The sequence below is a fragment of the Corythoichthys intestinalis genome, chromosome 6 (assembly GCF_030265065.1).
Source record: "Corythoichthys intestinalis isolate RoL2023-P3 chromosome 6, ASM3026506v1, whole genome shotgun sequence".
In the NCBI taxonomy this organism is placed as follows: domain Eukaryota; kingdom Metazoa; phylum Chordata; class Actinopteri; order Syngnathiformes; family Syngnathidae; genus Corythoichthys; species Corythoichthys intestinalis.
In genome coordinates this window covers 50,097,717-51,148,045 of record NC_080400.1, presented here as the reverse complement: position 1 = coordinate 51,148,045, position 1,050,329 = coordinate 50,097,717, and the positions used below count along the sequence as shown (strand labels likewise).

At 39.3% G+C, this 1,050,329-nt stretch overlaps 13 protein-coding genes and 2 long non-coding RNA genes across 26 annotated transcripts; 8 read left to right on the top strand and 7 right to left on the bottom strand.

Moving 5' to 3' along the window:
- Positions 1-102,938: 102,938 nt before the first annotated feature.
- Positions 102,939-487,581, top strand: LOC130917493 (cGMP-dependent 3',5'-cyclic phosphodiesterase). Of its 2 annotated transcripts, none has more exons than XM_057838955.1 (31): positions 102,939-103,235; positions 244,666-244,756; positions 404,760-404,849; positions 405,746-405,834; positions 423,238-423,347; positions 428,480-428,535; positions 431,437-431,496; positions 431,690-431,846; positions 432,339-432,391; positions 439,092-439,166; positions 439,259-439,300; positions 441,499-441,567; positions 441,661-441,791; positions 452,895-453,006; positions 454,507-454,546; positions 455,009-455,072; positions 455,215-455,296; positions 457,513-457,687; positions 459,635-459,747; positions 460,803-460,880; positions 460,968-461,090; positions 462,318-462,388; positions 466,758-466,880; positions 466,978-467,065; positions 468,648-468,695; positions 469,602-469,676; positions 469,758-469,857; positions 470,408-470,520; positions 472,924-472,962; positions 473,092-473,198; positions 483,480-487,581. In XM_057838955.1, exons 1-31 carry the CDS (start codon positions 103,177-103,179, stop codon positions 483,712-483,714), a joined length of 2,868 nt encoding a protein of 955 aa, XP_057694938.1. In that variant the 5' UTR covers positions 102,939-103,176; the 3' UTR covers positions 483,715-487,581. The 2 variants fall into 2 exon arrangements, with proteins under 2 accessions (XP_057694938.1, XP_057694939.1); XM_057838956.1 differs by lacking the exon at positions 102,939-103,235 and adding an exon at positions 244,312-244,453.
- On the bottom strand, positions 447,157-448,112 carry LOC130917499 (uncharacterized). The gene is made up of 3 exons (XR_009063479.1): positions 447,985-448,112; positions 447,654-447,789; positions 447,157-447,420 (listed from the first exon to the last, which is right to left on the bottom strand). It is a non-coding gene; the product is annotated as an uncharacterized LOC130917499 (long non-coding RNA).
- Positions 487,582-488,623: 1,042 nt separating the features above from the next.
- cul3b (cullin 3b) lies at positions 488,624-531,543 on the top strand. Its single transcript, XM_057838960.1, has 16 exons — positions 488,624-488,701; positions 493,418-493,615; positions 507,710-507,823; positions 507,924-508,084; positions 508,224-508,338; positions 513,154-513,382; positions 513,467-513,612; positions 514,056-514,232; positions 514,307-514,477; positions 522,223-522,330; positions 522,421-522,545; positions 522,630-522,726; positions 523,952-524,086; positions 529,851-530,037; positions 530,102-530,247; positions 530,317-531,543. Exons 1-16 carry the CDS (start codon positions 488,639-488,641, stop codon positions 530,446-530,448), a joined length of 2,304 nt encoding a protein of 767 aa, XP_057694943.1. The 5' UTR covers positions 488,624-488,638; the 3' UTR covers positions 530,449-531,543.
- An 8,411-nt stretch (positions 531,544-539,954) lies between these two features.
- Positions 539,955-553,073, top strand: LOC130917498 (protein FAM124B). Its single transcript, XM_057838968.1, has 7 exons — positions 539,955-540,411; positions 543,068-543,099; positions 547,608-547,817; positions 547,968-548,348; positions 548,421-548,617; positions 551,764-551,908; positions 551,977-553,073. The coding sequence occupies exons 1-7, from the start codon at positions 540,338-540,340 to the stop codon at positions 552,480-552,482; spliced, it is 1,545 nt and encodes a 514-aa protein (XP_057694951.1). The 5' UTR covers positions 539,955-540,337; the 3' UTR covers positions 552,483-553,073.
- A 9,532-nt stretch (positions 553,074-562,605) lies between these two features.
- On the bottom strand, positions 562,606-600,108 carry mmp28 (matrix metallopeptidase 28). Of its 4 annotated transcripts, XM_057838963.1 has the most exons (10): positions 599,895-599,993; positions 595,281-595,328; positions 595,004-595,153; positions 590,689-590,765; positions 589,424-589,623; positions 576,281-576,502; positions 573,670-573,915; positions 569,092-569,244; positions 565,718-565,885; positions 562,606-565,641 (listed from the first exon to the last, which is right to left on the bottom strand). In XM_057838963.1, exons 4-10 carry the CDS (start codon positions 590,703-590,705, stop codon positions 565,247-565,249), a joined length of 1,401 nt encoding a protein of 466 aa, XP_057694946.1. In that variant the 5' UTR covers positions 590,706-590,765; positions 595,004-595,153; positions 595,281-595,328; positions 599,895-599,993; the 3' UTR covers positions 562,606-565,246. The 4 variants fall into 4 exon arrangements, with proteins under 4 accessions (XP_057694946.1, XP_057694945.1, XP_057694944.1 ...); XM_057838962.1 differs by lacking the exon at positions 595,004-595,153 and having other exon boundaries at positions 599,895-600,037; XM_057838961.1 differs by lacking the exons at positions 595,004-595,153; positions 595,281-595,328 and having other exon boundaries at positions 599,895-600,108.
- A 1,220-nt stretch (positions 600,109-601,328) lies between these two features.
- Positions 601,329-616,441, bottom strand: taf15 (TAF15 RNA polymerase II, TATA box binding protein (TBP)-associated factor). 2 transcript variants are annotated; one of them, XM_057838965.1, is made up of 16 exons: positions 616,301-616,441; positions 615,563-615,587; positions 614,988-615,018; positions 614,821-614,908; positions 614,642-614,714; positions 614,385-614,524; positions 613,434-613,632; positions 607,131-607,165; positions 606,577-606,609; positions 604,634-604,743; positions 604,362-604,491; positions 604,165-604,257; positions 604,035-604,104; positions 603,875-603,960; positions 603,658-603,796; positions 601,329-601,716 (listed from the first exon to the last, which is right to left on the bottom strand). In XM_057838965.1, the coding sequence occupies exons 1-16, from the start codon at positions 616,308-616,310 to the stop codon at positions 601,677-601,679; spliced, it is 1,302 nt and encodes a 433-aa protein (XP_057694948.1). In that variant the 5' UTR covers positions 616,311-616,441; the 3' UTR covers positions 601,329-601,676. The 2 variants fall into 2 exon arrangements, with proteins under 2 accessions (XP_057694948.1, XP_057694950.1); XM_057838967.1 differs by lacking the exon at positions 607,131-607,165.
- A 2,718-nt stretch (positions 616,442-619,159) lies between these two features.
- Positions 619,160-672,711, bottom strand: porb (P450 (cytochrome) oxidoreductase b). Of its 2 annotated transcripts, XM_057838958.1 has the most exons (16): positions 672,616-672,711; positions 656,022-656,201; positions 642,545-642,593; positions 639,686-639,814; positions 639,303-639,455; positions 636,154-636,278; positions 635,888-635,977; positions 635,580-635,678; positions 635,199-635,315; positions 634,990-635,108; positions 634,518-634,699; positions 627,806-627,955; positions 627,462-627,729; positions 627,046-627,191; positions 623,746-623,831; positions 619,161-620,514 (listed from the first exon to the last, which is right to left on the bottom strand). In XM_057838958.1, the coding sequence occupies exons 2-16, from the start codon at positions 656,189-656,191 to the stop codon at positions 620,370-620,372; spliced, it is 2,028 nt and encodes a 675-aa protein (XP_057694941.1). In that variant the 5' UTR covers positions 656,192-656,201; positions 672,616-672,711; the 3' UTR covers positions 619,161-620,369. The 2 variants fall into 2 exon arrangements, with proteins under 2 accessions (XP_057694942.1, XP_057694941.1); XM_057838959.1 differs by lacking the exons at positions 656,022-656,201; positions 672,616-672,711 and adding an exon at positions 650,941-651,242 and having other exon boundaries at positions 619,160-620,514.
- A 2,335-nt stretch (positions 672,712-675,046) lies between these two features.
- On the bottom strand, positions 675,047-680,127 carry LOC130917731 (ion channel TACAN-like). The gene is made up of 12 exons (XM_057839393.1): positions 680,023-680,127; positions 679,734-679,852; positions 679,502-679,609; positions 679,271-679,330; positions 678,365-678,460; positions 678,192-678,281; positions 676,220-676,285; positions 676,057-676,118; positions 675,896-675,988; positions 675,735-675,799; positions 675,420-675,488; positions 675,047-675,160 (listed from the first exon to the last, which is right to left on the bottom strand). The coding sequence occupies exons 1-12, from the start codon at positions 680,089-680,091 to the stop codon at positions 675,047-675,049; spliced, it is 1,011 nt and encodes a 336-aa protein (XP_057695376.1). The 5' UTR covers positions 680,092-680,127.
- A 7,997-nt stretch (positions 680,128-688,124) lies between these two features.
- gdpd1 (glycerophosphodiester phosphodiesterase domain containing 1) lies at positions 688,125-698,413 on the top strand. 2 transcript variants are annotated; one of them, XM_057840001.1, is made up of 11 exons: positions 688,125-688,303; positions 688,386-688,562; positions 692,746-692,788; positions 692,863-692,998; positions 694,225-694,270; positions 694,473-694,594; positions 694,703-694,792; positions 694,899-695,032; positions 696,960-697,019; positions 697,095-697,146; positions 697,231-698,413. In XM_057840001.1, exons 2-11 carry the CDS (start codon positions 688,427-688,429, stop codon positions 697,363-697,365), a joined length of 954 nt encoding a protein of 317 aa, XP_057695984.1. In that variant the 5' UTR covers positions 688,125-688,303; positions 688,386-688,426; the 3' UTR covers positions 697,366-698,413. The 2 variants fall into 2 exon arrangements, 1 of the variants encoding a protein (XP_057695984.1); XR_009063558.1 differs by having other exon boundaries at positions 688,125-688,562; positions 695,113-697,019; positions 697,231-697,276.
- A 2,016-nt stretch (positions 698,414-700,429) lies between these two features.
- LOC130917678 (protein yippee-like 2) lies at positions 700,430-737,107 on the top strand. Of its 2 annotated transcripts, XM_057839313.1 has the most exons (5): positions 700,430-700,646; positions 718,717-718,948; positions 722,250-722,293; positions 722,680-722,788; positions 732,469-737,106. In XM_057839313.1, exons 2-5 carry the CDS (start codon positions 718,832-718,834, stop codon positions 732,556-732,558), a joined length of 360 nt encoding a protein of 119 aa, XP_057695296.1. In that variant the 5' UTR covers positions 700,430-700,646; positions 718,717-718,831; the 3' UTR covers positions 732,559-737,106. The 2 variants fall into 2 exon arrangements, with proteins under 2 accessions (XP_057695296.1, XP_057695297.1); XM_057839314.1 differs by lacking the exon at positions 700,430-700,646 and having other exon boundaries at positions 718,721-718,948; positions 732,469-737,107.
- Positions 737,108-774,313: 37,206 nt separating this feature from the next.
- hip1 (huntingtin interacting protein 1) lies at positions 774,314-872,556 on the bottom strand. 4 transcript variants are annotated; one of them, XM_057838114.1, is made up of 32 exons: positions 872,430-872,556; positions 868,298-868,423; positions 828,236-828,299; positions 823,353-823,495; positions 823,148-823,204; positions 822,018-822,098; positions 820,827-820,903; positions 816,963-817,024; positions 813,737-813,877; positions 812,900-812,957; positions 812,716-812,791; positions 811,224-811,358; positions 809,374-809,471; positions 808,486-808,558; positions 808,179-808,362; positions 807,632-807,720; positions 807,442-807,558; positions 804,214-804,315; positions 799,929-800,123; positions 795,545-795,692; positions 795,367-795,453; positions 795,172-795,279; positions 792,801-792,937; positions 792,596-792,706; positions 792,426-792,484; positions 791,341-791,434; positions 787,544-787,644; positions 787,274-787,379; positions 787,072-787,195; positions 786,872-786,933; positions 781,249-781,366; positions 774,314-775,890 (listed from the first exon to the last, which is right to left on the bottom strand). In XM_057838114.1, exons 1-32 carry the CDS (start codon positions 872,481-872,483, stop codon positions 775,880-775,882), a joined length of 3,198 nt encoding a protein of 1,065 aa, XP_057694097.1. In that variant the 5' UTR covers positions 872,484-872,556; the 3' UTR covers positions 774,314-775,879. The 4 variants fall into 4 exon arrangements, with proteins under 4 accessions (XP_057694097.1, XP_057694098.1, XP_057694100.1 ...); XM_057838115.1 differs by lacking the exons at positions 868,298-868,423; positions 872,430-872,556 and adding an exon at positions 843,353-844,103; XM_057838117.1 differs by lacking the exons at positions 822,018-822,098; positions 823,148-823,204; positions 823,353-823,495; ... (1 more) ...; positions 868,298-868,423; positions 872,430-872,556 and adding an exon at positions 819,517-819,567 and having other exon boundaries at positions 820,827-820,889.
- A 501-nt stretch (positions 872,557-873,057) lies between these two features.
- bcl7bb (BAF chromatin remodeling complex subunit BCL7B b) lies at positions 873,058-877,201 on the top strand. Its single transcript, XM_057839135.1, has 6 exons — positions 873,058-873,222; positions 873,648-873,723; positions 873,805-873,892; positions 874,018-874,173; positions 874,261-874,364; positions 875,198-877,201. Exons 1-6 carry the CDS (start codon positions 873,110-873,112, stop codon positions 875,267-875,269), a joined length of 609 nt encoding a protein of 202 aa, XP_057695118.1. The 5' UTR covers positions 873,058-873,109; the 3' UTR covers positions 875,270-877,201.
- Positions 877,202-882,097: 4,896 nt separating this feature from the next.
- baz1b (bromodomain adjacent to zinc finger domain, 1B) lies at positions 882,098-911,858 on the top strand. The gene is made up of 21 exons (XM_057839412.1): positions 882,098-882,876; positions 883,682-883,798; positions 888,802-888,946; positions 889,096-889,288; positions 890,030-890,151; positions 890,278-890,475; positions 890,544-890,729; positions 892,329-893,640; positions 893,712-893,861; positions 893,963-894,101; positions 894,185-894,315; positions 894,429-894,540; positions 894,622-894,720; positions 894,869-895,046; positions 900,149-900,331; positions 900,515-900,662; positions 900,822-900,969; positions 905,035-905,144; positions 906,650-906,777; positions 908,793-908,899; positions 909,553-911,858. Exons 1-21 carry the CDS (start codon positions 882,758-882,760, stop codon positions 910,178-910,180), a joined length of 4,653 nt encoding a protein of 1,550 aa, XP_057695395.1. The 5' UTR covers positions 882,098-882,757; the 3' UTR covers positions 910,181-911,858.
- Positions 911,859-987,075: 75,217 nt separating this feature from the next.
- Positions 987,076-989,452, bottom strand: fzd9b (frizzled class receptor 9b). Its single transcript, XM_057837975.1, has one exon. The coding sequence runs from the start codon at positions 989,157-989,159 to the stop codon at positions 987,393-987,395; it is 1,767 nt and encodes a 588-aa protein (XP_057693958.1). The 5' UTR covers positions 989,160-989,452; the 3' UTR covers positions 987,076-987,392.
- Positions 989,453-995,814: 6,362 nt separating this feature from the next.
- Positions 995,815-1,003,581, top strand: LOC130916972 (uncharacterized). The gene is made up of 4 exons (XR_009063392.1): positions 995,815-996,113; positions 996,257-996,434; positions 1,001,735-1,001,917; positions 1,001,993-1,003,581. It is a non-coding gene; the product is annotated as an uncharacterized LOC130916972 (long non-coding RNA).
- The last annotated feature ends 46,748 nt before the right edge of the window (positions 1,003,582-1,050,329 follow it).

Below are 1,050,329 nucleotides of genomic sequence, written 5' to 3'. Positions count from 1 at the left end.
ATGACAGCAATTTATTACTACTTCTAACTAAAACCCAAACATAATTGCATTGCTGCTTATGCACTTCTTAAAACCCAACCGCAACAGGTCATAGTCTAGGATATGGTGTCCATATGAAAGATTCTATATGTCCACTGCATGACTAACACACACATTTGATTGGGTACTTGCATGATCAGTTATCACTAGGGACACACTGGTATATAACTTTGGTGCCAGGTTTTGTGAAGCGGGGAACCCAGTATTTGGATATCACCTATCACACCCTAATCTGACCTTTCTTCCCTCTTATCCCACTGCTTACTTGGTGTATCCACTCCCTACGTAGTGTCACATCACTAGAAATACTACATACTGATAGACAGGTGTGAAAGTGGCTAGAATTTCATGCCAGAACTCCCTGTCATAAAGATCGCCGCGTAGCCAGAATTTTTTTTTTTAATGCAATGGGAACGACTTTTGGCAGTTATAACACTCAATGAAACACAACAGGTTTTATACATGCAATACGCTATTGCATTACACTTACTGTAAAAAGGCATACATGAGAAACTAATTTTCATTCAACATTGTTTTTCATTGATGTGCAAAATAACAGAATAAAAACGCCATACACCAACCCCAACCTCCATCTACTCAGTTTTATTTTCCTTCACTTCCTCACTTCTAAATGCAAAATCTCAGTTTTAACGACTTAAAAACGTTGGTATAACAGTACATTAAAATTTGAAGATAATGCAAACATTGATTTATTATTACAAAAAAGTAAAATACATTAACAAAATTAAGTACAAATGGAATATAGTTTGAAGATAACGCATATGATGACTTTTTTTTATATATATAATACATATATAAATACAGTGCCTTGCAAAAGTATTCGGCCCCCTTGAATCGCTCAACCCTTCGCCACATTTCAGGCTTCAAACATAAAGATATGAAATTTAATTTTTTTGTCAAGAATCAACAACAAGTGGGACACAATCGTGAAGTGGAACAACATTTATTGGATAATTTAAACTTTTTTAACAAATAAAAAACTGAAAAGTGGGGCGTGCAATATTATTTGGCCCCTTTACTTTCAGTGCAGCAAACTCACTCCAGAAGTTCAGTGAGGATCTCTGAATGATCCAATGTTGTCCTAAATGACCGATGATGATAAATAGAATCTACCTGTGTGTAATCAAGTCTCCGTATAAATGCACCTGCTCTTTGATAGTCTCAGGGTTCCGTTTAAAGTGCAGAGAGCATTATGAAAACCAAGGAACACACCAGGCAGGTCCGAGATACTGTTGTGGAGAAGTTTAAAGCTGGATTTGGATACAAAAAGATTTCCCAAGCTTTAAACATCTCAAGGAGCACTGTGCAAGCCATCATATTGAAATGGAAGGAGCATCAGACCACTGCAAATCTACCAAGACCCGGCCATCCTTCCAAACTTTCTTCTCAAACAAGGAGAAAACTGATCAGAGATGCAGCCAAGAGGCCCATGATCACTCTGGATGAACTGCAGAGATCTACAGCTGAGGTGGGAGAGTCTGTCCATAGGACAACAATCAGTCGTACACTGCACAAATCTGGCCTTTATGGAATAGTGGCAAGAAGAAAGCCATTTCTCAAAGATATCCATAAAAAGTCTCGTTTAAAGTTTGCCACAAGCCACCTGGGAGACACACCAAACATGTGGAAGAAGGTGCTCTGGTCAGATGAAACCAAAATTGAACTTTTTGGCCACAATGCAAAACGATATGTTTGGCGTAAAAGCAACACAGCTCATCACCCTGAACACACCATCCCCACTGTCAAACATGGTGGTGGCAGCATCATGGTTTGGGCCTGCTTTTCTTCAGCAGGGACAGGGAAGATGGTTAAAATTGACGGGAAGATGGATGCAGCCAAATACAGGAACATTCTGGAAGAAAACCTGTTGGTATCTGCACAAGACCTGAGACTGGGACGGAGATTTATCTTCCAACAGGACAATGATCCAAAACATAAAGCCAAATCTACAATGGAATGGTTCAAAAATAAACGTATCCAGGTGTTAGATTGGCCAAGTCAAAGTCCAGACCTGAATCCAATCGAGAATCTGTGGAAAGAGCTGAAGACTGCTGTTCACAAACACTCTCCATCCAATCTCACTGAGCTCGAGCTGTTTTGCAAGGAAGAATGGGCAAGAATGTCAGTCTCTCGATGTGCAAAACTGATAGAAACATACCCCAAGCGACTTGCAGCTGTAATTGGAGCAAAAGGTGGCGCTACAAACTATTAACGCAAGGGGGCCGAATAATATTGCACGCCCCACTTTTCAGTTTTTTATTTGTTAAAAAAGTTTAAATTATCCAATAAATTTTGTTCCACTTCACGATTGTGTCCCACTTGTTGTTGATTCTTGACAAAAAATTAAAATTTTATATCTTTATTTTTGAAGCCTGAAATGTGGCGAAAGGTTGCAAGGTTCAAGGGGGCCGAATACTTTTGCAAGGCACTGTAAGTAGCCTTACATAGGTAAATAACCAAAAATAAGTCCAAAGTGCACATCAACTATATTGCCAAATTTTGAGACACATTTGAGACAAACATTTCTGGATCTCAATGCAGTAAAAATGTTGTTGTGTTCAATCTCACTTTAGTTATACTGTATTTGTTTTACCACGAGAACGGCATGTGATGCTTAACGCATCATTTATGATAAAAATTAGAGAATGTTTAGGGGCCGTATAAAGCTTTCAAATTAAAAAACAAATCTGAATTTTCTGTTCATTATTTCTGGGGCCAGGCATTATAACATGGAAGATGTTCTGAACCTCCCCATCAGATCAAATAAAATGAAATAAAATAAGCCTCTTCACTAATTTTTTCTTTAAAGATCTGTTCAATTTTCCGTTGCTTTGCCCTTTTTTATTTATCAATTCAAAAACTTTTTTTTTTTTCCTAAAAAAAAAAAAAACGTGCATTTCAACTAGGGCTGTCAAAATTATCACATTAACGGGCGATAATTATTTTTTTAATTAATCACGTTAAAATATTTGACACAATTAACGCACATACCCCGCTCAGATTAAAATGACAACAGTGTAATGTCCGCTTGTTACTTGTTTTTTTGTGTTTGGCGCCCTTTGCTGGCGCTTGGGTCCAAATGATTTTATTTTACAATGAGTGAGCATGGTGTAATTATTGACATCAACAATGGCGAGCTACTAGTTTATTTTTTGATTTAAAATATTACAAATTTTAATAAAACATCAAAAGGGGTTTTAGTATAAAATTTCTATAACTTGTACTAACATTTATCTTTTAAGAACTACAAGTCTTTCTATCCATGGATCGCTTTAAGAGAATGTTAATGATGTTAATGCCATCTTGTTGATTTATTGTTATAGTAAACAAATACAGTACTTATGTACTGTATGTTGATTGTATACATCCGTCCTGTGTCTTATCTTTCCATTCCAACAATAATTTACAGAAAAATATGGCAAATTTTATAGAATTGCGATTAATTATAATTGAAAAGCTATAATTAACTCGATTAAAAATTGTAATCGTTTTACAGCCCTAATTTCAACCAATCAGAGCTAACTGTCCATGCTGATCACATGTCGGTATGTCAGCCAATTGAACGGACAACTGTAGTCCAGCGTGGTTTGCTGCGCTCATGGGCATATCGATGTGACTCATCAGACTCAGATACACATGCTGGGAGAACTTTGTGGAACTCCGTAGAATAAATAAATAAATATTGGTGAAAACTGATGATGCTACACAAGCACTATATTAGGCTTGATGTTAACACTGGTGTTTGTCATCTGACGTTTGTAGATTGTTTTCTCCCTCGTGATGCCTGTGTGGCAGCCTGGCAGTTTTTTTTTTTTTTTTTTTACATGGAGGTTTGACAATTGCCGTCATATTTTCGGCATCAAAGCACTCAAATTTATTACCGTAAAGACCCACTTTCACCCCTGCTGTTAAGTAGCAGAGTATTTATTCAATTATGTACTAGTATTTGTCGTAAGATTCTCTTCCATTTCTCCCTGCCCCCCCTAACCCATCTTCTGTTCAACAGCTTTTGGAATAAATAACACAATATACACATCTACAGAGAAAGTATAAGGAGCTCCAATGTGGCACATCAAAGCTTTCTCAGTGTTTAAACAGCCAGATTTACGGAGTACACAAGATTATGTGTGTCCACTGTCCAAGCAGCTGAGCAGCAGAGGTTAAAAAAATATATTTCCAGACAATTTTCCCCTCCCATACACCTCAAACTAAATTAATTTGAACAAAATGTTTCAATGAAATTGACACCATGTGTATGTGTTTAGCAAACGTAGCGTAATACAGTATGTAACCTACTTATACAAACAACTACTGAGCCCTGTGTGATCGTAAAAGATTGCATCTTGCGACAAGTGAATTTAAGGCACTGAAGTTATACTGAGTACAGCAGGACACCCCACATGCTGTTTATTCGTCTATCAGGGATTGCAGCCTGCTGAAAAATATCACTTTAAAGCTTACTTTTTGACAGAGTGCAGCAGTAGGATAATTCGAATGCACATTTGATACATCAGGCAGTGCGTTGATCACCAGCATTCAAGGTCAGTGGGGAAGGGTGTTGGAATGTTTAAAGGGCGAGACAACACCTTTATCATGTGCATCCCAGCAGAAAGAATCTTGATTAAAAGCAACATAAATTGAAAACCAAAAAATACACAATTCCATTTTTATGATGTGTAATAGTGGAGAAAAACATACTAGTATAAAACCTAATATTTTCAGGAAATGTCCGCCCTTAGTGCAGGCAGACTTAAAAAAAAATTTTTTTTTTTTAAATTAATCAATGCCGATACTATATAAGCCAATCAAACCTCGTTGTCTCATTCCGTTGTGTTCGACTCCATCAGTGTTTATGTGCATAAGTATAATTGATACTAGTTAGTAGCTGCACTTCACTGTCATCACTATTTGGGGATTAAACATTATTTTCCCAATTACCAGAGGTCAAGTAATTTGTGATTTTCATAATGGCACTTCACATTACAGTAGACAAAGAGGACCAGGGTCCATTTGGATGGCTAGCTCGCAACAACACCTTCAAATAATTTGTTGAAAAGGTTCAGTATTCAAACTGCACCAACCTATATTTCAGAGGAGCATCAAGAGAACGAAAGGCGCACTCTTTGATTGGACCAATTTGGAAGAATGCCTCCCTCCTGGGAAGAGAGGGAGCATGGAGCGTCACAGCAGCTGCATGTAATGTAGGGTTAGCACACCCTATGTTTGTGCTGTAAATAGTTTTGTTTGTGCTGCTATTGTTTGTAAGATATTTATAATTCTTTTATAGGTCAATCAGAGGTCAACAAGCCCCCCTTTTTTTTTATTAAAATGGCTAAAAATTGTGCTAATTGTTTATGCTTCGTATGTGCTGCTATCATAGGCGGAGCTTGACTTTTGGGGCAGGGGGGCACAACATGTTGATGACCCCAAAACGCAGTGTCAGCAATAAAATTAACTTACGAGAATATTTTAAATAATAACAATGACCGTTTTTTGTTTCCCATCATTCTTGAGGGGAATTCTAAATCAGGCTGCTTAGGCAATGCTTTTCGCCAAGATCTTCATCCATTGAATTTGGTACGCCCACCGGTGTCGTGCCAATGTAGTTACCTCAGTCAAAAATTGTATCCCCTGGGCGGAGCCATATGGAGGTAGATTTGTGTCTTTATTATTCAAGATTTCTTTGATTGAAGCAATACTTTTTGTGTTTGGGCCATATTATGATTAGGACATTTGTGTCTAAATCATATCAATAATTTTTTTTTTCTCTAATACATACATATATACATATATATAATACATATATATAATATATATATATATATATATATATATATATATATATATATGTATATTAGGGCTGTCAAACGATTAAAATTTTTAACCGAGTTAATTACAGCTTAAAAATTAATCGCAATTCAAACAATCTATAAAATATGCCATATTTTTCTGTAAATTATATATATACTCTGTAAAATAAATTATTGGAATGGAAAGATAAGACACAAGATGGATATACAGTGGGGAAAACAAGTATTTGATACACTGCCAATGGGTTTTATTGGCAGTGTATCAAATACTTGTCAATGGGTTTTATTGGCAGTGTATCAAATACTTGTTCTCCCCACTGTATACATTCAACATACGGTACAAAAGGACTGTAGTGGGCATTTCACTCTACTGTCATTTAAATCTGTCTATGCTGTCCTCACTCCGAAGCGTCTACTTTTTCCAAAGCTAGAAAGCTAGTGAACGACGCCTTAATAATTAGACTTCTTCCTTTTTCATCTGATTTATTAATAAAATGGCCTCAAACCATTGTCCTCTTTAGACCGTCGTAAAACTACAAAAAAAAAGTACACAAGCTTTGCATTAGCAACAACGTTAGCTTAGCACGCTATACAGGTTCACTAAACATAAACAAAAAGCGTCTAATACAAAAAATATAACATTTCGCTTACTAACATAATATGTACATTCTTTACAACAACCATACTTACGGACAAATCTTGTCCAAGGATCATATACGCACAACATTATCAGCCCAAGACGTCGTGCAGCCATAATGAACTGGAAAGAAAACAAGATAATTTTGACAGCCCTAATATATAATATATACTGGACTGTCTCAGAAAATTAGAATACACAATATTCTAATTTTCTGAGACAGTCCTGTACATTAATCCACCATTTAAAGCAGGGGTGTCCAAACTTTTTGCAAAGGGGACCAGATTTGGCGTGGTAAAAATGTGGGGGGCCGACCTTGGCTGACGTCCTTTACATAGAAAAATATACAGGACTGTCTCAGAAAATTAGAATATTGTGTATTCTAATTTTCTGAGACAGTCCAGTATATTAGGGTGTTTCATCTCACATGGGGTGAAAATAAAGGTTTTTGAAAATGGTCAGCACGGGTTCCCCCTAGTTCCATTTAACCAAAAAACACTCTGTGCAAAAAACTAGAGCGATTCATTAATATTTACTGGTCGCGCAGATTGACCCCTTTCAATATTAGCAAAAAAAGAGCAAAAAGTGCGCACATCTGTGATATTCACTTGAAAGATTAAGGAAGTCTGATAAAAACCAACACTGAAACTAACCTATTTGAAGAGGCATTCAGACATTGAGACAATATTTATTGCCGCAACATCAACAACGGTGATGAACATGAACATCCCACAACAACAATGAGAACATGAGCATTCAAAGGGCGAAATATTCTGCAAACGCACAGTCACAACAGGATTCACCAGCATCGGTTCTGTGTCTCCAGGGCTACCTGATGGGCCGCCCTACTGGCCTGTCGCCGCAATGTGTTCTATCGCGGTGCTGTTCCCACACAGGGGCATTGATGGGCGATACGGCATCACGTGCTGAACTTAGCGATCACTCCACTTTTCGTTCGTTTCACGGCTCTTCGGTCGTGTTGGACCACCTTCATGAGGAACTGCTTTTGTTCCTCATCTTTGCAGCGGGTCTGGAACTTTTGGATTAGGGCAACGCCCCTCTCTGCAGAGTCATTGACCACCTGGAGAACAAAGACAGTTTGCCGTGTCTCAGGGTCCTCCACGATCTCTTCAGCGTTCTGGAGAGTGGCTTTCTTCCCCGCCAGGAGACCAAGAGTCTCCAGGGTTCTCCCAGTGACGAGTCCGGGAAGTCCTCCGGGGAAGGTGGTGCGCGTCTTTCCCTGGATCCGCTTGAGTCCCTTTGCAGTGGCTGGGCGGCCCAGGTTGTTAATCATTTCAGCTCGGTCAGCGGCTGATATCCTCTCATCAAAGAATGCCAGAGCCACCCCCTGCTCCGCCAGGTACCAGAGGTGCCTCCGGAGAGCCTTCTCCGCTGTTGAGCCCAGCTCTTCATCCGGGAAGAGGGAGAGAGTCTGCAGCAGGTCCAGGTCGTTCTTTGGGGCCCACCGTGCGATGGGTGCCTCGTGCCAGAACTTGACGTACAGAAGACTGACGAACTTGGCCAGGCGATGGACTCCTCGCTCTTCCGCCCTCGTCAAATCAAGCTGCTTGTGGAACAGGGCCAGCTTGAGTATGTAGATGGCTTTGGCCATCCACCTTGCCTGATGGTACGCACCGGGGGCCCTGAACCGATGCATGTCTTCCTTCCCTCCGCCAAGGTAGAGAAGCGCGAGCTGGAGAAGTTCGCGGTAGTCCTCTCTCGGGTGTACTCCATCCCTGATGACCCGCTCCAGATCCGCGACCATCTCGATCCTCTGGGCCTCACTCCATGCATCCAAGGGCTCATCCTCATCGATGGTGCTGAAGGAAGCCTTGTTCAAGGAGTCCCACCTGTCCTGGAACCTCTTGAAAAATGGATACCAGGGCCTGATGGTCGTCCGAAGAGAAGTTCGAAGGTGTCCTTCAGCAGCAGCTCGTAGATGTGGTGTCTGCATGCCAGCCAGAGAAGGGGTCTCCCAAGGGCCCTTTCAATATTGATGCACGCTCCGCTGATCATACCACTATTGGAAGCAGTTGTGTCAAAGGATAGGGCTATGATCATGGCCGCTGTCTTTTCATGCGGTTCCAGCAGCTGTAGGACAGCAGCCACCACCTCTTTCCCAGTCCCATCGACAGACACAGGTACTCCGAGAAGCTCCTCGAAGTTTGCTCCGGTCAAAACAACAGCGATTCTCTCCTCCGAAGTCCGAGAAGAGGCGGCACTTGGGATGAGTTTCCCATCCCAGTGGAGAACAAGGGGAGGGGGACTTCGGAACGCTTCTTCATCCAGGTGCCTTGCTTCGGTTTCTCGATGCTTCCTCCTCATCCGATGTACCGTAGAGGCTGAGGCTGCAATCTCCAAGACATCGTGCCCCAGGGCTAAGGCTGCAGCGACAAAGGATGTCGCTGCCTGCCTGCTGGACAAGTTCTCTCGGTCCCATGTCGTTGTGAGCGCTGGAGTCATTGGATTTTGATTCTTGGAGGGAACACTCCTCCGTGGAGTCTTCTCTGGAGATGGACTGCCTTTGAAGTCGGTGTCGTTCGACATTGAAGTGGATGACGCTGAGGAGGAATACCCCAACTCGACTTTTTCAAACATCTCATCCACTTTCTTCGCTTGCTTCTTCTTTCTCATTTCTGCTTTCTTTTTCCTCTCTGTCTTCCTGACGACAGCGGCCACATGAATCTTATCCACACTGCTCATTGAAGAGGACTGCCGGTCTTCCCGTTGTAGCTCCAGGAAAGCCAAGTCTTCATCCGGAACAGCGTCCATCAGTTCGGCCTTTCCACTTGCAATATCGAAGAGCTCTTGCAGGTCCCCCTTCCAAATTTCCCTCTTCATCACGGTTGTTGGTGTCGTCCGTTTGTGGTCTTTCTTGAGGCTCGTGTACTCGGTATATAGGCTCTTGATGTTGTGACGGATCCTAAACTCTGCCTTCACTGGGATGTTCGCTTTCCCCCATACTTCGTGCAGCTTTAAGGACACGCTTTTGAGGGCCTCAGGAAGGGTTTCTCGGAGCTCCTGATGGTGATGTAAGAGTACGAGAAGGACATCTTCTCGAGAGGGTAGGCGGGATCCCAGGAATTCTGGCTTCGCAGACTTGTCTAAGAGCCACAAGAGGCTCTTACTTTGTGTGCTGGCCATGACCTGAAGGAGAGGGAGAGATAAGTCAGGATAGGATGAGAGCGGAATCTCAACTCTGCCCACACTCACTAAAGGAGCAATGCAGATGGTCAAAGTGCGCGACCCCTAAATATGAGCCGATTTTGCCAAAACTTTGCAGAACGTAGTTTTGCAAGGAAAGGAGCCCGGGCAAACCCGTGCTGACAAAATTGTTGCACTTCGATATTCCTGAAACACCCTAATATATATATACTGTATATATATATGGCGGAAAACACTCAGATGACTTCAAGTTCCGCTCTAAGACCCCTAATTTGGCCAACTTTCAAAACTGTCCGATGAGCATGTGTGATACATCATTGGAAAGCTTAAAATCTTAATTTTCTGGGGGAAGAAAAAATTTGGACAGGAGGGCATTTAAAAAAAAAAAAAAATTTTGTAAACAGCACAACCCTATCGGGAGGTGAGAGCACACAAGAGCAGAATTAGAGACGTCATCACTTTAACGAGATGTTATCGCGCACTTACCATGTTTTGATCCAAAAACTCCATGTCGCATGTATCACTGAGTGTCAACACACAGCTGTGAATGGCCAAAGCTGGATTTTTTGGGGATTTTATGTGTGAGACATGGTAATATAACAAGGGTCACGATGCAGAAATAGCAGCCATCAAGGAGTGGTCAAGATTTTCTTTTTCATATATTTACCCTTTCACGTGCCCCCCCCCACCCCCCCCATTTTTCTGTGTTTGGATCGATTATTTATTATCTAACATATCGGGGAAAATGCCACAGTAACAAAAAAAATACAATTTAGTGATAGTTATGAGGTTGATATACGTGACTTTACAGACTTTACAGACTGATTTTTTTCATTGTGACGTAATGTGTTTAAAAGGTTACAATATGCGAGTGAATAATTTTTTAAAGTCGTTCATGTTTTTTTTTAAACAAAATATTAGACATTAATTAATGATTCCAAGCTAAAAATGACATTTTGAATAATAAATATAATTACTTACCTTGTTTTGATGGCTGGGTTGAAACGAAAACGGTTGCGCGACGTCTGTAAATGGGGGTTTCCAGGGTAAAAGGGGCAAATTAAAAATAGTTCAGGGGCTTAATGCGGCATGAATCTGCTATGGCAGCATATAGACATATTGCTCTATCAAACACGACAGTTGTTTTGGCTTAAAATACAGCAGTTTATTTCAAAGAGGAGTGCAAAAGCAGGAACTGCTTTTCAGTCTTGTCTGTGTTTTATATATACAGTGGGGAGAACAAGTATTTGATACACTGCCGATTTTGCTGGTTTTCCCACTTGCAAGCCATGTAGAGGTCTATAATTTGTATCATAAGTTCTCTTCAACTGTGAGGGATGGAATCTAATACAAAAATCCAGAAAATCACATTGTATAATTTTTAAATAATAAATTTGTATTTAACTGCATGAAATAAGTATTTGATACATTACCAACTAGTAAATATTTCGGCTCTTAATTCTTTTTTAAGAACCCCTCCTGTTCTCCACTCATTACCGGAAGTAACTGCACCTGTTTGAACTTGTTACCTGTATAAAAGACACCTGTTCACATGCTCAAACAAACAAAGAGCTGTGTAAGGACATCAGGGATAAAATAATAGACCTGCACAAGGCTGGGATGGGCTACAGGAAAATGAGCAAGCAGCTTGGTGAGAAGGTAACAACTGTTGGAGCGATTATTAGAAAATGGAAGAAGTTCAAGTTGACGGTCAGTCTGCCTCGTTCTGGGGCTCCATGCAAAATCTCACCTCGTGGGGCATCACTGATCATGAGGAAGGTGAGGGATCAGCCCAGAACTACACGGCAGGACCTGGTCAATGACCTGAAGAGAGCTGGAACCACAGTCTCGAAGAAAACCATCGGAAACATATTACGCCGTCATGGATTAAAATCCTACAGCGCACGCAAGGTCCCGCTGGTGAAGCCAGTGCATGTCCAGACACGTCTGAAGTTTGCCACCGACCATCTGGATGATCCAGAGGAGCAATGGGAGAAGGTCATGTGGTCGGATGAGACCAAAATTGAACTTTTTGGTCTAAACTCGGCTCGCCGTGTTTGGAGGAAAAAGAAGGATCAGTACAACCCCAAGAACACCATCCCAACCGTGAAACATGGAGGAGAAAACATTTTTTGGGGCTGCTTCTCTGCCAAGGGTACAGGACGACTGCACCGTATTGAGGGGAGGATGGATGGGGCTATGTATCGCCAGATCTTGGCTGACAACCTCCTTCCTTCAGTGAGAGCCCTGAAGATGGGTCGTGGCTCGGTCTTCCAGCATGACAACGATCCAAAGCACACAGCCAAGGCAACTAAAGAGTGGCTCCGTAAGAAGCGTCTTAAGGTCCTGGAGTGGCCTAGCCAGTCACCAGATCTGAACCCGATAGAAAATCTATGGAGGGAGCTGAAAGTCCTTGTTGCCCGGCAGCAGCCCCGAAACCTGAATGCTCTGGAGAAGATCTGCATGGAGGAGTGGGCCAAAATCCCTGCTGCAGTGTGTGCAAACCTTGTCAAGGACTACAGGAAACGTTTGGTATCTGTAATAGCAAACAAAGGTTTCTGTACCAAATATTAAGTTCGATTTTTGTGATGTATCAAATACTTATTTCATGCAATTAAATGCAAGTTTATTATTTCAAAATCATACAACGTGATTTTCTGTTTTTTTTTGTATTAGATTCCGTCCGTCACAGTTGAAGAGAACTTATGATACAAATTACAGACTTCTTCATGCTTTGCAAGTGGGAAAACCAGCAAAATCGGCAGTGTATCAAATACTTGTTCTCCCCACTGTATATATGCAAAGCAAATGACTGTCTAAGGTGCTCAAAAATAATTTGGACCCATTATAAATATATGTGTTTTTTTTTTTTTTGTTCATTTCATTTATTTTTGTTGCAGTTTTATTGCTTTACAGCTTTTATACATGTATAGGAAAGTCAATTACATGCAATGACACTTTTCGGCCACGTGGGGGGCCTGGACCCCTCTGGCCCCCCCTTAAAATCCGCTTATGATATTAATTGCAAAGTGCAACCAAAATGATGTCATTTGTTTATGCTACGTTTGAGCTAATTTGTGCTGTAAAATGTTTTGTTTATGCTGTTATCATTTTATAGATATTCAGATATTAATTTCGAGTGATGACGTCACTCGCAGCCTTTCCGTATTCAACTCCCGCGGCTGACAGAGCGTACCAACTCTCTCAATATCAGAGGGGTGTCCTAACATATAGCGCAAACGTAGCACAAATAAATGGCACCCGTTTGGGTCCATTTTGAAATAAATGGGTGGGCTTGAAGTATTAGTTTCGCGTGATGACATAACTCACAGCCCCCCATATACTGCCTAAAGGGGGTGCCATTCGTTTGTGCTACGTTTGCGTCTTTGTCTTTGTCTATATCTTTGATTTCTGTATTATCTCGGTTTTGGTTTTGAAGTCTGCAAATAGGTGTTCTGATATGTTGATGAATGTCTCCTTCGTGTACTCAACATCTGTGAACGGTTTTCCACGCTTTATTATCTCCCGGGTTGCAACAAAACTTGCTGCAGTAGTGGAGTTTGGCGATGTAATCCACTTCTTATATCTATTTTTCCGCTCCTCTATGTTCTTCAGCAGTAATGCGATCGCACTGTCTCACTCCAAACTGGGTACTCGGCTTCAACTGTAGCATGCCTTCTCTGGTGGACTGGTAGACTTAACAAGACATGGAAAAACTTATGCATGCATTCATTTTTAGTAGATTGGACTATTGCAACGGTATATTTACAGGTCTTGATAAAAAAAATAAATTAAAAAAAATCAGTCAGGAAGCTGCAGCTAGTACAGAATGCTGCAGCCAGAGTCCTTACAAATACAAGGAAACTGGACCACATTACACCGGTTATTAAATCATTACACTGGCTTCCAGTGAGTCAAAGGATAGGTAACTATTCCCTTCATAGTCTTTCTCGCACACACCATATAACTGTGCATTACTCTAACACACGTAATATAATCAATTGGGGAATAGTATCATTTCTCATATTTATTGTACAATTGTTTGTATTACTGCAACACACCTAATATAAAATAAATAGCACTTACACCATAGTTTAATGAAAAGAACCAGAATAGAGGGCATAAAAGATACACAATGCCATCTTATCACAGAAGCCCAACGCGTCATGAGCAACATTGACACACATTAACTCTTGTAATCAGTTCTCCTGGGCACTCCAAGACAAAGAGCAGGGCGCTCTGTCCTAAAACAAGTAGCATCGGACCAACCAGGATAACAAGTTGATAGCGCGGGCGCTTTGGACGTCAAGACCTGCGTGGGTTGCCGTGGCAACCACGTCCCAGCCACGAAGGATGACGCACGAACCTGACCTGCCACAGAGGGATGATCCCAAGACAACACCCAGCCACGCCTTCAGCCCGGCCCACTCCACCGCAGCTTTCAAAAAGAACTGAACATTTAGATAACACGGTCGCTGCTCGGGAACATTTCTATGTAGCCTTGTTTTGCCGACCCTGGATCCAGCAGGGTCTCTCCATCGTCTGTTTTTGCCTTGTTTTTGACCATTGTCAACGAATAAATTGTCAACCTGTTTTCGGTGAGCCTTCTTCAAACTTTTGGAACATGGAGTCAGTACAAAGGGTTAACACGGGAGTGAACGCGTGGAATTTTGACCCTTCCAGCCGATTTGCGGTTCCAGCGGAGCAGCATTTTGTTTGGCTGTCGCTGTTTCCGTGGCTTGGCCGGGGGGGGGGGGGGGGGGGGTGAATTCCTTCAACTATAAAAATACTACTGCTCGTCTACAAAACACTTTATGGCCTTGAACCAAAATACATTATTGATTTGTTAGATTCCTATGAAACTCTGGAACCGGTCTCCTGTATGTTTCGAGAACAAGAACCGAGCACGGTGAGGCAGCATTTAGTTATTATGCTCCTCACCTCTGGAAAAAGTTACCTGTAGGGCTGAAGTATGCTCAAACTGTTAGCTCCTTTAAATCAGGGCTTAAAACGCTTTTATTTAGCACAGCATATCAATAACTGTCTAGATAGTTCAAGCTAATTGCTTTCTATTCCTCTTGTGCTTTATCTCCATTGCTGATTTCAACTATTATTATTATTATTAGTAGTAGTAGTAGTCAGTGTTGGGAATAATATAACGGCGTTATTTTTTCAGTAACGGGTAATCTAACTAATTACTTTTTCCGCCGTTACCACGCCGTTAACGTTACTGACGGTTAAAAGCAGTGCGTTACTTTGAATAAATTGAAGAAACTACCAGCCTTAGCGAGTCTACTCTGCTCTGTTTATTTGTCATCCAAGACTTGGGGTGCGTTCAGGTTCATGGCAATGGAATTAGCAAACGCACACAACCTACCTTTGCAAGAACGATGGAGTTGCTGTTTGATACGGTCATAATGTGCAGGTCCTGCACCCATCCGCAGCAAAACTGCTTTGTAGCGATTTGTAATTTCGGAATGGCTGATGAGTTTAGTAACAACCACCAAACAATAAATACAGCAGAATGTCCATTTCGCGTAATTGTGGAAGCCCGTCGACATCTTTACTCCATTTGTCTTCGGCTTGCTCGTAAGGGTCAACATTGTTCACATCCCTAAGTTTGATCACATATGTGTTCTTCACCTTAGTAACGAGGTTGTCTCTTTATCGAACTAGAAACTTAAAGTTTAAAGTCCTGCGAGCCAGACCTGCTTCCAATACGGCTGCGTTGTTGTCAAATCTCACGTGATCCCCCATCCTGTGACGTAAACGGTCAAGCCTAATAGCGCACCTACTTCAGAGCCGGTGTTTTCACACACAATACGGAGCAGCACTTGCGGCAAACACACACACGCAAAACAGATGCAGAGGGATATGATCGCAGAGCATTCAGAGGAAAATTTGTCCTTTACGAGGTGGAGATATAAACACTATTTCAAGTTGGTCGAAATTAAAGGAAAGGACGTGCATGTAAAGTCTAATTTAAGTCCCGGGGAAAAGCTTTTGTCGACATCTGTGGTAAGCAATTCAAATCTGTTTATTTTTGCTGCACTTCAAGTGTAGGATAAATCTGTTGCTGGTGAGGTGCAATAAATATTACAAGGTTCTATAACACAACTACCTGTCTGTTCTTCTCTATTCAACTGACTCGAATACTGCTCAGAAAATTTCAAATTCTTTGACATACAACTTCTTTTTAGAGTAACGGAAATAGTTACCGTACTTTCCCTGGTAACTAGTTACTTTTACTATAGAGTAACTCAGTTACTGATTCAGTTACTTTTTGGAAGAAGTAGTGAGTAACTACAACTAATTACTTTTTTAAAGTAACGTGCCAAACACTGTTAGTAGTAGTGTTCCGATTGTCTTTGTTTTTACGTTCTATTGATTTAATGTGAGTTTTATGATCTTCATGTGATGTAAAGCACTTTGAATTGCCTTGTGTTGAATTGTGCTATATAAATAAATTTGCCTTGCCTTCCCTGGAAATGTCTTTCCACATTACTCTTTTTGTTATTTGACAACTTCCCGCCATAGAGTAAACATTCAGGCAATCCTTCAATCCTGCAAATGATTCGGTCCAAGAAAGGTTGGATCCTCAGTTGTTTTTCTCTTTCCCTTTCGGATGCATGGCCCATCACACAGCAGCCGGTTTGTTTGCAATACCCACCTGCCTGGCATACCGCCCGTCTTATAGAAATGTGTGTCGCTGGTTATGATGAAAGAAATGTTGAAATTTAATATTTATTATACACATTTTTACAGCATTGGAAGACATTTTAGAATATTTGCTTCATTTTTGTCCTCCTACAGAAACCATATTAAAACAAAAAATATTTTACCCTCTCCCATCTTTTTCCATTTTTAAACATTTTTGAAAATGCTCCAGGGAGCCACTAGGGCAGCGCTAAAGAGCCGCGTGTGGCTCTCAAAACACGGGTTGCCGACCCTCGGGCTAAGCAAAGCAAATGACAGTATCTAAGGAGCTTGTCACATGATCTGTTTGAAAAATAATCTTGAGCCATTTTTTGTTCAATTCATTCCTTTTTGGCCATGTTTGTGTGCCTTCTCTGTTATTTTCCTTTCATTCCAGCACATGAATCAACTGAATGGGCGGGGCTGCACAACACACCTGTGGCGCATCAGCACTCATTATTTAAAGACTCCAGCCACAGTAATAGGGTGGTAGGTGGGTCCCACACTTTTTCTATATGGCGTGGCTCCCGGGGTGTGGCCTCCCCTCTGCCTCGGCTGCCGGCCGCGGGAGTGGGTTGGGGGGTCGGGTCTCCGATCTTGCACCGCCCCGTGGCAGTTCCTGGGCGTTCTCCTGCCTCCGCCTTCCCCTCTCTTCTCTGGCTGGGCATCCGCCCTGCGCTCCGTAGCGGGTCGCTGGCTGGGCGCCGGTGTATCAGCGGGGTGTCGCCTGCACCGGCGGGGGACCCTGCCTTGCCTGGGGCTTGGTGGGCCGCTGGGGGTCCCGTGGCGTGCCGTGCCGGTTGGGGGGCTGTGGCTGTGGCTCGTGGCCCGGGTGGGCGGGCGGGGGTGGGTGTAGGCGTGGGGTTGGTGATGCGTCCCCTCCTGCCATCCCTGTAGGCCGGTTGATGGGCGCGCGGGTGGCCCGGGGGACCACCCTGGGTCCCGGGGGGGGGACGGTGGCTCCTTTGCTGGGCGGCGGGAGGAGGGATAGGCTGCGCATGGCCCCCCCAGCCCCCCGCCCGCCCTCCCTCCCCGGGCTGGCTGGGTGGGGGCCGTGGCCCTGGGTTGGCGCCCGCGCGGTTTCTCCGCCCGTCTGCGTGGCTGTCGCGCGCCCGGTGGGGCTTGCGTGCTGCTGGATGTGGTAGGGCATGCTCGGGTTGGGGGTTCCAGTGCTGGGATTGGCGATGCGGCGGCGTAGGGTTGGTCGCCAACGGGCTTACACTCATAAGAGATTCACACGATTACTGGGTTCTAGATCACAGAACTGATTTGTGTACACTCTACCCCTTTCAATCACTTAGCTTATAGTCTTATAGACACCCCCACCCCCATTCTCCTCTTTCACTGGCCAATTGGCCCCCACATGGTGTAAACCGGAAATACATCTCGCTGACGATAGCACCAGCATATTAGTAACTAGTTTAGATGTTCAATGTATTTCTTGTTGTTGTTTGTGTATGTGTTTCTTTTCTTTCTTCTCTTGTATTTCTTTTCTTCTGTCCCCCCATAATCCCTTCCTGTTCGCTGCTTTGTCATAATAAAAAGGTATTTTGAAGGATCACAATGGGAGTATGTCAGACTCTCCATGTGAAACATTAAAACTGTTCAGAATCTGGGCACTTAGACTTCCATTCTCTGTGTCAAACAGCTGAACAGGACAGGTATAAAAAAAATAAATAAATAAATAAATAAATAAATAAATAAATAAATAAAGACTCCTGTCACCATCAGTGTTGGGGGTAACGCTGTTATAAATAACGGCGTTACGTAATGGCGTTATTTTTTCAGTAACTGGGTAAGCTAACTAATTACTTTTTCCGCCATTACAACGCCGTTACCGTTACTGACGGTCAAAAGCGGTGCGTTACTTACTCTGAATAAATTGAAGAAATTAACAGCCGTGTCGAGTCGACTCTCTGCTCTGTTGATTTTTCATCCAAGACTTGGGGTGCGTTCAGGTTCGAGAATAGCGCACGTACTTCTGACTCCAAGCTGTTTGTCGCTGCTCATTCAATTAGACAATGCTTTCCAGAGTTTGGTAACGTTTCTGTGTTTGCTACACCTGATGCTAGCCTCGTTCCCATCTCCCACTGTCAGCCAGCAATAATACTGCTTCCATCTTTGAAGGTGACGTGAATTGTCGGGAAACAAGCCTATCTAAATGCAGCCCCTCGAGAGATGCGATGGAAGTGATTGTGATTGGCTGAGGGTTAGAGGCATGTGTCGTGGTAAGCCAATCAGAGCCGGTGATTTCACAAGCAAACCGGAACAGCGCATGCGGCAAACACACACACGCAAAACAGATGCACAGGGTCGGGATGGCAGAGCATTCAGAAGAAAAATTGTCCTTTAAGAGGTGGAGATATAGACACCATTTCAAGTTTGTTGAAATTAAAGGAAAGAACCTGCATGTAATGTGTAATTTATGTCCCGGGGCAAAGCTTTTGTCGACATCTGTGATAAGCATTTCAAATCTGCTGAAGCACCTAACAAGTTGTCTGTTCTTCTCTATTCCACTGACTCGAATACTGCTCCGAAAATGTCAAATTCTTTGACATACAACAAGTTCTTTTTAAAGTAACGGTAGTAATAGTTACTTTCCCTGGTAACTAGTTACTTTTACTATAGAGTAATTCAGTTACTAACTCAGTTACTTTTTGGAAGAAGTAGTGAGTAACTACAACTAATTACTTTTTTAAAGTAACGTGCCCAACACTGGTCACCATACACGAGGGTCGGACTAATGCATATGCTTGCTACTTGCCTAACTTACTGCTGTGTGCTCATCATTATCCTTGGTGCTTCCCGTCATTCTTCGGTCGTGTTCTGGTTTGATCTTACTTACTTTTGTGCTCTTTTGTATTCTGTAGTTAGAATTTTGTACTCAGTTATATTCGCGCCTTCTTGCGTGCTCTCTTAGTTGTACTTTGTTATACCCACGTTTTCTAGCGTGCTCTCAGTTGTACTTTCTTATACTCGCGTTTTCTAGCGTGCTCTCTCAGTTGTAATTTGTTATACTCGTGTTTCCTAGCGTGCTCCCTTTGTTGAACTTATTAAATACAAACATTCGCTCTACTGATCTCCTGGTCTGTGTTTTGGATCCACGTTAATGGCTTGCCGTTCATAACAATTATTGTTCTTTGTGTTATTGCTTTACAACTTAAAACACTATAGCCCCCCCCCAGTCTCCGCGTATGACAAAGCAGACTATCTGAGAAAAAACTGTGGTCCGTTTTAAAAGGACCAAACAGTGCTAGTGTGAAATACAAAGTACTTTGAGCAACGGTCTTTCACGTGGTCATTTATACTAAGTGTTGTCTGTCACTTTAAGGCTGCTCTTCTATGCATATATGGTTCTATCTACGTACAGTGCCTTGCAAAAGTATTCGGCCCCCTTGAATCTTGCAACCTTTCGCCACATTTCAGGCTTCAAACATAAAGATATGAAATTTAAATTTTTTGTCAAGAATCAACAACAAGTGGGACACAATCGTGAAGTGGAACAACATTTATTGGATAATTTAAACTTTTTTAACAAATAAAAAACTGAAAAGTGGGGCGTGCAATATTATTCGGCCCCTTTACTTTCAGTGCAGCAAACTCACTCCAGAAGTTCAGTGAGGATCTCTGAATGATCCAATGTTGTCTTAAATGACCGATGATGATAAATAGAATCCACCTGTGTGTAATCAAGTCTCCGTATAAATGCACCTGCTCTGTGATAGTCTCAGGGTTCTGTTTAAAGTGCAGAGAGAATTATGAAAACCAAGGAACACACCAGGCAGGTCCGAGATACTGTTGTGGAGAGGTTTAAAGCCGGATTTGGATACAAAAAGATTTCCCAAGCTTTAAACATCTCAAGGAGCACTGTGCAAGCCATCATATTGAAATGGAAGGAGCATCAGACCACTGCAAATCTACCAAGACCCGGCCGTCCTTCCAAACTTTCTTCTCAAACAAGGAGAAAACTGATCAGAGATGCAGCCAAGAGGCCCATGATCACTCTGGATGAACTGCAGAGATCTACAGCTGAGGTGGGAGAGTCTGTCCATAGGACAACAATCAGTCGTACACTGCACAAATCTGGCCTTTATGGAAGAGTGGCAAGAAGAAAGCCATTTCTCAAAGATATCCATAAAAAGTCTCGTTTAAAGTTTGCCACAAGCCACCTGGGAGACACACCAAACACGTGGAAGAAGGTGCTCTGGTCAGATGAAACCAAAATTGAACTTTTTGGCCACAATGCAAAACGATATGTTTGACGTAAAAGCAACACAGCTCATCACCCTGAACACACCATCCCCACTGTCAAACATGGTGGTGGCAGCATCATGGTTTGGGCCTGCTTTTCTTCAGCAGGGACAGGGAAGATGGTTAAAATTGACGGGAAGATGGATGCAGCCAAATACAGGAACATCCTGGAAGAAAACCTGTTGGTATCTGCACAAGACCTGAGACTGGGACGGAGATTTATCTTCCAACAGGACAATGATCCAAAACATAAAGCCAAATCTACAATGGAATGGTTCAAAAATAAACGTATCCAGGTGTTAGAATGGCCAAGTCAAAGTCCAGACCTGAATCCAATCGAGAATCTGTGGAAAGAGCTGAAGACTGCTGTTCACAAACACTCTCCATCCAACCTCACTGAGCTCGAGCTGTTTTGCAAGGAAGAATGGGCAAGAATGTCAGTCTCTCGATGTGCAAAACTGATAGAAACATACCCCAAGCGACTTACAACTGTAATTGGAGCAAAAGGTGGCGCTACAAAGTATTAACGCAAGGGGGCCGAATAATATTGCACGCCCCACTTTTCAGTTTTTTATTTGTTAAAAAAGTTTAAATTATCCAATAAATGTTGTTCCACTTCACGTTTGTGTCCCACTTGTTGTTGATTCTTGACAAAAAATTAAAATTTTATATCTTTATGTTTGAAGCCTGAAATGTGGCGAAAGGTTGCAAGGTTCAAGGGGGCCAAATACTTTTGCAAGGCACTGTATATGGTTAAATTATTGGCTGCCTTTGACGGCGAGAGTGAATAACCTTAGCAGCTCTCCCAGTTCAAATGGATTGGACGTGTAACACTGTCAGTGGCAGTGAATGAGTTAATGTGTGACAAAGAAGGTCATTGGTATGGTATGAAGGAATATATTTTCATATAATCACGTGTAATCATACATACCCATTCATTGCTGTTCTGTTGCCGTCTTCTGGCTTGTTCGCAAAGTGCCTATACTCCCTTCTGTAAAAATTTGAACTCTCCTCCTCAAAAGTATGATAAGGGTAATGTCGGAATTTATTGTTTATGCTTCGTGTTTTTTCCACTGGGTACAGATGGGCAGGAATTTTCCTCTAGTGAGTCTGACAGAGTACCCTCATGGGGTTAAACTGTGGTCTGAAACAAGTTTCCCTATTTGGATATGCATAATAAAAAGTGTTGGATTGAGTGAGGTGAGACTGAATCATCTCTAATGATTCATGGTGCACTTGAGAACCGAGGTTCAATTTTTCATTTACAACTAAAGGTATTTTAGTTTAGGCGTTTATTGTTTTTTTTATGTTCCTGAATTGTGTGTCAGCATCTTCTGTCCATTTAAGAGAAGTTAAAAAAAAAAAAAAAAAAAAAAAACTGTAAAAAGAGAAAGTCGACTCCGGCTATCCTTGCCTTTACTTTTTTCTCTTCAGGTATACTGTAATTATGAGAGTATAATTATACTTATTGATTGCATGAAATACTGTAGGTGTGTTGCTTTGAGCAGTGGGTACAGTGTGGATCATCATACAGTTCATTATCACCATGCTGTCAGTCACTTGCAGCTGACAGGCAGGAAAAACCTCCAGATTTAACAGACACGCGCATACACTTTTTTTATGAGATGCACTTCCTGAGTAGTGCAGCGCTTCCTATGCTGTGTAATAGGCAGCAGGCTTTGCTGCGTCTGATTAGATCCCTCCGGCCCGGCCCTTCAAGTTGATCACCAATTACTGGTCCTTGACAAACAAATAAGGGGAAAGGTCCTTATCATGGTTTCTATGGCAACTAGTCTCTCAATCCATTGGTTGACTCTTGTTGGCTGTCCTGTCCGAGTGGCTGAAGGCTGATTAGAACAAGAGCAAAAATATTGATCGTTCCTGGTGGTTTTGTCTGGTTTCAGATTAAGACACTACATTTCATATAGAATTACAATGCAAGTGTAAAACCAATTGGTAGCACAGTGAACTCCTCTGTCTCACAGTTGTCAATCTTCCTGAGTGGAGGCTGTCTGTTCTCATTGACATTGTGCTTGCGTGGGTTTTGCAGGTGCTTTGCCTTCTTCCCTACATTCATAAAACATGCATAATAGGTTCATTGATTGTTCAATTGTCCACACATTGATATGAATGGTTGTTGGTGTAAATGTGTCATCTGATTGACTAACTACTGGACAAAATTTGTCTTGGACTTAACCCTTTCATGCATTAATTTATTTATTCTTAACCCTTACAGCTTACTAACTGGCTGCCATTGACAGCGCTATATGTCCAATCCATTTAAAATGGGAGGGGCGAATGAATGAAGGTTCATTCGCCCCTCCCAGTCAAAATGGATTGGTTATCTAGCACCGTCAATCGCACTGAAACATGAGCATTCTCAACCGATCCTCCCAGTTTAAATCGATTGCCATAAATGGCAGTTAATGAACTAACTACTAATAAAGACAATCAACTTTAAAGTGCTACTTGGGGCCGTAACCAGTGTATAAAGTGGTACCTCAATTTACGATCCTTTTGACATCTGACGTAAGATTTGACTCATCATTTGTCTTGACATATGACAACATACCGTAATTTTCAGACTATAAACCACTACTTTTTTCCTTAATTTTGTATCCCAAGGCTTATAGTCCAGTGTGGCTTATTTGTTGATTTATTTGGGTTAATAGGTAACACTTTATTGGACAGCAGGGTCATAAGACTTTCATAAGACCGTCATAATTATGAAATGACACTATAATGGGCAATACTGAATGTTTATGACAGATGTCATTAAGTGTCATCTGGCAAATTATGTCACTAAATCCATTTATGTCTAGCTTGGATCTTTTACATCCATTCAAAAGTGAGATAATTTGCCGGACAACACAAAATGACATCTGCTATTAGCATTCATTAATTCTCATTACAGTGTCATGTCATAATTATGATTGTCTACTGACAGTCTTATGGCGCCACTGTCTGATGAAGTGTTACCAAATACCATAACTAGCAATTACCGAAACAACTAGAACAGTAACTGAAGAAATAATGAGCACAGAACATGAATTTTGATTGTTATTTACATCTGTAGTGCTGCAATGCATGCTAGGAAGCATGTTGGACAACAACACCGTTGACAGGAGGTGGCAGCAGTGATGGCCAAATGAAGCTTATCGAAGCTTTGCAGCCAATTGGTTCAGAGCTTCATGATTGTTCATTCAGGTGCTCCCTATAGTGTGAAAATTACGGTACTCGAAATACGACAACTTATGACTTTGTCGCAATTTCATTGTTTTCCCGCAAGACGGATGTACGGCGGATTTTCATGAGAGAACTCAACATGGGTCCCAAGAAAGTGAGTGCTGTCCTCCGTAGCCGACGACAATAACAACATAAAAAGAGAAAATAAAAACTCTCTCACTCTGTCATCAGTCATACGGTGCATTCAGGAAAAGCATGCAAAACATAACTGTCACATTAGAACCAGATTCATTACATTATTATTAGGGCCCGAGCACTAAGCGTGCGAAGGCCCTATTGTTTTGCAAAGGATTATTTTTTTATTTTATTTTTTATTTTTTTTCAGGGCAAATTAAAAACGGCCAATTTGGAGGCCTGAACATGCACGAAAAGTCACCAAAATTTGCACATACGTGCGGAAAATTGTAAATTTCGATAATTTTGCAACGTTGCAAAAAAATGTAACAAAATGGCTCAGTGGCGCCCCGTTCAACATTCAATCATTTTCATATCTGGCGTGTATGTGCGGTATCCCATCCTTAACACGAGTGCATTGAAATATTACCCATTAGGCCTAGCGCCCCCTAGCGAGAACAGGAAATGCCTTTTAATACGAGATAGGTTCCTCCTCCAAGGGAAAAAAATCTGTTGACCTCAAACCTGCATCAGGGGAGCCTTAAGACCTGTGATCAGGTGCCTGATGAAAAATACTGAGGTTTCGTTGAAGCGGAGGGGTCCAAACAGGAAAGTGAAAATGACCGTCAACAATTTGTCTCGCAAAAAAACTTTGAACAATCATAACTCAGTAGATATACAACGTATCTGCGCCAAACTTACAATGCTTGTTGGGAGTCATACCCTGAAGGGTCCTGTAAGGGTCATTTGCATCAACTCTACAGTGCCAACTAGTGGCGACAGAAAGGAACTTTAAAACAGGCCTTTCCTATTGAGTTTTTTCAACGTAGAGCAATGAAATTTGGGGAGTCCATACCTTATGCAAAACTGTTCCAAAAAGTCTCTTGCACCCATTTTCTAAATCCAACAGAAAATCGGGTATTTTGGATCGAATGTGAAATTTTTATCCATTTGTAGTATAGTTTAAATTTGGAGGCCTGAACATGCACAAAAACTCACCAAATTTTGCACATACATGCGGCTTTGCTTTGATAATCTTGTGACGTTACAAAAAAATGTAACAAAATGGCTCAGTGGCGCCCCCTTTAATTTTTCAAAACGGCGTTTCCTCTTAGGTTTTTTTTAACGTAGAGCAATGAAATTTGGGGAGTCGATACCTTGTGCAAAACTGCTCCAAAAAGTCTCTTGAACCCATATTCCAAACCCAACAGGAAATCGGGTATTTTGGATCGAATTTGAAATTTTTATCAATTAACAGGGTGCACATTTGAGACCTTGTCACAGGGGGAGTTAGTTGGATCATTTTCAAAATTCGTGAGACTATTCAGGAGACATAGGAGATCTAAAATTTTCAAAATGATGCGTTTTCATTCATGGGTCTGACCTGGGCGTGGTGCCGAAGTCGGCCATTTTTTCGGCAAAATGACAAATTCAGTAAAAGACTAATAGCTCCTTGACACAACGTTCAATCTTTTTCATATCTGGCATGTATGTGCTGGATCCCACCCTTAACATGAGTGCATTGAAACATTACCCATTAGGCCTAGCGCCCCCTAGTGGGAACAGGAAATGCCTTTTTTTACTAAACAGGCTCCTCCTCCAAGGAAGAAAATATATTCACCTGAAACCTGCATCAGGGGAGCCATAAGACATGTGTTCAGGTGCCTGATGAAAAATACTGAGGTTTGGTTGAAGCAGAAGAGTCCAACAGGAAAAGTGAAAATGACTGAAGCCATTTCGTCTCACCACAAGTTTTGAACGGTCATAACTGCTACAACATATCTGCGCCAAACATCTCGTGCTTGTTGAGTCATACTCTGAAGGGTCCTGTAGGGGTCATTTGCATCAACCCTACAGCGCCAACTAGTGGCAATAGAAAGTGACTCATTTTTCTAATATATGTCCAGGTCTTTTCAGGTTGATCATTGTAGTTTCAAGACCTTTTGAAATACTTATTTTACGGCCCATGTCCACATGTCTCTGTCTGTTGCCGTGACGACCCTTTATTCGCTCCTTTTTTGTAGCACTCTCTTAAATAGGGGTTTTTATCTCTTAGGTGTGTGAATGTAAAGAGGTGACTTTCGAGCATGTTAGGTTCTAATGAGATGATAAGAGAGGACGATCTGCCACCACCCTGACCTGCTCACTGTCCGAGTTGCGCTAGATTGCGAGGGCCCGTTCAGTCCTGCTTGCAGGCCTAGTTAATATATTATTATTATTCTTCCAATTTGTATTTATAATTTATTTGCTTTGCTATGTGTAATTGCTATTTGTAATTGTACCAGCAGTATTTATGAAGGATTTAGCGCACATTTATGGGCTGTGGAACAAATTAATCGAATTTTAATGCGTTCTATTGGGAAAATCCCGCCCGACACACGACCCTTTCGACTCACAAAACATTTCCTGGAATTAATTAAATTCGAATGTAGAGGTACCACTGTATTTCTTTTAAAAATTCATTGTAATTTCATCCATTTAGGTTTGATTAACAATAGAAAATATGTTACCTCCACTAGAGGGCACTAATGCTCTTTAAACCGGTGATGTTTGATTTATGTCAATGTTTCCAGTTGTATTATGAAGATTTTTGTGTATTTTTTGCACCCATTATGTTTTTTTAAATAGGTAATTGTGCAGTATAATAATAAAAGTTCATATAGATGAAGTTGTGCTGGGATAAAAAAATAAATACCATTGCTTGAAAAAAATCTGAAATTGTAAACAGTTACTCATTACTTAAATATTCTTTTCACCGATTTCCTTTTTCATTTGGACTTGAGAAAATGACTACTTTTCCTTGAGTCATATTATTTTGAAGAAATGCTATTTTTACTTGAATAAAACGTTTGGCTACTCTACCCGCCTCTGCATTTATTTTAAATGTAAATTCATAATACACAATCCGGAGGCTGGCAACAATTCTCTTCTATTTAAAATCATCAAAACTCAAAAAATAACATTTTGAAGTGTCTCTCTGTAGCTTTTCACCTCTAGCTCCCTCTCTATCTTTCTCCCTCTTTTATTTTATTTCTTTTTTATAACTTTTATCTTCCAGACTGCTTATTTCTCGCGTGTAGCAGTTACAGTGGAATTGCAGAACATTCTCTGTCTGATACAAGCGTTATCTCCCCCGAAGCAGTCAGTGCAAATGTACTCTGGGGGAAGGACAAGGGCATAAGGGTGGAAGAGTGCAAGTTATTGAAACGGAGGAAACGAGAATGACGAATTAAAGGGCTAACCATCCGGGAGCCAGAAAAAGAACAGCGATCGGTATGATTTGAAATCAAATCATAAAGAAAAAACAGCAATATAAAGCAAATAAAGGGGTAGAAATTGTCAAATAAATATAAGAGGTAAGAACAAGAAAAAAAAGTCCTAAAATTGGACCAATTCAGTGAAGGTGTTGCTGTCAAAAGCAAACCGGTGTTTAGGTCAGATAAAAGGAGTCTCTGTGGAGCTCGCTCAGCATGCTCACATGATGGAACATTGATGAAAGCTTTGAGATATTCTTGCTGCCTCCCAAGTCAGGAGAAGTCCATCTAATTGGTTGCAGCCAAACAAACTGACAACCACAAGTGAAACTTATCAGTGCTGTACATCACAATGTTTGGCAACCATTAAATTGTAACCTGCAATATTTTAGTCCCTATTGCCATGTATGCAAATGTGTTATTGTTCAATGATCATGATTATAAAAAACAACAACCCTCCAACCATCTATCTGTAAAGTTAAACTCTTGCAGATAAACATCAACAACGCAACAAAAAAAGGAGTGAATTGACAACCGAGGGGAACTCACCCGGATGCAAACGATGCACCGGTGTCAGGATTAGCGATGAGATAGAATAGAATAGGATGCCAGCATACTCACACTCACAAGGGAATCATACAAAGAAATGTGAGGAAATTCCAAAAGGTTCAGATACTTTTTTCTGTCGCCCCGGCTCCCTGAAGGCACTGATCAAAAGGCTTGGCGTGCTCGTCAACGCCGACGGCGTGCGCCTGTGCCAACGCTTCGGCTTCCTGAGGCTCTTGTGCCATTGTCCCGGTCCAGCAGTCCTGTGCCCGCTCCGACCCCCCGCAGTCCTGTGCCCGCGCCGACTCCACGCAGTCCTGTGCCCGCGACGACTCCCCGCAGTCAAGTGCCCGCGCCGCCTGCTCTTGGTTCCCACGGCGACTCCATTGCTGTTCCGCCAGCGGACTCCATTGCTGTCCTGCCAGCGGACTCCGTTGCTGTCCCGCGAGCGTACTCCGTTACTGTCCCACCAGCGGACTCTGACGACTCTGACGATGACTCAGGCGACTCGGATGACTCGGCTTCTGATCAGCCGGCAGACGACTCGGCTTCCGGCGCTGTTCAGCCAGCAGACGACCCGAACTCTGACGACTCAGTGCCTGGTCCACCCGACGACGACAGCTCTGTGCCTGGTCTGCCTGACGACGGCTGCATGCCTGGTCCGCCTGACGAGGGCTCCGTGCCTGGTCCGCCTCACGATGACTCCGTGCCTGGTTCGCCTCACGACGACTCCGTGTCTGGTCCGCCTCACGACGGCTCCGTGCCAGACTGGACTCACGACGACAACGTTGTTCTGGCTCCTCGCTTCCTGCCAAGGCTTGGCGGCATGAACGGCCGAGCGAGTCACCCTCGCCCCGGACGCCCGCCCGACAGACTCGTGCGATCGCCCCACGTCTGGCACCCCACACGCCCGCCTGACTAGGCCTGATGGGTTGACGTTGCTCCCTCTTCCGGGCCCCCTCTGCCCACCGTGTTTGGGACCTTATTTTCCTTTGGGACGTCTGGGATCCATCCCTGGAGGGGGGGTACTGTTAGGTTTTGAGTTGGTTACCTCCTAGTGTGTCCCTGCGATTGCCCATTGATTTCACCTGTTGCGCCTGCTCTTAGTGTATCCTCCAATCTGCATCCTCCTGTGCCACCCACCTGTTGCTCGTTGTCTTGTTACCCCTTATCTGTGTGTGTATATTTTCACTCCTTGTCGCAACATTTTCAATGTGCATGTCCACGTTTATGTCAGCGTTTTCCCCCAGTTCCTCGTGCTGCTTTGAAAGTAAGTTGATTTGGTAGCCTGATTTTTGTTTGTTAAGAGTTTTTGGATCCCCTGGTCATTTTGTTGGTACTTTTTTTTTTTGTTGGCATTAATTAAAACATTATTGCAGCGCTTTTTCTGCCTGATTTCTATTTCCCTGCACTTGGGTCCACACACCAGCTGCCTGCCCACATTCCCTGACAGGTTTCACTGTTCATTGTTAATTGTGATATTTGAAACACTGTAATTTAATGAATTTCTTCTTTTTATGAATAAGTTTCATATTTTAAAAAAGTATGAAGTTTAAAGTATTGTGTAACGTAAAAATAAGTTTCTACTTTAAGTGTTAGACATAAAATATTAATGTTGAATTATTTAATCAAATGCAACAGTTTTCTTCTTGTATTGTTTGTTTAAGGTTTTTCACGGAATGGAGAATGATTTCCACAACCCTCAAATAAAAAAGAAAAGGGAAACTATTTCTTCATTTGAGTGGATCCCAGTCTGCTCTCGGCTAACGCCACATCCTTTTTCAATTTGGGAGCTGCATGGGGATTTAATTCGGAAACTTGACACTATACTTATACATATAAATGGAACTTTGTCTCTGTGTGTGTTTGTGTTCGTTCCCTCTGGACTCCGAAACGGCTGGGCGGATTTTGACAAAAATTTTTACAGGTGTACATTGTTTCTGGTGAGTGTTCTTGGATGGGTTTGATCTCTGTAGGCTTCCATTTAGTGCAGAAAATTAATTCAAAACTCCCAAAATTAACATAGGAAATCCCTGAATGTGGAGGCGACAGCGCCGTCTTTTGGGCAAAAGACGAGTCGCTTGCGATTGCAATGTTGCAGTTGGCTTTCAGACTTTATGCTTTCATGTACAAATTTATATGTGATGATACGTCGTGGCTTTGAGTACACCACAACAAGATGCTGGATTTAAAAAAAAAAAAAAAAAAAAGGTACAACATGGACTTCACTATCAGTTGACGGTAAACGAGGCTCCGGGCCGATGCGTTGGGGCCGTATTTTCAAAAACTTAAAAGTCAAATATTTTCAAAATTAAAGCCGCCAGAGACCTCAAACCATAACAGGCATATATGAGTCTCCATGAGCAGCGACATCAAGAAATTCAAAGTCGTTCCCTAATACAATCATGATTAGTTATTTTATTATCACATTTTTATACAAGTATAACAAAACCTAACATTATATAATAATATAATATAATATATATAATTCTCAAATTTTACACTAAATGCATAAAAATCACTAAATGCAGAGATGATCACCTATACTCTCAGGATCAATACCAATATTTAACATATCATAAAGGTTTTTGCCCAAAATATCAACTTAATTATTTTCTATTTAGTGCAAGTTTTCAACAGCTAATAAATGTGTCAATTTTCACATCAGAAGCTTAATACTTGAGGAAAGAATGCGGAATCATAATTTTACTCAACCAAAGCAAAATTTGAATTTTTATATATACAATCACAACTGTATAAGTTTGAATTCTGATGTTACTATTGCCTTCGCACAGAGGCACGTCTTGCCGGCTATCTGGCGCCCACCGTTTTTAGATTTAAATGTTACATAAAATAAAACACGTAAAAGGTGATTTTTTTTGTATGGATGCAGGAATGTCGAAATTACTACTTTTTTTGCCAAAAGCAGGCAGTTGGCCGAAAAGTACCTGATCATTTGAATGTAAAGTTACGCTATTGTGTATAGATACAACATGACGGCCATCACAAAACAAAGAGCTTTTTAGGATGAAAATCCTTGTAAATAAATACTAACATCCTTGAATTTTGATAGATATAAACAAGGAACAGTCTAGATTCTTGGTTAAAAGCAAAAAAAAAAAAAAAACAAAACAAAAAAAAAACACGGGCAGCAGAGGTTGCGCTAGACTTTTTCAATGTCTGTCATTTTGACTGACAGGGTCATAAAAATCCGGTCATAATCTATTTTTACCCGTCACTTAAATTTTTAAAATGATGAAAATGACATTGTGGTGACCCTTTGTTTGGCATAATTCACCTTCCGTACTTGTGTGTCCATTTGGCCGAGCGCGTTACCGGCTACGACAGTCACGTGACAGAGACACTTAAGAGCCGCGCGCGGTCCCCTCACTATCCACTCGCTCTCGCTATATGATTGGCCGAAGAGTCGAAATGCTCTCCCGTGAAATGCCTGTTTAAAAATGTTCCCGTTGTTACTTCTTGCGTTCGCTTATAAGTGCCCATTTAAAAAGGAAAAGCGATGGATGATACTACACACAGAGCGTATTATTAACAAATGTTAAAGTTGTATAATCATATAGCGAGAATAAGGAACGTCACTGACAAGCGCAGGCCCCCGCGAGTGGATAGTGAGGGGAATAGGATAGTGCGCCTACAGCTAACAAGACTCTTAACATTGCATGCCGCTTCAACATATTCAATAGTATTGTAACGTTGATAATAGTCAACCGTTGAATCAGATTGCAATTCTTTATTTGTGGAAACTTATTGAACAGCACGACTGCTGTCTGCCGCAGCCAACGCACATATCTCCCCCGCCAGAACAAACGTAAACACGGAAGGCACGTCCCTCGCTCTCCCGCACTTCCCTCACCCCTCTACGTCATGCGGTGCATTCAGGAACACATCCTAACACCCCCGCCACATTATAACTTGATTCGTTACAGTATTTAGTTTTCATTCATTTTAAATTAATATTCTGTCCGAACAAGCTTAACAGAGAATCCACACCGTGCCATCACACATCAAGCAGATGAATATGTAACTTTTTCTCCGCAGTGACAAAAACAGCTGACTGTGGCCCCAGTAGTTAGGTAGCCTACCATATGTAGCATATGGAACAATGAAATTAACAGTTCACCTGCTGTGGCCTGAACGTAATCTCACACTTTCCTCCTGGTGTGCATGGACTTGAATTGCGTGCCTGATTGTGCAGTCCCTGTTTTTTCACCTCTTTTATCAACACCATCGTCGTTTTGGGGCTTTTTGAAGAAACTTCGGACACTCAGTTGCCTTGACATTTTTCAGAGTAAGGCCAACGACGTCATGCATCAAGAGAGACAATAGCTAATTAATATGCTCATTCGCCACCCTGTCGTCTGGGGTGTGAATTGCAACCGGTCAAAATGACGGATGGACTTCAGTTTTTTCCATCACCGTTTTAAAAAATCTGTCAACGACGGAAAATATTCGGTTAACGCGACCCCTGACGGGCAGTTATATTTACGTAAATATTTTTACCCAAATTTACGCTATTGTGTAAATCCAATGTGGCGGCCATCACAAAACAAAGAGCTTTTTAAGTTGAAAATTCTTGTTAAAAAAATGCATACAACCCGTAATTTCTATAGATATGAACATAAAACACTCTACATTCCTGGTTAAAAGCAAAAAAACAAAAAAAACAAAACAAAAAACAGGCAGTTATCATTCATTTTACGTAAATATTTCGAGCAAAAGTTTTAAAGTGCACGCATGGGGCTATTTTATATAATAATTACCTTGAATCCTTGAACAAATCACTCTTGAGACACTCCTGCCTGCTCGTATGTAGTAAGACTAATGTCCTTATTCCAATGAAATCCGGTGTTTAAACGCAGCTTGTTTAGGTTTATCACAGTGCAAGCCAAACGCTCTGCCTGGGTAAGCCCCCAACGGGAAGGCATGGTGCAAGGTTTGTAGGAGCTGTCTTGCCAACTGATGGTAAAGTCTGAGTACAATTTTCGGGAATTTTACAAAAAGATTCATTTCGGCAGAATAATTATACTATAGCGGCTGTTATTTATTATGTGTTACGCCCGCAGTGGTTCATAGGTAGTAGTGGCAACCATGACTGAGAGTGGTGGTTGCCATTGTTATGTTCAGTGTTTTCTGTTCAATAATGCCGCTGTCTTTGGGGTCATGCGGTTCAAACGTTTAAAAATTTTAATCGAGTTAATTACAGCTTAAAAATTAATTAATCGTAACTAATCGCAATTAATCGCAATTCAAACCATCTATAAAATATGCCATATTTTTCTGTAAATTATTGTTGGAATGGAAAGATGACAGATGACATTCAACATACGGTACATAAGTACTGTATTTGTTTATTATAACGATAAATCAACAAGATGGCATTACCGTTATTAACATTCTGTCAAAGCGATCCATGGATAGAAAGACTTTTAGTTCTTAAAAGATAAATGTAAGTACAAGTTAAAGAAATTTTATATTAAAATCCCTCTTAATGTTTTCGTTTTAATACAATTTGTAAAATTTTTAATCAAAAAATAAACTAGCCCGCCATTGTTGATGCCAATAATTACTTACACAATGCCCGTGGGTGCTGCAGCCTATAATATCAGTTGCACCCAAGCGCAAGCATAAGGCAACAAAACTCAGAAAAACACAACAAGTACACATTTCACTGTGCTGTCATTTTAATGTTTGAGCGGGGCATGTGCGTTAATTACGTCAAATATTTTAACGTGATGAATTTAAAAAAAAAAATTACCGCCCGTTAACGCGATAATTATCACAGCCCTAATAAAAACTCTTATTTTTCTCCACGTTGCTCGCCACCATACTGTAAACAGTGATGATAATAATGGGATGGTGCATTAACCTCTGTATTGTGTCCTTTTACTGTTACTACGAGAACATTACAACTGCATCTCTAAGGAAACTATGTTTTTTCTGTCATTCGATTGTATTGCGTTCACGTTGCACAAACCCGAGCAACGCCGGGCAATACTGCTAGTGTTTACATAAAAGAATCTCAGATAAGTCTGTAATTTGCTCAGCCTCTGTGTAAGATGCTTTTTCTATATATATATATATATATATATATATATATATATATAGTCTTTGTTGATAACTGGCACGCGTTTTGGGGCAAGCCAGGGCTCATGCGCCGAGACGGCATTCATCCGACTTGGGACGGTGCTGCTCTCTTAACTCGAAATTTGGCCGCCAAACTAAGTCTCCCAAAGTGACACTTCAGAGTGGGGGCCCGGGCGCAGTGTTGTAGTGTAAAACACAACTCTGTCAGTAGTGACCACTCGCCTCTTTCCGAGCTGTCACAAATCCAAAATTCAGGACAGAAGATAGAGACTGTGTCCGTGCCTCGTATAGTGAACAGGGGAAAACAGAGTACTATAGGAACGAGACCAAAGAATTTAATACATATAGTCCCTGATAGCAGTGAAAATAAAATAGCTCGTAATAAATATATAAGATGCGGATTATTAAACATCAGGTCAATCTCGCCCAAATCTCTGTTAGTTAATGACTTAATTGGGGATTATAATATTCATATTTTGGCCCTGACTGAAACTTGGCTTCAGCAGGATGACTTTGTTAGACTTAATGAATCCACACCCCCAAGTCACGTGAATTTTCACACAGCTAGAAGCACGGGCCGTGGAGGGGGGGGTGGCAGTAATATCACACTCTTGTTTAGGTATGAGCCCAAAAAGTAAAGCTAATTACATTTATAACTCCTTTGAAAGTCTAGCACTATCAATTATAGACGCTAACTGGAAGAACCAAAAACCAATTCTTTTCATAGTGGTTTACCGTCCCCCTGGTCCCTACTCACAGTTTTTGTTAGATTTCTCTGACTTTTTATCTAGTACTTTGCTAAGCTGGGATAGAATTATAATTGTAGGGGATTTTAATATACATGTTGACGATGAAGGTGACTCCCTTTGTAAGGCCTTTAATGACCTACTAGATGGGACTGGCTTCATTCAAAATGTAAATAAACCAACTCATAGTCACAAGCACACCCTGGACTTGATTTTAACATACGGTACGGAGATTAGTGATCTTAGTGTCCATCCCCACAACCCCGTACTGTCTGATCATTTTCTAATTACCTTTCAGTTTGTGCTTCAAGATAATCCGCCACTAGTGACTAGAACTCAGATGAAAAGGACATTAGGTGATCACTCTGTTTCAGAGTATAAACAGATAATTCAGCCTATATTTGCCTCCATGTCATCTAATTATGAAGGAATGATGCCCGGCCTTGCTGTTAATGACGAGTTTGTTGATCGTGTTCTGTTTACGTTTCGTACCACCCTCGATGTCGTCGCTCCCTCCAAATTAAAGTTTGTCAAGCCGAGACGAGCCTCTCCCTGGTATAATGCTGAAACACGCTCTCTTAAACAATCGACACGTAAATTAGAAAGACTTTGGCGCCGTTCCAACACAGAGCACACCCTCTCTGCCTGGAAACACAGCTTAGTGACATATAAGCAGGCCTTGCGTACGGCTAAAACCAGATATTACTCATCGTTAATAGAGGAAAACAAAAATAATCCTAGGTTTCTGTTCAGCACTGTAGCAAGGCTGACAAACAGTCACACCTCAATAGAACCTTATATCCCAACCACCCTTAGCTGTGATGACTTCCTAAAATTTTTTAACAATAAAACCGCAACTATTAGAAATAAAATAAATGAATCACTTCCAGTTATTAGGTCTGATAAAGTGCAGACAAAGAATTCGGAATCTCCTATAAAACCCTCTAAAATATTAAATAACTTTACCACTGTAGACCAAATTGATGTAATTTCAATTATAATGTCCTCCAAACCATCAACGTGCCTCCTCGGCCCAATCCCAACCAAACTTTTTAAAGAGACCCTGCCTCTAACTATTGACACTATCTTAAATATAATAAATACCTCATTAGTTACTGGCTACGTGCCGCAGTCCTTTAAATATGCAGTTATTAAACCGCTCTTGAAAAAACCTACTCTTGATCCTGATATTTTGGCCAATTATAGACCTATTTCTAACTTACCATTTCTCTCCAAAGTCCTTGAAAGAGTGGTAATTAAACAGCTCTGTCAGCACCTTCAGGACAATAGTTTATTTGAACAGTTCCAGTCTGGCTTTCGAGCTCATCATAGCACTGAAACCGCATTAGTTAAAGTAACTAATGACTTGTTACTTGCCGCTGACGTTGGATTAGTCTCAATCCTGGTTCTGCTGGACCTGAGCGCAGCCTTTGACACAATCGACCATAATATCTTATTGCAGAGATTAGAATGTGACATAGGCATTAGAGGAGCAGCCCTATGCTGGTTTAAATCATATTTATCTAATAGGTACCAGTTTGTCAATGTAAACCAGCAATCATCATCGTACTCTAGAGTTAGTTATGGTGTGCCGCAAGGATCTGTCCTCGGGCCCATCTTGTTTACGCTGTATATGCTTCCTCTAGGTAATATCATCAGAAAACATAGCATTAACTTTCACTGTTACGCTGACGACACACAACTGTATTTATCAATTAAACCTGAGCAGGTCAGGCAAGTAGAAAAACTAAGCGCCTGCGTCCGAGATATAAATACCTGGATGAGCACTAACTATCTTCTACTTAACCCTGAAAAGACAGAAGTCCTTATAATAGGCCCGAAAAGCGCTAGAGACTCTTTATCTGCCCAGATAGTCACTCTGGACAATGTAAGTGTAGCCTCCAGCGCCACAGTTAAAAACCTAGGAGTTTTATTTGACCCTGACTTATCGTTTAAAGCACACATTAAACAAACCTGTAGAACGGCTTTCTTTCACCTGCGCAACATTGCCAAAATTAGAAATATTTTATCTAAAAGCGATGCAGAAAAATTAATTCACGCGTTCGTTACATCGAGATTGGATTACTGTAACTCCCTACTTGCAGCTTGTCCTAAAAACTCTCTAAAAGGTCTTCAGCTAGTCCAAAACGCAGCAGCAAGACTTTTAACAGGAACCAATAGAAGAGAGCACATCACCCCTGTGCTCCAGGCACTTCACTGGCTTCCAGTCGAGTTTAGAATTAAATTTAAAATACTCCTTCTTACATTTAAGACCATTAATGGGTTGGGGCCATCTTATCTCACCGATGCTCTCGTTCCATACCGCCCCAACAGAACACTCCGATCTCAGAATGCAGGTCTACTGGTAGTTCCCAGGGTTTATAAAAGTACTGTCGGAGCTAGAGCCTTTAGCCACCAAGCCCCTGTTTTATGGAATCAGCTTCCAGCTAGTATTAAAGAAGCCGAGACAGTCTGCACATTTAAGATTAGATTAAAAACGTTCCTATTCGACAAAGCTTATGGTTAGGCTAGTTGAAGTCGGAGTAGACTCACAGTTTAGTTTAAGCTGCACTAGAAGCTATAATGCTGGGGGCAGTACAGCCGCTGAGTTCTATCTCCTTTTCTTACTCTACCTACCACTTGTCTTACTTTATTTCTATTTTCCAATGTTAATATCTAGTTGTCTAGTCTCTTCATCACTAGTCACCCGGTGTCCCCTTTCCCCCCTCCCCCTGGGGAGGGGCTATTTTTCAGCTGCAGCCTCCTGACTGTCCGGACCCCTGGCTGGATTGACGTCCTCGCTGCTACCCCCGTCTCATCTGACCAGAGGGACCTCTTCTTGCTCCTTTACTCCACTGTATTTTTACGGACTACAATTTCGCTTGCTAATTCCCATTAGCCGTTCTGGGGTTCCTGTCTATCCGTCCTGGGAGTGGATCTCTCCTGACTGTGGTACTCCCCAAGGTTTCTCATTTTTCTCCCAATTGACTCTGGAGTTTTTGGAGTTTTTCCTTGCCGGCATGGAGGGTCTTAAGGATAGGGGATACCCAGGACTTGAACTGTATCTATTCATCTTTGTTGCTTCATTTCTAATTGTGTATCATATTGCCTCTGTAAAGCCCTTTGAGACCTCTGTTGTGATTGAGGGCTATACAAATTGAATTGAATTGAATTGAATTTCTGGATTGATGTTGTTCTTGCAATAATATTGAATCATTTTTATGCTTATCCACATGTTTTAGATGTAATTTGGGTAACATCAACACTAGTATGATAAAATGAATATAAATTAGTATGTACAAACTAGATTGAAAGAGGAATAATTGAAGATGGTACTAAGACCTCACTAACAAGCTCAACTTGTTTAGATAGGAATTAATAAAAGGATTGATGGAGGTAGATGAAGAATTGGATGGCCAGGGAGACAAGTGCTAATTATGGATTAGTCACTCAAAAATGCCTTGGGCTCGTCACTGTGCGTTCGTGCGTGTGGAGAAAGGGATTTGTGAGTGGGAAAAATGGGAATTTGCCATTAATCAATATACAGTTTCATTATACCCAATCGACATGATTTGCAATTCACACACATAAAGAGTGCAGGTATTGACAGTGGTGTATGTAGCAGGCATGATGTGAACAGGCTGCTACACTTGCCACACATTATGCACGACAGATTATAAATAGTGCTGCACTTCCATGAAACAGTCAGTTGACAGATTAACATAAAGCCTCAAGATTAAAAAATGTCAGATGAAATTTGGTCTAGTTGCACCTCCAGTTTTAATTTTTATTTATTGTTTTTGCAAGACACACACAAACATGCACTCACAGTTTGAATCCATGTATGCAATGAATTGTAATCTGGTTAGTTGAAGGCATAATTTTAAGCATTAAATATTAAGAACCATTTAAATATTTTCGAATGCAATTGTAACTCTGATGTGTAACAGTGCTGTGCAGTATGGACAAAAATGTTAGACCCCCAATAAAAATATTGATCACAACATTTTCACTTAAATTTAAAGGTACTATAAGGAATTTTTAGTGTTAATTTGAAATACTTTTCTATTATATGCATGCTCCCAAAGACTTCATAATATATTGACGGGATTTGGGGTGCAGGGCCGATTAAAAGGGGGCCTATCCCCGTTAAAGCTGACAGAGTGGAAACACAGAGTTTTTTACGTTGAAAATCCTTAAATGCTTAAATCCCTGAATTCTTTATAGATATGGATGTAAAACAGTCTCGATTCTTGGTTAAAAGCAAAAACAATCCAAAAAAACAAAACGGGCATTTAGCATTTACTTTACGTACATATGTCTCATGTGCTTCTAGTCTTTAAGCCACTGTGGCGCCGCTTTATCACCACAAAGAGCTTTTTACATTGAAAATTCTTGTGAATAAATGCTTAAATCCCAGAATTCTTCATTGATATGAATGTAAATCGATTCTTGATTAAAAGCAAAAAAACGGGCAGTTAACATTTATTTTACGTAAATATTGCGAATTATGACACTAATGCCGTAGCGGTTAATTTCTCCCATTGATTTTTTTCACAACGGTTCAAAATGCATGCATGGTACCAAAAATTTAATAATTACCTTAAATCCTCGAACAAATAGCTCCTGAGACAATCCTTCCTGTTTGCATGCGGTACGCTTTTGTACTTTTTCAACCTAAATCCAGCGTTAGATCGCTGCATGTGTTTGAGAATAACTTTGACTGACTTAAGCGGAGTGTGGGACGGACCCCTACTTGAAGGCATGGCGCAGTCCACTAACACAGCCAAACTTAACAAAAATGGAAAGTTCCTTCAAGCTGCTTTAAGACCACATAAAAAAATAAGAATGGCATCTTCTCCATTATTTCCATCTCGAAAGTGCATCAGTGGATTGAGCAATTTTGGCAAAATATCTAACTCAGAATTAATGAAACATTTTACCTTCATTATAATTAATGTATGATTATCTGAAAAAAGTCTGCATAAGCTGAAAATATATATCTAAATAAATAATGCAGAAAAAGTACATTTTGATTAATAAATTAATGCACCAATAGGCATTTGCTTTCAAAGGTTTAAAGTCACAACATGATCTAGCCTTCTCTCCTTCTAAACCGTGCCGTTTTCAATAAAAAAAGCACTGTCAACATTTTCCTGTGAAACACAGCACTGAAACTTCTCTCTATAGTTTCCAGCAGAAGGACATTTCTCTCTAAGCAGCTTTCTACTCGAGTAAGTCAGGTCATCAGCCAATCAAATGTGCGTTTGAAAAAAAAAATGGACCGGCACATTCAGCAAGTGACAGTGGGTAAGTGAAAGTCTGAATATAATGAAAACAACTCACTTAATAATGGTAGGGTCAATTCTATCCTTACAACAAATGGGAAGACTATCTAAATTACCTGTATTTAACTGTATATAACTGAAGTCATTCTATAATGCAAATAAGGTTGCTTAAAAGTTAGTAGGGGCAATTTTAACATCCTGAAAAGTTGGTAGTGTTATGTCCCTACCGTCCCTATGCCCTTGATTTGATGGGCCAAACACTTATTGCTTTATATTCGTGCATAGATTTCCTAATGCGTTGACGGGGTACGGGCACAGGGCCGATTCATTGGGGGTCTATCTCCGTCAAAGCTAACAGAGTGGAAGCACAGACAAAGAGCTTTTTCCGTTTAAATAATCTTGTGAATAAATGCTTAAATCCCTGAATTCTTTATATATATGGAGGTAAAACAGTCTCGGTTCTCAGTTAAAGGCAAAAAAAAAAAATCGTGCCGGTAGCATTTATTTTATGTTAAAAATTGGGAACTATGAGGCTAGTAAAGTCAGTAAAGAAATTAACGGCTGCCGTATGTAAACAAAGAGCTTTTGCCGTTGAAATTTCTTGTGAATGAATGCTTAAATCCCTGAATTCTTTATATATATATGGACGTAAAACAGTCTCGATTCTTGGTTAAAAGCAAAAAAACAAACAAACAAACAAACGTGCAGGTAGCATTAATTTTACGTAAATATTGCCAAGTGTAATGCCAATGCTATAGCGGCTAATTTCTCCCATTGATTTTATTCACAACGTTTCAAAATCCATGCATGGTCGAAAAATATATTAATTACCTTGAATCCTCGAACAATCACTCCGGAGACAATCCTTCCTGTTTGCATGCGGTACAGTTTTCGTAGTTTTTCAACCTAAATCTGCCGTTGGATCGCTGAATGTGTTGATTAAGTGAGACCGACTGCGAATAACTGAAGTGGACTGTAGGGCGGCCCCTACTTGAAGGCGTTGCTCAGTGGCTGACGGATGTGACCAGTCAATACGACTATGAAACCTTTGATTCGGTACTAGCATGAGCACCATGCACATTCTTAACACAGTCTGCAGTTACGCTTTAGACCGGAGGTGGCAGTCACGAATAAACAAGTGACAAACTCCATGTAACACCTGAAATTATATAATTTTCTTTTGGTATTTTCTCTGCATGCTGTATCTATTAATGAAATACATTTACATGAAAAAAATACAATTTAGACATTATTTTAAACACATTACCATACAAATATTCAGTGAAAATTACGATTAAAAATATTTGTTAGTACAAACAGTTCTCAAAGAATGGAATAAAAAAAGGCAAAGAATAAAAAATGCTTTAAGTAAAATTTAAGTATGTCCACTGTCCAACTCTTTTGTATTGTCGGATCCTCCATCTGTCATCAATCCTATTAAGAAGCTACACAACGAGACTTAACCAACAAATAGCTCAGTTTTCTGGTCTCCAAACCCAATTATTTTTCATTATAGCTACGTAATATCCAGTTTCTGAATTTTCTGAGCAGTGCTTTTACAATAAAAAATTAAATATAACCCATGGCTCCCTTGTTCTTTCTCAACTCAACCACTTGTTGTTTGGGTCCTGTCCTGCTGCAAAGTCTGTGGTTGGACATAATTTGAAGAATTTACTGTAGACACATCCCAAATATTGGGTCTTGCCGTTGGCGTTCCTGTGACTGCTGAAATAGTCTCCTCATCAAGAGCCGCAGACAACCTGGCACCCTGTACTAACACAACACTGACCCTGTCAAGCCCCATCATACTTTTCTCTGCATGGGTCAGGACAAACCTTGCCATCCCCATTTGGAGGATAAAAAAAATATATAAAGAGGCTTTGAGTTAAGAAAATGGACTAGCACATGCTGCCTTGTACATTGGGAACCTTTGGGAATGAAATCTGATGAGGTTCAATAACCCAGCCCTAATCCAAATTTAGGAGAGGTGTGAAACAATTGAGTACTACTACTATTAGTAGTGTGTTTGCACCGATTGGTATCAGCATTTCCCGAGGGGAAACAAGGATTCTGATAATGATGAGGTGCCAAACATGTTGATGACTCCAAAACAGCATTAAATTAACCTGCAACATATACAGTATGTGTGTGTAGTATGTATATGGCGGAAAACACTTAGGTACTTGAAGTGCCGCTCTGAGACCCCCAATTTGTCCATATTTCAAAATTGTCTGATTTGCACGCGTGATACAGCATTGGAAAGCTTAAAATGTCAATTTTCTGGGGGAAGAAGCATTTTGTACACGAGGGCATTTAAAAAAAATGTTTTTTAACAGCAAAACCCTAACTGGAGGTGAGAGCACACGAGAGAAAAATTAAGGACGCCATGATTTTAACGAGATATTATTGCGTACTTACCTTGTTTCGATCCAAAAACTCCATATAGCATGTACTGTATCATTGAATGTCAAGACACAGATGTGAATGGCCACAGCTGGATTTTTTTCGGGGTTTTATGGGTGAAACATGGTAATAATATAACAAGGGTCAAGCAGTAATCGAGATTTTCATTTTCATATATTTACCCTTTTAAACGTTTTTTTCCCCCTCAATTTTTCTTTGTTTGGATCAATTATCTATCATCTAAAATATTGAGGTAAATGCGACTGTAGCGAAAAACAGTTAAGTGATAGTTATGAGGTAGGTATCCGTGACTTTTTTCAGACGCCAATTTTTTCAATGTGACGAAATTTGTTTAAAACGTTAAAATATGCGAGTAAATATTTTTTTAAAGTCATTTTTTTTAAACGAAATATTAGACATCAATTAATGATTCTAAGCTACAAATGACAAACATTTTAAATAATAAATATAATTATTTACCTTCGTTTTATGGCTGGGTTGAAACAAAAGTGGTTGCGCGACGTTTGTAAATGGGAGTTTTCAGGGTAAAACGGACAAATCAAAAATAGTTCGGGGACATAATGTTCCATGAATCTGCTATGGCAGCATATACACATACAGTGGGGCAAATAAGTATTTAGTCAACCACTCATTGTGCAAGTTCTCCCACTTGAAAATATTAGACAGGCCTTTAATTGGCGTGGTTAAACCTCAACCATGAGAGACAGAATGTGGGGGAAAAAAAAAACAGAAAATCACTTTGTTTGATTGAACCCTTTTCTATGGGGTTGAGACCTGGAGACTGTCTAGGCCACTCCAGGACCTTGAAATGCTTCTTATGAAGCCACTCCTTTGTTGCCCTGGCTGTGTCTTTGGGATCATTGTCATGCTGAAAGACCAAGCCACGTCTCATCTTCAATGCCCTTGCTGATGGAAGGAGATTTTCACTCAAAATCTGTTGATACATGGCCCCATTCATTCTTTCCTTTACACAGATCAGTCATCCTGGTCCCTTTGCAGGAAAACAGCCCCAAAGCATGATGTTTCCACCCCCATGCTTCACAGTGGGTATGGTGCAATTCAGTGTTCTTTTTCCTCCAAACAAGAGAACCTGTGTTTCTACCAAAAAGTTCTATTTTGGTTTCATCTGACCATAGCACATTCTCCCAGTCCTCTTCTGGATCATCCAAATGCTCTCTAGCAAACCGCAGACGGGCCTGGACGTGTACTTTCTTCAACAGGGGGACACGTCAGGCAGTGCAGGATATGAGTCCCTGGCGGCGCATTGTGTTACTGATAGTAGCCTTTGTTACTGTGGTCCCAGCTCTCTGTAGGTCATTCACTCAGTCCCCCCGTGTGGTTCTGCGATTTTTGCTCCCCGTTCTTGTTATCATTTTGACGCCACGGGGTGAGGAGGGAGTTGAAAGTCCGTGTTGCCCAACGACAGGCCCAAAACATCACTGCTCTAGAGGAGATCTGCATGGAGGAATGGGCCAAAAATACCAGCAACAGTGTGTGAAAACCTGTTGAAGAGTTACAGAAAACGCTTGGCCTCCGTTATTGCCAACAAAGGGTACATAACAAAGTATTGAGATGAACTTTTGGTTTAGACCAAATGCTTATTTTCCACCATGATTTGCAAATAAATTCTTTAAAAATCAAACAATGTGATTTTCTGTTGCCCACCCCCCACACACATTCTGTCTCCCATGGTTGAGGTTTACCCATGTTGACAATTACAGGCCTAATATTTTCAAGTGGGAGAACGTGCACAATTAGTGGTTGACTAAATACTTATTTGCCCCACTGTATTGTTCTATCAGACACAACAGTTATTTTGGCTTAAAATACAGCAGTTTATTTTATAGAGGGGTGTGAGAGCAGAAACTGCTTTGTCAGCCTTGTCTGACACATCTTTTCCGACACATATATAATATTTTGCCACTTTCATGCTCAAGCTCAGTAGTTGAAGCTTTTGAAAGCTTAGGTTTAAAGAAATTCCGAGTAATTTTTTGCCTCCTCAGGTATAGTTTTGGGTAAGCAAAGAAAAGAACCATCTCTAAAGTGCTACTCACATGATCTGTTCAAAAAATAATTTTGACCCATTATGAAATACTTTGTAGGATTCTCGTTCATTTCATTCATTTTTGTTGTCCGTTTCATTGCTTCACAACTTTTATAGACAACATTTTACCGGCTAGGTCTGTATTTTAAATTAATATACAGGTAGTTCCTGGGTTACGACGTACCTAAGTTGCGTGATTCCCGGAGTCTCGTCCACCATTTTCTTTCTTTTTTTTTTTTTTAAACCTGTCCTGTTCAGCTGTTTGACACAGAGAATGGAAGTCTAAGTGCCCGGATTCTGAACAGTTTTAATGTTTCACATTGAGAGTCTGACATACTCCCATTGTGATCATTCAAAATACCTTTTTATTATGACAAAGCAGCAAACAGGAAGGGATTGTAGGGGGACAGAAGAAAAGAAATACAAGAGAAGAAAGAAAAGAAACACATACACAAACAACAACAAGAAATACGTTGAACATCTAAACTAGTTACTAATATGCTGGTGCTATCGTCAGCGAGATGTAGTTCCGGTTTACAACATGTGGGGGCCTATTGGCCAGTGAAAGAGGAGAATGGGGGTGGGGGTGTCTATAAGACTATAAGCTAAGTGATTGAAAGGGGTAGAGTGTACACAAATCAGTTCTGTGATCTAGAACCCAGTAATCGTGTGAAACTCTTATGAGTGTAAGCCCGTTGGCGACCAACCCTACGCCGCCGGATCGCCAATCCCGGCACCGGAACCCCCAACCCGAGCATGCCCTACCACATCCAGCAGCACGCAAGACCCACCGGGCGCGCGACAGCCACGCAGATGGGCGGGGAAACCGCGCGGGCGCCAACCCAGGGCCACGGCCCCCTACCCAGCCAGCCCGGGAAGGGAGGGCGGGTGGGGGGGCCATGCGCAGCCCATCCGTCCTCCCGCCGCCCAGCAAAGGAGCCATCGTCCCCCCCCCGGGACCCAGGGTGGTCCCCCGGGCCACCCGCGCGCCCATCAACCGGCCTTCAGGGATGGCAGGAGGGGACGCATCACCAACCCCACGCCTACACCCACATGGGCCACGAGCCACAGCCCCCCAACCGGCACGGCACGCCACAGGACCCCCAGCGGTCCACCAAGCCCCAGGCAAGGCAGGGTCCCCCGCTGGTGCAGGCGACACCCCGCTGATACACCGGCGCCCAGCCAGCGACCCGCGATGGAGCGCAGGGCGGATGCCCAGCCAGAGAAGAGAGGGGAAGGCGGAGGCAGGAGAACGCCCAGGAACTGCCACGGGGCGATGCAAGATCGGAAACCCGACCCCCCAACCCACTCCCGCGGCCAGCAGCCGAGGCAGAGGGGAGGCCACACCCCGGAAGCCACGCCATATAGAAAAAGTGTGGGACCCACCTACCACCCTATTACTGTGTCGTCCACCATTTTCTTTCTCTTTTTTTTTTTTTTTTAAATTTTAAAATATTTTTTTTCTGCGCGTAGACAGTACCTTATTGTACCTCATATCTTGACTTTTTTTTGTCACGCATTCTTTTATTTTGGTGCAGGAAGGGTAGAGCAGGTAGTACTTCCGCACGCGAGGAAGAGCGCATGTACACACGAAGAATACCGTATTTGCGCACACGACAAAGAGCTCACGCACGCATGCACGCACACGGAGATGGGTCTGACTGCAGCCCAAAGCCAAGCGACAGCAGTTACAAAGCACTCCTCATACAAACCACGCCCCCTCCAAAACACGCCTGCCATTTGGTACGGTGGTGCGAAGAATTTATTATGTGACTTTCAAAGGTTTTTTTTGGGACAATAGGCCCAGTTGTTTACCCTAAACTTAAACAACTGCAAGGGTTTAAACAACAATACAAGGGTATTGCGCGTATTACTATAACTAGATTGTAACCTTTGCTATGTTTGGAAGTTATTTAATGTTGTGAATCAACCTTTAAAGTTGTCAAAATTGCTCCCGTAGTTGCATTATTACTTTTTTCCCCTTCTGTCTACTTTCGACATGTAAAAGTGTTAAAACTGTTTCAATAATGTTGGAGGCTATCTTTCAGGTCCTTTTTTAGTAATTTTAGTTGTTGGTTTAGGCACATTACCTCTACTGCCCCCTGGATCAGAGGAGGACTAACTCCAAAATTGATTGATTGATTTTTTTTTATTACTTAAACGTATTTGCCGTCAAACTGCGTGCACTGAACCGTGATACCTGAACACTCTTAGTGACTACGTGTATTTATTTTCATTAACTCATTTGCTACCAATGATGGAAGCAATGCTAGCCTCTCTCAGTTCAAATGGATTTAACATCCGTCAGGTACAAAAACATGTCCTTCATATCCAGCAAATCATCATGAATACTATGCTTGTATTGCTGCTTTTTCTATTTCGCACCTCCTCCTAGTTCAAATGGATTCGATGTTATGGTGTCACCGTAGATGTCTGTCACCATTAATTGCAACCAATAAGTTTACCGATTTATTTATTCACTATATGTTTGTGTTGTCTCGTGAGTTATCCTGATTTGGTGGTAAAGCTACATCTAATGGCCATTCCACACAGTTGATTTAAGAAATATTAGCACTGTAGTGTTAAGTGCAGTGTATGTTTATATTATGATATAATTCACGATACTGACAATACAAAGAATTTATGACAATGCATCATTTACAATCAGATCGTCATATTTCCAGGCCCTAGTCTCTTGTATTTCGAATGACCGGTGATTGAGCAGCAATTATGGCAAAATGAGTACTGTGTCACTCAGGAACACAATGCATCCACCTTCATCCTGTTGAACACAAAGCACTTGAGTGTCATTTTGGAAACTGGAGGAAAAAATAGACCTATACAGATGATGTAGCCATAGGCCTGTGTGTGTGTGTGCCTGTGCCTGTGTGCACATGTCTGTGTATTCATAAGTTATATAAGATGTTTTGAAAAAGAGCTAAACTCAACAGTTTTATGGGAATGGGGATACTGTCGTATCAAAAGTACAATTTACAATGGCTAAAAATAGCATAGATTGTCTCTGTGGTCTCATATGCATGTACAGTACACACAGGCATATGCAGAATTGTGTCATGATGTTAATCTGTTTCCCTTCCAATTAAAAAATAAAATAACAATAGCTTTTGACATTCCCATATAATCCTCTCTTCTCTCCTCACTTTTCTCATAGCAAAATCACCACTATTATCCCCGTCTTCTTCCAACCTCATGACTTGACCCTTTCGTGCTCACTTATATCACACACTTAAACTTACTACTGTACATGTTCAGTGGTGTAGAGATGTATCAAGTTTCAGTTCATCTGTAGTAACAACCAGGGGGTGAAAGTGGCTCGAATTTCTTGCCGGAACTCCCTCACATATAGGTTGCCACGGAGCCATACCATAGAAATATAACAAAAACTGATTTTGGCAGTTATACCTATACCACACGACATGAAAAACTGATTTTCATTCAAATTTGTATTTTTTTCAATGATGTGCAAAATAAGTTAACACCACAAAGTACTTCAACCTCCATTTCCTAATTTTTATTTTCCCTCAGTGCCTGACATCTAAATACAAAACCTCAATTTTAGCTAAGAACACAGGATGTACAGTACATTAAAATTGAATATAATGTAAATATTGACTTATTAGTATTTTAAAAAGTAACATACATGAACAAAATTAAGTACAAATGACTTTCATTATGCACAGTGAAATGGAATATATTTGGAATATAATGCAAACATTGACTTTTTTTTTTTTTATATTATAAATAAATCAGTAAGTAACCTAATATAGGGACTGAATAAGCCGAAATATGTCCAAAGTGCACTTAACTTAACTTAACTAAAGTGCCAAATTTATCACATTTAAGACAAACATTTATGGACCTCATTCCAGTAAAGAAATAGTTTAAAACCTTATTGTGTTCAATCTCACTTTAGTTATATTTGTTTTACCACAAACACTGCATCTAATGCTTAATGTATCATGTATGATACATATTAGAGAACACATATATAAATTCAAAAATAGTTTAAAAATCTTTATTATATTATGTTCTAGGACTACATAAAGCTTTCCAATTATAAAAAATACATCTGAATTTTCTGTTCATTATTTCTGGGGTGAGGCACTATAACATGGAAGATGTTCTGAACCTCCCCATTAAGGCAAATAGAATAAAATAATTCTCTTCTATTTCCTTTCTCCTAAAGATCTCATCAATTTTGAATTGCGCTGCCATTTTTCATCGCATTAATTTAACAAGCTTGTTCTTTTTTTTCTTTTTTACTTGTCCCAGAAAAAGAGCTAACTCTCTATGCTTATTAAAAGTGTGTGAAATTCTTATTCGAGATTCGGCCGCTGAAGATTCGAGAACGATTCCCAAACATCCATATTCCGATTATTTAAATATGCCAAGTAAAGTGGAACTAAAACACAGTCAGTGCGGTCTTCGGGACGCAATGAGGACGCAATGAGGAACGGACCGAGAGTACACATCCACAACTCATGCCGCTAGATACAAAATGGTAACAAGCATGGCTGACCTAACCAACCAACCAACCAACCAACCTCTTTGTGAGATCAGACCTGCTCCCATAAATTTAAAAGCAGAAGTGTTGAATTATTTTGGATTCCACAAGAAAATACGTAATTTCGAAGAATGTTGAAAGCAAGCCGTGGTATGTCACCCTATCCCGACGCTGTTTCACTGACAAGGCAGTCCTGGGTCTCAACAAGCAGACGGATGTAGAAATCCTGTCATTGCTGTCGAATTTAGACATAGACGCTGTTACATGTGATGCGTAGACATCTGTAGCCCCCAAATTGTTTTTTTTACAGTAACAGCCCATTTCATAACCGATGAGTGGGAGCTGAAAGCACACACGCTTAAAAAAAAGAGCAATAAACAAGGTTGCTAATATGGTTGAGCTGCTAAGCGGTGCTGTAAATGAATGGAACATCGCAAAAAAGGCAGTTTCTGTTACAGACAACGCAGCTATTATGGTTGTTGCTGCCCAGCTGGGTAACTTTAGCCATCCGACATGCTACGCCCACACGCTAAACCGTGATTTTTCATCTGCAAGAGTTACTACACAGTGCAGCACACTTTAATCTGAGCACGTGGATCAACTCCTGTTCTTATACAAGAACATGGAATTTTCTCTGTAGCTAAACACACTTGACCTGTCCTGCATATTGTTGAGGTTCGGATGCGAAAAGACTTGAGGTTGTTGTTTTTTTTTTTTAAATTTATTTTTACCTCAGGGAAGCCTGTTAATGTTTACATGTTTATGTTGACACAACTTAAAGTGCCTATGAAAGGACAAAAAAAAGTCTTAAATAGCTGTATTATGTGAATTAGAATCATATTTTGAGACGATTCGACTATATACAACAATTTAGCAAAGCGCAGATGACGATAAATTAGTCGACGATATCATCGGATTTAGAATTTAGAAAGAGAGCAGCAAAATGTCATTGTTTCAATCTCTCCAATATCTTTGCAGGATATTCTTTTTATCTAAGTATTTTCCCCCAATTGCTAAATAAATTAGCCTGGTACACCAGACTTCCAGCTATAGAGTCTGGCGACCAATGAGCAGATCGAATTTCCAGGGCGGAGCAAGCCACAGCAAACAGACAGCGGAGTGGACCAATCAGCGACGGGCAGACCTGATGTTGGTAAAGCGACAACTCTCGCGCGGCGCGAGCGGAGAACGGAGAAGTTTATTTTGCATGGCTAGCGCGAGACAGCCTGTTTTCAATGACTTGTGTCTATGTGTTTTTTAAAACTGATTTTATCGTGGATTGGAACATATTCTCGGCTCTCCTGCTCGCCATCTGTGTTGTTGTGGAGACGACTTCCGACGCGGAAGAGTGACGTTACTCGTTAAGAACACGTCTCACAAATAAAGAAATCTGATCGGATGATTTCGTACTGGCTCTAGAGGCAGTTAAGGAGGTGGGTCCCAGACTATTCTCACAGTGTTTTAAAAATACAGGGAGAACAGTCTGGCCATTTCAGGCAATAAATAAATGGTATGGTCATGACAAATAACAGTCTTGTGCTAAATGGAATATGAAATATTAAAATGCATTTACATACATACGACATGGCAAGATTACCTCATAATGGTCGAAACTGTCGACTGCTTGCACCTTACAAATGATATTTTAAGCCACCGGCGTTAGTCCAGCTTTTGTCATTTCCCTGCCCCGGCTTCGGGGAGCGTAAAACAACCAGGAGGCGTGACAGCTAGACGACATGCTAACCCAAACCGAGCGACGTTTCAAAGTCTCGCCTTTCGAAGCGTAATATCACACAAAACTTGATCATGCTACACAGCAGCAGGGTTGTCTATTTTCTCCGCTGATCGGCACCCCCCCTTGCGCTAGCAAATTTCAGCTTGTCATTCCCCAGCTGCGGGCATGAGAACTCGTTTTGCCGGGGAAGCAGCTGGAGAATAACCGCCAGACAAACCGGCCGACGTCGGATTATAGTGGTCTATTGCCGGGCACATGAAGAGGGCAATAAGCCGAGTATAGTGCTCTACCGGCGGGCACGCGAAGAGGACCGAGGGGGGTGTACAACAAGCCACCGGTCGGCGGCCGAGTTTCTCGGTGGACAAGGAGCATTGTCAGCCACAAAATGCAAGCCACCTCCGTATTAAAACGTGTGCCATGATCCCAGTATTTGACATAATACAAAACACAATGTTTACTGACTTCCTCATAAGCCCAATGGTCCCACAGTTGTTGGAATTGTTTTGGCCAATCTCGGGGTGACCAGGAACTTTTTGAAACCCAAAAAAGCTTACACGCCTCTCCCTGGTGCAGCAACAAAACCCTGCAGCACATTTGTCTGGTGGGAAGCAAAAAACAAATGAATTAATCCGCAAAATCAGCTGAATTCGCAGTCCATTTGCATGCTATAAAGCAATGCTGTATTGTGAGATGCTGACCCGGGTGATGTCGCATTCGTCCTCAAACCGAGACTGGAGCCGGAAGTCACCCATTTTCATTGTGTAGGATTCAAAAACTGGATAAATAAAACAATTGCTTCTACACACATCCAAGTGGCTTTCATCCGTGGGAATAACAGTAACAAACTTGCCATTTCCAAGTAATATCTCCATTGGAATCTTCGTTCTCTTTAGCTCTTTGCACTTAGGGGAAAAGTTTCACTTCGATTTTATTCATTTTCTTCACTTATATAACATTTTGGACCACGAACAAAAGGCTTGTGATAGTCATTGATAGGAATTGTCAATCAAACATTCTTTAATTGATCAAGTCTTGGGGGGGGGGAAAAATCAAGTCATTCATTTTGAATGTCCTCTCAATAATGCATTGTTTTCATTCATATGCTTTGGATTTAGTCATTAGAACTTGATGGGTGACCCTTAATAACTTCATTTAGAAGCCATGTTAGTGTTGGCCAATGTTTTAACGCGAACAAATAATGTTGAAATACTAACAAGGCTCTTTTTCATTGTGCCAGTGACAGCACACTGAGCCAAAGCGGAAAGAGTTGCTTTCATTTCATCAGTCGCCTGTCAAACGGAGTGTTCTGGGCATGGGTGGGAAACAGACTGGACTGTGAATGGATAGTTGGATCTTGGTTTTGGGAAAGTGCCTGACAGGCCTGACTGGCCCAATCATAGCATGACGATTTTAATCTTCCATCTATCTGCAAACTATTGGACCCAAATTGCAACAGGACCCGCTCAAAACCTCCATCAGACAAGCAGCCGCAGCTCACTTTATCTGGGAGTGAGTCAGTGGCTTTCACGGTGGTGGTCAAAGACCCTAAGGGCAACACTAAGCTCTATTTCTTTAGGGTGCTGTAGGGAAGAACAGATGCGGCCGAGAAGAAAGCAAACACTGCAAACTCCAAATTGGGAAATAACGCACATATTTTGAAACACAAAAATTAAATGTTGAAAGTTTAGGAATATCAATCATTTGACTTGGTGTGGTGAACTAATATAACAAGCCTCAATATCTGAAACAAATTTTTGAGATAAATGGACTGAGTATGTTCAGACCACTGCCTGAAGTGACCCAAATCGGTTCTTTTTGCCTTTCTTCTGAATCGAGTTAGATTCTTTTCTGACTGTCTGAACAGGCCAAGCTGCATTGAACCGGATATTTTCAACTCTGATCAAGGCCACTTTCGCAATTCAGATTTTGCATTGGAAACAAATACATATGAGACATGTCCCACCCCCCCAAAGTATTAAGAAAAAAAAAAAAAAAAAACAGGGATCACACTCCTCAGCCTCTCTGGTAAAATCTATTCAGGGGTGCTGGAGAGGAGGGTCCGTCCAGAGTCGAATCTCTGATTCAGAAGGAGCAGTGCGGTTTTCGTCCCGGCTGCAGAACAGTGGACCAGCTCTACACCCTTGGCAGGGTCCTCGAGGGTGCACGGGAGTTAACCCAACCAGTCTACATGTGTTTTGTAGATTTGGAGAAGGCGTTTGACCGTGGGCCTCGGGGAACCTGTGGGGGGTGCTCCGGGAGTACGGAGTACCGAGCTCCTTGGTAAGGGCTGTTCGGTCCCTGTAAGACCTGTGTGAGAGTTTGGTCCGAATAAGTTGAATTCGTTTCCAGTGAGGGTTAGGTTTTGCCAAGATTGCCCTTTGTGACCAGAATTTCTCGTCGCAGCCAAGGCGTTGAGGGGTCCGGTTTCGTCGCCTCAGCATTGCATCTCTGCTTTTTGCAGATGATGTAGTGCTGTTTGCTTCATCAAGCCGTGACCTCCAACTTTCACTGGAGTGGTTCGCAGGCGAGTGTTTTGCAGTTGAGATGAAGATGAGGACTTCCAAATCCGAGACCGTGGTCCTTAGTCGGAAAAGGGTGGCGTGCCCTCTCCGGGTCGGGGATGAGATCCTGCCCCAAGTGGAGGAGTTCAAGTATCTTGGTCTTGTTTACGAGTGAGGGTAGGAGGGAGTGGGAGATAGACAGGTGGATCGGTGCAGCGTCTGCAGTGATGCGGACTTTGCACCGGTCTGTAGTGGTGAAGAAGGAACTGAGCCGAAAGGCGAAGCTTCCGATTGACCAGTCGATCTACGTTCCTAAACTCACCTATGATCGCGAGCTGTGAGTTGTGACCGACAGGACAAGATCCTGGGCACAAGTGGCTGAAATGAGTGCCCTCCGCAGGGTTTCCCTTAGATAAAGGGTGAGAAGCTCGGTCATCCGGGAGAGACTCTGTGTCGAGCCTCTACTCCTCCGCGTTGAGAGGAGCCAGTTGAGGTGTCTGGTTCAGATGGCTCCTGGACATCTCCCTGGAGAGGTGTGGAGGTGGGGGGCCCTGGGGACAACCCAGGACACACTGGAGAGACTGTCTCTTGGCTGGCCTGGCAACGTCTTGGGATCCCGCCGGAGGAGCTGGTTGAAGTGGTTGGGGAGAGTGAAGTCTGGGCTTCCCTGCTAAAGCTGCTGCCTCCGCGACCCGACCCCAGACTAAGCGGTAGATGGTGGATGGATGGAATTAAAAAAACAAAAGAACTGTTACAAATACATATATTTTAATAAAAGTTTTTAAGCATTTCAAATGTATTAATTATGATCAATTTTAAACAAGGTACTGTCCCACCAAATTTTTTTTAAACAAGACGAAAGTAGAAACAAATTTGTTTTGTTTTGTTTGTTTTTATAAAATGCTTCATTGAGTGAGTCCACTCAAATCTGCTCAAGCAGCTCACTTACACACAATGAGTTGCCAAACAACTGTTTAACAAGTTAATCGATGATTTACGTATGCAGAGTTTTGAAGTTTCAGCTTCCAAGCATCTCTGGCAAGATCAAACCCTAACGTCTTTCAATCATCGTTAACTTTAATAAGCAACTCCAGTGCACTGCCTGACCAACAATAAGCAGCAAAAGGGAGAGTGAGACTAAGTGATCGGCTCGAGACAGTTAATCTGTATTTTATTTTTTTTAATAAAAAAAAAAAAAATCTGCGATGGACTGAGGGTGCCAAGTTTGAATCGCGAAGTAGCGATGGAGCTCTATATTTTTAACGCCGATGTTTCTGAATAAACAGTCCAGTGACTGAAATCAGAATTCATGTGACAATAACACTGCAGATGAAATTGCAAGCGGATGATGAGTTGTGCAGTAGAAGGATAGCAAAGTGTTTCAAACTTTAAGGATTTGGGGTGATGAATCCATTTAAAGGCGACTTAAGGCTCGTTTGTCCAACTGGAGGCTGGCCTGAACAACACCCGTAAAACAAAGAGCCATAAAGCTAGATTTAAGAGGTCTGTAGCAGACAGTAAACATTATAATGAACAGTAAAACATAAGTAGATATTAGAAATAAAAAAATCAATCAAAATCAAAAACAGTTCATGCAATGAGTGATGACATTCCCAGGTCAAAACACTCCTAACGGCAATGACAAAAATTAGAAACCTTGAGAAGGGACCACAGAAGTAAGGGAATCTCCATGCAGGGATTTACCAGGCCGGCATGGATGCAACCATACCACAGTTCTAATCATCGTAATAACCAGTACAACAGTCCATCCAAGAAGCTGCTGTAAGAAAACACAGCAGTCAATCCACAGAAAAAAAGCATGAAGCACCACATGAAAACACCCCCCAGGAATGCAGTTCCTCCTCCACTGCTGTTCCAAGACCTTCAAAGCAGGTTAAAGAATCGTCACTTAACCCTGCTTTTGTTCGAGGAGTGGGCGTTAGAAGAAGAGTGGCAGAAAAGAGACTTATATGTGACTTTAGCTAAAAGCCACCATGAAAAAAAAAAATTTTTAAGGCAAAATTTAAACATTTTACTGGGGTAGCTATTGTAATTTCCAGACGTAAGCCGTTCTATAGCTCTGGATCCTGAATAGAAAATGCTCTGCAACCTGGTGACTTCATTTTTGGCCTCGGAGTTACTTAAGGATGTGCATGTTGATACCGTAAATTTCAGGAAGGAACACGTGGTGCCAATAAGTTGACAAGATAAGAAGGTACTGGAGGTCAATGATAAATCCTTGATATTGCAACCCAAATGGACAAAATGAAATGATGCAAATTTGAGGGGTGGGGGGGGGGGGTGTGAAGCAAATGGACAGGGAGACAATGCAAGTCTAATGATATGGGAGTAATTTGATCTCGATGTTTATATTAACTGATTGAATTGAACTGATTTTTTTTTTCATTTAAAAAAAACAAAAAAAAAACATAGGTCATACTTTTTACATTATTTTTTTTTTACCTATATAAGTGTGTAACGGTATACGAACTTTAACTTTCAAATTTCTAAGAAAAAAAGCCTTTTAGTTTTTCCTGTTGTACTGAACCCGAACCGAACCGTGACCCCCGTACCGAGGTACATACAGAACCGTGACTTGTATCATCACACCCTTAATATACCAGTATATATCTATAGATTTTTTTTAATATGCAGGTGAGACTCTGAATCTCCTGCCTCTCCTATCTTTGCTTTATTTGTTTTGATCAAAAAAAAATCACACAAGGTTCATGGATACGTCATTCAAGAAAAGTTTAGGGCAAGCGACTGTTTTAATGACAAACAAAAGGATGACCTCATCACTGCCCTGGATAGAGAGCAAGAGGTGAGAAAGACACACTACTTAAGAGAATTTAATGAAATTGTCCAATTGATTTTATCACTTTGTAATGCTTCTTAACTATATGGGCACCAACAGAACCAAACACCCAAAAAGAAAACTCTTGTTCAGTGGAGTGAACAATTTAAGGCTGAGAAAAAACAAAAATGGGCATCTCGCTACTACTTTTTGTTATAGAAAAAAAACTACTATTATATTGTAGCGTCTACAAGGACAACACCAATTTGGTGATGATAATGCACACTCAGCTGGAAAATAATACAATTAATTAGAACCCAGATGCCACGAACTGTATGTTAAAAAATTAAAAAATAAAGTTGGCAGAGAGTTTAAGATGACGCTCGCCACGCTAATGCTACTGAGAACGAAAATGCTATACTTACAGAGCGTAGGCATAGCCACCTAGCCAATCATCATCATGTTTGCAACGGCATCACCACCCTCTTGCCTCCTCACCCTCCCGCTCTGCTCTCTCCCAGGAAGCTGTGACAAAATCAACAACTCGTGCTTCATTCAACCAAATTTTAGTAACGCGCCCCATCACATCCTCAGTAACGGCGTTGCAAAGATAGGAAAAGTAATTAATTAGATTACGCACTACTGAAAAAATAGGGTATAACAGCATTTCTAACTTAATGCCGTTATTAACAACACTAATGGCAACAGAATGATTTCTGATGTCTACATAACCATTTTGTCTGGCAACTTGCAGAAAAATGCATCCGAACTTATCGGGAGAAGCTTCATGATACGACAAGACAATGACCCAAAGCACACTGCCAACGCAACAAAAGACTTCATCAGGGGGAAAAAGTGGAAGGTCTTGGACTGGCCAAGTAAATCACTGAACCTCAACGCAATAGAACAAGGGAGAAACCACCAGACACAAACAAGAACTGAAAGAGGCCGCAGTTAAAGGCCTTTGACAGCATTTCTAATGATGCAACGGCCTGGTGAAGTCAATGGGCCACGGGCTCCCTGCAGTTATTGGGCAGGGAGACAGGGTTATGCCACCAATAATTAAATGTTCTTCACTTTAAGTTCATGTCATAGACTTCACTATAAGTTGAAGGGACACGGGGCTCGGGGCCGATCTGTTGGGGGCCTATTTTCAAAAACTTAAAATTCAAATATTTTCAAAATCAAAGCTGCTAGAAACCTAAAACTAAAATAGGCACCTCACTTAGGCATCTATGAGTCTCCATGAGCAGTGATATCAAAAAATTCAAAGTCGTTCCCTAATAAAATCCTGATTATTATTATTTTTTTAAATACAAGTATAACAAAACTTAAAATGACTATAAAATTTTTAAATTTTATGCTAGAAGCACAAAAACCACCAGATCCAGGGATAATCACCTATATTTTCAGGATCAATAGCAATATTTAACATCTCATATAAGCTTTTGCCCAAAATAGCAACTTAGATGTTTTTTTCAAAGTTTTTAAACATTTCTTAATTTTTTTTTTTTCCCCCCCAAGTTTTCAACAGCTAACAAATCACTGTTTTCACATTTGAAACTTAACACTTGAGGAAAGCATGCAGAAAAATCTTAATTTTACCCAACAAAAGCAAAGTTTTCAATTTTTCGATATACAATAACAACTTATTTAGGTTGAATTCCACTATTGTGTAGAGAAACAAAATCCAACATGGCAGCTGTCAAACATCAAAGAGCTTTCCCATCACAGTGGTGGGTAAACGCTTAACCCCCCGCCATCCCTCCCCGGGCTGGCTAGGTGGGGGCCGTGGAACTGGGTTGGCGCCCGCATGACGTCTCCCCTCATCTCCGTGGCTGTCGCACACTTGGTGTGGCTTACGTGCGGTTGGATGTGATGGGGCGCGCTCGGGTGGGGGGTCCCGGTGCCGGATTTGCCGGGGAGGCGGCGAAGGGTCGGTCGCCAACGGGCTTACACTCACGAGGGATTCACACGATTACTGGGTTCTAGATAACAGAGCTGATTTGAGTACACTCTTCCCCTTTCAATCACTAGCTTATAGACTCCCCCACTCCTGTCCCCTTCTTTCCCTGGTCAACAGGCCTCCCAAATGGTGTCAACCGGAAATACATCTAGCTGACGATAGCACCAACATGTTAGTAGTTAGTGTATTTCTTAATAATGTATTTCTTGTGTTTGGTTGTTTGTGTTTCTTTTCTTTCTTCTCTTGTGTTTTTCTTCTTTTCCCCCATAACCCCTTCCTGTTCGATGTTTTGTCATAATAAATGAGGTATGTGAATGATCACAATGGGAGTATGTCATACTCTCAATGTGAAATATTAAAACTGTTCAGACCAACCGGGCACTCAGACTTCCATTCTCCGTCTCAAACAGCTGAACAGGACAGGTTAAAAAAAAAAAAAAAAAAAAAATCAAAGAGCTTTTTAAGTTGAAATTTCTTGTAAATAAATGCTTCAATGGCGGAATTTCTATAGATATGCACGGAAAACAGATTCTGTGTTAAAAGCAAAAAAACAAACAAACAAACAAACAAAAAACGTAAATATTTTAAGCAAAAGTTATGCTATTGTGTAATCCAACATGGCGGCTGTCATAAAACAAAGAGCTTTATAAGTAGAAGATTCTTGTAAATAAATGCTTAAATGGCACAATTTCTATAGATATGAATGTAAAACAGTCTAGATTTTTGGTTAAAAGCAAAAAACGGGCAGTTATCATTCATTTTACATAAAGCCAAAGTTACACTAATTTTATCCATCGATTGATTGATTGATTTTTTTTTTCACGTTTCAAAGTGCATGCATGCTGCTATTTAATATAATAATTACCTTAAACCAAACTCTTGAGACACTCCTGCCTGCTTGTATGCAGCAAAACCTTTGTCCTATTCCCACCTAAATCCGGCGTTAGAACACAGGGTGTGTGTTGAGTTTATCACAGTGAACGACAACTCAACTCAACATTCCGCCTGGGTCAGCCCCCTACTGGAAGGCGTGGCGCAATGCCTGCGGGAGTCAACTGATGCTGGACTCTATGTTCATTTAATAATGTCTGTTCCAGTATTTTTTCTCAAAGAAAATGTCATCTTTCCTTGGTTGTTTAACATATCTTGCTGTAACAACCATTAAATGAAAGCTGAAATTCATTACTTGTGTTCCATAATTATCTTTTTATTTGAAACCAACATATCTGCAGGCTAAAAGAAAAACAAAAAGTTCCGGCCAATATACGCAGTACGTTTAGGCAGCTCGTGACGTATTATGCTTCTGCACGCCTGTGTCACTTTTCACACATTATACACACATACCTATGATCTGCAATTGTTTTCTCTCCAGGAACTCCAGCTTCATGTTTTTTAGGCCCACAGAACCTTCAACACTCTCTATTAGTACAAATTTTCCAAACTCATGGAGGCACGGGGGAGCTGAAGCTTATCCCTGACAATAGAGAGGGTAAACCAATTGAAGCGTAAATTGCATGGAGTTACACATTGAGAGTTGATTTTGAGAAACGTTTAGCCACACTGCATGGGTTGTATATTTGACTGAAATGTAGTAGGTAGGATTTACCCTTCCTCACAAGTCAATTGGGACAAACTCCATCTTCTCTGGGACCAGAACAGGATGTGGTGGTAGAAGTGATGCAATAAATTATGTACAAGCTTGATTTGTTGCCATATACGTAATGTTGATGTGCACTGCACAAAAATACACCCTCTATCTTCAGTTGATCAAGATGGACTCTGGAATCTTTGGGAAAGATTACGAGTGGCAATAACAGTGTATTCCTATCTGCATTAAAGATCCTCATGAAACACAAGCAAAAGGACATTTGAGAAAGACAACTATATTGAAGGTGCATACCAAAATGTTGACTTTAATTTGCCTATAAATTGGTTGAACATTAAAGTAATATTTTCCTAAATAATACGTTCCTGAAAGTCAACACTGGAATCCCCGGGATAATGTAATTGACGTGATAGATATTGACACAAGTGTTTTAAATTATCTCTTCAAAACACATAACTTATTATGAATGTCATCATAAGATGAAAGATTTTGACGATTAAATTGCATTCAATTAAAACAATGGTTTTTGTTGTAGTTTCAACTTCAAGGACAAGTTTCACACGCTGTCAAATGAAAGACACACTGATCAGGTGATGTCAAAGCCTGACAGTGTTCTGCTTGGACAAGTGCTATTTAATTGGCATTGTAGATGCAAAGTAGGCAAATGTAATTAATGTTGTTACATGTTTACAATGTTATGGAACGTTAATTACAACTGTAACAAATTGCCATTGATTAAATGGAGATGAGGTTGTCAGACACCGTTTAAAGAGGAGCACTGAATGAAACATTATTTGATGGACACCATCACTGTTCCTGCAGGCTACGTGTGTACACACGGGTGATTCCAACCTTGCCCAACACCAGTGAAGGATTTAGCTAGATGCCCATTTTTGTTTCTTCTCAGCCTTAAATTGTTTACTCCACGGTTTTGCTCCGTGGGTCCCCATATACAGTAGTTAAGAAGCATTGAAAGCGATAAAATCAATTGGACTATTTCATTAAATTCTCTTAAGTAGTGTGCCTTTCTCACTTCTTGGTCTCTATCCAGGGCAGTGATGAGGTCATCCTTTTGTTTGTCATTAAAACAGTCGGTTTCGTGTGTGCTGTCGTGGATGTTTTATCATTGGACTTCGAAGTGATTATGATTGAACCCTAAATATTTTGCTAAAAAGCAGCACAAAACAAACAGGAAATCTAAATTTTTAAGATTTACAAATTTTAAAATAAAATAAAAAAAATCAACATATTTCAGAACATTGCTGTATTTACATGTAAAATTGGTACTTCAAGGCCTTAGCAAATTTCCCCCTGCTCATCCTGTTGTACAACAAACAAATCACAAGTTCAAAATTAACCACGACAGCCTGGCCCCCTTTTCTGGCGAAGGGCTGAATTTGGCTTCTGTGTCGTGCTGACGGATGAGCGACAGCGTAGACCCTGCGTCTGGGGTGTCAAAAGGGCCACATTAGGTGCTGGATTTCATTCCAACCAAGCGAGATTAATACCTTTTCACCAATTTTGTGTCTTACAAGTGTTATCAGTTGATTGCAGTCAGATGTGACTTGTTTTAGCGGAAACCTCATTGGTTAAACTGTTTGTGCTGGATCTGTTGGAACAAAGACCTGTGGCCTGTACTACGAAGCTGGTTTTCTGGCGTATCAGGGTAACTTCAAGAGTAACTTCATTATGTGCAGCCTAACCGGGACTACGAAAGGTGGATATGTTGAAACGGGAATATTGCCATGGCAAAACACGCCACACGTCAAACCTGGTCGTCTTAGAGTTAGATCTTGCTTAACCCCAGCTTTCCACGCTCGATTTAAACAGCACTCCTTCACGGACGTGCCCTCTTGACAATGACAGCGTACTTGTACGACCCGTATGACATTGGAATTGTGAATTGACATTGTTGATTGGCTCTTTTCGGAGGGCACGGGTATTTAGAGCCCAGGGCGATGTTCTCCATTAGAGATATACACAAAAGTGAGTATTTCTGCAGATATTTAAGTATATCTTTTCATGGGACAACACTGACAAAATGACACTTTGACACAATGAAAAGTAGTCTGTGTGCAGCTTATATAATAGGGTTAATTTATTTTCCCCTTAAAATAACTCAAAATATAGCCATTAATATCTAAACCCCTGGCAACAAAAGTGAGTACACTCCTTAGAAACTACGTACATCCTTAAATGTCCAAATTGAGTATTGCTTGTCATTTTCCTTCCATAATGTCACGTGACTCATTACAGGAGTGCTGTCAGCATTGCTGCTGACTTAATACTTGCAAGTCACTTATGAGATTTTCATTTGTAATGCACAGTAAAGGGAAATGCTCCACAATTTCATTGTACAAAATGAAGGGCGATTCTTTTCTATTCTCTAATAAGTTGTGATTGTTTATACAATTTATTAATAATCTATTAATATATTATTTATAGTTGATTCGATATGTTTTCCTCAAGTATAAAGTTTCTGATGTGAAAATTGAGTTATCTGTTGAAAAGTTGCAGTAAATAAAAGAATAAGTCGCTATTTTGGGCAAAAACGTATATGATATGTTTACTATTGCAGTTGATCCTGAAAATACAGGTGATTATCCCTGCATTTGGTGATTTTTGTGCATCTATCGTAAAATCTGAGAATTTTATAGCCACAACAAAAAAATAATTGATGGGATTTTAAAGGGAACGACTTTGAATTTTTTGATGCCGCTGCTCATGGAGACTGGATATATGGCAAAGGTAGGCGCCTGTTTTGGTTTTAGGTTGATAGCAGCTATGGTTTTGAAAATATTTTTTGAATTTGAAGTTTTTGAAAATAGGCCCCCTACGGATCGGCGCCGGGTCTTGTCAAGTATTATGAAGTCTATGGGACAACACTGACAACACGACACTTTCACACAATGAAAAGTAGTCTGTGTGCAGCTTATATAAGAGAGAGTTAATTTATTTTCCCCTCAAAATAACTCAAAATATAGCCATTAATATTTCTCCCCCTGGCAACAAAAGTGAGTACACCCCTTAGAAACTACATCCCTAAATGTCCAAATTGAATACTGCTTGTCATTTTCCCTCCAAAATGTCATGTGACTCATTAGTGTTACTAGGTCAAGGTGTGCATAGGGAGCAGGTGTGTTCAAATTTGTAGTGCAGCTCTCACACTCTCTCATACTAGCCACTGAAAGTTCCAACATGGCACCACATGGCAAAGAACTCTCTGAGGATCTTAAAAAACGTATTGTTGCGCTACATGAACATAGCCAAGGCTACAAAAAGATTGCCAACACCCTGAAACTGAGCTGCAGCACAGTGGCTAAGATAATCCAGCGTTTTAAAAGAGCAGGGTCCACTCAGAACAGGCCTCGGGTTGGTCGTCCAAAGAAGCTGAGCGCACTTGCTGAGCATCACATCCAAATGCTTTCTTTGAAAGATCGTCGCAGGAGTGCTGTCAGCATTACTGCCGAGATTGAAGAAGTGGAGGGTCAGCCTGTTAGTGCTCAGACCATACACCGCATTCTACATCAAATTGGTGTGCATAGCTTTCACCCCAGGAGAAATCCTCTTCTGAAGAAGGTACACAAGAAAGGCCACCCGTCTCATCAGACCATAGGACATGGAGCGCGGCGTATGGTGTGAGCACTAACAGGCTGACCCCCCCCCCCACCACCACCTCTTTAATCTCTGCAGCAATGCGGACAGCACTCCTGTAAAGAGTCACATGACATTTTGGAGGGAAAATGACAAGCAGTACTCAATTTGGACATTTAGGTAAGTACGTAGTTTCTAATAGGGTGTACTCACTTTTGTTGCCAGTGGTTTAGATATTAATGGCTATATTTTGAGTTAAGTGGAAAATAAATGTATTATATAAGCTTAACACAGACTACTTTTCATTGTGTCATTTTGTCAGTGTTGTCTCATGAAAAGATATACTTAAATATCTGCAGAAATGCGAGGGGTGTACTCACTTTTGTTATACACTGTATGTTAGTGGTTTTGAAATGCCCTCAATGACCTTTTTACAACTGCCATGTCAATGTCATTTGAATCAGTGGATTTTTTGTATTTACTTGTATTTACAGTATCAATTATTTCTTCTTCCATCACTCTGTAAGGAACATTGAGGTTTTTATTCCACTCCTCAGATAAAGTTGCATCTGGAATTTTTTTTGCCAGATTTACAGATGTACTGTTGTATTGGAAAGTTTTGATCATATAATGACGTGAATATATTTTAAAATATTTCATATACACAGTCAGTGTCACTTCCAGTACATACATTTTTCTAATTTTGTTTCAGTAAATCCTTTTTAAATGAGTTCGGAGTTTCTTCTGTCCTCACTCGCCTGTATTTGTATTTTTTTGTTGGGTGCAGTAATACACTGCAAAAACCGGTAGGTGGCCACTATTATCATCAATTAACAGCCCTTTTACTGTATTACTTTAAATGTCATTAGTGACCCTTTTACTGTATTACTTTAAATGTCACTAGTGAATATATTATCTATTAAAGTAGCACAGTCGGTTTTGGTTCAGTCTGGGGATTTATGGATACAAACTCATACTATTCCTGGTATTGATAAATTCATCAACCACTTGGTGCTTGTTCGGATTGAGCAAATCAATATTAAAATCACCACAAATGAACACAACATCTTGAAATCAGCCTTATCTCGGAAGCCACAGGCAACAATAAGTCGTGATTAATCAATTAATGTAATTAATCTGCCCTGAGACAAAAAAAAAAAAAAAAAAAAAATCAGCCAATAAAAGACTGAGGAGTTACGGAGCCCCTAAGGCAGGGGTGTCCAAACTTTTTGCAAAGGGGGCCAGATTTGGTGTGGTAAAAATGTGGGGGGCCGACCTTGGCTGACGCCCTTTACGTAGAACAATATATTTAAGCAAACTTTAGAAAGCCATTTTTTGTGTCACATTTGCTTTATTTTTATTTTTTGTAATTATTTCAAGAATCTCGCAATTAGGCTTTGTGGCGTTCGACTCTCGGGATATTGCTTCTATGAAATTAAACTATCTTCAAATTGCTTTAATTTCTCGCTGCGTATCTTCCCTGTAATCTTGTCGTACATGTCAGCGTGTCTTGTTTGGTAATGTCGCCTCACATTGAACTCTTTAAAAACAGCGACTGTCTCTTTGCAAATGAGGCAGACACAGTTGTTGTGTATTTTAGTCAAGAAATAGTCCAATTTCCACCTATCCTTAAAGCGTCAGCTGTCGCAGTCAACTTTGTTTTTTGTTAATTGTTGCCATTTTAGAAAATTGGAAGTCCAGCGTCACACGGGGTAACGTTGCTTAGAGTGCTGCTGCCTTTTAGTGGGAAAATGAGGAGCAGCATTTAATGTGTAAGCTACTTCATATGTTGGTAGCAGTACTGCTGACCAATTTATTATGTCTATGTGCGGGCCAGACGTTATTGATCTCATGACAGAGGCTGGGGGCCGGATGAAATTTGACCACGGGCCGCATTTGGCCCCCGGGCCGCACTTTGGACATGTCTGCCCTAAGGTGACATGGAAGAAGAAAAAAAAAAACAGAGAGGAAAAAAAAAAGTTGACGTTAAAAAAAAAAAAAAAAAAATAGTGCCCCTAAAGGGACACGAAAGATTTTTTTCCGTCAAAGCAAAAACAACAACAAAAAAAAAAAAACACGAAAGTGAAAAAAAAAAAAAAAAAGGTCTGGGAAAAAAAAAAAAATGCCCCGGGAAAAAAAAGACCCTGAAGTAAAAAAGAAAAGTTGAGGTTGAAGCAAAAAAAAAAAAAAAAAAAATGTCCGGGAAAAAAAACCCCTCGAAAGTAAAAAATAATAATAACTGCCCCGAAAAAAAAAAGACCCGGAAGTAAAAAAAAACAAAAAAAAAAACACATAATTCCACTTTTTTATACGTGCGTTTTGCAGGTAAACAATGGCAACAATGGGGCGTGATCACCCGTGGAGCAGGTTAATTGAGTTTTACTTTGAAATAGGCCTAAAATATGATGACATAAGATCAATTCTTGATATTAAGCACGGTTTCCAAATAAGCAGAAGACATTTGAAGCGAGTTTTAAACTCAACCGGACATTTTCGTCGGAAAACGTTCTGTGATTTGGCGGTCCTTGTTGACTTCATTCGCTTTCCAAAACTCAAACTGACCTGGAGGCACAACTATCTTCCAACATTTTTTTTTTTTTTGCTTTGATGTTAACTTTTTTTTTTCAAAGTTGTGTTTTTTTTTTTTGTTTTTTTGTTTTTTTGTTTTTTTTTTGCTTCAACGTAAAAAAAAAAATTTTTTTTGCTTCAACCTCAACTTTTCTTTTTACTTCCGGGTCTTTTTTTTTTCCGGGGCATTTTTTTTTTTTTTTTTTGCTTGGACCTTTTTTTTTTTTTTTTTTTTTTTAACTTTCGTGTTTTTTTTTTTTTTTTTTTTTGCTTCGACAGAAAAAAAATCTTTCGTGTCCCTTTAGGGGCTGTATTTTTTTTTTTTTTTTTTTAACGTCAACTTTTTTTTTTCCTCTCTGTTTTTTTTTTCTTCTTCCATGTCACCTCAGGTGCTCCGTAAGGAGTAGCAACTTCAATTCAGCAATAAATCAATTTACTTAATCAGCCCTGAGACAAAAAAATAAAAAATTGGGCTCCAAGTTTCGATGGTGCTTAGAATATACTTGTCATATTTAATTCTGATCTAGCCACGTACAACAGTAGCAATTACAGTTAGAATCCTCTCCTAGAACAATGTGTATTTTTCAGGAGCCTGTTGGGGCTTCTTGGAGACTCTCCAACCGGTCGCCAAGGGGAAGTGATGTAGAAATGAAAAGAAAGTACCGACTCTCTGACCGGTCGCCAAGGGGAAGTGATGTAGAAATGAAAAGAAAGTACACGATCGTTCTAGTTGAACAAGTAGAGGCTTTCTTCAGACAGAAATATCTTGTCTCCTAAAACCTAATCAAACAGCTGTATCCTCCATAGTTGTGGTGAGGACCCAAACTTTGTTCATATACCCCCAGCACCTTTCTTTGTTTCTGCTACCTGGCCAATAGAATGGAGAGTGGCCCTCACACCTCAAGGGGTCGGGGTGACTCTGCTGTGCAGTCAAATGCCTTGCCTTGCTTGGATGTCCCCTGTAAATGCTCGTGTTGACAACTAGCACATCTCTCAGCAGACAATTGTCTGGTTATCCAACTTACTGCAAAAGTAACGGTATAGAAAAATAATTGCATAATAACTTTGTTCTTCTTGCACTATCTGAACAAAGTAAGCAAGCAAGCACCGGAGTAGAAAAATGGGATAAGACCAAGAAAATCTTATGCAATGAAGAAACACAACTAAAGTACCTTAATAAAATGAGACAAGCTTAGTTTGTGTTAGAGGTGTAATTTAAGAAGGGAATTAAGGTGTTCTAGCTTCAACATGGATTGAATGTTACAAGGTAGAATTTTCCAAACACAACCTCCCGTAAGTAAAGCTTACTCAGTCTCCCCTAACTGCACATATAGCAAGTGCTTTAATTGGAACTTGAAGTTGGTTAAAGGCCCAACAGATTGTCTCAAACTTTTCCAAGAATAGAATAAAACAGAATAGCCCTTTATTGTCATTATACAGTTGTACAATGAAATTGTGGAGCATGTCCCATTACAGTGTGCAGGAAAAGGGAGATGCAGTTTGTTACATGTGCAGTTAGGGGAGCCTGAGAAAGAAGAAGAGTGAGAGCCAGGGGAGACTGTGATGTGCTGCCACAAGTCTTTGGCAAAGTGGTCGGAGAGAACGGGATTGTGCAGAGTAATCACAGACTGATGGTGCGGATCATAAATAGAGGAGCTCAGCCTTACTCCCTAGTCAGTGCAGACATCTTGTTGCAGGAGCTGGAGATTCCGGAGGAGTACGCCAATATGTTGCCTGAAATTTTGTCAGATGACTAGAATAAGAGCAAGATTGATGCTCTTTGAGACACTCCGTTGAGGTTTCCCCCTCTTAACCGGAAAATTACATTTCTTTGCTTCATGTTTCTGCTATTTCCAATTGAGCGACAAAGCGTGTCAGTGTATCTCTGCACAAAGCCTGAAAAAGGAGAAAAATACGGCTTCCACTTACATTCCCAAAACTTGCATGTCAGGTTAATTGAAGACTACTTGGCTATGGATATAAATGTAAAGCCCTTTTCAGACATATGGTGAACTCCGCTTAAGTCCCATTATTTAAATGTGTACCCCTTATGTCTGACAGCAATTTCCCAGGTCAACTGAAAGGGAGGTGACACGGACATTAACCGGCTAATGTCTGCGATTTAACCGGGTCGTGTAATGTGTGAAAGTAGCCTGTAGTCCTGGGTCACAGCGCGAAGGATGATGATGTGTAGATCATGGCGGGGCAATCGTCATTTCCTCTTTCTTCGCAGTAAGACAAAAAGCGGTAAATAAACATCCCAATTATCAACATAGCAAACTGGAAAGATGGCAAAATTCAACTGGCAACATAACGAAATTAAATTTCTACTGGATCTTAGCGCCAAAGAAGAGACAGTCCATAATCCATCTTTGGAAATGTGTGGTTTCTTTTGTTGCCAATACCGATTAAAAATGACTGATGATTTCCGGGTTATAAAATCCCCACCCTGCACACAAACTGCCTAGTCACCAACACTGCACAAGTCTGAAAGTGTCCAACCTGGGTAATCTCCGGTACATCTCCCCATTTCTGAAGGCCATGACACGGGTAAATTCTGCGTCACATTACATGGGAATTTAGCGTGATATAAGTCTAAAAGGGGCTTATTTGCGAATGGTTGGAGTTATCAGGGGACGCAAACCTGAAGCCCAGGGGCCATTTGTGGCCAGTGGGACCATACCTTAATTGACATTCAAGTAGTGTTTTCGCAGCCTGTGCATCATTGCCCTGGGCTTTTTCTTTAATTTTTTTTTTTTTTTTTTTTAAATAAATCACATACAGCTCAGGTTCATAAGCTTTCAGCCGTCTTTGTCAATAAGTTAGCCAAAGAGAAAAACTCACTTAATTGAAACATAAAAGTGACACCGTATAGAAGGAAAGTATTGACTCATCTTGGTAGGGAATTGTTCATGTCACCCTCAAGTGGTGGCTGCCAAAACTGGGGTGTTTACACACCTCAGTAGCAGCCCAGCGTCTGTCAATGTAAACAGTAATGTCAGCTACTGCTGACTGTGTGCTGCGGACATCACAACTCAGTAATGGTGGATGGGGTACTTCCTGTCATTTTGCTCGGATTAGTCAATATCCTTTCACCCAGTCATGTCTTTCTCAAAACTTGCTGTGAAGAGAGAAGTTGATGACCAACATTGCCATTTTCAGGAAAAGTGAAGGACAGAATGTTTTAGTTGATGTGTCCCAGATAACAGACCGACGTTGAATAAACGAATACGAATAAACTAGGGCTGTCAAACGATTAAAATTTTTAATCGAGTTAATCACAGCTTAAAAATTAATTATTCGTAATTAATCGCAATTCAAACCATCTCCAAAATATGCCATATTTTTCTGTAAATTATTGTTGGAATGGAAAGATAAGACAAGACGGATATATACATTCAACATACTGTACAGAAGTGCTGTATTTGTTTATTATAACAATATATCCACAAGACGTCATTAACATTAACATTCTTTCTGTGAAAGGGATCCGTGCATGCGTTAAATGCGTCAAATATTTTAATGTGATTAATTTAAAAAATTAATTACCGCACGTTAACGCGATAAATTTGACAGCACTAGAATATACGAATACTTGTTGCCACACTAAGCCAACGTCACCTGGATCAGTTGAGTTTTAGATCTCTGGTCAGTATAGTACAGTAGGCACCCTGTTGTAGATGGCCTGTAGCTCAATGGATGAATATTGACGAGATGTGATGTGACATTGTGACACAAGCGTTTAATCAATTGAAGCCCAGTCACAGGCACATCTGTAACAATTTGTTTCTTTATTGTCACAGCTAGATCATGTACTTTTCTCTCTTTTACTTTGTAAAACCACATGCTATTTGATGACAGTCAAGAGAGGAGAATGGCAATGTAGTTCACTTTCAGAATGGCTGCTTTCAGTTGAGTGTGCAGCACACTTTATGATACAGCGGAGGAACGTAGTGTCTGGTATATTGGCCGGGCCTGAGCCAAGCAAATCTCCTCACGACACGTGATACTATCTACAAGGATACTACATATTGGATTTGAGTGTCAAAACCAGGATGAAAAAGCCCAGACTTTGCAGGACAAAGTCTCCTTGCAGATATCTTGGTGTCAGGCAGCATGCATGACTAACTATGGTCAGCTGCTTTGGTGCTGACTTTAAATTTAAACACTGCAGGTTTTGTTGGAAATGCAGGCAAGTTTTCCACAACAGATTCAGGAAAGTTTCCATGTCAAAAGAAGTCATTGTAGACGGCACAGCATTTTACCTTCCCTGAGGTCTCAGAAAATAAACCATTCAGTTTATAAAGTTTAATCCAGACCGAATATGGTGCTTACTAGACTGGGGGTTGACAACCTTTTTGTACTCAAAGGGGTCATTTCGGAACGCCTACCAATGAAAAGAAAGCACTCGGTCCCCAACGTATTTTGACATCCTGTATACAGTATCTGTTTGTAGATAAATACATATGAATAAATAAATAAATAAACATATCTGCTAAAAACATTTAAAAGACAAAATCCATTACCAACTTTGTGTTTTACAAATGCTCATATACATCTGGCAAAATGATATGGGAATTCAGTCCAAACATGCCTCAGCATGCCAAGGTCCACCATTTTGATTGCAGCTGATATTCGGTCTCTCATGTTATTGATATTTACTGGAAGTGGTGGAACATAAACCTTGTCCTAAAGTACCACAATTTTGTTTTTGTTGAAATATTGCCTGCTGATTTTGGGGCTTTTTTTTGGGTTATTTTTTACATAACACCTGTATGTTACAGTGAAGAAAATAAGTATTTGAACACCCTGCTAATTTGCAAGTTCTCCTATTTAGAAATCATAGAGGGCTCTGACATTTTCATTGTAGGTGCATATCTACTGTGAGAGAAATTGGTACGTTTTGTGTTGGTTACCTCCTAGTGTGTCCCTGTGATTGCCCATTGATTTTGCCTGTTGTACCTGCGCCTAGTGTATCCTCCAACCTGCATCCTCCCGTGTCACTCACCTGTTCCTCGTTGTCTCGTTACCCTTTGTCTGTGTGTGTATATAAGCTCCCAGTTTCTTTTCACTTCTTGTTGCGTCATTGTCGATGTCTATCCCAATGTCGATATCTACTTCTGAAGCCCTCGTGTTTCTGCATTCCCTGTTTGAGTGAGTTTTGATGCCTTTTATTTGATCCCCTTGCCTTTTGTTGATACTTTGCGCTTTTGTTAATTATCATTAAACCAATTCTGAGTTCACCGCTAACCGGCTGTGCCTTCTTGCCTTGCCTTGGATTTGTTTCCATGCTTTTAGGTCCACACCGCTCGTCCGCCCTCAGTCCTTGAGAGAAATAATCTAAAAAGAAAAATCCAGAAATCACAATGTATGATTTTTTAACGATTTGTTTGTTGCAGCGGCAAATAAGTATTTGAACACCTGAGAAAATGAATGTTAATATTTGGTACAATAGCCTTTGTTTGGAATTAGAGGTCAAACGCTTCCTGTAGTTTTTCAACAGGTTTGCACAAACTGCGGGAGGGATCTTGTCTCACCCATCACTCAGGTTCCTGAGCTGTCGCTGAGAGACACGGAGTTTGAGCTAACTACCAAAGGTTTTTTATTGGGTTTAGGTCTGGAGACCGGTTAGGCCATACTCAAATCTTGTTATGCTTCTTACGGAGCAACTCCTTGGTTTTCCTGGCTGTGTGTTTCAAGTCATTGTCATGTTGGAAGACACAGGCACGACCTATGCGAGTGGACGTGCACATGCGATGGTTCACGCTAAGTGTTCAACCCAAAGTTTCTCTATTAAAGTTAAGAAAAGGGCTGTTTGGGGCAGTTTCGGTCAAAATATCAGGGCTCTGTATACTCATCGTGGAGCATGGAACGAGTAAAAAAGTATCTTAAATGAAAAATCCTGTATAGTTGAAACAAAACAATCAATACTGCAGATGCCATCTGCTTCCATATACAAACTTAAAGAAATATCCAACTGCATTAAACCAACAATGTAAACCAAAATGCAAGACCTAATGGAATACTGAGGCACAGCGGGACACTGGCAACCAGGCAAAAAAAAACAAAAACAAAAAACTTTTCTATCATAAAAAGTCAGAAATAACTATTTAAACTATATGTAATCAAACCAAAAGGCAGGTTTCTGTAAAAAAGTAATGTAATTTGGTTTATCAGCTATCAGTATTCAAAATCAAAATTGTTGACATCCCTTGTTAATAGTCACTTCACCCCTGATCATGCTAATCAACTTTGATCTCTCCTTCACCTCTTCCACACTCTGCTGTTGTACTTTGTCTGGAAAGAATGGGGATATATCACTGCAAGTGTTTTGCAATTAACCAGCGTTTCGCAACTGCTAGGTTGTGACCTAAAAGTGGTTTATGTTGCCTAGGTGGGTTACCGAGCTTACCTCTTTCATTCCTCCTTGTTGATTTATCCTTGCTACGAGCAAATAACTTTCTAATGGTTGCAAGAGTAATGCTGTTTGAGTCAAATAGAAATAAAAAAAAATAATACATCTTGTTATAGATAACAGGGAAGGCAGTAAAAAAAAAAAGTTACTTGTAAAACGGCTGGAAATTATGATAAGCATACATACAAAATGTTTAGTGGTTATATCCCAAAGATATGCAATTCATTTATACAGACTGAGTCATTTTAGTCATATAAACAAATAGCCATAAATACCATTAGTATTGATCCAGTTTGAATATCACATATAATATTAACACAATATTAGACAAAGCTCTTGAGTGAGAAATCATTTATCTGGCACTAACCTGTAGAGCAGGTGGGAAGACGTAATTTGCACCGTCGACTGTATGATCGCACCATAATGATGATGCTGCATTCACGTGTTGATCGAGTAACAATAAAAAATAAAATAAAAAAAAGATTCTCTATTGCATGCTGTTTGTAAAAAGCGCTTTTTCAGCGATTTCAGCGAAAAGCGATTTTTATCCCACATTACGACTTTACAACTAAACAGAAGAATTTTCCAATTTAGCCGATAAATGCATCATATCTAAACAAGGTCCTTCATGAAAGTATCAACTCATATGCTTATCACAGCCAGTTATGTGCATAAATTACCATATTAAGGAACCATATGCTAATTTTGTTAATGGAGTGAATAGAGTGATATGACCATATTCAATAGGCACATTCTGTAGATTATGTAATGCAGATTTAAAACTCCATAGAATCATTTTATATATATATATACCCTAATTTTCGCACTATAAGGCGCACCTGACTATAAGCCGTAGACCACCAAATTTGGCACGAAAACGGCATTTGTTCATAGATAAGCCACACTGGACTATAAGCCGCAGCTGTCCTCACTGTATCATGGGATATTTACACCAAAATATATTAACCGGTACAACCTTATTTGACAGCGGCATCATACGACCGACTGTCATAAGATCAAATGAACCATCATTAAACTTTGAACTAATTAGTGCAAAGCTTTATTGCTTCAAGAAGCTTCATTTGGCCACTGCTCCCTTGGGGGAGACCGTCAACCTCTGCTGCCACCTGCTAGCATGCATTGCAGCACTAAAGATGTAAATAACAATCAAAAATCATGTTCTGTGCTAAATATTTCTTCAGTTACTGTTCTAATTGTTTCATTAATTGCTAGTTATGGTATTTGCTAACACTTTATTTGACAGTGGTGCCAGAAGACTGCCATTACACAATCATAATTATGACGTCTCTGTCCTGAGCATTCATGAATGCTTATAACAGATGTCATTAAGTGTTATCCGGCAAATGATCTCACTTTTGAATGGATGCAAAAGATCCAAGATGGACAAAAATTGAGTTAGTGAAATAATTTGCCAAATGACACTTAATGACATAAGCATTCAGTAATGTCCATGATAGTGTCATGTCATAATTTTGATGATCTTATGACAGTCTTATGACACAGCTGTCAAATAAAGTGTTATCTAAAAAAATCAACAAATAAGCCGCACTGGATTATAAGCCACAGGTATCAAAATGAAGGAAAAAAGTAGCGGCTTATAGTCCAAAAATTACGGTATATATATATATATATATATATATATATATATATATAATATATGTATATTTTTTACAGGTGAAATTTACACTGGGGCACTGCAGATCAATACTGGGGCACATGTCCCAGTGAAATATGTCTGGTGACGCCCATGCGAATCTGCCTCTGTGTTCCATCGCGTACACTAGATTGTGAAGTCAATTGTTCTCCTGATATTTAAGAGACAACAAAAAATACAAACTTAACAAAATATTATCCACTGGCAATAAACCAACAGTGAAAACCAAAATCCTTCATGTTTACCATTGCAGGTGACTGTAATCTTTGCAGATATTTAACTCCTACTACTTTGTAGAAAATTAATAGTAACGCATTATACAAACATATTAAATCCTCACTTGAATTTTTATTTATATAGATTACATGCTTGAGGTATGAGGTTATGACGACCATACAAAGGTCTGATTATAAAACATTATAACAATTTGTACCTTCACAGGCAATGCTGTTAACATGATGTTCTCCAGTGGCATTAGAGGGGGGAGGGTAATGTCAGTGTAGTTTAAAATCAGCCTGAGAGATGCAGAAAAATGCACACAAAGTACAAAAACATAAACATGTCAGATATTTTGAATTCATGTACGTATGCCAGAAGAGCTGGAGAACTTTAAACAACCAAGAGGCCTTTAATCATATTAATGATTATAATACATGTTATTACAATATGTTTTACATTTTAAAAAATTGTTTAAAAAAAACGATAAAATACGCTTTTGGAGTTATGGGAAACTACTGGTTACGGAGAAACAGCCCCTTAAAGGGAGTAAGATTATGTAAATGCAGGCTCTGCAGCATTGATCTTGAGAAAGGTCACTGTTAAAACCATCTGAGACAAGAAAAGATGTCTAGATTAAATTGATGTTGATTATGTTTGGGTAGCAGCGAGGAGACCTGCATATGGGTAAAGAGAAGAAAGTAACAGGGATAATGGGTTACAGGCGATTAGCACCCAGCAGGGATGCAAGAGAGCCCAAGCAGAGAAAGGAGAGGATTAAGATGAAGAGGGATAGAGAAAAACATCGCAGGAAGTGTTTAAAAGGCACAATGTGCAACAAAAGTGAGGCAAACGTTTGTGGAGGCCAGAATGACATTGTTACCACACCCACCCTCCTTTAGATAGGTTTTTATCAATCACAGGCAAACCTGTCGAAATTTGCTATAAGTAAATTTTTCACATGGTAAACAAAAATTAAGTATGTAATTTTACCGGCTGGGATTTATCGCCGCGTGTATATATTTGTGCATACATGTGTTTGCGTGTGCTGCGTGCACTCAGCACACGTGCGCGTTGGTTGCATATGAGACTCCAGTTCCTTTCACAGATGTTTATTGGTCATCAGTGCATCATCAAATTAAAATACTTTAGACTTACAAAAAAAGGAAACACAGCTATAATAAACATTATAATATGTTGGCATTGCTACATTGAGGCTAATGGACAATGTACAAAGCACTTTAGCCTCTTATAAAACAAAGGCAGTCTGTTCCAAATCGCAAACTTGCGGTTAAGAAGTGACACTTCAAACATGAAAACTCAGTAGTTTACAGCATTTGCGAATGATGCGGGGAAAATAAGGAAAAAATCTATTGCCGACACTACATGCATGATGATAATTGAAGACGAGTGCACTTAAAAAAATATATATATATATAATTTATGTTTTTATGAGTGTAACGCTCACGGTTAGCAGTTTAGTGAATGTACTTCCGCTGAACATTTAAAAATAAAAGCACATCATGTTAAACTTGTAAATAAAGATTTCTGGAGTTAATCTCGTATATGTCACATTCTAGACTCAAAGTAGCTTTGAAATGACACCCATGATGAAAAATCTGATTGGCAATTAAAAATTTGACTTCAAATTTGCTGACGTGCGCACTTTGCAAGACAAGACGACAATCATTTTGGATCAAATAAACACATTTGATGGCAAGGCAAGGCAAGGCAAGGCAAATTTATTTATATAGCACAATTCAACACAAGGCAATTCAAAGTGCTTTACATCACATGAAGACCATAAAAATCACATTTAAATCAACACAACGTAAAAACCAAGACAAATGATCGCATTTAATCACAGAATAAAAATAAATAAATAAAAATAAAACAAAAATAAAAATAAAGCAAAAACTACTACTACTAATAATCATTGAAATCAGCAATGGAGATAAGCACAAGAGGAATAGAAGGCAGGTAGGTTGAAATATATAGACAGTTATGGATATGCAGTGCCAAACAAAAACGTTTTTAGCCCTGATTTAAAGGAGCTAACAGTTTGAGCATACTTCAGACGTTCGGGTAACTTGTTCCAGAGGTGAGGAGCATAATAACTAAATGCTGCCTCACCCTGCTTGGTTCTTGTTCTTGGAACATGCAGAAGACCCGTTCCAGACGACCTTAGGGGTCTAGATGTCTCATAGGAATCTAACAAGTCAAGCATGTATTTTGGTCCAAGGCCATTAAGTGTTTTGTAGACGAGCAGTAGTATTTTATAGTCTATCCTTTGACTCACTGGAAGCCAGTGTAGCGATTTCAAAACCGGTGTAATGTGGTCCAGCTTCCTTATATTTGTGAGGACTCTGGCTGCAGCATTCTGTACTAGCTGCAGCTTCCTGACTGATTTTTTATCAAGACCTGTAAATATACCGTTGCAGTAGTCCAATCTGCTGAAAATGAATGCATGCATAAGTTTTTCCATGTCTTGTTGAGTCAGAAGCCCCTTAATTCTGGTTATATTTTTTAGGTGGTAATAAGCGGATTTAGTGACGGACTTTAGATGGCTATCAAATTTTAGGTCTGAGTCAATAATTACGCCAAGGTTTCTGACTTGATTTGTAGCTGTAAGTGACATTGTGCTAAGTTGGCTGCTTATCTTTGACCTTTCCTTTTTTGGCCCAAAAATGATCACCTCTAATTGGCGGACAATAAACAACAATGGCATTGGGTTTCATACCTATTTCATATTCTGCACTTAGTTAACTTTCAAATGACTTATTATGCATTGTTTGTGTGTGTGATTTTTTTCTAAGTATTATTTTTTAATATATCGGCAATTATTTGAGACAATATATCGCCTACTAAAATTTGTTATCATGACAGGCCTATTCACAGGGCACTTGAGGTAATCAAAACTTTGAATCATTGTTCTTATTAAATGTGTGTTCATTAAATGTGTACCAAATTATTGTGGCAAAAGGATGTTGCTGCTGTATGTACAGTGGGTATATATCTCAATACATTATATACACAGTATTTATGTGCCTTTTTTTTGGGAGCTTTATAAGTGTAACGTCTATGTTCTACACCCCTCCCAGTCAATGACTGCTAGTATACCTTATAAAGGTCTATCATGTTTTAAAAATAACATGGAACTTGTTAAAATTGCTTTAGTTCTTGAGAAATCTAAAATACAGCCAAGTTTACTGCAGTTAATTGAGACCACCATGATGTGCTGGGAACACTTAAGGCCAAATAATACTGGACCTGTCTGCGGTACGGATCCGCCAAGCACTGTGTTGACTGCGTGCTCCGCACTACAGCATGTCAAAAATATGACAAAACATACCTGCTGCGCACAACTGCGGTCCGGCAGCTCCGTCCCATCGTGAGGTCTCGCATGATGACGCACGATAATGTTGCATTAAAAACGTCAAACTCACGGAGTCTGTACTCAACAGAGAAGCAGAGAGAGGTGGACTTGATTTGACTGAATATTTTTTCCCGAATTATTTTCTGCTTTTAACATGGGTGTGTGACACCCGGACCACGTCAACAACCCGCACTCTATTATTTAATTACTGTATTAAATTACATAACTTCCATAACTCACCACCCATCCTCATAGCTTCTGCTATGGCGTTCCATATGGATTCCATTTGAAAGTTGTCCTTATAAAAAGGATCTGTGTCGTAAATCACGTTGTTACTTTCCATCTCCATAATGAATCATTCATTGTCCATCTTTGCTGGTGTTTAAACCGTGAATAAGCACCTGGCCTGTTGACTCCAGGCGTGGCTCCGCCCATTTTGTGGTTGCGTCTCCGGCAAAAATAGAAAATAGCCAAAACCATCTGGCGGGCTCCGACACGTCCGCAGTCAATCCATTGCGCATATGCAGCCGGTATAATTTGAACAATATGATAGAATGGAAACGGATTGGATCCGCCGCTATATATTGGCAAAGCCGTACCGCACACGAGTCTGGTATAATTTGGCCTTTTGGCTGTTTTCACACTAGCACTATTTTGTCCGTTTTAAACGGACATGAGCTTTTTCTCAGATAGTCAACTTTGTTTTGTAAATGTGAATGCACGTCTGAACTCTAGTTCGGACCAAATAAACAAACAAACTTTGGTCCGCTCAAAAATTGTGGGTAGGTCCCCTTGAAGTCCACCCTGCTTCGCTTGTGAATGCAACAGGAGCACGCTATTCAAAATCAACAATGGGAAGATAACAATTAGCCATGGCCAAATGTTGTTGTGCTGCGCTAAGCAGTTGCATTTGATACACAAAATCAGGTTCTACTGTGGCGGTTGTGTTTTGCATGCTGCTGCTGAACGCACCGCGTGAGAGTGACAGTGGCATAGACAGGCGGAGCCTCTCGGGGAGGCCGTTTCGTGTGTCTCGCTCTCCTGGAAGTGGCGACATTTTGACAGTCCAAAAAGTCATACACGTGACAGCGGTGGCGCGCCTGTGTGACTTGGGGTACCACGAGGTTCTCTTTCGTGGTTTAATTTTCCTTTATGCATTTTTACACATTTTATATACTCCAGTTCGCCCGGCATTGAGTAGGGAGGGAGCGACGATGCCGCTGACCGAGTGGCAACTTGCTATGCTACGTTACGTTCAGTGTCACAGCACCATGCTGTGACGCTCCATGCTCCCTCCCCTCCTAGGAGGAAGGTATTTCCACTTCTAATTGTCCAATCAATGAGTGCACCTTTCGTCCTCGTGATGCTGCTTGGAAAGTCTGGTTGGCGCAATGTGAATGCTGAACCTCTTCAACAACTCAATTGCAAGTGTTGTTGCGAGGTAGCACTCCAACCAGACCCTGTTGCTCTTGGTCTAATGTGAAAGTGCCCTTGGAAACTCATTCGGCACCTTGGTGCTTCAGATTTATACTACAAGTATTTACATGATAATCAACACTGACAGTACTGACTTATATGCTACTTTTCGATTTCTTTGGTTTTTGATTTGCTCTGAACCAAGCAGAAAAAACATGAAGTTGATGTATGTGTTTAACTTTTGGCAAATAAATGGACTAAGTGTGGCTGAGCATGAATACAAACAGAAAAACCTCGACATCCCAGCCAGCCTCGCCTCATTTGAGTGTGTGATTGGAAGCACTTTCAACTGAAGGACAGGTAAAAGACAAATTATTCACCAGCTGCATTTCACCAACAACTCTCAAGCCTCCCTAATTGGCCCACTTTTTATTCCAAGATATTTACTACCCACGCTGAAACTCTAGACACACGCTATAGGCAGGCAGTCTGTGCATTGCAGCATGACGAACGATGTCTGTAATGAATAATCTGAAGAGAAAAGCGGGGAAGCTATCAGGCAATGCTGTTCAATAATTGATAGTCAAGTCAGTTTGTAGTTGTTAAACAATTAATGAAGGCTGTCTGTAAATGTCAGTAACCACTAAAGACCCATCACACTTGGATGTAATCAACACAGGAGCTGATTTGAGAGCGACAGCCCAGGGAACCCAATTAGCTGGTGTGTGACAGACTATTCTCTTACTTTTATATTTACAGTAAAATTAGGATGTAAAATTTCAGTCAACAAAATGCATCCATAATTTACCAAACTGATATATTTTCAAAATGAAACTTTCTTCCACGTATGCACAGTGTCACGTCTTGAAGCAATGCGCATATTGAGAGATGATGACACCAATGAGAGTGGGGTCATTCCAAACTTCACATTTTAAATAATGCACATTCAAAATACTAAAACATGCAGTTTCTCTGTGAATGTGCTTACCAAATCTTTAAAAAGTCTGGAGTAACAACTAAAATGCAGTCGCTTGTAAATGTGGGAACATTGGTTAAATGTTGAAAAAAATATTTCACATCGGCACATCGATCAGGACTAATCTTGGCCCATTCTTCTCGAAAAACCTGCTTTAGTTCAGTCAGATTCCTGGGATGTCTGGCATGAATCTCTGTCTTTAGGTCATGCCACTGCATCTCAATGGGGTTCATCTCCGGACTTTGACTTGGCGTCTCCAGAATGTGTATTTTGTTTTTCTGAAACCATTCTGAAGTTGATTTACTTCTGTCTTTTGGATCATTTTCTTGTACTAGCATCCATCCTCTTTTTAGCGTCAACTGTCTGACAGACGGCTTCAGGTTTTACTGCTAAACATCCTAACCCTTTGAATTCATTCTTCCATTAACGATTGCAAGTTGTCCAGGCTCTGAGGCAGCAAAACAGCCCCAAATCATGATGCTCCCTCCACCATGCTTCACGGTGGGGGTGAGGTGTTTATGTTGGTGAGCTGTTCCGTTTTCCCTCCACAAATGACGTTATGTGTTACTCCCAAACAATTCAACTTCAGTTTCATAAGTCCACAAAATATTTTGCCAAAACTTCTGTCAAGTGTCCAAGTGCCTTTTTGTTATCATTAAACGAGCAACAATGTTTTTTTTTTTTTTTTTTTTTTTTTTTAGTCAGCAGTGACTTCCTCCATGGAGTCCTCCCATGAACACCATTCTTGGCCATAGTATTACATATAAGTTGATGTGTGCACAGAGATATTGGACTGTGCCAGTGATTTCTGCAAGTCTTTAGCAGATACCCTAGGGTTCTTTTTTTACCTCTCTGAGCATTCTGCGCTGAACACTTGGCGTCATCTTTGCTGGACAGCCACTTCTTGGGAGAGAAGCAACAGTGCCAAATTCTCTCCATTTGTAGACAACTTGATGAACATCCAGACTTTCTTTCCCAGCTTAATACAAATCAACAATCTTTGATCGCAGGTCTTCAGACAGCTCTTTTGCTCAAGCTATGATGCACATCAGACAATGCTTCTCATCAAGATAGTTCTTACCAGCTGTGTGCTTTGTAGTGGGCAGGGCAGCTTTAAACCACTCACTAGTGATTGGGCACACACCTGACTTAAATTGTTTGGTAAAAATTTGTTTTCAATTGCTTTTTAAGTCTCCTTAGGCAGAGGGTTCACTTACTAATTTTTCCCCGTTCTGTCATTGTTTGCATGCTATCCTCATTAAAATATGAAAACCTACAGTATAAATGTTTGGGTGGTTTTAGTTAAAGCAGACACTGTATTTTCATCTGTGTGATTTAGACAAAATTCCGATCACATTTGATGGGGATTTTATGCATAAATGTGAGAAATTCCAAAAGGTTCAGATACTTTTTCATGCCACTGTATACAGATGACTTAGCTACCCTCAGAACTTGATTGACATAATCATGACATCGACTCATCAACTCAGACTTCCATCCACGGTCTATTCACAGACTGGTTAGACACAGTCAGTTTAAAAGTACAAAAAATGTGCCACATACAAAGATCATTTAAACCGTTTCATGTAACATTAATATAAATATTAACATATAAGGAAACATGAAATCAGAACAAGTAAAGTAACAAGTAATTAAAGCATAAAATGAGACTTATTGTAAAAAAAAAAAAAAAAAATTATACAATTTCCCCAACACATACCCTTTAAAATGTGCCGTCTCAGAATGTGCATTTGGTCATTTTGACCCAGACATTGTTGGCTTCTTGTGTGCTATCAATCTTTTTTGGGACATTAAAAAGAAACATTTCACACATTCTGACCAGGTTGTGGAAGGCTGAAGCGTATCCCAGGTGACTTCTGAATGGATTGGTTGCTACTCAATCACACGTAAGAGACAAAATCTCACCTCATTTTCACACCACCACTGACTGGGAATTGAAGCTAGACCAGTGAACCAACTTAAATTTAGTAGAATATGAAATTTTGTGCTTCCAATTTGTTTGATTCAACTCCGGGAAATCTCGAGCGTCTCTATTTTTAACCAAAGAATTCCAGTTTTCAGGGAAGAGGAAGCCTGTTCATGCTCATGTAGATGTGTTGCTTTAGTTTCAGAGACATTTTAAGAGTTGAAATCAACAGCATTTTACAGGTCATCATATGATTTATGAGGCAAGGACTGTTTGAGGACAAACTAGAACAGCAGGAATGTCCCGCCTCATAAAAACAAGCTTCACTGCACTTTATTGGAGGACATCGTTCAGATGCTGCCATGGCACGACTGATGTCGCCCTTCCCGTCCTGATTTACTGGAAGATCCTTTATACTTTTCTTCAGTTCAGTCCAAATATGCTAAACTGAGGATGGAGCCATTTCGTCCACATTGCATAGCCATCTTTCTATTTTTAAACCTCCCATCCCATTTTCAGCGTTTTAGTAAGTTGCAGCCTGATGGGCAAAAAGAAAAACTATATCAATTATTGGTTAGCAGCAGAGGTTGGTAGTAACTCGTTACATTCACTCTGTAACATTTTCTTCTGTAACCTTTTGAGAAAAATGTACTTATAAGAGTATTTTTACCACACGATACTTTTTACCTTTACTTGAGTAGATTTTTGAAGAAGAAACACAACCTTTACTCCACTACTTTGGGCTACACTAGAGTCGTTACATTTTTCCTCTTCATTCTACATAATGGCTTTATTTCTGCCAGAGATGCTAACAGTGGCTGTCTCACTTTCACCAATGAGACGTTACAACAATAACTGTATGACTCCATTATACCAATTAGAGGTAACAATCTTTTTCTCCACTACAGGGCGCTCATGCTCTTTGAACGGGTGATGTTTCAAGTGTTGTACTGGTCTGAATTCAATTATTTTTATGTAATCTTTTTGGCCAAATATGGTCATGTAATAGGTTATAGTGCAGTGTAAAATTAACAGTTGATATAGATGAAGTTGTGCTGAGAAGAAAGAAATAAAAAATGACAAATCAGCACTTACGATGTTACTTATTACTGGAGTATTCTTTTCAACAAATACTTTTTGTACTTGGGTAAAAATTTGGATGTCTACTTTTACTTTAACTTGAGTAATATTACTTTGAAGTAATGCTACTCTTACTTGAGTAAATGTTTTGGCTATTCTACCCATCTCTGGTTAGCAGTGAAGCACAGTGCACAGAAGAGCTTGAGAGCTGAAACAATGCTTCATGAAGTCAGATTACCACTGTATTTAAATTAGTGCAATTCAAATATACAGTATATATTTTTTAACGTTAACATGATCAAAAACCTTTGATACATAGGTTTAGTCCTGAAGAGAATGTCCCAAGTGAGGTTGGCTTCATCTGAGTCTTGGACAGAGAAAGACAGTGACAGATTGAACATGTACAGAGATCATAAAGATAGGTAAAAAATGTACTGAAGAAACTAGACTAGATTTTTTTTACCTGTTTTGAGTGTATTGGTGTGCGGCCATGGTTTGACTGACTTCACTGTCACACAATGCTGTGCTTGCAAGCGTTGTCATTTTTGTGGGGTTTCAACATTATTTTCTCCATTATAAGAGGTCTGACAAATACATGATTTGCAAACTTCAATACTTTAAAGGGATCCTCGACCTTAAAGACAAGCAATTTTTAAAAGATAAATGTTAGTATGAGTTATAATAATTTGATATTAAAACCCCTCTTAATGTTTTTGTTTTAATAAAATTTATAAAATTATTTTAAGTGATAGGTCGCCATTCTTGTTGATGTCGCAGTGCGGTGACGTCACCGGGCCCGCTACCGGACTTCCAGCGTGTCACTCGTTAGCTACCCCAACATGTCGTCGGTTCTGCCCTTCCAATTTGAACCAGAGCGGAAAAGAGAAGAGCAGGACAGCACTGTCGGTCGTTCACAAGACGAGCAGCAAAGGGAAAATACAGAGCAGGAAATACCTGATGGGCAACAGTTGGGAAAAACTGGTGATGTACTTACGGCAAGTGCGTCTTGATGACAACGGAGCGAGAGAGTATGCTGTTGAGAACTCCGGTTTTTGTTCGCAGATCTTCAAGGTGAGCTATTGCGTGATCAAACTTACTCCAATATGATTATGTAGATTGTTAGCATCCAGAGCTGTGCTGTGCTTTACATACTGTACAGTACAGGCCAAATATTTGAACACGCCTTGTCATTCGTGCATTTTTTATTTTCATGACTATTGATATTATAAACTCTCACTGAAAGTAATAAAACTATGAATGCACACGTGTAGTAGTCAGGATCGGAGTCGTGTCGTGGCTGACTGTCCTCAGTAAATTCGTCATCTGGATCGAGTGTCCTCCATGTCTTGTATATCCAACTCACGTTTAGCTACGTAAGGGTGGTCCATATTAAGTGCTCGGTGCGCATAAGCTGGCCACTGTATCGCTGCATTGGACGTGTCTGGATCAGTTTGAGTGGCAGCATCACTCATATTAGGTGAATATTGAACAGACACACTTACTGCCTGATGAACTGACAGTAGAAGTAATTATTAGCTTCCTCTGTGACTAGCGGTACGCCAGAAGGTTCGCCTACCGCTGTAGCGACGGGAGCGGCTTGGCTGCTTAAGAGAGTGGCCGGCAGTTTCTTGTCTTTGGCGCTTTATTGGCGCATTTCACTGGCTATCCGAGCGCGTTAAGGCTTCTTGTGAGGGACAATAGCTGGAACAGCATTTGATTTTAGTTTCCGCTTATACCCAGCCACTCTGGTGAGCTCTTTCATAAGTTGTCGTCGCCTAAAGCCTCGAACACGGTAGGAGAAAAATGGTGAGAACAAAGCCTTGGTTCTTTGAGAAGTTTTGTCAGTCTACAGGCATTTTCCCCAAACCTTTCTCTCCTTTTTGTCAATAGGAAATCTGTCAAGACTCACATCACTCCCCTTGTTCCCATTTGACGGTAAATTGCATCCAAAAGCAGCATATAGTGGAATTTTACTTATTGAGTTTAGGCAGCAATACACAATTGTTGTACACAATTGGAAACGTCCCAATTACGTCATCACTCCGAGCCCGCAAAACATGGCGCCAACTATCAGTCAAAATATGTACTAAATGTTATAAAATATTGCATTGCTTTAACATTTTATGTGTTTCTAGCAACATATTTTAGTACAAGACAACAATTGTGGTTTATTAGAGCCTAGATGTCTTTAAGATCAAGGATCCCTTTAAGCTACTGTTATCACATGAAGGTCATTTATTTTCAACCAACTTTGGTGATGTTTTGCGCTTAAAGCAGTGGCTGAAGTGAGGTTACCAGTTATAGTCTATTGTTGTATAACTTTAATTTGTAATCTTGCAGCAAGATATAGATCATTTTCAGGGAAATAAAGCTCAGCCTGCACAGGTAAACTATCATCATTATCCCAAATGATGGTCTCAGGGTTGCCATAACAACAGAATAAAGAAGAAAAAGTAAGAATGGAAGCTACAAAAAGCAAATCTAGGACATTTGAAATTAGAGTCCACCAGGGTATTATCAAAATATTACTGTAGTGATAATACATTAGTGCGAGAGGCGTATTAAGCCTCAATGTCATTATCCTTAGCTGACGGTCCGTTTCTGTTCTCTTTCAGTGGTCACGGGTTTAATAAGGGCAGGCTACTCTTTGAATCTTAAATACATGAGGTGGCCAGGTAAGGACAAAGTGCATTTGTAGAGTATAACGGTCTGTGAGAGCTCCAGAATCACTGCAGCAGACCTCATCGGGTCCTGTCATCCATAGTGAAGTTTGTAAACACTGACAGTAAAACGGAGGCAGGAGGAAATCAGCTGTGTAGCTCCAGGAAGACTTTATCTAAGAACAGTGGGCCAGGCACACTAATAGCTAACGTGGTGTGTTGTAGTACTGCTAATTCCCTTTGTGCTTAGCAGAGAAGGCACTTGTATATACTAAATGTATATGAGCACTGTCCTCATGTACTGCTGCATCACATGTTCTTAATTTTGCTGGCTTTTATTTCAGTCAGTGAATCTGGTTACTTTATGAACAGGTCAGCCAGTATGTACTTATGATGCACACACCCACCCAAGTAAACTTTTACTCCAGATCAACTCATAAAAGTTAAAACACATAATTTGTTACATTTAGAATTGACTATTAACATTTATAACATTATATTGAATTTTCATTTTTGAATTTTTATTTTTATGATGCCATCGGTTTGACCCTGGAACCGATTACTAAAGAGTTCGGACATTACCTAGTCTTTTACAAATTTCAGACATTACAAAGTCTTTTACAAATCGTTAAAATGTTAATTGTTCACGTGTTTAATTCATTGTCTGCAGCGCTGTCAGTAACACGTTACTATAGTCTGATTACTTTCTTTCAGTAACGAGTAATCAAACCGATTCATTTTTCCAAACTAGTAATCTTGATTAAAGTTAGTTTCCTTAATGTCTGTGCGTTAATATTTTGTTATTGCCTCATAATGTATGTAGAATGATGAATATTGTAGTCATGTACAAAGAGCCTTTTGAATAGAAAATCCTAGAAAAGGTTCCCATTACGTGTTTGTTTCCATGGTAACCGCTCACAGCTACTTCCTGTTTTGGTCTTGAGTCAACGCGCCAAGTGTTTTGGTACTGAGAAAGGCGTGGGCCAGGCTGCCAGCGCGGGTGCACATTCAAGCTGAGTGTTGAGATGTGCGAGGGAATGTTGATCTGTGTACATCCATGAATGAACGTATTTTTTTCTTCATTCTGGAGGATATCAGTGATAGGTTGGAACTTGTATATGCGCGGCCGTTTTGTAGCTTAGCCGTTGCAACGACGAGCAGTCATCGCTCCAAGTTGGCAAGCATTGTTTACATTATATTCGTGTTGTACATGTAAGATGTGAGGTGACGTGTTTGTTTAGCATCTTTGGGATGTGAGTTGTAAGTCTGATTGAGTGTTGAGTGCTTAGTTGCCACTATGTTTTGTTGCCAAGTTGACCGCGCATGTGTACAGCGTACTTCCCGGTTGTGCACGCACATCCATGCCGGCCCTACATCTGTGTTTATTGCACTGTGCAATTCATTTGTGGGTTTTTGATTATTCCGCAGTCAATTTGTTTTGCTTTACATTGGCACTGAAATGCTGTTAGCCCTAACCCGAATTTTTTACATTAGGCTTAATCTTCGAGATAGCAGGGTTAATTAGTCTGTGGTGCCTATTTCAACAAATTCCATGCGGTTTGTCAGTTATTTGTTAGTTTAGGGCTCTGGAATGGCTAAGCTAGCGCGGGTCAATGGTGGTTGAAATCAACTCCAGCGACTAATTAAACCTCCGCTTTCTCGAAAATTAAAGTTATTATGTAAATTAGAATCATATTTTGAGACGATTCGACTATATACAAAAATTTGGCAAAGTGCAGATGACTAAATATTGTCTTTTAATCTGCCGTTTAGTCCCTGCCCGTCATTATAGCACTCTATCGTCCCCAGCTGAAGGATGACATCGGCGGGGTCACGATTTCATCTGATTTAGAATTCAGCCCACTAAGGGTGAATTATTCAGAATGAGGAAAATGCGACAAAGAGAGCAGCAAAATGTCATTGTTTCAATCTCTCTATACAGGAAAATGCGACGGAGAGAGCAGCAAAATATGATCGTTTCAATCTCGCTAACAAGGAAAATGCGATGAAGAGTATTTTTCCCCACTTGCTAAATAGATGGTACGGTCGTGACAAATAACAGTCTTGAGCTAAATGGAATATGAAATATCAAAAATGCATTTATTCAGTACGACATGCAAAATTACTCCATAATCGTTAAAACTGTCGACGTCATGCACCTCCCGATCGGTATTTTATGCCACGGGAGTTAGTCTGGCTTTGTCATTTTCTTTACCTGGCTTCGGAGAACATAAACACACCAGGAGGTGTGACAGCTAATAGACATGCTAGCCCAAACCGAGAGGCGTTTAAAAATTTTCTTCTCGCCTTTCGAAGAGAAAAATCACGCAAAACTACCCCGGACCATGTCACACAGCAGCGGGGTTGTCAATTGTCTTTGCCGATCTGCAACCCCCCCCCCCCCGGTGGCGAGCAAGCTACAGCTTGTCGTTACTCTGCTGCGAGCAGCAGAGCTCCTTTGCCGGGGAAGAAGCTGGAGAATGACTGCCGGACAAACCGGCCGACAGTGGAGGAGCGCGCAGCTGCCCGAGCCCAACTCGAGAATAGTGGTCTATTGCCAGGCAAACGAAGAGTGCAGAGGGGGCTGGAAGTCTGGATGATATGGAGAACAGCACAAACATAAGCTGAGTATAGCGCTCCCCCGGTGGGCACGTGAAAAGGACCGAGGGGTGTGCGCGACAAGCCGCTGGTCTGAGTGGCATTCTCGGTGGACAAGGAGAATTGTCAGCCACAAAATGCAAGCCACCTCCGAATTAAAATTTGTGCCATGATCCCAGTATTTGACATAATACAAAACAGAATGTTTATTGACTTCCTTGTAAGTCCAATGGTCCCACAGTTGTCGGACATGTTTTGGCCAATCTTCGTGGTGGACAGGAATTTCTGAAACCCCAAAAAGGCTCACATGCCTCTCCCTGGAGCAGTAACAAAACCCTGCAGCACATTTGGCTGCCGTGAAGCAAAAAAAAAAAACGAATGAATCCACAAAATCAGCTGAATCGGCAGTCCATCTGCATGTTATAAAGCAATCCTGTATTGTGAGATGCTGACCAGGGTGACGTCACATTTGCATTCATCCTCAACCCGAGACTGGAGCCGGAAGTCACTCATTTTCTTGGCGTGGGATTAAAAAATGTAATAAATGAAACGATCGCTTCCACACACATCCAAGCGGTTTCATTCAGGAGCATGAACTACTACGTGAAATATGAAATAAACATGCTTTTTGGCACTTTAAGCCTCATGAGAAAAATTCTGATCTTCCCCTTTAAATTCACTTATCGGAAAGTCAATGACATGTGATATTTTTCTGCTGTCATTCATATGATGAGGTGGAAAACGGAGAAAAATTGGTAAACAAGTAATCTGTGATGACACTGATTGTCTAGTATTGGCACTGAAAAATGATCATTCACTGTGGGTCCAACCAATTAAAAACGGATGCCTATCACTGCCAATAGCAGCCAAGGTAGGGTTCAGACCTACTCTGCTCAAGCACACAGCCTCAGAGAGCTGAAAATGTCATTTCTATGAAGCTGCCTTCAAGTTTATGGCGATTGAGTTGCATGTTGAACAACACCATTGAACATATGAATGAGCTTGGAATAAGTAATCAATGATATGACACTGGGGGAAGCAGTGTGGAGCTTTCTTGCTTCGAGGAAACAAAGGTTTATTGTTGAAGCACTAGCAGTGTTTTTGATAGTTAATTTGTGCTGTTTATGCGTGACTATTGTTCAGATTTTTGTTTTATAATTACCGTATTTGCCCGAATATAAGACAGTGTTTTTGCATTGAAATAAGAGTGAAAAAGAGGGGGTCGTCTTATATTCGTAGTCTAGACATTATAACCATTCACGACGCTAGATGGCACCAGATATCATTGAAGCGATGTTCTGTCATGACAGATCTCAGCTTCTCTCAAGTTTAACCAGTTTGCAATTTTTTATTGCAATGTTTTTCCTTATTCAGATTTGTTTCAAGAATACAGTTACAGTTAGACTTCACTTTGATGGTTAATGCAGTTATTGCAATTTTGTTGTTTTATCACAATAGATTGGTTTATTTCCATTTCATAAACCAGATGCCATTCATTCACTAATGTGATTGCACTTTACAGTTTACATATTTAAATGTTCAGATATTAAGATTTGAATCAGGCAAAATAACAAGTTTTTTTCTCTCAAATATATTGTTATAATCATTTGTTTCGGATGTACTGTAATTATTTTATGTATAAAAATTAATTTGGTGTTCAAAAAGTCTTTTTTCAAACTTGAGTCTTGAAAAAGAGGGGGTCGTCTTATAATCATGGCCGTCTTATATTTGGGCCAATACGGTAACATGGTGCAACTAATACCATTATTCACCAACGTGTATAGATAAAAACATTTTAGGAAGAACAAACTCCTTAACCATTTAAGATTTGTTAAAAAAATAAATAAATAAATAAAAAGTTGTGTAGCATGAGTATAATCTTGCAAAATTTTTATTAGTTGTCTCATTGAATGAATAATTCTCACACAGCAGCAGTTCATTCCTTTCTAATGCATTTGATCAGTGAATAAAGACAATCTTTCAAAAGTTCTTTCATGGAGCCCAAAATCATGCCAGCATCCTCACGGCATCTGGATCCAGCTTTGAAGCCTTTCCTGTAATTTTGCCATGCATGTGCTCGCCCCCTCGCTGAGAAGAGATGAAGGGAAGAAGAATTGTATTTGTTTCACACCTCTGTAGACTTGTGCCATTTTTCTACCTTTCCAGGAGACTGCATTCACTTTTTAAGGAAGTATTTGAATTTAATCATATTTTTGGAGCTGTTCTGGTCTGTAACTCCTTGCTTGCTATTGGCAAAAATAGATGTGGAATTCTTTTAAATTCGTAAGACTGGCTGTGTATGCTCAACAACAAAATAATAAGACAGTGTAACAATCAAAGTCAACACTATGGATATCATAGCTCATAATCAGTCATATATCTTTGGCCTGTTGACAGTGCTAGACATTCAATTTCTCCTAGTTAAGATGCACTGGAAGTCTAGCGCAGGTGTTCTGACAAATGGGTATCCTGGGCAAATTGATATCCAAAGCGCTACTGAGCATGCGCATGACAACCACGCCCCTCCAGGGGTGATCACATGTCAAATGTCCTTCGAGCTGCTGCAAGTAATTTATATACAGTGGGGCAAATAAGTATTTAGTCAACCACCAATTGTGTTCTCCTACTTGAAAAGATTAAAGAGGCCTGTAATTGTCAACATGGGTAAACCTCAACCATGAGAGCCAGAATGTGGAAAAAAAACAACAGAAAATCGCATCGTTTGATTTTTAAAGAATTTATTTCCAAATTAGAGTGGACAATAACAAGATTTCTGGCTGTCAAAGAGGTCTAACTTCTTCTAACGAGGTGTAACAAGGCTCCACTCGTTACCTGTATTAATGGCACTGTTTGAACTCATTATCGGTATAAAAGACACTTGTCCACAATCTCAGTCAGTCACACTCCAAACTCCACTATGGCCAAGACCAAAGAGCTGTCCAAGGACACCAGAGACAAAATTGTAGACCTGCACCAGGCTGGGAAGACTGAATCTGCAATAGGTAAAACACTTGGTGTAAAGAAATCAACTGTGGGAGCAATTATTAGAAAATGGAAGACATACAAGACCACTGATAATCTCCCTCGATCTGGGGCTCCATGCAAGATCTCCCCCCGTGTGGTTCTGGAACGCCACGGGGGGACCTAGTGAATGACCTACAGAGAGCTGGGACCGCAGTAACAAAGGCTACTATCAGTAATACAATGCGCCGCCAGAGACTCTAATCCTGCACTGCCATACGTGTCCCCCTGCTGAAGAAAGTACACGTCCAGGCCCGTCTGCAGTTCGCTAGAGAGCATTTGGATGATCCAGAAGAGGACTGGGAGAATGTGTTATGGTCAGATGAAACCAAAATAGAACTTTTGGTAGAAATACAGGTTCTGGTGTTTGGAGGAGAAAGAATACTGAATTGCATCCGAAGAACACCATACCTACTGTGAAGCATGGGGGTGGAAACATCATGCTTTGGGGCTGTTTTTCTTCAAAGGGACCAGGATGACTGATCTGTGTAAAGGAAAGAATGAATGGGGCCATGTATTGAGAGATTTTGAGTGAAAATCTCCTTCCATCAGCAAGGGCATTGAAGATGAGACATGGCTGGGTCTTTCAGCATGCCAAAGATCCCAAACACACAGCCAGGGCAACAAAGGAATGGCTTCGTAAGAAGCATTTCAAGGTCCTGGAGTGGCCTAGCCAGTCTCCAGATCTCAACCCCATAGAAAATCTGTGGAGGGAGTTGAAAGTCCGTTTTGCCCAACGACAACCCCAAAACATCACTGCTCTAGAGGAGATCTGCATGGAGGAATGGGCCAAAATACCAGTAACAGTATGTGAAAAGCTTGTGAGAAGTTACAGAAAATGTTTGGCCTCCGTTATTGCCAACAAAGGGTACATAACAAAGTATTGAGATGAACTTTTGGTATTGACCAAATACTTATTTTCCACCATGATTTGCAAATAAATTCTTTAAAAATGTGATTTTCTGCTTTTTTTTTCACATTCGGTCTCTTATGGTTGAGGTTTACCCATGTTGACAATTACAGGCCTCTCTCATATTTTCAAGTGGGAGAACTTGCACAATTAGTGGTTGACTAAATACTTATTCGCCCCACTGTATATATTTTAAATATATCCATATCATAATGCCTTTTTACCACCAAATTCTGTAAGCAATTACGTATTTGCACGAAAGACTACAATAGAATATTGATGACATCGCGAGATAATAGCGTTAGGACGTTAATGTTGTCTGATAAACAGCAAACATGTGGGTCGCCTGTTTTTTGATTCATATCAAAAGTGTTAGCTTCTGTAGCCGGGGGTCAGACCGCCAAGACCCCTGCCTCTGGCTGCCGCCCAAATCACTACGCACCGACCCCTTTGGCCCCTTCCACAGGTGGTGAGCCCATGGGAAGGCGGACCCACGTTGCCTTTTCCGGCTGTACCTGGCCGGGCCCATGAGTACAGGCCCGGCAACCAGACGCTCGCCTTCAAATCACACATCCAGGCCTGGCTCCACAGGGGGGCCCTGGTAACCCGCGTCCGGACAAGTGAAGCTTGAGTGCATTAATATTTTTCATCATAAGGGGTCATTTTGAGCCATGCTTTGTCTGGCCCCTCACTTAGGACCTGTTTGCCGTAGGTGACCCTGCCAGGTGCTTAAAGCCCCAGACAAAATAGCTCCTGGGATCATTGGGACACGCAACCCCTCATGATGACTGAAGAAGTCTGTTTTTTAACAGTGTTTGTTGTTCAAGATAGAATATTGACATTATAACGGGAGTAAATAATACATCTAAATAGACGTGTCAAAACGTAAACTAGATTTGTTCAACATTAAACTGCAATCAACAACGGGGAGATTACCTTGACGAAGGAGCGCTAATCGACAGAACACCGGCATTGAGCCAATGAGGTGATTTTAACATGTTTTAATGTTGTCAGGGCAACATGCATTTTTTTGGAGACTGTGACGTGAATCTTCTCCAGACTCAACAACGTATAAATAATCACAGTCAGCAGCACCCTACATACAGTGTGTGAAACAAGCTCTTAGACCCTTTTAAGAGAAGCCTCCAAAACTTGGACAGACCTCAGAGAGAATCAGTGGCTCATTTATTTGTGTTTTGAAATATTCCAGTTAAATCTAATATCAAGTGTGTTTAAAACTGTAACCACAAGTCTACTCACATACATTTTTAAACAAAATGTCCTCAGGCATCTTGCAAGATCCAGACAAACGTTTCCTGTTTCCCTTTTTAATACTTTGTACAGATCCAAAACACACCCATGTGTATTAAGGATTTACTTATTTGGCAAAAATAGCCAATAGGTATTAATTTGTCACATCGCTGTAATCGAATCTTTTGTGTTCATCAACGCCAACTCTGCTGTATATATTGTTTATTTCACCCCAAAAACATTAAAGCAAATCACTAAAGCATCCAACGAGATTGCGTTGAAAGTGCTGTACAGAATGCACTTGGGGTTACTTTGGTTTTATGATTTTGGGGAGGATGGTGCTGGCTATGGACTATCATGAGATAGAGAGATAGTGTGGGAAGATATGTCCTTAAGTACAATAGGGTTTCAGTTACAATAAGTGCGAATCATTGATGAAAAGGAGAATTATAAATTCACATTTCCATCAGTCAGTTGATATAAAGACTCACTTCCTAGAGGTTCACCCACATCACGTAATCATCAGGGTTCATCATTTTCAATTGATTTGAAGCGGTTTTTACACATGACTTGATCCTGACCTGTTAATAAAGGATGAGTAGTTTTGTTTATTTTATTTTATTTATTTTATTTTTTTCTATTTTTATATATATATATATACGGTAATTATGTTCAGACATTCTCTTAGGACAGATAGCAGTGGCGTGCAGTCAGCATCCCCATGTCCTTTTTTGCTGGCCTAAACACGAGCAGAAGCAATGGTCTGTCTTTCAAACTAAAATGTATTTATATTAAGTATTATAATTATTATATTCATTTATTTCCAAAAGTCTATTAGTAGTATCTTAATTTGATGGCGTGTGTCTGTTCGTTAACTGGCCAGCTTCTAGCCATACAATGAGTACTATATTTCAATTGTTATTATTATTATTTTTGTCGAATCAGATTGAATCTTCTGTTGCAGTGTCAATGCATAGAAATGTATACTATTAATACTAGGGTTGTTCTGATCATTTTTTTGCTCCCGATCCGATCCCGATCGTTTTAGTTTGAGTATCTACCGATCCCAATATTTCCCGATCCGATTGCTTTTTTTTTGCTACCGATTCAATTCCAATCATTCCCGATAATTTTTCCCGATCATATACGTTGTGTCAATGCATTAAGAAAAAAATGAATAAAACGAATATATACATTCAACATACAGTACATAAGTACTGTATTTGTTTATTATGACAATAAATCCTCAAGATGGCATTTACTTTATTAACATTCTCTCTGTGAGAGAATTCTTAAAGAATAAATGTGACTTTGTATGTTGTGACTAAATATTGCCATCTAGTGTATTTGTTGAGCTTTCAGTAAATGATACTGCAGCCATTTAACTTCTGCCCAAATGCATGATGGGAAGTGCAACCATGACTGTGCGTAGGGGCACCAATTGATATATATTCTCTGCGTTGGGAAAGAACATAGGGTGTTAAGAAAATTATCAACTACTACCTTTCTTCCCCACATTGCCGTTAACGCAATACATTTGATAGCCCTACTGTAAGCCAAAACTATTCTGGATGAGTGTAAGACATTTTGTCTGTAACATTAAATGTTCTGCCCCCTTTATTTGTCTGAATATTCTCATGTGTTACACGGGTGCACTGCCCCTTTAAGAGAGTCAGGAAGTTTGTGCGCGGGAATGTGCGCCACTCTCGGTAGAACAGAAAAGCAAATGGTACTGTGCGGATGTGTGTCATCACTTTAAGTTCTTACATTGGCATTCCCTTTTTACACCTGCCATATAAATCGAGGTCCAAACCCATCCTGGCGTCTGTGACTTTTTGTGTGGAGGTGTTTAACTCGCTGGATAGCAGAAAGGCTCTGTGAGTCCAGTATATTAAATACAATTATAAAACGATTTAAATAAAAAAGAATATATATAAATATAAAAAAAAAAGGCATGTCAGATATTTTTTTGCCGATTCCGATACTTTGAAAATGACGTGATCGGACCAGAAAGATCGGCATCCCGATCGATCGGGACATCTTTAATTAATACTATTGTTAATAGCACTGTTCAATTGTATTGTCTCTACATCTCATACTATTTTCATGGTGTAAAATGTGACACAAATGTTTTTCTATGCTAACGCAATCCACGCTGCTCATAGCCTGTTCTATTTCCTCATACCAAGTACGAGTCAACCTTCCACTGAGCAAACCAGTTTCTCCTCCCATTAGATAGAGGACTATCAGTTGAATTAGGGGCAAACCAGTCCAGAACCTGGTCTAAAATGTCACTTTGCCTGGATTTAGTCAGCGTACAAAAATAGGGCCCTTTGTGCCTTAACCATTGCTGAAACCCTTAGACTTACTCACTAACCACTGCTCTAAATACTTATTTACAACCTTGCTAGCACATTTTCTTTCCGCTTGGGGCTCGTGGAGTTGTAGAAGGACTTTTCCACTCTGTTAGCCAGAAATTTTGATGCTTCATAGAGCATTAGATTCATTACTATCTTTTGCCAATGACAGCAGCAGATGTGCAAAGAGACAGCATGATGTCGCCAACCTTAGTTGATTGGCAAGCCTGAGTAAATTGGACCGAATGGAAGACAAGGTGTCAAAAACTTTGAGCTCTAAAAATCTGGGTGTTAAATTGCTTAAGTTTGCGACATTTTGCCTTGCTGTTTGCCAAGGCAGCATAATAGGCACTACACTGCAATCAGTTTTCATGATTTGTCCCTAAACAGCACCAGGTGCCTTGGAAGCAGCTAACCCAAAACAGTCAGTGACTGTATTAATTACACATGTGAAAATGGGGGTATAAAACGTAACTTTAAACATCACACTTTTGAGTTGACTGACACTGAACAACAACATTAACGGCATGTCTTAGCTTAGGTGCTAGCAATTACAGCTGATTAACTGATTACTTCTACACAGAAGCTGAAGTTAGGTGGAACGCCGTAAAGAGTAAGTGGGGGATCCGAGTCTTCACACTGAGACGATTATAAACAGATGCAACATAACTCACTTGAGAAACAAAGATGTCAATCAACCATCAGCATGTGTTGAGGTCTACTCAGGGGAGTAATTAATGACACCTGTATGGGCAGACTGCTATTTAATGTTGTCAAAATATATAGGGAGTCCATTGTAGGGCTGTTTCTATACCCCTTAGTAACCCATTGCAGATAGTGCATGCCCTTCCCAAACTGTAGCAACTCCTCAGAGTGACAAGATGTGAGATCAACTGATGCGCAAGGTTTCTTTATTTTCCACATACAATCAATATGTCAATGTGAAACTAAAATTTATACAAGACAATTGATTAGGGCTGTCAAACGATTAACATTTTCAGTCGAGTTAATCACAGCTTAAAAATGAATCGTAATTATTCGCAATTCCAACCATATGCAAAATATGCCATATTTTTCTGTAAATTATTGTTGGAATGGAAAGATAAGACACAAGACGGATATATCCATACAGCATACTGTACATAAGTACTTTATTTGTTTATTATAACAATAAATCCACAAGATGGCATTAACATTACTAACATTCTGTTAAAGCGATCCATGGATAGAAAGACTTGTAGTTCTTAAAAGATAAATGTTAGTACAATTTATAGAAATTTTATATTAAAATCCCTCTTAAGGTTTTCGTTTTAATGAAATTTGTAAAATTTTTAATTAAAAAAAATAAACTAGTAGCTCGCCATTGTTGATGTCAATAATTACACCATGCAAATGGGGTGCTGAAACCCATTAAATCAGTCGCACCCAAGCGCCAGCCGAGGGCGACAAAACACCAAAAAACACAAATAACAAGTGGACATAACACTGTGCTGTCATTTTAATCTGTGTGAGCGGGGCATGTGCGTTAAATGCGTCAAATATTTTTACGCGATTAATTTTTTTAAAAAATTACCGCCCGTTAACGCGATAATTTTGACAGCCCTACAATTAATATTTCGCCACAGCGGCAGATTGGTTACCATGTCCGCCTCACAGTTCTGAGATCAAGGGTCCAATCCCGGGTTCTGGCCTTCATGTGTGGAGTTTGCATGTTCTCCCCCTGCCTGTGTGGGTTTTCTCCGGGTACTCCTGTTTCCTCCCACAGCCCAAAAACATGCATGGTAGCTTGATCGATCACTCTACTGTCCCTTGGTATGAGTGTGTGCTCGAATGGCTGTTTGTCTCCTTATGCCCTGTGATTGGCTGGCAACCGATTCAGGGTGTAGCACGCCTACTGCCCATAGTTATCTGGGTTTGGCTCCAGCACCCTCGCGACCCTCGTGAGGATAAGTGGCTCGGAAAATGAATGAACGAATGTTTTCACAGTGTCCGCAATTTTAACAGGACAAACCAAAGAAATATTTAAAAACACAAATGGGATACCTCTCATAACTAACTTGAATCAGGAAGAGCTGTCCCGAGGTAAAATGAGCCAACATCAGCTGGACATACATTCCAATAGTTCGTGTTTGTTGTTTGTTAAAGAAGCAAAGGATTGATACAGTTCAGATTCTACTGGAAAGCGGACTTCCCACCTCATGCACTAAACGAGATGCGGCTGTCTTGATGGCGGTAATCGACAACTGAATGTTACGTGGTCGTTTAAATACGTGCAGGTAAAAAAATAATCCATAAACAATTTGTCAAAAGGTCCTTAGATTATACAGTTAAATTTAAAATATATTACAAAATTATCTAGACAAACATTTCAGTGAAGAATTGATCGAAAAATCAATGACAAATGACTAAAGAAAAACTGTTCTGCATAAACCATTTTATTATTTTTTTTAAATGTTTTGTCTCAACTTGTTTGTCAGCTTGTCTGCTGCTTAACTCATGATCGTAAATATGTGGGTAACTTTATTGACCAGCATCACTAGAGTCCTTTGTAATTGATACACACTTTTTTAAATCAAATATTCCCATCTTCTCTTATTATTTTTGTATGTTTGTATTTTGTCGTTGATATGTTTTGACATATTTTTGAGAGAAAGGCATTCAATGAGGGAAGGTTTTGAATCCAATGTCTAGGGGGGTTTACAGTTGTATTGTTGTAATAGGCCAATGTCTCTATGCTTTTTGCATATTCAAACTCATTTTAGGCATCATGAAAATAACATGGAAATCGCTCAGCACAAAAGAAAAACAGCTTAGTGTAGATGCTATTTCCTTGTTCTCCCAGGCTCTTCAAATAGAGCCAAAGCAATAACTAATGTTATTTATCCTTTTTTTCCCCATAAATTTCTGTTCTCCCCCATTTTCTCAATTATTTGTCGTACAGTGAGTGTACTTTGAACATGTAATTGTAAACCCTGATTCAAAATAGGGTTGTTTTAAAGCTCTGAACGCTTATATCAAACACACGATTCCCAAAAGATACAGTAAGGATAATGGTGGGTGAGCAAATGAATCCGCTGTAGTCAGAAATAACAAAATATTTTCTTTTTTAAAACTGCTAAGAGTATGTGAGAGATCCTGCAAAAGTCAGCATTTTGGACAAGAACAGTATAAAAACAAACAGTACTGGCACTTCCATGTCTAACATCTTATAACTCTGACTCCGATGTTTTGCACCCAAAATCTAGTAAAATGAATTGCATGATTGATGATGTCACTGTGAAAAAGGCCAAATGGCCGATAGCAAACACCAATCACACAGCATTAGATTATTAGTATTTATTCTTATTATTGGTACAGTATACAGTGGGGCAAATAAGTATTTAGTCAACTACTAATTGTGCAAGTTCTCCCACTTGAAAATATCAGAGAGGCCTGTAATTGTCAACATGGGTATAACTCAACCATGTGAGACAGAATGTGGAAAAAAAACAGAAAATCACATTGTTTGATTTTTATAGAATTTTTTTGCAAATCATGGTGGAAAAAAGGTTTTGGTCAATACCAAAAATTTCTCTCAATACTTTGTTATGTACCCTTTGTTGGCAATAACGGCCTAGCGTTTTCTGTAATTCTTCACAAGCTTTTCACACACTGTTGCTGGTATTTTGGCCCGTTCCTCCATGCAGATCTCGTCTAGAGCAGTGATGTTTTGGGGCTGTCGTTGGGCAACACGGACTTTCAACTCCCTCCACAGATTTTCTATGGGGGTGAGATCTGGAGACTGGCTAGGCCACTCCAGGACCTTGAAATGCTTCTTACGCAGCCACTCCTTTGTTCCCCTGGCAGTATGGTGTGTTTGGTATCATTGTCATGCTGAAAGACCCAGCCACGTCTCATCCTCAATGCCCTTGCTGATGGAAGGAGATTTTTACTCAAAATCTCTCGATACATGGCCCCATTCATTCTTTCCTTTACACAGATCAGTCGACCTGGTCCCTTTGCAGAAAAACAGCCCCAAAGCATGAGGTTTCCATCCCCATGCTTCACAGTGGGTATGGTGTTCTTCGGATGCAATTCAGTATTATTTCTCCTCCAAACACGAGAACCTGTGTTTCTCCCAAAAAGTTCTATTTTGGTTTCATCTGACCATAACACATTCTCCCAGTCCTCTTCTGGATCGTCCAAATGCTCCCCAGCGAACCGCAGACGGGCCTGGACGTGTACTTTCTTCAGCAGGGGGATATTGTGGAGTTTAGAGTGTGACTGACTGAAGTTCTGGACAGGTGTCTTTTATACCGATAATGAGTTAAAACAGGTGCCATTAATACAGGTAATGAGTAGAGCCTCGTTAGACCTCGTTAGAAGAAGTTAGACCTCTTTGACAGCCAGAAATCTTGCTTTTTTGTAGGTGACCAAATACTTATTTTCCACTCTAATTTGGAAATAAATTCTTTCAAAATCAAACAGTGTGATTTTCTGTTTTTTTTTTTCCACATTCTGTCTCTCATGGTTGAGGTTTACCCATGCTGACAATTACAGGCCTCTCTAATCTTTTCAAGTAGGAGAACTTGCACAATTGGTGGTTGACTAAATACTTATTTGCCCCACTGTAGTATAGTAAAGGGATGTCCCGATCCGATCACGTTATCGGAAATCGGGCCGATCGGGCCATTTTTCAGAGGATCGGAATCGGGTGAATACTGCTTCATGCTCGTACAGCCTCTCCTTCTCCCTCCTGCTGCTTTTTGTCAGAAGTGCAGCTGGAGTTTGCTAGTTAAATTTAAAGATGAATGACAGATTTGTAGCTTTGATTTGGCAAGTTAAGGCTCTCTAGCTCTAAGAGCAAAGGCACAAATATGTCAATCATCGTTTAGTCAACCTTCGTTGTCTTGAGGCTGTTGTTGGCAGCGTGAGCGTCAAAGCGTGAGTGAATTTGCGTAAACTCACTTATATGAATTATATGAATAGTATGGAAAGTGATTAAAAGTATGGCACTAAAGGCAATGCAATGAGAAATGTGGTTTCGCCTACATTTTGTGCCGGTGCACCAGTGCAACAAAAAGTAATATCATTCAGGCCTAATTAATATGTATATTTTTTGTCTTTTTAAGAGTTAAACAATAACAAAATAATCCAGAAATACAATGGCATTGCCAAAAAATACAAAAATATATGTGTTTTATACTCTGGAACATTCCTAGAAAAAAGCAGTAGAGAAAGTACTGCAGAAAGTACAGTACTGGAACACTTTTGTTCCAGTAAAAACTAACATACAATAAAATCCTTTTTTTTTTCGCTATCTGTTCGGGACTGTATCGGCAGATTCTCAAAATCGGGTGACTCGGACTCGGGTGCAAAAATATGCAATCGGGACATCTCTAGTATAGTATAGAATAAGAATAGTTTAGTAGCGCACACATACTAGATGACAGGTGGTGTTCAGGCAATGGCCCTTGCCCTCTTAACCTAGCAAATGCCATTATCAAGTTTATATAGTCGTGATCATTATTATGTCAGTAATGCGTGTGCATGCCCTCCCAAGCGCCGCAACTAGAATCACTGTGAGCACGCCATTTGTCGTCCAAACGCGCAAACACCCCCCCCCCGTGAGGTACGTACTGCCCAACATTTGTCAATGTGAATGCACAGTGCGGACATGAAAGTGGCATATTAATTGCAGCAGGAGCAGTACGTACAATTTCTATAATAGCTGTGATCGGCGCCCTCTCCCCACCCCCGCCTGCAGCCCCTAAGCAGAGGTAACGCATAAACTAAAGTGTATGAGTGTGCCAAACTAATCCACGGTTGTTTAACTATTTGTCTCATGAAGTAGCCTTGGTATCTGTGCAACTCTGTAAATTAGCCGACTGCCCAGTCCCATGTGGCGACCAGCACACAACTACTGTCGGTAGGAAAACTAAAACTATATATTCTCCAATTAGATCACTTGTTACATTCACACGGGAAAATCCAGACAAGGCAGCCCTCATATTACATCACTAAAGTACATGAGACAATAATTATGATAATAAATACGTTGCTTCAATGAAGTCACACTCCTCCCGTTAAAGTCCGTCTCCTTTGCTTTTTCCGGGCGAATGTAACAAGGGATCTAATTGGAGGGTAAACAGCCAACCAGTATACTTCCGCCAGCTCTCTGATTGGTTGGCTTCGTAACATGTTATTAGCGTGTGCTTAACTGAGCGTACAGAGAAAACAAACCGTCGCGAGCAGGAGTCGAGATGTTGAGCGAGACCAGGAGTGGGAAATTGAGCAGCACAGAGTAGATTTTTTTTTTTTTTCTCAATATTATTTTCTTTGCTCAAAATCTATGATTGCTTGCTCAAAATCTTTAACTGCTCGCTCGCTCAATGTATTCTTTTGTTCTCAAAATCTAGTTTTCAGTGCTCACAATACATTATTGCTCGCTCAGAATAGATGCTGCAATATATAACTCCATAGAGTCAGTGCAAACTGACCCACACATGCAGATTAGGTTTATGCATGCACTGCGTGATGCACGCACAGTGTGTGCATGCATTCTATCAATCCATATAAACTTTGAATATATGACTTAACTGGTATTACTAATGTCTATTAACTGTTTCCTCTTTTTGGAAATCAAAATATGATCACCCTGGAATGACGTTCAGCCAGCGTGTGTAGTCATTTGTTTTGATGCTTCTGCACATGCGGGTCAGTTTGCTCAGCGCGTCGGACTGCGAATGCGTAATACTTGAATGGGCTCAATGGACAAAGGCTGTCTGAACGGCACGCAAAAAAAAAAAAAAAAAAAAAAAAAAATCGCTAATTTTATTTCTGCATTAATACCTGCAGAGATCTGTTCTCTACTACCATAAACTTTCAACAATAGGAAAATAAATATCCCGGGGACCCATGCGTTGGGAATCACTGCTTGAAAGTTTTTCTGTTCCAGAAGAGTACTAGCAAGGGGCTGCCTTTTTAGTGAGTGTATGCGCGCGGTGGAATCATAAAGAGGACCACCGCTGGACCTTTGAACTGCGAAATTGGCACACACTCGTGTGAGTCAAGTGCAACAAGTGGTTTAATGAAAAGCTGCCGGCACGAGCCGATAAGACTGTCGCCAGTAGCGCGAGATGTTCCAATCCTGACCCATATTTGTTTATATAGGATTACAGGAAATTGGAATAATCACACTTTTCAGTTCCACTCATGAATTAGCTCGAGGAGGCTCTTGTCTGCGTGTGCGTGGCGTTTTTTTTTTTTTTTAATTTATTTATTTATTTATTTTTTTTAATATCTAAGCAAAGTGGATGGCTCAGATTTGACATTCGAGTGGGGGTTTGTTGACGCGTCCACGTTGCCGTGAACGTCTCTCCCACTCCCTCTCCTCTCTCGCTCAACCTCTATCTCTCTCTCCTCATGATGTCCTCCTGCTTAAGCGTTCAAGTATCAGTAAACCGGTCTCGACTAACCATCCGTTCCCCGTGCTGGAGGGACGGCAGCCCCTGAGAAAGAGTGGACGGAGAGGCGACAAAGCGAGGACGACACACAAGCTGATCGACCATCCATCCCTTACTTCCCCCTCCGCGACTGCAGCTGTTTTGGGTCAAGCGGGGTGGCGAGGCAGGATGCGCCATGGGACAAGCGTGTGGACACGCGCTGCTCTGCCGTAGCCAACCGCCATCCACCGACATGTAAGTCAGCCACTACGTGTGTGTTTGTGTGTCGCTGCTACTTCCTCAGACTGGCCCGTGGAGAAGGCACATGGCCCCTTGTGGTGGTGGTAGCGGTGGTGTTGAAGTGAGGGTTCACTTTAAACAGCCTGTCATTATTCCCCTTGACAGCAGCTCCATGTGAGCTGTGAGGGCAGCTGTCAGCCCTGTAAGTCCTCATCACTATGATCCCTCAAATATTCCCACAGCGTCTGCTATGTGACTTTATCACTCCCGGGAGTCCAGCAGGTTTTTCACTCTAGTTCAATATTAAGATTAACTTTTACGTATCGGCTAAAGATTCAATATCAGTTGGCCTAATGTTACTCTTTCAGGGACAGTGGTCACTGCCGTGGACAGCTATTCAAAAGTTGACACTTAAGACATTTAAAACTATATGGAGCAAGTAAATATTTTTGTTCATTTAAAAAAATAAATATGAGCAATTATTTTTATATTATTTATTGTATTTTTTTTTTTTATATTACAGTGCAAGTGAGTACACCTCTTGCATTTCTGCAGATATTTAAGTATATCTTTTCATGGGACAGCACTGACAAAATAACACTGACACAATGAAAAGTAGTCTGTGTGCAGCTTATTTTGATTGATTGATTGATTATTATTTCGAGCAACAACAACAAAAAACAACAAGTATGGAAAAATAAATAAATAAATAAAACAGTAATGATGATTGTAACAGAAATAATACCAATACATACACGTGTAGCTCAAAAAGGAGTGGAAAGAAGCCGAACTTTTTTTTGTGTCCCACCCCCAATTCACTCCAAAAATTTTACTTCCCTACAACAACTGTACTGATCATAATGATTACAGTACATCGATAATAATAATAATATTAATAGTTGGAGTAATAATAATAACACATATATATATATATATATATATATATATATATATATATATATATATATATATATATATATATATATATAAGGGCAGTCAAACGATTACAATTTTTAATCGAGTTAATTACAGCTTAAAAATTAATTAATCGTAATTAATCGCAATTCAAACCACCTATAAAATATGCCATATTTTTCTGTAAATTATTGTTGGAATGGAAAGATAAGACACAAGATGGATATATACATTCAACATACGGTACATAAGGACTGTATTTGTTTATTATAACAATAAATCAACAAGATGGCATTATACATTCTGTTAAAACGATCCATGGATAGAAAGACTTGTAGTTCTTAAAAGAAAAATGTTAGTACAAGTTATAGAAATTTTATATTAATACCCCTCCTAATGTTTTCTTTTTATTAAGATTTGTAAAATTTTATAATTATTATAATTATATAAATAAAATCGTCGTCTCGCCCACCCGGGCGGTATGGTCTCTCCTTTTAAGCTCGGGTCCTCTACCAGAGGCCTGGGAGCTTGAGGGTCCTGTGCAGAATCTTAGCTGTCCCTAGGATTGCGCTCTTCTGAATGGAGACGTCGGACGTTGTTTCTGGCAGTGATGTGCGGTGAGGTTCATGGTTGGTGAGGCACTGACTCCTTTAGTGTCAGATTTCCAAATATATAAACCAAAAAGGGTAGCTTATTCAACTGGCTAATGGTTATTTCATATCTCATCAGCATTCTTCACAAAACACGCACACACGGTACATATTATCGATACGTAAAAGTAAGAAAATAACATGCATTTGCTCTAAACCCTCAGTGTGTTGGCCGTCGCAATTCTATAATTCATGCAAAATAAATGAGAGTAAAGAGTGGTGTACAAAACCACATAATTCAATTCTGACCTTTAGTGAAATATTCAGTTGTTTTTAAAACTTTTAATTCTGATACTTTAATCAATTTATTACAGATTGCTAAACAGGAAGTGTGAAAAGAAAAACAAAGAATATTTAGGGCCAAAATTTATTTTTAAATATTCTATTGTATTTTTCTTAGTCTAAGGCCTTTTTTAAATTTTTTAATTTTTTTTATAAGATTGAAATGAAAACTGTTTGTGGTCTAGTGCCTGTCCTTCACCACAAAAACCGCCGTTACTTTGGGAGGGCATAGGTTTGGTCTCAACATTCGTAGGGACGATATAACAGCATAACCTGCATGTAGTACACTTGTTGCTGGGGACGGGACATTAATAAGACCAAACAGATTGGATGAAGGGGGCAAAGGGCCACATTTCTCATGTATATGAACCTAATTAATTAATAGGCAAAACGATCAATGCAAAATAAATCCTTATCTACTGATAATAACTTTTACGTACATTGGTTCAGATGATACACTGTTTGATTCAAACCTTTGTTTTCAAAAAATACTAAAGAAACATTTTGAAAACTTCCTGAATAAATGTCTGGTTTTTATTAGCAAACATAAACATAATGAAAATAACTCACTTAATAATGGTAGGGTCAATTCTATCCTTACAACATATGGAACTATTGAAAGATCTAAATTCTCTATATAACTGAACATTATATCATGCAAAAAAGGTAATGTTGCTTAAAAGTTGGTGGGGACAATTTTAGCATCCTGAAAAGTTGGTAGTGTTATGTCCCTACCGTCCCTATGCAAACCTACGCCCTTTTTGTAAAAGTCCTCCTTATTTTCCTTTACTTTAAAAAATCTCTCTGCCTCAATGGAGAGGATTGCTTCAATTAGATCGTTCTGTGTTCTATTTGACAAGCCAGAAAACACAGTGGATGTGTCCAAATGTCTAGCTAACCTTTCATCTTTCTCAGCAAAACCATGTAATCGTTCTACATATATGCCACGTTTAGAAGAGCTTACACGCTCATCGTTACCACGAAATGTTAACTCCTGTTTAGCTAGGGTGCAGGTTGCATTAATGAGGTCTTTCAAACTCTTTTGGTTTTCCTTTACCTTAGCATTGTGGATGCTAATGGATGCAAATCGATCCTTGAGCTTCCAAAAGTTTTTAAAGCAATCAGGCTTTGAATGTGAGTGGTCGAGCTCTCATGTTTGCTGAGGCTTCGTGGTAGTTTTTTAATGTCACAATATCTCGTGTTAGTCCAGACATTGGCACAAGTTTAGAAGAAAAGGCAGTGAAAATAGCAAAGGCGATTTTTCGAAGGACAGCCACATAACCAGTCTTTTCAGGTGTACCAGTCCGTTTGAAAAGCGCGAGTTATCTTCTGTCCTGTAGTTTGAAGCAAACCTTTTAGCTCGGGTGTTGTGTTAATCGCGTCCACTTTTGACGGAAAGTCCAGTTTCACGTATGCCCCCTTTCAGTGCGGCAGAGTACTATCTGCCGCAACCTGTGCCTTTTCTCTGCGGTTTTATTTCCCATCAGCAAAACTAAATATGTCGCTAACAAACATTAAACTTTAAGGGTTAAAGACATTAGCCAGACTCTGGAAAATCAGGTCAAATAAACGTATCTGGAAACATTATAATAAAGAGCAATGGACAAATATTAATATAAATTTGATGCTATAATTATTTTTTTGTCATGATGACAGGTGAGGCTCTGCCTCCCCTGCCTCCCCTGACCGCACGTCACTGGGTCCTGGTATCTGTTGGAGCAATGCACCCAGCTTGGGGGTTACTGCCCCTAGTGTCCCGATCACTACTGGCACCACTCTTGGCTTCACTCCCCACATTTTCTCCAACTCTTCCTTCAACCCTTGATATTTCTCCAAGTTTTCATGTTCTTTTTTCCTGATCTTGCTATCGCTCGGGATTGCTACATCTATCACCACTGATGTCTTCTGATGTTTATCCACCACCACTATGTCAGGCTGGTTGGCCATCACCAGTTTGTCTGTCTGGATCTGGAAGTCCCACAGGATCTTGGCTCGGTTGTTCTCGACCACCTTCGGAGGTGTCGCCCAACTTGACTCGGGGTCTCCAGTCCGTACTCGGCATAGATGTTCCTGTACACTATGCCTGCTACCTGGTTATGTTGTTCCGTGTATGCCTTGCCTGCTAGCATCTTACACCCTGCTGTGATGTGCTGGACTGTCTCAGGGGCCTCTTTGCATAGCCTGCACCTGGGGTCCTGTCTGGTGTGATAGACCCCAGCCTCTATTGCTCTTGTGTTAAGGGCCTGTTCTTGTGCTGCCATGATCAGTGCCTCCGTGTTGTCTTTCAGTCCGGCCTTTTCCAGCCACTGGTATGTTTTTCCCCATGTCAGCTACCTCCTCAATTTGTCGGTGGTACACACCACGCAGGGGCTTGTCCATCTCTCTCTCTCTCTCTCTCTCTCTCTCTATCTCTCTCTATCTCTATCTCTCTATATACTCTCTATATACTCTCTCTGTGAACTCTGAACTAAGCCGGAACGCGCACGGCTCTTAAGTTTCTGTCACGTGACTGTGATATAGCCGGTAACGCGCTCGGCCAACTATAAATACAAGATCTGTGGGTGAATTATATCATGTAATAAAGGGTCACCACAACACCTTCATTAAAAATGTATATTACGACCGGCCCAAATGTCAGGTCGGTCCACCGGGAAGTGTCCCGGTCCTCCTGATGAGCCACTCTGGGCCTGATGTCGCGTGCTGTCAATGGTCACTGAGTTAAATGAATGACCTTGAATTTGTGAATAAAGGCATAATAGAGGGAGCAAAAATACTCACACTGTGAGCTTTGTTAAAGTGTGTCTTTAAAAAAGACACGAAAAAAAAAGATTGAAGAAAAAGAAGAGTCCAAGAGTACAATGTGGGGGCTTATCTGCACCAAACTAGATCTGCTCTTTCTTGACGAATTACAGTAGGACTATTCATAATGAGAAGCGCGAGAGAAAAAAATCCCATTACATAGCCACATGTTTAATATCTAGCTAGTGATGACTAAACTCCTATGGTATTTGTACAATGTGTGCCATGCTTTGCTGACATCAAGTGACTGTTACGTTAGATTGGTAAAAAATAACTGGAAAAAAATTACAGATGTTTTTAGATAAGTTTAGTATTTTTTATTTTTAACTGTACAGCCTCGTGTTTACAGGCAATTTGGGTTATTACAGGTTACTTTACAATAATAGACCTCTCAGTATACCATTCAACAAAAATAAATTTAATAACTGGGATAATAATGCTGTATTCTTAATTACTCTAAAAAGGACTAACTGATAATTATGGTTATGTTCACTCGGACACAAATCTTCACACCATGATTTTCTTTTGGCTTCATAAGGGGCAACTGGTGGATCCACAGGTTTGCTGCGCATTCTGCCATCTAATGGAAGAGCATTAGTTGTACTGCCTCTTTTTGAAGTACCAGAAAAGTCATCAGAAAAATAAATACATAGCTAGGTACTTCAAAACCTTGAAAAATCTATTTAAATCTTTGTACGTCTTTGCTTTCCAAGATTGCACACGTACGAGCCCCTCAAGCTTCAACCATTCCCATATAGCAGGGGTTTCAAACTCAAATTCACAGAAGGCCAAAATTTTTAATTTAACAAAGTCGCGGGCCAAGGTTGAACAAATGTACCTTTTAATATGGAACCAAACAAGTTTTTATTTAACAATGACTATTGAATAAGCAAAGCTTATATAACTTAAAAGTACAGGCATGCCAAATCGAGTTGCCAATAATACTACTAATAATAACAATAGTAATATAATGACAATTAAAAAAAAATATCAATGGCATATTGAATAATTAAAAAAAAAAAATTGAATGCCTCCTTTGTGTTTGCAACCTTCAGAGATAAATGTCAAAATTAGCTTCTTACACAGGCTAAAACATATGAAAAAAAAACAAAAACATAACTATGAATAAATCAACCATTCAGGCCTTGGGGTCGCAAGAAAAAGTGGATATAAAATGTGTTTACTACTCATTTTGCGACACACTGATCTACTGTGATGTGCCCAAGCGAGACACCTGGCATCTTTTCATGGATGCCAGTTCATCAATGTCGAGGCTCAGGGTTTGAGCTGAGGAAACCTTCATTATCGAACAAAGGTGTTCGTCAGTCAGACGTCTCCTGTGAAATGTTTTGGTCATCTTCACTGAGGAGAAAAGTTGCTCACATAAGTAAGTGCTAGCAAACATGGAGAGCAATTGAGCCATCTCCCTCCTGTCCAAAAAAGTTCTATTTTCTGCCTTTCTTTTCGCCTTTTCTTGGTTGGGTAACAAAGTGACAGCTGTAGTATGAGGTTGCAGTGTGGTCCGGGGGAGAGGAACAGGGATACGGAGTCCACCGGGGGTTTTAGCCGAAGGAATTTGCACGAAGACGGATCACTACCTTCTTAATACATCCATGACCGCTGCCATAGACGCTACTGAAACAGAGGAGGGGGAGTGTCTGCCTCTGTCGCGTTGTTTCAGCAGAGCATCATGGGATTTGTAGTATAAGCGGTGAATGTGGGATTACAACGCTGCCGCTGTGTAATACTGGCAGGCCAGCTTTAATATTAATTGAAATTGCTTCGCGGGCCAAATATAATTACACTGCAGGCCAAATATGGCCCGCGGGCCAGAGTTTCACACCAATGCCATACAGTACATCAACACTTTGTTCATAAAGGGTTTTAAACGACAGTAGTCAATTTGGTTAACCACAGAAGTCAGGGGTAGCAAGGAGGATGAACAGTATGTCCTGATTCTTTATTGAATTTGTTATCTGTACTTACTGTGAGGTTTCAATTCTTGGACTCAAAGGTGTAGCATTACAAGAGCAAAAAAGTGATCTTATATTCAACTGCTATATTTGTTCATGATCAAAACACAGTGCAAGCTTTTGCACTTCAAAATGGTTCAAGTGATACATATATTTTGTGTGGGTAGTGTAAATGCGCCATTAAAAACATACTGTAGGGAGTTGTTTATGTACTGGACCATAAATAAACGGAGTAAATTTTAAATACAAGTTATTCGGAATGCTTGCCGAGCTGCTGTAGAGAAATAAAAAAAAAAAAAAAAAAAGAATGGTTCTCTGTTGAGAATTTATTGTTAGGTTTTGTGTTTGGTTTCTCCTTGTGTGACTTGTCCCTGTGATTACCCATTGCTCTCACATGTGTGTTTTTTCCCAGTGTATCCTGCAATCTGCATCCACCTGTGTTACCCAGCTGTTCCTCGTCTCGTTACCCCTTGTCTGCGTATATAATGACCCAGTTTCTGTCACTCCTTGTTGCGTCATTGTCTATGTCAGTGTCAGCGTCTATGTCTCTCCAAGCCCTCGTGTTCCAAGTAAGTTTTTTGATACCCAGCCTTTTGTTAGTAACCTGAGTTTTCTTTGCTGCTGTGTTTTTGGAATCACCTCAGTTTTGGTTTGTACTTTGTTTTTTCTGTCGGCCTTAATTAAATCATTTTTTGCACCGCCCTATCTGCCTCGCTTTTTGTTTGCCTGCAATTGGGTCCACACATCCTGCCTGCCTGCCCGCGTCCCTGACATTTATAAAGCTGTTTTCATGCATCTTTACTTTATATCCTTATTCAGTCATCATGTAATAACATTTGTTATCTTAATAAATATTTAACCTTTTTCTGAGTTGCCTCCTGTGATCTTTTTCTGCTTTGCTTTCTGTTTAAATTTAGTAGTCCATACCTGTTATTTGGTCTATGAGATTGCGACTTGTCATTTTTTTCCTGTCATATGGTAATGTGTGAAAGTCATGTCTGACGCCCAAAACAAACATAACGTGGTTTGTTACAAACACTGACTCAAACCGCAGATAATTTATGCACTGCCTAATGCCGAGCTTACATGACAAAAATAACCCCAATTTTGACCCGATAGACAAGTCGAAGGCAAGCCTTCACTGCCTCGGCCAAGTGTTTTGTCTTGATTGCGGATAGTGTGACTGTCACACTATGTTACATTTCAGTGTGGCATGTCTTACACTGGTCCTACGATTTGTTCCTACACACAATAGAAAGACAGTGTGTCACACAATACCAACAAGTTTGTTCATTGGACATAGCAAGTGTCATAAATGACAAGAACACCATAGTGCACTCAGAACAACTCAGCATTAAATGAATGAGAGATATAGATAGTATTGCAATGGTGGTCCCAGTGAGTGATGAGGTCTGTAGCTTCAAGGCGCAAGTATGCCAAGCATTACGAGCTCTAACAATACATGCTGTACTGATGACAGTGTTTACAAAATGACTGTGAAACATCGCTTCAGTTCACTAATCATTGGTTGGGTTTCCATCTGAATGCATAGATATGTTTGAGCTAATTTAATGAAACTGCGCTAAAGAAAATATTATAGTATGTGTGCTACGATTGTTATTGTTTTGCAGTTATTGAAAGAAGAGGCGTGGTTGGCTTGTAGGCAGCTACAGAAGTTGGGTCGGCGGTTTTTGGGGGCTTTTGCTGTCCTGAGGAGACATTAAAGAAGACTTATTTTTGGGAGTGCTGTTGGAGGTAGCTGCGAGTTTAATTCGAATTCTGCATCTTTTTATGCAAAGCGTTTAGGCAAGTTCTATCATTACTCTGCCTCACTACACAATAACAGGGTCTGCAAACAATGAACTTGCTTGCAGCCTGACCTGAACCCCATACTCTCAAACATTTTCAGGGTGAACCAAAATATATTACATACAAGGCCTTTTCTAGCAGTGTTATTTTCTGTATACTGTAAATAGGCAATGAAGGATACACACCCAAAAAATTTTTGGAAGTTGTCTTTGAACGAAGAGTGGGTAATGTTAAGTGCAAACTCAAATATTAATTTAGTTTTCAATTTCTATCAATGCAATGGCCAGAATGTCCTAGTGGGTGCAGTATGACATAATCAATCTATGCTGTCATTTGTGGAGCGGTTGGTGTTTATTTTTTATTTATTTTTACATTATTGTTAGCTTGGCCTGTTCTTCCCCAGAGGCACATTCATAATGTCAAGGCAACGTGTTTAACATTATGTGGGCAAATGCAATTCTTGCTGCTTGAAATTCTCCTGTGAAGCACCTGCTCCAAAATGAATGGAGGCATCTGCTGTGATTCAGGTGAGCTGTCGCGATCAAAGTGTGAGGCTGATCAAATGCCTTTCACACTCTGTAAATACTGTATGCTTATGAGGCATCCTCATAATGTGGTTCGATGTCTCTATTCTAGGATTTTTCAATAACCCCTTGTGGTTTTGTTGAGCTGTCCTAGTTTTGCTTGCACATTTTGGGGGTTGCTCACTATTACATTTCAGCACCCAACCTCCCTTAGCTCCCACCTCACTGAGCAGATTTCCTGAACAATCATGAAATGTGCCAAGTCTGACATTACAATTAGTTTCAGTATGTGATCTTACCTGCTCTCCTTGAGCATGAGTTGCTTTGACTTTAAGACATAAAAGGTCACAAAGAATAATGCTGTTGTACTACTTATCAGCCAATGTTACGTACATGCACTGTGTTGGGAATCCCAACAGCCTATACACCGTTTGAATATTTCATGAGATGCATATGGTATGGGGGGAAACAGCTCATTTAAAGCATATTTTGTTACCAAGCTAGGCTATTACTCTCTGTTGTAATAATTGTCTTTTTTTACAACATATTTATAATTCTATCTATTTATTATATACACGAATATTGATGCATCACTGCGATTTTATGAATCATACACATGCTTATCATCAATCCCTGGATCGCTCATTTGTTGGCTACTTCAGTTCAATTAACCCTTTCATGCACGAATAATGACTTCATTATTATTATTATTATTCATTCTTACAGGGGACCCATTTAATTCATTGGCTGTGCTAGATGTCCAATCCATTTTGACTGGGATGGGCGAATAAACGAACAACCATTTGCCTCTTCCAGTCAAAGTATATTGGACATTCATCACCGTCAATGGCATGCAATAGGTTAAATACTGTGGTATGAAAAAGTATTTGAACCTTATGGAATTTCTCACATATCTGCATAAAATCACAAATGTGATCTGACCTTTATCAAAATCACATAGATGAAAAAAACGGTGTCTGCTTTAACTAAAACCACCCAAACATTTATAGGTTTTCGAATATTAATGAGGATAGTATGCAATTATTATTTTGTTACCCTCCTTTGGCAGCAATAACTTCAACCAGACGCTTCCTGTAGCTGCAGATCAGTGTGGCACATCGATCAGGACTAATCTTGGCCCATTCTTCTCTACAAAACTGCGGTAGTTCAGTTAGATTCCTGGGATGTCTGGCATGAATCGGTGTCTTTAGGTCATGCCACAGCATCTCAATGAGGTTCAAGTCTGGACTTTGACTTGCCCACTGCAGAATGTGTATTTTGTTCTTCTGAAACCATTCTGAAGTTGAAGTTGAACTTGACCAGGCCCTGAGGCAGTAAAACAGCCCCAAATCATGATGCTCCCTCCACCATGCTTCACAGTGATGAGGTGTACATGTTGGTGAGCTTTTCCATTTTTCCTCCACACGTGACATTGTGGGTTACTCCCAAACAATTCAACTTTGGTTTCACAAATCCACAAAATAATTTGTCAAAAGTTCTGTGGAGTGTCCAAGTGCCTTTTTTTGCAAACATTAAACGAGCAACAATGTTTTTTTTTAGACAGCAGAGGCTTCCTCTGTGGAGTCCTCCCATGAACACCATTCTTGGACATAGTTTTACATATAGTTGATGTGTGCACAGAGATATTGGACTGTGCCAGTGATTTCTGCAAGTCTTTAGCAGACACCCTAGGTATCTTTTTTACCTCTCTGAGCATTCTGCGCTGAAAACTTGTCGTCATATTTTGTGGACAGACACTCCTTGGGAGAGAAGCAACAGTGCCAAACTCTCTCCATTTGTAGACAACTTCTCTGACTGTCGATTGATGAACATCCAGACTTTTAGAGATGGTTTTATATCCTTTCCCAGCTTTATACAAATCAACAATCCTTGATTGCCGGTCTTCAAACAGCTCTTTTGACTGAGCCATGACGCACATCAGACAATGCTTCTCATCAAGACAGTTCATACCAGGTGTGTGTTTTATAGTGGGCAGGGCAGCTTTAAACCACTCAACAGTGATTGGGCACACACCTGACTTAAACTGTTTGGTAAAAATTGGTTTCACCTGCTCTTTTAGTCTCCTTAGGCAGAGAGTTAACTTACTTATTTTTCCCCCTTCTGTCATTGTTTTTATGCTATCCTCATTAAAACACGAAAACCTATAAATGTTTGGGTGGTTTTAATTAAAGCAGACACTGTTTTTACATCTGTGTGATTTTGACAAATATAAGATCACATTTGATTGTGATTTTATGCAGAAATGTTAGAAATTATCAAAGGTTCAGATACTTTTTCATACTACTGTCCTATAAAAACAAATCGTCAGTGTTGCTTAGTGTATTTCTATTTTTATTCATTTTATTTTCAATATTTTAGCTTTTATTTACATTGTATTAATTTATATGGTAAATGGAGAGTACTTATAAAGCGCATTTATCTACATGGCCATGCCCAAAGCGCTTCACATTTATTTAATTTTAAAAAAATATGAAAAAAATAGAATGATAATAATAATTTATAAAAAGACTTGCTAATACATTTTTTTTAATGACCAACAATTGTCACTAGCCTTATAAATACTTAAAAGTAGCGAGTGTCCAAAAAAAGTATTTTTTTTAACATGACCAAAAATATTTACTTGTTCCATAAAGGGTTAAACGTCTTACATGTCAACTTTTGAATAGCTGTCCAATGTAGTGACCACTGTCACTGAAAGGGTTAAAATGTGTATGTGGTCATCATTTTAGCAGCCAACCAGTGACCAGTATGACCTCATATATAAAAGGCCTAATAAAATATCATTATTCACTGGATTAGTGCCAGGAAGTCCTCTTCCTCCCTCCTTACTCATACACAGACAAACATTTTGAATAAGCAGCAGCAGCAGCAGCAGCAGCAGCAGCAGCAGCAGCAGTTGTAACCTGATGCCAGATGAGTGGGCATATATTTCTGTGTCAATCTGACAGTAGAAGGAAAAGATGCTGACATAGGCGCGTTATCTTCAGTAATGGCCTCATCAATACTAAAATATTCAGAGAGAGAAAAGTGACAGAGCCGGAAGAGGCAGATACTGTAAGTGAAAGAAAAGGCGGAGACAAACGTCAATTTGTTTGCACGCTTTTCCTCAGAATGTCAACATTTCAACAAAACTTAGGCTTTCGTTAGTATTTGACAGAAGTCTATTCTATCATTTTGTAAATTGTAATGTGGACTCAACACAAATACAGCTAGCCCAACATGAAATTATTATCTTGCACATCTTCCGAGTAAATATGTGACCATTACAGTTTGGCTATGGTAAATATTACATAGATTTATTGCTGTGTTTAGCCAAGAGCAAATAAATAAGTAATGATTATACAGTTAAAACGGCAAGAACAAGGTAAGGTAATAAAATAGATTAATAATCTGTTGCATGCGTGTGTGTGAAGGGGTGGGGGTTCTGGAGGTGTCACAAGGAAATTAGCTTGACAGCTTCCAGGGACCCAGGCTTTGGCTCCAGAAGCTCTTGTCAGCTTTCTTATCTGCATGGACAGTTGACACACACCTGTGTATTTACAGTATGTTTAGGTTTCCATTGAACTGTGTGTCTCTGAAATGTGTATGCTTCCGTAGTACATAAGTATAGTTTTTCCCAGTAATTAAATGATCAGCTGCAAGAATGCTTTTAAATGAGAGTTTGTTAGCAAATATACAGTAGCTAGTGTGTCTTGCTAGTTGCATGTGATTTACAGTGATTGGTATGTATAACTCAGATTTTCACATCATACAGTTAATAAAATCAAGCATTTTTTCCATGTATGCCTCATGTAGTGTACAATAGGCTATATGATCAGATCTTTGATGGGCTCACTGTCTTGGAGAAAATTATGGAAATAAACATGATGCAATGTGGCAAGAAGCACAGCAACAAACTGGATTTGACATCTTGCTTTTTAACATGGTATTTGTTTGTGGAATGTTTTTTGTGATATTTAAAGGGTAGTTCAGATTTGTTTGTTTTTTTTACATTAGGCTTAATCTTCTAGGTAGCGGGGGTTTAATTAGTCGGTGGAGTTAATTTCAACAAATTCCGTGCAGTTACACTGCTGGCCCAAAGTATTGGCACCCCTGCAATTCTGTCAGATAATGCAAAATTTTTCCTAGAAAATGACTGAAGTTCTTTCCGTCCACATCTGTAAAAGTTAGCCACAGTGCCATGGGATTTAAACTTATTGATGACACTGCGCATGGTATACACAGGAACATTCAGATCTTTGGAGATGGACTTGAAACCTTGAGAGTGTCCATGCTTCCTCACAATTTTGCTTCTCAAGTCATCAGACAGTTCTTTGGTCTTCTTTCCTTTCTCCATGCTCAATGTGGTACACACAAAGACACAGGACAGAGGTTGAGTCAACTTTCATCCATTTTAACTGGCTGCAAGTGTGATTTGCTTATTGCCACCATCTTTTATGTGCCACATGTAAGTAACAGGTGCTGTTAATTATACAAATTAGAGAAGCATCACGTGATTTTTCAAAGGGTGTCAATACTTTTGTCCGGCCAATTTTTTGATTTTGTGTAAAATGATAATGATTTAAGGTTTTTCCCCATTCTCTTTTGTGTTTTTTCATTGCAAGCAAAACAAATAAAGATACTACAACCAAAGCATTTGTAAGATACTACAACCAAAGCATTTGTAATTGCAATCATTAACTGGGAGAAATTGAGCATTATCTGACTGAATCGCAGGGGCGCCAATACTTTTGGCCAGCAGTCTAGTTAGTTATAAATTAAGGCGTGGCTAAGCTAGCCCGAGTCAGTGAGGCCATCCTAGCATGCCAATAAAAACACAACATATGCACGCATGAAAATCACCGTGCAATCAATAGTGTTGGCAATGTTTTCAGGATGAAGTTAATAAAACTTACCATTGCATGTCAATAACTACAGTATGAACACCAGCGTAGTGATAGTTTTTCTACCGGTGTAATTATGTCGTAGCCAAGTATCAACAGTTTGTATTGTTCCTTGTTCTTCATATGGAATTTGTGGAAACTTATTTGCCCATTTCTTGTCTGTTTCCACAGCCTCTAAATGCACATTTCACTATGTTGCCGTTCTTCAGTCGAGACCCGTAGACTTGCACTGCATTCGAGGAAGGTGGGGAAACAGAGTTTTCCAACCTCTGACCGGGATAAATATAATTGGAACGCAATTTGAACTGGGGGGCCCTAGTCGTGAAGTCAGAAAAAAAGTACCCGACTTCATGAGTTGCTTCAATCAGACATCACTCAACAAAATGCTCTGCTCGTCAAAAAGCAATCGGTCAATAGTAAAACTAAAGAAGACAGTATGCAGTGTGGTCTATTTACCTCAGCTGTCGTTTTTCCTCCACTACTACATGTCTTTTGATGGCCAAAATAAAAAAACGCTTGGAACACTTTGAGGTCGCAACTGGTACCGTCCGAGTGGGACAAGTCCGACTTCCCACCTTCCTCGAATGCCGCATGAGCACGAGTGGCTGAATCACTCCTCTTTATTGTGGTCGCATTACGCATCTAAAAAAAATAGTCCCGCAGAAAAGGTGTGATTATGTTTTGGCCACATAGATACAGTGGGGCAAATAAGTATTTAGTCAACCAGCAATTGTGCAAGTTCTCCTACTTGAAAAGATTAGAGAGGCCTGTAATTGTCAACATGGGTAAACCTCAACCATGAGAGACAGAATGTGGAACCCCCCCCAGAAAATCACATTGTTTTATTTTAAAGAATTTATTTCCAAATTAGAGTGGAAAATAAGTATTTGGTCACCTACAAAGAAGCAAGATTTCTTGCTGTCAAAGAGGTCTAACTTCTTCTAACGAGGTCTAACGAGGCTCCACTCGTTACCTGTATTAATGGCACCTGTTTTAACTAAATATCGGTATAAAAGACACCTGTCCACAACTTCAGTCAGTCACACTCCAAACTCCACTATGGCCAAAACCAAAGAGCTGTCGAAGGACACCAGAGACAAAATTGTAGACCTGCACCAGGCTGGGAAGACTGAATCTGCAATAGGTAAAACACTTGGTGTAAAGAAATCAACTGTGGGAGCAATTATTAGAAAATGTAAGACATACAAAACCACTGATAATCTCCCTCGATTTGGGGCTCCATGCAAGTTCTCACACCGTGGCATCAAAATGATAACAAGAACGGTGAGCAAAAATCCCAGAACCACACTGGGGGACCTAGTGAATGACCTACAGAGAGCTGGGACCACAGTAACAAAGGCTACTATCAGTAACACAATGCGCCGCCAGGGACTCAAATCCTGCACTGCCAGACGCGTCCCCCTGCTGAAGAAAGTACACGTCCAGGCCTGTCCGCGGTTCGCTAGAGAGCATTTGGATGATCCAGAAGATGACTGGGAGAATGTTTTATGGTCAGATGAAACCAAAATAGAACTTTTTGGTAGAAACACAGGTTCTCGTGTTTGGAGGAGAAAGAATAATGAATTGCATCCGAAGAACACCAACACTGTGAAGCATGGGGGTGGAAACATCATGCTTTGGGGCTGTTTTTCTGCAAAGGGACCAGGATGACTGATCTGTGTAAAGGAAAGAATGAATGGGGCCATGTATCGAGAGATTTTGAGTGAAAATCTCCTTCCATCAGCAAGGGCATTGAAGGTGAGACGTGGCTGGGTCTTTCAGCATGACAATGATCCCAAACACAGCCAGGGCAACAAAGTAGTGGCTTCGTAAGAAGCATTTCAAGGTCCTGGAGTGCCCTAGCCAGTCTCCAGATCTCAACACAATAGAAAATCTGTGGAGCGAGTTGAAAGTCTGTGTTGCCCAACGACAGCCCCAAAACATCCCTGCTCTGTAGTAGATCTGCATGGAGGAACGGGCCAAAATACCAGCAACAGTGTGTGAAAAGCTTGTGAAGAGTTACAGAAAACGTTTGGCCTCCATTATTGCCAACAAAGGGTACATAACAAAGTATTGAGATGAACTTTTGGTATTGACCATATACTTATTTTCCACCATTTTTTGCAAATTAATTCTTTAAAAATCAAACAATATGATTTTCTGTTTTTTTTTCTTTCTCCACATTCTGTCCCTCAGGGTTGAGGTTTACCCATGTTGACAATTACAGGCCTCTCTAATATTTTCAAGTGGGAGAACTTGCACAATTAGTGGTTTACTAAATACTTATTTGCCCCACTGTATTTGAACAACGCTCTTCATTTTGAATTTATTTGACTATGTTCGATCTGTTAATATCGTTTTTTGTTATTGGCATGCTAGGACGGAACCATTGACTCGTGCTAGGTTAGTCTTTCTGGAGCCCTGAAATTCATAAATAACTAACAAACTGTCCGGAATTTGTTGAAATCAACTCCGCTGACTAATCTAACCTCCGCTAACTCGGCGATTAAGCCTAATGTAAAAAATTGTGAACTTCCACTCTTAGGCCTCATTGTCATTACTAGAAACCAGTTCAGGGTGTACCCTGCTTCCTGGCCGTTGTTAGGTGAGATAGGCTTCAGCACCCCCACAACCCTTATTAGGATAAGCGGTTCAGAAGATGAAAGAATGAATGTCATTGCTAGACATTTCTGTGTTGTTCTTTGAACAGGTGCAGATGGTAACTTTATTTTTGTCTTGAAATCTGAGCGGGTCAAAGTGCATCTCATGTGTTCTTCGTCGCCTACGCCTCAACATTTGATGAGCTGAAGATCCACATTCAAGTGATCCATCTCCGTTGGCATTGTTGTGTAACCAGAAGAAAACTAGAGGAAGTCGACAAGAGTCCCGTACAAACACAACGCCACACCCCTCTAGTGGCTTGGCGGTGAATTACAGAGCAACGCGTTCCTTGCTGCAGAACTATCGAATGCTCATTGATGCCATAGTCGCTACGCCGTCACCGCAACGCAAAAGCAGAACTCAGGTTTAAGCAGCTGAACTGCGCAGGTTAAAAAAAGTGATGACAATATCTAAGGCAGTATGTAATATTTTGCCAGTGTTATGCAATCCATGCAATCCATCTCCTGAATGATGAAAAGAAATTACTCATGAATTGTGATCGTACGTTACCGTTTGCATAATCAACATATAGAATGTCATCCGCCTCCTTGGATTGTATAATTTCTCATCTGCTGTCATTTCGAATTTGACAAAACCTCACGTCTGTTTATCACTTTCTTTATTGCTCGATGCAACCATCCATCTTGTTTGTCATTTCTCCATTCTAGTACCAATTTCAGCTAATAAAATCCCAGCAGCTAGACATGAAGGTCCAACAGGCTGACAGAAAGAGGTTGCTGTGATAGTTTGAGAAATGAAGGGCAGGTGTTTCATCCAAATAGTACGTTGCAGGGATGGTCTGATACATAAAGGGCAGGTGTTTCATGCAAAGAGAAGGTTGCCTGGCAACTGATAGTGTCACAGGTTCCCGACTGATGGGCATACTAGAACAGCCCTAATTGAAATGTTTTCCCCTTTTGATCTGCTTGTCCATTCATCTCCCAATCCACGCTGTGATAGTTTCAGTAATTGTATGCTCGTTAAAGTGTCTTTCTTCAAAGTGTGTGACAAAAGATTTGGATCCAAGGTATCTTTTTCTTTTTATCTTTTTTTATTCTCATTACTTTGTCTCTCAGACATGGCTGGCTTAGTGAATTGTTGTCACTTGGTCCATAAAGAAACAAATTCAATGTAACACCAGTTTTGAAAAGGTTTGACTTGTTATCATCTAACTATCATCTATTTTAGTTCTATGAAGTAAAAGAAAAACTATTCCTGCAAAATACTTTATGTACATTTCTAATGTATGAAACTTTACATCAGAATATCTGTGAATTTGATAATTTTGGCTTGCAGCTTTGTCCTAGCATACTGTGCAGACAGTCCATACTTTTCAAACATGTCTGACTGCCCATGTTTTAGGTTCTACACAGGGTGGCCAACTCCCTGAAAAAAATATCAGGGACACCTCATGGGTAGAGCCGGGCGGCCTGATTTTTAAATATATATATATATATATATTTTAATAATCATTATATTATACTAATTTATTTTGCTCAAAACTGAATTAATCAGGTACATATTTTTATGTACCATAACATCTGTCCTGCTAAATTTAAAACTGAATAATTTAACTATTAAGGTCCTGAGCAGTTTGTGTGTGTGTGTGTGTGTGTGTGTGTGTTTTGCAGTAGTTTATTATTATTATTATTATTTTTTAAAGACTTTTTTAAAAAGTGCAAACATAAATTCTGAGGTAAACCTTTTTAACAACTTAGGTGCGTTCAAAGTCCCCTCAGCAATAACATTTTTGCAAATTATCAGAGAGACATGTGACAGCACATCACCCTGAGCCTGGCTGCCTACCAACTTCACCTGACTGGCTGGCTAGCTGGTTGACAGACTGACTTGCTGACATACTATTTGTTTTACAGACTGACTGACTACCTTTTCTCATGCTTGATTTGGTGTCAACTGGTATATCCACTTTCTTCTTTCATTATTGCAGTATTGGCCCGAATATAAGACGGCCCTGATTATATGACGACCCCCTCTTTTTCAAGACTCAAGTTTGAAAAAACTTTTTGAACACCAAATTAAGTTTTATACAGAAAATAATTACAGTACATCCAAAACAAATGAATATAACAATATATTTGAGAGAAAAAGCATGTTATTTTGCCACTTTCAAATCTTAATATCTAAACATTTAAATATGCAAACTAAAGTGCAATCACATTAGTAAATAAATGGCTTCTGGTTTTTGAAATGTAGATAAACCAATCTATTGTGATAAAACAACAAAATTGCAATAACTGAATTAACCATCAAAGTGAAGTCTAACTGTAACTGTGGTCTTTAAACAAATCTGAATAAGGAAAAACATTGCAATAAGATAATGCAAACTGGTTAAACTAAAAAGAGTAGCTGAGATCTGTCATGACAGAACATCGCTTCAAGAATATCTGGCGCCATCTAGCGTCGTGAATGCGGAGAGTAGCTGAGATCTGTCGTGACAGAACATCGCTTCAATGATATAATGATATTGTTGTACAAATAAAATGCTCTAAATCCCAAGGGATTGTTCTGTGTTAAATTCACTGTCACATGCAGTTCTGATAAAGAAAAGTTTATATCGAAGACATTCAGAATATTTGTCATTATTTTGACCAGAAATCGTGATCGATATCGGAAAATCGGGTTTGAGAGAAATGAATCATGATTTCCTTTTTAGCCAAGATCGAACAGCTCTAGTATGGGGCTTTGGTAGTGCCAATAGCAAATTACACATCTAAGTAAGGCACCATTGATACATACAGGTTTTTGAGAAGCATATGCTCCCATCCAAGCAACGTGTTTTTTAATGGATGGGCCTGCTTATTTCAGCAAGACAATGCAGAACCAAATTCTGCACGTTAAGACGGTGTGACTTTGTAGTGAAAGACTCATCATCAAAATACTTATCACTTACACACATTTATCTCATCTCCTCATTAAATGTGTCATCCAGTCATCCAGGTCGTCTGCCTTTTGTAATGAAAGGAGCAGGGTTTTTTTGCACTCTCCTAGAGCACTCTTTTGAGGTCGCTTGGCGACATTGTTTGTTGTGAAATCCAAGATGACTGTACGACGTGTAAAGTTGGAGCTTTGGCCGTGATGTTTGTCTTTATTCGTTCCTTGGGCAAATTTTATTCGTAAGTACTGTTTGTCTACAGTACAGTGCACATTTTTGTTGATGTATGAGATGTATTTTTTGTATGAGACATTTGTAGATTATTGTGAGCGTAACTTGTCTGTGCAGTTGGTGTAGCTAATGCTAAGTTGTATGCTTTATCAGTTTTGCGGCCTAATGAGGGCAATGGCCCGTGAGTAAAGACAGCATATCGGGTGAAAATTTCGGTAAAAAAGTGCAACCTATCCGTTAGTGCAGGAGTCTCCACAATATTCCACATAGGGCCGCTGTGGGTGCAGGATTTGATTCCAACAAAACAATACTTACCTTTTCACCAATCTAATGTCTTATAAGTGTAATGAGTTGATTGCAGTCAAGTGCTGCTTGTTTTTGCAAAAACCTCATTGGTTAAACTGTCTGTGCTCGATTGGTAGGAACAAAAACCAGGACCCACAGTGGCCCATGAGGATCAGTTCGGAGACCTCTGTGCTAGTATATGCACGGGTATGTGTTTTCTTACTTTTCTTAGTGACTATTTCTTTCGGGTAACACAGTACTTATATGTGAAGTGTTTAGAATTCATTATTTTTTCATTTATTGTTCGTTTTATTTGCTCACCTAACAAATCCTAAGCATCTTAGTTCGGAGACATCTAGAAGTAATTCTAAGCATACCTGCTGTGGTAAACTGTGACCAGCCCATGTTCAAAGGTTGCAGGCTTGTACATAAACTAACATGCATGTTGACGCAATACCGATATTTTGTGATATCATTTTAAATGCTTTCATTGGCCGATGTTATTGGCAACTCTAGTTTTCGCTTGTCAGCCATTTTGCTTTCAGACCATTGTTGGGACCCCCCCCCCCCGGCCAAGCCGCACGGAAACGGCAACAGCCGAACGGAAATGGTGCTCCGCTGCTTACCGCTTCTGTGTGCCAACCGGGAGGGCCAAAATTCCGCGCGTTCACCTCTTATGTTAACCCTTTGTACTGACTCCATGTTCCAAAAGTCTGAAGAAGACTCACCGAAAGCAGGGTGACAATTTATTCGTCGACAATGGTAAAAAAACAAGACAAAAACAGACGACGGAGAAACAATTCTGGATCCAAAACAAGGCTACATAGAAAATGTTTCCGAGCAGCAAATCTGTCTGTTATCTCAGTGTCCAGTTTTTTTTAAGGCTGCAGTGGAGTGGGCCGGGCCTAAGGGTGTTGTTTGGGGATCATCCATCTGTGGCCGGTTTTGGGTGGTTAGGTTCATGCGTGGATGGGACGTGGTTGCCACAGCGACCGACGCTGGTCTTGATGTCCCAAGTGCCCGCTATCAACTTTGTTATCTGGGCTGGGCGCTACTTGTTTTAGGACAAAGCGCGCTGCTCTTTGTCCTTGTTGGTGGTCGGGAGAACTGATTGCAAGAGTTGGTGCGTCAATCTTGCTCGTGACGCACACTTTTGGCTTCTGTGATAAGATGGCGTTGTGTATCTATTCTGCTTCTTTTCATTAAACTATGGTGTGCTATTTATTTTATATTAGGTGTGTTAAAATAGTACAGTCCTACAGTAAATATGAGAAAGGATACTATTCCCTGATTAATTATATTACCTGTGTTAGAGTAATGCAAACAGTTCGACGGTGCCTACGAGAAATGGTACCATTTTTCCATTTCCCTCTCATGAGCCCTGATAAGGTGATTCACTTTACTGTGTCCAAGGGCATGGAGTGAAGTCAGTCTAAACTATAGTGAGATGAATGTGTTTGACTAATGCAAACAATTATATGGCGTGTGTGAGAACGGCACCTATTCCCTTCACCATTCAATAAATAGAAGATTATAGGTAGTGGAGTGTGTACTTTGAAATAGATATACAGTGCAAAATATCCAACCGGTTATTAAACGGCTTGTTCTTTTTTTTTCCTTATATGAACATCTTATATGCTGTAAATAAAGTGCATACATAACATACATAATTATAACATATTTTTCAAAAACACAACATCTAGGCTAAATCGTAGCCACGTTAATATGTTTTTTTTTATAGCCCACCATAGAAGTCCCCTGATGCAAGACAACCAACATGCAGTTACATACACTGCTGACTCCGCCTTTAGACATCTAGCCTTCTAGTATGTGATATCTATGAGTGGCTTGCTTTGCTAAAAGCTTTACATGACCATGCTGGAGCTCCAAGTGCTTTTTGAAGTTTGAGGTTGTATTGACTGCGGTAGAGAGCATCATACTCCCCGGGCAATGTGTGCACTTCACCGTCTGAGGTTCCCTTTTCGTTCCACATACTTGAAATACTGGTTAAAGCTCCACCCATTCCACACTCTCGGAAAAGCACCCCCCCCCCCCCCCCCCCCATCTGTCGTAGTGGATGCCGGCCGTCAGGTGGCGACCAATCGATGATGGTAATTATTACCTCGTGCCAAATCCCAACCAATCACTGTTCCATTCACAGCCTCTCCCTTTTGTGGTGTGTTGCTTGTGCGGTGAACTGGAGTTGCTGCTAGCATTGTAATGCAAGTAACGAGGTCGGAAAATGTTACAATATTACTAATTTCAGAGGAATAATGCCTTACACTACTCTTTACTGGGAAAAGTAATTCATTACCAGTGTTGGAATTAATGCATTACAAAGTTATGCGTTACACCATTTATGTAGTTAATTTATTGATGAAAAAGTGTCATTGTAATTGGTTGGAATGAAAATTTGCACACACTGCAGACCTTTATGGAATAGTTTGCCCACCCTTGATGTAAAGGGTCTTCTCTTGACAACAATTCAGCATTTACTCTACTTCAAAATAACCCTGCTTGCTCACCTATCGTTAGGAAACATAACTTAGGGTGCATTCGACAATGCACTATGAAAGAGCTGCTACACTCAAACTCAGTTTGTTAGAATGCAGGAACACTTGCGGTAAAAGAGACTGAAAGCACCCAAAGCTGCAACGTCAACATGACACAAGCAAAAAAGAATGAAGCAAACATTTGCCTTTCAAAAAGAAAGCATGATGCGAGTTAATCAGTAAAAATCCACAGATAAACCATATTCATAAGATTCAAAGGGAGAGAAAAATAAATAGTGGCTTCATTGCGAAAAATATATCATTTGTTGTTTAAGCAGGCGTTCGTGGGCTAGGAAATTCCAGTATTCTCATGAAACAATCATTATCCGATTATAAAAGGAATACTAATTAGTTCAGTGTACAATTTTTTATTTCATGTCATTTCAATTACATTGTAAAACCTGAGCTAAGAACAGAGCTTTTGAGCATGGTGAATTTCAATGGATATAGAATCCTCTCTGTAACCTAAAAAATGTCACACAAGGTGGTTGGAGAAAGGGAAGTCTGAGCTTCTCTGCTTGTACTACATTTCCATTTCCAAAGCAATCATGTTAGAGGTCACCGTGGACAACAGTATGGACTTAAAACAACATAGGATGACTGGAATGCCAAATGTGACAGGACAATATTGGTGTGGATGTCAGGCCTGATTTTCAAACTATCAAATATAACCTGGCACTCTAATCATGGCGCAGATGAAAAACGTCTGCCGTTGTATAAATTGGTGAATGCAACAAAACCTGACAGTCATAACATGGTGTAACAAAACTAGAAGAAGAGAAGGTCTCTAGTTTGAGGTGAAGTATACGGGCATAAATTCCCTTGGCATTTCACAGTTATGCTTTTATCTTGTTCGTCCGCGCTTGCTGCATTTTACCACGGTTCATCACGGAAAGCTATGGTGTATTGTAACACCATTCGGTCATGTGTCTCTCAGTTTATGAAGGTTTATATGCCTGGCGTGATATAGTGCATTGTGTTCTGGCCTGATACTGTGTACAATTTCCATATGTAGATGCTAGATAGACTTGACAAAAGAGCTTGAAAACTGTGTCAGAACTCATTACAATGTAAGAAACGTGAGGTACGTAATGGGACGCCTGGGAACATACTGTATTAGTATACTGCGGGCTGAACAGTCGTACGCCTATCATTCGGCGCACCAATAAAGTGGAAGGTTACTATACAAGGAAATGTGCTGAATTAAAAGATGATGAGTATAGTATAATGGATATTAGTAGTCTATACAGCAAATGGCCCTACAGGCAGCATAAGTGCTGTTATAATGATGGAAAAGTGTCCATTACCATATTATTGCAAAAATAGTGCAGTGGAGCAGAACATATTCTGATGAGAGGAAGATCTGTGAGATGTTGAGCTGTAGATAAACCTGCGGAACAAGCACTAAGCTTCCAGCATGCGTGAGTCACACTCATTCTATGAGAATGAAGATGTCTGTTAATTCTCTCTGGTGGATTGAAGACAATGTAAACATTATACCCATCATGTAAAACGCGCCCTTATAAAACACTCTTGAGATCAGACGCTTGTACCACAAACATCTGATGTAATCAAGAAGAATCGTTGTAGGCTTTTATGAGTGGCTTTTAAAATTGCACTGTTTGGAAAAGCAAGTCACATAAAAGTGTTTTACTTCTTTTGTGCAGCTTAAGTCCTTCTTACATTCGGATCACAGCTAAACTTTTACACATTATCACATACTGTGTGTTTTGCACATGATTAAGTCAAAATACCATTTACTCAAACCACATTTTAGTCTCCTACTATTACTGTATGTTGGTGGAGCTTGTCCTGCATTTTTATAGTGTCTTTGAATTAAATTCTTTGGTGCAGACAGTTCTTGCAGTCTTATTTACTCAGTGTGGTTTGCCCTTAATGCATTTCAATGAGACTATCAAACGACCCAGTGAACAACTTTTTCTTTTATTGATGTGCTATTGTAGCTTGTCACCCACCTTGTTTTCGTTTTAAATATTTAATCAAACAAATTAAACGTTTTTAGTTTGTTGACCCTTTCCCAACTCTGAATCGCCCATTTTCCATGGGGAAAACCTTCCGTACATCAGTTTGAGACATCTTAGCACACACTGTGACAAAGAGGCCATAAAGTCCTGCTCCCAAACAACCACACAAAAGTTGCCCTTGACGCTACTTGCTTGTTATCAAAAAGGAACATAGTCAAGCCCCAGGCTGCATAAGAATACTAAGGGAGTTCATTTATGGACATCTTGTCGATTAAGGCACCTCAGTGCCTTCTCTGCACTATAAAACATAACAAATAATAATAATAAAAAAAGACTTTTTACACAAAAATACTGGCAGATGTGGTTGCCACAAGTCACAACAAAAAAAGGTAACTATGTAAAGTTTATTTCCTGTCAAATTTACAGCAAAGTACCATATAAAGAATTAATATTTTAACTCGTGTTTTTACAACAAACGACTAAAAATTATGTATGAGTAATCCGTCTGATGGTTACATCACTGCCCCCCCCCCCCCCCCCCCCCATCCTTCCCACTCTGTCAGTATGAACAACCAGCCAATTGGAATGGTCAAGTAATATACCTTAGTACAATACTTGATCGTAAACTCACCTTTCAACAAACAGTGAAAGCATGTTCTCAAAATGTCAGCAGAGCATCTTATTCTTAAGGAAACTCTAAGCTGACTCTAGGTTCCTCAGTCAGTTCTTATGGACTCTTATAGATTTTTCTTTGAATAAACCCTTCAGTATGACAGCTAGGTTCAGGCCTCTATCAAGTCATTGCAACCCACTGAACAAATTTATCACAATGAGCACCAAAGTAATTGGAAAGGACATGGATAAGGTCTTCGGTGGCAAGGGCTTGGGCGTGGATGAGATCTGCTCGGACTTCCTAAAGGCTCTGGATGTTGTGGGGCTGCTGTGGCTGAGGAGGTGGTGAAGAGGGTCAGCAGTTTTAAGTTCCTGGGGGTGACCATGCCAGAGGATCTATCCTGGAACAATCACATTTCCTCAGTAGTTGGTAAGGCGCAAGAGCGCCTCTTCTACCTGGGGAAGCTGAGGAGCTACAACATCCCCAGACCGCTGGTGGTGAACTTCTACAACTGTGCCATCAGCAGCGTTCTCACTTATGCATTTTTAGCTTGGTACGCAGGCTCCACCAAAGCATACCTGCAGGGACTCCAACGTGTGGTAAAAACAGCAGGGAAAATCACTGGTCCCCCCCTCCCAGAGATAAGCAACACATACAACACACGCTGTCTTAACAGAGTGCAGAACATTCTGCGGGATAAATACCACCCTGCCTATCACCTGTTCTTCCTTCTACCTGAGGGTAGAAGGTACAGATCAATGAGCAGCCGTACTAAATGACTTGCAAATAGTTTGTACCCTCAGGCGATAAGACTGCTGAATTCACAAGTACACTGAAATTGCTGTTATGGTTATGCGGTTGTTAGTATGCACGTGACACAGTGGGGGGTGGGGGGGGGGGGGCGTGAATGGTTATGTACATTTGTCAATATTTATTATTATTTATGGTGGGATTGTGGGGGCAATGGGGACACTTTACCTTTATCTTGCCCTGCACCAAGCACTTTAATGGGGACTAACTCGTAATATTGTTTCAACTCCAATCTGAATTTCGTTTTTATCTTGACAATGACAAATAAACTCTGAATGTGAATCTGGCAGACCGGGTGCATGGGAGTTTGCCTAACCAGTCTACATGTGTTTTGTGGATTTGGAGAAGGTGTTCGACCGTGTCTCTCTGGGAGTCCTGTGCGGGGTATTTTGGGAGTATGTGGTACTGAGCCCCCTAGTAAGGGCTGTTCGGTCCCTGTATGACCGGTGTCAGAGTTCGGTCTGCATTGCCGGCAGCAAGTTGGATTCGTCCCCAGTGAGGTTTGGACTCCGCCAAGATTGCCCTTTGTCACTGATTCTGTTTGTAACTTTTATGGACAGAACTTCTTGGCACAGCCAAGGCTTTGATGGGTCCGCTTTGGTGCCCTGAGTGGAGGAGTTTAAGTATTTTGGGGTCTTGCCCACGAGCGAGGGCAGGAGGGAGCAGGAGATCCACAGGATGATTGGTGCAGCGTCTGCTGTGGTGCGGAGTCTGTACTGGTCAGATGTGGTTAAAAAGGAGCTGAGCCAAAAGGCAAAGCTTTTGATTCATCAGTCAATCTACGTTTATACCCTCACCTATGGTTACGAGCTGTGGAGCGTGACTGAAAGAACCAAATCCCAGATACAAGTGGCTGAAATGAGTTTCCTCCACAGGGTCTCCGGGCTCTCTCTTCGAGATAGGGTGAGGAGCTCAATCATCCGGGAAGGACTCGGGGTCAAGCCATTACTCCTCTGTGTTGAGAGGAGCTAGCTGAGGTGGCTCGGGCATCTGGTTCAGATTCCTCCTGCACACCTCCTTGGAGAGGTCTTCTGGGAATGTCCTGCCGGCGGGAGGCCCCGGGAACGACCCAGGACATGGTGGAGAGACTATGACTCTTAACTGGCCTGGGAACGCCTTGGGATACCGTCGAAGGAGCTGGTTGAAGTGGCTAGGGAGCAGAAGTCTAGGCTTCCCTGCTATAGCTGTTGCCCCCTTGACACGACCCCGGAGTAAGCGGTAGATGATGGACATGGACCCACTCATCATTATCTACAAAACAACAGAAGGGCCAAATTAAAAGAGACATGGACAGCCTCTGACACCTCTCACATACTCGGAGGTATGTCTCTCACCATTTGGACTCAGAGAGCTATGTCCAGCTTTGTGCCTTCTTCCATCAGATAATGAATAGCTTATCAATGGATCTATTTATAGCATGTTTCAATATTATTAAATTTCCTTTAACCAGTCCCTACTCTTTTACTGTTGTGTATTTTTCTTTATATTTCACAGATATGTTCTAAACTCTTTCACCCGACTGGGGGTTGAACTTTGTCATATTGTTGTTTGGGTTGGTACTGTGTTGTACTGTTTAATGTGATGTCATGATTACGCACTAATGCTCTCCACGAAGATCCTAACGCAACATAAAGTTTTTTGAAGTGGAAGTTTTTATCATTCTCACCTCTCTCCAACCGGAGTTCGAACCTGTGCAGTTGTCATGGCAGTCAAATGAGCCTCTGTTGGAGAGGTGGGAAGGACAAGAAAAGGAGCAGAGAAACGTATCGATGTTTTTTTGGTTTTTTTTTTAAACCCTATTAATATTAATTTTATTGAACCATGATTTTCAGTTTTTTTTTTAATTTTTTTAAAGATCTAGTTACATTTACATTAACTGAACCAGCATACTGTTTTTTTTTAAATGTGTATTTTACAGTCTCCCCAGTTTTTCAACCTCAGCACTGTGACCTACATGCGCAACCAAAATGCAGGTTTATTCATTTATTTTCAACAGTATATTATCTTTTTTTACAGTCATTCTCTTGACTGCCAAGCCTCATTTAATAAGTATTTAAGATTTTTTTTAGTCTGAAGGGATTTCAACTTGTTTGATGTTATGTAAATAAATGCGTTTTCATTAGTTTTTCATAAAATATTAAAAACTTTAGCAAACTAACAATGCAACTTCAGCATGTTTCCATTGAAGGATGTTTTCTGCAAAGGCCTCAGTCACGAAGTCTCATGCATTGAAATTTTACTGAATGTGACTGAAAAAAAAACAAGCAGCTGAATTTATGTTAAAGCGTTGGCAAATTTCACCGTTAAAGACACGTGCGAAAACTGTAACCATGAATTTTAGGAAAGGTTTTTGTAGATTTTTCTTTTAACTGAAAATCATGGTAGTAAGATTCAGTATTGTTACATTTTTATACTGTAATTGATATGTAACCAGTCTTGATGGTGGTAACATTATATTGCACCTTTACTCGTTGTCCCCCTCTCCACTCGGGATTTCAACCCACACCATCATCTCGGGAGTCAAACTTGGGTTAAACACAACATACACATACTGTACATATACACTCGCCATAACTCCCCGGAGGCTCTTTATCTCTGTCTCTTCCTTTCCATCTTCTGATCGTTCTTATATTTTCTCCGCTCCTTTTCTTTACTTTTCAGTCAAGCTGGGGACACACACAAATGCCAGCAGGGTTTCTGGCAGCGATGCATGTACTGTTTATATATACATTTATTGAAGCATGACTGCACCAATGTCCTGTGTATTTACACCCATGTCCATAACATAAATCCAACACATTTTTGATGTACTTTATATTGTGTGCTTTCAGTATGTTACAACCGTACATACTACAAGAATCTACTAGGTATCCAGCATGTTTTTTTTTTAAATTTTTTTTTTTACAGTGGAATAAACCTCACAGGTGTTTACCTTTCGGTGATGTTGGGTCTTTCACAACATCAAAGTCAATATGGAGAGAGTTTCTTTGAAAGCTCTCAAGAGAAATAGGCCAGGTTAAGTCTTTGATGGTGCTATTCAGCACCATCATTCTAAAGTCTTCTCTGAGAGGTTTCCTCATGAACAACATACTGATGCCTAAGAGATAGCACACAGGCTTTCATCTAGTCCGCTGTCTGAAAACAAACACTTTTGCTGTAATGCCTGTGTGCCACAATCGTGGCTATTGACTCAATCTTGTACCTTGGAGTGTTTGCTTTTGTTGTCATTTCACGAGAGCGTTGGGGCACCAACTGTTTGTTCCTAAACAGGCAGTTCGGTAAGTAACTCTACCGGCAACACTTTAAAGGTCCCATGCCATTTGTAGCGGATTTTTATTTTATTTTTTTTATGAATAAGAAGTTGCAACTTTCAAAATATCCTCTTCCTAGCCATTATTCCCACCCACATCATCTTTTTATATCAACTCGCTCCTTTCTTGTCATCCTTTTTTCCCTTGGTTTATTAATTGTGATTAAGTACAATACAGTGGTACTTCGATATACGATCGCTTCGACACACAATCTCTTTGACATCCGATCTCTTCGACATCCGACATAAAATTTGACTCGCCGTTTGTTTCTACAGCCGACAACATGCTCGAAATACGACGACATGACAGCGCCGCAGACGAACGCACGTCGGATTTTCTTGTAAGAGAAATCAACAAAGGTTTCAAAAAGGTTGGTGCAGGTGGTGAAACAAGCTCCTCTTTTACCCACTAAAAGGCAACAGCACTCTAAGCAACAGTACCCCGTGTGACCCATTTCTCCCAATTTTCTAAAATGGCGACAATCAACAACAAAAAAGTTGACTGCGACGAACGACGCTTCAAGGATAGGTAGAAATTGGACGATTACTTCACTAAAATACGCAACAACTGTGTCTGCCTCATTTGGAAAGAGACAGTCGTTGTTTTTAAAGAGTTCAATGTGAGGCGACATTACCAAACAAGACACGTTGACTTGTAAGACAAGATTACAGGAAAGGTACTTAGCGAGAAACTGAAGCTAGTTTAATTTTACAGTAGCAGTATTTCACAAGAGCCCGACAGTCGAAAGAGAACGCCACAAAGGCTAGTTGCAAAATTGTTGAAATTATTAATTTAAAAAAATACCGTATTGGGACGAAAATAAGACAGTATTTTTTTTTGCATTGAAATAACACTGAAAAAGAGGGGGTCGTCTTATATTCGCGGTCTAGACATTATACCCATTCACGACGCTAGATGGCGCCAGATATCATTGAAGCTATGTTCTGTCATGACAGATCTCAGCTACTCGCCCCATTCACGACGCTAGATGGCGCCAGATATCATTGAAGCGAAGTTCTGTCATGATAGACCTCAGCTACTCTCAAGTTTAACCAGTTAGCATTATTTTATTGCAATGTTTTTCCTTATTCAGATTTGTTTCAAGACTACAGTTACAGTTAGACTTCACTTTGATGGTTCATGTAGTTATTGCAATTTTGTTGTTTTATCACAATAGATTGGTTTATTTACATTTCAAAAACCAGAAGCCGTTCATTTACGAATATGATTGCACTTTAGTTTACATATTTAAATGTTCAGATATTAAGATTTGAATGAAGCAAAATAAGATGCTTTTTCTCTCAAATATATTCTTATAATCATTTGTTTCGGGTGTACTGTAATTATTTTCTGTATAAAAATTAATTTGGTGTTCAAAAAGTCTTTTTTCAAACTTGAGTCTTGTAAAAGAGGGGGTCGTCTTATAATCAGGGCCGTCTTATATTTGGGCCAATATGCAAATGTGACACACAGAATGGCTAAAATTTGCTTAAATATCTTGTTCTACGTAAAGGGCGTCAGCCAAGGTCGGCCCCTCACATTTTTACCACAACAAATCTGGCCCCCTTTGCAAAAAGTTTGGACACCACTGGCTTAGAGTCTCCTTTTAACACAACTTCCATTCAAACTGTAAATTGTCATACAAGAGCTTTGCTTTGTATATAGATTGTATTTATGAACAACTATTTGATAAAGAAAACTGATTCATTGCAGTATGCCACCTCCCTATTTGAAATGTTTTGTTTAGTCTAAATAAAATAAATGTCACTGACACAATTTATATCAGTGCTTTGTCCACAAAAAAAAAAAAAAAAAAAAAAAGAAACAAAAAAAAAAAAGTCAATCAGCATTGCTTTTTTTTTTTTTTTTTTTTTTCTTTTTTTAATTTTTGTTGAATTTGAATGAACAGGGCTTTTGTCTGATTTGTATACTCAGAAATTCTTTTTAACTTTTATACTCTGAACCTTCTTTAAAAACTTTAACAAGTTTTTTGTACTTAACTATAGTCTACAACTGTTCTGTTTTAAGCCAAGAAGCTGTAATAAAATATTATTTTTGAAGGGAATATTTTGTCTTTATTGTCACTTACAGCATGCCTAAAATAACTCAAACAAGGCAAATTGTGAAAGTAATTGAAAAAGTAACATTTATCAGATGAATCGATTAATCGTCAGATTAATCAATTATAAAAAATAGTCTTTGGTTGCGGCTCTATTGAACATATTTTTTATGTCAGGTAGTTAGACGAAATAGTTTTTTTTCCCTTGACTCACACTCAACATAATAGAAATTTCTAGCTTCTTGTGTTTGATTTTGAGTCATTTCCCATTATACTTTTGATATAATATGAACACATTAAATTAAAAAAAAATATTTGGGGTGAAAAACATCACCCTCTGTTGCAATGAATAATTTAATCGGGGTACCAGTTATGATGACTTTTTATGGTTGGGCTGCACACGCTTTTCAATCTCGAAGTCCCTCAACTCTGAACGTCAGAATGTGAAACTACTTTGTAAAGTAGTAGACCCGAGTAGTATTATTTTGGTAAGCTGTTGCTTCCGAAGTAAAATGAAGATGGCTGAATTGAGCCAGTATGTGGCTGCCATCGAGATAACAAGGAAAGATCCAGTTATAGGCTGCATTATGATCAACCTTGCTAAAATACACCTCCCACCTTTAGTCCATATCTTCTTAAATTTACTTCCCTAAATCTGGTTTGTCCTTGTACTAATTTTCCACCTTTGCCTTCGGGGTATGTATTGATTTTGCTGTAGCATTCATATTGTCTGCAGATGAAAATGTGGTGATTGCAGGTGATATAGCAACATGTTTGTGTTTTTTTCAAGGGTGGTGTTTGAGTGAAATCAAGAATGAACCTGAAAACCGTTTCTCCAATCACAGTGCTACTGTTTTAAATATTACTTACTGTTTATTCCAGGTGTATATGACCTTCATTCAATAGAGAATTAATGTCAACATCTATTGATGTTTCCCAAGTGTAATGTTTTATCCCAGAGAACAGTGATCCCTCGTTTTTCACGGTTAATGGGGACCAGAACCTGCCGCAATAAGTGAAAAACCGCTAAGTAGCGCCCATAAAAAAAAAAACTTATGTTTTTTTTGTGTTCAATGTATTTATTCAGATCTATCATTGGAAAGAGATACAGTACATATAAGACATGTTCTTTTACCTTTTTCCCCAAAGTATAATTAAAAAAAAAACAACCTTTTATGGATTTATATTTTTAATAATGTTTTTTTTAGCACTTTAAATGTATTAATTATTATAAGTTTTCAACATGTTATTGTCCAACAGAATTATTTATAAACAAGATAAAAAGGAGACATCCAATCCATTTTAAATAAAATAAAAATAAACGCCTGTCTTTATTAAATGCTTAATTTGGTGAGTCCACTCAAATCCACTCCAGCTGCTCACTTACTAACAAGTTAAACGATGATTGACGCATGCCGCGCTTTGAAGGTCGAGTCCATGGCAAGCGCAAAGAGTAACTGCCCGTCAATCATCGTTTACTTTAATAAGCAACTCCAGTGCACTCTCTGACGAACAAAGAGCAGGGAGAAGGAGGAAGGAAGGGTGCGAGAGTGAGACTACGCGATCGGCTCCGGACAGCTCATCTGTATTCATTCATTAATTCATTCATTCATTTTCCATGCCGCTTTTCATTTATTTATTTTTTAATCGGAAAAAAAATTCGCGATGGGCGCGAAGTTTGAAGCGCAAAGCAGTGAGGGATCACTGTATACTGTATTACTTGATGATGGCGAATCAACAGCAAAACTTGACTGAGAGACAACCGGTTGATGGATGTAAAATCATTCAACAGTAACACCAACATCATGAGTGAAATAATACCTCTCAGTCTTTCAAATCTTGAGATACACAGTACATTGTACACCTACAGTGTCTCTGAACCTTTTGGAATTTCACACATTTCTGCATAAAATCACCATCAAATGTGATCTGATCTTTGTCAAAATCAGAGGTTGGGGTTAGTGTTTAGGGTTTGATTGGGTTTAGGGTTAGGGTTGTTTTACAGATGTAAAAAAATGTCTGCTTTAACCAAAACCACCCAAACATTTATAGGTTTTCATATTTTAATGAAGATAGCATGCAAACAATGACAGAAGAGGGGAAAATAAGTAAGTGAACCCTCTGCCGAAGGAGACTTAAAGAAACCTATTTTTACCAAACAATTTAAGTCAGGTGTGTGCCCAATCACTGATGAGTGATTTAAAGCTGCCCTGCCCACTATAAAACACACACACCTGGTAAGAATTGTCTTGATGAGAAGCATTGTCTGATGTGCATCATGGCTCAGTCAAAAGAGCTGTCTGAAGACCTGCGATCAAGGATTGTAGATTTGTATAAAGCTGGGAAAGGATTCAAAACCACCTCTAAAAGTCTAAATGTTCATCAATCGACAGACAGAGAAGTTGTCACCAAATGGAGAGAGTTTGGCACTGTTGCTTCTCTCCCCAGGAGTGGCCGTCCACCCAAGATGACGCCAGGAGTTCAGTGCAGGTTACTCAGAGAGGTAAAAAAAGAACCCTAGAGTGTCTGCTAAAGACTTACAGAAATTACTGGCAGAGTCCAATATCTGCACACATCAACTATTTGTATAACTATGGTCAAGAATGGTGTTCATGGGAGGACGCCACAAAGGGAGTCACTGCTGTGTAAAAAAACAAAACAAAACAAAAATTTTGTTGCTTGTTTAATGATCGCAAAAAGGCACTTGGAGACTCCAAAGAAGTTTTGGCAAAATATTTTGTGGACTGATGAAACCAAAGTTGAATTGTTTGGGAGTAACACACAACGTCATGTGTGGAGGAAAAATGGACCAGCTCACCAACATCAACACCTCATCCCCTCCGTGAAGCATGGTGGAGGGAGCATCATGATTTGGGGCTCTTTTGCTGTCTCAGAGCCTGGTAAACTTGCAATCATTAATGGAAGAATGAATTCAAAAGTTTAGGATGTTTTGCAGTAAAACCTGAAGCCGTCTGTCAGACAGTTGAAGCTAAAAAGAGGATGGACGCTGCAACAAGACAATGATCCAAAACACGGAAGTAAATCAACTTCAGAATGGTTTCAAAAGAACAAAATACACGTTCTGGAGTGGCCAAGTCAAAGTCCAGACTTGAACCCCATTGAGATGTTGTGGCCTGACCTAAAGATTCATGCCAGACATCCCAGGAATCTGACTGAACTAAAGCGGTTTAGTAGAGAAAAATTGGCTACGATTAGTCCTGATCTATGTGCCAGGCTGATCTGCAGCTACAGGAAGCGTCTGGTTGTAGTTATTGCTGCCGGGGGGGCACTTACTTATTTTTCCCCCTTCTGTCATTGTTTGCATACTATCCTCATTAAAATATGAAAACCTATACACGTTTGGGCGGTTTTAGTTAAAGCAGTTTTTTTCCTCTGTGTGATTTTGACAAGGTTTTGACAAAGATATTTGATGGTGATTTATGCAGCAATGTGAGAAATTCCAAAACGTTCAGATACTTTTTCATACCACTGTATATGATGTGTTTGATGTGACATAAACCATTTTTATTTATAAAACATTCTCAAGTATATGATTGTCATTTTATCGGGAACACATTTCAATGTGTGTCCTCCACTGTTGAAGAACACTAATAAGAAGATCTGGATTTATCTTTGTAATAGTGTTTGCGATACGTTCCTTGAGATGATTCAAGTTTTGTATCTTCACCTGATACACCATGGTCTTTTAATGTCCCCAAAGGTAAAAATCAAAATGGTAAGGGCCGGAGATCTGGAAGGCCACTGCACAGGACCACGCCGACCAATCCATGCACCTGAAAACCTTTGATCTAACCACTGATGTACAGTGGGGCAAATAGGTATTTAGTCAACCACCAATTGTGCAAGTTCTCCTACTTGAAAAGATTAGAGAGGCCTGTAATTGTCAACATGGGTAAACCTCAACCATGAGAGACAGAATGTGGAAAAAAAACAACAGAAAATCACATTGTTTGATTTTTAAAGAACTTATTTCCTAATTAGAGTGGAAAGTAAGTATTTGGTCATCTACAAACAAGCAAGATTTCTGGCTGTCAAAGAGGACTAACGAGTCTCCACTCGTTACCTGTATTAATGGCACCTGTTTTAACTCATTATCGGCATAAAAGACACCTGTCCACAACCTCAGTCAGTCACACTCCAAACTCCACTATGACAAAGACCAAAGAGCTGTCGAAGGACACCAGAGACAAAATTGTAGACCTGCACCAGGCTGGGAAGACTGAATCTGCAATAGGTAAAACGCTTGGTGTAAAGAAATCAACTGTGGGAGCAATTATTAGAAAATGGAAGACATACAAGACCACTGATAATCTCCCTCGATCTGGGGCTCCATGCAAGATCTTACCCTGTGGCATCAAAATGATAACAAGAACGGTGAGCAAAAATTCCAGAACCACACGGGGGGACCTAGTGAATGACCTACAGAGAGCTGGGACCACAGTAACAAAGGCTACCATCAGTAACACAATGCGCCGCCAGAGACTCAAATCCTGCACTGCCAGACGTGTCCCCCTGCTGAAGAAAGTACATGTCCAGGCCCGTCTGCGGCTCGCTAGAGAGCATTTTGATGATCCAGAAGAGGACTGGAAGAATGTGTTATGGTTAGATGAAACCAAAATAGAACTTTTTGGTAGAAACACAAGTTCTCGTGTTTGGAGGAGAAAGAATACTGAATTGCATCCGAAGAACACCATACCCACTGTGGAGCATGGGGGTGGAAACATCATGCTTTGGGGCTGTTTTTCTGCAAAGGGACCAGGACGACTGACCTGTGTAAAGAAAAGAATGAATGGGGCCATGTATCGAGAGATTTTGAGTGAAAATCTCCTTCCATCAGCAAGGGCATTGAAGATGAGACGTGGCTGGGTCTTTCAGCATGACAATGATCCCAAACACACAGCCAGGGCAACAAAGGAGTGGTTTCGTAAGAAGCATTTCAAGGTCCTGGAGTGACCTAGCCAGTCTCCAGATCTCAACCCCATAGAAAACCTTTGGAGGGAGTTGAAAGTCCGTGTTGCCCAACGACAGCCCCAAAACATTACTGCTCTAGAGGAGATCTGCATGGAGGAATGGGCCAAAATACCAACAACAGTGTGTGAAAAGCTTCTGAAGAGTTACAGAAAATGTTTTGCCTCCGTTATTGCTAACAAAGGGTACATAACAAAGTATTGAGATGAACTTTTGGTATTGACCATATACTTATTTCCCACCATGATTTGCAAATAAATTCTTTAAAAATCAAACAATGTGATTTTCTTTTTTTTTTTTTCCCACATTCTGTCTCTCATGGTTTAGGTTTACCCATGTTGAAAATGACAGGCCTCTCTAATATTTTCTAGTGGGAGAACTTGCACAAATAGTGGGTGACTAAATACTTATTTGCCCCACTGTACCAGAATACCAAAATGTTTAGATACTTATTGACATTAACATTTCCATTAACAAAAATAAATACATGTTGTACATATGTATATATGTATGGAATGTATTATGTTTCCTATGTCTGGAGACTTATGGGACACCTTGATAACTGCAACATTCCTGTACCATTAAATCCTTGTGTCTCAAAGGAGCTTACTTTTGCAGGAAGCATGTGGCATAGTGTTGCTCTTTGACTCCTATTTCACTTAAACTCTTCCAATTAAAACAACAAAAGAGAAGTGCAATATGGAAAATCTGACAGATAACACCCACGCACACATACACATACATACAGTGTCTGTGAATATATGCTCTATGCTGCTGGTGTGCCCATTCTGATACATTATACATTACAAATGAGACGGGCTTTCCCCTTCCTTTTTTTCTTTCCTACTTTCTCCATTCCTCGACCCTCTCGTCTCCCTGAGATAGAAGACAGATAAGACATGAGGCTCTCATTCTCTTTCCCCTTCATTCTGTCTCACTTTCTCTCCAACCCTCCCTCTCGCCATGCTGTTGACTTACTGTATTGTTGGGTCCCTGTAGTAATTTATTTATAGTTGCATGCTGAATGACCTTCCCCAAATTGAACACTGGATAGTGGACAACAGGGAACTGTCTAGAGATGTGAGGATAGGGAACGGGAATAGGAGTGACAGATGCCACACCTCCCACCAATCCAAACCAAAGGAGGCGTTCGATCAAGTCGGTCCTTGGCAATTTCTTGATATTCATCTGCTCTTGCAGACTGCTTTCTTTCCTCAGATGGTGATTGTAGTTGCTATATCTTCTCTTGCAATGATGGCGCCCTCTTGTAACATAGACCACTTAAAAACAACAGCAGAAAGTAGTTATTTAAGGTCAGTCCGCTATACAACCCATGTGACAGTTTTAGTTCAATGAATGAAAAAACAGAAATAGTTCAAGTTTGAAACAAGCAACTTAGTTCAACATTAACATTTATGAACATTTTAATTATTAGTATTAGTGAACTAGACTTCAAACTGTTCCATATTAATTTTTTCAAATTTAACTCGTCATTTCTCCATGCTGATTGTTTATGAAGGGCGATAACGAACGATGAATGTTGTGGTTTGATTATAAAGTTCACCACATGAGCATTCATGTCATTAATATATTTTTCTAGGTTTGCATGCTAGGTTCGCGTGCTAATTATTTCGTATTTGCTGCTCTGTGCTGTTTTTAATGGCCTCTCTGTTCAACTGAAAGCTGATTCTGCAAACCTGCCTGGGCTCATAATGCTCTTTTAAGTGGTTCATTTATTCTTTCTTAATAACATTTTGTAACATGGCTAATTGATTTCAGTATTAAAAAAATGTTTTTGGGGGAAATTAATTAGTAATTAAGATAGGTATAAATAGACTGGATGGATGGATTGGCTATTTTCATCTTCAAGGTCACCGATCAGATGGAGCTAATTCCTAGTTGAACAGTACATTACTCTCTGGACTTGGGTCAGGTATCGTTTTTTTTTTTTTTTTTTCTGATCCTCATCACTACTGTTCCTGTTGCTTAAATACCCCACCAGTAACATGATATCAATGAAAAAATTAATATTACAAGAAACATTTATAATATACAGTATATTATGAGTGTAATGGGACACACAAGTGACAGTTCGGACAGGAAAAACAAAAAGGCTCTCCCAAACCCCCCCCCCCCCCTTTTTTTTTTTTTTTTAAATCGGAGGCCTTTGAATGTTAAAAGTTTTAACTAAAACTAAAAAGCAGCTCTTACTAAAGTGCAAAATGAATACTGTAAAAGAAAATATCAAACTTCTGAATTTGCGTTTTTATTCTTCCAACATTCTTTCAGTTCACAGTTTACATGTGAAAATAGACAACACACCCTTTTATGCAGGGATCGACTGAGGTAACAGTTAATGTAGGGTAGCACTCGCCAGCTGGCAACCATGGTAACTTTTTATTTATTTTTATTTTTTTTCCATAAAAATAAAATACAGTACTACCATTTTCAATGTTGGATAACACAAAATTAACTGTCACCAGTGAACATACACTCCCACATAAGATATGTTTTTATATTGGCAAAAAAATAAATAAAACAAAAGTGCAAATAGTTCCAAATCTGAAAAACAATCTCTTGAAATAATGCAAAAATAAATACTCAGAGCCTAAATGACTTGAACCTAGGGCCTGAGCAAAATAAACATTGCCTGATTTGAAAATATGAAATAAATACACTTCAAAGGTGTTAGTAATACTGCATTTGATAGTTCCCACTCTGTACATTTGCAATAACTTTCTTAGTAGTGATCAATGATAAAGTCTTCTGTCTGTGTTTTGGTTTGTCTTCGTTTTCCCGTAATATCGGTTGTTGGTTTGGGCGCATTACCTCTACTCCCTTCTGAATTTGAGGAGGACTAACTCCATCATGGATTTATTTATTTTTTTTACTCAAACATATTTGCTGTCTGGCTGCATGTGCTGAACTGTGATGTCAGTACTGTGACGTTGCGGGACGAATACAAATACCGTTACGCTCTTTATGTATATATTTATCATTTTTAATCACATTTCTGCGTAGTTAACTCACTTTTTGTTTCTCAAAAAGATCCTTGATTTCGGTCCCATTATCAAATTTTGATACTAGTGCCGTCAAGCAATTAAAAAGTCAATCGCATGCAGTCCATAGTTAACTAACGATTAATTGCATTTTTTTTCACTGGTTTAATTTTTTCATAAATGCAAAAATGATAATATATTTGATTATTTAAATGTACAAGAATTTGCACGGGAGTTGACCGATGTGCATACCTTACATAATTCAAATGTAAGCCTCATTAGAAACAAGATTTGGGCAACTTTACTTTTGTAAAGATTAATTAAACATCCATTCAAAGGACAGGTCATCCGTGGAGTTTCCATTTTATTGCTTTTGGTACAACACTATACACAACTCTATAACGCTTGTATTTTATTTTATATATCTTCATTTAATATACTTTAGATTTCTATTTAGATGTATAAATCTATGAAAACCAATGACAACATTTGTTGTCATTTAATATTGTTTATTGTTGTTTTGTGGATTTCACCCCGTTTTAAGCCCGATCCTCTGTGTCCTCATGCCTGAAAATGGTGAGCTTCAGCGCGAACTGCCTGGAGCTTCCATGCTGGAAATTCTCATGGTGCTAAGTTCTTTCATTCCACACATTTATTCACAGTTTATCTACTTATTGCAGATCAATAAATGAGAATAAATGTCATTATCCGCCTCAGAGTGAAACATTTTCGGCTAAAACAAAGTGACGTTGCGCCTGATAAGCGGAATCTACCCCGATCCTCCGTGTGCGTTTGCCCGCATATAGTGCGTCCCGGGTGGCCCGCGAGCTGAGTACCGTGCCAGGAGGTTCACCTGTATTTTCATCCAAACATAATTGAAAACGACCACAGCGGTTTACAATCTTCACAAAATTAAGTTTCGCCTGAGAACCAGTATTTCACTCTGACGGCTAATTGGGTGCCCGCATTGTCTTAAAGTTCAAATTACTGGGGGTGGGCTGGTCCATAATTAATCACGCATTAAAAAATTGACAGCATCAAAGGGGGTTTGTGTTAATTACGTTATTAACATGTTAACATTAACAAATAATGTGTATGTGTGGACGAAACTGATACCGGGTTTCGGTACCCAACACTACCCTGGTTGCAAACCAGTAGCAGGACAATGAAAGTGGAATACTTTATGAAGTATACTGAGTTGTCTCTTGTGAGTCTTTTATGGTTAATACGTAAAATCTGCACAAAAGACACCTACACTCCAACCAGGAACCTGCTTTCTTAATGTTAGCAATTATAGATGTGATGTAGAAGTGAGTGTGGTTAGATTGCCATTTTGCCATACTTCCCAACAAAGTTATCCCAGTGAACTGCCAAATTGTTTCCTGACAGTGTGTACACATGTGCTAAAGCTGAGGCCAGTGGTAGCTGTGCCTTTCATCAAACTCCCGAACAGGAAGGACACACAGCCCCATTAGACAAGCTAATTGACCAGCAACCAGACACCAATGTTGGCACAAACAGTGGTTTCCATGCTACACACACTGGGGCTGGTATAGTATAATATGCAGCATTGGGGGTATTCGGGCCTCTTTGGAAGGTGTTATACAGTCATTAAATATTTTCCAGTCATAGCTGCTTCTCATCTCTTATGTAGACAGGCCATGGAATAATCTGTATACCCATTAAATGTGTGCACTAAATGTTTTAGCGCCATCTGGAACTATTATGTTACGCAATTACACCAGTTTATGTTACGTATATTTGTGCTGTAAGCAAATGCCATCAAAACATGACATCATAGGGCTAGGTGATGCATCAATATAAGAATTATGTCGATATATTTTTGAATGGGATATGGAATTAGATGATAACTTCTACATTGATATAGTTCAAAATGTGCAGCTTACAAAGCTTCATTTCAAATAAGGTGCTCCCTCTACATGTCTATACAAATGTTTACTAAGCATTTCTTCTTGATCCAGGTAATGAAAAGTATTTATTATTCATTTATTTATTTTATTTTGCCACTGTTTACCAAAATAGTCCATTTCTCTGCAAATACTTGTAGGCCATATTTGGCCTTGACTTGGACATTTTTTCTCACTTTGCAAGGAAAATATTGGGATATATAAGGGATATCAGTATTTAGCCTAAATATATCGGGATATGAATTTTGGTCCATATCACCCAGATTATGATGGCAATGATACAACATGATTAATCAGAGCAACGGAAGTTAAATCTTATTTGTTGTGGGGCACATTTATGGTTTTCATTGGAGGACTGTTATGAACACGAAATGATACACCTAAATCTATGATTGCCTTTAGGGCTGTTACTAACGATTATTTTTATAATCGATTAATCAGATAAATGTCTTTTCACTTTTTTTTCCAATTACCTTCACAATTTGACTTGAAGTTTTTTTAGTTGTTGCTTCCTGACTTAACTTTAGTATACAACTGTTCTGTTTTAAGTACATAAAACTCAAGATTTTAATAAACATTATGAGTATAAAACATAAAAAGAATTTCTCATTTCACATATCAGACAAAAATCCTGTTCATTCAAATTAAAAAAAAAAGTGCTGCTGATTGACATATCTTATCTTGTGGGCACAGCGCTGATATAAATTGTGTCAATGACTCATTTATTTTCTTCAAACAAACAAAATAACAAAATCAAATGAGGAGGAGGTAGACTGTAATAAATCAGTTTTCTTTATCAAACAGTTGTTCATAAATACAATCCAAATCCAAATGACAGTTTTATTGGGAGTCTGTGTTGAAAGGAGACTCCAAACTGTTATATGAATGGTATTATGTGTGTGGTTTCTTTATAAGAAGAAGACAACTTTACAATCTAATAACTCAAGTGTTAAGATTCTTCTCCAAAACACATTACAAACAGACACTTAAGACACTGATTAGCTTAATCGCTAACTATCTTAGTGCTCCATGCTAAGGAGTAACTTCTCATCAACAAAGAATTCAAACAATACAAATTGGCTTAATTTACTCACCTCTGACAAAGGCACACTGGATCTCTAGACACGTAGTATTATTGATTCATCAATCCCCGCTGAGTGTAGCAGTGAACTCTTTCTCTCTTGCCTTAATCACTGGCGCGCGCGCAGCCTCACATTGCGCAAAAACAAGGATCCAAACGGGACAGCTAATATCTGCCGGCAAAAATCAATTATCATACAGGTCCTTCTAAAAAAAATTAGCATATTGTGATAAAGTTCATTATTTTCTGTAATGTACTGATAAACATTAGACTTTCATATATTTTAGATTCATCACACACAACTGTAGTTCAAGTAGGACAAGTAAAAAAAACTAGCATACCATGAAAAGGTACTCTAAAGAAGCTACTAACCTAATCATCTGAATGAATTAATTAACTTAAAACACCTGCGAAAGATTCCTGAGGCTTTTAAAAACTCCCAGCCCGATTCATTTGTCAAAACTGCAATCAAGGGCATGACTGCCGACCTGACTGCTGTCCAGAATGCCATCATTGACACCCTCAAGCAAGAGGCTAAGACACACTAAGAAATTTCTGAGCGAATAGGCTGTTCCTAGAGTGCTGTATCAAGGCACCTCAGTGGGAAGTCTGTGGGAAGGAAAAAGTGTGGCAGGAAACACTGCACGACCAGAAGAGGTGACCGCACCCTGAGAAAGATTGTGGAGAAGGGCCGATTCCAGACCTTGGGGGACATGCAGAAATAGTGGACTGAGTCTGGAGTACAAACATCCAGAGCCACCGCGCACAGGCGTGTGCTGGAAGTGGGCTACAGGTGGCGCATTCCCCAGGTCAAGCCAGTTTTGAACCTGAAACAGCGGCAGAAGCACCTGACCTGGGCTACAGAGAAGCTGCACTGGACTGTTGCTCAGTGGTCCAAAGTACTTCTTTCAGATGAAAGCTAATTTTGCACGTCATTCAGAAATCAAGGTGCCAGAGTTTGGAGGAAGACTGTGGAGAAGGAAATGCCAAAATGCCTGAAGTCCAGTGTCAAGTACCCATAGTTTTGATGGTCTGGCGTGCCATGTTAGCTGCTGGTGTTGGTCTAGTGTGTTTTATCAAGGGCAGGGTCAATGCACCTAGCAATCAGGAGATTTTGGAGCACCTCATGCTTCCATCTGCTGAAAAGCGTTATGGATAGAGATGTCCCGATCGATCGGGTCCGATCATGTCATTTTCAAAGTATCGGAATCAGCAAAAAAATATCGGCCATGCCTTTTTTAAATATATATATATTTTTTAATTAAATTGTTTTCTAATTGTATTTAACGTTACAGACATAATATGTTACACTGATCCAGAGTCTTTAGTTTAGGCTTAAGGTAGGGTTATCAAATTTATCCCGATAACGGCGGTAATAAGTTTTTTAAAAAATTTATCACGTTAAAATATTTAACGCAATTAATGCATGCGTTGCACGACCCACTCACGCATTGTCGCGCCCAATCTGTAATGGCGCCATTTTACCTATATAGGGAGATAAAAGGCAGCGTAATATGAGTAGAGTGAATTTTGTCAGCCTTTGGAGCCTTTTTTTAATTGGCTAAAGCCTTACAATCCCTCTCCCTACGATTAGATATATCATGGGAAGCAATGCGGGGAAGCATGGTAGCAATGGATAATTTTCTTAACACCTTATTTTGTTTCTCAACGCAGAGAAGATATATCAATTGGTAGCACTACGCACAGTCATGGTTCCACTTCCCATCATGCATTGGGGCATGGCTACAGTATCATTTACTGAAAGCTCAACAAATACACTAGATGGCAATATTTAGCCACAATATACAAAGTCACAAGTCTTTCTATCCGTGGATCCCTCTCACAGAAAGAATGTTAATAATGTAAATGCCATCTTGAGGATTTATTGTCATAATAAACAAATACAGTACTTATGTATTGTATGTTGAATGTATATATTTGTCCTAGTTTTATTCATTTTTTTCTTAATGCATTGCCAAAATGTATATGATCGGGAAAAATTATCGGGAATGATTGGAATTGAATAGGGAGCAAAAAAAGCAATCGGATCAGGAAATATCGGGATCGGCAGATACTTAAACTAAAACGATCGGGATCGGATCGGGAGCAGAAAAACATGATCGGAACAACCCTAGTTATGGAGATGAAGATTTCATTTTTCAGCACGACCTGGCACCTGCTCACAGTGCCAAAACCACTGGTAAATGGTTTACTGACCATGGCATTACATTGCTCAATTGGCCTGCCAACTCTCCTGACCTGAACCCCTTAGAGAACCTTGCTGGATCTTGTGAAGAAGAAGTTGAGAGACACCAACACTGTGGATGAGCTTAAGGCCGCTATCGAAGCATCCTGGGCCTCCATAACACCTCAGCAGTGCCACAGGCTGCCACGGCGCATTGAAGCAGTCATTTTTGCAAAAGGATTCCCGACCAAGTATTGAGTGCATAGTTGATATAAGTAATTGAAGGTGGACTTTTTTTGTATTAAAAACACTTTTTTGCATTGGTCGGATGAAATATGCTAATTTTTTTAGACTGGGGATTTTTGTTTTTTCTTGACTTTTTTGTCAAAATCATCTATATTAAAACAATTAAAGGCTTGAACTACTTCAGTTGTGTGTAATAAATCTACAATATATGAAAGTCTAATGTTTATCAGTACATTACAGAAGTTAATGAACTTTATCACAATATGCAAATTTTTTGAGAAGGACCAGTATTAGTTGGCAACTAATTCATTAAATGATTTTAATTGGTTTAATCAATTAGTTGTTGCAGCCTTGATTGCCTTTTATGTTTACATATACACTAAAAAATGTATGAAACCAGTTTTTTTTAAAAACAAAAGCCAGTAAGAACATTGTTTTGTTTATGCTAAAATCGGGATTTGTAACCGAAAAAAAAAAACGATGCTTGTAATATCTTTTTTTTTTTAAATGCAGAAAATCTGCCATTTTGATATTTCAGCAAGAAGAATGAACTTGATGCAGGTCATTTGCTTTTTTTTTTTTTTTAAACCTGTCCTGTTCAGCTGTTTGACACAGAGAATGGAAGTCTAAGTGCCCGGATTCTGAACAGTTTTAATGTTTCACATTGAGAGTCTGACATACTCCCATTGTGATCATTCAAAATACCTTTTTATTATGACAAAGCAGCGAACAGGAAGGGATTATGGGGGGACAGAAGAAAAGAAATACAAGAGAAGAAAGAAAAGAAACACATACACAAACAACAACAAGAAATACATTGAACATCTAAACAAGTTACTAATATGCAGGTGCTATCGTCAGCGAGATGTATTTCCGGTTTACACCATGTGGGGGCCTATTGGCCAGTGAAAGAGGAGAATGGGGGTGGGGGTGTCTATAAGACTATAAGCTAAGTGATTGAAAGGGGTAGAGTGTACACAAATCAGTTCTGTGATCTAGAACCCAGTAATCGTGTGAATCTCTTATGAGTGTAAGCCCGTTGGCGACCAACCCTACGCCGCCGCATCGCCAATCCCGGCACCGGAACCCCCAACCGGAGCATGCCCTACCACATCCAGCAGCACGCAAGCCCCACCGGGCGCGCGACAGCCACGCAGACGGGCAGAGAAACCGCGCGGGCGCCAACCCAGGGCCACGGCCCCCACCCAGCCAGCCCGGGGAGGGAGGGCTGGCGGGGGGGTGGGGGATCCATGCGCAGCCCATCCCTCCTCCCGCCGCCCAGCAAAGGAGCCACCGCCCCCCCCCCCCCCCCCCCGGGACCTAGGGTGGTCCCCCGGGCCACCCGCGTGCCCATCAACCGGCCTTCAGGGATGGCAGAAGGGGACGCATCACCAACCCCACGCCTACACCCACCCCCGCCCGCCCACCCGGGCCACGAGCCACAGCCACAGCCCCCAACCGGCACGGCACGCCACGGGACCCCCAGCGGTCCACCTAGCCCCAGGCAAGGCAGGGTCCCCCGCCGGTGCAGGCGACACCCCGCTGATACACCGGCGCCCAGCCAGCGACCCGCGATGGAGCGCAGGGCGGATGCCCAGCCAGAGAAGAGAGGGGAAGGCGGAGGCAGGAGAACGCCCAGGAACTGCCACGGGGCGATGCAAGCTCAGGTCATTTGCTTTTGCAGGCCACACAAAAGGATGTGGCGGGCCAGCTTTAGCTCTCGGGCCTTGCGTTTGACACCTGTGAACTTGAGAATACAATTTCTGTTGAAATTGTGCGTGACTGCTGGAATATGAATGGATGCAGACTAATGTCAAATGATGTGGAATAATGATTTTTCAGCAATTGCTGATCATAGCCTGTTCATTTTGATCACTTCCTGTTTAGTCTCCATAGAGTTGAACGACTGTGTGGAATCACTTTGTGGGTTGAAGTTGAAAGTATGTAAGTGAAAAGGATTCCCCCTCCCCATGCATCAAGTTTAAAGACAAATAAAGTAAATGGGATTTTTTTTGTGGGTCCCTCAAATAACATTCAATTGGAATGAAAATATATTATATTTTGTAGGTCATCCCAGTCAAAAGAAAATTGGAGTGAAAGTAAATAATATATGAAGAATAAAAATGTAAAATGCATATATAAACAGCTGTGTCTTGTGTTAGTTCGTAGGATCTCCTCCTGTTGCACACTGTAATGCGCGATCTGCATTCAACTGTACTTTAATCACCACCTCGGGTGTTCTTCATGCATCATCACATTTAATGATGAGTTTGCAATTTGTTTGTTTTGCTATAGAGCAGCTACATTTTACGCTCATGTCACAGTAAAGAAAGTGTGTTGCATTTGGTTGACTGCGTTCAGCAATCCTCTTTTCTCCACCTCCAAGTTTTATATACAGTCGTTTTATGATCCGCAAGTGTCTTTTTATGCTTGTATGACAGCTCGGAATAATAAACTATCACTTCAAACATATTGTTAATGGAGGTTTAATGGTAGCTACATTCTAATATGAGTGACTACTGTGACCATTATATTAGTCCCCCGCTCCCCCCCGAAATCGAATAAATCAGAGGAACAGCTTTCAGCATTGGATGGGGTGTGACTGTAGTGTTTAATTGTAATACCTTAAAACAATGCAATTCTTTTTGTGTCTCACATAAAAGGACAGCCAATACCTGGCTTAAATTACTTTCAAGAAAAAAACTTACTCAAAGTATTCAAGTACGCAAATCACAAATTTTCTCAGGCCACCAGCAATTACAGTTATATTATTGCACAATAAATGTATAATCTGAGTTGTGTCTGATAGTAATTAAAAAAAAAAAAAAAAAAAGTAGGACTGTCAAACGATTAAAATTTTTAATCGGGTTAATTACAGCTTAAAAATTAATTAATCGTTATTCATCGCAATTCAATCTATAAAATATGCCATATTTATATGTAAATTATTGTTGGAATGGAAAGATAAGACACAAGATGGATATATACATTCAACATACGGTACATAAGTACTGTACTGTTTATTATAACAATAAATCAACAATGGCATTAATATTACTAACATTCTGTTAAAGCGATCCATGGATAGAAAGACTTGTAGTTCTTAAAAGATAAATGTTAGTACAAGTTATGGAAATTTTATATTAAAAACCCTCTTAATGTTTTCATATTAATAAAATTTGTAAAATTTTCAATCAAAAAAATAAACTTGTAGCCCGCCATTGTTGATGTCAATAATTACACAATGCTCATGGGTGCTGAAGCCCATAAAATCAGTCGCACCCAAGTGCCAGCAGAGAGCGACAAAACTCCCCAAAACACAAGTAACAAGTGGACATTGCATTGTGCTGTCATTTTAATCTGTTTGAGCGGGGATGTGCGTTAATTCCGTCAAATAATTTAACGTGATTAATTAAAAAAAATGAATTACCGCCCGTTATCGCGATAATTTTGACAGCCCTAAATAAAAGTTACACTCCTGTAAAGCTGTCGGAACACGAGGGGCGAATGAAGAGGACACTGGGATACACACAAGCACGTACAGTAGAGGTCCTTATAAGCCAAGTGGATGCCAGGTTAATAGTGTGCACAACTAAAGACACATTTTCTTTATTAAGGTTGTGCTCTCTTGAATGTATTGTCATTCTTTTGTCACTCTCACCGGTAATTAATGTTTGACACAGCATTCTCAGAAATCACCCATTTTGTGTAATAGGTGGGCCAGGTTGTACTGGAGCGATATGGTGGTCCTTGTGTATGTGTTGGGGTCTAGGGTTGTTTATTTAAATAGCCCTTAATAACAATAAATTTCTCACAGAGCTAATGAGTTTAATTTTGACCAGCTATGGTTAAGTAGGTGACAAATAATTACTATCAGTGAATAATCAATTCCATGAGAATAGGACAGTTATGAGAGTGTGAATGCATATTTAACAACAAAATAACCCCAAGGGGTTTAAAAGAGTTTAATGAGCAGAGACACACCCAGTCTAATCCCATTCACTTTAAGTGGCAGCTTTTTATAATGAATGTCTTAATACTGAAATATACGGAAACTTGTCTGAGGAGTGTATGGCTTAACACAGGAACATAGGTGCCAGCATTAATTGTAAATGGATCGAAGTAATTTTTTTGGACAGATCTTAGCATGCTGTCATCACTTATTTCTGACCCTTTCCTTTCGTAATGATCTCCCATTTCTCTGTGCTCCCCATGATCCATAATTCAATGACAGCTATTAATAATGAATGGCTCTGACTGTGTAAAATGCCAGCCCTTTGCTTATCAGCAAGCTGTCCCTTTCAGGAAAGTAATGTTGACAAATGACTCCCAGCATATGACGTTTTAACACACTATTAACCTCTGAAAAGCTTTTTTGTTTGAGTAGGTCAGTTGGGAGGGAGAATTTGTATTGTGAGTATTTTTAGACCTTGTGAAGGCTCGCCTATTAACATTCATTGACCTTCAGTCTTGTCAAACAGGTCAGATTTTCTTCAAATGTTGTCGAATATCACAGCAATAACGTCTGTCGATGCTAATTCAAACAATTGTGCATGCGCGCTGGCGCACTGAAAGACCCACCCGGGCTCACTTAGACTGCATGGCTACATTGTGTCGGCTGGGTTGGTAAGAGAAGCATCCAAAGATGAAGGGTTTAATTGGCTGTGCTTAGTTTAACTGGAGATTTTATTACGCACAGTGCACCCTAGGGCAGAGTTTGTCTTTGGTCAGTGTTAATGAAGAGTTCGTTGTTAAAAAAATGAAGCTAAACTGGGCTCATTAAACTGAGCCGAGTGCTCACACTTTTCTGTACAGGTGAATCACCGTAGCTGCTAAATTCACTAAGCTTCCTAATTACCTTGCCATGGAAAATCATACCAGCTCTGTGAGGCGCAGCAGATTATACGTCATTTTGTGTGTGTATAATCCAAATATGGAGGTGTTCTCGTGGATTTATTTGTGCATTAAGAAAAGATGTTGTGCGCCTATGGGTCTTTGGTGTTAATAGTGCTCTCTGTCATTTTCACAATTCCCCATTTCATTCTACTTTTTGTGTCTCGCTTCATTTACTTCACTGTTTTTCCCTCCATAACTCTCTCTCTGCATGTGTGCTGGCCTTCTAAATCATTATTGGAGTTTTATCCTTGCTTCATCATTTTCACTGTTTATTAAATTTGCTCCTGGCTTCCTCTTTCCTTTTCTTGCCAGTCTCTTTTAGTTAGCTTTTGTTTGGGGTGGTGTTCTATTTTTCTTCATTTCTTGTTCATATTTTCTTCTCTTTTCTTCATGGCCCTCGCTGACCTGTTTTTTCTTTGAAATAGATTACATCATGGCTGCAATTAAATTTAAAGTTATTTTGCTACTAAAACACAAGTCACAAGGGATTATTATGTCATACTTTGTTAAATCACCAAAGTTTCCCATCATCGCCCGTTGGCGCAGCCTTCATAATCAATTCGGTGGTCTTGAATTGAATATATGCAATCTTGGAAGGGTGATTCTTTTTTTGTGTGTTCACAAATTTGGTGCACTCACAAAGTCTCATGAGCTCTATCAAGTACTGTATTTTCGTGACCATAGGGCGCATTGTATTAATAGGTTTAAGCTCATTTTTGGGTGATATTTTTGTATTTACCAAACACACAAGACGCACTGCATTATTGGGCGCATGAAAAACATGCTAGCATGCACGCAAGCATAAACGTTGATTAAAACTAGACGAAAATAGTCTTGGGTTCTGGTCAACAAAAACTAGATTAAGACAAACACATTTTGTATTAAGTATTATCGTGCAAAAGACTAAGAAGAAATTTAAAAGAGCTGCAAAAAACAACACTGGTTCAGCAGTTGGAGTTCCTTCCTCAAGCCTCCCGGATTAATGGCAAACTCAGAGTTAATCAGATGGACTTGGTTTTTCACAGCGGGTGTGAGATGGGCGTGTATGGAGTCACAGATCAACAGGGATAGTGACACATGGATAAAAACATCCGGTCGGTTGACGTACACTTCCCTCAGGCACTCTCTTTTCTCCTTGTCCATCCAGCCCTTTTGGTTGGCCTTAATGATGACTCGGGCGGGAAACTTTTCTATAAGCAGTGTCGTCCTCTTAAAAATCACTATAGGTTAGGGTGACCAAAAGTCCTCTTTTGCCCGGACATGTCCACTTTTTACATGCTGTCCGCGGCGTCCGGCAGGGTTTTTTTTAAAAATTATGAGAATCTCTGGTTTTCATTATTTTTCACGGGTAAAATGTTTGTTTAAGTGTGTTTAAATTGACTCACGCTTTGCACAGAATACTACTGTGCTGTGCTGCCTGTAACATCTTCCCAGAGAGCCTGCACAGCTGTTGGTTCTGCTGTGCTCAGTAACAAAGAAAACAGATGTGCTCCATTTTTTTTTTTAATTAGTATTGTTTTGAGGCTGCGGTCTGATTTACATTATTTCACTGGAAAGACAAAAGACCTCTTTGTCAAAACTGGATTTTATACAAAAGAGTTATTATTTAGAACATTATTTCGTATTATTTATTTGTATAATAAAAAATTGAAAAGGCAGCTTGTCATGTACTTGCCTGGAACTACAGACTCACCACTTTTCAAGCAATAGAGTCTGGCGACCGTTCCGCGGATCAAATTTCCAGGGCGGAGCAAGCCACAGCAAACAGACAGCGGAGTGCACCAATCAGCGATGGGCAGACGTGATGTTGGTAAAGCGACAAGAAACTCTAGCGCGTCGAAATAAACATACGAGGAGAGCGGAGAACGGAGAAGTTTATTCAACATGGCTAGCACGAGACAGACTGTTGGTTTTAGCGACTGGATGTGCTTTTGGTAATTTAAAACTGAATTTACCGCAGACTGTAACATTCTCGGCTCTCCAGTTCGCCATCTGTGTTGTTGCGGAGACGACTTCCGACGCGCAAGAGTGACGTTGCACGTTAAGAACACATCACGCAAATAAACGAATCTGATTGCACAGATGGTTTCGTTCAGGTTCGAGAGCACATTAAGGAGCTGGGTCCCAGGCTCTTTTCACAGTGTTTGAAAAATACAGGGAGAATAATCTGGCAGTGCCAGGCATGTCAGGTACGAGACGGAGGAACCAGTTGCGTATCGCAGGCACAGGATTTTATTGATGTTGACAGGCAAAGAAAACAATCAGGTCAAGCGGTACTGGACAGTTGACATGCAAAAGAATGCTGAATCGCTGACGACCTGACAACGAATGCTATCTGTTCGTGCTATATATATTGTTCTCAGTTGTTCTCTGTGACAGATTAAGGAGCACACTGTCTTTGTGACGCATGTTTTGTAATGCATGAGTGTGATGGAATATGCTGGCACACTGTCTTTGTGAATGCTTTCTGATGCATGAGTATAATGCAATATGCTGGCACATGACAGAACCCCCTCTCAAGGGATGGCCCCAGAAGTCCCAAGAACTGAGCCACTAAGGGTTACTAATCCACCAACCCGTCAATCTCCTCCTCCTTGCCAGTGGAGGATTCTACTTCCGATGGCACCGGATAGGGCTTAGAGTCAGAATCAGACTGCATGGGCTTAGAGCAAGCCGCTCTGGGTCGACCTCGCCGCACGGACAGTTGGCCAGGATGGAGGCGGTGGAAGTCTGATATGAGGGTTGGATCGACAATCCGCCCAGCTGGGACCCACATCCTCTCCTCAGGACTGTATCCCTCCCAGTCCACCAAATATTGGAGGCCCCTGCCCCGCCGGTGTGACTTGAGCAGGCGGCGAACTGTGTAGACAGGACTCCCGTCTACCAGGCGAGGAGGGGGAGGTGGTGCTGCATTCGGGATCAGAAGGCTTTCATGGACTGGCTTTAGTTTGGAGACATGGAAGGTAGGGTGAACCTTCATAGACCTGGGTAATTGGAGTCTGACAGCTGATCGGCTGATGATCTTCTCGATGGGATAAGGACCAATGAACCTGGGTGCCAGTTTACGCGATTCCACCTGGAGTGGCATGTCCAGGGAAGTCAAGTGGGTGATGACGTATCCAACTTTGGCCCCTTCGGTTTCAAAGGCCTGGGGTTTCAGGGAAAATTGGACTTTGCAATTGTCAAAAAGGCTCTCACCTGGGTTTGGTCGCCGTTAAAGCGGTCAGGGTTTCCAATCTTGGGCTAGGGGGCATCAATAGCCAAGGCTGGGGTCACTGGAATCAGGGCTTCTGGACCCCATAGCATATGGTGGTGAGAATGGAGTTGCCAATTTGGTAAGAGTTTGGATCACCTGAGTCAGTTGTTCTTGCCGTTGCTGGAGTTGTGGCTGGTTTTGTGGCCCATCTGGATTAATGATGCGATGTCACCAGATATCCGGGGATCTCTTCTTCCGTTTGGATCAAGTGATCGTTTTGGATCACCTGAGTCAGTTGTTCTTGCCGTTGCTGGAGTTCTTGCTGGTTTTTGTGGCCGATCTGGATTAATGATGCGATGTCACCAGATATCCGGGAGACCTCCTCTTCCGTTTGGTGAAGATGATCCAGGACAGAGGGTTGGTAAAATTTAAGTATCTCATGGCCGGGCCGAGTGTCCTTTTTTTTGGAAATCAAAATATGGTCACCCTAACATAGGTGGCAGTTTCTTTTTGTTTCACGTAGGTGGTAGCCTTGAGTTTCAACTGGGCTTCGTAAGCGTCTCTTTGCAATAGACAGCGCTGTCGTCTCCACAATCAGGGATTTTCTATGCTAATTTGTGAAATCTCGAATTAATTAAATTGAGGCCCACAGAAATCAATCCCAGAAACAAAGTACTACTGTGTAAAAGTTTATCAAAATCGGAGTCCATATTGAACTAACACAGACACACACAGAGACAAAGTTCTATTTATGTATAAGTATAGATATAGATAGCACTCAGACCAAAACTTTCAATTTCTCCCATTTCCTTATTTGTGTATATATGTGCGTAGGTATGCTAGAAATGCATCAAATGCCATTTTATACTGTGAATGACAACAAGAGACTGGGGGTCTATGCTGTAGATTGCCCGAGTGTCTTTTTAAAAAAGGAGGGTTGTTTTCAAATTTTACATTAAAGTGCCTGTGACAACTAAAAGCATATTTATTTCATATTTTACACCATATTTTATGCTCCTGAATGAAATGGACCGCTTGGATGTATATGGAAGCGATCAATTCATATATTAGATTTTTTTTAATCCCGCGCCATGAAAATGACTGACTTCCTGAGGAGGAATGTGTATGTGACGTCACCCGGGTCGGCATCTCACAATACAGCATTGCTTTATAGCATGCAGATGGACAGCGGATTCAGCTGATTTTGCGGATTAATTTGTTTATTTTTCGCATCACGCCAGCCAAATGTGCTGCAGGATTTTGTTGCGGCGCTAGGGAGAGTGTTGTGAGCCTTTTTAGGTTTCAAAAAGTTCCTGCTCATCGTGGATATTGGCCAAAACAAGTCCGACAACTGTGGGACAATTGGACTTACGAGGAAGTGCGTAAACATCGTGTTTCGTATTATGTAGAATACTGGGATGATGGCACGCGTTTTAATAAGGAGGTGGCTTGCATTTTGTGGCTGACAATGCTCCTTGTCTACCGAGAAGGCCACTCGGCCAACAACCGGCGGCTTGTCACCCCTCTTCGGTCCTTTTAGGTTAGGGCGCTCCTCCGACGTCTCCTGGTTTGTCCGGCGGTTATTCTCCAGCTTCTTCCCCGGCAACGAGCACTCCTGCCAGTAGCTGGTGAACGACGAGCTGTAACTTGCTCGCCGCCGGGGGGGGGTTGCAGATCAGTGAAGACAATCGACAACCCTGCCACTGTGTGACATGATCCGGGGTAGTTTTGTGTGATGTTTCGTTTTCGAAAGGCGAGAACAAGACTTGGAAACAACGCTTGGTTCAGATTAGCATGTTGGCTAGCTGTCACACCTCCTGGTTTGTTTACGTTGTCCGAAGCTGTGACAGGGAAATGACAAAAGCCGGACTAACTCCGGTGGCATAAAATATCATTCGAGAGGTGCAAGAGGACAGTTTTGACCATTATGAAGTAATTTTGCCATGTCGTACTGAATAAATGCATTTTTATTATTTCATATTCCATTTAGCACAAGCACATTTATTTAGCAATTGGGAAAAAATACTTCGATAAACAGAATATACTGTAAAATATTGGAGTGGAGAAATTGAAACAATGACATTTTGCTGCTCTCTTCATCGTATTTTCCTCGTTCTGAATAATTCCCCCTCAATGAGCTGAATTCTAAATCAGATGAATTCGTGACCCTGCCGACGTTATCCTCCAGTTGGGGACGCTAGAGTGCTATAATGACAGGCGGGGCCAAACGGCAAATTAAAAGACTCATTTCTCGTCATCTGCGCTTTGCCAAATTGTAGTATATGGTCAAATCTTCTCAAAATATGATTCTAAGTCACTTAATAATGCTATTTAAGATTTTATTTTATTTTTATGGTGTCACAGGCACTTTAAGGGATGGTTGTCACACTTGCATAACATTATATTAACAAATTGTATATTAACAATATCACTATTGAAATGATCATAGTTGTTTTCTATTAGGGCTGCAACCATCATTTGCTTTAAGTCTTTGATCGTGATTGATGTTTTGATCGTACTTTAAATGAGTTGATTAATTGAAGAAGCAGCCATTTATTTCTGCTCCTGTTTACACCTTTATGGGTCTCGTAATGTCAGTGACAATATGTGTGTCATGTCTGTATTCTCAGTCATTCTTTTTTAATTCCAGCATCTGATTTAGCTGGATGTGCGAGGCAGTGCTACGCAACAGTGGCACATTAGGAGCAAGTTGTATTTAAGGACGCCTGTCTCTATCTATCTGTGATATTATAGTTATATTTTGTTATATTCGTGTTTTTTTGGCATTGGTCCTTAGTAGTTCTTAGTGAGGGTGAGATGAAGCCTCATGAGGCATTGAACCACTTGAGCCAATTGGTTCGAGAATGGGATCATTTCTCGGAGCATGTGCATGGTAACACCTACTTCCTAAGTGTATAATCACAGTCAGTTGTACACTAACCACATGAGCGATTTGTTAATTTTTGTGTGTGTGTCTGTTGGGAATGAATAATTTAGCAAAATCTTGTCTGACCAAATCCTCAATGTACATAGATTATTAAATATTCATAAATATTTTTTCATCAACATTTTTTTTATTATTTTCCAGTCACAGAAGTTAAATTTGGCATACATCTTCAGCAATAGGATCAAACTAATAACCTGTGTGACAATAATGTATGTATTGGTTCCTCCAGAAAATTTTCATAGGGGTGGCCAGATAGGGCTACTTAAAATCTTGGCACACCAAAACTAAAAGCCATAATTTCATGTTTTTATTATGTTGTTGCAGTAAAAAGGCCAGAAGAAAACTGAAGAAAGACTTAAGGAAACACCTACTGATATACTTTGGTGTATTGAGATATTTGATGTTACAATGATTTGATGTGCAAAGTCCATAACGGTCCAGTCAACATTTTGAGTTCTACAGCTACTACAATCAGACATTATACTGGCGAGTGGGGTGGCCATCAAATTTATAGCGGCGGGCGTGGCCACCCACTGGTAGCGCCATTGAATGTTTGAGGGTACAGACCCACTGAAACAAAAAGAAAAAACACAAAAAGGACCTACACATACGAAACAAAAACCCCACACAAAAAAACAGTACCTCACCAGTCATATAAATATATGATATGGCAATGTCTCCCATAAGTCAGCAGAGCCAAGTAGCTCCCCTAATATTAACGTACAACGAATTATACATTCAACTTGAGCGTAATCATGGAGAGGACAGTAAACATGTTTGTGTAACTGGAAAAAGGGCACAAATTTTGTGTAATTTGGACATTGATGTAGCTACAGGATGGTGGGGATTTTCATTCAGTTTTATTTAAAAACAAGTTTTTCCACACAGAGGAAGTCCTCTTTCTTGCTGACGCCATCCTATCAACTACTGTACTACTCCTTCTCTCCTCAGTCCTAAACCTTTTACTCTCCAAACTACCTTCAAACGATCCAAACTCTCACCTTCAAACACCCACATTTTGAATGTAGCCCAAATGTAGCGAGCTGTCAAACCACACAGCAAAATCTAAAGCACTCCTTGAAGCAATCACGTGGTAAGCAGTGTGGCTTCGGACGTCATCATTTTCAGAACCTCCCCAAAATGAAGCGAGCCTCGGTCTGCACTTTGCGGAAACGTCCCTTCATTACTCGACACACACTCCAAATGCTCGGTGCACCACGTTACATCACTAGCTGTGCTTTTTTGTATTAAATACAGCATATTAACTATTCAGGGCCTCTGTGTCTGTGATTGCGATCCACATCAATGGCATGCCGTTCATTACATTGTGCCTCAATGCCTGTAGAGATTGCATAGAACCATAGTTTTTTTTTTTTTTTTTTTTGACAGTTATTTGTCATAGGCACTTTATTAAATGTTATTGATGACTTTGAACGTTAGTGGATTTCGTCTTACCGTTTATTTAAAAAGCAACATGAGGTATAAGCTTGTATTCATACAGCATGTTGATAAGTGTGGATGCACGTTGGTTTGCATTCTTATCGGACGTGTCGCACAGGCGCTAAACCAACAAACTAGCAAAAGCCTTATCACTCCAAACACAGCCACACTGTTTACTTGGGCAAATAGATACGACACACATTTATTGTGTTTTTTGGTATATTAATTATTTGTAATGACAGTATCATTCGCCTGGCTTCAGTGCAAGCAAAGTAGGTTCAGCCTCCATACAGTGAAAAAGAGAAGTGTTTCCCTGTAGTAGAATTTGTTAAACTATTGTATGTTCTGATACAAATGAATGAATGAATTTGTGTTATAGCACAAGGAACATTATATTTCTCTAAGGGTATTTACAGCTGCAGAATGAAATAGAAATAATGCATGCATTATTATAGAGTGGCTTCACAAAAGGACAATAACTAGACGGCTGTTTGGAATGATGAATAAGCAGCTGGTTGCACAAAGCTTGAGACCTAAACAGATGTGCCATTAGTAAAGATTGCCACGGTTCCCGTGTGTATCACTGGGAGTCAACCGCTAAAATTTTAAACACTATTATTCTTATAATAATTTTAAAATAAATTACAAAAAAAGTTGTCAGAATAAAAAATTGACCCAACAGCTTTTCCTGTACATATCTATTATCTTTTGTGCAAGGAGTTAAATGCTACTGCCAGATCAATGAATTGAGATTTTTTTTTAGCTAGACCATTTTAAATGATAATTGAGCCTTTCCCACTAAAATTATCTTAAAACGTCAAGATATACGATATAGCACACTCAGCGTGTACGTAGCTGCTAGTAAAGCCTTTTTCACAGCCGTTAAAATGAGAAAAATGGCTTCCCTGTGCAACTATGAAAATTTAATGCATTTATACGTTGATGCGTGGGACAAGAGTGTCTATGAATGGCTGCGTCAGCATGATGGGGGCTCCGTCATCTTGATGTCGTAGTGTCGTTGCGCAACCCTTTCACACTGGGCTTCCGCTAGTTTGAAAAGGCCTTTATAACACCAGCACTACGTTGATTGCTTTTGCAGTGGGCATGCGGCCGCGTGCTGAGCACTCGCATCTAGTTATATCGATCTATCTAGTTTTACGTGTTGTATAAAAGAAATAATGAATGTTTCAGCTTCACCTTATTGAATAGATCACTCGGCGCTGCCATGTTGGATGGTTCATTTCGTCTTCCACTTCCGATTCAAGGCCAATTCTGGAGACGGGTCAGGCAGGGAAACTATATTCGACTCTGCTGGGGCATAAAATGAGCTCCAAAACTGTCTAGCATCCACGTTTCATCAGTAGAAAGCCTTAAAAGAATGTGATGAACGTGAAGGATCCCATCAACATAAGGGGATGGGACGGAATGTACTGGCATCCTTGAAAAACTGTGGGCCAAAATGTAGTGTGCTTTTGAGCCAAAATAAACAGAGCACATGGCTCACTATGTTTTAGGCAAACAGTTTAAACCTTTCCTTCACAACATCAGCAACAACTCCCAGAGGGCACTAGTGAAGGTCATAAACATAATCTTAAGTACAGATGCCACACTTACAGTATAACAGTACTGTAAATTAGGACTGCAGCTAATGATTATTTAAGTGGTCTATTATTCTATCAATTAGTTAGTTCGAGTAATCGAGATTAAGAACATTTAATGCGTTGCAGAATCAATTTTAGGAAAAACTAATAAACAAGTGTTTATGCTCGCAATAATATTTATTTAGGCTTGCTAAGATTACACTTTCAGAAGAACATTAAATGCGAATTCAAAATGAAATTCTTGAGTGTTTCTTCTAACGATACAGAATTGCACTTTCATTACATAAGAACAATAAATTCATTTAAAAATAAATTCAAATACCTGATCTTAGCATCAAACATTATAACAAAAATAACTAAATGCGGCAGAACAAAAGAACAATTGGCTTACTTGCTTAGAAAAAGTCCGCTTTTACGATGCTCTTAACAAATCGTTCAAATCCATATTCCCACAAAAAATTGCTAAATATACTTCTAAACTAAATAATGAATGCATAAACAAACATTATAGCTCAAACAAAAACATACCTTATGTTGGTCCTAACAGGGAGCAGCTGGATTCAGCCATAATAGACGAGTTACTGCATATTAACGTTGCCACTAGAGGGCAGAGTATCCACCCAAATCAGTAAAACTAAAAATAACACTTTAAAAACAAATTATTACGTCACTCTAATTTCACGACTCCTCGAAGCAGAAAAAAATTGATTCGAAGCTTTTTTCTAATCGAATTACTCAAGTTAATCGATTAATCATTGCAGCACTAATGCAAATTCATTTTGAAAGAATCTGACTTTTTAGCCAGATTGTCAGAATCATGCCAGGTGAACCGCGCTAGCGCAATTTTTTTTTCCCCCTTTCTTAAACCTGTCCTGTTCAGCTATTTGACGCGGAGAATGGAAGTCTAAGGCTAGCGCAATTCCAACGACCCGGGCCGGCGAAAATCCGGCAACCCGGCCAAAAGGCCAAACTCCACGCGTTCACCTTAGTCTTGACCCATTGTACTGACTCCATTTTGAAAGCTGGAAAAAAGCTTTGAAACACAAGTTGACAATTTATTCAGCTCAACAGCGATCAAACGGCAAGACAAAACAGCAAAGAGACCCAGGCAAGGAGGCTAACTGGATCCAGAGTCACCATATCACAAGTCAACAATAGACTCCCGAGAAGAATGGCAACGATTAATGAAACATTCAGTCTTTTAAATGCTCTGGCTAGGCGGGCTGTGGTCCGGAAGAAGGATGTGTTTGGGCGTTTTTTAGGATTTATTCTCTGTTGTGGGTTGGGCGGGAGAGTTTTGGGGATTACTGTTGTCAGGACAACAACTGTTGAGGATTTAGTCATCCTCAACACCACGTGAGTGTTGAGTGTTCACTTCTCAGTCGCGGGTTCCTCCGTATCAGATATTCCTAAGTTGTGGCAAGACAAGGTGTCCTGCCATTTGTTATGGACTGTCCGCAGGAGCTGAGTGCAGGATTTGGTGGTGGAGACGTGGGCTTGTAGATGTCTTGATATCACCTGGTTCTCAGCATCAGTTTTGCTCAGTCAGTTGCATGACGCGCGTTTTGGGCATCCGTGGTCAGAAGGCGTCCTCTATCTTTCTGTCTTTATCTGCCCATTGTCTTGGCGCTGCCAGTTCTAATAATTCCAAGTCCAACTGTTCATAATATCAAATTTCATCTACTTGTTTTTCTTAAACTATGATATAAATGGTATTTGTTTTATATTGGGTGTGTTAGAGTAATCCAAACAGACAAACGGTAAATACGAGAAAAGATACTATTCCTTTCAATTTCTAAATAATCCTTACTAGCTAGCATCCTGAAAATCAGAGTCCACATTGTAAAATTAATGCCTACTCCCTGTTAATCAATGTTTGTAGTTTGGAGCATATCCACCAGATATATTATTCATATCCACTATCGTGAATGCCCCGAATATTGCTTCTGAAATCTAAAAGCCAGTCATGCAAAACACAATTACCCTATCATGGCACTGCATTTTTACATATATTATAAATATTACGCATATCAAATTATAAAGTGAACCATCAATGAAGTATTTTTTCCACCTATAATAAACCATATTAATGCATTAACATGCTGCATTTGTCAGTTTAAAAACATCTTTTAACATTGTAATTATTGTTTTATTTTAATAAATGTAGTATTTTTTTTTTTTTTTATTGTTTCATGCATTAGTTAAGAATGAATGTGTGTCTTAAGCAATATACTGGAGTAGTATAATAAAGTCTATTTTAGCAAAATAGGTTTGTGGTCATTAAGCAGAACCATAACTCATAAAGCCAACTGTCAATTTTGGAGAAAAATAAAGGATTACATCCAATTAGATCCAACATTTAAAAGACACACAGGGTACGCCACAGCTCGTGCAACATTATGTCTGCCAATTTAAAAAGATGCAAAGATAAGAAGATCATTCATCATGTAGAAGAAAGTGATCCCAAACACACTACCAATACAACAAATGAGTTCATTATGGGAAAGAAATAGAATGTTTGAGACTGCTCAAGTCAGCTAAATTTATTTAAATTAACTTCAAAGACCTGGCCCTATTTTGTATACATATGCACAGTACGTACAGTTTGCTACTCTAGAATACGCTCATTCGTTTTGCTCTGTTTGGGTGGGTGCTTTGATTTGACAAAAACTAAAAATGTGTAATCGTGTCTTAGCTGCCACTTGACGTTTGCGGAATATATTTTGCATCCTGCAGCTAGTTAATGCTATGTATATGATAAGGAAGTGAATACAGTGATCAGGCAAGGAATGCAAGGAAGGCAGAGTTCAGCATAAAATAGAGTGAGAAAAGACAAGCTACAGGGAGGGAAAGTGAGTTTCTCTTGCTTTGGAAAGAAATGATTATTCTAGACTTGTTATCAGCCTGTTCACACTTTCAAATAAGACCCACACTTATTTATACACAACTGAGGTTCAGAGTGAAATGTAATTTCTTCCCACCTACCTCTCTCTCCTCGCATTCAGTGTGTTGTTGCGGAAGTTAACATTCCAAAACAAAAGCAGAATAAGCAATCATCACTGAGGCTGAGCATTTCCACTTGGAAATTTGTGTGTACAAAAAGTCTTTCTGCCAAACACTTGAGGTGGCACACTCCAGAAAATGGAGGTCAGATGATATCAAATTCTTAAATAATGAAATGACAAAAGTAAAAAAAAAAAAAATCATAATAATTTATATACTGTATTGATGTATTGTTAAAAATGGAATATTTTAGACAGTCAGTAGTTGTTAAAAGTATTTTGGGGTTTGTTTTGGTTGTGAATGATCAGAAAAGCATTCTGGTTCAAGCGGTCAAGTACGTAAGGAATATACTGATTTAGTATGGTGAGAAATCCAAACAATCATAGATGCATGCAGATTCATAGCACAACACAGAGAGACTTTCCTACACCTCAAATGGAAACAAAAAAAAAATTACGTATTCTTGAAAAAGAAGACAGATGGTTCGAATGAGGAGTGACAGAGGCCATCTACGTGAAAGTGCACGGACAGACCATCCATTTCAGAGACTCAATGATTCTGCCTCAAACAAGTAACAAAAACACAGCATCTTTTTCCGCTGGAATATTTAATGGAGGAACTTGCACCCAAAAGCTCTTCCTAGCAGAAACAGGCCTGATTGCAAGGCTTGTCCTAGATAGCCTTGTTGCATGAACTGATAATGAATGGTTAGACTAGAGGTGAAACATCTTCAAATGCCTGATTTGCGTGGGATTAGAACTGTATTACCTTTGGCAGAGGTGGGTAGAGTAGCCAAAAATTGTACTCCAGTAAGAGTAGCTTTAATCCACAATAATATTATTATAGTAATAGTAAAAGTAGTCATCCAAAAAATGTACTCAAGTACAAATTTTAAAAAAATTGTGAAAAAAAATACTCAAGTAATGAGTAACATTGTGAGCTTACAATGTTTGATTTTTTAAAACAATTATATTTTTTTCTCAGCACAAAGTTATCTCTATGAACTGTTATTATTATAACGTACTATACCATATTACACAACCGCATTATGCCAAAGAAATACAAAAAAAAAAAAAAAAAATTCCATTGAGAGAAAAATTTTTTTGCAGAACTAGCATCAGTCGTCCAAAGAGTATGAGAGCCGTCTAGTGGAAAAATAGTTTCTAGTTTGAATAGTTCCTTTGTGGTTCCTATTATGAAATTGAAAGGATCATATCTCCGGTTTTCCATGGTTAGTCTGTGCCAAATTAAAACTGGGAGAGAGGTTAAAATCCATGCTTTCGAGTCATGCTGAGGGCAGCACTCTATGTCAAATACTTAAGTTTTTACGGTGCTTCAAAGATGCCACGTGATTGAACAGGCCGGTGTGAAGCTTGAGTCTGATTGGTATAATGGAGTCATGTGATTATTGGTGCAATGTCTCGTTGGTGAAACTAGTAGAGCTACTTTTGGCATTACTGGAAAAAATAAATAAATAAATAAATCTAATACGTAGAATAAAGAGGAAAAAGGTAACGACTAGTGTAGCCCACAGTAGCGGAGTAAGAGTAGCATTTCTTTTTCCTAAATCTACCCAAGTAAAAGTAAAACGTATGGCTTAATAAAACTACTCTTTGAAGTACATTTTTCTGAAAAACCTACTCAAGTAAACGTAATGGAGTAAATGTAACACATTACTACCCATCTCTGACCTTAAGTAGTTTGCCAAATATTGCCACCATCCACTGATCCATCCATTAATTGAAGCGCATTCGCACGGAATAAGCAAAATCTGTAAACAAATTTTTTCATAGATTGTTTTCACTGACCGTTAACACGTCCACCTCACGGTTCTGAAATTTTTGGTTCAAACTCGGCTCCAGTCTCCCTGCGTGGAGTTTGCATGTTCTCCCAATGCCTGTGTGGGCTCTCTCTGGGTACTCCGGCTTCCTCCCACGTCCCCAAAATATGCATGGTGACTGAACACTCCAAAATGTCAGCAGGGGCAAGAACGAAAAGTGGTATTTGGCATGTGGCAAAATTGATTTTGCCATGTGGCATTTTTTTTGCCGGAGTACGTCATTTGGTATCTTTATGCATATGTGTGGATCCTCTAGACCTTTAAATAACAACATGTTCCCATACCCACTTCACTTGTCTGTCAGAGTAATTATAATCGTTAGATTGGTATCCATGGCATGGACGTGCAAAGCCCTCAATGCCATGGCCATACTTGGATGCCAGTTGAATGTCAATGCGCTGTAATGTAAAGTGTATGGTCAAAGATCACAACCACACATGTTTTTCTGCCATTCAAAATGAATGGAAAATTTGGACATGCATTGCTGTCAATGGCATGGAAAATGCCACACGCAAAAACAAAATGCCACAGGGTAAAATCAATTTTTCCACACGGCAAAAAAATGCCACATGACAAAATTTATTTTGCCACATGGCAAAAAACAATGCCACAAGCCAAAATCCATTTTGCCACAATCAAGCCAAAATCCATTTTGCCACATACCCCAAAAATGCCAAATGGCAAAATCAATTTTGCCACATACCAAATACCATTTTTCGTTCTTGCTGTCCCTCCAAATTGTTCGTAGGTGTGAGTGTTTACATGAACGGTTGTTTGTCTGTATGTGCCCTCCGATTGACTGACAACCAGTTCAGGGTGTACATTGCCTCCTGCCCGTTGTTAGCTGGGATTGGCTCCAGCACACCAGCGGCCCTTGTGAGGATAAGCTGTTTAGAAGATGATTGAATGAATGTTTTCACTTACATTACGGCCACGAAGGGGAGTATTTTTAGATTCCTTCTCCTTTTTGCAGACTTCCTGGATGTCATTGAAGTAATTTGCATCTGTAAAGCTGTCATTAAAATGACCACTGCAGCCCTTGTTTCTCAGAATGGATAAAGAAACACAAGAGCAAACAGTGAGACGCAGATTCTAACGGGACAGGTATTATCACCGGACGTCTATGTTTGACAAATCATAGTAGCTAATTCACAGCAGAATCTTTACAAATTGGTGACATGGCATATATGCACCGGATTAACATCCATTATAATATTACAAATCAATTGCAAATCTCCCAAGGTCCAAAGGTAACACTAGTTTTGTTCAAATTGGGTTTAAAACAAGCACAACAATCCAATTGGGATCAATTCAATGCACATAAAATACTGATGAGGTTTAAAAAGTACATGGTATATTTAGCAGAAGTCTCAAATGCACCTTATTGACCATAATTGACTCAACTGCCACTCATCATGACCATTGACAAAATACACACGCACACACATACAGAGGTTAACCAGTTTTTTTTTGTTTTTGTTTTGTTTTTAAATCATTATTATTTTAAAAACTGTGTGTGGGTATTGCGGAGACACAATGAACTCTGTATGCACTCCTGCAGGATTTAGGGTGTTACTAACACGACATGTTTGGTGACTTAAATTTTGTTACCGTCTCTGTTTCCTCGAGGTAAAAGCAAGTTTTCAAATTATTCATGTTATGAGATGGGTTTTCTTGAAACTATGTTTAAATTTTAATGCAGACTTATTGAAAGCAGAGTACTGATCCAAATGTGACATTCTCTAGTGCATCCCCATTTTTTGAAAAATTGCACTTTGCAGATAAAATCTGCTTTCTCAGAGGGAGAAAAGAAATTCATATCCGTCTGCAGTTTTTAGAACATTCAAGACCAGTGCTTTGATTGATTGATTGATGATAAATCAAACTGTAGTGGGCATTTTAGATTTTCACATTCTCAGAAACTACAACTTCCCAATAGCTTTCTTTGTAGCCAACCTACCTCTGCTGACACATGTATTTGGTGCCACATTTAAAAAAAAATAATGTACAGAGCCCTTAAACAGCTATGGCGGAAATTTGTATTTATTCGTTTTCTTTATGTTTCTTGTCTGGGCCATGTAGAAAGAGAGTTGCGACACTCTCTGATCTTGCTGCATGTGGTCACGTGGTTCATGTAGGTGTGAATAGTTTTAAGCACAAGTAGTGCTGCAATGGTTTTCTATGGAACTGACAGCGGCGATTGTGACATTTATGGGAAAAATGTATAAAATCCTAAATCTAAGTACTTGTTCGATCATGTCATTCCATTATATTTGTAAATGCTAGTTTTACATTTGGAGTGGTAAGGAACTTCTCCATGTTGTGGAGGGAAAGTTTCATGTTTGTGATAGCATTAGCACGGGAAATAGACTAGGTTTTTCTTTTTTCACAACTAGAACACTGTTTTTCTAGATAATTTCTAGATCTTCTTGATTCACTTACCTGTGGTAGTATATTAAAGATCAAGTAGCACAATAAAAACTCGTTACCATTTGATAAAGAAAATCATGTATTTATTGGACAGTTGGTGAAATATGTGTCATGGTTCATTGTTTACACCTAAAATGTTATAGATCCGTGGGCTGTAATGGTTAGTTGTGCGGCATTTTGACCAATCAGTCCGAAAGGACTATTGTATGTATGGTTTCCCCAATGACCAAGAGCAGCAGAAAAAATGAATAGCAATGATCAGCTGTCAAAACATGAAACTGAAAAGCTTTTTTTGCTTTTTGCTGTTCAAAAAGGGGCTCAGTGGCCACAACCAGCAGTCACCATTGCAGCAGGCACCAGCAGCTCTCCCCAGCATAAGCAGCAGCATGATGTGCATCATGAAAATAACATGGCCCCCCAAAAAAACAAACAAACAAACAAAAAAAATATATATATATATATATTAGGGCTGTCAAAATTATCGCGTTAACGGGCATTAATTAATTTTTAAAATTATTCACGTTAAAATATTTGACGCAATTAACGCAGATGCCCCGCTCAGAGAGATTTAAATGACAGTAAACAGTGAAACGCTCACTTGTTGTGTTTTATGGAGTTTTGCTGCCCTCTGCTGGCGCTTGGGTGCGACTGATTTTATAGGCTTCAGCAACCATGAGCATTGTGTAAGTAATTATTGACATCAACAAGTTTATTTTTTGATTGAAAATTTTACAAATTTCATTAAAACAAAAACATTAAGAGGCGTTTTGATACAAAATTTCTATAACTTGTACTAACATTTTTCTTTTAAGAACTACAAGTCTTTCTATCCATGGATCGCTTTAACAGAATGTTAATAATGTTAATGCCATCTTGTTGATTTATTGTTATAATAAACAAATAGTCCTTATGTACCGTATGTTGAATGTATATATCCATCTTATCTTTCCATTCCAACAATAATTTACAGAAAAATATGGCATATTTTATAGATGGTTTGAATTGCGATTAATTACGATTAATTAATTTTTAAGCTGTAATTAACTCGATTAAAAATTTTAATCGTTTGACAGCCCTAATATATATATATATATATATATATATATATATATATATATATATATATATATATATATATATATATATATATATATATATATATATATGTATATATATATATTTAAAAAATCTAAAATAAATAATAAAATAAATAAATAAATAATAAAATAATAATTTCAAACATTTTGATGTAAAGAATATTGGTTGTCATGCATTAACTTGGTAGTCTTCGACGAGGGTGACACCCTCAAAGCTTACAAAATCGAGCGAACAAGTACTGAAATCCGGGATCTACCGTATTGGCCCGAATATAAGAATATAACACTGAAGAAGAGGGGGGTCGTCTTATATTCGCGGTCTAGACATTATACCCATTCACGACGCTAGATGGCGCCAGATATCATTGAAGCGATGTTCTGTCATGACAGATCTCAGCTACTCTCCCCATTCACGAGGCCAAATGGCGCCAGATATCATTGAAGCGATGTTCTGTCATGACAGATCTCAGCTACTCTTTTTAGTTTAACCAGTTTGCATTATTTTATTGCATTGTTTTTTCCTTATTCAGATATATTTCAAGACTACAGTTACAGTTAGACTTCACTTTGATGGTAATGCAGTTATTGCAATTTTGTTGTTTTATCACAATAGATTGGCTTATTTACATTTCAAAAACCAGAAGCCATTCATTTACGAATGTGATTGCACTTTAGTTTACATATTTAAATGTTCAGATATTAAGATTTGAATGAGGCAAAATAACATGCTTTTTCTCTCAAATACATTGTTATAATCATTTGTTTTGGATGTACTGTAATTATTTTCTGTTTAAAAATTAATTTGGTGTTCAAAAAGTCTTCTTTCAAACTTGAGTCTTGAAAAAGAGGGGGTCGTCTTTTAATCAGGGCCATCTTATATTCGGGCCAATACGGTAATACATATACTCACAAATACAGATAAGTATATGCGTCACAAAGAGCCTCTGAAAGAGGACACTTTAAAGAAAGTTAATGACCTAATCAATTTGTCCCTGGCGATAATTTCCTAGTCCGCAGAGTCACTTTAAAAAGTAGGAGAAAATCGCTCGTCAACCAAGATAAAATACAGTGGTACCTCGACATACGATCGCTTTGACACGATTTTTTTTTACATGCTACTTAAATTTGACTCGCTGTTTACGATGTGCTCGAAATACGACGATTTATGACAGCAGTTTCTTTGTTTTCCCGCAAGACGGACACATGGTGGATTTTCTTGAGAGCAATCAACATGGGTTCCAGGAATGTTAGTGCAGGTGGTGAAAAGAGGTGATGCTTACCACTGAAATGAAGATTGAAATGATACAAAAACATGAGCGTGGTGTGCGCGTCCGTGTACAGGGTGACCCAAAAAAAACGTTTACACTTGGTTGACTGCTTGTTTAAAAGCCATTGAAACATATCTAAATAGGTTGTCATGGTTAAGTGATACATTAAGGTCACTCAATGCAGCTGGTAATCTTTCGTCTCTACAATTCCTGTGCTTCTGCTGAAAATGAAGAAAACTTTAGCTGTACCTGAATTGCTACGTGCCAGTCTGACACCTACTGAGATTGCAGCAAATCTGAGAATATCCAGATGTGCAGTCTACAAAGTTAAAAAGAAGCTGAAAGATACTGGAACAGCCTCACGAAAACCTGGGTCTGGAAGTGACGATCTGTGCGGACCAAAAAGTTGATTGACAAGGTGATATGTGGCCACCCCAGAGTCCAGATCTCAATCCGCTGGATTATAGCATATGGGAAACTGTGGAGGACAGTGCCTGTAAGAAGCCACAAACTTCTGTGGCAGCCTTGGAGAGGTCCATTGTTAGATCTTGGGAAAAGATGACAGCATCCTACATAAAGAAGACCTGTCAAGCGTTCCGCAGGCGCCTGGAGGCTGTTGTGACACTTAAGGGAGGACACATTGAAAAATAGAGTGTACTGTACATGTTCTTTACAATAATGTATAATTTGTGATTCAGTTCTAATTCTAAGATGAATAAACATGGCATTTAAGTTGTATTATAGCAGTGTAAACTTTTTTTTTGGGTCACCCTGTACTTGCTTGACAATACGGCCGTAAAATGTCTACGATCTCAACGGTCCTCCTCTTTATAAGTTAAGGTGACAGTTATTATGATTGCAACATGGCCCAAAAATTCACCAGCTTCGTCAGGTTTTTAATCATTTATTTCTTTTTTTTTTTTTTCAACCTGCCCTGTTCAGCTGTTTGACACGGAGAATGGAAGGTTGAGATCCCGGTTGGTCTGAACAGTTTTAATGTTTCACATTGAGAGTATGACATACTTCCATTTTGATCATTCACATACCTCGTTTATTATGACAAAACACCGAACAGGAAGGGGTTATGGGGAATAGAAGAAAAGAAACCTAAGAGAAGAAAGAAACAACAAGAAATACATTGAACGTCTACACTAACTACTAACATGTTGGTGCTATCATCAGCTAGATGTATTTCCGGTTCACACCATGTAAGGGGCCTGTTGACCAGGGAAAGAAGGGGAAGGGGGTGGGGGAGTCTATAAGCTAAGTGACTGAAAGGGGAAGAGTGTACACAAATCAGCTCTGTTATCTAGAACCCAGTAATCGTGCGAATCCCTCGTGAGTGTAAGCCCGTTGGCGACCGACCCTACGCCACCCCCCCGCTAATCCCGGCACCGGGAAAACCCCCACCCGAGCGTGCCCCATCACATCCAACTGCACGCGAGCCCCACCAAGCGCATGACAGCCACGCAGACGAGCGGAGATGCCACGCGGGCGCCAACCCAGGGCCATGGCCCCCACCCAGCCAGCCCGGGGAGAGATGGCAGGCGGGGAGGGAGGCGGTTATTATTCAGGTCGACAGCAATCTAACAGCAAGGCAAAACAGACTCAGACAGGGAGGCAAGGTCACCCTATCATTCGCCAACAAAAGGTCCCTGAGAAAAATGACAAGGACTAGTTAAACATTCAGTCTTTTGAAGGCTCTCACGGGGCGGGCTGTTGGCAGAAAAAGTGTGTGTTTAGGCTAATTTTTCTATCGCAGTTTGGGCTGTTTAGTTAAACAGAGGTGGGAGGTTGGGTCTGCCTTGACGTCTGAGAGGTGTCACGCTATCAAACTTAGTTCTTCTTTTTCTCGGCTGTTGCTTTGGTACGCCAGGGTGTCTTGACCCCACCGAAGAGATGACAATGGCATCTTTTCCTTTGCTTTCCAGGCAAGGGCTGATATGGAATGTACTGATGACTCAGTGCTGGTCTCCTGCTTTGTGAGGAGTGCGTCTGTGTGTTATAACTTATATTATAATTCTTATATCATATCACAAAGTGTGTTAGAATAATTCAAACAGTTAGACGGTGCCTATGAGAAAAGTTACTATCTCCTTCACTACTATCCACCACAGCTGAACATGAAAAGTGAAAGTAGAAAGTCCTACCTCACTCTTTCACGTCAGCCACGCAGTGCGTTTAGGTACACCACGCAAAACACATTCGCCACATTAGAACCAGATTCGTTACATTATTACAGGTATTATTATCATTATTACTATTATTATATTATTATTGTTATTTTTTTCGTCATGTATATGTTTTGCTTTATGGAATTGCTATTTGCAATAGAACCAGCAGTCTATATTAAGGATTTAGTGTAGTTTTTCGGGCTGTGGAATGAATTAATGGAATTATAATGTATTCTAATGGGAAAATCCTGCTCGACATACGACCATTTCGACTTACAAACAAGGTCCTGGAACAAATTAACTTCGTATGTAGAGGTACCACTGTATATATATAATTATGCCATGCACATAACAATAAAGCTCAACATATAAAGCGCCTCTGATAAAATGCAGAGAGTTGAAAATTCAAAACTGGTCATATTTTAGTTAATTTACCTCCTGATATACTTGACAGCCAGCCATTCAAATGAATAGGGTCTGCCCTCATCGAAGCGATGTTTGGAACTATTCGAGACTATTCGAGTGTTGCAGCTCGCTTTCTTTCTACATGGCTCTGGTTTCGATGAGACACTCACTCATTTAGATGAGAAACCTCTTTTATGTAATCAGTCATGAAACAAAATATGGCTATAGAACGACATCTGTTTTAAGGACTGTCCACATAGGTTTCAGAAATGCTTTAATTGAACTGTTAAATTTTAGTCATGTCCAGTTGCATCACAGACCAACTAATGATTAAGCCTTAGTATCTTGACTCCAAGCCATGCCCAGTAAATCAAGTGGTTATGATTGGAACTTATGTGGTGTGTGTTACTGTGTGCTTCGCCAATACCTAAAGACAGCATGTTAGTGTATAATTTCTAATGACCTTAAATGTAAAAGGTGTTGATAAAAAAATGTGAACCTGAATTTGGGGCTTTGTACAAGTAACATATAGTAACCGTACCTTATCCTGTTGGAAATAGTCATGAGCAAATATTGTACACAGTGGTCTGGTAATAATAATGTAATCACAATGGAATTGTCCCCTATCCACTACATTTCCCTATATAGTGAGTTTTTCATTTTGTAGTGCTCTTAAAATGTCTCAAAGGTACAGGTATTCCTGTAGTGCAGTCATTGTACTATATCCCACAATGCATCTTCAAAAGTAATGGAAAACAACGATAGTCACTAGAAAAGCAATGCACTGTACACTGTAAAACGCCTCACCCAGTGAAGCACTTGTTGTTGAAAGATCTTTAAAAATAAGTAGAACAACACAGCATCACAGTACAGATAGACAATAATAATAATAATATAAAACTATGAATTGCACAATTGATGATGTCATTGTGAAATAGGCCAAATGACTGATAGCAAACAACAGATGGTTTATTAGATAGATGATTTATATAGGATTTATTCAGGTGTCATATATTATAGTACTGTATAGTATAGTACAGTATAGTAATGGGATGTCCTGATCCAATCACGCGACTGGAAATCGGATTGGAATCGGGTGGATAGGACCTTTTTTTTTTTTTTTTTTAAATAAAAAAATATATTAATGTTTTTCTGATTCATGCTCACACAGCCTCTCACTCTCCCTCCTGCTTTTTTGGTCAGCAGTGCAGCTGGAGTTTGCTAAAGTCAATGATGATTGACAGATTTGTAGCTTTGATCTGGCAAGTGAAGACTGTAGTTCTACGATCATAGGCACGAATGTGTCAATCATCGTTTAATCAATCTTCGATGTCTAGAGGCTGTTGTCGGCAGCGTGAGCGTCGAAGCGTGGTGAATTTGAGTGGAATCACTCATATGAATTATATGAATTTTATGGAGAGTGATTAACTGTGACAGCATAAAAAAATCTCAAATAGCATTATTATGTGAATTAAAATCATATTTTGATACGATTCGACTATGTACAACAATTTGGCAAAGCGCAGATACTGAGAAATGAGTCTTTTAATCTGCCATTTAGCCCCGCCTGTCATTAGAGCGCTCTAGCGTCCCCAGCTGGATGTTGACGTCGGCAGGGTAACGATTTCAGCTGATTTAGAATTCAGCCCATTGAGGGGGAAGATTCAGAATGAGGAAAATGCAACAGAGAGCAGCAAAATGTCATCAGTTTTTCAATCACTCAACTCCAATATTTTTACAGGATATTCTTTTTATCTAAGTATTTGTCCCCAATTGCTAAATAAATGGTATGGTCATGACAAATAACAGTCTTGTGTTAAATGGGATATGAAATATTAAAAATGCATTTATTCAGTACGACAGGGCAAAATTACTGTATAATGGTCAAAACTGCCAACAACCTCCCGAACGGTATTTTATGCGACCGGAGTTAGTCCGGCTATTGTCATTTCCATGCCCTGGCTTCGAAGACGGAAGAAAGACGATAAACAAAACAGGAGGCGTGACAGCTAGCCGACATGCTAATCCGAACCGAGCGGCTTTTCCAAGTCTTTTTCTCGCCTTTCGAAAACAAAAAAATCCCACAAAACTACCCCGACTCATATCACACACGGCGGCAGGGTTGATTGTCTTCACTGATCAGCCAGCCCCTGGCGGCGAGAAAGTTACGGCTCGTCGTTCTGCTGCTGCCCTGGCGGGCAGGCAGTGCTCCTCGCCGGGGAGAGAAGAGGAAACGCCGAAAATGTGAACAAATCAGGAGGCGTGACGGCAAGCCGACATGCTAACCCGAACCGAGCAGCTTTTCCAAGTCTTTTTCTCGCCTTTCCGAAAACGAAAAATCCCACAAAACTACCCCGACTCGTGTCACACACGACGGCGGGGTTGATTGCCTTCACCTATTGGCCAGCCCCCGGCGGCGAGCAAGTTACAGCTTGTCTTTTTGCGTCAGCCCCGGCTGTCAGGCAGAGAGGGGACTGAACGCCGAAAATAGCACATTCAAGGTGGAGAAACCGGTCGATGTCGGAGCAGGGGGCTGCCCAAGCCCAAGCCAAGGATAGTGGTCTATTAGCGACAAACGTAGAAAACCGAAAGGGTGGAAGTGACCAAAGTGTGTGACAACCCACCGGTCGTCGGCCGAGTGGCCTTCTCGGTGGACCGGGAGCATTGTCACCCACAAAATGCAAGCCACCTCCTTATTAAAACTTGTGCCATGTTTCCAGTATTTGACATCATACAAAACACGTAGTTTACTCACTTCCTCTTCGGTCCAATGGTCCCACAGTTGTCGGACTTGCTTTGGACATTCTCCGAGGTGAACGGGAACTTTTGAATCCTAAAAGGCTCAGACGCCTCTCCCTGGTGCAGCAACAAAAGCCTGCAGCACATTGGGCTGGCGTGATGCGAAAAATAAACGAATTAATCCACAAAATCAGCTGAGTTCGCAATCATTCTGCATGCTATACTGTATAGTAATAGCTGTATTCTGAGATGGTGACCCAGATGACATCACATTCTCATTCATCCTCAACCCAGTAAGTCACTCATTTTCATGGCGCGGGATTCAAAAAATTGAAAAAAGAAATCTATCGCTTCCACACACATCCACGTGGTCCATTTAATTCAAGAGCATAAAATATCGCGCGAAATATAAAATAAACACGCTTTTTGCTGTCATAGGCACTATAAAGGTGATACAAAGAAAAATATCAGTGCGCCTACATTTTGTGCTGGTGCACCTCAAAGAAAAAAGTTTGGCGCACCAGTGCAACCAATGCAAAATATAAGTGTAGAACCATGGCAATATACAAGGGTTGGACAAAATAATGGAAACACCTAACATTTTGGCATCATAATCATTGAACATAATTGTTAAAGAATGTCATTAGGAACATTCTAATGAAGTTGAGCATCCCGTATGGCTGGTACAATCCTCAGACCGCAACACTATTGAGCATTCATGGTCACTTTTACAGATTCAATTAAGACGTCGATGTCCACCACTATCGTCTCTAAAAGAATTAGAGGGTATTCTAACTGGGGAATGGCTCAAATTGCTTTGGAAACAATTCACAAGCTGTACGAATCAATACCTTGCAGAATTGAAGCTGCAATTGCCGCAAAAAGCGGACCTACACCATATTAAATTAGTTTTTGTCGATTTTTAAAAATGTTTCCATTATTTTGTCCAACCCCTGTAAGTAAGTGCGAAAGTGCCAACAGAGGACGCTGATCTGGTGTGTTGTAATTATGCCATTTTATGGTTCATTATATGATGTCTTGAACTGCGCATCAGATTAATTCCTATAAATGTATGTTTCATTTGAGTAATTACTTTGATTGTGCACCATATGAAAAAAATCATTAGTCTGTGAATTAATTCAATAATGAATCAGTAAATGATTCCTAACACAGTGGTCGTCTGCAACAATATTTATGTAGGTTGTCGCATTGAAATGATGTTAAATTGATTCCGAGGGACCCATCAGTACCAGGCTGAAATATACAGCTTTCAAGAGAGGATAGAGCAATGCTTTTAAGTTATTTACAACCAATTCTGACCTGACCTTCCAAATGTCACAGCTGAAATTGGGACTCATCAGACCAGTCAACACTTTTCAAGTCTTCTGTCCAATTTTGCAGAAACTCTAGCTTCCATTTCCTGTACTTTACTCTCAGAAGGCGGAAGAAAAATGGTCTAAGACCGGTGTCACTTTCAATTAATCAATCTCGCTTTTCTCCATTTTGATGCTTGCTTTGAACACAAGCATGGTTCTATTTTCAGGATGTGAGTAGTAGTTACAGAAAACCCCTTTGCTGTATTTTTTATGTACTGCCTCTTTTTACTTTTACGCTATGCTTTAAGGGTGAAAAGATAAACATTCGATGTGGATTTATTTTTTTAAAAATGGCAAAAGAAGACTAAAAAAATCAAAAGAAAAGCAAACCAATGAGGGATTAGAATGGAATGGACTGAGAAATTCCTGGGAGGAGAGAAGGCTTTTTGATGAAAGGAGAAGGAGATTGTTATGATCATGTTGCCATGGCAGCAGCCGTTTCTAGTAGTGGCTTAATCCTTTGTTGATTACAGACAGAATATAAATTAAAAATGAAAATGTGTACATAGTGTTTGCAAAGGCCAAACTTAAGAAGCTCATTGAATCATGGTTGGAAATATTTGCATCAGTGCTTCCTCTTTACGTGTATGTTTTTTACTATAATCATCCTGTCATTTTAAATACGCCTTTTGGGATGACAATGACATTGCCTTGTGCGTGTTCCAATCATTGGCGTGAATACCTCTACAGTTGTCTTGTGAACGGTGTGTGTTGCAGGAAACAGGTGTTGATCCCGAGGCGGGGGAATGTAATATAGGGGGTCACAAGAGTCACTCACAAATCATTTTGCCACTGTCACAACACATACTTGAGAAACATTACCAGTGGATGGAAACAGTGTTTACAATGAAAAATGGAAGACACACAGGTTACAGCTGTAGGGTTGGAAATTAAAGTGATATAGAGGGATGATTTCACCAGCACTTTTGAGCTACATGACTGCTACCACACACACGAACACGCACACTGGGCCTGCATTCTCACACGCCTCCACCCGCTTTGTCACACTTTGTCATTAGTAGACGCTGAGGGCAATGCGAAGAGCCAGGCTGCAGTAATCATGAGATAAAAACTTTCAATCATGGAGCGGACTCGCAGTTTGGCTTTAATCCGTCCGCTCTAAAGGATTTGAGATGTACTCTCACAATACAATCTGTACACTGGTAGGTAATTGACTGCTATTATCCAGTGATCCACTGAAAAACTAAACAAATACACTGTTTGTGTATACTGTATAATACAACAAACCAATCGATAAATCGTCAGATCTTTTGAATTAAATTTTGTTGTTTATTATTTCTGTTTGAATACACACTCTATATGGCTGTACCGGGCCTTCCAGCAAAAGTCAGCTGGGATAGAGTCCAGCACAACTGCAAGCTTAGTGAGGATAACTGCATAGAAGTGGACGGATGCTATTTCTTAATCAAACAAAAAGTTGTTTGCTCAGGAGCCTAACAGACGAAAATTGCCCCAGGCTGTTGTGGGTAAATAACTTTTTCGAAAAATGAATGTAATGCTTTTTGCTCGTTCAGTCTGGCAACGGGATATGCAGACAGTTTGTTCCGTTCTGGCAGCGTACAAAAAGCATATTGGTCATACATTTACCGGTGTATATACATGTATATATATATATATATTGTTTTTAATTCAGACTGCACAAATACTGGAGGAAAAAAACTCATGGTCAAGGATAGACTAGAACTTCAAAGATTTGCATGAGTCAATCTTCATTTTTTTTTAGAGTTTGAATGGATTTTTTCTAGAGATAAAAATCCAGCATAGAAGTTTTGTATGAAAGTATAAAATAACTACAAAATCAGCACACCCTGATGAACAGGTGGGTAATAACGCATTACATTTACTTGAGTAACTTTTTGAGAAAAATTCACTTCGAAGAGTGGTTTTACTAAGCCAATGCTTTTTAATTTTACTTGAGTAGATTCATGAAGAAAAAAGGGTACTCTCACTCGCCTACTTTTGGCCACACTACTGTAATTTCTGGACTATTGGGTGCCCCTGATTACAAGCCTCACCCAATACATTTTTAAAGCAAAAAACATTTTGTACATACATAAGCCTCTCATGTCTATAAGCCGCGTGTGCCCCCATGGTAACATGAGATATTTACAGAAAAATACACAGTTTTCTAAATTTTAATAACATACCTTAACTTTTCTTTCCAAACAACACCAGCAACATGGCAGTTATATCGCAGCGACAAGGCAGTTACATTGCAGCAACACGGCAGTACAGCACGAACTAGGCTGGTTATTAGAAACATAAGTCTTTATTTAGCAATCTTCATCTTCCTCCTGTGCACTGAAACCATGGAAGTCTTCACCCTCAGTGTCAGATATGAATAGGCTCCGTCACTTCGTCACGCACCTACTCAGTCTCTCCTTTGTTGTCGCCTTGAATGTCTCCTATAATGTGGTAAATTCACTCCTGAGCTCGTGCCGTCCTCCTTGACACGCAGCAGACCGGACCCTCAAAACCCGTCGGTGATGGCGGACTTCATTCACACTGCTCCACGCTGCCAGGATATACCGGCAGACCTGCGCAAAAGCTGCTCTTCGAATGCGGCCAGTCTTGGCAAACGATCCCTAGCTGCTGGTCATCCAAGCCTCCCATTCAACTTGGAGTGCCACTTTAATTTCTTCTAGCATTTTCAATGATGCGGGTCTGCAATTCTACTCATGCACAATGATGAGGGTCCGTCACCTCTATTCATGCACAAAGTTAAACCACCGGTAATAGTGCAAATTGGCGTCTTCCTCGACACATATAATCCACGTGTCTCATTCCCGCATTCCATGCTCGAGCGCCCCTGGTGGCCGTCATCGCATACGCCGCAGGACCCAAAATGAGAAGAAAAAAGTAGCAGCTTTTAGTCTGGAATTTACAATAGTCGTTACATATGCGTCTTTAGCAAGAGTGAAAGTGGTTAGAATTTCTTGCCGGAACTCCCCGACGTGAAGGTCGCCACGGAACCAGAATTTTTTTTTTTTTTTTTTTTATGGTTCAAAACTACTGAAATCTAAAGAAAACTGTTTTTGTCAGTTATTTCTATAACACATATAAAAACTGTTTGTTGTTTTTCAATGATTTGCAAAATAAAAGTTAACAAAAACAGCAAAAACCCCAACCTCCATCTCCTAATTTTTATTTTCCCTCATTTCCTCACATACTAAATGCCAAATTTTAACTACTTAAGAACAAAAGATGTATATTAAAATTGAAGTTAATGTAAACATTTACTTTTTGTTGTGTTTTTAATAATAAAGATATAAGTAACATAAATTCAGAAAGATAAGTACAAATGACTTATATTATGCAGTGAAATGGAATATATTTTGAAGATAGCGCAACCATTGACTTTTTTAAATCATAAGGAAATGAATAAGTAGCCTAACAGAAATGGAACAAATATAAGTCCAAAGTGCACATTGACAGCTAAGATGTTCTGAACCTCCCCATCAGAGCAAATAAAACTAAATATGATAAATAAGCCTCCTTAACTCTTGCCTTGCTCTTATTGTCCTTTTTTGTTGCACCAATTAAACAAACTTTTTTTTTTTTTTTTTTTTGCTGTTTCAGAAAACATGCACATTTGAACCAATCAGAGCTAACTATCTCTGGTTATTACATTTCAGTATGTCAGCCAATTGAACGGATAAATGAGTCCAGGCGTTTTGCTTTGCTGCGTGCATTCGCACATTGATGTGTCTCGTCATCGTCAAACTCAGATAACTGCTGCAGCTGGGGAAACCTCCATGCTGTCCGTGGAATAAAATAAATAATAAATAAATAATACTTTTTTTTTTTAAATTAAAAAAATAATACTAAATAATAAACAGATTACGCTACACAAGCCCTTTATTATGCTTATTATTTTTTTCTTCTTGGAGATAAAATGCATGTGTGGCAGCTTTGTTTTTTTTTTTTTTTTTTTTTTTTTTTTTTTTTTTTTTTTTTACATAACGTTTTGACAGTTGCCGTCATATTTCTGGAATCAGAGCACCGTATACACTGAATCTTATACCGGAACTGCGTTGCTGAGTGTTCTGGCCCAATTTCACCCCTGATCTTTAGTCTCCATATTAGATTCTACTTGTTCTTTTTCTTTTTGCCAGAGACGCCAACAGTGGCGCTACCAGTTTCATCAATGAGACTTTGCCACAATAATAAAATGACTCAATTATTCCAATCAGGCTCAAGCTTGCTGTTCTGTGACTACGCCGGTCTGTTCAAAGCGCTTTGAGCGCCTTGAAAGGTGGAAAAGCGCTATATAAGTATAACACCAACACCAACCAACATTGCATCTTTAAAGCACAGTAAAAAATATAGTATTTGACATAGAGTGCTGCCGTCAACATGATCCAAAAGTGTGGATTTTAACCTCTCTCCCAGTTTTTATTTGGCACCGATTGAGCACGGAAAACCGGAGCTATGATCCTTTTAAGTTTCATAATAGGAAATATGGTTTCTCCACTAAAGGGCACTCATGCTCTTTGGATGAATGATGCTTCATTTCTGTATTTTTTCACTCTCGCCGGAATTCAGATTTTTTTTCTATTTCTTTGGCTCAACCCCTTCAGACCCGCATTTTTCTGCTGGGCCAAAAAAAAAAAAAAAAACCTGTGCCGATTTTTACTCTACTCAAACGCCTGAACAAAGTGCAGTTTTTTGGTCGGGGAAATTTAATGCTTTTATTGGTTATTTTTAATATTTGTCTTAATGTGTTTTTGATGAAAAATTAGCACTTTACGTTATCCTTTTTGAAGTTGAATTTGGTCAGCCATTTTCAATGAGCCACAAAAAGCAAAGAGGGCGTGCCAAACCTCATGATTTGATTTCGGTGGGTAAAGTTTTACCCAATAATCTCCCAGAAGTGGAAATAGCAACTAAATTCAGTGTATTTATTTGTTTAGAGACGCGAACGCGTCATGTCCTTCAGTTCAAACATCATAAGTTACTCACATTGTTGACTCATTACTTGAGTATTCGTTTCACCAAATACTTTTTTTTACTTGGATGACTATTTTACTTTTAATTGAGTAATAGTATTTTAAAGCCACGCAACTCTTACTTGAGTAAAATTTTTGGCTACTCTATCCACCTCTGCTGATGAACATGGTGATGAACATGCATTTGGAAATGTGATTAAATTTTCCAGCACGATACAATCTTGTGATTGTACTGAGCAGACAGGACAGTCATTTGCATACAGCAATCTTGTTCCACTATTTCCCATTCCAGTTCAATGACTGTCACCGCAATTAAAAAAAAAAAAAAAAAAAAGCTAAATGAATTCTTATTACATGTTTATTGGTCAAATGAATGCAATTTGTTCTTCCAGTTAAGGCGTTTCAAAGCCAAAGAGAACATTGGCATGCATTTGTGCTCACCAACATCTAGAACTCATACACATGAATATCATTAATTTTTGCCGAAGGGCAAATACCACCAGATTCAAACTAGAAAAAAATACATCATACTTGTGCACTACAAATTCTATAAATCTGTCCTAGTTAGCTGTAGTCTCTCTGTGGATGAGACCACCCGCTTGCGTGTCTTTCCCCTTTTTTCTTTCTTTGTCTTATTTGGCCTGTTTTTTTTTTTCTTGTTTTGTTTTTGGGATGAGGGGAGGGTGTTACAGATGTTTTGTTTCTTGCTTTCCCTTTTTAGGCCAACGCCTCGCTTTGATATGTAAACAATATGCTCATTGGTATTCCTGTAATCAAGTCATATTTTGAGTTACATTGTCATCCATCCATCCATCCATCCATCCATCCATCCATCCATCCATCCATCCATCCATCCATCCATCCATCCATCCATCCATCCATCCATCCATCCATCCATCCATCCATCCATCCATCCATCCATCCATCCATCTAAACTCTGCTTATTTATTTTAGTTTTTATTTTTAGTTATTTTGTGTAAAATAAGGAGTGGGTGGACTTCTGTCTTTGAAGTTTGTGTTTGGGAGGTGGAATCATGTGGTAATTGATGTGCCGCATTTAAATGAGTTGGTGCAGAAGTTGCCCTTGGTTTTTGCTCTCTGCTCGTTGTACTCTTATTCTATCCACAGGGACAATGTCTGTAAAATTCCAAAACAATTTTTTTTTTTTTGGTTCAGGGAGCTCAAGGAGTGGTGCATGTGCACCTGACGTAAATTCAGATGAGGAAGAAGTTGTTTTTTTTTTTTTTTTTGTCAGTTCTGCTGACATGATGAATGGCAAATACTCAGGCGCGCTGCGATATTGTAATATGAAATATCAGGTCCTTTGTCAGTCATACTATTACAGGAACACGATTGATTGTGTGCATGTGTGTGTGAGAGGTATGTGTGCATGCTTAAGTGTGCATGTGTGTAAAAGAGAAATAACCTGCTTTTTCTAGCAGACAAATTTACAAATTTAATCCCCCCCCCCCCCCAATTGTAACAAAATGAAAAGATTAGGGCTGTCAAACGATTAAAATTTTTAATCGAGTTAATCACAGCTTAAAAATTAATTAATCGTAATTAATCGCAATTCAAACCATCTATAAAATATGCCATATTGTTCTGTAAATTATTGTTGGAATGGAAAGATAAGACACAAGACCGATATATACATTCAAGATACTGTACATAAGTACTGTATTTTTTTATTATAACAACAAATCAACAAGATGGGATTAACATTAACATTTTGTTAAAGCGATCCATGGATAGAAAGACTTTTAGTTCTTAAAAGATGAATGTTAGTACAAGTTATATAAATTTTATATTAAAACCCCTCTTAATGTTTTCGTTTTGATAAAATTTGTAAAATTTTCAATCAAAAAAAAAACTAGTAGCTCGCCATTGTTGATGTCAATAATTACACAATGCTCATAGTGCTTAAACCCATAAAATCAGTCACACCCAAGCACCAGCAGAGGGTGACGAAAAACACAAGTAACAAGTGGACACGACACTGTGCTGTCATTTTAATCTGTTTGGGCGGGGCGTGTGCATTAATTGCGTCAAATATTTTTAACGTGATTAATTAAAGAAATTAATTACCGCCCGTTTACGCGATAATTTTGACAGCCCTAGAAAAGATATGAGTTGGGTGTTAATGACTTGAGATTTGACTTGTCCGGAGACAAGTTGTACGTTCATTAAAAGAGGATGTCTAATTGGTTGACAATGGCCTCTTAATTCGTTAAATCTATACTGTGAAACACAGTCTATTACACAGCGTTAAGAAGGGCTCCAGATTAACATTTTTTAGTAGGAGTACAGTAGCCCCTAATGTGAAATTTTAGGGGCGCACACTGTAAATCGACAAGCAAAGTTTTCCTCCAATTTTCATTGTTTAATACTTTCATAATAAACACATAAAAACAAACAACAACAACAAACAAACAAACTTATGAATCTGTAGTTTTTTCTTTATCAGTTTTGACATCAACTAGTATACTGCTTAGAAATTACGTTAACATGGGAATTTTTTTAGGGAGACCCAGCTTGAACATGAGCCCCTTTCACACACACAGAAATACCGCGAAAATCGCGGGATTTTAACGGGTAGCCCTTATTTGTGAAACCAATTTCCCGGGTTGACTGACACGGAGATTACACATTTGACGGGTCGCGTCTTACAATAATGTCCGGGACTTTCCCAGGAAGCAGTGTGCGTGGGAGCAGGCGTTAAATTCCCAAGTCACAGCACGATGGCTGATGACGGATATATCATGGCAGGCCAATCGCCAGTTCCACTTTCTTAGCAGTAGGACAAAACGCAGTAAAAAAAACAACACAATTATCAATATAGCAAGCTGGAAATAACTAATTTAAGATGAAAGCATAACAAAATTAAAATGCTACGGGATCATAGAGCCGAGGAGAGAGTCCATCATCCATCTTTGGAAATGTGTGGTTTATTTTGTTGCCAATGTTAGGGTCCGCTACTGCTGAAACAAGGTTGTACTTCAAAGCAAAAAACAACGGAGGGACGCGTTCAAGGGTTTATTAAATACAAACAAAAATACATGCGATCACGGAAAAGAGGGAATAACACAATGGGTCCATGCCCGTAGGTCGACGGGGATCAATAATACTAACCTAAGCGGTAGGCAGAGCCGATAAGACAGGGGTGTCCAAACTTTTTGCAAAGGGGGCCAGATTTGGTGTGGTAAAAATGTGGGGGGCCGACCTTGGCTGACGCCTTTTACGTAGAACAATACTGGTATATTTTTGCAAATTTTAGCAAGCCATTCTGTGTGTCACATTTGCTTTATTATTATTATTATTTTTTTTTAATTAATAATTTCAAGAATCTCGCAACTAGCCTTTGTGGTGTTTGACTCTCGGGATATTGCTTCTGTGAAATTAAACTAGCTTCAAGTTTAATTTCTCGCTGCGTATCTTCCCTGTAATCTTGTCGTACATGTCAGCGTGTCTTGTTTGGTAATATCGCCTCACATTGAAATCTTTAAAAACAGCGACTATGTCTTTGCAAATGAGGCAGACACAGTTGTTGTGTATTTTAGTGAAGAAATAGTCCAATTTCCACCTATCCTTGAAGCATCGGCCGTCGCAGTCAACTTTTTGTTGTTGTTGATTGTTGCCATTTTAGAAAATTGGAAGTCAAGCGTTACACGGGGTAACGTTGCTTAGAGTGCTGCTGCCTTTTAGTGAGTAAATGAGGAGCAGCATTTAATGTGTAAGCTACTTCATATTTTGGTAGCAGTACTGCTGACCCATTTATTAAGTCTGTGTGCGGGCCAGACGTTATTGATCTTATGACAGAGGCTAGGGGCCGGATAAAATTTGACCGCGGGCCGCATTTGGCCCCCGGGCCGCACTTTGGACATGTCTGCGATAAGACAACAAAAAAAGCCAGTGTGAGTTTTCCGTCCGCTGGCGGCTTTCGGGCTGGATCTCCAGCAGTTTGAAGCCTGCAGGATTCTTCCTTCCCCGGGCAGCTTTTGGGCTGGCTTTCCAGCAGTTACAAGCCACTGTATAAAATACCAGCACAATTTAGGGGATTTTACAACAATGGCAGCAGAGGTATCGAATGGCGGCCATCAAGTTAATATCACGACACCCTTCTCTTGAATCGCCTGGGCTTCAATACAGTCTTAGCGAGCTTAAACTGGCTGCAATCACGACGTCCGGAATGCTCCCTCTGGAACAAAACACGATTTGACCAACATTGTTACAGCTGATGCCGACCAAAAATCATGTAATGTCTGTGTTATATAATCGCACCAGCTGCCCTGCCCGCACAGACAGCTCTAGTGGGCAACACGGGACAAGTCTCGAAAGTGTCCAACCCGCGTCATTCTCGGGACATCTCTACATGTGTGAAAGCAATGATGCGAGTAAATCCTGTGTCACCTTACATGGGAATTTCCCTGAATATGTGTGTGAAAAGGGCTATGGATGCGGAGTGTCCCATTCATGACAAAAAATAGATATACAGTATCTATAAAAAAGAAGTTTAAAAAAGCAGAATCTAAACATAGTCATGGGTGTAAGTCGGAGGTTGGGAACCTTTTTGACTGAGAAAGCCAAAACACCCAACGTATTTTAAAATGTGATTCCACGAGAGCCATACAAGGTGTGTGTGTGAATGTATATTATATCTTCACTTCGGATGTTACAATCTTTGCGCAGTTACACACTCACTACTTGGAAAGTAACAACTAGAAACTTGGTGTGGCGCTGTGTATATCTCCTGGAAGCGGAAACCACAAATGGAGGCAACCAGGGGGACGTGTGCATAACAGTGGCCGAGACAGGGGAAGCCTCTCTGGGTGTCGGTTTTGAGAGTCTCGCTCTCCTGGAAGTGGCGACAAGTTGACAGTCCAAAAAGTCACGAAAGTGAAAGTGCGCATGTGTGACTTGGGGTACCACGTGGTTCCTTTTCGTGGTTTAATTTTCCCCTATGCATTTTGTTTATATACTCCAGTTCGCTCGGCATCGAGTCGGAAGGGACTGACCCCGCCGCTGGCCGAGCGGCAACCGCTTGACACATTGCCCACCTCCACCTTCATTTTCTTCTGTTGTATTTTTCCCTTGACAAACCAGCTCATTACATTACTGCCAACAAGTGGATTTAACCGTGAAGGAGTTTGTCAGCAACAAAAACAAACAAAAACCCCCACCCCGCAATGTTACTGGTCATGCATGCGTGAGTAGATGAAAAAAAATAATTACACTGCCTCTAATTTTAGTCACAAAATGCGACCATTTGGTCGCAGTTTAGGACCTCGTTAAGATGAAAAAAGTGAATGTAAAATATGATCAAAAACAACCAACCAGGCATTGGACTTCATGGTTATCAAATTTCATTGAAAGACTAATAAATATCAGGGGTGTTACGGTCCATCCACCTGTATCGATAGCGTGATTGGTTAGTCAACAGTCCAGTCCAATCAATCGAAATGCAAATCTTTGATCAACATCGTCATCTTTTAGATATGCTATTTTATTAAAGGGTGTTTCACACAAGCGGCACCCCAGTGTGAAAAGCAGCCCGTGGCAAGCGCAAAACGAAGATGAGCCACATAGGCTGAAGTGGACATGTAAAGCGGATGGACTCCAGAAAGCATAGTCCCAAGCACCAATGCATTTATTTTTCATTAATTCACAAGAAAACATCAACTTTTCCTATTTCAAGGAGTAGTGGGCATTAAAATGTCCGTGTAAACATTATTTTTCCAGTTTTGGTGAGAAGGTAAATACTTTTCCACACAAACGCACATTGAGATATCATTTAGCTTAGCTTGGAGAGGTGTGAGAGTCATTTTCTGAGTGTTCCAGAGCTCGCAAAACTCGGTCATTATTTGCATGTATCCGTCCCCCAAAACAGCCTGATAGCACATATCAGTACGCCTGCTCCTCTGCTATTGGATTCATTGTTGACATCAGCGCGGAAACACGGTGAAGATAGAAGTTTCTATTTTGGGCAGATTGAGTGACACTGACACAACTGGGGGGAAAAAAGGAAAACAGTCCATGGTGTTAATGTTGTTTTAGAAAATAAAACAATTCATGAATAAAAATTCCATTTCAAAACTCTCTGCATGCATACAAATCAAATAAATTAACCGGTAATTAAGTTATTTGAGCTTGAGCTCAATTTACCGTGATGTCACGCACCTCTGAAGGTGACCGCGGCCACCATTTTGGTGGTTGACACAAAAGGGAATTACTTTGTGCTATTTGGCTGCAGTACTACAGGTGTGAGGGACAGCGACTCACTGCACCTTTTACTAGCACCAACTTCAAATCAAATAAAGGAGACAGCACATTTGTCATGAAAAAGACAGATTGTGACTTTCACGAATCAGCAGAGCTGATTCCGGCATTCCAGCCAGAAACCCATTTATGCTTCCTTCGTGAGTATTAGTGGTACGGAAAATTTAATGAAGGATTGTACAAATACTGTGTCTTACGTTCGATATTCATCGATTATGTCATATCTGTATGCCTTCTCAGTTGTTTTTTCTTTCCAGCATCTGATTCAGCTGGATGGGCGGGGCTGTGGCCGCACACCTGTGGCGCATTAGGAGCGCTCACTATTTAAGGACTCCTGTCACCGTCTGCGAGTGTCGGACTATTGCATATGCTTGTTCCTGCCTTGCTTACCGCTGTGTGCTCATCGTCATCCTCGGTGCCTTCCGACGTTCTTCGGTCGTGTTCTGGTTTGATCTTATTTACTTTTGTGCTCTTCTGGATTTTGTAGTTAGGATTTTGTACTCTGTTATATTCACGCCATCTTGGGTGCTCTTTAAGTTGTACTTGTTATATCCGCGTTTTCTAGCGTGCGTCCTAAGTTGTACTTGTTATATCCGCGTTTTCTAGCGTGCGTCCTAAGTTGTACTTGTTATATCCGCGTTTTCTAGCGTGCGTCCTAAGTTGTACTTGTTATATCCGCGTTTCTAGCGTGCGTCCTAAGTTGTACTTATTATATCCGCGCTTTCTAGCGTGCGCCCTTTGTTATACTAATTAAACACAAACATTTGCTCTATTGATCTCCTGGTCTGTGTTTTTGGATCCACAATAACGGCTTGCCGTCATAACAGATTATGACTTGCTGTCTTTTTAAATGTGCAGAATGTGGAAATGAAAAGTCCATAAATCCCTGTTCAAGTGCCAGATTTTTGTGATATGAAGAAAGAGACCATGATAAATAATTCAAAAAACATTTTTTTAATCATTTATGTGACCTATAACCTCTACATCTCACCTGAAGTTTAAATACATCTCTTTGAGATTTTTTTTTCCCATTCATCAGTTTTCTGTATGATTTATGGCAGGGGTTGCCATAACGTCAAGGCATATATATATTTGGTGTATGTGCTTGGCTGAGGAGCCAATGGTGCGAGCGGGGGCCGGCTATCGGTGTCCCACCGGAGTGCCGCGGCGCTACGGTATCCTCGCGGCTAGGCGGGATTCTGACTTAGAGGCGTTCAGTCATAATCCCACAGATGGTAGCCTCGCACCATTGGCTCCACAGCCAAGCACATACACCAAATGTCTATATATATATATATATATATATATATATATATATATATATATATATATATATATATATATGCCGTGCCGTGCCGTGGATATATATATATAGCCCCCCATGAGTCATCACCTTATCGTGGTGGAGGGGTTTGCGTGTCTCAATGATCCTAGGAGCTATGTTGTCTGGGGCTTTAAGCCCCTGGTAGGGTCACCCATGGCAAACAGGTCCTAGGTGAGAGGCCAGACAAAGTATGGCTCAAAAAGACCCCTTATGATGAGCAAGATTATTGAACCCCAGTTTCCCTTGCCCGGACGCGGGTTACCGGGGCCCCCCTCTGGAGCCAGGCCTGGAGTTGGGGCTCGAAGGCAAGCGTCTGGTGGCCGGGCCTGTCCCCATGGGGCCCGGCCGGGCTCAGCCCGAAAAGGCAACGTGGGTTCCCCTTCCCATGGGCTCACCACCTGTGGGAGGGGCCAAAGGGGTCGGGTGCGTAGGGAGTTGGGCGGCAGCCAAAGGCGGGGGCCTTGGCGGTCCGACCCCCAGCTGCTGAAGCTAACTCTTGGGACATGGAATGTCACCTCTCTGGCAGGGAAGGAGCCTGAGCTGGTGTGTGAGGCAGAGAAGTTCCGACTAGATATAGTCGGACTCTCCTCCACACACAGCTTGGGTTCTGGTACCAATCCTCTCGAGAGGGGTTGGACTCTCTTCCACTCTGGAGTTGCCCATGGTGAGAGGCGCCGGGCAGGTGTGGGCATACTTATTGCCCCCCGGCTTGGCGCCTGTACGTTGGGGTTTACCCCGGTAGACGAGAGGGTAGCCTCCCTCCGCCTTCGGGTGGGGGGACGGGTTCTAACTGTTGTTTGTGCTTATGCACCGAACAGCAGTTCAGAATACCCACCCTTTTTGGAGTCCTTGGAGGGTGTGCTAGAGAGCGCCCCCTCTGGGGACTCCCTCGTTCTACTGGGGGACTTCAACGCTCACGTGGGCAATGACAGTGAGACCTGGAGGGGCGTGATTGGGAGGAACGGCCCCCCCGATCAGAACCCGAGTGGTGTTCTGTTATTGGACTTCTGTGCTCGTCACGGTTTGTCTATAACGAACACCATGTTCAAACATAGGGGTGTCCATATGTGCACTTGGCACCAGGACACCCTAGGCCGCAGTTCGATGATCGACTTCGTAATCGTGTCATCGGACTTGCGGCCGCATGTTTTGGACACTCGGGTGAAGAGAGGGGCGGAGCTGTCAACTGATCACCACCTGGTGGTGTGTTGGCTCCGATGGCGGGGGAAGATGCTGGCCAGACCTGGCAGGCCCAAACGTATTGTGAGGGTCTGCTGGGAACGTCTGGCAGAATCCCCTGTCAGAAAGAGTTTCAACACCCACCTCCGGCAGAACTTCTCCCTTGTCCCGGGGGAGGTGGGGGACATTGAGTCCGAGTGGGCCATGTTCCGCACCTCCATTGTTGAGGCGGCCGATCAGAGCTGTGGCCGTAAGGTGGTTGGTGCCTGTCGTGGCGGCAATCCCCGAACCCGCTGGTGGACACCAGCGGTAAGGGATGCCGTCAAGCTGAAGAAGGAGGCCTATCGGGCCTTTTTGGCCTGTGGGACTCCGGAGGCAGCTGACAGGTACCGGCTGGCCAAGCGGACTGCGGCCTCGGCGGTTGCCGAGGCAAAAACTCGGACATGGGAGGAGTTCGGTGAGGCCATGGAAAACGACTTCCGGACGGCTTCGAGGAAATTCTGGTCCACCATCCGGCGTCTGAGGAGGGGAAAGCAGTGCACTATTAACACTGTGTATAGTGAAGATGGTGTACTGCTGACCTCGACTCGGGACGTCGTGAGTCGGTGGAGAGAATACTTCGAAGCCCTCCTCAATTCCACCGACATGCCTTCCTTTGAGGAAGCAGAGTCTGGGGACTCTGAGGTGGGCTCTTCGATCTCTGGGGTTGAAGTCACTGAGGCGGTTGGTAAGCTCCTCGGTGGCAAGGCCCCGGGGGTGGATGAGATCCGCCCGGAGTTCCTAAAGGCTCTGGATGTTGTAGGGCTGTCATGGCTGACACGCCTCTACAACATCGCGTGGACATCGGGGACAGTGCCTCTGGATTGGCAGACCGGGGTGGTGGTCCCCCTTTTTAAAAAGGGGGACCGGAGGGTGTGTTCCAATTATAGAGGAATCACACTCCTCAGCCTCCCCGGTAAAGTCTATTCAGGGGTGCTGGAGAGGAGGGTCCGTCGGGAAGTCGAATCTCAGATTCAGGAGGAGCAGTGTGGTTTTCGTCCCGGCCGTGGAACAGTGGACCAGCTCTACACCCTCAGCAGGGTCCTCGAGGGTGCATGGGAGTTCGCCCAACCAGTCTACATGTGTTTTGTGGATTTGGAGAAGGCGTTCGACCGTGTGCCTAGGGGAATCCTGTGGAGGGTGCTCCGGGAGTACGGGGTACCGAGCCCCTTGGTAAAGGCTGTTCGGTCCCTGTACGACCGGTGTCAGAGTCTGGTCCGCATTGCCGGCAGTACGTCGAATTCGTTCCCAGTGAGGGTTGGACTCCGCCAAGGCTGCCCTTTGTCACCGATTTTGTTCATAACTTTTATGGACAGAATTTCTAGGCGCAGCCGAAGCGTTGAGGGGGTCCGGTTTGGTGACCTCAGCATTGAATCTCTGCTTTTTGCAGATGATTTAGTGCTGTTGGCTTCATCAAGCCGTGACCTCCAACTCTCACTGGAGCGGTTCGCAGCTGAGTGTGAAGCGGTTGGGATGAAGATCAGCACCTCCAAATCCGAGACCATGGTCCTCAGTCGGAAAAGGGTGGAGTGCCCTCTCCGGGTCGGGGATGAGATCCTGCCCCAAGTGGAGGAGTTCAAGTATCTTGGGGTCTTGTTCACGAGTGACGGTAGGAGGGAGCGGGAGATCGACAGGCGAATCGGTGTGGCGTCTGCAGTAATGCGGACGCTGCACCGGTCCGTAGTGGTGAAGAAGGAGCTGAGCCGAAAGGCAAAGCTCTCGATTTACCAGTCGATCTACGTTCCTACCCTCACCTATGGTCACGAGCTTTGGGTCGTGACCGAAAGAACAAGATCCCGGATACAAGCGGCCGAAATGAGTTTCCTCCGCAGGGTGTCCGGGCTCTCCCTTAGAGATAGGGTGAGAAGCTCGGTCATCCGGGAGGGACTCGGCGTCGAGCCGCTACTCCTCCGCGTAGAGAGGAGCCAGCTGAGGTGGCTCGGGCATCTGGTTCGGATGCCTCCCGGACGCCTCCCTGGAGAGGTGTTCCGGGCATGTCCCACCGGCGGGAGGCCCCGGGGACGACCCAGGACACGCTGGAGAGACTATGTCTCTCGGCTGGCCTGGGAACGCCTTGGGATCCCGCCGGAGGAGCTGGTTGAAGTGGCTGGGGAGAGGGAAGTCTGGGCTTCCCTGTTAAAGCTGCTGCCCCCGCGACCCGACCCCGGAACAAGCGGAAGATAATGGATGGATGGATGGATATATATATATATATATATATATATATTTTTTTTTTTATTATTAAATTTATTAGGATCATGGAAGCTTCCACTTGGGGAAAATATATACATACAGTATATCCTGTATATACATAATATAATAAAAAAATATATATATTTACATATATATACATACATACACATATAAATATATGTATATATATACATACATATATACATATATGTATATATATATATATATATATATATATATATATATATATATATATATATATATATATATATATATATATATATATATATATATATATATATATATATATATATAAATGTACACACAAGGGTTGGACAAAAATTGGAAACATCTAACATTTTGGCATCATTATCATTGCACAAAATTTTAAAACAATTATATTCAAAACATTCTAATGAACTTGAGGATCTCGTATGGCCAAAACAATCCCCAGATCTTCAGTTTTAGAGATTCAATAAGGCGTCAATTTCCACCGCCATTGTCTATAAAAGAGTTAGAGGGTATTCCAACTGAAGAATGACTTAAAATTCATTTGGAAACAATTATGTACCTATACCTATTAAATTAGTGTTTGTTGTTTTTTTTTAAGGTGTTCCCTTTATTTTGTCCAACCCTTTGTACGTAGTTTATCATGTTGTGTGAGCAGGGCCGGCGCTAGCTATTTTGGTGCCCTAGGCATACATGCTTTGTGGTGCGATACAGCAACGATAGAAATGAACAATATCTGAACATTTGTCAGTATTGCTTTATTTTACGAAATAACTTAGTTGTCAACAGTAATATTTCACATTCACATTCACAAATGTTTCACAAACTGTCAAACCAAACAAAAACAAAATGAAACAAAAAACAAAAATAATATTCATTCATTTTCCATGCCGCTTTTCCTCACGAGGGTCGCGGAGGTGCTGGAGCCTATCCCAGCTAACTCGGGGCAGTAGGCAGGGGACACCCTGAACTGGTTGCCAGCCAATTGCAGGGCACAATGAGACAAACAACCATTCACGCACACACTCATACCTACGGACAATTTAGAGTGTTCAATCAGCCTACCATGCATGTTTTTGGGATGTGGGAGAAAACCGGAGTTCCCGGAGGAAACCCACGCAGGCACGGGGAGAACATGCAAACTCCACACAGGAAGGCCGAAGCCCGGGATTGAACCCTTGATCTTAGAACTGTGAGGCAGACGTGCTAACCACCCAGCCACCGTGCCACAAAAATAATAGATAAATAATAATAATTAAGTCTTTATTTTAAAAAAACTACCAATGGCACCAAATACTCAAATAAATAAAACTAAATAATTTAAAATAAAAAAAATAAATTCCACAACTATATACAAATAAACATCTGTAAATGAACATAAATAATGATTTTTTTTTTTTTTTTTCCCGCCCCTGACTCTTGTTGTCTTTTCGATGACATTTCCTTTCAAGAATAAACTTCTAGGGAATTGGGGGGGGGGGGGGGGGGCACCAAAGGTAGACTGATGAGAGGGCCGCACAGGAGATTCTTTTTTTGTGTAAATAATGAGCCTATGTTACTTATATTTGTATTACTTGCATTTATCAGGCTTTACAAAGTTTTATTTTAAATACTATATATTGTTGTTATTATTACAATTACTATTTTTTAGGATTTTTTACAAACTTCTTTTTTTTTTTGGTGCCCCTTCAGGCAGTTGGTGCCCTACGCGCAGTGCGTGTTATGCGTATGCGGAGCGCCATGTCTGTGTGAGCAACATATGGGGTTATGCAGCAGTAACACCCACCCACACACAACCCCCCCACTGTTAAGGTACTGTGTACAAAATTACACTTTGACACAATGAAACATAGTCTGTGTATAGCTTATATAATAGAGTTAATTTATTTCCCCCTCAAAATAACTCAAAATATAGCCATTAATATCAAACCCATGGCAACAAAAGTGAGTACACCGCATGGGAACTACGTACATCCCTAAATGTCCAAATTGAGGACTGCTTGTCATTTTCCCTCCAAAATGTCATGTGATTCGTTACAGGAGTGCTGTCAGCATTAACTCTGTTATACAGTGGGCAAATAAGTATTTAGTCAACCACTAATTGTGCAAGTTTTCCCACTTGAAAATATTAGAGAGGCCCGTAATTGTCAACATGGGTAAACCTCAACCATGAGAGACAGAATGTGGAAAAAAAAAAACAGAAAATCAAATTGTTTGATTTTTAAATAATTTATTTGCAAATCATGGTGGAAAATAAGTATTTGGTCAATATCAAAAGTTCATCTCAATACTTTGTTATGTACCCTTTTCTGTAACTCTTCACAAGTTTTTCACTCACTGTTGCTGGTATTTTGGCCCATTCCTCCATGCAGATCTCCTCTAGAGCAGTGATGTTTTGGGGTTGTCGTTGGGCAACACGAACTTTCAACTCCTTCCACAGATTTTCTATGGGGTTGAGATCTGGAGACTGGCTAGGCCACTCCAGGACCTTGAAATGCTTCATACGAATCCACTTCTTTGTTGCCCTGGCTGTGTGTTTGGGATCATTGTCATGCTGAAAGACCCAGCCACGTCTCATCTTCAATGCCCTTGCTGATGGAAGGAGATTTTCACTCAAAATCTCTCGATACATGGCCCTATTCATTCTTTCCTTTACACAGTTCAGTCGTCCTGGTCCTTTTGCAGAAAAACAGTATTCTTTCTCCTCCAAACACGAGAACGGTGTTTCTACCAAAAAGTTCTATTTTGGTTTCATCTGACCATGACACATTCTCCCTGTCCTCTTCTGGATCATCCAAATGCTCTCTAGTGAACCGCAGACAGGCCTGGACGTGTACTGGCTTCAGAAAGGGGACACGTCTGGCAGTGCAGGATTTGAGTCCCTGGCGGCGCATTGTGTTATTGATAGTAGCCTTTGTTACTGTCGTCCTAGCTCTCTGTAGGTCATTCACTAGGTTCCCCCGTGTGGTTCTGGAATTTTTGCTCACCGTTCTTGTTGTCATTTTGACGCCACGGGGTGAGATCTTGCATTGAGCCGCAGACCGAGGGAGATTATCAGTGGTCTTGTATGTCTTCCATTTTCTAATAATTGCTCCCACAGTTGATTTCTTTACACCAGGCATTTTACCTATTGCAGATTCAGTCCACAACCTCTGGGTTGGGGGCAACTACTCCACCACTGAGCCATACTATCCCCAATACAGGCCTCTCTAATCTTTTCAAGTAGGAGAACTTGCACAATTGGTGGATGACTAAATACTTATTTGCCCCATAGTATAAGCTGCACGCGGACTACTTTTCATTTTGTCAACGTGTCATTTTGTCAGTGTTGTCCCATGAAAACATATACTGTACTTAAATATCTGCAGAAATGCGAGGGGTGTAATCACTTTTGTGATACACTGTAGATCGCGGGACGTAGTCTCCTTGAAAAGTAGCTCCTGGAGCAAAAAAACTATGAGCACCCCTGGTTTATGGCATATGGCAGCAGGTGCACAACCACATTCACATTTACTCATACAGTCTCTCCTTAGGACTTGATCCTCTCTCTGATTGATCTTGATCTCTCTCTCTTCTTTAAAACTAAAATACATCTAATAAAAAAATTTCAGAAAATAAGGCTTTTAAGAAGTCTTTTTTTTCTCTTTTTTTTTTTTTTTTTGCACTATCATTACCAAAAAATTATGAAGGCATGCCATCCCTGTAGAACTGTAATTTTATTATCGGTGCACTAGGAGGCACTCTGACAGCAGTGCTGTTCTCCTGTCATCCGTTCTACAAACCACGCACACACACAGATAATTAATGTTAGTAGAAATGTTGAAGGGAAATATATGTGGAAATAATTGAAGGGGGGAAAATGCTGTAAGAAAAAGTGTGAAAAGAGGTAAAAACTTCGGGATGGCGAAGGTCAAACATGTTGGACTCAGGTCTGTTCAGTTGCAGTGGACGTGGTGCACTGTGCACGCATGTCAAGACATGGAGCGCGTGGGCGTGCAAGTGTTGTCTCACCCATAATTGCCACTGTGTGTCTTTGTGTCGACCTGTTGACTGTGAGCCTGCATCACAGCTCGGAAAGACTTTTTGTCCATGTGCAGCCTTTTTAACTAATGAGCCGGCCACGTACTTCATGTCAGGGCACACGTTTTTCTGTGGTCGCTTACCTCTATGTCCCCCCTCCCTCGTCTCTCACTGGCATGAGGCCACACATTTCTATGCTGGGGAATCATTGTAGTCTATTTTGTCTCTCATCAACACAAGTACTCATATTATATGCTAATGTAATCAGCTGGCAACATCTCATCATATATTTTGGTTTCTGCAATCTATTCCAATTAACCTGTTGATACGGCAGCAGACCTATCGGATTGTTAGGTCGATATAATTTCAGGACATGATGAAATACAAATCCCCAAACCCCAGGTTCATTACATTTGGTTCTTTTCCTTGCCCAAACTTTCAACGGCTCTTTCTCATTTTACAGTGGTACCTCTACATACGAATTTAATTAGTTCCAGGACCTGGTTTGTAAGTCAAAATGGTTGAATATCAAGCTGGATATCCCATTAAAATACATAATACATTGGTACCTTGACATTCGATGGCTTCAAGATACGATCTTTTTGAAATCCGACATAAAATTTGACTCCCCATTTGTTTGTACATCCGACGAAATGCTTGAAATACGACAATTTATGACAACGTCGCAATTTCATTGTGTTCCTGCAAGACGGACGCACGCCGGATTTTCTTGTGAGAGAAATCAACATGGCTTCCAAGATTGTTAAAGCAGGTGGTGAAAAAGGAAGGTGAGGCTTACCATTGAAATGAACACAGGCGGTTTTTGCTATGGGCAATGTGGGCGACCGCCCAGGGCGCAATCTATTTGGGGGCGCACTAGCGCCCTCGAGAAAAAAAAAATATATATATCCGCTAGTTTTCTAGACTAATACCGCTCATTTCCACGTCAAGTTAGAGTGGGCGCTAGGGCGCCCCTTACTATCATGTCAGCTGCTCGCAACTGCAGACTCTGCCAGGGCCCGGCATGCCACAGTACAGACACAAACCTGTTGTCATCCGTCTCCGTCGCTCCGCCGCAGAAAGACGACCGCCACCGAGCTGCATAGGCTCAACTCCTGTCGAGCCTGGACCGCGCGTCGGCGTGGAGACAAACGACGGCTCGACGAAGCCATTTGCATGGACCGCAGTCGGGCCGCCACCCAGCGAAGGCCAACGACGTCCCCGAGACTCCACGGCACGTTCCCGCTCGCGCTCCTTCAGACGATTGTCCAAAAGCACGGACAGAGAAATCAGGTCCTCCAGATTCGACGAATCATCCCGGGCTGCCAACTCATCTTTGACTGCAGACGACAGCCCCCGCCGAAAAATACCACACAGAGCTGCTTTGCCATAACCGCACTCCGCGGCCAAAATGCGGAACTGAATGGAGTAGTCCGCCACGGACCGAACGCCTTGAAAAAAATCCAACAGGCGGCTGCCTGCCTCTTTGCCTTTAACCGGATGGTCAAAACTCAGTCTTAAAAGTCTCCTATGACTGATGGATCGTGGGTCTAGAGTTGCTTACCGCCATGGCCCATGTAGCCGCTTAACCGGCGAGGAGACTCATGGCATATGCTACACGAGATCTATCACTCTCAAACGTGTATGGCTGTTGGTCAAAAACAAGGGAGCACTGGTGCAAAAATTGTCGGCAAGCACATGGCTCTCCCTCATAATGTTGGGGGTGTGGCAACACCGGCTCCCGAAAAGACGCCGGCGGGCCCATCGGAGAGGGAGGGAGCTGATCGGGCGCCACTGCAGCGTCAACTATGCCACCGGACTGTGCAGTTGACGTCATCTTTTCTACTCGTGTAATCAGTGAGTCGATCGCGTTTACAAGTTCGCGCAGTGACCATTCGTGCTGGCTGATCATGTGGCCGTGACCAGCGATTGCATGGCGAATACTTTCAGATTCAGAGATTTATTTGTCATTGACATCAGCTCATAGAAATGACAACAGATGCAACGAAATTCCGTTCGATGAGTGAGCATCGGGCCGCTGCAGACTTGTTCCGCGCCGCCACTTCTCTCTCTTCTTCAGAAATTGCATAGCAAGTTACAAGTAGGCACAAATATATCATACAACATTGCAGAGGATATGACACGACGCACAGGTCACGTGCAGGGATTTTTTCTATACAACAAGAGGAAGATTACCTGAATCTGCGGGATCCATGGCGGACTATTCTGTTAGGATACGGGGAGTCGTATAATATGGATCCAAACACGGACTTTGAAATTAGAAGTATTTATTACAAAAACGAGAACAAAGGGAGCACGCAAAAACACGCGAGAGAAAAATGCAACGCAAAATGGGCACGAACCGAGTCGGCGAGAGAACTGCAGTGCAGAGTGAGTGAGCAGGACGAGTCTCACTCACTCTCAGAGGAAAAGCAAGGAGGGGGGTGGGGGATAGACTGACCTCTCATGATCCCAGGCCACACAACACAAACTCCTGCTTCCAAATAAATTGTATTTAATTCATGAAATTAACATAGATATTATTAAATGTATCAGGTTATGACATAACCCAATAAATGTCTTTGCAAAATGTTTAAAAAAAAAAAAATGTCGGTGGGGGGGTGAGGGGGGGGCGCTGATGGGGTGGGTCGCCCAGGGCGCGAGAGTAGCCAGGACCGCCACTGGAAATGAAGATGGAATGATGGAAAAATATGAGTTTGGGGTGTGCGTCCGTGAACTGCTTGACAATACTCCTCCGACCGTTCGTCAGTCTTTATAAATAGAGGTGACAATTATTATTGTGGTACCATCGCCGAAGAGATCGCCAGATTTGTCAGGATTTTAATCATTTATTTCAGAACTTGTGCAACACAACACGCCAACTGTCCGCAGCAGTTGACACCAGCAATAACAGGACGTTAAAAGAGAAAGTAATATCTCAACTGCACTCTCTCATACTCTGAAGTCAGCGATGCGGTGCGTTCAGGTACACCACGCAAAATACATCCGCCATCCGTTACATTATAAGTATTATTATTACTGCTATTATTATAATATTATTCCGATTTTTATTAATAATTTATTTGCTTTGCTGTTAGGAATTGTTATTTGCAATAGTAAAGACTGTATTTATTAAGGATTTAGTGTTGGTTTTCAGGCTGTGGAACAAATTATATTGTATTCTTATGGGAAAATCCTGCTCAACATACGACAATTTCAACTGACAAACAAGGTCCTGGAACGAAGAGGTACCACTGTAATTCGGTTGATTAGTTCCACAGCCCACAAACCTACGCTAAATCCTTCATTAATATTGTAGGGACAATTACAAATAGCAATTACACATAGCAAAACAAATAAATACAAATCGTAATAGTAATAATAATGTAACGAATCCGGTTCTACTGTGGCAGTTGTGTTTTACATGCTGTTTCTGATTGCACCGTGTGCCTGACGAAAGGGCGAGAGAAGTGCGTAGGAGTGGAAACTTTTCACCTTCTCTTGTCATGTTCTGTTCTTGTTACGGCGGACAGTAGCCGTGTTGTGTTGCACAAGCTCTGAAATAACTGATTAAAACCTGACAAAGCATGCCGATTTTAAAATAATAATAATTATCATCTTAACTTATAAAGACTAGCCAACGGATGTCGGAGGAGGACCATCAAGATCGTAGACATATTCCGGCCGTATTGTCGAGCCAGTTCACTGACACGCACACCACGCTCATATTTTTCAATCATTTACATCTTAATTTCAATGGTACGCATCACATTTTTCCTTTTTTCACCACCTGCACTAACCTTCTTGGGACCCATGTTGAGTTCTCACAAACGAAAAGCTGCCTTGCTGCCGTCTTGCATGAAAACAATGAAATTGCGAAATCATCGTATTTCAAGCATGTCATATGTCAAGAGTCAAATGAGGTGTCAAATTTTACGTCGGACATCGAAAGAATTGTATGTCGAGTTGTTCGTATGACGAGGTACTACCGTACTGCGATTCTAATAAATGACACACAGTTTAAAATGACATAAAATTATAATTAGGCATTTATTTCTGTAGTTCACTTAACAGAGTAAAATTTATGGATTCACATATAGATGAACAGATTCACTGTTAAGAAATTAACAGAAAAAACTATCAACATTGTAATATAGAAATTTGCAACGAATTGGTTTTCCCATTTGACTTACCCATTTGTTCAATAAATCTTTATTAAATATGATTTCCACTAGTCGAGGGCCGAACAGTGTTGGAAAAAACCGACATTGTAACTTTTTCAGGGTTTGCGATATATTTTGATATTTATTGTGATATTAAAACTAGAACAATTTTCACCAGATGGCTTGAATATGTAGCTCTGTTTGGAAAGACTTTGGTTGACTCACCATGACCACATTGTATTCATATAATACTGTTTAATCCAGGCTTTGGAATTCATCTGTGAATGATGAAGATTGCTGTATATAAAAGATCCAGGAGACCATGTCTCTGCACAAAGTAGATGATTTATTTAACACTGTATTTCACACTTCAACAGCAGCAAAAATATTGATCATATTGCAAACAAAACAAAACAAAAATATAAATAAAAGAGCTGGTGCTCCACACAGCCTAGTACACACTAAGGCACATTTTGACAGTTTTCACATACCATAATCACAGAACTCGGAACCCGAGCTCCCTGTTAAAAAACACACAAAAAAAGCAATCGCATGTCCTGCGATGGGACTATTGCACATGCGCACATCGCTATGGCGATGTTCAAACGATATATTGTGCGGGCTTATTTCCGCAGTTTTTTAAATTGGATTTCTGGAATAAAGGAACTTGTTCAGCACATGTTTCAAACCAATTCCACAAAAGGCCAAGTGGGTGCAGGATTTCATTGCAACCGAAACAACAAAGGCATTTTGACCCCTGAGGTTTCTGCTGAAACAAGCAGCACCTGACTGCAATCAATTGGTTACACTTGTAAGGGAACACTTTGGGGAAAAAGTGGTCAAAGCTTCATTGGTCGGAAGGAAAACCCACAGCCACTTGACCCTTTGTGGAATTGGTCTGACACCTGTGTTGTACAGGATTATAATTTGTATATTTGCTAGATACTGTAAATTGGTTGAATACTCTAAAGTGTCCGTAGGACTGATTGTAAATGAGAATGTAATGGTTTGTATTTGTTCAAAGTGTTTATTGTTTATTTTTGCTATTGCCCTTGTTTAGAGTTTGGTTCTTTCTGTTTCTTGCCTAAGGGGCCGTTTATGTGGTTGACGTGCCGAGAATACGACACACTTCATGTTTGCATCTACATGTGCTCCGTCTCCGTTTGAATTGCAATGCTGTGTGAAGACGATGTACTATTCATGCCAGGTCCTAGAAGGCAGTGTAGTTTTACAAGGCGACAGCCAATGATGCACTTCCTTGACAACAACCTCCTCAGACGAGAAGAGAACATACCCACCCACTAGAAGCAATGGCATCTACACGTATTTATTTTTTGCTTCAAAAGGCACAAAAATGCGAACATAAAATTTATTTGAACTTAAAAATATTATTAAAAACAGTAAATTAAAGAGCATACGACAGGAGAAAAAAAGTCTTAAATGGCATTATTATGTGAATTAGAATCATATTTTGAGACGATTCGACTATATACAACAATTTAGCAAAGCGCAGATGACGAGAAATTAGTCTTTTAATCTGTCGGTTAGCCACACCTACCGTTATAGGGCTTTAGCGTCCCCAACAGGTGGATGACGTCAGCGGTAGACTGGGCTCATCGGTTTTACTATTCAGCCCATTGAGGGGGAATTATTCAGAACTAGGAAAACGCGACGAAGAGAGCCGCAAAATGTCATTGTTTCAGTCTCTCTACCCCAATATTTTTACAGGATATTCTTTTTATCCAAGTATTTTTCCCCAATAACTATATAAATGGCTTGAGAAGGACCAGTCAGCCTGTCGAGGCGGAACTATTCACAACGAGGAAAACGCGACGAAGAGAGCTGCAAAATGTCATTGTTTCTGTCTCTTTACTTCAATATTTTTACTGGATATTCTTTTTATCCAAGTATTTTCCCCAATTGCTAAATAAATGGCATGGTCATGACAAATAACAGTCTTTTGCTAAATGGAATATGAAATAATAAAAATGCATTTATTCAGGACGACATGGCAAAATGACTCCATAATGGTCAAAACTGTCGACTTCGCCTTTCCTGTCGCACCTCCCGAATGATATTTTATGACACCTAAATCGGACATATGTCATTTCCCTTCCCCGGCTTCGGAGAATGTAAACAAACCAAAAGGCGTGACAGCTAGCCAACATGCTAACCCGAACCGAGTGATGTTTCAAAGTCTTCGAAGCGGAAAATCACACATAACTAGCCTGGATATATTGACATGACGACTGGGTTGTCGATTGTCTTCGTGGATCGGCAAACCGCCCGGCAGAGAGCAATTTACAGTTCATTCCCCGGAGGAGGGTGGCTGCAGTTGTTGTGCAGCTAACGTGCTGCTAATGAGCATGAGGAGAGCTTTTTACATGCCTATTAATGATCAAACGTAAGTAGTCCTTTATTTAAAGAAAGTTTGTAGTGTTAACTTTGTAATCGCTGTATTAATATTTGACATAATACAAAACAAGATGTTTACTCACTTCCTCGTAAGTCCAATGGTCCCACAGTAGTAGGGCTTGGCCAATATCCACGGTGAATGGGAACCTTTGAAACTCCACAAAGGCGCATACGCCTCTCCCTCATACGGAATGATTTTTCTGCAGCCGTTTGGCTGGCCTGATGCGAAAAATAAACGTATTAATCCGCAAAATCAGCTGAATCCTTCGTCCTCATACACAAGAGTACGCTGTATAGTGAAGAGGACGTCTTCTACCGTACACGTCACAGCGCCCTCCTCCTCAATGCAAGACCGAAGCCGGAAGTCACTCATTTTCATGGCGCGGGATTAAAAAAAACTAAATAAATATAGCGATCGCTTCCACACACATCCAAGCGGTCCATATCATTCAGGAGCATAAAATACCGCGTATATTATGAAATAAACATGCTTTTTCGTGTCACATGCACTTTAAAGCCGACGTTTCGCCATGTTCGCTGTTTTGAATGTTTAGTAGCATTGACTGCACATGCCCAAAGTGATGCGTGCGAGTGCTGACGTTAGCAGAGCAAGAGTGTACCATTGATATGGTTGCGGAGAAATCCCAGCAATTGAATTGTTCTACTTAGGAGGCCGGAATCAAAGGTTTGCGTTTTCGCCATCACAGTGTAAAGGCGAGGCCGTTCTGCAAAACAATCATTGCAGTTTATTGTCACAGCGTCACCATGTAAACAGCCCCATAGTGTGTCTTGTTCTTGTGATCGCCCAGTGATTTCACCTCTTGTTGCCTGCTCCATGTGAATCTACTAGTGATGGCCAATGAGGCTTTTGAACCACTTGACAGACTCTTAGGGCCAAATAAATAAACAACAACAAAAAACGAACGAGATTAAAGTCATTTATTGCTTAGAGAAACAAAAATCGTATCATTACGTAGGGGTAATGTAGCTGTGAGCCACCACGCACTTTATATACATGTACCTTTGCTGGAAGCTACGACGAAACATTAGTATAAATTCTTCTATTGATTTTAATTTGATGTACATTACAATTAGATGTAGCTGAAGCAAAAATAACAAGGATTTCCTCATTTGTAAAACATATTCTAAAACACAAGATGCTTTCAATATTGTTGATTTAACGGAGGCAGCAAAGCACTACGAAAAGTATGTAGCTGCTTATTCAGCTATATTAGCACCTAATACTCTGTCGTACGACCCACAAAAACCTCAATAAAAATGTCATTGCATGGACTTACGATCTGCCAGCTTGTTGTCTCCTGTTGTCTTCCAATTATACCTGGCTGACAGCGCTTCAGGTGTTCATTCAAGGCTGACGTGCTGCTGTGGTATGCAAGCTTGGCATTACAGAGACTGTACGGTGTACCCTCCTTTGTTTTGTTGAAATAAGTCCATGCTTTGGTCAGTCTGGTGCGCTTTTTTGGCTTTGTGCCGCTTTCCCCGCTTGAAACTTTCCACGCATATACTGTATATGTTTATAACCCTTTATTAACCGTTGACGGGATGGTGTGCTTGTCGACGCATATACGTCATGGATGACTTCGACTACGTCGACTAGTCAGGAGAGCTCTAGTGAGGACACTCACTAAATTTGCTAGTCATCCATTGTTCGTCAAAAGATAAGAATGGAATTTGGCTGTTATATTGTAGGAAAAGCCGATGATATTGTTGTATTACACTCACCTGTACTCAATGCTGGAAGCCTAGGATCAGTTCAATCCAGTGGCTGTGTGATTGTGAGTGCGAATGGATGTCTGTCTGTGTGTGTGCCCTACGACTGACTGGCGACCATTTTAAGGTTTATTCCAACTTTCAGCCTAAATTCCCCCAACCCTAACAAAGATAATCAGTGTTGGAAATTGATTGGTATTCTAGGGATGTATACGCCACATTTTAAAGTTTTGTGACTGGACTGATTATAATATTAATTAATTGCTGACTAATTGTTACCTGTAGATTCCAAGTTAGCCAGTAGAGAGCGTGCATGCATTTGGATGTATGGACCATAAGCAGAGTTTTTTATATATATAAAAGTTGTAAAGCAATAAAACAAACAACAAAAAATGAATCAAATGAACAAAAAACTATATTTTTAAAATGGGTCAAAAGGATTTTTCGAACAGATCATGTGACGAGCACCTTAGACCGTCATTTGCTTGGCATATTATTAAAAAAAAAAAAAAAAAAAAATAGGGGAGGGCAATTTTATTTTTTAAATGAATTTTTTTCTTTGAAAATTTACTTTTTTGATTGAAGCAACTTTTTGGGGATTGAATGATTTAGACACAAATGTCACACAAAAAGGATTGCTAAAATGATTTTTTTAAATTGAAAAATTAAGTGTTCAAATGCAAATATTTAAGTCTCAAATATTTTTTCACAATCAAAAACTTTTTTTCTATGATTGAAATTATTATTTTTTTTTTTGATTGAAGTGATTTTTCTTTTGAGAATATATATTTTTTGTTTGAAGCAACTTATTTTTTGATTGAATAATAAAGACACAAATGTCCTGGCCAAAATGTAGCCCAAATGCAAAACATTACTTCAATCAGAAATGTTGCTTCAACCAAAAAAAAAAATCTACCTCAATATGGCTCCGCCCAGGTGATACAATTTTTGACTGGGGTAACTACACTGGCACGACACCGGAGGGTGTACCATATTTAATGGATGACGATCTTGGCGAAAAGTATAGCTGTCCTAAGCCTGATTTAGAAATCCTCTCAAGAATGATGGGAAACAAAGAACGCTCATTTTCAACTCATTATAATAAATATTCTTGTAAGCTGTCCCCCCAACCCAGAGGTTGTGGGTTCGATTCTTCGCCCTGATGAACTCGCCTAAGTATCCTTGAGCAAGATACTGAACCCCATGTTGCTCCTGGTGCTGCGTCACCAGTAGGTGAATAGTGAGATAGTGTAAAGCGCTTTGAGCGCCTTGAAAGGTGGAAAAGCGCTATATAAGTATAACACCATAACACCATAACACCATAAGCTAATTTTATTGCTGACACTGCATTTTGGGGTCATCAACATGTTGTGCCCTAAAAGTCAAACTCCGCCTATGGTATGGACTTATTGTTGCCTCTAGATTCCAAGTTCGCCAGTAGAGAACATTTGCATTCTTCGAGTGTGATTATCATGTCTCAGGGCTGGTGATACTTTTAGGGAGCTGAATGGTCATATTTCATTTGAACTTGTCTATATGTGTCCTTCAATTGGCTGGCAACCATTTCAGGATTTATCCTGCTCCCTGCTCATAATCAGCTCGGCTAGCAGCCCTGTGACCTTCGTCAGGATACGTGGAACAAATAATGGAGGGGAATTGTAATATATTGAGATTCTTCTGCGTTTATGTCTGAATATTTCATGAGTTATTAAGGTCATGACAGCAAAAAATTGATTAGATGATTGACATTTATTTGTCTGGTTGAAAGCAGAAAAATACAAAATACAAGTTTTTATTTATGTATGTATCCAAATGCTGAAAAGCATCTAGCAACAACAACATTGACTTTGTGACGGCAAAAACTCAAGATAGGCATTTAAAAACAAGTACTAACGTTGGTGTGGACATTGCCTGTGTCAAAAGTCTGATGCTTGAATATGCGCTGACACAGAAGAATGTTAGTTAGTTTTTAAAGTAATATTTTCCATCTTTCTTCCCTGCTATTATTCAATTTGTTTTCAGAGTTCTGATCCACCATTTGTACAGAGTCAAGGTTGTGCTTTGTTTTGAGTGGATAAAGCTATTTATGAGTGTGTCAGTATATTTGTGTGTGCACCCACCAGGGTCAATGCCTTGCATTACTGCCTCATTATGAACAGAAATTGTATGGAATAAATTGTTCCATGATTTGTGAAACTCAGGAAAGATGGTGGTGGTGGTGCCATGGCAACCAATCTTAGTCTTTCTGAGGTTATTTTCACGCATGCACATGAGCACACACGCACTTGCGCTGTCATTAACAAAGTTACAGTCTATTCAAACGTCTCCAGAGTCTCAGTTCAACACTGCCAAATGGAAAAAATGAGAAATTGCTCCCCAGGCTTCTTGGTAAACGACATGCTTCATACAAAGATACAGATTTTGTATGTTACATGTCAAAGATGTTTTGGTTGTTTTGAATTTTGTCTGAAAAATCAAATGAAGTAACCAAAACCTGTGAGCCATGTGAGAAATTAAATGATTTTTTAATGGATTCAATGTACACAGTCATATTCCTTTTCAATAGAGGAATGATAGCAACACTACATTTACATCATAGTTTAGAATTAAAAATAGTCAAAGTAAAAAAAAAATCTGCCTAACCTCTCTGTGTTGAGTTGGTATGTTCCCCCTTTTTCTTGTGTGGGTTTTTTCCATGCACTCTGGCATACTCCCACATTAAAAATACCCCACATATTAGATTAATTGAAGACTAAATTCTCCTCAGGTGTAAATGTGGGTGTGAATGGTTCTTTAGAGCTTCGATTTGCAGGCGACAATGTCGGCTGAGGAGCTAATGAGGATAAGCGTTGTAGAACGTTGATGGATGGATCTTCTTATTGCCCCCTTTGTCAATGATTCTCAGCCAGAAGATACTCATCATAATGATTGTCAGGGCTCCAGATTGCAAACAAATGGTTGCATTTTGCCACTGAAATTCGAGCCAGAGTATTTTTTTCAACTACTTGCACATGTGCGACCAGTAACATTGCGGGGTTTTTTTGTGTTTTTTTTTTTTGGACAAACTCTTTCACTGTTAAATCCACCAGTTGGCGGTAATCTAACAAGCTGGTTTGTGAAGGGAAAATACATCAGGAAAAAAAGAAGGTGGAAGCTGGCGATGTATGGCCTCTGTGGAGCAGGTTATAATTGGGGTATGGCAAAAACTTTAAAGCACTTGCGAACAATGACGAAAAGGACTACTTTCTTTCCAACACAACCACCAGCACTGTTTCAAAGGAGGGCGACGGGGCCATAACTCTTACGTCTCCACTAGAACAGATAATGTTCTTCAGGGTATTTTGCCGACTATTTTTATACCTGTCCACACATGCGTTTAAGATGCGTTTAAGGACCCCCCGCATCTGCAAGGTACGCCTGCATTTGCGCAAACTACGCATGCGTGGGAAGATGCAGCCTCATATGTTATGTCATCGCCTGCGCCGTTTACCTCTGAACCGGAAACTCATTACTGGCGGACGGCAAATTTCGAAATGACTACACCTTCTAGACTGTCATTATTTTGTCATCAGTGTGTTTTTTCGTGAACGCAATTGAACACATCACGCAGGAGCGAGAGTGAAGGGAGCGCTCACTCCGCTTTTATGAGCAGTCGCCGAGTTTTGTTTGAAATAAGCCTGACAACGTTACTTGGGATGTTACAATCGATGCTCAGTTGCGCTCTTACCACTTGGAAAATAACAAATAGATGCATATGGTCTGGAGCTGCGTATATTTCCTGGAAGCCGCAACCAGGAGTGCTTGCGCATAACAGTGGCGATGCTGGAAGTGGCGACAGTTTTGACAGGCAGAAATGTCATGGAAAAAAACTGATCGCGCACCTCTTTGACTGGGGGTCCCACGTAGGTCACTTTTCGGGGTTTAATTTTCCTCTACGCATTTTGATATACTCATGTTCGGTCGGCACTGAGTTGGGAGGGGCCAGCCCCGCAGCTGGCTGATCGTAGACAACGCGGATGACAAGCTCTGTAAAAACGCTTATCTCCGTGTCATCCGCGATGGGAGGACCACAAATGTGCACCGAATTGAAGCATATTATTGCGACGTAAAACTCCGTGGAAAAGAAAAGAGGAGCAGGAATGCCACGTGGTGATCGTCTGCCTCCATTGTTTACGATGCCGTCATGCCGCACTAAAAATGGCGATGGCTTGATATCACTTCCTTCGTATCCAATTGTTGTATGGAGACAGCAGTCCGTATTAAGCGGCGTGTAATATTATTATTATTGTAAAATTTCCATCTTTTTTGAGCGCCAACAACTTCCCGTACTGCTGCTTTTTTGAAATTTTTAATTATTTCCTGGAAATCTTGCCGAGAGGTATCATGAAGTACAGTGTATCACAAAAGTGAGTACACCCCTCACAAAATGACACTTTGACATAATGAAAAGTTGTCTGTGTGCAGCTTATATAATAGAGTTAACATATTTTCCCCTCAAAATAACTCAAAATATAGCCATTAATATCTAAACCCCGGCAACAAAAGTGAGTACATCCCTTAGAAACTACGTACACTCCTAAATATCCAAATTGAGTACTGCTTGTCATTTTCCGTCCAAAATGTCATGTGACTTGTTACAGGAGTGCTGTCAGCATTGCTGCAGAAATTCAAGAGGTGGTGGTGGGTTGGGGTCATTCCCACCACCATGCTTGACTGTAGGCATGACACACTTATCTTTGTACTCCTCACCTGGTCGCCGCCACACATGCTTGAGACTATCGGAATCAAACAAATTAATCTTCGTCTCATCAGACCATAGGACATGGTTCCAGTAATCCATGTACTTTGTTGACATGTCCTCAGCAAACTGTTTGCGGGCTTTCTTGTGTACCGTCTTCAGAAGAGGCTTCCTCCTGGGGTGACAGCCATGCATACCAATTTAATGTAGAGTACGGCGTATGGTCTGAGCACTAACAGGCTGACGCCCACCTCTTCAATCTCTGCAGCAATGCTGACAGCACTTCTGTAACGAGTCACATGACATTTTGGAGGGAAAATGACAAGCAGTACTCAATTTGGACATTTAGGGATGTAGGTATTTTTGTTGCCAGGGGTTTAGATATTAATGGCTATTTTTTGAGTTATTATGAAGGGAAAATAACTATTATTTAAGTTGCACACGGACTACTTTTTATTGTGTCAAATTGTCACTTTTTCAGTGTTGTCCCATGAAAAGATGGACTTAAATATCTGCAGAAACGCGAGGGGTGTACTCACTTTTGTGATACACTGTATGTGCTGGTCGCACACTACTAAAATGATATGCTCCTCCATATTGACAAAGTGTGGTGTGTGGGTGTCAATTTCCTGGTTGGCCAGTGTCTTCGCAGATGATCTGTCGATCAATGAATCCCTTGCTAATTGGTTGAAGTGCAAGGTGATAGCGACAGAAATACAACAAATTCCATGTTAACCGAATTTCTAAGCAGTATACTGGTTAATGTCAAAACGGATAGAGAATAAAATTTGGATTCATAAGTTTTTAGTCTTATGCATTTATTATGAAAATATTTATCTGTTAAACAGTGAAAATTAGAGGAAAACTTTGCTTGTCGATTTACAGTGTGTGTCTCTGAATCTTCTGCTTGCGCCCCTAAAATTTTAAGTTAGCGCCACTGTGCTCTTAGTAAAAAATGGCAGTCTGATTTTGGTGAATTTAAGACTCCGGCAGTGATTTCAATGATTTATTACAATATATTTATTGTACACACGCACTATTGTACACTAACATTGTGCTGACAGACTTATCTTTCTCTCATGCTTAGGATGATAATGTGATATGCCATACATTATATGTTCAATATATGACATTTTTATGTCAGTTAGTGATGTATTAGTACAGCCTAACATTCGAATAGTACAAATCACTTCAAGTCATAGTTTGATCGTAATTCTAGCTTTAACTGTAAGTGCAAATAAACTCTCACTACCCACGCATAGTCATTACATAAATATTCCGCCTGCTTTTGACAAACAGTCAAGTATTGTGACAATCTGTTGCCTACAACTGTAGTAGCAAGATAGTTTTATGCAAAGAAGTCTTACATACAATAAAGATTCTGCGCAACTAGGAGAAAGTTTTGTTTTTGTTTGTTTGCTGCAGCTCCTTTGCACATTTCTGCCCTGCATGACTCTTCTCCAGCTATGATATTTCACTTCATGTCAAAGGCAGCTTTGTTGCCGCAGTGTTTCCTTTTTCTCCGATACTATTTTTGTTCTCTTGCTCTTCCTCTCGCCATGTGTCTCTCAATGCCCTCATCTTGCAATCTCTAGCACGTTTACCTTTTTTCCATGTTGGGGTTTTTCCTCAGAGCGCCTTCGCTTAATGTTTCTGCATGTCTTATACTCTTTTTGGAAGCTCCTATCATCTGCTGAGGCTTCACTAACTGGCAGGGTCGGTCCCCCCACTCACAACCTTCACTATCTCATTATCAGCTTTACCATCTGTCTTTCCTGTCTGTGTCCTCACCAAGAAATCTTTATTTCACTCCCTGTCCTTTTCATTTTTATTGCTAATTCATTTCACCGCCCACCTTTGACATGGGCAGCACTAAAGAAATACATGATGGAAGTGTGTGTTCGTGCCAGTGTGCCTGCATGCGTGTGTGTTGAGAAGCGCATCAGGAAGGAAGCAGCTCTTATGCAGAGGAAGAGTCGAAGGGGATCTTTTATAAACAAGTATAATCTCTATACTTTGAATTGCATTAACATAATCCTATGTTTTGATACCCTTTTGTTAAAAACCAAAAAATACTTTTTAGTGGAAACTGTGGAGAGAAATGTGACTTGCAATTACGGAAATCCTGACATTAAGGGCATCCAAATTTACCATCATTAGGTTTTGATAATTTCCCGATAAACTAGAGAAACACTATTTTGAAAGAAAGGAACTGACCCAAGAAGGGGGAAAATGCATACACAGTACTTTGTTTTGCAGGGCATTCAATGAGAAAATAGTACTTCCAATGGATTCTTGGCTTATTCCTGGAAAACAGCTGTAAAGCCCAAATTTACAATGTACGTATACTTTGTATTCTCTACAAATTACAACTGCTGACCTGATGTGTATGTGGTTGTTTAAACCCTTCACTCATGCATCTCAATCAATTACACAAGTGCTGCTAAAACCTGCGTAAAAGACCTATTGCTAAAATTAACCAAGATCCTGGCAACACATATTTTTCCAACACAGCAAAAATTATACACAGTACAGGATGTCCACAGTTTACGACAGACACATTGACACCTACACAGTCCAAAATGCACTGTAATTTCCATCGGGCAGCTATGATATCAGTAAAGTCATAATAATAATGAATATTTACATTAACAATACTGCTTGGCCATAAATATTAACATTCTAATGAAATACAAAAAAAAAAAAAAAAAAAAAACATCTAACAATTATTTTCCTCTTCTTTTCTGGTTCTCTTCTCTGAAAGGGTGCATATTAGTTCGCTGTGCAATATTTTTTCTCCGAAGCCTTAGCAAGTTAATACGTTGACTAGGTAATTTTTAACACATTCAATTATTTTAATTGAGCATCATCATCAGAGCCAGCAAAGAGGTTAAACCTTTTGACAAGGTTCATCGGGCTCTGATTATGAAAACACTTCAGCTGACATTTACACTGACTATAATATCTACTTACTACTTCATTACCATTTTTGAAACAATTTATGATTCAAATCCTATGGCACTTTCAATCACATGGCAGTACATTTAATATAAAAGTGTGCTATATATACAGTTGCCAACAGTCCCTTGAAATATGGAATCATCAAGAAACAAAGTTACACGTCCTGTATTAAGCTTACAAGAGATGCGTTTTTTCCCGTATTATCACGAAAATCGAAATTAGTGTTTTATTTGTAGAATGAACAAATACTAGTATGGTACTTTTCAAGAATATGTAGGGGAACGCATTCCCCCGCCTCTCCTGCTTTATGCCCAATGAGCTGACAGAACAATTACAATCCCGCTCATCTCATTGGTCGAGGAGATAGTCGCGTGCATTGAAGAAAATGGAAGACAACATAAGAGTGTGGGAGATAAGAGGTTTGGGTGAAGTGCAAGTAAAAAGCATGTTCAAAATGATGATCATTTCTTTTCTTGCTCTTTTCCATATAATTTATTTTTACTGTACTGTATGAATTATATTTTTATGTTCGGTCAATTTCTTTTGCATTTTTACATTACATTTGGAGTGATCATTTGCGAAACTGCTACTGCTGAGGGGACTTTGAACTAGTGATGCACGATAATACATTTTTCAAACAATACCAATAACCGATAATTTCCTCCCCCCTTCTAGCCGATAACCAATAATGTCAAGCCAATAATTCTCTTAAAAGATATATGTAAAATTTTAAAGTATACAGAAGAGCAAATGTTACTGTGCAAAAATATAATTTAGTGCTATTTTTTACACAGTAAATGTGAACAAGTACTAAATTCCAACATCTAACAATGGCAATGACAATGACATTGTGTAATGGTAAGCTTTTGGCAACATTACTATATATTAATATATAATATATTATTATAACATTACAACACAGCAAAAACACACCTCCTTAAACTAGTTAAATTCCCTTGTTTTCAGTGTAAATCTATTGGAAATTATAATTTGAAATTATCATCTGGTGGTTAAAGTCAATTTCATTTAGATTTCTTGAAATAAGAAAAATAGCCAGCTGAAAATAAGCTTAACTGTCTTATTTTAAGCAATAAATTATTATATTTAATCTAAAAAAAAAACGTGTTTGTCAGGAATGTTCTTTATTCAAGAATAGATATGGTTCAAAACATTATTTGACAGCAATTCTTTCTTGATTCGGGTGAAAAATGACCAATTTTTAGGTGTATGGGTTTAAGGACAAATAGTAACATTTACTTCAAGGAAGTGCAATAATCTGACACATTCATCTGTTAACTAGTCTTTAACACTCAAAACAAGGGAGAGAATATTTGACTAGGTTTTAGAAAAATAATCTGATTAAAACGTTATAAATTTGCAGTGTACTGAATGCATTATTTGCCTCTGCGGTGACCTAGGTAGTTCTTGTAAGTGGAGTGTGGTTTGGTGCATGTTGAAATGATCATCTAACCACTGTGCCGTCATGCTAAGCATGCTTACTTGACTGACATCACTTGTCCAAATGTCCGTGGAGAAACTGATGTGATCAGCATGTTTTCACAAAGAATGGTGGTCGTATAAGGCAGGTGAGCACGCATCCAAAAAATAGCGGCTGCTTGGTATCTGATAGCGGAGCTCCAGGTGAAGAAGCATGTCTTCCACGACGATAAACGGCTGGTCACCGAAGGCTATAAAGTGGATTATTTTTTTCATCCAGGGCTTTGGCTCTCGGGTCACTTCTGCTTCTTCTGTCACACAACTGCTTGTCAAAAGCGTCTCCGATCATCACAAGTCCTGTAGCTTTCCCAATTGTTTAAGGCTATTAGCTTTAGCCTTCGCGCCAGCGGAAGCCTCGTATTCGTTCCACAAATCTTTGTGATGCAGCTTATAATGACTGATCAGGTTAGTGGCGTTGAATGAGGATGCTTTCTTTCCACCTCGTGGAACTTCTGGAGTGTATGTTTTGCAGATGGCGAGAGCGTTATTTGTTTCACACACGGAAAGGTAAACCCACACTGGTGACGGGGCCGCCATGATGTCTGCTGCTTCAAGCATGATATGTGAAGCGTCACTCATGCGACAGGGGCTTCGGAGGGACGAGGGGTTGAGGCGCCGGTGCAGAATTGGACAAAAGTGCGTCGATTGCGCACATTTGGAGGCTAAATCAAGTATATAATTATCCGACTGCATTATTGGTTTAATTTTTTAAAAATCTGGATTATCTGTTTGACATCATAATTGCCATTACCAGCCAATAATTATCGGTAAGTGATATTATTGTGCATCGTTACTTTGAACACACCTTCATTGTTAAAAAAAAAAAACACCTTAGGAGTTAAATTATACAGTTTTAAATCCAGCATGACAGATAATTTTATTTTAGTATTTTTCGTATTAAAAATGCATTGCTGATAATTGTTAATTGATACCTGTTTTCCATGTGCTTATATCACTCAATTATGTACCAAATTATTTCAGTTTTGAGTAAAATTATTATGATATTATGATTTAGAAAAACTTCTCACATACAAAAAAAAAAAGAATTAAAGGTGACTGTTATCAGGCCGGCCGCTCTACCAATGAGGTGTCTCTTTTTTTTTTTTCAGGGAGATGGCAACCCTAGCTCTATAATAGTTTTGAATTTACTTTTGTGAATGATAATGCGATGTATTTTGATTACAGTATTTTTCAGACGATAAGGTGCTATTTTTTTCTCTCCCATTAAGCCCAGCATCTTCCATAACAAAGCAGCATACATTATTTGTGGAGTTTTACACAGGCTAACGAACTTAATGCTTTCTTGTTGCAAAGTGCATGTTTTATTTGATCACATTCTGCTAAGCAGCCATGATCATCATGGACACTATGCCACTTCGGGTGCATTCACTGTCTCTAAAACACCTGCGCAACCGTTCCATTATGCAGCAACACTTTGGATAACTCAGTACAGCCTCACATGCTCGTAGTACATTGTCGAATGCACCTTTAGTTTCGTTTCCTAGTGATAACTTTCCCGAGGCTACGTTTGTGAGCTGGCTTGCTCTCAAAAGAATACCTTTTGTGCCACTGGAGAAGAACAATTTAAAGCAAACAATGGGTGATTAGATACATTTTAAAAGAATGTAGTGCTAAAACATGGCTCTCGGTTATATGAACAACAAAAATCACCACATTGTCATACTCCATCAAACACTTTAGGGATTTCATTGACGAAGAGGGCTCTGTCTGATGCCTGGTGCCACTACAGAACAATGATTTAATGTTAATTAACTATGCATGGTGAGACAGGGTTAAAAAGGACAGACCAATGCTATAACGAGGCTGTAATGCTAGCGCGGACACATGGCTAACCTGGTGATCTTCTCATGGTGTACCCCACTTGTATGTTGGTGTTGTGTGTCTAGCTCCTACAAGTAAATTCGCATTTTAATTCTGTATATGTCCTCTGTATTTTTATTTATGTGTATTTTGGGGGTGTTTTATATCCTTTTACTTACTGTAATTTTTGTACTATAAGCCGTTACTGTTTTCCCTCATTTTGAATCCTGTGGAGTCCAGTGCGGTCTATTTGATGATTTATTTGTGTTAATAGGTAACACTTTATTTGACAGAGCCGTCGTAAAACTGCCATAAGACCGTAATAATTATGACATGACACTATCATGGGCATTAATGAATGCTTATAGCAGATGTCATTAAGTGTCATCCGGCAAATTATGTCACTAACTCCATTTATATCCAACTCGGATCTTTTACATCCATTCAAAAGGGAAATAATTTGCCAGATAATACAAAATGACATTTGTCATAAGCATTCATTAATGCTCATGGCAGTTTCATTTCATAATTATGATGGTCTAATGACAGTCTTAAGGCACCACTGTCAAATGTGTTACCAAAATACCATAACTAGCAAATAATAAAACAACTGGAACAGTAACTGAAAAAATAATAAGCGCAGAACATGAATTTTGATTATTATTTACATCTGTAGTGCTGCAAAGCATGCTAAGAGGCATGTTGGACGACAACAGTGTTGACAGCAGCGGTTGACTGTCTTCCCCAAGGGAGCAGTGATGGCCAAATGAAGCTTCTTGAAGCAATGGAGCTTTGCAGCCAATTGGTTCAAAGCTTCATGGTGGTTCATTTGGTTTTATGACAGTCTCATGATGCTGCTGTCAAATAAAATGTTACCGCTTAATGTCTTTTTGTGTAAATACCCCGTAATACAGTGAGGACACCAGCGGCATATAGTCCAATGCGGCTTATCAATGAACAAATGCTTTTTTTCGTGTCAAATTTGGTGGGTGGCGTCTTATAGTTAGCTGCGCCTTATAGTCTGAAAATTACGGTAATTATCTGTTTGTCAAATTTGCACTCGTGCAGTGATAACAAAGTCATTTTTGTCTAGTCTAGATTCTATTGTACTGTACTTTATATACTGTACTGTACTGTACTCTACTGTACTCTACTCAGGGAAGAGTAGCTGTACTTGTTACAACTAATGGAGATCAAAATAAATACAAATACTGTACTTTATATTTATTTAAATGAGGAAAAGTAAAAATAGGACCAGTTTTTACATTGAGGACCAGGAAAGATTTTGCTCACAGATGGCAGTGTTGTCAAAACTATCTATGTATACAAATGAAGCCGAATACAGTTAGTCCATTTCCCAATGACTAGCCTTCATTGTGTTGAGACACAATCAATAAGAACTTTGCTTTGTAATTATGCAATACTGTTTCTAGTTTCTATAATTCAACTCCATTGCCTGTGATTGACATCCCATTGAGTCAAGCCTGACCCAGACTATGTTGACTTTACTATCACTGACATCCCAATGGTGTTATCAAATTACACAACCAGTAGAACATATGTACATTTTGCTCAAGATGTGTGTATAATCCGTTGTCCAGTTATATTTTACAATCTTAGTTAGCCTTCTTTGACTGAGAATTTTTATTGGAACTGTTCAAAAAAGAAACTTCTAAGTGGCAATAGAGAAATAATACAGAAGCAAGTGTCTTCGGCCTTTTCATACAAAAACAATACAGTTCAGTACCTACACGGTGACAAAGTAGGGTTACATGATGTTTTTTTTTCTTCTTAAACAATAAACTTCATTCTGAACAAGATATACTCCATACAGAAGTAGATTATAGATTAGATCAGTACAACGTGGCTCTCATGGCAATCTTTCTGTTGTTTGAGTCACAAGAACCTTGAACTTGACAATGACTATGTCCACCGTGATCCAAACAGCTTTCTTCACTTACTCTAACTTGTATAGCATTTTTAATGACAATATTTTATTCATTATTCTGTGATTTCAAAACAATGTCTAGTTAATCGTGCATCACCCACTTCCTCGCTCTTGTCAGATCATATCCTGATGATTTGTCAGAATGTAGCCAAACAAAAGAGTATTATTATATTTTTTTTCTTTTAAGTTTAACCATTGAAAGGTCTGTAGTCTTCTGAGTTTTAATCCATTCCAGCTTTGTTTGGATACCAACTCAGAGTTGGCAACGTCTCTGTGCTTTTGAAACGATCACGTAACATGCGTACTGTATGTGCCGGGCGTTTCACTGTTGCTTTCCTGTTGTTTTACTCCTTGTCTTGTTAGAGGAAATACAGTATGTGGAACAATAAGGTTAAGTCATTTGCAGCAGGTGTTATGCATGGATGTGATTGCAATTTTCAAAGTCTCTTTAGGTTATAAAACAGTATTCTTATTTTTAGTAGTAGTAGTTAGAGCAGAGGTCACGGAACCGCGGACCTAGGTCCGGTTCCGGACCCCCAAGCCGTCTGGACCGGATCTCAAGCTGTCACAACTAATACACGTTGCAACAACAAAAATCATTTTTGTCTGCAGGTTTGCAGAGCGGAGGTGGGCAACAAACAAAAACCTTAGCGGTGACGCGCGTGAGCCAGCCAATGGGAGTGAAGCATTTGCAAGTTATTTTTAGAACAGCATGTCTCAGGGGCAGTTTACATGGCGACTCTGCGACACAAAGACGCAATGACTGAGTAGCGGACCTGCCTCATGTGCATATGGTGTCGGCGAAGATGGAAGGCGAAAACGAAAAATTCTGAATCCTGCTTCCAAAGTGGAAGAATCCGATTGCCGGGGGGCTTCCTCGGCATGCATATTAAAGGCTCCCGCGGTGCGAGACCGCGACGTTAACGTCAGCACTCGTACACGTCACATTGGGGGTGCGCAGCGGTGCTACTAAACATTAAAATCAGCAAATATGGCGGAATGTCGGCTTTAATTTATATTTTTAAATTAAATATGTTAATTTTTCAATATTTGTGCCTTTTTGAACAAAAGAAAAATGCCATTGCTTTGAGTGGGCGGGCATATTTTTTTCTGGGCTGAGGGAGCTTGGTGGGGTCAAAGTGCATCATTCTCTGTCACCCTGTAAATCTGCACTGCCCCCTAGGGCCTGGCATGAATACTACATCCTTTTCATGCGGAATTGCGACGTTGTTCAAAGGGACACACAAATGCAAATTTGAAATTTTTTATATTCTCGGAGAGTCACCATGTAAACGGCCCCTCACACTCGCTTTCCAGACTCTGCGGAGTGACAGCCAAATACTGAGCCGAATGAAGCTGGCGAAAAAGGTACGGCAAATGGCGTACTCAAAACTACGCAAGATTGATGCAGAAAACAGTGTTTAAGGAAGAGTGGACAAACACTTTTTGTTCATTTTACCTGGCGGCAGCACAAGACCGCTATGGCTCATCTGTTCAGAGACGGTAACGCTTGTAAAGAGCAGCAATTTGAAAAGGCACTATGAGACGAAGCACGTAGCTTTTTCGCAAAGTTTCCCTATGAACTCTGCCATCCGTTCTCAAAAAATAGCGGTATTAAGGGCTCAATATGATCGCACCTCAATGCTCATGGTTCATTCATTCACTGCACAGCAACGCGCACATGAATGCTCCCTCAGAATAGCGTGGATATTAGCTCAAAACAAAAAGTCTTTCAATGACGCGCCGATTGTCAAAGATTGTATGAGTGCAGTTGCTGAAACTTTGCTTCATGGAAAGCAAAAACAAAAGGTCTGTCAAAAAATAAAGCAAGTCCCCCTGTCAGCAACCACAATTAAAAAAAAAAAAAAAAAATTCTTGAACATGCTCCTATGTTGCTATTTAATGATTCAATTAAAGCAATTTTTAGTTTTATGCACCTTTTATATATTATTTACAATTTTGTTGCTATTTAATGTACATTTTGTTGCTATTTAATGATTCAATTAAAGCAATTTTTAGTTTTATGCACCTTTTATATATTATTTACAGTTTTGAATGTTGTAATTATCAGCATGGCCACGTAAAGATGCGTTTGTATTTTTTGGAAAAAAAGAAGCATTAAAAATATTTCCGGACCCGATAGTGTTGTAATTTTTAAATTTCGGACCCAGAGGATTTTTAATACATGACCCCTGAGTTAGAGCAATAGTAATATTGAATATTGAAAGATGGTTGCTCAAAAATCTAAAAATGCAAACCTGGAATTTCATAGAACTATGATAGCAAAGAAAAAGATGTTTGAACCAGTTTAATTTTTGTCTTAGTCTTAGTCATATTTTAGTCATTTCAAAATGTGTTTGTCTAATTTTTGCTGACGAAAACGCAAACTAATTTCGTCTAGTTTTAGTCGACGTTTACTCAATATTTTCGTCTATAAAATTTGAAAGTTTCACTCCAAAAATTAATAAATATAAAAAGGTTCCCAACTATTTCGAATAAACATTGACAGACGTCTTTGTCACAAAAAAACATTCATGAAGTTTGGTTCTTTTATGACTTTATTATGGGTTAACAGAAAAAGTGATCAAATCTGCTGGGTCAAAAATATACATACAGCAACACGAATTAGCAATTTTGACTTCTCTGGGGCCATTTAAATAGGGCTCATTGGATGCAAACGCCCACAAACGCTACAATGGGAAAGTCAAAGGAGCTCAGCATGGATCTGAAAAAGCGAATCATTGACTTGAACAAGTCAGGAAAGTCACTTGGAGCCATTTCAAAGCAGCTGCAGGTCCCAAGAGCAACAGTGCAAACAATTGTTTGTAAGTATAAAGTGCATGGCACTGTTTTGTCACTGCCACGATCAGGAACAAAACGCAAGGTATCACCTGCTGCTGAGAGAAAATTGGTCAGGAGGGTGAAGATTCAACCGAGAATCACCAAAAAGCAGATCTGCCAAGAATTAGAAGCTGCTGGAACGCAGGTGTCAGTGTCCACAGACAAGCGTGTTTTGCATCTCTATGGACTGAGAGGCTGCCGTGCAAGAAGGAAGCCCTTGCTCCAAAAGCGGCACCTTAAGGCTCGACTGAAGTTTGCTGCTGATCACATGGACAAAGATAAGACCTTCTGGAGGAAAGTTCTGTGCTCAGACGGAACAAAACTCGAGCTGTTTGGCCACAATGCCCAGCAATATGTTTGGAGGAGAAAAGGTGAGGCCTTTAACCCCAAGTACACCATGCCTACCGTCAAGCACGGTGGTGGTAGTATTATGCTGTGGGGCTGTTTTGCTGCCAATGGAACTGGTGCTTTACAGAGAGTAAATGGGATAATGAAGAAGGAGGATTACCTTCAAATTCTTCAAGATAACCTAAGGTCATCAGCCCGAAGATTGGGTCTTGGGCGCAGTTGGGTGTTCCAACAGGACAATGACCCCAAACACACATCAAAAGTGGTAATGGAATGGCTAAATCAGGCTAGATTTAAGGTTTTCGAATGGCCTTCCCAAAGTCCTGACTTAAACCCCATTGAGAACTTGTGGACAATGCTGAAGAAACAAGTCCATGTCAGAAAGCCATCAAATTTAACTGAACTGCACCAATTCTGTCAAGAGGAGTGGTCAAAGATTCAACCAGAAACTTGCCAGAAGCTTGTGGATGGCTACCAAAAGCGCCTAATTGAAGTGAAAATGGCCAAGGGACATGTTATCAAATATTAGTGCTGCTGTATGTATATTTTTGACCCAGCAGATTTGATCACTTTTTTCTGTTCACCCATAATAAAGTCATAAAAGAACCAAACTTCATGAATGTTTTATGTGACAAAGAAGTATCTGTTCCAATCACTCTATCAGAGAAAAATCAGAGTTGTAGAAATAACTGGAAACTCAAGAGAGCCATGACATTATGTTCTTCACAAGTGTATGTAAACTTTTGACCACAACTGTACAAGCATCTACAACTCTATCACGTGATAACACACACTCAGCAGGAAAACAGTACATTATTTTCAATTAATTTTACCCACCTGGACACCACGAACTGTTTGTAAAAAAAAAAAAGTTGTCCGAGAGTTTAAAAGGACGCTCGCTGTTAGCAATAGCATAATGCAAATGCAAATGTTATGCTAATACTACGAGTTACATTTGGTGTGTGAGGATCACTCAGCAAGGCAAAAGCAACATTGCATATTCTCTCTTGCCAAGATAAGAAGACCAATCTTACAGTGTGTGTCTCAAAACAAGCAATGGGGAGACTAGAGAGCACCCTAGTGGATGAGTTGGGGGGGGGGGGGGGGGGTGCAGCAGGTCACATGAGAGACACAACCAGAGACTAATACGATGTAGGCTAACTACACATAAAATGTCAGTCATTGTGAACATGTGTCGGGAACTATAGCACATTTTTGACTCATTTTAGTCTCGTCAGACAAAACTGGCACTCATGTCGTTGTGTTTTAGTCTCTCAAGACTGGATTTTAGCTCGTTATGGTCTCGTCATTGTCATGAAATAAATTGCTTATCGACGAAAAATTTTCGTTATCATTGACGAAAACAACACTGGTTTGAACACACAAAGATGACAAATTCCTACAGGCTGACATTTGGGACGCATTTGATTTCAAATACTCCCAAGCTCCTGTGTGGTGCACGTAACATACGGACTGTCAGGCAGCTGTGGGCTTATCAGTTTTGGGCCGCAAGGCAAATTAAAATGTTGAATGAAGTTCCTTAGTTCGAATGATAAGTCCTCTCTCAAATTATGTATTCAATGCCAGAGTGGCTGTGTGCTGCAGCCGAACAGTTTGAGCCAAGCCAAGAGGACCATTGGATGTAGCCTCTTCATTGGGATAGGAAACAGTGTAAGCCACCAAGAAATCAAAGTGGGGACAAATCATTGGTGCACCTGGCTATAAGCCACCACCCACCAAGTTTGACACGAAAACGGCATTCGTTCATAGATAAGCCACACTGGACTATAAGGCGCAGCTGTCCTCACTGTATTATGGGATATTTACACCAAAAGATATTACCGGTAACATTTTATTTGACAGCAGTGTCATAAGACCGCCATAATTATTGCATGACACTTTCATGAGCATTAATGAATGCTTATGACAGATGTCATTTAGTGCCATCAGGTAATCTATCTCACTTTTGAATGGATGTAAAAGATCAGAGCTGGACATAAATGAGTTGGTGAAAAAATTCGCCAGATGATACTTAATGACCTCTGTCCTAAGCATTCATTAATGCCAATGACAGTGTCATGTCATAAATATGATGGTTTTATGACAGTCTTATGAAGACGCTGTTAAGTAAAGTGTTACCTATTGACCCCCCAAAAAATAACAAATAAGCTGCACTGGACCATAAGCCGAACCATTCAAAATGAGGGGAAAAAGTAGTGTCTTGCTGCTCCGAAAATTACGGTACATACTCATATTACACACTGACAAATATTCGGTTGCTTATGCATAACTAGGGTTGCCACCTTTCAGAAATAGAAATAAGGGACGCCCCCCTCACGCCCAAAGCCTTACGGGCGAAAAAGAGGGGCATCCCCAAAACTCCTAAAATGCATAGAAATGTACAGGTATCTATTTTTAGATGAGAAAACTGTATTGTGCACTATGTGGGCATGGCAGTTTCCTTGCAGCAGATTGTTTTGTTTTGTTTTCCTGCAGGTTAAGTGAAAACGAAGTTGTGAATATCGTAATTAACATTTGTGTTGTCGGCACTGAATCCGGTCACGTGATCCATTGACAAGCCAGTTTTCTTAAGGGAATGTTCCAGGAGAGCTACAATTCCAGCAGCTGACTCGTCTGCATTCTCTATGAAGTCCAGTATTTTGTTGGTGAGCCCAGACTCTGGACTGAAGTACTGGACAGCACGGGGAAGCGTCTTCCTGCTCAATTTATTCGAGGCATCGGTCTGTATGGAGAATAGGATGGGTGACATTAAGATCTTGAGAACATCACTCACTGCCTTTGGACCCAGGACATGTTTCAACAGTGCCTCTTGCTTTGTTCTCCCCCAAATCATTTTCTTCACCATTTTGGAATCACATAAAAATCTTCTGATTGAGCCTGTGTCCACACTCAGCACTATTGTAGCTCTGGCTTGCTACGTTTTACTGTGTGGTATACCTGTGTCACCTCAGCTGCAGTAATTTAGAGGGTAGGAGTGGCATGATGTCAAACTCACTATCAATCAATCAATAGATAATATATATCTGCAGTAGGACTATATATTCAGTGTTTATTTGCTGTTAATCTATTAGGAATGATTCCAAATGAGGAGCATTAGTTAGCGTAACAAAATAAGATGTTCTTTATGGGTACATAAATTCATTCCATACTGATTGATAATAAATGCATGTTTCAAAAAAAAAATAAAAAATCAACATTTCTTAAAATAATCAACCCTAGTAGCAACTGAAATAGCCTAGCTATGCTCCTATCAATGCAAGATGTATGAAGGTAAATATCAATATAGCCTATATGTTATCCATATACAAGAGCATAATAACATAGCAAATCAAGCTCAGGGGATGTTTCAGGTACAAAGAATTGTGACGAAGGCTCTTCTGGGATCTTATATTCCATTTGTGGAGGTCCCCTGCAGCATGCTGTTTTACACATCCGTGAGACGCTTCAAAAACTTTCCTGCCTGCCTTGCAGTTCGCTTTATAATCATCATCAGTGGCTCTATCGAGCCACGGGTTCCCCTCTTCCCACTCCACTCTATTTTTTGGAGACGTTTCCCCTTTTGTGGATGAGGTGGGGTGTCCTGAGCTTCTGCTGTTGAAGAAGACATTTTTGTTTTGAAAACGCGCGGGGCGGTGCACTGAACAGAGTGAGCGAGGTAACTAGGCAACGAACCCGGAAGTTGAGCGCAGTGCAGGGTAGACAGCAGCGGGCAGGCAGATAACTATCATACTGTCTTTAATATCTCCTGCCCTTTTTGTTCATTATTGTTGGCTCGGTGGTCACTCATGAGCGCAGAAGGTGTGTGTTTGTGTGTGTGTGACAGACGTGCATGGGCTGGGCGCACCACCCCCTGCCACTCCCCGCCACCGGAGCCGCGGGACGCGCGGGGTCGCCCCATTGGACAATTGTGAAATACGGAATAAACAGCGATCCGTATTGGTTCAATACGAAACACAACTTTTAATTCACAATTACGGAACGATTACGTATTTCAAGGGACGGGTGGCAAGCCTATGCATAACGTAAGCAACGTAGCTGGCACTTTTAGCGCACAGATATCTCTCTGATCGACTAAGATGATAAAATAGATGCACTCTGTTTAAAATTAATATACCGTTTCTGGTGTCCTATTCTTTCTCTTTTTTCCATTTTGGACAGTCTTTGATCAGGCGCAATGGAACAGCATGTAGCGGCAGCGTCTTTTCCCCCCTTCGCTCATTCGCTTTCTTTGCTCCTAATATTGTATTTACCCTCGATCTTCTTTATACAGCCGAAAGTCTAACACTGTAGCATCCCGACTGTGCCTTGTCCTTCTCTTTGTCGCTTTTCCAAGTAAATACATGTATGAAGCTGTAGCTGTAAAGCAGCAGACCGGGAGCAGCAGCTAGCCACAACATTATTATTATTATTATTATTTATTTATTTTTTTAGCAAAATCAGTGTATGTGAGACTAAAGAATTGACTCATTGCCATCGCAATAGCCTAGGAAATTTTGGGTGTATCTGACATCACAAACAATTGCTTACTATCTGAAATACTTGTATACGATTGGCTATAATGCTTCAGGTGTTTAAAAATGTCTGCTCACAGCAATTTTAGCACCTTCCTGGAAATATTGCCCTTTATTCATGTTTTTCTCCACTACTACACAGCAGAGAAAATGAGATTGCTATTTTTCAAAATTTTAAGATTCTTTCTACTGATATACTTAATCAAAAAGACTACAATTCCTTTAAAGTGTCTTATTTTGTGCTCTGTATGCCTAGTGTTCCATATTCATGTGCATGATCCAAAACATTTTTATCTACCGGTAGATGTAATTTAACCACTGCCATGCTGCCCACGTGCTTCTCCTCTCCATCTCATTCCGCTCCTCAAGCAGTAGAGGCACACAGAAGAACACACTTTTGTTGCAGCCACCTGAAGATGGACTCTCCTATTTCAGAGAAGGCTCTCTGAAGATTTGTTTTCCTTTCAAGAGGGGATGAACTGCAGTCACAGAGAATCCAATAAGCCATGGAGGATTGGTTTTCAAGACCACATATGAAGCCTAATTAACTTTAGATTTTATTTGCAGTGTGTCAGTTGACTGTCACCTGAAATATGCCGATGACTAGTTGAGTTTCAACTAAAGCATACATTCACAGTACTGCGTTTGAGGAACGTTTTATTAATATACAGTAAAACGACTGAGGTTGAACACATTTTGTTGCTTGTTGTTGGTTGACCTCTAATTTGGTATTCAGAAACAATCTGCTCATAGCAAATATGCATCTGATCATTTTTATTTTTTTATTTTTGTACTACTTTTGTGAAACAACATTGCAAAAAACGCCAGAAAAGTAAGACTCAGATATTAAAGTGAAATTGCAAGGCAATGAAATACTCTATATTGTAGGGGTGTGTATTGCTATAGGCAGAGTTTGCTTTTGGGGCAGGGAGGACACAACATGTTGATGACCCCGAAACGCAGTGTCAGCAATAAAATTAACTTACAAGAATATTTTACTAATAAGTTGAACATGAGCGTTTTTTTTTTGTTTGTTTTGTTTCCCATCATTCTTAAGGGGATTTCTAAATCAGACTGCTTAGGACAGCTATACTTTCCTCCGTCATCCATTGAATATGGTACACCCGCCGATGTCGTGCCAATGTTGTGCCAATGTTGTTACCCCCGTCAAAAATTGTATAGCCTGGGCGGAGCACTGTAAATCCGTGCACTGCACGGATTTACTTGCTTTCCGTGTTTTGGTGATGTAGTTATCTACGAGGTTTTAAAACATGGCCCATCCATAAAAAAATTTTTTTTTTAAACACTTTTTTTCTGTCGTTTAACGTAACATACGTACTGAACGTAAAAAAAAGCTATTTTTTACTGTTTTGCTCATTGGATGACCTATAACTGTTATAACTGTAATTCAAGACCTGTATGGCGTTTCTCCAGTTTAATAAACGTCGATGTCCCAAATATATAACGGTGGTTCTTTTCTAGCTTCAATTAATTGTTAAAGTCGACATAACTCATAACTTATGTGTGTGCGTGCACTCCAGCGGCCAAGGGATACAATTTTTGACGGGGCAAACTACATTGGCAAGACACAGGTGGTGGCTCTGTTGTACAATTAGTGTCTTTAGTGGGGCAAATTGGAACTCTGCTCAACATTTCGGCGGTGTTCTCTGGCGTTTAATGATCCGCATTTTCAATCCTTGGTTTTTGCTCAGTAGTTGTTGTCGATTTTGAAAGTATAGGTTTAAAAATTACATTCATCCATTCTGCCTCTTCAGTCCTGGGTGGTTTTGGCTAAGCAAATGACCGTCTAAGGTGCTGGTAATATGATATGTTCGAAATATAATTTTAACTCATTATGAAATAATTTTTTTGTTCATTTCATTTATTTTTGTTGTTTTATTTCTTTACAGCTTTTATAGACAATTTTTACCGGAAAACTCTTAATTTTAAAATCATATATACGAAACGCAATTATATGCAATAACACTGTTCGGCCACCAGGGCGGCCTGGCTCTCCCAACCCCCACTTAAACTTTGCATATGTTTATTGCCTCATATCTGGCGATACGATTCATATCACGTTTCACAGGTCACAATTCAATTCTATCCTGATTAATCCCAGCACTACTATTTAAGGTGATTATTATGATATTTGTATGTCACTTTAGAAAAAACAAATCAAAATGGACATAAAAGTACATTTATATCAATTCATTCCTAAATCCTCATCCAGCATTCAAGTAAATGTGTTTTCGTTTTATGTTGGAAAAACGTGACTTTCATTTGAACATTTTCTCTTTGATAGTGCAAACCAGCTTTAGTCCAAACCTGAATTCTAAATATGACAACAACAACAAAAATTTAAGTTGTATTGATTAATCCGAGTAGAGATTTTTGCACATCCCCCTTTAGTGGTTTGCCGCCATTACTGGGGTGTTTGCACATGATAGCAGCCTAGTGTCAGTCAATGTAAACAGTAACGTTAGCTGCTGTTGCTGTATGCTGCGGGTGGAACGTCTCAGCAATGGCGGATGGGGTAATTTCAGTCCTTTTGCTTGGATTGTCAATAAAGAACAGGTATTTCAGAAAAAATGGCAGGTCAAAACATTCGCTTGAGCATCCAGGCCTACCAACCACCACAGGGCTGTCTTGCAATGTACGCATGCAGGTTTGTGTTGTTTCGGCAGTATTTCACTTTTGCATTGCACAGCTTGTATATGGTGTGGCTTTTGTCACACTCCATGCCTCGGTTTTTGCAGTAAAAGCCTAAATGTGCCCAAATTTCAAACTTATAAAGGTGCTTCGGGCCATTGCGTATCTCCATCCCTGCTGTGTCGAAACTTTACTCTGTGGCGCCAAACTCCGTGAGATTATAGAGTAAAGAAGCCACCCTGGATAATTCTCTCGAGAGGATGTTGTTACTTCAGCAGATTGCATGGTAGGGCAATGCTGTGTGCTACCAACTAGTGGACGGGAGTAGAAATGCAGACACTGTATTGTTTGTTTCCGTCAAAAACACACGTGTAAGGATTGATACAGGCGGATTTTGAATTGATACGAGAATTGCGTTACATAATATTGATATATCTCAAAATCGATTTTTTAAAACTCCCTTACTATATTGATAAGGACTTTTATGAAAGAACAGATCGGTCTGGGGAATGAGACACCCAATTGTGTGACTGGAAGTGCATCAGGCTGCTGTTTGTATAGCACTACCATTATGTAGATTAGCCCTTTTCCCCTGAGTGCACTTTCACCATTTGGAGCCTTCAATCACACAAATGCTTTATGGAGTACAACACACACAAATACACACACATTGTACATCTGGCAATTCATTGTTTTTTGTTTGTTACTCATGACAAGCACACATTTCTGATGACATGTTGATTTAGAATAACTAATAGCACGTGCGCTTATGTACGCCCACCCCACCCACTAACTCAAACAGACAAAGGTTATTCACGGTTTTTCAGGTCAATGCTAATTATGCTTTACTGCACTGTGGTTATCTGCACTGCAGTGAGTGAGAGTGAGTGACTGAGTGAGTGATCTACTGGGTTGGACGGTGTTGATTGTATTTGAGCGGCAATACCTAACACCCTGCTTTAATGGAAAACTTGTGATCAATACTCTCTACAGATGAAATGCTCAGCATTTAGGCCCCCAGTGAGAGTGTTCAAAGGTCCATGTCAGATGGGGATAGACACATAGCCAAGCTACCAGTATATAAAGACACTCTTTTGCTCCAGAGGTACATATTCATTTTTCTGTGTACAGTATATATACTGTATGCTTGCTCTCTATCAATGGTAGACAGTGCAGATTTGACAGAATGAACAAAGTGCAACACTCATTAGCGTTCTATTTATCTAATTCTCAGAGCTAATGATTTGCCATTACAGCGCTGTCCTTCAATAACATTTTAGGGGAAAAAAATACACACAGTGAAACGCTATGGCTGAATTTGGATGTATTGCAATGTGTACCCCTATGGAGAGTGAATATCAAAATAAAAATAAAAGAGAGAGAGAGGGTCTCTGGTAAATGTGGCAATACTGACAAATGGGGGAATTTGTAGCGTGGTGGTTTGCATATGAAGGCTCATTTCCTTGCCATGCCTCATATAGTATAATTGCTTTGTACAATTTGCAATCAGTGCAGGCTGAATAGTCTACTTTTCAACATATATAAACCGGAATAGGCTCAAGGTACTCCAGAAAGCCTGAACTGGAAATGATGTATAGAAAATACTGGACTGTCTCAGGAAATTAGAATACACAATATTCTAATTTTTTGAGACAGTCCTGTGTATATATACAGGACTGTCTCAGGAAATTAGAATACACAATATTCTAATTTCCTGACTGTGTATTCTAATTTCCTGAGACAGTCCTGTATATATACACAGGACTGTCTCAAAAAATTAGAATATTGTGTATTCTAATTTCCTGAGACAGTCCAGTACATGGATGGATCCTGAAGTGTTGAAAAATGGTGATTCTATTGCAAACAGAAAAAGATATTGAATGCTTTCTTTGTAATAATTGCCGATGAAAGATGACATATTTTATTTCACTCTTGAAAACATATCGGCGCTTATTATTACATCACCGCATTTGAGTGTGTGTGTCTGCATATAACTGAATACGAGACTAGAAATCTACAACGTGGTTGCTAGCAGTGGTGGAATTTACTTTAGATTTTTTTGTGTATCTGTACTTTGTGTACAAATATGTAGTGGTACTTTTTACTTTTACTTTATAACATTTTACAGCACCTATCTGTACTTTTTACACCATTACTTTTCAAATTGTCACCATGCGTTACTCATTACTTTTGTTTGTTTGTTCTTTTTTTTGTCATTGTAAATTCATAATTTCATTTTCATGCCCCCGGCGCAATCGATAAGCCCCATGCAACTATACCGTAATTGAGCACTAGAGGCAGGAACACAAGTACAGGCAAAATTAGGCAGGTGAACAAGATATTGACAAAAAAATAAATAAATAAATTTAAAACAACAACAACAACAACAGTGAGAGCAGCACACTTTCTGATTGGTGCCGCACACTCTTGTACAGTAGATGGGGAAATGCACCTGATAGTTGCTTGCAATATGCCATTAACGATGTTTTTTAAGTTTTGGAGGTTTTTTTTTTTTTTTTTTTTTTTTTAGCTTTTTATGCTTCTGTTTATAGTGGAGTCAATATTATTGCTTATTTTTTCCATTCTGCACAGTTTTAAAAAGTGAAAAAGAAAAAGGTAATATTGTGGGTGCAAAAGTACTATATACACATTCTCTTATACAGTGGGGCAAATAAGTATTTAGTCAACCACCAATTGTGCAAGTTCTCCTACTTGAAAAGATTAGAGAGGCCTGTAATTGTCAACATGGGTGAACCTCAACCATGAGAGACAGAATGTGGGGGGAAAAAACAGAAAATCAAATTGTTTGACTTTTAAAGAATTTATTTCCAATTAAAGTGGAAAACAAGTATTTGGTCACCACAAACAAGCAAGATTTCTGGCTGTCAAAGATGTCTAACTTCTTCTAACGAGGTCTCACGAGGCTCCACTCGTTACCTGTATTAATGGCACCTGTTTTAACTCATTATCGGTATAAAAGACACCGGTCTACAACCCCAGTCAGTCACACTCCAAACTCCACTATGGCCAAGACCAAAGAGCTGTCAAAAGACACCAGAGAAAAAATTGTAGACCTGCACCAGGCTGGGAAGACTGAATCTGCAATAGGTAAAACGCTTGGTGTAAAGAAATCAACTGTAGGAGCAATTATTAGAAAATGGAAGACATACAAGACCACTGATAATCTCCCTCGATCTGGGGCTCCATGCAAGATCTCACCCGGTGGCGTCAAAATGATAACAAGAACGATGAGCAAAAATCCCACAACCACACGGGGGGACCTAGTGAATGAACAACAGAGAGCTGGGACCACAGTAACAAAGGCTACTATCAGTAACACAAAGCGCCGCCAGGGACTCAAATCCTGCACTGCCAGACGTGTCCCCTTGCTGAAGAAAATACACGTCCAGGCCCGTCTGCGGTTCGCTAGAGAGCATTTGGATGATCCAGAAGAGGACTGGGAGAATGTGTTATGGTCAGATGAAACCAAAATAGAACTTTTTGGTAGAAATGCAGGTTCTCGTGTTTGGAGGAGAAAGAATACTGAATTGCATCCGAAGAACACCATACCCACTGTGAAACTTGGGGGTGGAAACATCATGCTTTGAGGCTGTTTTTCTGCAAAGGGACCAGGACCACTGATCTGTGTAAAGAAAAGAATGAATGGGGCCATGTATCGAGAGATTCTGAGTGAAAATCTCCTTCCATCAGCAAGTGCATTGAAGATGAGACGTGGCTGGGTCTTTCAGCATGACAATGATCCCAAACACACTGCCAGGGCAACAAAGAAGTGGCTTCGTAAGAAGCATTTGAAGGTCCTGGAGTGGCCTAGCCAGTCTCCAGATCTCAACCCCATAGAAAATCTGTGGAGGGAGTTGAAAGTCCGTGTTACCCAATGACAGCCCCAAAACATCACCGCTCTAGAGGAGATCTGCATGGAGGAATGGGCCAAAATACCAGCAACAGTGTGTGAAAAGCTTGTGAAGAGTTACAGAAAACGTTTTGCCTCCGTTATTGCCAACAAAGGGTACACAACAAAGTATTGAGATGAACTTTTGGTATTGACCAAATACTTATTTTCCACCATAATTTGCAAATAATTTTTTAAAAAATCAAACAATGTGATTTTCTTTTTTTTTTTTTTTTTTTCACATTCTGTCTCTCATGGTTGAGGTTTACCCATGTGGACAATTACAGGCCTCTCTAATATTTTCAAGTGGGAGAACTTGCACAATTAATGGTTTACTAAATACTTATTTGCCCCACTGTAACTGACATTGGTTTTTGTGTCAAGAGAAAATAGGTTTACCCGAATTCCCAAATATAACGCGCACTTTTTTCCCCCAAAATCAACAAAATCATGGTGCACATTTTAAACGGGTACATGGATGGAGACAGGAATATATCTTTATTACATATATATATATATAAACCGATTTTTTTTTTTTATTGACACGGCCACGTTGTGTTGAAGAAATGTATGCAGCGACCCGTTGCCGACCATTACGGTACGTCACGTCACGTCACCATTTTGTTTCGGTAATACTTCACTCTAATCGGCCGAAGGATTTCGTCTGTGTTAAATTCTGCTTTTTTCATTCTTCATAAAGCACAGAATTTAGTTTCTTGAACTCATTTGAGTCGACGTTTATTGCAGCTCCGCAACTCGGACCATAACAAACATAAGCACACAGACTTCCTGTGTCCGTCAACTATATCGGTCCCTCGGGAAACTCAAACCCAAATAACGATAGTTCCTATTGTTACTGTCGTGTTGACAGTGATGAGCTCTCACGGATTTCCCACTTATGTTCTCACTTTCATTTTACCATATCAATCCATGGAAGAAACATTTATTCATCATGATGAAACGAGCAAGTTATACAGCAGCCTTTAAAAGAAAAGTCACATCTGTTTTGTTTTCTCCTAGATTCTGGTAAGTTGGAGACGTTGTCAAATCATATTGTTACCGTAAATATTGTCAGTTTATGGTAATGTTTTGAACTACCAATGTGCTATGCTTGTGCTGTGTTTCACCAGTCAGTAAAATGACATTTCTGTATCTGTGCACGAGCTCTGTTTTCTTGTATTCTTCTATTTATTGGTGCTAAAATTAGGGTGCGCGTTATAAACGGGTACAATAATTTTCCCTAGATTTTACATGTAAATTTGGGGTGCGCATTATACACGGGTGCGCCTTATATTCGGGAAATTACGGTAATTTTTACTTTAAATTTTAACGCGAGTACTTTGTACTTTTACTTTAGTAATTTTTTCTTAGATACTTGTACTTTTACTTAAGTAATTGTTTTGCCCCTGTATCTGTATGTTTGCTTAAGTCAAATACTAAAAAAGTGAGTACTTTATCCACCACTGGTTGCTAGTGCTTGTGCCTAGTCCTGTGATGAATACCTTTTGTAATGCTGCTGGAATGGGTGATGTTTTACCCATTCTTGGAAGGCTTATAGTGGTGATAGGCTTACAGTAATAGTCTTTTTTTCCCCTGCAGGCCTATATGCTGATTTTAGCGCCAATAGGCAATTTATTTTTAAACTAGTATGCTACTTTCAAATAACCCACCTCTTATATCCACGTGCTTGCATTTAATAAACCTGAAACAGCCCACATATACTTGTACTCAAATCACGGGTCAACAATTAAATATACCAGCACAGGAACATAGTAAAAACATAGAACTGTTGAAATGTTGAGGTCAAAAAAAATTATTATACTTCAAATAGCTAAGCTGACTCTCGACGGAATTGCAAATGTACTGTGAGCGTTTGCTGTACTTTTGATTTATAATTTCAGTCACAAATCAGATTATTTTGATGACATCAGGCTCATATTGAAAGGGTAATACCCAATCAGTCTGTTTACACTGCAGTCCTATTTGCTGATGTCCGAATACAGTTTAAGATTATGCGTTTATTTATTGCGTAACATCTGATCTCGATTCATTTCATGATTTTTCAAACTTAATTTTTACAAGTGTATTCTTTTTTTTTTTTTACTTGCAGTTTTATAAAGAATCTGCAATAGGAAAATAACTAGAGTGTAATTAAACATTTATACACACATTAAGTACATTTTAACAGGAATTAGCAACACTGAATACTGTGCCTCTTGCACACAACACGTCTTACTGTCGACATTTGCAACATGTGACCCAGAATTATAATCATACAAAGTCAATGATAAAATAAATGCAATAAAATAAATATACAAAAATATAAAGACACTTTAGAGAATTTTTTCATTTTCTAGTTAACATCAACTGATTATTCGAAATGTTCATCTTGGTCAATAAAAGTAATTGACAGTGACATCATAATATCATACAAAATCAATAATAACAAAAAGTAAACGAAATAAAAACTGAGTGCACATTTTGGCCACAGAGAGGCAATGTGGCTCTTTGCCGAGAAGCAGTGTCAGTCGTAAACTAGTAGAAAAATGTAGTAGAATATTAGATCTTTGTTAATAAAAGTGGTTTTTGACAGATGTTAATGTTCTTGAGGCGTTTTTGCATGTGAATATTCATCTTTTTACCACGAAACCATGGTAATTTTCATTAGCGCGCGATTGGCATACAATAGCTTAAGTAATATACAATATATTACTTAAGCTGATGGGTTTTTGAAATAGAAATGTATTTTAATGCACAGTATGTGTATCGTAATTTTAGGACTATAATGAACAGTTGACTATAAGCTGTACCCACCAAATGTTGCAAGAAAACTATTTGTTCATATATACATAGGCTGCATTGCACTAATAAGCCTCAGGTTTCCACGTTGTATTATGGAATATTTACACCAAAAGACATGCAGATCATTAGCTTGTAAAAATCCATACATTAGGCGCAATGGACAATAAACCGCAGGGTTTAAACAGTAGCGGCATTTGTACTGTACGTAGTGTGTCCTGCGCGAACGATTATTTCAAAAGGCAGAACAAGACTGAACAAATCATTTTATGAATTCATCTGTTCTTTAGGAAGTAGGGACTTGTGCTGGTGTGTTTAAAAGTAACCGCTGCAGTGTCTGACATAGGGCACGATCAATCAGATAAACGGGTTATTATAGACAGGAGAGGAAGCAGAAACAGAATCCTAGTGTCTGCCTCTCGCTTCTGATGAGTGGCCAATGAGCAACCAGTGTGCAGGCAGGGGGAGGGACTAAGTCTGTGTCACTTCCCGGTCACTTACGATATATCGGTCTTTTGTTAATCACTTGGTGGTTCGTTGTGCAAAGTCACTTCCCCTTCCTATCACGCCTATGCAGATGACACACAACTGTACATTTCTGTGTCCCCACATGATTATAGTCCCTTAGTCTCCCTGAGTAAATGCATTCATCAAATCAATGAATGGATGTGCCAGAATTTTCTCCAGTTAAATGTGGAGACGACAGAGGTGATCATTTTTGGGCCAAAAAAGGAATGGTCAAAGATAAGCAGGCAACTTAGCACAATGTCACTTACAGCTACAAATCAAGTCAGAAACCTTGGCGTAATTATTGACTCAGACCTAAAATGTGATAGCCATCTAAAGTCCGTCACTAAATCCGCTTATTACCACCTAAAAAATATAACCAGAGTTAAGGGGCTTCTGACTCAACAAGACATGGAAAAACTTATGCATGCATTCATTTTCAGCAGATTGGACTATTGCAACGGTATATTTACGGGTCTTGATACAAAATCAGTCAGGAAGCTGCAGCTTGTACAGAATGCTGCAGCCAGAGTCCTCACAAATACATGGAAGCTGGACCACATTACACCGGTTTTGAAATCGCTACACTGGCTTCCAGTGAGTCAAAGGATAGACTATAAAATACTACTGCTCGTCTTCAAAACACTTAATGGCCTTGGACCAAAATACATGCTTGACTTGTTAGATTCCTATGAGACATCTAGACCCCTAAGGTCGTCTGGAACCGGTCTTCTGCATATTCCAAGAACAAGAGCCAAGCAGGGTGAGGCAGCATTTAGTTATTATGCTCCTCACCTCTGGAACAAGTTACCTGAACGTCTGAAGTATGCTCAAACTGTTGGCTATTTTAAATCAGGGCTAAAAACGCTTTTGTTTAGCACTGCATATCCATAACTGGCTATATATTTCAATCTACCTGCTTTCTGTTCCTCTTGTGCTTATCTCCATTGCTGATTTCAATTATTATTATTAGTAGTAGTTTTTGTTATATTTTTGTTTTATTTTTATTTATTTATTTTTATTCTATTTGTGATTAAATGTGATCTTTTGTCTTGGTTTTTACGTTGTATTGATTTAAATGTGATTTTTATGCTCTTCATGTGATGTAAAGCACTTTGAATTGCCTTGTGTTGAATTGTGCTATATAAATAAATTTGCCTTGCCTTGCCTTGCCTTGCCTTGCCTTCACACATGGAGGGAAGGTGTGAACGATTTGTTCGAATGAATCATTTTACTGAACTGACTGTAATGATTCAATACACTTATATGAACCGTTTTGCCCTACTTTGCTATGTTTGTTTAGTTTTACAATTTACCTCAACACGGGACAAATAAACTGCTTGAAAACCATCAACACTGGACTCTTTTTGAGGGATTGTTAGCTATCTGCCAAACAATAGTCTGTTTGCATATCAACCACATTTGAGCGATTAAATATGTCATGACTGAACATGGAGATTGACATCAGATGTTATAAATCTATGATCTTAAAAGTTGCCAAGCCCAAATACACATATACTGTATAAAATACTGTATACTGTATAAATACTGTATAAAATAAAGAATATTTAATATATATATATATATATATATATTTTTTTTTTAAAAGCTGCTAACTGTTGTTTTTGGGAGTCCTTTTAATTTTTTCTTTGTCATTTGGACGGTAATACTTAGTAAGTCTTAGTCTTAGTAAGTCTTACTCATATTTTAGTTATGTCAAAATGTGTTTGTCTTCGTCTAGTTTTTGTTGATGAAAACTCAAGACTAATTCCGTCTGGTTTTAGTCAACGTATACAAAAAATGTTTAGTCTGTGAAATTAAAAAAAAACTTCAAAAATAAATAAATACATAAATAAAGGACAAATTAACATTGACAGAGAGCACATATTACAGCGTCTAGAAGGCCAACGCCAACTTCCTGATAATACACACTCAGCAGGAAAATTATTTTCAATTAATTATACGCACCTGGAAGGTACAAACTAATGTAAAAAAAGTTATGCCAGAGTTTAAGAGAACGCTCACTGTTTGCATTAGTCTAATGCTAATGCAAATGCTATGCTAACGCTACAAATTACATTTAGTGTGTTATGATCACTCAGCACAGACCTTTAAAGGCTAAAGCAACATTGCAAACAGTATTCAGTGTGTATACAGTGTGTGCGTCCGTGCAAGCTTGGAGACTGGAGAGGATACACTGGTTAATATGGACGGGGAGCTCAGCACGTCACATGAGTAACATGACCCAGACACTGCTACAATACAGGCCAACTACAGATAATATGTCAAAAATTCAGAATGTGACGAAAACTATTGCACATTTTTGTCTCGCTCTCATCTCGTCAGACAAAAATTGGTATTAGTCCTGTTATGTTTTAGTCTCCCAAAACACATTTTTAGCTCGTTATCATCTCATTGTCATGCAAAAAAATTGTTCTTTGACAAAATATTTTCGTTATTGCTATCATTGACGAAAACAACACTGATTTATAATAAATATTAATAGTAGTGTTGTCAGTTACTGTAGTCTGATTCCTTTCTATCAGTCATGAGTAATCTAATGCGTTACCAGTAATCTGATTAAAGTTAGTTTCCTTAGTGTCTGTGCTTTACTATTTTGTTATTGCCTCATAATGCAAGTAGAATGAAGAACATTGTAGTCATTTACAAAGAGCATTTTGAATAGAAAATGTTAGAAAGGTTCCTGCAACGTTTTCGTTTCCATGGTAACCGCTCATAGATCTTCCTGTTTTGGTTTCGAGTCACATGCGCTAAGTGTTTTGGGACTGACATGTGCCAGCGCGGGTACACGTTCGACCTGTGTGCGGCCACTTGCTGTAATGTGAGAGGGAATGTTGATGTGTGCGCATCCACGAATGAACGTGAGTATTTATTTTTCCTTCATTCTGGAGGGTTCCAGCAATAGGTTACAGCCAGTACATGCACGGCAGTTTTGTAGCTTTGCCGTTGCAATGGCGTGTAGTCGTCGCTCACGCTCGTCCTCGCGAAGTCGGGGACCATTTTTTACATCATATTCGTGTTGCACATTTATGCCGTGAGGTGACGTCTTTGTTTAGCATCTTTGGGATGTGTTGTAAGTCCGATTGAGTCTAAAGTGCTTAGTTACTTGCCTGGTACACCAGACTCACTGCTGTTCCAGCTATTGAGTCTGGCCACCATTCAGCGGATACAATTTCCAGGGCAGAGCAAGCCACAGCAAACAGACAGCGGAGTGGACCAATCAGCGACGGGCAGATGTGACGTTAGTAAAACGACGAGGGCAGGACGAGGGACTTGGACGCGGAAGTAAACATACGAGGAGAGCGGAGTTTATTCAACATGGCTAGCGCGAGACAGACTGTTGTCAATGACTCGTGTCGATGTGTTTTTGGTCATTTAAAACTGATTTTACCGTGAACTGGAACATATTCTCGGCTCTCCTGTTCGCCATCTGTGTTGTTGTGGAGACGACTTCCTACGCGCAAGAGTGACGTTGCTCGCTAAGAACACGTTACGCAAATAAACGAATCTGATTTGTCGATTGATTTTGTACCTGCTCGAGAGTCCGTTAATGGGCTGGTTCCCAGACTTGTCTCTCAGTGTTTGAAAAATACAGGGAGAACAGTCTGGCCGTGCCAGGCAACTTAGTTACTGCCACGTTTTGTGGCCAAATTGACCGTGTGTATGGCGTACTTCCGGGTTGTGCGCGCACATCTGCGCCCGCCCCGAACTTTGTGTTTTTTGCACTGTGCAATTCAGTTGGGTGTTGTTGATTATCGTGCAGTCAATTTGCATTTTTTCATATTGGCACTGATGTGCTGTAAACACTAACCCCTAAACCCTAACCCGAAATTTAGAATTTTTGACATGAAGCTTAATCTTCGCGTTAGTGGGGTTTAATTAGTCGGTGGAGTTGATTTCAGTTTCAGGGGCTCTGGAGTGGCTAAGCTAGCACGAGTCAATGATGTTTGAAATCAGCTCCATCGAATAATTAAACCCCCGCTAACTCGAAGATTAAGCCTTATGTGAATAATTCTGATCTTTCTCTTCAAATTCAATTATCGGAAAGACAATTACATGCGATGACATTTTTCTGTTGTCATTCTTATGTTGAGGGGGCCAAGGGAGAAAAATTGGTAAAAAGTAACAGATAAATTACTTTTAAAGTAACTTAGTTACTTTTATAATAAAGTGATCAGTAAAATAACAAGATTACTTTTTTAGGCGAACTCAGTAACCAGTAATTAAATTTCTTTTTCAAATACTGTCATTTTCGGACTATAAGCCGCTAATTTTCCTTCATTTTGAATCCTGCGGCTTACAGTCCAGTGTGGTTTATTTGTTGATTTATTTGGGTTAATAAGTAACACTTAATTTCACACTGTCATATAACACCATCATAATTATGACATGACACTAACATGGCCATTACTGAATGCTTATGCTCACTAACTCCATCTTTCATCCAGCTTTTACATACATTCAAAAGTGAGATAATTTGCCAGATAACACTATATGACATATGTTATAAGCGTTCATAAATGCTCAAGACAGTGTCATTTCATAATTATGATTGTCTAATGACAGTCATATGGCGCCACTGTCCAATAAAGTGTTACCAAATACCATAACTAGCAATTAATGAAACAACTGGAACAGTAACTGAGGAATAATTAGCATAATTAGCATGCTAGGAGGCATTTTGGACAACAACAATGTTGACAGCAGGTGGCAGCAGAGGTTGACTGTCTCCCCCAAAGGAGCAGTGATGGCCAAATGAAGCTTCTTGAAGCAATGATGGTGGTTCATTTGGTCTTATGGCAGTCGTATGATGCCGCTGTCAAATAAAGTGTTGATATCTTTCGGTGTAAATATTCCATAATTCAGTGAGGACAGCTGTGTTTTATAGTCCAGTGCGGCTTATCTCTAAACAAATGCCGTTTTCGTGCCAAATTTGGTGGGTAGCGGCTTATAGTCAGGTGTGCCTTATAGTGCGAAAATTACGGTAATCTGTCTGTGACAACAATGATTATTAGTTTGAAGCATAACATGTAAACTACTACTACTACTACTACTACTATTACATTTTTATTAACAGATGGTTTTAATTTATTTTATTTCTTTCAATGTCCCTTTAGGGGCTCCGTAAATTGTCCCTTATAAATTCCCTTTATTAATGTATTGCTTGTTTAAGTCTGATTAGTATTTGATTAATGATTTTAGTCAGGTTTTTTATTTACACAAAACAGTGGTGTTACCAGGATGCCAGGTGTGGGTGGGCATTAGTCTTACCTGGGGGAGGTGGGAGTTGGGGGTGGGTGGTTTGGGGGGTGCGGGGGAGGAAGCTACAATCCTCAAGCAGCTCGAAATCCAGCGTAGAGCTACTGCACCTTAAAACATGTTTTATTTTCTCCTTGAGATAACTGCTGTTGTGATTTGGTCTAAACTAGGGCTGTCAAAATTATCGCGTTAACGGGCGGTAAATTTTTTTTTTTTTTTGATTAACGACGTTAAAATGAGAGCACAGTGAAATGTGTACTTGTTGTGTTTTTCGGAGTTTTGTCGCCCTCTGCTGGCGCTTGGGTGCGACTGATTTTATAGGCTTCAGCAGAATCAGCACCCATGAGCATTGTGTAAGTAATTGTTGACATCAACAATGGCGGGCTACTAGTTTATTTTTTGATTGGAATTTTTACAAATTTCATTAAAAAGAAAACATTAAGAGGGGTTTTAATATAAAATTTCTATAGCTTGTACTAACATTTATCTTTTAAGAACTACAAGTCTTTCTATCCATGGATCGCTTTAACAGAATGTTAATACTGGTAATGCCATCTTGTTGATTTATTGTTATAATACACAAATGCAGTACTTATGTACCGTATGTTGAATGTATATATCCATCTTGTGTCTTATCTTTCCATTTCAGCAATAATTTACAGAAAAATATGGCATATTTTATAAATGGTTTAAATTGCAATTAATTGCGATTAATTACGATTAATTAATTTTTAAGCTGTAATTAACTCGATTAAAATGTTTAATCGTTTGACACCCCTAGTCTATACAAATAAAAGTTGATTTGATTTTATTTGATTTAGAACACATCTATAACTGAACAGTATGGACATGCAAGCGATGCATGTTTTTTTTTTAAGGGAACTTAATGTGGTTCCTCGGTTTTATTATTATTATTATAGTTAGTCTTTGTTCCGCAGCCCCTTTGAGCTGAATTTGACCCCCTTAGAATGCTCCAAAATGCGCCAAAATCGGCAGGCAGGTCAAGACAGGTGCAATCTTTTGATACTGTGTAAAGACTTGACAAATTCCAAATACACTATGTAGCATCCCCTAGCAGTTTTTCTTTGTCCCGCTGACGCTTTGCGCCCTACTTTGACCCCCTCAGAATGCTTCAAAACTCTCCAAACTCAACAGCTAGGTGAACACTGGTGAAAACTTTGATAAAATGTGGGGAAAAAAAAAAAAAAAATCTAAATACAGTATGCGGTTAATGTGTGTAGCGCCCCCTAGCGCCCCAACATTTCGTTTTATTTATTTATTTATTTATTTATTTATTTATTTATTTATTTATTTATTTATTTATTTTTTAAGGTGAAAGAGGAGGTAACAACGCATAGGTTAAAACTTAGAACACATCAGTACTATATGAATGGGATAATATATACGGTGCCCAGACTGCCGTTAGTACTACATCTAGTTTCCTTTTGGTGGACAGAGAGTGTCCCTGGGTGGGCACTGCCCCCTCGTAAAGCCCCTGACACAAAATATTAACACTATTTTCATGAAGTTGAAATATAAAGGGGAATATTTCTTTTTGATGTGCGCAACCACTGTTTGAAGGCTACTGTTCAGTTCCTACCATGATTTGAAAATTCACAGGCAGACTTTTCCTCGGTACCTTCATGTTCCCAGCATAACACTGTTGCTATCGCATGTTTGTTCATGGGTATCCTGCTGGAAAAACAAAAAGAAAGTGAAACACAGCGAAGGATGATGGAGGCAGTAAGACCCTGAGGATGAGCAAGCGATAGGGGTGGGAGGAGGAGAGACCGTGTTCACTCTGAGCTCTGTGAGCTGCAGCCCGTGGTGTCAGTGTACCAGTGTGTGTCCCGGGCTGCTGCTGCGAGTGTGCGCATCACAGCATTGCCGCGTGCGTCAGTGCGTGTGTGACTCCGGCGCTCTCTCTGCGTACGACAGGTGGAGATGACATGACCGCGTTCCAGAGGAAGAAAGGGAAGGACCTGTAAGGGTTTAACACGCTTGCCTTTCACTTTGCATTCCCCTACACACGTTTAAATTCCAGCATTCCATAGCTCAGAAGTTACTAGATTAGTGTATGTGCCAGTTGTTTTAACAGCAGCTTATCATCAGGACTGTAAACGCTGGTTGTGTGTGCTGAGCAGATAAAAAAAAAAAAAATCTTGTGTCCTGAATTTTCTTCTCTGTAACCTGCAGACGAGGTCAGCAAGTGTTACTGCCTCCCGAGGAGAGTACAGCTCCAAGCCTGACAAGTAGACAATCCACCACGTTTTCTGAACAAGTCCAGGTAAGCGTTGAGTCTTCCTCTCATGTCCTGTGGCCACATGATTCATATGACACAAAACAGGAACTTAAACAGGATGCTAAATGATTGCCACCCTTTTCACTCTTCCCTTTATTGATTGTCATCACCCTTACCCACTTTGTCACAACCACAGGCACTGTAGATTCTGAAACTGTGCTTTATAAAATCTCAATGTCAAACACACACACAGTGTTTATTTGTGGAACACTAAACTTTTGTCTCCGTAGAAGGTAAGTTTGCGCTCCCTTGGCTGGAGCCTTCTTTTTCCCTTATGATTGAATGGGTTTGATTCTTATCGCTTGCTGTTTGTGCCTGTGTGTGTTTGTGTTGAGATTTGGAGGGGGGGGTGGTGTAGGGGTTCAGATAAAAATCATTAAAGACAAAACGCTCATAAAAATGAGAGGGAGGAAATTAAAACCAGGGAGCGTTTGTTTGAGTGCTGGGTAAACGCTTATGTTATTGTCTCTACATGTGTGCGGTGTGATATGGTGTGTGCGTGTCTTTGTGTTCGTTTGACCTGTCCATTAACCAAAGGAAAGAATACAACCACTGCCAGTTCTTTTGTATGACAAAAATGACCTCCCTCCTCAAACACAAACATTTTAGCAAGCACCATAAGCATAATTGTTTTGTATCAGCGTATGCAACAAGTGTGTGTTTGGCACTGTTTGCATCAGTATTTCAAATTAAAAAGAGCTTTAATGAAAATTGATTGCCCGTCCATGTGGACCTGCTCCAAAGTGAAATACCTGTATGGGTACACACTTCATTCACACACACACACACACACGAGATACAACATTATTGTTATGGTATGTTATGGGTGTGTTCTTGTACATCTCAACATTTACTACCTCTCTCACTTGCTGTTCTCCTGCAAAGTTACTTTGGTTCATTTTTTTTTTTTTTATTGATTAACTTTAATCGTTATTTGTTCAGCCAAGTGTACTTGTGTGTGTCCCTGTTGAGGTGTGTGTGAAATGTTGCTATCTGTGGTTACTGTGCTCTCATGACTCAGGCGTCCACATGCGTATCCCAAAAGCCAGGCTATGACGCTTAAAACCTTGTTTAACAGCATTCCGCTTTTGGCTCATTGCTAAGGTGTTGCCATGACGTGAAATTCTTGGACGTGCCTGCTGAATCATGTGCAGCGCCACCTGTTGGTCTTGCCCCGGCAAATTACACATGTTCGGGTCTCAGAGGTCCATTATGTGGGATTAATTTAGTCCGCTTTGGCTTCATGACAACTGTTGGCGTCATGTAGTTTCAAATTCAAGTATGGCAAAGATACGTGACCATTGAGCAGTGGCACATTTGGCCGTGTCAAGGTTTTGGCAGGACATTGTATACTGTATATACTGTATGTGTGTACACGTTTTACATGAGAATTTGAAGCAATGAGGCAGCAAAAGCAGCAGGTTAATCTCTTCTCAGCCCTCAGCAGAACAGATGTGGGGATTAATTTGTCAGGGAATCATGTGGCGCTTACAAGCTTGTGTGTGAGCTGGAGGCTGAAATTCAGTTAGATAAATGTTAGTGTGTAGCTCCGGGCTGAAAATGTGGATACCTTTTTGACAATATGAAGTGGTGCTGATCAGAATGTATTGATAATGTTAAGATCAAAAGAAGTTGAGATTATATGTCCAGGAGGTGCCTGTAATGATTCGCTTCTTCCGGATGGTTTTCATGCACAATTTACACTTACTTGTCTTGTGATATTGGTGAGGCATAAGCAATCAAATGGTGATGATGCAATTGTGCAAACCAACGAGCTAATGAATGTCCGTGACACTCGTTGCACCACAATATCAAGAGAGTGTGGCGAGGCATCATGCTGCCAAACAAACTAATTTCAAATGTGCTTTCATGAGGATGCGTTCAATGCATACAAATCAAAATTATCCAACATTTTATGGGCCCATGTTGCAATGGCTATTGATGTTGGGCCCATTTCATGTATACTGCATACTTTTTTTTTAGCTTTTTGATGAATATTCTTTAAATGAATGAATATTTCTTTATTACTATGTGAGAATTACACGCAATTGGACCTGTTATTTTTATTTCAATTGAGATGGCTTCCTTTTATGGTGAATGAGAAAAAAAAATCATGGCCTGAATAAGAACTATGAAAGGGTTATCTGTGTGTTTGTGAGTCCCACTGCACCAAATAGACTTCCTGTTAGTGTGTGTCTGTGAAATGGTGTAACTATTTAATTTTCACTTATAATTTAAAGGTCTTGTCAAGGCATCCAAAGATATATTTATAGTACATACAGTATACAGGTAATAAATATATTCAAATTTATATCATCTGCTCTCGCAGCCTTGTCTTTATTATGGGGGAAAAATAGATTACAAAAACCGGACGCAACTCAAATATTGATATAGTCTCGGGCAAATGATTCCATATTCACGCCTCCTCAATTACTTTCGTCTCATCCTATAAATAATTGCTTTCATTTTCTAAGATATCTCCTTTTCACAAAATAGCAGTAGTTGGACATCCGTAATTGATGATGATTTCTTATACTGACTGCATTACTGAAGCAACATTTAATTTGCTCTCACGTCAAAATCATATGAGACAGTCCAGTCATGCCCCTATCGGAAGCACCTATGAATGTAATGTGAAGAAGCGAACAGCACTGAATGGAGCCTAATGTTGACCAGCTGGTTGGAACTGATGACCTGCAATTTCAGCTACCTTTGACAAGACCAATTTAGTGGCATTTAGTTTTAAAGTTTACATAACAGTGCAGTTTATGAATGATACAATCGTGTGAATAAAGAAGCTGTGATGTGTAACATTGTTTTGCATGCACCAAAAAAACGTGTTGAATAGGGATCAGTAGGTGCGCAGTATCGGTCTCATCACAAAATCTCGCTTGACATCCGAGTAGAGTTTTGCATTAACATTTGCTAGTTCTTTGTATTCCACTATGTGCAAGCTGTGATTTATTTTATGTTTCTCAAATTGTGTATTTAGAAACAAATGAATACTGTTCTTAAATTACACCAAAGTGACACAAAGGGCATCCTACAGGCGACATGTGCCATTCATTAGTACTGGATGCAGCTGAGGAAAATGTGCAGTTAGTTGACAGCTTTAGATGCAAGCTTCATAAAATGCACAGCACAGCATTATTTATATCATGTGCCTGAACCACTTTCGTTTCCTCTTTTGATTTGAAAAAGCACAAAGGGGCAATTTCCATTCTGACATGTTATAAAAAAAGAAAAAGAAAAACCTAACACAGTACACGAATTTGCAGGTTGGTATTGTTCAAATTTTGTGAATCAGAGAACTGAAGGCATTATGGATATTCTTGCCCATACTTCAATGACAGTAAGGTGTTCACCACTTTGAGTTTTACTGTAAATGGGCCTCATGAGAACCCAGCAGCGATTTTAGTAAATTAACACCCACTTATTGTAATGCACGCATTAAACACCTTGGTGCAGGAAACAAGCTGGTGTGCATTCCAAGTATAGTAGTAAATATGAACTATAAAGACTACAGCAGTGTGCAGACTTCTACAAAGGTTGCAAGCAAATGTGGATTTTAAAAAAACACAAAAATGGATTTGAATTTGTGTTGATGTAACTACACACAAAATCAGCCATCCCTTCACTGCTTAGTGTCAACTAATTTCTGAATAGTATAATACAGTCTGAAGTCAACATAAATTAACCGAGAAAATGTGTTACATGAAGGAAGAAGTAACTGTGTGTACAATTTATTTTTCCCGCTTTGAGGCAGAAACAACAGCTGCAACACCTCCCTTGTGACACACTCACAGCAAAAATTTGGAGGTTTTTATTTTTCAGTCTGTCCTGCTGCATTTGCAAGGCTCTCTATGCCTGATAACTCGGTCCAACACATCCAGCACTGTAACGGTCTGTGCCGCAAGGTTCTAAACAATGAAAAGAAATTTACACAAGTGGACACCAATGAATCTGCTTTTGGCACAGCGCTTTAATCAACATATTCTGATTAATGACCACTGACACAGGGGCACCTTCTTGTCACAGCAACACTCCAAGAATAGAGAACGTATTCATATATTGTGTTAAAACCATCAAGGAAAAAATAAATCCCACACAAAACATGAGAACAACAAAAATCTGTTTAAAAAAAAAAAAAAAAAAAATTAAATGGATTAAATCCATAATTCCTTTTCATAAATTGTGAAAAACACAAAAACTAAAAAAAAAAAAAATTAATTAAATTAAAAGAATGCAAAATAATGTGTTTGTATGTCTTTGTCAAATCTTTTAATAGGAAATGTCAATATAACTCTAAAGTTGATTTCTCTAAAAAATACATAAATAAATAAAAATCATAGTGTATAACACATAGGCTGTAACTGATGGCGCGAGATGTCCAATGCATTTTGACTGGGAGGGCGAATGAATGTCTAGCGCCGTCAGTGGCAACCTATTAGTTTTGGTTTACTGGAAAATTTTGGTAGCAACCTGTTAGTTCCTTTTTTTTAAGCAGTGACATCTTTTTAAAACGATGTATCTGTTTTTGGCGGGAGCATATCCGTGACCCATCGGGATACAAAGTATCGTGATTTATCACCATATCAATATATTGTCAGACCACTGTCAGCATATTTCACTCCCAGGAAGACAGTTTAAAATCCTGGTTGGAGACAGAACAGAATGAGTAAAGGAGCACAGTGATGTCCCCAAAACCATGCTGTTTACAAATAAACAGAGTGTCAAAAAGAAATACCCCCCCCCCCCAAAAAAAAAATCCTAACATTATTTTTAGTTTAAAGGAAAAAAATCCACCATAAAATTTACAGTTACGAAGCAATACATTGTCATTTTTTTTATAGGGTGCCACTTAGGTCCCCAGAATAAATTAAGCTGTATTTTCAATAAAATTGGACAAATACTCATTCAACTTAAATATTTGTGTCGTCTGTTCTATATCCAAGGGTACAGGCTCATAAATTCTATTTTTTAAATTTACTTCTAGTAATAGGTTGTTATGGAATAACATATGTGTATATAAATATGTTATTTGCCATATCCCTAGTATGTTTCATTCAAATGCAGGCTATAAAACGACTAATATAAGTAGAAAAAAAAAATCCAAAATTAAATTATTAAATTATTAAATTATAATTTTAATGTCCTATATAAGCTATCTTTACTTATGTGTTGTTTTTAAATTAAAATATATTTTCTGGTTAATTAATGAAGAAAAAAAAGGTTTTCTGTTTGTCCCCAGTGTGCACTCTGTTAAATTGTGTCAATGACTCTTGAAGAAAATTCTCCATTTATTAGTGACATCACTTTTCTGTGATAACAACACTGCATGGGTGTGAAATTCAATTTTGGGAAGAAATTTTATCTAAAAATTCATTTGCGTTCATTTTTCTAAACCAGTAATCTGATTAAAGTTAGTTTCCTTAGTGTGTGTGTGTTACTGTTTTTGTTATTGCCTCATAATATATGTAAAATGAAAAATACTGTACTCATATACGGACGAAGAACATTTCTAATAGAAATGTTGCTCTTGCGTTTGGGAGTGACATCACAAGTCACGTTTTCTCATCGGAGAAAAAAAAAAAGCGGGTCACGTTTATTACCATGCCGTGTCAGTGGCGCTGAGAGTACGGCCAAAGTAATAGCCTAGCTACCTCGTCAGGACGCGAATAAAGAAAGAGCCAGGAGAGATACCACAAACGTCTGCATTTGCTCATAGGCTGAGTTTGACTTTTGTGGGGTGGGGGCCCCAAACATTTGGCCTGTAGTGTACTGGACTGTCTCAGGAAATTAGAATACACAATATTCTAATTTTCTGAGACAGTCCTGTACATTAATCCACCATTTAAAGCAGGGGTGTCCAAACTTTTTGCAAAGGGGACCAGATTTGGCGTGGTAAAAATGTGGGGGCCGACCTTGGCTGACGTCCGTTACATAGAACAATATACAGGACTGTCTCAGAAAATTAGAATATTGTGTATTCTAATTTTCTGAGACAGTCCAGTATATGTATGTATGTATATATAGTTTCTGCTCTTGCACTCCTCTTTAAAAGAAACTGCTGTATTTTAAGCCAAAACAACTGTTGTCTTTGACAGAACAATATGTCTATATGCTGCCATAGCACATTCATGGCGCATTAGCCTCGAACTATTTTGAATTTGTCCGTCTTTCCCTGAAAACCCCATTTTACAGACATCGCGGAACCGCTTTTGTTTCAACTCAGCCATAAAATGAAGGTAATTAATTATATTTGTTATTCAAAATGTCTGTCATTTTTAACATCAAATCATTAATTGATGTCTAATATTTAGTTTAAAAAAACGACTTAAAAAAATTATTCACTCGCATATTTTAAACATTTAAACAAATGACGTCACAATGAAAAAAATGGCGTCTGTAAAAGTCACGGATATCTACCTCATAACTATCACTTAATTGTATATATTTTTTTTTTTTGTTACTGTCGCATTTTCTCCTTGTTACTGTCGCATTTTCTCCAATATGTTAGATGATAATCGATCCAAACAAAAAAAAAATTGAAAATAAACGTTTAAAAAGCGTAAATACATGAAAAAGAACATCTCAACCACTCCTTGATGTCTGCGATTTCTGCATCGCGACCCTTGTTATATGACCATATTTCACCCATAAAATCCTCGAAAAATCCAGCTGTGGCCATTCACAGCTGTGTCTTGACACAGATACATGCTACATGGGGTTATGGATCGAAACAAGGTAAGTACGCGATAAAAGTTATGGCGTCTGTAATTCTGCTCTCGCTTGCTCTCACCTCCAGATAGGGTTTTGCTGTTTAAAAAACATTTACATTTTTTTTTTTTAAATTCCCTCCTGTTCAAACAGCTGTTTGGTCTTGGCCATAGTGGAGTTTGGAATGTGACTGACTGAAGTTGTGGACAGGTGTCTTTTATACCGATAATTCCTTAAAACAGGTGCCATTAATACAGGTAACGAGTGGAGCCTCGTTAGACCTCGTTAGAAGAAGTTAGACCTCTTTGACATCCAGAAATCTTGCTTGTTTGTAGGTGACCAAATAATTATTTTCCTGTCTAATTTGGAAATAAACTTTGAAATTCAAACAATGTTATTTTCTTTTTTTTTCACATTCTGTCTCTCATGGTTGAGGTTTACCCATGTTGACAATTACAGGCCTCTCTAATCTTTTCAAGTAGGAGAACTTGCACAGTTGGTGGTTGACTAAATACTTATTTGCCCCACTATATCTACCCAGCTACCTACCCATCCAACCCACTTACCCATCCACCCAACACCTACACTATCAAATCCTCTGTTCTGTTACTATTGGATCTCAGCGCCGCATTCGACACGGTTGATCACAACATACTACTCAGCAGGTTGGAACAGTGGGTAGGGCTTACTGACACTATTCTTCAGTTGTTCACATCCTATTTACATGATAGGGATTTCTTTGTCTCAAATGGAAACTATCAGTTAGAACGAACCAAATTCACGTGTGGAATCCCTCAAGGGTCAATTCTTGGACCACTCTTATTTAACATCTATATGCTTCCGTTAGCTCAGATAATGGAACAGTATGACATCTCCTATCACGCCTATGCAGATGACACACAACTGTACATTTCTGTGTCCCCACATGATTATAGTCCCTTAGTCTCCCTGAGTAAATGCATTCACCAAATCAATGAATGGATGTGCCAGAATTTTCTCAAGTTAAATGTGGAGGAGACAGAGGTGATCATTTTTGGGCCAAAAAAAGAAAGGTCAAAGATAAGCAGGCAACTTAGCACAATGTCACTTACAGCTACAAATCAAGTCAGAAACCTTGGCGTAATTATTGACTCAGACCTAAAATTTGATAGCCATCTAAAGTCCGTCACTAAATCCGCTTATTACCACCTAAAAAATATAAGCAGAATTAAGGGGCTTCTGACTCAACAAGACATGGAAAAACTTATGCATGCATTCATTTTCAGCAGATTGGACTATTGCAACGGTATATTTACAGGTCTTGATTAAAAATCAGTCAGGAAGCTGCAGCTAGTACAGAATGCTGCAGCCAGAGTCCTCACAAATACAAGGAAGCTGGACCACATTACACTGGTTTTGAAATCGCTACACTGGCTTCCAGTGAGTCAAAGGATAGACTATAAAATACTACTGCTCGTTTACAAAACACTTAATGGCCTTGGACCAAAATACATGCTTGACTTGTTAGGTTCCTATGAGACATCTAGACCCCTAAGGTCGTCTGGAACCGGTCTTCTGCATATTCCAAGAACAAGAGCCAAGCAGGGTGAGGCAATATTTAGTTATTATGCTCCTCACCTCTGGAACAAGTTACCTGAACGTCTGAAGTATGCTCAAACTTAGGGCTAAAAACGCTTTTGTTTAGCACTGCATATCCATAACTGTCTATATATTTCAATCTACTTGCTTTCTCTTCCTCTTGTGCTTATCTCCATTGCTGATTTCAATTATTATTATTAGTAGTAGTTTTTGTTTTATTTTTATTTTTGTTTTATTTTTATTTATTTATTTTTATTCTATTTGTGATTAAATGCGATCTTTTGTCTTGGTTTTTACGTTGTATTGATTTAATTGTGATTTTTATGATCTTCATGTGATGTAAAGCCTTGTGTTAAATTGTGCTATATAAATAAATTTGCCTTGCCTTGCCTTGCCTTACACTGTCTATAAGTTAGATCTTAATTTTTGGGGTCATTATTTCACTGCTCCATTTAATTGTCCCTCTTCCATTGTAATACAGTAATAGAACATTACTGAATATTGAATAGAGTGTGGAATCAAAGGCAGCAAAAAAAAGTGGCAGCCAAAAGGTTGAAAAGACCCTCAAGAGAGGTTGATGTCAGAGTGTGATTTCCCCAGGGCATTATACTAAAAGAGGGAGGTGGTTCCTTTTTATATCCATATTCACACTGTTCTGACCTATAGTTTAACCCACACGTTGCGCTACCAGAGAATGACATGCATTGTTCGAAATCTTGAACGATAAAACTTAACAGTGGGTTTTGTGTGTTTTAAATTTGCTTTCCCTTTGTTGGGCATTGGTTTTCCATCTTACATGTCCCATCAACAAAGAGGACACATCACTTAAATGTACTCAAATGCACTCAAAATCACACCTTTAATGTTCCATAGGCTGAAAGGGAGGTGTCCCTCTGGTTAATTATATACGTTTTACTCTAAAAGCTTAGCTGTGCCAATAGGGACATAGAGATGTGCATTGAGTGGCTTTTAGAAATCCCAGTGGATAAACTGACAGTAAACTGGGAAAAAGAAATATGAGCCTCCATGCAGCTGGATGCCCAATCAATATACAATAAGCTGTTATCTACACCCTTATAATCAAACACAAATTTTTAAGAATGTGTTGGCATGGTCCGGTAAATCAAGGTTTCAAGATGAACTTCCAAACATTTCCAATTTTGAATCATTTTTTCCCCAGAAGAGTTGTTGGTTTCCAAATTGCACCACCTGATTACTGAAGACCCACTAAGATCATATACTTTTCCTATTGCAGTGTTGTTTTTGGTAGCCCTTTTAATTTTCGTCTTAGTCTTTTAGATGACGATACTTATTAGTCTGTGTTTGTCTTTGTCTAGTTTTTGTTGACGTCTACAAAAAAATGTTTTCGTATGGAAAATTAAAAAAATATTCTCTCAAAAAAATAAATATATAAATTAATAAGGTGGAAAACACATGCAAGACTGAAAAAGCAGTTTCTGCTCTTGCACTCCTCTTTAAAATAAACTGCTGTGTTTTAAGCCAAAACAACTCTTGTGTTTGATAGAAAAATATGTATATATGCTGCCATAGCAGATTCATGGCGCTTTGAGCCCCCGAACTATTTTTACTTTGTCAGTTTTACCCTGAAAACCCCCGTTTACAGACGTCGCACAACCGCTTTTGTTTCAACCCAGCTATAAAACGAACGTAATTAATCATATTTATTATTCAAAATGTCTCTCATTTTTAGCTTAGAATCATTAATTGATGTGTCATATTTCGTTTAAAAAAAAAGAGAAAAAAAACGACTTTAAAAAATTATTCACTCACATATTTTAAACCTTTAAACAAATGACGTCACAATGAAAAAAATGGCGTCTGTAAGAATGTCACATATATGTACTTCATAACTATCACATAATTGCATTTTTTGTTACTTTCGCATTTTTTCCTATATTTTAGACGATAAATAATCGATCCAAACAAAGAAAAATTGAAAAAAAAAAAAAAAAAAAAACATTTCAAAGGGTAAATATACGAAAAAGAAAATCTCGACCACTCCTTGATGTCTGTGATTTCTGCATCGCGACCCTTCTTTTATTAACATGTTTCACCCTTAAAATCCCCCAAAAAATCCAGCTGTGGCCATTCACAGCTGTGTCTTGACACTTAGACACTTGACACACGCTACATGGAGTTTTTGGATCGAAACAAGGTAAGAACGCTATAATATCTCGTTAAAGTCATGGCTTCTGTAATTCTGCTCTCGCGTGCTTTCACCTCCTGATAGGGTTTTGCTGTTTTAAAAAAAAAAAAAAAAAAAAAAAAAGCCCTCCTGTTCAAAATTTTTCTTCCCCGAGAAAATTGAGATTTTAAGCTTTCTAATGATGTATCACACATGCATATTGGACAATTTTGAAAGTTGGCCAAATTGGGGGTCTCAGAGCGAAACTTCAAGTCACCTGAGTGTTTTCTGCCATAAAGGTTTCCAACTATTTTGATTGTCAAAGGAGCACATATTGTAACTTCTACAACGCCAACTTGGTTATAATACACACTCAGCTAGTAAACAGCACGTTATTTGTAATTAATTATATATTTATATATATATATATATAATATATAATATATATAATTATATAGTACCCACCTGGACGCTACGAACTGTCTGTAAAAAAAAGTCAGAGACTTTAAGCAAAAGCTCGCCATTAGCATTAGCCGAATGCTATGCTAACGCTACGAGTTACATTTAGTGTGTGACGATCACTCAGCGCAGACCTTAAAGGCTGAAGCAACATTGCATATTCTCTGTGACTACGATAAAAATGCAAATCTTAACACATGTGCAAGTCTGAATGGGGACTGGAGACAACACACTGGTGAGTTGTGGGGGTGGGGGGTGCAGGTTTACTACACATTAAAATGTCACACATTGTGAACATTTGACGGAAACTGTTGCGCATTTTCGTCTCGTCAGATAAAAACTGGCATTCATCTCGTTATGTTTTAGTCTCCTAAAACACGTTTTTAGCGTGTCCCCTCGTCATCGTCATGAAAAAAAGTGTTCGTTGACAAAATACAGTATTTTCATTATCGTCCTCGTTGACGAACACAACACTGTCCTATATGTACCGCCCCCAAAAAGTAAAACATAAAAAACCTGTTTTCTGTCGCTTGCACATAGGAGTCTATGTTATATCATGTTTATATCGTGACATTAAATGACAACCGTTTGTTGGCTGTATGACAAATTATATTTACTCCTCAAATGACCAAATGTAGAATCTCTTTTGTTCCATTTTCACTCCTACTTTGTAAAACCACATCAGAACCATGCTAGCCATAACTTAGCCAACTCCTAGGACATGTTAACACAGGGAGACACGCTAGGAATAGATTACAGTACTCACTCTCATTCAAACACACTCCTGGTAGTCATTTTCTTTATGGTTAAAATTGGCTGAATCCTTCTCTGCTCCTCATTATGCTGTCATATTGTTTATTTGTTGCCTCGCAGATTGTTGTCTTCTATGCTTGTCCAAGAACTCTCTCCAACACAGTCACTTTAAATTGTACCCTGTGGCATCTAAAAATAATGTACCCCCAATAGTGCAACGAGTTTTTAGTTTTTTTCCCCTCAAATTCACATCACTTCATGCCAGTATGATATTCTGAGAGTATGCTAACCTTAAGCCAAAATCTCACGGTTTCACGGTATTGCAATTAAAGCTCTGAAATGTGTTGCTTTGCGATATCTTGATTTGAAAAAAAAAAACAACAACTTTTTTCCATTGAACAGGATTTTTGTTTTTCAAAACATATTAGCAAATGGGAACATAAGTATAATGTTAAGGTAAAATACATTTTAAAAAATAAAATTAAAATAAATACAGTCCTTCAGTATAGTCTTAACCCACAGCCACAGCTTAACATTTGACCTCACAACAAAAATAATTGAATTATTTTCCACAAAAAACACGTGTATGACTCATATCACGTTTACATTATACACACACTCTCTTTCTCAACACTGACAGTTGCCGGAGGGAAAAAAAACACCACGTTTTACCATCACTAGACACACTAAACACGCTGGAGTTAACTCTCGTCGCTGTTGAGAAACGTGCATGACAGTGTTTACTAACCTTTCATTTTGCATAAATGCGAACTCATAATGGAGGCAGCCACCCTCCGCAAACATGTTTTACATGTCGTTTGGCCCTCCTCCTCTGAGCCGCGGCTGTCTGTAACTTTTCTGAAGCTGAAGTATTCCCATAGCAGCGATTTCGTTTTCTTCGATGGGGGAAAAAGTTCAGGAGTTTCGCCTTCTCCAGCCGTCGTGTAGCAAAGCTGATTCAGTGATACTGAGCAACAACCGGTGGGGGAGGGCTGAGCTTCCTTGCAGCTGCAATCGAGGGATTTTCCCCATGCATTTTTGGGACATAAAATAATTGCTAATACCTTAGGGATGGTATGATGGAAATTTGTTTGCAGTTTTGAAACGACGTTTTCGTACCACAGTATATCTTGGTATTCGGCACATGTCTAACAGTACAATGCATTTGTTGTTGAGTTAATTATGTTTTACTTTCTTTTGAATTTTAGGGTACATGGGTTACTCCCTGTAGATTTTGGGTCATTTCCTTTTGATTTTAGGGCATTCTTGGGTCACTTCCTGTAGATTTTGGGGCGTTTTCAGGTTAATTCCTCTTTATATTAAGTCATTTCTTCCCATTGGATTTGAATGGGGCCATTAGAAATAAATGTGTCAAATTTTGGTAGAACCGTATATTTTTTCACAAAAACTGTACACGTTTCGGCATCTTCCTACGGCAATTGGATTCTAAAATTGTGGGACGAGATACATTTTAAAATTTGAAAATGTATATATTTTTGCCATCGGTAATGAATGGGGCCGTTTTTGTCGAAAAACCCGTTTTTGCAGCAACCGTAAACGTAATCTTACTGCTGTGTGTGTTTTTTTTTTTTTGTGCAATTGTAATCGGTGTTACACAATGAAAATAAAGGAAACCTCTCTCTCTCTCTATGTAGGTGTTAAATCAAGAGAGAGCCTGAGTCACATTAATTTTTAAAACATTTGGAAGTTGGAACGATGTAAGTCGGTGTAAACGTGCGAGCTGTACTGCGTGCCGAAAAGTGGACGATAAAAAACTCTTAATATTATATATGTGGGGCTTCGCTTAGCAAAGCTTCCCCACAAATAGGTTTCTCTTCAGATAAAGTCAAGCTGTAAGAAAGAATTTAAAAGTGTTTGGATACTGATTCATTACATGCAATTGTTGCTGCTGTCATCTGCAGTGTTGAAATATCAACATCGATACTGGATGACATTTGTATTGTTGAGCGGGTAAAATGATAGCACAACCTACTTGTCTTGATTGTTTTCTGTTCTGATGCATTGCCTCTGAATAACTAAGGCATGGTGGCAACAAATATTTGACAAATTTTACAAGACAAATAAAAATGTTTTACTGCTTTTCTGGTAGGATTCACATTAAAAATATCATTTTTCAAGAGTGAGTTAGTGAAATGAGAGACACATTTGAAAACTGTCGTTACTCTTCTTTTGTTTTTTTAAGTACATGTAAACATACTGTGTGGACTCAAAGCTGACATTAATTCAAACTAGACAAAGTTATTAATGTTTTTGCTGTCTGTTCTTCAATGATGCAACGTGACAGCTCATTGACGAATAATTTTAGCTTCTGTCATCTCCATATTTAACTGTCACCATTAATTCTGTCACATGTTTTCCATGGTTTCCTCCTGTCTTCAATGAATAATATACCATGACTTCTTTGGATATGTTATTGTCCATATCAACTAGGCTGCAATGATACGCATATCGAAATTGAAGTGCTCCAGGCAGTGCTTGCATTTTGGCTTTAAAATTTGAGCCAACACCGGTTTTATTTCTATTCACTTGCACGTGTCTAGCCAGTAAATTCAATAACGTGTACAATAAATTACAGATTGCCTGGTGCTCTGCCTAACCTGTCAGTTTCGTTGGTCAAGTGGCAGTATTTTTTTTATGGCACTACTTGCAGTTGCATAATAGGAGCGTCTGTATTTTTTACAATACAGCAGCAAGAGCCACCATGCTCCAGAAAGTTTTCTCTGGAGTGGTGACAGTTTAACAGGTAGTGATGTAACGAGGTTCGCCGAGCCTTCGAAGCGTGTGTCGAATAATGAAGGGACGTTTCTGCGAAGCGCGTACCGAGGCTCGCTTCATTTAGGGGAGGTTCCAAAAACGATGACGTCCGAAGCTTCGCTGCCCAGCTGTACCACATGATTGCTTCAGGGAGTGCTTTAGATTTTCCCGCGTGGTTTGACAGTTTGCTTCAGTATATAAACACCTCAGGCTAAATTTAAAATGTGGGCGTTTGAAGGAAAGTTGCGATAAGGTGAGAGTTTGGATAGAGCGAAAGGTGTAGGAGTGAGGAGAGAAGGAGTAGAAAAGTAGTTGATAAGATGGAGCCAGCAAGAATGAGGACTTAATCTTTGTGGAAAAAATGTGTTTTTGAATAAAACTGAATGAAAATCCCCACCATCCTGTTCCAGTAGCTAACTGGACCCAACAGTTAAAACGTTTATATGTATACTTTGTTGTACTGTACGTTGATTTTTGGGGAGCTGCGTGGCACTGCTGACCAACAGGAAACATCACCATAGGATATATTTTTATGACTGTGGCCTGTCTGGTACGTTTTGTGTGTATGTGTGCGGTTTTTGTTTTGCATATATTGGTCCGTTTTGTTTTTTTTCTTTTTGATTCAGGGGGTACGGTCCCCTCATACATTATGGTCACACATGTTATGAGTTTGATCCCATTGCTGAAGATGTATGCCAAATTTAATTTCTGTGACTGGAAAACAATAAAAAGAATTAAAGAAGAAGAAAAAAATATATATATACATATGTGATGATGTATGTGCATTGAGGATTTGGTCAGACAATATTTTGCAACATAATTCCTTCCCAACAGACACACACACAAAAATCAACGAATCACTCATATGGTTGGTAGACAACTGACTGTTATTATACACTTGGACAGTAGGTGGTACCGTGCACACATTAAGCTCTGAGAAATTAACCCTTTCTCAATCCAATTGGCTCCAGTGGTTCAATGCCTCATGAGGCTTCATCTCACCATCACTATTAGGACAGTCCAGGACAAATGGCGGGACGTCCTGTCCCAACACAAGGAACACCGGAGAACGCCCGATATCCAACTGATAACACAACTGATAAGACTCCAAGCTGTTATTAACAGGGAATGTAATCTATAGCCAAATGTTGGAGCCATACATACTGAAGTTGTTTAAAAAATAAATAAATAAATAAAAAACCAAAGTTATTTACCCTTTCAGGGACAATGGTCATTACAGTGGACAGCTATTCAAAACTCGACACATAAACCTTTAACTTTTTCGTGGAAAAGTGACTATTTTGGGTATAATCAACAGCAAGTCATTGCTGTGGATCCACATCGACGGCTTGACTTCATTAAGAATCGACCGACACGGCACATAGACATAGGAGTTCTCAATACAGTACAATACAATACTAATGCGCCACAGGTGCGTAGCATGACCCTGCCCATCCAGCTTAATCAGATGCTGGAATGAAGAAAACCAGTACTGAGAACACAAAAATGACAGTTGGTCATTTAAAAAAAACTTAAAACTTAAATACAGTGGTACCTCCACATACGATCACTTCGACACACGATCTTTTTGACATCCGACGTAAAATTTGACTCACCATTTGTTTCTACATCTGACGACATGCTCTAAATAAGATGATCTATGACAGTTCCACAGTTTCTTTGTTTTCCGGCAAGATGGACTCACGGCATATTTTCTTGTGAGAGAAATCAACATGGGTTCCAACAATGTTCGTGCAGGTGGTGAAAAAAATGATTAACAAATATGAGCTTGGTGCGCACGTCCATGAACTGGCTCGACAATACGGCTGTAGGATGTCGACGGTCCTCCTCCGTTCGCCAGTCTTTATAAGTTAAGGTGGCAATTGTTATTGTGGTAACATCGCCAAAGAAATCGCCAGCTTCGTCAGGTTTCTAATCATTTTTTCCATCAACTTGTGCAACACGTCCAGTGTCCCCCACAGCAAGTGAACAAAATGAAAGTAAAAAGTCTCACTCCGTCAAGTCAGCCACGCGATGCGTTCAGGTACACCATGCACACACATTCACCACATAGAACCCGGTTTGTTGCATTACTACAGGTATTATTATTATTATTACTATTATTATATTATAATACCAATTTGTATTCATAATTTATTTCTTTTGCTCTTTGTAATTGATATTTGCAAGAGTAACATCAGTATTCATTAGAATTTAGTGTTGGTTTTCGGGCTGTGGAACAAATTAATGGAATTAAAATGTATTCTTATGGGAAAATCCTGCTTGACATACAGCCATTTCGACTTACAAACAAGATCCTGGAACGAATTAACTTCATATGTAGAGGTACCACTGTATTAGCGAGTTGTCTTGTATTGATTTTTTTTGATAATTAAGGCAGATTTTTTTTTAAATATCATTTTTATATTAATTATAGATACGTTGATGAATTCATATAATGTCAATAAAAACGGAATTAATGACACTGACATGAATTAAAACAGAAATTAACAGTACCGTATTGGCCCGAATATAAGACGGCCCTAATTACTGTATAAGACGACCCCCTTTTTTAACACTCAAGTTTGAAAAGACTTTTTGAACACTAAATTAATTTTTATCCAGAAAGTTATTACAGTACATCTGGAACATGATTATAACAATATATTTGAGAGAAAAAGCATGTTATTTTGCCTTATTCGAATCTTAATATCTAAACATTTAAATATGTAAACTAAAGTGCAATCATATTCGTAAATGAATGGCTTCTGGTTTTTGAAATGTAAATAAACCAATCTATTGTGATAAAACAACCAAATTGCAATAGCTGCATTAACCATCAAAGTGAAGTCTAACTGTAACTGTAGTCTTGAAACAAATCTGAATAAGGAAAAACATTGCAATAAAATAATGCAAACTGGTTAAACTAAAAAGAGTAGCTGAGATCTGTCAATGACAGAACATCGCGTCTATGATATCTGGCGCCATCTATCGTCGTGAATGGGTATAACGTCTAGACCGCGAATATAAGACAACCCCCACTTTTTCAATCTTATTTCAATGCAAATTGTTTTTTAATCGAATCATGAGGAAAAAAATGAGAGTTTGACCCCAAATATCAACAGATTCTTTTGAAGTCATCAAAGTAACGGTGATCATTCCTTTTGTTAAGTCTGGCTTTCGTGGCTCAATCAAAGTTTGGAGCTGCCGAGCCACTCGACAGCCGTATAGAACAGAATGTGTGTCGAATGTGCCAATGAGCCCTGCTTGCTTTTCGTGCTCTATCCATCTGTTCATTCTGAGTCCTAGTTGAGCTCAACAGATAATACAAGTTTACACTAGACAAATATGTATTTTACATATTGACTCTAAAATGGAGCGGTAACCTGAAACATGTCTGGCTGGTTTTAAATACACACAGAATGGTCTTTTGCCAACTTTGCAAACTTGGCCGCAATGCAGGTAGACTGTAACAAGAAGACTAACAAGAAAGACAAGAAATAAGGTGATTCATGGAAAATGATCACAAACCCTTGCTGGAAGATAATCACTTTCTTTTTGTTACTCTAATATGTCAATCATTTAAGTCAAGATGAGCATTCACGGTTAGTCTTCCCAGTTTATATTAATTTGACATCTATCACCGTCAATTGCATGTGATGAGTTAAATGTTAGGGGGAAAAAAATTACTTTAGTGTTGCTTATTACAGAATGTGTTTTATCCTTTTTAATTTAATTAGTTTTTCTTTTATTAACATTGAATACATTTATAAATGTATTTATAATTATTGATAAAATACTATAAAAACAGTATAAGGATAATTGACAAAATATATAAACAGTATAGTAATAATAATTGCTAATTTTTAAGTTTTTTGTAAATGACCATAAAATACAGTGTTATTATGTATCGTCCGCATTTCGGTTCCAGTAGTTTTTTTTGTTGTGTTTCATTTTTGTCGCGTAACGGTGACTGATTTCCTGCCATTTTGTCGCCATTTTTTTGGGGTACTTTTATTTTATTAATATGACATATAATATGTTATGTATAATAATGATTTTGTGTAGTTATTATGAGATGTAGGGGGTATTCAGGGCTACTTAATAATAATAATAATAATAATAATACCTCAAACTTATATATCGCTTTTTTGGACACTCAAAGACGCTTTACATAACATAACACAAAGACAGAATTAAGAATTAAGAGATGGGAAAAGCTAGTTTGAACAGGTGGGTTTTTAGGAGTGATTTGAAGTTTTGTAATGAGTCCGAGTTCCTGATGGGTTTTGGGAGTGAGTTCCAGAGTGAGGGAGCAGCAGCAGCGAAGGCTCGGTCCCCCAAGGTTCGGAGCTTAGTGCGAGTGATGGGTGTGAGGAGATTAGAGTACGTAGACGGCGGGAGAGACAGTGCTGTTGTAGAAGGTCAGTGAGGTAGGAAGGGGCCAGGTTATGGAGGGACTTGTAGGTGAGGAGGAGGAGTTTGTACTGAATCCGGTATGAGATTGGAAGCCAGTGGAGCTGTTGGAGGATGGGGGTGATGTGCTCACTGGAGCGGGTGTGGGTGAGGAGGCGGGCGGCAGAGTTCTGGACGTATTGCAGCTTTTGGAGATGAGAAGATGGAAGACCATAGAGGAGGCTATTGCAGTAGTCGAGTCTGGATGTGATGAAGGCGTGAATGAATATTTCAGCTGTGGCTTGGGAGAGGGAGGGACGGATGCGGGCGATGTTGCGGAGATGAAAGAAGGAGATTTTAGTGAGGTGGCTGATGTGTGATTGGTATGACAGTGTTGAGTCCATTATGATGCCAAGATTGCGTACGGAGGTGGAGGGGGTGACAGGGTGACCATCAATGAGGAGAGTGAGGTTCTGTACAGAGGGGAGGAGAGCTTTGGGTCCGGTGATGAGAAGTTCTGTTTTGTTACTCTTGAGTTTGAGAAAGTTATTGTCCATCCAGGTTTTTATGTCGGTCAGGCAGTTTGAGATGTGAGAGAGAATGACAGGGGTGATGGATTTAGATGAAATGTAAAGTTGAGTGTCATCTGCATAGCAGTGGAAATTGAGTCCATGGTGGCGAATGATTTGACAAAGGGGAAGCATATAGATTATGAAGAGGAGGGGGCCGAGGACCGAACCTTGGGGGACACCATGGGTGACTGGAGAGGTGTGGGATTTATGGTTATTGATGGAGACGAAGTGGTGACGATCGGAGAGATAGGAGGTGAACCAGAGGAGTGCAGTGCCAGATATCCCTATTGACTGAAGACGGTGGAGGAGGATGTTGTGGTCAATGGTGTCAAATGCGGCAGAAAGGTCGAGGAGGAGGAGGATGGAGATGGAACCAGAGTCAGCGGCAAGGAGGGTTAAAGGGTTAATCCCAATTTACGCGTAAATTCAGGTTACGTCACCAGCGTAGGAACGGAATTAGTTCGTAATCTGGGGACTACATGTAGTCTGTTGCCCAATAAAGGGTTAAAGTGTCAATTTTTGAAAAGCTGTCCCTGAAAGGGTTCATATGATTCCATCATTTTCCATAATGATCACAAACTGTACAGGCCTTCTTTGTATCTTGGAATTACCATGTCTGTTGTTGTGCAGTTGCATTTAAATTAGGGCTGTCAAACGATTAAAACTTTTAATCGAGTTAATTACAGCTTAAAAATTAATTAATCGTAATTAATCGCAATTAATCGCAATTCAAACCGTCTATAAAATATGCCATATTTTTCTGTAAATGATATATATATATTCTGTAAAATAATTTTTTGGAATGGAAAGATAAGACACAAGATGGATATATACATTCAACATACGGTACATAAGGACTGTAGTGGGCATTTCACTCTAATGTCATTTAAATCTGTCTATGCTGTCCTCACTCCGAAGCGTCTACTTTTTCCAAAGCTAGACAGCTAGTGAACGACGCCTTAATAATTCTTCTTCCTTTTTCATCTGATTTATTAATAAAATGGCCTCAAACCATTGTCCTCTTTAGACCGTCGTAAAACTACAAAATAAAATTACACAAGCATTGCATTAGCAACAACGTTAGCTTAGCACGCTATACAGGTTCACTAAACATAAACAAAAAGCGTCTCATACAAAAAATATAACATTTCGCTTACTAACATAATATGTACATTCTTTACAACAACCATACTTACGGACAAATCTTGTCCAAGGATCATATAAGCACAACATTATCAGCCCGAGACGTCGTGCAGCCATAATGAACTGGTAAGAAAACAATAAACCATGTCGCAAAGCGACCACAAGAGTTCGCTGTTGGACAGCATAAAAAGCCTTGCTGTAAAATTTACCAAAAGGCAGAATACTTTCTGAGCGGGACATGTGCGTTAATTGCGTCAAATATTTTAACGTGATTAATTTAAAAAATTAATGACCGCGCGTTAACGCGATAATTTTGACAGCCCTAATTTAAATACTATTCCATATATAAATATTCAGAAAAAAAATAATAATGAATGAACCGGGTGACTCATAGAATATAATGTAATCTACAAGGCACATCATAAAAGACTATACACACCCTATACTATACACAAAACAAAGCTAAAACATGAATGATGCCATCCTGACGTACTGTAATGCTTGTCATCGCTTGAAACTACTAGATGCCACACGAGGCATGGAGTTTTCATTGTCACCATAGGCGGATCTACTATTCAGGCGAAGTAGGCGATCGCCTTAGGCCCCCAACCAGTAGGGAGCCCCCAACCAGCTGCCCTTGCCCAACGAGCAAGAGCTTGGGCCACCGGAGCCAGCAGCACCCCCAACTATTCGTCATGTATAATTATGTCAGCATACCAAACAAACAAATAACAAAACAAAAAAGAAAGCCATTTGTATGCTGCATTTATATTATCTCTCCCCCCCTCACACACACACTACACTGGATTGTTCCATGGCGTCGGAATGAGTATCAGTCGCTTAGTTTCATTTAGCACCGTTTAGCTTCGCTTAGTTCCGTTTAGCATCGCTTAGCTCCGCTTAGCTGTTCGTTAGCTTCACTTAGCTCTCCTGTGTTTTTCACCCCACGAAGCTCGCTATTTTTACAGCTCACTTGCTACTTTGCACGTCAGCTATCGTTTATTTCGAACACATGATCGAACGTGCTCTCCATGAGAGCCAAAGTGCAGTGAGGGAGAAGTTGAGAACAGGCCGCTAATGCCTCTGTTAACTTTCTTCTTCTTCTTCACACCGAACATAAAATACACGACAGCACACCCTGTGGCAAAACAATACAGTACAGTTCCAATCAGTCATACAATAACACTCAACAGCTGGTTAACAGCATTTGCTAGCGAAAAAAAATTAAATCTATTAGTGACACCACAAGCAATGACGAAGAATGTTTTTTATGGCGTGTAAAGTTTTCAGCTAGCGGTTTAGCGAACGTACGTACGGTGAACATTTCAAAATAAAATCACATCATGTTCGTCATATAAATAACGATTTCTGAGTTACTCCCACATATTTCAGAATTAATATTATAATATGCTGAGTAAATACTACAGAATACAGATTCTACACTAACAATAGCTTTCAAATGACACTCTTTATGACAAATATGATTGGCAATGAATAGTTATTATACTACTATTATATATAGTAGTATAATAATTATATAATAATAATAATAATAATAATGCGAGAATTTTTTAAAGAATTGTTTTGAATAATGTTGGAATAATGTTGGAAAGGCAAAGTCAGTGTTCTGAATCTGTTTATTTTCCATTCTTTTGCACTAGTAAATGCTATCAGCATTTAACCTCATTGTTTATTTCTGATTAATTATTGTTATTTACATGATTATTTGTAGTTTAATAAAGAATTTAAGTGTTCCAAAATTGGTTTGTGAATTAATAAGTGTCAACAAAAATTTCATTGATAAATTAGTAAAAAAAAAAAAGAAAGAAAATTATTAGATTAGTCGACTAATCGTAAAACTAGTCGGCTGACTAATCAGGAGAAAATTTGTCGTTTAGGACAGCTGTAGTGTACCGGAAAATATTTCCTCCACACCCATCTCACATTTTTAACCCCTGACCCATTAAGAGGGCCCCTGGATATGTTTGCCTTAGGCCCCAAAATTGCCAAGTCCGCCACTGATTGTCACATTATATTTCAGTCAGACGTCAGCTGTGAAACCATGACTGTGTGATTGACCTCCAATAGTAGTTAGTGAAGAAGGGGGATTTGTTTTTGGACCACGCTCAAGATTAGTTCCACATTCTTGTCACACATTTAGACAGTGAACGTTTTGTGTTCTCACTAATGACCAACATTAATTAAATGTCAGTTTTGGTTATTTTATAGTTACATATTTCCTCAATGTATTTGTGAAAATAATCAAAAATGTAGTGTTCACCATCCATTTCTTATTCACCCCCCCCCCCACCAAAAAAAAAAGTACTTTAATCAATATTTCAGCATGTATATGCTGACAAGAGTTTAATGCACCTTCTGTTGCGCACGGGTGAAAGAGCAGATAACCTCACTGAAAGACCACATCAACTGGTAAACACAAAAAGTATAGCCTCAGCACGCCTCAAACAATGGACGCTTTGAAACAGAACAAATGTGGATTACACTCCTCCAATTATTTTTCAGTCATGGTTTTCTTTCGCGAGCATTTGATGGTCTGTAGCTTTATGTCATACATATAGTACGCACCCAAACACACCCTTACACACACATACACTAAGTATCTACAATATACAAAGTTGCCAATTGTTTTCAAGTATTTGGCTGTGACATCTTTTGTGAATGATTTAGCTCTTCCATGTTGACCTGCACATTGCAATAACAGTCAGTATATTTCATAACATAAATGTCAATCATCTGAGCTACTCTGCAAAACATTAAAGACTTATAAAAACATTCACTGTTTTTTAGATACACAATTTAGGTATAAGGCAGGAGAACAAGGTTTTGTTATGAGAAGTCTGAATGGACTTTTATGAGGTTATTATGGTAGGTTATTATGGTAGGCTGATTGAACACTCTAAATTGTCCATAGGTGTGAGTGTGTGCGTGAATGGTTGTGTGTCTCCTTGTGCCCTGCGATTGGCTGGCAACCAATTCAGGGTGTCCCCTGCCTACTGCCCGAAGTTAGCTGGGATAGGCTCCAGCACCTCCGCGACCCTCGTGAGGAATAAGCGGCATGGAAAATGAATGAATGAATGAATTATGGTATGTCAAATGTATTCATTTTTATTTGTTAGGCATAATGTTAAAGAAACGCTGAATACCTACACTACTTATTAGTTATTGTTATGCTCTGGATATGTTTTGGTAATTTTTTTGTGTGGTACAATGAATTCTCAAGACTAGTGAGGAATTCTGTGTACGTTCTGCCAAGTGTCAGAAAACTCATAGGTCATGGGAACTCCAACAGGATAATGACCTAAAATACATGGCTAATAAAGGATGAGGATGCCTTTGAATAAAACATTGGACTTTCGAAAGTGTAATTTTATGTATGTATGTATGTATAGTAAGGAACCCTGAGACGGCTGCAATAGGTTTCTCACAAAAACGGGTGCTGAAGTCTCATTAAGCGTCACAGAAATTAAAACACAAAAACAAAAATTAAGAAAATATCATGTTATATTGTTATCATTTTATGTCATTATCATTTATATTGTTTTTCAATTTCATTTTTTTTAATCTGTGCCGTACAGACCAATTGCATAGCTAAATTTTCATTTATTTGTACTAAATATGTATTTATTGCTACTTCTCTATTTTATTTTTATTTTTTTCATAAAAGGGTATCAAGAACGTCAACAAGCCGTTTCTCTTCTCTTCCTCAACTGATTTTAGTCTTATTTCTGTCATGACTCTGTAACAGTACGTTCAATTTTACGATTTTGCGTAAAAGTAGTGTATAAAAAAACAACAATCCAATTTCAGTGGTAGGCTGCTAACTTTTCAGAGCCATTGGATCCATGGTTTCCAACTTTAACTGAGCCATGGCAAAAAAAGTTAATATTAGTAGTACATTGCAAAAAATAAAACTCCCCCCAAAATTAAATAAATTAAAAAAAAAAAAAAGAGTTGTGCCAACTGGAATTATTGCGCTATGTTGAAAAACAACTTACATTTCTGAATAAGCACAACTTCAAATGGTAATTTGTGCTAACTTGAAATTTTATCTTGTGCGAACTTTGCCCTCTAGCTCACGTCACTATGAGTTGTGCTGTCTTAAGTTTTCAAATTCTGCTTCATCCTACCATAACTTCTGCCCACATAAAATTTTAGGTTCTGCTTACTTACCAAGTGTGCTGCCTGCTTAAAATTTAGACTTTTTTTTAACCATAACTCGCATTTTCCCATCAAAACTTGCAAATGCAATTTAAATAGAAATTAAAATTAAACTGGAAATTTTGAATTCTGATTTTTCCATTTTCTACAGTGTAAAAGCCCACGACACAATTCCCCCAAAGCTACAAATGTACAGTATATTTCATCACACTTTTAAAACAATTGCCTTTATCATATTTTACACAGAAGATTGAAATTGTTTCTAAAGAAAAAAAATCAACACATGGTTTAGTGTTTTTTGCGGTTCCTGAAAAATCTGAAAAAATAACTTGGGCGATTTATTTGAAGAAGGCGTCGATATTCTCTCTCTTGATTTACTTAAACTTTTGACTAAAATCTTTATTTATTTGAAAAATGAAAAGTGACAATAACAATTTACAACAAAAACCAATACCACATTGATTAAACTTATTTGAAAAGAAATAGGAAGAAGGAAAACAATTTACACAGTCAATGTGAGATCTGGGACTGTTGTTGAATGCAACAGGTTAATTGCACCATCTGCCATCTACTGGAAGAGAATTTTTAATTTTTCTCTGTGTCACTATGCATCACTGCCGTGGAAGGATGCTACATTCAGGGGTCGCGTTAACCGAATATTTTCCGTCGTTGACCGATTTTTTAAAACGGTGACGGAAAAAACTGAAGTCCATCCGTCATTTTGACCGGTTGCAATTCACACCCCAGACCACAGGGTGGCGAGTGAGCATATTAATTAGCTATTGTTTCTCTTGATGCATGGCATCGTTGGCCTTACTCTGAAAAAATGTCAAGGCAACTGAGTGTCCGAAGTTTCTTCAAAAAGCCCCAAAACGACGATGGTGTTGATAAAAAAGGTGAAAAAACAGGGACTGCACAAGCGGGCACGCAATTCAAGTCCATGTGCACCAGGAGGAAAGTGTGGGACTACGTTCAGGCCACAGCAGGTGAACTGTTAATTTCATTGTTCCATATGCTACATATGATAGGCTACCTACCTATTGGGGCCTCAGTGACGTTTCTTATTCTTGCTATATGATTATACAACTTTAACATTTGTTAATAATACGCTCTGTGTGTAGTATCATCAGTCGCTTTTCCTTTTTAAATGGGCACTTATAAGCGAACGCAAGAAGTACCAACGGGAACATTTTTAAACAGGCATTTCACGGGAGAGCATTTCGACTCTTCGGCCAATCATATAGCGAGAGCGAGTGGAAAGTGAGGGGACCGCGCGCGGCTCTTAAGTGTCTCTGTCACGTGACTGTCGTAGGCGCTTGAACCTACACCGGTAACGCGCTCGGCCAAATGGACACACAAGTACGGAAGGTGAATTATGCCAAACAAAGGGTCACCACAATGTCATTATCATCATTTTAAAACTTAAGTGACGGGTAAAAATAGATTATGACCGGATTTTTATGACCCTGTCAGTCAAAATGACAGACAACGAAAAAGTCTAGCGCAACCTCTGGCTACATTATTTCACATGATCAAAATAACTAAATGAAGAACTAGGTTGCTAACGGCAAGGCTACCTCAAGTGCTTTTCTGAATTAAAACTCTGGGTTGTTCCATATTAAGCAATGTTATTTTCTAAAAATAACCATTGGTCACCTTTGCCTTACCCCCTTATCAAATGTGTCATCCTCCATCTTCAGTACTGTGTCCGTCTACAGTGTCTTTCCAAATGTTTACACTTTGAATCTTAATAAAAAGTCAGGCAAGCACATAATAATGGGAAATGACCTGTAATACAATAATCTGAATTTCATTATCGTATTTTATTAGAGTATTTTGTTATAGCGCCTTATTACTATGCTGACACAATCACATTTCCGGTTGCAATCAACGGCTTTTAAACTTGTCACCACCTGACATTAGCAGGTATACACACTTACACACACTGCTGGCGCAGACTAAGACAGAAGACTGCATACTAAACATTATGCCTTTTCTATTAAATCAGGCAGCAGTGAGATGACATGTTATCCACTCCAACCACAGTCCGTGGCTGAGCTACAATTTTTTTTCTCAAGACACATTAATGCAGCCACTACCAACCTGTGTGAATGTGTGTGACGGTTATAAAACGAGCCCCCTCTTGTCCTGCTCCTCAGGAAATGAAGCTGACATTACTCATCTATCAAGACCACTATCCCTCCTCTCATCACTCCTCTTTTCCCTGGGTTTACTTATTCTTCCATCATCTGGCCATCACCGGGCTGCACCTTGACGCTTGGTGACTCACTCTCTTTTACCTTTAATTCGGCCTCAGTGCTTGGGTTTTCTATGGCTTTCTACTTTTACCTCAGCAGAATTACAAAAAAATAAGGGAAAAATTAACCAGAGAGGACCATGGGACACCAAGTTCAAAGTTTATAGTGATCAAATTATGGCTTGGCTTCAAAAATAGATTTTTGGAGAGAAAATCCGTGTTCGTAGCTCATGAAGCTGGTGACATCACACATTGAGACTAAGTGTAAAACCCTTTCTCACAGTTTTAACTTGTCACACCAGATATGCTATATACTCTTGATCTGTCATTGCCTGCAAAGAGGCAAAATGTGTCATCTTTCACACATTGTAAGACATTGGTTTTGCCCCCTTTACCTTGGACAGCAATTTCCAGCCGCTATGTACAGTGGGGAGAACAAGTATTTGATACACTGCCAATGGCAAAACCCATTGACAGTGTATCAAATACTTGTTCTCCCCACTGTAGGCCTCAATATGTAATACAAATTAAATATATATATTTTTTATCTTCCTAATCATTATCCCCACATTTTTAATCTCAAGCATATCTTTGATGCTTGTACAAACTCCATCATCACGTTTTAGGGCCCCTTTTGATATGTGTGAACTGCGCTTGAGCATAAAAGCCAGCGCATGTACAGTAAGAGTGGGAACCCCTCCGTACTTCACGTTATGATACTATTTGCGATACAAATCTCATTATAACGATGATCTCACAACATTGCGATACAACGATTATCGATACAATGGTCAGGAAATCATTCTAGGATATTCTACAAAACAACTAATAAAGGGATAAACAGGCTCTTTTCATCCTTCGGCTGTAAGTTTATCATTTGTAGACCTCCAACCCATTTGAACTGGGAGGGTGGCAGTGAATGAACCCCTCCCACTTCAAACAGGCCCCTCTCACTTCTATGGCTGTCAGTGGCAGCCAATGCCAGGCAACAAGGTCATTTTGGACCATTTCAGGTCTTTACCTGTTGATTTAATGTCACATCCTGTTAGATTTAGGGCATTTTAGGGTTGCTCCCTGTTGATCTGGGGGCATTTTATGGATCAGTTCCTTTCGATTTTGTGTACGGAACAGGGAGTGATGTAAATGCCCTAAAATGAACACAAAGTTATCTGTAAATGCCCCAAAAATCGGAACGAGTGACTGCAAAGGCTCTGGTTTCAAACAAACAAACAAACATTCATTCGCCCTTTCCAGTCTTAATGGATTGGGGATTGAGCGCCGTCAATGGCAGCCATGGAGTTAATTGAGACACTCTTATGGTGGTTTTTGGTAGCAACTTGTTGGTTCCTTTTTTTTTTCATTATTAAACATTGACACCTTTTTAAAACAACATCTTGATTCTTGGTATGAGCATATCAATTACCTTTTTGGATGCATAAGATCACGATTTATCACCATTTTGATATTTTGTCACACCCCTAATGTACGGTAAATTTTCGAGCAGGTGTAAGCCTCGCTTCACACGTTTGCAATTTCAGCAGACAGCCATGTGCCAAGATGGAAATTCCAGAGCACATCCTTGAAGATATGCCTAGTGGATTGACAACATATTGGCCAACACCAGTGACTCTCTGATGAATGCGGAAGTGTTCGCCGAAACATGTCAGATAATTAAAACAACCAAAAACAATTGTCTGGGATAAAAGAAAACAATCAACTAATCTATAAGTAGACAAAATGAACTCAGTACAACTATATTGGCAGAAAGTTACGGAAATCATTTCCTTTAACACACAACCCAGAATTATTGTTTTTATCATTGTTGTAGTTTTAAACCATTCCACTGGCTAATATATAATGTACATATAGGTGGGGCCCCCATATGACACTAAAATGCAGACACTGCTATCGGCGAGTACTACAAAATAATTGCAGATACGGCAAAATATGTACTCCTTGAGATTTTGTTTCCAACTGCAGGACGCTCTACCCAAGATGGCTGCCAGTTATGAACGCTAATGTAAAAGAAGTAGCGCTTGTCACCCTTGCCGAGAAGGCCACCAATTACGAACTCTGCAGTGGAAGAAGAAGAAGCAGAAGAAGTGTTTTTCAGAGCTGAGGAGAAGAATTCTTATTCTAAAAATAGAATCTGGTAGGTGTTGCTGAAAGGTCCTCATTTAGCTGTCATATTTTAGATGTATGGGGCTATACTCTAAAGGGTGGATAAATGTACATATTAAACTGTAATACCAGCCAGGATTTAATCTTTTATGAACATTGACATAAGCATCTATAAAGATATCTTTGTTAGAAGAAGTGAATACTGGGAAAAGTTTAGCGAACCTGTTTGGTCTGCTAGCATTATAGCACATGAGCTAAGCTATTGTACTAATGTGGTATATTGGCACTGACAATGGAATTAATTTGAGTCCTGAGTAATGGCTCTTGGTTCATTTCAAAACTATTTACATCAGGGGTGGGCAAAAAGGTCCTCAAGGGCCGTAGTGGGTCTTGGTCTTTGTTCCAACTCATCCAGCACAAACAGTTTAACCAATGAGGTTTCCGCTGAAACAAGAAGCATCTGACTGCGATCCACTGATTGCGCTTAAAAGACACCAGATTGGTGAATGGTTCTTCCTGATGGGATGAAATGGAAACCCTCACCCACTGCCGCCCTTGGTGGAGTATTTTGCCCTCCCCTAATTTACGTGAACAAACATTTTTCCAACTCTCTAACTAAACTCATCTATTGGCACCAGTGTTGTTTTTGGCAGCCCTTTAAAATTTGGTCTTAATCTTAGTCTTTTGGACGAATATACTCATATTTTAGTCATTTCAAAATGTGTTCGTTTAGTTTTAGTTAGCAAAAACTCAGACAAATTTTATCCAGTTTTAGTCAACAATTACTGAAAATGTCTTCGTCTTTAAACTTCAAAACTTTTAGTCTTTGAATAAATAAATAAATAAATATAAAACGATTCCTACAATTTCAACTAACAGTGACAGGCGAGCACATAATTGTAAAATACAAGGACATCACAATCTTTGTGATGACAATACACACTCAGCAGCAAAACAATACATTATTTTCAATTAATTAAACTCACCTGGACGCCACGAACTCGATGTAAAAATGTTCCCAAGAGCTTAAGACGATACCACGCTAAATACAATACTAATGCAAACGCTATGCTAATGCTGCAAGTTACATTTAGTGAGCGATGATCACTCAGCACAGACCTTTAAAAGCTAAAGCAACAAGGCATATCAAGCCAAGATAAGAAAACAAAACTTATCAAGCTGCACCTGGCACATGTTTCACGAAAGGCTAGTTTGGAGCCTGGAAAGTAAGAGTACTGTATGTGTGGGGCGAGTGGGGGGCGCAGCATGTCACATGATTGACACGACCAAACACAGCATGACGACACGACATGATGCGTACTAACTACACATATGAGAAGAAAATGTCATACATTGTGAACTATGGCGAATTTTCATTTTGTTCTTGTCTTATCAGACGAAAACTTGCATTCGCCTCATTATTTTACTCTCCCAAGACACGTTTTTTGCTTGTCATGAAAAAAATTGTTCGTTGATTCGCTGATTTGCACCTACTCCTCCAAGAACACGCAAAACAAACTTTGTAGCGACCATGTCTGATTGGCAGATACAATCCAGTTAGTAGATCGGCTTCTATATCGTTGCAAGCAATTTAGTTCGCAATTGTGCATTTGTTTTGTCTTCGCAGAGTTTACAGAAATTAAATAAGGCTCAAAATGTATTTATCTCCCCTTCTACGTGATTTTAAAGAAATATTTACTGCTCCTATTTTCTGAGTTTCTTTTCCAAATGTCTTGTAATTTATGTTCCCCAGATGACCTTCATGTTCGGCACAACTTTTTTATCTTATATTTTTTTTAATATTTCCTGAGCTTACCTTTCTTCTCTCCCTCGGCTTCATTCAATCTTTAAATCTGCTCCTTTCGATCATTCTGCCTTCTTCAATACCTACTGTGTCTTTCAAACAACAATACACGGGCATTCACAATGGGTGCGCTGAAGTGTGTTGAATCCGCTGATAAAATGAATGCATTGCCAGATATTCAAACCATGTTTTTCTAACCGCTTGAATGTGCTTCACATTGTTTGATTTCATTGTGTGTGTGTGTGTGTGCGTGTGTGTGTGTGCGTGTGTGTGTGTGTGTTGTGCTATGTGATGTGATGAATGTCAAGTTTGACGGACCTTAAGTGGACACTTTTGAAAAGTTTATATTTGAGTTGCCTCCTGGTTTTACTTTTGTAACATGCATTTCTGTTAGTCAAAACTAAATATTTACCTACAGATTTTTATTGTATCATTTGTTGAGAAATAGGTTTTAGAGCAGTAACACCAAGCAAATATTCAAATACACTCACATGCACACTTAAAGGCCATGAAACTTTTTTTTTTTTTAAATGGCGACATGCCTTTTTTCACTACAGTGGTACCTCGACATACGATCCTTTAGGCATCCGGCGTAAAATTTGACTCGTCATTTGTCTTGACATTTGACATGTTCGAAATACAACAATTTATGACAGCGTCGCAATTTCATTGTTTTCCAGCAAGACGGACGATTTTCTTCTGAGAGAAATCAGCATCGGTCCCAAGAGTTTAGTGCAGGTGGCGAAAAAAAAAGGTAACGCGCAACAGTGAACTGGTTTGACAATACGGCCGGAATATAGCTACAATCTCGACGGTCCTCCTCCTTGAGATGCTGTTTTTCACAAGAAGGTGCAAAAACATTAGCTGTTTCAAAGGCAGTACTAATTTCCCTCAACAATACAAAAAAAAAAAAAAATTACACTGGCGGAATGAATTCAACATTTTCTGGAAACAAACAAAGTGTCTTTAGAAATAAGAATTCTTTTAACCAATATACTTTGTTTTCACAGATTTCTGTTCTATTTCGCATGTTTGTAGTGTTACCGCTGGACTTAATCCTGGTTTTAAAAGTTCTGCATCTGGAATAACTTTTGTACACCTCCAAACAACGCACAACTTGACATGGAAATACATGTTAGCGAAGTCGCCAATTAGCATAGTGCTCGGCGCTAACTTGTAACATCTCAAAAACAACAACAATAAAAGCTAAACAGTGCAAGAGGGTTCGTGTACTCACCTCTGATAGACGGACGCGGGAATTAGCAAATCACTAGACACTTTTTAAATTAAATTAAATTAAAAATAACTTGCGCACAGAAGAGGACCCAAAGCGCGACTGCCAGGTCCCTGCCTGTCTCATACACAAATTTATTTTCGAGTCTTTTGAAAAGGAGTAAATCTCTCGCTCAGTAACCAGCTGCATCCAGACGGCAGAAGTGTCTTGAATTTTGTTCCGCTACTAGCGGCTGTCATAAAGTTATTAAGGAAAATCATCGCTTTCGAACATTCATAAATCATAATCAAATCGTCACGTGTCGAATCACACTGCATCGAATAATCGATTTTTTGGCACACCCTAATTACATGTTGCGTTCAGGAATTGCATGCAAAACACAACCAGCCTATTAGAACCCGATTCATTCCATTATTATTATGATTTTTATCATGTATATGTTTTGCGATGTGTAATTGCTATTTGTAATTGTAACAGCAGCACTTATTAAGGATTTAGCGTAGATTTTTGGGCAGTGGAACGAATTAATCAAATTATAATATATTATCATGGGAAAATCCTGCACGGCATACGACCATTTCGACTTACAAACCAGGTCCTGGGACGAATTCATTTCGTATGTAGAGGTACCGCTGTATTTACCTAAATCGTTCAATTCCAAGGTGTCTCAATATTTGTCTTACACACCCTATTTCATGCCTCGTTAAAATCAGCATCTTGTTAGCCATTTCTAAAGTATTCTGCCAGGACAATGGCATCTTATGTTAGCATGGAAACTGACCTTTACAGCTACAAGCCGCCTCTATACTGCATCTATAAGAGTGAGCTGTGTCTCGTGTGCTGGCCAGTGCGTGCCTTGTGGCCAGCTTTCTTCTCATTCGCAACTCAACAGGCTGACTCTCATCTGAGCAGCATGCATGCGCTGCGACTGGCTGCCTGCCTTTACATGCGGAGCCAAAGCACAGTGTGTGGGGAGGAAAGTGTGTGCCCATTAAAGACAATAAAAGCATTTAAACTCGTGCAGACAACAGTCCATGCACTACGCAGTGTGTGTGGTGCATGGACACGTAATTGCTACATAACAGTGGGGCGTAAGTGCAAAATGCCTTGCTCACAGGGACATTTTTAGAAATAGGATGACACCAGCCTCCCCCTCAAAGTCATCTGGGATAGGCTCCAACACCCCCGCGACCCTACTGAGAATAATCGGTGTTTCAGATAGATGAATGGATGTCACCTTTAAACAAAAGGAAGACTGACATTTAGTTAATAGACCACATTTTGGAGACTAAAAGTCCATGATTCATCTGTAATTAATCATTACATTTTCAACTCCATTTACATGTGCCCAAGGGTTAGAAATTAACCTCTATTGATGCTAAGTCTGTAAGAATTAGTGCTGCAATTCCAGTGCAATGCTTGACTGACAGCAGCAAAGGAAATCTTCTTTTCAGTTTGGTTATCATTTTTCTATTCGAGGTTTAGATCATGCGATGACTGTAATTTGATTAACAACCTATAAGCAAAGGTGGTGCTCTTTTAATGAGCAGAACCACCATACCGTACCTTATTAGCCTTTAGACTCCCTCAGCCAAGCTGTGGATGTCATTAATTTTGTCATGGACAGATACGCCATTAACTTGCCAGAAAAACACACGCCCGCATACGTCTGGTCAACGAGGGAAGAAATGGAAGAAGTGCATTTGGAGAAAGACAGGTTGAATTAGAAATTAAAACTTGGGGGGGGGGGGTTACAGTGTTATAAAGAGCGTAAAATAGTGAGACTGTTGCAAAGGTGAAGAAATTGAGAAGAGAATGAATGAATTTGTTCTCTTTTTCCCCAGTGGATCGTTGTGCTTTCTCTGTGATGTTTATCGCCGTGGCAACTGTCATGGAGTCGCGTCGTTGTGGGGGCGATGGGAAGTAAAGATGTGTTCTTTCAGAGCAGGAACAATAATTGGAACTGAAACTTCAGACAAGGACAATAAACTGAATAATTGTCTTGGCCACTCTTGTTTTTTCATTTCTTTCTTGCCTTGTCATCAAGGTGTATGGAGATGCCACAGCACATCGAGATATATGGTCTTATTGACAAGTTGAAGGCGACCTCAATTAAATTTATCAAGTGAGATTTTTTCTTCCAAGCTTGTACTTCACATGAAGCAGGCAGGATGCGAAGGAGGCAATTAGAAAATGTGGTACAAACAAGCGGCATGTGAGCGTTTCATAGCAAACTGTTAGATCACACAATTATTCCCCCATGAGGCGTCCATCGTGTTCTCATGACAATTTGATTGGAAATGTTGCAAACATATCAGCATAATAGAGGAAGTTCTACATTTGTTCCCGGATTTGTTCAGATTTAGTATCAATTATAAAATCAATTGTAGAGTCTAAGGCTATGTTCACACCCTAGGCTGAAATGGCCCAATTTTGATTTTATTTATGTATTTATTTATGTGCCTATATCTGACTTGAGTAAGATACTGTCTTAACCAGGGGTCCCCAAACTTTTTCCTGTGAGGGCCACACAACTTTTCCCTTCTCTGATGAGGGGCCGGGGTCAGTTTGTAACAGAAAAAGTGTGACGATTGCAGGAGTGCCTAAATGTAAAAATGTATTGTTTTTCAGAAAGCCACAATCAACCCTTTCTGCATTCTTCACGGAACGAAAGTAAATAAAATAAAAATTATAATATAATATAATATAATATAATATAATATAATATAATATAATATAATAACACTATTAATTAAATAGATAATAACCAAATAACCCTCTCTGGGTTCTTCACAGAAAAAAGCCAGAAAATAATTAATACTATTGGGGGGAAAAAAAAAAAATGCTCTCTGGTATTGATCAGGGAGCCGGACCAAATGTGGAGGCGGGCCGTATCTGGCCTGCGGGCCGTAGTTTGGGGTACGAATGAACAGAGTCACACTGCAGAGGATAAATTCAACTCTGATCTAAAGGTCAACCGATATAACAACTGACCCATATATCAGGCCGAGTAACAAAAAAAAGGTGATACAAAAGGGATTTTGATCAGGCATCTGTGTGGGCAACTGTGACCCCCGGAAGTACCCCGCAGCAGCTTGAAGGCAGGCTGCTACAGGAAGCTTCAGGCCTGTTTTGTAAATATTGTAAGATTTTTTTATCTTGCATTAGAGAATATGCAATGTTGCTTTAGCCTTTTAAGGTGTTTACTGAGTGATCCTTTCACTCTAAATGTAACAGCATTCCTGTTAGCATTAGCTTTAGCATGGTGGGCATCCTCTTAAACTCTAACTTGTTTATATTTTGTCGTGACATCCTGGTTGGTTTAATTATTTGCAAATTATGTACAGTGGTACCTCTACATCAGGGGTCGCGTTAACCGGAAATTTTCCGTCGTTGACCGGTTTTTTAAAACGGTGACGGAAAAAACTGAAGTCCGTCCGTCATTTTGACAGGCTGCAATTCACACCCCAGACCACAGGGTGGCGAGTTAGCATATTAATTAGCTATTGTCTCTCTTAATGCATGACGTCGTTGGCTATTCTGTCAGAATATTGTAGCGTCACCGGGGTCTGGCGGCGGCACCATGATTGACACATCAACGTGAGGTTCTTATTGGTGCACCCGGCGTGCCAGCGCGTCATCCAATTGATGGACAAGATTGCCGCCTGTGTATAGACCCCAATCACATGACGTCACAACTCCGCCCCCCTGACCGGAGCCGCCATATTGTGTGTCAGCTCGTCATGTTTACACATTACCGCTACGTACATGCCTCCTATTACGGCGTGTTTTTCTGCTCGTTAATATTAATAATCAAAATGGTGAAGGCGTGTGTGGTGGTTGGTTGCTGTAACAGAGAAGATAGACGGAGAGACTTGAAGTTCTACCGTATTCTGAGAGACCCGAAGATGAGAGCGAGATGGACTGCTGTAATTCGACAAGAAATCTGGGCACCAAGCGATCACCACAGACTATGTAGTAGTCTTTTTATATCTGGTAAGATGCATTTAATATATATTTAGAAGATTTTGGGCTGACAACCACAATTAAGATCATTGTGTGACGTTGGTGATTGGATCTATATCTATATCGTTGCCTCTTTTTCTTTAGGGGCGGAGTTGTTGGCGGTAAGCAGAGTAAAAAAGGGAGAAAAATACCACGACTTCCGTGTCTAATTTTTCGCCGCCAAGCAAGCGTTACAATATTAATTAAAAATGAATGAAAACTAAATACTACTGAATATGTCATCATTATCATTTTAAAAATTTAAGTGACGGGTAAAAATAGACTATGACCGGATTTTTATGACCCTGTCAGTCAAAATGACAGACAACGAAAATGTCTAGCGCAACCTCTGCTCTACATACAAAAAATTCATTCCAGCACCTTGTTTGTAACTTGAAATGGTTGTATGTAAGTATGTTGTATGTATGAGCAAGATTTTCCCATAGGAAAACATTTTAACTCCATTAATTCATTCCACAGCGGGAAAACCTACACTAAATTCTCAATAAATACTGCTGGTACTATTACAAATGGCAATTACACATAGCAAAACAAATAAATTATAACTAAAAATTGGAATAATAATATAATAGTAATAATAATTTCTGTAATTTGCCGACGCGCAAATGAGCTCATCATTTCTGGATTACAACTGACGCCTAGCCCCGGGGACACAGTGGCGCAACTGGCAATTGCTAAGCTGAAAGAGTATGGAATAAAAATGGAACCGCTGGACATCCGTCGCTGTCTTCTGCTCCCATCTGGGGAGAGAGGACCGGCGACGGTGCTCATGAAGCTGGCAGACCACAAGTCCAAGACTGCCCTGCTTAACCAGCGCCGCCACCTGAAAAGGTCGAAGATTTTTTGAATGACAACTTGACTCGCCGAAATGCCGAAATTGCAAAAGAAGCACGTCAACTCAAGAAAGCTGTCAATGATACCGATGATGATGACAATAAAATTCCATTCCAATAATGAAACGAATCAGATTCTAACGTAGCAGACGTGTTTTGCGTGCACTACCTGAATGCACCGTGTGGCTGACGTGACAGAGCGAAAGGTGAGGTAGAGATTTTACTTTCTCTTTTAATGTTTTCTTGTTGGCGTCAACTGTGGCGGACAGTAGGCGTGTTGTGTTGCACAAGTTCTGAAATAAATGATTAAAAACCTGACAAAGCTGTCGATTTCTTTGGCGATGTTACCACAATAATAATTGTCACCTTAACTTATAAAGACTTGCGAACGGAGGACATTCTACAGCCGTATTGTCGAGCCAGTTCAGGGATGCGCACACCACGCTCATATTTTTCTGTCATTTCCATCTTCATTTCAATGGGTACGCGTCACCTTTTTCCTTTTTTCCCCACCTGAGAAAACAAAGAAACTGCAGCGCTGTCAAAAATCGTGGTATTTCGAGCATGTCGTTGGATATAGAAACAAATGAAGAGTCAAATTTTACGTCGGATGTGTATCCAAGCAATCGTATATCGAGGTACCACTGCACTGTTCTTGCTCTGTGTGTTTAATCATAAAAAGAAGTGCTGTGGTCATTGTTTTCGTAGCCTAGACTGAATTCATCCTTTAAATCTCAGATCTTTATTGTAAATTTGAAACTTTTTAAGCATTTTTTTTTTTTTGCCTTTATAATCTACGTGCTTTAGACAGACATGCAAACTTGCCACCTTTCGGCGAAATTTCGCCGTTTTGAAATCAAAATGGGTGAATCTTCTGAATCACGTAGATCCGAGGAGAAAATAAATGGGGCTGGGGGGGTGGGGGGTGGGGAATCTGTCAACGAGCGAGTGAAACCGTTAACTTCAAAACCGTAGTCCATGCTCAAAACTACACTCTCGTCCAGAGGTCCCCATCTGCCGGGCCGTGGACCGGTTCCGGTGCGCATTTGCTAGCGGGCCGCACAGAAATAATAATTTAATAACGACCGCATTCTGGCCCAATTAACCCTGTGCCCCTGCTTAACACACCAATATCCCTGTCTACTCTAGATATAATACTATGGGATAGATTCGAATGTCGTCATAGAAATCCATTGATTGGACTGCTAGCAGTACATCTTGTTTGTGTATATAATATATCTATGTGCGCTTGTCCTCGATAATAACGTATTACTAGGCCGCGGGCGCAGCACATTTGTTCCCGGAAATAATTAGTTCCCACACGTGCGAAGATGACTGGAAAACAAACGTCTTTGGGGATATTTTTATGGCGAAAAGGACACCTGACGAGCCTACAACCTTGAAGACCCACGAACGGCGAAGAAGTGGATTCGTGACCCGTTTGTGAATAAATGAATGAATGAATTTATTGTCATTGTCATCATCATCATCATAATCATTGACAGTTTCAGAGTGTGGAATTTGCCTGAAAGAAAGACGATGACAGACAAAGGAAAAACCGAGTGATTCGAGCATGTCTGTGCAACAGGAGGATCAACTTGTAGATATCGCAAATGACGGCGACCTTATTAAACGTACATTTGAGACAACAACTCTACCGAGGTTCTGGATTAAAGTCATTCCAGAATATCCTGACATCGCTACGAGAGCATTGAAAACCTTACTGCAATTTCCAACATCGTATCTTTGTGAAGCGGGCTTCTTAATTAATGCTTAACGACAAGGCGAAGTCGTTAATGGTGAGAGCGGTGTGCAGGTTTTGTGTGCAGCAAACATGGCAGGATGTATCTGTGGAGAACTTTTCTACAAGTCCTTCCATGATCAAACGTAAGTTAATATTCCTTTCTTTCAAAAAAGTTTGTGTAGTGTTTACTTTGGAATCGCTGCATTTGCGCATTTTGCGGCTATGTTTAACGTTACGCGCATGCACAGAACCACATCGTTGCAATTTCTGATGGGTTGCAAAATTTGTCAGAACACCAGTTCATGAAAAAAAGACCCAAATAACACCGGTCCGTGGTGCAAAAAAGGTTGGGGACCCCTGCTCTTGTCCGCTGACCTAGACCTATCACCGCCACTCTCTTCTTGAGACAACAAATGACTGACAATAGTGAGAGATGGGAGTACAGCTGTTCTCTGCTTAATTCAAATGGGACATACTGTATATTTTATAATTTAGATTTTGTATAATTTGCTACTTAATGCGTCTTATATGTTCTGATTTCAGGATGAGAGATTTATACTTGTATATGTTAAATTATTATGTACTGTGTTTAATTTGAGATGTCTCTGGTTGCACTATGAAATGCACCTTTCCGCGCATGGCGTGTGTCCATGTTACTTTGTCACCTTTTTCACCCCTAACCAGTTTGCATGCCTGTTTAGAAAAAAGTATATCAATCTCAAATATTGGCTTACAAATTCGGCTTTGGATATCGGCAGTCGGCTGAAAACTTTTTGAGCTTTCTCGGGATTTAATAATGAACATGTTAGACTTTGCAGAACACGTTTGACGCAGGGAATTCGGACCCTGAGCACATGGCTTACAAAACACAACGGCTTATCGCGAGAGAGCTCATGCAGAATGTCGGCAATTGCTGCTATGCTGCCATGTTGGGAAGGAAGGAGCACTAGATATACTCCAGAGGCATGTAGCTTGACTCGCTAAACTCAAATCCCGCCTTGTTCACGCCCGCCCACCGAGTTTGATGAGCCAATGATAGATAAAATTATTTCATGCGGTACAAGGGGAACAAGAGTGCAAGAATGAAATCAATAAAAAGTGGTAAATGAAGTAAATGAATGTTGGAATAAATAAATATATATTGTAATATAAATAAATGTTGAAATAAATAAATAAAAATGGAGTTAAAGATTGTAATAATTAAAAATTGATATAAATAAATAATAATTGAAATAAATAAATAAAAAGTGAAACATATAAATTAAAATTGAAATATATAAATATAAATTGAAATAATTAAAGAAATTGAAATAAACAAATACATAAATTAATATTGAAATTGAACCATTTTAATGACACATTTAAAAATAATTGCGTAATTATTTATTTAATTGTTGTACTCCTGGTCCTCCATAAAATTGGAGCTAATCAAAATGAATGATGTCTTAAATTATTTTATGCTTAGCCTCTGATTCTTGCGGTTAAAAAGTGCATTTTAGGAAACCGAACGGATTGGGTCCATATTCGTGTGTTTTCTGTTTTCTGTAGAAAAAGTTGCAACTTTTGTGCAAGTTTTTTAAATTTAGTACTCAGTGTGTGTGTGTGTGTGTGAACAGAACGAAAGAATGATACATAAATATGCTTCAAAACATGCTGTTATTTTCCTGGCTGACCTCAAAAATGAAATGTTCCAATATGTCACCAAGACCGGACAAGAAGATCATGCTACCCCTGATTGACTCAGATGTTTATTTTCGTCGCTCAATCATCGCTCATCGTTGCTCAATAAATGTGATGACAAAATGTCCAACTAAAACAAGACAAAAGGGTGTATGAAAATATTGCAAATATTATCAATAGTATGCATATAATATTATAAATATCAATATTATGCAATGAAGATCTGCAAGGGACTATTGCTTGAGTTTTTTTTTTTTTTTTTTAATCTTAATTTTAATTTATCTTAATTTTTTTTTTTTTTTTTTTTTTTTTTTTATCAGAGCGTAATTTGAGGAAATGGTCTACTGGAGGAAATTGATGATATTCTGTTGGTTTTTCTAAATGAGCCATGATGATGGATGATTGTTACTAATGGCTTCTGCAGGCATTCTAAATCAACTCTTAGCAATTTAACCAAAATCTTAATCATTGATGCCATGTTGCATCAGTGATGCAGGGCACAGTGTGACGCTGTACTGCTTTCAGGGGGAAAAAAAAGAAAGTTAATAAATACACCATCATTAAAAGGATCGTTAAAAAAAAAGTAGGAAAAATAATTACACAAGTCACATTTTGGTAGAACTGTACTCTTTCACTCCAGCGCAGCTGTCATGGTAACAAAACAAGGGGCAATTTCCACATTGAGTGAATCTTTATATGAGACTGGTTTTCTTGGAAAATGGATAGAAACTGGAATCTTAGAGTCAAAGATCAAACATTTTACGTCCATCGTTATTGTTAAAACTAGTTGTGTGTGCTACGCTATGCACAATGTGCACTTACTAAACTTCTACAGCAAAATTAATAGTACAATCTTTTTCTTATTTTTTCTTTCCTTTTCTTTAGACTCATGTAATAATGAAGGTTCTTCCCTCCTGTTTTACTTGGCCCAATGTAAATGTGCCTTTTTAGAGCTGACTGCTCAAGGATTCAAACCCCTCCAAGGTCGTTTCTCAAGGTGAGCCTACAGCACCAACCAAGCATGGAGCATGTAACTAAACAGGAAGATGAAGTCCCACCTGAATGACAAAATTATTCCACAGCAGAATACATGATAAAGCTCATGTATGCTTATGTTCTGATAAGATCATACGAGACGACAGGCATTTTCAGTCGCTCACTGCACAGGATATGAAGAGTGCACAGCTCTTATCCAAAACATTTCAAAGGTGGCTCTCAGAACAAAAAGGCATTTCACACTATAAAACTTAATTTGGATGCCATGCCACTATCCTATATGCAGGCACTGCTACTTGTGACAGCATACTAAATATGGAGGCATGATAATAAATGTGAGACTGAAACATACCTAGGGAATGATTTTAATGAGGCTCTGTTTTAATTTAACTTGGAAGGGTCAACCTCTGTTCACCATCTTTTGCATGAAGCGCACACAGAAAAGATGGTGCAGTCTTTTGACAACCTGACACTTTCAGCCCGACGGTTGATCCAGCAGGGAAAGCTACAGTAGTTGAAGCCTCCCCCACCTGTCACATTCAGCAGCACTTTAACATCAGCGGGGGTGAGATGAAGCAAGACAGAAGGTGTAAAAAGTAGCAGTGGGAGGAAATATTGATATCACGATATATTGTATCATTAGGTCTCACTGTACTAGATCTAATGTATAAAATGGTGGGTAGTAACGCGTTACATTTACTCAGTTACATTCACTTGAGTCACTTTTTGAGAAAAATGTACTTAGAATAGTTTTACTAAGCCATACTTTTGACTTGAGTAGATTTGTGAAGAAGAAACGCTACTCTTATTCTGCAACAGCAATCGTTGCATTTTTCTTATTTATTCTACATATTAGATTTTTTTTTTTTCAGCGATGCCAACAGTAGCTTCACCAATGAGACAGTGCAAGAATAATCTCATGACTCCATTAAACCAATCAGACTCAAGCTTAACCTTCTATGATCACGCCGGCCTGTTCAATCACGTGGCATCTCTAAAGCACAGTAAAAAATTAAGTATTTGACAAAGAGCCCTCAACATCACTCAAAAGCACGGATTTTAACCTCTCTCCCAGTTTTTACTGGGCACTGATTGACCACGGAAAACCGGAGACATGATCCTTTTAATTTCATAATAGGAACTATGAAGCAAGCACCTATTCGCTACTCAACTATTCAAACTCGGAACAATTTTCTCTCATTCTCTTTGGAAGAATGATGCTTCAGTTCTGCAGATTTTTTTTCTCTCACCGGAAGTCGATGATTTTTTTCCCTTTGGTTTAATGTGGTAATGTAATAGGTTATAGTACAGTATAACAACAACAGTTCATATAGTTAACTTTGTACTCAGAAAAAAAAAAAATGTTTTAACAAAAAAATCGAACATTGTAAGCAGTTTCTCACAATGTTACTCATTACTTGAGTATTCTTTTGACCAAATACTTTTTTACTTGTACTTGAGTACATTTTTTGGATGACGACTTTTACTCTTACTTGAATAAAAGTTTTGGCTACTCTACTCACCTCTGATTGTATATGCCAAATATTGATATTCAAAAATGTGCAGTCGCATACTTGTTGATTAATAATCCCACTGAATCAGATAACATACAAAAACCAGGGACGGGACTGAATTAAAAGTCAAAATCTAATTATTTAGACTGTAATTCATTCATCTTGATTTATCACATTTTAACCTTGTAGCAATATTTGTCACAAAGAGTTTTTGTTTTTAGAAAGGATTTTAGCAGACGATTAAATCAAATAACGTATCCTGGAAAGTGTATAGTAATTGCATTTCGATACAAAATAGTAGAAAACTAATCTCCCTAAAAATCTAAATGATTCAAAGTTATAGTTTATGACTTTTTGGAGAAGAAAGTCCAACATTTAAATATTTAAATAACAAAAAAGTCATTCCTTTACACCTGACGCCAAAATGTTTAAGATACCTTCCCATTCTATTGAATGAGAATGTGTCTCAACAAGTGTGTATTTTACTATTAACACCGTCAACAGGGGATGTAATAGTCCTTAGTTTGTCTTGATGTACACAATTCCATATAGTATATGTGATAATTAACGGCCAAAAAAAAGTCATTTCATCAGAGATGTGAAAAATAATGTCTACTGGACTGTCTCAGAAAATTAGAATACACAATATTCTAATTTTTTGAGACAGTCCTGTGTATATATACAGGACTGTCTCAGGAAATTAGAATACAAAATATTTTAATTTCCTGAGACAGTCAGGAAATTAGAATATTGTGTAATTTCCTGAGACAGTCAGGAAATTAGAATATTGTGTATTCTAATTTCCTGAGACAGTCCTGTATATATACACAGGACTGTCTCAAAAAATTAGAATATTGTGTATTCTAATTTTCTGAGACAGTCCAGTATATATAGGCCAGCCCAGCTTCACTGACAATAAGGAAGATCAAATAGTAAAAGTCTGTAAATGATCGATGGCCATTTAAAAATCACTGTAAGTAATGAAATAAAATATATTGACAAATTTTTATAATATACAACCGAATGGCAGATCTAGCCTACTTTCCTTAGAGATGCAGCTGTAATGAAGTAGTAATAAAAGGACACCATAAAGGGGTTGTTGCACAATTGCTTTTCCAACTGTAGTTCAGTATTGCGGCGAGCGACATGAAGATGAATGAGAGAGATTTTTGAGGGACCCCAAGGCACAGCGCCTTCCTTGAACAGAAAACACCAGAACATAACAACGGCAACCACCACTCTCAGTCATGGGTGCCACAACTACCCATGAACCATTGTGGGCGGAACACATAATAAATAACAGTCACTACACTATCAATATCCAGCCGAAATTAATCCTTTAGAAATAATGCGGAATATTGTATTTAAAAAAAAAAAAATCCACTTCTTATGGAGTACACAAAACCAAGGGCGTAGGTTTGCATAGGGACGGCAGGGACATAACACCTCCAACTTTTAAGGATTAAGTAATTTAGATTGTCTTCCCATAAATTGTAAGGATAGAATTGACCCTACGTTATGTTCAGACTTACATTTACCCATTTTCACTTGCTGAATGTGCTGGTCCATTTTTTCCCCTTCAAACACACGTTTGATTGGGTGATGACTAGAGCCCCCACATTCATACAATCCCAACAGGAATACATGTCGACATGCCGCCTCCTCCGCCCCCTTTAAAGAGGAGGGATATTAGAAAATTTTTTTCGGCCAGCAGCATCCACTTTGAGTAATGTAAAAAGACGTCAATGTTGTGAAGGTGGGGAACACCCCACTAATTTTGCCACTGAAAGTCCGACCTGCATCAGAGTTAGCATAAGATTAAACTGTGAACTTGCTAACCTGTAAAACTTGAGTAAAAAGCTGCTTAGAGACGTGTCTTCCTGTACTTTGTCAACTGTAAACGTTAATTCAACTGTGCATTTATTCCCTAATTAAAATGTATTTTCTACATCATTTAAAGTATATATTTTTATTTGCAGCCGATGCACATTTTAACCCCCCCCCCCAAAAAAAACAAAAAAAACAACCAATGTTAATTTCCTTTATATGAAGCAAGCATTTTGAAAAATTACTTTCTCCCATGAAAATAATTTTACTGTAACTTCTTTCAGTTTTACGTAGGAACCAGCTATTTTTGAGAAATGTACCCAATCTGTTTGGTCTTATTAATGTCCCGTCCCCAGCAAAAAGTGTACGTGCAGGTTATGCTGTTATAGCGTCCCTACCAATGCTGAGACCAAACCTACGCCCTTGCGCAAAACCATAATGTATCATCGAGAGCTGAAACGAATACTCGAGCAACTCGAGTAACTCGAGTTTAAAAACTGATCCGAGTAATTTTATTCACCTCGAGGAATCATTTAATTTTGCCAGCTCTAAGCATCACATTTTGCCCGGACTACTTTTAATGTGGGACAGTGCATTGATGTCACGTGCGTAGAGGAAGAAGCAATTAAAAAAAAAAAAAAAAAAAAAAACTTAATGCAGCCGACAGCCACTACAAACTACGCCGACGTTGCTAAAAACTACGCCCGCATGATGCTAGTGAGGTAGCAGGTAGTGTCCGATGCGTCTCATAGATATCGCATGTATTTAGGACTAGATGCGAAATGACATACTCGGCCGAGTTTGGGCAGCGTTAGTAAACAGCCGCCATCTTTAAGCAGTAGACTTCTCATCGCTAACAAATATAACGTTACTGTCACTCGCTCACGTAACGTTAGCCCTTCGGATGGCTAGGTTTCTATTGATTATGACCACTGTCGATGTGTGGCTAACGTGTATTACATACAGGCTTTATTCAATCTGTAAAAACACAGCGCTGTAGAGTGATATGGGTGTAAAATTTAAATATAATAAAGCTAACTGTCAGTTTTAGCTCAGTAGTCATTGCTGAATAAAACACCAAGTAGCACTAGTCCCTAATGTGCCCCAATACAGCAGGTATCATACATTTATTTTGAACAGTGCAAAAACTAAAAATCCTATCACTACTTACAGTTTAGACTAACTTAAAACTTAACTAGAACTTAAAAATAGCTTGACACAAATGGAAATTAAATAGAAACATGTGGGAAAAACACGTAGCTTTCAAGTGATGTGTGTTATCAAGCGTAATTATATTTTTAGGTTAGAAATATGTTTTTCTTTATAAGATCTAGAAGTTTTTTGAGTGAAAGCAGTGAATTTTTTTTCTAGTCACATCTGAGATGCAATTGTTGGCTGTTTCCAACAATGTACATCGAAAATAAAGACATTGATTGACTGAAGATGGTTCAATATTGGATTAAATGTCTTTTTTTCTCATGTACTGTATATTTATAATTACTCTTTACCTTAAAAAATGTTTTATTCGATTACTCGATTAATCAATAGAATTTTCAGTTGATTACTAAAATATTCAATAGCTGCAGCCCAAGTATCATCACAGCACATTTAAATTTGTACATGATCACGCAAAGGCAAGCCAACTGTGACTTTTGCCCTAAAGACGGCGCTATCGCCTGCACAACCAGGGAGTTTCTATACTAATTTTTGGAGTTTTGAATTAATTTTCCACACTAAATAGAGGCCTACAGAGATCAAACCCATCTAATAACACTACCAGAAACATAAAGTACAACTGTGTAAAATTTAGTCAAAATCCATCCAGTTGTTTCGTGGTCCATTAGGAACAAACACACACCCACACAAGTACACCCCCACACACATAGTCAATGTTCCATTTATACATCAGTATAGATATACAGTAGATACGGGCCTATAAGAGCCCAACAATCACTAATGTAGCATCAGCAGCTGCTCCTTGTATTAACTCATCCGAGTTCACATCTATTGCGTTTGAACAGCTGCACCGGACTTTGTTTAAAATTAATAGTTTCCACCAATTGTGTAGTATGTGACAGTGCTCTTGCGTGTGTCTTACAACTACCAAAAATTTCCTCTTGTGTTGCATTTAGTTTGAGGAGAGTTGTGCTTACAATAGATCCTGTGTTTTCCCTACAAAAATTGTTTGTGACACGGATTTGGATATTTTCATCCAGCTGTCACTTCAGTTGTACAGATTTTATTTTTGTGCAAAAAGTATACACACTATGCTGTGCCTCAGGGCAAAATGCATTTCTTTTATTATTTAACGCCTTTTCAGGGCGGTAATATGAAGGTAGATCAATGTTAGAAAGTACAGCTACATAAAAATGAAAAACTGTTTTATTTTGTGCAGCTTCTTTTGTGCTTGAGGTAATAATTTCTCCATTTCGTGTGTGAGTTCTTTTCTTCGCGCTTGCCTAGTGCATTTTCTATTTATGCGGATTCTACCGTAATGACTTCCTGCCCGCCGTGTCTTTGCGCTAAATATGTGTGGGACTGATCATGAGGGATGATTCAATGTTCTGAGGCTGACTGTAAATCAGGGAGCATAGCATCTTTCTGAGAAATGTGAGCAAATCTATTTTAAAAATTTATCACACTTTAAATGTGAAACAATTGTAGTTGTTATAATAAGAATGATACATTTAAACAGACTCCATAATGCCACTTGTTTATCACTTTACAGGTTAACGAGTTGACTTTCTACAACTTCCTTTGTCATTTATCATGATATACAGTGCTAGCCAAAAGTATTGGCACCCCTGCAATTCTGTCAGAAAATGCTCAATTTCTCCCAGAAATTGATTGCAAATACAAATGCTTTGGTAGTAATATCTTGATTTATTTTGCTTGCAATGAAAAAACACAAAAGTGAATGGACATAAAAAATTAAATCATTATCATTTTACACAAAACTCAAAAAATGGGCCGGACAAAAGTATTGGCACCCTTTGAAAAATCGTGTGATGTTTCTCTCATTTGTGTAATTAACAGCACCTGTTACTTGCCTGTGGCACATAACAGGTTATGGCGATGACTAAATCAACCTTGCAGCCAGTTAAAATGGATTAAAGATGACTCAACCTCTGTCCTGTGTCCTTGTGTGTACCACATTGAGCATGGAGAAAAGAAAGAAGACCAAAGAAATGTATGAGGACTTGAGAAGCAAATTTGTGAGGAAGCATGGTCAATCTCCAAAGACCTGAATGTTCATGTGTCTACCGTGCGTAGTGTCATCAATAGGTTCTAAAGCCCATGGCACTGTGGCCAACCTTCCTAGATATAGACGGAAAAGAAAAATTGACGAGAGCTTTCAACGAAAGATTGTACGGATGGTGGATAAAGAACCTCGACTAACATCCAAAAAAGTTCAAGCTCACAGTCCGAGGGTACAACAGTGTCAACCTGTACTATCAAACATGTTCCCTGAAGTTCCCTGATGTTTTGGGGTTGCTTTGCAGCCTCTGGCACTGGACTGCTTGACTGTGTGCATGGTATTATGAAGTCTGAAGACTACCAACCAATTTTGCAGCATAATCTAGGGCTGAGTGTGAGAAAGCTGGGTCTCCCTTAGAGGTCAATGGTCTTGCAGGAGGACAATGGCCCAAAACACACTTCAAAAAGCACTAGAAAATGGTTTGAAAGAAAGCACTGGAGACTTTGAAAATGACCAGCAATGAGTCCAGACCTGAATTCCATATAACACCCATGGAGTGATCTGAAAATGGCAGCTTGGAGAAAGCACCCTTCAAATCTCAGAGACCTGGAGCAGTTGTCCAAAGAATGAACATTTTAAAATTCCAGCAGAGAATTGTAAGAATCTCATTGATGGATACCGGAAGCGGTTGTTCACAGTTATTTTGCCTAAAGGTTGTACTACCAAGTATTAGGCTGAAGGTGCCAATACTTTTGGCCAGCACTTATCGACTTTCATGAATTGACAGAGAACACCCACATTTCAGGATTGCTTCACCCAGTTTGCGGAGCTGACAGGAATGTGTTTGAATAAAAAAAAAAGAATAATAAAAAATAATAATAAAATAAAAAATAAATAAAAAATAAATAAAATAAAATAATTAAAAATAATAAATAAATAAATATTTTTTTTTAAAAAGGAATGTGTTTAAATGACTGAGTTGACCTCAACTGAAAATTTGCAATCAGAAACATAGTGTTACTTATGCAAATGAGGGAGTATTGCACCACCGTGAAGTTGCCCCCCCATCAGATGAAAATTTATATTAAAAAACTGATGTCAAACATTTGTGCTACACTTGTGCTGTAAAAATGTTTTGCTTGTGCTGCTATCGTTTTTGAGATATTTACAATTCTTTTATAGGTCAATCTGAGGTCAACCAGCCCTCCATTTTGGTTAAAAATGGATGAAAATTTTGTAGACAATATGCTTTTAAAATTTGTAGTGATGACGTCACGCTGCCCCTCATCTACGGCGAAACGGAACCCTGTGGTGCCATTTGTTTGTGCTAGGTTTGTGCTCGTTTTTGCTGTAAAAAAATTTGTTTGTGCCGTTATCGTTTGATAGATATTGAGATACCAATTTTGAATGATGATGTCAATTGCAGCCCAACTGTCACGACTGACAGAGCGTACCAACTCTCTGAATAATGGTTGTGTCCCAATAATTAACACAAACGTAGTACAAACAAATGGCACCCCTTTGGGTCCATTTTCCAGTGAATGGGGGCCTGAGATTCACGTCATCACTCGAAATTAATGTCTCAAACCCCCCATTTACTGCAAAATGGAACTGAAGGGGTGCCATCCATTTGTGCTACGTTTGCACTACTTGTTGGGACACACACAGGGCTGCGAGTGACATCATCGCTCGAAATTAATATCTCAATATCTATAAAACGATAGCAGCACAAACAAAACATTTTACAGCACAAAAAACACAAACCAAACAAGCATAAACTTGCGTCGGATGGGGAACCAACTTCACAGAAGTGAATATTGCCCATTGTTTAGAGATTTAAAAGCATATATGTGTATATATATATATATATATATATATATATATATATATACACAGTGCCTTGCAAAATTATTCGGCCCCCTTGAACCTTGCAACCTTTCGCCACATTTCAGGCTTCAAGCATAAAGATATAAAATTTAAATTTTTTGTCAAGAATCAACAACAACTGGGACACAATCGTGAAGTGGAACAAAATGTATTGGATCATTTAAACTTTTTTAACAAATAAAAAACTGAAAAGTGGGGCGTGCAATATTATTCGGCCCCCTTGCGTTAATACTTTGTAGCGCCACCTTTTGCTCCAATTACAGCTGCAAGTCGCTTGGGGTATGTTTCTATCAGTTTTGCACAGCGAGAGACTGACATTCATGCCCATTCTTCCTTGCAAAACAGCTCAAGCTCAGTGAGGTTGGATGGAGAGTGTTTGTGAACAGCAGTCTTCAGCTCTTTCCACAGATTCTCGATTGGATTCAGATCTGGACTTTGACTTGGCCATTCTAACACCTGGATACGTTTATTTTTGAACCATTCCATTGTAGATTTGGCTTTATGTTTTGGATCATTGTCCTGTTGGAAGATAAATCTCCGTCCCAGTCTCAGGTCTTGTGCAGATACCAACAGGTTTTCTTCCAGAATGTTCCTGTATTTGGCTGGATCCATCTTCCCGTCAATTTTAACCATCTTCCTTGTCCCTGCTGACGAAAAGCAGGCCCAAACCATGATGCTGCCACCACCATGTTTGACAGTGGGGATGGTGTGTTCAGGGTGATGAGCTGTGTTGCTTTTACGCCAAACATATCGTTTTGCATTGTGGCCAAAAAGTTCAATTTTGGTTTCATCTAACCAGAGCACCTTCTTCCACATGTTTGGTGTGTCTCCCAGGTGGCTTGTGGCAAACTTTAAACGAGACTTTTTATGGATATCTTTGAGAAATGGCTTTCTTCTTGCCACTCTTCCATAAAGGCCAGATTTGTGCAGTGTACGACTGATTGTTGTCCTATGGACAGACTCTCCCACCTCAGCTGTAGATCTCTGCAGTTCATCCAGAGTGATAATGGGCCTCTTGGCTGCATCTCTGATCAGTTTTCTCCTTGTTTGAGAAAAAAGTTTGGAAGGACGGCCGGGTCTTGGTAGATTTGCAGTGGTCTGATGCTCCTTCCATTTCAATATGATGGCTTGCACAGTGCTCCTTGAGATGTTTAAAGCTTGGGAAATCTTTTTGTATCCAAATCCGGCTTTAAACTTCTCCACAACAGTATCTCGGACCTGCCTGGTGTGTTCCTTGGTTTTCATAATGCTCTCTGCACTTTCAACAGAACCCTGAGACTATCACAGAGCAGGTGCATTTATACGGGGACTTGATTACACACAGGTGGATTCTATTTATCATCATCGGTCATTTAGGACAACATTGGATCATTCAGAGATCCTCACTGAACTTCTGGAGTGAGTTTGCTGCACTGAAAGTAAAGGGGCCGAATAATATTGCACGCCCCACTTTTCAGTTTTTTATTTGTTAAAACAGTTTTAATTATCCAATAAATGTTTTTCCACTTCACGATTGTGTCCCACTTGTTGTTGATTCTTGACAAAAAAATTAAATTTCATATCTTTATGTTTGAAGCCTGAAATGTGGCGAAAGGTTGCAAGATTCAAGGGGGCCGAATACTTTTGCAAGGCACTGTATATATATATATATATATATATATATATATACATATATATATACATATTAGGGCTGTCAAAATGGAATGGAAAGATAAGACACAAGATGGATATATATATTCAACATGCGGTACATAAGGACTGTATTTGTTTATTATAACAATAAATCAACAAGAAGATTGGAAAATGACTTTAGTGTCTCTTTAAGGTAAGGTCACTGGTGTTGTAGTCGTTTGGTGTCCTGTGTCCATTCCCCAGTGTGATTGGTTGTTTGTCTCCATACGTGCACGGTGATTGACTCGAGACGAATTCAGGATGTGGTCCTCACTATGTGTGTGTGTAAGTGTGTGTCCAAGTACTTGTCCAAGTATGAACCATCCGATAAACCTTTTGCCATCTTGTCTTTTTTGCTTCGTACAATAAATTGTAAAGCCTTGATGTAGGTTTAAATGTTTTACTCAACTGAACACACTTTCTACTCGTGCCGACAAGTCTTTGCTTTGGCTCGCGCTGCCTAGAGCAAATTTGTGAGGGTTGCCACATTGAGCAGCTGCGTGGCTTTCCGTTTGAACAAATCAATGGTTTTCTACCTGGAGTCCAGACCTGTTCGACCAGATGCTCCATACACACAATTAGAGCAGCAAAAATGTATTCATTCATTCATCTGAACTGCTTATCCTCACAAGGGTCGCTGGGGAGCAGCACACAAACGGCCATTATTTCATGACTGTCAAACAATGCACTCTTGTCCTTTTTCTAAAAAATACCCTTCCGTGAATAACTTAAAATTTGCTGTCAAAATCATTTCACAACCCCTGTCAATTACTGGCAAAAATGTGTGACTTTGCCAGCATTGTCAGTAAAGCTATAATTTTATCTTCTGGGATGCCAGTCCAAGGTCCCTTGTTCAACCATAAAGTAGCACTATTTTGCTCAAGAGTAATTATTTTTCATATCATTACAAGATGTTGTTGTTCTCTTTTCCTAAAGTATGTCATTAGAAACACATAAAATATTGCCATTAATTAAAAAATCTAGAATATTTAGTACATCTTTTGACCTACAGAGGGCGCCATGTTTTATGCGCGCAATGGACGCTCGGGGTGATGACGTAGTTGTCACCGTCACTAGATCACAGGTGTCAAACCGATTCCAGAAAGGGCCAAGTGGGTGCTGGATTTTGTTCCAACGGATACAACACAGAGAGTTTAACCAATGAACTTCCTGCTGAAACAAGCAGCACCTGACAAAGTTTAACTGATTATACATGTAAAAGATCTAATTGGTGAAAAGGTGTCCTCTTCATTGGTTGGAAAGCAAACCTGCACCCACTTGGCCCTTTCTGGAATCGGTTTGACACCTGTGCACTAGATGAACACTACCGGTGTTCTGCAATACTTCCTACACGGCAAGACGTCCAACACATGCGCACATCGGTTAAAAGCGGTGAGCACTTACTTATATGTTTTTATTGAGTCCTTCCATTGCCTCAAAATACTTTTTGCGTGTGTTTCCCTCTTATACTTTTAAGTGTTGTGTTTTCTTGTGGTAGCTTTAACGCAGATTGTTGATCTGTTGACCACATTAGTCACGTAGCGTATTCAAACCACCCTTATTTGATATTACTATGTTTAAGTATTTTCCTAAAGCATCTTTAGTATTTTATATGAAATTAAACCAAACAAGCTGAAAGCGCAGGCTTGTACCTTGGGTGTCAAATTCGCTTCTTGTTGGACGTTTCGCCGGTGTAGCAAATTTTGGCAGAATATCAGTTTTGTCCTACGCTCGCCTCGTCTCATCCCGTCTTTCCTGCTCATTTGACTTTTCCTCTTCGTTTTGTGAAATATTGACAGTGCTGTTATGTTCATTAATGTTCCTCTCGGGTTCAAATTGAAAGGGCTGAACAAGTGACATGTTTATGTCGCTAGAGTCACCACCCTGCGACTTCAACAACAAAGACAACCTACGAGTTAAACTAATTTTATACATTGTATAAAAACAAAAAAATCAAGAGGGGTTTTAATAAAAAATAATTTTAACTCACAATAATGTTTATCTTTTAAGAACAACAAGTCTTTATATCTGTAGTTCCCTAACAAGGTTTATACCAAATTGGAGTTATTTCCAATGATATTTGTTTTACATTGTTATATTAATGAGTGTTAAGTGTATAGGTAAAGTAAAATAAAATAAATAAGTAAAATATATCTCTGCTCTAAGTTGCTTCTTTGAGAGCACAAGAACTGCTTTGCTCAGTTTGGAAGGAAAATTGCTCTTTAAATTAAGAGCACTTTTTTCTGCCATGCAGTTATTAGCAACTGCTGAAAGAAAGATTGAGCTATGGGCCAAGATGAATAGAGAATCGATAGTTTTGAATATTAAACAGTACCAAATAGGCGGTGTTGTGACATCAATTCTCAGTAATAATACCCCTGGCAAAAATGATGGCATCACCAGTCAAGGTGGATGTTCACCAGCTGTGCAACGGTTTGCGGTTCAAAGCCGAACCGTACGGTTCGCCCTGTACGGTTCAATACGCCTTTATGAACCGCGCCTTTTCGGTTTTGCAATTAATTTATTCCGAATGCTTGTGGAATGAATTGGTCGAGCTCTGTGTGCCTGTGTGACGTGAAGCACAGCTGTGGAGAAATTCCCACCCCGCAAGTAAATGTCCGATCGCTGTCAAGCACCTGTGTAATAGAAGCCGAGTAACGCCCTCTCTCGCTTATGAGCGAAGTGAAAATGAAACAAGAAAGAAAACAAAAAGCTATGGCGAGCGGGGGAGTGGAGAGACCGAATTTTGAGGAAGCACCGGCTTCTTTCAATCCTACGGTGTGGCAACATTTTGGTTTTCCTGTGGACTACAATGCGGAGGGAGAGAAAATATTGAAAAAAAATAAAATAAAACAATTTGCAAGCATTGCTCAGCGCTTGTTCCCTATGCTGATGGCAACACTTATAACATGACTCCGGCTCCTCAGCCAGCATCACCCACAGATATCACTTTCTCAGAGCAAGACAACCCCGAAGATGACACCAGTGAAAACACATGCCGGGCTTGGTTAATTTATTGGCAACGCTTGACCCGCGTTACATTGTTATCTCGCGGACATATTCCCAACATTTATGAAATGGCACGCAAAGCCATCGAAGAGGATTTCGCTAAAGCACATAGTTTCGCCCTGACCACTGGTAGTTGGACGTCCCGTGCTACAGAGTGCTACTACTTAACTGTGACGGTCCACTATAATTCATACCTGTCAAGTTGTACAGTCTTGGCGTAATTTGTACAAGTGAGCACTGATTTTTAAAATATGTACGCCGTACGTTACGTTCAAAATCTGTACGTTTTTCGTGCATTACGTTTTTTTTTTCCTCCGGATTTTGTCATCGTTTCGGCAACAAGACAATGTGCGTTAGACGTTGGTTGAATGACGCGAGAAAAGTCGGAGACACGGAGAGGGAAGAATGTTTGTTGTGATGCTGTAGCAAACGCGATGCTAGGCTAGGTGGCTCCAATATATCCTTACTGTAGCTGACAGCCTACAATCTACGCCTACATATCTCATGCATATAGAACTACATGTGAAATGACAGACTCGGTAGCGTTAGTAAACAGCCCCCATTTTAGAGCAGTAAACTTCTCAAAAAGGCTGTTGTAGTGAACTTTCCTAGCGAACCTAAGTAACTTCTTATCGAAAATACTCCTAAATCAGCAAAATCTTGATTTGAGTCTATCTTTAAAGGATGAAACAGTATGTCGAAAGTAGACAGAAGGGAACTAATGCAAAAACGGGAGCAATTTTATTAACTTTAACGGTTGATTCAGAACATGAAATGACCTCCAAACATAGCAAAGGTTACTATGTTTTTGTTTTTTGTTTTTTTGGAAAAAAAAAACATGAAAGGTAACGCCAGTTACTTTGCCAAGTAACTTTTTTTACTACTGTGTGTGTATTTCAGTACTCAGTCACTACACTAGCCAAAGAGCTAAGAGGCATTCTAACAGTCGAAAATGGTTACATTTTAAGTGTTTATTTCATTTTCTTAAAAGCAAAATAAAGGCAGTTTTTTAAAGAAAAAAAAATAAATGCAAAACGCAAACCGAAACCGAACCGTGATCCAAAAACCGAGGTTCAAACCGAACCGTGGGCTAACTGAACTGTTGCACCCCTAATGTTCACTTGAATTTTAGACAAAGCAACTAACTAACAAGCATAATTTGCAACACTCATACAGTACATGCTGCACTAGTTTGATAATCTTCTCTGTTTCATATAGCATCTCTCGTTTTGGAGCCATGATTTAGGTCAGTCAGCTTGGTGCAACAGCTCACCAAAGTTTGTTCACTTCTTTATTACTGCAGATATATGAACTGATTTAAACCGGCTAAGCAAGCATTAGTTTTGGGAATTTAATTATATAGGTTATTCAATAACTTTTCCGCAGAATTTAGTGATACTGTTATTTTCCTCCTGTGATTGTTATGAAAAAGTCACTGTTTGTGATTACAACATTCCAATTACTAGTTTCTTGGCTTCCTTTAGTGTTTCCTAAAGCCAGAAAGTTGCTATTTGAAATGACATTAGTTTTGGGTCATGTTATTTATCTCCTTTTTTTCTACATAATTCTATATAATTAGATAACATCCTCCAAGGCCGATGATTCTATAACTTGCCAGGGGTTGTAGGCTACCGTAGAATACAGGCTCTTTGATTTTCAAGTTTCATTCTTTTAGTGTGTTCGTGTTAAAACTAGTTTCGTCTATGTATTGGTACATTTGGGGTGAGAATATAGTGTTATGGATCTGTTTAAATAAGGGTGAGAAGCTCGGTCATCTGGGAGGGACTCAGGGTCGAGCCGCTTCTCCTCCGCGTTGAAAGGAGCTGAGGTGGCTCGGGCATCTGGTTCGTATGGCTCCTGAATGTTTCCCTGGAGAGGTGTTTCATGTCCCACTGGCGCGAGGCCCTGGGGATGACCCAGGACATGCTGGGGAGACTATGTGTCTTTCCTTGGGATCCCGCCAAAGGATCTGGTTGATGTAGCTGAGGAGAGGGAAGTCTGGGCTTCCCTGCAAAAGCTGCTGCCCCTGCAACCCGACCCCGGATCAAGTGATAGCTAACACTATGTAACGCATATTTTGTTCCTATGAGTGGTCTTTCCTAGTTTGTTTAGACACATTGACATATAAAAACACTTTTGTTTCCCAAAAAGTTTGGGAATGTGGTCATGACTTTGAAATTCTATTTTCCACTATCTCAAACACGAAGAAAACATTTAACAAATATTTTCTGCATAACTGGGATGTAAAATCGGAATTTTTTAATATAGCTTCTAATTTAGCAAATCAGACTTTTACCTTTTTAGTGGCACTTTTTCATTTAGTGTAGAAAACAAGCAACACAGATAAAATGATTACAAGCCAGGAACTTTTTATTTCTGTAAGATGTTGCAATGGATGGATGAATGGATGGATGTTGTCCGTCAAAGTAAAAATACTGTAATGCACAGATCTCTAGAAAACAGCCCTGTATCCCAACATTCATGAATGGATGTGAGACACTCATGCACAGTATGTGCATGTCCCTCATTTTAGAAATCTTCTATTTACACAGGATAAATAACCAGTGTTTCCAAAAACAACCACTTTAGAAAGGACATTTAAAAAAAAAAAATTGCCTTCCAAAAGTGCTGCTGTCCTTAAAACGAACGGACAAAACATCACGATTTGTGTTTAATAAAGATGCACCGATACCGATACTAGTATCGGCAGGGGGCGCCGATCCGGCCCAAAATGATGGTATCGGTATCGGCGAGTACCAACAAAGACGGCGCCAATACCATTTACCGGTCCATTACTATAACATTTGACCGCAGCCTATTTTTTTTCTCCTGGCGCTCACTACACTTTGTCTCTGTCTTGTGTGATGACACGTGAACACCAAACAGCTATCGCTATTGGCCTGCTCCAGACCAATGAGAACGGGCCAATAGCCACTTCTGACCAATGACATGGCCGACATGGCGGCATGGCGGCGGTCGGGAAATATTTCAAAATAGAAATCCCGTCAATTAAAATCAATGGCTGCATGCAAGATTTGCGGCCTGAAATTTTCGAGATGTGGAGTTAAATCGGCCAGTTTCAATACCTCGAACCTGATAAAACATTTGAAGACGAAACGCGAACGAACACAACGAGTTTGAGCCTGCAAGAGCAGGACTGCTATCCAGAGGAAGCAGGGCGCTGGACCGGAGCAACTATCTCTGGTCAGTTCACTTCGTCTACTTTACTTTTACTGTCTTTTAAAGAAAGAAATGCCACATTAATTTGGGAAGTGTTTCCAAAGTAGGGTTGCCACCTTTCAGAAATAGAAATAAGGGACCCACCCCCTCCCGAAAAAACGAGGCCAATAGAGAGACGGGATGCTGTGGTAAATTATTATTACTTATAATTGTGAGCGTCCGCAAATGCGGAAACAAGGTTGGACCTCGAAGCGGACAACAAGCGGGGGATAAGTACAAGGGTTTAATGATTGCAAACAAAAAATAACACGCAATCGCGGGATAGTAGAAATAACAAAAGGAGTCCGTGACAGCAGGTCGACGGAGCTCAATACGAAAAACTCGAAGATTAACTAAGACGATAGGCAGCGAGCCAAAAAGCCAAAATAAAAACACTCAAATACCTGCACAGGGTAGAGGTTACAAACGAGTGCAGCACACTGACAGAAAAAACCCAATGCAGGGGCGTAACAAGCAAATGTAGCGAGACTATAGTGCGAGATGTCAAATGGCGATCAGCAAAGCAAATATCTCAGCAGCCTTCTCTGAGCTCACCCGTGCTTAAATGCTGCGTTGATGAGCCCGCATTGGATTCAGGTGCGACGTCAGGAACGCCCCCACTAACAGCCCAGCAACAAAACACAATCTAACCAGCAGCAGAATGTGACAATAATTTCATGAAAGTTGCACTGTTTGGCCGTTGAGAGGTTTAAAAAAAGTTTACTCAGTTCATTCAGAGTTTATTATTATGAACTTATTTTTACTTTCTTACTGTTGGACTAGTATTATACTTTGTACTAGTCTTTTTCCTATTTTGCAAAGGTAAGCAACAGCCTGACAAAGCCTTGATAGCAATGATTTCACATCCAATTATGTAGCTCTTTGGGGAAAAAAAAAATTATATATATATATAATCGGGGTGGTATCGGTATGGTATCGGTATCGGCCGATACTGCACAGCCAGGTATCGGTATCGGGGCCAAAAAATGGTATCGGTGCAACACTAGTGTTTAGCTGTTCCAATGTGATCCCGTGCCAAATACGCTGCTGGCCAAAAGTATTGGCACCCCTGCAATTCTGTCAGATAATGCTTAATTTCTCCCAGAAATGGATTGCAATTACAAATGCTTTGGTAGTAATATCTCTTTATTTTGCTGCAATGAAAAACACAAAAGAAAATGGAAAACAAAAATAAATCATTATCATTTTACACAAAACTCCAAAAATGTGCCGGACAAAGTATTGGGCACCCTTTGAAAAATCATGTGATGCTTCTCTAATTTGTGTAATTAACAGCAACTGTTACTTACCTGTGGCATATAAGAGGTGGTGGCAATAACTAAATCCCACTTGCAGCCATTTAAAATAGATAAAAGTTGACTCAACCTCTGTCCTGTGTCCTTGTGTGTACCGCATTGAGCATGGAGAAAATAACGAAGACCAAAGAACTGTCTGAGGACTTGAGAAGCAAAACTGTGAGGGAGCATGGGTAATCTCAATGCCATCTCAAAAGACTTGAATGTTCCTGTGTCTACCGTGCGCAGTGTCATCAATAAGTGTAAAGCCCATGGCACTTTTGCTAACCTCCCTAGATGTGGACGGAAAAGAAAAATCCGTCGGCATCTGAATGAAAAGGGACTCTACGGTAGGATATCCAGGAAGACCCCACTTCTGACCCAGAGACATAAAATAGCCAGGCTGGAGTTTGCCTAAACCTACCTGAGAAAGCCAAAAACATTTTTGGAAGAATGTTCTCTGGTCAGATGAGACAAAAGTAGAGCTTTTGGGGAAAAGGCATCAACATAAGAGTTTACAGGAAAAAACGAGGACTTCAAAGAAAAGAACACGATTCCCACTGTCAAACATGACGGAGGATCCCTGATGTTATGGGGTTGCTTTGCAGCCTCTGGCACTGGACTGCTTGACCGTGTGCATGGCATTATGAAGTCTGAAGACTACCAACAAATTTTGCAGCATAATGTAGGGCCCAGTGTGAGAAAGCTGGGTCTCCCTCAGAGGTCATGGGTCTTCCAGCAGGACAATGACCCAAAACACAATTCAAAACGCAATAGAAAATGCTTTGGGAGAAAGCACTGGAGACTTCCAAAGTGGCCATCAATGAGTCCAGACCTGAATCCCATAGAACACATATGGAGAGATCTGAAAATGGCAGTTTGGAGAAGGCACCCTTCAAATCTCAGAGACCTGGAGCAGTTGGCCAAAGCATTGTAAGAAACTCACTGATGGATACCGGAAGCGATTGTTCTCAGTTATTTTGTCTAAAGATTGTGCTACCACGTATTAGGCTGAGGGTGCCAATACTTTTGTCCGGCATTTTTAAAATTTTGTGTATTGTGATAGTGATTTGATTTTTTTTTCATTCTCTTTTGTGTTTTTTCATTGCAAGCAAAATAAACGATCATGACAATGATTTCACTCACAAATTCTAAGTCAATAAGTAGTAAATATGATTTCTTAAATTTCAGCAGAAAACTGTAATAAAAAATATTAGTGCTTAGCTTGCTCTACAAGCTGCAGAACAGAAAAATCCCATGTTTATTCACCCGCTGCTTTGTATCTGCTTGCCTTCAATCATGCAACTCCTCATAACAGCTGAAAATATGGATGCATGTCTAATCATGCCGACTTTAGAAGCTGTATAACTGTGGTTTGATTTTGCCATTTGTATGTACGTGCAAGTGCAGCATGTACTGTATGAGTGTGCATTCACGGCCTTTACTACGGGGGTGTCTGTTATTATTAGCACGTGTCGCCATGGAAACTATTTCAGTTACACTAATTGGCTTCATAACGAGAAGAGTGGGTACGCGTTGAACTTGGACAGAAACTGAGAGAAGTCGAAGCAGAAGAGGTGGGAAATGTGAAAGTGGAAATGCAGAGAGAAGACTCGACAAGGTGGCAGTGATTGCTGAAGGTGGTTAGAAAGTAAAAGGTGAAAAAATTTCGGTTGCATTTTTGGTGTGTTTTTTCCCTGTATGCTAGCCTGTGTGTTTGTATCACTCAATTAGTGCTATTGTACGATGTGCATACTCTCTTGTTGAACAGGGTGCAGTTTACACACCATCAGTGTGACTGCGCATAGCTTGCTTTGCTTCCTTCGGAAGCACAAAAAGCTTTCACGCAATCTTTGTTGTTCCTGCTAACAAAAAGCCTTTTGTTATTATCTCTGCCTTGTCGTTTATTTGTTTGTGTTTGCATTCTAATCTGTGCAAACATTCGCCACGTCTTTGACTCCATGAATGATTCTGTCAGCTGTTGACACAATATAACCAACCACCAAACTCAAACATCCTAGAAATCACTCGGCGCTTTCTTGCAATTTGTAAATCTCTGCCAACTATGATGGCAGGCAACGTCTCCCAAACAATCGCTTAATTAAATGTGACTTACGCCGCGAACGGCAAAGAAAGAAGAAGACATGCCGTTTCCCGACTCAAAGCGACACCGGCATTGTCTTAAATACTGTCTGGCTGTGAGCTTGGCCGACATGCCGGTCCATGCATATTTGAGACACACAGATGGCCTCAATCCTGAATATGGATGAGGAATCTGACACCACAACTCAAACAGACAGCACAGATGAGAGAAATAAAAAACAAAAAAAAGAATTGAAGACAAAAGAAAGAAGAGAATCAAGGATCAATGTGTTGAAACCTCAGGTGGAAGCTCAGCTGTCAATAGATACACGGCGTGGTTTTAATAATCTTCCACCGCCTCTTTGATTCCCTCTATTCCCTTGCTCGGATGTATGAATTATGAGGCACAAATGAGGACTGTGTGAGTGTGTTTTTGTGCAGTGCATTGTGGTTTTGTTTGTCTTAAGAGTGGGCTACAGGCCAAGAGCGAGCGCAAGGTGCAGTGCAACACTGGCTGCCACAGCATCTGCCAAGCTAAGACTGTGAAAGGTCTCTCCTACCATACACACAAACAAATATTTCACATACAGGATCAAAATAGACGGAAACGGCTACACATGCGGACAGACAAAACCCACACAGTAAAACAAAAATGTATCCTCAAATGCAAATTCTGGTGAAGAAAACATTTTACTCAGTCATCTTTGCATGTCTACGTATTTATGTAAATGTATTTGTTATGCGTGCATGTTTGCATGTGTTGCCCCGGCTAATGGGCTGTTTAGAAGTAGGCGTCGTTTTCAGGAGACAGCCCAGCTACAGTAAGTTGCCATGCTGACACATTAATGGGTGGGTAGGTTAGCGAGCTGGCAACAGATGTGTGGATGATGTGATGAAAAAAGGAGAAACGAGTAGCGCATTAGGGAAAATATAAAGTCGGCCATCTTTTAAACCATTTTGTCGCTTGATAACAGGCACCAAAGACGCAGAAGAGGGTTTACACGCTGCCGTAGTACAGATGATAACATAAAGGCAAAATGAATGTACTTGAATCCACCATGTGACATTGCTGGGACATTTTCTCCAAAGGACTGCAATCTTTAGAGGAACTATGGGGAAAAAGTTTTCATCCTTTACTAATAACATCTATTTGTGTTACTGCCACCAAATTGCAGATGATTATGGAGGATATTAAAATGTTATAATTTATTGCTTCAGAATAGAGATCGGCATCAAAAGTGTAATTATTGTCCTCTAACTACTACATATAAGATAAATTGGACAACTAAACAATGATATTTGAATACTTCATACAGTAATCCCTAATTTTTTGCGGCTAACGGGTACCCCCCCTATGAAAACAATGATTTGTACATGTACAAGCATTTATCGTAACATTTTTAAATTTAATTCTGTATTTTTTTTTTTTTTTTTTATTGAAAAAAATCTGCAATGGACTGAGAGCGTGTTGTTTGAAGCAAGAAGTAGTCAGGGATCACTGTACTTTTCTTACTTTACACCTTTCATCAAGAAAAAAAAACAAGCAAAATGTTTACCTCTCCTACAGCTTGGGTCGGGAACCTTTTTGACTAAGAGAGCCAAAACACCCAACATACAGTGTATCACAAAAGTGAGTACACCCCTCGCATTTCTGCAGATATTTAAGTATATCTTTTTAATGGGACAACACTGACAAAATGACACTTTGGCACAACTAAAAGTAGTATGTGTGCAGCTTACATAATAGAATTAATTTATTTTCCCCGCAAACAATTTGCTGAAGACATGTCAACAAAGCACATGGATTACTGGAACCATGTCCTATGGTCTGATGAGACGGGCAGGCTTTCTTGTGTACCGTCTTCAGAAGAGGCTTCCTCCTGGGGTGACAGCCATGCACACCAATTTGATGTAGAGTGCGGCGTATGGTCTGAGCACTAACAGGCTGCCCTCCCACCTCTTCAATTTCTGCAGCAACGCTGACAGCACTCCTGTAACGGGTCACATGACATTTTGGAGGGAAAATGATAGGGATGCACAATATCCATTTTTTGAAACCGATATCGATAACTTCCTGCTCCTCAAAGCCGATACCGATATCGATAACCGATTTAAAAAAAAAAAATTATGTATAACCTGAGTTTTTAAACACCTGGAGGTTTAAAAAAAAAAAAAAAAAAAAAACAGTGGTGGATTCAACATAGATTTGCCTTTGATCTCAATAGATTTTTCATGATGACATGAACAAAACAGTGCGTTTCACTTCTGCACTGCCCGACAGCCAGCTAAGAATGAATGCACTTCCATAAACCACAAGGCTTGGTCTTTTCTTGCTTTTATGTGAAGACACTCGTCTTAATATTGTGAAAGTACAACAGAAAAATACATATTCAATACTCAATTTACAACAAACTGCACAATACACTTATATACACAACTATTATATGTATAGCATAGCCCACTAGCTTGAGCTACTAAAGTATTGGCTGGCTTCTATAACACAACAACTTATGAAGTTCTGTACATATGACCCTTCACCACAGAAGTAAACATATATTGCACATCCATATGTTATAGTAAACATAAAATACTTACAGACACATATTTCTGAGGCGGAAACGTAACAGAAACCACTCACGATTGTCAATGCTACCGCTAGACACTGCAATGTGTAAGTGAATGAACCAAACTACCGTAACAAAAAATAGATGCAGTGAATTATTCTGACCAGCAGGTGGCAGCAATGCCCCGCAAATGGTCAACTGATTTCCAAAACTAGTGTGTACTGTAAACTGTAAAGCCAGCACAGTACATATTATCGGTCCTATTAATAATGTTATTGGATTTATCGGAATGACGTCATAATTCCTATTATCGGACCGATAATTATCGGACCAATAATTATCGTGCGCTAGTAGAAAATGACAAGTAGTACTCAATTTGGACATTTACCGATGTACGTAGTTCCAATGCAATGTACTCACTTTTGTTGCCGGGGTTTGGATATTAATGGCTATATTTTGAGTTATTTTGAGGGGAAAATAAATTAACTATATTATATAAGCTGCACACAGACTACTTTTCATTGTGTCAAAGTGTCATTTTGTCAGTGTTGTCCCATGAAAAGATATACTAAATATCTCCCTCATAATAACATAATAACTCACTTTTGTGATACACTGCATTTTAAAATGAGATTCCACAAGTCTGTCATATACTGTGTAATACTGTATACAGTGGTATATTTGCATACGAAGTTAATTCGTTCCAGGACCTTGATTGTAAGTCAAAATGATCGTATGTCGAGCAGGATTTTCCCATAAGAATACATTATAATTGCATTAATTGGTTTCACAGCTCAAAAACCTACACTAAATCCTTAATAAATACTGCGAGTACTATTGCAAATAGAAATTCCACAGAGAAAAACAAATTATAAATAAAAATTGGAATAATAATATAATAATAGTAATAATTTGTGTAATAATGTAACGAATTGGGTTCTAATGTGGCAGATGTGTTTTGCGTACTGTACCTGAACGCACCGTGTGGCTGACATCACAGTGAGATAGCTGCGTGCAGTACAGATTTTTTAGTTTCACTTTTAATGTCTTGCTGTTTTGGGTGTATACTGCAGGGGACAGAAGGCGTGTTGTGCAAGTTTTAAAATAAATGATTAAAAATCTGACTAAGCTGGCGACTTCCTTGCTGATGTTGCCACAATAATAATTGTCACCTTTCCTGATAAATACAGTGGTACCTCGACATACGATCGCTTCGACATACGATCTTTTCGACATCCGACGTAAAATTTGACACACCGTTTGTTTCTACAGCCGATGAAATGCTCTAAATACGACGATTCATGACAGCGTTGCAATTTCATTGTTTTCCCGCAAGACTTGACACTCGGCGGATTTTCTTGTAAGAGAAATCAACATGGGTTCCAATAATGTTAAAGCAGTTGGTGAAAAAAGAAAAATTGGTGAGGCTTACCATTGAAATGAAGATGGAATGATAGAAAAATGTGAGCGTGGGGTGCACGTCCGCGAACTGCTTGACAATACTCCTCAGACTTTTGTTCGCCAGTCTTCATAAGTTAAGGTGACAATTATTATTCTGGTACCATCGCCAAAGTGACAAACAACAAAAGGACATTAAAAGAGTATACTGCACTCTCTCACTCTGCCGTCAGCCCCGCGGTGCGTTCAGGTACACCACGCAAAATACACCCGCCACATTAGAACCCGATTTGTTACATTATTCCAGATATTATCATTATTATTTTTACGAATTATTATATTATTATTCCGATTGTTATTCATAATGTATTTCTTATGCCCTTTGTAATTGCTTATTGCATTAGTAACAACAGTATTTGTTAAGCATTTTATAAAATAGCGCTGGGCTGGTGTGACTGGAGGAATGGGTACCAATGCAGATAGTTCAGTTAGAACAATCAAGGTGCCTGTCCCAAATTAATCAAAACAAAACACATTGCCTTTTTAGTTTATTTCCATGAGAACGTAGGTCTTAGCTCTTTGGTGGCCAAAATATGCCTGATCAGAAAACCAACAAATTGCAACTCGCCACCAGGGGGATCCAAAACACGTAACATGCAAACAACCTGCCATTTTTAACAGATTTAGTGAAGGTTTTTGGGTTTTAGAACGAATTAATGAAATTATAAAGTATTCTTATGGGAAAATCCTGCCCGACATACGACCATTTCTACTTACAAACAAGGTCTTTGAACAAATTGACTTCGTATGTAGAGGTACCACTGTACTGGCGAACGGAGGCCGGAGTAGGACCGTCGAGATATGAGACATTCTACAGCTGTATTGTTGAGCCAGTTCATGGAAACGCACATTTCCATCTTCATTTCAATGGTAATCACCTTTTTTTCATATACAGTGGTACCTCTACATACGATCGCTTCGACACACGAACTTTTCGACATCCGACGTAAAATTTGACTCGCCATTTGTTTCTACATCCGACGACATGCTCGAAATACGACGACAATGGCAGCACCGCAGACGAATGCACGGCGGATTTTCTTGTGTGACAAATCAACACTGGTTTCAGAAAAGGTTGGTACAGGTGGTGAAACAAGGAAAAAGTTGACGCTTACCTTCTAAATGAAGATGCAAATGACAGAAAAATATGAACGTAGGGTGGGCATCCGTGAAATGGCTCAACAATACATCTCCACGGTCCTCCTCCGACCATCGTTCGCCAGTCTTTATAAGTTAAGCTGACAATTCTTATTGTGGTAACATCTCCAGAGAAATTGCCAACTTCGCCACGTTTTTATCATTTATTTCACAACTTATTCAAAACAAAAACACCTTCTGTCTGCCGCAATTGAAGGTGTTAAGAAAACATTCAAAGTGAAAGTGAAACTCAAGCTCACCGGTCTGCCTCTGGCACGTCAGCACCGCGGTGCGTTCAGGGTCAGCAAAAAACGTCCGCCACATTAGAACCCGATTCGTTACATTAATACAGGAATTATTATTATTATTATTATTATTCCGATTTTGATTTATAATTTATTTGTTTTGCTATGTGTAATTGCCATTTGTAATAGTACCAGCAGTATTTTTTAAGGATTTAGTGAAGGTTTTTGGGCTGTGGAACGAATTAATGGAATTATAATGTATTCCTATGGGAAAATCCTGCTCGACATACGACCATTTCGACTTACAAACAAGGTCCTGGAACGGATTAACTTCGTATGTAGAGGTACCACTGTATTTTAGATTCATTACACACAACTGAAGTAGTTCAAGCCTTTTATTGTTTTAGTATTGATGATTTTGGCAAAAAAGTCAAGAAAAACCAAAAATCCCTATCTCAAAAAAATCAGCATTTTTCGTCCGACCAATACAAAAAAGTGTTTTTTAATACAAAAAACAGTCAACCTTCAATTAATTATATCAGCTATGCAATCCTTTTGCAAAAATGACTGCTTCAATGCACGTGGCATGGAGGTAATCAGCCTGTAGCACTGCTGAGGTGTTATGGAGGCCCATGATGCTTCCATAGCGGACTTAAGCTCATCCACAGTGTGAGGTCTGGTGTCTCTTAACTTCTTCTTCACAATATCCAACAGATTCTCTATGGGGTTCAGGTCAGGAGAGTTCTCTATAGCCCAGGTCTGGCGCTTCTGCCGCTGTTTCACACACGCCTGTACACGGTGGCTCTGGATGTTTCTACTCCAGACTCAGTCCACTGTTTCTGCAGGTCCCCCAAGGTCTTGAATCGGCCCTTCTCCACAATCTTTCTCAGGGTGCGGTCACCTCTTCTGGTTGTGCAGCTTTTCCTGCCACTCTTTTTCCTTCCAACAGACTTCCCACTGAGGTGCCTTGATACAGCACTCTGGGAACAGCATATTCGCTCAGAAATTTCTTTCTGTGTCTTAGCCTCTTGCTTGAGGGTGTCAATGATGGCCTTCTGGACAGCAGTCAGGTCGGCAATCTTGCCCACGATTGCGGTTTTGAGTAATGAACCAGGCTGGGAGTTTTTAAAAGCCTCAGGAATCTTTCGCAGGGGTTTTGAGTTAATTCGTTGATTCAGATGATAAGGTGAGTAGCTTCTTTTGAATACCTTTTCATGATATGCTAATTTTTTTAGATAAGGATTTTTGTTTATATTGACTTTTTTGCCAAAATCTTCAATATTAAAACGATAAAAGGCTTGAACTACTTCAGTTGTGTGTAATGAATCTAAAATATATGAAAGTCTAATGTTTATCAGTACATTACAGAAAATAATGAACTTTATCACAATATGCTAATTTTTTGAGAAGGATTAGTATTTCCTGAAAGTGAAAACCACAACTAGGCGGACATGTGCATAACAGTGGCCGGGACAAGTTGAGCCTCTCACGGCAGCCGATCGTGAATCTCGCTCTCCTGGATTCGATTTGACAGGCGAAAAAGTCATAAATGTCAAACTGACTTGATGAAACCTATGTGACTCAGAATGTGAACTTCGTGATTTCATTTTCCCCTACGCATTTTTTATATACTCCTGTTCACTCGGCATTGAGTTGGGAGGGATCAGTCCCACTGCTGGCTGAGCGGAGACTTAACCCGCGAAGCCCATACTGTAACGCTCATCTCCATACAATTCACGACGGGAGGACCACCAATGGGCATTGAATTGGAGCATATTATTGCGACGTATGTTTGAAGTGTCCAAAATCAATGGGTGAATGCACCATTAGCTCATCACAGCTTGTTCATGTCAAGCAAGCCTGCCGATTCCACATTTAAAATGACGGGTTGGCGGAGAGCCAGATGCACTCATCAAAAGAGCCAGATATGGTTCACGAGACATAGGACTCCGACCCCTGTCTTACAGGGACATCTCTGATTGTCTCCTCTTTTTGTATCGTTTCACCTGTTGAGCAGCACTGTTCTCAATCTGCAGGCACCTGTAGATGTAGTGAAAGCACAGATGTTGCTATGACTCACTTCTAAGTCGCTGAGACATAAGAGTAGCGACAAATGTATAAAATACACAACCTTGAAATGCTCTACACCTAGAGTGTCTTCCTTGGTCAAAACAGATGCCTGTGTTTGTGTTTATAAAGAGGCTTTTTCAAAATTTGGGATATATTCTTTGGTTCAGTCAGCAAATAGCGCCTATTAATCCAAGTAGGCCATTGTTGGCGCTTTCAATGGAACAGCATACATTTATAAACACTTTACAAACACTCTAAAAGCTTCTAGTGGGAATGATTGTGTACTCAAAACCAGAAGTTATATTTTGTCAAGTCAAACATTCCCCACGATAACTCATTTCAAGGCCTTTTGGGTTTTTGCCGAGTTGAGAACAGATATTTATTAAAAGAAAAGGCAGAGTGGAGGGCAGGAAATCAATCTAAAGTAGCCTTGGCACTACTGTAGCATATTGGTGATTTGTGGCTAATGGGCTGAACTAAGCAAACGCTGGAGTTATCTGCGGGACTTAAATGCTGGCTCTCGCCTGTGTCTCTTCTCCTTTTCCTGCCTCGTATCAACCAGCTAACCATAAAATGGTCACCCTTAGGGAGCTCCTTGAAATGTCTGCCTGTTCGATTGAAACAGGCACAGTTTCACCTCCAGCTCAGGCCTTGGGGGACTGCTCATATTGGAGCTAGTGAGTCTCCATGACTTTTTCCTGTATCTCTAGTCTCTATCAGCAAGTGGGCGATATTTTTCTGCTTCTGGTACGGATATGATAACCCTTTGCAGTGCACTCTACTCCACCGTGACAAACAAGACTATGCATGGGTGTGTGCACGCATGTCCAGGACTTCCTTCATGCAACAATTCTTATTCTTCATGAGTTTTCCGTTTCAAATTTGTTTTCCTCAAATTTTCTCTCAATTGAATATTCACTTATTTTTCATGAAACAATCGAACGATCCTTCATCTGCCTCAGTTTAAAATAAAACCAGATTTACTTCTTTTAGAGCAGGGTTGGAATGAAGCAATTAGAAAGGCTAACAGTTGTGGCAATGTGAATGTGTAATTTAGAACATAATTGATTTACAAACAGTGTTCTTTGGCACTAGGGTGCACCTCTTGCAATTCATCCAACAGAATATGTAATGGATTTCTGCTTTTATGTCAGCTTTGTGTTAGAAAATAAATACATGAAATATTTCCCATAGACAAAGGCAATTTGCGGGTAAATTGAGACCATTATTTCAGTGTTCATGTATGTGACATTTTTTGTGTGGTGTGAAGTACTTGCAATGTTGAATTCTTGCCCCAATTCTTATTCTTCATGAGTTTTCCGTTTCAAATTTGTTTTCCTCAAATTTTTCTCTCAATTGAATATTCACTTATTTTTCATGAAACAATCGAACGGTCCTTCGTCTGCCTCAGTTTAAAATAAAGCAAGATTTACTTCTTTTAGAGCAGGGTTGGAACGAAGCAATTAGAAAAGCTAACAGTTGTGGCAATGTGAATGTGTATTTTAGTACATAATTGGATTACAAACAGTGTTCTTTGGCACTAGGGTGCACCTCTTGCAATTCATCCAACAGAATATGTAATGGATTTCTGCTTTTATGCCAGCTTTGTGTTAGAAAATAAATACATGAAATATTTCCCATAGACAAAGGCAATTTGCGGGTAAATTGAGACTATTATTTCAGTGTTCATGTTTGTGACATTTTTGTGTGGTGTGAGGTACTTATAATGTGGAATTCTTGCCCGAGCTCAATAAACATCAGACAACACTGCCATACATGACTGGAAATAAAGGAAACTTAAAGGAAACATTATTCAAATAAATGACTAGTAGATAAAACTAATTGGCCACTACAGGCCAAGTGGTTATTGTATGATCCTGTAACTAAAAACATAATCACTATTAAGTGAAAATTAGTGTTCATTTTTCAATGCAATTCAAAACTTTGTCATGGTAACACAGGTATACATATAGATCCGATCGGAAATCAGGCCCCGGTTTTCAGATTTTCCAAATGTATTCATTTATTATGATCTTTAGAGGTGGAGTTAAGCACTTCTGTTTTACTTTCACTCTGCAAAATTGATTTATTGACCTTTTATGATCTTTTGTTGTGACTGCAATTAGTGGAATATCCCATATTTTATTTTTGTTTGTCAGTGTATTTATGTAGAGTAAGACAGATTATTCACATGTAATTTAATTGCAAACTTATTTTGTGCTGCACAACTGATGTGCATAAAAAAAAAAAAAAAAAAGTATATATTTTTTACTTGGTTTAAACCAATGCTGCTATAACTGTTTTATGGCCATGATGTTGGCCGTAGTTATATATATATATCAGAGATGACCCAATCGATCCGGATGCCGATCGATTGGGTCCGATCACGTCATTTTCAAAGTATCGGAATCGGCAAAAAAATATCGGCCATGCCTTTTTTAATTTTTTTTTTTTTTTTATTAAATCGTTTTCTAATTGTATTTGACGTTACAGACATAATATGTTACACTCATCCAGCCAGAGTCTTTAGTTTAGGCTTAAGGTAGGGTTATCAAATTTATTCCAATAACGGCAGTAATTAATTTTTTTTAAATGTGTCACGTTAAAATATTTAACGCAATTAATGCATGTGCTGCATGACCCACTCATGCATTGTCGCGCTCAATCTGTAAAGGCACCGTTTTACCTATATAGAGAGATAAAAGGCAGCGTAAAATGAGTAGAGTGAACTTTGGCAGCCTTTGAAGCCTTTTTGTAATTGGCTAAAGCCTTACAATCCCTCTCCCTATGATTAGAAATATCATGGGAAGCAATGTAGGGAAGCAAGGTAGCAATTGATCTTTTTCTTAACACCTTATGTTATTTCCCAACGCAGAGAAGATATATCAATTGGTAGCACTACGCCCAGTCATGGTTCCACTTCCCATCATGCATTTGGGCATGCCTACAGTATCATTTACTGAAAGCTCAACAAATACACTAGATGGCAATATTTAGTCACAATATACAAAGTCAGAAGTCTTTCTATCCGTGGATCCCTCTCACAGAAAGAATGTTAATAATGTAAATGCCATCTTGAGGATTTATTGTCATAATAAACAAATACAGTACTTATGTACTGTATGTTGAATGTATACATTCGTCCGAGTTTAATTAATTTTTTTCTTAATGCATTGCCAAAATGTATATGATCGGGAAAAATTATCGGTAATGATTGGAATTGAATCGGGAGCAAAAAAAAGCAATCGGATCGGGAAATATCGGGATCGGCAGATACTCAAATTAAAACGATCGGAATCGGATCGGGAGCAAAAAAACATGATCGAAACAACCCTAATATATATGATTGTTAAATAATAATTACAGTTGTCCGATAAGTCGTCCGACTTTTTAACCGATATCCCGATATTGTCTAACTCCAAAAATCAGGTACCGATATCAATGCTTTATTAATGATAAATGTAACAACTTCAAGGTTTTCCAAATAAACATTATGTGAAAATAAGAGAACAACTTTAACTGAAGTTATGGAAAAAGTGCCTATATTGCACCACTATATTTATTGTTGAAATCAAAATAGTGCAAACATAAGTTTGTTTGTTTTTTTGTTTTTTTGTTTTTTGGGGGGGGGGGGCATCTATCAAGTGCAAAGTGCCAAAAAGGCACTTGTTCTGTCCTCAATGTGTGGGTACACAAATGGACAGACAATGAACAAATCAAGCTATAAAGAGAAGTCAGACGCTGGACTAAAGTTGAATTAGCTTTTCTAGGGTCGTCTTTCTCTTGACAAAAGCACTGATACTTTTTTCTAGAAACTAGAAAAACAACAAAACATTGTGTTAATAAAATAAAATCACAAATAAAGCAAAATATACACCACGTGTCAATTTCATTAGCAACAGGTAGTACAGCTTACAAGCACTGAAATGTAACCACATTTCACCACAAATGCAAACAAAACTAAAGATAGACATCTCCAATATACTACACAATGCTCATGAAAATAAAAAAAAAATAAACAAAAAATAATATAACTTGCAAGCGATGCTTGTATAAGGCACGAAAAACGTGGTGAGATGGCAAGAACTGCTATGGTGCATTGGCTGCAGACGTTATCTTGCCCATTTAGCTCCATTCGCAATGAGCTCGCGTCGACATATGATAAGCAGAAATTGCTGGAACTAATTACAACTTGCACCAGCAGAGGGCGTCAAAACACCAGAGACACAGGCAGGCAATACGTGGACATGACAGCACTGCCATATGCATATTGGCCCAAAACATATCATGAAAAACCGATGTCGATATTATCCGATATCATTTTAAAATATTTCTATCAACTGTAATAGTCATAATAGTCATTCAACTCATGGGCTGCCATTGACGGCATTAGACATTCAATTCATTTTGACTAGGTTGCCAGCAATGTTCCCGCTGATTTTTTATGTGTCTGAGCAGACACACAAGCTCCCTGAGCACACTGCGGACCACAGTGAGCAACATCAGATGTGTACACGGTGGCCACACACCAGTATCACACCTGTTCAAAACATTTGATCATAGCAAGTTACATGGCTTATTAAAAGTTTGAAATTACAGCAGAAATTTTCATTAGTTTACCTTTAATATAATTTATTTGGCCCACTTAAAATGAAAAAGACCAAAATCTCGTTGTTCAAGAGATGTGTACTATCTTATATGTGAGAGTCCTGCTTTAACCATAGGAAGAGTCCCACTTTGGCCTGGGTAAGGTCCTGTTGTGGAATGGGTGAGTTAATAAATAAAACCTAATGAACAACCACAATGGGAGTACAATATATCAAAGACCCACGTTAAAATTGTTCAGACAGTAAGGACACTCAAGATTCCTATTCTCCATGTCTGAGTAGCTACAGTATACTGCCAAAACCTCCTTAAAACTAGTTACATTCCCTTGTTTTCAGTTTAAAATTACAAGAAATAAGTGAAATTATCTGCCAGTGCATCAAATAAATTTTACTCTTAGATTTCTTGAAATAAAATAGCTAGCTGAAAATAAGCTTAAAAGACTTATTGTAAGAAATAAATTAGTATATTTCATCTTTAAAAAGCTTTGAAAGGTAAGAAATGTTATTAATTCGAGAATGCATATTGTTCAAAACATTATTTGAAAGCATTTTTTTTTTCTTGATTTGGGTGAAAATGACCAACTTTTAGATGTATGGGCTTAATAAGAACAAATAGTAAAATTTACATAAAGTGGAAAAATCTGACGCATTAATCCGTTTAGTCTTTAACACTCAAAACAAGATGAAGAAAATTATTATTATTATTATTATATTGGTATCATTGGCTAGACACCTGTCGCTCATTAAGTTGAAAATGGTACAAAAAACAATTTTGTTGGTGTAATTAACTAGATCATATCAGTTCTAAAATTAGATAACTAATACTGTAGCGCTTGCAAAGATTGGCAGCGGAATTTTGCTTCAGTAAATCAGTACAGGAGTCAAGCTCACTTTTCTCCACCAATGGGAGCGTCGCGTTGCCGTATTCAACGCACCAATAGGAGTGTTGCGCTGTCACATTAGTGTAGGGGTGTTACAAAATATCGAAATGGTGATATATATGTTGTATTCCAAAAGGTTATCCATATGCTCCTGTCAAGAATCGAGATATTGTTTTTAAAGGTGTCAATCTTTAAAAAAAAGAAAAAGAAAAAAAAATTAAAAAGGAACCATCAAGTAGCTACCAAAATCTTCCACCATAATAGTGTCTCAGTTAACTCTAAGGCTGCCATTGACGGCGCTCGACGCCCAATCCATTTAGACTGGGAAAGTTCGTTCATTCAAAACCAGAGCATTCACAGTCATTCGGTCCAATTTTCCGGCCATTTACAGGTCACTAGCTGTTCATTTTAGGGCATTTACAGGTAATTTCCTGTTGAGTTTGAGTCACTGCCTATTCATTTGGGTGATTCCCAGGTCACGTCCTGTTCTGTAACTCAAAATAAACAGGAAGTGACCCATAAAATACCCCAAATCAACAGGAAGTAACTGAAAATCAACAGGTAAATGATCTTAAATGGCCCAAAATTACCTAATTTCACCAACATGATTGGCTGCCACTGACGGCCATAGACGTTCAATCCGTCTGAAGTGGGAGGGATGGCAGCGAATGACCACTCTCCCAGTTCAAATGGATTGGACGTCTACAAGTGATAAACTCATTCCAATTCACAGCAGAAACTTGTTTTTCTGTTTATTAGTTTGTAGAAAATCCTATTCTGTTGAATTTTATTTTGTGTGCTGTATAGCTTTTCTTGTGCACTGAGTATGTTCGAGCAGTGCGCCGTTGCGCACGCGCTCAGTTTAGATGGAACAAGGGCTGCCAGACCTACCAGAATTTTTTTTTTTTAAAGTACAAGAATGATTAATGATTAAAAAATATGAAATTAAAAGTAATAATATTAAAGACCAGGTTTTTACATTTTTTTTTCTCTTTGATTTAATTTACTCTATAAAGGGACCTGGGTCTTGATCAATCCTCAACCTCAAGTGACTCAGACTAGGGTGCAAAAATATGGGATCGGGACATCCCTAGAATGTACATACAGGCTTCTTGGTCAAAATCCAAATACATAATCAACAAAACTGTGTGTTTTTACTCCACAAAGCTTACGGTGGTCTTTGCATGAAAGGCTAAAAGGAAAATGAATGAAAAGCACAAGATTGTCAAAGCAAGACATGTTGCTTTTTGTGTAGTCAGCACTAGACAAAGACGTGAAAATAGAAGAGATTGTCTTATGTGTTATGTAACAAGGAAACAGTCATAAACTAACCGCAAAGGCTCACATTAGGAAGCTTTTCAAAGAGAGGAAATGCGGGGACAAGAGGCGCTGCTGACGCCTGTGGATGAAATGTTGAACATTACATAGCCGCATCCAGGTCTGTGACGCATGTTATTCAGATGAGGTGGTGACGTGGGATGTGAGCGGAATGACAGACAAAAAGGCTTTCAAATCCACTCTGCCGACTTAAGGATTTTACGGTGGTTTGACTGGCACATTATTAATGCAGTTTTCAATAGGTGGCTCATACCTGGAAACTGAGAAGGTGCACAGAAACAGCAGTCGTTAAAGATTAAAGGGAAGAAAAACTTAAAGAAAAAAACTTATAAGTTTTTAAGTAAGTCCCCCCATCAAGTTCTCTTTTGTACAAGCACTCTCAGCCAGAGGCAATTTAGAAGAGAGAAAAAACAATGGATAAAGAGGAGCGAGAAACAGATTGAAAAAAATCAAAGTAATAATAGAGTGACATGGAATGTTCGCTTCGAAGCATCTGAAGTCATGGAGGCATTAGCTCAGGGCTTGTTTCAACAATCACATGAACACCCTGAGAGAACGCAATTACTCTCACTCCTGTCTTCGCTCCTCGACTTTTCCTCCAGCTCACCCTGTCTCTTTCAGACCTTTAATTATGCATGATTTAATCACAAGGAGCGCTAACAGACACCACAGCTGTAGCCTGACACACACACACACACACACATACACATCCCCACACACACGCACGCGCGGGTAAACTGCACCTTTTTATCAAGTGGCAATACCTTCATAATATGAACTCCAAACAAATGAAGGGGCACAAAGTGGGCCTGTGCTCCAAAGCGTCAAACAAACATTTTGATTTGTTTAACTCATTTGACTACAGCGCAATTCAATTGATCCGATATAAATCTTTTTTGAGACCACCTTCATGGATTTTAGTGCTCCGCATTAAATCCCTCTCCAATCAAAATGAAAATTTTACACTCAGCACCGAGACAATTATCTCAAAAGGGACTCAAATGTCCCAAATCCAACCTCATGAATTTATAGTTATCTGTATTGAGGTTTGTAGCAGTCTCAAGCAATAACTAAAATAGAGTTGTTGATCTGCAGTTTACTCAGTACAAAGCATAAAATTACATCCTTCTGCTTGGAATCTTTTTTGAGTTGTGTATGCTTATTTCCTTTATTTTTTTTTATTTATTTTTTTTTTTTTTACTAGACTTGACTTTGACTATTTTTACTGACTACTGAATAATGACTCCAAAGTCCTCGGGTGTAACGATTAATTGATCTTGATCAATGTACCGACTTGTTTAGAATAATTAAATCAAAGTATTAAAACACAAAACATAAATTAATATCTCCATTGTTTACATATGCCTTAACTATAATTAATCATTATTGATAATAATTAGTCATTAATCTAAATTAATAATTATAATTGATCAAAGGAGATAGAATCAAATTGAACTGAGTCGTGGCAGAGTTTTTTTGCCATTATACTCTATCAATATTGTTAGGGCTCTCGCGATTAGAAATTTTAGTAGGCGATATATTGTCTCATGAATTATTGCCATGTGCGATATTGTTATCATTTTTTTTCAACAACTCATGTAGTGACAATACATCCTGACAAATCACCAATTCAAATGCATTAAATTTTTATTCTTCTATCAAATTACCGTAATTTTTGGATTACAAGCCACTACTTTTTTCCCTCATTTTGAATCCTGCAGCTTATACTCCAGTGCGGCTTATTAGTTGGTTTACTTGGGTTAACAGGTAACACTTTATTTGAAAGCGGCGCCATAAAACTGCCATATGACCGTCATAATTATGACATAATTATGACACTATCATAGGCATTAATGAATGTTTATGACAGATGTCATTAAGCATCATCCGGCAAATGATGTCACCAACACTCCATTTATGTCCAGCTCAGATCTTTTACATCTATTCAAATTGAGATAATATGCCGGATGACACAAAATGACATCTGTCATAAGCATTCGTTCATGCTCATGGCAGTGTCATAATTATGATGGTCTTGTGAAAGTTTTATGGCACCATTTTCAAATAAAGTGTTACCAAATACCAGAGCTAGTAATAATGAAACTGGTAGAGTAACTGAAGAAATAATTAGCACAGAACATTAATTTGGATTGTTATTTACATCTGTGGCGCTGCAATGCATACTGGGAGGCATGTCGGATGACAACAGTCTTGACAGCAGGTGGCAGCAGAGGTTGACTGATGGCCAAATGAAGCTTCTTGAAGCAGTGAATCTTTGCAGCCAATTGGTTCAAAGCTTCATGGTGGTTCATTTAGTCTTATGACAGTCTAATGATGCAGCTGTCAAATAAAGCGTTACCGGTTAATATCTTTAGACACGACATTATGGCTATGGCACACATGTTACCCAATCTGGGCCAGATTTGTATCAAAACCGTTTTCAGTATTAAATTTTGAGTCCATCTTGTTTAATGTATCAATGGTGTTATACTTGGTAAATGGTGTTATACTTATATAGCGCTTTTCCACCTTTCAAGGCGCTCAAAGCGCTTTACACTATCTCGCCATCCACCTACTGGTGACGCAGCACCAGGAGCAACGTGGGGTTCAGTATCTTGCTCAAGGACACTTAGGCAAGTTCATCAGGGCGGAGAATTGAACCCACAACCTCTGGGTTGGGGGACAACTACTCTACCACTGAGCCACGCCACCCCTCATATCATCGTATCATACTTTAATGTGTTTATATTGCAAATTAAATTTGTCTACTAAAAGCAATAATGAGAACACTTCTTGTTCATGCCATTTATTAATGCTAACATAGTGATGCAACATACAACAACATAACATTGTTTTTTTTTCAGAAAATATTTTAATTGGAACAAGCAACTCAACATTAATGATGACCAATTTTTAAACTGTAAACAACATATTGTATCTGTTAATGTGCTGGGGTAACGGGGAACCTAATTCATTGACGATGAGAGGGAGTGGTAGCTAGTATCCAAAGAATCCAGTGGGCAGTTTGGTGAACGGGCAGGCAGGCGTTTTGCCAGACGAGCAGTACAGGATTTGGGGGTGGGGGACACAGAAATGAGCTCAGTATCAGGATTACAAGATTCTTTGTTAGCTGAAAGTCTCATAACTGTAGGTGAGTTGTTGACCTGGCGATGATGTGAGGCCAAGGACCGGTTTAAGTAAGCTGCTGACGATGATCAGTGGCACCTGGTCCCAGGCTCACCCATCTGTGCAATCAAGGCGACAATTGAGGCAAAACTGTCATAGTGCTGAGCCGGGCCGCATCTGGCACACTGACGTTAAGCGGGTGTGATTGCTATGCGGATCTGGCGAGCCGAGGCCGGATCCGGCACGCAGTCTCCTGCTATTTGGGTAACCACTGACTGCCAGAACTCCCAGTTAAAATGGAATTTATGTCTATTGCCATAGACTTAAGTAAATGTAACTCTAACGTCCTAACTCTACTTTAAAGACGAAAATTTAAAAAAATTAATTAATTAATGTACAATGTTAGAAAAGTGAAAAGATACAGTGGGGCTAATAAGTATTTAGTCAACCACCAATTGTGCAAGTTCTCCTACTTGAAAAGATTAGAGAGGCCTGTATTTGTCAACATGGGTAAACAACTATGAGAGACAGAATGTGGACAAAAAAACTGAAAATCACATTATTTGATTTTTAAAGAATTTATTTGCAAATCATGGTGGAAAATAAGTATTTGGTCTGTACCAAAAGTTCATCTCAATACTATGTTATGTACCCTTTGTTGGCAATAATGGAGGCCAAACGTTTTCTGTAACTGTTCACTCAGCGCTTGGTGTAAAGAAATCAACTGTGGGAGCAATTATCAGAAAATGGAAGACATACAAGACCACTGATAATCTCCCTCGATCTGGGGCTCCATGCAAGATCTCAGCCTGTGGCGTCAAAATGATAAAAAGAACAGTGAGCAAAAATCCCAGAACCACACGGGGGGACCTAGTGAATGACCTACAGAGAGCTGGGACCACAGTAACAAAGGCTACTATCAGTAACACAATGAGCCACCAGGGACTCAAATCCTGCACTGCCAGACATGTCCCCCCTGCTGAAGCCAGTAGACGTCCAGGCCGGTCTGCGGTTCACTAGAGAGCATTTGGATGATCCAGAAGAGAACTGGGAGAATGTGTTATGGTCAGATGAAACCAAACTAGAACTTTTTGGTAGAAACACAGGTTCTCGTGTTTGGAGGGAAAAGAATACTGAATTGCATCCGAAGAACACCATACCCACTGTGAAGCATAGGGGTGGAAACATCATGCTGTTTCATCATGGTGTGCATCATGCATGGGGCTGTTTTTCTGCAAAGGGACCAGGACGACTGATCTGTGTAAAGGAAAAAATGAATGGGGCCATGTATCGAGAGATTTTGAGTGAAAATCTCCTTCCATCAGCAAGGGCATTGAGGATGAGACGTGGCTCGGTCTTTCAGCATGACAATGATCCCAAACACTCAGCCAGGGCAACAAAGGAGTGGCTTCGTAAGAAGCATTTCAAGGTCCTGGAGTGGCATAGCCAGTCTCCAGATCTCAACCCCATAGAAAATCTGTGGAGGGGGGTTGAAAGTCCGTGTTGCCCAACGACAGCCCCAAAACATCACTGCTCTAGAGGAGATCTGCATGGAGGAATGGGCCAAAATACCAACAACAGTGTGTGAAAAGCTTGTGAAGAGTTACAGAAAACATTTGGCCTCCATTTTTGCCAACAAAGGGTACATAACAGTATACATAAAAGTATTGAGATGAACTTTTGGCATTGACCAAATACTTATTTTCCACCATGATTTGCAAATAAATTCTTTAAAAATCAAACAATGTGATTTTCTGGGGTGTTTTTTCCACGTTCAGTCTCTCATGGTTGAGGTTTACCCATGTTGACAATTACAGGCCTCTCTAATATTTTCAAGTGGGAGAACTCGCACAATTAGTGGTTGACTAAATACTTATTTGCCCCTCTGTATGTTTGAATTCTAAATCATTTTGATTTGGTATTTTGCAAGAGTCCATAGGTGGAAACGACGAGAGAGTGAGGGAAGAAGACAGGTCAGGCCGTCCCTTCAGGGACGATATTGACTTTTTAATTCAAGTCATCAAACCGGGGAGTGAAGGAAGGTCAGTGTCACGTGTCGACGAAAGGTAGAGAAAAGCATGGATGAAAGCCAAACACAGGCTGAACATATTTTCGTGTTTTCTTATTTTGGAATGTCACTTTCATGTGACATCTTTTTCTCTGTATGCCTGTCTGTTTTGATTAGATTAGGAAAATTGAGTCAGTGCTCTCAATCCATCGTATACACTGTCCACTTGATCTAGTGATTTGCAGACCTAAGAGGAGGCGAGCATTAAAATCAATAGGGACTCAAACAATGAAAATCATTCTTCTGAAAGGATTGCTTCCAATGAGATATTACAAAACTTAAGACGGGTCCACTTTCTGATTATCTGAATCATTGACAGTTTACATGACTTGGCAAACTGGATGAAATGCAGTCTTATAAATGATTCTGCTTGAATTTATATCCATTAAATTTAGTAGCTACGTGTCAAAATTCAATGCACTTTTGCCAAAGGTTTTTAGGTGTAATGTGATTGGTTTTCATCTACTGTTGATGTGGAAGTATGTCTGCTGTCAAATTTAGCAATGTGTTGATACGTGTATTTGTAGGGGGTTAAGGCGTTAGTATACAGGATACGCATGCTTCCACTAGCAGCCCCCCTCTGTGTTTCCATGGAAATAACACAGCCAAATTGTCAGTTTACAAAGATGAGAGGGCTAAGTGTTGGAGTGTTTTTTGTGTGTGTGCATGCATTTGTGTTTGCGTGAGTGCTGTATTATTTTTGTTGTTGTTGTAATTTTGGTGAGTGTAGGTTAACTGAACGGCATCTATATTTTTGTTATTGGATCCACTAAAACATTATAAGTGGAAAATTAAATCCTTGTATTCCTCTGATTATTATTGATGTAATTTATTGCCAACCTGACTCTACCTGTTTGCCGACCTACATTTTCTTGAGCATCTCATCTTTCTTCCCCTCTCTCCCATATTTTTGCCTTTGAGGCACTTCACCCTCTACTCGTTGGGAGATCATGGCGAGATGCAGCTGTTTTAGTAGGAGGCAAATGACACATGATGAGGTTCATTTCACTGCTTAATTGCTTGGAGCAATAAATGAACCTTAAATGCAAAATATATCAAATTACTGTTTCCTGAGCACATCACAACATGTTTGACTGCCTGAATGGAAATGATTCTTTTAAAGAGCACAAAACTTTTAAAGAGCACGCAAGTAGGAATTACATTCAACCAGATATAAGGGGGCAATATTTTGTTAATTTTTTTTGTAATCCCTCCTGTCCAACTGATTTATTGAAAATTTAGTTTATGTATTTGTTTTTATAATTTTAAAATAATCATTTATCTCAATATCTAAGTGGTTATTCTATCTACTTTAGATGTTAAAATGTGTAAATTCATCAGATGGTATTAGTTTTTCAAACAACTGGTCAATTAAAGGTGGATTTTAAATTCTACATTTTAAAACTGAAAAATATTGTATTTTACTTGAACATTTTCTGGAAAAAAAAGTATGGCAGAAAACACTCAGGTGACTTGAAGTACCGCTCTGAGACCCCCAATTTGACCAAATTTCCAAATTGTCATACAGTGCCTTGCAAAAGTATTCGGCCCCCTTGAATCGCTCAACCTTTCGCCACATTTCAGGCTTCAAACATAAAGATATGAAATTTAATTTTTTTGTCAAGAATCAACAACAAGTGGGACACAATTGTGAAGTGGAACAACATTTATTGGATAATTTAAACTTTTTTAACAAATAAAAAACTGAAAAGTGGGGCGTGCAATATTATTTGGCCCCTTTACTTTCAGTGCAGCAAACTCACTCCAGAAGTTCAGTGAGGATCTCTGAATGATCCAATGTTGTCCTAAATGACCGATGATGATAAATAGAATCTACCTGTGTGTAATCAAGTCTCCGTATAAATGCACCTGCTCTTTGATAGTCTCAGGGTTCCGTTTAAAGTGCAGAGAGCATTATGAAAACCAAGGAACACACCAGGCAGGTCCGAGATACTGTTGTGGAGAAGTTTAAAGCCGGATTTGGATACAAAAAGATTTCCCAAGCTTTAAACATCTCAAGGAGCACTGTGCAAGCCATCATATTGAAATGGAAGGAGCATCAGACCACTGCAAATCTACCAAGACCCGGCCGTCCTTCCAAACTTTCTTCTCAAACAAGGAGAAAACTGATCAGAGATGCAGCCAAGAGGCCCATGATCACTCTGGATGAACTGCAGAGATCTACAGCTGAGGTGGGAGAGTCTGTCCATAGGACAACAATCAGTCGTACACTGCACAAATCTGGCCTTTATGGAATAGTGGCAATAAGAAAGCCATTTCTCAAAGATATCCATAAAAAGTCTCGTTTAAAGTTTGCCACAAGCCACCTGGGAGACACACCAAACATGTGGAAGAAGGTGCTCTGGTCAGATGAAACCAAAATTGAACTTTTTGGCCACAATGCAAAACGATATGTTTGGCGTAAAAGCAATACAGCTCATCACCCTGAACACACCATCCCCACTGTCAAACATGGTGGTGGCAGCATCATGGTTTGGGCCTGCTTTTCTTCAGCAGGGACAGGGAAGATGGTTAAAATTGACGGGAAGATGGATGCAGCCAAATACAGGAACATTCTGGAAGAAAACCTGTTGGTATCTGCACAAGACCTGAGACTGGGACGGAGATTTATCTTCCAACAGGACAATGATCCAAAACATAAAGCCAAATCTACAATGGAATGGTTAAAAAATAAACGTATCCAGGTGTTAGATTGGCCAAGTCAAAGTCCAGACCTGAATCCAATCGAGAATCTGTGGAAAGAGCTGAAGACTGCTGTTCACAAACACTCTCCATCCAACCTCACTGAGCTCGAGCTGTTTTGCAAGGAAGAATGGGCAAGAATGTCAGTCTCTCGATGTGCAAAACTGATAGAAACATACCCCAAGCGACTTGCAGCTGTAATTGGAGCAAAAGGTGGCACTACAAAGTATTAACGCAAGGGGGCCGAATAATATTGCACGCCCCACTTTTCAGTTTTTTATTTGTTAAAAAAGTTTAAATTATCCAATAAATTTTGTTCCACTTCACAATTGTCTCCCACTTGTTGTTGATTCTTGACAAAAAATTTAAATTTTATATCTTTATTTTTGAAGCCTGAAATGTGGCGAAAGGTTGCAAGGTTCAAGGGGGCCAAATACTTTTGCAAGGCACTGTATATGCATGTGTGATACATCATTGGAAAGCTTAAAATCTCAATTTTCTGAGGGCAGGAAGGGCAGGAAATTTCTGAACAGGAGGGCATTTTAAAAAAAAAAAAACATTTTTAAACCCCTAAACCCTAACTCAAGGTGAGAGCATGAGAAAGCATATTTAAAGACACCGTGATTTTAACGAGATATTATCATGTACCTACCCTTTTTTGATCCAAAAACTCAGTGTAGCATGTCTCACAGAGTGTCAAGACAAGGCTGTGAATGGCCACAGCCAGACTTTTGGGTATTTTATGGGTGAAACACGGTAATATACTGTAACAAAGGTCGCAATGCAGAAATTGCAGACATCAAGGAGTGGTCGAGATTTTCTTTTTCAAATATTTTAAAATTTGTTTTCAATTTTTCTTTGTTTTGATCAATTATTTATCATATAAAGCAGGGTTCACTAAATCCCGACCTCTGTGCCACTTTCCTTTCGTGTTTTCCACGTCTCTCTCCCCTAACACACCTGAATCAAATGATTATGTCACCAGCAACCTCTCCAGAAGACTGATAATGATCCTGATTATTTTGATTCAGGTGTGTTGGAGGAGGGAGACATGGAAAACACGACAGGAAAAGTGGCACAGAGGTCCGGATTTAGTGAAAGTATTGGGAAAATTGCAACAGTATTGTAGAAAAAAAATTACAATCAAGCGACAGGTATGAGTTAGATATCCGTGACCTATTTACAGACACTATTTTTTTCATTGTGACGTAATTTGTTGAAAAGTTTAAAATATGTGAGTTAATAATTTTAGAAAGTCAACTTTTTTTAAACTAAATATTAGACATCATTTCATGGTTCTAAGCTAAAAATGATAGACATTTCAAATGATAAAAATAATTACTCAGCTTCTTTTTATGGCTGGGTAGAAACAAAGCGGTTGCGCGGCGTCTGTAAACGGGGGTCTCCAGTGTAAAACGGACTAATTAAAATTAGTTCGAGGGCTTAATGCACCATGAAACTGCAATGGCAGCATATAGACATATTGTTCCATCAAACAACAACAGTTCTTTTGGCTAAAAATTTTGAAGAGGCGTGCGAGAGCAGAAACTGTTTTTCATACAGTGGTGCACGTAATTAATTTGCCCAGGTTCTCAGAGGAGGACCTGGAGATGTGACTTGGTCTTCATTGAGCTTGGGAGCCGACCCGCCTGATGCGATAAATTTATGACAAGCTTTACTTAGAGCCAATTAACTTTAATTAATTAAATAATAATTTTTATTATTTTTAATTAATTAATGCTTGATTAACATCAACTGGCATAACAAAATTGCCATTACTTTGAAGTGAAATGTAAAGAAATAAACATAAAAGCATCAATTCAAAATAAAGGGCATTATGCGGCTCCCACAATAACTCCAAGCCTTTTTAAAAGTGGGATGTCGTCCTCATAAGACCTCATTGAACGTGCATGTTTAGCTTTGTAAAATGTGACCAAAAACAGGTTTGTCAGTGCATGTCGCTGTTCATTACCTTTATTCCGCCCTATTCCGCCACTTGTCTGACATCGATAGTTTGCTTAATTGCCACATGCTCTGTTTTTTTTCGTGCTTTTCAAAGTTTGGATGGCTGAAATTCTTTGACCCTACATAAAATGCGCTGCTCTTATCGGCGACATTGTGATTCTCACGGCACATTTTGTAACGCATTTCCGTGCAAGCATCATTTGCTTCTAGCCATGGTACCTCCTGTAGCCACTTTTCAGCAAAAGTCCTTTTTTTCGGTAGCTCCGGTGACGTCTCTGTCGTCTGTCTGTCTTTTGACGGGGGTGGGGGACCACGGAAGTAATTACTCAGTGTGGCCTACCTCTTCGACATTTTGAGAAGTTATTTTCTCGTGTCCGTCGCAAATACAGTGGTGAGCGATCGGTACGCAAAAGCGTATGGAAACCATTGAGGGCCAGCGCGTTTGTCTACGTCCAGTACGCATGCGCGCATGCGGACCACTTATGTGCACCCCTGTATGTATATATATATATATATATATATATATATACAGTGGGGAGAACAAGTATTTGATACCAAAAAAAAAAATCATTGCTTATTTCTCTATTTACAAATATCTCATTTTTCTCTAACATAGTTGTACTTTAGAAAGTCACCATTTGATTTCCTGACCAGCGTACTGAATAATTGTTTATATATTCCAAATCGTGAGATCATCTTTATCATGGGCCTTAAGGTTCTTTCCCATATTCTAAGCACAACCTCCCCCTAGGAGTGCTGTAAATCGATAAAAGTAAATCAAAAATGATGAACTGACGGGACTAAAAGCTTATATGTAGTGAATATACTTGCACCCTATTAACTCCACTCCATTTTGCATCTGATCTCCTATCGAGACCTGCATAACGTTTTCAGTGTCCTCGGCCCTACCTCATCAAATCGCCATCAGTGTTCTTCAGCTTCCTGACCTAGCCTCCACACGCTGCAGCTCTATGACCTTTCCATATTTCCATTCAGCATCTGCAGTCACAAGCATATGGTGCACTTTACGCATCACTCGTAAAGATTTACCAGTCGTGTTGTGGGTGCTGTTTTGTAATGTTGCGCCACAGCTTTTGCATGCAATAAGCTCTTTGCTTCATTGAGACAATGTTTATCTTGTCTCTTCAATTTCCCGTGGCCTTCATTTTGGATTTCATTATGATCATTGTCATTGTACAAAAAAATAAAAATAATCGGAACCATGGACAACAAGGACTAATGAATTAATCTTATGAATGCTTAGTCATTTAGTCAGATTGCCTGGATGTCATCCCTATTCTGAGCATTTGAATAGTATCTGGGCTTGCTGTGATGTAGTGTTATATTGACAGGCATTTCAATTTTGTTATTTACATGTCCCTCCATTTCTAGTTGCATATATAGATTTTTGCTGTTTTGTTGATTAATTAAACTTGAGGTTAGATGTTAGGATAGAAATGTAATTACAGATTGTACTTCTGTTCATTTGACTGACTTTCCTGAAGGCGCCATCGGTTCATTTGCCACTTGGTGAAAATGCCTCAAAACTGTATGGTTTGATCCAGATAGCATTAGAATAAGCACAGAACAGATTCTATGATACAGTCACAAACATTAATTAATGCAAATGTTTGTCTAATATAACTGGCTATTGTCGATGACAACTGCCTAACTTCTGCATTGCCTTACATTGCTCAACTGCTTGTGCAGTTCTTGAGTAGAATGTCAGTGAATGAATAGAGAAGGGAAGTTTAAAGAGAAAGGACACCTGTTGTACGCTGTTAGTCATCTCTCTGTTACCGTAGAAACGACCATGAGGGTTGTAATATTGCCATCACCTAGGGAACGGAATCAGCAGGAATTACATGATTGGAGAACCCTTTAGAAGTGCAGTTGTAATGGGAGAATATATTACTACCACACACATCTCTGTGGGATGCGGGAGGTGCTGGTGGGGGGTGACAGACCTTTCCCCTTACAAGTGTATAATGCTTCTATTCATTAAATTACTGTACTTGAATTTCTATACTCCAATTCCCACATCGAGTGGCAAGCATTTTCTATCTTCAGGAAAACATTGTGCAATGTGAGAAAATAAACGTTCTAAAAAAATATATATTTACAGTAAAATGTTGGCAGCAGTGGTTACTACTACACTAGTAAGTCTAAGGTCTAAGCGGCCCCAAACTTTTGAACCGTAGTGAATAATATGGGATTTTTCATTATGTACACTTTTGAACGGTAGTGTATACTATTAAAAAAAAAATTTAATGAAAAAAAAAAATGGTGGGGGGGTTGCACCATAAAAAGTTAACTGTCAAATTAACAACAAATTGTTGGTTTACAGCAAACTACTGTATGTGTAACCAGCATGAAGGTAATATTATTGTGCTTCCTTTATGATTCTCCCGCCTCTCCAACTAGGTTTTGAATCTACGCTGTCACTAGCCACGTTTACATGCTGACTTTTATTCATACCGATTCAAATCATTCCGAATGGAAATTTCACATCAGCTGTTTACATGTCACTTCATCTATTCCGATCCAGCGTTTACATGTGACTGCCTTTATTCCGAAAGGACGTTTGACAACTGCCGTCTGACATGCGCAGATTAATCAAAACAAAGCGTCACGTTGCAAAACATGGAGATCGATCGTCAAATCAGCTGCTGTTTTAACTTTTCGAGTGGAAACAAAACTTCAGAATGATACGCCGTTCATTTAAAAAGTTGTGTGGGTGCGCTGTGCGTGTGCTTGGAAGCCATGTTGCAAGTGACGTTACTTACGTCACCAAGTGACGTCACCACGTCAGTACGGAGCATGCGCAGAAAAAACGCAACCAGACACCATTCCGCTTCCTTGTTTACATGATATAATTTTACTTCTAATCGGTTTGGGAAAAGGAATATTCCACCCCTGTGAATCGGAATGAAATTCCATTCGGTTTGGGCCTGTTCATTCCGAATGAGGTGTTTATATGGAACACATTTATTCGGTTTGAACAAATATTCCGATTGTAATTGGAATATTTGGCTCCATGTAAACATGGCAACTGTGTTGATCGCGCGTGCAAACTACTGAATCTACTCAATCGCCCAGTCCAACTTCATCTGCCGACATGCTTTTTCAAAGCACGATACAGCACTTTGTTCAAGTAAATCCCAGCCGAAAGAATGCAAACGCAGAATTTGCATTTTTATGATGTGGAATAGTGGGGAAAAACATCAAGAGAAGAGAATATTTCCTGGAAGTAAACACAATTGCTGTTAGTAGACATTTTCAGTTTCAGTTTTTCAAATGCAAGTTCAGATAGTCCACCACTGCTCGTGACGTCAGCTATACCCACAATTTCCTAGCCTATTGCAATGGTAGTGTTGTTTGCATGCAAGTCGTCACATACTTGTAACGTTTCAGTTTTTTTCGACGTCGATGGATAAAAGCGGTAGTGTTTTGCCTTAAAGAAGACTGCGTTTCACATGAGGACCAGCGCTGCGTTTCCCTTGAGGACCAGCGCACACCCGCTGTGTCATAAAATCATCAATCAATCAAAAATCTCCTGGTCTCCTGGTCGCCTGCAGATGGGTTAAACAACATTTCTGTTTCCAGAGGCTGTGTGAACAATAAATAGTAATAAGGTCACAAATCCAGTTCTAGCTAAACAATAGCATATGATGGTTAGCAACCTGTGGCTGATGCCTTCTGTTGGGGCTGGGGATCACGCCAGCAAGTGGAAGCCGGCCCAATGTTTATTCTGTATATCCTGGGAGTTTTTTTTTTCCCCCTCAGACAAAGCTTTTTGTCTCTTGTTGCTTTGCCATCTTTGCAGAATTCACGTTAAAGCGTACGTATCGACTTCCGACTTTATAATGAATGGGAAAAGGGGGAAGTGACGTATGGCGTGAAGCAGTCAGCACATTTGTAGTGTGTTTCTGCCTCCTTCCTCAAATTTAATTAGTGCTAGTGAAAGCAATACAGACCCCCTCAATATATAAAAGAGGTGTCATTCAACTAGTTGTCAGTCCACATGTCATCACAATGTTGTGAAAATATTTATAAAGGTTAAGAAGTTACCTAGTGTCACTTTAAATAGCCATATTACACTCCCCGGCCCCAAAAAAAGTCACCAAAAAAAAGGTCATACACTGTAATATTTTGTTGGACCGCCTTAAGGATTCTTTGCCTCACGCATTCTCTGTGGCATTGCTTTTCGATAAGCCTCTGCAATGTCACAAGATTTATTTCCATCCAGTAGTGCATTTTTTTTTTTTTTTTTTTAACCAAGATCTTGCATTCATGATGGTAGAGTCGGACCACTGCACAAATCCTTCTCCAGCAAATCCCAAAGAATGTCAATGTGGTTAAGCCAGTATTGTTTTTGGCAGCCCTTTTAATTTTATTTTAGTCTTTTGGACGATAATACAGTACTTATTAGTCATAGTCATATTTTAGTCATCTTAAAATGTGTTCGTCTTCTTCTAGTTTTTATGTCCGCTACACTAATGAACCTCTTGTCCGGATGTGTTATTACACGGGCTAGAGATCCAGATAATTTGTTAAACGCCAGACACCCAGTCTAGTGTAGCCGTCTGCTACCTGTGTAAAAATCCGAGCCAACGGAAGTGACGTCATGGACTGTGCCATCGCTATTTTTTGTGTGGCATTGCGGCATCGTAAACAATGGAGGCGAATGGTATAGACGCAGCTTTCCTGCTTTCTTTTTACAACTGAAAGAGCTTGTAAGTTTTACGCCTTGAATGCGTCCAGAGAAGACATCGAGCAACGCCAAAAATTACTGTATTTTTCGGACAATAAGTCGCACCTGAGTATAAGTCGCACCAGCCATAAAATGCCCAACGAAGAGGAAAAAAACATATAGGTCGCACGGGAATATAAGTCGCATTTTTGGGGGAAATTTACTTGATAAACTCCAACACATAGAACAGATAGCTCATCTTGAGAGGCAATTTAATATAAAAATACAATAGAGAACAACATGCTGAATAAGTGTACAGTATGATGTTACATGACGCATGAACAACGAAATGCAAATATACTGTCCTCCCCAGGACGCTACGGCTCGGTCCTGGCTATACAGCGAGCTAAACTCCCAAATGACGATGCTGGACGTCCGTATAATTTGCTGAAACAATTTCGTCCTCGATACCATAACATAGGTTCGCATCAACGTAAATAAATGATAATTAGGTGCTATTACAGAAATGACACAAATGGTTAGCATGCGTTTGCTAGCATTAGCACATAGTTCAAACAACCACACAACTGGCTCTAAATGTCTGATAAGCAGGTGGAAAACACACAACAACAACTGAAAAGATGATACACACAGTCGTTGCCTCTGTAGAGATATTTTACAAGCATAAACAATGAATGTAGGTTCGCAGCAGTGTCTCTCTTTCTCTCGCCCACTCGCTCAGAGACGCGGCGTAGCTGTCCGTCTTCTTCTGCCGTGTGAGCGCTCTTCTTCGCATAAACAAGTGCGAGTGTGCCCCCACGTGGGCGTAAAAGCGCCACAAACTAAAAGCATGCATTTCAATATAAAAAAGTCAATAATACAATTAAACACTCATTGCCAAAGGCAGAACGGGAACGTGGCCATAGCTATTAAGAGTTATTCGGATAACTATAGCATAAAGAACATGCTAACAAGTTTACCAAACCATCAGTGTCACTCCAAAACACCAAAATAACATGTGAAATTATATCATAATGTGTTAATAATTTCACACATAAGTCTCTCTTGAGTATAAGTCGCACCCCTAGCCAAACTATGAAAAAAATTGCTACTTATAGTCCGAAAAATACGGTATAAGCTTCCGGATCAGAGGTGACCTGCGTGGACGCTTACGTCACATACCAGGCTGATCCTTTTTGCGCATGCATAATCTGCGCAAATGCAGGTGTCCCTTGCAGGAGCGTGGCATTTATAAACGCACCTTACAGGAATAAAATATTGTACTAATTATGAGGCAAAACAACTGTCAAAATAATGTAGACATAGCCTCAATCAGACAAGTTTTGTATCTTTGGAGAGAATTTGCGTGCATGGCCAACGAACATCGAAAGCACATTGCCCACCCAAGGCAATGAACAAGAAAGTTCACTGAATGTGGGCGCTGGCTCCTGAGTATCCTCAGTTTTAAAACCTCCCGCTGTGTATGATTTGAATCATAATAAGTGAGCAAGCCACCTGATTCATGCCATCCACCTCCACGCAGGCCAGGGTTGGTGAGGCGTGCGTTCGGCACGCCTGTTGAGTCAGACAAAGGAAAATCAAAGCATATGGAGGAATTCATCTGCACCCGCCTGATGGATGTGGTCTGATAGATGCAGAAATTATGCAAATGACTACTCCCGCGTTTATTTTGCCGATCCTAATTTATCCTTGTGTTTTGGTGCCTCCTTCGCAGAGGGCTCTAATAGCAAGCGTGGGTTATGTGGGTGTGAAAGATTAGTACCAGCTCTACTTTGAGTGGGGCGGATTGCACTGACCTCTGATTCACAGCAATCAGCTCACTTTGTTTAAATGTATTTTTTATATGATTATCAGCATTGAATTATTATTTGGTTTTTTGTTTCACTTGTTTAGTACGTCGTCAAAGACAGATGAAATATGCTGTGTGGAGGGAAAAAAAAACACAGGCAGTCACCATATAAAAGGAAACAACTTACCAATACGAATCGACCAAGCTGACGAGAGTATCAACGAAGAGCAAGTATTACAACTTCTACAATCTCTCGTCATTAGACATTATGAAGATTGCTAAATGGCAAGCAATTCGTAGGAGGAGATTGCTGAAAATACGGGGCTGTATTTAAGCCAGCGATTGAATAAAAAAAATGGAAGAACCACCGAGACAAGTATGTGTGTGTTTGGAATCGATTTGCCACACGAAGCGGTGACCCAGTCGGCCAAAAACTGCCAGCTGTTTATCACTTTATGTCTTGTTTTTAATTAGTGCACTTCATCATTTAATGTGTGCATAAGTTTGCTGTGAGTCTGTGACTTATTTACGTGTCACACTTCAAGTATACGAAGAATAAAGCACAGGTTTGGTGTCAAAAGAGTTGTTTTGATGTTTAATTTTCAACAACAGACAGTTCACACGCGATACATCATCACTGACTGAAAGTGCCTCGGTGCTTTTATGATAACTTTAACATCAAGGCTTCCAACGCAGTTTGGGAAGTTTCATAGCCGCCAGAAATCTGCTATGGCTTCCCACTGGCTGGATGTAGGACACGGCAAACAAATCGGACTGGAGGGCTTTGCAGACCTCGGACAAAACGCTGGACGCTGTGTTCGACGCCAGTTTGAAGCAAGCCGCCACAGCTTGCTGGTTTCCACCCGAGGCTAGAACTTTATGTGCAGCATCAAAAGTCGGACAGACCGCCTCGAAACCGTCTCCTGCGTTACCTGCGCCTCAACATTTGTATGATCAACATTTATTCAATGTTGATGAGCTGAAGATCCACATTCAAGCATTCCATCTTTCATTGTTTATTTATTTTTTCTCCGTTAAACTAGAGGAAGTTGACAAACATGTGCAACACGTACAAACAACGCCACACACCTCTAGTTGCTTGGCGGTGAATTACAGAGGAATACGTTCCCTCACCGCAGAACTATCGAATGTTCATTGACGCCGTAGTCACTTCGCCGTCACCGCAACGCAGGAGCATAACTCAGGCTTTAGAAGTTCTTTATGTGCATAGAAGACTAGCCATGAACTCTTACTGACGGTAGTCAAACCATACTTTATTTGTTCAAATGATACACGAAAAACTTAGTTCTCACCTGAAAGGCTCATTGACCTCCTCGCTAGAAGTTGACCTCAAACGTCATTTGATGTATTCATTTTAAGCACAAATCCAAAAGTGATTCTTTTAAGCTCATTAATACTTGTCATTGATTTTCTTTGCACGCTGCCAAGAACCTTGAAAAATACTGCAGATGAGTGTATTATACTGCTGGATTCAATTTGCTCTGAAGTGTCTTGCTCTTTCAAATGAACCTGAAAGACAGACTGAAAGAAGAGTAGCAAGAACGCATCCCTGGAATATTTCTTGTTCGTAGGGCTTTGCTGGTTAACTTCAACAGATGGGCAGACAAGTGTATGACGCACTCACATGAAAATGTTTCAAAAAGGAATGAATATGTAATTATTTCTCTACCAGAGCAAGGACACTAAGCTTTATTGTAAAAAACTTGCGTGTGTGTGGAGGGGGTGTAGGTTTGTGTAAAGCACATAAAATACTTAGTTGGATATTGGAGTTTTTTTCATTGAAAAAATGTTCTCACTCACCACTAATAATTCATATTACTGAGCTTCTTGTGCATACTTAGATTCAGGCTTTGTTTTTTTAATGAAAATATTTTCAATTAGGCCATGTCTATATCATATTGCATTACCTATAATTAATGTTTTCTTTTTTCCCATTAAACTTGTTACGAAAGGTTAAAAATGTATCTAAGTAGATCTTGAGTTACATGGCAAAGGTCAAAAGAATTAAGTTAAACAATGACACAGCACATAGAATAAATGTTAATTATGTCTTTGGCATTTTGTTCGTTATCTCATAGGAGGACCAAGGCTTCATTCAGTGTGGTTGAGCGCACATCAGACCTTTCAGTACAAAGACAGAGTGACTGGTACATGGCAGCTTGATCGGAAACATGTATTCCTCTGACTGATCTGTCAGGAAACGCATAGAAGCCCACTGTATCCTGTACCTAGTGATGTGAAGTGATGGTCTTTAAATCCAGTTTATCTACTGGACTCACCAGCCGCTTTAAACAGTAAACAGACAATGTTCCGATACTCCTGCAAAGAATATATATATATATATATATATATATATATATATATATATATATATATATATATATATATATATATATATATATATATATATATATACATATATTTTAGGTACATCTGTCCAACTGCTCGTTAACACTTAATTTCTAATCAGCCAATCACATGGCGGCAACTCAGTACATTTAGGCATGTAGACATGGTTTAAGACAATCTCCTGCAGTTCAAACCGAGCATCAGTATGGGGAAGAAAGGTGATTTGAGTGACTTTGAATGTGGCATGGTTGTTGGTGCCAGAAGGGCTGGTCTGAGTATTGTAGAAACTGCTGATCTACTGGGATTTTCACGCACAACCATCTCTAGGGTTTACAGAGAATGGTCCGAAAAAGAAAAAAAATCCAGTGAGCGGCAGTTCTGTGGGCGGAAATGCCTTGTTGATGCCAGAGGTCAGAGGAGAATGGCCAGACTGGTTCGAGCTGATAGAAAGGCAACAGTGACTCAAATAACCACCCGTTACAACCAAGTTAGGCAGAAGACCATCTCTGAACGCACAGTACGTCGAACTTTGAGGCAGATGGGCTACAGCAGTAGAAGGCCACACCGGGTGCCACTCCATTCAGCTAAGAACAGGAAACTGAGGCTACAATTTGCGCAAGCTCATCGAAATTGGACAATAGAGGATTGGAAAAACGTTGCCTGTTCTGATGAGTCTGGATTTCTGTTGCGACATTCAGAAGGTAGGGTCGGAATTTGGCGTCAACAACATGAAAGCATGGATCCATCCTGCCTTGTATCAACGGTTCAGGCTGGTGGTGGTGGTGTAATGGTGAGGGGAATGTTTTCTTGGCACTCTTTGGGCCCCTTGGTACCAATTGAGCATCGTTGCAACGCCACAGCCTACCTGAGTATTGTTGCTGACCATGTCTATGGCTACTTTGAGCAGGATAATGCGCCATGTCATAAAGCTGGAATCCTCCCAGACTCCCAGCTAAACATTCCGTAGACAAACGTCTGAAATTCATATATTTCAGGTGTGTTTTGCATCTTTTTTCATAAAAACGTCTCAAACATGGCTTACTATTATCACAAGTCACTGCCGACAGACGCGAGGAGGTGATACAATTTAAAATTAGCATTTATTGGCTTACAAAGCTGCCCATACAAAGTCGCAGCTGACAGCTGGATAAACAAAGGAATGGCCTGCAGTGGAGTTCGGAAACATCTACAACTACCTCATAAAGTCACCCAGTAAGTTGACCTTTATCAATTACGTGGAATATGTACTGTGTGGAACTGAGAAAATTGGTAGTATATACGAAGTGATTATTTCTGCCGTAACCGGTAATTCGCCTCCAAGAGTTATTTAGCCGTGAACACGTCACGGAAAAATGACCAATTCCCACCAGGCCAATAATATACCGATTGACTAATCAGAGCAGTTCACGGCAAAAGAAAATTAACCTTTTGCGATTTGCCGGTTACGGTAATAATAACCACTGCCTAGTCTATTGAATCCTAGCAGCTAATTGGGGCAAAAATTAAAGTTTACTCACCAGTAATAAAATGTCTGCAAACGTAAATGTGTTTGGATTTAGGTTCCCACAGGTGAGAATAGTCCACGGAACCGTCTTCTTGTACTGTTCCTCCATTAATTGCTTCAGCCATTTGCTTGTCCTTTTCTTCTCACGAGGAAGAATAAAGAACTTCAAATGCGGCTCTGAACTCTTCCATGTGTGACAACCCGCAACACAGCAACTTTTAGTCATTCCGACGGAAAAAAGACTGCAAATAAGACGAAAGTTCAACGCGTTTGTATTACAATGCACGAAAGAGCAACTGCTTGTGACTCGTCTTTTGCCCCGTTTTCAATATAGCGACGCTTTGTTGTGGCTGGTGAGGTCATTAATGCCCGGATGTCCGACTTCTTCTAAAGCCAAATATTTTGCTTGCAATGAAAAAACACAAAAGATTTTACACTTAACTCCAAACATTGGCCGGACAAAAGTATTGGCACCCTCAGCCTAATGCTTGGCAGCACAAACTTTAGACAAAGTACCTGCAAACAACTGCTTCCGGTATCCATCAGTGAGTTGCTTACAATGCTCTGCTGGAATTTTAGACCATTTTTCTTTGGCCAACTGCTCCAGGTCTCTGAGATTTGAAGGGTGCCTTCTCCAAACTGCCATTTTCAGACCTCTCCATAGGTGTTCTATGGGATTCAGGTCTGAACTCATTGCTGGCCACTTTAGAAGTCTCCAGTGGTTTCTCTTAAAGCATTTTCTAGTGTGTTTTGAAGTGTGTTTTGGGTCATTGTCCTGCTGGAAGACCCATGACCTCTGAGGGAGACCCAGCTTTCTCACACTGGGCCCTACATTATGCTGCAAAATGTGTTGGTAGTCTTCAGACTTCATAATGCAACACACACGGTCAAGCAGTCCAGTGCCAGAGGCAGCAAAGCAACCCCAAACATCAGGGAACCTCCGCCATGTTTGAGTTTGGAGACCGTGATCTTTTCTTTGAAGGCCTCGGTTTTTTTCCTCTAAACTCAATATTGATGACTTTTCCCTCAAAGCTCTACTTTTGTCTTATCTGACCAGAGAATATTCTTCCAAAACGTTTTTGGCTTTCTCAGATAAGTTTTGACAAACTCCAGCCTGGCTTTTTTATGTCTCTGGGTCAGAAGTGGGGTGTTCCTGGGTATTCTACCATAGAGTCCCTTGTCATTCAGACACCGACGGATAGTACGGGTTAATACTGTTGTACCCTCAGATTGCAGGACAGCTTGAGACTGTTTATTGATAAATGATGCATATTAACTTGAGTTGATAAGTGATGAAGAGTTTAGCGATGAGACCTAATTGGTGTTTCTGAAGGTCGATAATAGATGATTAGTTGGACTCTCCACTAGGCGTAAGATGCAGATGGTGGTGAATGCAAGCTAATAGATTCTTGATTGTAGCCAAACACTGGGCGTAAGATACAGATGGTGGTGAATGAAAGCTAATAGATTCTTGATTGTAGCCACAGTTAAAGTTGCCTTCATAAATCAGGACTAATACAGAGTTAAGGGTTTTGCTGATGAGATGAGAAGGTTGTAGTTGGCTTTTATAAATGTGGATCGAAGAGATCTGAGAAATTGACAAGTGAGACAAAGGTCACAAGAATGACTCGATAAAACAATACTGCATTGCCATTGCTTTCTTTTTTTCCCTTTTTCTTTTCACAGTTTATTCAAGTTTATGTTAACGAGCATCAAAACATTCAAATATCAATGATAACATATAATCATAAAATGACATTTTATAAAATTTTTTTTTTTTTTTTGTGGAATAAATAATCATTTCCTCCTAAATTTAACAACTGGTTAGACCAACCGTAGAAGAGTCATAATATTACAATAACACATTACATACAACACTGGATATTTCTTTGTATGCGACCATTCATATTTGTTAATATGTTAAAAATATGTGAGGGAAATTTTGGAAAGGATCTTGGTTTGTATGATGTCTGAGAACCACTGAGGAAGTACCTGTTTGTGCGCATGTGTGTGTGTGTGTGTGTGTTAGTGGTAATCCTCCCCATCAAAATGATTCTACAGCCCTCGCTCATCTCCTCCAGTCTTTCCAAACAGAGGAAGAGAACATTAGTCACACCGCCTCCACTTTTGCTCTCCACCTCTCTCTACCCGCTCTTCTACAAGTGTGTGTTCGTGTGTGCTTTTCTGCATGTGTGTGTGCGTGCGTATGCGTATGTGGGCTCAGCAGTTTTACGTAAAGCTCCATAGAAAAAGCAGGAGTCAAGCCTGAGAGTCCTTGGCAGCGGAACGCGATTTCTGTTCAATGGACCATTTTCTCTAGAGCTGACCCTGCTGTACTGCACATTCTATAGAGCAAATACACAGGCAAGATCCCTCACAGTCAAACATGATAGCAATTAGAAGGTGTGTTTTACAAAACACATACAGTATTTGTAAGACAACAAGTAAACACAATGCGTGACAGCCACAACATTAGCAAACAAAGTATATCCTCAAAAAGTATTCCGTGGTCGCCTCAATTGTAAGAAGCCAATTAGTAGCCATTTCAGTCAGCGTCCACAAAAATAACGGGCTGTTGCTTTCAGTTGCTGTAGTTACCTTGGCCATATTCAAGGTTCTAAAAGGTAGAGTTTAGTTTTATATTTTAAACCCTGATATTCCTTCTCAAAAATTGGCATATTGTGATAAAGTTCATTATTTTCTGTAATGTACTAATAAACATTAGACTTTCATATATTTTAGATTAATCACATACAACTGTAGTTCAAGTAGTACAAGTAGTTCAAGCCTTTTATTGTTTGAATATTGATGATCTTGGCAAAAAAGTCAAGTAAAAACAAAAATCCCTATCTCAAAAAATTAGCATATCATGAAAAGGTACTCTAAAGAAGCTACTAACCTAATCATCTGAACCAACGAATTAACTCAAAACCCCTGCGAAAGATTCCTGAGGCTTTTAAAAACTCCCAACCTGGTTCATTACTCAAAACCACAATCATGGGCAACACTGCCGACCTGACTGTTGTCCAGAAGGCCATCATTGACACCCTCAACCAAGAGGCTAAGACACAGAAAGAAATTTCTGAGCGAATAGGCTGTTCCCATAGTGCTGTATCGAGGCACCTCAGTGTGAAGTCTGTGGGAAGGAAAAAGTGTGGCAGGAAACACTTCACAACCAGAAGAGGTGACAGCACCCTGAGAAAGATTGTGGAGAAGGGCTGATTCCAGACCTTGGGGGACCTGCAGAAACAGTGGACTGAGTCTGGAGTAAAAAACATCCAGAGCCATTGTGCACAGGCGTGTGCTGGAAATGGGCTGCAGGTGCCCTCTCCCCAGGTCAAGCCACTTTTGAACCTGAAACAGCAGCAGAAGCACCTAACCTGGGCTACAGAGAAGCAGCACTGCACTGTTGCTCAGTGGTCCAAAGTACTTTTTTCAGATGAAAGCAAATTTTGCATGTCATTCAGAAATCAAGGTGCCAGAGTTTGGAGGAAGACTGGGGAGAAGGAAATGCCAAAATGCCTGAAGTCCAGTGTCAAGTACCCACAGTCAGTGATGGTCTGGGGTGCCATGTCAGCTGCTGGTGTTGGTCTACTGTGTTTTATCAAGGGCAGGGTCAATGCAGCTAGCTATCAGGAGATTTTGGAGCACTTCATGCTTCCAGCTGCTGAAAAGCTTTATGGAGATGAAGATGTCATTTCTCAGCACGACCTGGCACCTGCTCACCATGCCAAAACCACTGGTAAATGGTTTACTGACCATGGCATTACTGTGCTCAATTGGCCTGCCAACTCTCCTGACCTGTACCCCATAGAGAATCTGTGGGATATTGTGAAAAGGAAGTTGAGAGACACCAGACCCAACACTGTGGATGAGTTTAAGGCCGCGCTGGAAGCATCCTGGGCCTCCATAACACCTCAATGGTGCCACAGGCTGATTGCCTCCATGCCACGCCGCATTGAAGCAGTCATTTCTTCAAAAGGATTCCCGACCAAGTATTGAGTGCATAGATGATATAATTAATTGAAGGTTGACTTTTTTTGTATTAAAAAACACTTTCTTGTATTGGTCGGACGAAAAATGCTGATTTTTTTGAGATAGGGATTTTTGTTTTTTGCCAAAATCATCAATATTAAAACAATAAAAGGCTTGAACTACTCCAGTTGTGTGTAATGATTCAAATATATATGAAAGTCTAATGTTTATCAGTACATTACAGAAACTAATGAATTTTATCACAATATGCTAGTTTTTTGAGAAGTACTAGTATAGTGCTTCCGAATGCAAGGCAGCAGGCGTATGAGCTCTGTAAATAGTGTCACACTATATCCGCAGTTTGGTCTATCACCTGCCACAGAATCAAAAAAACATCCGCCTTTAAATCCTTTCTCAGTCATATCCCACAACAAAGCTTTGGCCTGAGGGTCCCAAAAAACAACAACAACCCTTTCTATAGATGTTGAGACAAACAAGGACATGGGAGCTGGGTTGAAAAGAAGCTGCTCTCTAGACGAACAAAATAAACGACAAATAATAGCGTTGTCTTACAAGTGCAAACTTGAGGAGACTTAGGCATTGTCTACACCTAGCAGGGTTTTTTTTTTTTTTTAAACCAAGAATCCTGCCCTTCATACGTTCTGAAAAAATAATTACGTCCACATCAGCACGTTTTTGGAAGAAAAAAAAAAGCTTTCACAGCCAACCGCATTTATTCGTTTTTAAGTACATTCATAACAATGCGCAAAAAATAATTGTCCATTATACTCCCATCCTTTGCATGTGTTCTTTAATATGAAGCATTGCAAGAGTTTGTAAATAAATTGAGTCAAAATGGACCTGTCTAATAATTAGATCTAAACGTAAACAAAGTTTACTGCAGTCAGTGACATTTCTACAGTTAAGTGTTCGGGTATCAATGTCCACATGAAAACCCATTCGCACAGCTTCACTTAAGACAGAATTTTTAAGAACACTCGTTTTCAATGCCCAAAATGTGCGTGTGCGTGTGGATGATAGGCCAAACGGTAAAAAAAATTCTTTTTGCTACTGCTGCGTGTCGTGTAGACATGGCCTTAACCAGCATGAGCAGTGGCATTTGTCTTCTCTGGAAAGCTGTCAAGGAAGATGTTTCAGTGATGAATGACTAAGGAATCAGGAAATATTTAGTTCCACCTGCACTGCATTTTTTATGTTCACCAATAATTAAATGACAAGCAAATAGAAGGTGCTAATGCGAAGCAGTGAGACATTTCGTTAACAACTTAATGACTACCAATTAGCAGAAATTTGCATTCATATTGTAATTCCTGAGTTGATTTGAGTGAAGATCTTATTTGAATAAACACCTGGTTCTCGAAGAAATACCCTACTATTCGAGAACATACATTTTAGTGAGTGTGGATTTTGTGATCTGTCACCCTTCAGAGGTAGACCATAAGGGAAATTAACCACTGGCCGCACTATCAAAACCACTGGCCCTGGTCAACGCATCAGTTATTGATCCCAAAAAAATCACGAAAAAGAAAATTTGCTTGAATAACATGAATACTAATCATTTTTTTGCGCTAGATTTAATGAAAAGCTTTAAATTTGTAGGAAGGATGGATATGCTTCAGAGCTTCTCAATTATTTTTTTATTGTTACGCACACCCCACCCCCGCAGGAAGACAAATGTTTTGCGCCCCTCAACTCTCTGTTGCCACTGTAAATAGTATCATTTATCTATAAAATTATTATTATTATTATTATAAGTGGACCTCTGGATAACATTGTGTCCGTTTTAATATTAAAGAAAAACGTAATATTTTTCAACATACAATAAAGTATAACTTTATTGACATGGTTTTGTTTGTAACAGATAAGACTTAAAGCGCATCAATTTACCTGAATTAAAAAAAAAAAAAAAAAAAAAGTCATATCCAAACTGTAAAAATACACTCAAGGTACTTTTATTTTGACCACTTGATACTGAAAAATAAAATTTAATAAAATCAATTTAAAATAACCTTTTCGCATAGGGAAAGACCCAGATAATAAATAATACATTCAAAGTGATTAGCAACATTAACTCATGAGGACAATGTGCCAACCAATTTGACCGAAAAAAAAAAAAAAAAAAAATTATAGAACAAAAACGACAGCGTCATTGGACAGGGACACTTTTTATTTTTGTTGCAGGCAGTATCAGCTCCTTTGCTATGGTTTGGGGTTATTTTGTACTGAGCAAATTGGAATGCTACCTTATATGATGCTATCAATGCTCGCTGTTTTACTGATGTAACATTGACAAAGTGGGATGATTGTTGTCAATATTTGGCACATTTTCGCAAAAAAAGAAATCAAGCGGCTTATCAACGTGATTAGGCTTTAATGTCTTTAAGTGACGTTTTAATTGATTTGTCTTCCTGCTGTCCGCTGGACTAAAAGTTCAAAGCCGAACTCCAAACGCTAGATACGCTTCGTCATATTTCCTCGTCTTAGCTTTTCATATCTCCAGTGCTCTTTGTTTGTCTGCTCTTATTCAGTTCAAAAATACTGCACACACTCTGAAAAGGAGAGCACCACTGCAACACACTGAGTGAATGTGCGATTACATTTTTCATTCCAGTAGCGCAAAAAAATATGTTCCCCGAGGTCACATGTGCCACCTCCGGCATCGCTCTGCGCCCTCCTGGGGGAGTGCGCCCCACTGTTTGAGAAGTACAGCTATACTGACATAACAAGGGTGTGCCATTTTTTTAATTTATTTACTTTTTGTGCCCTTGAAATTCACCAAGAGATACAAGCAAAATGAGAAGTAATTGAGAGAATTGATACTTTACTCATGTTTAAATCATTTTTAAATGCCAGAAAAATTTTTTTTTAGTAATATATGGTCAAATTAGCAATTAATTCAGTTTTGCAGTCTCTGAATAATACAATGTCTGACTTGACACCAGTCATAAGAGTCAAGCTACATATGACCACCTGTCCTCGTCATTTTCAAGCATTACAGAAAATACAATATGCATTTCATAGTTTTTTTTTTTTTTTTACCTGGCCCGTTTCTTAAGAGCATCATATCTGGGCTCTTCGGACCAAGTTTTTAAGTTCTGAAACCCTCATTTTTAAAAATGCATTTATTGTACTACTACTAGTAATAGTACTAATTGCCCTTTTTGTCTCTTTCTGTCTGTTTTTATCCTTTATGCTCCTCTTCTGCCGACTACCTGCTGATGTTAAGGTAAGAGATTGCAACATGCACTTCCACTTGAGATACAGTAGATTTGCAGGAGAAGTAGACAGATGATAGCACAGAACAAAGAAGATGAGCATAAAAAAGACATGGTAACAAAAAAAAAAAAAGAGCCATGTCTACCAATTTGTTAGCAAGACATTTTGGCTTTCATGGTCTTTCTCTGTTGCCATGGCTGCAGCATCACATACCAGCTGGCAAGGGAGAGAGCAGTGCCAATACATGCACGTTTTTTTGTTGTTTTTTTTTTTACTCCTCAGCCAAATTACTTACTTCATAGCATTAATCATAAATGTTTCCCTATGGTGTCAAAAATGATGTAAATTAAGTAATGACTGCATATTTTTGAAGTATAATCTGGAAATGAAAGTGGTGATTTGATTTGCTCTATTGAGACATCACTGAGTATGTCATCACAATTATGATGCTCTCTAAAGGTAGCATCTGTGGAAAATTAGGTAACACATTGGGATTGGGTCGTTTGAACGTCTATGTCAATGACAGTCAAAGATTTAAATATATACACAATAAAAATAGTGGAAGCTTACATATATGCAATAATGCTTTCAACCATATACTTTTGCTGACATTTTTTTTTTTTTTTTGCCAAATGATTTGCCATGACTGCCTGTGTGCACAATTATTAGGAATGTGCCAAATTTAGACTGTATCATTACTTTATCCATAATTTCTGCTTATTGGATGTGTATTTGTGGCCTAAGGAGCAAAACACCCTATACCAGGGTGCAAGGTCATTAGTTTGGTCTCAACATTGGTAGGGACGATATAACAGCATAACCTGCATGTACACTTTTTGCTGGGGATGGGACATTAATAATATCAAACAGATTGGGGAAATGGGGGTGAGGGCTAAGTTTCTCATAACTATGAACCAAATAAATTGATAGGCTAAATGATCAATGCAAAATAAATCATTATTGACTTGTACTAACTGTCATGTCTATTAGTTCAGGTGATACACTGTTCGATTCCAACCTTTGTTTTCAAAAACTACTAAAACATTTTGAAAACTTCCAGAATAAATGTCTGGATTTTATTAGCAAATTTAAATTGCAATATTTGAACATAAAGTATATTAACATACACCATAAATACAAACTTGTTAATAATCTATTGACTTTCAGGAATGCAAAAAAATGAACATTTGTCTTAAGACCAGTCAACATTGTCTAAATAAAGAAATTAAATATAACTGAAAAAAGTTCTTAGTCAGGGAATAACACAAATAAATAAAATGGTGCCTGCCTTCAGATAAAACACTACTGCTTTTCTCCACAAGCACAGCCAAACTCAACAAAAAATGATAATTGGGGAGAAGGGAGTAGACCTCAATTCACTACATTTCTCACAGTTGAATTAATGTCAGTATGACAGTAAAAAACACATACAAGAGGACACTTCCCTCTAAGCAGCTTCCTACTCGAGTTTTGCAGTTTAGCAAATTCACAGTTTAATCCTATGCTGACTATGATGCAGGTCGGACTTTCGGTCGCAAAATTAGTGGTGTGTCTCCCACATCCACGATATTGACGTCTTTTTACATTACTCACTTTAGCTGCTGGTGCTGCTGGCCCAAAAAAAAACTTCTAAATCCCTTGTCTTCGAAGGGGGCGGAGGAGGGAGCGTGTTGTTGATATGTTGTATATTTGTTGGGGCTGTGAGTGCGTGTGTGTGAGTGAAAAGGGGTAAATGTCAGTCTGAACACATTGAAAATAATTCACTTAATAATAGTAGGCTCAATTCTATTCTTACAACAGATGGGAAAACAATCTAAATTACCGATATAACTGAAGTCATTATATAATGCAAATAAGGTTGCTTAAACATTGTTGAGAACAATTGGAGCATCCTGAAAAGTTGGTAGTGTGATGTCCCTACCGTCCCTTTGCAAACCTACGCCCTTGCCAGTGTGTGCAAAAGTATTCGGCAGGTTGTTCTCCTTCAGGAACCATGGGCATAAATAAAGAGACTATCTTGAAATATGTTATATATTTTGTTGTAAACAGTTAGCCCTTTAACACCTAAGCCTATTTATGCCGAATTTGCATGCATTTGATGTTGCCTTTATATTTCAAAGAAAAAATTGTTTACAATGGCCAAGTTGGGTCCCTGTTGTTTTCTTCACTGACCAATTATAATCCACATTTTGGACCCCAAAAAAAAAAAAAAAAATCCCAAAATCTTTTTTCAAAATTTGTAATGTTGATGTCCCATTGACAACCAAACATGCTCGACCAACCGTTTTGAAACTTGATAATATTTATTCAACTTGTTAAGATAAACATTCAATAGAAAAAAATAAGGTTGAATAGTTTTATGTTTGACAATTCAACACAAACAGCAGGTATGGTCATAGGCGTTTTTGGCCTTTACGCTTACTATGGTCAAAACAGGTTATATACTGTACAGTGCAAAATAGTGAGAAAAAAATTATATATTTCATCCAACACAAAAAAGGTTTGGAAGATATCTCTTTGTGAAGTTCGGTGTTGTACCCATCACCTTATCAAAAGTATATACGTACATGCACTCAAGCTTCTCGAACACACATCTACATAAAAATTGAAAAGATTATAGTGAAGAAAAAAATATATATAACATTGGAAAAAAAGTATTTTAAAAAATTTTGACAAGTAGTTCAGTTCAATTCAAATTTTTCAGGCATTCGACCCAATAAAGTTTTTTTTTTTTTGCGCACTCAGTAAAGCTTCTTCTTGAACAGGTCACGGAGCTGCGTCACACACAACGTCACACAGCCTACACTTTCGCCGTTTGCGCGGTGCTGTCACTACTCGCGGAGATGCCGACTCATCCAAAGAAAACAACGACAAATACGGCTCATCTTCTTCTCATCCCTTGAGTTAATGAAATAATGCATTAGCTTACACTAAATGTAGTTTTAGATTCATTCTGCACGTTTCAAAGTCGCTCGCTCAAACCAACCGGCCGTTGCTTGCTTCGCATGCCTCCCTTTCATTAGTTGGCGCCTCGCTCGGAATTTTTTTTAAAATGATCACATTCGGTTCGTCCTTCTTGACATCACAACGGCTCTTGGGATATGTAGTCTTTTGTGCTGCTTTCGGTTTTGAAAAAGGACAAGAAATGATAGCACTATGGAGATAGATACATGGTCCATGCAGTGTTTTAATGCAAATTTATGAGTGCAATAAAACTATAAAACTCAAATGACATTATCTCCAGTTTTTCTTGGTCGATTGACTTCAAATAAAAACTGGTGTGGACATCAACTTCCACACTTTCAAATGAGACCAACCAGCGGCACGTGGGTGACATAATTACAGCGTGACGAAGCTTGAAAGACGATATGCGTAAACGCGTCGCTGCCGGCACATTCGGTGCTAAAGGGTTAACAAAGCGTGATAAAATAAACATGTTGATAAGGAAAGACAAAAATTAACTGCTAAGATTTTGGAAGACATTAGGCTACCAGAAAGCTAGATGCTGGCATATTCCACAAATGCAATCTACCTAGATGTACGAGGTAACAAAAGGTAGGAAAAGCTAAAACCTGACTGCCTCTGATACATAATACAAGATACATAAATTGAAACATCAAGAATTTGCCATGAAATATGTAAAGACAGATTTTCAAATGTTTTGTGAATTGATGAGATACAAGTTACTCTTGATGGTGATGAATGTGCCCCGGTGTCAGATCAGGAATGGACAAAAAGCTCCAATTAGAGTCATACTGTAGTAAGTTTAATGTGGGGTATTAATATGGGCAGGAATTAGTAAAAATGAGCCTGTTAGACTTTTGGGGGTAGAAAATGGACTCAAAATCAACTTTCAAACCTACTGGCAATTTTTAGAAACAGGAAAATGTCAAGACAAAAGACATACAGAGTTTTTTTTGTTGTTGTTGTTGAAGACAACGTTCTATCACAGGAATCAAAGTACATGGCTGGCCAGTAAAGGCCTTAAAAAAGAAAATAAAGGCCTTGAATATTAAAATCTAATGGCATGGGCAGTTTTTTCAGCTGCCTTAAACCCTATTGAGAACCTTTGGGCCCTCAAGCAGGAAATTTATAGTGAAGGTAAACATCACACTTCTCTTAGCAGTGTCTGGGAGGCTGTAATTGCACCTGCACAAAAAGTTGATTCTGACCTTTTCACCCATTCAAGAAACCGTCTGACTCCAAGTTGCAAAATAAATCTGCATACTAATAGTTGCCTAATAATGGTATACATATGGATTTTTTCATAGGAAAGCCAACACAGTATTTCAGTTTTACAATTTAAATGTTGAGGTTTGACGGTTAACAAGGTTTGACGGATTGACCAAGAGCATTTTTGTTGAACAATAACAAAATTAATCCTTGAAAACACAACTTGCCACATAATTGTGCACACGGTGTATGAAGACAATGATGTGAAACCGAATTCACCCAATTTGCTGTATTCCACTATAATATTTCAACACTATGCATAAGTTTTCCACTATTATCGGGTTGCAGATAATATCTGCAGATAAAAGCATCTTAAAATTATATCAGATATTCTAGACGTTGGTTTTTTTATCATTTGTTTTGGACCAATGTACCTGTTGTCTTCAAAGTGTAGGTTGAAGCCTTGTAACTTAGTACAGTCTATCACAGCGGTTATGCTTATTGACTATTTAATGACACTAATTAAAGATGCTTGGGATTTTATTGTGTGCAGAGCATTTGCATTCATGGTGTAAAAATTAAATGAACAATATGATTAAAAAATAATGAATTAGGAATTCATTACATATAACTACTGCGTGACCATAAAGAAATAGTCCCTAAGAAAACTAGAAAAGTAATAAAATACACACATTTGTGCAAAAAGCCCAGCAAAGTACATCTGGGGAATTGTCATTGCATTGGCATGTCCTATGATTGCCTGCCTGTAATTCTAATGCTTTGGTCGCCCCCCTAGTGGCTATTTTGAGGCAACTACTATACTTAACTTGTATTTAATTAATGGACATTTTGGCTCATTTCAATTTTTATCATTTATGTGGGACATTCATTTTCTAAATCTTCAGTTGAAGTTGTTCTTATTTTTCACAAAATGTTTATTTTATTCGGAAAACCTTGAAGTTACATTTTTCATTATAAAGCATCCAGCGGGGCATCACAATACAATCAGTAGCAACACATTAAGTGCACAACGGCATATATTGGTATCGGATTTTTTAAGTTGGGCGATATCGGGGTATCGGCTATCGGCTAAAAAGTCATTATCAGACAACTCTACTATGCATAATTGCAGAAGACTAAGAAGGGTGTGGGTTATGTAAGATGCTAGATACAATTTAGAAGTTTAGAGTGCCTGAGTAAACTTCATGGACGTTTCCTAAATGTAAATTATGTTTATAGAACATATTTACATTAGTTGTTACACCACTCAGTCAGATGTCTGTTAACTGAGTCCCTTTTAATTACACCTACGCTGCTCTTTCTTCCTAATGCCCTCAATCAGTCATGTTGGGGAATTGATCACAGCAAGGATTAAGGTTGAAGTGTCATGCATGATTTATTGTTTCCAGCTTTTTTGTGTAAAACAAATTTATCTATACAATTTTGAGCATTAAAAAATACATTTAAGCATTTACCCAGTTCTTAGTCAATGATTGCAGCTTTATTTGGTGTTTAAAATTATGTGTTCACATTTGTGTAAAGTAGGATTACAACTATTTATCCTTGTGTGTATTTTGTGCTTTAGAAGCTTAACTGATTCCGCAGTGTGTGCATTACATATGCTGTACAAATCTTTGACACAAAATATATTATTTGCTGTGCAGTCGCACCTTAAACAAACACTGTGTGCTGCCTTCAGTTTGAATATGCACTTCAAACTTTAAGGTGACGTTAAGTACACACATACTCCTGAACATGCACATATTAATACAGGTAAGTGGTTTTGTTGATAACAGGGTTGAAATATTTCACACTCTAGGTGTGCCACACAATAAATGTCTTCATCATTGAATTTAGTTTGCCCACTTGAATTTACATGCAAGCGGCACAACGTACACACACTTTGTACTCTACTCATGGAGAAATTCCGCACCTATGGATTTAAAATTCACCTCACTCATGTATTGAAAGGAACTCTCTCTTTCACCTCATAAATGCATATATATTGTAATTTTCCCATATGTTACGTTTCGACAGTGTGTGGATCCTTCTCCCTACCAGGGTAAATTCTGTATGACAGTACGTCCACCCTATGCAGCACTTCTCCTGTAAATTATGTGCTGATCTCAGCAACATGTCCTTCAATTGTTGACAGAATAATTGCTTATGGCTTTTTTTTTTTTTTTATTAAATCCCAAAGCATTGTTACATTCGCACACTGGATGTAGTTCATTTGAAATTCAAAGCAGGCCTCTGCAATTGGCCGATAACATATATCTGACAAATACTGTATTACATTATTTGTTGGTATTTCATTCTCTCTTTCTGTGTGACTGTGCATTCAAGTGCATGTGCCACTGTGGTTGCATTAATCTACCTGCTTTTTGGACAAAAAGAAAATATGAAGCATAAATCATGGGATTTAAGATGAAGATTTATTTTTCTCAAGGACACAGTGCTCAACTGTAAGTACTCTCCTCATTCACTGGAACCACTTCGCTTTCTTAATGAAGGAGTAGCCATCCATCACTAACTTCCCAATCAATCACTTCTAGTCCAATCAGTGAAGTGGACATCAGCAATGATTTACTGCATGAATATGTGTGTTGGATGTGTACAGATGTCTTAAACCAGTTTGTCTTGTAACCCTTACATCCTCGGTTACATGATGTGATTGGGTGACCGTTGAATTTCAATCAGGTGAGCCCAGTGAAGGTCTTCGCAAACAATGAGATTAAACATTGCGTACATGCAAATTTGTTTTGTAGCCTTCATGTGTGAGAGTGTTAGAGTCCAGTCTACACGGTCCATGACAGGAAAGACTAATGGCCTCTGGCAGCTCCCAAACACTGTCATGCTGCTTATATTGGCTCATGTGTGTTTGTGCGAGCGTGAGTTTATGACCACTGGGGTCAGCATTGATTGATGCCTGGTGCCCTGTTGTCAGCGCACAGTTAGCCCTAGAAGAAGTAGGTCTCGATGTCCCCTGCTTTTCCTCTTCCTCATGTGTTGATTTCTATCTTCGCCTTCGCTCACTATGACCTTTTCCTCCTTCCAATTTCCTTCCCGTTTGTCCTCCTTTCATAAGCGACTTTGAATTGAGCTACGAGGAATTAGAATGATGTTTTGCATAATTAATCATCAAAAGACTCTCATCTTTTCAATTCAAAATTGCATGCTTAATTAAGCACTAGTCACTGATGGGGTAGTGGTACATTTGTCTGACTCAGTGCCAGGTTCTTTTACGACTCAGCGATCGTGCAAGTTTGTGCAAATTTGGGTGCGAACGGTTGCCCTGCGACTGACTGGTGACCAGTTCAGGGTGTAGTATGCCTTTTGCCCAAAGTTTGCTGGAATAGCATCCAGCTACTCTGCGTTGAAATCCCCAATTTCATGACAAAACGATAGGATATCAATTTGTTGGACAATTATATAATATATGCTGATGATACATTCTGCCACAATTAGATTCGATTCAAGGACCTTAGACCGATTTGATACTATCTGTACACCTTTAGTACAATCAGTTAGATTTCCCCAAAAGTTTAAAAAACAAAATGCAAAGCAGTTTTGATGTTTTGGACTATCATGTTGCATAAAGCAGTAACGTGAAGTAATTTCATAACATGCCAAATAGGGTCACAATTAAAGTAATTAAACATTGTCCAACAAATAAAGCATGAAAAAAATAATTTATATGTTGTATATTTGACAAAATAATCGCGTTTCCGAAGTTCGAGCCTGAAAGGGGACGAACCCGGAAGTGATACGTCACACCAGGAACAGCAACGGCAGCTCCATACATACGGCCGCCATACATAGCCCTTCAAACAATGATTCAAACAGCGATATAAGCGATAGATCGAGCGCAAGGGAGGAGATCCAAGTTTTTGAAGAGGAGGTTGGAATTTTATGTTGGACCTCACATGTATTAATTAGCCAGACACTAATCAGGATGCAAACAATGTGCCTAGACTACCTGACCTGGAATGGATACCAGACCCATCGAGATTACAAGATTGGTAAGATATAGGCTGTTATTATTTTCATCAAGCGATCACCGTGAAAGAAACGCCGAACCGTACAAATGCAATGCAATGCTTGAAGCACGAAGGTGGAAATACATAATACAAATACAAATAAATGTGCACAAACTCACCGGCGGTGTGTGTCTCTTACGGCAACGTGACCGTGAATTACCGCGACGCCGACCCGCTTATATGCACATCCACACCCCTTTCCCGATTGACAATGGATTAACCCTTTCGGACAAGATCGTAGATGACGCACAATTTAAACACGCTTAACCTAGCGAACGCAACAACAACTATGATCGGGGATTGCCACGAGTTAACTTTCGGCTAACGTCGCCAGCTTATACTGTTCATTCCACAACAGTTGGCAGCTCTGCTTTGACAAAGTCATCAGTCATATATCCAAAAATCACACTTACTTTTTGGCAAATCCTTGGTCATAAGCAGAGCGGTTAAGGAAGCAGGCATCTTCGAAGTGTTTGCAGCAGAGAACACTACTCGCTGATGGCGTGAAATTCATTCGCTTCGTGCGAACGAAATATGTCCATTTACGTGCCCTGCTATCCTTTGGCCACTCATACAACTTTACGTTTGAGTGAGAACAAAACATCGCCACACACCGCCTTGGCATCTTACCGAGAAGCAATGCAACAAACAATACTGTTCTATGGCGGACTTCCCTCGCACTTCCCGGTGTGACGTAATTTCCGAAAATTGCCGAAGAAAAGCATTTTCGTTTTCAAGGGCGTTGCTATGGGTTAAACAAAGAATCTGGAAGGGTTGCGTTAAAAAAAATAACAAAAATATGCTTATAATTGTTTAGCCATTGATATTATTCAAAAACATGGTTGGCCAACCTTACTTCACATTACTGCTTTAAACGTTTGACATTTGAATGAATATCATTCTTTTTGACAAAATATAATATCTGAAAGATGGTACCCTCGATCCATGTTTCGTGTTTTGAGCAATCTCGTTCCAATTGTGCTGAACCAAACAATATACAGTACAGTAGTACCTTGCCATACAATCACTTCGACACGTGATCTTTTCGACATTTGACATGCTTGAAATATGACGATTTATGACAGTGCATCAGTTCCTTTGTTCTCCCGAGCAAGACGGACGCACGGCGGATTTTGTTGAGGGAGAAATCTACATGGGTTCCAAGACAATTAGTGCAGGTGGTTAAAAAAGGAAAAAAGGTCACGCTTACCATTGAAATGAAGATGGAAATGATAGAAAAATATGAGCGTGGTGTGCGCGTCCGTGAACTGTCTCGACAATACAGCCATAGAATGTCTACGATCTAGAAGGTCCTCCTCAGACCTTAATTCGCCAGTCTTTATAAAGGTGACGATTATTACTGTTGTAAGATCGGCAAGGAAGTCGCCAACTTTGTCAGATTTTTAATCATTTATTTCAGAACTTGTACAGCACAACATACATACGCAGTATACGCCAAAAACAACAGGGCATTAAAAGTGAAAGTAATATCTCTCCCCTACGTACCTATCTCACTTTAATGTCAAGCACGCAGTGTGTTCAGATACAGCATGAAAAACACGTCCGCCACATTAGAACCCGATATGTTACATTATTACAGTAATTATGATTATTATTATTATTAATATTATATTATTCCAATTTGTATTTATATTTTTTTTTGGGGGGGGGGTGTTTGTTTTTTTGTAATTAGGTTTTCTGGTTGTGAAATGAATTAATGAAATTATAATGTATTCTCATGGGAAATTCCTGCTCAACATAGGACCATTTCGACTTGCAAACAAGGTCCTGGAACGAATTAACTTCATATGTAGAGGTACCACTGTATATCAATTCAGATCGATTTATTGTTGCACGAGATGAAATGTAACACTTAGACCTACTTGTTGGAGTAGCACTGAAAAAAAAAGCTCAATATCGATATGACAGCTCTTTGTGATATTTTTATGGAAATCTCTTGAAAAATATAGCCAAATTAAATTATAAACAAAACTGCAAATCTATGCATCTCACAGGGAAGCAGTTATTAGTGATGTTGTCACATGGGAAATGCAGGACCAGCCAAAGTGTCTTGTCAATTGGCATCGTCAACCTGAGGCTGCTTCCATTGAATCATTGTTAAGTGACTGAGCTGAATAACTGACATGATGACAGCAAAGTATTAATGCATAAATCAAGAATGAACAGTTTAGGGTGTAGCTACAGTACATACTCACCTGTCGTAACTTCCAATTCAATTGGTCTGTTTGTGTTTGTAGCTCAGAACAAATTAGAAATAAACACCCACAATAATCGAGGGTCCCTCACATAAATCATATTCTACAGATTACACATCTCTTTACAAACGAGTCGAAGTTAGCAAGCATTTATAAGACTTTACCAGGAGCCATTTCTCAATTGGAATTCCATTTTTATTTTGTTGCAAGAATTTTCCTGTCAGTATGCAAAACAAGTTCACTTCGATTAATAATACCCATTCTGCCAGCATGTGATTACCCTTCTCGGGCACTTTTCACATTATGTTCTAGCTGTCAGGGTTTATAATTAAACATGTGAATTCTACCCGTCGCCAACTCAGATAACCTTGGCGGATGTGCCAGTGATGACGCATAATGATTTTCTTTGGTTTGATACTTTCTGAACTTTAAAATGTAAAATGAAGACAAATAAGTCATTATTATTACTATTAATACGTTGTCTTTAACTGTTAAACATGAGGTTTTAATGGAACGTGTGTGTGTAATTCCCCTTCAAAAGTGATGGAACAGAAAGGCCTACTCCTTTTTTTATGCTGGTTTAAGTCATTTTATAGTCATATTAGTGCGCATGAAAGCAGTTTTTTCCAAAATTTCAGAACTATTCGTCTCTACCGTGTATGTCTGTGACGTTAATAGACGCGATTCTGTTATTCCCGTAAGCTGGTAGAAGTAGAGTGAGCGGACGACAGAAAGAGTGCAAGACTGAACTTGCCTTTATCCGAGGCGAACACTTACGCTGTTTGTTGTACAGCACTTTGAGGACCTTTTTGTAAAGGGCTATATAAATAAATTTGATTGATTTGATTGATTGATTGAACACATTGCGGGTTATATCAAAAAATCTTAAAATTGTGGAAAGACCTGATGGTTGAAAAACAGGGGAAATATGCGAAATAACGCTCATGTTTAAAATAGAAATGGACAGCAAAGTCGATCCAGCTTCTTTTTCTACGACTGCAACGGGTATTTTCTGTATATTTGGTCAATTTATTTATATCAAAATAATTTGTTCCCACTGAACGCGTGATACCTGAGTGTTCACAAAAACCGTGCATCCGATCATAATTTTAGGATTAAAGAAAATTGTGTCCATGTAAATTTAGAATGAGCTTGATAATCAATAGAAATATATTATTTATCCAGATAATTTAAAGAAAGATACAACAAAACTAATTGGGTCTCCCAAGCTAAAGTGCTATTAAAAAAAAGTACCTGAATCCTTTGGAATTTCTCACATTTCTGTGTAAAATCACCATCAAAAGTGATCTGATCCTTGTCAAAATCACACAGATGAAAAAACTGTCTGCGTTAGCTAAAACCACCCAACCAGTTGTAGGTTTTCATATTTTAATGAGGATAGCATGCAAACAATGACAGAAGGGGGAAATAAGTGAACCCTCTGCCTAAGGAGACTTAAAGAGCAATTGAAACCAATTTTTACCAAAAGTCAGGTGTGTGCCTAATCACTGATGATTGGTTTAAAGCTGCCTTACCCACTATATAACACACACCTGGTAAGAATTGTCTTGATGAGAAGCATTGTCTGATGTGCATCATGGCTCTGTCCAAAGAGCTGGCTGAAGACCTGCGATCAAGGATTGTTGATTTGTATAAAGCTGGGAAAGGATACAAAACCATCCCTAAAAGTGTAGATGTTCATCAATCAACAGTCAGAGAAGTTGTCTACAAATGGAGAGAGCTTGGCACTGTTGCTTCTCTCCCAAGGCATGGCCCTCCACCAAAGATGACGCTAAGAGTTCAGCGCAGAATAATCAGAGAGGTAGAAAAGAACCCTAGAGTGCCTGCTAAAGACTTACAGATATCACTGGCACAGTCCAATATTTATGTGCACACATCAATTATATGTAAAACTATGGCCAAGAATTGTGTTTCCGGGAGGACTCCACGGAAGGAGCAACTGCTGTCTAAAAAAAAAAAAAACATTTTTGCTCGTTTAATGTTTGCAAAAAGGCACTTGGACACTCCACAGAGGTTTTGGCGAATTATTTTTATTGTAAAACACAGAAATAAACCAACTTCAGAATGGTTTCAGAAGAACAAAATACACGTTCTGCGATGTCAAAGTCCAGACTTGAACCTCACTGAGATGCTGTGGCATGACCTAAGGACAGCAATTTATGCCAGACATCCCATGAATCTGACTGATTTACACTAGTTTTCTAGAGATGAATGGGCCCTGATCGATGTGCCATACTGACCTGCAGCTACAGGAAGTGTCTGGTTGAAGTTATTGCTGCCAAAGGGGGGGCAAAATATTTAAATGTGATGGTTCACCTAATTGTTTTTCCCCCTTCTGTCATTGTTCACATGCTATCCTCATTAAAATCTGAAAACCTAGAAATGTTTGGGTGGTTTTAGTTAAAAGACACACTGTTTTTTCACCTGTGTGATTTTGACAAAAATCACATCAAATTTGATGGTGATTTTATGCAGAAATGTGAGAAATTCCAAAAGCTCCAGATACTTCGTCAATATAATTCACTACTATTTTAGGTATTTCCTTTTGGCTACATTTAGTAATTTAAACGTTAGTAGAGGTGTACAGTTAAATTAAAGTGAAAATAGTTACCTTTTTGTTGTAATCATAATTTGAAGCCCGACACAAATGTTTTCAGTCTACAGCAATAACGGAATTAGCCTCACTGTTGTAATAGGCCTGGACAGGAGTGATTGTTGATACTATATGACCCACCACAGTTTAGGAAGGGAAAATACGAGGTCATAGGAAAGGTGTGGATGGTTTTCGGGGACAGGAGATGACCCACTGCAGGCACACACTGACTCATGGCATGGGTGAAAAGTCAAGAGGTCTCTTAGATGCTATATTGTGTTTTTGTGCACGTGTGTGTGTGTGCGTACTTGCATGTGTGTGTTCCTGAAGAGAACAGATAAACACGGAAGTGCTCGGTGGGGAGTCTTTCCTGGAATTTTTAACAGGAAATGTTCTTTACCTCTAAACAATAGCACAGTGCAAGCTCAAATACAATACATGTACAGTCAAGCACGTGCACATAGATAGCCTTTAACCCTCAGTTTGGACATCTTGCACCTGTAGGTACTTCTGTTTGTTTGCGTATATGGGGATGAATAAAAAATACCCACTCATCTTCCCATCACAGTAATTAATCCAATTGGCTTTAAGCAGTCATGCCAGTAACGCTAATAAAAATAAAGAAAAAAGGAGAAAACAATATTCCATTAAATCTGCATTTGTCAGTAACGAGTAATCCAATGTGTTGCTATTTTTAAGCCAGTAATTTTCTCAAATACAGCCACTATTTTCACTTTGTGTCAGCCAAAGATAACAATATTTTGGTGTCAGAAACTGTTGTTTTTGGCCGCCCTTTTAATTTTCATCTTAGTCTGTCTTTTGGACGAAATACTCTTCGTCATATTTTAGTCATTTTAAAATGTATTAGTGTAGTTTTCGTCGAAGAATATTAAAAAAAAAAATTTGGGGGGACTACTTTTAAATGACGAACACTCAAAATGTTTCAGTCTGTAAAAATTCAAAGGGTTTAGTCCAGAAATAAATTTTTAAAGCGAGCACATATTGCATTGTCTACAAGAGCAACTTTGTGAGCGTTTTCCAATGACTTTATTTTTTACCACAAGCAAGGAGCACTACTACTTTAAGCCAAAAAAATGAAAACACTACACTAAAGTTAATGCTAATGCTAATATGAATGCTATACTAACCCACAAGTTACATTTGGTGTGTGATGATCACTCAGCACAGACCTTTAAAGGCTAAAGGAACATTTGATATTCTCTTTTGCCAAGATAAGTAATTAAATCTTACCATGTGTTTCAAAACACGCAAGCCTGGACAAAGGTCAAGACATAGGGTACTATGTCTTTTGTAGTGACTCAGTTAACCACCAGTTAGGGGTGAAGGTCAAGTTGGTGGTGCAGGACATGTGACACGACCCAACACTGCTATGGTGCCGGCTGATTAAATACGCATACAGTAAGAAAATGTCACACATTTTGAACATACGACAGAAACTATGGCACATTTTCGTCTCGCTGTCGTCTCGTTAGACAAAATCTGGCATTCATCTCATTGTTTTATTCTCCTAGACACATATTTAGCTCGTTATCGTCTCGTCATCTTCATGAAAACTTTGTTCGTCGACGAAACATTTTCGTGAACGTCTCCGTTGACGAAGACAACAATGGTCTGGAATAACGACAGCAAGCTTCCCCTGTGTTTTTCTCGAGCTTCAATAGTAACACAGCGCAGCTACTATGGGCCAGAGCTGATGCCAAAACAACCGAAAGAGATAACCCGCCAAATTATAACTGTCTGATGGGTACAGGAACAACACAGGAAATACAGGGTTGAAAAAATTCAGAGCATGCATGCGATCCGATTTTTAATAATATAGAGGTTCACTTTGTAACAGTGTTATCCTGCTTCAGAAACAAAACGTCCGGCATGAAGAAACATTTAGAATTGCAGCATGGAACAGTCAAGCTAACAGAGGAAGTGCCGCCAGGTAGTGGAAAGTGCAATAGAGAAATTGTAGTCCTTTATATGTTGAGCCTGCTGAATGTAACTTAAAAAGCAACATGTAATTTAATTTAGTCTTTTTTTGATTAAACTATTAAGTAATTTAACTAAATTACAGTTAAAATTCATCATCTGTAATCAGAAATCACATTACTATTTCAATAGAATCTGAATTCAACTCTAGCAGCAGGTTATAAATTGTCACATTTCTGTATTCAATTCTTGCATGAATAATAATGAATACACTCTATTCTATAAGATTGATGTGTTGAAAGTAGGGCTGTCAAACGATTAAAATTTTTTATCGAGTTAATCACAGCTTAACAATTAATTAATTGTAACTAATTGCAATTCAAACAATCTCAAAATCAAAATACCATATTTTTCTGTAAATTATTGTTGGAATGGAAAGATAAGACGCAAGACGGATATATACATTCAACATACTATACTTAAATACTGTATTTGTTCATTATAACAATAAATCCACAAGATGGCATTGACATTATTAACATTCTTTCTGTTAAAGGGATCCACAGATAGAAAGACTTGTAGTTCTTAAAAGATAAATGTTAGTACAAGTTATTGTAATTTGATATTAAAACCCCTCTTAATGTTTTCATTTTAATCAAATTTCTAACATTTTCAATAAAAAAAAGCAAACTAGTAGCTCGCCATTGTTGGGCTCCCTGCCGTTCTTCCACAGTGTCTTTAATTACGTAAGGTAGTGATTGAAATACACCAGAAGGTGTCAATGGCGAGTTTAAATTACTTAGAAATCAAGTCAATGAGTGTGTTTTGTCCCTCGACTGACGCCGTAGTTCCCTGTTTACTGGTCCATCCACGGTCATTTGAGTGCTGGCTTCACAATGTACGAGACCTCTGATAATTGTATATTGTGACTAAATATTGCCATCCAGTATATTTGTTGAGCGAAACGAAATGTTTGAATAGAGTTTAACCAGTCTTATGTGCATTTTGCATAGCTATTTTGATTGGGAATGCCAGTTCTCTTTGCATTGAACGCTTTTCTTTTTGTGAACATTTTTTTTTTTTTTTTTGAGAGCGATAGGAATATTATTTTTGATGTGCTTTCACTAAATGATACTTATGTTTGTTGTGAAGGAGTTGCCGAAGCTTATGCCAATAAACAGCGCAGTCCAATGAACGCCTGTGCCCACTCACCTTTCTCTACCACTTAGCGCTCAATGTGCAAAAAACGGCGTCATTGTAATCTGTTTGAGGCAATGCATGAGTGGGTCATTCCGCCCATGCGTTAAATGCGTCAAATATTTTCACGTGATTAATTTAAAAAATTAATTACCGCCCGTTAATGCGTTAAATTTGACAACACTATTTGAAAGTGAAGTGTTTCCAATTCATCTAAGACAAAACAAATGGAATGTGTTCTTGACGCGTTCAGTTGTCACAAATGCACCCTCCAGTCTAATGGACATTTTGATGATTTTAATCCTTGACCAGTCTTAGAGAATTTAAGAAACAGGGTTTGTATTTTTACCTTTGTGGTAAGGGATCAGTGCAGCAGCAGTCTGCCGAAGACCCTCTGTATTTTTTTTTTTTTAATTCCTGTGGAGCACAGAGCACTATGCTTACCTTACTGTTGTAGGTAAAGTGGAACTGATCCCACATGTTTTGCACTTTGTAGTTTTTGCATTAGCCAACTCTTCCAAGGTTATTGGCAAGGGTTGTAGTGCAGCATGTCTCATTTAAAAAATGGAGAGGAAATTTTCATTTTCTATTTTCCACTATTACTCCTGCAACAGATAGTTTATAAGTTGTTGAGACTGAATAAGATGATATCTAAATATTAATAACTCGTTGAATGCTATTGATGGTGATTGAAAAACCAGATTGGCTTTAAAAATGAACTGCAGTAAAACATAAACCAGTAAAGTTTGTAATAATTCGTATTTAATCATACTGTGTGCAAGTAAATAAACAATACATGAAACAATAATTTTAATCATTTTTTTGAAACGCCATTTTAAACACAAAAAGGCAGCATTAATATTGGTGGACAATGTAAGATTTGCACTTCAGTTATTTATGTAAAGGCCGTAATATTTCAATAAACATTAAGGAAACATGTTTTTGGAAATAATATGCTTCTAAAACGGATCTCAGCGGTTAAACTGAGATTTTCCCATTTTAGCAGACGCAAAATTGTTCCCGTTTTGCTTCCGTGTTCATCATCAGCCAATCACAAAACAGTCTTCGTCCGGGTTGCCATAGTTCTATACTCCCCGTAAACTAAGGCTGCGACAACTTTGACAAACATTCTGAATTATGTCTAATATTCTAGCCAAAAAAAGGTCGTTATAAATCTCAAAGGATTTAAGAAAACAAGAGAAGCAAAACAAGGATGGATTAATTTATTTGGCGTGGTTGTGCTACTTTATTGTACATGTGGATCCATTGACTGGTGAAAAGATCAAGTCTTTATTATATACAGTTGTGGTCAAAAGTTTACATACACTTGTGAAGAACATAATGTCATGGCTCTCTTGAGTTTCCAGTTATCACTACAACTCTGATTTTTCTCCGATAGAGTGATTGGAACAGATACTTCTTTGTCACAAAAAACATTCATGAAGTTTGGTTCTTTTATGACTTTATTATGGGTGAACAGAAAAAGTGATCAAATCTGCTGGGTCAGAAATATATATACAGCAGCGCTAATATTTGGTAACATGTCCCTTGGCCATTTTCACTTCAATTAGGCGCTTTTGGTAGCCATCCACAAGCTTCTGGCAAGCTTCTGGTTGAATCTTTGACCACTCCTCTTGACAGAATTGGTGCAGTTCAGTTAAATTTGATGGCCTTCTGACATGGACTTGTTTCTTCAGCATTGTCCACAAGTTCTCAATGGGTTTTAAGTCAGGACTTTGGGAAGGCCATTCGAAAACCTTAATTCTAGCCTGATTTAGCCATTCCATTACCACTTTTGATGTGTGTTTGGGGTCATTGTCCTGTTGGAACACCCAACTGTGCCCAAGACCCAATCTTCGGGCTGATGACTATTATAATAATATATTATAATAATAATAATAATAATAATTTGAAGGTAATCCTCCTTCTTCATTATCCCATTTACTCTCTGTAAAGCACCAGTTCCATTGGCAGCAAAACAGCCCCACAGCATAATACTACAACCACCGTGCTTGACGGTAGGCATGGTGTACTTGGGGTTAAAGGCCTCACCTTTTCTCCTCCAAACATATTGCTGGGCATTGTGGCCAAACAGCTCGATTTTTGTTCCGTCTGAGCACAGAACTTTCCTCCAGAAGGTCTTATCTTTGTCCATGTGATCAGCAGCAAACTTCAGTCGAGCCTTAAGGTGCCGCTTTTGGAGCAAGGGCTTCCTTCTTGCACGGCAGACTCTCAGTCCATAGAGATGCAAAACACGCTTGACTGTGGACACTGACACCTGTGTTCTAGCAGCTTCTAATTCTTGGCAGATCTGCTTTTTGGTGATTCTCGGTTGAATCTTCACCCTCCTGACCAATTTTCTCTCAGCAGCAGGTGATAGCTTGCGTTTTCTTCCTGATCGTGGCAGTGACAAAACAGTGCCATGCACTTTATACTTACAAACAGTTATTTGCACTGTTGCTCTTGGGACCTGCAGCTGCTTTGAAATGGCTCCAAGTGACTTTCCTGACTTGTTCAAGTCAGTGATTCGCTTTTTCAGATCCATGCTGAATGTATGTGTTGCTGTATGTATATTTTTGACCCAGCAGATTTGATCACTTTTTCTGTTAACCCATAATAAAGTCATAAAAGAACCTAACTTTATGAATGTTTTTTGTGACGAAGAAGTATCTGTTCCAATCACTCTATCGGAGAAAAATCAGAGTTGTAGTAATAACTGGAAACTCAAGAGAGCCATGACATTATATTCTTCACAAGTGTATGTAAACTTTTGACCATAACTGTATATATATATAATATAATATATTAAAGATTGAACGATTATCAGCACCGATTTTTGGAAATTTGACGTATATCCAAACCGGCCTTTTTTTAATGCTACCGGCCGATATGAAAAGAATCCATTTTAAAATGGGTTATATATTTGTTATTTCTGTGATTAGTTTGTCCATTAGTCTAGACCTATTTTTAAATTTTCTGTCATTAATTTTCTCTGGAAAAATTTCAGAGCTATTTTTTTAACCTTTTATTCAACTTTATAAGAGATGTTGTTAAGTCTGGCGGCACATTGACAGAGTGGTTAGCACGTCTTCCTCACAGTTCTGAGATCAAGGGTTCAATCCCGGGCTCTGGCTTTCCCGTGTGGAGTTTGCATGTTCTCCCTCTCCCTGTCCCTGCGTGGGTTTTCTACGGGTACTTCAGTTTCCCTCCCACATCCCAAAAACATGCATGGTAGGCTGATCAAACACTCTAAATTGTCCCTACTTAAAGCCGAGTTATGCTTCCACGTCAGACCTGCGGCGTCAAGGAAGACCCAATTTACGACCCTCTGACGTGCACCTCCACAATTTTGTGACTTCACGTCACGTCAAAGCATATGACGTGGCGGAAATAGACTGTGATTGGTCCGCTCAGACTGTTGTTTCCGGTTCAGCGCGAAATCATCACCATTGTCAAACATGATTTTGCGACACGCAAAAATGGACCAAGCCGACCAGCCACATATTTTACGCGGTATTTTATGCTCCTGAATGAAATTAACCGCTTGGATGTGTGTGGAAGCTATCGATTTATTTATTCAATTTTTTTAATCTCGCGCCACGAAAATGAGTGACTTCCTGGATTGAGGAAGAATGCGAATGTGACGTTAGCCGGGTCACCATTTCAGAATACAGCCATTGCTATATAGCCAGGGGTGCACATAAGTGGTCCGCATGCGCGGATGCGTACCGGACGTAGACAAACGCGCTGGCCCTCAACGACTTCCATACGCTTTTGCGTACCGATGGCTGACCAGCGTATTTGCGGCGGACACGAGAAAATAACTTCTCAAAATGTCAAAGAGGCAGGCCACACTGAGTAATTACTTCCGTGTTCCCCCACCCCCGTCAAAAGACAGACAGACGACAGAGACGTCACCGGAGCTACCGAAAAAAAGGACTTTTGCTGAAAAGTAGGAGGTACCATGGCTAGAGGCAAATGATGCTCGCACGGAAATGCGGTACAAAATGTGCTGTGAGAATCCCAATGTCGCCGATAAGAGCAGCGCATTTTATGTAGGGTCAAAGAATTTCAGCCATCCAAACTTTGAAAAGCACGAAAAAAACAGAGAGTATGTGGCAATTAAGCAAACTATCGATGTCAAACAGGACCCTGCTCGCCCTATGGACAAGTGGCGGAATAAAGGTAATGAACAGCGACATGCACTGACAAACGTGTTTTTGCTCGCATTTTACAAAGCTAAACATGCACGTTCAATAAGGTCTTATGAGGAGGACATCCCACTTTTAAAAAGGGTTGGAGTTAATGTGGGAGCCGCATAATGCCCTTTATTTTGAATTGGTGCTTTTTATTTCTTTACATTTCACTTCAAAGTAATGGCAATTTTGTTGTGCCAGTTGATGTTAATCAAGCATTAATTGTTAATATAATTAATTAAAGTTAATTGGCTCTAAGTAAAGCTTGTCATAAATTTATCGCATCAGGCGGGTCGGCTCTCAAGCTCAATGAGGACCAAGTCACATCTCCAGGTCCTCCTCTGAGAACCTGGGCGAAAAAAGTATGTACACCCCTGTATATAGCATGCACATGGACTGCGGATTCTGCTGATTTTGCAGATTTATTTGTTTATTTTTGGCATCACACCACCCCAATGTGCTGCAGGCTTTTGTTGCTGCTACACGGAGAAGCGTGTGAGCCTTTTTGAGTTTCAAAAAGTTCCCATTCACCGTGGAGAATAGCCAAAACAAGTCGGACAACAGTGGGACCATTGGAACGACGAGGGTTAGGGTTAGGGTTTGTGAGTAAACTACGTGTTTTGATTTATGTCAAATACTGGGATCATGGCACACGTTTTAATAAGGAGGTGGCTTGCATTTTGTGGTTGACAATGCTCGTTGTTCACCGAGAAGGCCACTCGGCCGAAGACCAGCGGCTTGTCACACACCATGGTCACTTCCACCCCCTCGGTCCTTTTCGTGTGGCCGCCAATAGACCACTATCCTCGGTTTGGCCACGAGCAGCCCCCCGCTCTGATGCAGGCCAGTTTGTCCACCCAGGATAGGCTATTTTATGCGTTCATTCCCGGCAACGAGCACTGCCAGCCCACCATAGCGGCAGCAGAACGACGAGCCAAAATTTGCTCGCCACCTGGGGCTGGCCGATCGGTGAAGGTTATCAACCCCGCCGCCTTGTGTGGAATGATTTTTGTGTTGTTTTTTGTGATTTTTCATTTTCAAGAGGCGAGAATAAGACTTGAAAAAGCTACTCGGTTCAGGTTAGCATGTTGGGTAGCTGTCACGCCTCCTGTTTTGTTTATGCTCTTTCCTCTGTCTTCGAAGCCGGGGCAGGGAAATGACAAAAGCCAGACTAACCCCGGAGACAAAAAATGCCGTCCGGGAGAGCATTATGCAGTAATTTTGCCCTGTCGTACTGAATAAATGCATTTTTAATATTTCGTATTCCATTTAGCACAAGATTGTTATTTGTCATGACCATACCATTTATTTCTCAATTGGGGAAAAATACTTAGATAAAAAGAATCTCCTGTAAAAATATTGGAGTTGAGACATTAAAACAATCATGACATACTGCTACTCTCTGTCGTATTTTCCTCGTTCTGAATCTTTCCCCTCAATGGGCTGAATTCTAAATCAGATGAAATCATGCCCCTGCTGACGTCATCATCCATCTGAGGACACTAGAACGCTATGATGACAGGCGGGGCTAAACGGCAGATTAAAATACTAATTTCTCGTCATCTGCGCTATGCCAAATTGTTGTATATAGTCGAATCGTCTCAAAATATGATTCTAATTCACATGATAATGCTATTTAATTTTTTTTATGGTGTAATAGGCACTTTAATATACTCTAGAAACAAAATTATCTCATTCTCTCTCACTTTAGAAAAGAAGGATTCACCGATTACCATGCTTTGTGCTAAAATGGGAACAAGGGCAATTCAGGGGCCATTTGAATTAGAGGTGGGGCCAGTGCCCTTGTCGTCCCTCCCTTAAATCCCCCACTGACTGTTATTACCGCACACATAGACACGTCAGTATATTGCCTTTTACCACTTACAACACTAAAACTAAGAAAACAAATCAACTACATTCATACTGGTAGTCAGAACTAGTCCAAACGGAATGGACAGCTATCGCTGTCAGTGGCATTGAAACATGTTGATTTGAGCCTAATCACTCTTGCTGTCAATGGCAGTGAATGATTTTCTACATAATAATGTTGTAAAATCTACCTGAAGTGATTTATTGGAAAATTGCAGACTTTCAAACTCCCACCCACAGCATTATCCAGTGACATCTATGACAAAGGCTGGACAAGAGCCTCACACTAAGAGGTGTTTCTAGTGTTTTGTTTTAGCCACATTAGAGTGGCATAGCATTAGAAACAGCCTATGACGCAATGCAATATGCAGCATTTTAAAATACATTGTTCTAACATGAATTCCATTTAAGAGACTAATGCAGGTCAGAACACGGAGAGCGCAAGTGGTGACAGAATCACACTTTATAATAACAAGCATTGCATTCAGTCCTAACTGTGATATCTGTAACCATGGAGATTGACTTGCCTGCATTTGACATCAGTTTCCAGGGTAGCGGTAATTGTGCGTGGAGCCTTGAGAAATCCAGGACATTTTTGATCATTCAAAAAGACGTGCTCATAAATGGACCCTCTTTCTATATGCTGTACTGTATGTACCGTATATAGATATTTCTGTACATGCAGTGTAAAGAAATAACATGCCCAGGGTGAGATGGAACCAGATAATGTTGAGCGTAGGTGTCAGGTCCTGAACAGTAGAGTGTGGTTAAAATAGAACAATAGCCATTTGAGAGTAAGGCAGTCAAACACCTGCAGCCAAAAAAGAAAGAAAACCAGTGAAATGGAAAAGACAAGTGACAATGGGACATAGAGGTGAAGACTTAATGTGAATATCAAGATTAGTTAGTTTGAAGATGAATACAGATGAAGAAAAGGTTGGGAACAAATCACTGTGGAGGTGAAGAGTTGAGCCTATTATTGTGGCCACCCTGTCCAAGTTTGTATCGATGAGTCTTTCCCCCTCCCTCTTCTGCCTGTCAGCTTCTTGTTAGTATGGACTTTTAAAAAATATCCTCACTGCAGCGCTGTCTAAGAGCATCCGAGCATTGTCTGTAACAAAGGTTTCAATCATACACTTTCCACAAGGTTATTTGTGCACGGCCGTGATATTTAGACAGGCCCTATTGTCGACATTTGAGATGAGGCTATAGCCTCATCTCAAATACAGATGCACTAGCAGCTAATGATTCTGTGACAAATGATGGTAATTAGAATAAAACATGGGGCTTTGTTTCCATGGAACAGGGCTCCAGACTACATTTTGTGGCTAAAGTTTGAGCCAGTGCGAGTATTTTTTATTTTAAATCTACTCGCACATGCGAGACCAGTAAGATTGCGGGGGTTTTTTTCCCCCCTGACAAACACCTTCACGCTTAAATCGACTAGTTTGCGATAATGTAACGAGCTGGTTTGCCAAGGGAAAATACAACCGAAGAAAAGGGCCTCCGGGCCACTTCCAGGAGAGAGCGCAAGACTCACGAAACGGCCGCATTGAGAAGCTTGGCCTGCCTGTCTCCGGGTGTGGTTTGCGCTTCCAGGAAATATAGGCAGCGCCACGCCATGTTTCTATTTGATATTTTCCAAGTGTTGAGTGGGCAACTGCACAACGATTGTAACATGCTAAGTAACGATGTTAGACTTTTTCATTTTCTCAAAATTCATTTCAATCGCAACTCTGCGACTGCTTGTAAAAGCAGACAGTGACCAGGTTCTCCCTTCCGTGTTATGCATTCAAATGTGTTCACGAAAGAAACAGTGCTCTTTTTAAAATATGTTGGATGTTTTGGCTCTTTCGGTCATAATGGTTCCAGACCCCTGACTTAAACCCATGACTATCTTTAGATTCTACTTTTTTTCATATATCATTCTTTTTCATATATACAGTGGTATGAAAACGTATCTGAACCTTTTGGAATTTCTCACATATATGCATAAAATCACCATCAAATGTGATCTGATCTTTGTCAAAATCACACAGATGTAAAAACAGTGTCTGCTTTAACCTAAACCACCCAAACATTTATAGGTTTTCATATTTTAATGAGGATAGTCAGCAAACAATGACAAAAGGGGGAAAAATAAGTCGGTGAACCCTTTGCCTAAGTCGACTCAAAGAGCAATTGAGACCAATTTTTACCAAACAATTTAAGTCAGTCGTGTGGCCAATTACTGATGAGTGGTTTAACGCTGCCCTGCCCACTATAAAACACACACCTGGTAAGAACACACCTGTCTTGATGAGAAGTAGAGCTGAAACGAATACTCGAGCAACTCGAGTTTAAAAACTGATCTGAGTAATTTTGTTCACCTCGAGGAATCGTTTAATTTGCCAGCTCTAAGCATCACGTTTTGACCGCACTACTTTTAATGCGGGACAACGCGCTGACGTCACGTGCGTAGAGGAAGAAGCAATTAAAAAAATAAAATAATAAAATAAAAAACCTTACTGCGGCCGACAGCCGCTGCAAACTACGCGGATGTTGCTAAAAACTACGCCCGCAAGATGCTAGTGTGGTAGCAGGTAGTGTCCAATACGTCTCATAGATATCGCATGCATTTAGGACTAGATGAGAAATGACAGACTCGGCCGCATCTGAGCAGCGTTAGTAAACAGCCGCCGTCTTTAAGCAGTAGACTTCTCAGGACTAATAAATATAACGTTACTTTCACCCGTAACGTTAGCCCTTCGGAGGGCTAGGTTTCTATTGATTATGACCACTGTCGATGCGGGGCTAACGTGTCTTACATACAGGCTTTATTTAATCTGTAAAAACACAGCGCTGTAGAGTGATGAGGGTGTAAAATTAAAACATAATAAAGCGAGCTGTCAGTTTTAGCTCAGTAGTCATTGCTGAATAAAACACCACGTAGCACTGGCCCCTAATGTGCTCCAATACAGCAGGTATCATACATTTATTTTGAACACTGCAAAAACTCAAAATCCTATCAGTACTTACAGTCTAGACCAGGGGTCAGCAACCTTTTTGGTGTGGCGTGCCACTTTCAAATTTTCTTGTCAATCAGTGTGCCACACCCAGATTAATGACGCACATCCGAATTTTTATATCCAACAGAGCTGTAATTTTACTCCAAACAAAACAACATGAACATACGTTGAAATCTTACAACTACCATTCTTCTTTATCAAATAACTAAAAAATAAAAGTATATTGTAGAAAATATCAAAACTTGAGCATCATCTTATGTAAACATATCACACACACACAACCCAGCAAGAAAAGGGGAACAAGCGTGATTCTCAGTGCAGGTCTCTCACAGTACAGAGCGGGCTGTTTTAACCTTCGAAGTCAGAACAGGCGACTACTTTGTCTTGTTCACTAACAGTGAATTCTACGCACAATTTTAGATTTTATATAACAAATACAAAAGATGCCTACCTTAATGTGATCCCTGGCCCTGTTTTCCATTAATTTCATGTTTTGTCTCGTAGTGGCGTTTGACACTTGTTGTGCGACACACACACAACGCTCTTGAGGCATAATGCACAGAGCAAGCGGAAGTAACCAGCCAAAAAGTTGTTACCGGCACCCCCAAGGGGCCGCTGTCCCCTACAGTATGACCAGCTTACTAGTTAAGCGTAAGAAAAGGAGAGGCAGGGAGCAAGGTGTTGAGAGAGAGTTGTGCGAAGAGCGCCATGAAAAGTGGCTGTGTCCCATGCTGGTTTTAGTTTTGTTAATAAAAGTCTCCAGCAAAATACCATCCAACGTGTCACTGTGTTTTTATACACATCACCACCTCTCTGAAGTAAGCACCGGGCGAATCGACCACAACAAGCCACGTTAATCGCCTGTCCACTTCACACTATGGTGCAGAGTTGCAATTATCAAAAAGTGCAATTGGTAACACAGTGTACTTCCGCCAGCTCTCTGATTGGTCAGCTTCGTGACATGTTAGTAGCGTGGGCTGAATTAAACGCGCAGAGAAAAAAATCCGACAAGCGCAGGAGTCGAGAAATTGGGGAAGAGCTGGAGGTGTGCTCAAAATCCATTATTGCTCGCATATAACGCCACAGGCAGAGTGGGTGAGAGGGGCGGTCCCGTAAAGCCCCTAAATAACAGGGCGCGCAACTGAAAATGCCTTAATTTCCGGTAAAAAAGGCGCATTGTAAATGGGCTCGCTTCCGCTATCCAAACAGCTAAACATGAAAAGGTTCACACTCCGGATGTTTTCAGTATTCCTTTATGTGTCTCTTTTCTTTTTTTGTGAAACTAAAACAATGAAAAAATACATGCAATCAGCAACAATGCTGCAAATAACAAAAATGCCATCCATATATGCAAACACAATTAGCCTGTATTCAGTAGTTCTTAATTAGAAATATCAAACACATTTTCCCTCAAACATGCAACCTAAAGACAATATAAAGAGTGTAATTCTCAATTTGACAACAAAATACTCACAGACGTTGCTCTAAAGAACACAAATGCCACTCAAGTTGTGAGAGTGGAGCTGCCATGTAACACATTGAATCACATTTGAAGAACTTCCTATTTGCATTTTTCTTCTACTGTTTTAGAACCAATAAATAAAACGGCCACAAGATGGGGCGCTTCAACAACAGATAAAGATACAACCGACAATAAACATAACACGCATTTTTTTTGTTTTTTTTTTTGCCATGCCCTCGCGTGTCACTGGTTAACCCTTCGCGTGCCAGTGCTGACACGCGTGTCATAGGTTGCCGACCCCTGGTCTAGACTAACTTAAAACTTTACTAGAACTTAAAAATAGCTTGACACAAATGGAAATTCAATTGAAACACGTGGGAAAAACACATAGCTTTCAAGTCATGTGTGTTATCAAGCGTAATTACATTTTTACGTAAGAAATATGTTTTTTTTTTTTAATAAGATCTAGAAGTTTTTTTAAGCTAATTTTTTTCTAGTCGCAGATGTAATTGTTGGCTGTTTTCAACAATGTACATCGGAAATAAAGACATTGATTGACTGAAAATGGTTCAATATTTGATTAAATGTCTTTTTTTTCTCATGTATATTTATAATTGCTGTTTACCTAAAAAAAAAAAAAATGTTTTATCCGATTACTCGATTAATCGATAGAATTTTCAGTCAATTACTCGATTACTAAAATATTCGCTAGCTGCAGCCCTAATGAGAAGCATTGTCTGATGTGCATCATGGCTCGGTCAAAAGAGCTGTTTGAAGACCTGCAATCAAGGATTGTTGATTTGTATAAAGCTGGGAAAGGATACAAAACCATCTCTAAAGGTGTGGATGTTCATCAATCGACAGTTAGAGAATTTGTTTACAAAAGGAAAGAGTTTGGCACTGTTGCTTCTCTCTGAAGGCATGGCCGTCCACCAAAGATGACGCCTAGAGTTCAGCGCAAAATACTCATAGAGGTAAAAAAGAACCCTAGAGTGTCGGCTAAAGGCTTACAGAAATCATTGGCGCAGTCCAATATCGATGTGCACACATCAACTATATGTAAAACTTTGCCCAAGAATGGTGTTCATGAGATGACTCCACGAAGGAAGCTGTCACGTCTCGGAAGTCTTGTTAATGTTTTGTGTTTGTTCAAGCCAGATCCTTTTATTTTGGTAGTGGTTTGCCTCCTTGAGCAAACTTTACTTCCTGCTCTTGCCAATCAGTCTGATCATGTCCACCTGTGACCTTCTGTACATATAGCCAGCAGCTAACCATGCCCAGTGTCGGTTTGTCTTGTATCCTGCCATGTTCCATGTCACCAGCTCATGTAAGCCTTTCCTTGACTAAGATTTATGTTGAGTTCAAATGCCCACTTTTGTTACTTTGTTGACTTCGCTCAGAATTTTGGTATCCCGCAAGTGCTGTGACTTTTTGTTGACTTTGCTCAGGTTTTTGGTATCCAGCAAGTGCTGTGAATTTTTGTTCTCTTTTTGAACTCCTATGAACTGAAAATAAATATTTTTGTTTAAACGGAACATTCGTGCATTTGGGTCCTTAGTGAATCCTTGTCACAAGCCACTTCTGTCTAAAAAAAACATTGTTGCTCGTTCAATGTTAGCAAAAAGGCACTTGTCCCTCATGCTAGATGCATGTAAATAGTGTACGAACGAGATGTTTACCGAGCTAAACCTACCAATTCTGTCTGAAAATGATGTCCCTGGTGCCAGCCTGGTAAAGATGTGGAAGAACATACAAATGTTTAGTTAAAGAGATGGCTTGAGTGTCGAGGGCTGAAAAAGACGGGAAAAAGAGTCAACCTGATCGAGAGGTAGCTTTTTTTTTTTTTATCAACACCCTTTTCTTGTGTGCATTGCCTTACGCCACTAACAATGACATTGTCCTGTTTCAACAAGCCATCCTTTTCAACCATATGCCCTGTCTTTCTTATATACTGTATACAGTATATTATCCTCTGGTTGTCTTACGTCTCTGACTGTTCTTGGGGGTAATTTAATATTGCTATTTTTATGTAGTGATAGCAAATGCTACTGAGTGACAGCCAACGAACACTTTTAATTTTTCATTAATAACAAATCTTAATTCTGTCAATTTATTTACACTTCCTCCTTACCAAAGTTGTTTCTTTACAACAGAAAAGGTAACAACAGTGGCCGTCAGATACCATTTTAATATTTTTTCAGGTCATTCATTGTAAAACAGAAGTAGCACGGCAAAACGCCACGCTAAAAAAATAAGTAAAAATATCAAAATGGCTCTCCGGGGCAGACTGTGGCAGGCAATGGATCAGCATTGTCATCTGAAGGACCATGGCCCCCAACAAAATGTTTACTGCATATGAAGGTGATTGGCTTCACCTTGCTGGCGTTAAACTGGTCTTTTGGACGTCCGCACAAGTTGATCCATTGTTCACATTTTTTCTTCTGAGTTTCTGGCCTCGGGAAACATATGAAGAAAACATCCTTCATATGTCGTAATGTCTAGTCGTTTTTACAAGTTCCATAACAGCAGTGTTTACTTGGCATGGTCTTTTTTAAAATATGACCGGTAGGAAACAAGCAGTACTAGCATGGGATCTATGTTGACCCCCTTTCCGGTTTACGATGGTGACGTCACGCAGCCTTGTGATCTAAAAATAGCATTCGTGCTGTACGCTATTGGAGGAAAAAAGTCATTTGATGTGTATTTTTACTCCGAAATATATTTCTGAGAAATTAGATCGAGACTCAAAATCAGGTGATCGGTACAATCCCTAGTGGCAAAAAAGCATGTGGGGATGTGAATATCAAGATGCTGTGGCTTGACTGAGTGGGTGAGAAAACGAGGTGTCTACCACGAGTGGAAGGAATGAGAGAGAGCACCAAGTAATTTTTTGATGTAGATAAAAATACTCATCTTTCCAAAAAAAAAAAAATAGGCAAATGTATGTTGAAAAAAAGATATGTTTTAAATCAAAGTGAAATCAACTGAATCAAAAAAAAAAAAAATACTAGTTGTCTAGTGTTCCATAAGACCATTCCAAGTTTTAAAATTGAGGAATCAAGTCTGACTCGAGTCAAGTTATGTGACTGGAGTCCCCCTCTCATTTGTTTCATAACCTACATAGTGCCTCTTGGGACATTTTTAAACATATTCACTTTGTGTGATTGAGGTCAGGCCCAATTCTTGAATATAGAATGCAAAATCAACTTCACGCTGTCACCAGGCGTAAATAGAGGAGCGACTCATGTTGAGAGTTCATAAAATTCACAGCTGCAATAGTTTGCCCGAGTTTTCCAATTTCTTCTTTTACTTTTACTCCTTATACCCATATTTTCTGGATGCTCTGGGCACAATGCTGCCTTTCTTAGGTCAGCCTTTATTCCGCGGTAGACATTGTTATGCGAGAAGTGTGCTGTGTTGGTCATTTCAAGCAAAAAGCGTTGATGCTTACTGATTTATTTCCTTGACACATGTATATGGTTCTAAAATCTTTAAATGGTAAATACTTATATAGTACATTTATCTACAAGGTTACCATGTCCAAAGTGCTTTACATTAGCACACATTTTACCCGTTCACGCACACATTCACACACCAATGGGGCTGCTGCCATGCAAGACGCTGTCAACCCATTGGAGGCAAATCCGGGTTCCAAGGGCACTTCGACAGTGGGCAGACGTAGCCGGGAATCGAACCACTGACCTTTCGGTCCCAGGACAACTCACTCCTGTATTCTGATAGAAATAAAGAAGAATTAGGAGAAGTTGTCATCATACCACATCTGGTCTGAATAGTTTAAACACAATCACCCCTGAACAAGAATGTTAAGGTATCATGACAAAACCGATGAATGATTGTCCTCACCGATGGCAATAATTCGTTTTGCTGGAACCCACCATGGAATTATTAGACCCACTTCACACGGATAGTGACTAGCTCAAGATTTAATGAGAGTGCAAGAGTACAATGCACTGATGTCGTTCATTTGAAGAAACGAATGAAACATGACACATATCTTTATGCTGTGGCAACGGGACGAATTAATTTGCTCGCATTAATTTCACACTCATCAACAGGTCTAAAGGGACATGACAAAGCTTGCAGCAAAGGGACTGACATATATTGTAAGTGGGATCAGTTGAATTAAATCGGCCCATCCTTACTTGTACATGCCGGAACAACATGGACAGCCTGTGTGTTAAGGGTGTGACAAAATATCGAAATGGTGATATATCGTGATACTTTGTATCCCAAAAGGTTATTGATATGCTCCTGCCAGGAATCGACATATCGTTTTAAAAAGGTGTCAATGTCTTAAAAAAAAAAAGAAGAAAAAAAAAGGAACCAACAAGAGACTACCAAAATCTTGCACCATAATAGTGTCTCGGTTAACTCTAAGGCTGCATTGATTATGCTCGACGCGCAATCCATTTAAACAGGTAACATTCGTTCATTCAAAACCAGAGCATTTAGTCATTCTGTCTGATTTTCAGGGCATTTACAGGTCACTTGCTGTTCATTTTAGAGTATTACAGGTCATTTCCTGTTGAGTTTGAGTCACTGCCTATTCATTTGGGTGATTCCCAGGTCACTTCCTGTTCTGTAACGCAAAATAAAAAGGAAGTGACCCATAAAATAACCCCAAGTCAACAGGAAGCAACTGAAAATCAACAGGTAAATGACCTTAAATGGCCATAAATTACCTCATTGCCTAGCACTGGCTGCCACTGACGGCCACAGACGTTCAATCCATTTAAAGTGGGAGGGATGGCAGCGAATGAACGAATGTTCATTCGCTGCCATCCCTCCCACTTCAAATGGATTGGACGTCTACTTGTGATAAACTCATTCCAATTCACAATAGAAGCTCGGTTTTTCTGTTTAATAGTTGTTTGTAGAATATTCTAGAATGATTTCCTGACCAATATATCGATAATCGTTGTATCGCCATATCATCAGATCATCGTTATCGTGAGCTTTGTATCGCAAATCGTATCGTATCGTGAGGTGATAATTTTGCAAACTTGTCAGTAGTAAGTAAGCAAGTAAGCTTTATTTGTACGCTACACATTTTACTTTGTTTACCTTGGATATGCTGGACATCCTCTTGAACGCTTCTATCCCCTCCCAATTAAAATGGATTGGACACATATTGCCGTCAATGGCAGACGAAAAGTTATGCAATGTGAAATCGCAATAGATTTAAAAAACTAAACAAAATAAATGAATAACATTCATTTGCAGGCTTGATTCATTTTACGTCATTTTCTTTTTTCCCCCAGTTTTGGGAGTTTTTTAAAATTTATTTATTTTATGAAGATTTTATGAAGATTTTTATTACTCATGGCTTTTTTCAATTTGCGGTTATGTTTTCTTCTTCTTTTATTTATTACTACAGCTGTACCTCGACATACGATCGCTTCGACACACGATCTTTTCGACATCCGACGTAAATTTGACTCGCCATTTGTTTCTACATTCGACGACGTGCTCGAAATACGACGATTTACGACAGCGCTGCAATTCCTTTGTTTTCCCGCAAAACGGACGCACGGCGGATTTTGGGGCAGTTAACATGGCGACTCTGCGACACAAAGGCGCAATGACTGTGTTGCGGAGTGGCCTCGCGTGCATACGGTGTCGGCGAAAACGAAATATTCTGAATCCTGCCTCCAAAGTGGAAGAAATCCATTGAGGGGGGCTTGCTTCAAATGCATATCAAAGGCTCCCGCGGCACGAGACCGCGCCGATAACGTCAGCACTCGTACACGTCACATTGGGCGTGCGCAGTGGTGCTACTAAACATTAAAAACAGAAAATATGTCGTCTTTAATTTACTGTTTTAATAATATTTTTAAATTAAATATGTTGAATGTTTCCATTTTTGTGTATTTTTGAGCAAAACAAAAATGCAATTGCTTCGAGTGGGCGGGCATATTTTTTTCCGGGCTGAGGAACTTTGGTGGGGTCAAAGTGCATCGTTCGCTGTCGCCTTGTAAATCTGTACTGCCCCCTAGGGCCTGGCATGAATACTACATTGTTTTCATGCGGAACTGCGACATTGTTCGAATGGAGACGGGCCCATATGAATGCAAATTTGAAATTTTTCGTATTCTCGCAGAGTCACCATGTAAACGGCCCCTTTCTTGTGAGAGAAATAAACATGGGTTCCAAGATAATTAGTGCAGGTGGTGAAAAAAGGAAAAAGGTGATGCTTGCCATTTAAATGAAGATGGAAATGAAGTATAAGCGTGGTGTGCTCATCCGTAAACTGGCTCGACAATACAGCCGTATAATGTCTACAATCTTGAAGGTCCTTCTCCAACCTCAATTTGCCAGTCCTTATAAGTTAAGGTGACAATTATTATTGTTGTAATATCAGCAAGGAAGTCGTCAGCTTTATCAGTGTTACGAAACAGCGAGCCGTTAAAGATGGATCCAAACACAGACGAGGAAGTTTGAAGTATTTATTACAAAACGAGAACTACGGAAGCATGCCAGAACACGCGATAAAAAATACAAAACAAAAAAGGCACGAACCGAGTCGGTGAGAGAACCAAGGGGAAGGCAGCAATTGCCAGAAAAGGCTAAAACAAATAATAGCAAAGTCCAACAAAAAATACCAGCACAACGACGTGATAACAAAGAATACATCCGTAAAAAGCCAGAGATCTCCAGATAACGCACACAGCGGTAAGCAAGCAAGTTAACAAGTAATAGTCCGACACTTGCATATGGTGACAGCAGTCTTCAAATAACTAGCGCTCCTGATGCGCCACAGGTGTGTTGCACAGCCCCACCCATCCAGCTGAATCATGTGCTGAAAAGAAAAAAGAACTGAGAAGGCACACATACATGACAGTCAGGTTTTTAATCATTTATTTCAGAACTTGTGCACCACAACACGCCTACTGTCCCCCACAGTATACGCCAAAAACAACAGGGCATTAAAAGTGAAAGTAATATCTCTAACACACCAACCTATCTCACTGTGATGTCAGCCACGCGGTGCCTTCAGGTACAGCACGCAAAACACATCCACCACATTAGAACCCGATTTGTTACATTATTACATAAATTATTATTATTATTACGATTTTTATTTATAATTTATTTGTTTTGCTTGGTGTAATTGCCATTTGTAATGGTACCAGCAGTATTTATAACGCTCGGCATACAACCATTTTGAATTACAAACAAGCTCCTGGAATGAATTAACTTCATATGTAGAGGTACCACTGTATTTAGATAAATGATCTTTACCCCAAATTAACCCTTTAATTGATTTTATTTTAAATTATTAATAATTTTTTTTTATTGCCCAACAGAAAATACAGGTAGTCCCCGGGTTACAATGTACCCGACTGATTTCAACTTTACGACGCCGGAGTCTCGTCCTCCATTTTGTATCCAGTCTTTTTTTTTTCATTTATTTCTTTATATTTTTTTTCTTTAATCGTGTAAACATTACCTTTATATACCTTACAATATCCTTATTTTATTAATATGATTCTTCTGCCCTTTGGGGAAATGTGTATTTTATTGTAATATTGACTTTTGCTTTGCGATGCATGCTTTTATTTTGGCGCAGGAAGCTTAGAGCAGATAGTACGTGAGAAAGAGTGCATGTTCACTCGAAGAAGAACGTATTTGCGCACCCGAAGAAAAGCGCACGTGCACACAAGAGGACGAGTATATTTGCTTCCACGAAGAAGGATTTAGCTCGGACATCTCGGCGAGGACAATAAAATGACGTTTAATACATGTTTTTGGATAGTTATTTTGAAATTTACGAGGTAATTGGGGGTACTTAAAGGATTCGTTCCAATTTACACGGAAATTCGAGTTACGTCACCAGCGTAGGAAAGGAACTCGTCCGTAACCCGGGGACTACCTGTACATGTGGGAAACAACTAATACTACAATTGGATATCAAATGTGAGCCGCAAAGTGTTGTCCTGTGGGCCACAATTGGCCCCTGGACCACAGGTTTGAGACCACTGTCCAACATGAGTATCAAGTAATTTAAAAAAGAAATTAAGACAAAAAAAGCATACTTCGTGCATGAAAGGGTTAATAGGGAGGCTAAGGCCTTACAATCAAAGATATAGGACATTGTAGTTATTTACTCATTTATTTATGTTTTCTAGGCTGATTAATGGACTGGGCCTTGCAACATTTGTGTATAGGTAATATGCAGGGTTACATGGTGAGATTGTTTGTGTTAAACAAGAATTTATATGTTGAAATGTAAGGAATGGAACTGATATGTCAGGACTTATGGACACGGGGTGGGAGTAAATAAGTTTTACTTCTTCTCACTCCTTTTCGAATACTCATATTTTGTTTTTCTTTTCTTTTCTTTTCTTTTCTTTTCATTATTGTCACCGATTATTGGTACCTATGTGTGTATTAAGAATTCGAAATAATCAACAATCAAAAGCTGCCAGATCTTCTTTTCCTACTTAAAATTGCATTGTATCTCACCCAAATTTTTGCATGCGTTTAGTTTGATTACTTTTGAAATTGAAATCAAAGCAATTTCGTGTTACTACATGAGCATGGCAATTAGCACAAATGTATTTGTCGAAAGTATCTATTCTCGTAAACATCAATGTCATCAGGCATGTCATGTTTACAAGCACCAAATAAGCCGTTTTCTAATACAATTAGTTCTTGCCACCTTTTTTTAAGTCTCGTTAAAGTACACTAAGAGTGCATTTACCAAGCAAGATTTTAAAAATGAAGCTCATCACTACTTGTGAATGCTAGAAATAGATAACTTAACACCTTGGAGGTGGACATAAAAATTGCTGAATCCTCTCACTGTATTTCAACATAATACTTTTGTTTTGCCCATTTTTCTCTTCTTGAAGCTTTTGGATGTCGATCAATAGTGTACTGCAACTGTTGAATTGAGAATGGATGAGATTAATACTTAATGGCTTTCTCTGTTAAAGTATTTCGAAACAACCACTCCCCACAGCACAGAACACTGTTTTAAAGAATTCCCCAAGAAGAGATTATTCGCCTACTTTTCCTCCTTTTCATTCCCGTCAGCATGCAAAGGTAGGCAGCGCTGATATCGACTGATAAAGATAAGATATAAATAATTGAGTTGTTGCACCCATTGACAAAAAGTCCTTACAACTACAGGAACTGAATAGACGGAATGCCAAAACATTGGTAATGGTTAACCACTTTAAACTGTACTGCAGAAAAACAGACAAAACTGTACCGTTCACTAAAAGTTTTTTCATAGCATGATGTTTTTTGCTAGTTTAAATTTGGGGTGCCTTAGAGGTTACGAATGCAGTTTTTTAACAGAGGTTGAAGTTTAAAAGAAAGAAAAAACCAAAAGAAAAAGAAAAAAAAGTTCCTTTACAAGTGTGGCAGGGCCTGTCTTAATGGCTTGGCTGTATTCTACAGTGCATGTGTCTCCAGTATGTTAATGATGCTACTGGAGACCCAGCTCTGTTGGAATAACAACCAGGACCCACCGCATCACTACCAGGTCCCTCTGGCCACCCTGCGCTTGTGTGCGTGCGTGTCCTGCGCTTTGTCTGCATGAGTCTTAACATGTGTGTTCAGTGCTTTTCAATTCACAGCCAGTGCACAGAGTGCAAGTCTCCATTTGTAACGATACCGCTTACTTAGGTCCAAAAGTATTTGGACAATGTCATTTTAAAAAAGACTTCTTTTTTTTTTTATTTCTTTGCATGCAATCACTATGAAATTGACATAATTTGTGATTTCTGTGTGTCTCTCTGTACGGCTTTATTAATAGGCTAAAACTTGAGGTGAGAGGGTTCATGTTGGCCAAAAGAAGGAGTGTTTTTATGTAATCGGTCAAGAAATGGCCTCACATTCTGTTAAGTTATATTAAAACAAGGATTCAAAAGGTTTATTGTTCATTGTTACTAAGAATGTAAAAATACAGTGATCCTTCGTTTTAATGGGGCCCAAAACCCGCCGCAATAAGTGAAAAACCGCAAAGTACCGACACCCCCCCCCCCTCCAAAAAATGTTTTCAATGTTCTTATTCGGATTTAGCATTGGAAAGATATACATATAAGACATTTTGGTAACACTTTACTATAAGGGCCCCTTAATTCACACTAGTTAATGCATTTTTAAACAATAACTCATGTTTAACTAACTTGACAATAATTCATTTAATTCCTTATCTAACATTTATTAATATTTTAATTAACATGAATTAATGCATTAAGTTAATGCATTAGTTAATGCATTTTAAGACAATAACTAATGTTACACTATAGTAATACTAGTAATGGTTAATTATAGTTAAGTAACACTTATGAGGTACGTTCACGTGAAATAATACCATACTTAAGGTTAGGTTAAAATAAATATATATAATACATTACTTAACATCAATTCACATATACATTAGTGCATTATTAAATAGTTAGTAATGTATACTGGTACTAGTAAGTGATTGTTATTTTAAAATGAGAAACATTGCTCTCTGAGTCCTTGGGTGCTGCTAACCTAACCTTAAGTATGGTATTATTTCATGTGAACGTACCTCATAAATATTATTTAACTTTAATTAAACTCTAAACTTAAGTAAGGAATTATAAATGCTTAAGTCCCTCCCCCCAACCTTTGTTAACCATTACTGAATGCTTTTTGGTTACTGTCTGGTTATGCATTAACTAATGCATTAACTAATGTGTTAACTCATGTTAATTAATATATTAATAAATGTTAGATAAGCAATTATATTAATTTTTGTAATGTTACTTAAACATTAGTTATTATCTAAAAATGAATTAACTAATGTTAATTAAAAGTCAAAATAGTGCATGCATGTGCATTTTTTGAGTGTAGCACGGTACCACTCTTATATGGGAGTGTATGTTTACTGGTAATGGTTTACAGTTAACTGTGTGTAATCCATCATTGAAAATGGTAGTTAAAAAAAAAAAAAAAATGCCAAGATTGGCAAATGGCGATTGCTACCTGATGTTAAATGTTACCTCAGTCCAACCCCAACAAAAAAAGGGTGTGTTGTCTATTTATGCGCGTGAACTGTGAAATAAAGAATGCTAGAACAATAAAAATACAAACTCACAAGTTTCATGTTTTCAGAACTGCTGGTTTAGTTTTAACCAATAGAACAAACTTTAACTTTCAAATGCTGTGATGAAAAAAAAAAAAAAAAAAAAAAAAGCTTTTTTCTCTTTCCTGTTGTACTCAACCACTACCGAACCGTGACTCGTGTCTACCATTACACTACTAATTGTTACCATACAGAAATCACAAATATGATTCACTGTATGTCTTTCCAGCTTGACTCTACCACTCGCAAGGTCGTCAAACGGTGGGTGGGTGCGTATTGGCCAGAGATAGAGTATGTTTCATGTGGATTATTCAAAACTTGATGGCTGGGACTTAAAATGTCCTGTAACTCGGCAAGTCGGATGACCGCACACTCCAGCATTATCAATTTAAGAATCAAAATTGTTTTGGATACCACTATAAAATGTAACACTCTTGTCTGACTGCCTGTCAGTAGCTCCAAGACATCCCCACATTGAAATTGTGGCCTAGAGCCGTTAACTGCAACCACTTGGACAGTTTGTTTGTTCACTTTAAGGTCATACAGCCTTCACTTTTGTTATTGGCAAGTAAAAAGAATGCTCTATGGGCACGAAATCAGACAAATGACTTGTTTTAAGAATATTTAATTTCCTTCACTTCAGTTGCTTTTTTTTTTTTTTAATGCTTTCCGGGTTATTATCCATTTGTAACGGCAGTAAGAGCCACAAACAAACAGATAGTGCAGGATGATAGCATTTTATGCCTGATAAAGTCCTTCCAGGTCTGCATCAACTCTGTCAAATCGAAGTCTGATCACTTGGAAGTCACGTTACAGCTGTACTGTACATCAATCAATAATTATTATTACTTTTAATCTATTGTTGTCTTGTACAGAAGCATAATTTGAAAGACAAAATCTAACTACCAAACGTCAGTGACCTAGTTGGATAATATTCATGTTCCAGCATAAATATGCAGAATGAGTAAGCACTAAATATGTCCTTGAAGGCAACTCGGGGCTAATCTGATCATGTAAACAACAATTTACATACAAATCTTTTGTTATAAAAGAGGATGATTTAAATGCAGGTTGGGGTGCCCTTCATCCTCATGATATTTGATCAAGGTCGAAAATCCCAGCTCTTGAAATGCAGATTCGAAAAAAGTCAAATGGCTCTGACAACAGTGCATTAGATAAGAAATGTGTTCGGACCCCTAAGGGCTCCAGCACTAATCCTGGAATTCAAATGTGGCCATGTTATGATATTAGCAATGATGTTATATATAATAATAGCTCACATGGTAATGGTCCTTTAAAAAAATTACTAGATCACACTTCCTCCACCACTTAATACAGCAATGTAAACATGTTTTCATTAATGAGGAAATCAGGGCGCACAAGGATTTCTGGGGGACAGAACAACACGCAATATTCAAACTGTTTAGTCACAGGCCACGATCTTAATCTTAATGAAATTCATGGTCCATATGGATTATGACTTCTTGAAATATAAGATTCCATATGGGTGAGAAAAAATGCATCGAAAGTATAGAAACTGATGCTTCACCCACTTTGTATCTATAAGCAAAAATTGTGGGTGCGCTGGTGTACCTAAGAACATTGTTAGTTTTTATGCAAATGAATCTCGTTAAATGTTAAACACATCATTACACTTTTGCTTTGATCTCAAATCCAAGCATATTTACATTTAACCATTTTACTCGTTTAAAATTACAAATGACACTACAGTGTGTTAGCAGCAAAAGGTTGAGATTGTTCAGGTAGCAAATTGTGGTGTATTGTGGAACTTTTTTCCAGACATTTTCTATAATGCTGTTGTCATCTTGTGAGAGCTGGTGTCAATGACAAATAAAATCTCTGAATCTGAATCTGAATGCATGCCCAGTATATTGTTGACAATAGATGGCCAAGAGCATGGGTGTCAAACTCAAGGCCTGGGGGCCAAATCCGGCCATTATGCCATTTTATGTGGCCTGTGAGACTAAGGGGCAGTTTGTTTGATGATGCGACACATTTCACGTTTGCATTGACGTGGTTCTGTCTCCATTCGAACAATGACGCAATTCCGTGTGAAAACAATGTAGTCTTCATGCCAGGGCCCAAGGAGCAGTGCAGTTTTACAAGGCGACAGCCAATGATGTGCTTCCTTGACAACAACCTCCTCAGCACGGAAGACAACACTCGAAGCACTGGCTTCCATGCGATTTTTTTCTTTCGTTTCAAAAATGCGAACATAAAATATGTTAAAGTTAAAAATACAGTGGTACCTCGACATACGATCGCTTCGACACACGATTGCTTCAACATCCGACGTAAAATTTAACTCGCCTTTTGTTTCTACATCCGACGACATGCTCGAAATACAACGACATGACAGCAACGCAGACGGACGCATGGCAAATTTTCATGTGAGAGAAATCAACACAGGTTTCAACTAGGTTGGTACAGGCGGAAAAGGTGACGCTTACCATTTAAATGAAGATGCAAATTATAGAAAAATATAAGCGTGAACTGGCTCAACAATACATCTCCACGGTCCTCCTCCGACCACCGTTCGCCAGTCTTTATAAGTCTAGATGGCAATTATTATTGTGGTAACATCGCCAAAGAAATCGCCAACTTCATCAGGTTTTTATCATTTATTTCAGAACTTATCCAACACAAAATGCCTCCTGACCGCCAAAGTCGATGGTGTTCTCAAGAAAACATTGAAAGCAAAAGTAAACTGTCAACCGCTCCGCTCCCTCTCTCTGTCACGTCAGCCACGCGGTGGGTTCAGGTACAGAAAAAATGTCCGCCACATTAGAACCCAATTCATTACACTATTACAGGAATTATTATTATTATTATTATTATTATATTATTATTCAGATATTTATAATTATTTTGTAATTTATTTTATGTGTAATCGCCTTTTGTAATATTACCAGCAGTGTTTATTAAGGATTTGGTGAAGGTTTTAGGGTAGTGGAACAAATTAATGGGATTATAATGTATTCTTATGGGGAAATCCTGCTGGACAAACGACCATTTTGATTTACAAACAAGGTCCTGGAACAAATTAACTTTGGAAGTAGAGGTACCACTGTATTATAAAAACGCTCAATTAAAAAACAACTTTCCGCAATTTTTGCTGATTTGAATGTTTAATAGCAGGGACTGGGCATGCCCAAAGTGACGTGTAGGAGTACTGACGTCATCGGAGCGAGAGCCATTCATATGGTTGCGGAGACATCCCCGCAATCGAAACGTTCCACTTTGGAAACCAGAATAAAAAGTTTGCTTCTTCGCCTTCCATTTTCGTCGTCACCGTGTAGGGGCGAGGCCATTCCGCAACACAATCCTTGCTGCTTGGTGTTGCAGCGTGGCCCCTAAATTGTGTGATTTTACTTCATGCTTCTCACTACAGAAATCACTTTACTCCATTTCTCCCTTTTATTTATTATTTTAATAAATAAATAAGCTTATTGAATAATAAGAGAACTACCATTTTAAAATAAATAAGATCAAATACTTTTTCTTAAAAAAAAATGTAAAGCATTAAAAAAAACACACACACATATTTAAAAATGTATCTAAAGACAATATTTACTGTTTTAATAAAGATATAAACAAATGAAAAAGTAAAATGAAAATTAAATAATAAAAATATTTGCTCAAAAAAGAGGATTTAACAATATCTCCCAATCAGAGGTCCCAAACCTTTTTTGCACCACGGACCGGTGTAATGTGGGTCTTTTTTTTTCATGGACCACCAATACAGTATGTGGCATAAAATTACAGTAAAAATAAAATAACATGATGGGGCTGAAATTAAACATTAAGTGCATAGAAAATGTAACTCACCATTCGCCGAATTAACCTTTTTTAACCTCTCCTAAAACTTGATGACAAATACACTTGGTCGCATGCATAATGAGTTCATCTCCAATCATGAAAGGTTCCTTGGCGTAAGCAATAAGGTTTGCCACAAGGTACTTTGTTGCCTCATTTGCTAGCTTTTAGGCATATATTATGCAGAATGGATTTGGTTGTTGGCTCATCTTCTGGCTCAGCAGGTTTCCTTTTCCCCGTAGAGAAGCTGTCCAAAGACGTCTTTGTTTTCAGTCATCTTCGCTAGGGTTGGGTATCGAGCATCAATGAGAACCAGTTGTATCACTCCGATGCTCCCGGAATCGTTCGAATTTTAAAATTTTGATTCCATGTTTCGATGCCCTGACCGCCGAGCGGGGAAAAAAATGCTTAAGTTCAAAGACTGATATTTATTTACAAGTTAAAATTAGCCCTGTGAGAAGTTCATACAATTTTAAAAATCATTGAGAAGTTAAGACTTTAATATGAACCGTGCAATTTTTTTTTACCCTGCCTTTTTTTTACCCTGCCTCTTAAAAGAATCGGAATCGAGAATCATTCGGAACCGGAATCGAAACGTGGAATCGTTATCAGAACCGGAAGCATTCAATTTCAAACGATGCCCAACCCTAATCTTCGCTAACGTGTGGGCTTATTATTTCCGGAAACGAATCTGATGCGCCTACGTTATCATTGAGGACAAGCGTACATAGATATTACAAAAAAGGTGCTAGATGCTAGCTCCCATAGATTTCAATGATGGCTTCCTATCCAGTTTTATTATTGTTTCTATATAGAGTAGACAGTCATATCTATGTGTCAAGAGGCACAGGCCAGATTGCAGACATTAACAAATTATTTATTATATTTCTGCTAGCCTGGTACACCAGACTCACCGCTGTTCCAGCTATAGAGTCTGGCGACCAATGAGCGGATCAAATTTCCAGGGCGGAGCAAGCCACAGCAAACAGACAGCAGAGTGGACCAATTAGCGACGGGCAGACGTGACCTTGGTAAAGCGACAACTCTCGCGCGGCGCGAGCGGAGAACGGAGAAGTTTATTTAACATGGGTAGCGCGAGACAGACTGTTGTCATTGACTTGTGTCGATGTGTTTTTGGTCATTTAAAACTGAATTTACTGCGGATTGGAACATATTCTCGGCTCTCCCATTCGCCATCTGTGTTGTTGTGGAGGCGACTTCAGGCGCGCAAGAGTAACGTTGCTCGTTAAGAACACGTCACGCAAATAAACAAATCTGATCGGACGGATGATTTTGTTCTTGCTCGAGAGGCCGTTAATGGGCTGGGTCCCAGACTATTCTCACAGTGTTTGAAAAATACAGGGAGAACAGTCTGGCAGTTCCAGGCAATATTTCTGCGGCCTGGTAGCAAAAGGACTGCCACGGACCGGTACCCTGTGTTTGGGGATCTCTAAACAATGAATTGACTATACAAATATTTTTCGTTTCATTTGATAATCGATTAACAGCCGATGAGTCCGATTAATCTCGGTAGCCCTAGTTGGCAGACATAATCAGAAGGAACCCATATCTACAATATAGTTTGACACCCCTAGATTATAGCCAGCCAATCAGAGGAGACATTAGCCCCTTTCACACACGCCGAAACACTGTGAAAATCCCTCGATCTAAACGCGCAGCCCTTGTATGTGAACGCAATTTCCTGGGTCGACTGACACGGAGATTACAAGGACATTTCACTGTTCGCGTCTTAGTATAATGCCTGGGAAAGTCGAGGCTTACGTGAAAGCAAGCGTTAAATTCCCGGGTCACAGCACAATTGCTAATGACGTATATATCATGGCAGGCCGATCGTCACCTCCTCTTTCTTCGCAGTAAGACGAAAAGCGGTAAACAAACATTGCAATAATAAGCATAGCAAGCTGGAAATAGCTAAATTAAACTGAAAACATATCGAAATTAAATTGCTACTGGATCGTAGAGCCGAGGAAGAGAGTCCATCCATGTGTGGTTTATTTTGTTGCCGATGCTAGAGTCCGCAACTGCGGAAACAAGCTTATGCATAGAAGCAGAAAACAACGTAGGGTTGCATTCAAGGGTCTATTAGATACAAACAAAAAACAAAAATTGACATAATACAAAACACAATGTTTACTCAATTCCTCGTAAGTCCAATGGTCCTACATTTCTCGCGCACTTGTTTTGGCTGATCTCTTGGAGAACGGGAACTTTCTGAAACCCAAAAAGCCTCACACGCCTCTCCCTGGTGCAGCTACAAAAGCCTGCAGCCGTTTGACTGGCGTGATGCGAAAAATAAACAAATTAATCAGCAAAATCAGTTTAATCCGCAGTCCATCTGCATGCTATAAAGCAATGCTGTATTGTGAGATGCTGACCCGGGTGACGTCACATTCGCATTCGTCCCAAACCCGAGACTGGAGCCGGAAGTCACTCATTTTAATGAATTCAAAAATTTAATATATAAAATAGGGCTGTCAAAATGATCGCGTTAACGGGCGGTAATTTTTTTTTTAAATTAATCAGGTTAAAATATTTGACGCAATTAACGCACATGCCCCGCTCAAACAGATTAAAATGACAGCACAGTGACATGTCCACTTGTTACTTGTGTTTTTTGTCTCCCTCTGCTGGCGCTTTGGTGCGACTGAATTTATGGGTTTAAGCACAATGAGCATTGTGTAATTATTGACATAAACAATGGCGAGCTACTAGTTTATTTTTTGATTGAAAATTTTACAAATTTTATTAAAACGAAAACATTAAGAGGGGTTTTAATTAGGGCTGTCAAAATTAACGCGTTAACGCGCAGTAATTAATTTTTTAAATTAATCACGTTAAAATATTTGACGCAATTAACGCACATGTCCCGCTCAGACAGTATTCTGCCTTTTGTTAAGTTTTACAGCAAGGCTTTTTGTGCTGTAACAGCGAACTCTTGTGGTCGCTTTGCGACATGGTTTATTGGTTTTCTCCTCTCGTTCAATATGGCTGCAAGACGTCTCTGTTGTGCTTATATGATCCTTGGACAAGATTTGTCCGTAAGTATGGTTGTTGTAAAGAATGTACATATTATGTTAATAAGCGAAATGTTATATTTTTTGTATGAGACGCTTTTTGTTTATGTTTAGTTAACCTGTATAGCGTGCTAAGCTAACGTTGTTGCTAATGCAATGCTTGTGTACGTTTTTTTTGGAGTTTTAAAGGGGACAATGGTTTGAGACCAATTTATTAATAAATCAGATGAAAAAGGAAGAAGTCTGATTATTAAGGCGTCGTTCACTAGCTGTCTAGCATTGGAAAAAGTAGACGCTTCGGAGTGAGGACAGCATAGACAGATTTGAATGACAGTAGATTGAAATGCCCACTACAGTCCTTATGTACCATATGTTGAATGTATATATATCCATCTTGTGTCTTATCTTTCCATTCCAACAACTTATTTTACAGAATATATATATAATTCACAGAAAAATATGGTATATTTTATGATGGTTTGAATTGCGATTAATTGCGATTAATTACGATTAATTAATTTTTGAGCTGTAATTAACTCGATTAAAATTTTTAATCGTTTGACAGCCCTAGTTTTAATATAAAATTTCTATAACTTGTACTAACATTTATCCTTTAAGAAGTCTTTCTATCCATGGATCGCTTTAACAGAATGTTAATGTTAATGCCATCTTGTTGATTTATTGTTATAATAAACAAATACAGTACTTATGTACAGTATGTTGAATGTATATATATCCGTCTTGTGTCTTATCTTTCCATTCCAACAATAATTTACAGAAAAATATGGCATATTTTATAGATGGTTTGAATTGCGATTAATTACGATTAGTTAATTTTTAAGCTGTGATTAACTCGATTAAAAATTTTAATCGTTTGACAGCCTTAATATAAAACGATCGCTTCCACACACATCCAAGCAGTCAATTTCATTCTGGAGCATAAAACGCCACGTGAAATATGAAATAAACATGCTTTTTGGGGTCATACGCACTTTAAATACGGTCTTGATGAGCTTGAATTGGCAACACAGTACAAGCCCAAAAGTGGCCAACCTGCGTCATATCTCTACATGCGTGAAAGCAATGACGCGAGTAAATCCCACGTTACCTTACAAAGGAATTTAGCGGGATATTTGTGAAAGGGGCTATTGACAACCACTGGTATTGAACCCCGAAAACAATTAGCAAATCCACACAAGCATGAGTCTAAAATACAAATTTCACACGTTCACTCCAAAGTTAAGTCTTCAGGCAGTGGATGAGTGTGAAAAATGTCAAATACCTCTACAAATATCATCCTATTACTTGTGCTCAGTGGGAAATTATATTGACATTATACTGAGATTATTTGGCTTCAAGGCGCCCACTAGTGCGCTCCCCATGTAGACTTGATTAAACTTTTCAGAGTTGCTGTCCCCACAGATCTGCTCCAGATGTCTACCTCATTTTTCATTAACTTTGAAATGACATGATAGTGGTTCAGGGAAAAGAGCGAAGGCAACATTTTTCTTTACCTTTACATTTTATTATCCCTCAAGTCATACAACATTATCATTTCGTTTCTACACCATTACACTCCTAGGCTGACTGTTATAGTGTCAAATTTTTACACCTACTGCACAGTGGCTCCCCACAGATTCGTATTTTAGGCTCAGTTGCTCTTCAGGTGGGCCCAGAGTGTGCCTCTTAAAGGACAAAAGTACATACTTCAGAAGATGTGTACTTTTTCTAGCTGGAGTTGGAACATACTCAGTGATGCAGCGTTGAAAACGGTTTGTTGAAGTTCACAAATGCAAATATATTGAAATTATTTCCAACCTTTTTTCACCACCTAGTTGTTATTATGCACATATTTTGTTTGCTCCGAAAAACACTCTACCGTGAGTGAAGCAGAAGAGGATTTCAGGTTGGGGAGAACACATACTAAATAGTGGAGTGCATAAAAAAAAAGCATAATCATGCTGAATGTTTATTTGTGGCCAATAGGTGGAGGCTATAAAACCCCAATTAGATAGGTCTGTTTAGTTGTACTCGTCACAGGTGCCATCCAAAATGTCAGAGCTCTCAGAGAGATGAGAAATGCCAGTGTTAGAAGAATAAAAATGCAATAGTGAGCATGAGAGGGCACCTATCGGAGGAAAATATGGGGTAGGGCGACTTCAATCGAGGGAAAAGACAAATTCAATAATTAACATCATGTATTATTTTAGCCTTGATTCAGTTTAACATTTCGATTTTTGTAAGCAAATTGTGTAGAGCAAATGTAGAATCAAACGATAAAATGGTAAATAAATACAATAATGACAATACACCATTATCATAATCATGTTTGCAGTGCATGATGATATTTCCGAGGCATTTTCAATTCAGATAAAAGCTTTGGTCAAATTAACTCAAAATGAAATGGCATTGGTGGGGGAGGGGAATAATCTTGTTAGTCTAATGAAATGATGTCTTTTACCCCATTCGCATTTTGAAGACTGTCTTAACAGTGTGTGTACTTAACGTACATGAACGTGCCCTTTATGTAAAATATCCTCACAGAATAAAGGCGCATAGGTCTTCAGGTGAAAATGAGGTGCCCTTGCCCATTTATGTGACAGAAAAGAATAAGTGTATGTGATGAGGAGTGAGACACAGATGCATTGATATAATAGATGTGTTGAGGTTTATTGTGAGAAACGATTGTTAAAGGTCATAAGACGAGTTTGACATTTCCCATGGCATATCTCCGCTACGTTTGTGCGCGCGCACACACAGAGTGACAGATCATTGTGGGCAGCAGCTGAATTTTCACCGCATTTCCAATCAAACATTACTTCAGGGAATTTACGCAAGCATTTCAAGCTCTTTGGCTAATGATGCAAGCCCATTTCGTTTCTTCCCAGCTGGCGCAGGTCCAACCTCATTACGACAGCACCCTGGCCGATTGATTGAGTGATCAAAGCTAATCACGTTTAATCGTATGTAAAAAGCACCACTGAGTGCCCAGGCATGAGCACGCACACACACACACACACACACACACAGACACACACACTCCACTCACCATTATTTGCCCTACTCGTATCCTTCACAGTTTGACCCACACCGCCAAGCAGACCTCCCCCTCCACACTCACACAAATGACCTTATGCTTCCTGTTTTTTCTAAATTTTGAGAGCGAGTGAGTGGCAGATAAGAAGTTAAGATAGACTGGGGGGGTTGTTTTTAATTGACATCTATGGTGGAAGCCTTAAAGCAGCATAAACAAATTCTTAAATAGCAATATTATGTAAATTAGAATCATATTCCGAAACGATTCGACTATATACAACAATTTGGCAAAGCGCAGATGGCGAGAAATTAGTCTTTTAATCTGCCGTTTAGCCCCGCCTGTCATTATAGCGCTTTAGTGTCCCCAGCTAGAGGATGACGTCGGTAGGGTCACGATTTCATCTGATTTAGAATTCAGCCCATTGAGGGGGAAGATTCAGAACAAAGACAACATGACAGAGTTGACAAAATGTCAAAATTGTTTCAATCTCTCCACTCCAATAGCCGACATGCTAACCCGAACCAAGCGGCATTTCCAAGTCTTATTCTTGCTTTTCTAAAACAAAAAATCACACAAAACTACCCCGGATCATTTCACATGGCGGCGGGGTTGTTGAATGTCTTCACCGATCGGCCAACCCCCCGGCAGCGACCAAGTTACAGCTCTTCGTTCCCCTGCTGCTGCGTTGCCGGGGAAACAGCTGGAGAACGATCGCCGAGCGGCTGTTCCAATCTTTTTCGCCTTTCGAAAACGAAAAATAGCACAAAACTATCGTGTCTCATGTCACACACGGCGGCGAGGGTGACAGGCTTCACGATTAGACAGCCTCCGGCGGCGAGCATGTTTCGGCTCACCGTTCCCCTGCTGCAGGCAGGAGTGCTCGTTGCCGGGGAAGAAGCTGGAGAATGACCGCCGGACAAACTGGCCGACATCGGAGAAGCACATGGCTCCCCGAGCCCAACTCGAGGATAGTGGTCTAATGCCAGGCACAGAAAGAGGGCAGAGGGGGCTGGAAGTCTGAACGATATGGAGAACGGCAGACAAGAGTGGGGGACTGCACGAGCATAAGCCGAGTATAGCACTCTCACGGCGGGCACGCAAAGAGGACTGAGGGGGGTGTGCGACAAACTGCTGGTCGTCGGCCGAGTGGCCTTCTCGGTGGACAAGGAGCATTGTCAGCTACAAAATGCAATCCACCTCCGTATTAAAACGTGTTCCATGATCCCAGTATTTTACATAATACAAAACACGTAGTTTACTCAAACACGTAGTTTACTCACTTCCTCGTAAATCCAATGGTCCCACAGTTGTTGGACTTGTTTTGGCCAATCTCATCGGTAAACGGGAACTTTTTGAAACCCAAAAAGGCTCGCACTCCTCTCCCTGGTGCAGCAACAAAACCCTGCAGCACATTTGGCTAGCGTGATGCGAAAAATAAACGAATTAATCCACAAATTCAGCTGAATCGGCAGTCCATCTGCATGCTATAAAGCAATGCTGTATTGTGAGATGCTGGCCCGGGTGACGTCACATTCGCATTCTTCCGCAATCCAGGAAGTCACTCATTTTCATGGCGCAGGATTGAAAATTTTTTATATGTAAATCGATCGCTTTCACACACATCCAAGCGGTCCATTTCATTCAGAAGCATGAAATACATGTGAAATATGAAATAAACATGCTTTTTACAGTCATAGGCACTTTAAAACAAAATTGTCAAACTTAAGGACCGAGGGCCAGAATCAGCCCATCAAATCATATGTATGTAGCCCGCAAAATTACATGTGCGTCAACATCATGTTCGTTGCTTATTTTTTTGTTGTCCTCAACAAGAGAATATTTCTTTTTTTTTTTCATTTTCAAAAAATTTCAAGTAAATAAGTAAACAATTCTTTACGTTGTTTAAAAGTATAAAATAGTAATAATCATCATAATAATTTGATAAAAAATGAGAATGAGAGTGAGGGTATTTACCACGGGGTGCTGGAGCCTATCCTAGCCAGTAACGGGTAGGAGGCAGGGTACAACCTGAACTGGTTGCCAGCCAACCGCAGGGTACATAGAGACAAACAGCCATTCACGCTCACAGTGGGCGTCGCCAACTATAATTCAATGGGGAACTTGCCCCCAGTGTCGGTCTCCAGTGCCCCAGTAAAAATTTCACAGGTTAGAAAATAAAATACTTTTAAGTTTTAAGTCTACATAGCATAATCTACAGAATGCGCCTATTTAATAAGGTCATATTACTCTATTCATTCAATATATCTGCACATGGCCCCTTAATATGTTGATTTATGCACATAACTTTAGCTGTGATAGGCATATGAGTTGATAATCAACCATCAAACTACGTCACAATAATATGCTTCAATTTAGTGCCCATTTGTGGACCTTCAATCATGGATTACGCAAAGATGAGCGGTTTCTTACAGAGCTCATCTCCCGCGTCAAGTCTCCGATCAGCCAGCTGCGGGGCTGGCCCCTCCCAATTCAATGCCGACCGAAAATGAGTATATAAAAATGCGTAGAGGAAAATTAAACCTCAAAAGGTGAACTGTGTGGTACCCCCAGTCAAAGAGGTGCGCAATCTGTTTTTTAATGACATTTCCACCTGTCAAAACTGTCACCACTTCCAGGATTGTCACTGTTATGTACAAGCACTCCTGGTTGCGGCTTCCAAGAAATGTACGCAGCGCCACACAATGTTTGTTTATTTATTTATTTATTTATATTTATTTATTATTTTTAAAGCTGTCCTGTTCAGCTGTTTGACACGGAGAATGGAAGTCTAAGTGTTTCACTTTGAGAGTGTGGCATACTCCCATTCTGATCATTCAACATACCTCGTTTATGATGACAAAGCAGTGAACAGGAAGGAGTTATGGGAGAACAGAAGAAAAGAAACACAAGAGAAGAAAGAAAAGAAACACAAACAAACAACAACAAGAAAGACATTGAACGTCTACATTAACTACTACGTTGGTGCTATCGTCAGCTAGATGTATTTCTGGTTGACACCATGTGGGGGGCCTGTTGACCAAGGAAAGAGGGGGACGGGGGTGGGGGAGTCTATAAGCTAAGTGGTTAAAAGGGGTAAAGTGTACACAAATCAGCTCTGTGATCTGAAACCCAGTAATCGTGTGAATCCCTTGTGATTGTAAATCCGTTGGTGACCGACCCTACACCGCCCCTCCCGGCACCGGAACCCCCCACCCGAGTGCGCCCTATCAAATCCTGCCGCACGCGAGCCCCACCAAGCTCGCGACAGCCACGCAGACACATACGCACACAATATGTTTCTATTTGTTATTTTCAAGTGGTGAGACAACTACTGAGCATCGATAGTAACATATGATGTCAGGCTTCCGTCATTGTTTTCTAAAGATTTATTTAAATCACAACTCGCCAACTGCTTGTAAAGGCCGAGCGCGCCCTCCCTCACTCCCGCGCCCGCGTGATGCATTCAATTGCAATCATTGAAAAGAACAGTGATCACAAAACAAAGTTCCTGACTTCTGGTCTAGACGGTGTAATAATTTCAAAATTTCCCACTTCAGAGGTAAACATGAGACTGTCATAAGACCGTCATAATTATAACATGTCACTGTCATGGGCATTAATGAATGCTTATGACAGATGTCATTAGGTGTCATCCGGCAAATTATGTCACTAACTCCATTTATGTCCTGCTCGGAACTTTTGCATCCATTCAAAAGTGAGGTGATTTGGCAGATGACACAAAATGACATCTGTCATCAACATTCATTAATGCTCATGGCAGTGTCATTTCATAATCAAGATGGTCTTATGACAGTCCTATGGCGCTACTGTCAAATAAAGGGTTACCAAATACAAAAACTAGCAATTAATAAAACAATTGGAACGGTAAGGGTAACTGAAGAAATATTTAGCATAGAACATGAATTTTGATTGTTATTTTCATCTGTAGTGCTGGAATGCATTCTAGGTGGACGACAGCAGGTGGCAGCAGAGGTTCACTGTCTCCTCCAAGGGAGCAGTGATTGGCAAATGAAGTTTCTATGAATGAAGCAATGAAGCTTTGTAGCCAATTGGTTCTAAGCTTCATGGTGGTTCATTTGGTCTTATGATGCCGCTGACAAATAAAGTGTTACTGGTTAATATTTTTTGGTGTAAATATCCTATCATACAGGTAGGACACCTGCGGATTATAGTCCAGTGCAGTTTATCTGTGAACAAATGCCGTTCTCGTGTCAAATTTGGTGGGTGGCGGCTTATAGTCAGGTACAGTTTATAGTCCAGAAATTGCGGTATATAAATACACAATAATAGTAATAATATTTACTGTTTCTAATTTTATAACTAAAATAAAAGATAAAAGGAAACTGATGGGGGGTTTTTTCGCCTATTTTCCCTTATTGAAAAAAAAATGTCAATACATTTGAGAATTTTTTTTTTTTTTTTTTTCTTTATGGAAAATACTTGCTATTAGGAGGTTCAAAAAAAGATATGACAAATTTTGAGGGCAAGAATGTCTCTGAATGAACCGACTAACAAAATAGTTGTCGATTAATATGCGAATCTATTAGTTGTAGATCTATTGTGGCAGCTCTGATTGGCAAAATAATGGCCCTCCAAATGAAACCATAATTACAACAAAGATGAATTTGACACCACTGCCTTAAAGCAATACTAGATGGAAACAAGATGCTCTGTGTGACTAACGGAGCTTTGACAAGCCGAGTAAGATCTGGCAGTCAAAGGCAATATTTTGAACATGAGGCTCATCTTTCCCATTTTATATTCACCGCACCCCGTTGGAGGCAGCTGTGTCTAAAGCGTCTTAGATTTCTTTCACTATTTCCCAGTGCTTTGATCAGATTTTGATACCCAGCTGAGATGCTCCCACACGAAAATGTTGTAATAATGTAGTGTGATAACTGGAAGGAATAAGTGAAATGACATTAAGTATGGACTATTTCTGTGGTGGGAATGTGTAACATCTGAATTGCTGTTGTGGCTCATCCTTGTACGAAAGTTTGTGGAAGGCGGATGATGCAAAAACTCTCCAGGGTCATTTGAAAGATGTTGTTTTTAAACATAATTTGCCTGGAAGAACTAATAGAACTGAAAGAGACGCCAAAAAAAGCCATCTCTTTCAAAGCTGTTTTTGTGCAACACACTACAATTGTCAGCAAGTAAACCGTTTACATTTCAGGGCTCCAGACTAACATTTTTTACCAGGAGCATTTATTTTTAGGGGCCAAGTAGAAGATTCAAGGGCGCACACTGTCAATCGACATGCAAGTTTTCCTATCATTTTTACAGTTTAACCTATAAATACTTTTATAATATATACCTAAAACTACAAACCTATGAATCAATATTTTATTCTCTATCAGTTTTGACATCGACCAGTAGACTGCTTAGAATGTAGGTTAACAAGGGAGTTTTGTTAAATTTCTGTCGCTGTCACCTGGTAATACAACCAATCAGCAAATGATCTATTGATCGACATCCACACGTTACACTTTGTCAACATGCACAAGCTATCATTTTCGCAGTGTGCGACCAGCACATACTTTATGATAACTCTCGGCATGATTTCCTGGACATAAATGAGAAAGCGGCACTATGGGAAGTTGTTGGCGCTTAGAAAAGACGAAAAATTTTAAAATGCCTTCCAAATTCATAGCTAATCAGAGACGAGCGATGACGCACAGGCAGACGGTGGTACGTGTCGCTGTCGGGGAGGAATTTAACATGTGTCATGTGTCAACATGCCTCCTTTGAAACAGTGCCAGCTGGTTTGTTGGAAAGAAAGTAGTCACTTATTGTCCTTTTCACCATTGTTCGCAAGTGCTGTCAAGTTTTCCCGCTACCCCAATTATAACCCACTCCACACATCGCCCACCTACACCTTCATTTTCTTGTTATATTTTCCCTTGGAAAACCGTCTCATTATATTACCGCCAACTAGTGGATTTAACCGTGAAGGAGTTTGTCGAAAAAAAAAAAAGATGCAATGTTGCTGGTCGCACATGTGCCAGGAGATGAAAAAAATACTAGCACTGGCTCAAATTTTACTTGCAAAATGCAACCATTTGGTTGCAGTCTGGAGCCCTGCATGTATGGATATTCTTGCAGACTGCATATAAACCTAAATTTCAGGGACAGTGGTCATTTCAGTGGACTTTATGTTGAAAACACCTATTGATGTCTAATATACAGTATAGATATATAGATATATATAGTCTATATATCTATCTATCTATATATATATATATCTATATATATATATGTCTATATATATATATATCTATATCTATATATATATATATCTATATCTATATATATATATATATATATATATATATATATATATATTTACATGCAGTGGGGCAAATAAGTATTTAGTCAACCACCAATTTGTGCAAGATCTCCTACTTGCAAATATTAGATAGGCCTGTAGTTGTCAACATGGGTAAACCTCAACCATGAGAGACAAAATGTGGGAAAAAACAGAAAATCAAATTGTTTGATTTTTAAAGAATTTATTTCCAAATTAGAGTGGAAAATAAGTATTTGGTCACCTACAAACAAGCAAAATTTCTGGCTGTCAAAGAGGTCTAACTTCTAACTCTCCACTCGTTACCTGTATTAATGGCACCTGTTTTAACTCATTACTGGTATAAAAGACACCTGTCCACAATCTCAGTCAGTCACACTCCAAACTCCACTATGGCCAAGACCAAAGAGATGTCGAAGGACACCAGAGACAAAATTGTAGACCTGCACCAGGCTGGGAAGACTGAATCTGCAATAGATAAAACGTTTGGTGTAAAGAAATCACCTGTGGGAGCAATTATTAGAAAATGGAAGACATACAAGACCACTGATAATCTCCCTCAATCTGGGGCTCCATGCAAGATCTCACCCCGTGGCGTCAAAATGATAACAAGAACAGTGAGCAAAAATCCCAGAACTACACGGGGGGACCTAGTGAATGACCTACAGAGAGCTGGGACCACATTAACAAATGCTACTATCAGTAACACAATGCGCCGCCAGGGACTCAAATCCTGCACTGCCCCTGCTGAAGAAAGTACACGTCCAGGCCCGTCTGCGGTTTGCTAGAGAGCATTTGGATGATCCAGAAGAGGACTGGGAGAATGTGTTATGGTCAAATGAAACCAAAATCGAACTTTTTGGTAGAAACACAGGTTCTTGTGTTTGGAGGATAAATAATACTGAATTGCATCCGAAGAACACCATACCCACTGTGAAGCATGGGGGTGGAAACATCATGCTTTGGGGCTGTTTTTCTGCAAAGGGACCAGGACGACTGATCTGTGTAAAGGAGAGAATGAATGGGGCCATGTATCGAGAGATTTTGAGTGAAAATCTCCTTCCAAAAGCAAGGGCATTGAAGATGAGATGTGGCTGGGTCTTTCAGCATGACAATGATCCCAAACACACAGCCGGGGCAACAAAGGAGTGGCTTCGTAAAAAGCATTTCAAGGTCCTGGAGTGGCCTAGCCAGTCTCCAGATCTCAACCCCATAGAAAATCTGTGGAGGGAGTTGAAAGTCCATGTTGCCCAACGACAGCCCCAAAACATCACTGCTCTAGAGGAGATCTGCATGGAAAAATGGGCCAAAATACCAGCAACAGTGTGTGAAAAGCTTGTGAAGCGTTACAGAAAACGTTTGGCTTCTGTTATTGCCAACAAAGGGTACACAACAAAGTATTGAGATTAACTTTTGGTATTGACCAAATACTTATTTTCCACCATGATTTGCAAATAAATTCTTTAAAAATCAAACAATGTGATTTTCTGTTGTTTTTTTTTCCACATTCAGTCTCTCATGGTTGAGGTTTACCCATGTTGACAATTACAGGCCTCTCTAATATTTTCAAGTGCGAGCACAATTAGTGGTTGACTAAATACTTAATTGCCCAACTGTATATATAGTGTGTTAGTTAGTTAGTTAGTTAGTTAGTTAGTTAGTTAGTTAGTTAGTTAGTTAGTTAGTTAGTTAGTTTGTTAGTTTGTTAGTTGTTTGTTTTTAGCCATCGCAAAATGCGAGTAACACCAATACTACAGTTGTATGTTAAATGATGATAGTTAGTTAGTTAGTTAGTTAGTTAGTTAGTTAGTTTGTTAGTTGTTTGTTTGTTTGTTTGTTTTTAGCCATCGCAAAATGCGAGTAACACCAATACTACAGTTGTATGTTAAATGATGAAAGATATTGTTCTGTGGGCTGGACGCTATAGGAATGTAATAACATTTAAGGAGAAAAAAAAAAACAATTCGAGCATGAGTGAGTTAATCAATATTCATTGCCTAACCCTAAGAAATGGAGAAAAAGCTAAACAATGAAAGGGTTGATCAATATTCATGCCCTAACCCTAAAAAATGGAGAAAAAGCAAAAGAGGGGATGGACAAAATCCACACTTTGATTAGTATTCACACCAAAATGTGATAGTATTTTCTTTCCCCGACAAGGTGCTGTTGATTCGTTAGTTACTTTGTTTTGACGTCACATTAGTATTTTTCCTGCTGACGAACTAAGTTGTTTCTGGCAAGTGATATGATTTAGTTCATTTTAAAAACTGTTTGTCGCATATCCATTGAAAAAAGTAATATCCAACCGAGCAACCCAATAGAGCATCCATTTGCTGCTCTGATTTTGAAGTGCTTGTGTAGGTGCAAAATGATGTCTGTTGATTTGCTGACGGAAAACTGACCGCCATTTTCCATGTTGCTCCGAATGTTTTGACGGAAAGGAAAACGCTGAATCCAATCATATGTGCACGCTCAGACAACTATTGGTCAGATTGCTTGATGTGATTAAGTATCAATTTTGTTTTTTACTCTTTTGAGACCCTGTTTTTACCACAATCCTTATTGAATTGTAAATCCTATAGTTGTGAAGGATCTTGTTTGTGTCAGCACTGATTACATCCTAGTTGCTCTGATTATCACATTCATCTGGTTCTCAAGAGACCATGAAATACAAAAAAATGACCAAAAAGATTAATTCAGGCTAATACATTTGATGCTGGGTCAACTTCACACATTCATTTTATGTACTAGTATATATGATGAGCTTTTTCTTGCCTAGGAAACGCTACAGGTCAATCGTCACACATTAGATTTTCTAAGTGCATGAATCAAATTCATCACATGTCCAGAAGAGCAAAACTAATCCTCCTTAGCATTTTCATTTAAGTGCCTCCAGTGTGCCACTGTTTAAATGTTGCTTGGAGTATTTTGCAGCTCGTTAAAAGGCTTGCGACATAAAACCACCAAAACAACACCAGACGAGAGAACTTCAGCTCAAGGCGCCAACTTGTAGACTCCAGTTTAAACTTTAAATGAGCAGCGAAACAGAAATAAAGGCATATGTTTTTCTCCTTCCGCAGGATGCTCTGCTGCAGCTGGCAGCCGTTGTCGATGTGCGCTCGCTGCGAGTGGCCCTTCGAGATGGCGTACAGACGCTGTTACCCCATGCGGTATGAAGACACGCACATACTTTTACAATAATCTCTACTAGTTAATGTGCCTTCCTTTATAGGACAGATATTCTGTATCCCATTACATTGAACCACCATTTATGTACAGTGCCCTCCATAATTATTGGCACCCCTGAAAAGATGTGTTTTTTAGCTTCTAATAATTGTTTTTTATTCAAATATGGGACCTTAATGGAAAAAAAGAAAAATCCAACCTTCAATACAAGTGCATTCATTCAGTGGGGGAAAAAATCCCACATAAAGAAATAATTATTTGACATCAAATAATGTGTGTCACAATTATTAGCACCCCTGGTGTTAATACTTTGAACAACCCCCTTTTGCCAACAAAACAGCACCTAATCTTCTATAATTTTTCACAAGCTTGATTTTGTGTCTGGTGAACCATTTCTGTGTAGATTTGGCCATATGTTTAGGGTCATTGTCTTGCTGAAAGACCCAGTGACCCAGCTTTCGGGCAGAGGGCAACAGATTATGATTTAAAATGTCCTGGTATTTCAAAGCATTCATGATGCCATGCACCCTAACACGGTTCTAAGGGCCTATGGAAGCGAAACAGCCCCACAGCATCACTGACCCACCCCCATACTTCACAGTGGGTATGAGGTGCTTTTCAGCATGCGCATCTTTAGTGGCCCGCCAGACCCACTTAGAGTGTTTGTTGCCAAAAAGCTCAATCTTGGTCTCACACAAAAATACACACGGTCCCAAGCTTCAACTGGGACCGTGTGCTTTGGTCAGATATATTGGTCAGAAAATTAGAAGCTAAAAAACACATCTCTTTCAGGGGTGGCAATAATTATGGAGGGCACTGTATATGGGATATACATTACATTCCAAAAAAAAAAAAAAAACTAATAAATGCTTCATTCTAGGAGTGTGTGTGTGTTTACACACTGGAAGGAAACTCGAGGCTGCTGTCTGACGACCCGTCGCATGAGCTGCCACAGGAGGGCAAGATCAGGTGTGTGTTGTTTTTTTCATGCGTGCGCAACACGCCACAGATGTTTGTTTTGAGTGGAGGACTGCTGTGCGCTGATTTGCAGGGGCTTTGTCAAGGGAGATGGTACCCTGAGAGGCAATGCAATAAGGGAAGGAAGAGGGGGTGATTATGAGCTCAATCACGTCACACACGGGCCTCTCTTAATACCTTTCAGTCTGCCATGACAACTGTGTTTCAATCCGCCTCTATTCCTTCTCAGCTAGCAATCACACTCCAAGGAGCCAGGAGACACATTCCTCATTTCACCACAAAAATGTTTCTAATGAACATCTAATTCATTGTAATAAAAAAACAAAACAAAAAAAACAGCAAATAGCAAAATATGTAGGCTTGTTGATATGGTTGACAATGACATTATGACAGCATTTTGGGCTCTTGGTAACATTTAATGAGCACATAGTGGAGTTTCACTTATTAGCATGGTTACTGACTGAATCAAGTTGATTGTGTACACTTTGAATATGAATGTTAATAATTCCGAAAGGTTTTTATAAGGATTGATATTTCACTTTCACAACATTTGCAACAGTTATACAACCACATAAATATGAAAACTACAAAACTTACCTGTAAATAATAATTCTGCAACGATGGTCATTTTTTATTTTTCTTCCTACTCACATTTGACAACACAAGCTAAACCGAATTGTAATGGTCATATCAACTACAAGCCTTCAGAGTTTACCTTGAATTTTAATAATGATAATATCAAGCCCTCTGAAAAAAAAAAATTGAAGGAACATATGCCACCCGACTAATGCGCCCACATAGCTTACATTACAAGGCTTACTACCTCAAAAACCTTAAATATCTTTAAAGGGAACCACGGATAGAAAGACTTGTAGTTCTTAAAAGATAAACGTTATTATTAGTATGTGTTGAAATAAATTGGTATTAAAACCCCCTTATACAATTTGTAAAATTAGTTTAACTAGCAGGTCGCCATTGTTGTCGACGTCGCGGGTGGTGGCGTCACTGGGTTACGCTGTCGGGCTTCCAGAGTATGACTTTAGCGACAAAAACATGTCATCTCTTCAGCCCTTTCCATTTGAACCCGAGAGGAACATTAGTAAGCATGACAGCACTATCGATATTTCACAAAACGAGCAGCAAAAGCAAAATAAACAGGAAAGACGGGATGAGACAAGACGAGAGTAGAAAAAAAAACTGTTCTGCCAAAATGTGCTACACCGGCGAAAATGTCTTGCAAGAAGCGAATTTGACACCCAAAGTACTGCCCTGCGCTTTCAGCATGTTTTGTTTAGATGCATACAGACAGAACATACTAAAGTTGCCTTAAGAAAATATTTAAACGTAGTAATATCAAATAAGGGTGGTTTAAATACGGTACGTGACTAATGCGGTCAATTGATCAACAATCTGCTTTAAAGCTACCACAAGAAAACACAATGCTTAAAAGTATGAGAGGGAAACACATGCAAAAAGGATTTTGAGGCAATGAAAAGGTAATAAAAGACTCCATAAAAACACAAATAGTAAATGTTCACCACTTTTAACCGATGTGCGCATGTGTTGGATGTCTTGCCGCGTAGAAGCAATTGCAGAACACCGGTTCGTCTAGTGATAGTGACAAACTACGTCATCACCCTGAGCGTTCATTGCGCGCATAAAAACATGGTACCCTCCGTAGGTCAAAACATGTACTAAATATTATAGATTTTTTAATCAATGGCAATATTTCATGTGTTTCTAATAACATATTTTAGTAAAAGCGAACAATTGTGGCTTATTAGAGCCTACAAGTCTTTTAAGTCCGAGGATCCCTTTAAGTCAGTTTACTCATATATATTTACTGTAACTGATCATTTACTGTACCGAAAACCACAATAAGTTACTAGATCAATGACCTCTACATACAAATTTAATTCGTCCCAGGACCTGGTTTGTAAGTCGAAGTGGTCATATGTCTAGCGGGATTTTCCCATGAGAATACATTATAAATGCTTAATACAGTGCCTTGCAAAAGTATTCGGCCCCCTTGAACCTTGCAACCTTTCGCCACATTTCAGGCTTCAAACATAAAGATATAAAATATTAATTTTTTGTCAAGAATCAACAACAAGTGGGACACAACTGTGAAGTGGAACAAAATTTATTGGATAATTTAAACTTTTTTAACACATAAAAAAATGAAAAGTGGGGCGTGCAATATTATTCGGCCCCCTTGCGTTAATACTTTGTAGCGCCACCTTTTGCTCCAATTACAGCTGCAAGTCGCTTGGGGTATGTTTCTATCAGTTTTGCACATCGAGAGACTGACATTCTTGCCCATTCTTCCTTGCAAAACAGCTCGAGCTCAGTGAGGTTGGATGGAGAGTGTTTGTGAACAGCAGTCTTCAGCTCTTTCCACAGATTCTCGTTTGGATTCAGGTCTGGACTTTGACTTGGCCATTCTAGCACCTGGATACGTTTATTTTTGAACCATTCCATTGTAGATTTGGCTTTATGTTTTGGATCATTGTCCTGTTGGAAGATAAATCTCCGTCCCAGTCTCAGGTCTTGTGCAGATACCAACAGGTTTTCTTCCAGAATGTTCCTGTATTTGGCTGCATCCATCTTCCCGTCAATTTTAACCATCTTCCCTGTCCCTGCTGAAGAAAAGCAGGCCCAAATCATGATGCTGCCACCACCATGTTTGACAGTGGGGATGGTGTGTTCAGGGTGATGAGCTGTGTTGCTTTTACGCCAAACATATCGTTTTGCATTGTGGCCAAAAAGTTCAATTTTGGTTTCATCTGACCAGAGCACCTTCTTCCACATGTTTGGTGTGTCTCCCAGGTGGCTTGTGGCAAACTTTAAACGAGACTTTTTATGGATATCTTTGAGAAATGGCTTTCTTCTTGCCACTCGTCCATAAAGGCCAGATTTGTGCAGTGTACGACTGATTCTTGTCCTATGGACAGACTCTCCCACCTCAGCTGTAGATCTCTGCAGTTCATCCAGAGTGATCATGGGCCTCTTGGCTGCATCTCTGATCAGTTTTCTCCTGGTTTGAGAAGAAAGTTTGGAAGGACGGCTGGGTCTTGGTAGATTTGCAGTGGTCTGTTGCTCCTTCCATTTCAATATGATGGCTTGCACAGTGCTCCTTGGGATGTTTAAAGCTTGGGAAATCTTTTTGTATCCAAATCCGGCTTTAAACTTCTCCACAACAGTATCTCGGACCTGCCTGGTGTGTTCCTTGGTTTTCATAATGCTCTCTGCACTTTAAACAGAACCCTGAGACCATCACAGAGCAGGTTCATTTATACGGAGACTTGATTACACACAGGTGGATTCTATTTATCATCATCGGTCATTTAGGACAACATTGGATCATTCAGAGATCCTCACTGAACTTCTGGAGTGAGTTTGCTGCACTGAAAGTAAAGGGGCCGAATAATATTGCACGCCCCACTTTTCAGTTTTTTATTTGTTAAAAAAGTTTAAATTATCCAATAAATGTTGTTCCACTTCACGATTGTGTCCCACTTGTTGTTGATTCTTGACAAAAAAATTAAATTTCATATCTTTATGTTTGAAGCCTGAAATGTGGCGAAAGGTTGCAAGATTCAAGGGGGCCGAATACTTTTGCAAGGCACTGTAAATACTGCTGTTACAATTGCAAACAGCAATTACACATAGTAACAAATACATTATAAGTAATGAAATAAGAGTACTTCTTAGTAGTACTTTAAAGTAAATGCACTTTTTTGTTTTGTTTTACATGAGTAAAAATATGATGTAGTGGATCCGATCACATCATTTTCAAAGTATCGAAATCGGCAAAAAAATATCGGCCATGCCTTTTTTTAATATATATATATATATTTTAATTCAATCGTTTTCTAATTGTATTTAACGGTACAGACATAATATGTTACACTTATCCAGAGTCTTTAGTTTAGGCTTAAGGTAGGGTTATCAAATTTATCCCTATAACGGCGGCAATTATTTTTTTATATAATGTGTCACATTAAAATATTTAAGGCAATTAATGCATGCGCTGCACTGACCCTCTCCCTCATTGTCGTGCTCAATCTGTAATGACGCCGTTTTACCTATATAGAGAGATACGAGGCAGCGCAAAATGAGGAGAGTTAATTTTGGCAGCCTTTGGAGCCTTTTTTTAATTGGCTAAAGCCTTACAATCCCTCTCCCTATTAGAAATATCATGGGAAGCAATGTGGGGAAGCAAGGTGGCAATTGATCTTTGTCTTAACACCTTACGTTATTTCCCAACGCAGAGAAGATATATCAATTGGTAGCACGACGCACAGTCATGGTTCCACTTCCCATCGTGTATTTGGGATGGCCACAGTATCATTTACTGAAAGCTCAACAAATACACTAGATGGCAATATTTAGTCACAATATACAAAGTCACAAGTCTTTCTATCCGTGGATCCCTCTCACAGAAAGAATGTTAATAATGTAAATGCCATCTTGAGGATTTATTGTCATAATAAACAAATACAGTACTTATGTACTGTATGTTGAATGTATTTATTCATCCGAGTTTTATTCATTTTTTTCTTAATGCATTTCCAAAATGTATATGATCGGGAAAAATTATCGGGAATGATTGGAATTGAATCGGGAGGGGAAAAAAGCAATCGGATCGGGAAATATCAGGATCGGCAGATACTCAAACTAAAACGATCGGGATCGGATCGGGAGCAAAAAAACATGATCGGAACAACCCTACTTTCTACTTTTACTTCACTACATTTTACAGCACGTATCTGTACTTTTTATTCCACTACTTTTCACATTTTCACCTGCGTTGCACATTATTTTTGTTTGTTTGTATGTTTTTTCTGACTGTGAAATGATTGTCTCGTTTTCATACCTCCAGCGTAATCGATAAGCCCAGTGTAACTATACCTTAATTGAGCACTAGAGGCAGCAACACAACTTCAAGCAAGATTAGGCAGGTGCACAAGATATTGACCAATAAAAACCAACAGTGTGAGCAGCGCGTCTTCAATTGGGTGCTGCACACTCTTGTACAGTAGGTGGTGGTATACACCAGATACTAGTAGATGCTTGCAATCCTACGTTAAGCAAAATTTTGGAATTTTTTAGTTTGTTAAGCTTCTGTTTACAGTGCAGCCAACTGTATTGCTTGTTTTATCCATTCAGCACAGTTTTAAATGAAATTGAGTAGTCAATGAATTTTCTGGTTCTTCGAATATTGGTTCAAATCTCTGTGTGTATATATATCACATTTCATCTCACAGTTTTACTTTTTACTTGCTTAACTTATAAAGACTGGCGTACGGAGGTCGGAGGAGATCATAGGCATATTCCGGCCATATTGTCGAGCGAGTTCACTGACATGCCCACCACGCTCATATTTTTCCATCATTTCCTTCTTAATTTCAATGGTAAGTGTCACCATTTCCATTTTTTTTCACGGACTACATTAACCTTCTTGGGACCCATGTTGATTTCTCTCACAACAAAATCCGCCGTGTGTCCATCTTGCGGAAAATCAATAAAATTGTGATGCTGACATAAATTGTCCTGTTTGTCGTCATATGTCGAGATGAATCATGAGATGGTCATATTTTACGTCGGATGTCGAAAGGATCGTATGTCGAGGTACCACTGTTTAAAGATTTGTGTTTTAGCTTGTTAGCACTGCAAGATCAAAGTGCATCAATTGTCCAAGTTGCCTTTCAAATACAAAAAAAAAAACTGCCAAAACCCATAAGGACAGATGTAACAATATTCTACACGATGACACGAGGAAGCTTCGTATGGTATAGGAATGCCTGCTAAATGCTGCACATGATTAGAAAATGGAATAAATGTGATCAAAATGACTTTCAGTGAGTTTCATCAAATAACTTCTTGTGGATGATAAAACCATATGAACAAAATTATTTGACTGGTTAGAAACAATATAAGTATCTGAGTAATGTGTGGGACATGCAAAAATGTACAGGAAAGAGACTTAAGGTATCTGATTGCTCTGGACTGGTCTGGCAATGGCCAGTGATAGTAAGACCTCTGAGTTTCATTATTCCGCTACATTTACATGACGTCTGAGTGATTGTGATGGGAACACCAAATGCACTTCAAATTGGTATTGACCTTTCTAAGTTTCGATCGTTTCGCTCCGCTTTCCCCTGCTTGATGATGCACTTCCTGTCTTCAGTGGCTGAAATGCTGCAGGGCCAATGCTCGAGTTCCAGCGGAGGGCCATCCATGCTATCAAAAGTGCTCTCTTTAAGCTTTGTGCTACTATCACAGCCACCCATGAGCCTGCGAAATCCAAACAGTGCATTATTGATGAAACTGTCTGCTTGTCAGACAAGAACCGTAATAGAAGTTTGCACACGTACATGTCCGTGCAGGCATGATCCCGCAATGACATACATATCAATAAAATGTACACAGAGGTGGGTAGTAATGGATTACATTTACTGTTACATTTACTTGAGTAACATATTGAAAAATATACATCTAAGAGTGGTTTTACTACACTATACTTTTTACTTTTACTTGGGTAGATTTGTGGAGAAGAAATGCTACTCTTATTCCGCTACATTAGGCTACACTTGAGTTGTTCCATTCTTTTCAACGTACATTGGTACCTCGACATACGATCGCTTCGACTCATGATCTTTTGGACATCCGACGTAAAATTTGTCTCGCCATTTGTGTCTACATCCGACGACATGCACGAAACACAACGATTTATGACAGCACCGCAGCCACCGCAGTGCGGATCCGTGAACTGGATAGACAATACAGCTAGAATATGTCGAAGATCTCGACGGCCTTCCTCCATTCGCCAGTCTGTAGAAGTTAAGGTGACAATTATTATTGTTGTAGCATCGCCAAAGAAATCGCCGGCTTCGTCAGGTTTCTAATCATTTATTCCATTAATTTGTGCAACCCAAGACGCCTACTGTCCGCCACAGTTGACGTCAGCAACAAAACATTAAAAGCGAGAGTAAAATCTCTACCGCACTCTCTATCTCACTGTCACGTCAGCCATGCGGTGCGTTCAGGTACAGCACGCAAAAAACATCCGCCAGATTAGAACCCGATTCGTTACACTATTACAGGAATTATTATTATCATAATATTATTTCGATTTTTATTTATAATTTATTTGTTTTGCTATGTGGAATTGCTATTTGTAATAATTCCTGCAATATTCATTAAGGATTTCGTGTAGGTTTTCGGGATGTGGAATTTAATCTTGCCCAACTTACGACCATTTCGACTTACAAACAAGGTCCTGGATCGAATTAACTTCATATGTAGAGCTACCACCGTATAAGATTTTATTTTATCTTTGCCAGAGGTGCGCACAGTGGCTCTACCAGTTTCACCAGTGGTCGCAACAATAATCATATGACTCCGTTATACCAATCAGACGTAACAATAGCTTGCATTCGGTAGTCCTATTATGCTGGCTTGTTCAATTACATGGCGTCTCTGAAAAATTATTTAAAGACGCCAAACTATTATAACTATTTTACAGGGTGCTGCTGTCAGCATTACTCGAAATCGTGTATGGTTTATTTGGCACTGTTAGACCACGGAAAACAGGAGATAGGATTGTTTTAATTTCATGGTAGGAAATATGGTTTCTCCACAAGAGGGCACTAATGCTCTTTGGACGGGTAATGTTTAATTTCTGTAGATTTTTCAAGTCAGAGTTCGATTATGGTTGTGTTTTTTGGTCTTAAATGGTTATGTAGTAGTTTATAGTACAGTTAAAAACAGTTCATATAGATGATGTTGTGCTGAGAAAAACTATACCTTTGCTTGAAAAAAAAAAAAAAAAAACACATTTTAAGCAGTTACTGATTACTAGAGTATTCTTTGCTCTGAATATTTTTTTTTACTTGTACTTGAGTAAATTTTTGGTTGACAAGTTTTACTTTTACTTGAGTATTATTATTTTGAAGTAACACTAATTTACCCACCTCTAAATATGCATGAAAACACGAAAATGTTTAGCCATTGTCCAACTCACACACACAGACATATACTTTATTTTATGTAACTTGTATTTTATACGTGACCTTTCTTAAATCTATGCGTCTAGATAATTTAAGTTACAAATTCATTTATAATCCAAATATTTATCGCATTTGAATTTAATACATTCAATGTGCCCTGGAAATAAAACTAATGGAGACCAGTTAGCTTCAGAATTGCTTGCATATTTAAAGTATACGTAATTGGATTTCGGCAGCACGGTGAATTAGTGGTGAGCATGTGCTCAAAGTTTGAAGATCAAGGGTTCAATCCTGGGCTCCGGCCTTCCTGTGTTGAGTTTGCATGTTCTCCCTGTGCCTGTGGATACTCTGGTTTCCTCCCACAATTCCCAACAACATATTCATGGGAGGCTGATTGGAAACTCCAAATTCCCCATAGGTGTTTTGTGAGTGTCAAAGGTTGTCTCCTTGTGCCTAAGATTTGCTGTCAGCCAGTTTAGGGTTTACCCTTTCTCCTGCCCATAGCTAGCTGGTATAGGCTCCAACACCCCCACGACCCGCGAGAGGATAAGCTGTGTTGAAAATTAATTGTGGAATTTCTGGGTCACAACAGTACGACAACTTGCATAATGTAATGATAGAGTTGTGTATGAAATTGTGCCTTTAAAAGGTAGCAAAAATCCAGTGGCGGATGCTGGCCTTTAAGGGGAAGCTCAAACTGTGTCCGCCTGTGAGTGCTTTGTGACGGTGGAGGAACTCAGCAGCACCCGCTGCTCAGTAAGGAAAGAAACTAGAGTGCCAGAAGTCTGGTCTCCAAACACAAGCAGCTACAATAGAAAGGCAAGGCAAATTTATTTATATAGCACAATTCAACACAAGGCAATTCAAAGTGCTTTACATCACATGAAGATCATAAAAATCACATTTAAATCAACACAACGTAGAAACGAAGACAGAAGATCGCTTTTAATCACAGAATAAAAATAAATAAATAAAATAAAAATAAAACAAAAACTACTACAAATAATAATAATTGAAACCAGCAATGGAGATAAAAACGAGGAATAGAAAGCAGGTAGATTGAAATATATAGACAGTTATAGATATGCAGTGCTAAACAAAAGCGTTTTTAGCCCTGATTTAAAAGAGCTAACAGTTTGAGCATACTTCAGACGTTCGGGTAACTTGTTCCAGAGGTGAGGAGCATAATAACTAAATGCTGCCTCACCCTGCTTGGTTCTTGTTCTTGGAACATGCAGAAGACCGGTTCCAGACGACCTTAGGGGTCTAGATGTCTCATAGGACTCTAACAAGTCAAGCATGTATTTTGGTCCAAGGCCATTAAGTGTTTTGTAGACGAGCAGTAGTATTTTATAGTCTATCCTTTGACTTACTGGAAGCCAGTGTAGCGATTTCAAAACTGGTGTAATGTGGTCCAGCTTCCTTGTATTTGTGAGGACTCTGGCTGCAGCATTCTGTACCAGCTGCAACTTCCTGACTGATTTTTTATCAAGACCTGTAAATATACCGTTGCAATAGTCCAATCTGCTGAAAATGAATGCATGCATAAGTTTTTCCATGTCAGAAGCCCCTTAATTCTGGTTATATTTTTTAGGTGGTAATAAGCGGATTTAGTGACGGACTTTAAATGGCTATCAAATTTTAGGTCTGAGTCAATAATTACGCCAAGGTTTCTGACTTGATTTGTAGCTGTAAGTGACATTGTGCTAAGTTGGCTGCTTATCTTTGACCTTTCCTTTTTTGGCCCAAAAATGATCACCTCTGTCTTCTGCACATTTAACTGGAGAAAATTCTGGCACATCCATTCATTGATTTGATGTATGCATTTGCTCAGGGTGACTAAGGGACTATAATCATGTGGGGACACAGAAATGTACAGTTGTGTGTCATCTGCATAGGCGTGATAGGAGATGTCATACTGTTCCATTATCTGAGCTAACGGAAGCATATAGATGTTAAATAAGAGTGGTCCAAGAATTGACCCTTGAGGGACTCCACACGTGAATTTGGTTCGTTCTGACTGATGGTTTCCGATTGACACAAAGAAATCCCTATCATGTAGATAGGATGTGAACCACTGAAGAATAGTGTCAGTAAGCCCTACCCAAAACACCAGTCGTTTTTAACTAAGCATGTGTCGCTAAGATGATTATAAAATTCATCGGTTCAACTCAAAACGACGGCATGAAAATTAAAAAATGCGTCCTGCGGGTGTTTATACGACAAGATCACTAATTCGCTCATTTCCCTGTCCGTCAAAAAGGGATTTAGATTTAGACAGATCATCCAATTATCATGAACAGATGCAGTGCGTCCGGGCCAGCCTAGCCCCGCCCACTGCCCAAAACCCCCAGAGACGCAGAACGTCCGATGGGCGGGATAAACCCAGCATTTAGCCAATGACTCGTCTCGTTTCGCTGTAGTGGAACAATGCATTCTCAACTCTAGAGAAGCACAGCTTCCCAACTGTGAAGCTGCAAGAATACATGAAAAGCAAGCCACATCGTAACCAGTGATAAGAAGCTAGTTCTGAACAAAAGTTGCACGTTGCGCTGTAGCGCATATTTAGTCAATGACATGTACATGCAATAGTATAAATGTGATCACTTATTTTTTGACATTTTGGGGGAAGCTCAGCTTCCCTTGCAGTCTTAGAGCAATCGCCTCTGCAAAAATCACTCCAGATTATTTGATAATGCAGTATGTTTATGAGTGTGATTGCCACTTACAGTTGCATACAACTCTACTAAATCACAAAGGATCTACAAACGAGGTTTTTTGAATTATCCAAACAAGTCATAAATGTTAGGAAGAACTCTCAGTATGATACAATTCAGTATAATACCTCTGTAAAAGAATAAATAAATTAATTAATTCTTCTTGATAGGTTGAATTAAAACTATTGTATTGTTTCTTTCCTTTCCTTTTTCCTTTCATAAAGGAAAAGCATCAGACCAACTCTTGCAATGAATATATTTTTTCATGTGATGTTAAATGTGTGTGAATATGTGTATATAATTTTTTATCTCATAGAAATTATCCGTGAAAAAAAAGTTTTTTCCAAGAAAATGTTTTGAATATCTTGAACTGTACTTGAATAATTTTCTGCGGTTAAAGTTGAGATTGTCTAAGTATTTTAAGGAAACGATTAAACTCATGCAAAGCCTTTTTCACAGCTTGCGGTCCTCATTAATCTAGTCACCTCCACAGTCAAACAGCTTGCCAAGGCTGTTTTTATCTGGTCTCTAACAAGAACTATCGCTTGTCAGGCACACTGGACACAGCAGTTGTCATAGCAATCTTTACAATTTTTTTACCAAGCCGGGTATCATTTCTGCAAATTTACTGATGGCTATATAATGTTTCATGTGGTGCTGAATCTCAGCCATTGCGTTATGTCCACACGACCTGAAATCCTTCCACTTTTGACATTTTAGCCTGCTCCTGCCTAATTTCATAAGATATTGACTAACACATCAATCAATTCTAATATCAAATTAGCATCTGAAGGTCACACAATATTAATTTACTTGAATACTTTATACCGGCCATTTTGGGCAGTCAAATAGGAAAGCATATCTGTTCTAGAATTTTGTTAAATGCAGTCTTGTTTTTGGTAGCCCTATTCAGTTTCGTCTTAGTCTTTTGGACAACAATACTTATTACTCTAAGTCACATTTTAGTCATCTCAAAATGTGTTTGTAAAATTAAAAATATATATATACAGTATTCCAAAAATAAATAAATAAATGTTTCCAATGATTTTGAATGAACATTTACAGACAAGCACACATTATAGCATCTACACATCTATCACAAACTTGGTGATTACACACACTCAGCAGGAAAACAGGTTATTATTTTCAGTTAATTATACCCACCTGGATGCCACGAACTGTATGTAAAAAGGTGTCCGAGAGTTTAAGAGGAAGGTCGCCGTTAGCTTTAGCCAAATGCTAACGCGAATGCTGTGCTAACGTGAATGCTATGCTAATTCGACAAGTTACATTTAGTGTATGATTATAGCTCAGCAGAGTCACCACAGACCAAAGGCTAAAGTAACATTGCAAACTCTCTGGCCAAGAAAACAAATCTTATCATGTGTGCAAGGAGACTGGAGACACACTGGTGAGTCGGGAAGGTTGGAGGGCCCGCAACACGTCAGGAATGACACAACCAGACGCTGCACCAATGTAGGCTAACTACACATAAAATGTCACACATTGTGAACATGTTGCAAAAACTATTGCGCATTTTCGTCTCGTTCTCGTCTCGAAAACGAAAACTGGCTTAAAAACTGTTTTAGTCTCCCAAAACACGTTTTTAGCTTGCAATAGACTCATCACAGTCATGAAAAGAAGTGTTCGTTGACAAAATATTTTCATTAACGTCATCAATGACAACACTGGTTCAATGTCTGATATTAGCTGCCTTACAAGCAGAGGTGGGTAGTAACGCGTGACATGTAGTCCATTACATTTACTTGAGTATCTTTTTGTGAAAAACATACTTCTTAGAGCAGTTTTACTAAGCTATACTTTTTACTTTTACTTGAGTAGATTTGTGAAGAATAAACGCTACTCTTACTCCGCTACTTTGGGCTACACAAGAGTCGTTACATTTTTCTTCTTTATTGTACTTATTAGATTTTTTTTTTTTTTTTTGCCAGCAATACCAAGATGTCACAACAATAATCACATGACTCCATTACACCAATCTGACGCAAGCTTGCCGTTCTATGATCACGCCAGCCTGTTCAATCACATGGCGTCTTTAAAGCACCATAAAAAATGAAGTATTTGACGTGGAGTGCTGCCCTCAACATGACTCGAAAGCACGGATTTAAACCCCTCTCCCAGTTTTTAATCTGGCTCCGTTTGACCACGGAAAACCGCATATATGATCCTTTTAATATCATAACAGGAACTATGAAGGAACTATTTACTATTCAAACTACGAACTATTTTCTCCACTAGAGGGCACTCATGCTGTTTGGATGAAGAATGCTTCATTTCTGTCTTTGATTTTTTCTTTCGCTGGAATTCAATGACCCCCCTCCCCCTTGGCTTAATGTGGTTATGTAATGGGTTATTGTACAGTATCATTCTAACCACAGTTCATATAGATATAATTTTCCCGAGGGAAAAAATACAATTGTTTAAAAAAATAATAATAATAAATCAAACAAAAATAAGAAGTTACTCATAATGTTACTCATTACTTGAGTAGTTTTTTCACTGGATACTTTTCTACTTGTGTACATTTTTTGGATGACTTCTTTGACTTTTACTTGAGCAATATTATTTTGAAGTATCGCTACTGTTACTAATTTTTGACTACCCACCTCTGCCTACAAGTGTAAATCTTTGTAGCTAAATTATATAAAACGACTTATAACATCGCATGAAAAAGCATGGGAGAAGAGTTTAAAAAGGCTTTCTCACCGTAAACTCACTTAACATAAATATTTGCATTATCAATTGATTGATAATTTAATCCATTGGAAAAGGTCACACATAAAATACATGTTTTGTATGATAAAGGTTTGTGTACAGTATGTGTTTTGGACTGCATTGGTTTAATAAACCAGTCAATGTAATTGACACATCCAAACACAACCTCTCATTTCAAAACCTTTTCATAAAGACCATTTAAGCATGACTTCCTAAAGGTATTGAGTATATTGACAATGTTTCTGAAGCAGAAAAAGATGTTTCTCTGGACTTTAACATCTGTTTTACTCCAAATAAGAACAATCTGCACATACTGTAACATTCTAAAACTTCAGATTAGTAACAAGTGACTCAGATGTTGATGCACATTAAAGTGCTTTACGTGTTTCACTGATGGTTGTGCACTTATGCCTAATGAAGCTCACAATGTACATTTAGGAGAGATTCAATGTCATTAGTGCAACCCTGATGTGGTTAATTAGGACATGATGAAGTCCTCACTCCCACATATACTCATTAGGTACATTTGTACTCATCTTATGGTGTAATGTGCCTACAATAGCTGTATCACAAATTGTGTCTTTACCAACACTGTACATTTAAATTACACTAATGCTGTGTGCATGTCACAGCCTTCACTGAACTGAAGTGACACTTCAGTGTCTACACTCTGGAGGTAAACAATGTACTTTTCTACTGTGTAATTACATCTATTTTCAGTGGCAAAATAAATTATAGTGGTGATCCTCGTGACCCACTATGGGAGTTACTGTATTTGCTTTTTACCCTCCCGTGTGTGAATTTACTCAGTGGCTATGATGTAAATCCATTTCGAAAATGGGCAACACATAAAGGTCAATTCCCTTTGCCGCCATTGTAAGCTCTGACAATAATGCTTTTTGACTCATACACACTGTTTCTTAGTGAGATGAATGAATGGCCGCTTAAAAGTCATTCACATTTGACTGCAATGCTCCAAGCAGAATTCAGATGCTTCGAGCATGTAAAGGCTTTGTTTTGTTATGAATTTACCAGTATGCATGGGTGAAAAGACACTTTTTATTTGTCATATTCATAATAATGATTAAGGCAGGCTCCTGTTACAGATTTGAGTTTGGCCTGCGACGACTACATTCATATTCACACATTAAAAGTGTGGTCAACATTGAAACAAAAAATAGATACAGCTGGGTTTGACATTCTAAATGGCCTGGTTGCCTGGACGTACTTTGAAAACCGTCAGGGCCACCAGAATGCTCCAACCACCGGCCCGGAGGGGCCAGTAAAAATAATGCGTTGCTTAAAAAAATATATATATATATTTCACATTCATTCCCAGTGTTTCTGAGTTTTAATGACGTTAAGCTACACCGATCAAAGACAACCTTATTATGTCTATGCAGCCAGCTGTTGCTCTCTGAGGGGCGTAAACAGTAAGCAAAACCCGTTCACTCTGAGCTCCTGATTACTGCTGCTGATTGATTGTCAGCATCTCAGTGTCCACCTAACGTTATACTACAAGACGACATGTTTCTGAAACCCCCAGCACCCGGCCGAGCACCGTGAAAAAAGGACCACTCAAGAAAGAGAAAGTTATCATGAGGAGTTGAGGGAAAGCGAAGTCCAATATGAAAATAAAAGAGAGAGAAAGGTTCAGCCCCAGTGGCTAGACCGCTGGAGTTGGCTTGGCTATGATGAGACAAAAAAACTAGGTTTTCTGTGAGGTGTGCAGATCAATGCCTACATATGCAGACAAGTAAGTTAGAGAAAAGTTCATGCATAGACTTCATAATGAATTGACAGGACACGGGGCGCGGGGCCGATTCATAGGGGGCCTATCTCCGTCAAAGCTGACCGAGTGGAAACACAGACACAGAGCTTTTTCTATCAAAAATTCTTGTGAATAAATGCTTAAATCCCCAAATTCTTTATAGATATGAACTTTAAACAGTCTCCATTCTGGGTTAAAAGCAAGAAAAAAACAAAACGTGGAGTTAGCATTTATTTTACGTAAATATCGCGAACTATGAGGCTAGTCAATAAGCAAATTAGCGCCCGCCCTATCACAGACAAAGAGCTTTTTCCGTTGAAAATTATTGTGAATAAATGCTTAAATCCCTGTATTCTTTATAGTAATGGACTTAAAACAGTCTCGATTCTTGGTTAAAAGCAAAAAACGTGCAGTTAGCATTTATTTTACGTAAATATTGCGAACTATGTAGCTAGTCAGTAAGCAAATTAGCGGCCGCCATATCACAGACAAAGAGCTTTTTCCGTTGAAAATTCTGATGAATAAATGCTTAAATCCCTGAATTCTTCATAGATATGGACATAAAACAATATCTATTCTTGGTTAAAAGAAAAAAAAACGGGCAGTTAACATTTATTTTATGTAAATATGTTGAATGTGCTGCTAGTCTTTAAGTTACTGTGGCGGCCCCCTTAGTACAACAAACAGCTTTTTGCATTGAAAATTCTTGTGAATAAATGCTTAAATCCCTGAATTATTTATTGAAATGGACGTAAAACAGTCTCGATTCTTGGTTAAAAGCAAAAAAGCAGACAATTGGCAGTTATTTTACGTAAATATTGCAAAGTATAACGCCAATGCTGTAACAGCCAATTTCTCCCATTCATTCTTTTCAGAACGTTTCAAAATGCATGCATGGTACAATAAATATAATGATTACCTTGAATCCTTGAACAAATCACTCCTGAGACAATCCTTCCTGTTTGTATGCAGTACAGCTTTCATACTTTTCCAACCTAAATCCGGCGTTAGATGACTGCATGTGACCGACTGCTAATAAATGAAGCGGAGTGTGGGACGACCTCTTTCGGGAAGGCGTGACGCAGTGAATGTGCAGGGAATGTGTCACGTCAATATATTATCAAGTCTATGAGTTAACGAGTATTAAACCTATGGTAAAAACATAACGTGATCATTCATCCACGTAACTAGGGAGAAGATAATACTGTCATAACAAAGGTCTAGCTTGAAAATCGTTAGCCATAATTGCCTTCGTCATCGCTGACTTCAAGGATTGTTGCCACGACAACTGAGCTAGAGGAGACTTCCAGAGGGCGGTAAGGGGAGAACAGGAAAGCTTCGCCCAGGCATGGGGCTCTTCCTTGGGCCCACCTCCCCCTGGAACCTAGTAAATGTTGGCTATGCTGGAGTGATTATGGTTTTGGAAGAGGATTATTTGTACTAGATTCATGTTTTTGCACCATTTTGCTGCACTCTTCATTTAATCTACCTTAAAAAAAAAAAAAAAAAAAAGTGTTATTTATGTTATTCAAGAAAATTGTTGTTTTTCGGGATTATTGGTATTAATAACTGACACATTGACCTGGGCCATTGGTTTTGATAGTGGGGCCAGTGAACATCAAATGCTACTGGCCCAGAGTGGCTAATTTCACTAATTGTCAGCCCCTGGGTACAGTATACGGATTGAAAAGAAGACGGGCCATCAATCAAAGCTATTGCTTAAACACTGGCAATATCCAATACAATCATTTGGAATGTCCTAAAAAAGAAAGAAACCACAAGTGTACCACGAAACAGACATCAAACTGGTAAATCGGGGAACAGTTGATCCTTTGTCTCATATTCCTCTTTCGATGTCAACCCCAAATCTTTGGAATGGAAATTGAAGTATTTGGCTTCAGTGTTATAATACTTTTGGAGGGCAGTGCACTTCCAGATAGACAGACATTATTCCATCAAATTGATGTATTTCACAATCCATAATAGGTCTGCTCAGATGTTTTTGTCTTTGACCCGTCCTCTCATGCAGGCACATGTTCTTTCAATTTCCTCCAGTTGTCCTTTGTTGATATTTGGCTTTCTGTTTTTCACGCTATCCTGTGGGTTAACTGCATTTGTCCAACTTAAATCAAACGTGTTGTTTCCTCGTCCCCAGGAGTGTTGTTGACCAGCTGAACCGATGTCAATGTGCCGGCTTCCCCTCATTGGAACTGCCTGAAAAATACAAAATCTGTCTTGCAGCACCACTAAAGGCACACCAAAGAGGTTTGTGGATGCAAAATGTACTGTATGCCAAATTAATAAAGCAAAAATTACATTAATTTCATATTTAAGGATTTATTATTTAAAAAAGAAGCTAAATATAATTGTATCCCCAAGTGTTTGCTATTTACCAGAATTCCTTTACAGTAAATGTGATTGATTTTTGAATAATTTGTTGAGTCTTCATATCCTCATCCCTGTTCAAATTAGCAAATTTTTAGTAACTCGCTGAAATTTAACCCTTTCATGCACAATTTTTTTCTGATTTTTTTTTTCTTTAATTACAATTATGTAAGACATTGGTCTCAAACTTGCGGCTCAAGGTACAAATACGGTCTATGGGACGATATGTTGCGGCCCCCATTTGACATCCAATTGTAGTATTAGTGTTGCCTACATGTATTTTGCAATTAATAATAAATATACATATATATACATGCATACAGTTGGGCAAATAAGTATTTAGTCAACCACTAATTGTGCAAGTTCTCCCACTTGAAAATATTAGAGAGGCCTGTAATTGTCAACATGGGTAAACCTCAACCATGAGAGACAGAATGTGGGAAAAAAAACAGAAAATCACATTGTTTGATTTTTAAAGAATTTATCTGCTAATCATGGTGGAAGTATTTGGTCAATACCAAAAGTTAATCTCAATACTTTGTTATGTACCCTTTGTTGGCAATAACGGAGGCCAAACGTTTTCTGTAACTCTTCACAAGCTTTTCACACACTGTTGCTGGTATTTTGGCCCATTCCTCAATGCAGATCTCCTCTAGAGCAGTGATGTTTTGGGGCTGTCATTGGGCAACACGGACTTTCAACTCCCTCCACAGATTTTCTATGGGGTTGACATCTGGAGACTGGCTAGGCCACTCCAGGACCTTGAAATGCTTCTTACGAAGCCACTTCTTTGTTGCCCTGGCTGTGTGTTTGAGATCATTGTCATGCGGAAAGACCCAGCCACGTCTCATCTTCAATGCCCTTGCTGATGGAAGGAGATTTTCACTCAAAATCTCTCGATACATGCCCCTATTCATTCTTTCCTTTACACAGATCAGTCGTCCTGGTCCCTTTGCAGAAAAACAGCCCCAAAGCATGATGCTCCCACCCCAATGCTTCACAGTGGGTGTGGTGTTCTTCGGATGCAATTCAGTATTCTTTCTCCTCCAAACACGAGAACCTGTGTTTCTACCAAAAAGTTCTATTTTGGATTCATCTGACCTAACACTTTCTCCCAGTCCTCTTCTGGATCATCCAAATGCTCTCTAGCGAACCGCAGACGGGCCTGGACGTGTGCTTTCTTCACCAGGGGGACAGGTCTGGCAGTGCAGGATTTGAGTCCCTGGCGGCGCATTGTGTTACTAATAGTAGCCTTTGTTACTGTGGTCCCAGCTCTCTGTAGGTCATTTACTAGGTCCCCCCGTGTGGTTCTGGGATTTTTGCTCACAGTTCTCGTTATAATTTTGACGCCACGGGGGTGAGATCTTGCAAGGGGCCCCAGATCGAGGGAGATTATCTGTGGTCTTGTATGTCTTCCATTTTCTGATTATTGCTCCAACAGTTTATTTCTTTACACCAAGCGTTTTACCTATTGCAGATTCAGTCTTCCCAGTCTGGTGCAGGTCTACAATTTTGTCTGTGGTGTCCTTCAACAGCTCTTTGGTCTTGGCCATAGTGGAGTTTGGAGTGTGACTGACTGAGATCGTGGACAGGTGTCTTTTATACCGATGAGTTAAAACAGGTGCCATTAATACAGGTAACGAGTGGAGCCTTGTTAGACCTCGTTAGAAGAAGTTAGACCTCTTTGACAGCCAGAAATCTTGCTTTTTTTGTAGGTGACAAAATACTTATTTTCCACTCTAATTTGAAAATAAATTCTTTAAAAATCAAACTATGTGATTTTCTGTTTTTTTTTTCCACATTCTGTCTCTCATGGTTGAGGTTTACCCATGTTGACAATTACAGGCCTTTCTAATCTTTTCAAGTAGGAGAACTTGCACAATTGGTAGTTGACTAAGTACTTATTTGCCCCACTATATATCTATAACGGAAAACACTCAGGTGACTTGTAGTTCCGCTCTGAGACCCCCAATTTGGCCAAATTTCGAAATTGTCCGATATGCATGTGTGATACATCAATGGAAAGCTTAAAATCTCAATTTTCTAGGGGAAGAAAAATTTTGAACAGGAGGGCATTTAAAAAAAATTTTTTTTTTTTTAAACAGCAAAACCCTAACTGGAGGTGAGAGCACGAGAGAGCAGAAATAAAGACGCCATGATTTTAATTATATTATCGCGTACTTACCTTGTTTCGATCCAAAAACTCCATGTACCATGTATCATCGAGTGTTAAGACAGCCACAGCCGTATTTTGGGGGGATTTTATGGGTGAAACATGGTAAAATAACAAGGGTCGCTATGCAGAAATTGCACACATCAGGGAGTGGTCGAGATGTTCTTTTTCATATATTTACCCTTTTAAACCTTTTTTTTCAATTTTTCTTTATTTTGATCGATTATTTATCGTCTAACATATCAGGGAAAATGCGACAGTAACAAAAAAATACAATGAAGTGATAGTTATGAGGTAGATATCCGTGACTTTTTATAGTCGCCATTTTTTACATTGTGACGTTTTTCTTTTAAGTTTAAATATTTTTTTATAATTTTACAGTCGTTTTTTTTTTTAAACGAAATATTAGACATCAATTAATGATCCTAAGCTAAAAATGACAGACATTTTGTTTAATAAATATAATTACTGACCTTCTTTTTAAGGCTAGGTTGAAACAAAAGCGGTTGCGCAACGTCTGTAAACGGAGGTTTCCAGGGTAAAACGGACAAATTAAAGATAGTTCGGGGCATTATGCGCCATGAATCTGCTATGGCAGCATATAGACATATTGTTCTATCAAACACAACAGTTCTTCTGGCTTAAAATACAGCAGTTTATTTCAAAGAAGCAAGAGCAGAAACTGCTTTTTCATTCTTGTCTGTGTTTTCCTTGAAGCATTGATTTTGGGGGCTGGGAAATCATTTATTTAATCAGTAATCCTTTTAAAAGAATTTAGAGAAAGGCACTCTTAAGAAAGCCAAATGATTTATTATAATGAATCTATTATTATAAGTAAAATAGAATGAATAAAATAATTTTTAAAAATTAAAGCTTAAAAATAAATAAATAAAAGTAAAATTTAAAGACAAATTAAAAATAAAACGTCACCTGTCATGAATTGAGAAAAAATTTAGAAGACAAATAAAGACATGATTTTAAATAGGTTTCATGGACCTCAGTAAAGTTGACTCAAGTTTATACAAAAATGATGCCAATTGTTTGTGCTACTTTACCGCTAGTTGTTGGAACACCCCTCTGTTATTGAAAGAGTTGGTACGCTCCATCAGCTGCGGGAGTTAGATACAGAAAAGCTGTAAGGTCATCACTCGAAATTAAAATTTCAATATCTATAAAACGATAGCAGAACAAACTATAATTTTTACAGCACAAAACAGCACAAACGATTGACACAATTTTTAGACATTTTTAATCAAAATGGGGGGCTGGTTAACCTCAGACTGGCCTATATAAAGTCAATCGCTTCCAGCCCCTCCCTGTTAAAATGGATTGGACGTTTATTTCCCTCAACACATACTCAGTGACCTGGGCTGGCAATATATTAGTTAAACTAACGATAACTTTGATTGATTGAGATGTGAGCTATCGTGACCGCTTTCCCTGAAGTGGTTCAAAGACTATTCACTAAAACACATCAAAAATACTCATCAGTGATTGTGCTTTATTAACCAAACACTGTACATAGACAGTGTATGTTTAATTTGTTGAGGATATGTGTCCTCCTGTGCATGCTGGACTCCTTAAAGTACAAAATAGGAGAAAACAAATGTCTGGATTGTGGACAAAAGGCAAAAAGAAAAAAGGCAAGTCGAAGACATGTACCCTCTTATTGTCTTAGGATACAATAAAAAAAAAAAAAACTGCAATCTAAAGCACACTTGAAGTAGAGTGGTGTGAAAAAGTATATAAACCTTTTGGAATTTGACACATTTCTGCATAAAATCACCATCAAATGTGATCTGACGTTTGTCAAAATCACACCAATGAAAATTCAGTGTCAGCTTTAATTAAAACCACCCAAACATTCATAGGTTTTCATATTTTATTGAGGATAGCATGCAAACAATGACAAAAGGGGGGAAAATAAGTAAATGAACCGGACTTAAAGAGCAATTGAAACCTATTTTTAGCAAACATTTTAAGTCAGATGTGTGCCCGACCGCTGATCAGTGGTTTAAAGCTGCCCTGCCCACTGTAAAACAAACCCCTGGTAAGAAATGTCTTGATGAGAAGCATTGTCTGATGTGCATCCTGGCTCAGTCAAAAGAGCTGTCTGAAGACCTGCGATTAAGGATTGTTGATTGGTATAAAGCTGGGAAAGGATAAAAAACCATCTCAAATATTAAATGTGATGGTTCACTTACTTCTTTTTCCCCCCCTTCTGTCATTGTTTGCATACTATCCTCATTAAAATATGAAAACCTGTCAATGTTTGGGTGGTTTTAGTTAAAACAGACAATGTTTTTTCATCAGTGTTATTTTGACAAAGATCAGCTCACATTTGATAGTGATTTTATGCAGAAATGTGAGAAATTCCTAAAGGTTTACTTTTTTCATACCACTGTATATTTCTACATGTATATGCTGAAATATTAAATCAAACAAAATTGATTGAGAAACACTCGTTTACCTGGGAGGATAAGTGGTACCGAAAATGGATGGAGGCAGGCATTCGCATGTCGTGTAAATTGAACTTTCATCAATGTTTTTCTTTTAAAAATGTCCTGATGCATTTTTGCAATGATGAAAATAACAAGTATTTTGCAAGGGCGCGTGTTGTGTCCTTGTTGAATTCATGTTCGATTCATGCATTTCTATTAAGAATAGCAACAAGGAAAACAAATTGGATTTGAAAAAGAAGATTAAGAGTAAAGCAAGGACAAAGAGGGGAAATGAAAGGGTGCTTAAAGAAGTGAATATAAATGAATGCCTTAAGCAATCTTCTGTTTCGCCTGCCTTCTTTCAATGCTTCCTTTTATCGTTTCTTCTTTTCTTTCAGCTGTTGTTATTCCTATCTTGGACCAGGAGCGGACCAAAGCCATTGCTGTCTTACTGGTTAGTCCTTGCTTGACGTCGCAAACCCACATAGTCAATAAAAACTACTACAGTGCTGGCCAAAAGTATTGGCACCCCAGCAATTCTGTCAGATAATGCTCAATTTCTCCCAGAAAATGATTGCAATTACCATGGGCGGAGTTTGACTTTTGGGGCAGTGGGGGCACAACATGTTGATGACCCCGAAACGTAGTGTCAGCAATAAAATTAACTTACAAGAATATTTAATAATAAGTTGACAATGAGCGTTTTTTTTTTCTCCATCATTCTTGAGGGGAATTCTACATCAGGCTGTTTAGGCAATACTTTTCGCCAAGATTGTCATCCATTGAATATGGTATGCCCGTCGGTGTCGTGCCAATGCAGTCACCACAGTCAAAAATTGTATCCCCTGGGCGGAGCCATACGGAGGTAGATTTGTGTCTTTATTTTTCAACCAAAAAAAATGTTGCTTCAATTTTTAAAAAAATGGGTTTGAATGCAAAAATAAATTTGAAACTCAATGTGTTTGAATGCAAAAATAATTTTAAAACTCAAAAAACTATATTAAAATAAAATGCATGTGAAAGCTTTTTTTTTTTTTAATTGATTGAGGTCAAGTTTTTTTGATTGAAGCAACGTTTTTGATTGAAGTAATGTTGATTTGTTTTTGGGCCACATTTTGACTAGGACATTTTTGTTACCGTATTATGATTCAGTCAAAAATAAGTTGCTTCAAAAAAATATAGATTTTTAAAAAGAAAATCACTTCAATCAAAAAAATTAAAATTTCAATCATAAAAAAAGTTTATGAATGCAAAAAAATATTTGAGATTGAAAAATTTGCATTTGAACACTTAATTTTTCATTGAAAAAGTTTTCTTTGATTGAAGCAATCCTTTTTGTGTTTGGGCCATATTATGATTAGGACATTTGTGTCTAAATCATTCAATCCCCCTCAAAAAATTGCTTCAATCAAAAAAATAAAAAAAATAAATAAAAAAACATTTCGGTCAAAGAAAAAAATCATTTTTTAAAATATTTTTTTCAAAAAAAAAAAATTTTTTTTTTAATCATATGCAAAGCAAATGACCATCTAAGGTGCTCGAAAAATATTTTTTACCCATTATAAAAATATATATTTTTGTTCATTTTATTCATTTTTGTTGCAGTTTTATTGCTTTTCAACTTTTATATATGCAGGAGAGTCAATGACATGCAATGACACTTTTCGTACACCAGGGGGGCCTGGCCCCCCATGAAATCCGCTTATAGCAACTACCAATGCTTTGGTAGTAATATCTTTATTTATTCTGCTTGCAATGAAAAAACACAAAAGAGAATGGGAAAAAAATTAAATCATTATCATTTTACACAAAACTCCAAGAATGGGCCGAACAAAAGTATCGGCACCCTCAGCTTAATACTTGGTTGATTTAGACAAAATAACTGCGAGCAACCGCTTCCGGTATCCATCATTGAGTTTCTTACAACGTTCTGCTGGAATTTTAGACCGTTCTTCTTTGGTCAGCTGCTCCAGGTCTCCGAGATATGAAGGGGGCCTTCTTCAAACTGCCATTTCAGATCTCTCCACAGGTGTTCTATGGGATTCAGGTCTGGACTCATTGGTGGCCACCTTAGAGGTCTCTAGTACTTTCTCTTAAACCCTTTTTAGTGCTTTTTGAAGTGTGTTTTGGGTCATTGTTCTGCTTGAAGACCCCTGACCTCTGAGGGAGACCCAGCTTTCTCACACTGGGCCCTACATTATTCTGCAAAATTTGTTGGTAGTCTTCAGACTTTATAATGCCGTGCACATGGTCAAGCAGTCCAGTGCCCGAGGCTGCAAAGCAACCACAAAACATCAGATAACCGCCGCCATGTTTGACTGTGGGGACCGTGTTCTTTTCTTTGAAGGCTTCGTTTTTTTTCTTGTAAACTCTATGTTGATACCTTTTCCGAAAAAGCTCTACTTTTGTCTCATCTGACCAGAGAGGATTCTTCCAAAACGTTTTTGGCTTTTTCAGGGAAGTTTTGGCAAACTCCAGCCTGGCTTTTTTATGTCTCTGGGTCAGAAGTGGGGTCTTCCTGGATATCCTACCATAGAGTCCCCTTTTATTTAGACGCCGACGGATAGTATGGGTTGATACTGCTGTAGCCTCGGACTGCAGGACAGCTTGAACTTGTTTGGATGTTAGTTGAGGTTCTTTAGCCACCATCTGCACAATTTTTCGTTGAAATCTCTCGACAATTTTTCTTTTACGTCCACATCTAGGGAGGTTAGCTACAGTGCCATGGGCTTTACACTTATTGATGACACTGCGCATGGTAGACACAGGAACATTCAGGTTTTTGCAGATGGACTTGTAGCCTTGAGATTGCCCATGCTTCCTCACAATTTTGCTTCTCAAGTCCTCAGACAGTTCTTTGGTCTTCTTTCTTTTCTCCATGCTCAATGTGGTTACACATAAGGACAGAGGTTGAGTCAACTTTAATACATTTTAACTGGCTCCAAGTGTGATTTAGTTATTGCCACCACCTGCTATGTGCCACAGGTAAGTAACAGGTGCCGTTAATTACACAAATTAGAGAAGCATCACATGATTTTTCAAAGGGTGCCAATACTTTTGTTTGGCCCATTTTTGGAGTTTTGTGTAAAATGATAACGATTTAATTTTTTTTCAATTTTCTTCTATGTTTTTTCATTTCAAGCAAAATAAAAGAAGATATTACTACCGGAGCATTTGTAATTGCAATCATTTTCGGAGAGAAATTGAGCCTTATCTGACAGAATTGCAGGGGTGCCAATACTTTTGGCCAGCACTGAATATATATTTACCTTTCTCATATGAAATGGTGGAACTGCTGTGAAAGCAGAAAGGCCTGCAAGTTTTTCTTTCCCTATATGAAGTGTTTCTGTTGCAGGTGGGCTGTAGTCCTCTTTCTGATCAAGATGAAGTGCATCTTAGTATGCTGGAAAAACATGTAGGTTTCCCTTAATAATGTTGCGCATTCTGCATTTAAACAAGCCTTAACCTTGTGTGTACTTAAACCCATGAAGCAGTTTTTCATCTCATCACAAAGTTAATTTGGCTCACATCGATCCTCGACTGACCTTTTGTTATTGCCGTAACTCGTGTTCATCGCTATGTTTTTGTTCTGGTGCGTGACATCACAGGCCTCGGTGGCATGCGTCCGCGTCCAACTCGTTCAAGCATCCTACCAGAGGCCCCCGCTTAGCCCCTCGCCCATTCAGTCCCACAATGCACTGCTGCACCTCAATGTCTCAGACCAGGACTACAGCGAGTTGGACCGCAACATACTCCAACTTTGTGGTAAGTTAGAGACACGAGTGATGTGGCTAATGATAATGGAGCGGGACATGCTGATTGAGAGATGTTGAAATTTATATAGACTCATTGGTGGAGTCTTTATAATCTCATGCATAATTGCACATGATAATGCAGCTCCTGGACGCACGAACATACATCAGCTTTATTTACTCGTCTCTAATTGTTGACAAATGAGAGTAGCCTTGAGGTGTCCTTCCTATCCTTTGCCTGTCCCTGCGTTTTGTCTTGCTGTCTGTCAAACCTTGAGTTGCTCCTTCCTTGCAGTCTCCACTTGTCTTGTCTTCATTATTCCAGTATCTGTTTGCTGGTTCGTGTTCACCGCTCCCTGACCTCTCTGTCACAAAGCATCCCTCTGGGGATTGGTTTCTGTCCAATTGCGTACATGTTCTGCATTCCAGCTGCAGAATTTCTTTTTTTGCCCTCACTCCATTTTGTTCTCCAGTCATCACTCATCCTCTATGCCCTTTCTTTTAGGTGAGCTTTATGACCTTGATGCAGCCTCTCTCCAGCTCAAAGTCATCAATTATGTAAGTGCTTGAGATCTGTCGTACGATTCCACATGCATACATGCTATACAGGCCAAACATGCTAACCTCGCAAGTGACTGCTTCCAGCCACAAGCTGTAATAATAACACTTCCGACCCAAGAGTGACAATCTGTAAAACAAAGGGAAACAGGGAGAAGTGTGATTTATTGATGGGACGAAGGCTGGCAATAATTTAGATAAGCAAGAAACATGGACTTTAAAGGGGAAGTTCTAAACAGGCTCCTTGGGGAAAGTCACTGGGTGCGTTTACATGGATCCAAAAATCCTATTTATATGCGATTAAAAGGCCGATGTGATTAAAAATGTCTTGTTAAAACAGCTTAGCCAATCTGATGTACCCGGATCGTATTGCACTATTGTACTTTGGATCGGATTGTAAAAGGTAGTCTATACCTGGGCTCCAGACTAATTTTTTTTTTACTAGGAGCACAGTGGCCCCAAACTTTTATGGGCGCACACTGTAAATCAACATGCAAGGTTTTCCTCTAATTTTTAAATGTTTAACTAAATAACTAAATAAACTTACTAATACTTTCATGGTAAATGCATAAAACTACAAACTTATGAATCTTAGTTTTTTTCTCCATCAGTTTTGACATCAACCAGTATACTGTTTAGAAATTAGGTTAATATGGGAATTTTTATTTAGGGAGACCTAGCTGCAAGATGGATGTGGAGTGTTCCATTCATGACAAAATATATATATATCAGTATATGAAAAAGAAATTTTCAAAAGCAGAATCTAAAGATAGTCATGAGTTTGTCAGGGGTCGGGAACCTATTTGACTGAGAAAGCCAAAACACCCAACATATTTTACAATGTGATTCTATGTGTGTGTATAAATATATATGTGGGAAAACACTCCGGGGATTTGAAGTTCCGCTCTGAGACCCAAATTTGGCCCAATTTCAAAATTGTCCGATATGCATGTATAGTACATCATTGGAAAGCTTAAAATCTCAATTTTCTGGTGGAAGAAAAAATTGTAGCAGGAGGGCATTTAAAAAAAAAAAAAAAAAAAAAAAACATTTTTAAACCCCTAAAAACTAACTCGAGGTGAGAGAATGAGAGAGCATGATTAAAGACACCATGATTTTAACGAGATGTTATCGCGTACTTACCTTGTTTCGATCCAAAAACTCCGTGTAGCATGTCTCACCGCGTGTCAAGACAAAGCTGTGAATGGCCACAGCCGGACTTTTGGGGGATTTTATGGATGAAACACGGTAATATAATAAGGGTGGTGATGCAGAAATCGCAGACATCAAGGAGTGGTCGAGACTTTCTATTTCAAATATTAACCCTTTTAAACGTTTTTCAATTTTTATTTGTATAGATTGATTATTTATCATCTAAAATATCGGGGAAAAGTGACAGTAACAAAAAAAAAACACAATTAAGTGATAGGTATGAGGTAGATATTCGTGACCCATTTACGGACCCTATTTTTTTCATTGTGACGTAATTGGTTTAAAAGTTCAAAATATACGAGTGAATAATTTTATAGTCGTTTTTTTAATAACTAAATATTATACTTCTATTAATGATTCTAGGCTAAAAATGATAGACATTTCGAATAATAAATATAATTACTTACCTTCTTTTTATGGCTGGGATGAAACAAAAGCGGTGTGTCTGCAAACGGGGGTCTACAAGGTAAACGGACAAATTAAAAATAGTTTGGGTGCTTAATGCGCCATGAATCTGCTATGGCAGCATATAGACATATTGTTCTATCAAACACAACAGTTCTTTTGGCTTAAAATACAGCAGTTTATTTTAAAGAGGGGTGCAAGAGCAGAAACTGCTAGTTTTAAGGAGGTGTGTTTTTTATGCACTGTGCAAAGTCTGTATATGACAGCAGTTCATCTGTCTCATGACAAATTTGTGTGCACATTGAGCAAATGTTTTAAGTGGCAAATGCTAAACCTAGTAGTAGGGATGGGAAGAATTAATCATGTCTAGGGATGGGAATCGAAATCCGATTCCAATTCGGAACCGGTTCCGAGTGTTTCGAGGCCTCGACATCACAATGAAAAAGCCTTAACGATCCCTTTAACGATTCCTAAAGACGCGTATTGCGTCGTGACGTGTCTTGTTGTCCAGACGCATCAAACTAGCATGGCGCCAAGAACCACTCGCTCCAAAGTTGGACTACACTTCACCAGGAAAGAGAGTGAAAATGAAAGGTTACGACGGGTAAGCACGAGTATTGCAGCCATAAACATAACAATGACAGCACGTAGGTTCAAACGCTCGAAAGTGTGTCTTCACGTCATGAGGAAAAATTACAACAAAGCGACTTGCAGTCATTGCAAGGTGGAGATAACTGCATCGGGAGGGAATAGACTGCACTGTCCTCATCGAGACAGCTATACAGCTAGCTAAACTCCGAAATGACGATACAGAAGACGTTGGTATAATTTGCTGACTTTATTCAACCATCACCTGAAGAGTGAAACTAAAAATAGAAATGAAACAAATCAATTTCGTCCCCAATAACAAACAGGTTTGCATCAACGTAAATCAGCGATGATTAGCTGCTAATAACAGTATGGTTAGCATTCGTTCGCTAGCATTAGCACATCGTTCAACCCACTACACAACTGGATTTAAGTGTCCGATCGCGAGTGGAAACACAACAACAACAACACAAAAGATTATACATACAGGCGTTGCCTCTGTAGATATTAACATTAACAAAGAACGTAGGCTCGTAGAAGTGTTTCCCTCTCTCACTTCGCACGCTCACTCGCTTGGATGCGGCATTTCTTCGGATGCCCAAACTGCGGCCCGCGGCCCAAATACGGCCCGCCTCCACATTTGGTCCGGCCATTTTGAATTTTTTTTTCTCAATCGTGTTATTTATTTCCTGGCCTTTTTCCTTGAAGAATTCAGAGAGGGTTATTTGGTTATTATCTATTTAATTAATAGTGTTTTTAATATTAATTATTATTATTATATTATTATTTTTATTTTATTTACTTTCATTCCGTGAAGAATCCAGAAAGGGTTATTTGATTGTGGCTTTCTGAAAAACAATAATTTTTTACATTTATGCACTTCTGCAATCGTCACACTTTTTTTGTTACAAACTGACCCCGGCCCCTCATCAGAGAAGGGAAAAGTTATGTGGCCCTCACAGGAAAAAGTTTGGGGACGCCTGCTTTAACACATATTGCCAAACGCAGAACAATAACCTATCTGCCAATATATACCAATATTTTTTATTTCTATTAGATAAATGTTTCAGTAAAATGTTACACATTCTTGTGTATTTGCCACTTATTGCCACAGTTAACATTGAGGCTTTGGGCCTCTTTTGATCTCGTTGTGAGTTTGTAAGGTTGTGAGTTCTGATTAAACAAACTCGATGCCAATCAAAACGTTTGTTGTTCTTTTTCCCAAATTAGAATCGATAAGAGAATCGATAAAGAATCGAACCGTTAAGCAATATCGATAATGGAATCGGAATCGTAAAAATCCTATCAATTCCCATCCCTAATCATGTCAAATCGATATATTTCTATTGATTATGAGGCTGCTCGGCAACCAACCGCTTAAATTTTTATAAGCTTGTTCTTCCCCTGGCCAACAAGCACTCCAACAGCAAAAGAGAGTTCATCATTTTTTAAAAATATTTTGATGATTATGAATGTTAAGAAACATAGATAATGAAATCCCTAAATTCCTTGCAATTGTATATACTGAAAAAAATGGGGTGGCGGTTAATTTGTTTTGCTAACACAATTGCTTACAAAATGGTGATAAACGCACCATCCATGCTTTTGAACAATTGAGCTCTTCTATACATACTCATGAAACTCACCTAGTTCCAAACACTTGTAGAATGTTTCCAACAGTTACGCTTTTTTTAGCATCGGCAGTCTTTTTTTTTTTTTTTGCCCCAGTTGCATGGGGTTTATTTTTTCGAGTTGCAGGCATCAAATTCAAAATGAGAGAATATTTTCACAGGAATAAAACATCTTGAAAATTGACTAGCTAGTCTTTGTAGTGTAATCAAATTATAATTTATAGGTTAGAAAGAATTTGCAAATCTTTGTATTCTGTTTTTGCACAATTTCCTAACTTCATTGGAATTGGGGTGCACTGCAAAAACACACCTTCTTAAAATGAAATTATCTTGTTTTCAGTGTAAATCTACTAGAAATAAGTGAAATTATCTGCCAGTGCTCATACCGGTCAATTTGTACGGTTTCGGCATAATTTGTACAAGTGAGCACTGATTTTTAAATGCGTACGCCGTACGTTAAAAATCTGTACGTTTTTTGTGCATTACGTTTTTTTTTTTTCTCCGTTCGGATTTTGTCTCCGTTTCGGCACCGAGACAATTTGTGTTACTATGCGTTACTACATTGGTTGAACGACGCGAGAAAAGTCAGAGACACGGAGTAAGAACAGCTGGAAGTGGGAAGAGTGTTGTGACGCTGTTGCAAATGCGATGCTAGGCTAGGTGGCTCCAATATTTCCTGACTGTAGCCGACAGCCTACAATCTACACCCACTTGATGCTACACTAGATATCATATGCACATAGAACTAGATGCAAAATGACAGACTCGGGAGCGTTAGTAAACAACCGCCATCTTAAAGTAGTAGACTTCTCAGAGAGACTCTGTTGTAGTGAATCTTCCTAGCGAACCTAAGTAACTTTTTATCTAAAATTTTCCTAAATAGGCAAAATCTTGACTTGAATCTATCTTTAAATGATGAAACAGTTTTAAAACTTTCACATGTCGAAAGTAGACAGAAGGGAACTAATGCAAAAACGGGAACAATTTTAACAACTTTAACGGTTGATTCACAACATTAAATGACTTCCAAACAAAGCAAAGGTTACTATCTTTAATCTTTTTTTTTTTTTTTTTTTTTTTAATGGGGGGAAAAAAACATGAAAGGTAACACCAGTTACTTTACCAAGTAAACAATTTCTCTTACATTCAGGTACTGAGTTAATAACTAATTACTTTTTGGTAGAGGTAATTTGTAACAGTAATTAATTACTTTTTAAAAATAAGATTAACAACACTGGTCATAAAGATGCAGGCTGCAGAATGAAAAGTAACGAAAGCGGAGATTTTATTCTGCCAATTGTTGCTAAACACAATTTGCCCGCAAATATTGTTGATCACTTCCCAGAATTAGCAAAAGAAATGTTCCCTGACTCAAAGATTGTATCGGTATGTTAATTTTATCAATTGACCTTTTTAATTTATAATTGGACACACTAACGAACTACCTTCGAGTCAAACTGAATTGCGAGCTGAAGTGCAGCCATCAAAAGACATAATAGAAATTGCCAAAAGTGCTACATACAATTATAACAAAAGTCACTCTTAATCATAATTGTTCTTTGATTGCACCAGATTATTTGTGACAATATTACCAAAAAAATCATTTTATTTAAAAAATTGAGTTTTATTTTTGTTTCATATTGCACGCTATAGAAAACGTTGTAAGTTTAGTCATCAATTTGTAAGGGCATATGTCACTATTTGTAAAATTGCCAACGGCCTCGGTTTGACAGGTATGAGTGCTTCAAGTAAATTTTACTCAGATATCTTGAGATAAGAAAAATAGCTTGCTGAAAATAAATTTAACAGACTTACTTGAAGCAATAAATTAACATACATAATCTTTAAAGACACTTCTTTGCCAAAAAAAATCTAAATTCAAAAATATTATTCAAAACATTATTCAAAAGCAAATTTTTCCTGATTTAGTTGAAAAATGACCAATTTTTAGATGTATGGGTTTAATTAGAACAAATAGTAATATTTACTTAAAGTAAATGGAATAATCTGACGCATTAATCTGTTCACTAGTCTTTAACACTCAAAACAAGCTGCAGAAAATTATTTGACTAAATTTAATAAAAATAATCTGATTAAGACATTATAAATTAGCAGTGTGTAAAAATAAGTAAGAAGGCAAGAAGCAGCGGGAGAAGAGTTAGCAGAAAATTGTTGCTTCCAAAGAATCATCTTTTTGGTGGGCTGGGCTCGGTATGGTTCTCATTGGATTAAGTTATTTGGGGCAATGGGGTGAACGGCTTTCCTATATGTGGAAGCAGCAATGTGTTGAGTGCTTGTGTTCATGTTTGCGCACTGTTGTTGTCTGTCGCTGGCATTTAATCGTTTCCTGCAGCCAGCATTACGGATTACAGGAGTGTGAAGAAGCACTGCTATTATAATACTGTCATGTGTGGGTGGATAAATATGCACATATGTGCACTGATGAACATGCGCACCCAAAATAAAGTCCGCAAGCTCATTATGTGCACTTGTGTCATATAATGGAATTTAAGGTCTTTTATTAAATATTAAAACCTCTGCTAAGATTAGTGTGCTTCCATCCCACTGCAACCAGAACAATAAACATACTATTTGACTGTGTCAATCCAAATTGAGTATTATCTATTAGTTTGGTAATATACAGCCCATATTGTTTTTGGATATGATTATATTGTGAATGCATGTAATCTCATATAAATTGATAAATAGGAGCAAAATTTTGTGTCACATTCTACAGCCCATAAAATGATCATTATGTGGTTTATCGAGTTCTATTATACATTTGATGTTTTACAGTCGGTATGTCAAACGAATGCAATTTGAGGCCATATCAATATGTTCTATGTGTGTTTGTGTCCACACAGCTGCAGCAGCAGACTCGGTCACAGTGTTGTTGCCTGCTGTTAGTCTCTGAGGACAACCACCAGCTTTTCTGCCAGGTACGTTCAGATACTGTAAGTAATGTGCAACATTTATTATTTATTATACATATCTTTCAGATCTTGTGACACTGTATTTCTTTGACCTTTAGGTAGTTGGAGACAAAGTTCTGGAGGAGGAGATCAGTTTTCCGGTGAGGCCAGGAATCATGTTTTCCATGAGTAATGTTTGAAATCTTGTGAATACAGAAAATATTCAAGAATTGAAATTCCCTGAAAGTTGCATATGAGTGCCTAAAGAGGAAATATGTCGCATTCTGAAAATCAGGTAATTTAGTTTTTTTCTATTAGTGTATAGCAGTGTTGTTTTTGGAAGCCTTCTGGAAGTCTTTTGGCCAAAAAATACTTAATTAGTCTTAGTCATATTTTAGTCATTTCAAAATGTGTTTGTCTTTGTCTAGTTTTGGTCAACGAACACGCAGACACATTTCATCTAGTTTTAGTGGAGAATTCTCAAAATGTTTTCGTCTATAAACTTCAAAAGGTTTAGTCTATGAATAAATAAAAGATTCCAACAATTTCGAATGAACATGAAAGACGAGCACAAAGCTGTCGAGTCTACAGGTATCACCATTTTCATGATGATAATGCACACTCAGCAGGAAAACAGCACATTATTTGCAACTAGAAACTGCAATTTCTGGGGAAATTACTTTGGGGCTTTGCCGTGGAGAGATACAGATCTTAGCCCCACCCAGGTAGATTTAATCTGGGTACATTTCGGGGACAATATCAGGTCACTTTCTGTTGATTTGGAGACATTTGGGGGACAGATACTGTTGATAAATGAATGTGTAATTTGGACGTCCATGGCCGTCAATGGCATCAACTTCCATATGCGTCAGTGGAATCTGGGACATTTGGGGGACATGTCCGATTGATATTTGGTCATTTCCTGTTAATTTTAGGACATTGATTTTTTTGCCATTGAATATGAATGGGAAATTTGGACGTCCATGGCCGTGAATCGCATCGACTTCCATATGCGTCAATGGAATCCGAGTACATTGGCATCAAAAGAATCGACATACATGGCCGCCAATGGTATTAACGTGCATAGCCCTCAAATACATGGCCGTCAATGACATCGATGGAATGTGAATGACGTTGGAAATGAATGAGAAACTATGACGTCCATGGCCGTCAATGGCATCGACTTAGATATGCGTCCATGGAATCCAAGTAAGTTGGCGTCAGTGGATTCGACGTACATGGCCATCAATGGCATCAATGCAATGTAAATTCCATTGAAAGTTAATGGAAAATTTGGACGTCGCATCCCATTTAAAATGAATGGGAAATTTTGGGGGCAAATTTCCAGGCAACTGGAAATTTTTCCAAATTCTGTATATAACTTGTATGCCCTTCACCGTCCCGGAATTTTTAATGCCCAATTTATGTGATTTGGTCAAAAATTGTAGGACTAGATACATTTTGAATGTTTTACTTGTTTATTTTTTTTTTTTTTCAAAAAAATCAGCTTTTACGGGCGAACGGAAACATTTTCGGGGCCGTTCAAAAAATTCCCTGCGTCGCACAGTCAAACGATTCAAGCTGCGCAGCGCGCTAATAAAAGGAGGAGAATAAATTGCGGAATAAGAAGAATAAAGTTGAAGAATTTTATCATCCAGGCCTTTGCGAGGCAAAGACCCATATAATTAATTAAACTCACCTGGACGCCACGAACTGTATGTAAAATGTTTTCCAAGAGTTTAAGAAGACACCAAGTCACCGCGCTGATTGCTAATGTTAACACGAACGCTATGCTAACGGTACAAGTTAGTTACGTGTGTGATGATCACGCAACACAGACCTTTAGAGGCTAAAGCAACATGGCATATCTAGCCAAGATAAGAAAGCAAAACTTACCAAGCAGCACCTGACAAATGTTTCACAAAAGGAGCCTGGAATGGGCACAGGCTAGTAAGCGTGTGTGTGCGGCACGGGGGTCGGGGGGATGTGCAACACGTCCCATGAGTGACACGTACACATACAATAAGAAAATATCACACATTGTGAATTTATGACGGAAACTTTGGTGAATTTTTATCTCGTTCTCGTGTCGTTAGACGACAACTGGCATCTCGTTATGTTTCAAGACAGGTTTTCGGCGCGTCATCGTGATATCATTGTCATGAAAAAAATTGTTCGTTGACAAAATATTTTCATTATCGTCATTATGACGAAAACAACACTAGGCGTAAAAAAGTTAATTATACAGTTAATACAATACTTTTGTGGGGAATTTTGAAAACCCATCTTCTTCCTTAATGCCAAATCATTGAAGTGAAGAGCTATCTTTTTACACCACCATTTTCCCTTATGTGCACAGTTGATGTTCGGACGTTTCGGTCAGGTTGTCGAGAAGAAAAAGTCGATTACTCTTCAAGACATCAGCGCTGTAAGCAAAATAATCTGTTTCCATCTGTCTGTCCAGCTCACAGAGTATGCGTTCATTCTGTGTGCACACTGATCAAATCTCTCTGCCTTTCAGGAGGAGCGCAGGCAGCTGTCTAGTATGTTAGGCTGCGAGATTTTCTCCATGCTGTGTGTCCCAGTTGCGAGCAGGGCCACGGGCCAAGTGGTGGCACTCGCATGCGCCTTCAACAAGCAGGGTGGACAGAGGTTGGTGGAAATGTTCAATTACGGATAAATACCTTAATGCGTTCTCATCCAATTTTCCAAGGTTAATTTGATAGAGGTTGACATGATGGGTTTTCTTGATCGTTCGCAGAATTTTTCCATGGCAAATTTAAATGGGTAAATTTGGAAAAAGTTGGGAGTTGCAGAAATAGGAAAAGGCAGAACAATTTTTGGAAACACTACCTAAGAGTCAAGAGGTAGTGGGTTGGAATCTCATATTCTATCTCTGCTTTAAGTTAACTGAATACTCTGTCAGTGTGAGCATGCAGTAAATAGTTGTTTATGTGCCCTACATTTGACTGGCAACGAGATCAGAGTGTTCCCTGGCTCTTTTCTTCGACCCAAATAAGGAAAAGTGCTAAAATAATAATGTATAGTTGTTGGTCATATACCGTATGATCACTGATTAGTTATTATCACTGAATGTGAATGTTTCAATTTAAAGGAGCAGAAATGCAACCACACTAATATAACATTTTCAAAATGTGGTCTGACTCGAGATTTGTTAATAGCACAGAAATTGAATCAACTTGTTACTGTGAATCTTGTGCTTTAATTCCTATAAATTCAAGTGTTTCACTGAAATTTTCATTGAATATTACCCACTTTGAACATTTTCAGAATTTTTCAGCCAGACATGGATGGCAAAGATGCCAGTCTTTGTTTCTTTATACTGTTACTTCTATTAAACTCCCTCTAAACCCTTAAAAGCCTGCAAAATGAAGAAATTGTAAAAAAAGAAAACCTAAATCAATATGTTATAAGCACTCTAATGTCTATCACCTGTTTTCTGGAGATGTGTGTTGACTTGCATCCATCATTTTTTTTTTTTTTTTTTAAAGAAATTTCAAAATACTGAATTAGTCTTAGAATCATGACATTCTAAGTGAATCAAATAAGTGTTATTTTTGGCAGCCCTTTTAATTTTCTTCGTCGTCTTAGTCTTAGTCCCAGTCAAAATGTGTTTGTCTTCGTCTAGTTTTTGTTGACAAAAACGCGAAACTAATTTTGCCTAGTTTTAGTTGACGTTTACTAAAAATGTTTTCAGCTGTAAAATTAAGAAATTTTACTAAAAAAATATATAGATGAGTAGAAATTGACAGACGAGCACATATTGTAGCATCTACAAGGCTATGCTAGCACTAAGATTTACATTTAGTGTCTGATGATCACTCAGCACAGACCTTTAAAGGCTAAAGCAACATTGCATATTGTCTCTGGCCCAAAAAAAAAAAAACAAATCTTACTGTGTGTGCAAGCCAGCATGGAGCCTGAAGACGACGCACTGGTTATTCAGGAAGGACACAACCAGACACTGCTAAGATGCAGGCTAACTACACATAAAATGTCACACATTGTGAACATGTGACAGGAACTATTGCGCATTTTCGTTTCGTTCTCATCTCGTCAGACGTGTTCATTGAAGTGTTCGTTGACGAAATGTTGACGAAAACAACACTGTATTAAGGGTTAACCATCAAGCCCAACCTCATGAATGGTTAGTATCAAGTGAGGGGACTCGGTATGTCAGTCCTTTTCTGTGTGTCGTGGGGAAGAAGTGCAATTGGCAGGAAACTCATCCCTCCCTGTATGCTGAATATACTGTACGTATAACGTATGTCATCTATCGGTAACACTTTACAATAAGGGTCCCTTAATTAACATTAGTTAATGCATTTTTAGACAATAACTAATGTTTAAGTAACATGACAATAATTCATTTAATCCCTTATCTAACATTTATTAATATATTAATTAACATGAGTTATGTATTAAGTTAATACATTAGTTAATGCATTTTAAGACAATAACTAATGTTTAAGTAACATTACAATAATTCATATAATTCTTTATTTAACATTTAGTAATATATTAATTAACTTTAGTTAATGCATTAGTTAATTCATAACCAGACAGTAACTAATAGTTTGGTAAAATTAAAAATATATATAGGCCCACGTATATAGGGTCAGGGTTTGTTAACTTAAGCATTTATAATTTCATAGTTAAGGGACACATTTGCTACACTTTACAATAAGGGTCCAAATAGCATTCAGTAACGGTTAATAAAGGTTAAGGGGGGGAACTTAAGCATTTATAATTTCTTAGCTGAGGGACACATGTGCTACACTTTACAATAAGGGTCCAAAAAAATTCAGTAATGGTTAATTCAGGTTAAGTAATACTTATGAGGTAAGTTCACGTGGAATACTACCATACCTAAGGTTAGGTTAGCAGCATCCAAGGACTCACAGTTTCTAATTTTAAAATAACATAATCACTTACTAGTACCAGTATACATTAATAGGTATTTATTAATGCACTAATCATGTATATGTGAATTAAATGTTAAGTAATGTATTTTATTATAAATTATAACTTAACCTTAAGTATGGCTTTATTTCATGTGAACGTACCTCATAAGTATTATTTAACCTTAATTAACAATTACTGAATGTTTTTTGGACCCTTATTGTAAAGTGTAGCACATTTGTCCCTTAACTAAGAAATTATAAACGCTTAAGTTCCCCCCATTAACCTTTATTAACCATTACTGAATGTTTTTTGGCCCCTTATTGTAAAGTGAAGCACATGTGTCCCTTAACTAAGACATTATAAATGCTTAAAATGTGCCCCCCCCCCCCCCCCCCCCCACCTGCTCCCCTTAACCTTTATTCACGATTACTGAATGCTTTTTGGACCCTCATTGTAAAGTGTAGCACATGTGTCCCTTAACTAAGAAATTATAAATGCTTAAGTTAACAAACCCCAAACCTTAAACCATAACCCTATATAGGCCTATATAATATTTTTAATTTTACCAAACCATTAGTTACTGTCTTGTTATGCATTAATGCATTAACTAATGCTTTAACTAATGCTTTAACTCATGTTAATTAATATGTTAATAAATGCTAGATAAGCAATTATATTGTTGTAATGTTACTTAAACATTAGTTATTGTATAACAATGCATTAACTAGTGTTAATTAAGGGACCCTTATTGTAAAGTGTTACCTCAGTATCTTCTGTTGTCCTTTTTCTCCAAACTTTGAATACACTCACAGCTATCCTCATACTTGCTTAGCGCTTGTGTGCACACTAATTCTGCAGTCTGCAACAGATGGACAAAGATCATGTCTCTTAATTTCTTGGCAGCTCATTACGACTGTAACAGCAGCAGGAATGTGGCAATACCTGCAACACACAATATGATGAATCTTTTCTCATACGCTCAATATCCTTTTTTCATATGGAGGACCAAAGCTGCCAAAATTCAAAATAAAAATAAAAATAAATCAATCAATAAAAAGCAAAATAAAAACGAAAATAAATACAAAAATAAGAAATATGATACAAAAATTAAATATAAATACAAAAATAAATTTGGAAATAAGTAGGTAATTAAATAAAAGTAGAAATAAAAATGAATATATATACAAAAATAAGAAATTACATTAAAAATGTAAGAATAAATACAAAAATAAATGTGGAAATAAATACAAAAATAAATATATTGATTGAAATAAATGTCAATCAATAAATAAAAACGCTTTGCCATATATTTACTTATTTCATTGTCAGTGCCAACGTTCAAGTGGAAATGTTATTCAAATGAGGGGGCGGTACTACATGTGTTGAACTATTCACCCATTGGTCGATTGACATGCCAGTTCAGTGATCCTCTCGATCGACGAAGTAATGTCTGCCTTCCTGCTGCTTGCTTGCTTCGTAAAATAATGGAACGAGACGAGAAGGTCGGAATCCAAGCGGCTACGGGATGCTGGCAATCGGTTGGATGAGGACAAGGTACGTATTAAATTGGTAATTTGGTGTGTGTTTTTTAAAAAACTTTTTACTTAAGTCCAGTTGAGGTATGTTGAATCTATATAATCTTCCATAAGCTAATACCTTGCATTGGGTCTCAGGAAGGGGAGGCAAGGCGGGACATGGATAAAGCTGCTAACAACATTAAACTCACAAGGAATAGTTTAGCGTTAGCGCAAATTAGTGAAGCAAAATTCACACATTCAAGTTTGTGTGGTGCTCCGGGAGACTGTTTTCACCGGCTGGTGTCTCGTTTAATGCTTTCGTAGCTAATCTATTATACCATTTTGCCGTTGTCATCTATTTTCTTCTAGATACTTCTGAGGAAGGTTGGGGTGTCGTTCCTCAACAATAAGACATCTCTCGTCCTCACTTATCTACGTGCTTTTTTTTTTTTTTTTTTTACCCTAAAGCTCCCCGAAGACGCAATAAATTTACATTTCAGGGAATGCTGATGGTGAGCAGTTGGCCAGTATTAGGGGAAAAAGTTACTGACCTTAAGTGGCTCATGTTGGTGTCCAGTGGACAATTTTTTTGATGAACGAGTTAGTTGTGCTGGAAGTCCTTTTTTGTACATCAATTGCCTGTTTATCATTTGTATTGTATTACACTGGTCATCAATAAAATATTACTTTGCAGAAAAACAATCATTGCCTTTATTATTTCTTCACATTATTGAGGTACTGTCACATCAACGACAACCAACATTCTATGCTGTCATTTAAAACAAGTCCAAATATTTGACGCAGGATGGATAGTTTCGTTGTAGACATTCAATACATTAGAACATTCTGACATCTGCTGAATTTCTTCAGGAGTCGAGGCCTGTCGCAGCTGCACTTCTGGGACTGACATCGACATGGGGATGATAACCATGTGGACCATCACATAAAACTGCAAATATGTAATTTAAAGTTGAACCAACTAGTCCTAAAATATAACTAAACATGCACACATCGTATATGGCAAATTTAGTTATTGATTAGCCTCATCTGTATGTGCCTAGCCCTAGACCGTGAAAGTGTTCGCATTTATATAATTTTATTTAACTTTTTTGGTCAGGGATATTTCATGCTTTTATTGTTTTTTTTTTAATGTTATGTTTTTGATTAGAAATGTGCACTTTACATTATCCCTTTTGAAGTTTAACTTGTTAAGCCATTTTCGAAGAGCCAACAAGCAAAGAGGGCGTGCCACACCTCATAATTTGATTTTGATGGGTAAAATTTCATCCAATCATCTCCCAGAAGTGGCAACTAAAACTATACCAACATTTCTGCAATAACAGACAATGTGTTGCAGGGCCCAGAATTTTTTTTTTCGTAATTCTGACACATAAAATTTTAGGGTTTCTTATTTTTGCAAGCCATAAACATCAACATTTAACTCATTGGCTGCCATTGACAGCGCTTGACATCCAATCAATTTTTGACTGGGAGAGGCTGGCAGCGAAAGCACTCCAAATCTAAATTGGATTCCTAGCGCGTAATAAATAATAAAAGCATGAAATATTTCAACTTAATTTAAAATGGTCTACATTATACTGTATATGGGTTTATCTTTCCAAAATGGGTGAAAAAAATATGGTCTTAATTTATTTTTGTACTTCCTTCCGAGTCCCCCAATATAGAGCTTTAATTTTTGACTTTATGGTTGCCATAGCTATGCCTTTGACTGTTGGGGGCTGGCACAGAATATCATCTACGGCGAACAGTTTGTAGTTGTAGTGTGCGGACAATTCCCGGTGGATCCAGACGTGGCATGGATTCTTGCACACGAAGTCCTCCATGAAAAAGCAGGAAAACAAGTTGCAATTTAAAAAGTTGCATTGCATAAAAGCTGAAGAAGTAATTTCTAGTGTTTAAACAGGACTTGAAATAACAAAATGGTTTAACCCTGATGGCAAAGTCATGATTCGGCTTGTTATTTTTTTTTAACACAAATATTTCCTCTTGACACTTCATTTGAATGAATGAAACTATAGTCCAAGTCAAATTATTAATGACATTCACTTACTCTGAACCTTTGTACGTCGGAACCTGAGACGTCCTTGCATCATTCTGAACCCAGAATTTGGATGAGATCCTGGGATCCCTGTAATCACCCAGCATCCAACGTTGCGATGTCAGTGGAATTATTCAAGTCAGAGACTCTAAAAACAATGTCATGGTGAGCAGGAATATCGTTTGCTTTCATGAGAACTTAGTTGTAACTTCTGCTAAGCTACACTGGAGCAGTTACAAGTAGCTTTGATACCAGTAGCAGTCAGATATATATAGAGAGTGCAGCATGCCATACGAATAACCAAGTTTTCATTTTAAAATATGCCACTGTCATACAAACTCACCTTATACCATGCTTTGACATTCGACGGTGGATAATGCATTTTCTCTCACTTCTCACCAAGTAGGACTACTAAACTAGGTCGGCTGTTTCCCTGACTTTCAGACCCACGTTCTGTCATCTGTGGCAGGCATGGCTAGTAGATTTCAGAAATCGAATGTCGATCAACCAATAAGCGAATAGTTCAACCCATGGCACCCTTAGGAACTCCCCCTCATTTGAATTACATTTCCACTTGCAAGTTGGTGCTGACAATGAAATAAGTAAATATAAGGCAAAGCGCTTTTATTTATTGATTGACATTTATTTCAATCAATATATTTATTTTTGTATTTATTTCCACATTTATTTTTGTATTTATTCTTACATTTTTAATGTAATTTCTTATTTTTGTATATATATTTGTTTTTATTTCTACTTTTATTTAATTAACTACTTATTTCCAAATTTATTTTTGTATTTATATTTAATTTTTGTATCATATTTCTTATTTTTGTATTTATTTTCATTTTTATTTTGCTTTTTATTGATTGATTTATTTTTATTTTTATTTTGAATTTTGGCAGCTTTGGTCCTCCATATTTTCACTCCTGCTGATTATCATTTTTAAGCTCGTGGGAATGTAACATTTATCCCAGATGGACTTACCCCAGGACTGATCGCTAGTCAGTCACAAAACACATTCAGTATACTTTAGAGACCGAAAACCATTCACACTTGTGATTAAGAGTGTGACAATATCTTGATACAGCGATATATCGCAATATTTTGCAACCTGATCGGTTATTGATATGCTCCCGCCAAGTATCGATACTTTTATTTGACATATTGACCATACAATGGAGTATGGATGCTGTAAACTGCTCAATGTTTGTTGAGCAATTCCTTGACGGTCCACTAGGGACGCTCAAGAGTGGCGGTGAAGGTAAAATGCGCTGTGCACAAGTCACCTAGAGAAGAAGAGAGGAAGCTCCAAGTAGGGATGGGCGATACCAGTGATTTTGGATTCAATCCGATACCAAGTAATACCAAGGCCAAATATTGTGATCCCGATCCGATATCGATTCCCGAAGTTCATATTTTATATATATATACACAACCCTGCAGAGTTCTCAGCCATTCTGATGATATCTAATGTACAACTACAGCAAGCACTCAAAAACTATTAAAAGTCTCTTTGCGTCAAATATGCATTGCAATTAAAAAACTGCTGCTTTTAATAACTAGCAAAGCAGTTTCCCTACAAACTCACAAACCAATCCATCAACAACAAAATCTGTCTAGTCAGTCTTGCTCTTTAACCATGACCCTTAAATTGATATGCACAGAACCTTTTCCTGCTACACATTGTATTCGATCAAATTTTATTCAACCTAAGTTAAATATTTTTGATCTAATTAAAGAACGAATTAGTAGTAGCATGTCACCGCCCTCTAATGGTAGATCATTAAAAACAAATCCAATAAACAATAGTCACTTGCCGCTTTTGAATTTTATTTTACTAACACAATTTTCAAACAGATTTTGAAATAATTGAAACAGACCTTTAGCAAAATAAAAATAAATAGCAACAAAACATAAGAAATCAAGCATATAATTGTTTGTAACATAAAACAATATGGAAAAATATATTTCACAGAAAAATAAAATAAACTATTAAACAAAATAAATATTAAACAAATTAGCAAGAAATAATAATAAATGAATAAGAAGTAATAATAAGGTCAAGTAAGGCATTAGGTCAGTGGTTTCCTTTTCTTGAGAACCTTAAAGTCTGCGGCAGGATAGTTTAAATCTCTAAATATTTAACAAACCATTTACTTAACACTTTTATTAAAGTCACTGCTTACGTGCAAAAGTGTGCACAAAAATATATCCAAAAATTAGACAAAGAAAAAGAATACATTAATTCCAAATATCGATACGTTTGCTTGGGGATCGATACCTAAAACTTAATTGGATTGAAATATTGATATTTTGGTATCAATCCGCCCATCCCTAGCTCCAAGTGGGTTGAAAAAAATAAAAAAAGCTTCGTGAGAACGGTGGAGGAAAAAGTGAGAAAAATATTGCTACAAATCACACATGTGAACACACTTTGGATTTTACACCAACAAGAAAGGAAGTAAGGTGAACAAGGACTTTGCTGCATGCAAGAATTGTCTAATAAAAATAAGGTTCATTGGGAGCTGGTGATGAAGTGGTCACCGGATTTCTTCACTGCTTCGCTTTCATCACTTGAGGTAAGAAAGTTTTGCAATGTACTAGGAATTGATTTTTTAATTTACATGTATTATTTTGATGACATTTGGTGTAGAATGATATAAAATACACCAGGACCCTAAATTGGATGAAAATGAATAACGAACAAGTCTACATGAATTCACTGATTTTTTTGATATTATTTGAGAACCACTTTGCATCTAGTTTACTACACAAACTGTTATTACTGCCATTTTGATACAATAAGCTATAAAAATGGTTTGAATAGCTTCCATGTATTATTTTGATGACATTTGATGTTGAATGATATAAAATAAACCAGGACCCTAAACTGGATGAAAATGAATATCGAGCAAGCCTACATGAATTAACTGACTTGATATTATTTGAGAACCACTTTCCATCTAGTTTACTACACAAACTATTACTACCATTTTGATACAATAAGCTATAAAAATGGTTTGAATAGCTTCCAAGATATATAAGGTGATGTGCATGATAATTAATGTAGCCTACATATTAAAAATAGGTAATTATTTTTAATTTCTATACATTCAATTCGTATTTTTTTTAATTCACTCAATACTTCCAACACAAAAATTTGTGTTTTCAACTCAAAAGCTATTAAGTAGCTAATATATTTTTTTTATTATTTTGTTGTTTTTAAGGTGAGGAAGAAAGTGACTGACTGAGTCCGACATCTCAAATGCTGAAGCAGATGGTGGAAGTGCTCAAACCAATGCTTTTGGCAACAAAGGTCATATACGAAGACCCACCTATTTTATCATTTCCCCACTCCAAGCTCAACTGCTGACCGACACCTACAGCATTGTTAAAATGTTTTCAAAAGATTAAAAACTTTAAAGAAATTAAGGGTGCCATTCATCATGATCTCTCCAAGAAATATCAGTGGTTGTGGTTTGTTTCCTGTCTATGTGCAGGTACAGAATTTGCAGTAGATTTATATTTTATAGCAATGATGCACTGAAAAGGTGTCACTGTTATTAAATGACAGTATTTTTTCTATTTTCATTTTATTTATTTATTTATTTTTTTTCCGTTTCAACAGTTGTATCGTAGAATATCATGTATCAAATTTCTGACCAACAGCCTATATTGATAATCGCTGTATCGTGACATCATGAGATAATCGTCATCGTGAGCCTTGTATCGCGAATCATATCGTGAGGTGCCCTGAGGTTCCCACTCCTACTTGCAATCGCACCGTCATTGAGTGGGAACTGAACCCATGCTGCTTGCACAAATGTCAGCCATTTCCCCCTTATTTTTCCTGCTGAATGTTTAATTTAGGCTTAAGCCCTGAGCAAAAAAAAAAAAGAATGAATACATTTTGGTAGTCCTGTCATATTCTACTCAACTCTGTTTTTAGTGTCAACTGTGAAGAAAGTGTGTGTATAATCCATCAAAGACACCCTTAAATCTTGCTTAGGCACAACTGCAGAGTGCTTCTATTTCATTCCTCCTGACCGCCAGAGGGCGGTGCTTAGCACCTGGATATCTACGTGTGCGCCGTGTGCCTTATACTGGTCTGTGACGTCACCCAGGTCACGCCCACTGGCGTGACTTTGTTGTCATTTTATTCTCGACCTTTGTGCTGCGCACACGTAGATATCCAGGTGCTAAGCACCGCCCTCTGGCGGTCATCCGGAATTCATAGAACCCTAGTTACAGAAGTAACTCTCGTTTTATGTAATCTAAAAACAGGATCCAAGAAGTTTGCCAGGTGTGAAATCGGATGTCATATTTTTACAGGTGTATAACCTTTTAGAATGTAATTGGTGTTGCTGACAGACTTTGAGGAAGAGTTTTGGTATTTTTTTCAATTTACGAAGAGCGATTCACAAGTCTTTGAGAAAACCCGTGAAAAGCGGCAGAATGCACATGAGAAACAGTAAATTCTCTGAATGTCTCTATGTGGAATGCGTTGTGTGCTTCTCTTTGTGTTCCTGCAACTTCTGGTCTTTAGAAGCAGAGTCCTGTTGGCCTTCAAACTTTTCCATTTGCGTCAAGGCTATTTTCTCTAGTGGCAGAGAAAGCAAGATAATACGCCTTTAAAAGTAGGAAAAAAAAGAGAGTCAAGAACTTTGCTTAGTGTTCCTTCGCACGTCAGTCAAAAAGGCCAATGTCTTTTGCGGGAGTTAACTTCATTTCACTTGATCGGAGGCCTGTTTTAGGCCAGATATTATTCCTGCCTCCTTCACAGGTTTCCCACAAGGCCCAGCTAAGGGCAAGAAAGCCCTGGAGCTAGTCTTTAAGTCTTAACATTTGTGCGATAATGTGCCACTGCCCTCTCTAGACAAGAAGTGGTGACTGCAGGTAATGATCTCATAGGTCAGAATATGCTAGCCAATCTTCATTTTCCGGCTTGTCATTATTGGACATGGAAGCACACTGGCTGCTGAGTTGACACTAGTAAGCCGCTTATGTATTTACACTCAAGCTATTCAAATATGCATTTAATTTGCCTATCATGTGCTCACATTAATTCATCAATCTGCTGTAACAAGATACATTTAGTCCCCATTGAGAACCACCAAAAAAATCAATTATTTCCATTTCTAAATTTCATTTTTTCCCTTTTTTTTTAATACAGCTCATCGGTTGTTTCTCTGAATATTTATTGACTGTAGTAAAAGTGCATGTAAGAACAGACACATCTGTTCCTCACAGACACACAGAGGCGGATGAGCACGCCATCCAGCACTGTTTCTGCTACACTTCAACAGTCCTTACTTCAACGTTGGCCTTCCAGAAGGAACAGAAACTCAAAGTGGAGTGCCAGGTAACATGGCCATGCAACACACTTTAGCACTGGTTTCCAAAGTGTGGTACAAGTACAACCAGTAATACGTTGGCTCCCTCCAGGGGTACACAAAACACTGACCGAAATCTTCAAACGACTATTTGTTAATCCGCTATAGTGCATTCATCGTGTACAACAAATTATTATTAACAATGTTTTAGAATTGTTTCTTGGCAAAAGTATTCACGAACAATCTCAACGGAGTATACCATTGAACTCAATTTTAAAAGGGAGATAAAACACCTTGTACAAATGACTGTCATGTGATAGAGGGTTGCAGAAAGTATTTCAGCATAAAATCGTGAATTTCTAAAATGAATAAAATAAAAAACACAATAAAATACAGCATAGTAGCGCAGCTATTTTGTTACTTTAGTTATACCAACACACATAAGTAATGATGGATTGGATCACAGGTGCATGTGATAATGGGCAACAAAACCACTAGAAAGGGCGACCCATCTGGGATACTCACATTTGATTGGCTAAAATAGTACAGACATTCACATAATGTCTGCCTGCACCATAGGGGGTAGTAAAGCGTTACATTTACTTTGAGGAAAATTTACTTCTAACAGTAGTTTTACAAAGCCATACTTTCTACTTTTACTGGAGTAGGTTTGTGAAGAAGAAACGCTACTCTTACTCCTCTTCTTTGGGCTACACATTCGATACATTTTTCCTCTTTATTCTACATATTAGTTTTTACTTTTTTTTTCCTGAGACGCCAATAGTTGCTCTAACAGTTTCACCAATGAGATGTCGCAACAATAATCACATGACTCCATTATACCAATCAGACTCAAGTTTGCCATTCTATGATCACGCCGGCCTGTTCAATCACGTGGCGTCTTTAAAGCTCTGTAAAAAATAAAGTATTTGACATAGAGCGCCGCCATCAACATGACTCGAAAGCACAGATTTTAATCTCTCTCCTAGTTTTTATATGTCACCGATTGACCACAGAAAACTAGCGATGATGATCCTTTACTTTTACAGAAATTCATGAAAAGCAATTCTTATATTAGGTTAATAACTGATGTTAGTGATGGCGTTGATACTGTAATTTAAGGTTAGTGTTGTAGGGTTAAATACATCGCCATTTTTCCCCCCGAATCCAAGCACAATGTTAATATTCAAACCTTGGTTTATAAAAATAGATTACGATACGCTACCATATTTTACCCATTGGCTGCGATTAATGGCAACAGACATCCAATTTATTCGAACTAAACTCATTGAATGATTGCTCCTAGCCCTCCTCGTCCAAAAGGATTGGACATCTAGCTAGGTCATTGGCGGCCAATGAGTCAATGTTGTTTTTGATGGTGGTACCCAGAGAGCCAAGTATTCTTTTAGGTGGTACCTGCTGTAAAATGTTTGCAAACCACTGCACTAACGTACACTGTAATAGCATGATTTATTATAAATGAGTGCTGTATCTAAAAAGGTTTTTATGTGCACTGTTTCTCCACATAGGCGCTCTTGCAAGTGGCCAAGAACCTCTTCACACACTTAGGTAATGTTGTGGCTTCATGACAGTATCTAGAGAACATTCGAAGTTAATGTCCGATATACAAGCGATCACCTAATGAAACATGTGGCGCATGTAATGGAGGAAAATGTTACATACGTCAAAGTTGATTACAGAGATATGTAGCCATAAAATCAGGAGGACATGAAACGGGAAGAGTTCAGACTTTTCAAGTGTTTTAAAGCGTAAGCACCAACAGTACAATTAGTGTTTGCTGAGCTGTCAAGATTGCCGCTCCAACAAAATTGATCCATCTGTCTGTAAAATACATGGCACCTCTTTGCATAGAGCTCTATTAGCAATAGAGCTTATCAGCTCGTACAAATGATTCACCGTTACTCGTGGTTCTATCTGTCTTTATTTATCTACTCCTTTAATTGCCTTAATTTCCTCTCCCGTTTTATTTTTACTCCCTCTTATCCTGTCGTTCTTTTTTTCCCCTTTCAGATGATGTGTCAGTGCTCTTACAGGAAATTATAGTGGAGGCCAGGAACCTCAGTGGTGCAGAGATGTAAGTCAGCATGTGAAGGAACAGCGTGAATGTCTTTATCTTCTTTTGCAAAATGTTATCTTGCTTCATTTAATGAAGGTTCAAAACGACCTGAGATGAAATAGAATAAATGTCATTCTGCCGATTGCCCTTTCCCAAACAGCTGTTCAGTGTTCCTGCTAGATCGCCATAGCCATGAGTTAGTGGCCAAGGTGTTTGACGGAGGTGTGGTTAGTGATGAAGAGGTATGTCAAACACATACTGTATATTAACTATCAGAGGTGGGTAGTAATGCGTGGCATTTACACTTTACATTTACTTGAGTATCTTTTTGAGAAAAATGTACTCAATTTCTAAGAATAGTTTTACTCAGCCATACTTTTTACCTTTACTTGAGTAGATTTGTTAAGAAGAAATGCTATTCTTACTCCGCTACCTTGGGCTACACTAGTCGTTACATTTTTCCTCTTTATTCTACATATTAGGTTGTTGTTTTTTGCCAGAGATTCTAACAGTGGCTCAACCAGGTCCACCAATGAGACGTCGCAACAATAATCACATGACTCCATTATACCAATCAGACTCAAGTTTGCCATTCTATGACCATGTCGGCCTGTTCAATCACGTGATGTCTTAAATGCACCGTGAAAATGTTTTTATTTGGCACCGATTGACTCAGGAAAACCATGGATATGATCCTTTTTGTTTCATTATAGGAAGTATGTATTCTCCACATGAGGGCATTCAGGCTCTTTGGATGAATAATGCTTAATTTCTGTAGATTTTTTTTTTTGTCTCACCGGAATAAAAATTTTTGTTATTGTTATATTTCTTTGCCTTAAAATGCCTGTGACAGCAAAAAAAAAATCTTTAACATTATTATGTGAATTTGAATCATATTTTGAGATGATTCGACTATATACAACAATTTGGCAAAGCGCAGATGATGAGAAATTAGTCTTTTAATCTGCCGTTTAGCCCCTGCCTGTTGTTATAGCGCTCTAGCGTCCCCAGCTGGATGATAAAGTAAGTAGGGTAACGATTATGTGATTTAGAATTCAGCCCATTGAGAGGGAAGATTCAGAACGAGGAAAATGCCAGAGAGAGCAGCAAAATGTCATAATTGTTTCAATCTCTCTACTCCAATATTTTTACAGGATATTCTTTTAATATAAGTATTTTTCCCCAATTGCTAAATAAATGGTATGGTCATGACAAATAACTCTCTTGTACTAAATGGAATATGAAATATTAAAAATGCATTTATTCAGTACGACAGGGCAAAATTACTGCATAGTGGTCAAAACCGCCGACTTCTTCCTCTCCAGAACAGTATTTTATGCCTCTAAAGTTAGTCCGGCTTTTGTCATTTCCCTGCCCCGGCTTCGGAGACAGAGGAAAGAGCGTCAACAAAACAGGGCAGCCGACATGCTAACCCAAACCGAGCAGCATTTCCAAGTCTAATTCTCGCCTTTCAAAACTGTAAAATCACACAAAATTATCCCGACTCATGAAACATACATGAGTTACATCTCATGAAACATACAGGGTTGATTGTCTTCACCGATTGGTCAGCCCCCAGCTACAGCTTGTCGTTCTGCTGCGGGCAGGAAGAGAGGGGAGAGAGGGGAATGAACGCCGAAAATAGCGCATTCAGAGTGGACAAACCAGCTGAAGTCGGAGCAGAGGGCTGCCCGAGCCCAAGCCGAGAGAAATGGTCTATTGGTGACCACACGAATAGGACCGAGGGGGTGGAAGTGAATAGAAACTCTTTGAAACCCGAAAAGGCTCACACGCCTCTCCCTGTGCAGCAACAAAAGCCTGCAGCACATTGGGATGGCGTGATACGAAAAATAAACAAAATACTCCGCAATATCAGCTGAATCCGCAGTCCTTCTGCATACTGTAGTATTGGCTGTATACTGATTATTAGCCCGCTGACGTCACATCGCATTCTTCGTCAATCCAGGAAGTCACTTATTTTCATGCCGTGGGATTCAAAAAAATTGAATGACTATATCGATCGCTTCCACACACATCCAAGCGGTCTATTTCATTCAGGAGCATAAAATAGCGTGTGAAATATGAAATAAACATGCTTTTTGCTGTTAGAGGCACTTTAATGTGGTTATAGAATATGTTATAGTACAGTTTGGTAATAACAGTTGATGTAGATGACATTGTGCTGAAAAAAAATACCATTGTTTAATTCAAATCAAGGATCTTAAGCAGTTACAATGTTACTCAATATTTGAGTATTCTTTTCACAAAGTACTATTTTAGTTGTACTTGAGTACATTTTTTGGATGACTACTTTTACTTGAGTAATATTATTTTTGAAGAATTTTGAGTCAAATTTTTGGACACTCTACCCACCTTTGTTAACTATACGAAGTTTATTTTTTTCCAGACATAGGGAAGAAATGCAGCTAAAGTTTTCATGTTTGTATTTGTGGTGCAGAAGGAATTCCGCATCCCAGCAGATCAGGGGATTGCAGGCCATGTAGCAACCACAGGTCAAATTTTGAACATTAAGGATGCTTACTCCCATCCTCTTTTCTACCGTGGTGTGGATGACAGTACCGGTTTCAGGACTCGCAACATCCTCTGCTTCCCCATCAAAGATGAGACCAACGGTAAAATCAGTGAAGACTGTTTTAACAGATCATCATGACATGATTTTAGATACCGTTGTTGATCTAAGCATGCATTTTGGGGTTTACTTTGAACATTTTAACATTTTGGAGGAATTTTAAGATGTTATTCAACTACTGACTGACTGACTAATTGGTTGAGAAAGGTGTGCAGTTATCCATTTTCCTTGAGATACAAACAGGGATGGGTAGAAAATACACTGAATGAGTTTCCAAATACAATACCAAATATACCCTGTTGGTCATGTGTCGACTACAAAATACACAGGCTTTATCAATATCAAAATGTACATACTTAGTTTTGTATTCCCCAAATACCCCAAAATAAATTCTTCCCACCTGCAGTTTTCTTACTGGCAACATTTACACTCAGTATTGATAAACACATTACAGTATTACAATTTAGTTATATCAAAATAGTCTTCATCAGTGAGAAAATAAGCCTCTTATTTTATAGAATTGTCTTATGCTGTTAATTTAGTTGATACCTTTCGTAACATCGGATTTTTATTAAAGGCTGTGATTTAGTTGACATCTATGGGCATTATTTATAATTTTAGCAAATAATATCTGCTTCACTGGAGCAGATGAAGGAATGACTTTTGAATCTTACAAAGATTTTAGTCGGGGGTCTGAATCCATAGCCATCACATCTTGAAATATGGATGCGTCACTGATGGCTGGACTGTTTTACTTTTGTTTCCAGTTATAGAAAACGTCCAAATCATAATCACACACACACACAACGGATAGAAAAGACTTCTAGTTCTTAAAAGATAAAAGTTAATCTGAGTTAAAAATGATTTGATATTGAAACCCTTCTTGATGTGTTCATTTTTATACAATTTGTAAAATTAGTTTAACTAGTAGGTCGCAATTGTTGTTGACGTCGCAGGGCGGTGACGTCATATAGTTAGTTACTCTGCCGGGCTTTCAGAGTATAACTCTAGTGACATAAACATGTTATCCTTTCTTACCCTTTCAATTTGAACCCGAGAAGAACATTAATGAGCATGACAGCACTAATTTTCAGCACTGATGTGCAAAAGAAGGAAAAAAGTATATTTTCGAAATATTTAATATGTTAAAGTTTTTAAGTAAATATCGAGTAGAATATAATATTTAATCAGACAATGATTTAAAGAAAAAAGAAATATGTCAATATAAAGTAAAATGAACTAAGGGGCCCCTATGATCCTGAGGCCTGGGACAACATACCCTGTTGCCCCCAGACGGGCTTAATTTTAAGTGAATGAAAAGGGAATAAAAGACTCTATCAAAATGCAAATAGTAAGTACTCACCGCTTTTAACCAATGTGGGCATGTGTTGGACGTCTCGCCACGTAAAAGGAATTGCAGTAACCTGGCAGTTTTCGTCTAGTGACAGTGACCGTAGGTCAAAACATGTATTAAATATTCTAGATTTTCAAATCAATGGCAATATTTTATGTGTTTCTAATAACATATTTTAGTAAAAGTGAACATTATGTTGCTTAATAGAGCCTATAAGTCTTTAAGTCCGAGATTCCCTTTAAGGGTTAAATTATATAATTGTAAATTTAGCAGGACAGATGTTAATTTTATTCTAGTATCTTTTTTGTATTAAATATACTTTGCTAATCATTATTGTTTTCCATGTGCGTATAACGCTCAAATATGTAGCTAATTAATTCAGGTCTATTATAATATTATAAATAATTTTTAGAAATATCTTTTCAAGTACAAAAAAAATAATAATTAAAGGGTGAAGGTTATCGGGCTGGTCTGATCTACCAATGAGTTGACCTTTATTTTTTCAGGGAGTTGGCAACCCTTTTTGTGTTCTTCCTTATATTCATCTTCATTAGCAAGAATGCTCACCTACTGTATTCACATCCATGTTCATTATCTGACTTTTATCTTTGCGTCAACCCTTTCCATATTCCCCAGAGGTGATCGGGGTTGCTGAGTTAGTGAATAAAATGAACGGGCCATGGTTCAACCGCTTTGATGAGGATCTGGCCACAGCATTTTCCATCTACTGTGGTATTAGCATTGCCCACGTAAGTCTGTCCTCACACCTCCAAATTTTTGCTGAACTGTTTACAACGATTTGTTGTAGTTCACCTTGTTCATATCATCTTTTGATTGAGTGAGTGTTTATTGGTATAATGTTGCAGTATTTACACCTCCACTTCGATCACGGCTATAATTCACTAGTTAGTGAACCTGAGAACATCAATAGTGGCTGACAAACACCATCGGCCCAAGAGAAGTGAAATGCTGAGTCGGGTCTCGTAGAGAGAGAACGATGGCCTCCAGGGAAATTTGGGGAGATTCTAGTACGTGATAGAACCAAGCGGTTTATTTGCTGGTGTGCAGAGGCCTTGTGGGACTGCTGCCTGTTTAACTCAATCTGATGTAGTTGACCAAGATTATGTTAGTGAAAATGTTTAAAAATGTAGCAGTCGAAGTCAGAAAAATTTTTGAATTTAAGGGCATTTTAGAGAATTGATTTTTTTTTTTAATGTGACATGTTTATTGAACAAACTTGATTTTTTTTTGACCACATGAGGATATAAAGTACAGAGAAGATATACTAGAAGGATCGCTGGTTGGCTGGATGGATGGATTTGCAGTTTGACAAACACAAGCATTGCGCTTACCCAAAAATCCCGATACACGTGCAAATACACCCCGCAGCAAATGCACTGTCCATTGAAAAAGGATTTTTAATTTTAAAAAATATGTGCCCTCCTGGTAGTTCATTTATCATTTAACTAAGTATTCAGCAACTGTTACCGTGGTCAGAACTGCATTGGAATATAAATATAAGTGTCCTGCTGTTTGCAGGTATTTGGGTTCACACAATGGCCATGATTAGATGGCTGGGGGGGGGGGGGGGGGGGGGGTCATGGGGTGACATCTGTTCACAATTTTTGGATTTTTGTAAACATTACTCACTTAGATAGGTCAAATACATGTTCAATCTATAGAGAATATTCTGTGAAATGAAATGAAGCACCAATATAAAGCCTGTAAGTTGTTGTACATTATTGTGATATGATTTATGAATTACAATGTAAAACAATTAAATCCTTAACTATTGTGTCCTTAGTCTTTGCTCTACAAGAAGGTCCATGAAGCTCAGTTCAGATCACACTTGGCCAACGAAATGATGAAGTACCACATGAAGGTAAACTTTTAAACTGTCAGTCGCAAAGACAGTGTTGAATCCTGGTGCTTCTTTTACACACCATTATTCATTATGTGCATGATGCAGCTTTCAGAAGACGAGGTGAGCAAGCTGTTGATAGTTGGGATTGAACCAGTTAAGAAGATCCACCCGTGTTTTGCTGAGTTCACCTACACGCCACGTTCGCTTCCCGATGAGACCACACCTATGGTAAGCAGAGTGGCTATGACCATGGAAAGTAAGACAGCAAAAACTAATCGATTAAATCGAGTACAATCGATTAATAAATTAGTTGCCAACAAATTTGATAGTCGTTTTTTTGCCGGTATCTAAGTGCAGTCCCGTTTAGGTCCTTGTTATTGTGTAATGTGAGGCTGCACGCGTGCCAGTGTTGAGAGCAAGAGAGAGAGAGTTCACTGCTACACTCATGTTGCGTTGCTGAATCAATAATATTACAAAGTGTCAAGAGATATTGTTTTTTTTTTTGTGTGTTGTTAGATCAAGGGTGCCTATGTTCGAAGTAAACAAATGAAGCCAATTATATTATTTGTATTTTCTTTTGATGAGACGTTACTACTTAGCACAGAGCACTAAGCTAGTTAGCGATTATGCTAATCAGTGTCTTAAGTGTCAGTTTGTATTGTGTTTTGGAGAAGTATATTAGCACTTGAGTTATTGTTAGACAGTAAAGTTGTCTCATTTCTATTTCTAAATAAACCACACACATAAACCCATTCATACAACGCCTTAGACTCTAAGGCTTAGAGTCTCCTTTCAACGCAGACTCCCATTCAAACTCTAACTTGTCATACAAGACAGCGTGCTTTAAAATTGGATTTGGATTATATTTATAAACAACTGTTTGATAAAGAAAACTGATTCATTACAGTCTTCCTCCTCCTTATTCGATTTTGTTTTATAGTTTGTTTAAAGAAAAATAAATGAGTCATTAACACAATTTTTATCAGAGCTTTGCCCACAAGAAAAAAAATGTCAATGTTTGCAGTGATATCTGCATTGCAATCAACAGGACTTTTGTCTGCTTTGTGTACTGAGAAGTCCTTTTTATGTTTTATACTCAGAACCTTTACTAGAAACTTTTTATGTTTTATGTACCTAAAAGAGTACAGCTGTAGAGTACTGTTAACCCAGGAAGCTGGAATACAATATTATTTTTGAAGGAAATAGTCATCCATTTTGTCCTCATTGTTACTTACAGCATGCTTAAAACAACTTAAAGTTAAATTGTGAAGGTAATTGAAAAAAGGTGTCATTTATCCGATTAATCGTTTAATCATCCGATTAATCGATTATACAAAATAATCGTTAGTTGCAGTCCTGTTGGAGAGCAATGAGCTGTATGAGGCAAGATGTATTGAAAGGGTGGAAGGGATGCTTGCATTATATATTCATTGACTTTCCTGTTTGTGTTTGCAGTGTGTCCTAAGCATGTTTGAAGACATGGGTTTCATCAACACTTACAAGATTGACCGTCAGACTCTTGCCAGGTCTGACTGACACACTCAGCACGACAAATGAAATAATCATTATTACACATCACTGATACTGCAAATATTATATTTCCCCCATGTGATTTTTTTTACATAAATGTTATGTATTTTTATCTTAAATTTTCTTCCAGGACATAATTATATCTGATACAGATTTAAAACTTCACTGTTGCAGTATTTGACTGCATTTTTTAACTCATAAGCTGAGCTCCATGGGCCCGGCCCTTTCATTTCCACGCCAATGACATGGAGGGCTGGCAGTGGCAGCCAGAATTGGAAGATATTTTATGACCGACAGATGTCAGATTTTAAATAATCAACATTCAGAATACTAAATTCTGTAGTTACTTAGTCAAACATAAGTCACTAACTTATTTTTCCTCCTTCTGTCATTGTTTGCATGCTATCCTCATTAAAATATGAAAACCTGTAAAAATTGGATGGTTTTAGTTAAAGCAGACACTGTTTTTACATCTGTGTGATTTCCAATTTTAGATTTGGTTTCAGCATATACAGTGGGGCAAATAAGTATTTTGTCAACCACTAATTATGCAAGTTCCCCCACTTGAAAATATTAGAGAGGCCTGTAATTGTCAACATGGGTAAACCTCAACCATTAGGGACAGAATGTGGAGGAAAAAAAACTGAAAATCGCATTGTTTGTTTTTTAAAGAATTTATTTGCAAATCATGGTGGAAAATAAGTATTTGGTCAATACCAAAAGTTCATCTGAATACTTTGTTATGTACCCCTTGTTGGCAATAACGGAGGCCAAACGTTTTCTGTAATTCTTCACAAGCTTTTCACACACTGTTGCTGGTATTTTGGCCCATTCCTCCATGCAGATCTCCTCTAGAGTAGTGATGTTTTAGGGGTGTCGTTGGGCAACACGGATTTTCAACTCCCTCCATAGATTTTCTATGGGGTTGAGTTCTGGAGACTGGCTAGGCCACTCCAGCACCTTGAAATGCTTCTTACGAAGCCACTCCTTTGTTGTCCTGGCTGTGTGTTTGGGATCATTGTCATGCTGAAAGACCCAGCCATTTCTCATCTTCAAAGCCCTTGATGATGGAAGGAGATTTTCACTCAAAATCTCAATACATGGCCCCATTCATTCTGTCCTTTACACAGATCAGTTGTCCTGGTCCCTTTGCAGAAAAACAGCCCCAAAGCATGATGTTTCCACCCCCATGCTTCACAGTGGGTATGGTGTTCTTCGGATGCAATTCAGTATTCTTTCTCCTCCAAACACGAGAACCTGTGTTTCTATCAAAAAATTCTATTTTGGTTTCATCTGACCATAACACATTCTCCCAGTCCTCTTCTGGATCATCCAAATGCTCTCTAGCGAACCGCAGACGGGCCTGGACGTGTACTTTCTTCAGCAGGGGGACACGTCTGGCAAGGCAGGATTTGAGTCCCTTGAGGTGCATTGTGTTACTGATGGTAGCCTTTGTTACTGTGGTCCCAGCTCTCTGTAGGTCATTCACTAGGTCCCCCCATGTGGTTCTGGGATTTTTGCTCACCGTTCTTGTTGTCATTTTGACGCCACGGGGTGAGATCTTGCATGGAGCCCCAGATCGAGGGAGATAATCAGTGGTCTTGTATTTCTTCCATGATGTAATGATTGCTCCCACAGTTGATTTCTTTACACCAAGCGTTTTACCTATTGCAGATTCAGTCTTCCCAGCCTGGTGCAGGTCTAATATTTTGTCTCTGGTGTCCTTCGACAGCTCTTTGGTCTTGGCCATATTGGAGTTTGGAGTGTGACTGACTGAGATCGTGGACAGGTGTCTTTTATACCGATAATGAGTTAAAACAGGTGCCATTAATACAGGTAACGAGTGGAGCCTTGTTAGACCTCGTTAGAAGAAGTTAGACCTCTTTGACAGCCAGAAATCTTGCTTGTTTGTAGGTGACCAAATAATTATTTTCCACTATAATTTGGAAATAAATTCTTTAAAAATCAAACAATGTGATTTTCTGTTTTTTTTTTTCACATTCTGTCTCTCATGGTTGAGGTTTACCCATGTTGACAATTACAGGCCTCTCTAATCTTTGCAAGTAGGAGAACTTGCACAACTGGTGGTTGACTAAATACTTACCCCACTGTATATGCTGAGACCAAATCTAAAATTTGAAATCACACAGATGTAAAAACAGTGTCTGCTTTAACTAAAAACGTCCAAACTTTTATAGGTTTTCATATTTTAATGAGGATAGCATATAAACGATGACAAATGGAGGAAAAATAAGTTAGTGAACCCACTGCCTAAAGAGACTTAAAGAGCAATTGAGACCAATTTTTACCAAACAATTTAAGTCAGGTGTGTGCCCAATCACTGATGAGTGGTTTAAAGCTGCCCTGTCCACTATAAAACACACACCTGGTAAGAATTGTCTTGATGAGAAGCATTTGCCACGTTTACATGGAGCCAAATATTCCAATTACAATCGGAATATTTGTTCAAACCGAATAAATGTGTTCCATATAAACACCTCATTCGGAATGAACAGGCCCAAACCGAATGGAATTTCATTCCGATTCACAGGGGTGGAATATTCCTTTTCCCAAACCGATTAGAAGTAAAATTATATCATGTAAACAGGGAAGCGGAATGGTGTCTGGTTGCGTTCTTTCTGCGCATGCTCCGTACTGACGTGGTGACGTCACTTGGTGACGTAAGTAACGTCACTTGCAACAAGGCTTCCAAGCACACGCACAGCGCACCCACACAACTTTTTAAATGAACGGCGTATCATTCTGAAGTTTTGTTTCAACTCGAAAAGTTAAAACAGCAGCTGATCTGACGATCGATCTCCATGTTTTGCAACGTGACGCTTTGTTTTGATTAATCTGCGCATGTCAGACGGCAGTTGTCAAACGTCCTTTCGGAATAAAGGCAGTCACATGTAAACGCTGGATCGGAATAGATGAAGTGACATGTAAACAGCTGATGTGAAATTTCCATTCGGAATGATTTGAATCGGTATGAATAAAAGTCAGCATGTAAACGTGGCTATTGTCTGATGTGCATCATGGCTCGGTCAAAAGAGCTGTCTGAAGACCTGTTATCAAGGATTTTTGATTTGTATAAAGCTGGGAATGGATTCAAAGCCATCTGTAAATGTCTGGATGTTTATCAATCGACAGTCAGAGAAGTTGTCTACAAAAGGAGAGTTTGGCACTGTTGCTTCTCTCCCAAGGAGTGACCGTCCATCAAAGATGATGCCAAGAGTTCAGCGCAGAATACTCAGAGTGGTAAAAATGAACCCTAGAGTGTCCGCTAAATACTTACAGAAATCACTGGCACAGTCCAATATCTATGTGTACACATCAACTATATGTAAAACTATGGCCAAGAATGGTGTTCTTGGGAGGACTCCACGGAGGAAGCCACTGCTGTCTAAAAAAAGCCATTGTTGCTCGTTTAATGTTCACAAAAAGACACTTGGACACTCCACAGACGTTTTGGTAAAATATTTTGTGGACTGATGAAACCAGCGTTGAATTGTTTGCAAGTAACACACAACGTCATGTGTGGAGGAAAAATGGAACAGCTCACCAACATCAACACCTCATTCCCACCGTGAAGCATGGTGGAGAGAGCATCATGATTTGGGGCTGTTTAGCTACCTCAGGGCCTGGACAACTTGCAATCATTAATGGAGGAATGAATTCAATAGTTTATCAGGATGTTTTGCTGGAAAACCTGAGGCTGTCTGTCAGACAGTTGAAGCTAAAAAGAGGATGGATGCTGCAACAAGACAATAATCCAAAACACAGAAATAAATCAACTTCAGAATGGTTTCACAAAAATAAAATACACGTTCTGGAGTCGCCATGTCAAAGTTCAGACTTGAAATCCATTGAGATGTTGCGCCATGACCTAAAGACAGGGATTCATGCCAGACATTCCAGGAATCTGACTGAACTACGACAGTTTTTTAGAGAAGAATGGGCCAAGATTAGTCCTGATTGATGTGCCAGACCAATCTGCAGCTACAGGAAGCGTTTGGTTATTGCTGCCAAAGGGGGGGGCACAAAATATTAAATGTGATGGTTCACTTACTTATTTTCCCCCGTTCTGTCATTGTTTGCATACTATCCTCATAAAAATATGAAAACCTATAAATGTTTGGGTTGTTTTAGGTATAACACTGTTTTTTCAACTGTGTGGTTTTGACAAAGATCAGATCACATTTGATGGTGATTTTATGCAGAAATGTGAGAAATTCCAAAATGTTCAGATACTCTTTCATACCATTGTATTAAAAAGAGATATCAGTCAACTAGTCTATCGTCCATTTTAATAGTGTTTTTAATCTGAAGAGAACAATCTCTCTCTGAATTTTCTTTGACTAGATTTTGTCTAATGGTCAAAAAAGGCTACAGGGACCCACCCTACCACAACTGGATGCATGCATTCTCAGTCTCCCACTTCTGCTACCTGCTTTACAAAAACCTTGGGCTGTCCAACTACCTCGAGTGAGTTTCTAACCCTGACCATGATGAAGCCTTGGCATTGTCGCCACTTGTTGCCTTTTATTTATATCTCCTGCCTTTCTCTTGCTCTCCTGTTTAGAGATATAGAGATTCTAGCTCTCTTTGTCTCATGTCTGTGCCATGACCTGGACCACCGCGGGACCAACAATTCTTTCCAAGTGGCCTCGGTGAGTACATAGTGGCTATATAAGATACAGTGCCCTCCATATTTATTGGCACCCCTGAAAAAGATGTGTTTTTTAGCTTCTAATATTTTTTTTAATTCAAATAATATGGGACCTTAATGGAAAAAAAAGAGAAAAATCCAACCTTCAATACAAGTGCATTCATTCAGTGGGGAAAAAACCTACATAAAGAAAAAATTATTTGACATCAAATAATGTGTGTCACAATTATTAGCACCCCTGGTGTTAATACTTTGTGCAACCCCCTTTTGCCGACAAAACAAGGTCTGGGGACTGAGATGGCCATGGGAGGAGCTTGATTTTGTGTCTGGTGAAGCGTTTCTGTGTAGACTTGGCCATATGTTTAGGGTCATTGTCTTGCTGAAAGACCCAGTGACGACCCATCTTCAGCTTTCGGGCAGAGGGCAACAGATTTTGATTTAAAATGTCCTGGTATTTCAAAGCATTCATGATGCCATGCACCCTAACAAGGTTCCCAGGGCCTTTCGAAGGTCCCAGTTCAAGCCTTGGACCGTGTGCTTTGGTCAGATGAGACCAAGATTGAGCTTTTTGGCAACAAACACTCTAAGTGGGTCTGGCGTGCCACGAAGCATGCGCATGCTGAAAAGCACCTCATACCCACTGTGAAGTATGGGGGTGGGTCAGTGATGCTGTGGGGCTGTTTCGCTTCCAAAGGCCCTGGGAACCTTGTTAGGGTGCATGGCATCATGAATGCTTTGAAATACCAGGACATTTTACATCAAAATCTGTTGCCCTCTGCCTGAAAGCTGAAGATGGGTCGTCACTGGGTCTTTCAGCAAGACAATGACCCTAAACATATGGCCAAATCTACACTGAAATGCTTCACCAGACACAAAACAAGCTCCTTCCATGGCCATCTCAGTCCCCAGACCTTGTTTTGTTGGCAAAAGGGGGTTGTACAAAGTATTAACACCACGGGTGCTAATAATTGTGACGCATATTTGATGTCAAATAATTTTTTTCTTTATGTGGGATTTTTTCCCCCACTGAATGAATGCACTTGTATTGAAGGTTGTTTTTTTTTCTTTTTTTCCATTAAGGTCCCATATTATTTGAATAAAAAAAATTATTAGAAGCTAAAAAACACATCTTTTTCAGGGGTGCCAATAATGATGGAGGGCACTGTAGAACAACAAATGTGATGACGCACATGGAGGGATTAAAAAAAAAAAAAAAAAAAAAAGACAAATAGTAGATCTACGGAGCATGCGTCATAGAGTGAAGTCTCGTAATGCGTCTACACTTCTAGGCGAAGAGTGGGAGTTTTGAACAAAAGGTGTGTGTCAGTGATATCCTGTGGGATTGCTTCTCACCTCCATGAGACACAAAATGTCATTGTGATTGGAAGCATGTTAGTCTGTTTCAGTCTTGTCATGTATAACCCTCCAGCCACTTGCTATTTCAAGAGACAATAAGTAAGGCTCACAGTATTCAATGAAAGACTTGGGTTTTTTTTGGGGGGGGGGGATCTTGTGGCTTTCAAATCAATGCAACATATGCGATGAAAGGGTATTTTTTCATTTGTTGACTTCTCTATTTTCAGCAATCTGTGCTGGCTGCTCTATACAGCTCAGAGGGATCTGTGATGGAGGTAAACGCACAGCCCGAGACATCAAATAGAAGAATGTGTCTAGTGGAAAGATAATTGTATTTTGTGCTTCTACACTTATTTGACAATTAACTTTGATAATAATGTTACCGTATTTTTTTGGACAATAAGGCGCACCTGAGTATAAGTCGCACCAGCCCAAAAATGCGCAATGAAGAGGAAAAAAAAAACATATAAGTTGCACTGGAGTATAGGTAGCATTTTTGGGGGAAATTTAATCGATAAAATCCAACACATAGAACAGATATGTCGTCTTGAAAGGCAATTTAAAATAGAAATACAATAGAGAACAACATGCTGAATAATTGTACAGTATTATAATGTAACATGATGCATGAACAACGAAATGCGAAGATGGCTGGTATGTTAACGTAACATAGCTATTAAGAGTTATTCAGATAACTATAGCATAAAGAACATGCTAACAAGTTGACCAAACCATTAGTGTCACTCCAAAACACCAAAATAACATGTGAAATGATATAATAATGTGTTAATATTTTCACACATAAGTCGCTCCGGAGTATAAGTCGCACCCCCAGCCAAACTATGGGGGGGGGGGGGGGGGGGGGGGGGGGACTGCGGCTTATAGTGCAAAAAATACGGTACTTAAAATACTGTCTGTTCAGTATTTGCTATTGTTCAATATGATGACAATTCAATTTTCAATGTTCTTAATAGGCAAAATGTTTGAAGAACCATTCTAACAAAAACATGAGTTATTGTGTTGTTGGGTATTAAGTGACACCTAGTGGTCAAAACATACACTAATAAATAAGATCATGTTTGATTTTTTTTTTTTTTTTCTTTTTCTTTAATTTCATTTTTAGTCATTGTTTTACAGCCATTCATGAATTATTGAACTGATTTTTTTTTTCACCCTAACAGAGACATCATTTTGCCCAGGCTATTGCCATTCTTAATACTCAAGGCTGCAACATTTTTGAAAAGTTCTCCAGAAAGGTGCCATCTAAAAACAAGGACATTTCCATGTGTTAATTCTTACTGTTATGAACTTGGCATATCATATTCTGCTGACCTCAGGACTACCAGCGCATGCTAGATTTGATGAGGGAAATCATTCTGGCTACAGACCTTGCTCACCATCTTCGCATTTTCAAAGACCTACAGAAGATGGCTGATGGTGGGTATTCGTCGTTGGGAACTATGACATTATCATCATTTATTATTTTACTTTTAATTCACTGTAACACATAACCCATCACACATACAGCCACATGTCTTTGAAGTTGTAGAGGAAATATTTTTGCTATTACTTCCCAATTCTACTTGAGGTGACACTAATTTACTGTTATTTTACATAATATAATTGGCTATTACTTCTTGACCAGTGGTGTGTTACAAGTGAATGCAATCAATCAAAAGTTTTCCTGACTGAATGTCTACCACTCTGGAGTCTATTTTGAACTGCTCAAGCAATTCAAGGACATTAAAAACTGTGAGTGCCTGTCAGTCACGGAATAGCATCAGGCCAGACCCTGGTGCTTTTCCAACATTTTTTGGAATGCATAAACTAAACTAATTTGCTTTATGTAATATTGCACAGCCCTGTCATTCAAAGCATTAGTTTGAGCGCAGGATACACTGAGTTAGCGCTTTCAAAAAATCTTGTCATCTCATTTAACGTTACGTTTGAAATGACGGAGTAATTTTGTGTGTGTCCTTGGCTTCAGATGGCTATGATCCTAAAAGCAGCACTCACCGCTCGATGCTCCTGTGCCTGCTGATGACATCGTGCGACTTGTCAGACCAAACCAAGGGCTGGAAGACAACTCGCAAGATTGCTGTCAGTTCTTCCTGCCATAAACTGGAATGCATGTACTTTATTGGTCGTCAGGGGTGGACTGGTACCAAAAAATGGCCCTGGCATGTCTGTCCTGGGCGGCCCACCTTGAGTGTGTCCGTGTCTGAATACACTTTTTTTTTTTTCCCCTCAACGTTTTCTCATCGAGAGGGCCCTCCTGCTCTTTTAACACTAATGCTTATTAATTTCTGTAGATTTTTTTTTCTCGTCTTGTTGTTTTTTTGTATTTCATTGACTTAATGTGGTTATGTAATAGTTTATACAATACAGTATAATTGATAATTTTTACAGTACAATAATAACAGTTCATAAAGATACATTTGTGCTGACAAAAAAGCATTGTTTAAAATATATAAATAAAATAAAGTAAAATCACCAAAATACTTTTTTACTTGTACTCTGAGAACATTTTTGGATGACTAATTTTACTTTTACTTGAGTAATGGTTGTATGTTAAGGTTATACTTCCAAATTTCATCACCCTTTAGGCTTTTATGCCGCGTCTCTGTACCTCCCTCTCAGTCATTTCTGTCTCAGTTGTCCGGGGGGCGGGGTGAGCGGAGAACTGAGATATTTCATTGGACTAACAATAATTGGACCAACGAATGGGCCACGTGCCACGACCGAGAACCTTTTTTTGATCATTATTATTATTACTAAACAGCGCCACCAGCCCAAAAATGTGTGTCGGCTCACCGGGAAGTGCCCGGTACGCTCGATAGCCAGTCCACCTCTGTTGGTCATATGTATTTTAATAGCATCACATTTGAAAAGTTAACCAATCAGATGAGTCTTAAAAGTCCCCGACACTATAAAGGAATTTACAGCAGGTCTGTCAAAAATCATTCCTTAAGATCCACAAGCTCCAAGTGATTACACAGCAACAATACTAACCCATTTCTTACACAATAGAGATTATGAACCGCCTATTTGTGAACAAGAACGTAGTCCTTTATTTCAAGGGAATTGTATAAACGACACTGCATGTAGGATTATGTTTAATCTTGTGCTGTCCCCTTTTCAACACCAAATCCCTGACCACCTATCCCAAAAGACATCAAATAGTGGCTTTTATTTGCATGACACGGCTTTATTATATTGCTGTGAAGATCCATGATGATATATTATTCATTTCCACCCAGGTGACTGTTCAACTGATTAACAGCCAGACCAGTGTATTCAGAATAGAAATTATTTAAAAAACGTCTATTTGACGGCAATAGACATCCAATCCATTTTGAAAGTGAGCGATTGGCAGTGGTCAGTCCAGATCAGTCAAAATGGATTAGATGCTCTTAATAGCAGGCAAAGAGTTAACCTGGTCTACAGTGTTGTTTTTGGCAACCGTTTTAATTTTTGTCTTAGTCTTAGTCTTTTGGATGATAATATATAATATTAGTCTTAGTCATACTTTAGTCATCTCAAAATGCATTCGTCTTCATCTAGTTTTTGTTGACGAAAACTCGACTAATTTCATCTAGTTTTAGTCGACGTTTACTTTACTTTTTGTCTGTAAAATTGAAACATTTACTCCAAAATTAAATAAATAAATAAAGGTTTTTGAATGAACATTGAAAGACGATATTGTACATAACACCACCTTGGAGATAATACACACATGGCAGGAAAACCGTACATTATATTCAATTAATTATACCCACCTGGACACCACGAAATGTATGCAAAAAAAATAAAATAAAATAAAATAAAAAGGTTGTCCAAGAGTTTAAGAGGACGCTCGCCGTTAGCATTCAATTAATGCTAAACCGAATGCTATGCTAATGCTACAAGTTACATTTAGTTTGTGATTAATCACTCAGCACAGACCAGGCTGAAGCAACATTGCATTTTCTCTCTTGCCAAGATAAGAAAAAAAAATCTTACCGTGTATGTTTTAAAACAAGCAAGCCTCTAGAGGGCACTGGGGAGTTGGGGGGGTTGCGGTGCAGGATGTCACATGAGTGACACAAGCATACATTGCTACAATACAGGCTAACCACACATAAAATGTCGCACATTGTGAATATCTGATGGAAACTATTGCGTTCTCATCTCGTCAGACGAAAACCGGCATTCGTTTTGTCATGTTTTAGTCTGCCGAAATGCGTTTTTAGCCTGTTATTGTCTCGTCGTCGCCATGAAAAAATTGTTCGTTGGCGAAATATTTTCGTTACAGTCATCGTTGACGAAAACAACACTGCTGGTCTACAAACTTGGAATTCAAAGTAGATAAGCTTTAGATATTTCTTTACACCTATTCATGGAAAATGTAAAATAATTAAAAATCCATCTTTGTCACTCAATGGGTTAAAAAGCAATACAAAAATAATCTGCTACCTTAACATGCTGATTGATCAATGACACGTAACTTTTTGTTGTCTACAGGAACTTATCTATAAAGAGTTCTTCTCTCAAGGAGATCTGGTAGGTGTACGCTGTCTGTTTGACAACAAGTGAAACGAAATTAACATAATAATAGTAATATTAACTATTTATCCACGGTTTGGTTTAACACAATACGTATTTGTTGCATATGTGTTCGTTTGTTTGTAGGAAAAAGCCATGGGGAACAGGCCCAGCGAGATGATGGACAGGGAGAAAGCATACATCCCGGAACTGCAGATCAGTTTCATGGAGCATATCGCCATGCCCATTTACAAGTGTGTACACAACTTAGTAGAAGAAGCATTTCTTACACCAACTCGCACACACTTTAAAACAAGCATCAATGAATGACCTTCATGTGAAATACGGTTGCATAAAGTATTTAAGTATGCAAATCACGCATTTCTTAGAAGAGACCTTCGATAATGGAGAAAATAATGTATAAACTGCAAACAAACATGACGCCAGTCATGCCACGCGCAAGCAGCACATAAACGCTGATACTCGAAACCGGTAAAAGGAAATAGGCACACAGTCTTTCCAGTGTCTGTACCTTTTCAATATGTCACTAAGTCTTCTTTCTCCGTCTGAGACTCAGACAAAGGCTGCTTTACTTCCTGGCTTTATTAATGTGTGTGTGTGTGTATATATACACTGCAAAAACACACCTCCTTAAAACTAGTTATGTTCCCTTGTTTTCAGTATGAGGTTTATATTCGCGGTCTAGACATTATACCCATTCATGATGCTAGATGGCGCCAGATATCATTGAAGCGATGTTCTGTCATGAAAGATCTCAGCTACTCTGAAGTTTAACCAGTTTGCATTATTTTATTGCAATGTTTTTCCTTATTCAGATTTGTTTCAAGGCTACAGTTACAGTTTTCACTTTGATGGTTAATGCAGTTATTGCAATTTTGTTGTTATATCACAATAGATGGTTTATTTACATTTCAAAAACCAGAAACCATTCATTTACGAATGTGATTGCACTTTAGTTTACATATTTATATGTTCAGATATTAAGATTTGAATGAGGCAAAATAACATTAGTTATAATCATTAGTTTCAGATTGATTGTAATTATTTTCTGTATAGAAATTAATTTAGTGTTCAAAAGGTTTTTTTTGTTTGTTTTTTTTTCAAATTTGAGTCTTGAAAAAGAGGGGGTCGTCTTACAATCAGGGTGTCTTATATTCGGGCCATTACGGTATGTTGTTCAAAACATTATTTGAAAGCAATTTTTTTCTAGATTAATGTGAAAAATAACCAAATTTTAGATGTATGGCCTAATAAGAACATATAGTAATATTTACTGAAAGCAAGTATAGTAATCTGATGCATTAATCTAACCAGTCTTTAATACTCAAAACAAGATAGGGAAAATTATTTGATTTAAGAAAAATAATCTGTTTAAGACACTATAAATTTGCAGTGTAGGCCTTGAACGGTGCATAACGTTGAACAACCTGAGATGCTGGCATTTAAAAATGTCTGACAACGGCTATTTTGCCGACTTCTGGGAAAAACTTTTCATGTTTTTCTTCACTATTACACATTGCAAAAATTAAATTCTGTTTATCTTTTCACTGTATTAAACAACATAGGATTCACACAAGCAAGGTCTTCTCTATCCCTTCAATAGTTTTGAATTCGATTTTTTCGCTCTCTCACTCTAATTTAGTTTTTATTAGATTCCAGAGTGGATTCACTAGGTTTTATTAGTTTTGTTTTGTTTTTTGTTTTTAATTGGGTAGTCTTATATTAGTTTTTGTTAGCTTTAGTACTAGTTTGTCAGGTGCAAGATTCACCTGTTTGAAATATAATAAAGATAACATTTAAATAAGCCCATATATATTATATACACTATTTTTCACTCACAAATAAGTGATTCAAAGTACTCTAAGGTGTATTGGAACTCCTCATAATTTGCCTTGTTTATGAATTTTTATAGGTTAACTATAAGTGGCGGGCTGTTGAAGTTTGCTGAAATTTTTGTTCAACAAAATCCCTCCTTACTTCATGTACAAATGCTGTCCTGCAACCATGATTTTGAGTTTTTCCTTCATTATTATTCTTCATTTTGGTGAATTTTGGAGCGATTTACACAACGCTCACGTTGCAAATTTTGACACAAACCTCACTGAGGGCTCTGACTTAACCTTATGTGGAGTAGAAGAGAATGCGCATTCAACTCAACTGAAGGACACATTTCAAGTAATAATTTCTCAGCACATTCAACTCAAGTTTTTGCTCAAACTAGTTAATGTAGTATTTTCTTGCAGACCCTGTTATGTTTATCAGACTATGCTTTCCAATTATATCTTATTAATTCAAATCCATTACACTAAAGTGTGTAAATAGTAATTCTAAATAATAGAGTTACTTTCAATTCGTTTTACTTTTGTGAACATATGCTGTTTGTTAGTTATCGTCTTTGCTTGTTTGTTTTTTTAGTTTTTCTATTAGGTTTAATTAATGCATTTAACTTTTTTTTTTTTTTTTTTTCATTTAGTTTTCACTAATGTCAATGACCTTGGTCCTATTCAGTGTCAGTAAGGAATCGCCATCAAAAGTTCATATTGTATTCCATCAACACATAGGGGCAAAACGTATAGCAGGTTTTAAATTCTAGTATATTTTTTCACATTCTTCAGCATACTAGACAACTATTGTCACCAGATAGAACTACAAATTCTGCTTCCATCTGCTTACTTCTTTGACTTCATCAGATAATATGGAAGCTATCAAGTGAGTTGCATTGTGGGCGTGCACAAACAGGCATATCTAGTGAATAAATATAATGGGAGATTAGAGAAACAAATGACATGTGAGTGAACTCGCAAGCAGCATCTCACTCACCAGTATCAAGCAAGAGAGCCAAAGTAAAATGTGAACACAGTAGAGCATTTATTGCCAAATATCGAGATAATTTCATCAAAGCTTGGCAGAAAGGACCGAGAAGGAGAAAAAAATGTTGGACTCGTATTAGTTTAAATGAGAGCTTTTTTGGCTCCGATTCAACTGACTGCATTATCAAGTCGCCATCTGCCAACAACGCTACATCAATTTGAGCAGCAGTTGTGGCGTAGCTTGCTGCCCTCAAGTGGCCAAAAATATACATAGCAGGCAACCCGAGGCCGTTGGCAATTTTACAAATAGTGACGTATGCCCTTACAAATTGGTGACTAATCTTACAACGTTGTAAATAGCATGCAACATGAAACAAAAATAAAACTCAATTTTTAAAATAATATGAATTTATTGGTGATATTGTAACATATAACTTGGTGAAATCAAAGAACAATCATTATCTTCAGCTACATCAAGATTACTAAAATTTAACAGTGACTTTTGTCATAACTGTATGTAGCACTTTTGTCACTTTTTCTATTATGTCTTGATGGCTGCACTTCATGGCACTTTAGCTCGGGAGGTAGTTTGAAGGTAGTTCGTTAGTGTGTCCAATTATAAATGAAAAAGTTCAATTGATAAAATTAACTTACCGATGCAATCTTTGAGTCAGGGAACATTTCTTTTGCTAATTCTGAGAAGTGATCAGCAATAGTTGCAGGCAAATTGTGTTCGGCAACAAATTGGCAGAATAAAATCTCCGCTCTTGTCACTTTTCATTCTGCAGACTTCATCTTTATGACCAGTGTTGTTAATCTTACTTTTAAAAAGTAATTAATTACAGTTACAAATTACTTCTCCCAAAAAGTAATTGAGTGAGTAACTCAGTTACCTGAATATAAGAGTAATTAGTTACTTGGCAAAGTAATTGGTGTTACCTTTCATGTTTTTTTTTTGTTGTTGTTTTTTTTTTTCCAAAAAAGAAAAACAAAAAACATACTAACCTTTGCTATGTTTGGAAGTCATTTAATGTTGTGAATCAACTGTTAAAGTTGTTAAAATTGCTCTCGTTTTTGCATTAGTTACCTTCTGTCTACTTTCGACATGTGAAAGTTTTAAAACTGTTTTATCATTTGAAGATAGATTCTAGTCAAGATTTTTCCGTTTAATGAGTATTTTTGATAAAAAGTTACTTCACTAAAACAGAGCCTTTCTGAGAAGTCTACTAATTTAAAATGGTGGCTGTTTACCAACGCAGCCGAGTCTGTCATTTCGCATGTAGTTCAATATGCATGTGATATCTAGATGTAGAATAGACTGTCGGCTACAGTCAGGAAATATTGGAGCCACCTAGACTAGCATCGCGTTTGCTACAGCGTCACAACAAACACTTCCCTCTCCAAGTCTCTGACTTTTCTCGCGTCATTCAACCAACGTGGTAACGTATAGTAACGCACATTGTCTCGTTGCCGAAAAGGTGACAAAATCCGAACGGAGACAAAAAAACTTAATGCACGAAAAACGTACAAATTTTGAACGTACGGCGTACATATTTAAAAATCAGTGCTCACTTGTACAAATTACGCCGAAACCGTACAACTTGACAGGTATACTGAATACCTTTCATTACAACAGACTTATTGTACTTTATAAAGATGTTTTTAACATCTGCAGATGGCAACAAAACTTAGTTTAGAATGCCATGGTAAAACCTACTTCTATTGTGTACGAGTTATTACTTCTGTAAAAGTGGCAAGGGCGTAGGTTTGGTCTCAACAATGGTTGGGACGATATAACAGCATAACCTGCATGTACACTTTTTGCTTGGGCCGGGAGATTAATAAAAGCAAACAGACAGGGCTACATTTCTCATGAACATGAACCTAATTAATCTGTAGTGTATTGACTTATACTAACTTTCATGTGTATTAGTTCAGGTGATACACCATTCGATTCAAATCTTTGTTTTCATTCATTCATTCATTCAGTTTCCATGCCGCTTATTCCTCACGAGGGTCGCGGATCTTTGTTTTCAAAAACTACTAAAGAAATATTTTGAAAACTTTACGTTATGTTAACATAAACAATAAATACAAACTTGTTAATAATCTCTTAACTATCCAGGAATGCAGAAGATAAAACATTTGTCTTAAGACGACTCAACATTGTCTGTCTAAATAAATAAATTAAATCTAACTGAAAAAAGTCGGGGATTAGCAAAAAAGAAAAAAAATGAAGCCTTCCTTCGGGTAAAACACTACTGCTTTTGTCCACAAGCATCACTTAAGTGCATCAGTGGGTTGAGCAATTACAGTATGGAAGAAATCCAAATTGGCATTAATTAATTTTTGTACCTTGATTATGAATAATGTGTGTCTATCTGAAAAAAATGTCTACATAGGCTGCAGATAAAAATATTTTTAAATGAATAATGTAGAAAATAAATGCATTCTACTTAATAAATTAAATGCACTAATAGGTATTTGGTTTCAAACATGTAAAGTCAGAATATGCTCGAGCCTTCTTTTCTTTTAAATCAGGCCGTTTACAAGAAGAAAAGCATCAGCATGTGTTTTTTTCACCGTCAACTCTTCCCTGTGAAACACAGACTGGGTCCTGGGACTACTATCTCGAAGCAGCTTCTTGCTCACGTTTTTCTGCAGGGTTCATTACATTTCTCACAGTTTAATTTACGTTAACAGCAGAACACACATACAAGAGGACACTTCAGTTCTCTCTAAACAGCTTCCTACTCTAGTTTTTCAGGTTACCCAGTTCACACAGTTTAATGTTATGCTAACACTGATGCAGCTTGGACTTTCAGTAGCAAAATTAGTGGTGTGTTTGCCACCTCCACAACATTGACGTCTTTTTACAATACTTACTGTGGCTGCTGCTGCTGAACGAAACCCTAACTTACAGTATATCCTAAAAACTAATATCCTTCCTCTTCGAATTGGGCGGAGAAGGCGGCATGTTGTCGAAATGAGTCTGTCGGGTCTGTGTGAGTGTGAGTGTGCGTGTGAAGGTGTGTTGGGAAGGGGGTCAAGTCATTAGCCAGGAAAACATGCGTTTGATGGGCAAAACATGGACCGGCACATTCAGCAAGTGAAAAGGGGTAAATTTAAATCTGTACATAATGAAAATAATCCACTTAATAATGGTAGAGTCAATTCTATTCTTACAACATATGGGAAAACAATCTAAATTACCTACACAATTGTATCTCTACTTACGAAATTAATTAGTTCTGGAAGTAGTTTCGTGAACTGAAAAATCTGTCAGTAGAGACCGAGGGCGTAGGTTTGGTCTCAACATTGGTATTGATGATATAACAGCATAACCTGCGTGTACACTTTTTGCTAGGGACGGTACATGAATAAGACCAAACAGATTGGGTGAACAGGGGTCAGCGCTTCTTACAAATATGAACCTAATCAATTGATAGGCTAAATGATCAATGCAAAATAAATCTGTATTGACTTATACTAACTTTCATGTGTATTAGTTCAGGTGATACACCGTTCGATTCAAACCTGTATCTTTTTTTAAAAATTCTAAAGAAACATTTAGAAAACTTTATACAGTATTATATTTCGATATAAACCTTTGTTTTCAAAAACTACAAACAAACATTTTGAAAACTTGCAAATTGAAATTGCAATATTTGAACACAAGATATATTAACATCAAAATAAAAACAAAGTTGTTAATAATCTCCAGTTCTAATATCTATCCACCAAAAAATAAACGTGTCTTAAGACCACTATACATTGTCTGTCTAAATAATTAAGTTACATATAACTGAAAAAAACTTCTTTGAGTATAACAAAAACAAAAAAATGGAACCTTCCTTCAGGTAAACCCCAACTTCTTTTGTCCACAAGCACAGCCAAACTCAGCAAAAAATGAAAACTTTTTACCTCAATTATGATTTATGTAAAATGTCTGCATAGGCTGCAAATAATTCTGACAACATATGGAAAGACGATCTAAATTACCTATATAACTGAATTCATTATATACAGTAATGCAAATAAGATTGTTTAAAAGTTGGTGAGGACAGTTTGGGCATCCTGATAAGGTAGTAGTGTTATCTCCCATCCCTATGCAAACCTACACCCTTGCAAAATTGGCGAAATAGTGGGAAACCACTTAAGTACTGAGTAAGTGATGACTTACATTTTTTATTTTAAACCAGTGTGTGAACATCAAATAAACAACAAAAACTACAAACAAAAAAAAACTTATAATGTCATTTCAAATATTGCCCACAATTTACTAAACAGTAATAGATCTTTATATAAATTCAGGAAATTCTGACCTTAAAAGATGGCCTTCGTCTGCACTTGCTAAACTTGAAAGGCTCACTCGACAAAGACAATTATTTAACTATATGTAATTTTCATCTATCAGATTTAAATGGCTTCATACACATTTATTAGAAATGATGCCATCCAATCCTTTAAAAACCTGACTCCTGCCACATCACATCTTTATCTTCAAAGTCATGGATTAAATGTAGATAGCCTTTCTCCCCCCTCTTTCAAATGTGTAGATGTCTTTCTACCGCGGGGAACAGACAGTGAGAGAACTCCAGCAGGTCAGTGGGTCTTTGGTGGGAGGAAGTGCAAATTACATTCACATGCTGTGGTTGACCTGCTGGTTTTATGATGGATTTTGCAAATGCAGAGACAGCCTCTTTTATATTTGCCAAATTTGAAGTAGGAGTGTCTGTAAGCTCCCGCTGAAATGTCAAGTTTTTGCCAAATACAAAAGAAGACACATGACATAGCTGCTCTGTATCAAATTAATGTGATACAAGTCTCTCTGACCACCCAAAATCGGTTGTGAAAGCACTAACACTGGGGAACAATTTGAAAAAAGAAAATCTGTCAAGATTTTTATGCTGATTAACTAAAATCGGCATGTTGATTGCAAAATTACGGTCGTTTTTGTTTTTTTTTTCTTCACCGCTTCCCCTCAAGATAAGCAAAATTCCGCTGATTAGCTGTATAAGACTTGCCACCTGATTGCAATTGAGCTCATCTGCAGCTACATAGCAGCTTGTTTTTGCAGTCACAATTGAGATTGACACAGATGACATTATTCCACATAATTACAGTATTATATGCATGTGTGAGCATGTGTGAACTGCGTATGTGTGTGAAACATGTACCAATATACTTTTTTAAAAATTATATAAGTGTTGAACCTTGCAATCATGCCTTTTTCTTTATTATTTCACTGTATGACAATATTTGATTTTTTTTTTATCTGTTAATTTGTATTTTTCATATATTTGATGAGAAAAAAAACATCTTAGAGAAAAACTGATATCAGTTTGGATTTCGCAACCACAAATGAGTTAAAACTGTTATGAGACTCAACCAAAATTGTCTTCCCCAGATTAATACATAAAAATGCAAGTAGTGCGGTTTCAATGTAACAAAGTAAAAATTATCTGTCTTCCTAACATTATTCAGGGAAAAGCAAAAGGTAAGGATGTCCTGATCGCATATTTTTCCACTCGAGTCCAAGTCACCTGATTTTGAGAATCTGTCGATACCTAGTCCATATAATTCCTCTTCCGCTTTTTCCGAGAGTGTTGCGTGGTATAAAATGTATATATTTTTGTATCTTTTGGCAATGCCATTCTATTTCTGGATTATTTTGTCACTCTTTTGTCTTTAAATAATTAAAAGATACTAGTATATAAATTAGGCCTGAACAATATTGGAAAAAATTAACATTTCGATATGCGTATATTGCCAAGGCTCTAAACTCACTTTTTTCTTAAGGTGAACCAGCATAAAATGTATCCACCTCCACATTTTTCATTGTCTCACCTTTAATGCCACACTTTGAATCACTCTACATAACATTCATTCATCTTCTGAACCGCTTATCCTCACATGGGTCGCAGGGGTGCTGTAGCCTATCACTCCAGGCAGAAGGCGAGATACACCCTGAACAGGTTGCTAGCCAGTCGCAGGGCACATATAGACACACAAACATTCACACACACACTCACACCTACGGACAATTTGAAGGCCGCAGCCAGGATTGAACCCATGATGGCAGAACTCAGTCTCAGAATTGTGAGGTGGTCGTGCTGTCCCACCATTCCGCCTTCGTAATGTGAATTATTTTTAAACAACTATAATGTAGAAAAATGCTTGTTTTTATTAAATACTTCATTGAGTGAGTCCACTCAAATTTGCTAACGCTTTGATGCTTACGCTGCTGAGAACAGCCTCCCAAGATCGACTAAACGATGATTAACACATTTGTGCCTTTGATCGTAGAGCTACCGAGCCTTCACTCGCCAGATCAAAGCTACAAACCTGTCAATCATCGTTAACTATAAGTACCAAACGCCAGCTGCACTGGTGACCAAGAAAAGCAGCAGTAGGGAGGGTGAGAGGTTGTGTTAGCATGAAGCAGGAAAAAATAAATATGTATTTTTTATTAAAAACCTGATCCTCTGAAAAATGGCGCGATCGGGCAAATTTCGGATCACGTGATCAGATCAGGACATAGTAAAAAGTACTGTTTATTGCATTAGAACTAATCTGACTAGAAATATTTAAAAAGTTGCAAAAGTAAATGTTACAGTGTATGTAGCTAATTACTACCCACTTCTGGCTGACATGATGTAAAAAGGAAAAGAATAATAGAGTATACACTTCATAATGATATGATTGATGGGACACGGGGCGAGGGGCCGATTAATAGGGGCCTATCTCCGTCAAAGCTGACTGAGAGGAAACCCAGACAAGGAGCCTTTTTTTTTTTAAGGTCTTGTGAATAAATGCTTAAATCCCTGAATTCTTTATAGATATGGACGTAAAACAGTCTCAATTCTTTGTTAAAAGAGCAAAGAACCGGGCAGTTAGCCTACATTTACTATTTACTATTTACTACTATTATTTATTTTAGCCTATTTACTTTACGCAAATATGTCGAAAGTGCTGCGGCCGCCTTATGAAAACAAAGAGCTTTTTCCGTTGAAAATTCTTGTGAATAGATGCTTAAATCCCTGAATTCTTAATAGATATGGACGTAAAACAGCCTCGATTCTTGGTTAAAAACAACAAAAACCGTGCAGTTAGCATTTATTTTACGTAAATATTGCAAACTATGACGCCAATGCCATAGCGGCTAATTTCTCCCATTGATTTTTTTCACAACGTTTTAAAATGCATGCATGGTACGAAAAATATAATAATTACCTTGAATCGTCGAACAAATCACTCCTGAGACAATCCTTCCTGTCTGTATGTTGTACAGCTTTCGTAGTTGTTCAACATAAATCCGGCGTTAGATCGCTGCATGTGTGTTTGACAAAAACTCCTCTTGATGTGGGCAGGGGCACTGTATGATGGATATGACCCATCATAATCATTATGAAGTCTATGAATAGTGTTAAAAGAAGCTATGGTTGAGATTTTTTTTTAACCATTTATTTTATCATGATAATGAATATACGGTATCTTAAGAAATTGATCACTGGTAGTGTCCTCGAAGAATTATTTTTTAAAGTTAAAATTTTTCAAAGCGCCATTGTCTTGCATCTCAATAAAATTGGTAGGTGTACTTCCAGTCATATCCCTAGCAGTGACCACTAACCATTGGTAACGAAAGGTGTAAGCCTCAGTCAACTGCGAAACTGACACCTCTATTTCAAATTGTTCTTTCAGGCTGCTGTCCGAACTATTTCCCGGGGCCACGGAGCTCTATGAGAGAGTGTCGGCCAATCGGGAGCAGTGGACCAAAGTGTCCCACAAGTTCACCATCCGTGGGTTGCCTAGCAACAACAGCCTAGACTTCTTGGACCAGGAATATGAGCTACTGCAGTCCCAGGGCGCTTTCGGGAGTGACCACCTCTGCCTTAACGGCTGCCTTGACGATTGTGAAGGGGGACATGGCCAGTGACGCCGGTAGCCTGTCTTTAGGGTCATAAAGTTGTTTTGTGGTCGAATAAAGAGCCTGAGGACACCTTTTTGGAAGGATCTCACTACTACCTGTCAGTCACTTAGATGTTCAGAAGCCACGCAAGACGGACAGGACAACGGTTCAAACAAATCCAAATGGACGAATGATCCGAAGCATCTGAAGTGGTTCTTGTGCTCCATGTTACTCGTGTCCTCAGTTTGGAAGCGCAGGTGGTGATGCGGTGACACTGGACAAGATGTTTTACAAGTTCATACGTGCAGTACTCATTCTGATTAAGATTGTACAAACTCATCAACACACATCAAACATCCTTCGGGGGAGGGATAATGCATTGTCATGTAAACATGATATAAAGTGCTTATCATTTGAGCTACATGTTCATGATGGTGGATATTTATTAGAATATCTGAGCATTGCCATCTACCGTATTTCTTGGACTATAAATCGCACATAAGAATAAGTCATCCCAGCCAAAAAATACACAATGAAGTGGAAAAAGATACCAATGAAATAACAATAACAATAAAATGGAGACTATCAGTATAAATAGCTGTCTGTTAACGTAACATATTAACAGTAATTCATATTACTATTACATAAACAAACCAACATTACTTATTTACAAAACTATCTCACTCCCAATCACTTCTAAATTCATTAAAGTCTATTTTCACTGTGTCACTTCTGAACAACTCTGGAAGTAGAGGGCAGGTTTGGAGTGTGTGTATGTGTCAGAGAGGGTTGCGGGTCTTGAGTATAAATTGAGGCCAGCAAAACGATGAATAAAAAAGTACAATTTATAGTCCAGAAATTACAGTACCTAAGAATGCTTGTGATGTCTTATTCCATGATAAAATGCAATGCAGTCTGTGTTTCCATGACTGTAAGAATATTTTTGTACTAAGTGATTCAAAATATACAGTATTTCATACATTTTCACTGCTGCATTACTACAAAATTCCACAAAGGCAATTTCCGTTGACTTCAGAAACCTGGTGACAAAATAATTTGACAATCGCTCCCTCTACTACAGTCACATTACATTCTAGGGATAAAAAATCTATAAAATTCCAACCCACTTTACAACTTATAATATTCTCTTCACCTACTTTTTTGTTGTTGTGAATACTCTCACAGAACCACTAAATGAAGAAACTGAAGCCCTTTAAACGATCCATCCAACCGGTTGTGTAAATGAGCCATAGTTGAGTGTGCTCCATGGAGTGTGTCATATGGATCTGCCTTATTGTGCATCTTTGCTGCCTTTCTTAGAGCTTTTAATATATACCGACTGAAATAAAAGAGTCTGTTTATTATTGTGTATTTGTTATAGACCTAGCTTGACTATCAGTGTGATGACTGAACAACCACCACACTCAGAAAATGTATATTTGTGAAATAACCTTTGTAAAGACCTATGTTGTTGCCATTTCACCTGTTTGCTTTGTGAATAAAGCCACCATTTGGCAATTAGTACTGGCAAAGTGTTTGTTGCCAGTGTGGCTGAAAAACAAATGGAATCAGAGATGTAGCCATCAAAGAAATTATTCCCAAAGTAAATGTTCAAAAGTTATTTTTCAGCTCTCAGATTGTGCCTCATTTAGAAACGTTGGGGGTTCTGTTAACTGTTGCGCCAAATTTACCTTATTTTGAATAGGAAATGCTGCATCTTTTGTCAAGCCAACCACTGAGGAGTTACACAACATACAGTGTATCACAAAAGTAAGTACACCCCTCGCATTTCTGCAGATATTTAAGTATATCTTTTCATGGGACAACACTGACAAAATTACATGTTGACACAATGAAAGTAGTCTGTGTGCAGCTCATATAATAGAGTTGATTTATTTTCCCCTCAAAATAACTCAAAATATAGCCATTAATATCTAAACCCCTGGCAACAAAAGTGACTACACCCCTTTGAAAAAACGTACATCCCTAAATGTCCAAATTGAGTACTGCTTGTCATTTTCTCTCCAAAATGTCACGTGACTCGTTACAGGAGTGCAGTCAGCATTGCTGCAGAGATTGAAGAGATGGGGGGTCAACCTGTTAGTGCTCAGACCATACGCTGTACTCTACATCAAATTGGTGTGCATGGCTGTCAACCCAGGAGGAAGCCTCTTCTGAAGACGGTACACAAGAAAGCCCACAAGCAGTTTGCTGAAGACTTGTCAACAAAGCACATGGATTACTGGAACCATCTCCCATGGTCGGATGAGATGAAGATTAATTTGTTTGGTTCCGATGGTCTCAAGGATGTGTGGCGGCGACCAGGTGAGGAGTACAAAGACAACTACAGTCAAGCATGGTGGTGGGAATGACCACCACCACCACCTCTTCAATCTCTGCAGCAATGCTGACAGCACTCCTGTAATGAGTCACATGACATTTTGGAGGGAAAATGACAAGCAGTACTCAATTTTGATATTTAGGGATGTACGTAGTTTCTAAGCGGTGTACTCACTTTTGTTGCCAGGGGTGTCGAGGGGAAAATATATGAACTCTATTATATGAGCTGCACACAGACTACTTTTCATTGTGTCAAAGTGTCATTTTGTCAGTGTTGTTCCATGAAAAGACATACTTAAATATCTGCAGAAATGCGAGGGGTGTACTCACTTTTGTGATACACTGTAACTATCTGTAATGGAGAGCACTGTATGTAGGCTGTGTGTTTGCGTGGATGACAGAGAGTTCATGACCAAGTGAGCCAATGAAGTGTGGCTGTGTGGGTAGCAGAGAAAGAGATGATTCCAATTAAACTAGTACAGTTGTATTTTAGGCTTATTTGAAATGACGTTATGTCCCCGATAATGCAAGTGGAGGTGCAGGAAAGCATCAAATAATGCAATCAGGGTGTGTGTACATGTACTGATTGTTTTTCAATGTGTAACATTGGGGGGGGCAACATTAGAAAACAGCATTGGTTGATGAGATTGGTTTGAGTCTTTTCTATACTGAAATCTTTTCAAAGGGCATATAGATGTGTTTTTACAGTTACTCTCCCACGCGAGCTTTCGTTTGACATTGTTCTATACCACGTTAGTTCATTCGTGTACTTGCCTTCTTCATGTGCAATATGAAGTGTTTGCCTGAGTGACAATGTTAGATCCCATGCCTCTTGTTAATTTATTTCCTGAGGTTTGAGCTCCCTGAGGCTTTTGGGATAATGGTCAGTCAAGTGTGACTTTTTTTCTAATCCCAGAAGAATATTGAGGGTCTAATTGTCATTGTCTGCTGCTTTTAGAGAGTCAGGGTTATTTGTGCCAGGTAAAGAATTTGGACTCCTTGGCTGAGCTTGAAAGTTAAAAACAAATGTATGGTCTATTTGTTTACGTTGATTTTTGTTTGTTTGTTTGTCTTCTACTTCATTGCCAGCTTTGAAATGTCGTCTTCGGTGTTTGAAGCCAATCTTTAAATCCCCATCAAAAAGAAGCAGAAGTCTAATTCCATTTCAATGCTCATCTGTGACTCACATGTTAACAGTGGCAAAAAAATTAAAACTGTAAATAGGAAGGTTTGAAGAAGAAATGTTACATTTTCTGTCATTATTACTAATAGGATGTAATTAAAGTGCTTCTTTTGAGGTTTTTTTTGCCCCCCAAAAAATGAAAGTGAGATTTTTTTAAGAGACACTATAAAAGAAAACTGTGTATTCTGGGTTTCTGACACTGCAGCACAAACAAGAATTTAATCTGATCGTGTATAAAAGATACTTTACTGGGGAATAAATGGTCATTTGTTTTTGTTTTTTTATTTGTGTGGGGGGGGGGGGTGAGTGCTTGGTCTATATCTTGACTTTCAATGAACAATGATATTTTTGAGAAAAAGAAAAATGGATGACATTTTTGTTTGGTTCATTTGTGGAATAAATGTGATGAAAGTTGTCAACATGACCGACTCCTGTTTGAAGAACCTTTGTCATTCTTTCAAGGTGATGAAAATGAGCTTTGAATAAGTCACAAAGCTCTGTCACTAATGATCTTCATCATTTTACTTCTTTGTGACTATTTACTCATTCACTAATTGAAAAAAATATTATCCTAAATATTTGTACAATACTGAAAAGACGTCCCAGGATAGCCTGAGCAACGAAATCATGTGTAAGAATACTGAGGGGCGAATATTTTACTGTTCAGATGGAAAAGCTATGTGGAAGGAGAGAATAGAAAATCTAAAGAGTCAAATTAATTTTTCATGCAGGTTCCAATTTTATTATTTCAGATCAAGAGCCAATAAATGACAATATGATTCACTGAGGGATTTTAGGATGGAGAGGTGCAGACATTCCATAAGAAAAGGTCAAACCGTGAGTCATGATATAATGAATATACAAAATTGCCCATCAAATTTACTGGCAATAAACAAGTGTCCAAAAAAATGCAACGTTTCTCATCAGAAAGCACTGGATTAGACACAAAGGGGTGATGCCATGTGTGCAATTACCTGTCGATTAAAAAAATATATATACTATAGGAGTTAAAAGCAGGTAGAGATTAAAGAATGTGACCACAAAAATCGGGAGTAAAGATGAAATACTGCCAGGAAAAAATAGAATCAGTACAGATTAGTTTAGATTATTGTGTAAAAATCGTTTCGTTGGCCAATTTGCAAACGACGTGGCTGTAAATCCTCGAGTGTAAATAAACTGTCAATTTTTGTCCAAATCTCGCGTGATTTGGAGCGCGTGAGCTCTGCGCAACGAGACTTGTAGCTCATCCGCCATTGCTGAGCCAAGTACTACTAGTCAATTTAGCTGTCAACAATAAACTTACTGCGCCGGGACGCGGAGCTACGAGGTCGAGTGAAAGCTAATCGGCTGCTCCAAGAACCAGTAGTCGGCCCGTCCCTCCCTGGACAACTTTTTAATGTGAATACAGAGCTCACGGACGAGGCAACCATGTCCAATCTCAGCAAAGGCGGCACCAAGAAGGACACCAAAATGAGGATACGGGCCTTTCCTGTAAGTGTACGCCGTAGACGATGCCCTGCGCGCCCGCCAGGCGGTGACGCGACCACCGTGGTTTCGGGCTGCTGCCTGGTAGCTCACAGGCTAACCAGCTGAGCAGTAGATGACAACGAACAAACAGGGGTGCCGTCAAATGTCGTTGAACCCCTCCGATATTGTCGTCTGTATTGGTGCCTTTTGTGTTTTATTACACCCACGCCAAGGCGTTCATTTAAATGTTTTCACTTGTATCATTTTCTCAACAGCCTTAAGCCCAAACGTTAGCTCGGCACTCCTGACGCTAACGTTAGCTTGACTCGTGACACTTGTTGTTTTGACTCTTTCAGGCTTTGACCATATAATGATCCAGAACCTAATTAGACGTCATTTACAATTGACGTTCCAGGAGGTGCTATTATGTCAGGGACCACACTGCTGTTATTCATAAACGAACAAGGCGTCACTACATTTAGATGCTAACAATTCTAGCATAGTTCTGGGTTTTCAAATTCTGTAATGGAGCTGACAACCGAACTTAATGGGTCGATATTTGGAATCGCAGTGGCGTTGTAGCAATCCTATCCGTCCACCTGACACTCCCTTTGTCTGCAAGTCATCGGTGGACCTTATTTTCAGCTGACCTCATTTAGCGTCGAATACAAATTCATTGGTGGAATTTGCCGAGCGAGCTTGTGTGTCATCCAAATGGGAGATCTGGCTGCTCCTCGGGTTCTGACGATGGCTTGAACTGCGTGACCGTGACCAGTGTTTCAAATAATCTGGATGAATTTGTTGGTAATAGGCCTTTCCTATCCATAATACATCTCCCTATTGAAGACGATAATTTGTCCTTGAATTGTCTTCCTATGTGTGCTTTATAATTAGATGGCGACCGGTCCCAGGTGTACGCCGAAGTCTGTTAGGATAGGCACCTGCTCAACTGTGATCCTAGTGATGATAAGAGCAACAGAAAATGGATGTTCACAATAATCCGCTATTTCATGCAAAAAAATGTCAATGTCCTCATCTCACTTGTATGGTGTTTGTTAGGGATGTCCCGATCGCATATTATTGCACTCGGTTTGAAAATCTGCCGAGTCCGAGTCCCGATAATAAAAAAAAAAAATGTTTGTTTGTTTGTTTGTTTTTGTATTATTGTTTTTATTTGAACAAAAGTTCCAAACATGTTACAGTACTGTACTTTCTATAGTACTTCCTCTTCCGCTTTTTCCCGGAGTGTTGCGGGGTATAAAACGTATATATTTCTGTATCTTTTGGCAATGCCATTGGATTTCTGGCTCATTTTGTTACTTAGCCCTTAAGAAGTCAAACAAATATAAATTAGGCCTGAACCATAGACTTCATAATGTATTGACAGGGCCGATCCATAGGGGGCCTATCTCCATCAAAGCTGACCGAGTAGAAACCCAAAGAGCTTTTTCTGTGAATTTCTCTGAATTCTTTATAGATATGGACGTGAAACAGTCTTGATTCTTGGTTAAAAGCAAAAAAAAAAAAAAAAAAACGTGCTGGTAGCATTTATTTTTCGTAAATATTGCAAACTATGAGGCTAGTCGGTAAGGAAATTAGTAGCTGCCATATGTAAACAGAGCTTTTTCTGTTGAAAGTTCTTGTGAATAAATGCTTAAATCCTTGAATTCTTTATAGATATGGATGAAAACAGTCTCGGTTGTTGGTTAAATACGAAAAAAAAAAAAAAACGTGCCGGTAGCATTTATTTTACGTAAATATTGCGAACTATGAGGCTAGTCAGTAAGGAAATTAGCGGCCGCCATATGTAAACAAAGCTTTTTCAGTTGAAAATTATTTTTAATAAATGCTTAAATCCCTGAATTCTTTATAGATATGGACGTAAAAGAGTCTCGATTCTTGGTTAAAAGCAAAAGTATGTACTTTTTCAAACTATATCCGGTGTTAGTTCGCTGCATGTGACCGACTGCTTATAAATGAAGCGGAGTGTTGGACGGCCCCCTTCTGGAAGGCGTGACGCAGTGATTGGGGAATGTGTAATGTCAATACATTATGAAGTCCATGCCTGAACGATATTGGTAAAAATTAACATTGCGATAAATATTGCCAAGGCTCCACACTTACTTTTTGCATTGGCACAAAATGTCGGCTCCCCCACATTTTTCATTGCATCATCTTTAACGCCATAATTTAATCACTCTAAATAGCATTTAAATCATTCATATGAGACTCAATTAGATCACGCTTTGTCGCACCTGAGTATAAGTCGCACCGGCCATAAAATGCCCAACGAAGAGGAAAAAAAACATGTATAAGTCGCACCGAAGTGTAAGTCGTATTTTGGGGGGAAATCTACTTGATAAGATCCAACACATAGAACAGATATGTCCTCTTGAAAGGCAATTTAAAATGAAAATACAATAGAGAACAACATGCTGAATAAGTGTACAGTATGATAATGTTACATGATGCATGAACAATGAAATGCGAACGTGGCCGGTATGTTAACGTAACATAGCTATTGAGAGTTCAGATAACTTATAGCAGGGGTCCCCAACCTGTTTTGCACGACGGACCGGTGTGATTTGGGTCTTTTTTTCACGGACCGGTGTCCTGTTAAATTTTGCATCCTTATAAAATTTTGCTCCCAAAGCTTTTGTGGCGGTGAAAAAAGCCCTCTTTTATATTCAGTTGGACTCTCAATGTTATCCAATGGTGCTAAAAAACTATTTACATCATAAACATACATTTGCAACACGGAAATGGCGTAAATTAATGCTTAACGACACGGCAAAGTCGTTTAGGGAGAGGGCTACGTGCAGTTGTTGTGTGCACCTAACATGGCAAACGTAAGTTGATATTTCTTTTAAAGAAAGTTTGTAGTGTGTACTTTGGAATCGCTGCATTCGCGGTCCTTTTTAACGTTACGCACATGCCAACTTTGTCAGAACACCGGCAATGTGCGGCAGAAAAATACAGCAAATATAAAATAGCATTTGTTTTTAGCCCCGTCGTGTTAAGTGCAGGGGAAAAATACAACTCACCCGCTGAATCAGTGGGAGGCCTGAGTTTGTTTCGTTGAGACGAGATTGTCCCGAGATGGGAGAGTGAGAGAAGCTATCATCACAAATACACAATGTTGGAAATTGTATCACAGTTTTCAGCGCGCTCCTAGCGATGTCAGGATATTCCGAAATGACTTTAATCCAGAACTTCGGTAGAGTTGTCTCAAATGTACGTTTAAGTCGCCGTGATTTGCGATCTCTACAAGCTGATATTCCTGTTCCACAGACATGCTAGAATCACTTGGTTTATTCACATACGGGTCACGAATTCACTCCTTCGCAGTTCGTGGGTCTTTAGTGATTGGGAAGTAGCATAAATTTTGTTTTCTTCGAGGTTGTAGGCACATCTTCTGGCTTGTCAGGTTCCCATTTCCCCGTAAAAAGTCTGTCCAAAGACGTCTGTTATTCAGTCATTCTAGTGTGGGGGCTAATTATTTCCGGGAAGAAATGTGATTGGCGACAATCTACGTCATACGTTATTATCGAGTCCAAGCGCGCATAGATATGCAAAACGAGATTTAGTGCTAACAGCCCAATCAATGCATTTCTATGACGACCTCCTATCCTGTAGTTGTATATCTAGAGTAGACAGGGATATTGGTGTGTTAAGCGGCACAGGCCAAAGTCAATTGGCCAGAATGCAGTCGTTAATAAATTATTTATTATTTCTGCGCGGCCCGGTACCAAATGCGCCGCGGACCGCCCGGTCGTTGGGGACCCCTGACTTATAGCATAAAGAACATGCTAACAAGTTTACCAAACCATCAGCGTCACTCCAAAACACCAAAATAAGATGTGAAATGATATCATGATGTGTTAATAATTTCACACATAAGTCGCTCCAGGGTATGTCGCACCCCAGCCAAACTATGAAGAAGAAAAAAAAAAACTGCGACTTATAGTCCGAAAAATACGGTTGAAGTAATATATTGTTCAGTTTAATCAAGGTGTCATAATATGGTAATGTAGCATGAGTAAGATCTGTTAGATAAAACATCTTTTAAGTTGCCACATTCTCTTTTGACAATTGAAGTATTGACTATTTTTTTGTAATTTTGGATATTAATTTTGTACTATTAGGGATTTATACACTTGTAATGTATTTTTAAAGCTGGGTTGGAAGAGCATGTTTGTTGCAATACAGTTCATTATGTAAACATGTACAAAATTTACGAAATACTGGTCGAATTATTTTTGCGTTATTCTTAATTACATTAAAATATACCGTAGGTATCAGTAAAAAATGAAGATTGGATGGGAATTTTTTTTTTTTTTTTTAAATCTGTACCGGAAATCCTTAATTGTTTTGTATACAAAGAAAGGAAATATAAGGAGACTCAAGATTGGAGAACAATGTAGGATTATTCATTATTGATTGTTAAAATATTAAATAAAGTCCCTAACCATGGACATTCCCAATTGCTCTAAGCCGGTGTAGGTGTGATTGTTTTCATTGTTGTTAGTTAATACGTGCAGAGCACTGTGTGCCCCACCTGCTGTCTAAAGTAAACTAGGATAGGCTCCAGCACACCTGTGAATCTAATGAAGACGAGCAATACGAAAATTGGATGGAATCTCAGTGTAAAAAAAAAAAAAATACATATATATATATATATATATTCTTAATTTTGGCATTAAAAAATGATACAATAATTACATAATACTTACATTGCAGATGACAATGGATGAAAAGTATGTGAACAATATATGGGACCTTCTGAAGAACGCCATACAGGAGATACAGAGGAAGAACAATAGCGGCCTGAGCTTTGAGGAACTTTACAGGAATGCCTACACCATGGTGCTCCACAAACATGGAGAGAAGCTGTACACGGGTCTGCGGGAGGTGGTCACTGAACATCTGATTAATAAAGTAAGTTTAACACACACACTTAATTTTTTTTTTTTTGCTGAGTCTAAAACACTTAACGTCAACACTTATTGAGACTGCAATCAATTGTCACCTCATCTCATGTTCACATGAAGCTCTGAGAATATCAGAACAACCCCTCCTATATTTTGGATTTTGTTTTACATCGGAAATCGGAGTGCACTCAGCATGAGAATGCCACATTTGATTTAAAAACAAAACAATCATCAATCTTCGACTTAATGTAATACAAATAATGAGGGCGCTAATGCTGTACTTCAATTTTTTGATAATGGGTCAAAATTTTAATTTACAACACATGATTAATATAGAAGGGGGAAAGAAAGGCTTTTGAAGGGTGATTTCATGGCGGCATTCTATAAAAGACCGCCCGTAGTCTTAGCATGTGTATTAGCTTGAAAAAGTATCATTTTTTTATGCTGAGAGATGACCAAAAAAATAGACATACACTTGACATTACGACATTGTGACATGGTGAATATTGTAATATTATAACTGTGTAATGCTTGGATTCCGAGGTAAAACCTATTCATGGAATTTGTTTCCCAAAAAAGTAATTTTTAAATGTTCTTTTTTTTTTATTTAAAATTTTTCAAATTGCTTCAACAGCTTCAAATTTACGATGATGACCTGGAACTGAAAGGATTAATTTGGTCTAGTGCTACCAAACCAATGAACGCTGCACTTCTTTTTATGATCACACTTGCCAAGAACAGTAAATTATTTTTAAATAGTTAAACCCGCCAGGACGTCACAACGAGATGTAAACAAACGAGAGTTTAAGAGGGTGCTCGCCATGCTAATCCTAACGTGAATACTACGCTAACGCTATGAGTTATAGATAGTGTATTGACCTCTCAGCGAACTCATTAAAAGGCTAAAGCATCATTGCATATTCTTTCATGAAAGATAAAAAAAAAAAAAAAATCTTACAATATTTACACAACAGGCAAGCCTGTCGCAGCCTGCCTTCAAAGCTGCTGCAGTTGCCCACAAAGATGACTGATCAAAATTTTGTAGCAAGTCTTATGTCTATGTGAGTGTGTCGGCATTGTTAAGAGCTGTCAGCATGATTTAGTACATTTACTACCACTGCAACTACAAGAGTAAACATACTGTTAATAAGAATTATTTATATAATAATGAAAGCCAAACAGCTATTGTATTTGTTCTCATTAGAGCTCCAGTTGTCACTGGTGGGTGTAGATTTTGTTGTTCTAAATTAATGGACACGTCCAGTTGAGTAAATTAAGAAAAATGTGTGTGCTCAAATGATGCATCCACTATTTTTCTGGTTATACAGTCACTGATGGTTCATAAAATGTCATGTCACCGTATATCATGTTTGAATTTGCAACTGCAAAAATGTCTCTTAATTAAACCAAAGCGTATTTGTGGTGGTAGATTTGCTAATTTATCAATTTCCTGATTGAGGTTAAGTATTTTTGAGTGGGGGTGCATTTCTAATTTGTTATTTTCTAATAACTGATTTGTGATATCGGCAATTACATACTTTTTCGTGTAGGTGTCTATTACTTATAGAGGAAATATTTGGCATTCCGAAAATACATAATTGTTTTTTTTTTCAATTACTATATAGTGTATGTAGAAATTAGTGCTGCAACAATTAATCAATTAACTCGAGTATTCGATTAGAAAAAAAAGATTCAAATTAACTTTTGCTGCTTCGAGTATTCGTTTAATTAAAATGGCATTGTAATGGTTTATTTTGAAAGTGTTTGCATTTAATTTTATTGATTTGGGGACATACACTGCCCTCTAGTCTGCCTCATTTCACATGGCTGAATCCCGCTGCTCCATGTTAAGACCAACATTAGCCAAGTTTTTGTTTGATGTCATATTTTTTAATCCATTTGAAATTTAGTTTACAAGTATATTTAGCCGTTTTTTGTTGGAATATGTGTCTGAACCATTTGTTAAGAGCATTGTAAAAAAAAAAAAAAGTGCAGCATTTAAGCCAGCAGACTTTTGCTATGTAAGTAAGTCAATTGTTCTTTTGTTGTACACAGATCCTTACTTATTTACTTGTTTATACCGTTTGAGGCTGAGCAGAGGTATTTTAATTTCCTTATCCGATTATTTGAACTAACTAGTTCATCGATTAATCGACTACTAAAATAATTGATAGCTGCAGCCCTAGTAGAAATAACCTGTCACCCTTCATTAAATATTTTCCGTGCTTAAAAAAAAAAACTGACGTTACTTACCCACGCAGCAAGAGTTCCAAAGACACTCGGCCAATTCAACAGCGTGGCAAATCATTGTTGATAGCAGTTGTTACGTCACGGGGAGGAATGTGTATTTACGCAGCAGAACGTACAATCACCATAGACAGCGATTTGTCGGACAACTTGTTTTTCTTCAGCAATTTAGATGTTGAATCAAATGAAAATGTTTTCATGGAAGATAGTTTTGAGGACGATTTATGTGCTGACAACGGTGGAACTCTTCCCAATGTTGCTGCTGTACACATGAATAAGATTACATTGTGAGAATTATCTCACTTATCAATGGACGCAAAAGATCCGAGCGGGACATAAATGGAGTGAGAGACTAAATCTGCTGAAAGACACTTAATGACATCAGTCATAAGCATTCATTAATGCCCATGACTGTGTTATGTGGTTATTATGACAGTCTTATGAAAGTCTTATAATGCCGCTGTCAAATAAAGTGTTACCTGTCAACCCAAATAAACCAACAAAAAGCCGCACTGGACTAGGGCTGGGCGATATGGCCTCAAGTATTCATTAAAGCCAGGCAGTTTACCGAAAATTTGCCGTTACCGAGATGGTTCACGATGACCGACGTAATTTTGACCATGTCGGTAAATTCCTTTTTTTAATGAAAAGAGAAAATTTGTCTTTTTAGCCCGCTTTGACTATGTGTTGTTCGGGTATGCTCATTCCTCTTTCAGAAAGTACAGCCAGTTTGCTTATGTGAAAAGTCACGTGGCTATCAAAAAATTAAACAGAAGCATGTTGTTTTCAATCGGTACACTAACGCTACAAGTGAATATGATGGAAGCGGATAATAGTGAAACGGCTACCGGTAGCCAGGCCACAGGCATTTCGAGTATAGCATTAGTCGACGCTCATAGTTTAGTGTTGGTGCCAAGGAAGAACTCGACATTGACGTAGTTTGGATTCATGAAGGATGACGAACCATGGATCCCTACATCAATTTGATGGTTCATTTCAGAGGCAATAAGTGGGAGCTGCGTTATTTTATATCTGTGTGTGTGACTTCTCTGATAGCTTTTATGATGGTGCAATTGATCAGCTCAGCATTCAGCATAAAGTATTATCCAACAGTGTAGCCTATAAAAGGACCGTTTAATGGCCACAGCTATTTTTCTGTATGTGCTTTCTTTTTTTGTGTCAATATTGCCATCATAAAATCGTAAATGTTTCATTGGCATACGAGTTAGAGCAGTATAGCTTAATGCATGTGTGTGCGTGCATGTATTTCAGAAAATGCTCTGGGAAAAAAAACCTTAAACCTGGAAGTAAACACTTGTGTTGAGTGATCATGTCACAGCAGCCATAAACAATAAGTTGTCTGATACTCAGTCCTCTGTGTTAAGTGCACTGTTCAAGCCCTTCTTTCTGTCAACTTATTTGTGTTAAATTGACATCTTTGCACAGTGGCCGTAGCAATATTTACAATGTTGTACATTGTTCAAATCATAGAAGCAGTTTTAAATGTTTATGCTTGAATGCTTGTTGTTTACAAGATATTTTTATATCCATATATATATATCCCTATATCCTTTACACTGAATGTACAATTTTTAAATATCTTAGATTTAAGCTGATAAATAAATTAACGAGAAACTGTTAATTTGTATTTCATGCATCGATTCAGATTTTCAAATTATATAACTGTCCGCTTTGGCGAATTTATCGTCATTTGTCGTTATCTAGGTAAATCTGTACTAGGGCTGGGCGATTGGGCCTTAAGTACTCATCACGGTAAATTAAGCAGATTCACTATGACCAGACTCCTTCACATTCACTTGTACTGTTAGCGTACCGGTTGATAGCAACGTGCTTCTGTTTGTTTGATTTTCTGATAGCCATGTAACTTCACACGTAAGCACAATAGCTGTACTTTCTTAAGGGGAATGAGCATAGCCAAACAACAAGTAGTCAAAGCGGGCTGAAAGGACTCTTATAAAAAACAAATTTACCAGCATGGTCAAAATTGCGTCAGTCATAGTGAACCATACCGTTCAAGGTTAAGTTTCTGTAAACCGCCCAGCTCTACACTGAACTATAGCAGTATATAACTGAAAATTACGGTATTTGGGTTCTTTATGATGATTTCTTGATGTCTATATTGAAAAAAAAAAAGTTGTAGTATCTGAACCTTTTGGAATTTCTCACATTTCTGCATAAAATCACCATCAAATGTGATCTGATCTTTGTCAAAATCACACATATGAAAATAAAGTGTCTGCTTTAACTAAAACTACCCAGGGGGGGGGGGGGGGGGGGGGAGTGAACCCTCTGCCTATGGAGACTTAAAGAGCAATTGAAACCAATTTCCACCAAACATTTCAAGTTAGGTGTGTGCCCAATCACTGATGAGTGGTTTAAAGCTGCCCTGCCCACTATAAAACACACACCTGCTAAGAAATGTCTTGATGAAAAGCATTGTCTGATTTGTATAATGGCTCTGTCAAAAGAGATGTCTGACGACCTGCAATCAGAGATTGCTGATTTGTATTAAGCTGGGAAAGGATACAAAACTATTTCTGAAAATCTGGATCTTCATCAATCGACAGTCAGAGAAGTTGTCTACAAATAGAGATAGTTTTGGAACTGTTGCTTCTCTCCCAAGGAGTGGCTGTCCACCAAATATGACGCCAAGAGTTCAGCGCAGAATACTCAGAGAGGTAAAAAAAGAACCCTAGTGTGTGCTAAAGACTAACAGAAATTACTGGCACAATCCAATATCTCTGTGCACACATCAACTATATTTAAAACTATGGCCAAGATTGGTATTGATGGGAGGACTCCATGGAGGAAGCCACTGCTGTCTTAAAAAAAAAAAAAAAAAAACATTGTTGCTTGTTTAATGTTCTCAAAAAGGCACTTGGACACTCCACAGAAGTTTTGGCAGAATATTTTGTGGACTGATGAAACCAAAGTTGAATTGTTTGGGAGTAACACACTACGTCATGTGTGGAGGAAAAATGGAACAGCTTATCAACACATCATCCCCACTGTGAAACATGTTTGCTGCCTCATGACCTGGAAAACTTGCAATCATTAATGGAAGATTTAATTCAAAAGTTTATCAGGATGTTTTGCAGGAAAACCTGAGGCCGTCCGTTAGACAGTTGAACCTAAAAAGAGGATGGATGCTGCAACAAGACAATGATCCAAAAAACAGAAGTAAATCAACTTCAGAATGGTTTCTGAAGAACAAAATACTAGTGCTGTCAAATTTAAAGCGTTAACGGGCGGTAATTTTTGGGATTAATCACGTTTAAATTAGGGCTGTCAAACGATTAAAATTTTTAATCGAGTTAATTACAGCTTAAAAATTAATTAATCGCAATTAATCTCAATTCAAACCATCTCTAAAATATGCCATATTTTTCTGTAAATTATTGTTGGAATGGAAAGATACGACAAGATGGATATATACATTCAGTATACTTTACATAAGTACTGTATTTGTTTATTATAACAATAAATCTACAAGACGCCATTAACATTAACATTCTTTCTGTGAAAGGGATCCACGGATAGAAAGACTTGTAATTCTCAAAAGATAAATGTGAGTACAAGTTACAGTAATTAAAAGATAAATGTGAGTACAATGCCAGTTCTCTTTGCATTGAGCGCTTTTCTTTTTGTGAACATTATTTTTTTTGAGAGATAGGAATATTATTTTTGTTATGCTTTCACTAAATGATACTGTAGCGACCTAAATGTTCTTAACTGCCCAAATGCATGATGGGAATTTGGGCAACCATGAGTCACAATGGTGGCTACATATGGTATATCTTCTCTGCGTTGTGTACAATGCATGGTGTTAAGACAAAGATCATCGCTAGGCATTCTTCCCCATTTGGCGCACCACAATCTTAACTAAAAATCTTAACTTAAAATTAACTGTTGTATTTGATATGCTACAGCTCATACCAAAAAGTAGCGCGGCTCTAATGAATGTCTGTATTACCTATTCACCCCTTTTGGTAATTGGCGGTGCTTTCAATTCATCGCCATAGTGAGGAGTGGATGGGTGATCCAAGTTGGCTCGTTATCGTCGGTGGGCTCGGTTCGTCCGACTTCCTCCTTAAGGCGGCGGCGTGCATATAAGTACCGAAAGGCGTTGGATGGCTTTTAGTGGGTACTTTTATTAACAAAACAAAAACATGTGGGGGATGCAGCATTTTAAGCCTGTGCTAACTGCGCACTAGCTCTACTGTCTACTCTCTCGCTCTCTCTCTCTGACTCGCTCGACCACTTTCTTCCTCACTGCTCAATCTGACAATGCCGGTCACATTGAAAATAACAGCGGCCCCTTGGGGGTGCCGGTAACACTTGCATCCACTACACTTGCTTAGCTCTCAATATACTTCAAACGGTGCCATTGTAGTCTGTTCGCGGCAATGCTTGAGTGGTTCGTACCGCGCATGCGTTAATTGCATTAACCCTTTCATGCATGACGGTCACTGCAGTAGACAGCTATTAAAACGTCATTTTCAAGTATTAAAATAGGTTTTGATGGCAGTGTTGCTTATAAGCCTCTAAAGTGGACGCCTGAGAATCCATCCAACACTGCTTTGTGTGGTCAACCTTTGTAACTGCAGAATAAATGTGTCAACATCAAAGTTGGCTGCCAGAAATGAAAACATGCCTAGCACCTCTGGGATTTCTGTTCAATTCTTCTATAGTAGGAGACTCCTGCAGGTAAAAAAAATATTTTTACATCAAGTAACACCTAATAATCACCATAGTTGTGAAAATTTCCAAGTATTGATTTTAGATTGGGAGGAAATTGCAATTTTTCAGATGTCCATCGAAGTGGACTGTATGCAATTACTGAACAGTATGTCACTCTTGACAATGCTTTATCTGAAAGAGTTTTCTTTTGTATAAATCAACATTTTTTGCTATTAGATTGCCAGCTGCATTCTATATATCAATATGTGTGTTTTGTGCATTTTTAATTATGAGCAACAAGCACAATTCACATTTTACAGGCTAGTGCTGGGCGTGCCAGGCCCAGCCAGGCCTACAGAATTGTGGAGGAACTGCCTCCTGATTCTGAAAATTCACAGTACATTGACAGCAGTGATGAAGAGTGGTTGCCAAGTAAAACAACTCTAGATCAATGTGAAAGTGCTTCTGAGGAGGAAGGACCGGATGCAGAGGATGTGGAGGACGAAAGCCCTGATGAGATGGCAGCAGAACCTGATTTGAAAGCAGAGAAACCTGTTGACACACCAGCACCACTTGCCCCAGCAAAGAAAACACAACAAAAACGATACATCTGGAAAGTAAAGCACAATACATGTGAGGGTGTGTTACCTGACTTCTTGGGAAAGTGGAGTCTAAATGTTAACGCAACTGAGCCCCTGGAATTCTTCTTGCACCTCTTCCCAGAAGAACTCATAGATGATATGACATACTACACCAACCTCTATACCTTCCAGAAGGGAAGGGAGAACCTGAATGCGACAGCAAAAGAAATGAAGATGTTCCTCGGGATAAACTTAGTCATGTCCTACATCCGCTACCCACGGAGACGGACGTATTGGTCATCTGAACAGCGACTCCGTTTACATTTGATTGCTGATGCCATGGCAGTGAACCATTCTGATGACATTTTCCGATACCTTCACTTTACAGACACCTCCTCAGTGGATCCAGGACACGATAAACTGTTCCGAATGAAACCAGTGCTAGATACTCTTCAAGCAATTTTCCTCTCTGCTGTAAATCCTGAAGAGTTTCAAGCCATAGATGATATGATCATGCCCTTCAAAGGCAAATTGTCTATCAAGAAATACATCCCCAAAAAACCAAAACCCTGGGGTGTGAAAATTTGGGCAAGATCAGGGGCTTCAGGATACATGTACCGCTTTGAAGTGTACAGGGGTAGAGCCAGCACAAGTGCAGTCAGCGAATTGGGAATGGCTGCAGACGTCATCTTGCGCCTCTGTGATGACATCCAATTCAAGAACCACAAGGTGTTTTTTGATAGCTATTTTTGTGGCATTCCACTGATTACTGTCTTGAAAGGAACAGGGCATCTATGGCACTGGCACATGCCGGGTCAACAGGCTTCAGGGGGCACGAAACTCAGGAGTGCAACAGAACTCAAAGAAGAAGGAAGAGGAGCTATCCCTGTTGTCACCAATGGTGAAGATGCCACTGTCACATGTTGGCTTGACACTTCACGTATTCACATGGCCTCGTCCTGTCTTGGCAAGCACCCGATGGATGTTGCACAGAGATGGTCCAAGAAAGATAAGAAGATCATCACCATTGACAGGCCATTTGCAGTGAAGGATAAACGATTATATGGGAGGGGTTGACCTGATGGACCAAATGGTGGCAATGTATCCCCACAGACACAAGAACAAACGCTGGTACATCAGAATGTTCTTCCACTTCCTCGATGTAACTGTTGTGAATGCCTGGCATCTCCTCAGATTCTCTGGATTGGAGGAGGGTTGTCTTCTGCCTTTCAAAGCATCAGTGGCTCGTTCATTGATAAATTCAGGCACTGTCCGCAAAAGGGGGAGACCAAGTAACACTTCCCCACCACCTCTTCCTGTGAAGCGCAAACATGCATCCAAGGTACCCCGGGAGGTCAGGCTTGGTCCTGGAAACCAGTGGCCCCAGCTGAACAACATAAAAAATGCCCAAAGATGCCAAGACCCTGCATGCACACGAAAAACGAAGTACAGCTGCATGTGTTGCAATGTGGCTGTGTGTCCTGAGTACATGGCAAATTTTCACACGAGATGGTGAACTGATCAAGTACTGGAAGTACATAAGCATGCAGCGTTGTAGCAGGGTTGTAGCATCTCACCTGTGGCCTAGTCTTAACCTTTTGAGGTTGTCAGTTGATGCACTACAATTTGTGTAGTTTGTTAGTTGAAACACTGCAGTTTGTTTAGTTTTGTCAATTGAAGCACTGAAGGTTGCTTAGTTTTGCACTTAAAACACTGTAGTTCATTTTTCTGTGAAAAAGAAAAGCCCAAAATGGTGTATTGAAGGGAGCAAAATATTTTGAAAAGTATTTATAGTTTTTGCATAATTCAATAAACATTGAAAGTTATATCACTTGATCTTCGTTGATTTTTTTTTCATATTTTAGTTAAAATCCACAAACGCATGCTGTCCACCTTTGTGGACATGTTCATAACTCCTTGAAAATTTGGTGAATTAAAACACAACCAAATCAGTTCTTATTTTTATGTCTAAAAACACATAAAAACACTTAGTAACATTTTTTTAACTCAATATATCATGGGTCATGCATGAAAGGGTTAAATATTTTAACGTGATTAATTTTAAAAATTAATTACCGCCTTTTAGCGCGTTAATTTTGACAGCCCTAGTTTAAATATTTGACGCATTTAACGCAAGCGTGGAGTGACCTGCTCATGCATCCCATAATCCCACTGTTACGTCCCACGGACGGCTCTCTAAGGGCGTAACATAAAACGAGCCACGCACACAAGTTGCAAGTGGACACAAATTTATTCACACAAGTCAAACTCGCGATGAACAAAATACACAAAATGCGGAAGAAGCTTGCTTCAGCGTAAGACCAGGCCAAAACAACAAACAAAATGAAACTACACTTAAACCCCACCCGCTAAGTAAAACCTGATCGTAAAAAGGAAATGACAAAAAGACAGCCACTACCCTGGCTTCCTACTAAACAAAACAGGAGAAAACGAGTTGAACGGAAACTGCAGTTTACGCCTACTGCTGCGGTGCTCTTATTTACAGCGGTGAACCAAAATAATCCAATAACGAAAGAAAAAAGACGTTACCGAAAAAGTGGGAGTGTAACAAAGTAGCGATCAAATGCACAGGTGAATGAATGGCGAGCAAACAGCTGGCGAGGAGAGGAGGTACGGGGCACGTATGCTGTCAAATGTGAACTCTCAGAGTGTTGACAGCGGCTAGTTTTTTAAGTTGGCACCCTTCCTCGGGTGGCCCATCAGCAGCGGTGACGTTGTCTTCCCGTTCGGCGTCAATCAGAGTACGTCATGTTGGGAGGGGAGGCAGCCAGCTGGTGGACGTGACGATCAGCTGACTGACAGTCTCAAAAAAGATAACAATTCAAACGGCCAGAGCCGTCGCACCACTCAGAAGTGCAGTGAGCAGCGTGGGTAACGGTTAAATGTAGGGATGTCCCGATCCAGGTTTTTGCACTTCCGATCCTATACCGATACTCGCAGATACCGATACCAACCTATCTGAGCATGTGTTAAAGTTTAAAGTTATTTAGCCTCCTTACTTAGTTGTCAGACTCATGTTGAAAAAGGTTTTAGTACTCTTGATAACAACTAGCCAGCTGAATTAGGTGAGTTTGAATAACACACAACGGTTGGTAACAAGAAACTGACCTGTTTATTCAGTGACAAAGACAAAACATTATAAATAACAAACATAAATGGCATAGTCAGTCAGTAAAACGTGCAAATAATGTAAACAGTCTTAAAAAAGCAAAACACACCAACTACTTCAGTGGAAAATCCCACAAATCCCCCAAGCTATTAGATGCTTTTAATGTTTCGTGCATTACTTACAAAAATTGTATAAAAAGCCTCTCAGGTTTAAATAAATGACAATTTAAGTATCAAGTTAACATTTTAAAACAGTAAATAAAATACAGTGATACCTCAGCTCACGAACATAATTGGTTCCTAGAAAGTGTGCGTGAGGCGAAAAGTTCGTCTTCCGAACATTTATTTCCCATAAGAAACCATTAAAATGAGAATAATCCGTTCCCAGGTCCCCATAAAACATAATTTTCTACTAAATAAGCCTTAAAACTACACAAAAATATACCTTATTTTATGTATAATAAGTGTGCTATTGTATTATAATTAAAGAAATAAACTGTACTGTATAATAAAGTTGTTTTATTTACCTTTGCGATGGTATGGGAGTGGGAGGAGGAGGGAGGGAGTTACTGTTTGGAAGGAGAGTGTTACCGGCAAAGTGCGCAGTTAGCGTAGACTCCACTGCTGTGCCCCCCACATGCTTTTGGTTGTTAATAAAAGTGCCCACAAAAAGCCATCCGACGCCTCTGGGTGTTTGTATGCACGCCGCCTCCTTTCTGGAGAGGAAATCGGGCGAACCGAAGACAACCGACGACAACGAGCCAACGTGACTCGCCGGTCCACTTCTCACGACGGTGGGAAGCTGAAAGCACCGCCAATTACCAGTCGAGGGCGAATTGGTAACACGAGTCACCTTCCATAAGGACTGTATGTAACTCTTTTTCGGTCCCATAATAGCAAAAGTACACTCAATATGGTCCAAAATGTCTATCAAACACAAACCACGTCCGCACTCAACGAAAGGGAGGGGACGAACTGGGACGCCGTGAGCGTGCGTCAGCTTCTCGTGGCGCTGTCCGACCGCGTGGCTTGGTTCGTCCGCCGAAAACTAGTTCGCCAGCAGAGACTATATGCTCGCGAATTTCATGTTCTTGAGGCGAAAAGTTCGTGAGCTTAAGCGTTCGTGAGCCGAGGTATCACTGTACTCAAGTCCCCATTCTGTATCAGCAGCTTTAAACTACATTCAATTCATTTAATTTTGCGAATCAACTGTTAAAGTTGTTAAAATTGCTCCCGTTATTCCATAATTTCCCTTCTGTCTACTTTCGACATGTGAAAGTTTTAAAACTGTTTTGAAGATAGATTCAAGTCAAGATTTTGCCGATTTAGGAGTATTTTAGATAAAAAGTTAATTAGCTTCGCTTCGAAGGTTCACAACAGCCTACTAGGGAAGTCTTCTGCTTTAAGATGGCGGCCGTTTACTAACGCATCTATTTTTCCATATTTCAATGTTGCTTACGCAGTCGAGTCTGTCGTTTTGCATCTAGTTCTAATACATATGATGTCTATTATCTCCAGTAAAACGACGTTGACGTAGTTTGTAGCGGGTGTCAGCAGCAGTCAGGTATTCTTGTGTTTTTTATCCAGCCCCATGAGTTGAGCTAAAGCCGTGAGTTGAGCATTGGCATTACCCGGGTCTATGACAAGCATTATGTTTACTTTCGGGACGCAATGCGGTCCCGAAAGTACCGCATTGCACCGAAAGTACCGAAAGTAAATGAGAAACTGACCGCATCGCGTCCAGAAGACCGCGCTGTGTATTAGTTCCGCTATACTTGACATATTTCAATAATCGGAATTTGGATGTTTGTGAATCGTTCTCGAATCTTCCACGGCCGAATCGTTAAGGATGTAATGACGGCTGGACATGTTGTACCGTGGTTCTAATTGTTGGATGGTGCGTCTTTACTCACGTTAGATAATGGCTTGTCATCCAGAATGAATTCTTCAGCAATGACTCTTGTTATTCCCTGGGCTTTGGGACTGTCGAGTGCCAGATTGTCACGCATAGCAAAGGTTTCTGCCAGTGTTTGTTGCGTAGGACCTTTCTTTTTGTCTTCGGTTTTCTTAACATACTCCTCATATTGTTTGTGGTGGTATGTCGCTAAATGCTTGATTAGGTTGGTTGTATTAAAACTTCTTACAGCTTTACCACTACGCTTGACTCTATTATGGCATATGTTGCACTCTGCCTCTTCTTCGTCGTCCTTTAAGGTGAAATGATCCCACACAGCTGAAATTTTTACCGACGAAGTCTCTCGGTAAATTGGGAGACGGTCGTGTAAATGTAGTGTGTTGAAGGTGTGCCGTAAAATGCGGACCGGATTTTAGGAAACAAAGCAAAAACTGGAATGGATTATGTAAATCGGTGCGCTGGAAAACCCGGATCGGACTTTTTTTAAAAAAACTGGATCGGAAGTCTGGATCGGAATTTTTCCGTGTTCCGATTTGATACCGATGCGCATTTTTTTGCCCATATCGGCGTCCAAGCCGATCCAAATATCGGATCGGGACATCTCTAATTAAATGTAAACATGGAAAAAGCAGGTTGGCCCTCTGGGTGGGGAATTCAAATTAAAAAAGAATATAGATGGAACAACTCTCATGTGTACTCAAATGTAAATAAGTTGGTTTGCCTCAGCGACTGGCTAGAGGATGAGTAGGGAAGAGGACCACATTTATGTGTACACTACACACACATTATAAATAATACTGTTTTTTTTACTGCTACAAAATATTAAACGGGATGGTTCACTTACTTATCCCCCCCTTCTGTCATTGGTTGCATACTATTCTCATTAAAATATCAAAATCTATACATTTTTGGGTGGTTTTAGTTAAAGCAGTTTTTTCATCTGTGTGATTTTGACAAAGATCAGATCACATTTGATGGTGATTTTATGCAGAAATGTGAAAGATTCCAAAAGGTTCAGATACTTTTTCATACCACGATAGGTGGGTGGCGATTGAATTGAATCTTATCTTCACTTTTATGCGATGCTAAAATATATATCATGCAAAAATTTCAAACATTTACAATACACACGTTACTACAGTGCACAAAATATATTCCTCTGCTTAGTCAGATTTGACAGCATAACATCTTATCTATATGTGGATGTGAAAATGGTTCGTGTAGTTTGAGCTCACGAAAGTGAATGAGCACCTGTGATTATTCATCAACTCTCCAGGAGGAGAGGAAAAGGGGAGGTCAGCGTGCCCTTTAAAATCTACTGTGACGTTTGCTTTTTTTCCCCCTCCTTTTCTGCTGAGTCACACTGCAGCGACTACTGGAATACTGCTGAATGTCTTCTTGTGGATTTGTAAGATAAAGTGTCATCTCTATAGAGGAAGACAGGAAAGATATGTGTAAACATTTTTCTGTTTAATTGAGGTCACAACCACTGACTTAAATATACTTACGTGTGTTTTTCTTTCCGAAGGTACGAGAAGATGTGCTCAACTCCCTGAACAATAACTTCCTCCAAACATTAAACCAAGCTTGGAATGACCATCAGACTGCAATGGTGATGATCAGGGACATCCTGATGTACATGGTCAGTTGATGATGCTTTCTCTGAGCCTCACTGAATGCTGTGAGATTGTGTGCTTTGTGAGTTTTAAAACCAAAAACACTTCGTTTCTCATCTTTCACAGGACCGAGTGTATGTGCAACAGAATAATGTGGAGAATGTGTACAACTTGGGTCTCATCATATTCAGAGATCAGGTTGTCCGTTATGGCTGTATCAGAGACCACCTTCGACAAACACTGTTGGACATGATCGCACGTGAAAGAAAAGGAGAGGTGGTGGACAGGTAGAGGATCAAACAACAGCCTAAATTCATTTCATGGATTTCTTGCCTTTGTCTCAATGAGTAGAATTGTTTTAGATCAAGGGACAATGGATTTAATGTTTAGTTTGTTTTTCTTTTTGTTTTTTGTTTTTTTGTCCAGGGGCGCCATCAGAAATGCCTGCCAAATGTTGATGATCCTCGGTCTTGAAGGCAGATCAGTTTATGAGGAGGACTTTGAAGCACCTTTCTTGGAAATGTCAGCAGAGTTTTTCCAGGTCTGTTCAATAGATTCTGCAGTGTACCCATACCTATTTGTACAATTGTTTCCTCTTGTACCTATCCACAGGATTTTGTGCAAAAAACATTTTTAATTCACTTTCTGTCATGCCTTAAGATCTCGCAAGATGATAACAAAGCTCCATGAAGTAGCTTATAAAGGTGAACTGATTGAATTTCATAAATTTGGGGTGATTGATTCATATTGCAAACATCCTGCAAGCTTGAAAATAAACCCTTCATTGGTTCTTGAGTAGTCTTGAACACAAACATATGGACAAACGGACATATACAGAACTGAATAAATGAGCTCCGCTTTTCATAGGTTTCACCTAATGTAAATAAGGACGGAAACAAATAACCAAATGAATAAAAACAAAGAACTAGTTAAGTAACCAAAGGTTCCACTGTATATATTTAAGGTACATGTACATGTTCGAAATACGATTTATGATAGCGTCCCAATTTTCAAGATGAACGCACGGCGGATTTTCATGTGAGAGAAATCAACATCCCAAGAAGGTTAAAATTAAGAACGAAATGATAGAAAAATATGAGTGTGGTGTGCGTGTGAGTGAACTAGCTTGACAACGCGGCTCACCGGTCCCCTTCAAAAGTACCTCTCACTCTCTCATCAGACGCACAGTGCGTTCAGGAACAACATGCAAAACAAAACTGCCACATTAGAACCCGATTCGTTACATTAATTTATAATTACTACTAAGCCTGTCGCGATATGCAATAAGTCAAATTATCGCATGGTAAATAAAAATAAGGGCGGTAATTTTCCCTGCTGCGATTTATAGCCGCGCGCGTGCGTGCATACATTTGTGCGTGCATGTGCTGCGTGCACTCGGCACATGTGCATGTTGATTGCACAGATGTTTATTGGCCATCAACACGCTGTAGAATTAAGTTCAGACATACAAAATAAGGAAACACTTCTATATTCAACATTGTAAAACATTAGCATTGCTACATTGAGGCTAATGGAAAAAAGACGATGTACTAACCATTTTAGCCTGCTATAAAGCATTAGGAGTCTTAAGGTGACACTTCAAACATGAAAACTCGCTGGATTAAAGAATTTGCAAGCGATGTGAACAAAAGAAAAAAAATCTATTACTGATACCACATACATGACGTAAGCAAAGTGCACTTTTCTTTTTACTAAGTGTAAAGCTTACGGTTAGGGGCTCAGCAAGCGTACTTCCGGTGAACATTTCAAAATAAAAGCACGTCATGTTGAGATTTCTGGAGGGAGTCTCATATACTTCAGATTTTACTCAAGAATACATTTAAAATGACACTCATTATGAAAAAATGATAATGATTTGGCTTCAAATTTGTTGCATGCGCAATTTGCAGGACAAGATGACAGTCATTTTGGATCAAATTAACACTTTTAGTGGACTGTAATTGGCAGACAAGAAAAATGACATTGGGTTTCTCACATATTTCATATTCTGCACCCAACTAGCTTTAAAATGACTCATTATGCTTTGGGTGTTTTTTTTTTTTTTTTCTAAATATTTATTAATGTTAATATAGTTTGTGTTTTATTTAAGAATAACAATTTATTGCATTTGAATAGGTGATTTATTAGGATGTATTGTCACTATATTCGTGGTTGAAGAGGTTAAAAAAAATAAACGGGCAATAATATCACATATTGGCAATAATTTATAAGACAATATATCGCCTACTAAAATTTGTTATCGCAACAGGCCTAATAATTACCTGTATTAATATGATTTGCACTGTATTTATAATTATTTTATGTGTAATTGCTATTAGTAATTGTACCTGCAGTATTTGTAAGGGTTTAATGTCAGTTTTTGGGCTGGGGAATTAATTAATGGAATTACTGTATAATGTATCGTTACAAGAAAATCTCACTCGACATACGACCATTTCGACTTACAAGCCAGGTTCTGGAACAAATTAAGTCCATATGTAGAAGTACTACTGTATATGAAAAACTTTTGAAATTAGGTTTTGTAACATACTAAGTTATAATTAACTTGTATCCTACTGTTTTGTGATTAACCCTTTAACACCGAAGTCTATTTTGGCTGAATTTGCATGCCTTTGATGCTGCCTTTATATTTCAAAGAAAAATTGTTCACATTGGCCAAGTTGGGTACCTTTTTTCAGGACACCATAACCTTCATTTCCAAACTGTTGTTTTCTTCACTGACCAATTATAATCAACATTTTGGACCCAAAAAGACAAAAAAAAAATCCCAAAATCTTTTTTCAAAATTTGTAATGTTGATGTCCCATTGAAAACCAAACATGCTCAACCAACCGTTTTGAAGCTTGATAATATTTATTCAACTTGTTAGGATAAACATTCAATTAGAGCTGAAACGAATACTCGAGCGACTCGAGTAACTCGAGTTTAAAAACTGATCCGCGTAATTTTATTCACCTCGAGTAATCGTTTATTTTGACAGCTCTAAGTATCACGTTTTGCTCGGACTACTTTTAATGCGGGACAACGCTCTGGTGTCACGTGCGGAGAGGAAGAAGGGGGGGGGGGGGGGAGAGACTTACTGCAGCCGACAGCCGCTACAAACGACGCCGACGTTGCTAAATACTAGCCCGCACGATGCTACGTTGGTAGCAGGTAGCGTCTGATGCGTCTCATAGAGATCACATGTATGTTGAACTAGATGCGAAATGACAGACTCGGCCGCGTCTGGGCAGCGTTAGTAAACAGCCGCCATCTTAAAGCAGTAGAGCGCTAATAAAGAGCGCTAAACGCTAATAAATAAGATTAACGTTACTGTCACTACTAGCTCACGTAACGTTAGCCCTGCGGAGAGCTAGGTTTCTATTCATTATGGCCAATGTCGATGCGCGGCTAACGTGTCTTACATACAGGCTTTAACATAACATAGCTTTGTGGAGTGATGAGGGGTAAAATAAAAACTTAATAATGCTAACTATCAATTTTAGCTCAGTAGTCACTGCTGGATAAAACACCAAGTAGCACTGGTCTCTAATGTGCTCCAATACAGCCTGTATCATACATTTATTTTGAACACTGCAAAAACTCAAAATCCTATCAGGACTTAAAGCTTAGACTAACTTAAAACTTAACTAGAACTTAAAAATGGCTTGACACAAATAGAAATTCAATTGAAACACGTGGGGGGAAATCCTAACTTTTAAGTGATGTGTGTTATCAAGCGTAACGGCATTTTTGGGTGTGTATATATATATATATATTTTTTTTTTATATATATATATATATATATATATCTAAAAGTTTTTTGAGTGAAAGCAGTGAATTAGTCTTTTTTTTTTTATTCTAGTTACATCTGAGATGCAATTGATGGCTGTTTTCAACAATATACATCGAAAATAAAGACATTGACTGAAAATGGTTCAAGATTAGATGAAATGTCTTGTTTTCTCATGTATATTTATAATTGCTCTTCACCTAAAAAATGTATTTGTTTTATTCGATTACTCGATTAATCGATAGAATTTTCAGTCGATTACTTGATTACTAAAATATTCGATAGCTGCAGCCCTACATTCAATAGAAAGAAGAAAAAAAGACTGAATAGTTTTATGTTTGACATCACAAACAGCAGGTAGGGTCATAGGCGTTTTTGACCTTTACACATACTATGGTCAAAACAGGTTATATACAGTGCAAAATGACAAAAATATATATAATATGATATATATATGATATATATACAGTATATATACTGTACTGTATGTATACATATATATATCATCTAACACAAAAAGGGTGTGGAGGATATCTCTTTGTGAGTTTAGGTATTGTACCCTTCACCTTATCAAAAGTATATACTGTACATGTAATCAAGCTTCTCGAACACACATCTATATACAAATTGAAAAGATTGACATTGAAGAAAAAAAATCAAATATAACAATGAAAAAAAATCTTTTTTAAAATATTGACAATAAACAAGTTCAGTTCCATTTTTTCAAGACTGCAACTCAGTTTCCTCTTGAACAGGACACGGAGCTACGTCACACAGCCTACTCTAGCGCACTGCCGCCAGCCTGTCGCTCTTCTCTCTCGCCGACTAATCCGAGGAAAAAAACAACAAATACAGCTCATCGTCTTCCTTGAGTTGATGAAATAATGCATTGCGCTAAATTTAGTTTTCGATTCATTCTCATTCCACACGTTTCAAAGTCGCTCGCTTCGCATGCCTCCCTATCCTTAGATCGCGCCTCGCTCGGCAATTTCTTAAAAATATTCACATTAGGTTCATTCTTCTTGACCTCACAACGGCTCCTGGGATACGTATTCTTTAGTGCTGCTTTTGGTTTTGAAAAAGGACAAGAAATGATTAAACTATTGGGATAAACACATGGTCCATGCAGAGTTTTAATCCTTATTTATGAGTGCAATAAAACTATAAAACTCAAATGACATTATCTCCCGTTTTACTTGGTCGATTGACTTCTAATAAAAACTGGTGTGGACGTCAACGTCCGCACTTTCAAATGAGAGCATCCAGCGGCACGTGGGTGACGTAATTACAGCTGACGAAGCTTCAAAGATATGCTTGAACGCGTCGCCGTCGACACGTTCGGTGTTAAAAGGTTGAGCTGGATCCGTTTCTGAAATGTTTTACTCTAATGCCACATGAAATGCCCACCAATGACCATCATACAACAGAACCACTGCTTCAGGCTTAATGTAAAGTAATTAAACAAAGAGGTTATTATGACAGTTAAAAAAATAACTCAGACGGGCTCCACCATGGACTAAACATGCAAAGGAAATTGACATTTTATTTATGCATTTGTTTTAGATGGAAAGCCAGAAGTTCCTAGCAGAAAATAGTGCGAGTGTGTACATAAAGAAGGTGGAAGCCCGAATTAATGAGGAGATTGAGCGGGTGATGCACTGCCTGGATAAATCCACAGAGGAGCCCATTGTCAAGGTAGTGGAGCGAGAGCTCATATCCAAGCACATGAAGACCATTGTGGAGATGGAGAACTCTGGTCTGGTTCACATGTTAAAGAATGGCAAGACAGATGGTAAATCCACTTGTTTCCCGTTCTTGTTTGCTTTCTTTTCACTAAGAATGGCATTCTGATTTATGTTCGGGGTTCTATCCTCAGATCTGGCATGTATGTACAAGCTGTTCAGTCGGGTTCCCAACGGACTGAAGACCATGTGCGAGTGTATGAGCTCATACCTTCGGGAGCAAGGCAAGGCTCTCGTGTCAGAGGAGGGAGAAGGGAAGAACCCTGTGGACTACATTCAGGTACAACATCATGTGAAATGGAAAGACGGGGCAAAATTGGAAAACATTTTCATTACCAAAGTTGTACACTAATCAAGTCATACTTTAATATTCTTGTTCAGTGTTGAATTATAGAATTTTATATGAATGCCCTAGAAAGGCTGTTTAATATTTGTGCACGCGTGGTGTAAAATTAATGCATTTTCGACTTGTGAGTGAGCCAGACACACAGAAGAAAGCGTTTTTGTGGTCAGGAATATAAAGAAAGGCAGTCAGCATTTTAAAATGTTTTGTTCTCGCTCACCACTGCATGCAAGTCAAAACCAGGATCATACAGTGAGCCTCGTCCAAGCGGAATCTAACCAAGTCTATTTTTACGTGGCCTTGTTTGAATGAACGTAGTGCTTTTGAGGTTGTGCCGTCCTTTTTAATCACGTCTTGCTCGCTCTTGTCTCTTCCCACAGGGCCTGCTGGACCTGAAGTTGCGTTTTGACCGTTTCCTTCAGGAATCTTTCAATAACGACCGCCTCTTCAAACAAACTATCGCTGGCGACTTTGAGTACTTTCTCAACCTCAACTCGCGCTCGCCCGAGTATCTCTCGCTGTTCATTGATGACAAGCTCAAGAAAGGTGTCAAAGGGGTAAGTTTGTTGATGACGATCACTTCACTTTCATGGGAACCTCCTTGATCACGTTGAGTGTTTCTTTTCTTCAGCTGACAGAACAAGAAGTGGAGTCCATCCTGGACAAAGCCATGGTGCTGTTCCGCTTCATGCAAGAGAAGGATGTGTTCGAGAGGTATTACAAGCAACATCTGGCCCGCAGGCTGCTCACCAACAAGAGTGTCTCAGATGACTCGGAGAAGAACATGATTTCCAAACTTAAGGTATGTGACGTAAGCCAGCAGACGTACAATGATATATGTGTTGTTCCACAACTTTTGGGCTTCAAAATCCGAAAAAGAAGCCTTCAATTTTCAACAAGCCTTTAGCCAGGCTTTACAGATCAAAGATCAAAATTGTATTCCATTTGATATCTACAATACTTGCATAACATGTTTGTGAGTAGCAAGGTTGCAAATCAGTTCTGTTAGCTTTTTTCCCCTTTGGAGTAGAAGCTACAGTGGAGCTAATAAGTATTGCAGGCATGCAAACTTGCCACCTTTCGGCGAAATTTCGCCAGTCACGTAGATCCGAGGAGAAAAATATGTGTGTGTGTGTGGGGGGGGGGTCTGTCAACGAGCGAGTGAAACTGTTAACTTCAAAACTGCAGTCCATGCTCAAAACTACACTCTAGTACAGGGGTCCCCATCTGCCAGGCCGCGGATCGGTTCCGGTGTGCATTTGCTACCGGGCCGCACAGAAATAATTTGATAACGACCGCATTCTGGCTAAAATTTACCCTGTGCCCCTGCCTAACACACAAATATCCCTGTCTACTCTAGATATAATACTACGGGATAGATTAGAATGTCGTCATTGAAATCCATTGATTGGACTGCTAGCAGTACATCTTGTTTGTGTATATAATATATCTATGTGCGCTTGTCCTCGATAATAACGTATTACTAGGCTGCGGGCGTAGCACATTTGTTCCCGGAAATGATTAGCCCCCACACGAGCGAAGATGACTGGAAAACGGACGTCTTTCGAGATATTTTTACGGCGAAAAGGGCACCTGACGAGCCTACAACCTCGTAGACTCACGAACGGCAAAGGAGTGGATTCGTGACCCATTTGTGAATAAACCGAGTGATTCGAGCATGTCTGTGCAACAGGAGGATCAACTTGTAGATATCGCAAATGACGGCGACCTTATTAAACGTACATTTCAGACAACTCTACCGAGGTTCTGGATTTAAGTAATTCCGGAATATCCTGACATCGCTACGAGAGCATTGAAAACCTTGCTGCAATTTCCAACATCGTATCTTTGTGAAGCGGGCTTCTTAATTAATGCTTAACGACAAGGCGAAGTCGTTAATGGTGAGAGCAGTGTGCAGTTTTTGTGTGCAGCTTACATGGCAGGATGTATCTGTGGAGAACTTTTCTACAAGTCCTTCCATGATCAAACGTAAGTTAATATTCCTTTCTTTCAAGAAAGTTTGTGTAGTGTTTACTTTGGAATCGCTGCATTTGCGCATTTTGCGGCTATGTTTAACGTTACGCGCATGCGCAGAAACACATCGTTGCAATTTTTGATGGGTTGCAAAATTTGTCAGAGCACCGGTCCGTGAAAAAAAGACCCAAATAACACCGGTCCGTGGTGCAAAAAAGGTTGGGGACCCCTGCTCTAGTCCGATGACCTAGACCTATCACCGCCACTCTCTTCTCGTGACAACTAATGACTGACAATAGTGAGAGACGGGAGTACAGCTGTTCTCTGCTAAATGCAAATGGGACATACTGTATATCTTATAATTTAGATTTTGTATAATTTGCTACTTAATGTGTGTTATATATTCTGATTTCAGGATGAGAGATTTAGACTTGTATATGTTAAATTATTATGTACTATGTTTAATTCGAGATGTCTCTGGTTGCACTATGAAATGCAATTTTCCGCGCATGCCATGTGTCCGTTACTTTGTCACCTTTTTCAACCCTAACCAAACTGGTATTGGGCAGCGGTCTTTGAATCATTGACTAGTTCTTGCCACTGGTCAATGATTTGAAGACAGCTGGGACCACAGTTACAAAGATGACAACAAGTAACATACTATGAGAGGAAGACTTGTCCGTATACGGTGTTGCCACAGATTACTTGAAAAAGTCATTCAATTACTGATTACGCCTCAAAAAAGTAATCTAGTTACTTTAGTGATTACTTTATTATCAATGTCACTAAGTTACTTTAAAAGTAACTCATTGGTTACTTTTCACCAGTTTTTCATCCGTTTGCTTCCTCAACATAAGAAAGGGGCAGCTCAGCGTTGCTGCTAGTCGGGATCTTTTCTATTGTTGCACGGGAAGAGGCACCAGTATTCAACGGACCCATTTCCTCTTTAATATATCGCCCGACTAACTTTTTCAGCTCACTCCCACTTATTGGTTCTTTTTTAGTAAGAGCCAACTTCATCTGTTTCCGTGGCGGGGGGCCGGAAGTAGCTGTAGAACTGCTGGCTGTCTCATTACCTGTAGGCTTTGCTTCGAGTTGTATCGCGCTGTGGTGTGATTCCAAGTGTTTCCTTAAATTGGATGTGGAGTTTTTCGTGGTCGACAGTGTTTTTGAGCCAGCGCAAAGTTTGCAACGCACTGAGATATTTTTGTCATCTTTACTGGACAAAAATGTGAGGTAATCACTGTATTGCCGGTGAGCAAATGCAGCTGGTTGTAGTTTCTCTCCTGCTTCTTTCATTGTTCGCGTCGTGACAAAGTAGGTAGTAGGCCTGAACGATATTGGAAAAAACTATTGTTGCGATTTTTTTTAGGTTTGCAATATATTGCGATATTATATTGCGATATTAAAAAAAAAAGATCTATCTTTTTTAAAGAAATTTTCACTAAATGACTTGAATAGCTGTTTGGAAATACTTTACATAACACACCGTGACCACAGTGTATTCATATAATACCGTTTAATTTGTGAATGATGAAGATTTCTGTATGAAGGTATCCGGGAAGTCATGTCTGCACAAAATAGATCATTTATTGAATACAATATTTTACACTTCAACAGCAGCAAATACATTAAATGATAAATAAAAGAGCAGGTGCATTAGTCCCCTAAGTTTTTGACAAAATATAACAATAAATAAAAACTTCTGTAAAATAACAACAAAGTTGTCAACATATTTGAACAAAAATATTAAATATGACAAATAAAAGAGTTGTTCACAAACTATAACAATAAATAAAAACCTCAGTAAAACAACAAAGTTGTCAACATATTTGAACAAAAATATTAAATATGACAAAAGAGTTCACAAACTATAACAATACATAAAAACCTCAGTTAAACAACAAAGTTGTCAACATATTTGAACTTAAATATTAAATCTGACTAATAAAAGTGCAAGTGCATTAGTCCCCTGAGTTGTTACCCAAAATATAACAATATAAAACTGCAAAACGGCAACAAAGTTGTAAAAATATTTCAACAAAAATATTAAGTATCAAAACTTTATGTGCAGCTGTACTATATATAGTTATTTGAAAAATACGGTTTACAATAAATTTAAATATAAAAGAAACAAACTCAATTGAACTTGTAAATAATTGAACTGAATAATTGCAAATAACTGTGATGAATAACAGAACCATTTTAACTCCCAAATTTCCTGCCTTCCTGATAGCTGTCACATGAATAAAAAGAAGAAAAGACATTCCTTCAGCTGTGTTATGTATTTGTCTGCATATCGTCCACCTTCCTTGCTCAGCAATTCTCAACTGGGTCTCATAGGTTTTTGGCCAAGACTATTAGTTTATCCACTATAGCAGGCTTGAGACAAGAACGTTGGCACGTAACAATGTTCCCACCTGTGCTAAAAAGCCTCTGATGGGGAGCTCGTAGCAGGAATGCATAGATACCTGCGTTTTAAATGGTCCCACATGTTTGACAGATTACTTCTTGTTGAGGCAACCATGGCGAGGCACTGTCGACAGGGCTGTTTTTTGTCCCTTATAGTCTTGTTCTTGCCAAAATACTTCCAAAACTCCTTTTGGATACAGTCTTCCTTGCTCCTCCAACGTGTTGATTGCTTGCTTTCACTTTGAGAACGGGCCCTCCTCCCTCCGCTCTGCTGTTCGGCCCCTCCTCCCTCCACTCCGCTGTTGCAGGGGGAGGGGGAGGAGCCGATGACTTGCTGGAGAGAAAGAGAAGCTGTGCGCTTTTTTTCCCTCTCCTTCCTCAAAACAAACGTTTGTGGATTTAAAAAAAATGAAATTAAAAAACTATCGCACGTCCTTGCGATGGGACTATTGCACATGCGCACATCGCGATGGCGATGTTTAAACGATATATCGTTCAGGCCTAGTAGGTAGGCAATGTTGTTTTGGCCTCACTCTCAGCGCTCACACTGCATGGTAAAACACGTGACCCGATTTTTTTTTTTTTTACCTCCGCTGAGAAAACGTGTCATATGACATCACTCCCAAACGCAAGAGAAACATTTTCCTTCTGAAAATCTCTTCATAAATGACTACAAAAGTCTTCATTCTACATACATTGTTAGGCAATAACAAAATGGTATTACACAGAATCTACGGAAACTATAATCAGATTACTGGTCTGGAAAAATGAAAACGTTAGATTGCTTGTCACTGAAAGAATGTAATCGTATTTAAATAATGCGTTAATTAGTAGCACTATAGTGACAATACTATCCATATCAATAGCAATATAAATGTGGCCATGTATAGGTAGTGCCCAGGTTACGACATACGCGGCTTGCGTGATTTCAACTTAAATTTTATGATGCATGCTTTCATCTTGGTGCAGGAAGCGTAGAGCAGGTAGTACTAATGGCTCGCGGGTAAGAGCGCGTTTCTACACAATAAAGAATGTATTTGCGCACGGGTACGCGCACACACGAGGAAGAGCGCATTTTGCCCCCACAAAGAAGTCGCGCTGCTGAGTGAGAGAGAGAGAGAGAGAGAGAGAGAGAGAGAGAGAGAGGGGGGAAAGCCTGCAAGCCTGCACGCACATTTGCTTAGCTCACTGTCTAGATAGGACTTAGCTCCAAGGCGAGAACAGTACAATGACCGTATAATACATATTTTTGGATAGTTATTTTGGGGTACTTAAAGGTGTAATTCCGATTTACACGGAAATTCGGGTTGCGTCGCCTGCGTAGGAACGGAACTCGTTCGTAACCCCGAAGACTACCTGTATTGTAGTTGCTTGCTCCCCAGTACTTATTGGCTACCCAAAGTCACAAATAAATAGCTTAAAATTATGCAATGGGATTTCCTGAATCTCTCCGCTTAATGTGTACCTGTGATGAAAATTACAAGTCTCTTTTAAATGGGTGAATTTGCGAATTTTTAAGTGGCCCAATACTTATTGACTGCACTGTAACTGTTTGCCTAGCTGATACAACTGACCAAGGGAACAAACATAGGTACCGTATTTTTCGGACTATAAGTCGCACCTGAGTATAGGTCGCACCAGCCATAAAAGTCCCAACGAAGAGGGAAAAAAACATATATAAGTCGCACCAGAGTATAAGTCGCATTTTGGGGGGAAATTTACTTGTCAAATCCAACACATACAACAAATATGTCATCTTGAAAGGCAATTTAAAGTAAAAATACAATAGAGAACAACATGCTGAATAAGTGTACTGTATGATAATGTTACACAATGCATAAACAACCAAATGTGAACGTGGCCGGTTTGTTAACGTAATATAGCTATTAAGAGTTATTCAGATAACTAAAGCGTAAAGAACATGCTAACAAGTTTACCAAACCATCAGTGTCACTCCAAAACACCAAAATAACATGTGAAATGATATAATAATGTGTTAATAATTTCACACATAAGTCGCTCCTGAGTATAAGTCGCACCCCCAGCCAAACTATGAAAAAAAACTGCGACTTATAGTCCAAAAAATACGGTATATAAATAAATAATAAAAAAGATTTATATCCAGCACCTCCGCGACCCTCGTGAGGAATAAGCGGCATGGAAAATGAATGAATGAATGTATATTATTCTGATCATATACATAACAGGTATACATAAGTTAGAGATAAATTTAAAGAAAAAAAAGAAAAAAAAGGCAATGACATACAATGAATTTAGAAAATTGACGTCAATTCAAGCATATTATGTGATTCACAATTTTCTCATATCATGATTAAAAACGTAACAACGTTGTTGGCATGTTGTGAGACATTTTACAAACAATAACGAATATTTTAAATGTTTTTTAAAACAATTGTTCCTACAAAACAAGAAAAAGTAATGAAACAAATAATAATGGAAAAAAGGTTCAGTTTGGTCATTGTGGGGGTTAGTACAAAAGAAAACTGCATTTTAGGAGGTACTTTATAGACTTATTTGGTGTTTTTAAAAATGTTTTCATTCTTTTAACGGTGGGGATGTAAAATGTCCACCAATACTGGAAGGATCCTTTTTGCGTGAATGTAAGCCTGTCGCAATATGCAATAATTCCATTTATCGCGCGATAAATAAAAATGAAGGCAGGCAGACGTGCTGTTAAAAGTTCGGATTCCTCGTTACCAACTGCGCAAAATGCATCTTCGTTCCAGGTCAGGCAAAAACTAGCACCGGAGCCAATCGTTCCCATTATATCCTATTGTTCAACGTATACCGGCCGCGTCAGTGCTCCGGAGTGACTGTGGACGATCTATGGCACGCCGGTGTTGTTGACGTGTGGGCGCGCCCGTCAGGAGTGATATTTCACACGGGGCGGCTATTTTTCGGCACAACGCCGGATATTTACAACATTGTTACCGACTTGGCTGCTACGAACAACCTCGCTTAGACAACGAACAGCTGCTTCAAACTCGTCCTGTTTATGAAAGTTGATTGTCATATGCTGGTGTTGTGTAGTAATGAGCAGACGTGACTTCAGCGGCGCTTGCTAACTTTTTTAATACGCGCACACACTAGATATCATGAAATGGTAAACTAGATGTGCTACGTCCCATGCCATTGGCTACGTGAGCCCAGAGTGATTATGGGACACGTAGTCCATATACTACATCAATGAATTCTAAACTGTCATGACTGAATGGAAGTTAAGAAGGCCAAATCAATCCATACCAGTGACTATAGATAATGTTGCAGATATTGTTAATTCAGTACGTGACACAGATGGATTCGGACCACAAATAGGATGTCTTGCTCATGTAGTAAACCTCGCTGCTAAGAGAGCTGTAGCAATCAACAGTGTGCCCTGGCTCACTTTACAAACAGTAATGGTAATGGTAATAGTGTTAAAGATTGTTCTCAGCACTTTTATACAAATTTTTTTCAGATCAGTAAGAAGTAAGCACATAAATATTATGCACTAAAATGCATGTTTATATGAGGGCAATTGAATTTTTGCTCGTTAACAACAACAAAAAAAACAACAACAAAAAACGAAACAAAAAATATACTTTTTTTTTTTTTTTTTTTTTACAGAGCATTAAATGTATTGAATCGGATCGAAAATCGTGTCCCCCGGATCAAAATACGTACCGAACCATGACTTAACTGTATCGTTGCATCTCTATGGAACACCATTGCAGAAGCTATGACGGGAAAAGTTTTCATTTGCCTAAATGCTTTAGTTATTAAGTGCAAATTTTTTTTTTTTTTAACACATTTTATTTATTCTGTATTCTGTGTTTCTGTGCGGTATCAATATTGTTGTTTTGTACTTAAGAGGCATGTTCTATTGTGTTTAGTTGTGATTTCTTAAAAAGTATTTTTGAATTTAAGAATAAATATTTATCACGTTTAAATGAGTGTACTTGATCTATTGATATATACTGTATTCTCACTGTGTTATTGTAAATTGGTTTAAAAAAAAATTGGGGGCGCGCAATAATATCGCATATCGCAATAATTTATGAGAATAATTATCGCACATTAAAATTTGTTATCGCGACAGGCCTACGTGAATGTGCTAATTTATAACATCTGAGTGAAATCCTTTCGGTCATCCTATCTCAGACTGAGTGCGGCTGTCAGTTCACGTCGAAACTGGAAGGCATGTTCCGAGATATGAGCATCTCCAACACCACAATGGATGAGTTTCGACAACATCTGCAGACCACTGGAGTGAGCGCATACAAAACACAACCTGGCGCATCCTGTTCTCCGGAACAGCCGGCCGGGAATGATCACATTAATTTTTAATTGTAACTCCAGGTGTCTCTCGGCGGTGTCGATCTGACTGTGAGAGTATTGACGACCGGTTATTGGCCGACACAGTCGGCAACCCCCAAATGCAACATCCCACCTTCGCCGCGACATGCGTTCGAAGTCTTTAGAAGGTCAGTGCGTCGCACGTGACGTGTTCTTGGATTAGGCTTTTTTTTTTTCTATCAACTTTTACACGTTTGACTTTTGGGATGTAGGTTTTATCTTGGGAAGCACAGCGGTAGACAACTAACATTGCAGCACCACATGGGCTCCGCAGATTTGAACGCCACCTTCTACGGGCCCATTAAAAAGGTACGTGCCACTTATGACATGCAAAAAGTTTCTCCTTTTGTTCTCCCAAATTGCTATTTCATTTTTCATTATTTTATTTTTGTTGTATTGTATTTTCTGTGGGGGGCTATTTATTTTACCTTTTATTCAACTTTATAAGAGATGTTTCTGAGTCTAGGTAATTCATGCACTTCTGGAGCTATTGTTTTCTATATGTGTGATTCAATAAGCATTCTTTAGGCATTTCAATGAAGTTCAGTGTTTGCGTTATTCAAATTTTCACACTTTAACGGCAAACGAATATCTGCTCCAACAATCTGTTGTCGGCCCCTCTAACTACCAATAATCCGGTCCTGAAAAACCCATTGACATCCTGTTGATTTATGGTTACAGAAAAGGAAGTGACCCAAGTATATCCGCAAATGAATTGGAAGTGACTCAAAATGAGCAGGAAGTGATCTGTAAATGCCCACAAAAGGCTGGCTGTTAATGCTCTTGTTTCAGTGCCATTGACAGTGCCAGGCGTCCATTCCAGTCAAAATGAATTTGATGCCTAGCGCCGTCAATGGCTAGCCTGGCTCTGCCAGACTATTCTCCCTGTATTTTTCAAACAGAGAGAAATAGTCTGGGACCCATCCCATTGACGGCCTTTTCGAGCAGATACAAAATCAATCGACAAATCAGATTCGTTTATTTGCGTGACGTGTTCTTCACGAGCAACGTCACTCTTGCGCGTCGAAAGTCGTCCCTTCAGCAACACAGACGGTGAACGGCAGAGCCGAGAATATGTTCCAATCCACGGTAAAATCAGTTTTAAATGACCAAAAACACATCGACACGAGTCACTGACAACAATCTGTCTCGCGCTAGCCATGTCGAATAAACTCCGCTCTCTTCATATGTTTACTTCCGCGCGCAAGTCCGTCATCCTGAAGTCGCCATTTTACTAACGTCACGTCTGCCCGTCGCTGATTGGTCCACTCCGCTGTCTGTATGCTGTGGCTTGCTCCGCCCTGGAAATTGTTTCCGTGGGAAGGGTGGCCAGACTCAATAGCTGGAACAGCGTTGAGTCTGGTGTACCAGGCTAGTCAATGGCAGCCTGTGAACTAAAGGAGACAGTATTCTGATTGAAGATTTTGGTAGCAACCTGCTGTTTTTTTCCCCAAAACGAATTATAAATTTGATACAGTATATTGTCACACACCTTGTGATGTTTTTGATGTGACCACGAGTGTTGTGTCAACAGGAGGATGGGTCAGAGGTTGGAGTTGGAGGAGCCCAAGTAACTGGTTCCAACACCAGGAAGCACATTTTACAGGTTTCGACCTTCCAGATGACTATCCTCATGCTCTTCAACAACAGGGAGAAGTCCACATTTGAGGTAAGGAATTGGCTTTCCACAAATCAAAAACATACTGCATGGCTGTCAAACTCATCTTTGTCCGTGGCCATATCATAGTTATGTTTTCATTTGGAGAGCCATTATGTGATCCTCTTGACCCATAGGGGCTCAACACACGGGAGGCAAAATGCAAGTCATCGCTGTTGAGCTGAAAGCCAACATATACAGTGTGCGATGCGACTGGAGCGGCAAGTGACAGCAACACACACCGCTCTCTGCTTTGCTCGTCTCTAATTGGCTATAAATTTGGAGAGCATTTTAAAACTTCCGGTGTTTTCTGTCGCCAAAAACTTCCCAAAATGTATTGAACGCGAGCGACGTTGCATCCAATGTGTCGAGCCCATTATAGGGCCCAAATTTAACTCATTGACAGCTAGACGTCGAATCCATTTTGACTGGGAGAGGCTTGCAGCGAACGATCGAAGTCAAGAATTAGACGTCCAGCGTCGTCAATAGCTGCCAATAAGATCAATACAGTTAAACAAAAAAAAGTAATAGTGTTATTGGCAGTCATTAAGTGTGTATTTGTTTTTATTTACTTATTAACAATATATTCATTTAGTCATCGATAGATTTTCTATCGATGAATAATTTAATAGATTAAAAGTACAATTATAATTAAGAAGAATTTTAACCTGCTGCAATGCCATGAAAGTGATTCATGTGGTAAATTATTCAATCCATATGCCAGACCATTCGAAGAAACTTTATGTCCAAATCTTTTGCATTAAGCATAAAGCCAATTGAGAAAGTGACGTAGCGCAGTCACGTTAGCAGCCAGTCGCAACTGGGTAGTCGTATTTCACATGTGTGTTAAAATTCTTTTGAATAATGGCATATTACAAGCAACTTTCAGGTTCATACCGCCACCTACCATACAAGAATGCAGTACCCATGCCTCCACCCTTATGATCTTTACATAAACTTAATGTCTTTCAAGAATGTAAAAAGTGCCTTCCTTATAGGCAGGGGTGCACATATTTTTTTTGCCCAGGTTCTCAGAGGAGGACCTGGAGATGTGACTTGGTCCTCATTGAGCTTGAGAGCCGACCCGCCTGATGCGATGAAATTATGACAAGCTTTACTTAGAGCCAATTACCTTTAATTAATTATATAAACAATTAATGCTTGATTAACATCAACTGGCACAACAAAATTGCCATTACTTTGAAGTGATATGTAAAGAAATAAACATAAAAGCACTAATTCAAAATAAAGGGCATTCATATGCGGCTCCCACATTAACTCCAAGCCTTTGTAAAAGTGGGATGTCCTCCTCATAAGAGCTCATTGAATGTGCATGTTTAGCTTTGTGAAATGCGAGCAAAAACACGTTTGTCAGTGCATGGCACTGTTCTTCAATAACTTTTTTCCGCCACTTATCCATAGGCCAAGTGGGGTCCTCCTTTCTGACATCGATAGTTTGCTTAATTGCCACATGCTGTTTTTTTCGTGCTTTTCAAAGTTTGGATGGCTAAAATTCTTTGACCCTACATAAAATGAGCTGCTCTTATTAACGACATTGGGATTTTCACGGCAAATGTTGCACCACATTTCCGCGCGAGCATCATTTGCTTCTAGCCATGGTACCTCCTGCAGCCACTTTTCAGCAAAAGTCCTTTTTTCCGGTAGCTCCGCTGACGTCTCTGTCGTCTGTCTTTTGACGGGGGTGGGGGAACACGGAAATAATTACTCATTGGGGCCTGCCTCTTTGACATTTTGAGAAGTGATTTTCTCGTGTCTGCCGCAAATACAGTGGTCAGCCATCGGTACGCAAAAGCGTATGGAAGCCGTTGAGGGCCAGCGCGTTTGTCTACGTCCGCGCATGCGGACCACTTATGTGCACCCCTGCTTATAGGCCTGTCATCCTCACCCCAAGTAAACCCTTCAGAAACTATTCACGCTGTTTATATTCAAACGGAAATCTTTACTTAAACGTTAGACTTTGTTATAACATATGCTTCTCAAATGTTTTACAAACATCTTTAGCTTAACCAGCCTTTTTAGTTACTCTTTGATAAGATCTATGTAAGAAATAGTGTTAATGTAAAAATGTACGAAGGTTTCATAGTCCGATATTAGCATTTGAGGTCGCCCGATATATCGGCTGGCCGATATATTGACTAGGGCTGGGCGATATGGCCTTAAGCACGTATCACGATAAATTGAGCAGATTTACCTCGATAACGATAAATGACGATAAATTTACCCAAGCAGACTGTTATATAATTTGAAAATCTGAATCAATGCATGAAATACAGATTAACCGTTTCTTGTTGATTTATTTACCAGCTTTCAATTTAATATATTTAACAATTGTACATGCAGTCTAAACATTAAGTATACAAAGATTTATTGTAAACAATAAGAATTCAAGTATGAACATTTAAAACAGCTTGTATGGCTTGAACAATGTACATTGTCAAAATCAATATGCCTGTGCAAACATGTCATTGTAACACAAATTACTTACAGCTTGAACAGTACACTTCAAAAACACAACTTATTGTTAATGGCTGCTGTGACATAATTACTCAACACAAGTGTTTACTGCAAGGTTTCAGGTTTTTTTCACCCCAGTGCATTTTTTAATACATACACACACACATTAAAGCTGCATTGATCTAATGACACCGAATTAAGCTCATACAGAAAAATAGCTGGGGCCATTAAACAGTTATAATTTTCACTGTTAGATTGTACTTTATGCTGAATGCTTTACCATCACAAAAGCTATCAGAGAAATCACACACAGACAAGAGATACACCATAACGTGATAAACTGATGTTGCATTCCAGAGAAGTGGGAAGTTGGATTTATCCCACTCGGATGGTACCAGTTCCGACCTCAAAGCGTTCCAAGCAAATGTAAAGAACAAAGATGGCTGATCGCGACGAGGTGTTTTTTATTTTGGCCATCAAAAGACATTTTGACCTCCAGCGAACCTGCCTTCCTATAAGCGATCGAGTACTAGAGGAAAAACGACGGCTGCGTTATAGCCCACGCTGTAAACTGCCTTTTTTTAAGTTACATCCTTTGCTGATCGTCAATATAAAAACATAGCACAACAAAGATAATTCACTGTATGAGAAAAAAAATACATGGCGTCTCAAATAAACTTGATTTACATCATTATTGTGTAATCATTCAATACGTTTTCATGAGCGCCAGTGACGTCAGATTGAAACAACTTGGAAGCCGGGGTAGTTATTTTTTCTCTGACTTCGCGACTTGGACCTCCCAGTTCGAGTGGCGTTCCAATGATATTTTCCTACTCTGAGGTCGGAAAAGTCCAACGTCCCACTTTTCTGGAACGCAGCATAATTGCTAGATGCAGTCCGAGACCAATCCACTCGTTAAATTCAGCTGTTTCGACAAGTTTAGAGCCGCTATCCGACTCCATCACGTTCATTTGTAGCGTTAACCGCTAGTGTCAGCCGCTAGCGTTAGCCTGTGGCTTGGCTACCAGTAGAAACAATCCTCTTTGGAAATCGTGAGAACAAGGGAGGACAGAGGGTGGAAGCCCGTCTGGGTGCCGCCAAGAGTCTATTTAATGTCGGGTGAAAGTTTGGCGAACCTCCCTTAAGCAACACTCCATCACGTTTGCTTGTAGCGTTAGCCACTAGCGTTAGCCTACCGGGCTCGTTTGTTTGGCTTTCTGATAACCACGTGACTCCATATGTAAGCACACTGTCTGCTTTCTTAAAGGGGAATGAACATAGTCGGACAACACAGAGTCAGAGCGGGATGAAAAGACTATATTTTCTTGTTTTATTAAATTACTGAATACGCCGTCATGGTCAAAATGACGTCGTCATCGTAAAGAATTTCGGTACCGGTAAATTTTCGGTTTACCGCCCTGCTCTAATATTGACTTTTTCCAACATCGGCCGATTAACAAAAAAATAAGCAGATAAAAAAAGATTTTGATCAAGCATCTGTGTGGGCAACTGTGGCAGGCCTGAAAGCAGGCTGCTACAGGAAGCACCTCGTCCTGACGTCCTGGTGGGTTTAATTATTTTAAAATAATGTACTGTTCTTGCTCAGTGTGAATAATCATAAAAAGAAATGCTGCGCTCGTTGGTTTGTTAGCACTACAGGTAGACTGAACTAATCCTTTATGTCTCAGGTCATTAAAGCTGAAAGGAATACTCGAGTAACTCGAGTTAAAAAATTGATCAGAGTAATTTTATTCGCCTCGAGGAATCATTTAATTTTGCCAGCTCTTAAGCATCACGTTTTTCCCGGACTACTTTTAATGCGGGACAATGTGCTGACGTCACGTGTTTAGAGGGAGAAGCAATAAAATCTGACTGCCGTTACAAACTATGCCTGTCATTACCCTCACGATCGGGTAATGACAATGCCAACGTAGCTCAAACTACGCCTGCATGATGCTACGGTGATAGCGTCTGATGTGTCTCATAGATATCACATGTATATGGAACTAGATGCAAAATGATAGACTCGTCGGCGTAAGTAAATAGCCGCCATCTTACAGCAGTAAACTTCTCAGCGCTTATAAAGTTTCTATTAATTATGACTACTGTCCATGCGTGGCTAAAGTGTCTTACATACAGGCTTTATTTAATCTATAAAAACACAGCGCTGTAGAGTGATGAGGGTGTCAAATAAAAACATAATAAAGCTAAATGTCAATTTTGGCTTAGTAGTCATTGCTGGATAAAACACCAAGTAGCTCTGGTATCTAATGTGCTCCAATACAGCAGGCATTATACATTTATTTTGAACACTGCAAAAACTCAAAATCCTATCAGGACTTACAATTTAGACTAACTTAAAACTTAACTAGAACTAAAAAAAATAGCTTGACACAAATGGAAATTCATTGAAACACGTGGGAGAAACACCTAACTTTCAAGTGACGCGTGTTAGCAAGCGTAATGACATTTTTAAGTAAGTAAGAAAGAAAGATCTGGAAGTTCTTTGAAAGCCTGAATTTTTTTTTTCTAGTCACATCTGAGATGCAATTGTTGGCTGTTTTTAACAATGTGCATTGGAAATAAAGACATTGATTGTCTGAAAATTGTTCAATATTAGCTGAAATGTCTTAAAAATTTATCTGATTACTCGTTTATCCGATAGAATTTTCAGTCGAATACTCGATTACTAAAATATTGTATAGCTGCAGTAGGTAGGTAGGTCGTCACTGTAAATTTGAAGCTGTTGAAGCAATTTTTTAATAAAAATTTCTTTTCATTATCTACGTGCTTTAAAACGAAGTATATCTGCTTACAGAATTGGCTTTGGATGTGATCATTTGTTTTTTGTTTCGAGCTCATGTCAAGCTCGCTGAAATTTCTTGAAAATTTTTTGGTGGCAAGTCCTAATTTGTTTTGTAGTTGGTGCCTTCTTGTGAAGAAGGCACGCTGCACTGTCTTCGGTGACTGAGTCCGAGCATACTCTAACACGCAAAATGCCTTTTCCTTTGAAGTGAACGGCATTTCTTAACCTGAAAAGATAGAAATGCCAAACGTTACACACAAAAACATGAAACGTTTCTACACAAGCTGTGAAAATTTGAGGTCATTCCAACAATAATTGTCAAAGTTATTGGCCTACGAAATGGGGTCAAACATTTTGGAGCACCCTGTATTCTAGCAGTTGCGCAAAATGATGTGTTGGGCCAGATCTGGCCCCCTAGCTTTGACCTAACGTGTCTCGCCTATATCTATTCGATATTTAGATTTGACTCTTAAGTGTCTTCTCCAAACACTGTAGGAGATCCAGCAGGAGACTGATATTCCAGAGCGGGAGCTAGTGCGGGCGCTACAGTCACTGGCCTGCGGGAAGCCCACTCAAAGAGTCCTTACCAAGGAGCCCAAGTCCAAGGAGATCGAGAACGGTCACGTGTTTACAGTCAATGACCAGTTTACCTCCAAACTGCACCGCGTCAAAATCCAGACAGGTACGCTGAAGAAATACTTTACTAAATGAACTTTGTGTTAACATTTGCCGTGCGCGCCCCCTAGTGGCTGCTAAACAAGGGGAGTCTGACCCAGAGAGGAAAGAGACCCGACAGAAGGTGGACGACGACAGGAAGCACGAAATCGAAGCTGCTATTGTTCGCATCATGAAGTCTAGGAAGAAAATGCAGCACAATGTCCTAGTAGCAGAGGTGAGTCGACCTTGAACGGAGTGGATTTTAGCCAGCTTGTACTCATTGATTTTTACATTTCCTCCTCAGGTCACACAGCAGTTGCGAGCACGATTCCTCCCCAGTCCTGTAGTCATTAAGAAGCGAATTGAAGGACTCATTGAGAGGGAATATTTGGCACGAACGCCAGAGGACCGCAAAGTATACACCTACGTAGCGTAAAAGACGTGAATTCAGTGCACCGTAGAGTCGGGGAGAAACAGCGAGCCTTGTTTTTGTGGACTGCTATGCGTTTGATGAACTTGGAAGTGCTCTCATCGTTGATTCTGGGATACACTGGGAAGTTAAACTTTTCTTCCATAAAAAATGTTAGGAAAATAAATCATGCAAAAAGATGGGGAAGTTTTCTAGCAATATTAGATTTCTTCTGCTAACAAATGACCGGAAGGTCTAGTTTTGTACAAAAATGTTTCTTGTGGCCTTTGGAGATGATTGCGAGAGGCTTTTTGGTTGAAATGTTGAAGGAGATGGTTACGAAGCAGACATGTGGCTACACGGAGACTTAAGAAAACTTTAGAATTCACACCCCTGTTTTAATTGTTGATGTCTGTGTTATGTTTGTGTTTTGTGGCACAACAATGGCTGTACAGACACACTTTCCCCTCTCTGAGGAGGTGAAAGAAGGCGGTCAAATTCACTTGGAGTACTTGAAGAATTTTGACGAGTGCTTAACTTATTTTGCAAACCTGTCTGTTTTTGAGGTTGTTTAATGCCAGAAAATAATCGACTGCACCTCCTATACTGTTCAAATGCCATTGTCACAATATTTTCAGAGGCTTAAACCATCACACATTTATCAAACAGCTCCTTTGTAGGAATACGACAAATAACGGAAGCCCAATAGACATTTTGGTCCATCACGACGTTTGAACTCAGGCCTGTATGAGTGACCACAAAATGGCGGCTGCTCTCAGAATGGCTACATCACTGTGGTGCAGGTTTCAATGAGGATTTTTTTTTTGTTCATTCTTGGTTGCATTTTGAATGGGTGAAACCTAACTAGCACCATGTTCTAATGTGTACAAATTGTAAAATAATTATTGTACTCACTGCGAAGGTGGATTGTACAGGGCCTTGTTTTCATCATAATAAATGTAGAGTTAAAAGGATGTTTTTTTTTTTTTCTTCTATCAAAAAGGCCTGAGCAAATTTCTCTGGCACAATTATATGAAGCTAAGCAAACCCCAGCCTTTGTTATTGCACAAATGTACAACTAAATTGAGGAGCTCCTTACAGTGCAAAATGGTAAAAAAAACATTTTTAAATATTTACAAAAGCGAAGGTATATGGAAATTTTAAAAAAAATATTTAGTTATATTTGGGCCTTAACTGGTGCTTTTAAAAATCTTGGCTTTTGTTTTTTCCCCACCAAATATTTGATTTCTGATGTATTTTATTTTTTGCCTACTTTTTAAAGGACTTAAACAGAACAAAAGACATAAAGCTCAACACAAAATCTTAAAAATATTCTTCTATATGTTTCTCTCCTTTTGTGCCATCAGCCCAATATACAAAGTAGTAACTGCACAAACTCTCATGTAATAATATATTGAATAACAGGTTACCTGATTTCTTTTTTGGCAACAACAAAAACCCCCAAATATTAAAATAAAAAAATCAATATAAAAAAACAACTAACCATATCCTGAGTGTTTGTTTTTATCAATTTAAGTTTGATTAACTCTTATGCAGCATTTTTTTTTTTTCTTAGTTTTTGTTACATTCATACAGGACAGTGGTCTCAAACTAGCAGCCCAGAGGCCAATTCTGGCCTACATGACAAAATTTAATGGCCTCCACATAACATCCAATGAATTATTTCTATAATTTCAAAATTGAAGGATCCAAGTTTTTTTTTTTTTTTTAAGTACTAATAAAAATTGGATGCAATAATAAAGAAATTCAAATAAGTGTGGCTTGCGTGTCGCACGAAGAATTATATATATATATATGTGTGTGTAGCGGAAAACAGACAAGGCTGAACAAGCAGTTTCTTCTCTTGCACTCCTATTTAAAAGAAACTGCTGTATTTTAAGCCAAAACAACTTTTGTTTGATAGAACAATATGTCTATATGCTGCCATAGCAGATTCATGGCGCATTAAGCCCCCAAACTATTTTTAATTTGACTATTTTACCCTGGAAACCCCCGTTTACAGACATTGCGCAACCGCTTTTGTTTCAACCCAATCATAAAACGAAGGTAATTATATTTCATTTCACTTATTATCATTAATTGGTGTCTAAAAAACAAGATTTTTAAAAAATTATTCACTCGCATATTTTAAACTTTTAAACAAATGGCGTCACAATGAAAACAAATGGTGTCTGTAAAAAAAGTCACGGATATCTACCTCATTACTATCGCTTAATTGTATTTTTTTTTTTTTTTTTCTCACACATTTTCTCCGATATGTTAGATGAGAAATAATTGATCCAAACAAAGAAAAATTGGGAGGAAAAAAAAACACTTAAAAGGGTATATGAAAAATAACATCTCGACCACTCCTGGATATCTGCGATTTCTGCATCGCGATCCTTGTTATATTACCATGTTTCACCCATTAAACCCCCCAAAAATCCGGCCGTGGCCATTCACAGCTGTGTCTTGACACATCAGTCATATATGCTACATGTAGTTTTTGGATCGAAACAAGGTAAGTACGCGATAATATCTCATTAAAGTCATGGCGTCTGTAATTCTGCTCTCACGTGCTCTCCAGATAGGGTTTTGCTGTTTAATTTTTTTTTTTTTAAATGCCCTCCTGTTCAAAATTTTCTTCCCCCAGAAAATTGAGATTTTAAGCTTTCCAGAGATGTATCACACATGCATAGAGGACAGTTTTGAAATTTGGCCAAAATAGGGGTCTCAGAGCAGAACTTGAAGTCACCCAAGTGTTTTTGGCCATTTACAGTGGGGCAAATAAGTATTTAGTTGACCACCAATTGTGCAAGTTCTCCTACTTAAAAAGATTAGAGAGGCCTGTAACTGTCAACATGGGTAAACCTCAACCATGAGAGACAGAATGTGGGAAAAAAAACAGAAAATCACATTGATTTTTAAAGAATTTATTTCCAAACTAGAGTGGGAAATAAGTATTTGGTCACCTACAAACAAGATTTCTTGCTGTCAAAGAGGTCTAACTTCTAACGAGGTCTAACGAGGCTCCACTCTTTACCTGTATTAATGGCACCTGTTGTAACTCATTATCGGTATAAAAGACACCTGTCCAGAATCTCAGTCAGTCACACTCCAAACTCCACTATGGCCAAGACCTGCACCTGGCTGGGAAGAATCTTCAATAGGTAAAACGCTTGGTGTAAAGAAATCAACTGTGGGAGCAATTATTAGAAAATGGAAGACATACAAGACCACTGATAATCTCCCTCGATCTGGGGCTCCATGCAAAATCTCACCCCGTGGCATCAAAATGATAACAAAAACGGCGAGCAAAAATCCCAGAACCACACTGAGGGACCCAATGAATGACCTACAGAGAGCTGGGACCACAGTAAAAAAGGCTACTATGAGTAACACAATGCGCCACCAGGGACTCAAATCCTGCACTGCTAGACGTGTCCCACTGCTGAAGCCAGTACACATCCAGGCCCGTCTGCGGTTCGCTAGAGAGCATTTAGATGATCCAGAAAAGGACTGGGAGAATGTGTTGTGGTCAGATGAACCCAAAATAGAACTTTTTGGTAGAAACTCAGGTTCTTGTGTTTGGAGGAGAAAGAATACTGAATTGTATTCGAAGAACACCATACCCACCATAAAGCACGGGGGTGGAAACATCATGCTTTGGGGCTGTTTTTCTGCATAGGGACCAGGACGACTGATCTGTGTAAAGGAAAGAATGAATGGGGCCATGTATCAAGAAATTTTGAGTGAAAATCTTCCATCAGCAAGGGCATTGAAAATGAGACGTGGCTGGGTCTTTCAGCATGACAATGATCCCAAACACACAGCCAGGGCAACAAAGGGGTGGCTTCGTAAGAAGCATTTCAAGGTCCTGGAGTGGCCTAGCCAGTCTCCAGATCTCAACCCCATAGAAAATCTGTGGAGGGAGTTGAACAATCCGTGTTACCCAACGACAGCCCCAAAACATCATTGCTCTAGAGGAGATCTGCATTGAGGAATGGGCCAAAATACCAGCAACAGGGTGTGAAAGGAGGGGGGTGGGCTCCTAAAACTACTGAAATGCAATCCTCCATCTCCTAATTTTTATTTTCCCTCATTTCCTCACATACTATATGGCAAATCTCAATTTTAACTACTGAAGAACATTGGTTGTAAATTAAAATGGAAGTTAATGTAAACATTAACTTTTGCTTTTTTTTTTTTTTTTTTTTTTTTTTTTTCTTTATAAATACCGGTATTAAAGATATAACATACATTCAGAAAAATAAGTACAAATGACTTACCGGTATATTATGCAGAGTGAAATGGAATATATTTTGAAAATCGCAAAAATATTGACTTTTTTAAATCAAAAGGAAATAAGTAGCCTAACATAAATGAACAAATATATGTCCAAAGTGCACATTGACAGCTAAGATGTTCTGAACCTCCCCATCAGAGCAAATAAAACTAAATATGATTGATAAGCCTCCTCAACTCTTTCCTTGCTCTTCAAGATTTGATCCATTTTCTGTTGCATTGCCCTTTTTTGTCGCATCAATTCAACAAACTTTTTTTTTCTTTTGCTGTTCAAGAAAACATGCACATTTGAACCAATCATTGCTATCTCTCTTGATCACATGTCAATATGTCAGCCAATTGAACAGATAAATGAGTCCAGGCGTTTTGCTTTGCTGCGTGCATTCGCACATTGACGTGACTCATCATCATCAGACTCTGTTAACTGCAGCAGCTGGGGAAACCTCCATGCCGTCCGTGGAATAAAATAAATAATATATATCGGTGGAAACTGATTGCGCTACACAAGCACTTTATTATGCTTGTTGTTAACACTTGTGTATGTAAATCTGATGTTGGTAGATTGTTTTCTTCTTGGAGATGAAATGCATGTGTGGCAGCTTGGTTTTTTTTTTTCCACATAACGTTTTGACAGTTGCCATCATATTTTTGGAATCAAAGCACTGTGTACCGGAACAGCATTCCAGCCTTGAATCTTATACAGCAGGGGTGCTCAAGTCCAGTCCTCGAGAGCCCCTATCCAGCTTGTTTTCCATTTCTCCCTCCTCCAACACACCTGACTCAAATAATCAGGATCATTATCAGGCTCCTGCAGAGCTTGCTGATGAGCTGATCATTTGATTCAGGTGTGTTCAAGGAGGGAGACATGGAAAACAAGCTGAATAGGGGCTCTCGAGGACTGGACTTGGGCACCCCTATTATACAGGAACTGCGTTCCGGCCCTGAATCTTTTACCGGAACTGCGTTTCTGACCGTTCTGGCCCACTTTCCCCTTGCAACAAAAAAGGCTTCTCCATCCTACGTCGTTGCTCTACTATTTACAAGTGTCTTTTCAAACTTGACATGAATAAGGAATAGCTGCCATAGCTTATGAAACACTCGAGTGCTGACGTTTCTGGGTGGTGGTATGCCTGGAGAGGAAACTGAGTGCTTGTGATTAACTGCTTAAATAGGCCATGGTTGACCAATCACGTGGTACCAATCAGGAGCTGCTGATCACAACATCTTACCTAATTCATTCAATCGGCACACCCACACACACAGCAGTGGGGGGAAAAAAACCAAGTATAACAGACCCACAGGGTATTAACACTACTCTGTGACAGAGGGGTGGCAGTGAATGAGTCAAGCTAATGATAACTTTTGAATAGATAATGGTATTCATGGTCTCTTAAAAAGTCTTTGAAAAAAATTTGTCTTAAATCCAATCATTTGAATTTAAGGCCTTAAAATGTCTAAAATTCGTTTAAAGGGAACCTCAGATTTCCCTTGTAGGCTCAAATAAGCCACAATTGTTCTCTCTCACTATAATATTCAGTACGTGTTTTGATCTACGGAGGGCGCCATGTTTTATGGATGCTCGGGGTGATGACATTAATTGTCACTCAACGAATACTTCTGGGTTACTGCAGCTCCTTCTACGTGGCGTGACGTCCAACACATGCGCTCATCGGTTAAAAGTGGCGAGTACTTACTATTTGTGTTTTCATTGAGTCTTTTATTACCTTTTCATTTCATGAAAATACTTTTTTGCCAGTTTAGCACATTTTAGCAGAACACAGTTTTTTTCCCCCCTACTCTCGTCACGTCTCATCCTGTCTTTCCTGTTCATTTTGCTTTTGCTGCTCGTTTTGTGAAATATCGACAGTGCTGTCACGCTTATTAATGTTCCTCTCGGGTTCAAATTGAAAGGGTTGAACAGATGACATGTTTATGTCGCTAGAGTCATACTCTGGAAGCCCGGCAGCATAATCATGTGATTTCAACGACAATGGCGACCTACTAGTATAACTAATTTTACAAATTGTATAAAAACGAAAACCTCAAGAGGGATTTTACCCCTTTTTTTTTTTTTTTTTTAACTCATAATCACGTTTATCATTTGAGAATTACCAGTCTTTTTATCCAGGTCTTATAGACAATTTTGAAAGGTCTTAAAAATCTATTGACATTACTTTACTACTACTACTACTAATAGGAGTACTTTGTGCTCATTTGTATCACTGTGTGAAAGAGCTGTGAATAAATTGATATACTTTGCATGTAATTCCGGGCCTCCAATTTTCCTTCAAATCTTTTGTATGTTTTTTGCCGTTATTGATGTGAAATGGGTCTTAAATTTTATTCATTATGGTCTCCAAAAAATTCTGTTAAAGACCTAAATTTGGCATGTTGAACCCTGCAGAGACCCTGTACAGTGGCGTAGGTTTGGTCTCAACATTGGTAGGGATGATAGAACAGCATAACCTGCACGTACACTTTTTGCGTGGGATGATACATTAATAAGACAGATTGGGTGAATAGGGGGTAAGGGCTACATTTCTCACAAAAATGAACCTAATTAATTGATATGCTAAATCGGGTGCTCATTACAATGCTCACGATCGACCAGTTGATCGAATCCCAAAAATATTTATTTTTAAATGTACATAGTTCATTATGATTATTTTGTGCGCATGTTGTGTTGTGTGAACTGCAGATGAGGTTATGCAACACCCGTCTCTCTCTAAGCAGCTTCTTGCTCACGTTTTTCTGGTTCTATAGTTTCCAGCAGAGTTCACTGCATTTCTAGTTTAATTAGTTAACAGTAGAAAACACAAACAGAAGGACACTTCTGTCTAAGCAGCTTCCTACTTGAGTCTTCCAGGTTAGCAAGTACACACTGTTTAATGTTATGCTAACTCTGATGCAGGTCAGACTTTCAGTAGCAAAATTAGTGGTGTTTCCACACCTCCACAACATTGAGGTGTTTTTATATTACCTTCAGTGGCTGCTGCTGGCTGAAAAAAAAAAAAACGGGACTGTGTGAGTGTCAGCGTGCATGTGTCAAGGGTGGGTCAAGTCATGAGCCAATCAAACGTGCGTTTGGGGGGGGGGGGGGGGCTGGCGCATTTAGCAAGTGAAAAGGGGTAAATTAAGTTTCAACATAACGAAAATAACTTCATAATGTTAGGGCCAATTCTATCCTTATGACATATGGGAAGGTAATCTAAATTACCCATATAAGTGAATTCATTATATCATGCATACACTGCTGGCCAAAAGAATTGGGACCCCTGCAATTCTGTCAGACAATGCTCAATTTCTCACAGAAAACGATTACAAATGCTTTGGTAGTAATATCTTCATTTACTTTGCCTGCAATGGAAAAAACAGAAGAGAATGAAAAGAAAAATAAATCATTATCATTTTACACAAAACTCAAACAATGGGCCGGACAAAAGTATTGGCACCCTCAGCCGAATACATGGTAGCACAACTGTTAGACAAAATAACTGCGAACAACTGCTTCCGGTATCCATCAATGAGTTTCTTACAATGATTGGAATTTTAGACTATTCTTTGGCCAGCTGCTCCAGTTCTGAGATTTGAAGGGTGCCTTCTCCAAACTGCCATTTTCAGATCTCTCCACAGGTGTTCTATGGGATTCAGGTCTGGACTCATTGCTGCCAACTTTAGAAGTCCCCAGTGCTTTTTTTCAAACCATTTTATACTTTTTGAATTGTGTTTTGGTTAATTGTTCTGCTGGAAGACCAATGACCTCTGAGGGAGACCCAGCTTTCTCACACCGGGCCGTACATTATGCTGCAAAATTTGTTGGTAGTCTTCAGACTTCATAATGCCATGCATACGGCCAAGCAGTCCAATGCCATAGGCAGCAAAGCAACCCCAAAACATCAGGGAACCTCCGCCATGTTCGACTGTGGGGACCGCGTTCTTTTCTTTGAAAGCCCCGTTTTTTCCCCCTGTATGTATCCTATGTTGATGATCCAAAAAGCTCTACTTTTGTCTCATCTGACCAGAGAACATTCTTCCAAAACGGTTTAGGCTTTCTCAGGTAAATTTTGGCAAACTCCAGCTTGGCTTTTTTATGTCTCTGGGTCAGAAGTGGGGTCTTCCTGGGTATCCATAAAGTCCCTTTTCATTCAGATGCCGACTGATAGTACGGGTGCACACTGTTGTACCCTCGGACTGCAGGACAGCTTGAACTTGTTTAGATGTTAGTCGAGGTTCTTTATCCACCATCCGCACAATCTTTTGTTGAAATCTCTCGTCAATTTTTCTTTCCCGTCCACATCTAGGGAGGTTAGCCACAGTGTCATGGGCTTTACACTTATTGATGACACTGCGCATGGTACACACAGGAAAATGCAGGTCTTTGGAGATTGACTTGTTGCCTTGAGATTGCCTATGCTTCTTCACAATTTTGCTTCTCAAGTCCTCAGACAGTTCTTTGGTCTTCTTTCTTTTCTCCATGCTCAATGTGGTACGCACAAGAACACAGGAGAGAGGTTGAGTCAACTTTACTCAATTTAACTGGCTGAAAGTGTGATTTAGTTATTGCTGCCACCTGTTATGTGCCACGGGTAAGTAACAGGTGCTGTTAATAACACAAATTAAAGAAGTATCACATGATTTTTCAAAGAGTGCCAATACTTTTGTCCGCCCCATTTTTGGAGTTTTGCATAAAATGGTAATGATTAATTTTTTTCCATTCTCTTTTGTGTTTTTTCATTGCGAGCAAAATTAATAAAGATTTTACAACCAAAGCATTTATAAATGCAACCATTTTCTGTGAGAAATTGAGCATTATCTGACAGAATTGCAGGGGTGCCAATACTTTTGGCCAGCACTGTATAAAGTTGCATAAAAGTTGGTAAGGTTGTCCCTACCGTCCCTATGTTATGTAAACCTATGCCCTTGCCTGTAGATGTCTACTGTAGCACTGTCCCTGAAAGGGTTAATTTTTTCTATTAACATGTTTTTAAATTTTGGATTTATTTACTTTAAACATTTTTTTAATCATGTTTAATAGTAAAAACATATATGACTTCAATTGACACCTCGTATCGCGTCTTTATGAGATTTTTTTTTAAAATATTATTACCAAAAATGTCACTAGCCATAAAGGGTGAAGTAATAAATGGGGGGCATCCCTCGGAAAGCGAGCTAAAAGTCGACTATAATGCTCTTAGCGAGGTTTTAACACACAATGGCTTTAAATCGAAGGCACTTTTCAATCTGTCCGGGCCGTCTGGACTCCATTGTCTCGACCCAATGCTCCACGCACGCCATCTGCTCGCCGTATTATCGCCGACGGCTTGAAGCCGCCGTCCTTTCGCCAAACCAACCTGACGTAACTCAATCTCGACGAGTTTTGCCATTTTCGTCTCGTCGAATTGAAAACCTTCCAGTGTGTGGCAATTCAACTTAACAAGGGTGTTTGGTTACGCGTTGACGTCATCGCCCCCCACTTTTTGAGAGCTGCCAGCCGTTCTCAACGAACGGCGGTCGGGGAACAAGAAGTCATCCGGGATGCTCTCCTCTCGCCCGGCCGCGTGCCGCGCGTCCCCGCCGAGACTTGGTCTGCGTGTGAAAAGTGTGCGGGGCCATGTTGACGACGAGAGCGACGCCGCTCCACAGAGCGCAAGATGAGAAGGTGGACTCTGGAGCTGAAAGTACCAAGTGAGTTCAAGCGGGGCGCCTTGTTAGCTTCAGGCTAACTTCTGCTAGCCGAATTCGGCGTTCGGCTGGAACCGCTGTGGAAAGTCACTCTCCTAAGCGGCTTTCAATTAAAAACTTCACTTTAGCCTTTTTTTGTTTGTTTGTTTTTTTAATTTAAATTATATTCAGCACTCGCGTGGGAGCTTTGTTTGCGTTTGAATGCCTACTGAAGTTTACGAGCTTCTGATAGATAACAACGCGTTGTCATGGCGACCTAACTAAAGAGGCAGGTGTCCAAACCCACTAGCACAGTGCTTCTCAATTATTTTCTGATATGCCCCCCCCATGAATACGTAAACGTTCCGCGCCCCCCCCCAACTCTCTGCCGCCACTTTAAATATACTGCAGTATCATTTGTATATAAAATTATTATTATTATAAGTACACCCCTGAACAACATTGTGTTCTTTTTGATATTAAATAAAAAAGTAATGTAGTACAATAAAGTGTTAAAAAAAAACAAAAAAACATCCATACTGTAAAAATACATTCAAGATACATTTTTTGACCGTTTGATACTGAAAAATGAAATAATAATAATAATAATAATAAAATCAATATACAGTGCCCTCCATAATTATTGGCACCCCTGAAAAAGATGTTTTTTAGCTTCTAATATTTTTTTTTATTCGAATAATATGGGACCTTAATGGAAAAAAAGAGAAGAATCCAACCTTCAATACAAGTTTGTTGGCACGGCCAGACTGTTCTCCCTGTATTTTTCAAACACTGAAATAAAAGTCTGGGACCCAGCCCATTAACGGCCTCTCGAGCAGGTACAAAATCATTTGACAAATCAGATTCGTTTATTTGCGTGACGTGTTCTTAACGAGCAACGTCACTCTTGCGCGTCGAAAGTCGTCTCCACAACAACACAGATGGTGAACAGGAGAGCCAAGAATATGTTCCAATCCACGGTAAAATCAGTTTTAAATTACCAAAAACACATCGACGCGAGTCATTGACAACAGTCTGTCTCGCGCTAGCCATGTTGAATAAACTCCGCTCTCCTCGTATGTTTCCTTCCGCGCGCAAGTCCCTCGTCCTGCCCTCGTCGCTTTACTAACGTCACGTCTGCCCGTCGCTGATTGGTCCACTCCGCTGTCTGTTTGCTGTGGCTTGCTCCACCCTGGAAATTGTATCTGCTGAATGGTGGCCAGACTCAATAGCTGGAACAGCGGTGAGTCTGGTGTACCAGGCAACAATACAAGTGCATTCATTGGCCTCATCTGACCAAAGCACACGGTCCCAGTTCAAGCCTGGGACTGTGTACTTTTGTGTGAGACCAAGATTGAGCTTTTTGGCAACAAACACTCTAAGTAGGTCTGGCGTGCCACGAAAGATGCGCATGCTGAAAAGCACCTCATACCCACTGTGAAGTATGGGGGTGGGTCACTTCCAAAGGCCCTGGGAACCTTGTTAGGGTGCATGGCATCATGATTGCTTTGAAATACCAGGACATTTTAAATCAAAATCTGTTGCCCTCTGCCCGAAAGCTGAAGATGGGTCATCACTGGGTCTTTCAGCAAGTCAATGACCCTAAACGTATGGCCAAATCTACACAGAAATGGTTCACCAGACACAAAATCAAGCTCCTCCCATGGCCATCTCAGTCCCCAGACCTTGTTTTGTTGGCAAAAGGGGGTTGTACAAAGTAGTAACACCAGGGGTGCTAATAATTGTGACACACATTATTTGATGTCAAATAATTTTTTCTTTATACGGGATTTTTTCCCTACTGAATGAATGCGCTTGTATTGAAGGTTGGATTTTTCTCATTTTTTCCCCATTAAGGTCCCATATTATTTGAAAAAAAAGATATTAGAAGCTAAAAAATACATCTTTTTCAGGGGTGCCAATAATTATGGAGGGCACTGTATAATAGTAAATTCAAATTGATCAGCAACATTAACTCATGAGGATAATATGCCAAAAAATTAGACCGAAAAACAAAAATGAATAGAACAGAAACGATAGTGTCATTGGACAGAGGGACAGTTTTTATTTTTGCTGCAGGCAGTATCAGCTCCTTTGCTATGGTGTGGGGTTATTTTGCACTGAGCAACTTGGCATGCCAATTTATATGATGCTGACGGTGCTTGCTGGTTTACTGATGTAACACTGACAAAACGGGAGGATTTTGGGCAATATTCTGCACGTTTTTGCTGAAAAAAAAATAATTCCTGCTGTCCGGTGTGAACATTTTTATTTTTTAAACCAAGTAAACAGACTGGTCTTTCCTCGTCTCCCACTGTAGTAAAAGTCAAAGCCAAATACTACATATGTTTCTTCATATTTCCTTGTCTTAGCTTTTCATATCTCCAGTGCTCTTTGCTGTGTGCTCTTGTTTGGTTCAGAGATATTGCGTATATGCTGAAAACAAGAGCGGCACTGCCCCCATCTGAGTGGATGTGCATTTACACTTTATTCTATTACGGCAAAAAAAGTCTGTTCCTCAAGGTCACATGCGCCACCCCCAGCATTGTCTGCGCCGCCATGGGGGGAACCGCCCCAATAATTGAGAAGTACTGCACTAGCACAAGATGGAGGTGCTTGTTTTTTTTTTAAACATAAAATCATCTGTTCATTTGTTTTGTTTTGTTTTGTTTTGTTTTAGCTCGGACTCCAGTAGGATGTCAGCAACTACCAGTAAGTGTGCTTCATTTCTCTAACATGACTTAGTGCTGCAAAATACAGTACCGTTATCCCTCGTTTTTCGCGGTTAATAGGGACCAGAACCCGGCGCGATAAGTGAAAAACCACAAAGTAGCACGCACCCAAAAGTATTTATTAGGATTTAGCATTGGAAAGAGATACATATAAGACATGTTTTTTTCACTTTTCTTCCCTGAAGTATAATTTTAAAAAATGTATATATTTTAATAAATGGTTTTCAAGCACTGCAAATGTAATAATTATGTTAAGTTTTAAACATGTTACTGTCCCACTGAATTATTTTTAAACAAGAATAAAGTTGTAGGAAAATGCCTGGCTTTATTAAATGCTTCATAGTGAGTCTACTCCAGGCAAGTCCAAAGTCCGGCCTGGGGGCCAAATGCGGCCCGTGGTCAAATTTCATCCGGCCCCCAGCCTCTGCCATAAAATCAATAACGTCTGGCCCGCACACAGACTTAATGAATTGGTCAGCAGTACTGCTACCAGCATATGAAGTAGCTTACGCACTAAATGCTGCTCCTCATTTACCCACTAAAAGGCAGCAGCACTCTAAACAACATTACCCCGTGTGACCATTTTTCTAAATTTTCCAAATTTTCTAAAGTGGCGACAATCAACAACAAAAAATAAGTTGACTACGACGGCCGACGCCTTAAGGATAGGTGGAAATTGGACTATTTCTTCACTAAAATACGCAACAACTGTGTCTGCCTCATTTACAAAGAGACAGTCACTGTTTTTAAAGAGTTAAATGTGAGGCTATATGACCAAACAAGACACGCTGACATGTACGACAAGATTACAGGGAAGAAACGCAGTGAGAAATTTAAGCGCCTTGAACAGCAGTGGTATTCTGCAAGAGCCCGAGTCGAAAGAATGCCACAAAGGCTAGTTGCGAGATTGCTGAAATTAATTTTAAAAAATAATAAAGCAAATCTGACACACAGAATGGCTTGCTAAAATTCGCTTAAATATATTGTTCGACGCAAAGGACGTCAGCCAAGGTCGGCCCCACACATTTTTACCACACCAAATCTGGCCCCCTTTGCAAAACGTTTGGACACCCCAGGTCTACTCACATCATCTCAAGCTGCTCACTTACACACAATGAGTTGACACAGCAACTGTTTAGCATGTTAAACGATTGACGCATGTAGCACTTTTGAAGTCTGTGACTCTGGCAAGATCAAACGCAAACATCTGTCAACATTGTTAACTTTAACAAGCAACTTCAGTGCAGTGCCTGACAAACAAAGAGCAGGGAGAGGGAGGGAGAGAGGGAGAAAGAGTGAGCCTAAGTGATCGGCTCGGGACAGTGCATCTGTATTTTTTTTTTTTTTTAATTGAAAAAAAAAATCCGTGATGGAAAGAGGGTGCAAAGATTGAAGCCCAAAGTAGCAAGGGATCACTGTACATGAAAAAATATCAACATCATAATAATGACACGTGCAATCGGCATTCCTCAAAGACCTGCTATGAAATAAAACAATCTGCCCATTACTGATGCTTAGTTGAAAAGTGCATTTTTAACAACAATGTACATTAAGTATACAAAAAAACTTCTGGTGGTTATTTTAGTTTGACCCATGAAAATCTGCCGTGAAAGACTGTTAATGACTCCACCTGTGAATGCACACTTCCTGCACTAATACTACAATTGTATGTAAAATTGGAGCCGCAAAATATTGTCCCGTGGGGCACAATTGGCCCCTGGCCTGCAGGTTTTAAACCGTTAATTCTTTTCATACAGCATGTGCATTTTGTCAGATTAAAAATGTGTCGTGAGACAAAAGTATCATTTCTCTAGGAGCGTTTTAACTCATTCACTGCCATTTTTGGTGTTGGTGTCAAATTCCAGTGTTTATACCGGTCATTATAAAACATTAAAAGTCATTAAAGGTATTTTGTCAAAATTCAGGCCATAAAAAAACATAAAAAAGCATTCACCGAAATGTTCTAGGCATTAAAAATTATATAAGCTTGATTGTTTAAAAAAGAACTTTATTTACATAATTTATTAGGATTGTCCGTTATTATCAGGTAGCCGATAATATCGCCCGATAAAATTATAATATGTTAAAATAATATCGGATGATATCAAAATCCGTTTTTCATGATCGGTTTTGGGACAATATAATTGTTGCCTTCAAAGTGAACGTAGAAGCCTTCTGCCTTTGTGCAGGGGCTGGTCAGAGCTTAGCACGGCAGTTATGCTTATTGACCATTAGATGTCTCCAAACTAAAATGCTTGGGTTACAGAGGGGCAAATAAGTCTTTAGTCAACCACAAATTGTGCAGGTTCTCCCACTTGAAAAAATTAGAGAGGCCTGTAATTGTCAACATGGGTAAACCTCAACCATTAGAGACAGAATGTGGAAAAAATCAACAGAAAATCACATTGTTTGATTTTTAAAGAATTTATTTGCAAATCATGGTGGAAAATAAGTATTTGGTCAATACCAAAAGTTGATCTCAATACTTTGTTATGCACTCTTTGTTGGCAATAACGGAGGCCAAACATTTTCTATAAGTCTTCACAAGCTTTTCGCACTTGATCTATCGCTTATATCGCTGTTTGAATCATTGTTTGAAGGGCTTTGTATGGCGGCCGTATGTATGGAGGTGCCATCGCGTTCCCGGTGTGACGTATCACTTCCGGGTTCGTCCCCTTTCAGGCTCGAACTTCGGAATCGCGATTATTTTGTCAAATATACAACATATAAATTATTTTTTCATGCTTTATTTGTTGGACAATGTTTAATTACTTTACTTGTGACCCTATTTGGCATGTGAAGAAATTACTTCACATTACTGCATAATTGCCAAATGCCAAATCACTACCAAAGCATTTGTAATTGCAACCATTTTCTGGGAGAAATTGAGCATTATCTGACAGAATTACAGTGGTGCCAATACTTTTGGCCCACAGTGTACGTACAGTGGGGCAAATAAGTATTTGGTCAACCACTAATTGTGCAAGTTCTCCCACTTGAAAAAATTAGAGAGGCCTGTAATTGTCAACATGGGTAAACCTCAACCATGAGAGACAGAATGTGGGAAAAAAAAAAAACAGAAAATCACATTGTTTCATTTTTAAAGAATTTATTTGCAAATCATGGTGGAAAATAAGTATTTGGTCAATACCAAAAGTTGATCTCAATACTTTGTTATGCACTCTTTGTTGGCAATAACGGAGGCCAAACATTTTCTGTAAGTCTTCACAAGCTTTTCGCACACTGTTGCTGGTATTTTGGCCCATTCCTCCATGCATATCTCCTCTAGAGCAGTGATGTTTTGGGGCTCTCGTTGGGCAACACGGACTTTCAACTCCCTCCACAGATTTTCTATGGGGTTGAAATCTGGAGACGGGCTAGGCCACTCCAGGACCTTGAAATGCTTCTTACGAAGCCACTCCTTTGTTGCCCTGGCTGTGTGTTTGGGATCATTGTCATGCTGAAAGACCCAGCCACGTCTCATCTTCAATGCCCTTGCTGATGGAAGGAGATTTTCACTCAAAATCTCACCATACATGGCCCCATTCATTCTTTCCTTTACACAGATCAGTTGTCCTGGTTCCTTTGCAGAAAAACAGCTCCAAAGCATGATGATTCCACCCCAATGCTTCACAGTGGGTATGGTGTTCTTCGAAAGCAATTCAGTATTCTTTCTCCTCCAAACACAAGAACCTCTGTTTCTATCAAAAAGTTCTATTTTGGTTTTGGCCAGTATTCGCGGTGAATGGGAACCTTTTGAAACCCAAAAAGGCTCACACACCTCTCCCTGGTGCAGCAACAATTTTCTGCAGCACACACACACATATCCAAGTGGTCCATTTCATTCAAGAGAATAAAACACTGCTTGAAATATGCTTTTTGTTGTCATACACACTTTAATACAAAAAACTGATGTTTGCATCATTTTGATTTTCAACAACATATTCTCTTCTCTCTCAACTTCTCTTATTCTTCACATAATGTTTACTGGAATACCTTAAAGTTGTTGCATTTATCATTACTAAAGTATCCAATGGTGCATTACAGTACAATTAACCATAATATGTTAAGTCCACAACCGTATACATAGGAATTGGTTTGATACAGGTATTGCATTTTTGGAGTAGGATAATATCCAGTTATCGGTTAAAAAGTCATTATCAAGCAACTCTACTTACAGCTTGTGTGTGTGTGTGAAACTATCTGCAGTTGGGCATTAAATTAGGTTAAAGTGGCATTAAATAGCATCAAATGAGATTTGCTGATACCTGTAGAAACCCTGAATTCATTTGAGCAGGAAGGGTTAGTAGTGGTCAAAAGCTGCCAGCCATCATGGCAGGCAATGAATTTTTAAAGATCTTGAAAATATCATTTAACCAGCCCTCCCAGTCGAAATGTCTACAGCTGTCAATGGCTGTGAATGAGCGAATTTAAGGCGTAGTTTAGTATCGGCATGGAACTCTTGTATTTATTTGTATGTCCCTCCAGTAGCCGAGCTGAGGAGCCAGCGCGCCCGCGAGCAGCAGCGACGTCTCTCTGTTGTAAACTTGCACCTCTTGGCTAACCCGGGAGACTCCCTGTTGCTGCAGCACAGCTTGGACCGTCTGCTACGCAGGCTTTGCCCGAGCCTCCACATTTTCCACGTATCGGAGAGGGCATCTCCTCATAAAGGGAGCGCTCGCCTCTGTCCACCAGCTGGTACGTGCCCAAAGTTTTGCACAACCCGTTCCATTTTGGCTTGCTGTGCAATTTGTTGAGGTCTGTAGTGTATATTTTCGCCATATGTTCCGTCCCATAAATCTTTATTACTTTTCTGCTGCACTAAGTCGTGTGACATGTTTTTTCCAGGCTCCCCTTCTCTGGCCATCACTTTCTTTCTCCACGAGGTTTATGGAGAAGAGCGCATCCTGAAAGTTCTGGACTTCTTCCAGCGACCGCCCTGGAAATACCACCACACGGAGAGCTGCAAAACGTCCGGCATCCGCATCTCTTCCGACGAGACCGCCCCGCTGCGGCCGTACCTCCTGCCCAGTCGAGACTTTTTCAGCTTGGGCGCGGGGATGCCCGTGTGGGGCGTGCGACCGGTGCACTTCGGAGGGGAGATCTTGCGCGTGACGTTGTACAGTGGCTACGACAATTACGAGGACGCCGTGCGCTTCTACGAGACAGTGCTGCAGAGGGAGGCGGAGGAGCAGAAGACTGGTTTTTGCTGGTTCACCTTGCACACAGGCAAGCACGTGCCTTCACAATTCCAACTTACTCTACGTCCGCGAGGGTTGTTAACTTTCTGCATCTATACAGAACCTGGGCTTTGCCTGCAGCTCGCTTTAAAGCAAGTGTCGGAGGGGGTCCACGTGGAGCCGTGTAACTCTGCTGTGCTGCAGTTCAGCGTGGAGGAAATTGGCCAATTGGTACCTCTGCTGCCCAACCCTTGCACACCCATCAGCGCCTCACGCTGGCAGACCGAAGACCTGGATGGAAACAAGGTTCTTTTCCAGGTAACTGTCATTAGAAACTCTCCCTCCATGAAGTTTGCCCCCATCAGACACAAATTTATGTGGCGGAAAACACTCAGGTGACTTGAAGTTCCGCTCTGAGACGCCCAATTTAGCGAACTTTCAAAATTGTCCAATATGCATGCGTGATACATCATTGGAAAGCTTAAAATCTCAATTTTCTGGGGGAAGAAAATTTTTGAACAGGAGGGCATTTAAAAAAAATTTTTTTTTTTTAAACAGCAAAACCCTATCTGGAGGTGAGAGCCCGCGAGAGCAGAATTTCAGATGCCATGACTTTAACGAGATATTATCGCGTACTTACCTTGTTTTGATCCAAAAACTCCATGTAGCATGTATCACTGAGTGTCAAGACACAGCTGTGAATGGCCACAGCTTAATTTTGGGGGGATTTTATGGGTAAAAGATGGCAATATAACAAGGGGCGCGATGCAGAAATCGTAGACATCAAGGAGTGGTTGAGAATTTCTTTTTCATGTATTTACCCTTTTAAAAGTTTTTTTTTTTCAATTTTTCTTTGTTTGGATCGATTATTTATCATCTAACATATCAAAGAAAATGCGATAGTAACAAAAAAATCCAATTAAGCGATAGTTATGGGGGTACATATCAGTGACTTTAACAGACACCAATTTTTTCATTGTGATGTAATTTGCTTAAAAGTTTAAAATATGCCAGTGAATAATTTTTTGAAGTCGTTTTTTTTTTTTTTTTTTTTTTTTTAAACGAAATGTTAGACATCAATGGATGATTCTAAGCTAAAAATGACAGACATTTTGAATAATAAAAAAAATTAATTACAGTACCTTCTTTTTATAGCTGGGTGGTAACAAAAGCGGTTGCGCGACGTCTGTAAACGGAGGATTTGAGGGTAAAATGGACAAATTATAAATAGTTCAGGGGCTTAATGTGCCATGAATCCGCTATGGCAGCATATAGACATATTTTTCTTTCAAACACAACAGTTTTTTTTTTACCTAAAATACAGCAGTTTCTTTTAAAGAGGAGTGCAAGAGGAGAAACTGCTTTTTCAGTCCTGTCTGTGTTTTCCACCATATAAAAATGATGTCCATCGTTTGTGCTTGTTTGAGCTGTAAAACGTTTTTTTTTGTGGTGCTATCGTTTTTAAGAAATTTACGTTTCTTTTATAGGTCAATCTGAGGTCAACTAGCCCCCCATTTTGATTAAAAATGGCTAAAAATGGTCTCAATTGGTAATGCTTCATTTGTGCTCTAAACAGTTTGTTTTGCTGCTATCGTTTTTGAGATATGGAGATATAAATTTCGAGTGATGATGTCACGCAGCCCCCCAATCATTGCATAATATACCTGAAATGGTACCGTTCGTTTACGCTAAGTTTGTACTGTAAAAAGTTTCGTTTGGGCTGCTATCATTTTATAGATATTGAGACACTAATTTCGAGTGATGACGTCAATGGCAGACCCTTCTCAATCTCTCAATAACATAGGGATGTCCCAACTATTTGGGCAAACGTGCTAGTGACTGTGGCAAGATCAAACACATTCATCTGTCAATCATCGTTAACTTTACTAAACAACTCCAGTGCACGTGGAATTTTTTTTTATTGAAAAAAAAATCCGCAATGGACTGAGGGCGCAAAGTTTAAAGCGCGAAGTAGCGAGGGATCACTGTACAGTGTTGGGCACGTTACTTTAAAAAAGTAATTAGTTACATTACTCACTACTTCTTCCAAAAAGTAACTGAGTTAGTAACTGAATTGCTCTATAGTAAAAGTAACTAGTTACTAGTTAAGAATTTGAAATTTTCTGAGCAGTATTCGAGTCAGTGGAATAGAGAAGAACAGACAGATAGTTAACTTGTTTGGTGCTTCAGCAGATTTGAATTGCTTACCACAGATGTCGACAAAAGCTTTGCCCCGGGACATAAATTACACATTACATGCAGGTTCTTTCCTTTAATTTCGACAAACTTGAAATAGTGTCTATATCTCCACCTCTTAAAGGACAATTTTTCTTCTGAATGCTCCGCCATCCCGACCCTGTGCATCTGTTTTGCGTGTGTGTGTTTGCCGCGCGCGCTGTTCCGGTTTGCTTGTGAAATCACCGGCTCTGATTGGCTTACCACGACACATGACTCTAACCCTCAGCCAATCACAATCACTTCCATCGCATCTCTCGAGGGGCTGCATTCAGGTAGGCTCGTTTCCCGACAATTCACGTCACCTTCAAAGCGTCTGCTGTCCTCAAGATGGAAGCAGAATTATTGCTGGCTGACAGTGGGAGATGGGAACGAGGCTAGCGTCAGGTGTAGCAAACACAGAAACGTTACCAAACTTTGGAAAGCATTGTCTAATTGAATGAGCAGGGACAAACAGCTTGGAGTCAGAAGTACGTGTGCTATTCTCGAACCTGAACGCACCCCAAGTCTTGGATGACAAATCAACAGAGCAGAGAGTCGATTCGACACGGCTGGTAGCTTCTTCAATTTATTCAGAGTAAGTAACGCACCGCTTTTGACCGTCAGTAACGGTAACGGCGTTGTAACGGCGGAAAAAGTAATTAGTTAGATTACCCCGTTACTGAAAAAATAACGCCGTTTACGTAACGGCGTTATTTATAACGGCGTTACTCCCAATACTGCCTCTAAACTAAATTACGAATGCATAAACAATCATATTAGCTCAGACAAAAACTTACAACCTTATGTTGGTCTTAACAGGGAGCAGCCGGATCCAGCCATGTTAGATGACTTATGTCATATTCACTGTTGCCACTAGAAAGAAGTGTATCCACCCAAATCAATAAAACTAAATGCAAACACTTTCAAAACAAGCCATTGCATTCTCGAAGCAACAAAATTTAATTAGAAGCTTTTCGAATTACTCGAGTTAGTCGATTATTCGTTGCAGCACTAGTAACTTGGACACGGGAAGGTTTGACGCTGTATTAGATGATGAAAGAATAAACCATTAAAAAGAAAAAATAGGCGACCCACACTCTAAGTGTGTGCGTGCATGTCAATCACAGGAGCTTCAAGCTGTCAAAGCCGCCATATGCCGGATGCGTGTTTGCTCATTCTGCAAGTCGTTGACTTATCTCTTTACAAAATCTCTAAATCATAATCCCTCCCCTCCTTCTGCTCTTTAGGTGAAAACCCCGCCGCATCCCAAGCCACCTTTGACCTGCGCTTTCCCCCTGGCCTGCCCCGCTGTGCCCCCCCGGGCCGTGCAGCTAAAAAGCTTGTCGCCTAACAACCTTCATTCTCTGCCAGCTTGGCAAAACTACAGACATGGTAAGAAGCGCCAGACGACTGCGTTGATTTGGTATGAGGTGAATCAAGATGAGTTGTCGTGCGCGCAGGCCCGAGAGCTACTAGTGAGAGCGCTGTGGAGAAGCTTCCAGGGAGCCAAGGGTCAGGCAGCTGTTGCAGCACTCCCCCGGGAAGCTCTTGCTACTCGTCGCAGCGCAGCAGCCCCGCCCCGCCGTCCGCTTCCGACTCGCCCCTGCGTCCCCCCATCACCCGCTCACTCTCGCGTCTACTCCTGGAGGAGGACGAGGGGGAGACCAACGTGGACACGGGGGTCGCCGTGACCGCCGCCGTGACTCGCTCTTCTTCAATGGAGCTTTTGAGCTCATGTCAGCCACGGACGCCCGCGGCCTTCGGGCTTTCGGCCAAAAACTGGAGCCCTTCCAGAAAGTGGCTTTGCTCTGCTTTCTCCAATCATGGTGCAAACATCAGCGCGCCGCTGACAAATGCGCCCGATCCCTGTTATGTCGAAGATGTTTTCACCGCCACGGAACTTTTTGCTAAGCCGTTGTCATCACAGGTGAATGAAGAGGAGTCCGTCGACGAGTTCTTCATCTGAAGATGCCGGAGAACTTTTTAACATGTACTGCAGCTGAAGCTCACTGAAGTCCAATTGTGGGTAGCATGCCACTTTGAAGTATTTCATGAGTATCAACAAAAATCAGTGAAGAGTACAGACAATAGTTCAAACTGTGTAAAGCAGCGATGGCCAAATTACAGCCTACAGGCCAAAGTTTTTAATGGCATATGGCGGAAAACACAGACAAGACTGAAAAGGCAGGTTCTGCTCTTGCAACCCTCTTTAAAAGAAACTGCTGTATTTTAAGCCAAAACAACTGTTGTGTTTGATACAACATTATGTCTATATGCTGTCATACCAGATTCATGGCGCATTAAGCCCCCAAACTATTTTTAATTTGTCCGTTTCACCCTGGAAACCCCCGTTTACAGATGTCGCGCCACCGCTTTCGTTTCAACCCAGGCATAAAACAAAGGTAATAGATGTATTATTCAAAATGTCTGTCATTTTTAGCTTAGAATTATTAATTGATGTCTAATATTTCGTTTAAGAAAAAAAAAAAAAAAACGACTTTAAAAATTTACGACACAATGAAAAAAAATGGCGTCTGTAAAAAAAGTCACGGATATCTACCTCATAACCAAGGGTGTAGGTTTGCATAGGGACGGTCAGGACATAACACTACCAACTTTTCAGGATGCTGAAATTGTCCCCATCAACTTTTAAGCGACCTTATTTGGATTATTTAATGACTTCAGTTCTATAGGTCATTTAGATTGTCCTCCCATATGTTGTAAGGATAGAATTGACCCTACCATTATTAGGTGAATTATTTTCATATGATCAGACCTCACATTTACCCTTTTCACTTGCTGAATGTGCCAGTCCATTTTTTCCCCTCAAACGGATGTTTGATTGGCTGATGACTTGACACCCCCCCCACACACACGCATTCACAGCACGACAACATTCCGCCCCCTTCGAAGACGAGGAATATTAGAAGTTTTAGTCCGCCAACATCAGCCACTGTAATCACTGTAAAAAGACATCAATGTTGTGGAGGTGGGGAACACACCACTGATTTCGCTACTGAAAGTCCGACCTGCATCAGAGTTAGCATAAAATTAATCTCTGTGAATTTCTCAAACTTGAGGCGGAAGCTGCGTTTATAGAATACCCTCCAGTATGTTTTCTACTGTTAACGTTAATTAAACTGTAAGAAATGGGGTCAACTTTGTGAACAATTTGTGTTTAAATATTGCAATGTAAACTTGCCAATAAAATCCAGACATTTATTCTGGAAGTTTTCAAAATGTTTCTTTAGTAGTTTTTGAAAACAAAGGTTTGAATCAAACGGTGTATCACCTGAACCAATATACATGAAAGTTAGTATAAGTCAATACAGATTTATTATACAATGATCAATCATATCAATTTATTGGTGAGAAATGTAGCCCCGAGCCCCAATCACCCAGTTGGTTTGGTCTTATCCCATCCTCAGCAAAAAATGTACATGAGGTTATGCTGTTATATCATCCCTACCAATGTTGAGACCAAACCTAAGCCCTTGCTCATAACTATCGATTAATTGTATTTTTTTGTTAGTCGCATTTTCCCCAATATGTTAGATGTTAAATAACCGATGCAAGCAAAGACAAATTGGGGGTGGGGGGGACGTTTAAAAGGGTAAATATATGAAAAAGAACATCTCAACCACTCCTTGATGTCTGCGATTTCTGCATCGCGACCCTTGTTATATTACCATGTTTCACCCATAAAATCCCCCAAAAATCCGGCTGTGGCCATTCACATCTGTGTCTTGATACTCAATGATACATGCTACATGGAGTTTTCTGATCAAAACAAGGTACACGATAATATCTCGTTAAAATCATGGCGTCTTTAATTCTGCTTTCGCGTGCTCTTGCATCAAGGTAGGGTTTTGCTGTTTATTTTAGGGCTGTCAATATTATCGCGTTAATGGGCGTTAATTAGTTTTTTTAATTAATCACGTTAAAATATTTGACGCAATTAACGCAGATGCCCCGCTCAGACAGATTTAAATGACAGTACAGTGAAACGCTCACTTGTTGTGTTTTATAGAGTTTTGCCGCCCTCTGCTGGCGCTTGGGTGCGACTGATTTTATAGGCTTCAGCAATAATTCAAGTAATTATTGACATCAACAATGGCGGGCTACTAGTTTATTTTTTGATTGTAAATTTTACAAATTTTATTAAAACGAAAACATTAAGAGGGGTTTTAATACAACATTTCTATAACTTGTACTAACATTTTTCTTTTAAGAACTACAAGTCTTTCTATCCATGGATCGTTTTAACAGAATGTTAATAATGTTAATGCCATCTTGTTGATTTATTGTTATAATAAACAAATACAGTCCTTGTGTACCGTATGTTGAATATATATATCCATCTCGTGTCTTATCTTTCCATTCCAACAATAATTTCTATAAAAATATGGCATATTTTATAGATGGTTTGAATTGTGATTAATTGCGATTAATTACGATTAATTATTTTTTAAGCTGTAATTAACTCGATTAAAAATTTTAATCGTTTGACAGCCCTAGTTTATTTATTTATTTATTTTTTTAAATACCCTCCTATTCAAAATGTTTCTTCCCCCATAAAATACAAATTTTAAACTTTCCAATGATGTATCACACATGCATATAGGACAGTTTTGAAATTTGGTCAAATTGGGGGTCTCAGAGCATAACTTCAAGTCACCTGAGTGTTTTCCGCCATATATATATACACAGTATATGATGTAGAGTATGTTCATATGATAATTAAATATCATGGAATATGGCCCTCACAAGAACTTGATTTCAGCCTACATTCTGTTGCACTTCTGAGTTTAAACACTAGATGGAGCCAATGTCAATGGCAGCCAATGAGTTAAGACTTCAAAGTAAACACATTTTAAAAACCCGATTGTTTACACCTGATTCCGATCCTCTGAAAATGACGTAATCCGGCCCGATTTCTGATCGAGGTTAGAGGGTTAAAACGCACATATGCTGAGTGTGTATAACCATAGAAACATACTGTACATTAGTGCTGTTCGATGTGATGTTTAACAAATGAAAGTGGAAGGATTTCAAGTTGGCACTTGCATCCTTTGATTTTTGTGAAAGCGGCCCTCGGTGAGAAACATTTGGACACCCCTGGTGTGAAGTTTTATTCCAACAATATGGTGGTTGTTTGTATGTGCGCTACAATTGGCTGGCCATCAGTCCAGGACTAAATTAGCTAGTTCACTCCCCTAATGAGAAGAATTGCAAGAGAACATGAAAGGATGGATAGTTTTATTTATCCATATGTTAATTATATGTAGACCTAACTCATGTGTTTGAATGTTACACCCACCCATACCCCTGTTTACCAAAAACAGATTTCTGCACAAAAGCTGTAATGGAACTGAGCTTAAAGTAGCATTAACAGCGTCAATAATACCTCCAGCAATAATTACACCTAAAAAATGTGTCATGTTTAGATGTTTACTGTATATTGTGGTGAAATTGCAGTAGAGTACAAATTGTCAGGATGTATTATGTGTACTGTAATCGCAATAGGGATGAGAAAACCACTTTTTATTTATTCGAGACCAAAAGGCAGTTACACAAAATGTTTATTGTTCAAGTATTGGGATGGCTGCTCATTTGCTCTCTTGTAAATGAATCAGTGTTTTTGAAATGCTGCTGCTTGGCCTTCAAGTAACGTCGGACCCGATTGACGTCGTAGCACACCTGACGGTTGTTGATGCTTAGATCTGCTGAGTCATGTCAAATTCTAGAACATCAACAGGCTAATTATCATAAAATTAAAGTATTTCAAGTACTAATGTGTCATTATTGCACCAACTAGACATGGGGGTAAAAACTATTTCATGACAATTCAAAATCAATTATTTGGACAACAATATGATACAAAGTCTGCCACAATTCAATCCAAGGGCCTCAGTTTACTGTCATCTTGTTCACACTTCAAACAAGTTGCATTTCACCGAAAGCAATTTAAAAAAAAAAAAAAAGTGACAATTTTGTCACTGCCCTCTGGTGGCATCGTTGGATCTGGCTGGATTGTCGCCTCGTATGACATAAGCAGACTCTGACGTCTGATATGGACAGAGGTGGGTAGAGGCAGGGGCGGACTGGGACCAAAAAGCAGACCTGGACTTTGACTCAGCCCAGCCCACATGAATCGTTGTACGAAGGGAAACACAGACCCTCTAGGGTTTTTTTTTTTTTTTACATTTTATTGTAAAATGCATCAATTTCGTGCACTTTGAGAGAAAAATGAAGCGGCTATGAAGAACTACACATTGCATTATTATACATATACAATATAATTTATGATTTTCTTCGCAGTATGTTAGCCATTTTCTATCTGTGCCATCTTTGCGTATGAATACTCTTTGTACAGTCAGGTGTTTTGTCTTCTACTGAGGGTGGTAAGTAAAAAATGTGTCTAGACTGTGACTCTCTGACTTGGGGCGCTCAAAGTACTGCAAGGCTGAACTGGAATTGGATTCATCTTCTGCCCTAGCTGTATGATCTACCTGAATAAACAAATTAAAGAATTTATTTTTTAAAGCAAGTTTTATGTATCCAATTGATTATCATAGCACCTATCCCTTGTGTCTATAAAATGACTTCATTGATTATGCCATAATTAATCTTGCCACACAAATTTCAATGAAAATACAATAAACATTTCAAGACAAATCCTTTATACATAACCTTCTTTGGAAAGTATTAACCAGAAAACAAAACGATATAAGATTAAAAATATATATCATATCAATTTAGCTACCTAAACTTTAAAGTAAAATCATTCATTTCATTAATATTTTATATTTCTTCTGAATTTATATTGCTGCTGCGTGTGCATACGTTGTTTTACAGCTAAAATATTTTTTCTTAGGGATAGTTGGACTAGCATACTGTAACTTGACACGATTTCTAACGGGTACATGGACTAGCTGGCACTAACCCTTTAATTGTCATTTATATCATTTAAAATGTAGCTACCTGGTGGATAACAATTGCCAGTATACCGAGCAAGTAACTCTCTTCATCCCTACTTACTTGCTTTTCGCTTGTCTAGAGAACTTCCACCAGCTTATCATTACCCCCTCCCTCTTCTTTTCTCTCTCCCTGCACCGGCTGCACATTAGAGCGGCTGCCACTACCACTCTCACCATCGTCGAGGGCTGGGCAGTTGTTACCCGACGTGGCCGTTGCAGCCAGACTGCTGCTTGAGAAAATATTTGTCAACTTAAGACATTTTAATGCTTCCCTCTCCAGTTTCTTTCTTTCTTTCTTTCTCCCTAACCTTCTCCACGCCACCCATCTCTTTTCTTTTTTTGCCACCACCATCCATATTGTGCATTAACGCTCATCGCTATTTTGCTTCCACAAGGAACCAATGAAGGCTACTCTGTGCTTTCTTCGTTCTTCTCTCAGATTGGCGGTGAACAGCCAGGCGCATTGCTGCCACCTGTCGGATTGGATGCGAACTGTAGATAATCAGAGGATAGGGGGGATAAAAACAGTGAAGTAATATGAATGGCGGCCGCCGGCCGTCCAGGGCACCGGCTGTTCTGTGATCCTCCAGAAGCCACAGATTACCAGTCCGCCCCTGGGTAGAGGAGTCAAAAATTTTACTCAATTAACAGTAGCGTTACTTAAAAATAATATTACAAATGTAAAAGTAGTAATCTCAAGAATGTACTCAAGCACAAGTAAAAAAGTATCCAGTGAAATGAATACTCAAGTAATGAGTAACATTGTGAGTAACCATAAGCGGATTTTAAGGGGGGGTTCGGGGGGCAAGCCCCCCCTGGTGGCCGAATAGATTCCTTGCATGTAATTGACTTTCCTAAATATATAAAAGTTGTAAAGCAATAAAACTGCAACAAAAATGAATGAACAAATTTTTTTTTAATAATGGGTCAAAATTATTTTTCGAACAGATCATGTGACTAGCACCTTAGACGGTCATTTGCTTTGCATATAATTTTATGCATTGTGATAGAAATTTTTCTTTTTTTGATTGATTTTTCTTTTTGAAAATATATATATTTTTTGAAGCAACTTATTTTTTGATTGAATAATAAAGACAAAAATGTCCTAGCCAAAATGTGGCCCAAACACAAATAAACATTACTTCAATCAAAAAAGTTGCTTCAATTAAAAAAAAAAAAAAAACTTGACTTCAGTCAAAAAAAAAAAAAAAAAAAAAATCGATCAAAGAAAAATAGCTCTCACATGCATTTTTGGGGAGTTTTTATTTTAGTTTCAAATTTTTGTTTTTGCATTCAAACACTTTTTTTTTTGATTGAAGCGACATTCTTTTTTGATTGAAAATATATATTTTGATTGACGCAGCTTTTTTTTTTTTTTTTTTTTTTGAATACTAAAGAAAAAAAATCTACCTCAATATGGCTCCGCCCAGGGGATACAATTTTTGACTTGGGTAACTACATTGGGACAACACCGCTGGGCATACTATATTCAATGGATGACGACCTTGGCGAAAATTATTGCCTGAGCAGCCTGATTTAGAATTCCCCTCAAGAATGATGGGAAACAAAATACGCTCATTGTCAACTTATTATTATAAATATTCTTTACATTCTGTAAGTTAATTTTATTGCTGACACTGCGTTTGGAGGTCACCAACATGTTGTGCCCCCCCATGCCCTAAAAGTCCAACTCTGCCTATGTGAGTAACTGCTTTTTTTTTTTTTTTTTTTTTTTTCTTTAAAAATATGTTGTTTTTTCCCTCTCAGCACAAACTTACCTACAGTGGGGCAAATAAGTATATAGTCAAGCACTAATTGTTCAAGTTCTCCCACTTGAAAATATTAGAGAGGCCTGTAGTTGTGTAAATGGATGAACCTCAACCATGAGAGACAGAATGTGGAAAAGAAACCCAGAAAATCACATTGTTTGATTTTCAAAGAATTTATTTGCAAATCATGGTGGAAAATAAGTATTTGGTCAATGCTTTGTTATGTACCCTTTGTTGGCAATAACGGAGGCCAAACGTTTTCTGTAACTCTTCACAAGCTTTTCACACACTGTTGCTGGTATTTTGGCCCATTCCTCCATCCAGATCTCCTCTAGAGCAGTGATGTTTTGGGGCTGTCGTTGGACAACACGGACTTTCAACTCCCTCCACAGATTTTCTATGGGGTTGAGATCTGGAGACTGGCTAGGCCACTCCAGGACCTTGAAATGCTTCTTACGAAGCCACTCCTTTGTTGCCCTGGCTGTGTGTTTGGGATCATTGTCATGCTGAAAGACCCAGCCACGTCTCATCTTTAATGCCCTTGCTGATGGAAGGATATTTTCACTCAAAATCTCTCGATACATGGCCTCATTCATTTTTTCCTTTACACAGATCAGGTGTCCTGTTCCCTTTGCAGAAAAACAGCCCCAAAGCATGATGTTTACACCCCCATGCTTCACAGTGGGTATGATGTTCTTCGGATGCAATTCAGTATTCTTTCTCCTCCAAACACGAGAACCTGTGTTTCTACCAAAAAGTTCTATTTTGGTTTCATCTGACCATAAGACATTCTCCCATTCCTCTTCTGGATCATCCAAATGCTCTCTAGCGAACCGCAGACGTGCCTGGACATGTACTGGCTTCAGCAGGGGGACAGGTCTGGCAGTGTAGGATTTGAGTCCCTGGCGGCGCATTGTGTTACTGATAGTAGCCTTTGTTACTGTGGTCCCAGCTCTCTGTAGGTCATTCACTCGGTCCCCTCGTGTGGTTCTGGGATTTTTGCTCACCGTTCTTGTTATCATTTAGACACCACGGGGTGAGATCTTGCATGGAGCCCCAGATCGAAGTAGATTACCAGTGGTCTTGCATGTCTTCCATTTTCTAATAATTGCCCCCACAGTTGATTTCTTTACACCAAGCGTTTTACCTATTGCAGATTCGGTCTTCCCAGTCTGGTGCAGGACTACAATTTGGTCTTTGGTGTCCTTCGACAGCTCTTTGGTCTTGGCCATAGTGGAGTTTGGAGTGTGACTGACTGAGGTTGTAGACAGGTGTCTTTTATACTGATAATGAGTTAAAACAGGTGCCATTAATACAGGTAACGATTGGAGCCTTGTTAGATCTCGTTAGAAGAAGTTAGACCTCTTTGACAGCCAGAAATCTTGCTTGTTTGTAGGTGACCAAATACTTATTTTCCAATCTAATTTGGAAATAAATTCTTTAAAAATTAAACAATGTGATTTTCTGTTTTTTTCCCCAAATTCTGTCTCTCATGGTTGAGGTTTACTGATGTTGACAATTACAGGCCTCTCTAATCTTTTCAAGTAGGAGAACTTGCACAATTGGTGGTTGACTAAATACTTATTTGCCCCACTTTATATGAACTGTTGTTATAATGATACTTACAATAACCCAATACAGAAATACAAATAAATAAATAAATAAATAATCTTTGAACTCCGGCAAGAGAGGAAAAAATACAAAAATGAAGCATTATTCGTCCAAATAGCATGATCGCCCTTTTTACGGCACATGATTGAACTACAGTGCCTTGCAAAAGTATTCGGCCCCCTTGAATCTTGCAACCTTTCGCCACATTTCAGGCTTCAAACATAAAGATACAAAATTTTAATTTTTTGTCAAGAATCAACAACAAGTGGGACACAATCGTGAAGTGGAACAACATTTATTGGATAATTTAAACTTTTTTAACAAATAAAAAACTGAAAAGTGGGGCGTGCAATATTATTCGGCCCCTTTACTTTCAGTGCAGCAAACTCACTCCAGAAGTTCAGTGAGGATCTCTGAATGATCCAATGTTGTCCTAAATGACCGATGATGATAAATAGAATCCACCGGTGTGTAATCAAGTCTCCGTATAAATGCACCTGCTCTGTGATAGTCTCAGGGTTCTGTTTAAAGTGCAGAGAGCATTATGAAAACCAAGGAACACACCAGGCAGGTCCGAGATACTGTTGTGGAGAAGTTTAAAGCCGGATTTGGATACAAAAAGATTTCCCGAGCTTTAAACATCTCAAGGAGCACTGTGCAAGCCATCATATTGAAATGGAAGGAGCATCAGACCACTGCAAATCTACCAAGACCCGGCCGTCCTTCCAAACTTTCTTCTCAAACAGGGAGAAAACTGATCAGAGATGCAGCCAAGAGGCCCATGATCACTCTGGATGAACTGCAGAGATCTACAGCTGAGGTGGGAGAGTCTGTCCATAGGACAAGAATCAGTCGTACACTGCACAAATCTGGCCTTTATGGAAGAGTGGCAAGAAGAAAGCCATTTCTCAAAGATATCCATAAAAAGTCTCGTTTAAAGTTTGCCACAAGCCACCTGGGAGACACACCAAACATGTGGAAGAAGGTGCTCTGGTCAAATGAAACCAAAATTGAACTTTTTGGCCACAATGCAAAACGATATGTTTGGCGTAAAAGCAACACAGCTCATCACCCTGAACACACCATCCCCACTGTCAAACATGGTGGTGGCAGCATCATGGTTTGGGCCTGCTTTTCTTCAGCAGGGACAGGGAAGATGGTTAAAATTGACGGGAAGATGGATGCAGGAACATTCGGGAAGAAAACCTGTTGGTATCTGCACAAGACCTGAGACTGGGACGGAAATTTATCTTCCAACAGGACAATGATCCAAAACATAAAGCCAAATCGACAATGGAATGGTTAAAAAATAAACGTATCCAGGTGTTAGAATGGCCAAGTCAAAGTCCAGACCTGAATCCAATCGAGAATCTGTGGAAAGAGCTGAAGACTGCTGTTCACAAACACTCTCCATCCAACTTCACTGAGCTCGAGCTGTTTTGCAAGGAAGAATGGGCAAGAATGTCAGTCTCTCGATGTGCAAAACTGATAGAATCATACCCCAAGCGACTTGCAGCTGTAATTGGAGCAAAAGGTGGCGCTACAAAGTATTAATGCAAGGGGGCCGAATAATATTGCACGCCCCACTTTTCAGTTTTTTATTTGTTCAAAAAGTTGAAATTATCCAATAAATTTTGTTCCACTTCACGATTGTGTCCCACTTGTTGTTGATTCTTGACAAAAAATTAAAATTTTATATCTTTATGTTTGAAGCCTGAAATGTGGCGAAAGGTTGCAAGGTTCAAGGGGGCCGAATACTTTTGCAAGGCACTGTACCTGGCGTGATCATAGAACGGCAAGCTTGCGTCAGATTGGTGTAGTGGAGTCATGTGATCATTGTTGCGATGTCTCATTAGTGCAATTGGTCGAGCTACCGTTGGCATTGCTGGCAAAATAATAATAAATCTAATACGTAGAATAAAGAGGGAAAATGTAACAACTCTTGTGTAGCCCAAAGTAGCAGAGTAAGTGTAGCATTTTTTTCTTCACAAATCATATCAAGTCAAAGTAAAAAGTACGGCTTAGTAAAACTACTCTTAGAGGTACATTTAAAAAAAAAAAAAAAAAAGTTACTCAAGTAAATGTAACGCAGTACATGTAACGCGTTACTAGTACCCACCTCTGGACATGGATAAAGGATAGCTGCACTCTGGTTTGGCCCGCATAAGGCTGTAAGTTGTTTCAGCCAATATATGTTTGTGTATGCATTTGTAACTAAGGTTACAGCTATAGTTTGTGGGGTTACGTGTGAGCAATTTGCTATGAGAATTGTAAATACGTTAGCATTTGTAGTATTTAAACTAGAGGACTTTTGTTAGGCAGTTTAGGCTAATTTAATCTAGTCACTTTACATATTGATCAGAGTAGATGGACCTTTGAATACCAATTGTTTTGTTTCAAGTTTTTTTTTAAATTCTTAAAATGCGTTTAGTTTTCAACACAACTGTACAAATGTGTGGTACAGCTTTACAAATTATCAAAAGTGAAGGAAGTAAAAATCTTCAAAAAGCACAATTGCCTTGTTTGCTGTCTGTAAAGCTGAACAACTTCCCATTTAGTGAGGACAGAACACATATTACCAGAGGCGTAGCACGGGTCCCCGGCGGCCCCAGGCAACAAGCAACATGGGGCCCTTCGAGCGCGTCCAAGTAAGGGGGACAGTTGGACTTGGAGCAATAGCATATTTAATAAAAGTCTAATAACGCCTCGCTCTAATAGAGCGCTTTTTAGGACACTGAAAGTGCTCCCCCTCCCCCCCATTTCATTATTTATTCATTCCACACTTAGTGGATGTAAGCTTCTATTGTAACCACAGGTGCCCTGGGGGAGACTGACACCTTCTGAAAAAAATTCCCAGATGAAAATGTTTACGTTGATTCTAAACACTGATTTTATGTTCTAGGTAACATCTTTATGGATGAAGAAACACTAGCATGCTGCAATGCTGTTAGCAAACGCTAACAAGCTAGCTACCACAAGTCAAGGCAGTTAACTGGTTAATTGGTACTACTACTACTACTACTACTACTACTACCACTAGTCTGCAGTGCTTCTACTACATTAGGACATAAAACTACAGTATCATGGTAAACTCACCGCTGTCTTGCTTCCTTTTCTCCTCTTCTGCTTTTTTTCTTTTTCACTTCCAGAAGGATAACTTCTCTTCATTTTGCCAATTACAAAAAGGCCAGATCGCCGCCCACTCTCTGAGTCACTTGACACACATACATACTCGCGCAGTATAATGAACACAATGGTGGGGGGTTGCAAGTGCGCGCTGCGTTTACGTGCGGTCATCTTGGCCGTAAAAGTGTCCGTCCTCTGCTCGAAATGCGCACCTTACGCCTATTCTCGCTCCCAGAATACGCAGTGCTTGTGAGTAGGACAATAACAGGAATGGTTGCTATGGGAACGTACGCATACCCAAGGATCCTTGCTAAAAGGAGTATTAAAATTGCTAATAAAATCATTTAGGATTATTTTAGATGCATATATGTTATATTTTTCTTATAGAGGATTCGACGAGGAATATGATAGACCCATTAATAGACTTTTTGGGAAAAAATCACCATTTCTTTAAGTAGTCACATGAATAATGAGGTGGCCTGTGAAAATCAATGTAATATACCTTGGCAAGAACTTTCCATAGAATACTTGGTGAGTCTCACTTTAAACAATCATATGATATTAGTAGCTGATTGGACTTTCTCAAACATGTATAATCTACGTGACATGGTTAGTGCTGGTTGGGATTGATAACAGAAACGTTAGACAATTTGCCAAATGATTCCTTAGTATTGAAACACTCCCTTCACCTATCGCTGCAACAGTGTAGTAAAGCTGTGTGTGATAAATCTGTTGGACCTCTGGGGGCCCCGGCTGGCTGGGGACCCTAGGCAATTGCCTGGTTTGCCAAATGGGATGCGACTCCTCTCCATATTACTAAAGTAAAGTAAACAATAAGATACTGTGAGGAACAATAAGGTACTGTTTATGTGACCAAAAAAATGACTGGAGACAAAATGGCGGACAGCGTCGTCAAGTCAAAATCGCGTAGGTCGAGTAAGTCGTAACCCGGGGACTACCTGTATTTGCCAGTATAACAAAGTCTGGCACGATTTGATTTGATAAAAAGGGCCCTTGATCTATATGTTGTTACAACCAACCAGCACAATTGCACATACTTAGGTAGTATGTACTCAGTACTATTATTGGTTCTGTAACTAATTTACACAATAACTTTCTATTTAAAAAACAAAACAACAGTTTTGGTCCATAAATATCAAATATTTAAGTGAAAAACCGAAAGCACAGCAATAATTGCGTAAACCAATTAGGTGCCTTCCAAATGGAAAAAAGTAGAGCATTCTCTAAAGGATGTCATTGGTGTGAAGAGCTGGACTACAACCGGTCCAGCTCAGCTCTTTGGCCCACTGGCCTACTCGGGTGACTCGCACCTTGAGCGGGTCAAACCTCCAGAAGTGGCGCTCCTTGAACAGATAAAGGCATCCGTCCGGACGGCTCAGCGCCCCGTTGGTGCCCTGCGGGACGCCCTTCCAGTCTTTAAGCTTGCGTGGGTAGTAGGGCTCTCCGCTCATTGTTTGCAGGTTGAGGACAAAGTAACGAGAGCCCTTGAGCAGCACCATGTGACCTAGTGCGGCGTAGAAGAAGGCGCAGTCCGGGTGGCGTGGTAGGCCCACGTCCATGCTCTCCCGGGGGAAGCCCACATCCAGCACTTGGCCTGTGTAACGCCACATACGCTTCCCTGAAGGAAAGACAACAAGCACCTTAACCAGTGCAACAGCATGATGGATAGAGAACGGGTGGTCGGAGAAGAATACCTTTAAAGAAGTACCATTTGGCGTCCAGAGGTGAGAAGGTGGCTGCCTCGATGGCAGGCGGCAGGTCGGCCCAACGTTGACGGAGCGCCAGGGGGCCAGTCGAGCGCCCCTCTGCTGACACGGTCCAGTACACGCCACCTCGAAACACGAGGACTGTCCTGTTTGCGTCTGGGTTTAACACAATAACAGCTTGATTATAATATTAAAGGGACAGATAACTTCTTCCAATTCATTTGAACAGGGAGGTCCGGCTGTGAATGCCATTGATCAATCCCTCTCGACTGGGAGAGTCTGGCAGCAAACGATCGCTGCCATTCTTCATACTTAATGCCATTCATTAAGTGCAGGCAAAATGTAACTTACCATACGCTGAATTGACCTTTTTTAACAGTGGCCTCTCCTAAAACCTGATGGCAAATATCCTTGGTCACAGGCATAACAAGTTCTTCTCCAATAGTGAAAGCTTTTTTGGCTTTAGCAATTAGGTTCGCCACTAGGTATGATGCTCTTAGTGCATTTGCTGTTTTTGCCTCGTTTGCTAGCTTTTGGCCACATATCATGCAGAATAGACTTGGTTGTAGGCTCCTCTTTTGGCTCAGCAGGTGGCCTTTCCCTGTAAAAAAGTTGTCCAAAGACGGCACCGCAGCAGACAGTCAACAGTAGCTAACGTTACTGTTTACATTGACGGACGCTTGAAGTGTGCAAACACCCCAGTAATGGCGGCAAAGCACTAGATGGCGATGTACACAAATCTCTACTCGGATTAGTCAATAGAGTAGACAGGCATAATTATGTGTCAAGAGGCAAAGGCCAGATCGCGGGCATTAAAAAATGATTCGTTATTTCTCTGCAGCATGGTAGCAAATGCGCCACGGACCGGTACCGGTCCTTGGCCCGGAGGTTTGGGATCACTGCCCTAACCCATAGCTTGGGATTTTGTGTAACATACTGCCACATGAACATAGAATGTACTTACTACTATATTAGTTTCAGTATTGTGTAGGACAGGAATGGTACAGTGTATCACAAAAGTGAGTACACCCCTCGCATTTCTGCAGATATTTAAGTATGTCTTTTCATGGGACAACATGACACTTTCACACAATGAAAAGTACTCTGTGTGCAGCTATTATAATAGAGTTAATTTATTTTCCCCTCAAAATATAACCATTAATATCTGAACCCCTGGCAACAAAAGTGAGTACACCCCTTAAAAACTACGTACAACCCTAAATGTCCAAATTGAGTACTGCTTGTCATTTCTCTGCAAAATGTCATGTGACTTGTTACAGGAGTGCTGTCAGCATTGCTGCAGAGACTGAAGAGGTGGGGGGTCAGCCTGTTAGTGCTCAGACCACACGCCGCACCCTACATCAAATTGGTATGCATGGCTGTCACCTCAGGAGGAAGCCTCTTCTGAAGACAGTACACAAGAAAACCCGCAAACAGTTTGCTGAAGACATGTCAACAAAGCACATGGATTACTGGAACCGTGTCCTATAGTCTGATGAGACAGGCGGGATCAGATTATTGTTTTTAGTCAGTGTACAATAATAGGGTCCTTTGCCAAACCCCTTAAACTTAACCCTGGGGTTTGATCAAACCCAGGTTAAGAATCTCTGTTGTAGTGTATTCAATTGAATATATGTTGAGCAGGATTTGCAAATCATTGTACTGTATTCTGTTTTTGTTCGTTTTCCACAACATCCCTACTTTATTTGAATTGTTGTACTAATTGTTGTGCAACTCATTGGCTGACACTGATGGCGTTAGATGTCCGGTTCGTTTTCACTGACAGGGCTGAAAGATTGCTGCAATTCCCTTCTAGTCAAAATGGATTTAACGCAAGGGCGTAGGTTTGGATAGGGACGGTAGGGACATAACATTACCAACTTATCAGGATGCTCAAATTGTCCCCACCAACTTTTAAGCAGCCGTATTTGCATAATATAATGACTTCAGTTATGTAGGTCATATAGATTGTCTTCCCATATGTTGTAAGGATAGAGTTAACCCTACCATTATTCAGTGAATTACAGTACTTTAATTATGTTCAGACCAACATTGACCTCTTTTCACTTACAGAATGTGCTTGTCCATTTTTCCCCCTCACATGCACATTTGATTGGCTTATGACTTGACCGCCCCCCTCACACACACACAAATGCATTCAGCCCCCCCCCGACAGAAATACAACATGCCGCCTCCTCCGCCCTCTTCAAAGACAAGGGGTATTAGAAGTTTTTTTCCGCCAGCAGCAGCCACTGTAAGTAATGTAAAAACGTAAATGATGTGTAGGTGGGGAACAGACCACTAATTTTGCTACTGAAAGTCTGACCTGCATCAGCGTTAGCATAAGATTAATCTGTGCAAATTTCTCAAACTTGAGGAGGAAGCTGCTTTGAGAGAAATATCCTCCTAGATGTTATTTACTGTTAACGTTAATTAAACTGTAAGAAATGTAGTGAACCGAGGTTTACCCCATTCTCCCCAGTTTTTATTTTTATTTAATTTATGCGGTCTTAAAGCAGCCCAAAGGAGATTTTATTTTTTTGTTGAGTTTGGGTGTGCTTGTGGACAAAAGCAGTAGTGTTTTACCTGAAGGAAGGCTCAATTTTTATTTATTTTTGTTATTCCCTAAGAAGTTTTTTTGTTATATTGAATTTATTTTAACAGACCATTTTGAATGGTATTAAGACAAATTTTTATTTTTATCGCATTCCTGGATACTTAAGAGATGATGAACAAGTTTGTATTTCTTGTGTATGTTAATATAATTAGTGTTCAAATAATGCAATTTAAATTTGCTATTAAAATTCAGACATTTACTCTGGAAGTTTACAAAATGTTTCTTTAGTTTTTGAAAACAAAGGTTTAATTCAAACTGTGTATCACCTGAACAAATACATACCGGTATGCGCTGCAAAAACCCACCTGCTTAAACCTTTAAAAAAATAATAATAATAATAAAATAAAACAAAATGTATTCCCTTGTTTTCAGTGTAAATCTACTAGAAATAATTTAAACAGTGCTTCAAGTAAATTTTACTCAAATTTCTTGATATAAGAAAACTAGCAATGTGACAAGCTTAACAGGCGTTTAAATAAAAAGTTTTTATATTTAATCTTTAAAAAACTTGTTTGTCAAAAATGTCCTCAATTCAAGAATAGACATTGTTGAAAGCATTATTTGTAAGTATTTTGTTCTCGATTTAGGTGAAAAATGAACGACTTTTAGATGTATGGGCTTAATAAGAACAAATAGTAAATATTTACTAAAAGTAAGTGGAAGAATCTGGTGCATTAGTCAGTGAACTAGCCTTTAACACTCAAAACAAGATGGAGAAAGTTATTCGACAATATTTACGACTGACCAACAGTGATGGCGTCAAACATGCCAGACTGGCAGTAGAGCGGCAGGCCGTTGCTCTTGTGTCCCTTGTGAAGGTCCATCAACTCCCACTCCTGCAGTGCGGCGTGCAGGACCTCACCTGGCACACGAACCAGCTGATCGCCAGGGGGCTTACCTGAAACATTAGGGGGAGTCATTTATTTTAAGTATGGTAATGATTATTTCTTAGCTACCACAAGTGTTTGCAACATATCCACAACTGTATTTGTGTCAGCTATGCATCTGGTCCTTGTCACTTTATACTCACAAGGATGCAACTGCAGTGTGACACTAGCTACTTAAAGTGCAACTACGACAACTAGAAACTGAATATCAACTTGATGTGTTTAGTGAATTAGAATTCAGCCCTCAGCTGTATCCGATTCAACCGAATGAATGAAGATGTAAGATGTCTTGGCTTGTTTTAAATGACAGTGCAAAGATAATATCCAGCTCTCCTCACCAGAAGGTTGTTTTACATTGTTAACAACAAACAAGATTGAACGTGTTCAAACATTAAAACAGCTGAACTGCGTGATGACATGACAAACATGTCATAAAATTGTTCATTTAACTATGCACATAATAGCAGTGTTCACTATTGGTGGCAGACACGAGCATACCTGCATTAGAAAGAAGAAAAAAAAAAAACACTTTAATATATACACTCCTCATTTATGGACAATTATGCATTAAATTTTAAAAGACTTCATAGACGCCATCTATGGCTGAGCAAACTCATGTCAACTGTGACCCATTACAATCAGTTATTGTATCATACAGTCCTGCCTTTTATTTATGATGTACTATATTTTTCTTTGTTTTAAAGATCTTTGAAGACCTCCCAGGTTTTTGTAAAGGGCTACTGTATATAAATAAAATGTATTTGATTTTATTAAATTCTTCTTTTATGTAGCACCTTTCACAAGTAATTGTTAAGGCACTTAACGTGTGTGAGCAAGTCTAAAACTATGTTACACAATTAGTGAGTGGTTGCGTGTGCATTTATGTTAAAGTCCCTCCCACCAGAAATTCCATTGATATCAACAGAGGAGCTGGGAGGAGGAGGTTTATATGGTTATAGGAATGAGACAATCCTTCCTCAATGACGTTGTCACGCCAGGGGGAGGGTTCTGTCCTGTCTAGGTAGAGTGTCGCCTCTTCCTGTTTTATTTTGCAGCCTCACCCTCCTGTTTCCATCACTCACCCTTCCTGCTGCCCTGTGGTGGAATGTAAGGAAGTAATAGTACTTCGTTACTGTACTTAAAGGGATCCATGGATAGAGAGATTTGTAGTTCTTAAAAGATAAATGTTGGTACAAGTTATTATAATTTGATATTGAAACCCCTCTTGATGTTTTCGTTTTTATACAGTTTGAAAAATTATTTTAACTAGTAGGTCGCCATTGTTGTTGACATCGCAGGGCGGTGACGTCATAGGGCCACGTTGCCAGAATTCTACCTGTCACTCTTAAAAAAAAAAAAAAAAAAAAGTGTCACTCTTTAATTATGTAAGGTAGTGATTTAAATACGCCACAAGGTGTCAATGGCAAGTTTTACATTAATTAGGGATCAAGCCAATGAGTGCGTTTTTTTCCTTGACTGACACTGTAGTTTAACACACAGTGGGAGAGAGAAAGGAGAGCGGACACAAGCATTCAGATTCGTAGCTCAGACCGTGCCGTTTATTGGCATAAGCTTCAGCAACTCTTTCACAACACACATAAATATCATAGATTGAAAATACTGCAAAACTAATACTCATATCGCTCAAAAATTGTCACCAAGAAGAAAAGTGCTTCAATCTGTATAACTGAGGCCCTATTCTCACACAGTTAACACAACAATGCAAAGAGAACTGGCATTCACAATCAAAATAGATGCGCAAAATGCACATAAAACTTACTCAGACTCAATTTGCTCAACATATACACTGGATGGCAATATTTAGTCACAATACGCAAACTATGATGCTGGGAGCCATTTGCAGGAGTCTAGTGAAGACAACATTCAAATGAACGTGAATCACAATAGACACAGTCTTAAAAAAAAAAAAAAAAAAATACAGGGAGCTATGGCGTCAGTCAAGGGATAAAACGCACTCATTGGCTTGATGTCTTATTAATGTATGTAAAACTCGCCATTGACACCTTGTGGTGTATTTAAAATCACTACCTTACATAATGACTGTGAAGTACGTCAGCGTGGCCCTGTGATGTCACCGCCCTGCGACGTCAAAGCAATGGCGAGCTACTAGTTTATTTTTTTATTTAAAATTTTACAAAATTTATTAAAACGAAAGCATAAAGAGGGGTTTTAATATAAAATTGTTATTACTCGTACTACCATTTATCTTTTAAGAACTACATGTCTTTTTATCCGTGGTTCCCTTTAAGTACATTTTTGTGTATGTTTTGTGTTATGTTTGTGTATGTTTTTGTTATTTGTACTTGAGTACAAATACTAATAAAGTGGTACTTTATACTTTTCACTACATTTTACAGCAGGTGTCTGTACTTTTTACTCCACCACTTTTCAAATTGTCACTTGCGTTACACGGTACTTTTGTTTGTTTTCTTTTTTTCCCATTGTGAATTGATAGTTTCGTTTTCATGCCTCTGGTGCAATCAATATGGCCCGTGCAACTACAGTGAGGAGCAGAAGTATTTGCGCCCCTTGTGATTTTGAAAATTCACCTACTTAGAAAATAGGTAGAGGTCTGAAATTTCAATCATAGATGCATTTCCACTTATAGAGACATAATCTTTAAAAAAATCACTTAACTTATTCAAATAATTTAAGTATTTGTACCCCTGAGAAAATCAGTGCTAATATTTCATGCAGAAGCCTTTGTTTGAAATTACAGAGGTCAGACGCTCTGTAGTTCTTCACCAGGTTTTCACATATGGAAACAGATCTTGTCAGGTTTCGGGCTGTCGTTGAGAAACACAAAGTTTCAGCTCCATTGAAAAATTTTCTGTTGGATTGAGGTCTGGAGACTGGCTAGTCCTGATGTTTTTTTACGCAGCCATTCCTTGGTCAGCTTGGCTGTGTGCTTCGGATCATTGTCATGTTGGAAGATCCAGCCACGACTCATCTTCAAGTCTCTGACTGAGGGAAGGAGGTTGTAGCCATTCTTGCACCCCCCATACTTCACAGTGGGGATGGTGTTCTTGGGATTGTACTCATCCTTCTTTTTCCTCCACACATGACGAGTAAAGTTTGCGTCAAAATGTTCTACTTTGATCACAAGACTTTCTTCCATGACCCCTCCGCATCATTCAGATGGTGCCTGGCAAACTTCAGACCGGCCTTCACATGCACTGGCTACAACAGGGGAACCTTCTGAGTGATGCTTGATTTTAAACCATTGCACCGTAGTGGTCTACTGACCGTAGCCTTTGAAACTGTGTATCCAGCTCTCTTCAGGTCATTGACCAACTCCTGCCATGTAGTTCTAGCCTGAGCCCTCACTTTTCTCATCACGAGTGATGCCCCACAAGGAGAGATATTACATGGAGCCTCAGTCCGAGGTAGATTGTCAGTCATGTTTAGCCTTTTCTGTTTTCTAGCAATTGCTGCAACTTTTGATTTATTCTCACCAAGTTGGTTTCCAATTGTCTGATTGTTAGGGCCTCTGCCCCTCCCTCCTGAGACCTGGCCACCTCCGGCAGGTGTGTGTGTTTTTATTGATTGCAGGTTGGATGACAGATGGGTGGAGCAGCGACAGGTGCTAGCTATGCCAATCAACCATTCTTAAAAGCCACTCGTCCCCCAATCAACTAGTCTGTTTCCCACGTCAGTTGTATCTCGCATTCCCACATGATATCTTTAAACACTGGCTTATGACTACCTTGCACTCGTCCCAGGTCCTGTTTTCTGTGTGCATCTCGTCGGATTCCACGCCTGCCTCCCTTCCGAGCCTCCTCGTCTTACGCCACCTCAGCTACCCCGAGCCAAGCAATATACACCCGCGACATTCTTTTGATCGCCAATAAAAGATTACAAAACTCACCAATTTCAATATTAGACCTAGATCTATTTTCTAAGTGGGTGACAAGGGGTGCAAATACTTCTGCTCCTCACTGTATACTGTACTTCAGCACTAGAGGCAGCAACACGAGTACAAGCAAGATTAGGCAGGTGAACCAGATATTGACCAATAAAAACCACCACACTCTTGTACAGTAGGTGGCTGTATGCAAATGATAGTTGCTTGCAATCTGCCATTAAGCTAAGTTTTTGAGTTTTTGAGCTTGTCTAGCTTCTGTTTCCAGTGCAGTCAATTTTAGACATGGCCTCATTGTGATATACATCACATGTAATGGTGACTGAAACACTTCAATGACATCAGTTGCCATCCAAGCTGCCCATAAAACAACTGTCTCTGCATGTCGGAATTATTATGATAACTCAAAATGTTCAATAATTTCCAATAAAGCAGAGTTGGATTTATCTGTCAAATCTAGGCAATGTTCACATCTAAGCGCTTAATTCTGATAAAGTGAATAATAATGAATGTAAAGACATAGTTGCACCCAACGTGTGAAATATTATCTGACCATACAGCTGCTGCACAGCCACAATGTCATCCCAGCTCATCACCAGACTGCGACCCAGTTTTCTGTAGTACGGCGACATGAGGGCATGACGCACAGGCGAGTGCTGCAAACCCAGAGTGTGTCCGATTTCATGGGCCATCACCATGAACAGATTATGGCCCTTGTGTCCGTTTAGGGTCCACCTCTCGGCCTTGTCAAAGTGGGCCTCCCCTCTGCGCGGTAGGAACGCATGAGCCAGAGTTCCTCCTATAACGTAAAGAAACAACACGAGGTTTAATGATCTTCCTTTCACTTCAGAAGGTGCAATGTGTGAACAAAATTAAGATTTCAGTAGATTTGGATATAACAATGCAAATTGCAATCAAAATTTGCAAAGTGCTCATGAGGACTAGACAAATGAAACTTCTGGGAATTCCTCGAAAAATAATAATATGAGAAGATAGCCCCAAAAAATAGTAGTTCTATGAGGATCAAGTCAGAATTTTGTGAAGAAAAGCAAATTAAGAATATCTGTTGAGAGGAATGGTGGAGGAAATGTTTTGTATTCATAAACGTGTCCTCAGTTGATGTTGGAATAATGTTCCTAATGCTTGTTATTATTGACATATTATCTTTTCGCCACAAGATGGCAGGATGGGACTTAATTGTCTAAAGTGCTACTTTTATTACTTCTTTGTGTTTGACTTTGATTACTTTGATTTGTGTGATTGCCTGTGAAGATAGCAATGAGAGAGGATGTATCCGCATGTCAGTGGAAATGAAACACGCCAAGTTTTCTGCTAAAAGACAACTTATTCTCCGTCAATTCTTCTATGAATGCAATGTTGAGCTGCAACCACCTCAACAGGTTCTGGGCCCAGGAGTCATTCGAAGGTAAAGTCAGTTTCCAACGTGTAGAAGGTCGCGATGGACAGAGCGCTCACGGACTGCTGATTAGCGGAAAAAGCTAACAAGCAACATGGATCCACGAGGAACAAATAGGTTACCTCAACTGGCATTTGACGGAGATGAAGCTAAATATGAACTCTGGGAAACTAAAATGTTGGGACATTTTCATCTGATCGGGCTAAAGAACACAGTGCTGGTAGGACCAAACACTGAAGCCGAGAGAGAAAATGATGAAATGATAAATGCGGATGCTGAAATGATACAACTTCTTGATGATAAAAGCCTCTTGTTAATAATGAGAGATGCGCCAAATGACGGAAGAAAAGCTCTGAAAATATTAAGCGAATATTATGCTGGGAAGGGAAAACTCAGGATTATAAACTTGTACACCATGCTAACATCTCTTCAAAAGGGAAACGAAGAAAGCATAGTGGACTACATAATAAGAGCTGAGACTGCCATCACGGCATTGCGAAATGCAGGTGAAACATTGGGAGATGGTCTACTTATCGCAATGGTCTTGAAGGGGCTGCCAGAAAGTTACAAGCCATTTGCAGTTCATGTGGCGCATACCGATGAGAACATGACATTTGCAGGATTCAAAACCAAACTCCGAAGTTTTGAAGAAACGGAAAAATTGAAAAGAGCTTCAAAGCAAACCACAAAAGCAAACGCTCGTGACCGGATCAAAGACGACACAGAGTTGGTGTGCTTCAAATGTGGGATCAAAGGCCACCGTGCAAAATCATGTCGACAAAAGACATGGTGTAGTCGGTGCAAAACGGACACACACAAGGACACCACCTGCAGACGCAAGGAAAAACCGGACGGAGCGAGAAAAATTGCTGAAGATGGAGATCCTGACTTTGCGTTCAAGGTGAGGGATGAACAGCCCGACACCAGGCGGCAGGATACACACAGCATCCGGGAACGAGGCCTGATGGTGGACACGGGAGCGACATCTCATATTATCACTAACGTGACCAAGTTCAAAAGCTTCCAGGAGACGTTCAAACAAGAGAACCACAGCGTCGAGTTGGCAGATGGTACCCGGTGCAGTGGAGTCGCACTCAAAAGAGGAGATGCGGAGTGCTACCTGATTGACAACGAATGACATGATAGCTGATATGACAAAACCTGTAACAAAGTTAAAATTGAAGAAGTTTGACAGTGTTATTTTTGGAATTTGAAATGTAAAATTTCATTTGGTTGTTAAAAAGGCATCAACATGAGAACAAGTGGGGGTGTTGAGAGAAATGGTGGAGGAAATGTTTTGTATTCATAAATGTGTCCTCCGTTGATGTTGAAATAATGTTCCTATTGCTTGTTATTATTGACATATTATCTTTTCGCCACAAGATGGCAGGATGGGACTTAATTGTCTAAAGTGCTGCCTTTATTACTTCTTTGTGTTTGACTTTGATTACTTTGATTTGTGTGATTGCTTGTGAAGACAGCAATGAGAGAGGATGTATCCGCATGTCAGTGGAAATTAAACACGCCAAGTTTTGGCTAAAAGACAACTTATTCTCCGTCAATTCTTCCTACGAATGCAACGTTGAGCTGCAACCACCGCAACAATATCATATCACCAATTTGTTGCCAACTATAATGGAACTATATTCTGTAAATCTGAGTAAATAGGCTCTACACAAAATACGTAACTAGAATGCACTGTACAAAATTCATTTTGACATGACAGTAAATTGACTTCGTCCCAAACCTGGCCCGTCAAAGGCGTTGCCAGTCCCGTCGTTGTGATCGCCCTCATAAAAGGCCAGCCGGATGTCAGCTGGCCCTTCAGGGGCTTCCTGGAACACGAGGCCTGACACGTTGCTCCACAGCTGGAAAGCTGCATTCACCGCCAGTCGCACTGACCCCAGGGACAGGTGGCGCGGCCAATTAATTATCTGGTAGGCCAGGTGATGCTTGGACCACTTGTCAGCTACACAGAACACATACATACACACACACAAACAATAGCAAAACTAAGTATGCAAACTTGAGGAATCACTTCAAGCTCTTCTAACCCTTCATTGGGCACTTATCTAACTCATTGGCTGCCATAGGTGGTCCTAGACGTCTAATCCATTTTGATTGGGAGAAATTGGCAGCCATCATTTTTCAAAATGGATCAGACATCTAGTGTAGTCAATGGCACTGACCACATGAGAATTCATGGTCAATTCTCCAAGTTTAAATGAACTGGACGTCTGTCATTGTCAATGGCAGGCAATAAATTAAATACCGTATTGGCCCGAATATAAGACGGCCCTGATTATAAGACGACCCCCTCTTTTTCAAAACTCAAGTTTGGAAAAAGACTTTTTGAACACCAAATTCATTTTCATACAGACAATAATTACAGTACATCCGAAACAAATGATTATAACAATATATTTGAGAGCAAAAGCATGTTATTTTGCCTCATTCAAATCTTAATATCTGAACATTTAAATATGTAAACTAAAGTGCAATCACATTCGTAAATGAATGGCTTCTGGTTTTTGAAATGTAAATAAACCAATGTATTGTGATAAAACAACAAAACTGCAATAACTGCATTAAACATCAAAGTGAAGTCTAACTGTAACTGTAGTCTTGAAACAAATCTGAATAAGGAAAAAAATTGCAATAAAATAATGCAAACTGGTTAAACTAAAAAGAGTAGCTGAGATCTGTCATGACAGAACATCGCTTCAATGATATCTGGCTCCATCTAGCGTTGTAAATGGGGAGAGTAGCTGAGATCTGTCATGACAGAACATCGCTTCAATGATATCTGGCGCCATCTAGCGTCGTGAATGGGTATAATGTCTAGACCGCTAATATAAGACGACCCCCTCTTTTTCAGTGTTATTTTAATGCAAAAAACATCGTCTTATATTCGGGCCAATACGGTAGAAAAAAAAAAAAAAAAAAAACTGCGTATTTTATTATTCACTTTAATTGTACTAATTGTGTTTTACTTAACATTTTTTATTTTATAATTGTTTTTATACATATAGAAAACAAATAGTATGAAAAATAAAATGATGATTAATAATAAAATAACATTAATATAGAAACCTGCCCGCATATGACATTTTGTGTCTTGTAAGCATCAATATTTACATGATCCAAAATGCCCAGGTCATTCAGGGTTGCTACAGGTATCAGCAAATCTCGTACAATTCTTTTTAATGCCACTTTAAAGTAATTTAAATATTGCAAAATAGTTTCACACACACAAATTCTAAGTAAAGTTGTCCGTTAATGACTTTTTAAACAATAACTGATACCCTGATATTGTCCAACTCCAAAAATCTGATACCGATATCAAACCGAGACTGATATATGCGGTCGTGGACTTGTGGTGCCCCACTGAATACTTTAATAATTCAATATTCAAAAAGTCAATATTCAAAGAAAGAACCAGAAAAGTCATTGACTGCTGAGTTTTATTTTAAACTGTGCAGAATGGGAAAAACAAGCAATAAAATTGGGTGCACTGTAAACAGGAGCTTAACAAGCTCAAAAACTCCAAAAAATAGCTTAATGGCGGACTGCAATAGCTTAATGGCGGACTGCAAGCAACTATCAGGTGCATATAGCCACCTACTGTACAAGAGTGGGGTGGTTTTTATTAATCAATATCTTGTTCACCTGCCTAATCTTGCTAGTGCTCGTGTTGCTGCCTCCAGTGCTCGGTTACGGTATAATTGCACTGGACTTACAGATTGCGTCGGAGGCATGAAAACAAAACTATCAATTTACAATGAGGGAAAAAAAGAAAACAAACAAAAGTAACGTGTAACACAGGTGACAATTTGAAAAGTAGTAAAGTAAGAAGTACAGATATGTGCTATTACTGTAAAATGAGGTGAAGTAAAAAGTAACACTTCATATTTGTACACAAAAATGTACTTAAGAACAGTAACAAAGTTCGTTATATTCCACCGCTGCTTACTATTTTGTAATATAGCCAGTAGAGGGAGCCGAGTCGTTGTTGTTCTTTTTGAGCTTTTTTCTCAAGAATAAGGTATTGTACAGTATAATTTCAGTACAGGCGCCTTCTCTCCCACTGCTCTATAGTAAAAGGGTCCCTGTGGGCAGCTGAGAGGCCAGGAAGTCAGATACACAAGACATTCCACAACTTCCCTTATGGAAGTAATTTCAATGATGCCCAGTTTAGTGGGGCTGTTGGTATCTTAGGCATTAGGAGGAGTGAGTCAGATGAGCAGATAACAGGAATTATAGCTTGTGTACAAGCTTGACAGCCAAAATGGTGTTGACTACAAGAACTTGCCATTTGACATGTTGAGGTCTGCAGAGAGTTTAAAGCTGTCAAATTTATCTTTGTCGCAGACCACATTTTATTTGGGGCCATTATCACTGCCAACCCAAGTCCCCAAACGAGTATTTACTGCCTTTTTTTTCTTAATTCTAAAACAATATATGTATATATATATATATATATATATAAAATGAATATTTAGTTTTTTTTTTCATTTTTATTTCTCATTTGAAACTTGTTTTGTGAATAAAAAACTATTTTTTAATCTATAAATAGGAAAGGTTTTTCCATTCCATCATTTGATATGGATTTAATTGGGGGGGGGGGGGGGGGGGCTAAAATGAATATATGAAAATATTTACCTTTTTCGTCCTTTAAAAAAAATGTATTTATTAATTCCATCAAATGTGATCTGATCTTTGTAAAAATCACACAGATGGAAAAACAATGTCTGCTTTGACTTAAACCACCCAAACATTTACAGGTTTTCATATTTTAATGAGGATAGCATGCAAACAAAGACAAAAAGGGGAAAATAAGTAAGTGAACCATCATATTTAATATTTTGTGCCCATCCCCCCACCCTCTCTGGCAGCAATAATTTCAACAAGACGCTTCCTGTAGCTGCAGATAAGTATGGCACATCTATCAGTGTTTTGGATCATTGGTCTTGTTGCAGCATTCATCCTTTTATCAGCTTCAACAGTCTGACAGACGGCCTCAGGCTTTCCTGCGAAAATCCAGATAAACTTTTGAATTCATTCTTCCATTAATAATTGCAAGTTGTCCAGGTCATGAGAGCTAAACAGCCCCAAATCCCGATGCTCCTTGCACCATGCATCACGGTATACAGTATATGTTGGTGAGGTGTTCCATTTTTCCCCCCACACATGACGTTGTGTGTTACTCCCAAACAATTCAACTTTGGTTCAGTCCACAAAATATTTTGCCAAAACTTCTGTGGAGTATCCAAGTGCCTTTTTATGAACATTAAACGAGCAAAAATGTTTTTTTAGACACCAGTGGCTTCCTCCGTGGAGTCCTCCCATGAGCACCATTCTTGGCCATAGTTTTATGTATAGTTGATGTGTGCACAGAGATATTGGACTGTGCCAGTGATTTCTGTAAGTCTTTAGCAGACACTCTAGGGCTCTTTTTTACCACTCTGAGTATTCTGCGCTGAACTCTTGGCATCATCTTTGGTGAACGGTCACTCCTTGGGAGAGAAGCAACAGTGCCAAACGCTCTCCTTTTGTAGACAACTTCTCTGACTGTTGATTGATGAACATCCAGACTTTTACAGATGGTTTTGTATCCTTTCCCAACTTTATTCAAATCAACAATCCTTGATCGCAGGTCTTCAGACAGCTATTTTGACCGAGCCATGATGCACATCAGACAATGCTTCTCATCAGGACAATTCTTACCAGGTGTGTGTTTTATAGTGGGCAGGGCAGCTTTAAACCACTCATCAGTGATTGGGCACACACCTGACTTAAATTGTTTGGTAAAAGTTGGCTTCAATTGCTCTTTTAGTCTCCTTAGGCTGAGGGTTCACTGATTTATTTCCCCCCCTTCTCTCATTGTTTGCATGCTACCCTCATTAAAATATGAAAACCTATAAATGTTTGATTGGTTTTAGTTAGAGCAGACAGTGTTTTTACATCTACCTCATTAAAATATGAAAACCTATAAATGTTTGATTGGTTTTAGTTAGAGCAGACAGTGTTTTTACATCTGTGTGATTTTGACAAAGATCAGATCACATTTAACGGGATTTTATGCAGAAATGTGAGAAATTCCAAAAGGTTCAGATACCTTTTCATTCCACTGTATTAAGTCTATATAAGTCTATAAAGTTAATTGGGTTTGAGACCCCCAGTCCTATATGAAAGTAATAATAAAATATTTAAGAATTTATAAAAACTCATAATTCGTGCACGTTAAATGAATGAAAAATAATTTATCAAAAATCAAATGATAATTATGACACCATTGGAGTTCTTTCCTTCATTAAAAGTGCTGTATATCAACATTCACAATGATTTTCTGGGGTTAAAATATAGAGCTGCATTAATTTAAAGGGTGATACAAAGGCTCTTTGTTGTCCTCAATTTGCAGAAAAATCAATTTTGAACTGTAACACTGTTTAATTGACTTGTTGGCAAGTCTTCCAAATATACTTTCTACCAATTCTATCTAAATTCTGGCCAAATGGTGTTAAAATTCCCCTAAGTTGGTGTGCAATAGATAAGTCAGAGGTTATAGGTGCTGAGTTCAATGCACCTGTGAAAACTACAGCCTCACGCACACATCCATCCATCACTCTCACAGCACTTATCTATGGAATGTCAAGCTTTGTAAATATTAGTGGGAATGTCCAGCACTACACACAAGTCGAGGTTTGTTTTCTACTTTCTCGGAAGCAGTGGCGGAGGTTTTCGCATGGGGTGAAACCATTGCAACTGAAAGTGCAACGCCAACTTGTCTTGTGCATTTTCAGTGTTACTGTACATTCAGGTCAGACGATTAAATATTTAAGAAACATTACAGTATTTAAAATGAGAATGTTTTTCTAAAATGTCACGGGGATATTGGAAGAGAAATGGAATTGGAAGAGGATGTTCTTGCCAGATGGAACATGTTACATGAAGAGGCAGCAGCACGCTTCTGCCGTCACTGCATTCCCGGAACATTACCCAACTTTATTTGTGTGTCACAGAGGAATGTGATGGCTTCACACATAATTGCAGCAAGGACGTTCTCCTTTTGGAACTACTGTCTTTCGTGCCGTGAAATCACTCCGCCAGCACATACAAACACCCGCTGTGATTCTTTAAAGATAATATGATGGATAAAAATATTTCTGATTGGTCAGGATGAATGTTTTGCCAAGATTATTGTATTTGTTCCAGTCTCTGCCAGTGAAGGTTCCAAAAAAACAATTTGTAGAATGGGACAAATGGATCTCACGGTTTATTTGGAAGGTGAAAAGACCAAGAATAAGGTTCAAGACCCTGCAGCTGCCAAAAGAGAAAGGCGGATTGGCTTTGCCAAGCCTGCAAGAATACTTCTTTGCAGCAGAAATCAAGCCTATGTTTTATTGGTGCAAGGAAGGTTATTCTGCAAAATGGAAAGATATAGAATTGGGAAAAATAGATATTGAGATGCGAAATTTAATAGCCCATAAGGAATGGATTAAAAAACTGCATAACCAACTGGGGGAGATTACTAAGAATACAATGGATATATGGAAAACTGTGGTGGAAAGGTACGATCTGGAGAGGGAAACAAAAATTCTAAGTTGGTTTGCATTTGATGAAGGTTTTACACCAGGATTAAATGATAAAGGGTTTAGGAGGTGGGCGAAAAGAGGCATTACAGCAATAAGTAAAGGGGTTGGAAGGAGGCAAGCTGCAGAGTTTTGAAAAATTGAGGCAGAAATTTGGACTGGAGGAGGAGGACCATTATAGATATATACAATTAAAAGACTATTATGACAAAGAGGTCAAGGGTGTAATTGACAATGAGATCATTAAGGTGTTCAAAAAGGCTTATGATGGGAAGAAATGTAAAGTTATTTCTGAACTTTATAAAGCACTCATGTCATGGCAGAAGCACACATCTCTGTATATAAAAGGAAAACGGGAGAAAGAACTCAAGGCACAAATAACCGAGGAAGAATGGTCAAAGATGTGTGAGACACAGAGCACATCCACTAGCTCCAAGGTTTGGAGAGAATTTAGTTGGAAAAACATTGTACAAACCTTGTCTTTATAAGTCCTTTGCAAAGGAAAGAAACTATATCTAATCAACAACCATGCTGGAGAGCATGTGGATATAAGGATGTGGACACTTGCATATATTCTGGTCGTACCAAAATATAAAAAAATATTGGGATATGATTTGGAAGGATTTGAGGAACATAATAGGATATGGGATTCCGAAAACATTTGACGTGTTTTACTTGGGGAACCTAATCTGGGAAATGATTAAGAAGGAGGATGAGTACCTTGTCATGGTGATGTTGACGGCAAGTAAAAAAGTAATCATGAGACTGTGGTATAAAGTTGACCAGCCAACTGAGGAATAGTGGATGTGTATCGTGGAAGAGCTATGTGAAATAGAAAGAATTACGTTTAGATTAAGTTTACAAGAAAATCAATTTGAAGACAAATGGAAGAAATGGATAGACTTTAGAAATAAAAAAAGAGGACGCCAATTTCAAATGATAAACAAGAACTTTGACATGTGGGCTCAAACTGGATTATTGAGGAGAGATTGAAGGCCGGGCCTTGATTCTGTAGATTAGTGTTATTTCATATTTTATTTATTTATGCATGTGTGTGTTTTTGTTTTTGTTTTTTTTGGTGTGTCCTACCTTGGTTTGTTGTTTGACATTTCAAGACACTGGGTGTAAGTGTGTGGGGTTTTGTAAAACTGAATAAAAAACAAGTTGGAAAAAAAAAAAAATTCTGATTGCTAACAGAGGAGCTCCGGGTACCCCCGATTTTTTAAAATGGAAAATGAGAAGCTTCCATAGAAGTTGTTTCTACATGTCGGCGAAGTAAGGAAAGTAGTTCTGAGCATTCTCCATTAAAATATATATATATAATTATTAAAATACGTATACAGTATATTGTTATTATATTGAATTATATTTTGCAGTGTATATATTTTTGGAGGGTTCCTCTCATGAAAATGGTCAAAAATGGATTTAACCCAGATGGACTTGTGAAATATGTCCATCAGTGGTGGAAAATAATGAAGTAAAAGTACTTCATTGCTGTACTTAAGTACATTTTTGTGCATCTTAACTTTACTTGAGTACAAATATGAAGTGGTATTTTTTACTTTTGGTTTACTACATTTTACAGCAGGTATCTGTACTTTTTACTCCACTACTTTTCAAATTGTCACGTGTGTTACATATTACTTTTGTTTTTGTTTTTTTCTTTTTGTGAATTGATAGTTTTGTTTTCATGCCTCCGGCTCAATGGATAAGTCCAGTGCAACTATACCGTAACCGAGCACTAGAGGCAGCAGCACGAGTACAAGCAAGATTAGGCAGGTGAACAGGATATTGACCATTTAAAAACCACCACACTCTTGTACTGTAAGTGGCAGTATGCACCTAATAGTTGCTTGCCATCCATTATTTAGCTAAGTTTTTGGGTGTTTTAGCTTATTAAGCTTCTGTTGACAGCACAGTAAATTTTATTACTTAAAAAAATGTATGTAATATATGCGCATATTACAGTTTTTCATCATTAGAAAATATTTTTCATTTTTTTGGTAAATTTTAAAGCAAGTGCTTTTGTGCTTAAGTAACCAAGTACTTTTGTATATTTACTTGGAGAATTGTTTTCTTAGGTACTTGCACTTTTACTTAAGTATTTTTTGCACCTGTATCTATACTTATATTTAAGTTAAAAAAGTAAGTACTTAATCCACCACTGATGTCCATAGTGGATATATAGAACAGTCCATCTAGCGCAGTGGTTCTTAACCTTGCTAACGGTACGGAACTCCAGAAGTTTCACATATGCATTCACGGAACCCTTCGGAATTAGATCATTTAAAAAAAAAACACACAAAAAAAAACCCCAATATAGCTCACCTAATACCTAAGCGTATTCCCGTTCAACTTCTCATTTTGACAGCATGTCAAAACAGGTCAAAATTTGAGTCCACGATGCTCATCACCTTCCACTGAGCAAAATAGTTTCTCCTTCCATCAGATAGAGGACAAGCAGTTGAAAGAAATGGAATAAAGCATGTAAATTGGGGACAAGCCAATTAAAAAAAAACTAATCTAACACACCACTTTGCTTAGATTTAGTCAGTGTACGACAATAGGGCCTTTTGCCGAACCCCTTAGACCAGTGGTGTCCAAACTATTCCACATAGGGCCGCAGTGGTTGCTGGATTTCATTCCTACCGAACAAGACGACATCTTTTCACCAATCTGGTGTCTCACAAGTGTAATCAGTTGATTGCAGTCAGGTGCTGCTTGTTTTAGCACAAACTTCATTGGTTAAACTGTGTGCTCGGTTGGTAGGAACAAAAACCAGGACCCACAGCGACCCTTGAGGACATGTTTGCCTTAGACTTACTCACCGAACCCCTAGGGTTCGATCCAATCCAGGTTAAAACCCACTGGTCTAGCGTGTCAGGTTAGTAATGGGGTGCTAAACACTTAATTATCTTGCTATTTTGTGACTAGGAGGGCAGACACTATCTTTCCTATGGTACAAATTATTCAGGCACGGCCCCGATTTTATTGAAGGAGCAATATGCAAGACTGTTAGCCAAAAATGTTACTGCAGCAATGATCAGAATATTAAAGCGCACAACATCCCATTTCCCTTTGGGCTGCCAGATAAGTGTTCGCAATGGAGACTAAAAACTAGAAAATGTCATTTCTGGAGAAATTGCATGCGTAGCTTTAGTACAAGCACACATACTTGAGGTGCAAGTACAAGCAAGTACACATACTTGTGGTGCAAGTACACGCAAGTGCACGTATTTGTGGTGCAACTCAATGTACTTGTAGAAAAGTAACCATAGTTGAGTAAAATTACGTACGTCTTGTAGTAGAAGTATACGTACTTGTAGTACAACTGCACAGAGGTGGGTAGTAAAGCGTTACATTTACTCCGTTATATTTACTTGAGTAACGTTTTGAGAAAAATGTACTTCTTAGAGTAGTCTTACCACACAATACTTTTTACCTTTACATGAGTAGATTTGTGAAGGAGAAACACTACTCTTACATCGCTACTTTAGACTAAACTAGAGTCGTTATATTTATACCGCTTAACATATTACTCAATTATACCATTCATAGGTGTTTTTTCTCCACTAGAGGACACTTATGCTATATGGACGAGTAATGTATTGTGATGTTCTGGTCTAAATTGGATTATTTTTGTGTCATATTTTTGGCAGAATTCAGCCATGTAATAGGCTCCGCAATTTAGCAGGAATCCTCAACCATCGGGCAGGGCACCGGTACCAGTCCGTGGCTTATTTGCTACTGGGCCGCAGAGAAGTAATAAAAGATTTGTTAACGACCACAATCTGGCCTGTGCCTCTTGAATAATCTGAGTAGAGATCTGAGTACGTCGCCCTCTAGTGGTTGGCCGCCATTACTGGGGTGTTTGCACACCTATGGCAGCCTAGTGTCAGTCAATGTAAAAAATAACGTTAGCTGCTGTTGGCTGTGTGCTGCGGGCGAAGAACAAGTCATTATGCCTGCGAACAAGGATATTTGCTGTCAAGGTTTAGGTGAGGCCGCTATTAAAAAAGGTTGATTCAGCGTATGGTTACATTTTCCCTGCAGTTAACGTTAATTTTTAGCCCCGTCGTGTTATTTTTTTATTTACTGTAATTTTCTGTCACACATTGCAGGTCCGTGAAAAAAAAAGGCCCATATCACACCGGTCCATAGTGCAAAAAAGGTTGGGGATCAGTGGGCTTTATATGTCAGGATAATAATAACATTTCATATAGATGAAGTTGTGCTGTTACTCACAATGTTACTCATTACTTGCGTATTCTTTTCAAAGAGTACTTTTTTACTTGTACTTCAGTAAATTTTTGGGTGACCACTTTTATTTGGGTAATATTATTTAGAAGTAACGCTACTCCTACTTGAGTAAAATTTTTGGCTACTCTACCCACCTCTACAAGTGCATGACGTACAGTATATGCATATCCTTGTCTTATTTCTGCAACCTTAGTTTACGAAGCCTACAGAGCTGTGGCAACCTCGACGAAGAACTTATCTCGTAATTGTCTGATTGGTGGAGAGCGGAACTAAACAAAGAATCAAAACAATGACTAAAACGGGCTCAGTATCGATTTTAAAAATGGGAAAAACTCATCTTAACTATTGAGAACTCAAGTATTTCAAAATAGCATGTTTCTATAACGTTTATTAAAATATTAGGGCAATTTAATGAATAATTGATGTCTTAAATCTTAATCTTAAATATCGCTCCTTTAACTTCTACGCTGACCAGTCCGGCCTGCGGACCCTTTTAAGAAATACAGCATATGCTGGTTTCGGAACCAGCAAGAACAGTGCCAAAAGACAACAAACACAAAAAGAACCTGGATGGATTTGTTGTGTTTTAGTACTGGTTTTGCTGGTACCGAAACGAAAGTATGTTGGATTTTCTAGCAGGGGAGTAAGGAAAGAAGTTCTAATATTGCGAACAAAACATGCATTCTCTTATAAAAGTAGGGGAACACTCTAAAAGAGCAGCAGAGAATTTGATCGTCTGCAAGAAATTTGTCATTTAAGGGCTGTTCTTAAGTGCTGTTAAACACAGCATGTGAAATTGCACTGACCTTTCAGCCATAAATACTTTTACAGTTGTTTGAAGCAGAAAATTAGGATACTCCCCTAAAGGCCAGGGGCGTCACTAGGTTCTGAGGACAGGGGAAGCTCAGCCCCCTCGAGGAGCAAAGGATGGTAATCAATGTAGTAAGCATTGAGCAATGCCCCCCAAAATCTCAAATAACAAAGAAGAAATGGGAAATAACTTTCACACAGATTTAGCTGAGATACTCAACTCTTTTAAGCCACCGGTAGATTTTAATGCAAATACATGCCATTTTTTTATAATATTACCAACAACAACAACAAAAGGCTGACACTATTTAACAATTTTTCTCTGAATCATTAAGCACATATACAGTAGGCCTGTTATGCAAAATACAAAAAACGATACCATGTGTGAATTAAGCCATATTCTTGCCCCATTAGATGAAATTTGTCAGAGATACCGTATTTTGTTATAAAAAAAAAAAAAAAAGAAAAAGGAATACATTTCTATTAATTATTTATGGAGGCTAAAAATATTTTAGAGGGGTGAAGCCCCCTTAAAGATCAAATGTGAAGTAAGGTTGGCCAACCATGTTTTTGAATAATATCAATGGCTAAACAATTAAAAGCATATTTTCGTTATTTTTTTTCACGCAACCCTTCCAGATTCTTTGTTTAACCCATAGCAACGCCCTTGACAACGAAAATGCTTTTCTTCGACAATCTTCGACAATCTTCGGAAATCTTCGGAAATGACGTCACACCGAGAACTGCGAGGGAAGTCCGCCATAGAACAGTATTGTTGCATTGCATCTCGGTAAGATGCCACGGCGGTGTGTGGCGATGTATTGTTTTCAATTTAAAGAAAAGTTGTATGAGTGGCCAAAGGATAGCTGGGCATGTAAATGGACACCTTTCGTTCGCACGAAACGAATGAATTTCACGCCATCATCGAGTAGTGCTCTCTGCTACAATGACTTCGAAGATGCCGGCTACCTTAACTGGTATGCTTATGATCAATGATTTGCAAAAATGTGTGATTTTTGGATAGATGACTGATAACTTTGTCAAAGCAGAGCTGCCAACTGTTGTGGAATGAACAGCAGAAGGTAGCAACGCTAGCCGAAAGGTAACTCGAGGCAAAACCCCGATCGTGTTGTGGAATAAACAGCAGAAGCAAACTCGTGGCAATCCCCGATCATAGTTGTATTGAGTTCATTTTGCGTACACTTATAAATTCGTCAAAACTTTTCTTTTATCCCAGGCAATAGTAGGTGGTTTATCCACCTGACATGCCTCGGCGAACACCCCCGCCCCCGTCAGAGGGTCCGAAGGTGAAAGAGTTCAGGTTCACGTCAGGCAAACAAAAGCTAACGTCGCTGGCCTCCACCGTTCATTCCACAACACGATCGGGGATTTGTCAAAACTTTTCTTTTATCCCAGGCAATCGTAGGTGGTTTATCCACTTGACATGCCTCAGCGAACACCCCCGCCCCCGTCAGAGGGTCCGAAAGCGGAAGTGTTCGCCGGAACACGTCAGGCAAACAAAAGCTAACGTTGCTAGCCTCCACCGTTCATTCCACAACATGATCGGGGATTCGTCAAAACTTTTCTTTTATCCCAGGCAATAGTAGATGGTTTATTTACGGGACATGCTTCAAATCATAAAAATAATAACAGCCTATATCTTACCAATCTTGTAATCTCGATGGGTCTTGTCTCCATTCCCTGTCAGGTAGTCTGGGCACATTGTTTGCATCCTGATTAGCGTCTGGCTAATACATGTACGGTCCAACATAAAATTCCAACCTCGTCCTCTTCCTCCAACTCTTCAAAAACTTGGATCTCCTCACTTGCGCTCGATCTGTCGCTTATATCGCTGTTTGAATCATTGTTTGAAGGGCTTTGTATGGCGGCTGTATGTATGGAGGTGCCATCGCGTTCCCGGTGTGATGTATCACTTCTGGGTTCGTCCCCTTTCAGGCTCGAACTTCGGAAACGCGATTATTTTTTTCAAATATACAACATATAAATTATTTTTTCATGCTTTATTTGTTAGACAATGTTTAATTACTTTAATTGTGACCCTATTTGGCATTTTATGAAATTACTTCACATTTGGACTTTAAATAAGTCTAGTGACACCACTGTTGAAGGCCTTGCAAAAAACATTCAGGAGAAAATTTAAGTGGTTCCTGAAGAGGAAAAGGATGGCCTACCTGTGTCTACAACATGTTTGAAAGTACACACCTTACCTTGGCCTGCAGAGCGTTTCCTACGGGGCCATGCCGATGCTGCAGCGGATTTCTTCGGAGTGAAGATGATGTTTACTCTCTGGGCCCACACCTGCTGGCTGCCCTTGTCTGACACGCCACAGCGTGGCTCAGCCATTTGCTTCAGGGTGGCACTGTCTAATTCACCTGTCATGGGTAGGCGAGACAACCACTGGAACTCCCTGAGGAGGGGACAAATGTTTGCAAAATCTTGAATTACTCACACACATTTTTGATATGTCATTTATGAAAAAAGTAGCCCTTTCGCGCACAAATTATGATTATTTTTTTTCTAAACCTTTACAGGATACACATTTAAAGCAACACTATGTAACTTTTCAGTTTTGGTCGATTTTAGCGACACCTGTGGAAAAAAACGTGTTTTGCCTTAACGAAGACTGCGTTTCCCATGAGGACCAGCACACACCAGTGTCATAAAATCACCAATCAATCAAAAATCAATCTCCCGGTCGCCTGTAGATGGACTAAAAATTTCTGTTTCCAGTGGCTGTGTGAAGGATAAATAGTTATAAGGTAATGAATTCAGTTGTGGCTAAACAATAACATTTTGGCATGCTGGGGGGGTCCCGCAAGCGAATGAAATCTGGGCCAATGTTTATTCTGTATATCCTGGTAGCCTATCTTTTTTTCCTCCTCAGACAAAACTTTTTGTCTCTTGTTGCGCTGCCATCTTTACATAAATTGCGCGTTGGTTGAAAAGTTCCTTCGTGGTACTTTAATTCAATGGCCTCTATTGAAGGCTCTAGACATCCAATTCATTTTGACTAGAAGGGGCGAATGAACATTAATCCACAATCAAATGACTGTATTTGTCAATTCATTTGCCAATAATCCATTAGTTGTCAATTCGTCGTTTCATTGTCATAGCCCTTGATGGCAGAAATAATGGACCTCCGAATGAAACCATATCAATAATGTGGCCCACAATAAGGATGCATTTGGCATCCCTGCCTTAGCATACTAGTAAGCATGTTCAATCTTTTTCCATTACTCTACTGTGTCAAGCGTGCAGGCTAGAAGGCAAGGTTCTTGAAATTCCTGGATGGTTCAGGAAAGGTTCAGAGGAGGCTTGCAATAACTAAAGGTGTGGTTTTACAGACCCTTGGGGGCTTGTACTACAACGAACCTCCCCACTAATTACCAAAGGGTACCATCTAGCTCTCATCACCGAAAATAAATCTGTCAACTAACATCATGATTGTACGGCTATTAGAAAAGGGACTTACCGGATTGCTGACTGCATCTCAGCAGCATTGTGGATGAAGTTGTCGTCATGTAAGTACCCATATTTTTCCAAAAACACCTGCAATTGATATTAATAAAGATTAATGTTGTTATTTACTTTTAACTGCTTCCAATTACATTTCACTTTTACACTAACAAAGCAAGAATGAACAAATTCTCCAGTATGAGTCGTGCATCATTCTTATAGATAATGTAATCAGTTTTATGGTGTTGAGCCAGACCACCCATCAGAACCCCTACACTTCATGATGACTTAATGGATCAAGTATGAAAGCATGCATACATAAACAATCTAAGTAGTAACTTGTTGATAGATGATGGGTTTGACGTGATTTGTTAAAACTTACTCAGACACAAGCACAAGCTTAGTTACAGATGTGGGTAGTAGTCACTTTTTGAGAAAAAAGTACTTCTAAGAGTAGTTTTACAAAGCCATACTTTTTGCTTGAGTATAATCGTGAAGAAGAAACTCCTTCTCCGATAATTTGGGCTACACTAGTAGTTAAATTTTTCCTTTTTATTCTACGTATTAGATTTTACTTTTTGAATTTTTTTTGCCAGTGATGCCAACAGTAGCTCTACCAGCTTCACCAATGAGACGTTGCAACAATAATCACATGACTCCATTATACCAATCAGACTCAAGCTTGCAGGTTTATGCTCATGCCAGCCGGTTCAACCATGTGGTGTCTTTAATGCACTGTGAAAAATGAAGTATTTGACATAGAGTGCTGCCCTCAACATGACTGGAAAGCGTGGAATTTAACCTCCCTTCCAGTTTTTGTTTGCCACCGATTGACCACGGAAAACCTGAGATATGATCCTTTTAATTTCAGATTAGGAACTTTGATGGAACTATTCATTATTTACCTATTCAAACTAATTTTCTCCACTCGAGGACACGCATGCTCTTTGAACGAATGATTTCCTTTCTGTAGATTTTTTTTCTATTGAATTCATTGATTTTTTTGTACTTTTTTGGCTTAATGTTGTTATGTAATAGGTTATTGTACAATATAATAATAACAGTTCATATAGATAACTTTATTCATAATAGGAACTTTGATGGAACTATTCATTATTTAACTATTCAAACTAATTTTCTCCACTCGAGGGCACGCATGCTCTTTGAACGAATGATGTTTGCTTTCTGTAGATTTTTTTCTATCGAATTCAATTATTTTCTTTTGTACTTCTCTGGCTTAATGTTGTTATGTAATCGAGTATTGTACAATATAATAACAACAGTTCATATAGACAACTTTATTCATAATAGGAACTTTGATGGAACTATTCATTATTTAACTAGTCAAACTAATATTCTCCACTCGAGGGCACGCATGCTCTTTGAACGAATGATGTTTCCTTTCTGTAGATTTTTTTTCTATCGAAGTCAATGATTTTTTTTTTTTGTACTTCTTTGGCTTAATGTTGTTATGTAATAGATTATTGTACAAGATAATAATAATAGTTCATATAGATAACTTTATTATTTTGAAGTAACGCTACTTGAGTCAATTTTTGGCTACTCTGCCCACCTCTGTTGAGCTATTACAAATGTGTTGGAAGGTGAAGGGAAAATGCGCCATAAATAGAAATGCTACTGTCAGGGAAAGCGCAGAAAGGACTCAGCAATACTTCCAGAAACCTACATAGCAAAAAAGAAGACATTTCTAATCGGGACCCAGAAGCACAGGTTTTTATTTTTTTCATTCCCAACCCAGAAGCGCAGGTGTTTTCGAGAGGCCAGGTGTCACTTAAAGTGGAGTGTGGCAAGTGGAAAACTGCTCTGCTGTCAGACAAATCACGATATAAAGTTTTATATCGAAAACTAGGTCGCCTTGCCATCTGAATTCAATGGCGCTGCCAGGGGTGGCCACGGCCCCGCCTATAAATTTGTTGGCCACCCCACTCGCCAATATAATGTCAGATTGTAGTAGCTGCAAACTCAAAATGTTGACTAGACTGTTATGGACAATGCACATTAGACCCGCATTTTTTCTGCTCAGCAAAAAAAAAAAAAAAAAAAAAAATCCACTGATTTTACTCTACTCAAATAGCAGAACAAAGTAAAATATTTCGGGGTCGGGGACATTTTATGCTTTTATTGATTATTTTTCATGTTAAAGTTACATTGCTTTTAATGAAAAAAGAACTTGCGTTTGCCTTTTGAAGTTGCGTTTTGTCTCAGCCAAAAACAAGAGCCAAAAACAGCAAAGACCTAGCTAAACCTCATGATTTGATTTCGATGTGTAAAGTTCCGTCCAATCGTCTCCCAGAAGTGGAAATAGCTACTAAATCCAGTTTATTTATTGATTTAGAGACACGAACGCGTCATGTCCTTCAGCACCATGATTAGGTCTGAAGGGGGTTTAATTGGACGTAACATGAAATATAACACAACAAACCCAAGTATATCACTTGGCGTGTCCTGAAGTCTGTGACAGTATTTAACTGGCCTGTTTACAACAATAAGATAATAAAAACCTGAAATGATGGCTTTTAGTTTTGGTGTGCCTCCCCAAGATTTTAAGCGGCCCCATTTGGCCACCCCTATGAAAAATTCTGGAGAAACCACTGTCCATTTAAAGACGACCAGGACAACCCAAGTTATTATCAGCGCTCAGTTTAGATACCTTCATCTGTTATGGTATGGGGTTACACTGCTGGCCAAAAGTATTGGCAACCCTGCAATTCTGTCAGGTAATGCTCAATTTCTCCCAAAAAAATGATTGCAATTACAAATGCTTTGGTAGTAATATCTTCATTTATTTTGCTTGCAATGAAAAAACACAAAAGAGAATTTAAAAAAAAAATTGAATCATTATCATTTTACACAAAAATCCAAAAATGGGCCAGACAAAAGCATTGGCACCCTCAGCCTAATACTTGGTAGCACAACCTTTAGACAAAATAACTGTGAACAACCGCTTCCGGTATCCATCAGTGAGTTTCTTACAATGCTCTGCTAGAATTTTAGACCGTTCTTCTTTTGCCAGCTGCTCCAGGTCTCCGAGATTTGAAGGGTGCCTTCTCCAAACTGCCATTGTCAGATCTCTCCACACGTGTTCTATTGGATTGAGGTCTGGACTCATTGCTGGCCACGTTAGAAGTCTCCAGTGCTTTCTCTCAAACCATTTTCTAGTGCTTTTTGAAGTGTGTTTTGGGTCATTGTCCTGCTGAATGACCCATGACCTCTGATGGAGACCTAGCTTTCTCACACTGTGTCCTACATTATGCTGGTAGTCTTCAGACTTCATAATGCCATGCACACGGTCAAGCAGTCCAGTGCCAGAGGCTGCAAGCAACCCCAAAACATCAGAGAACCTTCGCCATATTTGACTGTGGGAACCGTGTTCTTTTCTTTGAAGGCCTCGTTTTTTTCCTGTAAACCCTATGTTGATGCCTTTTCTCAAAAAGCTCTACTTTTCTCTCATCTGACCAGAGAACATTCTTCCAAAACGTTTTTGGCTTTTGTCAGGTAAGTTTTGGCAAACTCCAGCCTGTTTTTTTATGTCTCTGGGTCAGAAGTGGGCTATTCCTGGGTATCCTACAATAGAGTCCCTTTTCATTCAGACGCCGACAGATAGTATGGGTTGACACTGTTGTACCCTCGGACTGCAGGACAACTTGAACTTGGTTGGATGTTAGTCGAGGTTCTTTATCCACCAGCCACACATCTTTCGTTGAAATCTCTCCTCAATTTTTCTTTTCTTTCCAAATCTAAGGAGGTTAGTCACAGTGCCGTGGGCTTTACACATATTGATGACACTGCGCACGGTAGACACAGGAACATTCAGGTCTTTGGAGATGGACTTGTAACCTTGAGAATGCCTATGCTTACTCACAATTTGGCTTCTCAAGTCCTCAGACAGTTCTTTGGTCTTCTTTCTTTTCTCCATGCTCAATTTGGTACGCACAAGGACACAGGAGAGAGGTTGAGTCAACTTTACTCCATTTAACTGGCTGAAAGTGTGATTTAGTTATTGCTACCACCTGTTATGTGCCACAGGTAAGTAACAGGTGCTGTTAATAACACAAATTAAAGAAGCATCACATGATTTTTTAAAGGGTGCCAATACTTTTGTCCGCCCCATTTTGGAGTTTTGCATAAAATGGTAATGATTTATTAATTTTTTTCCATTCTCTTTTGTGTTTTTTCATTGCAAGCTAAATTAAAGGGGAAATGTGAACTAAGGTTGGCCAACCATGTTTTTGAATAATATCAATGGCTAAACAATTATACAAGAGTGTACGCATGTCATTTAGATGTGTTATTGTTTGTGCCTTACTTACTAGAGTCACTTGGCAAGACGTTGACTAAAGTTGTAAAAGCCAATAAAGGTGCCGTGTGGGTCACTCGGTCAAGATATAACAACGACTCATCTCCTTCTTTCCCCCCAACGTTTTTATATTATTATTTTATATGCACGAGAGCTGCTGGATCTGCCAAAATGAACATGAAGTCTGATTATCATTTTTTTAACAATGTCATCAGATAGACAAAAACATAAAATAATGTGCAAATGCCTGGATCTTCAAATCATGAAAATAATAACAGCCTATATCTTACCAATGTTGTAATCTCGATGGGTCTTGTATCCATTCCATGTCAGGAAGTCTAGGCACATTGTTTGCATCTTGATTAGCGTCTGGCTAATAACATAAAATTCCAATCTCCTCTTCTTCCTCCAACTCTTCAAAAACTTGGATCTCCTCCCTTGCGCTTGATCTATCGCTTATATCGCTGTTTGAATCATTGTTTGAAGGGCTTTGTATGGCGGCCGTATGTATGGAGGTGCCATCGCGTTCCCGGTGTGACCTATCACTTCTGGGTTCGTCCCCTTTCAGGCTCGAACTTCGGAAACGCGATTATTTTGTTAAATATACAACATATAAATTATGTTTTCATGCTTTATTTGTTGGACAATGTTTAATTACTTTACTTGTGACCCTATTTGGCATGTGAAGAAATTACTTCACATTACTGCTTGAATAAAGATTTTACTACCAAAGCATTTGTAATTGCAACCATTTTCTGGGAGAAATTGAGCATTATCTGACAGAATTGCAGCGGCGCCAATACTTTTGGCCAACAGTGTACGTACAGTGGGGCAAATAAGTATTTAGTCAACCACTAATTGTGCAAGTTCTCCCACTTGAAAATATTAGAGAGGCCTGTAATTGTCAACATGGGTAAACCTCAACCATGAGAGACAGAATGTGGGGGGAAAAAAACCCAGAAAATCACATTGTTTGATTTTTAAAGAATTTATTTGCAAAACATGGTGGAAAATAAGTATTTGCTCAATACCAAAAGTTCATCTCAATACTTTGTTATGTACCCTTTGTTGGGAATAACAGAGGCCAAACGTTTTCTGTAACTCTTCACAAGCTTTTCACACACTGTTGCTGGTATTTTGGCTCATTCCTCCATGCAGATCTCCTCTAGAGCAGTGATGTTTTGGGGCTGTCGTTGGGCAACACGGACTTTCAACTCCCTCCTCACCCCGTGGCGTCAAAATGATAACATGAACGGGGAGCAAAAATCCCAGAACCACACGGCGGGACCTAGTGAATGACCTACAGAGAGCTGGGACCACAGTAACAAAGGCTACTATCAGTAACACAATACGTCGCCAGGGACTCAAATCCTGCACTGCCAGACGTGTCCCCCTGCTGAAGAAAGTACACGTCCAGGCCCATTTGCGGTTCGCTAGAGAGAATTTGGATGATCCAGAAGTGGACTGGGAGAATGTGTTATGGTCAGATGAAACCAAAATAGAACTTTTGGGGTTGAAACACAGGTTCTCTTGTTTGGAGGAAAAACACTGAATTGCACCATACCCACTGTGAAGCATGGGGGTGGAAACATCATGCTTTGGGGCTGTTTTTCTGCAAAGGGACCAGGACGACTGATCTGTGTAAAGGAAAGAATGAATGGGGCGATGAATCAAGAGATTTTGAGTGAAAATCTCCTTCCATCAGCAAGGGCATTGAGGATGAGACGTGGCTGGGTCTTTCAGCATGGCAATGATCCCAAACACACAGCCAGGGCAACAAAGGAGTGGCTTCGTAAGAATAAAAAATCAAACAGTGATTTTCTGTTTTTTTTTTTCTCCACATTCTGTCTCTCATGGTTGAGGTTTACTTATGTTGACAATTAAACGGTGTTATACTTATATAGCGCTTTTCCACCTTTCAAGGTGCTCAAAGCGCTTTACACTATCTCACTATTCACCTACTGGTGACGCAGCACCAGGAGCAACATGGGGTTCAGTATCTTGCTCAAGGATACTTAGGCGAGTTCATCAGGGCGAAGAATCGAACCCTCCAAACAAGAGAACCTGTGTTTCAACCCCAAAAGTTCTATTTTGGTTTCATCTGACCATAACACATTCTCCCAGTCCACTTCTGGATCATCCAAATTCTCTCTAGCGAACCGCAAATGGGCCTGGACGTGTACTTTCTTCAGCAGGGGGACACGTCTGGCAGTGCAGGATTTGAGTCCCTGGCGACGTATTGTGTTACTGATAGTAGCCTTTGTTACTGTGGTCCCAGCTCTCTGTAGGTCATTCACTAGGTCCCGCCGTGTGGTTCTGGGATTTTTGCTCCCCGTTCATGTTATCATTTTGACGCCACGGGGTGAGGAGGGAGTTGAAAGTCCGTGTTGCCCAACGACAGCCCCAAAACATCACTGCTCTAGAGGAGATCTGCATGGAGGAATGAGCCAAAATACCAGCAACAGTGTGTGAAAAGCTTGTGAAGAGTTACAGAAAACGTTTGGCCTCTGTTATTCCCAACAAAGGGTACATAACAAAGTATTGAGATGAACTTTTGGTATTGAGCAAATACTTATTTTCCACCATGTTTTGCAAATAAATTCTTTAAAAATCAAACAATGTGATTTTCTGGGTTTTTTTCCCCCCACATTCTGTCTCTCATGGTTGAGGTTTACCCATGTTGACAATTACAGGCCTCTCTAATATTTTCAAGTGGGAGAACTTGCACAATTAGTGGTTGACTAAATACTTATTTACCCCACTGTAAGTGTGTGTGGCATGGGCAGCTTGCACATCTGGGAAGGCATCGCCAATGAAGAAAGGTACATTCAAGTTCTACAACAACATACAGTATGTTCCTGTCCAGACGTAGACCCTTTCAGACAAGACCTTGTATTTGTCAACATGACTACACATAGTATTAATTACAAAATTATAGCTACATAGGAAAAGGATCCAGGTATTAAAATGTCCAGATCTTTCACACACAGAGAACATTTGGCGCCTCAAAAAGCAGAAGGTGCAGCAAATAAGCCAAGAAAGTTGAACAGTTGGAGGACTGTATTAGACATTAATGGGACAGCTTTTCCCATTTCTAAACATGGGAAACATGTCTTCATGACATTTGCACACTGTTGTAGGAAGAAGCTGGGATGCCTCACTGTAGTAAAAATGGCATTGTCCATACCACACGCACTCATGCAACACCATTCAATCATAGATTCAGGCTTATGGTTTTTGGCTGGGACCCTTATTCACAGTAATTGTTCCAAATTCTCAGAATTTTTGGATGATGTTATTCACTGTAGATAATGATAACTTCAAATGGCAGCTTTCTCTAGGACACACCTTTCTGTGCAACACTAGGGGAATTGGTGATCTACCCATGTTGGCTTCTGAAAGACACTCAAACGCGTTGCCAATGGAAAAATTAGTGGTAATTAATTGATCTTTTAGCTGTCCGTTTTATGTGCAATTGACTTTTGCAGCATGTTATTGGTACATTTTCCAAGTTTTTTTTTTTTAGATTTGCTGATACCATGGCATTTAAAATCAAATTATTTTTCTGCTAAAAGGATGTATTCTCTCAGTATAAACTTTACACTTTTTCATCTATGTTGTATTCTGAACAAAATTTTGAATTTTATGTCATTGCATTCAAGTTTTATTAACTTTTTGGGAATCCAGTAAAATAAATGTATTCAAATTTCACTTACATATTTGCTCTCTGTATGATATTTTGTTGCAATGTTTTTTTTACCAAATATAATTTTGGGATTAAACCCAAAACTGTTTCACCAATGTGAGATGATATATACGTACACCTTCCCGCTAATCCAGTTAGCTAGGAGCTAGTAATTGAACAGTAGCCTGCCGGGATATTGAACATGTTTTCTGGAGTAACAAACAAGTTAAAAAAAAAAAAAAAACTCAGCTCATTCCTGTGTTGTTGACGGTTCAGGCAATTAAGACCAAAGACAGCTCCAAATGTGTATTACAATATACAATCACACAAGTAATTTTTTAAATAGCGTGCCATTTGGACGTAACAGAGTGGACACAGACAGAGGGGACATTTTGTGCTAAAGTTGGCCCTCAGCCTAGCTTGGCTCGCATAATATCTAACATGGTTTTTGGATACTTGATGAGAAATCTATAATTTATTCAATTCATTTATTTGATATTCAGCTTTAACAGAGTGGACATGTTATGATCAACCACATTAAACGTACTTCATAAAACTGCAAAATCTGATTTTAAAGGAGGTAAAAAAAATAAATAAATAAAAGGGCTTGCCACAGTTGAATTTCCCACCACTGGTGTGATGTTATCGCAGAAGAGTGATGTCATAAATAAATGGGGAATTTTCTTAAAGGCACACTAACACAATTTAATAGAGTGGACAGTGACACTGGGGACAAGCAGAAAACTTTTATGTATTTATTTATTTATTTTAAATAAATGTTTTAATTTTAAAACAACACATGATTAATGATTAATAGTTTATTCGTGACAATAGAATCATGATTATTTTGGATTTTTTTCTACTTATATTAGTTTATAGACTGAATTTGAATGAAACACACTGGGGACATAGCAAAATTCCATAACAACATTTTACCAGAGGTAAATTAAATTGTTTAAAAATAATCATTAAGGAGCCTGTACCCTTGAATTTATAATAAACGATCATTGATAATACACTAAACAATAAGTTAAATAAGATTTTGTCAAACTTTTTTGAAAATACAGCTTCATTTATACTGAGGACACAAATGCCACCCTATAAATGAAGAAATGGCCCAGAACCATTCCAAAAGGTTTAAAGTAAACTACAGTACAGCCAAAGAATTTTTCAACATTTCTGAATTAAATATATTTTCTAAAATAACCGGTGTACGTACCTCAGGGTTGAGTGGAAGCGAAGAGCCGCTGACAACGTAAACTGTCATCCAACATGCCAGCCCAAAAATCCAGGCGGGCTTCACTCGACCTCCTGCCCGGCAGCGGTTCATCGTGGAGCGGCCACCGTGTTGGCACACGTAGCATTACTGCTCACCAGACCCAATGAGGAGAAATGTTTGATCTCTCGCTTCAGCGTCGCTGAAGGCTGAAGCCCACGCCCTTCCCGTTCAAGCCTGCTGCACGTGCTTCATTATGATACTTTTAATTCCAACATGTCCCACGCAAGTCCTCGTCAGTGATCACACATTGGATTTTTGTGGTTAAAAATAGTCTTGCATGCATTTACTCATTGCCAGCCATTCACAATGAACTCAACTAGGACTAGGTCTCTACAGATAACTATTCAAAAGTTGACACTTGTAAGACCTATTATTTTGTGTCATTTAAAAAAAAAAAAAAAAAAAGCTATCGTTTATTATTTTAAAATGATTAGTCACTGTATATTTTAATATAATGCATTTTTATTAAAATACTCTCATTATAACCCAAGTAACAATTCCCTCCACCCCAATGGGATACAACTCATTACATGCCATTGACAGCGCTCAATACGCAACTCATTTAAACTGGGATGTCAATACCGGTTTTAAGGTATATCTTGGTATGAAAACGTTTCAAAACTGCAAAAAAAAAAAAAAATCCGTCATACAGTCCTTTAAGGTATTAGCAATTTTATGTGCCAAAAATGCATGTAGAAATCCCTCACTTGCAGCTGTAAGGCTCAATCCTCCCCCATCAGTTGTTGCTCAGTGTCAGTGAGTCAGCTGTGCTACACGATGACTGGAGGTGGTGAAACTCCTGAACGGTTGCCACCAGCTATGAGAGTTAACTCCAGCATCTTTGGTGTGTCTAGCAGTGGTAAAACATGTTTTCTCCGGCAACTGTGTTTTAAGTGAGTGTGCATAATGTAAAAATAATACGAGTCAGACACAAATGTTTTTTATGGAAAATAATGTTTTGTTCTGATGGTAATAATGCTGAGCTGTGAATTTAGGCTCACCTAATGAACTACATTAAATTTTAGAGTACTTTGTAAAAAAAAAAAAGTATTTTAACATTATACTTATGTTCTTGTTTGCTAATGTTTTGAAAAATAAAAATCCTGTTCAATGGAAAAAAGTTTTTTTTTTAACCCAGGTATCTCAAGACATTTTAGAGCTGTAGTTGCATTACCGTGATATTTTGGCTTTAGGTTCTAATGCCGAAAGTGATCAATTGTGATGGCAGGCTATCAATTCTCGTTTCACTGCCATTAATGGTGCTAGACATCCAATTTAGTTTGATTGGGAAAGCCAGTCTCCCCCCGTCAAAATGAGCTGTACATCTAGCGCTATCAACGGGAGCCACTTGTTCAAGTGATGAAAGCCCACAAGTCGAAAAGAAAGATCACAGTTTAATATTTGTTGAGGGAAGAGGAAACAAAAGTAAAACATTTTATTCTGTTCATACAAAACAATGGTACGAAGTCTACCACACATCTGCACCTAGAATCGGACAGAAAAATTAAAAGATGTACAAAGAAATAAAACAAATCGTCCGAGCACATGCCGCAACCAACGAGTCCTTGTCATTGTACAAACTGCCTCACACATAGATGGAATAATATTCATGACTCGCTGCAGTCTATGAAAAAGGGGCACACGTCAAAATGTCTCGACTTTGACAAAAGCTCTCTCGATGGCGGACTCCGTGACTGGAGCGCTGTCCTATCTGCCAATACTTTAATATGGCCGGTCTCTCCTGTCATCCCTCCGGTCACCTCTGAAAAACAATAGATTGCAATTCATAAATCGAAGGAAAAAAACTTTTGTTAAATTGTTACGCTAAAGGCATTAAGGCTTTTAAAAATTCTAATGAATTACTCAAAACAATTATTTTATGCTGTTTAGTCTGTCCACAACATTCATATACCACATAACAGCAGATCCTAGTGTTTAATCAAGACAGTGGACATTAGGGGTGTGACAAAATATCGAAATGTTGATATATTGTGACACTTTGTATCCCAAAAGGTTATTGATATCTTCTGCCAAGAATCGATGCATCATTGGGGAGCTTACAGGTCACTTTTTGTTCTTTTAGGGCTTTTACAGGTCACTGTTGAGTTTCAGTCACTGCTTATTCATTTTGGGAGACTCTTGGGTCACTTCCTGTCCTGTAACCCAAAATAAACCGAAGTGACCCATAAATGCCCCAAAATATAAAAGAAGTGACTAAAATTCAACAGCAAATGGCCTCAAATGCACCCAAATTAAACTCATTGGTTGCCATTGACCGCCAGACGTTCAATCCGTTTAAAATGGGGAGGGATGACAACGAATGTTTCTTTGCTCCCAGCTCAAACAATTGGACGTTTACTAGTGTTAAACTCACAGCAGCAGGCTAAAAATAGTTCGTTTTTCCTCTTACTGCTTTGTAGAATTTCCTAGAATGATTTACAGATCAATGTATCGATAATCGTCGCATCGTGAGATCGTTATATCAACAAATCGTGTCGTGAGGTACCAAGAGGTTCCCATCCCTAGTGGACATCTACTCAAAACGTATCAGTTCTTGACTCAAAGCCCAGGTCACATAATATGTCTTGCACTAGTATATTTCAGGAAAAAAAAAAAAAAACTATTGACTGCAACATAACAGTCCATATGATCGCTTCCTGCCCATCCCAGTTAAAATGGATCGGACATCTATTGCCGTCAATGGCAGCCAAAGAGTTAAGCTCGGTTTAGGTCATAAGAGATTTATAAAAAAAAAAAAAAATCTGTAAAACACACGCAAGACAAACTTATTTGAATTGCTGAATCAACTTATCACCATTTGGTTTTATTTTAAGTTTCAATTCTTTTAAAAATTCATTGCAGGCAACATTAATACTACAATTAAATGTCAAATTGTGGCCACAGGTTTGAGACCCCATCCTATAAATGTATGTAATAGAAACATTTAGAAAGACGATAGGTAAATGAAGGACAAAAAAAAAGTTTTATAAAAACACATTTGGTATTTATGATATTCTAAAATTAGGTGGGCGATAAAATTAATTAAAAACCTAAACCATTAGTCATCCCCATTGATTTGACCATCGCCATTACCGTGCGGTAAGTGGACACCAGTTCAGTCCACTGCTTATGCATTTGGACAACCATGCTGTCAGCAATGGCTTTCTACATTAAGAGCCATTACATCTCCTTGATTCCTTTTTTTTTATTACCATGAGAATTCATAGAACAGTGAATCTGAGGATTCATATTTTTTTGCCACCAGACTGATTATCCAACAATGCACTAGACCAAATTAGACCAGTATCTTCAAATAGAAATGTTCTATAATTATTTGTAATATTATGGAAAATCTATATGCATTTGCTGGCTAATTTTAGCTCTGATCCCATATGTTGATATTTCAGAAAATGTTAAGGAAATGAGCAATTTTTATCCTTTTTTTTTTAATTAAAAAAAAAAAAAAAAAAAAAAAAAGATCACCTCTGACATATTGGTGGAGCATCTTTTACAAATTGGGGTTTTTGAGCACTTCACTGTTTATTTCATGACAATGAAACCAAGAGGTGTTTATGGAAAATATAATTTTTAAAAGCCTTCACCTAGAAGCTTTGCATTTCACAATCTGCCTCCAAGCCCAAAGTCATTTTGCAGCGCCAGCTAACAAATGTCTTTATTAGCAGAAGCAAAACAAAATACCAACCTTCCTCCCATTTTGTATCCTCCCCCTCCGTATCCGCCGCGGTCACCACTGTAGCCACCCCGGTCACCACCGCGGAATCCTCCACGTCCGCGATATCCACCTCCTCTGTCGCCACCGTAACCACCTCTGCCTCCACGATCTACAACAGCGTTCGTTTAAATATTTCACATGTGCGCGCAGGAGCGGCTGGTGATTGTGGAAGAAAATAAATTGGTACCTCCAAATCCTCCTGCATCGCCTGGTTTAGGGGCACCACACTTGTTACACTCTTGCCGCCTTGCAAAATTCATGTTGCCGCAGGAGCTGAAGACAGTACAGATGAAGCGAGATGAGATGAGCATCAAATCTGGACATTTTGTGTTCCATCGCAGACAAACCTATTGGGGCAAGGCCAGTCTCCTCCCTTCATGTCAAAGTTTGGACCTCCACCACCACGACCTCTGAAACCTGAGACAAGATTACCATGTAAGGGTGCTGCGGGAAATGTTTCCAACTACATTTACCAACCTCTTCCACCTCCTCGTCCTCCGCCACGCTGGGTAAACTCAGCTCTGCGGGTGGCAAATGACACTTTGATGGGTTTGCCATTAAATTCTTTGCCTGTAATAAAAAACAGGTTCGGTTGGAGGATGCTGAGTAATAGAAATATCAGTCACCCTGTTTTTTTGTTTTTTTTTTTTAAAACTTTGAGTCGGAGGCATTACCATCGAACCAGTCGATAGCAGCTTTGGCAGAGGGCGGGTCGTCAAAGGACACTGTGGCTTCACCCTTTGGCCGACCGGTGGCCTTGTCAGAGTACAGGTTGATCATTGGCTGACCAGTCTTCTTGTTCACCTGAAAATGGAAAAGTTCCATAATTCTGTGTACTCTCATGCGTAGCTTTGCACGTCTTATCAAGTAACTCAGCATATCATTAAGTTAAAATAGCAAGATTGAGTGTCATGGACTGAGGTTATCCAATAAAATTACTGGATACCTTAATAATGCCAATTTGCTTGAAGAAGTCGCCCACTTCCTGAACTGTGGCATCTTCACCCAGGCCTTGGACAAAAATGGTGTTGTTGTCAGAGTTGTCCTGATCTCCAGCTGTGGAAGACAATGCATTTTAGATTTAAAACAGTGAAGAAGCACATATGACAATAAATTTAAACAGGGTTTTCCCTAGTGCTTTACAAGCCTGGCGGACCACTAGGCGTTTCTTGCCAGTCCTATCATGCTAAAACAGCCAGAAAATAAATGTTTACAGATTTTAACTGCATTTTAAGTAAGTCTGGTGATACGGTTGAAAGACCAATGGCGACATCCTATGATGGATATGTGAACAAACCTGTCCTAATTCTTGGTCATTGCACTAACAATTCCTTCTTTAGTGTAGTGTAATTTCGGTATGAACAAGGTATTTTGCTTTCACTTTTCTGCTCATTGTCTAAGTCGGTGCACATAAATTTAGTTGTGTGATTAGGTTTTTTGCACTGATCCATCCTTTATGTGCAGAGCAGAAACAAGCTCAAAATGAACTAAAGCCATCCAACTCCCTCTCCTGGTTATCTCGGAAGCTACAGGCAAAAGAAAGTCAACAATTAATGTAAGTAATCTGCCCTGGGACATAAAAATGTGAAAAGGGTTCCGAGGATTTATGCGCATACATTCCTGGAATAGACATACATTCCAAATTTCATTCCGATTCAACCAGGAATAATGGAGGAGTACCAATTTTAATTATTTCATTTTAATTAGTTTTAATTACCAAACAGTCTGAGGATCAATGTGTATACACCGCACAATAAATCTACCAAATTTCATTGATCTATTCCGTCCATGAATAATACATTTATCTTATTTAATACTACAATTAATGAATCCAATCAGCCACCTCTGAGGGAAAAAAAAAAATCAAAAATCTGACTGAGGATCGATGCGTAGACCTATTAGGAGCAGTTTACGTGGCGACTCTGCGACACAAAGACGCAATGACTGAGTTGCGGACTCGCCTCGCGTGCATATGGTGCCGGCGAAGACAGAAGGCGAAAACGAAAAATTCGGAATCCTGCCTCCAAAGTGAAAGAATCCGATTGCGGGGTGTTGGGGGGCTTCCTCGGCATGCATATCAAAGGCTCCTGCCGCACGAGACCGCGCTGTTAACGTCAGCATTCGTACACGTCACATTGGGCGTGCGCAGCGCTACTAAACATTAAAAACTGCAAATATGGCGGAATGTCAACTTTAATTTACTGTTTTAATAATATTTTTAAGTTAAATATGTTGAACGTTTCAATTTTTGTGCCTTTCTGAACAAAAGAAAAATGACATCGCTTCGAATGGGCGGGCATATTTTTTCCAGGCTGAGGGAGCTTGGTGGGGTCAAAGTGCATCATTCTCTGTCACCCGGTAAATCTGCACTGCCCCCAAGGGCTTGTCATGAATACTACATAGTTTTCATGCTGAATTGCGACATTGTTCAAATGGAGACGCAAATGCAAATGCAAATTTGAAATTGTTTGTATTCTCAGAGTCACCATGTAAACGGCCCCTTAGATTTGATTCTGAATTCTTCCAAGAACAAGAACAAAGTACGTTGATTGAGTTTTTGAGACCTCCTCTGGGCAGTTAAAAAAGCTGAACAGGCCACAAAGCACACCATTTCTCAGCCCTTGATTTACCCCTTGGCCATATTTGCACTTTAAGTTAACCTATTTTACTTTTAAAAGCAATGGACTGTTTTAAACTTCGCTAAGATTTAAGAGAAAATAACATTTTAATTGTATATATTATGTTTATCTGTATTAACATTTAAAAAAAAAAAAAAAACATTCCCTAAAACATTGTGGGCCGCCAGTGGGTATCTCTACCACCAGTCTTAGCAAGTTTTCTAGGGAAAACCCTGAGCAGGGAAAGCATCAAGCGCAGTCTGATATTTACCAGAGTCATCCCTTGAGCCGTAGTCTCGAGAGCCTGAAAAACAGGTAAGAGGAAGAAAATCCCATGAGCAAAGGATCTTCAACATCTGGAATCTCACTACAGCTAAACAAATCACATCCTAGTAGAGTATAACATAGGTATGCAGAGTTATAACGTATAGAAATTTAGGAGTCCAGATTTACATCTCTTAGAGGTTTTCATACCGAGGGCTCACAGTCACCTTTCAGCCAGAACAGATTCGCTCCAGTTTTTTTTATTTAAATATATATACCACCAACTTATCAAGTTCTAGACAGTTTGATTCTTCATCCCGGGATCACCTGCCATGTAAATATATAAACCCTTGTCTTCATGCAACCATTACCATTATTTTACATCTCAGGCCCCATGTCTGTAACCGTATCTGTAGACTAAAGAGAAATCCGAATAAGTGCAATCCCTTGAATTCTGGGCATGAAATTGGTGGCAATCAGAGTTGTTTTATCCCCATTTTTCCTTTTGTGCTAGTTTTTCTGTCCTCCCCCACCGACACAGTTCTGATGCTCGTCACTTACCACCGAAATTTTTGAAGCCACCACGGTCACCACCTCTGCAGAGGAAAAATTGAAGATATGATGGCTTTGTCCCAACTGAGAGCTCATAGCGCCCCCTATATCCCACCAGTATGCACTTGCACTCCTGCCAGGGTGTGTGACTATGGTGGAAATGTCTCGCACGAAGAGTGCTGGTCTTTGACAATTATCAGTGGAAAAATGACCAGGTAGTTCTGACTCGGGCAGACGAGTGAAGTGAGTAAAGTGTGATGGTTATCACATGTCGTTTGGTCACAAGAGTTTAACCAATGTGTTGACGTTTTCCATCCAAAAAAAAAAAAAAAAATTGTTTTAATTAGACTGTTGAAACGTCAACGTCAGGGAAATTTATGTTTTAGTGTGGCCAAATTGGGGGGAGGGGCTTCATACGCAATCTTCCATTGAGTGCGGTTTTGACATCCGTTAAATGAGGTCCTTGTTATAGTTCAATCACTGTCAACACCTGTAGTATAAAATGTAGATCCATGTTAACAGAACAAACATGTTGGCCATTGTCAAACATACAATAGTTGAATGAAACCTGTTGAATGCGAAGCAGCTGACGACGTCCCTCCAGGTCTAACCGCAGTGTTTCAGCTTGAGTCCCTTGTTCAAAAGCTACATGATCCTCAGAACACAAAGTGTTTTCACACACTTCCTCTCTAGATTCAACGGAACCTTGAAAGGCTTCAGTTAATTGGTATGTTAATGATCCCCTTTGGCCGTGCATTTGTATTTACGCAAATCTCACACCTGCGTGTTTTCCACCATTTTCCCCATGTGACACAGTCTTACAAAACACAAAAGATGTTTTTTTTAAATTTTTTTTATCCAAGTGATACTTATCTCACATCCCTATTTGCTGAGTTTTTTTTTAAATCATAGCTTAAACTGATTCATTCTCTCATCAGAGCTCATTTTATAAACTTGAGAAAAGTAGAACCGCTGTCTAGGCATGTGCAGATAACCAGTTTGAAGGTTTACTGAGATTTAGAGTTAGATACCGCAGAAACTTCCCATACCAGTAATCAGACATTTTCGGAGTCCACACACTACCAGCGCACTGTCTGTTAACTGAACTCGCTGGTGCCTTTGAAGTAAACTGGCAGAGTCACGGGGTGGTGTCTTAACAATAGTCAAAGTTAAATTACTCCCCATTTATTTGTAAACGTTTTAATTTTACATCAATTATTTTTCCGACAAAGCAGATAATCAACACACACAAACATAAAACACGCTACACAAAAGTAATCTACTTTTGTTCTAAAAATATTAAACGGTGGTGTGAATTTGTGATTTAAGAATTTTTAATATTTGTTAATTTTCCTTAAACCCTTTATAGGGCAAATTACTATTTTGGGTACCGGTATTTTTAAAAAAAGAAGGGGAAAAAATCCTCAGACTCATCACGTATGACACCATCACTTTTTGAGCCACGTAGGCAACAATATTAACATTTGGTATAGAAGTGTGGCCCACATGACCCATATTGTGATGTCCACATATGTGGAAGGAAATAATTTTTAAAGTATAATTAACTTTCATAAATATTATTTTTTAAATGAATAAAATAATGAATAAACTATAAACAGATTATTATTAATAATTATGATTTAATAAAAATATTTGCAGTTTTGTTTTTAATGTTTTTAAAATAACAGTAAATAAGTGTTTTCCCTGGTTTAGTTTTTTGTTTAATTAAGGAAAAAAAAAAAGTTTAAAAATCAAGAAAATATTTAGTATTTACTCATTGCCTGCCATTGACAACAATAGATGTCCAGTTGATTTAAACTGGGAGGACTGGCTGTATTCGGGGGTCTAGTGCCGTCAATGGCAGCCAGAGTCAAATCCCTAAAATGGGTTAATATGGAGAACATTTTGTTGTATGCCAAGTATACTGTTTTAAAATGAAAAATATCCAATGGGAATTAAGAAAAATGTAACCAAAGTTTTCAAAACAATAGATTCTGGAGCTCGAATTTTGATAACATGATATTTTTGCTTAAGGTTATCATACGATGAGAAACTGATATCGGCCCATGCCTACGGCTGGCATACACAAGAAACCTTGCGAAGAGAGTAAAACTTCTTGGCACGTCAGCGAAATGAGAAGGCTAAAAAAGTCAAGTCTGCCAAGGGGAGCGAGAGATTTAAAAGTGTGCATCATGCACAATATGACAGGGGGAAATGCACATGCCTATTCACCGTCAACTAAAACAATGGTCCCCAACCTTTATGAAGACATTTGGACAAAGTGGAATAGATTTTTTAAACAAATTAGTAAAATATCACTTACCATTTCACTAAATATGGTTGTAATTAGGGCTGTCAAACGATTAAAATTTTTAATCGAGTTAATTACAGCTTAAAAATTAATTAATCGCAATTAATCGCAATTCAAACCATCTATAAAATATGCCATATTTTTCTGTAAATTATATATATATTCTGTAAAATAAATTGTTGGAATGGAAAGATAAGACACAAGATGGATATATACATTCAACATACGGTACATCAGGACTGTAGTGGGCATTTCACTCTACTGTCATTTAAATCTGTCTATGCTGTCCTCACTCCGAAGCGTCTACTTTTTCCAAAGCTAGACAGCTAGTGAACGACGCCTTAATAATTAGACTTCTTCCTTTTTCATCTGATTTATAAATAAAATGGCCTCAAACCATTGTCCTCTTTAGACCGTCGTAAAACTACAAAATAAAAGTACACAAGCATTGCATTAGCAACAACGTTAGCTTAGTACGCTATGCAGGTTCACTAAACATAAACAAAAAGCGTTTCATACAAAAATAGAACATTTCACTTACTAACATAATATGTACATTCTTTACAACAACCATACTTATGGACAAATCTTGTCCAAGGATCATATAAGCACAACATTATCAGCCCGAGACGTCGTGCAGCCATAATGAAGAAAGAAAAGAAGAAAATAATAAACCATGTCGCAAAGCGACCACAAGAGTTCGCTGTTGGACAGCGCAAAAAGCCTTGCTGTAAAACTTAACAAAAGGCAGAATACTTTCTGAGCGGGGCATGCGCGTTAATTGCGTCAAATATTTTAACGTGATTAATTAAAAAAATTAATTACCGCGCGTTAACGCGATAATTTTGACAGCCCTAGTTGTAATAAGTTGGAGCTTTCTAGCTTCTCTTTACGATTCGCCAGTCTTGTATACATAAAGTGTGTGTTAAGTTAGAGCCGGGCGGTGTAACGAAAATTTACAGTTACAGAAATTCTTCGCGATGACTGACGTAATTTTGACCAGGTCGGTAATTTAATAAAACAAGAAAATATAGTGTTTTCATCCCACTTTGACTCTGTGTTGTTGGGCTATGTTCATTCGCCTTTAAGAACGCAGTCAGTGTGCTTACGTATGAAGCCATGTGGCTATCAGGAACTCAAACAGAAGCCCGGTAGGCTAACGCTAGCAGCTATCGCTACAATCAAACGTGATGGGAGTCGGGCTTAAGGGAGCTTCGCCAAACTTTCACCCGACATTTAGTAGACTCTTGGCGGCCTCCAAACTGGTTTTCACCCGCTTTCCTCCCTGGTTGTCACGATTTCAGCGGAGGGTGCTCTCTACTAGTAGCCAGGCCACAGGCTAACGCTAGCGGCTAAGGCTACGAAATGAACGCGATCGAGTCTGAGAGCGCCTCTAACCTTGTCAAAACGGCTGAACTTAATGAGTGGATTGGGCACCGACTGCATCTAGCAATTAGTATGCCACGTAATTTTGTGTCTGTGTGTGTGATTTCTTTGATATCTTTTATGAGGGTAAAGCATTCAGCATAAATTATAATGCACCTGAAACCTTGAAGTAAACACTTGTGTTGAGTAATTATGTCACAACAGCCATTCATAATAAGTTGTCGGTTTTAAGTATTTTGTTCAAACTGTAAGTCATTTGTGTTACAATGATGTCTGCAGTCGTATTGATTTTCTTAATATTGTACATTGTTGAAGTCATACAAGCAGTTATAAATGTTCATACTTAGATTCTTATGGTTTACAATAATTTTTTATTAGAGCTGTCCCGACTAGTCGACATAGTCGACGTCATCGAATACGTAAATCCGTCGACGAGCACAACATCCCGTCGACGGTTAATGAAGGGTTAAAAAAAATATATGCGTGGAAAGTTAGAATGTCGGATGCTCTGTTTGCAAGCGGGGAAAGCGGCACAAAGCCAAAAAAAGCGCAACAGAGTGTCCAAAACATTGCCCTATTTCAAAGAAACAAAGGAGAGTACACTCTTCTGTCCTGTCTCTTCAATGCCAAGCTTGGCTGCACGTCGGCCGTGAATAAACCCCTCAAGCGCCTTCACGCAGTTTGTAAATTTTTTTTTTTTTTTTTGTACACCAGAGGGTGCTGTCGCCTTACTAAATAATAATGTTTCATTGACAATGGGCCTATAAGTGCTATTAGTATTGTTCTTAATGCTAATTGAAAGGTTTATTTCATGTTATGGTTTATTTTATGGTATAGAAAATTATATAAGGTTAAAAGGCCATAAATTTATACAGTATATACAGTGATTGCACTCAAGGGAGAGAATGTCAATGATAAGGTAATAAATTAAGGTAAAGGCAATTCATATAGGCAATTCATTGATATATAAATAAGGTTTAAGAGGAAAAAGGTGAAAAGTTTTTGTTAATTTCTAATTGCGTTGCTTTATTTGTGTGCACCGTAGCTCTTACAGTGTGTTTACATCAAGGATGGAATAAAAGTTGTAAACCATCAGTTTAAGAGACCATCTTTTCAATCGGGATGCTACACTAGTTAATTCTATCAGCATTTGAACTCATTGTTTATTTGTGATTTATTATTGTTATTTACGTGTTTATTTGTACTTTAATAAATAATTTGAGTGTTCCAATATGTTTTTTGTGAATTGATAAGCGTCAACAAAAATTTCATTGCTAAATTAGTGGAAAAAAAAAAATAAAATAATAATAATAATAATTATTAGATTAGTCGACTAATCGTAAAAATAGTCGGCTGACTAATCGGGAGAAAATTAGTCGTTTGGGACAGCCCTATTTTTTATATACTTCATGTTTAGACGGCATGTACAATTGTTTAAGAATGTTAAATTGAAATCTGGTAAATAAACGAGAAAGTTTATCTGTATTTCACGCATTGATTCAGATTTTCAAATTATATAACAGTCCATTTGGGCGAATTTATCGGCATCGAGGTAAATCTGTTCAATTTACCGTGCTACGTACTTTTGGCCATATCGTCCAGCCCTATGTTAAGATGCAATCATTTTTCTTTTTCACACATTTTATATGCCGTTTTTAAGGTCATGTTTGTATCCCCAAAAATTCTATAAAGAATTAAGTTTCCATTACTGTCCACACATATTGACAACCAAGATGGGGCTTCACTTGTTTCTCGTCGTCAGTGCCTCAAGCTAGAGATGCAATGCTAACGTGATGCTGATTCAGAGTGAATAACAAAGAAGAACGTTCTACAGGTGGAGCACCTTTGGATTCTTAAGCCAAATATGCCACTCCACTCGAGAAAAAAAAAAGGTTTTCATCACCCCATTCAGCCGGGTACAGGTTGGGGACCACTAAGCTAAACACAACTTTTCATCTGCAAAACATTTGCTTAAATCTAAATCTGAAAGTGCGCAACAATCCATAGACTGTCTATCGTGTCAGGCATGATGGCTAAATGCCACATTGACAAAACCTCTACATAAAAGTTACGAGCCTGGTAACGTTTTACCATACATCCTCTCATGATGACACCCCCCTCCCTTTCCCAAATTGCGGTTTAAGTACGTCAGCAGTTACTGTTTGAGCGTGAAGTAACCATTTAACCTTTTGTTCAGGTACTGATGAATATTGAGGGTCACAGGTGAACAACGGCATAATGAGTCCAACACATTTACTGCCATACTTACCCAATTTACATTTGATCACTTCTAATTTATGTCCAAGTATTCTTCATATAAATGACAGCGAGGTGACAAAAGGCATAATATGATGCCATAATATGACAAGTTGTGACAAAGGCACACCAGGTTATGGCTGTATTTACATTTTTCATTATTTTGATTGTGTCAGCATTGCAACAAAACTCTTGTCGTTAACGCAAGACCCGCTGTATACAAGACTATATTAAGAAGCGCAGATTTTTAGGGCTTATGTAATGCATGCAGTTGATTTGAAGTTTGATGGATATTCACGTGGCGTTGCATGTTACAAGACATAAAAGTACCTTAGGGGTAGTGGCACTGTGCAACTTACCCCATACCAGGATGTCCGCCTCTTCCGCCACGATCGTAGCCACCACGGTCATAGCCGCCGCTGCGATCGTAACTGCCGCGATCGTAACCGCCTCTGTCATAGCCGCCGCGACCTCGACCTCTGTAACCACCGCCTCCACCTCCTTCTGACCGGTCTCCTTGGTCACGGCCATACCTGCCACCCTGTCCACCACTTTCACCTAAAACATACCCAGAAAGAAAAATAAGGCAAGGCAAATATATTTATATAGCACAATTCAACACAAGGCAATTTAAAGTGCTTTACATCACATGAAGATCATAAAACCACATCAATAGAATGTAAAAATAAAGACAACCAAAACAGGTATATAAAATTATACATAAAAATCGCATTTAATTACGAATAGAATAAAAAAAAAAATTAAATCTTACTTCTACTACTACTAATAATAATTGAAATCAGCAATGGAGATAAGGCACAAGAAGAATAGAAAGCAAACAGATTGAAATATATCGATAGTTATGGATATGCTGTGCTAAATAAGAGTGTTTTTAGCCCCGATTTAAAGGAGCTAACAGTTTGAGCATATTTCAGACCTTCGGGTAACTTGTTCCAGAGGTGAGGAGCATAATAACTAAATGCTGCCTCACCCTGCTTGGTTCTTGTTCTTGGAACACAAAGGGACCGGTCCCAGACGACCTTAGGGGTCTAGATGTTTCATTGGGATCCAACATATCAAGCATGTATTTTGGTCCAGTGTTTTGTAGATAAGCAGTACCATTTTATGGTCTATCCTTTGACTCACTGGAAGCCAGTGTAACGATTTCAAAACTGGTTTAATGTGGTCCAGTTTCTTTGTATTCATGAGGACTCTGGCAGCAGCATTCTGTACAAGCTGCAGCTTCCTGACTTATTTTTCCAAGACCTGTAATTAAAATTCGCCTGTGCCGCAACGAGGCACCCGCTTACCGTCGTTCCATCTCCCGTAACTGCTTCCGCCTCCACTGCCACCGCCTTGTCCCTGGCCACCGTATGATCCTTGTTGGCCAAAGCTATCTCCGCCTTGCCCTTGACCACTGTATGAACCCTGCTGTCCATATGATTTCTCGCTGTACCATGAGACAAACGGGTACATTTTATCATTCCTCATATTGTGTAAGGTGGTCATAAGAGCGTGCAAAAAGAAAAACAGGAATCATTGTCAAACTAATAAGTTGCAAGCTTACCCAGACGATTCATTTCCATAGTTGTCATAGGACTGCTGCTGCCCATAGCCTCCTTGAGACTGGCCATATCCCTCTATCATAAAACAAGCCAGATTTTTAAAAAAAAAAAATCCTATCTTTACCATCGTTCAGCCTTGAACAAAGAAAATCCAGTTTCCACAGCCAACATATTAAAATACCTTGTGCTCCAGATTGCTGACCCCCATAACCACCATAACTCTGTCCCCCATAACTGCTTGCTCCATTTCCTTGGCCTTGACCATAACTCTAAAATAAACATAAGGACGCATGTTAGAAACAATTTGAGATGCATACCAACTAATCAATGGATAAAAGCAAATATTACCTGGCCACCCTGCTGACCTCCGTAACTATAACTGGAAGACAATTGTGAGAGGTAATTTAGTATCTTAAAGACTTTAAATATTTACTTTAACAGTAGAAAACACATACTGGAGGACACTTCTCTCCAAGCAGCTTACTACTCGAGTTTTGCAGATGAGCAAAGTCACACAGTTTAATGTTATGCTAACTCTGATGCAGGTGGGACTTTCAGTAGCAAAATTAGTGGTGTGTTCCCCACGTCCACAACATTGACGTCTTTTTACATTACTTACAGTGGCTGCTGCTGCTAGGGTCAATTCTATCCTTACAACATACGGAAAGACTATCTAAATTACCTAAATAACTGAAGTCTTTATAATGCAAATAAGGTTGCTTAAAAGTTGGCAGAGACAATTTGAGGATCCTGAAAAGTTGCTAGTGTTATGTCCCTACCGTCCCTATGCAAACCTACGCCCTTCCTTTTTTTAAAGGCTCGTAAAATATAAATACGGAATAATGAGGTGATTAGCTCTCCTGCAACGGTTGCCTTGGGAGTGTTAAAGGAATGAATGCCCTTAACGGCATATGCAAACTTACTTCTGTGAGCCACCATAACCAGAATCTGGAAGAAAAGCATATACATGGATCAAATTCTGGTCAATTCAATGTATATGTTGAAGAGTAAACGTCATTTCAGTGTAGCATAATCTCGAATTTCAGGTGCAACAGCGGCACATGCCTGAGCACGCCTTCACGCGATTCCGGTGAAAATGGCGGTCAAACGTGGCTACGGCTAAACTCTGGATCGACGCAAACGTAGAGTATAAAATTAAGTAATTCTATCAAAGTAAACAACGGAATCAATCATAGTTTTCAGAATGTGTGAGTTGATAGGGTGCATTGCATATTCGCGTTGTAATGCATATCAGCATGATCACACGTGTTTACTTGGAACGAGAGCCAACGGTAGTTACAAACAAAGAGACATTCATGCAGACCATCAGGAAGCTCGGCCAAGCTAGTTAGCGAACGTTGCCTGGCTTGATTGTAAACTTTCTGTTGAATTTAAAAATGAACTACGACCTTTTTAAAGCGCAAACCAAATGAAAGATACAAATTTAATAATCAAATTTTAAGCTGGCAAACAAACTTTAATTTTAGCCGATGTTGTTCTATCATTCCAAGCGATAGATCCAAAAAGTAGACGGACCCCAACCCAGGCCTCGCCGTAAGCAGGCGACATTACGTTATTTAGCTCATTTTCAATTGGTATCTGCTAAAAAAACAAAAACTGATCAATCCGAATTTCAGTGTACGATAGGATGAATTTCTTACCGGTGGCCATTGTGCTATCTTAAAACCAGACTGCGTGCTTCTCCTGAGAATTTGTTGAAGCCCCGGTAATTGTGACACAGCTCGGTTGAGTGCTAGCCGACCTGCTGCTACACTTCCCTAAGGAGTTTCTTCTTCTACGCTTTTCTTCAGGCGTCACGGATCCAAACTTCCGGTGTTGCTACCGCCCCTCCAGTGACCTGTTCAAGAGGGTTACATATCGGAAGAACAGTTTTAGCTCTTTAAGGTTGTTTAAATTTTTGGGGTCTAGGAGCATTTTAGATAGGGTTTTATTCTTAATATAAAAATAATTCTTGATTTCAAAACAAAGCAGTAACTTAATGTTTTTTTTTTCTCTTAAACACAAGGTATTTGCAACAAAGCTGCAACAGTTTTACTCATATTGCTCTTCCATATTTTACACACCAAATGTCATACAATACATATTAAAAACAAACTAATAAAATTAACGGAAACGAGAGTTGAAATTCCCTATTCACAGAAAGTTTCAGCGTCCAGTATCAGTGAAGTATCTCATATGTAATCTTTGCTGATTAGTATGATGAATATGGGAAATAAATACATTAGCTATCCATTTTTTATTGAACTTAGCCCTTTCAGTGGTTACTACAGTGGACATTTATTCAAATGTTGCTACTTAAGATAAACCCTTTATGGGGCAAGTCACTATTTTTGGTCATTAAAAATAATTAACCATGATTCCATTGAATAGCACAATTGAACGCAAGGCAATTCAAAGTGCTTTACATCACATGAAGATTCACGGGCAGAGATAAAATGATTCGTAAAAATCACATTAAATCAAGAGAAAGTTAAAGACAATTGAAAGAGGAAATAAAATTATACATTAAAATAATATTCAATCACCAATGGAATTAAAAAACTAACAATAATTGAAATCGAAACTGGGAATAAAGCAGAAATTTGAAATATATAGACGGATATTAATATGCAGTTGTTAACAAAAGCATTTTTAGCCCTGATTTAAAGGAGCTAAAAATTTAAGCACACTTCAAACCTTCAGGTAATTTGTTCCAGAGGTGAGGAGCATAGTAACTAAATGCTGCCTCACCCTGCTTGGTTCTTGTTCTTGGAACGTACAAGAGACCGGTTCCAACGACCTTAGGAGTCTTGATGCTTCATCAGGATCCAACAAATCAAGCATGTACTTTGGTCAAGGCCACTAAGTGTTTTGTAGACAAGCAGTAGCATTTTATGGTATATCCTTTGACTCAGTGGAAGCCAGTGTAACAATTTAAAAACCGGTGTAATATGGTCCGGTTTCCTTGTATTTGTAAGGACTCTGGCAGCAGCTTTCTGTACTAGCTGCAGCTTCCTGACTTGTTTTTTTTTAATTTTTTTATTAACACCTGTAAATATACAGTTGAAATAGTCCAATCAACTGAAAATGAATGCATGCATAAGTTTTTCCATGTCTTGTTTCGTCAGAAGCAGCCGATTTAGTGACGAACTTTGGATGGCTATCAAATTTTAGGTCTGAGTCAATAATTACGCAAAGATTTCTGACTTGATTTGTAGTGTGCCCAGGTGTGTGCTGATCTTTGACCTTTCTTTTTTTGGCCCAAAAATCATCACTTCTGGCCTCCCCATATTTAGCTGGAGAAAATTCTGGCACATCCATTCATTGATTTGATGAATTCATTTACTTAGGGTGACTATTCATTAATAACTGCATATAATTTTTATACAATTACAAATTTATAATTTGGTCTTCCATACATCTCTCTCCACAGAAATATTCCACCATAGCCATCAGAGCTTCTCAAACCACTTATTCCGGCACCATCTTTTCATTCCTCCAATACCTACCGATTGGGCCTTTTGTTCTGCTGCACCGCATCTGTGTAACTATTCTAATAAGTAAGCGCGGGTCATAAGCCCGCGTTGATTAAGTCCCTGCCGTTTGTACACACCGCCCGTCGCTACTACCGATTGGATGGTTTAGTGAGGTCCTCGGATCGGCCCCGCCGGGTTCGTTCCCGGCCCCAGCGGAGCGCCGAGAAGAAACTACCTTCTAGACTGCCTGAGGGTACCCCAGTCTGTTGAAAGTTTTAAAAACAGACTGAAAACCTTCCTGTCTGAGACATTTTAAAATATATTTTAGTTTGGCATGCATTGAGGTGATTTGTTTTAACTGCTTTTGTTTAAGTGTCATTATGTTGTAGCATTCATCTACAATATAAAGTGCTTTACGAATAAAATTATTTTTAAATACTAAGTTAATAAAAGCTAAATCAAAATGAAAACAAATACGCACTGTTTACGGCCCCAACTGGGTGGGGAGAATGAAAGAACAAATTAACAAAATGGACTAGACGTCTAGCGTTCTCCATGGCAGCGATTTATTTACAAGAGTGCCCTGCAAGGGTTAAATTTTTTTTTTTTTTTTTTAAATCAAAGAGTCATAATTCGTGCATGTATCATTTGATATTTATCAGTGATTGAAACAGTCCTCTGTCACAAAAAACCTTCAAGAAGTCCTATCATCAGTCTTCTATTGCTTTGAGGTCGGGTCAGGGGGCAGCCGCAGATGGAAAAACCAAAACTGCGCCCAAAACCCAACCTAAAACATCAAAATAAACTAAAAACATCAAAAATGGTAATGGAATGGCTAAATCAGGCTGGAATCGAGAGCCCTAAAAATAACTGAAAACTCAAGAGCGCTATTACACCATATTGTTCACAAGTGTATGTAAACTTTTGGAACCTCAATAGGATCACAGGTGCCTATCTTGGTATTCAGCGAATCACGGGGCACATCTATGAATAAAATCTGGACCGTCTTAGATCAAACAGTGCAAATAAATGGGCTTTACAGAGATGGTGACAAATTATTCAATTTTTATTCATTTACATATAAAAAAGGCAGGCAATGTGATCAAACAATATCAGCACAACAAGGAATAGACAAAAGTGACAGTCTTGAGCAGAGAGTCTAATGTTAGTGTAAATGAAAGATTCAGGATAAAAAGAAAAAATAGTTAAATGATGTTTACAAATCCAATATGTAAGGCAGTGTTGAAAAGGCACAGGCTGCAGTCTAGCTGGCTGGCAGAATTGCAACATTTACTCTTCAAATCCATGCTTCACATCAAAGTGGTATGGGCAAAACACAGACCAGGATCAGAGAGACATTTTCCCCACGTTGTACACAAGCAACCGGACAATGTATACATCAGTTGCAATAAAACGTACAGCCAGCTGCGCTATTGACGCTGGACGAACCATTATGTTATTCAGTCATTACAAAAATGGCCAGATATTGCTACAGATCAGATTTATCCTCAACATATAAAAATTACAATTATACATGCTCATACCTTTTCAAAATTGCATGCGTTTATGAAATAAAATAGACACAGTAATCCCCTTCGCATCAACTACCTGTATCTCAAGTTAATCACTGATTAAACCTGTCAGTAAAAATCCCTTGTCAAACATGTACCTGAACATTATATTACACCTTTACACTTGTCACTGAACTACAAAATATTTCCCTCAAAACTTTATATTTCATTGTATTCTGATCTAAAGGAAACTTTTGTGTAGTGCTATGCCAGCACTCCAACTAGTGTTGACATTTAAACTGCGAGGGGGGGTAACATTGCAAATTTAATTATTAAAATGCATCATCATCAACATATTTGAAATGACAGTAATTTGATTTGCATCTTATTCCAATTTAAAGTTTGAAAACCCTCAAATCATTCAGGAAATATACTTTAACCCACCAGTCAACCTTAACAGCACAGGGGACCCGTACAGTGCTTGAGAAGACTGAAGGACAAGAGCTGATGATCCAGTTATACAATGTGCTGTAGATGAGTAGGAGCATTAAAAGCTGTGCAATGGGTTTACTCAATAACCTGCAGAGGTAGGCCTTCCACCATTAGCTTCATAAACCAGGATGAAAAATGAAAGACTTAAATATTTTTATATTCAGTCCCAATAAAATAAAAATCTCTTAAAAATATGCCACAAATTAAAAACAAGTATTTAAATCATGAGATTAGGGCTCAGGTTGAAGGTTTTAACTCCATACATCTTGTGAATAGCGTCCCTTGGTCATCAGTTTTTTGATGTAGTCTGTAGCCTGGGTCCGTGTCATGCCTTCAACCTCTTCTGCTATCTCATAGAAGGCAATCTGCACATCCTTTGCCATGTTCCTTGCATCCCTTAAAATAAAAAAAACAACAACTCCCGCTTAGTCTTGTTTCTATGTGTTCTTCAATAAAGGAGAAAACCCGTTCAGACCCGCATGTTTTTTTGGAATCTGTGCCGATTTTTACTCAAACACCAGAACAAAGTGCAATTTTTTGGTTGGGGATATTTCATGCTTTTATTGGTTATTTTTAATGTTAGTGTGGTTTTAATGAGAAATGAGCACTTTACGGTAACCTTTTTGAAGTTGCTTTTAATCAGCCATTTTCAAAAAGCCAAAAATAGCTAGGAGGGCGTGCCAAACCTCATGATTTGATTTCAATGGGTAAAGTTTCATCCAATCTCTCAGAAGAGGCAATAGCAACTAAATTCAGTGTATTTATTGGTCTAGAGACGCGAACGCGTCATGTCCTTCAGCAGCATGCTTAGGTCTGAGGGGGTTAAAAAGGTGCAGCATTAACTACCAGTCTATGAGACTATTCTCACCACTAGAGTGTATACTAGTACATGCTCAAAAGAAAATATTTCTACAAGACAGGTACCTTAACGCAAATACAGGTAGTCCCTGGGTTACGACGTACCCGACTTGCGTGATTTCAACTTTACGACACAGGAGTCTTTTTTTGTTGTTGTTGTTGTTAAATAAATGTTGACTTTTGTTTTATGATGCATGCCTTTATCTTGTCACAGGACGCATAGAGCAGGTAGTACTAATGGCACGCGACTAAGAGAGCAACGAAGGAACGTAGTTGCGCACACGAAGAAGAGCGCACGGCCACCCGAACACACGAGGAACAGCGCATTTGTCTTGTTCCCACGAAATAGTCGCGCAGCCGAATGAGAAAGAGAGGGGAAAGCCTGCGCGCACATTTATTGCTTGTGAAGCAACCACAGAGGCAACACCTGTATATAACACCTTTTGTACGGTTTATTGTGCGTTTTCAATTGTGGTCGAATACTTTGGGTGAATTTATGTGATTGTTTTTGATGATGTGCGGACGCTAACTGATAGATGTGCATTGTTATTGCTGTATCAGCAGCTAGTTATAAACACAAATTTGAATTGCTGTTATTGAAGATGAAACTGATTTAATTTCATTTATATTTTAGTTACATACTGCAAGTGTTGATGTTATGAGCAGCTGAATAAAGTCAGCAAACCACACGGACGTCTGACATCGTCATTTCAGTGCTTAGCTCGCTGTCGAGCTATAGCTAGGTATAGCTCCAAAATCTTGCCGAGGACAGTACTAAGGATGTACCGATCCAGGTTTTTGCACTTCCGATCCGATACCGATATTGTTTTGCACTTCCGATCCGATACCGATACTGGCCGATACCGACCTATCTGAGCATGTGTTAAAGTTTAAAGTTATTTAGCCTCCTTACTTAGTTGTCAGACTCATGTTGAAAAAGGTTTTAGTACCCTTGATAACAACTAGCCAGCTGAATTAGGTGAGTTTGAATAACACACAACAGTTGGTAACAAGAAACTGACCTGTTTATTCAGTGACAAAGACAAAACATTATAAATAACAAACATAAATGGCATAGTCAGTCAGTAAAACGTGCAAATAATATTGTAAACTGTCTTAAAAAAGCAAAACACACCAACAACCTCAGTGGAAAATCCCACGAATCCCCCAAGCTATTAGATGCTTTTAATGTTTCGTGCATTAGTCACAAAAATTGTATAAAAAGCCTCTCAGGTTTAAATAAACGACTATTTCGGTATCAAGTTAACATTTTAAAACAGTAAATAAAATACTCAAGTCCCCATTCTGTATCAGCAGCTTTAAACTACATTCAATTCATTTAATTTTGTGAACCAACTGTTAAAGTTGTTAAAATTGCTCCCGTTATTCCATAACTTCCCTTGTCTACTTTCGACATGTGAAAGTTTTAAAACTGTTTTGAAGATAGATTCAAGTCAAGATTTTGCCGATTTAGGAGTATTTTAGATAAAAAGTTAATTAGGTTCGCTTGGAAGCTTCACAACAGCCTACTAGGGAAGTCTCCTGCTTTAAGATGGTGGCCGTTTGGTTTTCCATACTTCAATGTTGTTAACGCAGTCGAGTCTGTCTTGTAGCATCTGGTTCTATTTACATATGATATCTATTATCTCCAGTAAAACGACGTTGACGTAGTTTGTTGCGGCTGTCAGCAGAAGTCAGGTATTCTTCTGTTTTTTATCCAGCGGCATGAGTTGAGCTAAAGCCGTGAGTTGAGCATTGGCATTACCCGGGTCTAAGACAAGTTAAGTTTACTTTGCGCATTGCGTCCCGAAGACCGCGCTGTGTATTAGTTCCGCTTTACTTGACATATTTCAATAATTGGAATTTGGATGTTTGTGACTCGTTCTCGAATCTTCAGCGGCCGTATCGCGTGTTGGATGGTGCGTCTTTACTCACGTGAGATAATGGCTCGTCATCCAGAATGAATTCTTCGGCAATGACTCTTGTTATTCCCTGGGCTTTGGGACTGTCGAATGCCAGTTTGTCACGCATAGCAAAAGTTTCTGCCAGTGTTAGTTGCGTAGGACCTTTCTTTTTGTCTTCGGTTTTCTTAACATATTCCTCATATTGTTTGTGGTGGTATTTTGCTAAATGTTTGATTAGGTTGGTTGCATTAAAACGTCTTACAGCTTTACCACTGTGCTTGACTTTATTGTGGCATATGTTGCTCTCTGCCTCTTCGTCTTTGTCGTCCTTTAAGGTGAAATGATCCCACACAGCTGGTATTTTTACCGATAAAGTCTCTCGGTAAATTGGGAGACGGTAATGTAAATGTAGTGTGTTGAAGGTGTGCCGTAAAATGCGGACCGGATTTTAGGGAAACCGAAGCAAAAACTGGAATGGATTATGTAAATTGTTGCGCTGGAAAACCCGGACCAGACTTTATTAAAAAAAAAAAAATGGATCGGAAGTCTGGATCGGAATTTTTCCAGTGTTCCGATCCGACACCGATGCGCATTTTTTTGCCCATATCGGCGTCCGATCCGATCCAAATATCGGATCGGGACATCTCTAGACAGTACAATGGCGTTTAATACATGTTTTCGGATAGTTATTTCAAGATTTATAGGGTAGGGACTACAGCTTAGGAACTGAACCCGGGAACTAACTGTATTGTAACTTTTTATACTCCTATTTGTTTATAATTACTAATTCTGGCACAAATAACACAGACACACACACAAATCTGCAAATTATTCAAACCATAAAAGACCAATGAATAAAACATACCCACAAATGTAGATATGTGCATTTTCTGCGTGAACGAGCTTCCAGATGTCCTCCTTATTTTTCTTCAAGAGATGCTGAACGTAAACCTAAAGTGGAAAAATGGTGAGAAAACCTTGTAACGGTTGCAGACATAAAAATTAAGTCGGTAAACTATTTGTATTGCACCTTTGCCAGACAAAGTCACAAAATGCTTTACATTGACGAATCACAAAACAAACTAGAAGTTGCAAATAAAAGTAAAAATGGGAGTAAAAACAATTTTTAAAAATGTACAGTGGGGCAAATAAGTATTTAGTCAACCACTAATTGTGCAAGTTCTCCCACTTGAAAATATTAGAGAGGCCTGTAATTGTCAACATGGGTAAACCTCAACCATGAGAGACACAATGTGGAAGAAAAAAACAGAAAATCACATTGTTTGATTTTTAAATAATTTATTTGCAAATTATGGTGGAAAATAAGTATTTGGTCAATACCAAAAGTTCATCTCAATACTTTGTTATGTAACCTTTGTTGGCAATAATGGAGGCAAAACGTTTTCTGTAACTCTTCACAAGCTTTTCACACACTGTTGCTGGTATTTTGGCCCATTCCTCCATGCAGATCTCCTCCAGAGCAGTGATGTTTTGGGGCTGTTGCTGGGCAACACGGACTTTCAACTCCCTCCACAGATTTTCTATGGGGTTGAGATCTGGAGACTGGCTAAGCCACTCCAGGACCTTGAAATGCTTCTTACGAAGCCACTCCTTTGTTGCCCTGGCTGTGTGTTTGGGATCATTGTCATGCTGAAAGACTCAGCCACGTCTCATCTTCAATGCCCTTGCTGACGGAAGGAGATTTTCACTCAAAATCTCTCGATACATGGCCCCATTCATTCTTTCCTTTACACAGATCAGTGGACCTGGTCCCTTTGCAGAAAAACAGCCCCAAAGCATGATGTCCCCCCCCCCCAATGCTTCACAGTGGTTATGGTGTTCTTCGGATGTGATTCAGTATTTCTTCTCCTCCAAACACGAGATACTGCGTTTCTACCAAAAAGTTCTATTTTGGTTTCATCTGACCATAACACATTCTCCCAGTCTTCTTCTGGATCATCCAAATGCTCTCGAGCGAACCGCAGACGGGCCTTGACGAGTACTTTCTTCAGCAGGGGGACACGTCTGGCAGTGCAGGACCTGAGTCCCTGGCGGCGCATTGTGTTACTGATAGTAGCCTTTGTTACTGTGGTCCCAGCTCTCTGTAGGTCATTCACTAGGTCCCCCCGTGTGGTTGTGGGATTTTTGCTCACCGTTCTTGTTGTCATTTTGACGCCACGGGGTGAGATCTTGCATGGAGTCCTAGATCGAGGGAGATTATCAGTGGTCTTGTACGTCTTCCATTTTCTAATAATTGCCCCCACAGTTGATTTCTTTACACCAAGCGTTTTACCTATTGCAGATTCAGTCTTCCCAGCCTGGTACAGGTCTACAATTTTGTCTCTGGTGTCCTTCGACAGCTCTTTGGTCTTGGCCATAGTGGAGTTTGGAGTGTGACTGACTGAAGTTGTAGACCGGTGTCTTTTATACCGATAATGAGTTAAAACAGGTGCCATTAATAAAGGTAACAAGTGGAGCATCGTTAGAAGAAGTTAGACCTCTTTTACAGCCAGAAATCTTGCTTGTTTGTAGGTGACCAAATACTTATTTACCACTCTAATTGGAGAGAAATTCTTTAAAAATCAAACAATTTGATTTTCTGTTCCCCCCCCCCACATTCTGTCTCTCATGGTTGAGGTTTACCCATGTTGACAATTACAGGCTTCTCTAATCTTTTCAAGTAGGAGAACTTGCACAATTGGTGGTTGACTAAATACTTATTTGCCCCAACGTACATACAGATTTAACAGGCCATACACAATAAAAATTTACAACACATAGCAGCCCTAATAGACCTAATCAAAATTCTTAAGACAACCCGCATTCCAAAGTAGGGAAACACACAAATTCTGAATAAAAACTGAATGCGATGCTGTGGAAGTGTCAAATTTGAATATTTTGTTCAGAATAGAACATAGATGACCAATCAAGATTTTAAATAACAAAATGTAGAATTTTAAGGGAATAGCCACTCTCCGCTATTTTTTATACTCAATCATGTTGCCAATGGAACTTATTATTCAAAATTGGTAGGGATGCCCCGATCCAATAACGTGATCAGAAATCGGGCTGACTTTTACACCCTTTTATCGCTACCTGGTGTTGCATCCCAACTTTTTTGGAATCCAGTTTGTAAATAATAAAGTCTTGAAAAGGGCTGAACAAACTATGGTACACTGTATGTATAACCCATTTACAAAAATGAACCTCACTATCTAATACAGGGGTCTCCAAACTGGTCCTCAAGGGCCGCTGTGGATCCAGTTTTTTCTTTTTTTTCCCGCGAACCGATCGAGCACACACAGTTTAACCAATGAGGTTTCTGCTAAAACAAGCAGCACCTGATTGCAATCAACTGATTACACTTGTAAGAGGCAAGACACACGTGAGGTGATGAGTAACGGCGAAATTCTTAAGTCATTGCTGTTGAGTTGAAACCCGAAACACGGGGTGCGATGCAACTGCAGCGGCAGCGACACGCACAGCCCGCTGCCTGTGCGTCATCGCTCGTCTCTTATTAGCTATAAATTTGGAGGGAATTAAAAAAATTTCCAGTCTTTTCCAATTGCAGCCATGAGATTTACATGAGCGCCAACAACTTCCCGGACTCCTGCTTTTTTATTTATGTCCTTGGAATCAGCAGAGAGATATCATTAAGTATGTGCTGGTCGCACACTGCTTAAATGATACAATCCTCCATGTTGACAAAGTGTGGCTGTGTGGATGTCAATTTCCGGGTTGGCCAGTGTCCTCGCAGGTGACTTTATCAATCAATAAATCCATTGCTGATTGGTTGTGATAGCGACAAATTTTCTTATATCGCGTCGCTGGTCTGTGTGTGCACATGTACGTGCATGAGTACGAAATTTCACGTGCACGAACGTTGCGTGTTGCTTGGCCGCAAGAGCTTTAGCAATTTTTGCCTCATTGCACTCGTGCCATTGAAAATGTATTGAACATGAGCACTAAGACACCAGATTAGTGCAAAGGTTTTGACTTGACTTGTTGGAATGAAATCCTGCACCCACTGCGGCCCTATGTGGAATAGTTTGGAGACCACTGATTTAGTATGTCCTAACATCATCTCATGAAAATCAGGTTTTTTTTGCTGTGGTCCAAGGGAAATCTTATGTACAGTATGTACGCGCAAGTGATGAGATTGTACCTTGTGCTCCTGGTCTCGGGAGAAGGCAACATTCAACCTTGTTAGGACTTCATTCTTCTCAGCCTCCTCGAGCTCTTCTTGGTAGAGATAATCTTCATTCTTATATCTACAGCCATAGAACAACACCGTCTCTCCGACTTCCTTTCCTGTTCACAGACAGCACAGACAAAATATCAACATTGCGTACACTATTTCTTCAAACGTACCACTTCTTGACGCTAATAGATTTTACACAGAGGCCCAACAAATGTCACTTGGGTGTTTAGGTGGATAGACTGCTACTTCATGATCTGTGTGTTCAGGTAGAACAAGCTGTTCCACTTGCATCAACTACACAGGCATCTCCTCATTCTAATTAGAAAGACCTGGTATTCAGTAACTTTCGACAAACAAAGCCACAAAATAACTATAAATACCTTGCTGTTTGAGCCAGCCCCTCTCTTGGATGAAGCCCATGAAAGGCGCAATTCCTGTCCCTGGACCAACCATAATAACCGGGACGCTGGCCTTGAAGGGGAGGCGGAACTGAGACTTGCGGATATACATGGGAACAGTAGATTTGTGGCCATTGTCAGTGACCAACTTGTTCTTCAACCAGTTAGTGGCCACTCCCTTGTTGATACGGTTCGTCTTTGTCTTGTACTCCACCACCACTGCACATATGTGGATGCTGTTTGGATGAACCTGTGGAACAAAGAAGATACAGGTTGCATATACAAATGAAGTGCTCCTCTCATTTTGTTGATGAAGAACGACTTACTTTAGAGGAGGAGGCTATGGAGTAATAGCGAGCCTGGAGACGAGGCAGTAGTTCACACAGGTGGTCAATGGGGGGCCTTAAAGATGGCATGTCCTCTAGAATGGCAAGAATATTTCTACAGGGCTCCAACACCCAACTCTGGTAGAGCGCCTGAAGACAAGGACAAATCCAGAAAGACTGTCAACAATGAGATAAAACCTGAACATACAATATGCAGTCCATGAAAGGGTCATTTAAAAAGTTTTCAATGATAAGGAAAACTTTCATTCAATGCTGAAAAATACACTTGTTTTCTGTGGAAACGTATCCAACAAATGTTCTCCTCGTGGTACGTATTGTCACACCATGGCAAAAATGTTTTGGGTTCAAAAATGGATTAGCCTCAAGCCTTTTCTGTGCAGACTTAAATGTTTCCCACGTAATTGTGTGGCTTATTTAGCGGTTGTACAGTAATTTCAGTGGATAGTGAACACAGGTGTCAAAACTTAAAAGCCCGGGGGCGAGACTCACAACTTCATTTTGCGTAATCGACGAAAGCTAATCATGTGCACTGACTTTTAAGTTTCTTGCTAAATACCAAAATGTCTCTTTATTCCTGTTAAAAACGTTGCGCTATCACATGCGTTTCTGTTATCCATTTTAAAATAAATTGAATAGTTGCTGGCTTTCACTGGCTTCTGATTTAAAAACTAGCAACAGAATGTACAGTATGGGTAAATGTAGTAAAATAAGGGAATCATACATTTATATGGTTTTGCAGTTATAGTGGCCCTTCTGTCGCAAATCAATGTTGCAACCTGTGACAAAAAAAAATAAAGTTTGACACTATGTATGTATAGGTGTGAATGTTAATGGCTTGACCTGTCCAGGGTGTTAAACGCAAGACTGATCGTGTGTTAAGAGATGATTGATAAAATTTTTAAGTAGGATATAAGACACCACATTCTTCTTTCCGATTGAACTGTGTGGCTTTGATGACGAAGTGGGTCATTTATGGATTTTTGGGGGTGCAAACGGGCTTGATGTTTTCTCGTTAAAAAATAATTTAAAAATGTAGACAATTTCATTTAATTTTGCCCCACAGCCCAGTGCGTCACGATGATGTAGCCAATTGGAGTGCATTCATACCACGATTTTAGACGTTCTTGGCTGCTAAAGAACAGTTTCAAACGGATGGATATCAACTGTTTGCTACAACGAGAGGGTCCTATGCTAGCGCCAATTAGTTCTTTTGAACCAACCAGCAACCTATTTTGGCCAAAAAAGGCTCCACGTACATCTTGATGTCATTACAGATGAACAGTTTAAGGCTAGCTGTGGGCCTTTTAGCAGATTTCAAGAGGAAAGACAGTTACAGTGTGCTCCAATAAAACTGCTATGCTAGTGCTGATAGCTATGAGTAAATCAAATAGTTCGGCAACAAGGTAACTAACTGGCTGTGAGGGCTTACTCATTTACCTCTGTAGTTTTTCTTTAAAAAGTTACCTGTTTCTCTGTTTTCATGAAGGCGAACAAAATAGTCTATCGACTTGTTTTGAAGCGACGGGTGTTTCATTTGGTGATGATGTTTAAGCTTGCTTAGCACCATTGCACTGTTCAGTAGCTGCTTGTGTCGCATTTAAGAACTGCTGGGATTTCTAGCCATCAGCTACCTTGCTGTCCTCAACTATGTGTTGTAATATAACACATGGGGAGGATTGACGGTTGTCACATATGTATAAAATGGAAAGGACACTTTCGTGTGTATCGACACTTGACGAGTCTAATCAAATGATGTACAGTAGAGGTCCAACGCTACTCTTACTTGAGTACATTTTTTGGCTACTCTACCCACCTCTGGTAGTGACTTATTTTTTAAGGTGTTTTATGGTTTCCGAATGCCTCAGAGAATACATGTGGAACCTGAAAGGTGTGACTCCCTCTACAGGCCACTGCATACAGAGGAGGCACTCGGTGTGTTGTTGATTGTTAATTTGGTTACTGAATATATTTTGAGCAATCAATTTTTTCTGTAGAACACAAGACATGGAACACATGTCGCTTCCACTCAGGTACGGCGTATACATACAGTACTTTTCCTAAAATTTCGTGAAACATGGGCTGAGCTTGTTCTAGTCAGGTGCACGCTATTAGGGCTGTCCCAAACGACTAATTTTCTCCCGATTAGTCAGCTGACTATTTTTACGATTAGTCGACTAATCTTATAATTTAAAAAATATATATATTTTTTTATTTTTATTTTTTTACTAATTTAGCAATGAAATTTTTGTTGACGCTTATCAATTCACAAAAACATTTTGGAACACTTAAATTCTTTACTAAAGTGCAAATAAACAGATAAATAACAATAATAAATCACAAATAAACAATGAGTTCAAATGCTGATAGAATTAACTTGTGCAAAAGAATGGAATGTAAACAGATTCAGAACACTGAAGGCCCAAGTACACTGCATGCGTGATCGTTGCGGTTCCGGTCCGGTTCAGTGTTGCCTGCGTGCCCCGCAGTCCGTCAAAAACAGGCAAATCATACCGGCTGCTGCACGGCTGCGATCCGCCAACCTCCCACCCCCCGTGAGCTCTCGCGTGATCGCGCGCGATAATGTGTCATTTAAAACAACGAAAAACACACGGAGTCTATACTCATCAGAGAAGCAGAGAGAGAGCACATATTTTCTTTGCATATTGATATTTTAGTTAATCTGGAATTAAGAGACAGACATGACTGCATCATGATGAGATCAGGACAGAAAAACACACATAATAGGACACCTTGCAGCTTCCTTTTTTATATTGTCCTTATAGAAAGGATCTGCTGCATCATAAATGATTTTGTGGGTTTCCACCTCCATGATGAAGCGCTCATCATCCATCTTCGCTCGTGTTTAAACCGTGATTAGGCACCTGGGCTGTTACATCCAGGCCCAGCTCCGTCCATTTTGCCGGATGCGTGTCCGGCAAAAATAGAAAATAGCCTATACCATCTGGCGGGCATGTGGCACGCCGGAGGTGGTTCGCAGTCAAGCCGGAGCACTGACGCGGCCGGTATACGTTGAACAATAGGATATAATGGGAACGGATTGGCTCCGGCGCTATTTTTTACCGGAGTCGGACCGGAAACGCAACAATCATGCATGCGGTGTACTTGGGCCCTGACTTCACCTTTCCAACATGATTCAAAACAATTCTTAAAAAAATACCTAGCATTAATATTAAAGATGTCCGATCACGTCATTTTCAAAGAATCGGAATCGGCAAAAAAATATCGAACATGCCTTTTTTTTAATATATATATATATTTTTTAATTAAATCATTTTCTAATTGTATTTAATGTTACAGACATAATATGTTACACTCATCCAGAGTCTTTAGTTTAGGCTTAAGATAGGGTTATCAAATTTATCCCGATAACGGCGGTAATGAATTTTGTAAAAAAATGTATCACGTTAAAATATTTAATGCAATTAATGCATACGCTGCACGACCCACTCATGCATGGTCACGCACAATCTGTAATGGCGCCGTTTTACCTATATAGAGAGCTTAAAGGCAGCGTAAAATGAGTAGAGTGAATTTTGGCAGCCTTAGGAGCCTTTTTTTAATTGGCTAACGCCTTACAATCCCTCTCCCTATGATTAGAAATATCGTGGGAGGCAATGTGGGAAAGCAAGGTAGCAATTGATCTTTTTCTTAACACCCTATGTTATTTTCCAACGCAGAGAAGATGTATCAATTGGTAGCACTACGCACAGTCCTTGGTTGCTAAAGGCGTGTTACATCCACCCATCATGCATTTGGGCATGGCCACAGTATCATTTACTGAAAGCTCAACAAATACACTAGATGGCAATATTTAGTCACAATATACAAAGTCACAAGTCTTTCTATCCGTGGATCCCTCTCACAGAAAGAATGTTAATAATGTGAATGCCATCTTGAGGATTTATTGTCTTAATAAACAAATACAGTACTTATGTACTGTATGTTGAATGTATATATTCGTCCGAGTTTTATTCATTTTTTTCTTAATGCATTGCCAAAATGTATATGATCGGGAAAAATTATCGGTAATGATTGGAATTGAATCGGGAGCAGAAAAAAGCAATCGGATCGGGAAATATTAGGATCGGCAGATACTCAAACTAAAACGATCGGGATCAGATCGGGAGCAAAAAAACATGATCGGAACAACCCTAATTAATATTATAGTATACTGTAGTACTATACATAATAGTATTATAATAATTATTCATTGCCAATCAGAATTTTCATAAAGGGTGTCATTTTAAAGGTATTCTTAGTGTAGAATCAGAAGTATGTTGGAATAACTCCATCGTTATTTGACGAACATGACATGCTTTTATTTTGAAATGTTCACCGGAAGTACGTTCGCTAAACCGCTAATTTAAGCTTTATACGCCGCAAAAAAAGCACTTTATGTCATTGCATGTGGTGTCAGTAATAGATTTTTTTTCCTTTTGCAAATGCTGTTAACCAGCGACTTTTCATGTTTCAAGTGTCACCTTTTAACTGCAAGTTTTGGAGAAAGCTGTTTTATAGAGAACACCGGCTAAAGTAGGTCGTCTTTTTTCCCCAATCACCTCAAGGTTGCAATGCTAACGTATATAGTAGAGCTGTCCCGACTAGTCGACTATGTCGACGTCATCGATGACGTAAATCCGTCGACGAGCAAAACATCCCGTCGACGGTTAATGAAGGGTTAAAAAAAATATATGCGTGGAAAGTTCAGAATGTCGGACGCTCTGTGTGCAAGCGGGGAAAGCGGCTCAAAGCCAAAAAAGCACACCAGAGTGTCCAAAACATTGACTTTTTTCAAAGACACAAAGGAGGGTTCACTCTTTTGTCCTGTCTCTTCAATGCCAAGCTTGGCTGCACGTCGGCCGTGAATAAACACCTAAAGCGCCGTCACCCAGTTTGTAAGTCCATCTAACTAACTAACGACATGTTTAATTGAAGTTGCTAAGCCTGTCACGATATGCAATGAGTCCATTTATCGCGCGGCAAATAAAAATGAGGTCGGTAATTTTCACGGCTGCCTTTTATCGCTGCGCACGTGCGTGCGTGCTGCATACATTGGTGCGTGCCTGCTGATGGCATATGAGACTCCATTTCCTTTCTCTTATCAACACGCTGTAGAATTAAAGTTCAGACATACAAAATAGGAAAACACATTTATATTAAACACTGTAACGTTAGCACTGCTACACTGAGGTGAATGGGGGGAAAAAGGCAACTTACTTTAGCCTGCAGTCACTGGCAGTCGTCTCGTGAAAGCAAACTTGCGGTTAAAAGGTGACACTTCAAACATGAAAATCGCTGGTTAACAGCATTTGCAAATGAAAAAAATGACCCAAAAAATCTATTACTGACACTACATGCAATTACAAAAAGTGTTGTTTTTTTTTGCGGAGTGTAAAGCTGAAGTTAGCGATTTAGCGAACGTACTTCCGGTGAACATTTCAAAATAAAAGCATGTCATGTTCTTCATATAAATAGTGATTTCTGGAGTTAATCCCACATACTTCAAAATTCAGATGCTACACTAAGAATACCTTTAAAATGACACCCTTGATGAAAAATCTGATTGGCAATGAATAATTATTATAATTATTATAATACTATTATATATAGAACTATACTATAATATTAATGCTAGGTGTTTTTTTAAGAATTGTTTTGAATCATGTTGGAAAGGCGAAGTCAGTGTTCTGAATCTGTTTACTTTCCATTCTTTTGCACTAGTTAATTCTATCAGCATTTGAACTCGTTTATTTTTTTATTTATTATTGTTATTTACGTGTTTATTTGTACTTAAATAAATAATTTACGTGTTCCAATATGTTTTTGTGAATTGATAAGCGTCAACAAAAATGTCATTGCTAAATTAGTAAAAAAAAAAAATTTTTTATGTAATTATTAGATTAGTCGACTAATCGTAAAAAGAGTCGGCTGACTAATCGGGAGAAAATTAGTCGTTTGGGACAGCCCTAGTATATAGTGTTTAATATAGATGTGTTTTCTTATTTTGTATGTCTGAACTTTAATTCTACAGCGTGTTGATGAGAGAAAAGAACTGGAGTCTCATATGCCATCAGCACGTATGCACAAATGTACGCGCGCGCGCAGCGATAACACACAGACATGAAAATGACCGCCCTCAATTTTATTTACCATGCGATAAATGGACTCATTGCACATCGCGACAGGCTTAGCAACTTCAATAAAACATGTCATTAGTTAGTTAGATGGACTTACAATCTCCTGTCTTTATCATTCACGGCCGACGTGCAGCCAAGCTTGGCATTGAAGAGACAGGACACAACAGTGTACCCTCCTTTGTTTCTTTAAAAATAATTCAATGTTTTGGACTCTGGTGCGCTTTTTTTTGGCTTTGTGCCGCTTTCCCCACTTGCATACCAAGCGTCCAACATTCTGAACTTTCCACGTATATATTTTTTTAACCCTTCATTAACCGTCGACGGGATGTTGTGCTCGTCGATTTACGTCATCGATGACGTCGACTATGTCGACTAGTCGGGACAGCTCTACACGCTATAGTGCAGAAATTATGGTATACCTAAGCGAAAAGCCCTGCCGATCAAATAAAACTATTGAGCTAAAAGTGTTAATGCTAATCACTTTAATGTACCACTTTAATTTCCTCCAACTTTTTTTCCTAAACCATACTGACCTTGCCCTGAGGGGAGGAGGAGGCCATCTTGCGCATATTCTCCTGTTCTTTGGGATCGGAGGCATACTGTGCAAGCTCATAGAGGACATTGGTGCGAGGAGGATGTGTGATGTCGAGGTAGTGCGTCAGAGCTGTGCGATATGTTGTAGGGCAGGGGAAAGGGTGCTTTTTATTGGACTCCTCTGTGGAAAAAAACATGAATTGATATGTATAATTAGTCAGACAACAGATGCGTACATAAACTACTTACGTAGTGTATAAAATTAAAAGTGTTTGTGTGCGGATGTCATTAAAAAAATCACTCTGGTATTATTACTATATTGCTCTATCAGTAGTAAATATAGTGGAATAAATTTAATAAATTAACACAATTGCTGAAATGAGAGAGCTGATTGTATAAGTGGAAATATCAGGGAGAGACTTCATGACTGATTAGAGGGAGTCAAAGCACTTTATGCTTTCAATGCCATACCATCAAGGTTGTTCAGAGAGATAACCACATCAAGGTCCACGCCAAGGACTTGCCCCAACTTATTCACCAATGCCGCATCGTTTGTAGGGAAAACAGCCACATGGTCTCCTGACTCGTATCTGCAATCACAGAATATTACAAGTTCAACTTTGGCCGAGATGAAAAGTAATGAATGAAGTTTGTGTACTTAAGTAGCACAAAATTCTCACCTGATCTTAGAGCCTGAAATGTCTAATTCCAGGTGCATCAGATGCCTCTCACCACCTTTATTGAGTTTACGGTTGACAGTGACTGGGGCCAAAAACGGATTCTTGGAATCATATGGTCTGTAATACAGGAGCGCACAACTTTAGTGAGAAAAAAGTGATTTAACACTTACAGATTATTTGAAGACAATTTAATACATTTGAGAAGAAAACAAAGCACGAGCGTGCCACAGCCCACTTACAGGCTGAAGGCTGTGCGCGCATGGCCTCTACTAACTTTTAACCTAAATTCATTAAGAATGTCCACTAGGAGGCAGAAAGCTTTTACTGATGTACAGTAAACTGAGCTATACAGTAGACTCACGTCTCTGCTCCAGTACTTACGGCTTCTGGATCTCAAAGCTCTTCAGACGGCCAATCTCTCCTGTGAACACTTTATTCATGTTGATGTCAGTGTGCTCCTTGAGCTCATATTGGCGTATGCTGTGAGAAAATAAAGTACATTTGAGTGAACCTTTAAATAACATGAAATTACGCACACACAAGAAAAAAAACAACCTGCACAAATGTAAGAGGAGAAATTGCTTCATGGCAACATTATGACATAACATACAGTACCTTTGACCAGTGACAATCAAGTCAAAAGAACACAAACATACAATATAAAATATAATTAAAGATTTGAGCTTCACCTCGAGTCATCGCCCAAGGCTTCCACTCCAAAGTGCTCACAAACCGCAGGCCAAAACTGCTCTCGCCATGAGACGAAGTCCTCTTCCAAACTGAGAGGGAAACAAAAATATCAGGTGAGAGAACAAACAGAAGCATCAAACATTCAGTAAGTGAAATATTTACTTACAAATACTATAAACATTAAATTCACGCTGATGAAACATGCATTTCTAGCATCGAACCATTCTCACCATTCAAAGAAGCATTGTTTTTTCCCTTCACTTACTTGCCATCATCATCTCCTAAACCGAGGTCAAAAATGCGCTTGGCCCCAAGTTCCTCCAACCTTTTGTCAACGTATTTCCCCATGGCGTTGTAATGTTCATATGTTTTGTTGCCTAAAGCAAATACCTGCAGGCATATAATCCAGATCAGACATGGGCAACATGTGGTTTTAATAGAGCAAACTACTCATATCCTGGAAAACAGGTCATCTGCAGTGCATGCTGTGAAATTGATGTCTTCATGACGTTACATACAGTAGACCTCTAATTTTGTCAAGATTTTATAGGTGATAAAAACTAAATTCATGGTGAAATTTTAGTGGTTTTAAGTAAATTTAGGGGGGGGGTTGGAAGACTTAAGCACTTCAATGGGAAATTCATAGAAACGTACTGTATCTACAAAGGAACGTCTTATAAACGTCGAAATTTTCAGGTTACGACACACCTCAACGGGAATATATTGCCTCTTCTTGCGAGAGAAATTTCAGGATACGAGAGGCTAAAATTCAGTACAGTACTGTAAAAGCCTCCTGCTTTTAAATGTCACGCCATAAGATCTTGCTGCCCTATTGGTCATAACCTTTCCCATCATGCTTCAGTAACGTGATTCTGCTCTCTTAAAGGGCCATTTGTCGATGACGTTTCAATTTAGCTGTCGCAGTTTGATGACGTGCACAGGTTGCTGTTATTGTTGTTATAGCGGGCATGACGTCCTCACCAAATGAGCAAGTCTCCTCGCGTCTTTGTCTCTAAGGCACAGGCCTCCTTGCATGTTTGTGTCACGAATTGTAAGATGGGCACCATCTTGAAAGAAGATATTTTATTTTTCCATTTTCCTTTGCATTATGTTCTATTATCTACTTCATGACAGCTATTAATCGTTGCATTACGTTGTGTTACGTTAGGTTAGTGGAATGATTCAAATGTGTTTTGCTGTTGTTTTATTCGAGTTTCACCCCGATTATAAAATTTAATTTGGCGTTTCATTAGTGCTTTAAACAGATTAGAGCATTTACATGGAAAACACCTCGCGACATACTGAATTTTCAGGTTAAGGGACTACTTCCAAAAACAATTTCGTAAGTAGAGGTACCACTTACTAGTAAAGACTCATTTATTCAGGTCATTCTTCAGTACATTGAACAGTTCTGATTGTGCTATAAGGTTTTGCCTGTCATCAGAGTACAATTCATCTGTTGTGCACACAGGACCACACTAGAAATATAATGCTGGTATTCTTAAATTACCAATTTGTATTTTTCTTCTTCCATCTAAAAATTATTCAGTCAGCAATGTAAACACTTTCTATAGATGGACACTTGAAAAAGATGAAGTGTAACATTAGCTATGCTGAGCTATTTAGAAGGATCTTGTTCTGTTGCGGAAAGTTACATTAAGTTTGTAAGTTTTTAATGGATATTAATGAGTGCGACATTTGGAAGTGCCTGTTCACGGTACATAAACATTTATTGCTCGTGGCACGACGTCACTGATTCAAATCGATATTTGTATGTATAGTACTAATAAAGGGCTTTCTGGTCAGAAACATTTAAATATCTGGAATGCATAACTTGGATTGACATACAACTTAAAGGCCAAAAATGAAGGAAATAGCATGTACGTATCAACTGCCTAACCAGGATACAAAAAAAAAATCTAAGATTAACAGTAACCAGAGTAGAGCTGAAACGAATACTCGAGCAACTCGAGTAACTCGAGTTTAAAAACTGATCCGAGTAATTTTATTCACCTCGAGTAATCGTTTATTTTGACAGCTCTAAGCGTCACGTTTTGCTAGGACTACTTTTAATGCGGGACAACGCGCTGTCGCGTGCGGAGAGGAAGAAGGGGGAAGAAAAAAAACTTACCGCAGCCGACAGCCGCCACAAACGACGCCGACGTTGCTAAATACTAGCCCGCACAATGCTACATTGGTAACAGGTAGCATCTGGTGCGTCTCATAGAGATCACATGTATGTTGAACTAGATGCACAGTGAAAGACTAGGCCGCGTCTGGGCAGCGTTAGCAAACAGCCGCCATCTTAAAGCAGTAGAGCGCTAAGCGCTAATAAAGAGCGCTAAGCGCTAATATATAAGATTAACATTACTGTCACTACTAGCTCACCTTACGTTAGCATTGCGGAGGGCTAGGTTTCAATTAAGACCGCTTTCGATGCGTGGCTAACGTGTCTTTCATACAGGCTTTAACATAACATAGCGTTGTGGAGTGATGAGGGTGTCAAATAAAAACTCAATAATGCTAACTATCAATTTTAGCTCAGTAGTCATTGATGGATAAAACACCAAGTAGCACTAGTCCCTAATGTGCTCCAATACAGCCTGTATCATACATTTATTTTGAACAGTGCAAAAACTCAAAATCCTATCAGGACTTACAGTTTAGACTAACTTAAAACTTAACTAGAACTTAAAAATGGCTTGACACAAATAGAAATTTAATTGAAAAACGTGGGAAAAAATCCTAACTTTTAAGTGATGTGTGTTATCAAGCGTAAAGGCATTTTTAGGTGTGTTTATATATATATATATATATATATATATATATATATATATATATATATATATATATATATATATATATATATATACTTTTTAAAAATAAGATTAAAGGTTTTTTGAGTGAAAGCAGTGAATTAGTCATTTTTTAAAATTCTAGTTACATCTGAGATACAATTGTTGGCTGTTTTTAACAATATACATCAAAAATAAAGACATTGATTGACTGAAAATGATAAAATGTCTTGTTTTCTCATGTATATCTATAATTGCTCTTCACCTAAAAATATATTTGTTTTATCCGATTACTCGATTAATCGATAGAATTTTCAGTCGATTACTCGATTACTAAAATATTCGATAGCTGCAGCCCTAAACCAGAGTCTATAAAAATCAACTCGGTGGCAGCGTGACTATAAATCCAGCATATCCCTCCCAATGGGATAAAAATAATTGTTAGTAGGAAATTGTTTGAATTCTTCACAAACAAGAGCAACTCTTCGGACAGAGAAAAACTATTTAGCAGCTTCAGAATCGGGAATACTTTATGGGCCACTAAATGCTGAAACAGCAAATGTTCAGAGCACTTCCAGAAAAAAAGACATGAATGTGCTAGTTCTATCATGAACCTCACCGTGAAGTTGAGTCCAGAAAGGTCCTCATCATCATTTTCCTGCAGCCAATCGTAGAAATCCTGGGCATTATCTGTCGGGTCTCCTTCTCCATAGGTGGCCATACAGAATATGGCTAGCGAGTTTTTGATCTCAGACAATCGAGACAGTTCACCCTGAAGTAAAATGACAGAGGCAGACAGCAGTGCATAACAAATAAGTACAATTTCAAATTGTGTAAATGATGTGTTGAACAGTTCCTGTAAGTTACAGACGTCACTATAGTGTTAATGTGTTTAGTAGTATTGCTTTCAACGCTCTAGCTCAGATAAAAAATATGAATAAATGCAATATTTATAAAAGAATAAAGAAAGGAAGAAATTCTAAGTTTACAGTTTTAAGTTACCATTTCATATTCCTCTGGGTCAGCAGCCATTCCTTTCATGCCATAGCGCTGGGCATCTTTGGAGAGTCTGTTGGCAAACTCTTCTGCCGTGCCAGTTTGGGAGCCGTAGAACACAATAATGTTCTTTCCCTATGGGGAGTGGGGGTCAATAGACAGAACAAAAGTGGAGATGAACCAAAAGAATAAGAGTTATATAGTGGTACTAAAAACTACACAATGTTGCTAAGAGAAGTCACGACACAGACCCACAGACACACACTGAAATATAACTGTGCCATGTTTTTTTCCACTATCGTCATTGTTTTTGAATTATTTGCTGCGCAAACCACGAGATTCAAACCAAAACTATTTTTAAGCATTATACAAGTTCTTTTATGTCACAGTAATACAAATAATGATTCATGTCCATGGTCAATCCTCATAAATGGTGAAGTTTACTTCATGTGTTCTAAGATTTATCACAAATTGCTATTTTGTTAACTATGAGTCAATGTCAGATGCAAAGATTCAAACACTCAAACCTCATTTAACTCCATTGTTTTTCCTACGGAGTGAGTATTATCATACGCCGGTACAATATGTCTCGTCTGTCTATGTTCATTTGAAACTGTTAGAAACCTTTATCCTTTTAACCAAAACTTTTTAATTTGACGAACGAAAACATTTTGACTAACTGCCGACTAAAATTAGACGACGATGAAAACATGACTACGACTAATAAGTATTTTCGTCCAACTAAAACAATTAAATGGGCTACCCAAAACAACAGTCACGAAAAAATATTTATCTCAAAAGCTACACATTTTTTTTTATTCGAAAAGATTTTGGTGTATTATTAAATCAAATCATACACGAGAATTTTGTTAACTTTGGAAACTGTGTCAAATTGCATTTTAATACAAAAAAACAGAAGAGTAATATCTAGAGCAAAAACCTAAGAGACCAAATTTCAAAAGTGCATTTTTAGGACCGTTTTCAGAACACCACAATAATTAATTGGTCAACAAAAGGCAAACAAACAGCACAAAGTGCATGTTTCTTCTTCTGGTAGAACAACTAAGGGGGTGGGCATGGCCATATGGAGAGGTGGGAATCTTTTGGCACATCACGATTCGATTACGATTACGATTCAGAGGCTCCGATTCCATTATAAATCGATTATTGATGTTACCCCCCCCTCCCCCCGCGCTTTTAATGTTTTGTACATTAGTTTCAAAATTGTTCAAAAATCCTCTCAAGCTAAACCAAACTAATATTTCAGTATCATGTTAACAGTTTAAAACAGTAAATAAAATACTCAAGTCCCATTCTGTATCAGCAGCTTTAAACGCCAGTCAATTAATTTAATTATGTGAATCTACCGTTAAAGTTGTTAAAATTCTCCCGTTATTCTATAATTTCCCTTCTGTCTACTTTCGACATGTCAAAGTTTTAAAACAGTTTCATCATTTAAAAATGGATTCAAGTTAAGATTTTGCCGATTTAGGAGTATTTTAGATAAAAAGTTAATTAGGTTTGCTACAACAGAGCCGTCTAGAGAAGTCTACTGCTTTAAGATGGCGGCTGTTAACAACGCGGCAACTACTAAACGGCAAGTCTGTCATTTTGCATCTAGTTCTTTTTACATGTTCTACCGGCGCGTCGTCTGTCATTTTGCATCTAGTTCTACATACATGTGACATCTACTATTGCCGTATGTGGCCGTACAGTATGTTTGTAGCAACTAGCAACTGGTCGTTGTTTGAAGCAGCTGTCGGCCGCAGTCAGGTATTATTGTTTTTTTTATCTAGCGGCATGAGTTGAACATGATATTTACTCTCGGTCCGTTCCTCAGTGTGTCCCGAAGACTGCACTGACTGTGTTTTAGATCTGCTTTTCATAGTATAATTCAATAATCGGAATTTGGATTTTTGTGAATCGTTCTCGAATCTTCCACGGCAGAATCGCGAATAATCTCAGAATCGGAAATTTCGCACGCCTGTAGTCATATGTGAGGACAAAAAAATTATTTTCTACTTTAGGCAGGGGCGTCGCCACCCCTGAAATTTGGTTGGCCACCCTAAATGCCCCCCCCCCCAACTCAGTAAAGCTATGTTCACACCGGCCGCGTCATTTGCTTGTCGCGCCACGGGTTCCCATTGAAAGTAAATGTAAACGTGTGAGTAGGCTCGACACGCGTGACACGTTGGGGCGATGCGATGATGCCAAATCGACTGTCACGCGTCAAAGTTAACGCGCCGCCAAGGAGATGGTTTGGTTTAACTTTCTGTGACAGAGTTCGGCGTCGAGGAGGAAGGAGGAAGCACAGGAAGAACGTCAATTTCATGCATTCACAACAGAAAAAGTTGGACCTCTTTCATATTCATATGGTTCCTGAGAACACTACCACTGCGGTGGTTAAACACTAATCTTAATTGAGGTAAGTGAGAAATTCCAAGGTGTGAAAAAATTGTGAATGTTAGTGTTTAATGTATAGGCATGTCGCAGGTGATTAGGTAACGTTTATGTAGCTGGAGTTATGGAGCTAACGTCAGCAACATTAGCTCGACAGTATGTTATCAGTATTATTATTATTATTATCAGCATTTAGCGGTGCAGTTACTTAGCATACACGCGTATCGGTCGCAAAAAAGATGGTTCAAGCAGGAAAATAGAAAGGTCGCACATGTGAGAGTACCGAATTCAGCCCATTCATTCTTATCATTATGAGTCTCAAAAATTTGTGCAAAGAGGATCAAAGTACAGTAACTTTTTCGTGCATAAAAAAACTTCCCTTTGGCACACATAGCTACAGTAACACAAAATCAATATGTACTTGTACTAATGTTCTATGATTGTATGTATTTGTGTTACACTTACCGTTTTCTTCATTTTCTCGATGAAACTTGTTTCTCTTGTTGTGGGGGCTCTAGGGAAGACGAAAAGTTCATGCTTAAGCAGATGGAAAGAAAAGCTTTAAAAACCATGGGTTTATTGACCAAAAAAGCAATAACACGAGCATTGCTCATTTGACTTTGGTCAACACTTGGGAAAAAATAAACACACAAAAATCTCTACCAGACGTTACGATTATTAACACTGTATGGTGAAAAACTGAGATGGTATCCATGGAGTTAAGTCAAAAATTAAGCAGACATCAAACTACAGAAATGTAGCCTGATTCCGGCCCGACCAAGAGACACATCATGGAAAAAATGTAGACCGTCGTGACAGGCATCTTGAATTAGGAGGTGCCGATAACTTTGTGTAGAGCAGTGGTTCTTAATAGAGATGTCCCGATCCGATATTTGGATCTGATCGGACGGCGATATGGGCAAAAAAATGTGCATTGGTATTGGATCAGCCAATACGGAAAAATTCTGATCCAGACTTCCGATCCATTTTTTTTTTAAGGTCCGGTCTGGGTTTTCCAGCACACTGATTTACATTATCCATTCCAGTTTTTGCTTCGGTTTCCCTAAAATCCGGTCCGCATTTTACGGCACACCTTCAACACACTACATTTACATTACCGTCTCCCAATTTACCGAGAGACTTTATCGGTAAAAATGTCAGCTGTGTGGGATCATTTCACCTTAAAGGACGACAAAGACGAAGGCAGAGTGCAACATATGCCACAATAAAGTCAAGCGTGGTGGTAAAGCTGTAAGAAGTTTTAATACAACCAACCTAATCAAACATTTAGCGAAATACCACCACAAACAATATAAGAAGCATGGTAAGAAAACCGAAGACAAAAAGAAAGGTCCTACACAACTAACACTGGCAGAAACTTTTGCTATGTGTGTCAAACTGGCACTCGACAGTCCCAAAGCCCAGGGAATAACAAGCGTCATTGCCGAAGAAGTCATTCTGGATGACGAGCCATTATCTCTCGTGAGTAAAGACGCACCATTCAACACTTAGAACCACGGTACAACAAGCCCAGCCGTCATTACATCCTTGAGCGATTCGGTCGTGGAAGATTCGAGAACGACTCACGAACATCCAAATTCCGATTATTCAAATATGTCAAGTAAAGCGGAACTAATACACAGTGCGGTCTTCGGTACGCAATGAGAAACGGACCGCATTGCGTCCTAAGAGTAAACATCATAATTGTCATAGACCCAGGTAATGCCAATGCTCAACTCACGGCTTTAGCTCAACTCATGCCGCTGGATAAAGAACACAAGAATACCTGACTGCTGCTGACAGCCGCTACAAACTACGTCAACATTGTTTTACTGTAGATAATAGATATCATATGTATATAGAACTAGATGCAACATTGAACTATTGAAAACTAGTTGCGTTAGTAAACAGCCGCCATCTTAAAGCAGGAGACTTCCCTTGTAGGCTGTTGTGAACCTTCCAAGCGGACCTAATTAACTTTTTATCTAAAATACTCCTAAATTGGCAAAATCCTGACTTGAATCTATCTTCAAAACAGTTTTAAAACTTTCACATGTCGAAAGTAGACAGAAGGGAAATTATGGAATAACGGAGCAATTTTAACAACTTTAAACAGTAGATTCGCAAAATTAAATGAATTGAATGTAGTTTAAAGCTGCTGATACAGAATGGGGACTTGAGTATTTTATTTACTGTTTTAAAATGTTAATTTGATACTGAAATAGTCGTTTATTTAAACCTGAGAGGCTTTTTATACAATTTTTGTAACTAACGCACGAAACATTAAAAGCATCTAATAGCTTGGGGGGTTTGTGGGATTTTCCACTGAGGTTGTTGGTGTGTTTTGCTTTTTTAAGACAGTTTACAATATTATTTGCACGTTTTACTGACTGACTATGCCATTTCTGTTTGCTATTTATAATGTTTTGTGTTTGTCACTGAATAAACAGCTCAGTTTCTTGTTACCAACCGTTGTGTGTTATTCAAACTCACCTAATTCAGCTGGCTAGTTGTACTAAGAGTACTAAAACCTTTTTCAACATGAGTCTGACAACTAAGTAAGGAGGCTAAATAACTTTAAACTTTAACACATGCTCAGATAGGCCAGTATCGGTATCGGCCAGTATCGGTATCAGATCGGAAGTGCAAAACACGATCAGTATCTGATCGGAAGTGCAAAAACCTGGATCGGGACATCCCTAGTTCTTAACCTTGCCAAAGGTACCGAACCCCATGAATTCCACACGTTCATTAAACGAACCCTTTTGAATTAGAACGATCTTTTTTTTCCAAATTCAAAATTGATATATCTCAGCTAGCAAGCTAAAACCCAAAGAATTTCCATTCATATTTCTTCTCATTAAGCTAGCATGTTTGAAACAGGCCAACATGTATGTTTTTATCTTTATGTCTGCAGCATCATCAGACCACTAAACCAATACTAGCCCAATGCGCATATTTAGGGCCCGAGCACTAAGCGTGCGAAGGCCCTATTGTTTTGCAAAGGATTTTTTTTTCCAGGGCAAATGAAAACGGCCAATTTGGAGGCCTGAACATGCACGAAAAGTCACCAAAATTTGCACATACGTGCGGAAAACTGTAAATTTCGATAATTTTGCAACGTTGCAAAAAAATGTAACAAAATGGCTCAGTGGCGCCCCCTTGAAATTTTAAAATTGGCCTATAACATTAGGGTCTGTCAGCGTAGAGCGACGAAATTTGGGGAGTCTATACCTTGTCCAAAACCGCTCCACAAAAGCATTTACACCCATATTCCAAACCCAACAGGAAATCGGTTATTTTGGATCGAATATGAAATTTTTATCGATTTACAGGGTGCACATTTGAGACCTATTCGCCGAGGGAGTTAGTTGGATCATCTTCAAAATTGGTGAGACTGTTCAGGAGACATATGAGATCTTAAGTTTTTAAAATGGTGCGTTTTCATTCACTGGTCTGACCTGGTCGTGGTGCCAAAGTCGGCCATTTTTTCGGCAAAATTACAAATTCAGTAAATGACTAATAGTTCCTTGACACAACGTTCAATCTTTTTCATATGTGGCATGTACTGTATGTGCAGTATCCCACCCTTAACACGAGTGCATTGAAATATTACCCATTAGGCCTAGCGCCTCCTAGTGAGAACAGGAAATGCCTTTTTTTACGAGACAGGTTCCTCCTCCAAGGGAAAAAAATCTGTTGACCTCAAACCTGCATCAGGGGAGCCTTAAGACCTGTGTTCAGGTGCCTGATGAAAAATTTTGAGGTTTCGTTGAAGCGGAGGGGACCAAACAGGAAAGTGAAAATGACCGTCAACAATTTGTCTCGCAAAAAACTTTGAACAGTCATAACTCAGCAGATATACAACATATCTGCGCCAAACTTCCCGTGCTTGTTGAGAGTCATATCCTGAAGGGCCTTGTAAGGGTCATTTGCATCTACTCTACAGAGCCAACTAGTGGCAACAGAAAGGAGTTTTAAAACAGGCCTTTCCTATTGGGTTTTTTTTCAACGTAGAGCAATGAAATTTGGGGAGTCCATACCTTATGCAAAACTGTTCCAAAAAGTCTCTTGCACCCATTTTCCAAATCCAACAGAAAATTAGGTATTTTGGATCGAATGTGAAATTTTTATCCATTTGTAGTACAGTTTACATTTGGAGGCCTGAACATGCACGAAAACTCATCAAATTTTGCACATACATGCGGCTTCACGTGGATTTCGATAATCTTGCGACGTTACAAAAAAATGTAACAAAAAGGCTCAGTGGCGCCCCCTTGAATTTTTCAAAAAAGCGTTTCCTATTAGGTTTTTTTAACGTAGAGCAATGAAATTTGGGGAGTCGATACCTTGTGCAAAACTGCTCCAAAAAGTCTCTTGAACCCATATTCCAAACCCAACAGGAAATCGGGTATTTTGGATCGAATGTGAAATTTTTATCAATTAACAGGGTGCACATTTGAGACCTTGTCACAGAGGGAGTTAGTTGGATCATCTTCAAAATTGGTTAGACTATTCAGGAGACATAGGAGATCTAAAAATTTTCAAAATGGTGCGTTTTCATTAATGGGTCTGACCTGGGCTTTTGTGCCAAATTCGGCCATTTTTTCGGCAAAATGACAAATTCAGTAAAAGACTAATAGCTCCTTGACACAACGTTCAATCTTTTTCATATCTGGCATGTATATGCGGGATCCCAGCCTTAACACGAGTGCATTGAAACATTACCCATTAGGCCTAGCGCCCCCTAGTGGGAACAGGAAATGCCTTTTTTTACTAAACAGCCTCCTCCTCCAAGGAAAAAAATATTTTCACCTGAAACCTGCATCAGGGGAGCCATAAGACATGTGTTCAGGTGCTTGATGAAAAATACTGAGGTTTGGTTGAAGCAGAAGAGTCCAACGGGAGAAGTAAAAATGACTGAAGCCAAGTTTTGAACAGTCATAACATCTACAACATATCTGCGCCAAACATCTCGTGATTGTTGAGTCATACTCCGAAGGGTCCTGTAGGGGTCATTTGCATCAACCCTACAGCGCCAACTAGTGGCAATAGAAAGTCACTCATTTTTCTAATATATGTCCAGTTCTTTTCAGGTTGGTCATTGTAGTTTCAAGACCTTTTGAAATACTTATTTTACGACCCATGTCCACATGTCTCTGTCTGTTGCAGTGACGAACCTTTATTCGCTCCTTTTTTGTAGTAGTCTCTCCAATAGGGGTTTTTATCTCTTAGGTGTGTGAATCTAAAGAGGCGACTTTCGAGCATGTTAGGTTCTAATGAGATGATTAGAGAGGACGATCTGCCACCACCCTGACCTGCACACTGTCCGAGTTGCGAGACGTCCGAGTTGTGCTAGATTGCGAGGGCCCGTTCAGTCCTGCTTGCAGGCCTAGTTTAGATTTGTCATTCAAATTAAGAGGAATATACCTTATATTGTTCAACATTAAACCTGCTTGGTTGCATCAACCTTGACTGTGCAGTTTTTGTCATTTTTACATTAAAATGATATCAACATGATCACCAAATTTGTACACAAAGTCTTTATCTAAAAAAATACACATGAATCTTGTCACAAATCTGTTGTACTTTCTCATACCAAGTAAGAGTTAACCTTCCACTGAGCAAACCAGTTCCTCTAGAACTAGCAGTTGAAAGAATTGGACTAAAGCCTGTAAATTGTGGACTAACCAGTACAAAACCCAGTCTAAAACACCGCTTTTCATAGTCTCAGTCAGTGTCCAAAAATAGGGTCTTAACCTTCACTGAACCCCTGACTAACCGAACCCCTGGGGTTCGATCGAACCCTGGTTAAGAACCACTGGTGTAGAGTTATTCAAAGACTACATTTGTTGTGCAGGACGACCATGAGTAGCCTGTCGGAATGACATAGCCTACATGCTCCTAGGGCAGGGGTGGGCAAACCGGTCCTCAAGGGCCGTAGTGGGTCCTGGTCTTTATTCCAACTGATCCAGCACAGACAGTTTAACCAATGAGGTTTCTGCTGAAACAAAGAGCACCTGACCGCGATCAACTGATTGCGCTTGCAAGACACCAGATTGGTGAAAAGGTTTCCTCTTGATGGGTTGGAACAGAAACCCGCGCCCACAGCGGCCCTTTGCGGAATATTTTGCCCACCCCTGTCCTAGGGATTTAACAATACATTGATTTTGATCGATACATCGTCATTATTTAGATATGCCATTTTGATAAAAAGAAATGTTACAAAAAATGTCAAAAACATCAGTTGCTTTGTATTTGTAATTACTTTAGTGAAGTGTAACTGGTTATGTTTAATACTGTATGCATATGAATTCATATTAAATCGAATGAAAGCTCTTGAATCGAGCCAAATCATGTCAGACTTATCAGCAAATATCCTATCACTTTCCAAAGAATCGATAACTTATCTTGTCGTCATGAATTTGGCAATTTACGTCCCTATGCGCTCCAACGATTCGTTGCTATATAGTGACCAACACTTTTTTCTGTGACAGCAGATGCCATCAGTGCCCCACCACCTTGCTATGTGTAGGTGAGGCCAAGGTGACAAAAATAAACATTGTGAATTCTATTGTGTCTTCTTGTTTGTAGAAAATGTTCTAATATTATTAGGTACGGACAAATTTGTCACCTTAAATGATGTTTGAAAGATAGCCCATACAACCCTGTCCCCACCATTCAGGAGCCAGTTCAAAGTCTCTTTTTTATTTACCCTATCCAAGCCACGGACCGACACAGTTCCTCTGTTACCTAAAACACAAGAGGCACTGAATAAATGTTTTATGATAACCTCAGTTTGGGCTTGAAGAACCAATTATTGCAAATATAATTCTTCTCAATGGCAATAATGTTTTACAAGATAACCAAATTGAAGTTTGGCTAGTGCCTCATAACAGATAATGGTCTTGAGGTGAGGTATCGCTGTAATCATTACACAAGGTGTTCCTATAGGAGGATCTTTCGTTACGACATTGTTAAGCAACATCTAATGTCTGGAAAAGCGCTAGTAAGGATATGAGTATAGTCTGACTGAACACCAGGCGCTCAGAAAAAAGCCTGGATTTGTGAGGCTTAAATTGTACATGGTAAATTCTAGTGACTATTTGTTATTTAGAGATCTTAAAAAAAAAAATCTAATTTGTTAAGAATAAAATCTACTCGCAGATAGTAGAATCGGGCCAAATTCTTAACTTAAATATTCCTTGAAACAAAATAACCGTGGGCCTCCAGAATTTTGAAAGCAGTTAGTTTTCCACAAGTGAAGGATCCACGGCTCTCTACTAAATAAAAATAAATGTCTTCCCATTAGATTTGTGGCAAAAACAGCTGTGAGTTTGACCGATATTTTTCGTTATCCCAGATCTCATATGGGCTTTGAATTTTTTCAATTTTGTCACCAATATATATAGATTTAGAAGATTCTCTAAAGCTCCTGTGATCTTCAGCTGTGAAAATGTATATATGTCAGGAGATTTCGCACACTATTTGTGGCATCCTCACTGCTTCCCATCATGTTTGTGCTCTTGCCACCCAACCGTGCCGAAAATATGTCAACAAAGGTCCTCCTATAGTAACCTATCTAATTTACTCCAAAAGATTTACCCTAAAGCACCAAGGTACATTCAGTCATCGAAAATAAAGTCTACACACCCTGTTAGCTTCGCTCGCAATGGTCACACAGGTCACCTTCTCCACTTTCAGTCATATCATTCATGTGCTTGTCTTTGCTATTATCTCCCTCTTGGGATTGTGGTGCTGCAAAAATATTTGCCTTGCTAGTGCCACTGTTCAACTTCTTCAACTTCAACTTCTTGTCCATTTCCAAACAAGCTTTTTATTTGTTGGTGTGGTATCAATCATAGAATTCACCAGGTTGACTGCTTCACCAATAAATAGCCATAACCACATAGCATGTTAAAACACTCATATTAGTTCAGTCCATTACTTATTTAGTTGTCATCAGAATATGCAACGTTGTCATGCACTGCTCACTTATCTGCAAAACGGAGACTTGGCCAGCCTACTTTAAACGTAAGAAACCAATAAGAATTCAGGCATGAGAATCTGATGCCAAACATGCCATAAAACAGGCTCCTGTGGTTAACACTTGTACTCTGGAGCACAGATATCTCCAGATGGAAATCTAGCAGGAGACATTTGCCCTCAAGCACAAGCATTCCTGTCAGATCTAATAGAGAGTCTAAGAACATAATCAGATGGTCTTGGAAATGTCTCCCTGAAGTACAACAAACCTGAGGACATGAAAAATACAGGACAAGAGAAAGTTAAAAGCTGGGTTTTTGCACTCCAGCCATCTCAAATATTATGCTTTTCAGTCCTTCACTCTTAACATTCTTATGTGTTTCTGTCACAAAATTAAATGGAAATGTCCCTGGGGGAAAAAAAAACACTGCAATGTTTTGTGCCGAGTTAAAGACTCACATTTTAAGACAGACACATAAAATTAAGATGAATGAAAGTTCATTTTTTATTGTATGACAATAAGCTTTTAAAGAACCATGCAGAGCCAGATTTTTTTTTCTAGTAAAACAAGCTAATTGACCTACATGACATGCCTGCGTCAGGCTTGTCAAAGCAACGTTTTATTTTTTTGTGGCTCGTTACTGATGACTGAACACTGTGATTATGTTTAAAAAGAAAAAAAAATCATTATCTCATCCAACTTTATAGATCATTATGTCAGTTTAGCAACGATTGTCAGAATATTTATAGCGATTCACTTCCCAGTCGTCGTCAAAATGCAACTCAAAATCTGCAATGAGTCCGGCAACGATGCATCAGTTTGGCTACAGTTTATAAGCATCTTTCTCAGGGATGAAATCAAGCTGATTACTGACCTCTCAGCAGCATCTCTCCTGTCTTCTGGCAGGGAGAAAACACAGCCCATGGCATGTAGCCCTATAGCTCAGCACAGCCACTACCACCGCTGGCTAGGCAACGCCACGCCGTGAACTGCCACGCTCAGCCTCAATTGCAGGATGTCAAAACTCCAAAGTTACAGGCAGAAAAAACAACCCCGGTCCAGAGAGATACTAAAAAGCTTTGCAAAGAATAGTTTGCCTTCACCTCCGTAGCGCCAGCGTTATCTGAATTCAGCCTCTTCCTGTGCTTCTTCCTGAATCAAGCCTGTTTCTCATACTCTCTCAGACACATGCACACTGCAGCCCTGTCAGTGTCTGGACACAATGGTGGGAAACTGACTTTCCCCATAAAATGTAGCAGAGCTGCAGACCCACACTTTTGACTCACACCAGCACACACTGAACCACTCTGGGGCTGAGAAGCCTTCCCCCTCAGGCCCGCCCCCTTTTCCTCTTCGGCCTGAAAGGTGTTAGGCACGAAAAAGTCTACAAGATCCATTCTAAAGATTTGGCTAGTCAACTAACTAAAGCCACTTCTCGGTGGAACGAGAAAACAGGAGAAAGAAGTGAATAGTCGTTTTTTTGTCCCCCGCCCCCACATCACTGGAGGAGAGAGGGGAATGCCATCGCTATGGCAACCTCATTTATCATAAAAGGATTCCATTTGTGACAAGGCCCAATGGCAAAGGAGCTCATCTAACGCACATAGACAAAAGGAAAAGCAGGAGAGAGGGGAAAGATTGGGGGGAAAAGTAACACTGGGTGAAGAAAGGGTTGCCTGTCTTTTGCCTCAAAATCCACCTTTTGAAGAGTTCTCACAAAAGAAGCTTGGCTCACAACTTTCTCATGATTTCAGGGCCAAAAACAAAAGCACAGGAAATATATAGAGACTACGCCTCCTTCAAAACAGTTAGGTAATCGCCGTGCTCTTAAATGAGAGAGCAGACCATCCTTGCACTCTTGTCATTTTATGCTCCCTTTCTTGATCCCCACCAATCCACAAAAGCACGAAAGTAACAAAATTCTTCCTGATTGCCATTACTCTGGTGACCAGCACCGGCAACCAAAGTTGAGAGCTTAGAAACTCAAAAGTTTTTTTCTGTGACAAAACCTCAACCACTCAAGAGAGCATAGTTTCGGGTGGTTAACTCATTTGTGTTGTGGTTGGGGAGGGTCTACAAATGTAGTCAGTTATATTTGAGTTCAGTGGAAACAAAACAAGCCTCCATCCCTCTACTGCTGTGAAGCAGAGAAAAAAAGAAAAATACAGGGAAAGCTTTGACAAAAAGTGTTGGAAAGGCGACACGAAAGCTCCATGTTAAATTTAAGCTCAAGAGTCAAAGTCTTATCTAAATGTCTTCAACTCTTCCCTCCATTTAACAGTGATAGACGTCCAATTTATTTGAACTAGGACCATTCAGTGCTCGTTCATAGTTTTCATTAAGGTTTGATGACATGGGGATGATTTCAGTTCCAAAACACACATGGCTAAAGCAACTCCATTTGGATTTTTTTTTCCACTGGGTGAAAAAAGAAATAATGACCACTAAATATACTGGAACTATATCAATTTTGACAAGACTTTAAGCTCAATGACCCTCTAACAGGATTAACTCCACAATTATGCTACTATAGAAGTGTACCAAAGGTAGCCCCAAAAACTGTGATGGCCACAGAGATGGAATTTTACGGGATGTAGGTGTAGTGTTGCAGTCAATATGAATCGATACACATCTCAGTCTAGGCTGATCATACAATAAAGGGACAATATGTAGACAGAGGATAAAATTAGAAGGAATGTTAAACTATGAGTATAATGTGAAGGAACACCCAGGCGCACACAGTAATCCTCTTTGCACATTTGTCACTGCAATACACCACTTCTCTCTGGGTTACGAGACTTCAAATTCTTAAGTCTACGCTAATGTCACCAATCATCAATCTCACCTTGGTGTTCAAGTCATTGGTATGTTCTCACTTCAATATTGTAGAATCTTGTCAGTTGGCTTACAAATCTTATCCGGCATCAATAGCCTTCACCACAACAGGCAAAACTAAAACAGATATTGCCAGCTGCAGCACATACAAGATTGTAGCAAACTGGTGATTCGTTGATGTACTTACTCTGTAACAGTAATAGGTTTTGTAAATTTGCCAATAACAGCTAAAGTAGTGGTTTAGTCCAATGTTGACGAATCCTTGAGACTTGGGGGCCGTTTACATGGTGACTCTCCGAGAATAGCCTTTGATATGCATGCCGAGGAAGCCCCCCTCAATCCCCGGCAATCGGATTCTTCCACTTTGGAGGAATTTTTCGTCTTCGCCGACACCATTTGCACGCTAGGCGAGTCCGCTACTCAGTCATTGCGTCTTTGTGTCGCAGAGTCGCCATGTAAACTGCCCCTTGATCCTTAAAATACTGACTCCCAAGTTGCTCCTGAAGCTGCATCATCAGTGGAAGCATGTGAAGGTAACAAAGCGCTTTGAATACACTGAAGGTACAAAAGCGCTGTACAAGTGAAAGCCTAATTATTATAGTATTTCTGGAATAGCCAAAAGTTATAATTCTAAGGGTCTGAAAATCAGTAACTTGATTCATTGAGTGTTTACACTCGTGATCACAAATTTTGTTGTGTTAGACATGGCAGCTGTTGATAACTAATTTCCAGGTGATGTATCTAAAACTGATCTCAGATGTTCACCATCAAATATGACACTACTGTCACTAAGCTCTCTCAATGAACTCTCAATGATCATCCAGTGATCTCCACAGTCTCCTCAAACTTTTAAATCAGTCCTAAACAGTCCCTCAACCATTACTAAGGGAAGCGATCAATCAAACAATGCACAGCGTTCAACGTGTGCTCTGGGAACACTTTAATCTCATAAGTCTCCCACTAGTCTCTCAGCGGTGTTTGAGTGAACACAAAGAAGATTGGGCAAAGATCGCAACAATAAAATAAATTGTACTGAACAGACTGAACAATGACACGTTCTCAATCACAAGTTTTATTTACAAAAAAATCAATTAAAAAATTATAATCATAAGAAAACACTCATAATGCATTTGCTCATCCTACCAAGTCCTATTCAAAAGTTAGCAGTCTCTGACAAACACTTATCAGATCTCGTTTATTTAGTTTTGCATTGAAATGAAGAAATGCATTGACTTCATAAAGTGCAGCGCGCAGTAGATTGGTTATAGATACTTAATCAAACTTTGTGTTTTGAAGTGGAACGTGCAGAGGAACACATCTGATCACATCACAAGCGAAAGAGAATCGTCAAGATTTACACAAAAACTACTTTTTCGACGCTTTACGGAGATCAGTGAGAGATCAGGCCACTTTTTGATCACGCAATGGTCGCCTAACGATCTCAGTCTGTGCGAAGGGAGCCTGAGCATCAAATATTGACATATAATGAAATATGAAAGAAACAAACATTCCTGTAATGTTAATTTAAAACGATTATGTTTTTAAAACACATGGCTAGCTGTGTGCACCTTTATAACAACAGTAAGTAGGTAACTTGTCGAGAGAGAACAGAATCAATGCCAATTTTGTTCCAAACAAACATGCATAACTCCCATTACAAACAAGATAGTTAACAAGGCCGATATCCCTGGGTTACAATTATGATCACATTATCCTCCCATTCAAATCACTGTTTTAGAGACAAAACAGATTTGTTGCCTAATGGTTACGAAAAGTAAAAGTACCGTTACAGTACGTTTTCATATAATATCTAGAAATCAGTGAAAGACTAAAAAGACATGAGCCAGTGCATTCACTTTTATTTTAAAAAAGCCCAAAGTGTCTACAGAGCCTGAATATCAAAAAACAAGTTTTGACCAAAAGTGTGGAAGTAAAGAGCAGAAAGGGTTGCAGCAATAAACCAACTTAACACCAACATTTCCACTAGACACATGGCTGAAATGTCTTTGAGCAGGACCTGCCTGAACTACTTCCCGGGTGCTAAAGTTGTTCCTGCTCCTGTGTGTGTGCCACTGACAATGTGTATTTGGTGTGTACAAAGCCTTCTTCAGCACATCCCAAGGATTCTCAATGGGGTTAAGGTCTGGACTCTGTGGTGGCCAATCCATGTGTGAAAATGATGTGTCATGCTCCCTGAACCATTCCTTCAAAATTTGAGTCTGATGAATCCTGGCATTGTGCCTGTGCCATCATGGAAGAAAAAAAACGTTGATGGAATAACCTGAGCATTCAGTATATTCAGATGACCTCATTCTTTGAGCACAGACCAACTTCAGCAACCCCAGGTTATAACACTGCTCCCACAGGCTTGTACAGTAGTACCTAGTGACTACTAGGTTTGATGGGTGCATCATTTCATCTGCCTCTTTCCTTACCATGACGTGCCCATGCTTCTGGAACAGGGTAAATCTGGACACATCAGGCCCCGTGACCTTCTTCAATTGCTCCAGAGTCCATATTTTAAGTTCTCTGAAGCCTTATGAAGCAATGGAAGTCACAGCAGTCATACTCTGCCATCATTCATGCAAGATCTTTATGAAAGATAAATGCAACACTGGACGGAAATAAATGTTGTTACATTGCAAAAGCTTATTGAAACAATGCCACAGCGAATGCGTACCGTAATCAAAGCTTTTTCTCTCTCGTTTTTTTCTCTCCCTTATTCGTAATCAAAGGTAAAGGCAGTCCAACGAAATATGAGAGCGGATTACCTTTTTCTGGGCGGTGACTTTTTTGGGGGGCCGGGCAGTGTATGTATAGTTGTTAGATTACGCAGTTTATGCATGTGTTTAAGACAAATTTGATTTTTTTATCTATTTTCCCTTGTTAAGCATTTCTGGTAATATTGCTTGATTTCAATCAGCATTATTTGCGCTGATTTAAACCGTTTTATACCTGACATTTTAACAATCAAAGTAGATCATCACGAGAGTTATGAAAAATTAACCATAGTGTGGTAGATGTCCTTTTTTTAAGAAACTACCCCATTGCCTCCTCCCAGGCGACACTACTTGATGCTATTAATGTCAAAATGTTTGGTTTAATTAAAAGGTGACTCACATTGGTACAATCTTCTTAAAGTCAGGGATGGGTTCAGGCTTCTTGCGCGACATGAACCAGTAGATGACAAGGCCAACGATCAAAGAGAAGAGGAAGAGGTCAAGGTTGCTGAAAAGAGGCTCATCTTCATTAGCCATGGGCTCTGTGTTGGTAGTGCTGTCAGGGTCCATGTCTGCAATCCTGTACACAAAGAAAAAAAAGTTCTTCTGAATAAGCCTTCAAATGACAAAATCCTTATTCCAATAGACTAATATCTAAGAGTTAGTCATTTCAATATTGATCTTAGAACGATCTTGAGTTTTGTGTTCTGTTCTAATGTACTAGTGTATACAGTGTATGTTTTTTGGATATGTCACGTATTTAGATGAATCCTTAAAACAAGTATTAACTCTAAATCAAAGTTATTATTGTTGTTTTAACTTCAAGCTTTGACAATTCCTAAATTTATACTGAATAGATTTGGTGAGTTGGGGGATAGGAGCTGCTTTTCATGTAAGAAATGGTAGAATTGAATGAGGTATAGTGGCAGAGAACCAGTTAAACTGCACTTGGAAATATGATGACTAACAGATGTGGCCAATGCATTTACTTTCTCTCTATACAATGGCTGCTTTTGTGCAGGCATCATTGGACAATTGGCTGGAAAGTAAAAGGAATCTCTCGTCCAACTTGAAGACTAGCATCTCTCCCTCTTTTTTTTTTTTTTTTTTTTAAAACACTCAGTGCAAAAGGACTTTGTACTGTGAGCTCATGTTTCAAGTCTGAGTGAACATATGCAAATGAGGTTTCTGAGGATTCTGGAAGTTGTTTTCCAGCTTTATACACGCTTGCACATCACAAGAAAGCCTTGCACACTGGAAGGATCAAAGGTTCACTTCAACAGTGTTTTCAACCTTTCATGTATTCATACTTTAAATCAGGGGTGCCCAAGTCCGGTCCTCGAGAGCCCCTATCCAGCTTGTTTTCCATGTCTCCCTCCTCCAACACACCTGAATCAAATAATGAGGATCGTTGTCAGGCTCCTGCAAAGCTGGCTGATGAGTTGATCCGTTGATTCAGGTGTGTTAAAGGAGGGAGACATGGAAAACACGCTGGATAGGGGCTCTCGAGGACCGGACTTGGGTACCCCTGCTTTAAATGATTATCCTTTTCAGGGTTACATGTGAGCTACGGCCAATCCCTCCAAAGCAGACAATGCAGATAAATGACCATTCACATCTAAAATGGTCTCGGGATAGTAGTTTCATATATTCCACCAGGAATATATGTGTTACTTAAAACACTTGTCTTAAAATTCAACTTTCCCTGTCTAAATGAATTTAAATGCCATTAATACATTCAAGACGTGCATGCCCTGTGGTATTACACAGATATGGATATATAGAGAAGTTCTCCAATAATATTAGTCGCTTTTCAAAGGGAAAAAAAACTATTTGCTTTTGAGTCTTGCTATATTTTCTGTCTAGACATGTTGCTTCACCGATTAAGCAATGCGTTAACATGACACCATTTGTTAGCCAGTAATTTGTTGGCATTTAAGCGCAAGCCAAGACTTTTTGATCATGAGCAACAGATTGGTAAGAACCTTACTTAACAATTTGAAAAACAAGCAACATCTGTATTTCACTTTTTGGGTCCGTAATAGTCGAGGAAAAAACATTTGGAAATGAAGGCCAATATTTCCTTTTTAGTTTTAGCCAATCAAATACAAGTATTTCAGATAGTTTGTCATTGCGCCAGACATCAGATATACCCACAATTACTTCGTGCTATTGCAATGGCAATGATGTTTACTCATGTAAATACATGGATTTTGCTCGAAAAAACGATATAAAGAAAAGGAGACTTGGGTTTTTTTCCTACTCAAGTTGCTGTAAGTTGGTCCATGTCATCGTATTTTGGTCCAGTGTGGCATAGCACGACTGTTCTGTTTAGTTTCAAACACGGATTTTACTCGAAGAAAAAAAAAAAATAACAGGAGTGCCATAAAGAAACTTTAATAATTAAAATTTATAAAATAAATATTTTTAAACCCAGGACTTGCACTGATGCCATTATTCATTCAGTTTTACCGTTTTCACTTTATTGTACATTGTATATTATCGTTTTTGTTTTTAAACTGCTCTTTACCCATTCTGTACTTCCTATTTTATTATGTTGTGTATGGGTATACTTAAAATTCAATTAAGGTTTGGATTTCTATTGGTTTATTTATTAGATTTTTTTCCAATATCATACAGTCCTTACATTGCGACTTTTTGGGGGTTTGCGTTACATATTGCAATATTAAAATTAGACCAATTTTCACCATATGACTTGAATAGCTCCGTTTTGGGAAGACTGGTTAACTCACCATGTTTTTGTTTTTTAGTGCAGGTGTGTCAAAGTCCGGTCCTTGAGAGCCCCTATCCAGCTTATTTTCCATGTCTCCCTCCTTTAACACACGTGAATCAAATGATCAGTAAGCTCTGCAGGAGCCTGATAACGATCGTCGATCATGATTATTTTATTCAGGTGTGGTGGAGGAGGCAGACATGGAAAACTAGCTGGATAGGGGCTTTCAAGGACCGGACTTGGGTACCCCTGTATTCGTGTTTTGCATTCAGTATTTCATTAGTTTTCCTGAGTTTCCCCCTTGTTTTTCTCATTTATCCTTGTATTCTTATTTTTTTCTTCTTTATTTTATATTCTCTAACAATTTATCATGTTCCTCTTTATAAAAATGTTATCTTAGTTTCTGTAATTCTTTGTTACATTATAGATTTAAGATGCTACAATTTACTTTAATTGTATTCATTTATTATTAATTTAATAGCTGATAGTGCAAAAAAATGCAAAATCATTATACAGTGGGGAGAACAAGTATTTGATACACTGCCAATGGGTATCAAATACTTGCTCTCCCCACTGTATATGATACTGTTTAATCTAATAATTGGATCTAAACTAAGCCTGAACGATATATCGTTTAAACATCGCCATCGCGATGTGCGTGTGCGCAATAGTCCCATCGCAAGCTCGTGCGATAGTTTTTCTTTTTTTTTGATCCAGATACGCCTCACTTTCTGGTCCGTGCACAGCCTCCTACCCTCCCTCTCCCAGCCTTTTTGATCCTCTTAGTCACTGCGGCACAACGATGGCTTTGATCTGGCCAAAGAAGCAGACTTCACACGGGCATCTGTCAATCATCGTTTAACTTGTTAAACAGCTGCAAGGAAGCCGCGCTGGAATGAATGTGTGTACTGTGGGGACGTTGGAGACATTTAAATGCCAGAAGTGATCATGAGGAGTTTGAAATTTCTACATGTCACTTCAACGGTCACAGCTAAAGTAGATGAACAGAAGCATTTAATAAAGCCAAGCATTTATCTGCTACAGTAATTTATTCTTGTTCAAAAATGATTTGGTTGGACAGTTATGTTTAAAACTTATCATAATTATGACATTTGAAGTGCTTAAAAACCATTTATTTATATACATTTTTTAAATCACTGGGGGGGAAAGTGAGAAAAAAACATGTCTTATATGTATCTCTTTCCAATGCTAAATCTGAATAAATACATTGGGCACAAAAACACACACAAAAAAAAAATGGGGGAGGTGCGCTACTTCGCGGTTTTTCACTTATCGCGGCGGGTTCTGGTCCCCATTAACCGCGAAAAACAAGGGATGACTGTACACTGTGGTGATGGTGAGTCATCTAAAGTCTTTCCAAACAGCTATTTAAGTCATCTTGTGAAAATTTCTTGAAAAATATATATACACATTTTTTAAAATATCGCAATATAATATCGCAATATATCGTAAACCCCCAAAAAATCGCAGCAATAGTTTTTTCCAATATCGTTCAGGCCTAATCTAAACCCACTGCAAAGGGAGCCATGACTCTGAATGAAAACATTGGTGACTTAGGAACAGTTTGACGCAGACAATGGCGTGTCCACAGTCAAATCTGCAGTTATCAGTGTCCATATGACGGCACTACAAACACAGAATTCGCACATCTTCACTTTGCTAGGAGTTTTTAAAAACTCTGGTTTTCAATGCCCAAATAATGCGTGTGCGTGTGGATGACAGGCCAAACTGTAGGAAAAGTTCTTCTCTTGCGAAATACCCCGCTACGCGTAGACATGGCCTCAATATAAGTTTGACTAACAATTTATCCCCACATGTATTTCTTCGTTTATTTTCCCCGATTGAAACGGTGATTATTCTCCCAATGAAGATGCTAAAATCCAATGATCGCCTCGGTCAGCGCGCTCTGACTTTCCAACAAATAAATTGAGAAACACCCATCGCTCTAACTATATGAGTTAAGAACTTCATCTGCCATTTTATTTTGCTCCGCAGCCCAAGACCTAAAAAGCCCACAGCCTTCTCTGGCATTCGGACACATTCTACAGCACAAAGGAGCATGGGTAAAACGGCACATTCGTCACAAATTGAAACAACGGTGTCACATTAATAAACTCATTTTCTGTATTTAAACATCATTTTCTCTTGTAGTCTAGGAAATTCATGATTTGCATATTTAGATTTTTTTGAGCATCTGTCTTTCACATTAAGGTCATTTATACTAGGTGTTGTCTTGCATTTTAAGCTGAGCATACTTTGTGAAGGCAAAGCTATGTGATTTTCTTGGTTTAAGGTGCCTACGACAAAAAAAAAAAAAAAAGTCTTAAACAGCATTATTTTGTGAACTAGAATCATTTTGAGACGAGTCCACTATATACAACAATTTGGCATAGCGCAGATGACGGGAAATTAGTCTTTTAATCTGCCGTTTAGCCACGCCTAGCATTATAGGGCTCTTGCGTCCCCAACAGGTGGATGACATCGGCAGGGTCATGGTTTCATCCGATTTAGAATTCAGCCCATTGAGGGGGAATTAGAGGTGCACGATAATTATCGGTCCGATAATAGGAATTATGACATCATCCCAATAAATCCGATAACATATTATCGGCCCTATTAATATTATTTTTGGCACGGTGTCGGATTGGGATTTGTGCGTTTGTTTCCACTCCTGTTTGTCCAGTATGCAAAGTTTTGTTACTGTCTTTGTTTTGTTCATTATAATAATGTTCATGTCATCATGAAAATTCTGGTTCGGTCAAAGGCAAATCTAAGCTGAATCAACCACTAGTATTTTTGACCTACAGGTGTTCAAAAACTCAGCTAAATATACATTGAAAAATTATATATACAGTGGGGAGAACAAGTATTTGATACACTGCCAATGGGTTTTCCCATTGACTGTGTATCAAATACTTGTTCTCCCCACTGTATATATTATCGGTTATCATATTGGTATCAGCCTTGAGGAGCAGGAAGTTATCGATATCGGTATCGGTTTCAAAAAATGGATATCGTTCACCCCTAGGGGGAATTATTAAGGACGAGGAAAATGCAACAAAGAGCTGCAAAATGTCATTGTTTCAGTCTCTCTACTCCAATATTTTTACAGGATATTCTTTTTATCGAAGTATTTTTCCCAAATTGCTAAATAAATGGTATGGTCGTGACATATAACAGTCTTATGCTAAATGGAATATGAAATATTGAAAATGCACTTCCACTTCCACACAAAGTCCACTTCTTGCAACTCCCAAACTATATTTTATGCCACCAGAGTTGATCGGCTTTTGTCATTTCCTTGCCCCGGCTTTGGAGAGCGTAAACAAACCAGGAGGCGTGACAGCTAGCCAACATGCTAACCCGAACGGAGTAATGTTTCAAAGTCTTTTTCTCTACTTTCGAAGCCAAAAATCACACAAAACTACCCAGGATCATGTCACACGGCGGCGGGGTTGTCAATTGTCTTCGCCGATCATCAACCTGCCCGGTACTCGTTCCCCTGCTGCGGGCAGGAGAACCAGTTTGCCAGGGGAAGCAACTGGACAAACCGGCCAACGTCGGAGGAGCACGTAACTGCCACATGGTCAACACGAATATGGCGTAAAATAATGCTTTACTACACAGCGAAGACGTAAACAGTGAGAGAGCGGCGTACAGTTGTTGTGCAGCTAACATCACAGGATGTGTCTGAGGAGAACTTTTCTACATGCTCATCCATGCTCAAACATAAGTAAATAGTCCTTTATTTTAGGAAAGTTTGTAGTGTTTACTTTGTAATCGCTGTATTCGCGGCCATTTTTAACACAAACCTGCAATTTCTGATGGGGTTGAAAATTTGACAGAACACCGTGAACACGAAGAGGGGAAGAAGCAGAGTATAGCGCTCTCCGGGCGGGCATGTGAAGGACTGAGGGGGGTGTGCGACAAGCCGCCGGTCGTCGGCAGAGTGGCATTCTCGGGAGACAATCAGCCACAAAATACAAGCCACCTCCGTATTAAAACGTGTGCCATGATCCCAGTATTTGACATAATACAATATACGATGTTTATTCACTTCCTTGTATGTCCAATGGCCCCACAATAGTAGGGCTTGTTTTGGCCAATATCCGCATGAATGGGAACCTTTTGAAACCCAAAAACGCTCACATGCCTCTCCCTGGTGCAGCAACAATTTTCTGCAGCACATTTGGCTGGCGTGATGCGAAAAATAAACGAATTAATGTGCAAAATCAGCTGAATCCGCAGTCCATCTGCATGCTATAAAGCAATGCTGTATTGTGAGATGCTGACCCAGGTGACGTCACATTCGCATTCATCCTAAACCCGAGACTGGAGCCGGAAGTTACTCATTTTCATGGCGCGGGATTCAAAAATTGAATATATAAAACGATTGCTTCCACACACATCCAAGCGGTCCATTTAATTCAGGAGCATAAAACACCGCGTGAAATATGGAATAAACATGCTTTTTTGTGTCATATGCACTTTTGCGTATGATACCAAAAAGAATGTTTATTTCAACTTGAAGCAGCATTAACAGCTTTAATCTTCTTTTTAAAGAATTTTTCATTATTGGCCAAATTGTTGCTTGTTGTGAAAATAGTTGAGTTCATTGCCACCCGATGGTGACTGCTTGGCTTAAAAAAGTTGTTATTCGGGTCACTCATTTTTTGTAAAAGTAATCCAACGTACATGTTTTTGGAATGTAGGGTGAAGCCAGAGTATTTTTGAGTAAATCCTTCCGGATAACACTCAAACTCTCACTGGAAGGCGGGAGCTGAGATTTGAACCGCATACATTTGAGAGTCGCTTTTCCCCTGATCCAAGGTCAGGCAGTATAAACAAAGATAATTGGTAAATACATTGGTGCAAGACAAATAAAAGAATTCACACACCCAAAAGGTGGACCTCAGACGCATGCAGATAACACATTTATATCTTAGGTAAGTATTAAAAAAAAAAAAAAAAAAAAGTCGATGGAACCGTATTTGAGCATGTACTATTCCTGCTGTGCACGCCTTGGGCTCGTTGAGGTAGTGTGGTGCATGCAAGCAGATACACACGAAGAATAAAATATGAGAAAAGCACCAATCCATTTTGTGCTTTCTACATATTCACTCACCATTGCGCGCGCAAGGGCATATTCCGCATTCATGTAATGTCGTAATGATGGTGAATACCACTTGTCAAGTCGAAAACTGCACTTGAACGCCCCCTTTCTACTGAAAATCTGGAATTTTATTATGATACCAGAGTTCCCTAAATGGGACAACCGTTTACTTTTCAAAATGGCGGAATGCGAACAAGAAATTGTGAATGCTAAGAAACTATACATTTTTAAAAGAAGATTTATCGTCAATTTGCACATGTACACATTTGAAAAAAAAACATTTTTTTAACCATTTGGTTGCTAAAACGTTCAAACAAATACTTACCATTTGTATTTTGATGCAATATCTTGTTTTTGTAGTAGATCAATTAATAGGTCTAAAACCGTTTTGCCCACACAACAAACCAAAATGAAATCCGTGTCTGCCATCTTTTTATTGCTACGACAACAAAAGCACATGAACCAGACACACTCGTAATTAAAGTGATCCTCTACCTTAAATACATGTAGGCTCTAATACACCACAATTGTTCTCGTGTACTAAAATATGTTTTTAGAAACACATAAAATGTTGAATCAATGGCAATATTTTATCATATTTAGTACATATTTTGACCGATAGTTGGCGCCATGTTTTGCGGGATCGCAGTGATGACGTAAATGGGATGTTTCCAAATGTGTAGCGTGTACGACAATTGCGTATTGCTGCCTAAACTCGCAAAGTGAAATGCCACAATATGCTGCTTTTGGATGCAATTTCCAGTCAAGCTTCTCCCCTTTTTGACCGATAGTTGGCGCCATGTTTTGCGGGATCGCAGTGATGACGTAAATGGGATGTTTCCAAATGTGTAGCGTGTACGACAATTGCGTATTGCTGCCTAAACTCGCAAAGTGAAATGCCACAATATGCTGCTTTTGGATGCAATTTCCAGTCAAGCTTCTCCCCTTTTTGGTCTCTGTATGCACATATCCTACCTACCACGCGTTACAACTGGTGCCCGAACATTTTTCCTGGATCCTCAGTCAAGTAAGGGATCAGTCTAATTTCTGGATCTGACGGTCCCACCGCGGCTGCAATATTGGTTTCGGATCGGTCTAGTTTCTTTACTTGTCCGTCCCACAGCTCGGTCTAATTCCTGGGTCTTCGAGTGAGTGAAAAAATGCGGATTTGGATTACTATTGCCATCTTTTTTGTTGAGTATTCTTCGTGGCAGTTTTCCCCAAATCATACCAAGTAATTAAAGCACTATGGCACGCTACAGTGACGACAGTGACTCTGACATGGACCTTACTTTTATGTTGGAATTCGTCTGGGAATGCGTGTGTGCGTACCGCTGAGCTCCCGAGTGACAAGTGGTCAAGGTGAAAATATTATTTTTTGTGTGTGAATAAATGTGCATAAGTGGAAGCTTCTCCCCTTTTTGGAACTTTTATACACGTATCCTACCTACCACGCGTTGTACAATGTACAAGACATGACACACTCGATTCCAGGATTTGTTCCCGTCAAACTGTTGGCTTGTACTGTATGTAAAGCATACGACAGCTCTGGACACTAACAATCTACATAATTGTACTAGGATACGTTTGAAAACGCAATATCTTACCTTGAAGATCTGCCAACAAAAACCGGACTTCTCAACAGCATACACTCTCTCGGTCCGTTATCATTGAGACACACTTGCATCATCAGTTTTGCCCAATTCTTCTCTTATAATGTACTGTATTTCCTGTTCTCATTTTGCCTTTGCTGCTCGTCTTGTGAACAACCGACAGTGCTGTCCTGCTCTTCACTTTTCCGATCTAGTTCAAATTGGAAGGGCAGAACCGACGACATGTTGGGGTAGCTAAGAGTGACACGCTGGAAGTTCGGCCCGGTGACGTCACGCACTGCGATGTAAAAAGAATGGCGACCTATCACTTAAAATAATTTTACAAATTTTATTAAAACGAAAACATTAAGAGGGGTTTTAATATCAAATTATTATAACTCATGCTAATATTTATCTTTTAAGAATTACTTGTCTTAAAGATCGAGGATCATTTTAACAACTAGCAAGTGGTAAGGATCATCTTTCCTGGAGCACGTGAGTCCAGCATTAATGCAAATACTTGCCCACTGACACACCTACTTGGAAACAGCCAATCAAAGTGAAAAGTTTAAAATTAAACATTATTCAACTTCAATAATGTTAGCCACGTACTGTAAGAATGAAAATTCAACTGTTTGCAGAGGCAAGCATAAAGGTAGTGATGGGACGAAATGGGCCGAGGTTCCGAAGCTTGTGTCGAGTAATGGGAGGGGTGTTTCCACGAGGCTTGTAGCGAGGCGCGCGTCATTTCGGCAGAACCCGGAAATGATGGCGTGAGAAGCCTCGCCGGCCGGCTGAAGCTGATGTATGCTTCGGAAGTGATCCGACGTTCGGCGCGCATTGCAAACACAGTAGGCTACAGACTACGGTATAAATTGGTTGCAAAACGCAATGGCGATCGCCTGTTATCTCACATTTTGTGCATTTCGGGCTCCTGTACTTGTTACATGATCTGTGCGCAACAGTGCAACCAGTGCAATCTTTTTTCGAGCCTTGTCCTTTGCTTGCGATGGAAATTGCGCAAAAAAAAAAGCGATCCTCCCCTGTATGGGAACATTTTCATTTGATTGCTTTCAATAAGGTAAGGGAGAAGAACTACATTAATATAAATGTGAGTGTGTGTACCTATCTGAACCAAACATCAACAGAATGAACAATCCATTAGTGTACTGGGAGGCACAAAAGAATACCTACCCAAATTTATAAAAACTGACACTCACATTTATCAGCACCCCAGCTTCATCTGTGCCTTGTGAAAGAAGAATATTTTCTAAAGCTGGTGAAATATTGTCCAAAAAAAAGAAACCGTTTAAAGCCAGCCACTGTGGGAAAGCTATTATTTCTCAACAAAAATGAATAACAAATTATCCTTAGTACTTGTTTTGTTATATTTGTTTTGTTATTTTGTTCACATACTAAATTACTAACATAAGCACATTCATATCTTTCTCATAATCAAATAACCATTGAATTCTTAACAATGTTGACCTCTTGGGCTTGTAGACCACTTGATGGCGCCATAGAGTAAATGAAGCACAATGAAGCTTTGCTACATGTGCAAACCAATTGGCTGCAAAGCTTCATTGCTTCATAAGGCTTCATTTGGCCATCACTACATAAAGGACTGACTAAAACAGCTTGAAAAAGGACACGGGGCATTTTTAAAATTACCGTAATTATCTTGCAAAACTGATCAAATAACGTTAAGTGTCACAAAAAATAATTTTAAATTATGTGAATGTAATTTTAATTTATTTAACACCGCAGAATAAGCCTAAAATACCACAGGTTATAATTTACAGTGAAAAATATTCTGGATTTGCCATTGCAGGTGTGTGCATCAGCAAGCTCCATTTATTTTGATACTGCTGTTTTCTCAACAGATGTTGCATGACATAACAAGTAAACCTACATTTATGTGCAGTACAAGGTCTCCCCCAAGTGCTCTTTTCTCTTATCAACTTGTTCAAACAAAGGTTTTGTCAACTTGTGGTGAATGTATTCAAATCATGAAGTCTGTTTTGGCACAAAGTGACCGACCACAAAACCACAGCTATATAATACTATGGCTTAATTTGTTAGTTTAAGAATGATGGTTTGGGTATAAATTCTCATTTCTTGCTGTATTTTTTTGGTAAATGAGTAATCTGATGTGTTTTAGAACCCTTCAGGATTGGAGATTGCAATTGAAGTTTGGCTTCAAAAATCAAGCAATTTTACATTGACCGCAACGTAAAAATGTTCGATTTTAAAATTAAAATAAATCCGCCTGGTTCAAACTTTGAATTTTGTCTGCACGGCGACATAATTACTTTACGACAATGTATGCAAAGTGAATGGTTTTCTCACCACAACCATTTGAGTCACAATTTTGCGTTTTTTAAAAAAAATAATAATAATGAAAGAGCTGGCCTAAGTTTAAATGCTTTTCGTAGTGCTGACCAAATATTTAACATCCGGTGTAGTCATATGCAAAGCTCAGTTCTAAAAACGTTACCTTGGCAAATATGGCTCCCTGTTCAGTGACTGCCCTAACAGAGGGTTCTTGGATTTCTTTAATCCGGTAAGTGAGGCTTGATTTGGTTTATTGTTATGTTGGTCAATGCAGCAAATGCCACTGAAGCGAATAGTTTCGAAACTTTCATCTAAATTCTGCTTGTCGTATTTATAGCAGTGTTAGATTGCAAAACACTATCCTTGTGTGTCTTCAAATCATAAGGCTTTGTATACAACATAACATGCAAGGACTTCATTAAAATAATAAATAAATAAATAAATAACTTGTTCACGCCTGTCCACAATCATTCGTTTTTAGCAAGCAGCTGGTTGTTGATTGCCTCCATACTGAAACTGATCTTTAGAAACAAATTAGTTCAACCTTTTAAATGTAGGTGATACAGATTTGTTATGTTATCAGACCAACACACGAATGTTCAAAAACATTGGGTGGAAGGAGTCGTCATCCATGACATTGGTCCAAGAAACTTTTTTTTTCCCCAACACCGGCCAAAAACATAATAAAGATGAGCATACAGATGTTTGTCGTACCACCCAAATACCTCATATATATCACGAGTACGGACAGAAAACACTGCGCTGCCCTGAACAGTGATAAGTAGGGAGCAAATGAAGGCCAGTTAATGCTATGGTTTAGGGCTGCAGCTAACGATTATTTTAGTAATCAATTCATCGATGAACTAGTTCGTTAGAATAATCGCGTAATCGGATAAGAAACATAAAAAATTAAAATACTCGAGCTGAGCCGCAAATATTATAAATAAATAAATAAATAGGGATCTAAGTAGGGCTGCAGCTATCGATTACTTTAGTAGTCGATTAATCGATGAACTATCCATCCATCCATTATCTTCCGCTTGTTCCGGGGTCGGTGCGCGGGGGCAGCAGCTTTAACAGGGAAGCCCAGACTTCCCTCTCCCCAGCCACTTCAAAAAGCTCCTCCGGCGGGATCCCAAGGCGTGCCCAGGCCAGCCGAGAGACATAGTCTCTCCAGCGTGTCCTGGGTCGTCCCCGGGGCCTCCCGCCGGTGGGACATGCCCGGAACACCGCTCCAGGGAGGCGTCCGGGAGGCATCCGAACCAGATGCCCGAGCCACCTCAGCTGGCTCCTCTCTACGCGGAGGAGTAGCAGCTCGACGCAGAGTCCCTCCCGGATGACCAAGCTTCTCACCCTATCTCTAAGGGAGAGCCCGGACACCCTGCGGAGGTAACTCATTTCGGCCGCTTGTATATTGTTCTTTCGGTCACGACCCAAAGCTCGTGACCATAGGTGAGGGTAGGAATGTAGATCGACTGGTAAATCGAGAGCTTCGCCTTTCGGCTCAGCTCCTTCCTCGCCACTACGGACCGGTGCAGAGTCCGCATCACTGCAGATGCTGCGCCGATTCGCCTGTCGATCTCCCGTTCCCTCCTACCGTCACTCGTGAACAAGACCCCAAGATACTTGAACTCCTCCACTTGGGGCAGGATCTCATCCCCGACCCGGAGAGGGCACTCCACCCTTTTCAGACTGAGGACCATGGTCTCGGATTTGGAGGTGCTGATCTTCATCCCAACCGCTTCACACTCAGCTGCAAACCACTCCAGTGAGAGTTGGAGGTCACGCCTTGATGAAGCCAACAGCACTAAATCATCTGCAAAAAGCAGAGATTCAATGCTGAGGTCACCAAACCGAACCCCCTCAACGCTTCGGCTGCGCCTAGAAATTCTGTCCATAAAAATTATGAACAAAATTGGTGACAAAGGGCAGCCTTGGCGGAGTCCAACCCTCACTGGGAACGAAGTCGACTTACTGCGGGCAATGCGGACCAAACTCTGACACCGGTCGTACAGGGACCGAACAGCCCTTACCAAGGGGCTCGGCACCCCGTACTCCCGGAGCACCCCCCCCCCACAGGACTCCCCGAGGCACACGGTCGAACGCCTTCTCCAGATCCACAAAACACATGTAGACTGATCGGGCGAACTCCCATGCACCCTCGAGGACCCTGCCGAGGGTGTAGAGCTGGTCCACTGTTCCACGGCCGGGACGAAAACCACACTGCTCCTCCTGAATCCGAGATTCGACTTCTCGGCGGACTCTCCTCTCCAGCACCCCTGAATAGACTTTACCAGGTAGGCTGAGGAGTGTGATCCCTCTATAATTGGAAAACACCCTCCGGTCCCCCTTCTTAAAAAGGGGGACCACCACCCCGGTCTGCCAATCCAGAGGCACTGTCCCCGATGTCCACGCGATGTTGTAGAGACGTGTCAGCCACGACACCCCTACAACATCCAGAGCCTTTAGGAACTCCGGGCGGATCTCATCTACCCCCGGAGCCTTGCCACCGAGGAGCTTTCCAACCGCCTCAGTGACTTCAACCCCAGAGATCGAAGAGCCCACCTCGGAGTCCCCAGACTCTGCTTCCTCAAAGGAAGGCGTGTCGGTGGAATTGAGGAGGGCCTCGAAGTATTCTCCCCACCGGCTCACGACGTCCCGAGTCGAGGTCAGCAGCACACCATCTTCACTATACACAGTGTTAATGGTGCACTGCTTTCCTCTCCTCAGGCGCCGGATGGTGGACTAGAATTTCCTCAAAGCCGTCCGGAAGTCGTTTTCCATGGCCTCGCCAAACTCCCATGTCCGGGTTTTTGCCTCGGCGACCGCCGAAGCTGCAGTCCGCTTGGCCAGCCGGTACCTGTCAGCTGCCTCCGGAGTCCCACAGGCCAAAAAGGCCCGATAGGCCTCCTTCTTCAGCTTGACGGCATCCCTTATCGATGAACTAGTTAGTTCGAATAATGGAGTAATCGGATAAGGAACATGAAAAATTAAAATACCTGAGGTGAGCCTCAAACGGTATACAAAAGTAGACAAATAAGGATCGATGTACAACAAAAGAACAATCTTACATAGCAAAAGTCTGCTAGCTTGAATGCTATAAACCTTTTTTTTAAACAATGTTCTTAACAAATGGTTCAGACACGTATTCCCACAAAAAGACTGCTAAATATACCTATAAACTAAATGACGAAAGCATTAAAAGAACATTAGCCCAAACAAAAACTTATGTTGCTTATGAGGCTTATGTTGGTCCGAACATGGATTCAGCCATGTGAAATGAGGCAGACTAGAGGGCTGTGTATGCACCCAAATCAATAAAACTAAATGCAAACACTTTCAAAATAACCCATTACAATCCCACTTTAATTAAACGAATACTTGAAGCAGCAAAATTTCATTCGAATCCTTTTTTCTAATCGAATACTCGAGTTAATCGATTAATCGTTGCAGCACTGCTATGGTTGAAGCCATCAGAGGTTTGTCCAGTTTTTTATTTTTACAGTCTATACGCATGGCATTAAGTCATATTTCATTATGGCTCATAACCTGAATCAACATTTTTTTTGACTGATGCTGAATTGCTCAAACCAAAAACATTTGAATTAGAGTTAAATTCATTCATTTTTTTGATTTCCTTATCTTAAGGCCCGCGGTCTCACAGAAAATGAACCTGCTTCCAAAGTTGGGTCCCAATGTTCCACCCTCACTAACAAACTGATGTTCAAAGTACAGTCCAAACATTTGTGTAAAGTTAAAAAAAAAAAAAAAAGAAAACCTTGCATATGCTATGCAGTATAGCACTCACACTTTATCGGTTAAGATCTGGGATGTATGAATCTCTTTAAAGATAGATTAAAAGATCCATACGACAACCATCAGCCTTGGATTTATATGACAGCTGTCAGCCTTGGATTGGAAGGATACAGAAAGTAATGCTCTCTTTAAATACTACGTTTCAGGTTGATAATCTTTTTTTAGAAGAAAATGTGAATAAGAAGTGAATTAGATTCTACTGGAAAAAATGTTAACGCAAAAAAAAAAAAAAAAAACGCATAGGACTTAAATGGTAAATGGTGTTATACTTCTTAAATGGTTATTGATTGATCAGTACAGCCTTGAATCTGAACAGGGTGTATTTAGACACATTAATCGTAAAAGTGCCATTTAACAAATTTCTCTTTGTAAAAACGGCTAGTAAATGGCATTCAAATTAATCATGTAAAATAACGCTCCATAACTGAGTATTTGTTCTCTGGGCAACAAGGACAAAGAACTACTCTATTAAAAGGTACAAAAGTTTTCTTGCATACAGTGACTTAAAGCACGTCATTTACTTATTAGGTGCCAATAACTGTGCTAGACCTCTTAAACGTTTTGACTGAAAGGGTCTGTCCAAACAGATCGGAAGTCTAGCGCTGGCATGGAAAGATGAACAATTCACAGCCAGTACGCCCAGATTAGATGAATTGGCCGTCTATCGTTATAAATAGCAGTCAATTAGTAAATTGTGACTGATAATGATATGATTTGACTTATGTCCTAAATAAGTCACATTGGCCCAACCTTAAATACTAATCACTACCAGTTAGTTATACATCTATGGTGTTACAGATTAATGCGTAAAACCAGCTCACAAGGTTCGATCCACCAACATGTGATACTTCGGTTTGTTGCTAATTTAAGTCCAATAAAAGACGCTTTAAGAGTCAATTGCCCTCAATGGAACGACGGATTGGACATACGCGGAATTTATTCACACAAATGATCTTTTCTAAAAAAGAGCAATCAGCATTTCACTGTTATTCTCAACTTCTTCGCTTTACTATTGAATAATGACATAAACAATGCAATTACGACAAATCGTCAACAGGACTATTCCTGTTATAACCATTTTGAGCTTTCGCTATACTATGATTCCCGAAAAGACAAATAATCGATTAGACGAATCAAATGACTGTTAGCCAAAACTTAGCCTAAAGTGTATGGAATTGTGCACAAAAGGTACCGAAAAACCTTACTTTAGCCTCACATTGCGTAACTAGACATTACATTTTCAGCTACTTTAGGTCTAAAACGGAATATTCATTCTGTTTTAAGATTTATATCGAGGGCGTCCTCCGTAAATGTATCGCCATTTACCTGCCATTTACTGAAGATAAAGATAATTCGATAAATGTGAGAGTATTGTCACGCTTACCTCTTTGCCTCACAAACTCACGTTCGCAGTGCTCACAATGCGGAAGGAAACTTTACGCCATGTAGGACCATACCATCTCCGTCAAGAAAACGGGGGGGACCACGTTTGGTCGTCAAAATCAATTCCATAAAATGCGGTGTTTCACTTCTCTTTTTTGACCTAAATTATATCCTTAAAGCGTGAAGTTAGTTAAATGAGACTGTGCGGGCATTTAGTATATTTTATCCTATTTCGTACACCTTGAAGCGAACACGTGTGTCGGAGTAGACCTCCCTAGAAAACCATTACAGCATGTCATTATACTATTGTAACCTACCATGATATATAACTGCTGAGGTATTCGCGAGCAGGGGTCATGGTTATGTAATTCAGACAGCAGAACACACTGTGTATGCCTGACAAACTAATAAGACACTGAATGCTAGAACATGTTCTCCCAAATTTTTAAGTGTTTGTATTCCGAACGAACCAAAGGAATAGCCTGGTGTGTCTATGTGTTGGTCCCTACCAAAACTAAGCTAAACTATCAGTTAAGCGCGGTGAAGAAGCCTCACCATAACAAATATGAAAGTGCTGTGTCATGCATTATAAAATCAGGATAAGTACTTACATTGTATACATACGTAGAGGTAATGCTTCAATTATTTTGAAATGTTTAGAGGTGACCTTGCATTACTTTTCAAATCTCATTTCGCAATAACCGTCCATGTTATTCAATCAGGTTTAAATGACAGTTTTTAAATCTATTTGTTGGTGATTTTTGCCACTTTTCTGCCATCAAGTGGAATAGCAGTTAATTGTTCTGCTTGTCATTATACATTGCTAGTGTAGATAGTAGATGTTGTAAATGTAATAGGCCTGCACAATATATTGTTTGGCCATCGCCATCACAGTGTGCTCATCCCAGGACATGCGATTGTTTTTCTTTTTTTTTTTTATTTTTTTTTATGTAAACCTTTCTTTTTCTTCATATAAGCAAGAATTGTGTAGAGACATTGCTTCCTTCCTTTTACATACACCAATCTTCATCATTCACAGATAAACCCCCTTAGCCTGGAATGAACAGTAGCCTATTGTATGAATTCTAGGGATGTCTCGATCACATATTTTTGCACCCGGGTCCAGTCAAGTGATTTTGAGAATCTGCCGATACTGAATCCTGATTCGATACTGGAAAAAAAGGTTATTTTGCTTTGACGCTCATGCTGCCAAGAACAGCCTCTCATTTACACAATGAGTAAGTTGCCACGGCACACTTCAGACTGTGTACCAAGCTTAACGATGATTAACATATGTGTGCCTTTGATCGTAGAGCTACTGAGGCACAACATACATAAACATAAATATATAGACAAGTTTCCTGAGTGAAAATTGGGCGGCGCCATCTTTGACCTTTTCTGCTCCAGGATTCCGGTTTAGACAGAACACCATGAATTGCGGCTGAAGAAGACAAAGTTTTAAACTGCCAAATCGAAACATAGGAACCCATGGAATCTCCAAAAATGGATTCAGCACGACGTAGATGAGACTTGGGGATCTTCTGTGCTGTGCTTGGTTGTTTATGCATTTAGGGTTGAAAGCCCGTGTATGACTTGTAATAGATGAGTGTTTTCCATTTCTTTATCGTTGAAGCTAATGCAAAGCTAATGATGTGTCAGCTGTGACGCAACAGAGAATTGTAGTCAAATTGAATATATTTGTACCTGTTATTACTTTTGGTGGGACTGTCTTGGTTCTACATTTGCCTTCATGAACACAAAATTCCCATATTCATGTATTAGGACCCATTCAACTGGATGCTTTAGATCTTTTCAGGTCCCTGGTTGCGTTTCCATTCACTGCCATTAAATCAATAAAACACTAAACTATTTTGGTTGTGGCAACTCTTAGCCATTTCTTCATATTGTCCTCCCATGTCGCGATGATGGCAGATGGATGCGGCATTTCCAAATTTGTGTTTTTTTAGGGATTTTGATTAGTAATTCCACGCCAGCTCCACTGTTGTTTTAATTAAAGAAAGTGTCAAACGGAAGTCGTGAGCAGAAATACGGAAGTACCTCGGAAACTTGTTTCCATTTTTCCACTAAAATCCCGATATTTTCCACCCAATTCCGATCCTCTGAAAAATGGCGCGATCGGCCTAATTTTCGATCACGTGATCGGATCGGAACGTCTCTACTGAATACAGTGTGGTCATAGTGATTCACCAGTCTTCCCAAACACAGCTATTCCAGTCAAATTCTTCTAATATCGCAATATATATCGCAAACCCCCAAAAAGTCTCAATGTCAGTTTTTTCAAATATTGTTCAGCCCTAATACGTAATCAAAAAACAACAAGACAAAATACGTTTAATTGGATTGAACTCCACGGATGTATCTTTTAATGTATGTTTATTCATTCTTAAGATGAACTACTTGTACTGTTTTTATCACAGAATCTTTGTTTTCTGATTCCTCTTCTTGAGCTTCTGATGGACCACAGCAAGAGTCGTGAAGAAGTTTCCCATGAAGAGAATAAAGAAGGAGAGGCTACACACCAAGACCTGGCATCACCACCACAAACACAAATAAAACAGGTTATTAAGAGTTTATATAGGAATCTGTCAGTTTAAAAATATTCATTTGATTTGTTTTAACATTGTAGTGCAAATCAGACACGCTTTCATCTTGGAAAGTAAACTTAGAAATATATCCGAAATGAAAATAATTACCCAAGTTTATGAATACTGTGAACATATTTCTGTTCAAAGCTGAATGAAAGCAATTAGAAGGAAGAGAAAAGTGGACTGTGTGAGAGCTGACCTGCCATTCTGTGCAGACTGGGAGCCGAGCCATTCTGAAGAGCGACAGGCTATTGAACAGCTGCCAGAACTGCAAGACAAAATAGGGGGTCTTTGGGTTGTGTTTGTTTTTAAGTGCAAGGACATACCCAACAAACAAAAACACGGCAAATGTGTTCCACCAACATGTAAAACCCTATCAGATCTTGTCATGTAAACCTACTGAATGCCACGAGTCACGTGCGTATTATTGTGTGTTCCATACTGTCTAAGTAACCGTGACAAAGCGTAATTGTTAATGCAAACTCATGTGGCACTCATTTGAGGACATACTCACATGACCGAAAAACAGGAAGGGCAAAAGAAACGTCAGTCCTTTCCACATCCAGGACTGAAATCCCTCTGAGAAGGGAAACCAACAATTTTTGCATGTTTATATTCTTTGAACATCGTTGTATTTGTGAGGTGATGCAGAACGAGTGCATTTGTGAATCTTACCCACGGTAAGATCCATGTTGTGTCTTTCTCCTAGTGCTCTGAGTCTGTATAGACATCCACTTTGATAATAACACTGGAGGCATTGAACAAAACCTGCATGTTCATGAGCAAATGTTAGGATATGCACATAAGTAAGGTTCTTAGTTTGTTATTGACCTTACTTTGGTAGAGAGAGTATGCCAAGAACTGATTCCTGAATACCTTGTACAAGTTGCCGTCGGGCCTTTAATAAAGAAGGGAGGCAATTCCATCATTTAGTATTTTAAAATTTGGAATTAAAATGTAATCTGTGTGTTGGCTGTTAAGGGCTTTCTATTTACCCACCATGTGAGCATTACGCCAGACAAAAATGCTGAGATGTAATGATGGAAAACCCACCAGCCCTTGATTCTGCAAAGACAAATGGAAAATTGACTTAAGAATAACTTTTTAAAAATACAACTTGCTGGACTAATACAGCAGAGGTGTCAAACACATTTTCGTTGCGGGCCACATTGTAGTTATGGTTACCCATGGAGGGCCATGATTGCAATTCTTCAAAAGAATATTTACTGTTTTTATCCTTTTTACATAGACTTCACTTATCAGTTGATGGGACACCAGGCTCGGGGCCCATCCCTTGGGGGCATATTTTCAAAAACTTAAAATTCAAATATTTTTAAAACTTAAGCCACTAGCGACCTAAAGTAAAAACAGACACTTCCCTTAGGCATATACGAGTCTCCATGAGCAGGGACATAAAAAAATTCAAAGTCATTCCCTAATAAAATTCCAATTCATTATTTTTTTTTTTAAATGCAAGTATAACAAAACTTAAAATTGCTATAAAATTATCAAATTTTACACTACATGAACAAAAATCACCAGATGCAGAGATAATCACCTATATTTTCAGGATCAATAGCAATATTTAACATATCATGTAAGTTTTTGCTCAAAATAGCAACTTAATTCTTTTTATTTAGTGCAAGTTTTCAACAGCTAATAAATCAATCAATTTTCACATCAGAAACTTAATACTTAGGGCAAGCATGCAGATTCATCTTAATTTTACTCAACAAAAGCAAAATTAGCATTTTTCTACATACAGTCACAACTTATTTAAGTTGAATTCTCCGCTATTGTGAGATACAAAATCCAACATGGCGGCCGTCACAAACAACGAGCGTTTTAAGTAGAAAATTATTGCAAATAAGTGCTTAAATCACAGAATTTCTATAGATATGAGCATTAAACAGTTTATATTCTTGGTTAAAAGCAAAAAACAGACAGTTGTCATTCATTTTACATAAATATTTTAAGCCAAAGTTACGGTATTGTTTAATACAACATGGTGGCCGTAACGGAACAAAGATATTTTAAGGTGAACAGTCTTGCAAATAAATGCTTAAATCACAGAGTGTTTGTAGATATGAAGATAAAACAGTCTAGACTCTTGGTTAAAAGCAAAAAACAAACAAACCAAAAACAGGCAGTTATCATTCATTTTACGTAAATATTTCAAGCTAAAGTTAGGTTAATTTTTTGTGCATGCATGGTGCGAAAAATATAATCATTATCTTGAATCCTCGACCAAATCCCTCTTGAGACGCTCCTGCCTGCTTATATGCAGTAAAACCTTCATCCTATTTCCACCTAAATCCGGCATTAGAACGCAGCGTGTGTTTATCACAGTGAATACTGAAAGCCACCTGAACGCTCTATGGGTCGGCCCCCTACAGGAAGGCATGGCTTGATGGTGGAGTCTATGCCTTGTTATTTTGTTGTTACATTTATGAGTAATAATAACAATAATAAAAAAGGGAATACTAACATTTTTTTCCATTTTTGTTGATTTAATTGGGGGAAAAAAATGAATAGTTGGTGTTCCAGTGTATGTATATTATATTAGTCCTGTGTTATGTGTCTTTCATAGGGATAGAGAGAGAAACACAATTTTGTTTAAAAAATACATACAAAATAAATAGATTATCAGCATTAGTCTTATTGGTTTCTTTAAATAAAAAAAAAAAATAAAGACACTATTAAATGTGAAAAATAACAAAAAATAAACGTTTCAAGTAAAAAAAAAAAAAAAACAAGAAGCCTATTAAGAGGCTCAAAGAAGAGGATATGAACAATATTTAGATTTAAAAACTGTTGATTCATTTGATAATCCATTAATTTTCAAGTAGCTGTGGCAGCCCTAATGGTATAAAACAATTGCTTGTAATTCATCAACATTTTGATAAAAATCCTAGCCAACAATCCTGAAGGCCTCAAGTTTAACACCTGTGATGTTCAGTATAGGTTTTACCTGGAGCCATTGGTGATGAGAATACTTTCCCTAATTGTCAATGTGCAGTAATACCACACCAGCAGGAAGTTGAGGAGAGCATCAAGAAACCTGAATCCATGGACAGAAATTAAACACAATATTCCTTCGACACACATGCAACGACATCATTTTTGCTGAATGGTAATCCTTACCTGTAGCTCACAAAGAAATAGCATATAAAGGAAAAGAGCAGCAGGACAAATGTCAGGTACAGCTTGAATTTCTCATATTCATCTTTGTAGGCAAATCTGAAAATGAGATGTCAAAATGTTAAGAGATATAGAAATTTCAAAACTGCACAGGCCTACTGTATGTTCACGAAATGAAGACCATCACATACCTTGACCTATAAAATGTCTGTCACTTTACAGTAGGGATGTCCCGGTCCGATTACGTGAACGGGAAATCGGGCCCATTGTGCTGTTTTTCAGGAGATCGGAATCGGGTGAAAAGGATCAGGTTTTTAATTAAAAAAAAAAAAAAGTTTTTCTGCTTCATGCTCGTACAGCACCACCGTCTCTCACCCTCCCTTCTGCCAAGCAGTGCAGCCAAACTGTTCCGCTTGCGTTTGGTACTTAAAGTTAACAATGATTGACAGGTTTGTAGCTTTGATCTTGCCAGAGAAGCTTAGTAGCTCTACAATCAAAGACACAAATGTGTCATCGTTAAACTTTTTAAAAGTGTGCTGTTGCAACTCATTGTGTAAGTGAGAGGCTGTTCTGAGCATCAAAGTGTGAGTGGATTTGATTGGACTCACTCAATGAAGCATTTAATAAAGGCAAGCATTGTTCTACGTTATTCTTGTTTAAAAATAATTCACATTATGAAGGTGGCACGGTGAGACACTAACATATTTGGAACTTTTGTTAAAAAAAAAAAACAAAAAAAAAACAAAAAAAAAACAAAAAAAAAAACATATTTCGGTATCGGAACGGGACTCAGTATCAGCAAACTCTCAAAATCAGGGGACTCGGACCCGGATGCAAAAATATGCGATTGGGACATCCCCACTTCACAGACATTTGTAAAAAAATAAATAAATAAATAACTGCGCTTACTTTAACTGTTTGCTGAGTAGAGTGACATTCACATTTCCAAGTACCAGACTGAGGTACAGCCTGAAACACAAAATTAGATTGACCCCCGTCCTTAGTTCATTCTTTATATAACCAAGAATATAAATAAACAAAGGATAACATTTGAATTATGAAAAACATATTTTTGTATTCACTGGAATGCTGTATAAACTCTCATCAAAACAGCAATATTGGCAAAATGGAATTTGTCACCCATTTTTCCTGGGGAGGAATGCTTCCATTTCCAATAAAGCATTAGTTTGCATCTTTATTTTGTCCTTCATTTCAAGGGAATTTTCCTTTGACAGCACTTTGCTGCACCTGGTGGATGATACAAAACACATGACCAGGGTTACGTCACCACCATATCTGTGTTGGTGTATGCATACTTGTCTTAAAACTTCCTTATGTGACTATATATTTGAGTGAGTGTGCTCACGATTGCTTTTTCACATTAGAGGACATCTCCTGAAGTTTTGTACGTTGAAGGCAAATGGCAGAAAAGCAACTCTTTTGGAGCTTGGAAATTTCATCCAGTTTTTGTAGGTACATCCTGTGTGTCTCCTGAGTAACAGCAAACAGAACAACAATAATTAAAAGGCAGTTATGTAGTACACAGTTCATCTTGTAGCGCTTTCCTCTGGGAGATTGTAAACTATCATCTGTGCAAACATTTCAATTGAAATTTAAAAATGTTGACAAATAATGAATACAGAAGTTGAATCGTTACTTACCTGAATGTTATGATACTCTTCTTCCAGACGTTCCCACTGCAGCAAAACATCAGCTAAACTCTGTGACATTTTATGAGTTATTTGCTGTTCCCTTGATTTATACTTAAATATTTGTTAAAGTGTAAATGGAAATTACGTGTCCAAATTAAATGACCAGCGCATGATATGCGGCGGTATTATTCCTCAGGGTGTGTATGTCATTATCATGGATAGTTTATTGCACTGAGTGAACTTTGACTGGTGCACATGTTGAGAATTCTAACATGGACATTGTTCCGAGGAAGTTGTCTTTTTAGCGCTGTGTGTTATGATGACTAAATCATATAGATTAAACCATTTACAGGTTCAATTGATTGACCTCGAAATTCAAATTTTACAATAATATGAATCTATAATAATAATGATATACAGTGACACCCCTCAGATTTAACAGCATCGGAAAGAGATACATATAAAAAATGTTTTTTTCTTGTTTGTTAATTTGAAAAAAATCCACGATGAGTGAGGGTGCGAAGTTTGAACCGCGAAGTAGCGAGGGATCACTGTAATTATTCCATGCAGATACACCCTGTACTGCAAGTTTGAAAATGAAGAAAATTTTAATTTATGGCGTCACGTACCGTTGAAAATGTGTCCCCAAGCACCCAGACACAAAAAAGACCACTTCTCAACCAAAGGAAATAGCAGATGCATTTGCTGCCTATTATGAAAAACTGTATGAAGGCCGAGAAGCACTTAAGGAGAAAATAAAATCATTTCTGGATATGATTCCACTGAACAAATTATCTCAGGAGGAGGCTGAGATTATGTGCTCGGCCATAACTGAGCAAGAGCTAGTGGCTACCATTAACAAACTGAAGAATAATACAAGCCCAAGTGTTGACGGATATTCGGGGGAATTTTACAAAACTTTTATGAATGACTAGGCCCCAATACTGTGTAGAGTGTATAGCTACGCGTTGAATGACAGGGACCCGCCAAAAACATGGTCGGAGGCAATTATTACTGTAATACACAAAGAAGGAAAAGACCCCGCGCAATGTTCAAGTTATCAACTTACAAGTCTGCTATGTCAGGATCTTAAGGTCTTGACTTCTATCCTGGCAAATAGAATACAAAAATATACCAGACGACTAGTGAATAATGACCAAACAGGATTCATCATTGGGCAGCATGGTACTAATAATGTTAGACGTGCTCTAAATCTCCATTCTGTTGCCTCTAGAAGACAATCACCATCAATGTTTCTCAGCCTGGATGCGGAGAAAGCCTTTGATAAACTAGATAGGGTATTCTTAGAGCAAACACTGAGGCAAATGGGCTTTAATGAAATGTTTGTTAGATGGATTGGAGTCTTTTACATGAAACCGCGGTGAAGAGTCAGAGTTAATGGTCAATGCTCTGATTTTTTCAGTGTTGGTAGGCGAGCGAGGCAAGGGGATGCCTTGTGTCCTGTTTTATTTGCACTTAGTATAGAGCCCTTGGTGGAATTGATAAGAAATAATGGTTTAATACAAGGAATAAGGGACGAGGGTGGTCACCAGCATAAGATTGCATTGTATGCAGATGATATATTTCTATTTATCGAAAATCCTGTTCAATCGATTCCGCCACTTCTACAAAATCTTGAGGAGTATGGTCTAGTGTCTGGATATAAAGTAAATCCCAAGTAATGATGGTATCAGGGACATGGCCCAGTCAGCTTGAAGAGATTGCATCATTTCGACAAGCAAAACGGGGCTTTAAATATCTAGGTATCACACTCCTCAAATTACACGATTGTATAAAGCAAATTACGAAATTTTATTTGACAAGTTTAGAAATGAACTGTTGAGATGCGATGTGCTCCCACTTTCCCTTTTTGGTAGAATAGAGGCTATTAGAATGAATTTTCTACCTCGAATATTATTTTTGTTTCAGTCTCTCCCGGTAGGAATTCCAATTTCAGCCTTCAATATGTTGGATAAACTGATATCCAGGTTTACTGTATATGGCAGAACAAAAGACCGAGAGTGAGACTTAAACCACTCACTCTTGGGAAGGATAAGGGTGGACTTGGACTTCCAAACTTGAAATACTACTTTTGGGCGGCTCAATTGACAGCAATTGTTGCTAGGATCACCGATAACAAAGAATCAGGTTGGATGAACATAGAACTGAGTTCACTGCCAAATATGCCTTTACCTGTTTTGGTGTTTTTAAATAAACAAACCCAAAATAGAGCGCAGATAAAAAATGTGTGGGTAAAACACACATTAAAAATATGGTCAAATGTCCAAAAGAGAGTTAAAGGGGTTGCTGCCCTTTCATGGGCGGTACAGATTGATGGGAATGTGGACTTTCCCCCCTCAGTATCTGATATCTCTTTTAGGAGATGGGCGAACAATAACCTAAAAATTATTGATCACTTATTCCATGACAACATTCTGCAGCCATTCGCGTACCTCCATGAAAAATCTCTCTTGCACAAGGTGATATGTTCAGATATCTTCAAATTCGACATTATATTACTACTCATAAGGACTGGGAAATTATCAAGAACGAGCCATCGAATTTGGAAACATATTTCATCAATATAATCAAAAACAAATTGCCCACCGAGAAACATGTCTCTCATATACAGTATTATATAGAAATCTATTGATGGATACAGTAGATAATACGTTTTATATCAAAAACAGATGGAAGCTTGAGATGAATGTTATAATTGAGGAATCGGAATGGGGGGAAATGTGTACTGGTTGCCATAAAGGGATTAATAGCAACACATGGAAAGAGTTTGATTGGGAGACAAAAACAAGGTTCTTTAGGACTCCCCTGGCCGTCTCTAAATTTGTAAATGACCCAAATGTAACCAAGTGCTGGAGGGACTGTGGGTTGATTGGTGACCATACTCATATATTTTGGGACTGTCCAAAGTTGCAGGCTTTTTGGAGGGGTGTGAAGGAAGTAACTGACAGAATCTTGGACGTTGTCTTGGAATTTACCCCAAAACAGATTATCCTGGATTTAACACCTGAAGAGGTCTACACTATTGAACAAAAGTATCTCCTACACATACTGTTAATGGTGGCCAGGAAAACGGTGACTATTAAATGGAGGAGTCCACAGCCCCCAACAGCGATGCAGCGGAGACATAAACTGAGGGAGGTGTATGAAATGGAAGCTATAACTGCCAGGCTACAAATGAGGTATTTAAGTTTCCAGAAAAGATGGAGGCCTATTGAAGAGTACTTATCTCCTTGAAGAGAAACCCAAAACATGCTGTATTTATGTTAATAATGAGTCGTGTGCAAATGTGTCTGCTTTTCATTTACCAGGTCTGATTTGTTTGTTTGTCCCGATGTATAAATACATTCTGTATAATACTGATGACGTTGTCAAGGCCTGGTTAGTGTTCTAATGTTTTGTGTGTTGAATAAAAACAAAGTTCCAAAAAAAAAAAAAAGAAAATGTGTACCCAATGCAAACAAACGTACTTTCGTGTGTATTGTATTTAGTGCTGCAACGATTAATCGTTTAACTTGAGTAATTCGATGAGAAAAAAGGTTCAAATTAAATTTTGCTCCTTCAAGCATTCGTTTAATTAAAGTGGCGTTGTAATGGTTTGTTTTGAAAGTGTTCGCATTTAGTTTTTTTTTGGGTGGATACACTGCCCTCTAGTGGCAGTAGTGAATATGTCTGAGCTAATGTTTTTTTTAATGCATTCATAATTTAGTTTATAAGCAGGGGTGCACATAATTTTTTTGCCCAGGTTCTCAGAGGAGGACCTGGAGATGTGACTTGGTCCTCATTGAGCTTGAGAGCCGACCCGCCTGATGCGATAAAATTATGACAAGCTTTACTTAGAACCAATTACCTTTAATTAATTATATTAACAATTAATGCTCGATTAACATCAACTGGCACAACAAAATCGCCATTACTTTGAAGTGAAAAGTAAAGAAATAAACATAAAAGCACTAATTCAAAATAAAGGGCATTATGCGGCTCCCACATTAACTCCAAGCCTTTGTAAAACTGGGATGCCCTCCTCCTCATAAGAGCTCATTGAACGTGCATGTTTAGCTTTGTGAAATGCGAGCAAAAACACGTTTGTCAGTGCATGGCGCTGTGCAGGGCGAGTGGAGTGCTGTCTGACATCGATAGTTTGCTTAAGTGCCACATGCTCTGTTTTTTTTGTGCTTTTCAAAGTTTGGATGGCTGAAATTCTTTGACCCTACTACATAAAACGCGCTGCTCTTATTAGCGACATTGGAATTCTCACAGCAAATTTTGTACCACATTTCCGTGCGAGCATCATTTGCTTCTAGCCATGGTACCTCCTGCAGCCACTTTTCAGAAAAAGTCCTTTTTTTCAGTAGCTCCGGTGACGTCTCTGTCGTCTGCCTGTCTTTTGACGGGGGTGGGGGAACACGGAAGTAATTACCGGTACTCAGTGGGGCCTGCCTCTTTGACAATTTGAGAAGCGATTTTCTCGTGTCCGCCGCAAATACAGTGGTCAGCCATCGGTACGCAAAAGCGTATGGAAGACGTTGAGGGCCAGCGCGTTTGTCTACGTCCAGTACGCATGCGCGCATGCAGACCACTTATGTGCACCCCTGTTTATAAGTATATTTAGCCGTTTTTGTGGGAATATGTGTTTGAACCATTTGGTAAGAGCATTGCGAACAAAAATGTCAGCATTTTATAGCATTTAAGCTAGCGAACTTTTGCTATGTAAGTTAGCCAATTGTTCTTTTGTTGTACTTAGATCCTCATTTATTTATATTTTTATACCGTTTAAGCGTCAGCTCAGGTATTTAAAATTTTTATGTTCCTTATCCGATTACTCGATTATTCGAACTAACTAGTTTATTGATTAATCAACGACGAAAATAATCGATAGCTGCAGCCCTAATTGAGTTCATCAACAAATTAAGATACAAGTACATTTGCATTATTGAGTGGGTTAAGCTGCAAAACATGAGCAGGCACATTCATTTATGGTTTAAACTATAACCATAACCATATATGTAGATGACATGAAAACATAAACATAAAAATAAACCTCTAAGTTTATACATTTTGCCATCCACAGTACAGTATATTGTAAATATATTGTAACTGGTGGTCATGATTGTACTATAGTTAAAAAAAAAGAGGTGCTTGCTGATGAGCTGATCATTTGATTCAGATGTGTTAAAGGAGGGAGACATGAAAAACAAGCTAGATAAGGGCTCTTGAGGACCAGAGGGTACCCCTGGTCTAAAGTGTGGAATAGTAGTGCAATGATACTGATCAACAACAGAATTGTTCAAATGATGCAGTGACAGCTAAAAAGAGAAATACAAAAATATCCTTTTTAAGATGCCCCAGTATAGAAAAGCATAAGCATAAGTATAGAAATTTATGAGTCATCTGTTTATTGAAGGTTGCATGGTGGACGACTAGTCAGAACATCCGCCTCACAGTTCAGAGGTCATAGTTTGAACTGGCGCTCTTGCTTTCCTATGAGAAGTTTGGGCCGCTACAGTGCCTCATTCGATTTTTATTCAGGTTTCCTGCCATAGTCCAAAAACATGCTTTGATGGTTAATTGAATATACCAAATTGTAAGTGGAATGTGAAGGTGTATTGATGCTCATACAAGGTGCTGCAAATGGCCCCAGCACACCTGTGACCTCTTTATTAGCAATTTAGTGAATGGAGGATGGAACTGTTTATGGAATTAATAGCAAATAATATGTTGGAATGTCTGTTGTAGTATGACCTTCATGTCAATTAACAAACATAACATACTGAAACTCGCTAGCTTAATAGCATTACTGCCTAAGTTGTAATTATTTTTTTCGGAAAAATGAGGAAAGAAATGTTGTTTTTTCCCGCAGACACATTGCTATTTTTTAGGACTATGGCAGAGAGTGTTTTTGAAAGGTTTTAATTTATTTAGGACAGGGGCGGTAAAAAAGGGAAGATGATGTAGCAGTGCTAGGAGTTCATAGCAGGATTATGCAGAAATCTCAATTTGGCACAAAAAAGAAAAAACAAAAAAAAGGCAATTAATGGAGAAACCCCTGCTCTAAAGTGAAGAATATGGAATACTGTGGAAAATCAGTGGAATACTGTGGAAAATCAGTAGTTTTAAAAATTTTATTGGCACACAAGTTATATATACAGTACAATAAAAAACAGGCTCTTGACAGTTTTGCAGAAAGAAACCATATACAGTATATCACACTCTAATTGTTCACCATATGTTTGCATTCACACGCACATACACTCCCCCATACACACACTCAACCACGATCACGGGGCTTCACAAAGTAATACTCTCTCAAAAAATGACACCAAATTGAAGGCTTTTTTCTTCCTGGGCCTTTTTGTCCGAATTTGCATTCCTTTGATGTTGCCTTAATATTTCAAAGAAAAAAAAATGTTATGGCCTGGTTGGGTCCATTTTTTCAGGACACCATAACCACACACATCTATATACAAATTTCAAAAATTGTTAGTGGAAAAAAATATTAAATACAACATTGAAAAACATATTTTGAAAATATGAACAATAAGTCTAGTTCAGTTCAATTTTTTCAGGCATGCCACTCGGTTTCCCCTTGAACACGACTAGGGCTAAGTCACAAAGCCCACTCTTCCGCCGTTTGCGCACTGCTGTCACTTCTACACTACCTAGCTCCGAAGAAAAAAACGATCCTATCCTCTTCATCGGGTTGATGAAATAATGCATTAGCTTATGCTAATTGTGTTTTCGATTCATTCAGCGCGTTTCAAAGTTGCTCGCACAATCCTAACGGCTGTCGCTCGCTACCTCGCCTCCCTCTCCTTAGGTTGCTCCTCACTCAGCAATTTATTAAAAATGTTCACATTACGTCCGTCCTTCGTGACCTCACAATGGCTACTAGGATCATACACGGAGTTTAAGGGGGGGCTGAGGAGGCCAGCCCCCCCCCCCCCCCCCCGGTGGCTGAAAAGTGTCATTGCATGTAATGGACTTTCCTATATATGATTTTAAAATTAAGAGTTTTCCGGTAAAATGTCAATAAAAGTTGTAAAGCAATAAAACTAACAACAAAAATGAATGAAATGAACAAAAATAGATATTTTTACAATGGGCCAAAATTATTTTTCGAACAGATCATGTGACTAGCACCAAAGATAGTCATTTGCTTTGCTTAGCCAAAAGCACCTGAGGACTGTAGAGGCAAGATGGATATACAGTACGTAATTTTTTCAAACCTAAGCTTTCAAAAGCAACAACAACGACTGAGCAAGAACCAAGCACCACTAAAGACGCTAATTGTACAACAGAGCCACCAGCGGTGTCTTGCCAATTTAGTTACCCCCTGTCATAAATTGTAACCGCCGGCCGCGGGAGCGCACACACACATTGTTTGAGTTATGTCAACTTAAACAATTGATTGAAGCCAGAAAAGAGCCACAGAGCTTGTTTGTTTCTCATGCTTCCATATTTTTCCTCAGAATGGAGTGATTCCCTATATATTGCACTTGCTCTATAAAATTAACATTTACTGACTACCACAATGTTTTTTATTCATTTCTTGTAGTCTTTCTAAATGCTAAAGAGTTGCACTTTTGATCTAATTTATTATTTTTTCAAGCTTTTTATCTGAGTTTGTTCTACATGATAAGTGCTCGTCCGAGACTGGTGATTCCATACTTTTTGCTAGGGGTTGTAATGGAACATTTTAAATTAAATTTAGTGCAAAACTCATCATATTGCAGTATATTCCTATTTTTGTCAGGAATATGAGCAACTGCCCAAATTCCTTTTGATTTCCACTCTTTTAAGTAAATTTGATTTTCTATTCCATTGAAGAAAATCAGTAGTTGGTAATCTCTGTCTGTGTTGACATGTTATCCAAGGGCCTTCAGAAAAAGTACTAATGTACACATTGTAGAGGGTTTTTTGTGTACTGTTATTGATGTGTTTTATTATTACTGTAACAGTAGTGGATAAAGTTATTCAAAGACAACAAAGGAACAGATCAGCACACCTCATCCATCCAGTAGATGGCGGTAGTACGTCCTTATGGTGGCTTGCATCGCACCGGCAACGACTTGCTTGTGACGCAGTACACGAAGAAGATAATTCACATTACACATACACACAACAGAAGCCGATGGCTTGTCATACACAGCTGATCGGATAACGGACTCAACAAAACAACATATACACAATACATGCACGTGGACATTTAGCATCAAGAACGGACAGTAAAACAGTTAGTGTAAAGCTAAGAGGGGATACTGCGAAGAAAGGGGTAAGCGTCAGCCTCGACCAAGCCAAATCCAGCTACGCAAGAGATATGTTTATCAGATATGCTATTGAAAAAATGGCGCTAGGTTATTCGTAACAGGTCGTGTCCTGCATACTGTGGGGAAAAATGTATGGTGCCGTTTACGTCCTATCAACGTTGACGGGCTACGTCCTCACCTCCGCGCTGCTGCTCAAATGTCCAACTCTCCTGCACCGGAAGAAGAGGGAAAGGTTCCACAGCAAGCACATTTCCCATCGTGGAGGTAGGTTAGCTGTGATCAACTCTCTCCGCACGCTAGTAATATTCAAATTCTCTTTAATACCAAAGAGGTAAAAATATATATGGCAAAAGTATTCATTTACCATTTTTACCCTACCAGAGACAGGGCACTACAGTGGACAGCTATTCAAAAGTTATCATTAGTTTAACTCATTCACTCCAAGTCCAGGTCACATGTTATGTATTGTGATAGTTGGTAAAACAAAACAAAACAAAAAAAAACGGCAAAATGATATTGAAAACACCTACTGACGGCAGTCGACTTCCAATCCATTTTAACGGGGATCAAATGATCGCTTCTAATCAACTCTTTGGATGCCGTCAACGGCAGCGGAAGAGTTAAAATATCACATATTTTATCCAATATTTACAAAACAAAAGAAATTTAAAAAAAAAATTAAAATCCCGGAGGAAAATACACATGGGCCACACTTATTTGAATTGGTCTTTTTTGTTTTTCAAGTTATTAATATTAATAATTAATTTTAAAAAATTAAAATATATTTTTTAATTAATTATTTTTTTTAATTTAATGTTTTAAATCTATTTTTTACCAATCTTGGCTTTTTGTTTTTTCAATAAACTTTTTTGTTATTTTTTTATTTTTATTTTGCTTATTACCATTTAAATAATATATTTTTTCAATCAATCCTGGAAAAATTCTGCTCCGAACGTGCGGCTCAGACAAAACATCATGAGTTGCGGGTGAAGTTAGCAGTGTGTTGACGAAGTCAAAATCAAATCAAAGGAACCCACTGATTCTCCAAAAATGTATTTAGCACAACGTAAAACGAGGTTCCGGGACTTTCTGTGCTTTCCGTGCGTCGCAGTGCGTACTCCTGGAAGCGCTTAAATATATGGTTTGAAGGGGAATGTTTTTATCACCAACCAGCTACAAAGCGCTACTGTGGATTTACCCCATCATACGCCTTACATCTGAAACCAGCAGACAATATTTCAAGAATGTGGATCGCTTCTCTAAACTTAAAGGCTCCACCTAAAATTATATGTTTGTTCTTATCACTTCCTTGATGAGAAACCCACCGAAGAACATCCTTTCCCGGAACTTTGGTTGTGTTGTTGTAGTAGCAGCTACAAAATGCATGCGGGCAACACTAATATCATAATAGATCTCATATGGGGGCCGCAAAATATTGTCATGTAATGCAAAACATAATGCTGCTCTATGTGAATGAATAAAAAAAAGCATTTTAGAAAAATAAAATCGTAATTAATGGTTGTTGTTAGACAAGTGGCTTTGGCTTGTCCCATCTAGGCCTGACTGACACAATCTACCCTTTAAATACAAATGTGTGCCTCGGCAGTCCACTATACAATGTACAGAGGTCGACTTTTTTTTTTTTTTTTTTTTTTTTTTTTACAGACAATTATATACAATAACTATTTTGATAACAAATAACTTTTTTCCCTCTATTATTAGTTTCATAGTTTGTTATTGGGATGTCCCGATAGCATATTTTTGCACACGAGATCAAATCACCTGATTTTGAGAGTCCTGATCAGCCCCCTAAAGTCTTCATTTTTTCATTTCCATACATGTTACAGTACTGTACTATTTGCAGTATTTCCTCTTCCACTTTTTCCGGAGTGTTGCGGAGTATAAAAACCTATATATTTTTGTTTCTTTTGGCAATGTCATTGTATTTCTGGATTATTTTGTTACTTTTAAGCCCTTGAAAAAAAAACAAAAAAAACATTGAAAACCCGATCCTTTTCACTCGATTCTGATCCTCTGCAAAATTTGTGATCACGTGGTCAGATCGGGGACATCCCTAGTTTGTTCTGTTTTTCTTATGGAACTGTTTTCAACATGAGATGTTTGTGGTTGTTAGGTTGGCACATGAAACAATGCACAGGCCACATATCATTCCAGAAGCTGAAAACATCAAACACATTTAAATGAATAGCAAATATCTTCATTATTGCAGCACTCAGTGTTTTTTTTTCTGCCTGATAAATACAAAAAAATCCCAGTCAATCCAAATCTGTTTCTTGCTCAATATTTTTTGTTTTTAAGTTTGTGTTGTCATCCTTTGAACCTGAAAAACAAGCATATTTTGACAAAGTGGAAAGTACAAAGATATCGAATGGCAAATGTAGTTGTCAGCAGAAAATGTACAGATAGCTGAAAAATGTGCTTAATACTGTAACTAAATACGCTTACTTTTTTTTTTTTTTTCCATTGTTCGGTTAATGGTGTTTATCCAGACATGCTTTTAATTCTAGAGCAGGTGTCAGCAATCTGTGGCTCTTTGAACCCTATGATTCGGCTCAGTTATATATTGAATAATACTTTGATATTGCTATTTTCCATTTAGTAGGTAGATCAAGTCAGGCTCAATGTCTTTTGTGTTTGTTAACAACACCCACGCAGGTCATGCCATTTACAATCGAAAAGACTTGTAGGTATGGATTCCGAATGGCAACCCTGACTTTACCTAATTGGTGAATTTATGACATGCGAGAGTGGTCTGTAAATAAAAGTGTGTTAAGAGTGAGCACTTATTATGCTTACTAAAAGGAGACAATTGTTAAGTGACCATAGAATATATATATATTTACATATATATATACTGTAAATATATACAGTATATTTGTATATATTTATATATAAATACATGCATTCAAGTTGCCGCATCAGCCATGTCATATTTAATCGACGCAAAATAACTACCGGTAATCTAGTTTATTATTATGGTATATATTATGTTATTCAGGTGGTTTACACTCTGGGTGAGGTAAACTGTAAATCTAAACATACATAACAAAGAATATTACATATATTGTGCACTAAAATACCGAATTAGATTTCATTTCTATAATGCCAGCAAGCTTAATGCTAATACACAATGGTATACACCATTGTTTAAAAAAAATACGTTATAAAAAAACAACAATATAAAAACCAAGTTGAAAAAAAAAAAATTAAATATTTTTTTTGTTTGTTTTTGGACCGGATTGCCCTTACTTAGTGCAGTGTTTTTCAACCTTTTCGGAGTCACGGCACTCTTTTACATTGGAAAAAATCTTGCGACACACCACAAACCAAAAATGTTCCAAAATGACTTTCTCAACAGAATATTTAATTATAAAAACTCAATATTTATACTTATTCAGCGTGAAACTTGAGCCTGTTTACATGAACACAAAGCCGATACCCCGGCAGGAATTGAAGAAACACACACACAAAGCTCTTCTTCAACAGCTCTCAGTCTCTCTGTCTTTATTAGCAAGCAGTTAGGCTTGAAAAGCTCAGTATTATCAGACAGGGGGACTTTAGCGATGACTTTAACTGCATCAGGGCCGAGCATCTCGCTGGCAATGTTTTTGCAGGCAGGTAGTATTAATGTTTCTGCGATAGTGTGGGACTTTTTGCATTTAGCAACAAGTTCAGCAATAACGTAACTGGCTTGAGGGCTTTCTCATTTACCTTTGTAGTTCTTCTAAAAAAAATTAGCCTGTTAATCTGTGTTGTCACGAAGGCGAACAAAATAGTCCATCGACTTGTTTTGAAGTGACGGGTGTTTCGTTTGGGAATGACGTTTAAGCTTGTTCGGCACCATGGCGATGTTGAATAGCTTCTCGTTTCGCGTTCATGAACCGCTTGGATTTCTAGCCATCAGCCACCTTGATGTCCTCGACAATTTGTTGGAATAAAACAAGAGGGTTTACGTTCGTCCCTTATGGATAAAATGGAAAGGACACTTGTGTATATCGACACTTGACGAGTCTAATCAAATAATGTACAGTAGACTTGCTGGGGTCCACACTGTCTCGGACAGCAAGGTGGCTGATGACTAGAAATCCGAGCAGTTCTTGAACGTGAAACGAGCAATACCTTGCTCATCTGCACATGACCAAAACCTTCTACCTACTCCTTCCTTCCTACTGCAACTCCACCTGACGATTAAAAAAAATAAAAATAAATTTAAAAAAAAGCAATATTGGATAATTTCTCGCAGCACACCTGATGATCTCTCACGGCACACTAGTGTGCCGCGGCACACCAGTTGAAAAACACTGCCTTAGTGTGCCGTACATCTCCATAATTCTGAGAGGTGTTCCTAATATTTTGGACATCCTATGCTGCTCTATGGGACAAAATAACATAAACAACTATACTGTGGGTCTTGTCTGCATTGCAGGAGCAGCAGAGAACCTGGAGAATACAATGGCAGCTTTCAAACAGTAAGTTGAACTTTGAACCAGATCGCCAGGTGAAAGCTTGCCAGCTCAACATTTGCCCGTGTTGTTCCACGCAGCGCTGTGGCTCTTGGTACGGACATGTTAGAGCTCGACTGCCACTTGACGAAGGATGAGCAGGTTGTGGTGTCACATGACCCTCATCTGCAGCGAGCAACTGGCATTAACGCCTACATCTCTGATATGGCATATGCAGTAAGTAATTGCTTGGAACATGCTGATTTGTTCAACAGAATTAAAATACTATACTATTTAGAAGGGCTGCAGGTATCGATTATTTTAGTAGTCGATTAATCGATGAACTAGTTAGTTCGAATAATCGAGTAATTGGATAAGGTACATAAAAAATTAAAATACCTGAGCTGAGCCTCAAAACGGTGTAAAAAAAAAATGAGGGTGTATGTACAACAAAAGAACAATTGCCTAACTTACATAGCAAAAGTCCGCTAGCCTACATGCTATAAAACGCTAAAGTTGTTTCTTTTTTTTTTCCAACAATGCTCTTAACAAATGGTTCAGACACATTCCCACAAAAAAACGTCTAAATACACCTAAAAACTACTTCACGAATGCATTAAAAAAAACATTAGCCCAAACAAAACCTTATGTTGGTCTTAACAGGGAGGAGCTGGATTCAGCCACGTGAAATGGGGCAGACTAGAGGGCAGTTTATCCACCCAAATAAATAAAATTAAATGCAAACACTTTCAAAACAAGCCATTACATCGCTGCTTTAATTCAACGAATACTCGAAGCAGCAAAATTTAATTCAAATCTTTTTTTCTAATCGAATACTGGAGTTAATCGATTAATCGTTGCAACACTACTATATAATAATTTCAGCTAGCTTGTTTATTGAATAATAGGAGCAATCAGGAGGCTACGGACATGCTGTGGTGTACAGACCTAATACATGCACTTGGGGCTTCAATATCTCAAGTTTACATAAACACTGCTCAGGGTAGCAAGTTGTTGGATGTCCAGTTCTGTATTTTGGTGGTTTGGTTTACATTTGCGCAGACTGAACATGTCATTCAACCATCTGATTATATCACATGGTGACCTTCAATCGGATTTAGCAATCTATTAATAGGACATTCATTATTATTTTCATCTTGGTGTCTGATTTAAAAAGTAGCTTCCACATAGAAAATAAAGAATTTGTTCAAGGTTCAAACTCCATACATCATTAAATATTTATCAAGTGTGTAGGCAGTAGTTTAAGTAACCCTTTAAATGCCTCAATATACTGTAGTCAGATAAGGTAACCATAATACAGTATTGGAAACACTCAGTATGTTATGGTTATTATTGATATATAACCCCATCCTTGCTTACTCAATATTGGCTGTGATTCAGTCAGTCACTTTACCTCCATATTTGACCTCTTGTTTCCACCGTCTTTTGTTTGCTCTGTGCAGGAGTTGCCACCGTACCTCTGCAAACTGGCTGTAACCTTTCAAAGGGGTGAGTGTCCATGGGCGGTGCACTCCCACGTGTGCTCGCTAATCATTCGGAGCAATTAATCAGACTGCCAACACTATAAAACGATAAACCTCTCACCCAGGTTCTATTACATAATTACAATCATTTCTATATTGTTAGAAGCAAACTCATCGTCACCTAAACTAAAGCTGACCCTGTTATCAACTTGTCCTTGTGCACGCAGAGTGTTTTTGCGAGGGAGGAGAGGACAAACGCATTCCTCTGCTCAAGGATGTTTTCGAAGCATTTCCTGACACTCCTGTCAACATTGACATTAAGGTCAATGACGACACGCTAATCAAGAAGGTGCCTGTGAGCTGTGCCGCTCTGAAAAACATATTAGTATGAATGAACTGCCTGTGACAAATCCATGTCATATGCACAGTACATTTATCTTGGAAATTTGTGTGGCAGGTATCTGAGCTGGTTGTAAAATATGACAGAGAGCACATAACAGTATGGGGCAACGCTAGCAACCAGATCGTTAGGAAATGTTACAAAGAGGTATATGTTTCCTTAGCTCCTTTCGATCCAATTCTATGTGTTAATTTGAAAGAAATCACTCACAGGGTCGAGAAATGCCTGAACATCTAAGATTTGTGTTTTGCAGAACCCTCGCATTCCTGTGTTGTTTAGCTTTCCCAGAGTGTTGCAGTTGTTGGGCCTCTTTTATACTGGCCTGCTGCCTTTTGTGCCCTTAAAGGAACAATTCTTGGAGATCCCAATGCCCAATATTGTGAACAAGTAAGTGCACTTTCTCCAATATTTTTTTAATGTACTGCCTCATTCCAAAATGAAATAATTTTTCTGATGGTGTCCCGCAGTGAATATGAAACTATTTTTGCTGTGCACAACTACCAGCAGATGGCAGCGGTGCACCATTTTGGATTATTAGATCAACCCTGTTTGAGAGTCCACATGAGTTGTATGAGACAAATGGTGGCCTTTTAATGAAACCAATTGATGTTCTCTTGCTGATTACTATAGATACCCATTGAACACACATTCTGGTTTGTAGAATCAGTCAGAATGCTATATTTTGACAATAACAAACAAACAAAGACAAAACTTTATTCTTGTTTCCTTAATGGAATATGATACATAGAATGTTTAGGGGAAAAGGTTTTTCCATTTTGCAATGAGAATACCATTAAATTTATAAATAGTGAAGTACTGTGAACACTTTCCAGATACATTATAAGTAAAAGCACACCGCAGAAACGGATAGCATCAGTCAACAAATTCTCATTGGATCACATCAGGTCAAAGAGCAGGTTATTTTTCCAATTCCTTAGCTGATTCTCATGTTGATTGTGGACATGTGCTTCATGGAAGAATTCACTCTGACTATAACAGTGACTGAAGTGGAAGTTAACTTAATCCATTCCACCTTTAATTTTAACGAGTAGCGGTCTTAGCAGAGAAGACCGGAGTTCCCGGACTCTCGTCCTCTACTCGATCTCGCTTCACAGAGCGATAACGGACACAGCTGTGTCTCCCTTTGTATGTAGCAACCCTGACATTCTACAAAGGAAAACAACCTCTGCGTATTCTTGTCTTTTGGGTCAAGACAAGCCAAAATTTCAACGACAAACAACATTTCCCAAAGCTTGAGACCATAAGTTACAGTAGAATGTTTTGTACAGTTACCATGAGTGAAGGTGCTTAAATCCATAAGATAAGCAAGTTTGTTTTTTACTTTTATATAGTGTAATGTCAATTCATTTTTGCACAAATTTCACATGCCAATTGTGAAGCTGTAATAAAATCTGCCGCTGGTTAACTTGCGTTTAAATAAAGGTTGTCCCGAGTACATATTTCCAAGTCACCTGATTTATAGGATCTGCCGATATTGAGTACCAATCCGATACTTTGGCAATGTATTGATTTATTACAAAACATTCATTTTTTTCTTTGGACGACATCCTTTTACGGCATATTTTGTTGCTCTGTAGCCTTAAAAAAAAAAAAAAAACTATCCTATCTTGTAAAAATGATGTGATTGGATTGATTTCCGATCATGTGATCGGATCAGGGACATCTCTAATCCTTATACTTCTGTATTATATAGCTGCTTGTAGCCCATAACCCCTTCAGATCTAAGCATGCTGCTGAAGGACATGACGCTTTCGCGTCTCTAAACCAATAAATACACAGAATTTAGTTGGTATTGCCACTTCTGGGAGATGATTGGATGAAACTTAACCCATCGAAATCAAATCATGAATGAGGTTTGGCACGTCCTCTTTGCTTGTTGGCTCTTTGAAAATGGCTGAACAAGTGCAACTTTAAAAAGTATAACGTAAAGTGCTCATTTTTCATCAAAAACACATTAACATAAAAAAATAACCAATAGATACATGAAATTTCCCCGACCAAAAAATTGCACTTTGTTCTGGTTTTTGAGTAGTGTGGAAATCAGTGCAGATTTTTTTTTTTGTCCAGCAAAAAAAAATAAGGGTCTGAAGGGTTTGATTTATTAAATGCTATTGACAGTTAAAGACTTCAAATCCACTTCAACTAGGAAGGCTGGCAATGAGTGATCATGCTTCACTGCCAATGACGGCGATAGACGTCCTATCCAATTTGACTGGTAGCCAGTCAAATTGGATTGGACGTCTATTGCCGTCGATGGCAGCCAATGAGTTAATACTTAAAAATTAATTCACAGACTCTATGATCCAGACCGAATAACCAAAAGTCAGCGCCTCCTCACCTGGCTTGCAGACAGGTGAGTCACCCGGTACCAGTCAATGTAATGCTACCTGTTAGCCTTACTAATTAGCATTAATTTTTTTCTTTGCAGTTTGTTGATGAGGAAAGCTCTATTTCAGCATCTCACTGCCAGGGGAATACAGGTGAGAACTAACTAAATTGTTCGATTCTTCCACTCTGTCATTTTGTCCACTTTTCTTTCATACTATTTTTGTATTTGGTTTCAGGTGTACATTTGGGTGCTAAATGACGAAGAAGACTTCCAGAGGGCGTTTGACTTGGGAGCTACAGGAGTTATGACAGATTTTCCCACCAGGCTTAAAGACTACTTGGATCAGAATGGCCTTTCTAATCCTCGCTGACTTGCAAAGAGATGCCTAAATTCCACCAATAACATTGAACTCGCCTCCCAAAAAATCATTGGAGATTCTTTGTTTAATTCATACATCCATTCTTGATTATCGTAACAAAAGAAGCTTGATCATTTTACTTGAAAGTACTTGTGGTTTGCAGTACTCCTGCACTACTTGTCCAATGTTGATGTCGTTGCCAATCACAATTTACCTCACATTTTTTATCATGGTGAATGCTTTGTATTGGGTTCATTTGTAAACTCTGTCTCCATATGTGTCCACTGATTGTAGTTTTGAGTTCAATCAAAATGTTTATAATAGTGGGCATCTGTCAGTATGTGAGACAAAACACTGGGTAGTTGAGTGAAATTTCAATGTTTCTTTCAATGAGTTGCACTGATGTCCAAAGAGGTTAATATTCTTGTTTGTTTTTATCATTTGAAAAAGGGGTAATCAACATGATTATCAAACCACTAATATTTTCAAATTCAGATGTGTGACGAGGTATTTGGGGGGCATTATTGAATGTAGTATCAGAGGAATTCTTGCCATTTGCTGTTTAATGCTGCCAGTGAATGTAGCTTTTATATTTATTCGTCTGTAATTGGTTGGCAACCAATTCAGGGTCTACCCAGCCTAATGCCCATAGTTAGTGAAGGTTGTCTCATTAGCTAGGATAGGCTCCCATCACTCCCGCGACACTCGTGACGATAAGCGGCACGGAAGATGAATTTATTGTTTATTTAGTAAATCTCTCCCAAAAGAGTCTTATCTAGTGTTGCAGATCTTAAAATACTGAAACTTGCTTAATTTTGTATTTGTGATTTTTGCATGCACTTTTTTAGTTTTCGTTGTTTGGGTGATTTGACCTCAGTGTTACAAAGAAATCACACATTTCATGTTTAATTTATACGCGTGAGAAAATATTTGTTGTATCTTACCAATCTTGTCGAATAAAACATACACATTTGTCTATTCCATTTCTGAGGGAAGCATATTTTATTTCTGTGCTCATCAAGGGCGTAGGTTTGGTCTCAACATTGTTAGGCCGATATAACAGCATAACCTTCATGAACACTTTTTGCTGGGGACGGGACATTAATCAGACCAAACATCGGGTGAATGGGGATAAGGGCTACATTTCTCACAAATATGAACCTAATTAACAGGCTAAATGATCAATACAAACTACATCTGTATTGACTTATACTTTAACTTAACCCTAACTTTCATAGGTATTTGTACAGGTGATACACCGTTCGATTCAAACCTTTGTTTTCAAAAACTACTAAAGAAACAGTTTTAAAACTTCCAGAATAAATGTCTGGATTTAATTATAAAATTTATATTTTAATATTTGAAAATAAGTATATTAAAATACACAATAAATAAAAACTTCAAACAATCTCAACTATCCACGAATGCAAAAAATATTTGTCTTAAGACCACTCAGCATAATGTGTCCAAATAAAGAAATTTAATATAATTGAAAAAAACTTGCCACGGAATAACAAAAATGAATTTAAAAATGGAGCCTTCCTTCAGGTAAAACACTGCTGTTTTTGTCCACAAGCACAGCCAAACTCAACAAAAATGAAAGCTCCTTTGGCCTGCTTAAAAACCACATAAATAAAACAAAAATGAATATTGGGGAGAAAGGGATAAACCACGGCTCACTACATTTCTCACAGTTTAATTACCGTTAACAGTAGAAAACATACAGGAGCTCTTTAAGCAGCTTCCTACTCAAGTTTTGCAGGTTAGGAAATTCACCCAGTTTAATGTTATGCTAATGCTGATACAGGTTGGACTTTCAGTAGCAAAATTTGTGGTGTGTTCCCCACCTCCACAACATTGACGTCTTTTTACATTACTTACTTACTTACATTGCTAGTGTTATGTCCCTACCGTCCATATGCAAACTACACCCTTGGTGCTCATATATAATTGTACACCTGTCAAAACATTTTTTATTCAACTTGGATCGTCAGTGACTGCACCCCAGACACTGAGGCCTTTAACCACTAGGGGGAGACAACATGTTGTACAATGATGGCAAAGAATGCGTCACTGCAATTGGAAACACAGTTTGTCTTGACCAATACTGGACTGTCTCAGAAAATTAGAATACACAATATTCTAATTTTCTGAGACAGTCCTGTATATTGTTCTATGTAAAGGACGTCAGCCAAGGTCGGCCCCCCACATTTTTACCACGCCAAATCTGGTCCCCTTTGCAAAAAGTTTGGACACCCCTGCTTTAAATGGTGGATTAATGTACAGGACTGTCTCAGAAAATTAGAATATTGTGTATTCTAATTTTCTGAGACAGTCCAGTAAACCACTTAAATGTTCACACTTTAAGACTATTCTTCGTATTTCGTACACTATCAAACTATCATATTTTGTTTTCTAGATGATACAGTAAAACATGGAACCAAGAGTCAGTGAACTTGTAGCTAATGAGTTGTTTCTCTTACCAATGAGCGCTGTGTTGCTATGCCGTATCACTTATATGATATGTCTATTGGCATGCCAATCATTCTACGACCCACCTTTCGCCAAAGATTAAATATTCAAATTTGAGAATAGCCTTTCAAGCATATATGACGTTTTGAATATGTAAATTTTCAGCTTTTATTCGATGACGCGTTGTAGGCACCGTTGGTTTTTCATAAGTATAAACTGTACAAAGATGTATCAGATTTACAATATGTTCAAAAAGGTTATTTGACGCATTTAAAATTGACAATTTTGTATTACCAACAATCTAACTCTTGTATCTACAATTCGGACTGCTAGCATTAGTTTTGTGTATGTGGTCGTTTTGAGTCACAAAAGGTACCAACAACTGTTATTTAAAAAAAAAAAAAAATAATCAAATAAAATCGAATAATTGTCGATAGATAGAATTGTCGATGATACAAAATGCAAATACGACACAATACACGAATACGGTTCATGTGCAGTCTTTATCTATTTTGCTGTTGAATGTTTACACGAAGGCGACAGTGAAGAGAAGCGAACTCTCTTGGTCCGGCTGGCAGTGTTCGCACTCTTTGCTTTCCTCCTCCAAACTGTGCTGGGCATCGTTGCGCGTCAAAACATTGCGTCTTTGCACGACTTGCCAGGGCCCAGGAGAGCTGGAGACAAGAGACAACAAGAGCAAAGGACGTTTTTACAAAGGAAGAAGCGCCAATGAACGTCTGAAATTGGCACTGCCACGAAGAAAACAAAGAGGTGCGACATTTTTCTGGCTACGCGGAGGTCCCCATTTCTCCCCCACAAAGGTAAAACTATTTCCTATGCGTTGTCGCTGTTGTCACTTGGGTGCGTTTCTTGACACGCGCTACATTCAATCCCTGTCATTCTGTGGATTTTTATTCCAATGTCGATATAAGATCACAAAGTCTATGTTGTTAGCTAATTGATCTAAAAAGTCGCCACTTTGATTTTCCCTTAAACGTCATTTTCATAAGTTGTCTCGTGGCTTTACTGTGCGTTGATGTATTTAGTACTTTTAAGCGAGGTTTACTCCATCATCCACTCCATCCTCACATGTTGTTTTGTGGCGTCTGTCCCGAGCGCGTGCGCCCGCCCCTACGCGTGCACGCGCCCGTTTGTCGCGAACAGCATTACGTTGCAATTGCATCGACCATACGTGATCGATGCAAGTTAGCCCATAACCCTGACGTCACGTGAGCCGCCGGGGTCGCTGCAGATCTTTAAGTCAGTGTCGGATTGTGTGTACGTGTATTCGTGTCTGCGTTTAGTGCGTGCGTGTGCGCGCGCGCTCAGGATTGCTGAGCTCAGGCATCCCTGCCATCTGGGCTCCGTGTGGTGGCTGAAGTTCTGGCCCAGATAAAGTGTGCCACTGCCTGTGACCTGATTCATACAGTAGGCAACACACACACACTGCAGGCCTCCCTGCCAATTCACAATTTTGCCAGTTATTGATGTGCAACTGTAGCACCAATTGATGACGCGTTGGCCTTCAAGTGCAAGTGGGATGTCATCTAAAAACTTTCATGCTCACCATCGTTCATTGGTGGTTTAGTGCAAACGTGAGTACACACCTCCCATTTCTGTAAATAATGTATTTTCCACTGAAGTCATTCACTGTTATTGACAACAACAGACATCCAATTCATTTAAACCGAGAGGTCTGCCTGTGAATGCTCAAGTTTCAGCACCGTTGACGGCTTTAGAAGTCCAATCTGTGGATTGAACCCAATGAGTCAAATTGGATTGGGTGTGTAGCTCAACCAATGGCAACCAATGACCCTTTGTAGTCAGTGTCCAGATGGCTCAACTCATAACTAGACATGTGACAATTAACAGTGTCAAGGTATAACGTGGTATGAAAACGTCAAGGTTTCAAAACTGCAAACATTTTCCGTCATACATACCGTCTCTAAGGTATTAGCTATTTTTTATGTCCCAAAAATGCATGGAGAAATCCCTCTCTTGCAGCTGCAAGGCTCAACCCTCCCGCAATGGTTGTCGCTCATTGTAAGTGAGTCAGCTGTGCTACACGATGTCTGGAGTGGGTGAAACTCCTGATTTTTTTCCCCCATTGAAGAAAACAAAATCGCTGGTATGGGTAATACTTCGGCTACAGAAAAGTTACAGACGGCTGCGGTTTAGAAGAGGGCAAACCTGCATGTAAAAGATGTTAGTGGAGGATGTCTGCTGAGGAGCCAATACCACCAATATGATTTCGCATTAATACAAAATTAAAAGTTAGTAAACACTGTCATGAAGGTTTCCCACCAACTACGAGAGTTATCTCGAGCATGTTTAGTGTGTCTAGTAAATTGGTGTTTTTTCTCTCCCTGGCAACTATGTTGAAAAGGGTGTAGAATAAAATAGAATAGCCCTTTATTGTCATTATACAGTTGAGCATAATTTAAACATTATACAAGTCATTCACACGTGTTTTTTATGGAAAATAATTCAATTATTTTTGTTCTGATGGTAATTATGTTGAGCTATAGCTGTGGGTTTAGGCTCACCTAAAGGAATGCATTGATTTTAATTTTATGTAGAATATATACATTTATATAAATATATATTTTAACATTATACTTATATTCAAATTTGCTAATATGTTTTGAAAAATAAAAATACTGGAATGGAAAGAAAGTTTTGGTTGTTTTTTTTCATCTCAGAGTAGCACATTTTTTAGCTGTAATTGCAATACATTGATACCGTGAAACCGTGATATTTTGATTTAAGTTTATCATACAGTCAGAATATCATACTAGCACATGACTACATAACCAATAATGTTTGAAATTCTGGCAGCAAAATTGGCCCATTTGGCATTTTTACAAGGTCTCAGGTGTTGAACGGGAGCAGGAGTTTTAAATCTGGTGTGAGTGCTCTCAGACCGGTCGTGAAGAAGTGCACAGTACTCAATTTTGTAAGATACTATAACAGAGGTCCGCAACCTTAGATACTTTGCAATTACAACCATCTTCACCAAAAAACCCCAAAAATACCGTAAGCTGCAAAACTGTTCTGATATATGTGAGGATAACACTGCATGTGTTCTTTATTCTTATATATTAGGGGTGTGACAAAATATCAAAATGATGAAATATCGTGATATTTTGTATTCTAAAAGGTTTTCGATAAGCTCCTGCGGCCTGCCAAGAATCAAGATAGTTATTAAAAGGTGTCAGTGTTTTAAAAAAATTTTTTTAAAAAGGAACCATCAATTTCCTACCAAAATCTTCCACCAAAAACAGTGTCTCAGTTAACTTTGATGGCATTCGACCCCCAGTCCATTTAAACTGGGAGGGGCAAATGGACATTTTCTTCGTTCATTCCAAACCAGTCATTCAGAGTCATTCTCTCCGATTTTCAGGCCATTTACAGGTCACTTTCTGTGGAGTTTGAGTCACTGCATATTCATCTGGGAGATTTCCGGGTCACTTCCTGTTCTGTAACCCAAAATAAACAGGAAGTGAGCCAAAAATGCCCCAAAATCAACAGGAAGTGACCCTTAAAATACCCCAAAATCAACAGGAAGTGACATAAAATCAACAGGTATGACCTGAAATGCCCCAAAATGACCTCTTTCCCTGGCATGGGCTGCCACTGACTGCCATAGACTGTCAATCCATTTGAGTGGGAGGGATGGCAACGATGTTCATTCGCTACCACCCTCCCAGTTCGATTGGATTGGAAGTCTACTAGTAATATACTCATTCCAATTCACAGCAGAAGCTTGTTTTTCTGTTTATTAGTTGTTTTGTATTGTTGTATCGCCATATCATGAGATCATCGTTATCTTAAACTTTGTATCGCCCATCTTATCGTGAGGTACCAAGAGGTTCCCACCCCTATTATATATATATACATCTCTTTTTCAACGTGTACGTGTATATATGAACAGTAGTACAGAGAGCACAACAATATTATCTCTGCTAAAAAAGGTACTTGAAGTTTACGTTCACATAAAATAGCCAATGCCAATTTAAAGTGATACAACACAGAGTATAAATAACCTTCATGTGAAAGACTGTTGCTAAATGTATTAAGTACGTTAGTCGTACATTTTTTAGACCACTGGGAATGTTTTAACCGGGAAAAAATGACACAGCTTACGAGCACAGCTATTTTGTAACGTCAGTTACACATTAATGAACTCAAACGCAGGCAATCTGCGATATTTGCATTTAATTGGCTAATATAATACTGGGTAGGGTTGTCAAAGGTAATGAAAGTATCAAAGTATCAAGATTCAAATGTTGTATCCGGATACAATATTTGATTGTAAAAGTATCGATACGCAGTTGTTTTTGCAAGACCACAGGTCACTAGAAATGTGTTGTCATTGGGTAAAATCTATTTTGCACTATTTATTTAGCATTTTCCTTGTTAACACAATGGCTACGCCATTGATAGCGCTAGACGTCCAATCCATTTGAACTGGGAGGGTGCTAGCATCGCGTATTGAGTATTTTTTTTAGTATTGATTTGGGCTGCAGCTATCGATTATTTAGGTAATCGATTAATCTATCGATTAGTAAGTTCAAATAATCGAGTAATCAGACTACGAATATTTAATGCGTTGCAGAATAAATTTTAGGAGATGTAAAACAAAGAAAAATGTGTTTATTCTGCAAAAACATGTATTTTGTCTTGCTATAAAATTGCACTTTCAAAAGAGCATTAAATGCAGATACAAAATAAAATTTCCGAGTGTTTCTTAAAACGATACAGAATTGAAATTCCATTTCACAAGAGCAATAAATGCATTTAAAACCAAATGAAAATGCCTGAGCTTAGCCTCAAACTGTATAAAAAAATGAATAAATAATGATCTAAGTACAAAAAAAGAACAATTGGCTAACTTGCATAGCAACAGTCCGCTAGCTTAAATGCTATAAAATGCTAACTTTTTTTTTTTTTGCAAAGCTCTAAACAAATCCTTCAAACGCATACTTCTACAAAACACTGCTAAATACACTTCAAAACTAAATAACGAATGCACAATAAACAAATAATAAAGATATTAGCTCAGACAAAACATGCCTTATGTTGGTCTTAACAGGAAGTAGCTGGATGCAGCCATGTTAGAAGAGTTACGGCATATTCACTGTTTCCACCTAAAAGCAGTGTATCCACCCAAATCAATAAAACTAAATGCGACACTTTCAAACTTAACCATTACAACGTCACCCTAATCAAACGGATCCTCGAAGCAGCAAAACTTGATTCCAAACTTTTTTCTAATTGAATTACTCGTGTAAATCAATATTCATTGCACCACTAATATAAAGTTAAAAATGTAGTATCGTGACAAAAGTAGTACTGGGCTATGATGAAATGTCTGAATTGTTTTTTTTTTCTCAACTATAACATATCAAAAATACTTTTTTTTTTTTTTCCCTTTTTCTTTATTAAACACAATTCTTTTTACTGGCATGCACACCAAATGTTGTCTGTCCCTTTAAGTCATCTTCATCTTTATGAAATTAAAAGCCAAAGAGTAATTATCCACTTTCTGCAAACCAAAAATGCTGTTTTGTATTCATCTTTTTATCATGTCTGGGCCCTGGAGCAGTCAGTTGGCGACTTAAATTAGTATTTTACTCAACAAAGTAACTGTTTAATGAATATTTATTTAAAATTCATTTAAATGTTTAATCATAGTACTAGGTTAAAGTGCTTTAGGGGGAAAAAAAGCTCTCAGATTTGAGTGTACAGCGCCAGGTTTGTAGACGTCACCTTGACTCGCAAACACATTTTGCTCGCTGTCATCTGTGAGACTGCAGATAAACGGCTCATTAAATCAATGATTGTTTTGATCGCCCTGCTGTTACTTGTGGCATTTCTAGAGGTAAAACACATCTTTTCAAAAGAATGTGGCCATCACTAGAAGTGATGGTATGCCAATCTATCACTTGACTTGTGTTAGTTATATTCTATAACTTAAAAATGTCTTTATTAGAGGCTACTTTTGAAGTGAAATGTGTGGCAAAACTGCCAGTGAAACAGCTTCCCAGTTAATATGGATTTGGAGTCTTAACACAGTCAATGGCAGAAAATGAGTTTAAAAGTGTTTATTTTCAGAGAAAAAGTTTGTGTTTTTGAATATTATTTAATAAAAATAAAACATATTTTCATCAGAGTCGCAAGTAGGTCTGCAACTAACCATTATTTTTATCATCGATTAATCATCCGATTAAACTATATATCGATTAATCGGAAAAATGTCAGTATTTACAATTACCTTCACAATTTAACTTGAAGTTGTTTTAGGCATGTTGTAAGTAACAATGAAGACAAAATGGATGAGTAGTCCCTTCAAAAATTATAATGTTATTACAGCTTCCTGACTTAACTCTAGTCTAAAACTTACTTTTTTAAGTACATAAAAAGTTTCTAATAAAGGTTCTGAGTATAAAACATACATAGAATTTCTCAGTACACAAATCAGACCAAAATCAACAAACAACAAAATCAAATGAGGAGGAGGCAGACTGTAATGAATCAGTTTTCTTTATCAAACAGTTCTTCATAAATACAATCCAAATTAATTTCAAAGCACACTCACTTGTATGACAATTTACAGAGTTTGTGTTGAAAGGAGAGTCTACGCTGTGATATGAATGGGTTTATGTATGTGGTTTCTTTATAAAAAGAAACTAGACAACTTTACTATCTAACAAAAACTCAAGCGCTAATATGCTTCCCCAAAACAATACAAACAGACACTTGACACACTGATTAGCATAATTGCTAACTAGCTTAGCGGTTTTTGCTAAGTACTGTAATTTCTGGACAATACATCGCTACTTTCCCCCCTCATTTTAAATCCCACGGTTTATAGTCCAGTGCGGCTTATTTGTTGGTTTATTGGGTTAATAGGTAAAATTTTACTTCACAGCGGCATCATAAGACTGCCATAAGACCGTCATAATTATGACATGACACTATCATGGGCATTAATAAATGCTTATGGCCAATGTCAGTAAGTGTCATCCAGCAAAGTATGTCACTAACTTCATTTATGTCCAGCTCCAATCTTTTACATCCATTCAAAGTGAGATAATTTTCCGGATGACAGAAAATGACGTCTGCCATAAGCATTTATTAATGCTGATGGCAGTGTCATGGCGCCACTGTCAAATAAAGTGTTACCAAATACCATAACTAGCAATTAATGAAACAACTAGAACCAAGAACTGAAGAAATAATTAGCAGAGAACATGAATTTCAATTGTTACTTACATCTGTATCGCTGCAATGCATGCTAAGAGGCATGTTGGAAGACAACAGCGTTGACAGCAGGTGACAGCAGAGATTTCCTGTCTCCTAGGGAGCCGTGATGGCCAAATGAAGCTTCTTGAAGCAATGGTGGGTCATTTGGTCTTATGATGCTGCTATCGAATAAATGTTACCGGTTATCTTTGGGTGTAAATATTCCGTAGTACAGTGAGAACAGCTGCGGCTTATAGTCCGGTGCGCCTTATCTATGAGCAAATGCCGTTTTCGTGTCAAATTTGGTGGGTGGCGGCTTATACTCAGCTGCGCCTTATAGTCCGAATATGGCTGTAGTAACGTCTCATCAACAAAAAATACAATCGATATAATGGGCTTCATTTACTCACCTCTGACAGAGGAACACTGGATCTACCAACAGACACGACTCAAGGCAATCTAACCCTCACATAAATATTATTGATTCAGCAACTAAACCTGAATGTAGCAGTGAACTCTCTATCACTGCCGCGTGCGCGGCTTCATATTGCACACAAACAAGGACCCAAACGGGTCTCCACATAGCTGCCTGCAAAAATCGATTATAAAATTCGTTGGCAACTAATTTATGAATCGATTTAATCGATTAGTTGTTGCAGCCTTAGTTGCAAGAATGACATTTTCAATTATGGGTATACGTGTTATTGACAAGTACTGAAAACCAAGTAAGCCATATTGGTATTTGGTCATTGCTGCATCTCTACCTTAGATTTCTGCTCTGACTTATCTTTCCTAAACTGCAGTATGCAATGATGATACAATAATACATAGAAGATAATGTGGGATCTTCTTTCCCTCAGGAGGTAAATGCGTTATCATATGGCACTAAATGCAGACAGTCAGAAATGCCTTTTGAGATTTCCTAGCTGTGCCCCATCAGTGATATTTGATATGCGAGGAGGCTCAGTGACGTCATACTGCTGTATGCTGCTAACACAGAATGGGGAACACGATGAAAGTAGGAGTGTTGAATGGTAATGCGCAGAATTAAACGCACACTTCTTCCCTCTCTGTCCCCGTCTGACTCGCATCCCTCGCTTTGCCCCTGATCGTCGTCACAAACGGCAGCATCAGTGGGTTATATAACAAAGGTTTTTTGTCGGGATATACAAGGCCCCTTTCGGCTGGTGAGACTCGTGGCACGTAGCCCTTTGTGATGACACTCCGAAATGACCAGAATGGCCGGCGCTGTGACCTCAAACGACGCGCGGCTGGACTGATGAATAGATAGTGGCAGCGCAGGAAAAACAAATGCGATTGTGTGGCGAGGCCTTTGAACAAGAGGCACACGAGCAGGGTGACCAAAATAGATAATAAGGGAAAATTGATAACGTTAATAAAGCGCAATAAGGTTATGTGCTTGCTAGAAGTCTCTTCTGAGAATGTCAACATCGATTACGTCAACTGTCAAAGGCTCTCACTATAATTTAGTGAAGTCTATTTTGTTCAGCGTGCTCTCTGCTCGTCTTGTTAACGAAAGCAATTCGAGGTAATGTATAGGGCTACCTTATACAGTTGGGTCTATTGCTCATGAGACAGAATCGCACCCCTGAACCAGGTTTGCAACCAGTATTAAGAGTAAAACACCTGGAAACTGTCTACCAGTGGTGGATTAAGTACTTACATTTTTTACATTAGTAAAGATAAAGGGTAAAAAAAAAAGTAAAAGTACAATTATCTAAGAAAAAATGTATTTAAGTAAAAGTACAAAAGTACTTGCTTTAAAATGTCCTTTACAAGTAAAAAGAAAAGTATTTTATCCCGATGCAAACCAGTCATAAAGATATTTCATAAGGGTGTAACGGTACATGTATTTGTATTGAACCGTTTCGGTACGTGGTGCTCGGTTCGGAACGGAGGTGTACCGAACGAGTTTCTGACATAATGTAACCCTTACTTTTCGAGGCTGAGTCGATCAGGTTACAGTTTCTTTGTGTAGATTATATTTACTTTGTCTTCTCTACTATAATGAGGACCAACACGGTAGGACAGTATAACCCAGAAACGTCAACGGCGCAACAACATGGCTGCAGCGAGAACGCAGTGAAACACGGGCGTTAAAGTCAATCAGCCAGTGCACACCAGTCGCAGTGCGGCCGCGTGTTAGACGTGTCCCAGAAGCGGCTCAACATGACGCACACGAATAGAACGGCAGAATTTATTATTTGGCGCGAGACGCGACCTTCCTGCGTCAATACTACTACCGGTAGCTAGGATCGGGCAGACCGGAAGTCACTCGTGTAAAAATACGGTGGATCCGGTTGATTTTCAAACTAATACGCAATCGCAACCCACTTTTTGAGTCCATCAGATCTCTTGAGTGGTAGATCGGGGCACAGTTGACTTGTCTTTGTTGATTTACTGCTGTCTTCTCTGCTATCATAATAACCAACACCGCCCCGTGTTCAATATAAAACCCTCCTACCACAACAAAACAAGTAGAAACTAATATTCACGTAGGAACAAAAGTTATACAACATAAAATATACTATATAAATGTAAACACATCACATTTGTAGAATATAAACACATAATAAAATAAATAATAGCCCATTTAAATAAAATAAATTGACATTTTAATTAAATAATAAAAAGAATACACAGAACCTGCTTACACAGTTAAATTTATTAATTTCTGAGTGACGCTTTAACTTGAGAAAATCCACCAATAAAGCTTTTGAAAACCGTTCATAAGAAAAAAAAAAGATTCATTGAGGCATTTCATTTGTAAAATACATGTTAAAATCTTTGTCATTGGGATTGCTTTTCTCTTTAGCACAGGACTTTTTTCTTCTTTCTTTCAGAAAGAAAGCTGACCAATACCCGGGGTCTGAAAAGCAAATTGTTGTTGGATTATCTTTAAATACCCGTTACTTTTTGAGCAGAACTCTAGCTTTGTGTACGCAAATGTTCCTATTGTTGAAAACACAAAGGTGTGTAATAAACAACTAGAACATTTATATTTTGCATTTTGTTTTCTTACTGTACCGAAAATGAACCGAACCGTGACCTCAAAACCGAGGTACGTACCGAACCAAGATTTTTGTGTACCGTTACACCCCTATACCGTGCAGATTGACTGCACTGTAAACAAAAGCTTAAGAAGCTAAAAAAACTCCAAAACATATCTTAATGGCGGATTGCAAGCTACTATCAGGTGCATACCCCCACCTTCTGTACAAGAGTATGCAGCACCCATTTCAAAGGGCGCTCCTCTCACTGTTGTTTTTTTATGGGACAATATCCTGTTCACCTGCCTAATCTTGCGTGTACTTGTGTTGCTCCATCTGGTGCTCAGTAACGGTATAGTTGCATGGGTCTTAATGATTGCGATGGAGGCATGAAAAGGAAACTATCAATTCACAATAATAGGAAAAACAAACAAATGTAACGTTTTACGCAGGCGACAATTTGAAAAGAAGTAGAGTAAAATGTATGTGCTGTAAAATGTAGGGAAGTAAATGTAAAAAGTACCACTTTATATTTGGACTCAAGTAAAGTGCAGATACACTAAAATGTACTTAAGTACAGTAAAAAAGTACTTTTACTTTGTTACATTCCACCACTGCTGTCTACATACAATGATGACCTTCTTGTGGGACTAAAAAGGCTATGTTTTAGCTACATCTTTATTTTAGCATCTTGATTTAAAACATTGTTAAAACTGACACCATTTTGATAGCAAATCTCGGAAGCTAGCTCAGTGAAACTCTGTTGAACATCCCTGAGTTTTATTAATTCAAATTTAGAAGAAACTCAACGGTCTGTAAATTCCGATTCCGACTGTAAAGACCGATTTCTCAAGTGTTCAAAAAATGCGCCAGCTGTGACACTGACCACGTCAAGTCAGTCAAGCTCTTCACTCTTTTTAAAATTTTTGGGATCTGGTCCAAATTTGTTTGCTCGATGGTGAAATATTAGGTTTTTTAATTTCTTTTTAAATGTATTTTTTAATTCTGACCTCTTCAGCTGCTTAGACACAGAGAATCTTAGTGTCTTTAAAGGCTGAAACAGATTTAATGTGCCTCATGGGAGCACTACCATCGTAATTGTTAATACTGTGTTTATTAAGAGAATGCAGCTGTACATAAAAGGGTTTAGAAGAGATAAAAAACAGCGGTAATAGTGATGCAAAAATATCAGTAAATGTATATGCTACCTAATGTAAGTAGCGTTGCTGTTTCAATATGACTACTCTCACCAAGGGGACAGCATGTGGGGGCGGGGGGGTATACAGTTTTATGAAAAAGTATCTGAACCTTTTGAAATTTCTCATATTTCTGCATAAAATCACCATCAAATGGGATCTGATTTTTGTCAAAATCACACAGATGTAAAAACTGTGTTTAAACTAAAAACACCCAAAAATTTATAATTTTTCATATTTTAATGAGGATAGCATGCAAACAATGACAGAACAGGGGAAAATAAGTAAGAGAACCCTCTGCCTAAGGAGACTTCAAGAGCAATTGAAACCAATTTTGAACCAAACAATTTAAGTCAGGTGTGTGCCCAAATACTGATGAGTGGTTAAAAGCTGCCCTGCCCACTATAAAAACCACACCTGGCAAGAATTGTCTTGTCTTGTGCATCATGGCTCAATCAAAAGAGCTGTCTGAAGACCTCCAATCAAGGATTGTTGATTTGTATAAAGCTGGGAAAGGATACAGCATCTCTAAAAGTGTGGATGTTCATCAATCGACAGTCAAGTTGTCTACAAATGGAGAGAGTTTGGCACTGTTGTTTCTCTCCCAAGGAGAGGCCGTCCACCAAAAATGATGCCAAGAGTTCCGTGAAGAATACTCAGAGTGGTAAAAAAGAGCCCTAGAGTGTCTGCTAAAACAGTCCAATATCTCTGTGCACACATCAACTATATGTAAACTATGGCAAGGAGTGGTGTTCATGGGAGGACACCACAGAGGAAGTCCACTGCTGTCTAAAAAAATATTTTTGCTCGTTTAATGTTCGCAAAAAGGCACTTGGACACTCCACAGAAGTTTTGGCAAAACATTTTGTGGACTGATGAAACCGAAGTTCAATTGTTTGGGAGTAACACACTACGTCATGTGTGGAGGAAAAATGGAACAGCTCACCACCATCAACACCTCACCCCCACCTTGAAACATGGTGGAGGGAGCATCATGATTTGGGGCTGTTTTGCTGCCTCAGGGCCTGGAGAACTTGCAATCATTAATGGAAGAATTAATTCAAAGGTTTATCAGGATGATTTGCAGGAAAACCTGAGGCCGTCTGTCAGACAGTTGAAGCTGAAAAGAGGATAGATGCTGCAACAAGACAATGATCCAAAACACAGAAGTAAATAAACTTCAAAATGGTTTTGGAAGAACAAAATACACGTTCTGGAGTGGCCAAGTGAAAGTCCAGACTTGAACCCCATTGAGATGCTGTGGCATGACCTAAAGATTCATGCCAAATACCCCAGGAAGCTGAATGAACTACAGCAGTTTTGAGAGAAGAACGGGCCTAGATTAGTCCTGATCGATGTGCCAGACTGACCTGCAGTTTCAAGAAGCGTCTAGTTGAAGTTATTGCTGCCAAAGGGGGGGCTACAAAATATCAAATGTTATGGTTCACTTATTTTTCCCCCGTCTGTCATTGTTTGCATACTGTCCTCATTAAAATATGAAAACCTACAAATGTTTTGGTGGTTTTAGTTAAATCAGACACCATTTTTTTCCTCTGTGTGATTTTGTCAAAGATCAGATCACATTTGATGGCGATTTTATGCAGAAGTGTGAGAAATTCCTAAAGGTTCAGATACTTTTTCATACCAGTGTACCAAGTAACTGAAGGACAAGAAGAGAGAAGATAGGTCATATAAGAGTGTGCACGTGTAGTGGACAAATCACCTGTGAGTATTAATGAGTCAAACAACCTTTTGTTATATGATTGCTAATCCTGGAACCATCAAATTTATATATAAGTATGTGTCATGGGCATCTATTCATGTGTGTACTTTAAAGTGTGTGCTAGTGATGTGGAGAATGAAACTGCTGGGTGGGAGCCGCCGGACAAGCCTGGCACCGATCCCATTGCCATTCCAGGGGGGAGTGAGCATGGTGCATTTTGGCTTTTTTTAGGGGGGCAGGTCAACAAGGTGAAATGGTGAAATATAAAAATTCAAGTTTCTTTGAAATTTCATGAACATTTGAGGTTATTTTTACAAAAATAGCCCAACTTTTTGGCCTGCAAAAAGATGTCATATTTTTGGGACACACAACATATATAATTTTTCCATTTGTCCTAACATCCATTTAAATACGTAAAATTAATGAAGAATTAAAGACATACAGATACACATAGATTGTTTTTATTTTCGGTTTTTGTCAACTTAATGACAGTAGAAAGCTGCATTCATCTTAAAATGTCAAGACCCTGACTCTGCCTGGGTCCAGGTGTCCCATCTCCCCAGCAACGTTTTATGGCTCGTCCCCAGAGACTCGGATGCATTGAGCAGCGCATTGTGCGTCGACCCTGGGATGCTCTTCCAGCTGGACATGCCTGGATCGGCTCCAGTGGGAGGCGCCCACAAGGCAACCCAATCACATTTCTGGCAAAGAGTACATATGATTGCAACGTTTAATTGCTACTAACGTTGGAGCTAAATACATGTCGAGGTCAGCTGCGTTTCTGCTTTTTTTATAGGAAACCTTTGTCATAACACAGTGAATGCTGCCATTTACTGATTGTGCATTCTACTCATATCTGCGTCATGCACGCTGATAAGGCCACATTTACATGTTGGTAAGCACTACTTGTTAAAAACTGATCCAAATGATTCATTCGATGATTTTATCCTCTTTTGGATTTGTAGAACCAACGGTCTGAAAGTCCATCTGACGTGTCTTGGATGATAAAAGTAGAAAATAACTGCCTCTGTTATGTTTCAGTTATTTTAAGCAGACCGTAAAATGTCAAATAATTTGGAAAAACGAGATCATTTGTATGTATGGAACACATAATCTTGTATGAGAGGCTCCTCAATATTGAACTCTCTAATTAAAGGACAATAATATTTGCACAAGTCATGAAGTGACACGCTTTGTCATTGTCTGTGCGTGAGTGTGTGGTTGGGGGATGGGGAGTGGGGTGGACTGACATCTCTACTGAGCACCTCTTTGTGCCCCAATCCCACTCAATTGGCACCAAGTCAGAGTATGGCAAAAGGCCATGTCTCACTGCTTTATTTATTCCCTTCATTACTAGAAGAACCTTTATCAGCTTCTGCCCAATATAAAACAATCATATTGCAGAAGGCCAATAAAGGGGCCTTTCTTTCTACTTCCTCTGGACTGACATCCCTCCTTCCATTCAGTGCTTTATTAGTTTTTCCAGATGGTTCCTTAAAGACTGACAGGAAGGAGAAACCAAATGGTGCAGCTCTTTGCGACTCTCATTAGCATCATGTAGTTTGATTTAAATGCTTTCCTCCTTCATGCGAAGTAGCACTGTGGAACAACACTGCGTGTATTGTTTCCTTCTAATTAAGAAAAAAAATGTAATGGTTATGGTTATATCATAACTACATCTTCTTGCCCCTGGATTGGTCACAAACTGCTTCGATAAATAATCTTTCGCAGATTTGTCCCTTGGCAAATGGCTACCTCGACAGGAAGTGTCACATCTTACAATAATGTTAATTGGAGCCAGTTTTGTAGAATTTCATGCATTCCAAACTAATACAATAGTCGGGGCCAGCTCACTAGTTTTATCAGTCACCCAGGCAGGCAGCACAAGTACTTGAAGGGCTTGTTCTGTTTGGTATCATGACACGAGTTCAGCGTGGGGCTCACAGTTGTGTTAGGCTAAGCAGATTAACACTGCAGTCTCAGACTATGTGAACTAGCTTTCCTGCCTACTTTGGTTGGGAAAATGGGAAGCGTGCCTACAACTGTGGACAAACACCCCAAACGCAGCTGCTAGGGGAGGAGGTCTGGAAATGGCTCGAGTCTGCAGGAGTTGTTTTCAGTTTGAAACACAGTAAGAAAAAAAAAATTGGATATTTTTTTAAACTAAATGCTTCTCTTAGGTCTTTTTTAGAAAGTTAATCTGAATATTATCCCATGACATATTTGGATATAAACCTGCTCATTCATAAATCACCAAGCACACTTTTTTAAATATAGAACATTGATGCACAGTTTAGACTTGTTTTTTGTGAATGTTGATTAAACAGGAACATAATGTTTACATCTTTAGTATGTCTCTGTGTGTTTTCATTTTAATATTATAGTATTATAATAATAATATTTTATCGTCATTTCCTTATTACAAAATACCTTAGGCACACAAGTAGCATGTTATTCACGTATTAAAATACGTTATACTACACATTAAGGGGCAGTTTACATGGCGACTCTGCGACACAAAGACGCAATGACTCAGTTGCGGACTCGCCTTGCGTGCATATGGTGTCGGCGAAGATGAAAAATTCTGAATCCTGCCTTCAAAGTGGAAGAATCCGATTGCGGGGGGTTGAGGGGGGCTTCCTCGGCATGCATATCAAAGACTCCTGCGGCGCGAGACCGCGCTGTTAACGTCAGCACTCGTACATGTCACATTGGGCGTGCACAGCGGTGCTACTAAACATTTAAAACAGTAAATATGGCGGAATGTTGGCTTTAATTTACTGTTTTAATAATATTCTTAAATGAAATATGTTAAACCTTTCAATTTTTGTGCCTTTTTGAACAAAAGAAAAATGACATTGCTTTGAGTGGGCGGGGATATTTTTTCCGGGCTGAGGGAGCTTGGTGAGGTCAAAGTACATCATTCTCTATCGCCCAGTAAATCTGCACTGCCCCCTAGGGCCTGGCATGAATACTACATCGTTTTCATGCGGAATCGCGACATTGTTCAAATGGAGACACAAATGCAAATTAGAAATTTTTCGTATTCTCGGAGAATCACCATGTAAACGGCCCCTAAGATTCGATTTTAAATCACGGTAACCCTTACAGGGATAGTGGTCACCACATTGGATAGCTACGTTGTTTCTGATTATGACTTATAAATACACTTCAGAAAAGAATCCCATTTCCCAAATATATTTCCCTTCCAGAAACAATAATTTCTAAAATAATTCTGAACCTGCTGAATAATACATTAAAAATAGTCAGTTATCCTGCAACTAACGTGTGGTTCATAAATATCAATAATTGAGCTTAAAATGACCATTCCCATCAAAGTTGTAAAAACCTGCTTGTTTGTTGTTGAAGAGTATCTTGAGGAACTATAATGGAAAGTGGGGGGAATGTTAAGATTGATTTTTCCTCTCTGATTTACCTGGGATACAGTTGGGACCAATAATCAAACTGTTAAACCTGTCTAATACTATCGAGTGTAAATCCCATGGTCAATTCACAGTTGGTCTAAGCAATAGACTTCATGATTGTGACCTAAAATGAAACAATAGCTGAGCGTAATAGCCAGGCACAAATAGAGGATCACATTTTGTTGTTAAGTGTTTCTATAACATGTCTCAAAAGTCATTCACCTAAAAAAATGAGAGTTTGCCACAGCAAAATACCATAATGACGAGCTAAGCTAACAATTAGCTTAGTTTGTACTTGAGAGCATCACACTTGAACACCAATAAGCTGTGCTGAATTTTTTAATCATGTCACTTATACTTCATTATTTACTTAAAAAAAAAACAATATAAGTACAGCAAGATTTCTTCAAGTCACATCAAGAGTAGGTATCTTAGTTGTAATTTTGAATCCTTAGTTGGCCTAATTAAATGAGTAGAAGTTCAACCTGCTCATCTCTCTTAAAATACAGTGGTATGAAAAAGTATCCGAACCTTTTGGAATTTCTCACATTTCTGCATAAAATCACCATTAAATGTGATTCAGTGTCTGCTTTAACTAAAAACACCCAAACATTTATAAGTTTTTATATTTTAATGAGGATATCATGCAAACAATGACAGAAAGGGGAAAATAAGTAAGTGAACCTTGAGAATTAAAGAGCAATTGAAACCAATCTTTACCAAACATTTTAAGTCAGGTGTTTGCCCAATCACTGATGAGTGGTTTAAAGTTGCCCTGCCCACTATAAAACACATACCTGGTAAGAAATGTCCTGATGAGAAGTATTGTCTGAGGTGCATCATGGCTCGGTCAAAAGAGCTGTCTGAAGACCTATGATCAAGGATTCTTGATATGTATAAAGCTGGGAAAGGATACAGAAAGTCTGGATGTTCATCAAGCGAAAGTAAGAATTTGCATACAAATGGAGAGAGTTTGGCGCTGTTGCTTCCCTCCCAAGGAGTAGCCGTCCACCAAAGATGACGCCAAGAGTTCAGCGCAGAGTACTCACAGAGGTAAAAAAGAACCGTAGAGTATCTGCTAAAGACCTACAGAAATCACTGACACAGTCGAATATCTCTGTGCACACATAAACTATATGTAAAACTATGGCCAAGAATGGTGTTCATGGGAGGACTCCACGGAGGAAGTCTCTGCTCATTTCATGTTCGCAAAAAGGCAATTGGGCACTCCACAGAAGTTTTTGCAAAATATTTTGTGGACCAATGAATCCAAAGTTGAATTGTTTGGGAGTAAAACACATTGTCATGTGTGGAGGAAAAATGGAACAGCTTACCAACATCAACACCTCATCCCCAACCGTGAAGCATGATGGAGGGAGCATCATGATTTGGGTCTGTTTTGTTGCCTCAGGGCCTAGACAACTTGCATTCATTAACGGAAGAATGAATTCAAAAGTTTTACAGGATGTTTTGCAGGAAAACCTGACACCATCTGTCAGAGAGTTGAAGCTAAAAAGAGGATGGATGCTGCAACAAGATCCAAAACAGAAGTAAACCTCAACTTCAGAATGGTTTTCAATAGTGGCCAAGTCAAAGTCCAGTACTTGAACTCCATTAAGATGCTGTTGCATCACCTAAAGACAGCGATTCATGCCAGACATCCCAGGAATCGTACTGAACTACAGCAGTTTTGTAGAGAACAATAAGCCAAGCTTAGTCCTGATTGATGTGCCAGACTGATCTGCAGCTACAGGAAGCCTCTGTTTGAAGTTATTGCTGCCAAAGGGGGGGGGGCGCACAAAACATTAAATGTGATGGTTCACCTATTTATTTTTCCCCCTTCTGTCGTTGTTTGCATACCATTCTCATTCAAATATGAAAACCTATAAATGTTTGGGTGGTTTTAGTTACAGCAGACACCGTTTTTTCATCTGTGTGGTTTTGACAAAGATCAGATCACATTAGATGGTGATTTCATGCAGGAATGTGAGAAATTCAAAAAGGTTCAGATACTTTTTCATACCACTGTATATCATAGAAAAATCTTAGCAATCTTTTGCAAAGGATTAATTGGGACCAAATAGTCATTTTTTTAGGGGTGAACTGGGCGAAGAAAATGCATTTACTATATAAAATAAAGAATTAAAGGAGTAGGCTGAAGGTGGAAGTATTTTCGCACTCACATTTAAGCAACAGTTACACACGCGGAGTTAAGTTTACAACACCCGTTTACGGAAGCAACTTTTGTGCAACGGTGGTAACTCTGGTTCGTTCATCTTCGTTCTCAGGTGTTTGCCTCCCGACCCACCGCCCACCACGGCCCTCACCTGTGTGTTGCGGTGCTTCCCCTGTGAGCCGACCTGGGCCGGCAGTCCCTTCTTGCACCGCCCGCCGACCCCGCCCATGGTCAGAATGACGCGCTCCAAGACCTTTCAGGCCTACTTGCCGAGCTGCCACCGGACGTACAGCTGCATCCACTGCCGGGCCCACCTAGCCAACCACGACGAACTCATCTCTAAGGTAACCGACGGCGGAACTTCACTGCTTTGACTTCACTCATTTTACAACAGCGATTGCACCTGGATTACATTTCCAAAGACCAAAGAGGAAAAGAACCAGTTACAGATGTGCTTAAATATGTTCCAACTCACGTGGCTTCACTTTTACAAGCGTTTCAAGCAATTACCATGTTTGAACACTGTAGAATTTAGACAAGTGAACACAGATTTTCCTCTTGTATGTCTGACTGCTACTCTCTATTTCCTGTAGCTGGATTATGTTCTATGATTGTAATCCATGTTGTTTTTGGCAGCCCATCGATTGTAAGCAATGTTATTTTTGGCAGTCCTTTTAATTGTCTTTTAATACTAATTTGGCTGCAGCTATCGATTATTGTTGTAGTCGATTAATCTATGGACTAGTTAGTTCAAATAATCGAGTAATTTGATTAAGAACATGAAAAAATTTAAATACTTGACATTAGCCTTAAACAGTATGAAAAATAAATAACTGAGGCTCTAACTACAACAAAATAACAAATGGCTAACTTGCATAGCAAAACTCTGCTAGCTTAAATACTATAAAACGCTAACGATTTTATTTTACAATGCTCTTAACGAATTGTTTCAACACATATTCCCACAAAAACGGCTAAATATAACTATAAACTAAATTACGAATGCATTAAAAAACATAATATCTCAAACAAAAACTTAACTTATGTTGGTCTTAACAGGGAGCAGCTGGATTCAGCCATGTTAAATGAGTTATGTCATATTCACTGTTGCCACTAGAGAGCAGTGTATCCACCCAAATCAATGAGAATAAATGCAAACACTTTCAAAACGAACCATTACAATGCCCCGTTAATTAAACAAATACTCGAGGCAGCAAAATTGAATTTGAAGCTTTTTTCTAATCAAATTATTCAAGTTAATCGATTAATCGTTGCAGCACTAAATACTAATTTATAATATAATACCTAAATAATATACTAATACTAATAGTGATTAGTCTTAGTCAAATTTCAGTCATTTAAAATGATTAGTCTTGGTCATATTTTAGTCATTTAAAAATGTTTTCGTCTTCGTCTAGTTTTAGTTGACAATTACTCAAAATGTTTTCATCTGTAAAATACAAAAGTTTTAGGCCAAAAATAAACAAAGTTTTCCATCACTTTCAAATGAACATTGACAGATGAGTACATATTGTAGAGGCTACAAGGACAATGCGGACTTTGTGAAGATAATCCACTTCAATTAAACCGACCTAGAAGCACTAACTATATGTAAAAAAAAAAAAGTTGTTCAAGCGTTTAACATCCTCTAGACTTACTGACCAGAAAAAGCCAAGTGGCTCTGCTTTAGACTGGCCAGTGTTTCAAGAGGACGCTTGCCATTCTGAAGCTAACCCTAATGCTACGATAACGCTAGGAGTTACATTTAGCGTCTGGTTATCACTCAGCACTAGGGTTGGGCATCGAGCATCGATGGGATCCGGGACTACCAGAACCGTTAGAATTTTTAAATTTCGATTCCAAGTTTTTGATGCCCCGACCGTCGACCGGAAAAAATAGCTGCCAAATGAGTGGCTAATTTAGCGCAGCACAAAAACGTGTTCCTTCACTTCACATAAATGACAACAAAGTAACAGAAAAAACACACCGAAATAATATCAGAACCTCTGTTAAAACATGCAAACTTACAGATTTTGTTTTATCAACGGTTCCCTACGATGTTTAGTGCAGAGATATGTAACGTCTGTGCACCTCAAGGATTCTATTCCAACTAAAGTAATGTTATTTTTGCCTGCTGCTTCCAGTAAGTCACTACAAGCCGAAGCCAAGCGCACATAGCAAAAACCAAAGAAAAACTGTAGAGTCCGGAGTTACAATAGTGACATCTTGTGGACGGATGAACAATATACAGTGGTACCTCGACATACAATCGCTTCGACACACGATCTTTTCAACACCCGACATACAATTTGACACGCCTTTTGTTTCTACAACCGACGACATGCTTGAAATACGATGTTTTTTGACAGCGCCGCAGTTTCTTTGTTTTGACGGACGCACGGCTGATTTTCTTGTAAGAGAAATCAACACTGAATCCAAAAAGGTTAGTGCAGGTGGAGAAAAAAAGAAACGGTGACGCTTACCATTGAAATGAAGATGTAAATGATAGCAAAATCTAAGCATGGCGTGTGCATCAATGAACTGGATCACAATAGGGCCGTAGAATGTCGATCTTGGCTGGCTGTTCGCCAGTCTTTATAAGTTAAGGTGACAATTCTTATTGTGGTAACATCGCCAAAGAAATCGCCAGCTTCGTCTGGTTTCTAATGATTTATTCCATCAACTTGTGCAACACTGACGCCAGCATCAAAACAGGAAATAAAATAGAACTGCGCTCTCTTGCTTAGCGTCACGTCAGCCCCGCGGTGCGATCAGGTACAGCAAAAAAACCTGATTCATTACATTATAACAGGTATTATTATTATTACTATTATTATATTATTTTTTTTATGTATAATTTATTTGTTTTGCTCTTTTTAATTGCTATTTGCAATAGTAACAGCAGTATTTATTAAGGATTTAGTGTAGGTTTTTGGGCTTAATGACTTAATGGAATTATAATGTATTCCTCTGGGAAAATCCTCCTCGACATACAACCATTTCGACTTACAAACAAGGTCGTGGAATGAATTAACTTCATATGTAGAGGTATCACTGTATTAGTTTAGAAAGATATCCAATTTAAAAAGTAGTCAACCTAAGATCAAGGGACAGAACACTCCCTGCCTGACATCTCAGCCCTTAACTAACTTGTAGAAATACCATCTAAAACAACCGATGCAATACAATAAATCCCTGCAGCATAAGACACTCTAAAACATAGGCAAACGAATATGTGTAAATGTTTTCTCCATGAGCTTTTGAAAAATAAACATCTTTGTGAGAGTGCACTCCTGTGAAGAGACTGATATTTATATACAGTACAAGATATATCCAAGAATCGGAATCGAGAATCGTTTGGAACTGGAATCGAAACGTGGAATCGGAATCAGAACCGTTCAAATTGAAACGATGCCCACCCCTACTCAGCATAGAACTTTGAAGGTTGTATTATGAATGAATCACTTTTCACGTACAATAAAAACACCACTCACCTAGCACACAAAGGCCTTCTGTTTCAGCGGGAAAATGACCTGGCATTTACTGTTGTCATTTATTCCATGTGTGTGCAGCCGTTTGGAGCTATATGAAAGGCCTGCGTGTATGTCGCAGCCTACTCATCTTGCTTTTTTCTTGCATCTGCAGTCGTTCCAAGGCAGCCAGGGCAGAGCCTACCTGTTCAACTCAGTGTGAGTGTCCATCTTTTGTTCTTTGTTCCCTCCATCTGTTTTCAATTGGCTTAACTTTGGCCTGTCGGAAACAGGCTCCCATGCACGCCACCCTAGGGAGACGAGCAATTTTCCATACGCTGTTATTTAAGGAAGTTTGCGACGCATATCGTTCCAGCAGGTCGCTACATTGTTTTGAGTAAGCGGACCTCGGGGGGCTGTCGTTTTCAAATGAATTCTGTCTGGAAATAAGGCTGTACAAGTCAGTGCTAGGCAGCCTGGTTCTCTGTGCTCTTAGAACGAGTGGGTGGAATTCAGTGACTCACTCTACACATTATACTGTATAAAAGGGTTAAGTTCAACTCCATCCTATCTTTTTTTCCATGTACCCATTCTTTTTCTTGCAGGGTGAATGTGGGGTGTGGTCCTGCAGAGGAAAGAGTTCTGCTCACAGGCCTGCACGCTGTAGCAGATATCTACTGTGAGAACTGCAAGACCACCCTGGGCTGGAAATATGTGAGTGCCCTTGGCGGATTTTCATTACGGCACATGAAGCGAGGCAAGGGTCGGGAGGTGATTAACAGCCACGTTGTAATTTTATTTGCACCTCGTTTTATATTTGGACCACCGCCTCATTTGGAGTCAGTGATTCTGGGTATAGTAATGGACATCTTTATTTATCTTTGAGGGTACTGTTTGGCAGGTTAGGAATAAAGTATGACATTTAACTTGAATACAGTGCTGGCCTTTAGAGAGGCAACTTTGCTTTAGCGAAAGACAACGACATTACGTTGAACTTTTGTCAGTTTTCACTAAATCAATATGTTATCATTGCTAATGTACTAATCTTTTCTTTGCTGTAACCACAAACACAAGGACGGACTGGCATACGGGGATACCAGGGATTTCCCGTGGGCCGATGGGTCGGTGTCGGGAGATATAAGTAGGGTCGTAAAACACGGTCAAGCCAGCGGACGTTCGTTTTCCCGTGGTCAAATGAGCGAATCCTAAAATTACTGCACCTGTGTAATACAAACATTACGGTAAATTCATTCTGATTTGCGTTGTTCCCAACTCTTCAAAAAGCTCTCAACACTCAAACTATATAACACCACCATTGTCATCATTTAAAAATGAAATGAAGTCACCTGATCTTAAAACTGCTCCATTTACATGTACGTTACGTGTGCTGTCACGACAGCAGTGTTGGGCATGTTACTTTAAAAAAGTAATTATAGTTACTCACTACTTCTTCCAAAAAGTAACTGAGTTAGTAACTGAATTACTCTATAGTAAAAGTAACTAGTTACCAGGGAAAGTAATTATTTCCATTACTTTAAAAAGAAGTTGTTGTATGTCAAAGAATTTGAAATTTTCTGAGCAGTATTCGAGTCAGTTGAATAGAGAAGAACAGACAGGTAGTTGTGTTATAGAACCTTGTAATTGTTATGGCACCTCACCAGCAACAGATTTATCCTATACTTGAAGTGCAACAAAAATAAACAGTAAACAATATAATAAAATAGCAATCAGCTGTAAACAATATAAAGTGAGTTTAATCAATTAAATCTAACTCTCACAACCTGAGACAACTGGTCAAGTAGACATAGCCTACTGTGCTTCAAGTATTTTGACTTGAAATAGTGTTCATATCTCCACCTCGTAAAGGACAAATTTTTCGCTGAATGCTCTGCCATCATATCCCTCAGCATCTGTTTTGCGTGTGTGTGTTTACCGCACACGCTGTTCTGGTTTGTGTGTGAAAACACCGGCTCTGATTGGCTTACCATGACATATGACTCTAACCCTCAGCCAATCACCATAACTTCCATCGCATCTATCCACGTGGTGCATTCAGGTAGCTTCGTCCCCCTACTCCTCCCGTCACCCTCAAAGCGTCTGCCGTCCTCAAGATGGAAGCAGCATTCTTGCTGGCTGACCGTGAGGGATGGGAACGAGGCTAGCATTCAGGTGTAGATAAAACAGAAAAGTTTGCAAGCTTTGGAAAGCATTGTCTAATTGAATGAGCAGGGACAAACAGCCTGGAGTCATAAGAAGTATGTGCTGTAAATTCTGATACAGAATTATCCGAGGCACCCTAAAATGCACACAGCGCAAATATTGTTTTGCTCACATGATGATGATATAACACGGCCTGCCGAGAGCCATACGTTAGTGTTAATGTTGAAGTTACAGTGACACCTAGTTAAAAAGTTACAGTTAAAGTTAGTTAAAGTTACAGTTTCATTTTTGTAGTACTGTAAATCCACAATTTTTGAACAAATTCTGGCCTAGGTTGGTGAATATTAATAGTACACCTCTCTGACTACTCCCATAATTAAAACTATGCATTTTACTGTACCAGTATTTAGAAAAATGAATTAAGTCCTACATTTATGTATTTTGATCTGGCTGCAGATCTCATTTTTTTGTGGTATTGTAAATTTACAATTCTGAATAAGTTCTGGACAAGGACGGTGAATATTAGTAGTGGACCTTTGACTACTCACATGCTCAAAACTATGCATTTTTACTGTACCAATATTTAGAAAATTTGAGTTAAATGTCCTCCTACTAATATTTTCCTCATGCTTTAATTATTGTATCAATGACCTGATTGCATTAAAATCACTACATGCTTTAAAATCACCACACTAATGTAAATATTTTAGTGGTGGCTAATTAGGGATTGGGTTATTGTTTACTATAATGTCCAAAACAAACGCGGATTTTTTTCATCAATGTACAGTACTTGTGTTGCTGGCTGGATGGCTTCCAAAACCATCCATGAAGTGGGCAGGTCTTTCAATGACTTCCAGGACACCATGGAATGTAAACAGATTCAGAAGACTGACTTTACTTTTGCAACAGGATTCAAAAGAATTCTTACTCTTTTTGTGCTATGTTTATATTGTTCTCAGCATTAGAGTGAGCATCAGCAGAGTAGATAAATAAATGTATCACTGGAGTGAAGTACGTGAAAAAAACTTAATGATGCACTTTGATACAGCGTTTCAACGGAGTATTAGGACCAAATAAATAATTAAAAAAAAAAAAAAAAGGACGACATTAAAGTCGTAATATTGTTATGAGAAACAAAAGTCGCATTATTACATAGGGGCAATGTAGTTGTTAGCCGCTACGCACTTTACGCACATGTACCTTCGCTGGGAGCATTAGTATAAATTCTTCGATTGTTTAGAACTTGATGTAGATTAACCCTTTTAACACCTAAGCCTATTTTGGCCGAATTTGCATGCCTTTGATGTTGCTTTTATATTTCAAAGAAAAAACTGTTCACAATGGCCAAGTTGGGTCCCTTTTTTCAGGAGACCTTGAACTTCATGTCCAAACTGTTGTTTTCTTCACTGACCAACTTTAATCCACATTTTGGACCCAAAAAGACAAATCCCAAAATCTTTTTTCAAAATTTGTAATGTTGAAGTCCCACTGACAACCAAACATGCTCGACCAACCATTTTGAAGCGTGATAATATTTATATAACTTTCTAGGATAAACATTCAATAGAAAAAAATAAGATTGAATTGGCGGCACAGTGGCTGAGTGGTTAGCACGTCTGCCTCACAGTTCTGAGATCAAGGGTTCAAACCCGGGCTTCGGCCTTCCTGTGTGGAGCTTGCATGTTCTCCCCGTGCTTGCGTGGGTTTCCTCCGGGAACTCCGGTTTCCTCCCACATCCCAAAAACACGCATGGTAGGCTGATTGAACACTCTAAATTGTCCGTAGGTATGAGTGTGTGTGTGAATGGTTGTATGTCTCCTTGTGCTCTGCGATTGGCTGGCAACCAGTTCAGAGTGTCCCCTGCCTACTGCCCGTAGTTAGCTGGGATAGGCTCCAGCACCTCCGCGACCCTCGTGAGGAAAAAGCGGCATGGAAAATGAATGAATGAATGAAAGATTGAATAGTTTTATGTTTGACAATTCAACACAAACAGCAGCTATGGTCATAGGCGTTTTTGGCCTTTACACGTACTATGGTCAAAACATGTTATATACAATGCAAAATAGTGAGAAAAAAATTATATATATTATCCAACACAAAAAGGGTTTGGAGGATATCTCTTTGTGAAGTTAGGTATTGTACCCATCACCTTATCAAAGGTATGTATGTACATGCAATCAAGCTTCTCGAACACACATCTATATAAAAAATGAAAAGATTCATAGTGAAGTCACATACAACGTCACACAGCCTACTCATCCGCCGTTTGCACGCTGCTGTCACTTCTACTCGCCGAGATGCCGACTAATCCGAGGAAAACATTGACAAATACAGCTCATCCTATTCCTTGAGTTAATGAAATAATGCATTAGCTTGCGCTAAATTTAGTTTTCGATTCATTCTGCACGTTTCAAAGTCGGTCGCTCAATCCAACCGGCAGTTGCTTTCTTCGCGTGTCTCCTTTTCCTTAGTTTGCACCTTGCTCGTCAATTTATTAAAAATGTTCACATTAGGTTCGTCCTTCTTGACATCACAATGGCTCTTGGGATCTGTAGACTTTTGTGCTGCTTTCGGTTTTGAAAAAAGGACAAGAAATGATGGAAATATGGAGATAGACACATGGTCCATGCAGCGTTTTAATGCATATTTATGAGTGCAATAAAACAATAAAACTCAAATGACATTATCTCCCGTTTTACTTGGTCGATATACTTCAAATAAAAACTGGTGTAGACATCAACTTCTGTACTTTCAAACGATAGCAACCAGGGGCACGTGGGTGACGTAATTACAACGTTACGAGGCTTCAAAGATGATATGCGTAAACGTGTCGCATCCGACACGTTCGGTGTTAAAGGGTTAGCAAAAATAATAAGGATTTCCTTATTTGTAAAACTGATTCTAAAACACAAGATAATAACGGAGGTGGCAACGCGCTACGTAAAGTACGTAGCTGCTTATTCAGCTACACTAGCCCGACATTAGCCCCTAATACTCTGCCGTACGACCCATATAAAGACAACTTCAATAGAAAATGTTGTTATATGGACTTACGATCCGCCAGCTTGTTGTCTCCTGTCATCTTCCAAAATTATACCTAGGTGATGGCGCTACAGGTGTTTATTCACGCCTGACTTGCTGCCGTGGTATGCAAGCTTGGCATTATAGAGAATGCACAGTGTACCCTTCTTCATTTTGTTGAAATAAGTCCATTGTTTGGTCACTCTGGTGCGTGTTTTTGATTGACGCATTTACGTCATCGATGTCGACTAGTCAGGACAGCTCTACGTTGGACAGAAAACATACCCCAACGCAAAAAAATCACTGAAGTTATTAAAAGATAAAAATAACATTATTTATTCGTTTTGTGATTAAAAAAAACTTTTAGCCAAAGATATGTCAAAATAAAGGGGTACGAGTACAATTTCACAAACGCTTTGATTGTAGAAGTGTTTTTTCCCCCTCGTAGAAATATTGACTCTTTTCCTACAATACAAAGCAAAACATTTTTGCTCTGAAAATCACATTTAAAACTGTCTCATAACAGATTTCAATCATAAGAGTAACATCCATTTTAATCGGAAATATTAAACATAGCCCTTGAATACAAAAGTATCACACCCCTGCTTTAGAGCGTAACGTAGACGGCAGCTACAATCAACTAGTCAAAATAAACATGCAGCATGCATTTAGCGTAGGTGGCATTTTAGTTCCCCTGTCAAGGGGAGTAAATATGCAGCACACATGTTATCTTCCTTTATCCATCAACAGAGCTGAGTGTGTGCAGTTGTCAGAGGTGAACCCTGTCAGCATGGAGGTGAGAATTTACACTGTAGCACGTGAGCGTAGTCCTTGGTGGTGGACCCGCACTAGCGCACAATATCCTTGTTGTTTGGTGCCTGAGAGGGCTCCATTGACCGTCCGTCTGAGCCTGTAGCTCCAACTGTAACATTTCCAGCATAAACATTTTCCTACATCAACCTTACGGGTGGTTATTTTTTCAGCCGAGGTTCTATTCCTGTCACGACCCCACAAGGTGGAGAACACATGGTGAACGCTCACTCACACACACATGAAATAGTACTTATTCAGGGGTTGGGGGTAATGACATACATATCAGTTGCAGCTGTGTCGATTTTCTGCTGTCATCAAAGTTCTGTGGCGAGGCCTTGACCCACTGCCCTTATATACCAGAAATCTGATCACGCCAATCTAAACCACACAAAGACAAAACAAGGTAGACACACTCCACAGTCAGACATTTTCGTATCTCTTCCGCGATCTAACGGGGTAAACTAAAGTAACACTAGTATACTTGTGTATATCCTTTAACTGGGACCTTGGCTTTCAAAAACTACAGTATATTTATTTAGTTTTGCTTGCTTTACCAATACCATCTCTGAATGCTGTGGGGATTTGATGACTGGATGAACACGGCTGCGGATTAACAAGCAGCAGCCGTCGGGGCTCAGTATGATCACATGACCGGCCAGACTAAAAGACATGCTCCAAAAGGGCCCCGATTAAGCGTATAGATTTTTGACAATTGATGTACTTAAAATTGAAATTGTACTGATGCATTAAAAAATATGTAAACTTGACTGTTACAGAAACTTTTTAGACGTAATATTTAGAGGTGGGAATCTTTGGGCACCTAACGATTCGATTACGATTCAGAGACTCCCATTCGATTATAAATCGATTATTGATGCCCCCCCATTTTTTAAAATGTTTTGTATATTTGTTCCAAAATTGTTCAAAAATCCTCTCAGGCTAAATAAACCAAACTACTATTTTAGTATCAAGTTACCGCTTAAAAACAGTAAATAAAATACTCAAGTCCCCATTCTGTATCAGAAGCTTTAAACTACATTCAATTAATGTTGTGAATCAACCGTTAAAGTTGTTAAAATTGCGCCGTTATTCCATAATTTCCCTCATGTCTACTTTCGACATGTGAAAGTTTTAAAACTGTTTCATCATTTAAAGATAGATTCAAGTCAAGATTTTGCCGATTTAGGGGTATTTTAGATAAAAAGTAATTAGGTTCTCTACAACAGAGCCTTCTAGAGAAGTCTACTGCTTTAAGATGGCGCCTGTTTACTAGTGCGGGAAAGTCTGTCATTTCACATCTAGTCTAGATATATGTGATATCTGCCATAGACTTATGTTGCCGTATGATTGTAGCAACTAGCAACTGGGCGCTATTTGTAGCGGCTGACGGTCGCAGTCAGGTATTATTGTTTAGTTTTACCTAGCGGCAGTAGCTGCACATGATATTTACTCTCGGTCCGTTCCTCATTGCGTCCTGAAGACCGCACTGACTGCGTTTTATTTCCGCTTTACCTGATATAATTCAATAATTGGAATTTGGATGTTTGTGAATCGTTCTCGAATCTTCCACGGCCGAATCATGAATAATCTAAGAATCGGAAATTTTGCACGCCTCTACTAATATTAGAGTTGTCCGATAATCGTTTGATAAAATAATTAAAAAATTATATCTGATAATATTGACATCGGTTTTTCACTATCAAAGTGAATGTAGAAGCCTTTGTTCAAGGGCTGGTCACAGCCTAGCTAAACAGTTGTGCTTTTTGACCATTAGGTGTCTCTAAACTAAGATGCTTGAGATTTGTCATGTGAGCAGATCATGTGCATTCATGGTGCAATTAAATGAACAATAAATGATTGAAAAATAATTAATTAGAAACTCATTACATACATACTTACTTCATTACTGTACTGAAGCTGTGTGCCTTTGTTGATATTTTGAGCCAGAAGCACTGTGTGAGCCATATGTGATATGGTAGTGCCGTATTGGCGTTTTGCACTTGCACTTGATCCAAAACACCGATGTGTTTGCACAATTTTGATTTCAACAATAAATATAGTGGTGCAATATAGCCACTTTTTCTATAACATCAGTTGCAGTAGTTCCCTTATTTTTCACAGAATGTTTATTGGAAAACCTTGAAGTTGTTACATTTATCATTATTTAAGTATCCAGTGAAGCATCACAATACAGTTAGCCATAATATGTCCATGACCGCATATATCGGTATCAGATTTTTGGAGTTGGACGATATCGGGATATGGGTTATTGGTTAAAAAATCATATCGGACAACTCTTCTTGCAATTTGTCTGTGTGTGAAATTATCTGCAGTTGGATGTGGGCATTAAATTAGTTTAAAGTGGCATTAAAAAGAATTAAATGAGATTTGCTTATACCTGTAGAAACCCTGTATAATTGTCAATGGCAGGGAATGAGTTAAGGGCTACAAGAAACCAAATCCAGAAGTATAAGCATTTATTTGAAAAATGTCAAGCGACAGCAGAAAAGTCAGAAAGAAGAAACTTACAACCAAGACAGCTAAATTTATCACATTTGATTACATTTTTTTATAAGTTATAAAAAATACTGAAATTCTATACAGACGCCTACATTTATTTCAACATGTTTTCAGGTTTTGTCCCTAGAGCTCATGAAGATGCGACTAGCTACATCTCGTGTTAAAGATGAGAAGTGTAACAGAATGTAGGCTGAACCCTAGCTTCTTGTGAGGACCGCATTCAAAGATATTTTCATAATTTGCTGCGGCCAAATAAAAACTGGGCAGCGGACCGTAGTATGGACAGTCCTGACCTCGAATGTGGGTACCTCACTTACACAGTTATAGAATATTTTATGTCCCACTTATAAAAATTTAAATAGTCCACATGCAAAATTCAAAACCATGCACTTTGTAAGAGTAGAATTATTTTTTTCTAGGACCAAATTTTAGAATAAGTAAGAAAAAAAACGCTTGGATGGAAAAAAAATTCACTGTGCCCTACACTGCATATTCATAACGGCTTAATCAGAGTAGTTTTCTTAAATCTAGCCAAATAATTTTCTCCATCTTGTTTTGAGTGTTAAAGACTAGTTAACTGATTGCGTCAGATTATTCCACTTAAGAGAATATTACTATTACTATACTACTATTTTTTAAGATCAAATATACTGTAATTTTTGGACTATAAGCTGATACTTTTTTCCTTCCATTTTGAATCCCACATCTTATAGTCCAGTGCGGTTTGTTTGTGGATTTACTTGGGTTAATAAGCAAAACATGCCTCCTAGCATGCATTGCAGCGCTACAGATGTAAATAACAATCAAAATTCATGTACTGTGTTAATTATTTACTGAGTTACTGTTCCAGTTGTTTCAATAATTGTTCGTTATGGTATTTTGCAACACTGTATTTGACAGTGGCATCATAAGACGGTCATATTTATGATATGACACTATCATGGGCATTACTGAGTGCTTATGACAGATGTCATTAAGTGTCATCCGGCAAATTATGTTATTACCGCCTTTTTTGTCCAGTTTCGATCTTTTACATCCATTCAAAAGTGAGATAATTTGCCGGAGTCTTACCAAATAACATAACTAGCAATTAATGAAACAACCAAAACAGTAACTGAAGAAATAATTAGCACAGAACATGAATTTTGATTGTTATTTATCTGTAGCGCTGCAATGCATGCTAGGAGGCATGTTGGACAAAAACAGTGTTGACAGCAGGTGGCAGAAGAGGCTTGACTGTTTCCCCCAAGGGAGCACTGATGGCCAAATGAAGCTTCTTGAAGCAAGCTTTGCAGCCAGTTGCTTCAAAGCTTCATGGTGGTTTATTTGGTCTTATGACAGTTGTATGATACCACTGTCAAGTAAAACTGGTCTTTAGGTGTGAATATCCCATAATACGTTGAGGACAGCTGCGGCTTATAGTCAGGTGCGCCTTATAGTGCAGAAATTACGGTACAAATTTATTGCTTAAAATAAGCTATTAAGATTATTTTCAGCTAGCTATTTTTCTTATTTCAAGAGATTGGAGTAACATTGAAGCACTGGCAGATAATTCACTCATTTCTGGTAGATTTACACTGAAAACAAGGAAATGTAACTAGTTCTAATGAGGTCTTTTTGCAGTGTACTATTAATATATTTTGACCAATTTTGACGCGTTTTGTTGACCAATCGCTTGCAGAATATAGATCATTCTTCCTCTGCCTAACATGAACCGTCCCATCAAGTCTGGTCTCACTTTTGTATCATAAAAATCTGGCATCTAAACAGGGGTGTGAAGACCTTTTATATCCAGTATTCTGCTGTTAGTGAACTATCTGTGAGCGTCATGTGAATTAAATGGCAGGCCTCCTGTCCTCTGCCCCTTCCTCCCCCTCCAGGAACATGCCTTTGAGAGCAGTCAGAAGTATAAAGAGGGCAAGTTCATCATCGAGCTGGCCCACATGATCAAGGACAACGGCTGGGACTGAGCGACGAGCCCGCCAGGACGCGACCGCAGCGGAAGGGGAGCGGGTTGGGTGAATGGATGGGGAGGGTGGGGAGGGTGTTAGGGGGTTGTAGTGGGTGAGTGTGTGACTTTGGTTTGGCTGATTTACCATTAACCTCTGTAAGTCCCTGCCCATTCCTCCCCTCTCGCACACACCGACACTCACACGTGACGCGCGTCGGGTTGCCGACATCCAAGCCGGGAGCCGCGGCAGATGGCCGACGAACGCGGTCGAGACGAGAGCGCTCCTTTTCTTACCGAAACCCGATTCTGTATCTTCCGTATCTATGTCCGCGCACCGCTTGAGCGTGCGCTAGTGTTAAAACCAGCTCAGAGGAAACGCATCCAGCAGTCGGCCTCACTCGGCTATTCTGTCCCACCCCCCATAGATAGCGATGACCTAAGATGATTATAGCAAATCGACATGATTGGGGCAGTGCCAGCTGGGCCAGTGATGAGGCTTGGCACGGAGGCCCGAGCACAGCGGGCGGGAGCGGCGCTGGCTAAACCCCCGAAGGGGAGGGCGAGGGAAAGATCCCGTTCCAGTAATGCGGGAGCTTCGACGGCTTCTGGCCGGGATCCGGTCCGGCCGCTTTGAAAGAGATCTAGCTCTGCCGTCATCAGCTTCTCTTAAAACCTTGCCGTTTGCTTTGAAAGCTCTTTAACGTGAACTGCAGATCTTTGCAGCAAAGGTCTGGGGTGGTCCCCAAAGTCCTCTTGAAGGCTCAAAAAGACCAGAAAGCCTCAATTGGATGGCGAGCAATCCCAAACTATGAACACCAACAACCAATATGATTTTGAGAAATGGCCAAAGTATGAATAGTTTCATAGGTTTTCAGTGTTTTTGAATATTTTCATGACCACATTGAAGTGTACTGTGGAGGCTAAAAAAAAGCTAATCATCCACATAGTGGTGTGCTGTGTCTGTGCATTTCTTACTTTAGAGGAAATCACTTCTTTGACCTGGACTGACTTTTTCAGACTTTTTATTTGCTCTCACACTCCAATGAGAGACATTTACATATGTTCTGTGTAGATTACTATTGAACAGCTGTCACTGGCTGCCATAGACATCCGTTCCATTTTGACAGTTGAGATGGATAGGACGTCTCTAGCCCTCAATGGCAGTGAATATTAACTGGTCCTAACACTCCATCGTGAACATACCTGGAAACACGAAGCAGTTTTGAAGCTCTTCCGTCCTCGAATGGAGAGCTCCTCTGATGGAAATGTGCTTTTTCAAATGAGCGAACCTATTCGACTTTCCATCTTGTGGAATGCACCGCAAATATACAGTATGCATGAGCTAAAGTGCCAGTTGGCTTTGAGTCTCCGCTTCTTCCCAGCTGAGTGGGTTTCTGCCAATGGCACCATTTCAGATCCATCTCCATGTCAAAAAACATAACGGATGTAAATAGGAACCAGATGTAGGGCAGTAGGGTGTCGTCGTTCCTGAGCTTTTGTTGACACTTGTTCCAACCTCTCCATTAAGGTCATATTAAAACTCATCACAACCAAAGAAAGCACCCATCAACACTAACCTGACCAAGCAAAAGATCCTATATTGCTCGGGCAAAAGTTGTGCAAACGAGGGTGTGTATAGCTGAAAGCCAAGGCTGTGGATAATTCTTGTCTGTCATGTATTTCACATCTTTTATTTTATAAAACAACAGATCTTAATATATGAATATATTGTATTTACTGTATTCGCCAAGAAGAATACTCTTCATGTCGACCTCCGTGTTACAGAATGTAAATAATGTCACTGTCATGTTTTATCTGCAAACCCCGCGATGATGAATGAATTTGATTTGGGTCATGTCAGGCTTTCTCTCTGGTCGGCTGTACAAAATGACTTTTTTTACCCGAAATGTTTCGATTTTAATGTCTTTTGTAAAGAGGGATGCTGATGTTGACTTCATGTTATTGGATCATCATCTAATAAAATGCACCTTGATATCTGAATGGACAGTTTTATTGTGAGCAACAATTGCTATATATTATTTATAGTATATACATTGGTGGTTATTTTGGGAAAAAAAAAAAACCAAAAAACTAAACAGGAAATGACCCTAAATGTACAGGAAATGATCTGGGAAAGCCCCAAACTCTTTAGAAAGTGATCCAAAATCACCTGAAAGTGACAAATTAGCGCTGCAAAATCAACAGGAAAAACCCCCAAATCAACAGGAAGTCACCTATGAACATGAACTGATACGGAAATGCCCTAAAATTAACAGGAAATTATTAAGTGTACAGTAATATACGGTGTATCACAAAAGTGAGTACACCCCTCGCATTTCTGCAGATATTTAAGTAGGTCCTATATCTTTTCATGGGACAACACTTTGACACAATGAAAAGTAGTCTGTGTGCAGCTTATATAATAGTTAATTTCCCCCTCAAAATATAGCCATTAAAATCTAAACCCCTGGCAACAAAAGTGAGTACACCGCATGGGAACTACATACATCCCTAAATGTCCAAATTGAGTACTGCTTGTCATTTTCCCTCAAATGTCATGTGACTTGTTACAGGAGTGCTGTCAGCATTGCTGCAGAGATTGACGAGGTGGGGGGTCATTCCCACCACCATTCTTGACTGTAGGCATGACACATTTAGTTGTAGTGTCAACTGTAGTGGTGTCAACAATAATCGATGCGGCGATGCATCCTTATGCGTTGCATGGACGATTCAATTCGATGCGGGCAACAAGCCGAATCGATCCAACGCATTTAAAAATATATAAGTACGTTCAAAAATCTTCCCTGCGCAATTCCGGTGATGCAACGGATTTGGGTTCCCCATTTGTATTATTATTCTCATGTTTCATTTTTTACACACTGCATAATTGGTCAAGTTTCCCACCAACCTCGTAGAAGCCAAAATGTCTCCAGATGTCAGCTTTCAATGTCTTAGGTGCATCAATAATCTTTCTCGCTCCCTCTTTCTCGCTTCAGCCATTGTTATGTTATGTCCTATCTCTTAGAGGTTAGATCTTGTTCACGAACCCGAACGGGTCGGATCGGGCCCAAAATGTTAAGCATTCACGTTTGGGTTAGGTCAGGTCGGGCCGCCGCGCCGGACTAATAAATTATTTTTAAAAATGGGATAAAACTGAGAGCAGGCTCTCTGTATTGTGCATTTGCTTGTGCACGCACATGAAGCAGTGGCACCGCCCGCTTTTTCTTCTTCTCCTCCGCTGTGGCGCTTGCGATTCGTTACGAAAGACACTTTTATTTATGCACACAAAGGCAACACAAATGTGATCCTTTTGAATCTTCTGTGTGTCTGCAAAATCGCATGTTTTTTTTTTTTTTTTTTTTTACATTAAACTTTCCCAGCGTTATTTTGTTGTGTAAATGCTTTTATAATGATCATGAAAATATTTAGACTATTTAAACATTAAGAAAACTTGTGTTTTTTCTGCCAACTCGAAGAAATGAAAATAAATTGCTGCTGCTGCGTTTTTTTTTCTTTTTTTTTTCCGCGTCACTCCAAGGGCTTCAATACCAGCGGGCCATGTCAGGTCGGGCTGGATTTTTTAGGCCCAATCTAACCTCTACTATCTCTCGGCTCTCTCGATTGCAAAAAACTGATATTTCCTCATGTTGAAACAGATTGTTATGGCTGCTAAAATGCTGCTGCACTTCATTTTATTTTAATTCATTATTTTTTATTGTTATGTGGTAGTTACTGATTGCATTTCTAAGTTAATTGCACATATAAAGTGGGCTAGGCCTACATTTTACTTTTGTTCTACATTGCAATTTAGTTGATGTTTTGTTTGCAACTGAACTGATCCCTGGATTGATATTGGGATAAAGATGCTGCTGCACTACAATATTTTCTTTGTCGTTTTCTTTAATATTTACTTGAATACTTTTATTGATGGGTCGTTGTGACTAAAATACAGTGACTGTTATTACTGATTTTGCACAGGAGTTCAGATGTTGCACTGTGTGAAAGGCTGCTACTGTGTGTAAAAAAAGAGAAAGCCCTGGTCTCATTCAAAGCACCAATTAAATGCTGTGATTTTTTTTTTTTTTTTTAAACATATATATCTGAAAGTATTTTCATTTGACTTCAACCAGGAGTGACACAAGAGCCAATAAAAAGTTGTTAAATGTCTGACCGCTTGTGTTGCCTCATGATTCATGAAAAATATGCTTTGCTTTAGAATTTTAATGCATCCCAGGCTTTAAGGCATCGCGATGCATTGCCGAATCGAACCGAATCAAATCGTGACCCTCTGAATCGAATCGAATCGTAATCGAATCTTGAGGGCAGTGCCGATGCACACCTCTATATCTTTGTACTCCTCACCTGGTCGCCGCCACACATGCTTGAGAGCATCGGAACCAAACAAATAATCTTTGTCTCATCAGACCATAGGACATGGTTCCAGTAATCCATGTGCTTTGTTGGCATGTCTTCGGCAAACTGTTTGCGGGCTTTCATGTGTACCGTCTTCAGGAGAGGCTTCCTCCTAGGGTGACAGCCATGCACACCAATTTGATGTAGAGTACGGCGTATGGTCTGAGCACTAACAGGCTGACCTCCCCCACCTCTTCAATCTCTGCAGCAATGCTGACAGCACTCCTGTAACGAGTCACATGACATTTTGGAGGAAAAATGACAGGCAGTACTCAGTTTGGACATTTAGGGATGTACGTTTTTTCAAAGTGGTGTACTTACTTTTGTTGCCAGGGGTTTAGATATTAATGGCTAAATTTTAAGTTCATTTTAGGGGAAAATAAATTAACTCTATTATATAGGCTGCACACAGACTACTTTTCATTGTGTCAAAGTGCCATTTTGTCAGTGTTGTCCCATGAAAAGATATACTTAAATATCTGCAGAAATGCGAGGAGTGTACTCACTTTTGTGATACCCTGTATACTGCCATTGCTAACTATAAGCAAATACGATATACGATCTTTTTTTTTTTTTTTTTTAAACCTGTCCTGCTCAGCTGCTTGACACGACGGAGAATGGAAATCTCAATGTCTGATTGGTCTGAACAGTTTTAATGTCACAATGAGAGTGTGACATACTTCCATTGTGATCTTTCAGCGTGCCTCGTTTATTAGGAGAAAGCAGTAAAAAAGGAGGAGTTATTGGAGGACAGAAGAAAAAAGAAGGAGAGATAGAAGCACAAACAACAACAAAAAATACATTGAACGCCTACACTAACTATGAATATGTTGGTGCTATCGTTACCTAGTTGTATTTCCGATTGACACCATGTGGGGAGCCTGATAACCAAGGAGGAAGAGGAGGTGGGGGAGGGGGTCAGAAAGATGAGCGATTTGGAGGGGTGATATGTACACAAATCGGCCATGTGAAGAGTAGAACCCAGTATTTGTGTGAATCCCTTGTGAGTGTGGATATCTGGGCATCCTATTCTATGCTGCCCGAGATCTACAGTGTCTCAAACACTAGCAGCACATTTGACATTTTTACGTAAAACAAATGCTAACAGTCCAGTTCTTTGCTCTTTTAACAAAGAATCGAGACTGTTTTACGTCCATATCTACAATGAATTGAGGGATTTACGCATTTGTTGACAAGAATTTTCAACGTGAAAAGCTGCGTTTCCACTCGGCCAGCTTTTAAGGAGATAGGCCCGTTATTAATCGGCCCTGTGCCTCGTCACTATCATTATGAAGTCTATACTTAGAGTATGTTTGTTTTTTTTGTCCTCAAAATTTAATCTGAAAGATAAACCACGATAAAGTTAAGTGTAAAAATCATTCTTTTTATAACAACTGGCCACATGGTGCCTTGTGTGAATGAAACACAAAAAAACCCAACTTGCTCAGCGGTGTCTTAAAAATGTTGTACTGTCTCCATGGAGATGAGAGCATCGTGTGTTACTATCTAATGGATTGGCCTGAATAAACAACAAAAGGTCAATACTTAACACTGGTGTTTAATGAGAGTGACTTGCTTTAGTGTAAACGAGTGGGTTCGAAGCGGAGTAGGCCGAGTGATGAGTAGGCGATAGTCACACCTGTTAGTCACACATGACTCTAATGTTCACTTGTTTGTTTTGCCTCCAGTGTCCTCCACCCTCACTCCTACTCTAATCACTCCTCCTTTCATATTCCATCCATCTATCGGGTCCCCCGAGTTGTTGTTGCTGTAGCTTCCAATGATTCTCCCGGGCTCTCTGTCTCACTCTGTCCGACTTGGCTAAACCGCCGCAAATCTCACTGCAGCAGATGGTGCAGTGTTTGCATCGGGCAAGGTCTCCTAGCAACTCCATCTCTCTCTCTCTCTCTGTTTTTTTTTTCAATCAGAAAGCAGAACAGAAGCGAGAGGAGTCACGCGCTGCTTGGATGTGCCATGCTCACGCTAGCCCAGTGTCTTTCACTGACCTGACTGTTGATGTCTATGTTTACATGGGCCTGCCTGGGAAAAAATAAAGTAGGGGGGCTCAATGTCTGGCTTATCTCATATGTACTGATTCAATGTGATGTTTAAGATGAGCGAAGGAGGACATTGATCTCCCTTATTCGTCAGAAAATAGCCATTTGTAACCCGACGTGACCTACATTTTTCAAGTGTTGTGATGGCTGAGTCCTGTAGTGTTTAAAGGCAGCCATGCCAACACTACTGGCTTTTGAAGTGGATGTTTATGAAAGTAAAAATTTTACAAGTCTCCACATCACCATGTCAAATGTGTACACCCACTGGGCTCTGGGTGAGAAAATTGTCGTCTTCAGCCAAGGTGGGTCAATGACCCGTACCTCCGTGCCAGCAGGGGGAGTCGATGCAGCTCAACCTCTATCCCTCCCAATTTCTGCGTACAGTGATCCCTTGTTTTTCGCGGTTAATGGGGATAGCCCCCCACGATAATCGAAATCCACGAAGTAGAGGTTTAGCTTCTTTACAGTCCCTGACAAAATTATTCGATTGGTTTCAGAAATTGGAATTGGAATGGAATTTTATTGTCATCATCATCGGTATCATTGACAATCATTGACAATTACAAAATGTGATTTGCCCGAAGGAACCGAAGAAGAAGACAAAGGCGGACGGGATGAAGCATATGCTTATCAGTTTCCCGTCCCCCATACAACTAAAGACGTACATTCAGGCATGGAACATACATCAAAACTGTACAATAACACAGAGTGCGTCTCTACGCGGTGAAGGCTGAGCAGCGAAATGGCTCATATGAAAGCTAAGACCCTCCCAAATGATGTTGAATGTACAAAAATATATTTGTTTCACTGAAAACTCGCACACCCCCATACTGGATGTAACCCCAGAGCATGATTTTTCAATCACCAAACTTCACTGTCTTCTGAGAGAATCTCGGATCCATGCAGGCTCCAGTAGGTCTCCTGCAATATTTGCGGCGACTGTGGTGTAATTCAATGGAAGATTCATCTGAAAAATCCACCTTTTGCCACTTTTCCAGCGTCCATTCTTATGACAGGATGTGGGCCTTGGCAAATGCCACACGGTTTTTTAATTGTCTCTGCAGGGTGGAAGGCAACATAAATAGTCTGAAATATCAACAAATCTTAGCTGCCTCTTACATTTCTAACCATAAAAAGGGACAGATTCTGCAGCAGGATGGTGCTCCATCGCATACTTCAATCTCTACATCAAAGTTCCTCAAGGCAAAGAAGATCAAGATCCTCCAGGACTGGCCAGCCCAGTCATCAGACATGAACATCATTGAACATGTCTGAGGTAGGATGAACGAGGAAGCATGGAAGTCGAAACCCAAGAATGTTGATGAAATCTGGGAGGCATGCATGACTGCTTTCTTTGATGTTCCTGATGACTTAATCAATAAATTGTATGAATCCTGGCCGAACGACATGGATGTAGTCCTTCAAGACCATTGAAGTCATACAAAATATTAAATTTGGATCTCACAGCACCACTACTTTATCCGCTTATGTTATGTAACATATTTTTGTATTAGAAGTACATTTTATGTTCAATTTTCACACTACTTTCTGTAGGCGACAAAACTTTTGTCTTTCCAAAATTTGACCTTTATGTCTTCATTAAATGATAAATCTTTTTTCAGTGAAACAAATACATTTTTGTAAATTTGACATCATCTAGGAAGGTCTTATTTTTCATATGAGCCATTTCTGAAACCAATTGAATAATTAAATGCCAGGGTAATAGCAATTGTTTCTATAATGGATAACCGACAAGACTTTTGTCAGGGACTGTACATTATGGCTCTATTATGGCATATTGGCTCTATGCTAACCGCTGAGGTTAGTATTATTGATCCCCGTCGACCTACCGTCACGGACCCATTCCCCCTTTTTCGTGATCACGTGTATTTTTGTTCGTATTCAATAAACCCTTGAACGCATCCCTCCGTTGTTTTTTTCCTTGAGGTACAATCTTGTTTACGCATATATGGACTCTAACATCGGCAACAAAATAAACCAGACATTTCCAAAGATGGACGACGGACTCTCTTCCTCGGTTCTACGATCCAGTAGCAATTTAATTTCTCTGGCAAGTTCAAAGCAGCTCCCTTGTCACTCATCGTTAACTTTAACAAGCTGCAGCTGCCTGGTGTGAAAGAAAAGCTTCAGGAGGGAGAGTGAGAGGCTGTGCATGGGACATCTCTATAAAATCCTGCATTTATTATTTTTTTAATTGAAAAAAAATCCGCAATGGACTGAGGGCGTGATGTTTGAAGCGCGAAGTAGCGAGGGATCACTGTATTCCTTCTCCCTCCACCCCTCTGACTGTCGCTCCCTAAATTGGAGAGACAGCAAGAACCAAAAGTGGTATTTGCCATGTGGCATAAATGTTTTGCCATGTGGCATTTTTTTTGCCATGTGGCAAAACAATTTTGCCACGTGGCAATTTTTTTTGCCATGTGGCAAAATGTTTTTGCCATGTGGCAATTTTTTTTTTTGCCATGTGGCAAAATGCATTTTGCCATGTGGCATATATTTGGGGTATGTGGCAAAATGCATTTTGGTTTGTGGGGGGGGGGGTATATGGCATTTTTGGGGGTACATGGCTGTTTTGCAGGCCATACAAGTCCATGCCATTGACGGCTATGCACGTCCAAATTGTATTTTCATTTTAAATGGCAGAAAAACATGTGAAGCTGTGTTTTTTGACCCTACACTTTACATTAGAGCTTATCGACATTCAACTGGCACCCCAATTAAGTCCATGCCATTGACGGCTATGCACGTCCAAATTGTATTTTCATTTTAAATGGCAGAAAAACATGTGTAGCTGTGTTTTTTGACCCTACACTTTACATTAGAGCTTATCGACATTCAACTGGCACCCCAATTAAGTCCATGCCATTGACGGCTATGCACGTCCAAATTGTATTTTCATTTTAAATGGCAGAAAAACATGTGTAGCTGTGTTTTTTGACCCTACACTTTACATTAGAGCTTATCGACATTCAACTGGCACCCCAAGTAAGTCCATGCCATTGATGGCAATGCACGTCCAAATTGTATTTTCATTCTAAATGGCAAAAAAAAAAAAAAAATGGGTGGCTGTGTTTTTTGACCCTACACTTTACATTAGAGCTTATCGACATTCAACTGGCACCCCAAGTAAGTCCATGCCATTGACGGCTATGCACGTCCAAATTGTATTTTCATTTTAAATGGCAAAAAAAAAAAAAAAAAAATGGGTGGCTGTGTTTTTTGTCCCTACACTTTACATTAGAGCTTCTCGACATTCAACTGGCAGCCCAAGTAAGGTCACTTCCTATTCATTTTGGAGATTCCTAGGTCACTTCCTGTTCTGTAGCCCAGAAACAACAGGAAGTGACCCATAAATTCCCCCAAATCAATAGGAAGTGACCGGAAATCAACAGCAAATGACCTGAAATGCCCTAAAATTAAACTCCTTGTTTATCATTGACCGTTTTATATATTATATATAATGTATATATACACAGTTATGTAAAAAAATTTGGGCACCCCATTAAATATTCAGTTCTTTATTAAGAAATGTTCACATATCAATGTTTGATCTTGTTTTTCTTTACCTCTGGAAAAGAAAGTGATTAAACTAGAGGTAAACAACAAAAATTACCTTGTTTTTGTCACGGAACGTGGCCGGGCAAGTCCCAAAAACAGGGAAACAAATGCGAAAAAAAAAAAAGGCAGGGAGGCAAGGCCGGGTGGTTTAATGAAAATTAACAAAAACACAAAGTACCAACAAAAGGACTGTGGCTCAAATAAGAGGTATCAAAACTTACACAGGGAATGCAGGAACACAAAGGCTTAGGCGTAGATATCGACACACTGGGATTGACCTCGACAATGACGCAACAAGGAGTGAAAAGAAACTGGGAGCTTATATATACACACACAGACAAGGGGTAACGAGACAACGAAAAACAGGTGGGTGACACAGGAGGGTCTAGGTTGGAGGATACACTAGGAGCAGGTACAAGAGGTGAAATCAATGGGCAATCACAGGGACAAGTTACACTAGGGAGAAAAAAAAACACAGAACCTAACAATTTTACCCATTAAACCAAATATATCAACAAAATGCATATTCTAATTGATGTAAAAGTTAGGACACCCTACAACGTATTACCCCCTTTGGCTGAAATAACTTGAGTGAGACGCTTTTTGTAGCCATCTACCAATCTTTGACATCGGTCTGAAGAAAGTTTACCCCACTCCTCAATGCAGAATACCTTCCTGTGAGATGTTTGAGGGGTTTCTTCACCTCACAGTATTTCAGTGAGATTATGATCTGGGCTTTGACTTGGCCATTCCAGGACTCTCCATTTCTTCCTTTTAGCCAATCCTTGGTGGATTTACTGGTATGTTTTGAGTCATTGTAATGTTGCAGGGTCCAATTTCCCTTCAGCTTTAATTTTTTCACAGATGATCTCACATGATGATGATGGTGAGCTGGCCAGGTCCTGCTGTACCAAAGCATCCCCACTACAATTCCACCTCCATGCTTCACAGTTAGTATGAGGTTCTTTTCCTGGAATGCTGTATTGGGTTTAAGCCAAACATGTCCTCTGTTCTGGTGTCCAAATAATTCAATTTTGGATTCATCTGTCCAAAAAACATTATTCCAGAAGTACTGGACTTGTGTACATTCACTCTGGCAAACTTCAGTCTGGTCTTCATGTTCTTCTTAGAGAGCAAAGGTTTCATCCTTGCACACCTCCCATGGAGGTTAAACATGTGAAGTCTGTTTCTGATTGTAGAGGCATGCACTTTCCCATCAACAGTAGCAAGAGCCTGCTATAGGTCCCATGTGACATTTTAGGGAATTTGGAGACTTCTTTTAGCATCTTGAGGTCTGCTCTCAGGGTGAACTTGCTTGGATGGCCAGACCTGGGCATGTTGGTAGTTATTTTGAATGCCTTCTACTTGTAGACTTTTCTGGAGAGTGGAATGGCTGATTTTATATTTCAGATCTTTTGAAATCCCTTACCAGACTCATAAGCGTCTTCAATCTTCTTTCTGAAAGCCTCAGACAGCTCCTTTGCTCTCACCATGGCGTTTTCTCTCACTTCAACAGTCAGGGGCATACCAAACTAAATGTGAGGTTTAAATAAGGCAACCCTCCTTCAAAACACTGGGTAATGATGTTCTAATCATGTGCACCTGATGTGATAGCCCTGTGTGTGATTTTAGTGATTGTAAGTGGTACTGAATGTGGGGGTGTCCTAATTTATTCCTCAACAGAAATTGCATTTATTTAAAATTACATTAAACAAAAAGTTAAAAAAAAAAAAAAAAAAAAAAAAAAACAACTTTGTTGCAGTTTTAAAATTGTTCTTTTCTATTACTTGAATCTCTCAAGATTTTTAAAATTGATATTAAATATCATTATGACCAAATATGTTAGAAAACACACAGGCTTCCATAGGGTGTCTTTATGTTTTCACATGACTGTACATCCATAGTACAGCAGTCTCACATTCCTGCACAATCCCTTTTGAAAAATATAAACAAAAATAGGTCCAAGCAATGGTTACGAATTTTAATCACGATTAATCAGGTTCTATAATAATGAATTTATACATAGCAATTAGCACACTTTTATTTTGAATGTACAGAGACTGTGAACAGAGTTATTTGACAGTTATTGTATACCGTTACGTTTTCAGTAAGGTGGTTAACCAGGCTAAATTGGCTTCCTAGAGATGTGCTAGTACACCTGTGTGTGTTTTTAGCCATTCTAAGTGGGATTGAATGTGGGGGTGTCCTAATTTATTCCTCAACAGAAATTGCATTTATACAAAATTATATTTTACAGAAAGTTCTAAAAAAATATTTTTTCCAGTTTTGTTTAGTTCTATTACTTGAATCTCTCAAGATTGTTAAAATTAATATCAAATATAGGGTATCCTAATTTTTTACGACTGTATACATATGACAGCAAATCGTTCATTCGCTGCCAGCCTGCCACCCTCCCACTTCAAAAAGATTGGACGTCTACAAGTGGTAAACTCATTCCAATTCACAGCTTTGTAGAATGATTGCCTGACCCACGTATTGATAATTGTTAAATCATCATTAGGGATGGGAATTGATAGGATTTTTACGATTCCGATTCCATTATCGATATTGCTTACTGATTCATTCTTTATTGATTCTAATTTGGGGGAAAAAGAAGAACAAACATTTTGATTGGCATCTAGTTTGTTTTAATCAGAAGTCACAACCTTACAAACTCACAACGAGGTCAAATGAGGCCTAAAACCTCGATGTTAACTGTGGCAATATGTAACTGTGACAAATAGACAAGAATGTCTAACATTTTACTGAAACATTTTTCTAATAGAAATTTTAAAAATCCTCCTTTTTAAAAGGACGTATGAGCTGATAGCACTAAAAAAATAAAAAAAGATAAATACTGTTAAATACAACAGAACTGTGTGTAGCGCAAATGTGGAAAACTAACAATTCTTTTGCAGAAAAATAAGCATGTCTGTCTTTTTCAGGTAGGATACGAGATCTTTCTGGACTTATGGTGCCTCCAGCAGTGGAGAACACCCTCTCAGATGGGGTAGAGAAAGCCTGCAGACACAGAAAGTGTTCAGCTAGTCCAAACAGCAGGGGCAGAGTATCTCTTTTGTTGTCCCAAATATTAACAAGTTTATAATTAGGTTGGTGTAATTACATAAGGACGGTTGGCTCTCATACAATATAAGAGGAATTTTAGCACAATCCTCCAATAACTTGGATTTGTTAACTTCCTAGACATAGTTGGGGTACTCTAGTACTTGATACGGAGTAGAATAAAAGTGGTTTGGGACCAATGGGACCATCGTTTCTCGAATTACGGGCGTAATTTGGAACATTCACTTCCGTTAGTCGTAGCAACACAAAAATACCACCATCAGATGCGGAGGTATATACTTTTGTGTCAAATCAGCAGTCAGACTGGCCCTACGACCCATCAAATTCAAACTATTCAGAAAAAAACATTGATTGGTGGACTACCAACCGAAAGGAGTATTAAAACTGCTAATAAAATCGTTTAGGATTATTTAAATGCATATATGTTATATTTTTTCTTATAGAGTATTCGACGAGGAATACGATAGACCCATTAACAGACATTTTTGGACAAATCACTATTTCTTTAAGTAGTCTCATGAAAAATCACATGGCCTGCGAAAATCAAGGTAAATTCACTTGGCGACGGCTTTCTAGAATATTCTTGATGAAAGGTCATTCTTTGAATAACTAAGTAATCTTACTTAATGAATTGAGCGTGTGTAACATATGTCAATAATGTGATGTAAATCGTGCTGCTTTGAATCTGTAAGAGAATTGTTAGATAAACTGCTAAACAACTCCATGGAATTGTAACACACTGAACCGGTTCTCTATAGGAAACGGTTCTTGATTCGAATCCCTAATCATCATGTTGTGAGATCATCGGTATCGTGAGCCTTGTATTGCAAATCATATCGTATCGTGAGTTACTCAGATTCCCACCCCTACGGCATTATGGGTAATACTGACATTACGAGGAACGGCAGGCAAGCTGGTATACTCGCATTTGATTGTTTAAAATAGTACTGATGTTTAAAAATGTTTGCCACCACTTACAGTGGGGCAAATAAGTATTTAGTCAACCACTAATTGTTTAAGTTCTTTCACTTGAAAATATTAGAGAGGCCTGTAATTGTCAACATGGGTAAACCTCAACCATGAGAGATAGAATGTGGACAAAAAAAAGAGAAAATCACATTGTTTGATTTTTAAAGAATTTATTTGCAAATCATGGTGGAAAATAAGTATTTGGTCAGTACCAAAAGTTCTTCTCAATACTTTGTTATGTACCCTTTGTTGATAATAACGAAGCCCAAACGTTTTCTGTAACTCTTCACAAGCTTTTCACACAGTGTTGCTATTATTTTGGCCCATTCCTCCATGCAGATATCCTCTAGAGCAGTGATGTTTTGGGGCTGTCGTTGGGCAACACGGACTTTCAACTCCCTCTACAGATTTTCTATGGGGTTGAGATCTGGAGACTGGCTGGGCCACACCAGGACCTTGAAATGCTTCTTACGAAGCCACTCCTTTGTTGTCCTGGCTGTGTGTTTGGGATCATTGACATGCTGAAAGACCCAGCCACGTCTCATCTTCAATGCCCTTGCTGATGGAAGGAGATTTTCACTCAAAATCTCTCATTACATGCCCCCATTCATTCTTTCCTTTACACAGATTAGTCGTCCTGGTCCCTTTGCAGAAAAACAGCCCCAAAGCATGATGTTTCCATCCCCATGCTTCACAGTGGGTATAGTGTTCTTCGGAATCAATTCAGTATTCTTTCTCCTCCAAACACGAGAACCTGTGTTTTCTACCAAAAAGTTCTAGTTTGGTTTCATCTGACCATAACACATTCTCCCAGTCCTCTTCTGGATCATCCAAATTCTCTCTAGGGAACCGCAGACGGGCCTGGATGTGTACTGGCTTCAGCAGGGGAACACGTCTTTGTTACTGTGGTCCCAGCTCTCTGTAGGTCATTCACTAGGTCGCCCTGTGTGGTTTTGGGATTTTTGCTCACTGTTCGTGATATCATTTTGATGCCACGGGGTGAGATCTTGCATGGAGCCCCAGATCGAGGAAGATTATCAGTGGTTTTGTATGTCTTCCATTTTCTAATAATTGCTCCCACAATTCATTTCTTTACACCAAGCGTTTTACCTATTGCAGATTCAGTCTTCCCAGCCTGGTGCAGGTCTACAATTATGTCTCTGGTGTCCTTCGCCAGCTCTTTGGTCTTGGCCATAGTGGAGTTTGGAGTGTAACTGACTGAGATTGTGGACTGGTGTCTTTTATACTGATAATGAGTTACAACAGGTGCCATTAATACAGGTAACGAGTGGAGCCTCGTTAGAAGAAGTTAGACCTCTTTGACAGACAGAAGTCTTGCTTGTTTGTAGGTGACCAAATACTTATTTTCCACTCTAATGTGGAAATACATTTTTGAAAAATCAAACAATGTGATTTTCTGTTTTGTTTTGTTTTCCACATTATGTATCTCATGGTTAAGGTTTACACATGTTGACAATTACAGGCCTCTCTAATCTTTTCAAGTAGGAGAACTTGCACAGTTGGTGGTTGACTAAATACTTATTTGCCCCACAGTACGATGGGCCACCTTCAGGAAATAATGGCTTTTAAGTTTTTCTCCACTATTTCACTCCATAATAATGAAATACTGTTTTTTCAATGTATTAAACAAGATTCTTTCTGCTGGGATGCGCATAATGAAGGTATTGTTCCTTTCTTTCACCGCAACAAGCTGGGTCATGATGTAACTTCTCCTGATAAATTGCTTTCATTTTCTCATTGCACATGACACAAACAGCACTTTATCACTCTAGCCTCGTAAATTAGCAGTCAGCTACTTTTTTTTTTTCCTCACCCAAGTGACTTTATTTCCAGACATTGCTAATCAATAGGAGGCCCTGCAGCAGCTAAAAGCTCCATCTTTTCTATGAACGGAATCATTTGCCTCTGGGGGTAGGGAAGTGCTATCTTTTTTTGTTGTCGGTTTGTACCTGCATGCATCAGCGGGAATGTGTTTCTTCTTTCTAGCCAGAGTATGTCTGCCAGATTTAGACTGGTCTCCTGCGACAACTTCAAAATGCATTTAAAAGGCCTTCACCAGTGACGATTCCTATCTTGTAAGAACTTTTCACTAGGAGCCTCTTTCATTCCCTCCAAGGTTCATGTCAATCACTCAGGTATTTGGTTGTGAATGGCCATGAGATTTGGGATATTACAAAACTTTTCTGTCAAGGATGTGGTACAGTGGTGGGCAGTAATAAAATCACTTCTACAACCACTTGAGACACTTATCAGTAGGCTACTTACCATACGGAAAGATAATATATCATCACTGAATTGTTCCATGTATATCTGGGGAAGTTCCGAATCAATATTTATGTAATAACATGACCATAATAGAAAGCAATTGAACTAAAATACATCATTATTATCGGAGCTGACGATTAGTAAATGTATTATAGTAATGAGTAGAGGTGGGAACCTCTGTGTACCTTCCGATACGATTATTTCACGATATGGCGATACAACAATTCGCAACAATACATGGGTCAGGAAATCATTTTAGGATATTCTACAATACAAAACAGGAAAAACAAGCTGTTTTCATCCAGTGGACCACTGTGAGAAACATCAGATATGTACGCTGTGGCCACACACCAGTATCACACCTGTTCAAAACCTTCAAAACCTGATAGCAAGTTACATCGCTTATTAAAATAATCAAATTACAGCAGTAATTTTCATTAGTAGGATATAATTGATTTGGCCCACTCAAAATAAAAAAGGCAAAACATCTCATTGTTCATGAGATGTGTACTATGTTACAGTGGTATAAAAAGTATCTGAACCTTTTGGAAATTCTCACATTTCTGCATAAAATAATCAAATGTGAGCTGATCTTTGTCAAAATCACACAGATGAAAAAACAGTGTCCTTAACTAAAACCACCCAAGCATTTATAGGTTTTCATATTTTAATGAGGATAGTATGGGAAAAAAAAAAATGACAGAAGGGAGGAAAATAAGTAAGTGAACCATCACATTTAATATTTTGTGGCCCCCCTTTTGGGAGCAATAACTTCTACCAGACTCGTCCTGTAGCTGCAGATCAGTCCGGCACATCGATCAGGACTAATCTTGGCCCATTCTTCTCTACAAAACTGCTGTAGTTCAGTCAGATTCCTGGGATGTCTGGCATGAATCGCTGTCTTTTGGTCATGCCACAGCATCTCAGTGGGGTTCAAGTCTGGACTTTCACTTGGCCACTCCAGAACATGTACAGTGGGGAGAACAAGTATTTGATATACTGCCGATTTTGCTGGTTTTCTCACTTTCAAAGCATGTAGAGGTCTGTAATTTGTATCATAAGTTCTCTTCAACTGTGAGGGACGGAATCTAATACAAAAAAACAGAAAATCACGTTGTATCATTTTTAAATAATAAATTTGCATTTAATTGCATGAAATAAGTATTTGATACATCACCAAAATCCAACTTAATATTTGGTACAGATACCAAACGTTTCCTGTAGTCCTTGACAAGGTTTGCACACACTGCAGCAGGGATTTTGGACCACTCCTCCATGCAGATCTTCTCCAGGGCCTTCAGGTTTCGGGGCTGCTGCCGGGCAACACGGACTTTCAGCTCCCTCCATCGATTTTCTATCAGGTTCAGATCTGGTGACTGGCTAGGCCACTCCAGGATCTTAAGATGCTTCTTATGGAGCCACTCTTTAGTTGCCTTGGCTGTGTGCTTTGGCTCGTTGTCATGATGGAAGACCCAGCCACGACCCATCACGACGAGCCGAGTTTGGACCAAAAAGTTCAATTTTGGTCTCATCCGACCACATGACGTTCTCCTATTGCTCCTCTGGATCATCCAGATGGTCAGTGGCAAACTTCAGACGTGTCTGGACATGCACTGGCTTCAGCAGCGGGACCTTGCGTGCGCTGTAGGATTTTAATCCATGACGGCGTAATGTGTTTCCGATGGTTTTCTTCGAGACTGTGGTTCCAGCTCTCTTCAGGTCATTGACCAGGTCCTGCCGTGTAGTTCTGGGCTGATCCCTCACCTTCCTCATGATGCCCCACCAGGTGAGATCTTGCATGGAGCCCCAGAAAGGGGCGGATTGACCGTCAACTTGAACTTCTTCCATTTTCTAATAATCGCTCCAACAGTTGTTACATTCTCACCAAGCTGCTTGCTTATTTTCCTGTAGCCCATCCCAGCCTTGTGCAGGTCTATTATTTTATCCCTGATGTCCTTACACAGCTCTTTGGTCTTGGCCATTGTGGAGAGGTTGGAGTTTGTTTGTTTGAGCATGTGAACAGGTATCTTTTATACAGGTAACAAGTTCAAACAGGTGCAGTTACTTCCGGTAGTGAGTGGAGAACAGGAGGGGTTCTTAAAAAAGAACTAAAAGCCGAAATATTTACTAGTTGGTAATGTATCAAATACTTATTTCATGCAGTTAAATACAAATTTATTATTTAAAAATTATACAATGTGATTTTCTGGATTTGTATTAGATTCAGTCCCTCACAGTTGAAGAGAACTTATGATACAAATTACAGACCTCTACATGGCTTGCAAGTGGGAAAACCAGCAAAATCGGCAGTGTATCAAATACTTGTTCCCCCCACTGTATTTTGTTCTTCTGAAACCATTTTGAAGTTGATTTACTTCAGTGTTTTGGATCATTGTCTTGTTGCAGCATCCATCCTCTTTTTAGCTTCAACTGTCTGACAGACGGCCTCAGGTTTTCCTGCAAAACATCCAGATAAACTTTTGAATTCATTCTTCCATTAATGATTGCAATTTGTCCAGGCCCTGGGGTAGCAAAACAGCCCTGAATCATGATGATCCCTCTACCATGTTTCACGGTAGGGATGAGGTGTTGATGTTGCTGAGCTGTTCCATTTTTCCTCCACACTACATTGTATGTTACTCCCAAACAATTCAACGTTGGTTTCATCAGTCCACAAAATATTTTGCCAAAACTTCTGTGGAGTGTCCAAGTGCCTTTTTGCGAACACTTAACGACCAACAATGTTATTTTTTAGACAGCAGTGGCTTCCTCCGAGGAGTCCTCCTATGAACAACATTCTTGGCCATGGTTTTATATATAGTTAATGTGTGCAGAGATATTGGACTGTGCCAGTGATTTCTGTAAGTCTTTAGCAGACACTATGGTTCTTTTTTACTTCTCTGAGTATTCTGCGCTGAACTCTTGGCATCATCTTTGGTGGACGGCCACTCCTTGGGAGAGAAGCAACAGTGCCAAACTCTCATCATTGGTAGACAACTTCTCTGACTCTCGATTGATGAACATCCAGACTTTTACAGATGGTTTTGTATCCTTTCCCAGCTTTATAGAAATCAAAAATCCTTGAACGGTCTTCAGACACCTCTTTTGATCGAGCCATGATGCACATCAGACAATGCTTCTCATCAAGACAATTCCTGCCAGATGTGTGTTTTATAGTGGGCCAGGGCAGCTTTAAACCACTCATCAGTGATTGGGCACACACCTGACTTAAATTGTTTCAATTGCTCTTTTACTCTCCTTAGGCAGAGGGTTCACTTACTTATTTTCCCCCCTTCTGTCATTGTTTGCTGTATCCTCATTAAAATACGAAAACCTATAAATGTTTGGGTGGTTTTAGTTAAAGCAGACTGTTTTTACATCGGTGTGATTTACACAACGATTTGATCAAATTTGATGGTGATTTTATGCAGAAATGTGAGAAATTCCAAAAGGTTCAGATACTTTATCATACCACCGTACAGTGGAGCAAATAAGTATTTAGTCAACCACCAATTGTGCAAGTTCTCCCAATTGAAAATATTAAAGAGGCCTATAATTGTCAACATGGGTAAACCTCAACCATGAGAGACAGAATGTGGACAACCCCCCCCCCCCCCCCCAGAAAACCACATTGTTTGATTTAAAAAAATAATAATTTGCAAATCATGGTGGGAAATAAGTATTTGGACAATTCCAAAAGTTCATCTCAATACTTTGTTATGTACCCTTTGTTGGCAATAACGGAGGCCAAACATTTTCTGTAACTCTTCATAAGCTTTTCACACATTGTTGCAGATATTTTGGTCCATTCCTCCATGCAGCTCTCCTCTAGAGCAGTGATGTTTTGGGGCTGTCGTTGGGCAACACGGACTTTCAACTCCCTCCACAGATTTTCTATGGGGTTGAGATCTGGAGACTGGCTAGGCCACTCCAGGACCTTAAATGCTTCTTAAGAAGCCACTCCTTTGTTGTCCTGGCTGTGTGTTTGGGATCATTGTCATGCTGAAAGACCCAGCCACGTCTCATCTTTAATGCCCTTGCTGATGGAATGACATTTTCACTCAAAATCTCTCGATACATGGCCCCATTCATTCTTTCCTTTACACAGATCAGTCGTCCTGGTCCCTTTGCAGAAAAACAGCCCCAAAGCATGATGTTTCCACCCCAATGCTTCGCAGTGGGTATGGTGCAATTCAGTATTCTTTTTCCTCCAAACACGAGAACCTGTGTTTCTACCAAAAAGTTCTATTTTGGTTTTATCTGACCATAACACATTCTCCCAGTCCACTTCTGGTTCATCCAAATGCTCTCTAGCGAACCGCAGACGGGCCTGGACGTGTACTTTCTTCAGCAGGGGGACACGTCTGGCAGTGCAGGATCTGAGTCCCGGGCAGCGCATTGTGTTACTGATAGTAGCCTTTGTTACTGTGGTCCCAGCTCTCTGTAGGTCATTCACTAGATCCACCCTTGTGGTTCTGGGATTTTTGCTCCACATTCTTGTTATCATTTTGACGCCATGTGGTGAGGAGGGAGTTGAAAGTCCGTGGACCCAACAACAGCCCCAAAACATCACTGCTCTAGAGGAGATCTGCATGGAGGAATGGGGCAAAATACCAGCAACAGTGTGTGAAAAGCTTGTGAAGAGTTACAGAAAACGTTTGGCCTTCGTTATTGCCAACAAAGGGTACATAACAAAGTATTGAGATGAACTATTGGTATAGACCAAATATTTATTTTCCACCATGATTTGCAAATAAATTCTTTAAAAGTCAAACAATGTGATTTACTGTTTTTTTTCCCACATTCTGTCTCTAATGGTTGAGGTTTACCCATGTAGACAATTAGAGGCCTCTCTAATATTTTCAAGTGGGAGAACTTGCACAATTAGTGGTTGACTAAATACTTATTTGCCCCTCTGTATATGTGAGAATCCTGCATTAACCATCGGAAGAGTCCTGTTTTGGCCTGGGTAAGAACCAGTTGTGGTATGGTTGAGTTATAAGTAAGACATAATGAACAGCCACGACGGGAATATATCAAACACCCACATTTAACATTAACACTGCTCAGACAACATGGACACTCAAGATTACTATTTGTGTGTAAGCAGCTTTATAGGACAGGTTAAAAAAACAAAACAGAAAAAAAATCTCACCACTTGTTCTACTATTTGCATATACTCCGACAGCTATTCCATCTTAAAAGAACCGCATTTCTTTCTTACTTTGGCTTGCCAAGTGTACTATCGCTGCCTGTTCCTTTCACCATGGTAAGCGGTTAGCATTTGCCTCTCTTAACTCCGCTGCACTATTGTTAGATAGCTAACCTGCACGGCGTGTATGGGCAGGGCACATATACACATGCAAAGCCTATGTGAAGTGAACTGTATCGTATTATTGGCTAGATGCCTGTCGCTCATTGAGTTACGTATATTGGTACTAAAATGAGATATTAATACATTTCGGTTTAATTTTATTTTGTACGCAAATAGATTTTCATGTGCGCCGAGTATCGCAAGCAGTGCAGCTTAGAGGGAACTTTGGTTGGACGTCTATGGCCGTCAGTGGCAGCCAGTGCGAGGCAATGAGTTAATTTTGTGGCATTTCTCGTTGATTTTCGGTCACTTCCTTTTGGGGCAGATTCTGCGTCTTCCAACTCTGTTCCTGTACATTTTGTGTCAGTTCCTGTTTATTTGGGGGCATAAGTTCCTATTCATTTCGGGTAACTTTCTGTTGATTTGGGGGCATTTCCGGTGGGGGTGCAAAATATCCATGTTTTTAAACCGATAACCGATATCGATAACTTCCTTCCCCCAAGGCCGATACGATAACCGATAATATATACATATTTTGTAAATGTATATTCACCTGAGTTTTTGAACATTTTTATTGTGCTTTGTCAGCAGATAAAACATTTGGTGCAACAGGAGAAGAGACTGTTGTGGTCTTGGTCCATGAAACAACTTTTTTAACCTGGCAATTTTCGGACAGCAAGCCTAACAATAATCAAAAGGCTTCTAACAAATAAATACAAGTACAATAAGTACAAAAGTAACAAATGTTTCCATACTGGCAAAACAAGAGTGGAAACAAACGCACACTTTACAATACACTGACACCTTGCCAAAAATATTATATATTATCGGGCATATTAATAATGTTATCAGGTTTATTGGGATGAAGTCATAATTCCTATCATTGCACTGATAATTATCGGACCAATAATTATCTTGCACCTGTAATTTTCGGGTCACATCGTGTTTATCGATCAATTCCCGTTGATTTCGGGCTATTTACGATTCGCGTCCTATTGATTTCGCGTGACTTTATGATGATTTGGGGGAATTTACAGGTCACGTCCTGTCGATTTAGGGTTACTGAAAAGAAAGTGACTCAAGGATGTCCCCAAATGAATAGGAAGTAACTCAAAATCAACAGGGAGTAAACCGCAAATGCTCTAAAATTCACAGGAAGCGACCTGTAAATGCCCACAAAAGATGTGAATCCTCTGGTTTCAGTGCCATTGATGGTGCTAGACGTTCAATCCAGTTAAAATGAATTTTAATTTCTAGGGCCGTCAATGGCAGCCAGTATTACACTTTTCTAATGAAAGATTTTGGTAGCAACTGGTTGGTTCCATTTTTTTTTTTCTCTTTTTTTTCAAACAGTGACACTTTTTAAAAACGACATTTCGATCCTTGGTGGGAGAATATCGAAAGTATCCTGATATGTTACCTTTTCGATATATTGTCACCAGTGTTTTTAATAACGACATTAGAGTATAACGGCATTATTATTGCCGTTATTTTTTTCAGTAGTGAGTAATCTAATTATTACTTTTTTCATCTTGGCAATGCTGTTACCATTACTGAGGATGTAGAGGCGTTACTATGCATTACTAGATTGCTTGAGTGACATGAGAAAAGTGAGTGACACGGACTCACAGAGACAAGAGAGCAGAGCCGGAGGAGGCAAGGGAGTTGTGACGCCGTTGCAAACGCGATGCTAGGTGGCTCCAATAATACCTGACCATAGCTGATAGCCAAAAACTACGCCCACATTATGCTACAGTAGATATCACATATATATATATAGAACTAAATGAAAAATGGCAGACACGGCGCCGTTAGCACATGTTGAGGAAACTAGATGCGACTTGCCGGCGTCAGTAAACAGCCGCCATCTTAAAGCAGTAGACTTCTCAGGAAGGCTCTGTTGTAGAGAACCTTTCTAGGAACCTAAGTAACTTTTTTATCTAAAATACTCCTAAATCGGCAAAATCTTGACTTGAATCTAACTTTAAATGATGAAACAGTTTTAAAACTTCACGTCGAACCGTCGAAAGTAGACGGAAGGGAACTAACGCAATAATGGGAGCAATTTTAACAACTTTAATGGTTGATTCACAACTTTAAATGACTTCCAAACATAGCAAAGGTTACTATCTAGTTAATGCATCATCTGCAATACCCTGTGTCAAGTTATGTTTAGGGTAAAGAATTGGGCTAGCTAGATTTCGCAGCATTCTTTACACACAAAGTACTAAAGATTAGACAGACTGTGTGCAACTCCAGATTAAAAATTGTTACACTAAATGCCTCCCAAAATGTCCCCAACGTCAATCTTAGACATTTTAGCCTCTTGGACTATGCCACTTTAACAGAAATTGTGTCAAAATTAAAGCCCACAACATGCTGCCCTGACATCCTTCCTTCAAACTTTTTTAAAACTGTTTTTCATTGCATAGCCCTAGACATACTTCAGATTATAAATACTCCTCTCCAAACAGGAGTTTCCACAGACTTTAAAAACTGCAGTAATAAAACCTCTCCTAAAAAAAAACCTAATCTGGATGCCTCAACCATTAATAATTACAGGCCAATATGCAATCTGACATTCCTGGGGAAAATTATCGAAAGGGTTGTGTTCGAACAGATCCAGACTTTTATGATGCAAAACAATCTTTTTAACTCATTTCAGTCTGGATTTCGGCCACAACACAGCACCGAGACCGAGCTTATCAAAGTCCTAAATGATATTCGTCGGAATACCGATGCAGGCAAATCATCTGTTCTGTTACTATTGGATCTCAGCGTCGCATTCGACGCGGTTGATCATGACATACTACTCAGCAGATTGGAACAGTGGGTAGGGCTTACTGACACTATTCCTCAGTGGTTCACATCCTATTTACATGATAGGGATTTCTTTGTGTCAATCGGAAACCATCAGTCTGAACAAACCAAATTCACGTGTGGAGTCCCTCAAGGGTAAATTCTTGGACCACTCTTATTTAACATCTATATGCTTCCCTTAGCTCAGATAATGGAACAGTATGACATCTCCTATCACGCCTATGCAGATGACACACAACTGTACATTTCTGTGTCCCCACATGATTATAGTCCCTTAGTCTCCCTGAGTAAATGCATTCATCAAATCAATGAATGGATGTGCCAGAATTTTCTCCAGTTAAATGTGGAGAAGACAGAAGTGATCATTTTTGGGCCAAAAAAGGAAAGGTCAAAGATAAGCAGGCAACTTAGCACAATGTCACTTACAGCAACAAATCAAGTCAGAAACCTTGGCGTAATTATTGACTCAGACCTAAAATTTGATAGCCATCTAAAGTCCGTCACTAAATCTGCTTATTACCACCTAAAAAATATAACCAGAATTAAGGGGCTTCTGACTCAACAAGACATGGAAAAACTTATGCATGCATTCATTTTCAGCAGATTGGACTATTGCAACGGTATATTTACGGGTCTTGATAAAAAATCAATCAGGAAGCTGCAGCTAGTACAGAATGCTGCAGCCAGAGTCCTCAGAAATACAAGGAAGCTGGACGACATTACACCGGTTTTGAAATCGTTACACTGGCTTCCAGTGAGTCAAACGATAGACTATAAAATACTACTGCTCGTCTATGAAACACTTAATGGCATTGGACCAAAAAACATGGTTGATTTGTTAGATTCCTATAAGACATCTAGACCCTTAAGGTCGTCTGGAACCGGTCTCCTGCATGTTCCAAGAACAAGAACCAAGCAGGGTGAGGCAGCATTTAGTTATTATGCTCCTCACCTCTTGAACAAGTTACCTGAATGTCTGAAGTGTGCTCAAACTGTTAGCTCTTTTAAATCAGGGCTGAAAACGCTTTTGTTTAGCACTGCATATCCATAACTGTCTATATATTTCAATCTACTTGCTTTCTATTCCTCTTGTTTTTATCTCCATTGCTGATTTCAATTATTATTATTAGTAGTAGTAGTTTTTGTTTTATTTTTATTTATTTATTTGTATTCTATTTGTGATTGAATGCGATTTTATGTATAATTTTATTTCCGATTTTGATCGTCTTGGTTTTTACGTTGTATTGATTTAAATGTGATTTTTATGATCTTCATGTGATGTAAAGCACTTTGAATTGCCTTGTGTTGAATTGTGCTATATAAATAAATTTGCCTTGACTAGGGCCAATTTTCCCAAAAACCCTTTGAACTAGCACCAGTTACTTTGCCAAGTAACTAATTACTCTTACATTCAGGTAACTGAGTTACTAACGCAATCACTTTTTGGGAGAAGTAATTTGTAACTGCAATTAACATACCCCTACTAATGAGTGTGTTGCTAGTTGCACATGGTTTGCTCAGACCACCCAATCAGGGAATGGAAAAATGCCGTATCATCAAGGGGTTCAGGGTTGAGTTAGGGCTCGAAATCAGGTTGTCCCCAAGACATACACCAGAAAATGATGAGAAAAGCCTGTTGATATGAATTACTATTGTGATGCCGTTTGAACTCCACGAAAAGCTCCTCGGACCTAAAAAACAAATAGCTCCTGTAATTAGTTTCAACATGTTCTTATTTCCATGGCTACATAATTACATTTCACAGCAAAACAGATGCTGAAAATGGATTACAATGAATACAACCACTGTATTCGATTAGATCCAAGCATTACGAAATACAGCTTGTGTAATGAGGCATAATGTAGATGGGAGTCTGTTTCATAATTCAAATGAAAAAAAAGCGAATGTACCTATTTTCAGGCTCGTCCTCAATCAGGAAACAAACGCAGGTCAGTCAGCAGAAAGTCATAAGACAAATTGATCACAATAAGAGACCAAGTTCTAGGAAAAGCACATTATTATGTATTAATTTTTCTTTTTCTGCATGACATGAATTTGTCCTCCAGGATTGAGTCATTTTTAGTTCTGTATGATCAACTCTTCTACCTCAAATAAACCCTTTTTCATCTTTTTAGACTGTAAGTTAAGTGTTATTTTTAGACTAGGCACCTATGGAGTTTCTATTCGCTGCACTTCAGTCCTGCATGTGGATGTTAGATGTTTTGTCCAATCAGATTTCAGCATCTTTGTGCTGAAATGTCAAGCCTATCTGACCAAGGCCTTCAGATTCAGTCACGCTGGCTGAAGTAACTTCATATATACAGGTGTGCCTTGACTTAGTTTTGGGAGATTTTTGTCTTTACATGTGAGCAAAATTTGAAATACTTGTGCGCATCAGCATTACACAAGGTACAATTGTGCTTGCATTATCCTTCTTTGCTCATTATATGGAAAGCAAACATAACACAAGGAAGCAATTAAAACATTCTGTTGAGTTAAATTTTTATGATGATTAACCAATTTACAGGGCAAGTGACCATTTTTGGCAAATTAAAAAAACAATCTTAGATTTCTATGATCTTGACATGACGTTTTGGGGCATTTAGGCCACAACGTTTACATTTAGTGTACGAGTGTGGCCTAGATGACCCAATTGTGGCGTCTTAAAAATATTAATCAATATTGTACTTAATTTCATGAATACATAAATTTAAATGACTGAGATGTTAATCAAAAGAAAAAAATAACACGAATCCCCCCCCACCACCAGTGTTTAACTCATTGTCTGCCATTGACAATGATAGACATCAATTTTTTAACAGGGAGATGGCAGTGGATAATTGCTATCATTGATTGACAGCCTCTTCCAAGTCAAAATCAATTGTATATCTAGCTAGTGTTGCAACAATTAATCGATTAACTTGAGTTCGATTAGAAAAAAGCTTTGAATCATATTTTCCCGCTACGAGGATTCCTTTAGTCAGAGTGACGTAGTAATGGTTTATTTTGAAAGTGTTGCATTTAGTTTGACTGATTTGGGTGGATAAACTACCATCTAGTGGCAACAGAGAATATGCCAACACTTGTCTAACATGGCTGAATCCAGCTGGTCCCTGTTAAAACCAACATAAGGTATGTTTTGTTTTTGTTTTTTTGCCAATGTTTGTTTATGCATTCGTTATTTGGTTTAGAAGTATATTTAGCAGTGTTTTGTTGGAATACGTGTTTGAATGATTTGTTAGGAGCATTGGAAGAAAATGTTAGCATTTTATAGCATTTAAGCTAGCTGACTTTTGCTTTGAAAGTTAGCCAATTGTTCTTTTTTGATCCTCATTTATTTATTTATTTTCATATCATTTGAGGCTAAGCTCACTTATTTTAATTAGCTTTTAAATGCATTTATTGCTCTTGTAAAATGAAAGTGCAATTCTGCAGTGTGAAGAAAAACTCAGGAATTTCATTTTGTGTTCGCATTTCATGCTCTTTAAATATGATTGCAAGAATAAACCCTTCTTTGTTTTATATATCCTAAAATGTATTCTGCAACGCATTTAATGTTCGTAATCCGATTATTCGACTATTCGAACTAATAGATCAATGGATTACCAAAATAATCGATAGCTGCGGCCCGGCCGCTAAACATATGGCAACCAATGAGTTCAATATGTGCCCAATATAAAGGGTTGAAACTAACCCAGCACATCGTTTTTTTTGTGTTGTTACTACTTGCACAATCGTAATTACAGAAGTCATTTGCTTCGTAAAAAGTCATGAATTGAAAAGGTTGTTTTTTTTTAAAAATATAAATCAAGCACATTTCTGTTAACTTCAGTATTCATCATTTTTTAATGAAAACGTCGATCATATAGTTAAAAAAAACTTGACATGTTAGGGTAAAACTGATATTAATTTTGTATTCTGCACAAAAAAACAAAAAACAAACAAACAAACAAACAAAAAAAGAGTTCAAAACAGCTGTCAGAGTTCATAGCACTCAACAAATATTGTTTTCTCAGTTCTATTAGTGTTATTTTTTTAATACAGTGAGTGGATTTTTCCACTCATGATAAAAAATGTTTTAAAAAAAACAATAATATATTTGGCGGAAAATACTCAGGTGACTTGAAGTTCCGCTCTGAGATCCCAATTTGGCCAAATTTGGAAAATTGTCCAATATGCATGTGTGTTTCATCATTGGAACGCTTAAAATTTAAAAGACAAATTTTGAACTGGATGACATTTTTAAAAAAAATTTTAAACCCCTAAACCCTAACTGAAGGTGAGAGCATGAGAGAGCATAATTAAAGACACCATGATTTTAACAAGATATTATCTCGTACTTTCCTTGTTTCGATCCAAAAACTCAGTGTAGCATGTAGGGATGCAACGATACAGTTACTGCAAGTCACGGTTTGGTATGATTATCGATACGAGGGACTTGATTTTCGATTCGATTCAATACACTTAATGCTCTGAAACAGAAAATACAAGTGTTTTTTTGTCTGTTTTTTATTGTGCTAACAAGCACCATCATATAAACATGCATTACAGTGCATAATATTTATGTGCTTACTTCTTACTCATCTGAAGAAATTTGGTAAAAAAGTGCTGAGAATAATCTTCCCTGTTTGTAAATCGAGGCGAGGAACACTGTTGTTTGCTACTGCTCTCTTAGCAGGTATGTTTACCGCATGAGCAAAACATCTTATTAGTGGTCCGAGACCATCAGTGTTACGTACTGAATTAACAATATTTGCAGCATTATCTATTGTCATTGGTATGGACTGATTTGGCCTGCTTAACTTCCATTAATTCATGGCGGTTTTTAATTCATCGATGTAGTATATGAACTCCGCGTCCCATGATCACTCTGGCTCACGCAGCCAAAGGCATGGGACTTGGGGGAGGGTCTAACGTAGCATATCTAGGTTGCTATTGGATATCTACTGTGTGCGCCGAGTGTTGCCGGGCATTAAAAAAAGTTAACAAACGCCACGTCTGCTCATTACTGCACAACAACGGCATTTCACAATCAACTTTCATAAACAGGATAAGTTTGAAGTACAGCGCTCTTAATTTGCCACTCATTGTTCATCATGTAACTGTGAGATAGCTCTCAGTGTCGTCCCGGGGTGTCCAGCTGTCTATTGTCAAAGCGAGGTTGTTCGTAGCAGCCAAGTCGGCAACAATATATTGGTGGACTTTGTTGTACGTATCCGTAAAGACAGTCTTTGTGAAATATGTACAAGTGGGGATAGCATATCACCTTACCCAAAATGCTGCCAAACAACGGATCTGTACGACATTGAAGCCGGTATGCCGCCTGGTTAGGTTTCTGTCTTTCTTCACGATCAATGATCCTTGTGCGCCACACCTCCCATCTTTCAGGCAGTTTGGGGGAGGAGTGGAGGAGAGGGCTGCTAGCGGCAGAGTTTTTTTTTTTTAAGGCAAAGCTGCGCAGGACATTTTAGCGAGGGAGACAACAAAAATATCGGAAAATACAGTTTGAGTGCTTTTCATTTGCATCGAATGTTATGGGTATTGAATAGAAGAGGGCTTATCGAATGGTTCAATATAAGACTGAGTATTGTTGCATCCTTAGTAACACGTCTCACAGAGTGTCAAGACAGCTGTGAATGGCCAAAGCTGGACTTTTTGGGGATTTTATGGGTGAAACACGGTAATATAAAAACGACAACAAGGGTCGCAATGCAGAAATCGCAGACATCAAGGAGTGGTCGAGATTTTTTCATATATTTACCATTTTAAATGTTTTTTTTCCACCTAATTTTTATTTGTTTGGATTATTTCTCATCAAAAATATCGGGGGAAATGCGACAGTAACAAACAAAAAAACAAAGACAATTAAGCGATAGTTATGAGGTAGATATAAGTGACTTATTTACAGATACTATTTTTTTCATTGTGACGTAATTGGTTTAAAAGTTTAAAATATGTGAATAATTTTAAAAAGTTTTTTTAAGCAAAATATTAGACATCAATTAATGATTCTAAGCTAAAAATGATCGACATTTCGAAAATAAATGTGATTACTTACCTTCTTTTTATTGCTGGGTTGAAACAAAAGCGTTGTGTCTGTAAACGGGGGTCTCCAGCGTAAAAGGGACACATTAAAAATAGTTCAGGGGCTCAATGCGCCATGAATCTGCTATGGCAGCATATAGACATATTGTTCCATCAAACACGACAGTTCTTTTGGCTTAAAATACAGCAGTTTATTTTAAAAAGGGGTCCAAGAGCAGGAACTGCTTTTTCAGCCTTGTCTGAGTTTTCTGCTATATATATTTTCTAAATGGTGTTTTTTCGAGAACTGGAAATGACTAACCCTATTTCTTTTTATGGGGAAAGAGAAGATTTAACTGATTTGCTTCCATTAACAAGGATAAACAATACATCCAATCATTCAGAACTGTGAGGGCTCCCAATGGATTGGAAGTCCTTGGCAGCAGATGAGCTAAACGTATCTTTCAGTTGTAATGCTCTTTTGATTTTTGTTTTAATTTTAAAATTGCACCGTTGCTGTGTATGAAGTGAAAATCATTACAGCTCTACCATCGACCACTTAATCATCTACACTAACTCTCTTTTGTGGTTTGGAGCCCTGTGATTGCAGTCGGTCTTCATGAAGTGCCTTGCTCAGTGATTAAGGGTCTCATTTATCCAGTGGGATGTTTGCCTGTGACGTGATTGCATTCAGCACCAGCACAGTATGCAGGGCTGCTGTTGTGTCACATGGGTAATGGAGTGGGTGGTGCCTGGGAGAAAGACAAGCTGATCTATTTTTAGTCTCTGCAGTCCTGAACTGGGCTGCCTGACAGCAGCTCCCCTGGAAGAAGCACTCAGATAAACAAATGGGTCTGCTTCATTTTGGGTTCGGGAGGTGAGGCAGCCACTCATTCATAATTCATGGACAGTTTGGGACTTTTGAGTTGCACTGGCATTCACCGAGTTAGTGTTAGACTCACTGACTACAAGCTTATGTTGTTTGGTTGGGGGTGGGTAGCAGTGGAAAGGTCACTCTAGATTTGGAAGGCATTTGGGATTTAAAATTGATGAAAAAAAAGCTTCCAATTTTGTGATTTTCCTCTACATATTCAGCAATAATAGGTAATATACCATCAAAGTCTTGATCAATGCTAACATTTTTATGACATGATTTGATATTGACAATACTTAACATAATCACAGTGAGAGGGTTGCAAATCCATACTAATGATCGCTTTTTCTCAGGCGAGCTCAGCTATTACTACAAAGTTACTTATGTAAATAAGAAAATGAAAGATTCTTCTGATCATGTGTGTAACAGGGTTGTATGAGGTCGAGGGAAACATTCAATCAAGACAAACTATTTTATAACAACATGGAAAAACAGAAGCAGAGGTGGGATGGAAAAACAGAAGCAGAGGTGGGTAGTAACGCCTTACTTGAGAAACTGAGAAAAATTAGTAGTTTTACCACACAATACTTTTTACTTTTACTTGAGTAGATTTTTGAAGAAGAAACCCTACTCGTACTCCGCTACTTTGAGCTACACTAGAGTCGTTTATTCTACATATTGACCAGAGATGCTGACAGTAGCGCTACCCGTTTCACCAATGAGATGCCGCAACAATAAAAACATGACTCCATTATATAATTCACTGGTAACGACAATGTTTTTTCTCCACTAGAGGGCACTTATGCTGTTTGGACGGGTAATGGGTCAGTTTTCTAGTCTAAATTTGATGGGGGGTTTTTTGTGTCATCTTTTTGGCATAATACAGTCATTTAATAGGCTCAGCAACTCAGCAGGGATCCCCATCGGACCGTGGACCGATTCCAGTCGGTGGCAAATTTTCTACTGGGATGCAGAGAAATAGTAATTTGTTAACGACCGCAATCTGGCCTGTGCCTCCTGACTAATCTGAGATTTGCGTATGTCGCCCTCTAGCAGTTGGCCGCCATTACTGGGATGTTTGCACACCTATAGCAGGCCAGCGTCAGTCAATGTAAACAGTAACGTTAGCTGCTGCTGGCTGTGATGTCTTTGGACAGCTTCTTTACGGGGAAAAGGCCACCTGTTGAGCCAAAAGAGATTACAACTAGATATGTGCCGATTACCGGTTTCAACATATACCATGGTATGAAAATGTCAAGGTCTCATAACCGCAAAAATTTTCCTTCATACCGTCCCTGCGGTATTGGCTATTTTTTATTTCCCAAAAATACATGGATAAATCCGTCGCTTGTAGCTCTAAGGCTCATCCCTCCCCCACCGGTTGTTTCACAGTGTCAGTGAGTAAGCTGTGCTACATGATGGCTGGAGGAGGAGAAACTTATGAACCCCCCCCGCCACTCCAATCCAAGGAAACAAAATCGCTGGTATGGGAAAACTTCGGCTACAGAAAAGTTACAGACGGCCGCGGCTTAAAGGAAGAGGGCCAACCGACATGCAAAACATGTTTGCGGAGAGTGGCTGCTGAGGAGGCAATACCGCCAATATGAATTCGCATTTATACAAAATTAAAGGTTAGTAAACACTGTCATGAAGGTTTCCCACCAGCTACGAGAGTTAACTCCAGCATGTTTAGTGTGTCTAGCCATCTCAAAGTAACATATGTTAGAGCTGTAATTGCAATACGGAGATATCGTGAAACCATGCTATCTTGGCTTAAAGTTATCACACTGTCAGAACATCAAACCGGTACATGCCTACTTACAACCAAGTCCATTCTGCATAGAATGTAGCTAAAAGCTAGCAAAACGAGGCAACAAAAGCTAATGAACTGATAGCACCATACCTCGTGGCGAACCGTATTGCCAAAGCCAAGAAAGCTTTCACGATTGGACAACTCATTATGCCAGCGAAGAAGGATGTTTGCTGTTAATGTTAAAAAAGGTTGATTCAACGTATGGTAAGTTATATTTTCCCTGCACCTAATGTTCATTTTTAGCCTCTTTGTGTTATCTTACAGTTACGATAATTTTTTGCCACACATTGCCGGTCCGTGAAAAAAAAGGTTTGTGGAGCGCTGTGCTACAGCACAGTATAATAATAACAGTTCATAAAATGAAGTTGTGCTGAGAAAAAATATATACCATTATTATTATCCCAGATAGCAGACCGACGTTAAAAAGATGTTGGATCAACATTCCGCTATCTTATATCGTTGAATGAACGTCACTTCTGCACCCTAAATTAATGTTGTTTCAATGCTGAAATCCTTACAAAATCTAAACGTCATTTCACATTATTAAGAATATTGTAACAACGCTAAATCAATGTTATGTTTTCAACCAAAACGCCCGCTTAGCCATAATAAATGACTGTTCAATCATATTTGCCGTTCAATCATAAATCAACTATTTGTCAACATTAGTAACCCAACCATCGCCTAACCCAACCATCGCCTGACATACCATAGAACAACGTTGTTTCAACGTCACTTGACATAGAAAATTTCTATGTCAACCATACTGATGATTTTAATGGAAAATCAACGTTTATTCAATGTCGGTCTGCTATCTGGGTATTATTTTAATCAGACATTGTAAGCACTTACTCACAATCTTCTTTTCAACGAATACTTTTTTACTTGTACTTGAGTAATATTATTTAGAAGTAATGCTACTCTTATTTGAGTAAAACTTTTGGCTACTCTACCCACCTTTGAATAGAAGACAGCACATGAATTTGCTTGACCGATTCTTTTGGAAAACTGATGTCATGTCTAGCTTACCATATGATTCAATGCCTGATACTACTATGATAAAAGGGTTCTGTAACAGGATTGTGTGCATGTTTGGGGAAACATCTCATGGATAAGTAAGATCTTAAACATTGTTAAAGGGTATTAAAACACTAAGGGGCTGTGGGCTGTACGATATCAATAGAACCGTTATGTGGCAAGATAAAAAATATTAATAAAGTTAACAAAAAAATAAATCGCATTCATGAGCAGTTATCGAAAATAGATCGAAAATTACGAACATTTCATGAGCAATTATCGAAAATAGATCGAAAATTACGAACATTTCCGAAAGAATTCCGGAAACAGCCGAATGGGGTGGAGACGTCAAAACAAGGAAACGAAAGGTCGAGGCAGGTGCAATCGTTGTTTATCGACGAGAGTTGCGTTCGTGTTTTATCAAAAATCGCTAAAATGGTTCAAACCTGTCATGCTATGTGGTCTACAAATAGCCATTTGTCGCAATGTAGTACCCATGAGTTCCCGAACGCGAGAAAAAGAGCTGGACTACGCAGACAATGAGTAAAGTTCGTCCGTGCTATGAGGGCTAATTTTGCAGACCCAGCCTCCGGCACGGTTTTGTGTGGTGCGCATTTTACACCTGAGAGCTATTCGAACTATGGACAAATGAAATCAGGTTTTGCTAAGAAATTGCTGATGAAAGCAGCCACCAAACACGCGCAGCCACCTAAATGTCCTGAGATATCAAGAAAGAGGACGACTGGCTCTGATGAGACCACCCCAGGCTAACCAAATGAGCTGAGCAGCCAAGCTCGAAATGACCAGAGTGAGTACTCTTTTATAATAAAAACATATTACGCATTGGATATAGGACTGGACACATGTACAAATGATCTCTCGTAAAATATATTGAACAAATCCTCGAATCCCATTCATATTTGTGTCTGTTGGCAGAGCGAAAACCTACGATAGCACAATAAATGATAATTATTCTATACATTACATTATTTTGCGGTCACGGTGTATCAGCTTCACAAAAAAATGCAAAACAAACCATTCGGTGTTTCCCACACGATGTTGCCGGTGTTTCATCAGTGTGATTGCTCCTCTCAATGATCCTTTCATTAGGCTGCATTGGCTTTCGTTTGGGCTCAAATTGATAACCCAAAACACCAAAGAAAGGTTCATAACTCTCCTCGTCACCATTAGAAGAATGTTCGTTACATCGGATTCGTCGCTGCAACTAGAAACAAAATTGTCCGCTATCATCGCCGCCATTCAGTACTAAGCACTGACCCGGTTGTTTCCTTGTAGTGACGTCACGCACACAATATGCTAGATCTCCGGGATCTCGTAGGCGGGTCCTTTTAGCTTGAGAATCGATCTAAATTTCTATCATTTTCTTGGTGTTGCGATGTGTGTAATTACACGAAGTTGCATGATATGAATACAAAAGGCATGCGTTTATGGATAAATGATGGAATATTAGAATTTCCCCAGGTGTTGTCATACCCTTTAAATAAAACAAATGCACCCACAGTTACAAGACAGCATTCATTCCAAAATAAAGTAAAAATAAAAATTAGGAAAAAAATATTTTTAGTTTAGATAAGATATAATTTGGTCAGTAGTAGTGGGACATAAAATTGAGAAAAAAAGGGTGAATCACAGACTTATTTAGTATTTGAAAAGTGTTTTAAAGCATTCTTTGCTGCAGGCCAAGTACATTGACTCTGAAACTGCATGTTTTAGTCTTTTGCATGTAGATTATTTAACACTTTAACAGTTGGTGTATAAAATGTCCTCCCATTCTGAAATGAGCCAGATGCAAGTGTGATGTTTCATAATGACGGTGGTGGTCAAAATAAAGTGAACCACTGGAAGATGTGGACTTTACACAGGATTGGTGTTTGCAGCAATCTCACCAATGATTTCAGGTTACTCAATGCTTGAGCAACAGGAAGCCTACAAAGTTGATTTGTGTCTCTGATACAGCCGCATCTGGACTTTTAAGAAACAAACAAGCACTTAAAATGAGTCAATGCTTTTAGTGCAAAACTAACTGCACCTCTAGTAATCAATCAATGCGCATTAGAATTTGGCGTCGATTTCTTTTGGGCCTGAACACAAAGGGCACTCTTGTGCTTAAGAGTGACACAATGTCATTTCAAAACGATTTTTCAATATGTTTCACAAGCAATTCTCAAAGTGTTGTCTGTGCATGTCTGCTGGGACTCTGACTCCCTCTAGTGGTTTGCTAAGGAGTAGTTGTCTCAGTACATTTCAGTTGCATTTAACTTGATTTCAACATACAGGTAGACATGGGTAGAGTGGCGTTACTTTAAAATAATATTACTCAGGTAAAAGCAGTCATCCAAAAAATGTACACAAGTAAAAACGTATCCAGTAAAAAGAATACCCAAGTAATGAGTAACATTGTGAGTTACTGCTTATTTTTGTTTGATATGTTTTGGAAAACAATGGTATTTTTTTTCTCTCAGCACAAACTTATCTATATGAACTGTTGTTATAATATTACTGTACAATAACCCATTACATAACCACATTAGGCCAAAGAAATACAAAAAAAAAATTGAATTCCGGTGAGAAAAAAGAGAAAGAAATGAAGCATTATTCGTCCAAAGAGCATGAGTGCCCTCTAGTGGAGAAAATAGTTCCTAGTTTGAATAGTGAATACAGTAGTACCTCCATTGTTACTATTATGAAATTAAATGGATCATATCTGCCAATTTCCGTGGTCAATCGGTGCCAAATAAAAACTGGGAAAGAGAGTTGAATCCGCACTTTCTAGTCATGTTGAGGCCAGCGCCCTGAAGACGCCAAGTGATTGAACAGGCTGATGTGATCATAGAATGGCAAGCTTGCGTCGGATTGGAGTACAGAAATGGAGTCATGTGATTATTGTTGCGATGTCTCATTGGTGAAATTGGTAGAGCTACTCTTGGCATCGCTGGCAAAAAAAAAAAAAAAAAATCTAATATGTAGAATAATGAGGAAAATGTAATGACTCTTGTGTAGCCCAGATTTCAAGCTATTATTATTATTATTATTATTTTTCATTTTCTGCTTGATTTCCAATTTATTTCCATTTCCGAGTTATTGTGTTTTGAATTCTATTGGGGATTCAATGTATTTTTTATGTATAATTTTATTTCCTGTTTCAATCATCTTTAACTTTTTGATTTGATGTGATTTTTACGAATCATTTTATCTCTGCTCGTGGATCTTCATGTAATGCAGTGCTTCTCAATTACTTTGTTACGCCCCCCCAAGGAAGACGTAAATGTTTCGCGCCCCCCCAAACTCTGCCGCCACTGTAAACAGTATCATTTGTCTATAATATAACTATTATAAATACACCTCTGCCTTGCATTGTGTCTTTTCCTATTAGAGAAAATAACAGATCAACTTATGAAGGATAACTTTATCAACACTGTTTTGTTTGTAACAGAAAAGACTTAACGCGCATCAATTTGCCTGAATTAAAAACAAAAAGTCACACCCAAACTGTAAAAATACACTCAAGGTACATTTTTGACCATTTGATACTGAAAAATAAAATCAGTAAATAATAACAAATTCAAATTGATCAGAAACATTAACTAAGGAGGACAATATGTCAAAAATTTGACCGAAAAAACAAAACTGAATAGAAGAAGAAGAAAAAAAAAAAGTGTCTTTGGACAGAAGGACAGTTTTTATTTTCGCTGCTCACAGTATCACCTCCAGTTTGCAAAGGTGTGGGGTTATTTTGCACTGAGCATGCTAATAGTGCTCACTGGTTTACTGATATAACACTGACAAAGCGGGACGATTGTTTGGAATATTCGGCACGTTTTCGCTGAAAAACAACCAAGCGGCTTATCAATGAGATTGGGGTCTAATGTCTTTAAGTGGCATCTTAATTGATTTGGCTTCCGGCTGTCCGCTATAATCATTTTTAGACACAGTAAACAGTGGTCTTTCCTCATCTACCACTGTATTAAATGTCAAAGCAGAAAGGCAAACGGCCCAAAAAAAGCGCATTCTCGGCGGCCGAGGGAGAACCGGAGGTGAGGGCGGTCGTCGTGACGATCCCAAGCCGAAAATGGCGCTTCTCGGGCAGACACGTGAGAACAGGAGAAGACAGTGGGTTGCTGCGTGGGTCCGGCTGGTAAACGGCTTTCGAAAACGGCACACAGCTCTTCATATCTCTCTTCTGTGTGCTCTTGCTTACTTCAAAAATACTGCGCGCACTTTGAAAATGAGATCGCCACTGGCACCCACTGAGTGGATGTGCAAGTACACTTTTAGTACGGCCCAAAAAAAAAAAAAAAAAAAAAAAAAAAAAAAAAAAAGCATGTTCCCCGAGGTCACATGCGCCACCCCTGGCATCGCTCTGCGCCCCCCTGGGGGAGCGCGCCCCACTATTTGAGAAGTACTGATGTAATGTAAAGCACTTTGAATTGCCTCATGTTGACTTGTGCTATACAAATAAATTTAACTTGCCTTGCCAAAGTAACGGAGTAAAAGACGCGTATTTTCTTCACAAAGCTACTCAAGTATAGCTTAGTAAAACTACTCTTAGAATTACATTTTTCTCAAAAAGTTACTCAAGTAAATGTAACAGAGTACATATAACGCGTTACTACCCACCTCTGCGTACAGGTAGTCCCCGGGTTACGACGTACCTGACTTAAGTAATTTTGACTTTGTATATTGCAGAACACAGACACGAGTGAAAAAGCAGTTTCTGCTCTTGTACCACTCCTAAAAATAAACTGCTGTATTTTAAGCCAAAAGAACTGTTGTGTTTGATAGATCAATATGTCTATATGCTGCTATAGCAGATTCCTGGCGTATTAAGTCCCCAAACTATTTTTAATTTGTCCGTTTTACCCTGGAAACCCCTGTTTACAGACGTCGCGCAACCGCTTTTGTTTCAACCTAGCCATAAAAAGAAGGTAAGTAATTGTATTATTCGAAATGTCTGTCATTTTTAGCTTAGAATCATTAATTGATGTCTAATATTTAGTTTAAAAAAAAAAAAAATTATTCACTCGCATATTTCAAACTCTTAAACAAATTATGTCACAATGAAAAAAAATGATATCGACCTCATAACTATCGCTTAATTGTATTTTTTTCATTAGTCGCATTTTTCCCAATATTTTAGATAATAATCGATCCAAACAAAGAAAAATGGAAAAAAAAAAGTTTAAAACAGTAAATATATGAAAAAGAACATCTCGACCACTCCTTGATGTCTGCGATTTCTGCATCGCAACAGTTGTTATATTACTGTGTTTCACCCATAAAATCTCCCCAAAATCCGGCTGTGGCCATTCACATCTGTGTCTTGACACTCGGTGATACATGCTACATGTTTTTGCATCAAAACAAGGTAAATACGCAATAATACCTCTTTAAAATAGTGGCGTCTTTAATTGTGCTCTCACATGCTCTCATTTCCAGTTAGGGTTTTGCTGTTTAATATATATATATATATATATATATATATTACGGGTGTCAAACGATTAAAATTTTTAATCAAGTTAATTACAGCTTAAAAATGAATCGTAATTAATCGCAATTCAAACATCTATAAAATATGTCATTTTTCTGTAAACTATTGTTGGAATGGAAAGATGAGACAAGATGGATACATACATTCAAGATATGGTACATAAGTACTGTATTTGTTTATTATAACAATAAATAAACAAGATGGCATTACCATTATTAACATTCTGTTAAAGCCATCCATGGATAGAAAGACTTGTAGTTCTTAAAAGATAAATGTTAGTACAAGTTATAGAAATTTTATATTAAAACCCCTCAATGTTTTCGTTTTGCTAAAATTTGTAAAATTTTCAATCAAAAAATAAACTAGTAGCCCGCCATTGTTGATGCCAATAATTACTTACACAATGCTCATGGGTGCTGAAGCCTATAAAATGTCACACCCAAGCGCCAGCAGAGGGCGACAAAACTCCGAAAAACACAACAAGTACACATTTCACTGTGCTGTCATTTTAATGTTTGAGCGGGGCATGTACGGTAATTGCGTCAAATATTTTAATGTGAGTAATTCAAAAAATTAATTACTGCCCGTTAACGCGATAATTTTGACATTCTTATACATACACACACATATATATATATATATATATAAATGCCCTCCTGGTCAAAATTTCTATTCCCCCAGAGATTTTAAGCTTTTCAATGATGTATCACACATGCATATTGGACAATTTTGAAATTTGGCCCAATTGGGGGTCTCCGAGCGGAAACTTCAAGTCACCCGAGTGTTTTACGCCATATACATGATGAATTTCGTTTTGTGATACGTTTTTATTTTGGCGCAGAAGAACAGAGCAGGTAATACTTATGCATGCGAGTAAGAGCGCATGTACACACGAAGAAGAATGTACGTGCATACACAAGGTAGAGCGCATTTACGCCCACGAAGAAGTGGGCAAGGGATGAGTGAAAGGGTATAGTTTACAGCTGCAAGCCTGTGTGCGCATTTGTTGCTCGTGAAGCATCCACAGGGGCAACGCCTGTAACTAACACCTTTTATACTGTTTATTGTGCGTTTTCAATTGTGGTTGATTGTTTTTAATGATGAACAGATGCGAACTGAAAATAACTCATTTGTGTGGTTTGTTATTACTGTATCAGCAGCTAGTTAAAAATAAATTTTAATTGCCGTCACTGAAAATGAAACTGATTTAATTTCATTTTGCAAGTGTTGATGTCATGAGCAGCTGAATAAAGTCAGCCAACCACACGGACGTCTGGCATCGTCATTTCAGCGCTTAGCTTGCTGTCTAGCTAGGACTTAGCACCTACGTCTTGGCGAGGACAGTACAATGATGTATAATACAAGTTTTCGGATAGTTACTTTGAGATTTAGGGGTACTTATAGGGTTAATTCCTACGTATGTGGAAATACGGGTTACGTCGCCAGCGTAGGAATGGAACTCGTTCATAACCCGGGGACTACCTTTATTAGCATTTAAGAATGGCTTGTTTTGACATTTCAATTTAGTTATCTTTTTATAAATGAAGCGCAAGCTTTTTTTTTTAACCTATTTTCATACAATGCTTAAGATTTAGCTTCAAACATTTTGACATTCCTGTATTTTGTTTGTAGTAATAAATTACACATTTTTGGGAGAGTGATTCTACTATGTCACCTCTTTTTTTATGTATTTTTCTTAACCTTACATGAATTCATAACAATGTTTTTCGTAAAACAAGGAGTTTATTTTTTAAAAAAATGACTTTTTTAAAGTAACACTATCACTTTACATGAATAATCAAATTTTGGATGAACGGCCTTTCTGTGCTTCTGTATTTTAACTTGGGTCATGATAGTGTTACTTTAAGAACCAAACACTTTCTGGTGGTAATACACTTCAAAACTTGAAGAAACCATGATTTATACTCTGCAGCTCTCCCAAAACTCGAGCTGATTATTGCCCAAAAGAAACACAAAGAAAGCCGAATTGAAATAAAACCAGACACACCCACAGCTGTATTAACAAGTTGAAATATTTATTTTTAAAAACTGAAAAAATAAAAACAACCCACTGACATAATTTTAGTACACGATACAAAGACACATGTCAATGTCGCTATGTGAGTGAGTAGTCTCTTAAACTACAGTGTGAGGCAGTTTGAAAGGCTGGCTGAGCTGGTACGACGTCGGACCCGAGACGAGGTTAAAAAAAAAAAAAATACAAGCGTTCAGCACTCAAGGTGCGTTTTGTTTCATCTCCAGATACAGATGAATTATTCTCACCATCCATCCCCCTTTAATAGTATTCCCTATTTAAATTATTCTCAAATAATAAGTGGTGTGAAGTGAAAAATGGCCCAACTAAAGCACGTATTAAATACAGGAACAACAGCACTGCAATAAGACGTGCTGGATCTTTACTTCACCTTATATATATATCCGTTTAACATGAACTTTTTTTCTAAAACTACATCAGCTGCTCCAAGCAGATGTTGAAGAATTATCGGCAAGTACTGTTTAAGCTGCGTCTATTAAATTATAACTTTTAGTGCCCAAAATAGGTTTAAGACACACAATCGCTTAACCCAGACGTTGTTACGAGCCTCAGTCGGATAACAAAGATGACGTCTATTGGTTTAAACCTGCACCGCTTTGCATTCCTTATTCAAATGAAAAGAGGGCCGACTGAGTGCGAGACAAATATTGACACAGTTGAAGGTTTTGTGACCTAAGATGACAGTGAAAGTTGGCATTTACTCACAGCTATGTGGTCTGCACAGAGCTAAGGACACACAGCGGCTACTGTGTGGCATCCTTGACTCATTGGCCGCTCTTAACAGTGCCATTGACAATTAGGGATGTCATGTGGCTCTTTTAAACCTTCTGCTGTAAAATTGAACTAAATTGAACTTGAACTAAAAATAGGCCTAAAAACTCTTGTTTATGAGGAAATTGATGGGTCATTTTGATGTAGCGTTTTTTTTTTTTTTTCAATGGCTCTTCTGCAGCTGCTACTTTTAACCTGCAATGGTTTACAATAAGAGTTGCAAGCTACCTCCTTGGCAGTTTGCTGCAGGTTTCTATAGAAGTGACATTTTCAAAACCGAAATGCGATGGAGGTTAACCATGATTTAACAGTCGGGTTTTTTTCTAAAAAGTGAAAGGCTGACCGTCCAGTGAATCGCCACAGACTCGACAAGTAGCCCCTCCAGCTTGTTAGCGAAGAAGCTTCATTTAGTCCTCTTAGAACTTGTGCTCATCATGTCTCGAATGAAACTTATTGTGTGTTCGTTACAAATTTGAAAACAAGGAGCAAGGATAATAAATTAAGTGGTAGACTTTCCTCTACGCGGACACACAGTCTTTGAGGGGGTTAGGTCGGGTCGTCCTACCTTCCGAGCCTCGACGAGCCCTCGGCGCGATTCGTGGGGGGGGGGGGGGGGGGTGATGTGGATTTAGAGAGCAAGCACCATTTCATTTGGCTTGATTAACAAACAAGAATGGAAAAAACTAGCGAGAGAGATGGAGAAGAGTGTATAAATACAAGTTTCTTCTGGGCGAAGGCCATGATGGGGCTGCGGTCAACCTGAACCTGCAGGGGTTGAAAACAGTGATGTTAGGGTTAAAGTCCCTTAGAAAGAGCAGTAGTTCTCAAAGTGTAGTACGAGTACCACCAGTGGTACAGTGAAGAAAATAAGTATTTGAACACCCTGCTATCTTGCAAGTTCTTCCACTTAGAAATAATGGAGGAGTTTGAACTGTTCATCGTAGGTCCATGTCCTCTGTGAGAGAGATAATCTAAAAAGAAAATCCAGAAATCACAATGCATGATTTTTTAACAATTTGTGTGATGCAGCTGCAAATAAGTATTTGAACACTTGTCCATCAGTTAGAATTCTGACCCTGAAAGACCTGTTAGCCCGTATTAGTATTATCCTGAATCAGATGCACTAGTTTGAGGTTGATGGCAGCCTAAAGACACCTGTCTACCCCATACAATAAGTAACACTCAAACTTGTAACATGGTCAAAACCAAAGAGCTGTCCAAAGACACCAGAGACAAATTGTTCACCTCCATAAGGCTGAAAAGGCTATAGACAGGGGTGCACATAAGTGGTCCGCATGCGCGCATGCGTACTGGACGTATACAAACGCGCTGGCCCTCGACGGTTTCCATACGCTTTTGCGTACCGATGGCTGACCACTGTATTTGCGGCGGACACGAGATAATCACTTCTCAAAATGTCGGAGGCAGGCCCCACTGAGTAATTATTTCCGTGTTCCTCCACCCCCGTCAAAGGACAGACAGACGACAGAGACGTCACCGGAGCTACCGAAAAAAGGACTTTTGCTGAAAAGTGGCTGCAGGAGGTACCATAGCTAGAAGCAAATGATGCTTGCACGGATATGTGGTACAAAATTTGCCGTGAGAATCGCTGGTAACGGCAGCGCATTTTATGTTGGGTCCAAGAATTTCAGCCATCCAAACTTTGCAATGCACGAAAAAAACAGAGCATGTGGCAATTAAGCAAACTATCGATGTCAGGCAGCACCCCACTCGCCCTATGGACAAGTGGCGAAATAAAGTTAATGAAGAGCAGCGCCATGCACTGACAAACGTGTTTTTGCTCGCATTTCACAAAGCTAAACATGCACGTTCAATGAGCTCTTATGAGGAGGAGGACATCCCACTTTTACAAAGGCTTGGAGTTAATGTGGGAGCCGCATAATGCCCTTTATTTTGAATTAGTACTGCTTTTATGTTTATTTCTTTACATTTCACTTCAAAGTAATGGCAATTTTGTTGTGCCAGTTGATGTTAATCAGGCATTAATTGTTAATATAATTAATAAAAGGTATTTGGCTCTAACTAAAGCTTGTCATAATTTTATCGCATCAGGCGGGTCGGCTCTCAAGCTCAATGAGGACCAAGTCACATCTCCAGGTCCTCCTCTGAGAACCTGGGCAAAAAAAATATGTGCACCCCTGGCTATAGAGCAATTGCCAAGCAGCTTGGTGGAAAAAAGGTCCACTGTTGGAGCAATCATTAGAAAATGAAGTTAAACATGACGGTCAATCTTAATCGGAGTGGAGCCCCATGTAAGATATCACCTCGTGGGGTTTCAATGATGAGGTGAGAAATCAGCCCAGAACTACACGACAGGAGTTGGTCAATGACCTGAAAAGAGCTGAGACAACAGTTTGCATGGTTACTGTTGGTAATACACTAGACGTCATGGTTTGAAATCATGCATGGCACGGAAAGTTCCACTGCTTAAACAAGCACATGTCTTAAGTTTGCCTATGACCATTTGGATGATGCAGCGGACTCATGGGAGCAAGTTTTGTGGTCAGAAGAGAGTAAAATAGAACATTTTGGTCATAATTCCACTAACCGTGTTTGGAGGAAGAAGAATGATGAGTTCTATCTGAAGAACACCATCCCTACTGTGAAGCCTGGGTGCTAGCATCATGCTTTGTTTGTTTTTTTCAGTGCATGGGACAGGACGAGTGCACTGTATTAAAGAGAGGATGACTGGGACGCTGTATGAGATCTCGGTGTGAAATTTTGGGGGACAACCTTCCTTCCTTCAGTCAGAGCATTGCAGATGGGTCGATTCAACCAAAACAACAACAATTAATGTTTAAAAAATGTCTTTACAGCTATTTAGGAAAAACTTAAGTGGAATGTCATTAAACTCAATCAAAGTGTTTCCGCTACATTCATTTAGACGCAGTGGCCTGCCGATCCCTCCAATTTCCTCGCTTTTGTTTTAAATTTAAAATTAAGTGTTAATGCACAGCTTATCTTCTGACATTTTAACACTATTTGGAGATTTCCGTGAACTTTTGGTGGATGAGCAAGCGTCATACGTGTCCTCTTGTTACATGTAGTGTTGTTCGTATGCCGTAGACGCTTTTTATTGCCCACTTTAGACTGATAGAATATCAGCTCACTACAGTGGGAAGCCGCACCGAGTATAAATAAATGCTGCAGAGCTTGTGCCTCCTAGACTCCCTCATTTCAGAGCGATTAAAGTTAAAAAGAGGATCAGCATATATTGATGACCCATTATGTTGCATAACTTATCGGTAATTTATCAATTTTACTGATGCCATATGGAGACAATTCAGGGAGCAGGTTTACTCTCCCCAGCTCTCCGTTACTTTCAGATACGATATTTTATTCAGAAGCTTTTTCTTCCACTTCCCAAAACCGCCCCTCTGAAACTCTGATGAATGCCCTTCTTGTACTCAAACCAACACAAAAAAAGCTTAATGTCTAATTTATATGACTTATTCTTTTTTTTAAATCAATCCAACCTTCTTAATTACTCTCAGAACAATCCGGAACCAAGACCTCAACATTAATATATCTGATGAACAATGGAACAACATGCTCCATCTTGTTCATTCTTCATCAATGTGCTCTAGATATCAACTCGTACAGTGCAAAATTCTAAACAGGAGACACTTCACAATCGGATCATTGTCACGATGGAAGATCCAGCCACGGCTCATCCTCAAATGTCTGACTGAGGGAAGGAGGTTGTGGCTCAAAATCTGACCATACATTTCACCATTCATCCTCTGCTTTATACAGTACAGTCATCCTGTCCCCTTTGCCGAAAAACAGCCCCAAAAACATGAGCCCCCCCCACACTTCACAGTAGAGATGGGGTTCTTGGGATTGTACTCATCCTTTTTTCTCCACACACGACAAGTAAAGTTTGCATCAAAAAGTTCTCTGGTCTTATCTGACTGCATGACTTTCTCCCACAACCCCTCTGCATCATTCAGATGGTCCCTGGTAAACTTCAGACAGGCCTTCACGTGTACTGGCTTCAACAGGGGAACCTTCTGAGCAATGCGTGACATTAAACCATTGCACTGTAGTGTTCTACTGACAGTAGCAATGAAACTGTGCATCCAGCTCGCTTCAGGTCATTGACCAGCTCCTGCAGTGTAGTTCTAGGCTGAGCCCTCACTTTTCTCATCATGAGTGATGCCCCTAGAGGAGAGATTTTACAAAGAGCCCAACTCAGAGGTAGATTATCAGTCACGTTTAGCCTTTTCCATTTTCGAACAATTGTGGCAACTTTTGATTTATTCTCACCAAGCTGCTTTCCAATTGTCCCATAGCCTTTTCCAGCTTTGTGGAGCTCAACAATTTTTTCTCTGGTGTCTTTCGAAAGCTCTCTGATCTTGCCCATGATAGCAGTTGGATTATGACTGACTGTGGGGTGCACAGGTGACAACAGTGGTGATCCAACGGGTGGTGGGCGGGTGGTTACTCATGGGGCGAAAGTGGACTTTTTTTTAGGGTGGACTGACAACTCTGAGTGTCATAATTATTGCGGATTCTCAGGGGTACAAATACTTATGAACCCCAGTAAATTACAAATAAATTATTGAAAAAAAGAAATCATACAATGTGAGTTCCGAATTTAAAAAAAATAAATTTAAAAACATTTTTTAGATTATGGCTTTATGAGTGAAAATGCATCTATGATTGATATTTCAGACCTCTATCTATTTTATAAGTGGGTGAACTTGCAAAATCACTAGGGGTGCAAATACTCCTCACTGTAAATATGTTTTGTTTATGTCCCAAATTAGATGTCTTGTGGCAAACTGTTTTCGACATTTTAGGAAAAGTGTTTTGTACCAAGCTGAATCCCGACCCCCAAACTGCAATTTTTGGAACACATCCCTCCCTGCTTTGCCTAAACCATCAAGAAAAGTCATTGCTTTCATAACACTACTTGCTAGGAGGCTTATTCTCCTTAAGTGGACTCATTCATCCCCACCTACACAAAATAAATGGATCCATGAAATTCTGCAAAACCTGAGACTTGAAAAAATTTAATTTTCCCTAAAGGGATCCCTGCAAACCTTTGATAGAACCTGACATCCTTTTCTAGTTTACATAGATTCCATAACTATTGAAGCTCAAAACCATTGAGCTACCAACCCCCCCAACCCCCTTTGTGTGTGGGCGTGCGTGTGTGTCTGTGTGTGTGGTGTGTAAATTGTGAATGAGAATGTCTGTTGTCTTGTTGGTGCTGGGAGGATACCCTTATCCTGACCCTTTCAGGGAGAAGGTCACTTTGTGTCATCGAAACTATTATTCACGTGTCTCTATGCTTGCTGTGTATGCCTGTACCCATCCCATTAATGTATGAAAATTCAATTTTAAAAAGTTGAGAAAAAAATTAACGATGCCAACTCAGTGTCGTTAATGTGAGTAAAGTAATTAATAGCATTATTCTAAGGTTAACATCTATGAGCTAAATGTAACTGCAGACTATATTTTTTAGATAACCTTATTGAAACCGAGATTAGTCAGGTATCATTAGCCTTTTATTGAATTTACCGATTTTTAAAAATGTTGTTCCTTTTTATATCGAAGTGTTCTTAAAATAATTTGCTAGTTATTTTTTTTCCAGATTTTTCAGTAAACTCAACCATTCGTTGATGTTTTTTATATTCACAATTTTAATATTTTTGTAAAAAAATGACTTGGGTGACGAAATGCTAATATTTCTGTTCATCAACAACAACAAAACTCACTAATTTAGATATATTTCTATCCATAACTTATATTGATTGTGTTACTTTGGGAAATAAAATCTGAACTTAATATTAATGGTTTTAAATTTTAATATTAATTAGATTATTGTTACTATTTCCTAGAGGAACCATTGCAATCCCTAATTACGTACCCATATTTCCCCACGAAATCCAAGCACAGTATTAAAGGTCACACTGTGACTTATAAGAATAAATAAAACCTCTGCCTTTCTTTTATGAAGATTTTGGCCTCCCGCATTACTGGATTTTATTGGCCATGAGGGTGGTACTCCGAGAGTCAAGTACGTACTTGCTCTCAAATGTTCGAGAACCATTGCTGTATAGGTTCCAAAATGTGTTCGTTTTCCACTCTCACCCTCCTCGTCGGCCTCCCAGCCCTCAGCAACCCCCGCCAGCTCGTAGTGTTTTTTCCTCAGCTCTCCGAGACGCTCACGCTCCTTCTGCAGGCGCGTCTCCAGCTCCAGCACCAGAACCTAGACAAACACACGCAAGCAGGGAGAGCACAAACACGCTCTTGTAACAGTGTTTCCCCACGCGGAAAATCTGCAGTCCAAATAAGGTTATTATTTTTATTAGTCATGGACAGGAAATTAGGATCTGGGCAGTGTGAACAAAGGTGCCTTTCCAGCATTTCTGTTTTGATTTGAGTATCACACCTCTTATGCGGTTGCTTTACATCACACATACTGTAAATAATAGTTACAGTATCGAAAATATTGTATAATACTACTCTTTCACTTTGTTCTCGATTGCGTAGACTTCCAACCCCTCGGTCCTCTTCACACTATCCTAGCCTTGGCCCCGGGGAGTCCCCGCTCTCATCTCCGGTTCTCGATTGTGTAGAGACTTCCATCCCCCTCGGTCCTCTTCGCATGCCCGCCTATAGAGCACTACACGTACATGGCTTTGGCCCAGGCAGCCACGCACTCCGACATCGGCAGGTTTCTCCACTGAGAATGCGCTATTTTCTGCGTTCATTCCCCTCTGCGTCCCCGGGGACAAGCACTGCCTGCCTGCCGGGGCCACAGCAGAATGATGGGCCGAAACTTGCTCGCCGCCAGGGACTGGCCGATTGGTGAACACAATCTAACGCCCCTGCCATGTGTGACATGAGTCGGGGTATTTTTGAGTGATTTTTCGTTTTCGAAAGGCGAGGAACAGACTTGGAAGAGCCTGGCATGTAGCCTGGCTCTTACACTCTGTTTTTGTTTACACTCTTTCCTCCATCTCTGAGTCCCCGCGGGGAAATGACAAGAGTCAGACTAACTCCGGTTGCATAAAATACCGTTCTGGAGGTTTAACAAGTCGGCAATTTTGACCATTATCAGTAATTTTGCCTTGTCGTACTGAGTAAATGCATTTTTTTTATATTTCATAATCCATTTAGTACAACATTGTTATTTGTCATGAATATACAATTTATTTAACGATTGGGGAAAAATACTTAGATAAAAAGAATATCCTGTAAAAATATTGTAGTAGAGAGATTAAAACCATGATGACATTTTGCTGCTCTCTGTCGCATTTTCCTCGTTCTGAATCTTCCCCCTCAATGGGCTGAATTCCAAATCAGCTGAAATTGTTACTCTGCTGACGTCCTCACCCAGAGGGAGGCGCTAGAGCGCTATAATGACAGGCAGGGCTAAACGGCAGATTAAAAGACTCATTTCTCGTCATCTGCCCTTTGCCATATTGTTGTATTTAGTCGAATCGTCTCAAAATATGATTTTAATTCACATAATAATGCTATTTAATATTTTTTATGGTGTCACAGGCACTTTAAAACAAACCATTTACACTTACATTCCCAAGTATGGGCAAGGTGTCAAAATGAGGTCTGTGGGACAAATCTAGCCCACAGTGTAATTGCATTTGGTCCAAAAATCAAATAAAACGTGGGTTAGAGCTGCCCAACTAGTGTATACAGCAGTGCAGTAGTTCTTAACCTGGGTTTGCTCAAACCCCATTGGTTCAATGAGTAAGCCTTAGAAGTTTGTTGAAGGGAGTTTTATTGTAACCGCTTGTTCTTTTTTTGTCTTTTTGTGTCTTTCGTTCCATTATCTGCCTAGGGACTGTTGATGTAACGGATCATTTTAGCTATAATCTGTCATATTTACATCTTTTAGATGTGTCTAACAGATGTTCATTAATGTGCACTGTTCCTATCATATAAAAAATAAATAAGACACAGGAGTTCAGTAAGAGGGAACACCGACGACAGGTTTTCAGTCTATCCGCAGGCTTTATTCCATTTCCTCTAAAGGGCAGGTGAAGACTAATTCATGAGCGTTTTACCCGGTTAAATTGTATTGAATGCATCATTCGCCGTCTCAAAACTCACATTTCCCCCAAATTTTTTTTAATTGACTGCGTGAATTTTGAGTTATTGCCATAGCAACACCTTGGCAACGAGGAATGTGCCTCGCTGCCGGCCGCTACCTGATGACGTCAATTCCCGAAGACCTCGCCAGCACTCCAATACGAAAGCATAGCACCACGCTATCCTCGCCATATATTGCAAACATTTTCTGGGTTTTACTTGCGAGCTTAATCATGCCATCTCGATGCGTAGCGAAGAATTGCTCACACGAAGCCTCGAGACCATGCGTGGCCCAAATGGACATCTTTTTTGAGAGTTAAGCAGAAGAACTTCACCCTGGCTCCTCGATCGCATCTTTGTTTTCAACATTTCAACAGCGACAACATCTTTGAAAGCCTAGGACGGAGTCTTTCAACCGGTGTGCCGCGGCACACTAGTGTGCCGTGAGAGACCGTCAGGTGTGCCGCGAGAAGTTATCCAATATCGCTTTTTTTTTTTTTTTTTTTTTTAATGTCGTCGGGAATGGTGTTCCTCCCGACATCCACCACGCAGTGGCGCTGCTTTATTTACATTGCTGTTGCTGCTTACGTTTATGTTGGAGTTAATCAGTGAACCGCTGAGCTCCCGAGTGACGAGTGGTCAAGGTGGATTTATTATTTTTTTTTTGTGAATAAATGTGCATAAGTGGAAGCTTCTCCCCTTCTTGTTATGTTTATGCACACATCCTACCTACAACATGTTACAAGTAGCAGTAGGAAAGGAGTACGCAGGTAGAAGGTTGTGGTCGTGTGCAAATGAGCAATGTATTGCTCGTGTCACGTTCAAGAACTGCTGAGATTTCTAGCCATTATCCATCTTGCTGCCTGCGAAAATGTAGACCCCAGCACGTCTACTGTACAACATTGGATTAGAGTTGTCAAGTGTCCCTATACACGAAAGTGTTCTTTCCATTTCATCCATTTGTGAGACCGTCAATCCTCCCCCTGTGTTTTATTCCAACTCATTGTTGAGAACAGCAAGGTAGCTGATGGCTACAAATCAGAGCAGTTCTTGAACATGACGCGAGCAGGTGCATTTGCTCTCATTTCAAAACAAGTCGATTGACTATTTTGTTCGCCTCCATTAAAACAGAGAAAAAAGGTAAAAACATTTTTTTTTAGAAACACTACAAAGGTAAATGAGCAAGCCCTCAAAGCGAGTTACCTTGTTGCTAAACTTTTTGCTGAATCTAAAAAGAGACAATACTACATGCCTGCAAAGCCATTGTCAGTGAGATGCTTGCCCTTGATGCGATTAAGACATTTCTAAAGTTCCTCTGTCTGATAATTCTGAGCTTTTCAAGCCTAACTGCTATAAAAAATTAAAACAGAGAGACTATGAGCTGTTGGAAGATTCCTGCCAGGATATCGACTTTGTGTTTATCCATACAGGCTCAAGTTTCACACTGAGTATAAGTATAAATATTGAGGGATTATTCTATAATTAAATATACTGTACAGAAAGTAATTTTGGAACATTTTTGGTTTGCGGTGTGCCGCGACATTTTTTCCAATGTAAAAACGTGCCGTGACACAGAAAAGGTTGAAAAACACTGGCCTAGGAGGATGCAACCTTGGTTTTTCTAAGACGCAAGTAGACCCTTACTGGCTTTTCTAATTTTAAAATTTGATGGAATTGTGTTAATATAGGAGAGCAAAACCAACTGCCTATTCGTTGAAGTGTGACCTGTTTTTTGTTTTGCTTTGTTGCTGGCCTGTCATAAGACAGCTGACAGTTGTCTATTCATGTCAATTTGATACATTCATTACTAGATCTATATAACTACTCGTCTGTTTTTGCAATTACTGATAAGTATATCACAGAATGACTGGGGAAAGAAAGATTCAGAGAGAAATCCCGATGCTAGACAAGACATAGCCCTACCACTCTTCCTTTCGTGATGTATTGGGCTGCCGACCGGCCTCATCACCAATGTCTGCTGTGCCGAGTAAATTGTCATTATCTGATGCCTCAGGTTCAAACATGTAGGGATTAATTGTACATAATCTTTCCTAGGAGCCTTTGCCTTTTTTAGTGTCACGAAAGAGCGATCCTAAATGGTTACTGTAGGTGGAAATATCACTGATATCGTTGGTGCAGCTATGCACGCTGTCGATAGTTTTCTGTTGCGTTTGGGAAATTATGTCGCACATCCGGGGTTGGGAATGCAGTATTGACAGAGTGCTAAAAAGCTGAACAAAACGCAAATTATCCTCGCAGTTACACATTAGAAATGGCATGGTTGTTTCGATAAACTCGTCCAAAGTTTATATTCGTAAAATTACACCAAAATCTAAAAAAAGGCTATTCACCCGCCCTTTAACTGCTAGTTCTTTATCTTACAGGAGCAAAATCTGGTTTGCTCATTGGAAGGTTGACACACACTTGGTTTGAGGCAGACCAATCGGGGATTCAGTTAGGACTTGCTGTGTCAGTACACCTGTATTATTTCAGACTGGACTACCAAATATCAAAACGGCTCCCTTAGCACATTTTGCTCCCGAACTATTGTGGCCGTGAAAAAGCACTCTTTTACATTATGTTGGATTCTCAATATTATTGAAAGGTGCGTATATACAAAGGGGACCATTGGCAGTGTATCAAATACTTGTTCTCCCCACTGTACAAGTTACACCATAAACACACATGTGCAACGTGAACACGGCGTGAATAAATGGTTAAGACGTTCACAGTGAGAGAGCGGCGTGAAGTCGAGTTGAGCGTAGTCACATAGTAGGATGTGTGTGAGGAGAACTTTCCCTCATGTGCGTCCGTAACCATACGCAAGTACTGTACATTTTCTTTTCTTTATAGAAAGTTTGTGGTGTTTACTTTGGGCGTTTTTAACATTGAAAATGTGAAAATTATGAGATTAGCATTTTTAATGTGAAAAACAACTGTAAAAATAATCGTTCTGTTTTGATGTGAAATTCATGTTTTGTTGTCTATTTTGCGTACAAATTTTGTGCACTAATAAATCATAGACCTGCTTTAACTTGTATTTTGGTTTGATTACATAGTTTAAAGTGCTATTTCTGACTTTTTATGATAGATAAGTGCTAAAAAAAAAAAAAAAATTATTCACTCGCCAATGCCTCAGTATTGTATTAGGTCTAGTGACGCTCCTGTTCAAAGGTAATGATTATTTGTTGAAAACAATAAAGATCAGGTTGAATATTAAAGAGCTTGGCTTTGTACTATGTTCCATTAATTATAGGTAGGTCTTGATTGGCAAATCATTGTATTCTTTACTTACGACATCACAATGTCCCAACTTCAATTGAATTGGGGTTTTAGAAGACTGATTAGTGACCCAGTTTGTTTTACTACCTTATTTGCGCAAACTAGCTTAATGTAAATAGGCTTAAGGCGCTCTTCCAATAGGAGTTTTTGGGTATGTGTGACAAAGGTCTGGCTACTTTTATTTTCCTTTGAGTGTGGGGGTAGAGGCAGCCTCAGGCACACAGCTTCAAGTATTTGTCTGGCTTTAAGGTCAACTTCCGACTGGAAAAACAATGAGTATCAAAACTGGAACAATGACTGCATTCCTTAACAAGTCTGCTTATCGGTTGACTTTTGTTTGTGGAACGCATGTTGTACAAAGTATTTTGCTGCCAACCTGGGCGTCCATCTCTTGTCGCTTGATCTGTGTTAGCGTCATGCTGGAGAAATCCATTGTATCTGTACAGCGATCAAAAACAAAAAGCCATCAATTGTTTGCATGCAGTACCAGGAATATTACAAAAATCGTAAGGTTACGCTCTCAATATTGTTAGTTTGGTGTCTAAAATAACCCATGAGATGGGTTAATGCACTTACCTTTGTCTTCAATCTGGGACTTCCCAGACTTGGTGGAGGCCACAACAGCGGCAGTAGCCTGGGTGACGCCTCGGGACGTCTGTTGCAGGCGCTGCAAGTTGCCACTGTCTTTGTCTGCTTTAACCTGGGGAGGGGAACAGCAATAAAATAAAGAGCTACAAGCATGATAAAAGAAGACAGTTTAACCACATTTGAGGCTCACTTTTGAAGCAGCGACAAGTTGCGCTGTGCTGGCCGCGATTTCGCGAGAGCACACCATCAACTCCTCAAACTTCCCTTTGCCTTGCACCACAAGATCAGCCGCATCCCTGAGATGACACGACATTGTAATTACATCTCCAGCTTTCATGTGAAGAACTGGAACGTAAGCATTGGGAACAATGTTCACAGAGTGACACCTTACTTTGTTCCTTGTTAAGATCAACGCTTTATTCATTAAGAAGGAATTTAATTAGTGAGGATAGTTACTTACACCATGACAGTGGCACCCCATCCTACTGCCTTGGAGGCAGAAATAAGGCCCTCCGTCCAACGGGAATTCTTGGCATAGAATTCCTTTTTAGATGCTGCGCCCTGGTGGATAAATGAGGAATGTTAAGCAAAACATGATTGCTTCATTCACATACGTACTAAACAAGAAAATACAACTGTAGCCACAGCTGCCCAATAGAATTAGCTGTATTAAAGGTATGTCAAATTTGCAACAACAATTTGTCAGCAAATGTACACAGGATTCATTAGATATAGGTCAGCACAAACATTAAAACTACTGTAGAGAATGCCATCTGTTTCTGTAGTTCAACAACAGCAACAACAACAAATAACAGATTTATCACTTAAGATTATTTTTAGGAAGCTATTTTGTACTCAATTTCTATGTTAAAAAAGTAGATCTGTCAGTTTTTCCCTCAATGTTGTAATTTCTTGAAATGGCAAATTTAGTGGTGTAAATCACAATTTTCATGACGCTGCAATATGATATACATTCTTTGGAAAACAATATAAAAAAAAGCTATTTAAAATGATATCAAATAATACAAACATCTGTTTTTCATTATCAGTTTCGGGCCAATATGCAGGTTGCCTTCAAAGTGTGATATAGGCACTTTTTACATAACTTCGGTTGAAGTGTTTCTTATTTTTCCACAGAATGTCGATTTGGAAAAACTTGAAGTTGTTACATTCATCATTATCAAAACATCCAGTGGGGCACAATAATACAATTAGCCATAATATGTTAAGTCCACGACCGCCTATATTGGTATCGGATTTTTGGAGTTTGGCAATATCAAGATATTAATTAAGAAGTCATTATCGGACAACTCAAATATTTACCGATATTACAATATCAATCACAATTTGACTGAACGGATTTCGATCTATTTTACACAATCATTTCCATTTCACCTAAAGTATTAAATAATGCAAAGCAATTTAGATTTTAGAAGATTCTATTGCTAAAACATTTCAGACATTTGAATATTCTAACAAAACAGCATATCTGCAGATGACGATATTAATCAATTCAATTATGCTTAAAAAAATCGATATATTGATCAGATCTATTATCTGTCTGCTATAATCATTCATATTAAGGATGGACTGATCCACTTATTTTTTTCTGCTCCGAACACAATACCTGAATTGGGATATACCAATACCGATTCTATTTATACCAGAGCTTCGTTTCCTGTGACAACACAGTGGTACCTCGACATACGATCGCTTCGACACACGATCTTTTCGACATTTGACGTAAAATTTGACTCGCTATTTGTTTCTACATCCGACAACATGCTCGAAATATGGTGATTTATGACAGCGCCGCAGTTTGTTTTCCCGCGAGACGGACGCACGGTGGATTTTCTTGTGAGAGAAATCAACATGGGTTCCAAGAAAGTTAGTGCAGGTGGTGAAAACGGAAAAAGGTGATGTTATCCATTCAATGAAGACGGAAATGATAGAAAAATATGAGCGTGGTGTGCGTGTCCATGAACTGGTTTGACAATACGGCCATAGAATGTCTCCGATCTCGACGGTCTTCCTCCGACCGCCATTTGCCAGCCTTTATAAGCAGGGGTGCACATATTTTTTTTGCCCAGGATCTCAGAGGAGGACCTGGAGATGTGACTTGGTCCTCATTGAGCTTGAGAGCTGACCCGCCTGATGCGACAAAATTATGACAAGCTTTACTTAGAGCCAATTACCTTTAATTAATTATATTAACAATTAATGCTTGATTATCATCAACTGGCACAACAAAATTGCCATTACCCTTAAGTGAAATGTAAAGAAATAAACATAAAAGCACTAATTCAAAATAAAGGGCATTATGCGGCTCCCACATTAACTCCAAGCCTTTGTAAAAGTGGGACGTCCTCCTCATTAGAGCTCATTGAACGTGCATGTTTAGCTTTGTGAAATGCGAGCAAAAACACGTTTGTCAGTGCATGGCGCTGTTCATCAATAACTTTATTCCGCCACTTGTCCATAGGGCGAGTGGGGTCCTGTCTGACATCGATAGTTTGCTTAATTGCCACATGCTCTGTTTTTTTCATGCTTTTCAAAGTTTGGATGGCTGAAATTCTTTGACCCTACATAAAATGCGCTGCTCTTATCAGCAACATTGGGATTCTCACGGCAAATTTTGTACCACATTTCCGTGCGAGCATCATTTGCTTCTAGCCATGGTACCTCCTGCAGCCACTTTTGCAAAAGTCCTTTTTTTCGGTAGCTCCGGTGACGTCTCTGTCGTCTGTCTGTCTTTTGACGGGGGTGGGGGAACACGGAAATAATTACTCAGTGGGGCCTGCCTCTTTGACATTTTGAGAACTGATTTTCTCGTGTCCGCCGCAAATACAGTGGTCAGCCTTCGGTACGCAAAAGCGTATGGAAACCGTTGAGGGCCAGCGCGTTTGTCTCCGTCCAGTACGCATGCGTGCATGCGGACCACTTATGTGCACCCCTGTTTATAAATTAATCCTTAATGTGACTATTATTGTGGTAAAGAAACTGCCAGCTTCATCAGGTTTTTAATCATTTATTTAAGAACTTGTGCACGCCTACTGTCCGCTGCCAACAACAAGAGAACATTAAAAGAGAAAGTAAAATCTCTACCGCACCTCTCTTACTCTGACGCTTAGTCTGTCACGTCAGCCATGCGGTGCGTTCAGGTACAGCATGCAAAACATATCCACCACATTAGAACCCGATTCTGTACATAATTACAAGAATTATTATTATTATATTGTATTATTAGTCCGATTTGAATTTATAATTTATTTGTTTTCTATGTGTAATTGCCATTTGTAATAGTACTAGCAGTATTTAGTGTAGGTTTTCGGGCTGTGGAACGAATGAATGCAATTTTAATGTAGTCTTATGCAAAAATCCTTCTCGAAATACAACGATTTCGACTTACAAACAAGGTCCTGGATCAGAAATTTCCGAGGTTGAATCGACCCAATCCGTAAGTAAATTGGTATCGGAATCTGATACCAGCATTGGACTGGATCAAGCCCATCCCTCATATTATTAAAAAATAAAATCAGCAATAGTTTTACTTTTGAGTTAATCAAATGAAATAATAATAAAGAGCTCCACTGCATTAAAATTTGGGCCATGCGTATGTCAAGCATTTGTTTTATGACATTTAGGGAAAAACATCTTTGAGGGCGATTTATGATTTGGGCTGGGTGTGGTGCATAACTCATGCTTGTGTTCTTAGTTGTACAAAATGGCCACAAATATACAGTGATCCTTTGCTACTTCGCGCCACCAGTCCATCGCGGATTCTTTCAGTTAAAAAAAATATATAGTATTTTATTTGAAAACTTTAAGATATATGCATGTACACATGTACAAATCATTGCTTTTATATATATACATATATCATTTATTACTAATTAATAGATTTGCAGTGCATTTTTTTTAAAAACAAATTTTTATATATATATTTTTTTATTTTGGGGGGGGACATGTCTTATATGTATCTCTTTCTAATGCTGTTCAATCTGAATAAATACATTTGACACGCCAATTTTTTAAATGTAAATAAGCTCCGCCGTTACAACAATGATTTTCGGTTTTTGCAGGGGGTGGCGGTCCCCATTAACCACAAAAAAACCGAGGGGTCACTGTAAATCAGATTTTTCTAAGTTTTCTAAGGAGCAATTAGACTGGAAGATTAAAATGCAGTACGTAAACTAGTAAATCAAGAAGTCAGTCACCACTCTTCTCAACTTGCAGACAAAGAAAAACAGAACATACCCTCCCACTTTCCACAATTTCCCTTTGAAGATCTTTGGAGGAAAGAACAAGTGCCTTAATGGCTGTCATCAGGTCCGTGCACGAAGCTAAGATCCTATGGGGGACCGGACAAACACGCACACACGGACATTAATATTAGTGAGGAGAGCAAAAATTGCACAATTTGTAGCGTCAATGACAAGTTAACAAGTGTGCCAATTATCATTTTTATTGATTTAAGAGTATGCATTCTGTTATTGGGGGTACTTTTAATTAGGGCTGTCAAACGATTAAAAATTTTAATCGAGTTAATTACAGCTTAAAAATTAATTAATCGTAATTAATCGCAATTCAAACCATCTATAAAATATGCCATATTTTTCTGTAAATTATTGTTGGAATGGACAGATAAGACAAGATGGATATATACATTCAACATACGGTACATAAGGACTGTATTTGTTTATTATAACAATAAATCAACAAGATGGATTTAACATTATTAACATTCTGTTAAAGCGATCCATGGATAGAGGGACTTGTAGTTCTTAAAAGAAAAATGTTAGTACAAGTTATAGAAATTTTATATTAAAACCCCTCTTAATGTTTTCGTTTTAATAAAATTTGTAAAATTTTCAATCAAAAAATAAACTAGTAGCCCACCATTGTTGATGTCAATAATTACTTACACAATGCTCATGGGTGCTGAATCCTATAAAATCAGTCGCACCCAAGCGCCAGCAGAGGGCGGCAAAACTCCATAAAACACAACAAGTGAGCGTTTCACTGTACTGCCATTTAAATGTCTGAGCGGGGCATCTGCGTTAATTGTGTCAAATATTTTAACGTGATTAATTAAAAAAATTAATTAATGCCCGTTAACGCGATAATTTTGACAGCCCTACTTTTAATAAAGCTCAATTAAGACGTTTGAGTAAACCTTTTCTTCTTCCATCCTTCCATTTTTTATAGCACTTATTCTCACTGGGGGTTGTGTGTATCTTGGGGCATACCCTGGTTGACTTTGAAACATGGAATTGAACTCTTAAGAGTAAGATTTGGCATAACTCAATTCTAATAAGAAGTCGAAGTCTTATTTTGGTTACCTCTCGTTGACCTCCATTTTGATGCCTGTGTCAACTGCTCGAGACTTGTTGAGCATTTCCTGTGGGGAAACACGGGAGAACCTTCAAGTGAGAATGACGGCAAAGCAAAACTGGTGACTCTTCCCACGCTCGACAAGCGCATGTTGCTTCATATACAAACACACTCATACCTCTATCCTGGCAGCAGCTGATTCTACAGCTGCAGAAGTGGCCGCCATTTCCTGCTCCACAAGATCTCCCAGCTCTCCTTGCTGCAACTCCAGACCCTTAGGACGCAATTTCTGAATCCAAGAGAAGTCAGCATCAAGTCAAAGTCTTCATTATTGTGGCTATTGTTCAATAGAACATGAGAACAACATTTTGCTGGGAAACCACCTCTGCTGTGTCCAGTATGGCCTTGAGAGCCTCCTTCAGTTTGCAGTTATCTGCAGTTTTCAAGTCCTCCTTCTTCTTCATGTGGCCCAGGAAAAGAAGTGCTTCAGCACCACACGCCTTCACGCTTTCTGAAAGAACTGTGCAGGGAGCTCATTATTTATAACCAAAATTAATTTTGGCTACAACACACAACGCTACTTCAGATTACTGTACTGTGTATACAGTAATAGTTTTTGTCCAACAAGTAAATCCCAAAGTGGCTGTTTTTCTACCCCCTTGCGCTAGGGTTACCACTCTTTCGGTTTCCACTCAGTAAGCACTCGCTCCAGGGGCTGAAAATGGATGCTTAGCAGGTACCACCTCCTTGCTGGGCCAAACAAGGAGATGGGTCTGTCTGCGGCTTGCAAGATGGGGGCCTCCCTGGTGACGGGGTGCAACTGGCTAACCCTATTTGTAACGCTAACCTCAATCAAGCCTTCGCAGTGTTGTGAATAACAGCTTTAGAGTATAACAGCGTTATTTTTTTACTATTACTATTTATTTTGTTACTACAATTTGGTTGAATCACGCACGAATTGTCTGATTTTGTCACACATCACAAACAGCTGCCTGGGAGAGAGGGAGGAGGGAAGGGGATGGTGACTCACTGCACGCTATGGCCAACTCAACAAGACAGCGTTAATGGCGATGGGCCAGGGAATTTCCAAGGTAGCGTTCTCAAACTTGAATTATTTCAATAGTTAAGATTGTTACTTTACAGAATATTTAAGGATATTGTTCTGCTTATTGTGCTATAGCCAAACACACAGTTTCAGAGATTTGCACTGGTTAATGGTCAGTTTATTGTTTTTGTTGTCCAAATAGGTACCAAATGTTCTAAAATAGTATATATAGTGTTTTTATTGTTCAATCAGTTAATATAAACATCTTCAATGTGAGAGATGTACAATGTAAAGGGTGAAATTCATTCTAAAATGCAACTCGAAGAATGAAAATGTTCTAATGTGAACATGTCATGTTATCAGCTGCAAAAGGGTGTACACATTTTTTGGGAAACCCTGTATAATGTAATAACATGTAGAACATGAAAAGTAACGTCAGTTACTTTGCTGAGTAACTAACTACTCTTACAATGAGGTAACCGAGTTACTAACTCAATTACTTTTTAGGAGATTAATGAGTTAACGTTACAAATGATCTTTTTTAAAGTAAGATTAAATACACTGAGCGCCAGTCAACGACTGGCGGATGCTAGGGGAAGGAAGCTAGTTGGCCAATGATTTTTAAGTACAAGAATTTAGCGGAAGCAAACTAGTTGACCAATCCTGATTTATAAACACAAGAACAAGAAACAGTGACACCCACCTCTTGCAAGCTGCAGAAAGCTACAATTGTAATCAAAGGCCAGCGAAAGGTTAACTTACATGGGGGGTGGGGGGTTATCGTGACGATGCGGAGGCTGGGAGCTCGTGAGTGAGCGACAGTCAAATGGAGGAGGTCAAGTTGAGCAACTCTACGTGCAGCCGCCAATCAATGTTAATTTCAAGACTGCAGCTGCTGAATTTGTGATATGGTGTTGATTAGGGCTGTCCTAAACGCTTGGATCGCGAGTGTCCGCCATTATAAACTTTATCCGCATGTATTTTTTTAAAAACCTGTTATTACCCGTCAACGGTATGTTGTGCCCATAGACGCATTTACGTCATCGATGACATTGACAACGTCGACTATTCGGGACAGCTCTAGTGGTGATTTGGCACCCTTGTTCTTTTGGTGGAAAAGGGGTATATGAGTGCCCGTACATATTAGAACCAAAATTAAACAATTGGCTGCCAATGATGGCTCTTGATGTCCAATCCATTTTGACCGGGATACCTGGCTGGCACTCATCGAATCTCCTGTCAGAATGGATCGGACATCTATTAGCCGGCAATGACACTGAAAAGTCATTCACAATCAGACAGTCATTGTGAAGGCAACACTTGTTGCTGCTAAATTGTAGCCAAGGAGTTAAAATACTGTACATTTAGTTTTGTAGGCCAAAACGTTTTATTGTTTTCATAGGTCACAGTTTGAACACTGCGCTTTGATTTCGGGGCTTAAATATCAAGCTAAATGCTATTACACTTCGAAGTGTTCCTAAATTCTTTGAAAACAAACCATTCTAAAACTTTAAATGTTAATTTTCTTGTATAAATCGTATACAACTGAACTGTAATGGATTGAAAAAAAAACGGTCATTTGAACATTCAATCCTTTGTGTACCAGTAGAAAGTGGCAAGTACCACTAGTGGTACTTGTACCACACAGTGAGAACCTCTGGTGTGTGTGTATATTATATAAATATATATATGTATATAAAACTGCTTACCATCAGCCTGTTCAACAGGAACCATGTGAGAGGTGGCACTGCCCTGAACAATTGTGTCGCCCACTAGGTGGCCACATTGGGTTACGACTTTAAGCAACTGAGACACACCTGTGTAAAAAATAATTGAACACCTCATGGGTTTTGCATACAAAAATACGTATTCAAGAAGACATTGCGTATTATTAGGCTGCTTACCTGTGTCATCAGCTATAAAAGCATCTCTGGCAGGAAGGAGCTGCTCCACACAGTCTACAGATGCTTTACATCTGGATGCCAGGTAGTCTGCAGAGGTAGGCATTTTTGGACATTACCAAACACCCACACACTCTTTACTACTGTAATTACTACCCCACAGCCAAGGGGGTACAGTAACCTGCTGAGCTAGTGCAGCTAATGTGAGCTGGATCATCGATCTGGGCCAGTGAGTCTTGGATGATCTTCTCTGCCTCTTCCACAGCTCCCTGCAGACTGGACCAGCGGGCAGTTACCAGCTGGCTCTCTAATGCCTGCTCCCTGCTCTCCTATAGACACAGAAGCAGAACAGACATGCTTCCACTATTGGTCCGCCTTTCAAATATTATTGGCATATCTACATTTTTCACAGATACAACAGAAATATCTTTTTTAATATTAGAATAAATGCTACCTTATGGGAGAATTTTTCCTTGTTTGAGGGAGGAGGGAAAAAAAGGAATCCGAACAATACAACAGTTACACCAAGTGCCAGGGCCGCTGGAAGTCACTCACAGCAGGGGGTGCTGAGGATTTTATTTTGTTTTTCCCAACCAAAAAAAGTCATTTTGGTTGAAATTTGTCATACGGGTGTTTTTCTCCATACAAGGCATGCAAAATGGCAGTACACACACATGCTGGATAGTGTACGTACAACTACAAGGCTACTCCAAAGATCGTGTTCTATTTCACTTACACTGTGTGTTGGAGTTTTTGTATTGGATTTGTAATTTGTAATTGTATTTAGCAAATTTAGTCCAGCGCGGATCTTTTAAATCAATTCAAAAGTGAGATAATTTGCTGGATAACACTAAATGACATCTTTTATAAGCACTAATTAATGCCCATGACAGTATCATTTCAATATTATGACCGTCTTATGTCAGTCTTATGATGCCGTTGTCAAACAAAGTGCTACCGGTTAATATCTTTTGGTGTATATATCCCATAATATAGTGAGGAAAGCTGCGGTTTATAGTCCGGTGCGGCTTATCTATAAACAAATGCCATTATCTATGAACAAATGCGGTTTTCGTGTCTTATAGTCCGAAAATTACAGTAACAGCATCATGGCCAACTCCAAAAATGAGGCAGAGGTTTCATTTAATATTATTGTGCTTCATAGTCAACTAACTAACACATCTTAAGGAATTCAATTAATACATTTTATTAAACAAAAAAAGGCAAATAGAAAGTGTAACAATAAGCAAATATTTGAAAACAAACCGAACTAAAAGAATGTACTTTAAGGTTAAATAAAACAGAACCGTACTTATCAAATGCACGCATGTACATGGAAAGAAAAAATGTAGGTAGTTTAAAGATTTAATCAATTATTACATGTTCCATGAGAAGGAGCTCATGGATCACTGATGGTACTTGTACCACATTTTGAGAATCTGCACTATACACACACACTGACTGCATGGCTAGGCTGGTCCAAATGTGATTCTGACCTTCAAGCTCTCAGTCTTGCTTATGTAGAATTACAAAAGAAGTAGAGTGACCTTGGCATAATATCTTTGGTGTGAAAGCACATACTTTAAGTTTCCAGCATGTTGAAGACTGCTTTGCAAGTATAAATGGCCATCATGTCTTTGAAAACGAAGTGCTATACGTTCTTTATTTGCCTTGTACTGAAACTTCTCATCACGTGTAAAACAATGCAAAATTTATCCCGCTAATAAAATAATTTCCCGGCAGTTTGTCTTTTTAAAATTTTTTTTAATCGTCAAGGGAGGGGTTGGGAAACTTGCTCAAAAGACAACTTTTGGAAACTCGCTCTTCTCTGTTAGCAGCCAGGCTGTCACTGCAGCCAGCGAGGGTGCGCTTTCAACAAGGAAAGCCACACCCCAAAAGGTTTTGGGCCAAATCATTCTGATAAATTTATTCTAATTTATACATTCATTGTGCAGCTCACAGTCAATTGAACGGTAACCACATAGGTTTTCCAAATTATAGCTTAAATGATGGCCAATTACTGTATTTAAAAATAACATTGAAATCCCAATAATTCTGTAGGGAAAACATTTGTATACGACTACAACAAATGCTACCGAAACTGAAATATTTACCACAGGATAACATATAAATGTGCTATTATGTCATGTAACCCTTTGTTGCATTCATTTAACCCATTGGCTTCCACTACAAATCATTCACACTGCAGCCTCTCCTAGTCAAAATGGATAGGACATCTAGTGCTGTCAATGGCACTGAAAAATTATCATTCACAGCCAGTCTTCTCTATTTAAATGAAATCGACGTGTATTTTCTTGATGCTAAGTAATGAGTTAACATTGTGGTGGGAAAAAAATCTACTTTGAAGTGTTATTAGGGGCCATATTTAGAGTATTACTTTTTGTAAACAATCTATGTATTTTCAATTATTCATAAAAATTAGATGAAAAATTTGGGTCATGATTTATAATAAAAACACGTGTACACACATGTATAGCAATTGTTAATATTTTGATCTCCAATACATGATCTAAAATTTGATGTTCATGTATGCGAACATGTAATTATAGGGTTGTTAATTTTTAAATGACCAAAAATAGTCACCTGCACTATAAATGACTAACATCACTTATCATGAATTCCAGAAGTCCAGACAATATCCCCCCCCCCCCCCCCCCCCCCAATTCTCCCCTAACTCCTCAAATGATGCCCCCATCTGAAATTGTACTATTATTGCTCACTATTACTCCTTTGCTATTTAGGCAGCTAGGCAGTGGTTACTGATAAGTTGATTGATTTGATATACAGCAGTGTCCATAGTTTAATGTAAATATCGCCAATGTTAATTGCGGTTGCCAAAATCATGATCACATATACAATTTGATGAGCCCAGTAACCGCCGTATTATAATAGTAGTTCCGGACAATATATACAGTGGGGCAAATAAGTATTTAGTCAACCGCGAATTGTGCAAGTTCTCCCACTTGAAAATATGAGAGAGGCCTGTAATTGTCAACATGGGTAAACCTCAATCATGAGAGACAGAATGAGGGGGGAAAAAAACAAAACAGAAAATCATATTGTTTGATTTTTAAAGAATGTATTTGCAAATCATGGTGGAAAACAAATATTTGGTCAATACCAAAAGTTCATCTCAATACTTTAATATGCACCCTTTGTTGGCAATAACAGAGGCCAAACGTTTTCTGTAACTCTTCACAAGCTTTTCACACACTGTTGCTGGTATTTTGGCCCATTCCTCCATGCAGATCTCCTCTAGAGCAGTGATGTTTTGGGGCTGTCTTTGGGCAACACGGACTTTAAACTCCCTCCACAGATTTTCTATGGGGTTGAGATCTGGAGACTGGCTAGGCCACTCCAGGACCTTGTAATGCTTCTTACGAAGCCACTCCTTTGTTGCCCTGGCTGTGTGTTTGGGATCATTATCATGCTGAAAGACCCAGCTACGTCTCATCTTAAATGCCCTTGCTGATGTAAGTAGATTTTCACTCAAAATATCTCGATACATTTATTCTTTCCTTTACACAGATCAGTCGTCCTGGTCCCTTTGCAGAAAAACTGCCCCAAAGCATGATGTTTCCACCCCCATGCTTCACAGTGGGTATGGTGTTCTTCGGATGCAATTCAGTATTCTTTCTCCTCCAAACACGAGACCCTGTGCTTCTACCAAAAAGTTTTATTTTGTTTTCATCTGACCATAACACATTCTCCCAGTCCTCTTCAGGATCATTTAAATGCTCTCTAGCGAACCGCAGACGGGCCTGGACATGTACTTTCTCAAGCAGGGCGACACGTCTGGCAGTGCAGGATTGGAGTCCCCGGCGGCGCATTGTGTTACTGATAGTAGCCTTTATTACTGTGGTCCCAGCTCTCTGTAGATCATTCACTAGGTCCCCTCATGTGGTTCTGGGATTATCATTTTGACGCCACAGGGTGAGATCTTGCATGGAGCCCCAGATCGAAAGAGATTATCAGCGGTCTTGTATGTCTTCCATTTACTAATAATTGCTCCCACAGTTGATTTCTTTACACCAAGCGTTTTACCGATTGTTGATTCCCAGCCTGGTGCAGGTGTACAATTTTGTCTCTGGTGTCCTTCGGCAGCTCTTTGGTCTTGGCCATAGTGGAGTGTGGAGTGTGACTGACTGAGGTTGTGGACAGGTGTCTTTTATACCGATAATGAGTTAAAACAGGTGCCATTAATACAGGTAACGAGTGGAGCCTCGTTAGAAAAAGTTAGACCTCTTTGACAGCCAGAAATCTTGCTTGTTTGTAGGTGACTAAATACTTATTTTCCACTCTAATGTGGAACTAAATTCTTTAAAAATCAAACAGTGTGATTTTTTTTTTTTTTCTACATTCTGTCTCTCATGGTTGAGGTTTACCCATGTTGACAATTACAGGCCTCTCTAATCTTTTCAAGTAGGAGAACTTGCACAATTGGTGGCTGACTAAATATTTATTAGCCCCGCTGTAAATAAGAACTGCAACTGTATGTACTGTTCAGCCACAGTGATTAATTTGCCAAGTGTTTGACCTTTTACCTTGTCATTGAGCTGATTCTGCAAGGCTTCTGCTGTCTTCACGCCGCTCTCCCTCTCAGTTGCCAATGAACTTTGGACACGCTCGAGCTCCTCCCCTTGAAAAGCCAGCTCGGCCTTCACCTTGGACAAGGATTCAACGAGCGCCGCTTTCTCAGATTCCATGGCAGCTAGTTGAGTGCCGAGTGCCTCACTGGACTGCAGAAAAATTAAAACAATATATAGTTTTATATGTATATATACAGTGTATCACAAAAGTGAGTACACCCCTCGCATTTCTGCAGATATTTAAGGATATCTTTTCATGGGACAACACTGACAAAATGAAACTTTGACACAATGAAAAGTAGTCTGTGTGCAGCTCATATAATAGAGTTCATTTTTTCCCCTTCGAAATAACTCAAAATATAGCCATTAATATCTAAACCCCTGGCAACAAAAGTGAGTACACCTCCTATGAAAAAAATGCACATCCCTAAATGTCCAAATTGAGTACTGCTTGTCATTTTCCCTCCATAATGTCATGTGACTCGTTACAGGAGTGCGGTCAGCATTGCTGCAGAGATTGAAGAGGTGGGGGGTCAGCCTGTTAGTGCTCAGACCATACGCCGTACTTTACATCAAATTGGGTTGCATGGCTGTCACCACAAGGGGAAGCCTCTTCTGAAGATGGTACACAAGAAAGCTCGCCCGTCTCATCAGACCATGGTTCCAGTAATCAATGTGCTTTGTTGACATGTCTTCGCAAACTGTTTGCGGGCTTCACCTTCTTCCTTTTGTTTAACACAACTACCACTTGCAATAACTTTCTTAGGACCCAACGACAGCCCCAAAACATCACTGCTCCAGAGGAGATCTGCATGGAGGAATGGGCCAAAATACCAGCAACAGTGTGTGAAAAGCTTATGAAGAGTTACAGAAAACGTTAGGCCTCTGTTATTGCCAACAAAGGGTAGGGTAGAGTGGGGTGATTTGTGCCAGTGGGGAAGTTGTGCCACCCCCTGTTTCTAGGCAACCATTGAAATAATTGGTCATGTGACCACACATTTTTGAAGACTTGATCATTTCACTCATCCTGAAAAGAAGTGAGCCTTATTGCATGAGAGGTAAGCATATTTAAGTTAAGAAAACTGTTTTTTGCCTTTCAAAGTAAAATTTCTATGATCACGTTTTTTTTATTGTTGTGTCTGAACAGTTATGTTAAGTTTGAAAACATTTCACACATGTTTTAGTGCTTTGGTAAGCTAATCTATTAATCTGTACAGCTAGCACAATGTTAGCTCAAAATTGATTGATGATGCAATTTTTCCAAAAAGGTGGGGTTGGGGTGGTTTGTGCCACAGGGCCTGGGGTAAGTTGTGCCAGTGGCACAACTCACAGGCAGATGAAAAGGGCTCTTAAAGAATCAAATCAAACTAAACTCAAGAAAATTAAGAAAGTCGTTGTGTACAATCGCTCAGAAGAAAGCACCTTGGCCATTCCAATTAATGCAGACATGTCCAAAGTCCGGCCCGGGGGCCAAATGCGGCCCGTGGTCAAATTTCATCCGGCCCCCAGCCTCTGTCATAAAATAAATAACGTCTGGCCCGCACACAGACTTAATAAATTGGTCAGCAGTATCTGCTACCAGCATATGAAGTAGCTTACACACTAAATGCTGCACCTCATGAAAACAAGCTGGATAGGGGCCCTCAAGGACCAACATTGGCTACCCCTGTTCTACATAAAGGACATCAGCCAAGTTCAGCCCCCCACATTTTTACCTGGCCAGATTTGATGTGGGAAAAATTTCATTTCATTTTGTTCTGAACATATGTTTATGTGGCGCTAGGCCTTGTTTCAGAAAATTTGCCTTCAATTTCATAAATTACCTTTAAATAGAATTGCTGATTTTTTTGTTTTTGTTTGTTTGTTTCGACTAAACTTTGTTCTGATGTGCTCATTTGGTGCAATGGGCTTATAGAAAATTGGCCTTTGATGTTGCAAAATACGTTTAAATAAACCTTAAATGAATAATTTTGAATTTTATTTTTCTAGCCGAGATAAAATATACTGTTTCACTTCAATAATCAATGGCACAATTTACCCCAATGCATTCTCTCCAAAGGCACAACTTACCCTGCACTGGGGGCAAGTTGTGCCAAAAGACCACTTTTTTTGAGAAAGCTATATTTCTTAAATACTATAGTTCAGATCCAAAATGATTGTTCCCAAAGATGCACCACATTCTGAAATATATGTTCATATTGCAATTGGATAGATTACTATCATGACCTCACTTTAAAGTCCATCCATCCATCCATTATCTTCCGCTTAGTCCGGGGTCGGGTCGCGGGGGCAGCAGCTTTAGCAGGGAAGCCCAGACTTCCCTCTCCCCAGCCACTTCAGCCAGGCATCCGAAACAGATGCCTGAGCCACCTCAACTGGCTCCTCTCAACGCGGAGGAGTAGCGGCTCGACACCAAGCCCCTCCCGGATGACCGAGCTTGTCACCCTATCTCTAAGGGAGAGCCCGGACACCCTGCGGAGGAAACTCATTTCGGCCACTTGTATCCGGGATCTTGTTCTTTCGGTCACGACCCACAGCTCGTGACCATAGGTGAGGGTAGGAACGTAGATCGACTGGTAAATCGAGAGCTTCGCCTTTTGGCTCAGCTCCTTCTTCACCACAACGGACCGGTGCAGAGTCCGCATCACTGCAGACGCTGCACCGATCCGCCTGTCAATCTCCCGCTCCCTCCTACCCTCACTCGTGAACAAGACCCCAAGATACTTGAACTCCTCCACTTGGGGCAGGATCTCATCCCCGACCCGGAGAGGGCATGCCACCCTTTTCCGGCTGAGGACCATGGTCTCGGATTTGGAGGTGCTGATCTTCATCCCAACCGCTTCACACTCGGCTGCGAACCGCCCCAGTGAGAGTTGGAGGTCATGGCTTGATGAAGCCAACAGCACCACATCATCAGCAAAAAGCAGAGATGCAATGCTGAGGCCACCAAACCGGAAACCCTCAACGCTTCGGCTGCGCCTAGAAATTCTGTCCATAAAAATTATGAACAGAATCGGTGATAAAGGGCAGCCTTGGCGGAGTCCAATCCTCACTGGGAACGAATTCGACTTACTGCCGGCAATGCGGACCCCCCACTGTATACATACACGCATACCCCCCACCCCCACCCAGACACACACAAATACATAGAAAAGGTCTGCTCCAGAATAAATTAAGTACCGAAAAACAACAATAAGATGGTAAGCCAGACAATATGAGGTTGTTGTATTAAATGAAGGGACTTGCAATGGTGAACCAATTCCTTTTTATAGTTTGTGGCTGAACTGGGACAGTCTCCAAGCAGCTTTGAGTCCAATATCATAGAAAAAGTGGGATGTTGCGGTTTGTGCAACTTGACAAAACAGACTATGACAACAGAGTGAACTTGCATCAGATCCTGTATGCTTGGAAGCTTGCGTCTGTCTTCGGGGAATTGTGAAGATAGTTTGGAACTTGTTGAAATAAGCTCATTAAAAATGCCAGAGACTTTGAGCATTAGCAAATGGTTCAATATTGCAAAGTTGAGGGTGGAAGGGAAATATTAAGTGTCCTACGAGGACAACTTAATGAGAGCTGTGACAGGAGTTACACAAGCAATAAGATGTGGACTCTGGCTCGCAGTAAAGATTAGCAAAATGGGGGAAATTAATGAGCATTGGCAGCAGGAATAAAATACAGTGTGGAAGGCCAGGAGATTGATGCCGAGGGGCTGTGAAACTACAAACCTCTGGAACAGAATGAGTTCAAATTATGGTTAATCAAAACATGTTCTTAAATTTTGGACACACAAGTCTCATAGAAATGAGTTTGGATGGATGACAATGGGTGCGGTAACCCAGATAGCTCTTTTTCAGTCTAAGTGACAATGGGTGCGGTAACCCAGATAGCTCTTTTTCAGTCTAAGTGCTCCTTGCCACTGCAAACTAAAATACTGTACATACTGTTAAATTATGACTTCAGCTCACCCTGTCAATCAGAACAAAGCATTATTATTTTTGTGAAGGGTTCATTATTGATAGAAGCCTTCTATTTCAGCTCTTCGGATAGTGCCGAAAAACAGTGGGACCAGAAAGTAAATTTCATATCTTTTCAACCAATTTTGCTCTACCAAGGAAATATGTGAGAATGTAAAGGCATTATTAAAAACACAAATGCTTTGGGTCAACATATTACCTTAAAAGATTCCAACAAAGGATGAAAATAAAAGACGAGTGTTCGTATTTTAAACATGATAATCGACCTGTTGTGAGGAAGCCATGGTGGTTTTGAGGGAATCCAGCTCTGCCATATTGGATACAAGCTCCCTCTGCAACTCTTCAACTCGTTCCCGTTGCGCTCGTTCCTAGATTGACAAAATGTCACATGTCTTAAACAATGTAATTTACATAACAAAAAAACAAGAAACATAGATCCTCAATGATAACACTGGGGAACACAAATTTAAATGTTTTAGGTCAGAGAGCTGTTTTAAAGTTATTTTTGGGTGCAGAATCCAAAACTGATCTCAGTTTTTCTCTATCACTTCAAGATTTTGAATGACAGCATCAGTTTTCTAAAAAATATGAAAAACACTGTACTTTACATATGCATTGACATACAACGAAATATCAAAGAAGGCTATACCACTATTATCATTGTTTTTACAAAGTATATGTCCAGTTGAGTGCATATAGTAACAGCATAGTATGTAGTTAAGCTGCGTAGAAAAACAAACAAAAACCAAACGTCATAGAGACGTACTGAGAAAATGTCCAGCGACCGTCAAGACGTCAACCACGTTTCCAACATTGACTTCAACATTTTATCAGGCAGTGTTGTTTTTGTCAACGATGACGATGACCAGCTAAAAACGTGTCTTGGGAGACTAAAACATAACGAGATAGATGCCAAGACGAGAACGAGATGAAAATTTGTCATTGTTTCCGTCATAAGTTCACAATGTGTGACATTGTCTTACCGTATGTGTAGTTAGTACGAATCTTAGCAGTGTTTAGTCGTGTCACTCATGTGACAAGCTGCGCCCCCCCACCGGCTGGTGAGTAAGCTTGTGCGCACTCCAGACTCCTTTTGTGAAACGCAAGAGTCAGGTGCTGCTTGGTAAATTTTGTTTTCTTATCTTGGCTAGATATGCCATGTTGCTTTAGCCTTTAAAGGTTTATGTTGAGTAATCATCACACGCTACCTAACTTTTAGTGTTATCATAGCATTAGCATTTAGCATGGTGAGTGTCATCGTGAACTCTTGGAAAACTTTTTACATACAGTTTGTGGCGTCCAGGTGAGTTTAATTAATTGAAAATAATGTGCTGTTTTCCTGTTGAGTATGGATTATCATCACGAAGATGGTGATGTCCTTGTAGACTCTACAATTGTTTGTTCGTCTGTCAGTGTTCATTGAAATTGTAAATGGTAAAATGGAGAGCACTTAAATAGCGCATTTAACTACATGGTTACGATGCCCAAAGCGCTTCACATTAGATCACATTTACCCTTTCATGTACACATTCACACACCAATGGTGCTGCTACCATGCAAGGCAATGCCAACCCATTGGGGGGAAAATTAAGGTTCAGTGCCTTGCCCAAGGTCACTTCGACAGTTGGCAGTCGTAGCCAGGAATCGAACCGCTGACTTTTCGGTCCCAGGACAACTTGAGCTACCATCTGTGCCACAGCCGGCTGTTGGAAACCTTTTATTTATTTATTGATTGATTAATGAACTGAAGTTTATGGACCAAAACATGTTGAGTAATTGTCGACAACTACTGGGCGAAATATGTCTGAGTTTTCGCTGACTAAAACTAGACGGCGATTAACACATTTTGAAATGACTAAAATATGACTAAGACTAATATCGTATTTTTCGGACTATATGTCGCACCTGAGTATAAGTTGCACCAGTCAAAAAATGTGCAATGAAAAGGAAAAAAACATAAAAGTCGCACCGGAGTATAAGTCGTATTTTTGGGGATAAATTTAAAGAACCCAACACCAAGAACAGACATCTTAAAAGGCAATTTTTAAAATAAAAGAGAACAACAGGCTGAATAGGTGTACGGTATGCTATCATTACATGACGCTAGAAGTTAGATCGGGCCTAAAAAATCCAGCCCGACCCGACCGGCCCGCGGGTATTAAAGCATGGCGCGGCCTGTGCCCGATCAATTAACTTGATTTGCTTGCCCAAGACCGAAAAACCTGAAATTTTAGGTTTTATTTGTAGGCACAAGCCCAACAACATAAACAACAACAACAAATTTATGTTCTATTTGTGAGGACTCAGGAGAAGGAGAAATGCGGGGATGCAATGCGCGGTTGCGTTTTGTGTGATCACGTTTGTGACGATGAGGTGCATATATATGCATAATGATAACAAATTAAAGCTTGTCTTTTGTAATGAATTCTCACAGTTAAACAAGACTAAGATGGATAATCAATAAACATTTATATCTTTTATATTTGCGTGTCTGTTGTAACAGGCGGATAATGGATTTGACATTTATTTTAATCTCCTCGAGTTGGCAGAAAAAAAAACACAAGTTTTCTCAATGTTTAAATAGTCTACATATTTTTATGATCATTATAAATGCATTTACATAACGAAATAACGCTGGAAAGGTTTGTTAAATATATTTCTCGTAATAGACCAAAGCGCCACATTCGTTTACATTCAGCGAAGCAGACACAGGTTTCCGTATAGCACCTTCAACAATCACTTTGAATCCTTTCCATATTCCACTCATACCGCAGTTGTCTGATTTTCAATTCCCCTGTCTTTAGTTTGTTTTTCACTCCTATAGATGTTCCATATTGAAAAGGAAATACCAGGATGCTCGCGGAGGACGCCGCAGTGCGCTGGGAGGGGAAGATTGAAAAGAGAGCCACTGTGTTCACGTGCGCAGGCATGCACAGCTCCTTCTCTGAATTATCCAAATTATTTATTTTATTTAACATCCACACATCGTTTTAGTATAAATATATGAATATATATTTATTTTAAAAAGGTTAGAGAAGTCTGCCTGACCCGACTGTAAATAATCACACATAAGTAGCTCCAGAGTATAAGACGCACCCTCTGCCAAACTATGAAAAAAAAACCTGCGACTTATAGTCCGAAAAATACGGTAACTATTTTCGTCCAAAAGACTAAGATAAAAATTAAAAGGGCTGCCCAAAAACAACACTTATCAGGTTTTGAACCCTGAGCTAATAGAAAGGGCATTGATTAAGTGTCTAACTCAAGACAATCAAGTGTTCAAGCTGCAAAGTGCAACAGAACATAGGCTGAACTAGGGCTTCTTATGTGGACCTTATTCGATGATATTTTCATAAGTATCTGCTGGCCAATAAAAACTGGGCAGAGTGCCGCAGCTGGCCCATGGGCTGTAGTATGGTCACGCCATAAGATACACAATATGACACACAATGATATTAGAAAGAAACAAAAGCCAAGCAGACTTTGAGGCCCACCTGTTTGTCTGCAAAATCCTGGGCGGCTTTCACCTTGTCCTGCATCTCTTTTCTCATGGCATCAACTTCATCCTGTGCTGCCCGAGCCACCGTCATCTGCCGGGTCACCTCTGCATTCTGCACTCATAAACAAACATACATTTAGTGGGACATTTTTTAAAAAAAAATATGAACTAAAGTGTTTCCTCACCTTTCTCAGCAATTCAGCATGACCTTGTACTAACTCGCTGTACTTCTCCTTTAACTTGGTATAGCGCTGCTCATTGGCCTGAGCTTTTTCTGCGAAATCACCAAATACCATTTTAATATGCAACTTTCCAATATAGCCATGACCTACTATTTGATCATTATTTTGAATAATGTGTAAAAAAAAAAACAAGTTATTATGCATGCATTGAAGATGTACAACAGCCACCACCCTAGTGCCTTTATCATGCAACCCCATATTGTGAATTAGTGTAGAAATTTGCACATCTTCTTTAGGTAGTCATTTTCATAAAGCTCAATGGAACACTATAAATCAATTATTGCCATTTGAAATGACCTTAGTTTTTGATCATGTCAATGATCGGCATTTTATCTATTTATACTGGGTATTTTATTTCTGACATATTTTTGTGAATTCACACCACAGTGGTGTGTGTAGCCTCATGTCAACAGTTTGCTTCATTCAACAATTTCCTCCACACAATCAGGTTGATAAAATAACCCTGTGATACATGAAATCGAGGGCTTACTCTCTATCTCTGTTAGACTCCGCTGCTCTTTCTCCGTGTCCTCTCTGACCCTTCTCAGGTCATCAAGCTCAGCCTTCAAGAACTCACTCTCCCCTGCTGCCTGTAGCCTCAGGTGGCTTTGCTCTGCCAGCTCTGCCTCCAGTTCATTGACACGGCCCCTTAAGGCCTGACATAATCGTCCACTCTGGTGGAAGGACAGAGGGAAAAATAGAAATTCGATTCACTTGATCAAGGAGATTTTGAGCAATTTCATGTATGACGCATATGGAACAAATTTTGGATTACTGAGGATTGATTCCCTGTTTACCTCAAGTCGAAATGATTCCAACTCGTCCTTGAGAGCTTGAACTTCCCTTGTCAGCTGTTCAATCAGTCGGTCTCTAATCCGTAGAAAAAGTCAGCATGTGTATATCAAAAGCTCCAGCCATGTTTCTTTTTAAAATAGTCTTTTGCATTGACAAAGCATTTATAATCAATTAAATGAAGATACAAAAGACCTCGGTGTTAGGATTGAGATTTGAGATGTACAGTATGTATAGAGTGCTTATCATATACAAATGCCACAATCTCAAGAATTCCATTCAGGTCACAGTCGTGCAGTCAAAATCTAAAGAATGTATCAACACAGAAAAAAAATGTTTGCACCTCAATGCTACATGTTATCTTCTCGAATTAACATGGATTTTAGATGCATATACAATGCTTAATTTCATTACACACTGCCACCATCTAATATGGACTTTTTGTGTTCAGTGGGGACATTTTTTAATGGAATTCACCTTTCTAAACCCATACTTGAAATGTGTAACGGGTTTTCTGTCCAATCAATAGTGAATTTAGCCACAAAAATACTTCATTAATAATCTAAAAATGCGACGCTGTTTTATTATTTTTTTTGTTCTATGTAAAAAAAAAAAAAAGTACTTTCTAAAATTCAGGAACAATTATTATTTGGAATTGCAAATAACATTTTAGTTAAAGAGTCTTCATACAAGTGTAGTCCTCCAGACCACTGGAAATTAAAAATGATAACTTATGGCAGCTGTTGTGTAAGCCTGACATATGGAGGTGGTCTAATTCTTCAAAAACTATATGGATCCATGGTACTTAACTAAAATACTTAATAGTTTATTTTTGCAACAGATTGCATACTACGTATTGAAGACGTACTGTACACAAGGTATTGACAACATACTTATCGTCCTTGCGCATCCCATTCTGATTATTGAAGTTGAACGGGTCAATTGCCGCAGAGGTGCCAAACAGGTCATCGAATTTGGTCTCCACTGGAGCCTGAGCAGTCAAAACCACAAGATTGAAAAGACAATGCTCCATAATACTTGATTTATAAATATTAGTGCTGCAACGATTAATCGATTAACTCGAGTATTCGATTAGAAAAAAAGATTTGAATTAAATTTTGCTGCTTCGAGTGTTCGTTTAATTAAAGTGGCGCTGTAATGGTTTGTTATTGAAAGTGTTTGCATTTAGTTTAATTGATTTGGGTGGATACACTGACCTCTAGTCTGCCTCATTTTACATGGCCAGATCCAGCTGCTCCAACATAAACTAGGTTTTTCTTTGAGCTAATGTTTTTTATTGCATTCATAATTTAGTTTAAAAGTATATTTAGCTAATTTTTGTGGGAATATGTGTCTGAACCATTTGTTATGAACATTGTAAAAAAATAAAAAATAAAATAAAAAAGTATTTTATAGCATTTTAGCTAGTGGACTTTTGCTATGTATATTTTTTTCTAGTCACTTCTGAGAGGCAATTGTTGGCTGTTGGTTCAATATTAGTTTAAATGTCTTGTTTTCTCATGTATATTAATGATTGCTCCATATCTAAAAAAAAAATTTTTTTTTAAAAATTCAGTCGAATACTCGATTACTAAAATATTCGATAGCTGCAGCCCTAAAAAATATTATTAAAAACATTTCAAGCCTGGATGTTTGACTCTTTTAGATTGGTGTACAATAGTGTAATATGAATAAAATTCTGTTAATTTGATAATCAATTTTGATATTAAACATTTACATACAGTATATTGCAGATGTAGTTTTAGGTTCCCATCCAAAATAACATTCAATGCTGTGAGTTGAACCTCAGTATATATCCATAGCTATCACAGTAGCTAGCATAGCATAGTAATAAACTAAGGCTGCAACAATTAATCGATTAAATTAATAAATGAGTTGCCAACGAATTTGATAATTGATTTTTTGCTGGCAGCTATGAGCAGCTCCGTTTGGGTTCTTGTGTTTAATTTGGGGCTGCGCACACCCGCCAGTGATTAGAGCACGAAAGAGAGAGAGTTCCCTGCTACACTCAGGTTTAGTTGCTGAGTCAATAATATTTACGCGAGAGATTGTCTTGAGTTGTGTGTGTTGCCTTCGTCAGAGGTGAGTAAATGAAGCTAATGGTATTTTTTTTTAATTCTTTGTTGATAAGACTTTACTACTTAGCACGGAGCGCTAAGCTAGTAAGGGATTCAGTGTCTTAAGTGTCCATTTGTATTGTGTTTTGGAGAAGCATATTAGCACTTTGAGTTATTGTTAGATTGTAAAGTTGTCTCATTTCTTTCTACAAAGAAACCACACACATAAACCCATTACATTGTCAGACAAGAGTTTGCTTTGAAATTGGATTTTGATTGTATTTATGAACAACTGTTTGATTAAGAAAAACTGATTAATTACTGTCTGCCTTTTCCTCATTCATTTTTTGTTTTTATTTAGTTTGTTTAAAGAAAATAAATGAGTCACTGACACTATATCAGCGCTTTGCCCAGAGGACTTTTTGTCTGATTTGTGTACTGAGAAATTCTTTTTATGTTTTATACTGAGAACCTTTATTAAAATTAAAACTTAAAACAGTCCTGTTGTAGACTACAGTTAAATCAGGAAGCTGTAATAAAATATTTTTGAAGGAAATAGTCATCCATTTAGTCTTCCTAGTTACTTACAACATGCCTAAAAAAAACTTGAAAAAAAGTTACATTTATCCGATTAATCTTTTCATTAACTATCGTCTCCCTTTTACCGGTAGGTCTGTGTCCACCAAGTCATCAGTTTCCACCATATGTTCAGATTCTGGGGAAGACGACTCAGCTGGGATCACGACCACTGGGCTGATGTGCTCTGACAAGGCAGATGCACGCAGGAAGTTTGGAGGATTCTGCAAAGAAACATTTGATCCATGAAGGTATTTAAAATGTTCTTTCTGAGAGCCAAGAAAAAGACAAAGCCAATTGCACATTCCCCATGGCTGAAGGAGGACTGTTTAATATGGATATTTTTCAACTTCCTATTTTCCATGGCCATTTGGTTCCTTCAGCACACAGGATCTACGGCACTTTTTAAAAACATGCTTAAAAATTCAAACTGTAAAGGGAATTTTTGCTCTAAAATGATTTATGTCCTTTGTTACCTGAAACTGCCAGCAATTTAGACGGATGTGTTTAATCAACTTTTAGACAGACCTTTTAATTTATGAAATAGTCTGCGTTGGAACATAGACTTCATAATAATATTGACGATTTCCTCAGACACGCCTTCAAGAAGGGGGGCGTCCCACACGCCGCTTCAGTCGGTCGCAGTTATTCTCAAACACATGCAGCGATCCAATTTAGGTTGAAAAAGGACGAAAGCTGTACTACATATTTGTTCGCGGATAAGGCGGCGCCACAGTGGCTTAAAGACTAGCAGCACATTTTACATATTGTATTTACGTAAAATAAACGCTAACTGCCCGGTTATTTTGCTTTTAACCAAGAATCAAGACTGTTTTACGTCCATATCTATTTCTATTCAGGGATTTAAGCATTTATTCACAAAAGGTTTCGATGTAAAAAGCTCTTTGTGGTGATAGGGCGGCGCCACAGTTACTTAAAGACTAACAGCACATTCGACATATTTACGTACACTAAATGCTAACGGCCCCCCCCTTTTTTTTTTTTTTGCTTTTAACCAAGAATCGAGACTGCTTTACGTCCATATCTATGAAAAATTCAGGGATGCGAGCATTTATTCACAAGAATTTTCAATGTAAAAAGCTCTTTGTCTGTGTTTCCAATCGGTCAGCTTTGACGGAGCAAGGCCCCATATTAATTGGCCCCGCGCCCAATGTCCGGTCAATATGTTATGAAGTCTATGGTTGGAAATAGACCCATTAGCACATAATAAATCTTAATATGTCCTCTTAACTATTTTGAACAATTACTGTATATGTATAAAACCTGAACACTATGAAAATATGAAAAAATTAAAATAAACTCAGTCTCAACTCAAGTCTTTTTCTGGCTCAGCATGACTGTGCCCCCTTGAAAAATGCAAGGTCCATGCAGGCATCCTTGGATAAATTTTGACATTTTGGTGCTAAATAACTTGGACGGAACCCTGTCCTCAACTTCAACATTCATGTTTAGGATAACATACAAGTGAATATTTCACTGGACTGTAATTTGTAATTGCCATTTTCTCTATGTTTTCTTTAGTCTGCAAAGGTTTTTGTGGAGATTTGAGTCAACCATCACCTCGGGCAACTGTGGGATCTGAATCAACCTCTTGAAGTACTGCAAGTTACTGGAGCGATAAAATAGACTCTTCAACCTGCAATAAGATTCAAACAAAGAGCAAAAGAAATGTCGTTTGAACAGGGTAACCACAGCTCAGATGTATGCCAGCAGTGACATAGTGACCGACAGGTTTTGGGTATACTTTTTAAACTGTTCCTGGAAGCGATCTCTGTGGCCTTGCAGAGTGTCTGCTGGAAGGCCTGCGCACAAAAATCAGTTAACACAAACGTTCAAATTACCATTGAGATTACTTTCAATTTGTCAGATTAAAATACTTTTTCAATAAATTGAGAGGATTTAAAAGCGCTGACACAAGGGAATGTATTGCACATTTTGCAAGAACTTTTAAATTATAAGCATTCCCCCTTACCCCCAAATAATTGCAGGACAACGATTCATAAATTTATAGTAGTTTTAAAGTTTCAAATATTTTAATGGCATGTTTTTAGCTCATCGCTGAGAGACAATTGGATTTTTATTTTCTCATTTGTCCAAATCCTGCACAATCGCAGGCACTTCCACACCTGTGCATTAACCTGCCCTGCTGGCTCCTTCAGCAAATTTACATACACTGTTCCAAAATCAAAATCAAATCAAATCAAATTTATTTATATAGCCCTTTACAAAACCCGAAAGGTCCCCAAAGTGCTTTACAACAAAGACAAACATGGCACATAGTAAATAAAAGGCAGGAAAGTATTATACAATGACATTAGGAAGAAAAGAAAAGAAAAAAGAAACGAAACAACGCATCACGATTAGTCAGTTCCACAACAATTTATTATCTTCCGAATAATGAATACTTGTTTTACAGTGACTTTAAATACTTTAAGTCAATCATTTCATCTAAATTACAGCAAATTCTTTACTGATTTCCATTTGCAGTGAGTGTTATATGCATAGGTAACTACATGATTGGATGAATGGATGAATATACCAATTTTAAATTGATTGAGCAGTAGAAGTGTGGTTTACTCACATGAGTGTAGCTTAAATAGCAGCTTGACTGTGTAGTCGTACAGATGGCTGCAGTCCAAGATGACTTGGATGAGCGGCGCCAGACGACACTGGCCTGCAGCAGTTACTGACACTGACCGAGACATATCCAGCGAGCTAAATACTGGAGAAGTGTGACACAAAACAACACAAAAAATGCGGTTGATAAGAACTCATTTCAATATTGTCTCCATTGAATATTACTTATTTATATTCCATCAACATCTCTCACTTTTACAGTTAACTTTTACTGTAACTGTAAAACGTGCTTCTTTTAATATGTGTTTCTCATCTAGATTTGAAAGCCTGAAAATAACAGACAACAGAATAACAGACTGTTGATCCCCAGTCTCAAATTCATCTTTTTATTCATTCGTTCATCTTCTGTACCACTTACTCTCACGAGGGTCGCAGTAGAAATAAGGATTATTTTGGAACCAGGAAGTCATAACGAAAGCTTGCCTCCAGACAAAAATACACCTCTCTGCAGGTACTCCTCTGTAGTGGGATTGTCAACTGAGTCAATATTTTATTTTTGTATAATTGCAAAATAGCGAAGCTTGGTGTCAAATCAAATCAAATCAAATTTATTTATATAGCCCTTTACAAAACCCGAAAGGTCCCCAAAGTGCTTTACAACAAAGACAAACATGGCACATAGTAAATAAAAGGCAGGAAAGTATTATACAATGACATTAGGAAGAAAAGAAAAGAAAAAAGAAACGAAACAACGCATCACGATTAGTCAGACAGCAAACAAAACAATAAAACAGATAAAATCCGAAAACATTAAAAACCCTAAAGAAATAAAACCAGGCTAAACTAATCTTGGGGAAAGGCGAGTCATTGAAGAACGATTGTAGTTCGCATCTCTGTAATGTGTCAAAGTCACCGAGCTTCACAAGTCCACGAGCTTCCAGCCGAGACACCCATTCCATAGTCGTCCAATCAGAGCAAAGAGTTTAAATTTTAATATTGAACATCCAAACTGGATCCAGTCAGCTGCATATTAATAAGAATTTAACTTTTGAAGAAACCTAAGAGGACCAACTCAATAGCGTGACAGATGAATCTCAAGGCACTTAAACTAAACTACTAAAATTGTCGTACGAACCTGATAAAATGGCATTCAGTTATTGAAAACAAACACACAAACAAACACATTAAAAAATCCAGAGTGCCACTTTAATTCACATTACTAGTACAAAACAAGCACAGAGACTTTTTTGCTGCATAAAATAAGGTTCAATACAGCATACCATTTTTTTCAAGGAGGTACTAGGTTTGTAGGGTTTGACTAACCCACTCATGCCTCCTTAAAAAGGGGAGAAAAAGAAAGTCTAAGAGAGGCAGCAGCAATTGCAACTCTAACTGGATTGTTTGCCTTGGCCCAACATTCGTTATTTTTAAAATATTTAAGGGGTCTATTTTTGTTCTATCAAATGACAAGAATGCGTACCATCAACAATGAATGGGAAAGAAGTCCATCTACAAAGCATCAATTATTAGTAAGTATGTCCCAATCGCATATTTTTTGCACCAGATTCCGAATCATCTGATTTAAACACATAATATATACCATATTTTTCGGACTATATGTTGCAGTTTTTTTTCATAGTTTGGCTGGGGGTGCAACTTATGTATGAAATTATTAAAACATTATTATATCATTTCACGTGTTATTTTGGTGTTTTGGAGTGACACTGATGGTTTGGTAAACTTGTTAGCATGTTCTTTATGCTATAGTTATCTGAATAACTCTTAATAGCTATGTTACGTTAACAAACCGGCCACGTTTGCATTTCGTTGTTCATGCATCATGTAACATTATCATACTGTACACTTATTCAGCATGTTGTTCTCTATTGTGTTTTTATTTTAAATTGCCTTTCAAGATGACATATCTGTTCTTTGTGTTGGATATTATAAAGTAAATTTCCCCCAAAAATGCGACTTATACTGCGGTGCAACTTATAGATATTTTTTTCCTCTTTTTTGCGCATTTTTGGGCTGGTGCGACTTATACTCAGGTGCGACTTATAGTCCGAAAAAAAATATGTCCATGTAAATCGGAGTTAACCGAAGAAGTGCCCCTAAATATCCCCTATATCTCAAAATATCTATCCAAAAACATGCATTATCCGTCATTGTACTGTCCTCGCCAAGACGTTGGAGCTAAGTCCTAGCTAGACAACGAGCTAAACTGTAATCTTTCCCCTCTCGCTCTCACTCGGCTGCGTGACCTCTTCGTGGTAGCAAATGTGCTCTTCTTCGTGTGCGTAAATCCGTTCTTCATGTGTACATGCGCTCTTACTCGCGTGCGGAAGTACTATCAACCATACGCTTCCTGTGCCAAAACATCAAACACACATTTCGCCAAAGGACAAAACAGTAATGTTAATAAAAGTAAAATTAAGATACTGTGATACTGTGCAGTGTTGTTAATCTTTCTTTAAAAAAGTAATTAGTTACAAATTACTTGTCCCCAAAAGTAAGAGTTAGTAATTCAGTAACATTAGGAGTAAGAGTAATTTGTTACTCAGCAAAGTAGCTGGCGTTACTTTTCATGTTCTACACGTTATTACATTATGCTTTCAATAACAACTGATTTTTTCATTAAAAAAAAAAAAAAACACCTTGGTCACACTCTTTAAAAAAATCACCCATCTAAAAGTGTAACAGTATGCAAACTAACTTTCAAATGCTGTGAGGAAAAAAAGCCAGTTTGTTTTTCACTAATAATACCAGTTATCTAGTCTTTGTAGTGTATTCTATTGAATACAAGTTACAAAGGATTTGGAAATAATTGTAGCCTAATTTTAAGTTTTATACCACATCACAACTTCATTAGAGTTGGGGTTTTTACTATTCACAGAATGAAGACTGAAAGCCAAGATTAAAAGATAAAAAGAGAATGTAATTTCCTTGGACTGGAGCACAGCAGCTTTTGTAGCATTTCCTCTCAGCTCCTGCCTATTTTTAGCCATGTCCATATTGTATGAGACACATTCACCTATGATGACTCACCGCGACAACAACTGTCTGCAACCACTCAATAAAATGCATCACTTGTGTGATGGTAAAAGTGTCTATTTTTATACACCATTAAAACTATATCACTTAGTTGTCCTGTTCGCCCGTGTATGAACTTTGTGCCCTAGTGAATGTGTATTCACAGCTGATTGCCTGTCAGTCCAAAAAGAGCTTACCGCCAAGGAAGAGGTTGAGTTCACACTCCAGGTAATCAAACATCTCCACTGTTAACTGAAAGCTGGGGGCAGACACATATAGAAACACATTTTCAGAAAATCTAGTTTCTATTTTAACAGAAATGCATACTAACTATGTATTTGTTTGAAACACACCCTTTCATTTCGTCAATTCCAAACAACCCAAGAGTCTGCACCCGCGGCCATGGTAATTAGTCATTTGATCTTTGACATTTTTCTAACTGCATCAAATCATCATGAATTAAGTCAAAGGGCAATTAATGTTCCACGATGTTCCGGTCACAAAATGAAACCAACCTTTATCCTAAGCTTCCAAGTTCATAACATAGTTCGTGTTTTCTGTCGCTATGTTTTGCAAGTTGCGTAACCCAGATCAATAATGACAATAAGAACAACATATCGCCTTTTCAGGTATTCCAAAGTGTTGTTTTAGGCGTTTTTTTTTTTTTTTTGCTTTTGTTTTTTTTAAATATTGTTTTTAGTTCAGTTTGAAGTTTTAGTATGAATAAATAAAAATGATCTTACTTTCAGGACTACACATCACACTTTTTCATAGCTTGGCTGGGCCTGAAACTTATACTACAGTTATACCTCGCTACTTAGCGCTTCAAACTTCGCGCCCTCAGTCCATCACAGATTTTTTTTTTTTCAATTAAAAAAAAAAAAAAAAAAAAAAAAAACTGTCATTAACCGATCGCATAGTCTCACGCTTGCTCCCTCCCGCTCCCTGCTCTTTCTTCGTCAGAGAGTGAACTGGAGTTGCTCATTAAAGTAAACGATGATTGACAGACAGTTAGGCTTTGTTCTTGCCAGAGACTCGCCCTTCAAAGAGCCGCATGCGTCAGTCATCGTTATTTTGTTAAACAGTTGCTGTGGCAACTTATTTTGTTTAAGTGAGCAGCTGGAGCGGATTTCAGTGAACACTCAATGAAGCATTTAATAAAGACAAGCATTTTTTTTTTTTTTTTTTTTTTTACTTTTTTTTTTTTTTCAAATGGATTGGGCGTCAGCTTTTTTTCTCGTTTAAAAATAATTCTCTGGGCGTCTGCTTTTTTTCTTGTTTAAAAATAATTCTGTGGGACTAGGCATTTACCGGTATGAGATTTTGATGGTACGATAATCCTGGGCAAAAATATCGCGGTTTCACGGTATTGCAATTATAGCTCCAAAATGTGTTATTTTGAGATGTATGAGTTTAAAAAAAAAAAAAAAAAAAAAAAACGGGATTTTTTTTTTTTTTTTTTTTCTTTCAGAACATATTTGCAAATTGGAACATGAATATAATGTAAAATAAATAAACACAAATATTTTAAATTAAAATAAATACAACTTATAGACTACCCGCAGCCTCAGCTCAGGTTGCTCAAGATTAGAGCAAGAACAAAAATAATTGCTATAAAAAAGTAAAAACACCTCTAAATAAAATTGAAAAATATTTACTGTCCGACTTTTTTTTTTTTTTTTTTTTGAGGGGGCAAAAAGCTCAAGTGAAGTTTTGCCATTTTCAGCCACTGTGTCAACTCTAGTCTACATGTCATGCCTTTGTGTTAAAAAGACAAAGAATTCATAAGTTAATAAGTAAAAAATGCATAAGTTAGTTAAAATGTAAATATTATTGTGTAAAGGTTTCATCTAAAAAACATTGGGAGTGAGACCTCTTCTTGTCCAGCGAACGTGCATTTGTGCTTAGGGCAAGATGCTCTGTCGCAATTAGCGATCTTTGACGCTATCATTTTTTTCCCCCTAACTCCCTTCATTCGAGCTTGTTTCTCAGTGGCCGTGAGATTTATAACCTAGACGAAATTGCTCTCGCAGCTAAGACTAGGCTAACATTCGTCTTTGTAAGTTTTTGGTTTGTATTTTGAATTTGAAAGGAAAATGTGTGTTTTTGGCGAACTTTTTAATGGCGTTCATGGATATGACTTCCTCACATTCTGTTTTGTTTGTGCTAATGAAGCTACTCACACGTGTAAAAATACTATTGTACTTTTTAAATGTATTCATCTTATATATGTCAGTTACCATGATTTGAGACCTCCGTAAATTCAAGAAAAGTACATCCTATGTTTGGAGTGTTTCTTTTTTGGCTCGCTGGCTGTCTAAGCAGGATCGCGTCACTACACACAGCAACTACCGGAGAAGGACGGGTGAGCGCGGCCGCTCCAAGACAGTTCGGGCTGTATTTTTGAGACATGTAAAATAGTGAATACCGTACTATGGTATGACGGAAAATTTTAGTGGTTTTGAAACCGTGACGTTTTCATACCACGGTAAACCTTGAAACCGGTAACTGGCACATGCCTAAGTGGGGCAGCAACATGTTTAAAACTTATCATAATTCTTGCATTTAAAGTGCTTAAAAAACATTTATCAATATATACATATATATATACATACATAAAATTTTATTTTAACTATACTCTGGGGAGAAAGGTAAAAAAAAAAAAGTTTTATATACATCTCTTTCCAATGATAGATCTGAATAAATACATTGAACAAAAAAAATATATAATAAATAATATTTTTCCCCTACATTGACAGCTGCAAGAAGAAACCAGGCCCTCAACCTCCAGTATTGGTGGAGCTGTTCAGAAATGATAGTGAAGATGAACACTTACGGATTTGGTAGACAACAAGTTATGTTATGTTGTTAAGGCTTCACCTCTCTGAATCTTCGGGATCTGATTGTTTTTTGCTACTAATTTTCTCGTCATTTTACAATGATGTTATCGTCTTTGCAATTTGGAACCATTTCCGTAGAATTTTGCTTACATTTTGGGACTCTTACACAGGGGGAGAGCGATGACATAACACGCTCGCCAAGGACCTAACCTACTCAGTGAGCACGAGATCGACTGTATATTTAGTAGCTACCAAGCTATATAGATACAACACTCTCGCTGAAGCTAGTAAGGCCTTTTCATGGCCGCTGCACTCCCCAAAAACTTAGACAAGTTGTGGCTTTATTGTGCAACAATTAAAAAAAAAAATTGACAAGTTGTGGCTTTATTGTGCAACAATTAAAAAAAAAAAAAAAAAAAAAAAAACATCCTTGTGTCAGACGAGAGTAGTCGGCTTGCCTATTTCCTGGATGCGGCTACGTCACCACGACAGGGGATCTGTTGTATTCCACGTTACTATAAGACCCATTCGCACTGGGCTGCCACTACCAGCTAGAGTGAAAAGGCCTTTTCACACTGGCACTACATTACTTGTTAACGCAGTGTGCATTTAACAATCAAAAATTGATGGTATGTGTGATGAAGGCTAGCTGTACACTAGCATCTAAAAAGCTATCTAGCTCAATATATCGACAGCAATATCAATCTATACATCCATTTTTTCATCCCTGCAATGGAATGAATATTTCATTCTGTGAATGATCAAATGCTTTGCATCCTGAATGGATTACAAATAAAGACTATTCAACTTGCTCTCATTCATTAAATGCATAATATGTTAATAGACAGCTGTTGTTCTCCATTTTATTGTTATTACTGTCATGTATATTGTTTGCTCTTGGTCTTTGATAAAATAAAATTCTCCCACAAAAGTTGACATTGATTCATAGTGCATTTTTTAGCTGGTGTGACTTATGCTCGGGTGCAACTTATAGTAAAAATAAATAAATACGGTACTTGATACACTTGCATGACAATCACCTACAATATGATAGAATAGAACACGAAGAGTATTGTAGTTTTATAATGGTAAATAGTTATCAACTATTAACTTATTAATTACACTTGCATCACATTTGAACACATCAAACCCCAAATAGTCGTCTGACTTCTATCTTTGAAGGTCCAATGTGTAAGTTGGGTGGCAGCTTGCCTTACTTACAAGTTGTTGACGTCATTCTCTCCTGCCTCTTCGAGTTGTCTGTTTGACATCTGCAGGTTGCCAGGGAACCGAGGGTTCTGAAAGAGATGATCACACAAGAAAGGAGGAAGCTCAAATGATGTGTCACACCACAATCTATCTGCGACACAGGCGTCTGCATTAATGTCACTATGAAATGTGCAATATCCAACAACCTGCTGAAAATTTGCTTAACATTGATTTGGCACTCTCGTCATTGGTTTCTAATGATTTATAGTAGAGCCATCCAATAATATCGGGTAGCCGATAATATCGGCTGATATAAGCATTTAAAAATGATATTGGATAATATCGACATCGTTTTTTTGCGTTGTGTAGTATATTGGCGATGTGTATATTTTGTTTTGTTTGCAATTGTGGTAAAATTGTTTCATCGCTTGAAGGCTGTACATCCAGTTGCTATTCAAATTAACATGTATACTTTGTTTTATTTGTGACGTTATTTCTAACATAGAACAATGTTTTGTTTTTAGTTTTACAAACAAGTATCAGCTCTCTTGTAAAGAGAAAGATGACCACAGTAAAACCAATTCAACTTTAATTCAGCGTCTGACTTCTCTTTAGAGCCTGATTTGTTCGTTATCAGTCGATTTCTGTATTCACACACACATTGAGGACAGAATAAGTGCTGTATTGGCACTTTGCACTTGCACTTGATCCAAAAAACTGATGTTTGCACTATTTTGAGTTTAACAATAAATATAGTGGTACAACATAGGCACTTTTCCATAACTGTTGAAGTTGTTCTCTTATTTTTCACAGAATGTTTATTTGGAAAACCTTCAAGTTAAAAAGTCATTATCGGATAACTCTAGCGATAGAGAGTAGCTTTTAACTAATACATGCCTTCGTAGGTCAGCAAACTCAACACCTGCTTGACATGTCACATACAATAATATCACAATGTATTATAAATTTTGTTTACCTAATGACGTCATTCTAAGCGCAACAAATTATATCCATCCTCCCACCCATGTAGAGCTGTATTTAGAAAATTAGAGCAATTCACATCATAATTATAAAATAACAGTCTCCCACTCGCTTGAGTTGTACCATTTATAGAAGCTTTTATTTTTAACTCCTTGGGACACCATTAACATCACATACGGGATATTCTGTTCTACTATATTCGGTCTTGCTAGGCCAACTCACTTTGATGTGAAACTCCATTTTGGTGATGAGCAGTTTGAGGTAGATGCTGCAGAGCTTCCCGTAGCCTTCACTTAGGTGACCCTGTAGGCACAAGAGGCTGTATCACTAAGGGAACAAAATATTTGGATAAATGGCTAGGATGAGAACAGTATTGAATCTTCTTGGAAGGCTTGCAAGGCTGCTTAAAGAGTACAAGAAATTTCAAGATAACTCAATAGCTACAGGTGACGTTTAATTCGAAATAAAGGGGTTCAGTTAACTTTGTATCTGGTTACGTTGAAAATATCTTCCCTCCAAGAATGGGGACAGAGTTGAAATACGGTGCACCACAACTACACTCCTCATTCCTTCCCGAGGCAGAAGAGGGGAGGCTCTATATCGTTCCTGAATAATGCAACACTTTTTGCTGTAGAAAGAACATCAGTACCATGAAAGACGAAGTGAGACAAAAGTACTTCCCTATTTACAAAACAAAGCTCATATTTTATTGCTAGGATGGCAATCAGTTGGCTCAATTACGAATTGTACACCTTTCTCTGGCTTAAATTGAAATTGAACTCAAAATGAGTAATCGCAGAGGGGGGAAAAAGTCAAATCTTCCTCTTTAAATTTCACTAACTGGTGGGGAAAAAAATCCCCAAACAAAATATAAAACTTAATTCCCTGCCCATTCCCATTAAAAAAAAAGTTTTGGGTAAATATATAAAGTGGGTAACGAGTTGTGCTGATCGCACATACAATAACTCGACAGCAATGTGTGCACTCTAATAAGCCACAGGATGAGTCTGCATGTGTAATGCGAGTGTTTACACAGTCCGGCAAATCTATCACTTTGCAACCAACAGTACTGCAGATGCTACTTGGTTGCTTAGATGTTTGGAGTCGTGAATTATCACCCTGTAAACACGGTTTCTACCTGATCACACTCCATGAAGTGTTAGTATCCCAAAGTAGGACATGTTTCTAAGTATATTTTGATATCAGACTTCAGATTCCACTCTTAACAAAGCAAACAATACTTTTACACTACAACACTGCCTATTCTGTGATCATGTTTTAATATTCATTTCACAAGGCTACTAATAGCAGCTTGCTGTGATAGGAACAGGCAATTGTGTGTGCTTCCTTACCCACATCCTGCTCATATCCGTCAAATCAGCCTTATTCCTCATAGAGTCCTTTATCACCTGAAACGTTGGCATCAGCCACATAGGAAATTAGAAAAAGGTCAGAATTTACAAAATAAAAGTGATTGTATGTGATTGCGAGTAAAATTACATTGAAATTCATAGTCGAAAAAATGCAGTCACAGAGTGTAATGCTGGCTATACATACATTTGGATGACCATCTCTTAGTAGTTTGTGGAAGACGTGGCAGAACTTCCAGCAAAGGACTGCATTGCTGGAGAGAGGAAGCCGATTGACTGCTGCCCAGAAAGTATGCGCACCTTTCTCATGATGAGTGCCCAAGATGCAGGGTGACACAGTCAAGGAGCAACAGCTTGAAGTGCAGGATAATTCCTCTCTCTATTAGGGGTGTCCCGATCGCATATTTCTGCACCCGAGTCTGAATCACCTGATTTTCTTTTTTTTTTTTAAATTAGGAAAAAAAAAAAAGATCCAAACATGTTACAGTTACTGTTTACAGTAATTCTGTTTTTTCTGGGAGTGTTGCGGAGCATAAATACTCTCGCTAATCCCTACTCTCGCTATAGATATCTGTAGATCTTTATATCCCACACTATAAAGTATGTAATACATGACATTACAGCTTTACTGTGCATTAAATACATATTACCGTATTGGCCCGAATATAAGACGGCCCTGATTATAAGATGACCCCCTCTTTTTCAAGACTCAAGTTTAAAAAAACACTTTTTGAACACCAAATTCATTTTTATACAGAAAATAATTACAGGACATCTGAAACAAATGATTATAACAATATATTTGAGAGAAAAAGCATGTTATTTTGCCTCATTCAAATCTTAATATCTGAACATTTAAATATGTAAACCAAAGTGCAATCACATTCGTAAATGAATGGCTTCTGGTTTTTGAAACGTAAATAAACCAATCTATTGATAAAACAACAAAATTGCAATAACTGCATTAAACTATCAAAGTGAGGTCTAACTGTAACTGTAGTCCTGAAACAAATCTGAATAAGGAAAAACATTGCAATAAAATAATGCAAACTGGTTAAACTTGAGAGTAGCTGAGATCTGTCATGACAGAACATTACTCAAGTTCAGCATTCGCTTCAATGTTATCTGGCGCCATCTAGCGTCGTGAATGGGTATAATGTCTAGACCCCGAATATAAGAGGACTCCCACTTTTTCAGTCTTATTTGCAATGCAAAATGCAATGCAAAAAACACCGTCTTATATTCGGGCCAATACGGTAACTATACCGTTTTCTTTACATACACAAAATTAAACTTTTGGCAAACTGGAACCATTTAGCACATATCAATTGAGAATATTTTAGGTCATTGCCTTCTTCTTTCCGTCTCAGATCCCTTGTACACTGTAATAGTTAGTCATAGCTGTAATGCAGCTATAATGTTGTTGTGGAAACAACATGCGATTTAAAAAACACAAAAGAACCCACTGAAAAGAATCCGCCAAATGTAATTTTGTCCCTTTGTCCACCCATAAAGGTTTTGCCATTTTACTAAGTTGAATCAGAGGCAGTTTTGTTTTACTCCAAATGAGATACAGAACAGTGCCCACTGCCCACTGTCCGGCCTCGTGGTTTGTATCCCTTGGGGTCAAGGGCGTAGGTTTGTTCTCAACATTGGTAGAGACGATGTAAAATCAAAACCTGCAAGTACACTTTTTGCTGGGGACCAGCCATTCAACGGGGTTCAGGGTCACATTTCTCACGAATATAAACCTGATTAATTGATGGGCTGAATGATCGGAGCAAAATAAATCTATCGACTGATACTTAAACTATACTTATGTGTATTGGTTCACCTGATAATAATATTAATAATAATACATTTTATTTGTAGAGCACTTTTACCAATGCTCAAAGACACTTTACAGTAGGAACAAAAACAGCAAACAACGTGAACAGAACAAAACAAAGAAAATAATTTAAAGTTAAAAGCTAGTTTAAAAAGGTGAGTTTTTAACAGTTTTTTGAATGTGGGAAGGTCTGAACAGGTACGGATGGGTTTAGGGAGTGAGTTCCAAAGGGAGGGGGCAGCAGCGGAGAAGGCTCTGTCTGAGTTACGAAATTTTCAATTCAAAATCTTTTGTTCTTGCTAACATCCACTGTCAAGTCTAATGTATTTCATGTCATTTGTCAATGGAGCTAGGGCTTTTAATGTTTATATGGTTTAGCGATAGCACTCTCACTACATACATACGTGTATGTTGTCGGCGATTAGCCTAGCAATGATCTTAATTGTGGTTGTCAGCCCAAAACCCTCTAAATATATATTAAATGCATCTTACCAGATATAAAATGACTTCTACATAATCTGTGGTAATCGTTTGGAGCCCAGTTTTCTCGCCGAATTGCAGCAGCCCATCTCGCTCTCTCCTCTCCGTGTCTCTCGGAATCCGGTAGAACTTCAAGTCTCTCCGTCTATCTTCTCTGTTATTGCAACCGACCGCCACACACGCCTTCACCATTTTGATTATTAATGTTAACGAGCAGAAAAACACGCCGTAAATAGGAGGAATGTACGTAGCCGTAACAGGTCAACACAATGTGTTGACGGACAATTGGGCGGCACCAGTCAGGAGAGCGGAGTTGTGACGTCACGTGGGTAGGGTCTATAGGGGGTCCGGGTGAGAAGGCGTGCAACGGAGTTTTGGATATATTGTAGTTTATTGATGAGTTTGGATGGAGAACCGAAGAGAATGCTGTTGCAGTAGTCAAGTCTGGAGGTAATGATGGCATGGATGAATGGATGAGGGTTTCAGCAGTAGAGAAGGTGAGGGAGGGGCGAAGACGGGCTATGTTCTTGAGGTGGAAGAAGGCAGTTCTGGTGATATGGTTGACATGGTAGTCGAATCTTAGTTCATTGTCAAAAATGATACCAAGGTTGCGGGAATGTGTTGAGAGAGGCAGGGTGCAGTTGTTGATGGTGAGGGAAAATTGACTGTCTATGATGTGGGCTGCAGGGTCGAAGATGATTATGTCTGATTTGTTACTGTTGAGTTGAAGACAGTTTTCTTGCATCCAGGAATTAATTTCACTGAGGCAGTTTTGAAGTGTGTATTGGGTGCTGTGCGAGATTTGTTGTGTGGTTATGTAAATTTGAATGTCGTCAGCGTAGCAGTGAAATTGGAGTCCACGTTTGCGGATGATCTGACCAAGGGGGAGGATGTAGAGAATGAAGAGGAGGGGACCTAGAACAGAACCTTGGGGGACACCTTGTGATACAATGTTCCATTCAAACCTTTGCTTTCAAAAACTACTAAAGAAACATTTTGAAGTGCAAGCCCCTTTATTAAAAAACGGGGCGCTATCCAAGAATTTCTCCACTTCTGGGGGACACTGGAGCACCGCCAGACTCAATCTAAAGTATTGCAATTAGGGCTGCCAAACGATTAAAATTTTTAATCGGGTTAATCACAGCTTAAAAATTAATTAATCGTAATTAATCGCAATTCAAACCATCTATATAATATGCCATATTTTTCTATAAATTATTGTTAGAATGGAAAGATAAGACACAAGACTGATATATACATTCAGCATACTGTACATAAGTACTGTATTTGTTTATTACAACAATAAATCAACAAGATGGCATTAACATTATTAAGATTCTGTTAAAGCGATCCGTGGATAAAAAGACTTGTAGTTCTTAAAAGATAAATGTTAGTACAACATATAGAAATGTTATATTAAAACCCCTCTTAATGTTTTCGTTTTAATAAAATTTGTAAAATTTTCAATCAAAAAATAAACTAGTAGCTCGCCATTGTTGATGTCAGTGATTACACAATGCTCATGGTGCTGAAACCCATAAAATCAGTCGCACCCAAGCGCCAACAGAGGGCGACAAAACACCAAAAAACACAGGTAACAAGTGGACATGACATTGTGCTGTCATTTTAATCTGTTTGAGTGGGGCATGTGCGTTGAATGCGTCAAATATTTTAACGTGATTAATTAAAAAAATTAATTACCGCCCGTTAATGCGATAATTTTGACAGCACTAATTGTAATACAAAAGTGATTTGGGAAAAAAATTCATGACAAAAAATCTGAGATATCCAAGGACCGATCTACATCTGAGGCATCAAAGACTACCCCAGGGCTTAACCCAAAGTACTCTCTTGAAATTCTGATATGTGATTTCATTTCACAGATTTTTTTCTTCAAGTCAGTTCATGTTCATGTCAGTGTCCCTCTGAAGTGGACCCATTCTTGGGACTTGCACTCTGAAGCCACTGTGTTGCATTACGGTAATGCACATAATGCAAACAATGATCCAATTGAGGGATGGCTTGTGGAGGCTGGCCTGACCGCAGTAGTTTTGCAGGTTAGCAAGTTCACACAGATTAATGCTATGCTAACTCTGATGCAGGTTGGACTTTAAGCAGCAAAATTAGTGGTGTTTCAACCACCTCCACAACATTGATGTCTTTTACATTACTTACAGTGGCTTGCGCTGGCCGAAAAAAAAAATACTAATATCCCTCCCTTTCGATGGGGTGGAGGACGGGGCATGTTGTATTTCTGTCAGCGGAGTTGTGTGAGTGTGCGTCTCTGGCGGGACGAGGGGGTAGGGGATCAAGTCATCAGCGAATCAAACGTGTGTTCAAAGGGGAAAAAATGGATGGCACATTCAGCAAATGAAAAGGGATACATAAACGTCCGAACATAATGTAAATAATTCACTTAATAATGGTAGGATCTATTCTATCCATACAACATATTGGAAGACAATTTAAATTATAAAATATAACTGAACTCATTATATAATGCAAATAAGGTGGCTTAAAAGTTGGTGGGTACAATATGAGCACCCTGAAAGTAGGTAGTGTTATGTCCCTGCAGTCCCTATGCAAACCTACGCCCTTGCTTGGTGTTAAATTAGCTTCAACGTATATGTGGCAAATCCCGGCTTTGTCGTTTAATTTTGAACTAACATAAACTTGACTAGAAATCACCTAGGACACATGGGAATCACAATTTGACCACACACACACACACAACTATGTAGGAACACAAAATATAAGGATATTCCGAGCATGCTTCTCTTTGACAGCAACCTCCTGTGTGTTGATGGCCTTGTTGATGCTGATTGCCTGTGAGGAAGAGGAAAGGTGGAGGAAAATCAGCCAAAATATATACCTTTTAAAATTTTCAAGAGGTTCATTTCACAACTTCACACACTTGCACCTTTCACTAAAGTGCATTCCATTTTAAGCTGCCGAGAGAATCAGAGTCAGTGAGGTTTGAGTGAAAGTGATTGACCTATTTTCTGCAGAGTTGGTATTCCAGGCAGCAGATGACAGGCCCGACAGAGCTCTTCTCTGCATTCAATGATTATGGTAGGCTGACAACAACCTGTCCAAGCATTTATCTGACTCTATTGTTTGGTACAGTCACTGTCGAAAATCACGAAGATTCCTGAAGGGGCAGATTTGGGTGAAACACCCATAGACTACGTGCAGACCAGAGGTCGATGCACAAATCCAATTTTTTATGTGGCTGTTCTGATCGCTGCCGTCTGTGGCGGCCCTAATGGGGCATGTGTGCGTAGAAGATCAATAACAAGACATGTCACAACACAGCAAGTGACCCAAATGACATCACAAACAACCACTGTCAGTTGAAGAGATCGACAGTTGCTTTTATCAGACAGCACATCATTAAGCTCATTGTAAAATGGGCATGCGATCCGTTCATGACCGCTTCGCTGAATGGAGTCGTTCACGTCCTTAAATCTAGCTTCAAGGTCTTTATATTTCTCTGGCACTGGATCCAAGTTCTTCAGTGTCCCCCTCTTGACCATCTCGGTTTAAATACTTTTGAAGAATGACAGGTTACGACTACAGTATGGCCAGCCTCCAGTCGGAAAGACGTGTCATGCTAGATCTCACATGCCTATTACGATCCCCTTATGTTGCAATTGAATTGTATCGTTCTGCAATTATTGTACACCTCCGTCTATGTAGCCACACCGCTGCTTCTTCAACAATTGCTGAACAATACAAATTACATCATCGTGGCATGAATTCCGATTTTGAGTCAATTGACTTTTCAGACAGTAGCTACATTCTGAAACATTAAGTACATGTCAGATTTAAAACAACATCTGAAAGTTCCATACAGGAAAGCCTGGATTGAAATAACTTTTAGGGGGTAAGCGTTATTGAGGGAGATTTTATTTATTTATTTTAACTATATACTGTATATTTAAAAAAAAAAATTAAAAAGCGAAGCTGAGAAAATAAATCACGAATGGCTTTCTGCAAATTTACATTGTAGTTCTTGTATGACGGCCGAGGTCAAGAGAGCACGGGAGGCCTGTTTCATAATCTCACTTCCCACAGATGGCCTGAGTCTGCTTGTGTCAGTATGTGATCAGCCAGGACAAGAAGTAAACCAGAGTGATCATAAGAGGCGGAGCAAGCTACCCTTAGATTTTAAACATAACAAAAAAAAAAAAAAAAAAAAAACACCTGCCGTTATTACTTTGCATGTGTTGAAAGTCTGAATAAATTTCCACCTCCATTTTATTCCTCATTTAAAATCCTACTGGCACTGGTTCCCACAAGAGGATGACCCAGTTAGTCCACAGTGAGACTTTGTACTTTGTATTGAAAGAGAGAGGCAGCTGCCCAGGACTCCTTGAATTGGCTTAGGAGGCTGACTGGCATCAATGGTCAATTAGCTCCTCACATTGAAACCGACAGCCTGACTGACAAATTCACGTGAACAGAAAAAAACAGTCAGAGGTGAGCTGTGGTTATTGAGGATAGAGAGACAAGATTTACCCTGATTAACTAGCTCATCTACTTTCTAGATCCCTGTCTGCCTTTCTTTGACCCTTTTATCAAGTTGAAAAAAAAATCAGAAATAATCCAAATAAAAAAGTTCAAGCACTTTTAAACACTTTTATAGCGCTTTTCCACCTTCAAGGCACTCAAAGCGCTTTGACAGTATATCCACATTTACCTACTGATGATGCAGAATCAGAAGCAGTGTGGGGTTCAGTATCTTGCTCAAGGATACTTAGATTAGGTCACCAGGGCGAGGAATAGAACCCACAACCTCTGGGTTGGAGAAGGTCTACTCTGAGCCACGCCGCCCCGATTTCTTAAGTGACTCAACATTTTTTCCTCAAATAACTGTAAAACCAAATGTTTAAAAGTATTTTAATTTGGTCCTAGAAGACATCATAGCACATAAAAAACAGGGCATTGATATGCTGATGGTCAGCTTATGCTAGCTGTCCGAGGAGGAAACATCTTCTGCCCACTTAATAAAACACAGTCGTTGTCTTTTATATGAACGCCAAGTAACTTTCTAAAAATGGAAGAATTCAAGGACATGGCATGAATGAAACAAAGGATGTTAATTGTTAGCATCATGAATTAGTTAAGTGATAGGGCTTTTGCCTTGTTTCAGAATAACATTTGACCAACAATCCATTTTCAGCGTATTCTTCTTTTCTCAGAGAAACATCATAACTTCATCTCTGATGACAAAAACGTCTTTAAACAATTTCTTGCAGCAAGAGCATTACAATATTACATTAAATTTAGACAACAGTTGTTTCACAAATAATCTTCACATAAATGCATAAGTGTACAGTAGTTTCTTTTTCACTCCGAGTGACTCTAAGGGACAGTTTACATGGCGACACAAAGACGCAATGACTGAGTAGTGGACTCGCCTCGCGTGCATATGGTGTCGGCGAAGACTGAAGGCGAAGACGAAAAATTCTGAATCCTGCCTCCAAAGTGGAAGAATCCGATTGCGGGGGAATGAGGGGGGCTTCCTCGGCATGCATATCAAAGGCTCCCGCGGTGCGAGACCGCGCCGATAACGTCAGCACTCGTACACATCACATTGGGCGTGCGCAGCAGTGCTACTAAAATTTGAAAACAGCAAATATGGTGGAATGTCGGCTTTAATTTACAATTTTAATAATATTTTTAAATGAAATATGTTGAATGTTTCCATTTTTGTGCCTTTTTGAACAAAAGAAAAATGCCACTGCTTCGAGTGGGCGGGCATATTTTTTTCCGGGCTGAGGGAGCTTGGTGGGGTCAAAGTGCATCATTCTCTGTCGCCCTGTAAATCTGCACTGCCTCATGAATACGACATCGTTTTCATGCGGAATTGCGACATTGTTCGAATGGAGACGCAAATGCAAATGTAAATTTGAAATTTTTCGTATTCTCGGAGAGTCACCATGTAAATGGCCCCTTATTGTGCAATTGTGACTATTAATTCATTTTTTTTTTTTTTTTTTTTAAACCTGTCCTGTTCAGCTGTTTGACACAGAGAATGGAAGTCTAAGTGCCCAGATTCTGAACAGTTTTAATGTTTCACATGGAGAGTCTGACATACTCCCATTGTGATCCTTCAAAATACCTTTTTATTATGACAAAGCAGCGAACAGGAAGGGATTATGGGGGGGCCAGAAGAAAAGAAATACAAGAGAAGAAAGAAAAGAAACACATACACAAACAACAACAAGAAATACATTGAACATCTAAACTAGTTACTAATATGCTGGTGCTATCGTCAGCGAGATGTATTTCCGGTTTACACCATGTGGGGGCCAATTGGCCAGTGAAAGAGGAGAATGGGGGTGGGGGTGTCTATAAGACTATAAGCTAAGTGATTGAAAGGGGTAGAGTGTACACAAATCAGTTCTGTGATCTAGAACCCAGTAATCGTGTGAATCTCTTATGAGTGTAAGCCCGTTGGCGACCAACCCTACGCCGCCGCATCGCCAATCCCGGCACCGGAACCCCCAACCCGAGCATGCCCTACCACATCCAGCAGCACGCAAGCCCCACCGGGCGCGCGACAGCCACGCAGACGGGCGGAGAAACCGCGCGGGCGCCAACCCAGGGCCACGGCCCCCACCCAGCCAGCCCGGGGAGGGAGGGCGGGCTAGAGGGTGGCGGATCCATGCGCAGCCCATCCCTCCTCCCGCCGCCCAGCAAAGGAGCCACCGTCCCCCCCCCGGGACCCAGGGTGGTCCCCCGGGCCACCCGCACGCCCATCAACCGGCCTTCAGGGATGGCAGGAGGGGACGCATCACCAACCCCACGCCTACACCCACCCCCGCCCGCCCACCCGGGCCACGAGCAACAGCCACAGCCCCCCAACCGGCACGGCACGCCACGGGACCCCCAGCGGCCCACCAAGCCCCAGGCAAGGCAGGGTCCCCCGCCGGTGCAGGAGACACCCCGCTGATACACCGGCGCCCAGCCAGCGACCCGCGACGGAGCGCAGGGCGGATGCCCAGCCAGAGAAGAGAGGGGAAGGCGGAGGCAGGAGAACGCCCAGGAACTGCCACGGGGCGATGCAAGATCGGAGACCCGACCCCCCAACCCACTCCCGCGGCCGGCAGCCGAGGCAGAGGGGAGGCCACACCCCGGGAGCCACGCCATATAGAAAAAGTGTGGGACCCACCTACCACCCTATTACTGTGGCTGCCAGGTTCCCGACTGGCAGCCATCACCCAGCACCGTGATGGGGGTGTGAGGGGAGGGTAGTGCAATGTTTGCATTAAAATAGGAGAGCTTGGCTTGGGGCAGTGGGACCGCAGCATGGAGTTTCTGTCCAGCCGCCCGTCCCACCGCCCTTTGCCGGAGCTCTCCTGTGGAGTATGATGTGTGTGGTGCATTTAAAAAAGGTGCAGGGATGGCGGGGCCTGTGGTGAGGAGGCAGCCGTGATCCCCCCCCCCCCCCCAACAGGTCCCAAACATCCCACAACCTTGGTGTGTGGTGCATTAAAAACAGGGGAGAGTCGGGCTGGGACTGTAAAGCCCCGTCCCAACTCTCCCCGGAGAAATGTATGAGCATGTAAGTGCCAGGGTGAAAAATATTTACAGTGCCGAAGTGAGAAGTGCGTGAGTTAAGAGGCAGGCTCCCGCGGGCGTGGCCCCGTCCACCAGAACCACCGGCCCCAGGGCGGAAGAAGCGTCAGGGCCCCGATCAATCCCCGCCCCAGACCACCCACGGCGCCTCCGCGACCGCCCACCCCCCTCCCACCCACCGAGCACCCACCCCGCACCCCGAGCAGGCGCCACACCAAGCGCCGGCGACCAGGGGGCGTCCACCCCACCGGCAAGGGACAGCAAGCCTCACCCTAGGCCCCGCGGGCCCCGCCAATGACCCCGCCGGCCGGGGGGCAGCCGCGGCCGCCGCGGCCTAGGGAGGCGGACAGGGCCGGAAACAGACCAAGGGGAGGGAAGCGCACCCCCCACAACCCACCCCCGGGCCAAGAGGGCTATTAATTCAAATAATGGGAAATTGATACTCAGTGCAGTGCAAGGTTTCCCCTACATAAAAAAGCTTGTGGCGCACCACCATACAAAAATAAAGGCCGCCACGCATTGCAAATGAGAATTTTAAAAGATTTAAAGATACATTGTAATTTATAACTTGTATTCATTTAAAATGACGTCGAATAGCTCATTTGCGCACTATTTTCCATAAATCGTCTGAAATAGCACGTGAAATACAAATTGTTCTTTTACATGCCTTGAAAATCATCAGTTCTCCTATTGTTAACTATCACCTAAGTTCATCGGTGCGGAGTTGGAAAAAGGGATAAAAATCCGCAGTAAGGCATTTTAACTTTTTGCATGTAATTGTGGTTTAAGACAATAAAAATGAACTTCATACAGACATCGACGTAACGTTTTTCTTTATGGCGTCTTTAACACGAATCGTCGCATCTTAGCATAGCATTTGTTCGTTGCTGACGTCACTCGTTTTAATTTCAGATGAGTATTTTGAAGTATTTTGGAAAGAGAAAAGTTTCAAGTTTAAAGAGGAAGGTAATATAACAAAAAAGACTATTATTGTTGTGGTGATGTAGACTGTCACGTTCTGAAAAATTTAATTAGCGTGCTAATTAAATATTTTGGAACGTGATGCTCATGCTCCCAGGTTCCGAATGTATTTAGCTCTCATGTTCCAAGGAGTACAAATAACCAAATGATTATGGCAAGCGTTGTATTTTAATGTTGAGATAACATTTTCAAAAACTGAATGAGGCAACATCACAGCTGGAAATGCAGATCAGGAAGGCGCAATAAGGCCAGGGAAGGAGAACTAAACCAACAAGGAATCTGGCTGGGACACAACATAGACAGAAATGGCAAAGTTCAAGCCCTGGCTGTGCCACACAAATCAAGGTGAGTATTAAGAATTGTGCAACTATGACTTTTTATTAATCATAGTTGTAATGTTTTAACTAAAGCTACAGGGTTGAAAAAGGTTCACTGTTTATAAATGGCATATTCCTTATCCAAAAACTACAAAACGGATGACAAAATAAATATTTTATATCTCATTGAAACAAACCATTATTATTTTTTTTAAATATCAGTTTGCACTAGGGAGTAACTTTAAAACAATCAGAAAACTAACTCCCACAAAAAAACTTCAGTTTTAACTTAAATTGATTTAATGTAATCTGTGAAAACATGGGATTGAAACAGTGTGGTCCTAATAGCTAATCCATTGAATGTGTTTCAGAATATGGACCAGGTCAGCATGATGGCATCACTGACTGATGAATGGGGAGGGCTGAACCCTTGCTTGAGCCAACAGCCGGCTATTGCGTTGACAGCGCTCATCTCAACAGTAAAATGTGACAGATTTCTCTGCAATGAACACAGTAAGACATTTGATCAACTGTACAATGTACAGAACTGTACAATGTCAGTTAGAAATGCTTGTATGCCTTCATTTCCTAGATCTCTCTCTCTCTTTTTTTTTTTTTTTAAATTGTTGTGTAGGTGAAGACAGACCTGAGGAACCAGCTGCAGGGGGACTCGGAGCATGCCTCACATTGACTATAAATGTGACCAACGATTGCTGATTTCCCTCATGAAAGAGCCCTCATATATATATGCATATATATTTTTTTTTTAATCCAGGAAAATAAAAGTGCAGGCAGGATGCAAACGTTGCAAAAAGGTCTTTGTTATGGTTCTTATTGGAAAAAAAATCAAAGTTGTTGAAAAAATACCTTATTTGTCATGATATGAAACAATTTAGCCGCGGCATGTTGTCCGACTACGATGCAGCCCACCACCACAACAGCTTAAAAAAATCCTAGGGATAAACCCTGCAGTGGTACTTCTACTCACGAATGTATCTACATACAGAATTTTGAGATTAAGACATGCCTCAACGGGAAAATATGCTTTTTGTTACAAAAGAAATTTCAGGATACGAAAGGCAAAAATGCAGTATGGCTGGTACTCGCAGCTCCCAGACTTTACTGAATTTAACACACTTATAGGTGCTTTGCTATTGGCTATTGCCTTGCATTCCTGGCATCCAATTAGCTAAGAAGGACCTCTACTGTATGTGTGTATCCCAGCATCCTCTTCATTCGCTCCTTGTGTTCAGAAAGCTTTACATGAGTGTATTAACTTTTATTTTTGTTTTTTTTTTACATTACGCACAACTCTGATTTTATGTTTATCGTGCCATAGTCCAACTGTAACATTTTTTAGTTAACAACAAAAATACAAATAAAATAACGATACTGTATAATAATAATGAATAACAATGCCTGCGATTGGCTGGAAACCAGTTCAGGGTGAATCCTGCCTCCTGCGTATACTTAGGGATAGGCTTCAGTACCCATGTGACCCTCGTGAGGATAAGCTGTACAGAAGATGAATGAATAACAATGCTTCAAACTAGAGATGTCACGAGCCGATATCTGGATCGGATCGGACGCCGATATGGGCAAAAAAAATGCGCATCGGTATCGGATCGGAACACGGGAAAAATTCCGATCCAGACTTCCGATCCAGTTTTTTTTTTTTTTTTTTTAAATCCGGTCCGGGTTTTCCAGCGCACCAATTTACATAATCCATTCCAGTTTTTGCTTTGGTTTCCCTAAAATCCGGTCTGCATTTTACGGTACACCTTCAACACACTGCATGTACATTACTGTCTCCCAATTTACCGAGAGACTTTATCGGTAAAAATGTTAGCTGTGTGGGATCATTTCACCTTAAAGGACGACAAAGACGAAGAGGCAGAGAGCAACATATGCCACAATAAAGTCAAGCGTAGTGGTAAAGCTGTAAGAAGTTTTAATGCAACCAACCTAATCAAGCATTTAGCGAAATACCACCACAAACAATATGAGGAGTATGTTAAGAAAACCGAAGACAAAAAGAAAGGTCCTACGCAACTAACACGGGCAGAAACTTTTGCTATGCATGACAAACTGGCACTCGACAGTCCCAAAGCCCAGGGAATAACAAGAGTCATTGCCGAAGAATGCGTTCTGGATGACGAGCCATTATCTCACATGAGTAAAGACGCACCATCCAACACGCGATTCGGCCGCTGAAGATTCGAGAACGATTCACAAACATCCAAATTCCGATTATTGAAGTATGTCAAGTAAAGCGGAACTAATACACAGCGCGGTCTTCGGGATGCAATGAGAAACTGACCGCATTGCGTCCCGAAAGTAAACATAACTTGTCTTAGACCCGGGTAATATCAATGCTCAACTCACGGCTTTAGCTCAACTCATGCCGCTGGATAAAAAACACAAGAATACCAGACTTCTGCTGACAGTCGCAACAAACTACGTCAACATCGTTTTACTGGAGATAATAGATATCATATGTATACAGAACCAGATGCTACACGACACTCTACTGCGTTAGCAACATTGAAGTATTGAAAACCAGATGTGTTAGTAAACAGCCGCCATCTTAAAGCAGAAGACTTCCCTAGTAGGCTGTTGTGAACCTTCCAAGCGAACCTAATTAACTTTTTATCTAAAATACTCCTAAATCGGCAAAATCTTGACTTGAATCTATCTTCAAAACAGTTTTCAAACTTTCACATGTCGAAAGTAGACAGAAGGGAAATTATGGAATAACGGGAGCAATTTTAACAACTTTAACAGTTGATTCGCAAAATTAAATGAATTGAATGTAGTTTAAAGCTGCTGATACAGACTGGGGACTGGGAGTATTTTATTTACTGTTTTAAAATGTTAACTTGATACTGATATAGTTGTTTATTTAAACCTGATAGGCTTTTTATACAATTTTAGGCTTTTTATACAATTTTTGCAACTAATGCACGAAACGTTAAAAGCATCTAATAGCTTGGGGGATTTTCCACTGAGGTTGTTGGTGTGTTTTGCTTTTTTAAGACAGTTTACAATATTATTTGCATGTTTTACTGACTGACGATGCCATTTCTGTTTGTTATTTATAATGTTTTGTCTTTGTCACTGAATAAACAGGTCAGTTTCTTGTTACCAACCATTGTGTGTTATTCAAACTCACCTAATTCAGCTGGCTAGTTGTTATCAAGGGTACTAAAACCTTTTTCAACATGAGTCTGACAACTAAGTAAGGAGGCTAACTTTAACACATGCTCGGATAGGTCTGTATCGGTATCGGCCAGTATCGGTATCGGATCGGAATTGCAAAACAATATCGGTATCGGATCGGAAGTGCAAAAACCTGGATCGGGACGTCCTTACTTCAAACCAAAGTTTCATTTTAAATCGAGAGAACGTATATAAAAAAATGATTTTTCTAAGAGGTAACGCATGTCAGTCCGCACAGTGCCAGTGAAATATTTGAGGCGTTTCACATGTAACTCGCATGTTTTACTTTTAGAGGGGAGAACAAATTGTTGTGTTACTGTAGATTGTTTTTAAACACTGTGACTCAACACAAACATGTGAATTAAATTTGGTATTATATATTATAAATAATGGGAGTGCACTGGCACAGTTCAAGTACCCGACGAGACTTGTTTCGTTGTGTGGTCTAAGCTTGCCTATTCATATACACCGTATCTCCCAGCTGAGTTCAGGTGAGAGGCAGTGTAGACTCGCCAGCCAACCACAAGTAGTGACGATTCTATTTGTTAAAATATTTATCAACATGTTAATGGTAAAGAAAGAAAACATTAACTTTGCAATTAAAAGCAGCATTGTTCCCAATTACATTGCTAAAGGTTTACGACCACTTAGTACTTTACAAGCAACATGTCATTCTTCCCAAAACACATGACTCCAACACATATCCGCTTAAGTGGACTTGAACTGTAAACATCGCTAACAAATTATAGTACGACACTTTTTTAATTGAAATTATGTTTTTTATTTAAAAAATAGAGTACAAATGAAAGGTGTCCCAAAAGTTTTACAAGTGCTCTGTCATGTTTCCTGTCTTGGCACACCCTACACTGCCCATTTCCTGCTCAAAAATACACTGCTCTGCTTCTCAAGCTAAAAACTGTGCTGAAAATCCCGCAGAGAGTGGCCGGATCATCAGAGTGAAACACTTCATTCCCTGTATCCTTCTCACATGGTTTGCAGATGCCTCCGCCAAGTTGGTGAGAATATATTATCATTAAACATATCATACGACAGGGATTTCAAAACTGCACTAAGATTTAGTTTATCAAACATCAAATTGTAGTGTATACACAGTAAAAACAGACATGGGTTTAAAACTGTCCACTGTAAAACAACACAAGCGATTCTGTGTCTCCTTGAAAGTATGATTAAATCACTAAATTTGGCTGGCGTAAAATTAAAGCCAATCTTTTTCTAACATAACACACCCATCTTCTTGTTAGAACATGCATGGCCATTCCAAACTTTAAAGTCTCAAAGAACACGCGTCACAAACACATGCAAACACCATGTAAATGTACCCTCCTCCCCTTTTTTATTTCCTTTTTACTAAAGCATTGAAAGAAATAGAAAAATCAACTTGGGTCCAAGGAACTTTTCCAAATGACCACGACTTCATTTAAAAGTCACTCTCCTGAACAACAGTCCCCTGTTTTGCCTGTGTAAGGACCATTTTACTTGTTGCATCAGACACAAACATCCGTTATCCTAGAACGTCACTCCACACCTCTTGAAAGGTTGGCACGAAAGTGAGGAAGGTAGTGGAAAACAGTCAGCTGTGGAGAACTTAACCAAACTGAGCAGCACTTGCAAAAACTCAATGTGGTCAATGTTAACAGGAAAGTCTGCAATATTGCCAAACATTTTAAATGTAACATCTCCCTTTCGTTGAATACTGAATTTGAACTAATCACAAAGTGAACACAGAACATTATATTACCCATTTAATAGTATTTTGGTAATGCGAAGCAAAGTGGATAACAGCCTCATAAAAGCCTTTTTTTAAACGTATGAAAATATAGTGGTTTGCCATACTTGGAATAGTCTAGGTCAAAAGCGGGTGCAGGAGTACAAGAAAGAAGCGGAGACTAGTTATAGACAGATGAACGTGCTCAATGCCAGACTCCAACATAATTAAACTCTTAGGCCTACACCCCTGTGGCATGTTTATGGGCTCCTGCTAATGGGATGTCTTTCTGCAGCTTCAAGTGAAGACTTGGCTCTAAAGCTTTTACTTCTGGGAGGAAAGCTGATGTCATGTGGACACATCATAAAAAGTAACATCTGTGCATCCCAATGGAGCTGCTCAGGCCAGTTTGTCAATGAACCCCATCACTGATAACATGTAGCCATCCATCTCAGACTATATGTGGGTGTGTATCCCCACAGAAAATGAATGGCATTATGTACGTGGTGACCAACTACCACTCAACAAGTGTAAAAGACATTGATGTAACATGGATAAAACCTGGAATTAATTAGCTCCTCTGTGAATAAACTGTTTCTTAATACCGATGCATAGTTTACCGCTTGATTGTGTTGAGTAATTCTCAACATCCCATGATACATTACGTCAACAGTATTTACTATTTAAATTTTCTCCAAACTTGCTTCTGTAAAATGCCAAAAATATAGCTGAGCATATATGCACTAGTTTAAATGTTTTACGTATTGCCTGGTAACAATAACAATAATTTCCCTTCTTTTTCTCGATGTACTTTACCGCAAATATTAACCAGTTATGACAAGTAGAACTACAGTAACTCTAAGTGTTCTGAACCAGTACAGCTTCCCAAAGTTATGCAGTTATCCTTAAGTAACAGCTCGTGCTAATTTAGTCAGCAAAATTGGACAATGTTGTAAAGTACTTGTAGGTTACAATATACTGCACATATATTGTTGAAGATGACGAGTATAACGATAATAAAAACAGCCGTTTTGGCTTAGTCTGATAAAAAGCAAACCTGTTCACTTTACCATATTATGTACAGCTCTGGTGAGCTAAAAGCATGTAATATGAAGTGTGTAAGAAATGTTCCAGAACTGGTGTCACAAAAGTTCTAGTATTTCAAACCTTAACTAACATGAGTTTTGCCCATCAAAGTGTGCCAAACCAGTAAGATCCTGTGATTTTTGCAATGTTTCGTGCACAAGAAGAAGCAATAAACTCATAATACCCTGAGCATCTGACTGTTCCTGGCGGAGATGAACATTGTCGTGTTGAAGTACCCTTTCCTGCCTTCGTTTGAGTGGTCAGAATCCTTTCGGTATGTATGAAGATTTAGCATAGATGGCTGAAAAAGAGTGTAAGACTCCAGTCTGTCTTAGTAGTTTGGATTTGAAATACTGTATATCTTATCTCCAGACAGTGCAGGAACTTTTCTTTACACCACAAATATTGTTTTTGCTCAGATAAAATGTTCCAATTTCTATTTGTCATTCTCTCTACTCGCGGTCACTAATGTTTTTTTGCTGTTGTAGTTTTTTTTTTTTTTTTTTAATTCAGACCCACTTCCTGGTACTGATTAATACTCGGGGCTACCAATTTGGCACACATTACTGAAATAACAAATTTGCCCTTTATAAAATAAGATGTAATGATTCCCAGCTACAGCGCTGACATTCGGCTTGCTACTTTTATTTCCTATATATACAGTACATTGTATTATTGTGACAAAGAAATTTCCCCATTTGTCTGACAGATTAAAGTTATATTATCATCTGTTGTGAAGACACTGGTCATGTTAGAGATAAAAAATAATAAAAAAATAAAATATAAAACTCAGTAATCCTTTAACCAGGCAGCAAAATAATTACTATCCATATGTTCTTAATTATCAGGTATATAATGCTTCTTTAAAGTTTATATAATCTTTATTAAACTTTATTAATATATAATAAAGTTTATACAATCTCTGCAAGTGTTAACATTTTCAAATGACGATTTCCACAATTTTCCTACGGTCAAAATGCCCCATGCTGGTCAGCTAGTTTTAGGATAGGCCAATGAGCAACTAACTGGACCATGGGGGCTTCTGCCGGTGGGCATCATTTAGGTGACCCATGCTACAAACCCAGCTTTAATTTCATCATTATAATGCAAATCGTGGTTTCTTCTTACCAGCTAACATTTTATCAGGCTTGTTTTCATTCCACAACATCTGTTGACAAGCTCAGCAACCAAAACAAAGATAACCACAAAGGACAGCCTTGAGAATTGCAAAAGCTTTCTAAACCTTTCACATTAACGTGAAAGGTCATTACTTGCACCTGATTTCATGTAGGCACTTCAGACTTAAAAAAAAAAAAAAAAAAAAAAAAAAAACCCAGATAGCTTTATTTATTATTCAGTAAAAAAAAAAAAAAACTTAAACTAGAGAGTAGTTCAACTTTTTATCAATAGATTAATCCATAGACTGCACTATCACTACTTCACTATCAAACAGTGATAGTGACATCTATGATTAAGCAAATATTAAACAAAATTCAACATTCGCAACAGTTAATATGATGAACACTTTTTATGACCAATATCTAAAATAGCAGAGCCAAAATTTAACATATAAAGTCAATAATAAAATATCAAATGAAATGGAAAAAAAGGGGGAAATCTACATAATCCACAAACCAATGCAATTAATAAAAAAATAAAAATAAAAAAAAATGAAGACACTCTGAATTGTGAACATTTTTCATTTTTCCTTTAACATCACTGTTACTTCGAAATGAGCATTTTCTATAACAAGTGGGCATCATCTTCTATATAAGTACTAATTTTATAAATTCCAGCAAACTCAGACACAACTGCACCAAATTTGACTATTACTGTAAATATGCCATGGCTGATTTTTCAAGATCCAAAATTACCCAGATTGATCACTCAGCCCTAAATTGGGGTACTCCATGTATACAATATTTGACCTTACACAGTATCATCTACGTACAAAATTTACAATACCCGTCTTTGACAAGAATAGAGAAGGTGTGTTCTAGGTGTGTGTACACCTCCAACCCTCCCCTAATCCCCACACATGCACATCCCATCCATGCTTCCAATGAAAGGCCGGTCTTGTTTCTTACATGCACCTGCTCCAGTGTAATAGGAACACGTCCCACTTGTCTCCATCGCATCATTTACTGCCACAAGTCATACTTTACTCCGTTTTTGTACTCCTATTATATCTCTGAATGGCATTTTTTTAAAAATAGCGATTATCTACATTTTCACATGACTAGAGTCAATCAATTTTTCGATTTACTTGAAATACCTTAAAAATGCTTTTTTTTACTCAATATAACTATTCTTTCAGCTGTGTGTACGACAAAAGACCCTCTTTAGTTGTGTGTATCGTTGTACAATGTTTACACTGTAAAACACAAGCAGACTCATTCTACATTAGTCTATAAGTATAGTATAACTTGTTGACACGTTTAAGTTCATTCTACATTAGTCTATAAGTATAGTATAACTTGTTGACACTTTTAAGTTCCTTAAAAACATATGAAAAATATTTTTATTAGACCGTTATTTACAATACAACTGTAGGCTAATGTCAATTCATGATTCTGACAGCGTTTTTCCTCACACACCACAAGCAAGTGTATTTTATTCCTCTTCTACCCCAAAACAGACCGAGTCCTCAAAGCAGAACATCATGTTTATAAAACGGAAGAGTGGGCTGATGTTGGGCTCATGTCCGTAATGAGATATTCTTCTTGCTTTTAACTGAAGCAGTGGGTCCCTTGATCGTTAAACGGAACCGCATGCCTTTCGCCACACAATCAAAATACAAAACTTCTCACTGGTACGTTTAGCTACATGGAGACAACAAGTCGCTACTTGTACTGACAATACCTTGTACGAATTTCACACAGCAGCCTATCAGTCCCTAAATCACCACCGTTCGGTTGCAGTTTTTAATATAATCAAAATGCAGCTACCTTTTGAGCACTTACAATTTTACTGAGATCCATGGCTCTTTCCCTCCCTTCCCTTCGGTGGGCCGAAGATCCGCTGGCTTGATCCAAACGAGAGAAGCGGGGAGGCGGCTGAGGCAACAAATGGGTTTGGGAAGAAGGGGGAGGTGGAGGAGCGCAACGTTAGCTCAACATGTGTCCCGATTTGGTATTAAAATGCCTCCCCTGTCCCCACTTCCTTCCTTCCTTCGGCGTCCCTGGTTTTTCTCAGCCAGCCCAATTTTCGACCGGGACTTCCACACAACATGCGACCGCGCAGAAACAGAGGGGTCCGGGGCTCGGGGAGCGAGGACGAGCGCCGCTAAAAGCCGCACATTTCACATCCCGCCCGCCAACACGACTCACTTTCGTCCTGTTTTATTTTGCAAATAGCCCGCTTCTATTCGAGACAATAGCGGCACGGGAGGCTGCTGAGTAGGATGGCTCAAATTCGAAGGTTCTCAAACAGGGGTCCGGGGCCGACCAGGCGTCTTGCAAAAAGAGAAGGGTGTGTTTTGGTTTCCAAAACAAGCTTCCAGACAAAAAACAATTCTCCTTCTGCATGTTACAAATGATATCCAGCATCTCATAATCATCACAAATATGCGTGCCCTCATGAGGCTGTTGCAACAATATGACTTGTTCTTGTCAATGTGAAAGCAGGCAGGAATATCTTACAAAGCAGCCCCAAAGTATGAAGTAACAGGAACGCTATAACAGGATGTGATTTCTGCCTAGCTGTTGGATTGTTGTGTAAAATAGGGGTGCGACAAAATATCGAAATGGTGATATATCGTGATTTGGGCTGTCAAACGATTAAAATTTTTAATCGAGTTAATTACAGCTTAAAAATTAATTAATCGCAATTCAAACCATCTATAAAATAGGCCATATTTTTCTGTAAATTATTGTTGGAATGGAAAGATAAGACAAGGTGGATATACACTATACATTCAACATACGGTACATAAGTACTGTATTTGTTTTTTATAACAATAAATCAACAAGATGGCATTAACATTATTAACATTCTCTTAAAGCGATCCATGGATAGAAAGACTTGTACTTCTTAAAAGATAAATGTTAGTACAAGTTATAGAAATTTTATATTAAAACCCCTTTTTAATGTTTTCGTTTTAATAAAATTTGTAAAATTTTCAATCAAAAAATAAACTAGTAGCCCGCCATTGTTGATGTCAATAAATACACAATGCTCATGGGTGCTTAAGCCCATAAAATCAGTCGCACCCAAGCGCCAGCAGAGGGCGACAAAACTCCAAAAAACACAAGTAACAAGTTGGCATTGCACTGTGCTGTAATTTTAATCTGTTTGAGCGGGGCATGTGCGTTAACTGCGTCAAATATTTTAACGTGATTAATTTTAAAAATTACCGCCCGTTAACACGATAATTTTGACAGCCCTAATCATGATACTTTGTTTCCCAAAAGGTTATCTATATGCTCCTGCCAAGAATCGAGATATCGTTTTAAAAAGGTGTCACTGTCTTAATTTTTTTTTTTAATAAGGAACCAACAAGTTGCTACCAAAATCTTCCATCATAATAGTGTCTCAGTTCACTCTAAAGCCTGAGTTATGCTACCGCGTTGCAGTAACAGCGCAGCGACTACGGCGTCATTCGATGGTTCTGCGGCCAGGTGACGCGTTGCTCTGTAATTCACCACCAAACCACTAGAGGGGTGTGGCGTTATGTTTGTACGGTTTTGGGGCATGTTTGTTGACTTCCTTTTGTCTAGTTTAACAGAGAAAAAAAATAAACAATGCAAGATGGAATGCTTGAATGTGGATCTTCAGCTCATCAACATTGAATAAATGTTGATCATACAAATGTTGAGGCGCAGGCGACGCAGAAAACTGTTTCGAGGCTGTCCAACTTTTGATGCCGCATAGAATGTTTTAGCCTCGGGTGAAAACCAACTAGCTGTGGCTGCTAGCTGCAAACTGGCGTCGAGCACTGCGTCCAGCGTTTTGTCCGAGGTCTGCAAAGCCCTCCAGCCCGATTTGTTTGCCGTGTTGTACAACCAGCCAGTGGGAAGCCATAGCAGATTTCTGGCGTCTATTGAACTTCCCCAAACTGCGTTGGAAGCCTTGATGTTAACTTTATCATAAAAGCACCGAGGCACTCTCAATTAGTGAAGATGTATCGTATGTGAACTGTCTGTTGTTGAAAATGAAACATCAAAATAACTCTTTTGACACCAAACCTGTACTTTATTCTTCATACACTTAAAAGTGTGACACGTAAATAAGTCACAGACTCACAGCAAACAGATGTACACAATAAATGATGAAGTGCACCAACCAAAAATACGACAAAGTGATAAAAAGCTGGCAGTTTTTGGCCGACTGGGTCACCGCTTCGTGTAGCCACTCGATTCCGAACGCACACGTCTCAGTGGTCCTTCCATTTTTTTATTCAATCATTCAACCTTTCCATTTGGCAATCTTAATGATGTCTTGACGAGACTTGCTCTTCGATGATACTCCCGTCGGCTTGTTCCATTTTTGCGTGTACAATAGCGGTGATTTCGAGCTGAACTGAAAGCAAGTCTGAGCGGACCAATCACAGTCAATTTCCATCACGTCACCTGCGTCGACGTGACGCTAGGGTTTAAAAATTCAATAGGACCGCGTCAGGCGACTGCGCAGGGTCGTAAATCGGGTCTTCCTTGACGGCGCAGGTCTGACGCGGAAGCACAACTCGGCCTTAAGGCTGCATTGACTGTGCTTGACGCCCCATTTCATTTAGACAGGGAACGTTAGTTCATTCGAAACCAGAGCATTCACAGTCATTCTGTCTGATTTTCAGGGAATTTACAGGTCACTTGCTGTTCATTTTAGTGCATTTACAGGTCATTTTCTGTTGAGTTTGAGTCACTGCCTATTCATTTGGGTGATTCCCAGGTCATTTCCTGTTCTGTAATTCAAAATAAACAGGAAGAGACCCATAAAATACCCCAAAATCTACAGGATGTAACTGAAAATGAACAGGTAAATGAGCTTAAATGGCCCAAAATTACCTCATTGCCTGGTATTGGCTGCCACTCCCAGCCATAGACGTTCAATCCGTTTGAAGTGGGAGGGATGGCAGGGAACGAACGAATTCAAATGGATTGGACGTCTACTAGTGATAAACTCATTCCAAATCACAGCAGACGCTTGTTTTTCTGTTTATTCATTGTTTGTAGAATATCCTTGAATGATTTCCTGAGCAATGTATCGATAATCGTTGTATCACCATATCGTCAGATCATCGTTATCGTGAGCTTTGTATCGCAAATCTTATCATATCATGAGGTATCAAGAGGTTCCCACTCCTAGTGTAAAAGAGCAAGCTTCAGGAACAAAAACTCAATTCACAGTTTTAGAGCAACTCTAAGTGACTGATGCCCTCATCTGGATTCGCCGGGAGCCTCAACCTCATTTTTTCAGGCAAGTATACTGTATTTGGAATTAATGTAATTTTGACAAATAGTAGAATACATTGGATGAGCAAATTTTCAAACTACATTTGAGCCTACCTAACTCATAAAAATTCTAACTTTCCTCATTTTCATTTGTATTATTTCTAATACTTGAACACATTTTCAGGAAGGAACACCATCAAGTTTGCACATTCATTTCAGATGATGGGAGCGTGTATCCGCTAAGCATGGACACACATTGTGGAAGGTACTTGTTTGGAACAGAATGGATTATTAACCGTATTTTCCGCACTATAAGGCGCATCGGAGTATAAAGCGCACCTTCAATGAATAGCCTATTTTAAAACTGTTTTCATATCTAGGGTGCACTAGGGGGAGAACCTCTTGGTAACCCACGATACGATACGATTTGCGACACAAAGCTCACGATGGCAAATTTCTCACGCTATGGTGATCAGTGTTGTTAATCTTACTTTAAAAGTAATTAACTACAGCAACAAATTACTTCTCCCAAAAAGTAATTGAGTTGGTAACTCAGTTACCTGAATGTAAGCGTAATTAGTTACTTGGCAAAGTAACTGGTGTTCATGCCCCCCCCATTAAAAAAAAAAAAGTCACACAATGTGAAGTTCAAAGGGTTTTTGGGACAATTCGCCCTAGCCCAATTCTTTACCCTAAACTTAACTAGACACAGGGGAATTGTGGATATTGCGATAAATAGTAACCTTTGCTATGTTTGTAAGTCATTTAGTTGTGCTGAATCAACCGTTAAAGTTGTTAAAATTGTTCTACTGCTTTAAGATGGCGGCTGTTTACTAACGCCGGTGAGTCTATCATTTCGCATCTAGTTCTGTATACATGTGATATCTATCGTAGCATTATGTGGGCGTAGTTTGTAGGCTATCGGCTACAGTCAGGTCTATTAGAGCCACCCAGGGAAATCCCGTTTGCAACGGCAACACAACTCCTTTCCTCCTCCCCACTCCCTCTCTATTTTGTCTGTGAGTCCGCGTCTCTCCCTTTCCTCCCGTCTTTCAACCAATGTGGTAACGCATAGTTACGCACGCCTAATAAACTCTGCCGTTCTTTTCGCGTGCGCCGCGTCGCATCTAACACGCGGCCCTACTGCGACTGGTGTGCATTGGCTGAGTGACTCTAAATGCCCGCGTTTCACTGCGTTCTCGCGGCGGCCACGTTGTCGCGTCGTTGACGTTTCTAGGTTATACTGTCCTACCGTGTTGGTCCTCATTATAGTAGACTGAGTAAATATAATCTACACAAAGAAACTGTAATCCGACGACTCAAAGCCTCGAAAAGTAAGGGTTATATTACGTCAGAAACTCGTTCGGTACGCGTCCGTTCTGAGCCGAGCACCACGTACCAAAACGGTTCAATACTATTACATGTACCATTACATCCTTAATGAACACCGATCTAAAACAAACAAACTCAACAGGTATTGCGCTTTGTCAGCAGATAAAACATTTGGTGCAACAGGAGAGGAGACTTTCGTGGTTTTGCTCCATGAAACCTGGCAATTCTAGAACAGCAAGCCCATCAATAACCAAAAGGCCTCTCAAGAACTTGTAAACATAACACTGTAAACTGCAAACATTTGTTAATTGCCATAGTAAGGTTTCTAACTTGGCGAAGGAAAGATAAGGCCTCTAGAACAGTAACAAAACTTTGCATACTGGCAAAGCAGGAGTTGAAACAAACGCACACGTCCCAATCCGACACCGTGCCAAAAATATTATTAAAAGGGCCGATAATATATATTGTTATCGGATTTATTGGTATGACGGCATAATTCCTATTATCGGACCGATAATTATCGTGCTCCTCTACCTTTTGGGAAGAAAAGTATCACGATATATCACAATTTCGATATTTTGTCACACCCCTAGGGCGCATCGCAGTATAAGGCGCAGTAATAATAGAAGTAGTAGTAGTGGTTGGGGTTGCGTTATACATCCACTAGATCACAGGTGTCAAACCGATTCCAGAAAGGGCCAAGTGGGTGCAGGTTTGCTTTCCAACCAATGAAGAGGACACCTTTTCACCAATTAGATCGTTTACATGTGTAATCAGTTAAACTTTGTCAGGTGCTGCTTGTTTCAGCAGGACGTTCATTGGTTAAACTCTCTGCGTTGTATCAGTTGGAACAAAATCCAGCACCCACTTGGCCCCTTCTGGAATCGGTTTGACACCTGTGCACTAGATAGTGCTGTGTTAAAGGGAACGTTATGCCATGATTAACCAATATTGATCCATATATTAGGCTCATCAGATTATAAGGCGCACTGTCTGCTTTTGAGAAAATTGAAGGATTTTAGGTGCGCATTATAATGCGAAAAATACGGGAAAAATTAAGTGGTCCCTACATGAATCTGTGCATTCGGAATGTCCGATACCAGATTTTTTTTTTTTTTTTTAACTTCTGATCCAGTTTTCTCATATGTTTTGCTGATCTGATAACAATTCCAATGTACTCTATATATTTTTAGGCCCCCCCAAAAATAAGACTTTTTGCTTTACAAAATGAACTGTATCGCCATAAACCTACTGTCACCCAGGTTATAAAAAAAGCATTAAATAATAAATATACTAGTATACATACCAAATAGTTCAAAGTAAAAAAAAAAGAAAGTTTTACATAAATTTTTTAAAAAATGATTAAAAAAAAAATTTTTTTTTACAAAAAACAACAACAAAAATCTATTTATGCTAACTTTGTCGGTGACATTGCTGTAAATGACTAATGAGATTTTGTGTATTAAAATAGTGCTGCTGGTACTCCCTTGAGAAATACCGTATTTTTCGGACTATAAGTCACAGTTTTTTCATATTTTGGCTGGGGGTATGAATTATACTCTGGAGCGACTTATGTTTTTTTTCCCTTCTTCATTGCGCATTTTTGGGCTGGTGTGACTTATACTCAGGTGCGACTTACAGTCCGAAAAATACTGTACTCTGTTTATGAATAATACACGATGCTCTTTTACGATCATGGTTTCTGAAGAGAAGTAAGTTTTGATTTACAGCAGCTGAAAAGTGTGACTGCTGAAAATACATGCATACTGGATTGGATCTGATCTTGTGACCAAATCCAATACTGTTCGATAACCAAAATTAGACGAATCGGGCGCTGATAGCGATTTTGAGAATTGGATTGGGACAACATTGCTGTGCACTGTCAACACTGGTTCAAGACAATGCAGCTTCTTTTCCACTGATGTGTCACTTTCTGGTACAATGACAGACAGAAGGCATCTACACGGACCATTTTTTTCAAATGAGCAAATATCGCTTGTGTCTATTATCCTGTAGTGTCTACCAGATTTCAAGGCCCAGATTATTTTGTTGTATAAATCCACTTATACATAGTATCCACAGTCCATCTTTTCTCATCGGAAAGTTTTAGTTTCAATTATTTACTGTTAAAATATAAGACCAGTGTAGAATAACAGTAAATTACATTTATACATGAGCCTTTCAATTGTCTAATAAAAATTTTTTTTTAAAAAATCTCCAATGAATACCCTTGTTTTGTTTCTGAATTAGTCATGATTCAATGGCAATTGGAACAACATTTTTTGGGGTCTATTAGTAGACGACATGGTTAATTCTGACTGTGAAAGTGGCAGAAACCTTAGTTTACGTAGAACTGACCAGGCTGATGATGGAGGGCGGGACATCAGGTGTAAACACAGATTTAAAAAAACTTTCATGGGCTGACAATCTACTTTTAAAATGGGGGAAATCTCCTAACCATTGAGAACTGTGTCAGAAGTATTTATAAAATCTATATAAAGTTTCTTTAACATCTATTTAAATATTTAGGTCATTTAATTAATAATCAAAATGAAAATCTTACATATTGCTACTTTAAAAAAAGTACCAGCTATCCACCTGGATATTGTAAAGATAGGCTTGCTGCATGCAGCAGAAAAAAAGTATCAAAGTACTCTACAGAACATTGCATTACGTAAACCAAACAAAAGTACAAATTAACCTGTTGTTTTTCATTATTGCCGACTGCTGGGAAAAAATGTAATATTCAGTTAGTCGACTGAGTGCAGTTTTTTTTAATTTTTGCTTATCTTATACACAAGAAGAAAAATGTGATTTTGCTCCCTCAGAAGCAAAATGTTTCCATCATAAGGCATACAACAAAAGTAAGCACACACACAGACTGGCTAACATACTGTAAGCAGCTAACAGCAGAGTAACAACCTAGCACGACTGGATGATAACGTTAGGTTTTGAAGTCATACAACAATCTCTACTGGATTACTACGTCGAAGCAGAGATCGTAACAAAGAGAGCTATACCAAAGTTAAAAGTCCGCTTTTGTTGTAAATCCACTTCCATTTTAAGTCTGTACTTCAATGGCGTACCGCAAGCAACAAGTCACTTCCGCTCATTAATATTCATGACGTTAGCTACTATTGCTAAGGGAGGGCACGCCACCGTTTGTCCCCAATAGGAAATGAATGGAAATCGTGTACGAAGGAGATGTTTACAAAGCTAAACCTACCAATTCGCTCCGAAAATGATGTCCCTGGTGCCAAATTCACTTGCAAAGATGTGGAAGTACATAAAAATGTTCAGTTAAAGAGATGGCTTGAGTGTCGAGGGCTGAAAAAGACGGGAAAAAAACGAGACGACCTTAGCATAGCCTTAGCTTTTTTAATAGACACCTTTTTCTTATGCGACTGACAATTACATTCTCCTGTTTTACCAAGCTATCCTTTACACCAACCCTGTCTTTCCTATATAATGTTTGTTTCAAATCTTTTTTAATGGTTTTTCCATAACAAAGCAACATATAATAAACAATATAGAACAACATAGAATAAACAAAAACAGACTATTAATGCTATCCAAAAACTGACACTGAAGCAGCAATCAGTGCACACACTCAAACAACATAGACTAACCATACACAAGTACATAGTCTGGGATATCAGATACGGCTACTTAATTTGATGATTCCACTCCAAAGATTCAGGGGGAGCACAGGCTCTATGGGTAGGTAGGAAGAGCTGGGCAGCACCCAAGAGTATTTCATGAGGGGCACATAAGTTCAGCATTATTTTCAAAACAATATATGGGAATCTGAATACCTTGGAATATAAAGCCGAGAACTCATTATAGGATGAGTAAATAAATAAATAAAGGGGAAGCAAGGTTGTTACACATTGGGTGGTTGCTAAAGCTAGGTTTTAAATTCAGTCTGAAAAAAGGTTATAAATGGATGCCATGTTTTTTCATAGGTCTGGAGAGAGCCATTAGAAACATGTCTCAAGTGTTCCAATTTTAGGTTGGCCATGACGTCTTCAATCAAGCTCTTAAAATATGGAGGCTCAGTTTTTTTCCAATTAAATAAAATCATGCGCCTAGCGAGTAAAGTAATAAAAGCTATTGCACTGGCCTGGTGAAATGAAACTAACATATTTGATGGGACAATCCCAAACAACGCTGTTGTGCAGTTTGGCGCAATATCCTTGTTGCATAAGGAGGACAGTGCATTGAAAATCTCTCTCCAGAATGCATAAAGCTTGGGACACAACCAAAACATATGGCTCAAATTAGCTGGGGTAAGGCCACATCTTGGACATGCTGGATCGGCACCTGTATGCAGTTTTGAAATTTTACTTGGTGGCCAGTGTAACCTATGAAGAATCTTGAACTGGATTAAACCATGTCTTATACATATAGATGATGAATGGATTGAACTAATAGCAGCTTGCCAGGTGTTATCAGTAAGCTGCTCGCCCAACTCTTCCTCCCATTTGAGTTTCAAATGATTTAATGATGGAGATGCCGCACTCTGAATCCTGTCGTAAAGAGCTGAGACGACACCTTTAATGGAGGGGTCCAATTCTAAACAGTCGTCAAGCCAGGTTTTCGGTGGTAAAGTAAGTGAGAATGTTTCTTTCACATAACTACGAACTTGTACATATCTAAAGAAATCTGATTGTGACAGGCCGAAATCTTCTCTTAGTTGGTTAAAAGCAACAAATTTGTCATTTCTAAAGAGATCTTTTATGCACGATAGACCTCCCTTTTTCCATCGCTGAAAAGATGGATCAATAAGTGATGGTGCGAAGTGGACATTGGACGTAATGGGTGTTGCAGTTAAAGCGCACCTGAATTGAAAATGTCTTCTAAACTGAAACCAGATTTTCAAGGAGCCACGTACAATTTCATTGTTTGTCCAATTATTTTTACTCAGTGGCAAAGAGCTACATATTAGGGAACCAAGAGAGACTGGCTCGCTGGAATGTTTTTCCATCATGACCCATGGTGGGGAATCAGGCTCTGAGCCATCTTCAAGCCAGAATAATAGCATTTGAATGTTTGCAGCCCAGTAGTAGTAGAGGAAATTTTGTAACGCAAGGCCACCATGTTCTTTTTTTCTTTCCAGGAACTCGCTCCTAATTCGAGGTGTAGTTTTATTCCAAATGAACATTGACAGGTGTTTATCCAATTCTTTAAAATAGGCTTTAGGGATGAAAACTGGAATCATTTTAAACAGATAAAGAAATTTGGGCAATATATACATTTTTACCGAATTAATCCTTCCCACCAGGGACAGAGGCAGATTTGACCATCTCTTTAAATCTTGTTTGACCTTATTAAGTGCTTTAGTGAAATTATTCTCAAATAATCTTTTATAGTTATAAGTAACCTCCACACCTAGGTAAGTAAAGTGGTCTTTATTTAACTTAAATGGGAAGCCTTGGAAATTCAATTGTTGGGCTTTTTCGTTAATTGGAAATAGTACGCTTTTGGACAGATTTAACTTATAGCCGGACACTAGTCCATATTTAGTAATAACAGCAAGAGCTAAAGGGATAGTGTTGAGTGGATTAGAAAGAAAGAGAAGAAGATCATCTGCATATAAAGATAATTTGTTGATTTGTCCTCCTCTTTGTATTCCAGTCAACTGGGCAGTTTCTCTAAGCATAATTGCCAAAGGTTCAATAGCGATATTAAAAAGCAAGGGACTTAATGGGCAGCCCTGCCTTGTCCCACGGAAAAGAGGGAAGAAATCTGACGCGGTTTTGTTTGTTCGTATTGAAGCCTGCAGTGTCGCATATAAAATACAAATCCAAGACCTAAATACTGGGCCAAATCCAAATTCCTTAAGTGCAGCAAATAGGAAATTGTATTCAATTCTGTCAAATGCTTTTTGCGCATCTAGAGAGATCACAACTTGTGGTGAGGCGTCGTTTCGTTGATAAGTTACATTCAAGACACGACGCAGATTGTCAGAAATTTGCCTACCAGTCATAAATCCTGTCTGATCGGGGTGTATTAGTTTTGATAATACTTTTTCTAACCTACTTGCTAACACTTTTGATATTATTTTGTAATCACAGTTCAGGAGGCTAATTGGGCGGTATGATTCGCAGAGCAAAGGGTCTCTCTCCTTTTTTAATAGGAGAGAAATTGTTGCTTGTGTCATAGTTTCCGGAAGGACTTTTTTATCAAGAATCTCTTCGCAAACCTTAAACAAGAGTGGAACTAGTTTGGTTTTAAATTTTTTAAAGAAGCTTATAGGAAAACCATCCGGGCCAGGAGCAGTCCCAGGTTTCATTTTTCTGATGGCATCACTAATTTCGGACTGTGTAATATCAGATTCAAGTGATTTTTTATCCACCTCCTGTAGCGTGGGTAAGTTAATGTCATTAAAAAAAGATTCAGTTGAAGTTTGGTCAAATACTGTGGAGGAGTAGAGCTTTTCATAAAATGATTTAAATTCTGTATTGATGGCTTTTTGGTCTGTTAATATACGCCCTTGTTCATCTTTAATTGCTGCAATAAAGCCTGCAGTAGATGACTGTTTTAGCTGGTGAGATAACAGCTTGCCAGCGCGATCGCTATGTTCGTAAAAAGTAAGACGGGATCGTAGATACTGGTCAATGGCCCTATTGTTGGTAATGGAGTCAAATTCTGTTTGGAGCAAGATTCTTTCCTTATATAAGCGATTTGTGGGTCTTATTGCGTGTAATTGGTCTACTTCTTTAATACGATCCATTAGCTGTGAGGCTCTTTTTGTCTTTAATTTATTTTCTGTGGCAATATAGGATATCACTTGTCCCCTTAAATAAGCTTTTAAGGTCTCCCAAATTAAGGAATAAGTAATCCCTGGTGTTTCATTTAGATCCAAGAAGAGGTCAATTTGTGTGTTGATGAATTCAACAAACTTGTCATCTGACAAATATCTGCAATTTAGACGCCAAAAATAATTTTGAGCATTTTCTGGAAAGTTCAGCTGCAATATGACTGGTGCATGATCTGATATCACAATGCTGGCGTATTCCACTTGAGTCACCAAATGTAATAGTTTTTGATCGATCAAAAAATAATCAATTCTGGAGTAGCTTTGGTGTACCGGGGAGAAGAATGAAAATTGCTTAGATGTAGGATACCTGAATCTCCAAGGGTCCACTACTCCATATGCATCAAGAAATTCATTAATGCAGATGGCAGATTTACTAAATGCCGTGGATTTAGAGCTAGACCGGTCAAGAGCAGGATTCAAAGTGCAATTCAAATCACCAGCCAATATTAAATCATAGCAGTCAAGATCTGGTAGCAGAGAGAAAAGAGACGAGAAAAATGTGGCATCATCCCAGTTAGGGCCATAGACATTTGCTAAGACGACTGGTCGGTTAAATAATTGACCTTGCGTAATTACAAAGCGACCATTTTTGTCCCTGATTGTTTTAGTCTCTATAAATTGAACATCTCGATGTATCAGAATTGCAACCCCTCTGCATTTGCTATTAAAATCTGAATGGAAACATTGCGTGAAACCGCCTCTTAGCAATCTTGCATGATCTTTATTAAGTAATTTGGTTTCTTGTAGGTAAACAATATGACATTGTAATTTAGATAAATGAGAGAATATTTTGTTACGCTTGATAGGGTTGTTAAGCCCCCGTACGTTCCAGCTCACCAGGGAGTTAAAGCCTCTGTTAAGCGGTGGCATATATAAAGCGTGATAATACGTGTATTGAAGAGCATAGAGCACATTGTATTAGATAGATCGTACCCAGACTAAACAAAACAAGACAAACAGGGGACCTACACTGCTTACACACAACACGAAAAAAGGCAGAAAAACAACTTAAAAAATAAACCAAAACGGGTCTCCAAAAGAGACGAATGTTCATCCTAGTCTTCATTGCTTACCATGTAAGCTCCCAACAAGAATCTAAGCAAAAATATCAACAGATTTTAACTCAACATCTTTCCTATATAATATATTCTCTGGTTGTACTACGTCTCTGACCGTTCTTGGGGGTAATTTATATTTTGTGTAGCGATCGCAAATGCTACTCAGTGACAGACAACGAACAGTTTTAATTTTTTCATTGATAACAAATCTTAATTCTATAATTTATTTACACTTCCCCCTTAAGTTTTTTTTTTCTTTTTTTTTTTTTTTTTACAACAGAGAAGGCAACAGTGGCAGTCAGATAGCCTACCATTTTAATTCTTTTCAGGTCATTCATTGTCAGACAGAGCAGCACGGCACAACGTCACGCTAAAAAATAAGTTAAAAATATCAAAATGGCTTACCTCTTTCTCTGTTCGTTTTTGAAAGATTAAAGGAGAAAAGTAGCAGAATTAACATTGTTTCTATGTGAGAGCGGGTCTATAATGTCCCACTTTTGCTTTACTTCTGCTTTACGATGCGACGTCACGGTCTAAAAATAGCATGCGCGCGGTACGCCATTGTGGTCATTTTGCATTTCACACCCCCCCCGCCCAACCTTTTCAATCTTTTTTCATAAACAGGGCCAGTGATGGGCGCCGTTTTATCTTGACATCTAGTTGCCGATATAAAAACGACAGGTAAAATTATATATATATACATATATGTACAGTGGGGAGAACAAGTATTTGATACACTGCCAATGGGTTTTCCCATAGACTGTGTATCAAATACCCCACTGTGTATATATATACACATATACATATATATATATACATATATACATATATACACATACACATATATACACACACACACACACACACACACACACACATATGTGTGTGTATATATATAAATATATATAAAATTATATATATATATATATATATATATATATATTATACAGTGCCTTGCAAAAGTATTCGGCCCCCTTGAATCTTGCAACCTTTCGCCACATTTCAGGCTTCAAACATAAAGATATGAAATTTAATTTTTTTGTCAAGAATCAACAACAAGTGGGACACAATCGTGAAGTGGAACAACATTTATTGGATAATTTAAACTTTTTTAACAAATAAAAAACTGAAAAGTGGGACGTGCAATATTATTCGGCCCTTTTACTTTCAGTGCAGCAAACTCACTCCAGAAGTTCAGCGAGGATCTCTGAATGATCCAATGTTGTCCTAAATGACCGATGATGATAAATAGAATCCACCTGTGTGTAATCAAGTCTCCGTATAAATGCACCTGCTCTGTGATAGTCTCAGGGTTCTGTTTAAAGTGCAGAGAGCATTATGAAAACCAAGGAACACACCAGGCAGGTCCGAGATACTGTTGTGGAGAAGTTTAAAGCCGGATTTGGATACAAAAAGATTTCCCAAGCTTTAAACATCTCAAGGAGCACTGTGCAAGCCATCATATTGAAATGGAAGGAGCATCAGACCACTGCAAATCTACCAAGACCCGGCCGTCCTTCCAAACTTTCTTCTCAAACAAGGAGAAAACTGATCAGAGATGCAGCCATGAGGCCCATGATCACTCTGGATGAACTGCAGAGATCTACAGCTGAGGTGGGAGAGTCTGTCCATAGGACAAGAATCAGTCGTACACTGCACAAATCTGGCCTTTATGGAAGAGTGGCAAGAAGAAAGCCATTTCTCAAAGATATCCATAAAAAGTCTCGTTTAAAGTTTGCCACAAGCCACCTGGGAGACACACCAAACATGTGGAAGAAGGTGCTCTGGTCAGATGAAACCAAAATTGAACTTTTTGGCCACAATGCAAAACGATATGTTTGGCGTAAAAGCAACACAGCTCATCACCCTGAACACACCATCCCCACTGTCAAACATGGTGGTGGCAGCATCATGGTTTGGGCCTGCTTTTCTTCAGCAGGGACAGGGAAGATGGTTAAAACTGACGGGAAGATGGATGCAGCCAAATACAGGAACATTCTGGAAGAAAACCTGTTGGTATCTGCACAAGACCTGAGACTGGGACGGAGATTTATCTTCCAACAGGACAATGATCCAAAACATAAAGCCAAATCTACAATGGAATGGTTCAAAAATAAACGTATCCAGGTGTTAGAATGGCCAAGTCAAAGTCCAGACCTGAATCCAATCGAGAATCTGTGGAAAGAGCTGAAGACTGCTGTTCACAAACACTCTCCATCCAACCTCACTGAGCTCGAGCTGTTTTGCAAGGAAGAATGGGCAACAATGTCAGTCTCTCGATGTGCAAAACTGATAGAAACATACCCCAAGCGACTTGCAGCTGTAATTGGAGCAAAAGGTGGCGCTACAAAGTATTAACGCAAGGGTGACGCAACGTGACGCTTTGTTTTGATTAATCTGCGCGTGTCAGACGGCAGTTGTCAAACGTCCTTTCGGGATAAAGGCAAACACATGTAAACGCTGGATCGGAATAGATGAAGTGACATGTAAACAGCTGATCTGAAATTTCCATTCGGAATGATTTGAATCGGTATGAATAAAAGTCAGCATGTAAACGTGGCTACTGTGCAAAACTGATAGAAACGTACCCCGAGCGACTTGCAGCTGTAATTGGAGCAAAAGGTGGCGCTACAAAGTATTAACACAAGGGGGCCGAATAATATTGCACGCCCCACTTTTCAGTTTTTTATTTGTTAAGAAAGTTTAAATTATCCAATAAATTTTGTTCCACTTCACGATTGTGTCCCACTCTTGACAAAAAATTTAAATTTTATATCTTTATGTTTGAAGCCTGAAATGTGGCGAAAGGTTGCAAGGTTCAAGGGGGCCGAATACTTTTGCAAGGCACTGTATATATATATATATATATATATATATATATATATATATTATATATATATATATATATAAAAAACGGTACACAAAAATCTCGCTTCTGTACGTACCTCGGTTTTGAAGTCATGGTTCAGTTCATTTTCAGTACAGTAAGAAAACAAAATGCAAAATATAAATGTGCTAGTTGTTTATTACACATCTTTGTACTTTCAACAATAGGAACATTAGCCTATACAAAGCTAGAATTCTGCTCAAAAAGTAGTGGGTTTTTAAAGATAATCCAACAATAATTTGCCTTTCAGACCCCGCGTATTGGTCAGCTTTCTTTCTGAAAGAAAGAAGAAAAAAAGAAGTCCTGTGCTAAAGAGAAAAGCAATCCCAATGACAAAGATTTTAACATGTATTTTACAAATGAAATGCCTCAATCAAACATTTTTTTTTATTATGAACGATTTTCAAAAGCTTTATTGGTGGATTTTCTCAAGTTAAAGCGCCACACAGAAATTAATAAATTTAATTGTGTAAGCAGGATTTGTGTATTATTCTTTTTGATTACAGGTGTTTTAGCTCATTTCAATTTAAATGGGCTATTATTTATTTTATTATGTGTTTATATTTTACAAATATGATGTAGTATTCATTTATATTGTATATTTTATGTTGTGCAACTTTAGTTCCTATGTGAATATTAGTTCCTACTTGTTTTGTTGTGGTAGGAGGGTTTTGTATTGAACATGGGGCCGTGTTGGTTATTATTATAGCAGAGAAGACAGCAGTAAATCAACAAAGACATGTCAACTGTGCCCCCAATCTGCTACTCAAGAGATCTAATGGACTCAAAGACTCAGTGGGTTACGATTGCATATTAGTTTGAAAATCGACCGGATCCACCGTATTTTTACACGAATGACTTCCGGTCTGCCCGATCCTAGCTACCGGTAGTAGTATTGACGCAGAGGGTCGCCTCTCGCGTCAAATAATAAACTCTGCCGTTCTTTTTGCGTGCGTCGCGTTGAGCCGCTTCTGGGACGCGTCTAACACGCGGCCGCACCGCGACTGGTGTGCATTGGCTGATTGACTTTAACGCCCGCGTTTCACTGCGTTCTCGTGGCGGCCACGTTGTCGCGCCGTTGACGTTCCTGGGTTATACTGTCCTACCGTGTTGGTCCTCATTATAGTAGAGAAGACGGAGTAAATATGATCTACACAAAGAAACTGTAACCTGATCGACTCAAAGCCTCGAAAAGTAAGGGTTACATTACGTCAGAAACTCGTTCGTTACTCTTCCGTTTCGAACCGAACACCCCGTACCGAAATGATTTAATACAAATACTTGTACCACTACACCCTTAATATATATATATATATATTTATATATATATATATATATATATTTATATATATTTCTATATATTTATTTATATTTATATTTATTTATTTATATATACATATATTTAAATCTGTGGTAAATTCCAGGATTGGGAATAACTCGTTCCCTGGAGAACTAATGAGCAGACTAGAGTACCAATATGTTTGTGATGTCACTCGAGGTCTCCTGCAGAGTGTAAAATGCCGCCTCCTCATAATGATGATAGAAAAATGCGATTGGGACATCCCAGAGTTTTTTTTTTTTTTTTTTTTAAACAAAAGTTCTAAACGTGCTACAGTACTGTACCGTTTACGGTACATCCTCTTCTGCTTTTTCCGGGAGTGTTGCAGAGTATAAATACCTATATAATTTTGTTTCTTTTAGCAATGCCATTGTATTTCTGGATTATTTCTTAGCCCTTAAAAATACTGATTTTTCTTTAATTAAAAACCCAATCCTTTTCACCAGATTCTGCTCCTCTGAAAAAATGGGTCGATCGGTCCGATTTCTGATCAGATTGGAGACTCCCGTAATTGATGAATCATTGTTTAATTCTTATTCCATAAATCTATATTCTCCTGGTGTGTCTTTCTAGTTTTCTGCATAACATTCGTGTCAAGCATCGACAGAAACAAACTGTAAGGCAAAGCCATTGTTACCGTCTCTAGGGACAAATCAGTGCACTTTGTTGCACAAACTGACCTGCCACTGTACAGCACTTTTATTCTTTGTTCAGTGCTCCAGTCAGTGCATTGAGGCCACAATTAGCAGTTTCTGCTGTCTCAGTACGTTTAGGGTTTGTCCTCTTTTCCTTATTTATATGTAGAAATGTACTTTGTTTATGCATCAAAATTCAGTGTATATGCAAATTACTTGTGGATTCATTACGTGCGCATCGACTAGTTCTCTTTTCACCACTGTGGGTATGTTACTGGTATTCATACCGGGGTGGAGATTCATTTTCAAAGTTGGGGGGAAAATATACATTCAAATTTTAGAGAATAATTATCGGGGAGGACAATTATAAAATAGTTATACAGCATCTTTTACTGCAATTTGTTGCTTTAATCTTTAAATAGGGATATTAGTATTTTTCTTAGCACTATCTGACCAAATGATTGAAATCAAATGAACATATAAACATGCAATCTGGACAACGCTACAGTTCACAATGCTTGCTCGATGAAAAACAACTTCTTCAGGGAGAATAACATCACTCTTTTGGACAATGCTGCATGTTCCCCATGATTTAAATCACATTATAAACATTTGGGGATGGAGGGATGTTTATGAAAATGGCCATCAGTTCTGGACAGTTGATGCCCTTCATGAAGCCATCGTCAACACTTGGAGCAAAGTTTCGACTATCCTCCTGTAAACACTCACATCAAGCCAGCCCAAATTAATTTTTTAAGTGATTAACAAGAATGGTGGAGCTACTAATTACTGAGTCCTACTATGAAAATGTTTTGTTCTGGTTTGGAGAGATTTTTTGGGCGATGGTCTTAAACGTTTGATCCGGTGATGAACAGCCTATTTCAGTTTGTGTTTTCAATAAATTACTTTTTCAAAGTGCTTTTTATCATACTCCCACTTCTTGCCTTTGCATCTTGTAGCTCTACTTAAAACCTCATTCGGATCCAGATTTTTAAAATGCAAACTCTTGCAATTTCTCAACTGGTCTTAAGATTTTGATCAGGAGTGTATAGGCTACTTTCCCTTGGAGACAAGAAAATCCATAACTAATAATATAAATCCTTCCTGGAAATGAATCTAAAATGTCATTAAAATCGGAACTGTGTGAGTGCATGTCTCACCCGATCCTGCAGTGATGCGCTATAGGCACGAATGCAGAGGGCAGACGGTACGGAGTTCAGCCTCGACTGTGTGGAGTGGACTAAGCCATTTTCAGAGAAGGGAGGGTTAAGAGAAAGATTCTAGTATTTAAAGAGCACATTATTGCTCGACTAAAATGAGAACTGAATAGCTTTTACTTTGAATTAAGTCTACAGCTCCAAAAATACTTATTGTGTCCAGCAGTATTGGGGGGGTGGCAGTTTAGTTGAGGAGGGGGACATGTGCCCTCATTACTCCAAGTATATTATCAGCCCTTGATTCAGACTGATTGACAGGCTTGTGACCATGATTGGAATCGAGCATAAACCACAAACAATTCCCTTTCAAAGCATTCTCAGTTATAGTACATTATATAATGCAGTGTAAATACAATGTGCATCTTCGGAAAAAGATGGCGTTTTCACATGTTTTTCTCACCTGTATATCTAATCTTTACTCGTGGGCATGAGGATTTTCTGAACTTGTTCGCAGAGAGATAACAGAAAATATCAAAAACATTTTGATGAATCACAGATGTACAACAAATATCCATGCAGACGATTCAAACATAAATCAGAATAAGCCCCAATGAGAGTTGGGGATGGACAAAAATACAGTAGATAAGCCCCAATGAGAGATGGGGATGAACAAGAAATACTGGAGACGTCTTAAAATGCTACTGCGTGTGACAAAGGGCCACTCCAGTCAAGTCCTGTTGATTTACCCAACTGCCATCTAGCATCTTTCTGTACTAAAAAGGGCAGGATATGTACATTGAGCAAACAGCCAGTCATGACATCCATAACATTATTGCTTACAGTATACAGTCATGTGAAATAAATAGTACACCCTATGGAAGCCTGTGTGTTAGTTTGGTGTGCCCCTGACTGTTGAAGTGAGAGAAAATACCGCGGTGAGATCAAAGGAGCTGTCTGATGCATTCAGAAAGAAGATTGTAGAGACTTATGACTCTGGTAAAGGATTTCAAAAGATGTCTAAAGAATACAAAATCACTAATTCCACTGTCCGGAAAATAGTGTATGAGTCGAGGACATTCAAAACAACTGCCAACATGCCCAGGTCTGGCGTTCAAGCAAGTTCACCCGGAGAGAAGACCGCAAGATGCTAAAAGAAGTCCCCAAAAACCCTAAAATGTCATCACGGGACCTACAGTAGGCTTTTTCTACTGTTGATGTGAAAGTGCACACCTCTACAATGAGAAAGAGACTTCACAAGTTTAACCTTCATTGGAGGTGTGCAAGGAGGAAACCTTTGCTCTCCAAGAAGAACATGAAGGCCAGACTGAAGTTTGTCAGAGTGAATGTAGACAAAGACCAGGACTTCTGGAATAATGTTCTTTGGACAGATGAATCTAAAATTGAATTACAGTGGGGCAAATAAGTATTTAGTCCACCACTAATTGTGCAATTTCTCCCACTTGAAAATATTAGCGAGGCCTGTAATTGTCAACATGGGTAAACCTCAACCACGAGAGACACAATGTGGAAAAAAAAAACAGAAAATCAAATTGTTTGATTTTTAAAGCATTTATTTGCAAATCATGGTGGAAAATAAGTATTTGGTCTATACCAAAAGTTCATCTCAATACTTTGTTATGTACCCTTTGTTGGCAATAACGGAGGCCAAACGTTTTGTGTAACTCTTCACAAGCTTTTCACACACTGTTGCTGGTATTTTGGCCCATTCCTCCATGCAGATCTCCTCTAGACACGGACTTTCAACTCCCTCCTCACCCTGTGTTGTCAAAATGATAAAAAGAACGGGGAGCAAAAATCCCAGAACCACACGGGGGGACCTAGTGAATGAACTACAGAGAGCTGGGACCATAGTAACAAAGGCTACTATCAGTAACACAATGCGCTGCCAGGGACTCAAATCCTGCACTGCCAGACGTGTCACCCTGCTGAAGAAAGTACACGTCCAGGCCCGTCTGCGGTTCTCTAGAGAGCATTTAGATGATCAAGAAGAGGACTGGGAGAATGTGTTATGGTCAGATGAAACCAAAATAGAACTTTTTGGTAGAAACACAAGTTTTCTTGTTTGGAGGAAAAAGAATACTGAATTGCACCATACCCACTGTGAAGCATGGGGGTGGAAACATCATGCTTTGGGGCGGTTTGTCTGCAAAGGGACCAGGACGACTGATCTGTGTAAAGGAAAGAATGAATGGGGCCATGTATCGAGAGATTTTGAGTGAAAATCTCCTTCCATCAGCAAGGGCATTGAAGATGAGACGTGGCTGGGTCTTTCAGAAAGACAATGATCCCAAACACACAGCCAGGGCAACAAAGGAGTGGCTTCGTAAGAAGCATTTCAAGGTCCTGGAGTGGCCTAGCAAGTCTCCAGGTCTCAACCCCATAGAAAATCTGCGGGGCGAATTGAAAGTCCGTGTCGCCCAACGACAGTCCCAAAACATCACTGCTCTAGAGGAGATCTGCATGGAGAAATGGGCCATGATACCAGCAACAGTGTGTGAAAAGCTTGTGAAGAGTTACAGAAAACGTTTGGCCTCCATTATTGCAAACAAAGGGTTCATAAAAAATTATTGAGATTTACTTTTGGTATTGACCAAATACTTATTTTCCACCATAATTGGCAAATAAATTATTTTAAAATCAAACAAAGTGATTTTCTGTTGTTTTTTTCCCACATTCTGTCTCTCATGGTTGAGGTTTAACCATGTTGACAATTACAAGCCTCTCTAATATTTTCAAGTGGGAGAACTTCCACAATTAGTGGTTGACTAAATACTTATTTACACCACTGTATTCGGAAACCAGAACAGATGACATGTTTGGCATAAACCCAATACAGCATTCCAGGAAAAGAACCTCATACAAACTGTGAAGCATGGAGGTGGAAGTGTCATGGTTTGGGGATGCTTTGCTACCACAGGACCTGGCCAGCTCACCATCATAGAATCCACCATAAATTCTATCGTGTATCAGAGGGTGCTTGAGGAACATGGGAGATCATCTGTGAAAAAATTAAAGCTAAAGCGAACTGGACCATGTAAAATGACAAAGACCCAAAACATACCAGTAAATGCACCAAGGACTGCCTGAAAAGGAAGAAATGGAGAATCCTGGAATGGCCGAGTCAAAGCCCAGATCTTAATCCCATTGAGATGCTGTGGGGTGACTTGTAACAGGCTGTACATGGAAGAAACCCCTCGAACATCTCACAGCTGAAAGTATTCTGCGTTGAGGAGTGGGGCAAACTTTCTTCAGACTGATGTCAGAGACTAATAGATGGCTACAAAAAGTGTCTCACTGAAGTTATTTCAGCCAAAGGGGGTAACACTAGCTATTAGGTGGTAGGGTGTCCTAACTTTTGTTTCAGTTAGAATATCCATTTTTGTTGATATATTTGGTTTAATGAGTAAAACAATGTTAATTTTTGTGGTTTACTTGCAATTAAATCACTTTCTTTTCCAGAGGTAAAGAAAAACAAGATCAGACATTGATACGTGAAAATTTCTTAATAAAGAACTGAACATATAATGGGGTATCCTAATATTTTCACATGACTAAAATACTGTGAATGAGAAAGCTGGTAGACAAATTTTAAGGCCTTAATTTTGCAACGAACAATGTGATGTCAGTCAGCGGCTCCCACTGCATACCCCAGCAGCGGAACTTGTTACCCAGAAGCCTTCAAAAAGCTTTAATTATGGCTTATGTGTCCAAAGATTACTACCTACACTAGTCCCCAACTAAAAAATAGCTCATGAAGCTGTTTTGCAATCTCGGAGTGAAGCAACATCTCCAACATAACCAACAAACATAAGGCAATAATAACACAAGTACCTATATTTACAGGCTTGCAGACTCCATGGAGAAACCACACAAAAAGGTCTTATTCCCAGTTAAAATTCAAATCAATTAATTATTTGTTTTAAGTCACTGAAAGTAATACACCAGTCTTTAAAGGAGTCATCTGCTATAATGCGGCAAATGTAAGAAGGATAGGCCAGATCTATCGATCCTCGTAGCCCGATCATTTATTTTTTTATATGAGGGCTGATTAATTTATTGCAGACTTATTGGTGCCTGTGTTGGCTGTAGGTTAAGGGTTTGCCAGTAGGGCGCATGCACTTACAGCCTTCAGCACAAGCACACACGTGCTTGTTCCTAATGCTGACACTGTGTGACAAAGGACTTAGATAGAGGATTCCCCTTTTGTTTGCCTATTTTAACTGAGTGAGAGGTAATTCCAGAGTGTCAAAATTACATACAATACAAAGGTTTTAAGACAAACCTCTACCCTAGAGCACAAGTTCATGATATGTTATCTATCATGATAGCGAAGGGGAAAAAAAGAATGAATTTTTAAAGAATGTTTGAGTATTTCTATCATGTGGGACATGTATTAAAGTTAGGAATCCATGTCAGGTAAACTTTAACTAAACTTGCTGTAGTTCTCTACCAGACCGGCTGAATTAATCTAACTTCTGTTATCAACTTTAATTTGTATCTCAAGTCTTGAAAATAAAAACGATTAACAAGAAGCTGGACTGACAGCTAGACAGCCAGTCGTTATAATGCCAATTCCAGTGTGGGCTTGCACACTAGACTAACAATGCTGAACAGTTTTGTATTTCTACTAATGGGACACAAGGAGCCATTGTTCACCGTTCTGTCTCAAATGATGTCAACCACAGTCCAAATGCTGATGATTTATGTAATTTTTATACCAATAATAATTTTTGAATCATGTTCTTTATATGTGAAGAATTTGTATCCAAGCTTCAACAAACGCTATGCCAAAATCATATAATGGTAGAGATCTAAACCACAGAGATTTGTTGTACAATAAAAGAGGTGAAATCGACTACACAACGGATTTAGAAGGCTTTAGAACAAAACAGATCAGATGGATTATCTCTCGTTTATCCTGTGCCAAGTAAAAAACAGATTCATTTATTCCTGCCATCACTTGTCTAAGCTCAGAAATCAACAAGGAGGCAAAAAATACGTGTTTGAACACCAAGAATACAAGGATGCCACATCTTTATCAATGATGGAAGACAGAGGAATACTTCATGTGAGAAACTGTCTGTATAATCACAACAATTATATCATTGACCAAATGTAAGGTTGCTAAATGCTGATTGTATTTATTTGGCAGGCACAGTGGCACATTGCTAGCATAGTCTCTCAGTCACAGGTTCTGGGTCAAGTCACTTCTCTGACATTGCTGCATGTTTGCATGGGTCTCCTAAGAAAGTAGAAAAACATGCACGCTAGATTGACTCTAAATACCCAAAGGTGTGAATGGTTTATCTAGCAGCATGTTCCTTGTGTTAAGACTGGTGGTGAGCGCAGGGTATATCCTGCCTCTTGCCCTAAGTTGCCAGGGCAGACTGCACCTCAGTGGTGACCCTGAATAGAATAAGTGGTAGAAAATGAATGGATGGACACACTTCCAAAGAATGTGACGTAGGAGGCTGACAGTGACCTAGTGACCATGTGTGGCTTGGAATACACAATCCTTCTAATCCGTACTGTTGCCTTCTTGCTGAGAACTGTGTGAGTGCAGGGTGGGCAGCAACTGCATGACAGTCCATATAATGTACCAGCAAACCAGATATCTGCTCTTCACGTTCAAATGTACTGTCTAAGGTCTATAATCAGAACAGCATTTTTACAGCAGTTTTGCTCCCTTGATTAATTTGACCTACTTACATCCCTCTCTGTGCCTGGTCTGTGGGCCAGGGTATTTTGGGGGGGGGGGGGGGGGGGGCATACAGGCAGGAAGCAGCAGGATCCACAGCAGAACAGCAGCTTGCATGCAAGTCAAATATTCGTCTTTGCATTACAGCTTCATCTGAATGGCACGTGTTCATTGATTGGCCCTATAATAATGCAGGTCTGACTTGGCATGGATCCTGATGTAGTAAGGATGGGAATTAATACACAAAGCTCCTGACTGGTTTGTATCCAGCTGGTAGGCTAAACAGCACAATTATCTGAATTCGAAAGGCCACTGACCTACATTTCAACAGCTCTTTTGTTGTGGGTACTCATTGGTATCTGCTGATCACACAACAGTGACTGCCACTGAGCACAGTAACGACATTCGTGCAGAAAGTCTGCGTCATTAATAAAAATCGGGATCATTTTTCATTTAGGTCATCCCTGATGTCAGGCGCGTTTGTTTTGCATCTATTATTATCGTCAATCCAGGCGTATTTTCAACTCATCTAGTCGAAAAGAAAATATGTTTTCTCTTGAGCCACTCACCTGCCCTCTCTCGAAGTTTTCCTTCTCCAGCTCCAGACTGTTTGCGCCCCCGGTGCGTCGAATCACTTTAGGGATGGCGTTGGGTACTTGCTGCATGGAGCTTTTCACTCGATCCATTGTGTCAGGCTGACAAAACACGCCAAGAAAAAAAGCACAGTTGCGAAACTCGAATGTTAAAAGAAGAAAGCTACATTAATATGGCGGAGAGCAATCCATGCTGTACTGGACTCGTCATTCCGTTCAGAGGACCATTTTTTTGGCCTCTGTAAAATAACACCCCCTGTCAATGACAGCGGCTGTTCGAACACAGCGCGACAACGACTTCTTCTAACGTGCGTTATTTCAAAATAAAATCTATTACCCCTCAAGTGAACAACGTTACCAATAGCTATAAAATTTCCACATAAAAATTCTATACAGTACCACACATGATGATAACCAAAGAAAACGAAAACGTCAGATCTATTCATGGTTGGAATTCAGCATTTTTTCAACAATTTGAAATGTACGAGTCCAATACCGGAAATACTAAGTGTATCCACCTCTTTGTCACTTAACAAATCCATACCTGACTGGTCATTGCTGGCTGCAGTCAGTGTGCCACACGTGTACGACCTCTCTGAGTGCTTTGATAACAATTTATTGTAGTAGAAGTCATTAGATTATTGTGAAAATAAGGATATTTTGTGCACACGCACTTTTACATTCATTGATCAGAGTCGCCTCTAAGGCATTTTGTCCTCTAGCAACGGGCAAAGACTCCTCCCAGTGTTAGCAGCCACTAAAAGTTACTGGAGGGACAACGCTTCCCGCCCACTCAAGCTCCTCTCATTGGACGATATTTGATGGCTTTATAAACCCTAAACAGATTTTTATCTATACGACTATATTGTTGCCATTTGGTCGGCTAGGGTTTGTTACCATTGTTTCCAAAAGACACTTCCCAGTAACAGAAAACTAAAAAAAAAAAAAAAAAACGCAGTGTGTTTCCCTCTTCGTTTGGTATGTATTTTCTCCATAATTTAAGAAAAATAAAAACTAATTAAATGCAGGCCTAAATGAATGACAAAAATGTACACTCATACCAAGCCCAACAAAACAAACAGCTATGTAAAACAAATGAAGTATATTTATAAAGCATTGTCTAAATTTATTACGCTATCCTACATCACGTAATATTTTATCTCATACTGATGTCAAAGGTGTAATCAGTTTTCTAACAGATTAGAAGTCCAGGCATAGACCAGATACATAAATAGTTTTACAAAAGTCATCATAATATTTACTAAAAATATACTTACAACATGCAATTCTTCCAGATTTGGGATTTTCAGACATGTGAAAAGATTAGGTCACCCCATTAACTATTCAGTTCTTTATTAAGAAATGTCACATGTCAATGCCTGATCTTGTTTTTCTTTATCTCTGGAAAATAAAGTGATTTAATTGCAGGTAAACAAAAAAATTAACATTGTTTTACTCATTAAACCAAATATATTAATAAAATTGCATATTCTAACTGAGGAAAAAGTTAGGACACCCTACCACTTAATAGCAAATGATACCCCCTTAACTTCAGTGAGAAACTATTTGTAGCCATTACCAGTCTTTGACATCGGCCTGAAGAAAGTTTCCCCCACTCCTCAACGCAGAATACTTTCAGCTGTATGATGTTTGAGGGGTTTCTTGCATGTACAGCCCGTTTCAAGTCACCCCACAGCATCTCAATGGGATTAAGATCTGTGCTTTGACTAGGCCATTCCATTTTTTCTTTTTCAGACAGTCCTTGGTGGATTTACCTGTATTTTTTGGTCATTATCATGTTGCAGAGTCCAGTTTCGCTTCAGCTTTAATTTTTTCACAGATGATCTCACATGTTCCTCAAGCACCCTCTGATACATGATAGAATTTGTGGTGGATTCTATGATGGTGAGCTGGCCAGGTCCTGCTGATGCTCAGCATCCCCAAACCATGACACTTCAATTCAATTCAATTTTATTTGTATAGCCCTGGATCACAACAATGTCGTCTCAAAGGGCTTTGCAGAGGCAATATGATACACAATCAGAAACAGCAAACGAAGCAACAAAGATGAATAAATAAATTCAAGTCATGGGTATCCCCCATCCTTAGACCCTCCATGTGACACTTCCACCCCCATGCTTCACAGCTGGTATGAGGTTGTTTTCCTGGAATGCTGTATTGGGTTTATGCCAAACATGTCCTCTGTTCTGGTGTCCAAATAATTCAATATTAGATTAATCTGTCCCAAAAACATTATTCCAGAAGCCTGCTGTAGGTCCCGTGAGGACATTTTAGGGTTTTCAGAGACTTCTCTCATTTTGCGGTCTGCTCTCAGGGTGAACTTGCTTGGACGACCAGACCTCGGCATGTTGGCAGTTGTTTTGAATGTCCTCCACTTGTAGACTATTGTCCGGACAGTGGAATGGCTGATTTTATATTCTTTTAAGATCTTTTGAAATCCCTTACCAGACTCATAAGTGTCTACAATCTTCTTTCTGAAGGCCTCAGACTGCTCTGTTGATCTTACCATGGTGTTCTCTCACACTTCAACAGTCAGTCACTGTTGAAAGTATTCTGCGTTGAGGAGTGGGGCAAACTTTCTTTAGATTGATGTGAAACACTGCTAGATAGCTACAAAAGGGTCTCACTGAAGTTAAGGGGGTAAAAGGGGGTAACACTAGCTATTAGATGGGTAGGGTAGGTAGGGTATCCTAACTTTTTCCTCAGTTAGAATATGCATTTTTGTTGATATATTTGGTTTGGTGAGTAAAACAATGTTAATTTTTGTTGTTTACCTGCAATTAAATCACTTTCTTTTTCAGCGATGAAGAAAAACAAGATCAGACATTGATATGTGAACATTTCTTAATAAAGAAGTGAATATTTAATGGTGTGTGCAATTTTTGTCACATGACTGTAAACTTTAGATTTAACTTAAGAGTAAGTGGTTTGACCACGATGAGATGACTTCATTATTTCAGCCATTATCTGGCATATATACAGTATATTGACTCTTGTGCTTACAAACTAGATAGTTCTATTGTGTAATACTCTCCGCGCATTATTACAGTGCTCATTACAGTACCCAAAGCCCATTACAGAGGCTCACATAGGCTACCCATGTCTTGCATATGACCAATAGAAGCAATTTAGGGTTCAGTCCAAGGGCACTTGGACAGTGGAGTTGGAGCCGAGAATCGAACCACTGACCTTAATGTCGCTAGACAACCGACACACGTCTAACTGTGCGACAGCCTTTTTAGTCAATCTCTTGTCTGAACTAAGACATTTTTTAATCATAATTTGTATTGCAGAACACATGTTTGCATGCACATTTGATACCGCCCATAAATGTATTTTCTTGTATCTGTCAAAAATGTCTGAGCTACTTGACCTTATCAGGACTGTGTGATTTGCACACACATTCCTCATCTCACGAACCTGCTCTACTGGGAGTGAGGACCATCAGGTCATCTGCGTAGAGTGACATAGGGTCATGTATGAAAGTGTATATTCATAATGGGGGAATTCTTAAAATATACGCTGTCTTGCTTATTTGTCTGACAATAGAAATAATATCTTTTTTTTTTTTTTTTTTTTTTATACAGGTAATGTTCTCATTTGAAACTGACTCTAATGTACAGTATCTCGCCATGTTTGCAAGACATAGCTCAATGCTGTCCTCGTCAGGACAAACATGGCAACAACAAATAGACTAAGCCCACTGGTTTACCAAAAAAAATAAATGGCTCACGTCAATATTTTGATAGTTGAGGAAAAATACCGATATCAATTTGGCTGCGTCAATGAATTATTGTATATATAAATTATTGAATATTATATTAATAAAAATTGTACACTTCTACAAAACTAAACTTCCAACATGACAGCTAGTGTTTACAATACTCAGAAGAGTGCCATTGCCTGATTTTCTTTAGAGCTTCTAGCGTCTTTACCGTTTACCCCAACGGGTCACTGCTGCCTTTGTATAAAATGCAGATAACGGTCTTGCTAGCAACATAGCTACAGATACTAATGCTTTAAATTGAACTTTTTTCCGGAATTGTATGCATATGTGATTGTATATTTAGTGAAAAGCATAATATACCTCCATTTCGAAGCTGGGAGAGACGATGGTAGCACAGAAGACGAGTTGTAGCATACGACGATCTTTTCAAAGAATCAAAATTTCTTCACACGGAACTCTTTCATGCCAGCGCCTTGTGGGCTGTTCCTACCAAACACTTTATAATGTGCGTTATTATTATGAATGTTCCCGTCACAAAAAATACAAACACAAAAGACAACGTTTATGGAAATCAACTAGTGAGAAACAATTTATTTGAATAATAATATAAAAAAAAATAATAATAATAATGACGTGCACTGCTCGTATAAAAATATATATTCGTTAATTTGCATTTAATACATATGCAATTTATCTAAAACAAAAATGATCCCCAAAGTTGTTTTTAACTTTAGAATTTTATATGCAATCTTTTTCATTGCACTTTAATCGCATTCTGGGGCTATGGATACTCTGATATGACGTCATCACCGTTACTGTTGTGTGATGGGGTAAAAGGAGCGTCGTATTTGTGCTGTCACTCATTTACTTAATTTATTAAGGGGTGAAACAGCAACATTTTAATAAAGTTGCAAAAGTAACGGTTCACGCTGGGAAAGGGGAGGGTATTCTAGGAAAAGATTTAATGGGAAAATCTCGCGAGATTACAGTAATACAGAAGAAGCGGGGCTAGGTCTTAAGTTTTTCTCATGCATCATTAGATGATTCATATCAGCGTCAAGATGTCGGGACGTTCAGGCCGTGCTGAGACCCGGAGTCGCGCTAAGGATGACATTAAAAAGGTCCTGGCCGCAATTGAGAAAGTGCGCAAATGGTACGTAGGCTGCTTAGTTTGCAATATGGAGGGAGTGTTTTTAGCGGAACGTCGGTCGTTAGCTACAACGTTGCTCAACTAACTTCAGTCGGAAAAGTTGGATAATTGACGTAACGGTCAGCCAATGGGTACCTCTGTTTGTTAAAAGAAGGCGGGGCTTTGGATTTTTTTCCCGTCAAGAGCTGTCAATATGGCTGCAGCTCTGCACAACTAATTACGGCAAAATGCAGTCGACGTTTTACAGTTACAGTAATAAACAGTTATTTGTATGTGCCAGTATTACATTTATCCTAGAGATAAGTAATTTAGTTACACTACATCAGAAAACACTGACATCTACTGCTTGTCGAGGATCAAATACAGCCGATTAGAGCGGATCATTGTTAGCGTTTGTCTAAATATAGCCAAACTACTTAAATCCCCAGGGAGAAGAAATGGGTGACAGTCGGAGACACGTCCTTGCGCATATTCAAGTGGGTGCCAGTGACCGAAACAAAACAGGTGCATTTCAATTACGTATTATTTGGGGAAACTCCCTGTTCTATGTGTGTGTGACTGATGTTGTACACTTTATAATATCAGATCTATCGTACCAAATGTACTGGTGGAGAAGCCAGAGGATTAAAAGACGTGGTCCTTGAAAACACGAACTCTTTGCCAGATTTGACTGGTGAGTGTCATGAGGTGACATTGATTTTCCTGTAATAAATACTGGAAACGCATGATGAGAAGAGCAGTATGATAAAACTCTTGAGTTGGTTCAATGCAGTGTGAATAATGTGATCTCTACTGCAGATGAAAACAGCAACCAGAGTTTTCTGTCTGATGTTTACCACCCTAAGCTGGATAACAGCAGCAGCAACTCAAGCTCACAGCAGGTCAGCCCTCCGCATACTAGCCTCCGAACTGAAGACTCACAACCACCAATGCTCGGTCAGGAAAGTGTGGATGGTACGTTGAAGGCCCTCTTGTCGTACATTAAAATGGTGTCTCCACTGCCATCTCCAAACTTATGAAATTGTACCCTAATGAATCCAGAGCCAATTCACCCTGGACAGGAGAGAGCAGATGAGCCTCCAACTCTGATCAAGGAGGATCTTTTGTCATCAGGGAGCACCAGACGGAACGCAATACACACGCAGGTTTCGGACCACTTAAAAAAAATTTTTTTTTTTTTTTAAGTGGTTTAAATAACCACAAAAAATGTCTCTAAGCGGTTTCACACCTGTCCCGTTTTGAGTGATCATAAACAAACATGACGATGGATTCATTTGGACGTATGTGAACACAGAAACCATGTTCAGATACAGAATAAAACCACCAGACCAAGAACGCCTGAACAAGGTGGTCATGTACAATGATGTGCGCAGCTATAATAGTGTGTTAATGTGGGCCCACATATCACAGCAGACATCAAACTCTCTGCTGATTTTGAGACAATGTTATCAATATTTTTATTTTATGCCTTAAAATTACTGCTCGCTGATGTTTATGCTAAACCAACTGCATTGTTTAGCCAGTTCACTCACACGCACACCACGTTATATTTTTCTATAATTTCCTTCTTAATTTCAATGGTAGGCATCACCTATTTCCTTTTTTTCACCACCTGCACTAACCTTTTTGGGACCCATGTCGATTTCTCTCACAAGAAAATCTGCTGTGCATCCGTCTGTCACAAATTGTCGTATTTCCAGCATGTCGTCATATGTCAAGACAAGTCACATTTTATGTCAGATGTCGAAAGGATCGTATGTCAGTGCGATCGTATGTCGAGGTACCACTGTACATGTGATATCTATGGTCGCGCATACATGATTAAGAATGTTACATTGAGAACACAAACAGCCTAAACGGAAAAGGAGACTATCAATTTACCCCCCGAATCGTAACAAAACAAATGGACAACAGGTGTGAAAGCAGCCTTAGTGACATTATGTAAAGACGTTAAGTTACCAGTTTTTCCACTTTACAGGAAGAATCGGACGAATCAGGAGCACCTCCTTTAAAGAAGATTTGCACAGGAGAAAATGCTGTGTCAAGATAGTTTACTTTGTAAATATGCACACAAAACCTATCCAGTTATTTTAACTTCAGATCAGTGTTCATTCAGGATTCAAGTCTCTGTTGTCTGGTTCACATAAACTCACCTTGCACTTCATTTGATACGTCTGCAAAAGCTATTCTGTGCTTCATTCAGTCTACAGTTAGTAGGATAGAACAAGATATAAATTTCTTTGTCATTTAAAATATTTAAAAGTTTGACAGCGCAGTGTGCTTTTCCTATATATTTTTTTGTAAATTGAATATACCCACTCAATGAATGTGCAGTTGTGAGGGTGAATTGTTATCTGTTTCTATATCTGTCCTGTTACTGATTACTGACATATTCAGGGTGTTGTCTTGTTAATCTTTGCCCTGAAGTAATCTTGGATCGGTTCCAGCACTTGGCAGAAACCCTGAGCAGGATAAGCGATGCTGAAAATGGGCGGATGGCTGATACACACAGGACACATTTTCTTTAAACTGTGCACTTGTTGCATGCACACAGAGCACATCCAATGATATGCACAAATTGTACTAGAATGCAAGTATAGGACACTGTCACAACATCTCAGTGCTCAATTTGGGCTAGCATGTCTCCATCAAATTCTCCTAATCTCCATAGTTTTTGGTCCACAGTGGGATTGAAAAATTTTATGATTTACGTCTGGTGCTGTTGACCTGAGCAATGTTCATAGACGGTATACAGAGAAAGGAATATATTTGAAATGGTTTGATTAAAAACGAAATTGTGATCATGATATGTTCGATTGTATTTTAGATATTTAAGGACCAGTGGCTGCGCGCATTGTTGACGTAAATCGAACATGCCCAAGTTGAAATACTACAAAACACGGACACATGATAGAACTCCCATTCAGTGGGGGAGTTGCACAAAATCATCTTTGTCAAGTCATACATCCGTTTGTTCATTTACTATAACATAATTCCAATGTCAGTCAGAGAGAGGATAATATCTTTCCATGGCTTAAATATGAACGTAAGGACAGTCCAGTAAGCCTTTGCAGTGGGAAAAGATGCTAAGCTATCCACTATAAAAAAAATACAGAATTTTAAAGCGCAGTGTTATTATTGTAGTTTGCAGCATGTTGAGCAGAATTTCGTTATTTAAAAAAAGGCAATAGAGGTAAGAACAAGGAGAACAAGTATTTGATACACTGCCAATGGGTTTTCCCATTGTCCCCACTGTATTTGGTAATCTTAGCAACTATGAAACAAGTAAGAGTGCTATTTTACATAACAAATTACAACAATATTCTAATTTCCTGAGACAGTCAGGAAATTAGAATATTGTGTATTCTAATTTCCTGAGACAGTCCTGTATATATACACAGGACTGTCTCAAAAAATTAGAATATTGTGTATTCTAATTTCCTGAGACAGTCCAGTATGTGGCACCATAAAAAAATAAGATTTTTTTTTTTTTTTTTTGTGAAGGTAAATTTGGTGACTAGCCGGTGATTGTGCAGCACCAAATATTGTGGTCGTTGAGGATACATAGCACAGCATTGGTACACATTAATATTACACAAGTTACAAATCAACATTACCTGCGAAACTTTAAGCTTGTTGACTTATTTTTTAACTATAATGGTATTCAGATATTGTAAATGACATTTTTGGGAAACTACCTATGCGTCTTTATGCTGATCAACTTTGCCTTTGCATCTCTGTGCTTTTGTTGTTTTTAGTTACAGTACACAATTGCAGAGTAATGCTTTTAGACAGTTGTAATAACGTTGGTGAGAGCTTGTTTTTGGCTGAACACACCCACAAAAATGCATTGTAAAAATATTTACTGTAAAATTTAAGCTCGTTTATAACATGCTTTGTTAGGCATAACATTCATTTCAATCTAATTTGAATTTGTTCATACTGTGAGCTGATTACATCATTAAATGTGATTCAAAGACTTTGGGAGACAATCATTGAAGGGTTTCAATTTGTTTTTTTAATGTTTTGTATTTCTGTAATCAAATTTATCAAGTATTCCATCGAGTAATCAATAGTCCGGATACGAATGTTTTTCATATCAAAAGTTAATTGCAAGATCTTATTTTTTTATCATATTTATTTTCACATAGGAAAAACAACGTGTTACTCATAATTAAAGCAGTTTATTTAGTATTGCTTCATAATTTAAAACAGTTGAGGGGGCGTTATCCTGATCAACCTTTTTCAAACAGCTAATTAATTATTGCAAAGAACTAATTTTACAAATTTGAGGGTGCTTTAGGTTGAATACAGTACATTTCGCTTACAGAATTTTACAGGCTGAAGGCCTGTCAAGGCGCAACTCAAGTCCTTCTTCTTGTGGAATTTTAATTTTGAAGTCCAACTCCATCATTTGTGAACTGATTGTCTTGAAACCTGGTTATGTAGCATGTAGAGGTGTAGCGTCCCATTAGGCATACGCAGGCAATTGCCTAGGGCCCCCAGCCAGCAGGAGCCCCCAGAGGGCCAACAGATTTGGCACACAAAGATTTAGCACACTCAGCTTCACTGCACTGTCGTAGCTTCAAGTGTTGGGAGTGATTCAATACCATAGAATCATTTGGCAGATTATCTGACAATTCTGTTATCAGTCCCAATTAGCATACATGTTTAAGCAAGTCCAATCAGTTTTAACACTGCATGTATGTGCAAAGAGTGGTTCACCAAGAACTTTATGAAAAGTCCGTGCTGTAATATTTTATGTTGATTTTCACAGGCCACCTCATTATTCATGTGACTACTTAAAGAAATGGGGATTTTTCCAAGAAAGTCTATTAATGCGTCTATCGTATTCCTCGTTGAATACTCTATAAGAAAAATATAACATATATGCATCTAAAATAATCATAAACGATTTTATTAGCAATTTTAATACTCCTTTCAGCAAGGTTCCATGGGTATGCGCTATGCGGTATGCCGCTGCGTACGTTCCCATAGCAACCAGTCCTGTTATTGTCCTACGTCACAAGTGCTGCATATTCTGAGAACGAGAATAGGCGTAAGCGTAAGGTGCGCATTTCGAGCAGATGACGGCCACCCCACCTGTAAGAGGATTAATCTGTGCATATTTCCTCTTCATGCCATAATGTTCTTATGATAAGTTAGAGCCGTTATCAGCGCGACCGCTTCGTGTTTTTCCTGTTACGTCGGCTGGTTGATCCCACTCGTTCTCGCTGCGTTGAGGAGAGCGTTCTTTACATTATATTCGCATTGCACATTTGCTTTAAGAGGGAAGGTGTTAGTTTAGCATCTTATAATGATGTTGTACATCCATATGAGTGTAAAGTGCATAGTTTTCACTTTTATGGCCAAGATGACCGCACGCAGCGTGCACTCGACCCCCCCCCCCCCCCCCCCACCTTCGTGTTCATTTTACTGCGCAAATATGTATGTGTTAATGCAATGGGGGGTGGGGGGGCACTTTGAGTGTCCTAAAAAGCGCTCTATGACAGCGAGGCATTATTAGACTTTTATTAAATATGCTATTGCTCCAAGTCCAACTGTCCCCCTTACTTGCACATGCTCAAAGGGACCCATGTTGCCTGTTGCCTGGGACCCCCGGGGACCCTTGCTACGCCTCTGGTAGCATGGGCCAGTATCTATTGATCCTCGGAGTGCAATTTCTTTTTCTTTTCTTTTTTCTCGTACCAGGGCTGATTCATTAATTGCGAAATTATTGGTGCCCGTGTTGCCTGTAGGTTACGAGTTAGCCAGTAGAGGGCATGGGCTCAGCCTTGAAGCATACTCGTGCTTGTTTGTTCTACACCAACAAATATACAGTGGGGAGAACAAGTATTTGATACACTGCCAATGGGAAAACCCATTAGATACGGAAAACCCATTGGCAGTGTATCAAATACTTCCCCACTGTATATGTATCCTGTATATATCCTGACTTGAAGTTCTGCTCTGAGACACCCAATTTGGCCAACTTTCAAAATTGTCTGATATGCATGTGTGATACATCATTAGAAAGCTTAAAATTCTCTGGGGGAAGAAAAATTTTGAATGGGAGGGCATTTTGAAAAAAAAAAATTTTTAAATTTTTTTAAACCGCAAAACCCTATTTGGAGGTGAGAGCATGCGAGAGCACAATTACAGACGCCATGACTTTAATAAGATATTATCGTGTACTTACCTTGTTTCGATCCAAAAACTCCCATGTCGCATGTATCACTGAGTGTCAAGACACAGCTGTGAATGGCCACAGCTGGATTTGTTGGGGATTTTATGGGTGAAACATGGTAATATAACACGGGTCGCGATGCAGAAATCGCAGGCATCAAGGAGTGGTCGAGATTTTCTTTTTCATATATTTAGTCTTTTAAATATATTTTTTCAATTTTTCTTTGTTTGGATCGATTATCACCTAACATATCGGAGTAAATGTGACAGTAACAAAAAAAAAAAAAAATACAATTAAGCGATAGTTATGAGGTAGATATCCGAGACTTAGAGACACCATTTTTTTCATTGTGACGTAATTCGGTGAAAAGTTTAAAATATGCGAGTGAATAATTTTTTTAAGTCGTTTTTTTTTTTTTTTTTTTTTTAAACGAAATATTAGACATCAATTAATGATTTGAAGCTAAAAATGACAGACATTTTGAATAATAAATATAATTAATTACCTTCGTTTTATGGCTGGGTTGAAACGAGCGGTTGTGCGAAGTCTGTAAACGGGGGTTTCCAGGGTAAAACGGACACATTAAAAATAGTTCGGGGGCTTAATGCGCCATGAATCTGCTATGGCAGCAAATAGACATATTGTTCTTTCAAACACAACAGTTGTTTTGGCTTAAAATATAGCAGTTTCTTTTAAAGAGGAGTACAAGAGCAGAAACGCCTTTTTCAGTCTTGTCTGTGTTTTCCGGTATATATATGTATACTGTAATACTCAGGGGTGAAAGTGGTTAGAATTGCTTGGCGGAACTCCCGACGTGAAGGTCGCCACGGAGCCAGAAATTTTATTTATTCATTTATTTTCTTTCATTTTGGGGGGTAGGGGGTCAAACCTCCTAAACTACTGAAATGCAAAGAAAACTGTTTTAGCACAGTTATTTCTATAACACATACAATAACTGATTTTCATTCAAAATTATATTTTTTCAATGATTTGCAAAATAAAAGTTGACAAAAACAGCAATAGACCCAACCTCCACCTCCTATTTTTTATTTTCCCTCATTTTCTCACATACTAAATGCCAAATCTCCATTTTAACTACTTAAGAACATAGGATGTATAATAAAATTGAAGTTAATTTAAACATTTACTTTTTTGTGTGTTTTTTTTTTTTTTTTTTTGAATAATAAAGATTTAAGTAACATACATTCAGAAAAATAAGTACAAATGACTTTTATCATGCAGAGTGAAATGGAACATATTTTGAAGATCGCGCAAACATGGACATTTTTAAATCATAAGGAAATGAATAAGTAGCCTAACATAAACGAACAAATATAAGTCCAAAGTGCACTTTGACAGCTGTTCTGAACCTCCCCATCCAAATAAAACTAAATATGATAAATAAGCCTCCTCAACTCTTTCGTTGCTCTTAAAGATTTGATCCATTTTGTGTTGCATTGCCCTTTTCGGTCGCATCAATTCAAAAAACTTAAAAAAAAATTTTTTTTTAATTTTTTTTTTTTAGCTGTTCCAGAAAACATGCACATTTGAACCAATCAGGGCTAACTATCTCTGCTGATCACATGTCGGTATGTCAGCCAATTGAACGGATAAATGAGTCCAGGCGTTTTGCTTTGCTGCGTGCATTCGCACATTGACGTGACTCATCATCAGACTCAGATAACTGCAGCAGCTGGGGAAACCTCCATGCCGTCCGTGGAATCAAATAAATAATAAATATTGGTGGAAACGGATGACGCTACACAGGCACTTTATTATGCTTGTTGTTAACACTTGTGTATGTAAATCTGATGTTGGTAGATTGTTTTCTTCTTGGAGATGAAGTGGATGTGTGGCAGCTTAGCATTTAATTTTATTTATTTATTTTTTTTTTTTACATAGCGTTTTGACAGTTGCAGTCATATTTTTGGAATCAAAGCACCGTGTACCAGAACAGCATTCCGGCCCTGAATCTTAAACCGGAACTGTGTTCTGGCCCTGAATCTTATAACGGAACTGTGTTCCTGACCGTTCTGGCCCACTTTCACCCCTGGTAATACTGAATATGCTGTACAATTGAACATTTGCAAAATGGCATTTTGATTTTAAAAAGAAAAGTGGTTTCTCAGAGGACAAGATGAATCAAAAAATATTTACTTTTGAGATACATAAATCAGAGTACTGTATTTTGGACAGTTTTTAAATGAAGTCGTTTACAGCCATTGACCGTAATAGGCGTCTAATCCATTTGAACTGAGAGAGCTGTGTCAGTGAATGATCATGTTTCAATGCTGACAGCGACAGACTGCTGAAATGAATTGGACGTCCATCCCCGTCAATGCTAGCCAATGAGTTAAACAATGGCTCTAAACAAAATATTATCAAAAGTCAATTAATTGTCCATTGTCACATATCCATCTTATAGCAACATTAAAAAAACCAATACAAATTGTATTCTTATTTTATGATCGGAAACATGATTGAAATTGCATTATTTTTTAATTTAATGTTTTAGTGATAGTGATAAAATTACCGTCATTTACAATAAGTGAGGTTCCAATAGTACAGTATACTAGTATTGATGTGGGCACGGTTAAACTTGTAGGGCTGTCCTTGATTGACAAAAGGCGTTCACTGGCAGCCAATCGAACATCACTTTAGGCAAGTTTAAGGAGGGCGCCTTGCGGAGAGCCAATGGCTGTCAAGAGAGGACGGAGCCCGGTTGCTACGCTGCTTGCTGCCGGGGAAACCGGAGAGTGGAGGGTGTGCGAAATTTAGCCGGTGTTCGTCAAACTCCCGCCATTTAGACAAGGAATTAACCTCTTCAAGTCATCATTTTCAAACAACAACAAACATTATTTCATCATAAAACTCAGAAGAAGCTGTCGAAGAAAGACCACCAACTCGTCTTCAACAGTCTATTTGACGAGTGAATTGTTCTTCGCGCCAGACCGCCTGCTGGACTGGGCTGTTGCCGCGAATTTGACTTGGGCTTGGATTGCATCCTGACAGGTCAATCGAGAAGATAGAAGTTCGCCATATATCTCGACACAAGTGCAACAACCTTTTGTGTATATGGGACATCGCTTGGACCAGCTATGGCGTCACCGCTAATGCAGAGAAGAGGAATTCGACGAGGAGTCTAGCAAGAAGGGACACTGTTTTGTTTTGCAACGCGATAGCAAATCCGGGCTACTAACTAGCCCGCTAGCCGCTTGACGCTGAATTCCAGGCCTGCCTGTGATAACGTGATTCATGCTATCAGGCGCCGGGATACAAGGGAAGGTCATATTATTTTTCATCGGAGTGCTAAGGTGGTTATTTTATTGTACGGCCGCCATTTGATTGACAATGGCGCCGCTATTGGGCCGGAAGCCTTACCCATTAGCTAAGCCGTTAGCCGAGCCACTAGGCCCGGGAGAAGAGGTCTTCACTATCGAGCACACTAAAGAGGCCTTCAGGAACAAAGAGTATCCTCCGGACGTGATGCTGTTAATCATGTCGACTTGGAATTTTACATCAATCTAATTGGTCAGGTGTCCCTTGATGGGAGTTTACAACACACGTTCCCGTGTAAAATATTCAGAACTCTGTGGAACGTCAATTTGTTATGATCCGAATTTTAGCATCGTTTTAGCTTTCCCTCGTGCACTGTTGCGTCTTTTTGTCAAGCGTGTTAGCTTCTTTCCACGCATTTCCTTAAAACAAATTAACGATCCTCAGTGGAAGCATTATCTATCCGCATTTAATTGAGGTCACATTTGGAAATGGTAATATATCGTCCCGTTAACGTTTGGCTTCTGCGAATCTGCCGTCAACCATCCTCGCAAGCCAGCTATGCTAGTGCAAAGCAAATGTTGGTGTTATGTCACAATAGCCCGTTCTTATCTGTTGATGCGAGGTCTCCAATTTAATTTTGCAGACGTAAATTGTCACTAGATGCGTCTTAATGACTGGAGTTCTAATCAAATTAGTTCCTAAATTACAATTATTTTTTTCTACATGTAGTCTCCAGTGACAGCCAACACATGCTTTCAGCTGGACAGGCTGCAGGTAGAGCACTTGTTATATAAACTGTTAAGCGATTTGCCATTCAATGACAAGTCAACAGACTTCAGTATCTAGTTTGCATTTGTTCATGAGATGATTCCTGCAGCCAAGTGATTATGAAGTTCATGATCTTTCTTCGCTATTATTTTGGCTGCCGTGTTAGATGACCACACAAATTTTTGATCCACATGTATTCAAAAGTTGTCCTTGACTAAATATCAATAGTGAGTATGAGGCCCGCTTGAAGAGGTATGAAGAGCGCATCTGGACATGCAAGAGCACTGGAAGCATTCAGCTGACACACAAGGAAGCATGGGAAGAGGAACAAGAAGTGACAGAGTTGTAAGTAGTTCTTAATGCCTTCGTTTGTTTACAAGTTCTAATGTAATACTGGGTGTGGTAAGGTTCAGTACCTCCATATGTTTGAGATTGTTTGAGGAGATGTCGTAATGAAAGTAATAGTCTTCGGGTCCATCAAGAGCAAAATATGTGATTGCCCTATCAGGAGTGTTATTAGCCACATATATTTATTATTATAAACTTAATGGATTAGAAATGAATGGACATTTTAATATACAACTCTCAAACTTTTTGAAAAGCCTTTTTTTGTGAATAATTTTGCTAGAGGTGGTATGGACAAATTAAAAATGAGTAGTTGATTGGTATTTTCAATCAATATCTCTAATTGTGTAATCTATTTTGTAACAGTACCTCAGAAGTGTCAAGACAAATGTTCTACTCAAACTAGTGAAGGTCATGAGGCTTTCAGCTGTGCTGTGATTGGATAAAGCTGGTGCTCCTCCTCTTTTTCTATTTTGGAGGATGTGTGTGTGATTGAGTCATTCTAACTCTGCTCTTATAAAAGCTCACTTATTATAATCAGCAGAGTAGAAATATAAAAGAGTGGTATTTCGACATGTTGGCACCGACCGTGTTAAACTGTTGGATATTAGAAGCACATGTGCAGAAATGAATCATAATGACAGAGCACAGTTTGTTCAGTGATGTGATGCAGGAGTTGCTCAACAGTACAAATCAGATATAAAATACTAGGTGATTTTTTTTTTTTTTTTTTTTTTTCCTGTTGAACTTCCACGATTGTTGACAAATATGTTTTATATAGGTAAACCGCAGTTGTGCATATTAGTAGCTAGAGGTGGGAATCTTTGGGCACCTAACGATTCGATTACAATTCAGAGGCTACGATTTGATTATGAATCGATTATTGATTGAAACCCCCCCCCCCCCCCCCCCCCCCCGCTATTAGCTGATTGTAATGTTTTGTACATACCTTGCAGGCTTAAATAAACGACTATTTCAGTATCAAGTTAACAGTTAAAAACAATAAATAATATACTCAATTCCCCATTCTGTATCAGCAGCTTTAAACTACATTCAATTAATTTAATTTTTACTTTTAATGCGGAACAACGTGCTGATGTCACATGCGTAGAGGAAGACGCAAAAAAAAAAAAAAAAAAAACTTACTGCAGCCAACAGCTGCTACAAACGACACCGACGTTGCTAAATACTAGCCCGCACGATGCTACGTTGGTAGCAGGTAGCGTCTGATGAGTCTAATAGAGATCACATGTATGTTGAACTAGATGCGAAATGACACTCGGCCGCGTCTGGGCAGCGTTAGTAAACAGCCGCCATCTTAAAGCAGAAGAGCGCTAAGCGCTAATAAAGAGCGCTAAGCGCTAATAAATAAGATTACGGCAACGTTACTGTCACTAGCTCACGTAACGTTAGCACTTTGGAGGGCTAGGTTTCTATAAGGTTATGACCACTTTCGATGCGTGGCTAACGTGTCTTACATGCAGGCTTTAACATAACATAGCGTTGTGATGAGGGTGTAAGATAAAAACTCACTAATGCTAACTATCAATTTTAGCTCAGTAGTCCTTGCTGAATAAAACACCAAGTAGCACGTGTGGCACCCTAATGTGCTCCAATACAGCCTGTATCATACATTTATTTTGAACACTGCAAAAACTCAAAATCCTATCAGGATTTACAGTTTAGACTAACTTAAGACTTAACTAGAACTTTAAAATGGCTTGACAGAAATAGAAATTCAATTGAAACACGTGGGGGAAAAAATCCAAACTTTTAAGTGATGTGTGTTATCAAGCGTAACGGCATTTTTAGGTATATATATATTTTAAATAAGATCTAAAGGTCTTTTGAGTGAATGCAGTGAATTAGTCTTTTTTTTTTTATTCTAGTTACATCTGAGATGCAATTGTTGGCTGTTTTCAACAATATACATCGAAAATAAACACATTGATTGACTGAAAATGGTTCAAGATTAGATGAAATGTCTTGTTTTCTCATGTATATTTATAATTGCTCTTCACCTAAAAATATATTTGTTTTATCCGATTACTCGATTAATCGATAGAATTTTCAGTCGATTACTAAAATATTCGATAGCTGCAGCCCTACTTGGAAGGTTCGCTACAACAGCCTTGCAGGGAAGTCTACTGCCTTAAGATGGCGGCCGTTTCCTAACGCCCGCATCTAGCTTTTTGTATATGTGCTGCTAACGCCACAGAGTCTATAATGCATCTAGTCCTATATAAATATGATATCTACCGTACCATTATGTGGAGGAACTTTGTAGCAGCTGTCGGCAGCAGTCAGGTATGTTGTTGTTGTTTTTTTTATCTCGCGGCATGAGTTGAGCTAGAGCCGTGAGTTGAGCATTGGCATTACCCGAGGGGCCGGGTAATGACAAGCATGATGTTTAGCTACTCTCGCTCCGTTCCTCATTGCGTCCCGAAGACCGCGCACCGTGTGTTTTACTTCCGCTTTACTTGACATATTTCAATAATCGGAATTTGGATGTTTGTGAATCATTCTCGAATCTTCCACGGCCGAATTGCGAATTATCTAAGAATCGGAAATTTCGCACACCTCTATTAGTAGCATATGTTAACAAAATGATATAATTTGCTTGTTCCAGTCTTGAGTTGGATTCATTAAAGGTAAAGAACTCATTTTTGTGGAGGTTTTAGGATCCTTCCACTCAGGTTGTAATAAATGTACAGTATGTTGTACATAAAACGTCAAGTGTTAGTCAAGCTCACAAGAATGATGCAGTAAAATCCACATATTTTGTTGTTTTTGGAATTTCCACCTAAAGATGCAAACTGTACAAAACAATCCCCATTTATAGCACATTTAAATATTTTTTCCCCCTTTTAAAACCGATTGTGTGAGCTGGAATTTAGAGTCAATTGAGGTGAAACTGATGAAATGGTCACGGGCTTTGACAATGAAACTATGTGCTTTACTAACATAACTCATCTGCATAGTATTATTTTATGATGGAATGATTGAATGTTGTATAAGTACTACATTGGTGTCCTCCAATACTTTATAAAGGTGGATTAACTAGGGTCAAGTGGATAGACAAAGAATAGGAATGATTAAAAAAATTATAATAATAATTATTTAGCAATTTATTTAATCAACATTATTTGTAAGCTGCTATTTTATGATGCATTGTACACTGTCATAGTGAACAATTTCCCTTCTTATTCCCCCGTTGATAGATTTTCTTACCCCTATTAGCCAAAGGCAGTACTTAAAGTGCCTGTGACACGAAAAAGCATGTTTATTTCATAATACACGCGGTATTTTATGCCCCTGAATGATATGGACCGCTTGGATGTGTGTGGAAGCGATCGCTATATTTATTTAGTTTTTTTAATCCCGCGCCATGAAAATGAGTGACCTCCGGCTTTAGTCTTGCATTGAGGAGGAGGGCGCTGTGACGTGTACGGTAGAAGACGTCCTCTTCACGCTACAGTGTACTGTTGTGTATGAGGATGAAGGATTGAGCTGATTTTGCGGATTAATACGTTTATTTTTCGCATCACGCCAGCCAAACGGCTGCAGAAAAATCGTTCTGTATGAGGGAAAGGCGTATGCGCCTTTTTGGAGTTTCAGAAGGTTCCCATTCACCGTGGATATTTACTGTGGGACTATTGGACTTACGAGGAAGTGAGTAAACATCTTGTTTTGTATTATGTCAAATGCGAATACAGCGATTTCAAAGTAAACACTACTAACTTCCTTTAAACAAAGGACTACTTACGTTTGATCATTGATAGGCATGTAAAAAGCTCTCCTCATGCTCATTAGCAGAACGTTAGCTGCACAACAACTCCAGCCACCCTCCTCCGGGGAACGAACTGTAAAATGCTCTCCCCCGGGTGGTTTGCCGATCCACGAAGACATTCGACAATCGGGTCGTCATGTCAAATAATCCAGGCTAGTTACGTGTGGTTTTCCACTTCGAAGACTTTGAAACATCCCTCGGTTCGGGTTAGCATGTCGGCTAGCTGTCACTCCTTCTGGTTTGTTTACATTCTCCGAAGCCGGGGAAGGGAAATAACATATGTCCGATTTAGGAGTCATAAAATATCGTTCGGGAGGTGCGACAGTAAAGGTGAAGTCGACAGTTTTGACCATTATGGAGTAATTTTGCCATGTCGTCCTGAATTAATGGATTTTTATTATTTCATATTCCATTTAGCACAAGATTGTTATTTGTCATGACCATGCCATTTATTTAGCAATTGGGGAAAATACTTGGATAAAAAGAATATCCTGTAAAAATATCGAAGTAAAGGGACAGGAACAATGACATTTTGCCGCTCTCTTCGTCGCGTTTTCCTCGTTGTGAATAGTTCCCCCTCGATGGGCTGATTGGTCCTTCTCAAGCCATTTATATAGCTATTGGAGAAAAATACTTGGATAAAAAGAATATCCTGTAAAAATATTGGAGTAGAGAGACTGAAACAATGACATTTTGCGGCTCTCTTCGTCGCGTTTTCCTCGTTCTGAACAATTCCCCCTCAATGGGCTGAATTGTAAAACCGATGAGCCCAGTCTACCGCTGACGTCATCCACCTGTTGGGGACGCTAAAGCCCTATAATGGTAGGCGTGGCTAACCGGCAGATTAAAAGACTAATTTGTCGTCATCTGCGCGTTGCTAAATTGTTGTATATAGTCGAATCGTCTCAAAATATGATTCTAATTCACATAATAATGCCATTTAAGACTTTTTTTCTGGTGTCATATGCTCTTTAAGGGTAGGAAAAAAACTGGCACAAGATTAATCTCAACAAAATGTGGAAATCAAATTAATTATTAAATGGCGTTCATAAAAATGTTGTAGTGCATGGAACTTTTTCAGCAGCCTCATTTTTAGACTTTTGCAGAATTTGACAAAACTGGTAATTGTAGAATGTAATGTTGGTAAACAATATATAATATATATTATTGTTTATTTCTAAAGTGCTAACTTTTACGCTTATCATCTACACAGGCTTCAGGAGGAATATCCTCACTGGTTTGAGAAGCCTATCCTGGAGATGGTCCACCACAATACAGTGTCTTTGGACAAACTGGTTGAAATGGCCTGGGTAGAAATCCTCACCAAGTATGCTGTTGGTGAAGAGTGTGACTTTATGGTCAGTTAAATTTTTTTTTTTTTTATCTACAATTATTATTAGTAGGTTTTGTAACCTCACTCTTCGTAAGTGTAAATTGTTAAATTCATTGTTCTGCATAATTCATGTGATCAAGCTTGATAGATGCTTTCTAACATTTTCGAATTCAGGTGAGCCAAGACAAAAGTTTACGAGCGAAGGTGGTAAAAATTCATCCCCTTGAGCACTCTGAGGGAGAAGCTGGAGAGAAGAAGCTCGAAGGTGCCTGTGATTCGCCATCTAGTGACAAAGAGAACACCAGTCAAGAGAACCAGACGAAGGAACCTGCCCTTAGAGAGGAGGAAAACAGGAGAGAATGTCTCAGTGAGTTTTAGCCATAGCAATTGAACACATCGAAAACGGCATGTTTGCATCGGGACTATATATTATCGCTGTTGGGGGAAAGTCCAAAAGGGTTCCTGCGAGTATAAAAGTATCAGAAGGCAATAAATTCAGTTATTATTTTTAAAGGCTTCTTTTGACATTAAAAAGGCTTACATTTTCATTTACATTTTCAAAAGCCTTAAAAATGCAAACACAAATACATTTTATTTTAGTTTTATTTACCAGTTCCTGTGTAATATTACCTGTTATTTACCAGTTCCTGTGTAATATTCACCAGTTTCTGTGTAATATGTGACATGAAACAGTTTAAAAAGAAGACTGCACGGAAAAACAACAAAGCAAACCAAGTTCTTGCCATCAGATATTTTTTCCAGACATATTTCTAAGTCCTGTAATCTAACCAACCCTCCCAACTGAATGTTTGTCATAGTCGATGGCAATGAATGAGTTAAGGATCAAAACAATTGTCCTATTTTAAAGTATCCACATTAACATGTCTTCCAGCGTTTTTTTTTTAAAATAGACTGTAACACTGAAACATGAGCATTTATCGAACAGTGAATGAATTCATTAATATAACGTTTTGAGTTTATAGAGCTGTGATTTTTAGGTGTTCATTTTCAAGCATACCACAGGTTGCTATGCATGTTTTTGCAGGTAATTCTCTCTCATAACTTGGTGCCTAGTTAGTGAGATTTTTTTTAAAAAAAATTCTATTAGGTGATAGAGCACGGCGTTCACCAAGAAAACTTCCCACTGCCATAAAGGAAGAAAAGAAGAGGTCACCAATTCCCAAGTTCCTTCCTCATAAGTATGACGTCAAGCTCGTCAATGAAGACAAGGTTTGATTTTTTTTTTAAATTATCATATTGTGCTTTTTGGAAGCTTATTAACTACTATTAACTCATCAACAATGTTTTGGTCTTATTTTAGTGTTTAAGTTAAATTATTTTTGACCAATGCCACAGGTGGTCAGTGATGTGCCAGCAGAGAGTCTTTTCAGAACAGAGCGTCCTCCAACAAAAGAGATCATCCGCTACTTCATCCGACACTATGCACAGAGGTTGGGTATGGGGGAGAGTGCACCCTGGGTGGTTGAAGATGACCTGGTGAAGAAGTTTAATCTGCCCAGTAAATTCAGTGACTTTCTTCTTGATCCCTACAAGGTGTGGTATTGGTATTTTTTTTTCTTACACTATTGGGAAAATCAATTGATACTCCTGTTTAACTTTAGTTTCTAGCTGGGAATCCTTCCGCCAAACGCAAAAGCTTGACCTCTGCTGATGGTAAAGCTAGAAAGAAGCAGAAGACTGCTGGCACAGGAGAGGACTCGGGGAATGAAAAGGGGGAGAAGAAAAATAAAAGCAAGAAAGATGCTATCGGGAAGCCTCTTAGTCCCACCATCTGGGGTCACGTGCAGGTAGGCCCAATTGGGTGCAAACATTGACATGGTGTAATCAAGTAGTAAAAGCCTTAAAGTGCATGTGACACGAAAAAGCATGTTTATTTCATAATGCACGCGGTATTTTATGCCCCTGAATGATATGGACCGCTTGGATGTGTGTGGAAGCGATCGCTATTTTTAGTTTTTTTGAATCCCGCGCCATGAAAATGAGTGACCTCCGGCTTTAGTCTTGCATTGAGGAGGAGGGCGCTGTGACGTGTACGGTAGAAGACGTCCTCTTCACGCTACAGTGTACTGTTGTGTATGAGGACGAAGGATTGAGCTGATTTTGCGGATTAATACGTTTATTTTTCGCATCACGCCAGCCAAACGGCTGCAGAAAAATCATTCTGTATGAGGGAAAGGCGTATGCGCCTTTTTGGAGTTTCAGAAGGTTCCCATTCACCGTGGATATTTACTGTGGGACCATTGGACTTACGAGGAAGTGAGTAAACATCTTGTTTTGTATTATGTCAAATGCGAATACAGCGATTTCAAAGTAAACACTACAAACTTCCTTTAAATAAAGGACTACTTACGTTTGATCATTGATAGGCATGTAAAAAGCTCTCCTCATGCTCATTAGCAGAACGTTAGCTGCACAACAACTCCAGCCACCCTCCTCCGGGGAACGAACTGTAAATTGCTCTCCGCCGGGCGGTTTGCCGATCCGCAAAGACAATCGACAACCGGGTCGTCATGTCAAATAATCCAGGCTAGTTATGTGTGATTTCCGCTTCGAAGACTTTGAAACATCCCTCGGTTCGGGTTAGCATGTCGGCTAGCTGTCACGCCTTCTGGTTTGTTTGCATTCTCCGAAGCTGGGGAAGGGAAATGAGTGACATTTGTCCGATTTAGGTGTCATAAAATATCGTTCGGGAGGTGCGACAGTAAAGGTGAAGCGAACAGTTTTGACCATTATGGAGTAATTTTGCAATGTCGTCCTGAATAAATGCATTTTTATTATTTCATATTCCATTCAGCACAAGACTGTTATTTGTCATGACCATGCCATTTATTTAGCAATTGGGGAAAATACTTTGATAAAAAGAATATCCTGTAAAAATATTGAAGTAAAGAGACAGAAACAATGACATTTTGCCGCTCTCTTCGTCACGTTTTCCTCGTTGTGAATAGTTCCCCCTCGACGGGCTGACTGGTCCTTCTCAAGCCCTTTATATAGCTATTGGGGAAAAATACTTGAATAAAAACAATATCCTGTAAAAATATTGGAGTAGAGAGACTGAAACAATGACATTTTGCGGCACTCTTCGTTGCATTTTCCTCGTTCTGAATAATTCCCCCTCAATGGGCTGAATAGTAAAACCGATGAGCCCAGTCTACCGCTGACGTCATCCACCTGTTGGGGACGCTAAAGCCCTATAATGGTAGGCGTGGCTAACCGGCAGATTAAAAGACTAATTTCTCGTCATCTGCGCTTTGATAAGTTGTTGTATATAGTCGAATCTTCTCAAAATATGATTCTAATTCACATAATAATGCCATTTAAGACTTTTTTTCTCGTGTCGTATGCTCTTTAATGGGCTTGTGTCCTTTGCTTTTTGTCTCTCATAGAAAATAAAAATGAATGGTTCGCCATTAAATGTAAAGAACTCTGCAACACCCAAGAAGGGAGACGCTAAAAACTCAGGTATTTGCAGTCCAAAATCTTTTAAAAAATCTAGAGACAAGAAAGATGGAAACAGAACTGGAAAAGGTGGTAATAAAAATATTCTTAAAGCTTCTAGAAAAGATGCAAAAGCAAGTCCCAAGACATCAAAAATGAAGCAGATGACCCTGCTGCATCTTGCTAAGAGCCCTGCTGCAGGCAGCCCCAAAAAAAGAGCCCGGAGTAGTAGTAGCTCAGGCACTCCTAAATTGGGGAAGCCATTACATCCAATGGCTCTCCACCTTCTTCGTTACTACAAGGAAAACAAGGGTAAAGAGGACAAAAAGAGTGTTTTGTCGTCCCTCATCTCAAAGGCTGCAAAGGCCTTGTCACCAGACGATCGTGGCAGATTACCTGATGAGTTGAAAGAGCTGGTGGAAAAACGCTGGGAGAGACTGGAGCAAAAGAAACGCTGGGAAGCCATGAGTGAAGAGGAACGAAAAGAAGAAATGAAGAGGAGGCGTAATGATCTCAAAGAGAAACTTCGGGAAAAGGCCAAGGAGCGTCGCGAGAAGGAGATGCAAATCCGTCTTGAGCAGTCACGCAGATTCGAGGACCAGGAGATAAAAGGTGGCAAGACCCTGCCGACATTTAAACTTGTTGACATGCCCGAGGGGCTGCCCAACACCCTATTTGGGGATGTCGCGATGGTTGTGGAGTTCCTTCACTGTTATGCTGGCCTCCTAATGCCAGATGACAAGTATCCCATCACATCCATGGCTTTGATGGAATCGTTGGCCGGAGTACGCTCAGGTTACCACTACCTTAACCGTGTTTTGGTGGTGCTGCTTCAGACACTCCTTCAAGATGAGCTTGCAGAAGGGTACAGTGAACTTGATATCCCCTTATCTGAGATCCCCCTTACCTCCCACTCTGTGTCAGAGCTTGCGAGACTGTGTTTGCGTCCTTTTGACGCTCAAGGTGAGGAGAGTGGCCAAGGGTCTGTGGACCTGGGCATGAATGGCTTTGATGACGTTGTGACCAGCGAATTCCTGGAGAAGCTTGAAACTGTAGAGGTGTTTGAGCTTGACCCTGAAGAAAAGGTTAGCCTGCTTGTTGCACTGTGTCACCGCATCCTTATGACATACTCTGTGGAAGACCACGTCGATGGCATGCAGCAACGGACCGCTGAACTGTGGAAGGAGCGCATAGCAATGCTTAAAGAGGTCAATCGCAAGAAGGCTGAGAAGAAGAAGCAAAAAGAGACTGAGGGCAAAGGTAATTGGAATCATTAAAATACTCATTTTGCAAGTTTGTTGCTTATAAAACATGTCTTCTCATGGTCCAAGATGATAAGAAAAAAAAGGATGACCCAAAAAAGGAGATCAAGAAAGAAATCAAGATAGAGCTGGTGGACATGATCAGCTCAGTCAAGAGCAGGCAGCTGATGAGCATACAAGCCAAGAGAGAAAGAGAAGAAATGGACAAACAGAACAAAGGTGAACCTTACATACATTATATTGATATCATTCAAATTAGCCAAATCTGTAATTACTATTTGATTTGACGACTAATTTGTTTCTGAATTGTAATCCTAAAGAACGCATGGAGGTGGCCGCTGAAGAAGAGCGAATGCGTAGGCAGAGAGCTACTGCGGAAAAGAATTTTCAGGAGGGTATAACAAAAGCCAAACTAGTCTTACGAAGAACTCCATTGGGAACAGACAGGAATCATAACAGGTTAGTTAAGTGAATTCAACTCGAATAATAGAGCCTCATTTACTTTGGAAAATAATGTACAAAGTAATTTCTTCTCTGTCCAGATACTGGTTTTTCTCTGATGTTATACCTGGACTGTACATTGAAAAGGGCTGGGTACATGATAGTATCGACTACAGTTACACTCCAAATGTAGAAAAAACAACTGAGCCTGATGTGGACGATGAAGACGATGGTACGGATGGCGCTGCACAACAAGAAAATATTTTTATGTGTAAAATTCTGCTTGTTTTTTTCTCACCGAATAAGCATTTTGTTGAGTTTTATATTATAAAAATGCTTTTCTAGGTGCTGATGATGATGGGAGTATTGATGATATGAATAATGATGAACCTCAGTCAGGAGCAGTAACAGATGTTTGTATAGAAACGACAACTCCTAAACAGGGACAAAATCTCTGGTTTGTGTTTGCATTCATCTTTCTAAACCCTTTGGTTTGAGATCACAGATCCACCTTCTGATCAATTTACATTGCCAACAGGTTCATATGCGACAGTCCTGCTGAACTAGAAGTACTGGTGGACAGTCTTCACCCTCATGGAGTTAGAGAAAGTGAACTTAAGGCAAAGATAGAGAGCAGGTAAATAAATGAATGCATGCAAAAGTTGATGTATATATATTTTATTTCTACCCTAATTCTATTTTTAGACAGTATCTTGGTCCATGAGTCCTTTTAAGTATTTGAGCCAATAGCAGTGGAAGTAACTATGTTCCTGATATCCTTGTAGTTACCAGGACATCATACACTCCATTAATTTGATCCGAAAGGACAAAGTGGTCCCCAGAGTCTCTGATGTGGACAAGGAGCTGCTAAAATATTTACGCACTGATATTCAGGAAATAGCGTCACGCCTCTTGAAGGGTGGCCTGGGCTACTTTGATGAAGACAAGGACATTGAAGAGGAGGTGAGCAATTGTTGTTGTTGTTTTTTTTTTAGGTATTGTTGTTTAAGTATTGTTTTTTGTGCAGATGTTCTTGCAGCTGCAATAGAAATTGTAGTATTTATATTAAGTACATTTCTGCAATTATGTTGTATTTGCAAATATAGTTAAAATTCTGGAGGCACAGTCCCCAATTGAGTAACAGTATCACGATGCAAGAAATGAAACAAACTTGTTGGCAGTTGAATTGCTAACACCATGTAACGCATATTTTGTTCCCAGGTTCTAAGTAGTGTTATACCGATACCATTTTTTGGCCCTGATACCAATGCATGGCTTTGCAGCATCGACCGATACCATAAATCCAGTAGATCTGTTTATTGTATACCTGGTATTGGTGACAATAGTTAAATAAACCTTTTGCTCTCAAAGGCCAAAATAGTGCTAAATTCGTGGAACTAAAACATTTATAATACAAGTCCAGCAGTGCGAAAGTAAAAATATAATGAATGCACTGAATAAATGTTTTTAAACCCTGAGTTTTGGCTCTCAAAGGCCAAACAGTGTAACTTTCATGAAATTATAAGTAATAATAATCGACCACAGCATCCTGTTCCTTTATAGCCTCCCTCTCTGTGCACCAGCAGCAACACACTTAGCCACTTAGCTTAGCTTACTTAGCTTACTTTTGCAGCACTTTTGAATTGGCTTGCCACCCGTCCTTTGAAATAAGGAATTATTCCGAATCGGGAATTAAAAGTTGTGCTCCGTGTTGAACCAATACGGAATATATATATATATATATATATATATATATATATATATATATATATATATATATATATATATATATAATATATATATATATATATATATATATATAATATATACATTTCTATGCATTTAAGGAGTTTTGGGCATGTCCCTTTTGTTGGTCGCCTGTACGCCTTTGGGTGGGAGGGGGGAGTATAGGTGCATCAGTAGTTCTAAGTGATATTTCCCAGTTTGTTCCGTCGCATTAACATATAAAAACACTTTTTTTGTTACACAAAAGTTAGGGTTTGTGGTCACAACTTTGAAATTCTATTTTCCGCTTTTTTTTACTGTTGTACTTTCTGATGCTTGTATACACTCACCGGCCACTTTATTAGGTACACCATGCTAGTAACAGGTTGGACCCCCTTTTGCCTTCAGAACTGCCTCAATTCTTCGTGGCATAGATTCAACAAGGTGCTGGAAGCATTCCTCAGAGTTTGGTCCATATTGACATGATGGCATCACACAGTTGGTGCAGATTTGTCGGCTGCACATCCATGATGCGAATCTCCGTTCCACCGCATTCCAAAGATGCTCTATTGGATTGAGATCTGGTGACTGTGGAGGCCATTTGAGTACAGTGAACTCATTGTCATGTTCAAGAAACCAGTCTGAGATGATTCCAGCTTTATGACATGGCATATTATCCTGCTGAAAGTAGCCATCAGAAGTTTGGTACATTGTGGTCATAAAGGGATGGACATGGTCAGCAACAATACTCAGGTAGGCTGTGGCGTTCCAAAGATGCTTCAATTGGTACCAAGGGGCCCAAAGAGTGCCAAGAAAATATTCACCACATCATTACACCACCACCACCAGCCTGAACTGATGATACAAGGCAGGATGGGTCCATGCTTTCATGTTGTTGATGCCAAATTCTGACCCTACCATCCGAATGTCGCAGCAGAAATCGAGACTCATCGGACCAGGCAACGTTTTTCCAATCTTCTATTGTCCAATTTCGATGAGCTTGTGCAAATTGTAGCCTCAGTTTCCTGTTCTTAGTTGAAAGGAGTGGCACCCGGCGTGGTCCTCTGCTGCTGTAGCCCATGTGCCTCAAAGTTCGACGTACTGTGCGTTAGGGCTGGGCGATATGGCCTTAAACATGTATCACGATAAATTGAGCAGATTTATCTCGATAACGATAAATGACGATAAATTCGCCCAAGCATACTGTTATATAATTTGAAAATCTGAATCAATGCATGAAATACAGATTAACTGTTTGTTGTTGATTTACCAGCATTCAATTTCATATACTGTATTTAACAATTGTACATGCAGTCTAAACATTTTACAGTTTATAAAAATGTATTGTAAGCAATAAGAATTCAAGTATGAACACTTATAACAGCGTGTATGACTTGAACAATGTACATTATCAAAACCAATATGTCTGTGCAAACATGTCATTGTAACACAAATGACTTGCAGCTTGAACAGTACACTTCAAAAAGACAACTTATTGTTAATGGCTGCTGTGACATAATTATTAAATACAAGTGTTTACTTTATGGTTTCAGGCCCCCCCCCCCCCCCCCCCCGTTCATTTTTTAATAAATGCACGCAAAAATGAACCCCCAAACAAACAGAGAGACACACACACACATTAAAGCTATATAAAGATTTTATGATAGCAATAATGACACAGAAATAAGCACATACAGAAAAATAGCTGGGGCCATTTCTCGGTCATTATAAGTTTCGCCGTTGGATTGTACTTTATACTGAATGCTTTACCATCACAAAAGCTATCAGAGGAATCACACACAGACAGATACAAAATAACGCCACATAGTAGTTGCTAGATGCTGTCCGTGCCCAATCCACTCATTAAATTCAGCCGTTTCGACAAAGTTAGAGCCGCTATCCGACTCCATCACATTCATTTGTAGCGTTAGCCGCTAGCTAGCGTTAGCCTGGCTACCAGTAGAAAGCACTGAAAGCACCATCTCTGGAAATCGTGAGAACAAGGGAGGACAGCGGGTGAAAGCCCGTCTGGATGCCACCACGAGTCTACTAAATGTCGGGTGAAAGTTTGGTGAACCTCCCTTAAGCCACACTCCATCACGTTTTGCTTGTAGCGTTAGCTGCTAGTGTTAGCTTACCAGGCTTTTGTTTGATTGGCTTCTTGATGATCACGTGACTTTCTACGTAAGCCCATTGACTGCTTTCTTAAAGGGGAATGAACATAAACGAACAACACAGAATCAAAGCGGGATGAAAAGACTATATTTTCTTGTTTTATCAATTTACCGAATTTACCGACATGGTCAAAATTACGTCGGTCATCGTTAAGAATTTCGGAGACGGTAAATTTTCGGTTTACCGCCCTGCTCTACTGTGCGTTCAGAGATGCTCTTCTGCCTACCTTGGTTGTAACGGGTGGTTATATTTGAGTTACTGTTGCCTTTCTATCAGCTCAAACCAGTCTGGCCATTCTCCTCTGACCTCTGGCATCAACAAGGCATTTTCGCCCACAGAACTGGAGCTCACTGGATATTTTTTCTTTTTCGGACCATTCTCTGTAAACCCTAGAGATGGTTGTGCATGAAAATCCCAGTAGATCAGTTGTGTCTGAAATACTCAGACCAGCCCTTCTGGCACCAACAACCATGCTACGTTCAAAGTCACTCAAATCACCCAATACTGATGCTCGGTTTGAACTACAGGAGATTGTCTTAAACCATGTCTACATGCCTAAATGCACTGACTTGCCGCCATGTGATTGGCTGATTAGAAATTAAGTGTTAACGAGCAGTTGGACAGGTGTACCTAATAAAGTGGCCGGTGAGTGTATATATACAGTATATATATAATATATAATGGTACCTCGACATACGATCGCTTCGGCACACCATCTTTTCGACATCAGACAACATGCTCAAAATACGACAACATGACAGCACCGCAGACGGACGCATCGCAGATTTTCTTGTGAGAGAAATCAACACAGGTTAAAAAAGGTTGGTATACGTTGTGAAACAAGGAAAAAGGTTAGGCTTACCATTGAAATGAAGATGCAAATAATAGAAAAATATGAGCGTGCGTTGCGCATCCTTCAACTGGCTCAACAATACAGCCGTAGAATGTCTACGATCTCCACGGTCCTCCGACGACCACTGTTCGCCAGTCTTTATAAGTTAAGGTGACAATTTCTATTGTTGTAACATTGCTAAAGAAATCGCTAGCTTTGTCAGTTTTTTATCATTTATTTCAGAACTTATCCAACACAGAACACCTACTGTCCCCCACAGTACGGTGTTCTCAACAAAACATTAAAAGTGAAAAGTAAAGTCTTAACCGCACCTCTGTCACGTCAGCCACGCGTTGAAGTACAGCAAAAAACGTCCACCACATTGGAACCAAATTAGTTACATTATTACTGGAATTATTAGTATTATAATATTATTGTTCCGATTTTTATTCAGAACTTATTTTGCTAGGTGTAATTGCCATTTGTAATAGTACCAGCAGTATTTGTTAAGGATTCAGTGTAGGTTTTTGGGGTGTGGAATGAATTAATGGAATTACAGTATATATTGTATTCTTATGAAAAAAATCCTGCTCGACATACAATACAACCATTTCGACTCATATACAAGGTCCTGGAACGAATTAACTTCGTATGTAGAGGTACCACTGTATGTATGTATGTATGTACTGTATGTATGTATATATCTAATACATATATTTACATTTCCCTCATTTTGTTAGTTTGACCTGAAACACAAAGAAATGACATTTAACAAATATTTTCTGCATAACAAGGACGTCAAATCGGAAATTTTGAATATAGCCTATAATTTTAGCAACACCCAGCTTTTACCTTTTTGGTGTTACTTTTTCATTTAGTTTGGATCCAAGCAACACAAATGAAATGATTACAAGCCAGGAACAAAATTGTATCTTTTTTTTCTGTAACATGGTGTAATTGAAGAGGTTTGAAAGCAGCTGGGGCATTTGCTTATTTTCCGTAAATGTAAAAGAATATGGTTAATTTTTTTTGTTTGGACATGATTACGTAATCCGTTACATGCACTTGGTACAAGCATGGTTATGACTGTCGACTGAATATTCTTTACTTGTGGGCCTTTATTTGGCCAGCTGGAAGCTAATTGGCGATTTCTGTGGCCACCTACAACTGTTTAAATATATTTACTGCAACTAAAACTGATAGAACTGTATTCTATTGTCTTCTAATTTCAATCAACTCTCTGGCTTCTATGTGCCCTAACCTTTATGATGATCCAATTTTGCACAATTTACCCGTCATTGAGTTAACTGACTGTTGCATCATCTATACACAGCTGGAAGAAATGAGCAACTTGAAAGAATTAGGAGAGTCCATCATCAACATTCAGGCATGTGTGATCAAGAAGTTCTTACAAGGCTTCATGGCCCCCAAGCAGAAAATGAAGAAAAAGCAAGTTGGAGAAGAAAACAAAGCAGAAGAGGTGGATGAGGAAAAGAAACTGGTTGAAGAGGCCAAGGTAAGAGAATTGGTTAAAATAGAGAAGGAAACATGTTTGAGTCAGAATGAGATAACTCATCCAAGCTGTCTGAAACCTGGCTAGGTGTCATGTATAGGCATGTAAAATAAGCAAACGTCTACTATTTTTCAACATACTACCCCACAATGACCTGTCATATGACCCCCGACTGCAACCCTTCAGGTTGCAACAGCAATCGAGAAGTGGAAGACTGCTATCCGTGAGGCCCAGACCTTCTCTCGCATGCACGTGCTGCTGGGAATGTTAGAAGCCTGCATCAAGTGGGACATGTCTGCAGAAAATGCCCGTTGTAAAGTTTGTCGGAAAAAAGGTACAAACAACAATTCCACCTCAAAACCTGCTTATTGTGAATGCAAACAACTCTCTGTAAGAGAACATAGAGTAAAATATAGTCATTCGCTATTAAATTAAAATTATTGATTTTTGAAGCTATCTTATTAAAAAGAAATATTATTTGAAACCCTCTCAGGTGATGACGAGAAACTTATCCTCTGTGACGAATGCAACAAGGCCTTCCATCTTTTCTGCTTGAGACCAGTGCTGCACCGCATCCCTGAAGGCGAGTGGTCGTGCACAGCCTGTCAGCCCACAGTGGCAAGACGGGGAACACGGTCGAGGTAAGCGTTCTTAGTGAGTGGTGACCGGTGGTGTTTTCGTCAGTGATGACGACAGCGAAAATATTTAGTCAACACTTTTTTCATGACGATGACGGGACGATAACGGACTAAAATAGTCTTTTGGAAGACTAAAACGAGACAACGAGACAAATCCAAGTTTTCGTCTAACGAGAAAGATAGTTTCCGTCACATGTTCACAATGTGGAACATTTTATGTGTAGTCAGCCTGCATTGTACAGTGTTTCCCATAGGATTTTTTGAAACTGTGGTGGTGGGCCGCATCGGAGTCGGACAGCCTCACCATGTCGTGCCACGGCGAATTTTTTTTTTTCCATTATTTTTTTCAAACCCCAAGAAGAACCATAACAAAGATATATTTGAAATATTTAATTAGCTAGGCTATTGTTATAGCTCTCAGCTATGGTACATGTATGTAAAATGCGTAGCTGATTAGGGCTACGTTACCCTATGTAATAATGCGACTTTTTTTCTCGTAGCAATAGTACGACTTACATCTCGTAGTGACTCAGGGTTGGCAACCCAAACTGTTGAAAGAGCCATATTTGACCCCCCCCCCCCCCAAAAAAAAAAAACGGATACAGTATGTCTGGAGCAGCAAAAAATTAAAAGCCTTGTACAAGCCTTATAATTATCGATACTAGCTATATTTGCCTACTATAGAAATGACTAAGTTGGCTAGAAATACATAATTAACCTTCATGATTAAATGTTTATTTTCCCTGCAGTGGATCCTATAGCGCACCACGTGACTACTCTGTTGTACGACGCCACCACAAGTTTAACTTCATTACAATATTAATGAATTGAAAGAATGTTTGTGTCATGTTTGTCCTCCTAGAAATCCTATTAAAACAAAAAATATATTTCCCTCCCCCATCTTTTTCCATTTAAAAAAAAAAAAAAAAAAAGCTCCGAAGCAGCGCTAAAGAGCCGCATGCGGCCCGAGAGCCGCGGGTTTCAGACCACCGTCGTAGTCCCCCTTTTTCCTTTTGATTTGACCCTCATAAGTACTACATTACCACAACAATAACAGTCTTTCTGTCAACTGACCCATTTACAGGACTGGGGGAATTCTAATAGCCGTGTAAAGAGTTTTACTTGATTCGGTGAGAAGGTGAATAGTTTTTTCCCCGTTGTTCGTCAACTAAATTTCCACACAAACGCACATCGAGGTACCATTAACTTAGCAAGGAGAGGTATGAGAGTCATTTTTCGAGTGTCCCAGAGCTCGCGAAATTGGGGGGGTGGGGCGCATTTATCAAAGTTTCGTCAGCCGTAATTGTCTGAAGTTGGCGCGCCGGTGTTGTGCCGAAAAATAGCCACTCCACGCGAAATGACCCCCTGACGGGAGCGCCCACACGTCACTCGTACAAACAGCCTTTTCTTACCAATCGATGGACACGGAAACGACGTTCTTGTACCGTGAATATGTATCATTTTACTCTGCTTGAACTAATAAATATTTTACTGTGACCAACGCTCTGAAAATAGAGCAAGGCTTTATTTTGGGCCCCGCCTCTCCGCGCAAGTTCAATCAAAGTTTGCTTTCCGTCCAAGACGGCCGTCCACCGCTCACTTTCGCCGAAAAGTCCGATCCAAACTAATGTAATGCCCCGGATATGGGGAAGAAGGAGAGAAGTCTGTATTTGCTTACCCACTTGCAAACGAGACTGTGGCGGGCCCAAACGAGACTGTGGCGGGCCGCCACAGTCTCGTTCATTGGTGGGAAACACTGTTGTAGCAGTGTCTGGTTATGATCTGTTGTCTTATCTTGGCCAGGGAGAATACGCAATGTTGGGTTAGCCTTTAGTGGTCTGTGCTGAGTGATCATCACACATTAAAGTGCGTATAACACCAAAAAGCATGTTTATTTCATATTTCACGCGGTGTTTTATGCTCCTGAACGAAATGGACCGCTTGGATGTGTGTGGAAGCAATCGTTTTATATATTCAATTTTTGAAGCCCGCGCAAAGAAAATGAGTTACTTCCGGCTCCAGTCTTGGCTTTAGGACGAATGCGAATGTGACGTCATCCGGGTCAGCATCTCCCAATACAGCATTGCTTTATAGCATGCAAATGGACTGCGGATTCAGCTGATTTTGCGTATTAATTATTTTTCGCATCACGCCAGCCAAACGGCTGTAGACTTTTGTCGCTACTCCAGGGAGAGGCGTGTGAGCCTTTTTGGGTTTCAGAAAGTTCCCGTTCACCCCGAGATTGGCCAAAACAAGTTTGCGACAGCTGTGAGACCATTGGACTTACGAGGAAGTAAGTAAACATTGTGTTTTGTATTATGTCAAATATTGGGATTATGGCACACGTCTTAATACGGAGGTGGCTTGCATTTTGTGACTGCCATGCTCCTTGCCCACCGAAAACACCACTCGGCCGACAACCGGCGGCTTGTCGCACATCCCCCTGCCGGCTGAGCGCTATACTCTGCTTACTGCCCTCTTTGCGTGCCTGATGTCCTGTGGAAATTTTCCACCCGATTAGAAATTGCAACTTTGTGTTAAAAATGGCAGCGAATACAGCGATTACAAAGTAAACTCTACAAACTTTCTTTAAATAAAGGACTATTTACTTACGTTTGATCATGGACAGACAGGTAGAAAAGCTCTCCTCAGACACATCCTGCCATGTTAGATGCGCTCTCACTGTTAACGTCTTCGCCGTGTAGTTAAGCATTAATTTACGCCATATTCGTGTTGACCATGTGGCAGCTACGCGCTCGTCTGACGTCGGCCAGTTTGTCCGGCGGTAATTCTTCAGCTGCATCCCTGACAAACATGCTCTCCTTTCCGCAGCAGGGGACGAGCTGTAACTTGTTCTCCTTCGGGCGGGTTGCTGATCGGCGAAGACGGTCGACAACCCCGCCGCCGTGTGATATGATCCCCGGTAGTTTTGTTTTTGCTTGAAAGCCGAGAATAGACTTTGAAACATCACTCGGTTCGGGTTAGCATGTCGGCTAGTGGTCACGCCTCCTGCTTTGTTTACGCTCTCCTAAGCCGGGGAAGGGAAATGATAAAAAACTCCGGTGGCATAAAATAAAGTTTGGGAGGTGCAAGAAGTGGACAGTTTTGGCCATTATGAAGTAATATTGCCATGCCGTACTCAATAAATGCATTTTTAATGTTTCATATTCCATTTAGCACAAGATTGTTATTTGTCTTGGCCATACAATTGGGGGAAAAAATACTTCGATAAAAAGAATATCCTTTAAAAATATTAGAGTAGAGAGACTGAAACAATGACATTTTGCAGCTCTCTTCGTCACATTTTCCTCGTTCTGAATAATTCCCCCTCAATGGGCTGAATTGTAAATCAGATAAAACCGTGAGCCTGCCGACGTCATCCTCCTGTTGGGGACGCTAGAGCCTTTTAATGGTAGGCGTGGCTAAACGGCAAATTAAAAGACTAATTTCTCATCATCTGCGCTTTGCCAAATTGTTGTATATAGTCGAATCGTCTCAAAATATGATTGTAATTCACATAATAATGCTATTTAAGACTTTTTTTTTTTATCCTGTCGTACGCACTTTAAATGTAACTCGTACCGATAGCATAGCATATCTCTTCAAAATCTCTGGCATCTTTTTTTACTTGCAGTTTGTAGCGTCCAGGTGGGTATAATTAATTGAAAATAATGTACTGTTTTCCTGCTGAGTGTTTATTATCACCAAGTTGGCGTTGTCCGTTTTGACGCTACAATATGCGCTCGTCTGTCAATTTTCATTCGAAATAGTTGGAAACCTTTATTTTTGGAGTAAAATTTTTAAAAAATTTCGGACGAAAACATTTTTAGTAAATGTCGACAAAAACTAGAAGAAATTAGTCGGGTTTTTGTCAACAAAAACTAGACTAAGACAAACACATTGACATGACTAAAATATGACGACTAATAAGTTTTATTGTCCAAAAGACTAAGACGAAAATTAAAAGGGTTGCCAAAAACACCGGTGGTGAATCTTTCCCTTAATTTTGCCAGCGGCACTTAGATAAATGCAATAGGGAATTGTCAGTAATAAAGTTTTGTTCTTTAGGAACTACAAACAAGACAGCGATGAAGAGGAAGATGAGGATGAGTCCGAAGAAGACGACTCTGATGAGGAGGAAGATGATGAGTCTGAATACAAGGCTTTGGGCCACAGTTGTGAGTATCGGAGAAATTAACACTTCATCTTGGTTTTGTCCAAGTCATCTATCTGAGCATGGACTAAAAGGCATTTACTTACTTTATTTTGCATTTGCACCAAAACAGCCCCCAATACTAAGAAAGGCAGACAATTAAAAAAGAGCAATTTTTCAAAGGCAAGGCAAATTTATTTATATAGCACAATTCAATAATCACGAATATAATTTGAAAAAAAAAAAGAATACTCTTGAAATCAGCAATGGAGATAAAGTACAAGAGAAATAGAAAGCAAATATATTGAAATATATAGGCAGTTATGGATATGCAGTGCTAAACAAAAGCGTTTTTAGCCCTGATTTAAAGGAGCTAACAGTTTGAGCATACTTCAGATCTTCAGGTAACTTGTTCCAGAGGTGAGGAGCATAATATCTAAATGCTGCCTCACCCTGCTTGGTTCTTGTTCTTCGAACATACAGGAGACCGGTTCCGGACGACCTTAGGGGTCTAGATGTTTCATAGTAATCTCACAGTCAAGCATGTATTTTGGTCCAAGGCCATTAAGTGTTTTGTAAATGACCAGTAGTATTTTATAGTCCATTCTTTGACTCACTGGGAGCCAGTGTAACGATTTCAAAACCGGTGTAATGTGGTCCAGCTTCCTTGTATTTGTGAGGACTCTGGCTACAGCATTCTGTACTAGCTGCAGCTTCCAGACTGATTTTTTTTTTTTATATAAAGACTTGTAAATATACCGTTGCAATAGTCCAATCTGCTGAAAATGAATGCATACATAAGTTTTTCCATGTCTTGTTGAGGCAGAAGTCCCTTAATTCTGGCTATATTTTTTAGGTGGTAATAAGCAGATATAGTGACAGACTTTAGATGGCTATCAAATTTTAGGTCTGAGTCAATAATTACGCCAAGGTTTCTGACTTGGTTTATAGTGGAGACATTGTGCTAAGGTGCCTGCTTATCTTTGATCTTTCCTTTTTTGGCCCAAAAATGATCACTTCTGTCTTCTCCACATTTAACTGGAGAAAATTCTGGCACATTCATTCATTGATTTGATTAATGCATACACTCAGGGAGACGAAGGGACTATAATCATGTGGGGACACAGAAATGTAGAGTTGTGTGATAGGAGATTCCGTTCCATAATCTGAGATCGGGGAAGCATTAAGTTGTTAAATAAGAGTGGTCCAAGAATTGACCCTTGAGGGACTCCACACGAGAATTTGGTTCGTTCTGACTGATGGTTTCCGATTGACACAAAGAAATCCCTATCGTGTAAATACGATGTGACGATCCACTGAAGAACAGTGTCAGTAAGTCCTACCCACTGTTCCAATCTGCTGAGTAGTATGTTGTGCGCCAAACTTCCTTAAATCTGACCTGCTGTGTAGCGCTGAATAAGACTGGACTTTCAGCATGAATTTTTTTAATCAATCACTGATATATCATCTGCATCATTTTCCCAATAATAATTCATGTATTAATTTTTTCCTCTTGTTTTTTCTTGACAGTGAGGCCACGAAAGAAAAGCAAGCAGGCATTGCCAGTACAGAAAATTAAACCCAAAAAGAAGTCTTCTGCTAGTCAGAATAGCAAACAGAGAACTGGCCTCAGCAGCCCTGCAGACATTGATGAGCTGGTGAGAAAGCAAATTAATCCGATACACATTATATACAAATATATTATTTAAACTATTAATTTGTGACTTGGCATACACATAGCTCAATTCAATAGACTTTATTTATCCCACAGGGAATCCTCAATGTGTAGGTATCAATTTCAAGATTAAAGGTTCACGTTTTCAAATTTCGTATTCTTATTAACACCTCTGTTGTTATAAGCTAAAATTACTCAGGTATTGTTCAAATATTTATACCATTAGCTTGTTGCGATCTGAAGATACTGGTCTCTAATTAGACTATTTTGGTATGCTTCCAAATATACCGGCCTCTGATTTGTCTATTCCTTGCCTGGAGTGCATTGTTGGCAAGGGCGTAGGTTTGGTCTCAACATTGGTAGGGACGATATAACCGCATAACCTGCAAGTACACTTTTTGCTGGGGACAGGACATTAATAAGACCAAACAGCTTGAGTGAACGATGGTCAGGGCTACATTTCTGACTAATATGAACCTAATTAATTGATGGGCGAAATGATCAATGCCAAATAAATCTGTATTGACTTATGTTAACTTTCATATTTATTGGTTCAGGTGATGAACTGTTCGATTCAAACCTTTGCTTTCAAAAATGACTATTTTGAAAACTTCCAGAATAAATGTCTGGATTTTATTAACATTTGAACATAAATTATGTTAACATACACATTAAATACAAACTTGTTAATAATCTCTTAACTATTCAGGAATGCAAAAAATAAACATTTGTCTGAAGACCACTCAACATTGTCTGTCTGGATAAATTAAATAGAAATGTAAAAAAAATTCTTAGACAGGGTATAACAAAAATAAATAAAAATGAAGCCTTCCTTCAGGTAACACTACTGCTTTTGTCCACAAGCACAGCCAAACCCAACAAAAAAATAGATTCGATCGACCTCGATTATGATTAATTTATAACTATCTGAAAAAATGTCTGTATAGACTGCAAATACAAATATTTTTAAATAATGTTGAAAATAAATAAACACATTTTAAATAAATGCAAGTCGTCAGCCAATCAAACGTGAGTTTGAAGGGAAAAAAATGGACCGGCACATTCAGCAAGTAAAAAGGGGTAAATGTAAGTCTGATCATAATGGGAAAAAAAATCACTTAATAATGGTAGGATCAATTCTATCTTTACAACATATGGCAAGACAATCTAAATTACCTACATATACAACTGAACTCCTTATATAATGCAAATGAGGTTGCTTAAAAGTTGGTAGGGACAATTTGAGTATCCAGAAAAGCTGGTAGTTTTATGTCCCCATCCAAACCTACGCCTTGGAATACAAATCCATGGTCGGAAAATACAATATGTGACTCTCTCCACATAAAGGGTTTTTGTACAGATTTTCAATTTAAAAACGGATTAAGAGTTAATGGCTCTTTTGAAGAATGAAGAAGTTGCTGACTGTCTGGATCAGCAGTTGCTGCAAATGCAAAAAATGGACTGGACTGGTTTCCACATATTTCTGTGACGATATTGGACATGAAGCCGGCAATCAGAATTCTGACAATGAAGCTATCTCTGGTCAACATGAAAATTACGCTGACTATTAAATCAATGGGAATAACAGTAATAGTTCAGGTTTGGATATTGAATAATCAAAACCTCTTGGTTGTTGAGTGGTTCAGTTATACTGTTTGAAATTTAATTTTAATAGTTAAATGAAATACAAAAAAAATATTTCATGGCTGATACGTACAATCAACTGCCAAATTTGGCAGTTGTCCAGCATCACTAACATGCTGGTTACCAAGGACAAGTGAAGTGTAGTAGTAAAAATAGAAGTGCCATTTTCCCATTCCGTTTTCAGCTAATTTTGGAAATCCAAAATGCATGTACGGCCCAAATGCAAGACACAATTCCTTAGAGATGAAAAATCGTAGCATTCTCTTTTTGAACATACCAAAAACTGTTTTGCTGAGCCAGGTCACATTGCTGTCGTGTGGTATTCTTAATGTTGTGTATGTGTCATTTGTGAAGGTGCGTCAGAGCTCCCAGTCAGGAGTGCGCAGACAAGCATTGGAGCTGGAAAAGTGTGAGGAAATACTTAAAAAATTGATTAAGTTCCGATACAGCTGGCCTTTCAGGTGAGTGGTTAGAAACACACTTAAAAACCACTAATCTAGCAGATAGACCACCTGAGCTTGACATCAGTAAAAATACACTAGGCAAGGCAAATGTACTTGTACTGCACAAGTCAACACCGGGTATTTCAAAGGGCTTTACTTTACCTGAAAATCAGCAAGATATAATTAAGAAATGGAAATAAGACAAATAAGTCACGATAAAATCGGCAAGACTCAAAACAAAAAAACGAGCGGCAAATAGAAATAAAAACAAATACTGTAAAACTGTACTGCCCAAATTTCACAAAATTTAAGGGGAAAAAAACATACGTGGCAACGAAAAATAATCAGAAGCTGTTCATGTCTTTATATGGGGTATTTACATAGAAATATTACACATACATATTTGATTGATAAAAATTGTCATTATTTAACCAAATAAATATGCATTTATGTGCCAAAGTTGTGTTCTCCCCTTATTCCTATGCTGCGGCATGTCACTTGGGAGAGCCACACACAACAAGTACCACTTGTGTTCTTTGAGGTAGACTGAAACCTTAAAAAAAGTAATCTACTCTACTCTGAACGGCAAATTTGTTGTCTGGAGAGAAACCACACAATGATGCTAAGTTTGTGTGACTTTGTTTGATCTGGCACGGTCTTCTCCTCTATAGGGAACCTGTTTCCACAGAGGAGGCAGAGGACTATCTGGATGTCATTTCGCACCCTATGGATTTCCAGACCATGCAGGGCAAGTTCAGCCAAGGCTTGTATCGCCACGGCCAAGACTTCATAGAGGACATGAAGTTGATCTTCACTAATGCAGAGGAGTACAATAAGGAGGGGAGTACCGTGCTTTCTTGCATGACCAAGACGGAGCAGGCCTTTACAGAGCTGCTCCAGAAGCTGATACCCAGCCTCAGCTACATCCGGCGACACGTGCGCAAGCGCGTCATTCGGGCATCATCCGGCGAGGAAGAAGACGATGAGGAGGAAGAGGAGGAACAGTCACCGCCGCAAAAAAGAGTTCAGACCAGCCAGTCGAACTTAAAGAAAAGCAGAAATAGACGCAGCGTGCAGGATGAGGAGAGTGAGGAGGAAGATGAGGATGACGCCAAAAGAAGAAGTAAGAGGACTGCTTCCAAAGAGGCCGGGAAGGATTGCAGGGAGCAGGATGGTGACGGTGAGCGGGACACTCGTAGAACTCTGCAGCGCCGTGGCCCCACAGTAGAGGAAGGAGTGAGCAGCGAGGATGAAAGGCCGACCCGCCAACGACATTCCAAGAGACAGAAACGCCTGTGAAGCTCACGTAGCTTTTCGTTTCGTTGTCCTACTTCTTTTTGTAGTTCTTGCCCAAATGACTCTTTTCCAAAAGCCAGCAGGGAAAAAAAACCTAACAATGACTCTTGTCATATTGAATTTTTGTTCATATTTTTCAAAAAGGATTTATATTTGTAATATGTAAGTATAAACCGGTGTGTTTTATTTTGCCCCTCTCCTTTAAAAAAAAATGTCATTTCAGAGAAGTCCTTGAAGCTTTTTGACATGTTCCCCTTAAATACTGCTTGGTTGAAATCAGCCTGACTTGATTGATACATGGATGATACATTTTTGGACTTTGTCAGTTTCTGTTTAAAATCTTAGACTCTCAGCATTACTTTTCGTTCCTAGGAAAAAAAATAGTGTAACGGGTTGGTGTTCATGTAGCGAAGATCTATGCACACCAAAGGTGAACTCTGTGAGCATTGTATCATATGATATATGGCAAAGTTCTGATCATCATTTCTGCAGGGGATCTCAGTAAATAGTGAGTTTTGTACAGTAAACCCCCCCCAACCCCACTGGCCAGATGAGGTGTTGTACTTTACTTCTCTAATGTGAGCTTGGAACCAGAGAGCTGACTCAATGTGTCATCATTTTAAACTTGTGTATTGTAGTGGCCTGCCTCTTAAAACAATGCGGTACCGCAAGGTTCTGTCAAGTGCACCACTTTGTGTAAAACGTACAAGCCAGCAACTGCAGGACCACTTTGCTGAAGTAATGTGCATAAACATTTGTAAAACAACAAATGATTTTTCTTTTTATCAATGTGTATTTTTTGAAGAGTTGATATTTTTTGCACATTTTATTTTCGTTTTGTAAGTCCTGTCTGCGTAAATATTGTATTTCTGCAGAGATGTTTGAGTACTTTTTGTATTTTACGTACCTGTCCTGGCCGAATTCGTCACGTGCAGTTATTATGGATCACCTCAGCAACAATTTACAATCAAAAAGCAGCTCCTTAGTGAATTTCTTCATTGAGTCACAAGGTGGCGCTCTTCTTTTTTCTATCAGATAAAATTAGTTTTAAGTATCTGCTGATACTTTTGTAGCCGCATTTTAGTCTAAACATCTTAGAGGGAAGGAAAAATGTTTTGTCACATTACTTTTGATTATTCTGTGCAGGTTTTTTTGGTCACATAACCCGCCGAGACGTTGGTCTTTCTTGTGTCCATCCTGTCATGTATTTTCTTGGTAGCTTTCTTTTTTCATGCCTTAATGTTTGGGTTTTAGTCTCAATATTTGCTCCACTTTCACAACCAGTGAGTGCAATTTGACTGCCCTTCTCCAAGATGGGACCTATTGTCTTTAGCACACACACCTTTTTTTGTTTGTTTCATTTAATGTACATTTATGGTATAGGAAGGTTTCAGGAGAAATGGCGTGTAAAGAGTTTCCAATAAAGGCTATGAGCAAGACTAGGGTTGTCTTTTCTATTTGTCCCATTATGCCAACGTGTTAAGTATTTATAGGGCATTAGACGTCCAATCGCCTGTGGTCATTCGTTGCTAGTCTCTCCCACATACACAAACATCAATGTGTTTTGTGGGACCATAACCATTATACAGTACGTCTGATTTTATTTAATTTTGTTTTTATAAACACGTTTTTAATTTATAATTTCATTTATAAAAAAGGAATACAAATTATTGATAAATACATACAGTGCCGGCCAAAAGTATTGGCACCCCTGTAATTCTGTCAGATAATGCTCAATTTCCCCCAGAAAATGGTAGTAATTTCAAATGTAGTAGTAGTAGTAGTAATGTATTCATTTATTTTGCTTGCAATGAAAAAACACAAAAGAGAATGAAAAAAAAAAAAAAATTACACAAAACTCCAAAAATGGGCCGGACAAAAGTATTGGCACCCTCAGCCTAAAACTTGGTAGCACAACCTGTAGACAAAATAACAGCGAAAAACCGCTTCCGGTATCCATCAATTAGTTTATTAAAATGCTCTGCTGGCATTTTAGACCATTCTTCTTTGGCCAACTGCTCCAGGTTTTTGAGATTTGAAGGGTGCCTTCTCCAAACTGCCATTTTCAGATCTCTCTACAGGTGTTCTATGGGATCCAGGTCTGGACTCATTGCTGGCCACTTTAAAAGTCTCCTGTGCTTTCTCTCAAACCATTTTCTTGTGTGTTTTGGGTCATCGTCCTTCTGGAACACCCATGACCTCTGAGGGAGACCCTGCTTTCTCACACTGGGCATTATGCTGCAAAATTTGTTGGTATTTGTTTCAAACTTCATAATGCCATGCACATGGTCAAGCAGCCCAGTGCCAGAGGTAGCAAAGCAACCCCAAAACATCAGGGAACCTCCGCCATGTTTGACCGTGTTTTCTTTGAAGGCCTCTTTTTTTTCCCCCTGGAAAACTATGTTGATACCTTTTCCCAAAAAGCTTTACTTTTGTCTCATCTGACCAGCGAACATTCTTCCAAAACGTTTTCGGCTTTCTCAGGTAAGTTTTGGGAAACTCCAGCCTGGCTTTTTTATGTCTCTGGGTCAGAAGTGGGGTCTTCCTGGGTATCCTACCAAAGAGCCCTATTTCATTCAGACGCTGACGGATATTACTGGTTCACACTGTTATACAGCAGGAGAGCTTGTTTGGATGTTAGTCGATTTTCTTAATCCACAATCCACACAATCTTTCGCTGAAATCTCTCTTCAATTTTTCTTTTCCGTCCACATGTACGAAGGTTAGCCACAGTGCCATGGGCTTTACACTTATTGATGACACTGTGCACAGTAGACACTGGAACATTCAGGTCTTTGGAGATGGACTTGTACCCTTGAAATAGCCCATGCTTCCTCACAATTTTGATTCTCAAGTCCTCAGACAGTTCTTTGGTCTTCTTTCTCTTCTCCATGCTCAATGTGGTATACACAAGTACACAGGACAGAGGCTGAGTCAACTTTAATCCATTTTGACTGGCTCCAAGTGTGATTTAGTTATTGATACCACCTGTTATGTGCCACAGGTAAGTAACAGGTAACAAATTAGAGAACCCTCAATTTTTCAAAAGGTACCATACTTTTTTCCAGCCCATTTTTGGAGATTTGTGTAAAATCATAATGATTTTATTTTATTTTTTTTTTCATTCTCTTTTGTGTTTTTTCATTGCAAGCAAAATCAATGAAGATATTACTACCAAAGCATTTGTAATTGCAATCATTTTCTGGGATAAATTGAGCATTATCTGACAGAATTACAGAGGTGCCAATACTTTTGGCAAGTAGTGCATGTATATAACAGACCTGTCGTCCGTATATTTTTGAGAAAAAAAAAACACTTGCGCTCCAAATATGTGGCCATCCAATTTTTGAGTCATGTAGGCCTATTACATTAAATGATTATGAAATTATTACGTTTATTACCAAAAATACTCACTTACTGTAGCCTATAAAGAGTTAACTATTGTGTGAGGTTTGAATCTGAATCTACTGAATCTTACTGTGGTTTCCTCCTACGTTTTAGAAAAACATTCAGGTTATCTGTATTAGGGCTGAACGATTTTGGAAAAAACTGAAATCACGACTTCTTGACGGTTTGCGATATATTGCAATATATACAGTATATTCCAATATTAAAACTAGAAGAATTTTCACTAGATGACTTGAATAGATCTGTTGAGGAAGACTTTGGTTGACTCACCATGTTTTTGTATTAGTGTATTGCATTCAGTATTTTTATTAGATTGTTTTTCTGAGTTTCCCCCTTGTTTTTCTTTTTTTTCTTTATTTTTATATTATTTGAACAATTTATCATATTCCTAATTATAAAGGTCTTATCTTATTTTCTGTATTATAGTTGCATTATAGATTTCAATTTACTTTAATTGTGTTTAAGAACTGAAAGTGCAAAAAATTGCAAAACCGCAATATATGATTGTATTCCTATATTATCGTTTAATCCAGGTTAAGGGGGTTTATCGGTGAATGATTAAGATTTCTGTATATAAAAGGGATACAGGTAGCCATGTCGAGGCACACGTGCTACTTTTATGAAGCAAACCAAAAGTTAATGTGTTCAAAAAAATAATAATAATAAACGCACATCCTTTCAATAGGACTATTGAGTATGCGCACATCATGATAGCGATATTCAAACGATATATTGTGCAGGCATAATCTGTATTGTCCTTAGGTATACTGTACATCCTAGTTTACATTGTTGTTTGTCTATGTAACCCGTGACTGAGTACTTGCATTCTGTAAAAAAAAAGATTGGATGGATGAATTTCTTTGATGACATTACAAAATGTTAGCACGATGGTAAAAAGTGGGATACATTACCCCCCCCCCCCCCCCCCCACACACACACACACACACACACACTCATGCATGTAGCACTACAGACTTTATTGATAGTATGATCAGTGGCGTTCCTAGCGCACATGGTGCTCTGGGTGACAAGACACTTTCGCGTTCCATTTCACTGTCAGTACGTGTATGTCTGGTTGGTTCACCGCTTTAAATGGTTGTGTTCATACAGTGGACAACACACACAACTGTGTACAAGTGATCGGCAATTATCTGTGAGATGTAAAAGCTCAATGTATATGTGTGTGTAATATGACATTTTTTTCCATTTCATTTCAACGAGTGCAGTTTGTAGTTATCAAGTGGCAACTGCTTCTGAGATAGGACAAAATCAGCAGCAGGTGCGTGCCCTCCCTCTTAAAGAAAAGGGGGGAAAAAACCCAAAACTAGCTGTTCTCAGATTGACCTTTAAACCTTACACAAACTGACAACTGGAGCGTGTGCTCCTGGATGTGGTAGAGTGACACTCACTCAGCAAATATTTAACTGAGGTCAAAGACACCTGGGGGGGTGCATTCGTTGGGGCACAAGTGTGCTGACTTGTCTGACATGACAATGGAGTCTAGTCTAAATCCTTATACAGTATTTTGTACATAACAGACACAGGACATAAAATATACACTAACTAGCAGCAGCACAAAAATGCCTTATTTTAATATAGTCTAATACTTTTCACAAAGTGTATTAATTACACCAACATTTTGGTTACCTCATAAATGGTGATACACTGTGTTGCACTTCTCTGTAAGATGCTGTATAATTGTACCACAACTATTGATCAATTAATTTCCTTCAATTTAATCCTTAGGTGAGCTGGAGTTGATTTTGGGTGAGATTTTGGCTGTCTAGTGTCTACACCAGGGTTGGGGGCAGACGGGGTACACCCTGAATCGATTGCCAGCCAAATGCAGGGCACAAGGAGACGAACAACCATTTCCGCACACACTCATACCTAGGGATAATTTAGAAGAGTGTTCGATCAGCTTACCATACATGAAACTGGAGGACCTGGACTAAACCCAAGCAGACACGTTGAGAAGATGCAAACTCCACACAGGAAGGCCGTAGCTTGGAATTGAACCCTTGAAGGCGCATGTGCCAGCCGCTCTGCCTAACCGCTCTGCCACCGTGCCACCCAATATAATATATACAGTGGGGCAAATAAGTATTTAGTCAACCACCAATTGTGCAAGTTCTCCTACTTGAAAAGATTAGAGAGGCCTGTAATTGTCAACATGGGTAAACCTCAACCATGAGAGACAGAATGTGAAAAAAAAAAAATGAAAATCACATTGTTTGATTTTGAAATAATTTTTTTCCAAATTAGAGTGGAAAATAAGTATTTGGTCACCTACAAACAAGCAAGACTTCTGGCTGTCAAAGAGGTCTAACTTCTTCTAACAAGGTCTAACGAGGCTCCACTCGTTACCTGTTTTAATGGCACCTATTTTAACTCATTATCTGTATAAAATACACCTGTCCACACCTCAGTCAGTTACACTCCAAACTCCACTATGGCCAAGACCAAAGAGCTGTCGAAGGACACCAAAGACAAAATTGTAGACCTGCACCAGGCTGGGAAGACTGAATCTGCAATAGGTAAAACGCTTGGTGTGAAGAAATCAACTGTGGGAGCAATTATTAGAAAATTGAAGACATACAAGACCACTGATAATCTCCCTCGATCTGGGGCTCCATGCAAGATCTCACCCCGTGGCGACAAACAGATAACAAGAACGGTGAGCAAAAATCCCAGAACCACACGGGGGGACCTAGTGAATGACCTACAGAGAGCTGGGACCACAGTAACAAAGGCTACTATCAGTAACACAATGCGCGAGCAGGGACTCAAACCCTGCACTGCCAGACGTGTCCCCCTGCTGAAGAAAGTACACGTCCAGGCCCGCCTGCGGTTTGCTAGAGAGCATTTGGATGATCCAGAAGAGGACTGGGAGAATGTGTTATGGTCAGATGAAACCAAAATAGAACTTTTTGGTAGAAACACAGGTTCTCGTGTTTGGTGGAGAAAGAATACTGAATTGCATCCGAAGAACACCATACCCACTGTGAAGCATGGGGTGGAAACATCATGCTGTGGGGCTGTTTTTCTGCAAAGGGACCAGGATGACTGATCTGTGTAAAGGAAAGAATGAATGGGGCCATGTATTGCGAGATTTTGAGTGAAAATCTCCTTCCATCAGCAAGGGCATTGAAGATAAGACGTGGCTGGGTCTTTCAGCATGACAATGATCCCAAACACACAGCCAGGGCAACAAAGGAGTGGCTTCGTAAGAAGCATTTCAAGATCCTGGAGTGGCCTGGCCAGTCTCCAGATCTCAACCCCATAGAAAATCTGTGGAGGGAGTTGAAAGTCTGTGTTGCCCAACGACAGCCCCAAAACATCACTGCTCTAGAGGAGATCTGCATGGAGGAATGGGCCAAAATACCAGAAACAGTGTGTGAAAAGCTTGTGAAGAGTTACAGAAAACGTTTGGCCTCCGTTATTGCCAACAAAGGGTACATAACAAAGTATTGAGATGAACTTTTGGTATTGACCAAATACATATTTTCCACCATGATTTGCAAATAAATTCTTTAAAATTCAAACAATGTGATTTCCTGTTTTTTTCCCCCCCACATTCTGTCTCTCATGGTCGAGGTTTACCCATGTTGGCAATTACAGGCCTCTCTTAATATTTTCAAGTGGGAGAACTTGCACAATTAGTGGTTGACTAAATACTTATTTGCCCCACTGCCCCATCTAAGTGTACTTATAAAATCAGGAGCTCCGTCTGTCTCTGTCTGAAATTTATTCTTTTATATATGTATATATATATATATATTTTTTTAAATTAAATTTATTAGGATCATGGAAGCTTCCACTTGGGGAAAATATATACATACAGTATATCCTGTGTATACATAATATGATAAAAATATACAGTACTGTGCAAAATTTTAGGCAGGTGTCCTGCCTAAAACTTTTGCACAGTACTGTATATATATATATACAGTGTATCACAAAAGTGAGTACACACCTCGCATTTCTGCAGATATTTAAGTATATCTTTTCATGGGACAACACTGACAAAATGCCACTTTGACACAATGAAAAGTAGTCTGTCTGCAGCTTATATAATAGAGTTAATTTCCCCTCAAAATAACTCAAAATATCGTCATTAATATCTAAACCCCTGGCAACAAAAGTGAGTACACCGCATGGGAACTACGTACATCCCTAAATGTCCAAATTGAGTACTGCTTGTCATTATATACATATACTGTATATTATATTTTATTACTTCTGTTTAGTCTGGATTTTGGCCACACCACACCACCGAGACCATGCTTATGAAAGTCTTAAATTCTATTCATTACAATAATGACGTAGACAAATCATCTGTTATGCTACAATTGGATCCCAGTGCCGCATTTCACACGGTTGATCACAACATACTACTCATCAGATTGAAACAATGGGTAAGGATCACTTACACTGTTCCTCAGTTGTTCACATCTTATTTACATGATAGGAATTTCTTTGTGTCAATAGGAAACCATGAGTCGTAACGAACCAAATACACATGTTGGGTTCCTCAAGGATCCGTTCTCTACCACTTTTATTTAACATCTATATGCTTCCTCTAGTTTAGATCACCTATGTAGATGAGACACAACTCTTTTCATTTCTTTTCTCATCTCAGTGTACCACATAATTATAGTCCGTTAGTCTCCCTGACTAAATGCATTCATCAAATCAATGAATGGATGTGCCAGAATTTTCTCCAGTTAAATGTGAGAATGGCAGAGGTGATCATTTTTGGGCCAAAAAAGGAAAGGTCAAAGATCACCTTGGCACAATGTCACTTACAGCTACAATTCAAGTCAGAAATCTTGGCGTAATTATTGACTCAGACCTAAAATGTGACAGCCATCTAAAGTTAGTTGCTTAATCTGCCTGTTACTACCTAAAAAGTATAGCCAAATTTAAGGGGCTTCTGTCTAAACAAGGGATGGAAAAACTTATCCATGCATTCGTTTTAGGAGATGCAATGGTATATATTCAGGTCTTAATAGAAAAAAAATCAGTCAGTAAGCTGCAGCTAGTACAGAATTCTGCCGCCAGAGTCCTTACCAATACAAGGAGACTGGACCGTATTACACCTTTCAAAGGATAGACTAAAAAATACTGCTGCTGATTGGACCAAAGTACTTGCTTGATTTGTTTGACCCCTACAAAGCATCTAGACCCCTTAAGTCGTCTGGAACCAGTCTGCTCTGTGTTCCAAGAACAAGAAACAAGTGAGGCAGCATTTAGTTACTATGCTCATCACCTCTGGAACAAGCTACCTGAAGGTCTGAAGTGTGCTCAAACTGTTACCTGTTTTAAATCAGGGCTAAAAACGTTGTTTATCACAGCATATTCATAACTGTCCATATACAGGTAGTCCCCGGGTTACGAACGAGTTTCGCTCCTATGGTGGCGATTCAACCAGAAATTCCGCACAAGTCGGAATTAACACTTTAACTACCTCTACAAAATAACTATCCAAAAAGTCCCAAAAAATTGTATTTTGTTTAATGATGGAGGATACATTGCCCTCTGGTGGCAGCGTTGGGTCTGGCTGGACTAGCGCCTTGTATGACTGAGAAGCAGACTCAGACATCTGACATGGATAAAGGATAGTTGCGCACTGGAATGGCCCACATACGTTTTTATAGCGAATACATATTTATGTATGCATTTGTAATTATGTTTACAGCTATAGTTTGTAAAGTTACGTGTGAATGATTTGCTATGAGAATTGTAAATATGTTAGCATTCATGGCATTTAAGATAGCAGACTTTTGATAGGCAAATTAGGCAAATTTAAGATAATTTACAAGTTTACCTATTGATCTGACTAGATGGACGTTTGACAGCAATTGTTTTGTGTCAAGTGTTTTATTGTTAAAATGCATGCCAATTTGAACATAAGTGTACATATGTGTGTAACAGTTTTACAAATTGTCAAACGTGAAGTAAAAAGCTTCAAATAGCACAATTGCCTTGTTTGCTGTTTGTAAAGCTGAACAACTTTACATTTAGTGAGGACATAACACATCATATCAATAAGGTAATGTAAAAAATAAGATACTGTGTGGTACAATATGGTAGTGTTTATGCGACAAAAAAAAAACCAAACAACTAGAGACAAAATGGCGGATGAGACTCCGGCGTCGTAAAGTCGAAATCGCGTAAGTTGAATATGTCGTAACCCGGGGAGTACCTGTATTTCAAATGTCAAGTTATTTGCTTTTTATTCATTTTTTGGGGTTTGTTTTATTTACATTTCCGATTTCAATTACTTTTTAATTCTCTTGATGATTTAATGTGATTTTCATGTATAACTTTATTTTCTCTTTCAATTCTCTTTGTTTTTAACTTTCTTTTTGATTTAATGTGATTTTTACAAATCATTTTATCTCCATTTGTGGATCTGCATGTGATGTAAAGCACATTGAATTGCCTTGTGTTGAATTGTGCTTTACAAATAAATTCGCCTTTGCCTTGCCTTTAATTAAATTACTTTTAAAAATTTGAGTGCGTATGTGGATCACCATAGTAGTTGTACAATATAACTTCAGCTTGCTTGCATCTCTTATCTCTGTGCTTTCCAGCATTAGACGTCAGAAGGGTCTCTTATCTGTGACGTTCCAGTTTACCTCATTTGTTAAATAGATCTACTCTTGTGAACGCTTTGTTCGAAGCTCTGTGATCTCACTATTTGATTATCAGTGACTGACTGGCACTAATGTAATCATTACACAAGAATACCCTTTTTTCTCTCTCAGATCAAGTGAGTACTTATGGTGCATTTACAAATGGAGGTCACACTGTGGCCTATTTGCTGCATCTTGACACCTGTCCCACTGGTCCGATTCCAAAAGGCAACACAGAAGCTCTCATATGCTGTGAGCATAAATGTGATTTATGTCCTATCAAGGCACACTTCAGACTGAGCTCAGTCAACGCTGTGCCAAAAAAAGAAGTCACACTCCCTTACAGAGCATAAAGGTGCCCTGAAAATCATGTGTCAACTTATATGACCGGGGAGCGAAATGCTTTAAATTTCTCTCTTCTTTTTGCTTGCAAGTGCATGTCATTATTAATGCATTATTTAAAAAAAAAAATCACAGTCTTCTCCCCCAATTTTCTCCACTGATGTGCTTCCGCTTGCTTTGATGATATAACCAAAATATGAGGGAAGAAAAGTGGGTGATGCAGAAACGGAGGAGTTCAGAGGATGCCATTTTCTCTCGGGAGTTTTCTTCCCAAAAGGAATCCGGCACACTTCTGAAAGTAGTCTTCTCGTAGACTGAACTCCTGCAAACAGCATATTTGCATATCAGTCATTTATCCTCTCAACCTCACACGCATCAACACTAAGACGCGCACGTCTTGTACGGCGTTGATATGCCATGTCTGGCGTCTCATCAAAAGACTGGCATATGTGCATGTGTGTAAGGTGTTGCCATTCATATCTTCATCAATGCTCCTGAAACATGTTGATAAAATAAGCAAATAAGCAAAAGAAAGCAGGAGAATAAACTCAGTCACCCGAGAATTTCTTTGAACTCAGGGATCCAGATACGGTGGCGGAAACAATTGGATGAGCGTGCTGTGGGGGAGATGAAAGGCAGTCAGACTTGTCGATGTAATAAGTGGGATGAGGCCTTTCATGATTCATACTAAGGCTTCATCTTCCTGCTCAGTCAAGCTCCAAAATACATCTCGGAATTCTTTGTAAAGCTTAGCAGAATGTAATTAACTTTCTCCAACCGTTGCGTGCTTCAGTTCTCTTTCATAACATGATTCTCTGAGACTGATCACACTTTTATTCGCCTTTATTCTCTTTTTTTTTTTTTTTTTTTGCAATTAGAAAATATCAGTACGTTTGATGTAAGAGCAAGAAATAATAAATGGTAAATGGGCCTCTGTAGGTTGACGTCAATTAGCGTAACATGATGGAAGTGAAAAAAACTGTAAGGAAAAGTTTTGAAAAATATTTCTAGGTCTGCAATTCTTTTCTTTACCAACAACAGTCATTTTACCGAGTTAATAAATAACTGGGCAACGCGATTCTTATTGTTTTAAGTCCGATACCTGTTTTTAACTAATTTTTGGATGCGGAATCCATGATCTCATGTTTCCTATACTACGTCAAGTTTTTAAGTATAGGATCCCTTCCCTCTCCTCCCCAACTGCACTTAAGATATATGCTTCTTTTATTTAAAAAAACAAAACAAAAACATGTATATACATTAGGAGTGTAACGGTATACTAAAATATCATTTCCATTCGGTTAGTTTTTTTGTGTTTGGTGCTTGGTTTGGTTCATTTTTGGTACGGAAAATGCAGCAAAAACAACAAACAAATAAAATGCTTTTTTAAAAGAAAAAAGTAAACAATTAAACTTGTGTAAATAAATAAAAGTGACCCTTTTGGGTAAGATTTTGAATAAATTACACTCTTATTTTATAAAATTAAAACATTTATAAACAGTTGTAACAATTAGAAAATCTTGACTCCAACAGGACTTCAGTTCCGCACGCAGCACTTCAGCGCTAAAAATAAATTTTATGAGGAAAAATTATGCATGAATCAAAACCAAATGGTACGCAAGTGAACCAAACCGAACATGCAAAACCGAAACGGTTCAATAGAACCATGTGAACCGTTACACCCTTAATAGACATACATCCATTTATTGACATACAATAAAATGTGGCAGAAACAGGCATGACCCAATGTTTATTTAACACTACAGTTATTATTATTTTTTTTTTTTGCAATGGATGTGGGTAGCGACAGATTAAATAGAGAAAAAAAAAGACCATTATAGAGAAAAACTGTTATCGGTTTTGGATTCCGCAACAGAAAAAGAACATCTGTCAAACCTAAAATGACTCTCATGCACAAATTATGATATTTCCCCCTTTTTTAAACCTTGCAGGACACTCATCTAACTCACTATTCATTCACCCCTCCCGGTCAAAATGGATTGGACGTCTAGCGCTGTCAATGGCACTCAAATGTGAGAATTTGCTGCCAGTCTTCGTGGTTTAAATGAATTGGATGTCTATCAGCATTATTGCCATGCAATGAATTAAATACTATGAAAAAAAATGTGTTACTTGGGGCTGTAAGCAATGTGTACTTCTGTTTTTATTCATTTCAATTTAATTAATTTAGTTTAATTTATAGACGTTTATAGATGTTTCCTGAGCAAAACATAGGTGGCGCAATCTTGGAAAATTTCTGCTCCAAACTTCCTGTTTAGAATGAGAATGACATGAATTGCGGTTGAAGTAAGCAGTGTGTTGACAAGGTTAAAACTGCAAAATCAAACCAGAGGAACCCACAGAATCTCCAAAATGGATTCAGCACGACGTAGATGAGACTCCGAGACTTTCTGTGCTGTGCGTGGAAGCGCACATAGCACATAGCACAACCATATATGGTTTGAAAGGGAATGTTTTGATTAGCAACCAGCTAGTAGCTACAATGTGCCAGTGAGGATCTACCTCGCCATACGCCTTAAATCGAAACCAGCTACAGACAAGAAGTTAAGGATGTGATTTAAACCTAAGGATATCCCTAAAAGATTGTATGATTGTTCTATCACTTTGTTGATCATTCTTGGACAAAATTATAACAACCTGTCAGCCTGTGTTGAGGTGAGGTGTAGGTTGATACGCCGGCCACTTGAGTGAGCAAAATGAGGTGAAATTAACAAATAATATTACATTTACTGAATGCAGAAGGGCTGACATGGATTTTGTAGTTACACGGAAATACTACAAGGTATTTACATTTAAACAAAAATAGTATGTCATTCTTTTTTATTGCAGATATTGATCGCAATAAACCTTTGGACATCATTCCATTTCGTGTTTTATTTTAAATGATTGGTGCATGTGCAAAACAGGTCAATAAATCACAATTTATAAAATTGTTTTAAAAATCTTAACGAAGGTTAAGCATATGAGGAATGTGTTATCAGACAGCAGAGCTTAAGGGAGCCTCGCCAAACTTTCACCCGACATTACGGAGACCCTCGGCGGCCTCCAGGCAGGTTTTCTCCTGCTGTCCTCGGTAAGTCCAGCTCCAATAGCGTATCTAAAAGTTGCTGCAGTGAAAAAGCTCGTAGTTGGATCTCGGGATCGAGCTGACGGTCCGCCGCGGGGCAAGCCACCATCTCTCAGCCCCAGCCTCTCGGCCTCCCCGGGGTAGAACGCACATAGTCTCGATATATGTCCATCAACGTACACTTGAGTGTTGTTGTATGCACATCAAGTTGTCTTCCCTTGCCTAACAGCTATGTATATAAATATATATATATATATGTATATATATATATATATATTAGGGCGGTCAAAATTATCGTGTTAACGGGCGGTAATTAATTTTTTAAATTAATCACGTTAAAATATTTCACGCAATTAACGCACATGGCCCGCTCAGATTAAAATGACAGAAGTGTAATGTCGGCTTGTTACTTGTTTTTTGTTATTTGGCGCCCTCTGCTGGCGCTTGGGTCCAAATGATTCTATGGGTTTGGGGAGTGAGCATGGTGTAATGACATCAACAATGGCGAGCTACTAGTTTATTTTTTGATTGAAAATTTTATAAATTTTAATAAAACGAAAACATTCAGAGGGGTTTTAATATAAAATTTCTATAACTTGTACTAACATTTATCCTTTAAGAACTACAAGTCTTTCTATTCATGGATCGCTTTAAGAGAATGTTAATAATGTTATTGCCATCTTGTTGATTTATGGTTATAATAAACAAATACAGTACTTATGTACCGTATGTTGAATGTATATATCCGTCTTGTGTCTTATCTTTTCATTCCAACAGTAATTTACAGAAAAATATGGCATATTTTATAGATGGTTTGAATTGCGATTAATTGCGAATAATTACGATTAATTTTTAAGCTGTAATTAACTCAATTAAAAATTTTAATCGTTTGACAGCCCTAATATATATTTATATATGTATATATGTATGTGTATATATATATATATATATATATATATATATATATATATATATATATATATATATATATATATATATATATATATATATATACAGTGCCTTGCAAAAGTATTCGGCCCCCTTGAACCTTGCCACCTTTCGCCACATTTCAGGCTTCAAACATAATGATATAAAATTTTAATTTTTTGTCAAGAATCAACAACAAGTGGGACACAATCGTGAAGTGGAACAAAATTTATTGAATAAACTTTTTTAACAAATAAAAAACTGAAAAGTGGGCCTTCAATATTATTCGGCCCCCTTGCGTTAATACTTTGTAGCGCCACCTTTTGCTCCAATTACAGCTGCAAGTCGCTTGGGGTATGTTTCTATCAGTTTTGCACATCGAGAGACTGACATTCTTGCCCATTCTTCCTTGCAAAACAGCTCGAGCTCAGTGAGGTTGGATGGAGAGTGTTTGTGAACAGCAGTCTTCAGCTCTTTCCACAGATTCTCGATTGGATTCAGGTCTGGACTTTGACTTGGCCTTTCTAACACCTGGATACGTTTAGTTTTTGAACCATTTCATTGTAGATTTGGCTTTATGTTTTGGATCATTGTCCTGTTGGAAGATAAATCTCCGTCCCAGTCTCAGGTCTTGTGCAGATACCAACAGGTTTTCTTCCAGAATGTTCCTGTATTTGGCTGCATCCATCTTCCCGTCAATTTTAACCATCTTCCCTGTCCCTGCTGAAGAAAAGCAGGCCCAAACCATGATGCTGCCACCACCATGTTTGACAGTGGGGATGGTGTGCTCAGGGTGATGAGCTGTGTTGCTTTTACGCCAAACATATCGTTTTGCATTGTGGCCAAAAAGTTCAATTTTGGTTTCATCTGACCAGAGCACCTTCTTCCACATGTTTGGTGTGTCTCCCAGGTGGCTTGTGGCAAACTTTAAACGAGACTTTTTATGGATATCTTTGAGAAATGGCTTTCTTCTTGCCACTCTTCCATAAAGGCCAGATTTGTGCAGTGTACGAGTGATTGTTGTCCTATGGACAGACTCTCCCACCTCAGCTGTAGATCTCTGCAGTTCATCCAGAGTGATCATGGGCCTCTTGGCTGCATCTCTGATCAGTTTTCCCCTTGTTTGAGAAGAAAATTTGGAAGGACGGCCGGGTCTTGGTAGATTTGCAGTGGTCTGATGCTCCTTCCATTTCAATATGATGGCTTGCACAGTGCTCCTTGAGATGTTTAAAGCTTGGGAAATCTTTTTGCATCCAAATCCAGCTTTAACAGTATCTCGGACCTGCCTGGTGTGTTCCTTGGTTTTCATAATGCTCTCTGCACTTTAAACAGAACCCTGAGACTATCACAGAGCAAGTGCATTTATACGGAGACTTGATTACACACAGGTGGATTCTATTTATCATCATCGGTCATTTAGGACAACATTGGATCATTCAGAGATCCTCACTGAACTTGCACCTGCTCTGTGATAGTCTCAGGGTTCTGTTTAAAGTGCCGAGAGCATTATGAAAACCAAGGAACACACCAGGCAGGTCCGAGATACTGTTGTGGAGAAGTTTAAAGCCGGATTTGGATACAAAAAGATTTCCCAAGCTTTAAACATCTCGAGCACTGTGCAAGCCTCTCCATCCAACCTCACTGAGCTCGAGCTGTTTTGCAAGGAAGAATGGGCAAGAATGTCAGTCTCTCGATGTGCAAAACTGATAGAAACATACCCCAAGCGACTTGCAGCTGTAATTGGAGCAAAAGGTGGCGCTACAAATTATTAACGCAAGGGGGCCGAATAATATTGCACGCCCCACTTTTCAGTTTTTTATTTGTTAAAAAAGTTAAAATTATCCAATAAATTTTGTTCCACTTCACGATTGTGTCCCACTGGTTGTTGATTCTTGACAAAAAATTAAAATTTTATATCTTTATGTTTGAAGCCTGAAATGTGGCGAAAGGTTGCAAGGTTCAAGGGGGCCGAATACTTTCACTGTATTTATATATATATATATATATATATATATATATATATATATATATATATATATATATATATATATATACGCATGTGATACATCATTGGAAAGCTTAAAATCTCAATTTTCTGGGGGAACAGAAAGACTTTTTTTTTTTTTTTTTTAATTTTGCACAGCAAAACCCTATCTGGAGTTGAGAGCACGTGAGAGCAGACTTACAGACGCCATGACTTTAACGAATTCATATCGCGTACTTACCTTGTTTCGATCCAAAAACTCCATGTAGCATGTATCACTGAGTGTCAAGACAAAGCTGTGAATGGCCACAGCTGGATTTTTTGGGAATTTTATGAGTGAATCATGGTAATATAACAAGGGTCGCGATGCAGAAATCACAGGCATCAAGGAGTGGATGAGATGTTCCTTGTCATATATTTACCCTTTTAAACGTTAAAAAAAAAAAAAATCTTTGTTTGGATCGATTATTTATCATCTAACATATTAGGGAAAATGCGAAAGTAAGTAAAGTAAGCGACAGTTATGAGGTAGATATCTGTGACTTTTTTTACAGACACCAAATTTTTCATTCTAACGTAATTTGTTTAAAAGTTTAAAATATCCGAGTGAATAATTTTTTAAAGTCGTTTTTATTTTCAAATGAAATATTGGACATCGAATAATGATTGTAAGCTAAAAATGACAGACATTTTGAATAATAAATATAATTACTTACCTTCTTTTTATGGCTAGGTTGAAACAAAAGCGGTTGGGCGACGTCTGTAAACAGGGGTTTCCAGGGTAAAAGGGACAAATTAAAAATAGTTTGGGGACTTAATGGCCATGAATCTGCTATGGCAGCATATAGACATATTGTTCTATCAAACACAACAGTTCTTTTGGCTTAAAATACAACAGTTTATTTTATAGAGGGTTGCAAGATCAGAAACTGCTTTTTCAGTCTTGTCTGTGTTTTCTGCCATATTTATATTTATATATGTGTGTATGTATATACTGGAAATGAAGCTATTTTTTTAATGACCAAAAAAGTCACTTGCTCTTTAAAGAGTTAAAGGTCATAAAGTGTCAACTTTTGAATAGCTGTCCAATGTGGTGACCACTGCCCCTGAAAGGGTTAAAATTGTTTCCCAGTGTGATCATGTGGTACATGTGAGTTGAACTTTGGTATTCCCAATTTGTATAGCATTTGCGCTTTCCTTCAAAAGTGCACATAGACCTTTCTCCATTATATCTGTCTCAATGTACTGTACAGTAGTTACATGATTTCCCGCTGCTCTCTCATCTCAAGTTTCTTCTCTTGAGGAGTATGCATATGCCTTGTGAGGGGGTATCTGCAAGAAATAGATTAAAATGTGCAATAGAGAATTAACCACTCCTTTGCCACTCCACCGGGTGACTCACTTAAAAAGAAAAATGCAAAAAGAACATCGCTGCAGCTGTCGGGGCTAACTTCAGTTCACTCGTAATTTTTGCTTGAGTGAAAAATGGGAGGTGTGTGTGCTTATGTTTACAACATTAAGGCAAAGAAAGCAACTGAACGGAAAAGAGAGACACATCATTACATAAATATGCCGATGTTAATGCAAGTGTGTGAAAACCAGGCGGCGCAAGTGTGAAGGTGTGCTTGTGTCTTAATAGGAGGCCGTCACAGTGCTGCCGATAGCTCCATAAAGGAGCCTTTGAATGGCTAAATTCATAGCAGATGTGAGGGAAAAAATATCCACCCAGGTTGAGTGGCCCTTCACTGTGCGGGCGACACAAGTCCAATTTGGGGGAGGCCGACAAATGGCAGACCTACGGGCGGACCCCAATCAGCAAGGACAGGACAACTCTGGCCAATGTGTTCTAAATACTTATTTAGTGTGTTTATGTAATGGACTTTACATACAGTAGACTCATGCCTTCTGCTTGAGCCCAAGTACTCCTCAGCCAGGATTTACACCACCTTTCTTGGCTCAGAGTAAAGGGTGGTGGCGGAGGTGGGGGTGGTCTGGGTGCTGGTGGGAGACTGGCGCCTCACCGCCAATTAGCAAGCCCTCACACAGTGCATGTGGCCAGGTAACACACAGTTCCGTGGTGTTCAGATGCTGTCCAAGTGCCCTTGGGCAAACTACTAAACTTGAATTTGCTCTCACTGGTATATGAATTTGTGTGTGTGTTTGTATATGAGCATGTATGGCACTGTGATGATGTAAATAAAGCTATCCATATATCTTTTTTTTTCAATTACTTTTGTCAAAGATGCCATTTAACAAATCCAGCATGACTGAGCAAATTTGCGGCAATTACATGAAAGTCAGCTATGTGAGGCACTGCAGTGACAATGAACTCAATTCAAGGGAGTTCAAAGACATTCTAAATCTTATAAAAAAAGTTGTCAAACTACGTACTATACTAGGCCTCATTCAGGGTACCCGGGCCAATCACAACTGATAAATGGGAGGTTTGGTTTTACTACCTGTGTTGCTATAAACACAGAGTACATACAGTGTGCTGTTTTTAGTGTAACATGATGAGGGAATCCATGTGCCAGATCATAAATGCGGCCCTCATGTCTGTATCCAGAGGCACAACATAACATGAGCTCCATCGTGAACAACTGCTCTTACGGTAACCACAATGCAATATACTGTATGTTAACATATGGAAACATTATTGAAAGGGGATGCATTTTCTGATTCACATTTACAGTAGTCCAATGTTGGTGTATAGTGTTTCCGTCAAACTATTGTTATTTGTTTGGATCCTTCTGCAAAAAACTGATAAAGAAAAAAAATCTTCAGTTTTCTGATTAATTACGCTGAAGAACGGCCACAACAATTTCATATATGGGATGTAAAATTTCAACGCTATAATTTCTTGAATTCAGTGTTGTTTTTGGCGGCTCTTTTAATTTTCGTCTATTTTTAGTCAGAGGTTACTCAAAATGTTTTCGTCTGTAAAATTCTAAAGTTTTGATCCGAAAATAAATGAATAGATAAATAAATCAAGGTTTCCAACCATTTCAAATGAACATTGACAGACAGGCACATATTGTAGCGTCTACAAGGACAACGCCAACTTCGTGATAATACACACAGCAGGAAAACAGTACATTATTTTCAATTAATTATACCGTAAATATACCGTATTTTTCGAACTATGAGTCACAGTTTTTTTCATAGTTTGGCTGAGGGTGCGACTTATACTCCAGAGCGATTTATGTGTGAAATTATTAATAAATTATTATATCCCTTCACAAGTTATTTTGGTGTTTTGGAGTGACACTGATGGTTTGGTAAACTTGGTAGCATTTTCTTTATGCTATACACTTTTTTTTGGGTTTTTTTTTTTTACATTTTTTTTTTTAATAGCTATGTTACGTTAATATACCGGCCATGTTTGCATTTTGTTGTTCATGCATCATGTAACATTATCATACTGTACACTTATTCAGCATGTTTTCTCTGTTGTATTTTTATTTTGAATTGCCATTCAAGATGACATATCTGTTCTATGTGTTGGATTTTATCATGTAAATTTCCACCAAAAATGCGACTTATACTCAAGTGCGACTTATATATGTTTTTTCCTTTTTGTTGGGCATTTTATGGCTGGTGCGACTTATACTTGGGTGCAACTAATAGTCCGAAAAATACGATATACAGTGCCTTGCAAAAGTATTCGGCCCCCTTGAATCTTGCAACCTTTCGCCACATTTCAGGCTTCAAACATAAAGATATGCAATTTAATTTTTTTGTCAAGAATCAACAACAAGTGGGACACAATCGTGAAGTGGAACAACATTTATTGGATAATTTAAACTTTTTTAACAAATAAAAAACTGAAAAGTGGTGCGTGCAATATTATTCGGCCCCTTTACTTTCAATGCAGCAAACTCACTCCAGAAGTTCAGTGATGAATGATCCAATGTCCTAAATGACCGATGATGATAAATAGAATCCACCTGTGTGTAATCAAGTCTCCGTATAAATGCACCTGCTCTGTGATAGTCTCAGGGTTCTGTTTAAAGTGCAGAGAGCATTATGAAAACCAAGGAACACACCAGGCAGGTCTGAGATACTGTTGTGGAGAAGTTTAAAGCCGGATTTGGATACAAAAAGATTTCCCAAGCTTTAAACATCTCAAGGAGCACTGTGCAAGCCATCATATTGAAATGGAAGGAGCATCAGACCACTGCAAATCTACCAAGACCCGGCCGTCCTTCCAAACTTTCTTCTCAAACAAGGAGAAAACTGATCAGAGATGCAGCCAAGAGGCCCATGATCACTCTGGATGAACTGCAGAGATCTACAGCTGAGGTGGGAGAGTCTGTCCATAGGACAACAATCAGTCGTACACTGCACAAATCTGGCCTTTATGGAAGAGTGGCAAGAAGAAAGCCATTTCTCAAAGATATCCATAAAAAGTCTCGTTTAACGTTTGCCACAAGCAACCTGGGAGACACACCAAACATGTGGAAGAAGGTGCTCTGGTCAGATGAAACCAAAATTGAACTTTTTGGCCACAATGCAAAACGATATGTTTGGCGTAAAAGCAACACAGCTCATCACCCTGAACACACCATCCCCACTGTCAAACATGGTGGTGGCAGCATCATGGTTTGGGCCTGATTTTCTTCAGCAGGGACAGGGAAGATGGTTAAAATTGACGGGAAGATGGATGCAGCCAAATACAGGAACATTCTGGAAGAAAACCTGTTGGTATCTGCACAAGACCTGAGACTGAGACTTATCTTCCAACAGGACAATGATCCAAAACATAAAGCCAAATCTACAATGGAATGGTTCAAAAATAAACGTATCCAGGTGTTAGAATGGCCAGGTCAAAGTCCAGACCTGAATCCAATCGAGAATCTGTGGAAAGAGCTGAAGACTGCTGTTCACAAACACTCTCTATCCAACCTCACTGAGCTCGAGCTGTTTTGCAAGGAAGAATGGGCAAGAATGTCAGTCTCTTGATGTGCAAAACTGATAGAAACATACCCCAAGCGACTTGCAGCGGTAATTGGAGCAAAAGGTGGCGCTACAAAGTATTAACGCAAGGGGGCCGAATAATATTGCACGCCCCACTTTTCAGTTTTTTATTTGTTAAAAAGGTTTAAATTATCCAATAAATTTTGTTCCACTTCACGATTGTGTCCCACTTATTGTTGATTCTTGACAAAAAATTAAAATTTTATATCTTTATGTTTGAAGCCTGAAATGTGGCGAAAAGTTGCAAGGTTCAAGGGGGCCGAATACTTTTGCAAGGCACTGTATGTCAAAATTGTTAGCAGAGTTTGACAGGACGCTTCCCATTAGCATAATACTAACGCGAATGCTATGCTAACGGTACGAGTTACATTTAGTGTGTGTGTGTTGATCACTCAACACAGATCTTTTAAGGCCAAAGCCCCGAACCAAAGAGTTGGACACAGGGGGGGCAGCACGTCACATGAATGAACTAATAACACATAAAAATGTCACACATTGTGAATATGTGAAACGGGCGCATTTTCGTCTCGTTCTCATCTCGTCATACGAAAACTGGCATTGGTCTCGTTATGTTTTAATCTCCCAAGACGCGTTTTTAGCTTGTAATTGTCTCGTCATTGTCATGAAAAAAATGGTTCATCGACGAAATATTTTCGTTATCATCATCATTGACGAAAACACTGCTTGAATTGATCATAATTTTTGGACTGTAAGTCACACCTGAACCTGAAGTCACACTAGACAAAAAATGCATGATGAAGAAAAAAAAGAACTTATTTCGCAATAGAATGCAAATCACATTTTTGGTAGGAATTTTATTTAATTTGACCAAGAATAAACATTTTACACAATGAGAAACACAGAGTGAATAGATGCTTTTTAATATAACATATTAACATAACATATTAACAGTTAACAACTTGTTTGCCAAACTCGATCTCACTCCAAATCACTCCAAATCAATATGTCTTCATCTTCACATATATAAATCATACGTGAGTGTCACAAGCACAGTCTCACTTTGAGAAAAAGTACGACATACTAGTAGTATAGTCTAGAAAATATGGTATTTTTATACAAGGCAACCCAGAAAAAGGAAACTTTTTAACAATCCGATAAAACCAAAAGTGATGGAAGAAAAATATTTTATTAAAATTGTCCAATATTATCGGGCAGCCAATAATATCGGCTGATGAAAGCATTTTTAAAATGATATCGGATAATATTGCCATTGGTTTTTCATTTTCTGTTTTGGGTCAATAGGCATATGCCAGTGCTGTCATGTCCACTTATTGCCTGCCTGTGTGTCTGGTGTTTTGACGTAAATTTCCATGTATGTGAGAATTAACCCTTTAGATACCCCTAAATACCCCTTAAACCTCATAATCACTATCCAATAACATATATTATACATAAATATATATATATATATATAAATATGATAAAGTACAGAAATAAGATACTGTATGGTACGCTGTGTTGAATGGCGTTAATGACTATTCGGGGTTTGAAAAGAAAAAAAATGTCAAAATTGTCCTATATGCATGTGTGATACATCATTGGAAAGCTTAAAATCTGGGGGGGGAAATTTTTGAACAGGAGGGCATTTAAAAAAAAAAATAAAAATAAAATGTAAACGGCAAAATCCTAACTGGAGGTGAGCGCACGCGAGAGCAGAATTAAAAACGGCACGATATTAACGAGATATTATCGTGTACTTACCTTGTTTCGATCCAAAAACTCCATGTAGCATGTATCATTGAGTGTCAAGACACAGATGTGAATGGCCACAGCCGGATTTTTGGGGAATTTTATGGATGAAACATGGTAATGTAACAAGGGTTGTGATGCAGAAATCGCAGACATCAAGGAGTGGTCGAGATGTTCTTTTTCATGTATTTACCCTTTTAAACGTTTTTTTTCCCCCCCAATTTTTCTTTGTTTGGATCGATTATTTATCATCTACCATATCGGGGAAAATGCGACAGAAACAAAACAAAACAAAAAAAAAATTAAGCTATAGTCATGAGGTCGATATCCATGACTTATTTACAGACATTATTTTTTTCATTGTCAAGTAATTTGTTTAAAAGTTTAAAATACGCGAGTAATTTTTTCGTTTTTTTTTTTTTAACGAAATATTAGACATCAATTCATGATTCTAAGCTAAAAATGACAGATATTTTGAATAAGAAATATAATTACTAACATTGTTTTTATGGCTGGGTTGAAACAAAAGCGGTTGCGCAACATCTGTAAACAGGGGTTTCCAGGGTAAAACGGACATATCAAAAATAGTTTGGGGGCTTAATGCGCCATGAATCTACTATTGCAGCATATAAACATATTGTTCTATCAAACACAACTTTTGGCTTAAAATACAGCAGTTTATTTTAAAGAGGGGTGCAAGAGCAGAAAGTGCTTTTTCAGTCTTGTCTGTGTTTTCCGCCATATAAGTTATATATGCATTAAAAAAAAAAAAAATCTGGGGGAAGAAAAATTTTGAACAGGAGGGCATTTAAAAAAAAAAAAAAAAAAAAAAAAAAAAAAACGACAGGAGACGAAATGGCGGACTAGACTCTGGTGTCGTAAAGTCGAAATCACGTAAGTCAGGTGTGTCGTAACCCGGGTACAACCCGAAATTAAATTATGTAAAACAGGTTTTTTAAGTGTCAAGTTTACATAATTATTAATACCTCAAACATTTAGTTTAATGCTTTTTAAGGCCTGAATCTTGACAAAATCCATTTAATGACTTTTAATTCTTTTTAATGACTTGCATAAACCCTGATAATAGTAGTAATATAATAGAAATAAATGTAAAAAATAACTGTGAAAAAGACAAATCTGACTGTTAAGGATTCGGTGCAGGTGTATTTACTTCCTCACCACTATGACAGACTTTAAATCAGCAAGACCCAGGAGGACACGCAATTTGTACACGTACATGTGAAGAGTCGCTTTCCCAGAGTGACATCACCAACTACATGCCGGCGTGCATTTTGACAACACCATCTACATTTATACATTTGTTGAATTTGCATTCAAAAGTGTGGTGGGGAAAACCCTTTATTTTCACTTGACTGATATCGTGTTACTGACATGATGCAGAGAGCAAACCAATTTTACACACTGAGCACCTAAAGATACTCCTATATCCTCCCTATATCTTATCTCATGAATTCCTTTAGTGTGTGTGTTTTTAAAAAAAAAAATTATCTGACTCATTTTTCTCCCATCGAAACTTTCTTTCAACACAGTTCGTGCTCAGAGGAGAGACGAATCTGGAGGAGGTTGCCTGGCGGGCATCGCTTTCCCCTTTTTAATTAAAAGTGCACACCCAAATAAATGTTACAGTCTCACACCCACTCATATTTCTCTTATGAAAAGAGCCCGCCAGGGTCTGAAGTTTGCCTTAGCGAGGATAAATATCTAAGTGGTAGCTTTCTCTGTAAGGCAATCTACTGCTCTGTCGTTTCGTAAGATTAGCTGGGGTAAGGAAAACATGAGGATCGCGTTCCGTGCGTTTCCCACTCTCTGGCTGTTCAGCATAAACACCCAAAGCTCTTGGCTGTCCTCACATCCGCCTCCTCAGCTCCAGCGCCACTCTCCTCAGGCCCCTGGGTTGCAGCGTGGGGTTTGTTTTAGTAGCGTAGCCCCGAAAGAGTGTTTGGTTGTGTTGTGTGTCACGCTGCATGAGTGTTTGATTATGTAGAGTGTTACATGGTGTATTCGTGCGTGCTAGCAGGGAGGTGAAGGTCGCTAAATCCTGCATGAGCAGCTCAAGGATACAAACACGGTAAAATTAGTGCCACTTTTTACGCTGCATGACAACCGTACACAGCCTGCACCTACAGTACATCAACATACCTCAACTTGCTATTTGTATCTTTCAACTTTTAAGACATACTACCAGTGTTGTCACAGATTACTTGGATAAGTTATTTAATTACTGATTACGCCTCAAAAAGGTAATCTAATTACATGACTGATTACTTTATTATTAAAGTAACTAAGTTACTTTAAAAGTAATTTATCGGTTACTTTTTACCAAGTTTTCTCCCATCGCTACCTCAAGATAAGAATGACAACAGAAAAATGTCATTGCATGTAATGGACTTTGCGATAATGGAACTTAAAGGGGAAGATCATAATTTTTCACATAAGGCTTAATCTTTGAGTTAGCGGACGTTTAATTAGTCAATGGAGTTGATTTCAACACCATTGATTCGTGCTTACTTAGTTTCAGGGCTCCGGAGTGGCTAACGGATAACTGACAAACTTCATGGAATTTGTTGAAATCAACTTTATCGACCAATCAAACCCCCGCTAACTTGAACATTAAGCCTAATGTCAAAAATTCTGAACATCGGGTTAGCGTTTAAGAGCATATCAGTGCCAATGTAAAACAATGCAAATTGACTGCACAATAATCAACAACACACAAATGAATTGCACAATGCAATAAACACAAAGGTGGGGGCGCGCACAACACGGAAGTATGTCATACACATACGGTCAATTTGGCCACAAAATGTGCCGGCAACTAAGCACTTTACGCTCAATCGGATTGACAACACATCTTAAAGATGCGAAATGAACACGTCACCTCACGGCAAAAATGTGCTACACAAATATGATGTGAACAATGCTCACCGATGACTACACACCGTTGCAACGGCAAAGCTATGACACAAGCACGCATGTAGCGGCTCCAACCTATTGTTGGAACTCTCCAGAATGAAGGAAAAATGCGGACACAGATTAACATTCCCTTGTGTATCCCAACAGGTGGCTGCACTTGCCACGCATGTGCACCTGCAAGCCTCACACGTCCCAAAACACTGACTGCAGCACGTGTAACTTGATACCAAAACAGGAAATAACCATGAGCGGTTACCATGGAAATGAACACGCATTGGGAACCTTTCTAACATTTCCTATTCAAAATGCTCTTCGTACATGACTACAATATTCTCCATTCTGCATACCTTATGAGGCAATAACAAAATAGTAAGACACAGACAGTAAGGAAACTAACTTTAATCAGATTATTGGTTTGAAAAAAAAACACGTTAGATTGCTTGTTACTGAAAGAAAAGTAATCAGGTTACAATAACGCGTTACTTAGTCACATTAGTGAGCACACTCCATATTACCAAGTACTATAATATATTTCCTAGGGATATTTTTGCACCCGAGTCCTAGTCACATTATTTTGAGAACCAGGTACTGAAAAAAAAACTTGCATAACAGTTAATAAGTTACGTAACCTACTTATAGCTACCCTGCCATTGGCTATTGCTTACTATTCCTTGCATCAAACTGGTTAAGAGAGACATCTACTGTATGTGTATATGTGTATCACAGCATCCTCTTCATTCGCCCCCTAGTGGTCCGACAACTTTTTGTGAGTGTATTAACTTTAATTCTTTAGTCAATTCTTGTTTTTTTACATTATGCACAAATCTGATATGTTTATGTTTATTGTGCAATAATGTAATTGTAACATGTATTTGTTGCATGATTTGATGTATTTTTATGCATTATAAAAGTTTTATGTCTGAATGTTGGGGGGTTTGGAACGGATTAGGGCATTTACATGATAAACGCATCTCTACATACAGAATTTTCAAGTTAAGAAAATACTTCCACAACCAATTAATGTTGTAAGTAGAGGTACCACTGTACTTTCTCTTCCGCTTTTTCCGGGAGTGTTTGTCAAGTAACGAGGGCGGGCAGGTGGTTGTGTGGACCCAAGTGCAGGGACAGGGAAGTGAGGCAAAAAAAGGCGGTGCGATAATGTTTTAATTAATGCCAACAACAACCAAAAAAAGTACAAACAAAACGACCGCGGAATCCAATAACTCTTAATAAAAAGTCAGGCTAACAAATCAACTTACTTTCGAAGTAGGACAAAGAACACAAGGAACTGGGAAAAAACGCTGACATGGGTGTGGACATGCACATTGTCGCGACAAGACTCAACAAAAACGGGGAGCTTATATAAACAGAGACATGGGGTAACGAGTCAACGAGGAACAGGTGGTTGACACAGGAGGTTGCAGATTGGAGGATAGACTAGGAGCAGGCACACCAGGTGAAATCAATGGGCAATCACAGGAATGAGTCACACTAGGAGGGGAAAAACACAAAAGCTAACAGTGTTGGTCAGTATAAAACAAAAACAGTAAAGCATTATTTTACACCATCGTGTTGACCATGTGGCAGCTACGTGCTCCTCCGACGTCGGCCGGTTTGTCTGGCGGTACTCTCCAGCTGCTTCCCTGGCGAGCTCTCCTGTCCATAGCAGCGGAACGACCTGTAACTAGCTCGCCACCGGGCGGGTTGCCGATCGGCTAAGGCAATCGACAGCCCCGCCTCTGTGTGAAATGATCCCGGGTAGTTTTGAGTACGTTTTCGCTCCAAAAGCCGAGAATAGACTTTGAAACATCACTCGGTTCGGGTTAGCATGTCGGCTAGCTGTCACGCCTCTTGGTTTTACATTCTCTGAAGCCTGGGCAGGGAAAGGATAAAAGCCTGACTTACTAAGGTGGCATAAAATATCGTTTGAGAGGTGCGACAGTAAAGGTGAAGTCGACAGTTTTGACCATTATGGACAGGGGTGCACATATTTTTTTTGCCCAGGTTCTCAGAGGAGGACCTGGAGATGTGACTTGGTCCTCATTGAGCTTGAGAGCCGACCCGCCTGATGCGATAAAATTATGACAAGCTTTAGTTAGAGCCAAATACCTTTTATTAATTATATTAACAATTAATGCCTGATTAACATCAACTGGCACAACAAAATTGCCATTACTTTGAAGTGAAATGTAAAGAAATAAACATAAAAGCAGTACTAATTCAAAATAAAGGGCATTATGCGGCTCCCACATTAACTCCAAGCCTTTGTAAAAGTGGGATGTCCCCCTCCTCATAAGAGCTCATTGAACATGCATGTTTAGCTTTGTGAAATGCGAGCAAAAACGTTTGTCAGTGCATGGCGCTGCTCTTCATTAACTTTATTCCGCCACTTGCCAATAGGGCGAGTGGGGTGCTGCCTGACATCGATAGTTTGCTTAATTGCCACATGCTCTGTTTTTTTCGTGCATTTCAAAGTTTGGATGGCTGAAATTCTTGGACCCAACATAAAATGCGCTGCCGTTACCAGCGATTCTCACGGCAAATTTTGTACCACATATCCGTGCGACCATCATTTGCTTCTAGCTATGGTACCTCCTGCAGCCACTTTTCAGCAAAAGTCCTTTTTTCGGTAGCTCCAGTGACGTCTCTGTCGTCTGTCTGTCCTTTGACGTGGGTGGAGGAACACGGAAATAATTACTCAGTGTGGCCTGCCTCCGACATTTTGAGAAGTGATTATCTCGTGTCCGCCGCAAATACAGTGGTCAGCCATCGGTACGCAAAAGCGTATGGAAACCGTTGAGGGCCAGCGCGTTTGTATATGTCCAGTACGCATGCGCGCATGCGGACCACTTATGTGCACCCCTGATTATGGAGTATTTTTGCCATGTTGTATTGAATAAATGCATTTTTATTATTTCATATTCCATTTAGTACAAGACTGTTATTTATCATAACCATACCATTTATTTAGCAACTGGGGAAAAAAATAATTCAATAAAAAGAATATCCTGTAAAAATATTGGAGTAGAAAGACTGAAACAATGACATTTTGCGGCTCTCTTCGTCACACTTTCCTCATTCTGAAAAATTCCCACTCAATGGGTTGAATTCTAAATCAGATGAAACCATGACCCTGCCGAAGTCATCCTCCTGTTAGGGACGCTAGAGCCCTATAATGGTAGGCGTGGCTAAACGTCAGATTAAAAGACTAATTTCTCGTCATCTGCGCTTTGCCAAATTGTTGTATATAGTCGAATCGTCTCAAAATATGATTCTAATTCACATAATAATGCTATTTAAGACTTTTTTTATCCTGTCGTACGCACTTTAAGATCAATGTCCGATATAATTGTGAAAAAAACAAAAAAAATTGTTCAGGCATAAAAGGGTTAAGTGAAGACTTTAAATTGTCCACAGGTGTGAAATGTGATTGTAGATTGTTTTTCTACAGTATATGCGCCTCAGGATTGGCTGGCAGCCAGTCTAGCATGTACAGTACCTCTTGCCCATTGTGTGCTGGGATAGGCTCCAGCTCAAGTGTGACCCTAATAAAGAAAAGCACTATAGGAAATGGAAGGACTTGCGTCACTGTAACTTTTGCGGCAAGAAATGACAAAAAATAAACACACATAGTAATGTCAGCATACACTGTTACTGAGCCATCGTTGGCCGCAGTGCTATAGTCCAAAGTCTACACTTTGCTGTTGTAGTTTGTTGTCATGCAGTGTTCAGTCTTCTCAACTAAATTGTTTGTTTACATGCAGATACGATATACCCTTTGTAAACAAGTAACTACTGGAGACCATTTCCCTCTTCCTTTGTTTTTAAATTATTTAGTTTTATTAACCCTTTCATGCAGGAATTGTTTTTACATCAATGTTTTTAACAATTGTATAGGATAAGGGTTTCAAAAATAGGGCCAATTGCAGCCCATGGGACAATATTTTGCGGCCCCATTTGACATCCAGTTGTAGTATTAGTATTGCCCACATGTATTTTGCGATGGGTAAAAAATATAAAAACTATTTTTAATAACGGCGGATTTTCTTGTGAGAGAAATCAACATGGGTTCCAATGTTAGTGCAGGTGATGAAAAAAGGAAAAAGGTGACGCTTACCATTGAAATGAAGAAATGGTAGAATTGGCTCGACCATATGGCTGGTCCCCTCCGACATCTGTTTGCCTGTCTCTATAAGTTAAGGTAACAATATATATATTTTTTTAAATTTCCGATTTATTATTAATATTATTATCGTTGTAACATCGGCAAGGAAGTTGCCAGTTTCTTCGTTTTTTTAAACATTTATTTCAGAAGTTGTGCAACACAACACTGCTAATGTCTGCCGTAGCCGACGCCAACAACAACATGAAAAAAAGTAAAAACTTCACACTCTACCGCACCTCTCTTTCTCTCGTCAGTCATATGATGCAGAATGCAAAACACAACCGCCACATGAGACCCCGATTTGTTACATTGTTATTATTGGATTATTATTATTTCGATTTGTATTCATAATTCATTTGCTTGCTATTTGTAATTGCACCATCAGTAGTTTTTCAGGATTTAGCATAGGTTTTTGGGCTATGGAACAAATTAATCGAATTATAATGCATTTTTATGGGAAAATCCCGTTCGAAATACGACCATTTTGACTTACAAACCAGGTCCTGGAATGAATTAAATTCGTGTGCAGAGGTATCTTCTGAACCGCTTATCCTCACAAGGGTCGCGGCGGTGCTGGAGCCTTTCCCTTGCTATTAATGGGCAGGACTTTTTTTCAATGTTATATATATTTTTTCTTCACTATAATCTTTTTATTTTTTATGTAGATGTGTGTTTGAGAAGCTTGATTGCATGTACGTATATACAGTACTTTTGATAAGGTGATGGGTACAACACCTAACTTCACAAAGGGATATCCTCCAAACCCTTTTTGTGTTAGATGATAGATATAATTTTTTTCTCTCACTATTTTGCACAGTATATAACCTGTTTTGACCATAGTTTGTGTAAAGGCCAAAACGCCTATGACCATACCTGCTGTTTGTGTTGAATTGTCAAACATAAAACTATTCAATCTTATTTTTTCTATTGAATGTTTATCCTAACAAGTTGAATAAATATAATCAAGCTTCAAAACGGTTGGTCGAGCATGTTTGGCTGTCAATGGGACATCGACATTACAAATTTTGAAAAAAGATTTTGGGATTTTTTTGTCTTTTTGGGTCCAAAATGTGGGTTATAATTGGTCAGTGAAGAAAACAACAGTTTAGACATGAAATTCAAGGTGTCCTGAAAAAAGGGACCCAACTTGGCCATTGTAAACATGTTTTTCTTTTTAATATAAAGGCAACATCAAATGCATACAAATTCGGCCAAAATAGGCTTAGGTGTTAAAGGGTTAATAATGTAACTGCCATCTTGAGGATTTATTTTCATAATAAACAAATACAGTACTTATGTACTGTATGTTGAACGTATATATTCGTCCGAGTTTTATTCATTTTTTTCTTAAAGCATTGCCAAAATGTATATGATCGGGAAAAATTATCGGGAATGATTGGAATTGAATCAGGAGCAAAAAAAAAAGCAATCGGGTCGGGAAATATCGGGATTGGCAGATACTCAAACTAAAACGATCGGGATCGGAGCGGGAGCAAAAAAACATAATCGGAACCAGGGATGTCCCGATCTAGGTTTTTGCACTTCCGATCCGATACCGATATTGTTTTGCACTTCCGATCCGATACCGATACTGGCCGATACCGATACCGGCCTCTCTGAGCATGTATTAAAGTTAAAAGTTATTTAGCCTCCTTACTTAGTTGGCAGACTCATGTTGAAAAGGGTTTTAGTAGTCTTGATAACAACTTGCCAGCTGAATTAGGTGAGTTGGAATAACACATAATGGTTGGTAACAAGAAACTGACCTGTTTATTAAATGATAAACACAAAACATTATAAATAACAAACAGAAATGACATATTCAGACATTAAGACATGCTAATAATATTGTAAACTATCTTAAAAAAGCAAAAACACACAAACAACCTCAAACTATTAACTATTACACACTCCCTTTGATTTGCTTGCCCAGCCCGAAAAAACCCCAAGTTTTATGTTTTATTTGTAGGCACGAGCCTGAAAAAAACAAATTTTATGCTTTATTTGTGAGAACTCAGGAGCGATGCATGGTTACGTTTTGTGTGATCACGTTCGGTGACGCCAGTGCATATATACATAATGATAACAAATTATAGCCTGTCTTTTGTAACAAATTCTCCCAGTTAAACAAGACTGTAAGATGGATATTCAATAAACATTTATATATTTTATATTTGCATGTGTGTTCTAACAGGTGGATAGTGGATTTGACATTTATTTTAATCTCCTCGAGTTGGCAGAAAAAAACCGCAAGTTTTCTCAATGTTTAAATACTCTACATATTTTTATCATTAGAAATGCATTTACACAGCGAGATAACGCTGGAAAAGTACATACATACATACATCGTTTTAGTATAAATATATGAATATATATTTATTGAAAAAAGTCTGCCCGATGCGTCTAAATCCCACTTTACTCACGAGAGATAATGGCTCGTCATCCAGAATGATTCCTTCGGCAATGACTCTTCCCTGGGCTTTGGGACTGTCAAGTGCCAGTTTGTCACGCATAGCAAAAGTTTCTGCCAGTGTTCGTTGCGTATGACCTTTCTTTCTGTCTTCTGTTTTCTCCTTATACTCCTCATATACTCCTCATACTCCTTGTATTGTTTGTGGTGGTATTCCGATAAATGCTTGATTAGTTTGGTTGTATTAACACTTCTTGCAGCTTTACCACCACGCTTGACTTTATTGTGGCATATGTTGCACTCTGCCTCTTCGTCTTTGTCGTCCTTTAAAGTGAAATAATCACACACAGCTGACATTTTTACCGATAAAGTCTCAGTCATTTGGGAGACGGTAATGTAGTGTGTTGAAGGTGTGCGCAAAATGCGGACCGGATTTTAGGGAAACCGAAGCAAAAACTGGAATGGATTATGTAAGTTGGTGCACTGGAAAACCCGGACCGGATTAAAAAAAAACTGGATCGGAAGTCTGGATCGGAATTTTTCCGTGTCGGCCGATCCGATACGCATTTTTTTGCCCATATCGGCGTCCGATCCGATCCAGATATCGGATCGGGACATCTCTAATTGGAACAACCCTCATCACAACTCATACTCTGTAACTTGGGTTGGCAGTGAATGAGTTTAGCTCTTCATAACTTTTGAATAGTTGTCTACTGTAGTGACCACTGTCCTTGAAAGGGTTAATTTTGTATTTTAAGATATGTTTCAATTGGAAGCAGTATATATAAAACATATATATACTGCATATAGAACAGTAATGCACTCTATTTTTGTGGTACAGTCATTGTTTCACTTCCTAAAATTTAAGACAACACAAAAATGCCTACGCTAAGGAAGACGGTTTCACATCATATGGACGAACACAAATTGCTAAGTCATAAGCCGTCTTTCACTTTTATAGAGTCTGGCTACATCTCAAATAAAACACCTGTAAATATTCACTAGGGCACCACATTTGGTAACCTGTTGCTAAAAATAGTCCCCAGCAAATGAATTATTCACTACTTTGTAACAAAAAACTTAATCACCGCTGTTCGGCTGTACTAGGAAATAATTTGAATTTCAAAACAGAAACTATACAGTAGGGACTGTCAGTAATGTTCAGCTTAGTTTGGGAAATTTGAACAAGTGAGCACTATAGTAAGATATCCCGGAGAGTTGTGCTGGTTTTTGTCCATTCATGAGATTTATTGAATATATTAAATAAGGAGCTGAGTGTTGCCTGATAGCTTTGACTCCTGGGGAGTGTGTAGGAGGGCTCAATGAAACTGTGAGCACTGTTTGGGCCTGATTTGACTGTGTTTTAAAAAATATAGCATTAAAGAACCAGTTGGGTTATGGTTTGAAGCCTTTGGCCAGCCTTACTAATAGGCTTTGAGCCCCCCAACATCCGTCTAAAAGCACTTAATGAGCCTGTACCCAGGCTTGTAAACAAGGCCAGATGCAAACGCTTTGCACACACACAGGAAATGTTTTGTGCCGTAACAGACAAGGCTGCTCCTGCATGATGGGGTGTGAACAGGAAGGCTGATCCCTGCAAGTTGGCTCCCTCTGCTTGACTAGCACTTCTTATCCTGGGGGAAAGGGCCGCATGCGGTGCTGCCGTTCCAGGTCTTGCTTTGCGTGCCAATTCTTTACTGGCCGCCAAGATCATCACAGACTGCTGCCTGTGCTCCTTTTCCACAGCCTACGGTTACACAATGTACACAAACCACAGTTTATTCAGCACTGTTTTGGACTCGGTGTGTCAGCTTTGACACGCCACAATAGGAACAATATCTGCCTCCGAACAGAGTATCTCTCGTGCAACAAGGTTTATATTTGACTTGCGAGGGGGCTGAGTTTTTGACAAAAGGTCTAGTGTTTGAGTGCGAGTGGCCCCAGCTGGTTCCTTTTACCACACAGACTGGCTAATGTACAGTGATCAGCCTGAGTCAACAGCCCTGGCCGGAAAAAGAACTTAATTGATGATGGGAAATTTATGCGCCAAATGTGTTTTGGAACAGCCCCCAAGTGTCTATTTGAATTTTCTGTCTCGTTTGCTTCACAAAGGACAACAACTTCAATAGTTACTCGCAAAAATTCCAAAAGTAATGGCATTAACATTTTCGTTTGGAAGTGGTATGAACACATGTTTTCACAGGGTATAGGAAGGGGTTTAACTATAGGCTGTTATCACAAATCTCTTAATAACTATTTCCTTTTGATTTTGTGTTCATTTTTGGTTTTTAACTTTATTTCTTTTGTTAATATGGAACTAGTAATATAACGGACTGACAGTTGAGAAATAGGCAGGGAGGGTAGCTTTTAATAAACAAATGCTTCATCCTTTTTGGGCATATTGGTTAAATTCTGTTATTATTATTATTATAGTCTTGACCAGAGGTTGCGCTAGACTTTTTCGTTGTCTGTCATTTTGACTGACAGTGTCATAAAAATCCGGTCATAATCTATTTTTACCCGTCACTTACATTTTTAAAATGATAATAATGACATATTCAATAGTATTTAGTTTTCATTCATTTTTAATTAATATTCTGTCCGAACAAGCTTAACAAGAGGCAAACAGACAGCGGAGTGCACCAATCAGCGACGGGCAGACGTGCCGTTGGCAAAGCGACGAGGGCAGGACGAGGGACTTGCGCGCGGAAGTAAACATACGAGAAGAACGGAGTTTATTCAACATGGCTAGTGCGAGACAGACTGTTGTCAATAGCCACGTTTACATGCTGACTTTTATTCATACCGATTCAAATCATTCCGAATGGAAATTTCACATCAGCTGTTTACATGTCACTTCATCTATTCCGATCCAGCGTTTACATGTGACTGCCTTTATTCCGAAAGGACGTTTGACAACTGCCGTCTGACATGCGCAGATTAATCAAAACAAAGCGTCACGTTGCAAAACATGGAGATCGATCGTCAGATCAGCTGCTGTTTTAACTTTACGAGTGGAAACAAAACTTCAGAATGACACGCCGTTCATTTAAAAAGTTGTGTGGGTGCGCTGTGCGTGTGCTTGGAAGCCATGTTGCAAGTGACGTTACTTACGTCACCAAGTGACGTCACCACGTCAGTACGGAGCATGTGCAGAAAGAACGCAACCAGACACCATTCTGCTTCCCTGTTTACATGATATAATTTTACTTCTAATCGGTTTGGGAAAAGGAATATTCCACCCCTGTGAAACGGAATGAAATTCCATTCGGTTTGGGCCTGTTCATTCCGAATGAGGTGTTTATATGGAACACATTTATTCGGTTTGAACAAATATTCCGATTGTAATTGGAATATTTGGCCCCATGTAAACGTGGCAAATGTCTCGTGTCGATGTGTTTTAGCTCATTTAAAACTGAATTTACCGCGGATTGGAACATATTCTCGGCTCTCTCGCCATCCGTGTTGTTGTAGAGACGACTTTCGGCGCGCAAGAGTGACGTTGCTCGTGAAGAACACGTCACGCAAATAAACAAATCTGACTTGTCGATTGATTTTGTACCTACTCGAGAGGCTGTGTCCCAGACTTTTCTCTCAGTGTTTGAAAAATACAGGGAGAACAGTCTGGCCGTGCCAGGCAACGGCCAGACTGTTCTCCCTGTATAGAAATAGTCTGGGAACCATCCCATTAACGGCCTCTCGAGCAGGTACAAAATCAATCGACAAATCAGATTAAATTATTTGTGTGACGTGTTCTTAAAGAGCAACGTCACTCTTGCGCGTCGGAAGTCGTCTCCTCAACAACACAGATGGTGAACGGGAGAGCCGAGAATATGTTCCAATCCACGGTAAAATCAGTTTTAAATGACCAAAAACACATCGACACGAGTCATTGACAACAGTCCGTCTCGCGCAAGCCATGTTGAATAAACTCCGCTCTCCTCGTATGTTTACTTCCGCGCGCAAGTCCCTCGTCCTGCCCTCATCGTTTTACTAACGTCACGTCTGCCCGTCGCTGATTGGTCCACTCTGCTGTCTAATTGCTGTGGCTTGCTCCGCCCTGGAAATTGTATCCGCTGAATGGTAGCCAGACTCAATAGCTGGAACAGCGTTGGGTCTGGTGTACCAGGCAAGTCTGGCCGTGCCAGGCAAACACTCAGTTGCCTTGACATTTTTCCGAGTAAGGCCAACGACGTCATGCATCAAGAGAGACAATAGCTAATTAATATGCTCACTCGCCACCCTGTGGTCTGGGGTGTGAATTGCAACCTGTCAAAATGACGGATGGACTTCAGTTTTTTCCGTCACCGTTTTAAAAAACCAGTCAACGATGGAAAATATTCGGTTAACGCGACCCCTGGTCTTGACTGTTGTTATGATCTTAAGTGTCTCATTGGTTTTGTCTGATTTTTTAAATCCTTTTTTGTTTGTTTTATAATTCTTATCTTCTTTCTTCTGGCTAAGGGTGCAAGAACTAATCGAGTAAATCGATTAATAAAATAGTTGCCAACTAATTTGATAATCGATTTTTGCCGGCAGCTACACTGCTGGCCAAAAGTATTGGCACCCCTGCAATTCTGTCAGATAATGCTCAATTTCTCCCAGAAAATGATTGAAATCACAAATGCTTTGGTAGTAATCTCTTTATTTATTTTGCTTGCAATGAACAAACACAAAAGGGAATGAAAAAAAATTAAATCATTATCATTTTACACAAAACTCCAAAAACGGGTCGGACAAAAGTATTGGCACCCTCAGCCTAATACTTGGTAGCACCACCTTTAGACAAAATAACTGCGAACAACCGTTTACGCGGTATCCATCAATGAGTTTCTTACAATGCTCTGCTGGAATTTTAGACCATTCTTCTTTGCCAACAGCTCCAGGTCTCTGAGACTTGAAGAGTGCCTTCTCCAAACTGCCATTTTCAGATCTCTCCACAGGTGTTCTATGAGATTCATGTCTGGACTCATTGCTGGCCACTTTAGAAGTTTCCAGTGCTTTCTCTCAAACCATTTTCTAGTGCTTTTTGAAGTGTGTTTTGGGTCATTGTCCTGCTGGAAGACCCATGACCTCTGAGGGAGACCCAGCTTTCTTACACTGGGCCCGACATTATGCTGCAAAATTTGTTGGTAGTCTTCAGACTTCATAATGCCATGCACATGGTCAAGCAGTCCAGTGCCAGAGGCAGCAAAGCAACCCCAAAAGATCAGGGACCTTACCCATGTTTGACTGTGGGGACCGTGTAAACTCTATATTGAAGCCTTTTTCAAAAAAGCTGTACTTTTGTCTATTCTGACTAGAGAACATTCTTTCAAAACGTTTTGGGCTTTCTCAGGTAAGTTTTGGCAAACTTCATCCTGGCTTTTTTATGTCTCTGGATCAGAAGTGGGGTGGTCCTGGGTATCCTATCATACTCCCTTTTCATTCAGACGCCGATGGATAGTACGGGTTGATGTTTTTTTGTTTTTCATCAATCAGTATTCAAAATAAAAATTGGGACGTCCCTTGTTGATAGTCAATTCACCTCTGCTCATGCTCATCATTTTGGTCACATAAAGAAATAGCAATAAATAGCATTGGTATTGATACAATACAGATACCACATATCATATTAACACAGCATTAGACAAAGCTTCAATTGAGTGCCTCTCACTCAAATCGCATTTAAATGTCATTTTACTCATAGCCCTTACCCTTAAATCAGCAGCTAATCTGCCACTTCAATTTGCGGCCAGAGTAGTTTACCGCAGTTAACTGCCTGATACTTAAAGAGTAAAGCTGAACCACTTAAATTCACAATTCATGGGAATAGACGACCAAACATACATCAACACAGAAGTAAAACGAATAACGAGAATGGGCAGTTTATTTGGCACCAACCTGCAAAGCACCTAGGAAGATTCAATTTGCACTGTCAACTGCATGATTGGCAGTTTGCCATACGCACCGTAATATTGATTTTGCATTCATGTGTTGTTGGAGGAATTCAAAAATTGTTTTCTACGACAAGGTGTCTCTAAAACCTGCCAAAGAGTCACTTGACTTGTGATGTATCGTTGGCGCATTAACATAGGCTACCGTTCTTTGTAGCAACCATGATTTTATCCCACATTACGACTTTACAAAACATCAGAATGAGTTTCCAACTTGGGAACTCAGATCTCCTGATACACATGAATGTAGCATATCTCTGGAAAGTGCTTCACGGAAGTATCAACTCATATGCCTATCACAGCCAATACATGCATAAATTACCATATTAAAGTGGAGGTTCCTAATTTTTTACATTAGGCTTAATGGTCAACTTAGTGGGGATTTAATTAGCTGGTGGCGTTGATTTCAACAAATTCCGTGCAGTTTGTAAGTTATTTGTTAGTTTAGGGCTCCGGAGCGGCTAAGCTAGCGCGAGTCACTGGTACCTACTTAGCATGCCAATAAAAAATGATACATATCTACATACAGATCCAACATATTAAAATATATTCAAAATGCAGATAATTGTTCCAAAACACCCATGAGGCCAAAACAATGTTACACCAAACTGCCGTAAGTCATTTCATTCTGCAGGACTATTTTTTTAGATGCATGATACGACCACAAAAGAGAGGAGTGCTTTGGCCACTCGTGCTCATGATGCATTCGAGGAATGGTACCAGTTGCGACCCCAAAGTGTTCCAAGCAATCGCGACAAGCTATTTTTTTATTTATTTATTTTTTATTTTGGCCATCAAAAGACACTTTAACTGCCAGCAATCTTACCTTCTCGTAAGCAATCAAATAGTAGAGGCATTCCAATGACATTTCTCCAGATCGGCAGATGGAAACTCTGGCTTCCCAGCTTCCTCGAATGCAGCATCAGTCTGACGGGTTAACTGATGGCCGGCAACATGGCAAAATGTGCATTTAGAGGCTGTGAAAACAGACTGACGAAATGGGCAAAGCTACGTTTCCACAAATTCCTATGAAAAATGAGGAACATTAGAAACTGGTCACTTACTTACTGCTTGCTACGACATAAAAAAATCAGTGTTGAAAAAAAAAACCGATGTGATATCAGTCTGCCCTGCTCCGCTGCAGAGCTTCTGGATTACAAATGTTGCTGTTCCTACTACGATTATTGACATGCAATTGTAAGTTTTAATAATTTTATCCTGAAAACATAGCCAACACTATTGATTGCTAGCCTGGTACACCAGACTCACTGCTGTTCCAGCTTTTGAGTCTGGCGACCAATGAGCGGATCAGATTTCCAGGGCGGAGCAAGCCACAGCAAACAGACAGCGGAGTGGACCAATCAGCGACGGGCACATGTGACGTTGGTAAAGCGACAACTCGCGTGGCGCGAGCGGAGAACGGAGAAGTTTATTTAACATGGCTAGCGCGAGACAGCCTGTTGTCAATGACTTGTGTCTATGTGTTTTTGTTCATCTAAATTTGGTTTTACTGTGGAGTGGAACATATTCTCGGCTCTCCTGTTCGTCATCTGTGTTGTTGTGGAGACGACTTCCGACGCGGAAGAGTGACATGCTAGTTAAGAATACGTCACGCAAATAAACAAATCTGATTGGACGGTTGATTTTGTCCTTGCTCGAGAGGCTGTTAATGGGCTGGGTGCCAGACTATTCTCACAGTGTTTGAAAAATACAGGGAGAACAGTCTGGCCGTGCCAGGCAAATTGATTGCATGGGTCATCGATGATTTTCATGTGTGCATATGTTGTTTTTTATTGGCACGCTAATATAGTCCAATTGACTCGCGCGAGCTTAGCCACTCCGGGGCCCTGAAACTAACAAAGAACTGACAAACTACATGGAATTTGTTGAAATCAACTCTACCAACTGATTAAACCCTCGCTAACTCGAAAATTAAGCTTGATGTTAAAAATTCTGAGCTTCGCCTTTAAGAAGCTATGTGCAGATTGTGCATATGGAGTGAATAGAATAATATGACCATATTAAGTAGGTGTATTTTGTAGATTATGCTATGTAGACTTAAAACTCCAAAGCATTTTATTTATTTATTTTCTTTAACAGTGAAATTTATACTGGGGCACGAGCCCCAGTGAAATACTATATGTCTGGCAGAGTCCATGCAGTAAAGGCCAAAACTTCTGTGCCAGTAGAAATGATGAAGTGTTTCTCCGTGAACTGAGCGGACATTGTCACATGGATGACTGAATACATGTGGTGATGGTTTGTTTGAAGTTTTAAACTTTCTTTATTCCTTTCTGCTTCCTAATGAATCTGTTCTAAGATTCTAACACAAAGAACTTTGATTTGGATGTGTAATTACTGGTGTCATGTGTTCCAGTCTCATCTTTTCATGCCAGAGCAGTTGGTATGGGTGCATGCTGCTTGCCTATGATGCACGTGTAAAAAAACACAACGAGTTGCAGCATATTTAATCCGATTCCTCAAGCTGTAAATCGCAAGAAAAAATTCTGTCATCTACGATGGATGTGCACGTTGAAGTGGACTTGTATTTGTTAAGTGTTTTTCTCCCTTCCAAAAGAACAGAAAAGACTTTCCCCTCAATGAAACTATTCCTGGTTAAAAGCTACCGGTACATATATTTACTGTCTGTGATAACTAGACAAGAATTGGTGAGTAAAAGCAGTCAAGTGTTATGAAGCGACATGGGAGCCAACAAGGCGACAGCGCCAAGTTGGAGTGTCGTCTAGAAACTTCAAGAAGAAAGCTCTTCAATATCAAACGGTACCAAGTAAAAAAAAAGGGTGGGGAAAGGAAGACAAGAACAAAAAGTTGGAAACTCCAAATCAAAGACTATGCAAGGGAGAATATCAGATCAATGTAGTGTGCAGGGTTGTGTCTTCTCCGTGAGAACACAGAGCCCACGGGTGAGCCTTTGATGACAGTGTGTGACGAGCACATTTTTGAGATGGGCTCCGGCTTCACTGTACCGGCAGACGGCAGCCCCACAACCGAGTGCTTCTCATCTGTTTTAAGCTCCTTCTTGCCAACCACTTAAGGAGGAACTAAACCAAGAACATTGAAAATGAAAACAATATCACTTTTTTTTTTTCATTTTTAGGCCACCATGAGGGAGGGCTCCATTTCTCACTTGCTTTCTTCTTCTTGGTGAGGACACAAACTAAAAGTGCTATTCCTTTGTTATTCATGGACAGATAAGGATGAAATTTGGTAGGCATTTTCTAGCGATGTGCATCAATCCTCAGAGCCGAATTTTTATTTATTTTTTTGTCTCTTGGGCTGATTAGATTAATTAATTGCGTTTTTCGTTCTAGCTGTGGAACAGTGGACCAGCCCGAAGCCCTCAGCAGGGTACTGGAGGGGGCATAGAAATTTGCCCAACGAGCCTACAAGTGCTTTGTGGAGAAGGTGTTTGACCGTGAGTACCGGGAGTATGGTGTACAGGTCCCCTGATACGGGTGGTTTGTTCCCTGTTCGACCGGTTTCAGAGTCTGGTCCTCATTGTTGAGTGTCATTCCAATTAGGTTTGGACTCTGCCAAGGCCCTTCACCACTGAATTGGTCCATATTTTTTATGGACAGAATATTTAGGTACAGCCAAGACGTTGATCCTGTTTTGTGGCCTCAGTATAGCAACTTTTGCAGACAATGTAGTTCTGTTGGCACCGCCAAGTCGCGATCTCCAACTTTCGCTGGAGCAGTTCGCAGCCAAGTGGGAAGTGGTTGGGATGAGAATCAGCACCTGCAAATATGAGACCATGGTTCATAGCCTTCGGTTCCGGGTTAAGGTCCTTCCCTAAGTGGAGGAGTCCAAGCATCATGGAGTTTTGTTCACGACAGTGTTTTTTCGTCAACAGTGACGATAACGAAAATAGTTAGTCAACGAACCTTTTTTTATGCCGTGACGTTGACGAGCTAAAAACGTGGTTTGGGAGACTAGAACATAAAGAGACGAATGCCAGTTTTCGTCTGACGAGACGACAACGAGACGAAAATATCTTTTCTGCCATAAATTCACAGTGTGTGACATTTTCATAGGCTAGGTTCATACTGAAGGTTTAATAGCACAATTCCGATTTTTCGGGCGTGCCCGTTCAGACTTCCTTTGTCCATTGAGCCCTTTTAAGTATTATGCATGCGCACTAATTCGCAGTCCGACACGCACTGAGCAAACTGATCCGCATGTGCAGAAGCATCAAAGCAAATAACACCACATGCTGGCTCTGCATGATTCTAGGGTGATCATTTTTATTTCCAAAAGACAACACAAATAACGGACATTAATAATCCCGGTTTAGTCTTATTTTCAAAGTTTATATGGACTGATAGAACGCATACACGCACTGTGGGTGCATGACGCACGCACATAAGCCTTAAGTGTGTGCGTCATTTTGCCCCAACTCTGCCATGAAGGGAATACTGAAATAATGCTCATTTTGCAAACAGAAAGAAAATTGAGCATTATTAGGCTTCTCCTTCTCTTCATTAATTTTTTTATGACTGTGGGCAAGCTTGCCTCCTGCGTAAAAGCCGAGTTAAAGCTAGGCGCTAACGTTAATGCACAACTACATTGCTGTCGTCCTGCCTGCCATTCTCGCTCTTTGCTGACGTAATTGCTGCATGAATTCCGATTTGGGAGACTTGACAGTTCAGACCGCCACCACATTCTGGAAAAATGTGGCCCGGATCGGATTTAAACCACATATGAAAGTGACCTAGATCGGATTTGAAATGGTCCAATTCTATGCGACTTGTCACGTTCAGACTGTCAAGTTAATGCCTCACTCGGGTCGATAAAACACGAAAAAATTGGATTCGTAAATTAAGACCCGCAGTATGAACCTAGCCATATATTACGTGAAGTACGTTAGCTTAAATCGTAGCAGTGTTTGGGTTGTGTCACTCATGTGAGATGTGCTAGGCCACTCTCTCATTCTCCTCACCAGAGTTTAGGATGTATCTCGAGCTAGGCTGCGCTCCATCTTGCTTGTTTGGAAACACGGTAAGATTTGTTTTCTTATCTTGGCAAGAGACAATATACAATGTTGCTTTAGCCTTTAAAGGTCTGTGCTGAGTGATCATCAGACGCAAAATGTAACTCCTAGCATTAGCGTAGCATTGGCATTAGCTTCAGAATGGAGAGCGTGCCTTTAACACAGTGGCCAGTTTAACGCATCGCCACTTGGCTTTTATTGTCAGTAAGTCTCGGGGATGTTAAACGCTTGGACATTTTTTTTTTTCAGTTCGTGGCTTCTAGGTAGGTTTAATTGAAAATAATGTACTGCTTGTCCTGCTGAGTGTGTATTATCATCACAAATTTGGTGTTATACTTGGAGACGCTACAATATTCACTCATCTGCCTATGTTCTTTCGAAATTGTTGGAAACCTTTAATAATTTTTGGACTAAAACTTCTGTGAATTTTACAGACAAAAATATTTTGAGTAAATGTCGACTAAAAGTGGACAAAGACGAAAACATTTTGAAATGACTAAAATATGACTAGGACTAATCAGTATTTTCATCCAAAAGAGTAAGACTAGGAGAAAAAATTAAAGGGCTGCCAAAAACAACACTGATCCAAGAGTAACGGAAGGATGCAGATCGACAGGCAGTGTTGTTAAAATGGCGTTTTTCAGTCGTGTAATCTAATTAATTACTTTCCTCATCTTGGCAACGCCGTTACCGTTACTGAGGATGTAAAGGCGTGCGTTACTATGCGTTACTCCGTTGGTTGAATGAAGCGAGAAAAGTCTGAGAGACACAGACTCACGGAGACGAGAAAGCAGAGCAGGAGTCGGCAGGAGGGAAGAGAGTTGTGACACCGTTGCAAACACTATGCTAGGTGGCTCCAATAATACCTGACTGCAGCAGATAGCCTACAAACTAAGCCCACATGATGCCAAGGTAAATATCACATGTATATAGAATTAGATTCGAAATGACAGACACGGTAGCGTTAGCACATGTATATTGAAGTAGATGCGAAATGATAGACTCGCCGGCGTTAGTAAACAGCCGCCATCTTAAAGCAATAGACTTCTCCGGAAGGCTCTGTTGTAGAGAACCTTCCGAGCGAGCCTAAGTAGCTTTTTATCAAAAATACTCCTCAATCGGCAAAATCTTGACTTGAATTCATCTTTAAATGATGAAACCGTTTTCAAATTTTCACGTATCGAAAGTAGACAGAAGGGAAGTAATGGAATAACAGGAGCAATTTTAACAACTTAAACGGTTGATTCACAACATTAAATTACTTCCAAACATAACAAAGGTGACTGTGTTTTTTTGGTTTTTTTTTTGAATGAAAAAAAAAAAAAAAAAAAGGTAGCACCAGTTACTTTGCCGAGTAACTAATTACTAATTCAGGTAACTGAGTAACTAACTCAATTACTTTTTGGGAGAAGTAATTTGTAACCTATTAATTACTTTTTTAAAGTAAGATTAATAACACTCTCAACAGGTGGATTGATGCGGCGTCTGCAGTGATGCGGACTCTTTACCTTTCACGTTGTGGAGGCTAGAAGGACCGCAAACGCTAAACGCAGAGAAAACAGCAAGGGGGGCAAGGTAGGGAGTCAGGTAACGCAAAAATACAAAGTACAAAACAAAAGCAGTGGGAATCAAACAAAAGACCCGGAATCGAAACTTACTTGGGACGGGATACAGGAACATGAGGGCTTGGATGCAGGAATAGACGTGAACATGAACAATGTCGCAGAAAGAACAGACAGCACATCGGAATCTTAAATACAGACATGGGGTAAGGAGACAATGTGGCACAGGTGGGTGACACAGTAGGCAGCAGATTGGAGGATCCACAAGGAGCAGGAACAACAGGTGAACTCAATGGGTAATCACATGGACAAGACAGAATAGGGCACGGAACCTAACTCGAACCATGACAGTATTGCTCTATCGTGGTGAAGAAAGAGCTCAGCTGACTATTGCAACACACTCCTCATCGGGATCCCTGGCAAGAGCCTACAAAGGCTTCAGTATGTCCAAAACAGCGCTGCCAGGGTCCTGATGAGGGTGCATAAACATAAGCACATCACCCCCATCCTTCACACCCTACACTGGCTCCCTGTTCACCTCCGTATTGAATTCAAAATCCTCCTTCACACCCAGCACTGTCTACATGGTGTAGCCCCCACCTACCTCACGGAACTCCTCACATCTCATACTTCAGCCAGAACCCGGTCAGGCCAACAGCACCGTCTACTCCCACCCAGGACTCGGCTCAAGACTATGGGCGACAGGGCCTTTGCAGCTGCTGCTCCCTGTCTGTGGAACACCCTCCCAGACCACCTTAGAGCCCCGCAGACGGTGGATGCATTTAAAAAAGGACTAAAAACTCACCTTCTAGCAAATTTTTTTTGTCTTACTTTTATCTGATTGGTATCTGATTTTATCTGTGCTTGTGTCTATTTTGCTTTTACTCTTTTATTCTTAGTCTTTTTATTTATTTCATTTATTATTTTTTTTCTTTTTTGGCAATGCACACTTTGAGATTTGTTTTTCAAATGTAAAGTGCGTTATAAATAAAATGCATTATTATTATTTATTATTATTAGCTGAAAGGCTAAGTTATCTATTTACCGGTCGATCTCTCCGGAATGAGCTTTCTTCGCAGGATAGTTATCCTTTAGTGGCTCGGAATGGAGTCGCTGCCCATCTGCATTGAGAGGAGTCAGACTAGGTGGCTTGGGCATCTGCTTAGGATGCCTCCTGTGCACCTACCTAGTGAAGTGTTCCGGGTACTTTCTACTGAGAAGAGGGCTAGGACACACTGGGAAGAATATGTCTTCCTGCTGCCCTGGGAATACCTCGGGTTGCCCCTGGCTGAGCTAGATGTAGTTGTTGAGGAGAGAGATTGCTGGGCTACCTAGCTGAAACTATTGCCCTGCAACCTGACCTTCAATTGCACATACAGTATGTACAAAAGTAAAAAGGGTCGTCAACCTTACAAACAAATGACAAGGCTGAATAAGGCTGACATCCTCTTGCATTGCATTTGCCAAATAGTTGCACATACAGGTTTCAAAATACTTTTTAATGCTTTTTCTTTTTTTTATATACATATTTCTAGTAGAGCAGCATGAGCACATTGACCTCACTATTCAGTAGTTGTGGATTCAAATCTATATTTTGGTCTTTTTTTGTCGTCATTGGGTGCGTTTTCTCAAGCTAGTCCCACATACCATGCCTGTGTATATATGAGCAGAAAATACACAAAAGTATGGGTGATTACAATTCAAAACTATTGATGAGAATCAACAACGTCTATAAATTGAAACCAAGAAACAATTCAAACTAATTGAAATATTGGGATTTAAAAGAAAGTGGCCTTCTGAAGAGTATATTCTTTCCTAGCCCATATTAATTTACATTTTACGCTTTTTGAATTAAATTACTGAAATGAGTGATGTGAAAAAGGCATCAAAATAAAGGATGTTGTTCCTTCAGATTTTGCAAACGAGTGAGTCAGAATTTTTTCATATTTGGAATAAATAAATGAGCATTGCAATATACTTTGTCTCTGTGGCAATGCGATTAGCAATTTGGTCCGTCAATAACAATGAGAAAACATAAAGTGTTTTAAAGCAGCAAAAGATTCCAACTCCCACATCTTGTCATCTATTGGCTGCCTCGCTTTAGAAAGTCCCTAAAAGCGGTCCTTGCATTGGGCTTTTGCTCTTTGTTGATGCTGTTTTCACATTTTTGGTCCTTTTTAACTCCTGCTCCATCGCTTTTTTCTCTAGGGAGATACTCTTTGGAACAAGAGATTAGAGCTGGTGCTGCCTAGCAACTGAATAAAAATGGCAGTAACAAAAGGGGCGCTCTCACACTCAAATGTCTGACCTACATAATCCCAAAGCTCTGATCATACAACACAACAACATGATGAAAGGCCTGCTGTGATTTAACCCTCAAACAAACACTCGCCATCGCTGACCCCTCTTCCTGAAGAGGCACCTCGCCTGCTGCTAGACGCCAAAGTGTGACTTGGGAAATCTCGACGGTGCCTAATTAGAAAGGGAGAAGAGGCAGAGAAGACTTTCTGGAAATGAGATGAATGCATTTGGAGATGGCAGCCGAGTGGCAAAGGAGATTAACAGTGATCACAGTAATGCTGTGGGCTTCAGAGAGCAGACTCGTGCGCGCTTCAGCCACAGGCAGACAGCGCAGGGGCGAGAAAAGAGGGATGAAACAGCTTTACTTTTCTGTTTTCTGCTTACTGATCAAAGAATGTGGAAGAAAAGAAACAAAAATACAGAGAATAGCTAAAACCATAATTTTTTTGTTTCTTTTAAAAAAATGTTTTTTCTCTATCACGCATCAGCCATTCAAAGTTCTGAAAATGTATGTATGCGCAAATATGTCATAATTGTGAGTGACTCTTAAGAGCATATATAACCAAATAACTGCCCTTAACTACTAACAACAAACAATCCTAATTTATTGCAGCAGTTTGATTGAAAAAGTGAAACTCATGTTCTACAGTGGGACAAATAAGTATTAAGTCAACCACTAATTGTGCAAGTTCTCCCACTTGAAAATATTAGAGAGGCCCGTAATTGTCAACATGGGTAAAGAGACAGAATGTGGTAAAAAAAAAAAACAAAAAAACAACAACAACAGAAAATCACATTGTTTGATTTTTCAAGAATTTATTTGCAAATCATGGTGGAAAATATGTATTTGGTCAATACCAAAAGTTCATCTCAATACTTTGATATGTACCCTTTGTTGGCAATAATGGAGGCCAAACGTTTTCTGTAACTCTTCACAAGCTTTTCACACTCTGTTGCTGGTATTTTGGCCCATTCCTCCATGCAGATCTCCTCTAAAGCAGTTATGTTATGGGGCCATCGTTGGGCAACACGAACTTTCAACTTCCTCCTTACCCCGCTGCGTCACAATGATAACAAGAACGGGTAGAAAAAAATCCCCAAACCACACGGGGGGGACCTAGTGAATGACCTACAGAGAGCTGGGACCACAGTCACCGCTGGACTGGCCATCGGGCATACCGGGCATTTGCCCGGTGGGCCGATGGCGATTTTGGGCCGGTCCTGAATTTTTTTTCTTTTTTTCCTAACGGCATTAATCACATTGGTACACAAAACTGGTAGATCGGCCCATCAGTCAAGATTGGTTATGGGCTGGACCAATTACAAACGAGGGTCGATGCTCCCTCCCTCTTGATCAGAGGTATCAGATATACATTAATCAGACATACAGAGAGAGGAGATAAACAAAATGGATAACTACAAGAAAAGGAAAGGAGGCGCGGAAAAAATTAGAGATAGAAAGAGACAAGCCCTTCATGCGGATGCCGCTAAATGTGTTAAAATAACATAGATGTTTGCCGGTGGCGGAGCTTCTTCTTCAGCGACAGCAGCAACCGCAGGTTACGATGGCGGGTGTGGCCGTCAGGTGGATGAGGGGTAGGGGAGGCAGGAGGAGAGACCCGCGGCCGCCGGCGGTCCGAGTGGAGGGGAATCTGAACTTCAGGTATGAAGTGTTGAACTGCAGTCTATCTGGTTCAGATATGAATTAAGCGTGGGTGTAGTTTATTTTCATTGCGCTCGCTAACTCTTAACACCGCCAGTATTTATAATTAGGCCGTTAAGCAATTTAGCTAGCTGTGCATGCAAACTAACATGATGGGGTTTCTCTAATGCTGGACGGTTTCTATGATGCTATTCTAGTTGTAATTATGTTAGTGCTTAAGTAACTTTATTTTATTAATATAGTTAGTTAAGTATTATCTCTATTTGTTAGGTAGTTAAAAACTTTATAAGGTCGAGCGGACGCGCCGGCGCGTCCGAGCACATAACTTTTTTTTTGTAAGACAACACAGGCAAGATCTAGCCTGGTAGTTTCTGTCAAAAGTGTGAAATCTCAACTATATGACAGTTTATGAATGGTCTCAACTGGCCAAGTTAAACCATATTTATGATAAGTCGATCACTCCATACTTTTCATGATTATTTGTTTCACCTTTGAAGAGATTGTGCTATACGGTCGTACAAATTCTGTCATAATGAGTCATGATCTGTTAACGAAAATGGCGATAATCATGTATAATTATCACAATGAACTGAAGTAAAATGTTTGTGTAACAGATTTCACCGCTTGTCAACGGTGTTTTTGATTGCTTATCCGGGTGAGTCGTGTAGCCATCACTCTGACTATGACGTGAAAATGACGAAGCAATCTTCCATTTCTACCGATTACATTATGATCTATAAAGCGATCCATTGACCAAACAATTCTGCCAAAGAGGGAGAATAACTGGTTTATCGATCTCTGGTTTGGTGCAGCAGGCATACCACATGGTAAGTGTATCCACATCATGGTAAGTACATTAGTCTGTGAAAATATCACTTAATTATTTCTGCTAAGTTGGTTTGTTTGTGTACGGTATAAGTCAAAAAGTTATGGACGGATCTTAATAAAATTTTCAGGAAATGTCCACTCTGGGACAAGGAAGAGATGATTCAATTTAGATTTAGAGGTGATCCGGATCACTGTCTTGATCCAGGATTTTTTTGAAGGATTCTTTATCATTGCAGGATAGGGCGATTTTCAGCATATGTGTATGCAACTCCAAGAAAATTGCCCAGATTGCTTGTAAAAAAAAAAAATACAGGACATGGCCATAGTAGTTGCTATGAAATGACACATTATGATTTGAATTCTGCCAATATTCTGGGTACTGTGATCCAGTACATGAGAAAAATAGGGGCTTATCACATTTTTTTGACACAGTGAGGTAACAGATGAGGGTACAGACATACAAACAGGTCTGTGCTCTCCAGAGGTTGCGCTAGACTTTTTCGTTGTCTGTCATTTTGACTGACAGGGTCATAAAAATCCGGTCATAATCTATTTTTACCCGTCAATTAATTTTTTAAAATGATGATAATGACATTGTGGTGACCCTTTGTTTGGCATAATTCACCTTCCGTACTTGTGTGTCCATTTGGCCGAGCGCGTTACCGGCTACGACAGTCACGTGACAGAGACACTTAAGAGCCGCGCGCGGTCCCCTCACTATCCACTCGCTCTCGCTATATGATTGGCCGAAGAGTCGAAATGCTCTCCCGTGAAATGCCCGTTTAAAAATGTTCCCGTTGTTACTTCTTGCGTTCGCTTATAAGTGCCCATTTAAAAAGGAAAAGCGATGGATGATACTACACACAGAGCGTATTATTGACAAATGTTAAAGTTGTATAATCATATAGCGAGAATAAGGAACGTCACTGACAAGCGCAGGCCCCCGCGAGTGGATAGTGAGGGGTCTAGGATAGTGCGCCTACAGCTAACAAGACTCTTAACATTGCATACCGCTTCAACATATTCAATAGTATTTAGTTATCATTAATTTTAAATTAATATTCTGTCCGAACAAGCTTAACAGAGAATCTACACCGTGCCATCACACATCAAGCAGATGAATATGTAACTTTTTCTCCGCAGTGACAAAAACAGCTAACTGTGGCCCCAGTAGTTAGGTAGCCTACCATATGTAGCATATGGAACAATGAAATTAACAGTTCACCTGCTGTGGCCTGAACGTAGTCTCACACTTTCCTCCTGGTGCGCATGGACTTGAATTGCGTGCCCGCTTGTGCAGTCCCTGTTTTTTCACCTCTTTTATCAACACCATCGTCGTTTTGGGGCTTTTTGAAGAAACTTCGGACACTCAGTTGCCTTGACATTTTTCAGAGTAAGGCCAACGACGTCATGCATCAAGAGAGACAATAGCTAATTAATAAGCTCACTCGCCACCCTGTGGTCTGGGGTGTGAATTGCAACCGGTCAAAATGACGGATGGACTTCAGTTTTTTCCGTCACCGTTTTAAAAAATCGGTCAACGACGGAAAATATTCGGTTAACGCGACCCCTGGTGCTCTCTGAGTGTTTTTATAGTTACAGTCTGTAATTTACATATTTTAATATTCATCTCAACTCTGTGTCCTATTTTTCAGGATCCCATCATACTTTGTTCATTGTTTGTTCAGGAGTTTGCCCTAAGTAAGTACTATATGGAATATATGATGCAACTATTTTCCTAGATTTTTCTAGAAACATGTACTGTGATCATACAAGTCCATAAAGTGTTATTCTTTATCACTTATCTTCCTCTGTCTCCTTTCACTTTTTAAAGGTCTCCGTGTTTGAGGGCCTATTCTGTGGATATATTTATTTGCACTTTTATTGATGCAGTAAATAAATAGTCTATGAAAAAAATCACTAAATCTGTCATTTATTCATTTTAATATATTCATCAATGATCATGTCTCACCTCTATTCCGTATTAATCCCTGTCCTAATTTCAGGATCCCATCATACGTTGTACATTGTTCAGGAGGAGACCATGCAGCCTTTTGATATCCGCTAAGTACTGTATAGAATATTGGGACTGGAAGGATGGTGTATGTTTAAGTTTATGTTTAAGTATATATACACCAACAAGACAGTGTGAAAGCATTGTCACAAGAAAGTTTGTTTTCATTCATAGGCTTAATTGTCTTTCCATCAATACCTGGTGGGCCGGTCTCGGCTCAAAGTGCCCGGGCCGATTTTTTGTCCCAGTCCAGCCCTGACCACAGTAGCAAAGGCTACTATCAGTAAGACAACGCGCCGCCAGTGACTCAAATCCTGCACTGCCAGACGTGTCCCCCTGCTGACGAAAGTATACGTCCAGGCCCGTCTGCGGTTCGCCAGAGAGCATTTGGATGATCCAGAAGAGGACTGGGAGAATGTGTTATGGTCAGATGAAACCAAAACATAACTTTTTGGTAGAAACAGGTTCTCGTTTTTGGAGGAAAAAGAATACTGAATTGCACCATATCCACTGCGAAGCATGGGGGTGGAAACATCATGCTTTGGGGCTGTTTTTCTGCAAAGGGACCAGGACGACTGATCTGTGTAAAGGAAAGAATGAATGGGGCCATGTATCGAGAGATTTTGAGTGAAAATCTCCTTCCATCAGCAAGGGCTTTGAAGATGAGACGTGGCTGAGTCTTTCAGCATGACAATGATCCCAAACAAACAGCCAGGGCAACAAAGGAGTGGCATCATAAGAAGCATTTTAAGGTCCTGGAGTGGCCAAGCCAGTCTCCAGATCTCAACCCCATAGAAAATCTGTGGAGGGAGTTGAAAGTCCGCGTTGCCCAACGACAGTCCCAAAACATCACTGCTCTAGAGGAGATCTGCATGGAGGAATGGGCCAAAATACCAGCAACAGTGTGTGAAAAGCTTGTGAAGTGTTACAGAAAACGTTTGGCCTCCGTTATTGCCAACAAAGGGTACATAACAAAGTATTGAGATTTACTTCTGGTATTGACCAAATACTTATTTTCTACCATGATTTGCAAATAAATTCTTTAAAAATCAAACAATGTGATTTTCTGGGTTTTTTCCCTCATTCTGTCTCTCATGGTTGTTTGAGGTTTACCCATGTTGACAATTACAGGCCTCTCTAATATTTTCAAGTGGGAGAACTTGCACAATTAGTGGTTGACTTAATACTTATTTGCCCCACTGTATATTTTCAGATTTTATATTGAAGTGATCATTTAAAAATCATTTTTGATGATTTGCTGTGTTGTTTTTGGCAGCACACATCCATAAGACGGTCACTTTGAAGCGGGGTAATGCAATCACATTTCCTTGCAATGTTTATAATCATCCAGTGTTACATAGGTTAGAGTGAAATCACAAGTGATTTGGTGGGAGTGTAGCTGCCATTAAGGCAGAATAAAGAAATAAATATTGACTCTTTGATCTGGGGGTGTAATGTTAAGCATTTAGTTTCTTTGATATGGGGTGGGAACTAAAGCTCATTGTCGCGAGTTGGCAGGGGCATTATTAAGCGTTACATCGGCTTACTATCTGATGAACACTATTAGAGTACAGACAACTTTTCAGTACCTCTGATTAAGATCAACAAAGAAACATCTCAAGTGCATAGTGCATCGAAGAATTGAAGCTGAACTAATTTCCCCTGGACTAAAGCAGCCAATGAGGTAATTTAGTTTGTGTTATTTGTTAGTTTGCGTTAATTGGCTTAGTTTCTGTTAGTGTATAGTCTTGGTCATAGTTAAGTCATTTTTGTTGACGGAAACTCGAGAATTATTTTGTGTATCTTTAGTCAATGTTTACAAAAAATGTTTTCGCCTGTAAAATTAAAAATTTGCTCCAAAAAGAATTACTGTGTTGGCCCGAATATAAGACGGCCCTGATTATAAGACGACTCCCTCTTTTTCAAGACTCATGTTTGAAAAAAGACTTTTTGAACACCAAATTAATTTCTATACAGAAAATAATTACAGTACATCTGAAACAAATGATTATAACATTATATTTGAGAGAAAAAGCATGTTATTTTGCCTTATTCAAATCTTAATATCTGAACATTTAAATATGTAAACAAAAGTGCAATCACATTCGTAAATGAATGGCTTCTGGTTTTTGAAATGTAAATAAACCAATCTATTTTGATAAAACAACAAAATTGCAATATTTGCATTAACCATCAAAGTGAAGTCTAACTGTAACTGTAGTCTTGAAACGAATCTCAATAAGGAAAAACATTGCAATAAAATAATGCAAACTGGTTAAACTTGAGAGTAGCTGAGATCTGTCATGACAGAACATCGCTTCAACGATAACTGGCGCCATCTAGCGGCGTGAATGTGTATAACGTCTAGACGGCGAATATAAGACTACTATTTCAGTCTTATTTCAATGCAAAAAACACCGTCTTATATTCGGGCCAATACGGTAAAATATATAAAAGTTTCCAACTATCTCGAATGAACATTGACAGACGAGCACATATTGCAGCGTCAACAAGGACAACGCAAACTTTGTGATAATACCAAGGGCGTAGGTTTGGTCTCAACATTGGCAGGGATGATCATAGACTTCATAGTCAAGGTTATGAAGTCTATGGGACGATATAACAGCACAACCTGCATGTGCACTTTTTGCTGAACACATTAATAAGACAAAACGGATTGGGTGAATGCGGGTCAGACAAGGGCGTAGGTTTGGTCTCCACATTGGTAGGGATGATACAACAGCATAACCTGCATGTACACTTTTTGCTTGGGATGGCTTTAATAAGACCGAAACGGGGTAAAAGGGGGTAAGGGCTACATTTCTCATGAATATGAACCTAATTAATTGATATGCCAAATCAGGGGTGCTCATTACGTCGATCGTGATCGACCAGTCGATCGCAACGCTTGTGTGGGTAGGTCGCGACAGTCCAAAAAACTTGACTTTCAATAGCAAAATTTGTGGTGTGTTCCCAAACCTCCACAACATTGGCATATTTCTTAATTACATATAGTGGCTGCTGCTGGCCGAAAAAAAAACTTGTAATATTCGAAGGCGGTAGAGAAGGCGGCATGTTTTTTGACATATCTTTCTTTTGGGGCTGTGTGGATGTGAGTGTGTGTGTGTGTGTCATTGGATGGTCAAGCCATCAGCCAATGAAACGTGCGTTTGAGGTGGAAAAAATGGGCCGGCATATTCAGCAAGTGAAAAGGTGTACAGTAAATGTAAGTTTGAACATATTGAAAATAGTTCACTTAATAATGGTAGGGCCAATTCTATCCTTGCAACATATGGAAAGACAATCTAACTGACCTATATAACTGAACTCATTGTCTCATTGTATCATGCATATAAGGTTGCTTAACAGTTGGTGGGGACAATTTGAACATCTTGAAAAGTTGGTAGTGTTATGTCCCTACCTTCCCTATGCAAACCTACGCCCTTGGGGTCAGTGCTACATTTCTCAATATGAACCTAATTAATGGATAGGCTAAATGATCAATCCAAAAATAAATCTGTATTGACTTATACTTTCATGTGAACTGGTTCAGGAGACACACGGGTCGATTAGAACCTTTGTTTTCAAAAACTACTAAAAAACCAATTTGAAAACTTCCAGAATAAATGTCTGTATTTTATTAGCAAATTTAAATAGCAATATTTGAACATAACCTAAATTATATTAACATACACAATAAATACAAACTTGTAAATAATCTATTACTATCCAGGGTTGCAAAAAATAAACATTTGTCATACGACCACTCAACATAGTCCGTCCAAATAAATAAACATAACTGAAAAAGTCGTCTTAGTCAGGGAATAACAAAAATAAATAAAAATAGAGCCCTCCTTCAGCTGAAACACTACTGCTTTTGTCCACAAGCACAACAAAAAAATGAAAGCTCGTTTTGGGTGCTTTGACACCACAAAAATAAAATAAAAATGAAAATTGGGGCGAAGTGGGTAAACCTCACTGCGCAACATTTCTCACAGTTTTATTGTTAACAGTAGAAAACATAAAGGAGGACACTTCTCTCTAAGCGTCTTCCTACTTGAGTTTTGCAGGTTAGCAAATTCACACAGTTTAATGCTATGCTAACTCTAAAGCTGGTTGGACTTTCAGTAGCAAAATTTGTGGCGTGTGCCCTACCTCCACAACATTGACGTCTTTTTATATTACTCTTCGGAAGGCAATCTAAATTACCTATATAACTAGGGGTCAACTGAGGTCAATATATAATGCAAATAAGGTTGCTTAAAAGTTTGGTGGGGACAATCTGTGCATCCTGAAAAGTTGGTAGTGTTATGTCCCTACCAGCACTATGCAAACCTATGCCCTTGGATATTACACACTCAGCAGGAAAACAGAACATTATTTAATATATTAAAAGTTAATAAAAAAAAAAAGTCAGAGAGTTTAAGAACACGCTCGCCATGAGGCACGCAAACGTCAATGCTGTGCTAATGCTACCAGTTACATATAGTGTGTGATGATTACTCAGGACAGACCTCTAAAGGCTAAAGTAACATTGCATATTCTCTCTGGTCAAGATAAGATAAAAATCTTACAGTGTGCGCGTGTGTGGAAGCCTGGAGATTGGAAAGGACACTAGTGAGTCGGTGGGAGTGGGAGGGCAGCACATCACATGAGTGACACAACCAGACACTGCTACGGTGCTGGCTAACTACTCATAAAATGTCACACATATGACAGAAAAAAATGCGCATTTTCGTCTCGTTCTCGTCTCATCAGACAAAAACTGGCATTCGTCTCTTTATGTTTCAGTCTCCCAAAACACATTTTTAGCTTGTTATCGTCTCGTCATCTCCATGAAAAAAAGTATTTGCCATCAAAAACAACAATGATGATTTAAGATGATCAACAAAAAAATCAGGCAAAATTATGTTTGGTACAAAAGTTAAGGAATCTTAGGTCGGCCCAAAGGAAAAATAACTGAACGGGTTCATTTTAAGATATGCAAGCTGAACTTGAAACTAGTTCACTTGGATGTTGTACTCTCGTCTTTGCTGTAAAGTAGGATTATTGTCTTTAAATGTACACATCATATCTTGTATCCCTGTCTGTGCTACACTTTTATCTGCATTTTTGTGCAGTTGCCATAGCCATTCCTTCTTCCTCACCGCCACGACCGCTCAGTGTCAAGAAGACCCGACTGAAGATGGGAGATTAATGGCAAAGTGTGAAACAGCTGAGACGGAGCTGCTAGGGCAGACAGACAAGACTAGAAAAAGAACTGAACAGTTCAAGATGGAGAGGGGGAAACCAAGAATTCACAGAAGTAAAACAAGAAGCCTGTTTCTAAGAAAATAAATGAAAATACCTTCAACAAAAATCCAGTGAATTTTCTCATTCTTTCAAGACTATTCTTTCCATCTAATCTCTTGCTTCAAGTCCCGTTTCAGAACACTCCAGTTATGATCGATTAAATATCCTGAGAACTGAGATTAAAAACAAAAAAAATAACAATCTTGTTGTATCTCTTTTTTCCACCTGTTGCCACAAAGTCAATATGATCAAACTGTCCCCATTTCCAATGTCAACACTTTCCAATTCATTTCCATTTTGGTAGAGTTATTCTCAAGACCATGCCTGAGAACTGACCAAGATTTGCCTGAAACCAGAAGGTCCTGACACCAAGGTTTGACCAAAACTAAGACCGAGACAAAGACCAAGGCAGTCTATTTTGGTAGAAAAATAATCGGAAACTTTACTTTTAGTTTCTGTGATGTCAAAACTTCATGTTTCTAGCTTCTTAAAGAGGCCTTATTGGAAAACGCAAGGTTTAGTATGTATTATCTTCCTGTGGTTGTTTCATGAGGTTTAACTTGGGGGGGGAAATTCTGGCTCCGTTGTGACCGTTATATCAGGGAGTTCCTGCAAGAAATTCTAGCCACTTGCACCCCTGCACCCAGGATGTGTTCGGAAGCCAAAGAAGGCTAAGGGCTTATCGGTTTTGGGCTGCAAGGCAAAATCAAATGGCGGATGAAGTTCATAACTGAGATATGTGTTGGAAAGCTAGAGAGCCTGCGGGCTGCAGGCTAAGAGTTTAGGACAAGCCGAGACGACCATTAAATTTAGCGTCTTTATTGAGAGAACAATCAGCTTGTCAATCAGTACAAAGCGATCAGGAAATCAATGTGGGGACCTATCGTTTATCATACTTCATATTTCTATTACACACTTTTACATTCATCATTCATGTCGCTTATCGCAGGGCATAGGGAGACAAACAACCATTGCACACTCAAATGTAGTGAGAATTTGGAGCGTTCAGTCAGCCTACCATCAGTGTTGTCACGGATTACTTAAAAAAGTAATTGAATTACTGATTACTGATTACACCTCAAAAAAGTAATCTAGTTGCTTTACTGATTACTTTATCATCAAAGTAACTAAGTTACTTTAAAAGTAACTTATCAGTTACTTTTTACCCATTTTTTTCCTTTTGCTGCCTCAACATAAAAATAACAGAAAAATGTCATCGCGTGTAATTGAGTTTTTCACATAAGGCATAATCTTTGAGTTAGCAGGGGTTTAATTAGTCGACCACCATTGACTCGCCCTAGCTTAGCCATTCCGGAACCCTAAAACTAACAAATAACTGACAAACTGCACAAAAGTTGTTTAAATCAACTCCGACTCCAAGATAAAGCTTAATGTAAAAAATTCGGAACTTCCCCTTTGAAATAAAGACCTAGCCGTTAAAATGTTGTCTCTAAAACTTGTAAAGCAATAAAACAACAAAAATTAATGAAATGAACAAAAATCCTACAACGTAAAGTTTTCATAATGGGTCAAAATCATTTTTCGAACAGATCATGTGACTAGCACCTTGGAGACTATCCTTTGCTTTGCTTAGCCAAAACTACACCAGAGGCGGCAAGATGAATATATACAGTATTGGCCAAAAGTCTAGAGACACTTCAAAGGTGGATACTTTGAAGAATGTAGAACACAAAATTTGTTTTCAGTTATTTCACGTTTTTTTGCCATTCTACATGTTCGTTCATAGTTTTGACGTCTTCAGTGAGAATATACAATAGTAGTGAAAATATATAAAACGCAAAAATTATGAAGTGTGTCCAATCTTTTGACTTTCGTTTCAGTCTTCAACATGCTTCTCCCCCCAGTCCCACAAATGTAAAACTCCGCCTATGATTACAAACTATAAAATGTACATAATTACACATATTATAAAGGCTGGTTACAAATTGTAGAAGTGCTGGCTGTCTCATCACCTGTCGCCTTTGTCTCGAGTTTTTTTTGCGACGCGTTGTGCTGTAATTCCAAATGCTTCCTTGTTGAATTGGATGTTGAGTATATAGCGGTCGACACTCTTTCTGAGCCAGCGCAGAGTTCGCAACGCACGGAGATATTTTTTGTCATCTTCACTGGACGGATATGTGAAGTAATGGCTGTATCTTCAGTGAGCAAATGCAGCCGTTTGTTGTATCTCTCCGGCTCCTTTACTGTTAGCATCCTGATAGGTAGCCATTAGCCAGGCTATGTTGTTGTTGCAGACGGCGCGGCACAGGCAGCATGGTAATACACGTGACCTGTTTTTTCCCCCCCGATGAGAAAACGTGAGATGTGATGTCACTCCCAAACTCAAGCGCAGTATTTTTTTTTCAAATGCTCTTCGTACATGACTACAATATTCTTCATTCTACATACAGTATGAGGCAACAACAAAATAGTAACGCACAGGCACCGAGGAAACTAACTTTAATCAGATTAGTGGCTTGGAAAAATGAACGCGTTAGATTGCTCGTTACTGAAAGAAAGTAATCAGATTACAGTAACGCGTTACTGACAACACTACCTACCATGCATATTTTTGGGATGAGAGAAGGAACCCGAGTACCCGGGAAAACCCACACAGGCAGGTGGATAACACGTAAACTCCACACAGACACATTTTTAATGCTCGTACAGTCTTTGCAATAGGCTCGAACATTAAGGTTCTGTTAGCACACAGCACGTAAACACTGATCAACATCAAACACAGTTACAAAGAGACAAAAATAAAATAGACGCACCGTCGTTCAAGTTACTGCAGTATAACTGTTCTGGTGTCATCTTCTATCATCTAATTACCGTATTAGCCCGAATATAAGACGGCCCTGATTATAAGACTCTTTTTCAAGACTCAAGTTCGAAAAAAGACTTTTTGAACACCAAATTAATTTTTATACAGAAAATAATTACAGTACATCTGAAACAATTGATTATAACAATATATTTGAGAGAAAAAGCATCTTATTTTGCCTCATTCAAATCTTAACATCTGAACATTTAAATATGTAAACTAAAGTGCAATCACATTCGTAAATGAATATCTTCTGGTTTTTTAAATGTAAATAAACCAATCTATTGTGATAAAACAACAAAATTGCAATAACTGCATTAACCATCAAAGTGAAGTCTAACTGTAACTGTAGTCTTGAAACAAATCTGAATAAGGAAAAACATTGCAATAAAAAATTGCAAACTGGTTAAACTTGAGAGAAGCTGAGATCTGTCATGACAGAACATCCCTTCAATGATATCTGGCGCCATCTAGCGTCGTGAATGGGTGTAATGTCTAGACCGCAAATATAAGACGACCCCCTCTTTTTCAGTCTTATTTCAATGCAAAAAACACCGTTTTATATTCGGGCCAATACGGTAGTTAGACTATACAGCATGTCGGCTACACTAATCCGCGCAAGAATTTACACAGATAAGTCGGCTAATATTATCCACCGCTTAATATAGACCAGTGTCTCCGTACAACAATCAGATACTAAGGAAGTGAGGTCATGGAGCGTGCCATCGCCATTTCTAGTGCGGCATGATGGCATTGTAAACAATGGAGGCAGATATCAAGACGTGGCATTCCTGCTCCTCTTTTCTTTTTCACAGTCACTGTTTACAGTTTAGCATCTAGAGTGTACAACAGGTGTCAGGAACCTATGTCTTCACGAGTCATTTCTGGCATTTTTGATGAGTGCATCTGCATATCCGCCAACCTGTAACTTTGAATGTGGTACCGTCCAGCTTGCTGGACTCGAACGAGCTGTGAAGAGCTGATAATGCATTCAAACATTTTTCTTGAAACTTCAAACGTACGGCGCAATAATACGCTTCAATTCAGTGCCCATTTGTGGGCCAGTCGCGGATTGTGCAGAGATGAGTGTTTTATTACAGAGCTCGTCTCCCGCGTTAAGTCTCCAATCAGCCAGCTGCGGACTGGCCCCACCCAATTCAATGCCGTCCGAACTGGAGTATATAAAAATGCGTAGAGGAAAATTAAACCCCGAAAAGTGAACTGCGTGGTACCCCAAGTAACAGAGGTGCTAGATCAGTTTCATTTTGATGACATTTCCGCCTGTCAAAACTGTCGCCACGTCCAAGAGCGCCACTGTTATGCACAAGCCCTCCTGGTTGCAATTTTCATTTCCAGGAAATAAATGCAGCACCACACCATTTGTTGCTATTTATTATTTTCCAAGTGGTGAGAGCGCAACTGAGCATCGATTGTCACATCCCAAGTAACAATGTCAGGCTTTCGTTGTTGTTTTCTAAAGATAATTTCAATCACAACTCAGCGACTGCTCGTAAATGCTGAGCATGCCCTCCTTTCACTTTCGCTCCCGCGTGATGCATTCCAGAAAAAAACTGATCACAAAACGGAGTTCCTGACCCCTGGTCTAGAGGGTGTAGTAATTTTGAAATTTCTCGCCGCCGAATAATGAGTTTCCGGTTCAGAGGTAAACCGCGCGGGCGATGACGTAACACATGAGGCTGCTCCGTTCAACGCATGCGTAGTTTGAGCAAATACAGGTGTACCTTGCAGAAGCGGTGGGAAGGGGGGTGCTTAAACGCACTTTAAACGTAGTGTGGACAAATTTAAAAATAGTCGGCAAAATACCCTAGAGGAAATGATCCGTCCTAGTGTATACCTTAGTGTGACCTTAGATGAGTCAACGTTTTTTTCTTTTCGTTGCCTTCTTCTTCTTCGACTGTCGTCATATCTGCAATGAAACACATGGGCAGTGAATGTGCTGAACAGATTTCAGAGGCTTTTGTAGGTGAATATTGTGCAACCAACGCTTCAATCATCCCTCGGCAAAGTAAAATGCATGGTGGACTATTGCATGTACCTTTCATCCTGCTCATACTGCCCAAAGCCGAACACTCGGGCACACTGGCACGACATCTTCCTTTTCTTTGTCGTTTTTTTGGGGGTACAATGAAATCGGTGTATGAAATGACTATACAATCAACTTCACCCGGCTTCGTAATCACGAGAAATCGGCCCACCCTCCTGGCTCTAGATGGATTTGACTTGTTGCAAAAAAAAACACCGAGTCTTATTTTAAAGAGTAGGAGAGATTGTAATAGCCTTTTAAATAGCTTTATTAGTTTCGGCGAGAACGGGATAGTTTGTTGTTGTTGTTGTGAACTACAGTTCCACACAAACGTTGATCGAAATCTTATTTAGCTTAACAATTGGAGGCGTGAGACCCATTTTTTGAGTTTCCCAAACTTCTCTTCTGTTGCTACGACGACGCCAGCGCCGTTGAGAGTTTGCCGCAAAACACTAACTACCGCCGGGAACGTACCCTCCCATTTGGTTTCAAAATCGGCACCTTCCAACCATATCCCCTTTCCGACTTATATCCCGGTAAATTCCCGTGTAAGGTGACGCGGAATTTGCGCGTGTCACGGCTTTCGGACATGGGGAGATGTCCCGGGAATAACCCAGGTTGTATGTCTGAAAGGGGCACGATTTATCCTGTGTTGACGACTCGACACTCTCTTTGGCGTGATTTTATAACCGGGACATTACGTCATTTTTGGTCGACATTGACATTGGCAACAAAATAAACCAGACATTTCCAAAGAGACTGTCTCTTCCTCGGCTCTACGATCCAGTAGCAATTTATTTTTAATTTAGCTATTTCCACTTTGCCATGTTGATAATTTTGATGTTTGTTTACTTTTCATTTTACTGCGAAGAGGAAATGACCAATCGGTCTGCCATGATATTTACGTCATCAGCCTTCGTGCTGTAACCCAAGAATTCAACGGCCGCTTTCACACATGCCGCGTCCCAGGTAAGTCCCGGACATTATACTAGGACACGACCCGGTTAATGTCTGCGTCATCTCTGTGTGAGTCAACCCGGGAAATTGCGTTCACACATAAGGGTGACCCGGTTAAATCCCAGGAATTAACCAGACTTTAGGTATGTATGAAAGGGGCTTAAATGTTTCGGGCCTAATAATAATGCCAAGGCAAATGGCATTACAGTGATCCCTCGTTTTTCGCGGTTAATGGGGTCTAGAACTCGCCGCGATAAGTGAAAACCGCGAAGTAGCGAATACCCCCCTCAATTTTTTGTGTGTGTGTTTTCAGTGTATTTATTCAGATTTTGCATTAGAAAGAGATACAGATAAGACCACTTTTTCCCCAATGTATACTTTAAGAAAAAATATGTATCTATATCCATCCATCCAAATGGTTTTCAAGCACTTCCAATGTAATAATTATGATAATTTTAGACATGTTACTGTCCCACAGAATATTTTTTTAAGAATAAAGTAGTAGAAAAATGCTTCATTGTGTGAGTCCACTCAAATCTGCTCAAGCTGCTCACTTCCACACAATGAATTGCCACAGCAACTGTTAAACGATGATTGACGCGTGCGGGGCTTTGAAGTTCGTGTGTCTGGCAAGATCAAATTCAAACATCTGTCAATCATCGTTAACTTTAATACGCAACTCCAGTGCACTGACTGATAAACAAAGAGCAGGAAGAGGGAGGGAGAGTGAGACCACGGCCTTTTCGTACACATATCCAGGGAATTTCCTGTGTAAGGTGACGTGGGATTTACTCGCGTCATTGCTTTCCTGCATGTAGAGATATCCTGAGAATGACGCAGGTTGGACACTTTCACAGACTTGTCCCATGTTGCCCACTGGCAGTCCCAGTGCGGGGAGGGCTGCTGGCGTGATTTTTTAACTCGGACATTACGTCATTTTTGGTTGGCATCAGCTGTCACAATGTTTGTCAAATCGTGTTTTGTTCCAGAGTGAGCGTTCCGGATGTCGTAACTGCAGCCAATTCAAGCTTATCAATACTGTATTTAAGCCCAGGCGATCCAAGAGAAGGGTGTTGAGATATCATGGACCCATTGTGTTATTCCCCTTTTTCTGCGATCGTGTGTATTTTTGTATTTCATAATCCCTTCAACGCTTCCCTTTGTTGTTTTCTGATTTGAAGTACAACCTTGTTTTCGCAGTAGTGGACCCTAATATTGGCAACAAAAATAAACCACACATGTCCTAAGATGTACGATGGACTCTCTTCCTCGGTTCTATGATCCCGTAGCAATTTAATTTGATTATGTTTTCAGTTTAATTTAGCTATTTCCAGCTGCTATGTTGATAATTGCAATGTTTGTTTACCGCTTTTCGTCTTACAGTGAAGAAAGAGGAAGTGACGATCGGCCCGCCACGGGGGCGTTACCGGGAGGGGCAGTGCCCACCCAAGGACACGCTCTGCCCACCCAAAGAAAACTGGATGTAGTACTAACGGCAGTCTGGACACCACATATGGTATCCCATTCATATAGTCCTGATGTGTTCTAAGTTTTAACCTTTCCGTTGTTACCTCCTCTTTCACCTTTAAAAAAAAAAAATGAAATGAAATGTCGGTTTTGTTCCTAGGGGGCGCTACACACATTTACGCATATTTTGATTTTTTTTTCTTTTTTTTTACATCAAAGTTTTCACTAGTGTTCACCTGGCAGTTGAGTTTAATGAGTTTTAAAGCATCCTGAGGGGGTCAAAGTAGGACTCAAAGTGTCGGCGGGACAAAGAACTACTGCTAGGGAGCGCTACATAGTGTATTTGGAATTTGTCATTACACGGTATCAAATATTGCACCTGTCTTGACCTGCCTGCTGATTTTGGTGCATTTTGAAGCATTCTAAGGGGTCAAATTGAGCTCAGAGGGGCTGCAGAACAAAGAATAACTATAATAATAATAATAATAAAATCAAGGAACCAAAATAAGTTACCTAAAAAAAACATTGTCACCTGCATGTCCGTACTGTTCAGTTATGGATGTGTTCTAAATCAAATAAAATAAAATCAACTTTTCTTTGTTTAGACCAAATCACAGCAACAGTTATTTCAAGGAGAAATGTTTTAAGGTGCAGTAGCCCTACGCTGGATTTCGACCTACTTGAGCATTGTAGCTTTTTTTTTTTTTGCCCCCCCCCCAACCCCCCCAGGTAAGACTAATGCCCACCCACACCTGGTATCCTGGTAACACCACTGGCCCGCCATGATATTTACGTCATTAGCCATCGTGCTGCGACCGGGGAATTAAAAGGGTACCTTCACACTTGCCACGTCCCGAGCTAATCCCGGACATTACACTACGACGTGACCCGGTTAATGTCCGCGTCATCTCTGTGTCTGTTGACCCGGGAAATTGATTTCAGAGATATTGCTACCCATTTAAATCCTGGAATTTAACCAGAGTTCAGCATACGTCTGAAAGAGGCTGTAGTGTCATTCTTAGTTTAATCATTATTTATTCATAGTCAGATGTCTAAAAAATTAAGAATTTGCATAATTAAATACTTGTGCATTACAAGTGAAACTTATTTATGGTAGACATAAAAAAGACACTCCAGTGTCTATAAAAAAGACAGGAAATTATTGTTTCTTTTTCCACAAATTCGCTCTCCATCAATTCATACTTCTGTTCCGGCTCATTAGCGGCTAAATTTAGCTTTTTTTTTCTCTTCCTCTTTCTCTCTCTTGCTTTCTTTTTTGTTACCAAAGGAAGAAAATCACACACTGGAAAACATTTCAGATAGAAGCAAAAAGGAAGGTTCATTCCAAAAACAGAGTTTGTTTGAGCTGTGGCTACTTTGGCGCCAGAGACGTGTCTGCCGGGAACACCTTCAGAACTCTCGCTCTCACACACGCACACACACACACCTGAGGCCTGCAGTGTGGGAACAGAGCCACCCAATCATCACTAAGTTAATTCCAGCGAAGACCCCACCCCGTCTTTGGGTAATGTCCACTTTCAGGAGTAAGTAACCTCGATCTCGATTGAAACATTTAGCTTGGCTGAGACTCAACGCTGATTTTTTTTTCTCCCGCCCTGGCTCACACAGGAGGCTTAATAGTGTCAGCGTCAGTTGCACCGGGTAGCTCATTTGTCTGGGCCAAAAGTTAAATCTACTCCCAAAAAAGTCGGCAGGCAATCTGCCTCATATGTCTGTCAGGGAATGTTTCATTCTGTCAACCGGGAGCTTAAAAGTGTATTTATTGATATGCTAGCAATGCAGAATGAACGTATTTGTATAAGATTTGGAACATTTGTTTTTATGAAAAGGCTTAAAACACCTCAGCAGTTTATCTGCTGACACCATGTTATTGTCTGCACAGGAGAAAACCATCCATCTGGTCATGGGTCTGATTAAAGTCGATCATTATGGCATCAATGTGCCTCCCTCATAGACTTCATCCCGTTGCCCCCTGAGGGAAAAAAAACCCAGAGAAAATAAAGCATCCTTCATTGGCCTGCGCTCCCTCCCTCCCTCCAAATGCAGTTCCTCCCCCTCCTTGAGCACTATCCCTTTCCTGGTCGGTTTTGATGTGCAAATGAGTCTATTGAAAACCCGCAGGCCCCCAAAGAGATGCTTACCATGAAAATGTGCCAGTCGGAGAACACCCGAGTTCACACAGCTCGCCAGTCCACGCAACTGGACTCTAATTAGACACCCGGTCAGCCACTGCTGTTTCACCGAGACATAACCCCCCCCCCCCCCCCCAAAAGACTCCTCACGCACACACCGTGACTCCCAACATGCAACACACACAAACACTTACGCAGTCATCTCCGAGGTGAATCCAGGGTGAAAGCCTACTTGCAAGAGTTTTGCTTGACATTGATTTTCTGAAATGAGGAGAAAATATCAAGAGAAGATCAAATTTGTTCCTTTGAAAGGTTGTCACATCTCTGGAATCAAAGCACACAAACATGGAAAGTTTGTTGAGTGCCTTGCTAAAAGATGAAAGGCTTTTAACCTGTTCAAAAGCATAGGTTCTAATTAGCGCAGGCGTTTTTATCCGTTTAAGCTGATACGTAAATCCATGTTTTGGGTTGAAATCCTCTCATCTTACATGCTGTCTAAAAATATCACAAGGTTGAAAGAGGGTTTGGCCAGAGAGTACTTTGGATCAAACATGCAAACAACTAGCCCATCACTGCTATTATTCACTTTCATTATTTGTTTTGAAAGAATATAGAAGAGAAACACCAAATAGCTTTTCACTGCAAATATTCTGATTCATAACTGCACTTGAGCTGATTTGAAGTTTTTGGGCTCCAAACTCAACCCTTTCATCTTGATCTGAAGAAGTCGTGATGACTACTGCAAGAGCGGTAGTTGAGTGCGGAATCTACTTCTTGCTGAATATCAAACACTTGAGAAGACGAGTATGTTGAATTTACAAACTAAATCTCATCAGAGGGGTTTTAAAAATACTGCAAAAATATCACATACTCCACTACACAAAAGGGTTATTCTTGTGGTTGGGCCAAAAAATCGTGTGTTAACATACAGTAAAAGTGTTTGGAATATTTTGATTACATTAAAGGGAAAGACAATCTTTTGATCAAATGCATCCCAGCAGAAAGAATCTTGTTTAACAATTTGAAAAAATAAACCTGAATTCCGTTTTTACCATTTATAATAACGAAGAAAAATATCAGTCAATATTTCCAGGAAGTAGACAAAATTGCTGTGATCAGACATTTTTTTAAATGTCAGAAGTAGGGTGGTACCAAAAGTAAAGTTCCAAAAACCAAATATAGGAAACACTTGGCCGAAAATCTGAAACCGAAAGGCTAAAAAATACACATGCATAAAATTATTTTTTTTATTTAATTTTTATTTGTTTATTAATTATTGGGCCGATCGTCATTTCCTCTTTCTTCGCAGAAAGACTAAAAGCGGCAAACAAACATCGCAATTATCAACATGGCAAACTGGATGGATGGCAAAATTAAAATGGAAACATAACAAAATTGAATTGCCATACCTGTCAAACCGAGGCCATTGGCAATCTTGCAAATAGTGACGTATGCCCTTTCAAATTGATGACTAATCTTACAACGATTTATATAGCATGCAATATGAAACAAAAATAAAACTCAATTTTTAAAACAGTATGAACTTATTGGTAATATTGTCACATATAGCCTAGCGCAATCAAAGAACAATCAATATCTTCAGCTACATCATGATTACTAAAATTTTACAGTAACTTTTGTTATAATCAGGGGTGCACATAATTTTTTTGCCCAGGTTCTCAGAGGAGGACCTGGAGATGTGACTTGGTCCTCATTGAGCTTGAGAGCCGACCCGCCTAATGCGATAAATTTATGACAAGCTTTACTTAGAGCCAATTAACTTTAATTAATTATATTAACAATTAATGCCTGGTTAACATCAACTGGCACAACAAAATTGCCATTACTTTGAAGTGAAATGAAAAGAAATAAACATAAACGCACCAATTCAAAATAAAGGGCATTATGCGGCTCCCACATTAACTCCAAGCCTTTTTAAAAGTGGGATGTCCTCCTCATAAGACCTCATTGAACGTGCATGTTTAGCTTTGTAAAATGCGAGCAAAAACACGTTTGTCAGTGCATGGCGCCGTTTTCATTACCTTTATTCCGCCACTTGTCCATAGGGTGGGTACGGTGCTGTCTGACATTGATAGTTTGCTTAATTGCCACATGCTCTCTGTTTTTTCGTGCTTTTCAAAGTTTGGATGGCTGAAATTCCTTGACCCTACATAAAATGCGCTGCTCTTATCGGCGACATTGGGATTCTCACGGCACATTTTGTACCGCATTTCCGTGCGAGCATCATTTACTTCTAGCCACGGTACCTGCTGCAGCCACTTTTCAGCAAAGTCCTTTTTTCGGTAGCTCCAGTGACGTCTCTGTCGCCTGTCTGTCTTTTGACGGGGGTGGGGGAACACGGAAGTAATTACTCAGTGTGGCCTGCCTCTTCAACATTTTGAGAAGTTATTTTCTCCTGTCCGCCGCAAATACAGTGGTCAGCCATCGGTACGCAAAAGCGTATGGAACCCGTTGAAGGCCAGCGCGTTTGTCTACGTCCAGTACGCATGCGCGCATGCGGACCATTTATGTGCACCCCTGGTTATAATTGTATGTAGCACTTTTGGCAATTTCTATCATGTCTTTTGATGGCTGCACTTCATGGCACTTCAGCTCGCAATTCAGTTTGACTTGAAGGTAGTTCGTTAGTGTGTCCAATTATAAATTAAAAGGATCAATTGATAAAATTAACTTACCGATGCAATTTTTGAGTCAGGGAACATTTCTTTAGCTAATTCTGAGAAGTGATCAGCAATAGTTACGGGCAAATTGTGTTCGGCAACAAATTGGCAGAATAAAATCCGCTTTCGTCACTTTGCATTCTGCAGACTGCACCTTTTTGACTAGTGTAGTAAATCTTACTTTAAAAAAGTAATTAATTACAGTTACAATTTACTTCTCCCAAAAGGTACGGTAATTGAGTTGGTAACTCAGTTACCTGAATGTAAGAGTAATTAGTTTCTTGGCAAAGTAACTGCTGTTACCTTTCATGTTTTCCTTTTCATTTTTTCAAAAAAAAAGAAAAGAAAAAACATGGTAACATTTGCTATGTTTGGAAGTCATTTAATGTTGTGTATCAACCATTAAAGTTGTTAAAATTGCTCTTGATTTTGCATTAGTTCCCCTCTGTCTACTTTTGACATATGAAAGTTTTAAAACTGTTTCATCATTTAAAGATAGATCCGAGTCAAGATTTTGCCGATTTAAGAGTATCTTAGATAAAAAGTTACTTAGGTTCACTAGGAAGATTCACAACAACAGAGCCTTTCTGAGAAGTCTACTGCTTTAAGATGGCGGTTGTTTACTGATGCCGCCGAGTCTGTCATTTCGCATCTAGTTCTATATGCATAAGATATCTAGTGTAGCATCAAGTGGGCGTAGATTGTAGGCTGCTGGCTACAGTCAGGAAATATTGGAGCCACTTGGCCTAGCATCGCGTTTGCAACAGCGTCATATCACTCTTCCCTCCTTCCCACTCCCGCTCTTCTTTCTCTGTGTGTCTGAATTTTCTCGCGTCATTCAACCAACGTAGTAACGCACATTGTCTCGTTGCTGAAACGGTGACAAAATCCGAACGGAGAAAAAAAAACGTAATGCACAAATAACGTACAGATTTGGAACATACGGCGTACACATTTAAAAATCAGTGGTCACTTGTACAAATTACGCTGAAACCGTACAACTTGACAAGTATGAATTGCTACTGGATCTTAAAGCTGAGGAAGAGACATGCCGCCCAAAAATGACATCAAGTCCCTGTTATAGAATCCCGCCCTCCCCGCACATTGACCGCCAACTCGCCAACACGGTCTGAAAGTGCAAGGTGGTTCCCGGTACATCCCCCCATGTCTAACAGCCATGACAGAGGTAACTCCTGCATCATTTGAAATAGTAACTTAATGTGATATAAGGCTGAAAAGGGCTAACTTTTGATATACACATCGATAGACTCCAGCACAAGTGCATGTGATAATGGGTATTAATTACATCACAAGGACTCGTGCAGAAGTGCATGTGATAATGGGTATTAATTACATCACAAGGAAGCGCGGGCAATCTGGGATACTTGTATTTAATTGGCTAAAAATAATTATAATGTCTGCCCCATGTCAGGCAACCACCTTCCTGGAAATATTAGCTTTTATTTACGTTTTTCTCCAGTATTACACCACATTTTATTCCGCACTGTAGAGTGCACCTGACTATAAGCAGGCAAAGCCAAAATTTCTCTAAATTCAAGAAAGTAATCCTTAATTACTGCGCACCTGAATGTAAGCTTCATGTGACCATGTCTTTACCCCTTCAGACCTAAACATGCTGCTTTAGGACATGACGCGGTCGTGTCTCTAAACCAATAAATACACTGGTTTTAAATGCTATTGCCATTTCTGGGAGATGATTGGACAAAACTTTGCTCTTCGAAATCAAATCATGAGGTTCAGCACGCTCTTTTTGCCATTTTTGGCTCTTTGAAAATGGCTTAGACCAGGGGTCCTAAACGTTTTTTGTACCATGGACCAGTGTTCTGTCAAATTTTGCACCCTTATAAAATTTTGCTCCCAAAGCTTTTGTGGCAGTGAAAAAAAGCCCTCATTTATATTCATTTGGACTCTCAATATTATCCAACGGTGCTAAAAAACTATTTACATCATAAACATACATGTGCAACACAAAAATGACGTAAATTAATGCTTAACGACACGGCAAAGTCGTTAAGTGAGAGAGCTGCGTGCAGTTGTTTTTAGCCCCGTCTGAATCAGTGGGAGGCCTGAGCTTGTTTCGTTGAGACGAGATGGTCCCCGAGATGGAGGAGTGAGAGAAGCCCACTTCACGAAGATAAAATGTTGGAAATTGTAGCACAGTTGTCAGTGCTCTCCTAGTGATGTCTGGATATTCCGAAATGACTTTAATCCAGAACCTCGGTAGAGTTGTTGTCTCAAATGTATGTTTAAGGTCGCCGTCATTTGCGATCTCTACAAGTTGATATTCCTGTTGCACAGACATGCTCGAATCACTCTGTTTGGTTGTTTGACATATGGGTCACGAATTCACTCCTTCGCAGTTCATGAGTCTTTAGTGATTGGAAGGTAGCATAGATTTTGTTTTCTTCGAGGTCGTAGGCTCTTCTTCTGGCTTGTCAGGTTCCCTTTTCCCCATAAAAAATCTGTCCAAAGATGTCTGTTTTTCAGTGATTCTAGTGTGTGGGCTAATTATTTCTGGGAACAAATGTGATGGGCGATGACCTACGTTATACGTTATTATCGAGTCCAAGTGCACATAGAGCTACAAAACAAGATGTACTGCTAACAGTCCAATCAATGCATTTCTATGACGACCTCCTATCTTGTAGTTGTATATCTAGAGTAGACAGGGATATTGGTGCGGTAAGCGGCACAGGCCAAAGTCAATCTGCCAGAATGCAGTCGTTAATAAATAATTTATTATTTCCACGCGGCCCAGTACCAAATGTGCCACGGACCGGTACCGGTCCACGGCCCAGTCGTTGGGGACCACTGGTTTAGACAAAACGCAACTTCAAAAAGACAAACGTAAGTGCTCATTTCAACATTAACATTAAAAATAACTAATAAAAGCATGAAATATCACCGACCCCAAAAATTGCATTTTGTTCTGGTTTTTGAGTAGAGTAAGAATCTGCGAAGATTTTTTTTTTCCCAGTGGAAAAAATCCGGGTCTGAAGGGGTTTTGATTTGGGATATTTGCACAGAAACAATAGGTTGATCAAAAATATATTCATTAAACAATTTAATATAGACAAGCCGAGAGCGTCTTCTGCATTAAGCAGCCTGTAGAGGGAGTCAGGCAGACCAATGGCGTACCACACGCAGGCTGTTTTTAGACCGTGACGTCGCATCGTAAAGCGGAAGTAAAGCCGAAGTGGGACATTATAGACCCGCCCTCGCATAGACACAACGTAATTAGTGCTACTTTTCTCCGGTAATCTTTCAAAAATGAAGATGCCGATCACGAATTGCTTTTTTGGAACTTGTAGAAACGACTCTAGACATTACGACACATGAAGGATGTTTTCTTCATACGTTTCCGGAAACCAAAAACTTGGGAGGAAAAAATGTGAAGACCGAATCAACTTGCGCGGACTTTAACACCAGCTCGGCGAATCAATTCACCTTTCATATGCAGTAAACATTATGTTGGGTTGGCATGGTCTTTCAGAGGACAAAGAGGTAATCCTTTTTATATTTTTAACTTATTTTTTTAGCGTAACGTTGTGCCGTAGTGCTTCTGTCTGACAATGAATGACCTGAAAAGAATTACAATGGTATCTGACTGCCACTGTTACCGTTTCTGTTATATATATATATATATATATATATATATATATATATATATATATATATATAAAACAACTTTAGTAAGGGGGAATTGTCAATAAATTATAGGATTAAGATGTGTTATCAATGAAAAAATTAAAAGTGTTCGTTGGCTGTCACTGAGTAGCATTTCTGATCGCTACGCAAAGCTAACTAAATTACCCCCAAGAACGGTAAGAGACGTAGGACAATCAGAGGATATATAAGAAAGACAGGGCTGATGGTAAAGGATAGCTTGTTGAAACAGGAGAATGTCATGTCAGTCGTGTCGATAAAAAAGCTAAAGCTATGCTTAGGTCGGCTCGTTTTTTTCGTCTTTTTCAGCCTTCGACACTAAAGCCATCTCTTTAACTGAACATTTTTATGTTCTTCCACATCTTTTCCAGTCAATTTGGCACCAGGCACATCATTTTCAGAGAGAATTCGTAGGTTTAGCTCCGTAAACATCTCCTTCGTACACGATTTCCATTCATTTCCTATTAGGGACAAACGGTGGCTTGTCCCTACTTAGCAACAGTAGGCAAGCAACACGTCACTTCCGCTCATTAATAATCATGACATTACCTACTGTTGCTAAGGAGGGACACGTCACCGTTTGTCCCTAATAGGAAATGAATGGAAATCATGTACGAAGGAGATGTTTACGGAGCTAAACCTGCCAATTCTCTCCGAAAATGATGTCCCCGGTGCCAAATTCACTGGCAAAGATGTGGAAGAACATAAAAATGTTCAGTTTAAGAGATGGCTTGAGTGTCGAAGGCTGAAAAAGACGAAAAAAAATGAGCCGACCTATGCATAGCCTTAGCTTTTCTATCGACGCGACTGACATCCTCCTGTTTCAACAAGCTATCCTTTACCATCAGCCCTGTCTTTCTAATATATCCTCTGGTTGTCCTACGTCTCTGACCGTTCTTGGGGGTAATTTAGTTAGCTTTGTGTAGCAATCGCAAATACTACTCAGTGAAGGCTAACGAACACTTTTAATTTTTTCACTGATAACAAATCTTAATTCTATAATTTATTTACACTTCCCCCTTACTAAAGTTGTTTTTTTTATATATAACAGAAATGGTAACAGTGGCAGTCAGATACCATTGTAATTTTTTTTCAGGGTTTACTGGTATTTCAGGTATACTGGTTTCAGGGTTCTTTTTCATTATCAGACAGAAGCAGTACGGCACAACGTTACGCTAAAAAATAAGTTAAAAATATAAAAATGGCTTACCTCTTTGTCCTCTGAAAGGCCATGCCAACCCAACAAAATGTTTACTGCATATGAAATATGAATGGATTCACCAAGCTGGTGTTAAAGTCCGGCAAGTTGATTCGGTCTTCACCTTTTTTCCTCCCGAGTTTTTGGTTTCCGGAAACGTATGAAGAAAACATCCTTCATACTGTATGTCGTAATGTCTAGAGTCGTTTCTACAAGTTCCAAAAAAGCAATGTGTGATCGCCATGTTCGTTTTTGAAAGATTACTGGAGAAAATTAGCACAAATTACGTTGTTTCTATGCGAGGGCGGGTCTATAATGTCCCACTTCGGCTTTACTTCTGCTTTACGATGCGACGTCACGGTCTAAAAATAGCATGCGTGCGGTACGCCATTGGCCTAAAAATAGCATGCGTGTGGTACGCCATTGGTTTAAGATGTCTTATCAGCACGAGCATAGCATCCTCTAATTAGTAGCAAAGGGTGCAAATCTATGCTTTCAAAATTTTCTTTTGTACAGGTATATACATCGGCTGGAACCCTTTTAATGAAGTCTGAAGAAGCGATTCAACATATATATTCAACGTATATATATATATATATATATATATATATATATATATATATATATATATATATATATATATATATATATATATATATATATACTGCTTATATACATTTTCAACACTGCTTATCCGTGTCAGGGTCGCTGAGCAAAAGGCGGCCTACACCCTAAATTGGTTGCTTTGTGCACAAAAAGAGACAATCATTCACACTAACCGTCAGCGACTCTTTATCTACAGTTTAGGATAGAAAATTAAAATACACATTTTATTTTTTGTCTCATGTTTTTGTCCTTTCCGTTTCATCTTCAAATTTGGCATTTGTTTTATACACATCACAGCCAATAAGTGGTCATTGGTCCTGCATTGACTGGCTTGCATTTCACCGCTTTTGCATTTAAAAATATGCAACTAGTTATAATTTTAAAGTTTTTCACCAATAAGAGAACTAAAAGTAAAAGAGAAAGTGGTCAAAAAAGGTAAACTATATGATTTGTGTATTTAGTTAGGGGGGAAACAGCTAAAAACAACAACAAAAAACAGAGAAACTAAATACAAACCCACACACACTAACCTGCTCCAGTCTTATCTGAAGTGTTGGGCGCAGGTGGAACAAGCTGCTTTGTGTCTCACACAGCAAGTGCTGGGCCTCTCTGGGTCATGTCAGTGGAGTGTAATCTTGGGAAGAAGCACGCGCCCCCGTTCAGGCATCCATGAAGTGGAACATGCAGCTCAAACACCACCAGCCGAGTCTTTGGCTGTGAACTCCCTCCAAGCAAAACACCTCTTTTTAATAGTTAAATGTGATCCGTGCGGTATCAGAGTCCAAGTTGTGGAGGACTGTCTGCAATGGCCCGGTAATAAAAACACAAAGGGGAGGATGTAGCACCCCCCTCACTCTTCCTATCTTGTTCTGGAGAAAGTAATTGAAGCTAACTCAGGCATGGCACACATCCACACAGCATTACACCTAGTTGACATGTTTTTGATTTATAACAAAGAACTTAGAATTCATTTACACATAAACTCCAAGTTGCACACAGGACAATTCGTCATCCCAAAATGATACTTTAACTTTGCTGGGAATACAAATGCTCCACTACCGCTTCCAACTTGGAAGCTCTGTTCTTTGTATGGGGCTGCACATAAAAATAATGTCCTGCTTATCACGTTTTTCCATGCTATCACTCTAATGTGCTACACACGCTTTAAATAATCAGTTCCACTGCTGTCAAATATGGTTAGTCTCCACTGTTTTACAATGATTTGCAGTGTGCGGCTGCAATTCACATTGGCACTTGAATTCTTTAAGTCCCATGATGTAAACGCTATTTACTTTTTCTATTATATGGCGTGTGAGCGAACGTGGTTTTACTTGTGTGAACTGAAATTGGCTTCATTACCGAGGCGTAATTTGTTGGACCAAAATTGGGCTATTAATGTCATGAAAGTAAGGCAATGAGTAGCTTTTTTTTTTTCTTTTTTTAGATTTGGCTAGTGATTATTTCAATGTGAGAATAAAAGGTGCATTGTTTTTTTATGTTGTTGTTGAAACAAATAAAGATAGTACCTTCTAGTTTATGTGGAAATTTGACTTATTCAGTCATCGCTCAGGATCTTCGGCACAATCAGCATGACCACAAATGGCGTATAAATGTGAATCTTACATCTGCTTGCTGAAACCACACAAAATGAGATCTCATGCCAAATTGTGCCGCGCAATGAGGATGAAATGTGCCCGTGATGTGTCCTGCTATGATCAAAGTGGGCTCAAGCAGGGAAGCAAAGAGCAACAGCAGTGATTAAACCAGCAATTAATTAAACATATTCTTATGTGCACTGCTGCTGCAATATAAAAATGTGTGATGCAAACATTCATTCTTGCCACAGTCTGTCCCTCTTTTCATCAGCGAGTCTCTTTGAGGATTATCTTCGGAGACGCCTCTGGGACGCATTTGGAGAGGAGACCCGCTGCAGAGACATTCCCAGAGAGACAAATCAGGAAAACAAGACATAAAAAGTCGCTTGTGACATATTAATTCGCTCGCTTCTTTAAAGGCTGCGATATTCATTGCAGGAGGCGGCGGAATTGTTTCCAAAATGACAACAAGCCAGGCGCTCTTAGTCGAACATAAGTTCTACAAATTTATTATCATCCAAAAATAAAAAGTCAAGTGCCAGTGTTCTTATAAAAGGCACTTCATCTCTCTTGAATAAATGCATCGAAACACAACACCTGGTGAGAGCAAAGATGAACTTAAATTAAATATATTTACAATAAATAAACCTTTATACAGATTTACACCTCTAATTGTGCTGTTTTCTAGAAGGAAAAATCCCACACTTTCTTCCAACATCAGTCCACTGCATGGAACAATATGGCTAATAAAAATACTGTCCCTTTTTAAAGTCTTTGTAGCAGCGCCGGACTCAAGCAAATTTGTGCGTGTCAGACATGAGTGGGACTGTCCGCGTGTAGGTCCGTCTTGGCCATGTTCAAAACGGCTGCGGGAGATTTGTAATGGCAATGGGTGTTGCTGCAGCTGACCCCACTGCACGGCTTCCTGCCGCTAGTCCTGTCCGTCAGCTTCCTGCTGCACAGTCCCTGCCACGTCTGCAAGGTCTTGGAGCTCCACACCCACACGCCGCTGGTGATGCCCACTACCAGGGACATGAAGATCTTCAACATAAAGACGGCCACGGTGGGCACGGACGCTCGCAGGGAGCAGTCGCCGCCCCCGTGGCCGTCGAAGGAGCCGCACGTGGACTGGAGGCCTCTCAGCTTCCAGTAGTCCATGTTTAGCCTCTCGTAGAAGTAGCAAACAATGACGCAGGTGGCGGGCACCGTGTAGAGGATGGAGTAGATGCCAATTTTCACCATGAGCTTCTCCAGCTTCTCCGTGTTGGTTCCCTCGGTTTTCATCACTTTGCGGATGTGGAAGAGCGCCACGAAGCCGGTGAGGATGAAGGACGTACCGATGACCAGGTAACAAGAGAGGGGGATGAGGACGAATCCGGTTAACGCCCCCGAGTCCAAGCTGCCCACGTAGCACAAGCCGGTCAGCTCGTCTCCGGCCACCTTCCTCATGGTGAGGATGACAATGGTCTTTAAAGCCGGGACGCCCCACGCCGCCATGTGGAAGTAGTTGCTGTGGGCTTCGATGGCCTCGTGACCCCACTTCTTCCCCGCTGCTAGAAACCAGGTTAGTGTGAGGATGACCCACCAGATGGAGGAGGCCATGCCAAAGTAGTAGAGGATGAGGAAGACGATAGTGCAGCCGGTGGACTCCAGCCCTTCCTGGATGATGTAGAGCTCGCCGTGCTCTCGGTCGCAGGCTATGTTCTCGGCGCCCGCCACCGAGCGGATGATGAAAGCCACCGAATAGACGTTGTAGCACATGGACAGGAAGATGATGGGCCTCTCCGGGTACTGGAAGCGGTGCGGCTCCAGGAGGAAGGTGAGCACGGTGAACGCGGTGGATACGAAGCAAAGGATGGACCACACTGTCATCCAGATGAAAGCAAAGTCTTTGTCCCGCCTGGACCAGAACACGTCCACAGCGGGGGAGCAACGCGGAGCACACGACTGACTTTTTTCGACAAACTGGAACTTATCGGGGTTCTCGCAGGAGCCGCCGCCGCCGCCTGCCGGGGAGCGCCCGCCGCCGGAGCCCACCTGCCGGGGGCGAGGGGGCACGGGAAGCATGCCCTCACCTTTCTTAACCTCGGTTCTGGTCTCGTTCTCAGGCGCCTCCATGCACAGGGCATTGGGGTCGTTCCTGGTGGGCAGCTTGGAACAGTCCAGAGAGTCGGGCCAGGTGTAGCTGAACTTCTTCATGATGGGGGCGCACCTCTCCCGCGCTTGCTCGCACATGGGTCTGCAGGCAGGGATGGAGGTGGACACTTTGTCGGTGCACATGGGTGCGTATAGTGAGCATAGGAAGAAGCGGAGGTGCACGTCGCAGCCGTAAGCCACCAGAGGGGCGAATTCGTTCAGCTTGATGGCAGCCTCCTTCTGGTCGTCGTGGTCCATGAAGTTGGGCATGCGCGTCAGGTTGTAGCCGATGCCCTCGCACATGGGGATGGTGATGGGCTCGCACTTGGCCGGTCTTCCTCGCTCCAGCTCGTACGAGCCAATCTCGAAGCTGGAACCCGAAATCACCAGCAGGCACCATAGGAATATCGCCACCTTCAGCGGACAACCATCCATGCTCATTGCGGAGGTGAAAAATACAGCCCAGTTTGTAGAAACATCAAGATACGAATGTGGCTGCAAAAGTCCGCTATTTCCCCATGCTGGAGGCTGGGTTTAATCCGTTCAAGAAACTATTGGAAACATTTAGTCCAGATAAAAGTAGCTGACGAAAATGAAGCAAAATGATTGAAATTATATACTAAAAAGGCGCCGCGGGAGTCCTTCACATGACCGTCAGCTCCGCTCCGGAAAAGAAGAAGCGCTCCGGGTTCCGGTAGCTTGCGCTGACGCCTCCGAGCTCCCGCACACTGAGACACAGGAGCCGCCGCGCAGGGTTTGTGTTTAGGGGGAGGAGAGCAAAGGAGAGGACGGCTGGCGAGGGGAGGGGAGTCGCTACGTGCCTCTCACGTTTCAGCCGAGGAACTCCACGCGGGGGAAGACTGCACAGATGGCGGAGGTCGCTCAAATAGCTTTGCACTCAATGCTGTACTGTAGACAGTTGTAAATACTAGTTGCGCATTCATCTGTCAGTCCGTCCATCCATCATTAATACCTACCTACCTACCTACCTACCTACCTACCTACCTACCTACCTACCTACCTACCTACCTACCTACCTACCTACCTACCTACCTACCTACCTACCTACCTACCTACCTACCTACCTACCTACCTACCTACCTACCTACCTACCTACCTACCTACCAATCAATAGCTGTACATTCTACATAAAATATACCATATGTAATGTATATATAAATATATATATAATTTCATGTTTTGTTAACAAGATACAGTATTGTGTGCAGAGGTGTGCAGTAACGCGTTACATTTAATCCGTTACATTTTCTTGTGTAACTTTTTGAGAAAAAGGTACTTCTAAGAGTAATTTTACCAAGCCATAGTTTTTACTTTTACTTGAGTAGATTTGTGAAGAAGAAACGGTACCATTACTGCACTACTTTGGGCTACAGTAGTTGTTACATTTTTCCTTTTTATTCTACATATTCATATTACTTTTCTTACCATAAATGACCATTGTTTAAAAAAACAAAAACACATCAAACATAGTAAGCAGTTACCCACAATGTTACTCATTACTTGAGTAGTCTTTTTGCCAAATAGTTTTTTTTACTTGTATTTGAGTCAAATTTGTAGATGGCTACTTTTGCTTTTACTTGAGTAATATTATTTTGAAGCAATGCTATGCTTACATGAGTAAAGTTTTTGGCTACTCTACCCACCTGTGATTGTGGGTGTCATTATTCCTCTACTGGTTAAGTGACTAAAAATTTTAAAACTACCATATAAAGACCTGGCATCCACATAAGTGGATGTCCTCTTTCAGGGACAATGCTCACTACAGTGGACATCACTTCAAAAGTCATCATTAGCATAACATTCATTCATTGACAGTCGGGCTTCAACTAACGATTATTTTCACAATCGATTAATCGTATTAACCCTTTAACACCGAACGTGTCGGCAGCGACGCGTTCACGCATATTGTCTTTGAAGCTTCGTCACGCTGTAATTACATCGCCCATGTGCCGCTGGTTGGTCTCATTTGAAAGTGCGGAAGTTGATGTCCACACCAGTTTTTATTTGAAGTCAATCGACCAAGAAAAACGGGAGATAATTTCATTTGAATTTTATATTTTTATTGCACTCATAAATATGCATTAAAACACAGCATGGACCATGTATCTATCTCCATATTTCCATCATTTCTTATCCTTTTTCAAAACCGAAAGCAGCACAATAGACTACATATCCCAAGAGCCGTTGCGATGTTAAGAAGGACGAACCGAATGTGATCATTTTTAATAAATTTCCGAGCTAGGCGCCAACTAATGAAAGGGAGGCATGCGAAGCAAGCAACGGCCGGTTGGTTTGAGCGAGCGACTTTGAAACATGCAGAATAAATCTAAAACTACACTTAGCGCAAGGTAATGCATTAATACATTAACTCAAGGAACAAGATGAGCCGTATTTGTTGTTGTCTTCTTTGGATTAATCGCCGTCTCAGCGAGTAGAAGTGACAGCAGCGCGCAAACGGCGAAAGAGTAGGCTGTGTGACATTGTGTGTGACGCAGCTCCGTGACCTGTTCAAGAAGCTTTATTGAGTGCGCAAAAAGAAAAAAAAAAACTTTATTGGTTCGCATGCCTGAAAATTTTGAATTGAACTGAACTACTTGTCAATATTTTTTACAATACTTTTTTTCTATGTTATATATATTTTTTCTTCACTATAATCTTTTCAATTTTATATAGATGTGTGTTCAAGAAGCTTGATTGCATGTACGTATATACTTTTGATAAGGTGATGGGTACAACACCTAACTTCACAAAGAGATATCCTCCAAACCCTTTGTGTGTTAGATGATATATATAATCTTTTTTCTCACTATTTTGTACTGTATATAACCTGTTTTGACCATAGTATGTCTAAAGGCCAAAAACGCCTATGACCATACCTGCCGTTTGTGTTGAATTGTCAAACATAAAACTATTCAATCTTATTTTTTTCTATTGAATGTTTATCCTAACAAGTTGAATAAATATTATCAGGCTTCAAAACGGTTGGTCGAGCATGTTTGGTTGTCAATGGGACATCAACATTACAAATTTTGAAAAAAGATTTTGGGATTTTTTTTGGTCTTTTTGGGTCCAAAATGTGGATTATAATTGGTCAGTGAAGAAAAAAACAGTTTGGACATGAAGTTCAAGGTGTCCTGAAAAAAGGGACCCAACTTGGCCATTATAAACAATTTTTTCTTTGAAATATAAAGGCAACATCAAATGCATGTAAATTCGGCCAAAATAGGCTTAGGTGTTAAAGGGTTAATACAGATTTTGAACGTACGGTGTACACATTTAAAAATCAGTGCTCACTTGTACAAATTACGGCGAAACCGTACAACTTGAGAGGTATGCGATTGGCTGGCGACCGATTCAGAGTGTACAACGCCTACTGCCCATAGTTAGATGGGATTGGCTCCAGCTCCCCGGTGACCCTCATGAGGATAAGCGGCTCTGAAAATGAATGAATGAATGTTTTCATTTAGGTTTTGTAGCTTTGGGTCCGACCCGCCTTTGGCTAGCGCCCAACTCCCTACGCGCCCGACCCCTTTGTCCCCTCCCACAGGTGGTGAACCCATGCGCAGGGGGACCCATGTTGCCTTTTCGGACTGTACCTGGCCCTTGGTTACAGGCCCGGCCAGCAGATGCACGCCTTCAAGCCCCTCCACCAGGCCTGGCTCCTGAGGGGGGGCCCGGTCACACGTGTCGAGTGCAACGGAAACCTAAGTCTGGCGGAATGCCCCTGGTACGACCCAGGACACGCTGGAGAGACTATGGAGAGGAAAGTCTGGGCTTACCCGCTAAAGCTGCTGCCCCTGCGACCCGACCCTGAATTTCACATTTCACTGTTCTGAGTTTAAGTGTTCAATCCCAGGCGCCTTCCTGTGAGTGTGTGAGTTTGCATGTTCTCCTTTTCTGCAGGTACTCTGGTTTACCCCCACATCCCAAATGAGGAACCATCTTGGAAAATGAATGAATTAATTAATTTCATATAATATTAGTGATATATTTTTTGTTACTCGTGGCTTTTTGGAAATTGTGTGTTTTGAAATGTGTTTTTGTTTATAACCCCCCTTCCCCATAATCTGTCCAAATAATTCCTTCCTATTATTTGAAATTATTTTCTCTTATTTTTTTATTGGCCATGGAAAAATGTGTGCTGGCAACACAAATACTACAATTGGATGTCGAATGGGAGCCGCAAAACATTGTTCCGTGGGCCACAATTGGTCCCTGAGCCGCAAGTTTAAGACACCTGTGCTACATGAATTTAATAAAAACATTTAAGAAAATCAAATCAAAATTCGTGCAAGAAAAGGTTCATTTTGGTGGCCTACATGACCCAAAAAATGGTAACCACATATGTTTAGTGGATGCCAGGTCTGAATTATAATAATATTATCATTGTTGTTGTTATTATTATTCTTTTTATATGTTTTTTTATGATTAAATACAGTCATTCATTCATTTCAATTCTGCTGATATTAAATGAAACGTTTCCTTTTCTGTAAACATACAGTTTATTAATGTTTTTGTTGTTTTGTTTGGGTTTGTTTTATTGTTTGAAATTTAATTAAAATGAAAGCATCCATGTTTCGTGCACCAATTGAAGCAAACGGAAATAGTAAAGAGCAAAAGACTATTGTTTTCATCTAGTAGTTGAATATGCAGAGCTTGCATATGTCACAGCTGTTGCGAGGAGCATTTGATCATTCCTCAAACACAGCAGGAACTCGAGGATTTTGGCCTCTTGCCCTGCAGATCCGAATTGACTGTCAAGTGCAGACTGTCTCGATAGAATTCTGGCTGTTCAAGATAACTCAACATGACACTGACTTATCAGTAGCACTGTGTTTTCTATTACTTGATGACTATGAGGATAAAGACCTGAGGAAAAAAAGTACTTTATATCTCTTAACACTAGTTTCATAGGAACATGCAACAACAAATTCTCAAAAGACTAGAAAATAAGGGTACTTTATTCAATGTGCAATACCAAGAGAGTGTAGGAGGATATTTTGTGACCTCATTGTTTACAGTTTTCACATTGCATCTTGGTAGTGTGTGGCAATAATGAGCGTACTGCATTTTACTTGTAGTTAGATTGTTTTGCACGTTTGGAGAAGGACGAGGGCTCTTTTCCCCCTCAAATTCCCGTCGAAAAGGAAACATGAAATAAATAGCGGTGGGCAATCAATAGATCAAATAGGGAGTTCTGTCAGATTAGCATATCCATATTATTATTATATTTATAGCTATTTTTATATCCTTATGTTTTTTCATTTATAGATGCAATTGTGATCAGCACATTAAAATACTAAAATGTGTTTCATAAAGATGTGTGGCTGCTATGTTTTCTGGATTAAAAATGTGGATACATTTACAGTATTGTCGTTGTATTGTTGTTGTTGTTTTTTTTTTTTTAAATAACCATTTGATAACATTCATTGTATTAAGTATATGTCATATTTAATATGACATAAATGTTCGATCATTTTTTTAAAATACGGAAGTAGATGGTGGTCACACAACTTTATCAAATGTAGTTCAATGTACGCCACATAGGGTTAGTGCACAACTACATCCATACTTTAGCAAGTACTATTATAAAGCCCTTTGGGCAGGGGTGTCCAAACTTGTTGCAAAGGGGGCCAGATTTGGTGTGGTAAAAATGTGGGGGGCTGACCTTGGCTGACGTCCTTTACGTAGAACAATATATTTAAGAGAATTTTAGCAAGCCTTTCTGTGTGTCATTTTTTAAAAATTAATAATTTCAACAATCTCGCAACTAGCCTTTGTGGCGTTCTTTTTCGACTCTCGGGCTCTTGCGAAATACTGCTGCTGTGAAATTAAACTAGCTCCAAGTTGCTTTGGTTTCTCGCTGCTTATCTTCCACTTTTGTTATGTACTTCCTTAATCTAAGTACATGTAAGGCTGAGACTTGAATGGAACAACACTTCTTTATTCAGTGTGCTTCTCAGCATATATATCACAGAGACATCACAGAGATTCCTTTCCGTCGCAGTCAACTTTCTTTTTTTTGTTGATTGTCGCCATTTTAGAGAATTGGGTGTAATGGGTCTCACGGGGTAATGTTGCTTAGAGTTGCTGCTGCCTTTTAGTGGGTAAATGAGGAGCAGCATTTAGTGTGTAAGCTACTTCATATGCTGGTGGCAGTACTGCTGACCAATTTATTAAGTCAGTGTGCGGGCCAGATGTTATTGATTTTATGACAGAGGCTGGGGGCCGGATGAAATTTGACCACGGGCCGCATTTGGCCCCCGGGCTGGACTTTGGACATGTCTGCCTTTGAGCATCATTTCATGTGTAGAAAAGCACTGTATAGACACGGTTCCGAGGTACTTCCGCTTTACTTCCTGCTTTCTGCTTGCGACTTCCGTTTTCGCGTTATTTTACTTTGACAGCAATGGAGTGGCATCACTCACTAAAAACCCTGAAAAAAAAAACACTATTTGGAAATACCGCATCCTTCTGCCATCTCGACATGGGAAGACAACATAAAGAAAGGGCTGAGGGTGACCACAAGTAAAATCATATTTTATTGACTCTATGGCAGTGGATGGAAACGTCAGCAGGAAGCTCTGAGGCATTCCAGCACAAAGTTGGATGTGTCCTCATACACGAAAACGGGAATTTTGTCTTCATGAAGGGGGATGTGGAACCAAGCCAGTGCCTCAATGCTCCATACCAAAAGGCATGGGTGCTGGTAACATAGGAGGGAGACGTCGAAACTACAGGCTGTACATCATAAGCGGATTTTGCGGGAGGGCCCGGCTCTCCTTGGTGGCAGAAGAAAAGTGTCATTGCATGTAATTGACTTTCCTATATATTATTTTAAAATTAAGAATTTTTCGGTTAAATATTGCCTATAAAAGTTGTAAAGCAATAAAACAAACAACAAAAATGAATGAGATGAACTAAATATAAATTATAACAGGTCAAAATTATTTTTCAAACAGATCATGTGACTATTGTAATGATATGAGCAAATCGTATCTGCATGTTCGATTCGTAATGTCTGCTTGTCAGAGCACACGGAAGTCAGAGATACGCAGCGAGCTCAAGACAGCTGATAAACAGCCCGCCAGTGGACAGTTAATGTTGATGGTGCCGCTCTTCTCTTCTCTAACTAAAGATCTGTCAGTCAAACCTTACAGTAAGTTGTCTTATTCAAGAAACCCACAAAGTAACACAACTAGCACCTTAGACAGTCATTTGCTTTGCTAGCTAAAACCACCTGAGGAATGAAGAGGCAATATGGATATAGGTAATTTTTTCAAATCTAAACTTTCACAAGCGACAACACCTACTGAGCAAGAACCAAGGATTGAAAATGTGGACCATGAAAAGCCAGAAAGCAACGCCAAAATGGTGAGTGGAGTTTCAATTTGCCCCACTGAAGATGCTAGATGTACAACAAATTTTGCACCCTTATAATATTTTGCTCCCAAAGCTGTTGTGGGGGTGAATAAGCCCTCTTTCACATTTAATTGGATTATCAATTTTATCCACAGGTGCTACGTAAACAAGTAACATCGTAAACATACATGTTCCTCGCGAATATGGCGTAAATTGATGCTTAACTACACGGCGAAGACATAAACAGGGATAGAGCGGCGTGCAGTTGTTGTGTGCAGCTAACATGGCAGAATGTGTCTGAGAACTTTTCTACATGTCAGTCCATGATCAAACGTAAGTAAATATTCCTTTATTTAAAGAAAGCTTGTAGTGTTTACTTTGTAACCGCTGTATTTGCGGCCATTTATACCACAAAGTTGCAATTTCTGATGGGGTGCAAAATTTGACAGAACACCTGTTAACACCGGCGGGCGTACCATATTCAATGGATGACGATCTTGGCGAAAGGTATAGCTGTCCTAAGCAGCCTGATTTAGAATTCCCCTCAAAAATGATGGGAAACAAAAACAACAACAAAACGCTTATTTTTAACTTATTATTATATTATTCTTGGAAGTTAATTTTATTGCTGAAACTGTGTTTCGGGTTCATCAACATTTTGTGCCCCTCCTGCCCCAAAAGTCAAACTCCGCCTATGTTGTACATGTATCACGGGTCCCGGGTGTTTGTGGAGTCATGCTCCCGCTTTGTTATGGAATGTATGTTCTCCAAAAATACGAAACCTTAAATCTGGCACATGAAACGACTTGTTGCCTTTGCTATTGATATTACGATGATGATTGTAATAATGAAGTTTAATAAGTTTTTTACTACAACTACTGCTGCTGCTGTAGCTGCTACCACAACAACACAGCCAAAGTTCTGTGAAATGATGCTCTTCGGTGGGTTTAAGAACAAACATATAATCTTTTAAGTGGATCCTTAAATTTTAGTGAAGCGATCCACATTCTTGAAATATTGTCTGCTAGTTTCGGATTTAAGGCATATGGAGAGGTACATCCACAGTAGCGCTTTGTAGCTGGTCGGTGATAAAAGCATTCCCCTTCAAACATAATATTTAGGCGCTTCCAGGTGTTCACACAGCTACGCACAGCACAGAAAGTTCCGGACCCTCGTTTACGTTGTGCTAAATCCATTTTAGGAGTATCAGTGAGTTCCTTTGATTTGATTTTGACTTTGTCAAAACACTGCTAATTTCAACCGCAACTAATGATGTTTTGTCTAAACCGAAAGTTCGGAGCAGAAATTTTCCAAGATGGCGTGGCCCATTTTTCATATATATATATACATATATATATATATATATATATATGTATATATATATGTATATATATATATATATATATATATATATATATATATATATATATATATATATATATATATATATATACAGTGCCTTGCAAAAGTATTCAGCCCCCTTGAACCTTGCAACCTTTCGCCACATTTCAGGCTTCAAACATAAAGATATGAAATTTAATTTTTTTGTCAAGAATCAACAACAAGTGGGACACAATCGTGAAGTGGAACAACATTTATTGGATAATTTAAACTTTTTTAACAAATAAAAAACTGAAAAGTGGGGCGTGCAATATTATTCGGCCCCTTTACTTTCAGTGCAGCAAACTCACTCCAGAAGTTCAGTGAGGATCTCTGAATGATCCAATGTTGTCCTAAATGACCGATGATGATAAATAGAATCCACCTGTGTGTAATCAAGTCTCCGTATGAATGCACCTGCTCTGTGATAGTCTCAGGGTTCTGTTTAAAGTGCAGAGAGCATTATGAAAACCAAGGAACACACCAGGCAGGTTCGAGATACTGTTGTGGAGAGGTTTCAAGCCGGATTTGGATACAAAAAGATTTCCCAAGCTTTAAACATCTCAAGGAGCACTGTGCAAGCCATCATATTGAAATGGAAGGAGCATCAGACCACTGCAAACCTACCAAGACCCGGCCGTCCTTCCAAACTTTCTTCTCAAACAAGGAGAAAACTGATCAGAGATGCAGCCAAGAGGCCCATGATCACTCTGGATGAGCTGCAGAGATCTACAGCTGAGGTGGGAGAGTCTGTCCATAGGACAACAATCAGTCGTACACTGCACAAATCTGGCCTTTATGGAAGAGTGGCAAGAAGAAAGCCATTTCTCAAAGATATCCATAAAAAGTCTCGTTAAAAGTTTGCCACAAGCCACCTGGGAGACACACCAAACATGTGGAAGAAGGTGCTCTGGTCAGATGAAACCAAAATTGAACTTTTTGGCCACAATGCAAAACGATATGTTTGGCGTAAAAGCAACACAGCTCATCACCCTTAACACACCATCCCCACTGTCAAACATGGTGGTGGCAGCATCATGGTTTGGGCCTGCTTTTCTTCAGCAGGGACAGGGAAGACGGTTAAAATTGACGGGAAGATGGATGCAGCCAAATACAGTAACATTCTGGAAGAAAACCTGTTGGTATCTGCACAAGACCTGAGACTGGGACGGAGATTTATCTTCCAACAGGACAATGATCCAAAACATAAAGCCAAATCTACAATGGAATGGTTAAAAAATAAACGTATCAAGGTGTTAGAATGGCCAAGTCGAAGTCCAGACCTGAATCCAATCGAGAATCTGTGGAAAGAGCTGAAGACTGCTGTTCACAAACACTCTCCATCCAACCTCACTGAGCTCGAGCTGTTTTGCAAGGAAGAATGGGCAAGAATGTCAGTCTCTCGATGTGCAAAACTGATAGAAACATACCCCAAGCGACTTGCAGCTGTAATTGGAGCAAAAGGTGGCGCTACAGAGTATTAACGCAAGGGGGCCGAATAATATTGCACGCCCCACTTTTCAGTTTTTTATTTGTTAAAAAAGTTTAAATTATCCAATAAATTTTGTTCCACTTCACGATTGTGTCCCACTTGTTATTGATTCTTGACAAAAAATTAAAATTTTATATCTTTATGTTTGAAGCCTGAAATGTGGCGAAAGGTTGCAAGGTTCAAGGGGGCCGAATACTTTTGCAAGGCACTGTATATATGGGCTGTCAAACAATCAACATTTTTAATCAGTTAATCACAGCTTAAAAATTAATTAATCGCAATTCAAACGATCTCTAAAATATGCCATATTTTTCTGTAAATTGATGTTGGAATGGAAAGATAAGACAAGACAGATATATACATTCAACATACAGTACATAAGTACTGTATTCGTTTATTACAACAATAAATCCATAAGATGGCATTAACATTAACATTCTTTCTGTGAGAGGGATCCACGGATAGAAAGACTAAAGGATAAATGTGAGTTTGTATATTGTACTAAATATTGCCATCTAGTGTATTTGTTGAGCTTTCAGTAAATGATAGTGACGCGATTTAACTGTTCTGCCCAAATGCATGATGGGAAGTGGCGCAGCCGCAACTGTGTGTAGTGGCAGCAATTGATATATCTTCTCTGCGTCGAGAACAATACATGATGTTAAGGAAAAACTCAACTCCTATCATTCTTCCCCACGTCGCTTCTCTCAATATATCTAATTGATGTGGGAGAGATGTTCAAGCTTTAGCTGATTAATAGCATGGCTCCAATGACTGCTTGTATCTACTCCACTTACTTGACGCAGCCTCTTAGCTCTAAATAAAAGTAAAACGGCGCCATTATAGGTTGTTTGCTGCAATGCGAGAGTGGGTCGTGCCGCACGTGCGTTAATTGTGTTAAATAATTTAACGTGATTAATTAAACAAATTATCCACTTTCATCCACAAAATCCACTTTCAACACGATACAAACAAAATAGGAAACGCGTCAACACAGATCCTCCTATATGGAACATTATCACAGTGTGAAAAAACAATTTAAGGGAGTTCTATTCATCACATTTGGCATTGGGTAAAGCAGATTTAAAAAAAAAAAAAAAACAACAACAACACACACTCACACACAAAAACGCTTTGATTTCAAGTATGATGCCATGAGGTCAAAATACGTTCCCAAATTTGAGATGATATCTTTTTGTATGGTGGTGCACTTTGAAAACCAGCTAAAATGGTTTTGGCTCAATTTCTACAACAGCTCTGCAAATCTGTCTGCCTGTCAAAGATAAGAGGATATTCGAGAGGATCTGGAGACACCTGAGGGAACCCTTAAAAGCCCTCCCGTAGTTATCAGGGCATAATAATCACTTGGCATGTTGGGCAACACATATCGTGATGAATTAACTTCCTTGCATTATTTGACTTTTTGTTCACTGTATTGTTTGGCTCTTGAAGCTGTTTGCTTCACAGAGCTTTAGACTCTCAGATAGGTTATAAAGTGCATTGGTTAAAACGTGTCTCAAGTTGAATGTGCACTGGATCATCTGGTTACCTGTCCTATACTTTTTAAGGTGATATGAAATGCTAATAGTGACTTTAAAAGGAGAGCGGACTCGATTTTTGACACAAAGCCATTCAAAAAAAAAAAGTGACAGAAAAGGCTTAATAAAGAAAGTAGGTCCTAATTAGCCTTCCTTTCTCAACTGACCTGGCCCCAACCAGTAAACAATCTTAAAAAAACAGAATATAATGTAACAACCATAATGAGCTGCAGATTTTTGCAGTCTCTGTAGTCGGACCACAGTAACAAAGACTACTATCAGTAACACGATGCGCCGCCAGGGACTCAAATCCTGCACTGTCAGACGTGTCCCCCTGCTGAAGCCAGCACATGTCCAGGCCCGTCTGCGGTTCGCTAGAGAGCATTTGGATGATCCAGAAGAGGACTGGGAGAATGTGTTATGGTCAGATAAAACCGAAATAGAACTTTTTGGTAGAAACACAGGTTCTCGTGTTTGGAGGAGAAGGAATACTAAATTGCATCCGAAGAACACCATACCCACTGTGAAGCACGGGGGTGTAAACATTATGCTTTGGGGCTGTTTTTCTGCAAAGGGACCAGGACGACTGATCTGTGTAAAGGAAAGAATGAATGAGGCCATGTATCGAGAGATTTCGAGTGAAAATCTCCTTCCATCAGCAAGGGCATTGAAGATGAGACGTGGCTGGGTCTTTCAGCATGACAATGATCCCAAACACACAGACAGGGCAACAAAAGAGTGGCTTTGTAAGAAGCATTTCAAGGTCCTGGATTGGCCAAGCCAGTCTCCAGATCTCAACCCCATAAAAAAATCTGTGGAGGGAGTTGAAAGTTCGTGTTGCCCAATGACAGCCCCAAAATATCACTGCTCTAGAGGAGATATGCATGGAGGAATGGGCCAAAATACCAGCAACTGTGTGTGAAAAGCTTGTGAAGAGTTACAGAAAACGTTTGGCCTCCGTTATTGCCAACAAAGGGTACATAACAAAGTATTGATTTGAACTTTTGGTATTGACCAAATACGTATTTTCCACCATGATTTGCAAATAAATTCTTTAAAAATCAAACAATGTGATTTTGTTTTTTGTTTTTTACACATTCTGTCTGTCGCGTTTCAGGTTTACCCATGTTGACAATTACAGGCCTCTCTAATATTTTCAAGTGGGAGAACTTGCACAATTAGTGGTTGACTTAATACTTATTTGCCCCACTGTATGTGTTAAGGACCCTGCTCCCTGAGCCCTGCTCCTCCTCCTCCTTGTGTGTGTTGGTGTGTGTGTGTGTCTTGATTGCAAGATTCGACAGATGGGTGAGACTGGGACCAAGTGCAGTCAGTCATCATTAACAACCTACTTAAGCCAGTCCCTGGCCTCACCTCATCGCCAGATCAACAACTCCACACCAAGAGTTTGTGACACTAGCCACTGATAATTTCAGAAATCTGTATTGTCTTCCTTTAGCTCATTTTACCTTTGTTCACAGATCCTGCATTGCCTTCACAGCTCACCTGTTTAGACACCAACTGCTCGCCTGAGTATTTGGACAAAGACTGCCTCCACATACTGCAATAAACAATTGCCACCTTGCCTTCCTTCTCTGTGCTTGGATCCCCTGCTCACCCAGGAACCTAACAATATGTGTTTGAACGATTTGTTAGGAGCCTTGTTAAAATAAAAAGTTAGAATTTTATACTGTAACATTTAAGCTAGTGGACGTTTGCTATGCAAGTCCGCTGCCAACATTTTTGGACACAGCAAACATACTGGTCTTTCCTTGTCTCCTACTGTATCAAAAGGGAAACCAAACGCTACGTACGTGGTATTTCCTCTTCTGAGCTTTCAAAGAGACTTCATATATCCCGCTCTTTGCTGTGTGCTCTTGTTAGGTGCAAAAATATTGCGTGCACTGTGAAAATGGAAGCACTACTGCCACCCACTGAGTGGATGTGCAATTACATGTTATTGTAGTATGGCAAAAAAGTATGTTCCCCAATTGGTTTGGCCCCCCTGGGTAGGCGCGCCCCACTATTTGAGAAGGACTGGCATAAAATATTGCAGTTTTATCCTTTGTTCCGTGATGATTGTCAGCTCAGATGGACACTGCGCAAGCAAATGCTATAAGAAATAGATTGACGTATGGATGTGTTTGCCCATTTTTGTGTGTGCACCAAATTCTAACATTTTTATCATAAGTGAAATGTTGTCCAGCTGACAGAACCACTACAAATTCTGCTTACCGTTTGCCTTTGTTTCCAAGATTGTGGTTGCAGTGCCAAGCTAAGCTAACCGTTATAAGGTCATTTGACCACAGAAGTGCGACTGGCATTGATTTTGTACACTTGAGCACATTTCTCCAAACAAAAATAATCTTTGAATATCTAATGATCCCCGGACGAACAACCGAGTTATTCTCTGTGTTCCAGAAGTAACAACCATTTTTTAAAAAATCACTCACATCGTGCTGCTGATTAGTTAGGGAGACATGAGGTCTGACCGCACAGTTCACAGATCCTGGAGGTCCATTGTAATTTTTTCCCCGCTTAATTGTATATGATTTCTGACCTTAACGGTAAATTGGCAAAAAGGAACTAATAGCAAATACATATTTTGCAGCAGCTAGGCCTTTTTTTCTGGCTTGATTTTCTCATTCAATGTCAAACCTATTTATTTATATATATCAAGTGGAGGTAACAGTAGAGTATAATGGTAGAATTTGCACCACTTACCATATTTTCTGGTCTGTGAGTCGCACTTTTTTCATGGTTTGGCTGGGCCTGAGACTTGAACTCAGGTGCAACTTATATGTGTTTTTTTTTCACACTGACAGGCAAAAAAAGGGCGCCCTAGGGGTTCAAAGCAAAATTTCCCTCATCACCCCCTCTTCCTTATTTAAACACATGACATAAATTGACCAGTGCACTTTATTTTTGCATTTTCAAAAAAATGTTAAAAGGGGACCAACATGTACGTTGTTTTTAAATAGCAAACAGTTAACCTGCTTATTGCATATGGAACCCCAAAAGGGTCAGTGTTAGTTGCGAACTGGTTGGATAGTAATGAACGGCTTTTACCTCAGCCTGAGCGGGCACAAACGATTTACATCATTTTCATATAAATTTGCATCTGATGGGGGGGGGGGGGGGGGGGGCAACTTCACGGAGGTCCGTAGAGATGGTCACAAAGCACATATAGCAATATACAAAGCGTTGTCCTTTTTTTTTTAAACTTTCGGGTCACCCTCTTGCCGTCGTGCAGTGGCTTTTTGCATTCGTCTTGCGAGCCATTTGCAGTTGTGTTGCGAGCTATTTGTTGTCATGTTGTGGCATTTGGGGTTCGTGCTTTTGCTAATTCGCAAACGCGCTTTAGGAATTGGGGATCATGTTGTGGCAGTTTGCATTTGTGCTTTTTTTCTTTTGCAAAGCTTTTGCAATTGTGGATCGTGCTTTTTTTCGATTTGCAAAGCGTTTGGACTTTGCGTTTCGCCTGACACCTCTCGGCCACAGTAGTTAAACGGGTTAATGTGCAAAACATGTTGTATTGTTTCGCAGGGGTGAAAGTGTTAGAATTTCTTGCCGGAACTCCCTGACGTGAAGGTCGCCACGGAGCCGGAAATTGTATTTATTTATTTATTTATTTGGGGGTAAATCTACTGAAATGCAAAGAAAACTCTTTTTGGTCTGTTATTTCTATAACATACAAAAACTGATTTTCATTCAAAATTGTATTTTTTCAATTATTTGCAAAATAAAAGGTAACAAAAACAGCTATAACCCCAGCCTCCATCTCCTAAATTTTATTTTCCCTCATTTCCTCACATACTGAATGCCAAATCTCAATTTTAACTACTTAAGAACATAGGATGTATATTATAATTGAAGATAATGTAAACATTTACTTTTTGTTGTGTTTTTTAATAATAAAGATATAAGTAACATACATTCAGAAAAATAAGTACAAATGACTTGTATTATGCAGAGTGAAATGGAATATATTTTGAAGATCGCGCAACAATTGACTTTTTTAAATCAAAAGGAAATGGATAAGTAGCCTAACATAAATGAACAAATATAAGTCCAAAGTGCAGATTGACAGCTAAGATGTTCTGAAGCTCCCCATCAGATCAAATAAAACTAAATATGGTAAATAAGCCACCTTAACTCTTTCCTTGCTCTTAAAGATTTGATCCATTTTCTGTTGCATTGCCCTTTTTTGCTGTTTGAGAAAACATGCACATTTGAACAAATCAGAGCTAACTAACTCTGGTGATCACATGTCAGTATGTTAGCCAATTGAATTGATAAATGAGTGCAGGCGTTTTGCTTTGCTGCGTGCATTCGCACATTAATGTGACTCGTCATTGTCAAACTCAGATAACTGCAGCAGCTGGGGAAACCTCCATGCCGTCTGTGGAATAAAATGCATAATAAATATCGGTGGAAACGGATTACGCTACACAGGCACTTTATTATGCTTGTTGTTAACACTTGTGTATGTAAATCTGATGTTGGTAGATTGTTTTCTTCTTGGAGATGAAATGCATGTGTAGCAGCTTTGTATTTTTTTTTTTTTACATAGCGTTTTGACAATTGCCGTCATATTTTTGGAATCAAAGCATCGTATACTGGAACAACGTTCCGGCCCTGAATCTTATACCGGAACTGCGTTCCTGACCGTTCCCGCCCACTTTCACCCCTGTTGTTTCGGCCATAGATATCTGAATAACAGTTAATATCTTAAGTTAACGACAGCTATTTAGCCTGTTGTTCCCCATTTTATTGTTACAATGTATCAAGGGCGTAGGTTTGGTCTCAACATTGGTAGAGACGGTGTAACAGCATAATCTGCGTGTACATTTTTTGCTCGGGATGGGACATAAATAAGACCAAACACATTCGGTGAACGGGGTTAGGGCTACATTGCTCACGAATATGAATCTAATTAATTGATAGGCTAAATTTAGGGGTGCTCTTTACGTCGATGCCGATTGCAACGCTAGTGTGGGTAGCTCACGGCATCCCAAGATTTTTTTTTTTTTTTTAAATGTACATAGATAATTATGATTATGTTGTGTAAATGTTATGTTGTGTGAGCAACGTATGAGTTCATGCAGCACCCCTCTCTCTCTAAGCCGCTTCTTGCTCATGTTTTTCTGGTTCTATAGCTTCCAGCAGAGTTCGCTACATTTCTCAGTTTAATTAACGTTAACAGTAGAAAACACAAAAAGAAGGAGACTTCTCTCTAAGCAGCATCCTACTCGGGTTTTTCAGGTTAGTAAGTTCACAGAGTTTAATGCTATGCTAACTCTGATGCCGGTCAGACTTTCAGTAGAAAAAATAGTGGTGTGTTTCCCACCCCCACAACATTGGAGTCTTTTGAAATTACTTACAGTGGCTGCTGCTGGCTGGAAAAAAAAACTTACAACTTCCCTCTTCTTCGAAGGGGGCGGAGGAGACTCATCAGCCAATCAAACGTGTGTTTGAAGGGGAAAAAATGGACCGGCGCATTTAGCAAGTGAAAAAGTGTAAATGTAAGTTTTAACATAATGAAAATAATTCACTTAATAATGGTAGGGTCAATGCTTTTCTTGCAACATATTGGAATACAATCTAAATTACCTATATAACTGAACTAATTATATAACACATATTAGTTTGCTCAAAAGTTGGTGGGGACAATTGGAGCATCCTGAAAAGTTGGTAGTGTCATGTCCCCACCGTCCCTATGCAAACCTACGCCCTTGCAATGTACAGTATACTGTTTGTTATTGCTTCCTGAAAAAATAAAAATCGTTCCAATAATATGACTTTTATTTGGTTTTTCCTCTTCATTGTGCATTTTTTGTGTAGTTTGACTTATACTCAAGTACGATGCACAGTCTGAAAAATATGGTAAATTCAAGAAATGATAGTATTGAAATTTAACATCCCATAGATAAAACTTGAGGCCATTCTTCAACGTTATTAATTAAAAAAAAAAAAGGATGCTTTTTTAAAAATCTTTTTTTTCCCCACAAGGATACAAACAAATAACAATTACTTTGATGGACATACTATATACCAACATAGCACTACTGCAAATGTATAAGTATTGCAAATGTGAGTCAGAAAATGAATCCCCCAGTGTGATTTATATTCTGAAAAATAAGGTAGTTTTCCAATGGCGCGTTCTCTCTTTTATAATACAGTAAAGTCTTCGTATGCATTGTAATAACGGCCCTCCACATAGAATATAGGCATCTTTAATTTCACACATTCATATGATGCGCCGACGGACTATGTGCCTTGTAATTACTACCTCTTACTTACTCCTTATCATATATCAGGATTGAGGAACAAAGCTATAAACATCCCATGGAGAACAATGCACGAGAATACGATCTCAGAGACACGGGCTGTCTGAGATTGTTATGGATGTAATAAGAGACAGCTCACACTTAAAGCAATTCATCACAGCCGGCATAGTGCTTGGCTTGGATCACACTTTTCTGTCTTTGTTCATGTTGTGTTGTAATAATCTGTAAATTATGGGTGCCATGGGAATATGTGAATAGGCAGCTGTTGATTCTAAAAGTCTTGGTCTATAGAACTGAAGTGATTTAACTATTTGAATCTGCAAATCAGCATCAAAGGAAGGGGTTTGTTTAACTCTTCCATAATTTGGTCATACTACTAGGTGAACGGGGGGCAATTCATTCACATTGCCATTTTGAGTTTATCATCCAAAAAATAACACCAGTCAGGCAGATGTGTTATGTTCATTCATTTTAACACGACTTAGTGAATGAATCAGCATCAATTTGTTACTCAACAAAGTTGCTGATGTTACGTTTCATGTTCTACACGTTATTACATTATACATTCTATAACTTCACATTAAGAATATCTATATTAACTGATTTAAGAATAAAAACAGTATTTTTGAACATTTGGTATTTATTTGGATCAAATATATTACGTCTGTTAAGAAAACAAATGTCAACTGACCATTAACTAGTGCAAATCTCTGAAACGGTTTGTTAGACCTACTGGACAAAAAGCAGAACACTGTCCTTAAATATTCCATAAAGTAACACTATTAAATATTGGAAAATAATTCAAATACAAAAACCACTACCCAAAAACGTAAACTTGAGTAAAAGGACTCTATCTTGGCTTTAATTTCAATGAGCGAGAAGTACTGCCGCTACTTCCAGTTTGAGAATGCTACCTTTGAAATTCCCTGACAAGTTGCCATTGTCAGGGAAAACGCGGGCAGGTGGTTGTGTGGACCCAATTGCAGGGAAACAAAAGGCAGCCAAGGAGGTGGTGGTGGTCTCAAAAACGTTTTAATAATAACTGACAAAACACAAAGTACAACCAAAAGTACTGGGGATCAAAAAAAGGCAAGGTTCAAACAAAACTTACTTTACCGGAGAGTTTAGAACACGAGGGCTTGGACAGGATCTTGGCTTTAACACAGACATAGACACTGACATAGACAATGAAGCAACAAGGAGCGAAAAGAAACTGGGAGTTTATATACACACACAGAAAAGGGTTAACGACACAACGAGGAACAGGTGAGGACGCAGGTTAAGGGATACATACGCTAGGAGCAGGCACAACAGGTGAAATCAATGGGCAATCACAGGGACAAGTCACACTAGGAGAAAACCAACACAAAACCTAACAGCCATTGTCAACACAACTGTCTTGTTGTGTTTGCCAGCGCGTGCAATGAAGCAGGGCATGATCCGGCTACCTATCCAATCATCATGGCGTTTACAACGGCGTCACCAGCCCCGTTCCCCCTCCCGCTCTGTTCTTTCCAGGCAGGAGGCAGCTAAGGTGTGAAAAAAACAACTGTCGACAACCCGTTCTTCATTCAACCAAATTGTAGTAACATGCCCCTTCACATCCTCAGTAACGGTAATGCTGTTGCAAAGATGTGAAAATTAATTAATTAGATTACTCACTACTGAAAAAAATAACGCCGTTATTAACAAAACTTGTCATAGCATTGCTAAAACAGAAAATACAACAGAAACCTTTGTACAGACAAGTTTCCGTAGCGAAATAATTGGAAAATTTCTGCTTTTAACTTCCGGTTTAGAAAAAACCTCATGAGTTGCGGTTGAAGTTAGCAGTGTGCTGACGAAGTTAAAACTGCAAAATCAAACCAAAGGAACCCACGGAATCGCAAAAAATGGATTCAGCACGACGTAGATGAGACGCATAGTAGATGAGATTGTTCTTATCACTTTGATCATTTGGGGACAAAATTATAACAAAGTGCCAGCCTGTGTTGACGCCAGCCACTTGAGTAACCAAAATGAGGTGAAATTACAAATTATATTCCATTTGCCAAATGCAGAACGGTTGACACGGATTTTGTTGTTACAAGGAACTACTCCAAGGTAAGTACATACTGTATAAACAAAAATAGTATGTCATTCTTTTTTATTGAAGATATTGATCACAATGAAACATTTGAACAACATGATTCTATTTCTGTTTTCTTGTTTTATTCAAAACGATGTGCAAAACCGGTCAATAAATTACAATTTATAAAATCATTGGAAAAATAGCATACGAGAATGTGAAAACAGACAGCAGAGCTCCGGAGGCTCGTTAAACTTTCACCCGACATTACGGCCTCCAGACGGGCTTTCTCCCACTGTCCTTGGTAATTCCAGCTCCAATAGTGTATTTTAAAATTGCTGCAGTTAAAAAGCTCGTAGTTGGATCTCGGGATCGAGCTGACGATCCGCCGTGAGGCGAGCCACCGCCTGCAGCCCCAGCCTCTCGGCTGCACCTGGGTAGAACGACGTAGTCCATCAACATACAGTAAGTGTTGCTGTGAGGCACATCAACTTATCTTCCCTTGCCTAATAGCATTTTCCACCTGTAAACAAACAAACAAAAAACTTGTAACACTTGCATTTATGCATTGATTTAATTATGCCATCTACACGTACTGATTAGCAACAGGCTAGCAGCAGATACAGTAGTTGTAGTAAATATTAACTCATTTACTCCCAGCCATTTTCACCGGAGCAAGGCCCTTCGCTCCCGGCCGTTTTACTGGATTTTGACTGATTTTGGAAGGCCCACAGAAAATTCTGTTCTATTGCTATTTAAACATGGAACTGTCAGGAACGCGGGCAGGCAGGTTGTATGGACCCAAATGCAGGGAAACAAAAAATGCAGCGAGGCAGGTGGCAGTGAACTCAAAAAAAACTTTCATGATAACTAACAAAATCACAAAGTACAAACAAAAGGGCTGGGGCTCAAAAGGCAATGTTCAAATAAAACTTACTCAAGCGAAGGGACAGGTACACGAGGACTTGGACGGGGCTTGACTTGAACGTTGACGTAGACACGGACATTGACAATGACGCAACAAGGAGTGACAATAAACTGGGTCATTATATACACACACGCAGACAAGGGGTAACGAGACGAGGAACAGCTGGGTAACACAGGTGGATGCAGATTGCAGGATACACTGGGAGAACACACACAGGTGAGAGCAATGGGCAATCACAGGGACAAGTCACACTAGGAGAAAACAAACACAAAACCTAACAGTACCCCCCCCTCAAGGGACGGATCCCAGACGTCCCGACGAAAACAAAGTCCCAAACACGGCGATAAGGATGCAGAAGGAGGGAAGCAACATTAGCCCGTCAGGGCTAGTCAGGCGGGCGTCCAGGACGCCAGACGTGGGCCGATCGCACGGGTCGATTGGGAGGGCGCCCGGGGCGCCAGACGTTGGGTGACCGCACGGGCAGATCAGGCGGGCGTCCCAGACGAGGTAATGCTCGGTCGTCCATACCACCACGTCGTGGCAGGAAGCGAGGCGCAGCATCGTCGGGGCGAGGGTCAGGAACAGAGTCGGAGTCGTCGTGCGGACCAGGAACAGAGTTGGAGTCGTCGTGCGGACCAGGAACAGAGTCGGGGTCGTCGTGCGGACCAGGAACAGAGTCTGGGTCGTCTGCTGGAGGGACAGCGTCTGGGTCGTCTGCTGGAGGGACAGCGTCTGGGTCGTCTGCTGGAGGGACAGCGTCTGGGTCGTCTGCTGGCGGGACAGCAGCGGAGTCGTCCGCTGGCGGGACAGCAGCGGAGTCGTCCGCTGGCGGGACAGCAGCGGAGTCGTCCGCTGGCGTGACAGCAGCGGAGTCGTCCGCTGGCGGGACAGCAGCGGAGTCGTCGTCGTCTGCTGGCGGGACAGCAGCGGAGTCGCAGGAGTCTGCTGGCAGGACAGCAGCGGAGTCGCAGGAGAAAACAGGAGCGGTCGGCGCGGGCACTTGACTGCGGGGAGTCGGCGCGGGCACTTGACTGCGGGGAGTTGGCGCGGGCACTGGAACGGAGGCCAGACGGCGAGGGGCCGGGACAGGCACCTCGGGCAGCTTGGACATCGGCGCGAGAGGTACTTGACTGCGGGGAGCCGGCGCGGGAGGAACTTGACTGCGGGGAGCCGGCGCGGGAGGAACTTGACTGCGGGGAGCCGGCGCGGGAGGAACTTGACTGCGGGGAGCCGGCGCGGGAGGAACTTGACTGCGGGGAGACGGCGCGGGAGGAACTTGACTGCGGGGAGTCGGCGCAGGAGGAACTTGACTGCGGGGAGTCGGCGCGGGAGGAACTTGACTGCGGGGAGCCGGCGCGGGAGGAACTTGACTGCGGGGAGCCGGCGCGGGAGGAACTTGACTGCGGGGAGACGGCGCGGGAGGAACTTGACTGCGGGGAGTCGGCGCAGGAGGAACTTGACTGCGGGGAGTCGGCGCGGGAGGAACTTGACTGCGGGGAGCCGGCGCGGGAGGAACTTGACTGCGGGGAGCCGGCGCGGGCCCGTGACGTCGGCGTGGTTGAGCACGCTCAGGCTTCCGTACGGTGTTCGATGGCAGACTGTGTAGAACATTACATGGTGGGATTGAAGGAGGGGTGAAGGAACTACGGCCCTTACCTGGGCGCCCCCGCTGGCCACCATGCGGAGGTCCAGTGTAGATGGCCAAACGGGAACCCAGGTAAGGGTCCAGAGAAAAAGGCTGGGAAGGGGACGTGGAATGACTGAGGCGTGACAAAAACTGAGAGGGTGAAGAATAGGGCATGGAATCAAAATCTGGGTCGGAGTCGGTGTCAGAAAGAAAATCATATGAGTTGTGATACTCTTCAAAATCAGAAAAATCTGAATCTAAAAAAACGTGGCGAGACAGAACATAATCAGGGGAACGGGCGGATGGTCGTCGGCGTGCACGCCGGTGCCGGATTTTTCCCGCTGGGTCCACAATTGGTTGCGTCATTCTGTCAGGAACGCGGGCAGGCAGGTTGTATGGACCCAAATGCAGGGAAACAAAAAATGCAGCGAGGCAGGTGGCAGTGAACTCAAAAAAAACTTTTTAATGATAACTAACAAAATCACAAAGTACAAACAAAAGGGCTGGGGCTCAAAAGGCAATGTTAAAAAAAAACTTACTCAAGCGAAGGGACGGATACATGAGGACTTGGACGGGCTTGACTTGAACGTTGACGTAGACACGGACATTGACAATGACGCAACAAGGAGTGACAATAAACTGGGTCATTATATACACACACGCAGACAAGGGGTAACGAGACGAGGAACAGCTGGGTGACACAGGTGGATGCAGATTGCAGGATACACTGGGAGAACACACAGGTGAGAGCAATGGGCAATCACAGGGACAAGTCACACTAGGAGAAAACAAACACAAAACCTAACAGGAACCCACCAAAAGAAAGATCAGACTCTCTTCTTTCAGCAGAAAAAAAGGTAGTTCATATCTTTTTCCATTCTTTAGAATTCAGCATTAGAAAATAGCTTAGTTTGAGCAATTTTCCAATTTCTGATGAAAAAAACAGAGGAATTGAGCTTTTTGTGAAAGCATACTTTTCAAACATAACTTTGACTTATACACAGCTATTTTTTTGCTTTAGTTACATCCCAAACATCTGAATAATGTTTTCCTTTAACAAAATAAGATACAACAAGACAAATCAAAGTTTTGATCGCAAAGTAACAATTTATTTACACATAACTAAACTATTGAACTGTTGCACTATTTGCACACATAACAACGGGGAGGCTCTCGGCTGCTCCCGGTTGAATGAGGTGGCTCCAAGAAATCTGATGAGTCCGTATCAAGAGCGGTCTCACTTTTTTAATCATCTTCATCGATGGTTTCAACCTCAGGCTAAGGAGTAACGCAACGTGAGCTCCACAGAACGGGTGTGGAACCTGACGCTGTTGTGGACGTCACCGTCTGTCTCATCAAGATAGATTTTTTTTTTTTAAACCTTCTTTGACGATGGTTTCGTTTTCTTTCAAAACACTCCTCCAGTGTCGTTTGCCTTTTTTCCCCCCGATCGTTCTCCACATTTTTCTCAAATTCTCACGCGTCTTCACAAGATCCCTCCAACTTCCGTTTCCTGACTATTTTTCTTCACTTCCTTTCTTGGCCCGAGATGAGTTCTTAACAAATGCGCTACTGACTTCCAGTGGTCAATTTTATTGCATTAAAATAGGTTTTGAGCTTTGTGCATTATATTTGACATAGATCGGATCCTATAGATGCCTATTGTCAAGAAAAACACAAAAGACGCATAAATACATTTTTGGGACACTGAAGCAATTAAAAATAGAACGTATTCATACGTTTTTGGGAGCAAATGAGTTAAAGATCATCATAATTACAATAATCATCGTAATAACAATATCAAAGATAACGAGTCGTTTCATGCGCAAGATTATATCTTTAGTGGGTTTTTTTTAGCACTGGACACATGAAAATGCGGAATGCAGGGATAGGAAGAACATATCTTCCATAATACAGTAGCAACATGGCAACAAAAACATCCAGGCTTTGTGGTGGCACGAGCTTGGTTCCACATCTGCCTTCATGAATATGTTGTCCTCCCCTGTCATGATGACGTCAGATAGATGCGGTATTTCCAAACTGTCTTTTTTAGGGGTTTTGATGAGTAATGTTACTATTGCTCCACTGTTGTTTTGGATGGATAAATTGTAAAACGGAAGTTGCTTGCAGACATAAGGAAGTAAAGCGGAAGTACGTCGGAAACTTGTCTATAATACTTTATGCGACAGATAAATTACACAACCAAAGGTGCTGGTCTGCGATAAAAACACTACGCTGCAAGGTCTCTGTAACATTTTTACCTGAGCAGTCAATAGGCAGCGCCATATTTAAACAACCAACATATTTGTAAAACGATATTTACTCCCACATGGGAAGTGTGGAATTCATATAAACATTGTACATGACTAAAGTGGAAACAGAGTTACAACAGCTGGGTAAGAATAGAAGTTACAAGGTGGACAAAGGTGACAGGCTGTGTGCTACCAGCGCTTTCACAACATACAGACTGTACACATAGAACTAAACTGCATATCATTGCTCAGGGTTAGGGCTAAGATTTAGAATCTCTTATTGAAGGGCTACAGTCTATTCCAAGATGCACTAAATGGAGCATAGCAACTGAATGATAGTTTTGCCTGGATCGTCTACTTTGGGGACACAGAGCAGAATAGTATCATATAACCTGAACGGTCTGGAGGGTTGTTACCTGACTACAAGGTCACAGATGTCTTTTCAGTGCTTTATAAACAAACAAGAGAAGCTTAAAATTAATTCCCCGAGAAAAAGAGAGCCACTGCAAAGAGAACCGGAGCGATGTTGGACTTGACTGGATGTGACTGACGCCTTGAGCAGCAGCATTTTGAATCAGCTTTTTATGCTAATTTTCTGTGGTCAGGTTCACATTAGTTATTCATTTTAGAAATATTCCTAAGTTAAAATAGAGTTCACTTTGCTATTGTGTTTGTGTGTTTTTATTTTAGGCCTGAATCCATGATATCAATGCAATTTCTGGGCTGGTCAGCAGGTTTTAACTCGAGTAACTGTAGTGGTATGCTGACTTTTAGATAACTTATAATTTGTTCCAAGCATTTAGCCAGCACTCGTATGGGGCCATGGTCATCTGGGAAGATTAAAATGTAGAGGTTTGTCTCATATTGATAGTTAGTGAAATGTATTTTTTAAGGTTGTCAAAATTATCGCGTTAACGGGCGGTAATTAATTTTTAAAATTAATCATGTTAAAATATTTGATGCAATTAACGCACATGCCCCGCTCAAACAGATTAAAATGAAAGCACAATGTCATATGCACTTGTTACTTGTGTTTTTTGGTATTTTGACGCCCTCTGCTGGAATTTGGGTGCGACTGATTTTATGGGTTTCAGCACCATGAGCAATGTGCAATTATTGACATCAACAATGGTGAGCTACTAGTTTATTTTTTGATTGAAAATTTTACAAATTTTATTAAAACGAAAACATTGAGAGGGGTTTTAATATAACATTTCTATAACTTGCACTAACATTTATCTTTTAAGAACTACAAGTCTTTCTATATATTGATTGCTTTAACAGAATGTTAATGTAAATGCCATCTTCCTGATTAATTTGTTATAATAAACAAATGCAGTACTTATGTACAGTATGTTGAATGTGTACTGTATATCCGTCTTGTGTCTTAGCTTTCCATTCCAACAATAATTTACAGAAAAATATGGCATATTTTATACATGGTTTGAATTGTGATAAATTACGATTAATTAATTTTTAAGCTGTGATTAACACAATTAAAAAATTTTAATCGTTTGACAGCCCTAGTATTTTTGGTGGTTTTTTTAATGATTGGAACAAGGGGATGCATGCAGACTTTAAACACAAGAGTACCCAGAATGGAGCCATGAGGTACTACACATGTCATTTTGGTCACCTCAGATTTAAAGTCACCTCTTATCAGTTGGGATGCAGTTAATTTATACACTACTGCAAACTACAACTACAAAAATACTGTATGTATATACAGTTGTACCTCTACTTACGAACGCCTCTACAAACGATATTTTGCAGGTTACAACACGGATATACGAGGAAAAGTTATCGCTTGTTGCGAGTGAAATTTCGGCTACGAAAGGGGAAAATACAGCACAGTATGGCGAGCTGCGTGTATGAGCAGCTACTCGCATACACACAGCTCTCTGCAGCTCTCAGAGTTTACTGAAAGTAACATACTCATACTGTAGCTGCTCTCCCCGTAGACTAACTATCAGTTAACAAGACAGCTCTCACTAACATTGCACCACGCCTTACCGTTGCGGGCAGGCCCAGGAAGAGCTGAGTTGATTTTGAATGTAATAAACACACGCTGTGTTCAAACGCCGGATTTAGGTGGAAACAGGACAGATTTTTTTACCGCATACAAGTTGAAAGGATTGTCTTAAGAGTGATTTGGTTGAGGATTTAAGGTAATTATTATTTAAAAGAGCCCCATGCATGTACTTTCAACTTAAAAAGCTCTTTGTTTTTGGCGGCTGCCACATTGGATTATACAATAGCGGAATTTTAGCTTGAAATATTTTTGTAAAATAAATGACAACTGCCCATTTCTTTGCTTTTAACCAAGAATCTGACTGTTCTATGTTAATATCTATAGAAATTCCAGCGATGTATGCATTTACTTTTAACTGAATTTTAACTTAAATTGTTACAGTATTTGTTTTGGGATGGCCACCATGTTGTATGCATACACAGTAGCTAAGTTTACATTGAAATGATCAGGTAATTTTTGGCCAATTGCCCGCTTTTTGGCATTGTTTTTTTTTTTTTTTTTTTTTTAAAGTAGTAGTTTAGACATTTCTGCGTCCATACAACAATAAATTCTCCTTTTACGGGTTTTATTTTATGTAACATTTCAATCTAAAAACGACGAGTGACAGATAGCCGGCAAGACGTGCCTTCGTGCTGAGGCAATAGTAAAATCGGAATTCAACCTAAATAAATTGTGCTTGTATATAGAAAAAAGAAAATTCTGCTTTTGCTGAGTAAAATTAAGATGATTCTGCATTCTGATGTGAAAATTGAGTGATTTATTACCTGTTCAAAACTTGCAGTAAATAAAAAGAAAAAAAAGTTGCTATTTTGGCCAAAAACTTGTATTGCTGTTGATCCTAAAAATATAGGTGATTATCTCTAAATTTGGTGATTTTTGTGCATCTAGCATAAAATGTAAGAATTTTATAGCAATTTTAAGTTTTGCTGTACTTGTATAAAAAAATAATTAATCGGGATTTTAATAGGGAAAGATTTTGATGTCGATGCTCATGGAGACTCAGATATGCTTAAAGGAGGTGCCTGTTTTGGTTTTAGGTCGCTAGCAGCTTTGGTTTTGAAAGTATTTGAATTTTAAGTTTTATAAAATAGGCCCCCTACTGATCGTGAAGTCTATGCTCTTCCATTGGCTATTGCCGAGCATCTTCCTGGAATCCAATCGGCTAACGCTGTACAATGTATGTGTATGTGGCGTCCTGTTCATTAGCGCCTCTGCCTGTAAGATGTCTTGGTGGCTTCTCGTGAGCGTACGTATTAACGTTTTTTCTCCACGGCCCTTAAAAAAGTGATGGTTAAAGAAAGGAATAGAAACAATATAAACAAAGCAAGAGATAAAAGAAAAGTATGAAAAAGGGGTCAGTTGGTTGAAGAATAAGGCCGTAATACATTAACAATCGGTACTTTATCAAAACATCGGTGCAAGAACAACACCGGGAGTTTAAGGCATCATGTGGATGGTTCGAGTATTTCAAAAAGAAGACCGGAATTCAATCTGTTGTTCGGCATGGTGCGGCAAGTAGTGCCGACCACAAAGCGGTCGATTAATTTGTGCAAAAATTCAAACAAATGGTGATTGATGAGGGCAAAAGGAGATAAGGACCACAGTTAAAAGGTAAATGACCATGATTTTATTTTATTTTTTTACATGATGCACAACTCTCATCTTGTTTTTATGCAATAATCTAATTGTAACATGCATTGTGATGCATTTTTATGCTTTATAAAAGATTTGTGTCTGAATTTTGTAGGGCTTGGAATGGATTACGGCATTTACACCGAAATTGGATCTCCACTTACAGAATTCTCAGGTTAAGAAACTACTTCCAGAACCAATTAATTTCATAAGAAGAGGTACTGTATTGTCAAATTTATACTTATCTAACAGTTTTACTCACAATTTAGCATGGTTACCTTTGCAGTACAACTTTGGATACACCCTCTGGATTGAATCTCATTGGATGGAGACGCTTCGCTTAAATTGATGATTGGTTACAACTTAATAATAGTACATTGAAATACACATGGTATAACATGAAATCATTAAAGCTGTTATCAAGTCCCTCATTCCAGTAAAAGAGCAGAATACCTTTTGACCATAGTGGTCAAATGTTATCTGGCAAACCAAATGTTTGACAGAGTGCTTCTTTGTTTTTTCCCTCTCCCAGTACTTCTTTCTGACCTTATTTGATTTAACTGTACCCAGTGCAGCGCCATGTTTCGACTGCAGGATGTTTATTCATACTCGGGAATGTGAAAACTGAATGTCAACACTTTCTCTAGTTCAGCTGAACTCCACAAGTATTCACTGTAAATTGGTGCTGGATGTTAGGTGCTGATGAGAGCAACACATTCCTCTGAGTTTGCCCCAAAATAAATGAGGTCTGCTGCCACATGTCCTGCAATTTTCTCCAAAGGATGTATTTGGTCAAACTTCATAAGCCTAATTCAATCACTGAATGATAATATATTTATTGAATAAAGTTATTCTTGTGTGGGTTTGAAGCAGTTAACGTCTCTCATTTGTTTTGAAACGTCTCTGAATAAAAATGTAGTCGTCTCTCACGTGTCCTGAGGGAGCAGTACTGCTGAAAGCAATCCGGCTGCATAGTCATGTATCCATACTGGAGAGGGGCTGGGCTGTTTTGAATGGCTTAAAATTTGTGCTGAGGGTAAGGAAGGTCAGATAACCTGGAAATATTTAAAGAGTTTTAGTCGAAGAATTCCTAGATGATGAAAGCTTAAATTGTTGCATGACAGAAAAGAGTTTAGTGTAACTGAGAATGAAAAAAAAATGTTCTTTTCCACTCTTTCAGGATGTAAATCCTCTAAAGGTGTCGTGCAACGTTAAATTGTGGGAATGATTGTATTTCACTGTATGTTGGAGAAAAGCTAGCGAATGTTTCTGAGCCAGGCTGAGAATGACGACAGTTGGAAAGAAGTAAGGAGAGACGTTGACATGTTTAAAGCATTGGACACGACACTTGCAGTTGTCATTTATGCCTTTCCAAGACATTTCAATCAGTGTGTGTGTGTGACTGCAATGTCAGAACAGTGTAATTGGAGCTCAAGCCAACTTTTGTTCTGCCGGGGAACCCTTTTTGCAAAACAGTGCACCGAGGTGTATTAAAATACTTACAAGTTATTAAAACAAGTAACATAAAAAAAGTTTGTCCAAACTTCATGTTGGAAAAAAGTCCCACATAAGGAAACTTTGGATTCCTAAGAGAGTGGTGACTGACCCTTGCACAGGTGTAATACAAATTGATTAGCACCATTAGGAAATACAGCTTATACTCATGAGCCAAAGAGTTTTGAGGAGACTTGAGTCTTGAGCAGTGTTTTTAATCTTACTTTAAAAAAGTAATTAGTCACAGTTACAAATGACTTCTCTCAAAAAGTAATTGACTTAGTAATTCAGTTACTTCGTTATAAGAGTAATTAGTTATTCAGCAAAGTAACTGATGTTACTTTTCATGTATGTGGATGCTTACAGTGGTATGAAAAAGCATTTGAACTTTTGGGGATTTCTCACATTTATGCATAAAACCACCATTAAATGTGATCTGATCTTTGTCAAAATTTCACAGATGAAAAAACAGTGTCTGCTTTAACTAAAACCACACAAACATTTATAGGTTTTTATATTTTAAAGATGATAGCATGCAAACAATCACAGAATGGGGAAAATAAGTATGTAAACCCTCTGCATAAGGAGAGTTAAAGAGCATTTGAAACCAATCTTTACCAAACATTTTAAGACAGGTGTATACCCAATCACTGATGAGTGGTTTAAAGCTGCCCAGCCCACTATGAATACCACACCTGGTAAGAATTGTCTCGATGAGAAGCATTGTCTGATGTGCATCATGGCTCAGTCAAAAGAGCTGTCTGAAGACCTGCGATCAAGGATTGTTGATTTGTATAAAGCTGGGAAAGGATACCAAACCATCTCTCAAAGTCTGGATGTTCATCAATCGACAATCAGAGACGTTGTCTAGAAATGGAGAGAGTTCGGCACTGGTGCTTCTCTCCCAAGGAGTGGCCGTCCAACGCAAGGAGTTTAGCGCAGAATACGCAGAGAGGTAAAAAAGAACCCTATAGTGTCTGCTAAAGACTTACAGAAATCACTGGCACAGTCCAATATCTATGTGCACAGATCAACAACATGTAAAACTATGGCCAAGAATGGTGTTCATGGAAGGACTCCACGGAGGAAGCCACGGCTGTCTAAAAAAATTTTAAAAAAAGATTGTTGCCCGTTTAATGTTATTCAAAAAGGCACTTGGACACTCCATAGAAGTTTTGGCAAAAACTTTTTTGGACTGATAAAACCAAAGTTGAATTGTTTGGGAGTAACACACAATGTCATGTGAGGAGGAAAAATGGAATAGCTCACCAACATCAACATCTCATCCCCACCGTGAAGCATGGTGGAGGGAGCATCATGATTTGGGGCTGTTTTGCTGCCTCAGGTCCTGGACAAACTTGCAATCATTAATGCAAGAATGAATTCAAAAGTTTATCAGGATGTTTTGCAAGAAAACCTGAGGCTCTTTCAGACAGTTGAAGCTAAAAAGAGGATGGATGCTACAACAAGTCAATGATCCACTACACAGATGTAAATCAACTTCAGAATGGTTTAAGAACAACAAAATACACGTCCTGGAGTGGCAAAGTCAAAGTCCAGACGTGAACCCCATTGAGATGTTTTGGCATGACCTAAGGACAGTGATTCAGGCCAGACATCCCAGGAATCTCATTGAACTACAGCAGTTTTGTTGACAGGAATGGGCCAAGATTAGTCCTGATCGATATGCCGGACTGATCTGCCTCTACAGGAAGTGTCTGGTTGAAGTTATTGCTGCCAGAAGGGGGGCCACAAAATATTAAATGTGATTATTCACTTATTAACCCCTCCTTCTGTATTTGTTTGCATACTATCCTCATTAAAATATGAAGACCTGCAAATGTTTGTGTGGTTTTAGTTAAAGCAGACACTGTTTTTTTTTTTTTTTTATCTGTGTGATTTTGACAAAGATCAGATCACATTTGATGCGGATTTTATGCAGAAACATGAGAAATTCCAAAGGGTTCATATACTTTTTCCATAGACTGTGCTTTTTAATACTACTGTATATTGACTGATTGAAGAATGAATGTACTATAGACCCTACCCACGTGACGTCACAACTCCGCTCTCCTGAATGGTACCGCCCACTTGTCCGTCAAAACATAGTGTTAACCTGTTACGGCTACATACATTTCTCCTATTTACGGCGTGTTTTTCTGCTCCTTAACATTAATAATCAAAATGGTGGAGGCGTGTGTGGCTGTTGGTTGCACTAACAGAGAAGATGGAAGGAGAGACTTGAAGTTTTACCGTATTCCGAGGGATCCAAAGAGAAGAGCGAAATGGACGGCTGCAATTCGACGTGAAAACTGGGCACCAAAAAATCACCACAGACTATGTAGTAGTCATTTTATATCCGGTAAGATGCATTTAAGATATACTTAGAGGGTTTTGGGCTGACAAATAACCACAATTAAGATCATTGCGAGGCTAATCGCCGACAACATACGACGTAGTACGACATAGTTTCAAATTCAAGATGTTTGTGACTTCCCTTTCTTCCACCATCGTTATTTTTTGAATAATATTTAGCTGGTACCAAGTGAAAGAAACTGGCCTCGTCTACGGGGCTGACAAATAACCACAATTAAGATCATTGCGAGGCTAATCGCTGACAACATACGACGTAGTACGACATAGTTTCAAATTCAAGATGTTTGTGACTTCCCTTTCTTCCACCATCGTTATTTTTTGAATAATATTTAGCTGGTACCAAGTGAAAGAAACTGGCCTCGTCTACGGGGCTGACAAATAACCACAATTAAGATCATTGCTAGGCTAATCACCGACAACATACACGTATGTATGTAGTGAGAGTGCTATCGCTAAACCATATAAACATTAAAAGCCTTAACTCCATTGACAAATGACATGAAATACATTAGACTTGACAGTGGATGTTAGCAATAACAAAAGATTTTGAATTGAAAATTTCGTAACTCACCTTTCCAAGCACAAGATAGATTCCTGACGAATTTTCGTGGACGAGGACCTGTTTCACCCAACCAGCAACAAAGTATTTATAAGCCTCCAAGCTCTTGAAGTTTTTCAAATTTTCGTGAGAATAGGCTGATTTTGTGTGGACAAGATAATTGTAAATATCAGCGTAGCAGATGTCAGGCAGACAGGGCGAAGACAGTGGGTCGAAAAAACATCGATTTGGGCATCAAATATGGATCTGGCGACTGTATAGAACGAAGCTTTTCCACATAACGCCTTTTATGCAACACATCCAGTGAGTTTACGGCATCAGAAAGCACCGGGTCTTCCATGAAATGCATTTTAAATTCCTCGATCAATTGAAAACAATGCTAATACAGAGACAAAATGACGGACAAGTGGGCGGAACCACACAGCGAGCAAGTGGTTTTGTGACGTCGGTGGGTAGGGTATATATAGAGTATTTTAGAACATTTGATATTTAGTTTGATCAAAAAAATGTGTTAAGAAAACACAAATGTAAAGCGACCATTAACCAGTGCAAATCTGTGTTAGGCCTACTGCACAATAAGCAGAACACTGTCCCCAAATATTCCGTAAAGTAACAATATGAAATATAATTCAAGTTTTGAGAATGCTACTCATAGGCCTCACTATCAGTTAACAAGACAGCTCCCACAAACATTGCGCTGTTCCTTCCCATTGGGGGCCGTCCAAGGGACAACTGAGTTGGCTTTGACTGTGATAAACTCAATCACACGCTGTGTTCAAACGCCGGATTTAGGTGGAAACAGGATGATTTTTTTTTTTTTTTTTTACCGCATACAAGCAGGAAGGATTGTCTCAAGAGTGATTTGGCTGAGGATTTAAGGCAATTATTATATTAAAAAAGCCCCATGCATGCACTTTCAACTTAAAAGTTTTGTGACGGCCGCCACATTGGATTATACGATAGCGTAATTTTAGCTTGAAATATTTACGTAAAATGAATGATTACCGCCCGTTTCTTTGGTTTTAACTGAGAATCTAAACTATTCTATGTTCTTATCTATAGAAATTGATGTAAGCATTTATTTATAAGAATTTTCAACTTATAAAGCTCTTTCTTTGGTGATGGCCGCCATGTTGTATCCATACACAGTCGCCTAAGTATACATTCAAATGATCAGGTAATTTTTGGCCAACTGCCCATTTTTATGGGAAAAAAGTAGTAATTTAGACATTTCTGCATCCATACAAAAAAAGAATTCGCCTTTTAAGTGTTTTGTTTCATGTAACATTTCAATGTAAAAACGACGAGGGCCAGTTAGCCGTCAAGACGTGCCTCCGTACTGAGGCAATAGACCCCAATCACCAACGTCACACAATCATGTGATCGCTGTATTGTGCCGCCATATTGTCCGTCATTGTGTGTCCGTATTGTCAATGATCGTAGTTTCTAAAGGTGGATTCACTTACAAATTATGAAAGCCCCGGTGCTTTCAGACGCTGTAAACTCATTGGATGAGTTGCATAAAAGCCGTTATTTGGAAAAGCTTCGGTCGATCCAGTCGCCAGATCCATATTTGATCCTGAGACCACAAAATTTCCAATCATACCCCAGTTTATGTCACGATGAGGAGTCGGGTATACCCCAAATCGACACCGGCCCGAATATAAGCTGACTTTTGGTCAGCTGAGCGTCACCGTTGTCACGATTGTAAAATGAAACTTGATCGACAACGGGCCGGTGTGTGCCAAAAAATAGCTGCTCCGCGTGAAATGTCCCCCCTGATGGGAGCACTTATTTATAACGTTATATTGACGTGAAAACATCAAATGTTTTCATGGACGCATTACAGTAATGGATTTACGACTGTAAGATCAGTTTTAAATGATTAAATTACACAAAATATTAATACTGTATTTTAGTAACAAATCGTGGACTGGGTCACATAACCACCTTTGAACAGAAATGTATTTGTCTACAGGTTTTCACGACCATATCCCAATGACAATCACACAGGTATGACATTTATTAGTTCAAGCAGAGTAAAATAATATATATTCACGGTACAAGAAAGTCGTTTCCGTGTGGGCGCTCCCGTCAGGGGGGACATTTCACGCAGGGCGGCTATTTTTCAGCACAACACCTGTTGTTGTGCTCACCGTCTTGCTGCGCGACCGTGGGGACAAGCTTCGTAGTCTCCGTCTAATGATGTCTGCGATCGTGTTGGCATCATATTGATGTTTTCGCCGCTGTCTAACGGCTGTCGACACAAACGCATCATGGACTGAGATAAAAAAAACGTGCTGCTTTAGAGATTTGCCCTTTTAACAATGGGCACACAGCAACTACTAAAATGACCGTTTATCTTCTCTGTTACTGCAACCAACCGCCACACATGCCTTCACCATTTTGATTAATCAATGTTAACGATTGTCAGGAAGGTTTTTGGGTTCGTTTACTAGGCGGTGATTCCTTAGACAAGCAGAAAAACACGCAGTAATAGGAGGAATGTACGTAGCGGTAATATGTAAACACGATAAGCTGACGGACAATATGGCGGCACCAGTCAGGGGGGCGGAGTTGTGACGTCACGTAATTGGGGTCTATAGTCACAGTGTTGTGTTTGCCAAAGTGCGCATTAACAGCATCACCACCCCCTTACCTCCTCCACCCTCCCACTCTGCTCTCTCCAAGGCAGACAATGTGTCAACGATCGTTGAAGAAAGTGCAAAATTTCAGATATGAAGGGGCGTGTAACCACAATTTTCAAATTGTAGTCACATTCCTCTTCACATCCTCAGTAATGGTAACAGCGTTGCTAAGATGGGAAAAGTAATTAATGAGATTTAGAAGTACTGAAAAAACATAACGCCATAATACTCAGGGGTGAAAGTGAGCCGGAACGATCCAGAGCACCATTCCGGTAAAAGATTTGGGGCCGGAATGGGGCGGAACGGTGCTTTGATCTTGAAAATATGACGACTGCCAGGCTGCCACACACTCATCTCTAAGAAGAAAACAATTCGACTAACGTTAGATTTACATGCACAAGTGTTAAGAACAAGCCTAATAAAGTGCCTACGAAGTGTAATCCATTTCCACCGTTATTCATGAATTCATTCCATGAGCTCTGCCCAGCGTCCAGTGTATTGAGTCTGACGAGTCGCGTTGAGGTGCACATGCATGCAAGCAAACCACCCCTTGACTCAGTTGTCCGTTCAATTGGCTGACAGACCGACATGTGATCAGCATGTATAGTTAGCTCTGATTAGTTAAATGCTCATGTTTTTTGGGAAAAACAAATAAAGGAGGGGGAAAAAAACAACAAGCTTGTTGAACTAAAAAAATTACAAAGGGGCAATGCAACGCAAAATTGATCAAATATTTAAGAAAAAGGAAAGAGTTGAAGAGGTGTATTTTATTGGATTTGCTCTGACTGGAAGGTTCAGAACATTTTCCATGTTAATGTGCATTTTGGACTAATTTTTGTTCATTATTGCTAATTATTATTATTATTTTTTTTTTAAAAAGCCAGCGTTTACGTTAGCTTCAAAATGTATTCCATTCCATTTTGCTTAATATAATTCATTTGTACTTATTTTTGTTAAAGTGTCTCCCATATATATTATTATTAAAAAAATTAAAAAAGATAAGTGAATGTTTACATTTACTTCAATTTTCAATTTTAATGTACCGTATTTTTCGGACTGTAAGTCGCAGTTTTTTTCATAGTTTGGATGAGGGTGCGACTTATACTCCAGAGCGATTTATGTGTGCAATTATTAACAAACGATCACATCATTTCACATGTTATTTTGGTGTTTTGGAGTGACACTGATGGTTTGGTAAACTTTTTAGCATTTTTTTGTGCTATACTGTTTTGTTTTTTTTTAAATGTTTTTACTTTTTTTTTTTTTTTTTTCCTAAATATGTATTTATTTATTTATTTGTTATGCTATACTGTAGTTATCTGAATAACTCTTAATAACTATGTTACGTTAATATACCGGCCATGTTCGCATTTCGTTGTTCATGCATCATGTAACATTATCATACTGTACACTTATTCAGCATGTTTTCTCTATTGTATTTTCATTTTAAATTGCCATTCAAGATGACATATCTGTTCTATGTGTTGGATTTTATCAAGTAAATTTCCACCAAAAATGCGACTTATACTGAGGTGCGACATATATGTTTTTTTCCTCTTCGTTGGGCATTTTATGGCTGGTGCGACTTATACTTGGGTGCGACTTATAGTCCGAAAAATATGGTACATCCTATGTTCATACATAGTTAAAATTGAGACTTTTCATTTAAATTTGAGGAAATGAGAGGAAATAAAAATTAGATGGAGTTTTCGATGGAATTTTGAAAGAAAATCGGTTCTTCATTTCTGCCTTGTTTCTGTGTAATGCAGTAGCTTAATGCATGTGTAAACCCTATTGTGTTTCATTTTGTATTATATGTATAACTGTACCAAAAGCAGTTTTTACATTTCGGTGGTTTTAGCAAGTTTGTGGGGGGGAAAATGCTCCGTGCCGGCCATTATGTTAGTGAGTTACGGCAAGAAATTGTAGCCACTTTCACCCCTGGTAATACTTAAAACTAACCAGGATATGGAACTAATTAAATTAATATGTAGAAGTACCACTGTAGTTACCATTCTAAACTCCACTCAGCCAATTCATCAGTTACAGACTAAATCAGTATAACATTTTCCGTCACCTCATTGACTGTAAATGTACCCTGTAGCCTAAAGCAGTATGCAGTATAATTTGGATATATGAAGAAGCATTTTATAAATACATTTGGGAAATGTTCTTCCCTGTTACGTAAGCGGATCAATATCACTTGTGTACTGCAGTTGTGACTTTCCGTGAAGTTGAGCCAGCATGCACAGTATGAAGTTGATCTCTTTGACTGACAGTTAATGTGTCAAACCTCCTTGCCAGGACCTTGCCACCATTCACTTAAGAGGGAATACCTACACCAAAGCAGTGGCGGGGGGTGATAACGTTTTTTGGAGGGGCTCACTTGCAGGTAGTACTTTACGATGGCCAAGAAATGTCAGGCAAATTGCATATTCTGAACGCTTTGCAAAAGGAAAACAAAAAACAAAAAAAAACGAATGCCAATTGTGACATGACCACATAAGGATGACAAAGGAAACAGATTCACATAAAAGAAGTAGACATCAGAAAAACAACTACTATCGCACACTAAGCCTGAACGATATATCGTTTAAACATCGTCATCGTGATGTGCGCATGCGCGATAGTCTCATCGCAAGGACGTGCGATAGTTTATTTTTTTTCAATCCACAAACCTTTGTTCTGCTTCATTTACTCGCACAGCCTCCCTCACCCTGCTCTCAGTCACTGCACTCGCTTATTAAAGTTAACGATGTCTTTGATCTTGCCAAAGAAGCAGACTTCACCCAGGCAGCAGTGTGTCAATCATCGTTTAACTTGTTAAACAGTTTCTGCAAGGAAGCGCGGGCTGGAATGAATGTGTGGGTGTGGGGGGGGGGGTTGTGTGGAGACGTTCGAGACATATAAAATACACGCAAGAAGTGATCATGAGGAGTTTGTAATTTCTACATGTCACTCCAAGAGTCACAGCCAAGTTAGGTAAACAGAAGCATTTAATACAGCCAAGCATTTTTCTGCTACAGTACTTTATTCCTGTTTAAAAATGATTCGGTGGGAGGGTAATGTTTAAAACTAATCATAATTATTACATTTGAAGTGCTTAGAAACCATTTATTAAAATGTATATATACAGTATATACAGTATAATTCTTTTTTTTTTTTTAATCATACTTTGGGGGAAAAAGTTAGAAAAGCATGTCTTATATGTATCTCTTTCCAATGCTAAATCTGAGTAAATACATTGAGCACACACACACACAAAAAAAATGGGGGGGTGGGGGGTATGTGTTACTTTCACTTATCGCGGCAGGTTCTGGTCCCTATTAACCGCAAAAAACGATGGAATACTATACACTGTGGTCATGGTGAGTCATTCAAAGTCTTTCCAAACAGCTATTCAAGTCATCTAGTGAACATTTCTTTAAAAAAAAAAAAAATAAATAAATAAATAAAAAAAAAAATATATATATATATATATATATAAATAAATTAAAAAAAAAATATATATATATATAGATATAAATAAATAAATAAATAAATAAATAAAAAAATATATATATATACAAATAAATAAATAAATAAATTAAAAAAAATATATATATATATATATATATATATGTATATATAGATATATATCTATATATATGTATATATAGATATACTGTATACAGTATATCAGGGGTCTCGCGTTAACCGAATATTTTCCGTCGTTGACCGGTTTTTTAAAACGGTGACGGAAAAAACTGAAGTCCATCCGTCATTTTGACAGGTTGCAATTCACACCCCAGACCACAGGATGGCGAGTGAGCATATTAATAAGCTATTGTCTCTCTTGACGCATGACGTCGCTGGCCTTACTCGGAAAAATGTCCGAACTCGCATTCAGGTGTAGCAAAAACGGAAACGTTAGGAAGCTTTGGAGAGCATTGTCTAAGGCTACGTTCATTCTACAGGTCTTAATGCACGAATCCAATTTTTTCGTGTTTTTCCGACTCGAGTCAGGCATTAACTTGACGGTCTGAACGGGACAAGTCGCATAGAAGTGGACCATTTCAAATCCGATCTGGGTCATTTTTTTATGTGGTTCAAATCCGATCTGGGCCACATTTTTCCAGACTGTCGCGGCGGTCTGTACCGTCCAGTGTCCCAAATCCGATTTGAGTTGTGCGTTATTAGCGCCTAGCTTGCAGCGAACACGACTTTTGGGGAAGGGCCGGGCTTGACAACAGTCATAAAAAAATAAAAATGGGTTGAGGATAAGCATGAGAATGATCGGTTTTCTCTCTGCTCTATGTGAGCTATATTTCAACATTTCCTACACGGCCGAGAGTCGGGAGAGGCGTCTGGCTGCAGCCCGTCAGGGCAAACTGCCCGTATGTGTGTGTGACATGCACGGACAGTGCGTGCATTCTATCGATCCATATAAACTGTGAATATAAGCCTAAACGGGGATTATTTATGTCTGTTATTTGTGTCCTCCTTTTGAAAAGCAAAATATGATAGCCCTGGAATGACAGATGACTTGTCATTTGTTTTGATGCTTCTGCGCACCGGCGCGTGTCGGACTGCGAATTAGAGCTCATGCGTAATACTTGAATGGTCTCAATGGACAAAGGCAGTCTGAACGGGCACGCCCAAAAAACGGATATGACAAAAAAAATCGGATTTGTGCATTAAGACCTGTAGTATGAACGTAGCCTAATTGAATGAGCAGGGACAAACAGCTTGGAGTCAGAAGTACGTGCGCTATTCTCAAACCTGAACGCACCCCGAGTCTTGGATGACAAATCAACAGAGCAGAGAGTAGACACAAAATGGCTGGTAGTTTATTCAATTTATTCAGAGTTGAGTAAGTAACGCACCACTTTTGACCAACACTGCTATTGAATATGTCATTATTATCATTTTAAAAATTTAAGTGACGGGTAAAAATAGATTATGACCGGATTTTTATGACCCTGTCAGTCAAAATGACAGACAACGAAAAAGTCTAGCGCAACCTCTGCAGTATATATATATTTTTTTCAATATCGCAATATAATATCGCAATACACGTATATCACAAATCCCCCAAAAATCGCAGCAATAGTTTTTTCCAATATCGTTCAGGCCTACCGCACACCTGTCTCCATACAAAATGGTTAAAAAAACAAAGGACAATTTTTAGGACAGCAATGTCTGTAACGAATTATCGACTAGGAAAATAGTTGTTGATTGATTTGATAATCGATTAGTTGTCACTCAGTCCAATAATCATGGCGACCCTAGTTGAGCTACATAGTGGTCGCCCGGAGCAAACCATAACTACGATGTGGCCTATGACAAAGATCATGATTGACACCTCTGACATACACTGATGTAATTATTAACTGTCTCATAAAAGGAGAAAAAACACACTTAACTGTCTAAAAACAAGACAAAGTAAGGTAAGCGCAGTGTCAATCTATATTAAATATACTGTGGGAACACAGCTTGCATGCTTGCTGTTCCTCCAAAAAGCAGGCAAGACAGCTGTGCAGTCTTGAGTCCATATCTGAGGAGCCGCCTTGAAAGAGAAGAGGTCAACTCTGTCAATCTCACACTGGCTGCTAAATCAATCACGTGTTACAGCCATGAATAGCAGGCCAATAAGATCAATTAACTTTGAAATAGTCCAAATCTGTGCCCTTCTGCTCATCACCACCTCCCGGGACAAGCCCCTCAGATGTGGGGGGACATGAGACGATACCGCCGGCCGCATAGAGCCCCTATCAACGTATAGCCGCATAACTTCACCCTGCACTCACGCACGCAAACAGCTTAGTGCCTATTTATACATCACATCCTGGCAACGCACATGGGAAAACAAGCCCCCTGTGCTATCAGTGTATCCAGTGTTGTCTGGCCCTCACTGCTCTGATGTCGGAGAGGGCAGGAACATAAGATAGCTGCTTCGGATAGCTGAAAGATGGCTGCTTTAGATAGCTGAAGATACCAAAACAACTTGATTATTTGGCGGCAGGCAGCACTTGCTCGTATTCCAGACGTCGCATTCCCTGCCGACATTCCGACGCGTGTAATTCTGCCCGTTAGTGCCGTGTTATCAAATCATTATCTATCTTTGTGAGATAAGATGTGTTTCACTTTTACTTCAATGCTTGGTGCCTGAATATAAAAAAAAAAAAGGTTTCCTGTTTGTCCTGTGATTCACACTGTGCAACACCATAAAAAATTGATTTCTCATCTGTAAGAGTTCCCTTGATTATTTATTGAATCAGGTAATCTAATGAGATTATTGGGATGAACTATTACTCGTGCTGTCAAGCGATTAAACATTTTAATCGCATTTAATTCTATTTTTTTCATCTCCCATTGTTTTTTCCCACAAAAAAAAAACCCTAATCTTTTTCTATTTCTTCAAATTTTAATACTAGTGCAATCAAGCAATTAAAAGATTATTCGCGTGCAGTCCATAGATACAGTGCCTTGCAAAAGTATTCGGCCCCCTTGAACCTTGCAACCTTTCGCCACATTTCAGGCTTCAAACATAAAGATATAAAATTTTAATTTTTTGTCAAGAATCAACAACAAGTGGGACACAATCGTGAAGTGGAACAAAATTTATTGGATAATTTAAACTTTTTTAACAAATAAAAAACTGAAAAGTGGGGCGTGCAATATTATTCGGCCCCCTTGCGTTAATACTTTGTAGCGCCACCTTTTGCTCCAATTACAGCTGCAAGTCGCTTGGGGTATGTTTCTATCAGTTTTGCACATCGAGAGACTGACATTCTTGCCCATTCTTCCTTGCAAAACAGCTCAAGCTCAGTGAGGTTGGATGGAGAGTGTTTGTGAACAGCAGTCTTCAGATCTTTCCACAGATTCTCGATTGGATTCAGGTCTGGACTTTGACTTGGCCATTCTAACACCTGAGATATGTTTATTTTTTCCATTGTAGATTTGGCTTTATGTTTTGGATCATTGTCCTGTTGGAAGATAAATCTCCGTCCCAGTCTCAGGTCTTGTGCAGATACCAACAGGTTTTCTTCCAGAATGTTCCTGTATTTGGCTGCATCCATCTTCCCGTCAATTTTAACCATCTTCCCTGTCCCTGCTGAAGAAATGCAGGCCCAAACCATGATGCTGCCACCACCATGTTTGACAGTGGGGATGGTGTGTTCAGGGTGATGAGCTGTGTTGCTTTTACGCCAAACATATCGTTTTGCATTGTGGCCAAAAAGTTCCATTTTGGTTTCATCTGACCAGAGCACCTTCTTCCACATGTTTGGTGTGTCTCCCAGGTGGCTTGTGGCAAACGTTAAACGAGACTTTTTATGGATATGTTTGAGAAATGGCTTTCTTCTTGCCACTCTTCCATAAAGGCCAGATTTGTGCAGTGTATGACTGATTGTTGTCCTATGGACAGACTCTCCCACCTCAGCTGTAAATCTCTGCAGTTCATCCAGAGTGATCATGGGCCTCTTGGCTGCATCTCTGATCAGTTTTCTCCTTGTTTGAGAAGAAAGTTTGGAAGGACGGCCGGGTCTTGGTAGATTTGCAGTGGTCTGATGCTCCTTCCATTTCAATATGATGGCTTGCACAGTGCTCCTTGAGATGTTTAAAGCTTGGGAACTCTTTTTGTATCCAAATCCGGCTTTAAACTTCTCCACAACAGTATCTCGGACCTGCCTGGTGTTTTCCTTGGTTTTCATAATGCTCTCTGCACTTTAAACAGAACCCTGAGACTATCACAGAGCAGGTGCATTTATACGGAGACTTGATTACACACAGGTGGATTCTATTTATCATCATCGGTCGTTTAGGACAACATTGGATCATTCAGAGATCCTCACTGAACTTCTGGAGTGAGTTTGCTGCACTGAAAGTAAAGGGGCCGAATAATATTGCACGCCCCACTTTTCAGTTTTTTATTTGTTAAAAAAAGTTTAAATTATCCAATAAATGTTGTTCCACTTCACGATTGTGTCCCACTTGTTGTTGATTCTTGACAAAAAAATTAAATTTCATATCTTTATGTTTGAAGCCTGAAATGTGGCGAAAGGTTGCAAGATTCAAGGGGGCCGAATACTTTTGCAAGGCACTGTAACTTGTGATTAATCACATTTTGTTTTAATTTCTCTAAAATGCATGGGTTGCGTCGGGCGTGCGGTGGTCTCGCAGGCAGGTGGGGGTGCCACGTGGGAGCCGCTCCGGGGCCGTGGCCCTTCCCTGTGTGAGGGTTGGGTAGTGTATGCAGCGGCCACAGTTCCCTCCCGCGTCGGCCCGGCCGGATACCGGGGAGGTGCTCCTGGTGTCATACCGCGCACCCCTCCTGGCCCGGAGGTGGGTTGAGGGGGTCACGCCTCCGTCCCCTTGGTCCGTCTCCCGCCCTGTCCGCCTCTCCGGACCGTGAGGTTGGTGGTGCGTCCCCTCTTCCCATCAAATCCCTGAGAGCCGGTTGATGGGAGCGCGGGTGGCCCGGGTGACCACCCTGGATTCCTGGGAGGAGTGACGATGGCTCTCTTTTTCTGGGCTGCAGGAGGAGGGATGGGCTGCACTGCCCCCCCCCTCCCCAACACACCCTCCCTCCCCGGGCTGGCTGGGTGGGGGCCGTGGCCCTGGGTTGGCGCCTGCGCGGCGGCTCCGCTCGTCTGCGTGGCTGTCGCGTGTTTGGTGGGTCTCACATGCAGCTGGATGTGATTGGATGCGCTCGGGTGGGGGCTCCCGGTGCTGGGATTGGCGGTGGGGTGGCGTAGGGTCGGTTGCCAACGGGCTTACACTCACAAGCGATTCACACGATTACTGGGTTCTAGATCACAGAGCTGATTTGTGTACACTCTACCCCTCCCAATCACTTAATTCATAGACTTCCCCACTAACCTCCCCTTCTTTCCCTGGTCAACAGGCCCCCCACATGGTGTCAGCCAGAAATACATCTAGCTGGCGATAGCACCAACATATTAATAGTTAGTGTAGTCAGGCGTTCAATGTATTTCTTGTTGTTGTTTGTTTGTGTTTCTTTTCTCTCTTTTCTTGTGTTTCTTTTCTTCTGTTCCCCCATAACCCCTTCCTGTTCGCTGCTTTATCATAATAAATGAGGTATGCTGAATGATCACAATGGGAGTATGTCATACTCTCAACGTGAAACATTAAAACTGTTCAGACCAACCGGACACTTAGACTTCCATTCTCCGTGTCAAACAGCTGAACAGGACAGGTTTAAAAAAAAAAAAAAAGAAAAAAAAAAAGTAATAATAATCGTGCTGTCAAGCGATTAAATTTTTTAATCGTGATTCATCGCTGTCAATTGTAAATATGTGATTAATGGCATTTTTTAAATGCAAAAATTATGTATTTTAATTTTTAAATACACCTATTAGCACAGGAGTTGACCAATGTGCTTACTTTACATCAAATTTAAGCCTGATTAGAAACAAGAAAATAGTTGTTCTTTACGCTTGTAAAGATGAATTAAACATGAATTTTCCCCAAATAACTTGTAAAAAGGGAAGCGCGGAGGAAGAGTGCTTAGCATGTCCGCTGACAGTTACGAGATCAAGGGCTCAAGCACGGGTTCTGTGTGGAAATACCATTTTAGTTTTGGGATACTATCTTCAATTTTATCTTATATATTAGACTTACTTTTTAAAGGCTCAGGAACCTTTTGCAGGTGTTTTGAATTACACATGTGGCAAGTGTGTACAAAACTGAAGCTTTTGATCGTATTCAATTTTTATTATATATATTTTTTAAAGTTTGTGGTTTTAATAAACTGAAAAATCTTCAGAATCAGAAGTTATGACAAACTGCTTGAGATGAGTTATTACATGTAAATTGACATATAAAATGTTCATATTATTTATGACATAAAATTACAACAACAACAAAAAAAAAAAAAAAAGAAATGTAAAAGATGAAATGATTGAACTCACCAAAATAGCTGTCACCCAAAGCACTTATACAGTTCGAACATCTGTGCATTTCAGGGTGGTCCGAGCCCTGTTGTTTTTGTTCAAATACCAAAGTTATGTTTTGCCTGAGAACGTGGATTTCACCCCAATCCTCCATCCTTGTGCCCAAAAATAGTGAGCTTCGGGCCGCCGAGACAGAAGCATGACGTGCCTGGAGCCTCCATGTTGGAGGTTTAAGTGGTGCTGTCATTAAAATTCTTTCAATCTACATGTTCATTCACAGTTTACTGTATCTATGCATTGTAGTAATAAATGACAAGAGTGCAACATTTTGGTCTAAAAAAAAAGACAAAATTACGTTTCAGCTGCCCAGCACACCGGTAGGTTCATCGCTGTACTTCCATCCAAACATGCTCGAAAACAACCATAATGGGTCGCACCAACAGCCAGATGGGTTCACGCTTGTCACGTTGCCTCAATGTGCTTCATTACGGCCATTAAACCCAAAATTAAGTTTTATTGGGATCAAGTCAACAGGATGATACAGAACTGGCGGCATCGGAAGTACTGTACATCGTGGGGGTCTTGAATTCCAAACTACATTCAAAAAAATGATTTTTTTATTAGATGGGACTTTGAAAGGCAAAGGCCCAGCTAGTAAAATTCCTCAACTTTATTTTTATTTATTCATTCATTCATTCATTCTCCATGCCGCTTCTTCCTCACGAGGGTCGCGGAGGTGCTGGAGCCTATCCCAGCGAACTATCTTTCATAATCTTATTATTCACATTTTTTCGGTGCACTGGAGACTCCAAACCGTTTCACCGACCGGCACCGTTTGAATATCAAAATGACCGGAATTCCATTCATTTTTAATGGCAAACATTTTCCCTTCATTTTCAATGACAGGAAAACATAGGTGGTTGGGATTTTTGACCACTTACCATTACAGCCAATTGACATTGAAGTGGCGCCTAAGTAAGTCAATACCACAGACAGCTATGTACGTCCATGCCATTGACTATCATGAATGTCGCTACTATTGATGCCAATGTACTGGATTCCATTGAGGCATAAATAAATTGATGCCATTGACGGCCATTTACGTTAAAATTAAGGCTGTCAAACGATTAAAATTTTTAATCGAGTTAATCACAGCATAGAAATTAATTCATTGTAATTAATCGCAATTCAAACCATCTCTAAAATATGCCATATTTTTCTGTAAATTATTGTTGGAATGGAAAGATAAGACAAGACGGATATATACATTCAACATACTGTACATAAGTACTGTATTTGTTTATTATAACAATAAAGCCACAAGATGGCATTAACATTATTAACATTCTTTCTGTGAAAGGGATCCACGGATAGATTGTTAAAGGATAAATGTGAGTTTGTTTATTGTAAGTAAATATTGCCATGTAGTGTATTTGTTGAGCTTTCAGTAAAAGATAATGTAGTGACAAAAATGTTGTGCCCAAATGCATGATGGGAAGTGGGTAACCATGACTGTGTGTAGCGGCTGCAAATACGATATCGTCTCTGTGTTGTGTACAATGTAGGGTGTTAAGAAAAAGAGCAATTCCTGATAGTCTTCCCCGCATTGCTCGCCTCAATAGTTAGTATTGTTGTGGAAGACAAAGTCAAAGCTTTAGATAAATAAAACAAAGGTCCTAATGAATGCTTGCATCCACTCTGCTCACTTGTCACTGCCTCTAACTCTAATATGTGTAGAACGGCGCCATTGTAGTCTGTTTGCAGCAATGCATGAGTGGGTCGTTCCGTGCATGAGTTAAATATTTTAACGTGATTAATTAAAAAAATCAATTACCGCCCGTTAACACGATAAATTTGACAGCCGTAGTTGTGCCTTATGTTGGTTCAACATGTGTGCTTTATGTCAAAAGAACACATTTGCTATACTGAAGGAAAGCAATTTAATCAGGTGCAAATTATGTATTTCTTTAATGTCGGTTCAACATGTATTTTGGGGTGAACGTGAGTGCCTTATGTTGGCTCAACAAGAGTGCGTTATGTTCGCGCAACATAAGTGCTTAGTGTTGGTGAGACGTGTGCTTTATGTTAAAAGGACACAATTGCTAAATGCTGAAGGGAAGCAATATTATCAGGTGCAAATTCTTTCCATATTTTTTTTATGTCAGTTCAACACCCCATTTTTTTGAGTGATATACAGGATGCTAGAAGGGCCATAATTTATCATGCAAAGGGGGGTTGCGTTATTGATGTTATTAAAGAGTTTAACTGACAGCTTCATTAAAAATGTATATTACGACTGGCCCAGACGTCAGGTCGGCCCACCGGGAAGTGCGCCAATCCTCCTGAGTAGCCACCCTGGGCCTGCATTGGCATCAAGAGCATCGACATACATGGGTGACAGTGGAATTGATGTAAATGGCCATCATTCAACCCAACTCTTAGCGTTACAGAAATGAACTGTCATAACTCTAGCCATAACCGTAAACCCAGCGGTAATCCTAACACTAATCCTAACACGAAACCTATAGTTAAAATGAACTACACAGGTAAATGCATGTCATGAGCGATAGCATGGATGTTTATGTCCGGCGTTGGCATGGACATACTACGCCTTCAATGACATCGACAGACATGCCTTTAAATGGCATGGCCATACATGACCATCAATGGCATGAACGCACATGGGCGTCATTGGCATTGACATACATGGCCGTCCATGACACGGTCGTATATGGTCATTAACATTGATGCCATGGACTTACAAAGGCTTTAATAATATGGACGTCCATTGGCGTCATTGAGATTGACGTACAACGCCGCCATTGGGATCACCCAAACCTAACTTTAGCCCTAACCCTTGCTGAAACTCTATACCTGCCCCTAGCTTGGAAAATAAAGGGACTGGATGAACAATGTGAAATTTTGGCTAAGAATTGTGAAATTTAGATAGCATTTTTTTTTTTACATTTAGTCAAAAATTTAAAATATCTGAAATGTTTATTGAATATGTTGAAGTTGATATCATGTTTGAATTACATAAAGCAAGGATTGGTATTTATTTGAACCCAAAATATTAAAAGTGCCACAGCACTTGGAAGAACTGTGAATTTTTGGGAAAAACTAAATCGAAGCCTGCGAGGCATGAATTTTTGGATAATGCAGAAGTTCGAACAGAACGAATCGGTGAAAGCGTGTAGAAGGAGTAGCAAACCGAAAAAGTGAGGAGAATAAGATTAAGATGAAGAAGAATAAAAAGACTAATTTTATATGATGCTAGCATTGCAATGCAGTATGTACGACCTCACTTTCTACTGTAGATTTAAAGTCCTCAGTTGTTTAAAAAAAAAAAAAAAAACACACAGGAGGAAGAAATTATACAGTATATCTCGGAATAGGAAACAAAAAAGAGTCACATGACAAAATCATTAGGCTAAAGAGAATAAAGAACTATATTTTAAGGTTTTGCCTCAACAAGTTGGCACCACCAAATTTAGCCCCTTGCTTCAGGGAGGGAGCCCCAACCAACATGAGGTCATGTTACAACAAGACATCTGTCAAGTTCTCTCTTTCACATGCTTCACTGTCTTGTTAGCACACCAATTTTTTGCTGAACATTTTTTTAGCACTCTAGATCATACTGCATCAGACTGTTAAATGATATTCTTATGTTTGTGCAGGCATAATATGTGATATGAAATACCAAAATGTTGACTTCATAAATTTCAGAAATTTCAGATAACTATGTTGTTTACGTCCCTCTCTTCCAACAACTTTCTAATAGAGTTTGAGTTTCATTGTTTTGTTTTCCCAATCCCCTGAAGATTTTTTTAGACCAGAGGTCCCCAACTGCAGGGCCGCAGACCGGTACCGGTCCGTGGCGCATTTGCTACCGGGCCGCACAGAAATAATAAGTTAATAATAATAACTAACGACTGCATTCTGGCCAAATTAACTTTGGCGTGTGCCCCTTAACACACCAATATCCCTGTCTACTCTAGATATAATACTACAGGATAGAATGTCATCACAGAAATCCATTGATTGGACTGCTAGGAGTACATCTTGTTTTGTATATCTATGTGCGCTTGTGCTCGATAATGATGTATGACGTAGGGCGGGCGCATCACATTTGTTCCCGGAAATAATTAGCCCCCACACCAGAATGACTGAAAAACACACGTCTTTGGACAGATTTTTACAAGGAAAAGGGCACCTGATGAGCCAGAAGATGAGCCTACAACCTTGAAGAAAAAAAATCTATGCTACTTCCCAATCACAAAAGACTCACGAACTGCGAAAGGGTGGATTCGTGACTCGTATGTGAATAAACCAAGTGATTCGAGCATGTCTGTGCAACGGGAATATCAGAGAGATCGCAAATCAAAGCTAACTTATACGTGCATTTGAGACAACAACTCTACCGAGGTTCTGGATTAAAGTCATTTTGGAATATCCTGACATCGCTAGGAGAGCACTGAAAACTGTGCACAATTTCCAACATTGTATCTTCCATCACTCTTCCATCTCGGGACCATCTCGTCTCAATGAAACAAGCTCAGGCCTCCCACTGATTTATGCGGGTGAGCTGTATTTTCCTTTCACTTAACACGACGGGGCTACAAACAAATGTTATATTATATTTGCTGTATTTTTCTGCCGCACATTGGCGGTGTTCCGACAAATTTGGCATGCGCGTAACGATAAAAATGACCGCGAATGCAGCGATTCCAAAGTACACACTACAAACTGTCTTTAAAGAAAGGAATATGAACTTACGTTTGCCATGTTAGCTGCACACAACAACTGCACGCAGCTCTCTCACTGAACGACTTCGCCGTGTCGTTAAGCATTAATTTATGCCATTTTTGTGTTGCATATGTACTAGTATGTTTATGATGTAAATAGTTTTTTAACACCGTTGGATAACATTGAGAGTCCAACTGAATATTAAAGAGAGCTTTTTCACCCTCACAAAAGCTTTGGGAGCAAAATTTTATATGGGTGCAAAATTTGACAGAACAACGGTCCGTGAAATAAAGACCCAAATCACACCGGTCCGTGGTGCAAAAAATGGTTGGGGACACCTGTTTTAGACCACAAAGGACCACACTTTAAAGGAAATACCCTTTCTTACATTGGGGATGGAATGCATGCAAGCACCAGCCTGTAAAGCACGGACATGCAATTACTACATTTTTAGGTTGCACTTGTTGCATTGTGATATTGGCAAACCATTTGGAAGACAGATAAAACCAAAGTTGATTTGTTTGGAAGAAAATAGCACGAGACAATATGAGCAAGCTGAAATAGATATCAAATTTTATGGTGTAGTTATCTTTCTATGTAAATACTTTCTGTGTTTGTACGCACTAGTTTTATTTGGAAATTTAAGTAGTCGTTTTCTTTATATTTCTTTTTTTATTGTTTTTTCTCTACTGTAATTGCTCATTTATCATGAGTTATGTTCAGTTACGTTCATTACTTATGTTTGATACCAAGTAACATTTGACCAGATGGAATTTACTCAGGTTATTTCAGCACCATCTGTTGCTCTTTTGATAGAAAGGGGATATTTGGGACAATCTGTTCTTGACAGATTCCTAATTTCATGAAGACATTTTTCAGGAGAATTTAAAACCATCTCTCTGCCATTTGAAGCTTAACTAAAAATGGGTAATGAAGAAGGACTGTGGCCCATGGCATAGAGAAGTAAATAAGCAACAGAATGGCTTCAAAGATAGTATATACAGCACGGGTATCAAACTCAAGGTCCTGGGGGCCAGATCTGGCCCAATACCATCATTATGTGTTGCCTGCAAAGGTAAGTCAGGTGCATTGCCCTCATGTTCCTGGCTAAAGTAATAAATAATAATTTGAAAAAACAGTTCAGATGACTTCCTGTGATAAGAAACACACATGAACGGCGTTTTCCCTCTGGAGCCAGGCCTGGAGGTGGGGCACGATGGCGGTCGCCTGGTGGCTGGGCCTGCGCTCATGGGGCACAGCCTAAATAGACTGCGTAAAGGGCCCAAGGAGGTCGCGTGCGAAGACAGCTGAGTGTCAGCCAAAGGAGGGAACCTTGGCGGTTCGATCTCCTGCTGCGGAAAAAGGGAGGAGAAAGTCTTTATACAATAAATATTAAAGACATTTACCATTTTTGTCCTTTTTTTTAAATTGAAAAACTATACAATTAAAGCAACACTGGGGAATTTTCAGTTTTGGTCAATTTTAGCAGCACAGGTGGACAAAAGCGGTACTGTTTTGCCTTAAGGAAGATTTGTTGAACTCAACTCCACCAACTAATGAAACCCCCATTAACTCGAAGATTAAGCCTAATGTCAAAAATTCTGAACTTCCGGTTCGGGTTTATCATTGGAATATCAGTACCAATGTAAAACAATCTAAATTGACTGCACAATAATCAACAACACACAAAAGAATTGCACAGTGCAATAAACACAAATGTGGTGGCGGGCGCAAATGCGCACGCACAATCCGGAAGTACGCCATACACACAAGCGGTCAACTCGGCCACAAAACGTGACGGCAACTAAGCACTTACACTCAATCGGACTTACAATACATCCCAACAATGCCAAATGAACATGTCACCTCATGGCATCAATGTGCAACACGATTATGATGTAAACAATTCTTGCGGACTTCGCGAGGACGAGTGGGAGCCACGACTACCCGCTGTCGCAACGGCAAAGCTATGAAACGGCCAGCAACGTAGCGGCTCCAACCTATCGCTGGAACCCTCCAGAATGAAGGAAAAATACTCACGTTCATCAATGGACGGACATAGATCCACATTCCCTCGCACATCTCAATAGGTGGCTGCACTTGGTTCGAATGTGCACCCGCGCTGGCCTGGCACATGTCTTTCTCAGTCCCAAAACACTTAACGCGTGTGACTTGAGACCAAAACAGGAATTAACTATGAGCAGTTACCATGGAAACGAACATTTTCTAATCAAAATGCTCCTCGTACATGACAACAATATTCTTCATTCTACATACATTATGAGGCAATAACCAAATAGTAACTCACCGACACTAAGGAACCTAATTTTAATCAGATTACTGGTTTAGAAAAAATGAACGCGTTAGATTGCTCGTTACTGAAAGAAAGTAATCAGATTACAGTAATGACAATACTGACCTTAACACAGTTTCAGAGATTTGCACTGGTTAATGGTCAGTTGGCATTTGTGTTTTCTTAACAGACTGTAATATATTTGATCCAAATAAATACCAAATGTTCTAAAATACTGTATATAGTCTATTCATTCTTCAATCAGTTAATATAAACATCTTTGATGTGACATATGCTATAGAATGTATAATGTAATAACATGTAGAGCATATAACTACCGTAGTTTTTGCTCTATAAGCCACCACCTACAAAATTTGACACGAAATTTGTTCATAGATAGGCCGCACTGGACTATAAGCCGCAGCGGTCCTGACTGTATTATAGGATATTTACACCAAAAGATATTAACCGGTAACACTTTATTTGACAACGGCATCATACGACTGTCAATAGGCCGAATGAACCATCATGAAGCTTTAAACCAATTGGCTGCAAAGCTATATTGCTTCAAGAAGCTTCATTTGGCAATCACTGCTCCCTTGGCACAGACAGTCAACCTCTGCTGCCACCTCCTGTCAACACTGTAGTTGTCCAACATGCCTCCTAGCATGGATTGAGGTGCTACAGAGGTAAAAAAAAACAATCAAAATTCATGTCCTGTCCGAACTATTTCTTCAGTTACCGTTCCAGTTGTTTCATTAATTGCTAGTTATGGTATTTGGTAACACTTTATTTGCCAGTGGTGCCATAAGAAAGTCATGAGACAATCATAATTATAACATAACACTGCCATGAGCATTAATGAATGCTTATAACAGATGTCATTTTGTGTCATCCGACAAATTATCTCACTTTTGAATGGATGTAAAAGCTGCGAGCCCGACAACTACAAATGGAGTTAGTAACATAATTTGCCGGATGACACTAAATGACATTAGGACGGTCTTTTGACAGACTTATGACGCAACTGTCAAACAAAGTGTTACATATTAACTCAAATCAATCAATAAATAAGCAGCGCTGGACTATAGACCCTACTCACCTATGTCACAAAATGACGTGTCGCTGTATCCGGCCGCCATATTGTCCATATTTTTTAGACCTATTCTTATTGTTTTCAATTGGTCGTGCAAGTTATAGAGCAATTCATGGAAGCCCCGGTGTTATCTGACGCTGTAAACTCATTGGATGCGTTGCATAAAAGGCGTTATGTGGAAAAGCTTCAGTTTATCCATTCGCCAGATCCATATTTGATGCCTAAATCGATGTTTTTTGACCCGCTGTCTTCGCCGTCTTTGCCTGACATCTGCTAACCTGATATTTACAACTATCTTGCCCACACAAAATCAGCCTATTCTCACGAAAGTTTTAAAAACTTTAAGAGCTTGGAAGCTTATAAATACTTCGTTGCTGGTTGGGTGAAACAGGTCCTCGTCCACGAAAATTCGGCAGGAATCTATCTTGTCCTCGGGAAGGTGAGTTACGACATTTTCAATTCAAAATCTTTTGTTCTTGCTAACATCCACTGTCAAGTTTAATGTATTTCATGTCATTTGTCAATGGGTTTTTGTCAATGGGCTAGGACTTTTAATGTTTATATGGTTTAGCGATAGCACTCTCACTACATACATATATAATATGTAATAAATATGAAGTGCGATAGGACTACTCCAGATTGTCCCTAGTTGAATTTATTTTTTGGCTTTTGACCTCAATAGTGAAACTGTAAATTAATTGTATGACAACTGTCTTATTATCCCCTTATAATTATATATTTTCAGGTAGTTCATTCACAACGTCTGAGTGTATGTTGTCGGCGATTAGCCTAGCAATGATCTTAATTGTGGTTGTCAGCCCAAAACCCTCTAAATATATATTAAATGCATCTTACCAGATATAAAATGACTACTACATAATCTGTGGTAGTCGTTTGGAGCCCAGTTTTCTCGTCGAATTGCAGCAGTCCATCTCGCTCTCCACTCCGGGTCTCTCGGAATACGGTAAAACTTCAAGTCTCTCCGTCTATCTTCTCTGTTTTTGCAACCGACCGCCACACACGACTTCACCATTTTGATTATTAATGTTAACGAGCAGAAAAACACGCCATAATAGGGGGAATTTACGAAGCGCTAATGCATTAACATGACGAGTAGACGGACAACACGGCGCGGGGGCGTGGCTGTGACGTCACGTGGGTAAGGTCTATAAGTCGCAGGATTCAAAATGAAGAAAAAAAGTAGCTGTTTTTCATCCGAAAATTACGGTAACTGAGTTACCAACTCATTTTCTTTTTGGGAGAAGCAAGCTAACCAACACTGCTGATTTGACACTGTTGATGCACACTGTCTCTTGAATTCTCATTGTGATTTTATCCACTGAATTGCATCCAAGAAAAAATTTAAATGGATCAATTTCGACAGAGAAATTCCATGATTTATGGTGTCAAATGCTTTTCTCAGGTCCAGAAGTACTTCACCAGGGCAAGGTTTGGTGTCTGTGTCGATCATAGGTGAGCATTGTCTATGTAAAGGCAGTGTAGTATTGATCTCAACAGACTGTAAAGTAATCCCAAATATATTTTTCTAAGAGAAAATGCAAAAATGTTTTCTTTAACAGAAGGTATTTATGTTGTTCAATGTTGCAGTTGAAGGACAGGCTAAACAAGGTTTCTCCTCATTCTAATCTATGGAACACAAAGTGATAGAACATGTTGTCACAGTTGACACAGTTGAGTGTTGTTGATCAATTGCAGATCCTTGCCCAGCATGTTACCTTGCTCCTTATCTTGATCCTGTCTTATCTCTTGTTTTATTAACAACACGCGCCTCACGCAGGAAATGGTAGCTTGCAGGCGTGTTTGGACCTATACCTACACAAATATACTAGTATACACAAACACATTATGAGCCAAAAATGATTCTCTTCAATTCTTGTCGGGTTTAAAATCAATTTGTTGCTCTCGTCTCTCTCTTAGTGTTTGCTCTAATGAATCTACTTTAATCCCGCTAATCTGCATATCCGTTTCTCAGGGACTCTGTCGAGAAATGGAACATGTATAGGCCGAGCAGTCATTAATCATTTTTTAAAACCTTGACTGACTGATTTTGCATTACAGCCAAGTGTGAGAGAAAGACTTGGGGTCCGTCACAGTCAGGGTGCCGCGTGTCTGATTACATACTGGCATGTCCAACACTGTCCGAACCCATCCCCCGCTCCTTCCATTTGTCATGTTTTCATGTGTTTTACCATTTTGATTACATGCTGTCAGCTGTAGAGATAGCTAGTGTGTGAGTGAGCGAATGGCGCAGAGGGTGACATATGTTGCAGTGGGCTGAGTGAAGGAGAACACATGCTGTCCTTCGAGAGGTCTTACAAAGAAGTGCATGTGGAACAAAGCTGGCCGGGCCCATGCAAACAATGAGAGGAGATATATTGAGGGTGAGAGCAGTTAGAGGACAAGTGGAGGAATATCAGCTATCTTTGACCCGCCATTGCCCTCTAACAAACACCCCACCACCACCAATCTGCCTAGCCTGTAAGCACCCACACTGTAAGTCCGACAAGTCCTATTTATAAGCTGTGGATGGATGAGCAAATCAGGTGGAAAGAGTCCCCATTGGTAGGGTGAGAGCACGCGTTAATGTGTGTTTATATCTATATTTGTAGAGACCTTTTTGACTTGTCAGTCTCAGAAAAAGGCAGGTCATTGTGACGTTGCCCCAAATGCTCCGTCCATGCCAGTGGCTAGTCCACATGAAGCAACAGATGGTGCATAATTAAACCTCTCTTTATTCTATTTATTCTGTTGTTCTCAGAATCCCACTTGGAAGTTAATGTGACAACATAATTCGGTGTGACTGGTATTTAATTTAGTGTTTGTTTTCTATATGTATTTTTGGTCATTGTTTGGTCATAATTCAGTATGACTGAATTGTATACGAAAAAAAAACATCCCAGATAGCAGACCAACGTTGACTAAATGTTGATTTTCCATCAAAATCATCAGTGTGGTTGACATTGAAATTTTCGACAATAAACAATGTTGAATCAACATTGCAAATACCGATGTCACTTGAAAGTGACATTGAAACAACATTGTTATTATTATTCTATGGTGTGTCATGCGATGGTTGGGTTAACATTGTTTTATAGTTGATGAAAGATTGTTGACAAATAGTTGATTATTGATTGACCGTGAAACATGAAAAGGCATCGAATTATGGATGAGCGGGAGTTATGGTGAAAAAATAATAGTGTTCGTGGTTGAGCGGAAAGACAGCTTATCCCCTCAAACAAACTCCACTGGAAAAGCCCCATTACGGAATGCCATATTTAAAGGTAAGCCTGCTGATTTTCTTCTGAGCCTTTATCAGCAATGATGATGTCTCATGGGAGAATAAACTGAGTTTGTCATCAAAGTTGTTCATAAAACGGTTTGCCTGACACAACGTGACAAAGTTGCCGAAATTGTAAGAAACGGTGCATTTCCTGTGATTGGGATGCAAGCAAAGACCTACTTAGCCTGGATGCAAAGTAGAACTTAGTTCAGGCAAACGTAATTCCTCTAAATATGGGCATATTTGAATTCATTAATAGTATCATGGTTGAAAATGAAGGATCGTTGTTCCCATATTATTAATAATCGAAATGACTTTTAGGTTTTGTAAGGATTTCAATGTTGGAACAACATTAATCGAGGGTGCAAAACATAGGCGGAGTTTGACTTTTGGGCCAAGGGGGGCACAACATGTTGATGACCCCAAAACGCAGTGTCAGCAATAAAATTGACTTACAAGAATATTTATAATAATCAGTTGAAAATGAGCATTTTTTCGTTTCCCATCATTCTTGAGGGGAATTCTAAATCAGGCTGCTTAGGACAGCTAAACTTTTCGCCAAGATCGTCATCCATTGAATATGGTATGCCCACCGGTGTTGTGCCAATGTAGTTACTCCAGTCAAAAATCGCATCCCCTGGGCGCAGCCATATGGAGGTAGATTTGTGTCTTCGTTATCCGATCAAAAAATGTGTGTGAATGCAAAAATAATTTTTAAACTCAAAAAAAGCATTTGAAAGGTATTTTTCTTTGATTTTTTCTTTTTTTTTTTTTTTTTTTTTTTTGATTGAAGTCAATTTTTTTTTTTTTTTTTTTTTTGATTGAAGTAATATTTTGTTCGCATTTGGACCACATTTTGGCTAGGACATTTATGTCTTTATTATTCAATAAAAAATTAATTGCTTCAAACAAAAAATATATATTTTCAAATGAAAAATCACTTCAATCAAAAAAAAAAAAAAAAAAAAAAAAAAAAAAAAGAAAAAATTCAACCATAGAAAACTAGTTTTTGAATACGAAAAAATATTTGAGACTGAAATATTTGCATTTGAACACTTGATTTTTAATTTAAAAAGTTTTCATTGATTTTAGCAATCCTTTTTGTGTTTGGGCCATATTATGGGTAGGACATTAGTGTCTAAATCATTCAATTCCCCCAAAAGTTGGTTCAATCAAAAAAAAATATTTACAAACAAAGAAAAAAATCATTCGAAAAATGAATTGCAGGACAGTAAGGGGCATGAAAGTTATATACAGAATTTGCGGTTACCCCAAAATTTACCAAAAACTATCCCATTCATTTCTAATGGGATGCCATTGACAGCCGTGTACATCCAAATTTTCCATTCATTTTCAATGGCAGAAAAACCTGTGTGGTTGTGATTTTTGACCAAGAACATACCATTACAGCCCATTGACATCTAACTGGCGCCATAGTCGATGCCATTGACAGCCATGCAAAAGGACGGGTACACGAAATGTGCCCAAATCAGCAGGAAGTAACCTGACATCAACAGGACAGGACGCATCCCCGAAATGTCCCCAAATTTACAGGAGGTAACCTGATAGATCTGTATCTACCACACCAAAGCCTCGTTGTAATTTTTAAGAAGGTTCTTAATAGTTAAACTGAGATTTTCAGATTTTAAAAGTTGATACTCAGCATGTTTTATTCATACAGATGTCCCGCCCTTATGGTTCTCCACGGGGACAAAAAAAAAAAAAAAAAAAAAAAAAAAGGGATATCTCATTGGTAGAGTAGGCCAGTTTGATACCCGTCACCTTTGATATATTTCTTTTGTATGCGCAAAGTTATTTTTTTAAATTAATAATTATAATATTATAATAACTCCAACTTTTACTCCAACCTGAATTAATTAGGTACACATTTGAGTGGTTTAAGCACCTGGAAAAACAATAATAATCAGCAATGTATTTTTATTACAAAATAATAGAATTTAAATTAGCATCTATCCTGCTTAATTTAAAATAATAATTAAAATTTCAAAATTTAGTTTTTAATAGTTTTTAAAAGTTCCTGAGCCTTTTTTTGCATTTGTGCTTTTTGTTTGTTTGTATGTTTGTTTGTTTTTAACTTTTTTAAACAGTGCAAATATAAACTATGATCTTTTTTTTTTTTTTAAACAACTTAGGTGCGTTCAAAGTCCCCTCAGTAATATCATGCTTTTTTACTCGCGCTTCATTCAAACCTTTTATATCCCACACTCTTATGTTGCCTTCCGATATCATCATGGCGAGAGACAGTACCTCGGCCAATGAGATAAGTGGGATTTCGTATTGTCATTTTTCCGTCAGCTCATTGGTCAAAAAGCAGGAGAGGTGAGAGAATGTGTTTGCCTTTATTTTCTTGTAGATTACTGTACCTGTATTTGTTAGTTGTACAAATAAGACACTATTGTCAAGTTTCATGATAATATGGGACAAAGCACATCCCTTGAAAGCTCAATCGGGAAGCGTCCTTTTGTTTCTGTATACGAGACAATTCCGTTTTTCAAGCGATGGTTGGCAACCCTACCCGACCTCAGCCAATTAGCCAGTTACAAGATCAGTTTTGTGTCTGCGTCCAGGTTGCCAGAGCTCCTAGATTGTCGAAAGTAATAAAATAATAATGGCCTTTAAGCAGTTTAAATTATGATCAATTGCAGAGGCAATGGACCTATCACTAAGCCATGCCCTTTTAGAAAACTCGGACAACTCAAGGTCTGTCAAATTTTCTCAGTGACAGGGAATGAGTGCACGAACAATTTATGTAAGATTGGGAAGCTCAGATTTCTGAATTTGCACCACCACAGCTGACAATGGACCTGTTTTTTTTTTTTTTTTTTTTCATCTAGAAGTGGACAGAGAGGGTTGCAGTATGCAATGGAGCGGTATGTCCATGGTATTAAACGTTACTATACTTTTATAACTTTATTATCATCAAGGCGCTACTACTCTCAACTTAAAAATGAGAAATCCCACAGGCCGAATATCTGTCTAGCTATAACGTTAGCTACTTAGAAACGTTATGTCATGTGTTCTGTCAGATTTTGCTCCTGAAGCAGTCTTTTGCACTCAGTTGGATTCTCAATATTATCTAAATATGCAACTTACATCATCAACATATATGTGCAATATGAATGCAGCGTAACTAAATGCTTAAGGCGTTAACGATGAGAGAGCGGCATGCAGTCAAGTTGATCGCAGCCACATGCTAGGATTTGTGTGAGGAGAACTTTCCGTCGTGTGCGTCTGTGACCAAACATAAGTAATATTCCTTTTTTTATAGAAAGTTTGTGGTGTTTACTTTGAACTTTTAATGCTGGGGTCTTGAGAACTTACATTAGTTATGTTTTATTGTACCAGTATTTGTGTAGTGACAGGCTAGTAAACAAGTAGGCAGTCAGATGTTAGCAAACTAAAGTTAATAGTTAAGTATACGTTTCTACTACCATCCATCCGTCCGTCCATCCGTCCGTCCGCCCGTCCGTCCGTCCGTCCGTCCATCCATCCGTCCGTCCATCCGTCCATCCATCCATCCATCCATCCATCATCTGCCGCTTAATCCTGGGTCGGCAGCTTTAGCGGGGAAGCCCAGAGTTCCCTCTCCCCAGCCACTTCAACCAGCGGCTCTGGCGGGATCCCAAGGCGTTCCCAGGCCAGCCGAGAGACATAGTCTCTCCAGTGTATCCTGGGTCGTCCCTGGGGCCTCCCTCCGGTGGGACATGCCCAGAACACCTCTCCAGGGAGGGTGCCCGAGCCACCTCCACTGGCTCCTGTCAACGTGGAGGAGTAGCGACTCGACACATAGTCCCTCCCGGATGACATAGCTTCTAATCGTACCTCTAAGGGAGAGCCAGGACACCCTGCGGAGGAAACTCATTTCGGCTGCTTGTATCCGGGATCTTGTTCTTTCGGTCATGACCCACAGCTCGTGACCATAGGTGAGGGTAGGAAACATAGATCGTCTGGTAAATCGAGAGCTTTGCCTTTCAGCTCAGCTCCTTCTTCACCACTACGGACGGATGCAGAGTCCGCATCACTGCAGACGCTGCACCAATCCACCTGTCGATTTCCCATTCCCTTTCACCCTCACTTGTAAACAAGACCACAAGATACTTGAACTTCTCCACTTGGGGCAGGATCTCATCCCCAACCCAGAAAGGGCACGCCACCCTTTTCCGGCTGATGACCACGGTCTCGGATTTGGAGGTGCCAATCTTCATCCCAACCACTACACACCCGGCTGCGAACCGCTCCAGTGAGAGTTGGAGGTCATGGCTTGATGAAGCCAACAGCACCACATCATCTGCAAAAAGCAGACATGCAATGCCGAGGCCACCAAAATCAGAATCGGTGACAAAGGGCAGCCTTGGCGGAGTCCAACCCTCACTGGGAACGAATTCGACTTAATGCGGACCAAACTCTGACACCGGTTGTACAGGGACCGAACAGCCCTTACCAGGAAGCTCGGTACCCAGTACTACAGGAAGCCCCACCCCCACAGGACTCCCCGAGGCACACGTTCAAACGCCTTCTCCAAATCCACAAAACACATTTGACTGGTTGAGCGAACTCCC

Bases quoted from the DNA above. Each gene is read 5' to 3' on its own strand.
- cul3b (XM_057838960.1), top strand. From the start codon at position 488,639: ATGTCCAATCTCAGCAAAGGCGGCACCAAGAAGGACACCAAAATGAGG. The intron at 507,824-507,923 runs GTCAGTTGATGA...CATCTTTCACAG, and splicing joins GGGACATCCTGATGTACATG to GACCGAGTGTATGTGCAACA. The intron at 522,727-523,951 runs GTACGTGCCACT...TTGTGTCAACAG, and splicing joins TCTACGGGCCCATTAAAAAG to GAGGATGGGTCAGAGGTTGG.
- hip1 (XM_057838114.1), bottom strand. From the start codon at position 872,483: ATGCTACAACTCGTCTTCTGTGCTACCATCGTCTCTCCCAGCTTCGAA. The intron at 823,205-823,352 runs GTATGTATAGCC...CCAACGTTTCAG, and splicing joins TAAGAGATGGTCATCCAAAT to GTGATAAAGGACTCTATGAG. The intron at 795,280-795,366 runs GTAAGCAGCCTA...TTTTTTACACAG, and splicing joins TTTTATAGCTGATGACACAG to GTGTGTCTCAGTTGCTTAAA.
- porb (XM_057838958.1), bottom strand. From the start codon at position 656,191: ATGGACCCTGACAGCACTACCAACACAGAGCCCATGGCTAATGAAGAT. The intron at 623,832-627,045 runs GTACAATCTCAT...TTTCCACTTTAG, and splicing joins CCCGAGACCAGGAGCACAAG to GTTTACGTTCAGCATCTCTT. The intron at 620,515-623,745 runs GTATGTTTTATT...TTTTATTTTAAG, and splicing joins GCACATATCTACATTTGTGG to GGATGCAAGGAACATGGCAA.
- LOC130917731 (XM_057839393.1), bottom strand. From the start codon at position 680,091: ATGTCACAGAGTTTAGCTGATGTTTTGCTGCAGTGGGAACGTCTGGAA. The intron at 679,853-680,022 runs GTAAGTAACGAT...GCTGTTACTCAG, and splicing joins AAGAGTATCATAACATTCAG to GAGACACACAGGATGTACCT. The intron at 675,800-675,895 runs GTAAGATTCACA...TTCCCTTCTCAG, and splicing joins CAACATGGATCTTACCGTGG to AGGGATTTCAGTCCTGGATG.
- bcl7bb (XM_057839135.1), top strand. From the start codon at position 873,110: ATGATTCATATCAGCGTCAAGATGTCGGGACGTTCAGGCCGTGCTGAG. The intron at 873,893-874,017 runs GTGAGTGTCATG...TCTCTACTGCAG, and splicing joins CTCTTTGCCAGATTTGACTG to ATGAAAACAGCAACCAGAGT. The intron at 874,174-874,260 runs GTACGTTGAAGG...TAATGAATCCAG, and splicing joins CGGTCAGGAAAGTGTGGATG to AGCCAATTCACCCTGGACAG.
- LOC130917498 (XM_057838968.1), top strand. From the start codon at position 540,338: ATGTTGACGACGAGAGCGACGCCGCTCCACAGAGCGCAAGATGAGAAG. The intron at 547,818-547,967 runs GTACGTGCCCAA...TGTTTTTTCCAG, and splicing joins TCGCCTCTGTCCACCAGCTG to GCTCCCCTTCTCTGGCCATC. The intron at 551,909-551,976 runs GTAAGAAGCGCC...TCGTGCGCGCAG, and splicing joins TTGGCAAAACTACAGACATG to GCCCGAGAGCTACTAGTGAG.
- baz1b (XM_057839412.1), top strand. From the start codon at position 882,758: ATGGCGCCGCTATTGGGCCGGAAGCCTTACCCATTAGCTAAGCCGTTA. The intron at 888,947-889,095 runs GTCAGTTAAATT...TTTCGAATTCAG, and splicing joins GTGAAGAGTGTGACTTTATG to GTGAGCCAAGACAAAAGTTT. The intron at 900,332-900,514 runs GTAAGAGAATTG...GCAACCCTTCAG, and splicing joins AACTGGTTGAAGAGGCCAAG to GTTGCAACAGCAATCGAGAA.
- gdpd1 (XM_057840001.1), top strand. From the start codon at position 688,427: ATGTATGGTGCCGTTTACGTCCTATCAACGTTGACGGGCTACGTCCTC. The intron at 694,793-694,898 runs GTATATGTTTCC...TGTGTTTTGCAG, and splicing joins TTAGGAAATGTTACAAAGAG to AACCCTCGCATTCCTGTGTT. The intron at 697,147-697,230 runs GTGAGAACTAAC...ATTTGGTTTCAG, and splicing joins TCACTGCCAGGGGAATACAG to GTGTACATTTGGGTGCTAAA.
- LOC130917678 (XM_057839314.1), top strand. From the start codon at position 718,832: ATGGTCAGAATGACGCGCTCCAAGACCTTTCAGGCCTACTTGCCGAGC. The intron at 722,294-722,679 runs GTGAGTGTCCAT...TTTTTCTTGCAG, and splicing joins GCCTACCTGTTCAACTCAGT to GGTGAATGTGGGGTGTGGTC. The intron at 722,789-732,468 runs GTGAGTGCCCTT...CTCCCCCTCCAG, and splicing joins CCACCCTGGGCTGGAAATAT to GAACATGCCTTTGAGAGCAG.
- taf15 (XM_057838965.1), bottom strand. The intron at 607,166-613,433 runs GTAAGTTGCACA...TTTCCTCTGCAG, and splicing joins GGCGGACATCCTGGTATGGG to AGGTGGTGACCGTGGTGGCT. The intron at 606,610-607,130 runs GTAAGTGACGAG...CCTGTTTTTCAG, and splicing joins TGGCTTCAAAAATTTCGGTG to GCTCTCGAGACTACGGCTCA.
- fzd9b (XM_057837975.1), bottom strand. From the start codon at position 989,159: ATGAGCATGGATGGTTGTCCGCTGAAGGTGGCGATATTCCTATGGTGC.
- LOC130917493 (XM_057838955.1), top strand. From the start codon at position 103,177: ATGGGACAAGCGTGTGGACACGCGCTGCTCTGCCGTAGCCAACCGCCA. The intron at 441,568-441,660 runs GTAAGCAAAATA...TCTGCCTTTCAG, and splicing joins CTCTTCAAGACATCAGCGCT to GAGGAGCGCAGGCAGCTGTC. The intron at 470,521-472,923 runs GTCAGTTCTTCC...TGTTGTCTACAG, and splicing joins AGACAACTCGCAAGATTGCT to GAACTTATCTATAAAGAGTT.
- mmp28 (XM_057838961.1), bottom strand. From the start codon at position 600,005: ATGAACCGCTGCCGGGCAGGAGGTCGAGTGAAGCCCGCCTGGATTTTT. The intron at 589,624-590,688 runs GTAAGTCCCTTT...TCCCCTCCTCAG, and splicing joins GAGATGCAGTCAGCAATCCG to GGAGTTCCAGTGGTTGTCTC. The intron at 565,886-569,091 runs GTCAGTCGTAAA...TGTTAAACCCAG, and splicing joins GTTTGACGCCATCACTGTTG to ACGCAAACAGGACAGTCCTC.